Source organism: Lynx rufus, unplaced genomic scaffold (assembly GCF_022079265.1).
Source record: "Lynx rufus isolate CCGP_SWC_20201006 ecotype Redwood Valley unplaced genomic scaffold, mLynRuf1.p SCAF_4, whole genome shotgun sequence".
Taxonomy (NCBI): Eukaryota; Metazoa; Chordata; class Mammalia; order Carnivora; family Felidae; genus Lynx; species Lynx rufus.
Genome location: NW_025814856.1, coordinates 140327408 through 141441536, shown reverse-complemented (window position 1 = coordinate 141441536; position 1114129 = coordinate 140327408). Strand labels below are relative to the sequence as shown.

The following is a 1114129-nucleotide window of genomic DNA, read 5'->3' as shown; positions in this document are numbered from 1 at the left end:
TCCCCTATGTTTATCTGTTTTGTTTCTGAAATTCCACATATGAGTGAAATCACATAATATTTGTCTTTCTCTGACTCACTCATTTTGCTTAACATAATACATTGTGGTTCCACCCACATCGTTGCAAATGGCAAGATTCATTCTTTTTGATTGCTGAGTAATATTCCATCGTGTGTGTGTGTGTGTGTGTGTGTGTGTGTGTGTGTACAACATCTTCTTTATCCATTCATCAGTCAATGGGCATTTGGGCTCTTTCCATACTTTGGCTATGACAATAGTGCTGTTATAAACATTGGGGTGCATGTGCCCCTTCAAATCAGCATTTTTGTATTCTTTGGATAAATACCTAGTAGAGCAATTGCTGGATTGTAGGTTAGTTCTATTTTTAATTTTTTGAGGAACCTCCATACAGTTTTCCAGAATGGCTGCACCAGTTTGCATTCCCACCAGCAGTGCAAAAGAGATCCTTTTCTCTGCATCCTCTCCAACATCTGTTGTTGCCTAAGTTGTTAATTTTAGCCATTCTGACAGGTGTGAGGTGGTATCTCATTGTGGTTTTGATTTGTCAGTAATTTTTTTAAATATTAAGATTAAACTTTTCCTGGGGCACCTGGGTGACTCAGTCAGTTAAGCATTTGATTTCGGCTTAGGTCATGATCTCATGGTTCGTGCAAGTCCCTTATTGAGCTCCACAGTGACAGTGCAGAGCCTGCTTGAGACTCTGTCCCTCCCTCTTTGCCCCTCCCCCACTGGTGCATGTGTGCTCTCTTTCTCTCTCTCAAATATAAATAAATAAATAATAAATAAATAAATAAATTTTAAAGAAGATAAAAAAAGATTAAACTTTTCCTATGCATCAACAAAAGGAAAAAGTATATATGGCTAAAAACTAATTGATCCAGTAACTACTTATTTTTATTTTTTTGTATTACTAATAGAATATGATAAATATTGGGATGCCTGGCTGGCTTGGTTGGTTGGTTAAGTGTCCGACTTAGGCTCAGGTCATGATCTCACAGTTTGTGGGTTTGAGCCCCATGGCAGGCTCTGCTCAGGCAGCTCAGAGCCTGGAGTCTGCTTTAGATTCTGTCTCTGTCTCTCTCTGCCCCTTCCCCGCTCCTGCTCTGTCTCTGCCTCTCAAAAATAAGTAAAATGTAAAACAAAATTTTTTTAAAAGTATATGATAAACACTAAACATTTTATAAAATAACTAAAATTTTATAAAATAAACTAAAAGAATGAATATACTTGAAGTGAAGATTTAGTTACATATACACATTATATATACATATGTGAAATGCATATAATTTAATCATATAATTTGACAAAATATGTTAATTATATTGCCCTACTGTATGCTTTTTTTTTTTTTCAACGTTGTTTTTTTTTTTTTATTTATTTTTGGGACAGAGAGAGACAGAGCATGAACGGGCGAGGGGCAGAGAGAGAGGGAGACACAGAATCGGAAACAGGCTCCAGGCTCCCAGCCATCAGCCCAGAGCCTGACGCGGGGCTCGTACTCACGGACCGCGAGATCGTTGACCTGGCTGAAGTCGGACGCTTAACCGACTGCGCCACCCAGGCGCCCCAGCCCTACTGTATGCTTTAATTCTATCAAGTTTAAATGGTATCACATCAAATTTACACCTACAAGTTTTATTCCTTGTAGTTAGAATGGTACAGTACTTGTTCTTTGGTTATTGGGAGGTACTTTTCATTCCACCTAATCACTCATTCTGTGGAGAAATATTGGGAGAAATGGAAAAGAAATGCTCATCCTTAAGTAAAAAATAATCCATTTCCACCTCTATGTTTTCTTTCATATATCTTTTTGCTTTACTTACATGTTCTTTAGAAATTAATTATTTTAATAATAATTTAAGGATGCTGAGATTAAAACTATTGAAGGAAAATCCTCATTCTGATTAACCATGTTCTCCAATTCTCCAACATACCTGATTTTAGATCATCCTGACAAGGACCAAAATTCCCAATTTCTTCATTTTTTTACCTACAATTGATATAAGACACAGGAAGACAAGATACTTTCATTAAGCTAGGTTTGGTGTGCTTTGATTACTCATTAAATGAGGTTCCACAATAATAGTATTTGTAATTGCCCCTTAGTTTATTGCCTTGGTAGTCATTACTCCCTAGAACAATGTATCATAGAGAGATTCCTATGACCAAGGAATCATTAGTTATGGTAGGAAATGGGATGTTATGAAGAGGGAGATGAAAAATAGAATCTACTTGATGCTAAAGTGCAACTGCACGTTGGGAGTATGAGAAATTAATTCCTCAAACCCTGGTGTCCTTACACCCCTTAAAAGTCTTCCTATACCCTCCACCCCCAAGGCCATGCATTTTTCAGGTTGAAGATTTCTGACTTTGTCCTCCTTTCCCAACTATTACTGGCCCTTACTTCTTGTATAAAAATTCTGGAACCGTCACTGACCTAAATGCTATAGACACTTGAGGTTGTAAATCCAGAGTACAGTCAGAGGAGGCAGGAGAAAAATGGAGAGAAAAAAAATTGAAGAAGAGGAAACAAAAGGAGAGATGCAAATCTTTATCTATAAAGGGAAAGAAAACACACATATGTACGCACAAATAAGGATGAAGAGAATGTATCAACTAAGAAAATAGATACAATGGTAGTTTTAAAGGCACTTGTTTAAGATAACTGTTTTGGATTTTGATGTAAATCTTAGGGTGAGTTATAACTTCTCTTTGAAATATCCATTGATCCAATTGTTCCCAAGTAGAGGGCCCATTGGAATCACCAAAGGAACTTTAAAAAATACAGAGTCCAATCCTTTCCTAGACCTACTGAATCAGAATTTCTGGGATAGAATCCAGGATGCACTTTAACAACCTATTTGTGTGTATTATTATATTCTCATAAGACACCTTCCAGGTCTAGGAAACTGCAAACACCATGTGGGGACACTGAAGAAGGATGGCAAAGGAAGGATTTTTTTTTTAATCTCCAGAAATTAGAAAATGAGGAAATAATGATAGAACTTGCTTTTGTGAGCATATTGAAGAAAGAGAGCCAAGACGAGGACACAAGAAGTGACCCAAACCTCCTCCAATTTCTGACTTTTGAGGGACAGTAGAAGAGAAAGGTTTAAACGGGCGAGCTAGGGTTCAAGAAGGACTGGCTGACCAGGAACAGTGTGCACAAGGGTCTGGAAACATAGTAGTCAAAATCAAAATCACTGGGAGATGAGCTGTGCTAGCAGCAGATTTTGTCCATTTCATAAACATGCCTGGACCTAGATGCCTCTCATCTTTCTGAATCTCAGCCTAGAGAGGTCACCTGGATCCAGCCCTCCCTTTATCCCACCTAAGTCACTGCTTCTAGCGTTTTCTCTCTTCTGTCCACCACTCACTCTCGGACTCCCCTTATCATCTCATAATTTCCCTTCCCTCTCAGATTTCTTTCCAGTATCATTCACCATCTATATCTGCTTAGCTTTCTGTTTCCATGGTGAGTCTTGTTTTTTCATAATCGATGAAGCTGAATTCTTGTTACTGATCCCTTCATTGGAGAATCCATTGTTACCAGGAAGAGCATTGGCAATAGGCACTGGGCTAGTGATTAAGAGCATTTTCCTATTTATCACTCTAAAAAGTAGAAGTAAATAATACATGAATGAAGATAGATTCCAAAATGCTTTCACTAATGAAACCCTGACACATGCACTTCTTTTTTTTTTTTTTACATTTATTTATTTTTGAGAGAGAAAAAGAGAGAGACAGAGTGTGAGCAGGAGAGGGGCAGAGAGAGAGAGAGACAGAATCCCAAGCAGGCTCCAGGCTCTCAGCTGTCAGCACAGAGCCCAATGCGGGGCTTGAAACCACAAACTTTGAGATCATGACCTGAGCTGAAGTCAGATGCTTTACTGACTGAGCCATCCAGGTGCCCCATGACACTTTTACTTCTGAACCCCTCCTGCAATGTACAAGTCATCCCTGGTGAAAAATTCCTGTTATTTAACCAACTTCTCTCATGTCACAGACCAGGCCTATGTCCTCTGTTCCACTGTAAAAATGGAAAACCATTTTTTATCATTTTTTGTATAATAACCTCTCATTTGATACCTAGAAATTGTACAGTGAAATTTTTCACCCAAGTTTATTACTTATTTCCACAGTTATTACAATAAAATTTGAAATATCTTTACAAAGGGACATACCACCCCACTGCCTTTAACTCCAGCTTTACCATATTTATGGGAAGAGCCATAAGTCAGTTTTCCCCAAGGCTACTCTTGATTTTAGGTGGCAAAACAAAGGCTACTTGCTGTAGGTGTATAGACTCACACCTGTTATCTCTTCTTGAGTCCAGATCTGTAGTCAGTTCCTCTGTAAATCTCCCTCTTCTAAAACTAAATGTTCAGAAAGGATATCTAAACTGATGTAAGGCTAAGTTTTTTCAGCACAAGTGATTTCTCAAAGCTCTATGCCACTATTCTTCATTCCAGCTATTAAAATTCATAGCAGCAAACTCTGTGAACACTGGATCTATGTGGGTTGGAGGTAAATTTAGGCCTTAATAGAGGATGTCACTCACAAGGCAAGATAATTTAAAGATGGTCTCTTTGCATTTGAATTTCAAAGCACTACAGCAGGAAGAAAGAAATGTTGCCAGTGTAAATTTATGTATGATATGGCTTCTGAAAAGTATCTCTAGAGTCAACATATGGATCACAGAGATCCTATAATAAGCCTGGATAATGAAAAATCACTTATTTTTATCTCAGTTTATTTTTAAAGATGATTTTATACATTTTGATATCCACAGGAGCCAAAACTGTATTTCCACAAGGAGAAAGACATGTATGGTAATCCAAAAGCCTGACGCCAAGTATCTGCCCCCAAAACTTAAAGTTATAGGATGATCTCATTTGACCATCTGGGAAAACAATATTAAATAGATAAATTCCAAACAGTGGCCATGATCTGCAGTAGTAATCTTTTTTTTGTAGTTGTATACTGGCTCCCACATAGGTTGGCAGTAACAACTACAAAGGTAATTTTGGCACATATAGGCATAGAATATCCAGTTAAATTGAGATGTTTATTCGCTACATTTTTATTCGCTAAATCTAGCAACTCTTATTATAGAGGTATTTCTTTGGCCTTATGTGCCTCATTTCTTTTGGCAACAGGCAGAGAATTGGAGACTCTCACTAGAACCAGAAAAATTATTCATTATACCTCTATTTTTAATAAGCTTTCTTCATTCTCCTCCCCATGCCTTTCATTCTCAAAAGCTATAAAGCTCAGCAAAACCGAACCAAACAGAACAGGGCGAAATTCATTAATGGCATTTTAATTTCACTCTTCTCTGTGCTTATCTATATAGATAATTTACATTATTATAGGGATTTTAACATGACAAACTGTTTGTGTTATGTTCCAACCAACTTACAAAGCCCTACCGGAGCAGCAGAAGGTATCCTGCTGCCTGCTCTAGATTCCCTGACGTTCCTCTGTAAAGTGTCTTACATTTTTAATAAATTAAGAAAATCTATGTGCTAGTGTACCTGTTAACTAAGCCAGGGAAGCCAACTCTTTGGGTCAAGGAGGGGCATCAGGGTCCTGTTTCATATTTATGTAGAATGTACATCTCATTCTTTGCAAGACACCAAGGAAAACAAGCCTGGATTAAGTTCAGGAAGAAGGAGGGAATGAGAGAGTGTTGAGTGAGGGCTGGAGAGGAGCTGAAACAAGTGTGTCATCTGAGAGAGGTTCTTTGGAAAGGAGAAAGGCACTGCCCTGATTCCATCCCCACCCACCCCCCCCCCCTCACTTCACAGCAGGGGGCAGCTGTTTGAATCACACCATTGCTTAGGCTTGTGGGGCTGACTTGGATTCCAAGTTCTTTTGTCTTTCTGATGTTAACTTTACTTGCCGTGTCATCATTCTAATTTTTGTCCTACCTTTTTTTCCCCTTGGAACTGATTGCTTGTTCACTACACGTATCTCTAGGAGATTTCCCTGTGATTATTGTGGGAGTCAGTGATTGGGAAAGGAGGGTGGGCATGGGATTTCACAGTCATTCAATGAGAGTTCTGTGATATTTTTATCTTTAGCATAATTTATTCTGGTTACAGTATTTGGAAGCAGATATCTTTGATTTTATTTTTTAGGCTTAAATTTGAAGTGAGATGATGTAGTTTCTTTCTTGCAAGTCTCATAAGTATACCCAAAGCATTTTCTATCGTATTTAAAAGCAAAAATGATTTGCTAAAAAGTGATTGGGGCTCTCTTTCACCCTCCAGTGTATTCCCTCATTCGGTTGGCCCTTCTCTGACCTCAGAGCCTGATTCCCTCATACTGCATTCTGTTTTCCCACCAGGGTATACTCTATCCTGCTCTTCACCTTTTCTCCTACCTGTCAATTCATTTGTTCATTCAGTTATGTATTAGTTCATTTTGCAAATAATTATTATCTACCATGTACTGTTCTAGGTGCTGATGCACAGCACTGAATAAAGCAATGTTCTTGCCCCCATGTGTATGTAGGGGTGAGAGACAGAGTATAAGTAATATAATGTGTAAGTATGTAAACACACATAAATATCTAAATATAAAAGTATAAGCATACAATGTCAACCAGAGATAAAGACCATTAAGGAAAGCCCAATCAAAGTAAGAAGAGAGTTCTATTAGTTATGGTGGTAAGGAAAGGCCTGTTTGATGAGGTGATATTTGAGCAGCAACCTGACTAAAGCAAAGGAGGAAGCCAGGCAAATAACTGGGTTGAAGAGTTCTGGGCTGAGGGAACAATAAGAAAGCCAGTGTGAGAGGAAAGGAGATCCAAGTGGTAGCCAGGGGCCAGATCACGCAGGGCCTTGTAAGAACTTTGGGATTCCTTTTCATGAAAAGGGACAACATTGTAGGGTTGTAGATACAGGAAAGTAACAAGGTGAAATTGATATTGTAAAACACTGTTCAATGGCACTTCCCCAAAATAGTTTTTTCATGCATTTGTGGCTTTTTATATACTCTTTCTTCTGCCCTCTAATGTTCTCTCTCACCCCATTTTTCTGCTCCCATTGTGTTTTGTGCAGAGTTGTTATGTTGCTTAACAGTATGCTCTAATTCTTTATTAGGAGACTATCTCCTTTATTATTTATTTATTTATTTATTTATTTATTTATTTATTGTGTCAACTGTACTTTATTTTTTAATTTATTTTATTTTTTTAATGTACATCCAAGTTTGTTAGCATATAGTGCAACAGTGATTTCAGGAGTAGATTCCTTAGTGCCCCTTATCCATTTAGCCCATCGCCCCTCCCACAATCCCTCCAGTAACCCTCAGTGTGTTCTCCATATTTATGAGTCTCTTCTGTTTTGTCCCCCTCTCTGTTTTTATATTATTTTTGCTTCCCTTCCCTTGTGTTCATCTGTCCTGTGTCTTAAAGTCCTCATATCAGTGAAGTCATTGATAATTGTTTTTCTCTGACTGACTAATTTTGCTTAGCATAATACCCTCTAGTTTCATCCACGGAGTTGCAAATGACAAGATTTCATTCTTTTTGATTGTCAATACTCCATTGCATATATATATATACCATTTCTTCTTTATCCATTCATCCATTGATGGACATTTGGGCTCTTTCCATACTTTGGCTATTGTTGATAGTGCTGCTATAAACATTGGAATGCATGTGCCCCTTTGAAACAGCATACCTGTATCCCTTGGATAAATACCTACTAGTGCAATTGCTGGGTCGTAAGGTAGTTCTATTTTTAATTTTTTGAGGAAACTTCATACTGTTTTCCAGAGTGGCTGCACCAGCATTCCCACCAGCGGTGCTAAAGGGATCCTCTCTCTCTGCATCCTCGCCAACATCTGTCGTTGCCTGAGTTGTTAATGTTAGCTATTCTGACAGGTGTGAGGTGGTATCTCATTGTGGTTTTGATTTATATTTCCCTTATGATGAGTGATGTGGAGCATTTTTTCATGTGTCAGTTGGCCATCTGGATGTCTTCTTTGGAGAAGTGTCTATTCATGTCTTTTGCGCACTTCCTCAATGGATTATTTGTTTTTGGGGTGTTGAGTTTGATGAGTTCTTTATAGATTTTGGATACTAATCCTTTATCTGATATGTCATTTGCAGATATCTTCTCCCATTCCATCAGTTGCCTTTTAGTTTTGCTGATTGTTTCCTTCGCTGTGCAGAAGCTTTTTATTTTGATGAGGTCCCAATAGTTCATTTTTGCTTTTGTTTTTTTTGCCTATGGAGACATGTTGAATAAAAATTTTCTGCAGCTAAGGTCAAAAGGTTTTTGTCTGCTTTCCCTTGAGGATTTTGATGGCTTCCTGTCTTGCATTTAGGTCTTCCATCCATTTTGAGTTTATTTTTGTGTATGGTGTAAGAAAGTGGTCCAGGTTCATTCTTTTGCATGTCGCTGTCCAGTTTTCCCAGCACTCTTTGCTGAAGAGACTGTCTTTATTCCATTGGATATTCTTTCCTGCTTTGTTAAAGATTAGTTGGCCATAAGTTTCTGGGTGCATTTCTGGGTTCTCTACTTTGTTCCATTGTTCTGAGTGTCTGTTCTTATGCCAGTACCATACTGCTGGATGATTACAGCTTTGTAATACAGCTCGAAGTTCAGGATTGTGATGCCTCCTGCTTTGATTTTCCTTTTCAAGATTGCTTTGACTATTCGGGGTCTTTACTGGTTCCATTCAAATTTTAGGATTGTTTGTTCTATCTCTGAAGAATGCCGGTGTTATTTTGATAGGGATTGCATTGAATATGTAGATTGCTTTGGGTAGTGTTGACATTTTAACAATATTTGTTTTTCCTATCCAGGAGCATGGAATCTTTTTCCATTTTTTTGTGTGTCTTCTTCAATTTCTTTCATAAACTTTCCGTAGTTTTCAGTGTATAGATTTTTCACCTCTTTGGTTAGATTTATTCCTAGGTATTTTATGGTTTTTGGTGCAATTGTAAATGGGATTGATTCCTTGATTTTTCTTTCTGTTGCTTCACTGTTGGTGTATAGGAATGCAACCTATTTCTATGCATTGATTTTATATCCTACAACTTTGTTGAATTCATGAATCAGTTCTAGCAGTTTTTTGTTGGAATCTTTTGGGTTTTCCATATAGAGTGTCATGTCATCTGCGAAGAGTGAACATTTGACCTCCTCCTGGCTGATTTGGATGCCTTTTATTTCTTTGTGTTTTCTGACCGCAGAAGCTAAGATTTCCAATACTATGTTAAATAACAGTGGTGAGAGTGGACATCCCTGTCTTGTTCCTGACCTTAGGGGGAAAGCTCTCAGTTTTTCCCCATTGAGGATGATATTAGCATTGGGTCTTTATATATGACTTTTATAATCTTGAGGTATGATCCTTCTATCCCTACCTTCTTGAGGGTTTTTATCAAGAAAGGATGCTGTATTTTGTCAAATGCTTTCTCTGCATCTATTGAGAGGATCATGTGGTTCTTGTCCTTTCTTTTACTGATTTGATGAATCACAATGATTGTTTTGTGGATATTGAAACAGACCTGCATCCCAGGTATAAATCCCAGTTGGTTGTGGTGAATAATTTTTTTAATATATTGTTGGATCCAGTTGGCTAGTATCTTGTTGAGGATTTTTGTATCCAGGTTCATCAGGGAAATTGGTCTATAGTTCTCCTTTTTTGGGGTCTTTGTCTGGTTTTGGAATCAAGGTAATTCTGGCTTCATAGAAAGAGTTTGGAAGTTTTCTTTCCATTTCTATTTTTTGGAACAGCTTCAAGTGAATAGGTGTTAACTCTTCCTTAAATGTTGGTAGAATTCCCCTGGAAAGCCATCTGGCCCTGGACTCTTATTTTTTGAGAGATTTTTGATTACTAATTCGATATCTTTACTGGTTATGGGTCTGTCCAAATTTCTATATCTTCCTGTTTCAGTTTTGGTAGTGTATATGTTTCTAAGAATTTGTCCATTTCTTCCAGTTTGCCCATTTTATTGGCATATAATTACTCATAATTTTCTCTTATTATTGTTTGTATTTCTGCTGTGTTGGTTGTAATCTCTCCTCTTTCATTCTTGATTTTATTTATTTGGGTCCTTTCCTTTTTCTTTTTGATCAAACTGGCTAGTGGTTTATCAATTTTGTTAATTCTTTCAAAGAACCAGCTTCTAGTTTCATTGATCTGTTCTACTGTTTTTTTTTTTTTTTTTTGGTTTCGATACCATTAATTTCTGCTCTAATCTTTATTATTTCCTGTCTTCTACTCATTTTGTGTTTTATTTGCTGTTCTTTTTCCATCTCTTTAAGGTTTAAGGTTAGGTTTTGTATCTGAGACCTTTCTCTCTTCTTGAGGAAGGCCTGGATTGTTATATACTTACCTCTTATGACCGCCTTTGCTGCGTCCCAGAGGTTTTGTGCTGTGGAGTTATTTTCTTTGACTTCCATGTACTTTTTAATTTCCTCTTTAACTTCTTGGTTAGCCCATTCATTCTTTGGGATGTTCTTTAGTCTCCAAGTATTTGTTACCTTTCCAAATGTTTTCTTGTGGTTGATTTTGAGTTTCAGAGTGTCGTGGTCTGAAAATATGCACGGTATGATCTTGATCTTTTTGTACTTGTTGAGGGCTGATTTGTGTCCCAGTATGTGATCTATTCTAGAAAACGTTCCATATACACTGGAGAAGAATGTATATTCCACTGCTTTAGGATGAAATGTTCTGAATATATGTTAAGTCAATCCAGTCCAGTGTGTCATTCAAAGCCATTGTTTCCTTGTTGATTTTCTAATTAGATGATCTGTCCATTGCTATAAGTGGGGTGTTGAAGTCCCTTACTATTATGGTATTATTATTACCAATGAGTTTCTTTATGTTTGTGATTAATTGATATATATTTGGGTGCTATCACATTTGGAGCATAAATGTTTACAATTTTTCAGTCTTCTTGTTGGATAGACCCCTTAGTTATGATAGAATGCCCTTCTTCATCTCTTGTTACAGTCTTTATTTTAAAGTCTAGATTGTCTGATGTAAGTATGGCTACTCCAGCTTTCTTTTGTCGACCATTAGCATGATAGATAGTTCTCCAGTCATCTATATCAATCTGAAGGTGTCCTTAGGTCTAAAGTGGGTCTCTTGTAAACAGCATATAGATGGATGTTGTTTTCTTATCCATCCTGTTACTCCATGTTTTTTGATTGGAGCATTGAGTCCATTGACATTTAGAGTGAGTACTGGAAGATATGAATTTATTGCCATTACGTTTCTTGTCGAGTTGGAATGTCTGGTGGTGTTCTCTGGTCCTTTCTAGTCTTTGTTGCTTTTGGTACGTATTTATTTATTTATTTATTTATTTATTTATTTATTTATTTTCATCTTTTCTCCTCTCAGAGAGTCCCCCTTAAAATTTCTTGCAGGGCTGGTTTAGTGATCATGAACTCCTTTAATTTTTGTTTGTCTGGGAAACTTTTTATCTCTCCTTCTATTTTGAATGATAGCCTTGATGGATAAAGAATTCTTGGCTGCATGTTTTCTGATTCAGCACATGGAATATATCTCGCCACTCCTTTCTGGCCTGCCAAGTTTCTGTGCATAGCTCTGCTGCAATCCTGATCTGTCTTCCCTTGTAGGTTAAGGACTTTTTTCCCTTGCTGCTTTCATGATTTTTTCCTTGCCTGAGTATTTTGTGAATTTGACTACAATATGCCTTGTTGATGATCGGTTTTTGTTTAATCTAATGGGAGTCCTCTGTGCTTCCTGGATTTGGATGTCTGTGTCTTTCCCCAGGTTAGGAAAGTTCTCTGCTATGATTTACTTACATAACCCTTCTACCCTTTTTTCTCTCTTTTCATCTCTGGGACCCTTATGATTCTGATGTAGTTCCTTTTTAATGAATCACTGATTTCTTTAATTCTTAAATTGTGCTCTTTTGCCTTAGTCTCCCTCTTTTTTTCTGCTTCATTATTCTCCATAAGTTTGTCCTCTATATCGCTGATTTACAGCTCTGCCTCATCCATCCTTGCCAGTATGGCATCCATTTGAGGTTGCAGCTCAGTTATAGCATTTTTTTTTATTTCATCCTGACTAGCTTTTATTTCTTTTATATCCACAGAGAGGGATTCTAATCTATTGTCAACCCTAGCTAGTATTCTTATTATCATGATTCTAAATTCTGGTTTAGATATCTTGGTTGTATCTGTGTTGGTTAAGTCCCCGGCTGTCGTTTCTTACTGCTTTTTCTTTTGGGGTGAATTCCTGTCGAGGTCTGTGGTTCAAGTTGTGCAGATTGTTGTATTAATCCTGAAATCAGTTTTCTAGGTGTGCAGGATGGTTTAGTGTTGATCACGGACGTGAGACACAATAAAACTTCCATGCTGTTCCATCATCTTGGCTCCTCTCTGAGACTATCTCCTTTAATTGTTATGCTGCAGATGATGTCCTCATTCATTATCCACCAGAGTTAGAACACTTCATGTAGCCCTTCCCTTATCAAAGTATTGAGTAGATAAACAAATGAGGTCGAGTGAATAAGTAACAAATGCTTCAGATTAATGTGTCACTAGGAAGTAAGGTCCACATTAGAGAATCCCTTTAACTCTGAATATTGTTTAATGGTACAGTATGAAGTTGGCTTGTATATATATTTTTTGTCAAAAGACTTTAAAACCTAGCTAGAGTCAACAGCCTGTTTACTATGTATTATTCTCTAACATTTTTTTTCTTGAAACTAGGTATACTTATATCAACCCAGCACAATTAAGATATGAGCGTTTTAAAAAAATTTAAATTCAAGTTAGTTAACATACAGTGTAGTCTTGGATTCAGGAGTAGAACTCAGTGATTCATTCATCTCTTACAAATGACACCCAGTGCTCCTCTTGAAAAGTGCCCTCCTTGGCTGTTATGGACATCACTCGATTAGGACCTGCCAGATGTAGATACCCTCCCACCCCCCTGCAACCCCAGCTATGGGAAAGGCCACGCTTGATGTTTGTTTTTTAACTGCAATGAGATAGAAATTTCAGAAGAGAAAAGAGGAGAAATTGGGAAGGGAGGGAGGAGAAGAGGACATTGAGGAGAGGAGAATCTGGGAACAGCACCCTTGACCTTCTAATGCTGTGGGTTTAGAAGGCTAGGCTGCCAAGCTGCTCAAGGACCCATGAAGAAAATAAGTTCTCTCCCTTCAGAGAAATGTCTTCAGGAAAAAAAAAAGTGTCACAAACAGCTTTCTTTTCCCAGACACTAGAGTGTTTTCCCCTTAGGTCAATGACCATTAGATAACTGACCCTACTTTCATTTTTGTTTTGGCCCCAAAAACTTAGAATGACATTTACAGCTCAATTTTATTAATGCTGTAGTTAACTCTCTAGTCCGTCTAAACATTTATTCCATCTTTCTACCTGGCCTTGTCTGTTTATAGTTACGTATTCTCAGGTACCAATTTTCAACTATTGTATGTTAGCTAGTAAATTATATATGCTTGTAGACAAACACCATTCTTATGTGACCAATAAATAAAATAAATAATGAATAAGAAAAGTGCCCTCCTTAATGCCTGTCACCCATTTAACCCATCCCCCACCCACCTCCTCTCCAGCAAACCTTAGTTGGTTCTCTGTATTCAAGAGTCTTTTATGGTTTGCCTCCCTCTCTGTTTTTATCTTATTTTTCCTTCCCTTCTCCTGTGTTCATCTGTTTTATTTCTTAAATTCCACATAAGAGTGAAATCATAGGCTATCTGTCTTTCTCTGGCTGACTTATTTTGCTAAACGTAATACCCTCTGGTTCCATCCATGTTGAGCCTATTTTAATGGTATTATTTCCTACCTAATTTTTTTCTTAAAATCTGTAAGTGTGCCAGATACTGTTGGCTAGTACTTGACTATAACCCCTCTCTTTCATGTGCACTACTGTTTCCAGAAAGACTGAAGGCACTTTCCTAGAATCCCTCGATGGTTAGGTTTCAGATAGGTGCTGCCAGTGAGGAGGTACTGAAGCAAAATTATAAGGCAGAAGGAAGAGAGACACTCTTCTGCTTCCGGCTCTGGTAGTGGCAGGCAATTTCAGGTTCTTTTAGTGGTGGCTTTGGATCCAGCAGCCGCAGAAACAGCTGTTCTAAAAAGTTAGCACAGCATAGAGTTAGTTTTATCCTTAGCGCAGGGAAGGTAGCAGGGGCAGCCTCTCCTCAGCTGCAGTGCCTGAATCTTCCCCAGGGTTGGTGACAAGTCTAGGTTCCTTGCTCTGGCTCCACAGTGGTGGTAGCCTGGTCTTCAGGTAATGCTTCATTTTTGTTTTGCTCAGCCAACTCTTCTAATACATTTGTTATGAATTTCCTGTATTAAATCCTTTCCTTCTTTTTTGGAAATACCTCAAACGGGTTCTGTTTTCCTCATTACATACTAATAAGGAAAGGAGTAGACTGCATTTCTGCATTCACAGGTGTTGACCAAAATGTAGCCTGGAAGTCACAGTCCTCTCCCTATCCTAGTTTCTAAACACAAACTCTGTCCAGTGTAATTCAAAATGATGAATTTTCAAGCTAAACAAAATTCCTGTCATTTCTAGGTTTCTGAGTTTTTTTGTTGTTGTTGTTGGTTTGTTTCTACTTATAAGGGGGCAAAATCTTCTGTTACCCCACAGAACCCAGCATGGTGCTGAGTTAGAATCCTATGTACAAAAATATACCTGTTGAACTGAAGGTAGATTAACATACAAAAGAAACTGTAAACTACAAAGCTAATAAAATATGGATGAATACTCAGAAGTATGCGACAATACAGAATGTTGGGAGCCTAAGAAAGAGTAAGTGGTGGTAACCTTGACTTTCCCTGCTTTAGTGTTAACTGTCATCTATGGAAAGATATAACATGATGTTTTCCTTGCCTCATTCACATAAATGTTCAAGTTTAGTAGGTGAGTGACTCCTCAGCTCTCTCCATGTCTGTGGAGTTTGAAGTGACCCACAGCCTCTTAAATGAGTGCAATTCTGCTGGTAAAACCACTGGCAAGGCATGAGTGGGTGGATGTAAAACTCAAAGAGTATTTGGGTTCTTAGAGAAATACTCAACTACTTAGAAATGTGCAAAAGTGAATTGCCTTATTACTGTGGAAATAATAAAGCAGAAGTTAGTGAAGCAGGCATTTTTCCAGACCAAACATATTGTAGATGTAATGGCTACAGGGTTAAGAGAGAGAGAGAGAGAGGTGGCAAAAGCCTTGAATATAATGAAAAGGAGTTTGGACTTGATATTATTGGAAAGGATTAGCTATGTGGCTGAAAGAGGGAGTTTAAAATGTGGCCCACTGACCCTACATTCTACCACCTGGGTATTATTCTTTTCTTTTTCTTTTTCTTTTTCTCTTCTATTTCTTTTTGTTTCTTTTCTTTTTATCTTTCCTTTTAAAGTAGATAATCCAAAAGATAGCATGTATCCACCAGGGGGACATAACCCACTACCAATAATAAATTTGAAGAGTTTGGTATAAATATGAAAAATTTGAATTCACATGCCAAATATGGGGGCACTTTCAAATAAATAGGTTGGGGACCCAGGATTTCTGAATTTAATCTAGGTTTCCCAATTAAAAGAAAAAAATTGGTATGCCCACTTTCCTTTGCATCATTATATGGAGGGCATGCACTATGAATATTGTAAATGAGAGTCACCATCTGATTTGATGAAAAAAAGTGATCATCATTGTAACTTTTTTCATATCTTTAACTAGTTGGGACGTTTGGGAGAAGTGCAGAGTCTCAGAATTGGATTAAAGCAGTGTCAAACAGATATGGGAGGAATGGATAGAAGAGACAGCATGCGAAAAGAAACAAAAAGACAATTTGATCTACAAGTTGTGGATAGAGCAATGGGGGAAATCAAAGAAGTGCCTAAGGATCTGAACCTGGGAGCCTAGGTTTGTTAAAAGGGGTGGGACTTATAGAGTTATAAGGGTGTGGGAAGGAGGACTGGGACTAAGTGCCTTAAATGCTTTCCTATTCTACAAGTTTCTAATGAAGTTTAACAATTCTCTCATATAATGGAATGCTCTGTTATTGGGTTGGTTAGTCACAGTTTTCTATGCTTTATTCAAGTTCAACCTTCTTCACTTCTTCTCAGGAGTCTACTGCACAGTTTCAAGGAGGTTTTCCACTTACCAAAGCTCCAAGCAAGGACAGTAGATTTTTATGAAATTCAGAAAGGCATAATAAGAGGGATGACTTCAAAAGGTAGAAAAGTCTGTGGAAACACTGAGAGATTTCTCCTAGTATACGAGTTGTCTATAACCCCTAATTTCAAGGGTTAGTAATTCCAATGTTAACAAATTACAGTTCTAAGTAGGGACATGATAGCAGGCTTGTAGTAGTGGAAAATTTGGTTTCAGGATGAAGGCATTACTAGTAATGACAAGATGAGCATTTAAACACGGATCTTTTTGGGGCGCCTGGGTGGCGCAGTCGGTTAAGCGTCCGACTTCAGCCAGGTCACGATCTCGCGGTCCGTGAGTTCGAGCCCCGCGTCGGGCTCTGGGCTGATGGCTCAGAGCCTGGAGCCTGGTTTCCGATTCTGTGTCTCCCTCTCTCTCTGCCCCTCCCCCGTTCATGCTGTCTCTCTCTGTCCCAAAAAATAAATAAACGTTGAAAAAAAAAAATTTAAACATGGATCTTTTTTATCTTGATGTGGAGAGCTATTCAGAATCGCAACAAATGAGCTAGTGGTTGCTTGCTCTACTTTTTTGTTGACATGGAAGTATGCAGATCTGCATTCTATCTAGATCCAATTACTGCAGATGCTGTAAGAAAAGGTGGCTTATCTTTTTTTACTTCCTTGGGTCTCATCCATTCTTTTTTGGGTCTTATTTGATTAAGATCATGAAAGAGGATTTTATTTGAATTTCTTTTTCTCTTGAAACCTTCTTTGAAGCACTCTGGTAAATCTCTGTCTCTAATTTACTTTTGAATTAATTTGAAGCTTTGTTTCTTTTTTTTTTTTAATTTTTTTTTCAACGTTTTTATTTATTTTTGGGACAGAGAGAGACAGAGCATGAACGGGGGACGGGCAGAGAGAGAGGGAGACACAGAATCGGAAACAGGATCCAGGCTCTGAGCCATCAGCCCAGAGCCTGACGCGGGGCTCGAACTCACAGACCGCGAGATCGTGACCTGGCTGAAGTCGGACGCTTAACCGACTGCGCCACCCAGGCGCCCCTTGAAGCTTTGTTTCAATCAGAAGAAAGTGATTATTAAAACCTATGTTGTATTCTGAGTGGCAGTAGAATTTATAAAATGTTAGTAATCGAGATTGATTTTCTCAGGCAAGGAAGGCAAGTAAAATAGTTTTTTTTAAGTTTATTTATTTTGAGAGAGTGAGAGAGAGAGAGAGAGAGAGAGAGAGAGCATGAGTTGGGGAGGTGAGGAGAGAGAAAGAGAGAATCCCAAGCAGGCTCTGTGCTAACAAGTCTGATGTGGGGCTTGAGCTCACAAATTGTGAGATCATGACCTGAGTTGAAACTGAGAGTCAGATGCTTAACCAACTGAGCCACCCAGGTGCCCCCAAAATTTTGTTTTATAATAGAGCTTAACTGGAAAAATTTCTAACAGATGTAGTTGTAGCTCCCTTCTGTATGTAACGGTATTTGCCTCTAAATACTTAAAAGAGAGCTACTTTGGGAATTTCACTAATTAGTAGTCAACAATGAATTGCAATTTTGATTTATTACCATCCTTTGTGTGACTACTGCATGCTAACCATATGTTTTGTATATAATTCATGGCTTCTGATGTGCTTGGAATTGTTTGTTCTCTTCGCTAGGTAAAGTGTTAATTTATTACACCATTAGTATACACATTTCCAGTATCCTATAATCAGATTTTGGAAAAGCATCCTACATATTTAGCCATCATCAAGTAAAGCAAAGTGAGTTGCAAGATGTAGTTTTCATCATTCTCTTCACCTCATTATTCATTTTTGAGGGTTCATTGTTTGAAATTGTTTACTAGTAATACTTTATGTACTCCTTTATAATTAAACCATCACAAGTATTTTGGTAGGTGGTGAATTTTAATTACCATTTTGTAGTGGTTTATCTGGACCAATCCACTTACCATAGAAGCTGTCAGTGAAATCTGGTGTGTGTGTGGGTGTGTGTGTGTGTGTGTGTGGGTGTGTACACATACATACAGATACATATGTATACTTAGATATACATAGATATATATATGTGTATAAATATCCACATCATGTAGAATATGTATATTTATATATATCTCCCTTACAAGTACTATTCATATTTAGAAATTGATCAATATGACGTGAAGAATGTGTTTGATTTTATCTTTCTGTAATTTGCTATTTGGTTGTCTCACACTTTTTAAAACTTCTTTCTCTGATTTCAGATTATGCCTTTTATTATATACTGAGATTTTTTATTCCTTTTGGTTTCTATCCTGATACACTAAATTGTTTCATTAATCTGCCTATTAATGCATCAATACTACACTACTTTATTTATACAGACTTTATAGCATGTTTTAAAATTTAGTCTGGTCCCCTCTCCTACATTGCTTTTCTTTCACAAGGCTTTTCTGGCTTTTCGTTTTACTCATTCTGATATGTAAGCTAACTAATCAACTTGTAACTTAAGAAATATATGATGATATTTTATTAGGATTGTTTTAAATTTTTAAGTTTTCCTTGGAAAATTGACATGTTTATGATGTTGAATATTCTAAACTAAGAATCTGTCAGTGTCTTTCCATTCATTCAGGTTTAATTTTGTGTTTTTGTTTCAAGAATGCTTTATAGTCTTACTCATGTAAGTCTTGCACTTTTCTTTCTTTTTTTATTAGTTTATTTTTTTTAACTTACATCCAAGTTAGCATATAGTGCAGTAATGATTTCAGGGTAGAATCCAGTGATTCATCACCTACATATACCACCCAGTGCTCACCCAATGCCCATTGCCCATTTAGGCCATCCCCCCACCCAAAACCCCTCCAGCAACCCTCAGTTTCTTCTCTGTATTTAAGAGTCTCTTATGATTTGCCTCCCTCTCTGTTTTTATCTTATTTTTGCTTCCCTTCCCCTATGTTCATGTTTTGTTTCTGGAATTCCACATATGAGTGAAATCATATGATATTTGTCTTTCTCTGAGTGACTTATTTTGCTTAGCATAATATACTCTAGTTCCATTCACGTTGTTGCAAATGGCAAGATTTCATTCTTTTTACTTGCCAAGTAATATTCCATTGTGTATGTATGTATGTATGTATGTATGTATGTATGTGTATATATGTGTGTGTGTATGTGTGTGTATATGTGTTTGTTGTGGTATATATATATATATATATATATATATACACACACACACACACACACATATATACATATAGATATATACACATCACATCTTAAAAAAATTTTTTTAATGTTTATTATTTATTTTGAGAGTGAGAGAGAGACAGAGCATGAGCAGGGGAGGGGCAGAGAGAGAGGGAGATACAGAATCTGAAGCAGGCTCCAGGCTCTGAGCTGTCAGCACAGAGCTCCATGCAGGCTCGAACTCACAAACCTTGAGATCGTGACCTGAGCCGAAGTTGGAAGCTTAACCAGGCACCCGTACACATTTTCTTTATCCATCCATCAGTCATAAACATTTGGACTCTTTCCATACTTTGGCTATTGTTGATAATGCTGCTATAAACATTGGGGTGCATGTGCCCCTTCAAAACAGCACACCTATATCCTTTGGATAAATACCTAGTGCATTTTTCTTTTTAAGCTGATGTTTAGATATGTTATTTTTTGCAAAGTAAATACAGTCTGCTCTTCCGTTATTTCTTCTAATTAAATTCTATTTGTATGCATAAAGGCTATGGATTTCTGCATTTTAATTTTGTATTCTGTTCTTTATTTTATTAAGTTCTTTCATAACTTTTAGTAGTTTTTATCATGGATTCTTTTGGGGTTTCCAGATATTTAGGTGTATCATCTGCAAATAGACATGTTTTTGCTTCTTATTTTGCATTTTCTCTAATCTGTTTATGATAAATTGTCTGTTTGGACTTTTTATGTTGGTTGGGACCCATTTTCCTAAATTTTATTTTCCCAGAAAATTACCAGTTTCTGTTAGAATTTCAAATATAGTTTTATAGAATTATGTAAAGTTAACCAGTTAAATTTATAGCCTTTTGTTTCTTGGTCATATTTTCAATATATCTTTACCTTAAAAATTCATATTAGGGGCACCTGGGTGGCTCAGTTGGTTGAGCATCTGACTTTGGCTTAAGTCATGATCCCACAGTTTGTGGGTTTGAGCCCCGCGTTGGGCTTGTGCAGACACCTCGGAGCATGGAACCTGCTTTGGATCCTGTGTCTCCTTTTCTCTCTGCCCCTCCCCTACTTGTACTCTGTGTCTCTCTTTCTCAAAAATAAATATTTAAAAACATTTTTTAAATAAAAAATTCATATTAAACTAACATTTTATAGTCAGTATTGAAGTCTTGTGTGGTGTCTAATTTTTTTATTATTTTTTTTTCTTAGTCTCGCTCCGGCTTACTTGCTTATATGTTTGGTACTTTATTATTTTGAACTCATGCTTTGCTGACTTAACCTAAGGAGGCATGGGTTAAGAAAAGTTTACCCCAGAAAATATTTTCCACTGCTGGGACCCAGAGGGTACCATCAGTTGAGACTATGTGGTAGACAAGGGGATGAAACATCAACATCCTTCAAGAAAGATCTTGTTGCTGCCCTGCAGACAGTGTGCTAAGCAGAGAAAGAACTTCTAGCTCCTAGCCATATTAGTTCTGCTCAGCTGAAAGAAGCCACGACACCTGAAATCACAAAGCAGGTATAATGGCCTGGTTATTATAGCTCACCTCTGGACACTTGGACAGCCAATACTCACTCCAGGTCACCCTGCTGGGTTGTCTGAGCTTTTTTTTCCTCCTGCCCCATCCTGCTCCCTCTTCTGTCCCTTCGCAGGCATTGATCCTTAGTAAACCATTCTTCCGTCTCTTATCTCAGCCCTGGTTCTGAAGAATCCAACCTGCAAACCTTATTGGCATAGGTTTTTATGACTCTGCAATTAACGTATTCCCAGGCCCAAATGCAGGCAGGTCTGTGGTTGGAAATTCCAAGAGGAGACAATCGTTATTACATTTTCCCCCCACTCTGAGCCATGGTGGGCACAGAGAGATTTTAAGTTCCCTTTGAGATTTTGCCTCAACTAGGAAGATTTTCTTTTTATAAGTATGGCTCTTTGTGGGGATCTCAGGTTTATTTCCCTTTCTTCTCACTCTGTAGAGACCCAAGGCCTGAGTCACTTCTCCCCCAACCCCCCAACCTGACATTTAACTCCTCAGACTGAAGGGTCTCAGATCTTCAGTTCCCATTTGGCTGACTTTAATATTTGGAATTTTAAGTGGCCCAAAGGGAGAAGACTTCTCTCCATAGAGGACTTAGGTGGTTCTGTCAGATGCCTGGAGGAACTGCCAGTCAGGAGCACCTTAAACTGAATTTTCAGTTGGGATGTTGGGGCCTCACTGGAAATGTGAATTCCAGCCCCGAGTCCACATGAGTGTGAGCTTATGGTTTTGAATTCTCAGGAGGCGGTTCTTCTACCCAGCCCCTTTTACTAGCCAAGGCTGAGGTAGGTACGTTTTCTTACTTGCTGCCTTTGGGTTTCTGTTTGCTTGATTTTTAACTTTACCCATTGAGAGTATTGACTTTGGTGGTACCATGTTTATCTGGTCTTTGCTACAATTTCCCAAATGATGAGAGGGCTTGATTTTGTCTTCTCACCTCATTATGTTCCATGAAACGAAAGACTGCCAGGGACTGACCCATGGCCTCAGATAAACAGTAGTATTAGCACATGCTCAGCTCTTCAGATGTGTGCTTTTTTGTGGTTTTAGGCTTCTGAACTTCTTTAACTTTCTCGTTGGCCAGGCTATGTATCAAAAGGGCATTTATTTATTTTAAAAAGGTTTTGTTTTAATTTTATTTGTTTTTGAGAGAGAGAGGAGGGGGCAGAGAGAGAGGGGGAGACACAGAATCTGAAGCAGACTCTAGGCTCTGAGCTGTCAGCACAGAGCCACACATGGGGCTCAAACCCACGAGCTGAGCGTGACATTATGACCTGAGCCGAAGTCAGACTCTGAATCGACTCGAGTCACCCAGGTGTCCCTCAAAAGGGTATTTAAAAGGGAAGATGTGTGTGTGTGTGTGTGTGTGTGTGTGTGTGTGTGTGTGTGTATTTGGTCTTTTTTTGTTATTGGGAATAGAAGTAAATGTTTTTAGTTTTGAGCTAGTTTTAACTGAGTCATAAGTTCTGAGAAGGAAGCATTAAAGGAAATGAATTCTAAAAGACATTGATAGAGATTTGAAACTGTATTGACATTAAGGCCATCTTTTTTTATAGAGCCGGCTTTGGCTAATCAGCTGTGCAAAAGGACAGTCAAGGAGAAAAACACTGGCTCTGAGCCAAAAGGATAGGTATGCAAATGAAGTTCTGAGAAAAATACCAGAATTTTCTTAAGGAAAAAAAAAATCACCCATAACTCTGAGATGTGGTCCATCTTGAAGATCTGCTGCTCCAAACATCACTAAAAGCATCATGCTGGCATTAATGACTGAGGGAAGGTAAATGTCAGATTGTAGGGTAGCTGATGAGTGGAGAAAATCATCTTTCAAATGACAGATTTATAGCTCAGGGAGGTTAGACCGTTGGCAGATAGTCATGAGGATTGTGGTGCTATCTTGTGGCTGCTTTGCTATAACAAGCAAACCTAGGAATGAAACAGGTTTGAATCAAACCAGATTTCTTTTTTCATTTTTTTAGAAAGAAAATATGCACAATGGATTTCCAATATAAATTGACAACATGAAAGTTTTAGTAAAAATCGAGGGCATACAGATCACGCATAGTGTTTGGAGTAGAGCCGTTAACACGTATAAAACAATGAGAACTTTATTTTGTATGTACTGTACTGATTTGTGTTATCTCTAAACATAGTTATGGCAGCAGTTGGACAGAGTTTACTTCAAGAGATTTACGTTATGAGGACAACTAACAAATATTCTTTCAACTAGCAAATACTCTTACTCTCAGGATTCCATTCTGAGTGAACTCTGGGTTGATGATGAGAACCAGCCTTGGTTGACTCTGCTCTTTTTTTTTTTTTTTTTTTTTTTTTTTACTTTTTCCAATGCCATCTTGCTTCTCAGTCTTCCCATATGTCTCAGCAAGTGCTATAATAGGACTGATGGGTGATGTATGTGTGATATCTTTCCTAAAATTAAAGTCTAAAATATATTCTGAAAAAAGTAACAGTAACAACACTTTGGGCATATGCAAAGGTGACAGATGTTGTTAGGAGAAGGGCCATATTTTTCATGGATACGGAGCACCTTTCTCTGAGGCCAACATTATGTTCCTTCCCAACACCCATTTGTCAATGACTCCAAATGCTCCTTCTGTGACAGAATAACAGAAGCACTGATCCTTGAGGCTGTAATCACTCTTGCTGTAATTGCTTTTGTTATGTACACTTAGTACCATCCACAGTGTTTTCCTTCCTGATGGGTAAGAACTTTCACAGCCATGTAGAGCTTCTGCTCTGTGCTGCTTCCAGAATCTTGTTTATATGTGCTGAGTCCCTAATCTCCCGCTCCAAAATCGCTGGGCTGAACAAGGCAGGGACTGGGTGACATAGGTCTTGAATTGGCCCTGACACAAAACATCTGAATTGGATTGAGTCCATTGTTGCAACCCTTCTCCAAGGATGAGAGGGCAGTTCTGATTAATTCTGAATCACTTCTTTAGTCTCACTGATTTCCTTGGAAGGATTTAAATTCCCTTATTTTTTCTACTCATTTCCCACATATTTTTTTTTTTTTTAAAGGAAAGCTGATCTATACTGTATTTCAGACTCCATCCATTTGGCCACACTCACCAGGTGTCCCTTTGTAATGCACCCTGGAGAGATGTACCTTGCAGGACAAGGTTTACTGCCCTCAAGATCTGCCCTCACCTTCCCTCCTGGCCACCAGACCAGTAGCTAAGTCCATCAAGTAAAGTCCTCTGGGCCTTCCAAGAAACACAGTCTGTTAAAAGTGTGAGGGACTTACATAATAGATCCAGTCTAACAAGCCCACTCCCCTGAATCTTTGACCCCTTTCCATGCTCTGCCAAGGCAGTTCTGGTATTGCTATTCATTTTATGAGAGCCAACCTTTTCCAAGTGTCTAAGAACCTTACCAGCCATGCTTCAGGACTGGCACTCTTGCCTAGACACTAGATTTTGTCTCATAGGAAAGTGCCCCCATATTGATACATTTTGCTTAGTTCAGCTTTACATTTTGCCACTCTTGTTTGGTCCAGCAACACTATCATCCTTCCCAGGTATAGCTTCCTGGCTTTGGCTGGTCGAGTCAATGCCTTTTGTGCCTGAGTAAAATCTAAGTAAGAGAAATAGTATAGAGAAGAGAAAGGAGCTATGGAAGAATCCAATCTCTGGTAGTTGCAGGAAGAGTCTAGTGTCATCATGATACAATGGGGAATTCTCAAATGTAAATCCCATCACAAACACTGTCCCACCTTGAGACGAGGGAGTAGGGCTTTTGTATCATTATCCAATCAATAGTTGGTTATTGGCAATGGGATAAATGGCATGAAGTTAGTTTCAATCCCAGGTACTCTTCCAGAAAAGATTGGAGGTGTAAACCATTAGCTAAAGCACTCCACAGCAGCTAGGGTTTGGGTGCATCGACCAAAGTAGGAAAAGAGATTGCAGGGGATCAGAGCAGGCCACCAACACAGCATGTTGTACAATTTATCAAAATGTTTGTTATGTTAATGTTCAGCTGAAAGATAATTTCCAAATTTTTACTAGTATTTCAACCAGAATGCATTATTCTCTTCTCTCCATGTTTACATGTTGCTTAACCCCTATTTGTAGTTGCTTTAAAGTTTCTGAGATACAGTTAGTTGTTTATATAACTGTGTCCCAACTCAGTTGTAAATCTGGAGGAACAGTCAGTCATTCTAGACTTCACAGAGTGAACTTATACACTGTATCTAATACTTTTTAAAAAGATGTGTTTGGGGGCGCCTGGGTGGCTGTCGGTTAAGCGACCGACTTCAGCTCAGGTCATGATCTCACGGTTCGTGGATTTCAGCCCCGTGTGGGGTTCTGTGCTGACAGCTCAGAGCCTGGAGCCTGCTTTGGATTCTGTCTCCCTCTCTCTCTGCCCCTCCCTTGCTCATGCTCTGTCTCTCTCTCCCAAAAATAAATAAATAAAATTTAAAAAAATAAAAAAAATAAAAAGATGTGTTTGATGATCTGCATCAGACTTGGCAGGAGAAAACCTATAGAGATTCCTTTTGTAAAGAAAAAGTATTCTCAGTTTATCTTTTAAGTTAGTCTGCATCTTCACATGTTATATTTGCTTAATGGTTGTGTATGTCAGCAAAGATTTCAGAGATCCTTGGAATAAAATGGTTATATATGTGTACAACCTGAGCAAATTCAGCTTTGTAATTGACTGAGATAATGATGGTATCCTTGGGAAAGGCTGTGGTCATGGTCTCAGAAAAAATCCTTGAATAAGGATTATTAAAATAAATGTGGACTTAAGTAAACTTTAGAGACACCCAGAGAGAAAAACAAAATGTACCTAGTGAATTTTCTTCTCTAGTTGGCTCTAGTTGGGCAGAAAAAAAATACCTGCCACCCAAATATCATTAGACTAGAAAACAAACAGAAATAATGCTTTGGCAAGAAAACAAGCATGTTAAAGAGCTTTTCAAATTGTTAAAAGGTGGATGGGAAGAACATGAATTAAACCAGTTCTTTTCATAATTTAAGTCTTCTTCAAGGCATGAGGTAAACACTTTCGATAGTTTGCTTTTTGTCATAGTTGTTTGCTTTTGCAACCTAATTAAAAATTATTCTTTGTACAAAGATTCTATCTCTGATGTTTAATCTACCCATTCAGACCAAGACACTGAGGTACAAATTTCGTAGGCAACTTACCAAAAACCTGAAAAGCGGAACTGTTATTAAGGGCAAGGCTCTAAAAGGAGAGTTCATTCTTTGTATGCTACAGCAGATTCTCTCCTTGATGCAACTCTATAACGTGCTGCAGATCTCCAATATCTTTGAGTCTTTTTTTTTTAATTTTTTTTTAACATTTATTTATTTTTGAGACAGAGAGAGAGAGAGAGCATCAACAGGGGAGGGTCAGAGAAAGAGGGAGACACAGAATCTGAAACAGGCTCCAGGCTCTGAGCTGTCAGCACAGAGCCCGACGCGGGGCCCGAACCCACAGACCGTGAGATCATGACCTGAGCCGAAGTCGGACGCCCAACCGACTGAGCCACCCAGGCGCCCCTCTTTGAGTCTTTTTTTTTTTTAATTTTTAAAAATGTTTTACTCATTTTTGAGACAGAGAAAGACAGAACGTGAGCAGGGGAGGGACAGAGAGAGCGCGAGACACAGAATCCAAAACAGGCTCCAGGCTCCGAGCAGTCAGCACAGAGCCCGACGTGGAGCTCGAACTCACAAACGGCGAGATCATGACCTGAGCCGAAGTCGGACCCTCATCTGACTGAGCCACCCAGGCGTCCCCGCCTGCCTTTCTTTCTTTCTTTCTTTCTTTCTTTCTTTCTTTCTTCCTTCCTTCCTTCCTTCCTTCCTTCCTTCCTTCCTTCCTTCCTTCCTTTTCTTTCTTTTTTTTTTTTTTTTGGCTTTTCTAAAGTCAAGGAAATTTATTTCCTGAGGTCATGACACAGGAAGTAGACTCAGCCACAGCTGTGGAGGTCTCCTAGCGGAGGCCAGAGCCTTACGGACATGCTGGACGAGCCAGGACGCTTACTGCGAAAGGTCCAGTTATGTCGGCTAGTGCTCAGGACAGGGGAGAGCCGTCCCAGAGCAAAGGTGTCAGGGAGGTGCCGGCGCGCCCGGCTTCACTGCGAGACCTCGCGGAGGGGGAAGCGTCAACAATTTACGGAGGCTCCAGCCACCGGGTCAGATTGAGACAAACCGTGCGTGGTGCGGTTTGGGTCAGCAGGCCGGAGACGCTTCTGCTTTTTGATCATTATCGCCTGGGGCCCCATCGGGGTCGTGGAGGGCTGAGCCCCAAAGCTGGGAAATTCTTCAGAGCTGCTCATATCAAGAGACTTCTCGCTGCTGCTGGCGGTCCAGGGAGCGTTCCGTAACGCAAAGCCCTTGGATGGCGCCTTCGACTCCTCGGGGGCCGGCGGCTTCACGTACACCTGCAACGGCTCGCTGTCGACTACGTCAGCCAGGTATTCCTCGTCTAGGTTGAGAATGTGGTGCATGGCCCCCTCCACGTTCTCCGGGAGCCCCATCACAGTGACGCACTTGGGGTCTGGGGCGACCCGCTTCGCGGGAAGCAAAGGCCCACCGTGAATTCATCCGTTATTTTGAGGATGGCTTTTCCACGGGCACAGTGCCTTTGATTCTTGAACGGATTGGTTTGGAATAGGATCTACCCTCTAGAGTCAAGGAGAAACGAAAAGAAGGGCCTATGTGCTGTATCTCTTATACCAAGATCAGTGCACTTGTTTGGCACGCAATCAATATTTATTGCATAAGTAAATATTCTTGTTTTTATGACAACATCCATTTTATACATGGTTACCATATTGCTTAACATTTTATCTCAGTATGTTATTGAAGTTTCTAATTTAAATTATTTAAAATAGATATTAAGACATGGGGATTATCGACGATGGGAATAGTTTAGATTAAACATGCTTTGATTTAGCGGAGTGCATTAGAACAGATCTTTACAGGCGCATGAGTATTTTTCAGTGAAGACTAACTTAGGGATATCTGTTAATAATGATTCAGAAAATTAAAATGAAGTGTTTAGAGTCCGCATTTTGTCATATTTGGACTTTAATGCTCCACATATTCTCAGATCTGCTGTAACCTGAGGATCTCAGGTTGATTCCTTGATGCTTATCCATGGAGATCCGAAACACCAGCTTCCTCTTCTTTCGGGAGGCCCAGATTTCCCCGCGTTGTCCATGGGAGGCTGGCATGTGTCTCTAGGACTGAACTAAACTTCCCTATGTTGTGAATAATTGGAGGAAGCAAATTATACACAACTGAAGCAAGTTTCTGTATTTCTCTTTTCTTGGCATAGATTTAAATCATGATGTGATCATTTTCAATCCCTCCCTATCACTTTTCCCACTTTCTAAGCAGACGTCTTCTTCCAGCCTCCATTTATTATATGATTACTTTGTCAACGTAAGGTGCTGCAATACATCTACTTTATAAATATATGTGTAGATGTATTGCATACATGTACTTTAGACATGTATATATAGATGTCAAATACCCAGAGGATTCTTTGTACCAAGGAAAACTGATACTTGGCCCGACAACTCCATTGCAGGGTTGTGGACATACCAGTTGGCATTTAAGAGAGGTACCCAGAATCAACTTGCTTCCTTTGTGTTGGTCATGGGTGACCATGTAGCCTCAATTCAGTGCACATCCTTTAGGCTTAGTGGTTGAGGGACCAGCAGGCTGCCTGAGACTTTTGGCTCCTGGGTCAAAAAGCACCAGTGTTTTGGCAGAAAGGACACTTGTCTAGCCACTAACTCCCCAGATGTTTATCTATTGATGAGCATAATGAAGGCTTCAGCTTATGTTGTGTCTTTAACTTAGTCTCTCTTCACTCCTGTGTCTCTGACTTAGTCTCTCCTCACTCATGGCCTTCTCTAGGCCACTGTTACAGCATGGATGTCTCTCACTGCTTGTTGGAATTTGGAAGGTAAATGTCTATCAACCTAAGTAGCTGAGGCAATAGTTTTCTTCTCTCAAAGATATGTAACCATATAACTGGAGCCTTAACTGTTTAATGTTAGAACAAAATAGATAAGAATGTCAGGAAGTGGGGTGGGGGACAGATATATGAATGAACCTTGTAGAGGAGAGATCTAAAAGGAAGGTTTAAACTTTCACAAGTTTATCCTAAGCGTGTATAAATTAGCAATACGTATGTATGTGATTTGTTGAGTTCCTTCTTCTTACATACCAAGTAAGTACTTGTATACCCTTCCTAACTCTGTGAAATAGGGAGTATTATTACCTTGTTCAAAAGGTGAGAACTGTCTTCAGAGGTTAAATAACTTGCCAAGGTGACATGGCTAGTAGGTAATATAAAGTCACACTCACAGGTACTGGGGTTAGGACATCAACATATCCTTTTGGGAGATACAGTTAGGCCTACACTGGCACCACCAGGACATATTAGACGTAGAAGTCCTGTACTAGGAGACAGAATCCATGCTTGAGTGAACAGTTAGTGAAACACTATTCATTCATTAGTTCCATTATTGCAAATCTTAAAGAACTGGTCAGAGTGTTTTATTTTCCTAGAATATTGACTTGAAATGAGTCGGCTACAGATTGGTGTATGAAAATCTCATATTGGCTTCATATTACTGATTTTTGCTATAAAGGATTTGAAAGCTGGTAATTTCCGTGGTCTTAGGAGTTTGTTAGGCATTAAGAAAATGAGTCAGGATGTATGTGTACCACTCTGTGGCCAGAGGAAGGATTCTGAACTTAGCACTTCCCACTCCTCAAATTTGCTTGAGGAAATTGAAGGCTCGTCCCAGGAGCAAGAAGAAGAAACAGATTGGAGTGGAGACAGAGGCTAAGACTTGGCACTGAAGGTATGGGTGACTTCTCTCTTGGGCTTGAGCAGCCTCACTCAGGAGTCTTATCTCTACATATAGTGACGTGCTGACATGCCTGGGTGAGGACTTCTGCACATCATTAGCCGGCATACATTTAGGTGCCCAGGGGAATCTGGAGAGGTATACATGAAGAAGGAGGCCTGCATGTTAGGGTCTGCCTCTGGATAACAGAGCAAAGAGAACAGGGTGGGAGGATCCCACTGACCTGAGGGCTGGGCCAATAAAAGGCAGCCCAGAGGCTTCCCTGCAAGGAACTCACTGAGGAAGGATGAAAAATTCTGGAACAGGACCCTGTATGTCATGTGGGAATACTCATGGTCAGACATTGTGAAGCTATTGAGAAACCACAACTTGCTTGGTGAAGAGAAACATCTTTGGATTTTTCTACACACTTCAATTAAAACCTCCTTCTGTGTGCCTGTATATTTGGGAATTGAGGACAGCTTGCTGGGCTCTCCAGTGGAGACATTTTCCCCAGGTGTCTGGGGGGAGGCTTTGAGCCAAGGAAAGTGTTTCACTCAAATGAAGTAGTCTGGGTCTTTTCAACGTAGGACAGATCAGGTATGAATGTTATTCTTTGAAAAGCCCTGAAATTGTGCACAAAATTTTCTGTAAATTTCCACGTACTGTGTGAGGATGAAGGTCCATAACTTTCAATGGAAGGCCTTCATAACGTAGAAAAGGCTAACCTTACCTCTTTCCAGTCTACTCTGAGTTGATTGAACACGATGAACTTTTGTCTTATTTAGGACTATAGTTCTACGTGGGATACTTTCCCTTCTCTTCCTGCCCTCCTTCCACACCCATCCTCACTCCTGCTGGACTCCTCCTCAGACTGCAAGTCTTAGCTTAATGTTCATCTCTTTCTCTTTCCCATCTAAAGAATGTTGTCTCCTTGCCTATTATTCTCTCCTCAGCTCCTTATGTGTTTCCTCTAAAAATGCATCAAAACATACATAATTTGTTTATTTTTAATCTATTTCCCAAAGGTCGAGGATCTTGTCTGTCTTCTCTTCAAATCCCAAGTGCCTAACCCAGTGCCCAGATGTTCATAGTCATAGTGCAGAGTAAATGTTCAGGAAATATTTATTAAATACAAAATACTTAGAGAACACGTTCTAACCTCAGGTAAGAAACCGAAGAGCATTAGATTTATAGAATCATAATCCTTAAAGACAGTTCCAGATACTTGTTTTTTACACTACATTCATAGTTATTTGTGCTGATGAAATCACCAGCTGTACCCATAATCAGAGCTTAATTTACCTTTGCAGAAGAAACAGAATTTCTTAAAGTTCCATAAAAAAAAAAAAAAAACCCAAGGGCGCCTGGGTGGCGCAGTCGGTTAAAGCGTCCGACTTCAGCCAGGTCACGATCTCGCGGTCCGTGAGTTCGAGCCCCGCGTCAGGCTCTGGGCTGATGGCTCAGAGCCTGGATCCTGTTTCCGATTCTGTGTCTCCCTCTCTCTCTGCCCCTCCCCCGTTCATGCTCTGTCTGTCTCTGTCCCAAAAATAAATAAACGTTGAAAAAAATTAAAAAAAAAAAAAACCAAAAAACAGATATTAGCAACCAGTGAAGCAAACTCTAAACTGAAATGAAAGTTAGAGAACATTTTCTTCAATCTAATATAAGTTGCAAAAAATAAAAGAGCCCGAATATTTCTTGTTACCAATGCCCACATTTCTGGGCGTGTAAAAACATGATGTATTCTGTTACTCTTTTGTGTACCAATAATTTCAAACCTAATGCATAGCAACTCACAGAGCAGTGCACTCACAAAAAAGGGGGCTCAGGAAAGACTTATTTGGTGCCCAATTCTTTGACAGCTTTCTTTTTTTTTAATTTTTTTTAACGTTTTTTTTTATTTATTTTTGAGATAGAGACAGAGCATGAACGGGGGAGGGTCAGAGAGAGAGGGAGACATAGAATCTGAAACAGGTTCCAGGCTCTGAGCTGTCAGCACAGAGCCCGACGCGGGGCTTGAACTCATGGACCGCGAGATCATGATCTGAGCCCAAGTCGAATGCTTAACCGACTGAGCCACCCAGGCGCCCCTCTTTGACAGCTTTCAATGGCTAGGCCTTTCTGTGTCTGTTTTTATTTTTTTATAATTTTTTAATTATTATTATTTTTTTTTTTTTGAGAGACAGAATACGAGTGGGGGAGGGACAGAGAGAGAGAGGGAGACACAGAATTTGAAGCAGGCCCCAGGCTCTGAGCTTCAGCACAGAGCCAGATGCGGGGCTTGAACCCATGAACCACGAGATCACGAACTGAACGGAAGTTGGATGCTTAACCGACTGAGCCACTCAGGTGCCCCTGTGTTGGTTTTTAAAAGAGAGATCTATACCTATAAATATTAGCCTCAGTTTCAATATAGTTCTAGTTTACTTTTAAATTTCCAAAGACAGTCCGATAGGATATGTGAATCTGTATCTTTGTACTTAAGTGACATCATTTTTTAAAAAGTTCTTTAGCAGCCCTTTTCAGGACAGTATTGACAGTGAATGATTTAATTATTCATCCAGGACAATTCTTAAACTTAGGACAATGATGACTGATGTAACGGCACTTCAGCTTAAGGAGCAGAAAACTTGCTTTCTACAGATTATTGTTCCTTCATATAAAAATATAATGCACATCAGAAGGGATTAAGTTAAAACTTGATTACCCACTGAATATTTTACAAAAAGATTTTTCCCCAGCCCATTGACTTAAGGAATGTTCTCATTTTTCAGACAAAGAGGTTTCAAATAATTGCACAATTTGCTTAGGTTATAGCTTTACCTGTAGACTTCTAGGTTCAATAAAATGTTATGTTAAAAGCAAGTTTTGTATTTATTTGTGACCTTTCTATAGACCTGTAAGGAAATACATTTAAAATTTTAAGATTGTATTCTTTTTCTAACAAAAGCACAGCACAATCACTGTAGAAAAACTTAAAAGTGAATAAAAAAATTCAGCATGCCCTAATAAAACTGTGATGAATATTCTTTTGATGAAATACTTTCATCCATTTTTGAATTATTTCCAGAATAAATTTTCTCTGTGTACAATTTTGAAGTATATAATACATGTTTGAAACTACTTACTGGTACTTGATTATTATTAATAAATCAAATGTAATTTTTCTTTAATACACAGTCTATACTATTAAGATAAGGAATAAAGCCAAACTGAAAAAAATGAAAATGGCAACCTATTCCTAAAAATATTAACTAGGAAAAAATAAAATAGGCCAATTCAGTCCTTTAGGTCATGTTAACTTAATTACACTGTGATTACGTTCAAACTCCATGAGGGCAAAGATTTTTGTTAGTTTTGTTCACTGCTTAATTCTTATGCCCAAAACAGTACTTGCCATATATTAATACTAAAAATCGTATGTAGGATGAGTTAATCAGGGCAATATGATAAAATTACGGTTTGTAGACAGTTTAAAGCCCCTTTCGGCAGTATAAATCTAAATAATCAAAATGGATTCATTTAGTACCTTTATGTTTGGAGCCCACAGATATTTGCCTGTACTTTACATATGAGGAAACCACAGCTCATATTGGTTTCTTTGGTTTTTCTTCCTCTAATAGTCCAGCAAAATTAACAACTGAGCCACACAACGAGAAATGAATTACAAATCTACTATGATGTTTATTAGCTAAAGATATCTAAAATTGAGATCTGTATCTTATACATGACTGATTAGAAAATCATTCTTTTTTTTTCTTTTTGGATTTTTAATTCCAGTAGAACTAACATACAGTGTTATATTAGTTTCAGGTGTACAATACAGTGATTCAACATTTCCATACACACCCAGTGCTCATCTTGGCAAGTGCCCTCCTTAATCCCGATGACCTATTTTACCCATCCCCCCTCACACCTGCTCTCTGGTAACCATCAGTTCGTTGTCTATAGTTAAGAGTCAGCTTCGTAGTTTATCTCATTCTCTGTTTCTTTTTCCTTTGCTCATTTGTTTTGTCTTTTACCGTCTTGAATTAGTATTTTTGTATTTGGGGGGTAGATACCCAGTAGCACGATTACTGGATCATATTTTTTGACGTTTTGAGGAATCTCCATACCATTTTCCACAGTGGCTGCACCAGTTAGTGTTTCCAACAGTGCATGAGGGTTCCTTTTTCTCCGCATCCTCTCCAACATTTGTTTCTTTGTTTCTAATTTTAGTCTATTCTGACGGGTATGAGGTAGTATCTCATTGTAGTTTTGATTTGCATTTCCCTGACGATGAGTGATGTTGAGCATCTTTTCATGTGTCTGTCTTTTGAATGTCTTCTTTGGAGAAATATCTGTTCATTGTCTTCTGCCCATTTTTTAATTGGATTATTTGTTATTTGGGTATTGGGTTGTGTAAGTTCTTTATATATTTTGGCTACAAACCCCTTATAAGATATGTCATTTGCAAATATCTTCTCCCATTCAGTAGGTTGCCTTTTATTTTTGTTGATTATTTCCTTCGCTGTGCAGAAGCTTTTTATTTTGACATAGTCCCAATAGTTTATTTTTGCTCCTATTTCCCTTGATGCAGGAGTCATATCTAGAAAAATGTTGCTACAGCTGATGTTAGAGACATTACTGCCTGGTGCTCTTCTACTATTTTTATGGTTGCAGGTCTCACATTTAGGTCTTTAATCCATTTCGAGTTTATTTTTGAATATGGTGTAAGAAAATGGCCCATTTTCATTCTTTTGCATGTAGCTGACCAGTTTTCCCAACACCATTTGTTGAAGAGACTGTCTTTTTCCCATTGGGTGTTCTTTCCTGCTTTGTCAAAGATTACTTGACCATGTAATTGTGACTTTATTTCTGGGTTTTCTATTCTGTTCCATTAATTTATGTGTCTATTTTTGTGCCCATATCATACTGCTTTAATTACTACAGCTTTGTAATATAACTGGAAGTCTGGAATTGTGATACCTCCAGCTTTCCTTTTCTTTTTCAAAATTGCTTTGGCTATTTGGGGTATTTTGTGGTTCCATATAAATTTTAGGATTGTTTATTCTAGTTCTGTGAAAAATGCTGTTGGTATTTGATAAGGATTGCATTAAATGTGTAGATTGCTCTGGGTATTATAGGCATTTTAACAATATTTGTTCTTCTAATCCATGAGCATGCAACGTCTTTCCATTTCTTTGTGTCATTTTCATTTTCTTTCTTCAATGTTTTATAGTTTTCAGAATACACATCTTTCACCTCTTTGGTTAGGTTAATTCCCAGGTGTCTTATTTTTGGTTCAGTTGTAAATGGAATTGTTTCTAACATCCCTAATATCCCTTCCTGCTACTTCATTATTAGTGTATGGAAACGCAACAGATTTCTGGGGCGCCTGGATGGCTCAGTTGGTTGAGCGTCTGACTTTGGCTCAGGTCATGATCTCGCAGTCTGTGGGTTTGAGTCCCACGTTGGTCTCTGTGCTGAAAGCTCAGAGCTTGGAGCCTGCTTCAGATTCTGTGTCTCCCTCTCTCTCTCTGCCTCTCCCCCACTCATGCTCTGTCTCTCTCCATCTCTCAAAAATGAATAAACATTTAAAAAGTTTTACAAAAAAAGAAATGCAACAGATTTCTGCACATTGATTTTGTATCCTATGACTTTACTGAATTCACTTTCAGTTCTCATAGTTTTTGGTGGAATCTTTTGGGTTTTTTATATATAGTATCATGTCATCTGCAGAGAGTGAAAGTTTTATTTCTTCCTTACCAATTTGGATGCCATTTATTTATTTATTTATTTATTTATTTATTTATTTTCTGATTGCTGTGGCTAGGACTTGTTGAATAAAAGTGGTAAGAGTGGACATCCTTGTCTTTTGCCTGACCTTTGGGGAAAGCTCTCACTTTTTCCCCATTGAGTATGTTGTTCACTGTGATTTTTCATATATGGCCTTTATTATGTTGAGTTGTAGTTGTGTTACCGCTAAACCTACTTTGCTGAGGGCTTTTATCATGAATGTTATTTTATTTTGTCAAATACTTTTTCTGTGTCTGTTGAAATGATCATATGGCTTTTATCCTTTCTTATTGATGTGATTTATTATGTTGATTGACTTGTGAATATTGAGCCACTCTTACACCCTGGAAATAAATCTCACTTGATCATGGTGAATTATTTTTTTAAATGTATTATTGGATTCAGTGTGCTAATATTTTGTTGAGGATTTTTACATCCATGTTCATCAGAGATATTGGCCTATAGTTCTCCTTTTTTGTAGTGTCTTAATCTGGTTTTGGTATCAGGGTGATACTGACCTCTTAGAATAAATTGGGAAGTTTTCCTTCTATTTTTTTTTTTTTGGAATAGTTTGAGAAAAATAGATATTAACTCTTCTTTAAGAAGAATTTAAGAGTTAAGTTTTGTAGAATTCACCTGTGTAGTCATCTGATCCTGGACTTTTGTTTCTTGAAAGTTTTTGATTACTCTTCAGTCTTCTTGCTGGTAATTGGTCTGTTCCAATTTCCTGTTTCTTCCTGCTTCAGTTTGGGAGGTTATATGTTTTTAGGAATGTATCCATTTATTCTAGTTTGTCCAATTTGTTGGCATATAGTTTTTCAAAACATTCTCTCAACTGTTGGTATTTCTGTGGTGTTGATTTTTGTTTCTCTTTCATTAGTGATTTTGTTGATTTGAGTCCTCTCTCTCTCTCTCTCTCTCTCTCTCTGTGTCTCTCTCTTTTGATGAGTCTGGCTAGAGGTTTATCAATTTTGTTGACTTTTTTCAAAGAACTAGCTCCTCATTTCATTGATCTATTCTATTTTTTAAAGTTCTCATATTATTTATATCTGCTCTAATCTTTATTATTTCCTTTCTTCTGCTGGTTTGGGGTTTCGTTTGTTGTTCTTTTTCTAGCTTTTGTAGGTGCAAAGTTAGGTTGCTTATTTGAGAATTTTCTTGCTTTTGAGATAGGCCTGTATTGCTATAAATTTCTTCTATGAACCACTTTGCTGCATCCCAAAGATTTTGAACCATTGTGTTTTCATTTTTGTTTGTTTCCATGTACTTTTCGATTTCTTGGTTGCCCTGTTCATTGTTTAGTAGAATGTTAATTAACCTCCATGTATTTGTGGTTTTTCCAGATTTTTCTTCTTGTGGTTGATTTCTAGTTGCATAGCATTGTGGTCAGAGAAGATGCATGGTATGAGTTCAGTCTTTTTGAATTTGTTGAGGCTTGTTCTGTGGCCTTATATGTGATCTTTTCTGGAGAATGTTCTATGTGCACTTGAAATGAGTGTGTATTCTGCTCTTTTAGGACAGAATGTTCTGAATATATCTGTTAAATCCATCTGGTCCAGTGTGTCAGTCAAAGCCATTGTTTCCTTGTTGATTTTATGTTTGAATGATCTGCCCATCAATGTAAGTGGGGTGTTAAAGTCTCCTACAATTATTCTATTACCATCAATTAGTTCCTTTATGTTTATTATTAACTGTTTTATGTTTTTGGATGATCATATGTTGGGTACATAAATATTTACAATTGTTATGTCTTCTTGGTGGATTGCCCCCTTTATTATAATATAGTGTCCTTCTTTGTTTTAAAGTCTATGTTGTCTGACACAGGTATTGCTACTCTGGCTTTCTTTTGGCATCCATTTGCATGATAAGTGTTTCTTCATCCACTCGCTTTCAATCTGCAGGTGTCTTTAGGTCTGAAATGAATCTTTTGTAGGCAACATATGGATGGGTCTTATTTTTTTTTATCCATTCTGTAACCCTGTCTTTTGATTGGAACATTTAGACCATTTATATTAAAAGTAATTATTGATAGATATGTATTGCCATTTTATTATTTGTTTTGTTGTTGTTTTTTGTAGTTTTTCTCTGATCCTTTCTTCTCTTTCTTTAATGGTTTGTTGGTTTTCTTAGTGACATACTAAGATTCCTTTTTTAAAATTCTTTGCATGTCTGTCAGTGGTATTTGATTTGTATATATTTATATATCATTGGGTCTGTACGTAACATTTTTTGTATATAGCAGTCTGTATTAAGTTGATGATTGCTTAAGTTCAAACCCATTCTTTACTTTTCGCCCCCACCATGTTTTAGGTATATGGTACCACATTTTACATCCTTTTATTTTGTGAATTTCTTGACTGATTTTTTTTTCCACAAATACTTATTTTTACTGCTTTTGTGCTTCCTACTTTTCATAGTCTCACTTATGGACTTTGTTTTTCACCCCAGGAGTCCCCTTTAATATTTCTTGTAAGGCTGCTTTAGTGGTTGGTCATGAACTCTTTTAGTTTTTGTTTATCTGAGCAACTCAGTTTATCTCTCCTTCAGTTCTGAATAGTAGCCTTACTGGATAAAGTATTCTTGGCTTTAGGTTTTTCCCTTTCAGCACTTTAAATATATCACACCTCCTTTCTGGCCTGCAAAACTTCTGCTGAAAAATCCTGATAGCTTTATGGGCTTTCCTTTGTATGTAACTCTCTTCTTCTTTTCTATTTAATTTTTTTTCTTTATCACTACTTTTTGCCATTTTACTTCACTGTGTGTCTTGGTGTAGCCCTCTGTTGGTTGATTTTGTTGGAAGATCTCTGTGCTTCTTGGATCTGGATATCGGTTTCCTTCCTCAGATTAGGGAAGTTTTCAACTATTATTTCACCAGATAAATTTTCTGCTTCTTCTTCTCTCTCTTCTCCTTCTGGGATTGGGATTCCTATAATGCAAATGTTATTATGCTTAATGGAGTCACTGAATTCCCTAAGTTTGTTCTTGTTCTGCATAATTATTTTTTCTTTCATTTGTTCAGTTTGATTACTTTCCACGACTGTCTTCTAGTTCATTAATTCATTCCTTTGCTTCTTCCAGTCTTCTACTTATTCCATCAAGCGTATTTTTTTAAGTTTATTTATTTATTTTTGAGAGAGAGAAAAAGCATGAGCAGGAGAGGGGCAGAGAGAGAGAGGGAAAGAGGGAATCCCAAGCAGGCTCTACACTGTCGGCGCAGAGCTTGACATGAGGTTTGATTCCATGAACCGTGATATCATGACCTGAGCTAAAATCAAGAGTCAGATGCTTAACTGACTGAGCCACCCAGATGCCCCTCTATCAAGTGTATTTTAAATTTCATTTATTGTGTTCTGCTTCTCTGGTTAGTTCTTTGTTTTCTCTCTCTTTCTTGACATCTCACTGATGTCCTCCACTCTTTTCTCAAGTCCAGTGAGTATCTTTATGATTAGTCCTTTAAATTCTCTAGCAGGCATGTTTATAATCTCCATTTCGCTTAGATCTCATGGTGTGGTTTTGTCCTCTTCTTTCATTTGTGACATATTCCTTTGCCTCCTATTTTGCCTACTTCTCTGTATCTGTTTCTCTGGGTTAGGAAAGTCAGCTAAATCTCTCGCTTTTGAAAGTAGTAGGGTGGGAGGTGCACTTTTACCTAGGTGGCACCGGTTCTTCTCCACAGGAGATGAGCAGCCTTCGTGGAGACCTGGACTGGCCTGACCGTCCACAAAGCACACATGGGCTGGGATGCAGTTGTAACAAGGTACAGGTAGTGTTGGCAAGGTTTGCGCAGGTCTTCTGGGGGAGAGGTTCTGCAGCACCAGGACTGAAGCAGGCCTGGCTGGAGGGGGTGGGGCACAGGGTAAGTAAGTTAGATAGTGAATGCTAGTGCTGCTAGTGCTGCTGGTTCTACAGGTGATTCTGTGTTTATGATGAGGGACAGCGGAGGAAGATGGCACCCATCAGCTCCCCTCTTCCTGGAGAAGTCCCTCAGCAAACTGAGATCAGCAACTAAGTCTCCCTGTTGCAAGCCCCCGGCACCCTAAGCCACTATTCCCAAGCTGCATCTCCACAGCCATCTGTTGCATGTCCCTTCGAGGGCAGGAGCTCAGCGTCCTTTTGCCCTCCCCTCAGTCTACCAGAGCTGAGCCTACTCACCTTCAGAGTTCTAGGCTCCAAGTCAGGTGATTGCAAGCACCCATGGAATTTGGCCCCTCTGATTCTCAAAGCCAAATGCCACAGGGATTTCTACTTCCCCATAGGCTCCCTGGTATGCTAGTCTGTTTCTTGCCCCTCTCCATGCCTGTAGCTCCCTCCCTCTGGCTGTCAGACACATGGGGTTTGGGACTCCCACTGAGTCCTTGCCCTTTCTACCCTTTTCCATGTGGCCTCTTCTCTACATTTAGTTGTGGAGTTTGTTCAGCTAGTCTTTGGGTCCTTTTCTGGGTTATTTGCTCTGATGAGAGCAAATATCTAGTATCCATGGGATGAGATGAGTTTAGGGTCCTCCTACTCTACCATCTTCCCCAGAAGTTGGAAATAATTCTTAAAACAATTTAGAGAAACTCACTGAAGCTCTTTATGTGTAATATTACTTTTGGACCTGATTGTTGTGCACTCTGGGTTAATTTGCTAATTAGCTAATTTAACTACATTCTCGTTTAGTTTTTTCATCTAGTAGCCTTAGTGTTTGTTTACATTTTCTGATTAGGTTGGATGAAGATAATTGTTAATAATATCTCCCTTGTGATCACTTGAAATGAATGTAAACCACTTGGAAAATGCCTTTTCAGAACTTGTTGAACCCAAAGTTCTTTGTCCTGTAGCAGACAATCTCTGTTAAATTTCCCAAAGTCTTATCTTGTGCATCTTCAGCCAAGCCTGATGACTCGAGTTCAGTCTCTATGCAGACTTCCACTTGTCCTCCATCATTATAACTCCTTTCCCTCTAAATTCTAAACTCTTTTTTAAAATATAATTTACTGTCAAATTGGTTTCCATAGTAAATTCTAAACTCTTTAGCAACTTGGAAATCCAATTTTTGCTGCCTTTTCCTCTGTTACTCCTCTAAGCTTCCACTCCTTGAGTCAGAGTAGAAAAATACCTCTAGGCAGAATCCCAGGGCTATCATGAGACTCACATTACAAGTTTTTCTTCTCTGGAGAGTCATAGTTTTGTACTGCCTATTGTTCAATACCTGAAAACAGTTACCACATCTATTTGGCAAGTTGTGAAGTTTTTTACAGCACGAATGACAAACCTGCTTATACTACTTGCTCTGTCAAGTCCAGAAACAGACATCTTATTTACTTTTTGTTACGCTTTTTTCATCATGTTCTTCTTTTTTTCTTTCCTGACTGAATACACTTATTTATTTTGGTTGAATACATTTATTTCATTCTTTTTTTTTTTTTTGGTGTGATTTGAAATCAACACTCTATTTCCATTAAAGAGTGGTCATTTAAAAAAATATATATTTGCCTAATATTTGAACCTTTATTTTTGTAACAACATCAATAATTAACGAATATATTTAAGATTGCTCCCTCTAAGAATGTGATTGTGAAAACTGAGGCATAAATATTGGAAAAGAAACTTCTGAGTCACAATTTAGAATGCTATTATTTATACCTAGAAAATCTAACAGATTAAAGTAATTTATTATATCTAATAAGATAACTTAATAATCTGGCTACAAAATTAAGAGTCTTTCTGTATACTAAGATGTGTATTGGCCCCTGGCAGAGGAACAGCAGCAGCCCTAGGTAGACTTCCTTGGTTCCCCTCAACTTTGACAAAGGCAGTCGGGATAATTGAAGTTCTCCAGAGGGAGGTGAAACCCCACCAGGATGAATAGCCTGAGGTTAGGATTGTAATCCGGATAGCTCAAATCGATGAACAAAAGGGAACTGCTGCTGCTGTGCATAAAATACAGTAGGCTGGCATCTATGTGGAAAATGCTTTCTTCAATATCATACTGCTTCTGATTCCCCCTGCCCCCCTTTGGAGGTGTGTATGTGTGTTTAAAAAAAGTTTCCTGTTGATTTTCCTGGAAGGATAAGAAAGATTATCTTAACACTGGTAGAGAAATCTTGGAACATGCTAAGGCTTGGAGAGATAAAGGTTAACCAAGATTCTTCTACTGTCTTGAGGGCTACTCACTAGCCTTCAAGATGTAATTCCAAATTGAATAACTAAATCTTTGGGGAAAGTGTCATCGTCATTATGTCCTATGAATCATATCGGTAAGAGAAGGGAGATGGTTCCTTAGAAGAAACATCTGTGAACAGGAAAGGGTGATGTTTTTCTAAAGGGTGGTAGACACTGGCTCTGTGAAAGTATAAAGAAGAGATACTTTTTAAGGAGAGGGGAAAAAAAGGCAGCTGTCAACTCAGAGAAGCAAGGATAACAAATGAGTTGTCACTACAGAGAGGTGATCTCTGGGGGAAAAAAATGACTTTTTTTTCCCTAGGACTGTGGGCAGCCTTTTATGTACCATGTAATTTAAATTTTTTCTCCAGTGTTCCAATTTCTTTATTTTACCCTTCTTGTTTCTGGCATACTTCTGTAGGCTGTGCATTAACACTGCGAGCAGTTAACCTAATGAGGAGTTAAGGAAAGTGCAGTCTTACCCAGCTTGTGGCATTAAAATTGCATCAAGAAGGACAGTAGGTCTCAGTGAAGCAAGGGAAGCCCAGAACAGCAGCACTCTAGCCCAGAGTGCTAAGAGGATGACTTAGGGGAGGGCATTGAGACAACTCCCTACCCATTTGTCGAAGCACCAGAGAAAGGCAACACTTGATCCAGGGAAGGCTAACAATTGGGTTATATAACAATTTAAATAAGTTCATGAATATCTTCTTCTTTAATGTAATTTTAACTTCCAAATGCTGTAATATGCATATTAACATCATTAACGACAGCAATAATAGATAATATTTACTGAGTGCTTGCTATTTCTATACTTTGTGTTGTACTTGAGCTATCTCATTTAATCCTCCAAAATGATTTATGAGGAAGATACTACCATTTTCTCAGATGAGGAAATAGAGTTTTGATGAGATTAAGTGAGATTAAGTAACTTTGGTCATGCTTACACATCTAGTTAATGAAGTAGCCAGCATTCAAATTCAAGTACCTGATTTTAGACCCTACCTTTTTATATACTCCGAATAAGCCAAATATAGTGAGTACCGATATATAGAATAAATAATACAGCCTACAGCACAGTCCCATGGATAGACATCAGTACTTCCAGAAGTGATCTTGCACACTGGAATTTTATATCCTCATGAAGTAAGTAGAGAGAGTGTTTTCTGGAGGTAAGGTGAGCTGGGCATTCTATTTTCTGTCTGCTAAAACAATAGGAATTCCTTTCTTCCAGTCAAAAATATTAAGTCAAGGCCATCTATGAGCATAACATACTGGGCGTATAAGGTCTGGAAAATAAACACCTGCTGTACCGGGACTAAGGCCATCTAATAGTTTTTACCCAAACAACTCAAGGGAGGATATCTCCTCAAATGTGTTTTTGAAGTACATAGTGTTTTATGAAAAAAATGAAGATAATAAATGCTGCATATTAAAATGTTTGTGACAGGTGCATTTAAAGTCTTCTCTGACCTCCTGCCCCTAAGTGTGTTCACATGACAACTTCCTTGAATAAATACTTAGTCTGGAGGCTATTCTGGAAAGCAGAGGTCTCTGATACACTTGGTAACTATAGTTACAGTTGTCTCTTCTTTTCCTGGAATGTAAAATAATATATCATCATCTCAGAAGTCATTTTGAAAGCCTTAATGAGATAAACACTCATTTTTCCTTGCAATATTCTTATTGTTGAGTGCTAGTCATAATTTCCTTCTCTTAACGATAAAAATGATGTCTAGCCATAAAGCAGAAGCAAGATGTGAATGCTAATGTCTTACAACTTGAAGAACAAATCTATTAATTAAAAAAGTATTCCAAGGAAAGTGTTTTTCTTGTCATTATTAAAACAAAATAACTAATTTATTTAATTAATGATTATTCTGGATAATGATTATATTGAGTTTTAATTGGCTAATCCATACAAACTTGGCAAAACATTAATACAAAACTGATTTTTTAAAATGTTCATCAAAAATTGAAGTGTTCCTCTCAGCTTGGAAAAGCAATTGTAACACGTGGAAGAAATGGGAAATTAATCCAGTGGCTTGGTAATGTGAATCATTCCCCTACTCCCTGATGTCTCTTGTGTCTTGTGGGAAGGGACTCTCCTCCAGGGGCTCTGAAGGAAAAGGGTTAACAAAACTTGTCTCTTCAGTTCTTATTCATGAGAGGGCATTTAGGAGGAGATTTTAAATTTTACTTCCTCAGTTATACTAAAAAGCATATCTATAGTAAAATAGAAACACTTTAATAAATATCCTTCAGGATAGATTTGCCAATCTTTCCTGTTATGTCCAAGGTATGGTGTTTCCCCCACAAAGAAATAGAGTACTTGATATGCCAAGTAGAATTCTTTTCCAACTTAGTTTCTACACCCATTGCTGAGGTCTGTGACTTGAGCTCAACTTGGGCTGGGAAACTGACTTGTGTGGGTCCTGGATGCTGTCCCTACCTTTTTATCCTGTTGTGAACACGATGGGTAACAAGAAAACACACTGGCAAAGGCATAGGGAATGATTTTGGCTGCAAATTTTTATTTCTTAAGTAAAATTTTGTTACTCTGTTCGCTTGTACCTCACCTTCAGAATTTATTTCCTTATGAATTCTGAGCCTTCTTACCACTGTAGGAGAGCCCCAAGTCCAAACATTAAAGAGACCATGACTGTCATCACTACTCCTTATTCTTCCCTTTAACCCAGGTCCACAGTGGCAAGAGCAAGTTTTTTAAAGTGACACCAAAGCCAATAATCAAGAGAAAAAGATGAAGTAGATTGATGCAGGAGCTCAAGAACAAGTGACAAGGACTGCAAACAACTTTTGGTGTCTGTAGCTTGTCACCATGTGCCAGCAGATAGGTAGCTCACACAATGGGCCAGAATGTATCGAAGAAAAATAGTTGAAATGGCCACTTTTCAACTAGTGGTGTCTTTTAGAGGTGTAACATATAAGAGCAGGTCTACTGACTATATATTTCAACAAACTGCTACATAATTACTTATACAGGTGACTTTTCAGTATTTTATTTGAAAATAAACATACTGACTTATCAGAGAGTGAGCTGCTTGAAGGCAGTGCTGACTCAGATTTATTATTCTGTCTAAATCTATCTAAATATCTAGATATATTTAGATATCTATCTAAATCTAAAATAGTGTAAGCATCCTTGCAAGGCTGGAGAGCTCTCTCTTTCTGCCCCCCTCTCTCTCTTTATATATATATGTATATGTATATATGTATATGTATACATGTATATGTACATATGTATATATACACATGTACATATGTATATGTACGCGTATACATGTACACATGTATGTGTACATGTATATACGTATACATATATGTATATGTATACATATATACATATATACATGTACACATATATACATGTATATCTGTACATACATATATATACGTACATATATATGTATACATACATATATATACATGTACATATATATGTGTATGTATGTATATGTAATTTATATGTGTATGTTCTATATCTATATCTATATGTCTTTATCTATCTATGTATATATATCTGTTAATCTCACCAGGGCTGGTGAAAGAGAGAGAGAGGGAAGGAGGGAGACATAGAGGAAGGGAGGGAGAAAGAAGGAAGGGGAGAGAGAGAGAGAGAGAGAGAGAAATATACAAACCTTCCATATTTTCCTCCCTGTAGTGATGGAGTGAGAAAGAGATTTGCAAGACAGCTGTGTTCTTGGTTGCATTGAGAAGTTATTGTTCATTCTTTGGTGGCTGTGACTCCTGCTCCAACTTTTGGACACAGGCTCCTTGTGGACATGCAGTAAATCCAACATTGCCTCCACCCTGCTAAAGGATGCTTAAGTTCTATCAGCTCTCCTAGACACTAAGATTCTTAGAAGGCTCTTCCCACATCTTTTTGAGGTGGTGGTGAACTACAGTATTTTGGGTTCTGTACTGAGTTTTAATGTTGAAGGAGTGGTTTACCTCTATACCACCAACCAATGTTTTGGACACCACCTGAGTGTCATATAATCCAACACAGTTTTGATGCTGTTCACTCAGAGGTAGCATTAGATTCCACAGGCTCAGTCCCGGAAGACTGCTCTCTACTTCACATGCCAGTTGCAAGTCCAGGTTGTTGGATGTGCTTCTGACTGAATGGCTATAAATTAGAAGTTTCCATGACCCCTTCCCTGGTTTTGATTAATTTGCTAGAGTAGCTTTCAGAATTCAGGGAACCCATTAATTCATTATATTACTAGCTTATTACATAGGATATGAAAGGATGCAAGTCAACAGCCAAATGGCTAGCCAACAGCTAGCCAATGGACTAGCTTATTACATAGGATATGAAACGATCCGAGTCAACAGCCAAATGGAAAGATACATACAGCAAGGTGTGGGGAAGGTGCAGCAGACACACCACTCTCCCTGGATCTCCTCATGATCACCAACCCATAAGCTCTCTGAACCCTCTCCTTTTGGCTTTTCATGGAGGCTTCATTACACAGGCGATATTTATTAAATCATTGGAAACTGGTGATTGATTCAACCTCTAGTTCCCTTCCTTCTCCCTGGAAATCAGGGGGTGAGTCTGAAAGTTCTAACCCTCTAACCACATGGTTGGGGTTCCCTAGCAACCAAGCCCCATCCTTAGGTGTTTCCAAAGCCACCTCATAAACATAAACCCCATTGCGGTGGAATGAGGCTTATTATGAATAATAAGATGCCCATTTCACCTTTGTGGCTCTGAATCAATTTCAGGAACTGATGACAAGAGACCAAATGTTATAACAAAAGATGCTTCCATTGTTGTTATCATTCAATTCCAGAGGTTTTAGAAGCAGTGAGCCAGGAACCATGGATGAAGACCAGATATATATGAGAAATATATTTTGGTCACCTGAATGAATAAATATATATGTCAAAAACCAAACTGTACACAGAATAAAACAAAGTAGAAAGACGAGTTTATTGCTAGGTTTTTGACCTGCAAGCTGGGAAACTCAAGGCTACAGGAGCTGTGAGTTCTGGATTGCTCATGGAATAAAGGGTTTTTATGGGGTGAATGTGGAAGTTATTTGGCTTTTTCAGCTGACTGGTTGCCTAGTAGTCTTCTTCTTTATTTGCATTAGGGTGACTGAGCCAGGGGAACAAGGAAGTCCAAAGATGACGTGAGCAGACTTGGTGTTTGAAGATTGGCTGGCATCCGGGGGTTGACTGGCATCCTCTGCTGATTTCTGAGAAAAGCTGCAAATTCCTGAGAATTATGTTAGGTAAGGTTAAGTTTTATTGTTCTTTAATGCACCTGTGTTGGCCAACTCTGTTTTTGTCCCCAACATAAATGACTCTGTCGTAGTTTTGGTTCTACATACAATTCTTATAAATATCACACTCTGCAAGGTGGTAGGTCCTAATAACAACACCTTCTGCAGCCTTCAGATCTGATCACTTGCAGAATTCATATTCTCCATATCTTGGGAATGGGAAAATTGAAATTTGGTGGCTAGCAGTAGAGAGGTGTGGTGGTGGTTATGTGGAGTTTTGCCATAATGTCGTCTCTGAACAAACCTTTCAGAAAAGTTTCTGATTCTGATTTTTTTAAGTTCTCTATTCCTAAAATATGGACCATGTGTGCCCAGCATAAGCTTTTGTTGTCAAGTCCTGGAAAATAAGATCCTACAAGGCATCTGACACTATCCTGTTCATATTAAGAGTAACACTTGAAGTAACATGTCTTCGTATTTTTTAATTCTTATTAGTAGCTTGGTTGTTTGTTTAAATCTCATTAGTAGCTAATTCATGTAATTAACTGTAATTTTCCAGGATGGTCTTTTGGTAGCTTACGAGTATAGAAATGTGAAATTTCCCCTAAAGAATGATAAATAAATTCATCACTTTCATCACTGACATATGGTCTTTAATGTCAATAATCTAATAAAGGTCTTAGGTTAGACTCATAAAAATAAGTAAAGATTAGAAAATGAGACCTGTAGGAAAAGATTAAAGGATCATTCAGAAAAACTGAGAGCCCTTTCACTGATAATCTTCATTTTTCTGATAATAAAATAAGGAGAATGTTGGTCACCTTCATAAAGGAGAATTATTGTTCTTCATAAATAATAGAAGGAAGAGTAAATAAAGTGTTAATTTTAACACTTGAATGGGTCAGAAATTTCACCCAGTTGGAAAATATTAAGGATAACTTTAGAAATGAAAAATTTAGAATTATTTTTTCTGGATTAAGACAGGACAGCTTTCTGATTTGTTGGTTGTGATCTGGGACAGGTTAACTAAAGCACGTGGACAAATCTGATCGCTTTAATAAAGTTCAGTCAACTGTTTAATCTTAGAAACCCTCTGTCATTCTTAGAATGGCCTCTGGAGGTCAGGGTTGAGGCATGGTGTGTTGCTGAGTTCCCTAGTTCACTGTCTTTGCGGTCAGAGTACCACAAACACTGATACTTTTGGTTCTCCATCTGGTATCACTCATAAACTCTAAGTTTGTTTACACATAAGGATAATTCAACTAACAAGCTAATGTGCAATATTCTGTGTTATTGGATATTTGCATATCTTTCTAAACATTTTTAATTTATATATTTAAGTAAGAGTGTATTAATTTCTGTTAAAATAAAGTAGTTAGGGCTCAAAGAACATTAAAAAAATCTGTTAAGGTCTTGAAATATGTAAAGACTTGTAAAATAATACATATTGAGAATGAAGGCACCTCAAGTTTAAAATAATAGGATTATTTTAATTTTTCTCACATTCCTGAAATTTAGGATTGCAATCATTCTTTTAATTCAAAAGCATTTGAAAGCTCTCCAAAAAATTTTAAAAAACCATTTGGAATGAGGTAGAATAATTTACCATTATTACTGTACGTTAGTGTTTTTATTAGCCCCGACTCAGAGAATGGCAGGCAGCCAAAAGACATCCATCCTCCCCCGAGTCCCTCCTGTGCATCCTTACTCCACAGTCCAATGACTAGTGAAGGCCAGCACCTAGGAAGGGGGGATTAGAGGAAGGTTCTATGTTTGAGAAGCTCTTTACCAATTTTTGGAACTACATGTTTTCCTATTCTTTTGCTATTTTCTGCTTTCTTCCCATTTATACTTATTTGTGTTTAAACAATGCTCCCGGATATTCTTGAATATTTTGGAAAAATATGAATGGTAGTCTTATATTTTCAACGTCTAAATGTTTAAAACACTTAAACATCTAAACGTCTAAATGAGTTGCTGTATTTAATTATATATTGTGTGGTAATAAATATGAGGATGATTGAGCTGTTTCCAGATATTATTCACTTAGAAAGAGTATGCCCTGGTAATTCTGGTAATGCCCAGGCTTTTCCTAGGCCTTTGAGTCCCTTCCCTCATTCCTGCCCTCATTCCCAAACCTTATTCTTTAAGGCTCCAATGTCTTCTCTGTGAAGGTTTCTCAAATTCCATCATGTGAATTTCACACCCCTTTCTGGGTTTTCTCACTGGATCTTATACATACCTCTGTTAAAACTCATGCAGTGGCATGTTTTTAAGTTCTTCCATGTTCCTAAAATTCACAGTTACAAACAGCAAGGTAATAGAGGATATCAAAACATTTAAAAACCAGCAGAGTACCAGCGTTGATCAGTTGGAATGGAGACCAGCTTGAAATAACACTGGTATGGTGGGGCTTAAAAAGATCTCTTCAGTCTACCTTCTGAGCTCATCAAGGGCAGGACTTCTGCATAACTTGGTATTCTTAGGACCTAGCACAGTACTTGGCATTTGGTTGATCAATAAATGTTTTATGAATAAGTGAATGAGATATCAAGAAAAGTTATTCGTTAATTCCAGGACAAACCCTGAAGTGTGAGTAGTGACTTCAGGATTGCCTGACACCATTTAACGTTAGACGTTAGGTTAGCTTGTGTTGTTCCTCATATGAGGTGATCCTAATGACACATTCCACAAGACCTATGCGTTGAATTATTGTGACAGGCCATCTGTTCTCACACTTTCCTGGTATATTTTTGAGGGACAGAATGGGTTGATTAAATTGGAGTTGTGAAAGAACAGATAGTAGATAAACCTGTTTCTCAAAGAAATCAGTCTATGATGCCATTTAAAAAATAACCTGTAATTAATTATTTAAAAGATATCGAACATTTTGAAAGCTGTTATTCCTCATAAGTTACTTTCACGTATGGTAGGATACATACTAGATGAGAGTCATTCTTCATTTAATGTTTATTTATTGTGGAAAAAGATTCTTTGGATACAATTTAGAACTATTTAAATTGAGGAAATAAGTGTTCAGTTTGCCTCGGGGTAGCAATTCTTCAGAGACTTTTTTTTTATAACCTTAAAGTAGAGACAGTACATGTCAACCTGGTTTCCAACTATCTTTCCTGTGATGATTCCTTTATCTTATTCATTGGGATGGCTTTAGTTTCTTTCCACTTTCTTCTAGCAGTTGAAACTTTCTTCTTAGCCGAGTGGTGGTTCCTTCTCTCCTACCCTAAGCGATGCACATACCCCCACAGCACACGTTGAACTGAATAGACTCAATTTGCTCCTCTTAGACTGACTCAGGGGAATAAAGTTTGGGGCCAGTGCTGGTCAATTTGAGGTTAATTAGACCTACATAAAATAATTATTTACCTCTGCTTAATATAGTGCTTCTAAGTGATGAAACCACAGCAAGGATTAAAGGGCATGAGTTTTGTCCCTCCGGTTAAGTTAAAATGGAAATCAGGGTGGAGCTATAGGAAGCTTTAATCTTACAGTCCAAAGGTTCCAGCTTTCTCCTGGGAGACTGTGTAGATAGCAGGCAAATCTTGGAACTTCTGGCAAACCTTTTTCTCATCGGGATTATTAAGCATTTGGCTTAGCTCACCTTTAAAGTGTTACATGGCCCCAAAATTCTACAATTTTTAAAACATTTTTTAAGTTTATTTATTTATTTTGTGAGGGTGGGAGGGGCAGAGAGAGATTGGAAGGGAGAGAATCTCAAGCAAGCTCTCCCTTGTTGATGAGGGAGCATAAGGCAAACTGATGCCCTGCAAGCCCCCCTCCCCCAGGTGGGATATGTGTGACATTCCTTAGGTGCTCCTGGCTGCCCTGAAGCTAAGAGAAGGAGAAAACAAATGGCTAACTGAGGAGATCACAGTCATGCAGGACATGAGTCTCCATCAGTTTACATACGTCTTAGTAAATGACAAGAAAAAGGCAATCTTATCAATAGCCTAACCTCCAGAAACCTATAGACTCAGTTTCCTGGAGCCTTAACATCACCCTCCCCGCCATAGTGATGTGGGCAACAAAGACAAGAATGGAATGGTAAATAAGATTAAATTTCCTCATAACCTGCAGCCCATTGACGAATACTTGAGATAGGCAGAGTAAAACGTTCCTCCAAGAATGCTCTATGGTCTTAATGCCTTGCTAGAGAAAAAAACAACTTTAGCTTGACAATAACTACGTCTCAGGTATCTTATTGGTCCTCTTTAACATAGCAACTCCTTTTGGAAACTTCCGCTTTTGCCTTTACCTCCGTAGTACATAACCAGCCACTCTTCGCAACCCCAGTACAACTCTTATTTTCCCATGGGGTCTGTCCTCGTGCTTTAATAGAATCACCTTTTTTTAAATTTTTTAAAAGTTTTTTAAATGTTTATTTTATTTTTGAGAGAGAGAGAGAGAGAGAGAACGGGGGAGGGGCAGAGAGAGGGGGAGACACAGAATCCAAACAGGTCACACACAGAATCCAAACAGCACAGAGCCCGACATGGGGCTCGAACCCAGGAACCGTGAGATCATAACTTGAGCTGAAGTTGGCACTTAACTGACTGAGCCACCCAGGTGCCCCAAAATTCTACAGTTTTTTAAAAGGTAACTTTTCAAAGGTTTGGGAGTTGTGATTAAGCAGGTGTTGAGGAGGAATGTTATTCTGCTCTTTAAGATCCTTTTAGCTGGACTAAGAATCAAATTGATGTGAGACAGATTAACAAGAGAAAGTCAAATTTAGAATCCACACAAACATGAAATTCCAAAGATAGTGAGGCAACATGACACTCATATGAGGTGAGGAGAGGAGTAGGGTCTGAGGATACAAAGGGGAGAAAGACCATTAGCAACAAAGGTAAAAGGAGATGTTTAAAAAACAAAGGTTGTCCAATTATGCAGATAAATTTCTTAGGTAAAGAGGAATCTCTGTTTACAGATCTCTGCCTGATATAGGCTGGCAGCTGATGGGGAGGTAAAGTGCTTTTCCTGAATGTGCCGGGTTTTGACTGCTTTTAATGCAAAATAATGTTCATGCAAAATGAACCATCTTGGGGTGGCCTGCCCTTGGGCCCTACACAGGTTATGAACTGAGCATGTTCTGTCTGCCCAAAAGCACCCCCCCCCCCCCCCGGGCTCTGACTCTTTAAATGTTTGCATTGTAGTAACAGCTGGCATCTCCTCATCGCACAAACTGTCCTTTTCATTCCAGAAACAGGAGCTCCATAATGGTTTTTGGAGTTACTCCGTTTCAATTACTGATTGATTTCAGGGCACTATCCCCTTCTAAAATTATGCCTGGCACATATTCAAAGTAAGAGAATTACAAATTTGCTTTCTTAAGATGTCAATGTAAGTGTGCGATTTATTCTTCCAAAAGTGAGACCAAGACAATAGAAATTAGCCTGAAACACGAATGCAAAAAAGATGAAAAAGATGATGCTTCATCTTAAAAATTAACATCTGCTGTGGTATTGAGGAAAGTGCAAGTGGAAGACTGAGCTGCTTTTCAGAGCCTGAGTCTCGGTGCTTTTAAGAGTGCTCTTGGGGGGACCTCACATGTCCTCCAGTTTGCAGATACTAAAGCCCAATTGTCTTTCTTCCTAAGTAAATTCTAGAAGATTGAGTCATCCTGAAGGAATTTTTTTGTATACAATAATGCCAATTTGTTAATTTATAACCAAAAACAACTAAGAAGTAGACTAGAATCCCGTGGAGCTGGTCAGCAAATTGTGTTTCTTATAGGAAAGTTTAGTTACAAAATTAAATCAATATTAGAAGATTACTTGGTAACTATACTGTTATAGAGTGGGGAGTGACACGATCTCCTGGGACAATTAAAGTAATAGTTAACGCCGAGGAATATTATCACCAATCTCTATAGTAAGCTTTTATTTCTAAACAAGAATTAACCAGTCCCTTAGGCAGTAATGGAAGCACACTGGTGAATTTTTACTATTAAATCTTTATATTTAGCATGCTATAGTCACCATAAACTCTAGTCCTTATGATAACTGTACTTTCTCATTAAAGATTTTCCAAGATTATAGTACTCCCAACTTAATTATATTTCAAAATGCTTTTATTTTATAAGGCACAGGGAGTTGCTTATTGGGATCTAGGAAATGTAGTTGTCTGAGCAACCTATTTGTAAATCTTTTCCTTGGAGGGGTATTTCTTAAGAAAATGTCAAAGCCAATCATGTTTATGTTGGGTATAGTTAGCACTTGTTTCTTACCACTGTTCATAAATTCACCTTACTTGGAATCTAAAACCCTTATGCAAATTTATAGATTGGACTGAGATTGGTTACACCAGGCAAATCCCTTAACTACATTGTGGTTCTCAAGGATTTGCTGAGATTTTGGTAGATGTAATTTAAATGGCAACTGGAGTTTCATCTTCTATGTTTTTAGTTTTCTTCAAGACACAATTTACCTATAAGGCTCTATTTGTTTTATATGTGTGCAGGTATAGTAGGACCTCAAATACCTGTAACTCTCAGCTTTCAGTATTTATTAAGGGTCAGTAATTGTAAAATACAGTAAAAATTTGAAGATGTGGCCAAAGTAAATTTCTTTTTAACTAGGCAGATTGAATCATAGGCAAAATATTGAAACATTTATTGTGTCTAAAATGATTTTTTTTTTTTTTGGACTAATTTAAGCAAGGTTGTTCAGGTCTCCTTTTTCCTTAAAAAAAAGAAAGGAAATTTGAACAAAGTTCTAGTTAGTTACTTTGTTAAAAAATTGATTGTATTCATAGCTTTTGAAGTTAAAATTAATTTAAAAACTTCCTATGATAGTTTGGTTTAGGAACCATTGTCTTAGGATATGGTCTGAGCAAGAATATGTAATAAGCAGCCCTTTGGAAGTGATTTTTGTGATCTCTTAAAAAATATCCACATAACTCACTAGCTAATATTGCCAGCAACACAGATGCCATTTTCCTATTAAAGCATTTTTATCTGGAACAGTTGACAATTAAGTTTGAAGTTTTCAGGAGAGAGCAAAGTACTAAGAATGAGGAATAAGGCAAAAGATATTGAGTATAAACTGTCCTGGACAGTCTAGGTAGGGCATAGGCAGTTGGAGACCCTAGACGGGCAGTAGGGCATGGGTTGCAAAAGTACTAAAAATCAAAAAGGGAGTACAGAAAAAGGAATGGAGTAATGTTTTCATACCTACATGGATCTACATATTCTCACGCATTTATGAGTTTGACCTCTGAAGGTCCCCTTGACCAAAAATATCCTTTCTGACATTTCTCCATAGTTGCCTGAAATCCTCATTGTATTTGTTTTGGGGGGATAAAAGCAAGGATGATCTAGCCCTTTTCTTCTAATCAGCCTGTAAGCATCTTATTAACAAGGATTGTATCCTGTTTCTCTGAACACCCACACAGTGCATAACAGTGATGTGTATATATACATGTGACCTTTTCTTGTGAAGGAAAAAGGGGCATCTTCATTTCTACCTGTTGAGACTTCAGCTCATGTTGGTGTCCAAGGGGCACCACAGAGGGAAGTGCAGCCTCAGTAGAGGAGCACTAGTAAGGGTTAGAGTAGGAAACCTTGGGCCACCCTGGCCTGCTCTCAGTTTTCTTGTTGGAGGAGGATTTCTGAGAAAGGTGTTTTGTTGATTAGGTACCCTTGCATTGATCAGACCCTTGCATTGTCTTTCTGAATGGGAAAAGTGTGGGGTTTGGGGGCAGAAAACTTAGAACTGATTCCTAGCTGTGGGATTTGGCCCAAGCACTCTCTCATCTTCACTCACCATTATCCTGATCTGTAAAATGGGATGAAACAGTAACTACCCTGGCCTTGTGGAACCCAATTCCTTCTCTGGCTACCTAGTGATTATGCCTGGTTGACACGAGTGTCCACCTCTTACTGCTTGCTCCTCACTTTCCTATCATCCCCACCCTACCTGTTCATGTGGTTAGGGATTAGCATGGTGATGGTTATTGCTTAAAGCTTGAAAATTAACTATTTAAGTAAAAGAAAGATCCTTGCTGCAGTCTGATTTCAAATAACATGAAGGTAAACATCAACTCAGCCCATGGGCAAATTCCAAATTAGTGTAGCCTGATTTTAAAATTTTATTCTTGGTGGCTCAGAGGCTAGGTGGCAGACTTTGGCTCAGGTCATGATCTCATGGTTCCTGGGTTCCAACCCCACCTCAGTCTCTGTGCTGACAGTTCAGAGCCTGGAGCCTGCTTTGGATTCTGTGTCTCCCTCTCTCTCTGCCCCTCCCCCATTCTCTCTCTCTCTTACACACTTTGTCTCTCAAAATAAATAAACGCTAAAAAAAATTCTTAAAAATGTAAAAAATAAAAATGAATAAAAATCTTATTCTGGGGGCACCTGGGTGGCTCAGTCGGTTAAGTGTCGGACTCTTGATTTCAACTTGGATCATGATCCCAGGGTCATGGAATCAAGCCCTCCTCAGGCTCTGCATTGAGGGTGGACCTGCTTGGACCTCTCTCTCTCTCTCTCTCTCTCTCTCTTTGTCTCTCTCTCTCTTTCTCTCTTTCTCTCTCCCTCTCCCCCTTCCTCCCTCCCTTCCTCCTCCCTGCTCCCTCTTCCCAGTTGTGTTCTCTCTCTCTCTTTAAGAAAATAAATAAAATAAAATAAAATAAAATAAAATAAAATAAAATAAAATAAAACAAAATAAAACAAAATCTTATTCTGGGTCTTTAGACTACATGTATGAACTAGTTCCCTGTGTATTTTCACATTTGAAATGCATTGGTACACATCTGAGTGTGATTTTCAAGGTTACAATTTGCAGAATTATAATAGGGCAGAAAGTTTCATTGCTGTTACTCCTTAGATTTTCTGATTAAACAGGAGTTGGATTTTCTTGGTTGAAGAATGAGGAGTGGAGCAAAGTGGTGGGTTATTTATTTATTCTGTTCCTAATCTATTCTCTTCATGTTGCGTATTATTACTTTTTGTAGTGTTCTTGCTTCTGGTATTTTAAACTATCTTTTAATATTTCAGTTGATGTTGTATATTGAACAGATGTCTTAAATTATTTCAGCATGGTGTACAGAGAAACCTAAAAAGAATTCGTTTTAAAAATCATTATTTGTTGCTTTTCCAAAGCTTGGTATAGTGCTTTCTCCATTTTTTCCCCCACAGTAATATTCTTGATTTCATCTTTTGAGGTCAATATGTTGCCTCATATCTATATTAATTCACTGGAGCAAGGTCTTGAGTACATTTGTCAAATGTCCAATTTGGTTATAATCAAGTTAACGAGTAACATTTGTTATTAATTACATCAATAAAAACATCATAATCTTACGACTCTGGTTTGAGCCTAATAGAGTAGGAGGTTTGAGGGATGAATATTCACAGGCAATTAATGGACTGTTCTCTAGAAAAAAACATGCTAAGAATCATTTTAATAGCCTCTTTGCATCCTAACCAGACTTCAATCAAATCAAACTGTTTCTGGCTATAAAAAAAAATGTAATCGGTTCCTCAAAATTAAATCCAATGAACTTGTCTTTGTAGAAGGTCAAGTAATATACTCTCATGAAAGAAAATGGTTCCTCATTTAATGCATCAGTTATTAAAAAGGTGTTCTATTTTCCTGTTTGGGTTCTGTTTTTTTTTTTTATTACTGCATATTAAAGTAACCATCTTGCCAACATGCAAATGATACGCTAACTGAACATGGTTTGCATGAAAGGGCCAGAGAGACCTATCAGAGGCATTATTATGCCTAAGCAGTAGAAAATCACAGAGCATCTTGCTCTATTGCATGCTTATATGACTCATAGAAACAAGTAAAAATTAAAATATAGTAGATGATTTTCTACTTTTTTTTTTTAAAGAAGACTTTCAGAGAATCTTATAAAATCTTAGATTTTGGTACCTCTTTACTGGTGAAAGAGTCAGACACCTCAGGTTTAGTTAAGGAATATAAAAGAGAGAACAAGAAGGGAGATGAGAGGGAGGGAAGAGGAGAATGTTAGACAGAAAGGTGCATAGAAAGGGAAAAAGAGAGAGAGAATAGGCAAAAATACCGGAGAACTATAGCTTTGTCATAACAGAGAATGGAATAATGTTCATTGAAAATATCTTACCAAGTGCTGCTGGATACTTGGCATATTTTATAGCATTTTATCTTTTGAAGTAGGTTCTATCTTCCATTTAAAGTTAGAGAAACAAAGGCTTACAGTGTTTCCAAAACCTTGTCCAAGGCCACAAGCTACCATGTGAACCACCTTTTTGACTTTGAGGCCCATGATTTTTTCATTGTGCCATGCTAGCCAAAGGCATGCGGTATCTAATTTTTGGTAAGGAAAATCCATTCCAGTCTTACTAAAATGAAATTTCAATATACCATCATTACTTTCTATCCTAAGTGAAAAGTTGATTAGGTTTTTCAGACATAATAAAGATAAAGGAAACGGAGATTGCTATTTCTTGGTAGATATATGTTGGTATGTGTTTGTGTGTGCACTTATTTCTTTGATGAACAAATCTCAGTGTCCTACAGAAAAAGACCACTCGTCAGCTAGAAGCTGCAGATATGTTTTATCTGGGCTGGTTGGAAAGATTCTCTCCCTGTCCTTCCTATTTTTGTTCTTGGATAATAATCTCCCATACAAGGACAAGAGAAGCTGTAGATGACCAGCAGTGTTATAAAGGTCACTACCTTAAATGAAGCTTCTACTGGCCAAGACAGAAAGTTTCCAGTAAAAGGAACTGGGCCTCGCTCAGAGAACAGTGCTGTAATTCAAAAGTCCTAGGACCAGAGGATGCTTCAGGTAGTCTGGTTGGTGGCATGTAGACCCTGAGACTTAGCTCTCTTTTTACTTTTTTAAAAAATTGAAATATAACTCATCTACCATAAAATGTACCCTTTTAAAGTATACAATTGAGTGTTTTTTAGTATATTCACAGGTTGCACAACCATCATTGCTGTTGAATGCTAGAATATTTTCATAACCTTAAGAAGAAATCCCATTACTTATTAGCAATCACTCTTTATTTCCTCCTCCCCCAGTTCTCTGCAACCACAATTCTACTTTCTGCCTCTCAAGATTTGCCTGTCCAGCTACATTTTATATGTAATTACAAGGCCACACATTTGATGACATTTCCTGTTACCATTACTATTGCTCCCATATGGGCATTGGGCAATCCAGTAGGTTTTTTTCCCAGGATGTTAAAGTGAGGGACCAAGTGTAATTTCCCCACACCCCTTCAAGTGTATCCAGCCTCAGTTCCAGTGCAGGGATTACATTTTCCCCTCCAGTTTACAAGCTTCCTCTAGACTCCCTGAATTGTGGATATTGGAAAAAGCATTAGGAACTCAATTAAATTTGAGTCTTTACTAGAAATATTTATCCCCTAATCTTCTCACATAAGCAAATATTCATTAGACCCATGACTTCAGTCTGATTTTTCCCTTTGTTCTCGAATCTCACTGCTCTACACATCATTTGTGTGCATTTAATATCTCTAAAAGACCTTTGAATCCCGTGAAATCGGTTACCAAAGCCAGAAACCCAAGAATCATCTTAGATCTTTCTTCATGGTTTTATTTTGCTTCCTCTTTCACTTCAAGAACCCATTACTAGATTCTAGAGATTTTAACCACCTATTGCAATATCTTCCCTACTCTCTCCTTCATCTCTAGACCCCCTACCATTGTGAAAGCCCCTTCAACATGAAGTAGTTATGATGACCAGACTGCAACTAATTCTCTTCTGGTCCCCCTGCCTCCCATCTTGCCCCACTTCATTATCTCCAGTAATGCCCCAAGTAGTCTTCTCATAATCGCAATCTGTTTATTTCCTTCCCCTCATCTTAAAATTCTTGAAAATTTCTCACAGTTTTCAGAATGAAGTTCAAAATGTACTAGTTCCTCCAGAGTCTTCCCTTAGGTCCGCCTTGCACAATTCCTCACTTGTACCCTTTCCCTGCACCCACACTGACTGGCTTGTCTGCCCTGAATAGGTTACTCAGCTTCAGGTTCACTGCCCCTGCACAGAACTTTGCATTATCTAGAATGTTCTTTTCTACTTTATTCTTTTATTACTCTTTGAGTCCTACCATCTCTTTTCTGGAATGTAGGCCCTCAGTGGACAGAGACGGCATAATTTGTTCATCTCTATGCCAAGTGCTCTGCTCATTACTCTGCCGCCACACTTCTGATACTTTACTCACTTTTCCATAATGTCAGTGCAATTCTCAGTATCTACAACTGTACTGTAAATGTATTGAAAACACGTAGCAGCTAGTATAATACCTAAGTAAATGTCTAGTATTTATTGGATGAAAGAGAAGAAGGAAAGAGAAATAAAGAAAGGAAAATAAAGAGCAACAGGACCCAAATGTTGCCTATCTCCATATGCATCATGAACTCATGGTGGGATTCAGCACTTTGCCCTTAAAGCCGACCCATGCTGGGGCGCCTGGGTGGCGCAGTCGGTTAAGCGTCCGACTTCAGCCAGGTCACGATCTCGTGGTCCGTGAGTTCGAGCCCCGCGTCAGGCTCTGGGCTGATGGCTCAGAGCCTGGAGCCTGTTTCCGATTCTGTGTCTCCCTCTCTCTCTGCCCCTCCCCCGTTCATGTTCTGTCTCTCTCTGTCCCAAAAATAAATAAACGTTGAAAAAAAATTAAAAAAAAAAGATAAATAAATAAATAAAAGCCGACCCATGCTGGAAATCATAAGTGAGTAAAACCAGCTTTATACTGCTGTTTGAAAAATTTGTGGAGGGCATGAAGGAAAGACTTTAGAAAGTAAAGCCATAAAACATAAAACATTTGGTAAACTTCATAAAAGTCAAATTTGGTTTTTTGACCTATTTGGTTTCCCCCTGTGTTCCAAGAAGACATAGCAATCCTAAATGCACATGCACGTAAAACATCAAAATCTATGGTATATATAAAATATATGATTAAAATATATAAGGCAAAAACTGATAGAACTACAAGGAGAAATAGGTTAATCCATTATTACAGTGAAGACTTTAACACTGCTCTGTCACACATGGACAGATACAGCAGGCAGAAAATCAGTAACGACATAGTTGAATTCAGAACACTATCAATCAACTGACTATAATGAACATCTATAGCCTGCTTCAACAACAGCAGAATATACATTCTTCTCAAAGTCACATGGAACATTCACCAAGGTAGACCACATCTTAGGCTATAAAATGCACCTTAGCAAATTTAGAAGAATAGGAATTATATAATGTCTATGTATTCTCAGATCATCGTGGAATTAAATTAGAAATCAATAACAGAAAAATAGAAAACACCCAAATATTTGGTGATTAAACAACGTACTTCTAAATAATATATGAACCAAAGGAAAAAAAACTCGAAAGAAATTTTAAAATATTTGGAATAAATGAAAATGAGCACACAACTTATCAAAATTTGGGGATCCTGAGAAAGCAGTGCTTGTAGGGAAATTAATAGCATTGAATGCATATACCAGTAAGAAGCAGATGAATTCACACCATGGAACTTGGGAAAGATTTGGGACTGAGTGGCACCTATGACTGCACCAGACAGGGATGACACATGGGGCTGAAAACAAAAAGAATTGGTTAAAAGCCTCACTGAGAGTCAATTAGACCTAATGATCCTTTCTTCCATTTCCTGTAGCTTAACCTTAACAAGAAACTGGAAATTTACTTTGTAGAGAGTAAATCTCAAAATCACCAGGGATAATGGCAAAAAGGGAAGAGCTACTGCAATAAAATGGTAAATTATAAACTAACAATAAAGACTATATATGGAGACTTGTACTTTCACCCCAGTGCTCCTCGCTGTATGAACATTCAAAGTCAAGTATGTGCTTCCCCTTTTCCCTGGATAAGTTTTATAGAACTCTTCTCTGGAGAAACTGAAGTGTTCCTAAGAAAAGACCTGTGGGTACCATCCTAGCAGGAAAACAGATTCATACTAGATGATTCAAATGAAGGGACATTAATGAAGGAACTACTTACAGTCTGTACATGAACAAATGAGGGATGGTGAGTCACCTAGCAACTAGCAACAGTAAGAAGTCATTATATCCCCAGGTTGAAGGCAAAATGGAGGGAAGTAAAAGCCAGTGAGAAGTAAAACAGTGCAACAGAGCCCTCTCGGCAGGAACCAAAGTGTGGAGAGTTGCAGGTACTGCTAGAGACTCTGTGCTAAAGCAAGGAGAGAAGTGGGGAAAATACCCTTAGTCTGGTTGTTTAGGGGGAACTAGTGTATAGTTCTCAGGGTCAGCCTCCTGGGACACAGAGTAGGATAGAGAAAAATAGAGAAAAGACATGATGGAGGAGGCAGTGCACAAACAATATCTAGCAAAGATACTGACACTTGGAAGTCTTCTAATGAAACCTCTGTACTCCAATTTGAACACTCTAGAAGTCTACTAGAATGAACTTCCAAGTTGTTCTGTAGTGCCACATTCTTAAGTGTGATTGGTCAGCCATACTAACCTTTGAAAAGGTCTCCAAATTAAAAGGCAGTTGAGGGGCGCCTGGGCGGCTCAGTCGGTTAAGCGTCCGACTTGATTTCAGCGCAGGTCATGATCTCACATTTCTTGAATTCAAGCTTCACATCATGCTCTGCACTGATAGCATGGAGCCTGTCTGGGCTCTCTCTCCCTCTCTCTCTGCTCTTTCCCTCTCTGTCTCCCCCCCCATAAATAAATAAACATTAAAAAAAAAGTTGAAAGAGAAACCACCCAAATAATCATTCAAAAATTAAAAACTCTAGAGGACAAAAGAAAAATAGGGGACTTTAAAAACAATATATTTAAGTCTATATTCTCAGACAATTGATTGTATTTCATTCATAAAGCAAAAATAAGAATGAATTTTTTTATGTTTTAAAATTTTATTTATTTATTTTGAAATAGAGTGCAAGTTGGGGAGGGGCAAGGAGAGAGGGAGAGAGAGAATCCCAAGCAGGCTTCCCACTGCCCGTTTAGAGCCTGATACAGGGCTGGAACCCATGAATCATGAGATCATGACCTGAGCCACAGTCGGATGCTCAAACAACTGAACCACCCAGGCACCCTCAGAATGTTTTAAAAGCAGCAGTAGTGGGGCGCCTGGGTGGCGCAGTCGGTTAAGCGTCCGACTTCAGCCAGGTCACGATCTCGCGGTCCGGGAGTTCGAGCCCCGCATCAGGCTCTGGGCTGATGGCTCAGAGCCTGGAGCCTGTTTCTGATTCTGTGTCTCCCTCTCTCTCTGCCCCTCCCCCGTTCATGCTCTGTCTCTCTCTGTCCCAAAAATAAATAAACATTGAAAAAAAAAAATTAAAAAAAAAAAAAAAAAAAAAAAAAGCAGCAGTAGAAACACTGAACTTTCAGAAGTGAAAAATATAATAAATCAATAAAAGAATTATAAAGTTAGGAAATAGTTGAGAAAGTAGGACAAAATTGCAAAGATATTTAAAGGAGAAGGGAAATTAGATAATAAATCCATGAGCTCTAACATCTGACTCATAAGAGTTTCTAAAAGAGGCAACAGAGAAAAATGGAAGGGAGAAAATCTCCAAAGAATTTATCCAATAACATTTGCGTCACTGAAGAATGTGTGACTTTAGAGATATCATTGAGCGTCCAATGCAATGAACATAATTTCAGACCACCAGGAATAACAGGAATTGCTGAAAACCTTTAGAGGTCAAACAAATTGACATTCAAGGAATCGAGGACAAAGTGACATTAGACTTCTCAACAGCAACATTGGAAGTTAGAAGACAGTGGAAAAGTATCTTCAAACTTATGAGGGAAAGATGATTTTTTTAAAAATGTTTATTTTTGACAGAGAGAGACATAGTGTGAGTAGGAGAGGGGCAGAGAGAGAGGGAGACACAGAATCCGAAGCAGGCTCCAGGCTCTGAGCTGTCAGCACAGAGCCCGACACAGGACTTGAACACACGAACTGTGAGAGCATGACCTGAACTGAAGTCAGATGCTTAACTGACTGAGCCGCACAGATGCCCTGGGAAAGGTTATTTTTAACTTAGAATTCTATATCCATCCAAATGATTTGTCAAGAATGACACTAGATAACCACATTTTCAAACATTTGAAGTCTTAAAAACCTATTTTTTGTGTGCCATGTCTTAGTTGTTAATGAAGGACATATGTGTATGCTACTAAATCAATATATTCTACTAAATTAGTGCCTCCAGGTAAGGAGAGAGAGGAAAGGTAAAGTCCCAAGTTGACAGCTGTGCCATTAGGCTTAGAGAGCAACCAGTCTGGATTGAAGGAGGAAGAGAGAGTTTCCCAGGATGAGTGTCTAAAAAAAAGGCACCTAATTATCTTGTGTGCCTAGTCATAGTGACTAAGATGGCCTTAACATTCCCCTCAGCTTGGCTAAATTTTAGGCAGTCTTCTTCCTGATTATGGGCCCCTGACCTCCCTTTTCTTAAAGCATTTACTTTAGAAAACTTGGGATTATAAATTCTTTCTCTGCCCCCTTGAGATTTAAATCTCTCAGACTTGCCAGTTGTACAACTCAGGAATATCTTTCTCAAGTGACTTAGGACCTTGGAAATGTAATCATCAAGTAAGTAGGGCCACGATCTCCTAGTGTCTGTGGAGGAGTAGGAGCCTAACTTTGTTAAGGGGCAATTAACAGATGTCCTACTCATACTGATCAACCTCTCAGCTAATGTCCACCAATATTTTTCCCACTAGCTCACCCCAGTACTTAAAAACCACCACTTTATGATCTAGAGGATTTGAGTTCAACCTATCTCTCCTACTACAATAGTCTTAAGTCTTTCTTTCATTCTTTCCTGTTTAACCCATCCAGTGTAATTTTTCTTTGATAGTTCAAAGGTAGTATTAGGAGGCATTTATTCATTATATTGTATAGTCTGGGAAGAACTCATGATAGTGACATAGAAAACTAAGGAAAGAAGAAATAATTGCTTAGTCAATTCAACGTTTTCTTGCTGTACCTTTTTCTATTCCTGAGTTTCCTGCCTAGAGAGGCTTCTCACTTATTTGAGCCACACAGTGCATTTTGCTTATGCGTTTCTTTTACAACATATTGTTCCTCCTGGAATGCTGAATCCTTATTCTCCATAATAAGAAGTCTATAGATTTAATTTCTTTCCTTTAATTTTGTTCCTCCCCAATTTGACACAGTATCTAAACTTTCCAGATTTTTTAATTTAAAGTCCTTGGTTGGACGGTGCATTAAATTTGGTACTTTGGACGGTGCATTATATGGTACTTCATAACCCACAGAGGACCCTTATACCCCATCTTAATTGATCCTTACAACAACCCTGTAATACAGGTGAGTTTTGGCACTGGATTCAGAAAAACATAGGTCAGTACCCTAAATCTGGTCAAGTTTTTTAATCTCACTAAGCCTCAATCTTACGTTACTGTGAGGTGTGGGCAGTACGTAGCCCATAGGGCAGTTGTGAGGATTAAATGAGACCATGCATATAATTGCTTTGCACAATATCTGGCATAGTCAACACTCAGTAAGTCTATTAATGATTATTACTATTTTATAAGGGAAGACTAAAGTTTAGACTCAATGGAAGAAAAGTTACTATATTATGAAACAGGGTTTTAAATGTATATCTTTTGATTCCAAAAGCAGTTCATATCTACTATCTCACACTGTCTCTCTAACTCTGTGTTTTTAAAGCAGCATCTTCATTAGGATTTACTGGCTCATTATTTTAGATTAGATGTTTAGTACATAAGTATGTTTTGAAAGAGAATGTGGCCTACAGTGTGATAGGGAAGGAGACATTGGACTCTCAGTAGTGATGGGGAGGGGGACAGAACAAAAAGAGACCTAACCAGGGAGCTGTGAACGGTTGGGAGGCAGGGAGAGGGAAGAGGGGCTAAGATGGGGGAAGGGCAGAGGCATCACGATGTGTAATAGGAGGCACCAGAAGACAAACTGCTCGTGCCTGTCATTCATATCTGGTGTGCCCTCGCCATCCGTGGTTCTCAACAGTGATGGAATAGCCAGACAAAATAATATGTTTCAAAAGAAGAGCCACTGGAAAGGAGAGGGCCCTCTAATTTTTAACCTGGTGTCAAAGTGTAAAGTTAATTCATCCACAGGGGTAAAGGGAAGGGAAGAGTAGCTGAGATGAGCAGACTGCGAGGGGTGCTTCTCTGAGAACAGCCCAGACCTGGGGAGTAAGTGGTCTGTGTGGCGGCTGTGCCCGAGACCAGCTGTTGCTTTCACTTTTCGATGTGTTTGTTCAAACCATATGGTGTAGAAATGGTACATATTTATAAATAAATTGACGGTGATTCTAGATTCCATCTGTGTATGTGACTTGTTTTGTCTCAGATTTATCACTCTCTTGGAAGAGAAGATGGACTTGAATCGGACAAGTTTGGCCCTCAGAGAACCCATAAGATAATTTTCCACTGTGTTTGTTTTCCTATCTGACACAGTGGTAAACCTCAACAACAGAGAGCTGGTTTTTTTATTTTGTCATGTTTGGTTTTTAGTAATTGAAAGGATATCTAAAATGGGTATAACCATTCATATCCTTTTTAAATTCCTCCTTTGAGAAGGTTGTCACTGATTTTGAATTTAATTTTATGATTTTGAATACTTAAAGTACCTCGGCTCTGGGTAGCTTTTGCAGATAAAACAGGCACCTTTAGGGTTCTTGAAGGGCAAAGGGTTTACTGGACCGGGAGAGAGGGAGGGCTGGGTTAGGCCTTCAAACTTCTGACTCTGCAAGCTCTTGGCAAAGGTTTTTCATTTATTTGTTTGTTTGTTTTTGACTGCTGCGTGATTCAAGTGATTTTGGCCCTGATGACCTTGTGGGTAGATTCTACATGTTAGAGCTGGAAGGAACCATGGGAATCATCCAGTGTAATCCTTTCCTATTTTACAGTTGAGAAAACCAAGAAGACCCAAGGAAGCATAGCTACTTGTTCTATACCTAGGAAAATATTTTATTCACTATATACATTACCAAAAAATATCTCATAACCCACACTTACGAGCACAAATAATGATTCAGGTTTGCCATCACCAGAAGCATGCTCAGCCCTGCAGGCTACCTCCTACCATCAGGCTCACCGATATCTGAAAGCTATTATTCTTGTGCTATTTACATTCCCTCTTCCATTCACTCTACAGCCTTCCCAATCTGTATGTTATTCCACAGGTGCTAACCGACTAATCTGATAAATTAATCATCAGTCTGCTGATGGGGAACAAGAAAGGCCCAAATAGGAAAAGATACCTCAGAAATTTCTGAGCAGGCTACTGTTGTCATTCCTCCAAACATTGTTTGGAGTGTTGCCACACAGGAATCCTGACTCTGAGAAAACCATGCTTCCCTTTCCTGTGTTTCAGGGTCTACCCAAAGAGTTGAGGGTTCCTTGCTGGGGTCGAGGTTCTAGTTCAGGTACTGCTCCTACTTTTCCTTTCTTAGGGGACTTTAGCCATAAAATATTTGAGTGAATGAATGCCTTTGTCTCTGAAACTCCAGAACTCAAGCATAATCTCTATTCATACCTTTGTGCTGCGTCTGAAGATTCCCACTGTGGTTATCTTTTCCCCTGAGGTGAGGATTTTCTTTTGATATATGTGTTTAACTATACTCAGATCAGTATGTTCAAGGGTTTGCTGGATCAGATTCAAAGTGAGTAGTCACCACATGCTTCCTGAAAGAGTTCAAGAAGTTCACGGAATAATTAGGGAAATGACACAGTGCCTTAGGGAAGTATTTTCTTATGAGACTTTATGAAGGGGATGTATTGCTTAATGGTTAAGAACATGGATTCTGGGGCAAGAGAATCCTGGGTTCGGATCCTGGCTGAGTCCATTACTAGCTATATGACTTTGGGAAAATTACTTAAACTCAGTATGCCTCAGTTTCCCCATCTATAAAGTGGGGGATAAAAGGAATACACATTCGAGGGTCATAGAAATTATATAACTAAATGCATATAAAGGTACAATAAGAATTGTGTATTCTAAATCATAACACCCCAGACCATATCATAATACCACATATTATAAAATCGTATATAATCTCATGGTTAAAGAAGGATTTTCTATGGTTAACTCATTAGTTCTCACTTTGTTTCAGCTCAACAAACAAAAGTTCTGTGCTTGACTAATAAGACAAGGTCTGTGATGTTAAGGGGTTCAGGGTTCTACTGAGGAAAACAACTCTTCGTACCTCTCTTGATTGACTTTCACCCTCTGAATCATCACTGACTCCTGAGCCTTGTAGACCATGAATACAAAGAATCAAATTGAGGGGTGCCTGGATGGCTGAGTCAGTTAAGTATCCGACTTAAGCTCAGGTCATGATCTCACAGTTCCTGGGTTTGAGCCCCTGCTTCGGATCCTCTGTCTCTTTCCCTCTGCCTCTCTCCCGTCGCTCTCTCTCTCTCTCTCTCTCAAAAATAAATGAACATTAAAAAAGTAAGAGTCAGATTGATAGTGGAACCTTCCCCCAAGTGATCCACACATCCAATATGAGCACAAGGGCCCTGTTTCTGTTTATACAACCTCACCTCTGAATAACTTCCGTATACTTTCCTCCTTCTGCTACAATTCTCTGAGGAAGTCAGTTTAGAAAATTGATTTCTGTAAGGCCTAATGTTTAACTAGTATGACCAGGAGCACATTTTCATAGAGAGAGATAATTAACTTGGTTTCATTTTCACATGACTATCCCGTGATAAGTTGAATTCTTAGAATAAAAACATGTGTCACTTTCCTTCCAAAGGGCAATTATGAGGTGCTCAGCTAGACTTTCCCCTTAATATTATTTCCTCACCCTCAGAATCGCCACCCTGATGGCTAAGGAAAAGTCCCTTGGATGAAACAGAACGTGAGTTAGCAGAGAGTTTTTAGCATAATCTGCTACTAAGGTGGCAGTTTGGCCTTTCCTGCTACATGTAAGCTTTGCAGACAGAGGTGTAAGCAGCCCAGAGGAAAAAAGTGTGATTTCAGTCAGATGATTTAAGAATCTGAAACCCACAGCCAGTTACTAGTAAGAGTTATAGGAATGAAATAAAAATTTAGTAAAAGTCTGTTATAAAATATTCGCCTATGTAATGGATTATGTTCTATCAAAATAAAATCATGTGCCTCAAATTAGGGTGATACATCATTAAGTCGTAGGGAGCAAATCGAATGGATTTGCTGCCTGAGGCTGTGAGAGGCTGAGGACAGTAGAACAAGGACAATTGATGTATCTTCTTGGAGACGAGTGTGCTCATTGCTGTCCCAGAGATGGCACTAACTGTCCTGGGGCTCTGCGTGTGTTAAATAACAAATGCAAAGTCTCTGGCACATCGTAAGCACTCAAAAAATAATATTATTACATTTTGGTTTTACATCATAATGGTGTTTACTCTAATTGACTGAGGGTTTTTTAAATTATTAGAATGTGGACTCATAATTTATTAACCAGAAATCTCTATTTGCAATCAATGGTGAAATATTTATTAGAAGCCAGGAAATGACAAAGATAATCCTTCATCTCAAAGCTTTTAAATTATGTAATTGTTAGATAATTTTCAATTCATTTGGAGAAAAATCTCAGTATTCATTCAACCAAAAAGGGTATTTGTAGGAAGAATCGAAACATACTCATAGAAAGAATGTCAGTCATTGTTCTCAATCTAAGTGAATAATACCATTTAATAATGCTATCAATAGTATGGAAAGATAGAGGACAAGTTGTGATCCTTGTTATTATCATTGAGAAGGGCTTCCAGGGAAGCAACATTAAGACCAGTGGCAGAGGGAAAGTGAGGAGGAGTGACAGCTGAGGGCAGGAGGGTAACCAGCCAACCTTCCAATGTCAGCAGAAGGAAAATATTTTTAGAGAAGTAGCAATGGAGAAAGGGTGAGAAAAAGGGAAGGTACAACAAGACTGAGCACAAAGGAAAGAGAAAGAGTGCTAGCTGTCAGTGATTCTAGGATGTTGTTTTACAGAATGCAGTAAACTCATTAACGAGTTGTCGTACAGTTGCTTTATGTGGGTAAAGAGTTAAACAGTATTTCGCATTAACTGCATTGTAGTGCCAGCCAGATTTCTTTGATGATTTATTCTCAACTTTGCCAACATTAGCCTGGCATGTGAGAAACTGCGCTCTCAGCAGCCATAAATTTTCTAAAAGTTTCATTTCATTTTAGGGAGAAAATTAAGTGTCCAGTCCAATAGCAATAAGAAAGAATAAATCCCATTTTAAGCACATATTTCTTGCTGTGAGCTTAAAAATACAATTTTTACTAGCCTGTTTCTCTTTTTCTTATGAATTAATTTTGAGTGGCTGCTTTAAGATACTCAGAGTAGGCACAGATCCATATAAAGAAAAAGGATTATGTATCAGAGACAGTTTCTTTCTTAAAATCATCCATATTTGCATGTCATGGCTAATATCCACCGATGCTTAGTAAATCGGTAGACTGTGGCTGTATTGACAATCTTGTGCTTAAACTACTACTGTTTTATCAGGACTGTTAGCTTTTTCCTCAGGCTCCTGGCAGCCCAGGGCAGACTTTTATTTCCAAGCATCTGCTCACTACTTAATTCATAATTATCATTCTGGATACAGCCAGTGCCCGTAGCAGTAGTTCTAAATTACCACTTTGGACAAGCATATAAATGATGAAACCTCATTTATGAGTGACATCTCTGCGGAAAGCATGATTTCTGATGTTGTTTACATCCTTCATCGGTGATTGATTAAGTCACAAACCAGAATAATTTTGCTGTAATAACTAAGATAATGATTTTTCCTATTGTATTTGCTTTTTCTTTGTTTCCTTCTCAATTTGGGGGACCGTTCAGTCTGGACCCCTGGAGGCTCTTTTTCTCTTTTTATCCATATCATGGATAGTCATACCAATTATGCTGTAATATTGTTTTATTCCTCATGTTATTAGGGATTAAACTATTGCATAAAATGGGCTTAAATGCTGAGAATTTAAGTACATGTTTAAATCCTGAGAATTGTGTTACACTGGCAATAAAGTTTCTATCACATTTCAAAGTTTAAAACCTCAGTTCTAACAATGACAGCATTTTAAAATCTCTTTGGATGGCACTAAAGGTTCAGTGTTCATGGATATTTTGTTTGAATCTGTGGATTAGGCATCGAACCTGTGGATTACTCAGCTATTCTTGATGAGTTTGGAGAGTTTGGAAAATGAACACCAAATATAATGATGTTGACTGATGGCCCAAAGTGAGGCGTGGTGACCCACTCCATGGACATGCAAGGGGGCCGCTTTTAGGAAGTGGTCCCCGTGGTGATCAGAGTCATGGTCTCCAGTGATGCTACCACATCCAGAACATCTGCTGGACACGGGATCTGGTCCAGGGCCAGCCTCTGCAGGCATCACTGGGCAGCCGCATGGGCCCCAGGAAGATGGAGGCACAGATGACCGTGGTGCTTCGACAGGCCAAGGGAACGTCACGCTACATCCCTGCATGTGTGCAGGTGAACATGCGACATGTTTATTCAGAGTTACACAGTCTGGGAATTAATGGAATTCAGAGTAACGCAGTCTGAATTAATAGAATTGTTAAAATCAAAAACAAATGAAGACCAACCTTGAAAACCACCCCCACACAAGATAAAATCAGTTTAGTCATACAAACAATGTTTAATTTAGCTTGTTTTATGAGACTAACTTGACCTGAGTCAGTTTTACTTATGCCTCTGGAAATCATAAGCAAAACTCAAACTGTTGCCCAAGGTTGATCAATTTCTTATCATTTAAGAAAATTCTAATATTATAAATTCTAACTGAGTTCTCCCCTCTTTACATTCCCTGCCCATAAATACACCTACATCAAATCCTTAAAGGACCCGCCTAGAGCTCACTACAGTTTGTGTGTTTCGAATTCCAGTTCCTCTTCTACTCCTGAAGAAACTCATCGTTTTGATAATTTTGAGTTTGCCTCAGTTTATTCCACTGTTTAGGTTGACAGACAGGATGAAAAGGAGAATAGATACTAACTTTTTCTTATGAGACAGGAAGAGAAACATCCAGCTGTGGGGTCACTTTGGCTCCCTCTTTTATATAATATGTCTTTCTGGTTATGAATTTGGTTTTTCTCTCCATTCTGTGTAAGAAATACAGGCATTATTGAAATGTCTGTAACCTGGACTCAGGACTGTCAGGTCCCAACAGCACTGTCCTGTTGCTAGACCTTGGGAGTTGGGAGTGGATAGGAATGGATATTTAGCTCCAGAACAAAGTCTTATTTTACCCTCTAGGTCTTTTGGCACATAAGGTATATTTATACACTTCCACTAAGACCAAAGTTTAAACTCTCTCCATCCAGTAATTTGTTGTGTTCCTTCTATTGAGCAGAAAGAATTTCAGATACATCTTTCTTACTCTAAACTCATTCCCCCCATGTTCCCACTGGGTTTTGAGGTAAAAAGCCAACCACTTTTCTATTTTGGTAGGTTTGTATTTGGAGCAAGTACACAGTGCTTCTATTTCAACTCTATTTTGAGATTTTTTTTTTTTCCAAAAGAAGCATTTTTAAAAGAAAAATTTTCCCGCTGGAGTAAATGATTTACCAGCCAGGCAAAAGAGCAAGGAAATTGTTCATATTAAATCTCAGAACATTCAAAGTTCTAATGTGCCTCTGAAGCTTAGCTCTTAGAACTTTACATAGTACTCAAATACCTGGACCCTAAAAAGAAGCAATACTATATAAGCAAAAGGCGTTCCATTTTTAGGATTTAAACAGTAATAGATTTTGAAAAACCATGTTAGAAATTCATGTTTAGATACAATCTATAGATAAGTGTTCAATTTCTTGAGGTCTGCTCATTAAAAATTCTTATTTTACAATATTTACATGAACAGGTGCCCCTTCCATACATATACCAACTTACACACACACACACACACACACACACACACACACACACACACACAGCATTTTTCCAGAATTTTATTTCCTTCACCATACATGATACACATGGAATATTTTAAATAGAATGTATTAAGGAGTTAGAATCAATTCAGATTAGCTTCTGTGTAACCAGCTAACAAACTATCAACCCTCACATAAAAGAAGGCTACAACTATGGAAGAGACCCACTATATCTAGAAAGAAATGTATGTTATGGATTTCATTGAAAAATACTCTTATAAAGGCCTTGATTACATTAAAATCTGTCTTTGAGTTTTAGACTGGTTAATTGCAAACTATTTTCCCACTTCCTCACCCAAAATAATGAAAGCTTTGACACAGTGTTTATCAAATATTTAGAACCAGAGAATCTTAATATGAAAAGAGCAATTATTGGAATCATCAGATAGATTTTCAACAGAATATTACACTACAAAAATGGTAATAGTTACAAGGTGTAATCGTGTCAGTTTATCTCAAATCATCCGTGTTCAGAATGAGTGAGGAAAGGATACATACTTAGCTTGGAATAGAAGAAAATATTTCCTTTGCTTTTGATGTTGTTTCTTATTTCTTTGATAGTAAAACATAAATAACTAAAACTTTGCTCATAGGTGGCAAAATCTTAACTTTTTACTTCCTAGTGGGTCCCTGGTTGAGCTTGGAAGTAAATAAAAGTCTTCAGAACTAAGAAGAGAAAGGAACTGGAAGCTGTTAACATTCTCAAATATAAAAGTATGACAAGGTGCAAGCAACAGTTTAAGTCAGAGGAAGTTATTACTTGAGAGAACATTACAAAACAGGAGACCAGTTAGCAGAGTTGCCACCAGGGAAAACTAGGAAGTGCATGAAGGAGGTCTTTCTGTTCTGTACATCTCCTGACCATGTATATTCAAGCTTCCTCCCTCAAATTCTCCTCCCTGCCAACCTTTTAATAGTCATGTCTAACTGGAAAGTATTTACTTTCTTCCATCATCTTGGAGCTCTGCAATATGTAACTTGCCAAATTGCTCTGTGTTAACAACAAAAATACCTAAGCATAAAATATGTATAGTGCATGGAAATTACTCATTTCAGGTACCATGTTTAATGGCGGTAGCACTCCCATTTGGTTCTCCAGTAGAAGGGATTTGTGGACAGATTAAAAAGGCAGAACTTTGGGAGCTTTCTAGGGGAAAGATATCTAAAATCAGGTATAGCCTTGTGACTTCCCTTGACTCACAGCGTTCAAATATATCTGCTGATTTTATGGAGCTTTGTCCATGACTTAGACTTGGAGAACACAAGAAAATCAGATTGCTTTATGGTCTTCTAATCACCAATGTTTGTTTTTTGATTATACTGGATGAAAAATCCAGATTCTCAGCGGGTTAAAGGAGTCATGGATTAATAAGATAAATTTTCATCCTGAAAATTGATTCTTAACTTCTTATTTCTCACATAGAAATATATTTTCTCCATTCTAAGGACATACTGATTTCAAATACATAGCCTGTTCAACTTGACTTCTAAGAATCACTGCACACACACCCACACCTAACTGAAGGCAATTTAAGAACTGATAGGAGATGTGCCTAAGAACTTGAAGATGGCACTTTCATTTTCAGTTTGGCTGGAACTGAGAAAATTGAAAATGTATATTAAAAAGCCATTATAAAAAATTTACTGTATTTATCATTTAAATCATGTCTTCAAAAATTTGGAATTGACAGTTTTAGAGATCATGTGCTTGATTCATGCTCTTAAAGTAATTCAACAAGTATATTAACATGATAGCTCTTCTTCTACTGAAGAACATTAATTTCTTTCATTCAATATGCTAATGGATACTTGAAGTCATTGCTAAGGTCAACTACAAACATTCCCTTTTGACTATACAGTGACTGTTCTTATTAAATGAACATTTATTCAGCTCTAAACATGATGAAATGCATGACTGGAGGATGATGTCTGCTCTTTAGTTCTTATGACTTCAGTATCATTATTCTAGTAAGCCTCTCAGTAAAACTTGCACAGGGGACATGAAAGCAATGAAGGTACTCTTTAGGAAGCAGTTGCATGAACTCTGCTAACCTTCATTCAGACAGAGAAATGTGAAATTAGCATGCCTCTTTAATGCCTTGTCTTTGATAAAAAGTGCGAAACATTTACGAATAAAACCATTAGGTTATTTCATTTCTAGACTGCTGCAATCTGCTGTTTAAGGACAACCTAACAGGGAGAAAAATACAGACACATTTTAGTCTGTTTGGATTCCATTTTTAATTACTTCCTTTTAATTTTTACTTGTTACAGACTTGAGTTTAATTAACAACCTGTAGTGGATGCTGTAGTGTGATGCCCAGGTTCCTCTTCCAGGAATGAGATTTGAGAGATTTATCTTTTTTTTCTTAAGTTGATTTATTTATTTTGAGAGAAAGAGAGAGAGAGAGCATGAGCAGGGGAGGGACGGAGAGAGAATCAGAGAATCCTAAGCAGGCTGTGCACTGACAGAACAGAGCCCGAAGCAGGACTCAATATCAGGAATCATGAACTCATGACCTGAGCCGAAATCAAGAGTCAGAAGCTTGACTGACTGAGCCACCCAGGTGCCCTGAGAATTTGTCTTTTGATGGTTCTCAATTGAAATATCCTTAGCCAAAGAGAGCCATCTGCTCAAGGCCATGCCCTTTCCCTGAGGTCAGCTGCATCAAATGTCTAGTTTCTCCAGGCTTGGGTCTATGTATCCCACTCCCTTGCCAAAAGACAGCACAACTCTGAGGGTTCCATCCCTGCTGCAGAGTACCCACGTAATTGGGTGAGCCTTTGTTGTGACTTCATCCATTTTAAACCTTCTTATGCTGTCCTACAAACCTTCCTAGTCAACTTCCTGCATACAAATGTCTATTTCATGGAGAACTGACTTAAATGACGGTACTCTTATATACAATACCATGCAAGTTTGAAAATCACAGTCACTTTCTGATAACCTAAACCAGTATTTCAAAGAGAAAGTTTAGGGTATGGGATGGAGTGAGATTAAGTGGCAACAATCATAAAGTTTTTTTCTCTAGAGGCCTACAATAGAGCTGTAGAATCCAAGAGTTACCAGTCAACAGAAATCTTCCCATGAAATAACTGATCTACTGCAACCGACAGAGCACTGTTGAAAGAGCACTGGACAGGAAGAAGACACTTATTGTTCATTCCTGCAAACAGTGTGGGACCCTGGTCAAGTTGGCTTATTCATTAAAGACTAGACTGTGTATTTTCTAAGGTCCCTTCAATTCATGGGTCTGTGATTTTCTTTTCCAGGCTTATGAAAGAAGTACTATTTATACTTAGTTGTTAAAAATTATTAGGACAATACTTATTTCTTTATAGGTATCTTCAGTGAGAGTGCCATAGACCATATAACAGGGCTGAATGGCAGATTTGAAAAAGGACAATAATTCACTAGAGCTGAGGAGATATCAAAGTAGCCATGATGTTTATGAAGGGTTGGTCCTAAGAGGGAGGACAACATGGTAAAACCATGAGGGGGAGTCTGAGAAAATGTTATGTCAACAGGTAGAAAAATAACTGCCACAGGTGAAAAAAAAAACACAAAAAATGAAAGCTTATTCTGTCTTTCCTTTTTCATGCTTCTTAGTATGCTGTGTTAATTCCAAATACCACAACTTCTGTTTCTGGCTATGACAGACTAGCTTATAGACCAATCATTCTTCCAAGAAAACCTAGAAAAGTGAAAAGCTGGATTAAAATACACACACACACACACACACACACACACACACACGCACACACACGCATGCACACACACATGTAATCTGAAGACATTAGAGAGCTTCCAAGGCAACAAGGACTTGGGGGCCAGATTGCTGAAGAGAAGGAAAAGTGAGTGAGTACAACATGCAGTACTACTGATTTTCCCCCCAAAGCATTTGCCAATTTGTAAGTGATGGTTGAGAGGCTGGAAGTCTGCCCAGAGCTTTGAGACAAAAATGGAATTCAGAGATCATTATGGAGGACAGACCTAGTTAACAATCCTGGATTTCCGTTGTGACTCCTGAAGAGTTACTCTTTAATAGTAATGACAAACCAGAAATAGACTGGCTCACACACAGGCTGAACTCTGCTTCAAACTAGCTCAATTTCAACTTCAGGCTGGATTAAGGGAAATTTCCCTTATCCCTATCCTTATCCTAAATGTCTACTAGAAGACAGATGTCTCTAGAATTTTTCATACCTTGTGTGCAGCATTCATTTATACATTTACCAGGCTATAGGAAACAAGAACAAATGTTAATAGAGAAAAAAAAAAGATACTAGTAAAGGTCTTTAGCAATTTCAGCTATTGGAGTTATCAAATACTGACCTTTTGTTAACCTGTGAGGACCCTAGTTCCCTCATTCTCCCTAGACCTCTGATGTATTCAAGGTGATAAGAGGTAATTTCACATAATAGTTCATGCTAATATATGAGGAGAACTTTTCTTCCATCTCATTCAACTCTTTGATGAACTTTAATGGTGCTTCTAGGGAAATAACTAGTTATTTGTGTAGCCCCAAAGAGATAGTGGGAATCTCAGGCTATGGAGGAAAGAAGAATATTGGTAAAATGGCAGTATATGAGAGCGATATTTTGGGGGCAGGAAAGGCACCATGAGAGTCCAATAATGGCTTTATACAGGCGGCTATTCAGCCTGCCTACATGAAGGTAAATTCTTAGCAAGCATAATTAATCACTGGCCCCTATGATTTTGTTTGCTTTATCTTCATACTATAGCTACTTTATTCCTCAAGATCCTTCGCTATATTTCATGCAGTTCTGTTGTTTTAAAACACTGATGAGGTATGATGCGCTTTCAGTAAAGCAGCTGTAAATCTATCAAATCTGCCACAGTCAATATCAAATCCACCAAGGCATGATTGCTGGCATAAGAAATGCAGATTACTTTCTATTGACTGTACTTGGATAAAGATAGAACTTGCTTAAGGAATCTGAAAAGATGAAGGGCATAGGGCTCTTGGTTTTGTTTTTTAGAAAAAGGAGATATGACATAAAATAATATTTCTAGGTCCAGTAGAGGAAGACAAGACAGACTTTATTTATTTATTTTGTAGGTGATGGTGTTGAAAGGTATAACAAAATAAGAGGGAAAATAAAAAATCCAGTTGGAAGATTGAATAGTTGGGTCTAATATAGCTATTATTCTGTCAGCATTGACATTATAAATTCCCATCTTTGGGTGTTTATAAAATCCAGTTAGACCTAAAACAAAATACACTAGACTCTAGCCAGCAAGCAATTAAAAAAAATTGAATAATATACTTTAAATCATTTTTAGCTCTAGGCCTTGCAAATTGCACTACCACCAAATGACCCTGAATATTTCCAACTTCATTTACCTGGGACTGAACTTGATTTCTTTCAGGTACAGTTTTGGAATATAGAAGTATGACAAAATGCTCTTCAAAGATATTTTAATATGGATAAATGTAGGCGTTAAGCTTCATCACTACTGTCAGGGGGTCACCAGTGGTTATCATTTGAATCAAACAGGTTTACTGAATACTTTATAAGTACTGAACTTCATTCGAATAATGTTCAGTATTTTAAAGAGCTGAAATTAAGCTTGTAAATTAAGATTTCAAGGCAATATTAACTAAGTATAATAGACCCAGTGCTAACATAGTGACCAGCACAACGTTGGTGCTCAAGTACTATACTGGATCAATCAGCCCTGCCTTTTCCCAGCACTGCTACATAAATGTTGCAGAGTTTTATTGATTTTGTCTGAGAGACAGAGAATAGAAAAAGATGGGAGAAGACAACAGAATGGTTATTGAAGACCAGTAAAAGAAAAAAACAGAAAAATAAAATGGGGAAACAGAAGAGATGAGCAGACACAGGCGACCCAGAAGCAGACTCATATCAAGATTTATAGCTTATTCAGTGGACATCATGCTGCTTGCAATAAGTATAATCAAGACGACACATTTAATTGTTAATCATTAATTTAACAAATAAATAAGAATAGCAACAATAATAGTATATTGTGGGATAAAAGGAAAACCACAAAAAAACCCCTGAAATACTCAATGACAGTATCACACAGATCAGACATGTTTGGAGTTCGAAGATCTTTGCATTGTTTGAGAGAATGGTAAAGATACTTATTGATTTCAGACTTGGAAGAATATAATAGCGCATGATAGAAAGTTTAAAGGAACAACTAACAGAGTTGGATCGTGGTATATATTCTCCAAATTTGTAGTTAAGAGAGATGGGATTAAAAAAAACATAATCAAAAGTGTGTGTGTCAGGGGGGGGACAAGAAAGGAGAAAAAAAGCATTGTTAAAGGCAAAAATAAGACCACAGAAATAAATTCAAATTTATCAATACTGTGATGGATATAAATGGATAAATGCTTTGGTTGAAAAATTGGCAGATGGGGCCAGGTTTTTTTTTTCTCTCAGACTGGATTTAAAAACATACACATAGGCAACTCACTACATTTTGATGATAAGAAGTACATCTAAAACATAATGATCCAGAAATTCTGAAAACCAAAAAGCAGAAAAAGGTATTTCTTACAAAGAAAATTTAGAATTCAAAGGTAAGGGGTGCCTGGGTGGCTCAGTCGGTTGAGCATCTGAGTCTTCATTTCCACTCAGGTCATGTTCCCAACATCATGAGATCAAGCCACACATCTGCCTCTGCACTGAGCTTGGAGCCTGCTTAAGATGCACCCCCCCTCCCCCCCCCCCCCCGTCTCTCCACCTGGATGGCTCAGTCGGTTAAGCATCCCACTTCAGCTCAGGTCATGATCTCATGGTCAGTGAGTTTGGCCTAACATCAGGGTCCCTGCTGTTAGCACAGAGCTTGCTTCAGATCCTCTGTCTCTCTCTCTCTTCCCCTCCCCAACTTGTGCATGCGTGCGCTCTCTCTCTCTCTCTGTCTCAAAAATAAATAAACATTAAAAAATGATTCTCTCAAAAAAACCCCACAAAAGTCAAAGGGCAGAAAAAATATTCCTAACAAAATGAAAATTGGTATACTTACATTAGTATACAGAGAAAGCTATAAGGCAAAAAAGCATTATTAAAGATAAATAAGATCAGAGTATAATTTTTAAAAGTATTAATACACCATATTTTAAACCTGGATATATCAAATAATGAAACTTCAAAATACATTAGGCAAAAATTGATAGATCTGCAAAAGAAATATGCAAATCCGAAGCATAATGGGACCTTTAATCGTATTTGTTGGTAATTGATGAATCAAGTGTACAAAAGATGTGGGCTAATGGTCCTGTGCTTAAGTGCCATTGTAGTTGTGTGCTTTCACAAAGCATAACTAATTGTAAGAGACTTTCACAAATACACTCTGGACAGAAGTAAACAAATAAGCAAATTACTTACAAGGCAGTGCCATTTCAGACATAATTCTTTTATAATTAGTAGTTTTTGGAAAATGGAGTTTGGCGTAATTTACAATTCAGTCAACATTCATGGAGGCTGACTATCACAGAAATAAGGTGCACTATGACCACAAGAAGTTTTTTCATACTTTGCAAGTGGTTTTGTATTTTAGCTATGAAGATTAGTTATCAGAGCCAAACTTGGTCTTAACAAGTAGAATTTTTATGTATGTACATTCAAAGTCTCTTACATCTTTCTGAGCCTATTCATTTGCAGATAGAAGTAACAGCTGTAACAAGGTTCTTCATATCGTGCATTCACATATGATATGCACAATTTTTTAAAGAAATCTCCAATTTCTTTAAGACAAAAGGAGGACTTGCAACAGGGCCCTATAGATGAGGAAGTTCCAAGTGTAGGCGATCCACCCTCAGGTGTCTTCCATTTTTTTTTTTAAGTTTTATTTATTTGTTTTGAGAGAGAGAAAGAAAGAGCATGAGCAGGGGAGGGGAGAGGAGAGAGAGAGAGAGAGAGAGAGAGAGAGAGAGAGAGAGAGAGAGAATCCCAAGCAGGCTCCATGCTGTAAGTGTGGAGCCTGATGTGAGGCTCAGATTCATGAACCAGGAGATCGTGACCTGAGCCAAAATCAAGAGTTGGATGCTTAACCGACTGAGCTACCCAGGAGCCCCAGGTGTCTTCCATTTCATTTTGTTTAGCTTCATCTCGAGCCCTTTGTCTGAAATGTCATGGCTCTGCCTCATAGGGCGTGTGGTTGGCATTCTGCTTTCTTCACTGCCTGGCACTTGGACAATTTTAACTTTTCCAAACTCAATTACTTTCTATGTAGAATGGAAGTCATAGTATCTAACTGATTGCATTGCTGTGAATTTTAAGTAAGATATATTCAAAAAACTTTACCAAGAGATATTAATATTCTTCTTGCTTCCCCCCACCCCACCTTGCTCCTCCTACTCCCAATGCCCTCATCAGAGGACTAAGACCAATGTTCTGCATCTATGATGTCATGTTATATGCTCACCCTAACTCAGGCATCTACTCTTCATTCTTTCAGTGTCCCTGCTATGGGTCATAGTCTGGGTAACTGAGATGCCAAGCCTACCAGCCAGGGAAGCTACATTATGCTTTTCTTTCTATATCCAGTGCTGTTGCTATTGCATTGTTTTGTGTTCACCGAACACCTGATCACTATTACTATCATCATTCCAACTGATGACAATAATAAAACAATCACTTAGGATTTTGCAGATGATGTCAACTCTCCTAAGGTTGTTTGGCTGTTTCTGCTGTATTTTCTCAGTTTGATCCAAAACAGATCCCTGAGTTATCTCTTAGTTGATAATATCTTTCCTAACTCATTTGATTTCACTCATTTTTCCCCTCCAGATTTTAAATGATGAGCAAGTTCTGTACAGACTCTTCTCAGAACTGATTTAGTTTAGATTCAGTAGCAGTCTTGCAGGATCATGGAGAGACTGCTAAGTTTAATGCCACAATCATCTCAGCTCCTACAGAGTATTCATTTCATTGTCAGCTGGTGGGAACAGGCAATTGCTGTGCTCTAAGGCTGATTCCCTTCAGTAATGAAGCAAGGCACTGGGACATTTTCATTTCTGAATTCCAAGTGAGTACATATTGTCATTTCAGATGCTATTGTAAGATCTATCATTTGCTGGAGTGCATCTGGTGCCACATTTATTTACAGCATTCTAATTTTTCTTTAAAACTTAGGGAATGTGGGAAGAAACTGAGGTATTGATTTTGGATATGTAGAGCTCAGCTAGTAATATAGGGTCAAGTTGTATTCTCCAAGGGAAAAATGCTCAATTTCTCATCATTTCTGCTACTGAAGACAGCATTAGAAATAATAATTGAAAATAGGTAATAGACAATCAGCCAGAGGGTTTATTTGATAGCAAAGAGATGTCTGAGTCCCAGGGAGAGAAAATCAAGTTGTAAGAGAGGCAAAGTGCTACCAGGCAGTAATAATGGGAAATTGTGCAACTTTTTACTTTGATACTGAAACATTTCTTATCCTGCTCTAAATGAGACGGTGAACACTAGTATCCTGCTTAAAAAATAAAGGAAAAGAAAATGGAAGAATATTGTAAGATAATAATTGCCTTGCCCTGAGAAAAATCCATGAAGCAAAGGAAAATTGTAGCACAATATTGAAAGGTGAATTTCATATAATTAAACAAGTAACTGAAGATGTAAAAGACAACCACAAATCAGAAATTCAAAATCTCTGAAATTGTCAACAACTGTATATGATGTTAGATAAAAGTAGAGTAACATTTTTAAGAATTTCAAGGAAGAATATGTGATCCAGGAGTTTTATATGCGCTGCTTCAATTTTCACAGCTATAGAAAACTCATTTTAACCATGTAAGAACTCAGGGACTATTGCACTCACAAGTTCTTTCTTCCTGAGGAAACTGCTAGAGAACAGCCTTCATCCAATCAAGAGACAATTTTAGCCAAAATGCTTGTAGTGTGTACTGTTCGCATATATTTAATTGCAGAGCTAAGAGTAAATTAAAGATAAGATTAGAATGTAAATGTTAAATCCTCTGAATAAATATAAATACCACAACTAAAAACTGGAAGAGGAAGGTATAAAGCTAACAACTGTACAAAAGGTATAAGGAAAACATTAAATGCTTACGATATATACATTATATTCAAACAAATGGAAAGATGTTCCATAATCTTAAAAAGGAAGGATAAAAAATTATCAGGATGTTAACTCTATCCAAGGTAATAATAAGACTGACCCCAATGAAAATACCAGGTTTTTAAAAAATTTTCTAAAAATTGAATCCGAAGTTTATATGAAAAAAATTAAACAAGCTTTGATAACTGTAAGTTGTGGGGGAAGGAAGGCAACAGAAGTGAGGAGGCTAGCACTCATAGATGCTAAAGAATACTGTGTAGCGTCTAATTAAAACAGTGTTGGATAGGCAAGTAAGTGGACTGACTGACAATCCAAAGGAACAAACACATAGAAAACCCCCAAATAGACCCCAAATGTAGGTTCATTTATTCATCTTAATCACTGGAGAAAGGTAACTCAGCAAATTGTATTGGGTTAATTGGAGAAATATCAGAAAAAAAAAGTTGGATCTTTACCTCAAACTATGTATAAGAATAAACTCCTCTGATTGATCAGAGATATGAATATTTAAAAAAATGAAAATGAAAAAGAAACTATACGTGTACTAATAAAAGGGAATTCCTCTATAAAATGGAAATGGAAAAGCTTTCCTAATTATGACTAAAACTCTCCTTGAATTATTAGGGGGAAAACTGATAAATTTGCTCTAAAAAATGTATAAGGCAAAGGAAAAAAAACTAAATTTAAAAGAAATATATAAGATTTAGAAAGGAAAGGAAAAGAAGATTTGCCTTGCCCCTGAAGTCTTTCTTCATCTCAGTTTGATCTTAAATGGTTTTGAGTAAGTAGGTTGGATAAAACAATGTCTAAAGTTACTTCAATCTCAATATTTTAGAATTCTGGTATGCGTGGACTACCTAAATAAGAGAGAGAGGAAGGTATATTCTTGGAATGGATTTTGGTCTCTGTTTTTTTTTCTTTCTAGTAATCTGACCACTTCACTTTAATCTCTGCCCAACCATAAAATACAGGATATATTCTCACTATTGCTTCTTTATGTGTGACACTGATAGACTTTACTCTTCATTCCTCTCGAAATGAAGACCATACCATCAGTTCATGAGCAGAGACTCAAGCCTCATGGATTAGAATTTCTGTTTCTTGGGGAGCCTGGGTGACTCAGTCGGTTAAGCATCCAACTCTTGATCTCTGCTCAGGTCATCATCTCTTGGTTTGTGGGATTGAGCCCCTCATCGGGCTCAGGGCTGACAGCACAGAGCATGCTTGGGATTCTTTCTCTCCCTCTCTCTCTCTCTCTCTCTCTGCTCCTAACCTACTCATGTGAGTTCTCTCTCTCCCTCTCTCCTCTCTCTCTCTCTCTCTCTCTCAATAAAATAATAAACTTAAAAAAAATAATTTCTGTTTCCTCAAGCCTTCTAGTATCCAGGAACTTTGGAAATTCCCAGTGAATAGACAACAGCTGATTAAGGTCCCTGGGTTTGTGGAGTGCTGGGTAACACAATGAATTCAGAGAACTTTAGCCTTGGGAAAGGTGGTGGGAAAAGAAAACATCCTGTAACAGGAAGTAAGTTCCATGACCTTTGACCATGTGTGTAAATGGTAGTTTGGGATAAGGAAGTGTAAAAGGGTAAAGAGCAGAGGTAGAAAAGAAACCATATTGCTATCAGAGATTATTTTTATCCATGATGATGACTTGTAGTTACAAGAGTTTTCATGAAGGAAAAAGGAAGCTAACTATGTTTTTTTTCTAAATAAATACACTGCTTCTAGCTATTTGTAATTATTCCAAAAATGGTTTGAGTTTGCTTAAAAATAAAAGTTGCATTTACAAAGAAAAAAATCATATGGTGTCTGAGACTGAGGATAATTATATATAATACCTTGGATATAAACAATTTAAAGGTTATTTACTCATATTAGGCATGGTATTGTACAAGCAAAAGCCAAAAAAAGGAGAAAAAATATATTGAGTTATATAATTTTCATCGTCATTTAGAAGTAAGCACATCTTTTTTTTTTTTTTTTGAAGTAACAGTTTTTATTTATTTATTTATTTTGGGACAACATCTTATTAAGAGAGAGAGGTTTTTTGTTTTGTTTTGTTTTGTTTTCTGTTGTTAAATTCTTTGAGAAGTTTATCTGAAAGATCCTTACATAGGAACAGGGAAGGAAACATTCAGCAGTGGGTCTGTAACTGGTTTCTTCTTTCCTCAGGGCTGCCTGAGGAAAGATTGACCTGAACTCTTGCAAACATTGACTTATGGAACATACAACTAAAAGGCAAATGAGAGTTTAGCCAGAATGCTTTTAGAAGGGTCTACGTGGCTTATCTAGTTTGATTCTTATTAATAAATCTGAAATTTATGGACTTATGTGCCATAGCCATGATAAAGAACAGGATTTAATTATGTAGCTAGAACAGGTTGTGTGATTAATGAGGCATATAAGAGACCCCAAACTCAGTGGTTTTCCTGTGTTTGACTGGCACCCAAAAGATGGCATAAGTCTGAAACCAAATGAACTCAGGTACAGAAAAGCGTACTCTAAGACCTGCATCGGATATTTGGTGCCTCATAGATATTGATGCTGCTTGTATTATTGCTTTCATTTCTTTGCTAATCATTAAGCATTAATAGAGCTTGAGCCTGATGAAGATTCTTATTTCATTGATTGATAATTGAGGCCTTTGCGATTGTACCGGAATAGTGAACAGTATAAGCAACAGCATCTCCACTTTGTTTTAAATTTTTTTAAATGTTTATTTTTGAGAGAGACAGAGACAGAATGCCGATGGGTTAGGGGCAGAGAGAGAGGGAGACACAGAATCCGAAGCAGGCTCCAGGCTCTGAGCTGTCAGCACAGAGCCCGACACGGGGCTGGAATTCACAAGCTGTGAGATCGTGACCTGAGCTGAAGTTGGACGCTCAACCGACTGAGCCACCCAGGCGCCCCTCCACTTTGTTTTAGAAAGGACGCTGCCACCTTCTTCACATGACTATTCCTTATAGACAATGTTTACAGCAGCTGAGGACCCAACGTAGTGAAAACAAACTGTTTCTATAAGGACTCAAATTTCTCTGGGACATATATGTGGCTTTTTGAAGCTTGGGCTCAGTTCAAGGGTAGAATTCCAGAAATGTAGAACAATGAATCACTAGCACATTGTATAGACTCTCTTTCAAATGCTAACAGTCTTAATAAGGCTTACATCAAGAGCTCTCCAGGGACCCATTTATGATAAAGCTTTCTAGAGAATGGCTGAAGTGTAGGTATTCATTGAATGAAAGAAAGGTCTTTAAGATGTAGAAACAAGGTGTGCTGTATTAAAGTGGACAATGTTATAAGTTTTTAAAGATTTTTCTTTTTTTTTTCTTTGGACTGGATGCAAGACAATTATTTATATCATCTATTAACCTTTATACCTATTAACATTTATACCTTGTCACTGAACAGCAGGTACCAATTCTGGATACATTCAAATAAAAGTCAGAATCATTCTTTTATGAGTATTACCTGCTTGTAAGAGTTTCCTTTACATATGTTTTGTATTTATAAGTTGTTAGGTACAGAGTACGTGTTTCTTCTTCACTTTTTTAAAACTTAAAAGCACTTTTACCTAGTAAATTTTCCTGATGGGTAAAGAAGGTGAGAAAATTTTTTTTTTTTTTGCTCCTGGAATAGTTCTTACTGTAAAGTAATGAATGATCTTTTGGTTGACTTACCTGAATCTGTCTTCTAGAATTTATCACATTAAATTTATATTTTTTACCTGTAAATATGAGTACCAGACCCTGGATTTATGGGGAGCCTATCAAGGTGAGGATAACCTTCTATCTGTCTCAGGTACACCTAACAGGAAGATACCTTCTTGTTAGGAAAGCAAAGGTAGGGCTGGAGGTTGGGGGCGGGGGAAGGGAGACAAAATGATTTAGAAAATGGGAGTTGAAAAGAGAAGACTATGAAATCTCTTGAGTCATGACTCTTTAAATCCCTGGATTATAGTGGTGCAATGAATTCATTTTTACCTTCTGAATGTATTGGTATTTTATTGGGCAGTATTGTCTACATCACACCCAAGGGGCTACTTTTAATCAAATCCATTCATTTGGCAAATATTTTTAAAGGCATGTTTTTGCTTAACACTGGGCTTTATCTAGGGATATAAGTAATTAACAAAATAGTTAGGATTTCTTCCCTTGGGGAGACCATTATCTTAGGGGAGAAACAGACATTTAATTGAGTACTCAATTGATTGTTTAATTATAATTGTGATAAATACCTCAAAGGACAGGAGCTATATATGATGGAAGGCTATTAGCAGATGATCTGACATAAAGTAAGATTCAGTAAGGTTCTTTTAATTGCCTGAAATCATACAGTTTAGAAGTAGCAGAATAGAAATTTGAATCTGGGCGTAATATTACTCTGACTCTGCAACTAAATAGTGGCACAAAGTACCATGTGAGCAAAAAGAAGTTTTCTTTGACTGCTATAACAAGTTACTACACATTTAGTAGCTTAAGACAACACAATGTGTTATTTTACAGTTCTCTAGGTTAGAAGTCCAATACAGGTCTCATGGGCTAACATCAGGTGTCAGCAGATTTATGTTCCTTTCTGGAGGCTTTCTGGGAAAATCTGTTTCCTTACTAAATTTTCCATCTTTAAGAGGCTGTCCTCATTCCTTGGCCCATGGCCTTCTTTCTCCATCTTCAAAACCAGCAAAGATGAGTCCTGTTTTTCTCACATCACATCACTCTGATTACTCTTGTGCTTTCCTCTTTTACTTTTAAGGACTCTGGTGATTACATTGAGCCCATGTGGATAATCCAGGATAATCTTTCTATTTTAAAGTCAGTTGATTAGCAAACTTAATTCCCCTTTCACATGTATGGCAACACATTCACTGGTCTCAGGGATTAAGATGTGAAGGTGTGGATGTCCTTGGGTGGGCGGGGGGGGGGGGGGGGTCATTATTTCAGCTTCCACAAAGGGGATATTAATTGTGGCTCAAGGGTAGAAGAATCAGAGATAGCATTGGGTGGAAAAGAGTATGATAAACAGGTATGATAAACAGGTTACCACAGCATGAGCAAGACATGGAAAGGAGTTCTTTAAGAAGTATGGAGCTCAGGGGCGCCTGGGTGGCGCAGTCGGTTAAGCGTCCGACTTCAGCCAGGTCACGATCTCGCGGTCCGTGAGTTCGAGCCCCGCGTCAGGCTCTGGGCTGACGGCTCGGAGCCTGGAGCCTGTTTCTGATTCTGTGTCTCCCTCTCTCTCTGCCCCTCCCCCGTTCATGCTCTGTCTCTCTCTGTCCCAAAAATAAATAAACGTTGAAAAAAAAAATTAAAAAAAAAAAAAAAAAGAAGTATGGAGCTCAGACGAACCTGAGTACAAAATGCAATTGGGCTCTACTTCAGAGAAGCAACTGTAAAATATGTATTTTTTATATTTATAAACAACTGGAAATGTGAAACTTCCAAGACATTTGGTATTGAGTGATCGTTACTTCATTTTTTAGATGTTATAATGGTATTATGGCTATGTGTATAAAATATTCCTTACCTCTTAGTCATACATATAAAATCTTGGTGGATGAAATCATAAGACACCTGCGATTTACTTTCAGTACAGAAAAGGAGAGATGAAACAGAATTATGTCCATGGATTGATGATTATTGAATAAGAGAGTTGGGAGGAGGGGATTCATCCTGCTCTGTGGTTTGAAATTTTCCATAATAAAAAATTAAAGTTAAAAATAAAAATAGGCTTTTTTTTAGGACGAATAATATTCTGTTGTATGTAGGTACTACATTTTCTCTATCCATTTGTCTATCAATGGACATTTAAGTTGCTTTCATATCTTGAGTAGTATGAATAATGCTGCAGTGAACACCGGAGTACAAATATCTCAAACTTTGGGGACATTATGCTAAGTGTAATGAGCCCATCACAGAAGGACACGTACTGCATAGTTCCATTTAGATGAGGTACCTAAAGTAGTCAAACTCATACAAGCAGAAAGTAGAATGGTGGTTGCCAGGGGGCGAGGGGGCAGTAGAAATGGGGAGTTGCTGTTCAGCAGGTAAAGTTTCCACTATTCAAGTTGTAAAATTCTAGACACCTTCGGTATAACATTATGCTTATAGTTAACAATAAAGTGTTAAGTATAAACAGTGAACTTAAAAACTTAAGAGGATAGATCTTATGTGAATTTAATTTAGAAAACAAAGGCATGTCACCATTTTGCAAATTTTGATAACAAATGAATAAGTTAAGTGATGACTCTATCAAATATTTTTTTTTACATTTGTTATAATGTCTTCAGATATCTTATGTAATCTGGTCAGCCAGTGTATTGTCCAAACAATTTTCATTAAAACATTTACCTTTTTACTTTGTAGGTAATGATTTTACTCCATGATGACACTATATGTCATAAATTGAATTCATTGGCAGAGACCTAGAGTTTAATTATCAACACACAGTTAATTCTGTCTTCGTTCCATCTGATAAAATTATGCCAAAGGGAATATATAGATATCATAAAGATATATGACCTTTAATCTTACAGCCTATAAAGATATTGACTAGATAAAACAGAACTGTGGTCTATGAATCATTACACTTGCATTGTAGCCTTGGTTCTACCTATCAAAATGCATTTTTTTAAGGACATTAAGCTCACTCTTTTTTTTGGCACAGGGCTAATAATACTCACTTAAAGGAGAATTATGCAGATTAGCATATTTAAAAATGTTTTAATCCTGGAAAGTAAGCTTTGACTGAAGATTTTAACTAGTGAAAATAGTTTCAACCTTAAACATATTTGCTAAAATATTTGTGATATGTGTTCTTGACATGCTACACAGTTAAAATACAGACTTTGAAGTAAAAGTTTGCTGCGTTGTAAGTCGAGTGTTTCTTTAATATGTCTCATTGCTAAAGTTTCCAACTTAAAATAATTTTTCCCATCTTTTCTTTTGTAACAACTCATGGAAATAAGTGAGAACAACAAAGTCTAACATGGATAACAAATAGGAATGAGCACACGGACATTAAATGAAGATTGCCACTTCAGTTACTTACAGAGGACCTTATTATTTTTTTTTTCTCCGACTTTTCAAATTTTGTGTACTGCCCTAATATTCTAGGACATTGAAGCTGGGATGGACATCAGAGCATCAAGTTCACAAGTTATTTTACACCTTTGATATCAGATGGTATAGGCTGCTGGGCCATATGTGCTTCCCCATAGCTTTCAGCAGGAAGGTTTAGATGGTTTACTTAAAAGCCATATGTAGCATGATTTGTCTATATTCTAGTTGCACCTTAGAAATCCTACTATTTGTATTTAAAGCTATTATCACAGGAGCACTTTAAGTAGCGGTTACAGATTTGTGATGCTTTAGTCACATGCTTTCTTTCAGGCTCCTCCGTTTGTGAACCTTGGGTTTGCAGAAGACCTGGTTAAATGTCCTGGCATGATCTGGGGCTGAAAACTGTTGTGCCTTATGTAAAACTACCTAATAAAAGGAATATTCTTGGGACGATGACCTCATTACTATGGTACTCTCATTGAACAAATGAAGCTTTTAAATACAACCATCATACCCAGTTGCCTGCTAGGGTGAACCCCGAGGAGCTGAGGGCTGAGAAATTGTTTGAACTGACACCTTGGCAGTGGCTAGTGAACTATTTTGATTATTTTTACTACCGCAATTCTCTCCTGTTGGTTCACCTCTTGTGGCCCGAAGTATATAGGGCTGCTTTACTGTGCTATGACCAAGAACAATCTTTATGTATAGTCTCCATCATAATGGTAAGTTTTGTTGTCTTCAATATTATCCATATGCCAGGGATTTTAATAACTAGGGCCTGAAAATCCTGAATTAATAGGGGCAAACATAGTGATCTATAAATCTATAAGAAAACGAGCATTTAAAATTTTTTTTTTCAACGTTTTTTATTTATTTTTGGGACAGAGAGAGAGCATGAACGGGGGAGGGGCAGAGAGAGAGGGAGACACAGAATCGGAAACAGGCTCCAGGCTCTGAGCCATCAGCCCAGAGCCTGACGCGGGGCTCGAACTCACGGACCGCAAGATCGTGACCTGGCTGAAGTCGGAGGCTTAACCGACTGCGCCATCCAGGCGCCCCAAAACGAGCATTTTAAATTTGATCTAAGTTCTGTAATATTCAATAATGCTTTCACAAAAAATTCTCTAAGATGTAGGAATGTTTGTTTTGCCAAATAGAAATTACTTCATTCATTCTATTATAAAGGAATGCATGTATATTCATTACAAATAATTCAAAAAATACAAAACATATAGAAAAAGAAAATTAAAATCATCACAATCTCATCACTAAAAGATAATTCCTGTTAACAATTGGCTATGTATTTTTCCAGACTCTTAACTATATCTACTATCTGTTCTTACAAAAATATGATCACATTATATATACTGTTTTGTGACCTGATTTACCACCCCCAAATCCCTGCTGCCCCCTAAACCACACACACACACACACACACACACACACACACACACAAACACACACACACACCCCACTGGTACTTTTCTATTTCAAAATTTTGCTTATATACAGCCAAGACCTAAAAAGGTTGAATAATGTCTAATCAGGGGATTTTATGTTTAGAAGGATGAAGGATGAAGAAGGATTACTACTTAACTGTTAGAAATATCAGACGTGTATGTGTTTCACCAAGGATCACAAACCTGGGTTAACATGGCAGAAGCACCGAAGCAGAGTTTTAAGAAATAGGTATGTCATTCCAGGCATGATACAGAATACAAGAGCACTGCCCTATATGGTTGAGAACAGTTCTGAATTCCATCTTACAATTTTAAGTCTACCTTTGTGCTTTGACTTAAGACACTTTATTACTGGCTAGTTACTGGTAGCTATGCATAAATTTATTAGTTACCAGTTTTATGGTGGGCTCTCCATATCCTTATCACTATATGAAAGCTGAATGAGAGGAAGGTAAAATATAATTGCTGTTTATTCATGTCAGCAATCAGGGGAAATGAGATAGTGCTGCTGAAGGAGGCCTAGACCTGGCAGTGCTTACAAACCCTGGCAGTCAAGTTCAGTGCGGTCAGAGGAAGCCTTGAGTCATAAGCAGGTACTCTAGCTTTTAAATTGCAGGTTTTTTTAGACTGCATGTTGCAGTAACAACTTGTCTACTTTGAGACTGGCTAAAAAAACCAGGTGTACTCAAACCTAATTTTCCTTTATCAGACTAGATTTTTCAGGGTTTGGTAGTCTAAATTCTTGTCCTGAGCAAGAGTTTTATCTTATTGAATGTATAAGTATCTCCTTTTGACATGTGATCATAAATTAAAGAATGTTAAGTATGTACCTAAATATATTAAAGATTTACGTAGTCACATAATTTACCAGTGGAAGAATTAAAGGTTAGAGAAGTGACCTTTTAAGATCGCATAAATAGGGGCACCTAGGTGGCTCAGTCCATGAAGCGTACGACTCTTGATTTCGGTTCAGGTCATGATCTCAGTGTCATTAGATCAAGCCCTGTATCCGTCTCCATGCTGAGTGTGGAGCCTGCTTTAGATTCTCTCTCTCCCTCTCTCTCTCTCTTTCTCTCTCTCTCTGCTCCTTCCATTCTCTCTCTCTCAAAAAAAAAAAAAGGTTTGCATAAATAATTACTGACAGATCTGTGATAGGAACCCATGACTCTTGTCACCTAGGGAGTCTACTGGACAATATAATGTATTAACTGTATCTTTTATTTTCTGTATTCTGATGCTTTGACATCTGGGGCCTTTCTGACCCTGGAGGGGCTGCACCATACAGAGTTAGCCTAGCCAACTTCTAGAGATACTAAATAACTTGCTTATCAGCACATTTTTCAATTGAAAACCAATCAACCCAGAGCCCACATCCCTAACCACCTCCTTTATTAGGCTGTTACACTCTCAGTCACTATCCACCTGCCCTAATCACCCCAGGATCAGGTATCAGGCAATAAGGGAGAGTCCCTATGCCCCAAAGCCCACTGAAATTATCCAAACTGGTCAATTTCTAACGTGCCTACCCTATTTTATCTGTTCCTGCTCATGAAAATCACAATAAAATCTTGTCTTTATATACCCCCCTCCCCACTTCCTGACTGATCTTGGTGCTCCTCTGTGCCCCCCACCCCATCCCCATGACATGGTGATGCTCTGCCTCTTGGGACCTGTAAATAAAACAAACTATCTTTTCATTGGCAGTGATCTCCTAATTTGCTGGCCTTGTCATGCCTGAATAATAATTAAAAATCCATATATTAAAACATGTAGAACCTTTTTTAAAAATTTTTTTTAATATTGATTTATTTTTGAGAGAGAACAAGGGGGGGGGAGAGAGAGAGGGAGACAGAATCCGAAGCAAGCTCCAGGCTCTAAAATGTCACCACAGAGCCCCACACAGGGCTCGAACCCACAAACCATAAGATCATGACCTGAGCTGAAGTCAGATGCTTAACCGACTGAGCCACCCATGTGCCCCAACACATAGACCCTTCTTAATCATGATAGACTTCAGTTATACTACTACTACCAGATGAACATTATGTGTGCAGAAATTACAGTCACTGCCTCTGATTCTGCTCTATGCCAATACTATATTGTCTTTATAATCATTCAAGTAGATCAAAGAGAGGCCAGTACTACACCTCTGTTAGGATATTATAGATACATTTAAATATATATATTACAAAATATGTACGAATGATGCACATATTTCAGACTTCCTTTCCATTCAATTTAACCTCTTCCAGATTCATATACAATTGTACAGTTAGCAAAGGAGGTGAACCTCATGAGAGCCTCTGATGAACTGCAGTATTCAATTCAATGCTTATAAGTCATATGGCCTTTTGGCTTTGTTTTGGTAGTCCTGGGCTTCTTATGACAAAGTTCTTGTAACATTCTAGGAAAAAAAAAAGATGAGCTTAAAATCCACGTTATTCACAAATTCTATTCCCATAACCACAAAGAGGTCCTATTTCCTATTTGGGGAAAACAGGAAGACTTTGGAGCAAGTCAGGAGGATCTGGGAAAGCATTCAGAAATTCTCAGAGTTAGAGAAAGTTTTCATATCATAATTTAGAAAAGTCTCATTTTAAACCAAAGATTTATAGAAAAATTGCTTTCACCTATTAGAATGAACTGTAGGAAATTTCCATTCTTCCAGGTGAAAAAGGGTCAAATATTGACAGTTCCCTATGGTTTAGCCTATTAGCAGAGCAAGTAGGATTTTTCTCTGCCCAGCAGTTTGTGTCTTTTTTTTTTTTTATCAATGTGGCAACTAGAAAAATGGGGCTTTAATGATCAAAGATAAACTGTTACTCATGTTTTAATTATCCTCCTAAACTGTAGATGGAAGCTCATCCCACAGGCACAGCGCCTGTTGTCTCTATGAATCAAAAAGTGAAGGAGACAGATCAACATTTTAGGACTAAGAAGACAGAAGCTAACACTTCTGTTTTTCAGATTGGAATTTATTTTCTGCTGTGGTATTATTATTTAGCCTTGTCATCTCCAATCTGACAATTACCAAGTTTTCTAGTAGCTTCAATTGACAATCCAATATCTTAATTTTTAGTCTTCCTCTAACATTTACAGATGGTGAATTTCGTACTGGTTTGAAGAAAACATGGACTATTGACTGATTGTAGAAGTTTCCTCAATATTTTTATCCCTGGTATTATATTTCAACAGGGTAGAATTTGCAAAATGGGTAGTGTGGCTGGTAAATATAGATTACATTAATAAAGATCTATGCCTCCTCAGAGGAAAAGGAATGGATTGAAGTGAAAAAGAATTTCTGTGGTGTTTATCTTAAAACTAACATCAGCAGAGCAAACCTCCTGGGAACTTTTCTGTGCCTCCACGAAATCTTCTCTTTGTAGATTCCAGGCTTTGGTGTCAGAAACACCTTGCATTTATATGCATTGACTCTCTGTGCTCTCCTGATGTTTGGATAGCCGGAAAACATCAATAAACTTACTTTGGAGCCTGATGTATACAATCCATGTGATTTTACATCTTACAGTGAACAATAGAGTAGATGACCTAGGAGACTCACCTTGGTCAGTTCTTCAGAAAATATAGTCTTGTCTGATTTGCCTTTGTATAGTTTCTTAGTATTGTGTTGTGAATGAAGGCATGCTTTTTGGTTTGATATGTTGGAAAGCAAAGACATGTTCTCTAATTGCGTATGAGCTTGAAATCCTCAGAAACCAGACATGGAAATGGTATGGTCCACAATGATAATAGCAGCTCCACAATGATAACCTCTTGGTCATGACAGTGACAGTCTGGCCAGAGTCTAAGAGTTAATCGCAACCTGAAATAAAGGCCTAAAATGAAGTCAGTGGCTTTTCTTAATTCTATTAAAATAACCAGTGGTATCAGCCTAGAGATTTATTTCTGTTATCAGAGGTAGTTGCTTAAGATTCTTATTTCATAAGAAATAAGGTATTTATTAACAAATGATATGCTGGAACATGTTCAAACTTCTGGCTAATTAAAAAGATTTTAAACTCAAAGCAACTATGATGGGAATTTGTAAAGATTTGTCATATCAAAAACTGGAAGCATCAGAATGCAGCAAACAAAATACAAAAAGTGAGGAGAAAACACTCATGTCTGAAGTATAGAAAAGGAAAACCTTGGACAGGAGGTCTAAGGAAAGGCTGAGCTTTGGCAAAGGTGGAGACTACAGTGCCCAGGAGATGGGTCCCCTAGCAGATGAGGCACCGGCCTTGTGAATCACCAGGACATGTAATAAACCAATAGTCTCTGGCATTACTTCACTATCTGAGTTTATTTATAGAATTCTCTTGGTTTGTGTAGTCCTTTTTATGCTATTATTTCAGCGAAGTGATCATTTAAGATCCTTTGCTGTGGCACACAGAATTAAGGTCTTCTTTTCCATAAAGTGGTACCCCAGGATCTGATATTTAGGAATAAATCAGCGTCTGTTGTAACTACACATATTCTGTAATCTTGTAAAGACTTCTCATTTTAATTCAAGTTGTATGTCTGCTTAAGAAGCCTGTAACATTCGCCCCTATTTTTGTTTTTTAAAAATTATATCTTACTGTCTGACTTAATAGAAATTAAATTAAGTTAGTAAATTAAAAAAACAATTTTTTTAACGTTTATTTTTATTTTTGAGACAGAGACAGAGCATGAATGGGGGAGGGTCAGAGAGAGAGGGAGACACAGAATCTGAAGCAGGCTCCGGGCTCTGAGCTGTCAGCACAGAGCCCGATGCGGGGCTCGAACTCACAGACCGCGAGATCATGACCTAAGCTGAAGTCGGCCGCTTAACCGACTGAGCCACCCAGGCGCCCCAAAAAACAATTTTTAATGTTTGTTTATTTTTGAGAGAGAGAGAGAGAGAGCATGAGTAAGGGAGGGGCAGAGAGAGAGGGAGACACAGAATCTGAAGCAGGCTCCAGGCTCTGAGCTGTCAGCACAGAGCCCAATGTGAGGCTTGAACTCACGAACTGCAAGATCATGACCTGAGCTGAAGTTGGATGCTTAACCAACTGAGCCACCCAGGCGCCCCAAGTTAGTAAATTTTTACCTGATTGTAAAGGTGTTAAAATGTGGAGTGTGACTATATTCTCATCTGTGTTAACCATTAATTATTTGAAAAATAGTTGAAGATATGTTAAAGACTCACTGTAATCTGGCAATACTGTTATATCCGTGAACCATCTCATGACTACAAAAGATGTTCTATGGAAACCATGTTCTGGAGGTCTGATGTTCAGGTGCCTCAGAAACAAGGCAGAATCAGAGGTTCAGATATAAGCAACTAGAAAAAGTTACAGCAGCAGAAGAAGGTAGGATTGTGCTTCAGATTCTTCTAAACTAAGAAGACTTTAATATACCAAAAGGAGCTAACCCTGGATGATATTTGGGATATCCAGGACATAAAGAACTGTTCAATTTACTTTAATTAAAATTAGGCAGATGCTCTGAAATTCATCTAAGTGCTTCAGAATCCCAGTCCTGGTGGTCTGAGGTTAATACTGGTATGTGGAGGGATTTCAGGTGCATTCATTTTCTCAAACTTAGACACTACTTAAAGTTTAGCTTATAAATCTCTCTCTTTTGCTGAATGGGCTCAGGTAGCAGCCCAAGAATATTTTTTGATTGTTGTTTTCAGTGAACTTTTAATTTTTAAAAATTGATAGTCTATTTTTAGACCAGTTTTAAATTTATAGAAAATTGAGCAGATAGCACAGGGGGTTCCCATATTCCTCTTTTTCCCATGCCCATAATTTCTGCTGTTATTAGTATCTTAAAATAATTGTGGTACATTTGTTACCATCAATGAACCAGTATCAATACTTTGTTACTAATTAAACTCCATAGTTTACATCAAGGTTAACTCTTCCTGTTGTACAGAAATTTCTGCAGTTTTGGTAAGTCTATAATGATGTGTATCTCCCATTAAACTAAGGTAATTGTTTAGGTTGAGTGACTGAATCAAAGATAATTTTAAAGTGGCTATTATGGCATGACCATAAAGATGTTTAAATCTCAAGTATCAGTGACACATCCCCGAAGGCAAGGGAATTAAAAGCAAAAATGAACTATTGGGACCTCATGAAGATAAAAAGCTTCTGCACAGCAAAGGAAACAACCAACACAACTAAAAGGCAACCAACGGAATGGGAAAAGATATTTGCAAATGACATATCGGACAAAGGGCTAGTATCCAAAATCTATAAAGAGCTCACCAAACTCCACACCTGAAAAACAAATAATCCAGTGAAGAAATGGGCAGAAAACATGAATAGACACTTCTCTAAAGAAGACATCTGGATGGCCAACAGGCACATGAAAAGATGCTCAACGTCGCTCCTCATCAGGGAAATACAAATGAAAACCACACTCAGATATCACCTCACGCCAGTCAGAGTGGCCAAAATGAACAAATCAGGAGACTATAGATGCTGGCGAGGATGTGGAGAAACGGGAACCCTCTTGCACTGTTGGTGGGAATGCAAACTGGTGCAGCTGCTCTGGAAAACTGTGTGGAGGCTCCTCAAAAAATTAAAAATAGACCTATCTATGGCCCAGCAGTAGCACTGCTAGGAATTTACCCAAGGGAAACAGGAGTGCTGATGCATAGGGGCACTTGTATCCCAATGTTTATAGCAGCACTCTCAACAATAGCCCAATTGTGGAAAGAGCCTAAATGTCCATCAACTGATGAATGGATAAAGAAATTGTGGTTTATATACACAATGGAGTACTATGTGGCAATGAGAAAGAATGAAATATGGCCTTTTGTAGCAACGTGGATGGAACTGGAGAGTGTGATGCTAAGTGAAATAAGCCATACAGAGAAAGACAGATACCATATGTTTTCACTCTTATGTGGATCCTGAGAAACTTAACAGAAACCCATGGGGGAGAGGAAGGAAAAAAAAAGAGGTTAGAGTGGGAGAGAGCCAAAGCATAAGAGACTCTTAGAAACTCAGAACAAACTGAGGGTTGATGGGGGGTGGGAGGAAGGGGAGGGTAGGTGATGGGTATTAAAGAGGACATCTTTTGGGATGAGAACTGGGTGTTGTATGGAAACCAATTTGACAATAAATTTCATATATTAAAAAAATAAAATAAATAAACCAATAAAAAAACATAAATCTCAAGTATCAGTTTAACTTTTTCTTCCTAAATAGCTTATGGAAGTTAAACTGATACTAATTTGTAATAAAAAAGTATAATCTAGAGGAGAGGAGTAGATGGCAGAGCAAACAAGAAAAAAATCTTCCAATAAGGAAGAGGGATTGCTTGCTTCTCCTACTTTGCTTCGCTAAAGAGATGAAGTTACTCCTAATCAACACCTTTGTAAGAAAGTTCACCAGAGCTAGAAGCTTGTAGCCATGCAACAGTGAATTGAAGTGGGGCATAAAGAAATGAGTATTGAGGTGCTCTCAAAAAAAAAAAAGCTACTTACTAGCCAAGAACTATTCCCGATACTCTTAGACACCGTGATTAAAGACAGCTTACTCCATGCTTTGTTTTAGGTAGCTTCTTCCTGAGTTAGAATAAAAACTTTCCTTAATTTAATACTATTAAATGCATGTTTTTTTTTTAAAAAAAACAGTTCAATCAGCAAGAGTACAGTAGATTTGGTTTATTCTGTCTTTAATTTGATTGACTGAATGACAGTCCAATTTCATCAATAATTAATAAAGCCACAGTTCCTAAATTAACCATGTTGTGGTACATAGTTTTGTTATTGTCTTAGGTGGTAGTCATAATACCATTGGTTGGTTTCTTTTCTTCCTCATATAGTTCTGGCTTTTTCAACTTCTTCTTTCTACTATATTTACACTTTGTTTTTATTTATGTGATACCATTATCTTAAGTGGTTAATGTCTTTTTCTAAGGTAATGTAATGTTTTTTCTAGTTGTGATTTCACTACAGTAAATCTTTTCATGTTTTGTCCTGGAGGCCTCTTGACCTTCACCTACCAAATACCCTGACTTTAGTTCTTTGGGCTATAACATTGAGTTGCAATAGTGTGTGATCCATTAAGCTGTTTTCTAGGATTCTGCCTACTGGAAACAATGCTGTTGAGTGATTACTTTTTAGACATGTAGGTGTCTTCTCCACACCCCACCCCCCCCCTTTTTTCCAAATTGAATGTTATTTTGTTAATTTCTGTTCCCATTTCCAGATTCTTGGGAAATTTATATCATTTTTCATACCACATTAAGTGTAACAACTTCCAATTTGGAATCATTGACCATTGTTTTTGAGAAGTTCATTTCCTATTTCAGGTGAATAATGAAGACAAAGTTTGTTCTCTTCTAACTCCTATAGAACATTGCTTACACTACTCTTATCACCTCCCAGACAGCTTTGTACGTGATAAGTTGTGTTTATTTTCCTTGTGAGATTACAAGTGTCTCTAGGGCAGAGGATATTCAGCTTTGCATTATCCACAGATATTAGCATAATGCTTTTCACACAGTAGGAATTTAGTAAATATGTGGGATTTACATTATTACGGCTATTTATAGGAAACTTCACAAATGCGTCTAGAAATATTGCCATTCAGCCTAACACATAGTCTGTGTTTTTTTCTTCTGTCTTTCAGCTGATGTTTACCACATGTACTTATGCAAATTAATTTGATTAACATTGTTTTTATGGTTTGGGATGGGGCATTATGTCTTTTAAAATCCAGGCGCACAATAAGTGTTACATTTGTTCTAATCACAACATGAAATTCAACGGGGAAGGTTTTGTTGGTTTTTTGTTTTTTTTAAGTTAATTGGGCCTTTCCATCCTGGCATTTAAGATTCTGATTGCTTTTGTTTCATGTATTTAAATGCTTTCCCTTGGCATTTTCTAATTATTACATAAATAACACAGACATACAGGAGCAGTGTTTCAGCCTTCACTCTTATTTTGCCAGGAGTCCAAAGTGATGATGTTAGCATTGAGGGCTTTCTTCATAATTTCTCCTTAGTTTTCTCCTGCTTTCAAATGTAAAACAATTACCCTGTAAAAACACAAAACATTAAAAAGCATTAATAAGTAGATAAAAATTAATTATGATTTATAATTTGGAGACTACCATCATCAATGTTTTAGGAATATATTCTTGCATTTTTAAAGAAAAAATTTTGTTTTGTAATTTTCTTTTTTCACTTAAATGCATATATAAAACATTTTCCACCCCTTAAATATTCTATAGTAGCATTTTCAGTATTTTCTTATTGTGATATTTTGATATATCGTGATTTTGACAATCTTTGCTTTGGATATAAGAGACTTTTCCTTATTCATACCCTTATAAATTCCACTGTATGACCATCAAACATACTTTATGATAAATTAATTTTCAATAAGTAGTCAGCCTTATATGTATAGAAAGGGACCATGGCTAATACTTGGACTACTATGACGTTTAAATTCCTAAAGTCTGATTGTTTGTTCCTTTACTACTCAGTCATTGCCATTGTTGAGCCTACAATCTGACCCTGCAGTTTCTAGGCACTGAAATCATGGTTCTTTTATGGACCATAACCAGTTAGAGCTGGTTAAAGGACTCCTCTGTGCTGAGGCATTAGTATGGCCAGAAAGGAAGTGAGCAAATCCTCCAATTTATGCTGTGCCATGGAAAATGAAGAGAGTTTTCTTTTAATATTTCATTAGTAATGATAACATAAATACTGGTACTGAGATGATAAAAAATTGAGATGTAACTAAATTGGGAAAATGGGGAAAGGAGAAATAGGTATCATGGTGTAAGAGTGCCATTACAGTTGTGTCTGTTATGATTAGTTTTGGTTGTATATAAAATGAAAATACAGAAGAAGATAGACTTAAACAGATAGTAGGCTTATTTCCTCTTCAGTAAATGAATTTGGGAGATGGGCTGCCTAGATTGATGTGGAAGTTCTATCAAGCACAGGGGGCCCTACACCTTTTGAATCACTGCTTTGTCTTGCTAGTGTGTTGCCTTCTTCCTCAAGGACCAAAGTGGCTACTGGAGATTTATTCATGATAACTGCATTCCAGGAAGCAGGAAAGAGGAAGGAGAGAAAAAAAAAATAGTCATACAGAAAAATAATACTGAATTATGAGTACAGTTCAATACATTATCACAAAGGAAACTCACCCAAGTAGCTACAACCCAGGGTCAAGGAACAGAATATTTCCAGCATCATAGGAATGCTTCCTGCACCCCTTCCCAATCCCCAAATCTTCCTTCTCCTCTCCAAAGATAACCATTATTCTCACTTCTACCATGATTGATTGACTTTTCCTATTTTTGCATTTTTACAAATGAAAATATACAGTATGTATTCTTTTGTGTTTGGATTTTTCTATACAACATTATTTTCTGTGAACTAATCCATGTTTTTGTAAGTAGCTACATTTCATTCAAGAACTTGGAAGATGCCATTTTGTGTTCTTGTAGCTTCCATTGTTCCTATTAAGAAGTAACCTGTAATTCTTATTGTTGCAATTTTGAAGGTAACCTGCCTTACTTTTGTTTCTTTATATTTCCAGTATAATTAACATATAATGTTATGTTAGTTTCAGGTGTACATTATAGTGATCCAACAACTTTATACATTACTCACTGCTCATCACAATAAGTGTACTCTTAATCCTGTTAATTTATTTCACTCATTCCCCCACACACCTCTCCTCTGGTAACCACCAGTTCTCTATACTTAAGAGTCTGGTTTTTTTGGTTGTCTCTTTGTTTGTTTGTTTTATTTATTAAATTCTATAGATGAGTGAAATCATATGTTGTTTGCCTTTCTCTGACTGACTTCTTTTATTTAGCATTGTATTCTCTAGATCCATCCATTTTGTTGCAAATGGCAAGATTTAATTCTTTTTTTTATGGCTGATAATATTCCGTTGTATGTATATACCACATCTTCTTTATCCAGTATCATTTATCAATGGACACTTGGGTTGCTTCCATAATTTGGCTATTGTAAATAATGCTGCAGTAAATGCAGGGCTGCATATATCTTTTTGAATTAGTGTTTCCATATTCTCTGGGTAAACACTCAGTAGTGGAATTACTGGATCATATGGTAATTCTATTTTTAGTTTTTTTGAGGACCATCCATACTGTTTTCCACAGTGGCCGCATCAATTTGCATTCCCACCAATAGCGAGCAAGAGTTTCTTTTTCTCCACATCCTCAGCAACACTAGTTGTTTCTTGTGTTTCTGATTTTAGCCATTCTGGCGGGTGTGAAGTGGTATCTCATTATGGTTTTGATTTGCATTTCCCTGATGATGAGTAATGATGAGCATCTTTTCATGTATTCTGGCCATCTGTATGTCTTCTTTGGAGAAATGTTTGTTCATATCTTCTGCCCATTCTTTAATTGGATTGTTTTTGTTGTTGTTGTTGTTGTTGTTTGTTTTCCTGTTTTTGGTTTTGTGTGTGTGTGTGTGTGTGTGTGTGTGTGTGTTTGGTGTTGAGTTGTATAAGTTCTTTATATATTTTGGATGCTAACCCCTTACCAGATACGTAATTTGCAAATATCTTCTCTCATTCAATAGGTTGTCTTTTAGTGTTGTTGATAGTTTCATTTGCTGTACAGAAGCTTTTTATTTTAATGTAGTCCCAATAGTCTATTTTTGCTTTTGTTTCCCCTGCCTCAGAAGACATATCTAGAAAAATATTGCTATGGCCAATGTCAGAGAAATTACTGTTTGTGTTCTCTTCTAGGATTTTTGTGGTTTCAGGTCTCACATTTAATCCATTTTGAGTTTATTGTTGTGTATAGTGTAATAAAGTGGTCCATTTTCATTCTTTTGCATGTAGCTGACCAATTTTCCCAACACCACTTGTTGAAGAGACTGTCTTTATTCCCATTGCATATTCTTGTCTCCTTTGTGAAAGATTAATTGATCATATAACTGTGGGTTTATTTCTGGGCTCTCTATTTTTTTTTCTATTGATCTGTGTGTCTATTTTTGTGCTAGGACCATACTGTTTAGATTATTACAACTTTGTAGTATATCTTGAAATCTAGGATTGTATACTTCCAGTTGTGTTCTTTGTTTTCAAGATTGCTTTGGCTATTTGGGGCCTTTTGTAATTCTAGTTCTATAAAAAACACTGTTGGTATTTTGATAGGTATTGCATTAAATCTGTAGATTACTTTGGGTACTATGACCATTTTAACAATTTTGTTCCCTCAATTCATGAGTATGGAATATCTTTACATGTGTTTCTGTTATCTTCAATTTCTTTCATCAGTGTTTTAATAGTTTTCAGCGTTCAGGTCTTTCACCTCTCTGGTTAAGTTTATACTAAAGTATTTTATTATTTTTGTACCAAATGGGATCGTTTTCTTGATTTCTCTCTCTGCTTCTTCCTTGTTAGTAGATAGAAATGTAGCAAGTTTCTATATATTGTTTGTATATCCTGCAATCTTACTGAATTCATTGATCAGTTCTACTAGACTTTTGGTGGTGTCCTTAGGGCTTTTCTACAAGTAGTATCATGTCATCTGCAAATAGTGAAAGTTTTACCTCTTTCCCTACCAATTTGGATGCCTTTTATTTTTTCTTATCTGACTGCTATGGCTAGGATTTCCTGTACTGTATTGAATAAAAAGTAGTGAGAATGGACATTCCTGTCTTATTTCTGATCTTAGGGGAAATTCAAAAATTTCTCAGTTTTTCACCATTGAGTATGATGTTAGCTGTGGGTCTTTCATTTAAGGCTTTTATTATGTTGAAGTATGTTTCCTCTAAACCTAGTTTGTTGAGGATTTTTTATCATGAATGGATGTTGTACTTTGTCAAATGCTTTTTCTGAAGCTATTAAAATGATACATGTATTTTATCCTTTCTTATTGATGTGATATATCACATTGATTGATTTGTGATGTTTTGAACCACTCTTGCCTCTCAGGAATGAATCCCACTTGATTGTGGTGAATTATTTTTTAATATACTGTTGGATTCAGTTTGCTAATATTTTGTTGAGGATCTTTGCATGTATGTTCATCAGACATGTTGGTGTGTAGTTCCTTTTTTTTTTTTTTTTTTTTTCCCTGTAGTGTCTTAATCTGGTTTTTCCCTGTAGTGTCTTAATCTATCAGGACAGTGCTGGCCTCATAGAATGAATTTGGTAGTTTTCCTTCCTCTTCTATTTTTTGTAATCATTTGAGAAGAATAGGTATTAGCTCTTCCTTCAGTGTTTGGTCGAATTCACTTATAAAGCTGTATGGTTCTGGACTTTTGTTTGTTGGACATTAAAAAAAATTTTTTTAATGTTTATTTATTTTTGAGAGAGACAGAGACAGAGTGTGAATCAGGGAGGGGTAAGAAAGAGAAGGATATGTTAAAAACTGAGAACAAACTGAGGGTTGATGGGGGGTGGGAGGGAGGGGAGGGTGGGTGATGGGTATTGAGGAGGGCACCTTTTGGGATGAGCACTGGGTGTTGTATGGAAACCAATTTGTCAATAAATTTCATATATAAAAAAAAAAAAAAAAAGAAAGAGAAGGACACATAGAATCCTAAGCAGGCTCCAAGCTGTCAGCACAGAACTCCATGTGGGCCTTGACCTCACCAACAGTGAGATCATGACCTGAACCAATGTTCAACCGACTGAGCCACCCAGATGCCTCTGGACATTTTTTGATTACCGATTCAGTTTCATTACTGGTAATTATCTCTCTTTCTAATCTGAATGATAGCCTTGCTGGATGGAATATTCTTGGTTGCAGGGTTGTTTTTTTGTTTGTTTGTTTGTTTGTTTGTTTGTTTTCTTTCAGCACTTTGAATGTAGTGTTTCTTTCCCTTCTAGCCTCCAAAGTGAAAAATCAGCTGATAACCTTATGGGGCTTTCCTTCCATGTAACTGTTTTCTATTCTGTTGCTTCTTTTTAAATTCTTTCTCACTACTTTTTGTTATTTTAATTACTATGTGTTTTGGTATGGACCTCCTTGGTTTGATATTCTTGGGGACTCTCTAGGCATTCTGGATTTGGATTTCTGTTTCCTTTCCCAAATTTGGGATGCTTTCAGCTATTATTTTCTGTAGCCTTTTCTCTTCTTCTGAGATCCCTATAAGGCGAATATTATTTCACTTGATAGTTTTGCTGAAAAACCTTTACCTATTTTCATTTGTTATTACTTTTTCTATCTCTCCTGTTCTGCTTGATTGCTTTCCATTACTCTGTTCTCCAGATCACTGATCTGTTCTGCTTCATCTAGTCTACTGTTTATTCCATTTAGTGTGTTTTTTTAAGTGTTTTTATTTATTTTGAGAGAGAGGGGGCATGTGAGCAGGGCAGGTGCAGAGAGAGAGAGAGGGAGAAAGAAAGAATCCCAAGCAGACTGGGCACGCATGGAGCCTGACACAGGACTCATAATCACGAGTCATGAGATCATGACCTGTGCTGAAATCAAGAGTAAGATGCTTAACCAACTGAGCCACCCAGGCACCCCCTATGTAGTGTATTTTTAATTTGTTATTGAGTTCTTTATGATGGGTTCTTTTTTATGTTTACTCTTTGTTGAGGGTCTCACTGAGGTCCTCCACTCTTTTCTCAAGGCTGTGAGTTTCTTAATGACCATTACTTTAAATTCTCTATCAGGTATATTTATCTCTGCTTCATTTAGCTCTTTTGCTGCAATTTTGTCCTGTTTTTTTCATTTGAGACAGACATATTTCTCTATCTCCTCATTCTGTCTAACTCTCTGTGTCTGTTTCTATGTGTTAGGAAAGTCAGCTATACCTCCTGCTTTTGAAAGTAGTGGCCTTATGGGGACACCTGGGTGGTTCAGTCAGTTAAGTGTCCAACTTCAGTTCAGGTCATGATCTCACAGTTTGTGAGTTCAAGCCCCACATAAGGCTTTGTGCTAACAGCTCGGATCCTGGAGCCTGCTTTGAATTCTGTGTCTCCCTCTCTCTCCACCCCTCCCTCGCTCGTACTCTGTCTCTCTCTCTCTTTCTCTCAAAAATAAATAAACATTAAAACAAGTTAAGAAAGTAGTGGCCTTATGAGGAAGAGGTCCTGTAGTGCCCTGTAGTGCAATGTCTCCTGTGCATCAGAACCTGACATTTCAGGGATGTTTTCTGTGTGTGTCACATGCACGCTACTATTATGACTGAGCTGTGTTTTCCTCCTGTCCAGGGGTCTGCGTTGCCTCTCTTTGCCTGTTGTGGTCAGGGTTTGGTCCCTGTGTTGTCAGTGGGTCAGTCTGGGGCTACCTTGCACTTGAATTGGGTCAGATCACCAGGCATTTGCCAGAGCTTGGTAGCACCAAACTGCAGGGTAGTCTCCCTATGTTTTCTCCTGAGAAGCTTTTTTTGGTGGACCAGGTCTTCAGTCAGACCAGATGTTTGCCCTAAGCCCACTACTGGGATTGCAGTCAAACTGGTGTGTGTGGTTATATCCCCCTCTCCCAGAGACAGAAGACGATTTTGTGTGGTCCTGACCCCTGTTGAGGCTGTTTGTATACTGCCATGCTTGTGGCGCAGCTTTGGAATGACTCCTACTGAGGGCATGAGTCTGCAGGAGAATGTGGGAGTGGAGCACGCTGTTAGCAAGCTAGGTGAAGATTGTTCAGGCTGCGCTGATTCCTGTCAGGGTCTGTGTGTCTGGGCTGGGTGTCAGGGGAGGGAAATGGCACCCGCCAGCCTCTTTGTTCTTAGCGATGTCTTCCAAAGATCCCTGCACCTCCAGCACAGGCCTTACCAAACATATCTTCCTCCCATACACCCCAGGCATTTTTCACACTGTTGCTTCTATGCTGTATCTCCTGAGGCTGTTTGTTGTGTTGTCTCTTCAAGAGCAGTGCTTGTTTCCCATTTCCCCCCAGCTCTCACAGAGCCAAGCCATTGATTTTTAACATTCCAGGTGTTAAGCTCCACTAATTGTAGGAACCTGAGAAGTTCCTCTGGTTTTTAAAGCCAATGTTATGGAGTTTTGTCTTCCTGGTGGAGGTCTCTGTGTCTGGGGTGCCCGGTGTGGGGTCTGCTCCTCTCTTTTCCATGCCCACAGTGTCCCTCTCTTACAGACGGTCCTAAGGGTCATTTTGTCTTCCAACCACTTCTCTGCTCTTCCTATCCTCTTTGATGGGGTCTCTTCTCTACATTTAACTGTGGTGAGTCTGTTCTACCAGTCTTGTGTGGTTTTCTGGGTTATTTACACTGATGTGAATGTTATCTAGGTGTATCTGTGGGATGGGGTGAGCCTAGGATCCTCCTACTCCACCATCTTCCCTGTTTATTTCTTTATCTTTGCTGTTGAGCGGTTTCGCTATGATATGCCTAGGTCTGGTTTTCTTTGAATTTTTCTTGCTTGGGATTTGTAGTGATTTTTGATTCTATAAATTATCCTTCATCAGTTTTAGAAACTATGAGCCATTATCTCTTCAAATGTTGCTTCCGCTTCATTCTGTCTCTTCTTTTTCTCCTTCTTCTCCTTCTCCTCCTCCCTGTTTTTCTTCTTCTTCATTCCAGTTATACATAAGTGTATATGCCCTGTGTTTCAATAGTTCTATGTTTCTATCATTTTTCTCTTATTTGTGTTGTCTTCTGACCTACCTTCTACTTCACTCATTTGTTCTTAAGTTATGAATTATCTGCTATGAATCCATCAGGCAAGATCTCAATATCAGTTACTTTATTTTTCAATGTTAGAATTTTTATTTGGATCTTTTTAATAGTCTTTAGTTTTTGCTGAGATTTTAAATCTTGTCATTTATTTAACATATTAGACATAATTTTTCAATATAAATTGAGCACTAGGAAGATGCTATCTTCCTGAAGAGAGAATTTGTCTTTGCTTCTGGCAGGCTGCTAGGGTCACTAGGAATCCGGGATCATTTTAATCCAGTGAAGAATGGGAATGATTTGAAGCTCATTTTCCCATAATTTTCTGTACGGGCTGGTCTACTTCTAGTTCATCTTTTTGCCTAAAGTATAATTCTCTACAGCCCCAATTTAAAGTCTTAGTGGTTTATCAGGTCCTCCCTCTTTGGGGGTTCTTGAGCTCCATTGTTCCTCTAGCACAAGAAATATGTCAAAAACTGCTCAGTTTCTCAGAGATCTTTTCTGGAACCTGGATAAGCCTTGTGCTGTATAGCCCATTCATTGCCCTAGCTTCAGTTCTGCACTATTACGTCTTTCTACAGCTAGTGTTACTTTACCAAGCTCAAATATTTGCTCCCCATTCTGTTCCTTCAATCCTCATGGCACTAGGGGCTTCCTCTTCTAACCCTAGGGATGTCACCATCCCTTTATTATGTGTTTTTTTTCTTTACCATCCCCACAACTGTGTATATAGTCCCATAGTTAAGCACACTTCAACTACATTTTTGACTGTGCCATCTGCTCCTTGCTACACTCTGATGCAAGCATGCCTGTGGGGGGAAATAAAACTGCAGGTACTGTACTCTCTTCTCTAGGTTTCCTTCTTGTCCTGAATCTTGGCCCGTAATTTTTATTAAATCTCTAATACCTCAACTTGTTTTATTTTTAAAAATATATTGTTCGTCTTTTCTAATTATTTTTAGTGGTGGAGTTGTGAATTACCTAGTCCATATTCCTGAGTGTGGAATTTTCCCCCATGCCCGTATTTTAAAGGAAATGTTTAAAAAAATGCACAAAATACCCTTTAGTTGGTCATATGATTGGTCATATGGGTATACATAACTGCAAAGAAATCTGGAAAATCTTTAACCTAGATGGCAATATGCACATCTAAAATGGGAAGTCTGTTCTATAGAAGAAAGTGAAGCTGGATATAGTGAGGTAACTAGCAGTGCATGCCCCAGAAACAAGTAGATAGTATCAACAATTTAGAAATATATTGTGTAAATAAATATATCACTTAGAAATGCAAAGAGGAATATTATAAAAATTAAGAGTTAAAAAGGATATCTTTTCTGGCAGGTGGGACTCAGAGGTAGAGAAGAGCAAGGCAAGGAACTGCCATTTTGTTGTTGTTGTTGTTGTTGTTGTTGTTGCTGCTGCTGCTGCTGCTATTGTTTTTATAAGTCTTATGGTTCTAATGGACATACAAATCCATCTCCATGTACTGCTTTGATACAAATAAAGTTCATATTAAAAGGAAGAGAAATGATAGTGTCTTTCTGTCCTAAATGTATGTGATCTTTATTCTTATACTTCTCTGGGTTTCAGTTGCCTTCTCTAAAAATTCTTTCAGTTTATATTGTGCTTTACCATGAAATGGAATTAGACTAAATGCTCTTTAATGTCCCTTTGATTCTTGATATTTAATTAATCTGATTCAATCTATGAAAAACATATAGTGCTGATTTAAAATGTATCTGTCACCACACTTAGATACAGACCTGTTTGTATCTTGGTGTTCGTTTCGAACCAGACTAGGTACCTATTACCCAGAGAAAGCAAAAAAAATCTCCACATGTAAATTTACGTAATAATGAAAATGTTAAAAGCAGAGAATTTTCCCCAGGAGCCAAGATAAAGTTTCAGCTTTAAAAATATGAAAGTAGCAATTGGGGAATCTCAAAATATGTACAACATGCTTACTTGATATTAAAATCTGAACATGCTGGTTTGTGAACCCATACCCTTGAATAAGATTTTTGAGGGCCACGTTGAAGATTACTGAGATAATACCTATTAAGGCATTTGAGTCCTTTATAGAAGACTTGCATTACAAAGAGTAGAATTACCTATATAAACTGTTCTTGGTTTTCTCACTGTTTTAATGAGATTAAGTGGGGAAATGGCTACACTGTGGGGTTTTCTAAAAGTTCTCTTTCCAGTTGCTGTTAGGACTGTATGGAAATTGCAATAGAAATGAAGGAAATGAGTAATTGCACCAAACATCTGTGCGAGAGAAGTAAGAGTAAGTGTTATACTGGTATGACACCTACATCTTCCTGGTTATTCTAATGTGATGAACAATATCTCTAAAATGATTTTCACACTTATAGGCCTGTTTTTACTATTTGAATTTATCTCGTTTTCACAGAAGAGTATATCACTCTGCACGTATTTTTATTTTGGCCTCTGTTATACTTGCCTGAGTCCCTCTACTTTAATTTTAAATTTAACATCTTTCTTTGTATCAGATAGTCTCCATGGTACTCATGAGAAGAGTCTTCATACTACAGGGCTCACTTGCTATCGATCACCTGGCTTATAGATTGGCCAAACTTGGGGCTAATACTTACCTGCAATTTGCTCATTCATGACTGAGATAGCGCATCCCTGTGGTACCTATATGAAAATTATGTTCGAGGAATTCCTTATGAGGACCCAGTAGATGAGGAAAGATATTCTAATATCTTACTTAAAAAAATAAAATACTGAATCCAGGTCTGTCTAGGAGTGTTTGGAAGATTGTTGAGGAGGATCTAATATTGATCTTTTTCTTTGATCAGAGGCTGAGTCTTGTATTAAAATTTAAAATTATAGGGGCGCCTGGGTGGCGCAGTCGGTTAAGCGTCCGACTTCAACCAGGTCACGATCTCGCGGTCCGGGAGTTCGAGCCCCGCGTCAGGCTCTGGGCTGATGGCTCAGAGCCTGGAGCCTGTTTCCGATTCTGTGTCTCCCTCTCTCTCTGCCCCTCCCCCGTTCATGCTCTGTCTCTCTCTGTCCCAAAAATAAATAAAATTTAAAATTATTGTATGGGAAAAGAGAACTGAATTTGGCTTCGAGACAGTGAGGTAGGCCAGAGCTGCATGATTTAGCTGTAACCTTGGTCAAGTGACCTCAGTACTCAAATCTTCCTTTTTCATCTTTTAAATAGGAATAGTGGTAGTATATATTTTGTAAAGCTGTTGTGAAAATTAAAATAATTCATATAAATACTCGGCTTATAGCAAATGCTATATGTTATTTTTATTGCCTAATTAAGCATTGTTTTGGTAATAATAAAGATGTTCACAATAGTCACTAAATCTTCATCTCCATTTTCTTTGATAGATTATGCTCTATTTGCTTCTTTGGTTGTTTGGTTTCAAACAGACTTCTTTTGGTTGTTTTTCAGTCAGTGTTACCAGAATTAACTATGCTTTCTCCAAATGTGCACAACCTTTCAGCAATTTAATGTAAAGACTTCTGGGTATCTTTGTAATTTTCAAGGTAATTTTATATTTTGCAAAAAAGACAGTAAGAAAATTCTAAATGTCAATGAAATATACTGCCTATCATATACAAAATTCACATGACATATATATCACTAGATGTATACTAAACTTTTGTTTCCCTTTCTTTTTCTCCCGCCAGTGGGTATAGATTTGCACAAGCCTGACCAGTCCCACCAACTCTTATTCAGTCCCCTTTATGCCCAGCAGAATGTGTTAAATAACTGAAAGTGCATATGTCCAGTCACTGAGAAAGAGACAAATAAGACAAGAAAAAATTATACTAATGTTTTTGCCCCTTTATGACCCTTCTCAACAACTCTAATTATTGGCTCTTTATCTGATTGAAAGATAAAATGTGGCATATCATTCTCTAATAGGTAAATATATTATTTTTAAGGTCTTGAGTTCTAAGGTCTAGAAGAACCAATCCTTGTATTACAATATAAACAGTTGCTCATGGGGCGCCTGGGTGGCTCAGTCAGTTGAGCGTCCGACCTCGGCTCAGGTCATGATCTCACGGTCTATGAGTTCGAGCCCCGCGCCGGGCTCTGTGCTGACAGCTCAGAGCCTGGAGCCTGCTTCGGATTCTGTGTCTCCCTCTCTCTCTGCCCCTCCCCCACTCATGCTCTGTCTCTCTCTGTCTCAGAAATAAATAAACATTAAAACAAATTTTAAAAAATAAATACAAATAAAATACAAATAAACAGTTGCTCGTGTCTGGAGCCTCCTGCCTCTAGAGGTTAGCATAACATGAGTTAGTAGCATACACCTTTAAGGTCAAATCAAAAAAGTATTTACTTTTTGTTTTATTTTGTTTTATTTTAAAAGAAAAAAGAATTCAAGAACCAGCAAAAGTCTATTCAAGAAAATAGAAAATCTCTTTGAACTTGGAATCTGTGTCTCATAGTATTTCTTATAAGGTCACCAGGCAAAAGGTGGCCTCAAGTCTTCAATCTTCCAGAGCCTCCAAAACAGTTTTGGCCTCCTACATTTCAATCTAATTCTGAAACATGTATATAATCTTCTTGGTGGGAGTCATGTCCTCTCATAGCTCCCTGTATACGTAATATAGTGGTCTGTGTGGTTCAAGTAGAAGAAAGGTATTGACTGAATGAATGAAAAAACAATTAGCGTAACTTTGGGCAGCACATTAATTTCTTTATGATTTATCCTGTCATATTCCAAACAGTCTCTTAACAGTTTGTTAAACAGGTCTGGCTACTGCTCTGCTCACCTCCATTTCCCCTGGAGAATGTAGGCAATGACACTTTGGTCTTACCTGACTCTGACACTTAATGGCAATTTGAACACATTATGTCACCTTTGAGGTCCTCAGTTTATTCATCTATAAAGAGAAGATAATGGTTCCTGCTCTGTTGGCCTTGCATATTTTCAAAAGGATCTATCTAATAAGAACTGAAAATGAAAAGCTCAAAGTCTGCCAGTGTACAAAAGGAATGTGTTCATATTAACCAAGCACTGAGCATGGGTCCATGGGCTGAGAAAGCCTTCAGGCACAGGGTGCCTGTTAGGGGGTCCTGTGTTAGCTTTGTTCCTTCCATGCTCTTCCCGCCCCCCCCCCCCCCTTAAATAGCCTGTAATCACCATGCAATAGCTAATCAACACAGTTTTCTGATTAGAGGGAAACATGAAGCATATGGACAAAAATAAGGGAAAATAGAAAGTCGGACACTGAATTTGATACAAATTGATTTTAGTTGGGCTTAAAAATTGTATATTCTTAACATTTAGCAGAGCCATTCAAAATATGCATCACAAGTCACTTACTAGCTTTGCTTAAATACAAGAACTATATTCTACTATATTCTTTCCCCTTGATTTCTCACATTTCTTCTTCTCTTCTATTCTTAAATGTTTTCTCTACAACCTTTTTGTTCTAGGCTTGAGTCTCCACCCACCTCTCCCTTCCCCTAAATGGACCAGGACAAACCTGACCTCTTTTAGATTCCCTCCTTAAAACCAACTGAAGAGCTCATCTTTTTATTATGCCTCGTATTGCAATAAGCAGCTTTTTTCCAGTAGCTCTTCAGTTTACTAAGGGTTCATGAGGGAGAAATTCCTAGAGCAGAGATGAGAAGTACAGAAAGGGAAAAGACATGGAAAGAGAAGTGGAAGCCTGCAACAAGCAAATATTCTGCACTATAAAAGTCTCTCAAGAAGTGATGTTTCTCTACTGATTTTCCACACAAACAGGCTACTTGAACCCTGGCCAAAGAACTTGTCTCCGGGACCTACATGCATTTCTTGGAACTTTACTTTCAAACATGTAGAATCACTACATTCTTTGGGACTTGGAGCTATAGAAATGCACATGTAACGTATAGTGGGGATATTGTATAAATTTTTGTGTGTGTGTCAGAAGCATTAATTGTGACAAACTCAACAGATATTTACTGGGCATTTGTTACAAACCCGGCATTATGTCAGGTGTTGGAGATACAGCTATGGATAAGACAAAAACAGTTTTGAGTGTAGTTTGCTTACACTTTCATTACAAAGGTTTTGTTTTTTAACTAAGCTTTTCTGCTTTCCTGCAAACAGATAAAGAATATAAACTACAAATATATTTGAATTTAATGCATACCTTTTCCCAGCAGTTATTACTTCCTCAGTTGCCTGCATGGGATAATATGATACATAAATAGTACTTGAAACACTATCTGAACATACAACCAGTCAATAAAAGTTAGAAGGAAGAGGAAGAAGAAGACGATGGAGTCCGAGAACTGTAGTTACCTACTAGATTTGACAATAACATTGTACCCTGAGTATGGGGTGGTGCAATGAGTTGAAGAGGAACCATCAGAATGCTTGGGTGAGAGTTCCAATATTTGCCATTTTCTTTTGGACAGATTAGTCTCTCAGGGCCGCCATGTGCTCAGGTATAAGATGGGAGGAAAATTTAAATCTTCCTACATCACTGGAGGCTGCTGGATCAAATAGTATAGGGTATGCGATAATAATTTTGTGACTTACAGAAGTACTATTAAGTAAGGTGGTTAGTAAAAGTTTATGCTGAATATGAATCAAAATATCAGTAGATCCACCTTATCTAAATGTAACTAATGTTTTATTAGGAAATCCACACTACTGAATGCCCCAATTCATTGGAAAATGTGAGCTCTATTTTTATTTCTCAGAATGCAAACACAAGGGATTTCTGAGATAGGCACGTATTTCTTTTATGGGAGGGAAAGAGGCTTAGTTGTTTGGAAAATGGTACCTGCTGGTTAATCTGTGCCATCTCTGTCATCTCCATAGCAACAAGCTCTGATGTAACAAACAGAGGAACTTGATGGAGAAATCAAAAATAGCTCAGAGATATGGTAATGGGAATTCATAAAGTTACCAATGAAGTAAGAAGATTGTTCCCATGTAAATATTCTCTCTTCCACTTCTGTTCTTAATGAGAAATTCCCCTTTGGAAGTTATTCGTTACTGTGGTTATTAAAACTTAAATACCATCTATTCTTTTTTTTTTCTATTAAAAAGTTGGTTGTTGCAGAGTAATGCATTTTTAGTAAAACAAAACGTGGCAGACTTATAATTCCTGACTCACTTAAGGGGACACGTTGTATCTGGTACAAGATAACATTCTTTGGTTCCAGCAGTTGGTTCTAAGAGTAAAAGAGTCAGGAATGGATCTCACTGCCCTTGACTCTTTGGCTCCCAAGGTTAGAGTATTAAGGAATAAATGGACTGCTATCCAGATTATATTGTCTGTTTTGGTACTTTCAGCATTTTTTTTTATTAAGAGTGAATAATAATGATAGTAAACATATATGTAGAGGTCACAACATGCAAGCAATATTCTAGGAGGTATATGTGTGTGTTTTCATTCAATTTATGAAATAGGTACTATTATTATCCCCAATTTACAAGGAACAGAGAACTAACTTGCCTCAAATTACACAGCTGGTAATGTAAATGGTGCTGTTTGTTTTCTGTAGACAATGGTAATTTATTTGCTTTGGTATCCAGAGGATCACTGTCTAAGAATTATGATAGACCATATTGTAAGTAGTATGATATCCCATTTCAATCAGGGATGATGAAACCTTTAATACTTAAGTAGGCGCAGAGAAAAGGGAATGAGCAATGTTTTTCCTAAATAGGAACAAGGAGGAAGGGAGATGCTGTATCATTTGGTTCAGGCCAAGTCTCTCTACTGCACTTTGCAATAATATTGATAGCTACTATTTATATAAGGCACATTCTATGGGCTAAGCAATATAATGCATGTTTTATAGGTACTTCTCATTTAATTCTCACAATAGTCTATTCGGTAGGTGTTATTTTCATTTTACAGGTGAGGAAATGGGGATGAAAGGATTTTGAGTGAATGATGGAATGATAGAATTTTCTAATAATTTTTTATTCTTTCAGTCAGGGCTTAGAAATTTTACAAAGTTCATAATGGTGGGTGGTCTAAGGTTTAAATCATAGACTGATTCCAAACTCTAGAAAGTGATCAAAAGTAACTGATGATGGGGCACCTGAGTGGCTCAGTGGGTTAGGCGACCAACTTCGGCTCAGGTCATGATCTCACGGTCTGTGAGTTTGAGCCCCGCGTCAGGCTCTGTGCTGACAGCTCAGAGCCTGGAGCCTCCTTCGGATTCTGTGTGTCCCTCTCTCTCTGTCCCTCCCCTGTTCACACTCTGTTTCTCTCTGTCTCTCAATAACAAATAAACATTAAAAAAAAATTTTTTTTTAAGTAATTGATGAAATTTATTTACACAAGTGTGCGGGTCCTTCTGAAAACTATTTTGTCAAAGTAAATAGGATGGGTGGGTGTAGTTGAAAATTTATCCTGTATGAAGCTTGCCTTGTAAATACTCTGGAATGATAACTTATTTCATTCCTTGTATATTTTGATGTATCAAAGTCTCAGATGGCAAATCTGCCCTTGTTTTATTTTGCTTTTATTTATTCATTCAAAAAAAAATCTTTATTGAACACCAACTCTGACCACACACCATGCCAAATTACGGAGATACAGAGATGACTAAAACATCTTCCTTGGCCTGAAGTTGCTCATAGCTGAGTGGATGAGATGATAAATAGATGACGAGTGAGCATGTAGGACAAAACTCTGATCTGGGAGCTTTGGGAGTAGTAAAGGACCAAATGTCAGACAGGAAGTAGTGTCTGTGCAGAGATTTGAAGGATGAATTGAACAATTGTTCCAGATAGTGTGGGTATGGAAGCTGATTTCAACCACAGGGGAAAGAAGGTGATTTTTAAGATATCAATATGTGGAGAGAAAATAGAAGAACAAAGCTGCCTTGCCTGAAAACTGATCACTCCTCTAAAACAAGTGACTTTTTACTTTCATGTCAGCATCACTAATTTAAAAGCATATTTCTGACTTCTTGAGAGGATATGACCTTGCAAGACCTTTTGCAGTAGTATAGATACAGGAGGGAATTGTGGATGATTTCTCATTGTTTTCTACTTGTTATACTTAAGGACATCGATCTGTGTCACAAAACGTATTTCAGGATGACTTATCATATACGTTGCAAATGTATTTGAACTGGAAAGGTAGAAAGCTCAGGGTATATTGAAGTGTAGTGGTTGAGTTGCAAATTGGCCATTTACAGTAATAAACGTCCCCACCCAGACTTCCTGGCAAATTGCAGTTTATCCTTTCAAGACTTTGCTTAGACACTACTTCCTTTTTGATCTTCTTTTCCTAATAACTGAAGGGTTTTTAGAAATGTTATCATTTATTCCCCAGTGAAAATATGTGAAGTACAGTTATTTCTTTCAGCTTAAGGAACAGCATCTTCTAAGTGGAGAATGTAAAAAGAAACTCAAGTCATTGATGTTCTCTTGACTCTTTTCACTTGCCCGTGTACAATCCTGATTTGCCTCATTTTCTGCCCATTCCAACCTCTCCCTTTGTCCCCAAAACACTTTCAGTTTTCCCTTCTTTCCTCATTTTCTGTCTCTTTTTTTAATGTTTATTTATTTAGTTAGTTGTTTTTTGTTTTTTGTTTTTTGTTTTTTTGAGAGAGAGAGGGACAGAGGGTAAGCAGGGGAGGGGCAGAGAGAGAGAGGGAGGCACAGCTTCCCTTCACAGAATGTGAAGCAGGCTCTAGGCTCCGAGCTGTCAGTATAGAGCCCAGCGCGGGCTGGAACTCACAAACCGGGAGATCATGACCTGAGCTGAAGTCAGATGCTTACCAACTGAGCCACCCAGGCACCCCTTTCCTCATTCTTAATCACCTGTTTCATTGACAATCCTCTGTCTATTCATAAATATGATTTTTCTCTATTCCCTAGTGTTTATGAGTAATAGGTTGATGGGTAAATCATTTTCTTTTCATAGAGCTTTCCCAAATTGTTCTTTTAACTGCTGGTAAATTTCCTAATCAATTATTTCATACAACCCAGTGCAACTAGGGTGTTTATTTGTTTGGAATCGTAGACAATTCTAATCAACGACACCATATAAAAACCAGATCCCTTATATTCATGTGTGCTTGTGTGTGAGAGTGGGTGGACTGGAGGGAAACAAGTCTTAAGTGTTCTAGAATCTTCAAATTTTTGAGCCAAAAAAATAATTTAGGTATCGTTTTGTTCAGTCCCTTCATTTTAATAAAGAGCAAACAAGTCCAGAATCCCACAGTAGTACCAGGAGGCAGATTGGAAGGCAGGACCAAGGCTCTGAGCTGTGCCACCAAGCCCAGGTTTCCCAAAGCAAATCTGTTAAAATCAAGTGGGCTTGGCCTTTTGTAAAAATGTAGATTTTTTTTTTTTTTGAGTCCTTTAAAAAAGACCTGGCCTGAAAAACTCTCCAGTCTGACTAGGTCTGATTCTTTTCATTGGAGTGTGAGGAAGTAGAAGAAGATTACATTTCAATTTATTTGGTGATATCCTCAGCTCTGAAGTACTTTGCAGGTCTGAGAAAAGAGACATACATAGAAATTAGGTTCTTAAAAGTAATTCCAAAGCTACTTAAATTGCATGATTTAATGCTATGTAGGGAAAGGGTGGGGAGTCTCTAAAGAAACTGACCTCTACCCCTTTGAATAGGAAAGCACTTTTTGGCCTCTTGGCCTCGAAATTGACATCAGAGTTTGAAGAATGAAATTCTGTATGATAGAATTTACCTAGCCACATCACCCTGTCATTTACTTAAATTATGTATTTCTTTTTCTCTCTCAAGTCCTGGCATTCATACCAGAAATTTGAGGTCATTTTTATTATGTTCTATGGTAATTAAATAAATTTCTTCCCTGTCCTAGAAAGACCAAATTAACCCCTCATGTTCTCCCTTTGGGACTCAAAGTTAATTAATGGCCACATAATGGGTCACTTTGCTCTTCACTCATTCCCAGAGCACTTTCCTTCCCCTCACTGTCTTTGAGATCTGAAAATTGCATTTTTTTCTTCTCTTTCACGTCTCCTGAAACTTCGGACCTTCTGAGTGGCTATAGAACATGGAAATACACTTGCTCTCCTCCATGGTAATTTCCCTGAGGTATAGAATTTCATTCCTGCTATCTGAACAGTGTTAAGGGATTTGGATCGTTCTTTCAGAATCCATAGTACAATATTTCACAGGAGGATGCAGAAAAAAATGAGTCTCATACCTAATTCTATGTAACAGTTGCAGTGGGAACAGAAATGTAGAAGTTAGAGTCTAGGGGAGAAACTCAATTTTAAGTTTGATAGGTTGCCTGCTGCTAGGGTAAAGGGAGCATGAGTCTGAATGTAACCCTACCTTTTTGGATGTGTCCCAGAAATATATCTGAGGATATTAAAACATGCCTGGAACTCATGAAGCAAGCTGCAATGCATTCATTTAGCCACCTTGAAGGAGGTGGGGCTGATTATGTCGTGTCTGTTAAATGTGTTTTCCTATTTTCCCAGTGTTCACTAGGTGTATAATACATATGTATGAACATAAATACATACATACATCTGCCCCCAAGTAATCATCATGGGTGATTTGTAATTTGCTGCTTTTATACAGAAGGAAGCTTTTAGAGCGCAAGTGTTAGCTGTTTTACATTTTAAGGCAAGTCCCCAGGTGAGAGCTGATCCTGGATTCCTTTCAAGGAAACTACTCAGCAGGAGTTTGGAGGCAGAAACTAATACAGAAATTATACATCCACAACATGCACTTGACTCTCCTTTGAAGTTGTTCTAACACGGTGATTATGAAATCTGACCCGTGAAGGCAAGATTTTCAAAATAACTCCTCCTCAGAAACAATAATTAAAACTGGCCTAATTAGTTGTTGGATAAGTAACATGACTTCTTTATGTTCTGTTCTTTTTTTTTTTTTTTAATTTTTTTTTCTCAACGTTTATTTATTTTTGGGACAGAGAGAGACAGAGCATGAACGGGGGAGGAGCAGAGAGAGAAGGAGACACAGAATCGGAAACAGGCTTCAGGCTCTGAGCCATCAGCCCAGAGCCTGACGCGGGGCTCGAACTCCCGGACCGCGAGATCGTGACCTGGCTGAAGTCGGACGCTTAACCGACTGCGCCACCCAGGCGCCCCTATGTTCTGTTCTTTATGTCAGTAAAAGTCTAAAACTGTGGACAAAAATGGAACTCAAGTACAGGATGGACTTCAAGTGGAGAAAACCATCACAGACATGCTAGGGCTTATTCAAAGGTAGTTCATCTCTGGTTTGCTCATGTGACTGTGAACTACCAGCCTCACTAACTGCTTCAAGATCCAAAGAGAGTGCCTGCAAGGCTTCTTTGGGAGTGATGCAAATCCACTGAATCGTTATCAAAGGGAGTTCCTTGTATGAGATATCTTTTATGTTTCCCAGCAGTACGTATGATAGAATTGAAAAAAAAAAAAAAAAAAAAAAGAGGAGCAAAGTTTCCATCTGAAACTACTGGAGAGCTGCTGGATCTGACCATCACTAAGGTTGTTGGAATGCAGGGGAGTGAGGGCACCAACCTCTTTATCTGACTTTGCAGTGTTAGCCCACCCCACCCTATCGGCTGCTCTGTCTTCCTCCCAAGGGAGTGATAACAGTAGGGGTACAGTCAGAGCAGGCGCTAACATGACAGTTATGTAAATGCAGAACCTTGTACCCATGGAACCCCACCACAAGAGCCGGCATTTTGGCAAGTCTAAAATCTTACCCAGTGTGGATTCCAGGACTTCCTTCACGTTGTGTAGACTCATGACATGCACTTAACTTTAAAGGTTATTTATAGTTTCCAAAAAGCTTTTCATAAATGTTCCCTCATTTGATTTTCATTATAAACCTGTGGTGTGAATATTGTTATTTTGAAGACTATCTTGTTATTTTGCTGATGATGCCTCAAATGTATTTTTTTTCTTCTGTGTTGTTTCAACAAACAAACATAACTTAACACCTATGGTCTGCAGCATAATGCCCCAAAGACATACTTCCCCAAAGACATCATCAATCATCCTAATCCCTGGAGATGGTGAGCTTGTTAAGATTATATGACAAAAGGGAATTAAGATTGCAGATGGAATTAAGGTTCTAAATCAGCTACTAATCCCTTATAATAGGGGGTTTGTCCTGAATTATTCAGGTGGGCCTGTTGTAAACACAGGGAATTTAGAAGTAGAAGAACAGGCACAAGAGGTCAGAGTGGTATTGTACAAGAAAGACCAGACCCGCTATTGCTGGCTTTGAAGACGAAGGAATGGGCCGAATAGCCAGAGAATGTGGGTGGCTTCTAGAAGCTGGAAAAGGCAAGGGAACAGATTCTCCTCTAGAGCTTACAGAAGGGAAGTAGTCTTACTGACACTTTGATTTTAGTGTAATTAAACTTGTGTTTTTTGTAAAATTGTAAGACAATAAATTTGTACTGTTTTAAGCCACTAAATTTGAGATGATTTGTTACAGCAGCCATAGAAAACTAACAGATTTTTTCACACAAGTGAATGGTCTAGATAATTAAAGTATAATATTTTGATTGACAGTTTAAATCCTTTAGATGGAAATATCTGTTAAATATATTTTGCATTTCTTTACTACATTAAACAGGATACACTGATCACAATTTAGCTTTCCTAATAATTATGAAACATAGTTATGAACACAAAAATTCGGGGCTGCAATAGTACTGATGAACTCCTGAGGATATTAATGTAGGAAGAGCTGTTGGGCATTAAACTAAATAAGCCTAGCCCAGTTTTTTTGGTTTGTTTGTTTTTTAAAGTTCTTGGGTCTCAATTCTCCTTATCAGTTCTTCGTGCTGGCTGTTTATAAGTTTCTACCAGCCGCCTCCAATGATGCTTATAATCTGTTTATAACCAAACTTGTTAAAAAGTAACTTAAAATTATATTTAATGGAATTTAGAAAATATATGCCAAGTGACACACACACACACACACACACGCATACACACCTATGTATTTTTTCCTAATGTGCTTGGTTGTCTGAGGATTGAACATAATATGAATGTACCATCTGTAGGTACTTCATTGTATATTTAATATTCACTAGGATCCCATGAGGTCGGTGGGAGACTAATAAGTGCATAATTTCTGTGAGTTTATGTCTGTGTCTGACCTAAAGGAGATAACATTATATTAAAAATCAATAGGCTGGAGGTTGGGACTGGAGGCTCTGAGATGCTTGCAAGTTTGAGACACTGAAAAGCTTGCATGGTTGAGAGGTGACAGAGAAGAAGAAAGAAAGGTCAGGCCAGAGAGGAAGGCATGACTGTGATAATGACTTTGGGTTGTATTCCAAGAGGAAAGAATTAAGGAGAGAAGAAGCATGATCAGAACAAAAGATCACTTGACTGCTGTGTAAAAAATCAATTGAGTGCGGGTGAGGGGGGAAACAGAAGTGGATAAGAGGAGAATTTTCGTAAGGAAGCTATGTCAGCAATCCAGGCAATGGAGTGGTGGCTTCAGCTAGCAGTGAACAGGGAAAAGGGATGGATGGAGTCAAGACAGATGTTGGAGGCAGAGCATTTTATCCAGATCTTAAAGGAAAGGCTTACGATCTTATGTGGGGCAAATATTCAGCATATTCAGTGTAATAGGGGAGGTCTAACTTGACATAAATCACATTAACACAAGGCAGAAGGCCTTGACTATCACAGTAAAGGTATATATAGTATGGAAATCTTGACAACATTTGTATCAAGATTGACTATCTGCCCTCAGTGTCGGAAGCTTAAAACTGGGCCTCTCACCAAAGCTGGGGAAGCCATCCCTTCACTGCCCCATCCCTTCAGAACGTCCTTTCTTCTGCTCTTCCCAGTGCTGGAGCTCGGACTCTTGAGTGACCGCTCAGGCAGTCCAGGTAGAATCCCGCTTGCTTTCGGCTCTGCCGTATGGACCTATAACACGTGAGCCCTAATAGAAAAATTTGGAAACCTGACAGGGATGTTTACATGAATCTTGACTTAGAGAAAATCCAGTTTTGGACTAAATTTATCTTGAGCTCTGAGATTTAAATGATGCTATCTCAAGCTTAAGAAAATCTGGAAAATCGATATATCAGTTAAGCAAAATATACTTCACGTGTTGAATTTAAGTTTATTTGAAAGTTTCCAATTATCTGAATCAGGAAAGGATCCAGATATTGAGATAATGATACAAGATTCTTTGACCTGGCTCTGAATATGACATGTCAAGGTTTCCTAATAAAAGTAACATTTTCTAGCAAATACTAACATTTATCATTCAAATATATTATTCATTTTTTATAGGGATATCTCAGAGATTACCAAGTTTTTAAAAAAGGCATAAACTCTGCAATCTAGCAGCAATTTCTTGACTTCTATATAACATCAGGATGCCCTGTTTTTCTTTATATTCCCTTCAATGTTAGGGTTTAAGGCCAGGTCTCCAGAATGATAACTGAAGCAAATAAATCACTCCTTACCCATTGTATTGGAAGTAATGAGAGCACAAACTAAAGCAATTGGTAGAATTCATCATTTTTCACATTGGAAGTATTCTAAGTGGGCCTGGGTGGCTCAGTCAGTTACGCGTCTGACTTCGACTCGGGTCATGATCTCATGGTTCGTGAGTTTGAGCCTTGTGTCAGGCTCTGTGCCAACAGCTCAGAGCCTGGAGCCTGCTTCGGATTCCGTGTCTCCCTTTCTGTCTGCACCTCCCCCCTCCATGTGTTTTCTCTCTCTCTCTCTTTCAAAAATAAATAAAACATTTAAAAAAATTTTTAACTTACTGCCATAATTTAGCTATTGTTGAAAATGCTTCTATAAACATTGGGGTAAAGCATTCCACCTGAAGGCCAAAAAGTAAAGAATTGCTACTTTTTTTAAATGCCTCAAAATGATAATAGAAAGTAGTCATAGGAAAGAAAACTTGAATGTCCTTTCTAAATCTCTTTCAAATAAAGTTAGATTGATTTTTTTTTAACGTAAACAAAAATCAAATGTTTTCTCCTATAACAGTACTCTTCAACCAATTAACATTCACAAAGAGCGCTTTGCTGTGTTCTGAGAATTTTAAATAAGTAATTGAGTCAGTGAAATAAACCTGTACACATGTGGAAAATAATAACCAAGGGCCAGAAGGTGATTCAGTGAGTGCCTGTCAACTGAATGGCCTCTAAGCTTCTTGACTGGGAGAGTTCAGCCTTGGCTACACATTAGAATCCCTTGAGCAATTTTGAAAAATGCTGAGTCTTGGGCCATACTCCAGACCAATAAGCAGAATCTCTAGAGGAGTTACTGGGGCATGGTTGTTATTTTGGAGCCTTTCCAAATGCTCCCAAAACGCAGCCAAGATGGAACCACTGCAGCGTGATCAATGTTATACCTTCAGACATATCAGGATTGCTTAGGTGTTTTCTCCGAACTTACATGAATCTTAAAGACCTGGGACTGAGAACTCTGTGGATGAGAAGTTCATTCCAATAAGGGTACAAGGAAGTTGGCACTATTTGCTGCTGACTGCTCATGAGAAGGTGTGTACCTTATGATTGCTCTGAAGAACTGGCTAAAAACAATTCACCACCATCTGAACAAAGCTGCTTTCTCAGTAGGTCAGACCTGCTCAGTTACTACATTCGGTTTCTTAACTACTAAGAAGAGGGCAAGACTTTAGAAGTACAATGAAAGAGGAAGTTCAGTAATTACTTACCTGTTCCACCAAGTGCCAAGACACCTATAAGTGAGTGAACAAACACTAGCACTCCGGAACTTGGCTTCCATACAGAACCCAGTGCTTCTTTAAACCAAATCAGAGGCCCAGTTTTATATAAGGAGGAGGCTGGGATTGTTTCTAACTGGGGAGAAAAATCCACTCCCATTAGAAAGATACTCCCACCAAGTGCGCGCACGCACACACACACACACACACGACTGTTTACGTTTGAAGAAATTGATATGCATAGGAGACAAAAAATATCTTTATGAAGGAATACTTAAAAACTGTTTGAAGATGAAGGTCACAACTGAATTCCATTTTCTCAGTCTTTCTGAAGTATAGAAATCCACATTACAATAGGCTCCTCGAGCAAATACAAACTGATTTTAACAAGTGAACGAAGGAATATTATTGTCCATCACCAGCAGTAATTATGTGTCCTTTTCTAGAACTACCCAATTTCTTTTAAAGTTATTATTCTGGGGCCACCTGGGTGGCTCCATCGGTTAAACATCTGAATCTTGATTTCAGCTCAGGTCCTGATCTCACTTTGTGAGTTTGTGAGTCCGAGCCCCACATTGGGCTCTCTGCTGCCAGCACAGAGTCTGCCTCAGATCCTCTGTCCCCCCCTTTCTCTGCCCCTATCCTGCACTCTTTCTATCTCAAAAATATATATAAAAAATAAATTTTAAAAATAAAAAAAACCTTAAAGTTATTATTCTGAGAGTACAGGATTGCAGAGGGTTTTGTGTGGCTGAATCTGGTAAACATCTGGGAATCCAGGTGCTTGACATTTAAATTCTCTGTGGCAGAAGTGTTCCTTCATCATATGAAACTGTCACATTATTATTTTGCCTAATGATACCATCATTATCATATTCACTTGAGTGACAAAATGCCAGAATCACGCTCATCAGTTTTCTGCTGTGTCCTTCCAAAATCAAAGAGCTTTTTCTTTTTAAATCTATTGAATTAGCATGGTGGGCTCAGGCAACAGAGTGGAGCTTCAGTAGTGGTATTCAAAAATTATATGCCATCTTAGGCCACCCCTGTAATTCATGCATTAAATTTAGTTCTGCCAAGATTTAGCCATTTAAGCTTGAGTTGTTTTAAATTTAATTATGTGTGTCAAGACAAATATTTAAGTGTGAAAATTTCAATCACAAGAAATAAGGAAAAAGTAAACATAATTTAGAGGGAGAGGGTAAAACAAAATATTCTTATTATACCAATCTGCTAACCTATATGATTCTAATTCCTTTGATTGAATTAAAAGAATAAATTTGTTTTTCATGTATTTTAAACGATGTTTTGTCTGCACACATATTACAGCAAGGATAGTTAGTAGGAATTACATAAAAACAGTGATGTGTTGAAAGTTTCTAATAATTTAATAAATGATGTGGGGAGACTGAGTAAAGAAGGTAAAAAGAAACACAAGATGCCTTAGTTGTTAGGGGATTGGACTCTGGAATCAAATAACATGAATTTAATCTTGGCTCAGCCACTTGTATGTGAACTTAGCAATTATTTAACTGTTCAAAGCCTTGTTTCAATGCGACCCCGCTTGTGTGTCTGTTGTGAGGACAGAAGTAGACAACATGTATGGTACATAAATGCTCAGTAATGGTTAGCTATTATTAATAATAGCAAGGATTATATTATGTTGCGTTTATTATATATCATACCACATTATATGATATTAAATGATATTATATTATAAGGTAGCTTTATTTCCAATTATAAGAGATACATAACAGAGATGAATAGACAAAGGGTATCTAGATTTCAACTACCATTTGGAAGCTACTTTAATAATCATAATATTATTAATGTAGATAAAACCAAAACCTGCTGATGGTAGTTCAGCATGATGAGATGATGAAGCCTCAGATAACTGGTTACCATTAGTGAAACTGAACTCACTAAATAGGATCTGCTTCAGCTCAATTAGTGGCACCACCCTAATACCCACCCAGTCATGCAAGTCTCCTGGGCCTGTGAGATGCTCCTCACTCCTTCACTGCTCTTCACCCCAACTGTTAGTTAACTCAGAAGATTTCATTGTTTACAACTCCTGAAAGCCTCCAGACTCTTCATTCCTCCCCATTCCTCTCTCCCACACTCTCCTGGCCTCTCCTGGCCTCTCCTGCCTGGGTGCTCTGTTTTTCTCCCATTCTCCTACACACGCTGTCTCTGGAGTGTCTGCTTTCCTTCTTTCCTAACACAGTTGCTTTCTGTCTTCTCTTCGGTCCATAGAAAGCCCTTTTCTTTCTTCCCATTATGGGATGACTGACAAACAAAATCCTAATATGAGAATTAATTAGTGAAAGCCATTTTTTGAGCCCAGTCTTACTGAATTGCCAAATTACTGATTTTATGTTTCCTGATTAAACTTAGTATGTGTAGTTAACCCTCTGGCTTCATAGAAATCTAGAAGATCAGATGACCTATGCAGAAGCCCTAGTCGCTAATGATTCTTTAATTCCGTTTAAGTCAATACAGTGACATGTGTTTTACTGGCATAAAAACAAATGCAATGGGCTTTTGCCATGTTTCCAAGAAGAGATCTCAAGCATGAGGAAAGTAAGGTAGGCAGTATGGCACTTAATAGCATGGGTTGTGGGGTCAGACTGCCTCAATCACAGACTGCCTCAGGTTCTCTGCAGCCTGGGGGAAGTTATTCACTCTTTTTACTAGACATGCTCTGAGAATAACCACATAAAATGCTCAACACAGTACCTATTATATTTTCAGCATCTCGTGACTGGTAGATCAAAGTGATGGCCCTGTTCTGTGTCTCCTGAGAGTGTTTGTGTCTGTGAATGTGTGTGTCTGTGCTTTAATTTTCCCTTCAAGAGTGATCTCTAGCACAATTCCAAAGAGAGAATGAAACAGGAGGGGACAGATACTTTTAAAGGAGTAAGAGGAATACATATAAAGGCTTATAAAATCGAATTGCTGTTATGTTGGCTTTCTGAAAATTTCCACTCATAAATAGTATTTATTCATTTATTTAAAAATATTGTCATAAATGTTTATTGAGGGTCTACTATGTCCACTGTTTGAGCTGCTGGGGATACAGCAGTGAAAAAAAACACAAAGTTCCTTTCCTGGTTTATACCCTAGGGGAGGGAGATGGGCAATAAATAAATCAGTAAATATGCAGTGTATCAGATGGTGACAGGGTAATAGAGAAAAAATAAAGCAGGCTGGAAAGCATGAGATATGTGTAATTGGTTATTAACATGATGATGATGATTATTTTATGAAGACTGCTGCTCTCCTGCCTGACTGACCTTCATTAGTTTTATAAGAAGAGTAGATCAGCCCGCAGATAAGCGCATGTCTCAATATAGTCTGTGGGGATGGGTCTAGGATGGGCTGGGGCTATCAGGTGGGGCACACAGCAGAAACAACATTCTTTTGCATGAGGAAGTTCTGAGAATACAGCATTGTACTACTGTAATATGGAAGAGACATTAAAGATCAAAGGTAGTACCAAAAGAATAGAGCTAGAAAGAAACTTAGAGATGTGAATTGAATGGTGCACTCCTGTGCTTCCTAACACAAGTCATTTTTCCAGACATGAAGATCTGAAGAGACAGACTGAAAGAAAGTAACTTTAAGTTAACATTATACTGGACACTTAAGAATAGATTGCATTGATTCATTATGTTAAAAAAATCCTGATGAAGATTTTTCCTGATGATTCATTATGTTAAAAAAACCCTGCGAGAGATCTGATGAAGCCTCACTGTTAAGGTGTCCAGTGAGGAGGGGAGAGGAGGAGAGTGCAAGGAAGGCATCTGAGGGATGCGAATTCCAGGCAGAGGGAACAGCAAGTGCCAAGTCCCAGAGGCAGGAACACAGTCGTATGGTTTCACGAATAGCAGGAATACCTGTCAGCACAGGGGAGAGTGAGAGGCAGGCAGAACACACTGATCGTTAGACCAATTTAAAGACTTGGGCTTTTATTCTGAGTGCAAATGGGAAACCAGTGGAAGGCTTTTGAGTGGAGGAGTAAACATGACCCGACTGACGCGTTACGAGGTTCTCTGCAGCCTTTCTGTAGAGAATAGACGGAAGGGAATTGGCAGTGGGATGAGGGTGGAAGCAGGGAGCCCTATTAGGAAGTAATTGCAGTAATCCAGTCAGAGTTGAAGGTGACTTGGACCAGTGTGAAGGCTGTGGAAGTGGTGAAAGTGGGCAGATTCTGCGTGTAGTAATATGAAAGTAGAGCTGACAGGACTGAGTGCTGGATCAGCCTGTCACAGATGATAAAACATTCTGTCCGTTAGTTCATTGTCTCCCTTCACACTCCTGACAAGGGTGAGAAGCAGGTGTTGCACTTACTTCATAAGAGAGAATTGATGCTCTGAGGAGTTAATACAGATATGAAGTCTAACAGTGTCAGCGGGGCAGGGGTGTGGTCTTGAACCCCCTGTTGTCATTCCTAGCTGCCTCCTCCTGGAGGACCCTCTCTCCCCAAGAGTTCTCTTAGGACCCTTTTATCCCCATACAGCATCTGTGTGACAGCAGAACCAACATTTCTTTGTTCAATTCAATAGTGCCTTCCTATTACAAATCCATTCCCTTGTGCCATTGGATTTCCCAGATTTCTCACACAATGACTTCATAGTGTCCTGAGTAGAAAATTCAAAAACCCTTTTTAGATGTCTCACCAGCTTTCTCTTCATTTGGTGGCAAGTAATTTCTGGCTTCATTTCTGGCTGAACCTCTCCACTGCTGTCCCATATGCCTGTACTAAACTAAACACACACACACACACACACACACACACACACACACACACTAATTGATTACAGTTATAAGATTACCCTAACTTGATTAGATGTGAATATAACAACCCAAGCATATATTTTCTGATCTGAAAGGATAAACACAGCAAAATATAGCAATAGACCAAAACAGAAAGTATCAATTAGTCCTCTTGCAAAATAGTTATTAAACTTCAGATATCACAGAGATGTTCTTTTTGGCTTTGTCTTTGTCTTCTCAGTGTAGAAGAACTTATTTTATACTTCTAAAACATTTCTGGAATAGAACTGGTAGGGGAAGAGGATGTGGAGGATAAGGAGTCACGGAGATTTTTAAGTGGGCAAGTTATTTCCTTGAACATAGTTAGAATTTAAACAGCATGATGCTGATTTTTCTCCTCACTCTCATGGTTGAGGAATAAATGAAAATTAACAGCGTCTTTGTTGAGATGAAACACAAAGTGATTCCAGCTTAGTACCTTATAAAATCAAGTAATTTCTATCCCAGTGATAAACAGTCCCTCAAAGGCCTGTGAATGAAAACTCAGTTATGTCTTTGGCAATTTTGTTCACTTTACGTCCTATATGCTTTTTTTATAAATGCATGTACAGTATGGGAGGGGTAATTGTTTAGTCTCCAGACAACCTTTCCACTTACCCTGTGATTCTGAGACTCTGGTGCCTCTGTGAAGACAGCCATACAAAGCTGCTCACATACTGGATTTTGGCATGCAGGATGCCTTTCTTCCTGAGCCATCATGGCACCACTATGAGGCAATTTGGCTGGACTGACTTCATTAGGAATTAGGCTATAATGTATGTTAGTATTTTTACCTCCATGGAGAGTGGGAGAGTGTCCCAGCTCCTAATAGTTATTACTTAAGTGTACAACTTTCCATTCTTTCATTCTCTCTTTGTAAAATGAGGCTGAAGGATTGGCTTGAAGTTATAGAGAGGAAAGATTATGCACAGTCTTCCAAATCATTCAGCTCTCTAATTGGTTCCTAAAGACAATTAAATTGATTCTGTTACTTCAGTACTCTGTTTCTGTTGGCCTTGGCACAATAAGTCACTTCTGAGAAATGGCAAAGTCCTACATTAGGATCGATCAGTGAAATGAGTTTTCAATCTCATTCCCATAATTACTATAAGGACAATAAAAGCGTGGCCTTCTGGTAGACATGCAAGAAAGTACTAATTTCCAAATGTATGAAATAAATAGACTAAGGGTGTGGTCAGTCAGTTATTGAATAAGAAGAAACTATTCCTTATTCTGTAGCAATTATTTGTATAGATTCCATTCATTCATTTCTCTGTAGGAATAATAGTCTTATGAAAATGTAAACATTCCTAAGAAGGTAACATGTTAGGTTATTATTGACCACAGTAATTTTGGTAGCTTAAATTACTGTTCACAGTATTTACATGCTGCACTTAGCATGTGACTTCCTTGGGGCTTGAGGTGGGAAAATTGTAATTCTCTGCCCTTTGGGAATCAGAGTGTTCTTTGATTGCTGTTTTCATGTTGGGCTCAGTGTGCACCTTCCTTTGGCCAGAGGGATATTAGCAGACTGGATTGCATCATTGGCCTTGATCTCTTACATTTCTATCATTGCCATACTTCCTCTGTGAAGCTGCTGTCCCTTCAACCTGGGCCCCAGGATGGCATACATGGAGAAGAATGGTTGAGCATCAGTGAAGTCTAGTCTAAGGCAGCCAATATTTAGCTGACCTGTATACAGGTATACATGTATCTCTTAAGTTTATATGTTTCTGGGTGGTTTATGCAGTAATAGTTGAATAATACAATAACAATCATTAATTAGATACTTAGGAGTTAAAGGTGCTAAACATACATTATCTCTGAAAGAGTTGGTTTCATGCTGGAGTAGGACATTAAGATTAGGATAGACTCCTAAATCTGATTGTGCAATTATGTAAAAATAAATACGTTGGAGTATCTATGAGAGAACGTGTCCTTCTTGCCTTCCTAAAAGAAAGGGGTGATCTAGAATATTCTTTATTTTTCCCTGAGAGTGACTTAACAGTGGTAATATGATGCAATATAAGAATGGAGTATGACAGTTTAAAAAGAAATAAAGAAGAATGAGGGGTGCCTAGATGTCTCAGTCGATTGGGTGTCTGACTCTTGATTTCAGTTCAGGTCACAATCTTATCATTCCTGCGATCGAGCCCCGTGTCTGGCTCTGCGTTGACAGCATGGAGCCTACTTGTGATTGTCTCTCTCTCCCTCTCTCTTCTGCCCCTCCCCAACTCACACTCTTTCTGTCTCTCAAAATAAGTAAATAAACTTAACAGAAAATAAAGAAGAATGAAAAAAATGTATTAGGATCTCCTTGTTACTTTTTAAGTATAGAAGGTGCAGAGTATGGTATACTTGTGTGCCAGGTTTTTATTTTGATTTGCTCATTTCATCCTCACAGCAATGAATTTAGGAAGTTGGCACTTTTATTATAGGCATTTTACAGTTGAAGAAACTGAGACATAAGAGTTCAAGGAAACTAACATCCTCACCCAACTGAGAAATAGAATACTATGACTAAAACCAAGGCAGACTGGCTCCAAAGTCCCTGCTATACCAAATGGTGAATTAACCAAATTCTAAGGAACAGTACTACTGAAAGTTGTAAGAAATATCCAGCATTTTCTAAATGAACAAGGAACTCTCATCCCTTGATCCTTCATACATGTGAATTCCACTGAATGAGGTGTCTTGCCCTTTTTGCCCAGCACATTCCTTAAGACCCATCCCAGATGCACTGCCTCCAGAAAGCCTCCTTGGTCTCCCCAGTCTGGTTTAGGTGTCTTTTCTTCTTTGTTTCAGTTCTCCTTGTGCTGTATCATTCACCTTCAACACAATGTTGTTATAGTTTATGTGCTGTGTCTCTTCCTCAGAATATGAACATCTTAAGAGCAGGAATTATGTCTTTGTGCTAGTTACATAGAAGGTTCTTAACAATGGCCAGTGGTGAGTTATATGATACACTTAAGGGTACAACAAGTGATTGGTATTTGGAAAGAGTCCCCATTATTTTCTTTCCAACTTAATTTTACAACACCCTGCATCACCTGATAAGCTTCTTTCAAGCTGGTGTTTCAGTCTGGGAGCCCTCAGAGCTCTGGTTCCCCTCCAAGTCTTTTAGCTGGTAGCCTTCCTGCCAGGAGTGCTCTTCAGCCCTCCTCTTTCTGTAGCTGGCTTCTTCACCTCTGTCAGCCTCAGATAGCCTTGTCTGACTTCTTATGTTGTGGACTTCACCTTGTTATCACCTTTCAGGGCAGCCCCATTTGTTTCTTGCGTATTGTATCAGGAGATTCCATCAAGATACTCATTTGTGTTTTCTTTTGGTTGGTATTGAAGAATCAAACTACTGAGAGGTATTGTGTTTTGTTTTCTTTATTTATTACTCCCAGATTTTTAGAAGGCCTAATTTTATTTTTTTATTTTTTAAATTTAAATCCAAGTTAATGTATAGTGTAATAATGACTTCAGGAGTAGAATTTAGTGATTCATCACTTACATGCAACACCCAGTGCTCATCCCAACAAGTGCCCCCCTTAATGTGGAAGGCCTGATTTTAAAGAGGAGATTATTCTGGGTACTCCAGAGTGGGGAGAAGAAAGGCTCATGCCTGTGAAGGTGGGGGTCAGAGGGTGGAAGAGAACATTTTCAAACCCTGGGAAAGGGACAGCAGAGTGTCAGCCTACAGGCAATGGTTCTGTTCCAGTTTCCTGGAAGTATTTCATGGCAGGTTCAGAGTCCTACTAAGTAGGGTTCTGTGTGTCTCTAGGAATGCTGGTCCCTTAGAACTAGACTCATTGGCTCAGCTAAGAGTTCTGAATTCAAGTGTGGGGGCAGCAGGCTGCCTGCCCTTTCAGGACCATGTGGTCTCAGTGACTTCAACAATCCGATCCCAGCCATGCTGGCCTGAAGACTGAAGGAGGATGAGGTGGCCCCTAAAATGACTGAGATCAAATTTCCCACCAGCCTGATATGCTGGGGATTCAGAGGTAGGTTTAATTTTGTTTGAAGAAAACAAATTAATCTGACAGTTCAAGCTTACTTGACTATAATTCATACCTGCTACAAAAGCACTTATTACGGTTTACAATTATATATTATATTTCTCTTGTTCATTGTTTGTCTTACAGATTCTAAGTTCAATGAGGGCAAGAAGGTGCTGAAGTAATTTTTCTCAAATCAATGTTGAATTAATGAATTTTGCACATAATAGGGTAAAGACTAATTGTTCACTTAACTCATTAGTGAGGTATACTTACCAGAGTGCAAGGTGGTAAACAGCATTACAAAAAAAAAATATTCACAGGAAGGTCAATAAGCTTTCTCCACTTTTTATTCCTATTTATTAGTGGCATAAATTTAATTGAGAAAAATGCTACCAATTAACCTTCCAAAACATCCCTTAAACATGTAATAGTCAGTGTGCTAGGTGGTCCACTGACAATGAACAAAGGAATGGGGCAGGGGGGCGGGGGCTGTTATAAGGACAAAGAGAACAAGGACATGTGACAGGAATGAAAGAGAAAAGGGGAAAGGGGGGGGAAGGGCAAACTGTGGGAAGGATACTCAATAAAGACCTGAAGATGATTCCTGAGAAGTTGTTCAAGAACATTCTAAAAGAACTGAGTGGACTAAGGAAAAAATCACCATGAAAAGCATAGGAGTAGGATAGGAATGTGGATGGAATTCAGTTTAAAAGCTGTCCTGGGGCTGTGACATCTCATTACTTGTCCTTATGCACCTGCCTAGACCTTACTGTATACTGTAATCTATATGTAGGGTTGATTATACAAAGGTAAAGAATGAGGGTTTCTACTCATCAAAAATTGTGCATGAACAGAACAAGTTCATAAAGTTCAACAGAACATAAAGTGCTCAGAACAGAGCAAGTTAGGTGATCTAGGTGACTATTTGGGTTGTTTATTTGTGTTTACTTCTCCTGAATTTGTCATTTGGTCTTATTATCACCTGCCTGGATGTTCTATTTTTTATAAATCATTACAGCATTGAAGCGTTCAAGTGCTAAGATTCTAACATGAGTATAGCGTGTTATGAGCTATATCTCTAATAGTGAAGATGGGTTTGTGAAGAGTGGCCTTAAAACCAGCCTTTATCCTTGGATGCTCTGCATTTGGCCACAATGGAACCCTGAAGAGAGGCTGTTGATGGAGCATGATAATAAGAAAGCGTAAGTCATTCATCTCTGAGTTCCCTATAATGGGGCTGCAAAACCATCTTCTGCCCCAGAGAAAGATTTAGTGACAAGGGAGTGCTGGTTATGGGGAGGAAAATTACCTTCCCCCCATACTTTAGCAATAAAAATAAGGATAAGAATCAGGGTTTGAGACAAATGCTGCTATTCACTGACTTTCTTTTTATGTTGTTTTGATGGTGGTGAGCTTTGGAGTCAGGACAGAATGGAGATGTTGGGATAGGAAGGGCATCTTTCAAAATTTACAAATTACTAATTAACTAAAATGAAATGGCCTTTTGGTACTCTCTGAAGTGGGTCATTGTAAGAGAAAAAAAGTCATTTGTTTTCCTTTCACTTTGGGCATTGTAAATGAATATTTCTTTAGGAAAATTGTGTATGGAGACTCAGAGAAATCATTGCTCTATTCATTCAATGTGACAGAAATGAAAATGATTCTATGAAAACAAAACAGTATGAGTTGAATTATATTTTTTATTGCTGATAATCTAAATTTTTTCCAATGCCATCACAGTAGTATCTGTTAACAAATATTTATTAAGCCCTCAGTGTGTTTTCTGCTTAAAGCAACTGGATGGGGATGAGAGGCAACGAGGCTAGGTTAGAATAAAGACAGAACAAGACTATTTGCTATCAACCCATCCTGTGTTTTTACTGTGACTGGACATCACATGTCAATGCCTTTTTTGGGGGTCTGGCCTTTACCATAAAGGAGACATTTCATCTAAAAAAGGTCAAAAAGACCAAAAAATATATAGAAGGAATGTAAAGATAAGATATATAGATATTTCCAGGCAATAGATACTGTGATCATGTATGAATAATGACAGAAATCTGGACCTCCCGGTACTAGTTAGCAAATTTACTTTTTGACTCTCTAGATATTTTGAAAAGGTTTTTACTTATAAATAAACACGTATAAACAACTACCCATGACCAAAAAACAAAAACAAACAAAAAACAAAGAATAAAACAAGGAATAAATGACAGTTAACAGTTACTAATGTCAGAGTTAATAATTTGGCATTGTAATTCATAGTGAGTAATAAAATTACAGGCAATTTTAAGTTGTGGTCAGCTGCTAAGTGGTTAGATCTTTAAACCAATTTTGAAAAGGAGATATAGAGTATTAAATAGAGTCCTGGAAAACCATTCCCTAAGGATATTATTTCCCATGATCATACATCCTGGTTTCCAGAGTACAAATTCAGTTTATGGCTACTGTCCCAGAATAAATATTAATGGATCCTTTTTAACTCTAAAAAGTGTACCAGTTAGATTAAAAAATTGTATCTACCTATGGGACATCATGACTATCATGATGTGCTCTCCATTTGAGGAATATGAATCATTTTGAATTCCAGCTGAGTTGTATTTATTAAGCAACCACTATAGACTCAACAATGATAATAATAATAATAATAATAATAGCAATTTTAGCAGATAATATTTATTTTGTGATTACCATGTTCTGGGTAATTATACTGGGCACTTTATGTGCATTAGCTCATTTAAATTTTAAAACAATCTTGTGGAGTAAATGCTCTTATCACCATTATATAGATTTTTTTTTAAAGTAATGGAAGCACAAAATAATAAGTAACTTGCCCAAGAACATACAGATAGTATGTATTGAATCCAATAGTCAGCATTTTTATTCCAAGCCCTATTTTGTTAACCATTTTTTTTTTTTATCAAGAAGCTTACCAATTAGTTACGTAACTAGGTTAGGAAGTATGACATAAGCACATGAAATAAATAAAATGGGATAGTAAATGAGATAAAATGTATGTATTGCCCATTTCCCAGAGGCTCTTTCATCTGTGGAACATAGAATTATTGTGGAGAGTTTTTAAAAAGTTATAGAAAACATGAAACCTTTATAAATTGAATAGATAATAGGCTTCATATTTCTGCTATGCTTTTATGATTGATAAATTATACTTAAATTAAAAGCAATACAGAATTCAAAGTAGTTTCTTTTGTTACTTCAAATATATTTTTCTTAAAACCCTACTGCTTTCAAGTTTCATGTCACCAGGGGCAAAGAGGGTACCAGCAAATCAACAAAAGCTGGATGAACGAATTGCCCAACAACAGCAAGCACCCTGTACAGAGAAAGTGAGAGTGATTACTTGGTAGTTGTATTAGGAGATTAAGTGTGGTGATGTATGTAAGTGTTTAGAATGGTATCAGACACATGGTAAATGCTTATGAAATGATTATTCAATAAATGCTACTGAGGAATGTGACACTCAGTAGGGTGTTATTAGGGTGTTAGATTAGCATGGAATTTGGAGATGCCAGGATAAGGGTGGGAAGATAAAAAGGAAAAACATAAATGAGTTGTTGAAGACAAAAGTGGGTCTAGCAGGACAGGACAGAAGAGCAAGCAGGAGATAGTAGATGGTGGTGGTCAGTCGTAGTGATTGGAAAAGGAGAATTTAAATGAGTGGTTACTTGAAAAGGAGAGTAAAATGCTCCAGAGCACTCACAAAATCGTTCGGGATGTTTCCTTCTTTTCTACTCTTGCTATAACTTACTTTCCCAGAACTGCTTTGGGTAACCCATTCATTCCTTTAAAACCAAATATTATGCATGTTGAATTATACATACTAAAAGATAAACAGTGGAAGCATTTATAATAAGTTCAAAGAACAAATAAATGAAGTGATTTTTTCTTTTTGCATCTATATTCCTCCTTGTTTTCTGAATGTTTTGTGATCATTCTCCACTCTGCAGTTGGCTGTGGTGAATGTTCTTAATTATGGTCATCAGAATGATGAAAGAGTTTTCATATCACAGGTGTTGACAGCAGACAAATCTGTGGTTTCAGAAAAGGCAGTTTCAGTCTGAAGACAAATGAATGTTGACAAAAGCACAATAGATATTGCAAGGGTACTAATCTCAAATTTATAGGGAGAACAGCACATGTCATGCTGTGCAACCCAAGTTTGGGACATTTAATATAAGGAATGGCTTCCATACTGATTGCAACAAGAACGTTAATTGTTCTCCTCTTGCACTGTGTCTAGTGCTACAGCACAAATCTGCTTCCCTTAATTAGATTTCAGAGGATTCAGAAAGGTTCCACTCTTGATCTGAATTGTTTCATTTAGTGGCATTATTGGGTTTTTATTTCAGCAGCCTGGAGGTGAAACCCGTCAACCAATCAGCAAGTTTATACAGCATCCCTACTATGCAGTTGGCTTTGTGTTAGGTGCCTATAATGGAATTGTGGAGGCAGAACCTGCACATATGAAATAATAAGAGAACAATGAAGGCCGAACTGTGTGGAACTGACTTTCAATGCAACAGAAACTGAGAACAGAGAGATCAGCGTGGGCTAAAGAGGTTTAAATTTTTTTCTTATGATTTTAAATTATTATTATCAATTCCTACCATTATAACAACATTTACTGAGCATTAAGTGCTCACCATACACCAGGTACTATGCAGAGCACTTTGTGTGCCTTCTCTGATTTAATCCTCACAACAACCCTTTTTATTATTCCCACTTACAAAGAGAAAACAACATACTCTCTTTTTCCCTAATTTATATATGATGATATTGACTCTTAACATGGTTATATAATTCACCCACAGTCAGAGTTAGAAATGCCCGAGTCTATACTTGAATGCAAGTTTGTCTGACCCACCCCCCCGACCATTATGCACATTAAAACAATATATGCTGATATAGCTTCATAGCAGGATGAAGCACATAAAGTAAGTCTTAAAAACTACATGTAGATTCCAAAAGGCAACAAAGAGGGAGGGTATTTTAACAGGAGGAGTAGAATATACATACACACTGAGACAAGAATGAGCACGACATCTTTAAGGTGCAGGGGAAAGGTGCATGTCCAGAGCAGAAAGTTAGTGCCATGGAGGAGTATAAAGGCTGAGTGGATCTTGTTTGCATAGTCCTGTGCTTGAATCTACACAAACCAAGGTGTGGAGCTTGAAGCTGGATCAGGCAGAAAACAGGCAGTACTACTCAAGAAATTAGAATATCTGATAGCAAAATAGTTACATCAATTTTAAAAATTTTTTATGTTTATTTTTGAGAGAGACAAAGAGAGAAAGCATGAGAAGGAAAGGTGCAGAGAGAGAGGGAGACACAGAATCTGAAGCAGGCTTCAGGCTCTGAGCTGTCAGCACAGAGCCCTACACGGGGCTCAAACCCACATGCTGTGAAATCTTGACCTGAGCCAAAGTTGGTCGCTCCACCGACTGAGCCACCCAGGTGTCCTTACTTCAAACTTGATGGCCGAGAGACTCAGGTACACAAGAGTCAGAGTAACAGAACAAGACTAGATAGGGTAGGTCATACATTTGTTCATACCCTCCCTTCATTCATCCACACTGTTGTAAATGAGCATGTGTTATGTTTAAGACATTACACTGGGTGTTGTAAAAATTTTAGCGATTAAAAAAAAAAGGCAGGATTTCTTCCCTCAAACAGTTTGTAGTCTAGACTGGGTTGACTTGAGCTGTGGTTGTTAAAGTGTACCAATTGGGAGAAAGTGGAGCAGGAGAAGATCTTTGAAGGAAGACTAATACATTTTGAGTGAACTGAAAGCCCAATCAGAGGAGTAATTTACTGATTGATTGATTTAAAGACTATTTTTGAGCCCATATCTTATGCTAGGTGTTGGGGAAAAAAATGGAGTCCTCATAAAACTTAGATGTGGGTAAAGGATAAACAATAAGATGAACTCACGGGTGAATGTAAAATTACAAGGTCAGGGAAGACTTCTCTGCAAGAAATTAATTGAGATTGAGGGATATATATGAAACAACCAGACACAGAAGGGAGGGGATATTATTCTGGGCAAAGGAAAGAGCATACGTGAATGTTGAGTGTGGGGTGGAAATACGGTAACTGTAAAGAACTGAAGGCCAGAGCCCCTGAAGCACGGCAAGTGACAGAGACCATATTGTGTGAGGAGTTGAAGAAACACAAAACAAAGATCTGTAGGCCATTACACAGCATCGTCTTTATCTTAAGAACAACGGAAAGCCGGTGAAGAGGGAAAGAGGGAAGTGATACATCAGATCTGCAGCAATGTGGAGAAAAGATTGGAAGGAAGGAAGATTGAATGCAGTGGGGTAATGATAGCTTCAATTAGGGTGGTGTTGATAGTGCTCGTAGGGTGGAGATGAAAACAAAAAAATCAAAAGCTATTTATGAGATAAAACCAGAAAGACTTTGGTAGTGGATTGGATGTAGAGGTGAAGAGGAAAATATCAAGGAAAACTAGATTATGCTTGTACAACTGGATGAATGATGGTGCTGTTTTCTGGAAGACCATGTTCTTGGTGGCAGGAGACTGTAAGTTTAGATGAGGTTTTTGGGGAAATCTAAGAAAAATCTCAAGTAGGCAGCTATATATATGTGTGTCTAAATCTGAAAGAGAGTTCTGGACTGAGAATATATATTTGTGAGTTTGTTGTTTCAGAACTACAGGATGGCAGCTGAATCCTAGAAGGAGAAATTTAAGTTTTCTTCATGAAAGCCCTTGTTTTCATGTGGTCTAGCACAGTCAGTCTGAGGCCAGTGTTCTGCTGGTTCTGCCCTTACACATCCTCACAGAACAAGAAGTATCCATCCTACTAGTATTTAGGAGCTGAATGTAGCAAAGGCATATTGGAAGGATTTATACCATAATTTGGTCTAAGAAAATCCATAATTTGATTTAATGAATACCTCTTATTAGGTGAGGTCTTCCACTAAATAACCCAGGAGTTGAAATTTGAGTGAGATGTGGTCCCCGATGATGCTCAGAATCTCCTATTGCTAAATCATGGGAAATCAACATAGTTGGTTCTCAATAAGTAGTAAACCATAATAAAAGCATGTTTATTATGCTCTTATAACCTATCTCCTTCCTAAGTAGAGCAGAGGTCTATTAGAGCAATGAAAACTTAGGTTGAAAAGATGACCAATGTGCCAAGACTGAGAGAAAATGCCTAACAAAAGGCAAGATATAGGATAAAAAAAATAGATGGACACTTTTACAGGTTCTGCCCATGCACCAGATAAGCAGCTAAGGACTATATTTAAAAATGCAGTGCTCACATGCACATAGATTACATTATCACCCTGTCTTCTTTACTTAAAATTTTCATCAGAGCATTACTGATTTTAATTGGAGAGACTCCACCCATGTCACTTTAAACTGCATTTCCCTGTAAGGTAGAATTCCTGGAAGGAATTTGAAATATCAGAAAGAGTACCTTTAATGTAAGTAAAAACAGCATATATAGTGTGACTTGAAAGAAAACATGTATCTGATAAAGAACTTATATTGAGACTATATAAAGAACACTTACAACTCAATAATAATAATAATAGGAATAGTAGGAAGACCAAACTTTCTGATCTTTTTAAAAAATAGGCCAAATGGGGTGCCTGGGTGGCTCAGTCTGTTAAGTGGCCGACTTCAGCTCAGGTCATGATCTCTCGGTCCGTGAGTTTGAGCCCCGCGTCGGGCTCTGTGCTGACAGCTCAGAGCCTGGAGCCTGTTTCAGATTCTGTGTCTCCCTCTCTCTGACCCTCCCCTGTTCATGCTCTGTCTCTCACTGTCTCAAAAATAAATAAAACGTTAAAAAAAATTAAAAATAATAGGCCAAAGATTTAAACAAAAAGAATGTATACTAGAATAGCCAATAAGCACATGAAAGATAATCAACATCATTACTCAATAAAGAAATGCAAATTTAAGCCATATTGAGATATTACACACCAACCAGAATGATTAAAATTTAAAAAACTTATAGTACCAATTGTTGACCAAGATGTGGAAAAACTGGAACTCACATTCTACCGGTAGGAATGCAAAATGTTTCAGTCACATTGGAAAATAATATGGTAGGTTTTTATTATACACTTTCCAGATGACTCAGCAATCACGCTTGTAAGTATTTACTCAAAAGAAATGAAAATGTATGTTCACAAAAGTCATGCATGCAGATGTTCATAGTAATTTATTTAGAATGGTCAAAAACTGGAAACAATCCACATGTCCACCACCTGATCGCTAGATACACAAATTGTGGTATACCCATAAATCAAATATTATTCAGAGATTTAAAAAGGAAAAACTATGGGGCACCTGGGTGGCTCAGTCAGTTAAGCGTCTGACTTTGGCTTAGGTCATGATCTCATGATTTGTGAGTTTGAGCCCCACATCAGGCTCTGCACTGACAGTGCAGAAAAAAGAAAAAGGACTACTGATGTATGGAAAATTATGGATAAAGCCTCACTGACAAAACCAGTGTAGTTCTAAAACATTGAGTTTTGGAAAAACTGAACTTTATTTCTTTTTTCCCCCTCCAAACATTATCCTGTTCAGCTTCTCTACATTCAGTGCCAAAAAGAAAATACAATCATTGTCCTACAGGCATATGGTTATCTTTTTGTGTGAAACTTGTACATGTATCTGTTTCAATTCACAATAGTCCTCAATCCAATTTCTCTCTCTCAACGAAATACTTTTGGAAATATCTCTATATGACTGAAATACTGTTGTATTATCCAAGAGGGGAAAAAAAGTCTTGAATTTTGTCAACAATAGGTTACTGTAGATTTTTCTTACTCAGTAGAGAATGCCTTAGTGTAATTCTTAGAAGTCATTGCCTTTATTACAGCATTCCCTTACCACCCATATCTGACATAAAAGTGGTCTGATGTTGACATGTACTTGCTTATACCCCAATGATACACATTCATCTAACCATTCATTTGAAAACATTTTTTGAGTACTCACTGAAATACTCACTCCTATGCTAGATCCAGAGACTAGGACAACGAATAAGACTTATTTCAAAGGCCTGAGCCTCCTGGAAGAGATAAGACATGCTAATAGTTGATAAGGATATAGTATTATAGTCAGTGGTTCTCAGCTCTGGCTTCATAATAGAATGACCGGGGAGACCTTTCAGGAAGTGCTGATACTGGGTTCCAACCGAGAGATTCTAGTTTAATTGGTCTGAAGCAATGCATGGACATCAGTATTGTTTTTAACAACACGCAATTAAATCTAGTAGCATCTGTGATGGAGGAAAATATAAGGTACTGTGGGAGCATTTAGGAGTTACCTAGGATCCAAAATAAATATCTGATGGAATTGATTAACTCAGTGAGTTGATTCACTCAGTGAAGAAAGAATATCTAATCGAATCAGGAAGAAGTTTCTCCCAACCAGATGCATCAGAAAAGGGCAAAACATGAAAATCCTTCCCTCAACAAATACTTACTGAGTGTCGTCTATATTCCAGGCACTGTCCAAAGACCTAAGAACTAGGTCTCAGTAACCAAAGAGAAATCTCTCCTGTTCTTACAGAAATTATACTATGATGGTAGATACTGACATTATACTATTAATTGTGGAAATAATACTTAAATTACAATTCTGAAAAATGCCATAAAACACAGGAACTATGAGGGTCTAGTTGAGATATACCCAACTCACTGTGTGTGGCCGGTAAGGTTTTTGAGAAGGACTGAATTTAGGTTGAAACTTGAAGGATGGACAAGTCAACATAAGAGGGAATTCAGAGAATGGCTGGCAGAGAAGAGAACTGTGAAAAGCCCTGATGTGGACTGCATGGTCAGTAGGTGGCTGAAGAGCAGTGAGCTGAAGGAGGATTATGGAGGAGAATGTTTCTCCACTGAGGCAAATTACCTGGGACTTTGTAGGCCATGCTAAGTCCTTAGTATATCACATCCCTTCTGTTCCCATGTGGTATCAGTGACACATCAGTTTGTGTGACTCTTGGCAGCTAACAAAATATTTCCACAAATATCTCATGTCCTCAAAAACAGTCCTGTCTCTTAGATAATGTTCAAAGATGCTAATTGACTTGCTCAAGTTCACATAGCTTAAAATCAGTCTATAGAAACCAAGACTCCAAACCTGAGCCTTTTTCTATCACACAACAGCTAATATTTTGTTACTAGATTATATCTATTGTGTGCAGCTAAGTAAAGATTGTTCTGATAAATTTAGAATCACTTGTCTAGATTTTATGACAGTACAAAGATGTTAGGAGCACTTTGTGATTTGTTGTTTGTTTTTATAAGAACAATGGACTCAAAAGACAAAGGGCAGATTTAACAGTAGCTAGGCAGACCTGTCTAGATGAAAGGAATTTATCAAGATAGATCTCTGCTCAGAGCTAGAGGAGCCTTATTTACTCAGTAACTGCTTCCAAGGGGAAATGAATGCCTGTAAAGAAAAGAGAGACTTCTCACTGCCCAAATTCTACTGATGAAAGAGAAAGCTTTGCCTTGTTAAAGATTCCAAGCAACCTATAAGAGCTCTGAGGAAGCAGCCAATAAATACAGTCTTTGCACTGCTCTAGGACCTCACTCTTTGCTTGTCTGGCGAGGAGGGAAGCTGTGCCTGCCTAGGTTCCTCCACATGGCTCAGGAGCATGTTCATTGGACGCCATTTTGTTGATGGGGCCCTATCAGAGCCACCACCTTCCCCCCAAAGGGATTCTTCAAGGAATTTACCTAGTGTCTGCCTGAGTGGAAAAGATTCATGGTAGACATGGGATAAAGCAATTCATCTTTCTTGGCACTTTTTCTTGTAGTCTAGACTGGCTAGATTGTAGTAGCTAGTACCACAAAAAGATTCAGAGAGAAATGTTCTCTATAGATGTTAAATTAGGACATATACTATGTGTTTAAATAAGTAAATCACGAACTAGGCACAACTAAATGCCAGAAAAAGTAACATCTAATAACTTGCTGAAAATGTCAACTCTTTAATATTTGTCTCTGTGTCCTAAATTTGCAAAACTATAATACGTATATATTACAGAGAGTGGAAGTCAGGTACTTTTGAGTTTGGGTGAGCATCTCAATTCCTTGAATATAACCAAGGGTTTTATAAGTACATGAGTATTTCATTTGGTCAGTATTATTAGGAAGCAAAATATTTAAGAAGCATATTTCTAGATCACTAAAAGCAAACCCTCCAAATGTCAAAATATGTATTTTCTTATTTTCACTTTTTACTACCCTTTAGTATAACTGCCCTTTGTTTTTACCAGATCTAGTTAAGATTATCATTCTTCCTGTCCCTCAAGGCAGGCTCCCCATGGCCCTTTATTTATCCAGATCCCTTCCTTATCCAATCTGTCTTCTGGTTTAATAGATTCCACCCCGTAAGAACTCACATATTTAGTCTTGATTCCTCTTTTCCATTTCCACTTTTGGTGGAAATACAATACAGTTCATGTATCACCTGGACTACTGCAAAATGTTTTGAATTCTTCTCGTGGTTGCTTGCTTCCAACTCTATTGTCATTAATTCTGTTGTCAGGTGAGATGGCCATCTGCCATGACAAACCAGCACTTTGGGGCTAGGCTTGCTATGCTTGGAGAATTTCCAACAATGTGGAACCTGCCTTCCCAAGGTACATCCAAGAAATCTTCATTCTCTGGCTGCTGGGTAACAAAGGCACAGGCATAGAACTGGGCTTTGTTATTTAGGCTCACCCATGCAACACTTGGATTCTGAAGCGTGTAAATGGAAGAAAGAAGCTCTACATACATTCCTTTTTGCTGGCAGGAAGTCTGGTTCTGGAAATAGAGTCACTGTAGCATCCAGTGGCAGCAGCATCTCAGATGGCCATCTCTGATGGAGCCAGTTCTGAGCATGATTTGGGGTATCATTCTTCAAAGTAGCCTGGAGCATAGTTCTTCAACTCTCCCAGGGGTTCCATGAATCACCCAGTATTATTTCAGTCAAGTCAGCTCTTTTTCTTGCCCCTTATAAGCACAGAGTAATCTTTCTGAAAAGTAAACCCAACCATTTCACTCCTGCTTAAACTTCAGGACTCCCTACTGCCTACAGAATGAAGTTCAGACTCTTTAACTTGACATTCCAGGTTCATTACCATTTTGGTTCCATCAGCATCTCTAGCCTCTTGTCCTCCCATTCTCCCCACACAGACACTAATCCAAACATACCAAACAACATGCAAGACCCTCTTTGTGCCATTGTTTTTAGTGCTCTACCCTTTGCTTGAAATGCTCCTAATTCCACTCTGTCCAGTAAACACCATTCTTCCTTCATGTCTTAACTTACTGCAACATTTATTCCCTACAACCTCCTTGGCAAACTTATGCATTTTCCCTCTTTCTTTCAAGTTGTGTCCTATATATCTCTATTTTAATACTCACCACATTGCAGAAATTGTTTAGACATTGGCCTTACCTACCCTGGCTGTATGCCTCTCAAAGGCAAGAACTCTGTGGTATTTATAGTTCTTCAACTATAGTTCTTCAACTAGCACAATCCCTAATGCTTGATACTAACTTTATACATCGTGGATGAATAGATAATGAATAGATAATGAACTTACCTCGTCCTTTTAATTCATCCAGCTTCACCTCTTTCAGTACCCCACTCACACCCCACCTACTCCAGCCAAGGGCTTCCCCCCATCACCACCCCCACCTCTGCTACTGAGGGCACCTGACATCTTTGTTCCTTTTCTGCAAAGTCCTTCCTCTGGATGTTCTCTGGGAAGCATTTACACAGTTAACAAGACTGTTCAGTTATCTCTTTCATACTAAGCGTTTCTGTCCCCTTTTCCTATCCCCCAATATATTGAACCACTCCCTATTTTGTGCTTAAACTGTCCCCTAAAGAGGCTTTTTTTTTCAGAGTCTCTAAAATACTTTCTTGCCTTTATTCACACAGTCTGTAACTCTTTTCTATGCTGTAATCTTCTGGGGAACAGTGACCATGTCTTCTTAATCTTCATATCCCCGGCACTGACCAAAAACACCTGGTAAATGAAAGAAGCTTCATAAAATTTTGACAAATTATTTGAATGTTGCTACTACACATTTTCTAGTGAGAAATGTATTGTTGGCCTTTCTTTTTCTTGGTCTTCTATCTCTTTCTTTGCTCTTGTCTTCACCCTACCGACTTTTTCACTAAAAGCTAATGTTTCCACAGAAAGAGGGATTTAATATTTAGTTTTAGGGAATGGTTGGATGGATATATGGATGGATGGGTGGATGGATGGTTGGATAGATGGATGATGTATGAAAACATAGATACATATATAAATTGACAGATTGACAGATATGATAACATATTAGAGAAAAAATGTTATCTTAAAAATTACAAGGCACTGAAAGTTAATAACTAGAGAAATTAAAACAAGCAGCTGTTAGAAGACATAATGAGAGAATCCAACTAATTACAATTTTAAAAATACAAGGCCATGTTCTAATTCATCCTGAAACTTGGGGCCAGAATTGGCAATCTTAAATGCTTATCTACTTGAGTTACTTTTATGCCTTAAATCTTCCAATGACCCAAATATTAGCAAAACCTATAGAGTTTAAGTATAACCTGATCCTAGCTCTCTCCCAACCTGCAGAGCTAATAAGGGGAGGATTCTTTTAAATCAAGAGTAGAGCACATAAAGTTTTTATTGCTAAGTATGCCCTATAAGCAAGATGTGTGGGATCTGACTGAAGGACCTCAGGTGTTGGAATGATGCAAAGGGCAGGGGCACTGTTGGTGGAGATAGAGACAGTCAACCCTAGTAGCCACACACGAAGAGTGAGAGAAGGTCTGGGTGAAATGCAGCTACCAAAAAGCTGGATGAGAAGGAACCAGAACTGAAGTAGGAATTCAGTGTTTTGCAGAACGTTGTGGTGAAGGGGATTGACTTGGTCACTGGAAAATTCAAGATTGGTGAAACGGAAAGAAGTAAAGGCTCACTGGCACTTGCAGACTTCCAGTGGCCCTCAGAGGCATTGCAGTCACCCTAACAGCAAGTGCAGAGAGAACTAAGAGAGCATGCAGTAGTCATCCATTGTTAGAAGGCAGTTCATGTCTTACCAACAAATAAAATGAACTAAGGAATGCCACCAGAGGAAAGGAGAAAGCTAAAAAATGCATTAGAAATGACAAAGGAAATAATGCAAATTAGATGAAATAAAAGCAACAGAAATTCAAATAATAGACACAGATTTTTTTAAAGACACATTTTAAAAAGTTTTCAATTGAGCTGACCATTTATTTGTCTTTGAGCCCTCTCTCTTTCCATTAGAATGCCATTGCCTATGCCAAAGCAGTTGGTCCCGTTAGCACCTATTTCCTTGAGCTGATGAGTTGTCTGCCATGGGTCCTTCTAGCAGAAGCAGTGCTAACAAGTGCCAGGGCCCACTGCCAGGTGCCCTCGCTGGGCTGCTGATGGGGTGCAGTTCAGAGGGGCTTGCGGCAAACCACTGTCGCAAGGCTTGTTCGGTTCCCAGTTTCTATGGTGGTGTTTTTGCAGAGTTCTAAAGAGAGCTCCCAAAGAGTTCATTTGGGCCTCTGCAAAGATTTCAGTGTAACATCAGTCAAGTTAAATGATTCTACACCTGGGATTTCGACTTGTTTTCTCCTTTTTCTCCCTCCCCCCCCCCTTTTTCTTTTTGTTAGGCTGAGTGACATAGGCACTGATGTTTCCTCTCTCTAAAGCTGCTGGTGGCCTGGTGATTTCATAGATCACCTCATTCAGATTCTCCCACAGGGGCTAGTTTCAAAACACTGGCCCTGATCTACAATCAAATTTGCTGGCTGTCTGTTTCCTTGAAGTAGCAGAATCCTGCTGATGCCATAGTAAATACTGCCCCTCAGGAAGGGAACATTGTGTTTTAGGTCCTGGCTCATTGCATAGAAATAGAATGGCAAATGTTGAGCAAAGTCAGCACTGCAAATTTTTCCCTACAAAAAGTAGATTATTTTGTTTAATGGAATCTTAATGTATATTATTTATCAGTAAAGAATGGACATTTGATATACTATCAGACCACTTGTGTCTTATATTACGATGAAATGTTAAATTACAGTGGAATGGAGAGGTGAGAAAAGCATTATCTTAGTGTGACCGTGGCTTGAGTCAGCTTTTATCCATAAAACTCCATTGCTCATCTCAGATAAAGGGATTTGAAGTAGAAGACTCAAATGTCCAATTTCAGTTTGGCTTCTATATGTTTAACCCATATTACTGCTGCATTAATAAATGCATCTGTTAGTGCATTCCTAAGCATAACTCATGGTAGATTCATTTTAAGTTCCAGAGATTGCTTAGCAACGATATACAATAAACTGTGCTTCTCTTGGGATACAAGGATGACATTGACCCCTCAATTAGACATGACTTTGATGTTTTTTCTTAATTGATGGTGATGATTTGTGCTCTGAGTCATCCACACTCTAGGATATGTGGCTGGCTAAGTATAGATCTATCCTATGGGTCACAGGACAGAGTTTTAGCTGGAAGAACTACAAGAGGATTATATTCATACCTTCAATTCTATTAGTATCAAACTGAATTGGTTGCTGACATTTAAATCTCAAGAAATTTCATGTAAAAGATTATAATACTGAGGGTTGTTTTTTGGTTTTGTTTTGTTTTGTTTGTTTTGTTTTATTTTTTTCCTAATTCAGAAAAAGCTGATGGCCTGGGACCTGTAGCGTCTCATGCCAACTGAGTGGGTCTGAGGATGGCTGGCTCCTCTAGGGAGCCACCTACTTTTGATTTTACCAAGGTTCCCTGCTTGCTCCTCCCTCTCATATTTGATGGACTCGTACCCAAAGACGTTTGAGTTTGCAATCCCTGCTTAAGGGCTATTTTATTTGCTATGCAGGGAAGGACACTCACCTTAATTAAAGTGCTTCCACCCAATGTCCTCTGTGATGGAGGAGGCATGCATTTCGCAGTTACTTTCACCACAAATGCATTTTATGTCCTTAATGGAATTAAGCTCTGTGGCCTGTGAATCAGCAAGTCTATCAGGATCATAGGTAAAATCTCTGTCTAGTGGAGACAACCTGTCACTCAAACTAGTTTTTGACACTCAAAAATAGATTACTTCAAGTGTTTAAAATTCTTAATAAAGTTTTTAGTTAATCTTAAGATTCTGTGAGCTCTCGGGACTTTTTAAATCCTCTGTACCGCGAACTAATTTACTCAGGTCAATCTCCATTCCTTTTGCCACATCATTCATTCCCTTTGATCAGAACGCTCTCCCCAGACTCTCCAAAGATCCCAAATCTTTATTTTTAGATGCCTTTTAACTCTCAGTTTCTGCATGGCTAAGGGGACCACATGATGCAATTTGCCTTGAACAGCCTTAGAGTAATTATTAATAGCATCCCTTTTATTCTCAAAAGTGTCCAGATCTGAGCAATAAAATATAGGGTTACCCTACCCTGGCTACCCCAGTCCTTACGATACCTGTGTTTGTGATTATTGTAACACAGAGCAGTCCATGTTCTAGGATTTAAAAATTCTAATTCACTTATTTACTCTGAGTCTGAAGATTTCTTCTCAGCAACATCAAAGTGAATAGACACCTCTAACTACCCACCTCCCATAGAAGGCAAACTTCTAATAACAATAGTTTACCTCATTGATATTTGTTTAGTTCAGCACTTCTCAAAATGGGGCTTAGGTACTCTGTGGGATTATTTTCATAATCAGACAAAGACATTATTTGCTTTTGTTTTCTCTCATTCTCTCATCAGTATTTGGTGGCGTTTCCCAGAGGCAACATGACATGATATGGCAATAGATTGAATGCAGAGTCCAACTGTTTCCAGTCTCTAAAGAGATTTGCAAAAATGTAAAACAATACCATTATTCTCACAGTTTTTTTGAGGAGTATATTTAAGTTTCTTAAAATATATTATTTGTGTTAGCCTATAATGGGGTTATTATTTTTAGTATTAAGCAAATTGCTAAATATGTAAAGTTTTTCTCAGCTTTATTTTCTAATGGCATATGAAAAAATGTTTAAGTAAGAGCATAGAGCATCTGAGACAGAATGTTTGAGGACTGCTCACAAAGTGCTTTGTACTTTTCAAATAATTTCACATTTATTATGCAATTTTGAGTAGTTTTATCTTTTCTTAAATGGAGATGTGACTCACATGCTGCAATGTTCACTCTTAAAGTGTACAATTCAGTGTTTTTTCATATATTCACAAAATTGTACAGTTATCACCACTGTCTAGTTTCAGCATAATTTCATAACCAAAAAAGAAACCACATGCCCATTAGTAATTACTCCCCACTTTCCCCTTTCCCCAACCCTTGGCAACCACTAATCTACTCTCTGTTTCTATGGATTTGCCTATCCTGGGCATTTCATGTATATGTTATTGTAGAATAAGCAGCCATTTATATCTGGCTTCTTTTTTTTTTTTTTTTTAATTTTTTTTTTTCCAACGTTTATTTATTTTTGGGACAGAGAGAGACAGAGCATGAATGGGGGAGGGGCAGAGAGAGAGGGAGACACAGAATCGGAAACAGGCTCCAGGCTCTGAGCCATCAGCCCAGAGCCCGACGCGGGGCTCGAACTCCCGGACCGCGAGATCGTGACCTGGCTGAAGTCGGACGCCTAACCGACTGCGCCACCCAGGCGCCCCATATATCTGGCTTCTTTTACTGAGCATAATGTTATCAAGGTTTATAATTGTAACAAGTGGCAGGTATCAGGTGTAGCAGGTGTCAGAATCTCATTCTATTTTATGGCTTAATAATATTCCATTGTATGCTTATACCAAATTTTGTTTACCCATTCATCTTTTAGCGGACATTTGGATCATTCCCACTTTTCAAAAATCCTGTAAAAAATGCTCTTGTGAACATTCATATACAGGTTTTTGTGTCCAGACATGTTTTCATTTCTCTTGGGTATATACCTAAATGTGGAATTGCTAGGTCGTATGGCAATTTAATATTTAACATTTGGGAAAATTCCAAACTGTTTTTCAAAGCTGCTGCAGTTTTACATTCCCAACAATTGTGTATGGGATTCAGTTCTTCTATATTCTTGGCAACAGTTGTTATTATCTGCTTTTTTTTTTTTTTTAATCGTAGCCACCCCAGTGAGTTCGAAGTAGTATTCTGTTATGGTTTGATTTGCGTTTCTTTGGTGACCAATAATCACGAGAACCTTTTTTGTATGCATATTGGCCATTTGTGTATCTTCTTTACAGAAATGTCTGTTGAAATCTGACTCAGAAAAATCTGCCAAATCTGTTAAAAAAATTATATTGTCAGGGCACCTGGGTGGCTCAGTCAGTTGAGCTTTGGACTTCGGCTCAGGTCGTGATCTCATGGTGCGTGAATTTGAGCCTCACATCAGGCTCTGTGCTGACAGCTCAGAGCCTGGAGCCTGCTTCAGATTCTGTGTCTCCCTCTCTCTGCCTCTCTCCCACTCACGTGCTGTCTCTCTCTCTCTCAAAAATAAATAAACATTAAAAAAATTTTTTTAATTGTATTGTCTTTTTACTGTTGAATTGTAATTTTTAAAAATATATTCTAGGGGTGCCTGGGTGGCTCAGTCGATTAAGGGTCCAGCTCTTGGTTTCAGCTCAGGTCATGATCTCATGGTTCGTGAGTTTGAGCCTCATGCTTGGGATTCTCTCTCTCCCTCTCTCTCTGTCCCTCCCCTGTTTGTGCTCTCTCTTTCCATCTCTGTCTCCCAAAATAAATAAATAAACTTAAAAAAATAAAAAATATATATATTCTAGATATGACACCCTTATCAGATATATGATTTATAAATATATTCTCTCATTTTATGGGTTGTGTTTTCACTTTCTTGGTAGTGTCTTTGGAGCACAGACATCTTTAATTTTGATGAATCCAACTTGTCTAGTTTTTCTTTCTCTACTTGTTGTTTTGGTATCATATCTAAAGAAAACAATGCCAGGGTTGGAGAAATGGGTGAAGGTGGTCAAAAGATACAAATTTCCAATTACAAAATAAATAAGTCATGGGCATGTAATGTACAGCATTATGACTATAGTTAATAGTACTGTAGTGTTACATTTAAAAGTTGCTAAGAGAGTAGATCTTAAAATTTCTCATTACAAGGAAGAGAATTTGTTACTGTGTGATGATAGATTTTAACTAGACTCCTGGTGATCATTTCTCAATAAATACAAATATGCCAAACCATTATGCTGTGCACCTGAAACTAATATAATAAGTCAGTTATATCTCAATTAAGAAAATACACTAGATAAACCCAAACAACAGCATGACTGAATGAATGAGTAAGTGTAAATAAAGAAGGAAAGAAACAGGGGCTCCTGGGTGGCTCAGTTGGTTAAGCATCTGACTCTTGATTTCAGCTCGGGTCATGATTTCAGTGTGTGGGATTGAGCCTGCATCAGGCTTTGTGCTGACAGCAAGGAGCCTGCTTGGGATTCTCTCTCTCCCTCTCTCTCTTTGCTCCTCCCCTGCTCACGCGCACTCTCTCTCCCTCTCTTTCAAAATAAATCAATGAACTAAAAAGGATTAAATAAATAAACCAGTGCCAAATCTAAGGTCACAAATATTCAAACCAGTGTTTCTTCTAAGAGTTTTATAGTTTCAGCTCTTACATTTAGCTCTTTCATCCATTTTGAATTAATTTTTGGATATAGTGTGAGTCAGGGATACAACTTAATTTTTGTACATATGGATATCCAGTTGTCCCAGCACTATTTATAGAAAAAAACTCTCCTTTCCCCATTGAATTATCTTCCTCACCCTCATCAGAGTAGTTTCACTTTTACCTCAATTTTCATTGCTTCCAAATTAGTCTCTACTTAATTGCACCTTTTGCTCAATTTCAAAGTGCACATTCCCAGATGCTCAATTTCAAAGTGCACTGGCTGCCAAATAATTAGTGAAAACAAGTGACAATGAAGTTACTCAGAAGTTAATCCTGAGAAACAGTTTACCAAATGTCTATGAAAACATCTTCCAGGATGAGTGATCACAGTAAGCTGCTGGGTCTATGAAAAGATGAATGATTCTGTGTAAAATCATCTGAACGTTTCCTTTATACTATGTAGATTGGATTTCTTGACAAATGACAGTAGATTGTGCCAAAGGTTGTTTTAGGTAGCAAATCTCTTGGCTATTTGTTTGGATGGACTTTGGATAGTTTCTTTTATGTTGTTAATAGTTCTTTTTTTTTTTCATTTTTAGGAGAAACATAGCATCAAAGGTTAGAAATCTGTACATTTTCCTAGAAAGTTTTGAGAATTCTACATTTTTTGAAAGAAAAATTTTAATGTATATATTGAGAAGAAATTTTTTGAATATAAATCAGTTCTAGAAATACAGAATGTAAGAGCTGTGAGATCATGTAAATCCTTGATTTTTAACATTTTTTTTAACATTTATTTATTTTTGAGAGAGACAGAGTGTGAGCCAGGAAGGGTCCGAGAGAGAAGGAGACACAGAATCCAAAGCAGGCTCCAGACTCTGAGCTGTCAGCACAGAGCCTGATGCGGGGCTCAAACCCACAAACAGAGAGATCATGACCTGAGCTGAAGTCGGTTGCTCAACCAACTGAGCCACCCAGGCGCCCCTAAATCCTTGATTTTTTTTTTAAGGGAGAATAATGAAGGCTACAAAGGTAAATTTATTTATCTGGGGAATGCCCACAGAGAAGCAATGAGGAAAATCGGTAGGAGACTATAGGCAAGGTCCTGAAAGAGTTGAAAAATGGAAGGCACTTTAAAACCTGCAGTAACTGTCCAGATACAACACATATTTAGAGAACCTATCTGCTTAGTAAACAACTGGAGTGCTTCTCCCAATATAAGAGTTGACCTGTCAGTTATCATAATGATACGTTAACTAAGGCAACAGAAAGTAGGCAGCAAGGTTAAGATGAAAAGAGTTGCCATGAGGCTATCAGACCAAGGGAATATCACAATAAAAAAATGAAAATCAAATAATTGTCTTCTATGAAAGTATGGGATGGGGGAATAGCAGGCAGCTGCCTTAAATGTTTTAGATATAGAGAGAGTCTTGAAGTTGAGAATGATTAAAGTGACCATTGAAAGATGAATTTTATACATGGCCAAATATTAGAATAATGCTCCTAGTAGTATAAAAATCAGATATTAGAGAATATTAGTTTTGGGGGGGATACTCCCATCCTTCTCCTTTTATGAGTCTGTTTCTGTTTTTTTGTTTGTTCATTTGTTTTGTTTTTTAGACTCCACATACAAGTGAAATCATAACAGTATCTGTCTATCTGTGTCTGACTTATTTCACTTAGCATAATACCCTCCAGGTTCATCCATGTTGTTGCAAATAGTAAGATCTCATTCTTTTTTATGGATGAGTAATATTCTATGTATGTATAAATATATAAATATAGATATATACCACATCTTCTTTATTCACTCATTTATCAATGGAAATTTAGGTTGCTTCCATATGTTGGCTGTTGTAAATAATGTTGCAGTAAACGTGAGGTACATATTATCTTCTCATGTGAGTGTTTTTATTTTCTTTGGGTGAATAGTAGTGGAATTACTTGATTGTATAGTATTTCTTTTTTTAATTTTTTGAGGTACCTATTTGGGTCTTTATACTTTCGGGTGATGCCTCTTTTCCCTAAGGGGAAGGTCTGAGATCCATTCACTCTCTCAGCCTTGGTACTTCCCAGTCCAGACTCTCTTCTGCTCCAGGAAGCTCTGCCAAGATCCCTGAGTGGCTGATGCTGAGTTTGCGCAGTAGATAACATCCCTACAGAACAAAAGAGAGGAAAGAGTGGCCAAGAGGAAAAATACTAGTGGTTTCCAATTATACTCGGTTCATATTAACTCCACATGTGATCTCTTGGGTGTCTGTTTATAGAGTCACATATATGCATTCACACATATTTAATACTGATGGCATTTCCTTTCTAGAAAATATGAACATTCCTAATTTTTGAGTAATTATGAATGGATAGTCCTCCTTTCTTCGGAGAAATCTGTAGTACAGTAAGTATAGTTACTAACACTTCTTATCCAGACAAAAACATATTTCAAAATATAAAGGAATAATTGTTTAGTGAAGCTGAAAGTAACTTATGCCTTAGAAAAAACTGTTTATATCCTTTTTTGGCGTTTATGCTAGCTAAAGAGTAGAGGGTAGACATAATCAGATGTGTAGCAGAGGCTTCTGGGAAAGTAGATTTCAAAAATTTTATGAGAAATGTGGATTTGTGCTTGAAGACAGGAGACAGGAAAATGCCAACAAGGCAAAAGTCATTGCTATTAACTGTACATCAGTGAGTGAAAGGTCAATCTTGGGCCAGATTCTAGAATGGACTACATTCTACTAAAAGCGCATGTCTACTCAAAGAAGACAATTCAGTAGACCTGAGTTAATGATATTGTCCAAGAGCTGCTTTCTAATGCAAGAGTGTCAACTTGAAGGAAGGTATCTGGAGAAAGGAACCTGTTGAATATATTATCGATGAATCTAGATAAAAATATGCAGGGTGCTAATATTAAATATGTGTTTAGCATGCATGTGATGAATGACAGAAGTCATGGCAATTTAAAACCTGTAAAAATCTAAGAAGAGAGAAATTAATAGGGAAAATTTTCTGTGTCTATCAGTATGACAAAATAGAGATTACTAAGCTACAGCATATGGAAAAATATTTTGAATGTTTATTGGATGGTAAGCTCAAAATGTTTCAGCAATGTAATACGGCAATGCAAACCAAACTCTGCAGTGCAGCCTGCATTACTATAAGAACCACATAAGAACTGTTCCTGTCTGCTGAACAGCATCTACAATAGAGCTGTGAACTCAGGCCAGAGGTATAGAAAAAACTAGTTCCTGCTTTTAATCTGAGAAGAGTGCTCAGGCTACTGATAAGACTTGAAATTTGAGACACGAGGAACAATTGAAGCAAATGGGTAAGAGGAGACTTCAAATAATAAAGACTGTCATGTGGAAGTGGAGCTTGATTTCCACCTCCCAACTCCAGCCCCATGATCCCAAAAAGCAAAATTTAAAAAGCAGGTGGAAGTTACAGGAAGACAAATTTTGGCTCAGTCTCAGGGAAAAAAATCTAACAGAGATTAGATTAGGGGATATTTAAATATGGAACGAGGGATGATTCGTCTATCATTAAAGGCATTCAAGAATGGGCTAGGGTTGCCTGGCTGGCTAAGTCAGAAGAGCATACGACTCTTGATCTCAGGGTTGTGAGTTTGAGCCCCACATAGGGTATAGAGATTACTTACATACATATATACATACATATACATACATATATACACAAACAAACTTGGGGAGGGGAAAGAATGGGCTAAAACAAACAAACAAACAAACAAAAACGGGTTTTTCACACCAATATTTCACAGAGGCCAAACAATTTTCCAAACCAGAGATACTGTGATTCCCCAAATGTAGAGGAAGCCACATTAGGTCAAGACTCTTGCTGTGAGAATTTCTAATCAGTTACTTTAGGGGCTAGGAAAATAGACATTGTTATGAAAGCTAGCAGAACAGTCAAAATTAGTTGTCTTCCCATAGGACATGTCTTATGCTGTACTAAGCCATAAGGAGTCCTTTTCTGTGTACGTGGCATCTTCCTCATTCAATGGTAAGCTCTCTTGTGGCACCATACTTTATTCATATCAGTTCACTCACGAGAAGGGGTCCATTTTATTAGCTTCATTTCTTTTAAAATCTCCCAGAGTTTAGGGGCACCTGGGTGGCTCAGTCAGTTGAGCATCCCACTTCGGCTGAGGTCATGATCTCCTAGTTCGTGAGTTTGAGCCCTGTGTCAGACTCTTTGCTGACAGTTTGGAGCCTGGAGCCTGCTTCAGATTCTGTGCCTCCTTCTCTCTCTGCCCCTCCCCCATTCATTCTCTCCTCTCTCTCTCTCTCTCTCTCTCAAATAAACATTAAAAAATATAAACAAACAAACAAACAAAATCTCCCAGAGTTTAAACTACTGACCACTGTCATTTTTTATCATGTTTATCCAGACCAAAAGTATAATTTAAGCTGTGTCCTCATGGTCTGTAAATTAATGTGGTTTAACTGTACAATCATAGAAATTGAGAAGAAAATATTGTTCTGAAAATGCACCTCTGTGAATCTTTGGTGAAAGAAAATGGACAAGAATGTAAGCATAAATAACTTGTCAGAATAAATGTTGGTATGTTTCTTCATAAGGTCTTGAGTTGTCACAAGGCACACATTTCCTTCCTTTAAACAATGAATTTCCTCTATAAGCAACCATTTTGAACCGAAAGCTGCCAAACCCAAATAATAAAGCCCATGTGGTGAAGAAGAGTGAGTGCTGTAGCTATGCCAACAGAAAATTGCTCCAAGAGGGCAGCCTGGCTAACTTCCTGTATTCATGTTAATGACATATTATAAAATATTCTACACTTAGGTCAAAAATAACTTCCAAGGAAGATGGGTCAGCTTGACAGTAAGCTGGATGGTGTCAGTGCCACCTACTAAACTTAAAATGAAATCACCATTAGGAACTATGTTAACACTTTATCTGTTCACTGTCATCAAGGACAGGAGATGTCCCAAGCTCAAATGGACTTTTGGTAGTAAAAATGATCGGAGAAATACCAATGTTTTTTTTCCTGAGATAGGAAAAGCAGACCTAATGGCTGTGAACAACAGTGAATTCATAGCAGAATTGAGATTACTAGGGGAAAATTTTTACCTCACTAGTTTCTTTAAACTGGTCTCTCTAGCTATACCCAAAAGCAGATTCTAACTGCTTACTTTGAACTATATGAAATCCTTCTGACTTTATAAGAGGACTGAACACTTGGATCAGCTGGGATCATGTGGGCTATTTCTGTGGCTCCTTAGCTTCCATTGCTGGGGCGTTCTGGAATCATAAGCAATCCTCTCAGAGCACCTGAAACTCTGGTCTGCTTTCTCATCCAGGTGCTGATAACAATGCTACATCCAGGAGTCCTGGGCTCTCCTTTGAATATCACGAGGATGACGATATGTCTTACGTGTGAAGACGGTTGAAACATAACTGTCACACAAGATGATTGGGCAGGGGAGGGAGAGGCGGGCAAGGAACGGAAGTAAACAGTGTTCCAGGCAATTCACTTTTGTAATGATCTGCTCAATACTCCAGAATGTCCTTTGTCCTCTTCCCTTCTCAACATTTCTCTCTTCCTCCCTCTATCCTTAGATTTTTCCTTTCATCTCCCAGAGAACCCAGGATAAAGATATGGCCAGTGTTGGTCAAGGGGAAACATTCCTCCCACCCTGGTAGAGGGTGTGACCAGTTGTTTCTGGCTGCAGTACTAAACTGCTCTGACAACTGCTCTTTTTTGCTGGAAATAGGTCCTCTTTCGGAATTTGCTTTGCTTCTCAGTTCATGGGAGTTCAGGTCCTCACCCACAGGTCACGGTTCAGTCTTCACTGTTCAGTCAGCCATTTACCTCATGACATCAGAAGAATGATTACTGAAGTTGTGGTTAATAATCAGCGTACCAATTTAGGAGTTAGGCAGGAATCTGGAGTCTCCAGGGCAGACTGTCTTTCTCTAAATAATGACTTTATCCTTTACATTAGGAAATAAAAATAAGAACTGATGCAGTTCATTGATGTGGGCCTGGAAATGTTCCTGTATATATTATCTATATGTTTCACTTTCATCAAGAGAATTCATCATCTTTTTTTTTTTTTTTTAATGTTTGTTTATTTCTGAGACAGACAGAGACAGAGCCTGAGAGGGGGAGGGGCAGAGAGAGAGGGAGACATAGAATCTGAAGCAGACTCCAGGCTCTGAGCTGTCAGCACAGAGCCTGATGCGGGGCTCGAACTCACAAACCATGAGATCATGACCTGAGCCGAAGTTGGTCGCTCAACCAACTGAACCACCCAGGTGCCCCGAGAATTCATCATCTTAAAGAATAGAAAAGTGGGCAAGAAGAAATTGAAAATACTAAAAAGTACTAAGGAAAATGACCACTAAATGCCAGTTAGGAGGGGGAAAAAGCATCTTAGTTTTCATAATATCAAAAAGGGGTTTGGGGCACAGCTCACATACATCATTCAGAGAGTGAAACCCTTCACAGTGCAGGGTCCGGAAATTGTGGAATTTATAAATGTAACCAGAATATATAAATGGAGATGCGCCATGAATGAGTGTCAAAATTAGGAACTAGTCGAGGCTTAGAAACATATGAACTGTAAGGAGAAAATCTGACCTACATTCCTTGACTTAATTGTCTAACAATAGCAATCAACTAAGACTGGCATGCACCTTGAAGTCTAAAAATTCAAGGAATGAAAATAGGAGCACATAATTGAAGCAAACGCAGTGTTTTTTTTTTTTAATGTTTTATTTATTTTTGAGACAGAGAGAGACAGAGCATGAGCAGGGGAGGGGCAGAGAGAGAGGGAGACACAGAATCCGAAGCAGGCTCCAGACTCCAGGCTCCGAGCCGTCAGCACAGAGCCCGACACGGGGCTCGAACCCACAAACTGTGAGATCGTGACCTGAGCCGAAGTTGGACGCTTAACCAACTGAGCCACCCAGGCGCCCTTGTTTGTTTGTTTGTTTGTTTGTTTGTTTGTTTTAAATACAAATGTGCCTAGGGGCGCCTGGGTGGCTCAGTCGGTTGGGCGTCCGACTTTGGCTCAGGTCACGATCTCGCAGTCCGTGAGTTCAAGCCCCGCGTCAGGCTCTGGGCTGATGGCTCAGAGCCTGGAGCCTGCTTCCGATTCTGTGTCTCCCTTTCTCTCTGCCCCTCCCCCATTCATGCTCTGTCTCTCTCTGTCCCAAAAATAAAATAAAACGTTAAATACAAATGTGCCTATCTGCTTTCAACAGTAAAAAGCATTCTGACTTTTTTTTTTCTAGTCAAAGTATATACTGAGTATGCACACTTTGTGGGTATATTTGCAATGCAGCAGATATTCCCCCATGGGACAAGCCATGTCTCTTTGCAGACCTAATACACTATTGAAGAATTCCTCTTAGAAACCATACTCTCTCAGCAATGAGGCTAATCAGTTCCCACTTGTCTATATCTGTAGGTAAGTTTAGAGAAACTTCACAGAATATTCACTTGTCTCTAGCAGCTTGCTAGAGACATAAGGGGAGTAAATTAATGTCCCCTGGACTCAAAGTGTTTGCAATCTTACTGAGGATTTAAGATTTACATGTATTAATAAAATAGTAATTCAGGTAAGCCAGTTTACTTACAGGCAAGAATGTACCTTACAGATACTAAGTCAGTGATTCTCAAATATTAGTGTGCATGAAAGCTATGTTGGGAGCCATCTAAACATGCAGCCACATTTTGACCCAACAGGGCAGGGCTCTTTACCTTTGTCAAGCACTCCAGATTGTTTGGATGTTGTTTGGCCAGTGAGGCTCTTGGGTGGGTGCATGGGAAGTCAGGAACTGTCAGGATGGATTTATAGAAGGCAGCAGACTGGAGATGAAGCTACAAGTCACTCTTCAAGGATTAGTGGGATTTAAATTTAGAGAAGGGAAGCATATTCTTGGAAGAGGGAAAAGCCTGAAGAAAAGCACAAGTTTGGGAGCAAATGTAGGATAAGAAATATATACCCAGAAAACAAGCCTGAGAGAAGCATGTAGGATAGTCACATTTCCACTCCACTCGTATAGACTGTCTATGCAGCTTTCATATCCTAGTCAACCTAACTTCTTTATGTAGGTAATCAGAATATATAAAGAAAGAATCTTTCTTTTCTTCATGCTGGAACCTGAGTTTCACATGTTATGTTCAATAATAAGGCTCAAGGAACATGAAAAAGAAAGCAAGCCTTATAGTTACAATTTCTAAGCCAGCCAAATCATGTCTATATACAAATTCTAGTTCTGATGGTTAGTATTAGTCTCAGATTAATAGTCATTATGGTGACGTATGACATAGTTAAGAAAACATCATTGCCTTAGGAACCAGAAAGAACTGGATTTAAATCATTATTATATCACTTAGTACCTGGGACATTTTGCATCTCTTTGGATTTTAATTTCCAAATCAATAAAAGAGAAATAATTATAACAATACCTACAATATCAATACCTTGTATTGAGTTTTGAAGATTAAACAAGGTAGTTATGTAAACTCCCTGGCACATAGTAAATAACTTTAAATAAATGAATAATGTTTCTAATATTTTTGCCTTTGTAAAGAACATGTTTTAAGTGAATTAATCCATGATTATACGTTGGCATAATTCATTTTAGATCAGATAGGTAAAACATAGCACAGTTGTGATATATTAGGAGAGTTATGTTTTTCTGCACAAAGAAGGGGTGCACTTTGGCAGTGGTAGAACTGGTTAACAATGTGATGTGATTTGAAGGACACCCTAAGATATGTTGCCAAGGGGCCCAAAGTCTCCCATTAAGAGTGTCATTCTCTGGTGACTCTTAGAGAGGTATGCAGCTCATATCAGTCATTCATGCCTAGTGTTAATTATCCTGTCAGATCTTTTCTCTCTGTGAGAGTGAGGAACAAGAGATTGGCTGGACATAAAGAAAAGGTGTAACCATTTTGTAATAAGGGGCACACACAGAGGACTGAGCTGGCTAGAGCCTCGGGCCACAGTAGGAGGGTCTTACAATCCTTAGTCTGGTGAGAAGAGCACCAGAATAGAGAAAATAAGGCATAGAAAGGAGGCACTGAAAAATGTCAAGAGTTTTTCCTTCAGTCTCCATCTGGTTTGAGAGCCACTGTTCCCCCATTTCTGTTAAATGTCACACAAATGCCTTTTCATTTTTGGTATCTTTTCATAAAGTAAAATTCTCTGAGATAAGAAAGTGAGGCTCAAATGGTCTCACCAGGTGGCCTAAGGAAATTTAAGAACAGAAATGGTTTCCTAAAAAACATTCAATGAACTGTACAGAGTGTTACATAGAGGAAAAAAAAGAAAAGAAGTATTGAAACTGTTTTGGGTAATTGTGTTCCTTTAATGTGTTTCTTTAAAACACTTATTATTATTCCTCGTTATTTATTACTATTATTTGTAATTACCCTCTCTTTTTTTCACCTGAGAAATTTAAGAAGTAATGTACTTTTCTGGTTTGGAGACTTTTTTTCTGTATACTCTGCTGATTTTCCTGAATCACTATCTGTGAAATATCTTTAGAAATTTAGACATTTAGAGGGAAAAGTGCTTTCTCATCTACGTTAATAATAAGGCGAACGTTGGTGAAAGAATTATCTTCTTTGATAGGAAAAGAAAGCAGTTACATTAGTGTGGAATTAGAAATAAGGTCTAAATGCTAACCATAGACTACATAAAAGTAAGGTTATTTATACCAAGAGAAATTGACTATAAATTATAAAAAAAAAATGTGTTCTGTTTATACCTAAGGCTAGGTGCATAGTAGTTATTTAGTTGAAGTGTATCACATTATTAATTTACAACACAATTAGAAACAAACCAGAGTCCCTAGCCCTGAGCGGTTTTGAAATACATGCTCCACATCACTGTGAGAACAGTCACCATCTTCACACATGTGCTTACACACACACACACACACACACACTCACCCCTTGAATGGCCCCAATGACTTATCTCTGGGAAGATTTCCTGTTAATTATCTAGTCAGAATCAGCCCAGTAGTGTCAACTTAGTCATGAAAAAGTGGAACAGGGGAGGGCTTATATAAGGCTTTATGATAACTTTTAGTTTTCTATCAAAAGAGACAATGGGGTACAAGAAACACACAGAATTTTGCTTTCAAATAGTGAATAAATCATTGTGCAACTGAGTGTGATATTGGGAGAAAAATGCTGCTCAACATCAGAAGCAGTGTTATTTATCTTTTGAATGAGAGCAAAGAATTCCTAAATGAGAGAGGTCAGGAGCTCTTCTCTGAGCCATACTTCACATAGGCAGTGCAGAGGGCTGCCTCAACACATTACCTGAGAAGCCCTAGAAAAATCTGTACCAAAACCTTTACCTTTCACACTGCCATACACTGAAGTTCCTACTGCTGGAAATCGCTATTTCAATTCACACACTGAAAATGCACTTTCTTAGAAAGGGCACTGGGGGCATCCGATAGAGATTGCTCAAGGCACCACCCAAATATGGAGCCCGGAAGTCAGGGGACATCGAAAGGGGCAGAGGGGCTTCACTGTGGGCAACATCAACAAACCTCACTATTTTGCCTTCCCCTAGATATGGCCAATAAATGTTCTAGTTAATGTGAACAAATTAAATAGGGAAAAATCAGTTGTATCTTTCAAAATCCATACCAGCAAGTGGCATGTGATTTCTTATGAACACCCGGGCTTCTCTCTCCATGTTAATTGTGACAGTAAAACAATAAAAAATCAAGATTTAATTTTAACTCATGTTGAACCATCTAGTGCAGTAAATGATGATGATGGGCTGGAGAAATATTAATCCGTGTTGGTTATTTAACACCTGCCTTATTTTGAGAAGAGCACTATCAAACGTGTCTGCTCAGGACAATGAACGTCCTCAGCTATGTTGTAGTTTATCGTAAGTTTTTCCTGGTAGTTTTCACTCTGTTGGTTTTACTGCCATTGCCAATCATCCTTCGCACCAAGGTAAGTGAACCTGGAGAATAGGCTGGTGGATTTCCTGATTTATTTAGCTGTCCTTTAATAGTTTCTGTGTAATTGCCTGGTTCAGAACTGGATGGGTGGTGCCACTCTGAGTTTGAAGTCAGGATGGTCGTACATTGTGTTTTGTCCACTTTTCCCCTTTTTAATGGTTAAAGTTGGTTGATCCTCAGCATGACTAACTAGAATAATTAAATAACATATTCAATCAGAATTGTTCTCTTTCTGGTTAACCAGATGAGACAAAGAACAAAAGAAGCACAACCCTTGAGATCTTGTCATTCTAGTTATCAATCTCCAGGGACGATCCTGGGTTAGCACGATCCCATCTCCCAAGGCCAGGCAGCTTTGGGATACTGGGGAAAGAGCTAGAAGAATAACCGGGAGCCCCAGGGTCTAGCACAGACTAATTTACTTGTCAGCTCCATGGCTCAGTGTGGGCCACTAAACCTCCTGGAAATTTAGTTTCCTTATGGAATGAGAAAACGTTGAAAGCATGATGTAATTTTCCTCAGTTAATTAGAAAACTTAATAAATGATTGTACCATGTTCCATTCATTTGAGATCTTATTTCAGTTCGGTGTACTTACAAGCATTTTTCTGTTTGCTTTTAAGTGTAGTCAAAGTCCAGAACAATAAACCCAAGACATTTTTAATCCCGTGGTAAAATGATTTGAATCAGCAAGCATTTAGTGAGCGTAATGAGTGTTACTTGGTAAGAGGACAATCACTGGAGCTAAACTCTCTGCTTTAGGTCACAGATATACCACTTACAAGCTGTGTGACTTGGGCAAATTAGTTAACTTCTCTGGGCTTCTGTTTTCTTGTATGTAAGCCTGGGAGAGTAACAGGCTTGTTGTGAAGATTAAATACATAAGCATTCATCAGTAGTGGCTGGCACACAGTAAGTAGGGCAGCAAGAGTCTCCCTAAATGTGTTCACCCACAGCTGGTGCAGTTCCCACCACCCCATGATGGCTTTCTGATGTTCTCTAACAAATATTAATCAAGGTTTTACCAGTCTACGTTGAAGTAGAATCACAGTAATTATAATATGGTGGATCTTTCAGTCTCCCTCAAAAGCCTATCACTGATCTAAGAATCTCTGAAGGAAATTCATGTGAGCTAATGAAAAATCCTTTTTGATTCTACCAAGGTCTCCTCTGCCTGTAAAGCTGGGGAAGGGACTGGCCTCTACTGCCCCTGGCTACTTGTTGCCTCGTGCAGGGGACAGCCATCCAGCTGTAGCAGCCTCCCAGGCTGGGCCTCTCTCTCCTCACAATGATGACTCACAATTCCCTGTTGAGGAAGGGAAGGACTCCCACCCTTTTTGGTCAAACATTGTCTGAACCCTCAAAGCCTTAAAGAATTTCTAGTGAAAACAATAGGCCCTGTCCATTGCTTTGGTTTAGTTGGTTTTGTTTTTCAAATTTTGTGTGATTAATCTTTCTCTCACCCCCCTTCTGCTTCCCGTATCAGCTACTTCTGAGGACTCCTATACGAGTCTCTGGCAGTTACAGACATGGGACTCTAATGTGAATGCTGCTCTATCTGAACCCCCTTCAAAGACTTGTTACTCTGTCTAGTGTGCATGATGGCCTCCTCTTTCAAACTCCCCTGGTCCTGTGGGCCCCCCAGACCTGGCTGAATTCTACCATTCTATCATGAATACATCCTGGTTCATACCTGGACCCCTGCTATATTTTAATATTTCTGGATTAGTTTCAGCCTAAATCCTTACTTATGGCAGAGAAAATAAGAAATCAAGCTAGTCAGTACAAACTTACGCTATGACTATATATCATCTGTGCTGCTCCTTTGACATACATGTGCATGACACTTTGATTATCTTCCATAATTTTCAGAGGAAGTGAATATAAATTCGTTGAAAGGGAGAACAACTAACTAAATAAAAAGCAGAGGTTTCAGTGCATGATTCATTAATCAGAAAGTATATTCTTGTTAAGAAATGCAGTCATTAATTTTTTTTTTCAAGGCACTATGACAGGAGTACATTAGGTCTGTGGAGAAACCAGGGACCTGGCATCATGTTGCATTTGATGAACTGTGTTCCTCCTTCCTTTTCCACTAATCAACTCATTTGTTAAAATTCAATCAGTGTTAATGTGAGGTTTTTTTTTCCTAGTACAATAGCATGATTTCATTTTTGGCTACTTCAAATGCATATTTAATCATTCAATCAACTGCTAAATAAACTCAATAGTATTTTAACTGTTGCTTACAATGAAAGCAGAACTTTTTTTTCAAACAATATGGGGCATTGGAGGGTATGAACTTAAAGTAGAGGCTATTTTGACATGGATGCAAATCACTTTATTGTAACTTTCGGATGACCAAACTGAAGAACCCTATGCTTCTAAACAGCCAGTAACAGAACAACTAAAGAATTCAAGCAAAACAAAAAATCAATTTTGCTTTATAAAAATACAATAATTCTGCGTGAATGTCAGAACAATGAATTATTGACTGATTTTTTTTTTTCATTTTCCTACTGCTTATTGAGTTGTTTCTATAGATTGGCCTTAACCCTTACCTTAATTCCATCACAGTTTAGAAATGTACATGGGTGGCTCAGTAGGTTAAGCAGCAAACTTCAGCTCAGGTCATGATCTCATGATTCATGGGTTCAAGCCCCACTGAGAGCTCAGAGCCCACTTCGAATCCTCTGTCTCCCTCTCTGCCCCTCCCATGCTCTTGTATGCGCTCTCTCTCTCTCTCTCTCTCTCTCTCTCAAAAATAAACGTTAAAAAAAAAGAAATGTGGCATTAACAATTAGAGACGCTTAGTAGTTTTGCAATACAATATTCAAAGGGAAGGAGAAGGAATTCCCTTTGCAGAACATGCCTCTGTTATAGGCATTCTGCCAGCTGCTTTATCTGAATTATCTCATTTAACCTTCATTACAAACCTATAAGACAGTCACATATGTTCTATCATTCTCATTTTCCACTTGGGGAAGCTGATGCACAAAGTATGTGACCCAACAAAGGTCACATAGATGCTATGGAAACTGGATTTAAATACAGATTCTGTCGGAACTCAGACTTCATGCTTTCCCAGTGATTATGTTTTAGTCTTTTCTGTATTTTGTATTTTTTGAAGATTTACCCTCTATTTCGAATAGTTATATAAAGTGTGGCTTGATGGTCATTATCAACAACTCAGGCATTTCTCCTTGTGATAATACTTTAGAAGGTCAAAATACAGAAGGGGTGTATCTTAGCCATTTCCTCAGTTGACCTCTTGCTATTCAACGTCTTCAAGTTAGAAAATTGCAGTGATTCTAACTACTGCAGATGGGCATATGAGAACCAAAGTAGCAGCCTTACATGTGTGTCATTTGCTGAATGTCCCAGAGTTTCAGCTGTACAAGCTGGTCATGTCAGCTTGTCAGCATATGCTGTACCTTCCCTTCACACCTGTACCCAAATGTTCATTGTGAGTCATGGCATTCGATTGGCATCTTAAGATCTTCTAGTTGGAAGAAATTTTAAGACTGTGTTTTTCAATGTTTTCATGGAAATATTTCATAGCAAAGGAGACTATGCTCATGGGCATAAGTCAAACAGAAGCTCAAATTTAATCCTTTGAATTAGGTATTATTATTAGTCCAGTTCTACAGATTAGAAACAGAGACAGAAACATGTAAACAGATTACCAAAATGTGGCTATATAGATGTTTCCAGTCAACATGTGTCTGACTCCAGAGCTGTGATCCAACCACAACTGAATATCTGTATTCTTACAGCTTCCACAATGGTAATAAGTATACTCCTAAAACATTGGGATAAATGTCACTTTACTAAAGGAATCACACTTTCTTATTGCTTTACAATGAAACATCAGTTTTTAATTATGATATAAACATAAAGGTAGTCTTAGTCCTTCTCCAGTGAGTAGCTAGTGATCAATAAAACAAGCCTGGAATATAATTCATATTTATGTAAATATTTGAATGAAATTAATAATTGCACTGAATTTTTCTCAATTTGGAAAGGAACTTTCTTAAATATTGCCTGATAAAAAGTTAAAATTGGCATAGGCCATATGCCATAGTTTCAGTGATATCCTCTGTGCAGTTGTGTTCTTTTATTACTGTTTTTAGCATCTTGTTAATTTTTACTTTTCTCAGTACCCTCTACTATTCCCTTACTCATTTTTCCAGTTCTTGATTTTTCTTTTATTTTCTATTAATAATACAAAAAGATAAGAAGAAGGCCAGGGTTTTTTGAGGAGCAGTAAGAGGAGAAAATTGAGCAATAATGTTTTCTGTGTATAGAGTGCATTTCTTCCAGTTGTATCTCACTCAGTCTGGCTTATCCCTGGTTTATCCCTAATTAGAACCCCTTTTTGAGATAAAGAGAGGGGAAACAGCCACACAGAAACTGAGCAGCATGTCCTAGTTAATTGGTTATAAAACCGAAACCAGATTTTAATTATCTCTCAGATACTCCAGGATCTCTCTGCAAAATATTTTACACCAAGAGAGACTTGGAGAGAAAAGAGAATGGCAGAGTCAACACAGCAGAGCATTAGTGCACAGTCACGACATGGGTTAGGGAGGGAGGGACTATGGCATTAAGGGCAGCTCTCTATCTGCACTGTCATGTGCTACCTGCATTTCCCTCACAATATATTCATCTGATATGTCATGAGTTTCAAAGTTATAATAGAAATTATAATAAATAGAAGAAATGATACAAATGACAGACTTATGGTGCCAAATCTAAAACAAAAACAAAACAGGAAAATATCATGCTTGTAGAGAAATGTAACCTTGTAAGTGATAAAGGATGTACCAGAAGGAGGAAATTCTGACAGAGAAAACGAAAATGAAGGGGAGAGAATTTAAAATGATTACAAGTGAAAGAAGAGCAAAGGGGAAAAACTCCAAGAAAACATACTGAACTTTGAAAGGGACAAGTCAAACAAGCATTTCAATAGAAATAATTGATATTGTTCTAAATGTTGGCTTAAAGCATAGTAGGGACTTAAGATATGGGGGGAAATGCTGTAAACTCCAAGAAAGTAAGCACTTCAGTCACAAAAGAGCATCAACATGATGTAGGGCAAGAAAAAAAAAAGGCAGAAGTCATGCTAATAGTAATGTGGTAGATGAACAAAACAAGGAAATCCAAATTTGATACATATTTTTTCATGAATATTTTATGAGACCTTGCTAAGCCCAATGTGTTGTGCTAAGTGAACTGTGGTATGTAAACATAAGTTTAAATTAATGTTTCTGCTTTCAAGAAGCCTGCACAGTTTTTGAAAAGTCAGTATACACTGTGGTAAACATTAACCACAAATTTAAGGTTGTATATAAATACACACCAAATGATTTAAACAAATAATTTGTGTCTAGACATGTAATTAAAAGGCAGATGGATCTCTGGGGATTCATCCTCCTCCAGGATTTTTTTTTTTTAATAATTTTTTTTTTTTATAATTTTTTTTTAAATAATTTTTTAAATGTTTATTTATTTTTGAGAGACAGAGAAAGACAGAGAACGAGCAGAGGAGGGGCAGAGAGAGAGGGAGACACAGAATCTGAAGCAGGCTCCAGGCTCTGAGCTGTCAGCACAGAGCCCGACACAGGGCTGGAACCAGATCATGACCTGAGCCAAAGTCAGACACTTAACCGACTGAGCCACCCAGGCCCCCCTGTTGCCTCACTTCCTAAATCCCCCCTCCCGTCTGCTTCTTCATCTCCCTGCTGGCACTGCTTTCTTTAGACTGTCCCATATCTCTTTCCCATGGACCATTTTTAGTCTTTTTCCCAATGTCTCCTACCAGAGCACTATTTTTTAAATGCCAACCAGGTCCTGTTGTATCCCTGGTCAAAGTTGTTCAGTGATTCCCTTTTGCTTACGGGGGAAACAAATATCTAAACAAAGCATGTATACACTGATGGATGTTTAAGATTTTGCCATTGATTTGTCCTAACAACCCTCTCCCAGAACCCAACTACCTGTCTCCCACATTCATGTTTTACATGTTAGCAGTATTTCACTATTTGCAGTCCCTAGATTACTATTGACTATTCGTGGCTATTCTTGCCTCTCTGTCTTTGCACATGCTGTACCCTTGTCCTGAAATGCTCTCTCCTCTTGCTCTGTCGTTTTTGAGGAAGCAGATCAGGCAGTGATACAAACTGGGAATCATCCTCAATGCTCTCGATGCATCTTGGATACTTCAGCCTGTGTTATAGTACGTGTTCCACTTTGCTTTTATCATTGCCTCCTCCTGTACACTCTAAATACCTCAAAAGCATGGAGCATACTGTTTAATTTCTGTTTTCTCTGGCATCAAACATAGTGCCAGTCACACAGTAGATAGTTGATAACTATGCTGAATGAGAGTGGCGATGTCTAGTAGTAGAAGGATGTGGAGACTTAATCCAGATCTTGGAGGAAAGATAGGATGCAGGAGAAAGAAGATGATCAAAGGAAGGGACTTCAAATAGAGTGACAAGTATGGCAAAGGGACAGAACAAGAACGCTGGAGTAAGTTTTTTTCCTTCCGTGGTACATTTTTATACCTAGTTTGATAATGATAATCAGTATCCACGTCCGCTATAAACCTCATAGCAGCCATTAGAAATACTCAGTATTACACCCAGTTTATAGACGAACAAACAGAGACTAAAAGAGGTGAAGCAATTTGCCCAAAGTCACACAGGCTATAAAGGGAGTAAGAGGATGTAAACACAAGTCTCTCTGACTCCCAAGTCCATCAAGGATATTGCTTCTTTAATAGTATTTATATCAGATCTTTAAAAGCTTGTGCACTGTTGGCCTTACTCCATCGTTTTCTGGGTTTTCGAGTATAAAAGCATAAGTTGATATGAGGCCTCCCTCTGCCCGGATTGCAGGGTAATCATGACCCATGATGGACAAATAGTGTGAGCAAGCCTTAGACTCTGATTGTTTTACGCTGCTGAGATTTAAGGACTTTGCCACAGCATAGCCTCAGCTGCCCTGACTTATCTTGCACATTCTGAAAAACTTCCCAAGTGACTCTGTCGTGCTGCCCCTGGCCCATTTCCTCATCTGTAAAATGAACAAGACTCTTAAAAGAGTTTTAAATGTGATCTGTGGATCAGCCGCCTCAGATTCACCTGAGCTACTTTTTCAAATCACAGCCTCTGTACATGAAGTACAAGACACTGCACGCTTAACAGACTCCTCATGATTCTGAAGCTGTCAATTCACAGACTGCATTCTGATCGCCCTCTAATGCATTCTCAGGTCGGAGAACGAGGTGGACCCTGTGGTCATTTCCAGTTCCCCCGTGTGGGTGGCATGTGAGGACTGTATATCTCCATTGCTAATTAGTTGCAGAGGTGAAATGAAAAGTAGGAGTTAATCATTCCCCAGTAATTGGCATAGGGGCGCCACCAGTTGCCTTTCCCCGCTGTCCATTTGGGCTAAAAACAAGAAATGCTAGTTTTTTCCCTTGACTGTGTAGTTGAGTTCCTCCTTACTCTTTATCTTCCAACATGAGAATATTTCTAGTCATGGTAAGCCTTGCAGTTAGTATGGATTGAGTCTTGAGAAATCACTGCGTCAGAAAAGGTAGGTGTATCACAAACCACGCAAAGCCCTTTACAGCCTCTGTGAAATAATAATAGTGTTTTTCTTGTAGCAGACAGATTTAAAATGCATGATTTTTCTCCTTTCTTAATTGCTTTGTGTCCTCTTTAGAAAATCAATTGCAGTGAGTGAGGCCTGTGATTGGTCCTGCTTTTCTCCAGCTGTGCTGAGAGATCATACCCACATACGTACTAATTCATCAGCCGAATTGCTCCCTAATACCAGTCAGAGTGTCATTAAAAAAGGAGAGCAGGGGCAAAAGAAACTATATTTTAAAGCCTAATTTTTATTCCAATTCCATCTGGAGATATAATTTAAAAGAGAACCGAGGTGATTTTTAAGTATAATCAGCCACATTTCCCAAGACAATTTGACAGTCGGAATTTGTGGAGGAAAACCGTTATCCAAATTGCCTAGTCATAGCTTCATTTGCCTTCCTACCTCTGCAGCAGGTACCCTGGCTGCACTTGGTTGAGGTGGTTAAGACAAGATACGACTGTGTTATTGTTAAATGGGGCCTGGGGAAGCATGAAAGTGTCGGCTGTGAGGAAGTAACCTATGCAGGAAAAGTTTTAGCTCCAATGCTCGTTTACTGGCAAGAGAGATGAGAGCTCCGGGAAAAATGTAGAGACATTCCCCCACTGGGGTGAGGGTTAAGATAGCCGGTGCCAGACAAGTGGGAGAGAAAACAAAAAAGAAAACAAGGCAAAGTAAAGAAGTTCCTAATGCTGAAGAATTCTATGTTTAGATAGCGATTGAGAGTTTTCTAGAAGGATCAAGCCCTATAAATAGAAACAACTGTAGGGAGAACACAGAAAAACTGTGAGAAGAAAACATCTATTCAAGGAATATTCCTGAGTGCTTCGTATGTTCCAGGCACTGCTTTCAGTGCAGGAATAGAGCAATAGATAAAAAATATATGCTCTCGGAGCATTTTTGCTTGGATTGAATCCCAGCTGTACCACGTACTAGCAATGTGATCACTAATCTCTAGTTGAACTTGGAATTACAATATGTACCTCAAAGAATTTGGGTGCACATTAAGTCAGTGGAACACCAAATATTGTATCTGGCATGTAGTGGACATTCATAAGTGTTATTTTCCCATCCTTTTACTTATTCATAGGTCAGGAAAACACATTTGTCCATTTACCTGGCAGATGTCTTCACCTTTTTTTTATTAATTTTTTTTAATGTTTATTTATTTTTGAGACAGAGACAGAGCATGAATGGGGGAGGGGCAGAGAGAGAGGGAGACACAGAATCGGAAGCAGGCTCCAGGTTCTGAGCCATCAGCCCAGAGCCCGACGCGGGGCTCGAACTCACCGACCGTGAGATCGTGACCTGAGCTGAAGTCGGACGCTTAACCAACTGAGCCACCCAGGCGCCCCTGTCTTCACCTTTTAAATAAGTTCTCCTGTCTATAAAGTTTATGATCCGCAGTGTAGATGAATTTTGTACAGTTAGGATCCCTCTACCCCAACCCCTTCTCCACGCTACACCCAAAGCAAATACATGTTTCCATAGACCAGAATGGGTAAGACAAACAAACGGGGGGAGTAAAGGTGAGAACTTAATGGTTCAAAATACTCCCCACATTATCCTGAGGTCAGGTTCAAAGAGCCAAACTAAGTGCCAGAGAGTAGTTTTCTTGCAGCTGTGGGGAGAGGGGGAAAAAGACAGACGACTGTCTGTGGCAGCATTCATAGGAGGCAGACACGCAGCCTCCCACCCAGCACCTGACTCAAGCTACTGGATCCAGCTAGATGATTGGATTTGCATTGTCCTGGTAGGGCAGGACCCCAGGCTGCCAAGATAAGACATTCTAGATTGGAAGCTAAGGACTTACTGGAGGCAACTGTAAAGCTTCTGGATGAGGAATAATGAATACAGAAAAAACAAACACAAAGATAAAAGAACTACCCCTCAGGATAAATATGAAAATAAATTTCAGCATGCAAAAAGGTAATTAAGAAAGACTGAAAATGAAATCAACACAGCAATGAAACACTCCAAATCTAAGGGAAACAATAGGGGAATCAAGACAAGTTTGAGAAAAATATAAGATGAAGGACTTGAGATGCAGATTGTAAAACTTGTTAAAAAGCTATAATAAAAAGAGTTTAACAATTTTGCAGAAAGTGATTTTTAAAAGGTGGCTGTGATTGAGGCCAGAAACGAATGTGCCTGCACTTATAGAAATTTGGCATAAGAAATGGGTAACAACAGGAATTGGTGGGGAAAAGACAGACCATCCAATTTAAAAAGCCAGGACATTTTGGCCACCCATTTAGGAAAAATAAGGTATCAGTTTCCTATATAAGTAAATCAAGGCCCTACTCTTGAGAAGTTTTAACTTCAGAAAAAAACGTGAGAGTATATAATACAGGAAGAATTTCTCATACAAGGTAGTAAAAATTTTTAAAAATAAGAAAATTTTAAAATAACTGCATTAAAATTAAAAACTTGTCAACCAAAAATACAATAAAGCAAATTGCATAGGCGAGCCAGACATTAAGAAAAATATTTGAAAATATTTAACTTCTAAATAAATATTAAGAATCTAAAAGGTAACTCCACAGATTCATGAAAAAAAGAAGCAAAGAAGCAACAGAAGAATAAGAGGTTATAAATAAGGTAATTTGCAGGAGAGAAACAATTATGTTCAATTACCGTGAAAAAAATACTTCAATGGTATTCAAGCAAATACAAATTTAATTAAGAGGAGCTTTTCATACCATCAGATTGTCAAATAAATCAATTAGCCCAATATACCGATGGTTGGTGAAATGGAACTCTCTCACGTTGTTGGTACTGATATAAACAGATACAACTATCTTAGATATCACTTGAGCAATACTCACTACAGTTAGAATCCACGCCTTCCATCTAGAAGTTACACTACTAGTTTTAGATATATACTCAAGCTTTGAAAATCTCTTTCCTGTTATCCACATGGAGGCAGGGTACAAAGATGTTGGGGAAAGAGCCCTAAACCTTCAGTAGAAATATGGACAGATGAATTGTAATAAATGCAGAAAAAGAAATGCCATATCCATTTAAAATGAATTAATAATAGGTCTACATGTATCAATATGAACACATTTGAAATACATGAGTAAGATGGGAAATTAAGGTAAAAAGGCATTTTTTGCATGAGTAAAAAAACAAGTTAAAAAATGATATAGACAGTAAGCCTTGTTTAATTTTAAAACCATGCGGTGTTTATTGTCTATAATGTATTAGTGTCTACGTGTAGTAAAATCGCAAAAACATCGGTAGAAAGGGTACAAGCCACATTTTAGACAGTGGTTGATTTTAAGGATTGACCAAGAAGAAAGAAATGGAGTAGTTTATATGTCCCGAACTATATGTGGAATGTTTTATTTACTTAAAAAATTCAAGCAAATGTAGCAAGTTGTCAACATTTTTAAAATATGATGAAGTGTACAAGTGTTATATTATTTTTTCATATGTTCTCAATATTTTATTTAATAATTGGAATACTACTCAACAATGAAAGAGAATGAAATCTTGCCATTTGCAACAACGTGATGGATCTAGAGGGTATTATGCTAAGTGAAATAAGTCAGTCAGAGAAAGACAGATATCATATGATTTCAGTCATAGGTGGAATTTGAGAAACTCAATAGATGAACATAGGGGAAGGGAAGGATAAATAAGATAAAAACAGAGAGGGAAGTTGGGGTGCCTGGATGACTCATTTGATTAAGCGTCCGACTCTTGGTTTCAGCTCAGATCATGATCTCACAGCTTCGTGGGTTCGAGCCCTGCATCGGATTCTGTGCTGGCAGTGTGGAGCCTGCTTGAAATTCTCTCTTTCCTTCTGTCTCTGCCCCTCACCCACTTGTGCTGCCTCTGTCTCAACATAAACAAATAAACTAAAAAAAAAAAAAACAAAAAAACAGAGAGGGAGACAAACCATAAGAGACAGTTAAATACAGAGAACAGGAGCACCTGGGTGGCTCAGTCGGTTAAGCTCTGACTTCAGCTCAGGTCATGATCTAACAGTTCATGAGTTCAAGCCCCGCATCCGGCTCTGTGCTAACAGCTCAGATCCTGGAGCCTCCTTCACATTCTGTCTCCTTCGCTCTCTCTCCACCCCTGCCCTGCTCGCACTCTGTCTCTGTCTCCCTGTCTCTCTTTCTCTCTCAAAAATAAGTAAACATGAAAAAAATTAAATACAGAGAACAAACTGAGGGCTGCTGGAGGGAAGGTGGGTGGGGGGATGGGCTAAATGGGTGATGGGCATTAAGGAGGGCACTTGCTGGGATGAGCGCTGGGTGTCATATGTAAGAGATGAATCACTGGGTTCTACTCCTGAAGCCAAGACTACACTGTATCTTTATTAACTTGAATTTAAATTAAAAAATAGAAAAAAAAAATTAAAGATATATTGCTAGAAAGATTCTAATACTTTTTTTAATGTCAGAAAACAGGAATCTCCTGTTCATATTGGTAATTAGTCTGCACTTAATAGCTTCATCTCTCTCTGGTATTTGAGAGAATCTTCATGCAACAGAAAAAGTGGCAATGGCCCTAAATGAGCCAGGGAGGCACAGCGGACACACACAGAGTGGGAGGCCGTGGTTAAGTGACATTAAACCTCATACTGCGTAACAGAATTTACAACATCTGTCTTCTGCACAACTGCCTTTTGTCTGGCTGGATGTGGTTTGTTTGCTGAATTTGCCCATGTAATTTTTGGAAATCGTAGAGAGCAGATAAATTTTTGAACAGAATTTTTTTTCTTTTATTTTGAGGCATTTTTATTTGGAAAAGCTGTCTCAACTCCCCCACCCTCGTTTCATGTAGCATCTTGAGAATGAATCATGATTTTAAATATTCTTTTTGTAAGATCAGTCTTAGAATTTGGAATCTTTTTTTTTTTCTTACTCTATTTTCCTTCACAATAAACACAGAAGAAGTGGACATGATTGTGTTGCTCTGACTCAGTTCAAGAACTCATACTAAAGTGCTTTCTTATTTCTAGAACAAAATTTTATTTAAATTATTACTTTTTTTTAATTAAAGTATTTAAATTATAGTTGCAGAGTTCATTTGAATAAGATATCAGTGATTTCTACTAGACTTGAGAGGCATTGGAAGAGAGGGGAAAACAATTCGCCCGCAATCTAACTGAGCGGACATCGGTCTCCTTTCACTGTGGCTTTATCATTATTTGCCTGTGGTGGCCGTAGCAGTGGTTGTGATGTGTGGTGGTGGTAATGGTGGGGCAGCTCTATTTTAGGGATGGGGGGCTTTCCAAGAAGGTGGAAAAAGAGATGGAAGAGAAAAACTAAAGCGATCACCAGGAGATAAATATGGGAGAGCTAGACACGATGGGCCAGTCTACAGCTTTCTACCGACAAAATGAAGGAGTTTTTCCTCTACCTCATAACTGGTTCTGTGAACCAGATCCAGGATACCCCTTCAGTGGCAGCACAGACAACTTACGAGTTGTCTGTTTTTTTTCCTTCGTTAGAAGAACCTAGTCACCAAAAATTCCTTACCCTAATATTAGTGTTTTTTAAATAGATACGAATAACAGAAAACAATGAAATGTTTTTGTCCCTCTTTTGTTACTTCTTAACAAGAATATTCACAGATATTTGATTTTTAAAAATAATTCGACATATTTTAATATTAGGTTCTTTAAAAAAATGCTTAACATTGTGTCTGGATTAACCTTCTATTGTTAAATGCCTGAAGAGTGTTGATGGGAAAGAACACTTTCCTTCCCATGACTCCAAGCCTGACCTAGGAAGATCACATAATAGAAAACGAACTGGAGGGAGATATCAATAGGATGTGACTATAATTTATCAGCCAAAAGAGGGACACTTTTAAGAATGAAAAGGGTTGCTAATCAGAAAAATACCTGTATGTCAGGTGTAACCCAGCACTATCCCAAGAAAACTGAGATTGCCATCTTGCTCACCCAGAGAGAGAATTCTTTATTCCTCCTTTTCTAGACTTTAAGTTTTCCTCAAGATATGAAAAATGGGGCACTTGCCACAAATTCTGGGAAGGCAGCTCTTAGGGACAATGCAGATGTGGTGCCTTAGCCAGCTGCAATTAAAATCTCCTGGGACTCAAATGCAAAAGTATGAAATGTGTTCGAGTGTTTGGGGGAAGCTCCATAGACAAGACATAAATTTGAACCTTATATTGAAGGATGGACAACTTTTCAAAATATGTTCTAAATCTAGGGATTAAATTTGAGCAGTTTATTTTTACCTGGGAGCAGTACCTGGAAACCTGTATCTGGTTTGCAAATTGGAGGCCAGAGTTAAAGAGAAAAGGGAAAAAGGAAGTAACCCACTGCCTCTCAAACTTTAACTTGTATACGAATCACCCAGGGAACCTGAAAATACTGATTCTGATTCAGTGTGTCTGGGGAAGGGCCTGATTTCTGCATTTCTCACAAGCTCTAGCCTTGTGCTGATGCTACTGGTCCATGGGCCACACAGAAATTCAAACACACAGTCCAAATGTTGGTTCTGAAATGGTAAAGAAAGATGTACTTGCAAGGCAGAGTATGTAGGTAGCATTTTTACTACCAGATATTTTATTCAAATGCCAACAAAGGCCAAGCAGACAAGAGAATAAAGTGAAATGGTGCAGAGGTGCTGTGCAGAACTGAAAAGCACAAGTCTGTCTTGAAGGATAAGCTCTGCTTGAGTCTGGAGAATTGTTGACATGGAAGAATATTATCCTAATATTACCAAATTCATTAGTTTTTTCTTTTTTCAAGGAAAGCCAGGAATTCAGATTTTATTTTTAGTATGAAATTTGGTTTGTAAATCATGATTCAAATTAAACACACTTGCGTGCATGCACACACACACACACACACACACACACACACACATATACACACACCATCGTGAGTCAAATAAATTATATTTTGTTAGTCAGGGTCATCAGCTTCCAACTGCTTCATCCAAATCGAACTGGATGAACTTCATCCAATCAAACTGGATCAAATGGTCCAAGGGTCTAGAGTATGGTTACAGGCAGGTAGAAGCTTCCACTTAAGTGCATCTGGGGGCTTACTGGTATGACTACCTGGCTGAACATTATGTATTAAAGTTCAGAAAAAGGCTGCATAATGAGGAGCAGGGATAAGAACCCAAGTATCAAGAAGGTGCATAAACTCCCTAGAAACAGAGAGCTGAGGGGCACTGGGTAGCTCATTTGGTTAAGCTAAGCATCTGACTTTGGCTCAGGTCATGATGTTGTGTTTGTGAGTTGGAGCCCCGCTTCGGGCTCTGTGCTAACAGCTCAGAGTCTGGAGCCTGCTTTGGTTACTGTATCCTTCTCTTTCTCTGCCACTCCGCTACTTGTGTGCCCTCTCCTCTCTGTCTCTCTGTCTCTGTCTCTGTCTCTCTCTCTCGCTCTCAGAGATAATAAATGAATAAACTTTAAAAAAATACGTTTAAAGAAATAGCTGATGTCAGAAAGTATTTGGGGTAAGTCTTATTATAATTAGAGTTCAAGTGGCCTCGAATGCAAGATGAGGATTTTGGATTATTTTCAATAAACAACTGAAAATCACTGACTTGATTTTAAGTCCGGGCTGGGCCAGTTAAAATATGAAAGTTATTAGGGAAGCTAATAATTTGATACTTGAAATTTTGCTTTTAATTGTGTTTTAAAAAGTCGGCCACTGAGCAGAGTATGAAGTTTAGCTGAAGTAGACCCATATGGAGATGAAACGGGGGTTATGTTAGCTAGCGCCGTCTTTTCCGTTTATTTTTGTTTTAGCAGTCCGTTACAGATTGGTACTACAAATAGATTTCAGGGTGGCTAGTCCCTTAATCTGGCTTTATACAAGGGGATGACAAAATCAAAGTGGAAGATGATCTGGTCAGGAAGAACAGTCTTGCCTGCAGTGGAGGAAGTGGGGTGGAGGTTGATGGGCAGATCTGAGAGAAAAAGGACAGGGGATGGATAGGTGATCTGGCTGTGGCTGAAGAGCAAGACAATAAAAGGGTTCGTTTTTCTTTGAAATCTGGGTTCTTGAAAATATGGTAGGAAACAAAGTCGTACGGAGAAACTTTGGAGGAACTTCATGTGTTCTCAACAAGAGAAAACACAGGCCTGGTCGTTCTCCCGCACTGGCATTTTATTTTATTTTATTTTTTTTTATTTTTTTTTTTCAACGTTTATTTATTTTTGGGACAGAGAGAGACAGAGCATGAACGGGGGAGGGGCAGAGAGAGAGGGAGACACAGAATCGGAAACAGGCTCCAGGCTCTGAGCCATCAGCCCAGAGCCTGACGCGGGGCTTGAACTCACGGACTGCGAGATCGTGACCTGGCTGAAGTCGGACGCTTAGCCGACTGCGCCACCCAGGCGCCCCAACGCACTGGCATTTTAAATTAAGCTAGTATTCACAAAGTCTCTTCAGAGCAAATCAGAAGTTTCAGTCAAGGCTCAGGTTTGTCTCGTCGTTTTGTTGTCAAGATTATAGAGGCAGACTTTCTATAAACTGTCAACATCCAAACACCTTTATTCTTTCTCCTTTAAAAAGATAACACAATGAAGACATAACATAATCTAGTTTATTATGGATTTCTTCGACCCCCGGCTGAAAGTGCGGGGATGCCAGATGACTAAACACCAGGCTCAGAGGATTCAGCCTGACATGGGTGAATCAGAGGGCAGCAGAGCTAGGAATTTTGTTGCCCTGGGAAAATCATAAGTAAAACACCTCATTAAACTCAGACAGTTTTTGTAAACTTCTCAAATGCAACTCAGGATTTGCAGAGATTAAGCACTGTGGGAGCCAAACAAAGCCATATGATAGATGCTAACTTTTGTTGACCACTTAGTACTCTCCAGGTGATTTCATTTCAAAATTATTTATAAAAGCCAAATATAATAATATACTTTAACCATTTTTTTATTGACATGTACTTGATATCCAACATTAGATTCGTTTCAGGTATAGAACACAGTGATTCCACATTTGTATACACTGTGAAATAATCACCGCGGTAAATCTAGTTACCATCTGTCACCATACAAATTTACATTTTTTTCTTTTTTCTTTCTTATGATAGGAACTTTTAAGATTTACTTTCTTTGCATCTTGCAAATTGGAGATACAATGTCATTGACTGTAGTCACCATGCTCTATGCATTATGTCCTCATGACTTTTTATTTCATAACTGGAATTTTGTACCTTTTGATCCACTTCAACCCATTTTGTCTGCCTTCCCAACCCCTCCCCTCTAGCAACCACCGATCTGTTCTCTGTATCTATAAGTTTGGCTTGGTTTGATTTTGTGTGATCATTTCTTTATTAGATGCCACATATAAGTGAGATCATGCGGTATTTGTCTTTCTTTGTGTGACTTATTTCACTTAGCACAATACCCTGGAGGGCCTTCTATGTTGCCACAAATGGCAAGATTCCATTCTTTTTTATGGCTCAGAGGTATTCATACATACACCATATTTTTATCCATTCATCCATCAATGGGCACGTAGGTACTTTCCATACCTTGGCTATTGTAAATAATGCTGCAGTGAACATAAGAGTACATATCTCTTTTTGAATTAGTGTTTTCGTACTCTTCAGGTAAATACCCAGTAATGGAATTACTGGATCATCATATGGTAGTTCTATTTTTAATTTTTTGAAGGACCCCCACACTGTTTTCCAGTGGGGCTGGAAATTGACTGCACCAATTTACATTGCTACTAACAGTTGCACAAGTGTTCCTCTTTCCTCCACATCCTTGCCAGCACTTACTATCTCTTCTCCTTTTCCTAATAGCCATTCTGACAGGTGTGAGGTGATCTCAGTATGGTTTTGATTTGCATATCCCTGAAGATTAGTGATGCTGAGCACCTTTCATATGCCTGTTGGCCATCTGTGTGTCTTCTTTAGAAAAACGTCTATTCAGATCCTCTGCCTATTTTTTTTTTTTAATTTTTTTTTCAATGTTTATTTATTTTTGGGACAGAGAGAGACAGAGCACGAACGGGCGAGGGGCAGAGAGAGAGGGAGACACAGAATCGGAAACAGGCTCCAGGCTCCAAGCCATCAGCCCAGAGCCTGACGCGGGGCTCGAACTCACGGACCGCGAGATCGTGACCTGGCTGAAGTCGGACGCTTAACCGACTGCGCCACCCAGGCGCCCCTCCTCTGCCTATTTTTAATTGTTTTTTGTTGTTGTTACTGAGTTTATGAATTCTTTATATATTTTGGGTATTGGCTCCTTACCAGGTGTATAAATTGCAAATATCTTCTCTCATTCATTAGGTTAACTTTTATTCTGTTGATAGTCTCCTTCTCTATGCAGAAGCTTTATCGTTTGTTGTAGTCACATTTGTTTATTTTTGCTTTTGTTGCTGTTGCCTTTTGAGTCAGATCAAAAAAACAAAAAACAAAAAAAAGGTATCACCAAGACCATTGTCAGGGAGCTTACTGCCTATGTTTTCTTCTGGTAATTTTGTGATTTCTGTTCTTACATTCAAGTCTTTAATCCATTTTGAGTTAATTTTTGTGTGGTCTAGTTTCATTCTTTTGTGTGTGGCTGTCCAGTTTTCCAAATACTATTATTTGAAGTCACTGTCCTTTCTCCATTGTATACTCTTGGTTTCTTTGTCATAAATTAATTGGTCATATATATGTGGGTTTATTTATGAACTCTCTATACTGTCCTATTGATCTATGAGTCTGTTTTTATGCCAATACCATACTGTTTTGATTATTATAGCTTTGTAATATCATTTGAAATCAGGGAGCATGATGCCTCTAGCTTTGTCCTTTTTTCTCAAGATTGCTTGGCTGTTCATATTTTTGTGTTCCATACAAATTTTAGGATTGTTTGTTCAAATTCTGTGAAAAATTTCATTGAAATTTTGACAGGAATTCCATTGAATCTCTTGAGTGCTTTGGGTAATATGGACATTTTAACAGCATTAATTATTTAAACTCGTGAGCACAGAATATTTTTCCATTTATTTGTGTCTTCAATTTCTTTCGTCAGTGTCATAGTTTTTAACATACAGATCTTTCACCTCCTGGTTAAATTTATTCCCAGGTATTTTATTCTTTTTGATATAGTTGTAAATGGGATGGTTTTCTTAATTTATTTTCTTATAGTGCATTGTTACTATATAAAAACACAAAAAATTATAGTTGTTTTGTGTCCTGCAATTTTAATTAATTTTTTAGTCTCAGTAGTGTTTTTGGTGGAGTCTTTAAGATTTTCTCTATATAATATTATGTCATGTGCAAATAGTGCCAGTTTTGCTTCTTCCTTCCAATTTGGATTCCTTTTATTTGCTTTTCTTGCCTAATTGTTGTGGCTGGAACTTCCAGTACTATGCTGAGTAGAAGTAGTGAGAGTGGACATCTGTGTCTTGTTCCTGATCTTAGAGGAAAGGCTTTCAGCTTTTTACCATTGAGTATATGATAGCTGTGGGCTTGTCATATATGGCTTTTATTATACTGAGTTTTATTCCATCTATACCCACCTTGTCGAGTTTTTATCATAAAAGGATGTTGAATTTTGTCAGGTGCTTTTTCTGTATCTATTGAGATGATCATATAAATTTTATCATTCATTATATCAATGTGGTATATCACCTTGATAGATTTGTGGATATTGAACCATCCTTGAATCCCTGGAATAATTCTCACTTGATTATGATGCATGATCCTTTTAATGTACCACTGAATTCAGTTAGCTAATATTTTGTTGAGGATTTGGCATCTATGTTCATTAGGGAGATTGACCTGTAATTTTTTTCTTATGTGTCCTTTTCTGGTTTTGGTATCAAGGTGATATTGGTCTCATAAAATGAGTTTGGGAGCATTCCCTCCTCTCCAGTTTTTGGACAAGCTTAAGAATGAGAAGTGTTAGATCTTTTAACGTTTGGTAGAATTCACTGGTGAAGCTCTTCAGTCCTGGACTTTTCTTTGTTGGGAGTTTTTGATTACTGACTCAGTCTCCTTACTAGTAATTGGTCTTTTCAGATTTTCTATTTCTTCATGATTCCATCTTAGAAGATTGTATAGTTCTAGGAATTTATCCATTTCTTCTAGTTTGTCCAGTTTATTGGTATATAATTTTTCATAGTAGTCTTTTATGATTATTTGTAATTCTTTGATGTCAGGTATAACTTATCTGATATTCTAACTTTATTTATTTGAGCCCTCTCTCTCTTTTTCTTTTGTAGGTCTAGCTAAAAGTTTTTGAGTTTTGTTTATCTTTTCAAAGAACCAGATCTTAGTTCCATTGATCTTTTATCTTGTCCTTTTAGTGTCTATTTTATTTATTTCCACTCTGATCTTTATTTTTTTCCTTCTACAAATGTTGGGCTTTATTGTTATTTTCCTGGTTTCTTTAGGTACAAAGTTAGACTATTTGTATTTTTTCTTGTTTCTTTAGGTGGTAGCATGCCAACGACTATCTCTCTGATTGTTGTAGACTCGTAGTGCCCAGAAATGCTATCGTCCCTGGCCAGCAGAGCCAGGCACTCGAGGGGCATATTCTGTGGTGGGTACACTTTCCTGCTAGCTTTGGCAGGGCTGTGAGTGTAGGACACTCAGCCTCCCAGCTCTGGCAGGGCGGAGGGGGCCGTAGGGGTGGACACCACAAGGCAAGGGAAGAATGCAAAAATAGCACCAACCAGCACCTCTTTCCCTGGACAGAATCCTAACAGGCTCTGCCCCTCTGGGAGACACTTTAAGATTAGCAAATGACTCTCCTTCGTGTATGGTCTCAGCACTTTTCAAACTGCTGATTTTGTGCTGAGTCCCAGGGTGGGTGAATTTGTACATGAACCCTTGAAGAGTAGAATCTCCATTCCCTACAGCCTCATGGTTCACCTGAACCTAAGCCCCACTGGTTTTCAAAGCCAGAGATTTGGGGGCCTCCTCTCTCTGGTACAGATCCCAAGAGTTGAGGTGTCCAATCTGGGGCACAAACCCCTCACTCCTCAGGGAGTAACTTCTTATTTGTGAGGTATCCTCTAATTGTGGGTCACCATACCATACACAGGGTTTTTGGTGAGACCACATCTCTGCCTCTCTTACCTGTCCAGATGTGGCTTTTTTTATCCTTTGTTGTGAAGGAAACTATTAAGGTAGTTCCTAGGTTTATTTTTTGAACAAATTATCTCATGTGTGGCTATAGATTTGTTGTGTCTATGGGAGGAAGCAAGTTCAGTTCTGCCATCTTGAGCCCCAAATCTCAACCATTTTTTAACAACAATCGTAAAACAGAAACACACAATTTTATACCTAGCAAAGCAACAGATTCTGTTAAGAATCTCATTTCTGTTGAGTCTCTCTGTGTTTCCCCAGGAGCTCTGCTGTCTTTCTAAAAAGCAAAGCAGGAGGCTCTTAAACTCCAGGTCCATGTTACTTAGGAGCTCATTTAGTCCCATCCATCTCATGTAGCTTGGCACTGCCCTTCTTTATCTGAAGCAAAATACAGCAAAAAGTTTTTTCTAGGTTGATTTACGCCCTTTAGTAGGAGAGGAAGGCAGGTGTACATGTGCCACCAACAGGCACCAGGGAACGCATTTAAAAGTCATATATGTCTTGCCCCAGGGGAAAGGCAGTAACTTGGCTATTTACACACTCCAGAAGAACCGGGAGGGCATTTTATAGGCAAATAAAAGTGAACACAAGCATTTATACACACCGATATGAGCACAAAAAATTGACTATATGCTGTTATCTGTTTCGAAGGAAGGTGAATGAAAATTAAAAACTGAGGACTTTTTTGTCTTCGGCTTTTCATTTTATTAAATTTTGGCTCTTAGAATCCCTGAGAAATAATTATTTGCTGCCCAACTTAAAGGTTCAGAGACCTCCAGAGTTTCCTCTTACTTTCTCGGTGACACAGCTCCATTCAGCAAATGTGGATGTGATTTGATTAATGATTTCCCAGCCTCATTATTTCACCTTGCATTTTTCTTTTGTTCTTTCCAGGAAGCAGAATGTGCCTACACACTCTTTGTCATTGCCACATTTTGGCTTACAGAAGCTTTGCCTCTGTCAGTAACAGCTTTGCTGCCTGGTTTAATGTTTCCATTGTTTGGGATCATGCCTTCTAAGAATGTAAGTCCTCTTGCAAATGTATGTGATAATTAGATTCCTTATTTTGTGCTGATACTCCCATTGAGAAAAGTTGTATTGAAAGGGAGCAATAATCCTATTGATAAAGCTTCCACATAAGTCCTGCAAGTTTCCAGTTGTTTCTCCCTAGAATTCTGCATGTATGTCTGCATTCAGGTGGACAGAAACAAAACACAGGCTGTAACCTCTTGAGTCATGTGTGTCAGTAGGAGAAATGCGTGTCCAGCCTTCCTGGGCTGACATCTATGGCTGGTGTCTCCCTCCCAACAAAAGGGCCAACCTTTTCACATCCTGCATAAGCTTTTTCTTTTCAACAGAATTTGGTCTCACACAGTGTTAGAAAAGCAATTTTTGTTTTTAATGAAGAAAAAGCTACCCTGTTTTCTTTTCCAGAAACCTGCCATTTCAAAAGATAAAGCCAAATTAACTTTCATGTGTATTTCTATTTTGTTCTCGCTGAGAGGAGTTTATTCATGCTGAGAGGTGTTTCTTACCTTTATACAATCTGAGGGTACCCATCTGAAGAAAATGGATTCAGTTTCCCATTAAAAGCATGAAATGCATTGAAATCAGAAAATCTGTCTTCATGCAGTCTCCAGCCACCCAGCACACAACTGCCCAAACCACAGCTGAAAGAATCTCAGGAAAGATGTCAAGTTCAAGATGCCAGCCCCTGCAATTTGTCACCTTTGGACTTCTATCTTCTGCCAGGGTTCAATATTGCTAACTTGAGGTTCATCTGTCTTATAACGTGGGTAGAGATTTTTCTTTTTAAATAACCCATGTTATATAGAGATGGGGTTTTTTGTTGTTGTTATTTTGTTTTGTTTTTTGTCCTATGGGAGAAGCAATTCCTTTCCTTCTCTTCGTGTCATTCTTCCTCATTTCGTAGTTCAAGATCTTTTCTTCTTTTTGCGTTGCAGATCCATTTTACTCCTCTTTTCTTACTGCATTTTCCCTTCCCTCAGAATCTTGACTCTTTTCTTTCTAAGCACCATTGCTTGGGAAGAGAGTGTAGCTTCTCGTCCCCTTCTGCTGCCCACAGAATCTGGGATCTATAATTTAAGAAGTTTCTCAAATGCTCCAACATGCTACATGGCTCCCAGTAAAGGAAAATTTAAAAGAAGGGGCAGGCAAGTTCTTAAACGTAGTGTGTTAAGTTATTAACCCCTGTCCTGCTGGCCTAGGTGGTTGTACCTCTAAAGGTAACTAGTTCAACAGTGACGTATTTATCCTTTACGGTTTAATAAGAATGAAACTGACGAAACTGACTTTTTAAAAGAAGCTGAGATCAAAGCAAGATTAACTGCAACTGGGGCATTTCTGTAGCAAAGAGGCTAAAGGAAGACAGGAGAAGAAGGATGCCTAGGAAAGCCTGGCTTTGTGGGAACTGCCAAAGAAATATCTTTGCCTCTTTACAGAATGTGGAGGCCTGGCTAGAGGCAGCAAAATTCTAGGTACTGTCAGCAGTTGCGTTAGTCAGGCTGCCAATACCTGTCCAAGAGTCCTTTGTCTCCAGAAGTGTCAACCTCAGACTAATTTAACAGTCATAGAACCTTAGCGTTGGAAGCTCGTACTTCTGGATCATTTCATCCTGGGCAGGGCTTTCCCCTCTCAATAGCTCTTACAGATGAGATCACTCAGGAAGTGTTTGGGTCTTCCTGTGTGTGGGTTTAGAATACCCTTCAAAGAAAATACATATGTTTTTAACACTTTGAATACTTGATTCACTCAGCTTTACTGAGCCCAGTGTCAAACTCAGTCACTTTGTCCCTAGACTTTCCTCTAAATGTCTAAGATTATGCATACACACACACACACACACACACACACACACACACACACACACACGGACAGCAACAATAGCAACAATAAAAACTTCATCTTTCTTCCACATGACATTGCTGTTTTTGATGTGAAAATAAATACCATTTCCTCTTTCAGTCTCCCCCCCTCCAGTCTTTATGGTTTCTGCATCTCAACTCCCTTCCTTAACCCCACCACCTCCACCTGTGCCATCACCACCATCTTCACTCCTGTTCCCAGAACTACCTCCAGTTTGTCAGTGGTACTTATGAATTAGATAGTTAGTGAATGTAATGTCTATCACGTGGTAAGCACTCACTATATATTAGTTAATATTATCATTATTTGTACATTGACAAGAGTGAATACCTCACTAGAAACTTTCTGACTGTTGCAAAGCTAAGTGAATCTATTTCATTTCAGCCTAAATTCGTTGCAAATTTTATGTGACTTTTTTTTACCCTAAGCTTAGTAGGAACTTGAAACAAATCAAAGTCCTTAGGACTTTCAGTGTAGCAAACTGCTCTTCAGTCTTATGATCCTCTTTCCAGAAAGGGCAACTGGAATTTTACTAGGAAATATCTGACCAAAGTTATGGGGAAAGGGCTAGAGATTTATTCAGAAGACCTGAGCTTAAAACCTGATATTCACCACTAATTACTTGTATGGTCCTGATCATGTCCCTTAGCAACTCTTTTTTTCTCATAATCCAGAGGTTGTTATAATAATCAAATCAAATAAAAATGTGAAACAGTGATAGATAGTAGGCATCAATTATTCTTATGAGTTTTAATATCCACAGTTAAAGGTGTTAAATATCATACCAGCCCTTCTGAAGGATTTGGAATCTCAACTTTGCCATGGAGACTAATGTGTCTTTAATACCCTTGTCTAAGTTCAGAGCCTTACACATCCTTCTCTTTGGCCACAATAGTTTTAATCTTATGTTATGCATTTATTAAGTCAATGCTAAATATCTGTATCTTACTGAACACCTTATTGTACTAAATAATGTCAACAAATTTTGAATTTCTCTCATATCTATTGAATAAAATCTGAAATGCTAAATATTTAGTGTGCCGAATTAGATATTCCAAAACAAATATCATTATTATTATTATCATCATGGAAAAAGTGTTTATATATAAATTTTATAGATATAAATATGAAGATACTCATATGTATATACAGATGTTATATATTTAGGTCAGTCGTGCAATAAATATTTATGTGCTAGGACTCTGCCAGGATCTTGGGAATACATTAATGAGTAAATACAGACAAAAGTCCCTGTCTTCATAGGAGAAAAGAGACAATAAACAATATACCTTAATGCATAGGTAAATTACAGGGAGTTAGAAGGTAATTGGTGCTATGGAAAAAAGCAACAGGATAATAAAGATCTAGAGAGGGTTGCAGTTTTAAACAGGATCATCAGAGTAGACTCAATGAGGTGTCAATACCTGAACAAAGACTTACAGGAGATGAGGGAGTTAGTCATGTGGATATCTGGGGAACAGCCATCACTGAAGGCCATACGGCCCCCACAAAGACCTCAAGGCAGGAATAGGTCCGAAGGGTGATTAGAGCAAAGTGAGTGAAGGAGAAAATGATAGAAGATGATGTCAGGGAGATAATGTGTAGAGGGACTAGACCATCTAGGGCCAAAGTAGGCCAACATAAGTAACATTTTAATGAAATGAGAATGAGACTCTCTAGAGAATTTTGAGTAGAGGAGTGGCATGATCAATTTGACTTTTATTTAAAAGGATAATTTAGACCTGCTATGCTGAGAAACAAGGCAGAAAGAAGGAAACAGGTAGCAGGTTATTGCAATAATGCAGTTGAGAGGCCATGGTTAATTTAGACAAGGGATAGTAATAGGGATATTGAATATATTGTTAATGTATTTTTAAGATAAAACCAACAAAATTTCCTGTATGATTTGATAGAGCATATGATAGAAAGAAAGAATTCAAGGATGCCTCAGAACTTTTTGACCTGGCAGCTGGAAAATTGGAGTTGCCACCAACTGAAATGGGGAAAACCATGGGCAGAGTAGGCTTGTTGCACAAGAGAGGCTGACACCGGGAATACAAAGTTGGACACTAAGTATGAAATAACTGTTTGATATATAAGTGAGGGTGTTAAATAGGCAGTTAAATACAAATGGGCCCAGAGTTCATGAGAGAGAACTGAGCTGGAGATACAGGTTTGAGAATTATCAGCATATACATGATACTGAAAGCTCTAAAAGTTGATGAGATCGTTTAGAGAATGAGTGAAGATAAAAAACAAACAAACAAAGATAACAAAGAACTGACTAATTGGAGAACTACAACATTAAGGGATTGATAAGAAGAAAAAGAATTTGCAAAGAAGAATGAGGATAGGTTATTGAGGTAGGAGGAAGACCAGGAGAGTGTGGGATCCTGGAAATGTTTTAAGGATGAGGCAGTGATCAAACGTGTCAAATCTAATAGGTCAATTAATGTGAAAACTGGAAATTGACCATTGGATTTAGCAACAAAGCATAAATAAATATCTTTAAACAACAAAATATATATAATATAATATAATATAATATAATATAATATAATATAATTAATATAATCATATACTTTATAACTGAGCATTTTTCTTTTTTTTTATGTTTTTTTTTCAATGTTTATTTATTTTTGGGACAGAGAGAGACAGAGCATGAACGGGGGAGGGGCAGAGAGAGAGGGAGACACAGAATCAGAAACAGGCTCCAGGTTCCGAGCCATCAGCCCAGAGCCCGACGCGGGGCTCGAACTCACGGACCGCGAGATCGTGACCTGGCTGAAGTCGGACGCTCAACCGACTGCGCCACCCAGGCGCCCCAAACTGAGCATTTTTCTAAAAAATATCATTTAATTCACAAACTTGATATGAAGTATTATTGAACTTTTATGGGTAAGTATACTGACTTGTAGGAAGCTTGTGAACTGGTAAATTTTATAGCTAAGAGAGAACCCACATGCTCTGATAGCAAAAGTGCATGTGTTTTGGTGAAATCCCACTTTGAGACAGAAATATGACTACCTTGATCTTAAAAACAGATTTCAAATTTCATTAGAATTTTATTTGACATGCTTATTTTGCCTCAAAAATAGTTATATTTACCAGTGTCATTTACAGACCAGTAGCATTTTCTCCTATTACCTCCTATACACATGGGCTATAAACAAACACATATGGTCGTGACTGATGTGCTACAAATATACTGTGATGAAACCCAAAGAATGGGTAATACAATGGAAAAGAAAAGAATGTGAGAATTCCTCCTTAGGTTTATAATTATTTGCATTTAGACAATTGGGCTGCAGGCCATTTTTTTTTTGTTTACAGAGTCTATTAAGAGACTGGAAAACTATGAGTCTGAGGGCCAAATTCAGCCTGCTACCCAATTTTTAAATTAAAGTTTTACTGGAGGAGCACCTGGGTGGCTCAGTCGGTTGAGCCTTCGACTTCAGCTCAGGTCAGGATCTTGTGGTTCGTGAGTTCGGGCCCCACATCTGTGCTGACAGCTCAGAGCCTGGAGCCTGCCTCAGATTCTGTGTCTCCCTCTCTCTCTCTGCCCCTCCCCTGCTCACACTCTGTCAATCTCTCTCTCAAAAAAATAAATAAACATTAAAAAAAATGTTTTTTAAGTTTTATTGGAAACACACAAAGCCATGGTTATTCATTTACAGTCTCTGGCTACTTTTGTGCTACAGACAAGTTGAGTAGTTGCAGTACAAACAATGAGGCTCACAAATTCACATTTATTATCTGACCTTTTACAGACAAAGTCTGCCAACTGCTGACATAATCTAAAGAGAAATACAAGAGTATCTTATGGTCTTGGACTTCCTTCTGTGTTCAATAATTTACTAATAATGGCTCACTTCTATGTATTTCTTTAAATACATGGTAATTTTTTAAATAATTCTGCATTTATTTTTTCATAGAATTCTCAGACTGATGGAATAGTGTAAGTAGGGTTTATTTTCATGAGCAAAACTGCAAAAGAGATAAGAGCAGAGGAAAACTCAAATGTCTGTTTATCTTCCAATAATCAATTTGAATATCAGGTACTGTAAGAAGAGTTTCCCAATTCCCCTAGAAAAAGGTGGTTATTTACTCTTTGAGCCTCAGCTATAGCTTGAAGAAATATTTTCCATGCACCTGTGATACTTTACTGCTGTCTTTGTTACCTTGTTTTTCTCACCTAGTAACCTGTAAGCTTCTTGAGTCTAGGGACTTATTAATTCAGTATCTATTGAGTGCCAATACGTGCCATGAATGTGCTAAATCTGTAAATGCAATGATCAATAAGACACATCTCTGCCTTCAAAATATATCTAGTCTAATAAAGGGGATAATAAAGTAAAAAACAAAATTATCACCACGTGCATTAAGATGTGCTCTCACAAAAGGAAGCAGCATCCAACCACGTTTAGGGTAGTCAGGAAAGGCATCTTAGAATTGACTTCTGATTTCATCCATGAAGGAAAATTATGGGTAACCAAAATAAGAGAATAGAGTCATTCCAGGTTAAATGACAGCCGAGTGTTGAAGCATTTCTGTGATTGGAGAGTTTCACACATAAGGAGAAGTTGGCAGAGAGCACTGAAAGACTAAGCTGGAAAGGTGAAATGGGACTAAATGATGAAGAGTCTTATAAGACGTGTTGAGAAGGTTGGATTTTGGTCTTAAAACACATGGGGTCCATTGAAGGAGTATAGAAGGCACAATGATGTGATTAGATTTATACTTTAGAAAAGTAATTGTGACAATGGTGAGGGGTGGATTACAAAAAGACAGATCAAACGGTAACCATGTGAGAAGTGGTAAGGAGCTCAATTAAAGGTTTGAGTAGTAGTAAGGTTTGAATAGAACAAAGTGGACAATTTAAAGTAGACGGGGGAACTGGAAATAATAGGACTTAGTGACTAAGACGCACTTATTGGAAATGAAAAAGGAATCAGAGCTGACCCTTAGGTTTCCAACTTGGACAACTAAGTAGATGGAAGTTTCATTTGCCACAAAAAGGCATATGCTGAGTTTTTAGATATTTATAGGAAATTCAAATGGAAATGTCCAGCTGGATACACCAGTCTGGAACACAGAAGACTTATCTGTTTGGGCACAAACACCTTAGTATCATCAGCATTAATTCAACAAATATGTATTGAATGCCTACTATGTGCCAAACATGATTTTAGTCACATAGAGTTAGAAATTGAATCTGTAAGATTCAATAATCAGGGGTACAAAACAAGAAGACTGGAGACAAACCTTATAGAGTACCAACATTTAAAAAAAGGTAGAGGAAAAGTAATTTTGAAAGTAGGCCAAGAAGAAAAATTCAGACAGGCAGAGATAGACCCAGGAAGGGAAAAAAATGGTTTGTCAGGTTGTAAACACTAGTAAAATAATAAATTGAAAGAATATTTATACTGAATGTAAGGACTGAGAGAGTTAAGAGGTTAGAAGTTTGGGAAGAGAGGGTAGACAATTGGGATTTAGGAGCTCAGAGAGTGTAGCTTATATGTGGATTCCCTTCCTCCCTCTCTCACTCATCCAATATTATTTACTGAGTTCCTACTCTGTACCAGAATTGTACTAGGTGCCAAATATGCAATGACTAGCAAAACAGATTCCTGGTCCTCTTAGAATGTATAGTGTAATACAGAAGACATGTAACAAGCAGGCAAACAAACTACATAATGTGATGTGCTATAAAGGAAATAAACAGGGCTCCACAATACAGAAAAATAGTAAAATCTGTTTAGAAAAGCTGGATATTTGAGAATTGAAGAGGTGTGAAGAGGGAAAAACATGTCAGACATTTATTCTTGCCTTCCCTGTTCATATAACAGTTTTGGTGCATAGTAAACTCTTGTCCAATGTTAGAGTAATTAATAAATGAAATAATAAGGAAATTGATATAATTATTTTCTATTATGCAATTACTACAAGATGCAAAGAGGTACATACAAACTTTGAAAACATAATAAACTAACTTTTCACAAAACATAAAGAAGAGATCCACTTGTCCACTTTTAATTCCAAGGCTAATTTTTATTTTGTTTTGAAACCAAGCCAGACTTGGTGGGTTATACTAAAAGTGCAGGTACAACTCAAAATATCAAAATAAGGGCGCCTGTGTGGCTCAGTCCATTGAGTGTCCAACTTCAGCTCAGGTCATGATCTCCTGGTTCGTGGGTTCGAGCCCCACATCGGGCTCTGTGCTGACAGCTCAAAGCCTGGACCCTGCTTTGGATTCTGTGTCTCCCTCTCTCTCTGCCCCACTAATGTTCTGTCTCTCTCTCTCTCTGTCTCCCTCTCTCTCTGTGTCAAGAATAAATAAACATTAAAAAAATTTTAATAGCAAAATCATCATGAAGACTGATTTTTCTGTTCCTTTGTGGTTTCATATTAGAATAGTTATTTTCCAACTCTTCCATTCCTTCTAACAGATATTTTTAAGGGATATTTCTTCTTTCTTTTTAAATGTTTATTTATTTATTTTGAGAGAGAGTGTGCAAGTGGAAGAGGGGCAGAGAGAGGGAGAGAGAGAAATCCCAAGCAAGCTCCACGCTGTCTGCGCAGAGCCTGCTGTGGGGATTGCTCTCACGTGTGGTGAGATCATGACCTGAACTGAAATCAAGAGTCAGACACTTAACTGACTGAGCCACTCAGGTGCCTTAGGGATATTTCCTCTTATAAGCGTCTCTTTTCTGCACAGCCTTGTGATTCAGTTTAACCAAGCAGGTCCTAAAGTCAGGTCTGTTGAATATCAGTCTCATGAGGTACAGCACCTAAGAATTTAAAAGTAAGTTTTCTGTGGTTAGATAAGTTGAGAAATATGTTGTATATGGAACTCTGGGAGTGGCAACATATATTAAAGGTATACTTAATATAAATATATAATATAATGTTTATATTATATATAAAATTTAATGTTTAAATATTGTAAGTATAGTATTTAAAGGTTTTGAGGAGATCTACGGGAAAGAAAATGCTAGTATTTCAAAACTCTCTGGTTTCTAAACTTATTTGACCACAACATCTTTGTGTTGTTGCTGCTGTTTGAGAAAAAGATTATGTACCTAACATACCTCAGAGCATTCTTTGGTAAATAGGTGGACCCAAAGTGTCTGTACACTCTACTAATCTCTCAATGGTGTTAGCTAAAAATGGTTTAAAATGTTGGCTCCTATTGAAGAGTATTTATTTTCTAGCAAATGATTTTGAAGGTAAAACCATTCAAAGTATTAAGAAGTGACACTGAAGTTATGGCATAATGGATAGTATCGACGACACTGGCAAGTTGGAGACTTAACTTGGACTTTCCCAAATCACAGTCATTGTCATTCTACCATAGCAGCATAACTCAATTAACCCCAGCTGAGAGGAGGAAAAATTAAGACATTGAAGGCAGTTTCCTGATGTTACACAGTTATTTAAAAACCCAGTATGGAGCACCTGTGTGGCTCAGTCAGCTAAGCATCCAACTCTTGATATTGGTTCAGGTCATGATCTTGTGGTCGTGAGATAGAGCCATGCCTGGAGCTCCTCATCGGGCTCCACGCTAAGTGTGGAGCCTGATTGGGATTCTCTCCCTCCCCCTCTCTCTACCCTTCCCCTACTCGTTCTCCCTCCCCCCTCAAAATAAATAAATAAACATTAAAAATAAAAAAATAAAAGTAAACAAAAACCCGGTATCTTGGGTTCCCTTTCTTTCTTTCTTTTTTCTTTTCTTTTTTTTTTTTTTTTTTTTGTATATATTCTTCCTTAACACTACTATTTCTGGGTAAGAATATAGAACTTACTTCAAATTTGTATTCTGATGCATCTACATTTTTCTTAACCAAATAGAAAGATTAAGTAGTTTGAAGGTCACAGCTAAGAGCAGCAAAGTTAAGAGAAAGCAAAATTGCTTTCTCGGGCAATCTCATTTTCCCCCCACCAACATAAATAAATGATCATGGGCTTAACTATAATTTCAGGTGGCATCTGCTTATTTCAAAGATTTTCATCTACTGCTAATTGGAGTCATCTGCTTAGCAACATCAATAGAAAAATGGAATTTGCACAAAAGGATCGCTCTGAGAATGGTGATGACAGTGGGTGTGAACCCAGCATGGTAAGTACCGCATTTACTGTTCCAGGTTTACATTCCAAACAGATCATTTTTATGCAGAGCAAATAACTAAATAAGTAATATGCGTCCAGGCAGTCATTCATATCACAGTATAATTCATGCCTTTTTTTCTCCTCTGCAAATATGAAAGGGATGTAAAGTGTACTTGAGTTGGAGGAGGAAACAACAACTTTCCCTTCACAGCAGGTCTAATTACAGGGAGATTGGAGTAAGTGCACACAACTCTCTCACCTTTCATGCACATTAAGAGGCAAAGCTGAGAGGAGCCTTGAACCTCAACAGACAAGATTGATAGGCTTCAGAGTAGATTTCAGTCCTATCTCGTTTTTTGGCTAATTACCCATTCAAGACTTGTTCAAGAGCATCCTTGATCATCAGGGAAGATGTTAAGAACCAAAGACAAAGACATTACTGACAAAATACAAATGTGTGCAGAAAAATTCCAAGGTGAACATTTTTCTTTGTAAATGAACTGTTGCAAAGTGAAACAATCAATTAAGAAGTTTCATCTACAGAATGTGAAATCGCTCAGTTGACTGATTTTCCCCCACTGAATGCTTTCCCCCACTGAAATGAATGCTTTTTTCCATTAAATTAGTTGGCTATTGTAGTTTTAATTCTAGCTCTTGTTAAGAACATAGATGTGAGCTAAAAAATACATTTTCAGTGTCATAATCACTTGCATATGAGAAATTATATGTTTCTCTCTAAAGGCAATACATATATACCAGTCCTTATAAAGTTTAGTGTGTAGTAAGCAGAAAGTTCCCAGTAAAATTACCATCAAAAAGTTCTAAGTTAGAAATTATAATAATACTGATTTTAAAATACGCATTTAACATTTGCCTAAGCATTAAGCTTTAAAGCCTTAGGTGGTTCTTCCCTTCTCATTTTTCTTTGAAAATAAGAAAATTTTATTGAATTATGTTGCATAATTCATTCTAGAGTATATCCATATCTGTGTTTACCATTTATGAGTAAAATAGTGTTGTTGAATACAGAAAATAACTCAGATGAGTCAAATTTTTTAAATGTTTATTACTTAAAATTTTTATAACATGTATGTATTAAGGTAATTTCACTCTTAAAATGAAATGGTGTTCCACAGCTCTTGGGATGCTATAGATACTGTCTCTTTTCCTTGATCACCTTCTCACTGACCACAGGGAATAGGGGAGTGAACCGCACAGTGAAGCAAGAGTCCTGTCCATTATATCATTAAGTGGCTTTGCAATTTAAGGCATTTTCACCACACTAAAGATTTATCTGATCACCATATTCTTTTATAGGAATATTTCATGTCTTGTCAGAGCCTTAAGTTAAAGGTATTTCTAGTTTACTTTTATTAAGAATCATGTCTTATTTAAACAGATATCTAAAGAGTTCTATTTTGTTTTACATGTAAAAATTGTTCACCTGATCTGAAGTGGAAACTTACAGTGTGGAATTTTTCTTGTGGATCTACTTTTTTTTTTTTAATCTTTATTTTTGAGAGAGAGACAGCATGTGAGCAGGGAAGGAGCAGAGACAGAGAGAAAGAGACACAGAATGCAAAGCAGGCTACAGGCTCCAAGCTGTCAGCACAGAGCCTGACGTAGGGCTCAAACTCATGAACTATGAGATCATGACCTGAGCTGAAGTGGGATGCTCAACCCACTGGGCGACCCAGGCGCCCCACTTGTGGATCTACTTTTAAGGGGAGTCACAGAATTTTTATAAATGGCTTTATATGGAAAGATGTGCTTCTGAATGATTTTCTGGGATCTCCTACTCAAAGGAGATCATATTTTTTCCCCCAGGTGTGACTTTGAAAGCTTATAGATACAGTTTCAAATCCTAGAAGTCTTAGGTGTGTTATTTTTAAGGGAGAAGAACTGCTCTAAATATAAGAGAAGACAAAATAATATATCCAGTTCTTGACCACAGGTAGGAATGTTAAATTCAAGAAAGTGTAAATAATAGAATCTATAGAAAATTCTGAAACCTCATTTTAGCTAGTAATTTTAACCATTTCCTTTATCTACCATATACTGAACCAAGTAGTCAATAACAAAAAGCAGATTTAAAAATATTAATTTTTCTCCTTGCCCTTGTGCTTCCCTGGCACACAGACTAATAAACAGAGATGAGATCAAAAGATAAGAGAAAGAATAAGGGACCCTAAACTCAAAAATTGATTACATTTCCTCTTACTAGTATTTGAAGGTAAGCGTCATCTGCAAAGGGCATTCAAATATTGGTATAATATTATAAGCTGTTATACCATCTACTGACTTGCAGTTCGGTTATACATTTAATCATTTTTTTCTGTTTCAAGAGAAGATTCTTATGGTTTCCAGGGAGACAAATCTCATAAAAACTCCACTCTTCTATGTGCCACTTTGGTTCCTGTCTGGCTATGGCCATCCTCAGGGGTCGTCATCCGAGGGGAACCTTAACTTAAGTGTGTTTTGAAAAAAATTCCCAAGTCAAAAACATCAACCTTGACAGTTAAATAATACAGAGCTAGTTAAGCTGAAGAGCACAGTTCATACTAAAAGCCCTCTCATTTCAGGCTGACATTGGGGTTCATGAGCAGTACCGCCTTTTTATCTATGTGGCTTAGCAACACCTCAACTGCTGCCATGGTGATGCCCATCGTGGAGGCTGTGGCACAGCAAATCATCAGTGCTGAAGCAGAGGTCGAGGCCACTCAGATGACTTATTTCAGTGGATCAACCAACCATGGACTGGAAATTGATGGTATCACATGTTGTTACAGCTGCATTGGGGTCTAATCATTTGGGCAATAGGCATAAACTCAAGAATTCTGGCTTATATTTTATTGACTGTCCATACATGCATGATGTGAATTTAGCCTTCCCCTTTCTGTATTTATACAAAGGAATGACATTACCCGAATATTTTACCTTCAGTTAATGGTCAAATCTACATTCTCTGGAAAAAAAGAGGAAGAATGCCCTTTCTATCCTCCAGCCAGTCTGATGGAAATCTTTCTCTGTCTCTCTCTCTCAGGAGACCCCAGGACTACTTTCATACTGAATTGACATTCCTGCATAATATTGGGAATCTTTCATTCCTACATTCTATTTGGAAAGAGCATTGCATTTGGCTGTGGTTATTTCTGGCTCTGATAAATTTCCCTGATAGAGTGAAAACTGTTGGGGCAATATTTGTATTTATAAAATACTTTATTAAGATGAATGTTATGTCAGTAGATGAATTTATTTCCAGTTTCTAGTAATGCTTCCATCTTTACACACACACACACACACACACACACACACACACACACACGCACACACCTGCACACACAGAAAACCCTTTAAAGTATTTTTCTTGTATTTAATGTTTTGCAGAAAGTGTTAATGAACACGAAACAAACGAGAGGAAAGAGAAAACAATACCGGTTCCAGGGTAAAGAATATTGACATTTTGATTAGGATTTTCTAAATTACATTTTAATAAAATTATAAACGGGGTCGATTTATTTTGCAGATACAGTAATGATGCAGGGAAAAATTCAAGCAATATGGAGCTGGAAAAGGTACATTAAATGTGATTCTTTCTAAATAATTATATGTGAAATTATATTAGATGTGCAGTTAGAGACGTATGCATTTTAAAATCTGCTACTTGCTTCCTTGTTTATAAATTACTTTGCTTGCCTAAGTCAAAATGGTTTGATAAGCCCTCATGGAGAGACTAAAATCAATATTCTGATAGAAAGTATTTTAGGCTTTGAAAATTAGCATCATTATTTTCTCCTTTTACTAAGTTTGTGGTGATAGGAGGTAGCATATGTAGTTCAAAGAAATATAATTCCAGTCTCAGAATATTGTTTCATTTTCTTATTAAAATCTTACTGGCTTGGTAGCCTGATTTTCATTAGGACTCTCCCCATTTCTTTCAGGTTATAAACTTAGAGCAACTATTTGTGTAATTGCAATCCAGTTATCTTTAGTATTCCCACTAAAAAATTCAATGCAGAATTTATGAATTGCTACTGTCAAACACAGATGGAGGAGTCGGAGTCATTCTAGCTATTCAAGGAAGGAAGGAGACTTTTGTAAATTATCCCGCAGAATTCATTTCCCAGAATAAATCAATATAAAAATTCTATACCGAGTCGTATTGGGAGCAATAGATCTTGAGTCTACTGAAAAGTAATCCTGCATAGCAATAGTTTTATAGTAACCATGGTATTAAGAATAGGAGAGTGGGGCATATGTTCCTTCCTCAGGCTGTAATGCGTTCACATGCAGCTCAGTAGGAAAAAGAAAACTCTCTTGTTATTTACAAAAACCTTTAAGGAAAGAGTGATTTCCGTGTAAAGCAGAGACAAATAACAAAGCTAAGTTTTAAGCCTTTAGCTACAGGGTTTTAAAGATGAGAACTGAATATACATTTATGAAAACATTATCATTTTTAGTGATAGAGTAATTCTTGTAAAACATAGAAAATCAATAGCAGGCAAAGTATGTCACAGAAGAATACATTAAAAATGAGCTTTAAAAATTATGAAAACTGGCAATCCTAAACAGAAAAATATGCTCACACTCAGTAACTTTCTCATGGTCATCTTTAGAAACCCAGTTTTCTGGCATGATGCTGAAATTTAGTGTCAAGCCCCTTCGAATCGATTTGACATGCAACACAGTCCTAGGCATTATAGAAAGGTCCAACGATGAAAAGACCTGCTCCCCACTGTGTGCAGCTCAGAGTCTAGTGGGGAAGGTGGACGTAAAAAAGACATGTGACATAACTCCTACAACAGAAGCCTGCACAGAGGGGCTAAGTGTTCAGAAGTGGAGAGCAACCAGCTCAGTCAGGGCATGTTGCAGGAGTGGAGTGCAAGGGAACGAGATTTGAGTCAGGAAGGAGACAGCATGTTCAATCAGCAGAATGCAGACTCCATGCATGCAGGGACTATGTCTCATTTGTTCACCATTTAATTCCATGACACACTTCATTGCCTCATTTTCAGTAGATATTTATCTTCATCAATTAATGAATGAGTGAAAAGAGAAGAGGTATTCTAATTAGAGAATGCAGTGAATTCAAAGACCCAAATATGTGGAGAACCGGGCTTTTTTCAGGAAACCTCTCCACTGCAGGTTCTAGGGATGAGTTGTGGTAAGTGAAATGTGAAGATAGATCAAGCCATGTTCAGAATAGCTGTCTGTGGGACGCCTGGGTGACTAGTCTGGTTAAGCATCCGACTCTTGATTCCTGCTCAGGTCATGATCTCACAGTTTCGTGAGTTTGAGCCACACGTCAGGCTCTGCGCTGAACCTGCGGAGCCTGCTTGGGATTGTCTCTCTCTCTCTCTCTGTCTCTGCCCCTCCCTGCCCATGCTCTCTCTGCCTCTCTCAAAATAAATAAATAAACTTTTAAAAAAATATTTTAAAAAATAGCTGTTCTTGGGGCGTGTGGGTGGTCCCTTAAGCGTCAGACTTCGGCTCAGCTCATGATCTCATTGTTTGTGAGTTGGAGCCTCCGTGTTGGGATCTGTGCTGACAGCTCAGAGCCCAGATCTTGCTTCAGATTCTGTGTCTCCCTCTCTTTCTGAGCCTCCCCTGCTCATGCTCTGTCTCTGTCTCTCTCTCTCTCAAAAGTAAATAAACATTAAAAAAATAATATTTAAAAATTTTTTTAAATGCAGAAGAGTTTAGAGTTTATCTTAGGGGAAATGGGAATCTTTGAAACTGGAGAGCAGCATGGTAAATTCTGCCCATTGAGAAACTTACTATGGCAACAATTTGAAGAGTGGAGAGTGCAAACCTAACTGGACTTTTGATTAATCAGACTTTGAGGACAAGAGAGAGAAAAGCATAGAAGATGTCTCTGCTAGAGTAAACTAGGTAAATGTAGGCCTTGATGTCACCAATTGAGATGCAGACACAGGAGGAACAAGTGTTCAATGGAGAAAAGTAAAGATAATGTGGGTACATTTAGGGCAATAAAGACTGAGTTCTGAGTTTGGGAGAAGAGAGCAAGCAAGGCCTTTTGAACAATGCTTCTGTGGTCTTTGTAGAACTCAATGTATAAAATTCAACTTTATGCAAAAGAAAAATTAAAGGATAACTTTTTACTTACAAAAGTATTCTTTGTTAGAGATAACACGAAAGGTGTTATTTTATATACACACTTAAGATATGTTTTGATTTTTAACAATTACAGATAGATATATTGTATATTTTGTGTTCAATTTGTACTAAATTGCACCTGTTCTTTGCCAGGTTTAAACTAGCTACTTTAACATTAATTGATTATGTGGAAGAATCTGTATCTACTTCATCTAGTTATGAAAAGGAAAGAATATTTATATTTATAATGTTTTTTTCTTCTATTTTCTTCTTGAAGCAGGTAGGGCATTCTATTGAATTAAAATAGCTGTATGGTTTGGCTTTGAATTTGAACTATAAGTCATCAAAGATCCAAATATTACTCCTTTAAAGAAGGAATGGTTTAAAATAAATTTCAGAGAAGAGGGAAAAATGAAGGGCTTAGGTTTTTTTAAATTTGCACTATTTTGCCATGTTCGTATTTTAAAAAAATATTTAATTTCTACTGAAAATTACTACAATTTTGTACATTTGAATCACTTGTTCAGTAAAAAATTAAGTATTTTTCTTAAATTTAATTAAAATCTGTTTACTAGTATAATTAAATCAATCCAAGATGATCAATAACCTTACTTTATTTTAGAATTATATATTTACTTCATTTTTTAGAATTATGTTTCTCTTTAAAGGCAATAACACACACCAATCCATATAAAGTTTAGTGTGTAGTAAGCAGAAAGTTCCCAGTAAGTAGAAGAAAATTAAGAATTACCACAAAATAAGTTCTACATTAGTAATTATAATAATATTGATTAAAAATATACGTTTAACATTTGCCCTAGTATTATCTTCTTAATGAGGCCTACCCTGATCACCCATTTTCATTATGGCCAATACATCCCTCCTAATACCCTTGAACCTGCCCTACTTTTCCCAAAGCATGCATTACCTTCATACCAATGAAATTATTTATTTAATTATTTTCCATATGCTTATTTGTATTTCAAATATCTAGAACAGGTGACTGCCATAGAGTAAGCATGTAGTAAATATTTGCTGAGTGAAGGAATAAATTCAGTAATATTTTTCTCAATAATACTTAGATTAAAAGAACTCATTCTGTATAGAAACTATAACAAGAAAAAAGCAAACTGATAAAGGTTGAAAGATAAAACCGTGAGTCAGATTAATTTCATTTTTTCCAGCGTAATTGAGATATAATTGACACATAAGTATACTTCACTCAGCCAACACATTGGGTAAATTTAAGGCGCACCTGTTGATTTGATATATTTATATATTGCAGAATGATTATCACCATTGCAATAGTTAATACCTCCATCACATTACATAATTACCATTTCTTTTTTGTGGTAAGAACATTTAAGATCTACTCTCTTAGCAACTTCCAATATATAGCAAGTATTATTAATTTGAACCATCATGCTGGACATTAGGTCCTGAGAAATTATTCATCTTATAACTGTAAGTTTGTACCCTTTGACCAAAATCTCATTTCCCCAACCCCAGCCCCCAGGACCACACTCTACACTCTGTTTCTATGAATTAGACTTTTTTCAATTCCACATGTAAATGATAACATGCAATAATTGTCTTTGTCTGACTTATTTCACTTAGCATAATGTTATTATAATAACAGCCATTCTCCTGGGTATGAGGTCATAACTCACTGTGATTTTGATTTGCATTTCCCTGATGGTAGTGATATTGAGTATCTTCTCATCCACCTGTTGGACCACTTGTATGTCTTCTTTGAAAAAATGTCCATTCAGTTCCTCTCATTTTTAAATTAGATTATCTGGGATTTGTTGCTGTTGAGTTAATTTTTATGAGTAGTACAAGAAAGGGGTCCAATTTTATATGCCTGTGGTAATCCAGTTTTCCCAACACCATTTATTGAAGAGGCTGTCCTTTCCTCACTAAGTATCTTGGCTCCTTGTCAAATGCTGGCTCCTTGTATATATTAAGGTTTATTTCTGGGATTTCAATTCTGTCCTGTTGGTGTGTGTGTCTCTTTTTATACCAATTCCAGACTGTTTTGATTACTATAGCTTAGTAATATAGTTTGAAACCAGCAAGTGTGATACCTTCAGTTTTGTTCTTTCTCAGGAAAGAGAAAATTGCTTTGGCTCTTCATGGGGATTAATTTCATTTTTTGGTGGAAAGAATATAAGGGTTTGGAACTAAAACTTATCAACCCTAAAATTCTTGTTGATAGAACTGCAAACTTCTGACATAGATGATAAGAATGATAATTTTGCCATTGCTGCTGCTACTGCTAGTAATGATTACATGTTAGTTTTGAAGGTGATAGATATTCAGTAGTCCCTCTCATTCCAGGAACTGATTAAAGAATAGACATATACCAATGCTGCATACCTAAAAGGGAGATGTTTTCCATGACTTGCCAAGTTCTCTTCTTATTATAGACCATGACCCAGACATTAGCAGAGCTCCCTACTTGTGCCCAAATAAAAGTGGTGGGTAAGTGATTAGCCTATAAATCCTGCATGACTCAAAAAGTAGTTACAATATTTTTTTTGAGGCAAAAAGGAACAAAAAACAATGGAATATCCTAAAGGGACACTGACAGTACGTGGTCAAATTTATTTGTCAGGTTCCAGGGGAGCAACTGAGAAACCAATCATCATCACTCATATTATTTCTATCAGAAATGAGTTCTAGGTATCCGAAAACCAATTTTTACATACCAAAAGAAGAATCAAGTTGCTAGATTTTTCCCTTCTTCACAAGCACTAGTATTATTCAAAGAGATACCCACATTTTTATACTAGCTCAATTTCTAAACGTCCAGCCATCTTTGAATGAAAGGAATTGGAAAATCGGTTTGCTTTTAATGAAAGGTCTAAGATAATTGTTTTCCTTTCATTTTATATAATTCGTCATCCTCTACAGGGAAGAGTTCAAAGGGAAAATTTCCTTGAACAAATTAAATCTTGTTTTTTAATTAGGTGTTTAGTTTGGGGGTGAAAATCCTTATTATTGAAAACCAAATTCTAAAAGAAAACACTGTTTAATGTTCTCCAAGAATTCAAAGAACCATATTAACTGTAATAAGCATGGTTCGTAATATCATGGTCTAGGGGCATTAGTTCTGCCACGTTGGTAGATAACAATTCTAGAATATCTGGTGTCTACATCAAATAGAAACAAAACTGTGTTCTCCTTGATTACTCTTCCATGCAAGCCTAGGTGTAACTGAGTGGCAAAGCCACTCATGAGAGCTCTTCAGTCCTCACCTGACACCTGACAATGTAGGTGTCTTCTTTCACTCATCCAGACAAATCCTGTAGTTTACAGAGAGATGATGATAGAGAAGGAGAGAAACCGCCACATACCCTTTAGGAATAACAGCCCCATCAAAATGACAGGAGACAGCAAGTGTCTGCAAGGATGTGGAGAAAAGGGAACCCTTGTGCACTATTGGTGGGAATGTAAATTGGTTCGGTCACTGTAGAAAACAGTATATACAGGTTCATCAAAAAATTAAAAAGGGAGTTACCATATGATCTAGAAATCCCAATTCTGGATATATATCCAAAGGAAATGAAAACAAGATCTCAGAGAGATATCTGCACTCCTATGTTCATTGTAGCATTATTCACAATAGCCACAATATGGCAACAACCTAAGTGTCCACCAATGGATGAATGGATAAAGAAGTGGTATGTATATACAATGGAATATTATTCAGCCATGAGAGAGAAGGAAATCCTGCCATTTGCAACAATATGGATGAAATTTGAGGACATTATGCTAAGTGAAATAAGGCAGACAGAAAAATACAAATACTGCATGGTATCATTTATATGTGGAATCTAAAAAACAAAGTAAAATTCATACAAACAGAGTAGAAAAGTGGTTGTCAAGGGCTGAGTGGTGGGGTGCAAACTTTTGGCTATAAGATGAGTTAGGTCCAAGGATGTAATGTAAAACATGGTGACTATGGTTAACACTATTGTATGATTGAGATTGGTTAGGGTATTAGTGTTTGAATGTCTCAAAAAACAACAACAACAACAACAACAACAACAGAAAAATAGATGTGTGAGGTGGTGGAAATATTGATTGGCTGGGTTGGGGTTACTTTTCATAATGTATGTATGTGTCAGATTACCACAACTATATACTTTAACTATTTTATAATTTTGTCAATTATATCTCAATAAAGTTGAAAAAAATTGTGGGATTTTTTAAAGTTTATTTATTATGTGAGAGAGAGAGTATGAGCTGGTGGGGGTGGGGGTTGGGGCAGAGAGAGGAGAGAGAATCCCAAGAAGGCTGGGTACCGTCAGCACAAAGCCCAGCGTGGGCTTGGTCCCACGAAGAGACAGTCAACCAACTGAGCCACCCAGGTGCCCCAGTTGTGGGATAATATATGTGTACATCAAGTGACCTTGATGTACACACTAACAGTGAAAGGATTCCTCCCATCCAGTTGATTGGCATCTAGATATTTATCAAGTTTAGGCACTTCACATGTTTTTTTAAAAATTTTTTTAAAGGTTCATTTATTTATTTTTGAGGTGGGGGCAGCGGCATAGAGAGAGGGAGACAGAGAAACCCAAGCAGGCTGTGCACTGTCAGCACAAAGCCCAACGCGAGGCTCAAGCTCATGAACTGTGAGATCATGACCTGAGCCAAAGTTGGACAGATAACTAACTGAACCACCCAGGCGCCCCTACTTTGTCTTTTTTTTTCCTTAAACATTTATTCATTTTTTTAGACAGAGAGAGATGGAGTGTGAGCGGGAGAGGGGCAGAGGGAGAGGGAGACACAGAATCTGAAGCAGGCTCCAGGCTCTGAGCTGTCAGCACGCAGCCCAATATGAGGCTCAAACTAACGAACTGTGAGATCATGACATGAGCCAAGTCTAACGCCCAACCGACTGAGCCACCCAGGCACCCCTAGTTAGTCTTTTTTAATGTGGCAGTTCCTACGCCTCTGGGAATACAAATTGAGCTTTTAATTTTTTTTTTTTCAACGTTTATTTTTTTTGGGGACAGAGAGAGACAGAGCATGAACGGGGGAGGGGCAGAGAGAGAGGGAGACACAGAATCGGAAACAGGCTCCAGGCTCTGAGCCATCAGCCCAGAGCCTGACGCGGGGCTCGAACTCACGGACTGTGAGATCGTGACCTGGCTGAAGTCGGACGCTTAACCGACTGCGCCACCCAGGCGCCCCCAAATTGAGCTTTTAAAAGAAATCATAACTATTCTATTTACTAATCCATTTTATGACAACACATTTCATTCAAGAATTCGGATGCCTCACTGTCAGTGTTCCTATATCAGAACAAAAGATTAAATTTCTGGTATGTAATAGAGATCCAATATCCTCCACAAACAGTCTAGACTAGAGTGAAGGTAAATGCCTGCGTACGGACAAGCAGGTAAAACCTAATTCATCTGAAATTATACCAGGTGTATTTTTTTTAAGTTTATTTATGTATTTTGAGAGACAAAGACAGCACAAGTGGGGGGAGGGGCAGAGAGAGGGAGAGAGAGAGAATCCCAAGCAGTCTCAACACTGCCAGCGCAGAGCCTAATGCGGGGCTCAAACCCACAAAGCCCTGAGATCATGACTGAGCCAAAACCAAGAGGGATGTTTTTTTTTTAATTTTTTTTTTCAACGTTTATTTATTTTTGGGACAGAGAGAGACAGAGCATGAACGGGGGAGGGGCAGAGAGAGAGGGAGACACAGAATCGGAAACAGGCTCCAGGCTCTGAGCCATCAGCCCAGAGCCTGACGCGGGGCTCGAACTCACGGACCGCGAGATCGTGACCTGGCTGAAGTCAGACGCTTAACCGACTGCGCCACCCAGGCGCCCCTCAAGAGGGATGTTTGACTGAGCCACCCAGGTGCTACCAGGTGTATTTTCTGATAAAAGAAGGTAGTAGGTGGCAACAGTTAGTGAGGTAAATTCACTTATCTTAAAAAAAAAAAAAGATAAAGGAATCAAAGAAGCAATCTGTGAACATGACCTCACTCCATATTTCAATTTTTATTGCCGCCAAAGTCCTAGCTCCACTGATATCTAGACTTAGCTGTGTTTCCATAAAACACTTTGTTGTTAAAGGAATGATTGTTGATAATATCTTTTCTCCCATATGTCTTTCATTTTTGAATCACCAAAATGCAGTTCTTCACATTTGAAGTTATTGAAATATCATCTGGCAAATAACATAAGTTCAGCCATGTTGGAAGCATCTGTACTTTCCTCTAACTGTACAGTAAGCCTCCCACACTATATAATTTATTCTAATACTGTAGTTTGTTTTTTAAAATCCTCAGAAATGTTTTTCTATGCATCTTCCCATAGTATTTCCTAACAAAAGAGTGCATTTATTTTATTTTGTCCTCAAATCGTTTTTATGTATTTGATCACGAAATACTTTACACACACATGTATTTATAAAATGTAACAGAAAAAATTTAAAGAAAATGCATAAAATGGTATCTTTCACACCTCAGCTTAATTAATTTTGAGAAATCTCTGTGAGCCCTTCTCTGATTCCATCTCCTTTCCTCACACAATCACATCCTTCCCCTTATTGAGACAGCCACAGTCAAGAATGTTGTGTTAATCATTCTCTTGTTTTCTTTTCAGTATTTCTACTTCTTACTTCTTCATCACGACAAAGACCCAAAATAGCAATAGTTTTAACAAGATAGGAATAAGCTGAAATGGTGGCTCCACAATCATGATGGCCCTGATTCTTTCTGTCCCAGTTGTGCCATCCTCTCAGCACTTGACTGCTACCTCATGGTGTAAGATTAGCTGCCTCATCTCCCTCTATGCAATCTCTACTCTAGCTAGCAGCAAAAAAAGAAAACAGAAGGTGTATGTACTTAGAAATTGCTCTATTACTTTCCTGGCTTTAGGATTGTTTATATTTTCTATTTCTACCTGAGTTAGTTGCATTTTTCTAGGAATTTATGCATTCCATCTCAAATATACTGGCATATAGTTGTTTACAACATCCACTAAGACCTATTTAATTTCTTTTTTTTAAATTTCTTTTTAATGTTTGTTGTTTTTGAGAGAGAGAGACAGAGAGAGAGAGAGCAAGCAGGGGAGGGGCAGAGAGAGAGGGAGACACAGAATCAGAAGCAGGCTCTAGGCTCTGAGCTGTCAGCACAGAGCCCAATGCGGGGCTCGAACTCACAGACAGCGAGATCATGACCTGAGCTGTAGTCGGCCGCCCAACCGACTGAGCCACCCAGGCGCCCCAGACCTATTTAATTTCTAAAGTACTTTTAGTTACAGCTTTTGTCATTCCTAATATTTTTACTTATGCTTTTAAACTTGCTAAAATAATCTTTTAAAAGCCTGTGTCTATTTTATTTGTCTTACAAGTCTTGTCAAAGCACTGACCTTTGGCTCTTTAATCGTATTTATGTGTGTTCTAATTTATTTATTAGTTTCCTCTATTATTTTGTTCTGTCTGCTTAATTTTTGCATTCATTCTGTTCTTTTACTTTTTAAAGTAGATATTTACATTATGAAATTCGAGCTATTATTTTCTTTCAAAGTAACAATTTAAGGAGATGAATTTTCTTCTATTAATTTATCTATACCACATATTTTTCAGTTCTTTGAGTTTTCTGATTTCTATTATGCTAGATTCTTTCATTCATGAGTTGCTTAGAAGTGTATTTTAAAATTTGAAATAAATGAGGCTTTTGTAACTACTTTTTAAAAATTTCTAACTTAATTTTACTGTAGTCTGACATCAGTTCTTCTAAACTTGTTGAGGCAGATTTGTGAACTAGCACATGGTCAATTGTGATAAATATTTCATTGCACTTAAAAGAATTGTATATTCTCAACTTACTGCGTGCAATATTTTCCAAAAGTCTGTTAGATCAAGTTTGCTAGTTGTTTTTCAAATTTTCTGTGACCTAACCAATTTTTTGTCTATTTAACCCAGCAATTAATGGAACAGTTGTATTAAAATCCCCCTCTAGGATATGGATATGTCTATTTCTTCTGATAGTGTTGTCAATTTTAGTTTATATATATTTTTAGATTATTTGGATTATGTTATTGTGTCCCTACCAGTTTAGAATGTTTGTATATTCCTGGTTAATTAATGCTTTTACCACTTTGCAGTGCCCCTCTCAGTGTATAGTAATGTTTTGGGGTCTTAGAGTTTATTTGTATGCTAATGTAGCAATGCCAGCTTTCTTTCTTTTTTAACCTTCATGTTTATTTTTCGTATTTATTTTAATTCCAGTATAATTAACATACAGTGTTATATTAGTGTCAAGTGTACATATAGTGATTCAACAACTCTATATATTACTCGGTGCTCATCATGAGAAGTGTACTCTTAATCCCCTTCCCCTATTCTACCCAACCCCCACCCACCGACCCTATGATGACTGTTAATTTGTTCTCTATAGTCAAGACTCTGATTTTTGGTTTGTCTCTTTTTTCTTTGCTTGTTTTGTTCAAGTTCCACATATTAGTGAAATTGTATATTTGTCTTCCTCTGACTGACTTACTTCTCTTAGCATTATACCCTTTAGATCCATCCACGTTGTTGCAAATGGCAAGATTTCATTCTTTTTTATGGCTGAGTAATATTCTATTTATACTGAATATTTTATTTATCCATTCATCTATTGATGGACACTCTGATTGCTTCCATAATTTGGCTATTATAAATAATGCTGCAATAAACATAGGTGTTCATATCTTTTTTTCAAATTACTGCTTTTGTATTTTGAGGGTAAATACCCACTAGTGGAATTATTGGATCATTTCGTAATTCTATTTTTTATTTTTTATTTTTTAAATTAAAAAATTTAACGTTCCTTTTTAAGAGACAGAAAGAGGCAGAACATGAGCAGGGGAGGGGCAGAGATAGAGGGAGACACAGATTCCAAAGCAGGCTCCAGGCTCTAAGCTGTCAGCACAGAGCCTGATGCGGGGCTTGAACCCATGAACTGTGAGATCATGACCTGAACTGAAGTTGTACGCTTAACTGACTGAGCCACCCAGGAACCCTTGGTAAATCTATTTTTAACTTTTTGAGGAACCTGTATATTAAGGACATTTTAACAGTGTTTGTTCTATCCATGAGCGGAGAATATCTTTCTATTTGTTTCTGTTGTCTTTAATTCTTTCATCAATGTTTTATAGTTTCAGAGCACAGGTCTTTCACCTCTTTGGCTAAGTTTATTCCTAAGTATTTTATTATTTTTGGTGCAGTTGTAAATGGAACTGCCTTCTTAATTTCTCCTTCTACTGTTTTATTATTAGTGTACAGAAATACAATGGATTTCTGTATATTGATTTTGTATCCTGAAACCTGACTTAATTCATTTACCGATTCTACTTACCAAAGATTTTTGGTCAAGTCTTTGGGGTCTTCTATATATAATATCATGTCATTTGCAAACAGTGAAAGCTTTACTTTTGTCTTACCTTTTGGATGCCTTTTATTTCTTTTTGTTGTCAGATTGCTGCAGCTAGGACTTCCAGTACTATGTTGAATAAAAGTGGTAAGAGTGGACATCCTGGCATTGTTCCTGACCTTAAGGAAAAGTTCTCAGTTTTTCACCATTGAGTATGATGTTAGCTGTGGGTTTTTCATATGTGGCCTTTATTATGTTGAGGTATGTTCCCTCTAAACCTACTTTGTTGAGAGTTTTTGTCATGAATGTTCTACTTTGTTAAATGCTTTTTTTTTTTTGCATCTATTGAAATGATCATGTGGTTCTTATTCTTTCTCTTATTGATGTGATGTATCACATTGATTTATTTGCAAATGTTGAACCACACTTGCATCTCAGGATGAATCCCACATGATCATGGTGAATGATTTTTTTAATGCATTGTTGAATTCAGTTTGCTAGTGTTTCATTGAGGATTTTTGCATCTATGTTCATTGGACATATTGGCCTGTAATTCTCTTTTTTTGCAGTGTCTTAATCTGGTTTCGATTTCAGGGTAATGGTGGCCTCATAAAATGAATTTGGAAGCTTTTCTTCCTTTTCTATTTTTTTTGGATTAGTTTATGAAGGATGAGTATTAACTCTAATTTAGATGTTTGGTAGAATTCACCTGTGAAGCCATCGGGTCCTAAACTTTGTTGGGAGTTTTTTTGATAACTACTTCAATTTCATCAGTGATAATTGATCTGTTCAAATTTTCTATTTCCTTCTGATTCAATTTTGGGAGGTTACATGTTTCTAGGAATTTATTCATTTCTTCTAGGTTGTCCAATTTGTTGGCATATAATTTTTCATAATATTCTCTTATAATTGTATTTCTGTGATGTCAGTTATTTCTCCTGTTTCATTTCTGAATTTGTTTGTGTCCTCTCCTTTGTTGTTTGTTGTTGATGAAGATGATGATGATGAGTTTGACTAAAGCTATATGAATTTTGTTAATCTTTCCAAAGAAACAGCTCCTGGTTTCATTGATCTGTTCTATTGGTTTTTTAGTTTCTATTTTATTTCTGCTCTAATCTGAGTTATTTCCTTCCTTTCACTGGTTTTGGGTTTTATTTGTTGTTCTATTTCTAGCTCTTTTAGGTATAAGATTAGGTTGTTTATTTGAGAATTTTCTTGCTTCTTGAGGTAGACCTGTATTGCTATAAACTTTATTGTTAGTACACCTTTTGCTACATCCCAAAGGTTTTGGACTATTGTTTTCATTTTAATTTGTCTCTATGTATTTTTTATCTTTGATTTGATTTCTTGGTTGGCCCATTCATTATTTCGTAGCATGTTATTTAACCTCCATATATTTGTGCTTTTTCCAGATTTGTGTATATGTAGTTGATTTCCAGTTTCATAGTAAGTGTTATGGTCAAAATAGTGTTATGGTCAAAAAAGATGCATGTTATGACTTTAATCTTTTTGAATTTGTTGATACTTGTTTTGTGGTCTAATATATGATCTATTCTGGAGAATGTTCTCATGTGCACTTGAAAAGAATATGTATTTGCTGTTTTAGGATGGAATGTTCTGAATATATCTGTTAGATCCATCTGGTCCAATATATCATTCAAAGCCACTGTTTCATTGTTGGTTTTCTGCATGAAAGATCTATCCATTGATGTAAGTGGGGTGTTAAAGACCCATACTATTATTGTATTACCATCAGTTACTTTATATTTGTTATTAGCTGCTTTATGTATTTGAATGCATATTTATAATTGTTATACTTTCTTGTTTGATTGTTCTCTTTATGATTATATAGTGTCCTTCTTTGACTCTTGTTACAGTCGTTGTTTTAAAGTCCATTTTTCCTAATATAAATATTGCTACTGTGGCTTTCTTTTCACTTCCATTTGCAAGATAAATGCTTTTTTATCCCTTCACCTTCAATCTGCATGTTGCTTTAGGTCTGAAGTATGTATCTTGCAGGCAGGATATAGATGGACTTGCTTTTTTATCGCTTCCGTCATGCTTTTTTTTGATTTGGGCATTAGTCCGTTTACATTTGAAGTAGGTATGGACTTATTAATTACTATTAATCAATAATTATTAATTATGTACTTATGTAATTATTAATAGGTATGTACTTATTTCATTTTGTTGTTTGTTTTATGATTGTTTTTGTAGTTCTTTGTTTCTTTTTTCTCTTGCTCTTTTCTCACATAGTTTGCTGGCTTTCTTTAGTGGTGTACTTGGATTGGGTTCTCTTTATTTTTTGCATATTCATTAACAGTTTTTTATTTGTGGTTCCCATTAGTCTTATATACAAAATTGTATGCATATAGCAATCTATATTAAGTTGATAGTCTCTTACATTTGAGCTCATTCTTTATTCCTTTGCCCCCCTCACCATGTTTTAGGTATATAGTGTCATACTTTACATCCTTTTATTTTGTGATTTCCTTGACTTATTTTTATAGGTATACATTATTGTACTGCTTTTGTGCTTTCTACTTTTCTTGCTTCTGTTTATGGTCTCTCCTTTCCATTCAAAGGGCCCTTTAACATTTCTCACACGGCTGGTTTAGTGGTGATGAATTCCTTTAACTTGTTTGTCTGGGAAACTCCTTTATCTCTCTATTCTGAATGACAGCCGTGTTTGATGAGTATTCTTGGTTGCAGGGTTTTTTCCTTTCAGCTCTTTGAATATATCATGCCACTCCCTTCTGGCCTGCAAAGTTTGTGCTAAAAAATCAGCTGATAGCCTTATGGGGATTCCCTTGTAGGTTACAGTTTTCTTTTCTCTTGCTTCTTTTAAGATACTTTTTAAAAAATTTTTTAATGTTTATTTTTATTTCTTTTTGAGAGAGAGACAGAGTGCAGAGAGAGAGGGAGACACAGAATCTGAAGCAGGCTCCAGGCTCTGAGCTGTCAGAACAGAGCCTGGGGGCTCAAACTCACAAATCATGAGATCATGACCTGAGCTGAAGTCAGATGCTTAACGGTCTGAGCCACCCAGGTGCCCCTTACTGTGTGTCTTGTGGACCACCTTGGGTTGATTTTGTTGGGGACTCACGTGCTTCCTGGATCTGGATTTCTGTTTCTTTCCCCAGATTTGGGAAGTTTTCAGCTATTATTTCTTCAAAGAATTTTTTTTGCCACTTCTTCTCTTCTCTTTCTGGGATCCCTATAATGCAAATGTTATTACACTTGATGGTGTCACTGAGTTCCCCTTACATAATTTCATTTATTATTCTTTTTCTTTCTCTCCTGTTCAGCTTGATGGTTTTCCATTAATCTGTGCTCCATATCACTGACCCATTCTTCTGCTTTCTCTAGTCTATTATTTATCCCATCAAGTGTATTTGTAATTTCAGTTATTGAGTTATTCATGTCTGATTGGTTCTTTTTTGTGTGGTCTATCTCTTTGTTGAGGGTCTCCCTGAGGTTCTCCACTCTTTTCTCAAGTCCAGTGAGTATCTTTATGATCCTTACTTTAAATTCTCTATTAGACATATTGCTTGTCTCCATTTCATTTAGTTCTGTTGCTGTGATTTTCTCCTCTTCTTTCATTTGGCACATTTCCATCCTTCTCATCATTTTGTCTAATTCTCTGTGTTTGTTTTTATGTGCTAAGAAATTCATCCCTGTTTTCTGCTCTTGAAAGTAGTGGCCTTATGAAGAAGAGGTCCTCTAGTGCCCTGTAGTGCAATGTTCCTGGTCCACTAGAACCTGGCATTTCAGGAGTGTCTCCAGTGTGTGTTGTGTGCACCCTACTGTTGTGGCTAAAGCATGTTTGTCTTTGGTCCAGTCATCTGCAATGGCTTCTTTGTTGTGAGCAGGTTTTAGTCTTTGCGTTGCTACCGGGCCAGTCTAGGGCATTTGCCAGAGATGCAATACCACTGAACTGCAGGGTACTTTCTCTGTGTTGTCCCCTCAAAGACTTTTGTTGATGGGCAGGGCCTGTATCAGACCCTGATGTCTGCTGTAGCCCACTGCTGGGGCCACAGTTGGACTGGTGTATGTGGTTATCTTCTCCCTTCCCTTGGGTAGGAGTCATTTTGGAGTGGTGCTGGCCCCTATTAGTACTGCTTCTACACTGCCAGGTTTGTGGCACCATTTTGGAAAGGCTCTAGTCAAGGGCATATTGGAGGCATAAGGTCCATAGGAGAAGGTGGGGGTGGGGTGCATGGTGCCAGCAAAGTCCAGCTGGTCAGATGTGGGAGAGGACCTGCAACCTCCTAGGAAAACTCCTGCCCAGGCCAACCAGGTTGGAGGGGACGGATCCACAGAAGCACAAGGGCTGGAGAGAGGGAGCTAGGTAGAAAGTGTTGGTGCTGTGCTGGTTCCTACAGGTATCCATGGGTATCTAGGCTGGAGGGTGAGGGAAGGAAATGGCACCTGCCAGCTCTTTTGTTCTTAAAGTCTCCCAAAGATCCCTGCACCTCAAGCATTTGGTCTGAGATTAGTAAATAAATCTCCTTCCTGTATACCCCAGGTGTTTCATACTGCTGCTTCTATGCTGTCTCTCAATATTGTGCTGTCTCTTTGGGGTTGGGGACTCCACCCTCCTGGCTCTCCCAGAGCTGACCCTGCTGATTTTTAAAGTTGCAGGTATTAAGCCCCACTGACTGTTGAGTCTCTTGGTTTTCAAAGCCAAATGTTATGGGGATTCATCTTCCCTGTACAAGTCCCCCATGCCTAGGGTGTTTGGTGTGAGGGTCTGGTCCTTTCCTTTTTTGAGACCCACAATATCCCTTCTTTGCACAGAGTCCTGTGGGTATGTTTGGTTCCAGACCTCATCTTTGCATTTCCTACTCTCTTTGATGTGGCCTCTTCTGTACATTTAGCTGTGGAGAGTCTGTTCTGCCAGTCTTCAGGTCTTTTTCTGGGTTATTTACACTGATGTGCGTGTTATCTAGTTGTATCTGTGGGAGGAGGTGAGCTTAGAATCCTCTGACTCTACCGTCTTCCCCAGAAGTCTCCTTAAGTGCCAGCTTTCTTTCGGTTAGACTTTACCTAGCATTTCTTCTCTCCTTTCACGTTCAGTATTTCTATGTCCTTATGCTTTAGATGTATTTCTTATAAAAAACATATTGCTGGCTTTTACATTTTTATCCAGGTTGAAGATTTTTGCCTGACAAGTTTTATCCATTTGAATTTTTTGTGACTTTATAAATTTAGAATAATTTTGAATATCAGATTTCTATTTTTTTCCAAATATTTTTTTATATCTCTTCCCTGCATTCTTTTGCATTTATTTTCTCTTTGTTCTTTATTTAGTTCATCACATACACATACACACACACACATACACACACACACCTGCATGCATATATACACGCATGCACATATACACGCACACACACATACACACACTTATCCACTATGCTCTGTGTCTGTTATTATTATAGATTTACTGAAAATTTTTATCATGTGTATTGGTCAACTAAGTCTAACAAAACATGACAGACTTGGTGGTTTAAACAATAGAAATTTATTTTCTTATATTTCTGTAGGATAAAAGTCCAAGATCAAGGAGCCACCAGGGTTAGTTCTGGTAAGGCCTTTCTTCCTGGCTTGTAGACAGCTTGCCTGCTCACTGTGTCTTCACACAGCCTTCTCTCTTTGAAGAAGCAGAGAGAAAAAGAGAGATGTCTGGTCTTTCTTCCTCTTATTATAAGGACAACAATTTTATCACATTAGGGCCCTACCTTTGTGGTCTCATTTAACTCTAATTACCACCTTAAATTCCCTATCTCCAAAAGAGACACATTGGGTGTTAAGGCTTCAATATATGAATGTGAGGTGGACACAGTTCAAACTATAATGTCATGTATGCTTGATTTATAAAAATGTAAAAAGAATCCATTATTCCCTTCCTCTTGAACAGTACAAAGACCTTAGGACATTTCAACTATACCATCTCTTCCTGTTTATGTGTGGTCATTTTCTAATATTTTCTAGTTCTACTCTGCCATTCTCCTATAAACTATATAATTTTATTTTTTAAATCAATGCTTTGTACAATGATATGCATATTTACTAATATCTTTGTTCACCATTGTTTCTTGCTTCTTGAACATTCTTTCTGGGTTCATACTCTTTCTGCCTGAATATATCTTTTGAATGTACTTCAGAGAGTACCTTTTGAGGGTAAACTCTCAGTTTTGTTTTATATAAAGGTCTTTACAATTCATGGAATATATTTTTGTGATTATAGATTTCTAGATTGACTATTTTTTTTCATTGCATATTGACACGTATTCCTACTGTCTTTTGACTGTTTTGCTGTTAGAAATAAGCTAGCTGTCATTCAAATTGCCATTCCTTTAACAGACAATCCTTTCTCTTTGGTTACTTTAAAGATGTGCATGTCTATGTGCATGTGTGTAAGTTTAATCTTTTCTAATAATTCTTTTTTTTAATGCTTATTTATTATTGAGAGACAGAGCATGAGCATGGGAGGGGCAGAGCGAGGGGGAGACACAGAATCCAAAGCAGGCTCCAGACTCTGAGCTGTCAACACAGAGCCCAATGATGGGCTCGAACTCACAAACTGAGAGATCATTACCTGAGCCAAAGTCCGACGCTTAACTGACTGAACCACCCAGGTGCCCCTTTTCCAATAATTCTTGAGAATTCTCAGCCATTATTTTCTCTGAGTCTCCAGTTAAACATATGTTAAACTTTATTATTCTGTCTTCCATGCTTTTTAACACCTTTATTTTCCTTCTGTGTCTTGCTAGACTACATTATGAGTAACTTCAGATCTATCTCCCAGTTCATTAATTCTCCCTTCAGCTATGTCTGTCTTTTTTGTTTAACTATTTACTGAGTATTTAAATCCAGTTGTTTATTTAATTTTACTTGTTTTATGGAGAGAGAGAAAGGGAAAGAGTATGCATGAGCAAGGGAGAAGAGTAGAGGGAGAGAGAGAGAATCTTAAGCAGGTTCCATGCTTAGTGTGGAGACCAACATGAGGCTTGGTCCCACAACCCTGGGATCATGACCTGAGCTGAAATCAAGAACTAGATACTCAGCCAACTGAGCCATCCAGGTGTTCCTAAATTCAGTTACTTAAATTTTAATTTCTATAAATTCTATTTGTCTCCTTTTAAGATTTGCTGGGTGATTTTTTTATAGTCTCTTTATCTTTGCTCATATTTTCCATTTCTGCTCTAATTTTGTTAATCATAAATTAATTTACTTATATGTCTAATGGCTCTAGTGTCTGAGGTCCTGTAGATCGCTCCTTGGCCTGTTTTTGTTTTCTGCTGTTTCCTCACTTTTCTTGCCTTGTGTGTGTGTGTGTGTGTGTGTGTGTGTGTGTGTATGTTTTGTGTTTTTAAATATTGAAATGATAGGGGCACCTGGGTTCCTTATTCAGTTGAGCATCCAACTCTTGATTTCAGCTCAGGTCATGGTCCTAGGGTCATGGGACCGAGCCCCACATCAGGCTCCACGCTGAGCATGGAGCCTGCTTAAGATTCTCTTTCTTTCTCTCTCTGCCCCTCTCCTCCACTTGCATACTCTCTCTTTCTCAAATTAAAAAAATAAAAATAAATAAATAAATTTTGAAATACTAGTTTTTCTTGAAACTTCTGTGGGAATTCCTTAAGTCCTGGGTTGCAGCTGCATAGAACTTCTATATTATTGTTTTTCTTTTAACAGACTGGTAACACCAATTCAGACTAAAAGTGGTCATGGTAAGGAGTTTTTAGGCTACATTATGTTTTCCCCTTAAGTCAGGATGAGATTTCCTTGCTGTCTCTTTTTACAAAGAATACCCGTTTTATGAGTGTTCTCCTCCATGATTCCCCATGGAGGGTGGGCCTTAGGTGTTATCTGCTGTCCCAGCTCTCTCTGCAAAAGAATAAACTGATATCCTCAGATCAAAAAGCTGCCTAGTCACTCACTTAAGATTCCCATTTTCACTTTATTTAGGGTCAAGGCAAATCCCTTACTTTTGTATAGTTTTGTAATACATCTTAAGGTGCTTTTTAAATATTTAAACCACATTTTATTTAACAGGAGATCTGACTTGTCATATAACTGAAGAGAAATCCACTGTTATTTATATATTATGTCAGTCATTTTCACTCCTATAGAAAGAAAAAGATTTTTCCCAGTACACATATATTTTCATTTTCAGCTATTCATGAATGCATTACAAAGGAAATTTCTAAATATATAACATTTAGGATAATAGCATTTTATTAAATAAACCTTGGATTTAAGTATGATTTTTGACATTGCTAGAAAAGTAGAATTTTTATAAAGAGTCTTCATGTCTTAAGTGCTTAATTTCAAATATCTTTCTATTCATCATACTATTACTATATAATCTAATATTCCAATTCACAATATGCAAATACTTCTTTATTAACTACAGTGGATATAAATCACATTTCCAGGAGTCTTATTGATAACTTCAATTTTGTTACCAACTTCTCTGAATTGTTCAAGTTATTATAGATTTGATCCTTACCAGATCTTCATGAAGAGTTCATATTAGGAGTAGAAGGATCTCCTCTCATATTTTCTTTCTGGTCACTTATGTATTATCTTTATTCTGGGCTTTCTTTACGTACGTAATTTCCTATAGAAATCATTTAAATCCTTATGTGTATTATGAGAGGGCTGTTTTAATTAAAACTACAAAGCATAATCTGTTATCCACTTAACCAAGTACATGTAAACTCAATATGCTGAGAGCTAACAAAGGAGACAGGACCCCACTGTCAATCCCTCTTCACACTATGGAGCTTTTACTCTCCCCCCACCTTTTACCTATATTATCCACCAATGCATAGACCATCAAGGCACCAAGGTCAATCTGTGCAATAATTATTAGTTAAGATTCATTCATTTATTTTTAATGTGAAACAGAAAATATTGCATCTTCCAATAAGATGCCAGATTGAATAAGCCCCTTTACCTTCACCCTATCCTAAATCTCCATTACAACAAGAACAAATAGACCTTTTAAGTCATAAGTTACAATTCTATAAATGTCAAGAGAAGAGATGACAGCAAAATCATTTTGGAAGCTGGAAATAAAAGGATGACTCAGTTATGTCACGAAAGTGGAATCTTAAATCAATGGTGAGGAAAGACAATAAACAATCCAATTTACATAGCAGCAGCCTTCAAAGTTTTTAAAATGTTGAAAATCAAGGATAAGTAAAAAATGGCGTATGAAACATTAAATTCCCAAATTTCTTCCTCAACTCTGCATAAATGCAACTGCGTCTCCTCCACCAGACAGAAGTGGAATATTTAGATCTGGTAAAGCAGAGGGTAAAGAGAGCTGGAACCTGTTCGGGTCACAGGAGGGTTTCACAGTGATAACTGGGGCAGGAGGAGGCATTTTATATGTCAAATGGTGAGAAACTTGCCTTCTACTCAACTGTTCCTGGGAGCCAGACATATACCCTCCAGGTGTCAACGGACAGGAGACCAGGGGTCCATCCCTGGGGAATGTAATCAACACAAAGAAAAGGTAAAAATATATAGAATTGGGTTTTCTCAGGAAAAAAAAAAAAAGGCCCAGTCAGATGATACTGCAGTGAAACCCACAATCAATAACAAATCCCAAAGCACATGTATAGAGCTTCCAAACAGTTTTCCACTGTCTTAAATATGAGCCAACATATCTGAAGAATATCTTGGGCATGAAAGAGAGAGTTCCAAAGAAACAAAAAGAAAGCAGAAAGCTGCAGGAAACGGAAACCGTGTAAGAAGGTGAAAACACAAGAAAAGAGACTATCATTAATATAGTAACAGAGAGGTAAACAAAGGAATTGCATTCATGGAATATATGAAGGGGGTTCTTTTTTTTTCAGCATAGGTATGTTTAATACAATATATGCTGTCTTGCACCATCCTTTTTTTAGTTTTTATTTTTAAATAAATTTACACTTTCACCTATTTCTAACCCCCTCACCCCCTTGCCTCTTGCAACCACCAATCTGTTCTCTGCATCTATGAGTGTGGTTTTTTTGTGGCTTTGTGCTTTTACTTTTTTAAAAGATTCCACATATAGTAGAGATTGTGTAATATTTGTCTTTCACTGTCTGACTTATTTCATTTAACGTAATTCCTTTGATTTCCATCTGTGTTGTCACAAACGGCAAGATTTCATTCATTTTTTTATGGCTGAGTGATATTGCACTGTGTACATATACCACAATTTCTTTATTCATTCATCCATCAATGGACACTTAGGTTGTTTCCATATCATTGCTATTGCAGATAATGTAGCAATGAACATGGGTATGCATATTTCTTTTCGAGTTAGGTTTTCCATTTTCTTTTCAGAAATACCCCAAAGTAGAATTGCTACATCATATTGTAGTTCTTTTTTAGTTTTTTGAGGAACTTCCATACTGTTCTCCATTGTGGCTGCACCAGTTTACATTCCAACCAACAGTGCATAAGGGTTCCCTTTTCTCCACATCCTCACCAACACTTATTATTTCTTGTCTTTTTGATAATAGTCATGCTGAAAGGTATGAGGTGATAACTCATTGTGGTTTTGATTTATATTTCCCTGATCATTAAGGATGTTGAGCATCTTTTCATGTGCCTGTTGACCATTTGTATGTCATCTTTGGGAAAATGTGTGTTCAGACCTTCTGCACATTTTTTGATTAAATTGTTTGGGGTTTTTGCTATTGAGCTGTATGAGTTCTTTATGTATTTTGTATAGTAGCCCCTTATCAGGAATATGATTTGAAAATATTTTCTCTCATTTAGTAGGTTGTCTTTTCATTTTTGTTGATGGTTTCCTTTGCTGTGCAGCAGCTTTTTAGTATGAGTCCCACTTATTTATTTTTGCTTTTGTTGCTTTTGCTTTTGGTGTCAGATTCAAAAAACCATTACCAAGACCTATGTCGAAGAGGTTACCATCTAAGTTTTCTTTTAGGACTTTTATGGTTTCAGACTATGTTCAAGTCTTTAACCCATTTTGAGCTAATTTTTGTGTATACTTTAAGATTGTGGCAAAATTTCATTGTTTTGCATGTGGCTGTCCACTTTTTCTAATACCACTTATTGAAGAGGCCCTCCTTTACCCCATTAGCTCCTTTGTCAAAAATTAATTAACTATATCTATGTGGGTTTTATTTGGGGGCTTTCTATTCTGTTCCATTGATCTATGAGTCTGTTTTTATGCCAATTAGCACACTATTTTAATTACTATAGATTTTTAATATAGTTTGAAATCAGGTAGCATGATGCCTCCAGCTTTGTTCTTTTTTCTCAAGATTGCTTTGGCTACTCAGGGTGTTTTGTGGTTCCATACAAATTTTAGGATTGTTTGCTCTGTTTTTGTGAAAAATGTCATCAGAATTTTGATATCAAATTTGCATCAAATCTGTAGATTGCTTTGGGTAGTTTGGATACTACAGATTGCTTTTGAGTAGTATCAATTTTAACAATATTGATTCTTCTAATCTGTAAGCATGGAATATCTTTCCATTTGTGTCTTTTTCAATTTCTTCATTAATGTCTTCTAGTTTTCAATATACAGGTCTTTTTCATCCTTGGTTAAATTTATTTCTAGATATTTTATTATTTTGTGTAATTATAAATGGAATAGTTTTCTGCTTCTCCTGACAGTTCATTTTAGTGTATAGAAATGCAACAGATTTTGCATATGGATTTTGTTTGCTGCAATGTTACTGAATTTTTTTATTAGTTCTAACAGTTTTTTTCATGAAGTGTTTAGAGTTTTCTATATATAATATCATTTCATTACAAACAGTGACAGTTTTACTTCTTTCTTTCCAATTTGGATTCTCTTTCTTTCTTTCTTTCTTTCCTGTTTTGTTGCTCTTGTTGTTTTATTTTGTTTTTTTGTTTTTTGTTCTAGCTAGGACTTCCAATACTCTGTAGAATAGATGTGGTGAGTGGGCATCCTTGTTTTGTTTCTGATCATAAAAGAAAGACTTTAAGCTTTTCACCATTGAGTATGTTATTAGCAGTGGGCTTGTCATATATGGCCTTTCTTATGTTGAGGTACATTTCCTCTGTACTCACTTTATTGAGAGTTTTTATCATAAATGATGGCTGAATTTTGTTAAACACTTTTACTGGATCTATCCATATAATATTTTTATCCTTCATTTTGTTAATGAGGTGTATCACATTGACAAGCTGCAGATGTTGAATCAGCCTTGTATCGCTAGAATAAATTTCGTTTAATAATGGTATATGATCCTTTTAATGTATTCAATGTATTGAATTTGGCTTGCTATGATTTTGTTGAGGATTTTTGCATATATGTTCATCAGGGATAGTGGCATGTAATTATCTTTTTTTGTAGTGTCCTTGAATGGTCTTGATATCATGGTAATTAATGCTGGCCTCATAAAATGAGTTTGGAAGAGTCCCTCCTCTTCTATTTTTTGGAAGTTTGAGTAAGATTGGTATTACTTATTCTTTGACTGTTTGGTAGACTTCACCAATGAAGCCATCTAGTCCTGGACTTTTTTTGTTGAGAGATTTTGGATTACTGACTCAATCGCCTTGCTAGTAATCAGTGTGTTGACATTTTCTATTTCATCATGATTCAGTATTGGTACAATGTATGTTTCTAGGAATTTATCCATGAATGGAATTCTTTAAAAGAGGAACAAGAAGACAAAAAATAAAATGTGAACATAAATAAAATATAAAATATATAAAATGTAATTTAAAAATATGAAATTACATCATAAATAGAAAATTTAGTAGAAAAAAATAGAATGAAACAAGAGAAGAGAATAATAGGAAATTTCAGAAAAAGAATAGAGAAGACTGAGTGAAGACTAATCAAAAATTGAAGAAAATTTCCATAGTGGAAGAATATAATTTTTATGATTAATAGTCCCACTGGGTGCCAACATAAGTGATGAAACACACTCACATTGAGAAGGTTATTGATATTTCAGGATATTATGAAAAAAAGGGAAGATCCTAAAAGTTATCAGGAAAAGGGAAAAACTGATTCATTAAAAAGGATGAAAAACATGAATGGCTAAAAACTTCTCTATAGCAACATTGGAAATTCAAACAGTAGGGAAAAATGCCTTCAACATTCTGCATAACATTTATTTTCAATCTTGAAATCAATATCCAGTCAAATTATGGATAGAAGCAAGAGGATAGACTAAAGTCTAGGTAGATCTTTGCAGATGTAGAGAAGAAAATGACTGGACTTAGAAAAGGTTAGGGAGGCCTCTGAAAGAAGTGCTCTAAGACAGTGAAATTGGTAGAATACTTGGTGTAGGCTAAGTATGTTGTTTGATTGTTCTGAGAGAAGATTTAAACAACCACAGAATGGTTGGGGCCATTTAGTGGTGGTTATTTAGAAAACTAAGCAAAACTTAGAAAATTAAGCAAACAAGGAGGGGTAGAAAAAGTACAAAACAGGAAAAGTAATATAGGTCGTATTGCTCAGATGTTCATACATCTCTACTCTAGGCAGCATTCTGAACATTGAATTCTGCTCTAAATTATCATGTAGTCATAATGGGAGGATAATGGGGACGTGAAAAGTGTGAGTGTGTTCAGTGGTCAAGTGTATGAAAGAAAGAGAAATTCCCATCGTCTAACATAGTAGAAATTTAATTGTAATGCCAACAACTGCGAAATAAATATATTATATCCTATGGATATTTTTAAGATAAGTGCAAATAAATACCCAAAAAGAGCTAGAAGATTTTAAACTGGCTATCTTCAGCAAGCAGAAAATGATTAGCTAGAACTAAGATTTTGTACAATTAGCCATCAATAATTATTTAAATGTAAATGGACACCCCTAACGTTTTCTTACCACTCTCACCCCAGTGAATTATTATGCACATGATTGAAGACCACTGGTTTAGCCTATGCTGGTTCATGTATGCATTTTTAGTAAGGAAGATTGGAAGGAAATGTTTAACATGCCCCTGGAATTCCAGTCTTAGCCACCAGGTGGCAATAGTGAGTTATATCTGGACCTGCAAGATTTCTGTTCTGAAATGTCCCTTGAGCACCACTCATGTGATGATGTCATGGGATTGACATTTGGTCATGTCTTAGACAAAATTTGTCTGTCACTTGGAAGAATTTGTAGAAGGTACATTCACAAGGTCTTAGATGTCATATTTGTGTGAAATAACAAACAATTGGGATTGAATAAAAACAGATTACAATTGCTATGATAAAAGCAATATGAAATGTAATTAAGTATAAAGTCTTAGGTGTAGATTTAAAAACACGTAAATAAAAAGTGTTCTGGAAGGTCAAATTGTACAAAAGAAATAATTGACTGGAAACTCAGATACATGGATTCTGGTTTCAGTCCTACAGTGACCAGCTATGTCACATTTAAGATGAATTTTGGTCTTCTGAAAAATGTACCATGTAATCTCTAAATACTTGTCTGCACTAATAGACTACAATTCTTTTATATATTGGGAAAACTCTTTTATGGTTGTAGAAGATATAAAAAAAATATCAAGAAGACAGAAGATACCCCCAATTCTATTGTTAATATTTTGACATTTTTCATTTTGGGCTATTCCTAGGCATTATGTGTGTGTGGATATATTTTTATTATAAAAATTACTTTATTCTGAATATTTAAATCCATGTAAGTTCCCCATCATGAAACATTATAAAGCAAGCACTTTCCCATTCACAGTATGTCCATGGCAATGTCCTTTGGTCTTCTTAGCACAGGAAGTCTTCTCTGGCCATGTTATCCCTGACTGTCTCCAGCTTCACCCCTCTAGATGTTTTGCATCTCTTCTTTTCTTTGCATAGGAATCATTTTTCCCTCCCAAACTCTTAGGAGAAAGTACACCAAACACACACATGCATGCACACACACACACACACAGACACACACACCAAATTCCTCATCTACTTATGGAAGAATGTAGTGCTTATTTTATTGTCCTCATATCTGCAAACACATGCTCTTGACTTTCTAGTCCAAATGACTTATTACAAATCTCTTTTGAGCCCTTTGGTCAACCCTTGGTCTCAGGTTGAAACCACTGTCTTCAGCAAAAGACTAACCTGCTGAGGACTCTCCTTTCCATTGTTTTTGTAGTTTCTGTACCAGTAGTTGGCTCAATTAATGGCTTGTCTCAGGCTTTCTTAAGGGATGTATCCATAAGAGACTCTTAAATATGGAGAACAAACTGAGGGTTGCTGGAGGGGACGTGGGTGGGAGGATGGGTTAATGGGTGATGGGCATTAGGAGGGCACTTTTCACTATGAGCACTAGGCGTCATATGGAAGAGATGAATCACTGGGTTCTACTTCTGAAGCCAAGACTATACTGTATGTTAACTACCTTGAATTTAAATTTAAAAGAATTTTTTTAAGAACAGCTCTAGTTTTCTGCCCACTGACCTCCACTACTGTCTCTCTGGAACCCAGTCTTTACCCGTTACTATAACATCATCTCCTCAATAAATTCGACCCAGTAATCACATGACCTAAGCCAAAAACAACAACAACAAAAAACAAACAAAAACCAAAAACAAAATCAAACAATAGAGCTGACTGCATGGGGTTCACATTTACTGGATGATAACAGAATTGTTGCACCCATCCCACCTTCCAACACCTGCACTTAACCCTTAACATGTATTATGATATATTAGTGTTACAATTTATTGCAGAATTTAAATTTAACTTGAATTTTTAATGTTTCTAAATTGTCCATGATATTTGCATAAATATCACCTTATGTGCAATAGCATTAATGTATGTTTTAAAGGTCTATACAGAGGGAAAAGTATGGGAAGTCCATAAAGGATAAAACATGGTGAATATATTAGTATTTTCCTATTTTGATTTTTAAAATTTTATATCAGCCAATGCATTTTAGTCATTGTGCTTTATATACATATATAAACACCTATATATGCATATATTTGCAGTTCAGCTTTTATATGAAATCCAGTTTTTTCTTTGTAGTTTTGAAAGTGTTTTTTATAATTTTGAAAGTTTTAATGTGTCAGTGAGAATTATTATACACATTACATCTTTAAGTTTCCATTCTCATTATCAGTTTAATTGTATCCAAATTATATATCACTTTCTGGTTTCTCTTTGGTCTTGTCTGTAGCAAAATAGATCATTTTTAAGCCCTAAATTTCATTTGTACCACTATAATAATTTTTAAAGATATTTTGCTATTTTATTTACATACCATTTATTTTTCAAATTTTCAATGGCAGCTTTTATCATGGAAAATACACATCATTTCCATGTAGGAAATGTAGGAAATATTAGACAAAAGGAGACACTTACAAATTATTTTAGGTGAAGAGTAGATACCCAGAGGGCTAACTTTTAAGTTAATTAGAAGGTAAGAGGCAAATTACAATCAATGCACCAGACCCTACAATGCTAAGTCATTCCCACATCCATGATGGTTTTCAGTGAATAGAAAATATTTCCTTTCTGTGATTTCTCCCAAAGATCTTTCAGTGCGTATATCACAGATAGCATACCTATCTGTATGGAATAGGGAGATTCCTCTATTTGTATATTTTAAAAATACATCTATATTTTTTTAAGGCTGAAATGTGTGGGACAGGTCTCAAATAGGCAAGACTTGATAGATAAATACCCATAAGGAGGCTATTACAGTAGCCCAAATCAGATTTGATTTATACCAAAGTGATAGTAGTGGAGATGAACACGAAAGAGTCCAGACATATTTAAGTAGATAAAATTGACATGATTTGGGAGGGTGAGGAAGAGAATGTTTTCAAGGAGGACAAGCAATATAGTGTAGTGGCTGAGGTTATGAATTGTAAAACAAGACTACACGGCTTTAAAATCCAAGTGTGCCATTTTCAGACTATGTGACCTTGGGCAAGCCACTTAACTTTATCTCATGTCTTCATGTGTAAAATGGGATAACAGCGCTAACCTCATTGTGTTGTAAGAATAAAGTGGATTAAGTTGTTTATTTAATTTTGACTTAGAACGGTGTTTATTGTACACTAAGCACACTATAAGTATTTGTAATTATAATGATGATGATACTACCAGATTAATTAGGTGATCCTGAAGAAGAACTACATTTGAGGAAGGAAATGGTGAGTTTGGTTTTGAACATTTTGGGATTGAGGTTTTATTTAAGACATTCAAATTATGTTTAACAGTTAATTGGGTATGTAGGTCTAAAAGGAGAAGTCTGGGCTGAAGAACAGAATTGATGGTCTGGTGTATCTATATTCATTAAGCCAGTGAAAATATATGAGATGTCCTAAGGATAAACATTGCAGTGAAAAGAGACAGGTGCCCATGGCATAGTTTTCAAGAAATTCCAGTTTTAAGGAAAGATGAGGGAAAATGAACTGACAAGGGAGACAGAGAAACAAGCAGAGATGTAGGAGAAAACCCAGAAGAGTGAGATACCACAGAAGCCCTAAGAAGAGTTTTCAAGCGGGAAGAAGCGATTAACTCTTTCAGGTCCTGTTGAGAGGTCTACAAAACTGAGACTGAAAAGTATCTGTTGAGTTTAGTAATGTGGAGGCTATTGATAATCACAGCAAGCACACTTGGGGTGGACTGAAGAGATGGAAGCCAGATAGGCGTGAGTAAGAATGCAGTCAGTGGATGTAGACAGCTCTTTTGAGTAGTTCGGCTGTGAAAATGAAAGTGAGGTAGGGCAGTGGTTTGATCGAGAAGAAGGTTAAGAAGGCCGCCTTTTTTTCTTTTGTAAAGATGACTTGAAAATGATTAATTGTTGGTGGCGCAGAAGACAAATAGAGGAGGACCACGTGATGTGTAAACTATTTTCTGTTGAACAGAATTCAGGCACAGGAGCCAAGTATCGAACAAAGAAGGACCACATGATGTGTAAACTAATGTGCTTGTGTATTGCTTACTCTTCCACCATCGGTGGACTGACAACGATCACTGGTACTTCCACCAACCTGATCTTCGCTGAGCATTTCAATATGTAAGTAAAAGTTTTGAACTGTCGATTTGATAAAGAGACAGCACGCAACTTATGAAGTTGAGTCTTAACTGATTCAGAGAATTCAGGAACAGTGATTGCTATCCTGAGTTAACTCTCCTTCGTTTTTGTTTTTTTTTAATGTTTATTTATTTGTTTGACAAAGAGAGAGCACGCACACAGCAGGGGAGGACCAGAGAGAGAAAGGATAAAAGAGAATCCCAAGTGGACTCTGTGCTATTAGCACTGAGCCTGATGTGGAGCTTGACCCCACGAACTCTGAGATCATTCCCTGAGCCAAAATCAAGAGTCAGACACTTAACTGACTGAGCCACCCAGGTGCCCCTACTCTCCTTTGTTTTTTATCAGGACATCAGGACATCTGCCCTTCTACTAAGAGTTAAATATGTAGGGCATAGTGAATCAGTAGGTGCCCACAGATTCCCCAAGCAAGCTCAGAAGAGATAACTCCTGGCTAACCATTCTAGCCAAATGGGGAAAACATTTATCATTACAAATAATACTGCAAATGATAGTTAACAAAAGCGAATAGGGATTATTTGCAGAGGAAAATTTTTGTAGGGCTTGCAACTAGCATTTGAACTTGAAAGATGAGTGGTGAGCAAAGGTGCTAATTACAGAAGTCTTACCTAGAATTCAAAAATAGTTGAAGGATTGGGCAATTGCAAGAAATGGCAGTAATAAAGTATTCTAAGGACAGATACATGACTCTAAATATAAGTCTGCAACTGTGATGTTAATCCACTGCAGAACATGGGGAATATGTGAGTAGAGTCAGATAACTTGGATGCAAAATTCCACAATTTTCAGGGGTGCCGAGGTGGCTCAGTCAGTTACATGTCAGACTCTTGATTTCGGCTCAGGTCATGATCTCATGTGAGATCAAGCTCCACATTGGGCTCTGCGCTGACAGCATGGGATGTGCTTGGTATTCTCTCTCTCTGCCTCTACCCATGCTGGTGCATGCTCTCTTGTCTCTCTTTCTCAAAATAAATAAACTTTTTTTTTAATTCCACAGTCTGGGGCACTTGGGTGGCTCAATCGGTTAAGCGTCCAACTTCAGCTTAGGTCATGATCTAGCGGCTTGTGAGTTCAAGCCCTGCATCGGGCTCTGTGCTGACAGCTCAGAGTATGGAGCCTGCTTCAGATTCTCTGTCTCCCTCTCTCTCTGCTCCTCCCCCACTCACACTCTGTCTCTCTCTCTCTCTCTCTCTCAAAAATAAATAAACAATAAAAAAAATTTTAATTCCACAATTTTCAGTCACTTACTTTATGAATTTGAAGAATAAAAAGTGCATTACTCTCCCCAAGACTTAATTTTACCTATCGAAAATAGTCACAGTTCAGATGATTATTGTGAGAATTAAATGAATTAAACTATGTAAAAATACTTGACAATATTTGTAAGAGCTATTGTAAGAACTATTGAAAAATAGTTTGAAAGTCCATGCTTTTATGTGAGGCCTCAAACTGATTCTACACCCAAGGTATATTTTCAAGTACTAATAGGACAGATAATTGTCAGAGTTCCAGCAAGTTGGGCAGCATTAAGGATGCTCTGGAAAAGGATTTAGCTCTTTTCACAGAAAAATTCAGGTTCAGAATCAGGAAAATTACTTACTTCAAAGCAGATTCACAGATTTTATAAACTTTCTGAAATTATTTGCAAAATGTTGTACATGCATAGCTTTTCCAAGAAATCCAAGATTCAAGAAAATGTCACACTCCATTCTAAAAAGAACAAGAACTTGTGTGCAAAGAACAGTGGCAGGGCGGTTTAGGACAGGCTACCACAGACCTCCATGTGTATTTACTGTTTCTCTGATTACACATGCATCATGTATACTCCCAACGGCCAACTTAGAAACAAACTTCTAAAAGGCATTTGGTTTATAAGCGGGAGACTTCTGAAATTCGCCATCTCAGAAAGGACTTACCCAATGTATCCCCTAATTTAAGACAGGAAATGTACTTGATCTCTTTCTGAAAATTAGACTACTGTCCTTTCTCATTAATTCCCCAAGAAGGTTCCACATTATAGTCTTCTCTGTAAATCTCTTTTTCTAAAAATTTAGACTAGAATTTTATTATTTTATTCTTGGTGTTAGAGAACTGCTAGCCTCCACCATTCCCATGAAATTGATGGTGTTAAAGTAAAGTAAAGTAATCTATGCTGAATTTGCCATTGGTCTGTAGTCTTGCACAATGTATCAACCAAATTTTCTTTTACTTAACTGTTCCCTTGTCATTTGCAATGACAGATTGAGAGCATTGTAGCACTTTGAGCAAAATGTTTCAGTAACTATTTTCCCTAATTATCTAATCTTCTAATTCTCCTAGTCATGGGAATTTGGCCAAAGATTCTTTAAATTTAGAAAATGCTTAACATGTACTTTGAAATTTGGCGACGTTTTGTCTTCAAAAGTTTACTTTAACATTAGGAATTATACACAAAAAGAAAGAAACTCAGAGTACCCCTTCTTGATAGAAAATACTAGAATAGAGGGGAAAAACAACCTTATGTGAAAAAATATAATTGATATTATTAAACAAACTAGATATTTAACTTTTTGTTAAATATTGGCCCTAAAAGACAACAGCATCTCAAAGCAACAATGGAATGAAATGCATTCACTTTCTTTAGGAAAAGTTCCAGAAACTTAAAACTACAGGGGAAAAAAAAGGATTTATATTCTTTGCCCAGATCTTTGGAAACAGACAGAAATTGCCCTTTATTTTCAAATCCACTACAATAATGTCACCTTTATCCTCTTGACACTGCTTGCCATCTTTTTTAAAGCAACACCAACAGTGATTTTGTGCAATTTAATTTTGGATCTCGCCCAGCTCCAAAGGTGCATGAATCCTGAGAATCAATGATTTCCTACCATTTACTTCTAGAGAAAGGTGCCATCTTACAAACAATGGGAAGAGGAGAATGGATAACACATTTCAAAGCCTTTATCTATCTCTCCATCTATCACTTATAGATACAAAATATATTTATATGTATTTTGTATATTCATATAAATATATTTATAAGTATATTTATATATACATATATATACATATATAGTGTCTTTTATTCTCTTCTTTGCACAAAGAATGGAAGAACAATGAATTCTGAGAAAGCTAAATTTCATTCAGTGCAAATAAAACAAACCTTTATTCCTTCACTCTTCAGTCAACAAACATTAGTTGAGGACTGACAATGTGCAAGGCACTGTTTTGAATTCTTCTGGAGAATGCAAAAAATAAAACTTGTCAGGAAACTTCGAAATTCCATCTGGTTTTCTAGACAAAACATGCATATGTGAAAACCTTTAAAATTTTTAAAACATAATAACATTTGGTTTTGACATATAGGAGAGAAGTTAGGTGATATGTATTGAATTCGTGTCAGAAATTTTACATACATTTTAGTGCACACATACTCTGTATATCCTTGCTGTGAAGGTGGCATATACTGGGGAGTAAAGCATAGGCTCTAGACTTAAAATGTCTGTGTTGAAATCCCAGTTCTTCCATTTACAAACGAGGTGATCTTGGACAGATTACTCTCTTTAAGCTTGTTACCTTCCCAGAGAAATGTGGATGATAATAAGGTCTCTCTCTTAGAGAGTTGTTTAGAGTTTTACAATAAATAAATAAATAACACTTTAATAAGTGCCTAGCACAGAGCATATGCTCTGTAAATGTTTGTTATTATTACTAGAGTCAAGAAAGTGGATGTTTGTATAGCAGACTGAGGTCCAAACCAAGATCATTCAAACCCCCGTCTGTCTCCCTAAACAATTACCTCCCTAGAAACATAATTGAACGTTCACTCTAACAGAGGAGTGTAGCTGTGTGCACGGCCAGGATCACTAGAGAAAACTTGTCTATACAGCATGGCCCAATCTTAAAAGAGGTAAATAGCATGTTTATGAAGAAAGTGAATGCAAATAATTCATAAAACCAAAACACAAAAAGTTTGTAATCATGTTTTTAGGGAGGCAGTGAAATAATCTGTGTATTTTTTGGCACTGTTTAGAACAGCAATGTGCAGATTGATTGGCATTCTAAGAGTCTGAGGATAGAAGACCAATTAGGAGTCTATTACCAAAGTGCTAACAGATGATAAGGGCAAAACTAAGCTAGTTGTGAAGTGATAGGATTTAGACTCAGGACACTGTATGTACAGACAGGAAGAGTGAGTAATTAGGTGTGAGGATTTAAGGGCAAGGAGGGGTTAGGGCAACTCTGGGAATTTTTGCCAATATGGGTAGATAGGTAGTGATGCCATGAATTTCTCGGTTCATTGGAGAAATTAATAAATTTGATTTTAGATGTATTAACATGGCCTGCTAAGACCCTATCCACAAGATTTTCAGTCGTCATTTGCAAATGCATCGTTGAAGTTAGTTTAAAATCTGAGGGCTGGCGCATCTGGGTGGTTCAGTTGGTTGAGTGTCCGATTTTGGCTCAGGTCAGGATCTCCTGGTTCGTGGGTTCGAGCCTCGCTTCGGACCTGCTTCAGATTCTGTGTCTCCCTGTCTCTCTTCCTCTCCCCTGCTTGCACTCTGTCTCTCTCTCTTACTCAAAAATAAATATTAAAAAAAATTTTAATTTGAGGGATATATATACATACATATATGTATATGTATATATATACACACACACATATATACACACACACACACAGAAATTAAAATCTTGGATGTAGAAATGGTTACCAAGGGAGAAAAAAGTTAAAAGAATCAAGACATGGATAGACTCTTGGGTAGTGTTGACAAAAAAGATGAGAAAAGTTTATCAGAGTAGGTGGAGAACCAGGAGCATGTGGTGTTTTGAAAGCCAAATAAGACCATTTTCAAAGTGGAGGATGACTCAGGAACAAGCAGTGTGGTAGAAGGGTCAAGGAGGAGGATGGCTAAGAAAAGGCTTGGTTCTATTCAGTGTCCCCCAAGAAGACACATGGGAGGGAGGACCAAATTTAGACTGCAGAGAGTTAAGATGTGAGTAAATAGTGGGGAGGGGAAAGCAGCTAACTTAAATGGTTCTTTCAAGTTTGACAAAGCAAAGAAAAAAAGAACAAGCATGGTGTGACCAGAGGCAGAGAGTTCTCTTGGAACAAGGGAGATGTCAGTTTTGTTTTACACTCAGGAGAAGGAAACTGTAAAAGAGATGTGTGACATTTTGAAAAAGAGAGAGGATGAGATTGATTGGCCAAGAGTCAGGTAGAAGCAGAATGGAATTAGAAACAAGAGTCGAAATGTTAGTCTTGGAAAAGAAGTACACATCCTCTTGAGTAATAATGAGGGCTAAGAAGAGAAAAAGTGAAGACAGAGGAATTTCAGAGCATGTGTACAGTTCCCTCCTTTCACAGATGAGGAAACTGAGGCTCAGAGACTTTAAGCAATTGATGATCACTAGTCAATGGAGGAACAGCCAGATGAAGACAGATGGCCCAAGGCCCAGTGCTCTTTCTACTCTGCAGTCTCACTGCCTCACAGACCATATTATGTGAGGGTGCCAAGATGGCAAAGTTCTAAAAACACAAGTTTGCTGCCAGTAGCAAGAAAAACTACATCAGTCTTCACATTCATGGGTGGCGTTTTCTTTTTTTTTTAACGTAAGCATGCAAACATAACAAGTGGCATTTGAAATAGTTGCAAAGCTAAGTGTGTGGCTAGTTAGACTGAACCATTCCCTTGTTGTCATGAGCTGATGTATAGCTTGGGAGGTGATTTTCAGAATAATACTAACCAGATGAAGCTAATTCTCTAACTCAACTATAAAGTGTGCCGTTTTTGGCATTCTTAATCTGAATCTAGCACCAGTGGTACCTAAATTCTGGCTCCTCTGTGATTAATTCACCATTATCCTTAACTAATCCTTGGAATAGAGCATTCTGGAAATATTCTTTGGTCTTCCTACTTCCTGTTACTACCTTACAGGTTTGTGAGATTTTTATTAGCTCCTCTGTTAGGTAAATCCTGGTTGATCAGCATTCTCTGCCTGACCCTCATTCCATTCTGCTCCACTGACAATACTTCCAGTCATCACCCAATCTTCTCCTTCCCTGACAATTATTGTTAATAACTACCACCTTGTAATTAACCCATTTCCTCCTACTCCGGTTCTTAAAAGGCCTGCCAACTGTGTCAATTTCTTTCTCTACTTGTGTGGATGTTCTTTCATCTGAAACTCTGTTCAGTTACTCCTATACCACCATTCCCATCTCCTCTGATCATAAACTGTATTCACATCTCTATAAACGTGTCTCATCTACATTTATGCATAACCATCACCCCTGATGATTTTCAGACTTATAGAGTCTGAATGAATCATTGTCTTATTCTTTTAGCACACAAGGGGCACAGGTAGATGATCGATAATCATCAGCTGAGATGAACTCTACCAAGACATAAATGAAGTGCTTATTGTTCTTGGGAATCATCTCAATAACTAAATAATTTTTTGATATTAAAATTATGCTACTGAGGGAAATATTATTAGAGGCAATTACTGCTGTCATAGCAAACTAGTTTTGATGCATCAATATTATTTAACAAATAGAACAGCTATTAGTTAAACCCAAAACGCAAATCTACCAGATTAAAATGGAAGTAAAATTTCATAACTTGTTGATTATCAAAGAATATTATTCAGCTTGTGGGTGTCAGCTGTGTAATATGTGGGTGTACAAAGAGCATGGAAGGAACTTTTATTGTGAACAATTAGCACGGTCGTTGTTACTAATTACATATTAAATTATAACTACTGTGGGTTCACAAACTAAGAAATTGTAAAATAAATGTGTTTATAGGTGCCCTAAATTCAAATGTGTTTATTGGTACTCACCTTCCTAACCTTTCTTGTTGGCTAATTATAGAGGGAGAAGGTAAACCAGTTACCTAACAATAGCTACCTTCAAAAGTTACCATGATTTTTTCCTGGAGAATTGAGCAATTATATTTCTCAGAAATAAGTTCTCTGGCAAGTACCATAGAAGAAATTTGGGTATTGCAGAGTTTGCACTCAGACCTTGGCTCAGATTTCAGTCTTGCCATATATTAGCTTAACTTCTGTGAACATCATCAGTTTCTTCCTCTGTGTAATGGGGGTGATACTAGAACTTATTACTGTGAGGATTAAGTGGGATAATGCATGCTTGGCTCTTAGCAAGAGGGCCTGGCACATAGGAAATTGCCAATAATGCTAGCAGTTGATGCTGTTTATTTTACTTTTGCTATTCCTATTAGAAATATAAGCTTGGTTCATGAATAACAAGTAGTTAATATTTGAAAAGAAATGTCTGCAAATACACCAATACAGAACTGAAAAGTGGCTTTGACTCAAATAATCAAAGCAGTCATTAATCAAAAGGACTATAATCAGCATGGACACAGTGTATAGTGCTCTAAAGACCAAAATTTGTTTCAAGGCTGTAAATTTCCACAAGTACATCCATTCTTTTGAGACAATTTCTGTGTATTTCATTAGAATTAATGCTATTCATCATTCTGTAGTTGGGCATGAGAACTGCAACAACAACACTATCTTCCTGAGTTTCAGCAATGATGGGCACACAGGCTTCAGGTCAAAGCACATCTCTGCTATGGTGAAATCATTTCTATGGTGTTCTAAAATGTCCTTAGACATAAAGTTTGTGCCCTGGCTTACGGATATCTTGCAGTATATCTGGAGCTTTCTATTTTCACCTGGGGACTGGAGTTGAGGACACTATGCCTTAATGAAAAGACATTGTATTTTAAACCCCCCTTCTGGGTTGAAAATTCTGCTTGACTGTACAATCTGTGACCTTGAACAATCCATTTAACCTTATGAGACGTAGTGTCTTCCTGTGTAAAATGGATATATAATGCTTTCCTCACAGGATTTGTGTTAGAATGAAATGTGCTTAGCTCATCTGCTCATTCCTAAACCTCTGCCTGACCTCTAGATGCCCCAGGGTGCGTTCCCTCTTCCTTTTATCTCCATTTACTCCTGAAATTATCACGCCCATTTCTGTGGTTTACAATATCACCTGTATGTTGGCAACGACCTCTTTTCTATCTCTAATTGCCCGCTGCTCTCATTTTCAGACTCATCTATCTAACTGCCCATCCAACATGACCACTTGGAAAACTAAGGGACGTCTTCGATTAACATGCCCACAGCAGCATTTTTGACCCTCCATTCCCTTACCCATCTGCCAACCTGTTCTCTCCTCAGACTTCATTTCAATAAATGGCACCTTTTCCTCATTCCTCCACATTTTGTCCCAAATATGTTTAAAATCAATTGTCTTCTCATCTTCACTGCTACCAATCTGACTTCAGCTAAAATCTACTCTATTTCCCATTCTACCCTACTCCTCTGCCAAACTTCTTTTGTCTTCTAATAAATTTCCCTGTGTATTTGGTTTATATTGCTACTTTACACATTACCATTAACTTAACCGGCCTAAAACTGCATGAATTTGTGACCTCATAATTTCTGTGGGTCAGGAGTCTAGGCACAGGTTAGCTGAGAACCTTGCTTAGGATCTCACCAGGCTAAAAATCAAGGTGACAGCTGGACCTCTAATCTCCACAGAAGGTTAGAGCCCTATTCCAAGATCATTCAGGTTACTGGCCTGAACTGAGTTCCCTGTGGTTGAATTACTGACATGCCCATTTTATTGCTAACTTTTGGCGTGGGGTCACTCTCAACTTCTAGAAGCTACCTCTAGGTCCTTGACACATGGCCCCTTCCTCTGGCAATAGGAAAGCTTACTTCTTTAGGCCAGCAGGAAAGGTTCTCTTTTAAGGGTTCACCTGATTAAGTCAGATCCACCCAAGATAATCTCCCTTTTGATTAACTCAAAAATTAATGGGGACCTTGATTACCACTGCAAAATCCCTTCACTTTTTCCATAAAAGAACCTAATCACAGGAATGAAATCACACCTTATATGCAAGTTCTTCCCACACAGAAGAGAGAAGATTATACAAAACATGTATACCAGGCACAGAAATCTTGTGGGTCATTTTGGAGTTCTGCCTACTACAACTTGGCTTCCACTCTTGTTGCCTTCAATCTTGAGGATCCATCTAACCAACATGCTTTATGTAAATACCAAATTTACATAGACTTTAAGTTAGATCATGTCACTAACTTATTTATTATGTTCCAATTACTCCTGATTACGTTTGTGCTAAAATTCAAATTCCTTCTGATGGCCTACAAGCTGTTACATGATCTGATTGCTGTTGGCTACTTCTTGGGCTTAATTTCATGCCACTAACTTTAGCTCACTACCCACAGCCACACTAGCCTTCTGATCCTCAAACATTCTGCACTCATTCCTACCTCGGGGCCTTTGTGCTTGCTATTTCCTCTGTCTGGGGGTGGGGGGCAGGTAACTATTTCCCAGCTATTTACAGGACTGGCTGCTTCTTGCCATTTAGATCTCATTTCAAATATCACCTTCTTTAACCACACTATGTAAAACTTTTTCCTCTCCCTAGTAATTTTCTATTACATTATTTTGTTATATTTTCTGATTGTTTTCATGCTTACCTATTTACTGTCTGTGCTCCTCATTTCAATGTAAGCTTTATGGGGGCACCTGGGTGGCTCAGTCTGTTAAGCCTCCAATTCGGTTTCGTCTCAGGTCAGGATCTCACAATTGGTGAGATCTAGCCCCGAGTCAGACGGTGCTGACAGTGCAAAGCCTGCTTGGGATTTCCCCTCTCTCCCTCTCTCACTGCTCCTCCCCCACTTTCTCTCTCTCTCTCTCTCTCTCTCTCTTTCTCAAAATGAATACCTAAACTTAAAAAATGTTTCAAAAATGTAAACTTTATGAAAGGCTATCTTACATCCATCTAATTCACTACTATATCCCCAGTATTTAGAAGAGTGCCTGGTACATGGTAGATACTCAAAGTGTTGGGTAAAAGTAAAGGTAAAAGTAATTCATTCTATCAGAATGAATTGTACTTAACATAGTTCATGATATTTATTTTAGGCAGATACTTGCAGTCACTTCACTTTACAGGGCATGAGGAAGTGGGAAAAGAAAAAGTGAAAAACTAATCCTTCACAGTATGCCATTCATTCCATTATCACTTAAAGTATTCACTGGAAATATAAGTATAAAGGTTATGATCATGGAGGCCACTGTCCTGTGTGGTGTTCACTTCCTTAATACTAAAGAAAAAAAGCAAAAAGAAAACAGAATTTAGCTTTTTTAGGCTTTCATTTACTAAATGAACTACCTCCCTCCAGGCAAAAATTCTAAAAAGGCCCTCGTCAATTAAACAAATTTTATTTAAAAAAAATTTTTATACCTTTATTTACCTTTTTTTTAATATATGAAATTTATTGTCAAATTGGTTTCCATACAACACCCAGTGCTCATCCCAAAAGATGCCCTCCTCAATACCCATCACCCACCCTCCCCTCCCTCCCACCCCCCATCAACCCTCAGTTTGTTCTGAGTTTTTAAAAGTCTCTTATGCTTTGGCTCTCTCCCACTCTAACCTCTTTTTTTTTTCCTTCCCCTCCCCCATGGGTTCCTGTTAAGTTTCTCAGGATCCACATAAGAGTGAAAACATATGGTATCTGTCTTTCTCTGTACGGCTTATTTCACTTAGCATCACACTCTCCAGTTCCATCCACGTTGCTACAAAGGGCCATATTTCATTATTTCTCATTGCCACATAGTACTCCATTGTGTATATAAACCACAATTTCTTTATCCATTCATCAGTTGATGGACATTTAGGCTCTTTCCACAATTGGGCTATTGTTGAGAGTGCTGCTATAAACATTGGGGTACAAGTGCCCCTATGCATCAGTACTCCTGTTTCCCTTGGGTAAATTCCTAGCAGTGCTATTGCTGGGTCATAGGGTAGGTCTATTTTTAATTTTTTGAGGAACCTCCACACTGTTTTCCAGAGGAGCTGCACCAGTCTGCATTCCCACCAACAGTGCAAGAGGGTTCCCGTTTCTCCACATCCTCGCCAGCATCTACAGTCTCCTGATTTGTTCATTTTGGCCACTCTGACTGGCGTGAGGTGATATCTGAGTGTGGTTTTGATTTGTAGTTCCCTGATGAGGAGCGATGTTGAGCATCTTTTCATGTGCCTGTTGGCCATCCGGATGTCTTCTTTAGAGAAGTGTCTATTCATGTTTTCTGCCCATTTCTTTCCTGGATTATTTGTTTTTCGGGTGTGGAGTTTGGTGAGCTCTTTATAGATTTTGGATACTAGCTCTTTGTCCGATATGTCATTTGCAAATATCTTTTCCCATTCCGTTGGTTGCCTTTTAGTTTTATTGATTGTTTCCTTTGCTGTGGAGAAGCTTTTTATCTTCATGAGGTCCCAATAGTTCATTTTTGCTTTTGATAGGGAGAGACAGAGCACAAGTGGGGGAGGGGCAGAGAGAGACGAAGACACAGAATCCAAAGCAGGCTCCAGACTCTGAGCTGTCAGCACAGAGCCCGACAAGGGCTCAAACTCACAAACCGTGAGATCATGACCTGAGCCGAAGTCAGATGCTTACCCTACTGAGCCACCCAGGCGCCCCCAGTTAAATTTTAGAGGACTGAGTAAGGAGAACAATATAGCCTGATTTCAAAGTATGAGCTACAGACGGTGAGAGATGAAATGGGGTTTGGGGTGCTGGTTTGAACCTAATTCTGGCAGCATTTCTAAATGCCTTTAGGCTGAACAGAATAGCATAAGCCATCAACCTGTAACCGAAGTCTAATAAACCGATGAGAAATAAGAATAAGGCTTTTCGTCCTTATTGAATTTTCCAACTGAAGACAGCAAACATTTTTAGCAATTCTTAGTAGAAGCTCATGGACATGATATAGCATTTTTCCATTCATCAATTCTCTGTATTCTGTAGCATTTCTTACTTACCCTTGGTCATTTCTAATTGCATAAATGTGTAAGCTAAGCTTTGGATCTCTTCATGATAGATAATGATCATCCCAACTTGCTCCTGATAAATCTAGGATGTAGAGCAATTTTTTTATAACCTCAAAGTAATGGTAGAAAACACTGGAAATCTAGAGTTTTAAAAACCCATTCTTTTTTTTTTTAAGTCTTTGCATTACTTAGCAACCATCTTAAAATAGAGGAGACACTTTATAAAATAGAAAAATGTGGCTTATGTTGATGGCTATAGTGTGAAACATTTCATTTATTTACATGACCTTTTTTAAATGGAAAAATACAAAGCATGATTTAAATAGAACAAGAATATAAAAGTCTATCATTTCTATAAAGTTCTCTATATTTTATCATTTCAAAAATAATAAAAATAGGTTAACAGTGTCTTTATTGCTTCTGTGTGTTTTCTGTACTTTCCAAAGTTCCAAAGTCACTGTGTCAAGAAAAAAAGCAAAGAAACTATTTCTCAAATTTCCTGTTTTTCCCTCCTCTGTCATAAAATAGATAACTATGTGAGAATTAACTTGGAATTTATACTACATTTTTGAAGAATAAATGTGAGGTTACCAAAGAAACTGTGCTTGTCTCTGACTCCTCCCCTCCCCCAACTTTTTTTATTATTGTTTTGTGTTTATGTGGATTGAAAAGCTGAAAATAACTAGGAGAAATAAAGGAAGAGCTCATGTTTTCCACAGAACTTTTAGTCATTTTTATCTGGTCCAGATTTATTCTGTTTGGCTGAGCCCTAAAGCACTGTCTAATTCTAAGAAGGGCCTGGCAAGATGGTTGTAGTTTCTTCAGGGCAGACAGAAGAGAGGGGAAACGGCTATAGAAGACAATATGGATGGATCAGAGTCCCTTCCTAAGTGCCTGGGATGCCAGCTACCAATTTAGGTTCCATGAAGTTAATTTTCATCTGTTCCCAAGTCTGTCTTTCCTCGCTCACATACCGATGATTCAAGTGCTAAGAACCAGGCACATATACCATGCATACCCATTTCTTGTGCATTTAGTGAGTGTGGACACTGTGCCAGCTTTCCCAAGCACTTCCTTACACATTGAACAAAGGGAACAAAAATCATAACATACCCACCCTTGCTTGTGAGGGAAGCAGCAATAATCACAGAGTTACAGATTCAGGACAAGAGGTAAGAGGTAAAACCAACTGCCGTACTTAATGATGAGAAGGTTCCACACCTTCCCTCTTGACTGGGAGCATGGCAAAGACGTGAGGTGTTGCTTCCCAGAGGACCATCAGAAAGGATTCCCTTTACACTCCCGTGAACACTTTTCTGTCTTTTCACACAGGCGTTACCCTGCATGTCGTTGCATTAACTTTGGATCCTGGTTTATGCTTTCCTTCCCGGCAGCTATTATTATTCTATTCTTGTCCTGGATCTGGCTTCAGTGGCTTTTCCTAGGATTCAAGTAAGTAAATATTCCATGTTGATCGGATAACTAAAGGTGTCTCCGTTCCCAGTTCTCAGCTGCTCACCCAGTGCCCTTTCACCCGTTTCGTGCACACGGAGTCTCTGCATTTCTCTTCCTTACAAAACTGATGCACATGAACACATATTTTAAGGATAAGCTAAAACATTATCTAAACAGTGTTGGCTGTGGAGGAGAGTTTGTAAAAAGCAAACCTATCGGGGCGCCTGGGTGGCGCAGTCGGTTAAGCGTCCGACTTCAGCCAGGTCACGATCTCGCGGTCCGGGAGTTCGAGCCCCGCGTCAGGCTCTGGGCTGATGGCTCAGAGCCTGGAGCCTGTTTCCGATTCTGTGTCTCCCTCTCTCTCTGCCCCTCCCCCGTTCATGCTCTGTCTCTCTCTGTCCCAAAAATAAATAAACGTTGAAAAAAAAATTAAAAAAAAAAAAAAAAGCAAATCTATCTTGGTCTCCTTTGAATCCTAAGCTAATAATTTATTAATCAGCTGGAAGGGCATAAGGAACTTGTGGTAAGGACCCAGTCCAGCTTGTTAAAGTGGAATTTCAAGAAGTTTTGTCCCTCCATTTTGTTTAATGTGGGGATTTCCTCTGGTTACCTAGTCACTTTAAACTATAGCATGCAATATTCCTGCTTCATCTTGGCACCAAAATTAGTACATCCTTGTATAAATATTTATATTTATATTTATATTTATATTTATATTTATATTTATATATATTTATATATAACAGTACTCCACAAAGAAAGGGGAAATGGCTATAAATCAAACCCTGAGAATTTTTTTCCTGAAAAAACAAAACAGTTGAAATTCATCTTTATCGGCTATTTAAATAATCTCAAGGACCTATGAATAAAACAACGTGTTATCTACTAAGCAGGTGAGACTGAAGTCAGCTATCTGTGCTTCCTTTGAAAAGCAAAGCACTGTGTCCATGTGGTGGTCCGTGCCCATGCCCAAATTTTCCAAGCCTAGTCACCTAAGGACTCATATTCTTCCCTCTCCATTTCCTCTTCCTGATTTTTCTCCAGAACTGCCACAGTTTTGTTAGCAGTGGGAAGATGATACTGATGATTTAAAAAACAAAAAAACAAACAAACAAAAAAAACACAACTGTTTGTCCAGATTGTGGGAGCAGCGTGTGGCAGTTCTCCTGCTGAAGCAAATGTGTGGAATGTCACTGACTTCAGCAGGTGGGCATCAGTGGGGAGAAGCCAGCTGCATACTAAATGCCCCTTCCTGGAAATCCAAGCCTCTGGGGGTCTATTCAGTTGCACAGGTAGCAATTCAAGATGCAAAGGACAGGAATCCCAACTAAGGGAGAAAGCACCCCGTCACAGACCCATAGTTGTTTCCTTCTTTGTTGCTACATATAATGACTTTATAAAAAAATGTATGCAACCATTGTCATTATTATGGAATGGCCTACCCTGTATAAAGGAGAAATTAAGAAAATAAAGGGCAGATGTATTGAAAGGTGTTCTCAGTGAGGACAAAAATCCTGTGAAGTGCATACATTAGGCAAAAGTCCATAAATCATGATCGGTGACATATTTAAGCAGTCCCGTTGCTGTCCGCTATCGGTTAGACATTACACAACTTCACACTCCGGCCAATTTTTCAGTGTCCATTTCAGTCAGTCGGGGTCTTCACCTCCAAAGGTTTTAGATCAACAAACGGAAATTATCAGCCACTCCCCTGGCAGGCCACCCTACATTCTGGTTAGCATGTTGGCTGTTAACACAGTTAACTCACCCATTATAAATGATCCCAGCATACTTGGGAAGAGAGGCTCATCTATCAGTGCCGCTGAACTTATTTAAGTGAAGAGGTTGATGCATTGTCATATACTTCATCAGTTCCTTTGTGAAGGCATTAACCTTCTTTGTAGCAAAGCCAATATGGCGTTGGACTTAACTATTTATAGTCCCCAACCAAAGAGACCAAATACATATACAGTCTACTGGCTGGAAAACATTTTTTAGGGAGACTTGCCTCTTTTTTTAATTCTACTTTTCTGTTCTACAGATGGATCTCAAGATGGTTCAGGATCAATTTCTTATAATAGTAGTATTTATATTGTGACAAGGGGACAAGTAGTATTTATATTGTGACTAGACCGGCACTAGTCAGTAATTTAGTTGAGATTATAAACATTAAATATTATCTCATTGATCTTAAGTATAACAACATCCATCTCATTATGTTCAGGGGTTGGAATGTGTGCAGGAGAATGATTATGAAAGTGTAGAATGGATGATTTAAGAATTGAGGAAACTCGGGGTGCCTGGGTGGCTCAGTCAGTTAAGCGTCCGACTTTGGCTCAGGTCATGATCTCAGGGTCTGTGGGTTTGAGCCCTGCATCTAGCTCTGTGCTTACAGCTCAGAGCCTGGAGCCTGTTTCAGATTCTGTGTCTCCCTCTGTCTCTACCCCTCCCCTACTTGTTCTCTCTCTCTCTCTTTCTCTCTCTCTCAAAAACAAATAAGCATTAAACAAAATTTTTTAATTAAAAAAAACGAATTGAGGAAACTCAGCTCCTTCAAAGGGAATAATAGTCCAAACAAGTCTGAGTGGCAGAGCTACAGAAATAAATAGATAAATAAATACAATGTCTCTGTGTGATAGCTGTCTTCACACCGCCTCAGTCTTCCAGCTTCCTCCCTCATATACATCCATGTTCAGCCCAGCAATTTTACAGAAGAATATGCTTCTGTGCTCATTCTTCTCCTAAAATTGCTTTCACTGACGTCTGATTGACCTACAAAAAACCATAGATATTTGATATGTACAGCGTGTTTGGAGATCAGTGTACACCCATGAACCATCATCAATGTGAAGGCCAAAAACTTTTCCATCACCTCCAAGTTTCCTTTTGTCCCTGTGCTTTTTCTTTTTTTCTCCCTTTTGTGGTAAAAGCACTTAACATAAGATCTGCCCTCTCAGTGAATTTTTAAGTATACAATACAGTATTGTGAATCATAGGCCTTATTTTGTGCAGTAAATCTCTAGAGCTTATTTATTTTTCATAAGGGAAACTTTGTACCCTTTGACTAACACCTCCCCATTGCCCTCTCCTTCCATTCCCTGACAAACACCATTTTACTCTCTGCTTTTATGTGTTTGACTATTTTGGATTCTGCATTTCTGTAAGATCATACAGTATTTGTTTTTCTGCATCTGGCTTATTTCACTTAGCAGAATGTCCCCGAGTCCATCTGTCTTACTACAAATGGCAGGATTTCCTTCTTTGAGGCTGAATAATATTCCATTGTATGTATAAGCCACTGTTTCTTTTTTTTAATACCACTTTTACTTTACCTACTTGTTTGTCAGTGGACATCTGAGTTGTTTCCATGTCTTGACCGTTGTGAATAATGGTTCAGTGAACATGTGAGTGCAGGTATCTGGTCAAGATCCAGATTTCAATTCCTTTGGATATACACTCAGAAATGCCTTCCCTACTGTACATAATGTAATCTAACTCACCTACTCATAGACCTTCCAAAAGGTAGTCCATAAGAATCTAGCCATTTGCTCATTTGTTTATTCCTCTGGAGGGATTTTTTGTTTTTAATCTAGGCGCTAGAGCAGTACTTCACAAAAAAAAAAAGTTTTGAAGACCCTGGACTTCGAGAAAGAAAAATTAGTCACAGGGGAAAGTATCACTAAAGTCAACAGCTGAAAGAAATAGGCACCGGCAGTTACTATTGGCAATAGTTGAAAAACTATCTAGTAGATTCTATTAGGACATAAGAGGTCAAGAATCTTATAGGAAAAAAAAAATGGAACCAAGTTGTTTTCGTTCTGAGAATAGATCTAGTTCAGACTCCGCTCATGATCACGGTACATGACTTCGCTGCCCTAGTGTATGACCCGAGTTTAGTATATTTTGTGAAAACTGATGGATCTGACAACCAGCTGTCTCAATTTGACACTGTTCAGTTGATGAGTCGAGTGTTTGTCTTACATGCCAGTTATATGTACAGTGTTGAGAGTCGCTGTACCAAAGGGAACATCTATGACACTGCCCCTGCCTTCAAACAATTGGTTATCTCACTAGTGAGATAAAACCTACACATGTGCAACAATTAACAGTCAAGATAGACAAGACATAGATTAAAATCTATAACAATCAGGTATATAATAAAGTGTTAAATTAGAGATGAGCGTCTCATGGCAAAATTCCAAGGATACAGAGGTAGAAACAGAGGTAGAAAAGGAAGGGATCAGGGGAAGATGTGTGAAAATGGGGAACAAAAATTAAGTCTCGCAAATTGAGAAAACCAGGCAAAAGAGGAAAAAGGGGAGAGGACATTCAAAGAAGGTGATGGAGGTATAGGAACCAAGCACAGATTTCTGTTATTGGCCGGGAGATCTGTATTTTGTAAAGCTTTCACACAAATCTCTTCTATGAAGGGAGAATTCTTTGCTTAAAAAGTTTATTCTTTTCAGTTTTAAGGAGATGTTCAAATGTGGCAAGACCAAAACAGTCAAGCAAAAAGCCTGTGCTGAGGTGATTAAACAAGAATACCAAAAACTTGGGCCAATAAGGTAAGATGCACCTGCACGCAGACGCACAAGCAAACACACTCATGCTCACACAGTTGCATAACTGTTTATACTGCAAGTATTCGTGCAAAGGGAAACAGGCACATAATAGTCTATAATGTGTTTAGGACACCTAATAAGGGCCTTGAATATGCTAACCCTTGTAAATAGATCTCAACATGACAAAATACATACTTTTAGCTCACTGAAATTTACCAGGTAGAATCAAAGGAAGCCGAAGACTCCATAGAGGAGTCGAGTCCTTTTCTAACTGTGCTGGTTCTCTCAAATTGTTGACACGTAATCATCTGGTTTTTACAGCGTTTAGTGTTCTGCTAAGATTACTCTGGCAATAGCTCAGGGAGTTTCTACGAATGTCCTGACTGAGAAAATAAATGAAATGATGGGAATTTTTGCACAGGTATCAGGAAATTGTGACCTTGGTCCTCTTCATTGTGATGGCTCTGCTATGGTTTAGCCGAGATCCTGGGTTTGTTCCCGGTTGGTCTGCACTTTTTTCCAAGTAAGCATTACATATTATGTTTGTCAAACCTTACTGTTTTTTTGTTGTTTTTTTTTTTTTCTGGTTTTCTCCTAAGTGGTTCCTATAACTCTATAAGATTATATGAGACTTTTTCCCCCTTCCTTTCCACTGAAAAGATTTAATTCTAATCTTTTCAGGAAAAAAAATAAGAAATGAAATTTAAGGTAAGACTGCAGATAAGATAATCATATATTCTGTAACTAAAAGTCAGGCTCCTTTAGGCAAAGCTTTTCCCAGCCTTACAAAATTAGAAATATAATCTGTAGGAAAGCCATGATCTGTGGTGGTTTGGAGTGCAGACTGTGGAGCCTCACTGCTTGAGGAGTATTCTGGATCTTCCCCTTTGGGCAAGTCACTTATATCTCAGTTCCTTCATCTGTGAAATAAGGCTAATAACAGCACTTAGAATAGCGCTGCCCTACTCTATACTGACAGTGCAGAGCCTGCTTGGGATTCTCTCTCTCCCTCTTTCTCTGCCCTCCCCTGCTTGCTCGCTCTCTCTCTCTCTCTCAAAATAAATAACATAAACTTTAAAAAAAAGAGTAGTTCTGCCCTTACTCACTACAGAAATACAATATTTATTATTAAGTGAGATAAATGCCACTCCATCCTTGTTAATAACCTGAGATGGATCGCTTCTCAGCCTTTTGGCTAAGATCAAGTGTAATAACCTGAGATGGATTCATATTCTGTGATTTTTGCCAACTTATTTTTTTTTTTTTACTCAGGTCAGTATCTTGTCTTTTTTTTCTAATTATGTTCCTTTTTTATACTAGTTCACTATAAATCCATCCCTGCCCCTATTTTTTAGATAAAGAATTCCTGAATAAGTAATAAGACTGATTTTAGAAACTAATGTTAGCAGCTGGGTCGAGTTAATTTCATCTTGCAGTGTCTTATAGACCAGCAGTCCTGCTGAGTCATATGAAGTCACGGGGAGGATGATAGCGTAATTTTCTAAATTAAGGGCCATCCTATGTGTCAATATAAATACTTTGGTTTTGAGATGTATGTTCCCAATCTGTCTTTCACTGAAGTACTCTGCTTCCTAAATTGAGCAGATCTCCGATGATGACTTCCTGTCTCACATCCCACAGCAAGAATCCATGTCTCTGGGGACAGAAACCAAAATTATTTTAGTTAAAGGTATTCTGCTGACATGGAATAAAGAGGTCCTTCTCTTCTTGAATAGAGACTTCTGGCAATATAGGCATTCGCAACATTTTTTAAAGGTGCGAGGTCTGTGTGCAAATTCCTAGTGAACATACAAGTGCAGCAGTGTGATGCGGTAGCATGTTTCAAAGGATCGGCTTCAGCTTGATAAACTTTTTGTTTAGGACTAAAACTTTTCACTTTGAGAAGTCTAAACAAAAGGCAGCATCCTGTTATTCATAGCAAACTATCATTTAACGGTTTGATTATTATTTTTTAGTTTTGTAATAGGTTGTAAACCAACATAAAAAGTGAGTTTCCTTTTCAAAATTCCACTCCTATTAACCTAAGTAGGGAGAGTCTTCTCTAAACACTAGTGTGTAAACACTAAATGAAATCAGATAGTAGCTAATAAAAACCAGGAAGAAATCCCAGTATGAATTCAACGTAATAAGTTTCTAATTTCTGTTCTTTATAGGAAGAAAGTGTAATTCAGAAGATATTTTGTTTGCAGCAGGAAAACGGAGTATATTTACTATGGTCAGGTGTTCGTGTTATGTAGAATTCCAAGAGAAAACAATAGGAAAAGGAACAAAGGTTTGAGAGGAGAAGGAACTTGAAGATATAAGTCTAATTGACTTTGATTCATAAATCGCCAAAGCAAATAAAATTTGTGTAAGCTTAATATTTTGTAATACTGAGGCAACCTTAGTTCATAATCAAGTAAAAATAAAATGAAAATAAACAAGTACTGAAATAATAACAGTTTTAAAAGTCTTTGGGAACACAATTACCTCAACATTTATGGCTTGATTTTATGTAAAGTATATTCTGTAGAATATATTTGTAATATAGAGATTTTAAGCATTTAGAATTTCCAAAGCTAGGATGATATATCAAGATTTATAGCTACCACCTAATGTTTTCATTCCATCTGTTTGAACCTGGACTGAATTCAATGTGTCTTTTCATATAAAACAAAATCAGATTACATGATGCCTGACCTAATTTGGTAAAATTACAATAAAAAATTATAACTCAAGTAAAAGAAATAAGGAGCAATAAAATAATAAATATTGGTGAAGTTTGTTGAATAAATTACACCAAATAGCTTTGTACTCAGCAAAGAAATAAATAAAATCTATATTTAAGGAAAACAGACTCCTTTCTAAAGTTGCCAGATTGAATAAAAATAATGTGTTTCCTTGATTATTTATACTGTTCAAGTGAATCACAGGAGTAGAGAGCTTCTATAGTATGTACACATTGCCGAGTCACAAGGCAGCAAAATAATCTCTAGGGTGTACATATTTCTTCTCAGGTTACAAAGATTCACTAGTTAATACTGCTGAATCTTAAAACTGAATTTTAATTATGTATGTCTGTTTCATTCATGTCTGGTTTCCAGGTGCTTATTAACAGTTGAGGCTTCTGGGAACCTGTCTTACTTGCTGGAATGACCTAGTGATTCTAAGACCCCATCTGTTCCTGAATCACTCTTAATTTGTACAGTGATCATTTATGAGCATCTCATAAACCATTCTAATAATTAATATTCTTGATTGAGTTTCACAGGGTGCAAAGCATTAAATGGGTTGATTTCATTTGTATGGTATGGCTAGGGCCTATAACCACAGTAGCAGATGTTATATCTTAGAAAAACAGATCAATTTCTTTTCATAATTTACAGAAGAATTTTAGAGGACTCTAGAAACACCCTTTCGTTGCCACAAGTCAATACTGTGATGTTATACAACAATTATACAGGGCTTTGCCTAGTCTAGCAATTGTTTTGGTTTCAGTTCTCTGCCAGTATATTAAATGAAAAAATTCAAAGAAAAAATCACTTACCAAATCCTTGAGCCTTGCCTAAAAAGTGTGGGCCATTATGTTAGCATGTGTATTCATGGTTTTGAAAGTAGGAGACATATATGGAAACAATGAGAACATGGTGTGAGATTTTCGGCTTCACTAAGTTACATCATTTAGTTGGAAATCCATAGATTTTAGACCTGATTATCCAGAATAAATAATCTATACCTCCACTACTACTTGTATGCTTATTAGCATAGTCGATTGTTGTTTAGTTCATTCAAGTTCTTCCTGCTATTTTTAATGTACACATCTGTCCTTTTTCAGGTATCCTGGTTTTGCTACAGATTCAACTGTTGCCTTACTTATAGGACTTCTATTCTTTCTTATCCCAGCTAAGAGATTGACTAAAACTACACCTACAGGAGAAATTGGTTGAGTATTATTTATAATTCTGAATGAATTTGACAGAAGAGCAAAAATTACAAAATTCCATTGGTTTCAGTTAGCACTTAGAACAGAAGGAATGGACATGCTTCCACAGCGCCTGGCTTAGCACGCCCTGTTTGCACACCGCAACCCTTATTCAGCCAGCACGTGTTCTCCCCCTGCAAGGAGAACCATCTTACTTGGCAGAAGTGAGAAGTAGATTTCCTTATGCAACATGGTTAGAACTCCACTATGAGTGATACTGTTTGGTTCACAATAGGCCCACTTCCCCTGCCATAATCAGAATTAATCTTACTATTGGCAAACATAGGAACAAGAACTCTAAAGTCATACTTCATGATGAGCCCTTGATAATAAATGCTGAGGATCTAAAAAGGTGAAGAGTTTCAAGGGAAAGAGTATTTACATCATCATAGTAATCCTGGAGAGAATGCAAATCAAGCCCACATATAGCCAGAACCCTAGTGTCACAAATGAAAGACGTAGTATTCAGTGGGAGCATTCATTGTCTTTGTAATACATGGACAAAGAAGTATCCTTGTTTATGTGAGCATACCCCCCTTCCCCTGACACACACATATTTTTTAAACACAGGATTCTGCTGTCCCCCCCCCATTTATGCTTTATACTAATATAGCAGGTGTTTTTGGTAGTCAGATTCCTATGTTGTTATTGTAGGACAAATGGTTTAAAATTGTTTGGAAATAGTCTAGTAGAGGGTGGAGGGTTTTATTGTTGGTTTTTCTTTTATTTGTGCTGCCTTTTTTTTTGCATGGGTGGAACCTGGATTCATGGAGTTGAGTTGGCCCACCTGACTCCCTGTGTCCAAATTGATAAGCGACTAATGAGTCAGATTTCTAGGACATGATATATATAAATAGCATAATGTAGAAATAAATGCCTTTTGTTCTTTACTTGAGTCTAGAACATCTCAAAGTGTGTTATAAGGAGATATTGTAATACAGAGTAAAAATTTCTGTGAGACCCTGAGGACACTGACCGTTGAAGTCAAATCCCTATGGCCTGTTAGTGGCCAGTGTTGAGGAACCAATGCTTGGCTTAACTTCCCTGGTTCCCACATTTGAATCCTCCTCTCAGAAAAAGCCTTGCTTCTGTTGGGGAGAAAGAATTTTATCTTCCCTTCAAGATCCTTCCAGCTGGACTAAGACTCAAGTTGATAGGAGCAGATTAATGGTAGAAAATCAAATTTAATGGTGTACATACAGGGAATCCACACAGACATGGAAGTTCCAAAGACAGTGAGGCAACATGACCCTTATATGAGCTAAGAAGAGGGATAGGGGTCTGAGGATACAGAGGAGAAAGACCAATAGCAGGAAGGTGAAAGGAGATGTTTGGAAAACAAAGGTTACCCAATTATGCAGATAAGTTTCTTAGGTAAAGAGAAATCTTTGTTAATCTCTCTTTTCCTGGTACAAGCAGATAGTTGAGTGGGGAGGCAAAGAACTTTTTCTGAATCTGCTGGGTTTTTTTTGTTTGTATTTTTAGTGTTTTGGGGGTTTTGTTTTGTTTTATTTTTAAGAGAGAGAGAGCACTAGCAGAGGGGCAGAGAGAGGGGGAGACAAAGTATCCAAAGCAGGCTCTGCAATTATATCAGCGAGCTCCATGTGGAGCTCAAACTCACGAACCATGAGATCATGACCTGAGCCAAAGTTGGACACTCAACCGCCTGAGCCATCCAGGTGCCCAAGTCTGCTGGGTTGTGATTGCTTTTAACTCAAAATAACATTCATGACAAAGTCGCCCATCTTGGGGCAGCCTGCCGTTGGCCCCTATACCAATGTCTACCAGTCTCTCTCTTCTCATTCTTCAACTCCTGTTCTCGCTGATAAACTCATTCACACTAGGTTTAAAAATGGCAAGACATTATGTGTTAAATTTTACATGAGAGGTATATTTCAGAAATGTTTGTGTTTTAACAGAAAATATATCGCTTTTTTTTTGAGAGACAGAGAGAGAGAGAGAGAGCGTGCACACAGGTGGGGAGGGGCAGAGGAAGAGAGAGAATCTTAAGGAGGCTCCATGCCTAGTACGGAGCGTAGTGCAGGACTTGATCTCAAGATCATGAGATCCTAACCTGAGCTGAAATCAAGAGTCAGACGCTTAACTGACTGAGCCACCAAGGCAGGCCTTGATAGGTATATATATCCTAATTCAAGCAAGGAAGAGCAAAATCTCCATCAATAGCGAAGGTAAGTTTGGTTTAGGTTTAACAGAAGGAGATAGGAAGGAGTCTTAGTAGTAACCCTAAAATCTCACCATGTAGAAGGCCACTTGTTACACACAAATGTTAAATGGGAATAATATATTCATGGATGACCTTTTTTCTCAACAAATCAAATGAGCCATTATGACCTAAATATCAAAAGAAGTCTTTATGATAATTGCTTTATAAGAATTTTAAGAGTCTTATGAATGATACTTAAATTATTTAATCTGAACTTTGATTTTAAACTGAAATCATGATGAATCTATTATGACCCTCCTCATGATTTGAAAAAATAAAAAAGGTTCAAGAAAATAGTGAATAAAATTATAATGCTACAGTGATGATATTAGAACCAATGTCGTATTAGACACTTTGAATAGCAAAGAATAGTATAGTCAATGCATTGTGTTACTCATAGTAGGCAGAATGTTAGTGGAATGAATGAATGAATGAATGGCACTATAAATGATAATGTTATAATCTATCTAAATTTGTAATATGATCCAAAGGATTTTTCCAAGTCATGTTTATGTTTGTTTGTTTGTTTTGGAATGCAGTGTTCCACCTCAGCCAGGTAGAAATCACTCAAAGTTCAGATCAAGTTACTTACCTAAAAACAATAGAGGAATATTAAAAACTTCTTATGAGATGGCAGTTTCAGGTAATGAAAACAAATACATGTCATATTGTCATCTTTTAAGCAATGTATAACTGTGGGAATTGTGTTTTGCAGTTGCTTTTGATTATTCTCCGCTGATTACTTGGAAAGAATTCCAGTCATTCATGCCCTGGGATATAGCCATCCTTGTTGGTGGAGGGTTTGCCTTGGCAGATGGCTGTGAGGTAATACTCTGTGTCTAAGATATTTAACAATTAACTAGACTTTTCCAAAGAAGAACAAGAGACATTTAAGCTTTGACATATTCAACTTTACCCTATCATTTTAACAATACAGAATTCAATAGTCATGCAGTGAGTGTACATACAGTGTACAATAATTTTTACAGGCTGCGAGCATAAAACATCATTTTTTATGATGTCCCAACATGTCAAAAGGAATAAAGCAAAGAAGATTAGAATTCTTAAACCATGAAATGGTACTAGAAGACTAGCTAAGTAAGAAAGAAATGCAAAAATCATATGTACAATGACTCCTAGCAAAACATTTTGTTTTATACCTTTACCTTATTTCATGATGAATTTGAGTACCTCACAGACTTCTCTTCAGTGTATCATAGTCCAGGTGGGCCTGGGTGGCTCAGTCAGTTAAACGTCCTACTCTTGATTTTGGCTCAGGTCACGATCTCACAGTTCATGGGATCAAGCCCGGCTTTGGGCTCTGCCCTGAAGGGCTCTGCGCTCTCTCTCTCTCTCTCTCTCTCTCTCTCTCTCTCTCTCTCTCTCTGCCTCTCCCCTGCATGTGCTGGCTGTCTCTCAAAAATAAACATTTTTTAAAAATTTACAATATATCATAGTCCTGAGGCTGTCAAAGAAGAATAAGAAGTAACAGTACTTCATTACACCATTTATTTATTACATATTAAGTACATTAAAAGTACTTAGTACATGCTGGGGCACCTAGGTGGGTCTGTTGGTTAAGCATCTGCCTTCGGCTCAGGTTAGGATCCCACAGTTCAGGGGTTCGAGCCCTGCATGGAGTTCTGTGCTGACAGCTCAGAGCCTGGAGCCTGCTTCACATTCTGTGTCTCCCTCCCTCTGCCCTCCCCCTGGTCATGCTCTGTCTTTCTCTGTCTCTATCTCAAAAATAAATAAACATTAAAAAAAAAAAGTATTTAGTGAATGTTTATTGAATGAAGTCCGGAGAGAATTTTACATAACCATTGCTAATACTATTAGCAATACATTATGTCTAATTTTAGGGAGAAATAAAACCACCATTAGGAATAATTCTTTGGCCTGTCATCTACTATCTAGTTTATATAAAGTAGAAGTCTGGGGAGGCCTTTGTCACTTGAAAGTCATTTTAGGGCTGCTGGAAAAAAGCATCTTCTTAAAAAGTCCATGAGAAAGTTTTTACTCTTTGATTAAAAACTCTCATTTCTGGGTCTTATAGTCATATGTGAAACACTTAAAGCTCACAGCTGCTCCATTTCCTTATTCAGCCATCAGAGTAAAAAGGATGATGAGAGAGATGTGTTGTGTCCAGCCTTTTCGTTTCTGGAAAGTTAAATTTTTATTTTTCTCAAGGCGAATAACTATCTGCTATCTTCTAAATAGCCTCTAGGGAGATTGTCTTTTGCTTCTTACTTTATTGTCAATTTTTCTGTATGGCATTTGGACACAAAACTTTCGACTTAATAGGTGAAAAATCTCAGAAATAGTCTCAATTCTGAGTGCCACTTATAATGCCTTTTTACATCTAGATTTGGCTTGCCTCATAGACCACTCAAATTTAAATGATAGAAATATAAGGCAAATTCACTTTTTTCCCCTACTATTTCAGAAATAATGAGATCTGGTTTCTCAGAATCAGTAACTTCCGTTATTTTTATTGCTAATTTGAACTGTGAGGGAATCAGAATCGGTAATTCTGACACTGATGTTAACTTTGTTCATGTCTCCTTCCCAGAATATCTGTCCGGATTGGACTCTAGATACTCAAAGTGATTTTAAAAGCATTAGCCAGACCCTAGAATTGCAAAATCCAAGAAAATTAAAAGGTGTGGACTTCCTCTGATACACTAGCCCCTCCCACTGGAAGAATTAGGGAAACCATAGATGGAGGTCTAGTTTGCTGTGAAAATCCTGGTACATAGAATTAAATTTCTGTGGGATATCCAGAATGACCCTATCCCTGAGTGGGTATATTGAAGCCATGAATTTCAAAAATATGGCTGTGGAAAAATATGCCCCTAGAAACTGATTTTACAAAGATTTGGAGACAGTTCATTTTTTAAAATTTTGTTCCAAACTGTAATTAGTTTGGCAAATGTCCAGAACTCAATAACTCTCCTGGGTGGGAGCGATGAGAGAGCAGCTAGCTACAAAGCATTCACCTCTTTGTAATTCGCTCTCTCTTAAAAGCCTGTTAACTTTGTTTTAATATAATCACAGTACACTAAGTGTCTCAGGTATGAACAATATTCATATAATCCTAATGGCAAAATTTAAATATTGATTTAATAAAAAGTGTTGATATATGAGTAAAGGAAATGGAGGGCCAGGAAATACATGTATGGTGGATGGTGTAAGAAAGCTGAATCCTTATGTAACGTATTGGAAAGTCAGTAAACAAAATCTAAATTAGCAAATTAGGAAAATACATAGTTTAAAAAATAGCTGTAAATAGCTAATATGGGTTGAAAATTGTCTCTGGGGAACACAACGTAGGAGTAGAGAGAGGCAGACCAGAGGGCTTCCATTTTCTTAAAGTCCTGTAGTACCACATGATTTGTTCATATAAATTAGGTAAAATTAAATTTTAATTTAAAAAACGTGAGAAGGCAATTCAAATTTCCTAAAGCATGTTGGTAGTGTTAAAATAAGAATAATTGAGAACTTCTCCATGTCAGAGCCTCCTAGATCTACCAAACTATGGAAAAATATGAAAGATTAAAGTTATACTTTAGAAACTGTGTTCTTAGGGCAAAGGTTACATTTTATATATTTAAATTGTGTCTGATTAAATTGAATTGTTTACAAATAACATTACAAATTATTATTATTTTCTTTTTTTTTTTTTTTAGGAATCAGGACTATCTAAGTGGATAGGAAATAAATTATCTCCTCTAGGTTCATTACCAGTATGGCTAATAATTCTGATATCTTCTTTGCTTGTCACATCTTTAACAGAGGTAGCCAGCAATCCAGCTACCATTACCCTTCTTCTCCCGATATTATCTTCATTGGTGGGTATCTCATTGATCTGCTTTTATACTCATCAAAAGTGTAGTGTTCTACTTTGCTTGTTCTCATATTGTGGTATGGGATCATTTTTGGTGCGAATGATCTTCCTATAAGTAGCTTATAAGTGGTCTTTATTTGGGTTGATACTTTTTTGGGAGACCTCAACGCAGAACTCTGTTCTACATTCAAGCAGCAAGATCTTAAGAGAAGTACTTACCTTCTTTCTGCCCAGATTTTTCATTTGCAGATAAGTACAAGGGTCAGCCTGGATCGTTTCCAGCTGTGAGACTTTGGGATTCAGTGTTTCCTGGCAACTTCAGTATTTAGATGTCTAACACTGACACTTCTCCCTCCAGATTATTCCTCAGTTTCTGAGAAGTGGTTCATATAGGTGATTCGCAAGTGAATAAGAAGCTAGGCTTATGCTCTGGCTTTAAGCTTAAATATCTTAGACATGGTTGGTTTCTCTATAGCCCAGGGAATAATTTTAAAAGATAAGTAAAAACCAGATTTGCAAGGAGAGAGAGGAAACGACAATCTACCTTTTTTCTCCCCACCTAGCTAGCAATTACAAGAAATAGCGTTAAGTAAAATGTTTTCCTTATTGGGACGGCTAAGTTTGGTGAGAGGTAGCACTTTAAATTAAGAAGGACTGCCCTTCTGAAATTGTTCTCCTCCAGCTCAAGGCGCATATGATAGCATTCTTAAGCTGCTGCTTCAAATTAGAGAAGAAATGTAGGCAGTTTATACTGGCAAAATGCCATTTTGGTTTTTCTGTTTTTTATTTCTCAACAGGGCACAGATGAAATGGCACAGTTAGAAAAGTTAGATGATGAATTAAGAATAGGAGTGACTCTTCTTCTGTGAAGATCCCTAAGCAAATTTTAAATTATATGTGGCGCAGAGGCAGAAAAGTTAATGGAATAATGAGAAGCTTTGGAGCCAGAGAGAAATAAGCCCCTACATAAGCTCTACTGCTTGCCACCTTTGTGTCTGGACTTTAACCTTTCTGGGCCTTAGTTTCTTCATCTGTTATTTGGGGCTATAGTAGCCATCTCATAGGTCATTGGGAATATTAAGTTATTTTATATAAATACACACACACACACACACACACACAGAGCACCTAGCACACTGGATAAATGATAAATTGCTTCTGTTTTTATTTAGTTCCTGGAATAAATGATACTTTATTTTCTAAATGAACTGGGCTTTAATACTTAAATGGGCATCAATAACCATATAGACAACAACAAGAGGAAGAGACATTTCTGAAAAATATTCTTCAAGCTAGAGTTGCATTTATGTGTACAATTTTATGTCTTTAAGTTTTAACCTGCTTCTGCAAAAGTTTATTATAATAATTTTGCTCATTTTGATGCTTGGTGCCTACCTCAAAATTTCACTTAGACTCCTTTGTCTTTCCCAACAGGCTGAAGCCATTCAAGTGAACCCTCTTTATATTTTGATACCTTCTACTCTGTGTACTTCATTTGCATTCCTCCTACCAGTAGCAAATCCACCCAATGCTATTGTTTTTTCATATGGCCATCTAAAAGTAATTGACATGGTGAGTGAGCTGATTGTTTTCAAGTCCAATGTCTTGTGTTATTGCTCCTTTTACACACTAATCAACTTGCAGGGAAAGCATGGCTTGAGTTCTGTTTCTGAAGGTGAGTACATGATTGGTCATAGAATTGTTTTCAAGAGTGATACCAGAAGCAAACATGCCATTAGAATTTGCAGTCACAAATACGGATACTGAAGGCATCAGTAACACCCTGGAAGAGGGAAAAGAGCATAGACTGTGTTCCACACAAGGGCTTAAACTTACATGTCAAAATCAGAATCCAACTTGACCCAGGCAAAAGAAAGAAATAGAATTAATGAAATTCAGCAGTCACGCCCTGTGGTTTTCTATCACAAATATCTTTGCAACCAACCAACATTCGCTTTGAATAACATACTGGGCTCAGTGCCTGCTGATGAAAAGTCGTCTTTCTTGTTGTGATTCTAATAGTGGCATCTGACATGAAAGTGCAAGCAAGTCATAACGGAACATTTAGTGTGGTGTCTACATGTGGTGTTTCTTCCGATCCGATGGGGGCCCCAAAATGTGGGGCAACGATCAGGTGGAAGCCACCTGAGGCAGAACAGAGGAGATAGAAGTTGGCTGAATACACCACAAGAGAACAACGGGCAGGGCAGGACGGCAGAAGAAAGGCTGTCTGCAAGGAGGCAGTGGGTGGGGGGCGTTTTTAAAGGAGGAAGTTGAAGAGGTTTGGCAATATATGGAATTTTCCCTTTTTTGGTAACTGAGCCTGGTTGTAAGTAGCCCATTGGTCATTTAGGGCCTTTGGATATTTGGGGGTGGGTCGCCTGATGGGCCTGTCTGTATTCAGCCAGGTGGTCACTGTGGCCCTTTCTACATTCCCTTGCTCATGGCTGTTTGCCGTGGTAGGCAAGGACTAGCTTGAGAACACTCTAGTCTTCCCCAAATCTTGATCACCAACTTCCAAACCAAACCAAACAGGAATGTAATGAAAGTAACTTCCATTAGTTTACTCTGCAGGTGCACTCCCCAGGTAAGTCCCAGCTCCCTCCTGCCACACACATTGCTGTCCCTACATTCCTGCAGTGTAAACATTTTGGAAATGCCTCTATGCAGAAGTCACATAATATTCTTTTGGAAAAGAAAATGTGTAGGACACCATATAACCAGTGTCCTGTGCACATGAATTTAAACAATAAAAACAGGATTCTGGAATAAGTGAGTGGCTTGCATAGAAAGAAAAGGAGACTTCCTATAATAATCATCACTAGATATCTCCTTTTGCTTTGGGGCTCCATGCTTTAAAACAGAGAATGAGAGGTAAGCAGTCTTTCCCTGTAAAAAGTCAGACAGTAAATATTTGACACTGTGGGCCGTATGCTCTCTGTCACAACTACTCAATTCTGCCATTGTATCACGACTGCAGCCAACAACAATATGTGAACAAATAGTCATAGTTCTAGTACCATAAAACTGTATTTACCAAAACAGGTCATGGGCAGTATTTTGCCATTTGTCTCTGTTTTAATGGATAGAAAACAACTTTGAAATTTTTAGTAGCTACTAGGATGATGACACAAGAGCCAGAAAAATGGGCACTCTAAGAAAGATGGATAGAAGTGGCATTTTATTAAATCTCAATAGGAGAATACTAAAGGCTAAACTAATAATGGTATTGAGTGAACATGAAGGATCCAGTTATCATATCGTGACCCGAACCTTACCCACTGAAAGACAAGACCTCAAAACTCAAATTCTGATTTAACATGAAATGGCAATTTTTTAAAGGGATTTTTTCTTGAGTTAGTTGATTCCAGTATATTTCTAAGAGGAACCTCTCAGCATCTCCAACTAAATGTCATTTAGCTGGGGACGGATTCTCCTTTGACATGAATGGAAGAATTCATTGTTTTATGAAATGACAACAATTTACACACATCATTTAGGGCGCATGTAAATCTGGCATATACTTTCTGCTACAGTGTTCTAACTCTCCTATAGGTTTTCTTTTGGGGAGACTGACATTTATGCTCTTTCCTGTTCAAGGTTAAAGCTGGACTTGGTGTTAATATCGTGGGTGTCGCTGTGGTGATGCTTGGCATGTCCACCTGGATTGTGACTCTGTTTGACCTGTCTACTTACCCTTCTTGGGCTCCTCCAATTAGTAATGCGACCATGCCATGACAAGCATGAACATTATAACTATCCTGTGGTGAGTTTTGAGAACCATTGAGAAAATTCACTGCAGATTTGGCTTTGGGAAATTGATGACACATTTAAATTAGTCCTGATGTAGCTTTTGTGGTTCCAGTAAACGCTCAAAACCTGCTGGCATAACCCAGAGTTCACACCAAAGAGCGTCTCCGTGCCTTTATCAAGAAGCTCACAGCTGAGATTTTGCTCATAGACCCTATGCATCCTGCTTCAACGTAAGAGTAATTTATAACATGACCTCCAAAGAGATTAGGTGATTTATTTCATTTTATAGTTTTGGTTTGGTGTAACATTTCAAACATCAATTTAGTATTTCAGAAACTTCCCATAAAGCTAGAAATAGGAAATAAAACATACCAGTTAATTAGGTACTTGGAGAAATCATTTCTGTAGTGTTGCTGAAGGGAATTTGTTGAAAAACCAAAGCAGTGGTCATCTGCTGGTGCAGAAGAAAGGTTTAATTTAAATGAAATCTGCACCCTATCATTTTAAAAAATACCAGATTATTTTTGACGTATACATACGATATGAAAATTGAAATTGAACTGGTAGTTTCAGAATTATAGTTGAATCCACTAAACAACAGAAATCTCATAGATAAGGATTAATGTCTACTTGACCTTATGGTTGGATTAATATAATTCATACCTTTATATCTCAGTGCACTAAGAAATGCATTTTGTAGAGCTGTGAATAATGCTTGCTATGATTTGCACTGTTAGCACAGTGTAGGTATAAAAGAAAGCTAAACACTATAAAACTATTAACACTCTTATGTATATGTATAACAGTTTTGTTTATATGTTTATCTTATAAATACATAAATACAAAATATAAATATAAATCAGCAATACATAATGTCATATGTAAAAAGAGAAGATTCAGAAATCTAAATGAATTATCACTATGTATAGAGATAGAAAAAAGTAACATAACTCCATTATTTTCAACATTGAGGCAAAATATCAGATGAAAAATAAGAATAAAAAAGTAAAACTGTTGACATATTTACGAAATAAAAATTATTAAATTAACTATTGAACAATAATTTTATTATTACTAAATAGTTAATAATTTAATAATTATTAAATTAATAGTTATTAAGTTATTCATGGGCAAAAAAAAAAAGAAAAAAAAGAAGGGGTGTCTGAGTGGCTCAGTTGGTTAAGCATCTGACTCTTGATTTCAGCTCAGGGCAGGATCTAAGTTTGTGGGTTTGAGAGCCCCATGTCAGGTGCTATGCTGGTGGTGAAGCCTGCTTGGGATTCTCTCTCTCTCTCTCTCTCTCTCTCTCTGCCCTCACTCATGCTTGCTCTCTCTCTCTCTCTCTCTCTCTAATATAAACTTTAAAGCAGAAAAGGAAAGGAAAGAAAAAAAGAAAGAGAAGAGAAGGAAAAAGAAATCTGAACATCCAAACAAAAATAGAAAGAGAATAGTCTCCTAGCACTCAGGATGTGAAAAAGAATAAGGTCTATTGACATTTCCTAAATTCGACTACAGGGGAAAAAACAACAATGAAAAACAAAATAATGTGCACAGTTAGGAAAGGATGGAGAAGTTAAAACATAACAATTCTCATGCTAAAAATAAAGTGGAAGACAGGTTAAGAAAATACTTTTGGTATTTTTAATCTTGATAGAAGTCATCAGCCCTCATTTGGTTTTTATGCAAATGATGGTACTTATAAGGTTGTTCTTGAAAATTAAGTATAGCAAAAAGTAGTTTTTAAAAAGGAAGACATTCCTTTAAAAATTATATATTATAGATTGTCTATGTTCATTGTCTATTAGTCAATGCAAAATTTGTCATTTTTAAAAAAATTTGTCCATTTAAGCCTTACAATATATTGCTGCTTTATGTATGTCTTCTAAGTTCCCCCTATTCACTTATTTTTTTCCCTATCATATGTTATACTTTTACTTATGATCAATAGAATCTATTACTTTTTGGCTTTTTTTCTAGTCATTCAATTTATCACTGCTGAATTATATTATGTGATGAATACATTTTAATTATGAAAAAATGAAATGACTTTTCAAATTAGAGTGAAGAAGTTTTCCCTTCAAAAAAATAATACAAACATTTCAGCTTGATTCATTTTAATGAATTGCTTCCACAGCTGCCAGCTGAGTACAAGAAAAATAATACTTAGTCAAAATTTGTTTAAGTGAGCCATACTGTTCTCTTGCTCCACCTTTATGTTTAGTTGACATATCAAAAATGACTTAACTCATCCATTTCACATTTGTCCCATTTACATCAAAGTTCTCAAGCTATTTTAGTTTGAAAGTTGTATACTGCCTTTGGAAGTTTCCAAAAGGCAATCTAAACAGATGATCAAACAAATCTGTGTCCTCCCACTCCATGGTAGAGAGTGTTTTTGTTATTATCCTGATCCTTTCTTAAAGGTTAACTAGAAATCTTTGTCACTTTAAGTCCCAGTATCTTCCTCAGGATTGGCTCTTGTCTAGATAATAGTAGCAATTTCACTAAATGCCTATTTACTGTCTGTTCATGCAAGTGTTTGGAGGCCCCACTGGCGTATGTGTGTGTCTTTCACTCACTTCAGCTGCCTCTGTACATGTCAGCATCTCTAGAATTCAGACTTCCTTCCCTTCAAATGTCTGCACTCTTCCCACCTCACTTGGTCAACACGGCTTTGTTCTCTTCTCGAGGTAGGGAAGTATGCTTTTAACCAATGAGAGTCATCAACCCTGTTATCAAAAATTGATAATATAATATCCTGGTACCTTGGAAGTTTCTTGACATGTATACTACATAGTATAATACATAAAAGATTTATTATTTGATACATTATTATATCTCTGCCATGGCTAAATATTTGATAAAGATTGGGGCGCCTGGGTGATTCAGTCATTTAGGCATCCAACTTCGATTCAGGTCACGATCTCACAGTTGATGGGTTCAAGCCCTGCATCGGGCTGTGTGCTGACAGCTCAGAGCCTGAAGTCTGCTTCAGATTCTCTGTCTTCCTCTCTCTCTCTGCCCCTCCCCTGCTTGTGCTGTCTCACTCTTTCTCAAAAATAGATAAGTATTAAAGAAAAGTTTTTTAAGCAAAAGAAGAAATGAAGCACTTTATTTTTTTAATGTTTATTTATTTTGAGAGAGAGAGACACACAGAGCATGAGTTGGGGAGGGGCAGAGAAAGAGGGAGACACAGAATCTGAAGCAGGTTACAGGCTCTAAACTGTCAGCACAGAACCTGATGTGGGACTCAAACCCAAGAATAGTAGGATCATGACCTGAGCCAAAGTCTGATGCTCAACCGACTGAGCCATCCAGGTGCCCCAGAAGCACTTTAATCAAAGTAAAAATTATGGGGCACCTGGGTGACTCAGTTGGTTAAGCCTCCAACTCTTGATTTCAGCTCAGGTCATAATGTCACTGTCGTGGGATCGAGCCCCATGTTGGGCTCCGTGTTGGGCATGGACCCTGCTTAAGATTCTCTCTCTCCCTCTTCCTCTGCTCTTCCCCTGCTCACATGCATTCTCTCTCTCTCTCTCTCTCTCTCTCTCTCAAAAAAAAAAAGGGGGGGGGATAAAAAGTTATTAGGTAAGTTTTCAGGATGCAGATATCAAAAACACAGGTCCCCAGACTGTGTTTGTAAAAGCAAGACCAGACTAGACCAAGAGTAAACAGTAAAACAGTGTAGAACTAAAGCAGAAATCAATGGGTTTTTCCAAATATGGGGATCATCATTTGCCTAAGAAGAAAAAGACTCAGGGTTTAAAAAAGAAATAAAGGAGGTTTTCTTACTTATAGTGTAGTGGTATAGATACTGGGGGTGTTTTTAGGGGGAGTAGATTTTAAGCCAAATAATAAAAAATATTGTATAACATATATTCCTATGCCAGCAAGAAAATAATGGAAGTCCTCAAGAGAAAGATGATTGAGCACCAGCAAGCACCCAGAGACTTAACCAAGGACTGACAGTGGCAACTGTTAATCCCTAGACATCTCAAAATTTTCTTTTAATGGGTAGATACACAGGAAGCAAGGGATGGGTGACAAAGCCAGGACCCAAGCAAGTGTAGGTTGAATGGAAAACTACATTGAGTGAGGATCTCAAAGGGCTGTATTCTCAGAGCAAATGTGAACTGGGGGAAAAAAGCCCATCCTATAGAGGAAAACATCAAAGGAACCTTCATGTTTTGGCCTATGCACTAGGTAGAAGAGTAAAATCTCCCTTGAGAATTCGTAACTGTGCAGGTTAGGGGCCTAAACTCCCAATACCAGTGTGTATTGGGAAAAAACCTTAATCTGAAACTTTATCTTAAAACAATCCCGGGTTGGTAGTATGCCCAAGTATCTGGCAAAAGGAAGGAGCACCTTCTTCAGCCTGGGGCTCAGAGAATTACTAAGGTGAAATCTCTGTGAGAGATTATAATCAAAACTTGTAAATTCTGCCAAGACGCAAAGCATACTGTGCAAGAGTCTGAATAATCCAAAGGACAAAGACAATAGATACTCTACTTATCAAATACAGAATATAAAATGAGGAAGTATAATGTTTGACAATATAAAAGAGGGTATGAGAAATATAATAATTGTGGTAGGCAGAATTCTAAAAATGTCTCCCTAAGTTTTCTGTCTTCTGGTTATTCAATCAAACACTAATCTAGGTATTGCGATGAAGGGGGTTTGCAGATATAATTAAGTTTATTCATCAGCTAGCCTTAAAATATGGAGATTATCCTGGATTATCCAGATGGGTCTAATGTGATCATATGAGCTTTTTTTTTTTTTTTTTTTAAATATATTTTTTTTAATGTTTATTTATTTTTGGGACAGAGAGAGACAGAGCATGAATGGGGGAGGGGGCAGAGAGAGAGGGAGACACAGAATCGGAAACAGGCTCCAGGCTCTGAGCCATCCCAGAGCCCGACGCGGGGCTCGAACTCACGGACCGCGAGATCGTGACCTGGCTGAAGTCGGACGCTTAACCGACTGCGCCACCCAGGCGCCCCGATCATATGAGCTTTTAAAACCAAAAGAGGAATACAGAAGAGTCAAGGGGGTGAGATGAGACAATGGGAAGTCAGAGAGATTGGAAGCATTATAAGGCCTAACTCATTATCGGTGGTTTTTGAAGATGAAAGGGGTTATAAGCCAGGAACGCAGAAGACTCTAGAAGCCGAGAATGACCCCTGGTTGAAACCCAACAAGAAAACAGAGGCCTCAGTCCTACAGATTCATGGAACTGAATTCTGCCAATCCTAAGCCTAGAAGTTGATTCTCCTCAAGAAACTCCAATAAGGAACACAGCCTGGAAGATGCCTTGATCTTAATCCTATGAGACTTGTTTTGGACAAGTCTGTTAATCTACAGAATTTTAGGATAATAATGACTATTGTTTTAAGCCAGTAAATTTGTGGTAGTTTTTATGACAACAATAGAAATCAAATAAAATAAGGAATGAGAGACTGTAAAAAGTGACCAGATAGATCTGAAAAAATATCAAATAGAAATTTTAGACATGAAAACTATAAGTTAAGTTAAAAACTTAATGGGTTAAACAGCACATTTTACAAACCAGTAAAGTGTGTGAACTTGACAACACATTGCCAAAAAAATTAATTAGAATGCAACACAGAGATAGACAAAAGGAACCCTGAAATGGAAGTAAAGAAAAATACAAGCTAGAATGCCAAATTATAACATATGTTTAATTAGAATTCCAAGAGTAGATTTAAAAAATGAAGGAGACACAATCACTGAATACAATGAGTGACAGTTTTCCAATACTAATAAAATAAACGAATCCAGATTTTCAAGAAGCATGATGAATCCAAAGCAGGACTTAGGGGGGAGAAACAGTAAATCTACACTCACCTACATGATTGTGAATAGTTGAACAACCAAGAGAAAGACAAGATCTTAATAGAAGACTAAGGCTTAGACTAAGGCTACTTTCTCAAAAGCAATTAGAAACAGTGAAGTATCTTCAAGTGCTAAAACAAAGAATTGGATATCTAGAAAATCTATGTTTTAAGAATAAAAGAAGGGACACCTGGGTGGCTCAGCCAGTTGAGCACCCAACTCTTGATTTCGGCTCAGGTCATGATTCCAGGGTTGTGGGATCTGCGTTGGGCTCTGCGCTGAGTGGAGCTTACTTAAGATTCTCTCTCTCTCTCTCTCTCTCTCCCTCCCTCCCTCAGCCCCTCTCCCCCATTCACGCTCTCTCTCTGTCTCCAAAATATAAATTAAAATAAAATTTCAAAAAAGAAAACTAAAGAATTTTCAAACTAACAAAAACTAAGACAGTTTACCACTAACCAAAGCTCCAAAATTACTTCTATTGGTCATATCAAAAGAAAAAGAATTCAAGGAAGAAGATAATGTGACACAATAAGAAATGGTGAATAATCAAACTGATAAATATATGGGTTTGAAAAACCAAGTAGAATTAAAATACTAGAAGAGCAAAATGTACAGTTCCAAGGAGACAAAATAGTCTAATTTTGCTCTCAAGCCCCATTTTCTTGGCAGTAGGACACTTAATCTAACTAAATCAAAGCCGAATTCACCATTTCAGTGTTTTAACGGATTTCAGAGTTTAATTTAGTCAAACTTAGTTTTTGTGTTTTCGATCCTCTCTCTTATTTCCTTCAGCTTACAGTTTTTATCCAAGTTTTGTGGACCGTACATGTGAAACTCTCACTGAGTGACTGTAATGTATCTAGTCTTTGTGATTAGACTGGCTTCCACCAAGATGCACAGTCCTCGGAAGTGTACAGTTCTCATTGGTTTTATCATTCACTTCTGATTGAAAGATGTACTCATGCGACTCACATCATCCCTGAAGTGAACATCTCCTCATTGTAACCACAGGCTCTATTGATCCACCGCTTGAAGGGCTTTCAGGACTTTGGATGCTCTCTGCATCTCTCTGGGGTCCTGGCAGTCTGAGGAGGAAAGTGTGTCTAAGCCCCACCTGTACCACACTCCTTCCCATTAGTCTGCTTTCCTGCTGGACTGCATGTTAAGTGCAAGGGAGAGAGAGCCTGAAGCTCACATCTTATACCCAGAAGAGTCAGTATATTCATTCATTCATTCATTAAATAAGTCATTAATTAATTATTCATTAAAAATAATGGATGCAACCTTATAGCCACAGAACAGAGCACATCAGCCTAGCTCAAATGGAGACCAAAACCATTGTTTGTCTTAAGAAGTGTTTATGAGCATAGGATCTGGAGGCTGATTGCCAGCACTGAATCCCTGCTCTCCACTCACGATTCCGTCTTCAGATGTGTTAGGTAACCTCTGTATGCTGCAATTTCCTCATCTGAAAATGGGAAGGCAGAAGGATATTTTCATGGAGTTACAAGGATTAAATGAGTTAATTACACAGAGAACACTTACAACAGTAACTGGCCATAGTAAAAGCTCAGTATGAGATAGTATTCTTCCCAATGTTGTATCATTTTTATTCCTCACCACAGCACACAGAAGTAATTGCACTCATAAAATCACTAGACTTGGTCAGACTCCTTCTTCAGGAGGCTCTTAGCCAAGATCTCATTGAAACCTTAGGATTTAAGTTAGAAAGGTTACTCCTAGTTCATAACACCTAAGCAGAGATTTCCAGAGAATCTTCTAATGTTTACCCAATAAGTTGAGAGAGAACACTGGAGGTGAAACAGTGACCAAAGTATGTATTTTTTTAATGGACCTCAATTTATAGAATTCAGTGCACAAAGACTCTATAAGGAAATTTAGACACCATAGACAGTACTGTAAGCCAAGTTGAATAACTTACTGAAATAATGTGGCATTATGTTCATATCGAATGAGCCTCTCACTCCATTAAATGATTCTCATCATTAGTTTTCACTTCAGGGATTTTCAAATAGTTCAAAACTCCCCATGTTGCCAATGCTCCCTGGAGCATTGTCTGCAGGGTTGTTGATGAATCCTGACAGCTGTAGTTCTGTGCACCTGCTGAGCTGAGCCTACCCTCTGACCTCCCCGCAGCAGCACGTCTACCGCTGGGCCACTGAGTCAGATGCTATGCCTTTGTGGTTATTGTTCTGTAAAAAGTACGCCCTGAAGATTACCAAAATATCAGAAATGTCACGCAGCCTCCTCCTTCATTCCAAGAAGATTTGTGTGCTCTTGAATCCATGTGAAATAGCCAGCATTTCCATTATTTTTCCTTATTTATTCCAATTGCTTCATTCTGCCCTTTTTTGTTTCTTTTTTGTTTTTTGTTTCTTGATGCATTTTTTTTTAAGCAAACGTGGTTTAGATTCCTCAGAAAAGTCAGATACTATGTTTGTTAGAACCTCAGAATAGCGATCTCTTAACAGTGCTTCTACACAAAGAAATTACAAATAGATCACTTTGCACATCTACTCCAGATTCAATTATGGCCTATGGATAAATTTGCAAATAGAGCTTGAAAATTACATACCTTATATTTCATACAACGGCTTTCAAATTCCATGTCATCCTGATAGAAAGTAGGGGAAGTTTTGGTGGCACAGTTTAGGAAAGAAAGAAGAGATGTTCTGAAAGCAGGAAATTTGATTTATTTTAACATGACTGCCGTGAAATCGGCTTCTACTTTGAAGAAAGACTTCAATTCCTCAAACAATTTTGTATGTGTTAGATGCTGGACTTCCAGACTAGCTTCCACAGTCCTTCCTTTCCTAGCACTTCTTGACGGAGTTGAGGGACTTTTACCACCTTAGACAATTAAAATAAGCTGTGTACCAGAAACAAACATTTTTGAGACTAGAACAAGAACCCAATGAACTCTAGTCATAATGGATAAATGAACTGAGGAAGAATTGACATTTTAAAAATTTTGAGTCTCCTGACCCATGAACACACTGCATTTCTCTATTTAGGTATTCTTTAATTTCTCTGAGCAATGTTATATAGTTTTCAATGTACAGTTTGTTCATCTTTAAACACATTTAACCCTAAGTGTTGCTATTGTAAGTGGTCTTATATTTTAGCTTCAATTTCTGGTTGATAGTTGCCATGATTTAGAAATGCCATACATTTTTATAAATTGATTTTGTACCTGCACCATTGCTAAGCTTACTTAGTATTTCTAGTTGGGTTTTGGAGTGGGTTTGGGGGGTTTTTCTTATTGTTGTTATTTTGGTAAATTTCATAAAATTGTCTACATGATATCTTCTGTGAATAAAATCAGCAGTATTTCACCCTTTCCAATCTGATTACTTTTATTTCCCATTTTATCTTAAAATATCTTTGTTTTTTCTTCTCCTAGTAGCATTTTTTTTACCATTAATTATGAATGTTTGCTGTTGAATTTTCAGAGCCTTTTTAATCAGATTGAGGGAATTCTTCTCCTGCTAGTTTGCTGAGAGGTTTTTTTCGTTGTTTTTTTTGTTTTTTTTTTTTTTAATTAGGAATGGATGTTGGAATTTGTCAAATGCTTTTGCTGCATCTTTGGAGCTCATATTCTAGTTTTATTTTGCAGTCTTTTAATATGCTAAATTACACTGAATTAGACAAACTTTGAACACGATATTTTGTATTTTATATATTGTTAGATTTTGTTTACCAAAATTTTGTTAAGAATTTTTGCACCAGTTTTCAGGATGGACATTGGTCTGTAGCTTCCTTACTTTGTTGTTTTTGTTGTTGTATTAGGATAATGCTTGCCTAAGAGAATGAGTTAGGAAGCATTTTCTTCTCTTCAATTGTCTGGAAGAGTTGTAGAATTTAAATTATTTTAAATTTATTGAGATTCTTTATGAAAGAATATTGTGTACCTTGAGAAATATTCTGCCTTGAAAAGGGTATGTATTCTGCTGTTGTTGAGCAGAGACTTGTAAAGTGTCAATTGGGCCAACTTTGTTAATACTTTTTTCAATTATTCTATATTCTTACCGATTTTTTTTCCTACTTGTTCTGCCAATATATATCAAGAGAGGAATTTTGAAATCTTTGCCTATAATTGTAGAGTTGTCAATTACTTGCATTTTGACCTGCTTTTGCTCTATGTTTTTCAAAACTCTACTTTTTGGTTGGTGTGTAAACATAAGGTTGCTATGTACTCTATGCCTTTATCACTGTATAATGCTCTTTTTACCAATGTTGATATTCTTCACTCTGAAATATATGAGTATTAATGTAAGTATACTTTTTAAATTAGTTTTAGCATAGGTTATCTTTTTCCAGTCCTTTATTTGTAACTGGCTTGTGTCTTTATATTTAAGGTGAGTTTCTTATAGGAAATATGATTGAATCTTGTGTTCTTATGTATTAATCAAATATGACTGACTCTGCTATTTAATTTAAGTATTTAGGTCTTTTGTATTTATGTTACATTTTGTATAATTGCATTTAAATCCACCATTTTGCTGTTTTTTTCCTATTTTATTTGTTCCGTGCTTTGTTTCCCTCTTGTACTGCCCTCCTTTGGATTATTGACTTTTTTATGACTTAATTTTATTTCATTCCTTGACTTATTTATTGTAATATTTCTAGTTTCTTGAAGATTCACAGTATACATCTTTAACTACCACAATTTACATAATATATTACTGCTTTATGTGTAATATTCTTTTTTTTAAATTTTATTTTTACTTTTTAAAATTTACATCCAAATTAGCATATAGTGCAACAATGATTTCAGGAGTAGATTCCTTAAGCCCCTTTCCCATTTAGCCCATCCCCCCTCCCACAACCCCTCCAGCAACCCTCAGTTTGTTCTCCATATTTATGAGTCTCTTCTGTTTTGTCCCCTTCTCTGTTTTTATATTATTTTTTGTTTCCCTTCCCTTATGTTCATCTGTTCTGTATCTTAAAGTCCTCATATGAGTGAATTGATATGATTTTTGTCTTTCTCTGACTAATTTCACTTAGCATAATACCCTCCAGTTCCATCCACGTAGTTGCAAATGGCAAGATTTCATTCTTTTTGATTGCCGAGTAATACTCCATCATATCTATATACCACTTCTTCTTTATCCATTCATCCATTGATGGAAATTCGGGCTCTTTCCATACTTTGGCTATTGTTGATAGTGCTGCTATAAACATGGGGATGCATGTGTCCCTTCAAAACAGCACACCTGTATCCCGTGAGTAAATGCCTAGTAGTGCCATTGCTGGGTCGTAGGGTAGTTCTATTTTTAGATTTTTGAGGAACCTCCATACTGTTTTACAGAGTGGCTGCACCAGCTTGCATTGCCACCAACAGTGCAAAAGAGATCCTCTCTCTCCACATCCTCGCCGACATCAGTTGTTATCTGAGTTGTTAATGTTAGCCATTCTGACAGGTGTATGGTGGTATCTCATTGTGGTTTTGATTTGTATTTCCCTGATAATGAGTGATGTTGAGCATTTCTTCATGTGTCGGTTGGCCATCTGGATGTCTTCCTTGGAGAAGTGTCTATTCATGTCTTTCGCCCATTTCTTCACTGGATTATTTGTTTTTTGGGTGTTGAGTTTGATAAGTTCTTTATAGACTTTGGATACTAACCCTTTATCTGATATGTCATTTGCAAATATCTTCTCCCAATCTGTCGGTTGCCTTTTAGTTTTGCTGATTGTTTCTTCGCTGTGCAGAAGCTTTTTATTTTGATGAGGTCCCAGTAGTTCATTTTTGCTTTTATTTCCCTTGCCTCCGGAGACGTGTTGAGTAAGAAGTTGCTGCAGGCAACATCAAAGAGGTTTTTGCCTGCTTTCTCCCCGAGGATTTTGATGGCTTCCTGTCTTACATTGAGGTCTTTCATCCATTTTGAGTTTATTTTTGTGTATGGTGTAAGAAAGTGGTCCAGGTTCATTCTTCTGTATATCGCTGTCCAGTTTTGCCAGCACCACTTGCTGAAGAGACTGTCTTTATTCCATTGGATATTCTTTCCTGCTTTGTCAAAGATTAGTTGGCCATACGTTTGTGGGTCCATTTCTAAGTTCTCTATTCTGTTCCATTGATCTGAGTGTCTGTTCTTGTGCCAGTACCATACTGTCTTGATGATTACAGTTTTGGAGTATAGCTTGAAGTCTGGGATTGTGATGCATCCTCCTTTGGTTTTCTTTTTCAAGATTGCTTTGGCTATTTGGGTCTCTTCTGGTTCCATACAAATTTTAGGATTATTTGTTGTAGCTCTGTGAAGAATGCTGATGTTACTTTGATAGGGATTGCATTGAATATGTAGATTGCTTAGGGTAGTATTGATATTTTAACAATATTTGTTCTTCCTATGCAGGAGCATGGAATCTTTTTCCATTTTTTTGTGTCTTCTTCAATTTCTTTCATAAGCTTTCTATAGTTTTCAGTGTATAGAGTTTTCACCTCTTTGGTTAGGTTTATTCCTAGGTATTTTATGGTTTTTGGTGCAACTGTAATGGGATCGATTCCTTAATTTCTCCCTCTGTTGCTTCATTGTTGGTGTATAGGAATGCAACCGATTTCTATGCATTGATTTTATATCCTGCAACTTTGCTGAATTCATGAATCAATTCTAGCAGTTTTTTGCTGGAATGTTTTGGGTTTTCCATATAGAGTATCATGTCATCTGCAAAGAGTGAATGTTTGACCTCCTCCTGGCCGATTTGGATGCCTTTTATTTCTTTGTGTTGTCTGATTGCAGAGGCTAAGACTTCCAATACTATGTTGAGTAACAGTGGTGAGAGTGGACATCCCTGTCTTGTTCCTGACCTTAGGGGGAAAGCCCTCAGTTTTTCCCCATTGAGGATGATATTAGCATTAGGTCTTTCATATATGGCTTTTAGGATCTCGAGATATGCTCCTTCTATCCCTACTTTCTTGAGGGTTTTTATCAAGAAAGAATGCTGTATTTTGTCCAATGCTTTCTCTGCATCTGTTGAGAGGATCATATGGTTCTTGTCCTTCCTTTTATTGATGTGATGAATCACGTTAATTGTTTTGCAGATATTGAACCAGCCCTGCATCCCAGGTATAAATCCCACTTGGTCATGGTGAATAATTTTTTTTTAATGTATTGTTGGATCTGGTTGGCTAATATCTTGTTGAGGATTTTTGCATCCATGTTCATCAGGGAATTTAGTCTATAATTCTCCTTTTTAGTGGGATCTCTGTCTGGTTTTGGAATCAAGGTAATGCTGGCTTCATAGAAAGAGTTTGGAAGTTTTCCTTCCATTTCTATTTTTTGGAACAATTTCAAGAGAATAGGTGCTAACTCTTCCTTAAAGGTTTGGTAGAATTCCCCTGGAAAGCCATCTGTCCCTGGACTCTTGTTTTTTGGGAGATTTTCGATTACTAATTCCATTTCCTTACTGGTTATGGGTCTGTTCAAATTTTCTATTTCTTCCTGTTTCAGTTTTGGTAGTGTATATGTTTCTAGGAGTTTGTCCATTTCTTCCAGATTACCCATTTTATTGGCATATAGTTGCTCATAATATTCTCTTATTATTGTTTTCATTTGTTTTCATTTCATTCGGAACACAACAGAATCTCTCCTCTTTCATTCTTGATTTTATTTATTTGGGTCCTTTCCTTTTTCTTCTTGGTCAGACTGGCTAGTGGTTTATCAATTTTGTTAATTCTTTCAAAGAACCAGCTTCTGGTTTCATTGACCTGTTCTACTGTTTTTTTGGTTTTGATAGCATTAATTTCTGCTCTAATCTTTATTATTTCCTGTCTTCTGCTGGTTTTGGGTTTTATTTGTTGTTCTTTTTCCAGCTCCTTAAGGCAGAAGGTTAGGTTGTGTATCTGAGATCTTTCTTCCTTCTTTAAGAAGGCCTGGGTGGCTATATAGTTCCCTCTTATGACTGCTTTGCTGCATCCTAGAGGTTTTCAGTTGTGGTGTTATCACTTTCATTGACTTCCATATACTTTTTAATTTCCTCTTTAACTGCTCAGTTAGCCCATTCATTCTTTTGTAGGATGTTATTCAGTCACCAGGTATTTGTTACTTTTCCAAATTTTTTCTTGTGGTTGATTTTGAGTTTCATAGCATTGTGGTCTGAAAATATGCACGGTATGATCTTGATCTTTTTATACTTACTTAGGGCTGATTTGTGGTCTGTTCTGGAGAATGTTCCATGTGCACTGGAGAAGAATGTATATTCTGCTGCTTTAGGATGAAATGTTCTGAATATATCTGTTAAGTCCATCTGGTCCAGTGTGTCATTCAAAGCCATTGTTTCCTTGTTGGTTTTTTGATTAGATGATCTGTCCATTGCTGTGAGTGTGGTGTTGAAGTCTCCTACTATTATGGTATTACTATCGATGAGTTTCTTTTTTTTTTTTTTAATTTTTAACGTTTATTTATTTTTGAGACAGAGACAGCATGAACAGGGGAGGGTCAGAGAGAGGGAGACACAGAATCTGAAACAGGCTCCAGGCTCTGAGCCGTCAGCACAGTGCCCGATGTGGGGCTCGAACTCACGGACTGCGAGATCATGACCTGAGCCAAAGTCGGCCGCTTAACCGACTGAGCCACCCAGGCGCCCCTCAATGAGTTTCTTTACATTTGTAATTAATTGATTTATATATTTGGGTGTTTCCACATTTGGCGCATAAATGTTTACAATTTTTAGGTCTTCTTGGTCTATAGACTCCTTGATTATGATATAATGCCCTTCTGCATCTCTTGATACAGTCTTTGTTTTAAAGTCTAGATTGTCTGATATAAGTATGGCTACTCTGGCTTCCTTTTGTTGACCATTAGCATGATAGATGGTTCTCCATCCCCTTATTTTCAATCTGAAGGTGTCTTTAGGTCTAAAGTGGGTCTCTTGTAAACAGCATATAGATGGATCTTGTTTTCTTATCCATTCTGTTACCCTATGTCTTTTGATTGGAGCATTGAGTCCATTGACGTTTAGAGTGAGTACTGAAAGTACTGAAAGATGATGCTTGTTGAGTTGGAGTTTCTGGTGGTGTTCTCTGGTCCTTTCTAATCTTTTGTTGCTTTTGGTTTGTATTTATTTATATATATATATTTTTTCATCTTTTCTCCCTTCTGAAAGTCCCCCTTAACATTTCTTGCAGGACTGGTTTAGTGGTCGCAAACTCCTTTATTTTTTGTTTGTCTGGGAAACTTTTTATCTCTCCTTGTATTTTGAATGACAGCCTTCCTGGATAAAGAACTCTTGGCTACATATTTTTCCAATTCAGCACACTGAATATGTCCTGCCACTCCTTTCTGACCTGCCAATTTTCTGTGGATAGGTCTGCTGCAAGCCTGATCTGTCTTCCCTTGTAGGTTAGCAACTTTTTTTCCCTTACTGCTTTCATGATTCTTTTCTTGCCTGAGTAGTTTGTGAATTTGACTATGATATGCCTTGTTGATGGTCGTTTTTTGTTGAATCTAATGAGGGTCCTCTGTGCTTCCTGGATTTTGATGTCTCTGTCTTTCCCCAGGGTAGGAAAGTTTTCCACTATGATTTGCTCACATAACCCTTCTACCCCTATTTCTCTCTCTTCCTCTTCTGGGACCCCTATGATTCTGATGTTGTTCCTTTTGAATGAGTCACTGATTTCTCTAATTCTTAAATCATGCCCTTTTGCCTTAATCTCCCTCTTTTTTCCTGCTTCATTATTCTCTATAAGTTTGTCCTCTATATCGCTGATTCTCTGTTCTGCCTCATCCATCCTTGCTGCTGCTGCATCCATCCGTGATTGCAGCTCAGTTATAGCATTCTTAATCTCATTCTGGCTATTCTTTACTTCTTTTATCTCTGCTGAAAAGGATTCTAATATATTTTCGACTCCAGCTAGTATTCTTATTATCGTGATTCTAAATTCTGGTTCAGACATCTTGCTTGTATCTGTGTTGATTAAATCCCTGGCTGTCGTTTTTTGTGCTCTTTCTTTTGGAGTGAATTTCTTCGTTTTGTCATTTTGAAGGGAGAAAAGGAATTAATGAGGTAGAAAAATTGAAATAAAAAAATTAAAATTAAAAAAATTAAAATTAAAAATTAAAAGCACGCACAAAAATCAAATACATAATGCTAGATCCTAGGTGAGTTTTGGTCTGTGTGTTGAAAGTGGTTTGACAGATTAGAGTAAGAAAAAAACAAAAGGGGGGAAGGAAAAAAAAAGGAAATCGTTTGAGAATTTGAAAAAATGAATACACTGAAGTAGACTAAAATGAGATGATGGGGGTAAAATAGAATTTGAAAAAATATACACAAAGGTAAAGAATGTGGTAGAAAAAAGTTAAAGAAGAGTATTTTTAATAAAAATTAAAAATAAATATGAATTTTTTCATTTTCTATATTTAAGAAAAAAGAAAATAAAGGAAAAAGAAAAAAGATAAAAAAGAAAAAAAGAAATCGTTTGAAAATTTGTAAAAGTGAATACACTGTAGTAGACTAAAATAAAATAATGGAAGTAAAATAGAATTTGAAAAAATTTACATAAAAGCAAAAACATATGGTAATAAAAATTAAATAAAAATATTTTTAACAGAAATTGAAAGTAAAAATGAAGTTTTCTCTCTCTGCATTCAAGAAAAAGAAAATAAATGAAAAAGAAAAAAGAAAAATAAAGAAAAAAAGGAAATTGAAAATTTGAAAAGGTGAGTACACTGAAGTAGACAAAAATAAAATGATGGAAGTAAAGTAGAATTTGAAAAAAATTACACAAAAGTAAAGAATATAGTAATAAAAATTAAAGATATATTTAATAAAAATTGAAAATAAAAATGAAGTTTTTCTCTTTCTGTACTCAAAAAAAAGAAAAGAATTGTAAAAGAGAAAAAGGAAAAAGAAAAAAAAAGAAAGAAAAAAATTGAATAGATGAACCTGTGAACAGACTGAAGTAGGACTGAAATTGCTTTGTTTTCCCCTAGAAGTCAGTCTATGTAGCTCTTTATAGTCCATAAGCTGGTGGTGAGGCTTGTGTTCTTGAAGAGCGAAGTTGGCCCAGTTGGGCGGGGCTCAGTGTAACAGCTCCGCTCTCCACTAGATGGCACTGCTAGCCTACTGGGGTGGATTGTTGCCATGCGCGTAGGTGCATACGTGCATGTGCAGGAGTGGTGAAAATGGCGCCATCCAGCTACCCAGTCTGTTCTCCCAGATGAGCAATTGCACACCCATCCTCTGTCTTTAGCTCTCGTCCACTTTCTGCTTTTTCTCTCTCCATGCGGCCCCAGGCAGAACCTCTCTCCCAAGTTTTGTCTCAGATGTGGCTGTTTTCCCTGGCCCCTTACTTCCAAAGAACTGCGGCTTTGACCCATTCCAACCCTCTGCGGTTGGGTCGAATGAGCAATGGCTAAATGTCGGCTGCACCCAGGAACGCCCGCTGGACCCTGTTGTTGTCGGTGCCCCGAGACTGCAGCCAGATGCTAGACCACCCCAGAAAAAGTTCGTGAGACAATATAGCAGCAGCATTTCAGGGATTATGGAAAATCCCACCACACATGTGGCACCAGGCATCACCCTTAATGACCTTCCCCAGCACCAGCGAATATGGCCGCCTTCCGGGCTCTGCCGGGACTGGGTGGCTTCAACAGTCTCTACCAACTGTCCTTCCAGCAGTGGAATCGCTTTTCCCCATGTGGCCCAAGAACCTCCTGGACCCCAGTCTGTTCCTGGGGATTCGCCCTTCCCAGGTATCGATTACCACCAGGTATCGAGCTGCAGAGTTGCAGCCTTTGTGCTCCCCTTGTTTACAGTCTTAATGGAATTTAAACCCTCTCCTTTCTCCTTTCTCCCTTTTTAGTTTAGACCCTGCGGCTGTTTCCAGTTTTTCCCCTTTCTCTCCAGCTGCTTTTGGGGAGGGGTGATTTTCCCGTATTCTACCCCCACGCAGTCTCCATCCTCTGCCCACAAAAGCGGTTCTCTACCTTTCGCAGCTTCTTGCTCCCCATGTTCAGCTCTCTGCACCGCATACCTGCTGAATTCTGTGGTTCAGGTTGTGCAGATTGTTGTGTTAATCCTCCAATCAGTTTTCTAGGTGTGTAGGATGGTTTAGTGTTGGTCTGGCTGTATTTCATGGACACAAGACCACAAAAAGCTTCCATGCTGTTCTGCCATCTTGGCTCCTCCCTTTATGTGTAATACTCTTAACAGAATTTATACCTATAGCCTCCTCTTACCACTTTGTGTTATTGTTGTCATACATTTTATTTCTATATAGATCATAAACTAAAAAATGAATTGCTATTTTTTATCTAAACAGTCAACTTTTGAAAATAACAAAAAATATTTGATTTTTTTCCACATTTTTCATTTCTTTTATATAAGCTTGCTATTTTGATTTCTACCTAGTATAATTTTTATTCTTTAAGCTTTTTTAAATCTGGAAAAAAAATCTAATTTACCTTTATTTTGGAAAGATATTTTCACTGGGAATAGAATTTTAAGTTGATAGTATTTTTCTCTCAGAAAATTAACGATGTTCCATAGTCTTCTGGTTTATATTCTTTTTGATAAGAATTCCTAACTTTGTTCTTCCATATGTAATGTGTATGTTTTTTCTTCTGGCTACTTTTAAGATTTTTCTTTATTACTGATTTTATACAATTTTATTATAAGGTACCTTGGTGTAATTTTCTTTATTTCTATGTGTTCAGGTTTCATTAGCCTTCAAAGTATTTATAATCAGATGTTTGTTTTTATCAAATTTTGGTGTAATTTTCTTTGTTTCTATATGTTCAGGTTTCATCAGGCTTCAGTATATTTATAAAAGTTTTTTTTTAAATCAAATCTGGAAAACCTTCATCCATTTTTCCTTAAAATATTCTCTCTATGCCTCCTTTTATTTCAGGGACTACAATTACACACATATTTGGTCACTTGATATTGTCCCAAAGTACACTGAATCTCTGTTTTTGTTTTCTGTTTTTTCCATCATTTTTTATGTGTGTTTATCATTTTGAATAGTCTCTGTTGTTACATCTTTAGTTTTACCAGTTCTTTCTTCTTCGTTGTCTAATCTGTTAACTCCATCAAGTACATTTTCCGTCTCAAACATTGTAATTTTCAACTTTAGAAATTTGATTTGGGTCTTTTCTATTTTTCCTGTAATTATTGAGCATACTCATATTTTTCTCTACCTTCTTGAACATATGTAATATAGTTTTAATAACTTTCATGTTCTTATCTACTAATTCTATCACCTATGTCATTTCTGTTTCTATTCCTGTTGCTTGACTTTTCTCTCTTTTAAGAGTCCTGTTTTCCTCCTTTTGCTGTCTGGTATTTTTTTTTTCAATTGAGAGCCATATATTGCTTATTTTACTTTGTTTAATACTATACATATACATATATATGCCTATATATATATATTTATTTATTTAAGTTTATTAATTTCTGAAAGAGAGAGAGAGAGAGAGAGAGAGAGAGAGAATCTCTCCATGCTATCATGGAGGGCTTGAACTCATGAATCATGAGATTTTGGCTTGAGCCAGAACAAAGAGTCAGATGCTTAACCGACTGAGCCACCCAAGTGCCCTAATACCAGATATATTTTTATTCCTAACATACTTGAGTGTTATTCTGGGGCATTCTTGCATTATTCAGAAATATTTTGATCCTTTTTAGTCTTGCTCTTAAGATTTACTGGGTGAGACCAGGAAAACCTTTAGTAGAGTGACATTTGCCTCATACTGAGGCAATACCTTTTTGAGTATTGTACTGGATGCTCCATTAATTTACCACTCTAGCTCATGGGAACATGAATTATTCCCAGCCCTGTGCTAGTTTTTGGAATTGTCCCATCTAATAATTTGATTAGTTCTTTCTTCACCCTTAGCTAGTTTCCTGAGAGACAGGCATTAATCAGTATTCAGCAGATTAGTGGACAGGATTCCTGGAGATCTCTCTGCACGTGTCAGTGCGTGTTTCTCCTTTCTGATACTCTGCCTGAAAACTACAGCCACCTGTCCTCTTCACACTCCCAGTGCCATCTATTCAACTCAGGTGATCACCAATATCGGCCTGGATTCCCTTTTTTGAACCTGCTGCCTGGAAACTCTCCCCTTGTTGTAAGTTGGAATAATCATAGTTCTCAACGATTTCTTCTCTCTCAGAGATCACTGTCCTGCATTTCCTGATGTCCAATGTCTGAAAATTGTTGTTTCATATCATTTTTCCTATTTTTAGTTATTTGAGGCAGAGGGTGAATCCTGTTCCTCATGCTGTATCTTGCCAAAAGTGGAAGTATCTAGAAGAGTCAGATGTAATTATAATCTTTTTCTCCTAGTAAGGTTGGAATCAGGACAAGTGGAGTTAATTGGATGGTTCTGAAGTCTCCAATTTTAATCACTGGTGTATAATTCAGCTCTTAAATAAGAGAGTAAATACTGTATGAAGAGCCTCTGTGGTAGTATTGGGAAGTAGAGAGGGTTGCTTCATGAATGCAATTTGAATTTGTTGAGTTTGAGATTTATTCACCACTTATGAGAGACTTAAGAAGAAATAACTAATGAGCACTTAAATAATCCGAATGTGAAATGGCAAATAGTAGTCAGACCTGCATTTCTAGTTTAAAATTAAAGATGAAGTGAGTCTGGAACATACAAAAAATGTGTAAGAACATCCTTTCTGTTGTTTCTTCATCGTCAGTACTACGATAGCTACCTGATATTAATGTCCTATATTGTTTGATATATTTTTAATTATTATTTTAATTCAGAGCTGAAGTTTTATGGCCCTATTTGAGAGTATGCTATGACAAATGTAACCCATGTGTGTGTGTGTATATATATATATATACACATATATTTTGCTTATATGTAAAAATAATAAAGGCATATACAGGGATATATATATGCAGTTTTAAAATCTTGGGAAAATTGTTCAGAGAACAATTCAACTGCAAAGTAAGTTCAACATGAGGAGGCAGGTCTCTGACAGAAGCTGTGATATGTGTGGTATGACAGGAATATTTTATCTTCACAGCCATGGGACTTTTTGGGTAGATCATCTAACAGATGTTAAATGAATAATAAATAATGACAGGTTATTCCGCAGGGTCTGGGAAGTAATTTTTTACTACAGTCCTTGATATTGCTCTCCATAAACTTTTAATCTCCATCTCAGCTGGGAAAGTAATTGCTTCTGGTCAGAGCTGGGGGTCCACTGGGAGCGAGCAGTCCTCTCCTCAGGGAACCCAGTGGGTTAGTATCCCTAAGTATCCCTAAGATACGCTCTTATCTTCCTCTCCGTACAGAACCTACTCATGGGTCCTCCTTAGAATTTGAACAGGGCCAGAATCCATCATCAGAACTGGAATTTGAATTCTCGCATTACGCCTCTAGTCAGGACTGTATGTGTGATTTAATGTGCTAGATATTTTATACTTTGACTTAAAGCCAGCTTTATAGTTAATGTATTACTGAAGGCTAAAGTTACTTGTATTTACCTCCCCATATTTTTGTAAAGCCAGAATTCTGAAGATTATAAAGAACATAAGGGGTGCCTGGCTGGCTCAGTCAGTAGAGCATGTGACTCTTGATATTGTTAAGTTTGAGCCCCATGTTGGTTGGAGAGATTACTACAAAGTAAAATCTCTAAAATAAAAAAGAACATCAATCATCCCATGAAGACAGAAATCTCACTGGCCACTATTTACATTCCTCTTCTCCCATCTATTTTCTTTATCTTCATTTATTCACTTGACTAAAGAATGTAAACAAGGAAAGAAAACTACATACAATTCCCTAAAGCACTATTGAACATTTCTAGTAGATTGCTTTTTAAAGTCTGTCGTTAGCCAAGTACTTCACAAAATATAAAGCATGTTTGCAAGAAAGAGAATTTTTAACTTAGCAGTCTTTGCTGTGCCTCCTGGGAAAACCTACATGGAGAGCAGAGGTGATAACTAAACACGCAAGTACTGTTTGTTGTGATATTACTAATCACATCTTATGCGATCTCCTCTGAATCTATTCTCCAAACATTGTGGATATTGAATAGCAATGAAGTGGCTCAATGAATCCAATAACATTCAAGGGAGTTTAAAGTCGACTTTAAATTTAGACTTTTGAGTATCATAACGGAGACAGACTAGTTTACCCGACTTCAAGACTTATTATATAGATAATCAAGACTATGTGGTATTGGTAAAGGCATGGACATATATAGTTAACACCGAATGAAGAACCATAAGTAGTCCCATGTAAATATGCCTATTTTGGACAAAGGTACAAAAGCAATTTAATGGAGGAAGGATAGCCTTTACCACAAATGGTGCTGTAGAAGTAGACATCCACAGACAAAACCAGGAAACAAAACAAAACTGTGACCTGAGCTTTATATTGTATGAAAATTAGCTTGATTGATAATGAGCTTAAATGCATAAATGTAAAAACATAAAACTCTAAAATGTTTAGGAAAAAAAAATGAAAGAAAATCTTCATGGATCTAGGGCTTGGCAAAGAGTTCTTAGACTTAACACCAAAAGTATAATCCATAAAAGCAAAAATTAATAAACTGGATATCAAAATTTAAAACTGTTGCTCAGCAAATCCCCCATTAAGAGATTGAAAAAAAAAAACACGACATGAGAGAAAATATTTGCAAACCACAGGGACTAATACTGACAATGTATGAAGAACTCTTAAAACACAGTAAACAAACAATCCAACTAGACAGTGGGCAAAAGATGGGCACCTGGGTGGCTCAGTCAGTTAAGCGTCTGACTTCAGCTCAGGTCATGATCTCACAGTCCGTGAGTTCGAGCCTCGTGTCCGGCTCTGGGCTGACAGCTCAGAGCCCGGAGCTTGCTTTGGATTAGGTGCCTCCCTCTCTGTCTGTCCCTCCCCCACTCATGCTGTGTGTGTGTCTCCCTCTCTAACTCTCAAAAATAAACATTAAAAACTTAAAAAGAAAAAAAAAGAAAGTGGGCAAAAGATATGAAGATACACTTCACAGAGGAGTATATATAGATGTTAAATAAATACATGAAAAGATGTCCAAATCATTATCCATCATGTAAATGCAAATTAAAAACACAACGAGATATTACTACACCCATGTCAGGATGGCTAAAATAAAGAACGACAGCACCGAATGCTGTCAAGGATGTGGAGAAACTCAATCACTCAGTGCTGGTGGCAATACAGGTGGTACCGCCAGTCTGGAAGACAAATTGGCAGCTTCTTAACAAAAAATTGGACATGAAACTCCCATGTGACCCAGCAATTGCAATCCTGGACATTTCTCTGCAATCCAGAGAAATGAAAGTGTATGTTCATACCAAAACCTACGTGCAAATGTTTATAGCAGCTTAGTAGGAAAAGTAAAAAACTGGAAACAACCTCGATGTCCCTCAAAGTGTGAATGGACAGGCAAACTGAGACACATTCGTACCCTGGAACATGACTCAGTATGAAAAAAGAACAAACTTTGCACTGAGTTAGGTCCTTGTGAGGTCTCGGGTCCAGTGAAATTGGTAAAGTGTCTTTGGCCACACAAGTTGGCAAGGCATGCCTTTAGCACTTCTTCAGTGTTGGTGACATTTTGCTTAGTGAGGTGGTAAGCCTTTTGTGAGAGTAGCTGTAAATATTTATTACTGACATTGTCCTAAGTTCTCTCACCACAAACAGTAAATTATGGTGAAAAACAAAACAAATGTGGAGACGGAGGTTGGGATGGAAGGTGCTTTTAGAAGTGCAGACATCACTTTTCAGCTACACCTGAACTTTGCTGAACTGAGATGGATGCAATACTCTGCACGTTCAGGAGCAGTACTGAGCCAGTTTTTCTCCTTCCTCTTGTTTTTATTCTTCACAATCCATCTGGTTTTCACTCTTACTGTCTGAATGGCTGATAGAGTACCTTTTTATAAAGCACTCAGAATGTCTGTGTGAATTGAAAGATGCAGCACACACAATTGCGTGTTCTCAAAGAATTTTCACGTTGTTCATTTTCAGTAGAGTCTGATTAAGTGCCTCCTAAGAGCCGAAGCAACAATCTGAACTATCAAAGCAATCAGCAGCCTATCTTTTAATTCTTCTCCATAAAATAATGTCAGCTTGTGAATTAGATTTTCCAAAAATTTTCGTGTTAACATTTTCTAATCCTTTTTTTTAATTCCCTTAGAAAAAACATATAACAAATGCTGATTTAATAGTGCCTGCTGTCTCCCATGTATTGTTCTTAATTCCTATCAGCATATGTACAAAATTTTGAGGAAAGGGGCACCTGGGTAGCTCAGTCAGTTGAGTGTCAGACTTCAGCTCAGGTCATGATTTGGCTTAGGTCGTGATCTCATGGTTCATGGGTTCCAGCCCCGCATCAGACTATCTACTGTCAGCACGGAGCCCACTTCAGATTCTCTGTCCACCCCTGTCTCTGCCTCTTCCCCACTCACACTCTCTCTCCCAAAGATAAATATTTTTAAAAATTTTCTAGGAAGAGTTGGAAAATCAGCTATGTCCACCACTGCCACTCCTGTTCAGAGGTTAGAATTAGTTGGGGGCTGATTCGGCCCGTTGTACATAGCATTGTTTAATTTTTTTTTTGATTTTTTAAATGTTTTTATTTATTTTTGAGGCAGAGAGAGACAGAGCATGAGCAGGGGAGGGGCAGAGAGAGAGGGAGACACAGAATCCGAAGCAGGATCCAGGCTCTGAGCTGTCAGCACAGAGCCTGACACGGGGCTCGAACTCACGGAGTGTGAGATCATGGCCTGAACTGAAGGCGGATGCTTAACCGACAGAGCCACCCAGGCACCCCACATAGCATTGTTTTAAAGCAAGACCTTGTGATGGGTTCTAGGAGTTCTTTGTGAAAATACAACATCATTATAAATATTTCTGTCACTCTTAGGGAAAAATATCAGAATAAAAAATAGTCTTCTGGAAAAGATCATTTAGTCCACGTTTTAACTTTTTTGGATAAATGTGGGTGCCCAAAGAGCTTTGATATGAAAAGCTCATTGATCAGTTGATTTTAAAGGAGGTATGACCACACTTTTTTGAACGAGTGGAGTATGAAAGCCTGGGATGGGGAGGTAAAAGAATATAGTAGGAACATGTTTGTATACAATATTATCTAAATATTACCAAGATGCCTTTGGGTTTAGGTTATTTGCCAGAGTACTATTGTCTAATTTAAGATTAGAAAATTTAAAAATATGAGTTAAGAGCCTGGTTTGGGCTGCGCCTTGGAGCCCCATGTACCGCTCTACACCGACAGCAAGGAACCTGCTTGGGATTCTTGCTCTCTGCCCCTCCCCTGCTCAGGCTCACATGCACTCCCGCACGCGTTCTCTCTCTTCCTCTCTCTCTGAAATAAATAAATAAACATTAAAAAAAGAAAAAGAGCCTGGTTTGGGAGTAAGAAATACCAGGGCTCCAATATTACCATTTCCCATGTGCATTACTTTGGCCTGCTTATGTAACTCTTTAACTCCCAGCTTCCCTGACTATAAAATGTAGTAATGGTAGTTAACTATTGAGATTACAACATATAATGCATGTATTTACTTTTTAGGAAGCACTTTAAAATTGTCCTTACTATTTTGTTATTGCTTATAAAATGTGTTTTTACCTATTTGGATCGTTACTTTTATACAAGAGTAGGATTAGGAAATGAACTCCTTTTTTTGAATCCTCTTGATAATTTCTTTTAATCTGTTTATTTTTAAACTTTGCCCTGGGCTTCCTTCCAGAAAGGATTGCAATTAGGTTATAGATATTACAATCAAAGAGAATTTTTTTAAAAATAAAGAAAGAGTATAGGGAAAATAAACCCAGGAAAATCAGTTGAAGCTAAATGCACTGCGGTACATTTAAGATATGTTTCATACAGTCAGGTGTCTTTTTACCTTGCTGATAAAGAAGATTCCATCCTTAACGACACTATTCACTATTCATTATTCACTATTAGTGAAACTCCTGAGCTGTTTCTTAGAATGCTCTATAATAAAATCCCATAGTGGGGCACCTATGTGGCTCAGTTGGTTGAGCATCCGACTTCAGTTCAGGTCATGATCTCACCGTTCTTGAGTTCGAGCCCCACATAGGACTCGCTGCTGTCAGCCTGTCAGCGCAGAGCCCGCCTCAGATCCTCTGTCCCTCCTCTCTGTCTCTCCCCCACTTGCGCTATCCCAAAAACACATAACTATTTAAAATATAAAATAAAATCCCACAGAATAATCACAAGACATCACTCAGGGAGAGCAAGTCTTGTTATGACCTGGGTGGGAAGTGCGGGTTTGTTGAGGCAGGTGAGGGATGGAGGAGAAATGCCACAATTTTAGTTCAGGTGTTTTGTATGTGACTGACTTGACTCTGAGTATTTTATCTAAAGAATGACCATTACAGTCTTTGAAATATATTCCATGTATATTGATTTTTTATATCTATTTTTAGTTTTTAATTATAAAATGCTTCAAACATACAGAAAAGCACAGAACGTATTAGTAACCACACCAGCGTACCCACTGTCCCATGAACCCACCATGCAAATTTTTTAAATTAATAACAATTTATGATATTTGTCCCATATATTTTTCCAAAAGACAGGAATATTCCAAATAACATCTAAAGGCCCCTAAAACTCATTACTGCCACCAGAGTCACGTGATGACTATCCATGACAGTAATGACTATCCATGTTAGCATACATTTTCTCCAGTTGTATGTATGTATAAGTAATTTCTAGTAATGTGTTTAGAATGTTTTTTAAGTTTTACATAAATTTTATCATTCTGTGCGTATATTTTACAGTACATTTTTCTTAATAACTGTATTCATATGTGTAGTCTAGTTTATTATTTTAATTTCTGTATAGCATTAGATTTTATTTTAAAGGACAATTTTATCAACTCCCCCAATGACAGGCAAATATTTTTTCCCCAGTAATATTCTTGTACATGGCTCGTTGTGCACATGTATGAATTTCTCTAGAGAAGATCAATGCAATTGAAACTGCTTATTTCCAGAGCATGGACAGCTCCAATTTTACCAGATATTGCCTACATGGCTTTCAGTAGAGGCTGTATTCATTTATACTCCTGACAGCAATGTGTAGGAGTTCTCATTTGCCCACATCCTTTTCCACATTTGTTGTTAGACATTTCAACTCTTGTCATACTCATAGGAATTTTATCTTGATATTGCTGTAACATTTTTCTAATATGTTCTGAAGTTGAACATTTTTCCATACGTTTATTAGCTAGCCCTTGGAATTTCATGTTCTTTGAATTGTATATAAATAGGTTTTCCCTAACCTTCTGCTATTTATTTTTATTGATTTATAGTAATTCTGTACCTTAGATAGCAATCCTCATGCTGTTTGGCAGGCTGTTGTTGTTGTTTTTCATGATGGATTATCTTTGAACCAAGTTGTTAATTTTAGCACAGTAAAACTTATGTGTTGTTTCGTTTAACATTTTGTGGGTTTTGCCTTTTTGCCCTTTATGGATATACTCTGCGCTCATATAAAAAAACACGTCCCTGCCCCCCAATATCATAAAGCTATTTTCTTATGTTTTACAGCAATGCTCATATATAAAATTATTTTATAATTTTTTTCTCTTTTTTTTATCTCCGTCCAACTTTATTATTAAGGTTATAATACTTTTACCCTGTGAGTTAAGTATCTTTCCCACTTTTTCTATTCTCTGGGATCATTTATATTAGATATAGATTATCTTTCTTCTAAGACTTGAAAGAAATTGACTACATAAATATCTAGAATTTTCCCACAAAATTTTGCTATGAACGTTCTCATATAGCAAAGTAGAAGGAATTTTAGTGAAGGCCCTTCTACCTACTACCTAGATTCCACCATTAACATTTTACTCTGCTTGCTTTATCACATATTTGTCCATCTCTCCATCCCTCTGCCCAACTAGATTGTTGGTTAGTAAGTAGTTTTGATTCTTCTTTGATGTTGTAAATCTAGATTTTTAAAAACTCTGTTACAAATGACTCACCTTAGTTTTCAATATTAGAATAAAATTTTCAACATGAGCCTGTTATTTTGTCTACTATATTTGTAACTGTGCCCTATATCTCCATTGTTATTTTTTTTTTTTACAAATTAAGTGATCATGACCTAGTTCACAAAACATGTCTCAATAAATTACAATAAATCAGTTTTTGACAATGTTTTATAACCACAATGTAATAAAATCAGCTAATAACAAAAAGATAGTTCAAAATGTTTAGAAGGTTTAAAAACATTTCTAATAAATTTCTAATAAATGTGAATTATATGTTATGTTGTGTTTGTTACATATGTTCTATATGTTATTTGCCAGTAACATCTCTTTGCTGTCAGCATTTATTGCTACCAACTGATTTGTGGTTATATCCAATATGAATTTTATTTTGTACTACATTTGTTCAGATCTCGTTTCATGTGCTTTAGTAAGATTCTAGTTTTATTCTTATAGGTCCCATGCTGATTTTATGTTATTGATGTTATCATCAGAACAAGTACTTTTTCCCTGAGCTACTTTTTTCTGTGGAGTTTCATACAATGTTCAACTGATTCACCATAATTAGTACATTCTTCCCTTCATTAGTTTCAACGTGGCTAAAAGCTGTCATCTCATCTGTTCCTGTTGGAGATGGCATGTGTCACTGCTTTTTCTTCCTCAGATTTCTTTTTCTATTCAGATTACTTACCCTTTTCCTGACTCTGAAAAGGGGTTGCTTGAAGAACATTTGCCAGACACAAAGAATGACAATTGTGCATTTGCCATTACTGGTCCTGGTATCACCAGGTTCTCCCTCAGATATTTCCCCCTCATGTTTACCATCAGCCACATGAAGACTTCTGGACCAGAACACCGCACTTAGCACCTCCTTCACTCAGCTAGTCACAAGATTCTTATTAGATCCAAAGCAGTCTTGGGACCCAGAATTAAATAAAAATAGTAGCTCACACTTAGTGAGTTTGGACTGTGCTGCAGGCATGGTTTGGGGGGATTTACACGTACCTTCTCACATATTTTGGACGCAGATATTTTATTCCACAGTCATCACAAAAACATTTTTAACCTTCCTACAGTGAGATATATTTGATGCTTGCCTCACCAGTTTGTTAAAGGTGGCAAAATTAGTTTAGTTCAGACTCAATGGCAGCAGGATTAGTGATAAACAAGTTTGCAGCATTTTCCTCTGGCCCTTATGTTTAAGATTAAGTTAACATTGCCACGACATATTAGATTAGCGTAATTTCAGTCATTATTTGCATAGCCTATGGAAAAATATGCAAAGGCAGCCAAACATAATTTATTATTTGGCCTTTAATACACTTAAAGTCTTGCCGGTGACTGTAGAAGATTATAAATGTTCCTCGTAGGTTTTTTTTTATTTTTTTTTTTCCTTCTCCCTTCATTTGGTGCTGTTTACTAAAGCTGTACTCGCTCACTGCTTTCGCATACTGATCTAATGGTTTTTGTTCACATTCAAACAGATAAGGAAAGTACATATACAGTCCCCAGACCCTCCATGCGGGGAGGATCCTGCCTTGTGTCCCTGGATAGACAGCTGCTTCCTGACGTTGGTGCCCGCCTGCTTACACTTCCTTTGTTAGCTGTGTGATGTGTCTATTTGTAGGTTGCAGAGTCATTCCCTTTCGAGTCAGATTCTTTAGGCTTACCCTTAGTCTCCTCTGTTCTGGGCAAAAACTCCTCCTTTCTGATCACCACGGAGGTTAATATTTGCCCTCAGTCGAGCTCTGCCCCACTTCCCCTCCCTCAGAGTGTAGTAGGGAAGAGGACTGGATGCTTCTGCCAAACTTACTGGGGAAAGAAGTAAAACAAACGAACAAGATAAATATGTAGCCCTTTAATGTGCATTCTCATCTCTTGTTCTTGGAGATTCTGATTTCTGTCACACATTGGCTCGGTGGGGAGAACTAGCTTACCAGTTGGTCTTTGAATGTCTTTCCTTCTCCCTTCAGTACGTATCAGGGTTTCTCAACAACAGCACTCCTGACATTGTAGTCCTGGTAAGTCTTTTATGTGAAGAACTGTGCTGTGTCCTGTAGGGTGGCTAGCAGCTTTCCTGGCCCCTACCCGCTAGATGCCAGCAGCAGACGTCCTCCACTTGGGACAACCAGAAATATCTCTGGACTATGTCAAATGTCCCCCGGGGGTCAGAATTACCAGTTAAGGCTACTAATATATATCATTTAATTGTAATTATAGATACTATTAATCTAATTTATTACAGAAAACAAAAGTGCTATTGTAACAAAATACCTCTTAAATTTTCATATTTAAAGAAGGAAGTAGAATATTTTTTAAATGGACCAAATTGACAAAAATAGTAAATAATTCAATAGATGGGAACGACCAAGAGCATTGCATTGTAGCCCACAAGGACGTAACCGCTCGCTGTCAGGCATTTGTATTATAGTGACTGCGCCCCTCATTCTTTCCTTCAGCAATATTGGTATAATTACCTTGCTCTAGGAACTGTGTGGAGGACAGGGGTTACAGAAATGAAAATGAAACAGAACAATCCTTGTCTTGAAACATTGTTTGACAAGTATAGTTTTTCTGAAGATATAATCTTAATAAATTTAAGGAATGTACAAAGTCTGAAGTCAGTGTTGAATAAAAGTTTAATTCTAAACTTGGTCGTTTTCTCAATTTTTGCCAAACTACTTTTGCCAGTGTCAATAAAAACTAAAATTTCACGAATTTTTGTCGGCGAAAGAAAAACTATCATAAGTTATCAACAACAATTTAATAAACCTTTTTTTTTTCATTTTCTATTGTTATTGAAGTTAACTAAAACATCGCCATGATAATTTTAGGGATCTGTTTTCATGACTAGGCAAACATGACTACTTTTTTCTTTCACTCAGCATAATAATTTTATTTTTTTTATTTTTTAATATAATTTATTGTCAAATAGGCTTCCATACAACACCCAGTGCTCATCCCAATAAGTGCCCTCCTCAATGCCCATCACCCACCTTCCCCTCTCCCCCCACCCCCATAAACCCTCAGTTTGTTCTCTGTATTTAAAAGTCTCTTATGGTTTGCCTCCCTCCCTCTCTGTTTGTAACTTTTTTTGTCCCCTTCCCCTCCCCCATGGTCTTCTGTTAAGTTTCTCAAGATCCACATATGAGTGAAAACATATGGTATCTGTCTTTCTCTGCCTGACTTATTTCACTTAGCATAATACCCTCCAGTTCTACCCACGTTACTTCACTGGCCAGATTTCATTCTTTCTCATTGCCAAGTAGTATTCCGTTGTATATATAAACCACATCTTCTTCATCCATTCATCAGTTGGTGGACATTTAGGCTCTTTCCATAGTTTGGCTATTGTTGAAAGTGCTGCTATAAACATTGGGGTACAAGTGCCCCTATGCATCAGCATTCCTGTATCTCTTGCGTAAATTCCTGGCAGTGCTATTGCTGGGTCATAGGGTAGGTCTATTTTTAATTTTCTGAGGAACCTCCACACTGTTTTCCAGAGAGCCTGCACCAGGCAAACATGAATTTAAATTGGCTTGTGTTCACACATGCTTCTTTAGTTTTTATATTTCCCTTAACAATATATATTAAATATAACATGATAATACATGTATTTCCTCCATTTATAATGAATGTAGGAAATTTCTTTGTGAGAATATACCATGAAGTATTTGCCTTCCCTCCACTGATATACATTGAGGTCATTTGCAAGGTTTCATTATTAGAAATGATACTGCAGTGAAAGCCTTCTTCATACCTCCTTCTGCACTTAGGTGAGAATTTCTGAACAGTAGGTACCTTGTGCTATGACGCATCTGCACCTTCACTCTGTGTTACCAAGTGATCCTCGAAAGTGCTACACTAACTTCTGCTGCCACTGAAATTATTGATAATTTCCACTTAAACCCTCGTTCTTTCCAACAGTTGATATTTGCAATTCTCTTACAATCTTAGCCAATTTGATGAATGGATAATTAGTATTTGATGATTGAAGTTTGCATTTCCCTGACTGATAATGAGAATAAATATTTTACGTTTCTTCTTCTATGAAGTTCCTGTTCATATATTTTTCTATTTATCTTTCTATTGAGTTGTCTGGCTTCTATTTATTAATAGAAGAATTTCTATTTTTTTATATTTATTTTCTTGCTTGTATTTATATTTTCTTGCTTGTAATCCTTCGACACTTGTACTTGTGTTTATCTTGTCCTGGTGAATGACCATATTTTGCTTTTGTCTGCTTTGTTTTTTGAATTGAGTTAAAGTTTTTAGATTTAAGTCCTCATTGAATTAGCTTTTAATCCTCATTAATTTTTATCAAATTAATGTTTCCTTTGTGTTATATTCTATATGTATCTTTCATTTTAAAAAAGCTTTCTCTACTCCACTTATGAAGTTATTCCCTATAAATTCTTTTAAAATATTTGTTTTGCTTTTCACCTTTGTTTTTAAATGAATTTAATTAGTTTTTGTAAATACTGAGAATAAGCATCTATTTTTAATTTTTCAGTATGAATACATCTATTGCCCCAGTAATAGGGCAACTGTCTCAATAACTTGAGAAGTCTAATATTTTCCCCATCGATTTTTCACATGCCAAACTCCCATTACAAGAATAATCCCTGTTTGGGGACTCTATTCTCTTTCATTGACCCATTGGTTCCAGTTTTTTTTAAATAAAGTTTTAATAAGGTTTTTAAATAAATTTTATTTTTAGAATAATTTTAGATTTATAGAAAATTGCAAAGACAGTGTAACATTTATGTTTTGCACCCAATTTCCCCTATTATTAGCACCTTAATTAGTACAGTATATTATGATTAGCGAGCCAATATTGGTTCATTATTATTAATTAAAGTGCATTATTTAATCCTATTTCCTTAGTTTTACCTGACATCCTTTTTCTGTTCCAGGATAAGCCCGCATTAAGTTGTCATATCTCCTTAGGCTCTCCTAACAGTTTCTCAGACTTTCTTTGTTTTGATGATCTTGACAGTTTTGAGAGGTACTGGTCAGGTAGTTTGTAGAATGTCACTCTATTGGGATTTGTCTAATGTTTTTTTTCTCATTATTAGACTGGGCCTCTAGGTTTTTTGATCTGCTTGGGTGCCTGCCCTGCTCTCCCCAGAAAGCTTCATTATGTGAGTAATACAACTTTCCGTTCCCTATCGGTGCTAGTGTGGCATATCAGCCTGACATGGCGACTGAATTTGAGGAGGAGGGGACACAGTCAGGCCTGCCTCAGTAGGGTGGCTATAAGAGTTTCATTGTTCATTAAAATAGATTAGGACTTCTTTGAATTGAGACCCGATACTATGTTCTTAGTGAACATTTACAGACAACTAAATATTCTTTTAAATTTCTTGTAAATTTCTCTTTTAATTTCTCCTGATATCTCAGGATATCAATTATGAACCTGTGGTGATAGATTTTATGTCACATCTGTCTGACTTTCCCCTGTGGCTCAACACGATAGATACTCTCCCTGACATCATAGTCATTCTCTTATATTAAAAAAAAAATGAAGCTTTAAAGCTTTGCTTCTAATATTTCCTATGAATTTATGTTGGGCTGCTGTAAGGAAAAGACATAATTGATATAAATTTATAAAAGGTATAAAATTTTTTTCTATATAAATGACCAATTCTTCCAGTACTGTTTGTTAAATGCCCTTATCTTTCCTCACTCGTTTGAAAGACTCTGTCATATAAAAGTATCTCCATCTATGTTTGTGCAATATCACCACGGACTCCAAGTAGGGGAGCCTCTAGCTGAGGACCCATGCTTCAGAATGTCTGCAATGGTCCCTCTCCAGCCACATCCCTTCCTATGATGAGAGCAGGCAGCAAGGCAAGAGACATACCCACCCAGAGCCCTGTCCCAGTTTTCAACCTACCTAGTGTTGGATACGCTGGATCCCGGAATTTCATGTCCAAACAACTCTGAACCCTCTTGCAGGTATAAGGCCTGCACAATTTGCTTTCCTTAAGAGGAGACCATACCACCAATAAGCAGGAGGGCTGACCAAGTGGAGGCTGTGTTGGTGGATCCATGGGAAGGGCTTGGAGGTTCAGGCTAGTGTCCACACTAGGCGTGCATGAAACCTTTAGGAATGGGAAGAGAATAGGGTCAGGCCAAGACTCAGAAGCAGGAGTCAGAGGCCTATGCATCCTGTACCACCACATTCTGAGACAGAACTCAAACAATCCGAGAATTATAAATTCAGACCTTGCCTTCCAAATATATATACATATGAATGTGTATGTGTCAAATTAAAAAGATAAAACATATTTCACTTATTTCTTTGCTAGCTTACTTAAATGGTATACGGGTTTCCATTTGCACTCTTGCCCCAGCTCCTACAAATGGTAAGGGTGTCTTGTGTTCGTGTTTGTTTCTAGGTTCTTTATCATGTTCCATTGGGCTATTTGTCTGTTTCTGTTTCAATAGCACCCTTCCTTAATTAATGTAATAATTAATCAAAAGGGAAAGTCCCCTACCAATTTTGTTCTAAATTATTTTAGTTATTTTTGTCCTTTTTTCCTCCAATGTAAATCTGGGAGGGGGGGATCAGCTTATCAAGTTCAAAAAAAAAATCTCCTTTAAACTATCATTTTTACTGGTTCATTCTCTTTTTAATTTAAAAGCTCCCTTTTAGGCTAATGTATGAATTTTCTCATATTTTAACTGCCTGCCATTGGTTCTGTCTTAGCCTCTAAATCAGTGGTTCTAGACCAGAGGGACTTTGGCCCCCCAGGGGACATTTGACGATGTCTGGAGACGTTTCTGGTTGTCACAAATGAAGTGAGGGGTGCCACTGGCATCTAGTGGGTAGAGACCAGGTGCTGCTAAACATCCTGAAGTGCACACAACAGCCCTCACAGCAAACCGTGTGACCCAAAATGTCAAAGGTGCTGGGGCTGAGAACCCCGTTCCAGACGACACAGGAGCATGCAGAACCATTATGACACATATATACACATAAGTGCATGTTACAAGCGTGTGGACCCGTTTGCACATCTGTGAGTATATTGTCATCGGTACTGAGCTAACTGCTTTCTTACCCCCTGCCCTGCATCTGAGAGTCTCAAAGCAATTTACCGACATTATCCTGTTAGTCCTCATCCAGAGCTCTTGAAATAGGTGACAGCATGATTACCCTTGTTTTATTAATTCAGAGACACAGATTAAGTGCTTTCCCAGTGTTCTTTACAAAAGTAAAACTATTGAAAACCATATTCCATGAAGCCCTCTGTTTCAGCCATTATGTGATAGATGATAGTTTCTTCTTTTCTTCTGCTTTAAGAAGTTGTATGATTTTTCTTCAGGCAACAATACCCTTCCTACTTTTCAACACGCAATTCAATTCTAAGTACCTAGTTCTTAACATAGAAAGGAGTCTAATTTTAATACACACTTAAAAATTTTATTTAAGTAGGTAGAAATATTTTCATACTTGAAGGAAAAAATCTAGGGAAAACCTTTATAAAAGTTTGGAATGGTTTAGTGATTAAGAATCTGAAAAGAACTAATGCTGTAAAGGAATTTACTGAACTTTATTTAATCAGGATAGCAGTGTCATTAGGTTTTAGACTTCATTTGTAAGCTTAATATTTAACAGCAAACTGATCTTTGGTAATTCTGAAGGGATTATTACTGATCATATTGATTCTTAAGGAATCATAAATCTGGACATGGATATAAAAGAATATTTCATGCTGAGGGCACTGGTCATAAGGGCAAATACATCTTCCTTGCTCTCATAGCCAGTGGAATTATACTTGAGTATGTGTGATGATTAATTTTATATGTCAACTTGGCCAGGCCATGGTGTCCGGATATGCGATCAAACATTGTTCTGGATGATTCTTTGATAATCATTGTTTTGGATGATAGTAGCATTTAAAATAGTAACATAGAATAAAGCCCGTTACTCTCCTTAGTGTGGATGGGCCTCTTCCAATCAGGTGAATTCCTGAAAACAATAGACTGACCTCCTCCTAGCAAGAGGGAATTCTGCAGCAAGTGGCCTGTGCACTTGAAGTACAGCATTGGTTCTTTCTGGATCTCCAGTCTGCCAGCCCACCCTGCAGATTTTGAATTTGCCAGCCTCAATAATCAAATGAGTCAATTTCTTAAAGTAGATATCTTTCCATAGATATACACACACCCTATTGGTTCTGTTTCTCTAGAGAACTCCGAGTAATAAAATATGTAAAGAACTTCTTTATCATGTATCAACAATATGGATTGATACACATAGACTTTGAACTAAAAAGAATTATACATAGTGTCTAGTAACCAGCTGTGTTTTCTTTTATTTAGACAATTGGTTTACACACTTTTTCATCTTCTCCACTCTCAAATCCCATCAATGTGCTGTGATTATCACAAACACACTAAGATAAATTCTACGTATCCTGTTCTCCTGTCTTTCTTGAACATATGGGAAACTAAACTTCCTAGGAGTTAGGTAGCCAGGCCAGTGGGACTAGTCTTGGCTAAAGAAATGTGAATGGAAATGACTTGTGTTACTTCCAGGTTGAGGCAGTAAATCTTCCTGTGCAATTCTCCAGTCTCCCTCTTTCCCCGCCTCAGCAAACCGTGAAACCTGATGTTGAAATGTCAATGCCTCCCTTAACCAGAATCCTTGAGTGACCATCTGTGGAGCAAAGCCTGCCTCTGCCCAGCTTTGATACAGAAACAAGTCTTTATTGTCTTTAACTATTGGAATTCATGGCTAATGTTTTACCACAGGATAACCTAGTTTATCCTGACCAATATATATGGCAACGCTTCCTTGCTGGCACTACATAAATGCTGGAAGAAAAGGGGACTGCAACTATACTCTTATGAAATATGGTCATATTATCTAAAAGAAGAAGGTGAATCCAGAATTAATACAATATAATCTAAAATTAACTAAGAACGTTCTAAAATTAACACTATCATGTTATCTGATACTTTGGCTAAATTCAAATGTATTTAAATCAGTTTATGGATATAGATAAAATCTTCTGTCTCACACTTTTCTGGCATTGTCCAAATCATTTCAATTTCCTGTACAACTGTTTCCTTACTACATTGTTATAAAAATTAGGATGAGAACTAGTTTTTTTAACCTTGTGAGCTTCTTATGAGAAATGCTTTTAAGAAATAAGAGCACAAGTTTTACTTGGAGCTAATATTCCAGGGCACGTACAAATCAAAGAATAGTGATTACATAATTCTAGCCCCATTAATATAAGGAGATATAAGTTGACATTATGTACCTGACTCAGTTCTTTCTTCCACTTCCTCTCCTTCTAGATATGATGAAACAAAGATATCACAAGGTTTTTCTGGTTCCCGAGCTAGCCTTCCCACCCCCATGGAAGGAAAAGGTGGAACCATCCCACCATGGAAGGAAAAAAAGAAGAAAAATACTTAAATCTCAAATTTACCTTAGCAGCAACAGGCACAGGGCCTTAGCCTTTTGCCCTGCCAGAGTAGACTGCTTTTCAAATCTAAAAGTAATGAGGAGAGTCCTGAATTTGTCTTACTTTCTGGGTATAAACCCTGTATCTAAAAGTTACTCTCTTGTGATGCTGAATTAGTCATTTACTCTCCCTTATCCTCAATTTCCTCAATTCAAAAAAATAAATTTATTAATATGTAACTCCTGTAGTTCTCCCCCAGGTGGCCCCTTGGTGATGCTTAATAATCACTCAAAATTATCTGACGCTTAGTAATTACTGAAAATTAATTATTAAATAAATACAATCATGGATGGGTGGCTGGTAACTATGAAATTTGTAGATCAAAATAATGTTTGTGAAAATATTTTCTCTTTTAAAAAAATTTTTTTTAATGTTTATTATTTTTGAGAGAGAGACAGAGACAGAGCAAGCAGGGAAGGGGCAGAGAGAGAGGGAGACACAGAATCAGAAGCAGGCTCCAGGCTCCGAGCTGTCAGCACAGAGCCCGATGTGGGGCTCGAGCTCATAGACCACGAGATCATGACCTGAGCTGTAGTGGGCCGCCCAACCGACTGAGCCGCCCAGGCGCCCCAAAAATATTTTCTAAATGATTAAGAGCTATAAAGATATAAGGTATTATCAATAGAAAAGTGTTTTGAAAATATTATCTCTAATATTTATTAGATATGAGTCTAAAACCTTCTGGCTTAACAACATAGAATTCTTTTAGATTCTGTATGCACTTAGTAGATGCCTCAGAAGTTGGGGAGTTCCTTTCATAGCAACCTGAGCAAAAGGAGACTTCAGTGCTCCCCCCCCCCCCCCGCCAACCTGTCCCTGGAGATGCATGTTCACAGCATATTTGAACTTCATAATGCAGTTGGAGTTTCTGCACCAGGAAGGTTGGCCCCTCTAAAAGCAATGCCTCAGAAATAGTTTGAGAGGGACCACAGAAGGGATGCCTTTATACCTCACCCTCTATACTCACCTCTCATAGAAGATGAGGAAAATACTCGTGGGACCACCTGGGGAAGCACTTTCTCCAAAACAATGAATATATGTGAAAGACTTTTGACCTTGAAGTGGTGCAGGAATTAGGTTTACCCTTCGGTGTAGTTTAGGGTCTTGAAATCCTAGGAACCTACAAAGGTGAAGTAACACTTCAGACCAGATCTTCAAAGAAAGCCTCTGACTGAACTTCAGCTGAAGTAACTTCAAACAGGTGCAGACTCTGACATCTCTGAGTTCTTCCAAAGATCAGCCCATGTCTGGTTCTGATTTGCTGTTGATTTCGAGAAACTCTTTATTTTCTTTGGGCATCAAAGTTTGTTTTTGTCATAAACAAAAGCCTCTCCTATCTCACTGCCCCCAGACCCAGCTCGTAGCAGAACTCTCAGAGTATTTAATCAACAATAAAGACTGACGTTAACTCAAGAAATTTACTTAGAACTTTCGAGCATTAGACAATTTGCTAGTTATCTGTGAAATTCATCTTTGACTTATAAATAAAGCAATTAAACTTGCTATCTTTTTTTTAATGCTTATTAAATTTTAAGAGAGAGAGAGACAGAAAAGAGTAGGACAGCCTAATTAGGTAATGGCTGATGATGACAATTGCACCTTTATTTTTCTTTGTATGATTCTAAACTTCACTCCTCTCTCCACACCAGTGCCATTATCACCACCTCAGTCAAACTCCTTTTCTACTGGTTTAATCATATTCTACTGGGGCTGCTTTGTGAGACAAACAGTAATAAGAAGTCTCAAGAAAAGGAAAGTTAAATAGTGATATATTTAACATTTTCACAACTCCTTAGTTTTTGAAGAATTTCAAGGACCTTGATTCATAATGGACAGGCACCAGATACCTACCTACAAATGATGTTTTCCAAAAATAACACTCCTTACGGTCACTACCTTATGTCGCAGACTATGAGTCTGGAGTTCTCTCTTGTCCAGCAAGAGGACAGATGCAGAATTGAATATGAGAGAGGCTAATGTCTGAGAGGAGACAAGAGCCCCAAACAGGGGTATTTTATTGAGATATCAAGATCTTACACATGTGGTGAATGTGCAGAAGAAAACAAACAGATAGTAATCATTAACTTGTGTGTGTAAGAAGCAAAGGGCCTGGGGGGCAAGTGGAATTTGAAGTTGTGATCAAAGTATATTGGTGCCAGATGGAAAGTAGTTTCCTGCAGATGATATAACAAGTTACTCGTGATCCCATTATAATATCTCGCTAACTAATCTTGGGCAATTTCTCCCTGTGGTGGCAGCTTTCCACCCTAAGCTTTTTTTTTTTTTTTAACATATTTGTGTAAGTATAAGGAATTCTTGAACCTATTTCCCACAACCTTAAGTCTGAAACAATTAACATGAGGGCAGAAAGCTCCCCCTGGTTTGTGGCTTTCTTTGCTATGGCCCCTGATATTTGCTCTCAGGTACCTCGATAAGCCTAGACTGATTTCTTATAAGTATACAAGAATGAGGGTGTGCCAACATAGCTTACTCACTTGCTTTTTCTCTCTCTTTTTCTCTCCAACAGCCTGTAGGATATAGGGGATATAAATACTCTTCCCTATTCCAGCCAATAACATTCCTGAAAGAATGAATTATTAACACCAGAGATTGTCAAACTATTTGTGATAAAATAGTTATACATATTATGAAATGTAGTTCTGTTCTATTATTTTCATCAAGACTGAGTAGACAAAGTGGTAGAGACCCATCACTACGTGCAAACAAATTCTTTTCTCATCAAGGCCTGTCCCCATCCTCCACCTTCTGGTCACACTAATTATATGAGACAACTTGTAGGGATAGTAGAGGCTCTCATGCCTACCACAGAATTCACATTTGGGTGTCAAAGCAAAAATTCCACCAAAGTCAAACAAGTAAGGAAGATTTTGTGCTGAGCTGTTGCAACAGGGAGCCAGGCCAGAACAGAGTTTGAATTCATCTCTGTTGAAATAAAAGGCAGGAGAGTTTTGAAGCACTGGGGTGAGCTTTTGAAAGAGTATTGGAGGACATTAGGAGGAAAGGTTGGTTAATGAAATGTGTGGAGCCACTGAGTTATTCCTGAGTTTGCAAATGTTTTTCTGTGATTAGGCCATCTGTGTTCACCCATAGAACTTACAAGTTAGCCTCCTGTTCTCCCACAGAAAGTATGGCCCTATTTCCCTGATGATTACATTTCAAAGAAACAACTCCCAGACCCTGGAGAAAGACATTCCTGGGTTTAAAACTGGTGAGAGGTTTCTAAAAGGTTTATGTCGCAAAGGAGCAGAGAAAGAATTTACATGTTTTCTAAAGCAAACGCTCTGAGAAAAGGGAGGTCAGGATCCTGGAGTCAGGAAGAAGTCTGTCTAAAGTCAGGAAGCTGAGAGGAATGTTCAGGTTGTCTTGGTCATGGGCCCATTTTAATTACTGCCGAACTAGAGTGTCTCCACAGTATGACCTTCTACAAAATAAAATTTGGTAGAAAATGAACTTATTTTAACTATATACAAGAAGGTTTAGTCACAGAATAGCCTCCCTGGGAGGCTTCCTCTAAGGCAGATCTCCACAGAAGTACACATTAAAAAATACAAGATGTCAATTTGTTTTCCAGTATATTCCTACTGACTATTGTGATCAAAACACAAAACTGATTTTCACATGAAATCAAGTCACCATATGGCTCAAGTGACCTGAAGAACCATAGGTCTTGTGAATCATGTCTTGCTTTTTGCTTAGACATGAAGGTGAAATCCTTAAAAGCTTTTCTTCTTTTTAATGATATGCACTGATAGAGCTGCTGTTTTGTTCCCCACTTCCATATATCACAGAATGAGCTTTGTTACCAAAAATCAAGGACTTTGGTTTTCATTCCCGACTCAAATGCTCCCCGACTCCCACCTCTAGTCCTTTTTGGTTTTTTGTTTGTTTGTTTGTTTGTTTGGAAGTTGAGAAGCTTTTTTAACACCTTGCTCTTAGAATATAATTTATGTTTCTTTAGGTACCCAGAAGCCAGAAGGCATCATATAAATAAAATTAACTTCATTTTGAACCAGGCTCTAAACTGGTTAATGGAAACCAAGATGAATTGCTTCTGAATGGAAATCAACACTCATCCCTAGAATTGGAGCACCTATCCCAACAAACAAAAGAACTGTTACGTGAAGAATAATTTTCTGTTTATAAATCTCTGTGTATTTCTAATCATGCTTATTGTCATATGAACAAAGTGTAAGTTAGAAAGAAGCTCACTTCCCAATAGTTGGATCTTCATTTAATATTCACCCACAGTCGCTGCTGGAATTAATTACTGACACCTGCACACGTTGTTCCCCTCATACTTTTGCTTCTACCAGCAGCCATCAGAAATTAGCCAGCCTCTGGGCTACTTCTCTAAGTCGCTTAGAGCCACCCACTCACAGATTGTTTTTTTTCTAAGGATGTGGTTTCTTAGTATTCCTCTGGGTTTTCTTTGTTTGTTTTCCTAGCTTTGTTGAGATAGAGTTGACGTATGGTATAAAAGGTGTACAACGTGATGATTTGATAAATGTATATATTGTGAAATGATTACCACAATAAGATTAGTTAACACCTCCATCCCCTTACACAGTTACGTGTGTGTGTGTGAGAGTGAGAGAGAGAGAGAGAGAGAGAGAGAGAGAACATTTAAGATCTCCTCTCAGCAACTTTCAAGTATACAATACAGTATAGTTAACTATAGTCATCATGCTGCACCTTGGGTCACCAGAACTTATTTATTTTATAAGTGAAAGTTTGTTCCCTTTGACCAACATCTTCCCATTTCCCCCCACACCCCAAGTATTTTCTTACAAGGAAATTCTATTTATTTAGTGCATGTTGGGCTATTCAGTTGAGTTAAATGGACACAGATCACAACTTGTTTAAAATTCTGATTGGCTATGTTCACCCTTAAGTCTTAACATTTCTATAATAATTAGGCTAATGACCATCTAATCAGAAGAAAATACTTCAGTGTCACCACTGCAGGGCATATGTTTGGGGCTGCTTTGATTAGCATCAAATCATTTGCAGTCTTAAGTGATCAAAAACTTAAATGAGCGAGACCAGTAAAGGTTTTAGATACAGTGCAAAGCCATGAAATGGAGTCACTTTAACAGGATTAGATATTGTTATCAAGTCCTTGAAATAACATGATACATACTTCATGGGAAAAAATGGCTTATTCAACGTTAATAACAAAGTTAATTGGAAGGAAGGATGGATGGATGGATGGATGGATGAAAAGGAATATATATGGGTTATAGATTCAGTAAAATACAGTTTTTTTTTTCTCAGAACAACATGATTCTTCCTCATTATGTCATGTTTACATATATAAGTTATTTAATCAATATTCAATTGTTAGACATTTATATGTATAATTCTTCCTTATTATAAACCCATCTGCAAAAAAAAATTATAAATACACCTTAACATACATCTAAACAGCAAACACGTATTATGACCTGTTGGTACACATACGTGACCCAGCACAGCATTTATTGGAGAAAACTGGCCAGGACAGGAGCAATCAGGAGTAGGTACAGAGGCTGCTTCTGCTCATCACATCTAGATTCAGTGCGAAGGATAAAGCAGGGCCAGAGAGAAGCCCTGGGGGGTTTCAAGGACCCCAAGGCTTTCCTTTCCCTTAGTCTAAGCTCTGTGGTTCCAGCATATGGCAAAACTCTGGCCTCCTGTCTTAGTCTACCCTCTTTGCATTCCTGGTTGATGGAACATAAAGGGAAGAACCCAAATAGAGGACAGAATTTGGAAAAAATGATAGAAGGGTGAAATTTTTAAATCTTTAGCCAAGGTCATGCCTAACCTGACCAACTCACTTCAGACATTTTCAATTATAGTTCTCTGTTTTAATTTCTTCATAGCAATTATTATTGCCTTGAATTATTTTACTTTATTATTTCTTGATTTTGTGTCTCCCCAAACTTAAAGATGAATTCCGTGAAAGGAGAAATCCTGCCTGACTTACATTCCTGGCACTCAAAATAGTATCTGCATCATTGTGAAAACTATTTGTTGAAATAAAAAGGGGAATGAATAAATAAATTCTATTACCTGGAAAATAACTCATACGTTAGATATATACTATGTAATATAAACATTTGTTACAATGTAGATACACAACACACATAGGTGTGAATATATGTATATATAGTGTATATGTGAGTGTGTGTGTACATGTGTGTATTTAGAACTGGTGTAAGAATGAGCTTACTTTGAGACTGGAAAACTGGTAACTATCTAAAAGGCAACATCAGAATTGAATTCTCTCTTCCTACTGCATCATGGGGTCTTGCTTCCTTCCATGAGAAAATGACAGGGTATTTACCTTTTTTGACCTCATAATTGCACTCTGCCGTTAGCTGTCCTTCCTCACTGCAGCTCAGACAAATTGGGGGTGAGGTCAAGGGGTGTTACCCTCTCTGGGGCCTCTGTGTTTCTGGATTGACTTCACGATGTCTCTGTCACACTGAGGTCTGCCCAGTGCCGGGGACTGTTGCTGAAGTGTGGGCAACAATCTCATTTGGGAAACGTCCTGGAATAAAGAAAGCAAATCTGGGGGTGCATGGCACAACCCTGATATCTGGCTAGGTAGGGGCTCCTGACACAGTAAGAATCTATTGCCCTGTTCACCTACAACTTGCTGGCTAGGGATCTGGCTTCAGTGGTCTGGCTCCTGCCTCCCTCACCTCTGAGCCCACAAGATCACACAAAGCTCTGGTCATAATGTCACTGTTTGGTCTGAGGCATGGCTGTTTTATTTTTATACTTCATCAGTAGCTTCACTAGTAGCAAGGATTTCGAAACTCTGAGAACTGTCTGGGTTTGGTAGAAACTCCTGCCCATCTATCTCTGAGACCTACATTGGCCTCACGCAGATATTTCAGTTTCAGTAAGCTGCATTTCATAGCATCTAGCTGATTGGACCCTGTCATTTCCCCCTAAGCCTAAACACATAGTTAGAGCACATACTGACCTTTCTATCTACATGCAGGTGTGATTTAAACATGTGAACCCAGTAGTAACTGCACTCCTTGCTTCATCTTCTATGATTGATGAGTTTTCTGCTACAAAGATCCGCATGGACATAAATATTTCCTAATGCTGGATCCTGGCTGACTATCCCATTAACCTAAGTCTCCACTTAGCCCCAAGGTCTGAAAGCCCTCTTTCAATTCAATGCATTTTCTAGCCATGAAACAATGTCCTCTTGCCTCACACCTGACACGATACCTGTGACATTCCTGGTGACAAACAGCTTATAGCAGTGTTACCCAAACCTACTTGATCTTGGCAGCTCGGTCTCCATGGGACTTGCTCTTGGCTACTGACGAGGTTCCAGTCTCATTATGAGTGTCAGAGACCTCTGCTCTCTTTTCAGGAAAGACTCTAAATCCTATATAAATTGTGTGTCTGAGGAAGAAAGATAACACCTCATTTCCAGCCTGCAAGTTTGAAGTCGTTTTTCACACCCTTTCATTCTGGGTATCTCACATAACACTGCCTCTGTCTAATTCAGCTGTGCAGGGGGTGGGGGAAGGTAGGGGGTGGATAGAAGAAAATTTGAAATATGGCTTTTGTGTGTACTCAGGAAGAAATGAGGAGATCGTCAGCCAGAGCCCAGGAACTACCGCATCTCATTTCTTGACATATCAGCAGACAGTTCAACCCAAGATTCCCCCACATACACCCTCAAGAACTGCTTTAGGATCCACAGTGGTAGGTGAGCTTTTAACCAAAAGAAAACAAACTTCACAAAGCCATTCCATTTCAGAAGAGACTCAAGCATGCATTTGAAAGGAAGGGGTATTAGGATAATCAATCGGAACAAAGATGAGGTTGACAGTGAAAGTCTATGAAAGGGTTTGGACGATTATTCAAGAGAATAAACCATTTTTAAATCGAATCTTTTAACTTTTAGAAAGTGTGACAATGTTCTGGGGATTACAAGGGGCTGCTGTTTTCCTCTTCAATTCTCCAAGGCATCATATTCCAGGCACTTTATTCTCACAACACTTGTAATTCCTATTTCAGACTCATTTTCATGATCTCCCTCTTACTCTTAGGCAATTGCTTTCCATTCTTTAAAACCATAAATCAAGCATCTTGGAAAACGTGGTGTTACAGGGGGCCGATTTAATCAGAGTGTCAGGGGGCAAATCAAATAATAGATCTTAAATCTTAATATGACTACAATTAAACTGAATCACCTGGGAACTCAACAGGGTGTGATCCATCAGAAAAATATCCATATACACCCCAGAGATCTGTTTAGATATTTCCCTTCTTAAATTTCTACTCTTGGACTCAGCTGGCCAAAAGTTAATCCTTTTTTCTCTTTCCGCACAAACCTTTTAAGATCTGTTTGTCTCTCCCATTTCCTTCCTTCCTTTCCAGGCTCCCCATTTCAGCTTCAGCCAAATCCATAAGCCACCCTCCCTCCTGCAAGAAGTTCTTGCCTTAAGAGGAGAAAGCCTTCAGCTTAGACTGGTTATTCTTTAAAAAGAAAGAAAAAAAAAAATCACCCTCCTTAGAATCCCCCAGCTTGAATGTATGAACCAGAGTTTAGATTTTGGCCATCTTGAGTCAAGGGTAAAGGCTCTTCTAACATCCCTCTGGACAACACAGAGAAGCCCAATCACTCCTCCTCCTCAAGGCTGCCCCTATGGTCCTACCTGGGAATATTTTCTCCTCCCTCAACTATGTTTTAGAACAGCATATTTGTAATGTAACTTTTTTTTTCTTTTTTGCAGTTAATAATTTCGAGAAACTGAATAGTGTAAATAAACAAAATAAGCCCAAAGATACAAAATTAAAGTTTTACAGTTGATGTCCCCAGCTCCTCAGTGGATTACAAAGTTCAATTCCTGACTCTTTGGGCTCTCTAGGCTCCCTGTTACCTGATTCTGACTCTCTGGGTCTTGGCAGAGAGGCTGCATAGTTCAATGGTTATGAGGACAGGCTATGAAACTCACAGTTCCATGCTCACTGGAGGGTTTTTTTTTTCTTTTAACGGTTTTTTAATTTATTTTTTAATATGAAATTTATTGTCAAATTGGTTTCCATACAACACCCAGTGCTCATCCCGACAGGTGCCCTCCTCAATGCCCATCACCCACTGCCCCCTCCCTCCCACTCCCCATCAACCCTCAGTTTATTCTCAGATTTTAAGAGTTTCTTATGGTTTGGCTGTCTCCCTCCCTTTTTTTGCCCCCTCCCCCTCCCCCATGGTCTTCTATTAAGTTTCTCAGGATCCACATAAGAGTGAAGACATATGGTATCTGTCTTTCTCTGTATGACTCATTTCACTTAGCATAACACCCTCTAGTTCCATCCACGTTGCTACAAAGGGCCATATTTCGTTCTTTCTCATTGCCATGTAGTACTCCATTGTGTATATAAACCACAATTTCTTTATCCATTCATCAGTTGATGGACATTTAGGCTCTTTCCATGATCTGGCTACTATTAAAAGTGCTGCTATAAACATTGGGGTACAAGTGCCCCTATGCATCAGCACTCCTGTATCCCTTGGGTAAATTCCTAGCAGTGCTTTTGCTAGGTCATAGGGTAGATCTATTTTTAATTTTTTGAGGAACCTCCACACTATTTTCCAGAGTGGCTGCACCAGTTTGCATTCCCACCAACAGTGCAAGAGGGTTGCCGTTTCTCCACATCCTCGCCAGCATCTATAGTCACTGGAGGGTTATTTAAAGACCATTCTGTGCCCCATTTTTCTGTGTGAGTGATGATGATCAATTAGAGACATGACCTCAAGATAGTTGCTCAGATGACTGTGCTGTTATCCCAAAATCCTGCACTTCCTCATTTGTCTGTGGATAAGGCCTCTGCTGAGTTAACCTGAACACATCGCTTCCTTGAAATCTTCAAGATTCTAAGACACTATTGTTCACACTCAAAAAATGAGATGCACTCAGTCTCTAGCTGTTTTTCTTTTTCTTTTTTTAAGTGTATGAAGACACTTGATTTACCCAGAAAAGTTTGCCAAAAAATTGATCAGAAAATAAATGAACTATCCTGAAAGTAATGCTGATGTTTCATAGTGTGATTTTTTTTTTTTAATTTAAGGATACAGTATGGATTTCTCTAAAGATGCTAGAAAGTGATTTGGTCTCAGTTCCAGTAGTTTTGAAATTTTATTCTTTAAGGAACTCTGGCAAATTTGAGGAAGAAGTTATATCCCTTTCATTGCCATATTAATCAAAAGGAACTATGCAACTTTCTCATTTCCTGAATTATTTTTTAAAAGCTGCCCTTTTTATTATATAAAGACTTGGTAAAGAAAAAAATCAAAATAAGTAGAAACTAGCTCACCTATTTTTCTTTCAAGAGCTTACATTTTTAGTGCCTAGCACAATGTCTTTTCTATTCCTTATTATTTTTTTGCAAAAGTTTCTTTTTCAGTTTGATGTATAAATCAAGATAGGCTATGAACTATTTCTTCCCTTCAATTATGTATGCATAGACTGCCAAAAATGTATCACTAGCAAGTGGCATTTAAATGGCAATTTGGGGGGGGGCACCTGGGTGGCTAAGTCAGTTAAGCATCCCACTCTTGGTTTTAGCTCAGGTCATGATCTCATAGATGCTGACTTAGAGTTCAAGCCCCTCATTGGGCTCTGGGCTGACAGCATGGAGTCTCCTTGCGATCCTCTCTCTCCCTCTCTTTGTCCTCTCCCTCTCCTGCTCGTGCTCTCATGATCTCTCTCTCTCTCTCTCTCTCTCAAGATAAATAAACTTAAAAAAAAGAATAAATGGCAATTTTTAATACTAAAATATAAAGCTGTAATTAATAGCCATTATTGACATGTCAAAAAATTACATACTCAGTTCACATCTGTGATTGTAGTCTGGGATTAGGCAATTTGAGAAACAGTATGTCCCTGACATGTTGCATTAGACTTACAAATTTTCTTTTTGTTTCTGTTTCTTTGTTTTTTTACATGCATTTTTAAATTTTCTATAATTTATATATTTTTTATAATTTATATACAAGTTAGTTAGCACATGTGCAACAATGATTTCAGGAGTAGATTCCTTAAGCCCCTTACCCATTTAGCCCATCCCCCCTCCCACAACCCCTCCAGCAACCCTCTGTTTGCTCTCTATATTTAAGAGTCTCTATATTTAAGAGTCTATATTTAAGTTTTGTCCCCCTCCCTCTTTTTATTTTATTTTTGCTTCCTTTCCCTTATGTTCATCTGTTTTGTATCTTAAGTCCTCATATGAGTGAAGTCATATGATATTTGTCTTCCTATGACTACTAATTTCACTTAGCATAATACCCTCTAGTTCCATCCATGTAATTGCAAATGGCAAGATTTCATGCTTTTTGATGGCCGAGTAATACTCCATTATATATATATACCACTTCTTCTTTTTCCACTCATCCATCGATGGACATTTGGGCTCTTTCCATACTTTGGCTATTGTTGATAGTACTGCTATAAACACTGGGGTGCAATTGCCCCTTTGAAACAGCATACCTGTATCCCTTGGATAAATAGCTAGTAGTGCAATTGCTGGGTCCTAGGGTATTTCTATTTTAATTTTTTGAGGAACCTCCATACTGTTTTCCCAAGTGGCTGCACCAGTTTGCATTCCCACCAGCAGTGCAAAAGAGATCCTCTTTCTCCACATCCCAGCAACATCTGTTGTTGCCTGGGTTGTTCATTTTAGCCATTCTGACAGGTGTGAGGTGGTATTTCAAAGTGGCTTTGATTTGTATTTCCTGGATGATGAGTGATGTTGAGCATTTTTTCATGTGTCAGTTGGCCATCTGGATGTCTTCTTTGGAGAAGTGTCTATTCATGCCTTTTGCCCACTTCCTCACTGGATTATTTGTTTTTTGGGTGTTGAGTTTGATAAGTTCTTATAGATTTTGGATACTAACCTTTTATCTGAGATGTCATTTGCAAATATCTCCTACCATTCCATCAGTTGCCTTTTAGTTTTGCTGGTTGTTTCCTTCACTGTTCAGAAGCTTTTTATTACAGTGAAGTCCCAATAGTTCACTTTTGCTTTGGTTTCCCTTGCCTCGGGAGACGTGTTGAATAAGAAGTTGCTGAAAATGAACTATTGGGACCTCATGAAGATAAAAAGCTTCTGCACAGCAAAGGAAACAATCAACAAAACTAAAAGGCAACCAACGGAATGGGAAAAGATGTTTGCAAATGACATATCAGACAAAGGGCTAGTATCCAAAATCTATAAAGAGCTCACCAAACTCCACATCCAAAAAACAAATAATCCAGTGAAGAAATGGGCAGAAAACATGAATAGACACTTCTCTAAAGAAGACATCCAGATGGCCAACAGGCACATGAAAAGATGCTCAACATCGCTCCTCATCAGGGAAATACAAATCAAAACCACACTCAGATATCACCTCACGCCAGTCAGAGTGGCCAAAATGAACAAATCAGGAGACTATAGATGCTGGCGAGGATGTGGAGAAACGGGAACCCTCTTGCACTGTTGGTGGGAATGCAAACTGGTGCAGCCACTCTGGAAAACAGTGTGGAGGTTCCTCAAAAAATTAAAAATAGACCTACCCTATGACCCAGCAGTAGCACTGCTAGGAATTTACCCAAGGGAAACAGGAGTACTGATGCATAGGGGCACTTGTACCCCAATGTTTATAGCAGCATTCTCAACAATAGCCAAATTGTGGGAAAAGCCTAAATGTCCATCAACTGATGAATGGATAAAGAAATTGTGGTTTATATACACAATGGAGTACTACGTGGCAATGAGAAAGAATGAAATATGGCCCTTTGTAGCAACATGGGTGGAACTGGAGAGTGTTATGCTAAATGAAATAAGCCATACAGAGAAAGACAGATACCATATGTTTTCACTTTTATGTGGATCCTGAGAAACTTAACAGAAACCCATGGGGGAGGGGAAGGAAAAAAAAAAGAGGTTAGAGTGGGAGAGAGCCAAAGCATAAGAGACTCTTAAAAACTGAGAACAAACTGAGGGTTTATGGAGGGTGGGAATGGGGCAACCGTGCAGAAGCTTTATATCTTCATGAGGTCCCAATAGATGCATTGAAGAGGGCATCTTTTGGGATGAGCACTGGGTGTTGTATGGAAACCAGTTTGACAATAAATTTCATATATTAAAAAATAAATAAATAAATAAATAAATAAATAAATAAAAATTAAAAAATATATATTATCTCAAAAAAAAAAAAAAGAAGTTGCTGCAGGTGAGGTCAAAGAAGTTTTTGCCTGCTTTCTCCCCAAGGATTTTGATGGCTTCCTGTCTTACATTGAGGTCTTTCATCCATTTTGAGTTTGTTTTTGTGTATGGTGTAAGAAAGTGGTCCAGGTTCATTCTTCTGCATGTCCAGTTTTCCCAGCACCACTTGCTGAAGAGACTGTCTTTATTCCATTGGATATTCTTTCCTGCTTTGTCAAAGATTAGTTGGCCATACATTTGTGGGTCCATTTCTGGGTTCTCTATTCTGTTCCATTGATCTAAATGTGTGTTTTTGTACCAGTACCATATTGTCTTGATGATTACAGCTTTGTAATACATCTTAAAGTCCAGGATTGTGATGCCTCCTGCTTTGGTTTTCTTTTTCAAGATTGCTTGGATTTATGGGGTCTTTTCTGGTTCCATACAAATTTTATGATTGTTTGTTCTAGCTCTGTGAAGAATGCTGGTGGTATTTTGATAGGGATTTCACTGAATATGTAGATTGCTTTGGCTAGCGTTGACATTTTAAGAATATTTGTTCTTCCTATCCAGGAGCATGGAATCTTTTTCCTTTTTTTGTGTGTGTCTTCTTCAATTTCTTTCATAAGCTTTCTATAGTTTTCAGTGTATAGATTTTTCACCTCTTTGGTTAGGTTTATTCCTAGGTATTTTATGATTTTTGGTGCAATTGTAAATAGGATTGATTCCTTGATTTTTCTTTCTGTTGCTACATTATTGGTGTATAGGAATGCAACCAATTTCTATGCATTGATGTTATATCCTGCGACTTTGCTGAATTCATGGATCAGTTCTAGCAGTTTCTTGGTGGAATCTTTTAGGTTTTCCATATAGAGTATCATGTCATCTGCAAAGAGTGAATGTTTGACCTCCTCCTGGCTGATTTGGATGCCTTTTATTTCTTTGTGTTGTCTGATTGCAGAGGCTAAGACTTCCAATACTATGTTGAGTAACAGTGGTGAGAGTGGACATCCCTGTCATGTTCCTGACATTAGAAGGAAAGCTGTCAGTTTTTCCCCATTGAGGATGATATTAGCATTGGGTGTTTCATATATGGCTTTTAGGATCTTGAGGTATGCTCCTTCTGTCCCTACTTTCTTGAGGGTTTTTATCAAGAAAGGATGCTGTATTTTGTCAAATGCTTTCTCTGCATCTATTGATAGGATCATGTGGTTCTTGTCCTTTATTTTACTGATGTGATGAATCATATTGATTGTTTTGTGGATATTGAACCAGCCCTGCATCTCAGGTATAAATCCCACTTGGTCATGGTGAATAATTTTTTTAATGTATTGTTGGAACCAGTTGGCTAGTATCTTGTTGAGGATTTTTGCATCCATGTTCATCAGGGAATTTGGTCTATAGTTCTCCTTTTTAGTGACATCTCTGTCTGGTTTTGGAATCAAGGTAATGCTGGCTTCATAGAAAGAGTTTGGAAGTTTTCTTTCCATTTCTATTTTTTGGAACAGCTTCAAGAGAATAGGTGCTAACTCTTCCTTAAATGTGTGGTAGAGTTCTCCTGGAAAGCCATCTGGCCCTGGACTCTTTGTTTTTTGGGATATTTTTGGTTACTAATTCAATTTCTTTACTGGTTATGGGTCTGTTCAAATTTTCTATTTTCCTGTTTCAGTTTTGATAGTTTATATGTTTCTAGGAATTTGTCCATTTCTTCCAGATTGCCCATTTTATTGGCATATAATTGCTCATAATATTCTCTTATTATTGTTTGTATTTCTGCTCTATTGGTTTTGATCTCTCCTCTTTCATTCCTGATTTTATTTATTTGGGTCCTTTCCGTTTTCTTTTTGATCAAACTGGCTAGTAGTTTATCAATTTTGTTAATTCTTTCAAAGAACCAGCTTCTGGTTTCATTGATCTGTTCTAATGTTTTTTTTGGTTTCGATTGCATTGATTTCTGCTCTAATCTTTATTATTTCCTGTCTTTTGCTAGTTTTGTATTTTATTTCATGTTCTTTTTCCAGCTTTTTAAGACGTAAGGTTAGGTTGGGTATTTGTGACCTTTCTTCCTTCTTTAAGAAGGCCTGGATTGCTATATACTTCCCTCTTATGACTGCCTTTGCTGTGTCCCAGAGGTTTGGGGCTGTGGTATTATCATTTTCATTGGCTTATAAGTACTTTTAAATTTCCTTTTTAACTTCTTGTTTAGCCCATTCATTCTTTAGTAAGATGGTCTTTTGTCTCCAAGTATTTGTTATCTTTCCATATTTTTTCTTTTGGTTGATTTCAAGTTTCATAGCATTGTGGTCTGAAAACATGCATGTTATGATCAATTTTTTTGTACTTATTGAGGGCTGATTTGTGTTCCAGTATGTGATGTATTCTGGAGAATGTTCCATGTGCACTGGAGAAGAATGTGTATTCTGCTGCTTTTGGATGAAATGCTCTGAATATATCTGTTAAGTCCATCCGGTCCAGTGTGTCATTCAAAGCCATTGTTTCTGTGTTGATTTTCTGGTTAGGTGATCTCTCCATTGTTGTAAGTGGGATGTTGAAGTCCCCTACTATTATGGTATTATTATCAATGAGTTTCTTTATGTTTGTGATTAATTTATTTATACATTTGGATGCTGTCACATTTGGAGCATAAATGTTTACAATTGTTAGATCTTCTTGGTGAATAGACTCCTTGATTATGATATAATGCCCTTCTTCATCTGTTGTTAGTCTTTATTTTAAAGTCTAGATTGTCTGATATAAGTATGGCTACTCCAGTTTTCTTTTGTTGACCATTAGCATGATAGATGGTTCTCCATCCCCTTACTTTCAATCTGAAGGTGTCTTTAGGTCTAAAGTTGGTCTCTTGTAAGCAGCATATAGATGGATCTTGTTTTCTTATCCATTCTGTTACTCTTTGTCTTTTGATTGGAGCATTTAGTCTATTGACGTTTAGAGTGAGTCCTGAAAAGATAAGAATTTCTTGCCATTATGTTGCCTGTAGAGTTGGAGTTTCTGGTGGTATTCTCTGGTCTTTTCTAGTCTTTGTTGCTTTTGGTCTTTTTTTTTTTTTTTTTTTTTTTTTTTTTTTTTTGTCTTTTCTCCCCTCAGAGAGTACCCCTTAACATTTCTTGCAGGGCTGGTTTAGTGGTCATGAACTCCTTTAATTTTTGTTTGGGAAACTTTCTATCTCTCCCTCTATTTTGATTGACAGCCTGCTGGATAAAGAATTCTTGGCTGCACATTTTTCCGATTCAGCACACTGAATATTTGCTACCACTCCTTTCTGGCCTGCCAAGTTTCTGTGGATAGGTCTGCTGCAAACCTGATCTGTCTTCTCTTGTAGGTTAAGGACTTTTTTCCCTTGCTGCTTTCATGATTCTTTCCTTGCCTGAGTACTTTGTGAACTTGACTATGATATGCCTTGTTGATGGTCGGTTTTTGTTGAATCTAATGGGAGTGCTCTGTGCTTCCTGGATTTTGATGTCTGTGTCTTTCCCCAGGTTAGGAAAGTTTTCTACTATGATTTGCTCACATAACCCTTCTACCCCTTTTTCTCTCTCTTCATTTTCTGGGACCCCTATGATTCTGGCATTGTTCCTTTTTAATAGTCACTGATTTCTTTAATTTTTAAATTGTGTTCCTTTGCCTTAGTCTCCCTCTTTGTTCCTGCTTCATTGTTCTCCATAAGTTTGTCCTCTCTATGGCTGATTTGCAGCTCTGCCTCATCCATCCTTATCACTGTGGCATCTATTCAAGATTGCAGCTCAGTTATAGCATTTTTCATTTCATCCTGATTAACTTTTATCTCTGCAGAAAGGGATTCTAATCTGTTTTCAACCCCAGCTAGTATTCTTGTCATCCTGATTCTAAATTCTGGTTCAGACATCTTGCTTGTATCTGTGTTGATTAAGTCCCTGGCTGTCATTTCTTACTGTTATTTCTTTTGGGATGAATTCCTTCATTTTGTGATTTTTGAAGGAAGAAAAGGAATTAATAAGGTAAAGAAAAAACTAAAATTGAAAAATTAAAAACAACACAAAAAATCAAATAAAGGATTCTAGACCCTAGGTGTGTTCTGGTGTGGTTATTGAAAGAACCTTGATGGATTAGAGAAAAAAGGGAAAACTAAGAAAAGAAAAAAAAAAAGGAAAATGTTTGAAAATTTGAAAAAAATACAATGAAATAGAATAAAATTAAATGATGGAAGTAAAAAAAATAGAATTTGAAAAATTTAGAAAAAAAGTTAAAAATTCAGTAGAAGAAAATTAAAGAAAAATATTTTTAATAGAAATGGAAAATAAAAATAATTTTTTTCTCTTTCTGTATTCAAGAAGAAAAGAAAAGAAAAGAAATTGAATAGATAGACCAGCAAACAGACTGAAGTACGATTGAAATTACATTGGTTTCCCCTAGAAGTCGAACTATGAAGCACTTCATAGTCTGTATACTAAGCAGGCAGAGAGACTTGTATTGTTCCTGAAGAGGGAGGTTGGCTCAGTTGGGCGGGGACTTAGTGCAAGGACTCCGTTCTCCACTAGATGGCGCTGCTTAGCTCACTGGGTCGATTGCCGTGGCGCTTGTAGGTGTGTATGCACATGCGCCAGAGGGGTGAAAATGGCATCGCCTGACTACCCAGTCTCGGAACTCTGTTCTCCCTGACCAGGCAATTGCACAGCTTTCCTTTGTCTCTGGCTTCAGTCCGCTCCTCGCTTTTACACTGTCTGTGACCAAGCCGTCAGGTTGCCAGGCGGCACCTCCCTCCTGAGTTTTATCTCAGGTGCGGCTGTGTTTCCCGGCCCCTCGCTTCTGAGGGACTGTGGCTTTGACCCGCTTATACCCTCTGGGGGAGGGTCTGACCGAGCAATGGTCGGATGCCGGCTGCTCCCAGGAACGTTTGCGGGACCATGCTGCTGCCAATGCCCAGCGACTGCGGCTGGGTGCCAGCCCGCCCCAGAAAAAGTTCACGCGATCATTTCAGGGGTTATGGAAAATCACAACACATCTGGCACCAGGCTTCACCCTTAACGACCTTGTTCCAGTGCAGCGAATGTGGTTGTTCTCTGGCGTCTGCTGACACCCTTGTCTGGGGGGGTCCACACAGCCTCTACCAGATGTCCTCCCAGCAGGGGAACCGCCTCTCCCCTGTGGCCTGCAGACCCACAGACTTCACTCTGCTCTTGGAGATTCACCCTTCCCACCAGCGCACCTCCAGGTATTGAACTGCAGAGTTTCAGGCTCTGTGCTCCCCCTGTTTATAGAGTCTTAATGGAATTTAAACTGTCTCCTTTCTCCTTTATCCCTTTTTTGTTCAGTTCCTTGAGTACTCTTTCTTTTCTCTCCAGCTGCTTTGGGTGGGAGTGGGGATGCTTTCCGTACTCTGCCCCCACCCCCGCCCCGTCTCCATCCTCTCTCTGCAAACAAAAACAGCTGCCTGCCCTCTGCAGCTTCTCTCCCCCCAGTTCACCTCTCCGCGCCATGTACCTGCTGAGTTCTGTGGTTCAGGTTGTGCAGATTGTTGTGTTAATCCTCAGATCAGCTTACTAGGTGTGCAGGATGGTTTAGTGTTGATCTGGCTGTATTTCAGGGATGAGAGGCGCAAAAAAACTTCCATGCTGTTCCACCATCTTGACTTAACAAATGTGTTAAGTCAAGACTGTTTTCAATCATATTTGTTTCAAATTTCTGTTTAGGTGAAATTGTCTCAGACATTAGATTGGCTAAAATATCAAATGCCTGTTTAGAATGGGACTTTGCAAAAGCAGTGTCTACTTGCTGTCCCTTTTAAATCAGTTGAACTCAGTGCCATATATTAAAGTTGCCTGATAAGGTTTAATTTTTTTCATATTAATAGTGGAAGAGCTTAAATATTTTAATTTAATTGCACTAGAGTGAGGCTTCTAAAAAGAGTCAAGATCTGAATCACTGATTTTCCTAACAGTGAAAATTGAAGAGTCAGGACAAACTGTGGGACCAGGAGTCTGTACATTAGTTGGTATCTTTTTAACCATGAAGGATTTAAGACTAACCAATGGTGCAAAAATCCCTTGTCTACTTTCATGTTTGCTATCCTTTATATGTATTCTTTTTTAAAAATATTTTTTAATGTTTATTCTTGACAGTGTGTGTGTGTGTGTGTGTGTGAGCAGGAGTGGGTCAGAGAGAGGGAGACACAGAATCTAAAGTAGGCTGTAGGCTCTGAGCTGTCAGCACAGAGCCAGATGTGGGGCTCAAACTCACTAACCTTGAGATCATAATCTGAGCCAAAGTCAGACACTCAACTGACTGAGCCCACAGGCAACCCCCTTATATATTCTTAAATGTGGTTCACCCCAATTCATGTGGGCCTTTATTTTCAAGTAAGCATATGGGGGAGACAAACTTCACAGAGAAACTAAGAATGAACCATCTCACTTTAAATGCAGAACTCACAGATGAGCTTCCTTAATGTGGCAATCTGGACCAGAGCCCTTTCTTTTGTTATCTCAGCCGGCGCTGGGGTTGGTGGGGGTCTCAGGGCTGTAAAGGATAAAATGCCACAGAAAACACTATGCTTCCGATTGTAAAGTTGAAAGTCAAAAGAGGTCATGTCTCATCTTCTTGCTGATTCAGAAGAAGACAGAAGATCCAAAAAAGCAGATGTTCCTAACAGTTCCTGGAGATGCAAGAGACCTGGACAGAAATATTGAAACCCACACTCCTGCTTCCCAAAGTATCTGAGTTAGTAGCCTTTTGCTCACCCAAGGACACATTTATGGCAACCTCCCCCACTCTTGGCACATAACAGATGCTCTGTAAATATTTTGGGAATTGATTAGGAAAAAATGGCCATAATAAAATGCTTGGATCCACAGGAAAAGAAGTCTTTTAAGCCTCATATAAAACCCATTGATGAGGAAATAATTTTTTTAACTTAACAAATTTGGTCATCTGTGTCCCTAGATTACATAAAACAGCCTTTTAGAAAGACTAATTGGGCTGATAAGCTAGAAGCTGATGCTGAGAAAGAACAGCTGATGTAAAATCCAGACCTAGAAAAGTAGGGTCTCATTGGGTTCACAGTAAAACTGAAACAATTGAAATTTATCACTCTGGTTCCATCAGAGAACTTCATATTTTGTTCAGGACACTGTACTTAACAGGATGAAAAAAAATACTAACTTACATTAAAAAGTTGTGACTTAACTATCTACATGGCTTAAATATAATAGTGAATAAATTCTAAGCCTTAATCATTATAAAATTTCAATTATGGGAAACAATTTATTTTCTGATAGAGCTACATAGATAAAACAATAGTCTTTTTCTTTTCTATATGAAATAAAGACTCCTGGTCTGAGAGCAGCTATATACTCATCATGTTCTTCCTGAAAGCCCGTAATTGCCACACTTCCTGTTACCGTTCTCCCAATGGATTGAATGCCAGTCAATGTTCGCTACCGACTCCTGGGGGCTTCTGAGGCTTACATGCTGACTCTGTAATTAAAAGCCTGTGCCAGGAAGCAACTGTCAGCTCAAGCCTTCCCTCCTACTGGTGAATGTCTGTCAACTCAAGGATTTATTTTTTTAATATGAGAAAATGTCAGTTGCCGTCTGAAATAAAGTTTTTGATGATTCAAGCAAACATTGAATACCTAATGGTTAAATAAAAGAAATACAAAAAATACAGCATTGCTTTGAAAGCAACTCCTTTTACATTGTGAAAAGGATTTTACCCAAGAACTCATCATAGATCATAAATAAATGTTATATATTCCCCTTTTATAAATTTTACACACACACACGTGTGTGTGTGTGTGTGTGTGTTCTAGGGTTAGTGTTTTTTAATAAGAAGAACCTATAAAAACCTCAGGATCTCTTATCACTACATCTGTTCCTATGAACATAAAAACATCTATAGTAGGAAACACCATGAAGTTTAGTAGCAAAGATGATATTTATTCATCATGAGCTTTAACACTTGATTGAACAACATTATGACTATCCCAATTTCATACCAAAATAACAGTGTAATATTTTTTAATTCAGAAAAAACTAGTTGCCATATTATGAATACAGTTGACCCTTAAACAATGCAGGTGAAAAGAGTAAGATGAAGTCACTCATGTTAAGCAGTGACCCATATCAAGCAGTGATGTAAGCAGCCAAGTGTGTTGCAGCTAAGACCACTGAAATCAGCACAAGCTGATGACACCAGAATTGATAACCAGCAGAACCAGAGGAGGCCTGCCAAGCCCCAAGACTGATTTTACTCCTTGAAAAGGAGAGGACTTTTACAGCAAGCTGCCAGACTCTCCAGATGCTGATCCTTTCACGTCTGACAACATCAAAAAGGCAACAGCTGCTTAAAGGCTCTGCCTGACTGATCTCTGAACAGAACAGAGATCCTCCATTGCTTGAACATGATAAGCAACACGTGCAGAGGGCTGACCGTGACCAGATGGAGGCCTCATCTCAACTGCGCGCTCTCTGATTGATGTCACGTTTGGTTTGTTAACTTCTTACCCCTTGTTGTATCTGATTTGTTGTGTGACTTTGTATTGTGCTTTGCTTTGTGTGACGTGTATGAAGCCAAGTTAAATGCACAATGAAATATCATTGAGTTTGGAATCCTGGACCTGCTTTACAGTTATGTTAACCTTGCTTTATAATTGAATAAAGCTGACATTATGGAAAGACGCAACTCATGGGACGCCTAGGTGGCTCAGTCGGTTAAACATCTGACTCTTGATCTCAGCTCAAGTTTTGCTCTCAGGGTTATGGGCTCCACCCTGGGCATGAAGCCTGCTTCAAAAAAGAAAAAAAGAAGACACATGCATCCACAACTTATGTGTGCACCTTCATAGTGTCCTGATGACAGCAGGGATTAGGGGCACCAACCTCCTGTGCAGTTGAAAATCTGCATATAACTTTTGACTTCTCAAAAACTTAACCACTAATAGCCCACTGCTGACCAGAAGCCTTCCAACAACCTAAAAAGTCAATTAACACTTATTTTGTATAGTTTATTTTGAGAAAGAGAGAGAGAGTGTATGTGCGTGTGCATGATTGGGGGAGGGGCAGAGAAAGAGGGAGAATATCAAGCAGGCTCCACCCCTAGCATGGAGCCCTACACATGGCTCAGTCTCAGAACTATGAGATCATGACCCGAGCCAAAATCAAGAGTCAGATGCTTAACCAACTGAGCCACCCAGGCACCCCCATATTTTGTATGTTACCTTGTTATATACTATAATCTTACAACAATGTGGAGAAAGAAGATATTATTAAGCAAGCTATAAGGAAGAGAAAATACATTTACAGTACTGTACTACATTTATGGGAAAAAATCTGCTTATAAGTGAATCTGCACAGTTCAAACTCGTGTTGTTCGAGGGTCAACTATATATGCCCATGGAGATATTTATTTTCCAAATTCACTCGTGTAAGTTTGAGCACACCTTATCTACATTTGTTTATAAGTGCCCAGACTATGATTTTGGTAGAAACAGTGTAATGCTAATCGTTCATTTCTATCTTGCCCTCCCATCAACTATGGCTTCCACCACATACATCCCATCCATTAGTTCTGGGATTCCCATGAATGATATGTACTCTCAAACAGCTCTCTTTCTATAAGACATCACTGTCACCCCACCACAACTTTTCCCCTCCAAGTCTTCCCCAGAAAGGACAGTACGTCTCAAAATGCTGTGACTCTGCCATTTCGTGTGTTCCTTCTTGAAAATAGGTCATCCTTCTCTTGTGCACATCCCTTCTCCCATAGAAGTTTCAGCAGGAGACTGACAGCACACTGTCCCCTCCATTTCCTCCTCATTGCTTCCATTCTACAGGAGCCATTCTGGCCCTGGAACCTCCTTCTTCTATCATCATAAACAAAGGCCTCATGCAAACCAATCCCTCATGAAGATCAATCCCTTTAGGCTTGTTTGAACCTTAAGTCACAAGGAAGGGTAGCCACTACACATTCCTTCTTTCAAATGGCTTTTATTGAGACCTTTCCAAATTTCCAACACATGATTTAAGAAAGCTATACAGGATGAAGGGTAATGACAGGATGTTATGAAAGAGAAGCACACTAAAGAAGGGGAGCATTAAGATCATTCCTCTTCCTAAGCTAGATGAGTAGCAGTAGGTGTACATGTGTGATTATATTCAATACCTGCTTTTATGAAGTGCCTCTAGATCACTTTCATTATAAACCTTCACAGCAACAATTCCATCTTTATTTCATTGTTTTATGAATATACCTAGAGGCCTACTTGAGTAGTATACTTGATAAATCCAGTTAATAGCTGATAACTCTCTAAGATCACTCAATTGCTAAAGAAAGGGGCACATGCTAAGTTTTTATTTGCAGACACTGAAATAAATTACTACATTTTTATCTCATACAGCTAGAGGTAGAGATTGATAAAGATGCTAAGTCCCATTACTAATCTTTTTCTTGTACTGTCAGTAAATATGTTTTTGAACTCCTGCCATATGTAAGAAACTATGTTAGGTATTTTGATGCATTAAACAAATAAAAATACAGTCACTGGCCTGAAGATAACTTACCATCTAGTTTGGGAAGGAAACCATGTACGTACAAATCAATATAAGGCCTTACACTATATTCCAAGTTTGTAGATTTGTAAAGCTATGTAAATTTAAAGTTTTTATTAAATATGTACAAGAGCATAAGCTCCTGTTTAGTAACTATGCAGAGATAAATTTTGTGTTCTTAATCTTTTTCCATAAAATCTCTATGTAGCTTAACAAAGCTGACTAGTTGAGACCTGGTTATTGATATATAAATTCATCTTTTTGAAATAATCATGTGGTTTCTTTGAAATAGATTCTCATTTATTTGTTTGATAGGTGATAAATGCATTTGGTATGATATTCAAAAGGTAAAATCTATAAACAGTGAAAGGTAAATCTCAATCTCTTTCTTCATCTCTAGTTATCAGTTCCCCCACCCCCAGCCATTACTTTTACCAGTTTCTTGTATATCTTTCTAGAGAAAAATTATGCCTTTACAAATTGTACATACGTGCTTTGCTTTTTTGATATAAATGGCAGCTTACTATGTATAATCTTTTGTTTTATTCACTAACATAATTTAGAGTTATGATATTCCCATATTAGTCCATGTAAAAGTGTATATACCATAATGCATTTAATCAGTACCCTATTAAATAACATTTAGTTACTGTCCAACTTTTATGAGTACAAGCACTGTTTTAGTGAATATCTTTGTACATAGATCATTTCACACATGAAATAGAATTGCTGGATTAATGGGAGGTACATTTAAAATTTTGACAGATATAGACAATTTCCTTCCAGCAATAAATTTCTTCAATGGCAAATCACTTATGAAAATAGCAAACCCATGGAGCAAGCTGAACATCTGTTTTCTTATGCAAGAACCAAGTGGTTTTTAAGCCTTACATTTTAAGGCTATGTCTATAACCAGAGTGGTAAGGCCAAAATTATTCAAGAACTATTTCAAATGAAGCATTTGTCTTTAAAATTAGCTACAGTCCATCGAGTACAATTGTCGTCAGGGGACAAATTTTAGGGACAAATTTTGGGGCGTTTATTTTTAACTAGCATTAGGTCATAAGCAGGGTATATTTGGAAATTTTCTGTCAGTGGTATCAATAAATATGGTCTAATAATTTTTCTGAACATTTCCCCAAAGTGTTTTATTCTTTTAAGTCAACAGGCAATATTTGACAAATACTTTAAGTATGTATTTTGAGTCAGGCACCATTGTAAATATATACTGAGTACAACAATGAATATTACATGGCCTCTGACTTCAATTAGAAAAGCCACATACAGGGAGAATAACATTTTAATTAAAAAGGCAGTGAAGTGTTACAGAAGTGTTAACAAGGACCAATGGATATACAAAGGAAAATATCAATTATAGCTAAGGGAGAAGAAGAGACTTCATAGAGGAGATAGCACGTGAATTGAGTTTAACAATTGAGTTAATATTCAACACGTACATTGAAGATGGAGATGACATGAGGAAGCAGAGGCCAGGACGATGAAAAACTTTGGTATAGTCCATGAAAAAAATTCAGAATAGTCAAAAAGATAGATGTAGATAGACATAAATATACACACTAAACACAGATATACGTAGGTACACACATATATATTACATTACATATAGGATATATATAATACTTTAATATATTATATATAATATATATTTATATGTATATAAAACTATGGATTAGGGAGGGTAAAGGAAGGAGCAGAAAAGGGATACAACTTGAGATAAGGTTGGAAGAGAAGTCAAAGACTAGATCCTGAAAGAACCTTGTATGATACATTAAGATATTTTGACTTTGAATCTCCTACGACTAAGCAGTGCACCACTTGGAACTGACAACACTAAATCCATTACAGTTTCACATTCCATGAACAATTCAGCTCTAGGATGGCTGAGGATACAAGAAAAGCTCCCAGGCATGTCCCTCTGAACAAGTAATCTCATCCATTTTCACCAAAATATACATCATTTTCTATGTGTGCCATGATAAAGAGAAAAGTAGAGACAAACTCCTGTAGGTAATAAGAAGCTATTTAAGCTCCTAAATCACATGCAGTTTAGAAAGATCACTAAGAATTGCATGAAAGATAAAGAAGGCTTAAAGGCCAAGTACTGAGTTGACAATTGATAACGAGAAGGTACAATTAATATCTCCCAGGAGATAAAAGGATGGCACCCACATTTTGCCTTCATTGACCAAGAGAATAGTAATGTCTCTTGTTGAGTTTAAGAATAAAAGATAAGTAAGAGCTTTTGCAAGAAAGATGAGTTGAATGTTAGAATAGTCCTCACATGTCAAAAGCCAGAGGGACATATAAGATACATATGAGATGCCAGTAGAAATACCGAACATTGGGGCACCTGGGTGGCTCAGTGGTTGAGCCCCCAATTCATATTGGCTGAAGTCATGATCCCAGGGTCGTGGGATCAAGCCCGTGATTCCCCCTCTCTCTTCCTCTGCCACTCTACCCCACTTGCACTCTCTTGCTCTCGAAGAAGAAGAAGAAGAAGAAGAAGAAGAAGAAGAAGAAGAAGAAAAGAAAAGAAAGAGAGAGAGAGAAAGAGAGAGAAAGAAAGAAAGAAGAAAAGAAAGAAAAGAAAAAAGAAGAAAAGAAAAGAAAAATCAAATTTTAACATTGGCTTAAAATGCTATGTGTACTTAAAGTCAAGTAATAGAAACTGTAGATACTGCAATTACCTTGTGCCCTAGAAACTGCCCTAACTTTGTATAACAAATATGTGGAACGTGGATTAAACAAGATCTAGATTTTTTTTTATTCCATGTAGCTTGTCCAGTCTGGAGTTGGATATTCCAGGACTTGATGCTTTAGTTCCAGGGTGTGATCAATGACCCAGACAGCCTAGGAGTTTTCACTGCACTATGCTTTCTGGTGATTTCCAGCCTTGAAGTCACCATAAGGTCATAAAATGGCAACTGTAGTTCTAGCCAAAATATCCACATTCCATGAAGGAAGAAGGAGACAAAGGAGAAGATAGAGGGCATGTGCCCATTGAGTTTAGTCATTCTGTTAAGATTTCCCAGAAACATTAAAACTTGCCTCCAGAATGAAGCTGGACCTTGTGGGAGTAACAGAAGGCTGGAAAGTCTGAAGAAAGAAGGTATCCCTACAGGAAGCAGCCTTTGTATGTACAGAAAGGCCACGTGCAAAAAGTAAAGTTCCACACACACCCACCATGGGCCTTCATTTGCATCCGACCAGCTAGTCATGAACTTGTTTTCTTTCTCAAAATGGACTGTGCCCAAACTCATTTCTAGATGCTGTGAGCATGAATAAGTGAATTGATCAAAATAATAAGTACTGAAAATAGTTTCAAATATATTTGAGTCATAAAGTTTGTGTTAGTCGTTATCCTTGTTTATTAATGCCTTCTTACATAGCTCAGTATACCATAAGAAACTAGAAACATTATGTAACCAATATGTGTATTGAGTGTTTACGGGTACACATTTCAGTTGAAAGAAAGAAAAGAAAAGACCCAGGGCCTGGGCTCTTTTTGGATCACTACATGTCAGCATGTTAATCTCCACGGTTATGGTCATAGCCAAAATGTTCTACCTCCAAGGTTAGAAGTCCTTTCCAGCTGACAACTAATTTAAGTGTCTTGGTATAAGCTGGGAGAGATCTTTAAACACAGTAAGACTTGAACACATGACAACATAAGGAGTGTAATGAGATGAGAAACAAAACTAGAACATCCTACACTGTCTTGGTGTTGGGTAGGGGATTTTTAATTCTAGCAAAAGATACAGTCTTTTTTCCTTTGATCCTTTCCTTATTTTCATTCATTTATGGTGTTTGTTGGTTGGTAAACTTGCCTTGTAAGTCAGTTTTCTTGGTTTGTACTCTGGCATTCTCACTGCCAAATATGGGAACAACACCATTGGCTAACTATTGCATTTCTTTCCAAAAAACCATTTGATATTCCTTGTCTAAGCAATTGCCCATTAAATAAAAATCATTTATTGTCATTGTGATTATATAAACAGATCAACTTTTGACATTTCTGCTTTTAAAAACATCATTCCCACCAATCACCCTACTCCCTTCAGTAGTGTTCCTTTGGTGACTCCTATGTTTCCTTTTCAATTACCATCCTATTTTCTTTTTAAATCCATACTTAGTGGAAGATGTAAGTGCTACGACAATGTTATGAAAATAATCCCACACGAAATCTTTAAGAATTTTATTTCCCATTAGCTTCCATTGTAAAAGTTGTTTTCATTTCTTGTGAAAGGCAAATTTAATAGACCAAGACTCACAGTTTAGGAAGTGAAGGAATATTTGTGTGCATTCTCTCTGCTCAGCCACAGATTTCCCTGAGCTGTCCATATCTAGTGGATCACTGGGTGCTTCACACCCTATGGCTTTCTTTAGGTAATAATGACTATTACATTTTTCAAGTGATAAATACTCTTGACAGCCCAGGTAACTTTTCGGATTTTTTTTCCTACTTTTGCAGGCCTTATATCATCTTTTTTGGATTTATCTGTTCTTCCTACTTTCTATTTTCTTCTCCTACCTCCGACATCCAGGAAATATAGAATGTGTCTTTTACTTTCATTCTCAAACTTTCAGGCCTTCACAAAAAGTAGAGAAAAATGTCTGAAGTTAATGAAAGGCAATTTTTCCTTCACCCACTGGAGAAATTGAAAATATGACCTTTCAAAAAGACATATAGAGAGACAGCTTAAAGTCTGATAAAATCTATGTCAAATTAAGTGATTCCCCAGCCCATAATTGCTCTTCAGGTGGTTGATTTCCATCAGGATTACTCAGGACCCAGACTAGCTTGAGCAATTTACAAATACTCTCTGCCTTTTCCCTGCGTATTACCCCTTAGTTTTGGCCCCATTACTTCTCCTTGTCATTTTCCAGCTTTCACCGATTTGCAGACTAAATTACACATCAGACACCAGGAATCTTGAACACCAATTTCATGCACAGAAATTTGAAATGAAGAAGCTCATAGCAATGTCTCCTTTACCTGAAAAGAGCATCTTTATTTCTGTGCTAAGAAAATAGGTGTCCTATTATGGGTTTAGATATCCCTAATAATTTAATCTGCACTTAGTCTCATTTTTAAATTATAAAATAGGGATAAATAATCCTTTTAGAGTAGTCATGAGATTGGAGAAAGGTCCTATTATATGATCAATAAAAGAGGTTGTAATAAGGATAATAATAACAGAAAGCAAATGATTACCTAGCACTTTCCACAATGCAAAGGGCTTTCACATGCAGGTTTCATACTGTATATTTCTAAATTTGCCCTCATGGCAATCTCAAGAATTAGATAGCTAGTAGATATCCCAGATGTGGACATTTAGAGAATTAAAGTGACTTGATCAAAGTCACACACTTAGGAGGAATCAAAACCTTGACTAAACAAGGACATCTGATTCCTATCCCCAAACTTTCTATGCTTAAAACATAAAATAAAATAAAACAAATTTAACTAAGTCTATTTATCTTCCTTCATAAAATACTATTGTTCTGATCACTGAAAAATAGACTCTAAAAATTAGAAAAGTCTTATATCCCAGATTTTCACTCCATCCATAAATCTTTTTCACAATATAGCAGATTCTCTGGATTCTTCTTAATACCAGTGTCAGGGAGCATCATGCCTTGTATATGGCAGCCTGTTCCACTGTTAGTTTGAGTTATCCTATTTGTGTGTGTGTGTGTGTGTGTAACCAATATTTTCTTCCCCTCAGCTTTAAAGCACCTATACCATTTGCCCTCTCTGTATTGGTTATGTTCTTCAGATGCATCTTTTATCCTAGCCCACCAGATAAGTACTGTATGATGGTTCTACATATATTTTAAAATAGGTTTCTCTTCTGTTCTGTTTTCTCTTAAGTCAACTTCCCCAAATCCTTATATGAGACATTTACCTGCTTCCTCTCTAGCCTCAGTATCTGTTTTTTGAACGTTTCCTAATTGCCAAAAGAGCATCCAGTTGAAATCCCAGCACTCTTCTCCATAAGACATTGGAGGAATCATTTGGACATTTAAAAAAAACCTCAACCACCCTTTCCTGCCCTCCAACAAGGAATGAGAAAACCAAAGCATAGAGCGCTAAGTGACTCGTCTGAGGACACAAAAGTCATGGCACAGGACTCCTTGATATTATACAGTAATATTATTCTCTTAATATCATGATACCAATGATTCTCCCTTCTTAGACTTGCAAATATGAAAATCTTAAAAGTCACTGGAATGTTAAAACAGTCACTGAAAGAATGTTCTCAGTTGATTTTTCACTAAATTGGTCATTTGATATACTTATTTCTTGGGGCTAACCCCTGAAAAATGTCAGGGCACCAGCAGAAGCAATCCTTGCACCCTCATGGAGAATCACCTCCAAGACCATTATAGCCCTAATACCCTACGGGTCTATGTTATAGGTCAAATGATATCATGCATTCTACTTCCAGGGAAAATTACTTGCAAGAGTATAGTTCAATCTCCGTTGCTGAGCTCCTGAATGACTTAGATGTCTCTCAGCTACTAAAATTAGCCCACCTCTACTATTAAAAAAAAAGTATTATATACTTACACTGCATCTCTAAGGTCTTGGTACAAGGAAATATTAAATATACAAATATTTATTAACTGGTATAATTGAGGAATAGTTTGTTTTGATTACTCCATAAGCTTTCTGGCTAACTGAGCATTCCCTCTCCTTACATAGTAAAATTGCTGGGGCAATGCAAAGAGTTGCCATGGAAATTCTCTTTGATGTGTGTATAATTACATGTTTTTTTAAAGGTTTATTTATTTATTTATTTATTTTGAAAGAGAGAGAGAGAGCGAGCACTTGCAAGCGTGCGTGCAGGCAGGGGAGGGGCAGAGAGAAAGGGAGAGAGAGAATCCCAAGCAGGCTCCATGCTGACACTGCAGAGCCTGACATGGGGCCCAGACTCACAAACTGTGAGGTCATGACCTGAGCAGAAACCAGGAGGCCCACACATAACTGACCGAGCCAACCTAGCACCCCTGCATGGTTTTATTTTTAAACTATGTATTTTAAAACAGGTGGTTACCAGAGGGGAGGTGGGTGGGGAGACGGGTGAAATAGGTGAAGGGGATTAAGAGTACACTTATCATGATGAACACTGAGTAGTGTATGGATGGCATTGTTGAATCACCAGATTGTACGCCTGAAACAAATATAACATTGTATGTTAACTACACTGGAAGTAAAGTTAAAAAAAAAATAAAATGGTAATTCTACAGACTAAAATGTGACAGCAAGATAACCAATAACAGGAATTGGTTTAAATTTAAAAAGTAGGAATTTAAGTAGGCACACAGGAAAAATAAATCCTCTAAATTTTACATAAGTAGAAAGCTTAAGGAATGAATAATACTACTACTACTAATAATAATAATAATATTTTAAAAATCAGAAAAACAAGAAGTCTAAAGTGTTTCTGAGAAATACCAGAGGCTTAAAAAGTATTTGTGAGGGTCACAATTAAAATGCTACAGTCTGGGGAACCCTCTTGCACTGTTGGTGGGAATGCAGACTGGTGCAGCCACTCTGGAAAACAGTGTGGAGGTTCCTCAGAAAATTAAAAATAGACCTACCCTATGACCCAGCAGTAGCACTGCTAGGAATTTACCCAAGGGATACAGGAGTACTGATGCATAGGGGCACTTGTACGCCAATGTTTATAGCAGCACTCTCAACAATAGCCAAATTATGGAAAGAGCCTAAATGTCCATCAACTGATGAATGGATAAAGAAATTGTGGTTTATATACACAATGGAGTACTGCGTGGCAATGAGAAAGAATGAAATATGGCCCTTTGTAGCAACGTGGATGGAACTGGAGAGTGTGATGCTAAGCAAAATAAGCCATACAGAGAAAGACAGATACCATATGGTTTCACTCTTATGTGGATCCTGAGAAACTTAACAGAAACCCATGGGGGAGGGGAAGGAAAAAAAAAAAGAGGTTAGAGTGGGAGAGAGCCAAAGCATAAGAGACTGTTAAAAACTGAGAACAAACTGAGGGTTGATGGGGGGTGGGAGGGAGGGTAGGGTGGGTGATGGGCATTGAAGACGGCATCTTTTGGGATGAGCACTGGGTGTTGTATGGAAACCAATTTGACAATAAATTTCATATATTAAAAAAATAAATTAAATAAATAAATAAATATATATATATATATATATATATATAATAAAATGCTACAGTCTGTCCATTCATCCCTGCTTTATCCTCTTAGAAGCTATGAATACTATGCTTACACAATTAAAGCTTACTTCTAAAAAATCTTTATTCCCAATGGATTAAGATCACTGAAATTTCTAAAAAACTTTTATTCTTTTTTTTATTATAACCATAATACATATTCAACTTAGAGAAGTGGGAAATATAGGGAATATGTGGAAATATATCCACAAAAATTAATATTACTAACTCCATTACTCAAATGCGATCAGTGAAAATTTTGCCATTTATCCATTTAACCTTTATATATGCCCTGATGTAAATATTATAATATGTAAGTTTGAGGGGCACCTGGGTGGCGTCTGACTTTAGCTCAGGTCGTGATCTTGCAATTCATGGGTTCAAGCCCCGCCTCGGGCTCTGTGCTGACAGCTTAGAGCCTGGAGCCTGCTTCAGATTCTGTCTCCCTCTCTCTCTGCCCCTCCTCCACTCTCACTCTATCTCACTTTCAAAACTAAACATTAAAAATTTTTAATAAAAATATGTAAATTTGAAATATTGGGGTCATATGATATATAATGGAATATAACTTTTTTTCACTTATGAAAATACCATAAGGCCTATTCCGTATGTTTGAATACCCTTCAAAAATGATTTTACTCAACATAAAAATGTTGAGACATTGTTATGGATATATCAAAATGTGTTTAGTTCCCCTATGATGCATTAAGTTATTTCCATTTATTGTAATTAAATTTCTCTCTAGTAAACAATGTTGTGTATGTATTAATACAAATATATATAATATGTCCTATATACACATATACACATACATATGGGGGCATAAGGATATAGCTGTCTTGAAGTTCTTTGGTGCATATTACTAAAATGCCTTACAGAATTTCACGATTTATACTCCCATCAGACAAATATAGAATGCCTGTATATTTTTAACTCATTGTTTTAACTTGTGCCTATCATTATTTGTATTAAGACTGTTATGATAAGGAGGATAATGGTCCCCCAAAGATGTTCTAATCTCCCAAAGCTGTGAATATGTACCCTCACATGGCCCAAAGGACTCTGTAGATGTGATTAAATGAAGCCCTTGAGATCGGAAGATCATCCTGGATTATCCTAGCAGGCCCAATGTAATCACAAGAATCCTTATAAGAAGCAGGTAGGAAGAGTCAGAGAAGGCAGTGTGATAGCAGAAGCAGAGAAGATATGCTGACTGAAGCAGGAGGCAGAGAGAGAGAAATAAAGATGCCACACTGTTGGCCTTGAAGATGGAGGGAGGAGCCACAAGCCAAAAAATGCAGGTAGACTTTGAAAAGTTCTAAAGGCAAGGAAATAGATTCTTCCCTAGAACTCTTAGAAGAAATACAGGAATACAACCCTTTTGACCTCCAGAGCTGTAAGACAATATATGTGTGTTGTTTTAAACCACTAAATTAGTGGTGATTTGTTACAACAGCAATAGAAACTAACACAGCTCTTTTCATCGATTGTGGATTCTGTTATCACAGGTCATCTTTTAGACTATAAATACATTGTCTTTTTTACTTCTACTTTTATGAACATAAAAAATGTTTGACACTTCTCAGCAACCACCTATTGTTACTACGCTAGTTAATAGAATTATGGGTCTTACATCAAAAGAAGAAGGAGATTTCATTACATACTTGAAGACATGGATACTCAGAGACCATTAGCTCTCCAAGGGAGTTTAGAGACTATAAAGTCCCACAAAAATTAAATCTTCTTATTCATGAAGAATACTTCAAGTTTATGAATAACTGGTTCACATTTAGGTGACAGTTTCATTTCACGTAATGTTAATTCAAATTCATAGTGGGAATCACAATAGCCTGCTACATAGGTATGAAAACAGAAAAAGATCATCAAAGAATCCCAACAATGGGATGAGTAGGAAAACCAGTCAGAATCCAGAAAAAAAGTCACACCAAATAACTGATTGGGGAAGGTAACAACCAGTACTTTCTAGGTTTTCCTCAGGAAATAGAAAGGACATCAAGTTTGTACCTCCTATAGTGTCCAGCCCCTATTTTGTAGTCACTATGCGTAGCACCCAGACACCTGGACCAATGTCTCTGCAGAGCAGATGTGGGAACCAATCAGTACCCTGCAGCACTGTGCACTGACTTCTTTTAGGACCTTGTCAAAATGGGAGTGACACCCTACTTTGAATAGGCCCAATTTAATTGACTTTTTAAGTAAACAATGAGATGGAAGCTTCTGGACACCAAAGAATGGAATTCTGTTAAAGAGATTGTCAACCTCTACCTTTCAATACCTACTGTTGTTTGAAATAACATGCCACCCTGGACCAGTGAGTCTTCTGTTCTCAAATTTTTGAGCCGACACCAAAAACTGTTTAGTCCAAATTTTCTGAGAAGCAGATATCAAGAAAGGATTAAATGTGCAAGGATTGTAATATGGGAAATGCCCGTGTGAGTGAAGTAAAGAAGCTTGGAGAAGCCTGGGAAAGACTAAGATGAAAGTCTGACTTCAAGTGAAGGAGAAAGCCCATGTTTCTCTAGTCAGACACAGACACTATGCTCTGGAGAAAGGAATATCTTTCTAACTCTCAACTCCTCTCCACTACTCAAAAGTTGTGCAGAGGTGCCTGGGTGGCTCAGTCAATTAACCGTCCAACTTCGGCTCAGGTCATGATCTCACCATTCCTGAGTTCAAGCCCTGCATCAGGCTCTGTGCTGACAGCTCAGAGCCTGGAGCCTGTTTCGGATTCTGTGTCTGTTTCCCTCTCTGCCCCTCCCCTGCCAGCTCGCTCTCTCTCTCTCTCTCTCTCTCTCTCTCTCTCAAAAATAAATAAACACTAAAAAAATTTGTTTAAATAAAAATAAAAACAAAAGTTGTGCAAATATGGACAAGTAAAACTTCTCCAAGACTTAGTTTCTTTGTCAATTGAATGGGGATACTAATAGTATTCCCCTGCTACAGCTGGGCTAGTAAATGAAAGTGTATATAATTTAAGCTCAGTGATTGGCATTAAACTTTTAATAAATCTGGCTATTGTAAATATAACTTGATTAGTTCACCTCTCTTCTAGATAAAAAGAAAATAGATTAAAAACAACATTTCTCTTTTAAGATGCAGCAAAGGATAGTGAGTGCTATAAAGATAATTAAAAAGCATGGGCTATGCAACCCTACATACCAGAGTTCAAATTGTATTTCAGCCCCCTAAAACTTACTGAGACATTGCAAATTAATTAAAATAGCTGAGACTTTCCTCATTTGTAAAATGAGGGTAATAATAATATCTATAGTATATAGATATAGTTGTTTCAGGGATTAAATGAGATAATAAATGTATTCAAAACCCCTACGCAGTGCCTAGCACATAGTAAGAGCACAATACATTTTAGTTATAATCCACTATTGTTCTCTAGTATATAGCATGATAATTTCATGGCTGATGAGTTAAGTAGAGTCATCAAATCCTGAAACTAATAATTACAAATTATTCTCTTCAAGGTTTTCATCATCCTTTTAAAAATGTTTTAAAATCTCTTTTCATGTTGTCCTTCATGGTTCATGTATTCGGTGGTCACACTTGTCATCTTCACCAGAGTATGTGCCCATTTTAGAGGTTGTGCCCTCAATGTGCCTGTTACAGCGGCTTTGTTTCTTTCTTCCTAGATTTTGTTTCTAAGCTGCTTAGGTGCTTGGTAGCCAGAGATGCAAATTTCACTCAGTTGTATGCAAAATAAGAATAAATATATTATGAATGAGAGGCTAAGAGATTTTCCTTGTCCAGAGTGCTGAGCTTGAGTACCAAGGCTTCAGTGAAATACATTTTGCTCTCCAAAGGCCATTCTCACATCCTTCCTAACTCTGCAATATTTCCCTATAAAAACTGAGTCTCAGATATCATATGATTTCACTCATTTGTGGAATTTGAGAAACTTAACAGATGAACATAGGGGAAGGGAAGGAAAAATAAGATAAAAACAGAGAGGGAGACAAATCATAAGAGACTCTTAAATACAGAGGACAAACTGAGGGTTAATGGTGGGGGGGCTTAAATGGGTGATGGGCATTAAGGAGGGCACTTTTTGGGATGAGTACTGGGTTAAGAGATAAATCACCCAGCTCTATTCCTGAAGTCAAGACTACACTGTATGCTAACTTGAGAATAAAAAAATAAAATAAATTTAAAAAAAAAACCACTGAGTCTCCAGTGGGTTGCAGTTGCTGACTATAGTCCTGTGCCCATAAAAAAAAAAATGCCAATAATGGTTGTTAATTGAATGAAACAGAAATAAGTTGAAATAAGATGAACCTTAGCAACATTACGACCAGTCTTCTTTCAGTATAAAAGTGTTATAGACTTGGGGCGCCTGGGTGGCGCAGTCGGTTAAGCGTCCGACTTCAGCCAGGTCACGATCTCGCGGTCCGTGAGTTCGAGCCCCGCGTCGGGCTCTGGGCTGATGGCTCAGAGCCTGGAGCCTGTTTCCGATTCTGTGTCTCCCTCTCTCTCTGCCCCTCCCCCGTTCATGCTCTGCCTCTCTCTGTCCCAAAAATAAATAAACGTTGAAAAAAAAAAAGTGTTATAGACTAAACGGTCTATAAATGTTCATATTATTTTATTTCTACCAACCACATCGCATGTCTGGTCATGCGTCCTTAGGAACTTTGATTTTCTTTTATACCAATGAAAAAATGGAAACTTTGCTAATCCTGTTGCAATCCTCTCTGAGGATCCATTCCTGTGTCTGATTAGACAAGTGTTGGTATATGAGCCTACCTTTAGGCATGGCAAACATTCAATATCCCTCTGCTTATTTGGTTTTAAAAAGGTTTGTGAAGTGTACATCTGGGTATTCTCAGCACTTCATTTTCCTTCTTTTCCAAGTGGCATTTAATACTAAACAAAAGCTGATCAGAGGTTGGGAATTATCCTTGGCCCATTGTGTTTCCATGGTTACAGGTCTGTGTTGTTCATCTTCCGAATTCAGCCTCAATGACTTACGCTGCCTTTGTGACCTGTGCTTATTAAATCTTGATTACTATGTTCCATCTGCATTGGCCTCTTACTTATACACCACAATAGCTTCTAAAGGAGGCAGTCTGCCTACATTGTGATTGAAGCATCTGAACACAAACATCACTTTGTCAGTATTTCTCACTTCTCATGACAAAGTCCACACTAAAATAACTGGCCCCTTTTAAAGTTATGCTTTGAGGAAAGTAACATCTTTTTAACCTCTTTTAACAATGTTATTCCTTCAAAATTCTCTCCAGTGTATGATTAATCACCTACTTTTCTACCTTCCCATCTAGAAAAACTATTATTTGTTTGTTTCACTACCAAGGTAATGAATGGATTAATATAATCTAGAAAACAATGAAGCAGTGCTACCAAATTAATAGAACATTACAACACTAATTAATAGAAGATATTTTGAAAATGAAAATGTAATTCAATTCAATCAGAATGCCTGCTGCCTTTGTAAGTAAATTTTAGAAAATCCTAGATGAGAATATTTGTAAAATAGAGAAAATTGAATTACCAAAGGAAGGTAATTGAAAAACAGTCTGTATCAGAATTAGACACTGCTGCCTGTAACAATAGTAATAAAAATAATAAGAAAAATAGTGTCGTAAGTAAAATAGAAGTTTTGTTCCCTAGTAAAAGGATTCTAAAAGTAGGCAGTCCCTGGAAGGAATGGCAGCTCCATAGTCATCAAGGACCCAGGCTTCTTGTAGTTTCCGCCTCAGGATCTTTAGCAGGCTGATTCACAATCCATTAGCATTGCTAGAGCTCCAGCTCTCATAGCTACATTCCAGGAAACAAGATAGAGAAAGGGGAGGACTCCTTCAAACTCCACACATCATATGTACTTACATCTCTTTGGCCAAAAATTAGTTATATGGTCACATGTGGTTGCAAAGAAGTCTGGAAATATAGTCTCTTAAATGGGCTACAAGGTGGCCAGCTAAAAATCGAGATTCTGTTACTATAGAAGAAGAGGAAAATGGATATTGTGAACAACTAGCAGTCTCTATCAGAAATCCCAAAAATATAACATAAAGATTATAAAGAATGCCATGAATAGGCACTACTGACAAAATCATATTTAAATAACTGTTGTAGCACTTGAAAAACAACTTTCAAATATTTCTTTGTTTTAAGGAATATTTGACAAATTAAATTTTAATCTCTTCCCCTTTTTCATCTCACAGTATTGTCTTTACCTTCCCTAGACAACTTGATAATAAAGATAATTGACATTTATTGAGCAGACTAAGTGCTAGGCAATGAGCTTCATTTTAAAACCCTCAGGCCAAACTTCTGAGGTGGTTATAATTTATTGCCATTTTATAAAAAAACAAATTTAAGGAGATAAGCAATTTGACCAAAGTCATAAACCTAAGTGGTGAAGTCAAGACTCTAACTCAGTCAAGTTGACCAGGGAATTCTGTTCTCACTATACTGCAGCACTATTCACTTATTGTAATTATAATTTGCTCCTATGCTTTTATATACTTCTATATACAATTCTTATCTCCCTTACCTTCTGCGTCTTACATCCAATTACCTTTTTCTACTCATTTTCTAAGCTAGAACTCAGTAAATAACCTAAAACGTACACTAAGAAGCAATTTAGGGTTAATGTGTTCACTGTCGTCGTATATTGCCTAATATAGTCCCTTCCATAAAGTAGGTGCTCACTAAATACTTAGGGGCAGCATACAAGAAGGCTAGAAGAAGGTAATGGGTAATGTATGGATGAGTGGTTTCAGGTAAATGGTGGAGGAAGAAATAGACTATAAAACGTAAGCAGAAAAAGAAAGCAGGAATGTCGGGTGAGTCTGTACTCTTGAGTTTTACATTAAAAGGTTAGAGGTTAAATAAAGATTACAGGGCTTAGCAGGATTTTGTGCAATTTGGGTTCTGATGGTTTGGTTTTTGTTTGTTTTGATTTTAACATCTGGGAATGTTGAGAATGTTTGAGGTATAAAAAGTCTGAGGAGGGGCGCCTGGGTGGCTCAGTCAGTTGGGCAGCTGACTTTGGCTCAGGTCATGATCTTGCACTTTGTGGGTTTGTGTGCTCACATTTTATAGTCTATTTATTCCTCCACCATTTACCTGAAACCACTCATCCATATATTACCCATTACCTTCTTCTAGCCTTCTAGAACCCCTTTGTGGGTTCAAGCCCCGTGTCAGGCTCTGTGCTGACAGCTTGCAGCCTGGGTCCTGCTTCAGATTCTGTGTTTCCCTCTCTCTCTGGTCCTCCCCTGCTTGCACTCTGTCTCTCTCTCAAAGATAAATAAAGATTAAAAAAAATTTTTTTTAGGTCTGAGGAAATAAGGAGAAAGGTAATGTAAGGGATAAAATGTAAAAATAGCCCCAAAGGAAGTGAGACAGTATGAGATGAGGACGTAAATGAAAAGCAGAACCTCAGCAAAGACAGAGAAGTCCATTTTCCTGAACTGTATGGAAAAATGGAGGTACAGGAACAATAATTAATCTCCTTTACTGCAACCTGAAATTAGGCACTATTGCTAGTTGAAATGAGGATAGGACAGGAGATATAAATGAAAAGGAATAAAAGAGGAAAAATGTTGGAGTCCAGCCAAGAAGTGACCCATGAACTAGATGTGGAAAGTTAGGCACAGAAAAATCATCGAAGAACATCGCTACAGATGGGCAAATCAGTATGGTAGCAAGAGCGATTCTCAAGGATCTAGTGGAGAAGTCACAAGGAGAAAGGGAAACTACTGACATCAAAAGCAGCCAGTGAAATGGATGAAGACAAAGGGGACTGAAAACAGGATCAGGGTATTTGGAGAAGACTGAGGTATGTGGGGGAAGTGAGAGGTGAGTAGACTTTTCCTCTGATAAATGTTCTCTAGTCAGCCATTGCATTAGAAGGTAATTTGAAAAAATGTCCTACATTAGCATACGACAAAAGGAGAAAAAAGAAGAACATTCTGTGCAGATCTAATCTTTGGGGGTATTCAAAGCAACAGCATATTGTTTATTATCATATTTCATAATCACAGAGTCATTATACCGAACTGACATTTTTCTCAAGTACCCCTTTTATTTTCCTCACCGCCACTACATTTTGCTTCCATGATACTCTTTACAAATTTATCTCTTTGGCTAAATGAGATCTTGAGCTATTGCTCAATGAAATAATGAATAAATCAGTATGTACTCCAGACACAAGGCCACCATCAGCGGTGGTAATGCAAATGTGAGATTTCTCCATGAAGAGATTCCTATGATTTCAATACGATTACAGCATTAATGTTAAATTATTTACCCAACTTGGCATAGACTTGCAATCATTTATCCACCTTTCTTCATCTGGTTCCCTTTCTGGTAATGAGCAAATATTTTTCAGAATTGGAATAGCCTTAGAAAAGCCATCAACATCATTAGCAAATTTCAACGAATCATTCAAGAAAATATTTACTGGCCTCATTATGATCCCAACACTGTGTGGGCACTGGGGATCTAGTTGTCACAAAACAAAGTTCCTACCATCCCTCATTTACATTTTGATAAAGCAAGTAGACACTAAACGAATAATTTAGTTTATGGTGTATCAGCTGGGAATAGGTGCTGTGAGGAAAAAAAAAAAAAAGGACAGGCTAGGATAGATGAGGTAGGACTAGGGAGTGAGTAGGATAGTGAGGGAGAAAAATGCAATCTTAAATAAGAATCAATAGAAACCTTGCTTGTGAAGGTAATATTTGAGTAAAGATCAGAAGGAATTGAGACAGTAAACTAGATATCTGTGAGAAATAGTTAAGTAAGACTGGGAACAGCAAATCAAAAGACCTAAGAGACCCTGAAGTTGGAGCCTGCATAGTCAGAGAAATGATGGGGTTGTAGATCATTACAATATGGGAAGACATTGGAGGATTTTGTGCAGAGCAATAGTTGATTGGGCTCACGTTTTTAAAGGATCGCTCTGGACATTATGTTGAGAATAAGCAGTAGATGGCAACAGTGGAGCCAGACAGATGGTAGAAAAGCAATTGCGATATTGAACTGAGAGGCGATGGGACCTTGCTCCTGAAGAGCATTAGCAGCAGTAGTAAGAAGTGATAGGTTCCTGGGTAAGTTTTGGATATCCGTATTTGCTAATGGATGGGATGTGGGATTTGAAAGACAGAGACAGCAGTGACCCCATTATTTTTGTCATGAGCAAATGAAAAGTTGGAGGTGCCATTGGGGCAGGAGGGATAACTACAGGAAGAGCAGATATGTTGCTTTTCTGTTGATGCTGTTAAATCTGGAAGGCTCAAAGAGGATCGATTTAAATGTAAGAAACACCAGGTAATTCTTCCAGATGGCTCAAGTTAGCTAAAGGAATAAGGGATTGAGGACAGTTAATCCAGGTCTACTTAAATTGAATACTCATCAAACCCAGACTCATGAAGCAAAGGTCAAACATTTTGCTTCAAAGACCAAAGGAGGGAGGAGAGGCCCCGGCCCTCATCTCCTCTTATCTGTCACTTGTGGTCTGATGAGAGGTTCTTCTCTCAGCCAGGGTGTCCTCCTTCAAGCCCAGGGGACAGAGGCAATATATATAAGGCTAATTGCTCCTCTTGCAGTGGGGTTCAATTAATGGTGAGATCTCGTAACATTTTCATAGCAATAGAGACTGGGTAATAACCAAAAATTGGAGTTGGCTCTCAAATTTTATCAAAGCAGGAATGATGTGCAGCAGGTCTTTGAGTAGGATTCAGGGATTTTTTTTAATCTGTTTTTTTCCCCTCTTGCATCAGCATCACAAGTAAGGATCAGTAGTAGCTTATCAGTCCCATCCACCATCACCCCCCATTCAGGGTTGTTTCATCAATAGCAGGGGCTCACTTCTAATTTGCTTATTGATTTCCAAGAAAAATCTAGTGCTTGTGAATAACTCTCCTTATTTGATCAACTGAATTCTCTTACTTAATGAAGCAAAGTTAAGTGATTCTTAAATAAAACATTTGCTGCTATATAAAAGTTGTATCCACTTTTCTTTATCCCAAATACTATATTGACTAACCTAAACATCATTAACTTTTTCTTGTTTCCTATTGCTCCCCTTTATGAGGCAAGACAATCTTTAAAATATTCTAAAAACAACAAAAAACAAAAAACAACTTCCCAATTTAGAAATGTTTCGCCTTCATGTTGACGCTCCCTGTTCTGTTTCCTTTCTTCTCATCTTTGCTGCGGTTGTGGAATATTACAAAGGAGCATGCTATTGGTCAAGAAAGAGCCTGAAGGCCCTGGTCTGGATTTTGGTTCCTTAGCAGCTCTGTGTATGCTACCATCAGAATAAAAGTGTTTTCATAAACTACTGAACAACCAGCTAGTTAAACTAAGCCATGCATTTTTAGCCCTTATTATCCAAGAGAGCACTTTTCGTGTTTACCTGGCTGCAAAGGAAAGAAATAAGCTGATGAATCTTATCCAAAACAGATTACATTGTGAAAAACTGGGAAGGGGTATTGAAACTGGCATGCTGTATGTTTTAATCTAATGTGGCTATATTACATGTATATGTTAATATTTGAATGAATTGAGTCGTTTTGTGTCCCATATTTTTCTCCAGAAGGTGATAAAAGGAAGATATAGGAAACGAAGTTGCAAATATACATATATATGAAAATGAGAGAGAATAGAAATAAGTGAAAATGTATACAAGGCACACTGATAGTCAAAATATGTTATTAACTGGATGTCTCCACAGACTTTTCTACTTGCCTCTTTTTCTCATTGTTAATAGAAATATTATAGTATTTATCTGTTGTTATTTTCTCAAGTTCACTAATCTTTTCATCCGCAGAGTTTAATGTGCTCTTTTTTCCAGCTTTATTGACATACTATTGACATATAACATGTAAATTTAATGTGTACAGTGTAATTATTTGATACACATATATTTTGTGAAATGATTACCACAGTAAGATTAGTTAACACTCCATCTCCTCACATAACTACCTTTGTGTGTGTGTGACAATAGCATTTAAAACCTATTCTTTTAACAGCTTTCGGATATATGATCCAGTTTGTTAATTATAATCACTATGATGTACATTAGATCCACACAACTTACAGCTGGAAGTTTGTACCTTTGAGCAAATCTCCCCATTTCCCCCATTCCCCAGCCCCTGGCAACCACCATTCTATTCTCTATTTCTATGAATTTAGCTTTTTTAAATTCCATATGTAAGTGAAAACATAGTATTTGTCCTTTTCTGTGTGACTTATTTTACTTATTTTACTTTTCATAATGTCCTCAAGGTCTTCATCCGTATATACATCACATCTTCTTTATCCATTTACCCATCAGGAGACATTCAGATTGTTTCTATGTCCTGGCTAATGTGAATAAGTGAATAATGCTGCAATAAACACAGGGGTGCAGATACCTCTTTAAGATAGTGGTTTCATTTCCTTTGGAAATATACCTAGAAGTGGGATTGCTAGATTCTATGGTAGTTCTATTTTTAATTTCTTGAGGAACCTCCATACTGTTTTCCATAGTGGCTGTACCAGTTTACATTCCCACCAACAGGGCACGAGGATTCCCTTTTCCCTACATCCTCACCAACACTTGTTCTCTCTTATCTTTTTTTTTATGTTTATTTATTCTTGAGAGAGAGAGAGAGACAGAGAGAGACAGAGAGAGACAGAGTGCAAGAGGGGGAGGGGCAGAGAGAGAGGATGACACAAAATCTGAAGCAAGCTTCAGGCTCTCAGCTATCAGCACAGAGCCCAGTTCAGGGCTTGAACCCACAGACTGCGAGATCATGATCTGAGCCGAAGTTGGATGCTTAACCAACTGAGCCACCCAGGCACCCCTCTTATCCTTTTTATAATAGCCATTCTAACAGGTGTGGGGTGATACCTCATTGTGGTTTTGATTTGCCTTTTCCTGATGTGCCTCTCATCTGCTATTAATCCATCTAGCCAGTTTCTTACAGTTCTTTCATGTTTGATTTCTTTCCTCTTTTATCAGGCTCACCACATCCCCATCAAGGTCCTTCTGAGACAACCTTTGTTAGCAGTCTGCCACCCAGGAGAGGAGATAGAGTAGTTCCTGAGGGCTGCATTTGTTGCCTGGTAGAAAGGGGCCTTTACAGCACCTTCTAGCATGGGAGATATACTCGCTCTTACAGGGAATGGAGGGGTACTTCTGAAAGTGTTGAGTGTTTAGTGATATCTGTCTAGCCAAAATCCTAAGGGGCAGACATTCAGATATCCTTCATCCTGTATCTAAGTATCCCAGGTTTTCCCAACCAGGGCCTTGACTTTACCCTGGAAGACCTGTCTTGGCTGAACATTTAAATAGTTCTGGATCTCTGCAACATTATCAAATCTTCATTTCACTGCTCAGTTTTGTCTGCTGTTAGCTCTTCCACTATGAGAGGTAAGAGCCTCATGATAAGCTACCAAAGGTGCCTCTGGCTTTCATACTTAACCTTTAACTGCTTGTCCATGAATCTCAGTTTCTTCTTATCCCTTTCCAGGGAGTCAGTACAACTTAGCAGAAACCAGCGAACTACTTGTAGGTATTGTTCCCTCCTTATCTTTCAAATGACTAAATTATCACAACTTTAAGGTCAGTTCATTCCACTGAGATGTTTTCCCAGGTCACCACTGGTGAACCTTTAGCAATCAGGGCACCATATTGTGCCAGGGGCTATGTGTGTCCCCAAATAATATTCATATTGAGGTCCTCTCTGCCTGCTGGGATAAGAATGAGTGAGTCTCCAAATCCCATCTTATCACCTGCTCCTCAGACCACTCCTGGGACCACTTATGCAAGTTCAGACTTCCAAAAAGCAGACACCACAATAGCATCTTATGTGCAAAAGACTAACTAGATAAATTTCTGTGAAACAAAGAGGATGACTCTGAACATGACAGAGGTAGAATCCAGACTGAGATGAAATTTGGCCTCTAGAGAGAAGGGGAATGAGGAAAGATGATGAGGTAGGAAGATTCTTAGACTGCAGTGCAGTTTAAAGGAAGTTCTGGCCAGACTGAAAAGTGTCCTTGAACCAAAGTCACACAGTGAAGGAGTCCCCATCTCACAGAAATGGATCTGCATCATTCCTCCCTTTCCTCCAGCCATGCTCAGTCTCCCTTTCCTCCTGCCATGCTCAGTCACTAAGTGAGAACAGCCCATGGGAAACATGGCTTTCATGGCAAATGCGGTTGTGGAACTAGAAGGACAGACTCTGGGGCCATCAGTCAAGCATGTTGCTACCAGCAGCTAGAAATCTGAGCAGCACATTTTCATGGCTACTGTCTCCACAGCTCCTTGCTAACTAGTCTATGTAAATGCTGCCCTCTAGAGTTCTGAAGGCACAACCCCTAGGTGTCTGATTCCTAAATATCTACTGCACAAACTCACCTCTGTCTTCAAATTCAGACAATTCCATCCCTTCCTCCTTCTCAGCTTACAATATTTTGTTTCCTACTTCACTGAAAAAAATAGGCACAATAAGAAAGGAACTTCAACATGTTATCACCATGTATATACTTCTTTTATTCCTGCTACTGGGGAAAAAACATTCTTGCATAAAACAAAGGTCAATTCCTCCACTTGGCTAGGTCCCATTACCTCTGAACAAAATTCCAGAAGTTCTCAGTCCTCTCTCTCTTCTTCTCCCCCGTCCTCTCTCATCAATCTACCTTCTCTACTAGATTACTCTTATCATATAAAAACATGCCATTATTAATCTTTAAAGAGGGTTTAGGCAGCCTGTGAACACCTCTAAATTCTGGGCTAAGACAAAGACCAGGAGGCTTGAGAACTCTTGTCCTCTTTCTCTTTATTTCTCAATCCTTCCCTTTCCTTCATCTTCTTGCATTTTCATCCTTCTTGTTCCTTTTGTTCCTATGCAAATCCTTTGGGTAGCACAGAGATATCCTAGTCTTCCATGAAGGTTGCCACCATTGTTTGCATCCAGGGCTGGCTGATGAGTTATTGACCTTGTAGTTGTGAAAGATACAGAAGGAAACCAAGAGAAGGCTTCTCAAAGTTCTTCAGTAGCTCGTCTGTCTCTTATTCTTTTTTACCACATGTCATTAAGATTTATTCCCAAACTTCTCTCTAAGGTATTTGACCTCTGAAAATATTATATTGCCCCAAATTAGAACAAGGATACTTTTGTAGTGGGATCTCATTTATTAAAAACAGGAGAAAAACCTCACTTATTTTATATGTGGACAGAATCTCAGCTTGGGCCAAAGTGTGTCTTCTCTTGGAGTCAAGATAAATTTATTTATAACTAGAACACCCTGAGGAGTGGCCACAGGGAAGCCTATGTATACGAGGTCCCGAGACATCCCAAGGCTAGAAGGAACCAGGTATGATGTATTCATATCAATAATTGTCAAACTTTATCAGGCATCCAAATCACCTAAAAGCCTTGTTAAAATTTGGATTGTTAGGTCCCACTCCCAGTATTTCTGACTCAATAGGTCAGAATAGGGCCCAAGAATTTACATTTCTAAGTATTTTTCAGGTGATAATGATGCTGTTAATTTATGGGATCCATGGCTTTAGACATTATTGCAAGAGAGGACTGTCTCTGAGGGTAGTGTTTATCATTCTGTCCTAACCCCTTCCAGCATCATGGATTTATACTATGTCCTGGGGGGTGGGGAGAGAGAGAGAGAGAGAGAGAGAGAAATAAATTAAACATCACTGAGGCTCTGGAATATTTGGCTTTAGTAGCTTTCTAATTGAATATAACAGGAGAAGGGGGAAATTATTCTCATCCACAGTACCACAGGTCATCAGAGCCCTATACCTTGAGTGTTCAAAGGTTCTAAGGCATCATGGATAGTGCCTGATTGGAATGATGAAATGGAGAGAGTGCCTAATGGAGGTACATATGTCACCTGAAACACAGTTGTTGATGATGATGGTGGTGGGCTTTAACTCCTTTTGGTCAGAATTTTGCCTAAGGCCTTTGAGTGGCATCATTTTAGTATTAAATTACAGTTCTTGTACTGTCTATAATTTGCAATTTGCCAACTGACTGGGTACATGCTCTCAGGGTTTCAGTAATGTGTACATTCAATAAATTAGAGACTAAACAAATTAATGCTATGATTCTTATCTAAAGAATGAGATAAAAAGCAAAGAAAAACATTACTTGCTTCAGGCCACAAAGGTTGGTGGCAGAATTAGAAATAGGAGAGAGAAAGCTCCCTAACCTTCTTCATGGACCACGTTAGTTACTATTAAATATTCATTTAAACTGCTGACCATTTTCAAATGAAAAAGAGCAATTCTGATTGTTATTGAATGCTGGTGACACAAGAAAGAATGTGTATGGCTAACTGGGAAACATCTAAGACCACTGTTTTTTTTTGACAAATCTGGGATTGCTTTAACAAGGGTCAAAAGCAAAAAAACTCCAGAGCACTTGGGTGGCTTAGTCGGTTAAGTGTCCGACTCTTGATTTGGTTCAGGTCATGATATCATAGTTTCTGGAGTTCGAGCCCAGCATTGGGCTCTGCACTGACTGCATGAAACCTGCTGGATATTCTCCCTCTCTTTCTGCCCCTACCTGGCTCATACTCTCTCTGCCTCTCTTAAAATAAACAATTAAACTTAAAAAAGAAAAGAAAAGAAAAAAGAAGGCACCAAACTCTATGACTAGCCTGTTGGGGAAGGAGTTCTGTTTTTCAGGGAAGGGAGTTATAAAGGAGAAGGCAGGTAAACAAAGCATGCTGTTCATTTTGGGGTGAAGATGAAATCATTTTTCCCACAGCCTTTAAGGATGGATACAATCTTCCTCCACAGAAAAAATAAATACTAAGAAAAGTAAGATTGTCACAGACGGAAAAGAAGCTTCCCCTACTATATATAGGAACAAGTATAGGCTTAAGTCACCTCCAAAGATGGATTATCTCTGAACTTCTATAACACAAGGAAACTTTAAAGAAAGAGGTATATAGAGTATAAATCTTCACAGGATCTTTAGAGAAGGCTTTGTTTAGAAGTCACAGCCCTACATGTTGTGCAATATACAGGCTCTAATGTTATTAGATAATTAAAATGCACCTGGAGTTCATGAATGCTTTGAAAATATGATGCTATATATAGCATTAAACATTTCATTTGTAGCTGCAGAAAAATTGTGGCTTTTACTAGAATAATCAATATACCAGAATTTGGGATGATAGTAGAACCATAAGCATATTCACAAATTTGGAAACTAAGAAAGATCCAGCAAAATTTATATTGGGTGAAAGCACTGAGGGATAAAAATATGTAAAGAAGACTATCTTCATACTGTGGATGAATGAGAATTATTTCCTGAAGAATTGGACACTCCCATCATTTTTCAGCTACTAAAAGCTTATGAAATGAAGAGGTCACTTCACCTTACAGATGTTCAAAGTAAAACTACACATGGAAGTTTTGTTATTGTCACTACACATGCAAGTATCTTCCCCACAGAGGTGGCTCTAAGGCTGTGGGTCTAAAACTGAGCTGCCATTTAGAATTTGGTGGGGTGATTTTGTAAAATCCTGATACCCAGCCTATACCCCAGAAAATTAAATTAGAGTATTAGGGATGGAACTTAGGTCTCAGTTATTGATTTTTTTTTTTACAGCTTTACTGAGGTATAACTGATACACAGTTGACCCTAGAACACAGGTTTAAACTACATGGGTCAACTTACATGCAGATTTCTTATAGTACAGTATGATAAATGTATTTTCTCTTCCTTATGGTTTTCTTAATAACCTTTTTTCTCTAGCTTACTTTATTATAAGAATATAGTTTATGATACAGATAACATACAGAATATGTGTTAAATGACTGTTTATTTTATCAGTGAAGCATCTGGTCAATAGCAGGCTATTAGTAGTTAAGTTTCTGGGAGTCAAAAGTTATATGCAGAATTTTTTTTTATTAGGGGGAGAGAGAGAGAGTGTGTGTGTGTGTGTGTGTGTGTGTGAGGGGGGTGGGCAGAGGGAGAGAGAGTGAAAGCAAAAGAGAAAGAGAGAGAATCTCAAGCAGGCTGCATGCTCAGCCCGGAGTCTGACACAGGACTCAATCCCACAACCCTGGGATCATGACCTGAGCCAAAATCAAGAGTCAGATGCTCAATTGACTGAGCCACCCAGGTGCCCCAGTTATATGCAGACCTTCAATTACATGGGGGGTTGAAAACTGTACAAAAACTACATATATTTAGTGTGTACAATTTGATGAATTTAGACGTGTACAAACACTCATGATAACCATCACTACAGTCAAGGTAGTACCATATGCAACACTTCCCAGAGTTTCCTTGTGTCCCTTTGCTTTTTTTTTTTTTTTTGCTTTATTTTGTGGTAAGAACACTTAACATGAGATTTACTCTCTTGACAAATTTCGAATGCATAATATCATATTGTTAACTGTACAATCCATGTTGTATAGCAGATCTCTAGCACTTATTCATTGAGCATGACTTAAACATTATTCCTATTGAATAACAATAACCCATTTCCTCACTACCCAAACTCTGGGAAGCACTATTATATTCTCTGATTCTATGAATTTGACTATTTTACATATGTCATATAAGTGGAATCATGCATTATTGATCTCATTATGACTAGCTTATTTCATGTTGGATATCTGTCAGGTTCATCCATGTTGTCACAAATAGTAACATTTCCTACATTTTTAAGGCTGAATAATATTCCATTGTACATATATACCATATTTTCTTTACCCATTCATCTGTTGATGAACATTTTGGTTGTTTCCACTTCTAGGCTGTTATGAATAGTGTTACAATGAACATGGGAGTGCGATATCTCCTTGAGATCCTGACCTCAACTTTTTGGATATATATACCTAGAAGTGAGATTGCTGAATTATATGGTAGTTCTATTGTTAAGTTTTTGAGGAATCTCCATACTATTTTTTCATAGTTGTTATGCCTACCAACAGTTACATTCCCACCAACAGTATTCCAATTTCTCTGTGGCTGCTCCAATGCTTATCTTTTTGTTTTTTAATAGTAGTCATCCTAGGGGCAACTGAGTGGCTTAGTTGGTTAAGCATCCAACTCTTGATTACGACTCAGGTCATGACCTCACGGTTTGTGAGGTCGAGCTCCATGTCGGGCTCTGTGCTGACAGTGCAGAGCCTGCTTGGGATTATCTCTCTCCCTCTCTCTCTGCCTCTTCCCTGTGCTCTCTCTCTTTCTCTCAAAATTAGTAAACATTAAAAAAAATTTTTAAATAATAGTCATCCTAGCAGATATGAGGTGACATTTATTGCAGTTTTTTTCTGCTTTATTGTGATGCTTTTAACCTCAGCACAAAGAGTAAGTAATTTATCTTCCACATTTTCTTTATTGCACTTCTGATTTTCATTTTCCTGATAATTAATGACATTGACTATCTTTCCACATATGTGTTGGCCATTTTGCAGGATACAAAATTGATATATAAAATTGGTTGCATTTACATACACTAATAATGAACCATCTAAAAGGAGAATTAAGAAAACAACCCCACCTACAATAGCATCAAAAAGGATAATATACTTAGGAATGAACTTGTTTTTTCTGTAGAAACAGAAAAAAAATTCTAAAGTTCTTAGGGGACCACAGAAGAATCATAGTAGCCAAAGGAAGATTGAAAATGGACAAACAAGCTAGAGACATCACATGTTCGGATTTCCAAATATATTAGATTTCCAAATATATTACAAAGTTGCAGTAATTAAAACAGTATGGTACTGGCATATAGACAAATATATACACTAGCAGAATGGGATAGAACAGAAAAAACCTATCGTGTACACAACGAACTGATCATTGACAAGGAATAGGGAAAAGAAAATCTCTTCAACAAAAGGTGCTAGGAAGCCTGGATACACAAATGCAAAAGAAAGAAACTGGACCCTTATACTATACAAAAAATCAACACAAAATGCATTAAAGACTTAAATGTGAGACTATAAACAGTAAAACTCCTAGAAGAAAACATAGGGGAAATGTTCCTTGACATTGCACTTTGCAGTGTTTCTTCAATGTGACACCAAAAACACAGGGAACATAAGCAAAAATAGACAAGTGCAACTATATCAAACTAGAAAGTTTCTGTACAGCAAAGGAAACAACCAACAAAAATAAAAAGGCAACCTATGGAATGGGATAAAATATTTGTAAATCAGATATATAATAAAGGGTTTATTCCCAGGAGGTATAAGGAACTCCTAAAATTCAATAGCAAATAATCAAATAACCTGGTTCAAAAATGCACAAAGAACTTGAAGACATTTTCCCAAAAATGTCAGTTATGGTCTCTAAAGCTCTAGAAATGAGTCCATGTGTACCTGTGGAGACTCTAGGTCTCTGGGGTGAAACTCAAGTATGTACTAAGTAGCTCCTAAGTGGTCTACCTATATTTATCCTGATTTGTCACAGAAATCTTAGTCTATTCTATTGAGATTTTGCCTGTATATAAACCCATTATTTTATTACTTACTAAATATAGGTACCTATAAATATAATTCAACTAACATAGAGTTTGGCTATCTGTTTCTTAGAGTTGCCTCTGTATTAGCTTCCTATTGCTGCTGTAACAAATTACTATAAATGTAGTAGTTTAGAACAGCACAAATTTATTATCTTAAAGTTCCAGAGGTCAGAGTCTGAAGTGAGTCTTGTGGGTCTAAATCAAGGTGTCCACATAGCTGTGCTCCTTCTGGGAACTCTAAGGGAGAATCTGTTCTTGTCTTTTCCTGCTTCTAGAAGCTGCCTGGATTCCTTAGATTGTGACTCTGATCTCTGCTTCCATCATCACATCACCTCCTCTGACTCTCACTCTCCTGCCTTCCTCTTACAAGGACCTTTGTGATTACACTGGGTCTATTCCAGTTTTCCAGGATCATCTTATCATCTCAAGATTGAGATTATCTGCAATGTCCTTTTGCCGTATAAGGTAACATAGTCAAAGGTTTCAGGGATTCAAATATGACAATTTGTGGACCCTTATTTTATCTATGAAATTATAAATAAACTACCATGTGATTGGCACGTGACCATAGTATTGCTGAAATTACATTGTATTAACTTGGGTTCATTTTGCCAGTCCCATTGGTTCAAGCAGTGATTGACAGTACATATCCACAGTCATGTGGATCATGGAAATCTCTCTCCACAATGTCACATGTGATTATAAGTCACCATTTGTCTCATTCAGTTTCAGTGCATTTGTTCAAGCCACAATTTTTCCCTGAAAAATAGTTGCCAATTTAGGCACACTTATATTTTATCAACCTTTCCAATTTCAGTTATTTGAATGGCATAGGAATATAACCATAGTGTATATTCTCTACAATGTTAGGCCACTGGCCCTTACACTTACAGTAGAATATGTGGTCCTCTAGTCTGCTCTTCTTGTGTTCTTCATTCATTCAATAAGATATTTTCTAAGCACCAACTAGAGGCTATCGTGTTCTAGTTGCTAAATCAAGGGACCTCAGAGATTGCTCTACAGGAGTCATACACACAGACGTAATAAAAGACAACCTTTGAACACCTAACCCCACAGAACATTAACCACCAGTTTATAGGGACTCTTTACATGTCACATTCAGAGAATCTGGGTTGTTTGATTGGTTGTTACCACAAAGAGAGTGCCTCTGTGGAGTAGAGTTGTGCCAGATCATCCCTGGGGCTGCGGGCCAGCCTATCAGTGGCTGGTTCGGACAGGTGCTCATTCCTGGTCCAACTACAGCGGCTGGTATTGTCACGAGGGCTATAGTGGTGAGTATTGCGCTTAAGAACCCCTCAGAAGGAGGTCTGGAGCATCACAAGCATTCTGAGGTTCTCTGAGTGAGGCAGTGCCTATTGGGGGCAACATGTTTAGTGCATCCTGGACAAAAGGCAGATCTTAATGTTATTATTGCGTATTTCACTTACCATCACTTCTCATTCTCTTCTTTCTCCCTACTTCCGTATGGACACATCTTAACCCATTCACCTGGTAATCGCAAGCTACTGTTTTGTCATCTCACTTTTTAAATTTGCTGATTCTTGCATTTTATTGAGAATGCAAAGCACATGCTTTCTAATATTCTTTTTTCTAGTATAATTTTTTAACTATTGTTTTTACCTTTGTATCATGAGTTCAGTGGTTTATTGTTATGTTTAAGAATTCTAAGCTTCATGTTGGATTGCTTCTGTTTTCTCCTCTGTGAATGATTAAAAGTCCATAAGACTTGGTGCTTATCACACATAAGGTCCATGACTTTCACTTTGTCTTTATCGCCAACTAGCAATTATTAGAATTTGCTTCTCATTTTTGAAGCCAGTAATTAAATGTTTGGTATCTATCTGGTACAGTTTTCCTGAACTCATTTCCTGAATTCATCCTCTAGTCGGCCTATATAACTATGAATTAGTTCCTAGATATTTGGAAGTAATGAGTAGCTTGTTCCTTGTCCAAAACAGTGCTTAAAGTCTACCAGTTCACAGGTTCCTGCTTATAGGGACCTTTTTGTCTCGGAGTCTTTCAATTCCATCTTCATGTTCCAAGGTGCCACACACACCATGGGTTCACTTCCACCTAGCAGCATTGGGTACACTGAACTGTGGTTCTAGAATCAAGTTATAAAAAGAGATTGCTTCATGGAGGTGCCATGAGAGCTGTTTGAGAAACTGCGAATCAAGTTTGCCTCTAGTGAGAATGCAAAGCGTGGAAGGGCAAGGGGTTAAGCTTCCACGTCCCCTGTAACAGGTGAATGTGAACACAGGTATGCTTCACCACAGACCACTGGCTGCTCAGCTTGGGCTCAGGACCTGTAGCAATTGGAACTTTGAGCATCATAGCATGTGATGGGGAAGAGTACAGCAAACACCATGGTACACTGCTAGAAAGGGAAGCAGCTGGCAGGTGCAGTATCCTCAGCAGGTGCCTGACAAATCAGACCATCCAGCATCTGCTGCAGTCAGTCTTGCTTGTGAGCCCACAGGGGACACTTCCAGAAATAATTCATGGGTACCATACAGAGGGCTGATAGTTTACAGGACCAGATTATACCAGTCAGAGACATTTGAAGTCACGACCATCAGTGATTCCATTGTTCCAGCCTCCCAAACAGAGAAAGCAAAGCTTCTTGGCTTCTCTGCTCAACAGGCCTAATTTTTAAAAATTGTTTTACTAGTGGTGAGAGGGCCTTCTTTATTCATCTTGAGCAATGTCAGCAGTGACAAAAAGAGCTGGCCATGTAGGAAGGCAAAAAACAATGATGTCAATGGAACATGAACAATTCTCAGAGATATATAAAGCATTGGCTCAAGGCATTGAAATTGGCAGAACAACAGCTAAGGATGCCACCCTTCCACTGTAGGGAGTGCAGTGCAGGAACTCAATGGGCAGTTATGAAAGTGGCATGCATTGGATGAGGGTACTTGAAGGTCTGGAATTCTAGCAATATTGCAGGTAGAAACTGAGAGTAAGGACTTTTCTTTGTTATTTTTAATTTGCACTCACACTTTGGTTAGAGCATCCACTCCAGCCTACTGTGGAAGCCAAGGAGAGAGGATTTCTGAAGTTTTCCTTATTATGGCCTTCAGCAGAACAGAAATATTATCCAGGACATGAATGGACGGTGAAGGCTTTATCTTCCCTGTGGTTCAAATTTTAGGTTAAAGAAGTGAGGATATCATTTAAAAAAATTTTTTTTTACTGTTTGTTTATTTTTGAGAGAGAGTGGGGAAGGGGCAGAGAGAGAAGGAGACAAGGAATCCGAAGCAGGCTCCAGGCTCCAAATTGTCAGCACAGAGCCCGAGATGGGGCTCAAACCCATGAACCGTAAGATCATGACCTGAGCTGAAGCCGGATGCTTAACTGACTGAGCCACTCAGGCGCCCCAAGAAGTGAGGATATCATTTAAAGAAGATGGGAAAATAAATTAAAGATGCCTTAGACAGATAAAGATATAAACAGCATGACTATGAAATAAGTATGTCTTTTATGGGAATAATCAAGGCACCTCAGGAGCAGGAAACAACATTCAAACAGATTTCTTTGCATCCGGGCCTGCTAAAAAACCAGCAAGCAAAGCATAAGCAGATCTTGCAGATAGGAAAATAGCAAAGTGAAAGATGAGCTGGGAAAAATTTACATCCAGAGGGCGGTATTTTCTTGCATGAGTCAATAGTGGGACTTGGAGCCTATTCCCTACCTGGAAATTATTGCAGAGATTTTGAGTCCGTGTCCAAGAAGATACTTTGGAGTGGAAGAATGATGCCCCTCCGGCTCACTGTCTTCTTCATAACCATCTATGTGCTCAAATCCTTGAGAGTAATTATGCAGAGGAGCTTAATGTTTGCAGTGCTGGGCAGAGTGGGTGCAGGCCAAAAGGCTGTCATTGGTGGACTTGAGTCTCATCTGCCTGGGTATTTGCTGCTTCTGTCTACAGTGGGCATCTGTCTTATACAATTTTTGCTCCTATTTTAACCCTAACTATGTATTTTGGTACTTAACAATCACCTGAGAATTTACTAATACTCTTACTTTCTGGTTAACCAGCTTGCTTGCTGTCTTCTACTGTGTCAAAGTCTCTTCCTTTACCAGTCCATCTCTTCTAGCTGAGGTGGAGAATGTTGAGATTTGTTCCTTGGCTGTTGCTGGGTTCTTTGTTGGTTTTTTGTGTGTCAATCATCTTTTCAACTATTAGGAATTGTGTCAATGTTCGCTTAATCACCGTGGGGCGTTTCTCTACAAACAGCACTATGGTTAAGGGACTTAAGACATTCCATTTGTTTACCATATCTCATCTAATGGTTGCATTGGTTATTCCTTTCCTCCTGTTCCTGGCCTCCACCATCATGCTCATGGCCTCACTGTTCCAACACATGGAGCAGATGCAACACCATACCACTGGTCACTGCAGCTCCAGCATGAAAGCTCACACCACTGCCCTCAGGTCTCTCACCATTTTCCTCGTCCTCTTCACTTCTTACTTGCTGACCCTATTCATCTCTATTATGAGTATCTCATTGGATAAGAGGTCTTGGTTCGGGGCTTGGGGAGCTGTCATCTGTGCTATAGTCTCTATTCACGCCGCTTAACTAATGCCGAGCATCCCTAAATTGAAAAAGTTTTCAAGATAAGGTGCTGGAGCCTAGAGACTGACTGAGGCACAGGGTACAACAAGACCCCTGGGTAAATGGGAGTATGCATTGACACAACTAATACCAATAACCAGCATTATTCTTGACAATCCCCCATGTAATAGTAATACACCATATGTGCAAGCCTCATTCTCCTTCATCCCACAGCCATCTATCTCTAATCAATTCTTTCTCTATTCCATGACACTCCTTCATTTGCTTTCCACAATCACCATGTTGGTCCCAACTTTCTCATGCATTTTTATTTTATCCTTTTCATGACTGCCAATTACTTTATGCATTAATATGAATCCCTTCCCCTCAAGAATTTATTGCCCACACCCTGAATATTCCCCATGCTAACCCCTCAATCCACTTTCCTAAACTTAGTCAAGAAAAGGTCTTGCCATCTCTCTCTCTCTCTCTCTCTCTCTCTGCTGCTACTGCTTCTAAACCTTTATCCAATGACATAAATTTTCTTATTTGGTTCTCTACCAAATACTGTCCCTTAATTCCTCTAAAACTCAAGTCAAAAATGAACCCCTCTTTTATTTTCATTCACCAAGAAACTATACTCTTCCCAGAATAGCAGACTACTGACCCAGTCTGGGTTCATCCTAGAACCTCTCCAAATATTGGCAATCTAACTGGGTCAATTGTAGATAGTTTCCATTGGTTGGATTCTTGCCTCTCTATTGTACTACAAATTGGACAGAACTTTCTAGGAAGATTCCTAGATTGAGGCTTAGCTGGTTTTCGATATATAACCCAGGGATCAGCTGGGAAACTCCTCTTACTTTGTAAAATCTGAACTACATTGGCTTAAATTTTCTATTCTCTTCTATATGTGCTCAGTCATAGTCCAAAGTCCTCCTCAAATGGGTAAGAATAGAAGAGTTGCATAGTACTCAATTAAAAATCACCTGTAGGACTTTCCTGTGCTTTGGAAGCCCTTTTTCAGCCTTCTCAATCCCACAGAACTCTCTCATACTCTTTCCTTTGCAAAAACTAGCCCCACTCTCTTCCCATGACATCTTGTTCATCATTTCTCCCCTATTCACCCTGGCCCACCTGCAACAAAGTGTCTTGGCAACACCCAACTCTCAGGCCTTTGGGTCTCAGCTTCCGTCTGCTCCAGGCACTTATCAAGGTATTTTTCCTAAAGACAGCTTCATCTCCTAAGGCATCCTGGTGACTGAGGTTTCACCTTTTATATGAATCAAGCATGCGTGATGAACTGAAATTCTGGCTCTCTCACTAGAAGACTGAAGCACCTGCTGAGAAAAAGCCAACCTATGGGGAAAAGGACACAGTTATCTCAAGCTAGACTGTGAAAGAAAGACTTAGTCCCTGGAAGGGAATGGAAATTCCCATCTGGTCTTGGGTCTGTCATTCCAATTTGTCTCCAAGTAAAGCCAGCCATCCCTTAAATTCACATTTGAAACTGAGGATGTGAAACAGAAGCATAGTCTGAGAGACCACTCTCACCAAAGACTCTGTGCCATGCGTCAGACCTCAGCACCACTGCTGCTGTTGCATAGAAAGGTCAGTGAACTGTATTGTCCCACTTCATGGCACCACCCACGCAGCCTTGGCATTTCCCAAGCTCCAATGCTTCAACTATAGTAGAAGGTGGATGGAACATGGTGGATGCGGTAATATCTGTGGAACACAGTCATAACCCAATGAAGTGGGACTGAGAAGAAGAAAGGAAAATAAGAAGTAAATATCAACGTTGTGTTACCTAATCAGAGACCCCCAGGAATGCTTAGGAAGCTGGTGGGGAGATAGGTTGCAAGGGTTTGGGATCTGAACGGAATAGGTGGGACAAGAGACAGTAAAATTTGAGTTACTGCTATGGGTCAATTATAGTATCCACATCTTACATGTTGTAAAATCTCAGAAAGCTGAAAATAATAAAACTGTAACCTCCATATATGTATAAATAAAGAACGGAGGGGCGCCTGGGTGGCTCAGTCGGTTGGGCGTCGGACTTCGGCTCAGGTCACGATCTCGCGGTCCGTGAGTTCGAGCCCCGCGTCGGGCTCTGGGCTGATGGCTCAGAGTCTGGAGCATGCTTCCGATTCTGTGTCTCTCTCTCTCTCTGCCCCTCCCCCGTTCATGCTCTGTCTCTCTCTGTCTCAAAAATAAATAAACGTTAAAAAAAAATTTTTTAAAAAAAAGAACGGGGGGGGGGAATCCTCCCCTTAACTATCACATACATAGATGCTCTTCCAGAATCCGTTAAATATTTGTCATACTCAGTCTTCTTTTGTATAAAGTGCAATGGAAAACTTATTCTGGATATACAAAAGGTGGGGTGTTAGAGGTAGTTGAAGGGGTACAGAAATAAAAAAAATACAGTGGAAACTGAAATAATAACTATCCCTTATATTCATGGCACCTAACAATTCACAAAGAGTTTTCACATACATTTTCTCATTTTCAACTAAAAAGACAGGTCAAGATCATCCAATCCAACCCAGATGGAAAACAGATCTGAGAAGGTCAAGTGAATTACCTAAATTCGCATTGTTGGTTAATACCAGACCTAAGAATCGAGGGAAAAGAAAAGGAAACCAAGGGATAAATTTTATTTTACATTTTTTCCCAATATATGAAGTTTATTGTCAAATTGGTTTCCATACAACACCCAGTGCTCATCCCAAAAGGTGCCCTCCTCAATACCCATCACCCACCCTCCCCTCCCTCCCACCCCCCATCAACCCTCAGTTTGTTCTCAGTTTTTAAGAGTCTCTTATGCTTTGGCTCTCTTCCACTCTAATCTCTTTTTTTTTCCTTCCCCTCCCCCATGGATTTCTGTTAAGTGTCTCAGGATCCACCTAAGAGTGAACACATCTGGTATCTGTCTTTCTCTGTATGGCTTATTTCACTTAGCATCACACTCTCCAGTTCCATCCACGTTGCTACAAAGGGCCATATTTCATTCTTTCTCATTGCCACATAGTACTCCATTGTGTATATAAACCACAATTTCTTTATCCATTCATCAGTTGATAGACATTTAGGTTCTTTCCATAATTTGGCTATTGTTGAGAGTGCTGCTATAAACATTGGGGTACAAGTGCCCCTATGCATCAGTACTCCTGTATCCCCAAGGGATAAATTTTAAAGAAGCAAAGAGTTTAAATTTGGAAAAAGATGATTAACATTTAAAAAGGAAATACTTTATTTTTTTAATGTTTATTTTTGAGAGAGAGAGACAGATCAGGAGTGGGGGAGGGGCAGAGAGAGATGGAGACAGAATCTTCGGCAGGTTCCAGGATCTGAGCTGTCAGCACAGAGCCTGATGTGAGGCTCAAACTCATGAGCTGTGAGATCATGACTTGAGCCAGAGTCAGACATTCAATCAACTGAGCCACGAGGCGCCCCACAAGGGAAATACTTTATAGAGAACAGCAGCAGTGTTTGGACCAAGGACAAAGAAAATTCTTTTGAGAGTTGAAGTTAGCTAGATATGAAATTCTATCTGCCAAAGGGCTATGTACCCGTGTTGTCCAGCCTGTAAGTAGTTTATCCTATGATACTCGTTATTAACATTAATTTACATGCATGCATAGAGTGTGTTGCCTGATAACTCACAACAATCAGGGAGCAGAAGATAAAAAAAAAGAAGAAGATAAAGAAGTCCTGGATTTTAGGAGCAAATGTTTAGAAGCCCATGGGTGGTGACAGTGAATTTAGGAGGAGCTACGTGAATGTGGCATCCCAGCACCTGTATACACACCAAATCTTTAGCAACTAGAAAGTAGATTCTCCACGCTTCACACAATGCCCCATGAGTTTAATGAATGTCTTATGATACAGAGAAGAGTAGCAACTGTGGTGAATTTCTGGTAATGCCTGGCATGCAGTCTGTTCCTAATTAGACACATCACAGAATTTATTCATTGAATGGTATTTTCTAAGTCCCAACCCCCACTCCTACCGTTCAAGTTACATGAGTTCAAAAACTTGAGTTGCACCATTTTGCCTGTTTCTGAGCTGATGTAAGCCTCAACAAGATCTGCCTCTGAACCACTGGCCCAGCCTGAACTCCCAGTAATCTCCAGCCTAAACCCAAGTGTTTGCACCAGAAGCATCTGTTTCCTGAATATCCATGCATAGCTCTACATCCTCACATTCACTGATGCCATTCACCTTTTCCTCTGCTCCTCTTTATGACCATGGCCTAAGTTTTATTCCCCTTCGAGCCCTAGTGCCAGCCAAGCTGCATACACAAGTGCCAAACCCGATCACTAACTCTTGCCCCTTCACACTTGTTCCCCTTTCTGTTATACCTACTGTCTTTATCTCTTACTTGGCACTGAGTGTAAGCTCTGTCCCATTATCACATACCTCTTTATTTCACCTCTTTTTAAAAAATTGAGATATAATTGACATATATTATTTAAGTTTAAAGTGTACAACATTTTTTTTATGCCTTGTTGTTTATTTATTTTGAGAGAGAGAGCATGTGTGAGTGGGGAGGGACAGAGAAAGAGACAGGGAGAGAGCGAGAATCCCAAGCAGGCTCCTCACTGTCAGCACAGAGCCTGATGTGGGGCAGGGCCAATCGAGGGGCAGAGTTGGACTTGGGGATCAATACTCACGAACCGTAAGATCATGACCTGAGCCAAAATCAAGAGTCGAGCAATTAACAGACTGAGCCACTCAGACACCCCACAACATGTTTATTTTATACACTTAGATATTGTAATATGTTACCACCACAGTGTTAGCTAAAAACCTCAATCATGTCACATAATCACCATTTCTTTTTTGTGGTAGACATTTAAGATCTAGTTACTTAATGACTCTCAAGTACATAATACAGTATTATGAAATATAATCACAATGCTACACACTAGATCCCCAGAACACATTCATCTTCAGATTGCAAGCTTTTAACCCTTTGACAAGCATATCCCAATTCCTCCACACCCGAGCCCTTTGTAACCACCATTCTACTCTACAGGTTTGGCTTTTATAGATTCCATATATAAGTGAAATAATACTTGGCTTTGACAGGGATTCCACTAAATCTATCAGGTGGCTTTGGGTAGTATGGACTTTTTATAATATTAATTCTTCCAATCTATGAACAAAGGACAGCTTCCCAGTTATTTATGCCTTCAATCTCTTTCATTAAAGTCATGTAGTTTTTAGTGTATGGATCCTTTGATTCTTCATTCAACTTATCCCTGTTTTATTGTTTTTGATGCTATTGTGAATGGGATTTTTTTAAATTTCTTTTTTAGACATTTCATTGTTGATGTATAGGAATGCAACTAATTTCTGTATGCTGATTTTAAATCCTGAAACTTTACTGAATTTGTTGGTTACTTCCAAGTGTTTTTTGGTTAAGACTGGTCTCTATGTGCTCTCCCTGTGTACGCGCATCACCTGTCTTGGGGCCGGGCATACACAGACAGCCACAGAGTCAGGGGAGGTACGGTTTGACACTCAGGGCATTGGGGGTGCCTGGGGGTCAGTTGCAGGGATCCTCAGGTGAGGTTTTCCTGGAAGCTCATGGGCAGAATTCCTGCTGGAGCCCAAAACACAGTCAGCAGTAACCATATCCCTTTAATGCCCTCTAATATTTGTATGCACGTCTTTTCCAATCTCCTCCCTAGTAGTGTCCCCCACAGCTGGGGAAGCCGGGTACTCACTCCACCCCTTCTCTTTCTCCTATGGGCAAGGTGACCAACCTGTTTCTCTTACCTACATCGATGTGTCCAAACTCTTCTGTTTTTCTTTCTCAAGTGGAGTGCTGGAACTTCTCCTCTGGAGAATCTGGACTTCTACAAGGGCTCTCTTGCTGGTGAGTGTCTACCCAAGCTGGTGATCTCCACATGCTCTTAGACTACAGCCAAAAGGGGCTTAAGCCAGTTCACAGTCTCCTGCTGGTTCCATAGCCAAAACCGATATCTGTTTGCCTAGTACCTGATCTACAGGTGGGCAAGACTCTTCCCAGGTCCCTTGGCATATGGTGTTGGACCCTACGACCACCACAGAGGCACTTTTGTTTATGAAAGGATGCTGAATTTTAGTTGCTAAAGGAGGGACAAAAAGGAAGGCATCTTATGCCTCCTTGATGTTGATGTCATTGTGTCTGCTCCTATGCAGTGGAAGCTTTCTACACACAAGAAATTCAACTAATATTAAATGGTGATGATGACCATAGGATGATAAGTAACAACACTGAATTCTGATGAGACAGCACAGGATTGGCTCAGATTTATTCCATAAATATTCACCGTCAACCTACTGGACACTGTTGGGAATATAAAGATGGGCTGGCAGCTGTATCAACCTGTGTTCCTCCTGGGAAATGAGGGCTCTTCCCTGAGAGTTCACATGTCAGCTTTGTTATCCCAGTGGAGTGCTTAGATCAGCTTTTACCCTTCTTGTTTCAAGAGAACGTGGGTAGAAAGAGGCTGTGGGTGTTCCACGAAGGGGTAAAAGCTCAAAGGAGCCAAGCAGTAAGAGCCTTTCCTATAGCAGGGAATGATCCATCAAGTGTGGAAATCCCATCTTGAAGCACAGGAAACAGCCTGCCTGCATTTGCACCCCTTCCCCAACAGAGGGCACCAATGGCCAGATTACAATAGCACCAGGCAGTTAGGCTTTAATTTTATTTTCCCCTCAACTCAATGGTCCTGTAAGAGCAGGAAGAAGAGAGAGAGGAGGAAGTGAAAGAATTGAATCTCCACTTTCTTCCCTGCTGGTCTTCAACCTCTGTACTAGACCTAAGATAGTGGAGGAGATGAAGACTTTAATTAGATATGACATTAATGTTGATTTAGACTCTTTACAACCTGAAAATGAGACTAGTCTTCAAAACCTGTGGAATCTATAATGCCATCAAGAGGTGATCTCTGAATGTGTTTGAAGGCAGAGGTTGGAGAAAAGCTTATTTCTTTGGAGTTCAGTCTATTCAATAAATGTGTTCCATGAGACGTAAAAATCAGTATGATGTGAAATACCTCTGTATTTTCTTTGAGATCGCTTATCCTGTGTTGTGTATTTCATTCCCCTTATAAAAAGACCTTGAGATAAGTTCCTTGCTCAGAAAGAACTAAACCAAAGGTCAAGGTAAAGGCCTATCTCTGATAATCCTTCATTTTCTTGCCACTGTGGCGGTCACAACTTCCTCTACCTGAATCCAGATACAGCAGCCTTAAATTGTCTCTGTCGAAATACTTTTCTAAGGTACTCCTGACACAGAGCTCTGCTCTCCTGCTCATTCTGGTGCTTGTGTTTATATATTTCGTTACTGGTGTTATTGGTCTCCTATGAATGGTTCTTATCGTCTCGTATTTCTACTATAGATTGTGGCAAGTTCTTTCCAACATTGGTCTTGTGAAAGATAGAACAAGAGAAGACAAAGAAAGATTACCAGAGACAATGGAGGAGTAACATTGTAGCAATGAAACAATCATGACATATCTGCAATTGCAAACCAATTTTTTAAAACTGTGCAGATTTATTTTTATCCCAGAAACACATATTAAAGGAGAGAGTTTAGGGAACTTGTTCTTGTAAAGCCTAGAGGAGGTATCTCCTTACAATCAGTGGGAAATAAGTTATTCCTGTTAATATTCTTAATGTCAAAATTCTTCCCAACAGGAAGGGAAACCATCTTCTTCACCCTTTAAATAGAATCCTTGAGACACATTCACCATCTATTAGCCATGTCTTAAACTCCCAAAGAAACACTTTTTGAAAGACTATTTGTTCTATTTTTAATAACACTTACAAAATTGATCCTAAGTGTGAATTGACTTTTTTGCTAGTTTTGCTGGCAAGGATATAGTTATATAAACTGTATTGCGGTGCCAAGTTTCTTCAAAACATATTTTTTAATAAAATATACCAAAAATGACAGGTTAAGTTGGTTGGATGAAAGATAAATCCCTTATCATGAGCTAAGTTTTCTTTAAATTTTAACCTAAATGATAGATTTTTTCAAAGATATTTTTATTAAAATATGCTAGATGTAAGTAACTGAAACACAGCCAAGATACAGTCAAAATGATTGCGAATAATCCCTTGCATTGCAGGGAAAATAGATCTTAAAACTTAAGTTTAAAATTAGAAGAAAGATAAGTCTCACAAGCCTTCATTCTTAAAGTCTAAAGATAGACTGTGTAGGTCGATATTTCTTAAGAATATTGGCAGCTTGGTGTTGTCAGTACTTGATGGTTTGAATGAGGCCCACTCCAAGAACTTGGAAATAAGATCATCTTCTGAAGAGTCAATCAAGAAATCAACTGGCGTCCCTACCTCTTCTCTAAATGTAGTAACCAGAAAATGGGTGGCTAGAGCATAAGTTTTTAGTCAGTATATAGTTTCAAGGAGGGCTAGGGAACTAGGCAGAATCAATGCACCCAGCAGAAATACCCAACCATACCCACACCATCTGCCACTGGCATCCATGACGTTAGGGGACAGGCAAGAGGACACACATCACAGCTGTCCTGAGAGCCTCCGATGCCTGTGACCCAAGATCAGCTCTCACCTACACAGCCACTACCCCACATCACTTATTTCCTCCTTGGGTGACTCTGGTGGGTGCCTCTGCTTACTAACATGGATCACACATAGAGTTCTAGCTGCAGAGTCTGAAAAATGCCATGTTAATATCCCAGCCTTCACTGAAGGCTCACAGGAAGGGAGCCAGAGGGGGTATAGAGTGAGACAAAGCAGTCTCTCCACAACTTTCTTATGCAAATACCTGCCACCTGTAATTTATAGACTTTACACATTGATTACCATTTTTCACTAATAAAAAACTAGTGAAGTATTGCCAAAAATGTGCTTATACCTAAAATGGATATGAAATGGATATGAAATGGATATAAAAATAAATCATGAAAGTTCTCAAGCAATTGATACCGGAAAAAAAAAATCTCTATATAACATCAAGGATAATTAAATATGGCTACCTTGACATTTATTAAAATCAAGGATCCCAAACTCTAATAATTTCAGGCTAGTCACATAAATATGTGAAGTTCATGTAAGACAATGGTAAACGTGGCAGAACACGCTGACCGCTCCCCATGTCACTTGCTTTCTGTTGCAGAGGGGGAAAATACCTTAAATGTAATGGCAGAGAAGGGGAAGAAGACATTATTAGCTGTAGTATTAGATGGGCTTCATTTCCCTCCCTGATCCTCTTTATCAGATCCGTGCACTTAGCTCCTAGCTGTTGTCACGATCAGCTGCTAACAGCTCACAAGAGCTCACTTCTTGAGAAAATTGCTAACAAACAACAGAAACAGCCTTACTCAGGAAACTATTTTCAGCCTACATATTGTAGCCTACAGCTAATGACTGAATGATATGGAGTGTAAATTCCAACCCCCTTGGGCCAGACTAACTCTATGGTACAATTCATACTCAGAACTCCCTCTGGGATCCCACATCCTTACCTAGCTTTCCCCTACCTGCCCTACCCAGCATGCCTCACTCATTTTCTCCTGAGAACTCTCCTTCACTATATCATCTGAACAAGAAGCTGCCCAAGTTTTGTCTCCAGGGAATTAAAATGAACAAAGAAACTAGCTATTTTCGATATTGTTATAGTAGAAAAATAGTAAGGAGCAAAGAGAAAAAAAGAAGGCACTAATACTTAGTAAAGAGAAATATATCAGAGCTAAACAGTATAAAAACACATGCATGTTAAAATGCTAAAATCTAGCAGTAGATAATATATCTTATTTTTAATTGTACATGCAACATGTTATAAAAATTGACCACAGATTAGACGAAAAAGAAAAAAACCTCAAAAGTTTCAAAATGAAATAATACAGCCAACATTATTTGACACAATACAATTAACCCAGAAAATAATAATAAAAACGATTAAAAAGACCTTTTTACATAAACCTTGAAAAGCATGCTGAAAAACAACTCTTGGTTCAAGACAGAAGACAAGACTTCAAAATTTATTGACAATAGCTGCAAACAAAACATATCAAGTCTGTGAGATACAACTAAAACAGTTTTAGTGTTGAATTCCCATAAAAATACAAATACAAAATAAAAATCCATTAATTAAACACCCTACTCAAAAAACTTTGAAAGGAAAAGAAAAGAAAGCAAGAAGAAATTAACAAAGATAAAAGCAAAAATTGATGGATTTGAAAACTGAAAAAGAGTTAAACTAATAAAATCGAAAAGTGTTAGTTGAAAATTTTAATACAATAGACAAATTACTAGCTAATTTAATCTAGAAATGATGGGAAAAAACAAAATTATCCAAAATTATAAGTGACAAAAGAGAAATAACCATTAAAACAGAACATTAAGATTTTTTTTAATGTGTATTTACTTTTAAGAGAAAGAGAGAGACAGAGGCAAGAGCGGGGGGGGGGGGAGGGGTTGGGAGGTGGGGTCAGAGAGAGGGAGACCCAGAATTCAAAGCAGGCTCCAGGCTCTGAGCTGTCAGCACAGAGCCCGATGCCGGGAGCCCACAGACGCCCCAAAATAGAACTTTTAAAGAAAATTGTGAAACTACTTTGCAAAACTCTGAGAAAATCCATTTTAAAATATAGGTGAGGGACACATGGGTGGCTCAGTTGGTTGTGTCCGACTGTGGCCCAGGTCATGATCTCACGGTTCGTGGGTCCAAGCCCCATATCAGGCTCTGCGCTGACAGCTCAAAGCCTGGACCCTGCTTCAGATCCTGTGTCTCCCTCTTTCTCTGCTCCTCTCCCACTCGTGCTCTGGCTCTCTCAGTCTCTCAAAAATTAATAAACGTTAAAAAATGTTTTTAATATAGATGAAATGGGCACCTGGGAGGCTCAGTCCTTCAAGCAGCCAACTTGGGCTCAAGTCATGATCTCGTGGTTTATGGGGTTGAGCCCCACATCGTGCTCTGTGCTGACAGCTTAGAACCTGGAGCCTGTTTCAGATTCTGTGTCTCCCTCACTCTCTGCCTCCCCTCCACTTGCACTCTCTCTCTCTCTCAAAAATAAAGAAAACATTAAAAAATTTTTAAAATATAGATGAAACAAATCATTTTCTACAACAATGGAACAGAGGGACTTCCAGGTTTCTGTTCCACATGTAAGGAGCTTGGAAGTTGCCATTCCAGCCCAGCCCATGTAAAGAGCTGAACAGACTGAACCCTGGCAAAGATTACCTAAGCCAGGTGATCAAGGTTAACCTCATTAGTGGTATGTCATACCCCTGCTATGGGCCCCCTGGTAGGAAGTAATAAGAATGACACTTCAGCTCTGTGGTCTTCCTCCTAGAAACCCAGTGTAACCATGAAAACAACATCAGACAAACCCAAACTGAGAGACATTCTACAAAATACCTGAGCAATTCTTCTCAAGACCCCTCAAAAAATCGGAGAAATTGTCCCAGACCAGAAGAGGCTAAGGCAGCAACGATGATTAAATACAGTGTGATTATCCTGGGTAAGAGTCCAGAACACAAAAAGGACATTAAGGAAAAACTAGTGAAATCTGAATAAACTTCAGAAATCAGTTAATAGTAACATATCAATGTTAGATCCTTAGCTGTGATAAATGTTCTGTATGTATCCTAAGTAACAATTGGGGAAAACAAGTATTTGCACTCTTTGCTCTGTCTTTGAAATTCTTTTGTAAATCTAAACTATTTAAAATCAAAGTTGTTTTTTTTTAATATTTATTTATTTGGGGGAGAGTGCAAGCGGGGGAGGGACAGAGAACAGGACAGAAGATCAGTCTACCCTAGGTGATCCACAAGACCCTTGCTCTACCCTAGGTGATCCTTTCCATACATCCTTTCTCTCCTTGGAGGACTCTGTCCCTGCATGGGTGTCAGATTGCTCAATCACCTTATGTCTTTAGCTCCATGGTGGGTTCAAGAAAAGTTACAATTTTGTCATTTATCCAGCTCTTTCTCATTGATAGATGGGAGCATGTTCTTTTCAGCTTTGCCCATCCTAGGTGTAAGACAAACTCCAGAGATTTCTCCCTAACTCTGTATATTACAGTCAAGCATGCATTTGGGAGGAGTGGTGATTAGATTAAGCACCATTAGCATTAGAATTATATTCTAATGGTGATTAGAATAATATACTTTTAAAACAGAGATTCTGGGGTGCCTGCGTGGCTTAGTCAGTTAAATGTCCAAGTCCTGATTTTGGCTCAGGTCATGATCTCACAGTTGGTGAGATTGAACCCTGCGTCCACTGATAGCACAGAGCCGGTTTTGGATCCTCTCTCTCCTCTCTCGCTGCCCCTCACCTGCTCATTTTTTTTTTCTCTCTCTCTCTCTGAAAATAAATAAACTTTTTTTTTAAAGAAGAGAGAGATTCTGAAGATTTCAAAAGAATCATAGAATCCTAACAGTGCAAGGAATATATTAGAGGCAATCTAGCTTAGATAAATTCTTTAAGCCATGTCCTGTTTTATTAAAATTAACATTTCACTCATATTCCTTCCAGGAGGAGGCTGCTTCTAAGTAAAGATCACTATACTTCCTGCACATCCCTACCAATCAAAAAATATCTCTCACACTTTTCTTTCAACTGAAATGAAAAGCATAGGACATAAAACTTACAATATTGAGAATGTTTTCAAACTCTACACCCCTATCCTGACTCTGCTTAAATCAGTACAGTATATGGAATCTTCCCCCTCCTTAGTCAGAAAATAATTCACTATTCCAAACACTCCCCAAATAAATATTTTTCTTCTGTATATGTGCTTCTCAGAGAAGTACTTTTGACAGTGAATTCTTTACACTGACACAACAAACCAACGTGGTAGTAACAAAGATGGGGATAGATAACACGGGCAAGAGAGAGAGGACAGATCTATCTCTTTTTGCAAGAAGGTTGAAAGGTGGGTTATAATAAAAAAGAACTGTGCCATCTAAGGACTCAGTACTTCTAAGGCAAATGTGGTAAAGCACCAAACAGCCAAAGAACTGAGGTGATGGAACAGATTCATATCAAGTGTCTCTAGTCTCTGACCAGAAACAGAAACCCCCGTGAAGAAATCAGAAACATCTGCAATGTGAGACCTGAGGGACACAGCCCATCTTCGTTGTTTGTAATTCTCAAATGCTGGGAAAATAATCCTGTAACAATTACCATTGACTAGTAAAACATAACCTTGTAGAAGTGTTCCCTTGTCATAAGAATCATCAGGCTTCCTATCAAAAATACAGATTCCTGGGAACCATTCCAGATCAAAAAACCAGAATCTCCAGGAAAGATTCCACAAAAGATAAACTTTCTTTTTTTCTTTTTTTTTTTTAAATTTTTTTTTCAACGTTTTTTATTTATTTTTGGGACAGAGAGAGACAGAGCATGAACGGGGGAGGGGCAGAGAGAGAGGGAGACACAGAATCGGAAACAGGCTCCAGGCTCCGAGCCATCAGCCCAGAGCCTGACGCGGGGCTCGAACTCGCCGACCGCGAGATCGTGACCTGGCTGAAGTCGGATGCTTAACCACTGCGCCACCCAGGCGCCCCTCTTTTTTTCTTTTTAAATGTGCATTTATTTTTGAGACAGTGCAAGTGGGGGAGGGACAGAGAGTGAGACAGAGGATCTGAAGCAGGCTCTGTGCTGACATGACAGCAATGAGCCCCGTGTGGGGCTTGAACTCATGAACTGCAAGATCATGACTTCAGCCAAAGTTGGACACTCAACCAAGAGAACCACCAAGGTGCACCTTGTTTAAAACAAAACAAAACAAAACAAAACAATTTTATTTATTTTTTAATTTTATTTTTTGTTTTTTAAAATTACATCCAAATTAGTTAGCATATAGTGCAACAATGATTTCAGGAGTAGATTCCTTAAGCCCCTTACCTATTTAGCCCATCCCCCCTCCCACAACCCCTCCAGCAACCCTCAGTTTTTTCTCCATATTTATGAGTCTCTTCTGTTTTGTTCTCTCCCTGTGTTTATATTATTTTTGTTTCCCTTCACTTATGTTCATCTGTTCTGTCTCTTAAAGATCTCATATGAGTGAAGTCATATGATTTTTGTCTTTCTCTGACTAATTTCACTTAGCACAATACCCTCCAGTTCCATCCACATAGTTGCAAATGGCAAGATTTCCTTCTTTTTGATTGCTGAGTAATACTCCATTGTATATATATACCACTTCTTCTTTATCCATTCATCCATCGATGGACATTTGGGCTCTTTCCATACTTTGGCTATTGTTGATAGTACTGCTATAAACACTGGGGTGCAATTGCCCCTTTGAAACAGCACACCTGTATCCCGTGGGCAAATGCCTAGAAGTGCAATTGCTGGGTCATAGGGTAGTTCTATTTTTATTTTTTTGAGGAACCTCCATACTGTTTTACAGAGTGGCTGCACCAGCCTGCATTGCCACCAACAATGCAAAAGAGATCCTCTTTCTCCGCATCCTCGCCAACATCTGTTGTTGCCTGAGTTGTTCATGTTAGCCATTCTGACAGGTGTAAGGTGGTATCTCATTGTGGTTTTGATTTGTATTTCCCTGATGATGAGTGATGTTGAACATTTCTTCATGTGTCGGTTGGCCATCTGGATGTCTTCCTTGGAGAAGTGTCTATTTATGTCTTTCGCCCATTTCTTCACTGGATTATTTGTTTTTTGGGTGTTGAGTTTGATAAGTTCTTTTTTTTTAATTTTTTTTAACGTTTTATTTATTTTTGAGACAAGGAGAGACAGAGCATGAACAGGGGAGGGTCAGAGAGAGGGAGACACAGAATCTGAAACAGGCTCCAGGCTCTGAGCTGTCAGCACAGAGCCCGACGCGGGGTCGAACTCACGGACTGTGAGATCATGACCTGAGCCGAAGTCGGACGCTTAACCGACTGAGCCACCCAGGCGCCCCCTGATAAGTTCTTTATAGACTTATCTTATAGACTTTGGATACTAACCCTTTATCTGATATGTCATTTGCAAATATCTTCTCCCAATCTGTTGGTTGCCTTTTAGTTTTGCTGATTGTTTCCTTCACTGTGCAGAAGCTTTTTATTTTGATGAGGTCCCAGTAGTTCATTTTTGCTTTTATTTCCCTTGCCTCCAGAGACGTGTGGAGTAAGAAGTTGCTGCGGGCAACATCAAAGAGGTTTTTGCCTGCTTTCTCCCAGAGGATTTTGATGGCTTCCTGTCTTACATTGAGGTCTTTCATCCATTTTGAGTTTATTTTTGTGTATGGTGTAAGAATGTGGTCCAGGTTCAGTTTTTTTGCATGTAGCTGTCCAGTTTTGCCAGCACCACTTGCTGAAGAGACTGTCTTTATTCCATTGGATATTCTTTCCTGCTTTGTCAAAGATTAGTTGGCCATATATTTGTGGGTCCATTTCTGGGTTCTCTATTCTGTTCCATTGATCTGAGTGTCTGTTCTTGTGCCAGTACCATACTGTCTTGATGATTACAGTTTTGGAGTATAGCTTGAAGTCTGGGGTTGTGATGCCTCCTGCTTTGGTTTTCTTTTTCAAGATTGCTTTGGCTATTTGGGTCTCTTCTGGTTCCATACAAATTTTAGGATTATTTGTTCTAGCTCTGTGAAGAATTCTGGTGTTACTTTGATATAGATTGCATTGAATATGTAGATTGCTTTGGGTAGTATTGACATTTTAACAATATTTGTTCTTCATATTCAGGAACATGGACTCCTTTTCCATTTTTGTATCTTCTTCAATTTCTTTCATAAGCTTTCTATGGTTTTCAATGTATCTATTTTTCACCTCTTTAGTTAGATTTATTCCTAGGTATTTTATGGTTTTGTGTGCAACTGTAAATGGGATTGATTCTTTGATTTCTCTTTCTGTCACTTCATTGTTGGTGTATAGGAATGTAACTGATTTCTGTGCATTGATTTTATATCCTGCAAATTTGCTGAATTCATGAATCAATTCTAGCAGTTTTTTGGTGGAATGTTTTGGGTTTTGCATATAGAGTTATCATGTCATCTGTGAAGAGTGAAAGTTTGACCTCCTCCTAGCTGATTTGGATTCCTTTTATTTCTTTGTATTGTCTGATTGCAGAGGTTAAGACTTCTAATACTATGTTGAATAACAGTGGTGAGAGTGGACATCCCTGTCTTGTTCCTGACCTTAGGGGGAAAGCTCTCAGTTTTTCCCCATTGAGGATGAGTTTCTTTATGCTTTTGATTAACTGATTTATGTATTTGGGTTCCCCCACATTTGGCGCATAAATGTTTATAATTGTTAAGCCTTCTTGGTGGACAGACCCCTTGATTATGATATAATGCCCTTCTGCATCTCTTGATACAGTCTTTGTTTTAAAGTCTAGATTGTCTGATATAAGTATGGCTACTCTGGCTTTCTTTTATTGGCCATTAGCATGATATATGGTTCTCCATCCCCTTATTTTCAATCTGAAGGTGTCTTTAGGTCTAAAGTGGGTCTCTTGTAAACAGCATATAGATGGATCTTGTTTTCTTATCCATTCTGTTACCCTATGTCTTTTGATTGAAGCATTGAGTCCATTGACGTTTAGAGTGAGTATTGAAAGATATGAATTTATTGCCATTATGCTTGTAGAGTTGGAGTGTCTGGTGGTGTTCTCTAGTCCTTTCTAATCTTTTGTTGCTTTTGATATATATATATATATATATATATATATATATATATATATATATATATTTTTTTTTTTTTTTTTTTTATCTTTTCTCCCCTCAGAGAGTGCCCCCTTAACATTTCTTGCAGGGCTGGTTTAGTGGTCACAAACTCCTTTATTTTTTGTTTTTTTGGGAAACTTTGTATCTCTCCTATTTTGAGTGATGGCCTTGCTGGATAAAGAATTCTTGGCTACATATTTTTCCGATTCAGCACACTGAATATATCCCACCATTCCTTCTGTCCTGCCAAGTTTCTGTGGATAGGTCTGCTGCAAACCTGATCTGTCTTCCCTTGTAGGTTAGCAACTTTTTTTCCCTTACTGTTTTCATGATTCTTTCCTTGCCTGAGTAGTTTGTGAATTTGACTATGATATGCCTTGTTGATGGTTGGTTTTTGTTGAATCTAATGAGGGTCCTCTGTGCTTCCTGGATTTTGATGTCTTTGTCTTTCCCCAGGGTAGGAAAGTTTTCCACTATACCCCTTCTACCCCTATTTCTCTTCCTCTTCTGGGACCCCTATGATTCTGATGTTGTTCCTTTTTAATGAGTCACTGATTTCTCTAATTCTTAAATCATGCTCTTTTGCCTTAATCTCCCTCTTTTTTCCTGCTTCATTATTCTCTATAAGTTTGTCCTCTATATCGCCGATCTCTGTTCTGCCTCATCCATCCTTGCTGCCGCTGCATCCATTTGTGATTGCAGCTCAGTTATAGCACTTTTAATTTCATTCTGGCTATTCTTTATTTCTTTTATGTCTGCAGAAAGGGATTCTAATCTATTTTAAACTCCAGCTAGTATTCTTATTATCGTGATTCTAAATTCTGGTTCAGATATCTTGCTTGTATCTGTGTTGGGTTAAATCCCTGGCTGTTGTTTCTTTGTGCCCTTTCTTTGGGGGTGAATTCCTTCATTTTGTCATTTTTAAGGGAGAAAAGGAATTAATGAGGTAGAAAAATTGAAATAAAAAAATTAAATTTAAAAATTAGGAACACACACACACACAAATCGAATGGATGATGCTAGATTCTAGGTGTGTTTTGGTCTGGGTGTTGAAAGTGATTTGACAGATTAAAGGAAAAAAAAGGGGGGGCAGGAAAAAAGAAAAGGAAATCATTTGATAATTTGAAAAAATGAATACACTGAAGTAGACTAAAATGAGATGATGGGGGTAAAATAGAATTTGAAAACAAATACACAAAAGTAAAGAATATAGTAGAAAAAAATTAAAGAAAAATATTTTTAATAAAAATTAAAAAACAAATGTGAATTTTTTGTTTTCTTTTTTTTAAAAATTTTTTTTTCAACGTTTATTTATTTTTGGGACAGAGAGAGACAAAGCATGAACGGGGGAGGGGCAGAGAGAGAGGGAGACACAGAATCAGAAACAGGCTCCAGGCTCTGAGCCATCAGCCCAGAGCCTGACGCGGGGCTCGAACTCACGGACTGCGAGATCGTGACCTGGTTGAAGTCGGACGCTTAACCGACTGCGCCACCCAGGCGCCCCTGTTTTCTGTATTTAAGAAAAAAGAAATGCAAAGAAAAAAGATAAAAATGAAAGAAAAAAGAAAAAAAAGAAATAGTTTGAAAATTTTAAAAAGTGAAAATACTGTAGTATACTAAAATAAAATAATGGAAGTAAAATAGAGTTTGAAAAAATTTACATAAAAGCAAAAAATATAGTAATGAAAATTAAATAAGAATATTTTTAATAGAAATTGAACGTAAAAAATAAAGTTTTTCTCTTTCTGCTTTCAAGAAAAAGAAAAGAAATGAAAGAGGGGAAAAAAGAAAAAAAAGGAAATCGTTTGATTATTTGAAAAAGTGAATACACTGTAGTAGACTAAAATAAAATAATGGAAGTAAAATAGAATTTGAAAAAATTTACACAAAAGTAAAAAATATAGTAATAAAAATTAAATAAAGGTATTTTTAATAAAAATTGAAAATAAAAATGAATTTTTCTCTTTCTGTATTAAAGAAAAAGAAAATAATTGTAAAAAAGAAAAAGAAAAAAGGGAAAAAAAGAAAGAAAATTGAATAGATGAACTTGCTAACAGATTGAAGTAGGACTGAAATTACTTTGTTTTCCCCTAGAAGTCAGTCTATGTAGCTCTTTACAGTCCATAAATCAAGCCAGTGGTGAGGCTTGTGTTCTTTAAGAGTGAAGTTGGCCCAGTTGGGCGGGGCTCAGTGTAACAGCTCCACTCTCCACTAGGTGGCACTGCTAGCCTACTGGGGTGGATTGTTGCTGTGCTTGTAGGTGTGTTTGCGCAGGTGCAGGAGCTGTGAAAATGGCGCCACCAGGCTACCCAGTCTGTTCTCCCGGATCAGCAATCGTGCACCCATCCTCTGTCTTCAACTCTCGTCCACTCCCCGCTTTTCCACTCTCCGTGACCAGGCCCCAGGCAGTACTTCTCTCCCGAGTTTTGTCTCAGATGTGGCTGTTTTCCCCACGCCTTACTTCTAAAGGACTGTGGTTTTGACCTGTTCCGCCCCTCTGCGGGAGGGTCTCACCGAGCAATGGCTGAATGTCGGCTGCACCCAGGAACGCCCGCTGGACCCTGTTGTTGTCAATGCCCCGAGACTGCAGCCAGGTGCCAGCCCGTCCCAGAAAATGTTCGCGATACAGTGTAGTAGCAGCGTTTCAGGGATTATGGAAAATCCCACCACACATGTGGCACCAGGCTTCACCCTTAATGACCTTGCCCCAGCACCAGCGAACGTGGCCGCCTTCCAGGCTCTGCTGGGACCAGGTGGCTTCAACAGTCTCTACCAACTGTCCTTTCAGCAGTGGAACCACTTTTCCCCATGTGGCCCAAGAACCTCCTGGACCCCACTCTGTTCCTGGGGATTTGCCCTTCCCACCAGAGCACCGCCAGGTATCGAGCTGCAGAGTTGCAGCCTTTGTGCTCCCCTTGTTTACAGTCTTAATGGAATTTAAACCCTCTCCTTTCTCCTTTCTCCCTTTTTAGTTTAGTCCCTGCGACTGTTTCCAATTTTCCCCTTTCTCTCCAGCTGCTTTTGGGGAGGGGTGATTTTCCCTTATTCTCCCCCTCTCCCCAGTCTCTGCTCTCCGCCCACAAAAGCGTTTCCCTACCTTCGTGGCTTCTTGCTCCCCAAGTTCAGCTCTCTGTGCCACTTACCTGCTGAATTCTGTGGTTCAGGTTGTGCAGATTGTTGTGTTAATCCTCCAATCAGTTTTCTAGGTGTGTAGAATGGTTTAGTGTTGGTCTGGCTGTATTTCATGGACACGAGACACACAAAAAGCTTCCATGCTGTTCTGCCATCTTGGCTCCTCACCCCCAAAAAACTATTTTTTAAGTTTATTTATTTATTTTGGGAGAGAGAGAGCACACACACATGCACAAGCAGGGAACGGGCAGAAACAGAGAGGGAGAGAGGATCCCAAGCAGGCTCCAGGCTGCCAGTGCTGGGCTGGACACAGGGCTTAGGTTCACAAACCGTGAGCTCCTGACCTGAGCTGAGATCAACAGTTGGATGCTTCACTGACTGAGCCACCCAGGTGCCCCAGAACTGAGACCCATGCGATTCCTTGGCTCAGAATTATTTGGGAAACACAGTTGGAACACAGCCTCTTCAACCATTCCTTGCCCTAAACAGCATTTTTGTATTATTAGCCAATTATTTCTGATAATCAAGGCCAAATAACCCTGATGCTTAACACTAAAATATTAAATATGAGGAGTTGCCTGTGTGCTTGTTAAACTATAATTTCTTTTCTGGAGATACAAACGGAAGAAACTCAGTGTTGAATTCACCTTACAGTAAATTTTAGTGAGAAGCTGGTAGCAAGCAAACCGAAGTGTTTTATTTTTGCCTGAATGATTTCCTTTAGAAAATTATTCAAGGACAAGATATAACCTTTTTAAACAAATTATTCCAATGAGGGTAAAATTATATGAGCAGGAACAAATCAAAATTTATTCATAAACATATGACTGACAGTGTAGAATCATTGCTCTAAACCTCTTGAGAATATGTCTCAGACTGAACCTAGATTGAGAGCCTCTTTGTGAACTATCCACGGCCACATACTTCAGTGGAAATATGTTTGTTTTACACAAAAGGAGTTTCTAATGAAGAGAACTTTGTCTTTTGTAGTAAAGATGAAAGGCATTGAGGCTTGGTTTTAATTTGGGGGAAAAGGATGAAAATACTGCAGAGACTTGTTTTGTTTTTTAAGTTTTTATTTACCAGAGACTTCTTTGAATTCTCCTACAAACTACCTCCTGAGCTCTTATCACTGACCCTTAGGCAGTGTTTCTTAATGTCTGGCTCGAGATTATTGGAGTCAGAAGTACTTGAAATTAAGTGTTTAAAATGCTAATTCCTAGGCCTCCTTAGACTTAAGTCACATTTTAAGTGTGTAAGCCAGAAGATACATTTTTAAAAGCATTCCAAATTATATACATGAACATAGAAATTGGAAAAATCAGTGCCCTGAAGTATGGATCAGCAAATCTTTTCTGGAAAAGGCCAAATACTAAGTATTTTTACTTTATTCTTAAACCACTTTTTTTGAAGTATGGGTGACATATAAAAGGTTGTACATAGTTAATGTAGATAGTTGTATGAGTTTGAGGATAAGTATACACCCCTGAAACCATTATCACCATTAAGGTCATGGACATATTCATAACCTCCCATGGTTTCCCCCAGCCCCCTCTATTATTATTACTATTACTATTTTGGTGTGATAAAAATATTTAATGTAAGATCTGTTCTTTTAGCAAATGTTAAGTATACAATACGGTATTGATAGCTATAGGTACTGTGCTATATAGGGATTGCTCGAACTTATTTATCTTGCAAAACTGAAACTGTGTACCCTTTGACCATCATCTCCCCCATTTCGCTCTCCCCGCTGCCCCTGGCAGCCACTTTTCTATTCTCTGCTTCTGAGAGTTTGATTATTTTCGATTATCCATGTAAATTATATCACATAGGGGCGCCTGGGTGGCTAGTCGGTTAAGTGTCCCACTTTGGCTCAGGTCATGATCTCGCGGTTTGTGAGTTCAAGCCCCACATCGGGCTCTGTGCTGACAGCTCAGAGCCTGGAACCTGCTTTGGATTCTGTGCCTCCCTCTCTCTCTGCTCTCCCCTGATCATGCTCTGTCTCTCTCTCAAAAATAAATAAACATTAAAAAAAGTTTAATGATATCACATAGTATTTATCTTTCTGTGCCTGGTTATTTCACTTAGCATAACGTCCTTCAGGTCTATCCATGTTGTCACACATGACAGGATTTCCATCGTTTTTAAGGCTGAATAACATCCCACTGAATGTATAAAGCACTTTTTCTTTATCCATTCATCTGTCAGTGGACCCAGGTTGTTTCCCTGTCTTGGCTATTGTGAATAATGCTGCAGTGAACATGTGAGTGCAGGTATCTCTCAAGATCCTGACTTTAATTCCTTTTGATAAAGATCCGTAAATGAAATTGCTGGATCATATGGTAGTTCTATTTTTCATTTTTTGAGGAGATAATGTAATTTTAGAATGCATTTAGCTAGAATGATAAACAAAACTATACTACTTGTATCCAGAATGTTTTTGTGTTGTCTACCTTTAAAAGACACTTATTAATTCTAATAATTTTAATAAGAAAACTCAGAAACTCCATTCATAATTAAGTGCCTCTTTTATTTGTAGCCTATTTAGAAACTAACTCTTACTTTTGGAGCTCTGGGACAAATTATAATATTCCCCATTGAAATCTCTACCAGTTGCCTTTTGTCTTAATGTCTTTTGATCTGACTCTGCTAACATTGTTAAGTGAGAGAAAGAATGTACTCTTATGTTTGCAAAACTTATTTCATACCAAATTTCTATAATTTTCTAGAACCAATATCAGAACTTCAGCATCAGCTTTATTTTTATTTTATACCAAAATACTCCTACATCCAAGAGGCATAAAGTTCTCTTCAAGGGTAAACTTTTTATGATCAAAGGCACTCCTAGATACCACAGGCCCCCAACCACCATGCCTTCTCTTTCTGCCCTCGCTGCTCTCATGGCCTCCTAATTCCCACATCTGCCACATATGCACACACGTGCTCGCATGCGCACACGCTGCACATCCTCTCTTCTTCCACAGACCCCTAATTGTTGTTGCCTGGGTTTTGCCTATTTCCTAATCCAATGTTTGCATAGGAGAAAGTGTAAGTGATTACAACAGAGAAAAAGGAAGAGAATTGAAAGGAGTGGAGAAAGTATTGTCGTGAGGTAGCCATGAAATGAAATAACAGCATAGAGAAGGAGCTGTGTGTAAATCTCTGCCTTCATCTGATGACAGATGTGTTGATGCAGAATTTGAGGGCTAGGATAGACCTGTGAGTCTTCCAGTACAAAGCCCTCTGTTAGCAGATAAAGAAAAAAAAAAGGGGCGCCTGGGTGGCGCAGTCGGTTAAGCGTCCGACTTCAGCCAGGTCACGATCTCGCGGTCCGTGAGTTCGAGCCCCGCGTCGGGCTCTGGGCTGATGGCTCAGAGCCTGGAGCCTGTTTCCGATTCTGTGTCTCCCTCTCTCTCTGCCCCTCCCCCGTTCATGCTCTGTCTCTGTCTGTCCCAAAAATAAATAAATGTTAAAAAAAAAAAAAAAAGAAAGAAAAAAAAAAGGAGTAGAGAGTGGGTGACTTAATTCAGGAATTTAAATAGGTGTTGAGGAAACTAGAATTAGAAACTATATGTCAGTTTTTCCATTAAGATGTTTGAGTTTTGTTTTTGTTTTTGTTTTCGTTTTTCCTATTCATACATCGTTAGTAGCATGTACTCCTCCTAACCCATATGAGATAAGACTGGTATTTTCAGACCCCCGCATTATCAGCACAGTGATGGTGGTGTATTCATCAGGACTCAGGGTTTGAGGGAACTGACTGTACTCAGATTGCACAAAGAACTATGATTTGTTTACGCTAATTAATTTGGGTTTATTGCATAAATACACCAAGAGTAAATTAAACAGTAAACAGTATAAATTGTCCCATAGCCAGGTCTCATGGAGCACTGGAATGTTAGTTGCAAAGCAAGTCTAAGGATCCAAAATTCTCGTTCCTATTCAACAGCAGACATCCTTGCTCCCTATTCCAGTGTTCTAATATGATGTTGACTCAGCTAATCTCTAAATGTAATGCTCTTATTTTTACTAGTAAGACTTTTTCCCCTTTCTCTGTGTGTATGACTAATACCACTCCCTTAGAAAAATGGCAATCACCTTTTAACGTGGAACGACCCAAACATGACAGAGCACTTGTGTGTGCCCACTTCAAAGGCCATGAGTTAACCCCCAGATCTGGTTCTTTTAGGTCAGATGCCCATCTTGTGTCAATCAGTTATGGTGAGGGTGGTGGCAAAAATCATGGCATCATATGAAATAAAATACGCCTCAGTGGAGGCCATGGGTATAGCAGCCCTATGGTTTCCCAAAAGGTCATTGTAACCACTTCACATGTTAAGCACTTCGCATGGCCTGCCCTATGAAGAAACAAGCTTTAAAAACAAACAACCCCCACCAAAAAAAAAAAAAAACATACACAATGAATGAATACAGAATATATATGTGTAGTACACATAAAGCAGAGAGATTTTGGATTACAATTGAATGTACACAGTAGTCACACCTGAGACCACAGTAAATGATGACAAAGGAGGGGTGGGGTGGAGGCATCAACCTTTACAGATGAAGAGAAAGGAAGAGGGGACAAGAAAAACAGTATTTTGTGGGCAAGAGCACAGACGTTTGGTAACTGACTCAGCACTACTGAGAAAGTTGAATCCTAAACTGACAATATTAGAAAATCAAAAAGCAAGGCAATTTATACCACATGACTCATGAAAGAGATGAAGGCTCCGGGCACCTCTGGAAGTGGGGGTGGAAGTGGAGAGAGAACAAGAGATGTTGCTAAAGTCTGTTAAAGAGAGTAGTGGCCTCCGTAGTTCCTCTGCCTGCCATGGCAAAGCCTGGGGCTTATTCTCCAGGGAGGATGAAACAGAGGGTAGGTCAAGTGGATGGCACTGGCACAGCTAAGACAGGGTACCATCCTGGAAAAGTGCCTTCTGCCAGGACTCAGGTTCCAGAATCCCAGCAGCTGAGTTTATACCTTTCAGGCAGGAGATTAGAAACACTTTCCTGAAGAATTCGACTACTAGGGGTTCCCTGGCCAAATGCCAAGCCAGATCACCCAGCAGTGGATCCCACCACATTCAACACATGACAGTCCTGTGCAGAGAGCTTCCCCTCAGCCTTTTAGCACCGGATTCTTCAATAGGATTGAATACCATGTCCAGATATTTGGTGAAAGCTTCTAGTAGGAAAGGCAGAGAAACAAGAACACGGGGAAAAGTAGCTTGGAGGAAATAAAAATTTGAAAGGACCTAGTGGTGAATACTCCCCTAAAAAAAAAATCACAGCTCTTTGCAAGGGTGTTATTGCTTTTCCTCCCATCAAGAGAGTCCATTTGAGTATGGGCTGGCTGGTGACAGACTTGGAGAGTTTGTCAAGGGGGCCTATAAGCCTCTGCTAGTGCTCTCTTAGAACCCAGGAATTGCCCGGAATCATGAGAAATAGTAAATGAAATTGTTCTAAACCACCAAGTTTGACATGTGTTCATTTTAAGATTGCACAAGAATCATGGTCTTACCTTTTTAAAACTATGCTTTAGCAACAGCCAGGTCTTCATTTTTCTCAGGTTGAGAGAATGCCTAAAACTGGGCGGGGGGTGGGGGCTGGGAGGCAAAATAAGCATGTTACTTAGAATAATGGACATTAATGTCAAAAGAAACCATGAAAGCTTGAAATTGTCATTTTTCCTAATAATCTTTACAAAAAAACTCTTGTTTTATCAAAGTCTTGTGCATGTGTAACTTGGATAAAAGTTAAAACTACATCCTAAAATGTAAAGGCCCAAGAAAAAAGATAGAGAAAGAAATGTACCAAAATGTTCCTGATGCTATTTATTGCCTGAATGGTCGGTTGCAAGTGATTTTTATTTTGTATTGTTTTGAATATGTACTGATTACATATTCTCTAACTTTTCTCTATTTTCCAAATTTTCAATAGTGAGTATATATGGCTTACATAATCAGAAAAAAAAAAACTTGATGAGTTAGAGAAAAAAATAAGCAAGAAAGTCTTCTTGACCATGTTTAACTGCTAGGCTCTCCTGCACTCTCAATTCCCTTCCCATTCTCTTCAGGCTTCTGAATGTTTTCATCTCTTTCTCACTCTCACACATAATGAGAACACACAATCAGCTCCTTGACAATTGTCAATTCCTTTTAGGTTTTTGGTTCTTCCTGAAAACAAACCTTCTCAGAAAAACAAACTGGTGTGTATATGGCAGCTTTCTTTGATTTCTAGACATTCTCTGTGTTTCTGTATAACTTTTTGTCTCTCCCCTATCCTAACCCCTAAGACTACTGGCTCTGCCATCCTATCCTACTCTCCCTCATCTAGAAGTACCAAACTCAGATCCTCCATGTTCATGATTTGACGGCAGGATAGTGATTCGACACATCTGTGTTAAATCATAATCCACTCTCCCAAGCTGTTTTTCCTCACAGTCAGGGCTGATGTTGGCCAGAGGAATGACAGAAGTCCCATTCGTCTCTGGTTCCACCCCTTGTAAGCTCTTTTTAAGGGGAGCTGTGATGTTGACTGTCACTGTTCACCCTATAACACCATCTTGTAGGCTGTTGATACTGTTGCTCGTGTTACAGGTTGATCTGCATGAAATACATGCACTATCCACAAACCTGAGAGTCTTGCAGAAAGGATCGTTTAAGGAAGCCACACATAGGAGAAAGATTTTTCAAGGTATTAGTTCTTTCCTTCTTAGAAGAAAGGCTAATTTCACAAATAAAACATAGTGGAGACAGGGAGGGCTGAGAGGAAAGGATAAAGACTTGCCTTTCACTGAGACATAAATATTTTATATGTGAAAGCTAGGATTAGTTTCTACTCTGGTCTTTGAATGTTTTTTTATTCTTTAGCTGAAATGTGCTTTTCCAAATTACAGCAGGAATATTATAATACAGCAGTACTTTCTAACCCTGCCACTGTGTCGCACTCAACTGTTGTGGTTCACTCCTTTAAACTGTGCTTCAGATTACATAGATAAGTGATTATTAATACTGTACATATTTATGTACTTGATAAATTATTTTCAATATTTGCATTTTTGGTGAAAAAAGTCTCCCTACATAGAGGAGAGGAGGGAGTCAAAAGGAAAAAACTATTATAAGCTAAGGGCAGGGCTAAAGTATTGAGCAAAGTATGAGTCTTCATGACTAAAATGTTCACTCCTATCTCAAAAAAACATACTACAGTCAATTGTTTGAATAAACAATTCTAAGAGCATGAAAATATCCTTGTTTTTACATGGAGCACAGCTTGTATTTATATACAGTGTAAGGTATTAAAGTATAAACACAAGAAGTCGCTGCAATAGGTAATAACACCTACTTCCTTTGTGCTGAGGGACTAGGAAGCTCTCAACTGTGTTGGAGAAAAATCATCCATGGGAAAGAAGGAAGGAAGAGAAAAAGAAAGAAGGAAGGAAGGGAGGGAGGGAGGCAGGAAGGAGTAAGGAGAAAAGAAGGAAGGAACCCTACTGATTTAAACTGTATTTACCAACTCTAATCCACCAAGAAATTTTAGAAATACTGATTTATGTCAAGAAAAACATTTTTTAAGGTTATTTATTAATTTTGAGAGAGAGAGAGAGAGAGATAGTACATGGGCGTGCACAAGCACAAATAGGGCAGGGGCAGAGAGAGGAGGAGAGAGGATCCCAAGCAGGCTCCATGTTGTGCAGAGACTGACATGGTGCTCGATCCCAGGAACTGGGAGATCATGACCTCAGCCAAAATCAAGGGTCAGACGCTTAACCGACTAAGCCACCCAGGAGCTTCAGGAAAACATTTTCATCTTACATTCAGAAATGGGGAAAGGGATGGTCTGGTCATATCAAAAAGGGAATATTAAATTCTCTCTTTTAAAACTGCTAACAATAATAATCTATAGTTAAGACTTTTTGCTTAAAGGTACCAAAGAAAATAAGAAGACAAAAAAGAAAATTAATTTTATTGTATCTCCCAGAGTCTGTGGGCATAGCCAGCTGTGCATGATGTAATAGGGGGTACTGCAATAGATGGGCACAGAGGCCAGCACAGGAGATTTGAGCCACATACTTGGATTGGGAGAACTTTTGGAATCTGGGTTTTTTTTTTCTTTGTTTGTCAGGTGGTACTAAAATGTTTTAATTTATAAAATAAAAAAGATGGAGAGATAGAAAACTAAATGTGATAGAGATTAAAATAATAAAAGAAAATCTACAGAGAGTGGAGTTGGGATGGGGAAGTTAATTACCAATTTCTATTCTGATTCTTCCACCTTATATTTTATCATAGCTCTTGGATATCACTTTAAACACAACTTTGTCTTTTCCTTATAACCCCATAACAAATTCCCCTTCTCTTCCCTTCATATTTTCATATATACCCCTCTTCTCTCTTATTCCCTCCACTTTTCTTCCTTGTCTTTCCTCCTCTATTTCCTATCTTTCTTTCCCTAATAGCAAGAGACATGCAAAGTGTAGAACAAAATGGGAGTATTATTTTTAAATGAAATGGGGGAAAATGTCAAGAAACAGCAGAATATTTGGGAGGTCAGTTCGATTATGCTTCCTCTCTGCAAAGACAAGATGAAAAAAGAGGAAGAGGAGAAGAAGAAGGGAGAGAGAAGGAGAGAGAAGGGGGAGAGAAGAGGGAGAAGCCGGAGGAAGAGCAGATGGAGAGAAGGAGAGGAAAAAGGGGAGAAGAGGAGGATTTCCACAAATAATCTCCAGTGATCTTTGGGGCAAAGGGACCCAAGTCTGAAGTACTAAAGAGTGACTGAGCCAAAGAAGGGAGATCAACGCAGAAGAGTAAGATGAAGAGTAATAGAGTGTACTAATGAGGTGGGAAAGGAATAGGATTAGTGGTAAATATATAAAGCAAAAAAGAAAATGTGTAAATTGGATTGTTAAAATTATATTCAGTGCTTTCAGTTGTGTAAATCAAAGGTATGAAAATCCACTAGAAAGGCTTTTGTTTCAATAGTATCAAATGTCATAATGAATTAGAAAGCAAAATCATAACCAAGGACATTGTTGAAAAAATTCATTAATAACGCTTAAAAAGTTATAGCACACATAAATTGTTAAGTACTGCCCACTCAAAACAATTAATAATTCAACTTAATATGTAGCTCCTAGTCCAGACAAATGGTTTTAGCATATTTACTTAAATAATGAAAGATTTCATTAATTATGAAGGCTGGTAGTGGGATAAAAAGTTATTCAAGGCATTCAAAATGTTCTTTTTCTAGGATATGCTCTTATATGGAGTGTTGAAATGAAAAGGTGAGATTTGCAATCTATTAGAACACCAAAAACTAAGGGCTATAATATTGCTAAATACTTATTTGTACTCAATATTATGCATTCTGTAAGGCTTTCCTTCTTTTCTTTTTAATTTGATGATCATACCCAACAAATTGCCTGATTTATCTCTAATTATCTTGTCAAAATTCTAAATAATAAATTTTTACATAAGTAGAATTATAGCCAGGTAAGAAATTTTTTAAGTTTCTAGCATATCTAGTAAATAAAATATACTATGATAGACAAAGAGGATTATCAATAAATTTAATTTCTATTAGTAGGACAACTGCGTTAGAGCAAACTAATCATTTGTGAAGAGTGGACATACTTTAAAAATACATTTAACTAAATACATTTAATTCAGTCAGAATTGCTGGTCTTCTCTTTGCTCAAGACCTTATTTATATTAGGCATTAAAATGGGTCAAATAATTTTAGGTGAGAAACAAAAATACAAGTGATTATAAAACCACACTTGCTCTTATGTATACTTTAATATTTAATAGTTCAATGGTACAGTGGAAGGAGTACTATAGTAGTACAGTATCTGAAGTAGGAGAGATAAAAATAATAATGGAAAGACCTGGAAATCCCCACGGATTGGTAAGAATAATGCAGTGCCTTCCACCGACATCACAGGGAAGGAAAGTTTGAAAAGATGGTAAAAAGCAAGAGCTAAGGCCCAGAGGTAGGCATCTCTTATTTCTGAAGTTTCTTCCCTTGTAGCAATCTGAAATCAAATCCTCTGTGATTTTAGTCCCCTGATATTTTTCCTGTCTCTGGAGTTATGCACACTAGACCTATTCATTCCTTTAAAAGAAGGCTTTTAATTACTGCTGATTGTGTCTGAGTCTTCTGTAAGTAAAGATCTTCTGTTCCTTCTTAAATGACAATTTTTAAGTGTTTCTTAACTGTCAAAATTTTGAATCACTTTATTATCTTCATTGTGTTCTTCTAAATCAGTTTCAAATTGATCATACTATTTCAAGTGTGTTGTCAAATGCCTTTCAGTGGTGACAAAGCAAAACTGGATTACAAGATCTCCTGCTCCCAAACACAGATGAATAAACAATTACCAAAAATGACAAATGTACTGCAATCAAAGAAAAAAGTAGAAAATTCTGGGCTTTTTTATATGGCTCTGAACTCCCAAGAAATATTATCAAGGGAAAAAGTGGATTGAAATCTTAAAAATCTCACAAATGCTATCTATGTGGAAAGAAATGTACTATAAGGTGAGTAGGAAGCAGGGGAAAGAAAGTCTTGAGAGTAGAAAGCAGTATGATTTTTCATGTTTTTAGAAGCTCAGCAGAGGCAGAATATGTGGTTAAGGATTGCCATTGTCCAGGGATTTCCAAAATAAAGAACTAATGTCAAGCCTTAAACCATTGTTTCTTGAAAATACAGCATACCTTGGACTAGATAATGTGGACTCCATGAGAACTGGAGAAGGCCATCAAAAAAATATGAAACAAAAACTCAGCATCTGAGTCTTATGAAGAAGGCTGCTCCAGTTCCAGCTCTTATACATACTTCATATTTCAGAAAGGTGGATAACATGTAGTTCCAATCTTTAAGCAGAAGAGAAGCCTATCTTAGGTAAAGTGTTAACGCTGCAAGAAAGAATTCAATCACTTTAAATCAAAACATTGAGAATGTCCGGATAGAACTGCCCACATCAAACATGAGCAAGCTGAGAGAAAAAAGCCAAAAACAACAACCAATGAAAAAAATAAGAAAACAGAGAAGGAGAGGAAGAGAAGGATGAGAATGAAGCATGCAAAGTTGAAGAACCCACTACAGAAGAAGGCATTACCCAAGGTAAAGAAAATCTTCCAAAAATGCTTTGAGCCACAGAAAAATAGAATATCGATAGGAATTCAATAAAACATAAACTCTAGGAGAAGATGATAAAGCATCTATATAAATGGCTGAAGAAACAAATTGAGAAAAAATGCATTATTCCAGAACTAAACAATAATTTAGAATCAGCAAGGAACAGAATTGACATGGCTAAAAATCTATTAGCTACATAGACAATAGAACTGAATATCACAGTAACTGTGTATAGTAGGTTAGACAATAACCACCTAAGAATATCAGGTGTCAGTCCCTGAAACCTGCAAATATTACCTGATAAGGAAAAGGGGTCTTTTCAGATGGGAGTAAGTGAAGGATCTTGACATGGGGAGATGATCCTAGATTACCCAGGTGGGCCATAAATCTAATCATAAATGTCCATGTAAAAGAGAGGCAAAGGGAGATCTGACTCCGTGGACGAGGAGGAAGCAATGCGACCAAGGAGGCAGAGGCTGGAGTGACACTGCCATAGGAAAGGTTGCCAGCAGCGACCAGAAGCTGGAAGAAGGGGAGCAAATCTTCCTAGAATGTTCAGAGAGCCTAGCCCTGCTGACACCTTCATTTCAGCTCAGGGAAGCTAATATCAGACTTCTGGACTCTGGAACTCTGAGAGAATACATTTCTGGTGTTTTAAGCCACTGACTTGGTGGAGCTCTGTTACAGCAGCTCTAGGGAACTAGAGAGAGATGACTGCTTCATTTTTGCCTTCCAGACCCTGCAAAATTCCTCTTCTGCCCAGCTCTAACCTACTACCATACAGGAAAGGGGGGTCTAGGAAAAGTAGTTCACACTTAACTAAATGATTGATTTGGTTGGTAAGCCAACATGAGTAGCCTGAGGTTTCCAAACAAGGAGCCCAGAGGTTTGGAACAATTGGTCTGTAATCAGAAACCATTCAAACAAAACAAATCTATATTTGCTTGTAAAATGACCTGCTCTCTTTTTATCTTGTTCTCTAATGATGCTTATTGTTTTTGTGTCCAAGATTAAATGTCCATTCAAGCTTAACCAATTTCCTCCTGATGTTCATTTCAGGTTTATACCACAATGAGGTCATGATTTTACTCTTGCAATCATATATTGGTAAAATGAAGTTACTTCTGAAAATTATTTAATATCTAATTCAAGACAAAAAATTTGAGAAGATATGACAAGTAACCAACACTGCTAGTGTTTAGGTAGTTAACTATCTTCCTATCTACTTTCAGAGTGAAGGATTACATGGAAACAGTAAAACTACACTACATTTGGAATACATCTGATACTTCATCCCCCAGTATTTTTTTCTGATCAGTACTATCTCTCATTTATTTATAAATGAACAAAATGTAAGAGCGGCATTTTCTGATGTGCAAGATGGGCATTCTTAAATGACTATAAGTTTCATGCAGCATTATACAAAATTTAATCACATAGAGATAAAGATCTGCCCTTCCCAATTATCTTTCCATTGATTATACCAAAGAGAAAGTCTCAACTTCTTGCTAGTATCTTAAACATACCTCTAAATATAACTGTTCTCTTGAAGTAAATAGAGATCAGGTCTCAGGCCTAGGGCTTAGGGAAGGCAAGAGGACTTGCTATAACTTATTTAGTGTTTTCAATGCATTTAGTTTTATAAAAGTCTACTTTCTCCAAGTAATATCACTGACTAATTATATTAGTTATAGAAAGTCAATTTAAGGAATATGGTAAGTAAATAATGTTACAAGTGGATGTGGATATAGCAAATATTATGAAGGTAGTACAAAAATGGATGAACTTAGAGAAACAGTGCACGGGGAAATCACGCAACATACCTTCACCATAACTGGTTGTCACTGCCATAAATAACACAAAGAAAGAGGTGACATCATCACGGGTTATTTTCTTTGTACTAAAGCTATTGTATTTATACTTAGAATTGTTCTTCACGAGGGATATTCCGTACTAAAGAATAGTTATGTATACATATAAAACCAGATTCAATCAGTTATGATGCAGGTTCAGCTGCTATTACTGGTAACCAAGTGAAAAATGGCTCAGATAACATAGAAGTTGATTTCTCTCTCCTGTAATAGGCATATTGCAAGTAGCCCAGGAGGTTTCCATTTCGCTTTTGCTCCTCTTGCACTGCTGAAGCTGCTACAGGATCAAAGATGCCCAAGCACACGTTCTACATCTCATGTAGCAGGATGAAAACAGAAGCCAAATGAAGGAAAGCTTCTTCCCTTAGTGCTGTACCCTGGTAAGGGCAAAAGCATCTTGCCACATTTAAATATAAAGGAGGTTGGTTGGTCGTATGGTCCACCGGAAATTCCATTAGTATAGAAGAGAATGGGTATTCATGGGCACATAGGGGTCTGTTTAAAGATCCAGGGGATTTCTCAATACAGAAGAGATGAAATTATATTCAGTATTATTTTATCATTACTGCATTATTGCATCTTATGGTTCTATTCCATGCTAAATTAAATACAAACCCCTTGGCCTAAAGTTCAAGTATCTCCACAGTTATCTACAATATAAAAATATGACTTTAAGTTACAGACAGTTTGAAATGGCAACACATTAGAGCTCCTTCTTTAAAAAATATGTACAATGTTACTGAATGTATCTGGGTGAATATGATAATTAAGCAAGATGCGAATTTGAGCATGTAAGAGCATGTATATGGGGTTTATTTCTTGAAGACATCAACTGACACTAAAGCCTAGAAAGGTATTTATACATTTTTAGCTCTGCTAATGACCAGTAGGTGACAGAAGGTAAACTTAAGACTCCCACAGAAGAGGCTGACACTGATAAATGAAAACGAGGTTAAACAGAATCATTATAAAAATCCCTCTGGTAAAACTTTAGAAAAACAGAAGTTAAAGCCAGATGCTTCTGTTACACAGCTCATCCAATTTAAGTCCACACAAGTATCAAAAATCTCTCTTCTAAGACTTCATCACAAATGCCCAAGGTTTTGGGAGTGGCAGGAGAAGTGGTTAGCACTTGCCACTTCTGGGACATTTTGTATGAGGCCCCCCAAATCGTATAACTTGAGTTGTGGGAAGCCCCTGGAACCTGTCCTAGATATAAGGGTCTTAAGTCATATTCACTACCATGATAGCACCATTGGGAAAATAACTTTTCAACTTTCCATATCTTGGAAATAATTGTGACACATGGTAAGCAGAAAGTGGGACACTTTCTGTGGGACACAGAACTACACTCCCCCTGTAGTTCTGTGTAGGAACTCCCTTATACACCCCCAAGAGTAACAGAGATTCCATTCCACTGTAACAGTGAAAATAAAGTGAAAACAATCATCAATATAATAGAGTAGTATTATCACTTACTACTCAAATGGTACCAGAGTATAAGAATTCACTTATATATCAGATCAGAATATGTACTCATTCAAGCATATATGACCTAACGCTACTTCTCTTTCAAATCTTAGAATATTTTTAATTTGTAAAGAATTGTGTCCATCCATCCTTAAAAAGTAAAGCTATGCTGGACATGAGGAAAGTAGCTTAACTGTTATTAGGATAGCTCTAAATAAAATCGTAGAGTAGGCAGAGCTTCTGTCTTCACTTCCAGCCTAGCTCTTTTACAATTTCCTGCTGGTCTCTACCCCTAATCTTTCAAGCACCTGGTCTCCTTGCATTCTTCTCTATCCTATCCCACATCCTAGCTTCTGATTTCATCCATGCCATTCTTGCTCCCAGAGAAGGATCTTCTACACATGGCAATAGTACATTACATTGTATACTCAACTTCGAGGGGAAAAGAATGACTATGGACAGGGTGGCTAGATATTTCCATCCTCTTCCATCAACAGAAAGAAGTCGTGCCCCACTCATTCTTGGTCATGTCATTTGGGTTGGATAAACCATTCACAACTTTAGGGGTGAGCCATATGATCGCCTTTTGTCATCTGGATCAAGTACCTATAGAAGGCCAAGTTTTCAGTGGAAATAAAGAGTTTAAGGACTGTGGACTTGGTTGGTTACTTCTAAAAAATGTGGGAAAAGAAAATGATGAGTTTAGAGCTTTAAATTCATAGCACAAGGTCTAGGGAATAAACGGAAAGCTTCCTTACACCTTGTAGCTAAATGGTTGAGATTTCTGAAAACAAACCCAAAGTCCAATCCTGCAGGTGGCTAAATTATAATGCACATAGAGTTCACAGCCCCAGATTCTCTTATGTTATAGAATTGATTAGAAAATAGTGGGAACTATGAAAAGTGGAATGAGACTATCTGGAGAAGTCCTAGAGAAGCTGGGCACCTTGAACCTCCAAATTCTGCTGTGTCTCTTTTGCCAGGAGAAAAAGCCTATTTTCACTGTGGAAAGAGGTTAGACTCTTCTTGCCTAAAAAACGTGTAATGACCTTTCCAAGAGAGTTACTTTGCAGGAAATCTTAATCTTCTTCTTACTATTACTCCTTACCTATAACTATGTTAAAATCCAGGGCACTGAGAATAAAGTATGACCTGGGAGGAAGTGGCATACACAATATTGCAAAATTCTGGCAATATACACAAACTAAAACCTGAGGAATGTGTACCATAATGGATTCTATCATAATGGAGTGCTTGGAATCAGGTAGAAGGAATGCACTCTTGGCCAAGGCCAAACTTACTGATATAGGGGGATTAATGACAAATTTTGAATTTAATGTGTTATCTAAGGTAGTTTGGATTGGCTCGATGGGTTCAATTGCTTGATTGAAATTTGGAGCTAAGTGTGGTTATGCTGACTGAAGTTGAGAAACCAAAATTGCCCTGGTATTTTTCAGAGAAATGTATCAAATATTTAAGGACTATTGGATACTGCAGTGACTTTATAACGTGTGACTTCCTCTCCCATCAAATTATGTCCTCAAGGAAGGTCTGGAGGGCATTTCCTTTATAAAGGCTTTGAGAAGTAGACTGGTGAAGGGATCACCAGTATCCTTGAAGGCTTCTGTAATAGCTGTTTTCTGGAGGCCGGGGGTAACAGTGGGCAATGCTGCTATTAAAATAGGTTGTCTGAATCCTGTGTGGGAAGATGCAGTCCCACCGTACCACAAGCCAAGTTCCAGGTCTTACTTGTCAAGAGTCAAAGAAGGTACAGTTACTATAACAGGAAGCAGACTATTTGACCATCAGTGATCTTTGGTCCTGGATAATTGATTGTGATGATTTTAGGTCTGAAATATATCATTGTAGTTTATTTGAATAATCAGAATGGCTCTGATAACTGAATAATGGTGGACAGAAATCTAACTTAAATCATCCCAATAGAGAGTCCTGGACCCTCAATCAATTCCCAGATTTGAGCCAATTTATAGGTAAAATCTCCTTGAATGAAGGTAGGGCTGGGTTTCCTTGAGACATTTGGGACCCTTAGACATTCCCAAAGAATATCCCATAAAACTTCTTAGCCTTTCCCAAAGGAATTGTGGACACTTACCAATGTGAATGCACTGACGAAAGGGTAACACCCAGATCTGAGGGAATTATTGGACCCTGGGCACTAAACCAAAACTAACTTGGGGAACAAAACCTTAACAGTCAAGTTAGAAGCTTATGGAAGTCAGGAGACTAATAAGGTTTTGGTTCATGTCTGCCTTGTAGTGGCTCCAGTAGAACCTCTATCCACTCTAGTAATTTTTTCCAATTCCAGAAAACAGAATTGAAATAGACACACCTAACAATTGCCAGAATCCCCACAGTAGTTCGCTGACACACAGTGAGGCAAGAATTATAGTAGCAAAGGCCAAATGGAAACCTCTAGAATAGCACTGAATTATCAAAAATTAATCTGATGGTGACTCTTGTCACAGTGGCTATTCTACATGTGTTTCTTGACTACAATAAATCAACATAGTCTCTAGTTCCTGGTGTGCAGCTGTTAAACTGGTGAAGTCTTTTCCTCTGTACCTGCTAGAAACAATCAAGAGTAGTTTGCTTTCAACTCACTATCTCTCTGTCCAATTCAGTCTTCAGGCACTTTGATAACCTATCCATCCTATAGGATATGATACTGCTCAAATACAATGGCATCACACTAATTGAACCTTACTGGTAAGCAGAAACAGAAACACTGGTAAGTCACATGTGGGTCAGGGGTAGGAAGAAACCTCCGTGAAAATTCAAGGGTCTGACACCCCAGTGAAATTTCTAGGAGTCCCATAGTTTGGGGCATATCGAAATAGCCCTTCCATGGTTTAAAAATCCTCTCCAGTTACTAAGAAAGAGGCTTAATGGCATCTTTTCACTTCAGGGACATCATACTTTATTTGGGTATTCTATTACAAACCATTTACTGAAAAACCTGAAAGACTAAAATTTTTAAATGGACCCAAAGCAAAAAATAGCTCTGCAACAGGTAAAGGAGGCTGTACAGTTGTTCTGCCATTTGAGTCCTATGACCCCGCAGATCCAGTAATGTTTGAAATGTCTGGGCAGATAGGGATGCTGTATGGAGTCTTGGCCAGACCCTATAGGGAAAATGCATCATAGAAATACATTTTACAGCATAGCTATGCTGTCATCTGCAGATAACTATTTCCCTTTTGAAAAATAGTTTATGGCTTACCAATGAGGGTAAACAGACACTGACTGCTTGGCCATTGGCCCTTGAGTTAGTATATTTTCTGAGCTGCCCATGACAAACTGGGAATTGTCTGATGCCCAAGTCATAGTAACAGTAACAACACCTCGTCAGGAAAACATAGTAGAAAGGAAATCAGAGTTGGGAAGGTCATGAGGCACAAGTAACAACATCAAATGGCTCAGATTCCTTAAAAAGCAATTAATTAAAAGTCTACTACTTTCCCCACTATGTTCAGAACTCCTTGAAGCAGAGAATATGGAGTGTTCATCTCTTTATCTGTAATGCTTGAAAAATTCCCAGCAAATTTCAACATATTTTTATTGAATGTGTCCAAGCATGAAATAATTAGGGCCTACTTAAGGAATGTGGGAACACAGCACAAAGGAATTGGTGGGTTAAATTAAATTAGCAAGAAAGTTGTACTGGGGGCAAAAAGCTGAGAGAACAGTTGGGGAACAATCAGGCAGCATGGGAAACATGGACAATGATAGTGAGAATTCTGATTTTTTTTAACTAAACCTGGGGTAGAAAATGACATTTTATTGGTGGATATAAACAGAAATTTCAGAAAAAGAAGTTTCAGAATGATGCAATGAAGTATAGTGTCTGTGAATATAAGATATAAGGAGCTCTTCAAGGCAATTAGTATCCCGATGAAATAGTAGGTCCTCCAGAAAGGATCATAATCATATTAAAGGGGGTCATGGAGAAGAAGCAAGTAAAGAAGAAAATTCAAGAGCAAATAAGGGGGAGAAATGGAGAAACAAGAATAATGTAGTTGTGTCAAAGTGGGTAGGTCTAACAGTACTGTCAAATATGCAATAAAGAGGGATAAGAATAGGCTCTTGCTTTAGGTGTCTTTGTCTTTAGTCACTTTTTAATTGGAATGATTTCAGTAACATGGAAACAGTGTAAACCACAATAGAGAGCCACAAAATTTGAAAAATAAATAGAGAAAGGCTGCAGGGATATTCTATTTGATCAAGTTGAAGCAAAGAGAGGAAGGGGAAGCATTCAGGGTGAGTATACACTGGGCAGAGGACATACCTCCCCATGTTTGAATATGGCAGGGCTGGAAGCAATGGGAAAGAGGTGAACAATGAAAGAGAAAGCATGGGCTCAAGGCTGAGGTAGGTGGATGGCTGAAGAATAGGTATGTCTGTGGAGAACAGCTGATTTATGATTATGATATTGGAAGATGGGGGAAAACGAAAAAAGATTAGGTGCCAAAATCAGTGATGTTTTCCCAAAAGTCCACCTCACAGTGCCTGGGAAGAAATGATCAATGGGGAATAATAGATTTTTAAAACTGTGAATGCTCATTAGTGATAAATAAAGGAGCAATAAAAAGTTGAAGATCATAGAAAAATATGCATTGTTTCACCTTGATTTGACTTGTCAGTCTTATAAGCTTTCGTTTTAATTGTATCCCAAGTACACAGAATTACACTTGATTATAGTCATGCATTTTGGATTAGTGAATATTTAACAATAAATTTTATCATGACTTAGGTGCTAAATTTTGCTCTGTATTCAATAACATCAATTATGAAATGTAATGTTCCAGATTCTAGTTCAGTAGCAGGGAACATGCACATTAATGGAATCTTTAAAAGCCTATATATATAAATTCCAAATGCAAATATGAAAATCATATATATTATACAATCTTAGGTTTGAAAGATATAGAAAGATTTAAGAAGTCCTTTTTCTCTTGCCCACTGAGGGCTATGAGATTAAACAAAGTTGTGGAGGCTTCCCGTTGAAATGAAGCTTATTACCTTGAATATTTTCCTCCTACTCCACTACTCCTATTTTCATTCTAAAAACTCAATATAGTCTTAACATATTTTGAGTTTATCTGTGCATTACTTTATTTTCCCCATCTTGTTTAAGAATTCTGAGGGAATAGGAGAGGAGAAGTACCCTTCAGATACCCACACTAATGCTGCTTCCATGGAATCACATTCAATTAATTGGCACCTGACCCCAGACCTAGGAGCATCCTCCTGAAAAAAATGTAGTTAAAAAGTGTTCAATAAGCATGTTCAGTGATAGATGTTCAAGCGATGATTTTCAAGACCAGTTTTTCTATACCTATTAGCCTACCAGTTTTGTGGTTCTCTTTGTTTACCATCAGGAGAGAGCAGTCATAAACATAGCTAGTCATTAGGAGCTTGGGTGGTTTTAATAAAATGAAAATTGCCTTGTTTCTATTATTGATGATCTCTCTCTTCCTTTGCTTGTATTGAATAGCAACTACTAAATGGGTTCATAATACTAATTCTTTGCTGAGTTCTCTGAGGTTGCAAGGAAAAGACATGCCAGGTTAGATGATATGGTGTTATTATAAGGATGGCTCTAGAAATAAAGAAGCATGGGAAGCCATCTCACCAGCTATACTCCAGTTCAGAAGTGCATCACCTCTAAGGATGGGATTGCATTTCATTCCATGAAAAACAAGCAAGGGCCCATTTTCATCAGGATTTTTCAGACTAAGGCTCAAGAACCCTCCTCCTATTGGGCTATCTTCACATCAATGAGACAATCCAGTATGGAACATCCCAGTTGGGCTGAGTATTGCACCAAGCCATCTCAGTAGGAGATAGCACACCTTACATCCATGAGATGGCATATCTTATGTCTATACTTTATGTCCAAGTTTATTTCATGCAGGGTACCTATAGCTGGATCCCTATAGCTATTTCATATTGTGTACCTACTATAAACCATAGTAGCTTAAAACAGAAGTTCATTTCCTTATAACGGGTCTGAAGGGCATCCTTGTCCACAATTCATCTCTGGTATCATTGCTTCTGTAGGTAAGTACTGTCTAAATAGTAAAACACTGGATCTCAAGTGTATGTAAGATTAACCTGTAATGCTTATTTAAAATGTAGGTGATTAAATAAATTTAGAGGGAGTTGGTGCTCTCATATTTTTTTAGAGAGAGAGAGGGAGTGCCTGCAAGGGAAAGGGGAACTGGGAGACAGAGAGAGAGAGAGAGAGAGAGAATCCCAAGCAGGCTGCATACTCAGCACACAGCCAGATGTGGGGCTCAATCCCATGACCTTGGTATCATGACCTGAGCTGAAATCAAGAGTCAGACACTCCACTGAATGAGCCACCCAGGTGCCATACATGCTTCCATTTTAAAAAGCACCTTTTGTGTTTCTGATGAAAGTGGTAGAGGATCGCACTTTGAGAAATTCTGTATAGAGAATGTCTTCTCAGCCTGCTTTGCTTTTTCCAGACTGAGTCACTTGAGGCTATTCAGGGTTTTACCAGGTCACATAATCTTGCACTCAGGTTCTTTAAAGACTAAATGTTTGAGAATCAGACCAAGATACCCATAGAGCAAGAAGAGAACTCATTAGGGACAAAGGTAGTTTTAGAAGTTACATATGACATGAAAATAAGAAAAAAATACTGTATCAGGAATTATTCTGTGCAAAATGCCTGTAATTCACCACCATTATCACTTCCACAGTTAGACACTGTTAGAACGGAGGCTATTAGAAGACTCCACCCAGCTGGGTTTGGAAACTTGATTAGATCATGGTTCGGTGGCAGATGGTAGCTGGAAAAATAATGCAAAGCACAACTAAATGATAGCAGGAAAATGAGGATCCACATTGAGAGGGAACACACCATAATCTTTAATGACAAATTAAGTTCAGTTAACTAAGCTCGTCCAAGCCTTCAGTACCGTGTAGTGTGAGATTTTAGAAAAACATCTCTGCTAAACATGAACAAACCATTCTTTTATAGACAACTTAATCATTTATCTTCTTATATTGGCAGCTAGATAATTTCATTACCAAGCTTTCCTTGAAATACTTTTTAATTGATTACTTCTATGTAACAGGTATTTATGAATAAGTTTAGAAAGATACGTAAAACACCGTTGGGAAGTTCTGTTACTGGGTTTGCAATGTGAAGTTTATAAACTATTTTATTCAGAAGCAGTAGAGGCCAAGTTTCCTCTACATGTACCTCCCTCAAAAAGATTAAATGGGTAATACTTCTAAAATATTATGAGAGATTTAATTAAGACTACATAATCCAGCATATAGGATTAGAGAAGCACTGTTAACTAGCAAGAAAGGAAATACGGGCTCTGAAGGAAAAATCACAAAGCCTTAGCACGACAGAAGCTGAGGTAGGTTAAGAACTAAGACAGGAGAAGGGGCCATATAATGGAGTGGTTGAGAGCATGGACCTTCTCTCCCTCTCTCTCTGTCTCTCTCTCTGTCTTTGTTGTTGTTGTTGTTGTTGCCTACATTAGGAATCCTAACCTTCTCTATCTATAAAGACAGGATAATAACAATATCTGTTTCACAAGACTGTTGCAGAGTCAATGAGTTACCATAGGTAAAGGACTTAGGACAGTGCCTGCACATAGCAAGTTCCAAGTAGCCCTAACTCTTGGCTCTTATTATTAACTAGAGGAGATTAGAGGAGATTCACACCACTCTAAGACAGAAGGGTTTAAATAATAACACCTTCCCCATAGGTAAGCCAAATCCCTTCCTCTCTTTCAATTTAAACTCATATTCTCTTACTGTGTCATTCATGGCAGCAGGGAATAGTTGGACACTCTCCTCTGCATGATGACCCTTCATACTCTGAATGATTTCATGTATTCGGAAACATTTGTGGATGTAGAGCTCTTCAGGGAAAAGCGTGTCCCAATCTAATTTCACCAAGTAATGTCTGGAAGGAAACGATCAATGAGGTTAGTCTAAATCAAAGCACTTTAGAGAAAGTCTTTTAATCCATCTTTAGGCCAGTAAAGCATGGATAGAGAATCACTGATGTCCAAAAGAGTTCCTTATATCTATACTTCCTAGTACATTTTGAGGCTAAAATTAAAGGTTAGGGAAAGATTCAATCGATTAAATCAGAATAATGTGGAGTCTGTTTCCACATTACGATATCAGAATATTTATTTTGAATCTTGAGGTTTATAACATGATTTTGGTTTATCCTAATCTTGGTTTTAGTCTCCTATTTGAAGTAACAACTGGAAGGCAGAGGATCCTATTTACACATATTCAGATTTTCACAAAACCTAGCAAATGGTTTACCTATTACAAGTATTCATTAAGCATTAGTGCTCAATGAGTCCATAGTAGTCAAATTAGAAATTTAGGAGCTAACAATCATTTCTGAGTTCTGTTTATTAAAATTAATAGCAACCGGGGAACATCACACCATGAGGTAAACGCTCAATAAATATATGTTGCTTCAAGCAGTGCAGACAAACAGTAAGTGAAATGTCAAGCTCACTTTCTTTAATGAGTGCTGAGGGTGCTCATAGGCCAGTTAGGGGATTCATGGGTGAGGTGAGCCCAATGTCTCATGGGTGGAGTTCTTGATGGGAATCTCTGATTCACTTAGTGGGATCCACGTTCCTTTAATGTCCTCTGAGAGTCCTATCTTCCACTCTCTCAGCCTTCTCCCTCTGTCTCCACATGCAACTCATGATTCCGTGCTTCATATATGGTGAGAAGGAAATGGGTCTCTGGAGCAACATCCCACAGGGCTGGGGAAGCTTGGTTGTCAGCCACATGTAATCACTCTCCCCCATGGGAGAGATCACAGGCCAGTAAGGTCTCACTTGGCACTGAGCCATGCCCCTTGTAGGGGAAGGGTAATGCAGATGAAGTCAAACTGTTCCTCTGACTCCAGTGCATCCAAACTCGTACTTTCTTTTCCTTTAGTGGTGGGCTAGAGCTTCTTCACTGAAAACCTGGACTTCCACATAGGTTCTTGCATCCATGGGTGATCGTCTAAGACAGTCCACGGCCAAGAAGGGCTGGAGCCAGCTCACAGGCCACCGCAGAGTCCACAGACAGGACCAAGGTCTATGTACGTATTACTTAACACATGGGTGGGCAAGACTCCTCAGGTTTTTTGGTATATTGTGCTGTATCCCACAGTTCCCACAAATGCATTCGGTCTATGGATTGATGCCAAGCTGTTGTGAATGTAGGATACAACAAGGGACATCTTATTCAGCCATGTTGCTGATGTCACATATGAACATATACTTAACTCATACAGATTCTTCCCTAACTGAGAAATGTACTTTGATCCTGTATTACATTGTCTGTCACCTGTCACCATCGACCCAATACTACACTCAGGCCTTCCCAGACTTCTTTTTATTTTCATTAAGTTTTGAGGTTGTTTCATTAGGTTACTTTAGTCCCAATAAGAAATAAATCAGAGCTTTTGACACCGCAGGCCCAGGGCTCTTCCTTTCAAGTAGTATCAGGGTATGTTCTATACATTAAACATTAATACGTGTAATCCTTCTGTTGTTTCCCACAAGACAGAATTGAACGATATAATATATTCAGGCTGATTTTTTTTCCTAAAAAGTCTAAAATGTTTTTCAATGCTTTTTTATCGCTCCTATCATATCTTCCATATGTACTTGGGAAATGGGCAAAGAGCTTTAGAGTATTCAAGATCATGCGATGAGAAACTAAAAATTAGAATCTTTGACTATAAGCTATTTGAAATACAGCTTTGCAATAATCTTCCAGTAATCACAAGAGCTTAAGATTGCATTTTGAATTCTTTTAAATATCAGCTTATTTTATATTTCATGTTCTGTAGGATTTTACTTGGCTTTTACTCATGTTCATTTTCACCTTTTTTTTCTCATCTTCTATATTTAAAGTCTAGGCAATTTCTTACTAAATTGTCATTTCCAGGTGAGGTTGGTGAGTGACTGCTGATGACATTTAAACTGTGAATTCATAAACATCCAAAATATTCCTCACTTGCATGAACTTTTCATTCTTTTAAATTAAAATATTTAGACTCCATAAACCTGCCATTAAAATTCAAATGTGATACTTGGAATAAGTAATATTTTAAGTCATTATCACTAACACGTTTTGTAATCAAATTAGTTGATATACATAGTTCATTGAATTTCAAGTAGATACTCTTTATAACTAATTCAATTCTCCTGTTCATATATTTATTATTTTTGAGTGCTATTTATTAAGAGAACTGTATTTTAGCTTTTGACCAGGTTAGAGTAGGTTAATATACAATTCCTTATAGGTTAATGAATACTTATTTCAGTGATAGAAATTTTTTAAATAAAATAAGAGATTGCGATGAGGAGGCAGAGAATTAGCATAGACTTCAATGCTACTTACAAAATAAATGTTATATGAACTAAAAAAGTTAATGGGTTCAAGGATCCAACACTATAACCTAAAATGGAAATTTAATAATAAACTCTTGTCAGCAGTTACAAATTACTCAAGTAAAGAATGAATTTGTAGAAAGAAAGCAACTCACAAAGGAAAAAACATGAGCAACAAATGTTTAAAATCTTTGATTAAATATTTAAAAATAAAATGTACATTAAAACAACAATATCACAGGATTTTATTTTGTTTTGTTTTTTACCTCCCAAATTGTCCTATTTTAAAAATTGATAACAACAACTGTGTTAGGAGTACAAAAAGAAAAAAAAAACAGGCAATCCCTCATATTCATAGAAGCGATGTTAATTGATATAGCCTTTCCAGCAATTGGGCGACATATATGCAAATTTTCTGGCAATTAAAAAATATATACCAAACATCTTGAAATATATGTTTGTCAACTTAGAAAAGCCTCTTCTAAAAAGTTGTTTGGAGAAAATATTTATTGGTATCTGCAAAAATACAGCTGCATTATTAAGGGCTGTAAAGGTCCAATAATCAGGGTTAAGTAATTGTGTTTCACAAATTGACGTGTAAAGTTATTCAAAATTATCATTAATCAGAAAGCCCATTTTTGTAAAAAAAGATATACATGCATATATAAATATAAATAGTCATAATTTCTGAGATATATACCAGGGAACTTGTGTGATATCAACTTTTTATTTTTTACTATTTTATTATTTCTATTTTACTATTCTATTTTGTGCATCTATATTTATAATTTTTGTCCAATGATCATGTATTTAACAAAGTTTTTAAAAATAATCTAATAATTGTTTTACATACGCCTCAAATATATAACCCCTCAAAATCTCCTTAAGCTGTAATCCTTTTTAATGAAAGAAAATTGGGAAATGTATAAAAACCTGTTGAGCCATGTACTCAGCACCATCCCCATCTCTGACAACTGCCCTTCTTCACCCCAGTGAGAGAGCCCGACAGCTCTTATTTTTTTGTTTATTTATTTACTTTGAAGAGAGAGAGAGAGAGAGAGAGAATCCCAAGCAGGCTCCTTGCTGTCAATGCAGAGCTTAATGTGGGGCTTGATCCCACAAACCATGAGATCATAACTTGAGCTGAAATCAAGAGTCCGAGGCTCAAACTACTGGGCCACCCAGCTGCCACCCCCCCACATAGCTGTGTTTTAATGGCTAACGCCGCTGGAACCAGATATGGACATTTGTACAAACGAGGCCACTCAAGGTCTCTCCCTTCATCTGGAACTGGAATTCAGATTGGCTAGTAAGCAACACCTGAACTGAAAACAAATAAACCCAGAGGTATGGGATGTTGTAAGAGAAAGGTAGAAAAAATTAGCCTCCTAGAGACAGAAGGAAGGTGAGGGAAGAATAGAGAAGAGACAGACTGTGGAGTTACCAGGAAGACAACATGGAGTAATCCTAGTTCTAAGGTTCTTTTCTGAAGCTTACCAGGCCTGATTGCACTTCCTGTCTCAGGATTCCAGGAGCAACATATATTCTATGATAAAGTCTATTTCTTCTTAAACGAGTTCAAGTAAGTTTCTGTTATTTTCAAAGAAAAAGCACAGATTAAGAAATAGTCTATCAGTTAAGAAAGCAGAAGTCATACCAACTATTTTAACTAGAAAATTTAATAGAAGGAATTGATTTAACAGTTACTAGAGGATCAAAGAGAGAAAAAAGGAAACACTGAAGTATCGTTGAGGTAGCAACCACAGTAGGAGGCTACCACCTGTAGGGCTGGCATAATAAAGAGAAGAAAGTAGGAATACTGTAAAACCTAGGAGTTTGAAAGCAGGCTGCCTAGCTGGCGCTTGTAACTCAATGATCATGGAGAAGAGGCCCCAAGAACCTGGGACTCAGGTATCCAAGAAGAGGATGCCAGCCAGCTGGTGCTGGTCTTTCTGAGAAGGCAAAATGAGAGTGGCTGTGGAAGTTTGAGGGAAAGAAGTAGAAACTAGAACCAACTGCTACTGTTATTTATTGTCACTTCCAGGGCAAAAAAAACCACTTCTGGGGTGATGTTGACAGTGACAGGAAACAAAACGGGAAGGAACACATCCCTTTTTCCTTCTTCGGCCTCCAGTATTCCTTTAGAATTCTCTATTGTCAAAGTCTAAGACAGAGGCACCTGGCAAAGTGGAAATGTGTATGGTTTGCATAGTCCCAGCCCTAGTAATACAAAGCAGAACGGAAAAGAGTAGGTTTGAAACAACAAGAAAATGGCTTAATAACAAGTAAATATGGCAGAAGTAAATTTTATGTTACTTCTTAATTCTATGTTTATGCCAAATACAATCTAAAAATACTTTCAAAATGAATGAAAAACACTGTAGAGAAACCATAGAAACCATTCAGTAGATAAATTAGCAAATTCAGGGGAAATTTGCTATTTTGGCAGTCTGTGTTCTGCTAAAAAAAGTCTTTTAATTAGCTTTGTTTAGTCCTACATATAATTAAGTTTGTGAATTTAGAAGCAATCTTATATGTGTCAGTTGAACAAAAATGAGAAATTGTTAGCATCTTTTTTGTTGAAAAATGTTGAATTCCGACAGTACCAAAACCTAATACAAGAAATAATTGGAAGACAAAAATTTAAATGGGAACCATATGAGGTGATGAATTTGTTAATTAGCTTGATTGTGGTAATCACTTTACAATGTATGCTTATATCAAAACATCACATTGTACACCCTAAATATATGCATTTATTCGTCAAAAAAGAATAGAAAAATTAAATAATCTTAAATTAAGGAAATTAAGTCAATTATTTTTATCAAACAAATAAAATCACATCTCAAAAACTTCACTAGTGAAAATTTCTAAACATTGAAATAAAAAATAAGACCCACCCTAGATAACTCTTTCAAAGAATAGAGAAAGAGTGGATACTTTCTATTTCTTTTTTTGCCAACATAGATGTTACAAGAAAGAGAAATTACAGACCACCCTTTCTTGCAAATACAAATGCAAAAATCCTTTTAAAAAGTTGTCAAGTCAAATATAGCTATATATAAAAAGGATAATGCAACAAAACTAACTGGGGTTTATCCCAGGAATGTAAGGTTAGGTAAATATTCAAAAATTATTCAGTGTAATTTTTTACATTAACAGAATGAAGGGAAAAAATGATCATTTCAATAAGTACAGAAATATATTTGATAAAATTCAATACTTATAATAACAATAAAAAAAACCCTCTTCACATACTGGGACTAGAAAGGAATATTCATATTATTATAATGGTTGTCTATGAGCAATCCATAGCTAACATTATACTTAGTGATGAAAGAGGCAGTACTCTCACCCTGAAGGTAGAAAGAAGACTCATATGTCAACACTCACCATTTGTATTCAACATTGTACCAGAGGTCCTAGTCTGTGTAATAAGACAAGTAAAAGAAATAAAAGATATAAATATCAAAGAGAAGGAAGCAAAACTCTGTATTTTCATGTGACGTGTGTATATATTTTTTAAAATCCAGACAAAAATTGCATATGACGTGTGTGTGAATATTTTTTAAAAGCCAGGAAAACTATTGGAAGTAATAAATGAGTCTGGCAAAGTTGCAGTATTAACAAGATTAATAACAAGGCTATTAACAAGGTTACTATACAAAATTGATTTTTTTCTGTATACTGGCAATGAATAAGTGGAAAGTAAAATTTTAAATCAATGTCATTTGCAATAGCATCAAGATCACCAAATACCTCAAACTAAATCTAATAAAAGATGTGCAGTGCCTCTACAATAAAAATTTCGAGGGGCGCCTGGGTGGCGCAGTCGGATAAGCGTCCGACTTCAGCCAGGTCACGATCTCTCGGTCCGTGAGTTCGAGCCCCGTGTCAGGCTCTGGGCTGATGGCTTAGAGCCTGGAGCCTGTTTCCGATTCTGTGTCTCCCTCTCTCTCTGCCCCTCCCCCGTTCATGCTCTGTCTCTCTCTGTCCCAAAAATAAATAAACGTTGAAAAAAAAATTTTTTTTTTTAAATTTCGAAAGCTTATTAACAAGAATTGAGTAAATAAAGTAGCATTTCACCATATTTATGGCTTGGAAACCTCAATATTTTTTTAGGCTTATGTATTAATTTTGAGAAAGAGAGAGAGAGGGACTGTGAGTGGGGGAGGAACAAGGAAAGAGAAGGACAGAGAGGATCCTAAGCAGGTTCCACACACTCAGTGTAGAGGCTGACTTAGTAGGGCTCGAACTTACGAAGCATGAGACCATGACCTGAGCCAAAACCAAGAGTCAGACGTTTAACTGACTGAGCCGCCCAGGTGCCCCAGAAACCTCAATATTTTTGAGATGTCAGTTCTCCCCAGATTAACCACTGGTTTCAATGTAATCCCAACCAAGAGTTCAGAAATGTGTGTGTTTGTGAGTATGTAAACTGTCAAAATGTTGCTAAGAGTTACACAAAAATTAAAAAAAAAAAACAACTTGAAAAGCCAAGACAATCTTGAATAAAAAAAATCTTGGAGGACTTAGACTATCATATTTCAAGACTTAGTATCATGCCAAAATTGGAGCAAGGATCAATAAGTGGAACAATGGAACCAAGTGGCAAAAACCCCACAGCAATTCATGGAGAAATGAATTACTTTTCAATGACTGGTTCTGTGGGAACTGAATACCTATAAGAATCCAAAGGAGCTTGACTCCCTACTTCATACACTATACAAATAAAAACACTAAGTTGAGGTATATCAAGGGTAAATGTGAACAATAAATACATAAAGTAAAAAGACAGGGAAAAATCCCAGAGGACAATATCTATATTATTTTGGGACAGGCAAATATTTCTTACATGGGACACAAAAAGCATTAGCAATAAAAAATGGTGATGTTGGACTGCTTTAAATTAATAATTTCTTGGGGCGCCTGGGTGGCGCAGTCGGTTAAGCGTCCGACTTCAGCCAGGTCACGATCTCGCGGTCCGTGAGTTCGAGCCCCACGTCAGGCTCTGGGCTGATGGCTCAGAGCCTGGAGCCTGTTTCCGATTCTGTGTCTCCCTCTCTCTCTGCCCCTCCCCCATTCATGCTCTGTCTCTCTCTGTCCCCAAAATAAATAAACGTTGAAAAAAAAATTAATAATTTCTTTTCATTAAAAGACATCAGTATTGGGTCAGAAAAGGTAACCGGGAATTCATATTTTCGGTTTCTATAACTGTCAAGTGCTTATATAACAGTTTATACAACTGTCCGGGATATTTAAGAACTCACACAGATCCATTAAAAAAAAGACAGGCAATACAAGAGAAAATTGAGCCAAAAAAGGAAACCGACATTACAAAAAAGAAGAAAGTGAAATGGCTGGGAAATACATGAAAACATATTCAATTTTACTACAGTACCAGCTCCACAAAAATACCAGAATGAGAACAGACAAGGATGACAATGATGCAGGACAATTGGAAATGTCATACACTGCAGTAGACATTTACATTGATATTATCACTTGGAAAAATTGTTTGGCAGTATCTACTACTGTGGAACATACACACACCTTATCAGGTTTCTATTCCTAGATCTATACGTGAGAGATGCATACAAATATTAATAAGAAAGACATATATAAGAATATTCATGGCAGTGTTGTTTGAATAACTCAAAACTGGAAAAATGTAAATGTCTACTTACGGTAAAACTGATGAAAAATTATGGTACATTTTAAAAAACGGAACGCTATCAGGGCGCCTGAGTGGCTCAATTGGTGAAGCTTCTGACTCTTGATTTCGGTTCAGGTCATGATCTTGTGGTTTGTGGGATCGAGCCCCATGTGGCGCTCTGTGCTGAGAGTGGGGAGACTGCTTGGGATTCTCTCCCTCTGTCTCTCCTGTGCTTTTGTGCACGCTCTCTCTCTCAAAATAAATAAAGAAACGTTAAAAAGTGGAATGTTATCGATTAGTGACAATGATCAAATTACAATTTCATGCAACAGCACAAATATACTGTTGGAAGAAAGAAGCCATAACCAAAAAAGAAAATATTGTAAGAGTCCATTCGTAGAAAGTCTTAAAAAAACACGGGCAAACTAGCCAATTTCAGGGGCGCCTGGGTGGCTCAGTCAGTTGAGCATCCTAATTCGGCTCAAGTCATGATCGCACAGTTTGTGGGTTGGAGCCCCGAGTGGGTCTCTGTGCTGACAGCTCAGAGCCTGAAGCCTGCTTCGCATTCTGTTTCCCTCTCTCTCTGCCCCTCCCCCGCTCATGTTCTGTCTGTCTGTCTCTCAAAACTAAACAAATATTTTTTAAAAATTAAAAAAACACTAACCAATTTCATTAAGTCAGGATATTGGCTACCCTTGAAATGGGAAGGACAGGGTGGGGCATAAAGGGGCCTTCTGAGGTATTCATAATGTGCAGGTTAAGTGAACATGTTCATTTTGTGAAAACACATTAAGCTACTCTTATGATTTGTGTACTTTTAAAATGTATGTTATAATCCAATAAAATTTACATTAGCAAGCCTGAATGGAAGGATTAAGCAGCTAATTAGACACAGATGAGAAATAATGTGATGACTAGAAAATAGATCTGAAAAAACTTGGAAAAATACAGCACAGGGAGAAAATTTGAAAGATTAAAAGATGCAGAAAGTAGAATCCAAATGAGGATAAATACAAATTGATACACACTTAAATACAGTGTCATGAGATACAAAATGCCAACACACACACACACACACACACACACACACACACACACACACTCTTAAAAGCCACAAGGGAAAAGAAAATTATCTTAAAAAAAGGAATGACAATTATCCTGGAAGCCAGAAAATTGTGGGAAAATATCTTCAGAATACTAAGAGAAAGTATTTTTCACTCTAGACTTGTACACAACATGCCTGCATCCTAGATGAAAGTAAACCTGGGTATGCGAGTTCTCTTGTTTCTTGGGAGGGCTGACTTTACAATGTAGGAAATTACAAAATATAAGGCTGTTCAAAGATGTTGGACAGCCACTTCTGATGAATATCCCCTCCATCCCATTCCTTGACTGCCTGCCAACCACATGCTACTTTATTATATACCTGAATATCCAAAAATGAATTCCCTCACCCCAACAGAAGAATGCTGTTTGCACAAAAGCAAAGCAAAATGAAACTCATTCGTTTGTTCCCTAAAAAGGAACAATTTGTAAATATCATCAGGGACTGCATCTAAACTCCAATTTCAACATTCCAAAAAAATGTGTTTTCCTCCTGTGAATTACTCATGATGTTGTTGTTTTGCTTTGCTTTTTACATTTTTAAATTGAGATATAATTGACTTATAACATTATATTAGTTTCAGGTATATGACATAATAATTAGATATTTGTATATATTGCAAAATGATCAACACAAGAAGTCTAGTTAATATCTATCATCATACATAGTTACAGTGAGGTTTTGATATTCTATAAGTTATGAACGAAATTACAAAAATGACCACCAGCCACAAATCCTAATTAAAATAGTAGATGAATTGGAGGTGCTTCAAACTCAGTTAATACCTTAAATACCACCTTCATTTCTACAAACGGTCACTAGAGAACCAAAGTTCATTCCTTAGAACAATAAACCTTTAATGGTCCTGTCTGGGTGGATATACTCTAGAATGCGGTCAATTCTAGTGAACGTGATAGTACAACAGGACACTAGGTTATCCCCACAGTTCCATCTGTACTCCTCCAACCCTTATTGTTTACTTTGTACAAAATGCTCTGCAAAATACCTTATGCTGCTTTTTATTATCTTGAGAATAATTACCACTTATATAGTACTGCAGCTGAGAATCTTTGGAAACTCAAGGCCAAATATACATATACATCCAAAATTGTCTACAGAAAGCATAAAATGCCTTCCCCATCTATGCATTTTTAAGTGTGTAGATGGCACTTCCAACTAATGAAATACAGTTTACTTCATTCTTTCTCTCACTTAACAAGTATCTATTAAGGGGAGTCAGTCTATCTCATCACATGTGCCAAAAGTAGGGATGGAGTGGATGCCCACAGGAAAAATTAGTTCTGTTACCAGAAGAAAAGTGATAGATTTTGAGCAGGCAAAGACAGCAAATAGTCACCCTGTCACTTATTTTCAAAATCTATATAGGCATGGAAAGATGAGAGTCGGGATGAAGTTTTGAAACTTTGCCCGTTCTTACCTCTTCCCTTGAAGCTCTGTGTATAAGCCAAAGATGAAGAAAATGACAATCATGATATAATAGAGTGGCAAGAATCTGAACTTTGTGTTAGTAATTTCACAACAAAATTATTTAATGCATGTGAATATCAGCTTCCTTGTTCAAAAACAAAATGGAAGAGGAGGAGGAGGGAAAGAGAAAATTGAATAAGATGAGCTCCGAAGTACCAAAATTCTATGCTTCTTTATCTTTTATTTTAATATTCCTGATTAGACAAAATCTCATTTTCCTTTTTTATGTTTAAGAATTTGATGTTTTTAATATCTCATGCCTCTTGGTTATTATCCACATATGTGCTGCGGTAATAATCTTACTATCTGGTATTGGGTTTTGAATAAAAACAAAATTGCAGTATTTGATGACAAATATATAAGGAAGATTTTTTTTTGTGTGGAAGCACGGATACATATTTTCATGGAATTGTTTTTTTCTTATCTAACAGATCAGATTGGATGTTTTTGCAGGACAAGGATAATGTATTGGGCATATAGTAGTGTTCATTATGGAAACGTGTTGCACTAATATCAGGTATAGAAATAATGCATTAGAGTGCAGGAGAATAGTACCAAGCAAATATAATGGTCATTTTGCAGTGATCTTTAAATAAGATGCTATAGAACCTTGGATAGGAAGATAATAATAACCACCCTTTATTGAACAGCTGCTAGGTGTCAGCTTTTTGTGTGTTCTCTGTAACATTCTCTTATAAACCATATTACAGTGTTGTGTATAGAGATCATGAAATAGAATACATGTATAAGGAAATGGCAAAGGGATTAAGGCTCAAAGATTGATAATTTACCTAAACTCACAGATCTGGTCATTGACAACAACAAATCCGTTCTCAGGTCTCTTGGATAATTTGAGACCATTGTCTTTCCTACTTTGAGATTATGACTTTTGATAATTTCCAAGAAGAGAATGCCTCGCCTTCTTGTTTCATATCAGGAAAGTTGTTCCCTATGAAACATCTCTGCGACATTTGAATCTGAGGCAAATCTATATCAAATGAAGAAAAGTCTACAGAAATGCAGGAGTTGTGATTTTTTTATAAATTGCTATTTATTATTTGGTAGAGAATACAAAATGTTGACATAAGAAAGAGCAAATTGGCTCTTATTTCTAAATCCATAAATGCAGTTGATAGTGGTCTTGTAGAAACTGTCTTACTAGAATGTCCTACAGAAATATGAAATTAGGTTACTAATTTAGGATCTGTTTAAAGATAGCAGTATTAATTTCCCTTTGTTTTCCATGTTATCCAGAATAAACTACCTTATTTGGAGGAAGATGCTTCTGAAGCAAGAAGCACAAGAAAGCAGCTCAAAGTTTCTTACTCTTAAGAATAGTGATTGTTCCTTATTAAATCAGTGGTCATAGATCAGCAAAGCTGCCTCCAAAGGTAATTTCAGATGAATCAAGCCCTAGGTAATCAAGGCAAAGCTTTGCTATGCACATGTTAATTTGAGTATGTCTCACAATGCCAAAGGCAATAGCAGAACCCACGGCAATGAGCATGCTAATAAAGTGGCTGGATGTACTTACGGAGCAAGAGGAAGCCGAATAGGTCTCTGGTCTAGTTCAACAGCAAGACTTCTTTCTATTCTAAATTTTCACAACAAAGTGGTTATGCAAGCTCAGGTAAATCTCAAGAGGTTGAATAATGGTTCAGGAGTCAATTGGAATGTTTCCATTTTAAATGTAGTTCTTAAAATAAAGAAATAAAAACAAATGTAGTCATTATTTTGGTAATGTCATGGATTGCTTAATTCTGCTAGTTTTTTAACAGTGAGAGGTAGCAGAATATACCACCCTCCATATGCCATTTTGACATATTGATTGTTTTGAATCAAAGTTCCTTAAGACAGTTAAGAAGGACACACTGACTCTCCTTTGTCCCCTTGAAAGCAAAAAATAAATCTCCGTGTAAAAGATACCCTCCCTGCATCAGGAGGAAGAGAAACATCATTATCACCAGAGACAGGGAATTTAGGGCTGAGAAAGCTATATAAACAAACCTTGTTACTTCTTCGCTAATTTACTACCCCAAGCCCAAACTTCTTTGTCTTGTCAATTCTTCACAAATGTATTGTTTGTCTAGAAGATATAAAAGATGCTTGCTTTGGTAACTTCTTTGAGTACTACATTTTGGTGGGCTCCTGTACATATGAAATTAAATTTAATTTTTTTCCTGTCAGTTTGTCTTAATGTCAATTTAATAATTAGACCTGCTAAAGAACCTCATAGAGAAGAGCAGAAAAGGTTTCCTCCCCTACAGCAGAAAAGGGAAATGGAAACCATTGCTGTACTTGCCAATATGCAGCTTTACACGGATACCCGCTGAACTGGAATAGAAGCTATGCCGGGCTTTCAGTTAATGAGATTTCTCAATCAACTGGCTATAGGTGCTGAGTGCCTGCTCTAGGGGTGCACTTTTCCAGGCAAACTCTGTGTAGGATTTTCTATGTATAGCCACAAGTGCCTCTCCAAAATTTGGAAGAAGGGGAAATAAGTTTGTTTTAAGAGACAAACATTGAAATCAATGTATAAAACAACAGTAAGCAGATTTGCCTCAAAGAGAGTGAAAGGCTCCACTGGTGAATGGTAACTTGATTGAATGAAATAGCAACATATTTAATGGAAGAATGTGTTAATGAATGGAGAAATAAATTAGTCACACACACACACACACACACACACAGAATATGAGAAAGAGAGAGAGAATGTGAAAATCTAAGTATCTAGAAATAAAATGGGATCAGGGCAACACAAGTCTGGTGTAAACATTGGAATATTGTACCTTTAAGGGTAAAAACAAATTAAAAATAAGAAGCTTAATTCTCCCTATTGAAAATAAGAGAACTTCTCTCCCACTTCCCCTTTCTTAGAGAATTTACTTAGAAACCTTTTAAGTTCTTTTGCTCCTCTTGGAAATGTATATGTCTTTTATTTTTTATTTAGATATAATTGACATATAACATCATATTAGTATCAGGTGCACAACATAATGATTTGATATTTGTACATACTGTGAAATGATCACCACACTCAGTCTAATTAACATCCATCACCATACATAGATAGAAATTGTTCTTTCTTGTGATGAAAATCTTCAAGATCTACTCTCTTAGCAACTTGCAAATACAGAATACAGTGTTATTCACTATAATCCCCATGCTGTCCATTATATTCCCATAAGTTATTTATTTTATAGCTGGAAGTTTGTACATCTTAACCTCCTTTACCCATTTTGCCCTCCAACCCCATCCCCTATCTTGGGCAACAACCGATCTCGTATCTGTATCCATAAGCTCAGGGGTTTGTGGGGTTTTATTGTTTTTTAGTTGTTTTTGTTGTTGTTGCTGTTGTTGTTATTTTTTAGATTCTACATATAAGTGTGGTCATATGGTATATAAGCCTTTTTATTTTTTTTATTTTTTTTTTAATTTTTTTTCAACGTTTTTATTTATTTTTGGGACAGACAGAGACAGAGCATGAACGGGGGAGGGGCAGAGAGAGAGGGAGACACAGAATCGGAAACAGGCTCCAGGCTCTGAGCCATCAGCCCAGAGCCTGACGCGGGGCTCGAACTCACAGACCGTGAGATCGTGACCTGGCTGAAGTCGGACGCCCCTATAAGCCTTTTTAAAAGTTAGATAAGCCTGTTGGTAACTTCAAGAGCCAGGAATGTCTTTCTCAATGACCTAGGAACCATCTCTTTGAAAATGTAATAATCAAGATGGATAACACCCCTATTTCCTAGTTTCTGTGGAAGATTCATGGCCTAACCTCAGTTGGAGTCTCATTTCAAGTTATAAAACTACTTCCAGTCCTAAAGTTATAAGATTTTTTTTTTCTTTTGGGTAAAGCCAATTAGCTAACAAAGATGGTTATCCCAATTACCAAGTTAATTAAGGGTGAACTATGTGTGACAAATGGTGCTGTTCTCTTAAGAACTAGTTATTGTTCATCTTGAGAACATGGATATAATGAATTATATCTGCTTGGCTATATAAGAGTGAGATTTTTTGTTTTTGCATACTATTTGGTGGATTGCCTGTGATGTGTTTCACATTGTGGTTTACTGCTTATTCAATAATAAAATTGTTTACCTTCTCTTCTATCTTTGTGGTGAGGTTTTCTGAGCTAGGAGATTTTATTTCTAATTGTATTTCTACAACACAATTCCCTTTGCTCTGATCCCATGCTCATTCTAAGTTCTTGATTATAAATAGTTTTCCCTTAAAAGTCTGGATCCAATGCATTAAATAGGTGTAAGAATTTTTGGCTTACATTCTTATTCTTCTCCTTGTAAAATAATACGCATTTGTTTATACACATCAGTCTCTAGGAGTTTGATTATTGTTAGTACACTTTCAAAGAAGACTCCAATCTTAATTATGCTGTCAAGTTTTTAAGCGTGTAAATCTGAGAACCATCTTCCTATCCCTGATGAATTGCCAAGATGAATGCTACTCTGTGAGGATTCTTAGCAAATAGCCAACAGGCTTTCCCTAGTGAATTACTTTAGACATGAAACTTTTCACGCAAAATTTCTTCAGAAGCAAAAAGATAATAGATTAGAAAAACTTACCTACCTAACAAAAATTGCTAAATGTTAAAACAAACGTTGTCTGTTCAGATCTTGCTCTTGGCTTTGCACTAAAAAGTGGTTAAGTGTTGTGATGCCTTAAATTTCTTTCTGGGATATACAAGGGAATTCATCAATGTGGAAAGAAACAGGTATTCTACTGAGGAATGAAGGAAAGAAAACAAGACATTATGTTTCAGTGTTTCTATCCTAACATCTCTCAGATATAGGGCTTGGTAGCCAGCAGATGGAGAACACCATTCTCTCTGCCTAATTTCATTTTAAAAAATATGAAAGACTAAAGAAAGTCTACACATTATTTATTCTTTCTGTTATCAAATGCCCATTTTATTCTACATTTGTTTTAGACGCTTCCAGGTAGCATTAAAATATAAAGACACATCAGTTTTCTGGGAAATTTCAATATACCATTGAACATCTGGAGCTGACCTTTTAATTCAATAACATACTTGGGACCCTGTTCCATCACTTGAACTTCTAGTAACAAGCCTTCATTTCTATTTACCCTTTCTATGTTCATTTTGTTGTTCAGCCTCTTAATATGCTGGCACACTTTTATCCAGAGCAGCTCATTTTTAGTATATCAGTTTTTCTCTATACTATATAGAACTGAAAACTATGGTTTCGTGTAACCTAGCTACATTCAGGCTGCACACAAATAAATTGCTTAAGATATAAAATTACTGAGATTTATGTACATTTGAAGTTTGGAGTACTTAATTTTGATTCTAGATTATCGTGCTCTCCAGAATATTAGTTTTCATTTGTTTACTAAGAAGCTTTTTAGTTTGTGAGTTCCATGGTTTTGTGATTAGCTTGAATTTTGGTTATGTACATATTGGTGGTGTGCCCTGAAATAATTTTATTTAAATTTTTTTAGTGTTTTATTTTTATTTTTGAAAGAGAGAGAGAGACAGAACGTGAGTGAGGGAGGAACAGAGAGAGAGGGAGACACAGAATCTGAAGCAGGCTCCAGGCTCTGGGCTGTCAGCGCAGAGCCTGACACGGGGCTTGAACTCACAGACTGCGAGATCTTGACCTGAGCCGAAGTCAGACGCTCAACCGACTGAGCCACCCAGGCATAATTTTTTCTAAATTATTTTTTTACTAATTTTTTCTAAATCCTTACTAATAATTGTTTTTCACTTGTTAAAAAATATTCTGTCTCACTGTAAGTTACAAATGGTTTTGGTCACTTAGGTGCTTCACTGTAAAAGATCATCAGTCTCATTTAAAATAAAGCATACGATGGGGCACTTGAGTGGCTTAGTTAACTGAGTGCCCAACTCTTGATTTCAGCTGGGGTCATGATCCTAGGGTCATGACATTGAGCCCATGCTTAGTGTAGGGCCTGCTTGAAGATTCTCTCTCTCTCCCTCTGTCTCTCTTCCTGGCTCACGCTCTCTCTGTCTCTCTAAAATAAAAAATAAATAAATAAACAAATAAAATAAAGCACATGCAAATCCCCCTGTCCACTTCCAATCAAACCCAACAGAGTTTTAGTCGCTCTTCAAGAAGCTTGTTTTTTTTTTTTTTAAGTAAGCTCTAGGCCCAACATGGGGCTTGATCTCCTGACCCCAATATCGAAAGTCTCATGCTCTACTGACTGAATCAGCTAGGCTCCTCAAGAGCTTTTAATGATAGTCTTAAACACCTACTTTGTCTTACTCTTTTCAGTGTTAATCAAAAATATTATAAATGGAGAACGTGACTCTTCTAATTAAAATATATTAACATTATTATATCATAAGGAATGTGATTTCTTTAAAAAGGTATGATAAAAATTTGCAATCTAACAGTTATATTTAGCAGGTAAAATGTTGTGTTATTTAATATTGCTCTAGAGAGTGTTGAAATGCTACATTCAAAAACATGAAGACAGAAGGAGAAATTGGGCTTAAATTGGTAAATAGGAAGATTCCACTAAATCTGATAAAACCTAATAAATGGCAAGAATTTGATAAATGGCAAGATTCACTGGCACTCAGTAAAACCTGAGATGCCAAGAAAACCACAAGATCAAATTATTTTCTTATTTTATCTTAGCATACCTGCTTGTCAGTTGCCAAGAATTCAAATAATCATGTCCGATTACTTTAGTACTTTTCTGTGCTGGCTGAGCAATGTCAGAAAAAGCTCACTGAAATAAATAGGAACATTGATGTGGTCTTTCTCCGGGGAAGGGCATACGGTTAGTTATGCACAACTCTAGGGAGTACTTCTCATATGCATGGTTGCCCTGGACTTGTGTGTTGATTACCATGGCTGTTTGTCAGATGGACGTACATGCTTTGAGAAAGAAATTTTCTCCTACTATGAACAAAAGCACCATTCAGGCTGCAGCAAGGCTAGACTCAGACTCTAGATACGCACTGCCAAGCAGTAACACAATAAGCCAGAATCTTTGCATGATTAGATTACAGCGTCAACCAAACTTGCATCCTTTGTGAAAATGTGGAAATTCAAATGTAATATTTCCTCAAAAAATTTAGTGACTTTAACAAGGATATCATATTCTGAAATAAAATAATAAAAAATGATTAGCTTTTATAGTATAAATATAAATAGGAATCTATTGATTTTATTATTAGTTCTTCCCTGTTGCAGTCAATAGTTCTGGTTTGTTTCAGTAAAAAAATAGCTAAAATTTTGCACATCAAATGGAATACAATTAGATAAAATAAAGGAAAAAATTTTAATGAACAATATAGTCAAAAAGTAATATAAGAAATACAATGAAAACAAAAGTACAACCAGAAAAATAATGGTACATTAAATTACTGAAGAATACTACAGTGAAAGAAGTAGTTGCCCATGAAATGCTATTAAAAAGAATTATATACCAAATAGCATGAACTTGAAAACAGTATATTAATATAAAGCTAAGAGGGAAGGTAAGTCCATGCATCAACACCTATGCTCTGACTTAGAAGATACAGGGAAAGAACAATTGGAATAAACTCCCCAAAATAAAAGAGCAAAAACTTAACATTGAAGAACAGTTACAGATGCTTGTAACAGAATCAGATAGGTGGGGGAAAGAGATCTTGAATAACAGCAAAGAAAACCAGTAGAAAACTGTCCTGTGGTCAGGAGATCTTTGGGGAGCTCATTGCAAGAGAAGGAGAATATTGGAAACATCAGAATAAACCCCAATAGTAAGAGGAGAAAAAAGAGTAGGCTGAAAGGAAAAGTAGCCCCCACAGAGAAGAAGCAAGCATTCCATTAGGCAGTAAGGTATATCCTAGAATGAAAACACACATCTTGATGGCTTGAGTTCACATCCTACCTCTGTTATTCAACTGGCTGTGTGAACTTGGGCAAGGTAGTTACCCCTCTAAGGACTAAATATGCATTGTGTATGTATGGTATTTGTCATAATTGCATGCAGTATGTATATCCAGCCATCCAATCATGAATATATGTATTATATATCTCATATATTATTATGGCAAAAACAAATGAGGGAAAGAGAAATGTTGCAACCAGGAATAGTATTCAAAAGAGTTTTAGTTTGAATCTGGAAATTCCAAGATGTAGAGGAGATAGAAAGGATGATATAGCTTTCTCACCATACAGTTAAAAATATTATTAATTATAATTCCTTTCCATCCCTATGCAGGTTAGAAAGGAAGCCACTCAGATTTTTCTGTTGACTATACCTACAGTTTGCCTTCTTGCGAGTTAGTTTTTCCACTAATTTCTTCAAAATGCCACTGAATATTTAGTTTACTATACTGACAATTTTGTGGTTGATGATGTTTGTCTGCCTGCCAATCTGGTCTCCTTTCTTCCTTCCTAGAAAAACCTCTTCTTCGATCATAGCAAAACGCTTTTCCAGGGGTTGGCCTGATTGGTCTAAGACCAAAAGTGAATTCTAGTGACTGGTTCAGGGATCTAGACCTAAGCCAATCAGCACATGACACATCTTGGGCTACAAGATTCAGTCACAAATGGGTATGTGACCAAATTCTGGCTAATTGGGAGAGATTTGCTGAAGACTTCTGGGGGTGGGGGGGGCGGGACGGGAAGCATCTTTGTTATTATAAGATGGCTCCCTAAATCTTTCCTATCTTTTTCTGGTGTAGTAATAGGCGATGGGCAATATAGCATTTTCGCTACTATGCAGACAGCAGCCTAAGGAAAAACCCAATACTCAGAGGAAGGCACAGGAAACTATGAAGAACCAGAACCAGAATTACTAAATGAAACAGACCTAAAGTCTGTCTGGCCTCTGGAGTCTCAGTCACATAAGTCAATAAATTTTCTTACTGTTTAAGCCAATTTGAATAGGATTTTGAGGTACTTGTGTGTGAATTGGCTTCCATGTCAAAAGAGTGTTGGTTCATTCTCTGACCAGAGTGCCCTGTATCCAGTTTATGTGGCCTTATGAGTTACTGTATTTTAGCCAGAAGGACTTTTGGTCATAAAATGTTGGAGGATCTCCTGATAGATTCCAGACTGTATCAAAGAATTAAAAATTTCTTAGATACCACTCTCAGGAAATTCTTCCGCTTGTTTGCACTAATTTTTCTTTTTGTTCCAGATTAACAAATAAAACAATGGATTTATTTCTCATAAATTCTTTTGCTAATATAAGTAGAGCGTGATTTCTGAGTCCTCTCTTCCTTTAGATTAGTATATGGCTACCATGAGGCTTCTTCTATTCAGAACTGTCCTTCATAGGAAGTAGGCTGCTAAGAAAGAAAAATGAGATCATTCTCACCAAGACAGTTTTGCCTAAATGAAAAAAAGAAGACAAATAAAAATTAAATTTAAATAAATTCATTATGAATTTAATACTGTATTTTTTGATGAATAGATGGCAATTTGCATGTTATGTTAAATATTCTGAAATTATTGCCATTTTAATAATACAGAATAGTATTAGAAAAAATGTAAACTGGAGGAAAATAATTCAAATTTGATGTGTCTATTTTCCTTTTTTTTAATTTTTTTAAAATTTTTTTTCAATGTTTTTAAATTTATTTTTGGGACAGAGAGAGACAGAGCATGAACGGGGGAGGGGCAGAGAGAGAGGGAGACACAGAATCGGAAACAGGCTCCAGGCTCTGAGCCATCAGCCCAGAGCCTGATGCGGGGCTCGAACCCACGGACTGTGAGATCGTGACCTGGCTGAAGTCCGACGCTTAACCGACTGCGCCACCCAGGCGCCCCTTAATATTTTATTTTTAAGTAATCTCTACTCCCAACATGGGACTCAAACCCACAACCCCAAGATCAAGAGTCTCATACACTCCACTGACTGAGCCAGCCAGGTGCCCCAGTATGTCTATTTTCAAGTCAAACTAACAGGGTGTTTTTGTGGCTTTCATCTTCAAATCACTATCCTTTCAAGATACATTTCATTTCCATTCCAAATAAGTAGCATTTCATTTCTTTTACTTTAGTGGGTTTTTTCTTATTATTTGTTCACCAATACTTAGTTAATTTACTCTCATGGGCTTGTACCTTAGTCCTGCTGCAAGTAATCTTTCACATCTATTATATATCTTGCTTCACAAGTATTTGGTCGTGTTTTAAAATTTATTTGACAAGAAAATTATTCATTGCTGAGTTCAGATATTACCTCCTTTGGGAAGGCTGTCTGGAATCTCCTAAAGCAACTCAATCTGCCTCGTCTGTTCTCCCTAGAACATATAGTTACCATTCATACCTCTATAGCATGTTATTTACCTCGTTTTCTTTCATTTAACTTTTTAAGTAATGGTCTCCTTTACTAGCCTATGATGTCTGCATTAGTAGACTCCCAGACTTATTAGAACTTCAGGCCTAGGTACCTACCACAAAACCTGACACAGGTACAACCAATAAAAGTTTCTTGTGTCCCTGCTCAGTTTAAGGTCTTCTAAGGAATGTGCCTAGTTTCTGCCATTCTTAACCTAAAAGTTGGAGACAGTTCTCTTTCACCTCATCTCTATATTGCAGTATTTGCAATTCATAGAGATTAAGAGACTGCATTCTAGAGTTAGATTATCTGCATTCAAATTCCAGCTTTGTTCGTTTCTAGCTGAGTAACCTTGAAGAAGTTACTTAATATCTCCAAGTCTCAATTTCTTTAGCTGTAAAGTTGGCTTAATAATAGCATAGCAAGTTGGCATAATAATAATATGTTAATAGGGATTTTGTGAAGATCCAGCGGGGGAAAAAATTATAAAACTCTTAATGCAATGCCTGGGTTGTACTACACATTCTCACCCTCAAGTATATGGCAGGCAGTGCTTTTGGGTTTAATGTTAGCTATTATTATTACTGTTGTTATTATTAGCTATTTAAATATTTTATTTTCAGTGTGATTAGATACTACGTTTCAGATAGTAATGAAATGTTGTTATAGAAGGAAGGCTGTTGATTTAAGGTAGCTTTAGAAAAATTCCAGGTAATATTACAGCTAAGAATTAACAGTATCAACAAGAAGCATTCACACCAGAATTCTGCTTTTATTGTTCACAGGCTATCTTTTTACAGGAAAACAAGTTTTATATTTCCAGTCAGTCTTGACCCACCATTTGAATTCAATGGTTGCTATCTTTGGGTTATTAGCATGTGGATATCTTAGTACACAAACTCTAGAATTCAAATAAACAGTTGATAGTTGGGGGGAGGGATGTACTTTGCTATATCTTCAAAATGCTCCAAATTTGCTCATATTTCTCTACGTGATATATCACCATGGACAAGTATGGATTGTGAGAGATTTAGAAAATGGACAACTAACTAAAATGCTGATTATTTAGTATTTTCCTATTCATTTTTTTGTTCACAATTCCAGATATTGAAAATTTGTGGGTGTGATGGAAATATGTGTAGGTATATGTCTGCCAGAGGAAAATTGATGTATATGGTACTGCTTCTAGGTGAAAAATCCCCAATATGCAGTCTATTCGAATTCCAAAGAATCTCACATGATTATTCACTGTGGTTCTTTAATGTTTGTGCTTGAAATACTCAAGTTGAAAAAGTTAAATTAGGGGCGCCTGGGTGGCGCAGTCGGTTAAGCGTCCGACTTCAGCCAGGTCACGATCTCGCGCTCCGTGAGTTCGAGCCCCGCGTCAGGATCCGGGCTGATGGCTCGGAGCCTGGAGCCTGTTTCCGATTCTGTGTCTCCCTCTCTCTCTGCCCCTCCCCCGTTCATGCTCTGTCTCTTTCTGTCCCAAAAATGAATAAACGTTGAAAAAAAAAAAAAAGAAAAATTAGTTGAGACTAATAAAGACTGCCCCGCTAAAAGCTTAACCATGACTTTTGGCTGGACGATAGAAAAATTGCGTTTATTTTGGAAACTGACTCCTAAGACTCTGTTATTTGTAAACTTCATATGTAGGAAAGAAAAAAACAAATGTGAGATCAACTTGTAGATTCCAGTGTGCCAACTGTAAGAGAAAGCATTAGAAACCAGTAACAGTCTCCTCAGAGATTCACTACATTAGGTCTGAATTTCGTTAGATTCTGTAAGCACGTATACATTACCGTGACCTTGGGAGTACCTTCTCCGAATTCTGGAGACTGCGTATGCAATGTTTAATTCATTTTATTTTTGGGTGCCTGGGTGGCTCAGTCGGTTAGGCGTCTAACTTCAGCTCAGGTCATGATCTCATGGTCCATGAGTTCGAGCCCCACGTCAGGCTCTGTGCTGACAGCTCAGAGCCTGGAGCCTGCTTCGGATTCTGGGTCTCCCTCTCTCTCTCTGCCCCTTCCCCACTCATGCTCTGTCTCTCTCTCTCTCTCGTAAATAAAATAAAAACATAAAAATTTCTTTAAAAAAAATAATTCATTTTATTTTTGTCAGTACTTCCAATTGCTTTAATGGGATTACATGTACTACCTCTAGTATTTTAATTTTATACCTGAAAATTATTTCCCAAATTACAAAAAAATCAACCTTCTTATATATCAGCAGTGCCTAAAGTAATAGCACTAGCTGAAGTCTATTTAAAAAGTCCCCTCACTTATCTGCCGGGGTTATGTGCCAAGACACCAAGTGGACGCCTGTGGATAAAGTCAAACCTTATGTATACTGGGGTTTTTTTTCACTATACACACAAAGCTATGATAAAGGTTAATTTATAAATTAAGCACAGTAAGAGATGAACAATGATAACTAATAATAAAATAGAATAATAGTAATAATCTACTGTAATAAAAAGTTATGTGATTGTGGTTTCTCTTTCAAAATATTTTATTGTACTGTACTTACCCTTCTGGTGATGATGTGAGATGGTAAAATGCTTACGTGAGGAGAAGTGAGGTGAATGACGCAGGCATCATGTCAAAACTAGGCTACCATTGACCTTCTGCTAATTCGTCGGGAGGATGATCTGCTTCCAGATTCCCATTGACAGAGGGTAACGGAAACCACAGAAATGAAATGGCAGATAAAGTGAGACTACTGTATTTATAGAAATTCAGCAGCATTACTTGCTTTCTAGTTTGTGATAAGCATCATCACCAATGAAATATTAATTTTCTATAGGTCATTTCATTCCGACTTTTGGAAACCTTTCTATTTTTTATTTATTAAATGTTTATTTATTTAGGGGCGCCTGGATGGCTCAGTTGGTTAAGCATCTGCCTCTTGACATCAGCTCAGGTCATGATCTCGTTGTTCATGGGTTCTGGCCCCGCGTTGAGCTCTGCGTTGACAGGGCTGAGCCTGCTTGGGATTCTCTCTCTCTCCTTCTCTCTCTGCCCCTCCCCTGCTCACTCGTTCTTTAAAATTAAATAAGTAAACTTAAGAAATAGTTAAATGTTTATTTATTTTGAGAGGGAGAGAAAGAGTGTGAACAAGGGGAGGGGCAAAGAGAGAGGAAGACAGAGAATCCCAAGCAGGTTCCAGAACCTCACGTGGGGCTGGATCTCATGAACCCTGGGATCATGACCTAAGCTGAAATCAAGAGTCAGATGCTTAACTGACTGAGCCATCCAGGTACTCCCCTTGTTATTTTTTTAATCAACTTTATTGAGTTGTAATTTACAAATAATGAACTACATTCATATAAACTACAGTAAAACCCTGGTTTGTGAGCATAGTTCATTCCAGAAACATGCTTGTAATCCAAAGCACTCGTATATCAAAGTGAATGTCCACACAAGAAATGAAGGAAACTCAAATGATTCTTTCCACAACCCAAAAATATTCATATAAAATCATTACAGTACTGTAATATAATACAAAATAATAAAGAAACTACAAAATATAAAGAAAAATAAACAAATTAACCTGCACTTTCCTTTGAAAACCTTCATGGCTGGAGTGAGGGAGACAAGAGAAATGAGGATTATTATGTAGGACAAGTTTCACTATCACTAATAGAATCACTGGTATCTATTGGCTCAATGGAATACTTTTCATTTCGTGCAGGTTTAACAAGGAACCTATCCAAAGACACTTGCTTTTGCCTCCTTTTGAGGATTTTGCGGAAATGTGACATTGCATTGTCGTTAAACAGATTCGTTGCTCGCACTGTTACTGCCTTATTTGCGTGGTGCTTTTCTACAAAGTTTGCACAGTCTCCTGCATTTTACACTCTCCCTAATGTCATTTGAAGTGAAGTGTTCCTCCACCTTTTTCTCCTCTCTGCAGATGAGATGCAGATGTTAAACTTCTTATAAAATCTTGCAATTTTGGCCACTCGCATACCTCATTCATACTTCTTGATGATTTCCTTCCTAATTTCCACCATAATCATCTCCTTCTTACCAGCTTTCTTTACAACTTTTTCTGCATGGGGGTCATTGTATACACTTGCATGGATATTGACTACAGTTCAGTATTAATAAACTTGTGTCATATACTGTATTTAATGTAACTGGCAATAAGGTAGCAGAGGAAAAGGTCTCTATCTATAGGTAGCCTGACCTAGAATGAAGCAAAACATTTCTATTCTTACTCTTGTATGGAAAAAGTAAAGGACTGTCCATAAATACTTTGAAGTGACAAAAAATACACTAGTGCCAGTTGTGGGCACTTTCCAATGTTCTGAAAAATCACTGATTTCTGCCAAACACCATGGCCTGAGACCGAGCATCCGAGCATGGAAGATGATCACCCACAATCCCACACAAGAGACACTGAGAGAGAGAAGAACCATTGGCTCAGTTGTAATTATGTGACATTCAGCGTCATGTACTACTCATATTGCAAGACATCACTCGTTTATTAAGGTAACATTTATTATAAATGCTTGCTTGTCTTATGAAATACTCACAGAACAAGTTACTCGCAATCCAGGGTTTTACTCTATATGATTTGTTGAGTATTGACAGAGGTATGTGTCTGTGAAACTACTACTATGAATCAAGACACAAAATGTTTTGATAGCCCCCAAACTATTCCCCATGGCATTTTGCAATCCATCTCTTCCTCTGCTCCTGATCCCAGGCGACCACTTTTGCCTTCTGTTATGATAGGTTAGTTTGCAATTGTCATACTTTTATATAAATAGAATTATACATATGTCCTTCTTGTGTCTGGCTTCTTTCACTCATCACAGTATTTTTGAGATTCATCCATATTGCACGTATTAGTAGTTCATTCCTTTTTATTGCTGAGTAATAATAAATTCATGCATTTACCATATTTTTTCCCATTCACCTGTTGATTTGGAGAGTGTCTAGCTTTTGGCTAGCATTATTGTGAATAATGCTGATTTGAGCATTCATGCATATCTTTATTTGGACTTGGGTTTTCATTTCTCTTAGGTAAATACATACTTAGGAATGGAATTGCTGGTTCATATGCTAATTATATGTCTAAATGGATGAGAAACTGCCAAACAATTTTCCAAAGCGCTGTGCCATTTTACCTTCCCACTTAGCAGAGTGTAAGTTCCAGTCCTCCGCATCCTCACCAACAATTGGTATTGGTGATGTTTTTACTTTTAATTCAGATGGCTATGTAGTATTGTGTCGTTGTGGTTTTAACCACGTTAATGAACATTGCTTTTAAAAGTGGGGTAGAAATGAAATTCAATGATCTTTTGCAAGGTTCCATTTCTGTCCTATCCCTAACTCTATTCAATAAGTATAGTTAATCATCTACCTTGTGTCATGTACTGTGTTAGGAAAGAGAAAAGAATAAGAAACTGTTTTCTGAAGACTTCACTTCATGAGACAGGAGTAAAAAAAAATGTCACATACAGTCCAGTTGCTGCTATAGTAAAGGTTTAGGAAAATACATTGACAGGGGCGCCTGGATGGCTCAGTAGGTTGAGTGTCCAACTTTCACTCAGGTCATGATCTCACAGTTTGTGAGTTCAAGCCCCACAGCGGGCTCTCTGTGGTCATCACAGAGTCTGCTTCAGATCCTCTGTCTCTCTCTCAAAAATAAATAAAGACTAAAAAATACATATATTGACAAGAGCATCTGGGTGGCTCAGTCGGTTGAGTGTCTGATTTTGACTCAGGTCATAATCTCATGGTTTGTGAGTTCAAGCCCCGAATTGGGCTTTGTGCTGATAGCTCAGAGCCTGGAGCCTGCTTGGGGTTCTGTGTCTCCCTTTCGCTCTGCCCCTCCCCCACTGATGCTCACTCTCTCTCTCTCTCTCTCTCTCAAAAATAAACATAAAAAATTAATATAGATAGATAGTGATAGAGGAAGGAAGAAAAGTTGGAGAGGACTTCACAAGAGGTGGTGTCACTTGAATTATCTTCATTATAATTCCTTTTACCTTCTTTTGAAAAGGAAATACATTCATAACAGAAAATTTAGAAAAAATAAATGAGATTTACCTCATTAATCTGTATTTTGGGTGCTAGCAATCTCATATGGACCAAAAAGTTCAATGAGGAGATGTGCCTTAAGTAAGAAAAAGAAACCTGGTTGTCTTGCCTGACAGGCCTTCCCTACAGATGAGTCATTTATACTGATATGGCCACTAGAGTTAACTTCCCTTAAATGTAAACCTATTGTCTTGTGCCAAACAAGTGTGCTTCGTTGGAAAAAGGGAATGGGCTTGAGAGGAAACAAGATGGGTAGGAGAAGCCAGGAGGTGGAGATTTCATTAAATGAGCAGAGACACACAGAAATCGCAGTGCCTACTCTTTACCTGCCATTCACTATGGGACACACATCCTAAGTGTTTTGTTGAATTCTCACAGCAAACTTAAGAGGGTTTTAAATAGAGAGAAGCTGAAGTAAGAGATATTAAGACTACCATGATAGATTCAAAGATTGTTTAAAAAAATTGACTCTCCCCCACCCTTACTTCCTCACTGCATTGATGCTTGGTTTGGTCATTTGACTGGCTTTGGGCTCATGGTGGACAGAAGGCAGAAAGACTTTAGTTTTGGCCATGTGATTTGCTTTGGTCAATGGGATGCTAACAGGTATAACACAAGCAGAGGCTTAAAATATGCATGCAGGGATGGCTTCTTCTCTAATGGCTCTGCCATCACAATGAAACATGCCCTACTTGGCCTACTGGTACAAGGAGGATGAAAGACAGGTGGAGCAGTCCTGGGACCAACATGTAATTTAGAGTACAGGCAAGCCTGAGGCAGGTAACCCACAGACAAGTGAGAAAGAATAGTTGATTATTGTTTATTCCACTGAGTTTTAGGATGATTTTATTATTCAGCCACCTAAGTATCAGAAAGAATTTGAACTCTGACAACATAACTACAGAGTCTAAACCACATTGCCACTCATTCGGTTATTTTCAGATATCTAGGTAAAGATAATTGGTTGGAGGCTGAAAGATAATCAGGAGGAAGTTATGGGTCTGGAAATAAAAGAATATTTTGTCGATTAAAGAACTAAACCTTGGCAAATTATTTAATCTCTCTGTGCCTTCCTTATAAGGCTATGGTGAAAAAGAAAATGCAGTAATAGCTATCAGATCTCTTCAATTGTGGTAAAAGTGTTATGGAAATGCTAGTTTTTCTTTTAAGTCTATTTTCTTTCCTGCTGTTTCTCAGTGCCTAGAACAGCACCTGGTGTGCAATGGGCACTCAGTAAATATTTATTAAGAGAAATTAATTTTTTTTCAAATAGTATTCTCAGTTTGTAAATGTAAATGACAGGAACACACTGTATGTCTATCACTAGGGGAGTAATTTCTGTTTTTGACAAGAGTGGGGGAAGTCTAGGAAGTCCCTTCCTCTTAGAGCAGATTTGTGTGGGGTATACTCTACAGGGGATGTTCGTTTCCTGTCTCTATCACCCAACTAAAGGCACCCAAACTAATGCTCTGTAAATCCTCACATTAAGGGAGAATGTTATTGCAGTCTTATACTACGATGCTTTCTGCCTCAAAGATTGTTTTATTAATGGGAAAATATTTGAATTTAATATTTGTTCTGCCGTTAAAGAAAGGGAACTTGATTTATAAAATACAGATAATTCAGAAAACAGCCAAATGAGCATCTGGGTTTGAAAGTTGGGTCACCATGATAAAAATGTTCATTTACCCTTTTTCCTTCTTTGTTTACCACAAAGCAAGATCTAGCCAAATGAGACATCTCACTTTACGACATTTGCATTTAAATCACTTTAGGATTCAGGTCAGAGAAATGGTTGGTTTGGTTTGGGTTAGATGAGCAATTTGTTCCCCACATCAACTCACAGAACATTCAAGGACTAGAGATGTTATTTAACTTGCTCTATTTTCTATTATAACACAGACTGCCTTTTTATCCCAAAACTTTTCCAAAGATTTCCCAAGAAAACTTTTGGTCGTGTGGATAAAGGATTACTTCAGCTCCAAACTTTCCTGTTAAAATATTAAACAGGAACATTTGAACAGTATAGTATCATCGCCATGAAACTAACAATCTGGAAGCAATAAATTTTGCTTAAGTGTCCTCCATTGTACTGAGTGCTTCACCCTGTGACAGATATTCTCCAGTGAGGGTTTCGAGTGAAACTCCTATCTCAGCTAAAAATCTTTTAATAGCTACTCCTAATCCTTAACCATTTTTGGCCTCAGTTAATATGTGTTAGGAATGTAATTAACCTATCAGTATCAGTAGTATGTTAACAGTTATAGACTAAACCTAGTATTGAAAGACAAAAAAGAAAAGATCAATCTCATTATTCTCGCTGTAGATTTTCATTATAATGAATCCTTTGTTTTATTTCTTGAAAATCCGTTGTATCTATTCCAAGACCACATGTTTGAAAAAAAATTTCTTTAATCTGATAAAAAAAACAATTTTTTAAAGATTACTTATTTTTAAGACAGAGAGAGAGACAGAGAGAGCATGAACCAGGGAGGGACAGAGAAGGAAATACAGAATCCAAAGAAGGCTCCAGGCTCTGAGCTGTCAGCGCAGAGACCAATGGGAGGCTTGAATTCACAGACCAGAGATCATGACCTGAGCAGAAGTCAGATGCTTAACTGACTGAGCCACCCAGGCTCCTCAACAATTTTCTTAATTAAAAGAATTTCGCAAGTCCAATATTGTACAAACTCAAAAGTTTGGAAGGCCTTAACATCTTCACTCTCATTTTTGTCTAATATCCATTTCTTCATCAAGATACTTCAGTTATAGCTCCTATATTTCTTTCCAATTATTTCCCTTCTTCTATTTCCACTGCTTTCGCCTGTTCTTGCCCTCTTGTAATCGCTACAGTGCAACTTGAGTGATTTTTATTATAAAAAATAAAACGTGAATATAATGCTGATGCCCAACACCATCATTGCTCTTAGGATACAGGCCAAAACCTTTGGGATGGTCCACAGGGCCTGGGCTGTCTGGCTTCAGTTCTGGGCATTCCAGTCACCCTGGCCTTCTTTCAGGGACTGAGAACAAACCAAACTCCTTCTTGTTTCAGGATGTCCCCTCAAATATGCCCCCTTCTGCCTGAAATTCTAGTATGTATCTCTCTCTCTCTCTCTCTCTCTCTCTCTCTGTGTGTATGTATATATATATATATATATATATATATATATATATATATATATATCTCCACATACCTATTATTGAAATTATCACACACATGTATACTAACACTACATTTTTTCTTTTTTTTTTTTTTTAATTTTTTTTTTCGACGTTTATTTATTTTTGGGACAGAGAGCGACAGAGCATGAACGGGGGAGGGGCAGAGAGAGAGGGAGACACAGAATCGGAAACAGGCTCCAGGCTCTGAGCCATCAGCCCAGAGCCTGACGCGGGGCTCGAACTCACAGACCGCGAGATCGTGACCTGGCTGAAGTCGGACGCTTAACCGACTGCGCCACCCAGGCGCCCCTAACACTACATTTTTAATCTTATTTCATTTATGGCACCACCCGCCTCTCCTCCAGCCCAGACAATTTTGAAGCAAATCCCAGGCATATTATGAAAGGCCCTTTCTAACTCATGCCTATCCTCACGATCTCTGCCCAAGCACCACCTGCTTCCCTCATCTCTCTGCCAGAGTGGGTCATATCTGCCTGTCTCATGTTGTCTTATGTTCACTAATACAGCACTTCATAATGACTACTAACTTACTCAAAGTTTTCAGAAAAACTATAGCATTGTATCGGATTAAAAGGTGTAATGATGGTGTCAATCAGAAGATGGCACTGTTCAAAGGGAGAAAAATAATCTGAGCAATTGATGGAAAAGCCAATCAATAAAATTAAAAATATCCCCAAATTATAGCAGTAAATATTTTCTTTGAGATTTTCATGTGGCTATGTTATGCCTTGGATATACTTATATAGATATTACTGCCCTTAAGGACTTCAAGTATTTCCTTTTAGGAACACATTTTCCCTTATTACCTCCCCTAAAATGGTTTCTCTTCATTTGACATAAGATTGTTTATCTTTTTTTTTTTTTAATTTTTTTTTCAACGTTTATTTATTTATTTATTTATTTGGGGGGACAGAGAGAGAGACAGAGCATGAACGGGGGAGGGGCAGAGAGAGAAGGAGACACAGAATCGGAAACAGGCTCCAGGCTCTGAGCCATCAGCCCAGAGCCTGACGCGGGGCTCCAACTCACGGGCCTCGAGATCGTGACCTGGCTGAAGTCGGACGCTTAACCGACTGCGCCACCCAGGCGCCCCGAGATTGTTTATCTTAAAAGTAAAGGAACTTGTAACCAATTTTTGAGTACTCTGTTTATTAAACCTGCTTATGAGTGATAATTAGATAGGATATACAATATTACTTCTCCTGACCACATCACCTGAAATCAGAAATACATTATACAATTAGCACATCTTAAATTATCTTTCCCTCACTGGGTAAATAATCTAGAGAGAGAAAATTATTGAGTTAGCTCCTCTATAGTTCCTCAACAATTGAAAGGACGTGCTTGCGTGTGATGTCATTTCTAATTTCCATTGGATGTTACAGAGGACTTCTAAAGACAACTGCTAACCTTGGTAGAAAGTGATACTGTATATCATCCAACTGCTTCATTTGTCTAATATGGTATGTGCAAAGTGGCTATTTAGAAAATATCAGTTGAAATAAGAAGTTCAATTATTTTTTTCATCTATACCAGGTGACTGAATCTGGGGCAGGACATTTTAGCAGTTGTGTGATATATGAAAAATAAGTATGTAAAGATTCCAGTTACACTTATACTGACATCTCTAGAGCATAAGACTTATTAAAAGTTAAACTCCAACCTAGTCTTTTAACCACATTTGTAATACATGTGTTTTAGCATTCAAGTATCTGACCAAGTTAAAGATACAGCACCATCTTATGGATATTTCTGTATTTGTAAAATCTGGAAATGCAAAAATCATTCAAGTTTGGGAAAGGAAATCTTTACCAGAAAAAAATTGTAGAAGGAGAATATTTTAACATAACAAGGGAAAATGATATGGTATTGAATAATCTGAATATGTGTGTGTGCATGTATGAATGTGTGTGTTTGTGATGGCATATTAAATGAAGGCACAAACCGAGATCTGTAATTCTTTTTCTTTTCAAAATTGTGAATTCTGATAAAAAGAAAAATGAACACCTGTTCTTTCAATCCAAATTCATAACTTTGTGAAATAAGACATGTAGCCCAGAATCCTATCAGTCTCTAAATGACACTGAAATATCACTGAGTATCAACCTTGCAAAGATGCTTTCAAACTACAGAACTATTGAGAAGTAGAAGCGTGCTTACTAGCTATGAGTCACACTTCCTAAAGAATTCTGAGAAGCCGAGGTGATAATAAACCTATTTAACTATCTGCTGATACTACACAACTGGTAATAAAGTCTACTTATGTTTATCTAGTATTTAAATGTTTTCACAAGTGATTTATGCCCATTATTTTGTTTAGATTTTAGATGCAGATATTTTTGAATAATCGCTTCTTAATAGAACTCTTATTATTGTAATGTAGAACACAAAGCCGGTTTAAGGAGATTACAGAAAAATTGATGAACAAAACTCCCCAGTTAATGGTTAAGGTGTAGTCAGATACGTATGGTCCACCAACTTTCGTTCACTTTAGTTATCAAGTATGGGCCTGAGGCATTACATGATTTACTGAGTTCATATTTTATAGAATGATTCCGCTCTAACTAAAACACAGATTCAGTGATTCTTAGATTTTTGCTGCCTTGAACTCTATGGTATAAGCTTTGGAACCTCTTCTTAGAAAAACAGTCCATGGATTTGATACACTTTGCATACAATTTTAGGGGGCTCTAGACCCCCTGGAGTTCATCCATACTCTATGATTTTAAATAATATTCTCCTTATTTTATTTTATTTTTAAAGTAGTTTTTAATATTTATTTATTTATTTTTGAGAGGTAGAGCATGAGCAGAGCAGGGTAGGGCATGAGCAGAGGTAGAGCATGAGCAGAGAGGGAGTGAGAGAAGACCCCAAGCAGGTTCTGCGCGCTGTCAGCACAGAGCCCCATGTGAGGTTCAAACCCACGAACCGTGAGATCATGACCTGAGCCGAAATCAAGAGTGTGCCGCTCAACCAACTGGGCCACCCAGGTGCCCCTATTCTCCTTATTTTAACATTTATTTATTTAGGTCCTATTTTGATGAGTAAAAGCCGGGAACTTAATTGCAAAAATATGAAGTCTTGTGATAGAGAGGATCTATAATTTTTACAAACACACACACAAACACACTCCTATTTGGTTTTAAGTCATTTCCCCCCACAACTAAATTACATAAAAAGATCATTGTAAATAAAGAGGTTCTTATTGGTTTATTTTTATATATATTTTATTTTCATATTGTTTACTTCAGAGTGAGATGTGAAAATATGATGCTGACTACAAGTAATATAGAATTTTTAGTTTTATCTGCACAGAATAGTATAGTTTCTAACAATGTCCTGTTAGGAATCATTTTTTTATATAATGTAGACTCTTGAATCTAAATTTCTAAATTTTGTTTTAAATGTAAACTTGTCACCAATTAATAAAATTAAGTTATCCCTAGATGTCCACAGTAGTAGAAAAAATATGACATAGTTGAAAAATTCTAAGCATACCATATATATCTTTTTTGTTCAGTTCTTAGATATAGATAGGTATTTTATGACTTAAAAGAAACCCAGGGAAATTTAATAGGCTTATAATAATAATATGTTTAAGTTCAGATTCAAGGCATAATATTAGATATTAAATTACTTTTTTATGTTATCAAATGAAGAATTATCCCTATATAAAAATTACTTTATTAATATTCCAGAAATATCTTGCTAATTTAATACAATGCTTTAATTTTTGAGAGAGACTGCATAAAATGTATGAAAAATTTATATATATGATAATTTAAAATATGAATGAAGACATTTTCACAATCTATATCTTTAACTGTAATAAGATCCACAGGATATATTTGTTCAACATAGTATAATACCTACTTTATTCTAGACAGAGAGAAGAATATTTGAGAGTGAATATTTAATGGGTAACAACAATGTTTTAGTTGTACAATAGCAAAATTGGAAACCTAACCCTGAAGACGAAGCATACTCAAAATACGATCCTTAAACCCCTGGGCATCCCTAAGACCCTAACAGAGAGGTTGAAAATTTTTTCATGTGAATACAAGATGTTATTGGTCTTGTTCACTGTGTTGACATTACATAGGTGCTATAGAGACAATGGTGGATTCATGCTGGAACTTTAGCGGGAATCAAAGCAGTGGCTTAAAAAGCCACTAATATCACTGTGTCCTTCACCTGCAGATACTCACAGAAAGAAAAAAAAAAAGCCAATGTCACTTAAAAATATTCCTGATTAAGCAGTAAAAAGGTAATGAGTTTGTTAAGTCTTGAACCCTTGGGCATACACTTAAAAATATATTCTGTGAGGTGAAATGAGATGTTCACATAAAACACTTCCACTGTATATTGAACTACAATGTTTTTCTGGAGGAGAAGGAACTGTGAGTTGCAAGCTGAACTAGCTGCTTTTTCATTGAACGCCATTTTTACTGGAGAGAGCAACTTGACAAACAAATTATAACTATTCAGACTTCGATAACTTGGGAGGCATTTCCTCAAACATGAGTGAGGTGAGCTTGTCTCCACTGACAGTATTGTTACCAGTTATAAAATTCAAGCTTTTGAATGAAAATTAGAATTCGGAAAATCTCTGTCTGCAACTGTGAGCGTAATAGTTTTCCGGTACTCAACGACTTTTTTGATGTTATTGCTGGTTATTGACAAATGTCGTTTTTTGGGTGCTATGTAACTAAATAAAATGTGCCAACTTTTGGACAATCTAGATTATCCAATGAACCGGTGTAAGAAAGTTTTACTGATGTGGTTTTAGATTCCATATTGCAACTAATCTTAAGGAAACCCCCACTTATTGAGTTTGGGTATAATATCAAAGTAGCATAACCACAGTTACAGAAACAGGCTATTAAAATACTCCTTCCTTTGTCAACTGCATATTTATGTGGGATTGGATTGTCTTCATCTCTTTCAAACAAAACATATTTCAACAGGTTGAATGTAGAAACAGATAAGAAAATCTATATGATTTCTATTAAGTCAGACATTAAAAAGATTTGTGTAGTGGAAAATAATGCCACTCTTTCCACCCACCTTTTTATTTTGGAAATACACTTCTTTTTTTCATAAAAATATGTAATTTATGTTACATAATAGGTTTGTTACTTTTATGTTTAAATGAATTAATAAAGAACTATTCCTAAATTTTCTTAGTTTTATTTTTCTAATATTAAAAATACCAATAAATGTAACCCGCCTAACCAAGACCTTGTGGTCCTTAACAACTTTTAAGAGTGTAAGTGGGTCCTGAGAACAAGTTTGTTCAGCACTGCTACAGACCAGAGTAATAGTAGTTAATAAAAATATATCTTTATTTTTCCTATGTAACATAATTTAACTATCACTTATAATTGTCTTCAATAAAAACTCTACTTCAATTTAGTTTAATTTTTTTGAGCATTATTGTTGAAATGGTGTAAGTTTTTTTTTACAGTAGTAGAATTCTCATCTCTTGAGTAAGACATTGGTTGAATTTCTAGTCCATCGATGCAATGCTCTCTTTACAGTGCCCTAGTACGGTGCTTAATGTAGAATAGGCACTCAATAAATATTATTGATTGGCAAAAAAATGTGTTCAGCAACAAAGTCAATATAACTTCAAGAAAACTATAAAAGGTAGATGGGGGAAAAACCTGTTATTGCTTTATCCATTTATGAGCATAATTCCTACGTTTTAACATTTAAAATACAAACATCTTTTCTAGGTTAGATATCTGCTTCTCTAGAAGAGCATAATCACCACATGCATTATATAACTTGAATTAATGTAAGACTTTTCTCATGACATTTTGAGCACATAGGTCACAATATGTTTCTACCTTTTTTTCTCCTTGTACTTTACAACCAGCTCATTTCTGTTACCTCCTCCAAATTTCCACCAAATGGAAAATTAAGAACAAAACTATAATCAATCATTAATGAATGTCCGCAGATTGAATAGGAACAGAAGAAAAGTAGCTTCTTCTTGTGGGTCAGACCTTCTTATAAAAATTATGAAATCTTTGGGGTGCCTGGGTGGCTCAGAAGGTTTGACGTTCCACCGTTGATTTTGCCTCCAGTCATGATCTCATGGTTGGTTCACGGGTTCGAGCCTCGCATTGGGCTCTGCACTGACTGTGTGGAGCCTGCTTGGGATTCTTTCTCTCTCCATCTCTCTGCCTCTCTCCTGCTCCTGCTCTCTCTCTCTCTCTCTCTCTCTTTCTCAAAATAAATAAACATTTAAAAAATTTATGAAATCTTTGAGATCTTAATAAAATACTTTAACACATATTTGGGGGTTTCTTTAGTCTGGTTGTTTCAGGACAAATAATTTAGAAATACAAATTCTAAGCTATGTAAAACCCAATAAAAATGCATAGAATCATTTACTATATTATCTACAGTTTGTTTCTTAAAAAATTTTTTTAATGTATATTTATTTTTAATAGAGAAAGAGAAAGATTGCAAGTGGGAGAGGGGCAGAGCGAGAGGGAGACAGAATCTGAAGCAGGCTCCAGGCTCTGAGCTGTCAGCACAGAGCCCAACGTGGGACTTGAGCTCACAAACTATGAGATCATGACCTGAGCCGAAGCTGGACGCTTAACTGACTGAGCCACCCAGGCACCTCTCTACAGTTTGTTTTTATAGTTCTATGGTTAACAGTGAGCCAAATAATAAAGCAGTTATAATAACAACAACAAAATACTTGGCATTCACTGAGAATTTACTCTGTATCAAATACTTTTTTAGTACTTTACGTCCATTATCTTGTTTTATCTTCACAACAATCCTTTGACTATATCTTGTGTTTATGTGCATGAGTCTGTGTATCAATGTTGACTACTCGTTTACTGGTCAATTTGTGCTAATCGTTTGCATATATTTTACTCATTATCTATAAAAAGTGGAGTCCTGGAACAGTTCTCCACTAGGACTCAAATTCTAACTAGAGAGGAGGAAAAAGGGAAAGCTAGGCAACGAGAGGAAAGGGATTTAAATAAAGTTGCCAGGAAGATTATTGCCTCATAAGATATAAATATTCATCTTCAAATTTGTTGTTTTTATCCTACTTCTGTAAAGGCATAGTCTTTTTTCTTACCTGGGCTTGTGAGTTGACAGTTTTCCTGTACATATTTGCAAAACTGGTCCTTCTATTTGACCTGAAAAAGATTCCTCTCTCTGTTGTAATATTATTTTAGTGATAACTAGACTACAAAAAATAATAGACTGTCCAATTCCAAAACACTTAAGGGATATTTTGTGAATTTTTTTTGTATTGCCACAAGAGCATATATTACCATAATTTCTTATTTTGCTCATGTCTGTTTCATATGCATTGCCTCAGGGACTAACTTTTATTGTTTTTATCTATTCAGAATAGTGCAGAGCCTAGAGTGGATGCCCAAAAAAATATCTGTTCAATGAAAGAATGATTTCATTTGTGACTTAAAAGAGTTAATACCTTCCTTTCAGGTCAAATGCACAAATCAATTCTTAACCAGAAAACAGACCACCTATAGCTATTCAGGTCACACACCTGTTTCCTTAAATATCATTGCCAAAACACATTTTATATTCTATTTCATTACTGTGCATCCATCTTTCCCCAGGATTAAAGGTGTTTCATTAAAAAGCAGTATAAGCTCAATTTGTTTTTATATTCACCTTGACAAAAGTAAAAATGTATCATTGAATAAGTTCAAATGTATTTTGTGTATTTATGAAATGGTACAAGCCAATCATAGTCTTACGTTAGGCATCATTATTCAATTATTCTGGAGCATCAGCTGATGTTATAATTGCCTGGAAAGCTAATATTTAAGGTAAAATTTGGCAAGAACATCCATGCCAGCACAAAATAAAAAATGTTAATTAAGAAAAACTGAATTCTAATGATCAGGTTGTCTTTTCAGGCTTGTTTTCTTTGAACCATCCTTTAACTGGAGAAGAGGCAGGGAGGGTTCCCCAGAGACCCATTGTTGGCCTTCTCTCTCCGAACATGATTTCTGGACCTTCTCATCTATATCTGTAGCTTCAACTAGCACCAATATGCCGACGATTCCCTTATCTGCTGACAGAATTGAGTAACAGCTTTGCATCTCCAACTGATCTAGGATAGAGTTTAGGATCTCTATGATGGGTTCCTCAAAACTTCATGTTTCTCCAAACCTATGTGTCTTCTAGCAGCCCATATTTCATCTATCATCAGCGAAGTTACCCTATCCTGAGAATCGTATTCTATTCTTTTTTTTTAAAAAAATTTTTTTTTCCACGTTTTTATTTATTTTTGGGACAGAGAGAGACAGAGCATGAACGGGGGAGGGTCAGAGAGAGAGGGAGACACAGAATCGGAAACAGGCTCCAGGCTCTGAGCCATCAGCCCAGAGCCCGACGCGGGGCTCGAACTCACGGATCGCGAGATCGTGACCTGGCTGAAGTCGGACGCTTAACCGACTGCGCCACCCAGGCGCCCCTCGTATTCTATTCTTAACCTCTTCCTCAGCTCCTCATCCATATTCTATTAATTCCTTTGTCCTTCTCTTAAGCGTCCTTCTTCTTCTTGTCCTCTGTTTAAAGCCAAGCCCTCACTGTTTCTCTCCCCGATTTTTTTTTTTTTTTGAGTAATTTAATTGGTATTTTGCTTCTGGCTTCACTGCCCTTACACTGCTCTGGATGACTCTTAAGAGTTGAGGATCATCTTATGTTGTACCTTACTTAAGCCTTCAGGTATAACCCCATTCGGATGCCTGCTCACTGTCTTGCTTGATGCTAAATTTGCCTCTGCCAGTTCTCTAGTCTCACTCCCTTCATCTTCATATGTATCCTCCTCTTCAGGCATGCCAGTTTATTTGCAATTCTCTGAACATGGCAAATAATTGCATACCTTTGCAAACACAGTTCCTCCTGCCTCCAAGTGCCCTCACCCTAATAGCTCTAAATCATTCTTCAAGACATATGTCAAGCATCCTTCCTTTTCTCTGTCCTGCATGAGGTAATTGTTCTCTATCTTACATTATCTTTGGGGATACTAGAATAATCATCAGATTGCAATATCAATATTTATTTTCTGCTTTTTTAAAATAAATCATTTTCTCATTTGTCATTGTTTAATCTATACACTTTTAAAGGTTCAAGACTAGATCTTGTTTTTCTAAGTATACCCAGCATAGTTTTGACATATGTTAGCTTCTTAAGCGATGTACGTTTAATTAATGAAATCCTTAAACATTGTCTTTGTTGTCTTTTGGATACTTCTTTAACTTATGCCCCTTAAACCATTTTCATCTTCATAGAGAAAACACTACATCTTTTTTTTAAAAATGTTTATTTACTTTTGAGAGAGAAAGACAGAGAGAGAGAGAGAATGAGCGGGGGAGGTGCAGAGAGAGAGGGGGACAGATGATACAAAGCAGGCTCTGTGCTGACCGCAGAGAGCCTGATGTGGGGCTCAAACTCACAAACTGAGAGATCATGACCTGAGCCAGAGTCAGACACTCAACTGATTGAGTCACCCAAGTGCCCCCACTGTCTATCTTATTCTAAAAATTATTAGATGTTTTCCAGTCATGTCCCCAAGGCTTGAAGAATCTTTAATTTGGTAACTATTTTTAATAGGAAAAGAATAAGCTATTACATCAAGTAGTATTAACTAATTAATAAAGGAAACAAAAGTATAGCTTTCTTTGGCAAGAAAAGAAAGGGCAATAAAACTGTTATGTTTAAATTGTACTTTTATGTTGCTAAGTACAATATATTTGAGTTATCAGTTTAATAAACATCATACATTTAGTAAACTGATTTATAATCAGATTATAATAGAAAAAAAGCACTATTTGGAATTAGAAAGGACTCATAATGTTGAGTCTTTGTTCCCATAATTCTGTGGGAAAGAGGGTTCTCTAAATCTCAGGATCCTTATCTGTACAAAGGAACTACTAATAAAAATAAAAAATGAAATAATGTATGTAAAGGGCTTGGTGCAATAGTCCATACAAAGCACCTAAAAGATTAATTGTAATCATCACCATCATCATTACCTGTTATCCAAAGGTTACTTTGATGGCATTAGTTAAGCACATTTACAAAACTTTGCAAAATGTAAATTGCTATGTATGTAAGCATTAGATACTATGACTGAAATGAATAGGCTTATCATTTATGGTTTACCTTGCCAAGAATAAAACATTCTTGAAATACATCAGTTTCTGAGATTTCCTATTCCTTGGAAAGTTGGAGATCTGCCAGCAGTAATGCCCTCAATGAACATTTTATCGCTATGGGCACCCATTAAGGATTGATAAGTAAGCAAGGCTCCTTAGGAGTAAATGCCTCCTTATCTTTTTACCCCATCTAGGGAGAACGTCAGTAAATGCAGAAGGAAAGCCTCTCTATTGTGTACCTAACTGTGGAAGTGGCTTTAAAAAAGCTAGAACTGCTTTTTGGCCACAGAGTAGACAAGCTCAGAGTCGACAGTGTACCTCCCGCGTATCTCCCCGGCGCTTCATAATCTCTCCGCTAGTTTGGCCACAGTACATTGCATCTTGGGTTGAATGCACTGTTTTTCCTGTTTCCCCCTCTTGACCGGATTAAGAACATCGGAAACAGAAATCACAGGAAGAAACTTCCAGGTGGTTCCAGCATTGGGACTGAGAAATCTGTGCAGGTAAGACAGGCTTCAGGTGCAGCCTCGAGACGCCCACTTGAGGCCAGAACCAACAATGACCAAGTGTTGTGTGTCCCTGAGCTCCGCAGGCTCCGCCAAATGCTGACAGTGCCGGACAACGGCCGTGTGCTCAAACGTTAGCTGAAGATATGTGTGCACTACACAAACTATTTGAGTCAATCTCATTCCAACCCAGAAAATAATCCAGCTATGTGTGAGCTGAACCAAAGTGCCATTCCAAAAATACAAAATCTATCTTGCTCATGTGGGAATAAAAACAGTTTAAAAAGAAAGCCTCGCGTGTTTCTTTCTTTCTATTTTTTTTTTTTTTTGGTCAAAAACGTTCCTCTGACTTCATAATTTGGACTTCAGCATGAGCGTCAAACAGCAGCAGAGCAGAGCGAGAGACTTTTCAAAGTCTCTCCCCAACATTATTTTGAGGTGAGTGGCTCCCACTTTTCCGCACTTGGGTTCAATCTCGGCATCGGATTCGGGTCTCAGGGATGTTCTGGCCGCTTTCCTCACCTTCGGAGAGTAGCAGCAACTCCACCGCCCCCATCCACCTGCCCTTTAAGAATCTGTCGGGAGAAAAAGCATGGAGGGTAGGGGGTCAAGGTAGTCCAAGCAACCCCGGGTGTGCATACGGAGCAGACACGTCGAGCCCCTCCTCGCTTTTGCAAACTACCAGCCTCGGCACCCGGGATCCTGGGCCCCGGCAGCAGCCGCGGCGCGCGCACGCGTACTCCACGACCCCGCGCCCGCTCAACATTTTATTCCACGTGTTGCTTGTTGTAGGAGCCACAGGTTCCCCACCTGCGTCCGGGCGCTCGGGCCGCCCCGCCTCTGCCCGCCGGCGTGGCGGGATCACGGGGTTGGCGGGTCCCCGGCGGGCAGAGGAATTCACGAGGCGCTCACGTTCACCTCCGACGCTAACTCCGCCTATTTAATCCCGGCGGCTCCCCCTCGCCTCCTCCCGGCTCTTGCCCGCCCCTTTCGCCCTGGTGGTAGGAAACATTCCGGTCTTTAACTCGACGTGTCCGGAAAGCTCTGGCCAGTTTTCCTTTCGTTCTGCGGCCGCTGCTGCCAGCCGCGCGGCTCCCTCAGACCGGCGGACGCAGCTGCGGCGGGTGAGGCGCCTGGGGACCGCGGGCCGAGCGGCGGGGCGCCCCGAGCACCATGCTGGACCCGTCTTCCAGCGAAGAGGAGTCGGACGAAGGGCTGGAAGAGGAGAGCCGCGATGTGCTGGTGGCGGCCGGCGGCCCGCAGCGAGCGCCACCGGCCCCGGCTCGCGAAGGGCGGCGGGACGCGCCGGGGCGCGCGGGCGGCGGCAGCGCGGCCAGACCCGTGAGCCCGAGCCCCTCTGTGCTCAGCGAGGGGCGAGATGAGCCCGAGAGGCAGCTGGATGAGGAGCAGGAGCGGAGGATCCGCCTGCAGCTCTACGTCTTCGTCGTGAGGTGCATCGCGTACCCCTTCAACGCCAAGCAGCCCACCGACATGGCCCGGAGGCAGCAGAAGGTGAGTTGCACGCAGGACTCGGCGCCTCCGGCCGCCACTTCTTCCTCCCCGGAGTTTTCTCCCGGGAGAGCGCTGGGGCGCTTGCCCTCTGCCCTTGTTTAATGCGTGCACTGTTTTTGTCGGTCCTTACGGTTCAAGGGAATCTTTCAGGGGGAATCCCTTCGTGCTTTAGCCGGCTGGGTATCGGGTTGCAGCGGATGCGTCCTCCCCCAGCCCCCTTCCTGTTGGCAGAAGCTGTCAGCTTGGCATCGGGAGACCCGCAGCGCCCGCCGTGCGGTGGTTGCACCCGCTGGGACTCCGCTCCGGCCAGGTTACAACGTAACTTCCATCAACTTAAGTTTCTAAGAGCAGTGGTGCATTCCTCCCCACCTGAGTTCAGCTGGAGCTGGGCTTTTCTGTGGGTCTTAATGATTGTGTAATTAGGCGAAACAGGTGGAATTTGGCCACCCCTGTTAGCTAGAGCAGCCTTCACTAGGGCGAAGGGGTAGAAATTTTCCGCAGGGAATAAAAAAGTTAACGAGCTTGCTTTACTGCTATGTAATGAACACTTCAAATCCAAACCCTGGAGGAGGTACGCAGTTCTTAGAATTGCTGTAGGTTGATAATTCCTGGTCTGGGTAGGCACTATTAATGAAAAACAAAGGATTGGTGCATAACCACTTGGTAAGGAATGCGTGTTTTTGTTTTTTGTTTTTTTTTTTTGTTTTTTTTTTTTTTGCTTTGTTTTTGCATCCCAAAGAGGTAAGGAGATTGTTTCAGGTGTAACGTCTGCCAACTTTAGTTTTAAAACATTGCAGGGGTCCGATGTTTTTGTAACAGTGGAAAGTCATGACTCCAATTGCTCTAATTGGGTAAATGGGAACCTAAGAAATCTTTCTGATAGAATGCTGAACCTAAAAGGTCCAGTAGAAATCTATCTCCGACAAAATGTGGAGACCCAGAGAGCTTATAATTTGCCCGAGGCGTATCTAGATGCACACGTGTTTATTTTCTGAAATATCAAGCACATAAAGCATTTCTCAGAAATCCAGGGAGCATTTGAATGGTCTTCTGAAACACCACTGCAGCTTTGAGTACATGCAGTCCTCCCACCATCCTCCTCTATCCAGCCTTTAAAAACACACCTAAACTAAGTAGCTGTTTTGAAACCCTTCACTCTCTGGGAATACTTGAGGGGTGATTCTTTACAGCTGGTGCCTAATTACACCGAACCTTCAAGAACCTAACCCTGTAGGTAATTCAGTCACAGAATGCTAGAGCTGGAAAAGACCTTGGTGTCCTCCAGGCAGACCCCTCATTTCGGAGGTGAGCAGTCTGAGTATCCTTTCCTCAGGGGGCATGATTGAAGTCCCCATTCCTCCGGTCAGTTGTGCGTGCCCCGTGATGTTCTTGTGCACCTTCTATTCTTCCCGCAGGTAAGTACCCTGCTTCCTCATCGTTGTGCTGCAGTCACCTGTTGCTTGTCCACTCCATAGGTCAAGCAGATTTCAACTTCAGTAGTCCTCCTTATGCTAAGTGTAAGTAATTCTTGACCTGTCTAGCCGTGTAAAGCTTCTGAATGTCAGCCTGTTATCACTTCAGTCATTCATATTGCATTGAAGCTTATTTTTAGTGTATTAAACTGTAAAGCGTATGGTGAAACTAAAGCTAGTCCTGTCCAGACTATTCTGCTTTTGTAAAAAGTTACTGGTAGCTGACTTACACTGTGCTTGTTGCATTTTGGTACTGAAACTCCCCTTTGCTTGTTCATGGTTACAGATCTGACTCCTCCCATTTAAATAGAATGTTCCTACAGAAGTTATTTGAACTGTCAAATACGTTCACAACCCTAAGAAAACTATGACCTTACCCAGAGGTTACCAAAACCCAAACAACAAAACCCTGCATCTGATCTCTGCAAAAATACTTGGAAACTTCAGCTCTCTAAATCTTGGGAGCATTGAGTGCTGTCAGATTAACTTCAGTGAATTTTTATTAAGGGGGAGGCCACATAACCTAAATCTTTGCCTTATTCCAAAGTCCCCACACTTTTTTTTAACGTGCTGCTTCCTAGAGGGAAGTGGAACAATTCTTGGCAGTAGGTTTTCTTCTAGGATGGAGTGAAGTGGGAACTTCTATTCCTGTGAATTTGATACATAAGTCAATTAATGCCAGAAACTTTAAGTCTCAAATTATACACGTGGGTTATGTAAAAAATCACAGCATAATTGCAAAATCATTAATCCATTGTATGTTTTTTCCTGTATCTTCAAGTAATCCAACATCTAATAAAAGGATCTGATAGCTTAAATTGTTATTGACCTGCATGTTGCTGCTTACTCCTCACAACTTTGAGAATTTAGAAACTCTCAGACTGAGATCTGAAAGGGTCCTCACTTAAAAAAAAGAAAAAAGTTAATGTTTATTCACTTTTTGAGAGTGAGGGACCTAGCACAAGCAGGGGAGGGGCAGGGATGGAGACCCAATCCAAAGCAGGCTCCAGGCTCTGAGCTGTTAGCACAGAGCCTGACACTGGGCTCGGACCCATGAACCGTGATATGACCTGGGCCGAAGTCCGACACTTATCTGACTGAACCACCCAGGAGCCCCAGGGGTCCTCATTTTATAAGTGACACAAGAGCCTTCCCTCTGGCTGTCCTAGCCCTCCCTTAAAGGACTGGTGAGTTTTTGTGAACTAGACGTCAGCTGCAGTGTTTTGTTTTCTCCTTACTTAGCTAGAAAGGCCCACAAAGCTAGTTAGGGGTTAGGAATATGAAAGCTTAGTAGCATTAAACTCGGTTGACTCAAACATTGCTTTCTTTGCTCTTGGCTGGAAAACTTCGAGGAACAGTGGCCAGTGTATGCCATTGGGGCCCTGGGACTACTGATGGCTCTACAGAAAATTCTGGAAGTGAGTATCTGGGTCCACCCTAACAGCTTTGCACCAGGTGGTCACATCACTTAACGTATCCAGGGGTTCACACGTGATACCAATATGAAGTAACTGCTAATGGCAAAAGACTTTAGTTCCGAATAGCGTCTAAGCCTGATGCCTCTTTACCTTGATGACTTTGGTACCATCAGAATGCTACAGCAATAATGAACTTTGTGTGACTCTCTATCATTGGTTAAGGGTGGGATCAGTATTAATGGCAAAGCAGTTTACCAAATAAGCAAATCCGCTTCATCATAAGGCAAATCATAAAGGCAATTTGTTGAACCTTTGGAAAAGTAATAGGTGTTCATGGTGACTAGAAGGTAGGGGGACTCTGACCCATCATAACGACTACCACAGCAGGGGGGTCAGTATGTTCATTCCTGTAGTTAAAGGTTTAGACTGCAGGTCTGTAGGCTTCTAATGGGTGGTTGCACTGTTTTTGTTTTCGTTAAGGTTAGTAAAGTCTGATGTTGAAGGAACCCGCTCTTTTAAACTAGAAATCAGGAATTAGAGTAAAATGGTATTCGATAACTTTCTGTGAATCCTAGATCGATGTTCTTGCCATTTCTACATGTATGACCAGTAATCACTCTAAATTGTGACTTAACCTTCACCTAGAATAAGCATTCCCACCACTTCACATAATTTTTGTCTAAGTTTGAGAAACGTACACAAATGTGAAATTGTGGGTGGGGGTGGGGGGAATGCATAGGTGCTTGCCTAGAACTCTGCCATCTGAATGTTTCATTACAAAAAGTGGCTACTTTTAGATCTTTGGACATGATGGTCTCTTTTGTTAACATTCTGACTGCTCAGGTGATCCCTAAGTTCAGGGAAAAGAGCCAGATTTTTAAAATTTTCTTTAAATGTTTATTTCTGAGACCGAGTCGGGGAGGGGCAGAGAGGGGAGACACAGAATCCCAAGCAGGCTCCAGGCTCTGAGCTGTCTACACAGAGCCCAACCTAGGACTCAAACCTGGAGATCTTGACCTGAGCCTGGGTCAGACACTTAACGGAATGAGCCACCCTGGCATCCTGGAAAAACCAGTTTTCCAAAACAAAGCCCCCACAGCTTTACAAGGGTTGAGAATCCCTTACCTAAGGCTAGGAAATCTTATGCCTTTAGTGCTGTGTTGCCCCCTCTTTGGTGCCTTAGCGTAGGGCGTCCAGCAAAAACGTGTCTTGGGGGGGGCGCGCCTTGGTGGCTCAGTTAGCTAAACATCAGACTCTTGATTTCAGTTCAGGTCATAATCTTGAGGCCTGCTTAAGATTCTCTGCCCCTCCCGTGCTCATTGGTGTATGTGCTCAAACCCCCCAAAACTTGTTTGGATACAAACAAGTGTCAGATTTAGTACATGTTGCAAAGAATTAGGTGCAATTTGGAGGAAAGCGGTGGCAGGGGTGGGGGGGGGGGGCAGAAAGCGGTGGCAGGGGTGGGGGGGGCAGCGGGGAGAAAGGAAAGTAAGAGTCTTCTGATCTCGGGGAAACTAGTGTTCCTAAATGTGTTTTTGAGACCTCCAGGATTTTTACCCCCTGAAAGCCATAAAAATGTAAAGCTGGTAGAACTGATGACTGCAAAGTGAAACTTGGCCACTGCCACTACTGCCACTACCAAGCCCAAGAGACCAGCAGTGTAGAAGCCCAGTATTCTACCTTGTTTTCTTGTTTGCAGGTTTCCAGCAAATGATGTGAAAATCTTAAAAAGCCACCCTCTTTGGGAGTTAGGCTTAATTCAGCCTTTGTGCTCTTTCTGACTTTGGTACATTGTGGAGCAAATGCAGAAGGGATAGGTTATGTTGGTTTTTAAGAAGAGCGAATACATTGTCCTCTAGGGAGTGAGTTGAAACCACATTAAAGTAACCTCAGACCGGACTTAATACAGTATCTCAGGAAGATGCGTGTTGCTTTGATTCATCTAACCCTCCACAGGGTGTCTTGAGATGGTGGCACTTAATTTAGTGGAATGAGTTGTGTTGATGAGAAGAACTCAGACGGATTAAGTGATATTGACGTTTGCTTCTTTCAAAAATGAAATCAGCTGTAATTCTGATATACAATGACTGCTTATAAAGTGAAATAAAATAGCTAATTATGTTTCCCTCTTTGGTTTTTTCTTAATGGAAACTGTTCCCTTTATTTATACCCTCAAAAGATAAATAACACTGTATGTAAGGTCATTAAAGAACTTTAAGATAAAATTAAAGCCAATTGCCAGGTTATGAAATATGAGAATTCCAAATAGAACATCCCACCAGTTTGGTAGTGAGGAGGCCTCTTTTGCATGATTGTGCTATTTTCTATGCATTTCAGATTGACTTAGATCTTTGGGAAGGAAGTGGTGGGTCACATAGTCATGGGTTGCCGTTTTAATTTTTGGGTTAAAGACCTAATAGCTGTAAATGTAAAGGTGGACGTATACTGGAACAAAGGACACCTGCCCAAAATTAATATTTAGGAATCAAATTATGAAATTGTCCTGAGTTGGTAACACTTCCTGTTAGAACCACTGTTTTTGGTCCCTGTGTTTCAAAATCAGCTGAGGATTTTGATGGGCTTTCATTTTTTTAAAAACAAAAATCTGATTTCTATCCTTAGCTGCACATTAGAATTCCCTGGAGAGCCCTTAAGAATCCCATCATCCAAGTTGCACCCCACATTAATGAAATCAATCTCTGGGGGTTGTAGTCTTAAAGCTTCCTAGGTGATTCCAGTGTAGGGCCAAGGTTGAGAACTGTGTGTGTGTGTGTGTGCGTGCGCGTGCGTGCTGGAAAGCTGCCGGAAACTGGTTTATTTTCACATGGGCAAGGTGAAAGTATTTGCATTAACGAGTAAGATTACTGAGTAATTAAACCAATATTCCATATTAAGGTAAAAGCAACAGGGATGCTCTAAGGGAGGAACAAACATCTAAATATTCTAGACTTTATTGAATCAATACAGTGGGAGGCCAATACATATTAGACTTCCGAAAGGTCTTTAATTAGGTAATATGCTAGAGGCAATTAAGTTGCATTCGCAAGTGTGTAATTATAAAACCACAGATCACAACGTTAGCGATGGAAAATATAGGATGCTGAGGGTAAGCCTGAGTGTTGCTTCCTATTCCAAAATGAACTGGGAGAGTATAGTGAAATCTCAGAGGTTGACACTGAGTAATTCCTAACTGAAGAGTAAATTGCACCAAGGTCTTTCAAGATCTTTTTTTTTAAAAAAATTTTTTTTTTCCAACGTTTATTTTTTTGGGGGACAGAGAGAGACAAAGCATGAACAGGGGAGGGGCAGAGAGAGAGAGGGAGACACAGAATCGGAAACAGGCTCCAGGCTCTGAGCCAGCAGCCCAGAGCCTGATGCGGGGCTCGAACTCCCGGACCGCGAGATCGTGACCTGGCTGAAATCTGACGCTTAACCGACTGCGCCACCCAGGCGCCCCTCAAGATCTTTAGTCAGTGGAATATTTCCTTGGTATATGCAGTAGTCGTGCATATAGGTCTTTCAGAAAGTAACTTCAGAAGGCATTAAGTGAAGTACTTAGCTAAGTTCTTGTTTAAACGGTTTTAAGTGTTATATTTTTGTTTGCAGTCCGCAAAATTTTAGCGTTAGGTGGAGAGTATGGAAACCTGTTCAAATTGCATTAGTGTCACATAACTGTTGTACACCTGAGACTAACGTTGTGTATTGACTGTACTTCAGGAAATTAAAAAAAATACATTAATAGGTTGTGGTTTGCATTTGAGAGTCTTCTGTTTGTAGAGCATCATTGGTCTACTTTTTGAAACTTCTTCACATCACTTTGTAAACCTTGTGGTTTGAATATTTTCATTTTCTAACCTTCAGGTTTGTGATGAATTTTTACAACGAAAATATTACTGGGGCAAAAGATATGAACAGTTTAAAGGCAGTCTTTGCCAGGCTAGCAGGATAGTTAACTCGCTCCTTCCTGATAGTGAAGATGAATATATGTGTATGGTCTAATGTCCTTTTTTTCATTTTTTTTGGTTGCGATTTTGGTAATGTGAACTCTTTATCAGTATGTTGAAAATAACATTCCTTTGTGAAGGGTTTTCTATAGTCTTCCTTTTTTTTTTTTTAGATATACTTTGATCTTAACATTTCTTCTCGTGGACAATTTCCCATCTAGAATTAATGTTTGAAGCAAGGAGTTGACATCTCCCCCCCCCCCCCCCCAAAAGTTAAGCAGTTCTTGCAGACTGATTCTTGATTATGCTCTGCTTCCTTCCATTCCTAAGCTGGAAGGCCAAGTTCATATGGTTTCCCTCATTAATTCATTGACCAAGTATCTATTGAGCCTCTACTTAACAAGATCAGATGTTCTGGAAACACAGTCAAGAATAAAACAAGCATAAATTCCCTCAGTAGTGTTCAGTAACTTATAGATTATGTGTATGTGTCTTTTACATCTTTTTCTAGGTTACCTATTCTAATTGATGTAGCTCTTTTCCTATTGCTCATATCATATAATTTTGACTTAGGATAATTACATATTTTAATACTTGACTGGAGTTCCCATTTGTCAAATTTTTTACCATTCTATTCCTCCCTCTATCCCCACCCCCTCACCCTTAATTTTTTTTTTTTAATGTTTATTTTTGAGAGAGAGCCACAAGAGTGCAAGCAGGGTAAGGGCAGGGAGAGAGGGAGACACAGAATCCTAAGCAGGCTCCAGGTTCTGAGCTTTAGGCACAGAGCCCCATGCAGGGCTCAAACTCAAGGACCCTGAGATCATGACCTGAGCTGAGGTCAGCTCAACCACTCAACCAAATGAGCCACCCAGGTGCCCCTCACTTGCCCTTTCTTTAAAAAAAAAAAAAAAATATGCAGCAGTTAAGAAATTGCTTTGTCTTCAGGGAGCCTGGCTTCATTCTTTTGTAGTATCCGTGCATTGTATGAGTAAGGAATTTCTGCTCTCTAGGTCCTGGCTTTTTCATTTGTAAAAAGGGGCTAATGGCTGCATAGAATTTTTGTTACAATTAAATGAGATGCATAGAAAGTGTTTAGCTTAGTGCCTGCTAACACATATGCTCCCTTATGCTCCTGATTAGATGCTGTCATTTCTTGTTAAGCCTGTTTGAGAAACTAATTTTTACTAAAGTCAGTCTTGTTGATGTACATCCTCTTCAGTTAGGCTTCTTCTGTCGTCGTGATGTTTCATCCCTTTTGACCCCTTGGGTTTATAACCAAGTTATTTTTAAACCTTTTACAATTTTTTCGCTATGGCTTGTGTTTTTCTATTACCAGTAATTGGTAAATGTTAAACTCTAGCTTTGTTTTAACTGATCATATCGCTGTGCACTATTGTCTTAGTAAGTCCTATCTGAGCCTTCTGGGTTGTCTATGGTAGGCAGTTGTATCCTCTGATAGTAATGATTTGTCTTCTCCGGTAGCTGTACCTGTTCTGTTTGTCATCTCTGGTTAAGAACGTTCAAAACAGTGTATTTGTTTTTTTTTTTTTTAATTTTTTTTTAAAATTTTTAAATGCTTATTTTTGAGAGCGTGACAGACAAGAGTGAGCAGGGGAGGGGCCGAGAGAGAGAGGGAGACACAGAATCAGAAGCAGGTTCCAGGCTCTGAGCTGTCAGCACAGAGCCTGACTCAGGGCTTGAACCCACAGACAGTGAGACCATAACCTGAGCTGAATTTGGATGCTTAACCAACTGAGCCACCCAGGTGCCCTGCCATATCCTTCTCTTGATGCAGGCTTTACTAGGAATGCTTTTGGAATTGTACCAAGGAACATATTGTTAGCATTTTAGGGTATTCTTTGCTACTCTATTTTTCTTACATTAAGTGAGTTGAAAAATATCAGGAATGGACTTTTATCAAATTTCTTGTCCCATCAATTGAGGTAATTGCCTGACTTAATTTTACTGATGTGATGGATTTACTACGTTTCCTATTGTTAAACTGTATTTACATTCCTAGGGTAATTGCTCCCTGATTGTGGCGGTTTTTAAAAAACTTGAGTTCCCTAGGCTTTTAATTTTTTATATTTCTTTTGGTCTTTATTCAGAAAGGTCTTTTTCTGTGCTGGCTGTCAATTGTCACCGAAAATTGGCCATTTCTAGGTTTTCAGGTATATTAACATATTTGGATATATCTTTCATTTTCTCTATCTTCAGCTTTTGGTCTCCAGGGTTTCTCCTTTTTAAAAATTCATTAGATAGCCCAGATACTCTTGTTCTTACAAATGTACACGTTAACTTTATAAACTTTGTTTTATAGTTTCTATTTTCCTAAGGTGTTTTTTTTTTTTTTTTTTTTTTTCCCCGGGGGGTGGGGGTGGAGCTGGGTAAGGGGAGATACAAGGTGGTTCTTTGATCTGGCAGCTTAACAGGATTTTTTTTCTGCTTTGTAATAAAATGAAAGTATATGAAGCTATGAATTTACCTTTAGGTACATTTTGGCATCTGTCTGTAGTACTATGAAATTTTTGCTAAATGTTATTTTTCTCTTCAATCGGTATTAACATAGTTAACCAGAATACTTAAAAATTTCTAGTGGTGAAGTTTTTGTTTTCTCTGTGGTAATTTCTAATCTTATGTTGACACTATGGTTCACTGTAGTATGCAATGAATATTAAGTTTTAGGTCAAAAATCATGTGGCAAATTTTGACTTTAGGATTTTTTTTATATATCCAATAATTAGCATTATAGTAATCATTCCTATCTTCTTTGTTGTCTTTATAGCATCATCTTTATATTATCCTACAATTGTATGTATCTTTAACTGACTTTGTATTTCTAGAAGCATTTAACTCCTGGATATTGATGCCAGATTCCTACTAGTATAAAGAGAAGTATATACTGTAGTCAGTGGAAGGAACTCCCTTTGATTCATTTAGTGTGGGTGTTGGACAAGGATTCTTTGTCCAACTTTAAAGGTTAAGACTACTTTCTGTTGGAGTTTTGGATGTTAATCATAATGCATACACCTGCTTTTCACATCTATAAACACATCTGCATGTGTGCATATGTACATTTTGAGGTTATTTTGTATTGAAGATTATTTAATACAACAATTTTTGCCTGGTCTTTGCTTTTGAGTTTGAAACCATCATTGCCAATGTACCATTAATCTTATTTTCCATTTTGTTTTTTGTTTCCTTTATTTTTGTTTTGTCTTGAGTATATGGCATTTCAACTTTTCCATCCTGGAGCCAGGGACAGGTAGAGGGACAGGATATAAATCTTGCTAGGTCTTCATAGTTGTGCTTCTTGTTTTGATTCACAAAGCAAAGCACGTGTGCTTTAAGAAGCTGGGTCTCTAGTTTTCATGGATTATGAAGTTAATGGACATTCATCTTGATGGGTTTTAGTTTTGTATTTCATCTGCAGTATTTCCTTTAAAAATACTGTTATGTTATCTGTATGAATACTGGAAGATGGGAAAATTAAATTCTGCTACGAAACCTGTATTTTTATTTCACAAATTTAGGGAAATCTATTCCATATTTTATTTAAAGAGATGAGAGTCTTAATTTGGTTCTATAGAAAAATCTCTAAAACTCAAAATACTTCTTTAGCCAGAAAGGCTTACAAAATGCTAAGTATCCTCAGGAATCATTCTGAACTATAACAAGACATCTATTGCCTACATTTGTGAAGCTCTGGGGTTTTCTTTACCAGAAGGGCTTCATGTATTCTTGAGTAGCGGGAAGTAGGGAGATAGAAAGCACTTTTTTTTTTTTTTTTTTTTTTTTTGAGAGTGGGGGAGGGCAGACAGGGGGCAGGGCAGAGAATCCCAAGCAGACTCTGTGCTTTGGTCGCAGAGCTTGATATATAGGGTTTGATCCCAAATTGTGAGATTATGACCTGCACTGAAATCAAGAGTTGGCTGCTTAACTGACTGAGCCACTCAGGCGCTCCAGAAAGCACATTCTTGTTCTCTATTCCCTGCTTCAACTAGAAGGCCACTCTGTTTTACATGATAGAACAGTATATCTTAAATTACGGGGGGGAGGACAGTGTCCAAATAGCTTTAATGTTTCATAATTGTGGTTCAAGTGTGCGATCCTGTAAGAATGTCTATAATTTGATTGCTACATCCTAGAATCCTAGGCTTTGTTGCCTTTCTTATTCTTAAAAATATTTGAGAAGCTATGTGGAGATATACAATTTAATCCAATACAGATCATGCCATGATGAACTTATAAACCTAATAGGTGAGATGTTGAATTTGTGGTCCTTGAAATAAGTAGAGATCAAAAGGACAATTGTTTGGAGCTTGGGAGAGATTTGGGTATAAGAAGTAAATTTGAGAATTGTCCTGTGGATTTCATTTGAAAGCATGGGCTTGAATGATGTAGAAGGAAAGTGAATCCAGCAAGAGAAGTAGCACTAGGAGTGCTAGTTTGAGATTGTAATCTGAATCTAAGCTATTACAATATATTTACACAGCATAAACCTTGCAGAACTTAGAATTAAACAGTCTGTTCACTCTTCCCCATTGCCAATCAGCTTTCCAGAGGGAACCTTTATAACTTTTCATGTTTTTAGTTCTTTTGGAAATAGTTCATAAATTGAAATATGTATACCACTTTTCTCATGGATTCTTAGTGACTTTAGCCATTGCTTCCTGTAGAATATACGATGGGGAGAGTCAGCTCATTTCCTACAAGCATCTGGTTCTCTTTCTTCTGGAATATGGTCTTTTACCATTATTGGTTTCTGCTAGTTGCCTCCTCTATATTCTCACCTTCTTACAAGAAATAGAATTTTTAGCTGGGCACGTGGCTGTCTGGCTGAAGACTACATTTCTTATCTTGCCCTCCCCTTCCTTTTGTTATCCATGGAACAGAGCATGACTGTCCAGAGAATGTATGTCAAGAACCTAGCTTGGAGGGTGCCAACTTTATTTCTCCCACATGAGAATAGGGCCAGGTCCCATGGCCCTATCAGTCTTTACAAGGAATTGCACAGGTAATGTCTTTGTTTTTACACAATTCTGGAAGACCAGCTACAGACTTCTGAGATTTTGCTGAGGAGGGCAGGAAGGAAGTCTTGCCAGAATAGGAGGAACAAGTATGTGGCATACAAATTGTTGGCTCAAATTGTCGTTGATGGCTGGGAACAATTGGAATCTGATATTTGTTCTACCTTCTCTTGGCAGTTAGCTTAGCCAAAAGACTAATTTCAGGCTAGCGGGCTATGAATGGAAGTGATGTGTGCGAATGTATGGGCCGTTCCTTGTGAAGGGAAGGAAAAATTCGTCTTTTAAGGTTTTCTAGCTGGAGTAAGAATTAAATTTACATGAGACAGACCAGAGAAAAAGTTTATTGCATGCACACAGAGGCCCAATAATAGGACCTAAAGACATGACTAAGGCAGCTTTTTCACTTTTTAGGTAAAGACAGTAAATCTGAGGAATTGACAACTGAATTTGGGGAGCTTCAGTAAGGAATTCTAAACAGAATTTGGGCCAAGGTACTAAATTAGTAAAAAGGGTTGTTTGTACAGGCTTCAGGCTCTAAATTTCCTGTCTCTCATCATGAGAATGTCTTTTAACCTCCTGGTACAGGGAGGGTACCTTTTGTGCGGGGCATGATGCCCTGCTTTTAAGGGGGACAGAGGAGGATCTAGGTGTCCTTGTACAGGCTGTCCCAGTAACTTTTATTTAAAGAAATATGTTAGGGGCGCCTGGGTGGCTCTGTCAGTTAAGCATCCGACTTCAGCTCAGGTCATGATCTCAGAGTTCAGGGGTTGGAGCCCTGCCTCAGGCTCTCTAGTGTCAGCACAGAGCCAGCTTCAGATCCTCTGCCCCCATCTCTGTCCCTCCTCTGCTTGTGCTCGTTCTTTCAAAAGTTAAATATTCCAAAGTGTGGTCCATCTTGGGGCAGCCTGCCTTTGGCTCCTACACCGGAAACCAGAGGAGCGTGTCCCTGTCCCTCTGCCCTTTCCCACCCACTGGCTGAATATCTGTCTCAGTCTGGCAGTTAAAGCAGCCTTTGGATGAGGAGCCGGTTACTACTTATTGAGTCGCTGAGCGGCGTGGCTTGCAGACGGAGAGCTACCCCACCTCTCAGATCTCTACAGGAGAGAGAAGTGAAGCTCTCATGGTTAATTTTCAAGTGACTTGATTTTTACTTGTTAAAGTGGGTCTGCTGTATCCATATTGTAACTACAATTAGTTTGAAGTCTAAACAATCACCTGTTTTGTTTTTTGCCTTCCTATATGAGGCAGGAAACACTCCTTGTGACTACAAGGAAAAGACTGCAGGAATTTCAGACACTGGAATTGAAATCCATTGCCAACAGCACCTGCATCTAGATTCTTCAATGAAGAAAATATCTTCCCAAGGTTAACTTTATCTTTTAGAATCCTTAAGACTTCTGGGGCTCCTAGGTGGCTCAGGTAAATGTCTGACTTTGGCTCAGGTCATGATTTCACAGTTGGTGGGTTTTGAACCCTGTGTCCGTCTCTGTGCTGACAGCTCAGAGCCTGGAGCCTGCTTCAGATTCCGTCTCCCTCTCTCTCCGCCTTTCCCCCACTTATTCCTTCTCTCACTCGCTCAAATAAACATGAAAATTAAAAATCCTAAAGACTTTTGTATTTTGAGTAGCTGATTCTAAAAATTGGAAGCTACTTAGTGGAGTTCTGTCACTACAAACCACATAGTATGCATTGGTTGCAGATCTTCTAAAAGTTGGAACTTTTCTTGGAGTTCTTGTTTTTCTTTACCTATTTTGTCTCAAGTTGCTAATTACGAACCATTGGTACTTGGAAGGGAAGCAAAAACCTAAAAACAGGGAGGGGGACATGACAGACTCTTAAATATAGGGAACAGAGGGTTGCTGGAGGGGTTATGGGAGGGGGGGATGGGTTAAATGGGTAAGGGACATTAAAGACACTTGGGATGAGCACTGGGTGTTATACATAGGGGCTTAATCACTGGAATCTACTCTTGAAATTGTTGTGCTATATGTTAACTAACTGGGATGTAAGTTAAAAAATATATAAAAAGTGGTAAACAGAAAAAAATGTTGCTACTAGTATTTAGTGGGTAGGGCCCAGGGATTCTAGAAAAAACTAAAATGCAGGATAAATTGTCTTTCATCCTACATGGCATTTGAATGTCTTGTTGGACATTGGTGTAGGTAAATCCTGTCTATGGTTATTTGAGCCTAGAGTAAAGCTCTTTATAAAGAAGGTATTGGGGCACCTGGGTGGCTCAGCTGGTTGGGTGGCTGACTCTTAATTTTGGCTCAGGTTGTCATCCCAGGGTCTGGGAATTGAGCCCCCCCCCCCATCCCCCTACTGCCATTGTGCTCTGTGCACAGAGCATGGAGCCTGCTTAAGATTCTCTCCTTCCTCCCCTCTCCCCTGCTCATGCTGAAGCTTCCTCTAAAATTAAAAAAAAAATCTGTATGGTTTAATATGTATGATCTTCCAAAAAATCCAGACAACTTTTGGGTAAATTGGGGAAAGATTGAACTTTATTTTGTTAGGAACTTACCTGAGAATTGCTCATCATATTGGAAAAAAAAGTCACCAGTAGCAATGATGCTTGTGATGTTTGTTATCGATATAGGATGCCTGTGTCAGCTTTCATTTTCAGTTGTCCCATTCTCCTGGATTTTATGGATAGGCAAACTGTTTAGCCCTTGGAAATATCAAGAGTGTTGATAACATTCAGTTAAATCTTATCTCCCTTAAATTCAGACTTCCATATCATATATGTGGGTATATATGTCGAGTTTACTTTCCTGTAGACCAGCTATGCCTAAGCACTTATATCTGAAATCCACGTTATTTCCCTTCATTTTATTATTCTAGTTAGGAGGTTATATTTTTGAAAGTATGTGGAAATACTGTAACCTAGCAGTAAAATCACTTCTGTGTAGCCAAAAGGTTATTATTTATTTTTTTTAAAGGAGGAGGATTATGAAATAGGGCCCAGTAGGAAATAACTGTTATGCCAAGGGGCAACTCACAAATGTGAGAGGGTCAGGTAGTTTAAGGGAACCAATGAGGGATGGTGAAGCATTCAAGGGTTACTACAGGGGGAAGAACTTACTTACCTGTAGGCCTCCGTGGGCGAAAGGAGGAAACTCTGACCTGAACTGACCAGGAAGCAAAGGTGTGGGAGAAAGCTAGCTGACAGAGGGTGTGGTCTTCAGGTGTAGAATAGAGTTATGGCCAGATGGTGCATAGTAGGGAGGTGGCCCAGGGATTAAATCTCCTGTTATCTTGCACTTCTTTCCCTCTGATTTTGTGCAGGCACCTCCCCAACAAGGAAAACCCAAAGAGAAGCTGAAGAACAAGCCTGCTTAGCTGTTAGGACTTATTGATTCTGAGAGTGCAGAGCCGGATAGGTGATGGGAAATGGAGCTCGAGACCAAAGGGGGAATCCAGCGCATGGGATATCTGATTGGGTTTGGAAATCACTATTACAGTGGATAGCTGGCCTTGATCGCTTCATCTCTTTTCTTTTGCATATCTTTCCCCTTTGGTTTACTCTGAACTCAGTGTTGGGACAACAGGCTGAGAGTTGTGATTCTCTTTTCATAGTTCTTGTGAGCTATAGAGCCCCTGTTCCTATTTCCTAATTTTGTTTGAAAGTTTTCATACTCCCCTTTGAAGGAGTGTGACAAATTTTCTGAATCTACATGGGTTTGAAATTTTTTTCATAGACAAATCAACTGGGCAGAGTAGTCTGGATTGAAACCCTCTTCCCTCGGAACTTTTAAGGCATTAATAGTACACTCTTCCAGTTTCCAGTGTTGCTAATATAAAGTTTGAAGTTGGCTTTCACTCATTTTTAGAAACCCATTTTTTCCTTTCTGGTGCTTTTAATGTACTTGGCTTTAGAGGGCTCTAAAATGTTAAAGTCTTAGTTTGAAAGTTTGTTGTGCTAGATGCTAAATTTTGCTGTTCTAGTCAATCTGGCTATAGGCACATGTCATCTTAACCCAAAGGAAATTATTTGTGGATTTGGGGTGGACAAAGGCTGGGTTATAAAAGGTGGTGATTGCTTTTCTTAAAGGTGAGAAAGCTCCTTAGAAACACTGGCTTTATAAGCACACTTAGAAATTTCACAGGGTTCTATTTGGATGAATTTTCTAATCCTGCTCTTGAGATTGTTTAAAGTGTTTTTTGCCTGTCTCTTGGTTTTGCTTTAGGTATCAGAGTAATATAAAGTTAGCTTAGAAGAATCCAAGAACAGAACAGTGTATTCATGTTCTGTATATAATTAAAATGTTCCCTATTCTTTTAACTTTCTGTGTGACTTCCATGTGTACTAATGGAGCTGTTTAACCGGAGTAAGGCCGTGATGATAAAATATAAACATCTGGCTGAAAAAGCGAATTTCAAAAGAAATGTATTGGTTATGCTGCATGGTTTTTACCTAGGGGCATTAAGCAGTTAATGCAAATGTTAAAAAATCTGATTTAACCAACTTTTTTTCAATCTGTATGTATGACTCCCATGTTCAGTCAGTCATGTATAAAATGGAGTCTTTGGGGATTTTATTGTAAAATATTGCAAACTTAGCTAAAACCCAGTTAAATTGAGTATTTTAAGCAGGCTTGGGAACACACCAGTAAGGGAGTAGTGAGGGGAATCGGGAGTATATTCTGAAAAAGAACTTGGAAGTTATGTGCTAGGGTCCAGGAAGAGCTGGGAATTTTTATTATTTTTTGGGTAGATACTTAACTTTTCATCGTGCATAACCCTTAGGGCCCTGTTCCCTGATGATATCAATATGTGTTGGTTTCAGTAGGTAATAATGACTGTATTTACCCCCAAGAGCCAAGAGTGTGACCACAAGAACATTTGAATTTTATGAAGCAACTTATATTTTCATTAAAAAATGCTCTTTTCAGGGGCGCCTGGGTGGCGCAGTCGGTTAAGCGTCCGACTTCAGCCAGGTCACGATCTCGCAGTCCGTGAGTTCGAGCCCCGCGTCGGGCTCTGGGCTGATGGCTCAGAGCCTGGAGCCTGTTTCCGATTCTGTGTCTCCCTCTCTCTCTGCCCCTCCCCCGTTCATGCTCTCTCTCTGTCCCAAAAATGAATAAACGTTGAAAAAAAAAAATTAAAAAAAAAAATGCTCTTTTCAGCATATTTGCTTAAATACAGCCCTTTTCGCGTGTGTTTTTTCTCATCAAGAACCTCACGAGACCAGTGTGTTCATCAGTTTCAGAGTTCGGTATTGCTGTTCAGAGGTCTCACAGCAGAATCGTCTCTCTCTTCATAAAAACATAGACTCTAAACTGTCAGCTACATACATTGTGCCCAAAATATTGTTGACCAGGTTCTGAGATGTTCTTCAGATCATGAGGGTTAAAAAGGGATGAAATAGATAAAATTGCTTTCTAAAAGAAATGAGTAGGATTAAATGGCACTTTCAAGTGTTGGGCGTTTGAGCTCATCTTATTTCTGTTTCTGCATGTGCTCAGGGAATGGAAGTGATCTGCCTTAGGTCAGTAAATGATGGCATTGGAATTACCCCGTCTCTGTGCCTCCACACCCTTGGATCTTCATGGGCTTGCCAAGGTGTGTTCTTGGTTTTTTCTCTCACAGTAAGAACTATATTTGTTTCTTGAATAAGAGCTCTTATTTAAAACTGGTTTGTTGAATTGCATGGAAGTCAGGAGTACGTGGGTGTGTCGCAGAACAAGTCATGTGCCTCCAGTGCGTTACTACCTACAGTTATAGCCCAAGTGACTTGAATGTTTTTGTGATCTTCCACAGTGGCTTTTTACAGGGAGTTAGGATTGTATGGGAAGTTGTTTGAATAGGAGATGTTCAAATGTCAGGACCTCATGATTGGAATTCTGAAGTCTCCTAAATTGTAATGGAGGCTGTCACACTGCTAAGGTTATTGATCTTGATTCCCTTTGGGTGCTTCGACTGAGGGCTCCCAGCTCCCTTCACCAAAGCCACATGAATCTGGTTATGGAAAGCTGTCCTCATTTAATAGTAGCTCAACCTGGGTTCTTTGTACTGTTGCATTTTTTTATACTATCTTTTGTTTTTTCTTATCTCCAGAGCTGTATATATTTTTTGAATATAGAAATAATGTGCTTGTAGAAAACTTCAAAAACAAGGGGGAAGTTACTCAGGATCTGGCTAGAGGTAACAGTGGTGAGTGCTGAGCAGTTCATCCTTACTGTTCCCATGCGACTCCCATTGATCATGCTGTAAGCAACTTTGTATCTTGGCTTTTTCCCCCACTTAGCATTCTATCCTGAATATATCCCTGTTCAAAAAAACTTGTTAATGGCCTTGTACTCTTTCCTCATACATACTAATTTCAAGAACATTTATGTCCTGATGACCTTGGTGTACCTTATGGGGATGAGGGATGGATTTTACGACACTTCTATTGTAGGTGTACAATAAGCGTGCACATGTTGACACTTGTAATATACAGTTGGCCCCTGAACAGTGTAGGGTTAGGGGCACCAACCCCCCCCCGCCATTCTCCCATGCAGTCAAATCTGTGCATACGTTTGGACTCCCAAAAAACTTAATTTGCTTATAGCTTGCTGTTGACTGCAAGACTTACTGATATCCTAAACAGTCCATCAATATATCGCATGTGTATTATATACTGTATGCTTAAAGTAAGCTAGAGAAAACGTTAAAATCCTAAGGAAGAGGAAATTTACTATAAGAGAAAAAAAATCCACATGCAAGTGGACCCACACAGTTCAAACTTCTGTTCAAAGTATATTGAGTAATTATACTGATATATACATACACACCTGTGAATAGTCTTTAAGAATATCTATCTCCCTGCATCCTCGCCAACTTTGAATGTAGTAGAGATGTTTTGGTAAAGGTTTCTTTCGTTTTAACAAAGACCATCTTCCTGTGCTCTATGAGGAGTTAGACATCTTTGTATATTGGATATAAATGATCTCCTTACTACTTAAAAATGTTAAAATGCTGGCTTTTCACATGTTTTTGTAGCCATTGTTGGACCCCATTATTGTGAAGTCTCTTGAGAGACAAAGTAGAATCCAAGAATTCATGTTGGTATGTCTGGAAAACTTGTCAGGAGAGGTTTGTGTGTCTAAAAAGTGTATTGGTGGTGGGGAGGAGTTTGGCGTTTCAGTGGTCTAGAGAAGGAGAGCATGAGTGAAGGTAGTGAAGGGTAATGGAAGGGTTGTATGGTGTTTAAGAAACAATGAGGTACAAATGGGCTGATGTGAATGAGGAGGATTTAAGGATGATTCTTAGGATCTTGCTGGTGCCAGTTGAGGGGATGTGAAATGGAAGAACAGGATTTGGGGATATTCCAGTGAGGATTTTGTTGGCTCTGAACAGAAAGGCAGTCTAATAGCTTAAATCACTGGGCTTTATTTCCCTTTACAAGAACAGAGTGCTGTGGCAGTGGCTCCCTTGTGCTTTATCCCTCCCATGACACTTTGGCCATTATGGTTGCAACTACCTGCAGGTGAGGCACTTACCTTCCAAGTGGAAGGAACAGGGAAGCCATGGGCTCCATCATGGAGAAGACCTCATTCTGGAAAGGAGGTCCCCTCCCCACTTCGGCATCTTTCTATAGCTTATTGGCAAACCATAGTTGTAAAGAAGGCTGGGTGGAGGTGCCTGGAAGGCTCTGTCATTAGATTTTTTTTTTTTTTTTTTTTCCTTACCAGCCTCTGTATCAGAGGAACACAGAAGAGGAGGGATTTGGAATTGGAGTAAAGTTACTGAGAGTATGCCAACAAGGAAGGCAGGAAACAAACTAAATTTTGGCATGTTTGTGGAGGAGACTTCTGTACAATAGAAAACAATGCCTCCTTCGGAAGTTGTCAGTGTTTGAAATACATAGGGGCAGTCTGTACTTTATTTAGCCTTATAACTAAAGAACTTCATGTTTTTTCTTTGTGGCTTCTCCTAAATTCCATTTTGTAGGTTTCCTGCCAGTTGGTGGTTTCAAGACCATGTCCTCCACCTTCCAGCCACAGGGCCGGATTCCCCGTGACTACTTATTCTGGTCCGGTGTGCTGTTATTTTCCTTAACTGTCTCAGTTCTCCTGGGTATGCTTCTAGTGTGAATGGGAGGGTCCTTATCCATGTTTGGAACTTGCATTCCAGTCTATAGTATGTAGATGGCAACTACAATTTCCAGTTCCTCCCCATGCAGTTGACCTTTGAATAACACGGGTTTAAACTTCACGGGTCCACTTGGATCCACGTTTGGATTTTTTTTAAAGTGCTGTAAATGCGTTTTCTTGTGACTTCATAATTATTTTGAGCTTTATGATAAGAATACAGTACATTATGAAACATACACAATGACTGTTCTTGGTAAAGCTTCTAGTCAACTGTGAGCTACTAAGTTTTTGGGAAGTTGGGTTATACTTGGCTTTTGGCCTACATAGCAGGTGGTGCCCCTAACACCAGCATTGTCCAAGGGTCATCCGTATATACCTTTACGTAAATGGGGGATTGGATTGCTCCTGGACTAAATGTGTAGTAACTCTTAACTCGAAAGGCCTGTTCCCTCCTGGTATCTGTTTGGTATCCATTCACCGTGCTAATGCAGGGAGATGTAGCTTCCAGGAAGAATACTGCTGTGAGGGATACTCCTGCTAAAGAAGTGATCCCTCTAGGAAATGAACACTCCCTTTCCATAGGATGGTGCTTGTTTCCTCCCTTTTGTGTCCTTTGCTATCCTGAGGACAGCAGATGGGGATCAAAGTGACCCTTGAAAAGCTTTCAGACTACCACGAACTACTTCCTCTCCAGGGACGAAGGCTTTTAAGTAATTTGAAGCCTTTATAGGTTCTATTTTGTATGGGTTGTATTTTCACATATAACGAGTCTGTAAACACCTAATGTTTTAGGTCTGACGCAGTCTAGTTGATGTCCCTTTATACTATGACTGTCAAGGACATGATTCATTGTTGAATTAGTGGTGACTAACCGTTGGAGTGCTGAAGCGGTTTTCTGATCCGTGCGGCTACCTGTCTTCCCTGGGGTCGGTCCAACATTCCCTTTTATACCAAAGTGCTTATGCAACACAATATAACCTGAAGTGTGTTTTCTGTAGAACTTGTTACTCTCACAGGCACTCGAGGCTGAATTTTCTGTCCTTGTATATGCATCCTGTTTATCTGCAGGGCTAATGAGCGTTAGCCTGGAGGTTGCCGGTAGAGTCTCCCCAGCCCTTGTGTGCACAGCACACATTGTTCCAGCCTAGCTGCGTGATGGAGGGGGTCTGGTTTGCCCATGTTCTGTAGCAAGTGTGGGTGGTATCTTTGTCTTGACACCTTAGCGGCTCAGGTTTTTCTGTTGACGTTTCTGTACATCGACCTCACCTCCTTTGACTTCTTAATCATTCTGTGCTGTGAGTACAGGGTTGGTGAAAGCAAGGCTTATTTCTGGCAGCTTCTAGGACTGGCCTCAGGGGTGCCCGGAGCCTTGAGGTGGTGACTGATAGCAGCAGGTTCTCTAGGAGGACTGGGGTGAGGTTTCCTGGCTGAGCTGTAAGCCCTGAGGAGCCTCCAGGACTTTTGCCTTGGGCTCCAGATCAAGAGGGTATTTGTAAAGCACTTAATCAGTGATCTGCAGGACATCCCTCTTTGCCTCTTCCTCTCGCACCCCTTGCCCCTTTCATCTCCCCTGATCTCCCTTCAGCCAGATTTCCCTGGGAAATAAGAGTGTAGGTTACTATAGAGTATGTGCATACCTTCCAGATTGTAATTTAACACAACATGCATGTATATCTTTTGACATAGGAGTACCAAAGGATCTAATCAGAAAAACGACCACCAAGTGGTTTCATAGAGGGAATATAATATAGGGAACTAATTACAAAGGTGTTAGGAAAGCCAAAAGAGCAGATATGAATCTGTTCTTCAATGCAGAGGTTACCAGCTGCAGGAAGCGGCCGCCATTCCTTGGGCCACAGTGGGGGTAAGAAGAGTTCCTGTTGTTAGAGCCAAGGAGAGGGGGCATGGTGGGAGCCCAGCTGTAGTAGAGGAGCCACCTGTGAGCAGAACCCAGGATCTAGGGCCACCTGATTCCAACTGGAACCATGGAAGAGGCTCCCCATGGGGAACTGAACAGTGGAGATCTAGCTACTGTTGGAGATGCCACCTGAAGTAGAAGACGTTGGGGGAGAAACGTTGATCTTTCTACTCACAACGTCCAGTTTCCAGCTAGTCTCTTAAGCCAGCTGTCCAGGAATCCTGGGCACTGAAGTCTCTGGCCTTCAGCCCTGTGAAGGGGAAGATGGGAATAGATGGGAAGGCAAAGGACAGGGCCTTTTCCTTAAGTATGGTTCTTTATTAAAAAAAATTTTTTTTTTTAAATTTGAGAGCACGAGGGGAAGCGGGGGAAGGGCAGAGAAAGAGGGAGACCCTGAATCTGAAGCAGGCTCCAGGCTCCGAGCTGTCAGCACAGAGCTCCGTGCAGGGCTTGAACTCACTAACCTTGAGATCATGACAACTAAGGTTGGACACTTAATGGACTCAGACACCCTGACGCCAGACCTTAAGGATAGTCCTGCTACTTTTCTAGCCTAAGGCACATCCCTGATGTACCTTCTATATTTCCACTTCAGATTCTTTTAATTGGTGGGATTTAATTTCATGTGATTTTTTAGAATGGTGATTACAAAGCAGTCTGCACGCAGAATTCTGCAGTAGCCTTCTAAACTTGTTTTCTTCTGTCCTTCAGACAACCCAGTCTGATCTCTTCAAGCAGTCAGTGATTACTTTGTAACAAAAGTCAAACTGCTTTTGTTCAAGACCTCCAATGGGTTCCACTGCACTCCTAGAAAGTCTTCATTGTGGCCTGCAAGGCTCTGCATGATCTGCCCCCTTTATCTTTACCTCCTGCTCCTCTCTTGCTCTTCTTCTCTAAATGACATTTTTGCTGTTCTGGAACATGCTGGCATGTTCTTATATCTGCCCTTTTGTTCTTACCATTCCCTGAACCTCAGATGCTTTTCTTCTAGATAACCCTCCTGCCCCCCTTCACCTGTACTTTCAGTTTGGTAAGGCTTTTCCTGACCTTGGTCCGTCCTTCTACTCATTTAAATACTAACTACTTTCTCTTCCTGTTTTAATTTTCCCTGTTGTACTTATCACCTAATATACTATGTAACCTTCATTGTTCACCCCTACCTTCTATCTCCTCCCATAAGCTCAATGAGGGCAGGGAATTTTGTCAGTTTGTTCATAGAAGGTCTGGCATATGTATGTCTTTAGGAAGATTTTCTAGCCATATGGAGTGTCAGGATTACTTATCTTTTTCAATTACATTGAATGGGACAGTATTCTACCAACTTTTTAAAAGACATTTGAGAGAGTGCACATGTATGAGTTGGGGAAGGGGAGGAGAGTGAGAGGGAGGGAGAATATCAAGCAGAGGTTATGGACCACGCAGAGCCCGATGTGGGGCTCCATCCCACCAATTGTGAGATCTTGACCTGAGCTAAAATCAAGAGTCAGGAGATAGACCAACTGAGCCACCCAGGTGTCCCATATTTTTACCAACTTTTAATGCGTATCTCATTTAACTTAATTCTTCGTAGAAGAAAAACTTCTTCACGCAAACTCGCGGGGTAGTAAGGACTTCTGGATTCAAATTAGAGTTGACACTAATTGATCGTGGTCCATTACCTTTGCCTTCGCTTCCTTGGTGATATTCAGGTAATAGCGCCTTGCTTCATGGTTGTGGGTATCAAGGCATAAAAAAGGTTGAGCCTACACAGTAAGTGTTCACTTGCTCTTAGCTGTTATAATGGGATTACATGCTGGGGTGACTGGTAAAGTGGATCTCCGGGGGGCTCATCGCCCACTTTCTGGGAGTTGGATGCTCCTTTGCTTCCTCTGGCACTCTGAGGTCCTGTCTGCTGTGGGCTGGGCCTAGCCAGGTGACCAGGGACAGAAGGGATTGTAAGGTAGGCAATCCTTCAAATTGTGGGACTGTGCTAATGGATGACTTGAGCTCGAGGACTTGCTATCCACTTGGCTGAACCTTTTCTTGGACCTTTGCCAGAAGTCCAGTCCTTCTCTCTTCTCCTTGAATCTTGTATGAGGATGCTGCCTGTCTTTGCTCCCTACTTGTTAATGGGATGTGTGTTTGTGTGTCCCCAAAATTTAGAAGTTGAAATCCTACCCATCAAGGTGATGGTATTGGGGGTGGGACCTTTAGGACATGATTAAGTTATGAGGGTAGAGCCCTCATGAATAGGATTACTGCCCTTCAAAAGGCATCTATGAACCAGGAAGTGGGCCAAGCACCACATCTGCCTGTGCCTTAATCTTGGACTTCCAGCCTCCAGAACTATGAGAAATAAATGCTGGTCACCCAACCAATTATTCTTTTGTTTATAGTAGCCTGGATGGATTGGGACCCTACTCCAATAGGTCTTTTATTGGAGGCTCCAGGCTGCAAGCTATCAGCACAGAGCCCAACGCGGGGCTCGAACTCACGAACTGTGAGATCATGACCCAGGCCAAAGTTGGACGATTAACTGACTGAGCCACCCAGGCGTCCTGGGCTTGTACATGTTTAATCTTACTAGTGGCTTCTTGATGGATCCGAACTAATGCAAATGACACTCAAAATAATAAAAGCCTCACTGAAGGTTGACCAAAGTTGGAGAGGAGTGATGGCTGTCTGGAGGGAAAGTATTCAAGGTTCAGGAAACTGTAAGACCATGGGGGCAGATGAACATGCCAGGATGTTCTAGAACACCAAGGAGGTAGTTTAGTTGAAAAACACAACCATCTCATTGTGGGCTTAGGACTTGTCCTACTGAGAGCAGAAATGTGTGGCCAGTGAGGAGCCTACTAGCTACAGTATGCCCTTTGCAGAGTAAGAATGGTGCCAAGGTAAATGGAGAGCATATAATAAACTTGTGTCTTGCTGGCTGTTGGAGTTTCTGCTAATAGTATTAGCTTGCAAGCTGTTTCCCCCTGCCTGCACCACCCCACCCCCGATTTCACAAAAGTGAAATCATATGGTATTTCTTTCTCTGACTTCTTTCACTTAGCATGATATCATCTAGGTCCATCCACATTGTCACATATGGCAGGATTTCATTCTTCATGGCTGAGTATATCCATTGAGTATCTCAATGGCTGAGTGTCTCCATTGCTCGTATGTGCCACATGTTCATCTAGTGATGGACACTTAGGTTGCTTCCTTATCTAGATTATTATAAATACTGTGGTGAACACAGGGGTACATATATTTCTGAACTGATATTTTCATTTTCTTTGGATAACTGGAAATTGGTAGTATGGTAGTTCCATTTTTAATTTTTTGAGGAATCTCCATCCTGTTGGCGTTGTGGCCACACCAGTTTATATGCCCACGGATAGTGCACAAGTGTTTGGTCATTCTCCATATCCTTGCCAACTCTTGTTATCTTGTCCTTTTGAGAATAGCCAGTGTCACAGGTGTAAGGGGGTAGCTCATTGTGGCTTTGATTGCATTTCCCTGACTAGTCATGTTGAGCATCTTTACATGTGCCTGTTGGCCATCTGTAGGTCTTTGGGAAAATGTCTGTCCTCTTACTGTTTTTTTTTTTTTTTTTTAATGTGTAAACTCTGTGTATTTGGGATGTTAACCCCTTATTTGGGTAGGATTTGTAAATCTCTTTCATCCGGTGGGTTGCCTGTTTTGTTTGCTGTGCAAAAGCTTCATAGTTTGTTGTAATCACATTTGTTTATTTTGGCTTTTGTTGACCTTGCTTGAGGAGACTGGTCCAAAAAAATTGCTAAGACCAACGTCAAACTGCTTACTGTCTGTTTTCTTCTAGGAGGCTTATGTGATTTTTCTTTCAGAAGACTTTTGACTAAGCAGATTAAATATAATGAAAAAGTAAGTTTTACCCAGGCGTCTTACAAATTGAGAAATTCAGAATGTGCTAACATTCTTCAATAGAGCTGTTCAAAATTTCGGTAAACATGAATAAATTACATTTCTGTTTATCAAATAGTGGGTAACTCACTTATTAATCACTGATGGAAATGTGAATTTGGTCTCTAGATAGCTTGGTAAGGAGACTAAGTTTAGACTCCATTTCTTAGCCTTCAGATGAAAACTGTTAGATGCGGAAGGTTGAGAGGTTTAGCAATTATTCGTTAACCTGCCTGGGACTTGAGAAAGCAGGTTCCATGTTCTGGCATCTATTTTCTTAATAGAACACGAAAAGCTGTGCTGAGATGCTTCCGAAACCTTTTCTTCCTTGTGAAGTCTTAAGAAAAACAGTGTAGGGGAGAGAAAAATGACTTTGCTTCAACCCATCTAGGTTCTTGGCTGACACCACCTCCCTATAATACGAGATTAAGAGGAGAAAAACAGAAGTTTAATACTCCACTTACCCCACACGTATGGGAGAGACAGCGGAAGACTCAATAACTCCCTAAATGGCCCAAGCCAGCACGTTAAATACCGTCTGCAGTTAATGACAAAGAAGATGGTAGTGGGGTGGGGGGAGGATGGAGGAAAGCAAGTTATGGGACGTTTCTTAGGCAAACCGCAGTAAGCAAAGGCTTGTGGTGGTTCCTTGCCTTCTCCATTGATAAGTTTCTAGAGATTTAATCTTCCCCCTCTACCTGGTAGGGAGAAGGGGGTACACTTACAAATGGAGATGTGTCTGCTATTAAAAATCATGAGCTCAAGATAATCCTTATGCCAAAGAGGTGTATTTTGGGGTGGCAGATTTTCCCTTTCAGTAGCTTGTGTGTGTAAATCTTGAGATTTCTTAGATGCATTTTCTCTCCCTTTCCTGACATCCACTGCCTCAGAGTTTAGAAGTTGCCTGAAGTTTTTGGTTGCCTAGGAAGGTGGTGTAGGCATTTGCCAGTTTGAGGGGAGACTTTTCCTTTTGACCCTTTCCCATGCAAATGGAGAGATTCAGGTTCCCTTGTTCTTATTATTCCAGCAGTGACTCTAGTATCTGAGGGCTCTGTTTCTGAGGAAGGGCTTGTCTGTCTTGGAACACTGCCTCAACAGGGACTTTTCTCTTAGTTATGCTGGTTACAGGCCTTGAGAGAGTAAGGGCATTGCTTTTATCAGGGGCATTTATAAATTGGCAAGAGCTTAACTATAAGCAGATACTGAGTGTTCTAGTGGGATCACCTTGTTAGAGAGAAGGTTCAAATTGTCTATTCTGGCAAATTTTGCCATGTGGTTGCTCTGTAACAAGTTATCTTGCTCCCACCAAATAGTTTCTTGGCAGGATGTTTTATTGGTTTTGCTAATTTCTTTCAGTCCTAAGTATTAACCAATACTATCCTAATACCTTTACCATTCTTACCACTACTGTTGGAATTGGAAGCCAGGAACACTTTCAGTAAGTCTAGAAAAGAAAAACTTGAGGGAGGTTAAGTAAATAACTGATAAGGCTGTTGGGTTTGAATGGTAACTTGACTAATGCCTACCAGTGTGAGCTGAAGCAAAGTTGCTTTTGAAAGCCTGTTTTCCCATGTATTAAGAGGGCATAAGAATGGTATTTTTCTCATGGGGACTGTTAATGAAGAAAAGTCGAGTTAGACATAGATATATGGTGACTGTTCTTGTTCAAACAAGTGAATTGATATAAAAAATGGGAAACATACAGAGCTGCACACAATTGAAGAAAGCAGAAGGCCCTTTAGTTGATCACTGAAGACTTCTATTAGGTAAGTATTGAACTAGATTAGAAGAGATGAATGAGGAATAATGGACTAGAGAGACTTCCATTCAGGTACTTATTACTTATTCAAACTTTTGTTTCTTTTTTATTTAAAAATTGTTTTTAAAAGTTTATTTTTGAGAGTGAGTATGAGCAAGAGGGAGGGGGGAGAGAGAGAGAATCCCAAGCAGGCTCGGCAGTGTCAGAATGGAGTCCGAATGTGGGGCTCAAGCTTAGGAAACCATAAGATCGTGACCCGAGCTGAAATCAAGAGTCGGAAACTTAACTGACTGAGCCACCCAGGCTCCGCTTACTCAACATTTTTAAAGCCATGGTTCTCAAACTGCAGCATGTGTTAGCCTGCTGAGGACGACTCCTGAGGAGACCTTCAAAATGCACGTTCCTGGGGCACCTGGGTGGCTCAGTCGGTTAAGTGTCAGACTTCAGCTCAGGTCATGATCTCGTGGTTTGTGAGTTCAAGCCCCACCATGTAGGGCTCTCCACTCTCAGCAGAGGGCACACTAAAGATCCTCTGTCTTTGTCTCTCTGCCCTTCCCCAGCTTGTGCTCTCTGTCAAAAACATTAAAAACACATTCCCGAGCCTACTGCCAGGTGTTGTGGGTCAACAGGTATGGGGTGGGGCACGAAAATTTACATTTTAACAAGCACCAGAGTTGTGGCTACTGACAACACTACCAGTCTGTGGCAGGGAGATGCCGCAGGGTCCCACGGAGCCTGGCATGTTGCTGACGGGAATGGAGGCCAACTTGAAGGTCCTCTCAGGATGTGAAAGTTGCAGTTGGCACAGTCGCATAATTTGCTATATGCGGATTCTCCAGACAACTAGAACCAGTTGGCGTGTGGTGGGGGATGGTGCTCAGGAGAGTAGAGGTTTAATAAGGGAAGTGGCTCATATGACGACGGAGGCCAAGAAATTCCACAGTCTGCTGTCTGCAAGCTAGAGAACCAGGAAAGCTGTTGCTATAATTCAGTCTGAGTCCAAAGGCCCGAGAATTGAAGGACCAGTGGTTGAAGTCCTAATGTAAGTCTGAAGGTCCAAGACTCGGGAGCACAGATGCCTAAAGGCAGGAGAAGGTGGATGTTGCACAGTCAGCATATTGACCCTTCCACCTTTCGTCTGTTTTATTTAGATCTTCAAGGGATCGGATGTCCACTAGCATTGGGAAAGACCATCTGTATTCTGTCTTGTGATTCAGGGCTAATCTCTGGGGAGATCTCATATACACCCAGAAGTGTTAGATCAGTTCTCGGGGTATCTTGTAGTTCAGGGACATTGACCCAGTCATTCCCCTCTGCTCTGCGTATTTTCTAGAACCTCAGTTTTGACGGTTTTGGCCTGTTTGTGGTTGTTCCTTACCAAGATACAAGTAACTGGTCTGTGTCTTCACATTTTTGGCTGTTTGCAACACAAACCTCTCTCTCGTAGCTCATATCAACTTTTATTTCTGCAATTCTGTTGAATCTGTGAATACATATATTTCACCTAAAAATTGAAGCAGCACTTCAAATACCTCATCCTTGGCTTCAAATTTCCTATATTAGGTGACTTTTGCATCTAACTCAACTCAACCTAAAGTTTACTTTTGAGCCTTAAAAAGTACAGCCATAAACCTTCTCAACACTGGTGAAAAAATTTCCCATAATTTCCTTGATATTTGAGAGATTTGTACCATTTGCTTTAGGCTACAACTTTAGTAGACCATCTTTTTAGTGTATGAAGCAGTTTTTCTCACACAGGTTTAAGTCCGTTTTTATTTACATCTTATTCCAGCTTTTACATCTTGTTTCTTAGAGTAGAAATGAATAAACCTTGCTGACTAGGTTTTATAGTACCTTTATCACTTACTATGACTAAGTGGAATGTGTAAGATGCACTGCTTACCATTTAGTACCTTGCATTAAAATAAATGTCTCCAGCTTAATCGTGAATCCCTACAGAGAAACAGCTAGAATTCAACATATTTGCTTACCTCTGAATTTTTAGAGGTACATACTCCAGTTTTCTTCTTGGGTATTTTAACCATTGTGTTGATTTGCAAAAACATCACGACTTTGTGTTCCCTCAGACACTCTCCCCACCACCCCCCCTCCCTTGGATGGAGTCTTCACTAGGTGCTGTAACCTTTCTTGGACGATAACATGAGTGATATGTCAAATTCTCTTATTTCCTGTAGTCCTACAAATCCCATTTTGGTAGCTTTCAGTTTTGAGTCATAATCAAAACTCTAGACTTTGAGGTTTGAAGATGGTCCGTCCTGTATGCGAGGGCCTGCCTTGGGCTGAGCCCCGTAGTGGGATAAGTAGTGCAGTTGGAGAGAAATTTATAAATGAAGCTTCTTGTGAAGAAAAAAAAATGGGGCATTTATACAAGAGGATTAATTTTAATTTTTTTTTTCAACGTTTATTTATTTTTGGGACAGAGAGAGACAGAGCATGAACGGGGGAGGGGCAGAGAGAGAGGGAGACACAGAATCGGAAACAGGCTCCAGGCTCTGAGCCGTCAGCCCAGAGCCCGACGCGGGGCTCGAACTCACAGACCGCGAGATCGTGACCTGGCTGAAGTCGGACGCTTAACCGACTGCGCCACCCAGGCGCCCCACAAGAGGATTAATTTTAATTGGAGTGATTAGAAAAGGTACCAAGGAGAGGTGCCTGGGTGGCTTAGTCGGTTAAGCGCCTGACTTCTTGATTTCCGTTCGGGTCATGATTCTGTGGTGGTGGGATCGAACCCTGCATAGTGCTCTGCTCTGGGTGTGGAGCCTGCTTAAGATTCTCTCTCCTCTCCCCCACTTCCGTGCTCATTTCACTTGTACGCTCTCAAAAACAAAACAAACACCAAGGAGTTGGCATTTGAATGCAGTCTTGGAAATCATCTCCTTTAAGTCGTCTTCGAGGAGTAGGAGAGTGGCAGGTATGTTGAGAGGACTTGGTACAATCTGGGGAGATTGCAGTATAATGGACATGGTGGGGCAGGGGTGATAAAGTTGGAAAGGTCAAATTCTGGAAGTTGAGTGCCATGCAAAGAAACTGGGATTTAATGAAGGGAATATTCCTTAGTTGTAGAACATTCGTGTGAAGCCCAGCTAGAGGTCAGAGCTGGGAACTGGAGCATGATCCTCAAAGATGCCATAAAGGGTTTACAGTGACATTACACAGCCACCAATCCAGGGACGTGTGAGAAAGATCTTTATCACCTCAAGTCTTCTGTGGCCATTATCTTCTGATGGATGGTGATAACCCCTATTCTCCCTCATTCCTAGGATCTGAGCCAAATAGAATTTGTGGTAGAGAACTGAGGATGTCTGTCAGTGGGGAAATGGTGATTAAAATGCCTAATTCAAAGTTTTAAATCTCTCAGAAGCACCTTGATTTTTGTCCCTCTGAACTATGGAATGATAAAATCTGTGGGGGGGGAGCCCCATAACTTGCAATGCGCGCGCGCGCGCACACACACACACACACACACACACACACACACACACACACACAGTAACCAAAAAGCCTTAGAATAAAATATTGTTACGTCTTCTCATTTACATACTGCTTTAGGCCACAGGTCTATCTTTACATCAGAATTTCACTCAAACTCTGAAAATTGCCTTCTGTAAATCTTTTGTCTCCTAAGCTCGAAGAGCTGACTTTTCTAACCGCATCAGACCTCTGACCTCCAATCTCTTATTTGATGTGACTTTTTACTTATTAAAAATTTTAATATTTGTTTACTTTTGACAGAGATCCAGAACATGAGTGGGGGAAGGGCATAGAGGGACACAGAATCTGAAGAAGGCTCCAGGCTCTGAACTGTTAGCACATAGCCCGACATGGGGCTCAAACTCACGGACTGTGAGATCATGACCTAAACCGAATCAGACACTTAACCGACTGAACCACCAAGGGGCACCTTGATGTGACTTTGGATAGTGTAGTCACTACCATGATTGCATACATTATACCTAAATCCTTGTCCACAAACTGTAATTTAGGATGCATCACTATATTGAGGTATTTTAAAAGAGCTATTTTCTACTTAATTCGGTAAGCTGTATTTTCCATCCTAGTATGAGTGCCAGTGTTCTAAAATGTTTCCTATGTGTAAATAGGATACAGGATGTATAGCGATACTGTATTGTTAAGGCATACGCTTTGAGAAGGGAACTCCTAGAAATGTTTGGTCCCCAAAAAGACCTGTATCTATGACCTAGATATCAGAGATAAACAGGATTCTCAAGTATCCCTTTTAGAGGAAAGGTCAGGTAGGGTATTTCTTGGCTTTAAAGCTCTCAAAGAGTTTACCTCTAATCTTAGAAGATGAATTTTAATATGAAAAGTACAACTTAGTTATGCCCCAACACTTCACTCCATCTTGTAGGTTCAGCCTCATCCCCCAGGCAGGGCTGATTTTTTTTTGTCTCTAGTAGGGCCTGTATGAAGAGTTTGGAAGCAGAAAGCCATTAGACTCAACTTTAGGCTTGGCTTGTGTTCAGTCTGGTTCTCCTCTTGGTGCCCTAGTTGCCTGGAAACTGGATTCCTGCCTTGCTCATCTGTGATCACTTCTCTGCTGGGTATCCCAGATTCCTTTCAGATACAACGTACTCCCTTTGAATTCCTTGTTCTCCTTTTTATCAGACCACTTGTGCCCATAATACCTTCCAACTTGCCCTCCACCCAGATCCTATTTTCGCTTTCAACTTTTGGCTTATAATGGTATCCTCCCCCCACCCCAACTTCATCCTGTAGGCTCTTCTCATTTCAGATCTTCTAGACTCAGGCCCTCTTTTACCATCTCATCATTAACTGAGTCTTTTTTTCTTCTGTATTCTGATCAGTGTGGAATTTCAAGTCAAGCCTTCCAAAGTCTGTCTTGTCAGACTGCTTAATTTTATGGTGAAAATATTTTTTCTTTGTCAAATGTCATAATTTGGTATGATAGCATCATTCCCCAAGGAACTGGGGTTTTCATTAGGAGCGCTCACATGCATTGCTGGCTGTGCATTTAAAATATTATTCTTTGTATCAAAGCACCAACTTCATTGTTTCCCTCTCTAGGGCATCACTTTTTGTTATCCTGATAACTACTTGTCTCATGGTTTCAGATCCAAGTATATATACAAGTATGCCTGGTCTATGGCTGAAGAATTAAAAGCTTTTACATATTATGCAGTTTAGCCAGGGACACATTGGAAAGCCAGAGATGAAACTAAGGATAGGACTCTACTCTTGCTAATCTTTGGTTCCTGTAGCCCTCTTGATGGAAGAACATTAACACAAAATCCACTATGTGGGGTGGTGCTTAAGCTGATCTTGATTCCCTATCTTTTGCCTCAGGAAGATTGTCTCTGTAGGCTCTGTAAGCTACGACCTAATTTTCATGATCTCTTTTTCCTATAGCTGAGAAGTAACTTTATCTGCCACAGGGCTGATGTAGTTGCTGTTGGGAGCTTAGGGAACCTGGGTTGTAGGGAAATGAGAATTCTTCTTGGGCTGTGAGAGTAGGAGAGAATGTTCAAATATGTGAATGATTACAACCCAGATTTTCAGGAAAGGTATCCAAAAACTAACTTTGGAGAACTAGGGTGTAAACTTTTTAAAATATATGCATTTAAAATCAGGTAGTGAGGACATTAAATCACATGTTCTTTATTAGGTCCAATGCTTTTTTTTAAATAACAAATAGTGTGTAATACCATTTTTTTGTGTCCTAAAATAGCTATATGCTCTATGAATTTTATATTTAAATATTTATTACAAATGTATAACCCAGTCATAATGCATTGTTATAATGCCTTATCTATAATATGAAGTAAAAATAATTTCAGTAAACTAACATGTAAATCAATGTGTAAATACTTGAACACAGCTATCCTGGGAGATCCAATTTAAGATGTGTGTATTCATATTTATATAAAATCATGGAATGTACCAATCTCCGGTGCAGACTGACATAAATGTATTCTGTTGATTTAAACATAGCCCACAGCAGGATTTTCCTAACTAGCAAATAGCTGTTAATGTTTCTAAAAATATGGACTTTCCTGAATTTGCATAGTAGTTGTATTTTCGAAAAACTGTGGATATATTTAAACCCCTGCAAAAATGCTTGTATATAAACTTAGTATTAGGTTCTAGTAAGTTTTTTTCTCTTCTGTGGATGTCCTGGAGGATGTCTGCAGCCCCAGGACCATCCTTCATGTAGATCATTTAGCATTACTACCCCCTGCTTCTCTAATACCAGCTATGCCCCTTCACTCCCATGTCATTGGGACAACCGTCAGTAACCATTTTAAAATGTTCCTCAATGAGGGTGGTCTGTGGCCTTCTTAGAGATCCTGTGCGCCAGTCATTCGGGTGGTGATGCATCCCTGTAGATGAGCTTCCAACCTCAAATAATAGGTTCGTTCGGGTCTTTTCTGACTTCCGCTAGGTTTCTGGCCATTTATATTCTTGGTGCTGCTGATATTATACTCAGAAAAGAAAGTTGGACTAAACCCATTCTAGTCAAGGGTCCATTCTGGTCATGGAACCAGGAAGAATGGGTTCTGAAATACTTCTGGCAAGGAAGGGGTAGTCCTCAGCCCTTTAAATTAGTAGTTGTAGTTCAAATGCCGGACGCGGTCGGTGTGACAAACGGGTGTTGGCTTCATCTGTCTCCCACTCCAGGGCAGGAGTGGAAAAGACAGATTTTTTTCTCTAGCCCTGTGGTTCACGAATATGGCTGCATATTAGAATCACTTGGTAAGCCTTGAAGCAAAGCTGGGTCTACACCAAGTGAATCAGAATTCTGGGGCTTACCCTGGATACTTAAGCTCTCCAGACAGTTTGGTCAGTCATGGTTAGAGGGGACTTCTCCATCAGTTCTTACTCCAATTAACTAGGCTGGTGCCTTGTCCAATCTAGCACTTTGATGTTCTGGCAAGATCTTTGGCTAATCGATATATCAAAAATGTGCTGGTTTTATCAATAAAAAGTTTTATTCATTTGGTAAGCAAATACCACAGATCTAGGACTTGAGGATTCACACTGACTGAGAAAGTAACCTGTCCTGAGGGAGGAACACAAAGGAGCAGTCAGTTCTCCAAGGCACCATCAGAGTTGACTTCTTGGAGGAAGTGAAATTAGAGCAGCAGGTTGAAAGGTGAATAGATCAATATGTGAGTGAGAGGGATTCAGATGGGATTAGCTGTAAGGGTACCAGGACATGAAGTGGCACATTGTGGGGGGGCCAGCTTTGGGGAAAGGCACATAGCAAGAGATGAAACTTGGTTAGGTGGGTGGGAGCTGGGTACGCAGAGCCTTTTGCAGGAGTTTGGGCTTTACTCTGTAAAGCGAGACCTAGTGAAGGCTTGCACGGAGGAAAAATATGAGGTGAGTTCTCTGTAAAAAGAGTATTCTGGAAAACCTAAGGAGAATAGGTTAGAGGAAAGCAGAGGTGAGTGAGTGGAAGGTCCCGGCAGAAATCGGACAACCTGAAGTAAGGTAGTAGCTGTGTAGGTAGGTAGAGATACTGTGTTGGGATGATCAACACGTCCCAACTGGGTTGGGATGTTGGGGTTTGATCAGAGATCCAGTCAGTAGGAGAGTGGGGTCGTAGGGGTTTATGGTGACTCCTGCCTTTTACATTTGAGCGACTGGGTGGGCAGTGATGGATTTCCTTCTCAAAATGTTCCCTTTGAGGTCGATGATCCCCAGGCATCTTGATGGGACTCCCTGGCTCTTGAGGTGTGGGCTGACTCAAACTAAGCCTTTAGGAAGGTGAGAAGCTAATAGCATGTAAGTAGAGATTTTGATAAGCATTGCAAAGACAGCTGATGAATTTCCTTTGAAATAGGCTTCTGTCTGGTTAGAGGAGGCCATTCACTACATCGGAGTTAGCTTGCCCAGTGGCCAGGTATCTTTGGAGGCTGTCCCGTGGGGCTACCAGACACTGTCACTGATAGTACATCTCAAATTTGTCACCTGTTTCTATCAAATATCCCTTCATCTCAAAGTTTGGTTGTAACTTTGACAGTAGACCGTGACACTTCAGAGGTCAAGGTAGTGGTGTGAGCAGATTAGTTACCTTCCTTCTCAACTTCCCATTTTGATGTTTTCCTGGCTTTTTCCGTTATGGCAGATACATGGGTAATTCTGTGGCCTGCTTTCTCCATCCTTCTATATTGTTGAAGGCGAATTTCGTCCTGCTTTTGGTAGGAAAGAAAAAATAACCCATCTAGTACATTGAGTACAGGCTCTTGCTAGTGTGTGTTCAGAAATGGGAATCCAGTATCTGGTATTAGAAAGCACTGTTCTTAAGCCCTTTGTTTTTCCAGCTTGGTATCCTTAGCTAGCTGTAAAAAGAAAAAAGACAGAAAAACAAAAGGTTGGGGGGGGGTAACATAATCTCTTAAGTAACTTACTCATGGGATTGTAAAGCATTGTTTTCCTTTGTGCCTTCTTCCACATATAGTTACAATTGATTTTTATTTTTGCCCCTTTAGAAGTGTTTAAAAACAACCCCCACAAAATTTTGCTTCAGTGGTGGCTACTGAAAGGCTTAAGTTATCTAGCTTATTTCCTTTAGTTATCTTGAGAGCAAAAATGATTGTTCTCAAACTGAGAATTGACTGGGCCCTTACTGGATAATGTAGAACATGTGTTTTTTTCCCTTTCCTACCTGTTTGTATCTTAGTCTAGAAATTTAAAGACCACTGTATCCTATGTTAACACATACCATTTTTTTTTTTTAAATTTTTTTTTCAACGTTTATTTATTTTTGGGACAGAGAGAGACAGAGCATGAACGGGGGAGGGGCAGAGAGAGAGGGAGACACAGAGTCGGAAACAGGCTCCAGGCTCTGAGCCATCAGCCCAGAGCCCGACGCGGGGCTCGAACTCACGGATCGCGAGATCGTGACCTGGCTGAAGTCGGACGCTTAACCAACTGCACCACCCAGGCGCCCCAACACATACCATTTTTAACATATATATTCACATGCTTATAACTTTAACATACAAAGGATATGTGCTTTATTTTTCTGATGCCGTTCTGTAAGCACTATCTAGTTGACTTTATAATCTTAGTGTCTCTCCCCCCCCCACCCCCCCATTGTCACTTTTTGGTATGTAGGATTGTGATTATTGTTAAATGAGTGTCCATTTTCGACATGGTTAAAGAGGAATAGGAAACGTTTCAGATGGTCAGGAGCCTTCCACCAGGTTTCAGGGCATTGTGTGAAACTGGCACGAACAATGCTGCAAACCAGAATTGGAAGCAGAAGAGAAGTCCTGAGGCTGGGCTCACCCTGTCCTACCAGATTGTTGCTCCTTTAGACTCCCCTTCCACCCTTTCTCACCATGCTTTCTGCCCCAGAGGGTGGACCTGCTTGGACTCTTGCTCTCAGGCTTCTGATTAGGTTTGGCTCTCGGGAACCTGGCTGAAGCTGGGAGGGTCGGGGAAGGAAAGAAGTCCCAAGTATTCCTGCTCCCTCCCTGACCCCCAAGGTCCTCTGGAGTGGGCTGTGCTCCTTAGAGCTCACAGCTCTCCACGAAGCAACCATTTCTTTTCTTTTACATTTATTTATCTCTGAGAGACAGAGGACAAGTGGGGGAAGGTCAGAGAGAGAAGGAGACACAGACTCCGAAGCAGGTTCCAGGCTCTGAGCTGTCAGCACAGAGCCTGATGTGGGACTCGAACCCACAAACTGTGAGATCATGACCTGAGCCGAAGTCGGTCACTTAACCAACTGAGCCACCCAGGCACCCCCCACAAAGCAACCATTTCTATGGCTATTTCTCAGACTGACAATAACTGCTCCTTCACCTACTTCTAAGCTAGGAGAGGTCACAGCCCAGCCACTGTCAGCCTAGGGCAGGGTTCTGTTACACCCCCACCTTGTAAATCACCCTTCTTAAATTCTGTTACCATGTTCTGAGTGTCCCATCTCTTTCTTCTTGGGACCCTGACTGAAGGACTGGTCATACTGGATAGTTGGCTTGGAGTACAAAGTTCTTAGTAGGAACTAGGCTTTGGAAATTTGGAATTAGTGGACTCAGCCTTGAAGATCTTCAGTTCTTCCTGTTTACATTGGTTTTGGGAAGAATAGTTGAGAATCCAAGTCAGCCTGGGGAAAAAAGTCTGCTTTTCTTTGCTATTTTATGATGGGTGGAGAGGTTCTAGGTTGTTTGTTTTTGTTTTTCCCTGTAATCAGATATATTTTTTGATTCTTCCTACTCTTAACATACTCAACTTGTATTTTCACCTCTTTCATAAATTGGCTTAAAATTTATGGTTGCTGTAACTTGATTTATGCTACAAGGTAGGTTTATTTTTTTTAATATTTATAGTATATATATTATTATATTCTCATGTTTATTTTTAAGAGACAGTGTGAGTGGGGAATGGGCAGAGAGAGGGGGGACACAGAATCTGAAGCAGGCTCTAGGCTCTGAGCTGTCAGCACAGAGCCTGACGCGGGGCTTGAACCCATGAACCGTGAGATCGTGACCTGAGCTGAAGTCAGACGCTCAACAGACTGAGCCACCTGGGCGCCCCTACAAGGTAGATTTGAAAAGTTTTCTGTGGTGCTATGTTATCTAAGTTATTAACTTTTCCTAAATCCTTGAGCTTGATACCAAATTTCATACATTAAATTACATATAATTATGTCTTTCCTGAGACTTCTAATTCTTTTGCCTCAATCTGCTTTAATTTTATGATTGTTTTAATGGTAGTTTGTAATGTAAAGGTGGGGCTAACTGTCCTGTCCCTTTCATGTTGGATTACTTGACAACATATTCTTTCAAAATAAGTTTTGATTTATTTAGTGAATAAATTTGTTATCACGTGTGTCTACAAGTGTACATGTACTGTCCAGGTGTCATTTGTATAATTTAAGAACTGTAGATCCACTTTGCAATTGTAATGTTGACCATTTCCCCCCAGAATCTTCACCCTAAACAGATGGTTTAAAGAGTTTTATACAGTTTAAATTTGGGTGCCTGGGTGGCTCTGTTGCCTAAGCATTTTCTTTTAATTAAAAAAAATTTTTTTTTAACATTTATTTATCTTGAGACAGAGCATGAACAGGGGAGGGTCAGAGAGAGAGGGAGACACAGAATCTGAAACAGGCTCCAGGCCCTGAGCTGTCAGCACAGAGCCTGACGCGGGGCTCAAACTCCCGGACCGCGAGATCATGACCTGAGCCAAAGTCGGACGCTCAACCCACTGAGCCCACCCAGGCGCCCCATGGCCTAAGCATTTTCACTCTTGATCTCTGCTCAGGTCCTCATCTCAGGGTTGAGTGTTTAAGCTCTGTGCTGGGCATGAAAACTATTTAAAAAAAGAAACAAAACCCAAAACAAGTTTAAACTCCAGTATAAGCATTGAAAGGAATTTTTTATTGCTAAATGATGCCTGTAGATTACTGCATATAACCTCTAGCATGGCATTCTACAAAACAGCATTGATAAGGTTGATACCGATAGACTGGTTCTGTATTTTCTGGAACATTAATCACAAAGAATTGATGTTTTTGCAGTTGTTTTCATAAAGGAATATTACAGTAATGTTACATAACTTTTAGGTACATAAATTTTATACCTTGTTGATATATGGGCATGAAAATTTTATTATATACGTGACTTCTTTAGTAAAGATAATCTTTTCTGTAGGTCTGCCAATATATCAATTCATATACTTTGCTATTTCCTATCATAGTATTAAGAATTTCCAAAGGGGGCATTAATGGTAGTAGGCCTTTTTTAAAAATCTATTTGAAGAGAAGTTCTCCACTCTGAAGTATTCTGTGGCTTTTTGTTTAGTGTGATACATTTTATTTCTGTTTATCAACTTCTAAAAGGTTTTAACTCAGAAAAATGGAAAAATTGTTTTTATGACTACCCTCCCCCCCAGATACTTTTTATAGTAGCAAAGCTCCTCATAAGGTGGAGGGTGCCACTGTGTGTCTTTCTCAGTTTATGGTACCTGGCTATTTTTGGGTAATTCTTCCACTGGTTTTAGGTATGGTGGTAGTAGACTCTCGGGCTGTGTTGAGCATCTATGCTGTGTACCAGTATCTCCCTTAAGGAAGTTTGATGTGACTGGCACTCTTGAGCCTGCTCTCTGCTCTGGTACAGAGTGGTACAGAGAAGAGCAAGAAAGCCAGAAGGAGTCTAGAATTTGGTGATGGTATACTGCTTATTTTCTTTTCAGTGCTGTTTTGTAGAATGCCATGCTAGATGTTATATGCAGTGATCTATGGGCATCATTTAGCAGTCTTTTATCCAGGATAAAAAATTCCTTGTAATGCTTGTACTGAAGTTTAAACCATTTAGGGTGGAGGTTGTGTGGGGTAATGGTTAACATTATAATTGGTAAGGGATCTAGAGTTATAAAGTAAATGTATTACACAAATGAGACATGCGTGATACATGTATACTTGTATATACATATGATATATTTTTTGGCTGCTGTAATCTTGCAAACCAATTAAAACCAAATTTTAACTAAAATTCTTTTATGGGCTTGGATGCCTTGAATCTTTATCTACAACTGAGTTGTTTCAGTAAGCTTGGAAAAGAGAATCCTCTATTCTGTAGAAAGTAAATTTTAATAATTTTACATGTAAGGTAATGCTATGTAAGAATCTAACATAAAATTACTTTCACATACAATATTTACTAAAATGATTACTGGAAGGTTCATTGAACAGATATGGAATGGAGGCACCAAGAAATTTCCACTTATGCTTATAAGTAGATCTGAGTAAAGGATCTAAGTCATCAGTTGGTTTTCTTCATCTTCATTTCTTGTTTTGCCAAAATGTAAAACCAAAGGTGACTTGAATTCCAACACTGAAGGGATTTGTTTTCCTATAGAAGATTTATAAAAATGAATTTGATTATATTTTGGGTTCCTTTTAAAATTGTAACTGACTTGCTTACATAACTAATGCTTGCCTACCTCCAGAAAAGTACTTCCTAGTCCTGGCACACTTAAATGATAATTTGTATAGTACTTCCTGGTAACTGGAAAAGGCTTCCTTCATTTGGAGTTGATGGGACCAGGTGATTCTGGTTGTCCTGGGCCCAGCCTTATTCCTGGGCCATGGCACGTGTGCCATGGAGGCTCCGGGTAGAGCTCATTATAAAATTCGGCAGCACAATAAATACATTCTTCAATACGGTTACTGCGAAAGACAGAAAGCACTGTAGGAACAGCTCCACTCATTCGGTTTTGTTGTTCTTCCATGATTCTGACCCAGGTGGCTTTTCACTTTTCTGCTCAAAACCCCAGTGGCTCCCTAATATACTCAAGCCACAGGTCTTAAATCACCTGCAGGATCTGTCATCCTTTGACTTCATAGCTTTACCTATCCTTGTTTCTCTGTGTTTTTAACTCCCCACTAGCCTTCTTTGTACTGCCTTCTACATGCTAGGCATGTTCTCCGTGCTGTTTCCTCTACCTGAAATGTTCTTCCCCAGAGATCGGTATGACCTTCCCAGAAGCCAACTGACCACTCTTTGAAAAATGGATTTGACTTTTGGGTTCCCTATGCATTATCAACTTCGCTGATAGTGGAACTTGGGTTTATGCTGGTATTTCTGGGAAAAGTCAACTGCAAAATTAACAAGGTTCTCTGCTTGTTCTTCCTGTCGAAACTGAATTCTTGAAACCACTAAATCTATTGGCCTCTTCAGTTGATGTTTTCCTGCCCTTCTGTAGCATGGGATAATTGCCCTGCTTGTTAAAACCATCTTCTCCTTGAACTTTAGTAATTCTGCCCTTCCCTAGGTTTGTAATGCTTTGATGGTTCTTCAGTTTTCTTTCACCTGGAATTTTTTTCAACTCTTTCAGGGTAATTTCCCAAGGGTTAGACCTTGATTTTCAGTTACTACCCATTTAGTTTTTCTACCTTAACCTTTTCACCTATTCCTGCAATGTTATCAACTCTGCCCTTGAAGGCCTATCTTGGTTATTATCTTTGATGGCACTCCTTTCTGAACAGTTTATAAGTTTCTTTTAGCCAAATGTGTTTAAGGTAGTCTCTGGTTCCTGGCTCTTTTTCCCTCCATATCCATTCAAACCTTATTTAAGAACAAGCTCAAATCTATTTCCCATCTGAAACCTTCCTAAACACTCAGTCTGATATTTCTTGAATTTGTGTTCTTATAAAGTCCGTAAATTAAGGACTTTTATTGTTAACTTGAAATTTTTTTTAAAATCCTATTGCTGTTGAAGTGAAAGAGGAAATACCCTCTTGGGCCCACATTAAGTGTATTTCAACTTAATGTTTAACATTGTAATTCTTAAAACCAAGTTTAGTATTTAAACATAAAGCATGATACATAAACATTTTCCTGTTTCTTGAACTGATTCACAACATTTTAATAAGGTGAAAAAATGGTCCATTTCAGTAGGAATTAAAACATTACAAACCGGGGCGCCTGGGTGGCGCAGTCGGTTAAGCGTCCGACTTCAGCCAGGTCACGATCTCGCGGTCCGTGAGTTCGAGCCCCGCGTCGGGCTCTGGGCTGATGGCTCAGAGCCTGGAGCCTGTTTCCGATTCTGTGTCTCTCTCTCTCTCTCTGCCCCTCCCCCGTTCATGCTCTGTCTCTCTCTGTCCCAAAAATAAATAAACGTTGAAAAAAAAAATTAAAAAAAAAAAAAAAAAACATTACAAACCACTAGATACCTCTTTCATATGTTAGCAAAGATTTTGAATACTATAATGGTATGTTATGTTAAAACGTTATCTCATAAAGGGGCGCCTAGGTTGGCTCAGTCCATCTCTGAGCATCTGACTCTTGATTTCGGCTCAGGTCATGATCCCACGGTTTGTGGGACTGAGCTCTGTGTCAGGCTCTGCACTGAGAATGTGGAGCCTGCTTGGGATTCTCTCTCTCCCCCTCTCTCTGCCCCACTCACATTCTCTTTCTCAAAATAAACTTATATCATCACAATTAGGGAAAATGGAAATAGAAATGAGTAGAACAGAGGCTAGAAGGCATTATGAAAATGTTACTGGTCTCACTGTCCAGGCACAACTATCTTTCCTCCCTGGGTTATTTCCCCCATTTTTTGATCGGCAATATGGTACTTGAACATTGTTTCCTTTTTGTAGTTAAAGAGGAGGAGTGTATTCACGTGAGCTAAGGAAAACAAAAGTGAAGAGAAATGCCTTTATTTCATCATGAAACTAATAAAAAATTAAGACTTTCATTTTTTATAGCAGTGTTAAGTGCACAAAACTGAGGGGACGTACAGAGGTTGCCTGTACACTGTATGACTTCCCCATTGTCCACATCCCCCACCAGATGGTACGTTTGTTACCACTGATAAACCTATGTTGGCACATCATAATCACCAAAAGCCCATGGTTAATTTTAGGGTTCAGTCTTGGTGTTGTCCATTCTATGCGTTTGAACACAGGTATATTATGTATCCACCATTTTGGTATCCTACTTAGTAGTTTCACTGCTAAAATTGTCTTTTTATGATCCGGCAGTCTCCCATTCTCTGTATTGGAATGGCTTGCTTTCATGACCAACGAAGATTTGGGTAATGTTTGTGTAGATCTGTTATGGCAATTTCCATATTATACTGTGATTTCCTGGCTTCTCTGGGGATAGCCAGCTATGGTTTTGAATTACTAATTTGTATAGCAGCATTTGAACATCTATTCAGTTTACATCTGTGAGGTTTACTTCAGTTGCCTTGCAGTGGTAGGTAGAACCAGACCACAATATTGGCATCTATTCCCACGGTTATACTGGTAGGTTTCTGGTAACACAGGCAGAGGAGGTCTGTTTATGTTCCATTTCTTAATTCAGGTGGAAGATCAGACCCAGGAAAATCAGCCCTTTTTCTATTTCCAGATGATTTCTGATCAAGCATAAATAGACTTTGAAAATCTGTATGCTACATTTCTCTTGAGCAAGTATTAGCAAAGGGCCACGTACGAAACCAGGTCTCTATACGCTGTTTCAGGATTCAACTTCACACTTCTCATTTAGTATACATGTGTGCACACATGTGTGGTTCACAACATGCTTTTTATACTTAAGCTTTTTTAAGTCCATGATCTTGGAAACTGTGAACTTAAGGGAATCTGATGTTTTGAGGGAATTAACATTATGTGTTTACGTGCCACTTACCACCAGAATAGAGTTCCCCTTAATGACCACTCTGGTATTTGTTCCTTTATTTTTATTTTTATTTTTTTATTTTTGAGACCATGAGCAGGAGAGGGGCAGAGAGAGAGAGAGACCGACAGACAGAATCTGAAGCAGGCTCCAGGCTCTGAACTGTCAGCACAGAGCCCAGTGCGGGACTCGAACTCAGCCATGAGATCATGACCTGAACTGAAGTCGGACACTTAACCAACTTGAGCCACCTAGGCACCCCAGGACTGTTATTTCGTGTATGCATCCTAACAATGCTTGGCACATAAATATTTTTGAATGATTTTAGAGTGAAATACATACTTCTATATAAATCCATCTATTACCAAAGAGGGACAGTATTTTATAGCATGATTGATGTTGGCATTTATAGTCTCTAACCAGAATGGGACCATTCCTTTACGGAATGCTGACCTAGAGCTTTCCTTACATACTATATTGGCATCCCTTTTTCTGGAAAGATTTTCATTTTTCAAAGGGGAAAGATAACTTACTACAAACTTCAGTCTATTTTATGTGAGAGTAGAGCTACAGTGACCATCCCTATGTATGCTTCGTGTGTGTATGTGGGGCGGGGGGGGGGGGTCTCTGATCAACTTTTTAAATTGCTAATATTGGAAAGGGCTCTTTAATCTTTGGCAGAATTGCTTGAGGGTGAGGAGTTTGAGTTCAGGCTTTTGGCCCCTACTGAGGTGGAGAGTTAAGTTTATGTGATTGGAATTTTACTGGCAATAATTCCAGGGACCTCCTTTAAACTGCCCCCCACTGCCAGACAACATCCCAACAGGAATACAGGAATTGAAGTACATCCCCATTTGGGAAATAACTCTTTTATCTTCAGTCCTCTTTTTTTTTTTTTTTTTTTTTTTTAGGTAAAAGCCTGTAGAATTCACAATAAAATATAAACATCACAGGTTCTAATGAAAATCCATAATTGAAGATACTGATGGTTTTTGAAGACTGGAACGTATCAATTTTTCTTGTAGAAATAATAAAGGGTTGCTTTGCTATTTTACCCCACAAATAACACCAGCTAGGGCATGATGTAATATAGGTATGAGTCCCTTATGTTACTTGATCGTGTAATGTTGGACTTGGTTTTCCTTTTGTAACAAGAAGATCTGAATAATAGCCCCATTGATCACTTTCAGCGGGAAGAAGGAAGAGGAGGAGGCCTGTTTCCTAGTAGGTCACTGAATTTTGTGTGGTATTACTACTTCCTCCAGCCTAGGTTCTAAATTTCTCCTAGAAAAGCCTAATAATATGGCCCTCAGATGTTTTACATTTAAAAGATTATGGGGCACCTGACTGGCTTAGAGCATGTGACTCGACCTCAGGGTCAGGAGTTCAAGCCTCACTTTGGGTGTGGCACCTACTTAGAAAAAAACCCAACATCAGATTTTTTTTTTTTAATTTCCGCTTTAATCCCGTGGTGGTTCTTTGTTTTTTTACCATAAGCTCTGTTCACTGGAAGTCCTGATTGCATTCTTTTAATGACATTTTGAGTACTTTCTTTTGAATTTCATGGTGTTATAGTTGGAATTTACAAATGGAAAACATGAAACTTTTTTTTTCTTAAATAGAATGGAGTTATAGCTGAAGGGGATATGTAATTATTGGACTTGGAACTATCTTTAGCCTTCTTTTACAGTATGAATTGCTTGCTTTATGATTAATCTTTTTGCTTCAGTGTTTTCTGAAGAACCTCCTAAATAGGAATTGAAGATCTTCCAGTGTCCAGAGACCGTTCTTTTTTGCAGTTATTACAAATTGAAGACTACAAATTACTGAAAAAAAAAAAATCTACTGATCCTGGCTCGTCTCTTTTTCCTCTTATGCACTATATATGGGAGCAGTTAAATTTCTTATTTTGGTACTTCTTATTTTTAAATTACTGCATTCAAAATAGTCTGTCTCTGCAGACCTTTTGAAATCGGTGGGATTGGCATTTTTTTTTTTTTTGGTATCCTAATGCTAATAAGGTTTAATTTCCTGCTATTTCTATAGCACTGTCAATAAATGGAATGCCACTTTTTTAATCCTCACTTAAAATAGAATCCTTATTCTATAGATTTTACACTTTGCCTTTTAATCTTGCAGTAGACATTACTCTCCTGTGATTTTTCTGAGTCTGCAGTGTAGTGATGAGTTAGCAACAGGGACTATGGAGACAGGACTGTCTCAATTTTGAATGATGATTCTTCCTCTTACCGGCTGTGTGGACTTGGGCTGGGCTAGTTAACCTTTCTGTGTCTAAATTATTCTTACCTTGAAACGGGGATAATAGTTCTTTCCTGTACTTTTATATACAGTGATCACTGTAGTGAAGTACAACGGATAGTTGTATGCCTCATTCTGTGTATTCATAAGTACTTGTTTTTTTTTTTTTTCTGTGTGTCACAATACTTGAAAAGGTATCTGCTCTTGTGCTGTTTTGAATGAGCTTGGCCTAAATGAATTATAATCTTATTGTCAAATTTAGAGATATTAGAGTCCCCTTTTAAACAGTTTTGTAAAAAGAGGTGCATCTTCTCTGTAGGGTAAAGACTTCAAGCTGTGTTTTAGAAGTGCTTAAAAATATATTTAATACATGAAATAAGCTAAAGGCTTAAGGTTACTTAGGAGTGAAATATATAATTTATGTATCAGTTGACCTCTATAGTAAGGTTTTCCTGTAAAACTTCTGTCATGCTTTCTTCACATGAGACAAAAGATAGTTGAATCCATCTACCAGTCGCACATGACTCTTCATAGGGTAATTGAAAATCTAGAAAGTGGCTTTTGCATGCAAGGTAGGAATGTGGGAGGTTGACCTTGTAATGCCATTCACGAGGTTTCTTCTTGCAAAACATTTAACAAAACTGATCCAGTATTCCTTCAGAGTGCAAAGGGAAGAAAATTTCTAAGTTTGGCTTTTGGATTCTCTGCTTCACTCTTTTGCTTAAGGAAAACAACACGTTAGCCTAATGCAAGTAGTATATACATTATAATCACCTGAAGACGTGATGGGTGGAATCGGTGGGGTTGGACAGTGGAGAATAGTGCTGTTTGACCAAAAAGAACACCTAGGTGTTCTGATGGCAGACCTCAGTCTGAATGCTCCCATAAAGTTCATAGTGTTTCCTAATATTTTTAATGGCTGGGGGATTTACAGTGTTGTATTTCATTCTGGGTATCGGTGATGTGTGTCTTTTTCTGTTTTTATGGTTGTTGCTAGAAGTTTAACAAACTTATCCCCCACCCCCCCCCCCCCCCAGGAACCAGCTTTTTATTCCATTGATCTTTTCCCTCTGTTGATTTCCTATTTTCAATTTCATTAGCTTTTGCTTTTCATTTCCTTCTACTTAGATTGGATTTATTTTGTTCTTTCTCGGTTCTTGAGCTGAGAGCTTAAATTAAGACTTCTAAAATCTATACATCTAGTGCTATAAATTTTGCTCTCAGCAATGCTTGTGTCTAATCTAGATATACTCATTCGGTTTAACATTGGTTTATTTTTAAAAATTCATTAGGGAGGGTATGCAAGTCGGGGAGGTGGCAGAGGGGGAGAGAATCCTAAGCAGGCCCCACACTCATCACAGAGCTTGATCTCACTACCCTGGGATCATGACCTGAGCTGAAATTAAGGGTCAGACACTCAATCTACCGAGTTGCCCAGGTGCCCCTCTTGTTTAAACAAAAAACAAAAAACAAAAAAAAAAAATTGAGACCGTCTTCGATCCACTTGTTTAGAAGTGTATTGCTTGGTTTTCAGCTGCTTGGAAGTCTTCCTGTTGTCTTTGTTATTGATTCCTAGTTCGGTCCTATTTTGGTCAGATAAAATTGTATGATATCATTAGTTCTTTTAAAGTTTTTGAAGTTTGTGGCGCAGGATATGGTCTATCTTGATATGTGCTCTGATGTCACTTGAATGTATTCTGCTGTTGGGCAGAGTGTTAACATTAGATTCTCCTAGTTGAAAGTATTGAATCCTGTATGTTTTCTAGTAACTTAGTTCATCTCCAACTGTAATGGTAGACATGTATATTTTGAGTTTTAGTTCTGCTTTACATATTTTGCAGCCTTGTTTTTTGGTGCATGCATATTTAGGTCACCTAGGCCATCTTGGTGGATTGACTTTTTCCCATTATGTAATATCCCTTTGTCTACTAATTTTGCTCTGAAGTCTGTTGTATCTGATAGTCCTAATTACCTTTCACCAATGTTTGCATGATATCTTTTTCCTTCCATTTCCTTTCAATTGCCTGTGTCATATTTGAAGTGAGTTTATTGTATGCAGTATATAGTTGGGTTAGGGTTTTTAATCTGTCAGTCTGTCTTTAGTATATTTAAACCATTTATATTTAATATAACCATTTATCTGTTAGGGCATAAGTCTGTCATTTCATTTTGTTTTCTCATTTTCACTTCTTAGTCTTGACTTCCTATGGGTTATTTTAATATAGGTTAAAATTATGATAATATCTACAATGAGTGTATCTTTATGGCCTTCTAAAAGGTTGCTCTAGGTATTACCTAAATACCCATAAATTATTACAGTTCACTAGTATCACCTTTTTACTAGTCCTTTTGAAATATAGACTCTTTTTATGTTTCAAAACACTTCTATTCCAGTGTGTGTATTCACACACATACACCACATCTGGATCCATTCATCTGTCAGTGGGCACTTATGTTGCTTCTGTATGTTGGCTATTGCAAATAATGCTGCAATAAACACACAGGGGTGCATGTACTTTTTGAATTAGTGTTTTTGTGTTCTTTGGATAGATACCCAATAATGGGATTATTGGATCATAGGGCATTTCTATTTTCAACTTTTTGAGGAATTTACATACTGTTTTCCACAGTGGCTACCCCAGTTGGCTTGCATTCCCACCAACCGTACACGAGGGCTTCTTTCTTTCCTTTAACATTTTTGTGAACACGTGCTATTCTTTTTTAATTTTAGCCATCCTTACAGGTGTAAGAGATCTCATTTTGGTTTGGACTTGCAATTCTCTGTGGAGTAGCTTTTCCTGTGTCTAGCCATCTGAATGTTGTCTTTGGAAAAATGTCTATTCAAGTTCTCTGCCTGTTGGATTGATGTGTTTTGTTTTTGGTGTTACGTAAGATCTTTATGTATTTTGGATTATTAACTCCTTATCATACATACTGTGCAAATATATTTTCCTGTTCAGTAGGTTGCCATTTTGTGTTGTTGATGGTTTTCCTTCATTGTGTGAAAGCTTTTTATTTGGATATAGTCCCAGTAGTTTATTTTTGCTTTTGTTTCTCTTGCCTTAGGAGACCTATCTAGAAAAATGTTGCTATGACTGATGTCAGAGAAATTACTGCTTGTATTGTCCAGTTTTGTGGTTTCATGTCTGACATTTAAGTCTTTAATCCATTTGGAGTTTATCTTTGAATAGGGTTTTAGAAAGTCGTCCAGTTGGAATTTTTTTTTCCCATGTAGCTATTCTGTTTTCCTAGCACCATTTATTGAAGAGACTTTTCCCAGTTGTATAATCCTGCCTCCTTTGCCATAGATTAATTGACTATATAAACATGGGTTTGTTTTTGGGCTCTATATTCTGTTCTGTTGATCAGTGTTTCTGTTCTGTAACAGATCCAGACTGTTTTGATTATTACAGCTTTGTGGTAGATTAGGAAATCTGGAATGGAGATTTTCGGCTCTGTTCTTTCTCAGGATTGCTTTGGCTATTTGTGGTCTTCTATGGTTCCATACAAATTCTAGTATTCTGTGAAAAATGCTGTTAATACTTTGAGAGGATTGCATTAAATCCTATAGATTGCTTTGTGTAGCATAGACATTTTACCAGTATTCTTCCAATCCATGAGCATGGAATATCTTTTCATTTGTGTCCTCTTCACTTTCATGAGTGTTAGAGTTCTCAGGGTACAGATCTTTCGTCTCCTCGGTTACATTTATTCCTAGGTGTCTAATTCTTCCTGGTATTCTAAATGGAATTATTTCCTGGATTTATTTTGCTTTGTTATTTGTGTACAGAAATGCTACTAATTCCTGGGTATTAATTTTGTTTTACTGAATTAATTCAGTTTTACTGAATCTATTTGTTAGTTTTTCATGGAGTCGATAGCGTTTTCTATATAGAGTATGTTACACAGCCATGAAAAGGATGAGCTCTTGTTAATTGTGACAACACTGATGGACCCAGAGGGTATTATGCTAAATAAGTCAGACTGAGAAAGACAAATACCCTGTGATTTCACTCCTGTGGAATCTAATACAAAAGAATCAGACTTCTAAATACAGAGAGCAAACTCAAGGTTGCCTGAAGGAAGAGGGTGGGGTTTATAGGCTAATAAGGTGGAGTGGGAGGTGGTTTTACAGTTATGGAATGAGTAAGTCATGGAAATGTGCACAGAATAGGGAATACAGTCAGTGATATTGGAGTAGTATCCTGTGGTGACAGATGGTAACTACTTGTGAATGTAGCATATATAGAGAAGTTGAATCACTATACACCTGAAACTAATGTTAACACTGTCAACTATACTGAAAAACAAAACAAAATGGATGAAGCAATTAAAAATATTTTTATACATAACATTGGAATGATATGAAACAGTGTTTTGCTTTAACCATCAAAAAACATAATTTAGAAATCTGAAAAGGAAGAAAGCTTATTATGTTTACCTGTGTTTTGGTTTATTTGGTTTTTCTACCAAATGTTTTCTAGAAAACACTTCAGTTGCTTTTAAAGTAGGTTTGCTTGTGAAAAGTCCTGGGTTTCATTTATCTGAGAAAGTCTGGATATCCCTTCTATTTCCTGAGGACATGTTGGATATAGGATTGTAGGTTTGCCATTTATTTCTACTTTTGCATAACACTCAACTCTGGCTTCCATGGTTGCTAATAAGACACATATTTTCAATAAAGTATGTCATTTTTCTTAGCTGCTTTACAGATTTTGTTTCAGAAGTTTAATTATTATGGGTCTTGGCATGGATTTCTTCGGGGTTATCCAGTGTTTGGGGTTTTCTTGGTTTCTTGAATCCATAGGTTTGTGTCTCCATGGCAAATTTGGAGAGCTTTCAGCCATGATTCAGTACTTTTTCAGACTCCCCCTTGTTTCTCTTTTCCTGGGATTCCATTGACAGAAAAGCTAGATGATTATTAACCCATAGGTTGCTGAGACTCTGTTGATTTTTTTTTTTTTTTCTCTTGTTCATACTGGGTATTTCCTATTCTGCTTTCTAGTTCATATTCTTTCCTCTGTTGCCTCCACTCTGTCATTGAATTCATTCATGGAATTTTAAATTTTGATTGTAGATTTCCTTTAAAATTCCCATTTGTGTTTTTCCTTGCTGAGGCTTCATTTCTTTGAGGCTCTTTTTTTTTTTTTTTTGGATGGGTTTTAATAAACATACTTATAATTGTTCTTTGAAGTATTTTTATGATGGCTGCTTTAAAATCTTTGTCAGGGGCGCCTGGGTGGCTCAGTCGGTTAAGCGTCCGACTTCAGCTCAGGTCACGATCTCACGGACCGTGGGTTCGAGCCCCGCGTCAGGCTCTGGGCTGATGGCTCGGAGCCTGGAGCCTGTTTCCGATTCTGTGTCTCCCTCTCTCTCTGCCCCTCCCCCGTTCATGCTCTGTTTCTCTCTGTCTCAAAAATGAATAAACATTAAAAAAAAAAATCTTTGTCAGTTAAATCTGATGTCTGTCATTTCAGTGTTGGCATCTGTTGATTGTCCCTTCAGTTTCCAGTATTCCTGGTTCTTGGTTATGACTATTTTTCTATTGAAACCTGGATCTTTTTGTGTCATGAAAGACTATGGTGGTGGTTAAACTTTAAGTGCTTGTGTTTGCTGCTGGCAGAGAGCAGGGGATACTGCCTCATTGCTAGCAGGGGGAGCTAGAAGTCTAGGTTCTTCAGTGAGCCTCAGTTGACCTGTGAGTGGGGGTTCTTAATTGCTGGGTGGGGTGGAATTTTTGCCTTTTCTCTCCATGGACCCCGTGGTGTTTCTGCTGGTTGATGGTGAAAGTCTTTAGTCTGCACTAGGCCGCCTCTGTCCCTACCTGAGTGGGAGGGATGTCACCTTGTGGGGGGGCTGAAGTCCAGGCTTACCGTGTTGCTTCTAGTGATTGAGGAAGAAGGGTGCTCATCATTGCCCAGTAGGCTTTAATCACAACTTCGCTCACTTACTCTGTGGTCCTTGGCACAACCTAGGCAGGAGTGTTTCAGGTGTTCAAGTCTCTAGAGAAAGTAGAATTCCTGACCTTTGTTGGCTTGGGTGGTGGAGATGAGGTAGGTTTGGTTATTTCTTGTGTTTGTGTATTTGTGTGTGTGTGTGTGTGTGTGTGTGTGTGTTTAGGCCATAACAACTGTATTCCAAATGTTTTCTGTCTAATCAAGTTGCCTGTTTGCTAGTATTTTGGTTATCTGGAGAAGCCTTTTGTCAGGGCTTTTTTTGGGTTGGGCCATTTGTTTTTAGGTGTCCTAAATCTTTAGCTCCAAATCTGGAATATAAGAGGCAGAACCAAAGAGTGTTATTTCTTGGTTCCCAGCTTTCTGCCTTCTCTTTAATATTCTTATCCTTGTTTTATAAATCCAGGATTTTCTGTTGTACTTAATGGAGGAATAGGGAAAAGGACATCTACTCAGTTGTTCCAGAAGCAGCAAAAGTACCATACAATACTTCTTGAATGAAAAAATTGTAGAAATCAAAGACAGATGAGTTTTGAACAGGGGTTAGGGATGGGGTGGGGCTGTGGCAGGAAAGGTATGTGTGATGTTCTAAATAAGCAACCTGAAGAATTCTTGTGGTTTTTGTACCCACGATGTTGGATTAGAGGAACCTTCACTGGTGACATTATTTACAACCTAATGAGCATACACAAGGAATATGCATAATCTGGGGAAATTTAAGTTAGAAGGATTGTGTCAATGTCAATATACTGGTTTCAGTATTGTACTCTGGTTTTGCAAATTGTTACCATGGATCAAAGTGGACATGGGACCTCTCTATTTGAACTAGGTTTATGGAGTGATCACTGTAAAAATCTTAATGAATTCCAAAATACAAAACTATAGAGTAAGGTATATTCACAGAAATCTTGTTTTCAGAGATGTCCCCTCCTTTTTTGGCTAAGTAACCATATCTGTGTTTTTTCTTCTTGTTTTTTTGTTTGCTTTTGTTTTTTCCTTTGGGAACCTTGATGTGCCCACTTATGAAGAATCTATTGAAACATTGTATATCGTGCTTTTTCACTTGATAATAAGGTTTGCCTTGGTCACTCTATATAGACTGTTTTCACCCATTATTGCATGGGTGAACCATAGTTCGTTGGCTCTTATAATAACACTATCTTTATGCTGTAGTTATTTTGTATTCTTTTTTTTTTTTTTTTAAATTTTTTTTTTCAACGTTTATTTATTTTTGGGACAGAGAGAGACAGAGCATGAACGGGGGAGGGGCAGAGAGAGAGGGAGACACAGAATGGGAAACAGACTCCAGGCTCTGAGCCATCAGCCCAGAGCCTGACCGCGAGATCGTGACCTGGCTGAAGTCGGACGCTTAACCGACTGCGCCACCCAGGCGCCCCGTAGTTATTTTGTATTCTTGTGAGTATATTTTGGAATACAGTAGAGGTGGGATTTCTAGATTAAGTGGAAACATTGGACATTTTGCAAGAATTTTTAATTCTAGAGAGTTTGTAATGTAGTTAATACCAGGGTGGGATAATCCCATTCACCCAATTACTGTGCTTTTTCTGGCTGTTCTTGGTATTTTTCCACCTTTAACTTTTCAATGAACAATTGAAGGACTTCTGGATTTTTTTTCTCTATTAGATTATGTCTACATTGTTTCATTGGTCACAAAACCTAGTACTGTGTATGAAAAGGCTTATCAAATCAGTGAGGAAAAAATGGACTTAATAGCCATTTTTGAAACCACTGAATAGCCATATGGAAAAATAAAATTAGATTTGTTCTTCGTTAATGCATAAGAATTAATTCCAAATCCAGAATAAATTCCAAATACAAAAAATGAAATAGTACAAGCCTTAGGAATAGAGGAGGCATTCGTATACAAAATTCAAAACCCAGGAGCAATTAAGACATTAATACATTTGCCAAAGATATAAGCAAGGTTGAAATAAACTGGAAATCATTGCTACACATCATAGACCTAGAATAAGGACTAACCTTGATTTTGTAAGGAGCTATTAAAAACTGGAAGAGTAATAAAGAAAAAAGGGTAACGGAATAAATGTAAATGGCTCTTGAACAGGAAAGTATAGGGCGTCTGGGTGGCTTAGTTGGTTAAGGGTCTGACTTATGGGCTCTGGTCATGATCTCAGGGTTGAGATCAAGCTCCTTGTTGGGCTCTGGGCTGGTTGTGGAGCCTGCTTGGGATTCTTGTGCTCTGGTTCCCTTAGTAGCTCCCCTGCCTTGTGTGTACATGCTCTCAAAAAAACAAAAACATGGGAAAATGTAAAAGCAGTTAAAACAATGAGTGAGCGATCATTTCTTTCGGATCAAGTGGCAGAATGCTAGAAGTTTATTTTTTTGCTGGCAAAGCATTGAGAAAAAGCAAACTGACATTGTAAGTTCAGATTCAGTGCTCGTGCGGAAGTTTTTTCAGGGTGCAGTTAAGAGCATGGACCCTACGCTCCTGATGTTGTAATTACTCGTTAGCTACATGACCTTGCACAAATTTCTTGGCTTCCCTAAGTTAGTTATCTTGTCAATGAAAGAGGGATGTAAAAATATTTATCTTGGGTGACTTTTGTGAGAAATAATACATTAAATGAAAACACCATGATATTTTTTTCCTCATACTTCTGTCCTCACTGTTTCCTAATTGTTAAATGATTGCCAGACTAATTCTTCAGCTGAAGATGAAGGGGTACTGGAAGGTACTTGGAGGTTGAGCTTGAGCAATTGCAAGTCCATGCCTTGTGCCTGTGCAAGTCACAAGGTTTGGGAAGGTCAGGCGTGGAACTGGAGCTCTGAGTGGGAGGGACAGCATAACCCCACAGTGTGAGGCGTTGTTGTTGCCGTAGTTGTTGTTGCCGTAGTTGTTGTTGCCGTAGTTGTTGTTGCCGTAGTTGTTGTTGCCGTAGTTGTTGTTGCCGTAGTTGTTGTTGCCGTAGTTGTTGTTGCCGTAGTTGTTGTTGCCGTAGTTGTTGTTGCCGTAGTTGTTGTTGCCGTAGTTGTTGTTGCCGTAGTTGTTGTTGCCGTAGTTGTTGTTGCCGTAGTTGTTGTTGCCGTAGTTGTTGTTGCCGTAGTTGTTGTTGCCGTAGTTGTTGTTGCCGTAGTTGTTGTTGCCGTAGTTGTTGTTGCCGTAGTTGTTGTTGCCGTAGTTGTTGTTGCCGTAGTTGTTGTTGCCGTAGTTGTTGTTGCCGTAGTTGTTGTTGCCGTAGTTGTTGTTGCCGTAGTTGTTGTTGCCGTAGTTGTTGTTGCCGTAGTTGTTGTTGCCGTAGTTGTTGTTGCCGTAGTTGTTGTTGCCGTAGTTGTTGTTGCCGTAGTTGTTGTTGCCGTAGTTGTTGTTGCCGTAGTTGCAGCTGCTGCTGTAGTGGTTGTTGAAAACCTAGCACTGCTTTTACCCTTCTTATGATATGATACTCAACTACTAGAGTAAATGGTGAGGGACCCAGAAACTGGTGCAAAGTGGGCAAGAGACTTTTTCAGAGACCCAGCTCCAAAGTTAGGTCCATTGCAGGTTACATTTTGTTAACATTTCTGAGTGAACACACCCAATGGAGTCTGTATCTTGAAACAAAAATAACCTTGTGAATTGGAGCTGATATTCCTCCATAGTTACAGAGCCCTGCTACTGGGACTGTGGACAGGTAGGGCAGTTACCTTCAGAAATTCAGAATCTCTAGCCCCACCCCAAGCCTATTGAATTAGACTCTGCATTCAGCAGGATCAACCGGGGATTTGTATGCATATTTCAAAATTAGAAGCATTGTTTACTTGAGACTCTTCTAGGCAAACTATCTAGGAGAGAGGGACAGGCTATATTCATAACTGTTTATTACCTGATTAGCTTGCTTTTTCATTCCCAGTATTGAGACTTTACAGACACATTGCAATTTATTAATCACTTATATGCTAAGACAGTGGTTAAACAAGGTATACCATTATCATCTAATACCTCAAGGTTAAGAGTTAAGTTCTGGTCTCCCCATTTTTACAGTGGAGGAAACTGAGGCAAGGGAATTTTCCCTGCCACCCCCCTCCCAAATGGAAACGCATTGTGCAATTAAGAACATGTGAGGTGAGCATCAGGTATTTCTCTACTGATAAGGATTGAATATTTTGGAGCACATGCCTTGACACGAAATGATTTCTTTAAAAGCTAAGAATTAAAAAATTTAGGAAATAGCATTTAATTTTTGAGAGAGTAGAGTTCATCTTTTCTTCTAACAATAGGTTAATTCTTAGGCAGAATGATTGCAATTAGAGCTGCTGAGAGTTGAAACTTTGCTATCAGTGACTGCCAGGTTAGAGGTGGGGTAATTGGTCAAGTCTTCTAACCATGAAGGACCTGGTGGGTTTATTCCGTACTTGTCAAGGTTTAACAGTTCTCTGGAATGTATGATAAATTTTTGTTTTTTCATTATTAGCCATGGCTCATTTGTTTCCCTCCCTTTCAGGTCTAGTTCTGTTGTATATCTGTATGGTTTCACCTGCTTACAGCATTTCTTGCTTCTACCACAGCCGGGGAATAACTTCAAGAATTACATATTTTAACTGACTTCTAAATTAGGCGTCATGTTTTGATCTTTTGTTTAAAAATTGTAGATAAACTTGTCTCCTGCACAGCTTTGTGAAATCAGTTTTTCCAGATGTGAGGTCAAAGCATAATCATCTGAAGTGTATTCTTGAGCATTACGTGGGGCCTTGAACACCCTTTTTCTGGAAGCAAATGAGCATTCTGGGTGAGTTGAGCAGTACGTCTCTAGTTAGGTGCACTTTGGAGATTCTCTGAACAATTGTGACTAAGGAAAGCATACATTACATGTAGAATAATTTAGTGAGTTACAGGAGCAATGTATTCAAACCACTTTATTGTAGCTATGTTGCAAAGTCTAAGCATGCAGAAGCCTTCCCCCCCACCCCCCACTTTACCTCTTAAATACATCTTGGTTTTTGCCTGTAAAGCTGCCTGCTTCAGTTGTATTTTCCTTCATGCTTTGTGCTAAAGCTCTGTTGGACTGATCTAGGAAAAATTCCCACTCATCCTGTTGGGAGTACAGGGACCCTGAATCAAAAATGTCTAAAGGAGGTTTCCATGAACCAAAATACAATCAATTTAATAACATGATAACTGTATGTGAATATCATAGTTTGATTCACAGGAACTTGTAATAAAAATAGTGAAATGCTGGCTGTCTTTAAAATTGCACAACAAAATAGATTAGTATGTGTATATATACCAATATACACAAACTCAAACATTTTAGGCTTGGTAGGCCATAGTGTCTCTGTATCCACTCTGGTAGTGCAGAAGTAGTCCTAGTATGCAGATACATGGCATGGCTGTGTCATAGCAAAATTGTGGATGCAAGTTTTAACTTCATAGAATTTTGGTGTGTTGTGAATAATATACTTGATTAAAAAAATTTTTTTTAAACATGAGAATACCATGTCTCCTAGAAAGTATGCTAGGCCCCCGTAATGTAGATTTTATAGTCTGTTGACACCATTGTGGTTGTGGTGCAGTTAAGATGCTTCTTAGAGTATTTCAGTTGATACTTGAAAATTCTTCATTTGTTTCAGGCTTCACTAAATTGAGAAGACTTCTTATTTTGCTTATGTGATCTGCTTTAAGTGTATCTCCTCTCTTTGTAGGATTTTGCTAATACTACTACTGAGAATATTGTCTGCTTGACTTTTGTTGTTCAGAATACTTAGTGAGATATTAGTTGGAAGGCAGAATAGCTTGGTGTAGTTAGGCTTTGTAATCAGGTTCTGCATGCTGGCTTTATGATTTGGGCCCACTTCTAAGCCTCATTTTACTCAGCTTTAAAATGGAAATAGAGGACTAGTTTTGCCCCCCACGTCGCTATACACACATGAATGAAGTAATTTTTTTAAAAACTGGGGGAAGGGTGCCTGGGTGGCTCCATCAGTTATGTGTCTGACTCTTGATTTCTGCTTAGGTCATGATCTCATGGTTCATGAGTTCAGAGCCCCATGTTGAGCTCTGTGCTTGCAGTGTGGGGCCTGTTTGGGATTCTGTCTCCCTCTCTCTACCCCTCCCCTCTTCATGCATGCTGTGCATAAATAAACTTTAAAACCTAGGGGAAAAGCAAATTAAAACAGTGAGCTCCCACTGCATACCATAGAATGGCCCAAACTTGAAACATCAACATCGAATGCTGACGTAGAGCAACAAGAACTCATATTGCCGGTGAGACTATAAATGGTACAGCTACTTTGGAAGATGGTATGATGGCTTCTTACAAAAAGAACATACTCTGACCATACAACCCAGCCATTGTACTCCTTAGTATTTGCCCAAAGTACTTGAAAACTTAAGCTCACACAGAAATCAGCACATACATGTTTATGGCAGCTTTATTCATAATTTTCAAAACTTAGAAGCAAGCAAGATATTATTCAGTAGGTGAGTAGATAAATAAGCTGGTATATCCAGACAGTGAAATGTTATTCAGTGTTTAGAGGAAATATGAAGCCATAAAAAGATGTGTAGGAACCTTAAACGCATATTATGAAGTGAAGGAACTGATTTGAAAAGGCTTCTGTAGGATTCCAATTACAATGTTCTAGAAAAGGCAGAATTATAGGGAAAGTAGATAAATGGTGGTTGAGGGCTAGGGAAGGGGAGGGATGAATAGGCAGAGCACAGAAGGTTTAAGGCAGTGAAAACACTGATACCATAATGATGGGTATGTGTCATTAGTATATGTTTGTCCAAAACCACAGAATGAATGCCACCAAGAGTGAAGCCTTGGGGCGCCTGGGTGGTGCAGTCGGTTAAGCATCCGATTTCAGCTCAGGTCACGATCTCGCGGTCCGTGAGTTCGAGCCCCGTGTCAGGCTCTGGGCTGATGGCTCAGAGCCTGGAGCCTGTTTCCGATTCTGTGTCTCCCTCTCTCTCTGGCCCTCCCCTGTTCATGCTCTGTCTCTCTCTGTCCCAAAAATAAATAAACGTTGAAAAAAAAAAAAGAGTGAAGCCTCAGGTAAACTGAGTCCTTTGGGGGGTTACGATGTCAATGTAGGGTTATCAACTGCAACAAATACACTATTCTGGAGGATTTTGGTAATGGGGCAGCTGTGTGTGTTGGGGTAGGAGGGTTTCTATGGGAAATCTCTGTACCTTTCCCTTCATTTTGTCAACCTAAAACTACCTCCAAAATACTTCTGATTAAAAGCCAGCATGGATAACATTATTTTAAAACTTTAAGTCAGGGCCACCTGGGTGGCTCAAGTCATGATCTTTGTGGTTTCAGAGTTTAAGCCCTGCGCTGGGCTCTGTGCTGACTGCTCATAGCCTGGTGCCTGCTTTGGATTCTGTGTGTCTCTCTCTCTCTCTCTCTCTGCCCCTCCCCGCTTGCTTGCTTGCTCTCTCTCCCTCAAAAATAAACCCTTCAAAACCAAACAAAACAAAAAAAACCCCAAAACTTTAGGTCAGACCTCATTTCTCCCTGGTTAACATTTTTATGGGACATACTCATTTTCCCGTGTTTAAAGAGGAAGGCCTGTTTTTGAAGGGGGGGTGGGGAGGAAAAGTTAGTACATCTGTAACTTAAAAAATTCTTTATTGAAGTATTTCCCAGTACCCAGTTTTTTGGGGGTAATACTAAGAATGGTATTATCAAATAAAGTCCTGAAGGGCAATTGAGACCAAGCTGTGAACACAGACGGTACAGTTTTTTTAATGCAGTGCTATTGTCAGAATACCCCCTTTATAGCCTGCATGCATTTCCAGGCATTTACTGAAGTCCAGTTTCTTGATGTTACAGTTCAGTTTTTAAGACAATATCTATACTTAAAAGATTCTTAATGTAAATAAGCAAGGTAATTTACAAGTGATAGTGGTTTTGAGTGTTTTTTTGAGTAGAGAACAATGAACACTCCATTTATGGTTAGCAAACAGCTAGAAATGATGATGAGTTATATGTCACAATTACATTTTAGTAAAAAGATTTAAGAGTAAGTATCACAAATTAGCATAATTAAGCAATATAAGTATAGTCTGTTGATATAATTTGGGGCTGTGTGGAAAATGAAAGTGTCCTTACTTTCATTTCTGAACAGGGAGTAGGAGGAGAAGAAAAACCCTATAAATGCAGGTATTGATTTACATCTTGCAGGGAAGGGTCAAAAGGGACTTGGCTGTAGATAAAGACATAATTAGCTTGAACTTTAAGATAATGTTGTCTTTGAAAAATCTTTCTACCTATGCTGCTTTAAAATCTGAGTGGAAGAAGAATGGAAAGTGGTAGGGCCTTGGTCTTTTTCATAGCTTTTCCTGCAGTGTTCCACATTGGGTAGAATACCAGAAGATTGGATTCCTAGCTTTAGGAGGTCCAAGGAGCAGTTGACAAATAGCACATTGAGAGCCAACCAAAAATAACTACTAGGTTTTCAGGGTGTGTTAACAAATAGTAGTGTTGGTTATATAGAGAAAGTTCATAGGAGGACACTATATTTAATTTAAAATGACCCTAATTTTAAGAAACCATAGTATTAGTAATGAAACGAGATCTTTTTAGCATCTAATCTGTAATAACTGGAAGATAGTATGGCCGAAACATAGGATGAATAAACGGTATGTGTTGGGTATTATATAAAGATTTTGAAAAAAAAAGTGTTGTATCTATCATAAAGATGACCCCCTCCCCACCCATTTTCATAGGAAGTTTTTAATTGCAATTCCCATGTTGAAAAGTTTTTATGCTATTTTTGTTTTCTATAGCATTTACCAGCCTTTAGCATTTATTCATAGTTTTAGATCTATAGCTAACTAGAAGGAAAAACTATTTCTGTTCTTTCAAGTTCTATTTTCTGTCAGTATACCATGAAAATCCTTTAGAATAACTGATCAACCTATATAACCTTGATGGATGTGTATACCATCATGCAGATAGGGAATTGATAGCAGAAATCACTGAACATGTGTTGGGACAAGTAGGGTATTTAGTCCATTGGAACTTCAGTCTACCAAATTGTATGAAAGGAAACATACAGGAGGGGAAGAAATAAGTTGAAATTCCCAATCAGCTGAGGACCCAGAATACTAGAATCTTTAAAAGGGGAAAAAGCAACAGTAAATGATCTAAATGATTGAATAAATAATAAAAGAGGAGTTTGCTCAGTTTAGCAAATTATTGCCCTAATTAGTTTTAGCAGTGGGTAATGTAATAAAACAATATTTTCCAAGGTATTTCATCTCCGTATATTAAAAAAAAAACCACTTAGTAATAGGCATTTAAGATTCCTCTTTTTGTGGCTTGACAGTTGATATTTGTGGGTATTTTTAAATACATTACAAAGTGGTTTCTTTTTTAATGTTCTTTTTATTTTGTTTTGTGTTTTTGAGAGAGAGTGTGAACAGGGGAGGGGCAGAGAAGGGAGACAGAGAATCGAAGCAGGCTCCAGGCTGTGAGCTGTCAGCATAGAGCATGACGCAGGGCTTGAACCAATGAACCATGAGATCATGACCTGAGCTGAAGTTGGACACTTAATCAACTGAGCCATCCAGGTGCCACATACAAAGCTGTTTCATACTAAGATGTGAGGCAGTATTTTTTCCATAGACCCTTGCCATCTTCTAAATTTTTAGTAAATTTTTATTTTTGTGATCTGAAATGATATATGGCACACATGCAGAAAACCGCATGAAACAGATCTAGAGCATAATGAGTTATTAACTCGGTATAGCCTCCTTTTGGTGACCAGGTAGTTAGAGCTTGGCAAGTACTCCAGAAGTCTGCCAGTGTCCTAAGAAGACAAGCCCTTGGTGGTCCTAAATTTAAATTAGAATTATCAGTATGAATCTCCATATATATGAACACTACCTGTACATCAAAATTCTATCTCCCCCTATAAAATATTTAAAATCCATATTTCCTAGCTCTTTTACTCTTTTTATGGAAAATACATAGAAACAGTCTAGTAATAATGAGCATTCCTAGTGCCAAGACTGAGCCCTTGAAATCCCGCTTTCCATAAGTTTGTCCAATATCTTTAGTTTAAAAACATTTTTTAAAATTACATTTCTTTGTTTTTGAGAGGCAGAGACAGAGTGTGGGGGGGGGGAGAGGGGCAGAGAGGGAGACACAGAATCTGAAGCAGGCTCCAGGCTCTGAGCTGTCAGCATAGAGCCCGACATAGGGCTCGAACTCATGAACTATGAGATCATGACCTGAACCAAAGTCGGACGCTTAACCAACCGAGCCACCCAGGCGCCCCTCCATATCTTTAGTTTTACTGAAGTGTAGAAATTGTGGCAAATGCTGGGGCTTTAGAAGATGTCAGATGGGGAGTATGCCTGTGTTCAGAGCTATGTGAATTTGGTTTGTTCTACATTTATAATGAGAACTTTATAGCTAAGAAATAGTTGGACCTTGAACACAATACGCCTCAAGACAACACTTCAGTATCTGCATTGGTATTGTCAAAGAAGGGGTTTGGTTTTGTTACTTTAGCAGTAAAGCTGCTGTTACCCAGTTTTTTAATGTTGTACTCAGGCCCTTCTGCTCTTGATCAGTAAAGTTGTCAAGGTGGTTAAGAATGTGTGGCAGAACTCTGGAAAACAGTGTGGAGGTTCCTCAAAAAATTAAAAATAGACCTACCCTATGACCCAGCAGTAGCACTGCTAGGAATTTACCCAAGGGATACAGGATTGCTGATGCATAGGGGCACTTGTACCCCAATGTTTATAGCAGCACTTTCAACAATAGCCAAATTATGGAAAGAGCCTAAATGTCCATCAACTGATGAATGGATAAAGAAATTGTGGTTTATATACACAATGGAGTACTACGTGGCAATGAGAAAGAATGAAATATGGCCCTTTGTAGCAATGTGGATGGAACTGGAGAGGGTTATGCCAAGTGAAATAAGCCGTACAGAGAAAGACAGATACCATATGTTTTTACTCTTATATGGATCCTGAGAAACTTAACAGAAACCCATGGGGGAGGGGAAGGAAAAAAAAAAGGTTAGAGTGAGAGAGAGCCAGAGCATAAGAGACTCTTAAAAACTGAGAACAAACTGAGGGTTGATGGGGGGTGGGAGGGAGGGGAGGGTGGGTGATGGGTATTGAGGAGGGCACCTTTTGGGATGAGCACTGGGTGTTGTATGGAAACCAATTTGACAATAAGCTTCATATATTGGAAAAAAATGTGGCAGAGAATTCAACCGAACTGGGCTATAATTCTGTAAAACTGTACTTTCTTAATGCTGAATCAGAAAGGTATGTATAACTGAATGGTGAAGTTCCATAAAGCATGAACATAGAAGGTGGGGATTCTAATTAAAACACAACTACACCATCAGTGTGTCAGAATTCAGTCTGGAGGCACAAACTGAAAGTAATTTGAACAAGAAAAACTTAACAGTTTACCATAAAAAGAATAAACAGAACCTTCAGTGATAGATTGGATAGATCAGAGCATCCAAGTTCTGGGCTGAAATGTGCCCTGTCACAATTCTCATGTTGAAATCCTAATGCTCCAGTACATCAGAAAATACCCATATTTGGAGATAAGGCCTTTAAAGATGTCACCAAGTTAAAATGAGGCTGCTGTAGTGGGCCCTAATCCAGTCTGACGAGTGTCCTTACAAGTAGAAGAAATGAGAACTTCCAAAGAAGACACAAAGATTCATGTGCATGGGAGAAAGACTGAGGACCCAGCAAGACGGCAACCATCTGTAAGGCAAGGAAAAGAGGCCTTAGAAGAAACTGAACCTGCTGACACCTTGACCTTGGACCTCAACCTCTTGAAGTAGGAGAAAACAAATTTCTGTTCAAGGCACCTAGCCTATGGTATTGTTATGGCAGCCCTAATGAACTAATAAACCAAGGAAAGAACAAACTTGGGAAGGGGGCTGCCTCTCCGGGGCTGGGATTCAGATTTCCTTATAGAAGGTATGGTTGCAGCACATGGTATAGCAGAAGTTAAATGAGTTTTCCAGGCTACGGCTGGTCCACAATTGCCAGGCAAGCCAGATACTACTCCAGCTAAGAGGCAGCTTGAGTCTGGTCGGCGGGGAATGCCTCTCAGGGGTTCAGGTGGGCCCCGATGGTGGAAGGAGGCAGAAAGATTGTGGCAATGGAAATGTGCTTGTTTCCCTGGCTGAGTGGAGCAAGGCCTGAGGTGTGCACTGTCTAGGGCAGGAGGCTCTAATGAAGTGTTGCCTAGGCTGAGATTTGGGGCTAGGAGCTCACTGAGAGTCTGTGGTCTGGGGGCGTGTAGCTGGTACAGCACTGTGTCCCTGTCTTTGCACTGCTTATAGCCGGTAATAGGACCAAAAAAGAGTGAACACAGGCACTTTGGAACCGGGAAGGTAGTGCCCCTTCCTCCTGCAATGTCCCACCAGCATCCTCTGCTGACAGTTCAATAGCACATTCACTGCAAAGGGAGGAATACTTCTCCGTGGTCAGCTCTCTTAGTGTAGGCAAAAAATGGTGGGTCTGGAGCCAAGAGGCAGTAGAATGTTTCTTGTCCTATGTGCTCTCCCTCTTTCCTATAAATGAACGGTCTTTAACGTTGTTTGGGAATTAAAAAACAAAATTCCAATGGACTTATCTTGCTTTTAATATTGCCCATGCTTAGGCCAAAAAAAACTCTTCTCCAGAGAGAAGAAACCAAGGGTTACCAGAGGGAGAGGTGAGTAGGGGGCAATGGGTGAAATAGGTGAAGGGGTTTTAAGAGTCCACTTATCCTGGTGAGCATGGATTAATGTATAGGTTTGTTGAGTCCCTATACTCTACACCTGAAACAGAACACTGTAGGTTAACTACACTGGAATTAAACATTTAATAAAAATACCCATCTTTGGAGTATAGGTTAAACAAATTTCTAGACTTGAGGATAGTCATAACTGTAGAGGAAAAGCTTATGGAAGTGGTAGTTTTTGGCAAAAATTCTTACTGCTAACCTAAAACCATGAGTTCCTTATCTGTATTCTGTTCACTGAGATTGCTATGTGAGTGTATCACCAACTACAGAAAACTGCGAGAGAAAGACAAAATCATTAGGATTGCTTTTAATAGATGACAGGATTCTGGATGAACAACTTGTTTATTTAGACACATCAAGTTATTTAAGTCAGTGTTAAAACAGCATTTATGTTATAAATCCATTAACTGTCCTTGCCGGTATAGTGAAGTTACTAGAGGGAATTATTTAGGCAATAAATTCTAGAATCAGGCCTTTATTTTTCAATCAGAACACTTTGTTAGATGTGTTTTCTTTTAGTTTGGGTGCGGTGGCAGGAAAAGAAATGACAGGCGAAATTTTTATTGCCAGTTCGAAGTAAATTTCAACGTAGAATGGAGATAGTCACAAAAGTGGTTTATTCACTCAAAACGGAAAACCTATCTAACTCCTCAGAAACCTTTATATAGAATAAATTATTATAACTTACAGTTTTTTAAACTACATCATGAAGAGCTTCTGACCATGCAAGTCTCATCCTATCTGGTGGTTCTGCCACAATAAGAATGCCAAAAACCTGAAGTAATGAGTTAGTACCTCTTAATTTTACTTTGAGAAGGATCCTGTGACAAAGGGTTGCATATCCAGTGCTCTGATGTACATACTAATACACATAAAAGGCATGATTCCTACTTAAACGAGAAAGTATTGCTTTGTTGGAGAGTTCATGGTTAAGTACCCTATAAAACCTCTATAAAGAGCTAGTGTTAAAGGTCATTGTGCCTGTGTCCTTTTATCCTGCCATTCAAGTTTAAGCATGGGATAGACTGTGGCAAATTGGTAGTATCCATGCACATTTTATTTTCCTTTTTGTTTGCAGAGGGGTTCTTCTGTGAGATGAAAGGTGCCTATTTCCTAGTAACTGGTCAGTGTGTAATGTTGGCACTTGGCAGTTGTTCACCAGCCCTTGATAGTTCTGAGACCCTGTTTTTGTGACTTCTGATACCCATCGTGGTCCTCTAATTACTTGAATCCTAACCAGGAAAGATGGTTATGACCTGTCAGGGTAAATGATTTGGGAGGACTACACTTAGCTTGTAAATGAATAAATATGGAGGGTTTTGATCTTTGTTGCTACCGTTAAAATTAGCTTAGGTCCAGATAAATTATGTTTTGCTATTGAATATACAGAAGAATAAAAAAACCCTGAAGGAACTCTCCCATGCTTATCACCCATGTTGGGTGTAGGCTGTAGAAATAAAAGAAAGCCTGTGAGTTTTGCTCTCAAACTTGTGCATGTGTCTTCTGATATTAACTAGAACTAATATTAAGTGGACAATATTGATAAATACAATAAAGGTCCTTCTGAGATAATATATTCTTCTGATTAAGAATGCTCCCTACAAGGAGCGCCTGGGTGGCTCAGTCGGTTAGGCGGCTGACTTCGGCTCAGGTCATGATCTCACAGTTCGTGAGTTCGAGTCGAGCCCCGCGTCGGGCTCTGTGCTGACAGCTCGGAGCCTGCTTCGGATTCTGTCTCTCCCTTGCCCCTCCCTTGCTCATGCTCTGTCTCTCAAAAATGAGTAAATGTCTAAAAAAAAAAAATTTTTTTTAAATGCTCCCTACCAATCCCTAGAGTTTACTTACTGTTTCCCTTATGATTCTAACCAATCTAGTTTAAGTGTATGGTATTAGAAATGGCAAGCAGGTGAGAAGAACTTTTAGAGGTAGCAAAGGGATTACAGGGAAAAAGGATAGTTGATCGCGAAGCAAGACCAGAAAATCTGATCAGGTGTATAAGAATTTGAGGCATGTCAGTCTAGTCATTAACATAGGGAAACTGACCCTCCATGGTACATAGTATCCTTAGGACATCTGTTATAATCTAGAGTAGTAGTCTCCAATCACGGTAATTTAGAGGTTTAAGAAAGGCTGAAATATTTTCTGCTTCATTGACTTAATACTGCGTACTCCAGTATGTAGCCAAAAATCCTTGTCATTTCCTTAAAATGCCATTGAAGAAATATTCTAGGGGTGCCTGGGTGGCTCAGTCGTCAAGCGTCCGACTTCAGCTCAGGTCATGATCTCGCAGTCTGTGAGTTTGAGCCCCGCATGGGGCTCTGTGCTGACAGCTGAGAACCTGGAGCCTGCTTCCAATTCTGTGTCTCCCTCTCTCTCTCAAAAATATTAAAAAAATTTAAAAAATAAGGGTAAGTTGATCTCTTGGCTCCAACTAGAACTGTCAGCCATTCAATTGCACAGGAGTTCAGAGAGCAGATAATCTATTACATTAAAAATACTTTCCTGAAAGAAAACCCAGTCTATATCTGTGGTTGTAAAAATGTAGCATTTAGTGGTTATGAATGTTGATATTCAAACTTTTGGTAGATATTTATAGATTTGCCTTGTTTTGGCTCACAAGAAGTTATTTTATAAAAAGTCATTTTAAAGGATGTTTAAAAGCTTAAAGTAAATTAACTTGTTTTTTTTCTTCTAGAGAAATACTGGTTATGCCATTGCCTTGCGCTGATGTGGGGAAAGGAAGTGCAGGGGTCAGAATTAAAGCTTTGTCTAAGACTTTTCTGAACTTAGAGTTCAGGTTCAGTCCTATCCTCAGTCAAGGACAGACCAAGAGCATTGTGATGGTTGGGGACACTGACCACAGTGGATTGATGGCCCTTTCCCACCATTTGGCCAGAGGGGGTATAGCTGTTAGTCACAAAGCAAAAAGCCTTAGTGCAAACATGGTAGTGATTCTTTCCATTCAGGAATCATCCCCCCAACGCAGTTAAAATGGAGCATAAATACACTGGAAGAGCCAGGCATTCATCTTGGTTATTTAAAAGAATGTTGACATCTCTGAAGTGTGTATAATACTCAGTTGACAATGCCTTGTTTTCTTAATTGAAGCAATTTAATTTTAAATTGAGGATCTTCTTTCTCAAACCTCTTTCCGTTGAAGAGACCAGTGATGTCAGAGGCCTGAGCTCACCATCTAGTGGTTAAAGGTTACTGTGAGTAAGGGTATGTCACGTTATCATACATGATCAAGAGACAACACCATGGAGAATGACCAGCTCTATTTCACAGTGGTAGCAACCTGACATTCTTTCAGATCCCGAAGTGAGTTCCATAATAGAATGTTTTCTTCCCTACTCTTTATCTTAGATTACCAGGACAAGGATTTAGGCAGGTGGTTACTGTTTCTACCTTGCGAAGGAAGAAATGAGTCTTGCCAGATTGTGATTACTCTTTACAGAATACTGGCAATATGTACTTTTTCACTTAAGATGTACTTTTTTTTTTTTTTAAGCAGCAAGGTAAGAGATTAAGTGAATTTCTACAAACAGCACTGAGCTGTATGACTTGTATTCACCGGTTTAATTTTTAAAAGTTAATTTTTGAGTTCATCTACAGTATGACAAGGCAATAAGGGGGAAGATGGGGAAGTGAAGAGGCCTAGATCCTTAAAAATACATGCATATAATAATGCATCCATATTGGTTTCTTATTAAAAACCATTTTTTAGAACAGTAAAATAAAAATATGAGAAATCACAACATGTTAATAAAGGTAGTCATTGTAAGAACTGTATCCTTTTGTATACATGAATTTGATTATAAAAGGGATAGTGGTCTGTGTTCTGTACTTTACCATCTTTCCTTAACTACTTTTCAGGGCTATCATTTTAATGGTTGATGCCATTGTATGCATGTGTAACTATTTAACCAACCAACTACTTATATTTGGATGGTGGCTAATATTTAAAAAAGTGTTTTGAAGAACCTTTTTATTTTTTTTATTTAAAAAAAATTTTTTTAACGTTTATATATTTTTGAGACAGAGACAGAGCATGAACAGGGGAGGGTCAGAGAGAGAGAGGGAGACACAGAATCTGAAACAGGCTCCAGGCTCTGAGCTGTCAGCACAGAGCCTGACGCGGGGCTTGAACTCACGAACTGCGAGACCATGACCTGAGCCACCCAGGCTCCCCTTGAAGAACCTTTTTAAACAAACCTGTGTGTCAGGCTTTATGCCAAGTCTCAGAGATGACAGGGGAGATGTGATTTCTTCAGTGATGGAGCTTCTGATGGGAGAAGATACTTATGGTTGGACATTTATAATGGGATAGACCTATACCTAGGGTGTGTAAAGGCATGTGGGTGCATATCTACATTAGGGAATTCAGAAAAATTTTTTGAACTGAGGTCCCAGTAGTGAGACTGGGCCAGCTGTTACAGAAGACTGAGGTAGAGCATTTGAGGCAGAAAGAATAGGAAGTGCAAAGTTCCTGAGGCAGCCGTGACCTCAGCTTGTTGTTAAAAGGAAGAGATCTTTGAGTATCTATTTCTCCTTCTGCTTTGAAAATGAATCATGGTTCAGTGTTAGTTTAGAAAGCTGGACTTTTTTATTTTTTTTAACTTTAATTTTTTTTTGCCCACATAGGGTAATTTCAGGGGGATATTTGGCACCCACAGTATAGTATTATCCACAGTACTATCCACATAGTAGAAACATAAACACTCTATTCGGGTTATTTTTACATCTTTGAATTTTTAAGATTTTACCCATATTGATACCTTTTAGACATTTTAAGTTTTTTCTATAAGATTTTTGAATACTGTTAGTTGTAGGTCTTGAAGCCCTTACTGAAGTCTTAGGGTTTAAAAATTCCTTTGAGAGACAGGAAGATGGCGGCGTAGGAGGACGCTGGGCTCACCGCGCGTCCTGCTGATCACTTAGATTCCACCTACACCTGCCTAAATAACCCAGAAAACCGCCAGAGAATTAGCAGAACGGAGTCACCGGACCCAAGTGCAGACGAGAGGCCCACGGAAGAGGGTAGGAAGGGCGGCGAGGCGGTGCGCGCTCCACGGACTGGCGGGAGGGAGCCGGGGCGGAGGGGCGGCTCGCCAGCCAAGCAGAGCCCCGGAGTCCGGCTTGCAAAAGCGGAGGGGCCTGACGGACTGTGTTCCGACAGCAAGCGCAACTTAGCGTCTGGGAGGTCATAAGTTAACAGCTCTGCTCGGAAAGCTGGAAGGCTGGAGGACAAAGGGAGGGTGAGCTGCGGAGCCCCCAGACGACAGAGCTCAGTTTGGCGGGGACAAAGGCACTCGCCAGCGCCATCTCCCCCACCCATCCCCCAGCCAAAATCCCAAAGGGAACCGGCTCCGGCCAGGGAAATTGCTCGCTCCGCGCAAACACCCAACTCTGTGCTTCTGCGGAGCCAAACCTCCAGCAGCGGATCTGACTCCCTCCAGCTGCCACAGGGCCCCTCCTGAAGTGGATCACCTAAGGAGAAGCGAGCTAAGCCTGCCCCCCCTGCCGCCGTGCACCTTGCCTTCCCACCCCAGCTAATACGCCAGATCCCCAGCATCACAAGCCTGGCAGTGTGCAAGTAGCCCAGACGGGCCACGCCACCCCACAGTGAATCCCGCCCCTAGGAGAGGGGAAGAGAAGGCACACACCAGTCTGACTGTGGCCCCAGCAGTGGGCTGGGGGCAGACATCAGGACTGACTGTGGCCCCGCCCACCAACTCCAGTTATACACCACAGCACAGGGGAAGTGCCCTGCAGGTCCTCACCACACCAGGGACTATCCAAAATGACCAAGCAGGAAGAATTCCCCTCAGAAGAATCTCCAGGAAATAACAACAGCTAATGAGCTGATCAAAAAGGATTTAAATAATATAACAGAAAGTGAATTTAGAATAATAGTCATAAAACTAATCGCTGGGCTGGAAAACAGTATACAGGACAGCAGAGAATCTCTTGCTACAGAGATCAAGGGACTAAGGAACAGTCACGAGGAGCTGAAAAACGCTTTAAATGAAATGCAAAACAAAATGCAAACCACCACGGCTCGGATGGAAGAGGCAGAGGAGAGAATAGGTGAACTAGAAGATAAAGTTATGGAAAAAGAGGAAGCTGAGAAAAAGAGATAAAAAAATCCAGGAGTATGAGGGGAAAATTAGAGAACTAAGTGATACACTAAAAAGAAATAATATACGCATAATTGGTATCCCAGAGGAGGAAGAGAGAGGGAAAGGTGCTGAAGGGGTACTTGAAGAAATAATAGCTGAGAACTTCCCTGAACTGGGGAAGGAAAAAGGCATTGAAATCCAAGAGGCACAGAGAACTCCCTTCAGACGTAACTTGAATCGACCTTCTGCACGACATACCATAGTGAAACTGGCAAAATACAAGGATAAAGAGAAAATTCTGAAAGCAGCAAGGGGTAAACGTGCCCTCACATATAAAGGGAGACCTATAAGACTCGTGACTGATCTCTCTTTTGAAACTTGGCAGGCCAGAAAGAATTGGCACGAGATTTTCAGGGTGCTAGACAGCAAAAATATGCAGCCAAGAATCCTTTATCCAGCAAGTCTGTCATTTAGAATAGAAGGAGAGATAAAGGTCTTCCCAAACAAACAAAAACTGAAGGAATTTGTCACCACTAAACCAGCCCTACAAGAGATCCTAAGGGGGACCCTGTGAGACAAAGTACCAGAGACATCACTACAAGCATAAAACATACAGACATCACAATGACTCTAAACCCGTATCTTTCTATAATAACACTGAATGTAAATGGATTAAATGCGCCAACCAAAAGACATAGGGTATCAGAATGGATAAAAAAACAAGACCCATCTATTTGCTGTCTACAAGAGACTCATTTTAGACCTGAGGACACCTTTAGATTCAGAGTGAGGGGATGGAGAACTATTTATCATGCTACTGGAAGCCAAAAGAAAGCTGGAGTAGCCATACTTATATCAGACAAACTAGACTTTACATTAAAGGCTGTAACAAGAGATGAAGAAGGACATTATATAATAGTTACAGGGTCTATCCATCAGGAAGAGCTAACAATTATAAATGTCTATGCGCCGAATACCGGAGCCCCCAAATATATAAAACAATTACTCACAAACAGAAGCAACCTTATTGATAAGAATGTGGTAATTGCTGGGGACTTTAACACCCCACTTACAGAAATGGATAGATCATCTAGACACACGGTCAATAAAGAAACAAGGGCCCTGAATGAGACACTGGATCAGATGGACTTGACAGATATATTTAGAACTCTGCATCCCAAAGCAACAGAATATACTTTCTTCTCGAGTGCACATGGAACATTCTCCAAGATAGATCATATACTGGGTCACAAAACAGCCCTTCATAAGTTTACAAGAATTGAAATTATACCATGCATACTTTCAGACCACAATGCTATGAAGCTTGAAATCAACCACAGGAAAAAGTCTGGAAAACCTCTAAAAGCATGGAGGTTAAAGAACACCCTACTAACGAATGAGTGGGTCAACCAGGCAATTAGAGAAGAAATCAAAAAATATATGGAAACAAACGAAAATGAAAATACAACACTCCAAACGCTTTGGGACGCAGCGAAGGCAGTCCTGAGAGGAAAATACATTGCAATCCAGGCCTATCTCAAGAAACAAGAAAAATCCCAAATACAAAATCTAACAGCACACCTAAAGGAACTAGAAGCAGAACAGCAAAGGCAGCCTAAACCCAGCAGAAGAAGAGAAATAATAAAGATCAGAGCAGAAATAAACAAAACTGTAGAGCAGATCAACGAAACCAAGAGTTGGTTTTTTGAAAAAATAAACAAAATTGACAAACCTCTAGCCAGGCTTCTCAAAAAGAAAAGGGAGATGACCCAAATAGATAAAATCATGAATGAAAATGGAATGATTACAACCAATCCCTCAGAGATACAAACAATTATCAGGGAATACTATGAAAAATTATATGCCAACAAATTGGACAACCTGGAAGAAATGGACAAATTCCTGAACACCCACACTCTTCCAAAACTCAATCAGGAGGAAATAGAAAGCTTGAACAGACCCATAACCAGTGAAGAAATTGAATCGGTTATCAAAAATCTCCCAACAAATAAGAGTCCAGGACCAGATGGCTTCCCAGGGGCGTTCTACCAGACGTTTAAAGCAGAGATAATACCTATCCTTCTCAAGCTATTCCAAGAACTAGAAAGGGAAGGAAAACTTCCAAACTCATTCTATGAAGCCAGTATGACTTTGATTCCTAAACCAGACAGAGACCCAGTAAAAAAAAGAGAACTACAGGCCAATATCCCTGATGAATATGGATGCAAAAATTCTCAATAAGATACTAGCAAATCGAATTCAACAGCATATAGAAAGAATTATTCACCATGATCAAGTGGGATTCATTCCTGGGATGCAGGGCTGGTTCAACATTCGCAAATCAATCAACGTGATACATCACATTAATAAAAAAAAAAAGAGAAGAACCATATGATCCTGTCAATCGATGCAGAAAAGGCCTTTGACAAAATCCAGCACCCTTTCTTAATAAAAACCCTTGAGAAAGTCGGGATAGAAGGAACATACTTAAAGATCATAAAAGCCATTTATGAAAAGCCCACAGCTAACATCATCCTCAACGGGGAAAAACTGAGAGCTTTTTCCCTGAGATCAGGAACACGACAGGGATGCCCACTCTCACCGCTGTTGTTTAACATAGTGCTGGAAGTTCTAGCATCAGCAATCAGACAACAAAAGGAAATCAAAGGCATCAAAATTGGCAAAGATGAAGTCAAGCTTTCGCTTTTTGCAGATGACATGATGTTATACATGGAAAATCCGATAGACTCCACCAAAAGTCTACTAGAACTGATACATGAATTCAGCAAAATTGCAGGATACAAAATCAATGTACAGAAATCAATTGCATTCTTATACACTAACAATGAAGCAACAGAAAGACAAATAAAGAAACTGATCCCATTCACAATTGCACCAAGAAGCATAAAATACCTAGGAATAAATCTAACCAAAGATGTAAAGGATCTGTATGCTGAAAACTATAGAAATCTTATGAAGGTAATTGAAGAAGATTTAAAGAAATGGAAAGACATTCCCTGCTCATGGATTGGAAAAGTAAATATTGTCAAAATGTCAATACTACCGAAAGCTATCTACACATTCAATGCAATCCCAATCAAAATTGCACCAGCATTCTTCTCGAAATTAGAACAAGCAATCCTAAAATTCATATGGAACCACAAAAGGCCCCGAATAGCCAAAGGAATTTTGAAGAAGAAGACCAAAGCAGGAGGCATCACAATCCCAGACTTCAGCCTCTACTACAAAGCTGTAATCATCAAGACAGCATGGTATTGGCAAAAAAAACAGACACACAGACCAATGGGATAGAATAGAAACCCCAGAACTAGACCCACAAACGTATGGCCAACTCATCTTTGACAAAGCAGGAAAGAACATCCAATGGAAAAAAGACAGCCTCTTTAACAAATGGTGCTGGGAGAACTGGACAGCAACATGCAGAAGGTTGAAACTAGACCACTTTCTCACACCATTTACAAAAATAAACTCAAAATGGATAAAGGACCTAAATGTGAGACAGGAAACCATCAAAACCTTAGAGGGGAAAGCAGGAAAAGACCTCTCTGACCTCAGCCGTAGCAATCTCTTACTTGACACATCCCCAAAGGCAAGGGAATTAAAAGCAAAAGTGAATTACTGGGACCTCATGAAGATAAAAAGCTTCTGCACAGCAAAGGAAACAACCAACAAAACTAAAAGGCAACCAACGGAATGGGAAAAGATATTTGCAAATGACATATCGGACAAAGGGCTAGTATCTAAAATCTATAAAGAGCTCACCAAACTCCACACCCGAAAAACAAATAACCCAGTGAAGAAATGGGCAGAAAACATGAATAGACACTTCTCTAAAGAAGACATCCAGATGGCCAACAGGCACATGAAAAGATGTTCAGCGTCGCTCCTTATCAGGGAAATACAAATCAAAACCACACTCAGGTATCACCTCACGCCAGAGTGGCCAAGATGAACAAATCAGGAGACTATAGATGCTGGAGAGGATGTGGAGAAACGGGAACCCTCTTGCACTGTTGGTGGGAATGCAAATTGGTGCAGCCGCCCTGGAAAGCAGTGTGGAGGTTCCTCAAAAAATTAAAAATAGACCTACCCTATGACCCAGCAATAGCACTGCTAGGAATTTACCCAAGGGATACAGGAGTGCTGATGCATAGGGGCACTTGTACCCCAATGTTCATAGCAGCACTCTCAACAATAGCCAAATTATGGAAAGAGCCTAAATGTCCATCAACTGATGAATGGATAAAGAAATTGTGGTTTATATACACAATGGAATACTATGTGGCAATGAGAAAAAATGAAATATGGCCTTTTGTAGCAACGTGGATGGAACTGGAGAGTGTGATGCTAAGTGAAATAAGCCATACAGAGAAAGACAGATACCATATGGTTTCACTCTTATGTGGATCCTGAGAAACTTAACAGGAACCCATGGGGGAGGGGAAGGGAAAAAAAAAAGAGGTTAGAGTGGGAGAGAGCCAAAGCATAAGAGACTGTTAAAAACTGAGAACAAACTGAGGGTTGATGGGGGATGGGAGGGAGGGGAGGGTGGGTGATGGGTATTGAGGAGGGCACCTTTTGGGATGAGCACTGGGTGTTGTATGGAAACCAATTTGTCAATAAATTTCATATATATATAAAAAAAAATTCCTTTGACTTTCCGTATGGATCTGATTTCCAGTAAATACCAATTTAAGTTTTCCTTTTTTAAAATGTATATTTTTGACTAATGCATTTTCTTACTGCATTGACTAAAAATATAGTGAGTAGTAGCAATGGTACCAGGGATCCTGTTTTTTTTTTTCCTAATTTAAATGAGAGCATACCTAATATCTTCTGGCTAATTGTGTGGGAGATTTGTGCTAGGTACACTTCTAAATACATTTTGTTAGCAAAGGGTGATGAATTACTTAGATCCTTTGAAGCATTGATATGATCACATGACATTTATTCTTTAATCTGTTAATGTAACAGATTTTGTTACGATATTTCTAACATACTGGACCATCTGTACATTTGTGGCACAAACATTAGTGGGTTTAGGCACATTATTATCTAGGAGCTTGTGAGAAATGCAGATTCTCAGGTCGTATCTACTGAACCAGAATCTGAATTTTAAAAAGACTCCCAGATGACTCACGTGAATGTTAAAGTTTAAGAATCCCTGTCCTGGAACTTGATCAGTGTTTGTAAAGGTTACCTACGTGTTTTAACAGAGTATTAATCTGTGAGGTAAAAATTTCTCCTTTATTTTGACAAGTTAGATTGTGTACTGTGCTTAAAGAAATCGGAGATGTTAAAATTTTCCAACATGACTACATTTATAAAAATATTTCTCATGTGAATCAAATATGAAACAGGAATAGAAACTAGTATTGTGACTCTGGATGTATCCATTTATTGAGTAATATATTCCAAGTATTGAACTGGATTGTAGACAGTGAAAAATGGCTTATGTGTAAATGGTATTTATGGAGCACTGTTTGCATATATATCTATTTTAAATATTTTTATTTATTTTTGAGAGAGAGAGTATGTGAAGTGGGGAGGGACAGAGAGAGGGAGACACAATGCAAAGCAGGCTCCGAGCTGTCAGCACAGAGCCTGATGCAGGGCTCGAACTCACGAACTGTGAGATCATGACCTGAGCCAAAGTCGGACACTTAACCGCCTGAGCCACCCAGGCGCCCCTGCATATATTAACTTTCCAGGACAAGGGAGTGTTAGGTGTTTCCTTCTGAGAAGCCACAAGCAGCCTTTCTAAAGTTCCTTAGCTGGTAGGTGTTGGGGCCAGGAGCTGTAGATTTATCTCCCCAACCTGAGGTTTGGTGACTTTTTTCCCCACACGGATAAAGGATTTACCTGGGGGAAAAAGTGTAAATATAAGGCATTGAACCTCACCATTTAGAAAGTGAACAATTGAATATTTTAAAGAGTTTTAATTGTTAGGTTATATGTTGACTGACTGGAGTGCCATGGCTAATGTTTTTATCTCCTTGTTCAGGCCTTTTGATGAAAAGATTTTTGTTGAATTTGGTTCCATTTTAATTCTTTAGGTTAATGTTCTATATTTGCTTAATGAGCTACACTCATTAAAAATATACTTTTGTCTTCTCATAAAAAACATTGTGTTTTGTGTTTCTTGCATTATTTGGGAACTATGTTTTATAATTAATATTTTCAGATAGATTGGCAATATCTCAGGGTTGGTATTTAAAGAAAAGTGCTGTATTATTGAAAGGTAGGAAGATTATAAACCTGAATCTGATTTTGTTTATAAAGCCATTAGGTTTATCATGTGACTGAAAATGTGACCAATATTTTAACAATGGAAGATCATTTTTCTAAATGTGGGTTATACCTGAACAGATGATTTCACTAGTACTCCTTGCATAGAGGGCTTTTTGTGGGTCCCCACCTAGCTGTCCAAAGTAACTGTTAAGTGCTTTCTGCAAAGGGAGACTTCTCTTCACCCTCCTGTCTTGGAAAAATCAAGCAGCAGGTAAAGAAGGTTTGCATAAATCTTTTATGAGCTCAGGAAAACTCAAAACACTCCTCCCATAATGTAGCTTTTATTTTCTTCCTGGAACAAGTCTTCCATGAAGTAGAGTTTAAAATAAAATGGAAGTGGGGCACCTGGGTGGCTCAGTTGATTAAGCATCTGACTCTTGGTTTCGGCTCAGGTCATGAACTTGCAGTTTGTGAGTTTAAGCTCCGTATTGAGCTCTGTGCTGGCAGCTTGGAGCATGCTTGGGATTCTTTGCTTTCTTGCTCTCTCTCTCTCTCTCGCTTTTGCTCTTTCTCTCCCCCTTCCTTTCTGTTTTTCTCTTTTTCTCTCTTTTTCTTTCTCTTGCTCACGCGCGCTCTTTTTTCGCTCTCGCTCTTTTTTCGCTCTCGCTCTTTTTTCGCTCTCGCTCTTTTTTCGCTCTCGCTCTTTTTTCGCTCTCGCTCTTTTTTCGCTCTCGCTCTTTTTTCGCTCTCGCTCTTTTTTCGCTCTGTTTCTCTTACTCTTTTTTATCTTGCTCTTTCCCTCTTTCGCGCTCGCGCTTTCGTGCTCACTTTCTCTTTCTCTTGCTTTCTCTTTCGTTTTCTCTCTAGCTCTCTCGCTCTTTCTCGCTCTCTCGCTCTTTCTCTCCCTCTTTTTCTTTCTCTAGCTCTTGCTCTCTCACTTTCTTTCTGCCCCTGCCTTCCCCCCAGCTGTGTGTGTGTCTCTCTCTCTCAAAATAGATAAACTTAAAAATACATAAAATAAAATGGAAGTCTCCAGAGTTCCAATACAATTGGGTCTACAAAACTTGTGATGGAGCGCATGGTAGAATTTCTTTTGTTCAGAAGGTTACCTTATAATGTTTTGCATTGGCTAAGGCTTTGTGAAGACTAACCTTCCATTTGCTTTTGCAGTATTTGGGATAATAAAGGACCTATATATAGGTTGATATAGAGACAGAGGCTGTAAATATCATCCAGGTAGTGGTGGTTCCCCTCTAAAGAATTTCATTTCAGCTGATAGTTAATGTCTTAGTCTGTGCGGAAGTTTATGTGCTTACTTTGGCTTTTCATCAAGGAGAGTAGCCTGTTACCTTGCTCCAGGGGCTGAGTGAGCGGTGGCCTTGAGCAAGCAATGATGGCTGAGTCGAGGATGGTGTGTTCAGGGAGGCTCATAGAGCCTTCCTTCCTGGTTTTTGCTCTTGATATTTATAATGAGTTAGGGAAGAAAAGAAGTTGTTAGAGCTTTACCATGGAGTTAGAGTTCTTGAGGATAATGTGAAGAGGAGGATTCCATGTCTGAATGTTAGTCAAAGAATAATGTTCAAAGGTTAGGGATTGGAGAGATGTACCAAGGAATTTTAAACAGTGAAAGTGGGAAGAAATGAGAAAATCTGTGAAATCATAAGGGGCCTTGAGTAATCTTTTTAGACACTGGACACCATAAATCTGTGGTGTTTTAGGTTTGTGTGTATGTGTATTTATATATGGAATGGCTGAAAGGTACAACTTTTATGTTTCCTCGTTTGCACTCGGTGGTCTTTGCGTGAACTCAAGGATTCCTACTGGAATGTTCAGACATGCAGTCAGGAATCACATTAGAATTGTACAAATCTTATCCATGGTGTGTTGACTAGAAGTTGAGGTAAACATAGTGCTGTTAGAATGATCAGTTTATCTTGAGAGACTAGATGCTTTCCTGTTTCTTGGCTTTGGGTGAGCGATCTACCTTTCATTCGTTCCGTTTATGTTTAAACGGAACATGTTCTAATTCAATTTTTTTGCTTTAACAAAATAAGCTATTTGAAAGACATCAGATCTAATTTACTTGAAATCCATAATTTCATGCTACTAAATACCTTTGAGAATCTTATGGGTGCTTCTTTAAAGCCTGTTGAATTTTTACTAACAGTTTAAAATGATAGTCTAGGAACCCTATCTTTTTGTTCAGTTTGTTACCAGAGTAATGGTGATCTCTGTTCGCCACAGCATATGCTTGGGAATACATTTTGCTTGGTATACAAGATTGTGATTTGATTGACAGACACTGAGTCTGCCTTTTGTTTTTAGGTTCATTTCTTTTTAATATTCAACACAAAGCAAATATGTGGGATTTGGTCTGTTGTTTAGAGACTGACTTAGCCACTGGATTTAGTTCCCTTAAGACATCAACCACTAATATAAAATGTATTTTCTTCACCAGAGATTTTGAGAAATAATTAGATGCATATAAATCATTTAATTACTAACATTGAGATGAAGATGCATTTGTGATTTGCTCAACCCATTTAGTAATTTATAAAACTTAAGTGCCTTCAATTCCGAGCAAACATTTTAGACTGTGGTTTATAATTAGATTGAGTTCATTTTTTTTTTAATTTTAAAATTTACTCTGAAATTGAAAAACTTCCAAGATAGGCTGTTTGTATAAAAATTCTTTTGTCCTGTCTTGCTATTCTTAATAGGATAATTAAATAGCAATAAAATGCTGATAAAGTTGCTAAATCACGATGTACTTGGTAATGGCATCCCGTGTAATCTTTCTCCAGGTTGTGTTTGAATAGCTGTTATTCTGGCAGTTGGCTGTTAGTTGCTGTGCTGGTATATCTGCCTATGAGTTTCACTCCTAACCTTTGGCCCAATTCAGAATGAACTCAAGATTTAGTTGACATTGACTATCAACCCAAGGATGATGGGAATGTTCAAAAGAAGAACTAAGAATAGCAAGGTTTAGAAACTTTTGTGTTTTTATCTCTGAAAAGAATACTATCTCATCCCCTCTATGGCTTCCCCACTGTGTGTTGTATAGTGTAAAATTGAAAAGTTAGGCAATCTTTTTTTTTAATTTATTTTACTTAGAGTGGTGGGTGGGGGTGGAGGGCTGGAGAGAGAGAATCCCAAGCAGACTCCATGCTGTCAGCACAGAGCCCAACACAGGGCTCTATCCCGCCAACAGAAAGATCGTGACCTGAGCTGAAATCAAGAGTGGGATGCTTAACTGAGCCACCCAGGTGCTCTGAAAGTTAGACAATATTGTATGCCATGGTGGAAAAATAATTTCTTCTGGAAAACTGTGGTGTTAAAAGAAGAACTTCAGCATCTGAACCTCATACATTACAAATCAGTCGTTTGTACTTGTAACCACCAGCACAGTCTCATACAGCATATTTAATTTTGCCCTGGTCAGTGTGGTCTACAGCATTGAAGCACAGTAATAAAGACAACTGGTAGAATTGAGGGACCTTTTCATTTCCTGTGGGCACACTGCATATGGAGCTCTAAATTTAAAATGATTTGTACCTTTTTCCCTTTGCTATATTTTAGGTGCTACCATTTCCTTTTGTACTTTGCTCATAGTTGAGATTCCTTAAATGCTTCAGTGTTAAGTCTTAATAGCCAGGAAAAGTTACAAAGATGGGCTCTTGGGAGACTTTAGTTCTACAGAAGGTCAGGATCTTATGCCTGAGAATTTTCGAGTAGCAGCTCAATTAGTCAGAACTAGTCATGCATTGGAGTGTCTTGAAGAGCTATCTTGAAACCAATTTCAAACCTAGCTGGTGTTCATGAATTGTAATTTCAAGAATGAAGGATAGAGTACTAGATTTAGATGCTTCTTTAAAAATCAGTTTCATATGGATTAAGTTGATGTTTCATAAGCACTAGTTTGATCTTTATATGCCTCGATAGTTTAAAATTCTGTATTTTCCTGAGTTTTGAATTCATTTCTGTAGTGTTTATTTTAAAAAGCTAAATTGAAAGGGGGAAGATTAGGAGCCTTTTCTTGAGTTTAAGAACTTTAATAAAGTTGCATTTAAGGAAAAACTCATCCACTCTGACCATTCTGTTTTTGATCCACAACCTTATTGCAAACTTCGATCCAGGGACCTGTGTTTCTTGTCTTAAAACAAACAAAACCCCAAACCTGCCTGATGGGATTCTTTGTTCTTATGTCAACATAAAGTATTTATTTCCTTCAGCACCCTACCTTCAATTTATTTTTCTAAGAAAATGGGTTAAGTGCCTTTTTAATTTTCTTCAAACTGTATATGCAAGTCCGTGTTCTTTTAAGGAAACTAGCTCTATATCTCTTAGCATTGCAGATATTTTTCCACACATAGTTTTGCCTTTCTAAATGGTGTTTCATTTTTTGCTCTGTTTTCATGCACAAGTTTTAAAGTTTTATGTAGTCAAATTATCTAGGTTTTCCCTTTGGCCTCTGGGTTTTATGTACAAATGACTTTTGAAAAGTGTTTACTGGCTATACCCTTACCGAGGGACATCTTTAGGAGTTAGAGCACTTTTTCTGATCTGGAAGTGGGAGAACTTTAAAATTTGAGAGAGAGGGAGAGAAAGAGAACATGAGCAGGGGTGGGACAGAGAGAGAATCTCCAGTAGGCTCCATGGCCAGCATGGAGCCCAACATGGGGCTTGATCCCACGACTGTGAGATCATGATCTGAGCCCAAATCAAGAGTCGGACACTTAACCAGGTGAGCCACTCAGGCGCCCCTGGAAGGGAGGGAATTGATATGGATATCCTCTGGGTTTGGGAACTAAATAGGTTTTGGGGGTTAGGTTGTAATGCTTATGTAGTAAGTGGCAGAGCTTTTTGTATTCCTGAGCAGTTCTCCCCTGTAAGACCTTTGGCTTCTGAGTGCTTTCCAAAGCAAGATAAAGTGGCTGAGGCAATTAAATAAGAGATCTCACTACTAATTACTGGGCCTTTGGAGTAAATGAACCAATTAGAGGCTAACCCTTCCTTGAAATGTATTGGCCTTAAGGGACGTGTGGGCTAGTAAAGCAGTAACCAGCCTTTCTGACAGAAAAGTGGTTATAAAAATGTGAAGTTCTGAGTAGACTCTGGATGCTGCAGCTGGCATTCTGAATCCTTCCAGCCCAAATGACACCCTACTACTGAAGTCTTTTCCTCTGAGGACATTCCCTTCGTCCCCTCATTCTTTTATGTATGTCCCACTTGGGTCCAGGGCAGCTAAGCTGAAGACTGAGAAATAGCGTTATCCTTGCCTCCCCATCTGACACTTTCTATCTCTGAGGACATGTGGGCTGGGGAGTATCTTAAAGCCTGGGACCGAGTGTTGGAGATAGGTAGGCAAGTACTTCTTTGTGGTCCACATCTGATGGCAGCCAGGGTGCTTGCAGCCTTTAGAGTAAGGGCTAGTGAAGTGTGGAACTGTTTGTCCTGCTGAAGCAGGCAGTTCCTTAATTGTGGTGACTGTTTGAGGGCTTAAACCCTGGGGAGCACAAGTCCACCTAAGCCTGACTGTTCAGTCAAGTGACAAAAGTGGAGCCCTGTGACCTCAGATCAGACTTAGTGCCTCAGGCTTTGCTGGAATCTACACTCAGTCACGGAATGGGTGGTTCCCTGAAGGCTTGCCGAGGGTCTTGCTGTAGCCAAATCAGCCTAAGACCATCAGGGACAATGCTGTAGTTTTACAAAGTCATGTTGATTCTTTGCAATGAGGGAGACCACACAGCAGAGGATCCACTCAACCTCTCATCAATTAAAAGAAAATACAGAGTTATTACAGGGTTTTGGAGAAGGATGAGGTTTGGGTGACATTTAAATAAACTTTTTGATAGGTTTAGAGCTGGACTTCGTCTAAATAGGTTAACATCACTGCACAGTGGACCTTGGTCCTGTTTCCTTGGAAACTGCAAAGCTGAGTGATGAGAAATGTCCTATCCATCAACCTTTCTGAAGCTCTGTGCCTGGGTTTGTAAATCAAGTTTACTTCTTTGTCCAAGTGACTTAGATCCTCCAGGTTAAAGTGAAATGATTCATTCTCATCATTAGGATTTTAAACAAAGTTTCTGATAGTCTGTGATTTTAGTGAACTAAAGTTTCTTCAGGAGTAAGAAAATGGACACACAAAGGGGGTTATTATGGAACATTACAGTAGCAGGAGTCCTTGAGAAAAATACTGCTTTCTACCAACCTGGAAAGTGGCTCTATCCATATCTGTTGTTCCAGCCTGATGAATGGCTGGGCAGATTTTTACTTTAATTTGTACTTTTTCCTTCTCCAGTAGTACGCACTTAGTCTCAAAGGACATTTGTTATGTAGTCTGAGTATGGTTTGTCAGGGACTCTTTGTTCTCTCCTAGGACCGTAACTGCACAATGCCTTTCCAGTTGTTTTAGGCTGGTGGTTGGACCTTGAGAGGTGTTGAGTGAGGGTTAGAGATCACTTAGTACTGCTTTGCCTCATCCCCTAACATGAAGTTTTGTGCATGGTAAAAGATACTGCTGAAGGATCCCCTGCTATTGCCAGACATCCTGGAATTCAGTTAGTTTGTCAGGTTAGAATTTACTCCCTTTTCCCTGCCCCAGACATGTAATTGGGAACTTGCAATGGACCCTGTAATGCACTAGGCACTTATGTCAATGTTAATACAAGGTGGTTTTGTCTTTCGGGAGCTCTGTTGGGAGAGATGAGTATGGAAGCAGGTTGTTGTAGTGAATGTTGGAGACACGGAGTTGGTGTTGATGAAGTGTCCATTTCCATTTGAACTTTAATAACTCTTCAGTTACCTGGGATTTGGGCCCTGCATTGGAATATATCTGGGCTCAGGGTCCGTTTACAGATGAGAGTGCATCATCCAGAAGTTTTATAATAACTTGTAGGCCTGTGGTTTTCATAGACCCTTCTGCGATGGCCTGAGACAGCATATGCATAAATTCATGGTACTGGACACGGCTGTCAAATGGCATGAAACCTAAGTGAATAAATTTTCAGGTTTTCCTTCTGAGTAGGGAGACACTTTGAGACACCCTCCTGAGAGGCAGGGAGGTTAAATATCTGGTCTCCAGTCACTCAGCCAGTGAGAGCATGAGATGTTCCTGGTGCTTAGTTTTGTTTTTGGAATGAGTTATCCAGAGAGTATTTAGATGAAGGAGTTGGGAATTGTTTCCAAACAGTCCTGTGTATTCCTAGGGGATTCACGTCTTAAATGCTAGGTGAGGCCTGCCTATATGCCTGGCATTTGCTAGCACTAGGGATGCGGCTGTGAGAAACACCCATGCTTCATTCTCCTGGAACCTTGTTTCCAGCAGGGGAGAATGCATTGGGCTGGGAGGATGGAGTCTTAAGCAGTCTTGATTCTCCTTTTATCTGTTGTCTGGTTTATTTCAGTTTTCTTTTGAATAAAAGGTAGCCAAAATCAATTTGAAAACCACCTTTATAGAAAAAAGTCGAATGTGGTGATGGTTTATTGCCCTTTACTTCTCATGTTATAGTTCTAAAAATACTGGTTGCAGTCCTGTCTGCAACCTGGGACTCATACACCATTAGTAAAAGCATTTACAATTGAAGATTGGAAGGGAAAACTGTTCACAGAACTTGTGCCATGTATCAAAATTGGGAAATTTTGTGAGAATTCAACAATGTTGACATAATAGAAAAGATAGAAGAATGTCACTCCCTATTCCCCAACTTTCAGCTAAACATCCTTGTGCAAATCTAATCTATAAATGTGCTGCTTATCTATTATATAAATCATTTTGACTTTGCTTCAGGCATTATCTGGTTAGTCCTTTTTCTCCCAGTTTCTTGTCTGCTTGATCCTCCTCCTTCCCTTTTGAAATTTGCTCTTGGCATTCTAATGCTCATTATTAGCTGACCTACACCGTTCTCTCTGGCCTCTCACCCATTTCCCCGGTGTTGCTAATTTGCCACTTAAATGAAGAACAAAAACTGTATTTAGATGTTGACTATATCCTGGGAAATGTCAAAAATGAAAGTCTATGTGATTCCTGCCTAGGAGGGCAGTTTGAAGATGTGGGTATGTTTTATTTCTCTTAGGACCTTGTTACCTGGCTCTTCTGAGCCACAGGGACCTATAGGCAGCAGGTTTAAGGGGGGTGGGGCTTCAGGGAAATGAAATGGTGGGGGCTTTCTCTAAATGGTCTGAGCCTTGCTGGGAGAACAGTGTTAGAACCACAGGATGAAGAATCTCAAAGAGATCCTGGAAAAAAGCTGGTCTTTGGAGATCTGCATGTTCCTTGGAGTAGGCGTGTGAAAGTGTGCTGGACACCCTAAAAGCCCTAGAGGAAGCTGACTGGCTAGACCGGGTCATTCATGCTCTTGAGCCTGAGAGCAATGAGACTTCCCCCTGCTCTTTGCCAGGGACTGACAGCCTCTTCAGAGCTCACATGGGTGCAATTTAAAACCAGGTTAGAGCTCAGGTTCTCCAACTTACATGGGGAATTTACATAACTAATGCCTGAGTTATCTACTCTAGGGATTCTTATTTAATAGGCCCTAGGCTTTAGAAGTTTTAAACTCCCCGACCACCCAAGTGAATCTAATGTGTAGCCAGATTAGAGAACCACCAGACTGGAACCAACAAAGACAGTAATCTACATAAGACAACCTGCAGTCAGAAAAAGGAAAATCGAAACAAATTTGAAATGAAGTATTTCATTGGATGAGACATGTTAAACACTCAAAAAAAAAAAAACCTAAAAATCTTAAGCATGATTCCTAATCAACTTAGTTCATGAATAAGAAGGGAATAAGAGCAAGGTTGGTCACTGCTGACACCTGAGTTGGTGTCCTTGGAAGATCAAGTACACAAATCTCAGATTACAGGAGTATAAAGATGATAAAAAATCATGAGGGGAAAATAGAAGAATGGAGAGTAGATTCTAGAGGTCTGAAATAAAAGTAACAAATTTAGTGAGGTTAAAAAAAATAGGAAAGGTATGCATTCTCTATAGTAGAGAGTCTCTCTGACCTGAACATAGGAAAGATCTGGGCCAGTAAACTGAAATTGCTCACTAAGGTTTAGGCTCACCTGACGAGAAAGACCTACAGTCTAGACCTATTCTGGTAACATTATGTTCTGTAAGGCTATAGATGGTTCCAGGGAGAAGAAGAAGAAAAAAAAAAAAAAACCCAACTTTAGAAAACAGTGGGAGGTGGGAACCAGCCTGGCATTGGTTTTCTCATCTGCAAGTCAGAGAGGAGATGGGGATATCCACAAGTTACTGAGAGAAGTGGACCATAATCCAAGAATGCTATTTCCAATTTATGTAACTTACCTGCCTACATGAAAGATGTTTGAGGATATGCATGAATTCAGAGAATCACCAATACATAACCTATTGTAAGGATAGGTGCTAACCAAATACTAAATGAACCTGAACAATGACTTCAAGATGGGAAAAGATAGAGTAAATACTGATCATAAACCTTAACACATTTGTGCATAGACAATTAGAAATTAAACCCAAGTGGATGGAGATCACTGGGGATTTGTAACTTAAATGCAAAATGACACCTTAAGTCTTCCTAGAAAACCCGAAGGTATACTGTATCAGACAAACGGAGAGCGGTGGGCAGAGAAGTGGAAGCATTCTAGAAAGATCATAAGAGGGTTGAGGGAGGAGAAATTAAAAAGAACACACAGTGAGCTTACTAGGGCGGTATAAAAGGGTAAAGAGAAGGTCATATTGGGAAAACTCCATTAATGGAAGTAGTTGTAATCTTGTTTTCAAAGAATGGAGCCTTATCTGGTGAGAATAGGGAGAAAGAAGGTGACTAATGAAAGAATGTCCAAATTAACAAGGGGGTTGGTAAATAACAAATCAGTCCTTCAATTAAAAACTGTGAAATAAAACGACTACAAGAAGGAATAATAGGAATAAAATATTAGTCCTTGTGTTAAATATAAACAGAATAATTAGAAAATTAAAAGCCAGATATAAGATTAATTAGAGTAAACCAAGTTAGTCTATTTATTGCTTATTGCCATTGATTGTTAGTGTTTATAAGAATATTTGAAAGAGATGCATTAAAATCATACTAGGAAATGACAGGTTAAAAACATAAATGCACCAAACAACATCAGTTAAACTGTAAAGCAAAAAAAAAAAAAAAATGTGAATCAAACAGACTATCCATACACATAATCCATTATGTCCTCACATTTGGTATAGATGACCAAATACTTTTTATTTTTTTATTTTTTAATGTTTGGTTTTTTGTTTTTTTTTTTTTTTTGAGAGAGGAGGAGAGACAGTGTGAGTTGGGGAGGGGTGGAGAGGAAAGGAGACACAGAATCTGAAGCAGGCTCCAGACTCCAAGCTGTCAGCACAGAGCCCAACGTGGGGCCCCGAACTCATGAACTGCGAGATCATGACCTGAGTCGAAGTTGGATGCTTAACTGACTGAAACACTTGGGTGCGCCGATGACCAAATACTTCTTAGCGTGTGCTGATGTCATTTCCAATGAAAACTGAAACAAATAGGAAGAAATTTAAACCAATCTTTAAAATTTTAGAATAAATGATTACTAGTATAACAGATTAAATAACAACCAAGTTATCTAGTTGTGCTATTTTTAACATTTCTTGAAGATTTTAGTAAATGGAATAGTAAAGTAGCAAAGACCTTGGAAGGTTATTGTTACTGTTATGGAGAGATATAATTTTATACCTAGAAAACTTAGTCTAGTAAAAGAATTTGATAATTGTGTATTTACCTTATATCTAGCAACATTAAGTCTATATGCTAAGCAGCCAAAATAAAAATGCAAATAATTTAGAATAGTGACAAAACCATATAGTGATAAATTCAAGGTAAGCATAAGACCTATGTGAATAAACCAAAGTTTTCCTGACATAAAATGAAATCTGAACAAATGAACTTAAAATGGAAGATTCAAGGGGCACCTGGGTGGCTCAGTCAGTTAAGTGTCCATCTTCGACTCAGGTGATAATCTCATGGTTGGGGAGTTTGAGCCCTGCATTGGGCTCTGTGCTGAGAGCTCGGACCCTGGAACCTGCTTCGGGTTCTGTCTCCCTCCCTCTCTCCCTCCCCTGCTTGTGTGCGCATGCTCTCAAAAAAAAAAAAAAAAATTAAATAACTGGAAGATTCAATGGCAGTAAATATGAAGTCATTCAGTATATAGAGGTTTCCATTTCAGATGTCAACATGGTTGTTAAATGGAAAGAAATAGTTTATGGAGAATAAGTGCTTGGATAGAAAACTTAGGGGGATTTTGGCTACTCAGTTGGAGTATTCTCTATACTGAGTTAATAGTACGATATTTAATCAATATAGCATTGTGCTAAGAACAGATAAATAGGTGAGTAGAACAAAATTAAAAATCTAAGTACTCTGTAGAAAATTTAACACTGATAGTGCTTTATTAAAAGTAGAGACTAGGAAAGGATATTTACTGAGTGGTATTGGTACAATTGAAGGAAAAGTGAATCCTTTTTATGTTCAGATGAAAGAACAAATGAGGTAAGAGATAAATATAAAAGCCTACAGGTAGGAGAATAACAGCTAACAAAGACTGGAAACACAAACTAAAAAAAGAAAATACAGACTGTATAGTCTCTTCTACTCAGAAGAGTTATCTTTTAAAGAGTCAAAGAGCCCCCCATCTCAAATATCATACTAATGATGTATTTATGGCAATTACATGGAAAGACCTGGTAATAGACAAGACAAAAGGGTAATGGGTAAGGAAATAGACAATTCAGAGAAGAGCAAACCCAAATGATCAAATTTATGAGACGATGCAAATTGAAATATCAGAGGTTGATTTTTATTTATCAGACTGGTAATTGTTAAATGATGCTACATCATGGGTATGGCAGGAAAGGTATTCTGGTAGATCACTTCCATAAGAAGCTACAAATCTATTAAAAGGGATACATCCTTTACTTCAGTATTTTCACATGTGGGACTACTCTAGAGAATAAAAGCACCTTAAGTAAGGCTATATATGGAAGAATGGTTATTGGTGCATTGTTTGCAGTGACGTGAAACCAAAAACCATGTAGGTGCTGTCAGAAGAGGAATGGCCGTATGAATTGTGGTCGGTACAGCTACGTGTCATTTAGTATTATGCAGGTCCTAAGAGAAGGACTCAGAGCTAAACCGGATTACTTGCAGGGGAGGTTTCTCTGGAGGTACTGGTTGAGAAATGCAGTCTACCAAAAACTAATTTCCCATTTTTGTAAAATAAAACTATGGTTTAAAATACCTCTGTAGCTTATGTAGTTGTGTGCATGTTTGTATTATTTCTAGTACTCCTGGTAGAGGTGTCACTCTGAGTTTCTTTGTAAGACTATAAAAAGTGAAGGTTGGTGAGGAAGAGCATGGACTCAAGCTGGAAAGAAAAAACTACTTTAAAAAAAAGATTGAGGGGCGCCTGGGTGGCGCAGTCGGTTAAGCGTCCGACTTCAGCCAGGTCACGATCTCGCGGTCCGTGAGTTCGAGCCCCGCGTCAGGCTCTGGGCTGATGACTCGGAGCCTGGAGCCTGTTTCCGATTCTGTGTCTCCCTCTCTCTCTGCCCCTCCCCCGTTCATGCTCTGTCTCTCTCTGTCCCAAAAATAAATAAAAACGTTGAAAAAAAAATTTAAAAAAAAATAAAAAAAAGATTGATAATATGTAGGGATTTGTAGAACGCTGTACATGTAGACACAGATTTTTAAAATCTGGCTCTTGGGTATTTGACTTCGAGACAAGTTGAGCCAACCTACTTATCTCTTCAAGTCTGGAAAGGACCAACAAACAACAAAAACTAAACTTAGTGAAAGTGCTAGAAAACATGGAAGGATGCCACTGAGTAACCTGAGGCACTGAGGAATTTTTAGCAGTTCAGCAGACAACATCAGATGAGGAGAAAAGTCCAATAATGGTGACTGGCCTGTGATTCATCACATGGAACAGAGGACGTGCCCAGGAAGTGACTCGTCAGTGGAGGTGGTTTTACTCAGAAGGCTTTAGTAAGTCTGTAGTTTGAGGGTAGCAAGGTAGTGATGTTAGGTTCATGATGGAGTGGTACACAGGGTGACAAAATGAAGGCCCTTTTGAACATGCGTTAATTCTGCGTGTGACTCCTGGCTTTGTCACTGAGGTCTGTTCCCAAAATGGACCTCTGCTGCAGTGGGTTTTGTTTGTGTGGGCACTCAATTCTTTGTTTTTTCTTTTAATGTTTACTTTGAAAGAGAACAAGTGAGTAGGGGATGGGCAGAGAGGGGGGAGAATTTCAAGCAGGCTCTGTGCTGTCACTGCAGAGCCCGATACAGGGCTAAGATCACCTGAACTGTGAGATCATGACCTGAGCTGAAATCAAATGAGTCCAGATGCTTAACCAGCTGAGCCACCCAAGGGCCCCCTGAACACTCAGTTCTTTTTTTTTTGTTTTTGTTTTTGTTTTTTTTTTTTTGAGAGAGGGAGAGAGAGAATGCGAGCAGGGGATGGGGGAGAGTGAGAGGAAGCAGAAGCTGACTCTGTGCTGACAGCAGAGTGTCTGATGTAGGGCTTGAACTCACAGACCCGTGAGGTCATGACCTGAGCGGAAGACAGATGCTTAACCAACTGAGCCACCCAGGTGCCCAACACTCAGTTCTTGAATACCTAGAAGGTTTATTTATTGTGTGGTGGAGAGTGGGGGCTGTGAACTAAGGCGTTCACAGTAACTGAGATTATTGTCTAGCAAATGCTTGCTCTTTTTTTCTCCTTCCAGGCAGAGTTTACTTTCCTTGCCCCTTGGCTTTGAGCCTGGCCTTTTGATTTCAGCCAGTGTAATGTTTGTGGGTGTTACTTGAACAGAGTTTTGAAATGTTAAACCTATTTGAGGTTGGCCCCCTTGAGAGCTACTGACTTCAACATGAGAAGACGTGTTTCTGTTCCTGAGCCTGGCCCCAGAATGAGACCAGTGGAATGGTCACCTCGTTGACCAAAAGCAGCAGAGCTACCCTAGCTGATGACTCTTGAGAGAGGAAAGGCTACTTGTCTTTGGCTGACACGCTGTAAACAATAGCTGAATGACACAGCTATTGTAGAGGAGAAAAACCTGTTGTTTTACAGGTACAAGAACTAGAAATTCCTCTGACTTTACTAGAAATTTTACTTTGAACTTGAGAAAAAGTACTTTACCCGAATGGAAGAGGAATCCTAATAACATGGAAGGGGAATGGAGGAATCAGCAGTAGAAACTGAAATTAGTAAAATTTATGATTAAGCTTAAGTAACAGCTTGTAAGAAGGCTGTGAATCTTAATACAGTTGTTAGGAAAGGATTTTCAGAATTCAAGATCTGTTCTGTTGGAAAAAGTATCGGGAGTCTAAGCTCAGTAAATTTCAGGAGGCTGGCAGGGAAGGGGAATTAAAACCTTGTTTATAGTCCTAAGTCCTATTTTACTAGGGGGAAGATCATATATAGTGTTGATTGTTAATGGTGATAAGCAAATATAGGTGCAAATATGCTAAATTAAAGGTAAGTAAAAAATGCAATATTAAAAAAACTGCCCTCTGTGCCAGAGGGAGACTTTGTTTCCTAACCAGGGTAATAAATACTTCCTTTCCTCCCACTGGGAGGAAGTTTAGAAAGCTATGCCTAGCAGCTCCTTTAGAAAATTAAATACGTACATACTTACATACATACATACATTGACGTTTCCTAAACCACAGGGTTTTGTAGCTGGGACACGAACACACTGTGTGTGCAGTATCTTGCATCAAGCCACCTTGCATCCTTTCTATGGGACTTCACAAGCAGAACCCCTTGACCATGAAGCTAATGCTCCCTTGTGTGTTATGAAAAATAATCTCCTTTAATCTTTGACTCAGGAGTTTCATCTCCTGTACCAGTGTCTATAAAACGACGACAGGCCAGTTACCTTGAAAACAGTAAAATCTCAGACTTTTCAGATATTCTGTTATACTGTTAAATGTTTTTTGTATCACCCTTGGATAAAAGGTACAGCATACTGAGAATGAGTATAATTGTCATCAAACTTTTATAATGCAAAACAACATGATAAAACTTCTGGAAGTAGTTTATATTTTGAAAAAAATTTTTTTTGAAAAAAAATTTAACGTTTATCTTTGAGAGACCGAGCTTGACAGGAGAGTGGCAGAGAGGGAGGGAGCTACAGAATCCTAAGTAGGCTCCATGCTCTGAGCTGTCAGCACAGAGCCTGGCGTGGGGCTTGAACTCACAAACTGAGATTATGACCTGAGCCGAAGTCTGTCGCTCAACCAACTGAGCCATCCAGGCACCCCATTTTGAAACCCTTATTTCAAAAGCTTTAACATGGTATTATCAAAAAATGTAACAAAAATCTAGGGAGATTTGACTATCACCCTCAAAAGCTTGAGTACATAAAATATTTATGGATCTACATATACCATATTATATTAGAAAGTAATGTAAATTGAGTGCCCATGAAACCATTAAATACAGTGTAGGCTTCAAATGAAAGTTCAATATTAAAAAGTAGAAACAATTCAGTCTATATTTGCTTTCCTAAATCCCTTTAAACTAGAAATTAGTTTGGAATTTTTGGTTCCAAACAGAATTGAAAGCTTCTAAGTAATTTTAGGATCAAGGAGGATATCAAATGTAAAACTATGCTGCTGGAATAAGAGACATACTCTATAGCAAAGGTTATCTTAAGTGGTTAAACCATAGTTGGTAGAAAATTCATAACCTTATGCTTTGATTAAACAAAAGGATATGAAAATAAATGAGAAATTCAGACCTAGAAACTAGGGAGTCTTCACTAACTTTTCCTTGGAAATGGTTCTGGTTCTCACTGCTAAATATAAGCTTGTGCTAACACATTGTTCCATTTTTAGAAAAGAAAATAGCTTTTTAGCTTCTAAAGAAATTGGCTTGAGAAGGCTTTTTTGTCAGTTAGTATGTTTCCAGAGTGTGTATTTTTATTTTTATAGAAAAACTTGAATAAATCTTAGCAGATTTCTCATATTCAAAAACAACTTATAATAATTTACATCGTCTACCTTTAGAGATTAATACATAGGACAACATGTAGTGCTTGAAATTTAAATGAAATTGAAGAGTTATTTTTTTTTAAACCGAAATGCTTACAAGACTGATTCAGTATCTGAACTACATTTATTTATTTTTTTTCTGGATATTTTTTTTTTTACAGCCTGTTAATAAAAAAAATTTGACCTATAATGTGCAGAGTTTGCACAAGAGAGAACTAAGCAAACATAAGTTTATAATCCGTACAGCATGCAGAACAAACAAGGTGAAGGAAAATGTGAATGCCAAACATCAGAGAGCAAAACTGTGTAGATCTGTCTTTATTCCTTTAAAATGTAAAAGGTGATTTAAGGAAAGCTCCACAAGGGAAGTGGACTGAAAATTTGAAGTGCTGTCACGGAAAAGTAGTTTGCTACAGTAGTAAAGATTAAAAAAGTATTTTGTATGCCAACCTTTTTCTGATATTAAAGCAGTGCCAGAAAAATACTTGTTCATTTTAGAACATTTAGGATGTGTAAACATACAAAGAGGATGAATCCTACGTTTCTTTTGTGAAGTCTTTTCCATGTCTTTGGGCTGCATTCTTTTTAATTTTTTTAATGTTTAGTTTTGAGAGAGAGCATGAGAAGGGGAGGGGCAGAGAGAGAGGGAGACAGAATCTGAAGCAGGGTCCAGGTTCTGAGCTGTCAGCATGGAGCCTGGTACGGGGCTCGAATCCACAAACTGTGAGATCATGACCTGAGCTGAAGTCAGACCCTTAACTGACTGAGCCACCCAGGCACCCCTCTCTGGGCTGGATTCTATTCCTCCTTTTTGTGTCCAAGGTGTACCCTTTTCATTCTTGGTATTTTATGCACAGTAGTAAAGCTGTGATTATCTTCTCCATTATGGTAGGTAGCTTTGAAGTTTAAACAATGTTACTTTTTTTTTTTAATATCGGCAATTTAGTGATGTCATTAATAGCACTCAGTAAACACTGATTTTTGGGTCAATTATTAGGATTGATTTATTCTAGAAGAGGAGATGCTTTAAGCAGAATAAACCGTACTTAGGCCTTAGGTCAACTAGCATTTCAGAAATGCTAACTGCCAATTTTTGCACTTGATTTAGGTTTAAAAATCCCCGTACCACTGTGTCCTTTCCAGCACTGGGCATTCCAACTTTAAGGTGTCAGCCAATGTAATCAATAAAATCTTAATGTGCTCTCTTTTCATTACTAGAGCGATTGGACATTTTAAAAGTATTGAAGTCCTGTGAATTACTCATGTCTTCTCTCTTCTGCTTGAGATCTAATTCTAATAAACTTAACTTTTGCCCATTTCATATGAGGGAATGTTCTTCCAGTTTGTTGCTTTTTTAGTTTTCTTTGGGATCTGTGTGCCATACAAAAGTTTTGTGTATTTAATATCATGGATTCTTTGTCATTTCGTTTGCCTGGAAAGTCCTTTTGTATGAAGAGCATACGTTTTCACCTTTATTTTCTTGCGGTGTTATATGGTTTAAGTGCCTTATCTAGGTGCAAAGAATGCATTGTATTTACTGGATTTGCATTAATTGAGCATGTGGATTTGTGAAGAATGGACATCTAACTTCTGGTCCAGAAACCAAACCGGTTTCTCCAATTATTTACTTGAAATCTCTCGGCGAAGATTTTTTTTTTTTTTTTTTTATATGTAGACTCCGAATCTTCCATAATTTTTCCTCTGTTTTAGTTTGGGATGATTTTTGCCCCTGGATTTTCCTATTATATAACATTTTACTCATGAAAAACTTTTTTTTTCCCCACAGATTGACCTATATCTGTTGAATTTATTGAACTCCCTTATTTACCAGAAGCTACCCAGTTCAGGTTTTCTAGATAGAAAGTATATTTAAGAGTAAAGTGATATTCTGGCTTGGGATTGTCCTCAGTTTTTCAACCATTAAGAATGCTCTCCGTTGTTGTGAAATGTAGGTTATAATGTTATTCCCAAAATTTACTTAATTTTTAAAAATAGGAATCCATATAGAATTTGACAAATATACAAATACCTTCTTGGCCTATATAAAGATCAAATCTATAGATACCTAGCATATATTAAGATCATTACATGGTGTCAGAGTTTGACCTGTTGAAGTGCTCTACTAGTCGGATTTGTATATTAAACCGTTCTTGAAGAAATCTGACCTAGTCTTGGATTATTTTAACAGAAGATTGGAATCGATCCACTTTTATTTTCCCAAATACTTAATATCACATTTTGAGGAGCACACGAAAAATTCCTGCATACTACCCATCTGTCTCTATTCTGTTCTCCTTCCTTAGTGACTTCAGATTACCCTGACTTCTAAGTTTTTTCACTCTTCCATAGGGAATGGATGAATTTAGTTAACAGTTCTACCCCTAAATGTATGCAATCCTCCTTCCCCAGCAGCAGTTGCCTTGCTATGATCCCTCTTCCCTGCCCCCAAACACAAATTTGATCATGCCAGTTCAGTTTTCAAAATCAATTGGTGGTGTTGCGTTGCCTTTGCAATGAAACTGAAGCTCTTTAGCAGAGTTATTTTGATCTTTGACTACCTTGAAGTCTTTACATTTGCCCTTATTCCAGTCTTAGTGCATCACCTTATGTTATAGAAGTATGATAGGTTCTCACAGCCTAGAATGATCTACTGCCTTATTTGCCTGGTGACTCCTGCAGCTTCCCTCTTAAGCTCAGAATCTACTTCATCTTGGAAGTGTTTTATGATAGCTTGGCTATGCCCCCTAAATTTAGCTGTCTTTCCTGTCTCCTCCCATTATAGCCTTCATGTTTGTGTTCTACTTATCACACAGTATTTTAATTTTCTTGCCTTTTCATCACTACGCATTTGAGAGCAAGTATGTTTGGCCTTATTCGTCTTACTGTGTCTCCTAAACAATAGAGGCTCAATAAATATTTGAGTGAAAGGATAGAGAAATAGACTACCTGGAGCCTGCATTATAGTAGACCCTGGTCTTTTCCTCTTCTGCCTCACTGCTACCAGTGTTCTTTCTAGAAGATAAATCTAATACTTTTAGAACAGCATTGTAAATCCTTTAATGAGTCTCAACACCCACATGATAAAGTACTTGAAGCAGTGTTTCTCTAGACTTGATTCTGAATGCCTACAGGTTAGAATCATCTGGGGAGCTTTGAAAAACCATGGGGATGCCTATACCCTATCCCAGACCAGTTACAGTAATCTCTGGGGTTGGGCCTCAGCATGGGTATTTTCCCAAAACTCCCTGGATCCTAATATGTAGCAAGATGAAATTTGCCCAGCTCCCAATCTGGGCATTTCCAGCAGCCACCGGTCAAGTCCCTCAGTTTATCTGGAAGTCTCAGAGTCAAGGCTTGATGGAGCACTGAGAATTCTTCCTGGTTGTTTTCTCTCTGCTGAGATCTGCTTCACTGTTTGGAGACTGGCTCCTCAAGGCCTTGATGCCCTGGTTGTCTGCAGAGGCCCGTGAGTGCCCATGTGGCATGGTTGCCATCGGGAGTGCCATTTGGGTGCCACCATACACACTGCAGATACTTTACATCCTCCGTGCGCTGTTCTTCACAGCTCTCCGGGGTTTACATTTATGGGTTTGCTCTGCCTAACCTGTATTGGGCACTAGGTTGAAGAAAGGGTGCTTTTCTTTGTCATTCTCCCTTATTTAATGGGTGTCATAAGAAGTGAAGCTACCTTATGCCCGGTATGTTCTAAGTTAGTGTGATGTCTTACCTGAGATTGTGGTAACAATATACTGTAACCTGGGTGACTTCTACAACAAACGTTTCTCAGTTCTGGAGGCCTGGGACGTCCAAGATCAAAATGCAGACAGAATCATTGTATTGTGAGCATGTTCTCTGGTGTATAGACAGCTGTCATCTGTCTTCACGTGGCCCAGAGAGGGAGCTTTTGTCTTGTCCTTTTTTTTTTTTTTTTTTAAAAGAGGACACTAATCCCATCTTGAAGGACTTGCTCTCATCACCTGATCTAACCCTAGTTACCTCCCCAATGTCTGACCTCCAGATACCATCATACTATGGGTTAGTATGGATTTCAAAATGTGAATTTTGAGGGGAGGGTCTCAAACTTTCTCTAACAAAGGACCAGTGGTACCTGTGTTACAGATACTGTGTGTATAGATTTACCTTTGAGAAGGTTACTTTGTCACTTGCCAGAATGTTCTGTTATACTCTTTAAGGGGAATTTTTTTTTTGTTTTGTTTTGTTTGTTTGTTTTTGAAATCTGAGGGACGCTGTTAATCCCTTGTATCCTTAAATTTCTTTTGATAAAAGTGGTCTTCTCAATTAAGGTACTGATTTTATAATCCACATGATAGAGGGTGGAGTGCAGATGAGGTAGGGAAAAGAAAGGAGTGTGTGGCTGGTGCTGTTGGAACAGACTGAATACTGTGTGCTCACTCAGTGAGGCAAGCTGTCCTGGAGGTGAAGGGTTCTGTACACCCACAGCTGGGTTTCAGTTTTTATCCCATCAGTTATAGCTGGTGTCCTTGGGTAGCCACTTAACCTCATGCCTCAGCTTCTGTAAAACACCCATGAGTTCTCATCTCATGGGTGGTTGTGTGGATTCAGGGAAATAACTATATAAAGTGCTTACAAGAATACCTGACACATAGAAGCGCTCAGTAAATGTTAGCTATCGTTAGAACTGTGAAAACTATAATTTTAACCCTCACAGCAGCTATTTGAGATTTCTCTTACTATCTCCATTTTAAAGGAGGAAAAACCAGCTTTGGAGATGTTAACTGAATGACCCAGGACATGTGATTTAACAGCTGACAGATTCAAACCCATGTCTGTCTCAGTCTGAAGCCTCTACTCTTAGTTTTACTATAACCGTAGAAAGATGTTTAAACTGCTCCTAAGTATTGTTGAAGTCTTTAATTAGAAAGTTTTCAGTTGTTACTTGATCTGAAAACCACTAAGAAGATTGACCTTCGGCAGAGTGATTAATGTCGTTCCAGAAAATTGTGCTGCACGTATGGAGTGATTGGTGGGGGGTTCCGGGCGGGGGGGGGGGTGCGAGGATAAAGACCTGGCAACGTCAGGTGACAGAGCTTGAACAGAGGTGGAGTCAGGGAAGAGTAGGAATATTGTGACCTGGAGATCTCCAAGTCCTTGGCGGCCGGCTACTGCAAGCCGTGGACCCAAGTGCTGCTTTCCTGAAGAATAGATCGCTTTGCCATGTTGGGAATTTGGAGGGAGGAGAAATGCTGTCAAGGCCTTTCCAAAGGGAGAGCATGAGATTTGGACTCTAATTTTTAGCTGTGGATTTTAAAACCATGTGTTGGCAGAGGTGTAAGAGCTAAGTGTCTTATCTAGTAATCGTAAGACTAAGCGGAGTTGTCTTGAGGGCAGGGCGAACAAAAAAGCAGAAAGTCAGATTATAGTTGTCTCAGTGACTGGAGTCTCTCAAACTTGGGGTGTGGATCTTACATTAAACATGCACCGAATTTGACTGCAGTTAGAGTGGCAGCCTTGCTGTGATCTAGAAATACTTACGGCAGCTGTGGCTTTTTTTTTTTCCCCCTTAGAATGGCACTTAGCGTATGCTGTCTTTCCAGGTTATCTGTATTTTCTGTCATAGGCTCTGCTTTGAATTGTGGCTGTCATTCCTCATTTAGGTTTTCTTTTTAGAACAAAATGTATTTACTGTGTTCTCTCAGGACTTGGTATACATGGGATCTTTGGGCTACTCGATACTTGAAGACAAAACCTGAAAGGGGGAATACTTAAGTCTAAACATATGGCTTCCAAAGGAACTGCTATTACTTATATAATTATCCACAATATGATTTTCCTCATGTCTAAGCAGACACTTTAAAAATAGCATATGTCTCCTTCTGCAAAACTGAAGACATTATTTTGTGTCCTTCTTAGTCATTTTGTTTTCAATCTTGAAAAACAAATCCTTATCAGATAGTGTTTTAAAGATCTCTATCAGATGACCAGCGGGTAAGGTAAAGTAAGGTGACCTTCGTAAAAATCTTTCAGCTTCTATTTGACTCTAAGATTTACTGGTCCCCCTTTCCTCCTATTTAAAAGAATCTTAAATTTTTAGAACAAAGTAGGATTTTTTTTTTCGAAATTCCTGTTTTTCTAACAGGATGGTCTGTCTGCTATTCATATGTGACTTGGTATATTTCTTATAAGACTGACTAAAGCTTTATGTTGCCTTCACACTTAGCACCCGACCACTCTAGTAGGAGCTAGGAAATGAAGGTCATAACCCTGGATTTGGGCTTGCCAGTGTCGGGTTTTTCTGCCAGGTGCTTGTCTCACTCAGCCAAACTGATGATTAGACATTTGAAGGTGCCTGCTGTAAGCCGTCCTTTATTAAGGGACAGTTTGGCTGTAATTATCACATTTCCCTTTGTTAATTTGTGACTGACACCTGGCTACATCCTTCAAAAACTGTATATAAGACCACAAACTCATTTCAGCCATGACTGTCACCTGATCTATTTTTCTAAAATTGTAAACACAAAAAGGAATGCAAACTTGTTTCTCATGTGAAATAACACATGAGAGGAAGTAGATCAGTCACAGTAAGAGAACCAGAATTCTAGAAGCCTAATTTTTCAACATGGATTATCTAAGTTCTATTATGAAACAGTTTCTTCACCCTTTTTAACTACAATCTCATGAAATGACTGAAAATCTGGGAGTTGTTCCAATCAGATAGTACCCTTCATCATAGTTTACTAAAACTGCTTGGAGGTAAATTTTTGGAATGTCAGTAAGTGACTGATTTACAGTTGCTAAAATGATTGGCACACCACCACACTGGAAGGGTGAGGCGAAGGCAGGAAGAAATGGGCACGATGGGTGTGCCAGCTGTGTAGAAGTAAAGCCTTTGTGGATCTCACTGGATGCTTTAGATATCTTCTCATCTGTTGACTTTTCCTTGCACAAAAAGTAGATAATTTGTCTCCAACTGGGAAGTTCAGGTTCTTGAAAAGCATAGTAGATGGCACCTGTGGGTTGTGAGGAGCGACGGGGTTAGGGTGGCACACTGTTCAAAAAGGTAGACTTTGGAATTAACATACCCAGGTTTGGAATCCCATCTCTCACTTCCAGGCATTGGCACTTTGCTTAACTGCTGAGCCCACATTTTCTTGTCTGTGAAATGGGGATACTAACCTCTGCTTCAGAGTGAATTAGTTTACTGTCTAAAACCTAGGAAGCTTTCAATAAAGGACGGTCTTGTAATGATCTAGGAAAAAATTAAAATGACATTACGTGCACATTTAAAAACTCATTAAGGGGCGCTTGGGTGGCTCACTTGGTTAAGCGTCAGACTTCTGACAGCTCAGCCTGGAGCCTGCTGTGGTTTCTGTATCTCCCTCTCTCTCTCCCCCTCTCCCACTGTGTGTGTGTGTGTGTGTGTGTGTGTGTGTGTGTGTGTGTGTGTCTGTCTCTCTCAAGGATAAAGGAACATTACAAAAAACCTTAAAGTTTCTAAAAGTGTTTGCTTGGAAGCGTTCTACAGTTTTTAAGTCATTCATTCATTCATTCATTCATTCATTCATTCATTTTTGAGAGAAACAGAGCGGGGGTGGGCCAGAGAGAGTCTCTAGTAGGCTCCACACTGTCAGTGCAAAGCCCAGTGTGGGACTTGAACTCGCAAACCGTGAGAACATGATTTGAGCTGAAACCAAGAGCCAGACACTTAGCCAACCAAGCCACCCAGGCACCCCGGAAACATTCTACATTTTGATAGCATTGAAAACACAATTTGGCAGTCAGCCTTCTCCAGAATCTCCTTACATTATCTAGGGAATAATGACTTTTTTCTTTTTAATGTTTGTTTAGTTTTGAGAGAGCATGAGCAGGGGAGGAGCAGAGAGAGGAGGAGACACAGAATCCGAAGCAGGCTCCAGGCTGTCAGCACAGAGCCTGTTGTGGGCTTGAACCTACGAACCGCGAGCTCATGACCTGAGCCCAAGTTGGACGCTTAACCAACTGAGCCACTCAGGCACCCCGGGAGTAATGACTTTTTATTAAGCAGCTGATAAGTGTTAGATGCTTGTCTTTCATATTTGGCTTTCATATTTTATGTGTATTAGTCATCTCATCTTACGCCAGTTCTGTGAAATAGGTACTATTATTATCCCCTCTTTATAGATAAGAAATGGAGGTGTAAAGAGTGAGTTACTTCCCCAGTAACGAGCAAATGATAGCACTGGCATTTAGCTTGAACTCCATCAGCAGGGCCGGAGTTGGTTGGGTACCTGTCAGCTAGGATGTCGTCATCAGCTGACATACATTCTCCTACACTTCTGTGTTCCACAAAGTCTTTTTAAAAGCTTTTGAACTAGCCCTTACATATTTGAGATTTACTGTCTCTTGCACTGGCATACACCCTTGCTAACACCTTGTCTTAGGTGTTAGCAAGACAGCTTTTCAAAGTCATCTTGGTTTTGAAGGGTTTTTCTGAGCCAAAGCTGGCTGTATATTGAAAGAGAAGGGAAAGAACAGTTTTCATTTCCCTGCCCCATGGTTCAAAAAACATAGTCTTTAGACATGTAACAGTAACTTTTGAGTTTGAGGACAGATAACTAAATGCGTAAAATGACCAGAGATGTAAAAATATTCCTAAATCCATATAAAACATTTCTAGGGGTGCCCGGGTAGCTTAGTTGGCTAAGTGTCCGACTTCACAGTTCATGAGTTTCAGCCCCGTGTCGGACTCCGTGCTCACAGCTCAAAGCCTGGAACCTGCTTCGGATTCTGTGTTCTCCTCTCACTGCCCCTCCCCTGCTCATACTCTGTCTGAAAATAAATATTAAAAGAATTTTTTCTAAAAATCTAGTTGGCTAGCAATCAGTCTGTATTATATCTATACGACCATGGCTCAAATGAATGAAAACTGTTGTTTACCTTCATGAGAGAGAAATTGGTCCCGGAAATCAAACACGTCTGAGGATTTGCATAATGGCCTCACAAACAGCTAGCTCTTGGGTGACCTCAGGAACCTTACCTGTCCTGGAGTACTGCTTCTCAACTGTAAATTAGAGATAATAAAAATTACAGATTTGTTTAGATGATTAAATGGGTTTACATTTTAGCCAGCATAGTACATAGGAGGGTTTCAATTATTGATGGCTGCTACTTCAGCTGATTTTTGTTAATACGTTTTTACAAAGAGGGCATGATGTTCCTAACAAAGAGTGCACTTGAGTTTTAGAAATATCGTAAACCACCTTATTTTGACTATACATTGCAACAGTATTAGTGGAGTAGGTGCTGTGGGAAGTTCTGGAACTGGGAAGAAGTTGATGGCGATGGTCCTTGAGGTGTAGAAGGTCTGCAGACTAGTGGTTGAGTTCCTGACTGCATCTGTCCTCTCCTGGTGACTGACTGGTCAGTCGTTGGTCCATGTGCTTCTAAAGTATTTCTTAACATATTCAGGGTGCTGGTCCTGTATCTTTAGCTTCCAGGGTTTGTTTGAGTTTGTCAATCCTACCCCCCCCACCCCCCCACCACACACACACAGAGGTCAACAGTAAGCAGTATAAACTGACCAGGATTCTCCATGGTCATTTTAATCCGTTGTCTTCCAGGAGGGAGAATTAAATATACTATTGGACTTCAACTTGAAAATTCTTGACTGGGACATATTGAGACCCTTGAGCCCTGACTTTCTACAGGAGTAAAATCAAGCTGTGAGCCTTCGAAGCTCTGAACTGTTGGAGTGCCTGAGCTATTACATGCCAGAACATGTACAGTTCAACTGGTATAATCCATCACCGTATCAGATGAGCCCTTGCAATTGGATTTAATTCACGAGAGTGCGAGTCGGGGAGTGTGACCCCACGTATGTCTGAGAGCCAGCTTACCTGGCACCCTCCATCTGCCCTCAGCTGGGTGGTGGTAGGGGGCACAGGAGCAGGGAAGGCAAGGTAGTAAGATGCCTGGGCTCCAGATTTTGCTGTTAGTGTAACAAACTTGACATTTTGTAGTTGAGGGGAAATGAGGCTTAGAGAGGTAAAATGATTTCTTGCAAACTTATGTAACTGGTTGGTGGCATAACTGCCTCGAACACATACTTTCCCTTTTCTGGGCCTTGGTATTTGGCTCTTACCTCTAGCTGGAGCAGACTTACCCTAAATGCCTAGTTTTTCCCTCCCTCACCATCTTATCTAAAATAGCACTCCTTCTTTTTCCTTTCTACCACTTTACTCTGCTTTATTTTGCTTTGTGACCCACTCCGCACTGTCTCACACTGTTAAATATACTTGCATCTTTGTCTCTCCATCTAGAATGTAAGTTCCACAAAGGCCAGTTATTTGTACTCTTTACAGTTTTATACTCAAAGCCTAGGAAATGCCTGGCTACACAGTAGATGCTAAATATCACTTAAATCAAGGAACAAACTCGTTAATCAGACATCTGTCTACAGTGACCAAGTATTATACTAGTTGCTGAGGATACAGTTATAAATAGGCTATTTGCTCTATCAAGATTGCGTTTTCTAGTGGAAGAGAGACCAAACTCATTGTGTGTTCTATTGATAGGAACGCACAGGAGGGTCTCTAGGCTTAGAGATAGAGAAGTTACCCTGAAAATGTGATGATAATTTAAGCTGAGTCATAGAAGCAGCTTGAGTGAAGCTGAAGTGTGGAAGTGTTGGGCAGGGAAGTGATGGACATCAGGCAAAGGGAGCTCCAAATGGAAATGCCTACAGGAACGGGAGCTGAGAGAATTTTAGGAGTTAGGTTGCCTGGATGAGGAGATCTTAAAAATCTTTTGGCCCAGCTGAATTTATAAACCTCTAGATATACTGATGAAATAAATATGTGTACTCATAATATTGGTACATTAAATCCTGTACCCTATAAAAACATACCAAAAGTCCTGCTTCTATTTTAATCATTTGAAATGTCTCAGCCTTTTGATGTGTATCTTCTGTGTTATTGTTATCATAAATAGAACCGCTTTGGGGTTACCTAACAAAGTCTTCCAGAGCTGCTTATTTTTTACTTTGCTAAAGTCATGCATTCATTCAGTAATAAGCATTGCAGAGCAACTCCTTCGTGCCAGGCACAGTGATGGAAAATGGACAGAACCCTTAACTCTCGAGAATAGAGTTAACATTTTGAATGTTTGGGATGTGCTTTTTGAATGTAGATTTGGTATTCTTGACAATGTTATCTCTACAGATACTTGTGTAACCTTAAAGCCATTTTTGCTCTTTTCTGTTTCTTCTGACAATTATACATGCCCATATTTTCTTCTTAAATAATTTTTTTGAAGTTTATTTTGAGAGAGCCGGAGTGGGGGAGGGGCAGAAAGAGAAGGAGTCAGAGAATCCCATGTAGGCTCCGCACTGTAAGCATGGAGCATGATATGGGGCTCAAACTCATGAACCATGAGATCATGACCTGAGCTGAAACCAAGAGATGGATGCTTAACCGACTGAGCTGCTGAGGTGCCCCCACATGCCTGTATCTCTAAAGAATGTTTATATACTCATGTAATTGATCCATTTTAGCCTTTGTCTGCCGAATTCCTATCATTATGGCTTAGGATTTAGTGCTGTTAACCCTCTATCCCCTTTCCTTCCCTTCCCTCTCCTAACTCATATAGGGTTGTATTAATCTTTTTTCTTCTATCACTATTTAATATTTTGCATATGAAGTATTATTCACAACTGGGAATTATGCAGTGTGATGATATTTTCTTCATTTTGTTTTTCTTGAAACTAATGATGACTGACTTGCTTAGTTATAACTACCAATTACACTTTTCCCCACTCTATCCAAAAGACTTTCTATGCAGCCCTCCATAAGTTGGTCATGTTAAGGAAAGAAAATCTCTTCTCTGATTTTTGGTGGTCCCATCTCTGTGGTGATCTCTATTGACCATGTAGACTGGTTGCGAGGTGGGCTGCCTTTTAGGTTTTGCGCGAATTTCCTTTGCTGTTATCCTGGATATTCCTTTTAAAGACTGTATTATGGATATTCATATGACAGTGTAGAAGCCCACAGAGCTTTGGTGTACTAGATTAAAAAAAAAAAAAAACCTGAAGTCTATTAGTTGGGTTGAAGAAGAAATCACATACCTTGATGTAGTCATCATATGCCTGTCTTAGGAACTAAATACAGTTAGAAAGTTAGGACCAAAAGGAGAACAATTATTTTTGCAAAAAAGGGAATAAGATGTTTAAAAGGATAGGAGTTTTAAATCTGTATTTAAAAAAAATACACATATCAAAATTAAAATTGACATCTAATCATTAAATACACACTTAACCAAACAGCTTTGGTGAACTTCTAGAATTCACGTGTAGTGAGCTTGTTAAATCAGTTGGTAGCTGATTTTTTCCACATGTTGTATGTTCTATGTTGAAACTTCTCTGGCTAGTTAAGGCACAGGTAGTAAAGGTATGCTTTGATTAAATCACCAGCGATTGTCAGGATACAGATGATCCCCTATTTAAGCACAGCTTGGTGGAAGCCTTTTATTGCTTGCTTTGCCCATGTGTGCATATGAGTGTTACTCTTCTAAAAGACAGTAGGGAAGTCCTATTTTGACTGTTCTTCCTTTCTTGCTCTTGTCCTATACATTTTCATGAACTGGTTTGTTCAATGACCTACACATGTAATCAGGAAATTAAAATGGGGAACAAACCAATTAATACACAACAGGGCATGGTGAAAATTGTGGACAACTCAAGAGTTCATCACTTCTCAGCTGTAGCTGTCATTGCCCAGTTTAGTAAATCTTCCCTCCTTCCCTTTTCCTCCTTCCTTACTGTTATCCAGAAATTCAGTTTTTGTGTGTAATCTCACTTTGAAGAGGACTTTTGCCCTTTGAGTTGGTTCAGAATTTGGATCAGTAACCACCAGCTAAGTTTGGCTTTCTCAGTCTTGAGAGAGCATACACGTGCTGCTTCTGGCTTCCTGGGTGGAGTTAATTCAGGGGTGTTGCTTTCCAGGGCCTCTTGGTTCCTTTTTTGACAGATGGCTCTGGCACTCCAGGTTCTTTAGCTACTCTTCTGAAGGGCTGGGCATCCATGAAGGATTTTTGTGTACTGCAGGGGTTCTCCTATTCCCTTCTTCTTTTGAATCCTTTTCTCTCTTACCAAGATCACTTTCTTGGTCTTTCACTTGCTTGGGCCAAACATGTTCTCTAATAGTGTCATCAAGTTTAAAAAAAAAAAAAAGGTACAATAGCAATGCACACTGTGGTGACAGCCCTTAACAAATCTGCCTTTTAAGGGTCTCTTGGGTGGCTCAGTGGGTTAAGCCTCTGACTCTTCATTTTGGCTCAGGGTATGATCTCCTGGTTCATGACATTGAGGCCCCTCTCCTGACAGCCCAGAGCCTGTTGGGGAGTCTCTTTCCCTCTTTCTCTGCCCCACCCCTGCTTTTGTGCAAGTTCTCGCTCAGTAAATAAACATTAAAAAAAACCCACAAATTTGCCTTTTGAGTCACAGTGTTCCAATTTGGACAGGGTTGCCCTTGGTTGATACGTACTTCTCATCCTAAAATCTCCGCCATCTTGAGAGTTCAATTTGCTTGGCTCCTTAGTTGAAGCTTCAGTTTCCTAGGAGGATGTTCTCTTTCTTGGGAGGACATCTCATTTTGATGAAGCACATCCTCCAGTAACTTCCTGAGAGATGGTCGTGTGTGGGAGGAATATTTATTGAATTTTGTATAACACTTTTTATTCACATGTTCAATTAATAGTTGGACTAGGTAAAGAATTTTCAGTCCATTTTCCTCAATTTTTAAAGCCTTTGTTCCATTGTCTTAGTTTTTGGTGAGTCTGAAGCCCTTCTGATTCCTCATCTATTTATTACAGTGATGTGCTTTGATTCGTAATCCGAATTCAGAAACACTACCCCTACTGTGTTTTATTACAAGGTGATACGCATGGTGAAATGTACCAAGGTAGTATTTTTTTTCTTTGTACTTTTGAAAAATCAGAAATGTAACTTTATGAAAATGGAGTTTATTCCTTCTTTAACCTTGCATTTCAATTCATCCTTTGTCTTGTGTCTTTAATCCTTTTTGTCCACTCACATCTGCTTCATTCCTCTTCAGAGTATATGCTTTTTTTCAATTAAAAAAAACTCCGAGAAAGGCATAATAATCTTACTCATTTTGGCAATAATTCCTGAGACTGACTGTCTATTTAGTGAGGAAATAGTAAATTTTTTGTCCTATTCAGTAGCTTCATAAAAATACAGTTTACTGCTCTGAAACTACATGGATTCCTTGGCCTCTTCTTTTTCCTTTAAGGGCTTTAATTTTTTTTCTTTTCCCTGAAATAAGAAAGCCCTTAATCACTATTTTTAGCTTATGCTAAGTAAAATTTTCCTTTCTAAACAAATGCACTCTTTGAATGTGTTAAGCTTAGTGCTTTCTTATCCTAGTCATTTTCCCCTTGAACTTTGCTGATAAAGATTAAGAAACACTGATGGTTTACAGCTATCACTTTTTTTAATGCCAAAGGCTTTCATGGCAAGAGAAGAAATAATTGAATGAACTTAGTTCTAATTCTGAAAGGTGGTTTAGCATTAGCTCTGAAGACTGCTTAGGGAAAGGTCAGTAAACATATGCAAATCCCATCTTCCTTTGGATTTGAGTAGCTTTTGCCCCTGCATCCCTGCGAGTCTGACTGATTTCATATAATTTTGAGTGATACAGATGATTTGATGTGTGCCCGTTTAAAAAGTGGCAACAACTTAGTATTTGTTGAATAGGAAATCGTTCAAGAAGCATAGGTACTAAAATTTGTTTTTTATACCAAAATCAGGCATTTGATATCAGTCTCAAAATAGTTACTTTATACATTCCTTGTGCTTTAAATCCAGTAGAGACTTTCAAAATAAGGAGCAAGATTGCATTTGCTTCGCTTCATCTCTGTGGTCATTATAATGTGTATGAAAATGTTTGTAAGAGTCTTAATGGGACTGATCAAAGATTTTAGAGGTTTAAAATACAGTGAAAAGTTTGGTTTATTTGCGGCCTGACCATTTTCTTGCTGTGCTGGGGTTGAGTGTACAATACCAAAACAAGAAATGATGTTGAGAACCTATAAGGAATATAACAATAAGGTCTGACAATTTTCTTTCCTGCTGTTGAATTATAATTGACATACAACATTACTAGTTTCAGGTGTACAAGAGAGTGGTTCAATATTTTTACACATTTTGAGATGGATCACCATGAGTGGTCCAGTTACTGTCTGTTCCCTTCCAAAGTTATTACAGTGTTGTGGACTGTAGTCCCTCTGCTGTACATTTCATCCCTGCAACTTATTTTATAACTAGAAGTTTGTACCTCTTAATCTTCACCCCTTCCCCCCCCGGCCCCCTGCTTTCCTGGGGGACCTACTGGATCTCTGAATCTATGAGTCTGTTTCTGTTGGTGGTGGTGGTTTTAGATTCCACCTACAAGTGAAAGTGGTGTTTGTTTGTTTCTGACTTAACTCCACTTAGCATCGTACCCTCTAAGTCCATTCATGTTGTCACAAACATCAAGATTTTATTTTTTTTATGACTAATGTGTATATATACAACATACTCTCCATCAATCAGTGGACAGGTTGCGTCCATATCTTCTTGGCTATCGTAAACAGTGCTACAGTGAACGTAGGGGTATATGTATCTTTTTGAATTAGTGTTTTCATTTTCATCAGATAAATACCTGGAAGTGGAATTGCTGGATCATATGGTCATTCTATTTTTATTGTTTTGAGGAACCTCTCTACTGTTTTTCACAGTGGCTGTACCAGTTTACATTTTCACCCCCTGTGCATAAGTGTTCCCTTTTCCTCCATATTCTCCTCTATGCTTGTTATTTCTCATATTTTTTATCCTAGTCATTCTGACTGGTGTGAAGGGGGTATCTTCTTGTGGTCTGGATTTACATTTCCCTGATGATTAGTGATGTTGAATATCTTTTCATGTGTCTATTGGCCACCCGTATGTCTTTGGAAAAATGTTCCTCTGCTCATTTTTAATCCGATTATTTTTTTGTTATTGAGTTATTGAGTTCTTTATACATTTTGAAATTCAGTCCCTTATCTGCTGTATCATTTGCAGGTATCTTTTACCGTTAAGTAGGTTGCCCTTTCATTTTATTGATGGTTCCCTTTGCTGTGTAAAAAAGCTTTTCAATTTGATACTATCTTGGTTTTCTGTTGCCCTTACCTGAGATGTATTAAAAAAAAAATTACTAAGACCAATGTCAAAAAGCAATTGCCTTTTTTTTTTTTTTTGGAAATGTTATGGTTTTAGGTCTTAAATTTTTTAATCCACTTTTTATTTTTCTATGTGGTATAATAAAATGGTCTGGTTTCATTCTATTGCATGTAGTTTTGCCAACAGTTTTCCCAACATCATTTATTGAAGATTGTCTTTTTCCCATTGTGTTGTTGCTGCCTTTATCATAGCTAAATTAACCATATAAATGTGGGTTTATTTCTGGGCTGTGTCTGTTTTGGTGACCATGCCTGACTGTATTGATAACTATAGCTTTGTAACATAGTTTGAAATCAAGGAGTATGATACTCCAGCTTCCTTCTTCTTAAGATTGCTTTGGCTATTTGCAGTCTTTTGTGGTTCCATGCGAATTTTTGAATTACTCTAGTTTGGTATGAAATACCCTTGGGGTTTTTTTGTTTTGTTTTTTTTGTTTTTGTTTTTTTGATGGTGATTATTTTGAATCTGTAGATGGCTTTGAGTAGTTTGAACGTTCTAACAATGTTGTGCCAATTCCTTAGCACAGTACATCTATTTATTTGTGTCGTCTTCAGTTTGTTTCATCATTGTCTTAGAATTTTCAGAATACAGGACTTTTCACCTCCTTGGTTACATTTATTTCTGGGTATTCTTCTTGATGCAATTGTAAATGGGATTTAAAAAAAAATCTTACTGCTTTTAGCGTATAGAAATACAACAAATTCATATTTGTATCCTGCAACTTCACTGAATTCTAATACTATTTTGGTGGATTCTTTAGAGTTTTCTATACATAGTATCATGTCATCTGCAACTTGTGACAGTTTTCTACCCAATTAGGATGCCCCTCCTTTTTTTTTTCTTGCCTAATTTATGTGGCTAGGATTTCCAATATTGTGTTGAATAAAAGTGATGAGTGGGCCTCCTTGTTTCTGATGGTTGTCTTAATTTGTTGGCAATTTGCAACTGAAAGGAACTCAGTTTCATAGGCATGGGTGGTAGTGCATATATGTAAGTAATTATAATTTAATCCAAGATCTAAAAACTGCAAGGAAGTTTTTTACAAAGCATAAAGGGAAGCAAGCTTGTTTGTTTCATTTGCTTCCAATAGACTTGATGTCTGTCTACTAAGAAAGTATTAGGTTGTGAATGTTCCTGTCCAAGTGTTGTTAGTTTTTTAAATAGCATTTTATGTAGGAAGAATATAATAATTTTGGAAATCCTAGCTATACTTTTATGGTTATCTTATGCTTTTACTGATGTTAATTTTTTCTTTGAACTATGTGGCTATATTTAGGAAGACAGCCAGGAGTTTGATCTAGACAAGGTTTTTATAATTTTATCTTAAAATTAACTCTATATAATAGTATCAAATGGGTAATGACCACTTCCTTTTTTTGGCCTAAAATAAATAAATTTATAATTTTTCTTTAATCTTCAAGTATGTAATTTTTATTAGTTTTATAATTCAGCTCAAGATTGAATCTAAGCAGGCGTCTTATAAAAGAGGATTGTTCAGGTTTTCAGATTCCAGCCAAGTGTTCAGGACATGAATGTCTGGACTGCTTCCATACCCTAAGTGACTACAAAGCATCTAGAGCAGGAACTAGGATTTTGAGTTTGGTTGAGTGTGCCTCAACCAAAGACCTTACCATTCTTTCTGTCGTCACGTAAAGGTCTCGGGATGCCAAGTCTATTGTAGTACGGAGCACTTTGAAAAATACGCCCAACTTGTGGTAACAGAAGCTTGGTCAGCAGTGTTTTAAAACATTGCCTTTTGGCCATATTTCACAGCTTTCTCACTTATGTGTTGGAATACACTACAGTGGTCATTATATGTATGGCCAAGGGCTGCCTTTTTAGCAGAATTTTAGGAAGTACCATTCACGTTCATTCAACATAAAAGATGCTCCTCTGGAGTGGTACAGGATTAGCAGTACTGCCTACTGCAATGTGGGATGCAAACTCGAGGGTATTAGGATATCTGTATTGGTTCGATGAAACAGTTCAGGACATTTTTTTGTTACGAAGAATGATTTTGACCTGGGAAAACCTCTGAGTATTTGGAAATTTGATTACTGAGGGTATAAATATTCTTCAAATGTAGCATCTCTTAACAAGTGTGGTAGGTATACTTTTGTAAATATAAGTGCTTTTCAAATTGAACTTTCTCCTATCAGGACTTTCAGAATGATTTTATTCTTCACGCATTGTTTACATGATGTCCTACAGTATGAGGATACAAATAACACCAACTAAGCTGTGCTAGTGACTTGTCTTAGCCTCACTTTTGAAGTTGAATTGTTTTCAGTCTATAAGCTTTGTCAGTACATGTTCACGTATATTCATCCAGTCCTTGTAATTTTCGATTAGTTCATTCTGAGTCTCCAGTGTCTGCCACTTTTTGAAGCTAGCCAGTAAGTATACAACAAATCTGCAAGGTGAGTGTAAAGCATTACAGTTTTCTTTAAAAAAAAAAAAATCACTTTTTAATTTCCTCTTTAGATACACTTTCCTGTGCCATCAGGACGCTGTGATAGGAAACAAATAACAAATGATGGTCTGATCTCCCTGTTGCCTCACATAAAAGCTGGAAGCAGATGGGACGGTAGCCACTTGGATTATATTCACCATTTGCTTAACATAATTTAGTATAGAATCCAGGCAGGCTTCTATAGGAAGGGTCTTTGGAAGAAAAATGACGTGGTAATTACATTGCAATATTTTCAGAATCAACTCTTGATGTCCAAGCTTTTACATATTCCTGTCAGTGCAGAGCATACACATAGGCCTTGTTTATATAATGTCTTATTTGTTTCTTGATTTTTCTTCTGCCACAGAGGATATTTCATTCCTAGTAGTTTGGGTATTTCTCTGCAAAACAAACAGTGTTGTTCTAAGCATGACTTCTCTGGAATTTTAGTTTTTTTTTTTTTTTTGAAGACCATTTTAATAGCTGCAGATTCATTAATATGTAATGAAAATTAAATTTTTGATTTAGTAATGTTTGGAATTAGTATTGTCTGTCGTCTGACCTCTTTATCTGTAAGAATTTGGACAGCTGACACCTTTTGGTCCCTTATACAATCTAATGTTGATAATATGTAACTGTTGAAATAAGCCATGTCCTGGTTTAGGTGAGATGTTTTGGCGTTAGTGTTTAATTGCATGACCTTGAGTTCTTGAGTTCAGTATGATACATTTGTAACAGAGCTAATAAAATTTCTTAAAATTCATCACTTATTTATGAATATATTATGGGAAGGTATGAGCATGGTTTTTGTTTAATACCTTTGCTGAACTTGATAAATGTTTGTGATGAAATAAGACATTTAGACTGCAGAAAAGAATTACTGGAATATACAAATCCTGATCTGGTATAATCTTCATACTGCCTAGTGTCAGACCTTCTTATCACTATTATCTGAAGGTGTTCTAAATTAAAAAGGAAAAAAAAATGTATTTTAGTGGAAAGAGATCTGTAAAAACTCTATTCAGATGAAAGTTTTAAATTTTTTTTTTAATGTTTATTTATTTTTGAGACAGAGAGAGACAGAGCATGAACAGGGGAGGGGCAGAGAGAGAGGGAGACACAGAATCTGAAACAGGCTCCAGGCTCTGAGCTGTCAGCACAGAGCCCGACGCGGGGCTCGAACTCATGGACTGCGAGATCATGACCTGAGCCGAAGTCGGACGCTTAACCGACCAAGCCACCCAGGCGCCCCAAGATGAAAGTTTTAAAGGAGACTATGAGCTATTACGAATTTGGAAACTTGATCCAAAAAAACTCTAAGGTTGCCTGTTTTAAGATTGTTAGACTACTCAAAAATTTAAAAATAGTTTTAGGAAATACTGAGATACAGATATCCTGTAATACTCAACAATTAAAACTTAGAAATTCACATAGATGTTCATAAAATAAAAAATTTAAAAAAATAAACATCTGTTCAGAAGCTCTAAAGGCCCTTAATCCTTTTAATTAAATTGCATGAATTGAGAAGCAAACTTCTTTCCAAATCATAGAATTCCTTCAAGGGGCAGACTTTGGTTAAGTATTAAAAACGACAGTAGATAAACTTAGGAATAGTTGATCCAGTTCACAGAAAAACAATAGTAGTTGTGGTAGTAGTGATAAGCAGTGCCACTTTGTGTTAGTAGGAAAAATTATGAAACACAGAGAAGCAAATTAAATGGAGGGAACGCTAAACGTTTTACATGTGGGTGCTAAACAAAACTCCTTGGTTATAAACGGACTGCGAGGACAATTATCCTGTGATTCAGCTGGTCGGGGGGTGCAGTTCGTAGGGACCTTATGCTGCTGCTTGTTAGTGTGGAGAGCTCTGCATCAAGCCTTATTTGTCAAAGTGACCATGACCTAACCAAGAAGGTTTATGGAAGGAGCCATGCAAATTATGTTCAAATAGGATTCAACCGATTAAAGCTTTTTGAATAGTACTTTGAAGAGGTTAATTCTTTTTGGTGACCTCTGCAGCCCTCAGGAAGCTCTGTTCTGTAGAGCTTGTTAACAGCCCTCCCCCCCCCCCCCCGCCCCGCTACTGCCAGTGGGTGGGTAGGGGGAGTATATGTGTATGCTCTGCAAGTACGCTTATGCATTGGCGTGTTAACGCATACACAGTGGAGTCAGTCCTATGTTTGGCAGCCATAGCTGTTAAAGTGTACTCTTTTACAAACCAAGATCACAGGAAGGAAGAAACTTCCTTTCTTCAATCACAACTCAATTTCAAAGTATCATAGTTTATTTTACAAAATATTGGAAAATGAGGATGTATTTTCACCCAAATACTAACTAAACTCACTGAAGGTAGACTTTTTTTGTCCCCCATTGTCACTGCAGTACTTGGTATGGGACAGGGTCTCATATATTTGTTGAAATGAATATTTGAGGAAACCTTAAATACTAACAACCTTTCTAAATAGAAGTTGAGGCACTTATTGCTTTAAAGTTTCCTATTTGCATTTAGAAAATTGTAGGGCACTGTAGTAATTGAGAAGTGATGTGTATGGCTTTTGGCTTAAACAGAGAATAACATGAGAATGAGTTTCTCTGCTTTATGTGTATGTAGCATAAAGTGCATCTCCTTCCTGGGAAATTTCTCTTTGATTTAGTTATACCCTATCAGATTTTATTTTTAAAAAATATGCTTTTAAGATGTATATTAAAGATGTGTATTAATAAGAGACTAATTTCTAGGTTTGCAGTCACAAGTAATCTTTTACCTGAGGACTGGTGACAAAGTAATCTAACAGAATGTCCACTGAGCACTTTCTTGGGATGACTCCCTTTTGGGGAGTAGAAGTTCCAATCTCAGTATCTTATTCTCTGTTGATCTGCTTCCTTCCCACAGCCTTCTATCTGCTTGCTTTCTTTTTCCTCTGCTGACTCATTTCCTAATCAGGAGGGAAAATCATTGGTGCCCTGTCTTTTAGGAGAAGGCTGCTGGCTTAGTGAGCTAATGCTAAGCTGCCATGCACTTTAAAGAACTAATAGGTTTAGATACTCACCTACTATAGGAATTTTTAACAAGGCAGAGGTTCTGGAAACAATACTATAACCCAGAGAGTTAGTCATTATAGAATGCCAGACATTTTGGTGGGCAGAGATATGGGATATGTGAGTAATGTTTCGGAAGATGTGACAAATCACAAATCTGTCACATGGAAGCCTTTTGAGTTGTGTAAAATTTACCCAGTGTTTTTTCAGTTTAGGTGCTTTATGTAATTCTTTGCAGTATCCTAATTACAGTGGCACTAAATTTCATGCTTAACTGTTAATGTATATTAATTATTGATATTTATAATTCTGTCATTGTAGCCAAGTTTTGCAGTGATACCCAGGAACACTTCAATTATTTATAATACTCGGGACTTCAGAAAGCATGAGAATGTGGTATTCTTTGCTACAAAAGTAATTTAGGTGGTATTGTAATTTAGCCATGTCAATAGATATTTTATGGGATAAGTAGGGTTTGTTCATAGAATTTTTTGTGAGAAACATTAAACAGAAACACTGGAATGTCTTCCAATATGAAAAAAAAATTCAGATGTGCTTTAGCACAAAATATTTAACTTTTCTGTTCTATATATTCACATCCTAGATTATCTTTCGGTTTTTAGCATCTTGAATCCCTTTTGAGTTGTCTTGAGTTTTCTTGGACATCTGTTTTGTGAATCTAAATTTTCTCCTGCAAAATGGAACTGATAATAGTCTTAAACATTAACAAAGAGTAAATAAGGACTCTTCTAGTTGGCTTGGCTCTAGGTCTTTGTGTGGGCAGGAGATGGAGTAGAGCCAAAGGCACCCCAATAGACAGTTCTAGGACCAAAATGCAAATTCTGTGGCCTGAATTGCATGGTTACTTCACTCTTGAGGAATCTTTATGTATATGCATTTGGTATAGGATAGGTTTTCTCTTGAGACCAATGTATTCTGTGGGATACTTGACATCTGGTCACCAGTGAGTGATACTATGCAGTGACCCTTCTCCATTCCTGTGGTTTGGTTGTATTTGGAGGTTCGGTTTGTGTGGCCAAGGTCTTTCCATGTTGATTTGAATTGCTTTAATTTTTTTACAATATGGCATTCTATTTTTTTTTTTTTGCTTTTTTTGCTTTTTTAAACTTGTAGACTTGGTGTATAAAGCCACCTTCTTTAAGATTCAGGCAGGTTAAGGTTAGATTGTATGTGAAGGCTAACTTTCCTGGGCATGGTGTGAAGGAGAGCATGCTTTAGATTTTTTTAAGGTATATTTTGAGAGAGAATACAAGTGGGTGATGGACAGAGAGAGAGGGTGAGATCGAATCCCAAGCAGGCTCTGCACTCTCAGTGTGGAACCCAAAGCAGGACTCAAACTCACAAACCAGGAGATCATGACCTGAGCCAAAACTAAGAGTAGGATGCTTAACTGAGCCACCCAGGTGACCCTAATTTCTAACACACTATGTATGCTCAGCCTTCTACCTCAGTAGAATGCATGGCTAAACCTTAGGTTCTGTATGTTAATTCCCCATGCTCTGGAAAATTATATTCTGTATTATTTCTCATGAGAAATTTGCTTTATTTATAAGCATTTGTGTGTTAGATGCTTTCCAAGCAGACAAGATGTACAACTTAAGTTCTCGTATCTTAAACTAGGACTCATAATTACACTAACCAGGAGATAAATGTATTTTTTTTTTTTTTGGTCATGAATAAAAATCTAAAAGTTGCTTGTAGTCCTACCCTGTGTATCTTGCATGTCTGTTTTTCCATTTTGTTAGTTGAAAATACAATTTTACGAGTTAAATCTAAGCAGTATGTTGTGTAAATAAACCTTAATCCACTGATGCCTCCGTACATTTGTTTTAGTTAGGTAGATGTCTTAACTCATGGGTACCAGATCCAATAATCCTCTAACCTAGCTGAACATCAGACCCTCAGGAATTTAGAGTAGCTTTCCAGGTCCCTGTATTCAGAAGTTGAAATAGTAGGTCTTCAGTATCTGTATTTCTGAAAAAGCTTTCAAAGATTGTGAGGAGCCAGGTTTCAGAAACTCCCCAGTTTTTCATGGTTTAAAAACAATCACACATGTCTCTTAGTAGTGTCTCCTCTATTTGTCCAGTTTTCATCTTGCACAGCATATTGAGTTGTGTTGTAAAGATTTCCTTGTGAGCTTTCTTTTCAGATAGCACTGAAAAGATAAGTTGGAGGGGACAGTTACAGTGACACATTGTCAGGTCCTAAGAGGCAGAGGAATACAAGGCAATCCAAAGAACAAAGGGAAGATGTTACCAAAGCCTCAGTGAGTTAGAAGGTAGAATACAAATACAACTATAGGATACCCTGGGACACTGGAATTTTCGGTAAACTGTGAATAACATTTGACTTAAGTATCCCAGGTATTTCATAGGACATACTTCTAAAAACCACCCTAAATACGTGTTTAACATAAGTATTTTATCATTACCCATTGCTTATCTGAAATTCAAATTTATTGGGACATCCTATATTTGGCAGCCTTACCTAGAAGCACACTGGTATGAAAGGAGGACATGCTATATGCTTAGACTCAACAGCATAGCCAAAAGTGGCCGTTCAACTAAATTAGCTCTAGAAGCAGTTTTTATTTTAAGATCCCTTATTTTGTTTTTAGTTACTTGAAAGCTAGCTTTGTAGTTGACAGAATAAACTATTTGCTTTTTTTTTTTTTAATGCTTTATTTTGAGAGAGGGAGAGAGTGTGTGCCGTGTGTGTGTGTGTGTGTGTATGTGTGAGCTGGGGAGGGGCAGAGACTGAAGGAGAGGACTGTGCTGTCAGGGCAGAGCTCCACGTGGAGCTTGATCTCATGAACCTCCAGACGACCTGAGCCAATACCAACAGTCTGATGCTTAACGGACTGAGTTCTCCAGGTGCCCCCATTTGCTTTTTCTTAGTGGGGAGATGGTTACATAGTTTTTTGTTTGGTTTGACCTCACTGTGTACAAGTGTACTATCTACTTTTATCTACCAGCAGCATTCTGCACATGAATTGAAAATTGCTTTTAAAATCTAAAAATCTAAAGCACATGTCATCCCAGTCTATGTGTTCAGTTCTTTTAATGCTAATCTTGAAGAGGTTTTTGGGGGGATTTTGTGTGTGTGTGTGTGTGTGTGTGTGTGTGTGTGTGTGTGTGTGTGTGTGTGTGTAAACTCCATTTAATTTTCACCAATCCTTGAATTGCTGATAACAAATGTTAAGCCCTGAAGTTGAGGTAGCATAGCATGCTTTGCTGGCTAAAATTCTGGTAGATTGTTCTCTTTAAAGGAGTAGTAATGTGATCTTTGCAGTTATCAACAGGGGTTAAATTCTTAAAGTTGCTGCTAAGATTTCTGTTTGAGGTACACACTAGGACTTTATGTGTTAGGGAAATTAGCCAGGCATTTGAACATAGAAGGCTTTATCTCTTCTCTGCATCTTTCTATTCCAAGCCTCCTTTTTGGAAAGGTCAGGAAGAATGACAGTTCTAGTTGGCCTACATCATAGTCCTTCTGTAGCTACAGTTCTTCCCTAACCAGACCCTTGGATTTATTCAGATATCAGACCCCCATTGTGCGGGAATGACTGAATTCCTCTTGAATCCTCAGGGTGACTGACTCTGGATCCGTCCATCGTGATACTACCCCTTCCCTTACTTCAGGGATTTCTTCAGGAAGAGATCCATGAATCCTTGCTGGATAGTAACATGTAGGGAGAAATACTACATGTAAGGGTGTGCTGATTCTGGGAAAGTTGTCTCTACCCCCCGCCCCCCCCCTGCTCAGAGTAAAAACACTTTCTTTAATGTTTAGTTTTTGTGATTTGGAGGATGCCTTGATAGAGTGAACATGGGTTTCTTTGGAGGCAGGGAAGCTGGAGGACAAACCAGCACATGGAGGGATATACCTAGATGTAAGAGGCCTACTAAACCCTTGATAACTTCATTGAGTGACTCAGTTAACTGATCTGGAACCCTCTTGTCTTGAGATGTGCGATGATAAACCCCTATTTTGTCTAATAGGCCCTTTTGAGTTGGAGCTTGTGTAACTTTCAGTCTAATGCACTCTTACCAAATTAAAGGAGTTAAAGAGGATATTCTCTCACTGGGGTTGGCCCCACTGGGTGTGTCAGGGAGGGGTCAACCAAGATGACAAGCTGAAAGTTTCCCCCCCCCCTTTTTTTTTTTTTTTTAACAGATAGCCTTTGCTCATCCATGATGTATCTGCTTTAGAAAGAAAGCAAAAACTTCAAACATTTCTGGGGAAAGCAAATGTATATCCTATTTTCTTTTAAAAGCAGCTATCCCAGAGCACTTATTAGCTCCTGGAAAAGGCCATTGTGTGGCTTGGAGCTGGTCAGCTTGTTTAAGCTTTTAGACAAGTACACAGTTGTCTGCAGCAGAGTCTGTCCAAATTCTTTGTGACGAATATAAAATCTCTGTTTCTTCAGCATACGGAACTTTGCCATGAAATACCAGATGGTACCAAGGCACAGAGTTCTTCCTGCCGGAGAACAATATTCTCTGCAAAACAGAACTACTCACACTGCAGCTCAGCAAAGAAAGCCTTTGGTATTTCTTAGGTCCTCACTGAGTCTGACCATGCTTACTTAGACAACACACAGTCCTGGAATTTTAAGACTGTCCCCTACTCCTCATTCAGTTATGTCACTGCTAGTGTCTTTTTTTTTTTTTAATGTTTATTTTTGAGAGACAGATGTGGCACGAGTGGGGAGGGGCAGAGAGAGGGAGGGAGACACAGAATCTGAAGCAGGCCCCAGGCTCTGAGCTGTCAGCGCAGAGCCCGATGCATGGTGAGATCATGACCTGAGCTGAAGTTGGACGCTCAGCCGACTGAGCCACCCAGGTGCCCTGCTAGTGTCCTTTGCCAATGGTTGTGACAGGATACATGCCCAGAAAAGCAGTGTAGTGCATAATGATCTCCTCTTCCACTCTAGATTTTCTTCCAGTGTTGATGACTTTGTATCAGCAAACACTGTACTTAGCGGGAATGGGGATACATAGATGACTGACATCCCTGTGTAAGGAATGTGTACTCTAGTGAGGAGAAAACCATGCTATGCAAATGATAGGGTACACAGAAGGTTTCTTGGAGGTTTTGTTTGGGTTCCTTTCTAAAGGGAGAAAGGAAATCTAGGCAGAGTGGACTAACCTGTGTTGAACAAGCATGGTGGGATAATGATACGGAGGGAAAGAGAAGAGCTTTTAAGGGGCGCCTGGGTAGCTCAGTTGGTTGAATGTCTGACTTCGGCTCAGGTCATGATCTCACAGTCTGTGAGTTCGAGCCCCGCGTCAGGCTCTGTGCTGACAGCTCAGAGCCTGCAGCCTGCTTCAAATTCTGTGTCTCCCTCTCTCTCTGCTCCTCCCCTGCTCATGCTCTCTCTCCAAAAAAAAAAAAAAAAAAAGAGCTTTTACTCAACTTGCCAGGCTGATCAAATCTTGTGATGGCTTTGCCAGGCTCTGATGGTCTTGTATCTTGACACTGGTATGAAGAATGATTTGCTCAAGAAGAAACTCAAAGGGTAGCCAGTGGCTAAGAGTGTGCTAGTCAGATGCACCTGACTCTGCCTCCAAATTATGTGAGTTGGGTCTTTCTTATCTGTGTCTTAGCTTCATATTTGACACAAGGAACCTACCTCATGGGTGCTTGGAATAACCCTTGTAAAGAGGTTAGAAATGTGCTTATTATGTGGTAAGTGGTCAATTAGTATTAGCTATTCCTAGGTGTTAATTACATGTTTATCAGGGGTGTTCAAGGGGAAGTCCTATTGTTTAAAAAGGGCAATCCCCTTATCTCCCTTGACATGGTCTACTAGACTTACTTGTAGGAAGACAGGACTGCTTCTGACTTTGCAGGTGGTGAGGTGACTGAACATGTGCTGGACTACTTCCTATTTTCTGCCTTTCTAACCTAGTTCATCTCCAAGATGTCTTTTGGGAAGTCTTGTATACTCATAGTCATCTCTGACTTGCTTGATTCCAACAGATCGTTAAGGCTGTTATTATAATTGGCATATTAGGGTTCTCTAGAGAAGTAGAGCCCATAGTATATCTATATATATCTATGGGATTTATTACAGGAATTGGCTCACACAATTATGAAGGCTGAGAAGTCCCATAATCTTCCCTCCGTAAGCTGCAGGGCCAGGAAAGTTGGTATATTCAGTGAGTCCAAAGGCCCAAGAACCAGGAGCCGTGATGGTTAAGAGCAGGAAAAGATGGATGTCACAGCTCGAGAGAGAATTCACCTTTTATCAGCTTGTTTCTATTCAGGCTCTCAGTGAATCAGATGATACCTGCTCATACTGGTGAGGGTGGATCTCTTTATTCAGTACTGAATCAAATCTTCATCTCTTCCAAAAACACTTCCATAGACCTACCGAGAAACCGTATTTTACCAGCTATCTGTCAAGTGGGCAGATAAAAAAAAATATCCTCACGATTAGTTTGCATTTGCTTGTGATGAGCTGCTATTATTTGGGACCATTAAAGGTGTTCATAGGTCCATCTCCTTCTGAATCGTGGGTGAAACTGATGCTCTAATGAGTAAGAAGGTCCTAAAGCAGATTGTTGAAAGATAATGACCAACAAAATTTGGCAGTTGGCTCTCTTAACCTATATTCATGTTCAGGAATATGAAAGTCTTACTGAATAACTGTGCACTTGATTGTCTTTGGTAAGATAAACTGAATGGAGACTTAGAGTCAAACAACATGTCAGTGGGATAGGCAGCATGTAGGGATAAAATACGACTCATAGACTTGGATTCAGGATACCTAGGTTATGATCTTGCTTCTGTGACCTAACGGGTTATGTACCTTAACCTTTAAGACTGTTTTCTCATCTAAAATATGACTAATAATACCTACTTTGCTCTTTGACAGTGAAAAAACACTAGACAAATACTTAAGTTTTTTGCCTTTTAGGCTCTTGTGTTCTTCTGAATCAGTCATACCCTAAGACTGCCACAAGCCACGTACTGGGGGTCCCGTTGCTGTGAGGTCACAGCTATTTGGCAGGATGTAGCATGGACTTGTTCATCTGTCATCAATGGACACCTGACCATCACACACATTTCTCTCTACCAGTGTGTCTGATTGAACTAAAATGGGAGCCGTGTAAGTAACTTAAAATTTTCCAGATGAAGGTCATTTTAATAAGTCATTCTATATATACAAAATGTCTTTCAATATATAACCGATATGCAAGTATTAGTGAGATGCTTCATATTTTTTATTGTACTGTTTGAAATCTTGTATGTGTTTTAGACTTGGACCACATGTCAACTTGGACCAGCCACGTTTCAGTTGCTTGGTGGCCAGGTGTGGTTATGTACTGGACAGCATAGCTCTGGGCAGTCTATTTTTAATGGTCCCTCTGCATCCATCTTAAGATTGGTTTTTGTCTCTGGTCTCTGCCACTGTGGAAACAAAATCCCCATGTATTTCTAAAATAATAGGTAACAGTTCAAAGCGTTTAATGTGTGTTAAGCAGTTTTTCTCCATTACTGGGAACAGCCTTATTGTAGATTGCTACCATCCTCATTGTGTAGATAAGGAACTGGAGACCTTGAGGGTAAGTGACCTGAAGAGCCTACAAATTGTGGGGGATCCTGGAAACAAAGGCAGTCGGGCACTGCAGCCTGTTATCTTTATTACTGTCGTTTGTCATGTAGAACCTTGTTAATGAGTAGGTGAACCTGTCTGATAAGCTGTTGTCTGATCTGTTGTGATGGATTGAGGTAGTCTTGAGGTGTTATGACTGCATGATAAGCCAACATTTTTGTTGGGGTAGGTGAGCGTGAGAGTGGAGGATGTAGCTGTCCTGGTAAGGAATAGTGTCATAGCGGCTGGTATATGTTTGTTCATTTGTTCATTCTTAAAAAAAAAAAAAAAAGAGCATGTTCTGTGTGTTAAAATCATGTTCTTATCCCGATGTGGATTTTATTCTAGTGGGGAGACTTTAATAAGCAAAAGAAAACATACAAACTATCTGTGACACAATGGACAGTGATAAACACCTCTTAACTGGTTGGGGGTGGGGGGGGTGGAGAGTGACTGAGCAAAAACAGTAGTATGGTGATTAGAAAGAATATAGACTTTAGACCAGGATACTGGTTTACATTCTTCCCCTGCCCCTTTATCAGATGTGAAGTTAGGCAAAGTGCTTAACTTCTTTGGGCTTAATTTCCTCATGTATAAAATGAAGATGAACACTTTATAGGAGACTAAGGAAGATTGAATGAAACACGTGTGGAATGTGTTTAGTGCAACAAGGAAATTGATGGAATTCATGGATTTAACTTGTCTAGGTCCAGTATTTACTAGCATCCCCCTACACCCTCCAATCCCATCATGGCATGTAATTTTGCTGAGGCTTGAATTTGTCTTAGGAGGCCAGTGAGAATGGGGATAGAAGTAGTTCACTTAGTGGCTAAGACTAGCCTGCAGCCTGTCTATTCAGAGGGATTTTGCTCTTTCTACTCATGACTGTATACATTTCATTATAAAATGTTTTAAAGCAGATTTGGGGCTTTTTAATACCCACTTTCAATACTGTGGGACAATAGAATTCAGTCTGGCAGATAGCTTTATTTTTAGCCTCCATCAGGCACTTAAACCCTAGGCTTCACTGTTCATTGGGTGAAGTTTACTAGATGGTTTTTTGTTGTTTGTTTGTTTGTTTTTACATAAAATAACACATGGAATGAATATTCTATTTCAGAACTAAGATAAGCTTACCAGCAAGGGATGGCATTTTCACCCTGGTTGGGTATCTCACCGGGATTTGTATCAGTTAGGATTTGTTTCATTGCTATATTGATAATGAACTCCAGATAAGAGTGATCGGTATATAGAGGCTTATTTCCCTTTTACATAAAGGAAATTGGGGTGTAGATGGTCCAGGGTTACAGTGGCTCTTCCACATCAAAAAGGGCATCAGGCTCTTTCTATCTTCCACCATTTTTATGGGCCAACCTGAGAGTTACTGCAAACACCTCAAATTCCAGTCAGTAGGAAAAGAGGAAAGAGATAAAAATTGGCTCTTCAGCTACCTTTTAGGGTCTCATGCAAGTTGCACACACTTGCTTACATCTCTTAAGCCTTAACTTGGAAATACTAGATGAAGCTGTTGTTTGTAGTCTTAGCCAGGAGTATTCACTGTTCCAAATATCTGTGCTTACAGAAGGGGGCAAGAAAAGTTATTTGGCTAGGAAACATAGCAATGCCTTCCACGGGCTTTATAACTTATGAGAGCTGGCCACGGTCCCTCTGTTTTTCTACTGATAGGCAGTTTGGAGAGGTTTGTGGTTTTGGAAACCTGGAAGGTGTGGATTATTTTGCCCTAATAGTGTCTTTTTTTTTTTTTTTTTTTTTTTTTTTTTTTTGGAGAGAGAGTGTGCATACGAGTGGGGGAGGGGCAGAGGGACAGGGAGATCAAATCTCATGCACACTCCATGTCCAGCACAGACCCTGTCACTGCGGTGGCGGTGGATCTCAGGACCCGAGACCATGACCTGAGTGAAAACCAAGAGTGGGATGCTTATCTGAGTCACCCTAGGCGCCTCTCCCCAATGGTTTTGTATAGATCTTTTTGACTGCCAGAATGTTGGTAGGGAGGGAAAAATGAAAAAAGCATCTCTACTTTAGTCTTTTTCTGTTAATATCTTTTAGTATATCTCACTAATAGGCATTAAAGCTATGCTTGTGTATTTCAGAGACCATCTGTGCCTGGAGTAAATCCTTTCATTTTCTTGAAAAATATTTGTTAGTATCTCTTCAAGGTATGCATACGCCGTGACCCATTCTCCAATCCTAGAGGGAGGTACCATACCCACTTTGCTTTGGAATCTGTGGTCACTTTTACGTGGATGTCACACAGCCTCACCATGAGTGTGAAGGCTCTTGATGGGGAGCACAGGTCAGGACAGGCTTTGCACAGCAGTGCTTGCTGGATTCCCAAATTCCTGACTAACATAAATGGCTGGTTTCCTGCTGTAGTCAAGATGCTGATGTAAGTCTTCAGTTGGTCATGAGTTAGAATGAAAATGCTAGAATCTAATTTGAAAATGAAAAAAACACCTAAGAAACATAAAACATATCTGAACTTTGAAAATTGTTTTTTCTGTGGCAGTTGTTATGGATAAATTATCACTGCCAGCCAGAAGTCGTAAAACTTAGCTTTTGCTGTCAGTATTCAGAATGTTCTGTTTATAAGCCTAATCTCTTGGCTGTATTTAGATATTTGCAAGGATATTTATGTTCTAGTTTCTGCAATTTAATTTCATATAAAAAGCTCTCTAAAAATTCCCGTTGGATAATTTTTGCATCAGAGTTTTCTCTATTTGAAAAACGTTATGCATTCATTGGTAAGTATACTCTTGTGAAGGCAGTATATGGACAAAACTAAAATATAGGATGAATCCTAATAAAGTCAGCTACCCTGAAGAATGTTAATCGATTGTGTCAAACTTGGGTGAATCCATGTAATGACAGGTTTCCTGTTTCTTAATCCTCAGCTGAAGGTTTCTTAAAATGACTCCCCCAGTTGAAGACTACAGATACCACCTTATGTTAGTGGACATAAAGCTAGGAGTGTTATTTGGTCATTGGGTGAAGGAATTAGAATTCTAATAAAACATTAATCAACTGGAATAGTAGACCAAATCTGGCAAGATGAAACATGGCTTAATGAAACGCAGGTAAGAATGTTATAGAAATTTTTGTTTATAAGCATGACGTGAGTCAGTTGATGTGACTGCCAAGAAGAGTTCATTTGTTTTTGGTTTGAATTAAGAGTGATTAGAATGTGGGAAGTGGTCCCCCCCCCCCTTCTGTGTTGCCCACACTGTCTTAGGAGAATTATGATCAGTTGACTCAGTACTTTTAAGACGGACATTACTATTGTTATGAGCTCCATTTGTATGTTACATCTTCCAATGTGCTTTTTTTATACTTACCTGTAACGAACTTCTATTTAATGGTTGAATGTTTAATTTATGAAGAAACCTTTAGGATGTTGGGGAACTGGCAGACTTTATCTTGAGAAGGCAAAGACTCACAAATAAGCCAGTACCTGTTTTCCAGTTCCTGAACAGCTATGTTGAAGAAAGTAATGTTTAGTCTGTTTTGTCTTGGTGCTAGAACTAGGATTGTGTGAAAGTCCTAAGGGAAGGGAAGCAAGTTTCAATTCTTGAAAATTTGTATAGGCTTCATTGTGAGGCAATGAAGGTGTGTGTTAGCTTTAATAGACTCCAAGGGAGGCTGAGAGATGTCTTCATAGGGATTTTGTAAAGTTTAATGCATTGATCAGAATATTAAATAAGATGACTGCTACAGTTTTATTCTGAGTTGTTTTTTTTTTCCTGGTCTAGAGATGTTACTACAAAAAACAAACAAACAAACAAAAAAAAACACCCCAAAATCAACAACAACAAAAAAAGTGGGACTGTCAAGTTCCAATCTTTCACTTGAAAGGAGAACTGAAAAATCAGGTCATCTGTTGTCCAGTCTCCCTGCAGGATGATGAGATCTAAACTATATGCAATGGATCGTAATTGTTCTGTGTTAAAACATGTGGAAAGTTGCTCTCATAGCTTATTTTAAATCTAAATTAAAATTTGAGTGAAGAGTCCTATGAGTTAAAATCTAAAATAAATATAGCAGTATAGGTTGAAAAGTCTTTTTTACTTATTTTCCATCTGTCCAGTGCCCATAGCCATCCTTCTCTAGTTTCCATCTGCGTGTGGAAACATATTCACATGCGTGTTCTAATTTTGCCCCTTTTCAATGGGAGTGGTGGCTTATTTTTATACCCTGTTCTATAACTAGCTTCCTTCCCCCAAGATATTTTGCAGATCTTTTCATATCCATACAGAAGAGAACTTTTTTCTTTTTATAGAGCAAATAGTATTGCCACTGTTTGGATATAGCATTTATTAGCCCTCTATTTATGAAAATTTAGGCTGTTAGCTTTTTTCTGCTTTTTGCTGCCACTGAGTGGAGGGGTGGGGGATGACCAGCTGCTACTGTGCTAGAAGCTAAAATTGGCCCGAATTAACCACAATTTACATTCAAGTCTTCCCCTGTAAGTTGCAAGCCCTCAGTAGACTCCAGAATTCCAAAATATTTATATCAGACAGAAACTGCCAATGCAATTGTAGGCTAGGTGGGAGAGATTTCTGGTGCTTCCCACTCCACCATCTTCCCAGAATCCTTCCTCTGTCATGTAGATCTAATTTGCATTTTACTTATTATGAATGAAGTTAGGCATGCTTTTTCATAGCTTAAGAGTCATTTCTCTGGATATATCCATTTGGTCTGTTTCTCTGTTGTCAGATTCTTACAGTGTCTGGGATCTGTGTTTGGAAATTAGCTCTTTAAGATAGGAGTTACATGTATTTTCCTCACCCCTCATTGGTCTTTTTCTAACTTTTTTGCCTATGATTTTTTTGCCATGGAGAATTTATGTTTAGTGTATTTGTAATTAAATTTATGACTTGCAGATTTGCATTCATGGTTAGAAAGATCTTTTCACATGCTAGTGTTTAAAAGAATTTTCTTCTTCATGCACTTCTACGTTTTCATGTTTTTATGTTAAAAGTTTTAATTTGGACTGTAACAGTGTGTGTGATGATACAATTTAATTTTTTTATGTTTGGCTACCCACTTCTTGTAACCCCATTCATTAAATAGACCATCTTTTGAGTGTACTTAGACCTAATTCTTTGGTTTATTCCATTAGTCTTTATCTGTTGATGTGTAATATTTATTTTGATAATGCAAATAGATTTTAGGGAACTCTACTTTCTAAACAGCTATCCCTGCTGCTAGATTTTAAATTTAATTTCCTTTTTTCCTCTCCGTATCTTTTGTGGAAATATAGACTTTTATACTAAAAAAGTACTTTGTTGACTTTTTTTTTTTTTATATATATTACTGTAATGGTGGCTGTCATTTTAGGTCTTAAATGTAACTGCAGTAATTGTTAAAAAAAAAGTTGAAGTTGGATATTTAGCTAGATGCCTCTGGCCTGTTTATGAACTTATACCAACAGTGTTGGAGTTTCTAAGAAGACTGTTTTCTCAGATATCATGTACCTAATTGGTATTATGAATTTTCCATGCCGTAATCCCCCAAAAGAAGTAACTCATTGGTACAATGGCACAATAAACACTGTAAAGAACAAAATGCATCTGATAAGACAATTGAATGAAGAAGTCTCCAGTTTTTGAAAGCTATTTACTTTATATATATATATATATAATGTGTGTGTAAATGTATAAAATACATAAAATATATATATCTCAAATGAGGGAGATGGGGAGAAAGCTCAGTAAGATCTCTTCCAGTTCGTTGTCATTTGCACATTTTTCCATGTTCATTGTGTTACCTGGACACTTGGTTTGCAAGTTGAAGCCCTTGCTGGCAGTTCGTGGGCTTGGCAGCTAATGTGCTCTCAACAACTGCTGTCCTGTTTCCATCTGGTCCTTTTGTGTGAGCCATGCTTCAAGAGCTAAAGTCGTGGACTCCATTTGCCTTGCCAGTACTTACACACAAAAGGTCCCTGCTTTGATTTTCCTTATGTTATAAAGCGGAAAGTGTAATATAATGGTGATAGTTCTGCATTTGAGCTTGGTTTAGCTTTCCCTAAAATGAAGGCGATAAGGTTAAAAAAAAAAAAATGGAGTGGTATTTCTTCTCTGCTGCTCAGGGCCAAGAGGTATCTTATGCTGGGGTACAATAGGACGTTTCTGTGTAAGTCTGTCACTACCAGCAGCATTTTCTCTAGAAACTGTCTTATTTGTTAGATTCCTGAATAAAACCCCCTTTCTTTTGAAAGCGCTTGTCTTTCCTATTGGAATGGCATCTTAATAAGCCTTTTGAACAGATTTAAACTTAGGGCACATCAGCCTTCTTTTGGAAGCCAAATCGTTGCAGTTTATTTAGCCTTCCTTCCTAATCCTTTTTTAATCATTTTATCTTTAGCATATTTCCAAATGTTTCGTATCTCTCTGTAGAATCCAGAACTGGAATGAGTTCTTTAATAGTCTGATGAGGAATGAATGAAATGGAAAGATCACTTTTTCCTGTTCCTTATGTATGTTGGCATTGTGGGTTTTTTTTTCCCCCCCTGCAAGACTGTTCTCTCAGCAGGTAAGCACTTTCAACTGCTGTGGGACCTAGTGTGCCCCACCTCTAGTGAAGTCTGTGCCCTGTATTCTGGGCTGGCTTCAGGGGCAGTTGCACAGGGCTCCATGCTTCAGAGGGCCCATGCTTGGTGGAAAGTGCTGTTACTACTGTCTTGAAATCCTTCAATTTTTTTTTTTTAATTTTTTTTAACATTTTTATTTATTTTTGGGACAGAGAGAGACAGAGCATGAACAGGGGAGGGGCAGAGAGAGAGGGAGACACAGAATCGGAAACAGGCTCCAGGCTCCGAGCCATCAGCCCAGAGCCTGACGCGGGGCTCGAACTCACGGACCGCGAGATCGTGACCTGGCTGAAGTCGGACGCTTAACCGACTGCGCCACCCAGGCGCCCCGAAATCCTTCAATTTTTAATAACGGGCTCCTGAGTCTCCTATTGCCTTGAGCCCTACAAACAGCTGACTCTGCTTGTCACTGATGACTATAGGATATAGTTGGTAAGTCATGGTTCATGTCCCACACACCTTTAGTAATCATTATGGCAGCCAGACCCAGGGTGAGGAAATCTGGTTGTGAACTTGAACTCCCCTCCGTGGCGTATAGCTCTTGCTTGGTATGCTTATATAAGGCATGCTCTGTCTGCCTGTTGCCTCTCTGTTCTCTGGATTTGTCTTCCAATCCATTCTTTATCTCCCCTCAAGCATTGAGATATGTTCATGGAATTCAAATTTGTGCTATCCAAAAGATGTTCTTTCCAGAGGATACTTTCTCAGGGTCCTCTGTCCTTTGCAGTCTTCCAGTTAGTCTTCATCAAAGGTGGCTGTTGTTCACTCACTTCCAAGGACCCTCGTTCTCTCTGCTCTCTGTGCTCAGGACAGCTGGCAATTTTGCACAACAGTTCATTTCTCATCCGAATTTTAGATTTTACCTGTTTCTACAAAGAGACCAGGGTAGTAAACCTAGGAGCTACATCTGGCATAGAAACTTGTATCGCATTGCAATGTTAGGATTCCAGAGTATGGGGAAGTGAATTGGAAATGTTTTAAAATTGAGCCATAGTATAAGTAGTAGGAGTTGTTAGTTTTTTGTTTTTTTTTTTTGGTTTTTTTTTTTTTTTTTTTTTTAACATAAAGCTAATTCTAAGTGTCAGATCTAATTTCTGGCTATTAAAATTTTTATGAATTGTCACATTTCTCAGATTGGCTGATTTTTCAGCTAATTCCCTCTTTTTCTTCTAGCTTAACAAGCAACAATTGCAGTTACTGAAAGAAAGGTTCCAGGCCTTCCTCAACGGAGAAACTCAAATTGTGGCTGATGAAGCATTTTGCAATGCAGTTCGGAGTTACTATGAGGTAAGTTTAAAGAGCTTTGTTTTTGATATTTTGATGCTTCTTAGAAAGATTTTTAAAAATGGCTTTCCTATTTTAAGGAACTCACTGGTATGATAGGAAGGCTGTGAGTTTGCAACCTTCCTGAAAGCATTGTGGAATTTATTTTGCAATTTAAAAACTCTAATTCCACAACCTGGCTTGGAGAGATAAACAGAATTGGAAATTATTCACATCTTTTCAGGAGAAGTAAACTGTTGAGAAAAGTCTTCTGGCGGTGATTGATACAGGTGAGTATAGCTATCTTTGGGTCCACACGTCTAAATTATCCTTTTTAATCAGAATTTTAATAGTAAATTACTATCTTGTACCATTGTGTGCCCTAGCCTTTATAATTAAGGCTGGTACTAATTTCAATAGGATAAACTGAATTCTTTTTTCTTCCTGGAGGAATAATACTACCAATACCACCTTGCTTATTCTGATTTTAGTTTGTGATTCATCAGGAATTCTCTGTGGATTTCCCATGAGCACCAGTTTTCACACATGGTCATTAACTGCTTCAGTGAGTTGCCAGTAGATATTAAATTTAGAGAAATCCCTTTTTATCCTAAGCATTTCAGAGTCATTGGTGGGGGGTGGGGGTGCATTCCTTTTGCTGTGTAGACAGTCGAAATCTTTAGCTGTAGAAGCAGAACATGCGAACTAGTAAAAGGAAAATGTGGAGATGCGGTAGGTCAGAACTTGCCTGATGCAGGGAATATCTTTGCATGAAAAATCACTGGATGTACAGATAATTGGTTGCATTTGTCATTTACTGATGGTAGGCGTTCGGAGGTCCCTCATGCCACCTGAGGGAGGTTTGTATTAGCCCAAGAGTTGGCCTGTTGAGTTGTATGAACGTTTGGAAGTCTTGCTTACCAAATGTCTGTATGGCATGGATTTCATGACAGCAATGACGTGTCCAACTGGATCTCGACTCAAAAGATCTTAAAGTATAGGATATATTTATATATATAAATACATATAAATAAATAAAGTATATATGAAATATAAGGACCTGTAGTAGTAGCCTCGTGTAATGAAAGAATAGCCAAAGGTCTGTGTTCGGGATGAAGGAAATGGAGGTCCTGGAAAGTAATTTGTGTTAAAAAAGAAACAAAAACAAAAACGGGGTGCCTGGGTGGCTCAGTCGGTTGAGTGTCCGACTTCGGCTCATGTCATGATCTCACGGTTTGTGGGTTCGAGCCCCACGTCAGGCTCTTGTGCTCATGGCTTGGACCCTGGAGCCTGCTTTGGATTCCGTGTCTCCCTTTCTCACTGCCACTCTCCCATTTGTGCTCTGTCTCAAGAATAAACAAACATTAAAATTTTTTTTTAATGTAATTTAAAAAATCAACCGGCTCATTTTTGGTTTGGGGAAATGTACTGTGGCCACTGGCTATGTTAACATTAGGAAAAACTGAGTCTGGGTGAGGGGAGTGTGTGAGAGCGTGCAGTACTATATCTGCAATTTGCATGTAAATCTGAAATTATTCCAAAGTAAAGTATATTCCAAAATAAGTTATTAAGCACATTAAAAAGCATAATGTGATATGGTCACACTTTGACAAGAGGCACACTTAAGCTGTGACACTGGAGAGATTGAATTGTAATGAAAGTGTGTCCTCATTGTATCCTACATGGGGATTTTGTTCTCTTGGTGTCCTGTATAAAGATGTGGACAAATTTAGGGTTATCATGTTTGGAACATATCACATGTAGGTTGTTTCAAGAAGTGAGAAATGTTTAGTCAGGAGATGGATTAGGTGTCTGTGGAGCCAACAGCAAAACTAGCCTAAGGTGGAAACTAAAGTGGGGAGATGCCAACCTAACATCAGAGTTTTGTCGCACGCCCCAAATGCAGAATGGCTGGTGAGAGCAGCATCACCAGAGGCTAGATTCTGGCTACACTTGCACATCACTTGGGAGGCATATTGCACAAACCGGTCCTGGAACTTTGCCCTGGACTTTGTGAGTCAGAATTTCAGAATCTGTCCTTACCAAAGCTCCTCAGGTTGTTCTCCTGCAGTTGGTAGGTTTCTGAACAATGGAATTAGATGATGATTTGCTGGGATTGTTGCAAAAAGAGTCGCAAGAACTGAAGAGGTGGTTGGACTGGGTGACCAAGCATTTTCTAGTCTTCTGGATACTATTTCTAGCCAGCGTGAGACTGTATCCACCTTGCCTTTGTGCAACTCTCAAAGCCGTGTTAAGATTGGTGATATTAATCGTGTTTATGGAGGCAGCATTCCTGATTTACATTTGGGAGTTATTCTCAAGGTGGCACACAGTTGGTATTTAAACTCTTCAACAGGGGTATTTTGTTGGGTAAATACGGCAAAAAAAACTTTGCAGTTTTTTTCCTCAGAAGTCCTATTTTTGTACATATGCTGTGACTAACAGTGCTGGTAGCCTCTGGTACCTTTATGAGGTATTTTTTATGGCTCAATAAAAATCCCTAATTTTTTTCTTCCAGTGTCTCTAGTAAAGAGTACACATATTACCCACAAATGAGAGGTTAGAAACTAAATCTCACAGATGTTATAGGACTTGTCTGGTAAGCATCTGAGTTAAACCTGAACCTAGATGTTCAGAAACATTCTGATAGAGCTGTTTCACGGTTGCCATTTTGAATACACCTGTGTCAGGTAGTATGTGTGAAGCACTTCAAAAAATACTTTATTTTTTAAAAATGTTTTTCTTTATTTTTGAGACAGAGACAGAGCATGAGCAGGGGAGGGGCAGAGAGAGAGGGAGACACAGAAGCCGAAGCAGGCACCAGGCTCTGAGCTGTCAGCACAGAGCCAAACGCGGGGCTTGAACTCAGAACTGTGAGATCATGACCTGAGCTGAAGTCAGACATCTCACCGACTGAGCTACCCAGGCGCTCCCCAAAATTATTTTTATTCTTGAATAAACCTTTTAAACAGACTTCATCTCATTTTAGAGATGAAACTGACAAGTGTCAAAATCTGTATTGCTAATTAGTAGCACAACTAAAACCTCTCTTTCCATTAAAGCTTTTTTCTTTTTTTTGAGCATGAGACAGTGTAAGTGGGGGAGGGGCAGAGAATGAGCGGGGTGGAGAGAGAGAATCCCAAGCAGGTTCTGAGCTGTCAGTGTTGAGCCCTAGGCAGGGCTCTCTCACGAACCATGAGATCATGACCTGAGCCAAAATCCAAAGCCAGATGCTTAACCAACTGAGCTGCCCGGTTGCTCCTCCCCTAAAGTTTTTTTTTTAAACATTTATTCATTTTTGAGAGATGGAGACACATACATCATGAGTGGGGGATGGGCAGAGAGAGGGAGACACAGAATCCGAAGCAGGCTCCGAGCTGTCAGTACAGAGCCCCAAGTGGGGCTCGAACCCACCAACCCTTGAGATTGTGACTTGAGCTGAAAATGGACACTCAACAGACTGAGCCCCCCAGGCACCCCTCCCCTAAAGCTTTTTAGAAGTAGATTTTAATTCACTGTATTTTGAGAAACATGTTGAACTAGATCTTACAACTACTAGAATAGGTGTTTCCTGAAGGATCTGTTTTTGTCCTGGTCATCATTGTATCCCCAGTGTGTAGAACACAAATGCATTCCGTAGCTATTTGTTGGCTAAGTGAAGGAGTATTGTAGCACCTATTTCTCTATGTAGAAATTGCTTATTTTCCCGCACAACAGTATTTTTCTAAGAGTATTTCAGTATTGCGATGGAATTTGCTTTGGTTATAAATGTTCTCATTCATGATTTGTTCTTCAGAAGTTGCAATTACTTGGGCACCTGGGTGGCTCAGTTGGTTAAGCTTCTGACTGTAAGTCATTATCTCATGGTCCCTGAGTTGGAGCCCCTCATCCAGCTCTTTGTTTACAGCTCAGAGCCTGGAGCCTGCTTTGGATTCTGTGTCTCCCTCTCTCTGCCCCTCTTCTGCTCATGCTCTCTCTCTCAAAAACCAATTAAAAAAAAAAAACCCAAAAAACAGATTTCAGATAGTTTAGAAGTCTGGTTGAATTTTCATGTTCTAACTTAGTATTCTATGATTCTATGATCTATGTTTTGGCTTCTCACATCCTTTGAGGTCTGTTTTCAGAGATACTTTGTTGTTTGCTATATATAATTGTTTTCAACTACTAATCTTATCAGTAGTAATTTTCTCATTTATTAGGTTCTGTAGCCTTTAGCTGCAATGGCCATTTCTAAGTATGATAGGCATGAAAAACCCTAATAAATGTGTATTACCAATAAAACTGATAGTACATCTTCATACTTTGTGAACCAAAGTTCTCCCAAAGTCTGTATGCTACTGACTTTATTTTTATTTCTTTAGTTTCATAAATGCTATTTAGTGATTTTTATGGCATCTTTTCCAGCTTGGTTGTATATCTTTTTTGTAATTTTTAATTTTTTTTTAAAGACCAGAGTTACCTGCCTGGTTTTTGTTTTGCTTGTAACTTCAGATATTTGGTTTGCATTACTTTTTAGCAACTGGATCTTAATATGACTCAAAATACACATTTCTTCAAGGTACATTCATTACTTTAAAAGATAATTTCTTTCAACTAGATCATGACAGGATTGGGATTTGGTATTTTATGTGGTGCCCTCTTGGGTGTGCTTCTTCAGGTCTTTGTTTTAATAAATACCATGAATACTATTCAGTATGTCACTTACACAGAATTATATATTATGAAGGTAATGATTCCTATTGGACAACATAATTTTTATCACATCGATTTTAATAAGATGTCTTAAGTTTGGCTTAAATACTGGCCTATAAAGTACTAAGAGTAAGTCTGTTTTTGAAATCGCACCAGTCTTTCTCACCATAAAGCTAAGCATAATTAGAAAACTGTATCCAGGCATCTAAACTACCTAACGAGGCAGCCATATGGTACAGAGGGACCAGAACGGGAAAAGAGGAAAATGGCAGGTAGTGTATATAGCTACTTAATAAAAGTTAGCAGTTATTCTCTTGATAATTTCGTCATTGCTAATGGTTGTTAGATTCTACCGTGCTTTTTTTAATTGAAATTTTCTTCCTTTCAAGTTTTTTGTTTTGTTGTTTTTTCTTATTTTTTTAATTTTTTTTAACTGCTGCAGGTAACTTATTGTCTGGAGGAAAGCATAAATGGATATTAAGTCTACGTATTTGTTTTTTCTTGCCTTTTTTTTTTGTGTGTGTTTTGCTTTTCAACTTAGGAAACTTCAGCTGATTCTGGGAATGGGGAAACATAAGTTTTATTACAACATAAAACTTTCCAACTTATTCTTCCCATCAGATATATGCTTGTTTCACAAGACTCAAGTGGACTTTATCCAAATACAACCAATGACAGTGTGATTTATAACAGATATGTGGGAAAGTAAATGGCTTTTCTCAGAAATTTCCAAGAGTATACAATTGCTTACTACTTGCTTTCAGCCCAACAAGCTTTCAAGTTCTGTTATTGTGGGGGAAGGTAAAAAAAAAAAAACCAAGATGTTGGAGCTTTTCTTTGTGGGTTGGTTTTCTTCACAACTTTTCAGAAAGGGTGTGATTTTTTCTATTACTTCCACTTGTTTATGTTCTCTTCTGGTTCTGAAGAATGGACAAGGGTTATAGGGGCGTTTAGTGTTTAAAAATTGCCAAAAATATATTGACGTTAGTCTTGTCCCCACCATCACGACCACCACCATGTGCTCTCCAGAATTTCTACTTGCTAATAAGAAAAAATGAAAATTCTTTCACTAACTTAAATTTCTCTTCAGTGTTCAAATTTTATATAAAATGAAAAATTACTTTCATCTCAAAATATAGTGAGCTCTAATTTTCGCCCTTTTATTGCATACTTTTATTTAAAATGCATTTTTAAATTCTTGGATTCAGAAAATGTCTACTTTATTGAAGAACACTTGTGAGTAGAAGTAATACATGTTTATGTTAGAGAATTAAAAACTAAACAGGAAAATTTGCTATCCTAAAACTGTTGTAAAAAAATATACTACTATTTTAAAAAAGGAAAAGAAAACAAATAATCACCTGTAATTGCAAAACCTGTAAATAACTCCTTTCAACGGTTTAGCGTTTCTCTTTTATACATAAGAAACTGGAATCATTTGAATTTCCTTATGTACTACTATGTCAAGACTATTTTTTTTTTTTTAAGTTTATTTTGAGAGGGAGTGGGGAGGCAATGAAGGGGAGAGAGGATACCAAGCAGGCTCCATGCTGACAGCATGGAGCACAGTGCGGGGCTCAAACTCACGATCTGTGAGATCATGAACTGAGCTGAAACTGAGAGTCATCGGTCGTCGAATGCTTAACTGACTGACTCACCCAGGCACCCCTGTCATGAGCATTCTTTAACAGCAAATGTTCACCATAAACATGGTTTTAAATAGGTGCATAATACATACACCATTGATAAAAATAAAACCCATGTATCTTTTAATTTTTTTAATAGATGTTCCAACTTTTTCCATTTTTAGCTATTAAAGTACTGAAATGGTCATTCATACTCATTTATTTTTGATAAATTTCTGCAGGTGGTATTACGGGATGATCTGAAATGAGCATTGTTTACTCTTCATACCAGTTACTAAATTGCCCTCAAAAGTAGTAATAACTTGTGGTAAAAACAATGAGAGCCTCATTTTTAAAAAGTTTATTTTTAATGTGTTTATTTCTGAGACAGAGAAAGACAGCATGAGTAGGGGAGGGGCAGAGAGAGAGGAAGACACAGAATCTGAAGCAGGCTCCAGACTCTGAGCTGTCAGCACAGAGCCCAACACGGGGCTCGAACAGATGAACTGTGAGATCATGGACCTGAGCCAAAGTCGGACGCTTAACAGAGCCACCCAGGCACCCAGAGAGTGCCAGTTTTTTCCTTCACACTTGGTATTACCATAAAATAAATGCCAGCTATTTGGTTCACTTATTTCTGTTTTACTAGTGTGGTTTTGACAGTCTCTATTGGTCATTCATATTTCTTGAATTACCTGTTCATATCCTTTGTCCATTTTTCCATTTGGATATTCTGTCAAATACTGAGTTTATGGGTGTTTTTTATACAGCAAGAAAACTATTAATCCTTTGTTATGCTGTGGTCATTTATCTTTTTTTTTTTTTTTTTTTGCACGTTTCCTTACCTCCAGTAGTGATTCATTTCCTGTTCTGGTGGAATGAAAGATCTGTTCACATACAGAGTAGAACCTATACCCTATTTTGTTAGCTTTGGATTTTCTTCTTCAAAAATCACTTGTGACCGTGCTTTCCATCATACTTCCAGCTACTGCCTTTCTTTGCTCTGTCAGTAGCTAATATTGGTGTAACTCCTGTCACTGCTGTGCCTGAAGGGGGAAGATGATCTCAGACTGCCTCTAATTGCACCAGTCCCTGAAGGGTAATTTGTGTCTTGCTACTTTTCCTTTCTTTGTCCTGTGTGCTCTTACATCTCCAAAATGAAAAGAACAAATAGAGGAGCTTGGCTTGATACTATTGTCCTCCGACAAATACCTGAGCCATAGTTTTGAATTCTTAGATAAACACATTAAGACAAAGCAAAACGATCTTTCTCGTCCAGAACACCAAGGAACTTCGGCCTGCTTCTTCCATGGAAATTGGGGTATGCGTTCCTGTTACGTAAAAATTAAGTGCAGGAGTGCCTGGCTGGATCAGGCAGTAGAGCATAGGACATTTAATCTCAGGGTTATGAGTTTAAGCCCCACACTGTGTGTAGAGCTTTTTAAAAGGTTGACCTCAAGGGTTGCCTGTTGTGGTCCAGGTAGAGGTGACAGTGACCTATGAACTAGAATGAGAACCCTGGAGATGAAGATCAATGGAAAGACTGGGATCTGTTTGGAGGATAGAGATTATTAATCTCTGACCTTGATACTTGCCCCCCCCATTTCACCTCAATGATAAAATTGTCACATATTACAAGTATAGATATTTGATGATTTGTGAAAACTGAGAGCGTTTTAATGCGTTTTGTCTTGTTTTATGTAATTACTGTCGTTATTTTACTGTACAGCCTGAGTGTTCCTTTGTCTAGTGTGTGCCAACTAAAAGGAGAGAGAGGCTGAGCAGGCCTGCATTTAAATATTTTGATGAAAGTTTCTTTATCATTTTACTTTGGGATAGAAAGATTTACTTTTCATATTCCAAGGGATGTTTGACCTGTCAAAATCTTTTACAATGTGAATAATGCCATGGAAAAGGCCTATTTTTTCATAGGGAATTGATGATTGCTGAGTAAACCAAGATTGGCAGCCTGTGGCAGGAGGGTGTAAAAAAAGGTCAGCACATTCACAGATGAAATCCAGTAACCAGTAATGAGAAGTGAGGTTTTAAATTTGCATTGAGCTCTGCGGATCACATCGCGTTTGCTATTTTTGATATTAGCCATTTTATTTCACATCACATTTTCTTAAATTCTAAGGATGGCATTTTCAATTAAGTATTCTGTAAGAATCTGGAAAATGTTTTCATGTCTGAGATTCCTATTTCTGTTCAGGGGAGCTTCCTTGATGCTCTCTGTCAGTGAGTTTTGTAGACCTGCCTACCTTCTTGATGGCATCCATTTCATGGTGAAGAAGGGTTAGTCTATAGATTGTATGATTTTGTTGTTTGAAGGTAGATGATGTTTGAAGCAAATCTGGTTTGACCATTTTCCTCCTCTTCACATGTTTTTAGAAGAAATTGTCTTTGTTTTTCAAGCTCATATAACGTATTTGTGGTAGAGGGCATGGTTAGACCTTTATCTCTTAACTCTTTATGTTCTTTGCATTTTAAGACAACAATATTGTATCTTTACCATGGGCTATGGGTTAGTAGACCTAGTGCAGCTTTCCAGTTTGGCTGGTGATTTGGAAATTTAATCCAAGCCAGGTAGCCACAAAGAACAGAAGTATCTGTGGCTTACTTCAGGCCAGCATTCTCTAATCCCCAAACCCAGTGTGAGAGTTCTCCATTTAGGGTTACCACATGACAAAGGTAGACTTCTGAGTTTTGCCCTATCTCAGGTGCTTTTTTTTTTTTTATTAAATTTTAAAAATTTACATCCAAGTTAGCATATAGTGCAACAGTGGTTTCAGGGCTAGATTCCTTAATGCTCCTTACCCATTTAGCCCATCCCCCCCTCCCACAACCCCTCCAGTAACCTTCTGTTTGTTCTCCATGTTTAAGAGTCTCTTATGTTTTGTCCCCCTCCCTGTTTCTACATTATTTTTGCTTCCTTTCCCTGTGTTCATCTATTCTGTGTCTTAAAGTCCTCATATGAGTGACATCATATGATACTTGTCTTTCTCTAATTTTGCTTAGCATAATACCCTCTTGTTCCATCCACATAGCTGCAAATGGCAAGATTTCATTCTTTTTGATTGCTGAGTAATACTCCATTGTATATATATACACCACATCTTCTTTATCCATTCATCCATCAGTGGACATTTGGGCTCTTTCCATACTTTGGCTATTGTTGATAGTGCTGCTGTAAACATTGGGGTGCTTGTGTCCCTTCAGAACAGCATATCAGGTGCTTATTTTTGAGTCACACCACAGGCATGTTCTACTTTGGCCTAACATCATGATCCAGGAAGAATTTAGACCTATGTTGGTCCAACTATCATGCTTTCTATCAGGCACTCTCAGTTCTTTCAATAAAATGCAAGTCAGCAAAGCCATATCCTCCTCCCGGGAAAATTCCACATTAGTGCTTAGAGAATCTGACTGGTATCACTGCTGGTGCTTTGTGATGGATGAGCTGTTGGGTCACAGATTACATTTTTTAAGGGAAATGCTCTTTAAGTGTCTTTGAGAAGTTGTTTAGTGTCATTTGTTAAATTATGTCACCCTAAGGTTAACATGTCTTTGAAAAACTATTGTGCTTTGACTTACCTAATTAGGCAAGTTATATCTTATGTGGATTGTTTTTTGGTATCAGAAAGTTGTTTCTAATTCTACAGTTAATTTCTTTGATTACCTGGAGCATTTTTCAATTTTCAAAAAGTTTCAGGAGTTAAATAATCCCTTTCCCTGATGCTTTATGACCCTGAAAGCATCAAGACGCTTTGTGGTTACTTAAATGTCACTCTTAAGTTGAATGCCTTTCCTCTCCTTATCTTCTGTCAGGTTTACTCATTAGAACTTCTTTTTTTTTTTTTTTTTTTCCAACGTTTATTTATTTTTGCGACAGAGACAGAGCATGAACAGGGGAGGGGCAGAGAGAGAGGGAGACACAGAATCGGAAACAGGCTCCAGGCTCTGAGCCATCAGCCCAGAGCCCGACGCGGGGCTCGAACTCACGGACCGCGAGATCGTGACCTGGCTGAAGTCGGACGCCTAACCAAATGCGCCACCCAGGTGCCCCTCATAGAACTTTTTAGCGTTGAACTTCTATTTATTTTTAAGGGAGGGACAGAGAGAGAGAGGGAGACACAGAATCTGAAGCAGGATCCAGGCTCTGAGCTGTCAGCATGGAGCCCGATGTGGAGCTTGAACTCATCAACCTCGAGATCATGACCTGAGCCGAAGTCAGATGCTTAACTGACTGAACCACCCAGATGCCCCTGAAATTGTTTTTAAAGCCTTGTCTTTCACTGCTTTCAGGGGTGAGATCTTGAGAGGAATCCCATGTACCCTTGTTAGCATAGTCCCAGTGGGGGCTGGTCTCACCTTGGTATGTCTAAGTTTTTCTCTGTCCTAAAAAATGAATAGGCTATGGTCTTGAAAAGCATAAGGTATTAAGCAGGTAAAATATGCAAGACAATGACCAGCTAAGATTGCCATTGATCATCTGTTTCTTAGCTCATATAACTTGAATACCTCTATTAACTGTTTTCAAAGTACTTATTGAAAGGCCTGTTTGATACCTCCACAAAACACACTGAAGACCTAGTCCTTATCCTTTAACACTTTACAGTTAAAACAAAAAAACCTCAGTGTCCATGAAGGTACTGGTTCTTCTGATCTTTTCAGAAGATCACAGAGAATTATGGAAAGAGCCTAAATGTCCATCAACTGATGAATGGATAAAGAAATAGTGTCCATCAATTGATGAATGGATAAAGAAATTCTCCATACACAATGGAGTACTACATGGCAATGAGAAAGAATGAAATATGGCCCTTTGTAGCAACATGGATGGAACTGGAGAGGGTTATGCTAAGTGAAATAAGCCATACAGAGAAAGACAGATACCATATGGTTTCACTCTTATGTGGATCCTGAGGAACTTAACAGAAACCCATGGGGGAGGGGAAGGAAAAAACAAAAAAAGAGGTTAGAGTGGGAGAGAGCCCAAAGCATAAGAGACTCTTAAAAACTGAGAACAAACTGAGGGTTTTGATGGGGGTTGGGAGGGAGGGGAGGGTGGGTGATGGGTATTGAGGAGGCCACCTTTTGGGATGAGCACTGGGTGTTGTATGGAAACCAATTTGACAATAAATTTCACATATTGAAAAAAAATCACAGGAACATTCTTTTGCATACAAATCTGTGATGGGAGTTTTATTTAAAAGTAGTTGAGCTGGTGAAAGAAGATTTGGTGTCTTGATGGAGGATAACTATTTGAAAAAAATTGTCAAGCTGCTTTGGAAGTGCCTACTATTTTTAGCCAAAGGGATAATATAAAAGTTGTATGCATTTATCTCATAATCCTTCAGCCTTCCACTCACTGTGTGTGAGGTGCTATGCAGGTACCCTCCAGGTGTTTGACTGCTACTTTGCTCCTAAAGTACTAGCTGTTCCATTAAGGGTAAAGACAGAGTATCAGCATTCCTAGCTGTAATGAGAGGAAGGATCATGAAGAATGCTAAAAGAGAAAGATGTCAGAGAGAAGCTGATGAATTATAATTTACAGCTGAGGATCTTTTTTAAAAATATTTTTTAATATCCATTTGTTTAAGACAGACCATGCAAGCGGGAGAGGGGCAGAGAGAGATAGGGAGACGCAGAATCCGAAGCACGCTCTGAGCTGTCAGCAAAGAGCCCTACGTGGGTCTGGAACCCATGAACCTATCTGAGCCACAGTTGGATGCTTCACCGACTGAGCCACCCAGGCACCCTACAGCTGAGGTTCTTAATCTGGATAGAATTCAGGGAATCTGAGCTCAGATGGAAAAACATTACACCTTTATTTTCGCTAATCTGTAACTAAAATTTAGCATTTACTTATGAATGTAGAAAACAAGCTACAGTAGTACTGGCTATTATCTGTGGCTTTATCTCCAATCAAAATACATGTTTCTTCCTATCACATATTTCATTGCAGCTATCTTGAAATACTGTTTACATTCATGAGCTACACTGAAACAACAGTACTTTTAATACCTTATTGCATCTTAAAAAAAAATTTTTTTTTTAGTGTTTGTTTTTGAGCACAAGAGAAGAGAGAACGTGAGCAGGGAAAGGGCAGAGAGAGGGAGACACAGAATCTGAAGCAGGCTCCGGCTCTGAGCTGTCAGCACAGAGCCTGACACGAGGCTTGAACCCATGAACTGCAAGATGATGACCTGAGCTGAAGTCGGACACTTAACTGACTGAGCCACCCAGGTGCCCTCTGTATTGCATCTTCTTAATGAGTTATTAACGATACATATAAACTTCCTGCCACACATTGGCTTTTAAAATATTTTTTATAACTGTATTTCAGTAAAACTGCTTTTCTTTGTAATCCTGTGAATTTGTTTAAAAGCACTATCCTCAGGGATTCATAGGCTTTACTAGACTGCCAAAAAAGATCCTATTACCAAAATGGTTAGAAATCTTAGAGGACTTTTGAAGACTTCAATACAGAGGGAAGAGGGTGTAAGCATAAGGGGTGAAAGCGGGCAGACAAAAGTGTGTTTTGTTTCTGTGCTGGGATTGCAGATTTAACACCTATCTGTGTGACTCCTAGAACTGAACCTTGCTGCTTCATTTTCTTCATCTGTAAAACGGTGCTAGTGCATCTCCCTCCCAGGATTGTCGATGATTAAATTGCCAAGCCCAGTGTTAGATGTGAGCTATTTATTACCTGGAGCATTGCTTTCCCAAAAGTACCTCCCCCCGATTTTTTTTTTTTTTTTTTGCCTAGTTCAGCACTTAATTCATATTATGTGTATTCCTTCCTAATTAAATGCTCTTTCAGAACGGGAAACCATGGCTTATATATGCTAAGAACATAGAGACATAAAGTAATCAATTTTGAGTGAAATAGCTCATCTAATAAACATTGAAATGCTAATCAGGTACTGTCTTATGCTCTGGAAATACAAAGATGGATAAGCAAGGTCCCTTGACCTCAAAGACTCCAGTGTGTTTGGACGGATAGATACATGAGCAGTTGATGATTAAAATCACCCTGGGCCAACTTTACTGGCTTGGAGTAGGTAGGACTGAAACCACATCACTCTTCTAAGTTCTCCCTTCTGTACAGAGTAAACCTAAGAAGACTTGAATGTGCTGTCACCTACGTCTATGTGACAGTTTTATGTACATAGTAGTTGACACTTGGTGATTTCTGTGAAGCTGTGAAAATTAGATTAAGCATGTTAATGTACCACAGTGTGTGGCACATATTACATTTGAGATGGTAGCTTTTCAGTTGAATGATACAAAACTGCCAATATGTTTTTAATAAAAAAGCTTCCTATGGATACATCTAATAGTATTTAAAGCTGTAATAATTAAGTCTACTTGCTGTCTCTCATAGGTGGTTTTGTGTGTCAGTGTTTTTTAAAAATTCTTTGTTTATTTTTGAGAGACTGGGTGAGTAGGGGAGGGGCATAAAGAGAGGGAGACAGAATTTGAGGCAGGCTCCAGTCTCTGAGCTGTCAGCACAGAGCCTGTTGTAGGGCTTGAACCCACAAACCCCGAGATCATGACCTGAGCCAAAGTCAGACGCTTAACCAACTGAGCCACCCAAGTGCCCTTGTGTGTCAGAAATCTTGTGAACATCTAGATATCGGTCAGAATCGTATGTGATTGACTTTTAAGAACGTGACTGGAGGCAGATGACTTATTAGGGGCAGACTAGAAGATTCCAAAGGTTCTTCATGAAAATCCTTCATCATATATACTTTTGTAATACCTTATGCTTACTTACTGTCAAGGTATATTTAAGCATATACAGTTTTAACAGCATTAATACTGTTTTTATGTGTTCTTAATTTTGCTTCCAAATATTTGACATGTCCTCTCAAATCACATTTAGAAATTAATATTTAAATTATTTAATAAAATGGTGTTTATTATCTCAGAAACAGTCTCTGCTGTCTCATGAGGCCTGACACCTAATCAGCATGGCAAAATGATTTTATTTCAGATCAGCCAACATTTGGATATCCATTGATCATGTGGATTTGGAGTAGCCCTGCCTGTGCTCCAAAATTAGGGGAAAATTGTGAGCTGTTGAATTCAAACATAATGTTTAGGAAACATTTTAGTAAATGTAGTTCTCTATTGCAAGAACTCTCCTTTTTGAATAAGCTTTTTCCATTCTGAGATGGTATGTACGTGTTTTCATTTTTTAAATTGCAACAGACAGTTGCAGGGGAAATTCTTCCTTCCCCAATGGCCTTTTAATCTCTGATTTTGAAGAAGCGGTAAGTGATGATTTTCTACTTCTGTGATTTTTTTTTTTTCAGTCACCTTGGACTATATTTAATCCTTTATATACTGCTAAGATTTTAGCTTGACTAGAGTTCTGAAAATTTCTATCTCACATAGGGGAATTTAATTCCCATCCTGGCTTGGCTTCTCCTTTTCTTATAAAATTATATGCATGTTATAGTATAGCACGGATAGGTGTTAAACCAGTGATCATTATAGATGGATTATGAAGGGTCCTTCAAGAGGTAAGGCTGTAAATACACTTCATCTCAGTTCCATGCATACTGGCAAGAAAAATGGATGCCAGCTTCCCTCCCTGTTTGTGTGCCTAGTAGCCTTGGTTTTTAAAATTGACTTCATGTGTACTCTCATTAGTCACTCTGAGGGATAGGTGTGGTGTGAACTTGGCCCTCTTGTTTCCTTTACAGCTTGGAGAAAGTAGATGATTTGAGCAACCTAGGGAGCAGAGAGGAAGGGCGGTGTTGGGGGACTTCCTGCTGACTCCCCTGTAAACAGAATTCCACACCTCAGTTAGGCTGGCCTTTTTCTGTTTCACTCCCTTGTCCTTCCTTTGTTTTCCCTCTTTCCCTGACCCCGACCCCATTTAAAGAGCTCTTGGTATGGTCAGCACCTCTCATCTCAAACCTAGTGACTGCTGGCCCCTTCTCCTCTCACACTTGAAGATCCTGGGTTGCCCATGGCTATCAGCAAGTATGCTAAGGGGGTTGAGTCCATAGAACATGGAGGGATTTGCATCTCGGCTTTTTTTTTTTTTTTAACTTCATCCCTTCAAAATTGATACACTGAAGGTGGCATCAGATAGCAGTCCCTTAAAGTTTAAAAAAAAAAAAGTTTTAACATTCATTTTTGAAAGACAAAGTGAGCAGGAGGAAGGAGGGGGTAGAGAGGGGGAGGGAGACACAGAATCTGAAGCAGGCTCCAGCCTCTGAGCTGTCAGCACAGAGCCCGACGTGGGGCTTTGAACCCACAAACAGTGATATGATGACCTGAGCTGAAGCTGGATGCTTAACTGACTGAGCCACCTGGGTGCCCCATCCCTGAACATTTTAGTATTGAAACACAATCAGTGGCTAACGATTGTTGTAAATGTAGCAAGTTGGAGGTGTAAAGAAGTCCACCCTAAACTATATTCTTTGCCAAATCCTGTTTGAGAAAATGAGTTTATTTGCTTCTATTCACTGCTATATCAAACCAGCTGACAGGGTCCTTGGCTCCCCACATTGTCTCTGAGAAGTAGTCCATGGTTCTTGTTTCGCTTCTGTGCTCTACAGTGTGTTCTCATTCTTTTAAATGTTATGTTGTAATACTTGGATTATACATGGAGCCATTTGATCAGTTCCTTGCCAATTTATGTCTTCGTTTTAGTCTATTCAGGCTGCTATAATAAAACACCATACATTGGATGACTTATAAACAATAGAAAGATTTTTCTCTAAGTTCTGGAGACTGGGAAGTCTAAGATCATGGTCTGGAATAGTGAATGGGGTAGCAGGCAAGGAACTAATTCCTGGTTAATGCATGGTGCTTTCTTGCTGTGTCCTCCTCATTCAGTGGAACAAGCTAGGGAGCTCCACTGAGTCCCTTTTTATAAGAGCCCTAATCCATTCATGAGGGCTCTACCCTCTGGACTTAAGTATCTTCCAGAGACCTCACCTCCTAAAACCATCACATTGGGTGTTAGGATTTCAGTGTTCAGAATTTGGTGGGGGGGGAGGGGACACAAGCCTTAAATCATAGACCTCGTTTCACTACATCATACATGACTGTTCAGTGATGGGGGGGGGAGGGGAGGGTGGTGGTGCAGAACTGTAGTTACCTGAGAATGACATACACATCTTACTTTTCATTATCCATGGTTTTCCCATCCTGCTCTATCCAGAGAACACTTATCTGTCCTGGAAGACTGAGCTTCCTTCTTACGTCCTCTGTGTAACCCTCCCTTCTCTCCCCATCCTCATTCCACTTCTCCCTTCCCTCCTTTTCTTTTCCCCTTGTCCTCCCACATGATTTTTCCATGTCAAAAGATTTACAGATCTATAGGAACATAATGGATGATGTGGATATGACCTTGGAGTAGATTAAGATGTAATAGTTGAATTGCATAATGACGATCACATAAACTACACAAAGTTTCTACCCTTAGTAAACTCTAAATGTGAATTTTGAAAAAGAAAAAGGGGGGATATACTGCTGGTCTGAGGTAAATAGTATTTTGGTATTTTCTGCCCAGTAATTTTATTATCTCAGCAAAATGTTTATCTTCTCTAGGGTACATTCTCAAACTTAAGGCCTTTGAGCTAAAAGATGGAAGGGATGGAAAGATTTCAGTTGCTCAATGTTGTATAACATTGGTTTTTCTACAGTATAATGTTGTTTACTCCCTATTATCTTAAAGCTGCTTCATTATTACTCTTAGCTTGGGGGTATGAAAATCGGTTTTTTTATTTTCAAGATAACTTCCATATGGAAAATCTAAACAGTACTATCTATAGACCAATTTTTAGTCAATATTTATTGGGAGAAAAAGTTTCTGCTACTTTTTAATGTTCTTTATAATTTTTATGGAAAATTCTACATGTTCTTACCCATTTAATGTTTTCATTCAAAAATTAAGCACTACCTACAAGAACTATTTATGGTCTGTGTTTTTAAATGTCTTTGTACCTTCAATTTACACATTTTTGAAGTTGTCAGACTGTTAAGGCATTGCTACTAACTATCTGTCCCCTTTGCTTATTTGGTGGGACCAAACAAAAAGAGGAGAAAACCTCTTAATTGGGTTCTTGACATGCTATTTGGGAAATTTAGTGTGAAGTAGTAAAAAATGATAGATAATGCCAAATATGAAAATAAGCTGGGGATCTGTGACATCTTGAATTCAAACATATTAAATGTACAGAATAGTTAATGTTAAGAAAGATTACTTGCAGTAAAAATCTGTGTTTTGTCATTTAGTTCATTATAAATTTCCCTTAAGTGGTAAATTTTGTTTGTATATTGAAAACTCAGGTATAGCATGTGTTAGATTGTCCGCTCTGTCCTAGAATGAAAGGCGTGTTTACATTCTATGTAGAAACTGAACTCCTTTTCTTTGGATGTAGAGTGACTATAAATAGACTCACAGTACTTTAGATCAGATTTGCCCCCAAATGAGTTTATTGCAAACTTCAGGGAAAAAAAAGTTTATGTTGAAATGTGTATAAAACATACGGCCCTTAGTAAAATCTAGAGGAGCACAATCATGTTGTTCTTAATGTTGGTCACAGTGGATGGATGACTTTATTATTGGCACCTTACTAAGAGTAGACTATTGGGATTTTTAGTCTGGAGTTGTGTATTGGTTGGTTTTTACAGTTGTACCACTGGGTTTCTTTTTGTCATAGCTTGTGTGTGAAAGTTTTAAGCCTTATGCTATGGAGAAGTTTTTGGCCTTGGCGGAGGAGTATAGCTGGCTTTGTCCATGGGAAAGCTGCTCTTGATTTAGAGGCAGTTACTGTATTTACACTTAGACCTTACTCAAAGGAGCATGCACTCAGTTTAAACTACAGGTGGCCCTGGTACACAGGCTTAGAATAACACTGGTGTTTTCCTAGGCATAAGTGTGTGAAAGACCATCTTTTCCACGTCTTTTAGGCATAAGCAATACGGTATCTGCTCATCTTTAATTGCAAGGCATAGAAATCCTGTTGTGTGACTTACAGAGGGAGCCACGTTTGGATTCATGCTGTTTGTCCGTAGGCTCAGATTCCATACCCCCGACCCAGGCCCATTCCACCAGTTTGGCTGTGAGGAGAGAAACCTTCACCAGGAAGCAGGGTTATATAAGGCCTAACCAAACCTAACTAGTGACAGTGGACACTCCAATAATAGTCACTTACTAAAGAATAATGTCATGCCACTTGAGAGACTACCCATGCTATTCAGTACTGAGGGTGGGGGGGGGGGGTAAGGGGTATATACAAGTTAAAAGGTTTTATATATGATGGAAGAGATTGAAAGCCTCAAAACCTGGTATCAGGCGTTCATCATTGCAGGAAGGAAAAGTGTCTCAAATGTCATTCTGAGAGTGAAGATTGTTTATAGAGGCGGGTTCTTACACCACCCACTTGGTAAATTCATAGTGTTAATTAAAGTCATCATCTTAATGGGAGTACTTAGGTTTACAGGTCAGTCAGAACAGCTGCCATGGACTGATTAGCATCTTGGCAACATTAAAAGGCTTTTTTTTTTTTAATCTTTTTTTTTTTAAAAACCTTTGACTTTTCTATCTTGGCTATAGTTTTGGCTACATACACTGTTCCCTCAGATAACTGACTTACTGCTGAGTCCGGGTACTTAATTCTGTAGATAATTATAACCCCAAAGAATGAACTTGAAAGTAGTAAACATGATAAAAAGTAAGGAAACTGAGGCTAAAGTCTAGTTGTGGTGGACCTGTGAGACTGATGCTACCCAGATTAATGAAAAAATGCATAAATAAGCACAGTTAGATAAGCCCAAATAGCAGAATTACATTTGAATTTTAGCTACTTTGAACAACGCTAGGCCAATACGTTTGGAAACTTTTATGAATTGATGTTTTTGTTGGGAAACAAAATTGAAGAAGAAAAAGAAACCCTGAATGATCTATAATCCTTTAAGACAGTGAAATGATAAGTTGCACTCAAATAGTTTTACCAAACCTTAAGGGAAAAATAATTTCTAAGACCTATTCTGGAAATGAGAAGAAATGCTTGTTTGATGAGGCTGGTAAATCTTTGTACAAACGAAATTGGAAAATATATGAATAGGAAACTAAAGATCAGCCTTTTTACATAGATACAAAAATCCTTAATAAAATGTTAAATATCAGTGTTGTGTATCAAAAAGTGTGTTCTATCCTGAGTGGGTGAATGGGTCAGTATTAGAAAAACTATTAATATTGTATACATTGAGCTAAGAGAGAAATCATTATGTTAATGTAACAAATGGCATTTAATACAATTCAACATGTGTTTAGGATAAAATATGCAAGATAAAAATGGGCACTAGAACGGTTCTTGAATATCAAAAATTTACACAAAGCATCTAGTTAATGAAGACTTTGAAGTTTTCAAAAGAAAGGACAAGGCTGTCACCCCTTACTATTCAAGTATTCCATGATGTAACAGAAGTCCTAGTCACTGCAAATAAGAAAAAGTGACTTTAAACTTGTAAAAGTAAACTATCCACATTTGCAGGTGCTACGTTTTCTATGTAGACCATTTCAAGAAAACCTATAGAGAAACTACTAAAACTAATGACTTCGGCAGGATTGCTGGATAAAAACTAGGCCAACCTACAGAAATCTGTACCACTTTTATTAAAGAACTAGTAAAAAAAAAAATGGGAAAAAAACAATTCATTCTCAAAAGCATCAAAACTCAAAGTACCTGTTAGGTACGAATCCAACCAAATATTGCAAGGTCCCAGGGAGAAATATCATGAAATATTATTGAAGGTAGAGAACATGTTTCTGAATGGGAATATTTGATGGCATTAGTTATAATTTAACCTGAGCATACTCAGGAAATCTTTGAAATTAAAACCTCCAACAGAATCTTGCTTTTTCTTACGTTACTTGATAAGCTGATACTGAAACTTCTGTGGAAAAGCAAAGGATCAAGAAACAGGCATGATCGTGTGGAAAAGGAGAAATGGCATGGGGAGATTTGCTGTACCAGGAACCCATGATTATAATTAAGATGGCTTATTTACTTCTCTATTGTCATAATATAAATAAATCCATGCATAGGTATAAACTTGATCTATTTCACAAATGGCATTACAGACTTTTGAAGAAATGATGGACTGATGAATAAACATTGCTAGGATAACTGGCTACCCGTAGGGAGTTAAGATACTACTGGATTCTGTCCTCACACTCTGCACAAATACGTTCTAAACATATTAAATACAGAAATGCAAAAAGCAAGAACTTTGAGGAAAATGTAAGTGAAAATAGAAAGGATGACAGGATTTTTAAGCCAAAGAAAGCACAAACCATAAGTGATTGAAAAAAATGCTAAAAGCTGAAATACTTCACATGACAAAACAAAGTAGGGAGAAAATAGTTGGTATTACCATCAACAAGCCTATAATACATAGGCTTAATACCTAAAATACATACAGAACTCTTCTCTGTCTGTATGACAAGGCAAATGGTCCCTGGACAGAATGGGTAAATTCAAAGAATAGAAAATCTAAATGGTTAATAAACTGTAATAGTTTCATGTAGCTGTTGTGATAGTTGCCACAAATTGATTGGCTTAAAACCTTTATTTTCCTAGTTTGGAAGGTCAGATACCTGAAATCAAGATGTATGCAGGGCTGCATTCTCTCAGCTCTGGGGGAAGACTCCTTCAAAGCTTCTTCCAGCTTTTGGAGTCTCTTGACATTGTCGTCTTAGCTTGTGATTGTGTCACCCTAGACTCTGCCTTCATCTTTACGTTGCTGCCTTCCCTTCTGCCTGCCAGATATTCCCTGTGTCTCTCTCAGAAGGACACTGGTCATTAGATTTGGACCCCGCTTGATAACCTAAGATGATTTCTTCATCTCAAGATCTTTAATTTTATCCACAAAGACTTTTTCAACAAAAGTAGCTTTCATAAGCTCCAGGGGTTTAACATGGATGTCAAATACATGTTGGAGTCATTCAACCTGTTACAAAATTGGGATGATTAACATTCCTAGTAATCAAGGATGTTTAGATTAAAAGGAGATACCGTTTCTTCCAGTTTGGTGAATTTGGAAAAATGAAACTTTAATAAGGATATAGGAGAATGAGTAGTTACATGGTTCTGGCTGAAGTTGTAAATCTTTTCAAACAATCTGTTCAACTTGTAGCAGTGTAGTGCCTATACCTTGTGAACTGGAAATTGACCTGCCAGGAGTATAGTCTAGGGAAACTCAAGCATAAGGAAACCCATATAGGAATGTCTGTTGCAACGCTGAAATATTGAAGGAGTGAAAACAACTCAAGTACTTATCGATAGGTGAGTGAGTATAAAGTACGATATGTTCATACAATAGAATGCTATAAAACTGGTGAATCTCAAAGACAATGATCAAAAAAGTTGCAAAATGGTTTGTATGGCATAGTTGTATTTATATGGTTTTTGTAACACATAGCAGAGTTTTTCTATATGAATACATGCACATAAAGCTTACTGAAATTAGTAGCACTTTCAGAATAGGGTTTATCTCTGGAAGTCTGGATTATTGGTTTGAGGGTGGTATATAAAGGGCTTCAAGTGTGTCTAATTTATTTTCATTAAACATCCTTTACTAGGTTGTGTAGTGTTCCCCCCAAATTCAGGTTCTTCAGAACCTCAAAATGTGACTTCATTTGGAAGTAGGGTTGTTGTAGATGTAATTACGGTGGGGGGCATACCAGAGTAGAGTGTGCTCTTAAGTTCTATGACTAGTGTCCTTAGGAGAAGAAAGATACAGGGGAGGAAGCCCTGAGAAGATATGAAGATCGGGGCAGACGTTGCAGTGATACGTCTGTAAGTCAAGAGACTAAGAATTGCTGGGAACCACCAGAATGTGCTGGAAAACATGGACCAGATTCTCTTGAGCTTGCAGTAGGAATAAGTCCTGCCAACACTTCAATTTTCTATTTCTAGCACGAAGAACTATGAGGGGGGAAAAAAGCCCTATTTCAAGTCATCTAGTCTGTGGTATTTTGTTACATGGCCCTAGGAACTGAATGTGTGTCTAAGATGTTAAGATTAAAAGTTGGGTGATGAGTATGTGAGTGTGTAACATTTTCTTTTTCTTTTTAAATATTGCACCTTAAAAATACTTAAAAGCGAATAATCCCCACTAATCTGATTGAATTTGCTATGATTAACCTTTTTGTTGAAGTTGAAGAAAATAAATGTGTATGTAATTGTCTAAATGAGCAGTGCTGCAAATGTTGCAGATGGACTCATGGCTGATAGTTGCAGTAAAATCCCAGCAGTATGTTTTCTGTCGTCTTTTAAGGTTTTAAATATTGAAGTGGGGGACTAATTCACCATCTGAAAAAGTTGTTCTTGGCCACTGTCCAGTATGGTAAATGATTATGCATCGGGACCTGCTTATAAAAGTATTTGGGCTATGAGACATTACGATAGACATCAGGGTCAAATCCTGATTCCTATTTAACTCCCTCTGTGGTGTTAAATGATTACTTGTTTGGCTTCAGTTTTCTCATTTATAGCTTAGAGATTCTAAATAGTACTACTTCATTGCCAGGTGAATAGCAAAAGCGATAATCTAGAAGGTGCTAAACCCCGCCATTTAGTAAAGACTCAAATTGAAGCTCTGTTATGGTTCATAGCAATAGCATTATAAATTACTGTACTTCAACAGATTATGAAAGTACTATAGCTGAAATATGAGCTAGAACAGTTTGTAAAAATACTACACTAATAACCTTGAGAGTACTTTGTATTCCTGTGCATAGCATTGGGTTTTGTCTGATTTACTCTCCATCTGTGTCTCACACTCAGTAGCCCATCTTGTGTATTTTTTGAGACATAAATGTAAACCCACGAATTTTGTTTCAGTCTTCAGTTTTTTGTGGATTTTTTCTGTAATTTTCACCTGTGGCCCTACTTAATGTTTTTTGTTCCATGATTGATGCAAGAAAAGTATTAAATTTACTAAAGGTTTTAAAAGAAAAAATGACATTTGGAAGATGAAGTTAAAAAATAAGACCACCAGAAACAATTCACAAAATCTCATCACAAATGTACTTTTTTTTAAATGTTTTTATTTATTTTTGAGACCAAGACAGAGTGTGAGCAAGGGAGGGGCAGAGAGAGAGGAGACACAGAATCCGAAACAGGCTGCAGGCTCTGAGTGGTCAGCACAGAACCTGATGTGGGGCTCAAACCCACAAACCACGAAATCATGACCTGAGCTGAATTTGGACGCTCAACAGACTGAGCCACCCAGGTGCCCCGCAAATGCACTCTCAATCCCCTCACTTATTTCACCCTTCCCTCGTTCCATCCATTCCCCCCACTCCTCTCCTCTCTGGTAACACTTCTGTTTATTTTCTATCGTTAAGAGACTGTTTCTTGTCTTGTTTCTTTCCCCCCTGCCTTTTGCTCATTTGTTTCTTAAATTCCACTTATGAGTGAAATCAGATGGTAATTCTTTGACTGACTTCACTTAGCTACATCCATGCCATTTCAAATGACAAGACTTCATTCTTTTTTTATGGTGGAATAATATTTTAATGTGTGTGTATATCATAGATTCTATATCCATCAGTTGATGGATACTTACCCTGCTTCTGTAACTTGGCTATTATAAATAATGTTGCTTTAAACATAGGGATGCATGTACCCCCTTTGAATTACTGTTCTTGTGTTCTTCAGGTAAATAAGCAGTATTGTAATTACTGGGTAACAGGATAGTTCTAATTTTAAGTTTTTGAGGAACCTCCATATTGTTTTCTAGATGGCTATACCAGTTTGCATTCCTACCAACAGTGCAAAAAAAAGATCCCCCCCTCCCCATCCCTGCCAACACCTGTTGTTTCTTGTGTTGTAGACTTTAGCCATTCTGGTGAGTATGAGGTAATCGTTCATTGTGGTTTTAATTTGCATGTTCTTGATGTCAAGTGACTATGAACGTCTTCTCATGTATTCGTTGGCCATGTGTATGTCGTCTTGGGAGAAATGTCAGTCTGTGTTTTCTGCCAACTTTTTTTTTTAATCTTTATTTTTGAGGGAGAGAGAGAGACATAGCGTGAGCAGGGGGGAGGGGCAGAGATAGAGGGAGACATCAAATCTAAAGCAGGCTCCAGGCTCCGAGCTGTCACCATGAGCTGTGAGATCATGACCTGAGCTGAAGTTGGACACTCAACTGACTGAGCCACCCAAGCACCCCTGTCTTCTGCCAGTTTTTTTAATTGGATTATTTGTCTTTTGGATGTTGAAGTTGTATCAGTTCTTTATATATTTTAGGTAATAGCCCTTAATTTGATGTATCATTTGGAAATATCTTTTCCTATTCCATAGGTTACCTTTCAGTTGTATTGATTGTTTCCTTCACTGTGAAGAGGCTTTTTATTTTGATGTAGTCCCAGTAGTTTATTTTTGATCTTGTTTCCCTTGCCTCAGGGGACTTATCTGGAAAAAAAAAAAAAAGGTTGCTATGGCTGATGTCAGAAAAATTATTGCCTGTGCTCTTTTCTAGGATTTTTATGGTTTCAGGTCACACATTTAGCTCTTTCATCCATTGTGAGTTTATTTTTGTGTATAGTGTGAGAAAGTGATCCAATTTCATTCTCCTACTTGTAGCTGTCCAGTTTTCACAACACTATTTGTTGGAGACTTTTTCCCGTTAGATATTCTCTCCTGCTTTGTCAAAGATTAATTGACCATATAATTATGGGTTTATTTTTGGATTTTTTATTCTGTCCTGTTGCTCTGTGTCTATTTTTGTGTTAGTGCCATACTTTTTTGATTACTATAGCTTTGTAGTATAACTTGAAGTCCAGAAGTGTGATGCCTCCAGCTTTGCTTTTCTTCTTCAAGATTGCTTTGGCTATTTGGGGTCTTTTGCAGTTCAATACAAATTTTAGAGTGGTTCTAGTTCTGTGAAAAATGCTGTTGGTATACTGATAGGGATTGCATTAAATGTGTAGATTGCTTTGGGTAGTATAGCCATCTTAACAGTATTTTTCAAAAATACTGGAATGTGAAATGTCTTTCCATTTGGGTCTTCAATTTCTTTCGTCAGTGTTTTGTAGCTTTCACAGTTACAGGTCTTTCACCTCTTTGGTTAGGCTTCTTCCTAGGTATCATATTAGGTATAGTAATAAATGGTATTGTTTTCATAAATTCTCTTTCTGCTGTTTCATTATTTGTGTATAGAAATGCAGCAGATTTCTGTAGATTGATTTTATATTCTGTGACTTTACTTGAATTAGTTTATCAGTTAAAGCAGGTTTTTCTTGTTTTGTTTTTTGATGGATTTTTGTTTTTGTTTTTGTGGAGTCTTTCAGGTATCTATGTAAGGTATCATGTCATCTGCAAATAGTGAAAGTTTTACCTTTTTCTTGCCAATTTGGATGCCTTTTATTTTTTTTGTCTGAATACTGTGGCTAGGACTCCCAGTACTATGTTGAATAAAAGTGATCAGAATGAGGGGCACCTGACTGACTCAGTCTGTACAGCATGCAACTCTTGATCTTGGGGTTTGAGCCCTATGTTGCGTGTAAAGATTACTTTTAAAAAAATCTAAAAAATTTAAAAAGGTGGTAAAAGTAGACATCCTTGTCTTGTTCCTCACCTTAGGGAAAGGCTCTCAGTATATTCCTACTAAAGATATTAGCTCTGGGTTTTTCATAGATGACCTTTATTATGTTGTGGTATGTTTCCTCTAAACCTACTTCATTGTGGGTTTTTATCATAAATGGATGTTGTACTTTGTCAAATGCTTTTTCTGTGTCTATTGAAATCATAGAATTTTTTATCCTTTCTCTTATTGATGTGATATGTTATATTGATTTGTGAATATTGAACCACCCTTGTAATCAGGAATAAATCCCACTTGATTGTGGTGAATGATTTTTGTATTATTGGATTCTGTTTGCTAGTATTTTGTTGAGGATTTCTGGGTCTGTGTTCATCAGACATACTAGCCTTTAGTTCTCTTTTTTTTGTGGTGTCTTTATCTGTTTTTGGTATCATGATAATGCTGGCCTCACAGAATGAATTTGGAAGTTCCCCTTCCTCTTCTATTTCTTGGAATCGTTTGAGAAGAATAGGTATTAACTCTTCTTTAAATGTTTAGTAGAATTTGCCTGTGAAGCTGTCAGGTCCTGGACTTTTGTTAGGTGTTTTTTGATTACTGATTCAATTTCTTTGCTGGTAATTGGTCTATTCAAATTTTCTGTATCATCTTGTTTCAGTTTTGGCAGGTTATATGTTTCTAGAAACTTACCCATTTCTTCTAGGTTATCCAATTTGTTGGCATGTCGTTTTTCATAAATATTCTCATAGTTGTATTTCTGTGGTGGTATTGGTCCTCTATCATTTATGATTTTATTTATTTGGGTACTTTCTTTTCTTGATCTGGAGAGAAGTTTTTTTTTTTTTTAAAGCTTATTTGGAGAGAGCAAGAGCTGTGGGGAGGGATAGAGAGACCGAATCCCAAGCAGGCTCCATGCCAACAGCATGGCTCCCACGAAGCATGAGATCATGACCTGAACACAAACCAAAAGCCAGACACTTAACCGACTGAGCCAGCCCGGTGCCCTAGAGGTTTGTTAGTTTTACTGATTTTTTTTTCCCCCTCCAAAGAACCAGTTCCTGGTTTCATCTGTTCTATTATGGTTTATTTTTGTGTTTTGTTTTTTAGTTTTTATATCCTTTATTTCTGCTCCAACCTTTATTTCTTTCCCTATCCTGGTTTTAGGTTTTGTTCTTCTAGTTCATTTAGGTGGAAGGTTAGGTTGAGATTTTTCTTCTGTATAGGCCTATATTGTAATAAACTTTCCTTTTAGACCTGCTTTTGCTGCATCCGAAACGTTTTGAACCATTGTGTTTTCATCTGCATTTATTTCTGTGTACTTTATTTCCTGGTTGATCCATTCATTATTCAGTAGTATGTTATTTAATCCTATTTTTGTGGTTTTCTTGGTGAATGACTTTGTTTCTCAGTGTATGGTCAGAAAAGATGCATCGTATGACTTGGATGTATTTGAATTTTTTGAGGCTGGTTTGTGGCCTGATACTTGATCTGTGCTGGAGAATGTTCCATGTGCATTTGAAAAGAATGTGTGTTCTGTTTTAGGATCGAATGTTTTTGAATATATCTGGTAAATCCATCTGGTCCAGTGTGTCATTCAAAGCCAGTTTTTCCATGTTGATTTTCTGGTTAGACGATCTGTCCATTGATGTAAGTGGGGTGTTAAAGTGCCTTGCTGCCATTGTGTTATCATTGGTTGGTTCCTTTGACCTAGTTATTAACTGTTTTAATTATCTTGTTGCTACCATGCTGGGTGCATAAATAGTTACAGTTGTTACATCTTGTTGGATTGTCTTTTATTATAAATGTTCTCCTTTGTCTCTTATTACAGTCTTTGTTTCAAAATCTATTTTGTCCAACATAGCTTTGCTACTTTAGCTTTCTTTTTACAACCATTTGCGTGATAAATGTTTTTCTGTCCTCTCACTTCCAATCTATAGGTGTCTTTAGGTCTGAAATGAGTCTCTTAGGGGCAGCATATACATGGGTCTTGGTTTTTTTGTTTTTGTTTTTTTTATCCATTCCATCACGCAATATCTTTTTATTGGGTGTTTAGTCAATTATTGATACGTATTTATTGCCATTTTATTAATTATTTTGTGGTTGTTGAAGATTTTCCCTCACCCTTTTTTGTCTTTTTCATGGTTTGCTGATTTTCTTTAATGATCTATTTGGATTTCTTTCTTGTTATTCTTTGCACATTTATTGATCTGCGATTATCATTAGGTTTGTATATAACATCTGTGTATACAGTCTATATCAAGTTGATGGTCCTTTAATGGAACCATTAAAGGTGGTTCCTTTAATGATGGAACCCATTCTTTACTCCTCCCCATGTTGTAGGTGTATGTATATAGGTCATATACCTAAAACATACCATACTTAAAACATATACCCAAAGGAATCATTTCTATTCTTTTGTGAGTTCCTTGACTGATATTTTACAAAAATGCTCATTTTTACTACTATTGTGTTTCCTGCCTTTATACTGTAACTTTTGGTTTCCTTTTCCACTCAGAGTCCCCTTTATTATTTCTTACAGGGCTGGCTTAGTGGTCATAACTCTTATAGTTTTTGTCTGGGAAGCTCTTTATCTCTCCTCTTATTCTGTGTGATAACCTTGTGGCGTAGAATATTCTTGGTTGCAGGTTTTTCCCATTCAGCACTTTGTGTATATCATCCCACTCCTTTCTGGCTTGGAATGTTTCTGCTGAAAAACCCACTGATAGCCTTATGGTGGGGTTTCCTTTGTATATAACCATCTTTTGTCTTGATTCTTTTATAGTGTTTTTTTCCTGTATCACTACATTTTGCCATTTTGATTACAACATGCCTTGGTGTCGATCTGCTTTTGTTAATTTTGTTAGGGTTTCTCTGTGCCTCCTGGATCTGGATATCTGTTTCCTTCTCCAGGTTAGGGAAGCTTTCAGCTATTATGTTTTCAAATATATTCTGTCCCCCTTTCTCCTTTTCTTCTGGGACTGCTATAATATGAATGTTACTGTGTTTGATGGAATAGCTGGGTTCCCTAAGTTCTTTTGTGTAACTCTCTTTCTCTTTTGTTAACCTTGATTTCTTTCCATTACTCTTTTAAGTCATAAATTTGTTCCTCTCAGCCTCCTGTCCCTTCCATCCAGCATGTTTCTCATTTTGTTTATCGAGGCCTTTATCTCTATTTATTCTTTATCTCTGTGTTAAGGGTATCACTCACGACCTACACTCTTTTCAAATCAAGTGAGTATCCTTCTGATGATTGCTTTAAATCCTCTATCAGACATGTTACTTACACCTGTTTCACTTAGATCTCTGGCCTTGTCCTGGTCTTTTATTTGGGACATTCCTCTGTCTTATTTTGTCTAAGTATCTGTGCCTATTTTGTGTATTAGGAAAGTCAGTTACTTCTCCTTTAATGGCCTTATGAAGAAGAAATCCCGTAGTGCCCTGGATTTTAGCATCCCCTGTTTCTCAGGGCCTGGTGCTTCTGGGATTGTCGTCAATGTGTGCTCCGTGCACTCTGCTGTTGTGTCCTGGCTGTTTTTTTGTTTGTTTGTTTGTTTTCCCTTTAGACCAGCCTTCTGCAGAGGCTTTCTTTGTGTGTTGTGTGCAATGTGTGGTCCCTGGTCTGAATGTGCTAAGTTTAACTAGGTATGCTTTCATCTGCTTCTGAAATGAGACCTGTGTTGCCACTAGAACAGAGGACTTGGAAAAACCCCAGGGTTGGGGGTTGTGGTGTGGGCAGGGGTTTGGGCTGGTCTTCTGAGAGAGGGGTTCCTGCAGGGCCAAGACTGAGGCAGGTGTGACTGGGAAGGATGGTTCCACCATAGTGAAGGGGTTGGGACTTGGTATGAGCAAGTTAGGTAATGAGTACGGGCACTGGCTGGTTACTGCAGGTAGCCCTGTGCTCAATGCTGAAGGGTGGGGAAGAAAATGGCACCTGCCAGTTCTTTTGTTACTGGTAGGATCTCACTCTCGATACTCCCTCTTTGGGACATGCTCTGAGACGAGCAACTAACCTTCCAACTGTGCCCCAGGTGCTCTTCAGATAACTGTTTCCATACTGTTGGTCCACAGGCAGTTTGCCCTTCAGCACCAGTATCCTCCAGCCTCTCCCAGGGCCAAGCATGCTGACCCAGGCTTTAAAACTCCAGGCTTTAAGCTGTGCTTGTTTCAAGAACTCATGAAATCTAGGTCCTCTCACTTTCCAAGCCACTTGCTGTAGGGGTTCATTTTCCCCATGTACTCCCCTATGTGCTAATCTGCCTCTCCCCCTTCTCTGCAACCACGTTTATGATCCAGTTCTCTCCCAAGCCACACCTCTGCACTTCGCACCTTCTTTGATGTGGCGGAAGCTCTATCTTTAGTTGTGGAGTTTGTTCCGCCAGATTTCGTGTTGATTTCTGGGATATTTAGTATGATCTCATTGTTGTATTCCTAGGATAAAGGGAGCCTAGGGTCTTCCTACTCTGCCGCCATCTTTTTACAGTCTACTTTCATTTATATGGGATGTCGATCATTTAGTTTTTCCACCTGAGTAATTTTAGTGTCCTCTCAATAAAATAGACAGTGGAACATCAGTAATTCAACTATGTTGCACAGAATGAAATTCTTTACGTGTAGTTTACACACACTTTGCTTTCTCACATAACATCTGTCCCTTAAAACTCAAACATCTTTTCCTAAAAACTCATGGATAGTTTGAGTCATTGGTGACCTGAATGTTCTTCTTCGAGTTTAATGTGGATTAGTAATATAACAATTGGTGAAACAAGGCTCCTTTTCAACATAATGAACAATATCGTGTCAGGAAAGCTAATCAAAAGCTTTACTTCTTTGTTTTGATTTTATAGGAGGTCTGTGGGTGTGAGGGAACAAAAAACACCTTTTGTTTGAAGTTGGTCATGTATATTCCAACAATAATAACAACTAAGCTCTGTGACTATTTTCTTGTTCCCTCTGAGTCCCAAAACCCTTTCTCTAAAGGGCAGCCATGTTAACTGTTTAGTTGGAGATGGTAAGAGGCATTTATGTAGAGACTAGGTCTCTAGTCTTTAAGAGTGAATGTTACATGTGGAAAAGTGATAGCAAATATTCTGTCAATATAGAGAACTTCTTAGAATTATAGGATTTTAATCAGCAGGTTTCTGGGGATTGTAGGATTTGACCACATTTTTGGCTGGGGAATATAGAAGGCCTTCTGGGTTGCTGAGAAGGTTGGTGTCATTTAGAACTTTGTGCTTTAAGTATTACTGCTGATCTAATCTAGGGCTTTGAGGTGCTGAAATGCACAATATTAATCTGATACAGTTTTCTTATATTGACCATTTGACATATGACTTGAGATACAGATATGTTGATCTATAAACTAAAAGAATTTTTCTAATGTTTATTTTGAAAGAGAGAGGTAGAGAGCAGGGGAGGGACAGAGGGAGCGGGGGAAAGAATCCCAAACAGACTCCACACACTCAGCGTAGAGCCTGATGTGGGGCTCGAACCTATGAACCCAGGAGATCATGACCTGAGCCGAAATCAAGAGTCAGATGCTTAACCGACTGAGCCACCCAGGCACTCCTAAACTAAAGGGTTTTTGATTCAGTAGGGTCTACTTAAACATTAGAAATAGTTATTACTTTATGGCTTTATATTATTCCATTTTTCAAGTATAGAGCTGTGGATGGAATTTATTTCACAGAAAAAAATGTCAGACGGATGGCCTCTGATCTTGTGATACTAAATAAGCCTTTGCTGGACAACTGTTGTCAAAGTAATTCTTAGCTGAGGGAAGACTTGTCACATCATTGCCTGTTTTATATATTTTTTAAATGGGTGGCTGTACAAAGCAGAGGTTGCCAGAGCTGCTGATGGATCTTAGTATTTTGAAGAATGAGTACTTGAAAAGACACATATTTGACAGGGACCCTAGTCCCTAGCGCTAGTCCCTGTGCTAGTATAGGGGCAAAAGGGAGGAAACCAGTTTTATACAAATAAGTTAACATTACTCACCAGACATTTTAGGTCAAACTGAACTGGGAACAGACATAAACATCTAACTACATGTAATATATGGCAGGATTGACTGTCAAATAGATGTAAAAACAATGTGTCATAGGAACAGGTGCTTTTCTCTGGGGAGATTGCAGAGGGAGGATTGGGATGAGTCATGAAGGATGAGAAGAATTTTATTAGGTGAAAAATGGAGGAAATAGGCTATCTAGAACTGAGAAGGGGCGGAAGGGCCAGGCCTGTTGATCAAGCCTCTGCCATGCCAGTGGTGTGCTTGGTGATTTCCGAATAAACGTGGAGGCGGTCATCTGATAGTCCACCATCCATTGCGCTGAGAGGCCGACATTACTTCCCCATCGTACAAGTGAAAAAACAGGCTCACTGTGGCACCCCTCACTCAGCATGTGGTGAAGACTGGGTTTCCCCGTGGGTCTGTCACATAGCTGGGTGCTTCAGCAAGTTGCTGCTAGCATGATGATGCCATCCTCCTCTTTTTTCTCTTCTGCTGCCTCCCAGGAAGGATTAAATTACCTCACAAATGGGTAAAGGTTTTGTGACCGGTGAATTGGAAAAATATAACTGATTTAAATGGGAAAATCTCCTTAATTGCCTCTACCCTGCTATTTCAGGTGGCTAAGAGCTTACTCAGAGTTAAGTGTGCTCTGCAGGACTGGTCTTCAGAAGGCAAAACAGAAACCTTCAATGACTGACTTTGGCTTAGGAAGGTCTGGAATCTACTTGAGGGTTTTAGAACAATTTTAAAATGGCAGAGCCTCAAAATCGGCCTTCATACCCATTTGGTCCTCCGTGTTGGCTCTTACTACAGAAGCAGAAAAAGTCTATTGATAGAACAGAACAAGTTCCTGGCAGTTATTCAAAAGATCCCCTTTTTTTTTTTTTTAAAGTGCATTGCCTATTCACCCTTTCAAACAAAACTCCAGACTAAATGATCGAGTTAATATTAAGATGTATTTTGTCCCAACTCAAAGAAAGATGATCATACAATCAAATACAGTTCTTAATCTTGTGTTTACTTAAGGATGTTCAGCTCCTTCCTCTATCCTTCTTAATGCAAAGGTTACAGTGTAAATAAAGGGTTTTTTTGCCCCAATTACTTCTCAGACTGGTTACTAATATATTCCTACTCTATTGATTACCATTCTATATTCGAACTAGGTAGATGGAGAAGAAAAAAAAGGTATTCAATTTAGTGTTAGTTATATGAATCTTGACTTAAATTCTGAATGCAGAAGAGAATATAATTTAGGTAGTTTGTTTTATACCCATTAAAATTTAAAGACATTTGGTCATACTCTACCTGCTCATTTATCTTTGTATTCAAGTATGGCTATAGGAAATCCAGTTTGGAGTATTAAATATACAGAATTCAATATTGAACTCATGCACATTCTAATTATACCCAAACTGAAATTATCACCCTTGTAACGATAAAACAAAATACATACATTATTGAATGAGGAATAGTATACATTAGGATATAGAGGATAATGACACTATGAGTTTATCCAACCTTCACTAAGAACTTATAATAGATAACTACATGTGCTAGATACTGTGCTAGAGGATGAGTACTGAAAATGAGCCATTGAGTCCTAGCTGTGAAGGAAGTTAATGGAGTAGATAATTCTGTAGAGGGAGCTCTGTCAGCTGCTGCATTATAAACCATCCCAAACTCCTGTATATCGGGGCAGTTTCTTCTTTTTATAAACTGTAAAATAAGAGTCAGTATGTGTTATTGCTCAGAAGTCTAGGGTTAACCAGGTGAGTCTTCAGATCTGTGTGGTCACCTCACAATCATGTAGACCTCTCTGCTTATCAAGGCCTTTCACACATGTTGGTCTATCTGTAGACTGATGTAGGGTGGGCTCAGCTAGGCTGCCTGGCCTCTCCTCCACTTAGCATCTTGTTAGGCTAGTTTTCTTTACTTGAGGGTGGTGGGGTTCCGAGAGCTGGGGAACAGGGCAAGACGGTAAGGCTTCCTGAGGCTTAGACTCAGACCTGGCATGTCTGTACTTCTGTTCTAGTCTCTTTACTACTTAAGTTCAAAGGGTGTAGAAATAGATCCACCTCCTGATGGAAGGAACTGCTCTAAGCCACATTGTAAGGGCTGTCATTAGAGGGAGGGAAGTAATTGGTGTCGTTTGCAATCAGTGTACCTACCATAGGAACAAACTCGCTTATTAGAAGGCGCATAAAGCCTGTGTAAGGTCTTCTATAGTGACTGCCGCAATAGGAGTGCAGGAAACTCTAAGCTGTTTGAATTGAAGAAGATAAATTTCAAGATTGATGATTGTAGAAAATGAGACCAGATGAAAGCAAAGAGGACCAAGCTGGAGAGGCTTGTATTTCATTCTTGGCCGCTTGGGTGTTATCCTTTGAATAGAGCAAGCCATCTAAAGTTTTAAGCAAAAAAAGAATGCCATTGTAAACTTCATTACTTTTTGTCTATAGGTTGCTCTGGCAACAGAATGAATCCAAGGTGATGGGAGATTAGATAACGATGCTATTGCAAAGTTCTACACTGTGGGAATGATTTTGAAGGCCAGACTAAAGCAGTGGAAAGTATTCATTCAAGTGTGATAAAACCTGACCATGCTAACTACTCATTCACACAAGCTCTTTTGAGCCAGCACTGTTAAGTGTTTGAGTAAGGTTAGCATTCCCCGTCCTCCATGTCATGGTGGCTTCTTGGAGCTCCTACACTAACTACACTTTCCTCCTGCATCTGTTAGGCATGCCAGTAAATAGAAATAGTAATCCTGGCTTACGTTAGTGAAGAAATGGTGGTTGGTCATGTGGTGATTTAAAATGTGTCTGCTTTGGGGGCACCTGTGTGGTACTGTTGGTCTTCAGCTCAGGTCATGATCTCATGGTTTGTGAGTCCGAGCCCCCACATCGAACTTGCTCCTATGAGCACTGTACCCCTTTCTGTGACCCTCCCCCTGCTTATGCACATGCTCTCTCAGACCTTCCCCTGAAAAAAACAAAAACCTCACATGTACAGAGAAAAAACAAGTGTCTACTAATATACTTAATTACCAGAGCCTTTAATGACTTTGAAAGTCATTAAATTGGTTAATATAAGGAATAATGAAGAGCCTGAGTAAATTTTGGGGTTTTCATGTATCTGTACCTGTTCTAGTACATAGTACTTGACTGTCCAGGTAATTCCCAGCTTCATGTTGTTTAAAAAATTTATTGTCTTTCATTTAAGCATATTCAGAACTCATTTCTGTGTTCAAGAATATTAAGAGGAGAAAGCATTTGTATATTAAAAATTTTTTTATTGCATATGTCTGAGAATATGTGAGAGTAGTGATTAACTTATGAGAGAAAATGAGAAAATACATTATGAGAACTTAATTTACAATAAAATATATAATTTTAAGTTGAGGTAATTCTGCCTTTTAATATTCTGTTCTTGCCAAATCCCAGTATGCATTTAGTTACTGGCAGAAAACTTACATAGTTTTCAAACTTTAAGTGAATCCAGTGTGTTTTGTGGATTCTTAGAGATCTCGAATATCATAGCCCTGGATACTGTGACTTGTGAAATCATTTATTAAAGTTTCTTCAGTATTGCCTGTATCTTACAGATACTGTGTGGGCAATGCTGAGTGAATGCATTTGGCTATTTCTGTCATCAGGGTGGAGATTTCTGGAAATTTGAGTAATGAAAATTATAACCTTCTTAACATTTTAGGTGGAACCTGAAAGTTAAGATACAGAGATGCCTATTTCTGATTGTGCATAACACTTTTCTACTACATAGATGATGACCTCCTTAATAGAGGGGCCGTGTTGTGTTCCTTGTGATACAGGCTCTAGCCCTTGTCAGTGTATAGTGTGTATTACATGTTTGTTGTGGTTAATGATTATTTAAATATCATTCCTTTGGGTAAAAGGAATTTAGAGCCTATAGCTGCTGTGTTGTTTACCTACTCACGTGGCAGTTTGTACCTTTTTCCTTTGGTGGGAGAGCACCAGTAAAGGGGATCGTTATTGATACATTGGCAATTATAAAAGCTTAATTTATGATAAGAGCTCAGATATCCCATGGAGAAGGAAGTTTTGTGTTGGTTCCTTCCTCACAAGCCTGTTCTATTAGTTTATTAGCCTCAGCATTGACATTTTGGACCAGATAATTATTTAACCGGGTTATCCATGTGCACTTTGGAATTTTTAAAAGCATCCCTGGCCTCTACCAGTACATGCCAATAGTATTCTGTCATCGTGGCAGTCGAAAATGTCTTCAGAAGCAGCCAAATATCCCCTGGAAGGGAAAATTGTCCCCTATTTGGAAACCACTGTGTTGGAGATAAACAGTTGTTTCTTATAGTTGCGTATATTCTGGGACTCCAGCGAGTTCTATCATTGCCTTAATCCCCTTACCTCGTAGTGAGAAAAATACAATGAATTGGTAAAATTCTCAAATCATTTTTCAACCACAGGACCTTGAGATTTGAGATGTGTTACTGAGTCAGAATATAGTTCCTGTTTAAACTGTTTACCCTTAAGAATTAGCAAACCAAAACAAAGTTAGAATTTTTTAACCAGATTTACTGAGGTATTGACAAATGGACAAAAATTACACATGTGTAAGGTGTACAATGTGATGCTTTGGTACGTGTACGTTTTGAAATCCATCACAAACTAGTTAACCTATCCATCCCCTCACATAGTTTCCATTTGTGTGTGTGATGAGGACACTTGAGATCTACTTTTTTGGCAAATGTTGAGTAAACAGCATTCTTTACTGTAGTCACCAGGCTGTGCATTAGGTCTCCACAACTTAGTGATTTTTTTTTTTTAGTAGAAAGAAGGAATTCATGTTTGAAGTTGTGTGTTTTCCAGGTGTAGTTGACACACAGTGTTATGTATTTTCAGGTACATGCATAGTGATTGGACAAGTTTATACGTGATGTTCGGCCCACAAGTGTGGTAGCTGCTATCTGTCCCCCTACAATGCTGTCACAATACGATTGACTATGTTGCTTACTCTGTGCCTTTTAGTCCCATGACTTAGAGAATTACTTCTTAAAATCCAAATGTTAAATAATCCTACAGCACCTAATGTGATGATGTAAATGGTCTTCCTAGTAAGGCTTCACCTGGTCAACGTTAATGGGCCAGCGCTTGACATGATTTGAAGCTAGGAAGAGTCCACATTCTGTGTGTCTTCACAATAGTCCAGATGTGAACTGAATGATGAGACAAGTTTCATGGTTTCCAATTTTATTTTTGTAAGTGAATATTAAATATTACAAGGAGTACAACTAAATGCTTTTGTCAAAACGGCAAAATTCTGTCAACATGCCTCAAATTTTTTTTTGTCCCTTTTGTATCCCGGAGGCATTACAGTATGCCTGGGGCATAGGCTACGTTCTATATAATGAAAATGATAAATGTTTGAGTGTTGCCTGTTTATTGGATCTTTGAAACAGACTTCAGGTGAGATTTAAAATTAAAGCAAATAAGCATTAAAGGATCTTTAAAGCAGTAAAGATGCCACGGTTTGCAGCAATAAACTAACAGAGTGGTTTGTGGCCATTGTGGTCCTCCTTTCCTCCACCCGCTACTACCCTTCCAGTTACCAGATCTGTTAATTCAACCTTTGAAGTGACTGACTTGTCTGTGCCTCTGCATGTTTACTACTATTTCGGGAGTCCAAGCCACTGTCTACCTAAGCTCCCCTCACCACTCTTCTCCTCCAACCTGCTCCCCGCATGAGACAGCCAGAGTGTGCTTGATAACGTGTCTACATCTTGAAATGTTTATAAGTCCACCTCCCCACCTTGCAACCCCTTTGGTGTGTTTCTTTTGTCCTTGGGACCTAATCCAAAATCCTGGTGTAACATTTACAACCCTGCACGCTGATTGCTGTTTGCCCTCCTCCCTCATTACCTTTTGCCCTCTCTCCTGTTTTGCCAAACACACATTGCTTCAGATCCTTTCATTTGCTGTGTTCTTTCCTGTGTTAGGGTCTTGAAACTGCCATTTCCTCTGCCTGAAATACTATTCTCAGCTTAGGTAATTCTGATTTATCTTTCAAGTCTTAGTGGTACTAAGTACCACTTCCTTGGGGAGCAATGCCTTGGACCTCTAATCAAATTTGTGTCCTTTTATATTCTTCGGATAGAGTGTTTTCCTTTCAGCGACCCTATCAATTTGCAGCTACGTGTTTGTGTGTGTGTTTAAGATGTGTCCTCACTAGGGGTGCCTGAATGGCTCAGTTGGTTAAGCATCCGACTTCGGTTCAGGTCATGATCTCACCATTCATGAGTCTGAGCCCTGCCTCAGGCTCTGTGCTGACAGTTCAGAGCCTAGAGCCTGCTTCAGATTCTGTGTCTCCCTCTCTCTCTGTCCCTTCCCTGTTTGCGCTCTGTCTCTCTCTTCTCAAAAACAAATATGTATTTATATATATAATATAGATTTTTATGTATATATATGTATATACATATATAAATGTATATATACATGTATATACATATACATATATATACATATATACATATACATATATATAAATCTGCGCTAGGTTGTAAGCTCCACACAGTAGGTGCCTGTCTGTTTTTGCCTCCAATGTATGATCCGTGCTTAGTGTTTGCCTAGCACATAGATTCTTAGTAGCAATTTTAGTGAAAAGTTGAATTTGCCTTGTGAGTTGGCAATATATCAGGCTTACAACATGTTTATTGTCCTCATGTTGAATCTGAGATAAGCATTTAATTTTGAAAGAGAGTAGAAATGATTTGTTCCTGCTGCCCATAGATTAGCATATTGGGTAGCATGGAACCATGCATGAGAACTGGTGACTGGCCAGCCACATGCACAAATACATGAATGATTTCTACTTTGCTTAACAGACAGAAAAACAATGAATATAGAGTGGTATTAGGCAGTTTTCACTCTATCCAGAACTAGGAAAGAAACTCCGGGCTAAAAAAAAAAAAAACTTGCCTGTTTATTGCTTTACAGTTTATCCAAATTGTTATGTACCATGAGTCCTTGCTTGGTGGTTTTTTGGCCAATAGAATTTCAGTATGCAGTGCACTAATATCAACTCCTGGATTGGCTTAACTACCTCTGATGTCACAATATCCCCGTGAGGAAGTCATAATTTGCTTGAAATCACATTGTACTAATAACAACTCTTGTTCTGTTTCATTACAAGAAAGATAATCTACCAAAAATAAAAATGCTGGAAGGAGGAACATACCTCTGATCAACACAGACTTTTTTCCATTTATGTGCTTTAATTATCTACTGCCAACAATTGAAGTTAGCTTCTTTGCTTTTTTTTTTTTTTTTTTTTACAACTGATGTTTTGTTTTTTGTTTGTCAGTTAAGAGGCAAATGGAGGAATGAGCCTACTTAGAATTACTCCTTCGACTCATAGTTCTGTTTCATCTCAACTATTGAGGCTTAGCATCTTTCTACTACTTAGCCTTTCTGGCTCAAAAGGAAAAGCCATTTGGACAGCCCACCTGAATATAACATTTCAGGTGGGAAATCGGATTATATCTGAATTAGGAGAGAGTGGAGTGTTCGGAAATCATTCTCCTTTGGAAAGGGTGTCTGGTGTGGTGGTACTTCCTGAAGGATGGAATCAGAATGCTTGTAATCCTATGACCAACTTCAGCAGACCTGAACAAGCAGACTCTTGGTTGGCCCTCATTGAACGGGGAGGCTGTACTTTTACACATAAAATCAACGTGGCAGCAGAGAAGGGAGCAAATGGGGTGATCATCTATAACTATCCAGGTACGGGTAACAAAGTATTTCCCATGTCTCACCAGGGAACGGAAAATATAGTTGCAGTAATGATAGGCAACTTGAAAGGCATGGAACTTTTGCATTTGATTCAGAAAGGAGTCTACGTGACGATCATCATTGAGGTGGGAAGAATGCACATGCCATGGCTGAGCCATTATGTCATGTCTCTCTTTACCTTCCTGGCTGCCACAGTTGCCTACCTTTTCTTGTACTGTGCTTGGAGACCTAGGGTGCCCAATTCTTCCACCAGGAGGCGAAGACAGATGAAAGCAGATGTGAAGAAAGCTATCGGTCAGCTTCAACTGCGAGTGCTCAAGGAGGGGGATAAGGAACTAGATCCAAACGAAAACAGTTGTGTTGTTTGCTTTGACATCTACAAACCCCAAGATGTAGTACGTATTTTAACTTGCAAACATTTTTTCCATAAGACGTGCATTGACCCCTGGCTTTTAGCACACAGGACATGCCCCATGTGCAAGTGTGACATTCTGAAAACTTCAACCCAGACAATCTTCTGAAGATGTAACTGAGTCTTTCCAAAGGTTAAAATTAAATGAATTTTCATGTAGTACTTTATGTAGAGAGAAACTCCATCTTCTCTACCTAAGCACTGAAGAGGATGAAAGTTGCGTTTTTAGAATAAAACTCCATATCATGCCAGCTATTTGAACTTGTTGTTTTTCTATTAAGTTGTTAGACTTTTTTGTCTTTATCCAAATAAGAACATCAGTATATGTTTAAAAGCAAATTAGTTTTATCTTCAAATTAAAATGATTTTGGTGTTGAGGCTATAGAGAATCAGGCATGATATTTTAAAGTTTCTTTCTTAGATTCATTTTATTATTTCTATGGGTTTTTTAATTATGAAATTGTCAAATTGGTTTCCATACAACATCCAGTGCTCATCCCCAACAGGTGCCGTCCTCAATGCCTGTCACCCACTTTCCCCTCCCTCTCACCCCCCATCAACCCTCAGTTTATTCTCTCTCAGTTTTTAAGAGTCTCTTAGGGTTTGGCTCCCTCCCTCTCTCTCTTTTTTTTCTTTTTTTTTTTCCTTCCCCTACTCCATGGTCTTGGTCTTCTGTTAAATTTCTCAGGATCCACATAAGAGTGAAAACATATGGTATCTGTCTTTCTCTGTATGACTTATTTCACTTAGCATAACACTCTGTTTTTGATACCTAAAATCTCTATTAAATAAATTTCATTATAGGGACGCCTGGATGGCTCAGCCAATAGAGCATGCAACTCTTAATCTCAGGGTTGTGAGTTCAGGCCCCAAGCTGGGCATAGAGCTTACTTAAAAAAATAAAATCATTATATAATTAGACCTTGATTTAATTCTCCATGGTTAATCAATAGGAACTCTGGTTTCCAAAGGCACTGGGTAGATCATGAGTTCTAAGTAATTGCTTTGGATGACAACACCTCTGGTTAGGTAACTAAAATATTTTAAATTATTATAGACCTCATTTAAGGAAAGCATCACAAAAAAATATCTCTTTTGTTTGTCAGAGCCTAGTTAGCCTAGCCTAGTGAATTAGCTCTGGTAGCAGATTTCTCTTCTAGAATTAACCTTAGTAAGTGCTTTTGTTTTCTTAAAATGGTGGTGAGTGTGTTTCTGCTTGGGCATTTTGACACAGTTCTAGAGTGGAGCTGAAATTTTGTTCAGCTGCCTTTAAAAATTGTGAGTAGATAAACACAAATACTTCTGTGTAACAATGGAGAGGCTGAAAGATTTGGGTTTTGTGTTTGACTAAAATCTCTCTGGATGAAATGCTACACCATTGGTATCAACTTAGATGGCACTTTATGGATGTACACACTATGTACTACACATTTTGAAGAGTGGGTTGTATGGAAATACAATCAGGTTAGTGGCCTTTGGAAAAGAAAATTCACTCTTGGGAGCTGAAGTTTACTCAGTAGTATTTGTTTTTATGCCGCTTGGGTTGGGCCTGTAGGACCCTGTTCTTCTTCCCTGCCTCAAGTTTTGTTGACTCACATTTCATAAGAACAGCTAGCTCCCTTAGCCCTGGTGAGACCCAGCCAAAACTGTCTCTCAGCATCCTGTGTTGTAAGGACAGACATTTGTGTTCAAGGTAAAAATTCTTGCTTTCCTAGCCAGTGGATAAGAACCACTGAGAGATACCCTCATGAAAGTGTATGCCCCTACACCAGGGGCTGTCCATGTTTGTCAGTCCACAAGTCACTTTGGTATGAAGTCCTTTTGTGCCAGTGATAGAAGTGGAGCAAAAATATAGGCAGAACTGATAGTGTATGTGGGGAAGGGCAGTTTCTATCAGGGATGTTTGATTTTAGAAAATGTTTGGTTCAAAGCATCTGTGACCTTTAACACTGCTGTTGGTGTTAATCTAAATGAGGGACCTTGATGTTTTATTAAAATCAATAGTTGCCTTTTTGTTTAAAATGAATGATGCGAAGACTGCTAAACAGAATTGTTTCCCCTTATACTCTTCCTCTCTTCCCTCAAAATATTGTTAGATCAGTAACAGATGTCAGTGTCTGCAGAGAAAAGAGATTAAAGTTCTTTACTGCTGTCATGCCTATGGATAGACAACGTAAGAGTGAGACAAGCGAGGCTAAAGTAATCTAACAGGATACCCTCCTTTTAAAAATCAAAACCAAATCAAACCAATGAACCTGAGCAAGCAGTTGTTAAATAAACTTAGTACAGTGCTTTATGTGATAAATAAAAAATCTATTGTGATCACGTGAGTGAAAAATGGTAGTAACGCTCATTGCTTTTACTACATAATTGTTCTTCATGCTAATTCCTAATTATTTTAAACTTGCCATTTTGTTGCATGTTTCCTCGATTTGTGAAGAAGAGTGATAATGCTGTGGCTTTCTTGCATATGCTTTCAGGTGTGTGTGTGTGTGTGTGTGTGGTATGAATGTTATATTTCTGATATAATGTGATACCTGTTAATATGTTGCTCAGGGATTGACTTGATCTTACAACCTAGGTATCACCCATAACAGTATTTGAAACTCTCAAGTCAGTAAGTTGACAGCAGATTCAAAGCTCTTATCTAATTGGCTGTGTTATCTTTTATGTCATAATCACATCACCCAATTGTAAACAGTATCTGGAGTTACATTAGTGGGACTAGGATTTTTTTTTTTTTTTTTCAATCTAAAGGGTTTCTCTTCCTCTCTGTAATAAAACATCTGAACCTCCTAAGACCTCTTTAAGAATTTCTTACAAAAACATGCCGGAAGACCGTGGAACTTGTTTTCACCCTGAAGATTTTTCTCATTTTATTATTTTCGACTGATTGCCCACAGATGTGGAAGCCACATCTTTTTGTTGGGTTGGTTCTTCAGTCGCTAGGTGGGGAGAGAGATGACTCCACTCAAGATTAGCACTTATAGAAACAAAACTGCCTCTTCCTGGCTTATGAAATTCAGTTTTCTTTGGCTTCTTAGTCACAATTGTTGCAGAGCCAGTGCTGTCTGGACTGCTTACATGAATATCTCATTTCATGTTGGGAATCGGATGTTGTCAGAGTTGGGGGAAACGGGAGTGTTTGGAAGAAGCTCCACTTTGAAGAGAGTGGCAGGAGTTATTGTGCCACCTGATGGAAAAACTCAAAATGCATGTAATCCCAGTACCAGTTTCAGCAGATTGAAGAATTCAGAGACCTGGCTTGCACTTGTTGAACGAGGTGGTTGTACCTTCACGCAGAAAATTAAGGTGGCCATTGAGAAGGGAGCCGGCGGAGTGATCATCTACAACTTTCCAGGAACTGGCAATCAGGTTTTTCCCATGTCTCATCAGGCATTTGAAGACATCGTTGTGGTGATGATTGGTAACCTCAAGGGCATGGAGATTTTGCATTTAATTCAGAAGGGAGTTCACGTTACAGTCATAGTTGAGGTGGGGAGGAAACACATCATCTGGATGAATCATTATTTTGTCTCTTTTGTGATTGTCACAACTGCTACTTTAGCATATTTCATCTTTTATCGTATTCGGAGACTTTGGATAGCAAGGATTCAGAACCGGAGATGGCAGCGGTTAACAACTGATCTCAAGAAAGCCTTTGGCCAGCTGCAGCTTCGGGTTCTGAAAGAGGGTGATGAGGAAATCAGTCCAAATGGAGATAGCTGCATAGTTTGCTTTGAACTCTATAAGCCTAACGATACAGTTCGTATTCTCACTTGTAAACACTTTTTCCACAAGAGTTGCATTGACCCCTGGATTCTGGCCCATGGGACGTGCCCCATGTGCAAACGTGACATTCTTAAAGCTTTGGGTATTCAGGTGGATGTTGAAGATGGGACAGAATCTTTGCAGGTTCTCATGTCAAGTGAATTGTCCGATGCCCTGTCCCCTGATGAAGAAGAGACAGACAGTGAACTTCCTCCTGTGAGAGGCTCTGACGAAGTGACCCCTTTGGAAGCGGAGGAGGTGCCACTGCCCCCTCAGAATGACAGCCAGCCTACTTCAGTAGTTGAAGATGTTCATCCTTTACCTTGACAGCATGACCTTTGAGCAAGTGGATTAAACCTGTTTGTCAACTCAAGTCCTAATACTGACAAGCAGTTTGTCTGTTTGAAGTGTGGTTTTTGTGTCCTCTTGTTACTTTGGTAACTTTCTGCATTGTCAAGCAGAAAAAGGGCCTAGTGGGATTTTTTGTTTACCTTTTTGCCTTTGCTAAATGTAACTTTTTGTCCATGTCTATTGAGTATATATGTCTATTTCTTTGTACACATGCATGTTAAAATCAAGAATGAACTTCCCCCCCTAAATGTTTGTACATATTCTGGGCTCCATTTTGATAAGAAAATTGTTCATATATTCGCATGTTCCTTATACAGATGCCATCAATTGTTTGGGTACGATAAATTATCTTATGTGCTAGAAAGAGTAATATTTTTGATACATTTATAGTACAATATACTACTTTTGAAGTCAATGTGTGCTGTGGTTTTTTTCTTAGCATGAAAATTTTGCTGGCCAGAATTTTATTACTCTCACCCTTGGCAAGAAGTTCTTTTCAAGCTGTTAGTACATTTTGATGGGCTCTGCATATGCATGGTAATAGTAATTTTAAAAGTAAAACACTAGCACTTTTCAGTGAACAGCAAATAATTCAGTGCCCAATATTGCTGAAAAGTATTACATGTTCATGATTTGTGGAAAGATTTAAATGGTCAAGAATTCCTATGGTGTTTATTAGGGTGTATTCATTTCCTATGTATTTCAGCTTACTAAGTATGTTTTGTCATTAAAGATTTAAAACGTGCTAGATTATTTTCAGGTAAGTATCACAATGTAGATGTTCTTACGACAGCGTTTGTGTTTATTTTGTTCACTGTATTTTCAGGACCTAGCAGAATGCTGGACACTCATAGTTTTGAGTGAAAGGATGAGTAATGAGTATTTTTTTTTCTGTAACATAAATATATATTAATATGAAAACCTAGGTAGTTTATCCCAATCATACAAAATAAGGGGAACTTAGTCCTGACAATTTTCATCCTAAGTCACCTTGACGAAATAGAAAACTGATTCTCAGCTCAGAATCCATTATTTCAACTTAACATATATAGTTCTAACAAGGAGCTTTGAACTCTTCCTGGCCTGACAGTGGGTTTTTAGTTCTTGTGCAACACTAACAGTGGGTTTTTTGTTCTTGGCAACACTGGAGAGAGATCTATTAGGAACTTTCTTGAGTTCAGTGCTGACAACCCTGGAATTCAGAAGCCGGTGGAAGGGCAACAGTTGATTCTAACTGCAACACCAAGTCAGACTATTTAAAGGAGGGAGAAACAATCATTGAAGGCCAGGGAGAATCGGAACACAGCAAAATGTGTCCAAGATGACCAGGTAGAGGGGTGAAACTTGACTTGGTACACACATGCTTCTTTTTATTTTTGAGAGTGAGTGTGCTATCGGGGGAGGGGTGGAGGGGCAGGGAGAATCTTAAGCAGGCTCCATTCCGGGCAAGGAGCCAAATGAAGGACTTGATCTCAGGAGTCTGAGATCATGATCTGAGCCGAAATCAAGAGCTGGATGCTTAACCGACTGAGTCACCCAGGCACCTTTACACAGGCTCTTATACCTAACCGGGGAGAGGTTTGATTCAGTTAATCAAAGGAACTGGTCTTTGAAAGAACTGCAGAGCACCGATACTGTGGAGGATTTCACAGAAACACTGTTTGGCAGATCTTTTTGCTTTTACCTGGGAGAGTTAAATTTGTTTGAGGTACCAAGGATCACTTTAAAGAGACAGGAGACTGAAGATCATTTAAAAGCCACTCCTACTAGAATCTGTTGCTAAATCCAGGATAAGTTGTCTTTCTCAGACTGGCCACTGTTGGCATCTCAGTCTCTAGGGCTAGCAGCTCATGGAGTGGCAAGGGTGACTTCCACTGGTTGCCCAAGAGAATCATTGGAACTATGGAAGTGAATGCATCTTGGCAGCCCCCGAACCTAGGTTCTAGAATCATTACAGCTGTGTGTCTTCCTGGCAAATTAAATATGGGTTACATGTTCCACGATAGACCTAGCATTTAAATTTGCTTTTCACACTAACTGCCATTGTGTTCTCTTTCAGTCCTTCCTGTACCTCCTTGGTTTTTCCTTTTGGTTCATCACTGTCAACCGTAAACATGACTTATCATGTGTACAAAATTAACATATTTACTTTCGTAATTCAGTGTCTCATTAATGATGGACATTTAACGCACTGTGGGCTTATTGTCTTGATCTGAGAATTTTCAGTGAAAGAAGTTTCATTTTAAACTTTCACTTTAAAAGGTGTTAGAACCTGTGTTTGTGTTGGGGAAGGAAAGGTCAGTGAGCTTGGAAGCTGTCATTGCTGAGTTGTCTACCATGTAGTAGGCAGAGGACTAAGTGCTTTCTCTTTCTTTTTTTTTTTTTTTTAATTTTCAACGTTTATTTATTTTTGGGACAGAGAGAGACAGAGCATGAACGGGGGAGGGGCAGAGAGAGAGGGAGACACAGAATTGGAAACAGGCTCCAGGCTCTGAGCCATCAGCCCAGAGCCTGACGCGGGGCTCGAACTCCCGGACCGCGAGATCGTGACCTGGCTGAAGTCGGACGCTTAACCGACTGCGCCACCCAGGCGCCCCAATGCTTTCTCTTTCTTATGTCCGAACAAAAGTTTTAATTTTTGTCTTTAGAATGTTGTAAACAGATCAGTTCAACCACTTTTGCTGAGTTTAATAACTAGAACCTGGAAATAAGGCTGCTGTGTCAAATTTAAGGTATTATTCATTGTAGTAAATTTTTACCTATTTTGTGGGCTACCTCATTTTCTCTTAGCGAGGTAAGCGTATTTTGTCATAATGGCATGGGACCATGATAGGAACTGTCTTGCTCCTAATACCAGCGTCATGATACATTTCCCTTGTGTTTCTTCGTACATACTTTTGCATTCCCTGGTAGTTGATTCCCCACACCCACCTCTAATAGGGGGGTTTGATGTTCCTTATAAAAATGCAACTTCTTTGCTTCATTACTGGGATATATTAGGTTTAATTATTTACTAAACCGAAAGTGGCCTTAACCACTTGGTTGAACTTGACCACTGATTGGGTGATGTAATAGGTGATTTTATCTATACATTTCCTTGTATGACAAGACACACTAAACTATAACCCTGTCTCTTGCTATAGAAATACTTTAATGTAGTTGCGCTGTAGAGAAATGTTGGCCAACCATACTATTTACAATAGTATGTGTACTTTAAAAGGCTTAGCTTGAGAGCTGGTGTTTCCGATGGTATTTAAGTTTTGTGTACAGTTAATGTTTTCTCCTACAGACTTTCAGGTTTTTGAAGTAGCACACAGGAATCAAGGAAAGGATCAGAATTTAGAGAAGCACTGATGTAAAAAAAACAAAAGAAAAAAACATTCACTCCTGGCTACTGTGTGAAGAGTAATGGCGACTCCATCTTCTTACTCCATCATTTCCTATGGGCACCAGTTTCCGTCTTTTAGAATTTATTTGGCTTTGTGTTTGGTGCATTTTTAAGTGTTTAGTGCTTACTGATGAAGAATACGGATTATGAGTTACTGCAGTTACCAAAAGAAATATCTTAAAAATACCTGTTTTTATAAACTGCAAGTACTTTTTTTAGAAAAGGAGGGAATAATGCACTTGAGATTAGCTGCTCCCTGTGCACAGGTGTTAAAGCTCCTCATCACAGTCCCTCCACAGAAACCTGCCTTATTTGTAGATATTCTGCCTATAAGTCTTCACAGTTGTGCTGTCATCTTAGACCTCTGAGATAGAGTTCCTTGAGGACTTCAGCTGCTGACATGAACTTTCCTCATTGTTGACGACCAGCGTAATCCTGATTTCAAAACTTCTCTACACCTGTAGTGTTCATCTCCCAATTCTACAACACACCATTGTTGCCGCCATCAGCTTCTGTCATTTTTGAAAATGACTCAACTAAGAGCATCTTTTTCAGAATTACCTCTTTGAATTCACTTGACTTTTCCTTTCCACCCCTTGCTTGCTTTGTTCTCATTCTATGGTTTCCTGTACCCATTCTTTTTCAGCCCATCTCTTTTCCAGCTGCAGCCTAGAACCAACCAGCAGCCATTTGTTTTGTTCTACCACATGCCACTGAATTCCTTGCCTTCTAAACTTTTTTCCAGGACTATTGGTTGTCTGAGTCATCTCTACTGATTTTTACCAGATACTTCTGTTTAAAAATTCTTTATTCTCAGGGCGCCTGGGTGGCTCATTCGGTTGAGCGTCCGACTTCAACTTAGGTCATGATCTCACAGTTTGTGGGTTTGAGCCCTGCATCAGGCTCTGTGCTGACAGCTCAGAGCCTGGAGCCTGTTTCAGATTCTGTGTCTCCCTCTCTCTCTGCCCCTCCCCGCTCACGCGCTGTCTCCCTCTGTCTCAAAAATAAACAGAAAAAATTTAAAAATTCTTTATTCTCAGGGTGCCTAGGTGGCTCAGTTGGTTAAGCATCCTACTTCGGCTCACATCATGATCTGAGTTTGTGAGTTCGAACCCTGCATCGGGCTCTGTGCTGACCACTCAGAGCCTGGGCCCTGCTTCAGATTGTGTCTCCCTCCCCTGTTGGCTCGTGCATGTGCACGCTTGCTCACTCTGTCTCAAAAATAAATATAAAAAAAATTTAAAATTCTTTATTCTCTTAAGTCCCTCTTTTGTTTCTCATGGAGCAGTGCTTCTTGACCTTGGCTACACATCAGAATCCTGTTGAAGGCTCTTAAAATTCTCCATGTCCAGACTGCACCCAGCACCTGTGCTTTGGACTCTGGCTTCAGAATTTTAGTTACCCAGTTGATTGCAATAAACAAGATTGAGAACTACTACCATAGGGCTTTTTCAGAGAGCCTTTATGTTAATCAAGTTCCTTGTTTCACCTTCTGCTTACTTCTTACTGACTTGTTTTCACTTTACTCAAAATATTGAGGTGGAAATCTAGCAAGTCATGAAGGGTGATATTTCATGAAGAGCAATTGATAAAGGCTTCTGGGAATATGAAGGAATGGATTTCAGCTAGAGAAGCAAGAACACTTAGCTCCATTTCAAATGTTACTTCCTTCTCTATCATTTGGGAAGAAGCACATTTTAATGGAGGGAAGGATGTGAGCAGCAGTGTGGTTCCCCCCACCAAAGAAATATATTGTTGGTAATTCAGGCAGTAAAATAATCATGTAAGAATTTAAGAATGTTGATATATCATGGATTATTATTATTTTTTAAGAGAGTGAGTGCACGAGAGGGGTAGAGAGAATCCCAAGCAGGCTCCGCACTCAGCCATGAGCCCTACTCAGGGCTCCATCCCACAACCCTGTGATCATGACCTGAGCTGAAATCAAGAGTCGGACGCTTAACCAGCTGGGCCACCTAGGGTCCTCAGATCATGGATTGTTAATCTGTTTTTTTCTTTTTCAAGTATTTAAATTCCAGATAACATGGTATAATATTTCAGGTGTAAAATTTAGTGATTTATCACTTAAAATACCCAGTACTCATCACAAGTACCTTCCTTAATCCCCATCATCCATTTAACCCATCCCATACTCCAAACCTCTAGCAACCCTCAGTTCTCTATAGTTAAGAGTCTGTTTTTTTTTTTTTTTTAATTTTTTTTTTTCAACGTTTATTTATTTTTGGGACAGAGAGAGACAGAGCATGGACGGGGGAGGGGCAGAGAGAGAGGGAGACACAGAATCGGAAACAGGCTCCAGGCTCCGAGCCATCAGCCCAGAGCCTGACGCGGGGCTCGAACTCACGGACCGCGAGATCGTGACCTGGCTGAAGTCGGACACTTAACCGACTGCGCCACCCAGGCGCCCCAAGAGTCTGTTTTAACAACAGTGTTTTCTAAAGAAGTTAGTATCATGTAGAATTTTGATTAAGGAACTTGAAGACCAGGAATTCTGGAGGCTGTTGTAAGAAACCAGGAGTGATAAAAAGAAAGTGTAAACAAAAGCAGTAATGGGTGAAATTGAGTAAGAGAATTCACCTTCAAGATAACATGTGCTTTGATTTCATTTGCTGATTTGTATTTTTGATCTGATTTTTTAATGACCAAGTTGGTACTGATTTCAGAACTTGCCTTTATACCCATAACTTTCATCTTCAGTTTAGCAACACTGTGAATAAAGAATAGAAGGGTTAGGGTCAGCAGGAGTAGAGGAAGGGTCAGGGTCAAGGATGACTCCTAGATTTCTGTCTGGGGCACTAGGTGATAATGGTGCTATTCATTGGAGTAGAAAATAGGTGAATCAAGCTTTTGGGGTAGAAGAAGAGTTCACATTTTGAATGTGCTGGATTTGAGGAGCCCACATAACTTACAATAATGTTCACTACACAGCTGAAAATAATAGGTCTGTAGGAATTAAATGAGAACATAGCAAAAGAAAGGATCTGTACAAAGTCAATTGTGGTGATTTACTAACAAAACAATCCACCATTGACTTGTATATTAGTGGTAATTTACTAATGTAAAATTTAATACTGCTGTTTTGGATTCCTTGATTTTATGGTATTCCCATGCAAGTGCTATATGGCTTTTTCTCTCAAAAAGTGGTGGTTAGGATGGTAGTGTGGTGATGATAACCATTTCGGCATGACAGGATGCTGTTCCATGTGTTTATCAGGCAGACACTCAACCCTAACAGTGACTGAGGTATGCTCATTCTTTAGATAAAACTTAGACCCACAGAGGCTAAGCAGTTTGCCTAAAGTTAAACAGCTGTTATGTGGCAGCATCTGTGTTTGACTTTGGTCTGGTTCCACAGCTCTTGGCCTTTACCACAGCACTACAGTTAGCTTGAAAAACCAGTTTTTAAGAGGAGTCTTGTTTTGAGGACTTCAAGAATTGGGCCTTAGAAGAAAATTCCCAGCTAAAAGATACTGGGAGTGCTGGTGAGAGGGTGGTGCAAGTGATAACTGGAGAAATCTCCAGACAATTTAGGGATACAGGAGCATGGGTGGCTGAGGGTTGTGGGGAAAAATGTATCTAATTGAGAAGGGAAAGTTGAGCTCAAGGGGAATGTCTGGTTACATTTAGAAAGTATGGATTCTGGAGTTGATCTCATACAAAAAATCAATTAGTTGGGGGGTTTTATGTAGTCTTTTATTCCTTTGAAGTTGGAAAGGGTTAAAAATAATTTTTACAATTGCCCTAATAATTGATAACACTCCATTTTGCATGTTCAGGGATAAGCACAGTTGCCTATTGAAAAGAATACCATGCTTTTTTATACATCAGGTGACCTGTATTCATATCCTTTCCCCCAAGGCAGAGCATCTCAGAACAGTAGTCCTCAGGCCAGTACCGTTAGCATCACTTGAGCCTGTTGGAAGTGCAGGTTCTCAGCCCCCACTAGACCTTTATGGAGCAGAAAACTTGGGGAGGAGGGGAGGGAGGCCAATACCTGTTTCAACGAGTCTTCCAGCTGATTATGATGGACATTGAAGTTTAGGGATCTCTACTGTCTCAGGAAGTTTATTTTCAGAAGAGGATGCATCACATAGTTGTCATCAGATAGAAATAGTATACATGAAAATAATGGTGAATCTTAAAGCAGTACACAAATCATAGTTGCTGTTGTTGTATTAAGAGACCTAGTAGGCATTTTTCACAGGTCCAACTTACCAGATTTATGTAGGACTTGTGCATATAAATGCATACTCCTTTCCTCTCCTAGTTCTCGTTTCTCTTCCACCACTATCACACTGCCAAGGGATTTGTGAAAAAACAGATTATGGACAACTTAGGAATTCCAAAGTAGAAGGTTAGGGGAAAAAAAAAAACACAGAAAGAGCTTAGAGCAGTCGATGCACTGGTAAGGATTGTTTCTAATACCACCTATTTAGTAGGTCTGAAAATAACCTACTAAAACGGGACCATCGATGAAATGCAGAAGGGAATTAGGTAAATTCCTGGGTTTGGGTTCAGAAAACCAGCCTCACAAATACTGGAGGGAGACTCCGTTTAGAGTCCATGAATATATAGCTGAAAATACATCTGTGCAGCTACCTGAAAATACTTGGCGTCTTCTGTGTGAATAGCACCACTGCTTCTGTAGCAGGAGTTACTCCTTTTTGTGTTAATGGTGAGCATCTTACCCATATGGCAGATTCATTGATAATTTCATTCAACAAATATTGATTGCCTTGGAAGTCTAGGAATAAACCATATAAAACCCATTGCCCTGATGGAACTTGCTTTCTAGCATGTAATAGCAGGATAAATGTAATATGTTAAATAGTTTTAATTGCTGTGGAGAACAGACAGAAAACAGGATGGGAACTGTCAGAAGCAGAGTTGCAGTTTTAAATGGAGTAGGCTTTGAGGCGCCTGGGTGGCTCAGTCCATTGAGCGTCCAATTCTTGATACTGGCTTAGGTCATGATCCCAGGATCATGGGATTGAGCCCCACGTCAGAGTGTGTGCTGAGTGTGGAGTCTGCTTAAGATGGTCTCTCTCACCCTCTGCCACTCTCCCCCTGTTCACACTTGTGCTCTCTCAAAACTAAAAAAATAATAGTAATAAAAAATAAAACTGGAGGAGACTTCACAAAGAAGATCAAAAACTGAACCAAAGACCCGGAGGGAATGTGTGCCATGCACTAAAACACATGCACGGAAAGGGCAGCACGTGCAGAGGAGAGCCACCAGCTTAGTAAGGGGGCCTGTCATCTGAAGAATGTTTAACCTCACAGTTTGAAGACCGGGTTAACTGCCATTAAAAAGCTTGAATGGAGGTTGTCTTTGCGATAACATGAGGTAAAAGTCTGTGAGAGAATGACAGCTGTAAGGAAAGTGTTGCCACCGGGAAACAACCTTCCTGTCCTTGGTCCTGTCCTAGACAGATTATGGCAGCGGAGAGTTTCTCTTCCCTAAAGGAATTGGTGGTTGTTTAGATATCATTTTAATGGTGGTGGTGAGGGAATCCATGTTTTGAAAGAACTCTGGGATTTGTACCCTTGAAGTCCCTTACTATCCTGAAAGCCAAATTCTGGGATTAAAAACCAACAATGTTATTTCATGCATAGTAGCCATCTTGTGGAAAAACAAATAACTGCAAGGTATAAACCACAAAAATTCAAGTATTTACTGAGCACAATTGTATGCCAGAGAGATGGTAGTTCAACAAGTTTTGGGTTCATTTTCTTTACCATAGCAGAATGTTTGCTTTGAAGATTGACTTCCTTTCCAGAAATATTTTTCATTTTCATTTTGAAACTTCATTTCTCTGCTGTAGGCTCCTGGCTTATCAAGAGTAAATAACTTGGTATCCTTAAGATTCATGTTTTAGAAACCTAGAATATGAAAGGGTAGTAGCTCATTCTCTGGTATCCTGATAGTATTGTAGAAAAAAAAATGTTTTGGTTTTTAGAAATGGTCTTTCTCAATTTCGGTGTCAACATTAGTATATCACCTGTCTTCTCAAAAGTTTCCTGAGATATTGTATCTGCAGCAAAGGAACGAGTATTTGTTTTCCAATCCATCATGGATTATTTTGTAAAATAAAACCCATGTGTTTTATTTCCTCTGAAAATGCATAACAGAAGTAATTTGGATTGATGAAGGGATGGATGGATATGTGAAAGAAACACTAGAGTAAAATGTCATCTGTAGAATCTAGGCTGGGAGGTATATGTCAGAACAAAGGCAGTTGTTAGGAGTTTTAGCTTCTGATCTCTTCACATTTGATAAAGGAATGAAGATTCGTTAAACGAGTGATTTTTCAGACCACCAAAAGCTTTTTTTTTTTTTTTTCAATTTTTACGTTTGGACACTTCCATAGCAAAATGTTGATTAAAACTCTGCTTTTGGATGTCATGGCATTGTCACATCACTGCAAGTTTCTAAAACGTCTCTGTACTCTGTCCTTGATGGACAGATGATGATAATTTGAGAGTTGGCGTTGGTCCATGGATCACACTTCCCATAACACTGATGAAACTGACACATTACTATATAATAAAAGAAAGCGTATTGAAGAAGGCCGTTACCCCTATTCCACCAGCGAGGAAACTGACCCAGAACGTTGCATGTTCTCAGCTTGTGTCACACCTGGAACACCCAGGGCTGATTCCCTTTTTGTTACATTATTTTCCAGCCGACAAAAGGAGAGTGACACAGAAATGGAGGATGAGGTGAACAGAATTAGAGAATTGATGCTGGACTATTGTAGAAGAAGAGGACTGAGCACGTTCTTTGTTCCATACAATAAAGGATTTATTGAACGTTAGATACTATGAGACTCCAAAAGTAATCCACTGTTCAGTATTTTTTTTTTCTGTATCATAATCATGAGGGGGGGGGATATCTTTGTAAAACAGAACAAAGTAGCTCAACCCAGAAACTTAACAGTTTCTATGGTACCATGAAACATTGAAACAAGAGCGAGGAGATGGGTGCAGAGAGGGTGGCATCTTCTTTCACTCTATGTGTTTGTATAGAAAAATACTGTAGAAATTCACATTTTCTATGTCATGGCTTGCTTTTCCACTGTGAACATGAGTTTTTTTTCCTTTGAACCCTAAACCATCCCAGTCTGGAGATTGGAATCCCAGCTAGTACCCAGTGATTTTGGTTCCGTGTGTATGGAACTTAAAGTGAGTGGGTTGGTGACTTTTTTCAGCTTCAGCCTCTCTAGTTACAGGGTTAAGGAAAGTTTGCCATTGGTTTAAGGAAGTTTAAAGGACATTCTTAAGCTGAAAAATACTTGTAAAGAAAACTGAAGGATCTGCTATTGGTTGATATTACAAGAAAAACTTTATAAAAACTTTGTAATGTTGACAATAGAAATAGCATGTATATGTTTTTCCAAAAAGCTTCGTATTTTTCCAATCACCTTTATGTTTATCTGGTTATAAGTTCCCCTCAATCGAACTATAGGACAATGCAAGAAGACTTTAGTAGTTTAGGGGGTTCAGATTTGCTCTAAGGGCTTAGGTGAGTTATAACAAAAGGGTCATTTGAGAATACCTGCTTTCTAGTTTAAGGATAGAGGTTTAAAGGTATCACCCAATTTTTCAAATAAGAGATGGTTTGCTATCATTGTTAAGTTATATTTTCACATTTGATAAGGGAATGGGATTGGTTAAATTAGTGGTTTCCAAACTGTTGGAATTCAAACAAAAGAAAACCCCCTGAGGTCAACTACAGCTTTTTTATTATTTTTGTCAAGAAGGATCATTAACCACAACAAAAAATTGATTCACAATTTACTGTTAATAACATTGTATTACAAGTAAGTGACTTGTTGTACCTATGATTTCTATCAAAATATTGGAGTGAATGTAGCTTTACTAAAATTACTTTGCAATCTACATTTCTTTACATTGAATTAGGGAAAACTACATTCCAGGGTGGTCATAAAACCATCTTTTGGATTCAGTAACTTTCCCAAATTCCTTGCTACTATGAGGACTCATGATTTCCTTTAAAATTTGAGTGTTGAATGATACCAGATCCTACAGAGGCTTTAAAGGTACAGCTCTAATGAAGTTCATAGTCTAAGCAGGGGAAAGATACAGGGATTGCTGTACAGAATTTGCTGCAGCATGAGAACAGGTTAGGTTCCGTTCCTTAAGAGAGGATGGGGAAGCCCTAAGAAGGCTCACAATGAAGAGGCGGTATCAAGGCCGTGGGAAGCTTCACAAAGGAGGTGGACAGTAACAGGAGAAAATTCCGTACCTCCCAATTCTCTTCATCCACCCAATTCTGTAGCTCAGTTTCATAAACCATAAGTTGATCCCCAAATTTTATTATAGGGTGGGGGATGAGGAGGGAGCTCAAGTGAGACCCTCAGAGCTTCAACTTTGACCCTTCGGCAGTCTGGATGTGTGACCTGGGGCATGTTTCTTTACCCCTCTGCTTTATTTTTTTTTCTTTTTCTTTTTTACACCTTTAAAGTAGAGGCTAGCATGTTCTTTGTATTGTGAAGGTTAGTATATCTAAAACCCTAGAATGTGTTCTAGCTATTTTCAAAATGCTTTTTTAATCATGTGACTCCCAGACTTAAATGTTTGGAAGGCGTTCTGTGTTCTCTTGGGATAAAGGCCAGGTACCTTCCAGGGCTTAGGAAGCCTGTCCCTCCTCTCTAGCCTCTTCTCATTCACTAGATGCCCTGTCCCTTCACTGATTCTAAGGAGCCTTTTCAAACCCACTTAGATCAGTTGTGTTCCCCTGTCTACTATCCCTTGGTCTCCCCTCTTTCCAAACAAATTCCTCTCCATTTTCATATCTCCAATCACCACCTCAGGGAATCTTCTGTGACCTCAAATAGGTTCAGAACCTTGTTATAAACTCTCATCGCTCCAGAAATTCCCAGTATTTTCACCTAGCTGCCATCATTTTGTTTGGTTTTCTCTAGTGTAAGCTCTGTGAAGGCAGCAGACTCTTGGCTTTTTCTCAGTAGTACATTCCCAACATTGAGCACATTGCCCAGTAGATAGTATGTTTTGATAAAATATGGGAGAAATGGGTGAGGTATGGGGGAGGGAACTTGTAGAGGACTGTTCTAAACAAGCGTTCCCTTTATTAGAAAAGAAAATACATTCTTCCGACAGGTAGAGAAGAGAAGACTGTAAAGGAAGCTTGTGGGATACCCAGATGGATGAAGAGACTGGCACAGTACAGCCAGTAGGGAACCTATTGACTGGCTCTGGGCATGTGAAGTGACCTGATAGATGCTGGCGTTGATACTGGAAAACTAGAAGTTGATGTATAGTGGGACGAAATTCATCACTGTTAAGCTACATGAATTGATAACACCTGAAAAATAGGTTTTAAAACCAGTCACCGTTTCTCTGTGCACAGCCTCCATTATGGGAATTAGAAGTAGTTTCCATTAAGGAGAAAAGGGCGTCTCTTATAAGTGGGGCTCTTGTACTTTCTCCATGTTTTTCCTGGCTGGACACCTGCTGGCAGCTTTCCCAGGAACCATCTCATAGATAGCCACAATGATTTGGCACGCACATAATGTTTTTCTTGTCATTATACAATCCTTCTGAATCAGAGAAGCGATGCATGGATCAGATCAAAAGCAATGGCTGAACAATAAGTGCTTCTGTGGAAACATGTATTTGAAGTTTTATTTGGACAGCTGAGCAGACTTACCTTTTGCAGATAGAGCTTACTATTGTAGTCATCACATTTCAATTGTTATTCTCCATGACATGAAGGTATTCAGTGACTTCTTTGGTATATAAACTGAGCAGCTGAATGGAAAGGGTGGCCGTTGGTGGTGCTCAGCAGGCCCCCATACGTGGTATAACTTGTTAAAATGTGGAGAAGACGTGACTACACGGTATGTTCTGGTTTGATATGAGATACCTGACTTCCACACTGAGTTGGTAGGGTGTGTTCAGTGGCATTTTCACATAAAGGTCACTGATTGGTAATTCCCATAGTGTTGACCAGCACCCATCAGAATATATATGCCTATCAGGGGTGAACCCTTGATAGGAGTGGGGAAGTGAGAAGAGTAAGTAAAGGAATGTTGCTTTTGGATTCCATTGGTCTCTTCTCTCAATATGTGGCCTTAGGCCAGTCACTTAACTTCACAGTCTAGAACGCTTAATCTGTAAAAGAGAAAGATAATAAAGGCCCAGGGAGGGTGATTGTGGGGACAAAAGAAGATAATATGTAAAGAGCTCTAGGGAGACAGAATATCTGCTCATCAGTGGGTTTGCTGATATACCAAGTTCCCATCACTGCTTTAGCACCAATAATGACACACTATTCAATGTACCCCAGGCATAATTTTATGGAGGATCCTGGGGCTCTGACCAGAAAGCTGGCGTGTGTGCACCCAAGGCTTGGAGGCCAGTTCCTAGAACCAGCCTCTTCATGTGGCCACCCTTTACCTGCCTTTAACTTGACAATTGTTACTGTGAAAGGTTAGAAGATTAAGATAGTTTATATCTAATGGGACTAAATCCATCATTGTTCCATAATTTATAACATCTGAAAAATCTTTAAAAACTATCTGTGATTACAGTAGATTGTCATTCAGACTTCTTAATTTTTTTTTTTTTTTTTTGAGATAGCGCGTGCACACAAGCACCTGTGTGAGCAGGGGTGGGGCAGAGAGAAAGGGAGACACAGAATTTGAAGTGGGCTCCAGGCTCGGAGAGCTGTCAGCACAGGGCTCAAACTCGTGAACTGTGAGATCATGACCTGAGCCAAAGTCAGATACTTAACTGACTGAGCCACCCATGTGCCCCTAAAGTTTATTTTGAGAGAATGCATGCGCACGCCAACAGGGCAGGGGGTGGAGAGTGAGAATCCCAGGCAGGCTCTACGGTCAGCCTGGAGCCCAACACAGGGCTCAAACTCATGAACTGTGAGATCATGACCTGAGCCAGAGTCAAGAGTCAGATGCTCAGCTGACTGAGCCACCCAGGTGCCCCTAGACATTGTTTTTAAACAGTGTTTTTAAAGTTTTTTTTTCTAATGTTTGTTTATTTTTGAGAGAGAGACAGAATGCAAGTGAGTTGGGGCAAAGAGAGAGAGGGAGGCACAGAATCCGAAGCAAGCTCCAGGCTCCAAGCTGTCAGCACAGAGCCCGACACGGGGCTCGAACTCACAAGCTGTACGATCATGACCTGAGCTGAAGTCGGATGCTTAACAGGTGCCCCTAAACAATGTTTTAAACATTTTAAACAGAGATGTTTTTCTGTCCCATTCATGTGGACAAGCTCCATATTTTAAGTTAAGCATATAACTGAAAATTACTAAACCTTAGTGGTTATTTAAGTTATGCAAGTGCATGGATGGGGAAATAATCATCCAAACCATCCTCATTTATTCATTTCATGGATATTTTCTAAGTGCATGCTCTGTACTTGGCCTGGTGGTAGGTGCTACAGATACAGCACTGAACGACACCATCTTTGGCTTTGGAACTTACTATTTACTGAGTTAAAGAATAAGATGACAATATAACCTTCACTGAATTATCACAGTGACAAAGCGCTAAGTACCGTAAAGGAAAAAGGTGCTAGGATTACATGCAAACACCGCCAGATCGGGCTGATTCAAGGCGATTGGGGAAGGAATCAGTAAAGAAGGGTTAATTGTGCCAATATCCTGTTGTCTTGATGATTACATCTTTGTAGTAGAGGCTAAAGTCTGGGATTGTGGTGCCTCCCACTTTGGTCGTCGTCTTCAATATTACTTTGGCTATTCGGGGTCTTTGATGGACAGGAAACCCATCAAGACCCTAGAGGAGAAAGGAAAAAACCTCTCTGACCTCAGCCACAGCAACTTCTTACTTGACACATCTCCAAAGCCAAGGGAATTAAAAGCAAAAGTGAACTATTGGGACATCACAAAGATAAAAAGCTTCTGCACTGCAAAGGAAACAATCAACAAAACTAAAAGGCAACCAATGGAATGGGAAAAGATATTTGCAAATGACATATCAAAGGGCTAGTATCCAAAATCTATAAAGAGCTCACCAAACTCCACACCCAAAAAACAAATAATCAAGTGAAGGAATGGGCAGCAAACATGAATAGACACTTCTCTAAAGAAGGCATCCAGATGGCCAACAGGCACGTGAAAAGATGCTCAACGTCGCTCCTCATCAGGGAAATACAACTCAAAACCACACTCATATACCACCTCACGCCAGTGAGAGTGGCTAAAATGAACAAATCAGGAGACTATAGATGCTGGAGAGGATGTGGAGAAACAGGAACCCTCTTGCACTGTTGGTGGGAATCCAAACTGGTGCAGCCGCTCTGGAAAGCAGTGTGGAGGTTCCTCAAAAAATTAAAAATAGACCTACCCTATGACCCAGCAGTAGCACTGCTAGGAATTTACCCAAGGGATCGAGGAGTGCTGATGCATTGGGGCACTTGTACCCCAATGTTTATAGCAGCACTTTCAACAATAGCCAAATTATGGAAAGAGCCTAACTGTCCATCAACTGATGAATGGATAAAGAAATTGTGGTTTATACACACAATGGAATACTACGTGGCAATGAGAAAGAATGAAATCTTGCCATTTGCAGCAACATGGATGGAACTGGAGAGTGTGATGCTAAGTGAAATAAGTCATACAGAGAAGGACAGATACCATATGTTTTCACTCTTATGTGGATGCTGAGAAACTGAACAGAAGACCATGGGGGAGGGGAAGGGGGAAAAAAGGGAGGGAGCCAAACCATAAGAGACTCTTAAAATCTGAGAATAAACTGAGGGTTGATGGGGAATGGGAGGGTGGGAAGGGTGGGTGATGGGCATTGAGGAGGGCATCTGTTGGGATGAGAACTGGGTGTTGTATGGAAACCAATTTGACAATAAATTTCATATTAAAAAAAGGGTTAATGGAGTGGGGATCTGAAGCATTACTAAGAGATAATTAGATGATGGTCAGATGGACAGTGTGAAGTTTTGGAGAGACCAGCGGGACTGGAGCATGGAGACTGAGCGAGCGAGCTAGAGAGAGACAGAGAATATGCCTTGTAATGAAGCCAGAGTGGTAGTTTGGAGCCAGTGAAGAATTTGTAAGCTGGAGGAGGATTGAAATAACAGAGAAAAAAAAATACTAGTTTGATGCCAGTGAAGGGAATAAGTCGGGAAAATGAGAATCATTTGGGTGGCTTTCAGGAAAACGGAGGTAGGAAAGCCAGTTCCAGGCACTCTGGGGTGCCTGGGTGGCTCAGGGAAGCGTCTGACTCTTGATTTCAGGTCAGGCCATGATTTCACGGTTGTGAGATCGAGCCTTGTGTTGGACTCTAGACTGAATGTGGGGTCTGCTTGGGATTCTCCTCCTTCTGCTCCTCCCCCACTTGTGCTCACTTGTGTGCTTTCAAAAAAAACAAAAAGAACTTGCTTTTAGCTAGTTGAGACAGAGTGAGGTGCATAAACAACTTTTGTGGGCACAGGAAGAAGAAAAGAAGGATTTGAGAGGAATTTAGGGGGTGGGATCAGCAGGGTTTAGTGACAAGTTGTAGGGAAATAAACATGGAAGAGATGGAGGTTTTGAGAATGGTTTCCAGGTCTCAAGGCAGGAAGTAGGTATCTGATGTTCACTGAAGCAGATAGAGCAAACAATAGGGAAAGTTATGCATTCTGTTTGAGACTTGTCCCACTGGCACCCTAGACTTCATGTGTAAGGAGAGCTTTTGGTTGGTATTAGCTATGTCCGAAGCTTGAGTGATATTTAAAGAGTTTGGTGGATCCCGTTTTGTGATGGTGTCAGAATTGGGAGCATGTGCAAAGTGGACTACCCCAGACCTAACTGATACTGGTCAGCATGGGATCCCAAAGGAGGACACAGAAGGGAAAAGCAGCCATGGTATCATGGTAGGTCTTCCTTTCCATATGCCTGGGATCAGGGGAGGGCTGTCCCTTCCCCCTGCTTTCAGATCACGGCTTTTCCTTCCTCATGCAAAATCTCTCTTGCCTTCTGGAATGCATTCCTTTCCACTATACCACAAATCTTTCAGCTTTTTAGTGTTTATCCATTTCATGGCTCCTCTCACACAGACATCCATATCTCAGGAAATCTGTGAGCTGGATACCTATGTAATCCTCTTCTTTAGCTTTAGAGTGTTCAATGTCCGTAGATAGTACTTTTTTCAACAAATCTTTATTGAGCTCCTATTATAGGACAGGCTCTGTATCAGGCCCTGGATTCACCAGCAAACAAAACCAAGTGTCTATGTACTAAGAAGAAAACTAGAGCAAGATATGAGGGTGAGAATGACAAATTAAAAGGGGGCCGAGGGGGCACTTCTTCTCAGAAAGTGATATAACGGAGACCCAAATGAAGTTAATATAGTAACCCATGTGGGTATATTTGCTGTCTAACAAATCATCTTAAAATTTAGCAGCTTAAAGTGATAAATGTGTACATATCATTTCACAATACCCCAGTGTAAGGAATCAGGGTGTAGCTTAGCTGATGTTTCTGTCTGGGGTCTCTCGTGAAGTTGCAATCCAGCTGTCGGCTGAGACAGCCATTATCTCATGGCTCAATTGGGACTAAAGAATTTGCTGTCCAGAACACTTGTGTGGTTCTTGGTGACCTAGTTCACTGAGGGCCTCCTTTCTTTGCCTCCTAGCAGCTTGCTTCCCCAGCGCAAATGTTGGGAGAGAGGGACAGTATGCCATGGTCTTCTGTCACCAGATCTCAGAAGTGACAGACCATCATTATTTTCTGTCATCCATACCTTAAACTGCCTCTTTATTGACTTGTTTGTCTCCCTCATTGCCTAACTGCAATTTCCCAGTCCAGCTTCTCCCTCTTTTCTCGTTTCCCTTTTTATTCATGCTTCCTAAAAGGAGAGTTTATATTTGCTGTCTTAAGTTTTACAACTTGTCCCCCCTTTCTCTCCTACACATTGGCTCCCTCTCTCTTCCACACCATGAACTCTTCTCTGTCAAAGGTGACCTCTGGTGATAAAGACTCTTTTTAATTAAAAAATGTAGTCTAAATTTAGTTGACTTCTCTTGTGGCATTTAATTCTTTTTCTCTTGAGATGATCTCCCCTCTGGATAGCAAATAGATCATATCTTGCCTTTTCCTTCTCTGACGCTACCCCCTTTCTTGGATCCAGTTCTTTTCCCAACTGTTTAAATGTAGGTATTTAAGAGTTTTTTCTTCACTTTTTGTTTTTAGTTTACTTTGTCTTCAAAGCTGACTTCTGCCAAAACTAAAATAATCCATGACCCCTCCTAACACCACTGCCATATACAAACACTACACACACACACACACACACACACACACACACACGTTGTTCCATATGTATTCTTTCACTCTTTATTTTTGGTTAATGGAATCCAGGCACCCTCTAGAACTTTTCCTGCCTTTCCAAATTCTGTAATTCGTAACACATGTTAATTGTGTCTTTTAACTCCTTCTTGCCTCTCCCTAGTTCTCTAGTTAATGACCTTTGCCCTAGATCAAGCCCTTCCTGTTTTCACCTGGTCTACTGTACTTGTATGGTAACTGATTACCTGATCTCTGTTCTGTTCCATCGTCATGTCTTTGATGCTGCTACCAGTTGTTAGCGTAACTCCTGCTTGTCAACATTTCAATACCTGGGTCGCCCGGCCATCATTGGCTCTCTGTCCTCAGAGCCCAGATCCCTTGCTTGGCGCACAGCGCATTTTGCCATCTGGTCTCTGTTGGTCTGCTTGGCACAACTTTGGCTCCCCTTACCCTTACATTTATTTAATGCTTCTGCAGTATGAAAATTCTGACGTTACCCTCAGAAGACCATGGTGTCTTACGCCTTTATGCTTTCATTTCTTTTGTTTTCCTGAAATGTATTTTATTCTCCCTTTTCTCCTTTAACCCACAGGTCAAATTACAGGTTCCTGTCTTTGTTTTGTGCCTTCTTTGTCCTCAACCTTGTCCCCAGACAATGGAGTTCCTTTCCTTTTCTCCCCCCTACCTCCTGCCCCCTTGCATAGGCTGCAGTTCTTGCTTTTATTTGATTATTTATCCTGTCTCTCTCTGGTTGTATGAGCTTTGAGGGCAGGGTCTCTGGCCCATTCACTCTTGTGTCCCCTCAGTACTTAGCAAAATGCCTCACAGGTGGTTATCTAGTAAATATGTATAAATAACACGTATTTTGACTGAGTTAGTATGGCTTCACCTATGGTTTTATAGGGTAGTTAAGACTCCAGAGACTCCTTATTATCCTTGCTTCAAAAACATTGTCGTGTTCCTTGGTAGAATTTAGCACTGTGTTAGGCAGGAGAAGTTGAGAAAACATAAAATGCCTGCCAACTTAAAGTATCAAATACCAAGTAATTAAAAGCTCTTCTGAAGCCAGTCCTAAGGTATTTATTTTGCACATTAAAAATATCTTGCTGTTTCCAGCTATACACACAGCTACCAAATTTTTAAAAGTTGTTTGTCTCAACTCCAAATAATCTCCCATAGAAATAATGTTACTTACAGCATTTCAGTATTTCTAGATCAGGGTGCAGTCTGGAGACAGAAAGCGCACAATTGAGCAGGGACAATTAAATCAATGAGAGATTGGTTACCATGGGTAAGGAAAGCTGAAAAATATGGGGGCACAGCACCTGGGGAAGGAACAAATCTGGGAAGGGTTCCACTCCCTGCCTCTCAAAGGCTGGGATCCGGTCCTCGTTGGAGATGATGGGGCATGTCCTACTGCATGGCAGAGACATTTCACTGAAGCACCACACTAGTGGGACTCGGGTGGGAGGGGGTCTGCCTTCTGAGGTGCTGCACTGCAGAACTCACTGGAAATCTGCCAGTGGGGGTGGTGCACTGGGAAGTCACACTCAGGCCTGGGGAGAAGCTGTCCAGGGGTTGGTACCACATGCCTCCAGGTATGAGAAGAGAACCAGAAGGAAGAGCCCTCTTCCTCCAGTGTCCCTCCAACACCCTGTAAGGTGGTGCTAGCTGACACAGGCAGGGTACTGGAAGGGTAGCACAGAAAAGCAATAAATTGACTACTTTGACCACTGAGCTTATCTATGTCCCCATTTAACAATATACCTGTATCACAGGAGTTAGAAAAAATACATAAATGTAATTTATCTTGAATTCTAGTGCCTAGTGAGAGTTGTGCAGTTAGATGATTAGAAAGGAGATGAAGGCACTCCCATGTGTATCGAAGTTGTTAATGGTATTCTTGGACAAGGTACATCATTAAATGTCTTCATTTTCATTGATCTGCGTAAAATAAAGGCATTATTGTTACATCTGTCACTTAAGAATTAGTTGCAGCTTAGAAACCTAGAAAATAAGAGTATTTTATGTAATAACTGAGCCAAAGCTGGTAAAGAGGAAGTGTTGTGTGTAGGTCTTAAATGTTTACCTAATACAGAGTTTACAACCCCTATTTCAGTACATTAGTCGACCAAAATGTTTGAAGAATCAGGAATCTTCTGGCCAGTGAGCAAAGATAGGAATACATATTTTGTGTGAATGACTTTAAAAGGAGAAAAATAAAATGTTGGAGAAAGGTTTGGAGTTAGGTGACAGTCAATGGAACTACTGAGGTCAGTTTATATGGAATGTGTGTCCTGCTTACTGACATGCAGACAGACAAGAGCCTATCTAGTCTAAGTAGTGGGCTCATAACTTGGGGTGCCAGTTCTTTGGGTAAAAGTTAACAGGGATTTTTGTTTCATAAGCTTCACAGATGAAACTCTTGGGACTGCACTGTATAATCCTACATGCTCTTTGGGAAGAATTTGTCATTATAGGAAAAGAAGGAATAAAATCAGTCTTATCTGATTCATAGTGGATTCTTAGGACTATTGACAAGAAAATCGGTATTTGAATCTTGACTGATGATTTGCTCATTTTGGGGTCTGTAACTTAGAAGAAAGGAGATGCTTAAGGCCAAGTGTGAGTTGTTGCACAGTAAGACCTTATTATCCATTTCTTCCTGTTTCATGAACATTCCTCTTCTTTTCTCTCTCTCCCTCTGTATCTCTCCCACTCTCCCCCTCCCCCTCCCCCTCATTGTCTTTGTATTTTATTTCTTAACCTGGTATTAGCAGACTGCTAGATGCTTCTTAGAGAATTTGCTTTTCTGTCATGCATTTTTACCAGCTATGAGACATGTGGGAGAAGTTGGTGGACTAGTCAAGTCAGGGTTGTGGAAGGTTATACCCTAACCCCCAGCTGTGGGGCAGTTTTGTTTAACAGTTATACATGCTAAGTATTGATTTGGATACTAGACTTACCACACTATTGGACTTAAGATCCTGACTCAAATAATTGGAACTCCTCTCCCCGCTAAAAACCTAGCCTAAACCCTTAAGTACAGATAAAAACGCTGAGTTGATGTCTCCAGTTACCTACTTAACTCTGAAAAAATTCAGTTGCAGAGATGCCTAGGACCTTCTGGTAGAGGTGCATGTAGTTTGGGTTGGCTCATGTTATAGATTTCTCACCATTCATTACTGCCTCTTGTAAATGTTTCATCATTTTAGAAGATTTAGGTCCTCCATTATGTTATTAGTTACCATGTGCTAGAAAACATTTTTAATCATTGTAGAATATTTGTCCTCATTCTGAATAGATGGCTAAAAGCAAGTGTTTTTGCCCAGTTGTAAATGGTTTTTTGGTTTGTTTTCTTTGTGTCTTCTAGGTTTTTCTGAAGAGTGACCGAGTGGCAAGAATGGTTCAGAGTGGAGGATGTTCTGCTAATGACTTCAGAGAGGTGTTTAAGAAAAACATAGAAAAACGTGTGCGGAGTCTGCCAGAAATTGATGGCTTGAGCAAAGAGACAGTGCTCAGTTCATGGATAGCCAAATATGATGCCATTTACAGAGGTGAAGAGGACTTATGCAAACAGTCCAACAGAATGGCCCTAAGTGCTGTGTCTGAACTGATTCTGAGCAAGGAACAACTCTATGAGATGTTCCAGCAGATTCTGGGTATTAAAAAACTAGAACACCAACTCCTTTATAATGCATGTCAGGTAAGTGGTCCATATTTCCTATTGCCCCGTCTCAGAAGGCACATCAAATGTTTAAAAACCTGTGAAAATGTATGTTTTATAATCAGTTGGCTGAAGAGTTGAGTGGAAATGAATTTTAGTAAATTGAGTAGTGGTATTTGAAAGAAACTTTGAAAGATGCATTTGATGGAGAACCTTTTATCCCGTGAGTAGTTGTTCCCATGCATCCTATTTGAGGACATCAGATTTTCACCTATTGGGTATATATAGGGCATGCCCCAAGTACAAAAGTGAAAATAATCTGTTATCTGAAGAAGTTGGGCGATTTAAAATAAACAGGTATTCCTGAGTGCAAAATAATTTTTTCATAAAGATATGCTGGTCTTTTGAGTTTTATGGAAGTAATTGAAATTTCAAACTTTTTTCTTTAACCCATCCAGATAGAAATGAAGATATTGCTGAACTATGTAATTAAGAGATGACCAAATTAAAAGTATTTTTTCTCTTCAGATGTTATTTGTAACCATACATAGGAAAAATGGAATAAAATATATACCGCACCTTTCATCTTTGGACCCTGTGATTTGTCTAATAATGTAGTCATTTCATATGTGCATTTTGTTTGCTTGTTTTAGTGGTATAAATTATTTAACTATGCTTTAAAATACAATTCACGTTGACAAAATTCAGCATTTTGAAATTCATGCATTCATGAAGAGTTGTACTGCTATAATCATATATTCACGTTTTTCATCTTTTCACAAATCTCAGTTTCTGTGTTCTGTGTGTATCATTTGCATTACGAACTTGTGGATCAATTCAAATGAATAAATTGACAGTTAATAGTAAAGCAATGTAGCATCTTAACTATGAACAATTTATGCATTCATAATTGTTTTTCACTGTTATCAAACCGGATGGTTATTTGATAATAGTGGAGGATGACAGTAAAACCAAAATCTGTTTTAAAAGATCTTTGTATTTTTAATGAAACAGTAGCCCACTTGTACAGTTAAATTGATGAGCGTGACTTAATGAAATCCATAATCACATATTTGGTAGATATTTATTGAGTTAGGTATGGGAGAAACCAAGCTGAGCAAAACAAAGTATTCTCCATATCTCCATATGTTGAAGTCTAATAGAGCAGATAGACCTCTAAAATGAATTATTACAAATGCATTGGAATTTATACTGGTGTTAGAGGGTCATAAAATTTCTGTGAACCTATCAGTTTATTTTTTTAAATGATAACAGTGTTGTATCTTTTTATGTAAGTAATTCCTTTATATAAAAATCCCTCTATTTTTGATAATTTTCTTATTTTGAAGTCTGCTTTGTCTTAAACTAATATGACTACTCCAGCTTTCTTTTGATTAGAGTTAGCCTGGTGTCTTTCTCTGTTTACTGCTAACCAATCTGATTCCTTATGCTTAAAGTGGGGTTTTTTTGTAGACAGCATAAAATTGCCTCTTGGCTTTTTCTCTTTTAATCCAGTCAGACATTGTCTTTCAATGGATGTGTTTAGACTGTTCATGTTTCAAGTGATATCGTTTGTTTTCCATTCTGTTCCTTTGATCTATAGGTCTATTTTTGTGCCAGTACCATACTGTCTTGATGACTACAATTTTGTAATATAGCATGAAATCCACTTTTTTTCTTTTTCAGGATTGCTTTGGTCATTCGTGGTCTTCTGTGGTCTCGTACAAATTTTAGGCTTGTTCTAGCTCTGTGAAAAATGCTGTTGGTATTTGGATAGGAATTGCATTAAATGTGTAGGTTGCTTTGGGTAGTATAGATAGTTCATGAGCATGGAATGCCCTTCCATTTCTTTGTATCCTCTTCAGTTTCTTTCATAGGTGTTTTAGTTTTCAGGGTACAGGTCTTTGACCTCTTTGGTTAGTTTATTCCTAGGTATCCTGTTGTTAGTACAATTCCAAGGGGACAACGACATTCAGAAGAGTGAAACTGGACCACTTTCTTACATTATGCACAAAAATAAATTCAAAATGGATGAAAGACCTAAATATGAGACAGGAAACCATAAAATCCTAAAGGAGAACATAGGCAGCATCCTCTTTGATCTCAGCTGCAGCAACTTCTTACTAGACCTGTCACCGAAGGCGAGGGAAACAAAGGCAAACATGAATTATTGGGACTTCATCAAGATAAAAAGCTTCTGTACAGCGAAGGAAACAATACACCACTAAAAGGCAGTCTACAGAATGGGTGAAGATACTTGCAAACGACACATCTGATAGAGGGTTAGTGTCCAAAATCTATAAAGAACTTGTTAAACTGAGGACCCAAAAAACAACCCAGTTAAGAAATGGACAGAAGACATGAACAGACACTTTTACAAAGAAGACATCCAGATTGCCTAAAGACAGATGAAAAGATGCTCATCATCACTCATCAGGGAAATAGAAATCAAACCCATGATGGAGTTTAATTTCTCACCCCTGTCAGAATGGCTATAAAATTAACAGCAGAGGAAACATCAGGTGTTGGCAAGAATGTGGAGAAAGGGGGGGGAGGACCATTTTGCATTGTTTGTGGGAATGCAAGGTGGTACAGCCACTCTGGAGAACATATGAGGTTTCTTAAAAAGTTAAAAACAGATCTACCCTACGATCCAGCACTGATAGGTATTTACCCAAAGGACACAAAAATACAGATTCGAAGGGGTACATGCACCTCAATGTTTATAGTAGCATTATCCGCAATAGCTGAGCTAAACTATGGAGAGAGCCCAAATGTCCATTGACTGATGAATGGATAAAGAAGATGTAGACATACGCACGCATGAGCACATGCAATGAAATATTATTCAGCCATCAAAAAGAATGAAATCTTGGGGCACCTGGCTGGCTCAGTTATTTGAGTGTCCAACTTCAGTTTAGGTCATGAACTCAGTTCGTGAGTTCTAGCCCTGCCTTTGGCTCTGCACTGACAGCTCAGAGCCTGGAGCCTGCTTCAGATTCGGTGTCTCCCTCTCTCTGCCCCTCCCCAGCTTGTGTGCGCTCACTTATGTGCTCTCTTTCTCTCTTCCCCTCTCCTCCCCTCTCCCTCCCTCTCCTTACATGCCTCCCTCTCCCTCTCCCTCTCAAAAATTAATAAAATCTTGGCAATTTTCAGTGACGTGGGTGGAGCTAGAATGTATTATGCTAAGCGAAATAGGTCAGAGAAAGACAAATACCATATGATTTCACTTAGGTTGAACTTAAAACAGATGAATGTATGGGAGGGGGAAAGAGAAGAGAGGGAAACCACAAGAGACTCTTTAAGGATAGAGAACAAACTGAGGGTTGATGGAGGGAGGTGGGTGAAGGATGGGCTAGATGGGTGATGGATACTAAGTAGGGCACTTGTGACGAGCACTGGGTGTTACATGTAAGTGAAGAATCACTGGATTCTACTCCTGAAATCAATATTGAACTGTATGTTAGCTAACTAAAATTTCAATAATAAGGAACTATTATAGGGGCGCCTGGGTGGCTCAGTTGGTTGGGCGTCTGACTTCGGCTCAGGTCATGATCTCGCGGTCCATGAGTTCGAGCCCTGCATCGGGCTCTGTGCTGACAGCTCAGAGCCTGGAGCCTGTTTCAGATTCTGTGTCTCCCTCTCTCTGACCTTCCCCCATTTATGCTCCGTCTCTCTCTCTCTCTCTCAAAAATGAATAAACGTTAAAAAAAAAAATAAGGAACTATTATAGATGCAAAAAATATGATCTGGTTTGTTGAAATTCTAGTCTCAATTTGTAAGTGTCACTTCCTTGAATTTGTCCTTTGTCCCCTTCCCCACCCATTTTGCCTTCTCTCATTTGAATTGAATGCTTCATGGGATTCTGTTTTATGGGATTTTCTTTTGATGTACTATTTTTTTAAAACTTGTTTAGGGCTTGGTTAGTGGTTGCTCTAGAGTTTACAACCTACATTTCAAAACAGTCAGAGGTCTACATTCAAATAACATTATAAGGGCCTCAAGTGTAGTACAGTTGTCCCATGATAAAGAATTCCCAATTCCTGCTTACTATCCCTTAGGATGTCTGTCATTTATTTTGCTGACCTTTCTGTCCTTCATTTCCTTGATGTTATTATCACCCAGCACATTGTTACTATTATTGCTTTAAATAGCTAACGTTTGGGTATTGAGAATAAGAAAATCAGAAAAAGTTAAAAAAATTATCCATTTTTACCTTCATTCATTCCTTCTCCTGGCCCTCTTTCTTCACGCAGGTGCAAGTTTCTGACTGGTGTCTTTTTCCTTATCTTTCTTCTCACGTTTCTTGTAAGGGAGGACTATTAGTGATGAGTTCCTTCAGTTTTTGTGTGTGAGAACGTCTTTTTTTTTTTTCTTCATGTTTAAAGGATAATTTCATTGGATATAGGATTATCAGCTAGTTCTTTTTTCTATTTCAACATTCTAAAGGTTTCACTTCACAAGTTTCTTGTTTGCATGCTTTCTGATGAGAAGTCTGAAGCTCTCCTGACTTGAGTGTTTTTTTCTTAGTTTCCTACAGTTTGAATATGATATGCCTAAGTATAGGCTTTATGATATTTCTCTTGCTTGGCATTCTCTGAGCTTTCTGGATCTGTGGGTTGGTGTTTGTCATTAAATTTGGAAAATTCTCGGCCATGATTACTTCAGATTTTCCTTCTGTCCCATTCTCCCCTTCTTCTGGAACTCTAGTTCTGTTTGTCACTCCTCTTTGATATTGTTCTCCACAGTTTTTGGATATTCATTTTGTTTGGTTGGGTGTTTAAAATTTTTGAGTTTTTTTTCTCTTTGCATTTGAGATTTGGAAATTTATGTTGACTTTTCATCAAGTTCAGGGATTCTCTCAAAATCATCAGGTCTACTGATGAGCCCATCAAAGGCACTGTTCATTTCTGCTAATGTTCTTGATTGCTAGCATTTCCTCTTGAGTCTTACTTGAGGGTTCTCATCTCCTTGTTTACATTACCCATCTATTCCTGAATGTTTCTAACTTTCTCCATTAGAGCCCTTAACATATTAACAATAGTTAAACTTTCTTAAAGTGTAACATCTCTGTCACCCCTGAATCCAGTTGGAATGCTTCCTTTGTCTTTCCAGACTGTTTCTTTTTCTTTTTTGGCATGCTTTGTATTTTTTTGTTGAAAGCCAGACCTGTTGTATCAGATAATAAGAACTGAGATATATTTTCCTTTAGTGTGGGGGTTTACAGTAATCTGACTGGAAGTTAGGCTGTGTTTAATGTTCATTGTAACCATAGGTACAAGATTTGACTTTAGGCTTCCCTAAGTATTTCTGTTCAGAAAGAGTCTGTCTTGCATCTCTGTTAGCTGTGGTACTCTGCTGTGACACTGGAGTGATGTTGGGGAGTAGGGACTGTTCTAGTCTGACTGAATCTTGGACTTTTGGTGGGCCTAGGTCTCAGGGCTGTAGCCTTCACAAATGCTTCTGTCCCTTGTCTAAGAGTATCACTTCCCTCCCCAACATGTGCCTATTCCTTTTCTTGCCTGAAGCATCCCCAGTCTGTTTCCTTGAAGCCGTGTCTCCTGTTCCCTCAGGTGTTCCCCCCCCTCCCCACCCTGTAGAAGACATCAGAAGGCTGCAGAGGGTATCCTTCTTTGTCTCCAGTTGGGATAATTTTTTCCTGTTTCCTTTTGGCAAAGTCCATCCCTCTTTGTTAGGTAGAAGAATCTGGGAGGTTTAACAGTGGCTTTTCTTCCCCTCTTCCTGCCAGGTCCACATGGGGATCTTTCTTAGATCCCTACCATGAGAACTTGGTGGGGTTACTGGAACTAAAGGCCAGTAGATTGTGGGAGTCCCCTCTGACTGCAGCCCCAGGATTTTCTCACTCTCTTCACTCAGCTTTTAGTGATGTGTCCAGATTACTAGCCAAGTAAGTAGTCATACGCTTTATGGCCTCCATAGACTTCTGCTTTCTGTGTTGTGCCTCTCTGGTTTTGATTGTGTCTCTAGGTTTTGGGATAGTGCCCTGCAACCATAGTTCTCTGAGAAGTCCAAAAAAAGTCTTTGATTTTCAGTTTATCCAGCTCTTAATTTTATTTTTTAAACTTTTTTTTTTTTCAACGTTTATTTATTTTTGGGACAGAGAGAGAGCATGAACGGGGGAGTGGCAGAGAGAGAGGGAGACACAGAATCGGAAACAGGCTCCAGGCTCTGAGCCATCAGCCCAGAGCCTGACGCGGGGCTCGAACTCACGGACCGCGAGATCGTGACCTGGCTGAAGTCGGACGCTCAACCGACTGCGCCACCCAGGCGCCCCTCCAGCTCTTAATTTTAAGAATGGGAGTGATGACTTCCATTCTCTACACATGTCCGAGGTGAAACTACAATTCCTTTTTTTGGCTCTGGGGTTTGAAATACTTTTGGATTATTTTTTGATTGACTTGAAAACAAATTACAAATAATACTCATACATAAAGGAAGAGCTTTAGTTTGGAGTAACAATCATTTTATGAAATCAACACAGTTATGAAAATAGAGGGTTAAGAAAACAGGTGAGATTTTTTTTTTTCTTTCTCTAGGGCATATGGATCTTCTATGTTCTTCCATTGTCTTTCAACAGAGGTTTAAAAAGAAAAGGTGATAGAAAACACAGATGACAGTCCATCCTTTACTAAGGAAAGGGATAGTCTGAGAAGGGGAATAGTGGAGCAGGGCTCGGGGGAGCGGAGAGAGGACCTGAAGCCAGCTGAGCTCTGGGAACCTGGCTCCAGGTAGAGGTCAGTGAAATGTATTCCACTTTTTCTGGCATCTCAGAAAAGGCTTTAAAACTTACTAACTGTAACTGTTCTGTATTTGTTTACCCTTAGCTGGTCCCTTGTTTTTGCTGGTAGTGGTTCCCTAGGAAATCTCAAAGATGTGTGCTTGCTTCAGGGTCAGAAGCTCAGGATAGAGATCTGTTCTGTTAAGATGCGCATGATAGTGACAGCCAGTCTGTCCCTGGGACTTGAGAAAGAACAGGAATGTGAAGGGAACGGTGCCAGAACTGCAGCCTGATGCCAGCGGGAGCCTACCTGAAAGACACTGTATTTAAATGATAAAGCTAAGGATAATTGAAAGAAAAATTATTACATGTTAACAAAAAATACAAAAGAATAAGAACGATCCATGTATTTCATAGATTAGCTCTTGTGCTATGAAAGCTATCTGTCAGGGGCTCCTGGATGGTTCAGTTAAGCATCCAACGTCAGCTCAGGTCATGATCTCGTGGTTCGTGAGTTTGAGCCCTGCGTTGGGCTCCGTGCCGACAGCTCAGAGCCTGGAGCCTGCTTCGGATTCTGTGTCACCCTCTCTCTCTGCCCCTCCCCCACTTGCTCTCCCTCAAAAATGAATAAATGTTAAAAAATGTCACACTTTGGATTCTTTGGTTTGAGAGTCATGTGTATTGCACATTTACAGAACCAAATATTAAAAAGAGCTCATTCTAAAATGAGCAACATAACAGTATGAGAATCTGAATTTGTTAGCCATGATTTATTTGAATCAGAGTATTAGAGGTGCAGTAAAGTAACAGGTCTGAAAGACAATCTGCTGGTGGAAAGTTTAATTTCAGAATAGTTTTAAGGAAATATAGTGAATTTCAGGTAAATATAGTTATACTTTTAGAGAAAACAGTTATTACAAGTATATATTTTATAATCTCAAGTAAGAATTTTGTCACCTATTTTTTTTATTAAAAAATCTTTTGTTTATTTTTGAGAGACAGTATGAGCAGGGAAGCTCCATCCAGGCTGTGATCTGTCAGCACAGAGCCCAACGTGAGGCTTGAACTCCCCAGTCGCTGTGAGATCGTGTGACCTGAGCTGAAGCCAGACACCCCATTTCATGTATTTTTAACGAAAATGTGGTTATTGAAATGGTACTAGTAATCAGCTTCCTTTGAACAGAAGTAGGCTTATTAAAGTTTATTTTGAAATATGACAGGATAACATATTACGTTCAAATCGATAGTCTGCATTATCATGTTTGGGGGGGTGATGCGGGGGAGGAGAGGTGCTGGCTCTTGTCTCGTGGAGTCGAAGAATGAATCTCACGGACACTAGAGAGTGAGCAAAGTGATAGAGTTTAGCGAGGGCAAGTATAAAGCTCTCAAGAGTGAGAGGGGTTCTGACCGCATAGCCACCAAGAATTTTTGTCCCTTTTTATTGGGACCTTTACAGAAAGTTTGTGAGACTTGATGTGTGGCACTAGCCCAGGCGGGTCCAGAACACGTTTATCTTCTCCTCTCTTCCCCAAACTCTGCTGCCACTACTGCTTCTTCAGCCTCCCACTTGCAGCCGCATTCTGCCTCCCTGAAGTTCCCTGATCTTTCCCTGCCTAATGTTAGCCCTTTCCCTATTCAATGTTAGAAATATATGTAGTGAAAAAGTATGTGCCAAGCACTGTATTGAATGATAGGAACACAGAGACCAGACCTAGTTATAGCTGGATAAAAAAAAAAAAAAAAAAAAGACAAAGCCCTGTTGTAAATGCCGCAGTGATGTGGTGAGTTCCTGGCTCTGTGTTCTTGAGATCGAAAAAAATACAGTATTGGAGGAGTGTCATGAAGATACCAGAATAAATTGCTAAAAAAGAATTATGCAAGGAGGGATGAGTAAGTGTAGAGTATCCAAAAAGGCATGGCATTAAGGGGAACTGCAAGTCTTTGTTGCTGCTGGAGTATAAGGAAGAGAGGGGCTGTGGTTTGAGAGGACATTAGCCGATGTAGGTAGGGGTGTTGCACACTGTGGAGAACAATCCAACCCTAGATGACCAGAGTCGGTGTGGTGGGGTCATAGTACTAAATCAACGCTAGTTCTTTTACTTCTTTATTTGTATTTTAAGAGAATTAGTAAGGGAGTTTTACAGCTATCCAAATCCTATCTTTTCTGCCTAAGGCAACCTTCATTAATCTTGCATAATCCCATTACATTAACTGAAGAAAGTGATTCATCCATATTATCCAAGGGTCAAAGCAAAGTTGAGTGAAATCTTCCTCTCTAAATATTCCTCTGCCCCAGATCTCTTATATTCTGAAGACTGCAAGAACTCTAAGTGATACTACAGAACTGTTGTAAATTTTAAGGGACAAGTGGGAATGATTCACAAATGGTTAGAAAGTAGCATTCAGGTCTATGATACCTTTTCTGTGGGATTTTAGCTTTGGAGTTGAAGCACTTGAGTTTAAGAGTTTTAAGGAAATGGGCAAATCTAGGCAGTTGCGAGGTTCTTTGCTCCTCTCATTGTGAGAGTCTTGCCTTGGAAGACCTGCATTCAGAATGTCAACGGCAAATGGAAGAGCGAGGAGTGTGAATACTCCGAGGAAATTGGTATCTGCCTTGCACCACTACCCTCTTTTCTTCTCCACTAGTGCTGTGTGATTTGATAATACTTCTTGTTTAATATAATTTGTCTGCTTTGGCAAAAATAAAAGCACACCCTACAGAGGCAGTTACATTTGATAACAAAAATCATTTTCAAAATTAGAAAATAAAGCTGTAGAAATGACCATTTGCAGGGTGTATCTTTCAAATCCTCAAAATGCTTGAGGAAAATGTTGAAATAAATGTCATTAAATGGCAGTTATGTTCTAGGATGCCTCAAGAAGCTTAAGACTTAAAAAATGAGTTGATTTTATAGTCTCTGATTTTTCAAATTCTGTAATTATAATTGGAATGGCCATAATATTTATGTACATGTTCACTTTTTAAAATGAAGGTGTCATATAAATTAGGACTCTGATTTCATTTCAATGAATTTGAATATCTGATTAACATTAAATCAGTTTTCTCTCTAAATTAAAAATTTTAATTGTGAATACATTTCTAATATATTAAACCAAATTTTAGGTTTTATCAACAAGTTTTGCTTCATTCAACTGTGCATTATTTTGTTTTTTTACCTTTGGCCCATCTCTGTAAGAGAACTATATAAGAATATGCCTAAATAAGATTTCTCCCAAAAATGTTTTACTTTGCTTTTTCCCAAATCTTACTAGATAACAAATATAGGCTACCTTCAGATATTCCTTGCATTTATTTTAGGGTTTTCTTTACCCAGATCTAGCCTATGCAAATTAAGATATTAACTTTTCCATTTTTTTAAATAAGTACAAATCTTCAGAGATCAGGCATCTTTGTAGTAGTAATAGCTGAGCCAGGGTGGAGGTGTATTTTTGCTAATATATTTCAAGACCTGTTCTCAACTCTTCATAAAAAAGGATCATATGCATATGCTGTTTCAAGTATAATAAGCAATTGTATCTTTTTCATGATTGTTCATGAAAATATTCTATGGAAATTAAAATGAGGTATCTACAAATGTCAGGGAGAATGCAAAAATGACAGAATTTGATTTTTTCAAGTTATCTGCATATGGTCAGGGGACAGATCTATAAAGAAAACGTAATGGTATAGTTAAAAAGTGTGATCCTGAGGCTATGTATACTGCACAACGTGGGCATGTGTGTGACTGTATTTTAATTTGACATGGGTTAATTGGCACAGCTTTCTCTAGTTCTCCATCCTGGCTGCACATTAGAATGATCTAAGGAGCTTTAAAAACCACTCAATGCTTTGGCCCCACCTCAGACTAAGTGAAACAAACCACAGAAATGGGGCCCGCTGTCTGGTTTTAAAAAGCCTTCCACATTACGCTGATGAAGATGCCCAGTACGGTTGGGGACCCCTGGCCTGACTGCCCATCGAGGACTTAATGCCATGGTGAGCTCAAACCATAGAAACAGTTTGAGAACTGTCTGAGAACAGTCTACCATTGTGCTCAGGAAGAGGAGTGTTTGGGCAGTGTGGAAAACCTATTTTCCTTTGTAGCTTTAATGAAGGTTCTAAGAAGGCACAAATTCCTGAATTTTAGAAGATGGGTAGAAATTTGACCGACAGGTAGGTGGAAAATAACATTTACAAAGGCACAAGGAGAGTGAAAAGCCTTGGAATTTGTTAGGAAGGTATGTTGTGTGTATTGCTGGAGTAGAGGACATGAGGCTAAAAAGGACTTGGATATTAAGGGTCTGTAACTGCTAGCTGGAAGACCTTAGAATTTATTATGGGCTGGTAACAGAGCTAGGCTGGAAGAAAAGAAATGACAGGAGCAAGTTGGGATTCTGCAAAGCTTTTGTTCCATGGCCTAAAAAATAGATTGCCAGTGGTCAATATCGTGCCTCACCCAACCTGTGGGCATGACGCAGCATTATTAAAACAGAAGTGGGTAGGGGCTCCTGGGTGGCTCAGTCTGTTGAGTGTCCGACTTCGGCTCGGGTCATGATCTCACAGTTGGTGAGTTCGAACCCCGCGTCAGGCTCTGTGCTGACAGCCTGGAGCCTGCTTCGGACTCTGTCTCTCTCTCTCTCTCTCTCTCTCTCTCTCTCTGTCTGCTCCTCCCCTGCTCACACGCTGTCTCTCTCTCAAAAATAAATAAAGATTAAAAAAAAATTCAAAAAACAAAAGTGGGTCAGGGACCTACGTGTTAATCCTTCAAGTAATCTCCATGCTCTGTCCCTTGCCCTGCTGTGGTCCTGTTTTATCTCTCTGTTGCTTATGAAGTTCCTAGACTACTGGCTTTGACCTAGGAGTCTGTTGTCGCATTCTCTTAGATCCATCCCCTGTATTGTGCTTCACAGTCCTGCTGGGCTCCTCACATACTTGGGAACTTGGCCTTGAGTCAGAACACTGGAACACCTGTTTGCAAGGAAAGGGACAAAGAAGTCTGGGAATGCAGGCAGAAGCTAGGAGTCAGCTTGGGTCTATAACTTAAGACATACCATTTTCTAGAACTTTGATTAAGACTGCCTATTCCTCTTTCTTTTTGTAGGAAAGATCCTATGCTTTTATGGCTATCTTCCCATTTGTTAATGTTTACCTGATTCAATGTTTATGTTAACCATGGTCTGATGAGGCATCTTTGATTAAGGTTTTCTTTCATCATAGTACCTACTCTAGTCCAGCACTGTTCTAGGCTTTCAATATATGCTGTTCCCTCTTCTCAGGGAGCAACATCTTGGGGAGGGAAAAGTGTGGGGGAGAAATCAGAGGAGTTCTGTTTTATACATGCTGAAAACAAAATACTAAATGTCCACATGGAAAAGGCAGGTGGTAGATGGATGTGCAAACCTGAAATGCCAGTGAGTGGTCTGGTTGGAGATACATATTTGGGAATCATTTAGATAAAGTTAATATTTGAAGCCAGAGGCCACTATGAGATCATTTTAGGACAGTCTGGAGCTCAAGAAGTAAAAGGGCCCAGAAAAGAATCCTGTGGACACCAGGATTCAGAGGCTGCACAAAAGGCGAATAGCCAGGGAAGTAGGAGGGAAACCATAGCATGTGGTATCAGGGAAGCCAAGAGAATACCCGTCAGAGAAGGAGAGGGTTTATGCCACAAGCTTCTCAGAGGTCAGGTAAGAGGAAAATGAAGTGACCCTTGTATTTGTCATGGTAGAAGGCACTCTTGACTGTCTTGGAGTGGATTAAGAGAGGAACCAAGAAGGCAAGAAAATGGAATTAACAGTAAATTCTTTAGGGGATTAGGCAGTAACATAAAACATTTATATATTCAAGAAATCCCTTCTATATAGTACATTGAATCGTTTTATTAAGTTTGTTGGCAGCTTACTGTGTGCCAAGCTCATAGCACCAGACTTTCTTCTTGTTTATTATTTTTGGATTTATAGAAACGTGTGGCCCAGAGAATTTAACACCTGTTCCTTTTGGTAGATGGTTAGAGCAACTTTTTGGCTTTTGTAATGCACTTAAAAAAAATTTGAAAGGCTGAGGGAAAGGGATTGATACATACTCACAAAAGAATACCTGCTGATATTTAATGCTTTTTAGCTGATTATCAAGGTCATAATATCCTAAATCCTCTTTGCTTTAGACTATAAAAAATTTCCATTTACCCTAATCACATTAGAGCAGGGCCAACTGATCATTATCTTAGTAAGATTTTGCTTGTGTAATGGGTGGCAGTGATTGATTCTGGCTATTTATTACAAACTTCTAGAAAGGCCTCTGTTATTGTTAAATGTTGAAAATGATGTTCTTTTCTGTTTATGAGTGTTTTCTTGATTCTGATGTGAAGGTCTCCAGATTAACAAGGCTTACATCTCAGTCTGTGAATCCTCATCAGAGGTTTGTGAACTCATTTTGTACATGGTATGATACTAAGAGCAATAGTGTTTGAAAATTAGAAACAGGCTCACTACCCTATTTTTGAGAAATGAGATGCTACTGTTTTTGTTGCATTGAGCTAGATCCACTGAAAAATACTGCAGTGATAAAAACAACACCACCACTCACTGTGTTATGCTTATTTTGAGTATTAGTGCCTTTTTACCCTTTTTACGTAGGTCAGCTCCTCCCTCTCCATTCTGTCTCACTATAGCCCAGGGCAAACTGATGAATCTGAGACTCCTGAGACACAATAGGTTCAAAATGCCATTTGTTCGCATCCCAAACACGATTCTTCTTTTATTTGTGTCAGCCTTCTGACTCATAACCATCGGTCCTTCTATGTCTTCCCAGCCCAGTTACCTGCACTGCTGCTTTCTCCATAATGCCGTATCATCTCTCTTATTTGTTTTTTATTATGAAATTTATTGTCAAATTGGTTTCCATACAACACCCAGTGCTCATCCCAACAGGTGCCCTCCTCAATACCCATCACCCACACACCCCACCCTCCATAAACCCTCAGTTCTCAGTTTTTAGGAGTCTCTTATGTTTTGGCTCCCTCCCTCTCTAACCATATTTTTTTCCCTTCCCCTCCCCCATGGTCTTCTGTTAAGTTTCTCAGGATCCACATAAAAGTGAACACATGGAATCTGTCCTTCTCTGTATGACTTATTTCACTTAGCATAACACTCTCCAGTTCCATCCACATTGCTACAAAAGGCCATATTTTATTCTTTCTCATTGCCAAGTAGTATTCCATTGTGTATATAAAGCACAATTTCTTTATCCATTCGTCAGTGGATGGACATTTAGGCTCTTTCCATAATTTGGCTATTGTAGAGAGTGCTGCCATAAATATTGGGGTACAAGTGCCCCTATGCATCAGTACTCCTGTATCCCTTGGGTAAATTCCTAACAGTGCTACTGCTGGGTCATAGGGTAGGTCTATTTTTAATTTTTTGAGGAACCTCCACACTGTTTTCCAGAGTGGCTGCACCAGTTTGCATTCCCACCAACAGTGCAAGAGGGTTCCTGTTTCTCCACATCCTCGCCAGCATCTATAGTCTCCTGATTTGTTCATTTTGGCCACTCTGACTGGCGTGAGGTGATATCTGAGTGTGGTTTTGATTTGTATTTCCCTGATGAGCGAAGTTGAGCATCTTTTCATGTGCCTGTTGGCCATCTGGATGCCTTCTTTAGAGAAGTGTCTATTCATGTTTGCTGCCCATTTCTTCACTGGATTATTTTTCGGGTGTGGAGTTTGGTGAGCTCTTTATAGATTTTGGATAGTAGCCCTTTGATATGTCATTTGCAAATATCTTTTCCCATTCCGTTGGTTGCCTTTTAGTTTTATTGATTGTTTCCTTTGCAGTGCAGAAGCTTTTTATCTTCATGAGGTCCCAATAGTTCATTTTTGCTTTTAATTCCCTTGGCTTTGGGGATGTGTCAAGTAAGAAATTGCTGTGGCTGAAGTCAGAGAGGTTTTTCCCTGCTTTCTCCTCTAGGGTTTTGATGGTTTCCTATCTCACATTCAGGTCCTTTATCCATTTTGAGTTTGTTTTTGTGAATGGTGTAAGAAAGTCGTCTAGTTTCATCCTTCTGCATGTTGCTGTCCAGTTCTCCCAGCACCATTTGTTAAAGAGTCCTCTCTCTTATTTCCATGGTCATTGCCCTTGCTCCAGACTTCACTTATGAGCACAGCATATGGAGCATGGCAGTAATTTAACTGCTTCCCCCTCCCAACATTAATGTATTTTTGTTGCCGGATTAGTATTATTGGAGCACCATCCCATTCTCATCATAACCCAACTATGAATAGGAAAGAAAAAAAATGGCTCCTCTCTGTCAACAGAATGAAGCTAACACCACCTCAGTGTTCAATCTGGCTCCCATGTGCCTTGCTTATGTTATTTCCTATGTAACAAATTTTTACATACCCTGTGTTCCATGTAAATTGAATTGCTCCCTGTATTTTCTTATATTTTAATTTTGTCTCTTAATATTCTCTTCACTTCAAATTCCATATTCTTCAAGACGCAAGAGAAGGTCCATTTGCATGAAGATTTCCCTGCTCCTGTCCCCATTTTTCTTAAATACTGGGAGAGGACCCCCAAAAAATGAGAAATTTACAATTCCTTATCATTACCCAAAAGCCTACCATATTCTACTTTGCATTATATTTATATATGCCTCTTCTACTTCATTGAACATGGGATATTGAATCTTTGTATCATTAATTTGACAATATTTAATGTGCTTCCTATTGTGGGTACTCCTGGATAGAGCGAATGACAGAAAGAATGGAAATTGAGTGTGAGGTAGTTAAGTTGAACCCTGCACTCAAACTGCCCTGCCCCTTATTAACTATGTGATCTTAACCCTGGATAATTGCTTAAAGCAGTCTGTGCTTCAGATTTTTCATAACTAAAATGGGATAAAGTTATCACCTATCCCATAGGGTTGCTTTGAGGCTTAAATGCCATCATGTTTATAAAAACATAGAAGAGTTTCTTATATGTCGTAAGTGCTGTATAAATTTAGTTCTTATTAATCTTGATGAAGCTGGAGTTCTAATGTACTGGGACAAAGTTTTCTAATATCCTTGATTAGTGTCTGTTACTTAATATTAAACTCTCTCAATTTCAGCATTATTTAATTATTAATGTGAATGTACACTCAACTATTGAAGTGAATATAGTTAGTAGTTGCTTGAAAGTATTAGCATGTTACTTTTGTCTGGAAGATAAAATGTTAATATAAATGAAATACTGAAGATTCTATGATATTTCAAAGTTTGCCACCTACCTTTTTAGAGAATATGCATGCATTGTCTTCAGGCTATTGAAGTCTCATGGTTTTTAGATTTGAGGTTAAATTCTTATGTTCTTGCTTTTGAACATTTTGATCCATTATTTAATACAGTTCAGTTCACATAGGGTAATCTTATATGTAATTAACTCATTCATCTTTCCCCTACATCTTTAGCATTCAAATGAAAGTATGGTTTGGGAAATGATCTTTCTTAGTTTTATTGAAAAATAATTGACCTATATCTTTGTATAAGTTTAAAATGTACAGAATGATGGTTTGGTTCATGTATATTGTGAAATGATTACCACACAGGTTTAACCAAGTTCTGTCTTCTCCTATAGATACAATAAAAAGAAAACAGAACTTTTTTTTCCCTCGTGATGATAACTCTTAGCTTTTCCTATATATCCTGCAGCAGTCCTAGCTATATTCCTCATGCTGTACAGTATATCCTTAGTGCTTATTTATGTTATAACTGGAAGTTTGGGCTTTTTGACCACCTTCCTCCAGTTTCCTTCCCTCCCAACCCCCTCTGCCTTTGGTGACCACAATTCTGATCTCTGAGTTTTGTTTTTTCAATTAGAAAAAAAAATTTTTTTAGATTGCACACAAGCAATCCTACAGTATTTACTTTTCTATGACTTACTCTACTTAGCATAATGCCTTCAGGTTCGATACATGTTATTGCAAATGGTAGGATTTCTTCTCCTTTATGGGTGAATAATATTCCATTGTATATATACACTACAACTTCTTGATCCATTCATCCATCGATGAGCATTTAGGTTGTTTCCATGTCTTGGCTATTGTAAATAATGCTGCTACGAACATGGTGCAGATATCTTTTCAAGCTTGTGTTTTCATTTCCTTTGGATGTATTCCCAGAAGTGGAATTGCTGGACCATATGGTTGTTGTATTTTTAATTTTGTGAGAATCCTCCATACTGTTTTCCATAGTGACAGCACCAAATTATAGTCCCACCAACAGTGCACACAGGTTCCCTCTTCTCCACATCCACGCCAGCATTTGTTATCTCTTGTCATTTTGATGATGGCTATTCTAACAGGCATAAGGTGACATTTTTGTGGTTTTCATTTGCATTTCCCTAGTGACTTATCAAGTTAGGCATATTTTCATGTACCTGTTGGTCTTTCATATATCTTCTTTGGAGAAATATCTATTCAGGTCCTTTGCTCATTTTTTAAATTGTGGTGTTTTGTTTTTGTTTTGATTTGTATGAATTCTTTATGTGTTTTGGATACTAACTTCTTTTAAGATGTATGGTTTGAAAATATTTTTTCATTCCATGGGTTTTCTTTTCACTGTTGGTTTCTTTTGCTGAGCACTTTTTAGCGTCCTATAGTTAATACTTGTTTATATTTGATTTTGTTGCATTTGCTTTCAGTATTGTATATAAAAGCAAATAAATCATTACCAAGTCCCCAGTCAAGGAGCTTTATTCCTTTGTTCTAGGATTTTCACGGTTTCAGGTTTTACATTTAAGCCTTTAATGCATTTGAGTTAAATATTGTGAGGGGTGGAAGATATGGGTCCAGTTTCATTCTCTTACATATGAATATCTAATTATCCCAGCATGATTTATTAAAGAGATTGTCTTTTCTCCATTGAGCATTCTTGGCTCCTTTGTCAAATATTAGTTGATTATACATTGTTGGGTTTATTTCTGGGCTCTGGACCTGTTCTATTCATCTTTGTATGTTCTCATGTCCATGCCGTACTGTTTTTGACGACTGTAACTTTATAGTATAGGTTGAAATTAGGAAGTGTGATGCCTCCTGCTTTTGTTCTTTCTCAGGATTTCTTTGGCTTTTCAGGATTTTTTGTGGTTCCATGTAAATTTTAGGCATATTTTTTCTACTTCTATAAAAAAGAAATGCCATTGGAATCTTTATAGGGTCTTCCAGGCTATGAACATGGGAAACCTTTCCATTTATATGTGTTTTCTTTGATCTCCTCAATTTTATTTACCGATGTCTTGTAGTTTTCAGAGTAGAGATCTTTGACCTCCTTAGTAAAATTTATGCTTAAGTATTTTGTTTTTGATGCTATTGTAAATGGCATTTTAAAATTTCTTTTTGAGAAAATTCATTGTTACTGTATAGAAACACTACTGGTTGTTCTATGTTAATTTTGTATCCTATTACTACTAAAGTCATTGATTAGATCTAATAGGTTTTTGGTTGAGTCTTTAGGATTTTCTGTACATCAAACCTTATTCTCTACAAGTAAAGACCATTTTACTTCTTTGCAGTTCTGATACCTTTTATTTCTTTTTTGTTGCCAGGTTGTTCTAGCTAGGTCTTCTAGTATTATCTTCAATAGTAGTACTGAGGGTAGTGCCCCTGTGTTACTCCTCATCTTAGAGGAAAAGCTTTTAATATTTCACCATTGAGTATGTTGTTAGCTATGGGCTTATTATGTTGAAATAAGTATGTTCTTTCTTCCTTCTGGGAAATGCATTTTTAAGACTCTTAGAACTGTTCTACAAGGACCCATGGCAGAACTGCTATTTCTGAGTCAGGTTTTTTATACATAATCTATACGATAGATACAAGGGAATTCTTTCAATGCTTTGCCTCTAGCACATGTGATGTTACCTGAATCATACATAACATCATATATGCAAATGTCTCTTTTGAGAGTATGGGAATAACTTCATTTTCTCATTATATTCTTTTTGTTGTATGACATTACAAAGAGAGTTTACCATGTTGTTGGCTGATTCCCAGTGACCAAGAAAAAGGGAGGAAAGAGGTTTTGGTTTTTTCAGGGGGATTGACTCACAGAAGATGGGTCAGCTTGGAGGGAATGTCTTGGACATTCTTTGTATTTGAATTAAAATTTACACTAGTTCTTTGAATTCCCCTATCCAAGATGGAGTTGTTTTACCCCTCTGGGTAGGCTGGGCTGACAAGAGGCATACATTGCAGGCTGAGGTAGTGGTCATAAATATCTGAAGTTCAACAATAATAGGAAACTATGAAAGATATGTCATGAGATAGTGCCTGCTTTATTATTAAATGATTGGTAAGGTAATCTCAGATTTTAAGATTGATCAGGACAGTGAAGGTAGGTAAGAGAAATGTCGCTGGCAGAAGAAAGAAACACAAGCAAAATGCATGTCTGGGAAAATGTAACATGTTCAGTAAACACTAAACAAACTGACTTGTATAGATAATGGAATTATCCAAGAGCTTAAAAATATAGATTGGTACAAAATTTGGGAGGACCTTAATACTAAGCTGAGGTGTTTGGGTATCATTCTCTCTATTCATATTGATTTATTTAGTCCTTTCTCTCCTTTCCTCATCTCTCTTCCTCCCTCTGAGATTGTAGCGTGATCAAGGGTAGTGGGAATTCTATGTAGAAATAGGAAGCTATGTTGAAGAGTGGATGATAAAGAACAGATTGTTTTTTTGAAATTTTACTTATTTTTTTAATTTACATCCGAGTTAGCATATAATGCAGTAATGATTTTAGGAGTAAGTTCCATTGATTCATCCCATATGTATAACACCCAGTGTTCATCCCAACAAGTGTCTTCCTTAATGCCCCTTACCCATTTAGCCCATCTCCCCATCCACAACCCCTCCAGCAACCCTCAGTTCTCTGTATTTAAGAGTCTCTTATGTTTTGTCTCCTTCCTTGTTTTTATATTAGTTTTGCTTCCATTCCCTTATGTTCATCTGTTTTGTATCTTAAAATCCACATAATGAGTGAAGTCATATGATATCTGTCTTTCTCTGACTAATTTTGTTTAGCATAATACACTCTAGTTCCATCCATTTGTTGGAAATGGCAAGATTTCATTCTTTTTGATTGGCGAGTAATTCTGCATTGTATACATATGCGACATGTTCTTTATTCATCTGTTGATGAACTTTTGGGCTCTTTCCATACTTTGGCTATTGTTGATAGCACTGCTGTAAACATTGGGGTGCATGTGCCCCTTCGAAACAGCACAAGAACAGGTTCAGTTTTAGTTTGAGGACTTTGTGGGTGCCTAAAAGGAAAGGCCTTGCCTTCAGCTGGAGAGCTGAAACTCAGGGGAAAGGCCAGTGGTATGTACTGACTAATGATACTGTTTTGAGAAGTAACTGGAGATACTCTGATATCTAGAATAGCCAAGAACCTGTGTGTGTGTGTGTGTGTGTGTGTGTGTGTGTGTGTGTAGGCATGAGGAGGTGGGGAGGCAGCACAGAAAACAGAAGTAGTAGGTAGAGTTAGGTGCTATCTTTATGATAAATCTGTGGTTCAAGTAATAATAAAAATTAACACAATTTATAGATGAAGTAAATTAACACCTAAAGCTTTTTGATGAGTGGTTTTAGGTCCTGTTGCAAAATCCATGTATATTTGATAGTGTCAAATAAACACTGGGCTACTAGAAAATTACGTGATAAAGTGTTGAAGTGTTCTTTTGGAATCCGTGTTAGGTTTGTACTGCTTACTTCTCATGATGTATTATCTATAAATCACTGGATTTATAGATAATATAAATACAGTGGACCAGCGTATGGATTAATCTTAGGGAAAACACGAAGTTTATATAACAAATCCTAGTCTCCTTGCATTTTTCATACTAAAGGATAAAGATGAATATTGCAAGAAAATAACAATATAATTTGAAAAGAGGTATGCCATAATTGGAGTACGGAGTTGGAGAGAATACTAATTTCTTCAGTGGGAGAAAGGACATAATTGAGTAAGGTTGGCACACACAAAGGCATCATTATGGGAAAACAGCTATTCCCCTTTTTAGTGATTGACAGTGTTAATACAGTTATCCTGGTTCTAGAAAATAGATTGATAGGAGAGGGTAATGATGCTAAACAGCGCTGTGAAAAGTGCTTTTTATAAATGATCTTTTTTTTAAAGATGAACAAATTTAATGAACTCAAATATTTGATATTTATAGTTTTTAAAGCATTGAAAGAATGTTCCCAGTTGTAAAATGAAGGTGTTAGATGGAACTTGGTAACGTTATTTTATTGCTGTTTATTACAGTTTGTGAAAATTTTAGACTTGGACACCACATAGGCTTTGGGTCCTCCTGAGGCCTTTCTGCAAAGGGAGATGTGCTGATCCCTGAGATCTCTTTTCAGAACTGTTTCCAAGGACATGAGGGGAATGTGGCAAAGACAGCCTAGGGTTAGAGATTTGTAAGTCAAGACCAAAATAGACTGCTGCATCAGGTCAGCATTTTCTCCTCCACCTTTTACTATTTCCATCTTCACGAATCCATCCTGTTACTAATCAACCAGGAAACACGTCTCTCTCATTACTGAATTCTTACGGCACCTGATCAGTAACTTTCTTGTGGCAATTATATTCTGTTCTGTGTACTATTTTTACTGTTTTCGACATAAAGTGTGAACTTCTGGAAGGCCCTTACTTTTGTAGGTACTGATGAGCTTTCATAGTGGTTGCTATATGGTAGGTGTAGGAAAGGGTAAATAGAGTTGGTAAAGTAACTGTGGACCATTGCCAACACTATTGAGAGTCTGTGTCTTAGCATCCCTTTACAAAGATTTAACAAATCTCTGTAAGAGTAAGGTTGATGATGTGTAGGTCTGAGGTGACCATTTCCCATGGTTTATTTTTTTAAAACCCATATAGCCTCTTCTAGGATATAGAAGCTTCTAGAAAGATGATGTCCTTACAGCATTGTTCTTTACTTTGTTTGAGTTAGGGAGTTGCCACCCCTTTGAGTAAGGTATGAAAGTCAAGCCATTCCCCGAGGGGAAAAAAATATATAACTCTACAAAATTTTGCTCACAACTTGAGTAATTCAGACCCCCCAAAAGGTCCAGGTTAAGAATTCCCTAGCCTAGAGAATTTTAATTAAGGAAATTATAATCCCTGTGTAAAAACAAGAGGAAAATAAAAATTCACTTTCTGTATTAAATATTTGTTAAGCTAGTGAAATATTTTCATCGTTGGAGTGGTCACTGATTTTTGAATATGGTAATTGATTTTGAAATGGTATCGAAATTGATAATTTTCAATTAATCATGGAAAATGCTTTGTATAGTGGATAGTAGAGGCATTGCAGGGAATAAGGCTACATTTGGGCACCTGTTATGGTCAGGGTTGATTGACCCTTTTTAAAAGACCTGAAAAATCTGTGCCAGAGGATTCTGAATGTGGAAACAGTAATTTCTGTGTAATGAATAGGAGGGAAATAAAAGTACATTTCCTGTACTAAATATTTGCCATTCCAGAAACATCTCTTGATAATTGAAATTGATAATTTTCAATTAATAATTGAAAATGCTCTGTGTAGTGGATACTAGGGGCATTACAGAGAATAAAGATACATTTGGGCATCTGTTATGGTCAGGGTTGAATACCTCCCTTTAAAAGACTGGGAAAATATTCTGTGCCAGGAAAGGACACCTGTGAGTTAAGTCATCTATTGTCAAAAAGTGTTGAAATCAAGAATTTAAAAGAAAATGAAGTTTAAAAATGAAGTTGCCCTTGTGGAATGAAACTTATGTCTAGTCCCTACCATGAATTCCAGAGTCTGCATATCCCCATTTTATCTCATACCCCAAATCAGGCATTAGAGACAGATGTGTTTCCCAGCATTTAATTTTTTTCTTTTATTATTTTAACATTTCTTTGTTTTGAGAGAGAGCAAGAATCCCAAGCAAGCTCTGTGCTTTCAGGACACAGCCCAATGTGGGGCTCAATCTCAAGAACCGTGAGTTCATGACCTGAGCCATAATCAAGAGTTGGATGCTCAACCGACTGAGCCACCCAGGTACTCTGGTGTGACCAAGCATTTTATTTTATGCTAATTTTTCTTAATGTTTATTTTTGAGAGAGTGCATGCACATGCACACAGCGGGGAAGGGGCAAAGAGAGAGAGAGACATGGAATCTGAAGCAGGCTCCAGACTGTGAGCTGTCAGCAAAGAGCCTAGCACAGGGCTCGAACCCATGAACCGTGAGATCATGACCTGAGCTGAAGTTGGACGCTTAACCTACTGAGCCACCCAGGTACCCCTGTTACCCAGCATTTTAAAATCTGATGTCCCACATCTGTAAACCACCTAACCAGACTTCTCCTTTTTTTCTATTTTTATTTTTTGAGAAGGGGGTGGAGGGAGTGGTATAAAAACCCATGTTCTCTTGAGGGTTCAGAAAAAGGAAAAGAATTATGTTCACCATAACCATAGGTACAAGTGTTCTGATGAGAGGAGATGTACTTGAAGTGGCTAAGGAAACACTCCACTCCCCAGAAAAGTGGTCCTGGCCAAGAACTCTTGAGTACCTCAATTCTGGTCTGCCTCAACAATGTGATCTAGGTTTCACCCTGCATGGCTCAAGGTTGGATTGGATGTGGGCCGTGAGACAAAGGGGAAGGTTAAAGATGACACGTAGGGTTTGGGCTTGAGCATTTGTATGACATGGCATTATTCATCAAAGGAGTGATTGGGACAGGCTACTAGAAATCAAGATTGCATTTTGGGCTTACTAGTGCAATGAGCCTTCTCTTCACGCAACAGAAATGGTAAATAGGCAGCTGGAAATGTAAGTCTGAAACTCTAATGAAGGATTGGAGCTAGAAATACATGGTTGGGAGTTGTCAATGAGTAGATGCTATGTAGGGCCATATGCTTTGAGGAAAGAACTCAGGTGGTGAACTTGAAGATTAAGAGGTCTGAGACCCCCCATCTACTGTTGACAAATGTTAACCTCATAAGAGGCCATGTCCAATTTCATAATGGAAAGTAAAAGAAAACCCATTTGCCTTTTTAGAATTTATTTTTAGACATTGTGAAAAGAGGTGCATTATTATTAAAACCAACTGCAGGTTCCCTGGAGGGAAATGGGTCTGGTTATAAAAGGGCAACTTATGATGTTAAAACTCTTCAGTGTTTTGACTGGCAGTGGTGAACCTGTGAATCTAGATAAATAATTGGTTAAGACAAATGAATAAGCATAAAACTGAGAAACTCTGGATAAGATGGATGATTATATCAAAGTCAATACCCTGGTTGTGCTAGAATAGTTTTGTATGATGGTGCCATTGGGGGAAACTGGGCAGTGGGTGTATCTATTTCTTATAACTACACGTGAAACTAATTTCAATTAAGTCAACTTTTAAGAAAATATTTATAAAAATTATATAGGCTTTCAATGAATTTGAAAACAAAGGCAATACTCAGAAGAAAACAAAACGCATGGGACATTAACATTCTTACATGTAAAAATAAAAAACTAACCAACTGATCTACTTCCTTCAATTGTATTTAGTATTACATGACACAAAGATAAGAATTTATTGGTTGTTTTTATTAGCTTTTCCTCTCTTTTGTTAATGTGTTTGGAATTATGCTGTTCTATTTTCACCAAATGACACCAGTAGTCACAAAAATTAGTGTTCGGTCTCTGAAAATTTATTAAGGAAGAGAAAGCTATTCAAAGGTCGTTTGGTACAGCAGCGCTCTGCTTTTGTCTGCCTACGTTGTTTCAGAAAAAGCACTTAAGGTATTAATATTTTTTAGAAGTAGCAGAAAACTGGCTCTTGCAGTGATCATTCTTGCAAAACCCAGAAGTAAGTCAAATAATCCCACTTAAAATTAGGGGCTGTTAATAAGAAGATAAGAATATTTGAAGATGTTAAATAGTGTTTTGTGATTGAGTTTGAAGGAGAACTATGACCTTTTATTTTAAGATGTTAAATACTGTGTCTTAGTGGAACTAGAACTCTTTACATGCAGGTAATCATTTCATTTCAGTTTTCTGTGGAAACATACTAATTAGCATTTAAGCAAAAATCGGAACATTTTCCGTGTTAAGTTTAATGTATTTGAAGTATTATAGTTACAAGTTCTTACACATAATTTTTGCTTTTAGGACCTTGATTTCCATTACCTAGAACAGACATACCACGTATTCCTTAACAGTTTTGTTAGTTTTTAATGTAGATTATTTTGACTTTGGACACAGTGAAGAGAAACTGTTTGACTTTGCCTCCTATTAACTGTATTTGTTTTGAGATGACATGGAAAATTGTCTACCAACAATTTAGTTTAAGAAAATCTTGGCTATTTTTAAACTTGTCTTTTAAAAGAATTTGATTTTTTAAATGAACTTGGAAACATATTTTTTGGAAAGTAACCCCAGATCTCTCTTTCTAATGAATAAATAATAGACTTCCTATGTCCCTCTAACCTGTTGTTAGTGCTGGAAACAGAGTGATCTTTCCAAAATCCTGTTTAAAACCTCTCAGTGAATTCTCATTGCTGTAGGAACCAACTCCAGACTCCCTAATGTGGCTGTGAATAGTAGTTTATGAAGTAGCTGGTCTCTCTCCAGCCCCATTTTCCATGTATCTTCCCCTGCCTGCCCCCCCCCATCCCATTACCAAGATTATTAATCTCACCTCCAAACTTTTGATGCCCTCTTAGTGAAACATCTTCCCCTTTTCTTGACTCTTTATATTTGCCACGACACCACCATCCTGTTGACCTGCGTTGCCCCCACTCCTCTTTTTCAGGCATTATTTTTTTCTTTTTTAAGGCCGTGTTAAAGCATGTAATCTGGTCCATTTGTAGTTCTTCAGCAAATGGAATACATCTCTATTTTCCTAGGCATTTAATGTGGTACTCAATACTAATGCAGTCTTTAGGTGGGCCTTTACTATAATACAGTTGTATTGTGTGGTCCTGTTTTCTTAATGAGGGAAGTAGGAAAGGGGAAGGAATTAAAGTTGAGAGAAGCATCTGTAGCCCACCCAGTGCATCCCCCACTGCGCATGGCTCATAGGACCTCCGCAGTTTAGCTGTTTTTATAATGAACTAATAAAAGAAATTGATTATGAATAATTCAGGAGAAGGGAATCATGAGGAAAAGTTAAAAGAAAATCTATAAGAAAAGGATTATTTCACTGGATAAGTGAAAGTAATTTTCTGTGTAAATATCTTTAAAAAACAATGACCATGTGCTTTTCTTGCTTTCAATCAAATTTAGTACAAGAGAATGGGATTCTAATGTGGTGCCAGTCTGTGAAGAGTAGAAGGGTTTCCTGGCAGTATAAGTCTGTTGAAAACTAGAATGAGGAGAATATGAAAACTTAAAGGGTAGGAAGTTCTATCAGTCAATCAAATGCTACTTTTATAGTTTAGCACTAATGCACAAACTTGTTATAAAACTGACGAAGAAGTAAAACATTACTCAATATCTCACCATCCAGAAATACACTGTGGAAATTTGAAAGAACAAGACAAGAGACTCGTCTATCTGGAACTACTTAGGAACTGACCTTCAAGAAGATAGAAGGATGGACTGAATAAGCCTAACAACGATTTAACCAATTTAACATAACTTCAAGGAAACAGCTTACTGGACACGTTGGGCAAAGAATGATTATGATTAGATTTTTGGTAAACTGAGCTATGATTCTTAGCAATTGAATAACTTTTATAGCAACTGAATAACTTTTTTAGCAATCGGATAATTTTTTTGTGAACAAAACTAAAATGAAAGGTGCCCAAGAAATTTAATTGGACTGCTGACCTAATTAAACATTGTTCTGTGTTCTCAATAGGTAGCTGAGAGAATTTATTAAAAACAAAAATCGAGTCTTTAAATCTTCACTTTAAACTGTAGGTCACTGCCGTTGAGTAATCACATATGTGTAATTTCTGTCTTAAAGCTGGACAATGCAGATGAGCAAGCTGCTCAGATCAGAAGGGAACTTGATGGTCGTTTGCAGCTGGCAGAGAAGATGGCAAAGGTAAATGGTTAACTCTGACACACTGTGCCACACTTCTTTGTATGTAGATTTCTGTGAGCTGAAAAAGTTTTGTATAGATAAATGCAGCATAATTTTTATCATTTTCTTCTCTGTGTGCATGTTTCTTAAGCCCAAATATCTGAATGCATATTGTCTGAATGGAGCATATTATCTATTTTACAGATCCTTCCTTATACATAGGACATATTTAAGTTCAGTAACTTTTGTAGATTAAAGCCATGCCTGATTTTCTCAAACTGACAGATTTAAAAGAATTTTAATATTGCACTAAACATAATATAATCAGGGAGTAAAATATTGTCCCTGTGAAATATGTGAAATCACATATTCTAAAGTATTCACGGTGATTGGCACATAGGGGAGTCAACTAATATTTGAATGGGTGAAAGATACAGCTTGAAGTTTCTTGTAAAAAGTCTCTGTGTATTTAATGTTTTATTTTGTGCAATCACTGTGTTTCTCTGTAATAGGAATAAATTTCTTTAAAAAAAATTTTTTTTTTGATGTTTGTTTATTTTTGAGAGAGACAGAGACAGAATGCGAGTGGGTTAGGGACAGAGAGAGAGGGAGACACAGAAACCGAAACAGGCTCCAGGCTCTAAGCTGTCAGCACAGAGCCTGACGCAGGGCTCGAACTCGTGAGCCACAAGATCATGACCTGAGCCGAAGTCGGCTGCTCAACTGCCTGAGCCACCCAGGCACCCCTGTAATGGAAATAAATTTCAAACAAAAACCTTGAATTTCTTCTTAAGACTTTAAAGATCATGGAACTTCATTATCTGCCTCATTCTTTAGTATAATTGATGCATTAATTTATTAGTGGTAAGGGAAAATTTAGTCTTTACCAATAGACTTGAGGCTATAGTGCTCTTGATCTGAGACTATGATTTTTTTCCCTTTTTTCTGCTAAGCAAAACTTTGAATATTTGGTGGTAGACTCTTCCTTTCCCTCCCTCCATCTTTCGGATGACTCCTCCCTATTGAGGGAATATTACTCATTTCTTTAAAATTTAAGTATAACGTGTACAGTATACAGATACTTAGTTGACAGCTCAGTGAATATGTGTGTATATATACACATATATATATACACTGTTCGACCACCTCCCAAATTAAGATAGTGAACTTTTCCAGCACTAGAGAAGACACATCCTGTGCTGATTTTAACAATTTAAATGCGTTTGTTTTTGCAAAGACAAATACATTTGTGAATAATGTATAAGTTTTAAGAACACTAATACTGTGTTTATTTAAAAGTCTGTTAAACCAAAAAGTAGGGAAGTTGTTGAGAAATCGGAGATAAATAGAAAAGTAGAGAAAATTGAGAGAAATTTGGGTAGCAGAGAGGAGAGTAAGTTGTGAGAACCAAGTCGGAGATAGACGAGGAAGTATCTGCAGATGAATGAAAACGTAGGATGGTGTGAGTTGGGAGCTAGAGAGTTATATTCATCCAAAGGGCAGTGGTTATAGGGCAGCATGCCTTGTTACTATGGTCTGGATATCTGGAGAGGCACTGCATCATCCCAGAAATAAAAATGTCAGATTCATAGCCTGGAAGTCAAGTTAGATTAAGACGATTAGAAGCTTTAGAGAAGAAAATACTTTCCCCAAAACCCTCAACTGAATTGGAAACTGGCTGGAAAGACCTTTGCTTTTCTAGAAGACCCGAGGCTGGGAGAGAATCCAGAGAGATCTTCCAGACCCTGTGGGGAAGGACCCTGGAGCTGAGAGCTGCATTTGTAGATTGCCTAGGTGTATGTAGATTGTACCTGAGACTGCGCACATTGTCATGAGTTGGATTTGCTTCTGTAAGGGACTGGCCAAAGATGTGATGCTTTAGAATAAAGTTTAAATGAATTTCTGGAGAGTAATGAAACAGGAGAGCCTTGGTGTTTTCTCAAGGCCAGGCCTGGGGAGGAGGATGTGGGTTTATAACCTCTGGACTTGAGAAAGGTCAGTGATGCACCTACAGAGAGTTCTCTTTGATGATACCCTGCTGATGTCGTCACAAACATTGATACATTTTAAAAAGTGTGGAGAAGGGCCAGGCACTTGGGTGGCTCAGTTGGTTAAGCAAGTGTCCAATTCTTGATTACAGCTCAGGTCAAGATCTCATGGTTTCTGAGATCAGCCCCATGTCTGCTTGGGATTCTTTCTTACTCTCCCCCCCCCCCCCATCCCACACTCCCAACTGTGCCTCATCTCTCTCTCTCTTTAATAATAATCTCTCTCTCTCAAAATAAATAAACAAATAATAACAATACATATATAAATAAATAAATAATCTCTCTCTCTCTCTCTCTCTCAAAATAAATAAACATTAAAAAATTGTGGAGAAGGATGTGAAGCCAGTGGGATTGGAAGGGGGAAAAATGCCACCAAAAATAAAATGCCTTTTGGTGAATATATTGACATAGTAGATAGAACATGTTTAATTGCTTTCTACTTTAATTGCACCAATTATAAGCCATCTTCATAAAATATTCATGGTGCTAATTATAATTACTGACCTTGTTGCATTGTATATCTATAATCTATGAACCCACAATGGCAGATGATACAATGAATCTGTTTTATAGACCAGGAGATTGAGATCTAGGGAAGATTATTGATCTCAAGATTACATAACAAATAATGTGCTGGAGGCTGGGCTCAAACCCTGGTCCTTTGACTCCAGAACCTAGTTTGCTCTCTTGGGTGCAACTGCCTGTTCAATCTGATAAATCCAGAAGTGTTGTCCATTAGCTAATCATTGGTAATCAGTAACCCCTCCTACCACACTTACCTACCACAATACGATATAATAACAAGGAAGCTCCAGGGCAGAAATCTGTTTGAAAGGATAGAAATACTGACCTTAATACTTTAGCCAAGGTCTAATTTGGAAGTAGTTGGAAAGGTGTGGACTGAGCCAGAAAAACCTGTAGGCAAATCCATGATTGCCATTTCCTAGATATAGAACATTAGGCAAGTTTGTTTAACTTTTTGAAGCCTGAATTTTTCCATCTGTAAATTCAGTGTTTATTGAACACCTGCTAAAATAGCTATGCAATGTTGTAGGTGCTTAGGATACATCCAGACAAATGTGTGGTTGTCTTGGGATAAAACCAGACAAAAATATATCTGCTATGCCCTAACAGAGCTTGCATTTGAGAGAGCCCCACAATAAGCAATATATGTTCTATATAACTGAATTATGGAGGGTGATCATTTACTGTTTAGAAAATAAAGACAAGGTAGAGTCAGGAGTTTGGAAGGGAGGGAGGGTGCTTAAAATCTCCTGTTAAGTGGTCAGGTTAGGCCAGTTCTTGGCAGTGGTGTCTTTTCGATTACACCAAAAAACTTGGAATCATTTCTGACTCCCTTCTTTTTCTCGTGCTTCATGGCAAATTTATTAGAAAACCCATTTGCATCTGTCTTCAAAGTATTTCTAGAATCTGACAGATGTCTCCATCTTCCACCTACTACTCTGGTCCAGGCTTCATCTAGCGAAGGTTAGGAGCACTTAAAAAGTGACTAAATTTGAATACTGAGAATTTTTTTATGGAGCAAACATTTTCACATATATCATGTGTTAGGGCTGCTAATGAGCGAGTAAATTAGGACTTTTAAACCATGGTTTATAAGAGCAACTCACAGTTAAACTAGAGAATAACCCATTTCTGATTCTTTTCTAATTTAACAGATCAAATTTAACATATAGAGTTGCCTGAAGTACCCTTGATTTTGTTTCCAAGAAAGAGGCAACATAAGCGGGCTAAATAAAGTTGATGAAATACTATTAATAAGCCTCTGAGCTTTAAAGCAGGATTGTCTATCTTTTCCCCCAGAGAGGAAAAAAGAGTATAGTCTATTTCTTGAAAAGTTGGAAAATGCTGGTAAAACAGTCACTTTTGGTGATTCCTGCCAGTCTCCTCCTTAAAAAATGATAGTGAGTGAAGTGTTGTTTTTAATGCTAAATAGGAGTAGGATCTTTTATATGGTGATGGTAAGTTTTCCATCAAATAACACCTTAAAAATTTGACAAAAGAAAATTGGTGCATCCAGGCTTTCAAAGAAGGTATTTCTTTTGCTTTGCTAAAACAAAAATTTTAAAAAGGCAAAAATCATGACTCCTACACATATACAATGAACACACAATAAAGGTTTCATTGAGAGCATAATGAACAAGCCAACTAGTTATAGATGAAGTAACCTCAAGAACATACTAGAACTAGGTGGTTTTAGCCAAGGTTAAAATAAGATTCATGGATTAAATCTGAACGTGGTTAATTTCCAACAAAGTTGTAAAGTATAACCATTGGATTCTCTTATTCACCAGACACACACTATTTGTATCTTTTTCAGACAAAATTCTGTAAGGTTAACATGTAATTTCACTTTTTAAATTTTTTTTTTTTAACGTTCATTTTTGAGAGACAGAATGTGAGTGGGGGAGGGGCAGAGAGAGAGGGAAACAGAATCCAGAGCAGGCTCCAGGCTCTGAGCTGTCAGCACAGAGCCTTCTGTGGGGCTTGAACCCACAAATTGAGAGATCATGACCTGAGCCAAAGTTGGATGCTTAACTGACTGAGCCACCCAGGCGCCCCTGAGACTTTTCATCAATAAACAGTAAATTGAACTTAGTATATTTCCTCAGATGACCCTTGGATGTCCTTTATCCATACAGGACATTGAAAGGACCTTCCCCCCCTCACCCTTTTGCCTTATTTCTAAGTTTTGGAGACTTTTCATAACAACTTTTAAAGTCAGTGCACCAATCTATAAATCTATTTTTATGGCTTATTTTGCTTGTAATTTTGTTTTTCCTTTACATACATTGAGAAACCATTCCAAAACTTTTCTTTTTCACCAAAGGAAGCCAAGGTATTCTGTATCTGACTATGTGTTTTTCCTGGGATTGCAAACTGACTGTTTTTGGGGTGTCACTTCAAACTATAAAGGAATGTTGAAAGGGTATTTAAGAATCTTACTTACAAACGTTACTTCTGAATGTGGATATTTAATTACTGTGTGATAATAAATATTCAATTTTAATATTGATTATATGTAAATTATGTTAAAAGAAATACGTGAAGGTTGTGCTGGGGGAAAAGAAAAACAGGTGGCCTGGGACTCTGGGACTGATTTGTGAAGTGGTGCCAGGTGTCGCTTTCCATCCCATGAACAAACGAGGGCATGTGAGTCACAGGTTAGGTGCTGGTTGATGGGAGCATTCTGGATGTGTTCCAGTTATCTCAGAGATGAGGGTTCCTTGGGTTAGGCTTTGAATGATGCCAAGGGAAACTGTAAGGAAGGCACTGCTTTTCTAGGGCATTAGGCAGCTGTTTGAAAGGTGGCTGCTTTAGGCTTTCATTCCCAGCCAGTTTTGTGCAGTAGGTGGATATGGTATGTCATACTTGATACCATTATAAACTCTCTACCTCTAAGGAAAGAGCTAATGCCAATTGTCAAGGGTTAAGGAAGAGCCAGTAGCGGGAGGAAGTCTCATTTTGCTGTTTGTAGTAATATGAATGGCTATAATCTTCTCTAAGGGCAATTTGGCAATGTCTGTCAATATTTTTTGGAATACTGATACTTGGAATGTCCTTTTCATCGAGTGAAAGAAACCAAAATCTGGTGGCAGAGATGGAAGGATCAAATGTCAGTGCTCATGTGACCAAAAAGAAAATGACTCTTCTAAGTTGATATTATTCTTTTATATGTAGATGTGAAAATTCTAGAAATATCATATTGCTATTTCACATGATTTTTTAATTTGAATGCTTATTTTATAAAAAGGATATCTTCTCAATAATACACATCTGTGGTAAGGGAGAGATTTAAAATGTTTGTTTCCCAACAGGCAAGGCATCCTGTACTGAACATTTTTCTTACCGACCAATTACCCCCAAGCATTTCAAAGTTACCAGTGGCTAATTAAGATCGATACACACACTAAAGTTTCTTTCATGTAGGTTTCCAGTTTTTACTTAAGCAAAACCTTATCAAAAATAAAGTTAATGTTGAAAATGTAATTCATCTTGTACCATAATGATTCTGAGTAAGGGATATGAGTAGGGTACTCTTATACATAATCAAAATTGCCAAAGCCTCATGATTTTAAAGCCTGAAGACTCAAGTATTGGGTAGCTGCATTTATACTGAGTATCTAATTTCTGAGAGTCAAATATATACATCATGTGATCTTTTATGATAAAATTGAAATATGTCTTTTGTAACGTTATTTTAAAATTATTTTCAAGGAAAGAAACTTCCCCAAATTCATAGCAAAAGAAATGGAGAATATGTATATAGAAGAGTTGCGATCTTCAGTGAATTTGCTAATGGCCAATTTGGAGAGTCTTCCAGTTTCAAAAGGTGGTCCGGAATTTAAACTACAAAAACTAAAACGTTCACAGAATTCTGCCTTTTTGGACATTGGAGATGAGAATGAGATTCAGCTGTCAAAATCTGACGTAGTGCTGTCATTCACCTTGGAGGTAAGTGTCTTTATCCCATACTCACCTCTGACAGCCTGAATGAGGCTGCAGAATAATTTCTGCTGACCTTCGTGGTAACTCTTTGAATTTAAAGCAGTGTAATATATTTTGAAGAAGTTACATTATTCTTCATTTGCTAGACAATCAGGTTGTGAATGCAAATTAATGCAAATTGCTCTTTAAACCTAACAGCAGTTTTAGGATTAAATAATAAAATGAGTTTTGAGGGAAGTCATCTTGTGCCAACTAGGCTGGTGTACGTTTATTGATAAAGTTAAACACCAAAGCACTCTTTAAACACATGATTTAAATCTATAATTTGGGAATTGCTTTCAGGCTTTGGTTTAGCTTTGTTTTTAATCTACCTCACTTGTGTTTTTCTAGCCTCAACTCACACCATCTAGCTTTGAAACACAATATTGGGTGAATATAGATGATAAGTAGTTCTTCCTTTCCAGGATGTCCATTTTCGTTATAGATAATATTTTAAGGACCAGGAACAGATGTGACACATTTAAAATTGTCCTCCTGGAGGCGCATCTGAGTGGCTCAGTTTCAGTGTCTGACTCTTGATTTTGGCTCAGGTCATGATCTCATTTGAGCCCTGTGATGGGCTCTGTGCTGATAGTGCCGAACCTGCTTGGGATTCTCTCCTTCGCTCTCTGCCCCTTCCCTGCTCATGCGTGTTCTCTCTCCCCCCTCCCCCCTTCTCAAAAATAAATACATTGTAAAAAGATAAATAATATTGTGTTTCCTGAGACTTCAGAGTTTCATCATTTTTATATAATTCACTGGAAACCAGATATTGATACGGAGTCTTATTGCCACAACCACTTGATGTTTTTCATGATTACATTTTTTCATTGCTAATCTGTGTATATGAGCTAATCCATGTAATACTTTTATTTATACATAAAACAGACACACAATATCAAGGTTAAATTTATAGCTCTCTCAAAAATTAAAACTTCTAACTCCTTCCTTGCATTGTTAAATTGTCACTTTGCTGGTACCCAGTACTGCTATTTGAGTTTGTGGATTGACAGAGAAAAGTACATGGAGTCTTAGGAGGTACTGTTTTAAATTTCCCTGTTGATACTTCTCACTCTCGGCTCGCTTAGGTTGTGGCAGAAAAATGTGTGCTTTTTGTTCTTTCCTCCACCTGTTCAACTCTAAGGTAAATTCAGGCTTCAGGATAAGCCAACTGCCTCTCTCTTTCTTGACTTCCAGGCTAATGATTTCTGTGTAGGTTAACAGATTAAATGTACTATCAGAGTAGAGATAGGTTTTCTTCTGACTCAAGCCTCAGTTCTGGGGTTCCCTAATGATTGTGCCATTATTGCCTTTCTTCTCCGTCTCTTGTCATTACTGGGTTTCTTCTCAATCTCTCCAATATCTTAAAGAGATATTTAAAGGGAAAATACACAGTATCTTACATGTCGAATTTTCTTAGCATACCTGTCTCAGTTTTCCTATTGACCAAGATATAAAGTGCCCAGTTTTTTTTAAGGCTTTGTATGAAACAAAATGAGTTTATTATAATTTGTAAAGCAGCTTATTTTTGTCATGTATAAATCTGCCATTATATAAACACGCAGAACTGGAAACAGTTCAGAACGTCATCTCTTTTCTCTATTCTTTAAAAAACTGTAAACAATAGTAAATAATTGGCTCTTATGGACTTTTTTCCCTACTTAAAAACAAAATTATGTTCGTGAGTTAGTGTCTGTGTGAAACCATGCGTTGTTCTATGCTTCATCACCAGTGTCTTAAACAGGGCTGAGCATTTAGCAATAAAATGGCATTGGGGGAGAATAGGAGTTAAAACTTCATTTTGTGTGGTCTGAGAAGCTTGTATATTTATAAAATTATTTTGATGTTCTTTATTGCTATGTGTATAAAGGCAGATATTTTCCTTCCTTAGCATAATACAGATCTTTTCCATGATGCCCCCAGTATTACAAATAGGAGATGTGTGTTCAACAACAAAAGGAAATCACATCCAGTACAAACTACATACACAGTATGTATCTGTAGACCCCTTAGAGAATAGACAGGTCCCCCTCCGTCCCCAGGGCCTCTGACCTCAGCCTAGCTAAACTCCATAATTATCCCTGGCCCATTAGCCAAGCCTTGCTTCTCAGCCTAAGAAAATTCTGAAAGGCAAGTAGTTAATCCACTTTAAGGGTCTCACATTTCATCAGTCAAGCTTAGAATTGGTCTAGTGAGAAAGGTTTTTTCTAGGAACTGAAGTCTGGGTCTAAGGGGTAAGTGCAGATTTGAAAAACTCCTATTTTATCACCCTCTTTAAAATTGCTGCTGACTGCTCTCTTCTCTCACCCCACCCTATTCTGTTTTCAGGCTGAATTTTTGCCACAGCTCTTAACCACCTACTATATAATTCAGTTATTATGTTTATTATTCATTATCTGATTTATTCTACTACAATGTAAGCTATGGGAATTTGAAGTCTTTTGTTTACTGAGGTATCACACGAGCCTAAAACACTGCCTGCTACACAGCTAGCTTGATAAATACTGATTGAGTTGGGGACTTTGGTGGTTCAAAAAGCAGCAGTTGGCCACACATGATTACTTTCAGGTCTCTCCATTCATGAAGCCTTCAGTTCAGAGAGAATAGTAAAGCAAGAGACCAGCTAAGCCACAAAACTGTAAGCCATACAATGGGATTTTAAAATTAAATATTCAAGTCAGGGGAGGACAACAGATGTTCATCTATGAAGTTGAGTCTGCATGTCATAAGAGAAGAGGAATGGTTTTCGCTGGCATGAGAACAGTTGGTTTTCACTGGTTTTAGGCTTGCAGACCCTGTGACTTCTTTGGTATATGTGGTCCCCATATACTGCTCAGCTTTGTTTTCTCAAACCTGCCCACACCCTGATGCCACAGAACTCTGGACAATTCAGAAGCATGTTACCAAGCTTTATATTTTGTACGTGCCTCCCTTCTTTTTGCTTCTAGAATAACTGTATATTTTATCTTTATCATATCAGTCACAGAGAGATTGGGGAAGAGAAGATGAAATTTAGACTAGTTTTATTTTCTGTAGTTGCATTATCAAGTCTTGCAGGGAATTGGTAGAAACCGTTACCTAAAATTAGGTTAGTTGATGGTTCATGGGATTCTGGGCTGTCTTTATCATTAATGATTGAGACTAGCTGTATTTTTTTTTTCTCCTTTTGGAAACCAGATCTGCAGAATTGTGTTGTTTTGTGTATATGTATGGATTCCAAACAGAAGTTCCTTCTTTTGAGAGTGGCAATTCTGCAGAATAAAACCTTCCTGGCACAGATGGGAGTATTGTTTTGCAGAGCAGAAAACAGTTTCCTGAGTTGTATGCTTCAGGAGGTCCTGTTTACAGTAGCTTGTAGTAGAGGTGACAGAAATAGTGTTAAGCATATGCTTCCTTTCTTCTTTTTTGAACTTTGACTATTAAACACACTGTAGAAAGAGATGCAGTGCAAATAAACCTATTCCCAAATAGGAACTAAAACATTTCTAGATTTATCATGTGTACATGATTCTGTTGCTTCCTATATTTTAAGTGATCTTCCAAAAATTTTATTTAGAAGTCATTGGGGTCAGGACACCTGGGTGGCTCAGTCGTTGAAGTGTTTTAGCTCAGATCGTGATCTCACAGTTAGTGAGTATGAGCCCCTCCATCAGGCTTTATTCTGACAGTGAGGAGCCTGCTTGGAATTCTCTCTTTCCCTCTGTCTCTGCTCTCTCCTGCTCGAGCTCCCTCTCAAATAAACTTAAAAAAAGAAAAAAACTTACAAATGACCAAAAAAAGAAGTCATTAGGGTCATGGTAGTAAGTCCATGTGGAGTTGGCTTTTGATCGATAGGGTTACAGATCTCATTTGTTTTACTTTCTGCTTAGTTCTAACGAGTTTCAAAATGATTAACAATGAAGCTGATTTATTAAGAATATATACCTTCTTTTGCCTACTTTCCATCAATAAGATGAAGTGCTTTACTTCAACTTCCTTGAGTGTATTAGGGAAGCTGTGAAAGATAATTCTGTTATCTATTAGTTCTTAGTCTGTTTTCAGTTAAGTCCTTATTTTTATTTGTGACTTGGTATGCATTTCATTGCAATAAAATGACAAAAGTCTTGATTGAGGAGGAAAATGGTTCAGAGTTTGACCTTTTTTAGTGATTAGTTTCCTATTTTTTCATGAAAAACAAATTTGGCATTTGTATTTATGAACATAATCCTTCTGTTGTGCTGGAGAGTGAAAGGAAAAATAGTTTTTTTAAGATGGCTTCTTTGAGACCTTTTGCCTCCAGATTCATATCACAATTCATGAAAGGGGTAATGATTTAATAATGCATTAAGTGATCAATATATGATTTTTTAGTGGATATTTTGGTAGCTACTTGGCATGAATGCTGTTTATCTTGTTTGCACAAATACAACACGAGATCAGTAAAGACATGAATGTATACTATGAAAATGCCATTGAATATATTTTATGCAATTTGAGAACTCAGGAAACTTTTGGGTTGCAAGTTTTGGTTGAAAAAGCTATAGCATGTAATATTCAATAATCATATTTTATGTGTATACCCAGTGAAAACGTTAGGTTACAGTGTTTTAAAATCAGTAGCCTTTTATATGAGTATAAAAGGCTCACTTGAAAAAAAATTGTTTCCCTTTTTTCCAGGACTTATAGATGCATAAAATAATATCACCTTCTACCCTTTTCCAGTAAACTGCCTTAAATTAGCACATACTTTTAGTAGATTAAGAAGTCCTTTTTTTTCCTTGTGAAGTTAGTAGAAAGATGTTCATTGGCAAGTTAAATTTTCCATATTTCATAATACATACATCTGCTATAATGCATATTCTTCTATAAATAGTAGTAGTCATCTAAAATAAGTGAATATAGAAAACTCTGATGTCATATATTCATAACAGTGAATTGGTATTATGATGATGTGTACCACTCCTAAATTGTATTCCACTTTATGTGGAACTCAACCTGTACATGTTTTAGCACATTCACTGAGATTTCATTGGTCATTCTGCTTTACCTGATGCAGACTTGCCATCCTTTTTTAAGGATCTGAGTGTATACCTCACTTATTAATTCAGTAGGGCTTATATTTAGAGATTTTAACCTTACTGTAATAGCTGGCAGGAGAGATTTCTTCAATATCCAATATTTCTTCAATTTCTTCAAAATGTATTCAGTTTCTTCAATATTCTTCAACTCCAATATTGAAGAAATCTTGAACATTCTTCAGAATATTGAACATTCAGAAATATTGAACATTCTTCAGAATGTTATTTACTTTACCTTTCATGAATACAGGTGGATTCTAAGGAAGAAAAAATACCATTGGTGTTACCAGATAATTTATTCAATTGGTCATTCTAATTGTAGTCAATGCTGCTATCTCTGTATATTGCTAAGGGCTGCCAACTTGATGTATCATTTAAATTTTTTTTATCTTTAGATTGTCATCATGGAAGTTCAAGGTTTGAAGTCTGTTGCTCCCAATCGAATTGTTTATTGTACAATGGAAGTGGAAGGAGGAGAAAAACTGCAGACAGACCAGGCTGAAGCCTCAAGGCCACAGTAAGGCACTTAAAAAAAAAAATTCTCCCCTTCCAAAGAAACCCGGTTTGTTTATTTGCAGCATTGTGTGGTTTTATACTCTGAAACTGTTATTTGGCCAGGCTTGTCTGAACTGTGCTAGAATTATTGTATGCCTTTCTAGATAAGGATGCCATAAATAGAACTGTAGCAGAATCCCTGTGTAGTACGAACAGAAAATCTAACATGCAAATGAGAAGCTAATTATTAGGCAATTAAATGTTGGTAAGTCATTTAAAAGGAAAACATGCATTATATGTTATTTAGAAGGTAGTGCTTGATCCTATTTCAGTTTCTAGAATTGTAACTTAATAGCTTTTCCATTTCCATATATTATAACACTTACATTGAGGTAGCTACAATCTGGCACAATGTCTTAGAATACTTAGGGAATAGGCTTGAGGTAGAGAAGCAGTTAATGACAACCATACAGTAATCAGAGAAGCTAAAGCTGTTTTCTGCTGGCAGTTTTATGTTTCAGATTGTGGAAATGAGTTTAATTAAGTTTGGAAGATGTTCTTTTTAACTGACTGAAACTTGGGAAACATCACAGTCTCTGGTAGAAATAACCAGGCTAGTCTGAGGAATTTGAGTGAAAATTGCCTGGCTTTCATTTGTACACTGCCTATAGAAAAGAATTGTTTTTTCCTTCCTCAGGATTTAGGATTTTTGTCTTATCACAGCATGATGATGGGACTAATCATACAGGAGACATCAGTTCAGATCCTGGCTAGGCACTGGTTAGATAGTGGTAAATAAAACCTTTCGTTCTCTGTAGGGCAGGCACAGTTTAAGGTAGAGACACAAGTTGACATGTAACAGGACAGATGTGCACAGAGTATTATGAGATGGAGGAAGAAGCAAGTTGCAGCTTCTCACCCTGCCTTACAAAAAGCCATACAGGTCTGCCCCTAGCCCGCCCCTCATTACCTCTGGGACCTCACCTTGACCCTCGGTTTCCCTGGTCAATTACTGGACTTCATGCAGTTCCTTCAACATCTCAGCCTGTTACCATTGCACTTGCTTTTTCCCTCTGCCTGCCTGCTTTCTTACCTTTGTACGGCTGGGTCCTTGATACTAAGAATCTTAACACAAACTTCACTTGCTGGGAAGATCTTTTAGATAACCCAATATGAAGCAGATATCTTCTGGCTCATTTTAATTTTTAGACCAATGTGTTTCTCATCTGTTCATTTGGTGTTGTTTTCCCTTGAGAAAGGGGAAGATATCTTGTCCTATTTGATCTTCTAGTACCTGGTAGATTGTCAGAACTTACTAGTTCAGTTGCTTGCACTTATTTTTATGACTTAGTCACAGCAAATATTTAAGGTCGTAGTATTTACTCTTGCAGGCAAGTGGAGTTGAGTTACATTGAGTTGTGACAATAAGGTGAAAATAATGAGGGCAAACAACTCTTTTAAGAGATTTTCTAAACCTAAAAGAAGGCTGTGGAGATAGAATGAAGTCGATTGGGGCCAGTTTTGGCCAGGCATATGGAGTCAAGGGAGAAGTTTGTTTTCTGTTTTCAAGGACAGCTATGTTAGTATATGTTAGTATATTCACAGAATTATGCAACCATCAGCAATTTTAGAACATACTCATCATGTCAAAAAGAAACCCTATACCCCTTTCCTAACAAACTTAGATTACCCCGTCCTGAGCAACTAAGTGACTTTCTTTCTCTCTAGATTTGCCAATTCCAGGCATTTTATATAAATAGGATCATATAATAGGTGCTCTTTTGTGACTGGCTTCTTTCCCTTAACATAATGTTTTCAAGGTTCTTTCATCTTGCAGCGTGTGTCAGAACTTCATTCCTTTTTATGGCTAAATAATAGTCTAAAGTAAACACATTTGGTTTCATCTAGATTTTTGACGCTAGGGTTGTTTCCACCTTTTGGCAACTATGAATAATGCTATAACTAAAGTTGCACAAATATCTGTTTGAGTTCCTGTTTTCAAATGCTTTAGGTATATTCATAGGAGTGGAATTGCTGGATTATAGAGTAATTGTGTGTTTAGATTTTTGAGGGTCCACTAAACTGCTTCCCACAGTGATTGCACCATTTTATTTTCCCACCAGCAATGTATATGTGTTTCAGTTGCTTCACATTCTCACTAGTATTTATTATTTGTCACATACACACACAGTCGTTCTAGTGGGGGTAAAGTGGTATCTCATGTTGCTTTCATTTACCCTTCCCTCCTAATGAGTTGTGAGCATATTTTCATTTGTTGATTAGCTGTTTGTTGATTTTCTTTAGAGGAAAGTCTATTCAAGTCTTTTGCTCCTTTTTTAACTGGGCTGTTTATCTTTTCAGTTGTAAGAGCTACCGGTATATTCTAAATGTTAAATCCTTATATATATGATTGCAAATGTTTTCTCCCATTATGTGGATTTATATTTTTATTTCCTTGATACTGTCTTTTGCTATCATTCAGTTTATTTTGTTGTTGATGCTTGTTTGTGCTTTTGGTGTCATACCCAAGAATCTGGTGTCCAAAGTCAGAGACTTATCCCCATGTTTTCTCCTGAGACTTTCATAGTTTTTCCTTTGACATTTAGGTCATTGATGTATTTTCAGTTGAGTTTTGTTCACAATATGATATAAGGGTTCAACTTGTTTCATTTGACAATTCAGTTGTCCAATTCTTCAGCTGAAGAAACTATTCTTATTAAGTGTTCTTGGTACCTTTTTGAAAATCACTTTACCGTAGATAGATACATGGGTTTATTCCTGGAATCTCAATTGTATTTCGTTGATGTACTTAATGCTAGTACCACATTATTTTGATTACCATTGCCTTGTATGAAGTGGGTTTTTGTTTGGTTTTGCCTTGTATGATGTTTTAAGCATCCAGTAATGTTCTTTTTTGAGATTATTTTGTCTATTCTGTATTTCCATATGACCTTTAGGATGAATTTGTCATTTTCTGCACAGATTTTGCAGGTATCTCTAGCTGAGATTCTGACAGAGATTGTGTAGAATCTGGTCCATTTGGAGAGTGTTGCAATCTTAACAGTGTTGAGTCTTCCTGTTCATGAACGTGGAATGTCTTTCTAGTTATTTAGATCTTTTGTTTCTTTTAACAATAGTTTATAGTTTCCAAAGTTTAAGTTTTAAACTTCTTTGGTTTAATTTATTATTTTTGACCCTATTATAAAGGAAATTGTTTTTGGATTATTTAAGTATATAAAGACAATTGATTTTTTTTTAGATGTTAATCTTCTATGCTGCACCCTTGCTGTACTTTATTCTAATGGTTTTTTGTTGGGTTTATTAGATTTTTCTTTATATAAAATCATGTCATGGGGTGCCTGGGTGGCTCAGTCGGTTAAGCATCCGACTTCTGTTCAGGTCATGATCTCGTGGTTCATGAGTTCAAGCCCCGCATCAGGCTCTGTGCTGACAGCTCAGAGCTTGGAGCCTGTTTCAGATCCTGTGTCTCCCTCTCTCTCTGACCCTCCCCCATTCATGCTGTGTCTCTCTCTGTCTCAAAAATAAATAAACGTTAAAAAAAATTTTTTTTAAATCATGTCATTTGCAAATAGTGATAATTGTATTTCTACCTGATCTGGATGCTATTTATTTACCTAATTACCCTCTCTCCTTCAGTGCAGTGTTGGATAGAATTGGCAGGAGTATAACTCCTTGCATTCTTCCTGATTTTAGTAGGAAAGCCTCTATCTTTCACCAAGTACAATGCTAGCTCTGGGGTTTTTGTAGATGCCTATTAACCAATTTGTGGAAGTTCCTTTCTATTTATAGCTTGTTAAGTGTTTTCATCGTTAAAAGGTGTTGGGTTTTGTCAAACAATTTCTCTGCATCTGTTGAGATGATCATAAGGGATTTTTGCTTTTTATCCTGTTGTTATGGTGTATTACATTCTTTAATTTTCAGGTGTCAAACCAGCCTTGCATTCCTGGCATAATTTGCACTTGCTCATGATGTATAATTCTTTTTATTTGTTACTGGATTCACTTCTCCAGTGTTTTGTCAAGGATTTTTGCATCTATGTAAGAAAGAGTGGTCTACTAATATCCTTTTTTGTGAATTCTTTATCTGATTTTATATTGGCCTCATAGAATGAGTTTGGAGGTGGTCTCTGGTTTCATTTCTTTGTTTTTATTTTTGTTGAATTTTTTTGGAAAGGTATGAAGAATTGGTATTCTTTAAGTGTTTGGTAGGATTTACAAGTGAAGCTGTCTGGGGCTGGGCTGTTCTTTATGGATAATTCTCTACTAATTCAGTCTTTTTATTTGTTATAGATCCATTCAGATCCTCTGTTCCTTGTCACTTTTGGTATTGGGATCTTTCCAGTAATTTGGCCATTTGATTCAAGTTATCTAATTTACTGGCATACAGTTAATTTATATTTTTCCGTAAAGTATAATGTTTATAATGTTATATAATGTTTTTTTATTTCCATAAAGTATTCCCTCTTTCATTTCTGATTCTAGTAATTGGAATCTCCTATCTTTTTCTTACTCCATCTAGCTAAAAATTTATGTTTTCTGATGTTTAAAAACCCACCTTTTGCTTTACTGATACTTTTTTTTTGCATTAATTTCTATTATAATCTTCATTATTCCCTTCTTTTTCTTTTAGGTTTAGTTGGCTCTTTTTATAGTGTCTTAAAGTGGAAAGTTAGGTTTTTGAGGTCTTCTTTCTTGATTTAGGCATTTAGAGCTATAAATTTCCTTCTGTGCACTGCTTTATCAGCATGCCGTAAATGTCCATATGTTTTCTTCATTTTCATTCATCAAGGAGCCTTGAGCCAGGGCCATGTGTTATTTGTATGACAAATTGTGGAAGTAGTTTCTTAGCTGCAAGAAGATACAAACCTCAGATGCTGTCCTGCCCCCCCACCCACCAGCGACTGAGGGAATTGAAGTCACTCTCAACCCATTGGAAACACAACAGTATGTCACCACTCACTGGTTGGAAGCTCTTTCATGTCAGCTATTTTAGTTTATTTAATCTGTGTGTCTTAGTTCAGGCTACTGTAGCAGAAATGCCGTATACTGGGTGGCTTAAACACCAGACATTATTTGTCACAGTTTTGGATGCTGGAAGTGTAAGATCAAGGTGCTGACATGGTCATGGTTCTTAGGGCCCTCTTTCTGGGTAACGGAAGGCCACTTTCTTGCCAGATCATCACAGAGTAGACAGTGAGCTCTTTGATCTCTTTATCCTCTTACAGCTGTACCATTTCCGTCATGGGGGTCCCTCATGACCTCCTCCAAATCCAGTTATCTCCCAAGGGCCCCACCTTAAGACACTGTCACATTAGGGATTAGAGCTTAAACATATGAACTTTGGGTGTGCACATTCAATCCTTCACATTTCACCTACGGCCTCTCAAAATTCATATCTTCACCTGCAAAATACATTAATTCCATCCTGACAGCCCCAAAGGATTTAACAAATTCCAGCATCAGTCCTGAAGTATAAAGTCCAAAGTCTCATCTAAATATCATCTAAATCAGATATGAGTGAAACTCAAATTATGATTCATTCTGAGACAAAATTCCTCCAGCTGTGAACCTGTGAAACATTCAAGTAAGTCATATGCTTCCCAAGAACAGTGGTGGGAGAGGCACAGAATCTATCTTCCCGTTCAAAAACGGGGAAATCAGGAATAGAGGGGTGAGTACGAGCCCCAAGTAAATCTAAAAGCTAGAAAAACAAACTCCTTTAGACCTTAAGGCTCAAGAATACTCTTCTTTCGTTCTATGCTTTGCCTTGTAGAACCACTTAGGCAGTGCTCACGCCTGTGTGATGGGTGTTTTGCCCCTGCCGCTTCTGGTGCCTGCCATCTGGCCTATTGAAACCAAAGTGATGGCCCCATCCACAAGGTCCTGCTGGGAAGAGGTCTTACCCTTTGAAACCAAGGGTGGGGATAGCCCTTTGTGTGCCCCCCCCCCCCCCACCGACCTGCCCTGCCCCACAGGCTTGTTGCACTCAAGGCCTGTGCTGGGATTGGCAGCCCTAATAATCTCTGAGTACTTCTGGAGTCATTCCTCCCTTGCTTTGAAGACTAGAATGTGTTCATAGATGAATCTATGGTCCATCTGTGTAGGGGCTGAGGAGTTCAACAGCCTTCCTTCATTTCTTTCCATCTCCTTTAGTTTAGTGGTGTTCCTGCTGGGATGGTTGACGAGGTTCAGGGTTCATACCTATACTTACCTCCTTATCAAATGGTTAGTCTACCACACCTTTAGTGTTCTCTTCTGTACCTGCTTTTAATTTTTATTTATGAACAAGTTGAGAATCTTTAAACTCTTTATGATCTGGTACCTTTTTGCAGAATAATTCTGTCTTTAATCCATTGATCACTGTTGCTTTTTACTGCAAGCGGTCAGGAGGAACCAAGCTGCTCATCAGCGCTTGGCTTAGACATTTCCCCAGGTAAACCTCCAGGTTCACTGCCTGGAAGGTTCTACATTTCACAAAAGACTAGAACATGAACACACTTCAGCCAGGTTTTTGCCTCTGGTAATGAAGATCGTCTTTCTTGTGGTTTCCAATAACCTGTTCCTCATTTCCACTGAGACCTCATCAAAATTGCTTTTACCATCCATATTTTCTGCCAACATTCTGTTTGTTATATATTCTCCAAGAAGACAGAAGCTTCCTCTGTAGTTCTCGTTGCTTTGAGTCTTCACCAGAACTTCCTTTAGAGTCCCTTCATTGGAATACTGGCTTCTTCCAGCATGCACCTCAGAATTCTTCCAGCCTTGATCCAGTTCCAAAGCTGCTTCCACATATTTAAGTATTTGTTTGTTACAGCAGCACCACACTTCTCCAGTTGGGCTGCTAGAATGAAAATACTGTAGAATCCGTGGTTTAAACAGCAAACCTTTATTTCTCACAATTCTGGAACTAGAAGTCCGAGGTCAGGGCACCAGCAAGGCGGGGTTCTTGCTGAGGGCTCTCTTCCTGGTTTACAAATGGCTGAGTTCTGCCTGTACCCTCACATAGTGGAGAGAACGATCATCACCTCCATGACCTTATTCAAACTCGGTTACTTCCCAGAAGCCCAAACTCCAAACACCATCATACTGAGGATTAGTGCCTCAACATGAGAAGTGGGGGTGGGGACATAAGCCCTATGACAGTAGTAATCCATGTAATCTTGAGGGAGTGCAGATGCCCTAAGAATCTCAATACCATGTTATTTCTTTTTACAGAATCTTTTAAAAAAGTTTTGTTGAGCTAAACTTCATATAGCATAAAATTATTCCATTGTCATGTAGATGATTTTTAGTAAATTTATGTGCTTGTACCACTACCAGCTGGTGCCACTCTCAGTTCAGTTTTAAAATCCATCACTTCGAAAAGTCCCTCATGCCCATATTTAGTTTTCCAAATGCCAGTTCCAGGAAGCCACTCATCTACCTCCAGTGCTATAATTTTCTTTTTTCTAGACATTGCATATAAATGAAATCATGCAGTATGTAGTCTTTTGTATCTGGCCTTTTCATGTAGCATAATTTCTATAAAATTTATTTGATACTCAAATATTCAATCAAATAAATTATCTTTTATATCAGTAAAGTTATTTTAACAACTTTTTTCACAAATAGGTTTTCATGAGGTGTTTCTCATTAAAAAAAAAACTTTTTTAATGTTTATTTTTGAGAGAGAGCACATGCGCGAGTGAGTGCGTGTGAACAGGGGAGGGGCAGAGAGAGAGAGAGAGAGAGAGGGAGACACAGAATCCAAAGCAGGCTCCAGGCTCTGAGCTGTCAGCGCAGAACCCAACATGAGGCTCGAACTCACAAACTGCAAGATCATGACCTGAGCCAAGCCCGAGGCTTAACCGACTGAGCCCCCCAGGCACTCCAGGTGTTTCTCATTTAATTTATGATGTATTCATAACGAGATTCTGATAATAAGAAACATGTAAGTGGACAATTCAAGTGAATTAAAATGCTTAGAAGTTAGAAAATATTACAATAATCCTCCAGTACTCTTTTTTATTACTCTGACCGCAAGGAAATTTGGCTAAAATACTGCTTTTCTCTTTCCTCATGAACACGTAGTTAACTTATAAATTGAATTAAATGAAATATATTTATCATGTATCCCAGGGGCAGATTACCTTAAAGATGTGTCTTCTGAAGCTGGCCAACTGCGGCTTTTCAGCAGTGTGGTAACTTCTGTCTTGGACTCACCTTGCACAACAGGAAAGAGATTCATCTCCTCCATCATTATAGCGAATCATGCCTCAGACACGTTTTCTATGTTTTATTGCTTTAACAGTTTCTGCTGTATCGGATATCAATTCATTCTTTTGTCTGATACTAATTAAAGTGCCTTATTTAGTCCATATTTCCAATAAACTTAATCAAGATTTCTAGTCATTGCCTATTTCATTCCTGTAGTTCACATTTCCTGCCAGCAATTAGGCGGAAACAGTGTGTGAGGTTGGTGCATAACTTAGAAAATAGAATCTGAGATCTCATAAAAGTGTGTTTATAGACAAGTTTGATTTACAAAGAGTAGTAGTGAGTTAAAGTTTTTATTTTATAATGGAGGGAAGAGAATGTATGTGAACTGTATTTCAGTTATGAAAGAAAAAACTGTTTATGGATTTTCATAGTCTCTCAGCCAGGAAAGGTTTTGTTCTCTATGAATAGAGGTCCATAAACACTGTTGCTACCCTTGTGTAGCTTTTTACCATTTCCAGACACTTGATGATTTGAGTTTAAGCCCACACCTTTCATGACCCCCCCCACACACACAAAGGAAAGAGAGGTTAAGAATGACAGACTGAAAGGGGAAGGGGTCGGTTGTGTTGTCCTCACCAGTCTCTCAGTGACACTGTGCCTATAAATAATGACCATCTTTGCCTAAGACACAAAAGCTGATAATTTTCCGTGGAGGGTGAAGATAAATCTTGGTACCAGAAAAATAAAAGCAAGGAAATTAGTTGTTAGAAACAAACCAGAAGTGCCTGGGTGGTTCTATCAGTTAAGCTTCCAGCTTGATTTTGGCTCATGATGTCAATTTGTGAGATCAAGCCCCGCACAGGGCTCTGCACTGCCAGCATGGAGCCTGCTTGTGATTCTCTCCCCATGCCCCTCGAAGTAAATAAACTTTAAAAATATTTTTAAAAAATAAACCAGGAACTGGGAGGAGGGGGAAATGGGGAGTTGTTCTTTAAGACATACAAAGTTTCAGTTATGCAACATGGATAATTGTATGAGACCTACTGTCTAATATTGGACTTACGGTTAACAATACTGGACTGTACACGTAAGCATTTAAAAGGCAGATCTCATGCTCCATGTTTTACCACAATAAAACGATACAGAGGGAAGCAACACTGGTTTTGTGGGGGGGGAGGAGGGGTGGTTTTGTTTTTGCCATACTTTCTGTATCTCTTTTATGCCATAGTGTTTTTAAAGGTACCTCTATATCTTTTATTAAAGGTATTTGAAGGTTAATTGGTCTCTGCTCCCAACCCTGTAAAAGTAATATAAAGGTAAGGAGCAATTAAAAAAAAAAAACTAATGAGGTGCATTATTAGAGAAATATATTTATGGATATGAGGACAAAACTTTCTTCTTCCTCATGAAAATGATGAGAAATATAGGCTCCAGTACCCATTTCTGGAAACTCTACATTCTGAACCAGAATTGTAACAATCTGTCAAACTATGGAAGGAATAGTAGAGCCACAAATGGAAGGCTTATCTGTATCAAGGGGTTGGGACAAGTGTGTGAGAGATTAAGTACAGACTGCATAGAAACTAAAAGAAGCTAACCAGGCTTTTTAAAAACAGTAGTTTACATCTTAATTTAGTAATGTCAGGGTTTTGAAATATAATTCATTAGCCTGCTACTCTTGCAGAGCAGAGATCAAATATACTAAATTGATACGTGATCTGTCAAAAAGTGTGCCTGTTTTTAATGAACCTAAAGGTAAATACTAGAATGGCGTGAGTCCCATCTTTTCTCATTTCCATCTTGAAAAACATGAGCTTGCTTCGGCTTACATAACTAAATTCACGAGAAGGAATATTTCTCTGAGCTGATGCGACTGGTATAGAACAAAATGAAGCCCAAAGAGACCAACATTGGCCAAATACAGGAATTACATTCATTGAGAATTTATTTGGAAGTAAAGGAAGCTGATTTGGCAATCCTTGTAACTAGTGACATCTGCATTAAAGGGAAAACATGATGGATTCAGGTTCCAGATGCTGGCTCAAGAGGCCCTATGAGCTAAAGTGGAAAATGGCCATGAGAGAGCTTGGGAGAAAGTTTATATAATTATGATTATCAACATCTCTGTGATGGATTTACAACTTGTAAATTACTTCCCTTTACAATCCGTGACTTTTTTTTTTTCAGAGCAACCTTTTGTAGTTGTTTTCATTATTATTCCATTCAATTTATGTAACCACTGTATCAGATGGGCTAAATTTGGCAGAGTGTGAGTAGCAAACAACTTAATTTTTATCCCAGTATTACTCTCAGACACAGACTAGAATCTCCCTTCATATCCTTTGAAGAAATCTTGGCAGAAAGCATAGCTCTTGTTGTTGTTAGGTATTAAATACCATGTTCGGGTATTAGAATTTTCAGGTTTCAGTCAAAACTTATGCCATTTCAAAACTTGTTCCTTTTCTCCCAGCTCCTCCAGAAAGCTGTAGGAGGGAGGAATATACTATAGTTCTTTTCACTATTCTTGTTTTGCCTGCCCATATACTTTTTCTACCACTTTTGAGTAGGATTGAGGTTGGGAGGAGGGGAAAAGGTGAAAGGGGCACATCGTTTTTGTGTGTGGTGCTCTTGTAGTCCTCTCTTTTAGCAAATGGCTTCTGTCATGGCCTACGTCCACACCTAACTTTTCTCTAGGGTAGTTCATTGGAGACGTCCATGCTGCCAGCAACTTGTGACATCGCATTATTCTTTCCTAGAATGATGCATCATGTAGCTGCCATCTTTCTCTTCCCCCTGAGCTTAATAATATCCCCCACATAGCTTCTTCCTGCTTACATTTAATTTCCTTTGCAGATGGCTCACATGATGTAGAAGCTTCTTGAAACACAGGGGCTATATCATAAACCTCCCAGTTTCTGTTTAGCACCAGCCGCAGTAATATGGCCAAATAGTGCTCAGTAATCCGAATGTTTACCCTTCAGAATATGAAAAATAGAGTCTCCCGGTAGGTTTCCCGGTATGACATCTGAGCTATTACCTGCTTGTGATCAGCATATCCAGCCCTTGTTCTCCCATCCCAAGCTCCCATTTTTCTAGAAATTCCTTGGAAAACATATTTTAAAGAGCAGCGCTTTGGCTTGTACTTACTGGTGACTGGAATTAAGGACACTTCCAACTCTTGCTACCCTTGCTATCCTGAGATGGGGGACCCTCTGGGTAAACAAGACTACTTCTTCAGGAATGTGGAGGCACAAGTATGATTTTAATGGAATCAATATGTGATTCCTTAGTTCACACGTACTCACTCCTAAAGCTCTTTCTGGAAAATAGCCTGCTTTATGCAAGTTCTTTCTGGAACTTGGCTCTCTTCTTTGACTTTTACAAAGGAAAGGCACATCTCTCGACCAACTTGAGTCTTACCGTCATTTTTGTCCTAGAGTGGAAAAACCTCTAGGTCCCCGTTCGAAAGGGAAATTTATGATTAGTTTTGAGAAAGTGATTGACAAATGATGTCATAAATCCTTCTGTAGATTACGAGGCTTGTACTTCTTTGTTTTCAACAAAGATGAAGGGTTTATTTTGAACTGCTAAATGATTGAAAAATAGTTTTTGCTTATCAATCACTGTAGTTGGTGACATTTAAATAAAAAATAAGCAAATTGATGGAAATTGCCATAATAAAGTCTATCTAATTTTTAGTGCCTACAATAGGAAAACAAAAACCTGGAAGAGGATCAATTGAAATTGATACTGAACTCAATCTAAATTAAGTAATGGCCACTGATTTAGATAGGTTAGATAGATTCATCAACTAATTGGGGAAAAACACTATCAATTTCATTAAGAGATATATATCAAAAAATGTATTTTTTGTATTAATCACTTGTCATATATTGGATCATTTGAATACTATTTAGTAATTGTAATAAAAATTAAATTCAGAAGGAATTTTATTTCCTGGTTTAATTCTTGGTTTTTGACAAATAACTATTTAAGGTGTACAACATGATGTTTTGGTATGTGTTATGAAATGATTATCATAATCAAACTAATTAACATATTTCACATCCCATAGTTACCTTTTATATGTGTGATGAGATCAGTTGAGATCTACTTACTCTTAGCAGATATCGAGTATATGGTACATTATAAACTGTAGTCACCATATTGTGATTAGTTCTTGAGAACTTATATATGACACATTGTACCCTTTGATTAATATCTCCCCATTTCTTCCACCCTACAGTTTCTGATAACCGCCATTCTTGTGCTATTGCTATGAGTTTGACTTTTTTTTTTTTTTTTTTTTTTAGATTCTGTGTATAAGAGATCATGCAATATTTGTTTTTCTGTGTATGGCTTATTTCAGTTAGCAAACTACACTCTAAGTTCATACATGTTGTTGCAAGTGACAGGACTTCTCTCTTTTTTAAGGCTGCATGATACCCTATTGTATGCATATACCATGTTTTCTTCAGCCATTCAGCTATTGATGAGCACTTAGGTTGTTTCCATATCTTAGTTACTCTGAAGAACACTGGAGTGAACATGGGCGTGCAGATCTCTCTTCAAAATAGTGGTTTTTAGGGGCACCTGGGTGGCTCAGTCTGTTAAGCATCCAGTTCTTGATTTTGGCTCAGGTCAGGATCTCACAATTGGTGGGTTTGAGTTCCGTGTTGGGCTCTGAACTGACAGTGTGGAGCCTGCTTGAGATCCTCTCTCTCTGCCTCTCCTCTGCTTGTGCGTGCCCGCTCTCTCTCAAAATAAACAAACTTAAAGTGATTTGGGGGTGCCTGGATGGCTCAGTTGGTTAGGCATCTGACTCTTGATTTTGGCTCAAGTCATGATCTCTTGGTTCATGAGTGTGAGCCCTGCATAGGGCTCCACGCTGACCGTGCAGAGCCTGCTTGGGATTCTGTCTCTACCCGCACCACTCCCCCCCCCCCCAAAAAAAGAAAGAAACTTTAAAAAAAATGATTTCATTTCCTTTGGGTATATACTCAGAAGTGCAATTGATGGATCATGTGGTAGTTCTATTTTTAATTTTTTGAGGCATCTCCACACTGTTTTCCATAAAACAGTTGTACCAGTTTATGTTCTCACCAAAATGCAAATGTTCTTCACATCTTCATCAATACTTGTTATCTTTGACTTTCTGATAATAGCCATCCTAGTAGATGTGAGGTAATATCTCATTGTGGTTTTGATTCGCATTTCCCTAATGATGAGTGATATTTAGCATCTTTTCATATACCTATTGGCCGTTTATAGGTTTTCATTGAAAAAATGTTCAGGTCCTTTACCCATTAATAGGTATCTGAGTTTTGTTACTGAGTTGTAGGAATTCCTTATATATTCTAGATTAATCCTTTATTAGATGTATACTTTGCAAATATTCCAAAAGTTTCTTTTTCTTTTTGTTTGTTATTTGCTGTGCAGAAAGTTTTTAGTTTGATTTTTGCTTTTGTTGACTGTGTTTTTGGTGTAGTCCAAAAATTCCTTGCTAAAACAGGATGCTTTTCTTCTGCATTTTCTTTCAGGAGTTCTGTGGTCTCAGAGATTATGTTTAAGTCTTTAATCCATTTTGAGTTTATTTTTTGTATATGAACACGGATATCCAGTTTTCCCAGCACCATTTATTGAAGAGACCATTCTCTCCCATTGTATGTTCTTGGTACCTTTGATAAAAATCAGTTGAATGCATGTGCATGGATTTATTTCTGGGCTCTCTATTCTGCTCCCTTGATCTGTGTCTTCTTTCATGACCATACTATATTGTTTTGATGACTATAGCTTTGTAATATATTTTTTTAATTTTTTTTAACGTTTATTTATTTTTGGGACAGAGAGAGACAGAGTATGAATGGGGGAGGGGCAGAGAGAGAGAGGGAGACACAGAATCGGAAGCAGGCTCCAGGCTCTGAGCCATCAGCCCAGAGCCCGACGCGGGGCTCGAGCTCACGGACCGCGAGATCGTGACCTGAGCTGAAGTCGGACGCTTAACCGACTGAGCCACCCAGGCGCCCCTATAGCTTTGTAATATTATTTGAAATCAGGAAGTGTGATGCCTCCAGTTTACTTCTTCTTTCTCAAGATTGTGTTAGCTATTCAAGGGTTTTTGTGATTCCAAACTAATTTTAGGATTTATTTCCACTTCTTTGAAAAATGCCATGGGAAATTTGATGGGGATTGCATTGAACACTGTAGATCACTTTGGATAGAATAGACATTTTAACAATACTATTCCAATTAACAAACATGGGATAGCTTTGTGTTTTTTGCAGTTCTTTTCATTAGCATCTTAGAGTTTTCAGTGTTCAGATCGTTCACCTTTTCAGTTAAATTTATTCTTACGTATTGTACTCGCTGTTGTAAGTGGGATTATTTTTTTTTTAATGCCCTTTATGCAGAGTTTGTTGTTAGCATGTGGAAATGCAAGTGATTTTTGTATGGTAATTTCTATATCCTGAATTTATTCATTACTTTTAACAGGTTTTGGGGAGGGGGTGGAGTCTTTAGGGCTTTCTATATGTAAGATCATGTTTTCTACAGAGACCATTTTACTTCTTCCTTTCTGGCTTAGGTCTCTCTCTTAGACTTCCTATATTCTGTTGAATGTAAGTGGAAAGAGTGGGCACCCTTGCCTTGTTTGTGATCTTAGAGGAAAAGCTTTGTGTTTTTTCACTGTTGAGTGTGAAGTTAGCCATGGGCATGTCATCTATGGCTTTTATATTGAGGTATGTTTCTGAAGAAGATAAATCTATATATTTTTATATAAATAGGTATCTTTATAGACACACCATTATACATATTAATATATATACTGCCTTAACAGAGGACCTTATCAAAGAAAATAAAAATTATATATAATTTAGCACAGATAATTAGGATCCTCAGTAAAGCATGTTCAAGTGTTAAAATATATTACAGTAGAATAAAATTCTAAATTTGTGAGGGGATAAAGGGAATCAAAGTGGATCTTGAAGTAAAATGAAATGTTGCAATTCTATTAAAGAGGTGTGCAGATGTTTTTAAAATGGGTGGTGGTAGGATTATCTTGCTATGATAGATTCCATTAAATCCACTTAAGAATGACATCACATTTTTGTTAAATGGCAATGTTTACAGTGCCAGGAATTAGGCCCTTTGCAGCCCTTTAAATGTATATTTCAAATTTCTAGATATGAAATTGAAAATGGGTGTATACTTTTTTAAAATTCTTTTAGGAATTACGGGAGAGAAAATGTGAAGGCTGCTTCTTTACAGTGTGCCCTGTATTAGAGCCAGACTAAGTCCTAGGTCAGAAGACGTTGTTGTGTTTTAGATGCAAACTTATACAGTCGAAAGAATGTCTTTGTTCTTAGTCTCTGCTGTCCTTATATCGAGAATTCTGCTTGGCGGTCTAGGAGATACCCCTGGGGCCCACCTGCACTGCTGCTGGTACAGATCTTCACCCAGACCAGAGCGCTGTCTAGTGGTACAACATAGGACTACTCTTCCCTTGGGACACTACTTCGAACACTGCTGTGAGGAGCTGGGGGGAGGAGGAGCACCTGCAAACGATTTGCCAGGACCCTTAGAACAATCAGTGGATGAAGAAGAATGATGATGAGGGGCGCCTGGGCTGCTCAGTCAGTGAGCTTCTAACTCTTCATTTTGGCTCAGGTCATGATCTCATGGTTCGTGGGATTGAGCCCCACATCTGGCTTTGCACTGACTGTGCAGAGCCTGTTTGGGACTCTCTCTGTCCCTCTCTCTCTGCCGCTCCCCCACTCATAGTCACTCTCTCTCTTTTTCTCTGTCTGAAAACTTAAAAAAAAAGAAGAATGGTGATATCAGTAAGTAGAGAAGACATTTTAGGAAACCTAATTGAATAATATTTAATGTGAAGTGGTAAATAAGTTCATATTTTCAGAAATGACTGGGAATTATAATAAAAATAGAAAGGCCTATATTGGAAGTAAGAGTTAAGGAGGTAGAGGTTTTAGGGGTGCCTGGGTGGCTCGGTCAGTTGAGCGTCTGACTTTAGCTCAGGTCATGATTTCACGGTTCGTCGGATCAGGCCCCGTGTCAGGCTTACTGCTGTCAGTGCAGAACCTACTTTGCATCTTGTTCCCTTCTCTCTCTACCTCTCCCCCTCTCACACGCTGTCTCCCTCTCTCTCAAAAATAAATATTTTAAACAGGATGTAGAGTTTTTAAATCAGATTTCGAGACTTTTAAAATGTTAATTTCACAGTGATTATAGTGGACGTTTATCAGGGCAACATGGCTTTAAGGAAAAGAATGAGACCAGAATATAAATCTCCAGATTTGTCACAGATGAGCCATGTTATCATGGCTAGTTAAATCTCTTTCAGTGTGTGTCCTGATTGGTGAAATGGGGGTAATATGCTTGTATCAAGGATTGTGAATTGAGATAATGCAGGTGGGAACACTCAGTCATGTTCTTCTGCTTTTACCTCTCCCCATATACTATTTTTTTCTTTGACCCTTTGTTTCATGTGCTTGTCACTGGAGTTGTTGATGTTTCTTTAAAACATGTGTATGTGCTCTCTTAGCATCCTGTTTGAAAGTCCAGAGAATTAGCAGGAGGGGGCTCACACGTGATGAAGGATTGAGTGCTTCTGACAATATGAAAGAAATTTATTTGATGAAGTGAAATTTGCTTGTGTCTCCGGAGTCCGTCCTGCCTGAGATTTTCAGTTGGTGTTTTTTATTGTCATGTAATATTTATTTGGTAAGAACCCCATAACCATCTTTTCAAGATTTGAGAGTTACTTTCAATCAAATGTAGGCAGTTTTCAATATGAATAATGGCCTGGTGTCAGTTACGAAGGGACCGCATTCTTTGGTTGTCAGATATTTACTATCAGCACTGGTTTTGTTTCTCAGTTGATGTCATTGAAGATTTATATCTTCTCTGGTAAAATGCAGCTGTCAAAGGATTGCTAGCACTGTGCATCAGAGCATTCTGCAACTGTTGACAGTAACTTTGCAGCCATGTCTTCCATGTTGGCACCGTGTTAATACATTATGTGCGGGGCACTCAACTGTGACTTGTATTGCAGCTGTGGAATTGAAATGCAGCTGGGGGCTCCCACTACAATTGATGTGTGGATCAGCCAAAGAAAGGATAATCCTAAATTCAATGCAACCCTTTATTACTGGGATTGTATCAGCTATAGGGAAATCTGAAACAGTTTGTAAAAATATCTTGGAATCCTTTGTGGGCCCTCAGGGTAAGAAGGGAATACGGGAGGTTGTTTCTGTAAGTTAGAGTGTTTAAAGGGCCTCGGTGACTGAGATGCAAGGTAAGCAGGAGTCAGGAGTGCCATGCTCCACGAGGCCTCTGCACGTGAGAGCACGGTGCTTCCTTTGGCTTTCCTCTGTCCAGGAAATCTGAGGACTGCTCCAAGACCACTTGAACTGGGGGAAGGTTTGCACCTGGATTGATCTCAGCGTGGTCTTTTCTTTATTAAAGCATTTTTTTTTTACTTTTAAATACAGTGAAATGTTAATACAACATATTATAATGTATTTACACTTTTATATTCATTCTGATGAATCCTTATATATATGCCTTCCTAGACAAAAATACTCATTTTGGAGTAGTATCTATATTGTGTACATTTATGTATGTATGCATTACTATATAAATAATTTTTCAGTTAAGTGACTATGAAATACAATTGCGGTAGTTGTAATAGGATGACAATGGACATTATTTGCAGGTGAAATTTGTTATTGTGGTAAGGACACAACATAGGATCTCCTTTCTTAAATTTTTAAGTGTAAAATATAGTATTGTTTACTGTGGGCAAAATGTTTTTCACTAGATCTCTAGAATTTGTTCATCTCCTAGAACTGAAACCTCTTACTTCTTGAACAGCACCTCCTCAGGTCCCCTTCCCCCGCAGTCCCTGGCAACCACCTTACTGCTGATTCCAGGAGTTTGACTATTTTTGATAGCTCCTGTAAGTGGAATCATGCTTTTTTTTTTTTTTTTGTCCTTTTGTGACTATCTAGTTTTACCTAGTATAATGCCCTTGAGGTTGATCCCTGTTGTCACATGTGGCACGATTTCATTCTTTTTTCCAGGTGGAATAATTTTCCACATCTTCTTTATCCATTCATCCATTGATAACGCATTGAGGTTGTTCCATAGCTTAACTATGGTGAATAATGATGCAACAAGCATGGGAGTACTGGTATCTCTTTGAGATCCTGATATAAATTCTTTTAGGTATATACCCAGAAGTAGGATGGTATGGTATTATATATATTTTTTTAAGTTTTTGATGAACCTCCATACTGTTGTCCATACTGAATGTACCATTTTGTATTTCCACCAATGGCGCTTTGAGGGTTTCCGTTTCTCCATATCCTCACCAGCACTTCTCTGTTTTTTAGATTAATAGCCATCCTAACAGCTGTGCGTGATCTCTCACTGCAGTTTTGCCTCGCGTTTCCCTGATTATTACTGATTTCCCTGATTATTACTTTTCATGTACCTTTGGCCATTTGTGGATCTTGCTTAGAGATATGTCTAAGTCCTTTTCCCATTTTCTAATTGGCTTGTTTTTTGTGTTTGCTATTGAGTTGTTCTCTCTGTATGCTTTGGATATTAACCAAAATTATTAATATCGGATATAAGGCTGGCAAATATTTTCTCCCATTTCATAGGTTGCCTTTTCACTGTGTTGATTGTTTCCTTGGCTGTACAGAGCTTTGTCTGATATACTTTCACTTTGCTATTTTTGCTTTGTGGCTTGTGCTTTTTTAGCATCATATCCAAGAAATCATTACTTAGACCAATGTCCCGAAATGTTACTGTTTTCTTCTAGAAGTTTTAAGGATTCAGATCTTACATTTAAATCATTAATTTATTTTGAGTTGATTTTTGTATATGGTGTAAGGTAAGGGTCTAATTTGATTGTTTTACATGCAGCTGTTCTGTTTTCCCAGCCCTATTTGTTAAAGAGATTACCTTTTTTTTTCCCATTGTGTGTTCTTGGGACTCTTGTGAAAGATTATTTGATTGTAGATGTGTCGGTATGTCCAGGCTCCCTGTTCTGTTTCATTGATCTCTATGTTTTTAGGCCAGTATCCTATTGATGTAATTACTTTAGCTTTGTAATTTGAAATCAAGAAGTGTGATACCTAAACTGTTTTCTTTCTTAAGAAAAGAAAGATTGCTTTGACATAAGAGACTCTTAAAAACTGAGAACAGGGGCGCCTGGGTGGCTCAGTCGGTTGGGCGACCGACTTCGGCTCAGGTCATGATCTCGCGGTCCGTGAGTTCGAGCCCTGCATCGGGCTCTGTGCTGAAAGCTCAGAGCCTGGAGCCTGTTTCAGATTCTGTGTCTCCCTCTCTCTCTGACCTTCCCCCATTCATGCTCTGTCTCTCTCTGTGTCTAAAATGAATAAACGTTAAAAAAAAATTAAAAAAAAAAACAAACTGAGAACAAACTGAGGGTTGATGGGGTGTGGGAGGGAGGGGAGGGTAGGTGATGGGTATTGAAGAGGGCATCTTTTGGGATGAGCACTGGGTGTTATATGGAAACCAATTTGACAATAAATTTCATTAAAAAATTGCTTTGAATATTCAAGGTATGTAGTGATTCCATTTGATTTTTAGGATTTTTTTATTTTTTATAAATGCTGTGGAATTTTGATAGGGATTATATTCAGTTTATACATCACTTTGGGTAGTATGAACAGTTGAATAATATTAAATCTTCCAATCCATTGAACATGGGGTATCTTTCCATTTATTTACTTATTAAGTTCTTTCATCAGTTTCAGATAATTTTCATTCTAGAAGTTACCATCTTAGTTTATTCCTAAATATTCTTTTTGATGCCACTGTAAAAGGGATTGTTTTCCTAATTTCTTCTGTGGATTACTCATTGTTAGTGTATAGGAGTGCAATTGATTTTTGTACATTGATTTTGTATCCTGCAAATTTATTTTTATTTAAAAAAATTTTTTAAATGTTATTTATTTTTGAGAGAGAGACAGAGTACAAATGGGGAAGGGGCAGAGAAAGAGAGAGACACGGAATCCAAAGCAGGCTCCAGCCCAGAGCCTGATGGGGGGGTTGAACCCACAAACCATGAGATCATGACCTGAGCCTAAGTTGGATGCTTAACCAACTGAGCCACCCAGGTGTCCTGTATCCTGAAAATTTATTAAATTTGTTTTGCAGTTTTAACAGTTGTGTTGTAGAATCTTTAGTGTTTTCTACATACAAAGTAATAGCTGCAAACAGATGATTTTATTTCTTCTGTTCCAATTTGCATGCTTTTGAAATTCTGTATTTTTTTTTATTAATTGCTCTGGCTAGGACTTCCAGTACTATATTGAATAAAGTGCTAAGAGTGGAGTACCCTTGCCTTGTTTCTGATCTTAGAAGAAAGGTTTTCTGGTTTTCACCATGGCGTATGATGTTAGCTGTGGACTTATTGTATATGGCCTATATTATACTGAGTTAAATTCCTTTTATACCTAACTTTTTCAGAGATTTTTATCATGAAGGGTGTTGAATTTTGTCAAATGCTTTTTTCTGCATCAGTGGTTATGATTATATGGTTTTTATTCTTCTCTCACTATGGTGTGTCCCATTAATTTGTAGATGCTGAACCATTTTTTTTGCATCCCAGGAATAAACTCACTAGGTCATGGTGTATGATCCTTTTAATGGCCTTGTTGGTTATATTTTGCCAGTATTTTGTGGAGGACTTTTGTATCTATATATGTCAAAGATACTGGCCTGTAGTTTTTCTTAATGGTCTTTGTCTGGCTTTGGTATCTGGATAATGCTAGCTTTTTAAAATGAGTTTGACAATGTTCTCTTCAGTTTTTTGGAAGAGTTTGAGAAGTGATTAGTAATTCTTTTTTTAAATTGTGGTGTAATTTACTGGTGAAGCCATCTGATCCTGGGCTTTTCTTTGTTGGCAGGTTTTTTATTACTCATTCAATCTCCTTATTAGTTACAGGTGTGAACAGATATTTTATTTCTTCATGAATCAGTCTTGTATGTTTCTAAGAACTTACACATTTCCTCTAGGCTGTTCAGTTTGTTGGCATTACTTGTTTGTAGTTTTTTACATGATTTTATTTATGTGTCATCAGTTGTAATGTCTCCTCTTTTGCTTCTGATTTTGAGTCTTCTCTGTATTCCACATAGTCTATCCATAGGTTGCACAATTTGGTTGAGGAAATTTCTGCTCCAACCATGGAAGTGACCTTTTCTTCTCCTACCAAAGCACTTTTATTAATGTATCAAGATGGTGACTTTCCTATTTTAAGATTTTTTTCATCACTAATTTATGAAGAATAATAAGTTATTTTTAAATTTATATAATTTTTTTTAAAAATCACAATTTTGAAGCTTGTTTAGAAGGAAGGGGGGGACACATGTTAGACACATGTCGTCTAACATACTGACAATTATCAGGGAACTTTGGCAGAGTAAGACTCATTATTCATGGTAGTTGTTCCTACTCTATGAAATTTGAAGAACTTTTTAAATATAGGAACCCTATTACTGGAATATATGACTTTGTTTTTTCTTAAGTTTTGTTTTAAGAAAAGAATATGTCTTCTGTAAACTTAATGGTGGGGGGGGGCAGATTGGTGAGTTTTAATTTTTTACACTTCTACATCTTCCATAGCTTCCAAATTAAACCTGTAGGCTCTAGAAATACTGCTGGACAGGTAATGACATCACATTATTTAAAGAGAGTTTTGAAAGTTTGGGAGACAAGCCTATTTTTAAATTTCTTTTTTCTCAGAAAAGATTTCATTGACTTAAGAGACCACCAAAGAAGCCATAGTGATGGTAAATTTGGCAAAAGAAATAAAAGTGAATCATTAGTCAATTTTTAGACAAGTAATGCTTTTGTTACCTTGGCTCAGATTTCCTTATTATATAAAACGCAAGATGGATTTGGTTGGCAAAGATTTGATATCTTTTGGCTTTTATAAAATAGCAAAATTTTACCTGGAGCAAAGTTTTTGAGCTTTTCGCTGTGTTCTAATGTTTAATTTTCCTCTTTTTGCCATAATATAGCTTTGCTGGCAGATGGCAACATTTGGATCATATTGAATTTGGCAAATTCTCATAAGAATCTTTAAAAATTTTAATATTTGCATGTGGAAAAAAACACAAATTTTACATAGCTCTGCCAAGAGGTAGAGACAAAGTCTTCTGCATTTTTCTTATTTTCATACCCTGTATTGCTTCACATTTAAATAGGGTAAATGTCTAGGAAAAACATGAATTAATGTATAACAAATATAATCTTTGGGATATAAAAACTTAACCTATCATGTTCCACATTTAAAAACTGTGTTCCTAAAGTAGCATCTTGTGTTTTTCTTAAAATAAAATCAGTAGCTGAAGGTCAACATTCATGTCAACACTAGACAACTTTTTCTGTAGCTTCCCTTTAAAAATTGGAAATGTTTGCATCTGATTACTTATTTTACATAGGGGCCAGTGTTTCAGGTCACCCCATTCTCCTGTTTGCTCTACAATGCTGGGTTCCCGGAGAAGGCTGTGGAACTATCTGCTAAGAGGGAGGCCTGTTTGTTCTTTTAGTAAACGGGACCCGGGGTATGTAGGACCAAAACAGATAATACATTTTTTTTTTTTTTAAGTTCAGCTCAAACAAATTCATGCCATAGCTAGATTTTGGTGGATTTACGTATTTATGCGGAGCTCCTCCCTTAAGCACACATCCTACTTACAATGAGACTAGAGTTATAAATGGCTTAGACTCAGGGACTTGAATTCTGTGGCAAACTCATTAAAATTGCACAACTATTTCTGGAAGGCTCAGAACAGGTTTGTGGACTTAATGCGATTAGTCACTTTTGTGATGAGACTTACTGACAGATGGACCCTGTTTCTCCCATAATCAGACAGATTGGTTGATTACATGAAAATTTCATCATTAATATTTTCTTGGGCCTATCTGAATGTTTCATGGCTTAGTTTTTCAGAGAAGGTCCCCAACCTCGCCAGTGACCTTTGGCTGTTTTCCCTCAGTTGGTGGGATCTTTAAAAAGACAAAGCTTGTTTACACCAAGCTGAGCTTGGCTTTGTTGCTTTGACTCCATGGGGCTGCTCTTTCTGTTCACAAAGAGGCTAATTCCTTTACTTAGCTATTTTCTGTTGTTTGCTTTCTTGCCATCATGTAGCTGTGATGGCCTGGACGCAAAGTGTACATCCATTTTACAATCATTCTTTTCTTAAAACCAATCCAAAGATGTACTACTCAAATGTCCTATTCTTATAAATTGATCAAAATTTTTCAGTTTTATAGCACCACTTATGTAAATTAAGATATATTACAAGGAGGATAATTCATCTGATGTAGAAATATTTATCCATATGGTGTGGATGAGCAAGAGCTTCCCAGTGGAATACAGTCACTCTCTTTTATTAGATAGGAGACAGATAACAATTTATTCTGCATTACGTTAATATGTGAGTAATTCATATTGTGTGTGGTGTTGTTTCTTCTGAAAGAAACTTTCACGGCGGGCCAACCCTTGTGATAGAATACAAAGAAAAATTGCTTTCAGATTCAGAAGGCTGTTGCTGAAAGCAATTCTGCAAAGGACAGAATCCACTTTTTAGTTCACCCGATTGGTTCTGGATGGCATATCCTTCTGTCTGGAGATCTTCATTTGGGTATCTTACCCTGAAATTCACATTCAAAATAGAAACACTTATTTTTACTTTTAACACTCCTTCTTTCTGTTTACCATCTCCGTATGTGGTCACTCCATCTACAGAGGCGCCTAAGCCAGAAGCTTGGGTGTTCCACACTTCTTCCTCTTTCCAATCCCCACATCTAAAATCCTGTCTGGTATGCCTCCTCCATGCCCAACGAAACTGTTTCCCTTTCCACATCTTCATTGTCAGCACATGGGTTCAGCCTTTGCTAACTTGATTTCAGGAGCCTGTATTTGGTCTCCCGGCCTTCCTTGTTGCCCCCACTGCAGTCCAGTTGCTAAAACACAGGTCAGATTATGTCATTCCCCTTGACATTTTTTAGTGACTTCCCTTTGCCTTCGTGAAGAAGTCTGGCATGAAAGACTCTACGTTTACCTGACTTCCACTTAATTCTCCACCTTACCTCTTTTTTGCCGGTCACAGTGTTTCCAGGCATTTGGTTGCATTTTGTGGGAGCGGTTTTCATCAGTGGAACTGCATTATAGGTAATTTAGCTTTCATAGCCTCTGCCCATACACGTATTTAAATGCCCTGAGCAGGAGGAGGAACCATTTCTGGGGAGAACCACTATCTCTCCTTGTACATGGACTGCCTGCCTTTCATTTGTACCTAGCTGCCTACCCTCAGGTAGGTTTGGGGGGCCCTCCTCTGTGTAGACGTCCTGAACCCCCTGCCCTCACTTTCCTCAACAGGCTTCCTGAACAGTGTGTATGCTCTGTCCCCCAAATATAGTTGCCTCTATTTGCTGCTGCTCAAAAGCTGTCCGCCCCCCGAAGGCAGAGCCCAGGTCTTATTCAGCATTGCACCCTCAGCATCTGGCTCTGCGACTGACCTCTATTTGATGGAGTATTTGACCTTTAATAACTGGCAATAGTATTCTCTTGAATCTATTAAGTAAGCGTTGATGACGTTAATATATAGGGGAAATACTGATTAACAAAAATTAGATATGCATATAAAACTAGGTACACACTGACTTGTCTTCTAGTGTTCATGCAGAAAAAAGTTAAAAGTCAGTCTGGACTTAATAGCAGCTGAGAGCAATTGTTACCCTAATGTCCACCCACTGCACAGTTAAACACAGCCTGCTAAGTGACATCGTACAGATCACTCTCTGTGTCCCACATATCCCTTCGCAAATTGCAAATAATTTAACATCAACATCTCATCTCACATACTGGAACATTGGTACGGTGACAAAAACACTATATATTAAAATCTTTATAAATCACCTGCATTATCTAGGGGAAACACCCCTTCAATTTGAGCTGGAATTTAACATTTCTTAAAGTTACCATGATACTCTAATTTTTTACGTATGAAGGTATTTTTCAAAAACACATCTTTGTAGCAAAGGTAGAAAAATTTTATTTAGCCAAATACACAACGGTGCTTGTTTTCACTTAGAAACTTTCCACCCACATTGCTTACTTCTTTGGCGTATGGAAGTAAGGATTAACAAGTGACAGCTAAAAATGTATGCATTATAGGTAATTAAGAAAGTTGTAATCGCAAAATAATTAAATATCTAAACTCTATTTTGTAAACACATGATTTTGGAGGTCAAGGGCCCAGATAATATTTTGTCTTCTAAACTATATTATTCTCTTCTAAAAACAAATGTTAAGATGTGAAGTCTGGCTTTGCCACAAGTTCTGTATGCTTCCATTGAAAAACGTGACAAATGTATCTTCCCTAATTAAATTGGAATACAAGTTCACAGTTAAATGCTGTGATTCTTCTTAAGTTCAAACATATCAGACATATTTGGTGAACTTAATGTTTGTGAGGTATTAGAATGGAAATTGGAAGTAAACTACCTTTCTCAACTGAAGTTAGTATTTAGTTTAACAATGTGTACAAATAGTCTTTGCCTCGGTCTTTCAGTTTTTTATGTAAGGGAAGACTTTGGTGAATAAAAAGATCTATCAGAGATTTACCTCCTAGAGAAAATTATGGTTACTACTCAAGTAGTCATGTAACAGTTACTTCTTGCAAAGTATTCTGTTGTTATTCTCTACTTAAGCAGGACACAGGTGCAATGATGGTAGGATAAATAAAAGTATATCCCAACAGACAAGTGAAAAAATACAACAAAATGATTTAATTCAGTCACTGCAAAGCTTAAGACACACCTGTTACTCATTAACAACTTTTGCCTAAAGAAAGTTCCTCCTTTTCACCATTTGCTGATTCAGAGATTGGGTAAGAGATGAACAGTAGTAGTCTCAGGTAAACACACTTAACGTGTGTCCATGTGTTTATTACCTCTGACAGTTCTAATATGTAGATATTCACTTGTTTTAGAATCTTCACCACTATAAATAGGCTAAAATGACCATATTATTTTACAGACGTCGTATTTTAAAATACCGAAGTGGCTTTCAGATTCAGGTGATTATCCCACTCCGCCATCTTGAGTCGGTTGCATTGTCCAGAAAAACTGTTCCTGCGTAAATATGAAAATTTTTGCATATTTTTGTATCATTGACAGTCTGATCTAGAGCTGTTGTACATGCATGTTGTGTAGTTGTCCAGTGTGGCAGTGATTCAGGAAACCCCATTCCTGATCTGATCTGGTTTCTGTTCTACATTTAACAAAGCAAAACATACTGTCAAGAAAACTCAGTTATCCAGGGGCACCTGTGTGGCTCAGTTGGTTAAATGGCCAACTTTGGTTCAAGTCACGATCTTAAGGTTTGTGAGTTCGAACCACACATGGGGCTCCAAGCTGACAGTGCAGAGCGTACTTGGGATTCTCTCTCTCCCTCTCTCTCTCTCTCTCTCTCTCTCTCTCTCTCTGTCTCTCTCTGTCTCTCTCTGCCTCTCCCCCACTTTCTCGCACGCGCAACATAAAAAAAAAAGAAAGAAAACTTGGTCATCCAAATACTGTGGCTCTCCTCATAGTCCTTTGAGGATTATCCAGAATAAAGTATATGGTGTCCTTTATTAAATCAACAAATAATTTTGAGCTCTGCTCGGTGCTAAGTGCTGCACAGATACTGGGGTTGAAATGATGACTAAAATCAGACGTGGCTGTAGCAAATGGCATTTGTTGTCTAAAGCAGGGGAGCTAGGCATTAGCAGCTCAGCACCTAGGATCATATAATTACAAACTGGGTAAGTGCTTTGAAGGAAAGGAATATAATCCTATGCAAATATGACACAATGGAACTTATTTGGAGGACTGCACAGTGGAGCAGGTGACGATGGTTAAGGAAGTCTTTCTGAGCAAGCAACCCTTGGTCTTTCAACAGAAAGACACATAGTAGTTACCAGACAATGGAGTGGAGCAATGAGGAAGCAGCACTACTCCTGAAGGAACAGGCAAGTGTCCTGCCCCATGGCAAGAGCCTTCTGGATGGGCACAAATGCGGGTTAGAATGGTTGAGATGAGGCTGAGGAATAACCAGGTATGCTCAGCGTTAGGAGCTATGGTTAAGAATGTTAATCTTCATTGTGTTGTCTTGTTTGGTTATTTTACCTTGTCTTCTCCCATCTTCTATGGTAGAAACCTGAGTATACTTAAGAGGTTTTGTTTTCATTTCTAAACATTGACCTTCTTAGTGCTTCTCAGAACTGCTGAATCTTTCTAGAGAAAAGGGAATTAGTTTCATACTCTGGACTTTGGTGGGAAAGAACCATTTGTAAAAATAGCTCATGTGTAAAACAACAGTTTTTTGTTGTTGTTTTTGTGTTTTGTTTTTTCCTGTCATCATAGCAGAAGGCTAGTTAATGGTTCATGATCAGTTACTCCAGCGCTGTGGCTAGATCAAAGCTTGCTTCTCTGGTAACCTTTACCGTCTTCGCCTGTGTTCTTTATCCTGGATTATCATTTTCTGATTTTTCCATTCTTAGCTGATGTTTTGGGATTATGCTCAGTCTGTGTTATTATCTGTTCTTTCCATGCTGTGTAGTGCTCTGTGTGTAACACCACATCCCTCCTATTTGATTAGGCCTGTTTCTCGACTCTGATCACTTTAGCTCATCTATGTAGCCATTCTTTGCATTTTTTTTTTAATTATCTCCACCTTCTAAAAATAAGACTGTTGGTAACCATGGTAGCTCAAGGACATAGTTAGGAAAGGAAAAAACAAAAAAACAAAAATAAGAAAACTCAAGCGTCTCCCTCTGTGAGTACCAAACCAAAAGGGGGAGAAGAGACCTGCCGGGTAGTCTTGAATCTTTTTTTTTCTTAATTTATTTATTTTGGACGTGTGTGGGAAGGGGCAGACGGTAGTGGGAGGGAATCCCAAGCAGGCTTCACATTGCCAGTGTGGAATCCGATGCAGGGCTGAAACCTATGAACCTTTGAGATCATGACCTGAGCCGAAATCAAGACTCAGACGCTTAGCGGACTGAGTCATCCAGGTGTTCTGATGAATTTAAGTCTTAAAAGAGCTTAAATTCACCTCTAGACTTTCCACCCACAGACCGACTAAAGCCCCACCTGAGCTACGAAGTTCTTAGACTGACCAAGATCAGCACCAGCTTTGTACCACTACAAAATACTATTAAGGAGTGGAATTTTTAATTCTTGGGTTTCAGAATTTCTTCCAAAAAAGACCTGTGAAGATGTTATTAAATATTTTAGGAATTCCAAATATATTTGACACGTCATTTTCCAAAATGCTTCTTCCTACCTTAAGATTGGAGTACCATGACAATGTGAAAATAGCAGTGCCTTACATGAGCTGATTAAAGACTACATTAAAGCCAAAACATGTACTTGCCATGTTTGCTGGAGCTAGTTTAAGAGTGAGGGAATTCCTAAAAGTCCGCTATCAACACAAGCTGTATTCCCAAGTAATACAGCTAAAACCTGGTGTGTTTCAGGACCTGTCTTCTACCGTACTTGATATTTGCTGCTGCTTTCCACAGAAAAGAGACTGTAGGATCACTCAGAGGACTTCTTCCCCTTTAGAGAAGATGGAATGGGAAAGCAATCAGGAATTGCTCATTGGACCCCTGCCCTGACATCAGGAAAATGGGGTGCACAAGTGAAAAGACAAGCATTTATTTTTTTATGCCTCCTAATTTTCCAAGCATTCTGATATTTTCTTATTGATTTCACTCTTCTGAATACTTATGTCAGGTGGGACTTATTACTATTCCTATTTTCTAGATAAGAGAATGGATCCTTAAAAAATATTCCATAGCATACCTAAATTAACTCTGCTATCAGGCAGAGCAACCAGTATTCAAATCCAGTCCTCTTAGATTCCAAAGTCCATGCTCTCCGTACACAGTCTCCTCTCCTGAGCATGTGATGTATGCCGGTTATTTCCTGGGCCATAATGGTGGCTGCAGTGAGAGATGTAGCTGTAGTTGCTAAGACAAATCATGAAGGTAGAAAAGTAATGCAGGTAGTCTCCAGTATTAAAATGAAGGTCACTCTTCAGCTTTCCGCAGCACTTTCATATTTATTACATTTCCTGCTTCTCAGTTTCCTCCAAGTACAAGTCCTTAGGGGCTGCAGTCTGTTTTCCTTCATCTTTGTATTTTTCACATTCATCTGCATGACGGGCACATACAGAGTACTTATTACATATCATTTCAGAGATTACACGAGTGAGGAAGTGAGGACAAGAATTACAGTAAATGCTGTTATTTCAAGTTTCCTTAACCCCAACAGGGCTTCTGTTACCTCATAAGTATCAAGATTTTTTTCCTCAAAATATCACTGTAAATGTCTTTAAGCTTTAAAAGCATGTCTGTGTTGTATTTATGTCCCAAGGTTATCTCAAAATTAGTCACTGGCCATCAGAAATCTGCAAGTGGGGATTTTGTTTTCTGAATAATATGGGGATAGGTCTCTTAGGAACCAGGAGCAGCAAATGCCCCGGTGATTACTTAGTTTGTGGGGATTACGTGAGCAGATTTCTCCTGAGGCTGCTCGTAACATGGTCACCTCTGTACTGTGTGCTCCCCTGATGCTCCAGGGGCTGGTTTCAGCTGTCCCCTTGTTTTGCTGGCTGGACTGTCTGGTTGCGTCTCCTCCCCGCACTGTGCCTTTTTTGAGCACCTCATGCTTTTTACAATCTTGTCAACCCCCTCAGGAATGGTCTCAAGTAATTCTACCCTCTGGAAACCTCCAGATATTTGTATAATTCAGAAACTTCTTTCCTCCCAGATTCCTCCTGTGCAGTTGAAAAGTCTTTATTTCACCCAAAGAAACTGTCATTTAGGAAAGAGAAACAAAGTTTTATCTGCAGGGAGCTCCCCAGGAGGACCATTCCTAGGAGAAATGAAGTAAACCTGGGTAGATACTTCAGTCTGGTATTCTCTCTTTAAAGCCCCCATGTTGCTGCTCTAAGGACCAAGAAGTCTTTTATCTTTGGAGAAGCTGGAAGCATTGCAGGAGCATTTGCTTTTAAATGGAAACCGTTAAGAATAGAAGCACTGACATTGTAGGACTTGGGCAATTCCAAGGTGTTCAAATTAAGAAAATAGAGAGCAGAGCATTTTCACACCCATATGTCTGGCCTCCAAGAGCATCCCACCGCCCCCTTTGAGGTTCTGTCAAATTAGAGATGAATTACTGGAATGGATCTGGTAAAACAAGGACTAGTAACAGATACTCCAGTTTACTAGTAACAATATGCTCTATTGATTGATGATGATTACAATAGTTTGTGTTTTACATTTCTATAGTACATTTTATCTTTGACGGATAATGCATTGATTCACAGTTGAAAGGTTTTCTTTTTTTCTAGTTCATGTAACACATTCACATTTTTGTGTCAAAAACAAACAAAAAACACAGGAGCAAACCAGGCTGATGGTCTCACATTACTTCAAAGTTAAGGGTATAACCCAAGTGTGAACATACGTTAATAAGTATGTGTAGTGATTAATTATTGGCTTATGCAGTAGAGTTGTGCTCATTTCTACACCATTGCATTTTATTATTTTGAAATCTTTCTAGAGGTTTGTTGTATAACACATTATGCATTAAAGTTAAATTAATATACCTGATCAGTTATTTTGCTTGTATTCCTATACATAGGTTCTTGAAAATCTTGGTTTCTGATAAAAAGTTACACTTTTTTGTACTGCCTTGACCAAGTAAAATTGTAACGCAAGATATAACAAATGGTTCTCTTTAAAATTAGATGCTTCAAGCTAATGTCTTTGAACTACCCTGCTATGAGGAAGAGAAAGGAAAATGCTTGTGAGGGATTATATCTTCTATTTTTTCTGAAACCTGGTTTTGTGCTAACATGCTTGCTAGACTTTCCCAGAAGAAAATGGTATAAGTATAATATGATTACTCTGGATATGGAGGTTTAATGGCATGAATACTTCATAAATGAAATACGGACTTTAGAGGATAATTTTACTCTGTTATTCTTGAGGCTTTAGCAATCTTTAGAGCAGCAAAATGGGAGCTGTCTCTTTGAAGGGAAATGGAAATTTCCAGACACATTAAGAGAGAATGAAGGGTGAAGTCCCTGGGATTTTTCTCTTATTATAACAGTGATCATTACCCACCCCAAGCTATCCCCAAATATTTTTCTGCCTTCATCGCAGGATTTCTTCTTTGCCGTGTTGAAAAGAGAACTTTGTATTGTCTTTTCATCATAATGAAAAGTTTTAATGTAGTGTTTTTGAAAGATCATCCCAGAAGCTTTGAGTGATAAAGCTTAGTTACTTTAAAGGATATTTTCTAGCCCTTCTTTTAAAATTTGCATCATGTCAGCATTTTAGACTAAATATTTTTTTAAAGAGAGATTAAAGATCATGTGCAAAATACATCAAGATTGAAAGTAACTCAGTTTATAACTCTTTATCCCAGGTTGGTCCTGTGTTAATCGTTCCTTCTTTTCTCTATCTCTGCCCTTCTTACCACCCTCTCTCTCTTCCCCTCTCTCTCTTTTTTGTCCTTTTTTGCTGTCAGTGGAGGTCTCTCTCTTTGTAGTTTCTTCTAGTGCCTGGGTGTTAGTGTTGCTGTTTTATGAAGTTGATTAAAACTTTAATGTTCCAGGCCATCCATCATCTTCAAGTAGGTATCATTTTGCTTGTGCGGTTAAACTAGAATAGTCTACTATGGCTGCTAATAACAACAGTTAGCATTTGATGTGCGCTGTCCGTATGACATTCGGGTTGTACGTGCTGTGGCATTATGGGTGTTAATGTGAATTGCCTTCATTCGCACCTCCACGGTTTGAGGAGGGACGTAGTATAAGATTAGAGGCAAGTTGATTGCTCGGACTCCCTTTGTGTGTGGGAATTTGTCTTTGAGCCCAGAAATGGTCTCTGGGGTCTGCACTGTGGAGCCCTGTCTCTCCATGACCGTACTGTGCTGTGGGCAAGGGCCCTGGTACTGGTTCTGAAGTTTTTTCCTTCCCTTCCCTCCCCTCCCCTCCCCTCCCCTCCCCTCCCCTCCCCTCCCCTCCCCTCCCCTCCCCTCCCCTGTTTGTTTATTTTTGAAGGAGAGAGAGACAGAGCGTGAGCAGGGGAGGGGCAGAGAGAGAGGGAGACAGAGAATCTGAAGCAGGCTCCAGGCTCTGAGCTGTCAGCACAGGGCCTGGTGCGGGTATCGAACTCACAGTGAGATCAGGACATTAGCCAAAGTCAGATGCTTAACTGACGGAGCCACCCAGGTGCCCCATTTTATATTTTTTAATCTTTTCCCTCCCCTCACACATCTTTATATGAAACTATTTAGAACAATGTTATATTTGTGTTGCTAATTTCATCGAGGTGTGGTTATCTTTGTATAGCTGTACAGAACAATTCCTTTGGTTTTGTTGAAAGGATAGAATATTTTGTCTTAAATGCCAGTGTAATGGTAAATGTTATCTTCTTGACCCAGAAGGTCATGCCATGATTTCATTAGTTGGCGTAGCTATATTGCCTTGGAGGTATTGCTAACCTGTGTGTGGTTCAAATTTGATATGAAATTGAAATTTAAAGTATGTCAACCACAGTAATGATAATAAGTAAAACAGTTTTTATAAACACTATTGATCACCCAACTTAAACTAATTAAATGCATAGGAAATGTTTTTAATAATATACCCAATATATTTTTAAAGTAAGAAATTTAATCTCTACTACAGATCATTAAAATTGAAGGGAAAGGATGTTTACAATGAAATTTTGAAATCCTAGCAAACTTGGATTTTGTTTTACATTGAATTATTTTGAAATTTTGGCTTTTGGGATAATGTGGCTTTTGTGCTCAATTTTATTTACATAGGTACATCTCTTATGAATCGACTTTTTAAATTAGTATAATCTTTTGTATTTAAGATTAGTTTAAAATCTTGGGCTGTCTTAGAAGTCCTTGGTCTTCTTTTCAGTATTTCTGTAAAAATAATTAAATATATATGAGGATGTCTTTGCAACATTTCTATAATAGTTGAAATTGGAAAGAATGCGGTCTGTCAGAAGAGTGAATATGGTACAACTATGCAAGAGGAATGTGTTAGAGTCTTAAAATATTGTGTAAAATCCATGTACTCATAGGTGAAGATGTTCAATATGTAGTGTTACATAAAAGCACAAGTTATAGAGCAATTTGGATATCCCACTTATTGAAAGATAATAAACGTGTTTAGGCGCACACATACACGGATATAGAAACATATGTAGGCCTGGATTTGTAAGATACCAATTCCTACCATCATGGAGTTTTTAATGAACACCCCTTCATAGGTTTTGTTCATTCTTAGAGTTTCTACTATCCACCTCTGTGTTAAGAATTCTCAAATCTGTGTCTTTATTTGCAGCCTTTTTGCTAAAGTCCAGACATGAATTTTCAGCAACTTATTTGGAATCAGACTCTTGGGGTTTTCAGATAAGTCCCTTCATCTCTTACATATACTTTGATAATGGAAAAGGATGACACCAGCCATCCACATTTCTGTGAAAATCTAGTTACCTTCATTTCTTCCCTTTTTCTTGGGCTTATGTCCATCAGTAATAACACTGATACATTTGGGCCCTGGGAAATGACGTAGAAATGCTGAACTTTTTAAATATCAAAAGCTGCCCTTCCAAAAGTGTCTTCTGCTTAGAGCTTTCCATGAAACTGTCTTAATTGCTCTTAATAATCAGAAATGCTGTATTTAAAAGAATTTGTTCAAGGGGCGCCTGGGTGGCTCAGTCGGTTAAGCGTCTGACTTCGGCTCAGGTCATGATCTCACAGTTCGTGAGTTTGAGCCCCGCGTCGGGCTCTGTGCTGATAGCTCAGAGCCTGGAGCCTGTTTCAGATTCTGTGTCTCCCTCTCTCTCTGCCCCTCCCCTGCTCATGCTCTGTCTCTCTCTGTCTCAAAAATAAATAAACATTAAAAAAAAATTAAAAAAAAAGAATTTGTTCAGTGCTTAATACTATTAAAATGCCTTCAGTGTTCTATTTAATCTTTATATAGTAGGCTCTTAGTGATTCTTCTTAAACTCCTCAGTTTTAAATTCTTCACTTAAAAAGAGGTATATTCATCATAGTGAGGTCCTGCATTTACTTTGTATATTGTACAAGCCCTATTAATGTACCTGTTTTACATATACATCTGTTTCAGAAGAGTTTGACTGTATTGCTGTGGTCATTGTGAGCAGGACACTGACTGACAGATACCCACAGAGGTGCAGATATAGCTTTTTTTATGTAAGTAAAGCAAACTAAAGCTCACCCGCATGTCCCTGCATGAGTAGGGACACCGCTCTGTGCCCTGAGTCAACCAGGCAAGTTTCCCTGGCCTCCTGACCCCAGGACGGCCGCGGATGGTTTCGTCTGACAGCCCTGAGGATACACACGTTTAGACCTTTCTGACCGACTCCCTGTATCCCATTCCCAAGCATCACTATTCCCTCTTGGCGGCTCTTAGACTTTTGAAGAGTGTTCATCTATGTTGTCACCAAATAAGAATGTTAAAAATAACTCCAAGTGATCCTGTTTATTATTAGGTGAATCCAATCCTCTAGGAGTTGTGGGGGCAAATGTCCTACATGACAACAGAAAGTGACCTCAAACCCATATGAAATTGATTGCAGAAAACTTGGGAAGATTTTCCGTTTCATAAGTGAATGTTTAAATCAATATCTACCAAATATCTGATGTTTGGATATTTAAGTTATGAACCTAAACTTGATTGAGACAAGTAATCTTGGATAAACATGACATTTTAATCTTAAAATGCCTAAGTTATGAAAATTAAAATCTATAGTTGGATTAATATTTTTCATGCTGAGTTATTTTAAGAATTATGCGTAATTAAAAAAAAGTTAATGTTTTTATTTATTTCTGAGACAGCATGAGCGGGGGAAGGGCAGAGAGAGAGGCAGACACAGAATCCGAAGCAGGCTCCAGGCTCTGAGCTGTCAGCACAGAGCCTGACGCAGGGCTCGAACTCATGGTGTGTGAGATCATAACCTGAGCTGAAGTTGGATGCTTAACCGACTGAGCCACCCAGGCACCCCAGGATTATGCATAATTTTTAAAAGACTTTCACTTCAGGGTGCCTGGGTGGTTCAGTCAGTTAAGAATCTGTTGGGGCGCCTGGGTGGCGCAGTCGGTTAAGCGTCCGACTTCAGCCAGGTCACGATCTCGCGGTCCGTGAGTTCGAGCCCCGCGTCAGGCTCTGGGCTGATGGCTCGGAGCCTGGAGCCTGTTTCCGATTCTGTGTCTCCCTCTCTCTCTGCCCCTCCCCCGTTCATGCTCTGTCTCTCTCTGTCCCAAAAATAAATAAACGTTGAAAAAAAAAAAAAAAGAATCTGTTGATTTCGGCCTAGGTCATGATCTCACAGATCATGGCTTCAAACCCTGCATTGGGCTCTGCAGTGACAGAGCAGAGCCTGCTCGGGATTCTCTTATCTCTTCTCTCTACCTGTACTTTGTGCACGCACATGTGCTGTCTCTCAAAATAAATAAAAAATAAATAAACTTAAAAAAAAAAGACTTTAACTTCTTCCCCTTTAGTTAGATACTGATTTCATGTTTTCTGCTAGAAAATTAGTGATGTTTTTGTAATTATAGGTCATCGTTAATCGATTATTTTAGTAACTCAGTTTTTGTAATAGGATTAATGGTAATTTGGTCATGAAAACATTGAAGGTTTCACTGGATTGGAAGTGAGGCAAAACTATTACTTATAAAAAGAGTTCATAACGTTCTTGTATACCAGCAATTGTCAGATAACATAAAGGGCACAGTTTCCTTAGAATTCCAAAATATAAAATACTATGAAAGTGGGGTCCCTGGGTGGCTCAGTCAGTTAGGTATCCGATGCTTGGTTTCAGCTCATGTCATGAGCTCACGGTTCGTTGGCTCGAGCCCCACATCAGGCTCTGTGCCAGCAGTTGCAGAGCCTGCCTGGGATTCTCTCTCACTCCCTCTCTGTTTGCTCCTCCCCCACTCCCTCTCACAAAGTAAATAAACGTAAAAGAAAAATTAAAAAACTATGCAATAATTTTAACACAGAATGTGTAGGACTTACCTGCATGGAAGAAGGAAAAAGTTTAAGACTTTACAAAAAAAATTAGAATAGATCTTAATAAATGGAGAGAACTCCCTTTTTATTGAATAGAAATGTAGTAAGTTGGAAATATCTAGTTCCTTCTTGTACTAACTGGTATTCTAATATCTCATAAAGCCACAACAGTTCAAACAGTATAGCCCAGCTCAGGAGGTCTATCTTGAAGACAAAGTTCAAAATCAAACCCCAGTTTATATAATAATACCACAAGTATATTTGATTTCTAAACTAAGTGAGATTGGATAGATGAGAAATTAAGGGAAAATACCATTTAATATCACTGTTAAATTTTAGACAACTTGAAGGTTTAAATAGTGGAAACGTGGAAGAAATAAAGGTTAATATTTATATCATCCTTGGTTAAGTAAAGACTCTTTAGGATGTCAAAATCCAGTACTATAAATCACATTGCTAGAACTTGACTGTCTAATATTTTAAAAGTATACATTTAAAAAAAAAAAGCCCTGGAAAGAGTTAAATAGAAAATCACCAGCTGTGGCAAATTTGCCATATATATCAGAAACAGTAAATGCCTTTCTTTATTTTAGTTTTTTAAAATCAAAAGAAAGCCTCCTAGATAGAAAGCCTAGTGTAATAGATAAATGGACAATGATAATAAAAAAGAAAGTCATAAAAGAAATTTAGATGACTATAAAGAGAAAGTGCCTGATCTCAGAAGAAATTTTTAAAAGTGCTGTTTAGAGGGGCGCCTGGGTGGCGCAGTCGGTTGAGCGTCCGACTTCAGCCAGGTCACGATCTCGCGGTCCGTGAGTTCGAGCCCCGCGTCGGGCTCTGGGCTGATGGCTCAGAGCCTGGAGCCTGTTTCCGATTCTGTGTCTCCCTCTCTCTCTGCCCCTCCCCCGTTCATGCTCTGTCTCTCTCTGTCCCACAAATAAATAAACGTTGAAAAAAAAATTAAAAAAATAAATAAATAAAAGTGCTGTTTAGAAAGCTTGTTCAATTCTGTGTGATTGGGTTTATTATTTATATTTATGAGTTTATAGGTCTTTTTCCCCACCAGTCTGAGCTCATCTAGGGACAGGATCTGTTTTCTTAATTTTTTTTTCTTTAATGCCTACTGTTTCCCACTGCCATCTCCACAGCTGGATGGATAAAAGGATGGAGGCATGGATAGATGAAATAATTTTTCAAATTACATACACCCTATTCATCAGTGCTGGTCATAGATAAGGAACGTGGATTGAGTCTTCTTTTTAGTTTTATCTTTTATCATCATGTATGCATTATATGTTCACAAGAAGAATTTTGAATTAAGGGATTTGAATGATTTTTGATAACTGTTGCAGTGTTGATGACTTTCAACGTACTTTGAAACAAATATGCTAATACTTTTTGAGAATCCTTTTAGGTCCCATTTTAAACCTAGTTCTCCCGATGCTGTAAGACGCATGAGAAGTACCCAGCTGTTAAGAACACAGGGTGAGGTGTTCTATGTTATGTATATATTACAGTATATAATCAAATTATTTGTTATCTATAATCTATTAGAGTATCAGTTCCAAGAGAGTGGAGACTTTGGTTGACACTAGAGTATTGTCTGGCACATATGAAGGAAGTACTCAGTATGGTTTTTGAGAGAATAAGAGGTCCAGATTGTTTTCGTTTCCACATTACCATATCACCTTCATATCACCCCATATCCCCTTCATAGCCATCATTTTAAGTAGCAGCAAAATATTCCATTGTGTGCCACTAACTTACATAATTTCCTTAAATATTAGATATTTGAGATGCTTACTTTTCTGTTATACATGGTGCTGTAGTGAATATGCTTCTGCTGCTAGTCTTTTCAGTACTCATGATTATTTTGTTAGGGAAGATTCCTAGAAATAGTTTTACTAGATGAATAGACATGTACATATATTTTGGCTCATCATGTGAATTTCCAGGATACTTAATTTAGTAGCAAATACGTAATTAATATCAGTTCCTTCAGTTGGTATGTTAGCTGCCCTGTGTTTGCTTAGCCAGGAAGTCCTGCTGTCCCCGTACAGGTGCTTTGTAGATATTTTATTCTTTTGAAGATTTACACTGGAAGTCTGAATCCTCATAAATAATACATGCATAGAAGTGGAAAAAGGCAATGTATTTTGAGTCAAAGCAAATTGACAGCAAGGGAAACGTATTATTTTATCACAGAATACAGAGAAAATAGTAGGAAGATAATAACTGGTATTAATTCCTGGAAGTATTTAAACATGCCAGTTAAGTAAAAAACAAGGAAACATCTTGGTGAATGTTGAAAATATTCACCTATTATCTTCCTTCCTTCCCCTGCCCTTTTGGGGGGTTGGGTATAGGAAGGAGGACTTTGGTTTTTAATTCATTTATTGTAGAATTCATAAGCATTTTCTAACTGTATATATCTTTTAACGTTAGTTCTTAGAAACTCTCAGGTCACCTGGGTGGTTCAGTCAGTTGAGCATTTGACTTTGGCTCAGGTCACGATCTCGCTGTTGGTGAGTTTGAATCCCGTGTCAGCCTCTCTGCTGGCAGCTGGGAGCCTAGAGCCTGCTTTGGGTTGGCTCCCTCTGCCCATACCCCGCTCGTGCTATGTCTCTCTCTCAAAAATAAACATTAAAAAAATTATCAAAGGGGTGCTAGTTTGTTTGTATTCTGGAATTTGGGATTTATGAGGGCTATTAAGTGCTACTGTATACTTAGGCACCCCTTTATATTTGCACATTTTTGTTGAATATCATAAAAGCTTAGTCCTCTGGCTGTTGAAGTTAGGATCCGCCAGTCCCCTTGTGCCTTTGCTTATCTCTGCCTGAAAGCATGTTATTTAATGCTCTCTCATTTCACAGGAGCTGACCATTAATGTTCCATGCCCTTGACTCAGGTGGTCCCAGACCTTGTTAGGTAGATAACATTCTTGCAGATTGCTTTACCAGGGCTTGTGATATTCCTGTTTCCTGCCCTCATTGGCATAGGTTTTGAGAATGGAGATCCTGCATTGTTCCAAGTTCTGGATTACTAGTGGCTTCCTATAAAATTTAGCTCTTTGTTTTCTAATAAATTACTATCTATACTTGCCATGTGTTGATTAGGTTCCTCATGTGACTTCTCTAAGCATGTGTTGTACTTATTACCATTCCTGGCATAGTGTTCACTAATTTTACACAAGTATAATGGTAGAAAAGTATTCATGGCCTTCAAATTATAAAAGATAAACACTTCATATTAAAAGGCCAGGGTTACTATTAAATGTTTTACATCACCGAATAGGATACCAAAAGTTGACAAAAAGATAAAGGGAAATTGTCAAAATCCCTAGGTTGATGGGAGAGGATAATACTTCTACCTTGCTATATAAAGAACACCAAAAAATCAGTAATGATAAAATAGATTTTCACAGTTAACAAGCATGATCTAATGTCCACATATACAACATTGTACCCACAGTGGAAAATACTTTGCATTTCCAAGTACTCATGGAAGGGTTAAACACACACACCCCTACCTACATATTTTGGAATATATAAAAGCTAGTTTCAATTATTTCAGAAGATTAGTATCCTGTAAGTTATATTATCCCTTGCTAACCTAATGCAATAAGCATAGGGCTTATCTAGGAAAAGGAAAACTGCATTTACAAATTCTAGAACACACCTGAAAAGAGCCAAATAATAACAAAAATAATGTCAGTTTGGGGGATGGTGTACTTAAGGTGGTTAAGGGAAATGTATAGCCTGAAATGCTTACAATGCTAAGCTTGAATGCTTAGAACAAAATAAAGGCTTGAAATTAATGAGCCATGCATTCAAGTTAATTCTACAGTTCTACATTTTTAACACTGATAAATTAAGATAAAATAAAAAAGAGGAATTTAATGAAATAGAAAACAAGCGTGCAGTGGAGGAGATCATCAAAGTCCAGCAATAGCAATTTGAAGAGAATAATAAGACAAACTTATGTCAAAGTTAAAAGTGGGGAAAAAAAGATGAGGAATGAGGAAAGATACTTAACTACAGATGCCATAGATGCAAAAGATAAGAGGAATTTTAAGTTTATTTTGAGAAAGGGGGGTTAGAGCATGCATGGTGGAGGGTCAGAGAGAGAGAGAGAGAGAGAGAGAGAGAATCCCAAGTAGATTCCCTGCCCAGCACAGACCCTGACTTGGGGCTTGATCCCACAACTGTGAGATCATGATCTGAGCCGAAATCAAGTTGGCTGCTTAAGCAACTGAGCCACCTAGGTGCCCTCATGCAAATACTTTCATGTGGATGAAATAACTTTTTCTAGTAATATATCAAAGTGGCTTAAATAGAAAACTGGAATAGTTTTATAACTATAACCTGTGAAGAAACAGAATCAGCATCAAATGCTTCATTACCACGAAGAAACACTGCACCCAAACATCTTAATGGATAAATTCCAAGAACAGATAATTCTCATTTATTGCAAACTCTTCCAGATAATAAAAATGTGGCAGTGTTCAACTGCTTCAGTAAAACTAGCGTAAGAAAAACAGGAAAATACAAGAATGTAAATCTACAGGCTGGTTTCATTGATGAAAATTATACAGCATAAACTACAGCATCATAAATCTGTGTGTTTTTTTTTAAGATAGGAAATTAGGTTTATCTCTGAAAAGCAAAAAAAAAAAAATCCATATAAACCACTGTAATTACCATCTCAGGAGGTACAGGAAAAAGTTTAATAGAACATTCATTTCTGGATTACAGATAGGTAAGATCTGTGGTCTAGATTTATGATAGATATATAGTGTGTGTGTGTGTATATATATATATATCTTTACCCGGATATTTAATGGGTAAAGAAAATAATCTTCTTTTCCTAGTTCATTATATACCCACAAATAAATCGGAATATAGGTCTTTCATACACATATATATATATTTCTTTACCCGGATGGCTCAGTCAGTTAAGCCTCTGACTTTGGCTCAGGTCATGATTTCACAGTTTGTGAATTTGAGCCCCACATTGCGCTCTCTGCTGTCAGCATAGAACCTGCTTCATATCCTCTGTCCTCCTCTCTCTCTGCCCCTCCCTTGCTCATTCCCAAAATAAATAAACTTCAAAAAAATCCATAGGAGGATATATATAAAATCTAGGACATAGGTAATATACCATGATGTATATCCCATATCTGATATATGTGTATGAAAGACCTATATTCCGATTTATTTGTGGGTATATAATGAACTAGGAAAAGAAGATTATTTTCTTTACCCATTAAAGACCAATTACAGGACACCTGGAGCAATGATCACCTCTAGAGGTAAAATGCTAAAGATCCTCCCTTTAAAAAGAAAGCCGAGACAATTACTAATACAGAACCCAGAATCCTAGCTAATCTTATGGTGTGGGGTTGGGATGAGAGGAAGATGTGATCAGGGCAGGGCACAAAGAGGACTTTCCTCATGTACTGGTATATTCTCCATTGTAACCTGGGGTAGTGGGAATGCTGATTTTTTATTCTTTAAACTGCATCTCATCTTTAGATACTTAATGTCTAATTTACACAATAAACTGTTTTTATTAGATGAGAGAGGTCTACTGAATAAAGACTGAAGATATAGGGGTGGGATACTTTTCCTTTCTGGTAGGTTCTTTGGTCTAATAATTGACATAAGAAAAACAAAAACTGGGGTGCCTGGGTGACTCGGCCAATTAAGTGTCTGACTCGTGGTTTTGGCTCAGGTTTTGATCTTACAGTCATGGGATCAAGCCCCAAGTCAGACTCTGTGCTGGGCATGGAGTCTACTTGGGATATTTATTGTCTGTCTGTCTGTCTCTCTGTCTTTCCTTCCCTCCCTCTCTCCTCCTCTCTCTCTTTCTCTCTCTCTCTCTTCCTTTGCCCCTCCCCCACTGTCAAATAAAGTAACATTAAAAAAATAGAAAAACAAATTTAATTTGTACATATATGAAATAGAAATTCAAAGTGACCAAAGCAGGCAGCTTTTAGATCTCTTAGACAAACAATAAATTTGTGAAGAACTGAAGTCAAAAGAAGTTTGGGCTTTGGGGATAGTAAGTTAGTAAAGAAGTAATGAGGTTTGTTCATGTAATTTCCTTGGCCCTAAATTTCCTGTCTCTGGTAATAAGGATGTCTTCTGCCTTCCGGTTTGGGGGGTAAGGGAGGGTACCTTTCACGTAGGAGATTTATTTCCTGCTTTCAGGGGGACAAAGGAAGAGTCCTAGTTTCCTTGTTGCACCTCCTGTTTCTTCAGTAACTTTAATTCAAGGTAATATGCCAACATGGCGTATATTGGAGTGGCCTGTCCTGAACCCCATCAATGAAGAGTTGTTGAAGATCTCTGTTTATGAAGGATCTGAGGTACAAGGCAATTTTGTGGAGGTTCATGGGATCATGAGTGAGCATAGTTCTTTACATATGCATATGCATTGTGGTTTGTCTTACTCTAGCAGTGGAAATGGCAATGCATTTCCCTTCGTGTATCATCCTTGCAAAGGGGCCATGCTGTTCTTCTCTGTATTATTCCAGTTTTGGTATATGTGCTGCCTAAGAGAGCATGCATTTTCCTTCATGTAAAGTGGCAGAGAGATGGGAGTAAGAGATGAAATTCACAGTCTCCCAGTGATGGTTAATGTGGTCATCAGTACTTTTCGCTTTGGAGAATTGCAGTAGATGGGAGGTAACATACCATCATAGAAAACAGTGTAAGCACTTGCAAAGGCTTTTGACATTAGAGGGAAGAAAATAACAAAGGAATTTTTATGAAGAGAATTAGTTTAAAAGATGAGCAGATTCTTTGTAAAACTGTTAGGCTGTGTCTACATGGTTACTACAGATCTTTGATTTCACTTGTAAGGAAATGTCTCAAAGGGTTTAGTTTCCCAAATTGAACCACATGACATGAAGTAAAGGCTAGTATGTCGTGGGAATTTACTCTAGAGTTGTCATCTGGATAGCCTTGACTATTCAAGTCTTAAGATCCTACGCACTAAATTGAGAATTTTTCTCTACTCCCTTATTTTGGTTCTGAATCTGTTTTTACTTTTAGTTTTATTTATTTAGCTCTACTTTATCTCAGACCATCTTAATTCTATGAAACGGCAAAAAAGATTCTTTGCTAACCCCTTTCTAGAAGTCTAAAATAAAAATTAAGCTGCTTTTCCATTCTAACTGAATGTCTCTTTTCCCTCTGGCATACGACTTTAATTTCAGGAGGACAAATTATAGCTACATACTAGTTTCTTCGGCCACTGAAATGGCCTCTGCTTTACTGTACACGTATTACAGTGTTATCACTGTTGTGGTAGGGAAGGAAGACATCAGTTATTCAGTTTTTATTAGACTTCCTCCATTTTTTTTATTTCCCAAGCTTTCTGAATATGGTTTATAAAATAAAGTTTAGATAATGCCTTGAAAATGGTAAATTCATTTTTTTAAATAAGAGGAGAAAATTAATATTTTTAACATGGTGATTTATTTGTAGCAGGAATCCTTATTGTGTTAAATGTCACTTTAGTGTGTTTTTCTCAATGGCATTTTCTTGATGCTGTGCTGCATTTCATGCCTGTGATCCTAGCGTTATGAGAAACAGTGATAAGATTTTTTAATATCAGGTGTATGCCAGTTGAGTTTGTAAGCACACTAGGATGAACTGGTGTGTGGTAAAGCTGAGATGCTATTAATTAAAAGATAAGCCAAGAAAAATGTTATTTTGTTATGATGATTTGAAAAGCCAGATGTCGACAGACTTACTGCATTCCTAGGAGAGTGTATTGGGAAATTAACTGTAAAATACTCCTATTTTTATAGTGCTTATTTATTTCCTTTTGACAGGAGCTTTTAAAAATCATAAAGTAATAGATGTGAGATAATTACCTCCACTTTTTAAAGTATAAAATATCTAGTAAAGACTTCCCAAGAAGTTATGGGATAAAGTTTTTAGCATGCAAAAAATAGTTTTCTGTGAAACTACCTCTTATATAAAGAAACTTTTAGCAATATCCTCCAGGCATCTGTAAAAATTGGGTTATAATTTGTATTTGAATTAATAAAATAGTAGAGTTTAGTAGCTCCGTATATAATGCTTTACCTTAACCTAAATTCTTATTGCACACTCTGTTATATAGTCTAATGTGCTAACTTTTGGAACAGCTTTGGAATTATTATAAGCTGATAAGCTATAAAACTTACTGTTATTTTTCCTCCTTGACTCTGCCATCTGTCAGAAACAAAAGCAAAGCTAAAAATCTCATTGAGCACAAAAGATTCTGCATTGCTTAATGGGCCTTCTAAGGAGATACATCTGTCGGGGAAAAAAAAAATTAATGCTGCATTTTAAAGAAAATCTTTGTTCCTTAATTGCAGATGGGGAACTCAAGGTGATTTCACCACCACCCATCCTCGGCCTGTGGTCAAAGTAAAACTCTTCACGGAAAGCACTGGGGTCCTGGCCCTTGAAGATAAAGAACTGGGAAGGGTGAGTTGTGGTCAGTCCTGTGTGCTTGAAGTCACACAACTGTTACTTCTTGTGCTTTACAGTTAAGGTGGACCAATATGTGTGTGTGAACTTACTGTTGAAAACCTAAATAAAATAATTTACTTGTAATTTTCCATTGTCCCGGATTAATAGCTCTAATCTATTAAAGGCAACTGTCAATAACATAGAAAATACTGTGATAGGCTTTGGGTATATAAAGGTTGTATATAAGATCATAGTCAGGGACCCGTTTTGCTTACACATGCATTGGTCATTGGGTGTTTATGGCACAGGGCAACTTGTTCTTTTGGGTGAAAGGTAATTGTCATTTAAACATTTCCGTCTATGGGTTGAAAGAAGCATCTTGATATTTAAAGTCCATCTGTTCAGGTCCATTATGATTAGACTAATTATAGAATATCTAAAGGTATTTCTGTCTCAATCTCTCGTGTTTTCCCTGTGAGTAGGTCTTTTTCACGTATCTTTTAACTCTGGATTTTTTTTTTTTTTTTCCTGTACTCACTTCATACCTAGAATATATTTATCCGCAATTCCAGGGTCTTTCCACTATACTCAGCTCTTGCTGGCAGTGCATTAAGATGAGGGTGGATTTGTGATCTTAACACCTCTCTGTGTGAAAGATTATCTGCAGTCCCATTTATAAAGTACATGTGCTACAATGAGTAGGCTATAAAGTTACCTTCTCTAATGTGGATCTCTCTTACCCAGACCTGAAGACTGAACTCATAGGTATTTTTCAGAGATTAAAGCCTTCAGAAATCTTACCTGAAAATTTCTGGTAATGATGGACAGACAGCTTATGTGATGGTGGATGTTGAAGGATACTAGGATCATTGGGTATATTGAAAATTTTTTTCCCCAAAGTTGGGCTTTTGATTCATTTCAAATCTGTATCCTCTTGTGTCTCCTTTACCTGATTAGAGTTTCCCATTTCTAGGGATTTTGTGAATCTGTATCCACACTCCAGAAATTGAGAATCTATATTCATATTCCAGGTTTCCTCTTCTGTTTCCTTGTTAGGTGTATTTGTTAAGACCTAAGAGCTAGGCCGTATCATTCATTCATTCATGTGCTTACATATTTGTGCGCTTAACTCATTCAGCAAAGGTACATGTACAGATAGCATAATCTTATAGAAGATCTTTGGAGACTCTGTATGATCCGATGGATTTATAAATCAGGTTTTTCACTTAAACTATTATTAATTTTACCCTATTTCCTTATGACTATTTTCCACACTCAAATAGCAGCCATTTTAAGTCTAATGCTATAAGGTAATTCTTTAGATATTTTTAATTCATTTATTTATTTATTTTTTAAATACTTAATAAAAAAGTATTATTGGAGTTATTTTTTTTCAATATATGAAATTTATTGTCACATTGGTTTCCATACAACACCCAGTGCTCATCCCAGCAGGTGCCCTCCTAAGCAGGTTTTAAATTGGGTATGGAAGTGATATGCTTCCCAGTTATTAGTATATCTGAGAAAGGCCTCATGCTCCTTTGCCCTCTTCATACAAGACACGTTTTCTTTCCATACAAGGGTTTCTCAACCTCAGCACTGTTGATATTTTGAGCAGGAAAGTGCTTTGTTGTTAGAATCCTTTCTGTACACTTTATATTTAGCAGCATCCCTGGCCTCTGGTCAGATGCCAGTAGTGCACCCAGCCTTAAGTCAAGATGGTCAAAAATGTGTCCAGACATTGCACCCTGGGAGGTGTGCAAAATCACCCTTAAGGATCCATTAAGGATCATTGAACTACCCTAATGATCTGAGTAGGTTCCATGATTATAAATATCATTTATGTGGCAATAACTTCCAAGTTAAAATTTTTCTTTCTCGGTGCTTCAGATTTGTATATCCAATCCACATACTTAGTATTTCTAAGTTGCATTTAACAGTTATCTTGAACTAAATATTTCTGAAATAGAACTTATGATTAGCAACCCCATAAAGTTTTCCATAGAGGTAGTTTTTAAGTCCGTGACATGACATATACTTTGTTTCTCCTTCCATCACCTTAATGCTCCATCTATTTGCAAGTTCTGTCAGCTTTCCCTAAATTTATTCTGAATACGTCCACATCTTAATTTCTCCTCTACCCTAATTCAGGACACCATCCTTCCTTGCTGCTAATAGTCTCCTTACTACTTTCCCATTTATCGTGTTGTCCCCTCTTATCTAGCTTTCACACCTCAGCCACTATGATCTATTTAAAATTCTAAACAAATCACATCATTCTGCCCTAAAAATCTTCGAGTATCTTCTCATTTATTTGGAACAAAAATCAGACTCCTCAGGGAGCCTAGGTGTCTCGGTCAGTTAAGTGTCTGACTCTGACTCAGGTCATGATCTCACAGTTCATGGGTTCAAGCCCCACATAGGGCTCTGTGCTGACAGTGAAGAGCCTGGAGCTTGCTCCAGATTCTGTGTCTCCCTCTCTCTCTGCCCCTCCCCTGCTCTCGCTCTCTCTCAAAAATAAACATAAAAAATTTTTATTAATAATCAGAGTCCTCATCATGGTGTAGCATGTCCAAGAATGGTTCTCAAGATGGGACCCCGGATCAGCGATATCAGCACCTGGAAGAGTTAGAAATGCAGATTCTCAGGCCTTGCACTAGATCTGCTGGACCAAAAACTCTGAAGGTGGTGTGCCGCAGTGTTTTAACCGGGCCTCCTGGTAATTTCAAGACACCCCAACGTTGAAGAACCCTGATCTACATGAACTGACCTTTAAGTCTCCTGTTAGAGCCATCTTGCTTACTGTCCTCTTTCCTTCAGACTTGGCTTTCTTCCTTTCCTCAAACATATCCGATTCCTTTCTGCTTTAAACTTGGGGTCTTCAGATGTATTGTAGTCTGAGTCCATGCACATACGCATGCACAATTAGAAGAAACTGGCGGTGATCAGGGCACCTGGGTGGCTCAGTCGGTTGAGTGTCCGACTCGATTTCGGCTCAGGTCACGATCCCAGGGTTGATGGATCAAGCCCCATGTTGGGATTGTGTGCTGAGTGTGGAGCCTGCGTAAGATTCTTCCTCGCCCTTGCCCCATCTCCCCATCACACTCTCTCTTACTCTCTAAAATAATAATAATAAAAAAAACTGGTGATCATCTCTGGCTGGTAGAGCTACTAGTAATGTTTGCTGGTATAGCTATCTACTTTTATATTGGGAAGCAGAAACAGTTGGGTTTTTTCTTTCTTTTTTTTTTTTTAATTTGAAGGAAAAAGCCTTACATGATCTGAAATTTACAGTGTAAATTTTTACAAATCGATACCTGGAGATCCTAGTTTTAAAGTGAAGTTTTCTAATTAAAATTTTGTGTAGCAAAATTGTGTTGAATTTAAAGATGAGCAGCACAGTCCCTAAAATAGATAGATACCACAAGGAGACCCCACCACTGTACAGTTGGTAAAATGGCTAACGTACAAGAAAGCTGACAATAACAAGTGCTGACAAGGATATAAAGCAACAAACTTGATCTCTGCTGGGTAGAAATGCAAAATTGTACAGCTACTTTGGGAATACAATTTGCCAGTGTTTTTAAGTGAAATCTAGACATGCCATATTTCCCAGAGGTTGCCCTCTTAGGTATTTACCTGAGGTTTATTACTTAGTATCTGTACGTGAATGTTGATAACAGCTTTATTCCTAGTCACTAAAAACTGGAAGCATTAACATGTCTTTCAATGGAGGAACTGATACATAAACTGTGGTACATCCATAAAATGAAATGCTATTCAGTGATAAAAAGAAATAAACTATTAATTCATGCAACAACATAGATGAAACTTGAATGCAAGAGAACGAAATCAGACTCTTTGCCCCATTGAATCCTCTTTGAGGATGGTAGTCTCATCCTATGTTGAGACAGAAAGTGAGAATCTGATTAAGACCTCTCAGCAAGTGCAAGAGTCAGTATTTGAACTTGGGTTTTCTGATCCCAAAGCCTATATTCTAAATCATTAAACAGGGGGCGCCTGGGTGGCGCAGTCGGTTGAGCGTCCGACTTCAGCCAGGTCACGATCTCGCGGTCCGTGAGTTCGAGCCCCGCGTCAGGCTCTGGGCTGATGGCTCAGAGCCTGGAGCCTGTTTCCGATTCTGTGTCTCTCTCTCTCTCTGCCCCTCCCCCGTTCATGCTCTGTCTCTCTCTGTCCCAAAAAAAAATAAACGTTGAAAAAAAAATAAAATTTAAATCATTAAACAGTACACCTGATAAGATGAGGAAATTTGGCAGTATTTTACAAATCTTGGTATGAATATGGGCCCATTTAATTTCATGGCTTAAGGCAGGAACCAAATGTTATTTAAGCTAATGCCATTTTATGCATTTCATAATATTTTATGCCATAATTTGCATCTTCCTACAGTAATCTCTGGAGGCACTTTCTTTTTACGTTTATTTGTTTTGATAGGGAGGAAGGGAGAGAGAGTCCCAAACTTGCTGCATGCTGTCAGCATGGAACCCTCTGTGGGGCTCGATGTCACAAATCATGAGATTGTGACCTGAGTCAAAACCAAGAGTCAGAAGCTTAACTGAGCCACCCAGATGTTCCTCTCTGGCTGTACTCTTCTATGTCATAGTGCCACTCAACTGTCTGTGCACATAAAGAACCCCTAGGAAGTGCATGAAAAGACTCAGGCTATAGGCCCACACTCATCTTTTGGTTGGTTGGGGGTGAGTCCAGGAAGGAGCATTTTAAGCACCTCTCAGGAACTAACAGTGTGCACATAGGGTTGAGAAGCACTGGTACAAATAGTGTCACTAAGCAGCTGGAGTTGAGAACTGGTAACACCCAGGGATAAGAGAAAATCTTCTCTAGCATATAGTTTTGTAAAATGATAGTTCAAATTTAAGTAGGCATTGGCCAGTTGAAGGTTATGTTCTTTGGAAAGTACTTGGCATGCAGATTTCGTTTGGAGATGGCAGGTGCAAATACTTATTTATAGAAATGGAGGTGGCATATGGAGATTTTTCATCTGAATTGGTGGCCAACCCTCTACCAGGTGCCTTAGGGAATACCTGGAGACAGAACAGGGAATTTTTCATATTATGGGCTTGTTCTAACAAGGAAACAGTTGACCAATCAAGCACCCAAAAGTATATCGTTCATCAATGATACCTCAGTAGTACTTTATGGTAGCTATGCTTTTGATGAGCATAGTATAATGTATAAACTTGTCGAATCACTGTGTTTGTATCCCTAAAACTAATGTCACATTACGTGTCAGCTCTGCCTAAATTAAAAAAAAAATTAAGATGATTTTGTCCCCAAAACTTTAAAGGCAAGGCTTACTTAACATAGCCGTATAAAAATCCAAATTGCTTCCAGGACATCTATTTGTGGACAATGGAGTTTCAATTGAGCCTTTCAGAATTAATTTTTGTACTCCTTGGTAACTTTTTAACTTGCTGAATGGTGTTCTTTAGTACAAAATGAATATTTGAAGTTTCCACCCAAGTAACTTTTTAGTTTTAGGAGTGTTTCTATCAAAGCATTCTAACCGTTGTTAGAAAAAGAGCCTAGTTAGTGTCTGTTCAAGCGCTGAGTTCATGGTCTTGATAGCACATCATCGGTATCCACAGAAGAATGCTCGTTTTTCCCCCATGAGGATAGAGACTCCCACAAATCAGAGAAGCTATTTTCCTTTCCAGGGGAGCCAGAACGTCTTCTAATTTGATTAAATATTTTAAGATAGCAAAAGACTAACAGTCTGATTATCTCTTAGATATACATTTTTAGAGTAGTTATATTTTTGAAATTAAGGTTTCATTTTATGTATTTCTCTCACTTTTTCTATTTGACTATCTGCTTGTATTTAACATTTCTCAACATGGAGATGTTCATACCCAATAAATTCAAAGTGACAGTCACGTTTGTTTTACAAATACAAATACTATAAGGAAATAGCTGGTGGTTAATTTCATATACATTTTAAATATTAAGATAAATTAGAATTGCTGAAATGATTACTCCATTACATTGAACTATTATCTTTCAAGCAGCTTGTAATGTCTTAATGTAGCAAGTAAAAATTAGCTTATATATTTGCCTTTTTCGTTGTTTCTTGTTTGCTTTATGAAGCATCAAAGGAGATCTGTCTCAAGAGTGATCAGAATATGCACAATTTTTGTTTTTGAAACTTGACAAGAGAAATAAGCAATTGAGTGGTATGTTAACCCGTCTGTCGTCTTGGGAGGCAAAGAAATAGTTGTCTTAGGAGCTCTAATTAACTGATCAGTCTAATATTCTTTTTCTTGCCTCTCTTGTTTTTCTGGCGTATATCCTCTTCACTTTTTCTCATTTGTGTGGCTTTGATTGAATTTTGTAAGTTTTTCCTTAATGCTAAAACTTTCAGCAGCCACATTAATTATTAATGCCAAACTTAGCATATTTAATTGGATATCCCATATATAACTGGTTAGAACTCATAGACTTAACAATTTTTTTTAATGTTTATTCATTTTTGAGAGAGAGAAAGAAAGAGTGAGCGGGGAAGGGGCAGAAAGCAAGAGGGAGACAGAATCCTTAGCAGCTCCGGGCTCTGAGCTGTCAGCACAGAGCCTGACAGGGGCTCGAACCCACAGACCATGAGATCGTGACCTGAGCTGAAGTCAGCCACTTAACCAACTGAGCCACCCAGGTGCCCTTAGAGCTCATAGACTTTAAATATTTGTCTAATTGCCTGCTTTATACCCAGTCATCATAGAACTTTGATTTCAACATACACAGTAATAAGTTAGGAGTAGACTACAGATGTTTTAAATAACTATCCTAATTTTTCAAAAAATAAATATACAGTTAAATTCATAAAAAACGTTTTAGGCCTTTCCTTCACTCAAACCGTCAAAATTTATATTTGGATTAAAAAAAAGTTTCCAGCATTATGTGAATTTGATTCATCTACATATGAATCAAGCATTAGAGAAGCTGCTAGCAAAATCATAATACGTATTTTTCTTCACTTTGAAAGCGAAATTTAATATCCAGTTTTATTGAAATTGCCAGCACTGGATGCCTGCTGCTGTGGCCGGCGAATTAATATCATATACTGCAAAATGGAATGGAGACTCATTTGCATTTCATATGCCTAATTGAACTCACCCTATACTGTGGACTTTAGTTTTTGTAGTTTTAGCAAGCACCGTAGCTTCTCTGAAACTAAAATTCGCAGAAAAGGTCTCATCCTCCTTTAGTCATTTCATATAGCCATCCCTCCCAGGACTCTGCTGTCCTGTCTCAGGATCCGTGCCAGTGACAAGCTGGACCACGGACAGGTGGAAGGCCATGGATGATTCATAGATGGTGCAAATTTTTTCTGACTGTTTTTTCTAACTGCAGTTAATTATGTCTGCTCATTAATCACATGCCGTGAAGAGTTAGAGAAGACTTACCATTCAGAGTCTGACTTTGAAGGAAAAGCACCTTTGATAACATGCATCAGTTGTTAGTGACTCTGCCTCAGACCTTCTCTAGGGAGTTGGCTGAAATCTTCTCTGTAGAGGTAAAGGAAAGCATATTCTTACCTACTCACATTCAAGTGGGTGAACAGGTTTAAATGGGCATCCTCCATGGGGGGTCCATGTGGGTGATTATGTTAGCAGAAGTTGGTGTTTCAGTTTTCCCATAGTAATAAAGGTCTGCCTCTCCCCCAGACAGAATATTAGAAACCATATACACTGTACTTATCTCTTATTTCTAAGAAGTATGGTGTTATTTCCTCATGGTTTTAATTTTCTTTTCTCTACCAACTAATACTGATCATGTTGAACATTTTTTTTTCATGCTTGTCTTCCACACATCTTCTTGGTATATACATTCATCTTCTTGACCCATACATCTTCTTTGATGAATCTGTTCAAATAGCTTCCCCAATTTTTAATTGGGCTGTTTATTGTTCTTGAGTTTGGAAAGACTATAATAAGTTGTTTATACCTCCTTTATCAGATATATTTGTAAATATTCTCCCAGTCTTTAGTTTGTCTTTGTATTCTGCTCATGGTGTGTTTAAAAGAGCAGGAGTTTTTAATTTTGATGAATGAAATTCAGTTTGTGAAATTGTTTTTATGGCTTGTGCTTTTGGTACTATATCTAAGAAATTTTTGCCTAGCCCAAGGTCAGAATTCTCCTCTGAAAGTTTTTTGGTTTTAGATTTTTATGTTTAGATCTTTGATCCTTTCCAAGTTAATTTTTATATCTACAGCGATGTATAGGTCAAAGTTCACTTTTTTGTTATATGAATATCTGGTTCTAGTACCATTTGTTTATTAGAGAGTGCGTGTGCAAGGGGGGAGAGGGGCAGAGAGAGAGAGCATCTCACGCAGGCTCCACGCTCAGTGTGGAGTTCGATACGAGGCTTGATTCCATGACCGGGATCATGACCTAAGCTGAAATCAGGAGTCAAACTCTCAACTGACCGAGTCACCCAGGTGCCCCTTTAGCACATTTATTGAAAAGACTTTCTTCACTGGTTTTCCTTAGCACTTTTGTTGAAAATCAATTGTATATGTATCTGTGGGTCTATTTGTGGACTCTCTAGTCTGTTCCATTGGTCTGTTTTCCTGTCTTAATGCCACTAGTGTACTGCTCTGATTACTTTAGCTTTCTCATAAGTGTGTCATAGCAAGTACTGATAGTTCTTCAACTTTGTTCTTTTTGTTTTTGATTTCCCCAGTTTTGTCTGTTGTAATATAGTTCTTTGCCCTATGAATTTTAAAATCAAGTTGTAACTTTCTATAAGAAAACACTCAGTGTTATTTTGACTATGATTTCATTGAATCTGTAGGTCAATTTTGGAATTGATCAATAGTATTGGGTCTTTCGACCCATGGATACGGTGATATATCTCTTTCTTTAGGTCTTGCATCATTTCTCATAGCAAGGTCTTAGAGTTTTCAGTGTACAGGTCTTGCATTTCTTTTGTCTGATCTGTCACTTGACTATTTCATATTTTTGATGCTATTCTAAATGGCATTGTTTAATTTTTTAAACTAGGTATTACTAGTATATTGAAATATAGATGACTTTTCTATACTGATCTTCTATCCTGCAGTGTTACTCAACTCACTAGTTGCAGTAACATTTCGTAGATTGTTTCTCCATGGACAATATTGTCTAAAAATACAGTTTTTCCTTTCCAATCTAGATAGTTTTTATTTTTGTTGCCTTATTGTACTTACTAGAACCTACAATACAGTGTTAAATACAACTGGTGAAAACGGACTTCCTTGTCTTCTCAGTTTTAGGGGGTAAGCATCTAGTCTTTAAACATTAAGTATAATATTAGCTGTCCTTTTTTTTTTTTTTTTTTGGTAGATCCCCTTCATCAGATTGATAAAGTTCCTTCTAATATTTATTTGGGCTCTGATCTTTATTATTTCTTTTATTTACCTTGGGTTTAATTTATACTTTTTCTATTTATTAAAAGCTGAAGGCATTGATATGAGAAAAATCTTTTTTCTAAAATAGACATTTAGTGCTATAAGTACACATTCCCTAATTATTGCGTTCATAGCATCCCACAAATTCTTACTTTTTTTTCATTTTCATTCTTTTGAAAATACTAGGTTTTATTTTGATTTCTTCCTTTGACCATAGGTTATTAAGCATGTGCTATTTAGTTTCCATATATATTAGAGTTTTTCAGAGTTTTGTTGTTGATTTCTAATTGAAGTCTATTAATTAGAGAATATACTTCTAGAACTTTGATCCTTTTAAAATTTACTAAGGCTTAGTTTATCACCCACAACCTGTTGGATTTCCATGTGCATTTGTAAAGACTGTATTCTTCCATTGTCTAATAGGGTGTTTCATAGAAGTCAGATAGTTCAGGTTACTCAGATCTTTCATATACTTACTGATTTTCTGTTTACTTTTTTTAAAAAACAACTTCTGACAGATTGATACTAATCTCTATTATTCTGGATCTGTCATTTTTTGTTTCTTCTATCTTGAAGATCTGTTCAAAAATATTAAGGATCTGTATATATTTTTAAATTAACTGACTGCTTTGGCATTATGAAATGACCTTCCTTAGCCCTCATAATATACTTCGCTTTAAAATTTCCTTTATCTTAGGGGTGCCTGGGTGGCTAAGTCAGTTAAGTATCTGATTCTTGATCTCAGCTCAGGGTTATGAGTTCAAGCCCTACATTGGTCTCCATACTAGGCATGAAGCCTACTACTACTATTACTAATAATAATAATAAATAAAATCTACTTCATCTTAGCCATCCCAGGTTTTTTAAAACTAGTGTTAGCATATCATGTCTTTTTCCATCCTTTAATCTACTTCTTTACATTTAAAATATGTTTATTTAAGGCTCAGTGGAGCATGTGACTCTTGATCTTGGGATTGTGAGCTCGAGCCCCACATCAGGTGTAGAGATTACTTAAAAAAATAAAATATATTTAAGCAATGTATAACTGGGTCTTTTTTTTAGTCAATCTGGTAGTCTTTTAATCAGAGTATTTAGACTATATTTTATTACAATTTTTGATATGGTTAAGTTTAAATCTGTCATTTAGGTATTCTTTGTGTCTCATGTCCTTTATTCCCTTTTTTCTCTTTAGACTAACCAATTTTTTTTAATATTTATTCATTTTTGAGAGAGCATGAGTGGGGCGGGGGGGGGGGTGTGCAGAGGATCCGAAGGCGGCTCTGAGCTGACAGCAGCAAGCCCGATGTAGGGCTCGAACTCCTGAACCGTGAGATCATGACCTGAACCGAAGTCGGATGCTCAACTGACTGAGCCACCCATGCGCCCCAACTAATTGTATATTCAGTGGTTCCATTTTTTATCAATAACTGTTATTCTAGTTGTTGCTTTAAATCATCACAGCCTAACTTCAAGTGATATTATAGCACTGAGTATAGTGTAAGAACCTTACAATAGTGTATCTCCATTTCCTGTTGAAGGTGAGGCCAAGGACATACTGTCATTTCACCAACATCTAACCGTATTTAATCTATAATACATGTGCAGCTAATGTTGGGAAGATGAATGAACACATGAATCTCTTGAACTTGGCCTGGTTCCGTTTTATTTCTCATATGCAAAATTATAGCAGACAGTAGAATGACTCCCTTTGAATGCCTGAGCTTCAAGTTATAAACAACAATTGCAGAATAATGTAAGGTTTGGATCCTATAAGAAGGGTGAGGTTCTAGTAGAGTCAGGCTCTCTCCTTATAATACATGGAATAAGCAAGTTGGAAGAGCCTCAGATCCATTGCTAACCTCTTCTTGTAGTTGCTGCATTAAGAAAAGAAGTTCCTATGCATCTTGCTGCTATCCATAACCACTTGGGAATATTCATCATCATGGTCTTTAGCACTGATGCCAAAAAGCTAAGTACTTTTGTTCCCTACTAGTTATTATCTGCAGTGTTTGAATCAAAAATAAATTCTCTAGGTAAAAGGTGCATGATTCAAATTGGTTCTTGAGCACCAGAAACTGAAAATTTAAAACCTGCTTCCAGAAGACATGGATTCTGGTATTGGCTTTGTCATCGTAGCCATGGGGACAAGTAGACAGATCACTCAACTTCTCATTCTCTGCCCTAATCTTTATCTTCCACATACCTCCATCTTACCATATACTGAATGTGAATCAAGTTTATTTTAAGGATGCAGCTGAATCCAGGTTTAGACAGTCTGTAATTTCCTCCTTCCCATCCTACTATCGTATATTCTGGATTAAGAAATAAAATTGACTTGGCTCTAAAAATCCTTACAGTATTTAATAACCACAGCGAGAACAAAGCTACATTAGTTATTATAACGTTTGTGAAATAAGGGAATAATTTGTTGGATTAAGGAGGGGGAGGTAACACTGTAAGTGTCCATTGTTATCCTGAAGAAATTTTCTTAGGTATCCATTTAACTTCAGTGTCAAATTATTTACATAACCAGAGTAACGCCTATCCTTTAAGGGTGATGTGAGAATTAATTTAAATTTCACAAAGCACTTTGAGGCATTCAGTTGAAAGGTTCTTTATAAATGCCAGGCATTATTACAACCAGCCTAGTAAAAAGAAACGGGATAAAGCTACTCATGCCGTGTCCTCTGACAGGAACTGTATTGGTTAGGGAAGTATAAACGTTACCGCTATTCATAATTTATGGTTGAGGGGAATAGATCAAGAATAGTAATGACGCTTTTCTGTCCAGTTAAATCTTAAAAAACACAGATAAAACAGTGATGGAATATATTGCTCTTCCAAGGAGAAGTATGAAATCGATACCTTACAAGCAATAAAAATGATATAGGAAGATGAATAAAGGCCAGTATCTTTAATCATGTCATAAAAATACAGTGACAGCCTTGACTGTCCCTCCTTCAAAATCTTCAAGAAAGACTTTGCAGTGGAAGAAATGATTCTTGATCATGTGGGTGTATAGAATTTGAAATTTGCTAGAAATACATGCAGATGGTCTTCATTGTAGTAACCAAAATAATCAGCCTCATTGTTAAGCACTTAAAAATGTATATGATAAGTCAAAATTTTAACACACAAAAACTTTTCCAAAGATTTCATACAAGCAGGATGCTTCAGGTATGTGAGAGATAATCACACACAAAAACCTCTCGTTAAAGTAATCAGATGAAGCTACTGATTGAAGTCTGTGTGTAAAAATATCTTTGAATCACACTTGGCAGAAGAAATTTAAAAGGTAAATTTAGTGTTCTTTTAATCTCAGCATTTAGTGTTTTTATGATCAAATCTCAGCCTTTGTTGTCTGTATTAGTTTCAATTGGGACTTTAACAAATTATTAAAAACACAAATTTATTGTGGAGGTCAGAAGTCCAAAATGAGTCTCAGTTAGCTAAAATCAAGATGTTGGAAGAGTTGCGTTTCTTTCCAGAGGATCTAAGGGAGAATGCAATTTATTTTTACTTTTTCAGTTTCTAGAGACTGCCTGTATTCTTGGCTCATGGCCCCTTCCATACCAAAGCCATCAATGGCTAATTTGAATTTGAATGTTTCTCACATCACATGGCTCCAACACCCACTTTTCTGCTTTCCTCTTCCATATCTAAGAACTCTTTTTTTAAAGTTTGTTTATTTTGAGAGCAAGCAAGTGAGCTAGTGGGGGAGGGGCAGAGAGAGGGAGACAGAGAATCCCAAGCAGGCTCCGTGCTGTCAGCACAAAGCCAGACCCCGGTTTGTGGGTCTGTCCAACCCACAAACCGTGAGATCTTGACCTGAGCCAAGACCAAGAGTTGGACGCTTAACCAGCTGAGCCACTGAAACACCCCTCGGAACTCTTGTAGTTGTGTGAGGCCCACCTGGATAACCTGGGTTATCTTCTGATTTTAAGGTTGGCCAGTTAGCAATCTGCAATTCCATCTGCTACTTCAGTTCCCTTTTGCCTTAGAAGAGAGCATATTCACAGATTCTGGGGATTAGGTTGTAGGCGTCTTTGGGAAACTTACTCTACCTACCACACTCCAGGAATGGAAAAGGAGAGTTACTTAACTTTTTGCAGACTGGCAAGTAAATGGCATACAGATTCTGATATTGACTGTGGTCATTTTCTGTTACCACGTTTGGCAATACTTTAGTTGGCAAGCCTTTTTCTCTTTTCACCTCAGTGAAGTATCCATTTTAGGCTTGTATTTTTGTTTTGGGTTTCTCTCTGCATGCATCCATCCAGTCAGCCACCCAAAATGCTTGGTGTAAGTATCTACCCCAGATTTGAAGCTAGGGGACCATGGTGAGGAAGAGTTTAATTGAAGATACTGACTTAAATTAACCTGTAAGGCGCTGATGAGCTACTTTACCACACCATAGCTTCTGCCTTCAGGGAGCAGAGTCTGCTGAATGCCTTCGAAGAAATTCTTCACATAATGGTTCATTATTAAGTCGGGATTTCAGAAAAGATTGAAGAATTTTGACACCTTGGTTTTTCTTTTCCGTACCCTTTTCCCAGCTCCCATCATGCAAATAACAAAGTTTTTCATCTCTGTCTTTTAACAATTAATGTCAGGGAAAAGTATTTAATCAAGATGATAATATTTCTTGTACTGTTTTATTTATTGATTGATTTTTCGAAAAAGGCCTTATTTGAAAAGCACTATATAAAAGGAAGCAATTGTGTGGTTCCGTCAGGTCAGGTGCACATTTGGTAAGGGGTCGGGAGTTGGATCAGTTCCATATTGTAAATTCCAGGATTCTTTCCAACTTTAAAAATAAAGGGAACTGGATTTAGCCCACGGACAATAAGGTTGACAGAAGACTTAATGGTAATCTTTCAGTATACAAAAGAGCATTGTGTTAGTGAGAATGAGCAGGTGTTCTTTGTTTCAGCTAAGTAGGACAGGAAGCAGGGATATTAAATGGAAGGAAAAATAATTTAGACAAAGCAACCTCATGTGTATTAAAACACAGGAAAGTGTTACTAAGAAGGATGTAGATTTCTCTCAGAAAAATCTTTCGATTTATCTTCTCCGTGCACTGAAAATACAGAGGCCCCCGATACTGGAGAAAATATATACTAGTTATTAACATGTGCTAAATAAAAATTGATTGAAATGAACTAAATTCAGTTATTCTTTCTCTCAAGGTTATAACTCTCAGGAAGGTACTTGAGAGGTTCACAAGGAATAGTCATTGTGAATCTTAGCTAATGTATAAAATCTCTGTCATCTGAAGGAGAAAGATAGAAAAATGTCAACTGAACCCAAAAATCAAGGTTTCTTATCAAGACAACTCTACATATCTGAGGAGATGTTCCCTTGCGCATGTCCTTAAAACAGCTGTGTCTCAAGGACATCTGATTGTCCACATAAAGGATTTTTTAGGGGGGAGCATGCAAAGGGAAAGAGAAGAGAAAGAATCCCAAGCAGTCGCCATGCCCAGCATGAGGTGGACACAGGGCCAATCCTACAATGGTGAGATCATGACCTGAGCCAAAATCAAGAGTCAGATGTTCAACCGACTGAGCCACCGAAGCTCCCTTCAGAAAAAGGATGTTTAATCACAATTGAAACATGATTCCAGCTAATAGCATTTTCACTGCCACCTTACTGTCTTTTAAAGGTGTATTTCCAAGGCCAGATCATCTCTTAGTTGAATGTTAGGATACCTCACCACACATTGAGTTACATGACTGCATCTGGGATGCATACAGATGGATACAGGGGTATTAATTCTTTACTCCAGGATATACAAATTTGGTTGTCATTCCCTGGCTTAAAAGTATCTTCTAAATGCATGTTATGGGATAACCTTATAAACTCCTTAGCAAAACATCTCCTTTACAGACTATCACTAGTCTTCCTTTCTGGTCTCATCTGTCAGCACAAGCTTCCCATTTCCTTACCGTCTTCATGCTTTCTGGCTTTATTCCCCCCACCTTGGCCAACAGTGCTTTTCTAGCCGAAGTGATCTTGCCTGACTTGCCCTGACATCACTTAGGAGTCAGGTGAGGTCTTTTCCTATTCCTCAAATGGATTTTTGTTCTTGAAACTATTGCAGTCTGGCCTCACATAACTTGCTGAGATCTTGAGTGATTTGTCTGTTAAACCAAGCAATACCCTTTCTGTTTTTCCTGTGCTTAACCTCTCAATTGTCATTTGACACTGACGGCTATTTCCTACTCTCTAAAACACTGTCCAGCTTAAATGCAGTGTATCACCTTCTGGTTTTTCTGCGTACTTGGCCCCTGGTCTCAATTCTATAGTTGTCTTCCTAATTCTCAAAAGGTCTTCACAGAATTCTCCCTTACCTTTTGTTTTTGTTTTTTTTTTTTAACAGTATTATTGACTATATTCCCCAAGCTGTACTTTTTATCTCTGTGACTTATTTTATAATTGGAAGTTTGTACCTCTTAATCTCCTTCAGTTATTTTGCTCATACCCCCATCTACCTCCCCTCAGCAACCACCAATTTTCTGTATTTTAGAGTCTGCTTTTTTTTTGTTTCTCTGTTTTTTAGTTTCCACATATAAGTGAAATCATATGGCATTTGTTCTAACTTATTTCACTTAATACCTTTTAAGTCCGTCCATGTTTCAAATGGGAACATCCTTTTTATGGCTGCATAATATTCCATGCTTGTATTCTGTCTTCATCTATCAGTGGACACTTGAGTTGCTTGTTACTGTAAATAATGCAGCAAGAGATATAGGGGTATGTGTATCTTCTTGAATTCGTGTTTTTGTTTTGGCTTAGTTCCAACAGCCTCATGTCTTTGTCTTAGTTTCTTCCCCGTGTCTTGCCTTATAATTCTTAATGTGTTCTTTTAGACTCCCAAATGGAAGTAATTCCTCATGCAGTCTGTCCTGATCCCTTCCAGAATTGCTGGTTGCACCCATCTTTGAGCTAGAATTGTACCAAGTATGTATCTCTATTTTACTTTAAGACTAAAATGCAATTATTGTGGTCATATGCTCTTTTTTCTTCCTCTCTGCTAACAGATATTTATAGGAAAGCAGTGAATTGTTTATCTGGCCCCAGGGCCTATCTATCCCTCTCTAGTTCTTCTAGATTTTTTCCCTTAGCTTTTACATTTTTAAGACCTTGTTGACATTGTTTAGAGGCTTTAAGTGGATAGGTCACAGAGTTCAACTAATGTGGTATGTGCATAAATGTACATGACTTCACTTTAACTAAGGTATTTTAATTAGGAAAGCAATGTAGAGATGTCAGCTTGTACAAATATGTTAGAACAGAGATCCTATGAACTCCTATTACTCTAAACATTATGTGTGTGTGTATATTTACACTTCATTCTTAAGTTTTTTCTTCCTGTGTATTAAATTTGACAGAATTTTAAACAGTGTAAAACAAATTGTGTTTTTCATTTACACCTCAGCAAACATGGCAAGTAACTTTGACATTTTATTATGAAGAAGATACATTGGCTTTATATTTAAGGTAAGGAATCATAAAATGTGTGTGCCATGCTAAGTGACAAGACATTTCAAGTGTTGGTAACAAAAATAAACTAGAAGAAGCAGGAATGTGTATAGAAAGGTTCAGAGAAATGGGTGGCAAAGAATAGACTAGTTTGCTTAATAGAAGAAGCTAACTATTTTGTACATAGCTATAGTTTAATTTAGATGTGAACCTGGAATATAGCAGAAACCTTAATAAATCTTTATATCTGTTAATATTTTAATTGTACCAAATCCTTTTTTTAATAATTTAACTTTATTTTTTTTAATTTTTTTAATGTTTATTTTTGAGAGAGAGGGAGGGAGGTGGAAGAGCAGAGAAAGAGGGAGACACAGAATCCAAAGCAGGCTCCAGGCTCTGAGCTGTCAGCACAGAGCCTGATGTGGGGCTCGAACTTGTGAACTGTGAGATCATGATCTGAGCTGAAGTCAGGTGCTTAACCGACTGAGCCACCTAGGCACCCCAAGTTTGTTTTTTTGAGAGAGGTCTGAGATGGGGAGGGGCAGGGAGGGAAGAAGGGAGGGAGAGAATTCAAAGCAGGCTCCAAGGTGTCAGCACAGAGCCTGACCTGAGGCTCAAACCCAGGAAACCGTGAGAACATGACCTGAGCCAAAGTCAGATGCTTAACCGTGAGGCACCCAGGTGCTCCTGTACCGGGTCATTTTCAAGTAGAACTGCTTATCTTAAGAATTGTAAGTGCTTACCTGTGAAAGAAGATGCATGAAGCAAAACTTTGTTAATGTTTCACTTAGGATTCTATGAAATGCTGTAACAAATATTTCACTTGTTCCAAACAGTAACACCTGTAGAACACTTTACTGTGGGCGTTACCGATAGATGGGGTAGATGTCCTCCACCTGGTGATTCAGGGCTCTGGTTTCTCTCATTTTATGGCTCTCATTTCCTAGAGCAGTGGCATCTCTGGATTTGGCTAGCAGATGAGTAAAGAGGGATGTATCTTAATTTTCCCCAAAGTGATACCACTTCTCTTCATATTCCATTAGCTAGAACTTTCATATGTCCCTACTTCGATGTAAGAGGAGCTCAAAAACATAGCCTCTGGCTGACTGGCTGCATCCGGCAGCAGCTCTACGCTAGTAAAAGCACAAATCCTGGTAAACAGATGATCAGCTGTAGTTCGCCCCTATAGCCAAAGAGAATGATTGTGTTACCCTGCCTCCTACATACAGAACACATTCACTTCAACTCAAGGGCATCACCCCAAAGTCTCTTCCAGTCCAGCTTCTCCATCAGTCCCAGCTGTGGCTCTTTGCAGCCTGGTGACCTATGAATTCAAGTTCATGTTTAACTACCTCCATCTCCCCTCCCCACCTTGCCCTAGCACAAATCCAGTCTACAGCGGTGGAACAGTAACAAGAGAGCTACAAGTGTCCCATCTGAAAAAAGGTAAAGTAGAAAATGCATAGTAATATCTGTCCATTGACAGTACTGAGATCCTGTCCTGGCAGGCACTGTGAAGATACCCTGTCCTGGCAGTGTTTAGGATCTCTTGACTAGACCCTTGTTATGCATCTGAAAAAGAACTCCTTTGTCCTTTACTCACCTTGGCCCTTGGAGCTCTACACATTGGGAGCTGCCTCTTGTCTGTCAACATCCTTGGCAACATCACGTAGAGGAGTGTGACCACTTCATGCTTGTGCAGTTTGGGAACCTGGAAACGATTTTACAGCCATTGTTAAGACTAAGTTCAGGGTTTATTCACCAGTACAGTCCCTTTAGAAACAACAGATAGCATAGGTATGGATCTCCATTGGTTACACATGTCAGTGTTTCTTCCTGACAAACAATTTCAGGTATTTCAAAAGGAGGAAATGTAACACAAGGAATTGGCTTCAAATGTGATAGAACAGAGCCACCAAAGAAATGACAGTGAGTAAACCTAGAGACTGACAAAATGAGAAACCTTTGCACATCTTAGGGATAGAAGGGCAATAGGAGAAAGTGATATGATCAGATATTATCCGATATTATATCATCAGATCTTAGCTCCAATAACAAGAAACTGTAAACTCCATGAGGGATCCGAGTCGTCCATATTCTTTTACCTTTTCGTGTCCCCATATAATGAGCCCTCAAATGTTTACTTAACTAGTAAATCCTTCCACTGATATCACTTAGAAATACTCACTAGGAATCTAAAATGTGGCAAAAATGATGGTATTCAACAGTGAGATGATCCTTAATTTGTGGATCAGATGCAGTTAGTTGTTTTGGGAACTTATTTGATAACTGTCATCAGCATTTAGAGAATGAGAAACTGTCAAAAGTTTTCATTTAAATAATCTCTTCCTGTTTAAGGCTTTTGGAGTTTGGAACAACATCAGTTTTTGTGTAAACATAGAAGGAAGAATTAAAAAGGAATAAAGTATGTATATGTAGGTGGCTCATGCCAAAATAAATTGGGGGGGGGGGGGATGTGGGGAGAAAGAGAAAAAGCTTTCCAGAATTGCTAGGGAAATGGAAGCTATAGCTTCAGAGGTTAGATCTACAACTCTTAGTCTTTGTTTCATTTTTGGAATCATCCTCTAAGTTAGTAATAACATTATTTTGTCTACTGGTTTGAGCCAAAAATCATCACTTTTTTTTAAACTCATTTAAGAAAGAATCTGTAAAATATTCCATTGGATACTTTAGCAGTCACAGAGGACTAATTCTATAATACAGTTTTTGAAGATATCACAAATGCCATTTTCTCTGTTCCTGGATGTGCCTTTATATGCTCAAGTGTATAGATATGCTGGATTCAACTCAACTGTGGCTTTTAGGATAGGCTTTGAGCAAAGTCTCAAAATAGTAGATACATTTAACAACTTGGGAGTTGAGAATAGTTTAAGAAGCTTTTATGACTGTTGTCTTTCTTAGAAAAAGAGCTTTGCTTGAAAATTTCTGTGTGAATAGTTCCACTTATCCACAGAAATAAAGACTTTTTTTTTTCGTTTTTTTGCCAGAGCATGCCAAATTTAGTTGCCATGTTTTGCTTTTAAACACATGAGCATGTTTATAATTCTTTCATTTACATAGAAACTTCAGGTTTGTTTACTTCTCACATTGGTATAAAATAAGAATGGCTTAAAGTATAATATACTGCATTTCATTTTTTTAAATTCTAAAGCACGTGTGCAAGCAGGGGAGAGGGATAAAGGGAGACAGAGAATTTTAAGCAGGCTCCACACTCAGCCAGGAGCCCGACGTGTGGGGCTCGATCCCATGACCCAAAATCAAGAGTCAGACGCTCCAGCCGACTTAGCCACCCAGGCTCACCTACACTACATTTCATATCTTTATCCTTCAGGATATAGGCTTCCCATTTAAAAATATCAAGGCCTTGATATAAGCTGTGTCTAAATAATATTCTGACTAACAAGGGGGAAATACATCATTTTACATACAGACATGCCTCAGAGATACTGTGAACTTGGTTCCAGAGTTCTGCAATAAAATGAATATCATAAAGTGAGTCAATTGAATTTTTTGTTTTCTCAGTGCATGTGAAAGTTACATTTATAATATACTGTAATATATTATAAGTGCAATAACATTGTCTTTAAAAAGTACCTATCTTTGGGTGCCTGGGTGGCTCAGTCTGTTAAGCATCTGATTCTTAACTTCAGCTCAGGTCATATCCTCACAGTTTGTGAGTTCAAGCTCTGCGTTGGGCTCTGTGCTGACAGTACGGAGCCTGCTTAGGATTCTCTCTCTCCCCCTCTCTCTGCCCCTCCTCCACTAGGTTGGTCGGTCTCTCTCTCTCTCTCTCTCTCTCATAAACTTAAAGAGTATATACCTTAATTAAAAAACACTACTGAAAATGCTAACCATCATCTGAGCTTTCAGCAAATTGTAATCTTTTTGCTGGTGGAGGATCCTGCCTTGATGTTGATGATTTCTGAATGATCAGGGTGGGGTGACCCTGGTAATTTCTTAAGATACATGAAGTTTGCCATGTCAGTTGACTTTTCCTTTCGTGAACAATTTCTCTAGCATGCGATGCTGTTTGATAGCATTTTACACACAGTAGAATTTCTTTCAGAATTAGTCAATCTTCTTGAACTCTGCCATTGCTTTATCAATGAAGTCTAGATAATATGCTAAATCCTTTATTTTCAATTCAACAATCTTCACAGCATCTTCATTAGGAATAGATTCCATGTCAGGAAATTACTTTCTTTAGTCGTCTGTAAAAAGTACCTCCTTACCTATTAAAGTGTGATGAGATGATAGCCATTTGTACTGTGATTTATTTCGCTTAAAAACTTACAGGCCATTGCTGGGTAATTGGCATAATTTCAATATTGTTGTGTCTCAAGGAATAATTAGTCACATTTTCAGGTTCCACTTCTGGCTCTCTTGCTGTTTACACCACATCTGCAGTCACTTCCTCCACTGAACTCTTAAAACTCTCCAGAATCATCCAGGAGAGTTGCAGTCAACTTCTTCCAGACTCCTACTCCTACCTCATGTGAATCGTAGATGTCCTTAATGGCATCTAAAATGGTGACTCCAGGGCACCTGGGTGGCTCAGTTAAGCATCTGACTCTTGATTTCAGCTCAGGTCTTCAGGGTTGTGGGATTGAGGCCCGTGTTAGACTCCGTACTGACAGGAACCTGCTTGGGATTCTCTCTATGCCCTTCCCCTGTTTGTGCATGTTCTCCCCCCCCCCCCCCGCCTAAAAATAAATAACTTTAAAAAAATGGTGACTTCTTTTCAGAAGGTTGTCCATTTACCTTGCCTAGATTTGTCAAAGTAATTGTTATTTAGAGCAGCTTTAGCCTTAAAAAATGTTTCTTAAATAAGACTTCAGAGTGAAAATCATTCCTTGACTCTTGGGCTACAGAATGAATGTTGTGTTAGCCAGTGTGGAAATAGCATTAATCTCATTGTCTATCTCCAGAAGAGCTCTTGGGTGACCAGGTGCATTGTCATTAAGAAGTAATAGTTTGAAAGAATGTTTTTTCCTGAGCAGTAGTTCTCAGCGGTCCTCTTAAAATAGCCACAAAACCATGGTGTACACAGATGTGCTGTTATCAAGGCTTTGTTATTCCATTTACAGAGCTCAAGCAGAGTAGATTTAGCGTAATTCTTAACAGCCCTGGGATTTTTGGAATGGTACATGAGCTTTGGCTTCAATTTAAAGTTACCAGCTGCATTAGCCCCTAACAAGAGAGTCAGCCTGTCCCTTTGGTGCTTTGAACCCAGCAATTGGCTTCTCCTCTCTGTGAAAGTCTAAGACGACACCTTCCTGGACGTTGAAAATCTGTTGTGTAGTGTAGCCACTTTTATTAGCTAGATCTTCTGGATAACTTGCAGCTTCTACATCAGCACGAGCTGCTTTACTTTGCACCTTTATGTTATAGAAATGGCTTCTTCCCTTAAAGCTCGTGAACCAACCTCTGCTAGCTTTACATTTCTGCAACTTCCTCACCTTTCTCAGCCTGCTTAGAATTGAAGAGAGGGCCTTGCCCTGGATTAAGCTTTGGCTTAAGGAAATGTTGTGGCAACTTGGATCTTCTATCCAGATCGTGAAAACTTTCTCTATATCAGCAATAAGGGTGTTTTGCTTTATCATCATTTGTGTATTCAGTGGAGTACAGTTTTAATTTCCCTCAAAAACGTTTCTGCTGACAACTTGGCTGTTGGGCCCAAGAGACCGAGCCCTCAGCCTCTCTTGGCTTATGTCATGCCGTCCTCACTAAACTGAATGATTTCTAGCTTTTGATGTAAAGTGAGAGACATGTGGAGCACCTGGGTGGCTCAGTCGGTTGAGCATCCAACTCTTGATATGATCTCATGGTTCAGGTCATGATCTCATGGTTTTTGAGGTCGAGCCCCACATTGGGCTCTGTGCTATCAGTGCAGACTAGGATTCTCTCTCCTCCTTTCCCTCTCTGTCCCTCTGCCACTTGCACAGGTGTGCACACTCGCGTTCTCTCTCTCTCTCTCTCTCACTTTCAAAATAAATAAAAATTTAAAAAGGTAAATAAAGTGAGAGATGTGTGACTCCTTCTTTCATATTTAGAAACTATTGTAGGGTTATTATCTTGATTTCAGTATTGTTGTGTCTCCAGGAATAGGAAGGTCCAAGGGGAGGGTGAGATACAGTGGAATAACCAGTTGGTAAAGCATTCAGAAAAACACAAATTTATCAGTTAAGTTCATTGTCTTATGTGGATGTGGTTTGTGATGCCCCAAACAATTAAATTAGTAACGTCACAGTTCTTCGCTGATCACAGGTCACTATGACAAATACAACGTAAAAGTTTAAAATATTATGAGAATTACTGAAACTTGACAGAGACGTGACGTGAGTGAATGCTATTGGAAAAAGGGCACCAGCAGACCAACTCGGCACAGGATTGCCATAGACCTTCAATTTGTAAAACGCAGTATCTGCGAAGCACAATAAAGTGAAATGCAATAAAATGAAGTGTGGTTGTATACAGCATGTAAGTTATGAAGAGTAAGCTTGTCTCTCCTGTGTTGGCTCTGTGAAGCTGTGGTATTAGAAAATAATCAGTTGGAAATTTTATTAAAAATAATTACTTTGTGAGGGCGCCTGGGTGGTTCCGTCAGTTAAGCATGTGGCTCTTAATTTCAGCTCTTGTCATGATCTCATGGTTCGTGGCATCGAGCGCCACATCAGGCTCTGCAATGACAGCACAGACCCTGCTTGGAATCCTCCCCTCCCCTCCCCTCCCCTCCCCTCCCCTCCCCTCCCCTCCCCTCTCCTCTCTCTCCCTTCCCAGCTTGCACGTGCCAGGGTCTCCTTCCCCTCCCTCCCTCCCTCTCCCTCTCTCTCTCTCTAAATAAATAAATAAATAAAAATTTAAAAATTTATTTTAATTATTTTGTGTCAGTCCTTATAGTATTTATAGATATGAAAACATCAGGAAAAAGTCCTCTGGTGTTGATCTAGGACAGAAAATGTGCTATGATGTCGGTCTTTTCCATCTCTAATTGTGTTGACTTCCTTTCATGCTGTCTTACAATGCAAATATTAAAACATTAGGTATATTTTTGCTGCCTAGAATAATTGGTTTTACTTTTTAAACATGCTATCTGTAATTTCAAAAAATATTTCCTTCTGAACTTCCATGCCCTGAGTTTAGAATAGTCTTGAAATTATAGGTGTCTAATAAGTATTTCTCAACTGTCAATTCAACTGCAGCCTTTGTGCTATTACCTCATTAGGAAATGACACAGGAAGAAAACTCGTTATGTGATAATATGAAAACACATATTTGTCAAAAAGATAAATGAGGCTGTATTGAAAACCCATCTGTTGTGGTGGGAGTCAAGTGGTTTAGACACATTTGGGCATGATACCTTCTTTTTAAACAGGAAAACAAGATTCCTGTTTCAATCCTTGGAGCTTGTATTGTGCACTTAAATGTGTTCTTTTTTGTCTTTTATAGGTGATATTATACCCAACTTCTAATAGCTCCAAGTCAGCTGAGTTGCACCGAATGGTAGTTCCAAAAAATAGCCAGGACTCTGACTTAAAGATCAAATTAGCAGTGCGAATGGATAAACCACCACATATGAAACATAGTGGGTGAGTGTGTACTTGAAGATGCTTTTCTCCTGAATTATTGGATCTCGTTTCAATGTATCACTTTTGCCAGTTTACTGACAGAACAGGTATATCATGAAATTTTCCCCTCAAAATGACATTTACAGGTTAACTTAATTTTTTACACTCCTAGACACGTTTACAGCTAAATATATGTGTATTTAGTTATTATAACTGTGTGCATGCTAACATAATATTAATAATTGATTGCACTGGTATTCTGTATCACTCATGTCAATGAGGAGCAGTGATGGATGGAGATAACTTCCAAGAACTACTCTTCAAAATATAATAGTCAAAACAAGCATAGTATTCAGCTCTCCAACAGCTAAACTTATAAAATATATTAAAGCTAAGATGTCGTTCGCATATAACCCAGGACACTGTGAAAGGTTTGTCAGGAGGGATGTGAGTGTTCATCCAATATGTGAGTGAAAAACTAAATCAATGCTGGAGAGTAAGCCAGAGGGCAGGACCTGTCTCCTGCGGACCACCATGGGTCAGAGTCCGTCGTCCTCTCTTCCAGGGTTCCTTTTCCCTTGTAGTTGGTGAGGTAATAAGTCTGAACTCTTGAACACAATGAGTTTTTTAAAAACCTCGGTCTTTCTCAGATTAACACTGTAGGGCTCACTATAGTCAAATCACAGCACAGAGTTGTTAGCTATTAGGAAAGCATGTGATCTTTTTCTTCACGAAGGAGAGAAACAGTCGCTAAAGTGGCTCCCTTTGAGATTAGCAGCCAACATGAGTCTAAGAAAGTACATTCCTATACAGAGAGGTGTCATCTTCTGGCTTTAGAGCCAAATCACCAACACTGTAGCGGAGTTCACTGATGAGTCAACAAGATAAGGATTCTTTAGATGACTAACACGGGGCTAAGGACTACATTGCCTCCTTAGTTTGGATGGGCAGTGTATGCAGTGTCAGAATGAGTCTCCCTGATGGGAGAAACAGCTCAGAGGGTGGGATCTTTGAAAGGAAACCGTAAGTTGGGTAGCTCACATTGTGGCATCTCAGTGTAGTGTTGCAAACTAAAGTCTAACTATGACTCAGCTCATAATGCAGATGGAATTCTTGGGATTTAATATTTAGAGTTCTTCTCATTCATTCATCTCCCTGGTCACCATTGATTTATTTAGCAGGCACGTATTGAGCACTTGCTCTGTTCCACCCAGAGCAAACCTCAGTGAGGTACCATCTCAGGCCTAAGGAAAGTGGCTAGTCAGGGATTCAGACTTATATACAAGTAGCTGTAATAGTGATGTCAGTCATGAAAATCCCACAAGACACCTGACTTTCAAGATAAAACTTGGAAGTGTGAATTCAGGTGGGCAATGAGGAGGAAGAGCATCCCAGTCACATGACCTAGCATATTCATGGCCAAGAGTTCTGGAAGGGCTGTTAGCCAATGAAGACAAGTTGGGCGCAGTTAGCATAGAGCGCGTTGAGACAAGAGAGTTAGAATACTACTGCCGTAAAGTGCTTAGAGATTAGTAGAGCCTAGATTTGGACATAATATTTCTTCTGTTTTTACATCAGTCTCTTTTGATGAATGGCACCATAAGAAATTGGAACCTATGTACTATAATTCCAACAGAGTCCTTAATTTGCAAATGTCCAGCACCATGGTGAATACCCCTGGAGCCTTAAAATTGTCCAAAGAACCAAGATTAAACATGAGGTTAGGCACATGGCAAATTCTGCAGCCTTTCACTTGTGTGGAAAGAAAGCCCTGCTCTCTTCTTTGGCAATTTCTTCCCTTAGAATGCTCCAGGGCAGGTGAGACAATCCAGCCCCCTTCCAAGACTTGATTTTGTTGTTGTTTGTTTTTCCTTTTTTTTTTTTTTTTTTATCATCACTCCTTTGCCCTTAAGAAGAACTGGTTTATATCCTATCTCTGAGCCCTTGACTAAATCAGGACCCCCGCCCCCGCCCCGCCACCCAGGATGTGTCTGGAGTTGACTTGTGTTCAAGACTGCTGGTGAAAGGATCACTAAAGAGAATATATCTTAGTCTCTCAATTTAATACATAAAGCCCAAGAACTCGCCTTGGATTCAGATGAGGAATGCTTTAGATTCATCCACATCAATTATTATCTAAAATGATCGTGACAGACATTACTAGATATTCGGGTGTCTCTGCAGTTGATAGTATGTAAAAGGAAGGAATTCTAGAACTGAAAATATCTGTGATGCTGTTCTCCTAGTTGGTATGTTATTCAGCATAATTAAAGACAACGTATTTCATAATAATTCCTTAAAAACTAATACCAGTATTGGACATAATAATGATCAATCAGAATTAAAAGTTTTCAACACTGCTGCAATAGGTGATCCCCATGGGCAGGCACAGGTGTTTACTACAAGTGCCTGATCGGGTTCCTCAGTGCCTGTGGAGACACACAAATATTTTGAATATCACCCCTGTGTATGTGGGCAAACATGATTTGACCTATATTATAATTGTATTCATCTTTTTCTGCAGTGTTTCATAAATGGATTTTACTGAACTTAATTACATTTAAGAAGAGAAAGTCCACTAACCTTTTTCTTCCAAGTACTCTATCATATGCCAAAGCAATAATAGGATATGAGTAGTAGATTAATAGCATTTTGCTTTGAGGCTGGAGTGTGTTCTGTCAATAGTTCATCCCATAATGAATAATTAACACATGAATAATGAATAATTGAAAAAGAAACAAGTCAAGTTAAAAAAAGATTAATTTATCTTTAAAATATAGCAAACCTCTCTTACAGAGAGTTGTCAAGTGGATTAAACAATAAATTGGGAAGGTTATGGGTTTTTATCTTCAGAGCACTTTTGAGAACTAGACTTTGAAATACTCTGGGTTGTTGGTTATAAAAACCTATTGGCTTTTAAAAATAATAATGGGTATCTCTTATATGAACTACTGGAACATATAAATAGATGAATATTCATCACATGTGTAGAGCACCTGTATGGTCCCTAAATATTTTATCAATGTTTTTTATATTTTTTGTGGCCCCAACTGCACTGTGAGTTTCTTAGACCCATTTGAATCCACTGCCTCCCACAATGTGCAGTCAAGGACAGATATTAATATAATGATGATGATGAAAATAATAGTGTGCTCCTTAGAGTTTTAAGGAAAAAATTTACAGTAGGTTGCATTCCTAAGTTGAAAAGTAAAGAGTTCTAAACTCACGTTACATAGAACAGAGTATAATTTAAAATGAAAAATACCTAACGGGCACCTGGGCAGCTCAGTTGGTTAAGCACCCAACTTCAGCTCAGGTCACGATCTCCCCATTCGTGAATTCGAGCCCCACATCTGACTCTCCACTCTCAGTGCAGAACCTGTTTCAGATCCTCTGTCTCTGTCTTTCTCCCTGCCCTTAACTTGCTCATGCTCTCTGTCTCAAAAATAAACAAACTTAAAAGAAAAAGACCTAAAATAGATGTGTTTGGTTCTCAACTGTTGCATTTTTAAATAATCTTTTTTTTAAGTAGAAAAATATATCTGTTCTAAAGCTCATTTTTCTGATAACTAATGAGTCCGTGACTATACATTATAGTTTTTTTTTTGAGTAGGAATAACTGTATGCAAATGAAATTACATTTAATTTGGATAAAATAAAGATGATTTCATTCTTTTAAAACCAAACCACATGATATATATTTGATTGTTTAAAAAGGGCTCATTTATTCTTTTGGAATATATCCTATAAACTAATTATATAAACTCATATAAATCTGTTAAGTGAATTACCAGGTAGGTTTTGAATGGTTAAATAATTCATATCCATTTTTTTTGCGGTTGTTTTCCTGCTTTTTCTGGGTAGCCGGAAGACAGAAGTGTTCTAGGACAAATGGACTATCCTTTAGCATAGCCTAGTGGCTAAGTAGCAGCATTAACTTAAATCTCAGAAAATACTATTCCTCTTTTTACTGAATTACATTTTCCTAATTCAAAGGTTATTTTTTTCAGTCAGACAATAAAGTGGAATGAGATAAAGCGAATGATTTATTATGACAATTAAGCCTACAATGGAAAAGGAAAAAGAAGAAAATTAAATTGCCACAAATATGCAGAAGCATAAGACCAGGGTCTATCTCTCCGAGGTCTCCGTGCACATGTTTTTTGGTTTTTGGTTTTTGGTTTTTTTAATAGTGAAAATGAATGAAAACCTCATGAGTGTCTAACGATAGGAGAGTTTTGTCACAGTTAAGAACTGGTAAGACTTGTAAGACAAAATATTAGCCAGATCACTGTCCTCCTATACATCTGTTTCTGTTTGTGCAGAGTCATGCTTGGCTCTTTAAACATTTCTTGATCAGATAGATGTATTGAAACATTTTGTAACTGTCATTTATAAGTCTCTGTTTAATTAATATCTTAAAGGTTTCAAAGGCCCCGGGGCCTGTTTCTTGCTGCCAGGGAGAGACAGGAGTGGAGATTGCAGTGGGAAAAACGGTGTCGACACCAAGCTGGCTGCAGGATTATTATCCCCTGCTTTCCCACAGAGCCGGCCAGCCCTGCATTCAGGGACTGCGGTGTTAGGCTGTCAGACGTGGCATTTGCTCTTAACGTGAACAGACTGCGCTGTAATAAAATTGGATTGTTGATGATTTTAAGGTTTATGATCTTCAATTAGTTTGGGGGGTAGTCTGATGATCAAAGGGAGGAAAAATCTTACTTTTGTCAAGATGGCATTTGCTCTCAGGGTCCAGGCCTTACAGAAAGGACACGTCTGTTTTTTCCCTGGAAGAAAATTGATTCTCACTTTAAGTTGACCTTTTAGAATGATTTTCCTACATGTCCTTGTCTAAAATAGCCATGTTTTGACATTTGAACCTATATATAGGTCTGTTTGCCTTCCCAATTTGAATTTACCTCATTCTGACTTATTCTTATTTCATAGAAATCCTACTTCTTAGTGCCTTGCGAAAACCTCTGACAAAGTATTTGCTAGGTTCTTAATAAATGATTGATTCCTTTTCCAAATACAGCTCTCAGAAGAGAAGTCTGTCTGTGGTACTTTATAAACATGAATGTAACTGTTGTAGAATGATAAAAGGAATAAGCCCTCAAGGCAACTTCGTTTTTCCAGATACCTTATATTCATGTCCCTTTCTGCATGCTAATTTAAATCATTAACTGTATTTTTCATTTTAATTTACTGATGACTAGTTATGTAATAATCATAGAAACATATTCAGGCATGGCTTTAATGATCCTTAAACTACATGTTTTAACTTCTCCTTTGCAAAACCTTCTCGGATTTCTCCTGTAATAAATTAGTTTGCCACTGAGGGTTGATGGGGGGTGGGAAGGAGGGGAGGGTGGGTGATGGGTATTGAGGAGGGCACCTTTTGGGATGAGCACTGGGTGTTGTATGGAAACCAATTTGACAATAAATTTCATATATTGAAAAAAAAATAAATTAGTTTGCCTTTAACTTTAAGCTTAAATGTGGCTTTCTCGAGATTTTTCTCCAGGGAGTGACATTTTAAGTTATTTTTCATGCATCAAATAACTATGCTCTCTTGCTTTTAGGCATCCTTCAGTGTCCTATCTGAGCATCTTAAAAGCATGTGAGGCCAAACAACTAAAAGTAGAATTGAGGTCTTGTAAAATTTTCTTTCAGGAACCCCAGACCATACTCATAGGTTATTCTAATGAATTTGGGGCACTTCTTAAAAAATTACAGTGAAAACTAGGAATAATTTAAAATATTTTACGAACAGTTAACATACAGAATTATAATAGACCAGTTCCATCTCCTTTATTGGTGCCTTTTATTATACAGTTTTTCTATTTGCACACATTCAAAAATTTTAAAATATTATCACTGAGTTATAAATTAAAGCTCTTGGGCTTGTTAATGAGCATTGTGGGAGGTCGGGAAAAATTTGAACATTAGTTACAGACATTTAGTTGATTCCTCAGATGCGTGACTGCACGGTAGTGCAGGTGGAGGGCAGTGCGGTAGTAGTTGTATACAACAAGTACAGGTGTCAAGCCCAGGATACTGGGTTTGGGTCTCAGTTCTGTCACTAACTTGGATAAGTCACTGCACCTGTCCTGGCCTGGTTTCATCAATTGCTAAAGGGGACATCAGACTAGAACATTTGAATGGTCCCTTCAGCTCCCCAGAGGACAGCCTGAGAAGATAAGACATTTGGGGATTCATGTCAATCTTCTCAAGATAAGAAAAGGAAGTATGGAGACTGACTGAAGCATCAGGCTGCTTTTGTAGAAAAGTAATTTGAAAATACACATCGTAGAATTGTTTATACTCTGATAGTAATGTTAAAAAACAGATGCATATAGGGGCGCCTGGGTGGCGCAGTCGGTTAAGCGTCCGACTTCAGCCAGGTCACGATCTCGCGGTCCGGGAGTTCGAGCCCCGCGTCGGGCTCTGGGCTGATGGCTCAGAGCCTGGAGCCTGTTTCCGATTCTGTGTCTCCCTCTCTCTCTGCCCCTCGCCCGTTCATGCTCTGTCTCTCTCTGTCCCAAAAATAAATAAACGTTGAAAAAAAAAATTAAAAAAAAAAAGATGCATATAAAAATTTAGAAATGAAATACACTAAATATACTAAATAGAATAATGCAACTATGGGTAAAATTTTCTTGATTTTATAGATTTTTTTGTGATATAGTTATACTATTATGATGAAAGAATGCAATTATCAAACTAAAGATCAAACAGGTTTTCTTTTAATTAACAGTAGATAATCACTAGGGTGCCTGGGTGGCTCAGTCGGTTGAGTGTCTGACTTCAGCTCAGATCATGATCTCAAGGTCAATGAGTTCAAGCCCCAGGTCAGGCTCTATGCTGACAGCTGGGAGCCTGGAGCCTGCTTTAGATTCTGTGTCTCCCTCTCTCTCCCCCTCTCCTCCCTCCCTGTCTCTCAAAAATAAACACACACACGCACACACACACGGTAGGTAATCAGATATTTGGTAAAACTAATTTATTAGGGAAATTTATGTGAGAGGTTTCCTTGAGATGGCCTTGAAAGACTCCTGTCCATCCAGTGTTTGTCCTATTACTTTTTTTTAAGTTTATTTTGAGAGAGGATGTATGAGTGGGGGAGGGGCAGAGAGAGAGAGCAAAAATCCAAGCAGGCTCCACACTGTCAGGCCAGAGCCCAATGCAGGGCTCGTTCTCACGAACCATGAGATCATGACCTGAGCCAAAATCAGGAATTGGACACTTAACCAACCATCCAATATTTAAAGACTCGGTGTGGCTTAGGAACGTGCGCTCTGGAGCCAGACTGCCTCTCTTCATATCCTGGCTCCACCAATGCTATGGCATCTTGGGAAAGTTGTAAAACCTCTCTCTGCCTCAGTTTCTTCATCTGCAAAATGAAATTGTTGGTAGAACGTAACTCATAGAATTATTTAGAGGAGGAGCATTTTATTTTTTTATTGCAATGTAATTAGCATACAATCTTATATTGGTTTCAGGTGTACAACATAGCTTTAACAATTCTATACGTTACTCAGTGCTCATCACGGTAACTGTATTCATCACCTGTCCCCATACAACATTATTACAATATTGTGTGATGCTGTACTTTTTATCGCCATGAATTTATTTAATAACCAGAAGTTTGTACCTCTTAATCCTGTTTATTTCACTGATCCTCTCATCCACTTCCCCTCTGGGAACCATCAGTTCCCAGAGTTTGTATTTTTAGAGTCTGGGTTTTTTTTTCTTTTTCTTCATTTATTTTTTTAGATAACACATGTAAGTGAAATGATACGGTGTTTGACTTCCTCTGACTTAATTCAGTTAGCTTAATACCCTCTGGGTCCATCTTTGTTGTTGCAAATGGCAAGATCTCATTCTTTATGGCTGAATAATACTCCATTGGATATAGATACCACATCTTTACTCAACACTTGGGTTGCTTTTATATCTTGGCTATTATAAAACTGCGGTAAAGAAAGTGTGCATATGTCTTTTCAAATTAATGTTTTTGTTTTCTTTAGGTAAATACCCAGTAGTGGAATTACTGAATTGTATGGAGTTTTTATTTTTAATTTTTTGAGGAACCCCCATACGTTTTTCCACAGTGGCTGCACCAACTTATATTCCTATCACCAGTTTATGATGGTTCCTTTTTCTCCCCATCCTCACCAATACTTGATATTTCTTTTTGATACTAGCCATCCTGATGTGAGAGGATACCTCATTGTGGTTTTGATTTGTGTTTCCTTGATAATTAGTGATCATCAGGACCTTTTTTTTCCCCTTTTTTATTTTTATTATTATTTTTTTTAATATATGAAATTTATTGTCAAATTGGTTTCCATACAACGCCCAGTGCTCATCCCAAAAGGTGCCCTCCTCAATACCCATCAGGACCTTTTCAAGTCGTCTTTAGAAAATGTTCCGTATGTCTTCTTTAGAAAAATTTTTATTCAGGTCTATTTTTAAATCAGATTATTGTGGTTTCATACAAATGCCAGTGTTCTAGTTCTATGAAAGATGTTGATATTTTGATAGGGATCGTGTTGAATCTGTAGATTGGGTAGGATGGATGTCTCCACAATATTCTGATTCATGAGCATGGAATAGCTTTCCATTTGTTGGTGTCCTCTTCCATTTCTTTCATCAGTGCTTTATAGTTTTCAGAGTACCAGTGTTTCGTCTCCTTGGTGAAGTTCATTTTTAGCCTTTTTTTTTTTTTTTGATGCAGTTGTAAATGGGATTGTTTTCTGAATTTCTCTTTCTGCTACTTGATTATTTGTGTATAGAAATGCAACAGATTTCTATATAATAGTTTTGTATCCTGCAACGTTATTGAATTCATTTACCAGTTCTAGTAGTTTTTTGGTTGAATCTCTAGGGTTTACTGTATATAGTATCACGTCATCTGCACATAGTGACACTTTTACTTCTTCCCAGTTTGGATACCTTTTATTTCTTGTCTGTTTGGCGTGACTAGGACTTCCAGTATTATGCTGAATAAAAGTGGTGAGAGTGGACATCCTTGTCTTGTTCCTGATCTGAGAGGAAAAGCTTTCAATTTTTTACCATTGCATATGATAATAGCTGTGGGTTTTTCATATATGGAGAAGTAGTACCTTAGTGTGTATAATGTGCTTTCAAGAGTAGCTGGCTTGGGCGCCTGGGTGGCTTAGTTGGTTAAGTGTCCAACTTTAGCTCAGGTCATCATCTCACAGTTTGTGAGTTCAAGCCCCACATCAGACACCCTGCTGTTGGCACAGAGCCTGCTTCAGATTTCTCTCTGCACCACCTCCGTGTTCTCTCTCTCAAAATAAATAAACTTAAAAGTAGCTATCTAGCTCACAGTAATACCCAAAATGTTTTAGCTATTGATAAAACACTAAAGAAGGTATGTGTTTGGGTTGAGAGACTTACTAAAAGAAGGAAAAATAAATCTTAAATATTTACAATATGAAACAAAACAAAAATCAAAGCACCATGATAAAAAATGCTGGTACATCAGAGAAGACAGAATAGGACTGGGTGGAGTGTTACTCAGCACTGGAGAAATAGGACATAGCGAAGACCCTTGTGGACCATACTAAGTACAATCCCACCTGGCCCTGCGTTGTGGGGAGGAACTTTGGTAGTTAGGTGACACATGAAATGTCTACTTCCTGGGCCAAATTTGGTTTAAAGCATAGTCTGTGTCACACACCAGTGATCCATCCAAGAACAAGGACGGCAGCCTAAATTCCAAATACCAGAGACTGAAACCTCAGCCTTGCCTTTAGGAACACCTGCATCTTTGAACCTTTATCGTGTTTTGTACGGGTTATTCTCTGTATGAACTTATTGCGGTAATAAAACAATTAACAAAACAGCTTACGTTTGTATTTTCTGTTTCCTATCTGTCTGCCCCATATTTTTTCTTCTCAAAATCCATTCCTTCTGGGGCGCCTGGGTGGCGCAGTCGGTTAAGCGTCCGACTTCAGCCAGGTCACGATCTCGCGGTCCGGGAGTTCGAGCCCCGCGTCGGGCTCTGGGCTGATGGCTCAGAGCCTGGAGCCTGTTTCCGATTCTGTGTCTCCCTCTCTCTCTGCCCCTTCCCCGTTCATGCTCTGTCTCTCTCTGTCCCCCCAAAAATAAATAAAACGTTGAAAAAAAAATTAAAAAAAAAATCCATTCCTTTAAAAAAAAAAAATCTGGGGCACCTGGGTGGCTCAATCCGTTGAGCATCCGACTTCAGCTCAGGTTGTGATCTCGTGGTTTGTGAGTTTGAACCCCGTGTCGGGCTCTGTGCTGACAGCTCAGAGCCTGGAGCCTACTTCAGATTCTATCGTCTCCTCTCTCTGCCCCTCCCTGCTCATGGTCTCTCTGTCTGTCAATAAAAAAGCGAACATTAAAATAATAATAATTAAAACAAGTCTTTTGGAGAAGTACGTGTTAGCTAGGATTTGTTCCAATCTACGGTTGAAGATGGACTATCACTTGATCTTGATAAGGGTGGGAGGGTCAATCCTTGAAGTTAGTTTCTGTGGGGTATAATAGATTGTTCTACTCACTAAAGTATTTCTTGTCCATCCTGCAATCGTCATGCATGGACAAATATTACTCAGAACTGCATGTCAGGAAATGGATGGTAGAGAAACATTCGGATTAAATCTTATTACCAACCAGCTAAATACTTTGTTTAAGCCCTCATTTTATTAGAATGTTGCTATAGAACGATCTGGGCCTTGGGTCTCAGGTGGTGATGAATACATAGAACACCTTTTTCTTTCTTTTTTTTTTTTTTTTCCAGTTAACATTCTTTATTTCCTATTTATTCTGGATCCTTCACTTTTTTCCAATTTTTAAAAATTTAAATCCAAGTTAGTTAACATATAGTCTAATAATGATTTCAGGAATAGAATTTAGTGATTCATCATTTACAGATAACACCCAGTGCTCATCCCAAAAAGTGTCCTTCTTAATGCCCATCACCCATTTAGCCCATCCCCCCACCCAATACCCCACCAGCAACCCTCGGATTGTTCTTTGTATTTACAAGTCTCCTATGGTTTGTCTCCATCTGTTCTTATCTTATTTTTCCTTCCCTTCCCCTATGTTCATCTGTTTTGTTTCTTAAATTTCACATATGAGTTAAAAAACGTATTTGTCTTTCTTTGACTTATTTTGCTTAGCATAATACATTCTAGTTCCATCCACGTTGTTGCAATGGCAAGAGTTCATTCTTTTTGATCACCAAGTAATATTCCATTGTGTGTGTGTGGGGGGGTGGTATATATACACCACATCTTTATCGGCTCTAGGCTGTCGTCCTCCCCCCCCCTTTTTTTTTTTACTGCCTTGTCCCAAAAGGATGCTCTAAAGATGAAAGGTGGTCTTAAAAGGGAAGATGAAACTTTTTGAGCAGCAGTCTTTCCTCCATATGATCCTAATAAAGTCTTTGAAGGAATTTCATTTAGAAACCCCGTTCACAACTAAGTGAATTAATTAAAAGGGCACCATTTCCATCTCACCTGCACCTCTGGCAACTTTCTCTTGCTCCTTCTCAAGCATCCATTAGGGCTGCTACTGAGTAGTAGAGGGGACTGGCCTGTGGGTGACCTAGGCTCTAGCCTGCTCTGCCTACGGGTTGCTCTGGGTCTTTAGTCATGTGCCTCCTTAGCTTCATCTTTAAAGCAGCATATTGAGCTCGTTAAAAAAAAACAAACTTTTAGTTTTCTTCCAGCTCTGAAATTTCTTTCAATTTTTTATTTTAAACCTAAAAGTAGGTGTCTTAAGGAAAGTAAAATAGAAATAGTTCGTATTCCTGGGGTAGAATAGAAACAGGTAAATGATTTTCAAGGCATATCATTCTCTTTAAGGACATTTCCATAAACAAGAGGCACAGGGTACAGGGGGGTTAAGAACACAGGCTTTGGAGTTAGACCTGGGTTCATACTTGAGCCCTGTCATTTTTATGCAAACTTGGTCATACCTAGCTTCTCATGGCCTCACTTTTCTCAACTATAAAGTTGGATTGTCCTCAGCAGGAAATGAGATCTACTCAGAAAGCATGTAGCACAGTGCCTGCTACCCAGTAAGTGCTTGATCACCTAGTAACAGTTGTTACTAGAATAAACATTATTTTTAAAAAATTGTAGTCCCATGAGGTATAATAAAACCCAAGTTTAACAACATAGTTTGATTGTATTTGGAAGAAGATGCCCAAAGACATATGGGAAAATAGCAAATCTTAATTCCTTCAGAATATAAAAATTATGTCCCCCATTAGGGCCCTCTGCTTTAATTTTTTTGACAGTTATTATGGACGTAGGTGGTGGTGGTAGTTCATATGTGTATGTTTTGCTGTTAACTTTGTTTTGTCTTCTGTATGTCCATGGAGAAAAATAGAAAATATTATGTAAGAGCACTCAGATAAGCTCAAGTTCTCAAAAAAAAAAAAAAAAAAACATCTGGAGATTATTTCATAGCAAGTGAGAAGAAGATAGAACTTTTCCCTTTATTTTAGCCCAGTACAGTCTAACTTATTTTTAAAATGGCAGATGCTTTCAAAGCATGATATTTTAAACAACTAGTCGTGTCTTTTGTAAGTTTAGGGCAGTTGCTGATTTTAATTTTCTTAAATCTTTAGGTGAGTGTTGATCCTCTATAGCTTTAAGCAGCCTGTTAAGTTTGGAAGTATTAAAATTTGTCCACTTTTCAGTAAGTTATTGTTCACAGTAATTTTTACATACTATGTAAGTTTTCATTTTGTTGGGTGTTTTAAGTTGGTTTTATACATGCTTCATTTAAAGAGGGATTGAGAAAAGCTTACTCAATACTTAACGATTCAAAGACTTGTGTTTTGTAGTTACAATAGCATCCAAGACCTTCGTGTTGTTGAATAATTAAATATGCTAATGTTTTATGAAAACAGTTGCTGGGAAAGATTGGCATCATTGAGGTTGGGGTTCCAAGGATTCTTCATGAATGTTCTCAAGTGGTTCCTGGTACATGCCTTTGGCAGTGTGATGGACACTTAAAGAATGCTTTTACCCCGACCTCTGCCCCTGCACCTGTCAGTTCTTGGGTCAGGTGTGATCTCTGCACAGGGGCCCATCCTCCCCACCCCACACAGAATAGTGCCTTTCTTTCCTCACTGCCAACTTTCTCTTCTAACTAGCTTCATTATTTTCTTGTTTATTTTGAGAGATCATGTGAGCAGGAGAGGTGCAGAGAGAGAGGGAGAGAATCTCAAGCAGGCTCCTGGCTGTCAGTGCAGAGCCCTATACAGGGCTTGAGCTCACCAACCATGAGGTGATATGATCAGAACCAAAATCAAGAGTGGGTCACTCAACCTACATAGCCACCCAGGCACTCTGGTTCATTCTTTCTTAAGCTCTTATCATTACCTGATACTATTTACTGGCTGTTGTTTGACTATCTCATTACTACAATGTTACTTCCATTTGGATGATTTGCTATTAACGTAGCCCTCCGGCCAAAAGAAAACTAGATTTGAGCATTGTTTATGCTGTCTTTGTGGAATCAGTAAAACTTTTGCTTTCTTTCTCCTATGGGAATTCCAGATTGAAGTCCTATTTATTTCAGGGTTTATTGTTTTTCTATTTCATGAACACTTCTCCATTTACATTGGCTCAAAAAAAAAATTCATGAAAATATTCTCCCCAACAACTGACAAAGAAGAACAAAGAGAAATTAAAAAGAAGCCAGTGCCTTGATCATCCGAGACAGAAAGAGTCATGGATATATCCGGGGAGGGGAGCAGAAGGGAGGAGGGAGTGAGCAAAAGAACTCTGCCTGTTGTCAACCTGAGTGAAGATTGTGCAGGGGCCAAAGTGTGGTTTGGGTCCAAAACAGGAAGAAACTTAGGAGCCTGAACATTACATGAATTAGAAAACAGGATGAAGCCTGGCAGTAGTGAAGGACCATACCTAAAAAGAACCTGGTCGACATTTCTTGCTGTAGAGCTGGGCTTGTTGGAAGCCCATGACAAGGAGAGCAAAATAGATTGGGAGTTGGGGGTAATGACGAGGTCCAAAGGGAAGAAAATGGGTGTTAGTGGAAAGTAGGGATGGATAGAACAGCACCTGAAAATACAGAAACAAATCTCTTCAAAAGTAGTCCCAACTCATCTGCCAGTGTATTTTAATCCTGGCATTCTTTTCACAAATCCCATCTGGTCATAAGGAATACTTCCTAATCCTCTCTTTATGATCATAGAGTTGAGCAAAATGAGTATTGGTGACAGGATATAACTTCACAACCACAGTTCTCTATCAACACCATATTTGAGATGCCCGAAAATCATTATGTTGATGATGGGGAAGATAGCTAATGAATCTGTTTCAGCTGCAAGGGTGGATGGATGGATGTTTTGATTATAAAAAGAATCATCACCAGCCACCAGCCACCTGGGTGGCTCAGTTGGTTAAGCATCCAATTCTTGATATCAGCTCAGGTCTTGATCTCAGGATCATCAGTTCAAGCCCTACATTGGGTTCCATGCTGGCTATGAAGACTACTTTAAAAAAAAAAAAAAAGAATCATCACAACTTTAATTGATACCCATGTTAATTACATGAACAGAGCATAGAGTTCAGGAGTATTAAAATGTCTAATCACTCATCCTGGAATCTTGTATATCCTTAGGAGTAAATTAATATTCAAATCAGAAGAAAATAACTTATTTTCATGATTTAAAAAAATCTGTGTTGTCTTTATGAATGTATCTTTTATTGTCTTTGCTTATTTCATGTATCAGTACTTTTGAAATTTTTTTTTAAATTTGACAGTGGGCTAGAGGGTACAACAGTAGACCAGTCAGAAAGGTAACAGAAAATTTGAGTATCAGCTATTTCCACCTTTGTGAAATTGGCAAGCTTCTTTTCGCCGGTTGGATTTTTAGGTTCATCTTTACTTTCTGTTCACTGATATTAATTAATCCCTAGCTGTCTTTAGTATTTGCCACAGAAAATCCCTTTCCATTCCTTCTCTCAATTCAGTCTCTACCCTGACAAAAACACCTGTTCTAATAATTTTTGTAGTGATCTTCCTGCATTTACCTGTTTTCCAAAACCAATCAGGAAATTTAGGAGTACTATTTATATTTTTACTAAAAAAGTTCTAGTGCTTTCTGTTGCTAATGGGATGAGATTCACATTCTATATCCTTGCCTTCAAATTCTTCAAAAATCTGGCCCTATCTGATGTTTCTGTTTCTCCTTTTAGTGCTCCAGGCAAACCCCCAGCTTCAGCCAAATCAGTCTGTTCATATACCCAAACACGCTTTAACTAACTCAGTCCTATTTCTTCCACTTTGACTTAACCTGGTACTGGTCCAGTACTAGGTTATCTGTTTTCTCACATTAGTACAGATGTGCCAAGAAAATTGGTTTTCTCTATAGTCTTTCTCATGAGCAGATGGTCTGCTGACTGCCAACTAACTTTGTCCCTCCCCGCACCCTGATTTTGAGGGAACTGGTCATCGTTTCACTGGTTTACTTGCACCAGAAGAGTGGGCTTTCATTCTGTCTGCCTACGACCTTCCTTATTTAAAACTCTTTAGTCAGCCAGATCTGCCTTTTGTTCTATTGGAAGAGATATGCTTATTGAGAAAATTCATTCTTTGTACATATGGTAGGTTGATTGTGAAAGTGGACCCAATAAATGGACTCTCTGTATCTTTTTTTTTTTAAGTTTGTTTAATTATTTTGAGAGAGAGAATCCTAAGCAGTCTTTGAGCTGTCAGTGCAGAGCCTGACGCGGGGCTCGGTCTCATGAACTGTGAGATCATAACCTGAGCTGTAATCAAGAGTCTGATGCTTAACTGACTTAGCCACCCAGGTGCCTCCTAAACTATATCCTTTGTCCTATATCTATGTTGTTCCTTCCAACGTTGGGCTCAGCCATGTGACTTGCTTTGGCCCCTGGAACAGTAGAAACTGGGCATAAGCAGAGGCTTGAAAAAGCACCTGTGCATTTTCACTTCTTCTCTTGCTCTCTGCCTTCATCATGAGATGACCTATGGGTTTGACTGTCAGAGGAACAGAAATGAATGAGCCCAGTTTTTCTGGCCAAGGTCTCAGACATGAGTGAGCCCAGACAGAATAAACAAAGCTGGCTAGCCAATTTGTAGCTGACCATAGGTCAAGGAGTGGGTCATGTAGAGCCCTGATCAGATCAGTAGTAATGCTCAGTGAATGATAGGTTTATGAGAAATAATAAATGCTTGATGTGTTAAGGTGCCAAGTTGAGGATGATATGTTACACTGCAAAGGCTGATACTGTGCACTGTTGTCTTGCTACTAAATCCTGTTCACTTTTTTCTTCTATAGATCAGATGCACAGAATTGGATTAGTCATAATCCTTGGCCCATGCAATATCCCATATTGATCTATACATGTAATAGTGTATGTAATCTTTCCTGTATAATATGCCTTTCTATAAATATACTATGATTTATGCACTTTATCATAATGGGCATTTAAGTAGTTTCCAGAATTTGGCTGCTTCAGGAAGTGCTACTATAAACATCTTGTGTTTATCTCTTGGTACATATATTTTCTTTATCTTTAGTGTGTACCTAAGAGTGAATTGATGAGAATGTAAAAGTTCTCTTTACAAGATAATGCTAAACTTTTTCAAGTTTTAATAACAGTTGTAGCAATTTCCTCCAGTTGAATGTGAGATTGTTTTGCCATCTTTGGCTCTTACCACATAGTACCTTCTTTTGATAGTTAGATTTTCATATATTTTATGTGTATAGCTGTATTATCTCCTGAAGGTAGGGAAGGTATACTTTTTCCTTTGTTACTTTGCCCACACACTTCAGAGCATAGTGGATACAAATTAAGTATTGACAACTGGTTCATTTTTATGTACTTTCAAATTAAGAGGCAATATAAAAATTCCTTGACCTCATGTTTCCACTTCAGACTGATGTGGGCATCCCGAATCTGTGCTCATAGATAGCCTGAGAGTGTTCTGTTATAGAATTATAACCATTCACACTCTCTCCAGTTGGGATTAACACCTTGTAGACTGGCGCTTATTAGTCACCATTGTTTGACCCGATGCTTAATACAGGCATGGTTTCATCAAGTGATTTATTGATAACCATGTGCCAGATTCTGAGCCAAAGAATGGATGGGTGCAGTTTGTTATAAGAATAGTAATTCTTTGGGTGCTTGGCTGGCTCAGAGCATGCATCTCTTCTGCTCAGGGTCATGAGTTCAAAAGCTCCATGTTGGGAGTAGAGTTTACTTTAAGAAAAAGAGTGATACTTAAGAAACATTAATCAGCAGGAGAAATACATTAGATACAGTGGAGCTAATTCTCCCACTGAATTAGAACAGGTGTTAACCTAACAGTATAGACTTAGAAGATGAAGAGAACCATAAAATGGAAAACAAGCTGGCAAAATATATAGAGAATGTAATGGTCTTACAGATGACTGCTTCTTCCGTGACTTTGACATCCCAGTTGACAAGATATAAATAAGTGATTCACAGAATCTATTTTAATTGGTGGTTTGAAGCTGTTTCCAAAAGCCCTTATACCAGAATTCAAAAACCCTTCTAAAAGATATGCAATTTGAGGGGAGAGGGGCTGGTGCCTGGGTGGCCCAGTCAATTGAGCTTCGAACTCTTGATTTTAGCTCAGGTCATGATCCCCGCATCATGGGATGGAGCCCCACGTCGGGCTCCACGCTAAATAGAGAGCCTGTTTAAAATTTTCTGCCTCTCCCTCAGCCCCTCTTCTCTGCTCACACACATGCATATTCTCTCTCTCAAAAACAAAAAAAAAAACTAACTTTTTATTCTTTGTGGGTATTAGTATGCACACACAAGTGTTTAGCTTGGTTGAGTATAATTTTCATTGGTCACTCTGCTCTGAAAGCACAAGAATACGAGTATTTGGGAATAATATCTGTTGACTGAAAAATATTGTCCCAGTAGGTAATGGTAGTAAGAATTGTGCTTATGAATGTTTATTAAACGAAACAAATTTTAAAAGAATGAAAGGGCTCAGCTCTTTGCATGAAATGTGAAAAGTGATAGAGGAGGAAAGCTGATCAAACCTGAGTCATCCAGATTTCTAGGCTGATGGAGACTATAATAACCAAGGCAGAAAAAATGACTAGGTGAAGGGAGTCCAAAGGTACAAACTTCAAGTTATAAAGTAAGTCATGGGAATGTAGAATGTACAGCATGGTAACTGTAGTTAATAATACTGTGTTGCAAATTTAAACAACACCTAAGGGAGTAGATCTTAAAAATTCTCATCACAAGAAAAAAATAATTTCTATGTAGTGATGGCTGTTAACCAGACTTGCCTTGACTATTTCGTAATATGCACAAGTATCGAATCACTATGTTGTACACCTAAAACTAAAGTTTTATGTCATTTGTACCTCAATTTAAAAAGTAAGGATTGGACCTGAAATGAGTAAAGTAGTATAAAATGAATAAGATGGCTACAAAAAACAAAACCAAAACCAATACTGTTTCAGTTGTAAATACTGCAGAGAATATGGATAAGGTTGTCATGCTTTGCCATACCACTGTTTGCTTCGGACACAAATTGGGGTGTTTTTTTTAGTTTACTTATTTATTTCTGAGAGAGAGTGAGTACGAGTGGGGAAGGGGCAGAGGGGAAAAAAATCCCAAGCAGGCTCTGTGCTATCAGTGCAGAGCTCAACCCACAGCTCAGTCTCACTGACTGAGATCATGACCTCAGCTGGAATCACGAGTTGGTCATTTAACTGACTGAGCCACCCAGGCACCCCACAAATACATCTTTTTATGCAAAGGAAAAACAAGTTTCCCATATGTTTAGTCTTTTCCTTGACCTTAAATAGGATGCAACTGTGGACATTTTGTTTATAGTTCCAAAACTTGCACTTGGTTACAGATAACTATGCATTGTTCACTCAGAGGTTTAAACTTTCGACTTACTGAGTATGTCTGAGAGAATCAAAGTGTTAAGTTACGTGTTATACCGTGTAAGTTTAAGATATTTTCATATTACAGTAGTAATATATATTACAAAAAAATGAATTGTAAGAAAAACATCAAAAAGGAGATAAAAGTTTACTTCATAATCCTTTAAAAATTTAGGCATTTAAAAATTAAAAGTCTGTCTCTCTGATCCTATCAGCAGCATTAATGACTTGTGCATATATTTTCATATTAACATATTCAATTTAGAGTAGTTTTAGATGTCTCCTTTTCAGCACTGATATTTCTGCTATCAACCACTCTAATGTTCTATCATTAAAGTCCTAGCATGAATAAATGGGTTAAAAAATATTTCTTAATTAAAATTATTCCCACAACTTGATCAATTGGTTGTAATAAGTTATATAAAATGAAAAATTGAACTTTGTGATACAGAGTACAAATTGCATTAATGATTGATAGGTAATATGCGTGAAATGAAAAATTACTAGGCAGGGAGGAAAAAGTGTTTATCCTGCTACCAAATTCTCGGTGAATAGAGTATAGCTGTGATCATCCCTCTAATGTTTCTCATAGTAATTGACAGGAAGAGGTATGAAGAATCATGAGACCTTAATAATATGCCTTGCCATTTTAATTGCTGAGACAAGTAAGAGAATCTTAATTGCCAGGGGACGCATTACTAATTAAAGTGTCATTCTACATTCATTCTGAAATAATTAGTTTGAATATTTGTAAGAGCTGAGATATAAATTTAGTTCCAAATTCAAGAACATACCCACAACAGACTTTGTTAAAATGATCTATGGTTAAGAAAGGTTAACAATCATAAAATTTTTAATGTTTCTTTAATTTGGTACAATTTAATTTTTATTAGATTATTGAACTTGAAAGAATGGAGTTCATAGTATCATAAAACTTAGTATGGTTTTTAAATTGCTATAACACCGAGTTAAATTCCTGAATTCCTTTTGAGATTTATGAGATGTTGATATTTTGTTTTGGTGTTTATCACAATTTGGGAAAAACCTTTAATGAATAATGATGTCAACATATAGTTGCATTATAATGTATGAATTGTTCTGTTATCACTACGTGGCAACTTACAAATGTAGCCATGATTCAGTGGACTTTTAAAATTCAGGAATAAAGTATTTAAGTTCGAGATGTTCTTCTAGGTCATTCCTTCTTATATTCCCTAATATCTGTTACATTTTACCTATGCAATCCTCTAACAATGAACACCTGAATTGTCTCCAGTCCATCATCTTAATAGATATTAAATAGATCTTTGTTTCTGTCCACTTGTAGGCCTAGTAAGAATTTGTCCACCACATGTAACCAAGAATCAGACATACACATACTTAATTTCGTCAAGTATTCCAGGTTTACTTTCCAGATTATCTGTTCTTCTTTACAGTCCTACATCCCTGTACCCATACCCAAAATTCATATATAGACCTTTCTAATTTTTTGCTTTTTCTGATGAGTGTGAAATAGTGTTTGATTATATTTAATAAACTTGAATATCTACTCCTATGTGTTTCTACTAGTTAGTCTTCTTTTCTGATTCATATGTTCCTCTCCTCTGCCAGTTCACTTGAAAATATTTTTCATTGTTGTAAAATGTTCTTTCTCTCTATCAACATTGTCCAGTTCAACTTCAGTGATGGAAACAGGGACCTGGACTATCCAGTAGGTTAAACCACTATGAAGCTAAGTTGAATTCCTAAATTTCTTTCTGGAGTATTGGTATTTTTTCATTATTGTGTTTCAGGCTTATCACAGTGTGGGGATGATGTGATCTTTGAACACTTGAAATGTAGCTAGGAGCCAATATTTTTATTTTATTAATTAATTTTTGTTAATTTAAATGTAAATAGCCACACTTGTTCATTCTGCTGGACAGAGAGATTTTAGATAATCTTTTGTTGGCTTCAGCTATGACAGCCTCTTACCTTTAATCTTCTGGATAACCTTCTTGAACAGAAATGCTTAATAGTCAAATCCATCAATTTTTTTTCCCACATGTTTGTGCTTTTGGAGTTGTTTTAAAAGTATCCTTCATCTCAAGGGGCGCCTGGGTGGCGCAGTCGGTTAAGCATCCGACTTCAGCCAGGTCACGATCTCGCGGTCCGGGAGTTCGAGCCCCGCGTCAGGCTCTGGGCTGATGGCTCAGAGCCTGGAGCCTGTTTCCGATTCTGTGTCTCTCTCTCTCTCTGCCCCTCCCCCGTTCATGCTCTGTCTCTCTCTGTCCCAAAAATAAATAAACGTTGAAAAAAAAAATTAAAAAAAAAAAAAAAAGTATCCTTCATCTCTAAATCCCGGAAACAATCTTTCATTTTCTTCGTTTGGTTTTACAGATTTATCTTTAATTTTTAAGTGTTTAACCCATATAGAGCTTGCTTTGGAATATGGTATGAGAAAGGCCTCCAAATTTTCTCAAAAAGCCAGTTTTCCCACATTGCATGTGGAAGGCAATCCGTCCTTCGACCTTTGCTTTTGTGGTATAAGCAGGGTATTGATTGTAGTAAGCTAATCTGACCACTTGTCTTTTTCTGTCCTCTGCAAGGAGCCATTTTTTTCTTCTTAATTTAGTGTCCTTTCTCTTTTTTTTATTCTATGGGCCAGTGCCTCTAGTGTTGTGTTAGTTAGAAGTGGCAGTGGGCAAACTGGCTTTTTCCCAGTCTTAGAGCTAAATCTATTAGTCAGGATTGTCCAGAAAAACAGAACCAGCAGGATACACACACATGTGTGTTTGTATTACATATATCATAAGGGATTGGCTCGTGTGATTATGGAGTCTGGCAGTTCCAAAATCTAGAGAGCTAAGATCTGAAAGCCCCAAGTTACTTTAGAACCAGGAAGAACCGATGTCCCAGTTTAAAGGCCATCAGGCAGGACTTGATGTTTCATTTGAAAGAGGATCAGGAGAAGTGGGTCTTACTGGAGGGAGGGTCAGCTTTTTGTTCTATTCAGGCCTTCAACTAAGATGAGGTCCACCCACTTTCAAGAGAGCAGTCGACGGGCTACCAATTTAAATGTTAATTTCATCCAAAAAACATCCTCAAAGAAACACCCAAAATAATGTTTCACCAAATATCTGGGCACCAACCCGGGGCTCAGGCAAGTTGATCCATAATATTAACCATCACCATATCTGAAATTTCTTTCATTAGGCATATTTGCTTTATGTTCTTGGTATGCAGCTTTACTAAATTTCTTAAACCAAACATGGTTGAACTTTATCAAGTGCAAACGCTTTCTCCTATCACGTTAGTAGTACTATTTTTCTTCTTTAACCATCTGTATGGTGATTTACATTGGTGGGTTTTCTGACAGTAAACCATCCTTACATTCATAGATACAATGTTTTGTTAAAGTTATTTTAAATTTAAATATTTGCAGCATTGGCAAAGAACACGGATTACCAAATTCATGATCTGTAAATTGAAGACAGTTGATAGCATTCATACACAGATACTGAACAAGTTTAACAACTGTAGTCGGCCTCAAAAATGATGTCTACCTAACAGTGGGATGAAGGAAGAAAGAAAATGTTTTCTTGTTTTAAAGTTGGAATAGATACAGATATTTTATGTGACATGGCTAGAGCACATATCATGTTACAAGCAAATTCTTTCTTATCTAGCCAAAAAAATTTTTCACAGATGTAAAATATTCAACATTTGTGCCATGGGTTTTAATTTGTAGGCCACAGATTTTGGGGGGAACAGTGAATCTGTCGGATCTCTTTAAGTTTATTCTCCTCAGAGTTTATTGAACTTCCTTGGTGTGTAAACTAATATTTCTCATCAAATTTGGGAAGTTTTTGGCCATTATTTCTTCAAAAACTATTTCTGGCTTTCCTTCTGAGACTTCTGTTATGTGTATGTTGGTTGCTGCATCTCAGCCATTTGGTGCTCTGTTTTTCCTCCCCTCTCCATCTTCTTCTGTTCCTCAGACTGGGTAACCTCAATTACCTATTTTAATGCCTATGGATTCTTCTGCCAGCTCAACCCACTATTGAGTCCTTGTAGTGAGTTTCTAATTTCTTTTACTTTGAAACTCCAGAATTTTTTAAAATAATTTCAATTCCCTTATTGATGTGCTCTTTTTGATGAGACAGTGTTTCATAATTTTCTCTCTAAATGACATTGTCTTTCGTTCTTGAAAATATTTAAATGTTTAACATTGTCTTATGTCTTATGTCTTACTCTGTAGAGATTATATTATGACAAAATTTGTGTCTGGAGAAACCCAATCACAAACATGATTTCTATGAGAGCACGTTGCCCTATTACAGGTTTTCTCCCTTTCCACAATAGTGAGAGGTAGTCTGGAATTTCTTCTTTTTTTTTTTTATTTGTTAATTTCTCCTTTTAATTCTATGATTATATATTTGAAGTGATGTTAACTGCTGATTACACATTTTATTTTTTGAATTTTTTTAATATATGAAATTTATTGTCAAATTGGTTTCCATATAACACCCAGTGCTCATCCCAAAGGATGCCCTCTTCAATGCCCATCACCTACCCTCCCCTCCCTCCCACCCCCCATCAACCCTCAGTTTGTTCTCAGTTTTTAACAGTCTCTTATGCTTTGGCTCTCTCCCACTCTAACCTCTTTTTTTTTTCCTTCCCCTCCCCCATGGGTTTCTGTTAAGTTTCTCAGGATCCACATAAGAGTGAATACATATGGTATCTGTCTCTCTCTGTATGGCTTATTTCACTTAGCATCACACTCTCCATTTCCATCCACGTTGCTACAAAGGGCCATATTTCATTCTTTCTCATTGCCACGTAGTACTCCATTGTGTGTATAAATCACAATTTCTTTATCCATTCATCAGTTGACGGACATTTAGGCTTTTTCCACAATTTGGCTATTGTTGAGAGTGCTGCCATAACATTGGGGTACAAGTACCCCTATGCATCAGTACTCCTGTATCCCTTGGGTAAATTCCTAGCAGTGCTATTCCTGGGTCATAGGGTAGGTCTATTTTTAATTTTTTGAGGAACCTCCACACTGTTTTCCAGAGCAGCTGCACCAATTTGCATTCCCACCAACAGTGCAAGAGGGTTCCCATTTCTCCACGTTCTCGCCAGCATCTACAGTCTCCTGATTTGTTCATTTTGGCCACTCTGACTGGCGTGAGGTGATATCTGAGTGTGGTTTTGATTGGTAGTTCCCTGATGAGGAGCGACGTGTTGAGCATCTTTTCATGTGCCTGTTGGCCATCTGGATGTCTTCTTTAGAGAAGTGTCTCTTCATGTTTTCTGCCCATTTCTTCACTGGATTATTTGTTTTTTGGGTGTGGAGCTTGGTGAGCTCTTTCAGATTTTGGATACTAGCCCTTTGTCCGATATGTCATTTGCAAATATCTTTTCCCATTCCGTTGGTTGCCTTTTAGTTTTGTTGATTGTTTCCTTTGCAGTGCAGAAGCTTTTTATCTTCATGAGGTCCCAGTAGTTCATTTTTGCTTTTAATTCCCTTGCCTTTGGGGATGTGTCAAGTAAGAAATTGCTGCGGCTGAGGTCAGAGAGGTCTTTTCCTGCTTTCTCCTCTAGGGTTTTGATGGTTTCCTGTCTCACATTCAGGTCCTTTATCCATTTTGAGTTTATTTTTGTGGATGGTGTGAGAAAGTGGTCTAGTTTCATCCTTCTGCATGTTGCTGTCCAGTTCTCCCAGCACCATTTGTTAAAGAGACTGTCTTTTTTCCATTGGATATTCTTTCCTGCTTTGTCAAAGATGAGTTGGCCATACTTTTGTGGGTCTAATTCTGGGGTTTCTATTCTATTCCATTGGTCTATGTGTCTGTTTTTGTGCCAGTACCATGCTGCCTTGATGATGACAGCTTTGTAGTAGAGGCTAAAGTCTGGGATTGTGATGCCTCCTGCTTTGGTCTTCTTCTTCAAAATTACTTTGGCTATTCGGGGCCTTTTGTGGTTCCATACAAATTTTAGGATTGCTTGTTCTAGCTTCGAGAAGAATGCTGGTGCAATTTTGATTGGGATTGCATTGAATGTGTAGATAGCTTTGGGTAGTATTGACATTTTAACAATATTTATTCTTCTAACCCATGAGCACGGAATGTTTCTGTATTTCTTTATATCTTCTTCAATTTCCTTCATAAGCTTTCTATAGTTTTCAGCATACAGATCTTGTACATCTTTGGTTAGATTTATTCCTAGGTATTTTATAGTTCTTGGTGCAATTGTGAATGTGATGAGTTTATTTGTCTTTCTGTTGCTTCATTATTAGTGTATAAGAATGCAACTGATTTCTGTACATTGATTTTGTATCCTGCAACTTTGCTAAATTCATGTATCAGTTCTAGCGGACTTCTGGTGGAGTCTATCGTATTTTCCATGTATAATATCATGTCATCTGCAAAAAGTGAAAGCTTGACTTCATCTTTGCCAGTTTGGATGCCTTTGATTTCCTTTTGTTGTCTGATTGCTGATGCTAGCACTTCCAACACTATGTTAAACAACAGCAGTGAGAGTGGACATCCCTGTCGTGTTCCTGATCTCAGGGAGAAAGCTCTCAGTTTTTCCCCATTGAGGATGATATTAGCCGTGGGCTTTTTATAAATGGCTTTTATAGGTTTAAGTATGTTCCTTCTATCCCGACTTTCTCGAGGGTTTTTATTAAGAAAGGATGCTGAATTTTGTCAGATGCCTTTTCTGCATCGATTGACAGGATCATATGGTTCTTCTCTTTTCTTTTATTAATGTGATGTATCACGTTGATTGATTTGCGAATGTTGAACCAGCCCTGCATCCCAGGAATGAATCCCACTTGATCATGGTGAATAATTCTTTTTATATGCTGTTGAATTCGATTTGCTAGTGTCTTATTGAGAATTTTTGCATCCATATTCATCAGGGATATTGGCCTGTAGTTCTCTTTTTTTACTGGGTCTCTGTCTGGTTTAGGAATCAAAGTAATACTAGCTTCATAGAATGAGTCTGGAAGGTTTCCTTCCCTTTCTATTTTTTGGAATAGCTTGAGAAGGATAGGTATTATCTCTGCTTTAAACGTCTGGTAGAACTCCCCTGGGAAGCCATCTGGTCCTGGACTCTTATTTGTTGGGAGATTTTTGATAACCGATTCAATTTCTTTGCTGGTTATGGGTCTGTTCAAGCTTTCTATTTCCTCCTGATTGAGTTTTGGAACTGTGTGGGTGTTTAGAAATTTGTCCATTTCTTCCAGGTTGCCCATTTTGTTGGCATATAATTTGTCATAGTATTCCCTGATAATTGCTTGTATTTCTGATGGACTGGTTGTAATAATTCCATTTTCATTCATGATTTTATCTGTTTGGGTCATCTCCCTTTTCTTTATGAGAAGCCTGGCTAGAGGTTTATCAATTTTGTTTATTTTTTCAAAAACCCAACTCTTGGTTTCATTGATCTGCTCTACAGTTTTTTTAGATTCTATATTGTTTATTTCTGCTCTGATCTTTATTATTTCTCTTCTTCTGCTGGGTTTGGGGTGTCTTTGCTGTTCTGCTTCTATTTCCTTTAGGTGTGCTGTTAGATTTTTGTATTTGGTATTTTTCTTGTTTCTTGAGATAAGCCTGGATTGCAATGTATTTTCCTCTCAGGACTGCCTTTGCTGCATCCCAAAGCATTGGGATTGTTGTATTTTCATTTTCGTTTGTTTCCATATATTTTTAAATTTCTTCTCTAATTGCCTGGTTGACCCATTCATTCTTTAGTAGGGTGTTCTGTAACCTCCATGCTTTTGGAGGTTTTCCAGACTTTTTCCTATGGTTGATTTCAAGCTTCATAGCATTGTGGTCTGAAAGTATGCATGGTATGATCTCAATTCTTGTGTACTTATGAAGGGCTGTTTTGTGACCCAGTATGTGATCTATCTTGGAGAATGTTCCATGTGCACTCGAGAAGAAAGTATATTCTGTTGCTTTGGGATGCAGAGTTCTAAATATATCTGTCAAGTCCATCTGATCCAATGTGTCATTCAGGGCCCTTGTTTCTTTATTGACCATGTGTCTAGATGATCTATCCATTGTTGTAAGTGGGGTATTAAAGTTCCCTGCAATTACCACATTCTTGTCAATAAGGTTGCTTATGTTTGTGAGTAATTGTTTGTGAGTAATAATATAAAATTATATATTTCGGAGCTCCCGTATTCGGCGCATAGACATTTATAATTGTTAGTTCTTCCTGATGGATAGACCCTGTAATTATTATATAATGACCTTCTTTATCTCTTGTTACAGCCTTCAATTTAAAGTCTAATTTGTCTGATATAAGTATGGCTACTCCAGCTTTCTTTTGACTTCCAGTGGCATGATAAATAGTTCTCCATCCCCTCACTCTCAGTCTGAAGGTGTCCTCAGGTCTAAAATGAGTCTCTTGTAGACAGCAAATAGATGGGTCTTGTTTTTTTATCCATTCTTATACCATATGTCTTTTGGTTGGAGCATTTAGTCCATTTACATTCAGTGTTATTATAGAAAGATACGGGTTTAGAGTCATTGTGATGTCTGTAGGTTTCATGCTTGTAGCGATGTCTCTGGTACTTTGTCTCACAGGATCCCCCTTAGGATCTCTTGTAGGGCTGGTTTAGTGGTGATGATTTCCTTCAGTTTTTGTTTGTTTGGGAAGACCTTTATCTCTCCTTCTATTCTAAATGACAGACTTGCTGGATAAAGGGTTCTCGGCTGCATATTTTTTCTGTTCATCACATTGAAGATTTCCTGCCATTCCGTTCTGGCCTGCCAAGTTTCAGTAGAGAGATCCATCACTAGTGTTATCAATCTCCCTTTATATGTTAGAGCACATTTATCCCTAGCTGCTTGCAGAATTTTCTCTTTATACTTGTATTTTGCCAGTTTCACTATGATATGTCATGCAGAAGATCGATTCAAGTTACGTCTGAAGGGAGTTCTCTGTGCCTCTTGGATTTCAATGCCTTTTTCCTTCCCCAGATCAGGGAAGTTCTCAGCTATGATTTCTTCAGTACCCCTTCAGCACCTTTCCCTCTCTCTTCCTCTTCTGGAATACCAATTATGAGTAGATTATTTCTCTTTAGTGCATCACTTAGTTCTCTAATTTTCCCCTCATACTCCTGGATTTTTTTATCCCTCTTCTTCTCAGCTTCTTCTTTTTCCATAATTTTATCTTCTGGTTCACCTATTCTCTCCTCTGCCTCTTCAATCCAAGCTGTGGTCGTCTCCATTTTATTTTGCAGCTCATTAATAGCATTTTTCAGCTCCTCCTGGCTGTTCCTTAGTCCCTTGATCTCTGTAGCAAGAGATTCTCTGCTGTCCTCTATACTGTTTTCAAGCCCAGCGATTAATTTTATGACTATTATTCTAAATTCACTTTGTTATATTGTTTAAATCCTTTTTGATAAGTTCATTAGCTGTCGCTACTTCCTGGAGATTCTTTTGAGGGGAATTCTTCCGTTTCGTCATTTTGGATAGTCCCTTGAGTGGTGTGGACCTGCAGGGCACTTCCCCTGTGCTGTGGTGTATAACTGGAGTTGGTGGGCGGGGCCGCAGTCAGACCTGATGTCTGCCCCCAGCCCACTGCTGGGGCCACAGTCAGACTGGTGTGCACCTTCTCTTCCCCTCTCCTAGGGGCGGGATTCACTGTGGGGTGGCGTGGCCCGTCTGGGCTACTTGCACACCGCCAGGCTTGTGGTGCTGGGGATCATGGTGTATTAGCTGGGTGGATCGGCAAGGTGCACAGGGGCAGGAGGGGCAGGCTCAGCTCGCTTTTCCTTCAGAGATCACTTTCGGAGGGGCCCTGCAGCACCGGGAGGGAGTCAGACCCGCCGGAGGGATGGATCCACAGAAGCACAGCGCTGGGTGTTTGCGCGGTACAAGCAAGTTCCAGGAGCTGGTTCCCTTTGTGGTTTCGGCTGGGGGATGGGCGAGGGAGATGGCACTGGTGAGCGCCTTTGTTCCCCGCCAAGCTGCAAGCTGCGCTCTGTTGTCCGGGGCTCAACAACTCTCCCTCCCGTTGTCCTCCAGCCCTCCCGTTCTCCGTGCAGAGCTGTTAGCTTATAACCTTCCAGATGTTAAGTCCTGCTCGCTGTCTGAACACTCTCCGTCCAGCCCCTCTGCTTTTGCCAGCCAGACTCGGGGGCTCTGCTTGGCCTGCGGGCTGCCCTTCCGCCCGGCTCCCTCCTGCCAGTCTGTGGAGCGCGCACCGCCTCTCCGCCCTTCCTACCCTCTTCCGTGGGCCTCTCATCTGCGCTTGGCTCTGGAGAATCCATTCTGCTAGTCTTCTGGTGGTTTCCTGGGTTATTTAGGCAGGTGGGGGTGGAATCTAAGTGATCTGCAGGACGCGGTGAGCCCAGCGTCCTCCTACCTGGAATTTCTTCTAAGGTCTTATTATCTCCTCATCCTCAAGTATGGTTGGAAAGTAAGAGTATGGAAGTAAGAGTAAGACTTATAGTGAAAGTTTTGAAAAGTTCCATAAAGGCTCCAAAAAACATGTGAGTCACTTTTGGTGATGTTAGGTTCAATATTGCATCCCATCAACCTGCAATTTTACCAGTATTCTTTAAAACAAGATCTAATTGCCTTGGGATTCTTGTCAAAGTTTTAAATATATGTGTCTTCATCAGTGGTACAGTTATATTCTTCATTAGTTCTTAAAGGAATGTGTGGTCAATATGAGTAATAACTTGTGCCCTTTCTGTACAAGTCTCGTGAACATACTGGGAAGAGTCCTTGACAGCAGCAAGCAGTTATTTAAATAGGACATGTATCCATTATCTCGTAGAGTGTTCTTTATCCGTTATTTATTTATTCATTTTGAGAGAGCGTGCATGCATGCACATGGGAAGAAGGAGAGGAAGGAGGAGGATCTTAAGCAGGCTCCATGCCCAGCGCTGAGCCCTACACAGGGCTCAATCTCATGACCGCGAGATCATGACCTGATGTGAAATTGTACTGGATGCTTAACTGGCTAAGCCACCCAAGGCACCCCAGAATTTTACCCTTTTAGACTTCACATTTATTATACTATTAATTAGCAAGATGAAGCATATTATTTCTTTCACCTGTGACATCAAAATAATGTTACAATTCGATGTGACGTTTTATGTGATTTATATGATACATTTATATATATCATTTGATACTGATGTCACTATTACGTCAATTTGCAGAGAGATTAGTGAGGCAAAGGAAGTTAAGGAATTTGATCAGAGTCCTACAACTCGTTAAGTGACTGTGGTTTAAACCTGTTTGTCTGATTCTAGAGCTTGTTCCTAAACCACTAGACAGCACTACCTAATAACACAATACTTCTCAGAAGTGATTACATTGCAAGTTCACAAGAGTCAAATGCTGCGGAAGGCCAGGCAAATCAAATAAATGCATGAAGTCAATTAAGTATAAGGTCAGGAAAAGTGGAATAGTCAGGATCACGGGAATGAAGAGAACATGAAAAGCAATTCAAACTATATATTTTTAATGCGGTGCTTTCAAAGCACATCTGCAGGCCAGATTTGGCCCATAAGGTCACCATTTTGCCTCTCTTGATTTATAGAAATCATCTCTTTCTGTTCTTAACCTTTGAATAATGTTTAAGGCTTTGCTGGCTGCCACATACTCAGAAATAGCACTTATTTTTTAATGAGTAAGGGACCTTAAGGAATTACATATTTTTAAATTGATTTCATTGAGATAAGAGAATGAAAGGAATTTTTAAAATATTTTTTAAACCTTCTTCATATGTTCTTTTAAAATAATGAGGTCCTCATTAATGGACATTGCTGTTACTCTACCATCTAATTAAATGATCTTTTCAGTTGTCTCTTTTTGGTTATTTGATAGTAAGGTTTTAGAGGCCTGGCCCTATTGGCTACTGAATAACCAATTGGAAAATCCTAAACATTAGGGTCTTCATTTAGGACATAACCCAGCATTGGTCTAATATTTACCCTCTGAATTGCATCCATCTCTAGACGTGCCATGATGAATACCTTAATTCATAAGTATGTTTTAAGTCTGTGTCTTGGCCATAAATGATATAAAAAGCAAATCTGTATAACATCTTTTAGCCAAGTAAGTAAGTTGATCCCCTCCGTGTAGGTATTTTGCTAAAATAACATTTAAGTACTCTATTGGGAGGGCTTTGTGGAATAGGCTTTTACATGTTAAAAGCTTAGAATTATCCTAGTTCAAGGAATTTACCTCAGTACAAAAGCAAATGGTTTTGATGATTTAAGTGTAAGATTAGGTAACAAAAGTCCTCGCGTTAAAATGCTCTAGAGCTTAGATAAAAATCACAATCATCCTTTTAAAAGAGTTCAATAAATAGAATTTAGAGCATCACATATTCAGACTCCTAAATCAGTGGCAAATTAGGGACTACACAGGGCTGGAGATGTGAATATTCTATAATGAGGATAATAAAGGAGTTGAATGTGATGTGCCTTGGGTGTACGTTAGTAGCTAATTCCAGTAAGAATGCTTTGCAATCATTTGTCGGTTGAGATGCATGTGTTCAGCTAAATGGAAATCTTGGACGTTCTCTCATACACCCCATTATTTGTAATTGAACACCTGATTTCTATCATGCAACAAATTAACATCTGCACTGAATCTGTCTTTTATGCATATGGATACACTGATTAGAATTTTGCCGATAGGCAGATACTTGAAAACAAAAAGACAACATTGTGAAACACTTCCAGCCATAATTTTTGATTACATATTGAGAATCGTTTAATTATCTTACTCCATTTAATTAGCCCTTCTACTTAGGTCAATTGCTTTTTTTATTAGCATGACGTGTTAGCAGTTTGTTAATTGGCATGAAATAACATGAGACTTTTCTGGGTATTTTGTATGAGATCCATATTTCATGTGTGCGGAAGAAATTTAAGGGAAGTGCAGAGAGAGAAATGTACTCATTAGCCCCCTTCCAGCTTTTACCGGGGTCGTCATGTGGTGCCACCCCCTAGGTTTCTGCCCTTCAGTCCTTGTATCATGTCGAATGAGTTTGTTGGTTTGAGTGATGAAAAAAATTGGAGAGCCTGGGCATACATTTAAAATAGAAGAATCTTTTCTGAAATTAAGATAATGATAAAAAGAAGAGGTGTGTGTGTGTATGAATTTATATATGTGTGTATATATATATATATGTATATATATATACATATATATAAATTTTCCATACATATACACATATACATGCATACTGGTAGATGGGAGGGAGGGAGGCATTACATACATGCATGTAAGAAAGTTACTAAGAAAACGATTTAGTCAGTATCTGGTCTTTTTCACCATTGTTTTCTATTTTAAATAATTTGACATATCAACAGTTTTCCTTTTGTAGCTAAGGCCCCCCAGTTTAGTGATTCCATATATACCCTTTGAAGTAAAAAATGAAAGTGTAAGCTGATATGTTTTTAAGAGGAATTACAGAATATAATATGTAAACATCTATGGAGTGTATGTAAAGATATCGTATCTAGGAAGAAAGTTTATTTTCTTCCCGAGACTTCCTCTAGGATATGGCACAGACAACTACCAGTCTCCTGCGTTGGAGAGACAGGTATGTAGCCGGAGCCCATTTAACCACCTTGCATTACATTCAATCACCTAGGTACAAATCGTTGTTGTTGTTGTTTTTCCTAAACCCTAAATTATCACAACTTCGAGGAACTGTGTGATGGCGAGAATGGAGAGCACAGAACAATAATAGTTTTCCTGTTAGTCGTTTCTTTATATTACACTTTTTTCTAAATGAGATTTGTGGTTACTTCCTGCCAACATAAAATTAAAGAACTAAAAAGGATTTGGGGATCATCTGGGCCAATATTAATGTTGTATAAGTAAAACACTGAGGGCAAGAGTGGTTAAGTCTTTCTGAAATACGTGCGGGTGTTTATTCAGCTAACCTGTACTGAAGGTATGCTGGGAAAAGCGCCAGTTTGGGCATTCTGGCAAATACGAAGGTAGGTTTTACATAAACCCCCATCCCAGTGAAAATCGGTCCATTTTCCTTTCTTGTTAGTATTTTTTTATCCACTTGGGGGCACTATGATCAAATTTAAAAGAAAAAGTTATTTGGTTTATTTCACTTAGAAAAATTGCTTAGGGTAAAGAAATCTTAACTGATTATATACTTCTAGGTAAAAATACATTTTAAAATATATAGGTATGGCTGAGGTTTTTTGTTTCTGTTGAAGTTTCAAAACAGATCTGGTCTCTGGACCAGGAGCACCAGCATCTCCTGAGAACTTGCTAGAAATGCAGATGGTCAGGCTTGATCTAGTGACTCTACCTCAGGGCCCAGCAGTCTGTATTTTGACAGAGATTTTCCTGAGATTTTGTGGAAACTACTGGAAGGGAATACTGCTGAACCGAAGAGAAGACCTCCAAACTTCTGCTACAGTCAGTAGGAAGATCTTCCAGAGATAGGGGTGACTGGATGGTAACATTGGGACTGTGAGTTTGCCCTTCCTGGAGGGATTCCCTCACATCCTTCATACTGTGCTAGACCTCAGACATGCCCTAACTCCACCTCTTTTCCTTTCTCTTCCATTGTAGGCACTGCTTCTTTGTTTCTCTTTGTTCAATTAAAGTGGTGTAGAACTTCTAAAAGTCTTTATGCTGAGGGAGAACAAATGATGGAGTCATAGGGGATATGAGAAGCTTCCTGGAAAGCTTGCCATCATTCTCAGGGCCTCTGACAGTTCACCTACTGTCCTCCACTAGCTGTGTTCCTTCCTCAAGAGGCTGACCTGACTTAGGTGGTACCCTTTGAGGATACCCTACTGTTTTGCTTTTAGTCTTTGCTCCAAATGAAGACTCCTATTTAACACCTGCAACCCAGGGAATGGTCTTCTGGCTAAATAAGCACTTTCTCATTCCCAACCAAGCCAGGAACTGGGACACAATGCCTCTCACCCAATATACAATGAGTGGTTTTGATCTCAAAGACCACATTCTCCATATATACAAGGTAACCTCTTCCATGAACACAATTGTTTTATGTGTATAACAACTGGAGGTTGTTCCTTTATAATTTACTTACGAAATGAATCTTATAGCAAAGCCAAAAATCAACTGAAAATATCCAGTAAAAATTTGTAAGTAATACTGAAGGTAGTTCTTAACATAGTTTTTGTAGTATTATCAGAAGTTGGTTATAAACTACATTTGTTGTAGTTTATAGCAGTAACTATACCTACCTTATAGGATTGTTGTGTTAACTGAGATTATATATGTAAAGTACAAAAGCACAATGCCAAGAATTCAATAAATCTCTAAAGATAAAATGTAACCTGTTATAATGAAAACAATGAGGGGCATCTGGGTAGCTCAGTCAGCTAAGTGTTTGACTTCAGCTCAGGTTCGTGACTTCGAGCCCCATGTGGGGCTCTGCGTGGAAAGCCTGGAACCTGCTTCAGATTCTCTGTCTCCCTCATTCTCTGCCTCTCTCCCTCACAAAAATAAACATTAAAAAGGAAGGAGGAGGGAGGGGGAAGGGAAAGGAGAAAAGAGAAGAATGAAATGCATTGGGAATAGTTACTTGAAGCATATCAGTATAAAATTATTCTATAACAGAACGTATCCTAATATAGTCTGCCATTTTACTTTTTTTTGACTTTGTTTTTTTACTTTCAGATAGCATCAAAAGGATGCTAGCAGAATAAGTCTCACAAGAAACCATATTTAATTTCAAATTTTATTGCTGAACATTCTTTTAGTATTTATTAGAATTCTGTGTTGCTTTTTAGAGTTAATAAATATATTTTTATTTGAGGATTGAGGATCATTTATTTTACCTATGCTCGTCTGTCTGAAAATCTCGGACTTGTACAAATTCTCATGATTGTTCATCTTCACTTTTCGTAATACTTTCTACCTTAGGCTAATGCCCTATGTCTTATGTCTTAAACTATACAAAGTAAATATTAAATATCTCTAAAGAACATTGACTCCAAGATATGTCTCCTAATTTCTGAAGTAAGTTTGTTTTCTTATTTTCCTCTACTTGTATAGCAAAGGAAGGCAGAAAAAAACCCTCTGATAAGTTGAAAGTTATTTGAATTCTTGTCCATTACAGTTACACTGTAATTTATAATAACTTTCTAGTAATTTATGTACCCCACTGAAAGGCAGATACATACGTGCCAGCAACTGAATCAAACCCCAGGATGTAATTATGACACAGACCTTTGAACAGGATTCCCACTTTGTTTTCTTAGGAAAAAATAATATGTCTTCTTAACTGAAAACGAACAAATCTCAAATTTCTTTGCAGTTCTTCTGCTATTTAGGTGGTGCCACCATAAAAAGAATAGGAGAAAAAATATTTAGAGGTCAGTGTATTCCATGTACTGGTTTTTTTTGCATTCTGTTTTATTATTTTGGTTTTAACTATTAAGAAAAATTCAAATATATCTTTGGAATTGATGTAATTCTTTTCTATGAAGTAATCTTGATATTACAAATTTATGGAACAAAATTCTAATCTTTATCTCTAGCTGGATGGCTAAATGGAAGAGAGCCGCTGCTTATATTTGTTTTAAAATTAAATGCTGGTGTTTTTTAAATAAATAGTTAAATAGTTATCTCATTTCCTCCATTTATATTTTTCTATTTCATGTACACTTTTGCCTGTGAATATATAACTCTCGATTCTATTAAGAAGGGACTACTGAGTTATGAACTGACATGTATTTGAGTACATTTGAAACAATGTACATTAACCTTGGGGGGAATGGTGCCAATTTCCCCTACTGACACATGCCTTCAAACACAAGAAAGAGAAGGACCGGATTTTCTTCCAAAGTTGGATATTAAAGGAAAGTATCTTTGGAAGAGTTAGTTTTTGTTTGATGGAAGTAGTCATATATTTATCCAGTAGGTGGCGCAAGCATTCCCTGAAAACAGAATCCTATTTTCTCCTTTGAGTAGAGAACTTGGTAATAAAGGTGGCACTATTTAAGGAGTATTAAGTAACCTTCAAGACATTTTCTTTAAAAAAAAAAAAAAAGTGTAAGAAGAAAGGTTAGAAGAAGGTGAAGTGGTAGCTCATTTTGGACATATCAAACTTGTCAAGACATTTTATCAAATTAATGTAGAAAAACTTTAATGCTTAGTAGTAGATGAATGATCAAAGATATCACTAAGGTCAGTTTTAACCAAAAATATGTGAAACTTGAAATTCTGACTATGTTTTGTAAATGTCAAAGGTTTTCTTCTCTTAACTATATTGATTTCATTTTTCTTTGTATCTTGCATTCGTAGGCAGAAGTCTCATAAATACAGTTTATAGACAAATAAATAAATGGAATTCTTAAGCTTTAAAATTAAAGGAGAACAGGAAGCATTTTACAAGCCTAGCCCAATGAATCCCAGCTTGATTGTACATGGCCCCCTTAATACTATTGCCTTTATTTTGTTATTCTCCAAATAGATGGAGGTAAGAGAGAAACTGGATGTAAATGTGCATTTTTTCATAGTATTCTAGAATTTTGTTTGTTGATAAGTAACAGTTTCCTAAGAACCTAAGGAATTTAGTGACTGGGAAACATATATGTATGCTACAGAAATATTACTTGTATCTGATGAATGAGAAAAACTAGTTTTGTCGTAACCTGTGCGATATACTGTTATTCTTGATTTTAGAAAAACAGGTTTTTGCCCCACTCTTGGAAAGTTTTTTTTAATGGACAAGTTGGAAAATTCATTGTCACTCCCCTGCACTTGCCGAAGAGTCCTTCGAAAAAGTTAGATTGAAGTATTTTTCAGTATATTCTACTACAACTACTATAATGATGATGATGATGCCTTGATTTACCTTGTGCTTTATAGGTTTGCACTTTATAGTTTCAAAGGGCCTTTTACATACATCATTTCACCCTGTTTTTGCACTGACCCTGTCTCTTATACTCAAGGCAGACACTGCTACTCCTACTTTATACATGAAAAAAGGGAAAGTCATGCTGGGCACATAGAAGTTAAAGGAACTTAAAAGTTGCATGTGTTTCTGTATTTTTGTTCCCCCTCCCTCCCTCTCTCTGTGAATATTTTCACTTTTTCATCTCTGTTTCGACAAAACACTTATTGCACACCCCTGATACTTGCTTGCTTCCATGTGACGGGACCTCCACGACAGTAATACCCCTGGCTTCTCTATCTGTTTTTGGACTTAGCTGAGTGGTTAACTTTAAAGCAGGAGCTGGGCATGCATAGATCAGCCCTTTCCACTCTGTCCTTTGAAGGTGAGTTGTCCATGGGGAGTACCTGTTCTCTGCTAAGTCTGTCAGAGGCAGCATCTTCATGCCTCTGGACATGGACAGGCCTCTCCTGTTCAGCACTGTCTGTGACTGGAGACAATAATGGTGAATGAGGTGATGTTTTTGCCTCTTAGCTATATTCTCAGAAGCCAGTTTGTTGAGAACTTAGGCAAAGAAAAGAGAAAAATACTGTATAAAGTATCGGGGCTTCTCAGAGACTCCAACAATGTCCATATATCAGCAAATTAAAAAAAATAATAAAAGAGTATTAGTGGAGTTAGGAATCTGGGGGAACTTTGAGATCTTTAGACCTAGAATGTATTCTATTCCATTTTGACTAAAAGGCCCCTGTGATGCTATGACCTTGAGGCTGTTTCCAGCAATGGTTCAAACTGTTTTGCCTAAAGTTCAGGAGTCTCAGGGGACCCTGACTGGCTCAGTCAATATAGCACGCGACTCTTGATCTCAGGCTTGTGAGTTCAAGCCCGATGTGGAGTATAGGCCTTATTTCAAAAGTTCAGGAGTGCCTTTTTTGGATAATGGGGTGGTGGGTGGACTGGACTCCTAAAGTTCTGTGCCTGCTTTCATAGCAGTTGATTTATGCTTCTTTTATGTTTTGATTTTCCATGTTAAGTTAAACATTAGGATAACATTCTGCTAAAACTGTTTGCTTACTTGTGATTAAATAAGTCTAAAAATAACAACTTTATGAAATATCCAAAGTCTATCCAATGCTTTTTATTTTACTTTGATACATGTTACATAAATTTTTGCTGAAGGTTGATTTTCTTTATGTTCTTATTATAATTATTCCTTATGACAGACCTAGAAACAGCCATTTAGTCATTCCAAAAATGCTTATGGAATATCTGCTATATAAAGGCCCAGTGCTGGGATGGAGTGGTGAGTCATGACCGATGTGGCCCTTGACTTACACAGATTTACGGTCTTGTGCTGGAAATAGACTGATCCAATATGCCTCTCCATAGGCCATGGCAGAGCTATGGTAGAAGTGTCCACGTCTTGCCTAACACATGAAATAAAGGAATATGACCTTATTAGGGATATCAGGGAGGGCTTGTGTGGAAGGGTGGTGGCTGAACTGAGAGATGGGAAGAAAGTGGAAAGGTGAGACTCAAGAACTAAATTAATTTAAATTGCAGGAAATTAATGAAAAATGTTTGATGTGTGTGGAACTGATTAGAGGAACAGCGAGAACAGAGTAGCTGTGCCGACGAGTACATGGTGTCAAAACCAAGGGAAGTATCTGCAGATCTCAGCACAGGCAGTGGTATTTGCAGATGTGAGCCATCACTGATGGCATCACCGATGCCAAAGCAGGGTATCAGAGAAGGATGCACAAGAGCAAAGCTGGGTCCTTGGCCTGGAGTATTGGGTTGCTTATCCAAACAGTGAGGGCAGGGGATAAGACACTGAGGCCAAGGTACAACGTCAGAACTGGAGTGATAGTCCCTGAAGTCTTGAACCAGAACTCCACACAGTTGTGCTGGACTACAAAGAAGATTGGTCACAAGGCATAACATTGAAATTCAGGTGAGACAGTGCGGGTAGAACAAGGCTATTAGGGCAGGGAATCTGTGAAACACGCCGGGTGTCAGGAGGAATTCAAATGCATTAATAAATGACTCACATGAGGGTAAGTTACTTTAAAGATGGATATAGCTTTCTAAATTTCAGAGTCTTCCGAAAATGTCCTCATTCACTAAGACCAGAGAGAAACATTACAGAGCAAGTGATCTTTCAGAAATCAAATATAATCCATGCAGATTATGATCCAAATTTTACAAAAAACTTTTTATCCCCCAAACATAAGTGTTGACAGATTCCTACGAAAACGACGTTAGAAGTGAAGAAGATATTTTAATTATGATTAGGATTTTTGTTAATTCCGAACAGAATGTAAAAACTCAATTGTATAATTTTATCACTTAAAGACTAATTATCAGTATTCTAGTCTGCCTGATTTCCCAAGGTGTATGCTGGAAAACATTACCCCTACAAGATACTTTCTGAAGAAGATTCTATAATTTTGGAGACGCTACACCCGCTCTTCTCCCTTCCCCTCCTGCTTTTTAGTGTCTCTTCCAGGTCTACGATAAGCTCTTACTCATCCTCTCATTCAGAATGCTTTCAGCTTTTTTTAACTGAGTACTTCTCACATGTATTTGCCCACCACATTTGTTCTTTTTTTCACATAATCCTTCTTTGTATCCAATTCCCAAGACACACAGTGGAAAACACTGAATCTCACATTACCTTCTCAATGATTTTCATTTTCCTTTTTTTAAATTTAAGTTCAAGTTTAAATAGACATACAGCATAGTCTTGACTTATTTTTTTTTAAGTTTATTTTGAGAGTGCACACACACTGAAGCAGGGGAGGGGCAGAGAGGGAGAGAGAGAATCCCAAGCAGACTCCTTGCTGACATGGGAGAGGCGGGGGGGGGGGGGGGGTCTCCATCTCCCGAATTGTGAGATCATGACCTGAGCAGAAATCAAGAGTCCGACGCTTAACCAACTGAGGTACCTAGGCGCCCCATGATTTTCTTTTTAGAGTGTATACAGTTTACAAATGGACATTTTTTGTGCATATTTCATCTCAAATTTATCATAAATATGAAGAAGGTAGGACAGATATCTCCACTTACAGAAAACCGAGACCTAAAAATTTCTGCTAACTCAGCATTACCTATATTGGATATAATGTTTAAAAGTGATTATTTTTGCTTTGTTTTGGGAATACTATGTCGAAAAAGAGAACATATTTGGAATAGTCAATAAGATACAGTTTGTTACGTAAAAACCCCTTGCTAAAACTTTTGTTTCATTATTACCAAATCGTTTGCACTTTCAGGAAGAGGAGAGTTTAATGGATCTCGCAAAAGTATCTGGGATTGTCTAAGTGAATTATTTCATCTTAATTGGTAGGTGCCCTAGAGCTTTATTGCCAAGTGCAGAGTGTCCTTCCTTTTGGATCGTGTGGTAGATGACCCTCCACCCACCCCCACCCCCCAGATTCACATCTTCCCAGCCTGTACCCTCCTCCACAGAAGATGGAGGTATGGTCTTGACTCTGCAAGTTAGCCTGGTTGGAATAGGTTGCTTAGTACATTATTTGGACATATTTTCACTTATCCCCTTCTGAGATATTTTATAATTAACTTGGAAAGCTAATTTTCTTTAACTTCTAACAAAGCAGTAAGGCTTCTGCACAGGCAGAAAAGTATTACTTATTTTGAAGGACGTTTGAACTGAGGACAAACATGAAGAAACCATGCTTACAAAATCTGCCCTCTGTGTTACAGTATATTAGAATGAGACTCTAACATATTGGTGTAACTTTGTAAAATATGTGAGACCACGATCCATTAAAAAAGTTTTTAAGACTACTTTTCCTGTTGAGATATAAAAGAATACTGCTGATCAGTCATCAAAGATAAATCTAGAAAAAAACTGCCTTTCAAATAGATTTCTCTGTGCGGTTTCATTTAGGTGGTTTGCCTTGTGCGTAGTTATTTAAACATACTTTTCGAAGAGCTGCTGTTATAATTTCCCCAGTTTGGTTTGTTTCTGGGTGACTGTGCATTGCTTTTTATTTTGGACCTCTTTTACAAATGGTCGTTTGGAGTTCTTAATGTCTTACCCGAGGTTGGGGTATCAGTCTTCCCATGTTGGCAGATTGCCTCCGTTCGTGTTCTGTAGTAGGCAATGGCAAACCGGTGTTTAGAAGACAGCTTTCATACATTAGACTGTTACACTCTGATAATGCTGATCCAAGCTGAGAGTTAACTCAGGCTTAGAGTAAACTACCAGAAGATGGGACTTAGGAAGAAAAGGAGGGGTGATTGGTTTTATGTTACTAATTCTATAAAGTGTGGTCCAGAAAAGGAGTGGAGAACTCTACGTTTTACTCAAGTTTGCTTTTGTAAGTGTTTATACAGCACACACATTTCAACTTCTTGTTTAGCTGTAGGAGTTTCATATTTTTCTTTGTTCATAATTTCTCTCAAAATGTTAAGTAGTTTTGTTTGGTGGGGAACCTTCCCTTGCCTCCCCAACCTCATGTACTCTTTCCCTTAAGAATTCAGGAGGTAAAAAGCCAGTTGGAAGGTATTTATTTCTCGGTTTCTTAATGCCCAGGTCACACTGTTGTCTTGAATCAGTTTCTTTCTCTCATCCTTAGCCAAAAGTACCCCCCACCCCCCAAAAAAGGCTTATCTTTCAGGGTTAAATAAAAGAAAGAATGCAGTGAAAGGAAGATTCCTTTTATCCAGGCAGCAGAGAACAGGGAACGTGCAGGAAGACTGAAAGTGCCTGAGGGCATTTGGTCCCTATTGGTTTTCACATCAGATGCAGTGGTGCCCACAGATAGCCTGTATTGTTGTCAGTTAAATGGGATCATGAGTGTCTGAAAGGTGTTTGAGAATGAACCGAAAATCATTTTCACAAGTGGATGATTACTTCTGCCACATGTTAACCGAACTCTATCAGAATGGCCCAGATTTTTGAGCCTGCATTAATTGCTCTTTCAACCTTGACTGAGGTTTCTCTTTAAGAAAGCCCTTTCCAGGACTAAACGACTCTATATATTGATTTTTTTTCCCTTTCTGTATTTTTCCTTGAAAAATGAAGCCTTGTAGAAGGAAAGGCTTTATCATTCAACATGTAGATTGATTGTTCCATTTCTTTGAATAAAAAGCTGGACTCAAGTGATCCGACAAAAGAAATAGTCCTTTTTTTCAAGCACCGAATAATTCCCATATTCTGTACACAATTATGTTTTTCAAATATTCATTAGTGATGATTTTTCATCACAAAGTGAAACCATGAACTCCCACAGCATGGACTCAGAGCAAATAAATTGTCATATTCTCCTTTCTATTAGAACTGTATGCCACCACTCTAATTGAAACTTAACTACAATATTTAGTAATATGTTTGGAGAATTTTTGTGTGTTGAAGATGCTTTGAGCAGTCTTTAAGTTAGGTCTTATAAAGTGTTTTTAGAGTGTTTGGATAATTGTTATTGGTTATGTTCTCCCATTTTCCATTTCAAATATGACATAGAGAATTTTAGCTGTTTATTTACTAGAATAGGATAGGATATATTGGAGCTCAGACACACTGTGTTACAAAGTTGAGTTAACTCTCAATTTTAAAAACTAACTGAAAAATGAGTTCCTGAAATTTCATTAACTTTTGTGATTATATATTAGCAGAGAATATATACCATTTACAGAAAAATGGTTTAATTTATTATTAAAACTAATTTGGGGGGTTTTGGGCTTAAAGGAAGACACATCACAGAATGATATATGTGAATCTACTATTAAAAACCATTCACAGGAGCACTGTGTAAGAACAAGCATTTAAAATAATTTTATTTTACAGGCATTGCAATGTAAACATGTAATGAAATCTAAATACCTCCTTGAAAATGCAGCAAAAATGAACATGTTGCCAATTTTTGTTTGCTTGATGCTTGTTTTTAGGAAACCCCATTTTTTCCAGTCTGTGGTTGAGGTCATTTTCTTGGTAATAATATATATTGTTAATAGGCAGCACATGTCTGAAGAAAAGTGTTTATCCCTGTTGTCATAGAACATTCTAATGGATTTCATAAAGGCTCTGCTTTTGTTTCTCCACAGATGAAAACTTTTAAAAGCACCTTGTCTTATCAAGTTATCACATAACTCTTTTAAGGATGATAGCGATTCCATAAAGATAGTACAGTTTTTAGTGTTGAGATTCTCTCATAGTCATGACAGGGATTTGGTCCCTGTTGGTTTTTTTGGTCCCTACATAGTTATTGACAGAGAAGATGAGAAATAATGCCCTGTTTTCCTCGTTGATACTAACTTGAGGTTTGCTGTTGCCAAAGTTCTTTAATTTTCTTTTCTTTCTTCATGCGACATTTTCCCTGACAGTATCCACATCGTATTTTAAATATGCAGTCAAAACTCTTGAAAGTGTCACATTTCTTTTGTATTTGAGGATAGAGCATGACCGAGAATAGTACCACCAAAAAAAAAAAAAATAGTCCTAGGCGAATGAAACATTGATACACATTTAGGTGGGTCTGTGCCTTATTTTCTAGCAATGATTGCTATGTCTCTTTGGAACAAATAGTACTCTCCATTAGAAGCAGCCCTAGAAGAGGGATTAATTCTTTAAGATTATTGCTGTGTTGATACTGATTTATAAAACCAAATGCTTCAAGGCTTTAACTCTTGTGTGTTAAATCCAAGCTTTGTGCCAGTGCTGTTAATTTCTTTGTTACCTAATCCCCATGTAAGAAGAGAAGATTTTAAAGTTAATCAGGCAATTTTTTGTTCAAAGGGAACAACTTCCTAATACGTTAAGTTGGGTGTATTGATGAAAGCAAACACTATTAAATAGTATCTGAGCAGTTACTCTAAGTAATCCAAAATACTCTAGTTACATGAGTATTATGCTGCATTGGAAATATTTTAATGGAAAAACGTTACATTTAGTACAAATTAGGGATAGAAATCTATACTTTTCAAATGTGTTATGTACAATAGAATCTTTTTTCCCATTCAGATCATTCTTGGATCAAATTGAATTTTGATTAGATAATTTTTTTTTCTGAAGGCCATACTCTAATACAGGCTTGGAGAATGTGGCATGACCATGAAAATGGCTGATACAGGTATTCCTTCATTTTCTGTCCATTTGTTACTTAGCTGAAATAATTTAACAAGGATGAGTAAAAATGTTTAAAACCAAATTTTGTAGGCTAATGAAAATGAATAATGTTGAAAGCCCCATGGGAGGACAAAAGAGAAAACTAGCTTTTCTCTTTAAAACCTCTTCAAAATAAGGTGAAAAAAATTCACAGTCTGCATTAGAGACTACTGCTGTCATATATATGATATTTTATTGGATAACCTTATAAGTTGTCAAATAAAGCCCAGTTAAATGTGTGTTCCCAGTTTGAGTGGTATTTGGCAGGTCTGATTTACATACCCTTTAAAAAATAACTTTCTTTTTGAGTTAATCACATAGTCAATTGAGAGAAAGCTAATGATTCAGCAGGTTACAAAATAATCAGGGAGAATACGAGTGCTGAGCACACCCGCCAACAGACCTGTAGTACGCTAGCCAAAGTAGTCTGTCTCCAGAATGACAAATATACTTCCTGGAAGAGACTCTCTACACTTTTATGGGGTAGAAGTAGATTTTATAAGGCAGTAAAAAACCAATTCGTTCAAAATTCAGAAAGAAAGATATTAATAATAGATTTTTTTTTTTACATTCTGAGCTATTTTTATGAAACAGAAATGGATGACAGGTAAATAGCTTTCAAAGATGTGCTTAATACTATTGCTAGATTTAGACCTGTCGATGATACCTTCTCCTTTACAGAATTATGCAGTTATAATTGATGTTCCTAATAGGACCCTGAGGTGCCCTAGCATCTTTTCTAAATCAAGTCAACCTGTTGTATACAAAATCCTTAAAAATTCGTTATGGGTATAGTTTCTACATAGAGTAACTCATTTGTCAGTAATTAAGAATACTCAAACATCACTATGTAAATGTAATGAACTGAATCTTAACTGCCTACTAGAGCACAACATGTTAAATGTAACTTTAGTATATTTATCTGAAATAAAGCTTCCTGGCTTTTTATCTATAAATGAGATAATTTGTAGCCTAACACTCGACATTAAAAACAAAACAAAACAGGTGAGGAGAGAATGCATATTAATTTTTACAGATGTTTCTAAAAATGGATTATCTGATTATAACCGAATATTCAAATGATATGGGCTAATTTTTTCCTTACTCTCTCCACAATTCAACTCTTGTGCAGCGAAGACCACCAAACTACAGACTTGAGAATAGCCTTGACACCTGAAAAACCATTTCACTATTAAAGCTTACAGGGGCGCCTGGGTGGCTCAGTTGGTTAAGCGTCTGACTTCGGCTCAGGTCATGATCTCACAGTCTGTGAGTTCGAGCCCCGCGTCGGGCTTTGTGCTGACAGCTCAGAGCCTGGAGCCTGCTTCAGATTATGTGTCTCCCTCTCTCTCTCTGACCCTCCCCTATTCATGCTCTGTCTCTCTCTGTCTCAAAAATAAATAAAGCTTAGAGAAGGAGTTCTCCAATGTACTCAAGATACCTATAGACCAAAGAGAAGGATCTTTGTCACTGTATTTGACTTTGTCATACCAGAATTACAATTTATGGATCCATAATGAATATATCCCCCAAATCCCTCAGAACAGTAATTTTTTCTGATTATAAAATAAGAGGTACTCTCATATATTGCTGGTGGTAATACAGAATTGTGCAGCTACTTTGGATAACCAGTTTGGCAGTTTCATATAAAGTTAAGCACACACTTTAAATATAATCCCGTAATCGCACTCCTAGATATTTACCTGAGAGGAATGAAAATATGGACCCACAAAAGACCTGGACATGCGTGTTTATAGCAATTTTGTTTATGATAGCTAGAAAAATGAGAGCAATCCAAACGTCCACCAACTGGTAAATGGATAAACACGTTGAAGTAAATTCATACAATGTAATATATTCAGCAGTGAAAAGAATGAACTCCTGATATAGACAACAGGGGTGAATCTCAAAAGCTTTTTACCAACTGACAGAAACCAGACGCAAAAGGGTGTGTACTGTATTTTTCCACTTACATGACATTCCGGAAAACACTAACTGTAAGGTTAGAAATCTGGTGTGGTTGCAGACCTAGGGGATGTGAGGAGGAGACTGATTATACAAAGGCCTCAAGGAAGGTTTGGAGGGATGCAGATGTTCTGTTAGTTCATGGTGGCGGTGGTTACATTGCTATGTCGACACTCACCAAATTATATACCTAAAGTGGATGAACCTTACTATATGTAAACTATACCAATAAATCTTACTTTAAAAATATGGAAGATATGCTCAGTGTATAAATTGTGGAAATGTGAAGGCCTAGAGAACAATATGAAGGAGCACCTGGCTGGCTCATGAGGTAGAGCATGCAGCTCTTAACTTTGAGGTTGTGAGTTTGAGCCCCACATTGGATGTGGAGATTACTTTAAAAAATGAACTTCATCTTTAATCTCACCAGCCCAGTATTAACTGCAGGCTTAACATTTTGATTCATCTTTCTGGGTTTTCTTCCCATGCATATACTATAAGCTCATGTGACAGCTTTTTTTTCTAACTTAGCATTGTAATAATTTTTGCATATTATTTTTTGGCATTATTTTTCATGGCAACTTATTCCTTACCATTGATTCTTAGATGATTTTGAGTTTTTTCTTTTAAACAGTATTGATGAACGTCTTGTTCTTCATTCTTTCCTTAATGTTAAATATCTCTTATGTCCAGAATCTACTTTTATACTAGTGAGAAAGCAGCTAGCTAGTACTAGACATCTAACTCCAGAAATCATTCTTAGAGTAAAAAAAAAAAACCTCAAGTTGGTTGAAGTTAAGTTTAGTGCATTCTTATTCAGTATAGTTATCTTTTCTGATGTATTCGTGTCCATTTTATTTCATAAAATTTTTATCTGGCTAATGTGAAAACTGAAGGACAGAAACTGTCATTTTGCTACATAGCGTTTATAATGTTGCCTTTATGCAGTCTATCTTGTGTTGAACGTAATCTGTTTTCTTATGCAGAGAGCAAAACTCTCATGCTTAGCTACTTTCTAGATATGTGTGATCACTTGTGATTTCTGTTGGTAGTTGACTGATTTCCTTCTTACAGGGCAACACCTCCAAAACACCCCAGAGGCCAAATGCTTACCTTGGTTCCATTCTTAAATCATCTCTTATTCAGTTCCTTACATCTCCCAACTTCTAGTATACACATGTATGTATCCACCCACTGCTCTGCTGTCTTCAGAGAAATCCTACAGTGTCATTCCCAGTATGTTGAGCCCGGATTTTGAGTGATGTTGCCGCTGGTAGTAGTATTACTTGTGTATCACCTTAGCAAGACTTACACTCGCTTGTGGTGTTGATGGTTTGCTTCTCACTAACTGAGATGCTGAGTGAGACGCTGAAGGAGCTGAGACGCAGGCGGTGGTCACCGGCAGAGGTGATTCCCAATGTCTTCTGTGGCTCCTCAGCGGCTATTCGGTGCACATCTTGCCAGTGCACTTTTATAGAGGGCGTCTGTCGTGTCCACAGTGTCTGGCTCCTGAGGTCATTGCTGTTAACCCTGTAATAGGAGTTGGGGTGTGTGCATTTCAAGGAGAAGGAAATTACGTACAAAAGACAGAAAGAGAGCAGCTAAGCACCTATCACCAGAACCACAGAAGAGAAATTAGAGCCTGGAGCAAAGGTGGGGCAAAGGGTTTTAACGGGACCTCAGGTGGTGATAGTGAACAGGTGAGCACGGTAGCAGTGGATGTCTCTGTCAGGCAGTCACTAAATGAATATCCAGAAGTGCAGGCAGCGTGGTGTCAGGGGTATTCTCAGAGCCGAGTAGAAGTTCACCTAGATAGCGGATAGGTTTGACACAAAATACGTAATTGATTTGGGCAGTTATGGATGATGATTTCCAATGCAAACGTCTAGCTTCTAGTTTGACTTTTAGTAGCTGCATCTTTTTTGTTGTTTTTGTTTTTGATTCTGAACATTTAGAACCCAATAAATCAAGCTCATAGATACAGAGAACACATTGGTGGTTTGCTAGAGGCTGTTAGGCTTGGGGTGGGGACAGATGGGGGAAGGGGAAAAAAAAGTAGAGTGCCTATTCATTTCTTGCATCACTTTTTAAAAGGGGGGCAAGGGGCGCCTGGGTGGCGCAGTCGCTTAAGCGTCCGACTTCAGCCAGGTCACGATCTCGTGGTCTGTGAGTTCGAGCCCTGCGTCAGGCTCTGGGCTGATGGCTCGGAGCCTGGAGCCTGTTTCCAATTCTGTGTCTCCCTCTCTCTCTGCCCCTCCCCCGTTCATGCTCTGTCTCTCTCTGTCCCAAAAATAAATTAAAAAACGTTGAAAAAAATTTAAAAGGGGGGCAAAAACGCTTTGCTGTGCAAAAGAGAATTATTTTAATACGACAGAAACCAAAATTTCAAGCTAAGATTTTAGTTTTAAAAATTGTGAAACTCCCAAGACTTTAAGCCCCCAAATAAGTGATTAACTCTAGTGCTTTTTTATCACTCAGAATTGTATATAAATTTAGTTTGAATAGCCTTTACAGTGGTGAACCTTCACTTCAGAAAAAAAAAAAGGATTATGATAAACTATTGAAAAATCTTATTTTAATTTAACAACTAGGCCTGTATTTATCATATTTCAAACTCTAATGATATTTTCCACTTTTGTAGTAAGTGTGTATATCGTTCCAAGGTGTAATTTTTTTTTTCCCATGGTATAATTTTTATTTTTTTTTTAAATTTTTTTTTCAACGTTTATTTATTTTTGGGACAGAGAGAGACAGAGCATGAACGGGGGAGGGGCAGAGAGAGAGGGAGACACAGAATCGGAAACAGGCTCCAGGCTCTGAGCCATCAGCCCAGAGCCTGACGCGGGGCTCGAACTCACGGACCGCGAGATCGTGACCTGGCTGAAGTCGGACGCCTAACCGACTGCGCCACCCAGGCGCCCCATCATGGTATAATTTTTAAATAGCTCTCCATGACATGTTTATACTAGAGCAATTTTTAATTTCTTCTTTTTCCTCCCTGATAAACTTGATAAGCTTACATCTATATATATATTCAGTAAGAATATTCTCAAATGATTGACTCCTTTATTCATTTCAATTCACATTGTTAATAGCAATGCACAGTTCAACATAGTTTCAGCCAGGGCTTTTGTTTAATTACACCATGTTCTCTTCACCTGAACTTCATAGTTAGGAAAATTTGCAGCAAGATACTTTCTGTAAATCAGCTAAACCCCCCAAATTATGAGGCCCGCAGAGACCTTAGAAATCAGCAAAGCCAGTCTTGCCATTTATAGTTGAAGAAACAGAAACCGAGATTGGTGCTGGCACACCTTGGGGTCACCCAGCTGGACAGTGACCCTTCACTCAGGTTCTTGACTGTACAGCCACTTCTTCTGGGGCCACACTTCTCAGCCGCGGTCATCTGAGAGCTGAAACACTGAGTCTTCTATCCCCAGTTTGTAGTCTTTGTCTATCCTAAGAAGTGTGTCATAAGCATGAAATTCCCACTGGTTCTTTGATTATTCTTTCTAGCTCCAACGCGGCTCAATTTGTAGTAAGAACTGACAAATTGATAAGCCACATAAATCAATTCCCTTTCAAGAACCTAGAATAAGCTCAAGTCGTTTTATAACACAGAAGCTACATGTTTTCTCCATTTTCAAATGAACTAGACTTTGCCTTTAGCAGGCTGGTCTCCAGAACGAATACCTGTGGAAGAAATATGATTGCACAGAGCCACAGCATCATTCATCTAAAATATTCTTTGCTTGTTTTTCTTACCAGGTATTTGTATGCCCTTGGACAGAAGGTCTGGAAAAGATGGAAAAAACGTTACTTTGTTCTTGTTCAGGTTAGTAAATTTTTTTTCCTGTTACACAACCGGTCTAAGAGCATGCTCAAACTTTCGTTTGGTGGGTTATATCTATAGGTATTCACTGTGTTAGAAATTAAAACTGAAACTTTTAAGTATTTCATTTTAAAATAAAAGTAGTGAATTTCTTTACATGCCCACACAAGTAACACTTTTATGTAAAATAACTTTTGAACCAAACAATTTAGGGAAATGAGTAACATTATTCCAGGTTTTCACACATCTCTTTAATGTCTAGCTTAATAGAATGCAGCAATATTTTCCTATCAGGTTCTACATTCAATCTGTTGTAATATCAGATGAAATTTAGCCTCTGGAAAATTCCACTGTACACACAGAGAATAACTGTGGAAAATGCAGGTGATGTCTGAATATTACAGTTTTGACCTCACAGATTCCCTGAAAAGATCTTGAAGTTCTCCAGGATTGCAAAACCACACTTTGGGAACCACTGCATCAGTCTGATATTTTATAGATAAACCATAATACTTCGAAGCTTCCATTTTTACACAAGTCTGACATTTTTCTTTTATCACTTACTCACATAACTGTAGCTTTAAATTTCCAGGACTGGTAGATATGTTTGTAATAGGATTCTGAATATTATTGGATTATTGGAATATACGTTCTGGCTGACTCTTCCTTGTTTTGTTAGTTTTTAATCATGGATAACCTTTACTCCTAGAATATACTCATTAAATTAAATTTACATTAAAGAATAACTTTCTAAATAGTAGTCATTCCATTCTGTGATGAATACAAGCTATTTTGTTCACAGTGGTTCTATAGAAAAAATTGTTCTTGGTGGTATTAACATAAAACAGTCTCTAAACTCTTGTCGATTTTTACCCACACATTAAGCAAATTTAAATGGACTAGATCAGAATAACATGGTGAAATGCAAAGGAAGGAAAACTGTCATTTTTCTGTCTTCCATAAGTAAGGTTATCTATCCGCTTTTGGATGTGCCACAATGGCGTGGTAACTTCATGAAAAGTATAAAAATTCAGTCAAAACTAGTTTTATCTATGTGGAAGATAGCCAGCCTATTTGGTTAAAATGTAGCGTTTTCTCATGTGATTAGAACCAATATTTGGCCAGCTACTTTAACAAAAGATGCACATATGTGTGCACAGCATACATTGGCAGTCCTGATATAAATAGATTGAGTAAGGGGCTCCTGTTTGGAGTTGAGTGATCTGCCCTCCAAAAACCATACCCATAAGATGTCTCCTTTGGTTTCCAGGTTTAATTTCTTTACATTGGCACAAGCATTTAAATGCTTTTACCAAGCAGTTTTAATGCAGATCTTTCTGGACATTTGATTTTATTGCTATTTACAGATGTCTCACATCTAATGTGACAAGTTTACATTAGCGACTTGTCTTTATCAAATCTTTCTAAATCACTCAAGTGATTTTTCATAGAAACGGTAGCTGCTTTTTCATAGTCATACTCAGTGCATTTAGGTAGAATCTTAATTAATTCCATATTTTTAATAGCTGATGTGACTGGCACAAACCTAGCTGACTCTTAATTAGCATGAACTTCTACTTATTAATTATTATGTTTTTTATTTTTACCTTTTTAAAAAAACGTTATTTTTTAGAACAGTTTTAGGCTCACAACAAAACTGAGAGAAGATACAAAGATTTTCCATATATCCCCTGTCTTCACATATGCGGTGGCCTCCCGTTATCAACATCACGTGATACATTTGTTACCAAAGATGAATCAACATTGACATATCATAATCATCCAATGTCCATTATTTACAGTATGGTTCACTCTTAGTGTTGTATATTATACGTGTTTGGACAAATGTATAATAACATATATCCACCATTAAATGTCGTACAGAGTATTTTCACTGCCCTAATAATCCTATGTTCTCTGCCCATGAATCCCTTCTCTCCCCCATGGCAACCACTGATCTTTTTATGGTCTCCATAGTTTTGCATTTTCTAGAATGTCATATAATTGGAATCATACCCCATGTAGCCTTTTCAGATTGGTTTATTTCACTTAATAATTTCAATTTCCTCCATGTCTTTACATAGCTTGATAACTCATTTCTTTTTAGCTTTACAGATCCCATTGGCTGGGGGTGCCTGGGTGGCTCAGCCGGTTAGCATCCGACTCTTGATCTCTGGGTTATAATTTCAAGCCCCAAATTGAGTTCCATGCTGGGTGTGGAACTGACTTAAAAAAAAAACACACATTGTCTGGATGAATCATAGTTTATTCATTCATTCACCTATTGAAGGCCATCTTGGTTGCTTGTAAGTTTTGTCAACTATGTTTAAAGTTGCTGTAAACAGTCCTGGGCAATGTAGACATAAGTTTTTCAATTCCTTTGGGTAAATACCAAAGAATGCAATTGCTGGATGTTTTAAAGAATGAATCAGAGAATGTTCATTAGTTTGGAGATCTGGTTAAGTGACAAGCTAAGAGAGTTTCTGTTATATTGATCATATGAAAATTGGCTTTATTATTTATTAGATCAGTCTTGAGAGATCAGATGATTGCCTCATGCTTTTGGCCAGGTAAAGTTTTAGGTAATCCTTTTCTGCATACTGTATTTTCTAGCATATGATCGCAAGAATCAAAAGTTACAGAACAAACGTATACTTTGATCACCCTATAAAAGAGTTTAGAAATGAAAGAAAGAATTAGAATACTTTGAGATCATTTGAGGAACATTAACCGTGTCTTTGGGAAGCTAGAGAGTTGGCTCAGTAACAAAAATAAGTTTGACATTTTCAAAGGCAAAATTTAAGCCCATAATTAAAATTTAATTTAAAGCCATATACTCCATAATTGGAATTTAGAAAAAAACATCACCAGACAATAATGAATTCAGATTTATTCTACCTGAGGTACCTTCTTAAAATCTGAAATCCTATTTAAGCCTTATAATTTTGCACAAATATATGTATACACATGCATTCATACAGAGAATTCCATGCCCACATGCATTGAAATAAACATGCCAGTACACTGGCAACTTCTTCGAGTTTTAAATACAATTGAATCTTCCTTTCAATTCCAAACGTAATGGGAAGACAAATTGAATGCGCACATTTCCAAATCAAGATGGATGTGTATGGAGATTCAGTGAGAGTGGCCCATTGGGAGGAACTGGGTAGTTTTTATTAGTATTTTTAAACAGAGCTCTCATTCTGTTGGCATGCAGCCTGTAGGTTCATACCTGCAGGCTGCATTATTGAAAGGTGAAGGAGTCATTTTTCTAGGGAGGACACTGTGCCCCTGCTGTGTCCGCTGCTGCCATCGGCAGGATGGTGCTTTGGCGATAATGTGAATCTCATCACCACTTGTGAGTGTGTATTATATGAGTGATACAGCTGGAGATACAGCCATCAGCTCAAGAATTTGTACTCATAAAAATTGATCGCGAGCCTGGTTTGGCCAGCTGCAAAGTCATTGTTCAAAGTGAACACTCGAGGGGCTGCTGAGGTGAAAAGACTTTCACATCAACATTTAAAGCAGAGTCCAAAATGGGAAAATAAATTATTTGTTAATACGGGGTGCTTTTCTAGCTTCTAAGTAAGATTCTAAGTAAGTAAGATTTGGTCTCCATTTAGATTCTGAAGTCAGTATAATAACTGTGTTAAATAGATTTTCGTGTTTCTTAAGAGGCTGCTTTTTTTTTTAATGAATGAATGAAAGTAAATGTTGATTCAAGCCAAACTGAAAGAACAGTTGATTTTGAAGAATATGTTTGAATCTTATCAAAATTAAACTTATGTTTCTTACTCATTTTTCTTATACTTCTTCAGTGTTTTACTATTTGATTTGGAGCATATCATTATTGTGAAGTACTTATGACACTAATACATTTTTGTTCATTATAGCCCAACCATTTAATAGTCTTAAAATTCTCTAAGATTTAATCAAAAGGAATTATTTCATAATTCTGTGTTCTGCTAATGCCTATTCAAATAACTGTCCCCATGTAGTACATATTCTGTAATCCAGATATTTCTGAAGCACTCTCACCTACTACTGTAGGTATTGCTGTATTTATTCTAATACTTATTAAGCAATAGTAACAGGCATTTATGCAAAGCACTTTATAACACAGAATGAGGTATGTTTGAGGGATAGGTGTTATGATCCCTGTTGTACAGATACAACTGATACACAAAGGGGTTATGTTATTTACCTGGAATTTGAAAGTTAGTATGTGATAGAGTCAAGCATTCAAATCCACATATAGTCTAGAGAGTAGACTTTTATTTTCTCTGTCATCGTGCTATGATTAAATGGATGCACACAAATACAGTTGATGTGAAGACAAATAGATATAGGAATAATCTCTGTGGATCATTCATTTCATGAGGTACAGAGCACTTTTACTAGAAACGGCTAGTGATAGCATAGTGTCGTGTTCATGAAGGGCACTTATTGTGTGACATCACTGGAAACTGACATCAGTGTTGTGTTGACTCTGTATCAAAGTGTTCACTGCTTGTTGTCAGTGTGCCAGAATCATGACTTGAAGTTCTGCAAACAACAGCAGACTATCAAGACATAATGTTAATTACATGCACATCAGCTGAGTTGGCACAGGATGTAAACAGTCATCCATGTCACTGAGTGATCTGTACATGCTACAAACATGCAAGAAGCACTCTGTTTAATGAGATGCCATCAAAATCTGCTTTAGACTTTAAAGAAGTGACTGCCCTAGTGTCTTGCTATCTGAAATCTTCAGCACACATGGAAATCCACTGCAGCAGGCTGCTGTCACATATCAGAGAAGGCCACTACTGGATGAAACGCTATGGTCTAGATTTAGTCTGAGGTCATCAGCTATGTTGGCTTGTTGTAATATGAAGTGGACAAATACACTGTTGACAGATGCAGAAAATCAGGGATAGTAGCTCTCTAGCTTTATGTTTTAAATTAAAATTTACAAACCCAGGGCACGTACAGTGTAGGATGAAATCAAATCATACAAAAGTACTTATGGAGAAAATGAAGTGCCTTTATCAACAACACCCCTACCACCATTGCCACATTATTCCATTCTCCTTTTTAGAGGACCATTGCCAAGTAACCATTGCCAGTAGAGTGGCCTTTTTTTTTCTTTAATTTTTTTTAATGTTTATTTTTGACAGACAGAGACAGAGCGTGAGTGGGGGAGGGGCAGAGAGAGAGAGAGAGAGAGAGAGACAGACAGACATAGAATCTGAAGCAGGCTCCAGGCTCTGAGCTGTAGACACAGAGCCCAACATGGGGCTTGAACCCATGAACCCTGAAATCATGACCTAAGCTGAAGTCAGATGCTTCACTGACTGAGCCACCCAGGCACCCCAGTAGAGTGGCCTCCTAAACTTCTACCAGTGTGTGTGTGTGTGTGTGTGTGTGTGTGTGTGTGTGTGTGTGCACACCCTTCTTAATGGAATTATTCCATATACTGTGTGTGCATTGTTTTGATCCCCTTTACAAAATATTACAAGTTGCCATATTGGTATATAAAAATCCACTTTATTCTTTTGACCAGATGATTGGATCCCATAGTACGGATAACATAATCTATGTAACAGTTCCCCTTTTCTGGACTTTTAAGTTCCTCTTTTTTTAATGAGCAGTGGTACAAGCAGCATATGTAAAGTTTTTATATATTAAGTTTTGTGTGTATGTGGGCATATTCTTGTAGAAATGAAATTACTGGGCCAAAGGGCTTGGATACCTATAAGAAAAAGTAAGATTATAAACCTTTAGATGACTCATGAGTACTTAGTCACCAGAACTTCAGCTTGTTTTTTCATTTATTATTTTTTATAGTTAATAAATGGTCCTTATATGTCAAGTAGCATATGTTATTTTGTCTTTCAAATTGCACACCTGTAATATGAAAGAAAATGGAAAATTCTATTGGCTTGGGGGCTTATTTGGAACAAAATGTTAGAGGATAAGAAATTTTTTCTTAGGTTTTATTTTGTAAGATAACTTTTGCTTTGTGATCAATTGAGTTTTCCATAGCAAAAAAATTTGTCATTTTATATGATTTACCCTTGGATATTAACTAACAATGCATTTACTCTTCAAAATAGTTCTAAAATATGAACTAGTATGTGATCGTTTACCTGTATCTCAAGAGCTAAAATTATAAAAGACAAGGTGAAGTGAACATTAGGCTGGATTTAGTAAGGAGAATCTCATATGGATCTGGTGGTGATCTCAATGCAAAACTGCCTCTTTTATATAGCCCCTGTGTTCCCTTAAAATGTTTGTTGTTATTTAGATTCCAAGGAAATGTCGGATTCCTCTTATTGTATAGCTCATACCTGCAAAAAAGCGCAACGGACCTAGGAATGAGGATTGTCCAATGTTGTAAAGTCAGCATTAAATATTGGTGGGCTATTTTTTTTTGAAAATGGCTTTACAAGTGTCCACTTTTTTTTTTTCAACGTTTATTTATTTTTGGGACAGAGAGAGACAGAGCATGAACGGGGGAGGGGCAGAGAGAGAGGGAGACACAGAATCGGAAACAGGCTCCAGGCTCTGAGCCATCAGCCCAGAGCCCGACGCGGGGCTCGAACTCACGGACCGCGAGATCGTGACCTGACTGAAGTCGGACGCTTAACCGACTGCGCCACCCAGGCACCCCACAAGTGTCCACTTTTAAATGTTGTGTGTACGTATCGCTTATGTGTATATTTATGTGCATGTACAGTATATCTTTACGTATACGTGTACAGCGTGCTTGCCACATAGTAAAGACTCAGTGAAGATTGAAGTGAATATAGCCTGTCCTTTAACTTAGGCTTCTTCTCAGACCTTTATGTGGACCATAAAATTGACTTACATTTGGGCATACGTGACAAAACCTAGGTGTCGTGTTTGATCTGCAGCCCGCACAGTGCCCCACTTACTTCCAGTCCTCCCCGTTTTCTCTGCTGCTGTACTAGCCAAAACCACTGTCCCCTTCCCACAGACTCCCACAGCATTATCCCAGCTGCTTCACCGCCATTCTCCTCACAACCTATTGCTTGCATTGTCCAAATAATCTATTTGAGGCTTAACTCCGATTCTGCTACTTCTCGCTGCTTAAATGGTTCTGTGGCTTCCCATTACACTTAGAATTACCCCGACCACGACCTGGGGAAGATGCTACAGAATCTGTCGCTAACTTCGTCTTCGGGGAGTCTTTCCCGGTCACACTGAGCAGCACTTCAACTTGCAAGGTTCTGCCCCCAGATAAATTACAGTGCCAAGAATTGTAGTATTGCACCTCACTGTCACTAGCCTCCCTCTCCAAACATATCTCAAATAAATACGTAACATGGGTTTAGTTTTTAGTGTGTGATTATGAAGATATGCCTTGAATTAAGTCCCCTGCCTTTCTTCCATCTATGGTTGTTCGGCGACTCATAAATATCTCTGTAGAAATTCTGAACATTCTATTGCTTTCATTTCTCCGTGGCTGGCTCATTCTATCCTTTCAAGGGTCGGGTCAGATGTCGTCTCAAATGGGCCTCTTCTGCTCACCCAATCTAAAAGTACCTCTCAACTCACTCCCTGTCCCAGTACCTTATTTTATATTTTTTCAGAGCATATTCCTAATCAGAATGATCTTTTTATTTAAATTGTCTTTGTATTATTTCTTTACCCCTTCTAGAATATATGCTCCATGAAAATAAGGGTCTTGTATTTCTTATAGTCTACTGTGAGTAGAAACTATATGTTAAATTAATATATGTGTGTCGCTCTCTGCAGTGTAAAAAGACCGCCTTTGCCCTCTTTAGTTTATACACTGATTGCTAAATCTCTTTTATGCCATTTGGTCAAGGCAATAAATATATATTCCCCTCAAATCCATCATGGTCTTGAAGAAGATATATTCCTTTTCCTTGATTAAATTAAGCTGTGGGATTTTTTTTTTTTTTTTTTTAAATAACTCTAGCAGCACCTTTGGCCTCTGCCAAGAACGTTTCCAGCTAAGGATTTTTTAAGCCTTAATCTTTACTGAAATTAGATGGTGGCAGTTGCTAAGCTGCCAGCTGTTAACATGATCTCTGCAGTAGGAATACAACATGCGAACCTGAATGCTGTGGTCTCTAAAAACTCATAGTTAGCCCTTGCACATGTGGACACAGGTGTTGAACAGGTTGGCAATTGAAAATGAAATGGGAGGATTCCCAGAGCAGATGCAGATTTTACCTTGTGGGACCTCAGCCACCTAAGTTAAGGTGCCCTGTCAAAGGTAATGATGCCAAAACCCGATTTAATGCTGTCCTCAGATTAAAGTCTGCTTATATCCCCCAATTCTCAACAAATCCATTCTTTATGGAGTTAAGAGTGGATTGGGTTAAGTATATGAATGTTTATCATTGCTGTGTCTTTCCACCAAAAGGATTTTCAGTTGCAGTGTAGTATATTATATGAGCTTTGTTCAGTAATGTACAAGTAAGCTTTTAAGTGAAAATAAATACTAGGTCAGACCACCTGTTTTTATCTAACTCCCTGGCATGTGGTGATGGGGCAGAGTGCAGGCTGCAAAATCTCTAGCTTGGGAGTGCAGGGAGCAGGGTGACCCCCTTGGTCCCATCGCTCCTTTTAGCCACATGTTTTGACTATTAGTGCCACTTCGTTCAGAGGGCAGCTTCTCCCCATGACCCTTAATTTGGATCTTGGCTGGCAAGCCAGTAGCTACAAGGTGTTACCACCATTCAGAAGGATTCACTAACATATACGTTGCGGCCTCATTGTAGGGTTTGTTTGCCTCAGGAATGCGATTTCACATGACTTTGCAAAAGAGATGGGTAAAGTAAAAGCTCTTGGGGTTAGTCAAGGAATCCAAAGAAGCTCAAAATGCCGCATCACTTTATGGACCTAGAACCAGGAGCCAGTGACTTAAAAGGATGGTGTTCATAGTTAGTTGCTTCTGGAGCCCATGTATTCGAAATTCAAACTGTACTTTGTTCAGTTGTCTCCTGGGTCAGGTTTCCTCATTCTTAGCAGTAGCTTTGTCAGTCTGTGGTGTTGTGTTCCTGTTCCATCTGTACTCTCCGTTAAAACCCTCGGCCCAGTTACCTGTGACAGAGTCTGGGTCTTTTGAGTGACTTTTGAGATGTGAAAATATTAAAGGTACGAAGTAAAATAAAACAAATGTTTAATACCTTATCATTTAAATCCCCATGGCTTTAGAAAGTAGGTGATTCCTCTGAGGTTGTGAAGGGGTTTGTTTTTTAGGCTTTAGAATTTCTAAAGATCTTGAATGTGCTTCTCCCAATTTTATATATCTATCATGTTAAATAATTATTTAGAGCTAGCTAGAAATACAACACTAGAAATAAAGCCTAGAATAGCAACTGAACCTGTATTTCAAGTTATATAAAGAAAGAGCACTGATCTAAGCTTTTCACACTGCGTGTAATAAAACAAGCCCTTTGGGTAATTTTGAAGACTAGATCTTAAATGGCAAGCAAACTTTCAGCATTTTAGGTGGGTTACACATATCAAGTCTACGTTCTTTATTTTTATTTTTAATGTTTATTATTGAGAAAGACAAAGTGTGAGCAGGGGAGGGACAGAGACAGGGGGAGATACAGAATCCAAAGCAGTCTCCAGGCTCTGAGTTGTCAGCACAGAGCCCGACGTGGGGCTTGAACTTACCAGCCGTGAGATCATGATCTGAAGTCGGACGCTTACCTGACTGAGCAACCCATGTGCCCCTAGTCTGGTTTCTTTAAGGCATGACCACATGAACTTGATATATGTCTCAGAGACCTTTAGAGATGAAATCTTTTTAAAAAGATGAATAATTTTAAAAACCTACATTAAAATCTATAGCCACGATACTATCCATTAGAAATAAAAGGGATACTAGCTAAAACTACATTTATAGGCATCTCTATCTTCTCTTTCTCAGGTTGTTCATTTACATATCCATTCAGCAAGTACTTTAAACATTGTCCACTGTGTTCTTAATGGGAAAGAAACAACCTAGGGGAGACAGGGAGGGAGACAGGGAGGGAGCCAAGCGAGGCTGGGAAACAAGCCGAGACAGCAAAGCCAACAGCCCTCCCATCATTGACAGCAGAGAAGCATATGGCCTCACAATCAGTTCAGTCCCCAAATCAGCCAGGTGCCTCCCCTGTGTTAGAACAATGAAGCACATCTCCAACCCCCAATGAAATGATCCTTGGAATACGCAAAGGAAGAGAGTTGAGAGAAGGAAGATGGTTTCCTGACAGCTGGGTCTGGTTGGTTGGGAGACTGCTGCTCCACAGGCAAGCCAGTGCCAGTGCTCCACATCAGTTACCTCTGATTGTCTGAGAAACCCTGTGGCACGCATTATCGTGGTCTCTTTTACAGAAAATCAGACTGAGGTATAGAAGAGTTAAAATGATTTTCCCAAGGTCATGTCAAAGATGAGTTGGAAAGAATAAGTAACTGAGGAGGAATGAAAGTGTGACTTTGATTTTGCAATAACAGACTCGTGTTAAACCTGGCCTTTGAAGGGGACTTCACTTCCATTTGAAATACAGTAAAACCTTGGATTGAGAGCATAATTCATTCTGGAAACATGCTTGTAACCCAAAGCACTTGTATATCAAAGCGCATTTCCTCATAAGAAATAATGGAAACTCAGATGATTCATTCCACAAACCCAAATATTCACATAAAAATGACTATGATGCTGTAATATAATACAAAACAATAAAATGCACAATATAAAGAAAAACAAATTAACCTGCACTTACCTTTGAACACCTTTGTGGCTGGTGTGAGGGAAAGGAGAGAGGAGGGTTATTGTGTAGCACAACTTTCACTATCACTAAGGGAATCACTTCTATCTATTGGCTCAATGGAATCTTGTTCTTTAAGTGCAGATTTAACAAGGAACTTATCCAATGATACTTGCTTTTGCCTCCTTTTAAGGATTTCGCAGATATGGGACATTGCATTGTTAAACAGATTTATCATTCTCGCACTGCTACTGCCTTCTGGGGGTTGTACTTTTCTACAAAGTTTGCCACATTTTACACACCTCCTTAATCTCTTTGAAGCGAGGGGTTCCTCTGCCTTTATCTCCTTCTCCTCTGCAGATGATATGCAGATGTTAGACTTCTTATAAAATCTTGCAATTTCAGCCACTTGCATACCTCATTCACACTTCTCGATGATTTCCTTCTTTTTTTTTTTTTTTTTAATTTTTTTTTTCAACGTTTATTTATTTTTGGGACAGAGAGAGACAGAGCATGAACGGGGGAGGGGCAGAGAGAGAGGGAGACACAGAATCGGAAACAGGCTCCAGGCTCTGAGCCATCAGCCCAGAGCCTGACGCGGGGCTCGAACTCCCGGACCGCGAGATCGTGACCTGGCTGAAGTCGGACGCTTAACCGACTGCGCCACCCAGGCGCCCCGATGATTTCCTTCTTAACATCCACCATAATCATCATCTTATTGCCTTTCTTTTCAACTTTTTCTGCATGGGGGCCATTGTATAAGCTCACACCATGTTGACTACAGTACAGTATTAATAAACTCTTGTAATATACTGTACTTAACGTAACTGGCAATAAGGTAACAGAAGAAAGGTCTTTATTTACAGGCAGCCTGACCTAGAATGAAGCAAAGCATTCCTAAGCTTACTCTTGTATGGAAAAGCAAAGGACTATCCATAAATGCTTTGAAGTGACAAAAATACACCAGTGCCAGTTGTGGGCACCTTCCAGTGTTCTGAAAAATCACTGATTTCTGCCAAACACTGTGGCCTGAGCCCAAGCATCTGAGCATGGGAGACGATCACCCACAGTCCTGCAGAGAGAGAGAGAGAGAGAGAACAACCCTTTAACAAGTTAAAATTTACTAGAAATGTTTGCTCGTCCTGCAGAACACTTGTAGAACAATCTGTTGGCAATCCAAATTTAATGTACCTTAATATGATTATCTTTAGAGAGCTCTTTTCTGGCCAAATTATCAGAAATATACCCCTTTAACTATCATTCTCTTTACTCTCCTTTTTTTTTCTTGGAGACAATTCACGACTCAAAATTGTTTTAGATATCTCTTTATTTGTGATTGAGTCTTCTCCATTCTCTCTGTGTGAGATTGATTTCATTTTTCTAATTTTTTCTCTGATTCTGATGCTGGGGGATTTGTTGTAATCCTCAAGAACTAGAAATATTCACTCTAGATGCTCAGTAAATATTTGTTGAATGAATAAGAGAGTGTGAAATACTCATAAGAATGGAAGAAGATATGAAAATTATAAATGCACATGAAGCGAAAGTCAGTTATTTACCATTCTGATTAGTAGGCAAGGAAACACTAACTCCCAGATCTGTAAAAAATACCAAAGAAGGACAAAATACAGCTTTCTAAAAGACCAGATTACATTCACATTAGTCTTCAAACTGTTTCATTAATATATTGTCCCTTAAAATAATTTTGTGCAACTTCTAGATCATTATAACTTTTCACCATAAATTAGTTGCAGTGGATATAGTTTCTAACATAAAACTGTTTATCAATTGTAAGCATGCCTAGTAGAATCTAAATGCTGTTGTGAATCTATATCTACCTGTAACCATGGAAAATTGAATATCAGTAGATTTTTCCCCTCGAGTTCTTATTTCCATGGCTCTTTCCCAACAGAAATTTACTCTTAGGAAATAAATATGTTTTAGAATCCTATCTGATCACTCTATCATGCTTCTCTGCAATTAAAAAGTCTACAAAATTGGAATTAAAAAAAAAATTCCTGTGAAGTCCTAACCCCTGGTGTCTTAGAATGTGACTTAGTTGGAAATAGTGTTGTAATTAGGATGAGGTCATAGTGTAAAAGAGGGGGGGCTCTAAGCCAGGATGACTGGTGTCCTTGTAAAGAAGAAGGTGTTTGGGAGTAGTCCTGCACACAGGGAGAGCGTCACGGGTAGGTGAAAGCAGAGGTGGAGATGATAGTTCTACAAACTAAGATATGCCAAAAATTGCTAGTAAACCACTAGAAGTGATGGGAGAGACCCAGGATAGATGGTCCCTCACAGCCCTCAGAAAGAACCAACCTTGATTTTAAACTTCTCGCCTCCAGAACAGGGAGACAATAAATTTCTGTTTACGCCACATAAACAAACTTCAACAGAGAACAGATTGCTAACAGATGCAAAAAAAAATAACATGGGAAAGACAAAAAGCGCCTTTCACTAAAAATAGCTCCATCATTACATCTTTTTTAAATATTTTGTTTTGAGAGAGAGAAAGCACATTGCATGAGCAGGGGAGGTACAGAAGGAGAGACTCTCAGGCAGGCTCCATGCCCAGTGCAGAGCCAGATGCTGGGCTTGATCCCACGACCATGAGATCATGACCTGAGCTGAAATCAAGAGTCAGATGCTCGACTGAGCCACCCAGGTGCCCCATCATTACATCTTTATATACTAAACACCCAGATTTATTTCCCCTTCTCCCTCTGTTTGAACAAACCAAGTTAGTTAAACTACCTCACCTGAATAAAATTAAGACTTTGAAAAGGAGAAAGCAAACTGTTATAAAAAAAAGGCTTTCAGTATTAAAAATTATTTTATATTGATGTATATTTGCAATGATAGGTAGCAGAAAACTGATAAAAGCATATAAATATATGACAAAATTTAAAGGACAATTATTAAACAAAGTTTATTGGAAATGCCCATCTTAATGAGCTGGATATGGCTTCCCTTCCCAATTTAACTGTAAATGAGTATTTTTCTAAAATGAGAAAAGGTTTCAGACTGACTCCTTGTTTATAGTGTTTGAGATATAAGCATGAATGAACTCGGCTCACCTAAGTAGGTTTATGGAAATGGTTTTGTCACATCACTCAGTTTCTCAACCGGTGTGTGTGTGTGTAAGTTCCTAAATTAGATTCCCCCAACACATAGTGGTATATCATAAAAAATATTTTTAATATTCTGTCATCTTATAACTAAATTAGTTCCTTTCATAGCTTTGCCAAAAGCAAAAAATGCAAAAACCATCTAATTTTCAAATACTTTGTTTTGCCTCTGAATGTAGAGCACCACAGCACTGCAGCTGGAAAAATTCCTATGCACATCTCACTATATAAATGCCTGCTAGAAAATGAAAATTGGGTTAGAGAGAGCTGTTCATTTCTACTTCTCTCCAGCTTGAGTTTGAAGAGGTAAATCCTGTCAGTTCTCTAGTAGGAGATGAAGGGGAATCAATGAGGATTTCCTGTCATTTGGCGAAATCAGACCTTGCAAGATCACTGTTTGAGGATGGAGAAAGGGGCAGGGTAGTGTGGAGACCTATGGAGACCTATCAAAGGATTCTGTAATATTAAAATCAAATATACTGATTTTTAATTTATAAGAAACATGGACACTATTGAAAAGTGAAAATGAGAGTTGGCTGAGATTAATAAAAGAGCTCTAAAAAATAAGGCAGAAAACAAGTTGATGTCCACAGTTTAGGTAATGTACAGAATGAACACGACATAGATGAAGTCAGTAATATGGAAGACCAGAGAAGCTCCAAAAGTGTGAAGTCAAAACCCTACCTACCTATACTAAGGAAAGAAAGCCAATACTCAGTATGACCAAAATCTGCTTATCTAAATGGGAAGAGAACACAGATAAAACAGAAGTAGTGATAAGAGCAATGGTGAAAATAAAAATAAAAGGAACATTTTCTGATATTTCAAAGAAATTAGTCTGCAGAAATACAGACTTCCCACATTTCAGGAAATTTAGTGAGAAGAAGGTATTTCCAATTTCTTCTAAAACATTTTTTCAATTAAAAATGTGTGTTGAGTGTTACACTCAAATACAGAAATTAGTGGAGTTAGATCTACAGAGAATTAATGGAAAATTGACTTGAGAATTTGGTATACATCCAAGATCTGTAAGTCACCTTCCTGAAAATATATAAAGAGGAGCTCCTGGTATTTGAGATGAAGGAGTATAGTTTCTCGGGAATAGGAAACTTAAAATAGAAAAGAATTAAAGAGTAATGATAGAAAATATAGCTGAATCTCTATTAATGTTATAAAATACTTTGAGCCCAACACTTGTAAACATGAGGATTGTTCCTGAACAAGTTGTGGATGTATGAAGTAATTATAACAAGATGTGAAACATAAACTCAAAGTTAATGAATGCAGTAATAAAAACAGGCTGTACTCCTCAAGTTATGTAAGAGATAATCAGAAATTAGTTTATATTTTCAATAGAGAAAATACGGGGTCAACTCTGTCCTTGATAAGTTTTAAAGTCTACAAATTAGGATGCCTAGAAAACTTTAGTAAACATAAAACAGAAGACAGCAATAGGTATGTAAATTGTTACTATGCATATGGTAAATAGAAGTTTTAGGAGTCAGATTCTCAGAATGGGATTAAAAAACAAAATCCATATGTATGGTGGCTTTCCGGGATACACCACAAAAAAAAAAAAAAAACAACAGTAAGAACACAGAGAGAAAGCATGACAATATTTAGACTAAGGAAACTTTAAGAGCAGTATTAAACACATCAAAGGGTTATAATTTTATATTCATTAAAGATATCAACAGTTAGTATAAAACAAATAATGGTTGTTAAAATGTCAATACTACCCAAAGTAATCTACACATTAAATACAATCCTAATCAAAATAGCACCGGCATTCTTCACAGAGCTAGAATAAACCCAAAATTTTTATGGAACTGCAAAAGACCCCATATATAGCCCAAGAAATGTTGAAAAAGAAAACTAACGCCGAAGGCATTCCAATCCCAGACTTTAGCCTATATTACAAAGCTGTAATCATCAAGACAGCATGGTATTGGCACAAAAACAGACACATAGACCAATGGGATAGAATAGAGAACCCAGAAATAAACCGACAGATATATGGCCAACCAATCTTTGACAAAGCAGGAAAGAGTATCCAAAGGAAAAAAGACAGTCTCTTAAGCAAATGGTGCGGGGAGAAATGGACAGCGACATGCAGAAGAATGAAACTGGACCACTTTCTTACACCATACACAAAAATCCAAAATGGATGAAAGACCTAAATGTGAGACAGGAAACCATCAAAATCCTACAGGAGAAAACAGGCAGCAACCTCTTTGACCTCAGCTGCAGCAACTTCTTGACATGTCGTAAGAGGCAAGGGAAAGAAAAGCAAAAATGAACTATTATGACCTCATCAAGATAAAAAGCTTCTGCACAGCAAAGGAAACAGTCAACAAAACTAAAAGGCAACCTACAGAATGGGAAAATATATTTGCAAATAACATTTTTTTAACGTTTATTTTTGAGACAGAAAGAGACAGAGCATGAATGGGGGAGGGTCAGAGAGAGAGGGAGACACAGAATCGGAAGCAGGCTCCAGGCTCTGAGCCATCAGCCCAGAGCCCGACGTGGGGCTCGAACTCACGGACCATGAGATCGTGACCTGAGCTGAAGTCGGATGCTTAACCGACTGAGCCACCCAGGTGCCCCATATTTGCAAATAACATATCAGGTAAAGGATTAGTATCAAAAATCTATAAAGAACTTACCAAACTCAATACCTGAAAAATAATCCAGTGAAGAGATGGGCAAAAGACATGAATTGACACTTTTCCAAAGAAATCCATATGACAAACAGGGGCATAAAGAGATGCTCAATATCGCTCATCATCAGTGCAATACAAATCAAAACCATATTGAGATACTACCTCACACCTGTCAGAGTGGCTAAAATTAACAACTCAGGAAACAACAGATATTGGCAAGGATGTGGAGAAAGGAGAACCCTCTTGCACTATTGGTGGGAATGCAAACTGGTGCAGCTGCTCTGGAAAACTGTGGAGGTTCCTCAAAAAATTAAAAATAGAACTACCCTACAACCCAGCAGTAGCACTTCTGGGAATTTATCCAGAGGATACAGGAGTGCTGATTCATAGGGGCATATGCACCCCAATGTTTATAGCAGCGCTATCAACAATAGTCAAATTATGGAAATAGCCCAAATGTCCATCAACTGATAAATGGATAAAGATGTCGCATATATTTATTTATATTATGTTATGTTATACTGTGTGTGTGTGTGTGTGTGTGTGTGTATGTAATGGAATAGTACTTGGCAATGAAAAAGAAATCTTTCCATTTGTAATAAGGTGGATGAAACTAAAGGGTATTATGCTAAGTGAAGTAAGTCAGAGAAAGACAGATCTCATATGATTTCACTCATATGTGGCACTTGAGAAATTTAACAGAAGACCATAGGGGAAGGGAAAGAAAAATAAGTTATAAACAGAGAAGGAAGCAAACTATAGGAGACTCTTAAATACAGAGAACAAACTAGGGTTAATGGGGGTGAAAGGTTGGGGGGGGGGGATGAGCACTGGATGTTGTATGTAAGTGATGAATCTTGGGAATTTACTCTTGAAGCCAAGACTGCACTGTATGTTAGCTAACTTGACAATCAATTAAAAATAAAATAAAAGGCAAAACAAATGAAACAAATGATGTATTGAATATGTACCTGAAGAAGATAATAAAAGAATAATGCATAATGCCTCAAATTACTTGCTATTCAATTTCTTTCTCTCTTATAACCTTAGTAGTCTTAGTAGTCTTTGATTATAGATTCTCACATATAACTGTATATTTTATAGCTATCTTAAATGATAATGTTACCATAGAATATATGAGGTAATTGGCTTATGTGGGAAAACAGGATAAGCTTTAGAATGCCAATTATAAAATAAGGTGGTATATTAGAAGGAGTACTAACTGTATCTGAGGAGAGTTATGTTTCTAGACTCAAGATGACATTTTCCTTCTGAGTGACCTTGGGAAAGTCAGTTTGCTCTTCTGTGAACTCTGGAGTAGAGATCATTATCTCCAGGGCCCTGAACCCCGATCCCCCAATACTAGTATGTCCTATGGAATAATCTTATTTTTTCTTTTCATTGAACCTTAACTCTGGGTTTTAATTATTAGTGATTTAGTGAGACCTGAGTCCTCTAGATATCATAGTCTCTAGTTTCCAAATGTTCTTAAGATCCTCCCCACCCAACTGAAATCTATAATTCTATCAAATATAACAGTATTTTACTCATTAATATTTACTGATTAAATATCTTGTAGAATGTTAGGACAATACTATCAGAAAGTAAACCTACAATGCTGAGAAATCCAATCCCATCTATACTATTACATAATACATATCTTACCATTTTTCCTGATGAGTTTTCAATTTGCAGTGCTTTATAATATTTCGGCTTTACCTTTTTCTTATAGTACAAACATAAAATATAACAAGGTCTCACATGAATCAGATGTTTTTGAGGAAGTTAAGAATTTCTTTTTAATATAATCACTCCCTAATTGCCGTTTCCCAATTATTCTTTGATATTTCATTTTGTTTTTTTCCTAGTGATCTTGTGATTTTAATGGGTTTCTTAGAACTGTGATCACATCGTAGCTATTGGTATACCTGGAAGACTAAGACCTGTTCCTCCTTGGCTCTTAAAAGTGGGTCCATCACACTCTGGGTGCTTCAGACAGCCTAGTTGGATAAAGGAATGAATTTAGCCTCATGTTTATTGTTTCCTGAACATTTTAAGTACAGTGTTTGACATTTTAAAAAATCTAATATTACTTGAATGGTAAGTGGAGGAGGATTCATTTAAGAGTACAAGTAGGGGGGGCGCCCGACTTCAGCTCGGGTCATGATTTCGCGGTCCGTTGGTTAGGGACCCGAGTTGGGCTCTGTGCTGACAGCTCGGAGCCTGGAACCTGTTTCAGATTCTGTGTCTCCCTCTCTCTCTCTGACCTTCGCCCATTCATGCTCTGTCTCTCTCTGTCTCAAAAATGAATAAACGTTAAAAAATTTTTTTAAAAAAAGAGTACAAGTAGGGTAATTTGGACTGTTAGACTATTAGTATTTTTTTCAAACAAGGTAAGTATGTGATATGTCCTAACAAAGATAATAGATTTTCAAACGTTGGCTGAATAATTTTATTAAATTGAAATAAGTTTAATTTCCCAGAGAAATTAAAAGGCAGGGACGATATGCCAGGCACTGTGGGAGCCAGTGAGTCACAAAGAGACAACAGCCAAGTAAATGCAGTTAGGTGTGAAGGGGACAAGTTTGTAAGGGTGCTAGAGGGACGAGGAGGGCTTACTAGATTAGGAAATCTATATAAATCATGCAATTTCAAGGGTGGAGGTGATCTATTCCTGCTTGGGAGTTCAGGTAGAGAAATGAATAAAAGTGGACAAGTCTTGTTGGGGAGCCTGTCTGGAGTACCAAACGCAGTAGTAGCTATAAATTCTGACTAATATTTGTGGGAGATTTTTGCAAGCCGTGCAGAGAAGGCAGACCTTTCTGTGCTAGTCATCTTTCTCCCAGCAGATTCCAGATTGTTCCTGTGGTGATGTGTCAGGAGACTTTCTTTCAGCCAGGTTTATATGATTCTTCCAAATGAAAGAATAAAAAGGGGAACTTTTTGGATTATTGGCTCGATATATTTCCTGTTTTGTTAACAATTGGTCACAGAAGTATTACTTCGTGTAGTAGTCCCCTGAAATCTAATAATTATATTTTAATTATAAGACAAATTTGAACATTTTTTTTACAGTTTGTATTTCAGCTTTATTTATGCTTCCTGTTAAGAACATCTGAGTTTTTTTTTTTAATACGAAATTTATTGTCAAACTGGTTTCCATACAACACCCAGTGCTCATCCCAATAGGTGCCCTTCTCAATACCCATCACCCACCCTCTCTTCCCTCCCACCCTCCAACAACCCCCCCCCATCAACCCTCAGTTCTCAGTTTATAAGAGTCTCTTATGTTTTGGCTACCTCCCTCTCTAACCTCTTTTTTTTCTTCCTTCCCCACCCCACTGTCTTCTGGTAACTTTCTCAGGATCCACATAAAAGTGAAAACATATGGTATCTGTCTTTCTCTGTATGACTTATTTCAGTTAGCATAACACTCTCCAGTTCCATCCACGTTGCTACAAAGGGCCATATTTCATTCCTTCTCATTGCCATGTAGTATCCCATTGTGTACATAAACCACAATTTCTTTATCCATTCATCAGTTGATGGACAGTTAGGCTCTTTCCATAATTTGGCTATTGTTGAAAGTGCTGCTATAAACATTGGGGTACAAGTGCCCCTATGCATCAGCACTCCTCGATCCCTTGGGTAAATTCCTAGCAATGCTATTCCTGGGTCATAGGGTAGGTCTATTTTTAATTTTTTGAGGAACCTCCACACTATTTTCCAGAGTGGCTGCACCAGTCTGCATTCCCACCAACAGTGCAAGAGGGTTCCCGTTTCTACACATTCTCGCCAGCATCTACAGTCTCCTGATTTGTTCATTTTGGCCACTCTGACTGGCATGAGGTGATATCTGAGTGTGGTTTTGATTGGTAGTTCCCTGATGAGGAGCGACGTGTTGAGCATCTTTTCATGTGCCTGTTGGCCATCTGGATGTCTTCTTTAGAGAAGTGTCTATTCATGTTTTCTGCCCATTTCTTCACTGGATTATTTGTTTTTTGGGTGTGGAGCTTGGTGAGCTCTTTTAGATTTTGGATACTAGCCCTTTGTCCGATATGTCATTTGCAAGTATCTTTTCCCATTCCGTTGGTTGCCTTTTAGTTTTGTTGATTGTTTCCTTTGCAGTGCAGAAGCTTTTTATCTTCATGAGGTCCCAGTAGTTCATTTTTGCTTTTAATTCCCTTGCCTTTGGGGATGTGTCAAGTAAGAAATTGCTGCGGCTGAGGTCAGAGAGGTCTTTTCCTGCTTTCTCCTCTAGGGTTTTGATGGTTTCCTGTCTCACATTCAGGTCCTTTATCCATTTTGAATTTATTTTTGTGAATGGTGTAAGAAAGTGGTCTGGTTTCATCCTTCTGCATGTTGCTGTCCAGTTCTCCCAGCACCATTTGTTAAAGAGACTGTCTTTTTGCCATTGGATGTTCTTTCTTGCTTTGTCAAGATGAGTTGGCCATACTTTTGTGGGTCTAGTTCTGGGGTTTCTATTCCATTGGTCTATGTGTCTGTTTTTGTGCCGATACCATGCTGTCTTGATGATTACAGCTTTGTAGTAGAGGCTAAAGTCTGGGATTGTGATGCCTCCTGCTTTGGTCTTCTTCTTCAAAATTACTTTGGCTATTCGGGGCCTTTTGTGGTTCCATACAAATTTTAGGATTGCTTGTTCTAGCTTCGAGAAGAATGCTGGTGCAATTTTGATTGGGATTGCATTGAATGTGTAGATAGCTTTGGGTAGTATTGACATTTTAACAATATTTATTCTTCCAACCCATGAGCACGGAATGTTTCTGTATTTCTTTATATATTCTTCAATTTCCTTCATAAGCTTTCTATAGTTTTCAGCATACAGATCTTGTACATCTTTGGTTAGATTTATTCCTAGGTATTTTATGCTTCTTTGTGCAATTGTGAATGGGATCAGTTTCTTTGTCTTTCTGTTGCTTCATTATTAGTGTATAAGAATGCAACCGATTTCTGTACATTGATTTTGTACCCTGGGACTTGGCATGTATCAGTTCTAGTAGACTTTTGGTGGAGTCTATTGGGTTCTCCATGTATAGTATCATGTCATCTGCAAAACACGAAAGCTTGACTTCATCTTTGCCATTTTGGATGCTTTTGATTTCCTTTTGTTGTCTGATTGCTGATGCTAGAACTTCCAACACTATGTTAAACAACAGTGGTGAGAGTTGACGTCCCTGTCATGTTCCTGATCTCAGGGGGGAAAGTTCTCAGTTTTTCCCCATTGATGATGATATTAGCTGTGGGCTTTTTATAAATGGCTTTTATGATGTTTAAGTATGTTCCTTCTATCCTGACTTTCTCGAGGGTTTTTATTAAGAAAGGATGCTGAATTTTGTCAAATGCTTTTTCTGCATCAATTGACAGGATCATATGGTTCTTATCTTTTCTTTTATTAATGTGATGTATCATGTTGATTGATTTGCGAATGTTGAACCAACCCTGCATCCCAGGAATGAATCCCACTTCATCATGGTGAATATTTCTTATTATATGCTGTTGAATTCGATTTGCTAGTATCTTATTGAGAATTTTTGCATCCATATTCATCAGGGATATTGGCCTGTAGTTCTCTTTTTTTGCTGGGTCTCTGTCTGGTTTAGGAATCAAAGTAATGCTGGCTTCGTAGAATGAATCTGGAAGTTTTCCTTCCCTTTATATTTTTTGGAACAGCTTGAGAAGGATAGGTATTATCTCTGCTTTAAATGTCTGGTAGAATTCCCCAGGGAAGCCATCTGGTCCTGGACTCTCTATTTGTTGGGAGATTTTTGATAACTGATTCAATTTCTTCACTGGTTATGGGTCTGTTCAAGTTTCCTATTTCTTCCTGTTTGAGTTTTGAAAGTGTGTGGGTGCTTAGGAATTTGTCCATTTCTTCCAGGTTGTCCAGCTTGTTGGCATATAATTTTTCATAGTATTCCCTGATAATTGCTTGTATTTCTGAGGGATTGGTTGTAATAATTCCATTTTCATTCATAATTTTATTTGATTCATCTCCCTTTTCTTTTTGAGAAGCCTGGCTAGAGGTTTATCAATTTTGTTTATTTTTTCAAAAACCCAACTCTTGGTTTCACTGATCTGCTCTACGGTTTTTTTAGATTCTATTTTGTTTATTTCTGCTCTGATCTTCATTATTTCTCTTCTGCTGGGTTTGGGGTGTCTTTGCTGTTCTTCTTCTGTTTCCTTTAGGTGTGCTGTTAGATTTTGTATCTGGGATTTTTCTTGTTTCTTGAGATAGGCCTGGATTGCAATGTATTTTCCTCTCAGGACTGCCTTCGCTGCATCTCAAAGCATTGGGATTGTTGTATTTTCATTTTCATTTGTTTCCATATATTTTTTAAGTTCTTCTCTAATTGCCTGGTTGACCCACTCATTCGTTAGTAGGGTGTTCTTTAACCTCCATGCTTTTGGAGGTTGTCCAGACTTTTTCATATGGTTGATTTCAAGCTTCATAGCATTATGGGTCTGAAAGTGTGCATGGTATGATCTCAATTCTTGTATACTTATGAAGGACTGTTTTGTGACCCAGTATGTGATCTATCTTGGAGAATGTTCCATGTGCACTCGAGAAGAAAGTATATTCTGTTGCTTTGGGATGCAGAGTTCTAAATATATCTGTCAAGTCCATCTGATCCAATGTCTCATTCAGGGCCCTTGTTTCTTTATTGACTGTGTGTCTAGATGATCTATCCATTGTTGTAAGTGGGGTATTAAAGTCCCCTGCAATTACCTCATTCTTATCAGTAAGGTTGCTTATGTTTGCGATTGTTTTATATATTTCAGAGCTCCCGTATTCAGCGCGTAGACATTTATAATTGTTCTTCCTGATGGATAGACCCTATATTTATTATATAATGCCGTTCTTCATCTCTTGTTACAGCCTTTAATTTAAAGTCTAGTTTGTCTGATATAAGTATGGCTACTCCAGCTTTCTTTTGACTTCCAGTAGCATGGTAGATAGTTCTCCATCCCCTCACTTTCAATCTGAAAGTGTCCTCAGGTCTAAAATGAGTCACTTGTAGACAGCAAATAGATGGGTCTTGTTTTTTTATCCGTTCTGATACCGTGTGTCTTTTGGCTGGAGCATTTAGTCCATTTACATTCAGTGTTATTGTAGAAAGATATGGGTTTAGATTCATTGTGATGTCTGTAGGTTTCATGCCTGTAGTGATGTCTCTGGTACTTTGTGGTCCTTGCACCATTTCACTCACAGAATCCCCCTTAGGATCTCTTGTAGGGATGGTTTAGTGGTGACGAATTCCTTCAGTTTTTGTTTGGGAAGACCTTTATCTCTCCTATTCTGAATGACAGACTTGCTGGATAAAGGATTCTCGGCTGCAGGTTTTTTCTGTTCATCACATTGAAGATTTCCTGCCATTCCTTTCTGGCCTGCCAAGTTTCAGTAGATAGGTCTGTCACTGGTCTTATCAGTCTCCCTTTATAAATTTGAACATATTTTGATTTTACATGCAAACCCCATCAACAAACTTCTTTTCCTGGAATGTGGTGAATATAATAGTTTTTCTCATATATATGAAAGCTAGACCTATTATTCAGAATCTCTATAAAAAATTAGAATTGAAGGATTAGCAAAAGCATTTGAATTGGGGTCTTGGCTAGTCTTCAATGTAATGGTAAGAATGCTTTTATGGAAAACACCTAGAAATGCTGGGTAAGGTATAATACAAATCTTTTTACATGCATATCTGAACTGCAAGAAGAAAGGAAAACCTCAGGGACCAAAGAGTGAAGCTTGTGAGTTGACTTTGTAGCTGTATTGGGGCTGGACACACAAGGGTGTTGATGTTGGTTTGTAGGGATTTTACTGTTCACGCAAAGAAAACATACCCTGAGGCATACTCAGAGTGGGAATTTGGATAAGGGATCTTCTCATAAAGAACTTAAAAGATCTATATCACTGAGAAATGTGGACTAGAAAAAAAAAACTGCCCCCAGGCTAGTAAATTTATATTTGGCTCTAAATATGGAGTAAAAATGACTCCTGAGAATTTATAACTATTAGCCTGTACTCAGAGAATGTTGAAGTTCTAATTTATTTTATACAAATTTAAGGGAGAAATGCTCAAGTTAAGAAATAAACATAAAGAGTACTTATGGATTGGTGATATATCTGAGGCATCTGACATTTTTAAAAAACTTTTTGGAGAGATGAACCTTTAAAGTAGGTTTTATAAAATATCCACAGATAAAATGGTGTTGGATATGAGCTCATAATTTAAAATCACAGAACAATAAACCACTTATTTATACACCCAAGAATTTTAGTAATAACTATCATATGTATAAACTACAAAATAATTAAACTTAGGGTGATGAAATTTATAAACTGATTCAAAACTATAAGAAAAGAAAACACACTGTGAAAAATGAACAAGCAGTTTTGGAATAGGACAATGTGGAGCTAGTAAAAATTTTAAAGTCATTGAAATTATATCTTTATTGGACAGGTTAAACAGTAGGTTAGACACATCTAAAGAGAAAATTAGTGATGTAATTAATGATAGAATATTATAATCTTAAGAAATTACTCAGCATAGAGAAATGAAGAAGCATAAAGTATGCAGAGGTTAAAAGGTAGGAAAGAATCTACAGTTCCAAGATACTTGTGATAGAATTTGAAGAAAGAGTAAAGGGCAAATGAGATAGAGTCAACATTTGAAAAGATAATGAACGAGATTAAAATTTGATGAAAGTCACAAATTATCAGATACAAGAAATACTACAAATATTAACCAAGATAAACATTAAAACTCCCTAAAATTTCACAGTAAAACTATAGGATAACAGGACTGGCTGGCTCCATTGGTAGAGCATGCAGAGTCATGAGTTTGAGGCCCCTTGATCTCCGGGTCGTGAGTTGGAGCCCATCGAGGGTAGAGTTTGCTTTTAAAAGAAAATTTTTAATTAAAACACAGGATAACAAAGATAAAGAGTACATTTAGGAGAAATTAGAAAAGGCAAATTCACTGCAAGGGAACCCCACAGTCAGACTCTCATCAAACTTTTCCATATGGATTATGTAAGGTTTCTGATGATGGAATATCTTCAAAGTGCTGAAAGATTACTAGCCTAGAATATTATATAACCAACTAAACATTCATAGGGTAGGGGCTCCTGGGTGGCTCAGTCAGTTAAGCGTCCGACTTCGGCTCGGGTCATGATCTCGCGGTCCATGAGTTCGAGCCCCGAGTTGGACCCTGTGCTGACAGCTCAGAGCCTGGAGCCTGTTTTGGATTCTGTGTCTCCCTCTCTCTGACCCTCCCCCATTCATGCTCTGTCTCTCTCTGTCTCAAAAATAAATAAACGTTAAAAAAATTTAAAAAAAAACATAGGGTAGAATTAAAGACATTTTTAAAATAAAAACTGACTCAAAAAGTTTTTACTAAGGAAGGAAATTGAACCCAGTGATGGTGTGTGCCTTCTTTTTAAGCCTTCTTTTAAAAAACTGGTCATGCCCTAGGCAACAGAGAAGGTTTCAAAAAACACTAAATTTCTGAATCATTCTGGTCACAATGGAATTACTTTAAAACTCAGTAAGAAAAATGTAACCACACATCCACATATGAAAGCACACTTGTTAATACTTCATGTATAAAAAAGAACTAATGAAATGAGAAATATTTAGAACTGAACTAAGGAAAATGCTATATGATAACTTGTGAGATTAAGCTAAGGTAAACTTAGAATAAACCTAGATATATATGCATTTAGGCTTATCGAACCTATATAACAACTAAAAATGAGTAAGCTAAGTAGATGAATTAAAACATTCATAAAAGAATAAGCCCCCCAAAAAAAGAAGGGAGAAATAATAAAGATAGCAGAAATTAAGAAATAGAAAACAAAGAATAGGGAGGAGTAACTAAATGCAAAGATACTCCTTGCAGGTGCTCAAAAAGGTAAATAAATCTCTTGCAAAACCGATTATGGGAAAAGGATTTGAATGACTGATAACATTAGGAAATGAGCAAACTTATTTAATAAAGTAACCCACAGAAAAGAAATCCCAAGTGGCTAATAAAAATAGGAAATGTTCAGCCGTATTAGTAATGAGAATTCAGAGAAATTCAGAGAATAGAGACACACCACGTACCATTCGTCAAAGTTGGTAAAATATTAAAGACTCAAAAACCAAGTTAAGCAAAGATATGTAGTACCAGGAGCTCTCCTGGACCCTTGGTGTATGTATGCACTGGAAAGTAGTTTTGTAATGTCTACTGAGGATGTAGATACACATGCCCTACAGCCTAGCAATTCCCTTCCCTGATGTAGCCCTTTAGGCAGCTCTAACACATGTGTGCAAGAATGACCGTTGTGGCACTATTTTTAATGGCAACAAGTGGAAGGTACTGAAGGCCATCATTAAGACATTGGGTAGAGTGTGGCAGTTCAGATAACAGAGTAGGTATCAAGATGGCTAAACATCATGTTGAACTTTTGGGGGGAAAAGTTGCAGAAGAAAGATACATGATTTATTCATACAGAGTGTTAAAATGTGTGAAGAAGTACTTGATTTTCTCAATTTACTTATGTGGCAATTGTGATTTGTGATAAATACATACTTGGTCTTTATCCCCATTCTGGCATAGAATCCTTGTACTTTTCTACTGAGTGGTAAAGCTGTCTTATGTTAATGAGATGATTTTAGAGCCCACCTAAGCATGGGGGCTGTTTGCCTAGAGAATCAACAGTGTGATTAGAACTGGAACTTTCACTTCCACCTACCCCCCACATCCTCCCAGACCTCAGGGAGGAGGCAGGCTAGAGGCTGGATAAATTGCCAATGACCAGTGATTTAATCAATCAAGTAAGCCTCTATAATGAAGCCTCTGTAAAACACCAAAATAAGGGGGTTGAGAGAGCTTTTCAGGTTGGTGAACAGATGGAAGACTTAGGAGGTTGTGGGAAACCCTGATCTGTAGCCAGTCAGAAATACAGGTAATAATTTGGACTAGTGTCTGAAGTTCAAGGAGAGAGGGGCATCTAGGTAGCTCAGTCAGTTAAGCTTCTGACTCTTGATTTAAACTCAGGGCATGATCTCATGGTTTGTGAGTTGGAGCCCCTGCAGTTGGGCTCTGTGCTGACAGCATGGGACCTGCTCAGGATTCTCTCTCTTCCTCTATCTCTGCACCCCCCTTCCCTTCCCCGTGCCCCCGCCACGTGCAAATAAATACACTTAAAAAATGCAGTACAAGGGGAGAGTGGTAAGAACCTCCCATCTGTAGGTTACAGTCTGGGTTTATGACTGGCATCTGAGGGGGAGTGGGGTGGGGCAGGCTTGTAGGACTGAACCCTTAACCTATGGAATTTGAGTTCTATGTGCTGTGTTGGTATAGTGTTACAATTGAGCATATTGTAGGATACCCAACTGGTATCCAGAGCATTGCTTGTTATTGGTGTGGAAACCACCCTGCCTATGTATAAACTAGGTTGGAACTGGGTCTAAGAACCTAAAAATTTATGTAATAAAAGTTGTAAAAACATGCATGGGAATAATAAACACAAAATCCAGCATGATAATTACCTTTGTGGAAAGAGAAAAGAAAAATGGGTTTGAATACACACACACACACACACACACACACACACACACACATATACATTAACTGTATCCAGACAAAAACCTTTAAATATGTATGTGTGGGTGTATATGTACATTTATATGTACATATGTGTGTGTATATGTATACACGCACACAAACACACACACACATATGTTTTTTTGTTTTTTTAAGTAGGCTTCACACCCAGCTCAGAGCCCAATGTGGAGCTTCAGGACCTGAGTTAAGATCAGGCTTAACTGACTGAGTAACCCAGGCACCCCCATAATAGCGCTTTTCAGTAATTAGTATAAATATTTTCATCTGTATCCTGTTCATATGTATGTACAGCGTTTATCCAAAAAAGTACACTCTACATTTTTGTTTTTCCGCCTGCTTTTTATGTTATATCTTAGAAATAAAGACATGTCCTGGAAAAAAAACTCTGTCGTAAGTGCTTTGAAGGCCGAATAGCATTGTACTGTGTGATCATGTTGTAGTGTATTTAACCAAACCGCTATTGGTTTTTCCAGTTTTTGCTTACATTCAGTACTGCAGTGAACATACCACGCATGCATCTTTGAATATTTTCCATTTGTTTACTCAGAATAAGTTCTAAGATTTGCTGGATCAAAGGGATTGCATAATAAACAGTGAGGCTTACCTACTAGGAAGTTTCCAGCAGGCTGGAAGCTCAGGAGGTGATGCTACAGTCTTGAAGCAGAATTGCCTCTTCCCTAGTGACGCTCAGTTGTTGCTCTTCTCTGTCAGCCCGTATTGATAGGTAGCAGTTCTTTGCTGAATATATGTTTTGCATACATCTTAGTTTATGGCTTTGCCTTTTTACTTCTTTTTTTTTTTAACATTTATTTTTGATAGAGACAGAGCACAAGTGGGGGAGGGGCAGAGAGAGCCAGAGACACAGAATCCAAAGCAGGCTCCAGGCTCTGAGCTGTCAGCACAGAGCCTGATGCAGGGCTCCAACTCACAAATCGAGAGATCATGAAGGCAGAGGCTTAACCGACTGAGCCACCCAAGTGACCCTCCTTTTTACTTTCTTTGTGGTGTCCTTTAATAAGGAGAATTTCTTAACTTTAGCATAGTCTGTGTAACTTTTTTCCATAATTAGCTCTAGAGCCCTCTTTAGTTTTTGTGTATTGAAAGGTATTTTTTGTGTTTTCTGACTTTCATTTATGTTTAAAAGTGGAAAGGGGGCATAATTCACATTACCCAAACTGTTTTCTATGGAATCCTGTGTTCTAGGGTATTTTGCAGTTTAAGTGTTAATCCACCAAACATTCTTTTCTCCTGCTGGGAACAGCACTTCCCCTCTCTATTTGGGGGGGACATCTTAGAGCCCACCTGTTGGAGCATTTGACATTCTTTGCCACAGATGTAAGCTCTTGACCCATACTGGACTAATGTCAGTTTTACCCTTAGCCGTAGTGATTGGTCCAAATATGGCCTTAAGACTCCAGGTGGGACAGTCAGGGAGGTGACTGAAGAGCTGTTGGCCACTGTGGTTCTAGGTCACTGAGACCACAGCACAAGAAAATGAGGCCAGTTTCAAAAGAGAGGTAGAATGGAGACACAGTGATCTTGGCAGTGTTGAGTCTCTGGCTGCTAAAAAACTCATTCCACCCTGGACCTTCCTGTGGGTTTGCTTATGTGGGCCAGTAAATTCCCAATTTTTATTGAAATCTTTTTGTTTGTTTGTTTGTTTGTTTATTTTGAGAGACAGCACACGTCTGTGTGCACATACAAGCAGGTGAGGGGCAGAGAAAAAAGGGGAGAGAAGATTGGAAGCAGGCTCTGCTGACAGCTGAGAGCATGACGCAGGGCTCCAGCTCACAAACAGTGAGATGATCATGACCTGAGCCGAATTCGGATGCGTAACCAACTGAGCCACCCAGGCGCCCCTGAAATCTTTTTTTTTTTTTTTGAAGTCTGGAAATAAGTACATTTTAAAGTGTAGTTCCATGATCATACACGTTTGAGAATGCTTCTGTTATATCTTACTCTTAGAGATTCGCAAAGTATGTTAGCCTACTAAAGGCCATAACAAAACATGCAGTAGAAGAAGCCTGTTTATCTTTATTTAACCCAGTGATTCTCAAACTTATTTTTAACATGAATACTTTTTTATGATGCTTCTATTAATGTCTCATAGAATCTTGGCCAGCAGATCATTGGCTTGGGAAATGTTATCGTAGGCATGGAAGGGCCTAACTGCAAGCTGGCAGAGGAAAGGTGCTTTCATTTCTGAGTTAGGTTTTGAAAAATGCTAACACCCATTGAATTTTTAAAATTTGGCAAAGAATCCTCTGATTAAAAAATGAAAGAGATTTAATGCTAGCAATCTGAAAACCTTCTCTTGTGCAGGTTAGCCAGTATACCTTCGCTATGTGCAGTTATAGAGAAAAAAAGTCTGAACCACAAGAACTAATGCAGCTTGAAGGATACACTGTGGATTATACAGATCCCCACCCAGGTAATTCTAAGCCGAATCTCTTTCTCTGCCATGTATTCATGAAATTCTCATAACTCTCCTGTCTCTGTTCTACGTTTCAAGCTCCATTGAATGAATAGGGTGCATATTTCACTGAGGTACCTGGACAAGACTTCATGAGATTCGACTTCTATCTTTCTGCGGACTACTTAGCTTTAGGCTAAACTCATCATTTCTGTCGTCTTTAGGACAAGGATGCAATAGTGAAAGTTACAATAATTGGAAAAATTCTGTGAGCAATATCAGCACTGCTTACATAAACTTCTTTAGTGGAAGGCAAAAAGTTACAAGAGACAAATAGGGAAAGAAATGACCAATGAACTTTTATGTAGTCTATCAATTTTTTCCCCAATAGCACATTCTTATACTTCTCTCCTTACCTCCATATTAATACTAGGTATGTAGTAGACATTTGGTGTCTAAAATTGGTAAGAGAATGAATTAATGAATATGTGGCCATGAATGAAATTAATAAAGCAATATTAAGGAATACATAGATTTAATAAATGCAGAGATTAAAAATTGCACATAGATGAAAAGTAGGAATCTGTGATCATGTTCACTAATTGGTCAGTGAAAAATGAAAAACGTCATCTCTGTGAAAGAATTTTGCGGAGGATAAGATGCCATACAGATAAAAGCATCATTTTTGCCTTTTCTGCTAAAATTACCGTATATTTCTCCTGCATCTAGCATTAGAAATGTGCCAAGAGAAGACTTTCTTCTCTGGCCTGAGCTTTCAGACTACACTATATATTTCTATAGAGTAGGTTTATATGGCTTGCATAATGTTACTGTGCCATGAACTATTCGTTTCCCTAGGCTATTTTTAATTTTTAAAGTAGTACGGAAATTTAAACTTTTCTTAGTAGCATCGAGCTATTGATATCAAATTCATTCTTTTCTATGAGACCATTTAGCGAATGAGCTTAAAACTCTGCCAACTACATAAGTTTTTTTAATGATGTCTTTCTTTCTCCACAGGCCTTCAGGGTGGACAGATGTTCTTTAATGCGGTTAAAGAAGGAGACACGGTGATATTTGCCAGTGATGATGAACAGGATAGAATATTATGGGTTCAGGCCATGTATAGGGCCACAGGTCAATCATATAAACCCATTCCTGCGATTCAAACCCAGAAACTGAATCCTAAAGGAGGGACTCTCCATGCAGATGCTCAGCTTTGTAAGTTTTGTTAAAACATAATTTCATTATCAATTAATAACCTTAATAATATATAAAATTGCCTGAGGCAAATTTGTTCAGTATCATAGTTTACATCATTAACGAATTCCTAATTGAATAAAAATAGTTTGTATTAGTCATAGAATCAGCTCTCTAGTTTTTCATACGGATCTGGAATAAATGGTGCCTGGGTTTTCAGTTACAAATTTGCCAAGCATTGGGGTACATTTGGGCATCTCAAGGGCATATAAGAAAATTCTCCAAAACTTCTAAAAGAAAATTTATTTTAATACTTATAATTGTAACTTTTTTTAATGTGTTTTACAAAAATGGAAAAAGTATTGCAAAATTAAATGGGCATTGATAGGACTCCAGAATACCAAAATCATGAACCGTCACTTTCTAGGGTTGTTCTTAACTCAGAAGAATAAGAGGGCTATTTTCTGTTGTAGATTGACAAAAAAGAATGAGTCATCAAGCCAACTTTCTTTATCTAAATACCTTAGTATTCATGTCATTCTTTTTATGCTAATTTAAATCAAGAATTTTATTCTTCATTTGAATCTACAAGTGATTAATAACGAATGATGTAATAATTACAGAAACGTTTTCGAACACAGCTTTAATAATCATTAAACCCAGATATTCTAGTTTGTTACACTTGCAAAACTTCTCTGGTCTCTTCTGTAATAAGACTTTTTTTGGTATGACTTTAAATTCAAATTTTGACTTTTCATTCAACACCCTTTACTGTTAAGGTTCTTCTCCAGGAGAGTAACATCTTGATGTGCATTATTTTGTTCTCCACATCAAATAACTACTCTCTTTTCTTTTTGAGCCCCCTTCAGTATCACATCTAGGCATCTTAACGGTACATAAGGCCAAATAATTAAAGATGGAATATGAGCTCAACTCCAATTACCTTTGTGTTATACCATATGTATAGTATATATACACACATAAATATATATACATATACATATAGTATATATACACAGGCACATATATATACACACACCACTGTGTGTCTGTGTGTGTGTGTATATATAACATATATAACATATATAAATATATCTATGTAAATATACATATGTATATACACCGTATATATAACATACACTTTATGTTAGCTAACAGGACAATGGATTATTTTTTAAAAAACTAAAATAAAAAAGAATACTGATCTTGACCTCTATCAGAGAAACCATTTAACTTTCCAGAGAGTAGTTAGCCCTTAGTATTTTCTTCATTCCATGACTTCCATAGCATTCCTTTTTCTTCTTTTTTGGTCATCTCTTGGAAGAACAGCTTTTAGAGTTGTTCTTAGTTAATAGAAACTAAGAAGATAACATGAAAATAAAGTGACTAGTTATAGAAATAAATATTCTCCTAATCTATTTAACTATGCTTTTTCACTCCTTTGCTGACCTATAGCTGGTAAAGGTGAGTGTTTTCATGATTTTCTTTTTGCTTCATTGTATTAAAATTTTTGTAATAATGTGATTGTTGAAGGAATATCATGGTCTTATTTACAATGCCAGTCTCCTACTTTCTAGGCAGACCCAGAATATTTAGGTTAACTTTGCCATTTATGAAACAAAAACGTATATTTTTGCCACAACAGAGAAGTAGAAACAACCTAATATCTACCATTCATATGGGCATAAAGGTCATGGCTGTGAAGGTATTACAACAGCCTGCAAAACACTACTCAGTAATGTTACGTGGAAAAATACTAAATTGTGTGTATGGTATTTCACTGTGTTAAACACAGTTTTATAAATAGAATAAACTATTCACAGTATATGAGTTTAATTAAAGGGACTAGTTGCTAGTCCTTAGTATTATCTTTGAAGTATTTATGTTATAACCTAAACCTTTTTTAGAACTAAACATTTTTTAATGTTTAGAGATAGTCAGAAAAAAATAATAAATTTATAAAGTCTAACTTATTTGAAGATAACCTTATTTTAGGATATAAATAAAGGTATGTATTTATAGATTTTTCTAGTAAGTGAATCTATTCAACTTCCCTGTTTCTTTAGCTTTCAGGATATTTAGAAATTTTAAGAAAATGGAGTAAACTGAACAGATAGAGAGTCGGCTTGATATCCAGTTTCTCTGCTTCAAATAGTACATTGCCTTCTGCCAGACTGACAGGCAGTCTTTGATTAAACTGTCCTTTTCTATGCAAAGCAACTGTTTTTCATTTTTCTCTCATGTATATAATGCAATACAGTATGTATGTAACACAATACAGTACAACACAGTTCATTTCCAATAATGTCAAAAAAGAACCAGAAAATTTACCTTTTTATTTTAAACCAGATTAAAAAAATCTTGAATTAGAATATAAGCTTACATTTAATTTTATGAGCTTATTTTCTTGATTAATCTAGTAAGTTGAATTTCACACTTCATAGGTATGTTTTATCTTACATTGAATATATTATATATTATAATATATTATTTCAAATAATGCCTTGTCTGTGATTCTAGTCTGTATGTGTTGATTAAAATTGTCTTGTGAAAATACTCCTTATTTGTTATTCGTTGCAGAAAGCAAGATGTGTAAATTCATACATCCGGTTTTAATTTAACAAAAACAAGCTAAGAAATTATTTGGATCGATAATAGAGGTGTGAACAAACTCCTAATTAATATACGTATCAACATTTCTCTTTGGTGTTCAGCATAATACATGTGTACATAAAACAAAAAATATTAACCAAGATCTACATAAAATTTTGTAACCTGGAACTTCCTATTAGTGGCTACGTGGGTGCTATAAAAAGACAAGTGGTCCTTATCTGTCCCATGTTTAACTTCATGTGAATTTTCAAGCTCATTGAGAATTTGACCTAAAAGGAAAGTATAATCAGATGTGGGTATCGGGAAATGCAGCTACCAGCAAACTCTTAACCATAGGACAGTCTTAAATCAAGTTATTGTATTTGAAAAGATTCATATGCTGCTTAGTTCAGTTCAGGATTTTGCAGAGGAGGAGATGCACTCTTAGGTAGCAACACCTTTTTCATAGTCCTTTTGGTACCTGAGTCCCAGGTCTGAACACCAGAGTGTTCTCAGAATGCTAAGGGATGCCTGCCTCTTCCCCTGCAGTGTCACATTTGCCCCTCCCTCACATCCTTTTCTCCCCTGTTTTATATTCTAATTTCTCTCAACACCAAGAGCAGTGAGCGTACATGCGTGCACACACACACACACACACACACACACACCATCCTTAGAATTAGTTGCAAAAGAAGAAACATTTCAGTTGATTTTTAAAAAAAATTTTTTTAATGTTTATTTTTGAGAAAGACACAGTGTGAGCAGGGGCAGGGGAGGGGCAGAGAGAGAAGGAGAGACACAGAACTCGAAGTGGGCTCCAGGCACAGAGCCTGACGCGGGGCTTGAACTCACAAACTGTGAGATCATGACCTGAGGTGGAGTCAGACACTTAACCAACTGAGCCACCCAGGTGCCCCTTCAGTTAACTTTTTTCCCCCTCACATCCTGAACTCTGACTTCAAGTGCCTATCCTCGTGTTTGCATTCTTGAGCACACAGGGGCCGGCTGTGGTCAGTGTCTACCGAAGAGCCCCCTCCCACACACCACAGGGGGGCCTACCAGCCTGCTAATAGTCCTCGTGTTATTTCCTAGGCTAGCTGTTTTCAAGTCAGTGTTAACTGTTTAAATTGGTACTGTCAGCCTACTCATTCTTTTCCCTGGACTTCCAACAGCTGTTACCCTAATGACAAATTTAAATTTTCAGGTTCCGTTTGAATAAGCCTCTATAATTCCATACATCTATAGCAAATAATAATCTTTCTCAATTTGGGTTTTATTCCATCCACTTTTACCACACCTGGTGACAGTACCACCTAAAGACGCTGGCGCATATAGCCAACTGTTACCATAGAAACTCTCCACCAGTATCCTCAATTACCATGTCCCACATCTGTAGTTAGTCCATAGGTTAATCATCACAATTTGTGACAGTTTTGCAGTGCGTTGTTCAAGCTCAAATCTCGTCGGTTTCTTTTGATAATTTTCTTACACCGTTTCGGAAGACAAACTGAACTGAAATTTGTCCTTATCGGTGAACGTTTGATTAGTGCCATGAATAATTTTTCATTTCAAACTAGTCACCATAATTTTGTGTTATAATAAACATTAATTGAAGATAATCGAGTATAACCCAGTTTTAAAGCCGGTCTCCAAGCTTTGCATTTGGTATGTAATTGATATCCAGATGATATCTCTGCATTTTCTAAGAGTAAATGTAGATATGTTACGCCAAGAGAAAACTACATGAAAATATTCTTGTACAGAAATAAGAAACTAGATAGTATTTCAACAATAGTTTTCCTATTGTACTTTGGTTCATGAGCGGGTGTTTTAAAGTGAAATATTTCTCACACAGAGATCAAAACTGTTGCTTTTTCAAAATTTATTTCTTCATGAATTTATAGAAACTAATGAATCAGTGGTGCATCGTGAAATATATTTGCATGAAGTATTTCAAATTGTGCTTATAAGGTATAAAAAGAAAGTAGAACAGCTTGGTCTTTGCAGCCTGTATTTTGAAGATGGGCAATCCCTAAGAATACATTTCACTTTCATGGAAATATAGCCCCAGCGAGATTGTGGGGTTTCTTTCTTTAATAGAATTTTGTTGGCCTGCATATTTTATCACTGTCGATATGGAGTCCATTTTTGTGACTTAAACTGCTATTAGGAATATTTTTATCACAAAAGCCAATTGTTGGCAAAGTAATTTTTCATTCATGTGTGTGATTCAGAAGGGCTTAACACATAGGTAAATGTGTGGTTTAGAGTGACATTTCATGAGGAAAATACTTCATAAAGTAAATTCATTTTTAAAAATACGATTTGATTGCAGAAATGAACCATAAGTCATATTTTTCAGGACCTTGTAGATTTTAAGACTGTAAACACTTTGCTTTAAAATGAAAAAAAAATTGCTTCTATAAACCTCTATAAAGGGTGGAAGCAAAAAGAGAATTATGTACAATGTATTGTATGTATTTATGTATGTAATGTATGTATTTTGTAGAAGTGTAAAAGAATTTTGGATTTTCTGTGAAATTTATTGTATATCCTATTCTCAACAGATAAGCCTTAAGTGAGTGTTATTTTTAACTTCTTGTTATGACCTTCTCCGTTGAAAGAAATAATGAATAAAATTCAGATGTTTTATAAAACTAGTAATTTCATAAAGATGTTACTAAAAGATTTTTTTCACTCAAACGGAGAAATGAAGATCCTAAGATTATTTAGAACACAAAATAACAGTTTTATTATATATGTACCTTGCATTTTTCAATATGCTGTCTACTAATTTGATATTATTTTTGCATCATTATATATGTAACTTTATTTTGAAAGACTTATGCATACAAATAAAGTACAAGAGAATTTGGATTGTCTCATTTCTCAATTCAGGAAGAGCAGTTTAATAACATTTGGTGTTCATCCAGTTAATACTAATTTACCACATGTAATGCATTTAATCATTCAGTTAAGTAATTAGTGAATGCAAGGGAATACATATGGCAGTTTCTCCATGGATCACAACCCAATACCTTACATCATCGATGAACACCCATTCATTGCTAACTTGCTGCATTCACATCTGCACTGATGTGAGATTTTTTTTTTAATGTGATTCTGAAGACCCTTCAGCTTGAATTACATAGTTCTTCCATCCACAAATATGGCTGAAAGTTGAACTTGACATAGGATCAATATGATCTGGGCTAAATATCTAAATGTGACTGATTATGTTAGCATCATGTCCACAGATCAATATTGAGTTTTATTATGAGCCTGACTCTATAATTGCGTTTAATCAATAAACTTTTGTCTTCCTTCCTTTACAATTTTAGGATTGTACCATATAGGTTTTAAAAATTACATTTGGCTTACATTTAGGACTCTACTTCTTGTGATGACCAGAATGAGATCTGTCTATGAATTTTAAGGAACAATGGAGCCTTGGCCCCACCATTGTCAGGAGAGTCCACTTTTACCCTGATAACTGATTGCTTGCCTGATGCACGCTACATTTCTAACAGAGCTAATGTAGTAACACCCCAGCACTCCTTTTGGGTGGTGTGTGTCTTTTTTTCTCTCTACTTAGTAAATAATTCACATTGAAGACTTTGACAAAACATACCATTAATGAAAGCAGTCCTAAAAGCTTGCCTTTTGATAAACCCGCAGGGTCTGCAGGCGTTGAAAGATGCAATCTGCAAAGAACAAGAAATTTGGGTCTTTGATTGAAGTGCCATTTGGGACGTTATGCTTTGTCTGCGTATTTGCACAAACATGATGCTCCCTTTTTCCTATCTCTTAAACTTGAAGCTTGAGAGCATTCAGTGCCATTTCTACATGAAGATTGGTCCCATTAAAGGCTCAAAAAAAAAAAAAAGGAAAAGAAAAAGAAAAAAAAGACTGGAAGTGATCCAGCAGAAGCCTGTGTGTTCATTTCTGTCCTAGTTTGCCATTTGGAAAGCAAGCTTCTAGCCATCATTGTTATTTTTTTATGATTAGACCTGGGTTCTTTTCCAGTCAATTCCTTCTTTAAACACATACTTAAAATGTATCTACTTTCTTAAAATTGGAAAATAAGATTATTTCTGTGATGAATATTAGAAGAGGCTCTGATTGAAAGTAGGATTTCCTCATTTCAAATGATCTGCAGATTTTTCCAGATCCTTTTTCACTAGGCTACAGAAAAATTGCAATTTATGTTAATATGCTGGATTCCTGGCATCCTATTTTTTGCAATAGAAAATAGTGTGTTATCATGAGGCATGCATTTGGTGTTCAAAAACTGTATTTGCCCATGAGTAAGCCAGGAAAGTAAATGTATTATACATGCTTTTCTGGATTTACAGATGCAGACCGTTTTCAGAAACATGGTATGGATGAGTTTATTTCTGCTAATCCTTGCAAGCTTGACCACGCCTTCCTTTTTAGACTACTCCAGAGGCAGACTTTGGATCATAGACTGAATGATTCCTATTCTTGCTTGGTGAGTACAAGTCTGTCCATCCAGTTCCCTGTAGGTTAGAATGAAAGATTTTTTTTTTTTAAGTGAGAAACACTTGTTATGAAGCGGCATTTTATTCCTGACCCCTTTAATAACTGTAGTTGGGAGTTAGGGATAAAGGATTCCAATCGATTGCTTCCCAATTTGAAAATTATACACTTGAAGACCACTGCTGTGCCACTCAATAGACAGGAGAATAGACTCAGACAGACACTGACTTGTGGTTTATCAGTCCCTCTGGAGAAGGCTGAATGAAAATAAAGGCTTTAATGAAGGCCAAAAAAAAAAAAAAACAAAACAAACAAACCACACCTCTGGGATAGGATTTACTAACACCTGTAGAGACATTTTAAGGTTTAAAGTCTCACCAAATGTTGATATCTTTCGTTTCTCTCTTGTTTCTAGAAAGACAACCTAAGTGGCGGGGGAAAGAAACAGTGGGATAAATGATATGACAGGGCAACATGTAACAAGAAAGCTTTGGTTTCCTTTAACCTTCCAAAGATAATTTGAATTCCTTAAAAAAACTAAATCAAGTAGCTAAACTGCTACTCAATGTGTTGAAACCAGGCAGAATTTGGCATATAAAGTACCGTTTACATATAGAAGGAATGCTTGACCCCTCAGAATGTGGGCATTAAACTGTAGCCTAGGAATTGCACATGCCTTTCCAAGGATTTATATCAGCGGCCATTCCTCTGAAATGTGTCCAGCCTGAATATGCCTGTTTCCATCACCACATGGTCTTTTGACTGCTGAACATGGTATGGTAGCTACCTACAATAAAGCTACGGTCTCTTTAAAGTAAGATTTTAGACAGGATGTGCTCCAAGCTCATTGGACATGTTTGAATAGGCAGGAAGAATTAAAACCACTTACTGCTGTGATCACAATTTACTGTCCTGATAAGTCATTTGTACATTCATTATTAAGTACACTACATGCATGGTTTAAACCTGATCCAGCCCAAACTTTACAATTATATGGAGAGTGAAATCATCACAAGACCTGATGGTGCCTTTCCGGGGACAAGCACACACACAGTGGACATCAATGACGGGCTTCCCTGGTGGATTTCCACTCATTGGAGTTGGGTACTGAATTACAAAAGTTGTTTTGGTTAAGTGGATGACCCCACGTGTCATAAGGAGTCTGAGGAGAGCACTACAGTGTGTCTTCAACTGCATCTAGAGGGTAGTGAGCATGGTGTGATGAGAAAAGGGTGTTTGGAGGCAGGATGGATGGCCCTGGATGTAAATCATGGCCTGACAACCGACTTTCAGTGTCTCGAGCAATTCACTAAATGTTGCTGCATTGTAGCTTATGTGGCTGTGACAGGGAGAGCATAGTAACTACCAGGCACGATGGCTCTAATATTACAGAGAGCGCGTAATATTGTATGTCCAGTTCGGTGCCTGTACCATCACCACAGTAAGTTTTTGAGAGCTTGTTTTTCTCCGTCTTAGTGTTCTTGCTGTCTTAGCTTTCTGCATTTCTCACCGATCTTTTCCTTCTCTTGCGCCATTATCCTGCCCCCTTTTAAAACCATTTATTTCTTAGTTCATATAATCCATCAAAACATTTTTTATGAACCAACTCTGCCTAACCCTGCCCTCCAGTATTAGCCAAGCAGACACTACCTGCTGGTTCATTTGGCTCACACGCACGCACACACACACAAGCGCACGGACACACACACCTTTCACATCTCGTTTCAAGAACACCAAAAACTATTATAAAACATTAACTCTGTTATATTGGTCACAGAAGGACAAACAGAACGAGAACAATGTCCCAAAAATGTAAATTTCCAAATAGCATATGTTTACCGCTGCTAGACTTCACTAGGATTGTCTTATAAAAGTGCTTCTGGCAACTCGGCAGTTTCGATTATGGTGTCTGATTTACCGTTCTCTTTTTAATTGACTCATTCATGGATCGAAGTTTGTCAGAATGTTATTCTTCGTGACTGACAATTTTAGATACTGTGAATAAATTTGGTTAATTTTGAATGACCGTGGAGAAAAACCGGTTTCCCGTGCCTTGCCGTGGCAATAAAGAGAGAATGGTGTTAGGTGACCAGCGTCCCAGATCAGGTCCAAAACTGTTGACATTAGCTTTCTGAAAATAACATGCAACATGCTACTAATAAAAAAAATATATCAAAAGACACTTTGATGCAGCTTCTTCTTATAATGTCTAAGAGTGCCTACAGAAAAGCAAATCCTAGTACAGAAAGAAAAAAAATTTTTTTTTTCTTTTGCAGGGTTGGTTTAGCCCTGGCCAAGTCTTTGTGTTAGATGAGTACTGTGCACGTTATGGTGTGAGAGGCTGTCACAGACATCTCTGCTACCTTACAGAACTGATGGAACATTCAGAAAACGGTGCTGTCATTGACCCAACCCTGCTCCATTACAGCTTTGCATTCTGCGCCTCTCACGTGCATGGCAACAGGTATTTTTACTTGCAAACACGCAGTGATATATGCAGGGTTGACTTGGGAAGAGAGAAAAATGTGCTTTGCCACTATCACCTAGTAACAGATTTTAAATAGCAAGCACTTCTTGCAAGAGACGGGAAAAAAAACCCACAAAGGAAAAATGTACATCAATATGCTGTTGATTTAGGTTGGCTGCACTTTATGTTTCTTTTTGCCGTTGAAGCCACTTGAAAGAGAAAGGAAGAGAATATCTAGGAGATTAGAAGTTGCCTTTTAGTTCTTAGGTACCACCTCACACTCAGGTCTGCACAGCTGAAGTGTCCTCTGTATGTTCATCATGATGCATATGTATGTCTGGGTAGAACTTGTTGATAGGTCCGTGTATACCTAATGGTCCATCCTTGCCTTTCCGCTGTGGAATAAGTTTTCATTGATAAAGCAAGATAAATAAGGAGGTTTATGGGGAGTCTCCTCTTAGCTCCTGCTCTGTACCTTAGGAGCAAGTGTCCCGTTTTAGCACCCTGAGCCAGTGACCTCACCTTTTGCTTTACCAAAAGGACAAAAAAAAAAAATCACCTAGTACAGGCCCCCCACAGCTATGTGCTTCTGAGCTTAAAATCTCTCCATGTCTCATTCCCTACCTTTTCTTCATCCTGTTCCAGGGAACCTTATTAGGGTTCTTCCCACAAAGGGGTTACCCCTTATCCCATCCCCCTTTTGGCTTGTTTCAGCCATCATTCCATCTCTCCATCTTCCTATTTCCTTTCTTCCCACAAACCTGTGTAAGCTTTTGCTAGCCTCACAGCATTACAGGATGGTCAAGGGACTCTGAAGTCAGAATGCTGAGTTCAAAGGAATACAAATTAACAGTGTGAGGTAGGGTAAGCTTCGTCATCTAGTGAAGTGTCTGGGTTTCCCTGTCCTTGAGAAGGATAGAACATAGCATCTTTCTCAGAAGTCATGAATTGGCTAGGGATTAAGTGCATTAGTATGTGTCAGGTACTTAGAACACTGCCTGACACATGATTTGTCAAAAAAAAATGTTAACTGGTAGTTTATGTTGTCGTAAGTGTTGTTATTATGTCAAGCTACCTTTCCATTGTTCTCTTTATCTCCCCAACAAATCTTCTGTCTCCATTCCCCCATCTGCTTCTGGCTTCTAGCTCCTCACTTACCAACAAGGCTTCTTGAAATAGATTGCATAATGACCTAGTCCAGGAACCTCTTCTCCGGCTTCACCTTCGCTACTCCCACTGAAAAGATGATGCTCTTGAATTTCCCAGGGTCTGTGCTGCTTGAACTGCTGCTTATCTCCCTGGTGCCGTACCGCCTCATGTCGGCTCTCCCCTTATTTATTTTTGACCATCTCTTTGTTAATAATTTTTGTTCCTCCAGACTCCCAGGTACAGGATAGCTCTTTTCTCACATCTGTTCTTGAACTTGCTCTTCTTTCTGAGAATTTTTCTACTTCACAGAAAAATTGTACTTCAGTGATCTTGCCCCTTTCCACAGCGACCTCTCTTTTTACAGACAACTCCATCCCGATGACTCTTCTAAACTATAGGTCTCTATTGACCATGGATGGCTTGAATGTTCTGGTACTTTCAACTCTGTGTATAAAATAAGTCTGTCATCTCACTAGACCAGCTTCTGTACCTCTTGTAGCTCTTAGCAGGGTACCTGGCAAAGAGTAACGAAATAAGTGCTCAGTAAACATTTGATGAGTGAATGACTGACTTCACTGGTTATGTTAATATCACTTCCATTAATGACGTATTCATTTTCCATTCATCTTTTGCTTTTACCTTCTAGACCCAGTCTGTTGCCAGTGTCAACACTGAGCACTCCTCAGGTTCGCTTTTTTATCACTTTCATTGCGCTATCCTAATTCAAGCCTTCATTTTTTTCTTGCTTATTTATCTTTATACATGTCTCTACTGCTTTTTTTTAAATTTTTTTTAAGTTTATTCATTTTTGAGAGAGAGAGAGCATGAGCAGGGGAGGGGCAGAGAGAGAGAGGTAGACACAGAATCCAAAGCAGGCTCCAGGCTCCAAGCTGTCAGCACAGAGCCTGACGCAGGGCCCTAACTCACAGAGCATGAGATCATGACCTGAGCTGAGGTCAGAGGCTCAACCGACTGAGCCACCCAGGCGCCCCATCCATCTCTACTGCTTTTTTAAAAAAAAAAAAAATATTTTAAGAGAGAGCACAAGCCAGGGAGAAGGGCAGAGGGAGAGAGAATCTTAGGCTCCACCCTCAATGCCTCACGATGTGGGGCTTGATCTCAGAAACCATGAGATCACAACCTGAGTTGAAATCAAGAGTCTGACGCTTAACCAACAGAGCTACCCAGGCACCCCTCTCTGCTGCTTTTTGCCCTCCCTACAAAAGTCTAGCAATCACCTTCAAAATTACAGATTAACTTTTATTCTACTCCTTTACAAAAAACTTCAGTGATCCTTGTTTGATTAGGAAATTAAAGATAAGTTCCAATCTATATTGTTAGGGTTTTCTCTACATATTTCTTGTCTGATCTACCCAGACTTCTCTCCCAGTATGCCTCCATATATAATCTTTACCCCAGACAACTCATTTATTCATCATGTCCTATTTGTCGTTTCCCAAATTTGTAATCGTCCTGTATCATAAAGCTCCTCAAAGAAAGCTTCAGTTAACTTAAACACTAAAAACCTTATGCCTGTAGTTTTCTTATGAACTTTATCCTGCATACCTACATGCTGCATCCATGCCCACACTCACCCGCTTCTATCCTAGTAGGTCATATTTTAAAGGCAAAACCCAGCTCTTGTTCACCTGTTGTGCTCTGCAGGAGGAGACCACACTGCCTTGTACATTGTGGGCACACAGTAAGTATTTGCTGAGTTGAAGTTGTCATTGTTGCCATTCTCATTCCACAGTAAATGAAAACCAATCCTGGTCTCAGGATCTGGGACCTAATTATGGAACACAACCTTAACTTGAGAATTAAGGGGAAACGCAGATTGTAGTCATTTCCCATTACCCTAAACTAAACCATCTACACTCCGTAAACTTTGGTGGGGGGGTGGAGGGTAACGGGGTGGCAACAACAGAGGACAGTCAGGATCACTAATCAATAGCCAACATGAGCAGTTTTTTTGTTTTTTTTTTTTAAACTAAAACTGTTTCCTAGCTCCTGGCTCTGTCTTACCTCCTCCTGACCAATGGATGTCAAAAGATATGTCTCCCAATGTTAGTTAGGCAGGATTCCGAAATGCAAGAGGCTGAGACGGTTGTACTGAAACAGACCTACCCAAAGAATTTGGTACGATCAGATTATTTTCATCATTAACACTGAAAGGGATAATTAAGTTGAGAACCTTAAGTAGGACATTCAGCTAATGCTTCCCCAAAACGTGTATGTTTGAGACACATTTTAATGGAAAGTTACTGAGGCAGCTGGGAACTGCCACCTTGGAGGCAGGCTGATTTGAATCTATAGGTTGCCATAGTTACTTTTATTCTGTAAAGCTATTGTTTTCTTTATAATGGTACACTGCAAAGTATAATATAAGGTGTGCTTATATGTTCATGCTTGTGTTATGCTTAACATAAATCCATTTTCTGGGTTAAAATGTGTACATTTTCAGATATCTCTGCATGATATAAAACAAATATGGGTCAGTCTGGGATTCAACATTTAGGTCACGTGCAGCTTAAAAAAGGAAGAAATGCAGTTTTAGGGAAATTTGAACCTCAGTTTGAGGTAGAAATTATCTAAGATAAGCTGACGGGTATGATGTCATTCAGAAATGTCATGCCATCACAGTGAACGAATAAAAAGAGGCAAAAGATCACTACTTGAATCTAACTCCGAAATCTGCAAACTGACCCATTTTGGGCAAATGACTTAATCTTTCTGAAACTCCCAAGTTCTCGTGTGTAAAAGGGGAAATGCTAATATGAAGATACTGGATAATTATCAGTACTTATTAGTTGTTATTCTAACAGTGCTTTTTCCCTTTGCCACCCAGCCACAGGGACGTAAACTGTAAGGAGAAAAAAACGTGAAAAATAGGTAGAGCTGTGATAGCTCATGCTAAGTGGAAATATTTCAGTGCATATGTAATTATAATCTTCATTTCTTTGCTGATAGAATATTCAGGTTTTAGCAACCTCGCCTTATGAAAATAAGCTTCTCTTATCCGAGTCTGCAGTATCTGATATTTATACAGACTTTTGTTAAAAATACCATCAATGTCAAGTCCGACTTTTCTACAGTATTTGCCATAGTCTCTCTTTATGATCGTTTTTATCTGTCAAGACACATTCAGAGCTCCATTTTGCTCATTACCTGAGCTACCTCTGTCAAAAATTCAAAAGGAAAAAAGATTGCCTTTTGTCATTGACTGAAGTGAAGGACAACAGTGCCGTCTGGATCTGAAATTTTTCCGGGAGCACATCCTATTACACAGCATTGAGCTCTCAAGGTGCTCTGTGCCGACCCATCTTCTCTGAATAGCACTCGGAGTGTTTCAGGAATAAAAGAATAGAGTTAAACAGAAAAGGTCTGGCTGGTACTAAGATGGAGGAAGAGAGAGAAAAAGAAAGGAAGAAAGAAAAAAGTGAGTCAAGGACAGAAACAGACACATTCCTCCTGCAGGATGATAGCCGCACGTCTGTGAATAACAGAGCCACTCAGTGATCGTGACACTAAGGACTGACAGGAAGGAGAAAAGAGACTTTCAGAGACTATGCATTATAGGGCAAAGTTCTAGGTTGATACGTGTGGTTATGCATCTTGGTTTTGCTAGTCACGCTGAGGGTGGAGAAGCTAAAGCAGCAACACAAAATGGCTTTTATGTGTCAGTTTAATGTAAGGTATGTATACAGGGTATTCACTGGCTTGGCCACAGTTTAGTGGGCCCGCCTTAGAGCTGCTGCACGTCTGACAAAAGCCAGCTCAGATGCGCTTTCAAGTGTAGGGATGGGTTTGTAACATGACTAGAGTTTATATTGAAAATAATCTCGATTTTTTGTGGACTCCAGACTACGTCACAGAGTAGTAGGCAGCTTTCATGGGATCAATCATATTGTTATATGATGATGTCTCCATCTTCACAGATAACATTTCCTCTGACGTATCACTTCAGAAATGGTGCCTTAACTTCCCGTCTCTTAATTTTAGGGACAGTGGTGCATGTTTGAGTAAAATCATAGATAATTGCATCAAATAGGCTCATCAAAACTTTTCCTTACCACTTTTTTTTCCTTACCATTTCTTAATTCTAGTCTTTTATATGTGACTTAGAGAAAATAAGTGTAAATGTCACATCAGTTGTGAATCTGGAGACTCACTTCTGGGACAGGTGGGCAACCAGATCAAATGCCATAAGCAATGTTCATCTTCATGTAATGCGTCCAGGTGGACAGATTTCATCCTATGTGCACAGAAGGGGAAGGGATAGTGATCAATGAGTGCCTTTTAAAATATACTCTGAGGGTTCTTTGTTGATTCTCTCAGAAACGATAGAATAACCTCAGATCTGTCTCAGTCAGGCTTGCCTAGCAATAACATCTATCCCCACCCAGCCTTGAGTTCAATACTAGAGCAAGGTAATTATGCCTTTCAAAACAACACAGACAAAAACAGAAAGTGAACAGTTGAGTGGAAAGACATAGTATGTTGAAACAGAACATCTGTCTTCAGCTCTCCTACTTATGAGCTATTTCCTTTTGATCAGTTGGTCCTGGCTGAGCCTCAGTTTCCCATCTGTTCCTTGTGAATAATTACATCAATGCTGCCACCTCATGTTTCTGGAAAACATTGTGGGTCTAATGGGACAGTGGCAAAGACCTCGCCAAAAGCAGGAGTCAAGAACCCAGTCATCAAGTGTGATAAGTAAGCTGCCAGAATGCAATCTGAAGAATATAGTTATTAAAATCACCTAATCAGTTTCCTGTTTTCCTTCCACACCATTCATTTGCAGCACACAGCTCCTAGATTTTTCTGAAATAATGCCTAAAAGAGCCCACTGAAGGTAAATCGTTAAGGAAGAGACAAGTCAAAGGGTTTTTTAATATGTGTTAGAATGTAAATCAGGTTAATTTACCTTGTAAATTAGCTCCTGTAAGCAAGAACTACACCAGCTTTTTTTAAACTCAGGGCCTTTAACGCCTTCTTAGCATCTAGAATTAGGTGTGGAAAAGTTTGAGGTCTTGAGTTGGATTTTCATGTAACTTTCTAATATACTAAAGTTTTTTTTTAAGAACATAATATGTAATGCTGTTACATAAAAACAAACACAACTATCTGTGCACATCTATACCATTTACTAGTACTCTTGCCAGTTTAGGGTTTTTAGATCTATGTTGATGTACAAAATTGGCCTATTTTTTCCCTCTCTCATACTGCTTTTATTGGGATGTGATATTCACGTTACCATAGATAGCCATATACAGTGAGTTTGGGAACTTTGTAGCTTATTCTGTATAGACGTCAAATGACTCACTGTTTAAAAATTATCAGTAACTCCTCTTTAAAACCATCTGGGCTTTGAGACTTCTAGATGGAAAAATTTTTACCTATCACATTAGTTAATTTTGTAGTTAGCTATATAGGCTTTCCGTCTATCTTTTGAGTGAGTTTTGTCGGGTTATGGTTTTCTAGGAAATAGTGCATTTTATCGAAGTTTTCAAATGCATTGATACTAAGTTCAAGTCATTCTTTGTACTTTTTGCTCTGCCTACTTTTTGTACATTATAATGTTGTTTATTTGTATCTTCTCTTTTCTCCCTCAATCCATCTTGCCAGAAGTTCTGTAAACTTTATTAGTCTTTCCAAAGAAGTAGATTTTGGCTTTGTTGAACTATGCTACTCTTCTCCCTTTTCATTAATTTTTTTAAAAAAACCAACTTTTTAGAAACATAATTTTAGATTTACAGAAAAATTGCAAGGATGTTGCAGGGAATTTCTATATTTGTTTCCCCTGTTACCGTCGTATAATATCATGGTATATTTGTCAAAACTAAGAAACCAACATTGGCATGTTACTGTTAGCTAACCAGTAGTTCTTAATTGTGTTTCACTAGCCCATTTTTTTGTGTCCTATTTTTTTCTTTCCTGTTCCAAGGTCCAACTCAGGATGCCACCCCTGTTGCATTTAGTTGTCATGTCCCCTCTGATCTGTGGAGTTCCTCCATCTTTTTGTGGTTTTTCACAACCTTGACTGTTTGGGAGAGTTCTGGTCGAGTATTTTGTCAGATATCTCTCAGTTTGGGTTTGTGGGACATTTTCATGATTAGATTGAGGTTATGGGATTTTAAAGAGATAAAATACTGTCTCATCTCAGGAAGTCCTTGATAACCCCAAGACATCACTGGTCATCTTCACTCTAGGGTCACTTGGGAAAGGTAGTGCATGCCCGGATTCTCCACTGCAAAGATATTATTTTGCTTTCTCTAAACACTAGTTTTTTAAAGCAAGTCACTAAGTCTAACTCACACTCAGTGGGAGAGTGCCACTTTCCTGGAGTGAGGACCAACTAGATATATTATTTGGAATTCTTCTGCAAGGAAATTTGTCTTCTCTCTATTTACTCAAACATTTATCTATATTAATCTGGATTCATATGTAGTTATTTTGTACTTTGGGTTATAATCTGATACTGCTTTATTTTGTTGCTCAAATGGTTCCAGCTTGAGCCATTGAGAGCTCTTTCAGACTGACTCCCTATGATAGGTACTAAAACATGCTCCAAGCTCATCTTGCATTTTCCCCCGTCTGGTAAGTGGAAAGCTGTAGCTGCCATAATGGATTCTTTCTCCTGCTTATGCCAATTTTTGCTTTGTATATTTTGAGGCTGTTTATTAGGTACATTCAAGTTTAAAATTGTTAAATCCTCCTAGAGAATGGGAATTATTATCATTGTTTAATAATGACCCTTTTTACAACTAATGTATTTTGCATTCAAGTTTATTAAGATGGTTACTAATGTAGCCTTCTTTTGGTATTTGTCTGATATGTTTATTCATACTTTTAGCCTTTCTGTATTCTTGTGTTTTAGTGTATTTTATAAGTAGCAAACTAGATTCTGATTTAATTCTCCAGTATGACAATTTGTTTTTTAATCAGTTTAGTCCATTTACAATTATGTGTATTGATATAAATGAATTTATTTCTACCATTTTATTTTGGCCTTTCTCTTTTTTTTGGTTCATGTTTGTAGGCTTTTTGTTTCTTTCTTGCCCTATTGTTTTATCCAGGTTCTTTTCTTCTGTTTTTTTTTCCCCCTCAATAGCTTACATTTTCCAACAATTGAGATTTTACCAAGCATGTTGCTAAAAAATTTTTAAGTTTTATGCTAATCAACACATTTCTTCTCCTTCTAAAGAGTAGAGAGACCTTACTCTCTATGCTTTTATTCTCTGGTATTTCAGTTGTATCCTTGTTTATTTGTTTTCTATTTTATACTCAACACTTGCTTAGATTTAGAATTTTTTCCTTTTTTCCTGAAGTATATTTTTTGGAATTTCCTATTATGGAGCACTTATGGATAGTGAATTTTTATTTGGAACTGTGTGTGTTCTACATTTTTTCAAAGAAAATTTTGCTAGGTGTACAGTTCTAGATTGACTGTTACTTTCTCTCAAAACTTTAAAGATAATACTTCGTTCTCTTCTGGCTTCCTTTGTTACGAGAAAGAAAGCTGTTGGCAATCTAATTGCCATTCTTTTGATGTGGATTTGTCTCTCCTCTCTGGATACTTTCAAGATTATTTTGTTCATTAGTGTTTTGTGGGTTCACTATAGCATATCTACATGTGGATTTCTTTTCATGTATACTGTTGGGGGTTCCTGTGGATTTCTGATCCGTGTACCCTGATATTGAGTAAGTGCAGATTTCTTTGAATTTACCTTGATTTGGGTGTGAAGATCCATGTTTGCCATCGTTCTGGAATATTGTTATCTCTTTAAATGTTGGTTCTCCCCTAATCTCTTTTCTGAAATTTCAAATATCCATATATGAGGCATTTATCTTATGTATGTTTTAATGTCTGTAATACATATTCTACTTATTTCTCCAGTTGCATTCTGGGTAATACTTTCAGTTCTATCTTCAAAGAACTTGGAAAAGTTTTTCTATAAAGGGCCAGATAGTAAACATAATAAATATTTTGGACTTTGTGGGCCATATGATGTCTGCCACAATTGCTCAAGTGTATGTTTTAGTGCAAAAACAGCCAAGAGTAATATGTAAATGAATGGGTGTGGTTTGTGTTCTAATAAAATTTTATTCATAAAAACAAGTGGTAGACTATACTTTGCCAACCCTTACTCTATCTCATTCTCTCTTTAGTGAAGATATCTACTTTTTAACCCACTCATTGAATTGTTAATTTCAATTTTTTTTTAGTTCTGGAAATTTCTATTTGGTTCTTTTTAAAATCCATTTGATTTTTGTTTGGTTTGGTTTTTTGCTGTTGTGTTTTGAGAGAGAGAGAGAGTGCGTGCATGCATGATCCAGGGAGGGAGAGAATCTTAATCAGGCTCCACTCTGCCCATGTGGGGCTTGATTGCACTACTGTGAAATCAAGACCTGAACTGCAATCGAGAGTCAGACGCTCAGCTGACTAAGCCACTCTGGCACCCCCATTTCATCATTTCTGAACCTCTCTCATTTGATTCTTGGTTTTTATCTCTCCCTCCTTTTCCCCTTAGACCTTTATAATTATTTTATATTCTGATCAATTTTAATAACTAAAATTTTCTAGGCGTTTATATCTTGTTTCTGCTGACATTTTTGCCATGGTCACTGTTTTCTTATTCAGCTAGCTTTTTTTTTTTTTTTTTTTTTTTTTAGTAAGCACATGTATTTGAAATTAATTTGTGAGAATTCTACAAGGCCTGGTTGAGAATGAGAATACTCTCTTTTAAAGAGGATGTGCTCTTGCTTTTACTTGGTGATTGAGGTGCTACTGGAGCTACTTTAGTTTCTCATCTTGGGGATTTCTTGATTGCACAGGTAGTACCCAGTTTAATGAGGTTGGGCATATGGTTCATATTGTCAGGAAAGACTCTTTCACTCAATCTTTAGATGTTGTGGAAACAGACAGGTTTCCTTGTTGCCTCCCCCTTACAAGAATGTGGATTCTTTCTGGACCGTCCTTTAACTGATAGTACAGCCCAGTTGTTTCTACTGGGCCCAGTTTTTGCAGGAATCTCCGGTTCAGTGGCCCCTGGGGTTGCGGACCCCATGGTGCATTCTCTTGAACATAGCTGTAAAGCCTCCTTAGTATCAGCATTTACCCCCCTAAGGCAGCCCTGTTGTTCACATGCACCCCCACTTTGGTTTCAGTTTCTGGTTCCTTTTCATTTTCCTGGCTTTGGAGAATTTTTTTTTAACTTTCTTCTAAGTACAGCACATTTAACTACTGTATGCTTGTTATGACTTTGGCAGTGTTTAGGTGTTTTGTAGTGAAAAGGGGCTTTTGGAGTATCAAGTCAACCCACTATACTAGAAGCAGAAGAGTAATATAAAATTGGCATTTTGGAAAAAAAAAATTTGAACATCTTGACTATGGAGAACCTGTTGGAATGCTCTCCACAATCTCTGCTTCTAGTTCCACCTGATTAAATGCTGCTCATCTGTTACATCTCAGCTGAAAAATCATTCCAAACCTGACTCCTTCCCTGAAAATCCATACTACCTCAAAGCTTTGTACCTTTGCCCTTCTTTATTGCAATTGTACATTACTGTCTGGTTTTTCTTTTAATGTCTTTCCCTGCTATAAACTCTGTTGGGGCAGGAGACATTTCTGTTCTGGTTATATTTTCCCCAGCACCTAGGCAGGTACTCAATGAATATTTGTTGAGTCAGGAAATGAATGATAGTGGTCATCTGTTTACAAATTTTATAAGTGAAATGTTGGGACACTTGGTAAGTAGAGTTCACAGTTAAATATTCTGAATGAACCAAATGCAATGATTTTTATGACCTGTGGAGAGATTCCGTGTAAAGCGGAAAGATTGTATCATTTTGCCACCCAGAAATTAATAGATTAAAACAATGAAATACTCTTTTTATGATAAAATTGAAAATGATTATAACAAATGATAAAGACAACAGTTGATGAGATTGCAGGGAAATGAATCATTTCATGCACATGGGTCACGGAGCAAACATAAGTAAGTGCTTTCTTAAAAAGCAATTTGGTAGTATGTATCAAATTTCTGAAAACATCATTACATTGTCTTAGCTTGGGCCGCCATAAAAAAACTCCATCAGTTGGGTGGCTTAAACATTAGGAATTTATTTTCTCACAGTTTTGGAGATTGGAAGTCAGAGATCAAGGTGCCCAGCATGGTCAGGTTCTGGGGAAGGCTCTCTTCCTGACTTGCAAATGACTTCCTTCCCCCCATGTCCTCATATAACAGAGAATAAGAAATCCCACTCTTTCTCTTCTTAGAAGGCCACCCATCCTATCAGTTTAGTGTCCCACCCCTATGACTGACCTCTTTTAACCTGATTACCACCTAAAAGTGCCATCTATAAATACAGTAACATTGGGGGCTGGGACTTCAGCATATGGATTTTCATTCATGGTGGATTCAGTACAATCCATAGTACCACTTATCCAACAACGTACTTTCAAGAATTTACCCTAAAGAAGCAATAAGAGATGGATTAAAAATATTATAGTGTAAGATTGTGTATATGTAAGAATATAAGTGTGGGGCACCTGGATGGCTCAGTTTGTTAAGCGTTTGAGTCTTGATGTAGGCTCAGGTCATGATCTCACAGTTCATGGGTTCAAACCCTGCCTCAGGCTCCACACTGACAGTATATGGAGCCTGCTTGGGATTCTCTATCTGCCCCTCCCCTGCGCGTGCACACGTGCTTTTTCTCTCTTGCTGTCAAAATAAACTTAAAAAAAAAAAAGTTTATATATGGTTGTATACATGGTAGGAAGAAATAGAGGAAAAAGTCTAAATTCTAATGGAATACTGGGTAAGTTATGGTTCTTCCATAACATGAAATATCATACTTACATTAAAAAGCATAAATGGCGGGGGCACCCAGGTGGCTCAGGCAGTTAAGCGTCCGACTCCTGATTTAGGCTCAGGTCGTGATCTCAACAGTTTTGTGAGTTCAGGTCCACACTGGGCTCTGCACAGGCAGTGAGGAGCCTTCTTGGGATTCTCTCTTTCTCTCTCTGCCCCTTCCTCACTCATGCTGTCTCTGTCTCTCTCAAAATAAATAAATAAAACTAAAAAAAATTTTAAGCATACATTAGGAGAAGAGGTTTATAGTTCATTATAAATAAATTCAAATTATAAATCAGACTTGCAGTGCATGTATAGATTTATAAACTGGAATTGCATTTACAAAATGATTGGGACATTTAAAGAAATTTTAAATTTTGTCTTTGTGGTTTTCTGAATTCTTCTTCTAAGTTATGTACATATAGACCTTTAGTTAAAATGTTGTGGTTTTTTTAAATAATATTAGGTATGGGTCAAAGATGACCTATCAATACTACCAATGTTAATACTCTATTTTTATTTAAAAATCACCTTGATATTTTATTTCTATTAAATTCTAGAGTTCTATGCAGTAATGATTTTAGTTTGGTTCTAGGAGAGCCCAGTTATCAAACACCTTGATAATGGTCTATGACCTGTTCATCACTAAACACAAAGACTGAGTCACAAGATCACATATCTTCATAGAGTTGGATAACTGCTTTTTTGTGAATAAGTATCTTTTTTTTAAATAACTCCCAAAGAAAACAGACCACAGTAGGAAATTCAAATAAGGAATGGATTAGGAGGGAGGAGTGTTTAGAAAGATAATAGGAGTTGTAAATTTCATTTGCAAAATATTTTTTTTTGCAATTCATGGAAAGTGCTGCTTCTGTCTCAATGAACGTAGGGGTCGAATTAATTTCTTCTGGATATTTAAAATAATCAGGGGAAATGACACTGATTTATGTGACCAATATATGATCATCCAAATGAGATATCATTTTGTTTCAAACAATTAAGAAGTGTTCTAGGTTAGGGAACAAAATTGAGAGATTGTTGTTTTCTCCCTCCTCTCCCGTCACTTCTCATTCTTGTGCTGTGTCTTCCTCTCCTTTTTATTCTGTTCACAAATGGATATTGGTGGGAACTACACGAAGTGCAAAGTGACTTTGACCTGCTGTGCTGCAGGCCCAGTTGACAATTCTGAAAGGCCACTCTCCAGGTGTCTCTCCCCTTCTCACTTTGTCCAGAGGAAGCTCAGAGGTCCTACATTCCTCATAAGAGACAGCACGTGAAAAGAAGCCTCTAAGAAACCCAGACACACCATGAACTTTGCTATCTGCCCTGTCATTGCTTACAAAATCTCTTTTGCTGCAAGCCACCAAACTTCCAGGACAAACTTATTTGATGAACTGGGGCGGGGGCGGGGTGTGGGTGGGGCTGGGGGTGGGGGTGGGGAGGCGTTGGTGAAGGAAATCTGTATTCACCAGACTTTTCTTTACAATGGTAACTCCTGATATCTTTCTTCAACCCACAAGCTTCCTGAGCACTCTTCCAAGCAATATGCAGGCTTCTAGAGATTATAAAACCAAGGACACTTTTATCCCTTAACTATCTAGAGTCTGTCCAGCTGATAAAATGATTAAGAAAATAACCATAGAATGAATATGTTAACAATTTTCATTAAGTAACCAAATACTCATCAGCACTAAATGAGTCTTTTGAAGTGGGAATTGTGGAGAGATCCCATGATCAAATAATTTTGAAAAGTGATGTGAAAGTTAAACAGATTTCTTTACTATGAGACTTCGCAAACGCCTTGACATGCCTTGGTTACATCATGGGCCTCCAGCAAGGTCTCATAAATTATATTGTTCAAAAAACCCTTGAGTGTTAGGACCATCGTTTTTTAAAACCTGTTAGGAGCCAGATGAAATAGATATTTAAATTAGTTTTCATCAGTCTTTATGGGCCTCTGAAAGTCTGTATTATACTGGGAAAAAAGGACCATAAAATGTGTGAACTGTAAACTGTTCAAGGGAAATGAAGCTATGAGGTTAGACTATATTAAAATATTTAAGCAGATTGCCTCATTAATGTTTGCTCTTCTCCAATGACGGACTCTGCAACCCATTTTTCACACTTTCCCTTTTAGATCTTTCTTGAAATATAATTCTTACCTTCACAGAAACTAATTTCTTATCTGAACTACCCCAAAAGCCATCAGAGATGATAGAAGGTGGGTTATCATACTGTTTCTCTCTCTTGTTCTGAGTGGTCTTTCAAAAACATCCCTCTCAGGGGTGCCTGGGTGGCTCAGTCGGTTAAGCATCCAACTTTGGCTCAGGTCGTGATCTCACAGTTTGTGAGTTGGAGCCCTGCATTAGATTCTGTGCTGAGAGCTCAGAGCCTGGAGCCTGCTTGGAATTCTGTCTCCTCCTCTCTCTGCCCCTCCCCCACTCACACACTGGCTCCCTCTCTCCCCCTCTCTCTCTGAAATATAAATAAACATTAACTTTTTTTAATCTTTCTCAATTTAGAGCTTATTTTGTACTTGTCACCAAAAGAGTTGCTAGTAATGACAGGATGTCCAGCACATATAATGGATTCTATTTGTTTTAAAATGCCTTCCAGATTGACGAATGGCACAAGTTACAAAATCCATTGTAAGATCTCTTAGTTCATGTAGGAATTTAATAAAATTAATTTGTATAAGGCCTTAATATAGGAACTATTTTTGGATGAATCTGCTTTTCAGAAAAGGTAGTGTGTGTGTCTATACGTGTGAATGTGCCTGCGTGTGATTCTTTCTCAGAGAACAGACTGTGACCCCGAGGCAAATGTAAGATGAGGCTCTTTAGCATCAGTCAGAGGATTCCATTGCATGAATTCTTTTTTTTTTTTAAAGAGTCTATCAAGTACAATTAACGTAGACCCAACTACATTTGGTGTTCATTTGTTTATTATGTAATGCCAGAAAGAAGTTCTATGTCATAACTTATTTGGGTCTATAATTAAAAGAAATGCATCTACTATTACACTGTATTTTATAATTTGTTAGTATCTTAAACTTTCATGGAGCAGTTTTCTTAAAATCATGTGACTTCAGTAACTGCAGGCCCCAAGAAAAAAAGGAAAGATTTAAATCTTGGTACCTGAGAAGGTCTTTTTGTGTCATTGGAACAGCTTTAATATTTAATTATCAGTCATAGAATTAAGCTCCAAGTAATATTTGAATCAGAAAATTGGCTTTTTATTGTAGAATTGTCAATAACCATATTTTAACGTTATCTGAAAAGATGTCAGTGTCAGAGGCATTATTTATTTTACTTTTATTATCTCGGGGGGAAAAATTCTGTTTTGAGATTTAAAGCAAATGATTTCACTAATAATTAAATGACAGGTAAATACTAAAAATGTTCTGCTAAGTGTAAATATAGCTAACTTTTTTTAGAACTCTTTTACCCAGAATATTAGAGTTAATTCCTGTTCTGTTTGTTCGTCAAAAAATTTCCTGTTTTACCCACTGTGATAGGATTTAAAACATTGCAAATAATCTAATACTAATAAGCAATCATATTTTTGATATTACTAATTCATGAATTTTTATAATCTGTACTTGGTATTTTTATATTCTGTGTATCACTTATTCATGTCTTTAGCACTTCTGTATTGAACATCAGTCTGCCAGTTCTGGGTACCAGGGTTGCAACACAAAGGAGGCAGATAATAAAAACAGGTCATGTGTGGGGTGATGGCGGTATGCACAGTGAGCAGCAGTAAAGCATATTAAAGGAGAAGAGACCTGTGGGAAGGGGAGATTACATCTTTACCTCAGGTGTTTAGAGATAACCTCACTGATTCTGAGTCCTTTAGGTTGCGATGAGAAGGGAGTGAGCAAGCCATGTGTGACTAGAAAAGTGGGAGCAGCATATGCAAAGGCCCTGAGGCATGTGTTCTGTGTTTGAGGGCTAGCTAGGAGACCATCATGGGGTGGGGGGTCTGCTGTGAGGGGTAGAGAAGATCAGAGTGTAAGTGTGGGGAGAGGGGTTCCTAACAGGTCTTGCGGAGCATTATAAAGGTTTGGGCTTTTGCAATGAGTTGTTCGCATGACAAAGTATGACTCATACTTGCAAAAGGCTCACCCTAGTGTGTTGCCAAGACTCTGACATAGAAAAGACTAGAAAAGGGAGACCAGCGAGGCTGCAGCCATACCAGGATATGTTTTGAAGGTATAACTGACAGAAACTAATTTATAAGCTAAGTTTGTAAAGCTATTATTTTAAATTTCTATTACCTTGGGTCTACTAGATGAATGTTCATAATATATAACTGTTTTAAGTTTCTCTTAAAGCTGCTTTCTACAAGTACAAATTTCAGAACTGACTTTGTTGAGATTTTTTTTAATAGAATTACTGATTCAGTGGCAGGTATTTTGTTTTTGTTTTTGTTTTGTTTTTTAATATAATTTATTTTGAGAGAGAGCACACATGAGCAGGGGAGGGGCAGAGAGAGAGAGAGAATCCCAAGTGCAGGGAGCCCCACCCGGGCCTTGATTTCACAAACTGATGAACTGTGAGATCATGCCCTGAGCCAAAATGCAGTCAGATGCTTAACTGACTGAGCGACCCAGGTGCCCTATAGGTATTTTAAATTTTGTCAATTTTTAAGCTTGCTGCCATATGTGAGTAATATAGAAAATGTCTGATGTAAGTAAGTATGTTTGAAATAGTCCACATTGCTTCTCAGATACAGTTTCCATTTTTTAACACAGATTTTTTTCCTCTTTATTATTTTCTGTGAAAATATCGGGGAAAGAGAATAAGACGTGAGCACTAAGAGCCCTGGATTTGGAATGCAAGAGACCTAGGTTCAAGTCCAGGCCTCTGCACTTATAATCGGTATGACCTTGGGAAAGTCACCTCACCCCCAGGACCCTCAGCAGCCTCCTCTCTTGGAGGCTACAGAATGGATTGCTGTGAGCCTCTTATGTTATGCATATAAAACAGCTAGCATAGTACCAGGGGCACGTTAAGAATTTTGTTTCTGGTAATTGTTATATTTGTTTTGATGACAACCATGACAAGGAAGATCTGATGACACAGAGATATTTGTGTTTATTAGGAAGAATAATTTTAGAAGGAGCTGTTACCTGTAGGCATGACTGCAGCTAAGTTATTTGTTACCATCACTTAGGTATAGATGCCCACTCCATATACCTAATATTCAGTATGTAGTCTGGTATATGCACTAAAGGCATGTAAATAAGGACAAGTCCAAAATACTAACTCCTGTGTTTAACTGGTCAGATTTATACCTAATGAAATAATCTCACTAAAATGGCAGCCCTTCGCTGTGTATAACAGTCTTTATTTTAGTGAAAGTTCACACAAGTGATGTTCCCCTGACTTACCTTTCTTGCTTTTCATCACCTAAACCCCTGGCTCCGTTGTGTCAGGTAGGCGAGGTGCCCAAGTGAAGTTTGATATGGCAGGACGAGTTGCTGTATCCTTGTGAATCACAATCTCCTTTGACAGTTGAAGCAAGGTTGACTCTAACTAACTGTGTGGAGTCTGCCAGAGAACAAAGCCAAAGAACCATATCAGTAATCAGAAAACTAAAGATAAGTTCCTTGCCCTTTTTCATCAAAGTTTGCATAGGTGAAATACCCACCCACAACGTGGTATGAGTTTTTGTGCCGTGTAGTAACATAATGTGGCTATAGTTTTCATCTGAATGCTCAAATTCCCAGGTTAATGATTTATATAGAACTCTCCACTTGAACGTTTGTGATCATTATTGTACTTATTTTTAAGTGTACTTATTTTTAAGTCTGGGTTGTGTTATCGTTTTCTCAGTGGGTATTTATTCTGAAGTACTATGTGAAAAATCCATTTTATTACAAATGATTATAATATTACAAATTTGTTTTTAATTTTTTTTAATGTTTTTATTTGTTTTTGAGAAGAGAGAGACAGAGCATGAGTGGGGGAGGGGAGAGAGAAAGAGGGAGACACAGACTCTGAAGCAGGCTCCAGGCTCTGAGCTGTCAGCACAGAGCCCGACGCGGGGCTCAAACTCACAAGCTGTGAGATCATGACCTGAGCTGAAGTTGGATGCTTAACCAACAGAGCCACCCAGGTGCCCCTATAATATTACAAATTATTATAAAACATTGGGTTAGCTCAAAGTTCATTGTTTTGTAATTTCTAGATCAGACTTTCTTTTCTCCTTCCTAAAAATATTTGAAAAAATATTTGAATATTTTTCTGGAGTTCACATTCTGATGCAATGTATTATTCTATGAAATTAAATAATTGATGTTTTCCTATTTAAGGATGAAGTATAATTATAAGAATTTCACAGCATAAATTCTAGCAGCAGTGAGTTTTTGAAATAACAAATTATTTACTCTATAGTGGAAAAGAAATTTTTAGACTTAAGAGATGCCTTGATATCAATAAAAGGTCTTTGTCATAATGATTCAGGTATAACTTTAAAATTAATTGCTTTTATCCTAATTGACTAGTTGCAAGCATCAAAGATACACACACACACACACACACACACACACACACACACACACACACATATACATGTAAAACAAGAGTGGGAGAACCAAATAAAAACCTTATGGGAAAGTTATATGAAGCATTTCCATAATCATTTCTACCCATTTTATACATAAACATTAAAAATTAGTTAAAATTATAAATATATAAGTCTTTGGTAACTAAAATATAATTTTTAGAAAAATAAGCTAATTGAGGAAGAAATGATTAGTGTTAATTATCAAATCCAAAAGATTCATTTTGTTGAAATATACACTTTTTGAATGAGATCAATACATCTTTCTCTTTGCATTAAGTTAAAATTCGTATGTTCAAAATTTTTGATGATTGTTGCACAAGCAGACTTAAACTTACATAGTATAAATTCTAAATCCATTATTCATTAGAAATATCTTATACTTTTAATCCTGATCTTAGTAAAAGAAGATGTCTGTTTAGTCTTCATAATTACTTCTAAAAATTTTAATGAGATCTTGCCTTGATTCCATAGGGATATTTGGCTAAGCACAAAAATCCTGAAACACAGATGGTCTGTCTTCTCTATATGTTTTTATTCAAGTATTTATTTTTACTTTTAAATAAGTTAGAATTTGTGTGCCGACACACTTAAATAAACAAAAATATGGTACAATAAACCACTACATCTATTCAGAATTTCTGTGTTTTTTCAATTAAAATTAAATCTCCAGTTTCACATTAGCTTAATTTTTATTTGGAAGAAGAGCAGTTAAGATATTTTAGTTTGTGTTCAGTATGCTTTTATAATATTTCTATCCAGGGGATATTTATTCAATTTGTCAAATATCTGATGCCACTATAAAACACTTTTCACTGTCATCTCAAGGACTAATCATTGTTTTCTGTAGATCTGGAAAATATTTATTGTACTCCTTTACCTTGAAGGCTGTCTAAAACGGAACAGTTCGATTGCATTCATTCCAGGTTAAAATCTGAAACAAATGACTACAAATACCTCCTTTAAATAAATTTCCATTATAGATGCAAGTAATATGTATACTGTGAACCAGTATACATTTTTCTTAACTATTCTTCAGGGAAATATAAAGATTACACACACACACACACACACACACACACACACACACACACACACAAGGGCGATGGGTGGCTCAGGTGGATAAGCGTCCAACTCTTGGTTTCACCTCAGCTCATGATCTCAGGGTTCATGAGACTGAGCCCTGTGTTGGGCTCTGCACTGATGGCATGGAGCCTACGTTGTATTCTCTCTCCCTCTCTCTGTGCCCCTCCCACACTTGCACTTTCTTTTCTCTCAAAATATATGTGTATATATATAAAGATATAAAATACATGATAATAACCATTCTATCAATATAAATGACTGATTTTGATTTTTTCCAGGCCTGATGGAATTGGAACAGTTTCAATGGAAGAAAAAGAGAGATTTGAGGAGATAAAAGAAAGACTCTCTTCCCTTTTAGAAAATCAGATAAGCCATTTCAGGTATATATATTCCATTCATTAATATTAAGTATTTGCTTTCTTCATTCAACACTCCAATCCCCCACAGCTGTTTATCATGTCTTTCTGCTGCTACTCAAGAACTACCAGTAGCTTCTTTTCCAATGCCTGCAAGGTAAGATCCATGTTCCTCAGTCTGTGGTCTGTTTCTAAGCCCACCACCATTCAGTTTCCACCATTCGCTAAGGTAGATCCCTTCGCCCTTCAGTGTCCAGTGTGGAACGTATTTCTCACGTGTGCATTTCTCATTCTTGAGTAGCCTCTTTCCCCAGCTCTGGTGACTAGTCCTTTCTCTCAGAATCACCAAGCAAGGAACCTCTTATGTCCTGTCTTCACAGTGCAGCCTTTCTCAGTCATTCCAGCAAAGACTGAAAAACCTGAAGTCTTTCAGCATATATCATCTGTACTTTTTTTTTTTTTTAATTTTTTTTTCAACGTTTATTTATTTTTGGGACAGAGAGAGACAGAGCATGAACGGGGGAGGGGCAGAGAGAGAGGGAGACACAGAATCGGAAACAGGCTCCAGGCTCTGAGCCATCAGCCCAGAGCCTGATGCGGGGCTCGAACTCCCGGACTGCGAGATCGTGACCTGGCTGAAGTCGGACGCTTAACCCACTGCGCCACCCACGCGCCCCTCATCTGTACTTTTCACTAGTCGTTTATCACATAGTTATAACACCCATTTTTTAAGCCGTTACTTATCCTTTTATTTATATTTTCTGAGAACAAGGGTCCCACTGCCTGGCACAGTTTCTTGCTCAAAAAAATTAACCATTTAAACTAAGAAACATTTGCATAGTGAAAGGTCAAAAATCTTAATATTTTTTCCCCCTGATTATAGTTAGCTGAACAGAACCTCATGGTTAAAAACAGAAATTTGCCAATATGTTCCCTTTTTTTTCAATCATTTTTACCAGGTCCTATAGTATATTGTGTCTTACAACATACTTGTCTTGTTGCAGAGATCAGACTTGAAATTATTTCATCATTAGTGAAAACTTCAGTTAATATACTTCTGTAATAGTTCAAGAAAGCTGTTACTTAACCATTACCTTCTAGGCGTATTATAAGTCTTCCCCTGTGAGTCTGACTAGCTCAAGAGAAAAGACCTAAAGCCATGGACAATAAAGACTCCCACTGGAACAGCCCAGCCAGATTCTTCTTTAGCAAAGACCATAGCCTACACATACCCACCTTAAGTGCATATAGCTTCCATTCAGGTTTTTACTGCCACACTTTTGAAAATGATCAGACAACTAAGGTCATCAGACATTTGAGGAAAGTATTTAATATGGAAAATAGAGTCTAAAGTAAATACGAAAAGAGCAATTGGGAAAACATGGGGAAAGTAAAATTAATGTGGGGACTAAGGCAATGAAAATCTGTTATTAATGTCCTTGGAGAGGTTTAAGAAGATAGGGCAACTATAAAACAAAAGCAGGATGTTGTTAAAAAATAAAAAAAAAATGAATAAACCTCAAGGAACAAATACGAACACATACACGCTATTAAAAATTAAGTTAATGAAACCTTCTAGAAAGTAATAGGAGAAAGGTAGGAAAATGGAAATACAAAGATAAGAAAAATTAAGGATTTGCTCAGGAGTTTCATCACCATAAGTAATAGGAATTCTGGAAATATAAGGCTGAAAGTAGGAAATTGTCAATACATTTATTCAAAAACATTTTACAGAAGTAAAAGACATAAGTGTTCACAGTGAAAGAGCTCATTGAGTACCCAGCACAATGGATTAGAATAGATACTCATCAGGGACATTTTCATGAACTTCCAGCATCTTGGGGATAAAAGAGAAGACCCTGAAATACAAAGAATCCAGAATCAGAATTACTTCTCAACATTGATTCGTTCTACAAACATACATTGAGTACATATTGTGTGTCAGGCAGAGAACAAAGTTAAAGTTCCTTTTCTTCAACTTTCATTCTGATGGGAGGAGCAATACAGATATTCAGAAAGCAATGCATCACTGTCTTCAAATTTCTGAGGAAAGATTATTTTCAACCTAGAATTCTATACCAGTAACAGTCTTAAGGGTAGTAGTAGAAAAATATTTTCAGACATTAGGACCTTAAAAGATATGCTTCTTGAGGTGACTGACTGCTAAAGCCAGTAGAGCATGTAGCTCTTGATCTCAGGGGTTATGAGTTCAAGCTCCATGTTGGGCATGGAGCCCACTTAAAAAAAAAAAAAAAAAAAAAAAGATATGCTTCCCATAATCCCTTTCTGGAGAGTACAAATTCCAGACAAAGGAAAAAACAAGGAGGGATAGTTAAGATCCCTGAAACTGAAAATCGGCATTAAAGAGGAGGGAATCTTCATGGTGATTGTTAATAGAAACCCCAAGTGATGACTGAGCTTTGAAAGCAGCCAGTTCTGATAAGAGCAGGTCAGAAAAAATCTTCAAGTAAATTAAATTGACAAAATACTAAGGTGTTTTAATATGTTGAGAGAGAATTTACCCATTTGGAAGTGAGTTTGGAGTTATATTAATTAGATTATATTAGTTATATTGGAATTTGGAATTACATTAGATAAGGTCTATAAAAAGAGGAAATTAGGGGTGCCTGTGTAACTCAATCAGGTGAGCATCTGACTCTTGATCTCTGTTCATGTCATGATCTCACAGTTGTGAGATTGAGCCCCACATTGGACTCTGCTTTTAGCGCAGAGATTCTTGTGATTCTTCCTCTCCCTTTCCTTCTGACCCTTCCCTGTGCACACATGCACTCTTGTGCATGTGCTCTCTCTCTTTCAAAATAAACAAAAAAATATTAAAAAAAATAAAAATAAAGACAGGTATTAAATATAAACAAAATGATGGCACATAAGAAATCATAGTACTGTGTCTCAGTTATCTAGGATATTACATAATATAAATACTCTATTTAACCCCCAAATGATATAACTGTGTTAGAAAGACAGGAAGGACAGGAATTACATTTAGGGTTGGGTAAAGTAGTCAAAAAAAAATAACATATGTCTAAGATGGGATGATATTTATCCTGTCATCTGAAACAAAAAAAATTTAAAAACTAAAATATGTGCAAAAATGCTTTTCAACACATTAAATATAAGACCATGAATAAAAGTGATTCTTGAGAGATGAGAAACAAATGAATAAGCCCTTTCATTGCCTCTGCTTAGCATGAGGACAGTGTTTCCAGGCCATGGCCCAGGGAGGAGAATCTCAGTGGACCCTGACTTGAGACAGAGGTGGGAGTCCAGGAAGGACAAGACAGCCAGAATTCTCAGATCAGACTTCTAAAGAAAGAGAAAAGAGACCTACAGGTATTTGCTGAGGGTCCCCTTAGAGTCTTCAACTAACTATTGATCTGAGCAAGTGTGTAAGGAAACTATTTAAAGTCAGGCAAATAATCCTTTCTCTCTGTGGTAGAATTACAGAGGATAATCCCCAAAGCTAACACAGGTAAGAGGAGTACCAGTTTCTACCACCCATATTGGAAAGCTTCTAAGTCATGAGTATCAGAATACTGAGACGGCTTTGCCTCAGTAATGGAAAAAAAATTAGCCCTGTTTTTAATCTCTCCTGATGAGAATTAAAATAAAAATTCAAATAAATCATACTGTTTTTAAGTAATTTCATTGAATTCCAGAACAAAGTTCAAGAATAGAGGAATACAAAAATATTGAGCCACCAATAATGTTAAACAACACTGTCTAGCGTCCAGTCAAAAATTTCTAGGCATATGAAAAAAAATAGTAAAATATAACCAATGAAGAGAGCAAAAACAGCCAAAAGTGGAAATAACACAAATTAGAATTAGTAAACCATACTATTAAGAGAATTATTACCAAATGTCTTATGTTCAACCTGTTAAGGGCTTTAATGGAAAACCTACAGCTTCATACTTAATATGAAGATTGAATGTGAAAGATTGAAAGTTTTTCACCTAAGAGCAAAAGACAAGGATGTTTGCTCAGAAATCAGTATTCAAGGTAGTGTGGTATGGACAGTTCAGAAGTAGACTCATACACATATGGTCAATGTATTTTCAAAAAATATATAAAGATAATTTACAAAGTATGCTTTTTTTCAACAAATATTAACCTGGACCCATACCTCATACATGATTGAAAAGTTAACCTAAAATGGTTAGATCTAGAAAACAGAAAAATGTCTCTGTCCTTAGACTAAGCATAGATTCTTAAATACCAAAATCACGATTCATAAATGGAAAAATTTTACCTTAAACTTCAACAACATTAAAAACTTTTGATCTTCCAAAGACATTGAGAGAATAAGAGATACATTCCAGAATGGGAAAAACTGTTTGCACAATACGTATCCCACAAAAGACTTTTTATCCAGAATATATAAATAACTCTTAAAACTTAGTAAGAAATGAAACAACTCAATAAAAAAATTATGATATTTCACCAAAGACATATGGTGAAAAGGCATATGAAAAGATGCTCAACATCATTACTCTTCAGGGAAATACAAACTAAAATACAATGAGGTACTACTATGTCATTAGCATAGCTAAAGTTTAAAAATTACTCCCCAAGGTGTTGGCATGGTTGTGAAACTGGACCTAGCCTATGACCTAGGCCATTCCACTTGTAGGTACTCCCCCGAGAGAAATGAAAGCATATGTCCACACAGAGACTTTTATGTGAGTGTTCAAACCTTAACATACCAGCATTATTCCTAATAAACATAATATGAAAATAAGCCAGGTGGCCATCAGCGAGGAATGAACAATGTATTGCAATACTTCTGAGCAGTAAAAAGGAATGAACTGTTGATAGCATAAAAATATATTGAGAGAAATTACATGCAAAGAAGTACATGCTATGATTTCTCTTACATAAAATTATAGAAAATACAAATTATTCCAAATGACAAAGTAAATCAGTGGTTGCCTGGGCCCAGTGGGTGGGGAAGGAACATTTGAGGATCATGAATATATATATTAAGTTGAACGTAGTGAAGGTTTCACAGGTGTTTACATATGTCAAAACTTATCAAATTATATATTTTAAATATGTGCAGTTCATTATATATCCTTTATGCCTCTAAATCTATTAAAAACTAAGTACTTCCATAGTGGAAACTTAGTAGAATCATATTTAAAACTGAAAAATCAAGGGGCGCCTGGGTGGCGCAGTCGGTTAAGCATCCGACTTCAGCCAGGTCACGATCTCGCGGTCCGTGAGTTCGAGCACCGCGTCGGGCTCTGGGCTGTTGGCTCAGAGCCTGGAGCCTGTTTCCGATTCTGTGTCTCCCTCTCTCTCTGCCCCTCCCCCATTCATGCTCTGTCTCTCTCTGTCCCAAAAATAAATAAATGTTGAAAAAAAAATTAAAAAAAAAAATAAAACTGAAAAATCAAGAATTAGAAATATTAGCATGTAGGTTAGGAATATAACTTTTAAATACTGAAAGAAGTAGCTAAAAGTTAAAAACTTTTTTTTTCTGAAGAAATTTACTTGGGGAGTGGGGTGGAAATGACATTAAGAACTTTTTTCATAAAAAGTCTTGAAAAGAAGTTTCCCTTCAGACTATGTGCATATATAACTTTAACAAAAAGAAATCCTGTATTTTAAAATGGATAAGGAAAGGAAACAATTTGTGGGACATGTGTATGCAGGCTCATTTATCTGTGTAATTAATTTACTATGTTAGGAATCAGGGTGATTTTAATTTATTCAGATTAGATATTAAACTTTGTTGAATTTTATTTGATAATTGAGTATTTTCCCCTTTGCTTTGCTATTAGAGAGCTATCAAAGTGGTAAAAACCCAAAATATTTATCCTGAAAGGCAGAACAAAACTATTCCTTTCTTTTAAAACTCATTTTGTAAAGATTAATTAAGCTTCTGTGTAGTTATTTTCTGTACTTTATTGATTCAGGATTACTTGTACTCTGTAAATGTGCTGAATTATTTACACATCATGGGCAGCTAATGCTAATTCAGAACATACCCAGTGGGACCTCAGAGCCCTGAAATGCTAAATGTAATCTGGGGATCAGTAACATTCCATTCATAAAATGTGTCACCCACAGGTTAATGGAAATAAACAATAGGAAAGACAATGGGTGGATTATGCAAATACACTGAAAAGATTTAAGCAGGGGGAGGGGACTATAAGAACCCAATTTGTGTTTTATTTAAACGTGGATTAAGGTTTATGGTACACAAAATGATGAAAGCTACTTTGCTAATTTGCTAATGCTCTGAAAGGCAACACTGCCCAGGAAACAAAACTATCAAAAATAAATTGGTGGTGGTTTTTGTGCAAGGGAGCAGAGGGAGGAGTGAGAGAATGCATCGAGGCAAGCGTAAGTGAAGGAAATTTTTGACAGTAAATGAAATGATAAACACTGTTGTGAAGAAAAATTTGAGTGACTGGATTTATGACATTTTTTTGCATTTATCTGAAACTAATAAAAGTTTCATAAAACTAAAACCCAGCCCTAATATAAATTTAACAACTGCTTTGTGAGAAATCAGTCTTTAATCACTCTTTAATCACTGTTCAAAATTCACTCCTATAAAATAATTTGAATTTAAAATATACGTGCTTTTAAGGAAACCTGTTCAAATTGCCTTGTGAAAACAGTAATTTCATAGTGAGTTACATCTTAGAAGATGTGTTAACCAAGTCCCTGAATAATGGCAAAGGACATGGAAATATACAAACTTCAAGTTACTAGTGTCAAGATTTCTAATACAGATCCAAGTGGCAGCCTGTGGACAGCTCAGCTGCCTAGAGCACTTGATCTTGGGGGGGGGGCAGTGGTTGGGGGGGGCGAGGTGCTTTACTGAACTGATTCAACAAAGCGAGGAGCTCCAGCAGGATGAAGTGGCCCTGACGTTTTCTGCTCTTTAAGTGGAAAGTGACCTGAAGAGGGACTCCCGTGTAAAGAGCCATAAATCTGTTACCACCATGTGTCAACGAACTTCCAAGGAGCCCACTCACTCCCCCAGCTTCTGACCCTGATTTCAGAATGCTAATGTAACCTGTCCTCCAGTTGTGGGGGTGAATTAGGAATACACAGGACTGGAAAGACTGAGGATGACCCACTCTGCTGGCAAACTGCAGAGTTCCCCAAGGTTTATGTGTTTTGTGTGGGGAGGTGCCACTGGCACAGAAGACAAAAAGGGAGAGCTGAAAGCCATTTTTTGTACTAGAAGTTATGACTGGTGGGGAAGGGGGGTGGTATTTCCATCTCAAGCCACACAAGTACAGGAGGAGATGGGCGAAGTCATTTTGTTGATGATAGGGCTTGATAACAACAAACCTTAAGAAATGTTTAGGGAATATGTTTTAATTATCTCTTTAATAGGACCTTTCTGAACATGTATCGTCAAAACTGTAGAACCTTTTCATCACAGTTGACAGCCTTACTGTTTAAAGAAATTTACAGCATGAACTAGGTAAACTTCTGCTGTTAAAATTTTTCCCAAATGGGCTGATGCTATTTTAACCAACCTTTCACTGTTCTTTAATAATGCCAAGTAATAGAAGAGGGAATTATTTAGCAGTCTTGGATATTAAATGTGTGACTTTTTTTGTTCCTCCTTTTGTTTTTAAAGATACTGTTTTCCCTTTGGACGACCTGAGGGTGCTCTAAAAGCTACGCTTTCATTACTCGAAAGGGTATGTTTGAACACTACTTTGTAAACACTATTTGCACTCTTAGTGGCTGTGTATTTTAGTTACTAACCCAGGCACATAAGCCCATTCCTCGCAAGTGTGTTCCCTGAGGCTGTTGGTCACATTTCATCACTTTGTCATCTGCTTTTACTACAACTCCTCCTATTGACTATTTCTTCCTGTCCGAAACCTTTCTGAAGCCCACCCCGGCCATCCTGTGCCGAGTTGATGGCATCTTGGTAGTATTCATTTTCCCCACCTCTTTCTTTCCCTCATGAGATTTTCTAGTCAAGTATAATTATGTTTTTCAGACTTGATTGTTGTCTTTTATTACCGCCCTCCCCCCCGACTTATTTGAACTTCTGTCATGTTTGTCACACCTATAAGAGTTTATCACTTAATATTTACAAACGTATCATGCCTTTCATTCTAAATCTCAGAATTCACTTCAACTTATGTTACTTTAAATGAATACACAAATGGAAGAAATTCATTTTCCCTCAACTAAATAGCAAACAAGGTTTTCATATCCACGCTAAAATAACTTACTAATGAAAATACATTCTTCACTCCTGTTTTTGTGGCAGACTAAATTTGAAAGGGAAGAATCATTTTGATATATTTATAAAACTATTTATATGCTGGGTGGATCCTAACAGTTAAGCAATGTGGACAATTCCTTTTCCTTATCAGTATTAGAAACAATTTCTAAGGATCATTTATAGCTCATGATTTGAATGTTCTGGTCCTGATTTATTGACTTCAAACACTTGGTCTTGCCCACTTTCCTGCCAAATGAATTCTAGATTGTTTATTAGCACTTCTATTAAAAGCAAAAAGGGATTTCACGGATTTGAGCACTTGGAAGATGAGGGCTAGAACTGATGAATGTAATGAGATCTTTGAATTATACATTGGTTTCCGCTGTATATCCCTGTCTTATTGTTCCCTGTGCATCATGTGATAGAAATATTATTATAGTAGTGACCTGTTTTATTTGAATTTTTATAATAAAGCTGCATGTAACCTAGGCTTTTCAAAGTATTCATTTTATCCAGTTCATTAAGGTATCATAGAAAAGATAAAATCTTTACAGAGAGCTTTACTTTTGGAGTGGCATCCCATCCTGGGGACCTAATACAACCTCTCTGTGTTCTGGTTTCCACAGTGGAGCCTCTGTCCTCCCCCCATCATGGAAGAGTTAGTAATAGCAGAGATGCTCTCACGCCCTGACAGGCGGCAGGATTAACAGTGACCTTTTTCCCAGTTATAGTCACTAATCATGTCTCTTGCTGAACTGAGACAGAAATGGGAGGGCCACTTCTTCATTTTCACGTCTCTGTATTTATTGACATCTTAGAAAAAATAAATCTCCATGTGAATTCTTCATACTTATTATGCCTTGGAAGAAATGGAGAAGATACAGGAGACAAGCTGGGTCTCTCTTTCGCACTTGCGCCCTAACATTGCCCTTTGCCAGGAAAGAGGATACAGTTCCCTCCATTCCAAATTAAATACCCAGCTCCTGGATACTATGAACTATAACCCAATTTCATTCCTGGACTCGTCTCTGTAACAGACCATATACATTCTAATTTCAGCAGCTCTATTATTTAAAAGTGTACCACCAGGGGAAGGCCTGATAGTAAAGTTCATCATTCTGCGTGTGGGACAAAATTAATATTAAATTTAAATCTTACTAATAATCACATTAAAAATAATAGTACACGTTAAAGCTTTTTTTTTTTTTTACTATGAGCCGAAGGGTTTTTCTGCCTATAAAGACTCTGATGTGTAGTTCTAATTAAAGTGCCAAATACGTGTAAAATATGTTAAAAATTTTTAATATGAAACTATGAAGAATAATTGAATTTGATGGGAAGGATGTTTTTCAGTGATAAAGTTTGCTGTTTTGAAAAGGAAACCTTGCCTGACAAAATTAAAATATGTTGTGAAAGACCACCAGTGCTTAAGTGGTTGAATAAATTTGAGATTATAAAATCCTTCGTGCCGAGGCTGATCAAAAGAGAATGAAGTAATAAAGCATGGATGTTTTCATGCTCTTTTGATGATTCTTTAAGGTGAAAGACTAATAGAATAGTAAGAATACTTACTGTTCTTGTCTTCTTTATACTCACGTTTTGCCATATATTTTATAATTTGAATATAAGCAAAACCAGAAAAGCTGCATTAAATATATGGAAAAATAGTTCTGGACTAATGGTATAATCAAAACTGACTGTAAGCAATTTTATCACTGAAAAAGTTTTAAGGAAAATTATCAATGAGTCATTATAAAAGTGCTTAAATACATAATATCTTGAATTCTGGATATGATTGCATTTTTGCCTTGCCAATAATAATACTTATAAAGGAAAAAAATCTAAAAATACAGTTAAGAACTCAACAGAAAATAATCTGTTCTTTTTAATTTCAGAAAGTTTCTGTGTGTTTTAACACAGAAATGCCATTCATTTCACTAAAACAAAAGATTTTTTTCCCTCTCAGCAGATCACAGGAATTAGTTTGTGAGAATTAGAGATCTTGATTTTTATAGAGCTCAAAAACAGTGCTTGTTATTAATGGAACTTTGTTACTGTTTTCATATATATCGCTCAAAAGATTTAAAGCATTGAAATTAGGGATGTGCAAGAGAAACTTTATTGCTTGTCCCAAGGAGTATAATCCTGATCTGAAACAGCTGCTCTAACGGTGTCCTGGGCCCCTGGAGGAAAAGTGACAGTCCTCACACTGAATGGTGGTTTGGCCTAGGGGAGGTTTTGATGTGCATAAATGAGGCTTAGACAGGAGGGGCCAAGATTGGAGGATTATGTTCCCAGTTGTGATGTGCCGACTCATTACTTTCCCTCAATGTTACCTAGGACCCCTTCCTGGTAATAGTTATAGGACAATTTGTATAATTTGATTTTAGTATCTGTTTTATGCAATCTCTCCCTCTCTTCTTCTCTTTAGGTCTTAATGAAAGATATTGCCACTCCCATACCAGCAGAAGAGGTGAAAAAAGTGGTCAGAAAATGTCTCGAGAAAGCTGCCTTGATCAATTACACCAGACTCACAGAATATGCCAAAATAGAAGGTCAGTGCAGTGAGCAATTGCCGAAGTGGCAGTGAGAGCCAACAATGCCTATTAACTGAATTTTCTGTGAGAAGTTCTTTCCTTTCCTGAACAAACCTGTACCGTGGCAAAGGGAAATGTCTCATTAAAATCTCAGCTGGTGAACTGAAGAGCTTTTTCCTATTCATTGCTTTAATATGCCTCCTGGGACTCTGCTTGAATGAAAGACCCAGGATTCGTGCTTAAGTTGTCCTTTGTTCTTATTTTGAGTTTTCAGGGAACCAAAAGGTGTTTTCATGGGTTGTATTTTTTGACATTACCGTAAGTATGTCTAACATTTCAACTGTAGGTAGTGTCTTCTTTCCTGATCAGTAACAGTGTAGTATTACATAATTTTATTTTCTGTTCAACAGTGTTGCTCAGAGAAGGAGGAAACTTGTTGATTATGATGAGGGCCAAAATAAACTGACAGAATTCCCTGCAACTTCTCATTGCTTGCAATATATTAACACATTTGAATGATTACATCTCTTGAGAGGACTGCACTTTTTTTTTCCTCTTCCTTCAGATTTCACTCATTAAGATTACTGAGGTTTAAGATGCTTAGAAATAACTAAATTGAAATTTGTGGCAAAGACAAAAAATGGGCTTTATTCGACAATCCTTTGATATGATTAAAAATAATAGAAAGGGCCTCAAAGTTTTTGCTCTAATTATTCATAAAACTGGCTTGTGTCATCCATGTAGCATTCACTTAGGAAAAGTTTGCAAAGTTAAATGCGTATATCTAAAAATAAAGGCAAATCCTCTGTTAGAAAAATTTTAGTAACTTTTAATATAAAATTGTACTGAATTATAAATTTGTTAATTATTGATGTGAAGATAGTTTTATCAAAAGTGGTACAATGAAAAAGATTGATTATAATTGGCTGTGTTATATCCTTTTTTTCTCTCCGAATCCGATCAAGCTTTCTAACAAGCATGCAATAACCAACCTCCTGAGTGATTAACAAAAAAGCCATCCCATCACTATAGCAACCAATATTATATCACGAGAGTAACAACATGAAACCTCCTTAGTTACCAGTTTAACATCATTAATTATGATATCATGTTGTGTTAAAGCAAAAGCAATGAATATTAGCTCATTTGGGGAAAGTGGAAGATAAACAGATTGGTTTTCACATCATGAATACTCATTCAAACAATCTTCGTGTTTTGAACATTGTGTGTTGTGAACATGGGTTGAAAGAATCGTTATAAAAATAGACCTATTAAAACCTTTCAAATCTAGTAAAGGGAAAAAAGTTTGTGCACAACTTGAATAAACACAATATTGTTTTATTCAAGCGTTTAAACTCAATCCAAAAAAAAAAACCCTATGAGAATCCTTTTGTTCTTAACAGGCCATTCCAGTTAGTACTTTTGACCATTGTGCAAGAATACCGAGAACATAGGTTATTTCTATTTTCTAGCCCTAGAGTCCATTTTAACATGGACAAATAAAATTGTCCCAGCCATGGATAACTTTTGTTAATTAGTTAGACAAACGTGTTAACACTGGTGGTCAAAAGACATAGCTGTTCCTCTGGATCACACATGAAAACAAGTCTGTGTTAGAGAAAATCCTATTCTGGGACCAAATGAACAGTGAGCAGGGAGCTCTCGTAGCTCTTTCCTTTCTGGAGTCATCTGTCTCTTACTTCTAGTCTACTGTAAGAATATTCTAGAAAATGGATCCTAGGAATCTAGGTGGGACTACTGAGCAGTCTCCATTTTCAGAAAAATAAAATGCATGCTTATTATATAAGAAAACGTCTATGCATTTCATTTTCTCCCTTCCTTCCCACCCCCTTTTGTGTATGTTAAAAAATAAAGCGCTTTTTGCTTTATGCTCAGGATCAGACCAAGAACAAAATCAAATTTAAGTTAGATATAGGAAGTGGGCCACTTTTCTTTGCTTAATTGACTTTCTGCATTATGTGAGCAACATGGGTAGAGTCTGCTTTTTTCCTAAATTGTCTTTTCTTATGTTTTAGGCCCAGCAGAAAAGGAAGCAGGTAATGGATGTTTGTGCATGCACGTGCTGTTGTTTCTATTGTGGCATGATGTTTGATATTGATGAATAGCTGTCTGCTTTTCAGGGCTCCTATTAGATGACTTTGATTAAGATACTGAAAATACTTTCATTTTGGGAGAACTATTGTTAATGCTCTGTAGGTAAAATACAGGCCGTTTATCTCTGTTAAAGTTCAGCAGCGTTTTTTATACGAACTCAAAGTCAAAAATTGGAGGCTGTATTAATGTTTTAAGCATGGACACTAATCTTATTTGGAAGCTGTAGCCAATATTTGGAGGGCTCTTACAGCTAGAGAAGAGGACCATGTCTCCTTTATCACTGCTGAAAAATAACACAGTGAAAAGCATAAATGCTATTAAATAAGAAGTAAGAAGCTCTTAACTTTGAAAGTTCCTAATCAGAGGAATGAGCAGGGATTATGAAGTCCTAGCCTCAGGAAATTGCTAGGAAAGTGTTCTCCAGATCTCTGAATTTTTAAAGGTTTTTTTACTTTTCTCTTATGCCACTTATCACAGTTGTAATTAATTTAATTATGTGCTGTTATCTGTTTATCTTGTCTGTCTCTTCTTTAGCCCCTTGCCGGCAGGGTCTTTATGGACTGTGTTCGCTGTTGCATCCTGGCACCCAGCCCTGCACCACTGGCCCCAAGTAGGCTCTCGGTGCTTTGGAGAGAGAGGAGAGCTTAGCTAGTTAATAGTTAGTTCCATGGGGCAAGAGCCCAGGGATGAACCTTTCTAGTCCGAGTTTCCCTGTCTCATCTAAAGCCTACATGCAGTGTTATAGACAAGTTTGGGTTGGTTTTAACTGAAGTCTTCGACTAGAGGGTTCTCTTTCTGTTTTCCTAACTCTTTCCATTCTGTTTCAGCATTTGACCCCAGAAAGTGTGAGGAACAAAACACTCTGAGCCAGGAAAAGGGGAAAGAACACGATGACCACTAAAGTGCACTTTTGAGACTACCATCACTTCTTAAGACAGCCCATTATAATAGCAACAGTCCTGTTCTCTTTAACAAACTTCTTCAAAATCTCTTAGGGCATTTCACCCACTGCAGTGTTCCTGTAGTGAAAATAGGTTTTTATATAGTTGACACACAGGAAGTCTGGGGTTGTTAGGGCTTTCCCACTGACACAGAGTAAATAAATCAGCCAGCTGGGACTTGCATCAGGTGTCCTGATCCCCAGCCTACCAAGGCTATGCTCCTTCCCCTGTGAAATATGAGGGAGTCACAGCACGTCTTCATGAAGGTTGAAGTGGAGGAACCATGTAGAGTTGCACACATTCCCATTAAAAAGAGGAGAGAACGAGAAAGTTGCTGTTCCTCATGTACCTCACTTCCAGACAGAAGCCTTCCCTTCATGCATTTCTGGCATCCATATGACTGTTCAACTCTAGTGGCTGGTGATGCTAGGAAAAATACTTTCCTTAAAATTAAATTCTAAGAGGGGCGCCCGGCTGGCTCAGTCGGTGGAACATGTGACTCTTGATCTCAGGGTTGTGAGTTTGAGCCCTACTTTGGGTGTACAGATTACTTAAAAATCTTAAAAAAAAAAAAAAAAAAAAAAGGCCCAGATGGAAGAGGGGAAAAAAAAAAAATCAGTGTATAGTCTAGATGATTTCAGTGGATTGAAGGGATAGTTAATCTCAGTTGAAGAATGTTGTGAAATAATAAAAGAGAGGTTTTTTAAAAAAAATGTAGTTCTATTTAGGGGCGCCTGGGTGGCGCAGTCGGTTAAGCGTCCGACTTCAGCCAGGTCACGATCTCGCGGTCCGTGAGTTCGAGCCCCGCGTCGGGCTCTGGGCTGATGGCTCAGAGCCTGGAGCCTGTTTCAGATTCTGTGTCTCCCTCTCTCTCTGCCCCTCCCCCATTCATGCTCTGTCTCTCTCTGTCCCAAAAATAAATAAAAACATTGAAAAAAAAATTTTTTTTAAAAAAAATGTAGTTCTATTTCTTTGGTTGCATTTGGTAGCAAGTTTAAGAGAGTTACCTAATGTTCTTGGGGGTGTAAATGACTCAAAATGAGAATGTCAGTTACATGTGTAAGAGCTCAAATGCTTCCAAGCAGTATTCTCTTGGGCATTATGATAATTTTCCTCAGTTAGTTTGTACCGTGTAGACAAGAGTTGAATTCTGCCCAAGATTGGTCTTCATTTTGTCATCTGTTGACAGTTCCCTCAGAGGTTTTGTTTTTGTTTTTGTTTTATTTACTCTGCTTCATTAGTTCCTAAAACAACTCTAGAAAACAGATATTTCATAGAAGAGGTAACCAAGACTATAGAAAAAGTCCGTAACTTTCACAAAGGTGTGCTGTTGTTATTCAATTCAGCAGACATGAGATTTGTACCCGTGCCTCTCAGATATGGAGCGTGTTCTGTCCACTGGTTGCCCTGCCTCTGGGGCTGTCCGATTCTGAGGCACAGTGCAAGAGCGAAGGGGTCACTTTTTCCAAAAGTATAGATATTTACTTAATAGTAAGAGCAAACACTCATTAGTAGGAACTGTTTTAAGCACTTTGCATGTGTCCATTCGTCCTTTACAATAAATATTTCTATTACTGCTTTTTCAGGAAACTGAAGCAGAGAAGTCACTAGTCATACATCCAGAGACCACTAGGAAGCAGGAGATTAGAACACAGTGTCTCCCTTTCAAACTGTCATTTTATTTTCCTTGGTCTTTCTCCCTCCCTTTTCTTAGTGAGCCTGTGTAGTTAAGTTTGTACTCAGTTAAACTGCATGGGCATTTGAAAGGAGGTCTGGAGCGGTGTGGTTCATAGAATTATGATGAAAGCTGTAGATATAACTTAAAATTTTCTAGTAATCGCATTAAAGAGGTAAAAAATGGAAAATTAATTTTAATAATAGTTTTTTAACCCAATATATCTAAAATATTCCTTTAAAGTATATTCAATATAGAAAATTGAGATATTTTACAATATTTTTTCATATGTAGTCCTTGAAATCTGGTGTGTATTTTTACTAGCACATTTTGTCGCCCCATTTCAAGTACTTGTTTACCACATGCGACTATGGCTGCGGAATTAATCGGACAGCACAGATCCCATGGTAAGGCTAGGAACTGACTCCAAAATCTGAAGCTTTTTGTTTTTACACTCACATATCTCACAGCATCAGGTGTGTTGAAAGGGATTAAAATTTGCAACCTTGCCCCCCCCAGCCCATACGTAGCCTCTCTTTGCCTCCCCTATTTTATTTTTCTCTGCAGCACTTGTATTCTAGCACATGATATGGTTCATTCATCCTACTCTTGTCCTAGAGTGGTAGCTCCACCAGAGCAGGACTTTCGTATTTTAGTAGCTGCTGTATCTCCAATGCCTGAAAAAGGTGCCTGGCACATGTTTGGTACTCAATAAATATTTGTTGAATAAATGAATGAGTTTATGGCACAGAATGATCAAGCTATTTATAGCAGAGAGAACATGTATAAACTGGCAAGCTGGCTTACAAAAGGTCATTCAAATCAATCACTAAATAATCAGAAATATGAGAGCAAAAACTAACCACTTAAAAATAACAAGATTGGAGGGGCACCTGGGTGGCTCCGTTAGTTTAGCATCCAAATTTGGCTTAGGTCATGATCTCGTAAGTGATGAGTGGGTGAGAGCCTCGCCTCGGGCTCTGTGACAGCTCAGAGCCTGGAGCCTGCTTCAGTTTCTCTGTCTCCCGCTCTCTCTGCCCCTCTCTGCCCTCTCCCGCTTATGCTCTCTCTCTCAAAAATAAACATACATTAAAAAAATTTTTTTAAATAAAAAGATTGGACAAATTAAACCAGAATTCCATGCTCTTACCATGGGTGTGGGACACTAACCCTGGATCACAGCAGCCAGAGGTGATGGAGAACAATGGCGTTAACAGTAGTTAGCATTCTAACCTGTTTCAGTTGTTTCCATAATTCAACATATGCTCAGTTGGACTTCTAGTTCTCTTCCATCCTTGGGAATTCTTCCCATTCTCCATCGGCAGCACGTATTTGCAGAAAAAAGGAATTTTACAACTTTGTAATAAATGAAATAAACGACCTCTCTCTAAATGTCTTCTTTCCTTCTTAGGATATCTTTGCATTTGTTTCATGAGAACAGAGTTCATTTTGAGAACTTAATATTTCTACAAGGCATTTTTTTTTAATTTTAAGAAATATCTGAGAGCTACACGGTTGCAAAAATCAACTGGTGCTCTTCCTCGATTTAATTTTATGACTACTGTGCATTTAACAATAAGATCCTTTTTACAGTATTTATAGTCTAGGGTTCAAAAAGGTACTGCAACTTCATCTTCCTAATTGTGTCTTTTTTAAAATTTAAATCACATACCTTTTTGATGCAAACTAGCTCTTTTTAAAGGAGAATCAATTCCTTACTTCAGGGAGTTTCTTATAGACAAGAACAGCAGTCTAGTAACAGTCCCTGCTATCTCCTGAAAACTACGTATCATATGAGGGCTTATGATAAAAGAGAGAGACGGCTCGTTAGAGCTTGCCTTGACCTGAGATCTTTTGCATAGACTTGGTAGCTAGGCTTATTGTGAATCTCAAAACATGGAGGTGCCCTAAACAAAAGGTAGCATGGAATGAACAGGCAAGAGCTTTGTGCACTGAGGATCTGTCTGGGCCCTTTGGTTGCCAGGTTCCCAGGTCTAACCCCCAAGTGCTCTCATTTTCAAAGTCTCGGTTGAACAGGTAGAGATGCTTTCCCAGAGGGCCACACTGCTTGCTTTCTTTGAGAGAAGTTGCACTTTGGCAGGCCTTACGTCATTAGGATGTGTTTGCCATCTGGGTGGCATTTTAGTGCTCCACTGTCAAGAGTATAGCGATAAATAATAAATAAAATCCGTTCTTAAGTGCATGTGTGTGTAGAAGTTGAGTAGATCAAAAGCATACTTGATGAAAATATTTTTTTGTCAGTGAATAATTTCTTACTAATATTTCTAGGATAACAACCATTTTCTCTCATAAAAGCTATATTTTCTTATAAATTTGATTTTAAAAATTTTGAATATGTTATGATGAATTCAGGTTACTGATATCTCTAAATAATAGTCCTGAAATTTTGCATTCCCATAAGAATTGACAGTACTCTGCAGGAAGTGATTTGTGTATTAGAAGAAACAATTCTCACCTTAAAAACTATAAAGCAAAGTTGAAGAATTAAAGAATTTTTTTGTAGCCTTTGTTAGCGTGGCGTGGACAGTAGGACTTTGGCACGAAAACCTTTATGACCATTTGTGCTTCTGAGTCACCTGATAACTTACAGACAAAGTGATAAATGTAATTTCTGACTCTAAAAGAGAACATCTTATTGTTGTCTTCAAAATGTTTGAGAAAATTAAATCTAAAAAGAGCTTTTAGTTTATAAAACAATATATGTATGTAGCATAAACATTTGCTGCCTGAGCTACGTCATCTGGATAGGGACCAACTTAAAATTTATTTTTGTACTATATACAGAGAAAAAGTATTTTTCAGATGATCAGTGGACTCTTTAAATTACCTGAGAAGATAAATTTTTCTGATAGCTCTAAGTGACTTTTATTCCATTATCTAATATGCATCAGAAATGTTAATTTTAAACTATTTTTTCAACATGTTCCCATCAGTATGTTGAGTGAAATGTTTTTAACACCCACTTCCTTGCTACCCCAGTAACCTCATTCTATAGGTCATATATACCAGAAAATATTATGACCATATTCTCTTTTCAGTACTATGTAAGTAATACGAATTTACTTTGGCCATTTCTACATCTAATTTGGAATGAATGAGGATTTGTAATATGCTTATTTGCTTCAGCTTTTTTCCCACCACCTCACTAGCCTCACAAGATAGCAGTCCCACACTGGATAATTTGTGTTCACACCAGTTAGTTAACTCATGACAGTGTTGACAAATTAATTCCTATGAATCAAGAGATGTTTGGGGGACAAACAGGAGTTGCAGGGATTATTGACGAGAAGAGGCAAATGAAGACATTGGCTTCCATCCGACAGGGCTTTCCAGCTGTGCATGTACCTTCAGTCAGCTCAAGACAGACTTAAGACAGGAAGAGTGTGCTGTGCAGTTGTACAGTGGCTGTCTGCACACTCAGGTGACCAACTAAGAGAAAAGTCAACTGAGGACACAAGGAGCACCCTGTATACCAGTGACAGTATGATGGTAATGCTTGGAACCCTCTCAGGACCACTGCACGTACTACCCACAGCTTTAGTGACCAAAGGATGAGGATTCTGTCAACTCCAGACAAACCATGGAGACATTTAAGGACACTTGGCACTCTCTCCTCTGATATTGGCTCTGTCTGCATTTCATTAATATTCTTCTTGATTCGTTTGTATGTAATTGTGAGGAAGCATTAGTATCTGTCACTCCGTTAAAATCAACTGCTGACAGTACCGTCCTGCTGCCTCTGGTTATGACTTTTCACCCTTTATGTTGGAGTTAATATTGCCAACACTGGATGATTCGTCGTGCCTCTGCTGAGGTGTTCTGTGACCAAATGGAGTGGCATCTGTCCTTGATTCACAGTCTTTGTCGTGAGTCATCCACCATTTCCTTCTTTGTTTTTGTAGTAGAAGTTATAATGGATAAGGAGAGTCTCAATCAGGGATGGTCATAGCTAATCCCATATTCAAGGTGAAGCTTGACTCAATTTTGATTGATGTTCTCTTTCCAAATCAGGCTATCACAGGAATTTGATCTTCAGTTTAAATGACAGCTAAGTTTAGGGTATTCGAGGGCAGTCCCTTGTTTTCCACCTTGGAAGCATAGTAATCCTCAGCTCTGTAGGCTCTATACCTATAAACTTCTTGGCATCCCCACCCACCCAGGTCTCCTGTTCTCCAGCATCAAGGGATGAGGTATCTTCCTCTTCAAGGTAGACTCATCCAACCTGTGATATTGATCTCAATTGCACCTACTTCTTTTTGGGTGGAATTTACTCCATCATATATCTCTTCTTTCTCCTGTGGTTAGTTCCCCCATCTTCCTTCTACATATTTCATTTCCATCTATAACCGTGGTATCTCCATAAATAGAGCAGCCTTACCCTGATCTTCCATTGCTTGCCATCTGCCATCCAAAGAGCAGCTTATGCTCACATTCATTTCAGTCACCTTCACTTCACTTGTCTGCTCCAACGAGTTTGGTTGCCAGTCCCTAGTCTGTCTTGTGGGGAGTTCTAGCCTGGAATATGGCTGAGCAGAGAGGGAGTGAAGGGTCGTTGCCTTGAGACTATCAGTTCCTTTTGCCTTTGGAGTTGGTAACAGTAGGCCAGGTGGCTGTTATCTGTGGCTTTTTCAAAACTGGGCCCAGCTGTGCTGCCATGAGCTGAAAACTGGAATGAGCTGAGCCACTCTCAGGCAGTCATGCCTTCAGTCCTCTGTATCCCAACGTCTAGCCTAGTGGATTACAACCTAAGGAGACTTTTGGTCAAGTACTGCAGCTTTGAATCTAGCAGATTAACAGTGAATCCATGTCCTTAGAAGTTGCCTAATGGGTTAGTAGCAAAAGGAAATTAGTAGTAGTATTGGTTTTGTATTCTGGGATCCTCTACTCCAAAGCCTAAGTTTCTCTGTCCTCAAAGGGCACACAGGCAAGCACCTGCCTATCATTCCATCCTGAGTTTCTCCAATGACCATGAGCTTTCAAGTCAAAATGGACTCCTGAGGAGTTACAGCCCCTTATAAAAGACAGTAAACGAAATGATATGTGTCATCTAGAACTTACTATTCTTAGGAGCAAAAAATTACCTTAAGCGTAATATACTCAAGGATATATTGGAAGATTATAGAAATATGCAGGAACAAGAATGAATGGAACATTCATGAACAGGATGAATACAGCTGGAGAGCTTGTCATCTGGGAGATTAGTGAGAGCAGCAGGAAAGGTGAAGATGTAGACAGTGTAAAAAGAAAGCGAAGTGATGTGGAGAATAGAAAGAGTAAGATAGACTTCCATCAGACTGGTTATGAAAAAAATTCAGGTAAATATAATATGAAAAATAGAGACACAAGAGGTATAGAAAATAATGGAAGAGTATTATGAACAAAGACAAAAATTGAAAGTCTAGATGAAATTGATTACATTTCTTGAAAACCTATATTGGTGTGGTCAAGACAAGAAATGAGACTCAGGCTATTAAGTTTTAAAGTAATTGAAATGGTTGTGAAAACCCTCCCTTTCCCAGATCCCTAAGCCTGGTTGGTTTTGGAGGTGAGTTCTACCATATTTTTAAGGAAAAAATCCTATCCAAAATAAGTTCAATGAAGTGGAAAATGAATGAATGCTGTCCAGTCCATTTCATGAGGCAAATACAATCTTAATTTTCAAACCTGGTAAAGGCAGTAGAACAAAAGAACGTTATTACAGGCCCATTTCATTGTGAGCCTATATATGCAAAACCCCTAAGTATAAGCCTACAGAATCCAACAGTTTATTGGGAAAATAATCAACGGGGTTTATCCCAGAAATATAAAAGGAGTTCAACATTAGGAAACAAACTAAAAGCAAAAATCCTACCTCAAGAGACGTAAAAAAAAAAAAAAAAAAAAAAAAGTATGTGGAAAATTATACTGTGAGCATCTTGGAATTTCTTAGCTTTATAAAACCCATATGGAAAAAAACACCAAATATTTTACATAATGAAGGAAGTTAGAGGCATTCCCACTAGGGTTTGTGATAGTTACTTCCAGTATCGTCACAACACTGGGAGTCTTGGACAGCATGAAAGAAATGAAAAAAGTAAATCCAAAGAATGGAAAGAGGAGATAAAACCATCATTGCAGATGAAATGACCATCTGCCTAGAAAATCCAACAGGATCTACATAGAACCTTTTATATGTAAGTGTTCAGCCAGGTTGCCAGCTATAAAATCAGCCTGCTAAAATCCATAGCCTCTCTCTACACCAGTAGTTCTCGAAGAATTTAGTCTCACAAACTTAGTACACTCTAAAAATTCAGATCCCAAAAAGCTTTCGTTCAGATAGGTTGTTTACCAGTATTTACCATACTAGAAGAAAAACATAGAGAAATTCATAAAATATTACTCTTTACAAAGAGCAATAGCAAACCCATTACCTGTCAACATAAATAGCTTTATAAAAAATTTTTTGCACACCTCTTTAATGGCTGTCTTCATAGAAGACAGCTGGATTCTCATAGGCACTTCACACTGAGTCTATGACAATATGTTATTTTGGTTGATATATGTTTTTTAAAAATCGACATATACTGATCTGCAGTGGGAAAAGGGGAAAGTATTTTAATAGACTTTTTAGATAATTGTGGGTTTTCTTCTGTGTTATTATACTAAAGCTTGGCAAGTGATAATTTCTTGTGGGTTAATTGCAATGTCGAATCTGAAAGCCTATCAATGAACTTTTCATGCTATTAAATCCAGTTGGTTCATCATGGACTTTGAATACGTTTTTCACCATGCATGATTTTTTAACACCATGTACTAATCATTTGGTCCACTGAGTTAAGATACTCTTAGTGTTAACAAGTATAATAAGTCACCCTTGTTAGTATCATCAGAAAAGTCTCAAAGTCTTGGGAAGCTGTCAAGTGCATGACAGATACAGGTTTACTAAAATTCTAATTTTCCTTGAAAGCTTTAATTTTATCATTAGCAACAAATACTATTTAAGTGACAGGTTTACTTAATTTTTCAGAAAACGTCTACCAAATATCCCCAAGTCTGAATAACCATATTTTTGTCCGTCGGTAGGCTTTTCAACTAAAAAATGGTTCTCTGAAAATAAAACAGTTCAGCCTAGACTGAAATAAGCACACGCTTTTACTTTAGACAATCATTACGCTTCAGTATGCAGATGTGCCTAATGCCAAGTTCTCATTTTGTCACAGACGATATTTAAAAATGTATACTCAATGGGGCGCCTGGGTGGCGCAGTCGGTTAAGCGTCCGACTTCAGCCAGGTCACGATCTCGCAGTCCGTGAGTTCGAGCCCCGCGTCGGGCTCTGGGCTGATGGCTCAGAGCCTGGAGCCTGTTTCCGATTCTGTGTCTCCCTCTCTCTCTGCCCCTCCCCCGTTCATGCTCTGTCTCTCTCTGTCCCAAAAATAAATAAATGTTGAAAAAAAAAAAAAATTTTTAAAAAAAAATGTATACTCAAGGGGAGAGATTCAGTAAAGTGGGTGGTTTTTTTTTTTTACTGTTTTATCAAGGACTTTTGTATGTAAAACTGGCTTTTTTCTTGCATGCATGGGGGTAAAGAACCCAGTGATTATAATTTAGCACCACAGCCTTGATTCATGCTAAGGTAACAAGAGTTTTACCTGCCACTGCTTTTGTACCATCACTGTGAAGATCAACTAAGTCAAAAAGGCAAAAACATTTCAGTATTATTATGAAAATACTTCTGCACTCACAGATCCCTGAAAGGTCCTGGGGATCTGCGGTGGTCTGCAAACCACAGTCAGAGAACTACTGCCTAGAAACCACTAACCACCATCAGTTAACTGCCTAGAAGATATTAACCAAAAGTATCTTTTACAGTAACCACCAAACATCCAGGAATTAACTTTGCCAAAAACATGCAAAACTTCCTAGACCTCTAAAGAAAATTTTGAAACTCAGAGGTAATAAAGAGAGATCTAAATAGATGTAAGATAGTCCTTGCCCTTAAGAGAGAGGACTTGACAGTATGATATTTAAACTCTCCCCCCAAATGTATAAATTAATTGCAGTGTATGTTGGAATTCCAGAGGTTGTTTTTTTTTTAAGAACGTGATAAATTGAAAATATAAGTGGAAGAATAAAGGATACTGAATAAGTCAACTTAAGAAAATAAAACGCATGGAGACTTGCCTTGGCCGACACTAAGATTACAAAACTATCACCAAAGCCTGTGAAGAAGAATCTACAGGCTCACGTACCGATGGGAGCCTGCTGTGCTTCATCCATAATAAAATGGACCATAAACCAGTGGGGAAAGGATGGACTGTTTCGAAGATGATGCTAGAAAGAAGGGCTTACTAAATGGACAAAAAATAAACTGAATCCCTCTCTGGTGGAAGCATGGCCTCCAGAGAGATCAGAAACCTCAATGTAATGAAGAAAATGTCTACTGCTATGGATTTAGTGTTTCTCTTTATTTTTTTGAAAGTTTGAGAGCGAACGAGTCGGGAGAGGAAGAGAGAATCGCAAGCAGGCCCCAAGCTATCAGCTCAAAGCCCAGCGTGGGGCTTGATCTCACAACCACGAGATCATAACCTGAGCCAAAGTCAAAAGTTAGACGCTTAACTGACTGAGCCACCCAGGCTCCCTGGTATTTCTCTTTATTGTAACTATCCCCAACTAATGTTTTTACCATTTTGCTTCCTTGGTAATTTCTCAAGCTTGTCTGGTATCTATTTGAGATATGTAGCAAAATTGTTTTTAACTTTCTGATAAAACCTAGCATGTTCCAGTGTAGTTACTTCATTTTCTACATAGAATTGTCAGCTAACCATCTATCCTTGAGAAAAATACTTGACCGCTCTGAAGTGATGCCGTGAAAGCTTCCATGAATCCTACTGATTCCCAGTTGCAAGAGAGAAAAGATTCAGAAGATAATATAAGGGAGCTACACAAAATAATGCATCAAGAGTACTTAGTTGAATATATCCCAGATTGCCCACGAGCTGGAAAAATATTATCTTCCCCCCAAACCTTCTCTTTGATGAATATTTGCCTTCTGTAGAAATTCTTAACCAGAACATAAGCACCTCCTGAGAAAAACCAAGCATTTATGTAATGTCTCCTTCAGTGTGCCCCTTACCAGGAATTATTCCCTCAGCCATGATCTCTAACACTCTGAACAGCTCTTGCTAAAGTCTTCTCTCCTTCCTCTGAAGATGCATGGAAATCTCATTACAAGTGTTCAACACCTGTTCCCTAAAAGGTCTCAAAAAGGATGTCAGTTTACTCAGCTCACTTGACAATGTGTCATGTTTTATTTTTTTTTTACTTTCACATGGAATGTGGTGCACAGATAAATGCAGCCTTGGAATAGCAAGTTTTCTTATGAGCCATTTGGTAGAATTTATCATTCTCTAAATCCATAGTTTGAAACCCACTGGTGACCTTTTCATTTATTTACTAACGTGTGTCAACAGGTAAACCAAGTGACATATAGCCCTGTGGCTCCTGCAGCACCTTGTTAATCTGAGTAGTTTAGATGTATTAAAAAGTCTTTTCCAGTTGGACAAAACCAGAGTAATGCAAACTGACAGATTTCACCTCTTGATAGCTCAATAGAGTTTGTAAGGACTCAGAGCCTGGACAGGTGAATAGTTTTAGAAATCAGAGGTTATTACCTATCGGCTGTAACTAAGTGGCCATATAGCTTCAAGAGCTAAATTAAAAGGCCTAATGAGTGTCTGTAATGCCAGATCCTTTTTTATTTCAAAAGGATAAACCTGTAAAAATACCCCAGAGGCATTTTGTTTACACACATTTTCACAGTGGCTGGCAGACCCAGGATGTTAAAATTGTAGAAACGTTCAAGATATCACCAAGCCCAACCCGCCTCTCTACACCTGGTCTTTACACTTGTCCAAGTAGGAGACATTCTCCAAATCTAAGCATCAGATATCACCACTAACGCATTAGTTGGCTGCCCCACCCCATCTTGTTTATATCTCAAAGGAGACAGAGATACATACAGACATCAAGATCTTTGACTCATTTCTTAGTACCCAAGGCTACAAGTCTTTTCAAAATAGATCTTTCATACTATTCTCTTTCCTTCTTCAGCTTGCCTCCCACTGGCCAGCCTCTGCAGTCCTGACTTTTCACCCTCCTCATTGCCCGTCATCACCACTACTTCCGGGATCCTGCTTTGCCTGACTGTTCACGGGCAGACCTTCTTCCTGAGAATGAAAGAGAGTTTAAGGGGCAGGAGGAGGATGGGAGAGTGGAGGTGTGATGGTACTTCTTTGATGCGTGAATGTAACAAATGACCAAGAAAACGCTATTTTAAGTAAATGTAATTAGAAGACAAGAACTAGGCATGAAATTTAAGATGCTATAGCCCTTAATTATGTGATAATTTAGTACTGGCCTGGCAGTTACTATAACTGAGATCAATTTCTGAATCTGAATTCTGTTGAGAGGATAAGGAGCACTAAAACCAAGGAGACCATTTATCAGTTTCAGCTGCTGAATATATATCAGTGTGTGTGAGATATATGTATGATAGATGTATAGGCTATATAACGGGATAGATATAAAGACCAGTCTTTAGGAAAACCCCTGTTACACAGGCAGAATTCTCCATGGAAAAATTTTATGCTGTCATTAAAATCCTGCAACATATTTCTAACCAGAGCTAAACAGAGTTAAATAAACATTGCAGAAAGTTTTTTTTCTCTGTCAAGCCTTCATAGTCCTCTCAGCCAGCAATCCTATGAAGATATTTTTTTTTTCCTGTGAGATCCTGGATCTTCCTTCTTCACAAACTTGAAAGCCAGCATCACAATAGTTAAAAAGACAACTTTATTTTTTTTTAAACTTTTTAAGTGTTTATTTTTGAGAGAGCATGAACGGGGGAGGGGCAGAGAGAGAGGGAGACACAGAATCCGAAGTAGGCTCCAGGTTCTGAGCTGTGAGCACAGAGACCAATGCGGGGCTCAAACTCACCAACCATGAGATCATGACCTGAGCCGAAGTCAGATGCTCAACTGACTGAGCCACCCAGGCGCCCCTAAAAGGGCAACTTTAATAAAATCAAGCCAAGGTGTCTGTGTTTCTCCACTCTTACAAATCACATAACTATAAAAGCCTGTGACAATTTAAGCCTAATGTTTCTCTGATTCCATCACCATCACCCCTTATTTTAAGATCTTAAGAGGAGACTATGTGCCGTATTCCTCCTGAAGAAAGTCTCACAAAACCTCACTGATGTCTACCTCACATATGTATCTTTTTATGGCCCATTACCCCTGAATCTCCACTTGTTCTTGGCTTCTGCATTTGTTCGGTTTGGGTCCATTCTGGCTGCTATGGGCCTATACTCCAGTGGCCAATCTCCTTTGATCCAGAGTTGACCATTGGCTTAAAAATGAATTTACTGAGGGGAGAGATAATCCAGGTAAAGTAGCTAATGTGACTGTCACAACAGAACAATTACTCCAAAGTGCTGTATCATTAGCATGGTTAATTCCAGAGGTATTAACTGCAACTGTTGCTTTAAATGGCAGGGTTATTAAGGAAGTTAATACCAAAGGGATTCTTGGAATTAGGCCACAGACCTATTGTTTTCAAACATCCATGGTATTAGTACTCTCAGGGATTTTAAACAGCTGTAGGGAGGCCGTAACATTCCACATATTTTCATTCACACAGAATTGTTCAAATATGTACACCATCCTACTGAATAACATGACAGAAAAGTAAGATGTGTTCAGATTCTACAGAGAAAGTCACCTTTTTTTTCCCTAAAATGAAATTTATACAAAGAGGTAGCTTGATTTCAGGTAAACGAAATAATCTGAAGTTCCTACGGGTCACCGTGGTATATGTTTGTTTTTCATAAACACTGGTAGTTCTCAAAGTGCATTCCCCAAAGCGGCATCATTGGCAACTCCTAGGAACTTGTAGGAAATGCAGATTCTTGGGTCCCAAACAAGATCTACGGAATCTGAAGTTCAGAGGGTGATGCCAGGGAATCCGTGTTTAACAAGCTCTCCGGGAGGTTCTGGTGCATGCCAAAGCTGAGAACCACAGATCTATATGGAAGCTATTCCAGTCATCGATTACAGCGATGGATGTATTCCAGCACTCTCAAAACTGTACTAACATTTAGGTTGCCATCAGACAATCCAGGAAGGGATCCATGTTAATGCTATTCTCTTGCATTAGCTGAGAGTACCAAGTCTTGGGGAGTCAGATACTGGGCAAGGTTGAGTCAGGTTGGCCCTGAAGAGTTGGGGAAGTAGAGTTTAGTTTTAGAAACTGCTTCTCCCCTAGATTCTGAGGCAGTCTTCTTAGCATGTTCTACCCTGTTTCCTCTACGTGGCTAACTCAGGAGTTCCCCCCGGAGTCATCTAGTCACGAGTTCTGAAAGTGGCAGACAGGTTTCAAGAGGGAGTTTTGCCTAATAAGGAAGAATTTGCTCTCTTACCCACCTTTCCCTCTCAGGATGAGAAATCCCATGAGCATGGAGATCTGGCTGGGATTAGGACTCGAAGAAGCCTGGTCGTGTTAGGCTCTGGCACTCTCCCTCACCACAGGTTGCTGTGCTAGAGCCAGAGGATGGGTCAGAAGACCTCAATAAATTTTAGACTTTCCAATTGAGTCATCAGTCTGGATCATGCAAAGTGGGAGAACATTAACACCAATAAGAGTTAAGGTTACAATTAGGGACAGACTAGAGTCAATAGACATTCCTCGAGCCAAGGGAAATACAAATCAGAACTACTATGATATACTACCTCACACCCGTCAGAATGGCAAAAATTAACAACTCAGGCAACAGCAGATGTTGGCAAGGATGCAAAGAGGAACCCTCTTGCCCTGTTGGTGGGAATGCAAACTGGTGCAGCCACTCTGGAAAACAGTATGGAAGTTCCTCAAAAAATTAAAAATCGGATTACCCTACGACCCAGCAGTTGCAACTATGATGTATTTATCCAAAGGATACAGGAGTGCTGTTTCAAAAGGGCATGTGCACCCCAGTGTCAACAATAACCGAAGTATGGAGAGAGCCCAAATGTTGATAGACTGATGAATGCCTAAAGAAGATGTGGTATGTATATACAATGGAATATTACTCAGTGATAAAAAGTGATGAGATCTTGCCATTTGCAACAGCATGGATGGAACTAGAGTATATTCTAAGCAAAATAAGTCAGAGGAAGATAAATATATGATTTCACTCATATGAGGAATTTAAGATACAAAACAGATGAACATAAAGGGAGGGAAGCAAAAATAATATAAAAACAAGGAGACAAACCATAAGAGACTCCTAAATACAGAGAACAAACTGAGGGTTGCTGGAGGGGGTGTTGGGGGGGATGGGCTAAATGGCCTATGGGCATTAAGGAGGACATTTGTTGGGATGAGAACTGTTATATATAAGTGATGAATCCCTAAATTCCATTCCTGAAATTGTGATTACGCTATATGTAAGGCAGTTAGACTGCTGCTGACTTTCTCTGATCTAAAGTTTCTGACCTCACAGACTCACTAAAAGAAGCTTTTCTTTCTGAAGATCTCCTTATGTTACCTATGAGCAACTTAAAGCCTTCCTATTGACGTATCTTTGATCATATTTCTTGCAAGATAATAATGCTTTTCTTGCATGTTGAGTCCATTTAATTCCCTCTGTATCAGAGCTTTATAGCAGAACTTCCTCATATTGACCAAAAACCTATGGTATAGAGCTATCCTCTATACCATATAATCTGCCAAGAGAGAAAGACACATAACTTCTTTGAAGCCTGAAATATTACCTTGTTCATCATCATATCCCCTTAGTTGTTAGTAGACTACCTTCCAGGCAATAAATGTTGACTCAAATTCAGGGTCACAAAATCTGGGGATGTTGAGGAACCAGGCACGAAATCTTAGTGCGTATATAGGAATTACTTTTTGATATACTCTAGCTGGTTATCATGACCTAGATGCAAGGGAGAGAAGTATTATGGTAGCATTATTGCCATAGTCCCTTTATCCAACACCATCTTTGTTGTTTGGTTGCAAGTATAGATGTACGTCTGTTAAGACTTAAGGTCAAATACCTTTCAAATTTCTCCATATCCTATATGGGGGGAAGGGGGGACTGAAATGATCTTACTGGTCTTCTCCCCAGGTTCCCTTGCAACCTTCACTCTGAGCATCACTGTGTGTCCACCACTAAGGATTTTGACAGGAAACGGCTAGAAGGGAGGCAGCTGGGGAGAATATGCTAAGAGTATGCAATAGGGAACAGAATTAAAGCCTAAAGCCTGCTAAAGCAAAATAGTCAAGCTGTCTTCTCTACCTCCTTACCTTTTTTCTGCTGAGATATTTTCTTCAATGTACAGAGCTATAATGAAAAGGAATTGCTTTGACCAGTCAGGGAGTGTTAACTGTAGAAAATTAAAAGTGGTGCAAAATGAAGAAAGCTTGTCCCCAAGAGCAGTGCATTGAAAAGTCATCAAGCAACCTTGCTACTTTGGGCATATTTGTTCCAAATGACACTATTTGAAATGTATTACAACAATCATCAGCTTGGTGCGAAGCTTGAAAAATATAGAGACATATGTAATGCTGTGAAGATGTTACAGAAAGTGAACATTTTGAGGAGGAATTCTCAAATATTCAGTGTTCAGATTTGTAATGGAGCCATTGATAACCTTGCTATCTAATAGAGTTCTGACTATAGACATGCATTAAACTTCTTGGCTGTAGTCAAATGAGTGACAGCCAGAGACGGTATACACAGTGTACTTGATAAAAATGCTATTTATTTAAAGTATTAGAGTGGCCATTATGTTCAAGTACAAAGTTCTGCTCTTCTCAGTAAATTTAGTCTGGGAAAAATAAAATGTTTTAGACTGTTTTTAAGTTTCAGAAGGACACAGGGGTACTCTCCAAGTTTTTACTTAAGATAGTGTCAAATGTAAAAGCTGGTTTTGACATAGTCACCTGTAAACAGAAACAAGTTTTCAGGTTCTTTCTGTGATTATTTTCCATTATTGCATACTTGTGGCTAAGGATATGGTGACTTAATAAACTCTTCAAACCTGCAGCCATTTCAGAAGCTTCTATTGAACGTATACAGTCAGTTGAGTGTGTGTGTGATTCCTATTCAAAGAATTGAAAATTAAAAAGGATTCAGTCCTTGTGTTATTGCTGCTTACCTGACATCAGAGGTAAGATTTTAATCCATTCTCAGCCGGTATCCTGTATGACCTTGGACACCTTCTTTAACCCCTCCAAGGACTCTCTTAATATGGAAATGGGGGCCATTATTTTCTAACTTGCAGAATGGTGGTAAGGATTCAGTAAATAATGTAATAAAGAAGGTAGGAAAGTAAGTTCTTTTGTGATAATAAATTTTGTTGCTTTTCTATTTCCTTATGAAAAACACATGATATAAACATAGAAATATGTTTAACACAATCCAATGTAGAGAAAGCCCAACATTTATGTTTATAGGAAGCATAGAATTTCTTAGCTAGAAGGAATTGTAGAGATTATAGGATTTGGTGACTCTTAGCATTTGTTTAGTTTATGAACCACTTTGAGAACCTGAAAGGTATGATCCTTCTCTCCCCGCAATGCCTTCATACCCAAAACTTAGCAAATAATTTTAAGGCTGTGCCCTAAAACCTGTTCCTAATCTCTAAATCCCTTGGGTTGAGAATCCTCAACTTAATTCAATACCTTCAATCTAAAGATGGAAAAATTAAGGAATGTAAGTGATATGCTCTTGAGAATTAAAAATTATTTTGATAACCCTTTTACAAATATGTCTTTCTCTAATTCAAGAATACAGCATTCATCAGATTTTTGAGCATTATTCTCAAACTGCGGCCACATTTCATTGGTGGACTTGCCGATTCTGTCACCCTTGTCATGTTAGTGACAGGAGCAATTTGCAGTTGTACACAAAGTTAAGTGATTTGGGTATTTACTTTTAACACAGTTTTTCCCAAAAAGGTATATTCTTGCATCGTCAATAAACTTTCATTAGTTATCTGTGATGGTCCAAAGCCTATTCAAAATATTGAGGGTACAAGATAATGAGATCTAGTTTCTGACTTGGATCTGGGCATAGACTCATAAGCCCCTAAGAGAGGAACTCGGAGGGAGGAGCAACTCATTCAGCCCTAGAACTTTAAGAAGGTCCCACATTTAAGGCAACATTAAAGTTGTATCTTCAATGATGAGTAGGGGTTTTCTAGGCAGAGAATCCAGATGTCTTAACTCCCTGTGTGGGCAGATTTTACATGGCTTAATTGTCTTTTTAGTTTAGAATCATTAACTGATACATATATGGCAGTCCTAAAATATATGGGACACCCCATTGGAGACCCATTCCCTGGTTTTACAACCATGCATTCCTCATTCCCTGAGCCACACAGTCTCCAAACCTCAGGGTCATTCTCCTCTCTGGCCTGCAATTTCTAGTAACTTTCAAGGGCTTGCAAATTTGTTCTTCAAAGCATCCCTGCGCCCTCCTCTTACCATCTTCCCATAGTTCTCCATATTGCTAGACCTGACCCTTGGAATCCTGGTCACACAGCCTCACCAATCCTTCCTTTTTCTGCACGACCACAAATACATTTTCCTAAAATCAATTTAATCTGAAGCCTTGCAAAGCAACGCTTGCTGTGTTATATGTAGGATATAGTTATCCAGTGTACTTATGATCTTACTTAAAGCCTGCCACAGTCCGAGCCCAAACTCATCACCTGTTATTCTCCTGCATGTTTGCACTCCAGCCAGGCAGGGGCAAAGCAGAAGTGGTAAGAGCCCACATTAAGTTCAGTTCTCCCCTTTTCCACTTGCTAGCTGTTGCACTTCATCCTTCCAGGCTTCTTTCCTTATCTGTAAGTTAGATGAAGAAATAACCAAACAAAGCTGTTAGGGAAATTAGTGTGGTGATGCATGGAAAGTGCCTGGCGCTATATGCCTGACACATAATTGACTCTCAATAAATGGTAACATTTGTAATCATTATCTTCCTCTGAAACGCACCTCTCTGTCATAGAGACATTTCTAGAAACCTGTCCTCTACCTACCAGGTCATTTGTTACTCCTTTAGGACCTGCTTCAGGTTCTGCTTACCTTCCTGCTGATTCCTCCCTCCAAACCCACCTGTTCTCGGCTGCTCTCACGTCTACATTACTGCTGTGTTTGCTCTGCGTTGTTTTCAAACTTTTCTTAAGGAGCTTGTCTTTCTCATCAGACTGTAGTAGCTAGAGCTGCCCCCAAATGGAGGAGATGATTGTGCAAAGCCATGATCTCCTTGACTTCACCCTCTTTTGAGGATTTTGAAGTGATCATGAAACAGGTGGAAGATTGGATAGTTGATGTCTAAGGATCCTTTTCAGTAGTGATTTTGGAGTCTGAGTTGTTACAGATCAGGGACATGGCTTACATCCCCTCCTCCTCACAGCTTAAGAACATGTAGGGACACTCAATTATGTGGTGTTTGGCAGACTGGCTTTCCGCTCTTGACCCCTGTCACAGACAAGCGGTGGCTTTCCATCCTGCAGGGAAGTTTAGGAGAATGAGTGCAGGGTTGGGGGATGGACACCCCCACATCTATCACACTGTGACCTGTAGTACGCTTATAATAAATGTTTAATGAGCAAGCACCAGCCGTAAGCAGTGTTTCACTGCCTCATTGTACAGCCCTTGGAAATAAGAGCAATTGGAAGAGTCTTTCAAGTTTAAGGCTAAAGTTTTAGGAAGAAGTTGAAGGAAAATATCCATTGCCAAAAATCAGAACTCCTTAGGTTCCGCAGAAAAAGCCATTTCTTGGGGCGCCTGGGTGGCTCAGGCAGTTAAGTGTAAGACTCTTGATTTTGGCTCGGGTCTTGGTCTCCCAGTTTGTGGGATAGAGCCCCACATCAGGCTCTATGCTGACAGTGCAGAGCCTGCTTGGGATTCTCTCTCACCTTGCTCCCTGCCCCTCCCCTGCTCCTTGTGCACTCGTGTGCTCACCCTCTCTCTCTTTCAAAATAAACATTTTAAAAAGAAAAAGCCCTTTTCCTGAAAATTTTATTTCCCTTCTTTACAACCTCCTGACTGGGACAAAGAGTCCATGAATGTAAGACAGTGTTTATCTTCAGTGTGCTTGTTCGAAACTCTGTTCTTCACATTCAGTTTGAAACAGTTTCATTATACGAGGCACTTCTGATTTCTGCCAGTTTGTTGTATCTCTAAAATCAACTGCTTTTCCTTCTCTGTTGCTGAATTTCAGGGAGCTGTACTTAATCTTATTGTGGCCTTGCCTTTTTATACCAGTTTCCCTAATGCTGAAAGAACCTTCAGCTTCAAAGAACTCCTCCCTACCCCTCTCCAGTTGGAGGAGGGCAGAGGGTGGCGTAGTGGCAGACATGGAAGGATGGGGCGGGGGAGGGGGAGGAGTCAGTTAATCGCAGGTTGTCCAAGTTGTTTTAGGTGGCTTTATATTTCTTGAATTTAAGATCAACGTAAACTATAAACATTTCAGGCTGAGAATTTAAATGGCAACAAAAAACCATGGTTTTTGCTAATGTCAGGAATGACTCATCTGGTGAGAATGGTATTGTATTGATAATACAATACAGAGAGAAGGAAAAGACTGTAGTATCTTCTCTCTTTGTGTTTCCGACCTTGAGGAGAATAGTAACTTGTTTGTTGCAGAAGTTGAGCATCTAATGTGCTGATGCACCTGTTCTTATATATTAAATGGCAAAGCACTTGCAGTTCTGTGATTGCTTTGTGAGGGAAATATTTTCTACAATCTGGTGAACTGTTTTTGTTTTTTTTTTTAAGAATGTATTTATTTGTATTTTTTGCATCTCTTATTTCTCAAAAATATGCTTTCTATTTTACTTCAACACCCTGATCTCCTCATTACATATTGGAGTATGTTTGGCTTTTTCTTTTCAAGGTAACATTATGATGATTTCTTTTTAACATAGAGACCATGAACCAGGCAACTCCTGCCAGAAAGCTGGAAGAGGTCCTTCACCTAGCAGAGCTCTGCATAGAAGTCTTACAGCAGAATGAAGAGCATCATGCGGAGGTGACGACTTGCTTTAACTGTCCTGTAAAGCTGCACGTGATGCTTTGCCATAGTGGGAATAGCACTGAAGAAGTGGCCTGCCCGTAGACTTTGATAGGTAGCTGGCCATCTACCTGTAAGAAAAACTGAGAATGTATGTGCATTTCCTGGGTATCCAATTCCTGTATGTTACAGAGGGACTGTAGATGTATATAATTTATTATCTGTTCCTGACAACAGTCACTCTGTGAGGAACACGGGAGAACTTACGGGATCTGCCAAACACGTACAGGTAATCAGAAGCAGAGCTGGAACACAAACCCATCTCCTGATGCCGGATTCCTTGTGTCTCCCCCATGCTGGGATGGCTTTAGTTTAGAAATGGAAATTAATCAAGATGCAAAAGGAAAAGTAGTGATAAACTATAACAAAATCAAGGAGAAGACATGGATAACTACATGACTGATAATTAGTCTTTTATTCTTACCATCAAACTTTTCTCTAAATTTTCACTAAACCTGCATTCTTTATAGTGTTAAAAGTTTTAATTGTGTGTTAACATTCACTCTGTAGAGTGGTATTTCACCGGGCCAACTGCTTATTCTAAGACTTAAAACTGCTGCTCTTTTTAATAGTCATGAGTGTATTAAAAAAAAAAAAAACAAAAGGGGGCACCTGGGTGGCTCAGTCGGTTAAACCTCTGACTTCGGCTCAGGTCATGATCTCACAGTTTGTGAGTTTGAGCTCCACGTCGGGCTCTGTGCTGACAGCTCATAGCCTGGAGCCTGCTTCGGATTCTGTGTCTTCCTCTCTCTCTGCCCCTCCTCCTTTCCTGCTCTGTCTCTCAAAAATAAACATTAAAAATTAAAAAAAAAAAAAGAATTTTATGACTTTGAATTCAGTTTGGAAAATATATGGATTTAAGTAAGTATAATAAATTTCAGGGCCTTAACAGTGCTTTTATTCTTGAGGAAGCACATGAAATGGGCAAGAGTTTTTTAAAAGCCCAGATACATAAGACTTTATAGAACATTTATATGTAATGAGGCCAAGTTCTTAAAAATATGAGAAACTATAGGAAGTACATTTTAAGCAAATTCTTAGAATATTCAGGAAACCTTACTATAGGTAACTAAGATTTATGGTATCTGATTATAAATATGATCATTCAAAACATCTGCTTTTAGCTCACACTATGGAATCTAGTTTTTACCTTACATCTGTCATGTGTGAACTTGTTATGGATATTTTATTTTAAACTGAAGAAACAGCTGCTTCAATAATGTGAAATGAATCCCCACGAGGATCTTCTCTAGGCTAGTACTACTGCTATGTTACAATGAAAATGATTATATGCTGAGATATATGTATGTGATGTCTTTGTCTTTTGTTAAAAGGCATTAGCATCAGAGTGTTAGACATTTTTGAATTAAAAAATATTTCTGATTGGATATTCAGTTTCAGTGTATTTCACCTAAACGGGTACATCTAATATTCCCCTACATTTCACAAAAATAACATTTAATTTTCCTGTACTCATAAGGAAAATAATTACTCTCCTGTCTTTTAAATGCAATGATTAAGTGTTGTCTACTCCATGCAGTCACTAAATGCTTGTTAAAGGTAATGTATTCAAATATAATTAAAATGTAAATAATATTTTGTAATCCACAAAAATATGGTTGACGAGATGGATAATTATAACTCATAAATATCACTCTACTATATGCTGAAGTATAAAATTATTATAATGACCTCTTTTTAAAATGCTTTGTAACACTATGGCCTTTTCCATTACCCAATGCTTCCAAATTCTTGGAATCCATCAGGGAAGAGAGGTGAGTAAAGCTGTGCCCACTGTTTTTCTAGCATGGAATAAATAACTCTTTTAGTGAAGATTAGATAGAACCCACTTTGATCGTAGTTACTTTAACGCCAAGTTACTTCTCCTCCTTACAATTAAAGATTATTTCTTTGAATGGACTTATCTTGGTTGTATCGTTTCTATAAATGTGTCTTAATAATTGTGTGCATAATTACTGCTGGCCATCTAAGTAAGGTTTTTGAAAAGGTTTTGATGATTTGGTTTTATCCTTTTTTTTTGCCTTTTTCTTTTCTTTCTTTTTTTTTTTTTTTAAAGATTTTTATTTTACTTTTAAGTAATCTCTACACCCATTGTGGGACTGAAATGTACAACCCTGAGATCAGCAGTTGCATGACCTACTGACTGAGGCAGCCAGGCACCACCCCGCCTTTTTCTTTTTGTAACCAGCAGAGCAACTTTTTCTTTGAACAGTATTGGGGAGAGAATTGGTCTGATGCTAACGTCATTTCCAGAGTAAGTTAGTAGACTGCACTCTGCACTGATCTTTATTCTGCTGGGTGTTCACATTGGAGTCTCTTTACTCCGCACGAGCACCTGCTTGGCTCCCTTGGTGGAGGTCAATGTGTCTGCCTCACAGAGCCCTCCCATTGGCTCCTGTGTAGGCTTCTTTTACCTTTACTGTACCTCTATCACAGTGGCAATTTAGTTTCAGAGCTAAGAGGTGGTTTCTATCAGCAATTTCCCAGTCAAGCAGTTTTCACTTCTTCACATTTTTAACAGCCCTCCCTTCTCTCTGATGGCCTCTCCACTTCTCTTTTGAGGCCTTATTTCTGACCTTGTTTTCTCTTTAAAAAGATAGTTTAAGATCCTTTCCAGAAAATCTTTAAGGCTGTCTCCACATTCCAGTGCCTAGACTGTGCCTGACCAGAAACGTAGGCAAACCGATCTGTCAACTGTCCATCCAGAGGCCACTCACTTTGACAATGCCGGGAGGACCCAGATGTTGAGGAGAAAGCCCTGGGCTCCCACCAGCACACCGTCTCCACATGCGCCATTTGACTGATAAGAAAACTGACCCAGAAAGGTTGAGCGACTTGCCAGAAATGCACAGGTGGTTAGTGATGGGACTGCAGACCTGGGTGCTTTGCAGTGAACCACATTGTTATTTCTCGTTGACTGGAGGGGCAGAATAGTTGTCTTACCCTGGTCTGCTGCCAAGTTTCATACCGGGCATCATAGCAGGGATGGCAATACAGAGGGGATGATTATGGTGCAAGCCTGGGGATGCCCCTTTCCATTCATTCTCTTCCTTTCCTGGCTGTCTGGTGGATCCTAGGACTCTGCCTAAGGGAGTGGAGTACTGAAAATACCAGTAGATGGGAGGAGAGAAGAAACATCATCAGTGCAAGCACAGCTCAGGTTGTTCCTTTGTTGCTCATGATTACAGCAGGATCTAGATTTAAGGTCGCTGAAATCGTCAAAATGTAATATTGTCCGTCATATCAGGGACACTGTAAGAAAAAAGGATGTTGGCAGTAGTTTGGTATTTGTGGCACAGATGGCTCTCAGTTCACTGCACATCGGCGATTCTTCTTGTGCTTCAGCTGGCTGTGTCCCAGGCTCTTCCTCCGGCAACGGAGGCAGGACAGGAAAGGAGTTCAGGGTGGACACACGTATTTGTGCATACACTCACTCATATGAACATCAGTATCTGAACCAGATGATGTTTCTGGATGGATTCTAACGTGAAGAGAGAGGGTATTTGATTTTTTTCTCCATTTGTTTTGCCGCTTTGTGTGTGACCCTACTCTTCTCACTAACATGCACATCCAAGGAGCATCTTAAAGTATGGTTATTTGTTCATGAACGAGATCTGCTTCCTACCGACTACTGACTAAACTACAATAATCTCAACCGTTGAGTTAGTATTAATTACGTAGTATTTGTATCTCGATAGCCAGTGAGATAAACCAACATTTTTTAGAGTGGTTTTACTATTGGGTTAGATTAGCCTCTGGTCCAACAAATGTCCCTTATTTTGAAAGAAGATAACCAGCAAGTGGCTTTCAGATGGCAAAGTTATAGAGACAGAGTTCCATTTGCTGCAGTGACTCTCAAATGGAATTCCATGAACATCAATAGCCTACCAAAAATGTCTGTTAATTATTTAGTAATGTTTAATACTGTGTGTATATAATATATATAATACTATATAATAATAATAAGAGTAGTACTTTCCTCTGAAAAGTACTTTCCCCTAAGATATGCTTTGAAGTATTTTCAGTTTGCTTTCTCTCTTGATTATTTCAATATTTATATTCATGTATGAATCCAATGAGGGAGAGATTTTGTTGAATCCAAAGAGCCATAAAAAACCTATGGCTAGGTTGACAGTGGTTTAGGTGTCGTCCTCTAGACCATTCTGCTGGTTCCTCAAAAGAGCGTACAGATTTCTGGAGTATGGCCCCTTAGTGTTACATTGCTCTCTGTGTATGTGTATGTTGGGGCTGGGGGATCTTCCAGACACTAGACTTGTCTCCAGAGCTTTCAAGATTGTCTATAAAATACAGGATTGCAAACTGATCTTTTCCTGAGGAAAAAAAAATGAGCACATAGTGCATTTCAAAATCAGATTCACTGTTTTTTGCTCATTTATGCAGTTATCTTTTTTTTGTAAATTATAAATTTTAACTATATTTTTTAGGGTAAAGTTAATCAAAAGCTTCTGACCTCAAATGAATTAGAAAAGACATAAAGGAATATTAATAGATGTTCTGGCAAGACAAAACCGGAAGACATTAACAGTGGTCTGATCTGCACAACATGATAGACATACAGATAGAAGGACAAGTATTGTTGATTAAGAAGCATCTACATGTGTAAGAGCTTGGTCTCTATACTCCAGCTGACTTAGATTCAAATTATTGTTCTGACACCTACGAAGTGTATGACTTTGGGCAAGTTCTGTAAACTCTCTGTGTTTGCTAACATAGAAAGCAAGGATAATTATGCCATTTACCTTTCTGGAAGGGTTGTTTTGAGGATCAAATAATGTATAAAAAGCCTTTATAATAGGGGCGCCTAGGTGGCTCAGGTAAACATCTGACTCTTGATTTTGGCTCAGGTCATGATCTCACAGTTGTGGGATCGAGCCCCACGTTAGGCTCCGTGATGAGTATGGAGCCTGCTTGGGATTCTCTCTCTCCCTCTCTCTCTGCGCCTCCCAAGCTTGCTCGTGCTTGCTCTCTCTCTCTCTCTCTCTGTCTCTCAAAAAATAAATAAGGGAGGTGAGGACAAGTATTGCCAATTTGCAGAAGAGGAAATGGAAATTCACCGAGGGAACTGATTTGTCCATGAGCACTCAAGTCTCACCACTAAGTGCAAAAGCTTGGTACTCACTTCTAATTTCAGTGTCCATTCTTACCTGCACTGTTTTCAACTGTGCTTAGAAAACAAACACAGCTTTCAAAGTATTGTCACCTTGTCACATACATCATTTTCACTGTATGAGATCTTTTTTGTCGTTAGAATGTTGGTAGAAATGGTATGGCTAAAGGATTACAATCAAGTTTTGTATTTTCCTCTTAAACAATTCAGCATTACCTTCTGCCTCTGTCATCTCATATACAAAAATTAGTGGCTTAGCATTAGAGCTGAGATAACTTTAACCCAGGTAATCATGACTTGATTGGTGCCCTTCAGATGGCTACATTTCTGAGTGGGGTTTCCTCCTCCCTGGTGGAGATCTTGATGCCATGGAACCTCCACAATCCTCCGTGAAGTGGTCCTTGAGGGAGGACATCGTACAGCCTCTCTTCTTACAGTCCACAGTGGGATGACTGCCACCTAGGGGGATGGCAAAAAAGTAAGTGGGTAGGTGTCGAAACCCCTCTGTTCTCAAGGTAACGGCCTTTGACCCTTACTTTTTCTTTTCAAAGACTGTGATTGCTTAAAGCTTTCTCTGGTCGTCTTAGGAGAACAATAAGCGTTCATCACAGATTGGCTTACATTCATCAGGAATACAGTTTGAGACACAGAAGTACACTTCTGTAAAAATAATGAAAATTGTGAGTTGATCGCAAAATCTTGCCATCCTGAAGTTACTTTTTTTTTTTAGATAAAATTCTGTTCCATTTTATTTCATTCCCTACTGTGGCTTTGTCTTCCAAGTTCATTTTAAAAAGAGCTCTGTAAATTTTTCTGAGTCTTGAAACAATCCTTGACATAACATGATGGTTACTTTCTTAATCTTTTGAGATTAAAAATTTTAATCTTTGGTGAAAGTACTGGTTGTGAACTACAAGTAAGACCACAAGTCCCTCTTTGCAGCACCTCATTTTTGCTTGAGTTTCTATCCTGCTGCACCTAGAGTCAGGAATCTCCGGTTCCTCTTATGTCGGTCATTGCTGTAGCTCTAAAAGATAGGAGTAAGACATATGTAATGAAATGACACTGTTTTATTTTTTACTTTTATATTATTTGTCACATACCCATTTTTTTTAATGTTTGTTTATTTCTGAGACAGAGGGAGACAGAGAGTGAGTGGGGGAGGGGCAGAGAGAGAGGGAGACACAGAATCTGAAACAGGCTCCAGGCTCTGAGCTGTCAGCACAGAGCCGGATGTGGGGCTCCAACCCACGAACCATGAGATCGTGACCTGAGCCAAAGTCGGACGTTTAACTGAGCCACGCAAGCGCCCCTGTCACATACCCATTTAAGTAGATAGTTAAGAAGTATTCAAAGATAATATTTTGAAAGAGCAATAGCTCATGACATAAAGCATACCATTTCCAACAGTTTTTCACGTTTATATATTTGTAGCAGCAAAGTTCAAGTCCTAAACACCGAGCTGGGCATTAAATGTCCCTAACTCTCACATCTGTTTGTATTCTTCCTGTAGGCAATGTTTTCTTATACTTGCCATCCATTAATTCATTACATGGCGATGTTTTGTATTAATAAATTGTGGGGCGCCTGGGTGGCTCAGTTAGTTGAGCATCTGACTTCGGCTCAGGTCATGATCTCATGGTTCGTGAGTTCGAGCCCCGCATTGGGCTCTGTGCTGACAGAGCCTGGAACCTGCTTCAGATTCTGTGTCTCCCTCTCTCTGCCCCTCCCCCACTCATACTCTGTCTCTATGTCTCTCAAAAATAAATAAAACATTTAAAATAATACTTGTATTAATAAATTGGACATTATCTTGTGATACAAGTTTTTAAGAAAATACCCAATGGGTTGATATTTTATAATCCATTTTGTTTTGTGGTTTGACACTTAATGTGGTTTTAATCTAATTTACATTTGAAGAAATTAAATGAAGTTTTACAACCATGTATCACATGTTCTTAGAAAGTTCTTGAAAGTAAACGTTGACTTCTCTGGCTATAGCATGATGAATCCTTTTTTTTTTTTTTTTTTTTTTTAACATTTATTCATTTTTGAGAAAGAAAGAGAGATGGGACGAGTAGAGAGAAAAGGAGATACAGAATCCAAAGCAGGCTCCAGGCTCCGAGCTGTCAGCACAGAGCCTGGCACGGGGCTCGAACTCACGAACCATGAGGTCATGACCTGAGCTGAGGTTGGAGGCTTAACCAACTGAGCCACCCAGGCACCCCCATGATGAATCCTTTTTAAGTGATTAATTCTAATTGGGAAACTAATGGAAACTTCTGTATCACAGAAGTGTAAATATTTTGTATCTATTTGGTTAACACATTACCAAAAGGTAATTTTTAAAAGGGGGAGAAAGGGGGCTCCTGGCTGGCTCAGTAGATAGAGCATGCAGCTCTCGGTCTTGGGGTGGTGAGTTCAAGCTCCACGTTGAGTACAGACTTTATTTAATAAAGAATTTTTTTTCTAGGCTGGGGAGGGGAAAAGACCTGAAAAACAATTCACTAAAAACAGTATAAAGAGAGCCCTTACGGATATGAAAAAATGTTCAAACCCATTCATTATTAGAGAAATGCAAATTAAACAGAACTGAGATGCCGTAGCCAGACAAATCCACATTATTTTTTTGTGTGAGTGTGATAAGAGCACTTAACACAAGATGTAGCCTCGAAGCAAAATGTTGAGTATGTAACAGAGCACTGTTAACTCTAGGCACTGTACTGCACAGTAGATCTCTAAGACTTGTTCATCTCATATAATGAAATCTTTGCACCTTTCACTAATGCATCCCTGATTCACACTCCCCCCAGCCGTTCTGTGTCTGAATCCACCATTCCACACTCTGCTTCTAAGGATTTGACTAGCATAGATCTCACTCAGCATAACATCTTCTAGATTTAACCAGGTTGTGGCAAATGGCATGATTTCCCTCCTTTTTAAAGGAATTTCCATTGTGTATCAATGCCCTATTTTCTTTATCCATTCATCTGCTGGTGGACATTTAGATTGCTTCCATGTCTTAGCTATTGTGAATAATGCTTCAGTGGACAGGGCAATGCAGATATCTTTTTGAGATTCTGATTTCGGGGTGCCTGGGTGGCGCAGTGGGTTAAGCGTCCGACTTCAGCCAGGTCACGATCTCGCGGTCCGTGAGTTCGAGCCCCGCATCAGGCTCTGGGCTGATGGCTCAGAGCCTGGAGCCTGTTTCCGATTCTGTGTCTCCCTCTGTCTCTGCCCCTCCCCTGTTCATGCTTTGTCTCTCTCTGTCCCCCAAAAAAATAAATAAACGTTGAGATTCTGATTTCAATTCCTTTAGATATACTCAGATATAGGATTGCTGGATCTGTGGCACTTCTATTTTTAATTTGTTGAGAAATCTCCATACTGTTTATCATAATGGCAGTAGCAATTTACATTCTCAGCAACAGTATACAAGAGTTCTCCTTTCTCTACATCTTCAACAAAATTTATCTTTTTTGGTTTTTTTTTAATAATAGCCATCCTGATAGGTGTGAGGTGATAGCTCATTGTAGTTTTGATTTGCATTCGAAAATCAAAGTATGATTAATGATGCTGAGGACCTTTTCATATGGCTGTTGGCCATTTGTCAGTCTTCTTCAGAGAAATGTCCATTCAGGTCTTTGCCCATCCTTTAATCAGATTATTTGGGTTCTCATGCTATTGAGCTGTAGCGTTCTTTATACACTTTGGATATTAATCCTTTATCAGAGAAACTCTTTGCAAATATGTTCTCCCGTTCCATAAGTTGCCTTTTCATTTTGTTGATGGTTTCCTTTGCCATGCAGCAGCTTTTTAGTTTGATATAGTCCTATTTATGTATTTTTGCTTTTGTTGTCTGTGCTTTTGGTGTAATATTCAAGATATCATTGGGTAATAGTCCCTTTTGATCTTTTTTATTCCCATGGCATTGGTTTTAATGCCTTATCTTTCATTTATGATTTTATTTGCATCGTCTTTTTATTAGCCTAAAGTTTTCTTGGTATTGTTTATCTTTTTAAAAACTTAGTATCATTGATATCTTCTATTACTTCATATTTTCTATTTCATTTAAGCTCTAATCTTTATTATTTTGTTTTTTTCCTAACTTCAGACTTAGTTATTTTTCTAATTCCTTGAAGTGTGACATGAGGTTGTTATTTGAGATCTTTCTACTTTTTTAATATAGGTGTTTATTGCTGTAAACTTCCTTCTTAGTACTGCTTTTACTGCATCCCATAAATTTTGGTATATAGTGTTTTCATTTTTGTTTGTCTCAATATATTTTCTATTTCCCTTATGATTTTTTGTTTGACCCAATGGCTGTTCAAGAGTGTCTTGTTTATCTCCATATATTTGTGATTTTTCTGTCTTCCTTTTGTTACTGATTTCTGATCTCCTTCCACTGTTGTAAGAAAAGATACTTGGGGTGATTTCAAAAGTTAGGAATTTTTTTGTGACTTAGTATGGGATCTCTCCTGGGTATTGTTCTGTGTGTACTTGAGAAGAATGTGCAGTCTCTGGCTGGTGGGTAGAATGTTCTTTATATGTTCTTTTAGGTCCATTTGGTCTAAAGTGTTATTCAAGTCTGCTGTTTCCTTATTAATTTTGTGTGTGGAAGAGAGCTATTCATTATTGAAAGTGTAGTCTTTAAAGTCTCCGAATATAATTGTATTGCTTTCTATTTCTCCCTTAAGAGTGTCAGTGTTTGTTTTATATATTTAGGTACTCTGAGCTTGGGTGCATATATATTTATAATTATTCTTTCTTGTTAGTAAATTGACTCTTTAATCATTATATAGTGACCCACTTTTTTTCTCTTACGGCAGTTTTTTACTTAAAGTCTGTTTTGTTCGATGTAAGTATAACCACCCCTGCTCTTTTGGTTACCATTTGCACGGAATATCTTTTACAATACCTTCACGTTCAGCCTATGTGTGTCCTTAAATCTAAAGTCTCATAAACATAGAATTGGATCTTTTTTTTTATTCAGTTATTCAGTCTGTGTCTTTTGATTGGGGAGTTTAATTCATTTACACTTAAAGTAAGTATTCTTAGGTAAGGATTTACCTTTTAAATTAGACTCCACACCTTTCAACAGTGGTAACAACTTAAATTTAATTACATACCAAAACACTACACTTTTACCTACCCCACTCACACACGCCTACGTTATGCCATTGATGGAAGAATTGACTTCTTCTATACTGTGTATCCATTAACAAATTTTTCTGGTAATAGTCATTATTAAAAATTTTTTTATGGTAAAAAACTTTTGTTAACACTCTTCATACTCATGATGAGGGTAATAAAAGTTGAATTCAGACAGTTTTTGTCCGTAACTGAAACTTACCATCTTGATCAGTTGACATCAGACTTCACATAGCCCAGTTACATTTATAAAGCAGAGTAACCAGTCTTTTCAAAGCATGGGATTAGTATAGACTCAAACATTTTGAAAGTCTATCCTTGAAGGACTAGGAGATAAGTATGTTCTAATCGTTTACATGAGGACTCTATGTTCTTTAACTCCCCTTACTATGTATTATAGTTGTAGTTCCCACATTAAAGAAGACCTGAGAATGTATCCCCAAAAGTGTGAGCTTAAAATACAAGACTGCCATATTAAAATTTTTGTTGACATTAGATCTAGCAAAGGCTCTAGGGGAAAAAAAAGTGCTGACTGTAAATGCCTTCTATTTATGTACATAGGGATTTCTTAGGAAGCTTGATCCTCCATTAAAGGTATTTTTAATTCATTGGGCCAATTTCTAAAATGTATGGCACATTTAAAACCTATACCATAGTTTGCTTCTTTATATAAATCAAATAGACCTAAAGGAAGTAGACACTTAAATCTTTGTATTTCAGTGTGAGTTGTCTGATTTGGATTTGATTTTTCTTTACAAAACCCACACTCACTCATTAGAGTCCTATTTATCTACTTAGCAGTTTAGGGAAGAACTTGGCAATTTTGTGGTTTTTGAGATTATCATTCTCTTAAAGTGCCAGTGTTTTAAAATAGTGTTATTGTGTGCAATTTTACAGGCTTTTGTGGTGGAGTGCTGTTTTGTTATATAATTTTGACTTGGATTCTTTCAATTTGCATTTGTTTGTGTAATTTCAGGAGAAATACTGAACATCTGAGTCCTGGGTGATACTAATAAACTAATAATTGCAGAGGTTTTTTTTAAAATTTTTTTTTCAACGTTTATTTATTTTTGGGACAGAGAGAGACAGAGCATGAATGGGGGAGGGGCAGAGAGAGAGGGAGACACAGAATCGGAAACAGGCTCCAGGCTCTGAGCCATCAGCCCAGAGCCCGATGCGGGGCTCGAACTCACGGACCGCGAGATCGTGACCTGAGCTGAAGTCGGACGCTTAACCGACTGCGCCACCCAGGTGCCCCTGCAGAGGTTTTTTTTAAAAAAAAAAAATACTTTCCTGGGGTTCCTGGGTGGCTCAGTCGGTTGAGTGTCTGACTTCGGCCCAGATCATGACCTCACAGCTTGTGGGTTCAAGCCCCATGTCAGGCTCTGCCCTGACAGCTCAGAGCCTGGAGCCTGCTTCGGATTCTGTGTTACCCTATCTGCCCCTCCCCCACTCATGCGCGCGCGCGCACTCTCTCTCTCTCTCTGTCTCTCTCTCTCTGTCTCTCAAAAATAAACATTAAAAAAAATTTTTTTAAATACTTTGCTCTTTTAGATTTTATACTAGAATTAAAAGTGATTTGTTCACCCCTATTATAGTATTATATTACTATTAGTCTATGTATTTACCTTTACCAGTGAGATTTATATTTTCACATATATTTTTGTTGTTGTTGTTGTTTAATGTTTATTCATTTTTAAGAGACAGAGAGAGACAGTGTGTGAGTGAGGGGCAGAGGGAGAGGGAGACACAGAATCTAAGGCAGGTTCCAGGCTCTGAGCTGTCAGCACAGAGCCTGGCATGGGGCTCAAACTCACAAACTGTGAGATCAGGACCTGAACCAAAGTGGGACACTTAACCAACCGAGCCACTCAGACGCCCCAATATTTATTTATTTATTTATTTACTTACTTACTTACTTACTTATTTACTTACTTACTTATTTACTTATTTACTTGTTTCTTTTTTGAGAGACAGAGCACAAGCCGGGGAGGGGTAGAGAAAGAGAGGGAGAGAGAGAATCCAAAGCAGGCTCCGCACCATCAGTGCAGAATCCAATGCAGGGCTTGAGCTCAAAACGACAAGTTCATGGCCTGAGCTGAAATCAAGAGTAGGATGCTCAACTACCCAGGCACCCCTATATTTTCATATATGTTTGTGTTATGTTTAGCATCCTTTGTTTCAATTTGGAAGAATGACCTTTAGCACTTATCTGTAAAGGCAAGTCTAGTGGTAATGAGCTTTTTCAGCTTTTGTCTGGGTAAGTCTTTACTTGTCCTTCATTTTTAAAGAACAAGTTTGCTGAGTATTCTTGGTTGGCGTTTTGTTTTTTTTTTTTTTTTTTTTTTTTTTTAGCATTTGTATGTATCTTACCACTCTCACCAAGCCACCAAGGTTTCTGCTGAGAAATCTGATAACTTTGGTGAGGTGGTGGGGGGTGTATATGATGAATTACTTTTCTCTTGCTGCTTTCAAAATTCTCTGTCTTTGACTTTTGACAGTTTAGTTATAATGTGTCCTGGTGTGGACTTTTTTAGGTCAAGCAATTTGGTGTCCTTTAGGTTTCATGAATCTGGATGTCCATTTCCCTATCCAGGTTTGGGAGGTTTTCAGCCACTATTTCTTTCCTTTTCTTTTCTTTTTTTAAAATTTTTTTATATGTTTATTTATTTTTGAGATACAGAGTGCAAGTGGGGGAGGGGCAGAGAGAAAGGGAGACACAGAATCTGAAGCAGGCGCTCCGGGCTCTGAGCTGTCCGTGCAGAGCCTGACATGGGGCTCGAACCCACAAACTGAGATCATCACCTGAGCCAAAGTCGAACACTTAACCGATTGAGCCACCCAGGTGCTGCAGCCACCATTTCTTTTAAAAAGGCTTTCTGCCCCTTTCCCTTTCTCTCCTGTCTTTGGGACTCCCATAATATCTATCACTGGTTTATTCAAAGATACCTCATAAATCCTGTAGGCATTCTTCACTTTGTTTGATTCTTTTGTTGTTATTGTTCCTCTGACTGGAGAACTTCAGATTACTTGTCTTCAAGTTCATTGATTTGATTCTTTCTTCTTGATGAACTCTGTTGAAGCTCTCTGTTGAATTTTTCAGTCATTGTTCAGTTCTAGAATATTTGTTTAGTTCTTATGGTTTCTGTCTCTTTGTTGAACTTCTCATTTTTTTAATGTTTTCCTGAATTTATTTAGTTGTTCATCTGTGTTCTCTCGTAGCTCATTGAGCTTCTTTAAGATGATATCTTTGTATTCTTTCAGGCACTTTGCAAATCTCCATGTCTTTAGGTTGGGTACTGGATCTTTATTTTGTTCTTTTGTTGATATCATGTTTCTTTGATTTTTCATGGTCCTTAAAGACTTGTGTTGGTGTCTGCACATATGAAGAAGCAGCCATCTCTTGTAGTCTCTACAGACTGGCTTCCTCAGGGAAAACCCTTCACTAATCATCCCATTAAGAGATTCTTGGTGGGCTGGTTGGTAGGGACCATGGGAGATTGGGCCTGCTGCTGGATTCCATGGGCAGGCAGTCTTGGTGCTGTGGTCCATGGTCAGACCACATGGTTTTCAAGAACTTTCTAGAAAGTAAATATTATTCTCACTCATATAAACAGCAGATTTTTTAAACTGAATATTGCCATGACCTAAAAGGCACTAGAAAATGCCCAGCTGACTATAAAATAATAAATAGAACATATACAGACTTGTCTTTGTAGTGTTACTGTCTAATTAAGAGGCAGAAATTAAAATATTCACATATATAGTCATATAGACAATGCCAAGACCTGCAAAATTAAAATGCTGGGCATCAGAGAGACTATGGAAGACTAGTTAAGACAAAGACCATTGGAGCACCTAATTAACATCAGAGTTAAGAAATCCCTCTCTTTGAAAGTATATTTTAGCTTTACACCTTAGATTTATTTTTTAAAGTACTACAAATAAAAAAGTAGTATTTTTTAAACGTGAGAAAAAATGTTATGCACAAATTTTAAATAAGCAAATTCAGCATTGAATGAAATAGGAAATGTAAAATAGAGTTAAAATGCAAAATGACATTTATCACTTCACTTTAAAGATACATGTTAAATATATAACATTTAAAAATATAAAACAAAAAATGTATTTCATAATTTAAGTATAACTACTTATGAATGGTTTTGTGTATTTCTACTATCGCTTTTTTCTGTGAGTAGACTTATTTTCAAATGTGTTACATATCCTATTTTATAGCATTCTACTACAATTTCACCTTTTTTTTTTTTTACAATTTCACTTTTAATGACATGTTTTCAGGTAGCAGGGTATTTGTGTGTGTTTCTAAGAAGTAATCTAATTTTACATTATTTATTTATCCTTTTATAGGCATTTGCCTGGTGGCCTGATTTATTGGCAGAGCATGCAGAGAAATTTTGGGCTTTATTCACAGTGGATATGGATACTGCACTGGAGGCCCAACCACAAGACTCCTGGGATAGTTTTCCTCTTTTCCAACTACTTAATAATTTCCTCAGAAATGACAGTAAGCACGTGCGTTTTCTTTCATATATGAAATGGGGAGGGGAAGGTCGATGAAGAGAATGTTGTGTGAGTGAATGTGTATTTATAGAGCTCTCACACTCACTGAACAAGATTGACATTGATAACATTAATGTTTTCTCAGTCTCCCTGACTTTTTCAAGCTGGGTTCTGGGGGAAACCAGTAATATGCCCAGATTTCTCCACTGGCCTCTGAAGTTCCTCTTATTTCTACCCTTCTGCTTTTATCAAGAACTGATAATATAGGCATCTTCGCTGTACCTTGTGAATCAGAAAATCTTCAGAGGTTAGCATTTCTAAAGCACTTGAGAATACTTGCATCTCTGAAAGACAACTTAGAAATGTGCCATTATTCTAAGAATCATGCTATGTTAAGGCTTCTACTAATATGCATTCTGACAATTCTGTTTGCCTGAGAGGGATTCACTTCCATAATGATGGTGTAATATTGCTGTGTGGTATGGGTTGCTCTCTCAGTATTTAGAAATTTAGGAGGATGTAAAGGTCCTCTATTGAGACCTTTCTTTCCAATGCAATAACAACTTTTACAACTTTTCTGGTACGTGGTCTTCTAGAAGCCAGAACAAACCTAGTTTTACATCAGAACTTTATGGGGACATTTCTTAACACACAGATTCCTAGGCCTTTCTTATGATGATTCTTTTTAAAGTTCCCTTAAACCCAAGTTTGGTTACTACTGACGGCCTTTGCTTCAACACTTGCAGTGATCACAGGTCACCAATTACCTGTTCTATCCTGTTCTTCCCATTATAGACCAAGTTGATCTCTGCCGCCCCCTCCCCTCTGCTTCTGACTTGTTCTACGTGATCGATGTAACAGCCTTGTACTATTGTGTGTTTTCTTCTCTGAGCCATTATTGCTAGGTCATTCAGTCCTTTCTCGCATGATAGTGTTTCTGTGCCCATTACCACTCTTACCACCTTCCTCTGCATAGACCTCAGTCCATGTTTCAGTATTGCTCTGGAGTGTGGTGCTGTGAAGAACACAGTGCTCACAACGTGGCCTGAGTAACCCAGAACCCCAGGAGAGGTGCTGTCCCTCTGCCCTGTCTTTGTGCAGCTCATGCTGCTCTAACTTGCCAAGGAACTCAGTCACCCTGTGATACATTGCAAACTTAATGTAACTTAAAACTCCAGATCCTTTTACTGCCCTCCTTCCAGGACATCACTGTTATGTACTTCTAGGCTTAAACTTAAATCCATGTCTTTACATTTATCTTTGTTTTTAAAAAAAAATTACTCTTGGGGCACCCAGATGGCTTGGTCAGTTAAGCGTCCGACTCTTGATTTCAGCTCAGGTCATGATCTCACAGTTCATGAGTTTGAGCCCTGGGTCGGGCTCTGCACTGACAGCATGGAACCTGCTTGGGATTCTCTATCCCTCCCTCTCTGCCCCTCCCCTGTTCCTTGTCCCCTCTTTCTCTCTCTCTCTCTCTCTCTCTCTCTCTCTCAAACATTTTTAATTTTTTTTAACTAAAAAACTTACTCTTTCGGTTTTGTTCCTCACTCTGCTCTGTTACATCTTATATTTCTTTGTTGTTCATCCTTTTCAGTCTCTGATAAAACTGTAACTGTTTTTGCTGGAGGGGGAAATCCGCATTAATATGAAATTGTGTGTAATATTAGACTCCCCATAGACATCAGATTTAGGATGGCAGATCAAGAACCTCCGTTATAGTAAGAGAGGTGTGATTTTTAGTAATTATTAACATGGACTGTGATGCCAGAGACATTCACATCTGTCTCTGCCACTTGCAACTTGACCTTTGACAGTAGCTTGACCCCTGTGAACTTAGGTTCTTCATCTATAAAGGAAGGAAAATAATAGTATATACAGTGTCATTGGTGGTGAGGATTGAACACCATAATAGTGCACATATAGTAGACACAAAATAAATATTATAGGTATTAGTCTGTGAAAATTTCAGTCTCAACTCTTTCAACTAATTTCATTCTCCTATCCAATTTCATTTCCAAAATATCCTACTAGAAAGCCAAAGAACTAAGCTACATTTCCTAATTCATATTTAACCACAATGTGTACTGTCAGAAGTAGCTAAACCCACATTATCTGTATGTGAATCATTCATTCTGCAAATGATCCCAGCCAGCTTTTAAGTTGTACTTTGGTTCCCTCCTCCCAGCTAGCAGACTTTAAATGAACTTCTTCTTTTCCCAGTCTCTTAGCATCATTTATTTTCTGCTAAGAACTTATAAGTCAGGTTTCATATTATCTTAAGACAATAAACCTGCTGTCAAAAATAAATATAAGTATTATTCATTACGTCCCTAACTGAACACAAATAGTTGTAGGCTTATTTTGAGCATTGCTTTCTCCATTTGTATGAAAAAGTCAAGAATTGACCATATTTAAATTTATTTGGGAGTTCATTCAAAAATGAGGCATTTATTAATGTCATAGTCAAACAGTAAAGGTGATGAATCATTTAACTTATTTAACATATCAGTATTTATGCATGGAGAAAACAAGTATAGGTTTCTAAGAAATTTGGGCAGGGGGACCTATACTGCAAACTCCAATGAATTGGCCTCCTTTAATATTTATTTTTTTAAGCTTATGTATTTATTTTGAGAGAGAGAGAGAGTGGGGCAGGGGCGGGGGGTTGGGGGCAGAGAGAGAGAAGGAGAGAGAGAATCCCAAACACGCTCCAAGCTGTCACCACAGAGTCCATGGGGCTCAATCCCATGAACCATGAGATCATGACCTGAGCCGAAGCCAAGAGTGGGACCCTTAACTGACTGAGCCACCCAGACATCCCTAGTATTTATTTTTAATAAGAGTTCTTGCATTGCAGGTGTGAATTTATGAGAGTTATATCAAAAAGAACACTAAAACGAAGGGCCTCTCTCCCATGGGGCTGTGTGGGTCCCTTTTCTCTTCAACCGGGGTTGGAGGCCAAGATCATCTCTCAAGGATCATTGTCAGGGCTGTCATGACCTAATAACCTTATTTTCCTACAGACATCTGTAGTTGCTGGGAGCTCCCACATGGTCTTTATCAGGCATGCAGACCCCACCGACACACGAGGGTCTAAAGTGGCAGCACTGGGCAGGAGGCCTCTGGCTCTCCTTAGATACTGCCAGACTCTCATGAGCTGATTGATATTAGCCTGTGTTGTTGCAAAAGTAGCTTGGCCCCCTGCCTGATCCATAGGCAGCACCTAACAAACACACCTAAACAGGGTCTCGTACGGGATTGTGTGGTGCAGGGTGGTGAAAAAGAGCCGTGAGTGGGAGCCGGAGAAGAAAGAGTACCGCGGGCATCAAGGCAAGGAGATCAGACCTGACACTCAGGAGGCCAGTTGCAAATACAAGTCCCGCTTCTAAGCCATTAGCTGCGTCGAATTGGACAGCTTGGGCTCCACACAGTTGCACGGGGGAGAGTTTTCTCTGTTGAAGTGCCTACTTCCATCAGCTGACAAAATAATGTTTTAGAAAAGTTTTCAAGTGCTAGCGGTTTTTCTTCACTAACAAAAGTTCTGAAAGCATCTTATTTTGTTCTAAAAGCAATAAACCACTTTCTGTAGAACTAGAGAAATAAAAAGGAACACTAAAGTGAGAATAGCAGAAAGTTAATTTTTAGCCAGACCTGCATATATTTAATTCAAAATAATTGAATTTTAAATTAAAAATTTCCCGTTTTAAACCATTTCTATAACATCGGCTACTATTAAATGCATAAAGTATAGTTTTATGTTGTGTTGTAAATTATTCAACTAAAACATGGAACCATTTATTACTGATCTCTTTTGAGCACTATCAGTTTTGAGGTAAGTCTAGATCTTGGCTTTGATTTTGCAGTGATTAACAGATTTGAGAAAACATCAATTATTTCAGAGAAAAACAGCTCCTCCATGTAGTGAGGTAAATAGAAAAGTTCCCCAGTGCCATAATTTCCTTTTGGTATTGGGAGCACAGTAGAGTCTGGGGAATTGAAATACAATGCAGTCACTTTCCTCTCAAACTCAGAAGTTACTATCCAAAGCCAAGACCACTGAGTATCTTGATAGTTGGTAAAGTGTACTTTCTTTTTGCTATTAATTCACTCTTGATAGTAATGAAGAATATTGTTAATAATTATGTGTTTGTTTTATTAAATTCCTGAAATATTCAGATGGCGATTTAGTGAACTCAGTTCAAATGTTAAAATATCAACCTACCGCTGCCCCTGTATTGGCCTTTTGGAAAGCTTTAGGAAAACAAAACTTCTATCCTTTTAATCCCCCCTAGAAACAAAGAGCTTTACATCAGTACTATGGCATGACGGTTTTTTCCACATTGACCCAATTAACGTTAGAGTCCAAATTATAATTAATTACAACTTTAACCAGGAGTAAAGGAAACAGATCACTCTGAAATGTCCAGTCTTGGAACGGGAGAGAATTTGCTAAATAACGGTGCTTACCGTTAGCCCACATGTGGTACACAACTAATTATATACTATAGATTTTAAATGGTTGTGACTTATAATAATGTTGCATGCTTATGTTGGCATTCCCAAAATAAAAATTACTGACACACCTCAAAGTAGTGGAGGTACGGGTTAAAAATTTTACTTCATTTATTTGTGCCTTGAAAACTTGGTAGCCGAGTTGTTTTGCGTTTTTTTAATGAATAATTCAATATGTCCCCATTGGTTGTTTCCCATCTTTCTTAATGCTTGGATATTTTTTTTTTAAACGTTTATTTATTTTTGAGACAGAGACAAAGCATGAACAGGGTAGGGTCAGAGAGAGAGGGAGACACAGAATCCGAAACAGGCTCCAGGCTCTGAGCGGTCAGCACAGAGCCCGACGCGGGGCTCGAACTCACGGACTGCGAGATCATGACCTGAGCCGAAGTCGGCTGCCCAACCGACTGAGCCACCCAGGCGCCCCTGCTTGGATATTTTAAAAATAGGTGTTTATCTTTTGGAAAGGGGACAGGATTTTAGACAAAGCTCTCCATTTTCCAGCCTAGGAAAGTAAATCCCTAAGAGGTGATGTGGCCAGGCAGGAGCTGGCCGATGGGAGTCACAGACAGAGGTGAGCAGGAGCCCGCCCCCTTGGTCTCCAGTTCTGTCTTGGCCTGTGCAAACAAAAGCAGATTCTGGGGCATTTACAAAATAATATAATTTTTTAAAGGAAGACAGGAGATTCCATGAAGTTTTGTTTTCACCTCAGAAAATTTTCGTAAAGCCCTTGAGTTGTGGGGGCAGAGGAAGAGAGTTGGTCAAAGGGTACAGAATCAGATAAATGGTATATGTTGTCCTATCATGTATGATATGAAACGTCCACAATGAGGATGCCAGGGACTGAACTAATTAGTTGGGGGAAAGATTCAAGACAGCAGATTCAGTTTCTGTTGTAAGGAGGAGAAAAATTCTGTCGGGGTCATGCATCTTTCCGTAGAGTTGGGCATGATTGGGGAAAGTCTTAGCCTTAAGAACCCTTGGAGATGAAATGTAGTTTTCCTCCAGGGAAGAGTATCAGCTGCACCATAATTTTAGCAACTGTCCCCAATCTCCCGCCCCTCACAGACTCACCCATTGATTCCCAGAGCAGGACTGATGATGAAAACAAACTCCGGCTCCTTCATTTCTGTCCAGAAAACACTGAGCTCCCGCTCGTCCCTCCATCCTACCTCCGTCCACCCTGATCCACTCCCCCTGCCCCAACTAAAGAGATAATTAGGTGGGTAATTACTTTAAATGGTATCTAAGGAAACAATTTTGAGAAAGAGATGTATTAAAGTTGAGGCAAAATAAATGTTTTCATAATGAAGCAATTAGCATGATAGTTAAATGATGCTGTGCGACTCTAACGCTAGTACAAATAGATTCTACCCTTGCGTGCTGTCTGCCACAATTGTCCTGTCGATAATAGATATGGCAAGTGACCGCTTCTGACAAATGAAAGCCATCTGCAAATGGCACAAATCATTTCTTTCAGCACTACTGAAAGGCAAACCCTTAGAGCTAGTCACCTTTTAATCTGTGGATATGTTAGCAAGTGGCAAATGACCATTCTTTTGGGAACTGATTCCCAAGTGAAAAATACCACGGTGCTTCTTCTTTAATTAACAGCCTTTTCACATTGCTAGCACATTAAAGCCATCCTGAAGAACACCCGTGCTTATATAATCAATGTCACAGCGTCTCTGCCTAAACGAATAATAAATGTTCGGGCTCTGCACTAAGTGAAAACCTATTCTCCAAGACTTTCACCTTCATAAAGATGGGCTCATAAAAATCGAAAAAGGAAAAATTGGAATGTGGTCTCATGAGGATAAAAAGGCTAGTGTTAATAATTAACAAGGAGAGTGAAGTGGAGTCAAATTAGCCATAATAGAGCCCAGAGTGACTGGCAAAGTCACCTCTCATTATCAAAAAACTCATTAAGAAATGAAGAAGTGGAAATCCCGCTGGGTTATTCTCACACTTAGGCTGTATCAGAGATTATTTTTCAGATTTCTTTCAAATGAAGAATGGTTAGGTCACCATATTGTATATTAGGTTAATCTTCAAGCTTTGAAATATGGAGGGCTGACACCTGCGTGTTATCCTGTCTCAAGCACTTAAATGAGCCGTGCATCTGAAATTCACGAATTGGTGTTTATAGATACATCTGTACATACATCTTCTACGAGGCACAATGCAGAAAGGATATGACTTCTAGATGACAACAGGGCTGTGTGCCAGCCTAGTTTTATAGATAGGCACTTTTACAAATGATGAGATGACCACAAAAATGCAAAAATGTATTTAACTCCAGTTTCCAGAGTTGACTGAATGCAAAATTACATGTCAGAATGTGTTCTGCCAGTGTGTAGAGTAAAATAAATGTAAAAGCAAGCAGTCACTAGCCTTTTTTTTTTGTAGTTGAGTTCCACAGTGTTGCTCTAGATTCTTTACCACATGTAGACATCTAAAATTTTCAGTCTGATTTTTATATTTTCATATATGAGAACTTAATGCCTGAAAAAAAAATAACCTGCTCTAAAATGCCTACGTGTCCCTCACAGTAGATTTGCAGAAAGCTCTGTAACCCCTACGGCCATGAGCATCAAGAAGCCTACACTTGAGGGTTGTTGATCACGTTACAGCCGAACTCAATTGTTTTCATCACCGAGGGCAGGCATTGAGGAACATAATCCCAGTCAGAAAGCTGTATGTAACTGGAATAAAATTACAGACTTCTCCATTTGGATTTTTTATTAATCTCATAAAAGACAGCATGAGAAGAGCAGGACCATGAGACTTCGTTGTCTATGTTTACCCTAAGCCTTGGTTAATGTTTATATCGGGTTTTTTCCTGAATTAATTCTGCAACAAACATGTACTGAATGCCTAAAATTTACAAGTCCCAGTCACTTTGCAGAAACCTGGATTAAAAAACAGTCCTGGCCTTGGGGCGCCTGGGTGGCGCAGTCGGTTAAGCGTCCGACTTCAGCCAGGTCACGATCTCGCGGTCCGTGAGTTCGAGCCCCGCGTCTGAGCTGATGGCTCAGAGCCTGGAGCCTGTTTCCGATTCTGTGTCTCCCTCTCTCTCTGCCCCTCCCCCGTTCATGCTCTGTCTCTCTCTGTCCCAAAAATAAATAAAAGTTGAAAAAAAAAATTAAAAAAAAAAAAAAAAACCAGTCCTGGCCCTTGAAAAGCTTATCATCTTGTAGAGCATATGAACATATGTGCCTTACTGACTATAATGCAATAGATTGTAGAAATAGAACTCAATTATGTGTACTGTACTATGGCATCTTTAATTATAGTTTTAAACTTGGATTTGTTGGATTTGGGGTTGCTGTCCAAAATATAGGAAACATAACACCAGTGCTATCGCTCCATAGGTAGGTTAGGCAGATACGTAGGTAGGTAGGTAGATAGATAATTTTTAACAAGTGCACCAAGGGGAAAGGAAGAATTGGATGTGGTTTTAGGAGGTTGTTATGCTCGTAATTGTACAAATTAAATATTACCAAACTATATAGATTTACTTATTAAGCTTTTAATTAAAAGGAAAATAAAACCCAGTGAGTTTCCTATTCTACTTAAACTTCGAAGGGACACTCTCAGAGTTTCCTTTAGGCAGTGGATATTTATTGGTATTTATTCAGTAAACACACATTTATGTAGTGCCTATTTAATGTGCCAGATTCTTGGCTGGTGCTATTCCTAGATCTCAGGGGATTTTTTTTGTTGTTTCGCTGTGTGTATTTTCTTCCTTGTACATCATTCTGTTTTAGACTGAAATCTTCCTGACTTTTCTCCTGAAGCCCTTGTTCAGATTTCAGTGATCCTCATTGTATACATTTGTCAACTAATTTTATGTCTTAGTCTCCTGGGTTTTCACTGTGCAGTATCCATACAGTTTGTAGTCCCTTGAATAATTGTTGTTTTATGGCAAAGTCTTGTTTTTATTGTGGTCAGTGCTGTTTATTTTGCTGGTCATGAATTACTAGTTTCCTTCTCAAATGGCTATTTAGAATTTTAGGAGAAGTCATTCACCCTAGTAATCCATTAACGCTGACTAATTGGAAGGGGGTGGTACAGTATAAAATTGGATTAAATGGGCTCAGGAGTCACCAGCATATTTTTACCCTAAAAAGAATACAGGAACTCTTTTATCTGCTTATTCTTCACTTGTCCAGTGATTGCTATCTCAGTAATTGTTATTAATTGGATCATAGTTTATATTCTTAGATGAAATCTTACTATTAAAAGCCTATGACAAGTACTTTTGTAAATGTAAGACTCTTTTTGGTATGTAAATAATCAACATTAATTTATTATTGGGATGCTCAAAATAATTGGGCACATCCGCATCCCTAGTTTACCTTTTATTTAAGCCTTTTGCTTCCTTTTTGCCATTTCTAATTGTACTGTTCAGCTAGATGTCATTGATGCTTCATTATTTTCTGACAAGGTGGTATTTGGAAACATGGAATCTTTGAGGGGAAAATGATTATTTAACAAAGTAGATGCTGGGTCCTCCACTTACTTTCTCGTAACCACTATTTTAGACTCCTTCCAAGCAGTCCTTTCTGCTTCCACACCTCGGATATAATGTCAGAAGCATTCTTGGAGGAGGCCACATTGAGGAGTTGCCTCTTGGAATAAGCTGTTAGAAGGGGTGCCCTGCAGAGGCTTGATCTGGACAGGTGGCGGCCCCAAATCGCAGCCTACCCTTACTAAACCGTATGGAGAAGATAGAAGCACTCATTCTGATGCCTGGGGCTCCATAGTAAGAGGGCGTTTGATGGTGTCTGATAGGAGTGGAATGCAAACTGGCATATGGGCAACTGAGAAAAAGAGCATGCATTTACATACACAAGTACAGTGTCCTGTGTGTTTCTCTAGTCTTGCCTTTTGACCCGAAGCTTTCGCTTTTCTTTCTTGCTCCTTCTGCATTTTTTCTGTATTTCTTTTCTTCTCTCTCTTCCTCCTTCTCTCCATCCCTCCCTTCTCCACCACACGCCCCCCCCCACCTTTCCTGAGTCTAATTACCAAAGAAATAATACTGCCAATTGCCAGTTTTCTAAAACTTTGGAAAATGGGTCTATAATTTGATTTTTAAAAAATAAAAAGGAACACCCTGAGGCAACATGAGCAGACTTTTGGCCAGAAGTAAGCATTTGTGACAGGTCTTAGGAAATAGAGAAAACCTCCCTTTTCTCCTCATCTTCAGGATGTGTTAGTTTGCTACCAAGAGTCATGACTGAACAGAAAAAATACTCCTCTTGCCACATTCATTAAGATAAGAGACATAAAATAGCCACATTCATATCCAGTAGAATTTTTAGTAGTCTGATCTTAGACATCTGGACTACCCTATTTTAAATAAGATATTCAAGGACACGTGAGTAGCTCAGGTTTAGCTTCTGATTTCAGCTCAGGTCATGATCTCACGGTTTGTGAGTTTGAGCCCCACATCAGGCTCTGTGCTGGCAGCACAGAGCCAGCTTTGGAGCCTCTCTTTCCCTCTCTCTCTCTCTTTGCACCTCCCCGGTGCTTTCACTCTCTCTCAAAAATAAATAAACATTAAAAAAATAGGATATTCATACCAATAGTATTTAATACCATATATTCTATATAAAATTTGAAGAGATATACAGGCTTCAATAAGTTCTTAGACCGTTTCCTGAATAATAGTGTAGTCATCTTAATGTTGTATCCAAGTAATTATTCACTCAACAAACATCTGAACAATTGCTTGGAGCCATGCACTTTGCTAGATACTACGAATACAGACATGGTTCCTGCCTCAAGGACCCTGCACCCTTGTGGGGGAGATTAGAAATGGCAGTAGGTACAGAAGTATGATATGGACCACCGTGGAAGTCTGTACAAAGTAGTGAGTAAACGGGGGGAACAAGTAACTGGGCAAGGGGACAGCAGAGCAAAGCATTTCCAGAAAGGTTTGGAGGAGTTAATTATAGACTTGAACTGACCATGCAAATCATTATGGCTGGACCACAGCAAATATGAGGGTCAGGCAACAGAGATGAGCCAGAGAAGTCGTTTTAAGGTATGGCATGGATGGCCTTCATGTCATGCAAAGACTTTTAGAGTTTGTTGTTGATGATCCACTAAAGGTTTACAGTCTTTAGGAAGGACATTACTAGTCTTATATATCTGCAAGCCCCTCTCCTTGAGATTTGATTGACAAAGAGAAAATATGGATCCTGGAGACCAGGAAAGAGATTACTGCACTAGGCAAGGCAGGAGATAAGAAGGCTGGAGGAAGTAGGGCAACAGCAGTGACGATAAAGAGAGGGAGGGATGTGTTGAGATGGATATTAAGGATGCAAAGTACGTAGGTCTTGATTACTCTTTGGATGTAAAAAGTAAAAGCCAAGCAGGTAGTACAGTCACCAGCTTCAGATATAGTGATCTGGTGGACAGTCTCTGCTCTCACTCCCATGGTGGGAATACGAGAGAAACAGGCTTATTTAACAAGTTGGTGAATTCAGGGCTTAGCAAGTGTATTAAAAAAGAGAGCTCTTGCTAGAAATACATTTGAGTCAACTGGTACTTAATCTTAGAATCATTATAACATTTAATAACAACATTGAGTATTGATTTTCCTATGTGCTTCATTTTAACAAACTAAGCATGACTTAATAACCAACATACCTAATCTCTAAATGCATAATAAAGTAGCGTTTGGTTTGATGAGGTAGAGCTACTCTCGTTTGTAGATGTAATGATTTCATAGGTGCGTGTGTGTTTTGGTCTTGGACTAGTTAAAAATAACGATAGTGCTTAACAGCACCTGAGATGTAGAGCCTGTGGCTCTTTGCATTTTTTTTTTTTTTTACATTTTTATTTATTTTTGAGAGACAGAGTGCAAGCAGAGGAGGGGGCAGAGAGAGAGAGAGAGGGAGACACAGAATCTGAAGCAGGCCCCAGGCTCTGAGCTGTCAGCACAGAGCCCGACGCAGGGCTGGAACCCATCAACTGTGAGATCAAGACCTGAGCCTAAGTCAGACACTTAACCGACTGAGCCACCCAGGTGTCCCTGCATTTTTTTATTAGTAGCCCACATAAATTAAAGGTTAGGCTATAGTCTAGCTACATAGCAATGTGAAATTTTCCAGCTTCCGATGCGTATTATAAGCACATTGAATATTTTCAGTGTTCATTCATTTTTCACTTCATTGAGTGTAATAGTTCTGCTCAATCTCTTGACTTATTCATAGTGTAACTGAGTTTTTCAAAATTCTAATTCTAAAAACATAATTCATCTAAGATGTGGAGTAATGTGTTTGTCATTTGCAAGATTTTTCTACCTAAAATAACCTCTACTTTTCTAGGTCTTAAAAGATGCTGATAGGCTGCTGGTAGGTTGGATGAATGATGAATGGATGCATACACAGATAATAGTTTATGGTTATGTAAATTGAGAGGTGGCAGTATTATACTCTATGGAGGTTAAGGGCTCTTGTTCTATTGTTTAATGACTAGATGGCTTTGCCACATGCCCCCTAAATCCTCTGTGCCTCAGTTTCCTTATTGATAAGACTAAAAAAAATAATAATAGTCCTTCTATCATAGAGTTTTTGTAATGATTAAATGAGAGAATGCATATAAAAGACTTAGCACTGTGCTTGACACTCCAAAAATTCTGGCAAGGAGGAGGAAGAAGGAGAGTTGTTAAGTGGAGATCCAATAAATTCAGATAGGGGTGATTTTTTAATTTGCTTACTACAGTGACTTAGGTGGCTTGAGCGAGAATATTTCATCCTTAATGTTCAACATCCTTATTTAGGTGACATTTGGCAAAAGGAACTGAATTACATGATCTATAGTACCTTGAGTTCTTTGATTGAATCTCTAGGAATAAATAAAGCTCTTTTCAGTGTGCTAATGAAAACATCATTAAGATAACATTAGTCTCCTAAATAAGACATTTATCTTTAAATATGATTATCATTCCCACTTTAATAGGAAATCTTTTCGCATATAGATAACCCAGAAAAAAAACCTACTTAACCACAAAAAATACTAAACCAAATTAACTAGAAATAGGAAAAAAAAAAAAAAACAGGGTTGTATTTTCCTCTGCATTTAGAATTTTTTCCAACCCCACTTTCACATGTCTGTAGTTTTCCAGCCTCTGACAAATTTCGGAATCCGCTAAAGCAGTATTCATGCCACTATGGTAAGTATCACATACTTTGCCCAAGTTTTAAAGCACTATTTAGCTTTTGGGGTATTTTTGCCCTGAGGAAGATTTATGTGGGAAATTGGCATATTTAGTGGAGTATTTTATATGACATTACTATTACAGTTACTAGTTATTAGATTTTGTACACAGGCACACACAGCTATTCAGATCCATAGAAGTGAATGGGAGTCCTGAAGAACTTTCCCCCATCTTTCACCTCTGCTGCTCTAATCCCAGTCCCCATTCATCATCACCATCACCCTTTACCTGGTCTATTGCAGTGAAGCACTGAGCACTGGGTACCTTCTTTGCTTCCCCCCACCCCTTGGTCATCCACTCCCATCTTCCACACAGCTGCCAGACACATTCTGTCGTGTTATTTATTTAATAATAATAAAAATAATGATTCTTCCCTGTGGACCCACGTCCTACCATCTAGACATCACCTTGCACTATTCTTTCCCTGTCTCTCACCTTACTCCTGCCACACTGGCTTTCTCGTCCTTCCAGAAGTGCATCTGCTTATACCCTGCCTAGAACTTTCATACCAGCTCTTCTCTCTACCTGGAGATCTTCCCTCCAAATCTTCTGTGAATGCCACCCTGTCATTTAGGCTCAATTAAAAGACTATCTCTTCAGAAATACCTTTGCCAACCATGATGTATATTTTGAAATGAATATGTTTTCACTTGGAGAGTCAAAAAAACATCACAGCTGGGTTTAAGATATGTTCACTTGAGAAACAAACATGTACCATCATCTAAAAATTTTCAAATTATTTATTGAATATTACGTAACATTTCTTAGTATTTTCCTATAGATTCTCTGTTCTTTCATGGTGCAACTTAGACACATACTGGCTGTCTTAGTCCATTCAGGCTGTAACAACAGAGTACCAGAGATTGGGTGGCTTATAAACAACAGAAATATATTTCTCACAGTTTTGGGGGCTGAGAAGTCCAAGATCAGAGTGCCCACAGATTCAGTGTCCGGTGAGAACTTGCTTCCTAGATGGCCATCTTTGAGCTGTGTCCTCAATGGCAAAAGGGTCGAAGGATTTCTCTGGGATCTCTTTTATGAGGGTACTAATCCTGTTCATGAGGACTCTGCCCTCATGACCGAATCATCCCTTCAAGGCTCCACCTCCTAATACGATTACATTGGAAGTTAGGATTTCAACCTATGAATTTGTCAGGGGAGTGGATGGGTGGGACACAAAGAGTGTATAGATAGCACTGAGCGTCTTCTAATGAAATTATGTCCTGTGCATAAAAAGCATCCACCTTCTGGTATAGGGAGGTGCACCTTACCTACTACCTACTTACTAAACAGTCCTGTCTCAGTAGCACAAATTCTAAGACCTCTACAACTGCTGTAAGTAGGGTGTTCCACAGTAGAATTCATTAAAGACAAATGGACACCTGGAAAAGGCAGGGGATATGCTGTTTTCAAAGACTCGTGTGGAAAATTGGGTAACAAGAAAATCCACAAATAACTGAAAAGTTCATGAATCAGATTAGACATTCCCAAGGCCACAGTCACCCTCCTGGTGAATTAAATAAGTGTATCTCTTACAAGTAATCAAGCTTAGCTCTTAGAATTAAATGGGTTTAGCTCTTTGGGATTGTAACGCTCTTTATCACTATATTTACATGTGTCAAGACCTTCAGTGTATCCAACAGCTCCCTTGAATCTCTAGCAAGTAGTCCTATGCCTCATGTGTTAAACCTCTTAGAAAGTAAAAACATACCACCTGCCAGGAACATTTTATAGAGATATAATCTATTTGCAGTTTTGACAGCCATGCTTAGGAGGTTGATTAAACTTCTTGATTAGCTTTCATGATATATTCAATATGAGGAGCAAGACCCATTATCATCTATGTCAGTTCTTCTGTGTCAGACTCTTCCAGGAAACGTTTTTTTCACCCCTGTTTCCCAAATGCCTGATGTGATCCCTCTGACAAACATATTTCTGCTTGACTATTTCAGCACTTTTACGTAATGGAAAATTTCACAAACACTTGCAAGAGATCTTTGTGCCCTTGGTTGTTCGCTACGTGGATCTCATGGAGTCCTCCATTGCCCAGTCAATTCACAGAGGCTTCGAGCAAGAGACGTGGCAGCCTGTCAAGTGGGTATCTTGCCTGGTGTCCATGGAACATCTGTCTCTTCAATCCTGACCTTATGACTTTACACGTGGCCGTCTGTAGTTCTTGCTTATGGTGGTCCCTTCCCACGTTGTTTGTTTCTTTACAGGAATATCGCCAACAGTCTTCCCAATGTAGCTCTTCCAAAAGTTCCAAGTCTGCCTCTTAATCTTCCACAGATTCCTAGCTTTTCTACTCCTTCGTGGATGGCTTCTTTATATGAGTCCACGTGTGTATTCCTCACTTATTTCCTGGTGGTGTGTGAGCTAGTGCATGGCCTGGGCTGTGTTCTGTGCACATGTGTTTAGATTGCATGGCATTTATCATCGTTGTTGAGGGACACTGTGTTTTGGTTTTGTTTGAGTTTTTAAGCTATTAAGCTAAGCTTAGCATAGCGATGATAAATGATGCAGTTTTGTTTTTTTTTTTTTTAACACTCACTGGATTGATGTAGCCTGTATGTAATCTGTTGGTCCGAGGTCATTTTGCAACCCAGGTTGTAGACTCCAGCCTAAATCATAGAGTTCAGGCAATCAATGTGGTACCAGTATGTCTAGGAACCTTAGTTGGCTCCAGCTTTGTTACTTCCCACATAGGTTCTCTTGCACATGTAGAAAACCATTGTAAGAACAGTTTCAAGAATATAATCCTTTTTTCTTAGTCTCACTTTTAAAGAAATAATATTGTAGGTTGCAGAGAAGTGATTGTCCTTTATTTCCTAACACGAGCAAATTCTTTTTTTGTCCTTTCACATATCAGTTGATGTGACCCGTTATTTTTAAATAATCTGTGTATCTTTAAAAACTATATTTATTAACTCCACCTTGTGATAAGCCTACCTATTGCAGATTTGGTAACTAAGGGTCATTAAAACGAAAAGGACACAGGCTTTGAAATTGAGCAGCACTGAATTTAGACCCTTGCTCATTATTCATTAAGTTCTCTCCTACCCTCAGTTTCCTCAACTCTGAAATGGTTAATATATGTAATTTAAAGACATTTTTGTGAGAAGAAAAAAGGGGGGAGAAAACTATGAAAAGTTCCTGGCACACCCTAGGCTCTCAATCATAATAACTACTCCTATTCTACATTATGATTTTATTGTCATTATTACTGTCATCAGTCATCATTATTCATGATTGTATAGTTTTCAAAAATATGAGCCTCATAGGCAACAGATGAACTCAATAATAGTCCGTGTTTTGCCCAAGATCTCCCATGAAGTCAGCTAGAAAGAATAATACTAGAGGAAGAAAAATAGCTACCATTTATTGAGCATTTATTATGTCCCAGTTACAGTGCCAAATCCTGTATCTCATTTAAGCCTTATAACAACCCTGTGAGGTAAATGTCATTGTCCCCGTTTTACAGTTAAGGAAACCAAGTCCTAAAGAAGGTAAGAAACAGAACCTGCCCGGGGTCTCACAGTAAGTGAGTGACAGAGGTGAGCTTCGAATTGAGGTCTGCCTGACAACCAAGCTCTCACTCCTCTCATTTATGTATCAGGCTTCCAGAGAATATACTAGCTAAGAACTTGTCCAGCATCCTGTGTGCCAGTCCTCCCACCACTGTTAAACCTGCTCCCAGTCAAGGCTGCATACGTTCAAGAAAAGAAAGACCAAGAAAGAGAAGAATAACTTGCGAGACAGCTTAGCAATACTTCTCTAAGTTAAACATCGTCACTGTGCCCGTGCTAATTATTAGGATATTGGGTTACATGTGAATCTTTATCAGGCAAATGCTTTGGGCACTTACGGTGTAGAGAGTGGTGTGTGTGTGTGCTTGGCAATTATCTAGGAAGTATAATGAATCTAAGTTGATGTGTTTTTGTGCTTCTTAATACTGTTTTATAATTTCACTCCTCTTCTTCCTCATCCCTCATCTGTTCCCCCCCCCCCGCCTTGATTTTCACCAAGAACACCATTGTGGGCATTACCTTGTGAAATTTAGATTTTTTTGTCATTATTATTTTATTAGCTTTGAGGTATGTCTGAAACCTGAATCTCATTATTGGAAGCCCCTTTCTAAAATGACCCTCAGGACACGAGTCAGGACAGACTGTGGCTTTGTAAATAAAGTGCTCATATTTTCATCATTCTGGATAAATAAAAAAATATGGTATATAAGTTAGTCACTATTATCTTTTCCTGCTAGGATTATCAACATTAGGCTCTTCAGCAGGGTGCTCAGAATTACTTATTAATGTTATGATGTAATCACAACTAGTTTTTTTGTTTTTTTTTTTTTGCAGGGGGAGGGGAGGAGGGAGTTGTTAAAGATTTTATTTTTATTTTTTTAAGTAATCTCTATTCCCAATGTCGGACTTGAACCCACGACCCCAAGATTAAGAGTTGCATGCTCCACTGACTGAGCCAGGCCAGGTGCCAGTTTTTTAAATTTTTGTTATAAAGCATTAAATACCGCCCGAATCGTTCCATTTCATATATATAAGGAATTAAAAGTACAACACAACTATGGCTTTAAAGGTACATCCTTATCTATTAATGTATGTATCACCTTACAAGGTTCTCCTCCCCATCTTCCTTCTGGGTTTTTTTCAGCTCTAAAAGTAGATGCAGTAAGATAAGTTCCCTACTGGTGGTTTTAGGAAATTATCTCAGAATCCATTATTCACATTTGAATTCTTTGATCTGTTAATAATACTTTCGGAATAGGTGACTGATTAGAAATAATTTTAAAATGAAAAAGTTCTGAATAAATTGCAAGGTATATATTCCAGCTCAAGAGAAAACCTACTTACATTTTTTTATCTAAGTATAACAAACACTTGTTACCGTAATTACATTCCCAATTAAGCACACTTATTATTCTAGAGTCTTACCATAGCATCAAAGAACAGTACATATATCCATACTCTCTGTAAAGATTTGTTATATGTTATGAGAAAGACTATTTTCAATAGAATTCCACCTTCACTATTTCAGAGTTTGTCTTGATGGTGGTTTTTGTTGTTTTGTTATGCTGTGAAGAATACATTCATGTTGCAAATAGCTACTTATATTTCTCCACAGTAAATAATGATAAGTAGTAGGTTTGCTTCTTTAACCAATTGTATTCAATTACTTTTAAAATCTAGGTCCTCTAATTTACCGCATTGTGTACTATGGATATATAGGAGGATTTTGCCTGGTCATTTTTTCCTCTTATTTTTATTCTATATACGGCAAAAGGGAGAAATAAGTATGGTGTTTTTTTCTCACATTTTTCACATCGACATCAACATGGTTTGTCTGGTTCTTTTGATTGATGGTAGTTTGGGGGCACTGATATTTAAGGTGTGAAGAGATATTGAGTAAAGAGGTGGCATCAGGGCTTTGCTGCGATTCTCCCTTTGAGAATTAACTCTGGGCACATGTTGGCTAGGCAAGGAGACCATGAGGAATTACAGGCAGATTGGGAGAAGAAACACAAAGTAGGCTGGTAATGCAGGAAAGATGCTGAGGTGCAGGTGGTGGAGGCAAATGAGCATTTAATCAGCCAGAGAAGGAGGTGATTTTTTTAAGCCAACTAATTAAGATATATTTATCCAAACAAAGTGGGTATTTAAAAGAATTTTATTTTTATAGGGGCACGTGCATGGCTCCATCCATTAAGTGTCCAACTTTGGCTCAGGTCGTGATCTCACAGTTCACGAGTCTAAGCCCCACATCAGGTTCTGGGCTGACCGCTCAGAGCCTGGAGCCTGCTTTGGATTCTGTGTCCCTCTCTCTCTCTGCCCTTCCCCTCTCACCCTCTGTCTCTCTGTCAAAAATAAATAAACGTTTAAAAATACATAAAAGAATTTTACTTTTATAAAAGTTTTCTGCTGTGCTTTTGTGATAAATTATTTTATTTCTCTGATTTTCTTTTGCACACCCAAAACAGAACTTTTAGGTTAGTATATGTGAAACATTTATGGGAAAGCTGAGGAGAAATGAATCACACAGGGGCTTTTTTCTCCTTTAATTCTTAAGTGTCAGTGTGTTTTAACATAGGAGCATTTTACTCTCAAAGCATCTGTTTCCTTATTAGGCTATGTACTTGCATAATGGAAAGGAGTACTATTATCCTTTGCCCAAATGTTATATGTACTTTGATACGAATTATTTTCCTACACGGGGTGAAGCTTCAGTCCTCTAAGTAATTTTGCCACAGCAGTGACCACAGAGCAGATCTACGCTCCACAGTTAGATGGATGGAACGATCTGAAATACGTGAATTGGTTCCCACTGCAGAACACCCTGAATGTCATTTCTCTGTTAGACTGTATAGATACCTCGTACTGTTAGGTTGAATTATGAGCGAGAAAAGTCAAAAGGCATTTCAAAATGGGCATAAGATTTGCCTCCCTTCCCAGCCTGTTATTCCACCGGCAGTTCCTGTTTCACCTTTACCCATAATTGAGAAATTTAAGGATCTTGTACCCTACATACGTGTCTGTAGACACACAGAAGCCGTTATGATGACAAAGACACATACATAGGCATGAGCAGAAGAGTAAAGATTCCAGTTGCTGTCATACGGGTTTTCTTATGTAAAACATACTTTTCGGAATTTCTAGGAGGAAACATTTATGAATTTTATCTTTATCTTAAAGATTGGTAAAAAGCATTTGAAATGTTCTTCCCTGTCCAATCTGATTTATTTTCCTTAGTGAAGTACCCTTATCCATTCTACCCCTTTCTATGAAACTTTACTACTAGAGTCATTTCTATTTTGTTTTGGGTGTTTTGCCTTGCCTTATTAAGAAGAAGTGAAAAGGAAGAGATTTAGAAGGTTGAATAAAGAAAATACCAATGATTAAGGAATTTACCTGCTATTTTGTTTTTTTTTTTTTTTTACTAATGGCTATTAATACAGAAAGGAAATCACAATGTATTGTTGATCTCATGCTAACCATGGCCATTGATGATGCTCTTCGTGTTTCCTTTTTCTTCTAGCAATGGCTCAGCAACATCAGAAGACCTTTTTTGGAAACTTGATGCACTGCAAATGTTTGTCTTTGATCTACACTGGCCAGAACAAGAATTTGCCCACCACTTAGAGCAAAGACTTAAACTAATGGCCAGTGATATGATAGAGGCCTGTGTCAAAAGGTAGACCTGTGTTTTCAAGTCGCTGCTTAGTATGCCAGCAGCCAAAGTGGCACTTTTCACCAAGCACCTGTTACATAATTGTCACAAGGGAAGGTTTCGTTATGTACTGCTATTACAAAATTTAATGGACATGAGGTTCTCAGACCTAAATTCTGGGGACTCCTGTAACTGACAGGCTTGACCTGAAACATTTTTTTAGGCCTCCTAACCATTGCCCTCATCAGTGGCATCCGTACTATATTAATCATTTCTGTTGTGCTTATTGTTGTCTCTCTGGGAATACTGTGCTTTAAATTCCCAAGGCAGTACTTCTGGAGACATACGGAAAAGGTCTGTTAAGTACTTTATGCATTATGCACTATGACTGTACGCTGTGAAATGGCCTGGCAAACTCAAATTATGCTCAGTGCCATTGATTCTTCCATCTTCTCGTAGTCTCTATCAGTATCAAATGAGTTCCAAGTATCCATTTACATTCTCCAGAATTTAACCAGAAATAAATTATGAGGCTTTGGATTCTTCCAAATGTGCTTCCTTTTTTTTCTTTTTTCTTTTTTCTTTTTTTTTTTTTACATTTCCTACAAAATCAGCATCGTATCTCTCATTAGCCAAGCATTGTTTTTCCCATTGCCCTTATTCATGACACATATAAGGACAATGTGGGCAGCATATTGGAAGAAACACTGGTTGGAGCAATTGAATAATCCTGAATTCTTCAAAGGAAGAACAATCCTGCCTTTAGAATAAGGTTTAATGGCTTCCTAAGGCAAGGCCATGAATTAGATTATTTAATGTTTAAAAAATCATGTTTGTAATATGTGATTCTGATGTCTCAAATTTATGGAGGTTCTCTGGATACTTTAGCAAAAATAAAATTCCAAATTGCCTGTTCCACAGTTTCTTTCAAACAGCTATCTACAATTATGGGTATTTGAAAGAAAACCTAAGTGATGACATTCATTATGATGTTTTAGAGTTTTCCAGACTTGTACGTTTCTTTATTTGGTAAACTCTGATGCAGAGGATTTGTTCTGCTTTAATGCAGAGAAGTAAGTGGTTTTTATACGTGGAAATTAATCCAGGCAGTTAAGTAAAACTAAGACGTCTTTCCATTAAGAGTTATACACTAGATGTAACAAATAGCTTCATTTGGGTAGAGATACTGTCTGCATGACTGCAAAAGCTCTGTGTAATATAAAATATCTCTGTGATCTCTCCTGTGAGACACCTGAGAAAGAAGAGCTTCCCATCCCCTAGCTCCCAAGCAATGCAACACTCTGTATTTGCATGTTTTAAATTAGCATCTTGTAGTGTTGATTTCATTTTTACTGAACAGGTGACACATAGTTCAGAATTACTTACTATGAATTCATGTTTTAATAACTAGAACAAGAACTGCATTTGAACTCAAGCTGCAAAAGGCAAGCAAAACAACTGACTTGCGCATTCCAGCTTCTGTGTGTACAATGTTCAATGTCTTAGTCGATGCCAGAAAGCAAAGCGCCAAACTTTGTGCCCTGGATGGAGGACAAGAGGTAAGCGAACTGAGTGTCACATATGGATATGCAGCATGGGATACTGGATGCTGTTTCCAGAAGTCTCTGGTTTGATTAGATTAAAAGACCAAGGTCTCCAATAGAAGTGTTTGGTCTTTTCTTTACTATAATAATGGAAGGCCCTTTATCCTTTCTTCATGTCAGTTTCTTCTTTTTTATATGAAGACTGCCTAAGATTTTACAAGTGGCCATTGAATTTCAGATACACCTTTTAACAGCTTAGGTGTTGTGTTTTTACATAAACCTTACTTTTCACAAGCAAATAAGAAAGCTAGAAAGCTACCTGCTTTGTTTATACAAATCTAGAGTATCCTGAGTTTGCATTCAAAAGACAAGGCACAGAAATAGCATATGAAATATTTTATTTATACAAAAGTTTCCATTTTTTTAAAGATCTGGTAGAAACGTACTTTAAAAATTAGGCTTTTTTTTGTTTTAATAAATATCCCATTGTTTCACTTCAATTCATGTTTTGTTTGGTTCTATGTTCAGAAACAGCTTATTTACCTTTTTGTTGAGAGTGGCGATTGGATGAAAATGGATCTATTTTTCTTAGATTATCTGTTTAAGTTGACATTTTGTTGCCTCTTTTCTCATTGTAATTACTTTTCATCATTTTTTTACTCTTCCCCTATGTTCTCCTTCATCATCTTTTTTTTTTTTCTCCATGGCATGATCCAGTTTGGTAGTCAATGGGTAAGTCTGATTTTTTGTTGTTGTTAAAACACACTTTCATTTGAATTATTATTTTTGTAAATGTACATTTTTAAATTTTCATCTTTTCAAGTTAAAATAATGTAATTAATTCCATTTTCTTGTTTATGGTTTTTATACACATGTGTAACACTAATGACTCACCATAACTTAGCAATACCCAGAAACACGTTAAAGTACACATACTTATACCTTAAATAATGTCAAGGGGAATGTTTCCTCCCTGTTAGGCTGCAGAAACACAAACTGCTTTTAGATTTTTAAGGATAAAATTATTTAAAATGAAATGAATTCACCCTCCTTTAAACAAAATTCTAAAAAAATTCAGAAGCAGAGTGATTATAACTATTTTCAAGGTGCATATATCTGTAGTATGTACTTCCACTAATCCTAGAAAAATTTGGAGTTTGGGGCTTTGGATGACATAAAGTACATGTCAGGGTACCTCTAAATTCGAAGACCAGGAGGCCATTCCTAAGGTCACTTCGTGCAGAAGAACCCAATTGGGGATTTCAATAAGGTACATGCCCACCAGTGATACAGTCTTTCCTCCCACTCATAGCCTGGGAAGTAACCATCATCAGAGGCAGGTAAGAGGCAGACCTGTGTCAGGAGCCTTTCAACTCCTCCCCGCTACACAAGGTTGTCTTGAGTTACCACCCAGAACCTCAGAGGGACATGATTTGAAAACTTATATGCCTGTATAATTGACTAGATATTACATAAATACATGTAAAATAGGGGCGCCTGGGTGGCTCGGTCGGTTGAGCGTCCGACTTTGGCTCAGGTCATGATCTCGCAGTCTGTGAGTTCGAGCCCCGTGTCGGGCTCTGTGCTGACAGCTCAGAGCCTGGAGCCTGCTTGGGATTCTATGTCTCCCTCCCCTGCTCATGCTCTGTCTCTGTGTCAAAAATAAATAAAACATTAAAAAATAAAACAAAATAAAAATATGTAAAATATATATTATTTATATATATATATATGTTTTGATAAGTCAGTGTTTTTGTGCTCTCTGGGTATGTTAAATCTTACAAGTCTTAAAGTTGCCACCTGGGAGTCCAGCTCAGGGTGAGTCTACTAGGTTAACGATTCTCATCCAAGCAGAAGGGCTTATGTAGCTCTGAAAAAGGATAAGAAGGCCCACTATTGGTGAATTTCGTACTTATTTATCCCAGACATAGACATTAACTATTTGGCCATACTTTATGTGCATGCACACATATTTCATTCTTTGAGTAATTCAAGAGGAAAAAATACATTTCTAATACCATAGCATACAACCTTACAGCTGTATTAATATTATTATATAATATTATATAATTTATTATAATAATTTATTATTTCTAATTATCTGAATGAGGAAGCAGCTGGCTTGGATATCAACAGCTCATCTCTACCTTTTCACATTTTTCAGTACTCAGATGTAAGCCTTTGATGGTATACTGTCTTAAGTCTTCATAAGCCCATCCATTTCTTATCAGGTTCATAGAATCATCTTGCCTCTTCCCATTAATATTGGATTTACCCATTTGTTTTTATTTTAACATACACAGCAGTACCTGACACATAATAGGCACTTAGTAATATTTGTTGAATGATCAGACTGGTATGTTGTCACTACTTTAAAAATCCTTCCCTGTAAGAAACAACTTATTCCAGTACTAAAAAAGGAAAAACAGGCACACAGGCAGATGACAAAACATTGTTGCATTGTCAAATGATGTCTTATGTTAACAAGTAGATGGTTTTGAAGAGTAATCTGCTACTGTTCATTATATTTGCACCTGTACCTTCTCACCAGAGACAATTAGTTCCCCACAACTTTCACACAATTAATATAGTTCAAAATGTGCAGGTGTAAAACCCATTAGCAACTATGAAAAGTGGTAAACAAGAATTTCAGTGCAGAAGAAGGATTTTATACTTTGCTTTTAATCACCAGTAAACAGACCCACATAACTGCACAGGCTTTCCCTCTCTGTGCCTGAGATAAGTTTTGGAATTGTTGCAAATCAGCAAATACATTACCTGCATAGGTGAACCAGTGGACCCCATTCTGTAGTAAGCAGCAAATTAAAAACTCTATTATTGCACAATCTGGAACCTTGTGAAATATATACTTACACATAGGTAAACCTAGTAGAAAGATTTTTCTAACTTTTAGGGAATTGCCTCGCCAAAGTCCCCAGTAAATTTGTTATATGCCGCTGCTGAGATAAGACCTTCTCAGCTCCTTTCCCACAAGGCAGTGCCTTCTGTGCTCCTAAGTGAGGATTCTGTTTTCTCACGTGGCACACGATGATGCAAACGTGCTCAACCGCAGCCCAGAATGGTGTTTAATGGAGTCATTAGTGAGCGAATGATCCACTCATGTGACAGCTATGCATAATGAGTCAGCAGTCTGAGGCCAGTTCCTGAGGGACAGATGTTGAGATCACAAAACCACCAGTGTTTAGAAATCTTCACTCTCCATAAACTGCCTGGGTCTTAGTCCTCAGTGCCGCTGTGTCGGATGGCCCATCCATTGAGGATGAAAGCACATTAATGGAGGCTACTTGTGCAGGACTTGTTCTCAGCTACAGTAAAATGTTTCCATTTCCAGAACTAACAATCCAATACCTTTCAAATTCTTCCCAAGAGAAGGACAAAATCTTTTAAGAATGCTGATCGTACTGGCATTTGATTAGTCTTCATTTCTTGTGTGCTTACCTTAACAACAGTCAGGTGAAATGATGATATTTACCTAAGTGTAGGGAGACCAGGATTTCAGACTCTTGCCTGATCTCTGAATTCCCTGGGCTCCATGAAGTAAGAATTCTTTAAAGGTTAATTTTTTTTTTTAATCTTTTTTCAACGTTTATTTATTTTTGGGACAGAGAGAGACAGAGCATGAACGGGGGAGGGGCAGAGAGAGAGGGAGACACAGAATCGGAAACAGGCTCCAGGCTCTGCGCCATCAGCCCAGAGCCTGACGCGGGGCTCGAACTCACGGACCGCGAGATCGTGACCTGGCTGAAGTCGGACGCTTAACCGACTGCGCCACCCAGGCGCCCCAAGGTTAATTTTAATCTAAAGTCAGAGTCATCTGCTGGAGAAGCAGGGCACATACACTTCATTTTTCAGGGCAGATGTAGGGAGAATTATTCTAAGAAGTGAGCTGTAATTTGCCAGAACCCCAGTATGTTAGGGTTAGCGATCCAACTTGAAATATTCTGATAGAAATTTTATAGGTTTTTATTGTTGCAGACCAAAAATTTGCAGATTTTTATCAAAAATTCGGTCTGTTGGGGTGCCTGGGTGGCCCAGTGGGTTAAGCACTTGACTCTTGATTTCAGCTCAGGCCATGATCTCACACTTCTTGGGACTGAGCCCCGTGTAAGGGCTCTGCACTGGGATTCTCTCTCTCCCTCTCTCTACAGCCCTTCCCCACTTGCATGTGCTCATGCACATGCACACATCTCTCTCGCTCTTTCTATCTCTCTCTCAAATAAACTTAAAACAATGTTTTTTTTTAATTCAGTCTGTTAATGTAAATGAACTATCTACCAGTTTTAGGTTAGGTAATGTAAATGTCTATGCAAATAAATTCTGTTCTTATCTGTGATCTCTTGGTATGTTTTGTTTGTGTTTCTCTTTGGAAGCTGTCTGGATTCCCTGATGAATAACTCTTTCCAGCTAACCTTCTATCTCTATGTGGCATACGTGGGTTATTCTCTTTGCAGAACACATATATATATATATATATATATATATATATATATATATATATATATAAAATGTGAATTCTGAGGCTACCTGCCCAGTTCATGCAGACCACCTCTACCAATTGTGCAACTAGAGGAGATTCTGGAAGTTTTAATGTTAGTGAATGTTCAAGCTAATCAGATAAGTTTACAATAGCAAAATCTCCTGTTATAAAAACCTAACAAACCTTATGCTATTTGGGTTTGCCCCTTGGGTAGTACATTTAATATACTTTTCTTCCTTTTTAATTTTTTGTTTCTCTTTCGCCTTCTCCTCCTCCCTCACTCCCTCCTTCTCTCACTGCTCTTGGCTAGATAAGATGTCAAAGAAAATAGCAATTTAAAGGTGTGTATAATAGGAGAATTTGATGGCTCCTAGGGTCCATGGCTTTCCCTGCCTTTTGATAAAAAGGGTGTAAGGAACCTCCTTAGTGGCTCATCTCTTGATTTTAAGATGTGCCCAAATCGATCCAGTCTAAAAGTTTAACATGTAGAAACTCTATAGTTTTATATCCAATAGCCTTCTGATGACATCTGATTACTTTTGAGTTAAAAAAAATGTAATATATGGGGCTCCTGAGTGGCTCAGTCTCTTAAGCATCCAACTCTTGATTTCAGCTTGTCATGATCTCCCAGTGGTGGGATAGAGCTCTGCATTGGGCTCTGTGCTCTGGGCCCAGCACAAAGCCTGCTTGGGATTCTCTCTCTCCCCCTCTCTCTCTGCCCCTCCTCTGCTCATACTTTCTCTCTCTCTCTCTCTCTCAAAAGAAATAAACATTTAAACTTTTTTTAAATTTTTTTTAAGTTTTATTCATTTTTCAGAGACAGAGGGAGACAGAGCATGAGTCGGAGAAGGGCAGAGAGAGAGGGAGACAGAATCTAAAGCAGGCTCCAGGCTCTGAGCTGTCAGCATGCAGCCCAGCCCATGGACTCTGAGATCATGACCTGAGTTAAGTCGAATGCTTAACCAACTGAACCACCCAGGTGCCCCTAAAAAATTGTTTGGGTGAAATATATGACAGAGGCACCTGGCTGGTCCAGTTGGTAGAACATGCGGCTCTTAATCTTGGTGTTGTAAGTTCGAGTCCCCGGTTGGGTATAGAGATTACTTAAAAATAAAATCATTTTTAAAAAGTGAAATGTGGGGGTGTCAGGGTGGCTCAGTTGGTTAAGCGTCCCAACTTCAGCTCAGGTCATGATCTCACAGTCTGTGAGTTCAAGCCCCATGTCAGGCTCTGTGCTGACAGCTCAGAGCCTGGAGCCTGCTTTGGATTCTGTGCCTCCCTCTCTCTCTGCCCCTCCCATGCTCATGCTCTGTCTCTCTCTGTCTCAAAAATAAATAAAAACAATTTTTAAAAATTTTAAAAATAAATAAATGAATAATGAAATGTGTAACAAACATAAACATATCAAGTATATATTTAACAATTTGGAACTGCTCAGAGGTCTGGGCACCTTGATCCCTACATGTTCTTTCCAGGGAAGAGGGAGGTGAGAAGCTTAAAGCCCATCTCCTGTATCCCTTTCGGACTCTACCCCAAAGAGGAACCTCAGTCTGGTATTTCACTTCCTCCTGCTGCACAAATACAAATTTGGAGACAGAAGGATATGAAAAGAGAGTAGCAGGGAGGGAGAGCCTGGCCAGGGCTCATTTGCATAAGCTCCTCACGCCAGGTCAGCTGTCCAGCTTCATGCGGAGCTGGGGGACCCTTTTTGTACCTGTGTCTGTAGGGGGCTTCCCAGCCATCTCAACTACCAGCCAGATTCCTGAAGCTCTTTCTCTTCTACTTTGTTTTTCTTTATTTTCTCCCCTTTCCTTTTCCTTCTCTTCAAGATGTTCTAAAAGTAAAAGAATCAACACTACTATAATAGAAATCTACCCTCTGTGTTTCTGTTCCAGTCATCTCTGGGGAGCACAAGTTGGGGAATCTGTACGGCTTTCAGTCAGACAGACACATAATATTTCCCTGCATTAGGTGAAATACATGTCTGGAAAGCTCCATATTCATATGTGTGTGGTTAATTTTAGACCAGTTGTCAACACACCCACTTACACATGCAGAAAAGAAAATTCACGGGCTCCAAAATTATGCTTCCTTTATTATTTATGCTGGTAGATAACCACTTGTAACTGGCAGAGCCACTGGGGGAGAATCATTCCTATGTATTCCAAAGCAGAACTAAGTTGATGTTTTGTTGTGTGTGGAAACTTTGAGACATGTTTTCAGAAGAAAAAAATAGCTTTCAAAAACTTACATCTTAGGAAACCATTCAACCAGCAGCTGTTAAGTTGGTCTAATGTTTATACTGACCTGAGTACTTTTACTCTATGCATTATGTTAGCTGTTCCAAGAAGCCTTGAACCATCAAGATAGGGTTAGTCTTTACAAGTCACATTTTCTGTGAAGTGGCTATTGGGGACAATCGGCTGTCAGATAAATGCTTCTAAAGGAAGAATTAGTGTTTAAATGAATGTGCCTTCACACACTGCAGAAGCCGAAGCTCCTGCTAATTTAAGAATGCAACTCTCTAGTATTCTCTAAAGAAAGCAAAAAAAAAAAAAAAAAAAAAAAAAGAGGCTTTCAGGTTTATTTTAAATACATCTTTTTTTATATTTACTTAAAGGCGTCTTTCTCATGAGGAAACAGCGATAAAACTATGGGGAGTGAGTGCTGTTCCATTATACCTTTTATGGCCTATTAATTTGTTACCATCTATTCACCTTTGTTGATGAAATTTTAATTTTGCCCTTGCTTGAGCATATTGTAAGAATTGTATAAACTGCTACTCCCTGCACTGACAAAAACGGTCCTTTGAGGGGGAACAATTGGGAGCTCATTTTATTTCTAGAGCACATTTAAAATAACTTATGAATGAGAGTTGTCAGACACGAAATGCTGTATTAATTAAATCTTTTTCTAGTCTTTTTGCTTCTTCAGCTAAGCCAACCCTTTAGAAAAATACACGGCCACCTTCATTATAGAGAAGAAGACAAAAAGTACCCTTCACATTCCTCTGCCTGAATAAGAATAAGAACTCAATTCATCTATATAATAACCCCATTAGCTGCTTAACTCAACAGTGCACATGGGAAAATTTTCAAACCACAGTGTAAAAAGTGTTGATTGGGTGGATCGTTTTCAAGGTTTTGTTCTTCTGGTGTTCAAAATGATCATTTTAAGTAAATCCGATATGTCCTAACCAGTAGCTTTAAAGCATTTCTGACTTAATGACAAAAGTTTCGTGTCCACATCAACTAACGCATCTTTGTCTTTTAACATCCAGCAACAATACCATTCGAAGATAGATGAGTTGATTGACAACAGTGTAAAAGAAATCATTTCACTGCTAGTTTCAAAGGTAATGTATTATTTACTCACCTTTTTAAATCAAAGTCAAAGATATATTTTGCTGAGAGGTTGTAGAAATGTCTGTCTTGTGTTTCAAATACCTAAGTGAGAAATAGTAGTTTTAAAAATAGATGCAAGAACCGATCAGATTTTAAGAAGAGTTCTGAACCAAATAGGAACACTCTTTGTCAACAACTTTTGATGTTTTTGTTTGTTTACAATTCCTTTTGGCTTTTCTTGCAATTGTTGTCCTTTAAAAAATAACCGTGTCTTCCAGTAAGACCTATTATTTCACATTCATGTTCTCTTACTATCTATCTTATCTGTTTGGCTGATTTGAGTCGTCACCAGTCCTTGAATGGAGCCTGTTTGTTGTGATGACAGTGCTGAGGCTCTAGGCTGGTCCCAGGCAGACAGAGAAAGCTGGCCGCCTGGACTCTGATGTTCTCCACTCCCAGAAGGCTCCCACGATTTCCAGTGTGAGGCTCCAAACACCTTTGACAAAGGCTCTGGCCTTTAATTGTGTAAGTGGAGATGAAGCATAAATGAGTATTCCATCAAATGATTAGATGAATTAAAACCCCACTGAGGTGTAACAGACTTCCACGAGTGACACTTGAGATCTGGGTCTGCAAGGGGAAGACATAGAAAACGGAACTCAAGAGGGTAAGGAGCCAGAATGGACATGGTCCAGGGGCACATTCACATGAGCAGATATAGCCCTTGCTCTTGCAAGGCTCGATCAAAGGACCTCAAATCAGACTTCATAGAACAATTGGAAGAATGTACAAAGAGCAAAGGAAAAAACACCCCTAACTTAATAAACCAAGAACATGTTACTTAGAAAATAGAATGATGCCCAATAAGCATTAAAATTGTTAAACCTCATTAATAACTTAAAGAATGAAGAAAAACTCAGGTGCCTGGGTAGCTCAGTCAGTTAAGCATCTGACTCTTGACTTCGGCTCAGGTCATTATCTCACTATTTGTGAGTTCAAGCCCTGCATCAGGCTCTGCACTGACAGTGTGGAGTCTGCTTGGGACTCTCTCTCCTTCTCTCTCTGTTCCTCCCTCTCTTGCTCTCTGAATGAATGAATGAATGAATGAATGAATGAAAATAAACCTAAAAGAATGAAGAAAAATATACTAATTTTTCTAACTCGTTTTTAAGCTAACACTTGGTTTTAGAAAAGGTGAGCTGGGACACTCATATTTCCTGTCTATGGGAGTATAAATTGTTACAACCTTTGTAGAAATAGTTTGGAACTGTATGGAGTACTTTAATACCCTTTCACCTAATAATTATTTTTGCACTTTCTTCTGTGAAGAGAGATGCACAAAATGTATATACATTGATATGGTCACATTACATTTAATGAAAAATTGGAAACAACTTTAATCTCTAACAGTAAGGGAAGGTGAAGTAAATTATGGGACATCTATATTAAACTATGTTTTCAGAGACTATTAATGATAAAGGAAAAGTTTCATAATATAGTGTTAAGTGAAAATGAAAGCTTAGTATTTTAGAAATATAAAGTATGATACGAATTCTCATCACATAGAGAAAAGACAGGGTAAATACCAAAATGTTGACAGAGTTTCTCTGAATGGTGAGATTATACTTGATATGGGGAGAGGAGTCTTCTTCAAGTTTGGGGTTTTTTTTTTTTTTGTATTTTCCAAATTCTTTGGTAGCAAGTCTTAAGATGGAAAGTAGCCACAAAGATGACTTTAGAATAGCACCACCCCTCCAGTTTGTTCTTGGTCTCCTGACTTCTTCTACGGCAAGAATTATCTATACCTCCACATACAACACACACTCCCCAACAATAAGTAAGGGAAAAGGTTAACAAGGAAGCCATCCAGCAGGTGGTGGGAGAAGTGAACCCCTGGAGAACAAAGCTCCAGGGGAAGGACAGGGAGGTTTCCCTTCTCCCAGGAGCCTACGTGCTCCCCTCAGCCACGTGCAGCCCTGCATGGACAGCCCACTGAAGTGAAACGTGCTTAACGTTGCACCTTCGTTGTCTGTGACTCATCCGGGCAAATTTTACTGGGCTGGTATGGCCTCATCTTCACAGTTCTCCTGTGGAAGTTGTCTTTTGTGAGAAGGGGGCATAATGGAAGTCATTAAATTGAGTCGGGCGCCTGGGTGGCTCAGTTGGTTGAGGATCTGACCGTTGATTTCCGTTCAGATCACTATCTCAAGGTTTAGTGAGTTCGAGCCCCACGTGGGCTCTGCGCTGACAGCGCGGAACCTCCTTGAGATTCTGCCCCCCCCCCCACACACACACACACACTAAATAAATAAATAAATAAATAAATAAATAAATAAATAAAACTTTTTAAAAAACATAAATTTTGTGATAGCAAGCAGTTGGTAAAGGGTTAAATAGGCAGCAAGGAAAAGAGACTAGTTTGGGTTTTCCATTGGTGGGAAGTGGTGGGGCGAGGGTATGAAAAGAGACTAGTTTTCTCTTGGGGGGGGGCGGTAGGGGGAGGGTAGAGAAAGAAACTAGTCTATTGGTGGGGTCAGTGCTGGGGGAGGGTGACAGAGAAGGCAGGCAGGGCTCTGCGTGCTTTTCTGGCAAAGTAAAAAACTGATTGTTTAATATCAGGTCTAGTTTAGTCTTTTTCTATGGATCATTTCTGTGGATCATTTCTCCTATAATCTAACAGTACTTATTAATTATCTTCAATTCTTTGGTTGAGAATTATAAAATAAACTGGCTCGACAGATTGAACCAGCCGTCTTAAGCTCCCACAGGAGATGACAGTAAATGGTGGGTTTTTTCTTTCATTAAACAAACACAGATAATCTGCAATACAGTTCTTAAATGTTAGCGTGCCAAAAAAAATTACCTGAGATCTTGTTAAAATGTAGATTCCATGCCCTGCTTTCCAACAATTCTGAGTCAGAAGCTTGGGAAGAGGAGCAGGAATGTATGTGTGTAACCAGTCACCGTGGTAATTTTGATATAGAGGTTCAGTGAGCCAGACTTTGAGAACCACTGCTCTGATGAATCACTATCCAGGCTATCCTGTGAAAGATCTTTAAACTTCCGTATAGTGTTTAAAAACACAACAGCTTCTAAGATGGTGTGTTCACATTTGTTTTCTCTGAAGAAATGATATTTTAAAAGGAGGTATTTATGGGGATGCCTGGGTGGCTCAGTCCCTTAACAAGTATCTGACTTCAGGGGCACCTGGGTGGCTCAGTCGGTTAAGCATCCGACTTTGGCTCAGGTTATGATCTCGCAGCCCGTGAATTCGAGCCCCGCGTCGGGCTCTGTGCTGACAGCTTGGACCCTGGAGCCTGCTTCGGATTCTGTGTCTCCCTCTCTCTGACTGTCCCCCGTTCATGCTCTGTCTCTGTCTCAAAAATAAATAAACGTAAAAAAATTTTTTAAAAAACTGTGTCTGACCTCAGCTCAGGTCATGGTTCGTGACCATGGTTTTTTGTTTTTGTTTTTGTTTTTAATTTTTTTAAGTCCATTTATTTTTGACACAAACAGAGTGCGAGCATGAGCTGGGGAGGGGCAGAGAGAGAGGGAGACACAGAATCCGAAGCAGGCTCCAGGCTCTATGCTGTCAGCACAGAGCCCAATGCGGGGCTTGAACCCACGAACTGTGAGATCATGACCTGGGCCAAAGTCGGATGCTTGACCGACTGAGCCACCCAGGCCCCCCCCCCGCTTTTTTTTTTTTTATCACCAAGGAGTGTCTTTATTCAGCATGAGCATGGTTCGTGAGTTCAAGCCTCACATCAGGCTCCCTGCTGTCAGCACAGAGCCCACTTTGGATCCTCTGTCCTCCTCTCTCCACCTCTCCTCCATTTACTCTCTCTCTCAAAAACAAGTAAACATTTAAAAAAGAGGCATTTATGAAATACCTACTGTGAAACACCTATGGGATGGGTAGTCTATTTCACAGATAGAAACATAATCCTCAAAGTAGTTTAGTGAATTGACCACACACATAATAAGTGAGAGTCCCGAATCAAACTTCTGAGCTTCAGATTCCTAATCCATTGTACCTACAGATTCCAGATCAGGAAATCAGTGAAAAGCAAAAATACCCTAAAACTTAAAATATGTTACTTCTAAATTAACTATCTTTACTTTACCCTGTCAAATTTCAAGAGTCATGTCCTAAACATTTTTACTTTATCCTAGACTGTTAATTAACTCAACATAAAGTAGATGAATAGAATAATGAATTCCTTGTGTTGTATTCCAAATGTTTCTTCCCAAGTTTTAATTATTCTGTGCATATTGATGAATCTATTTGCTACATTTGGATAAATTAGAATCCTCCCTTCTTTTTACCTCCTCTCTTCAGTCACCTCCATATCCTTTTCTTATACTACACATCTTCACAAATGATTTGAGAATGAGCTAGGGCTCTCAGTCATGTGTAGCACTCAGCAGTACATGTCCCAATTGCATGCACATTTTATATACCTAGAAAAAAAAACTTGGTGTTCCCTCTCTGTGTCCTTTCTCCACCTAGCACCTAAATGCTGGTATTATTGAGTTTCCATCTTTAGTCTTCTTTTGAACTCACTTCACAAATTTCTTTGACTTTCACACTTCTGACCTTATATACTAATGATTCCCAACTCTGTGCCCAAGAGGCAGAGTGGAATCGTAATGAAAAGCCCAACTTCAGACCTGAGGATCCTAATGTCTTCATCCAAGAACAGTGGGAAGCCACCAAAGGGTTGGGGAGGCAACGAGTAGGGGTAAGAAATTAATCATATTTGCACTATAGGAAGATTCATTGAATTACCTGTAGCAAATAGGTTACAGAGAGGGTAGGATGGAGACTGTTATGTTTGATCTCTGGTGGACTAATCCGAAGACACTTAAGGAGTGCTGTAGGCTGAATGTTTGTGTCCCCCCACCCAAATTCATATGTTGAAACTCAATCTCTAAGATGATGGTATTAGGAGGTGGGGCCTTTGGGAGGTAATTAGGTCATGAAGATAGAGGTCTCATGAACAGGATTAGTGCCCTTATTTTAAAAAGAGAAAAAAGAAAAAAACAAAACACCCCACAGAGTTCCGTAGCCCCTTCTGCCACACAAAAACACAGCCAAAGACATCATCTTTGAACCAGGAAGTGGATTTTTAACAGACACCAAGTATACCTCCACCTTGTTTGCGGACATCTCAGTCTCCAGAACTGAGCAAAAATTATTCATTGTTTATAAGTCACCCAGTCCAGAGCATTCTGTTATAGCAGACCCAGGGTTAGTATTGGGGAAAGGAAAACCAACCAACCCTAAGGATGGTTCCTAGGTTGAGGGCTTGAAGCACAGGATGGATGTTGAGGCCATCGACTAATGCAGGGTGCCTGAAAGAGGAATGGATTTTGAGAGAAAGACCATGATGTCAGTATTGGACATGTTGAGACTGAGCTGCCTCTGAGAGATCTGAAGGACGAGAGATCAAGGAGACAGTCACATAATAGTTGGGTCTGGAATTCAGAGAAGGCGTATGGAACCAAATGTGGTTATAAGATTTCAACCATTGGGAATGATTCTATGTCAGTGGCTACTATTCTTAGGCAGATTTTGCATAACTGGAGACCCTATGGAGAAACGAAAGTCAACCTTAAAGGGGGAAAAAATAAAGATGCTTCTACCCAAAAAGGGACTTAGATTGTTTTTAGTGAGGGAAAAAAAAAAGTGACAGGAACATTGAATCTTGCCAAGGAAAGGAAACAAAAAATGTTGTATTTATTGCCACCCTATATTAATTAAGTTGCCTTAATTGTGGGATAGTCAGAAGATCTGAACTCTGCTCCTGTTTCTTCATGTTACCATCTGGGTCTTCCTACACAACTTAATTTCCTCATCAAAAAAGCATAAGTATTAGATCAAAAAAATATATTATCTATAGTCTTTTGCCAGTCTAAAACAAAATCCTTATATAGAGTTCTTTATAGAAGTCTCTGGGGGCCCGCATCTTTTCTCCCCAGGTGGTAGGGTCACGTAGGACACACAGTGCTACAGTTGGAACCCTGAGACCCTCTAGCCTGGGATTTTCAAACATTTTTATAATGTTTATAAGACACATTTAATGTTCTCAAGTGTATGTTGGGTAGCCCCCTAAAGTACAACACTGATCAGAGCAAAGGTGCTCTGATTGAAGAGGGAAGGAGGCCTACAGCTCCACTTATGGGGCTCCATCTCCCAAGGCAAGCCTGATCACCAGGGCTTGCCCCAGAGTCCAGTCCCCTTGTTCACAGGTGAGGAAACAGAGGCCCAGGTTCACATGGTAGGTAGCTGTGGAGCCAGGACTTGATCCTCATGGTCCCTAGGCCTGTCACCTTTCCACAACACTGCACAGAATTCAGCAAGAGCAGAGAGGAAAAGAATGGGTGCTTCACCTCCCAGGCTTCTGGTGTGCCCTCTATGTCTGGGTTGTACTGACCAGCCTATGTCCCTTCTTTGACAGGCATACATGCTGTGGGACCGGCATGGGCAGGTAGATGAGAATGGAATTTATTGTGTGTAATATGAGGATGCTGAAGAAAACCTGTGAGAGATGAGAGAAGGAAGTGCTTGGGGGAAATGGTTAACAGAGCAAAGAATGAGAAAATGACCACTCCCATAATGCACTCTGGTAACAGAGCTCAGTAAATTCTGGGTATGAAGTAAAAGAGCAGAGTAATCTATTCAACTTCCTAAATCCTCAATTATTGCAAAACGGGATTTGGGAAAGAAGATACACTGCCTCACTGAGTTCATATAGCTATAAATGTGTCGGTGTAAATATATATGTACACACCCTTGTTCTTTCTGACAACCTAGAATGTTTTCCCTGAATTTCTCTTAATAATAAGATGAGCAGAGGATACATCAAACCTGACTACCTAGATTCTGTAATTAAAATATCTCACCAACTCAACCTAAGATTAATTTGATTAAATTTACTCATTCAGATCAAGGCTATATATTCAGAAGACACCTGCTCAAAAACAAGTATATGCCTGAAAGGTTTCTTAGGAGCCATCAGGAGAGAGGAAATACAAAATGTGATGGGTCACTCCATTTGTGGGGCAAGGGTAAAGGAGAGAAGTGTGTGCTGAATGCGCCATTTTGGAAATTGTCTTAGATATTTTGTGGAATGAGGTATGTTACAAATAAATATTTGCCGTCAAATACTAGATCTCCTTGCTCAGGGATATCATGCTGTATCTTTCTATGTCATCCCAATTTTAGTATACATGCTGCCAAAGCGATCACTCGAATACTGTCCATCCTTGACACAGATGTGGAAAATCTGGAAAGACCCTTTGGAAGTCCACTGGAACAAATGTTCAGAGAAATGGATTCACAGTTGGAGAAAAGTGACTGAGGGAGGGACCATTGCATTGTATCATAACATTAACATTCTGATTCGGGGAAGAAACCAGTCCGTGGTATTCTGGTTCCCTGGGGATGTTTAACAAGACTAGCTAGTCCTGATCTTACCAAATAAACATAAAACATCTGCTAATAGATATCTCCAGCACCACTAACTCTCGCCCCCGTCCCCACCATCAAAAGAAAAGGAAAGAACTTAGTTTTTCACAATGAGTCTTACTGGGATGAATCTCTTCTCTGTGGAAGATGTTACAATTTGCAGGGCAGATGATGTGAATATCCCTTATTTATTTCACGAAATATAGCTGAAAAAACAAGAACTGTGTTTTGAACCCACCAATCTGTAGCTGGAATCCTCCCAATAACTTTTTAGAATTTGTGGTCTACTTTCCGTGCACATGGGAAAATGAATCTTATACCCTGTTAAAATTCAACAGGAAATTGAAACCAACATGCCTTGTGGCACACTTCATGTTTCATTCTACTAGTTATTTCAAAGTGCTTTTCATCTTTAATTTCCTTGAGAGTGTGCTAGTGAGGCAAAGTTGGTAATTACCCAGACAGACTTTAGGTGTTAAATATTATTCAAACAAACCCAGTAAATGGCATCTACAATAAAGAGCAGGGAAACAAAGAGATTACAGTGTTTCATTCCAACCCGACACCCTCAGGAGAACAGAGAGCACAAGGCAAACCCCTAAGTGTTTATATACTCCCTGAGCTGTACTGAGAAAGTTCACAGGAAGCGGTTAAAGACACAGCAACTAAACCCAGCATTTAACTGGATTTCTTTGGAATCTTGCTGTTTTGTGCAATTAACAGCCAGACGGAAAATATATCATTATTAGTCAATCCTGATTTTAATAGAGTTTGATTTCTAAGGCAGCTCTTCTACCACATATGTCTCGTAGAAATCCCACAAAGACAGCCTTCCTGTAGGAACTGTATGGCTGGGCTGGTTGATCCCGGTGGTGCAGATGCTGTTCACTGCCATGTAAGCACATAAAAGTCCCCACTGTATTATGCCTCCCCAAGGACTATTTGGGGTAGAGAGGAACTCAAGGAGACACTGTCCGCTATTGTTAAAATGGAGGCAAAGAATGTTGTGAAATGCATGCAACAGCCAACCGGTCTTCTGTAGAATTTACACAGTTACAACCCAGGCTTGGTTCTCACCAGAGATGGTGAGGCACACAGGCTGCCAGATGCTGCGGTGGGGAACCTTTTGCCCTAAAACCATCCACCAGTAGGCTTCCCTGAGTGTCATTTTATCTGACCCTCCGTTTCTGCCCTCCTGAGATCAGCTCCTGTGCCACCTTGTAAATGAAGCTTACCTAACGTCCTCCAGTTAAAAGCCATGCTTTCCCTCCTCCTGTTTCAGTTACACTGTTTGCCCATCTTTGCTGGGCCTTAAAACTTTCTGCCTGTCTCTTCCACTAGTTTGTGTGTTCTTGAAAGGAAAGGTCTGAGACTCCTATTGTCTGCATTTTGCACATTAGGTACTCAATAATAACAGAATGACATTTATTGAATACTTATATGCTGAGCACATTACTTATTTAATATTTACAACTGTCTACTGGTAATGAACATGGGCTTTGGAGCCAGACCACCTATGTTCAAAGCATCCTTCCTCTGCTGTCAGCCAAACGACCTTAAAGCAGATGGGATTTTAATGCAGGTCGTCTGATTTACAGCTTCAAATCTGTTCTGCCTCAGTAGGTATCTTTAAATTGAATTAGACCCATTCACTGGTAACCAAACTCATTATTACTCCTTATCCCTAAACAATCCTAAGGCTACGCCCATTACCTTGTGACTTATACATTTCTAGACCTATATAATGGATAGTTTTAGCTAATCATATCAATAATATTAATTCTTTGCATTTCCTTAGTATTTTGCTGTTTTTACAGTTCCTGCACATAAAATATCTCAAACGATCTTCACTGATCCTTCTAAGATGGACATGATGGCTGCCATTTTCTTTCCCTCTCTGACCGATGAGTCTAAAGCTAGAGAAGCTCATGGCTTGGCTGTTGTCATGTAGCCAGAGATTGGCGTGGCTACAACTTGAACTAAGATCTTCTAAATCCATCCACAGGCGTCTTGCCTCTACCTTGCCTTGTCCTTCAGCACCACCCATGTGTGTCCACATATACCCACTCGAGGGTACCAAGAACCAGGTGCCGTGCTAGAGCCTTCACTGGCTCAGGTTGTCCGGTAACCATAGCAATTGTCGCTCTGCTCTCCTCATGGCAAATGAGATCACCTAGCACACACTGGCTCTCTCAAGATTGGAGTTAGAAGAGATGAAGCATTTTCCACAGAGGGCCATTAAGTTTGGAATTCCCTTCCCCTGGTTTGACATAACCCTGGAGTATTGGTCTTCTGGGTCTTTGCAAACCACATCAAGTTGAGTTAGCCAACTGTGACTGGTAAGAAATCCTAATGGGCAGGAAGAAAGTTCTAAATTGACTTTTAGTAGTTGTGAGCAATTTGTAATTTTGTGTTTTTTGCTGTCTGTATCCCTTAGGATAACTAACGAACCATACATAATTTTCATTCTTTAAAAATAAAATTTTAGTCAGCAGTTTGCATGATTTTGTTTCTGTGTTCTTACATCATGTCGCACATGATGTGATGGAGAAACCTATAGGGAAGTTTTTGTTTCTTTTGCATAAACTATTTTGCAGTAATTGACCAGCCATAGAGAAAAGATTATCTCCTGTGCACTCTCAGTGAGTTCTCTGGTCACCAGAGACCAATAAGCTGTGTCCCTAGAACTATTATCACTTTGTTGAAGAAGCTGCTATGTGAACAAAAACCAGCCTTCGTTAATTTCCCTTTTCGTATTTAAAAAACCTTGTCAGTATTTTCCCTTTGGGAGTTTATAATTTGTCAATAGTGCATATTATTTTAGTTCTAAAGAGGAAAGTTGCAGGGCAGTATATTCTTAACTAATTTCTTTATCTTCTTGCCAGATTTTAATGTTGCCACTCGCTGAAATGTAATTTCCTACATTTTTAATCATATTATGGTATATACGTCTTTTCACTTCATAGAAATATAAAATGTTAGAAATGTACAACACTTGTCAGGCAAATTTAATTTGACACACATACACACACACACACACACACACACACACACACACACACACACACTTTAACTGATGGGGGAACTGATTGATGCAGTAGTTGGCCTGAGCCCACAGAGTAGTCAGTATAGGAATCAGGCTATATAAGCTCAGTCTAGTACTCTTTACCTTGCCGCCTGCAGTGTGTTTATCTGTTCTAGCTCTCCAACGGCTTTGTAAGCTTCTGAAAGCAGGTTTGATCCTTGTATGTCCCAATTAGAACTGCTTGGTTAATGCCTGTTAACTGATATCAGACTTGATTGCAGTGTTACAAGAGCCTCAGAGGTTACACATGTCTTTCGTTATCTGGTCTTTATTCATCCTCTTCTATAGATAGAAAAAGTTGGGGAATGGTCAAGTGATTTACAATAGAAAAGAATTTGATTAAACTTCACCATCATTGCTTCTATACATCTATATTGAAGTTGAAAGTTATTTTAAGGAACAGTCTAAGGAATTTCAAGTTATTTATTAATGGTTTAAGTTATCTCACATGTATAGTGACCAGACTGCTATTACATGTTATTCTTTGTTGTTAAAAAACAAAAACAAACCTTGTGTATTATTTCCAGCAATGGAAAAGGACCTTTGAGCCCATCTTCAGAATGAAAGAGTAAATGTAGCAAGTCAACACCACCGCTTTGATGTGCATTTTTGTGCCGTGGGAGAAGTTGGTCTTGGGATTGTTTGCCCTGTTATTATTTTGAAATATTCTAGATACTCACTGTAAACAATTACAGTTTGTTTCAGTGTTGGAAGGGGTGTTGTCTAAGCTGTCAAGATATGATGAAGGCACTTTCTTTTCATCCATCCTGTCATTCACTGTAAGTATTTGAGTTCTGTTCTGTCTTTTGACTGTTGTCACAGTACTTATCTAACAGTTCAGAAAATAATTCTCATAACTATCTCTTTTCCACTTAAGGTGAAAGCAGCTGCAAAATATGTTGATGTTCCAGTAAGTATTTTTCCATTTGTTTTTAAAAAAGAAAAAAAATATATATATATATATATACACACACACACACACATATATGTATACATGTATACATGTATATATATATATATGTATATGTATATGTATATGTGTATGTATATATATATGTATATGGCACCTGGATGGCTCAGTCAGTTAAGCATTTGACTCTTGGTTTCGGCTCAGGTCATGACCTCATGGTTTCATGGCTCAGATCATGACCTCATGGTCTCGTGGGTTCAGGCCCCAGGTCGGGCTCCATGCTGATAGTAGAGAGCCTGCTTGGGATTCTGTCTCCCTCTCTCTGCCCCTCCCCAACTCTCACTGTCTGTCTCTCTCAGAAAACTGTGTATATGTGTATATGTGTGTTATATGTATTACATGTGTGTGTGTATACATATACACACACACATATATAATTTTTTTAAATAATTTTGGTTTCCCACAGGTTTATTTCAAATCTTCAAAACAGTAAGTGCCAATTCCTAAGGGAGCAGTTTATTTTCCTTAAGCAAGTGCTAGCCCTCATGGCAAGGCTTGACATGGTTATTTCAGTGTATATTGTCCATTTTAACTTGGGAACTCTTTTGGAGGTCAAGTCATTGTGAGAACATGTCAGTTGCAGAGGGTAGTTACATACTCTAGGATGGGGTAGAAAGTGCCTCATTCTTTTTATAGAAAAATGCTCACTCTCTCTTCCCTTTATGTAAAAACTGTAATAGGTTTCTTATAGGAATCAAAGTAACAATAATGATGGACCAGTTAAAGAACTAGTTTTCTAAACACAAAAGTATTATAAATCAGTTTTCACTTATTTTAACATTTGGTTTTTCACAAAATTCTTGGGAAATAATTTGTAACCTATAAATCTATTCAAAGATTGAGATACCATGAGCTACAATTAGAAAATTCACATGATAGGGGTGCCTGGTGACTCAGTCAGTAAAGAGTCTGATTCTTGACCTCATCTCAGGGTCTTGATCTCAGGATTGTGAATTCAAACCTCATATTGGGCTCCATGCTGGGTCTGATGCCCACATTAAAAAAAAAAATTCACATGATAAATATAATCAAGTTAGTGCAGCATTTTTAAGTTGATAATCCTGACAAATTAGTTTTTGCCTTCATCCTACTATCACGTATATGATCAAGGCCTAATATGTTCTGTTTGATATATATATTGGCATACGTATCACTTTTCAAAGAATTTGAACACAATGGAAATAAAGTTTACAAATTAAAACTAAATGGAAACGGAATAGAAGTCATCTTTGCTTAAGATTGTGCTTGGGCAGCACCACATCTAGATTGTCATTATGAATGTTAGTGGTTTGAATCCTTGCAAGCTTTGTATACCAGTAGTAGATAGCTCTTATCTTTAAAATGCAGAATCACATTTTATACTGTGGACTAGATAGTCCCCAGATTTATTGCTGCTATAATTATTATAAATGGATTTTTGTATCATTTTATATTTTTTTTCATTGTGATAAGTGTACTCTTTAATCCCCATTCCCCTACGTGCCCCATCCTCCCACCCACCTCCCCTCTGGTAGCCATCAGTTTGTTCTCTGTAGTTAAGAGTATAAATGGTGAGGCCCCTGGGTGACTCAGTCAGCTGGCAGACCTGGAGCCTGCTTTGGCTCTAAGTCTCCCTCTCTCTCTCTCCCCCTCCCCTGCTTGCATGCTCGCTCTCTCACTCTCATTCTCTCTTTCTCTCAAATATAAATAAACATTTTTTAAAAATTTTAAAAAGAGTATAAACAGATACTTTAAATGAAAAGGCCATGGACTTTCCTGCCTTTGCATGGGGTTTCTTTGTAACAAGCCTTTTTTAATCTTACAAATAATTCCCAAAGAAGTCTTGACATACTCCGTGTCTTGTACATAGAATCAGAAAATCAGCACTGGGCAATAAGCAGAAATAATCACATGTAGAGTCTTGCGAAGTGACAGCACGAAAGAGAGGATGGGAAAATTAAGGACAATAGTTTATATTTCCTATCTTAGAAAAAGACAAGGAATCATAGGAACACATGAAATTCATTGGCATTCCTAGCACATATTTTATAATACAGTTTTGTTTTTATTTTGAATCATAAATGGAATGGGAAACAATAATTATTTTCATTCTTAGGGCTTCTGAAGTTCTTAACCTGACCCTGCCCTAGATCTGTTAGACTTTGCAGAACTTCAGAGTTGAAAGATACAGAAAGAGGTTTATTCATTTTCCTTCTAGGTGCCGAAAGCCCTTCCCCCAATATCCCTCACAAAAATTCATTCAGTCTCTCTTAATTTTTTCAGTGATTGCAGCCTCCTCTCACATTTAATGAGTTGAAATTCTGTACCTCTATGAATTCTACCTTGGTTCTAATCCCTCTTCTGCATGATAGCCCTTCAAATATCTGATGATAATTAATCATGCCTCCTCTTCCCAAAGGGTGTGGTGGCTATTCAAAGGGATATACTGTCTGGGAAATTCTTACTTTCTATATTACACAAGCTCAGTTTCTTCACTGAACTCACTAATTAAATATTTATGTAACACTAAATGCTAGGTGCTGGGCTTACATGATAAAAATATACACTGCCTGCCCACAAGCCGTTCAGTGTCCAGGATGAAAAAGATAGGGAAACAGACATAGCATGAAAACAGCTACAACTGTAGATGAATTCCAGCTTACCAGCACCATTATTAAATCAAGTTGTCCCCCCATACTGTCCCCTCCTAGCAGAGCATACTAAACCATAGACATAGTCTGGCCTTGGCAGATTATTACTGATGCCTGTGAATATTAACTTCAAAAGCTGTTAAGTTGCTGTTGACTGTTACTGTTTTTTATGCTAAAACACCAGCAAATATGCCTCCCTGAAGCATTCTTTTTAGAAGAACCTCACAAGAAAAAAGAACAGTGGTTCACCTTTCACAAAAACTAACTCAAGACTGTCCAAAAACCTACCAGTAAAATGCAAATTATGAAACTGAGAAAACATAAGAGAAAATATATGTGGTCTTGGGTTTGGTGATGATGTTTTAGGCACACTACCAAAACCTCCATGACAGAAAAGCAGTGTACATTGGACTTAATAATTAACTGTTCTGCACAATTAAAAGAATGAAAAGACAAGCCAGAGACACATGTTTGGTAAATAACTTGTGTCTAAAATGTACGAAGAACTCTCAACAATAAAAAAATTTTTTTAAATGGCAAAAGATCAGAATGGATGCTATACCAAAGACTTACAGATACCAAATAAGCATATGAAAAGATGCTCAGCATCATTTATTGGTAGGGAAATGCACGCTAAAATAATGTGATACCACTGCACACCCGTTAGTGTGGCTAAAATTTAAATTTAAGAAAAGCTGACAATGGCAAGATACTGACAGGGCTTTCAGAGCACGGGGACTGTCATTCATTGCTGGTATAAAAGTAGTATGGTCCGGCCACTTTGGAAGACTGACAGCTTTTTACAAAGCTAAAGAGTCTTACCTGCAACCCACTGTTGGCACTTCTAGGTATTTATCCAACAGATTTGAAAACGTGCATCCACACCAAAACCTGCACATACCAATGTTCATAGCAGCCTTATTCATAATCACCAAACATTGTAAGCAACCAAAATATCCTTCAATAGACAAAGGCAGCAATTGGAATACTAGCCAGGAAGGAAGGAAGGAAGGAAGGAAGGAAGGAAGGAAGGAAGGAAGGAAGGAAGGAAGGAAGGAAGGAAGGAAGGAAGGAACGGAGGGAGGGAGGGAGGGAGGGAAGGGACGGAGGGAGGGAGGGAGGGAAGGGACGGAAAAATTGGCTGGTAGGCCACACAAAGACATGGATGAACCTTAAAGGCATAGTGCCAAGTGCAAGAAGCCAGTCTGAGAAGGCTACACACTGTATGATTCTATTTATATCACCTTATAGTAAAAGCAAAACTATAAAGATTATAAGGCAGATTAATGGTTGCCATAAGTTCAAGGTCAGCGAAGTGAGTAGGTGAAGTCCAGGAAACTTTTAGGAGCAGTGGAACTCTTCTGTGTGATACTATAATGGTTACATAATACTAGGTATTCGTCAAAACCTAACTTTATGGCACAAAGATTGAACCTGAGCATAGGTAAATTTTTAAAAGGACAATTAGGATATCATGGGATCCCAGGATGGAAAGGAGACTGGTATTTTTAAAAATTTAATTCTATTGCATGGAGTGATCTCACTGAAAAAGATGGAGGAAAAAGTGCTGATTTGAGTAACTTTGGAAATAATTAGAGTCTGTAAAAATAAAGGAAGAGGGAACTGTACATAAGCATTGTAGCCTAGTTGACAAACTGTTTCCCCTACACCTATGCACTAGAAGTGAATGGTTAAGTAAAGAGGTGGTATTTGGTGAAAGCCAAGTTTCTGACTGTGGGGAGTGAGAGGTTGGAGACCAGAGGAAGAACCTAGAATGATCCATGTGGTAATGGATTAGAGTTGGAGTCATCAGTGTGACTTGTCTTGAGCTTAATACGGTGCTGGGTACATGCAGAAATATAGATATACACATATATTTCCTTGGCTTGTTAGCTGGGAGAACCCAGAAGCAATGATACCCCAGTAGCAACAACCACACTGAGTGCCCAGATCTTAGTATCTAGTCTGCAGTAAAATGAACCAGGACTCTTTGGAGAAATGGCAGATGCTAGGACTGGGGCAGCAAATCTACCAGATGAGCCTGGAGCATCTTGCAGTGACAGAAAGTAAAAGAAGTGTTGGAAAGAAAAAACCCACAATTAGAGGATGTGTTAAAGAGACACACGAGGAGCCTGAAGAGCTCCCAAGGGCCTGAGATAGGATAATTTGAGCAACTAAATAAGTTAGGTAGTGTTAGATTATAACCCAAAGTATAAAATAAATATCCATTAGTCCATACTCATGCAACTAAATGATTGAGCAAATAAATGCAGAGACAGATAAATCTCCCTTAAGAAGACTTCCCAGTAATTAACATAGATACTTGACTCCCAAGGAGGCAAGGTGAGTCCCCACAACCTGAGGCCATGTATAGTGACTTCCTTCTAAAGAATGCAGTATGAGAAGGGGGTGGGGGATAGATTTATCATGGAGAAACCTGACAAATACTACCTCAGCCCCTTGATTGAGGTCAACAGCAACTGTGATAAATTATGTTGACAGTATTTACTCTTCATAAATATTCTGTGGTCTTCCTGCAAAAGATCCTCTAACTCCAGGCCAATCATGACAGGCATTGTTCCTTTCTCCACAATATTTTTTTCCTAGCTCTTCATTTTCTCATCATCACCTTCTAGGTGGCATTTTTGGGCTTTGTTGTTGGAAAGGTTGGAATAGGACAGACCTTAAGAGTTCACAGAATGATAGGGGCACCCGGATGGCTCAGTCATTTGAGCATCCAGTTCTTGATTTTGGCTCAGGTCAGGATCTTATGGTCATGAGATAGAACCCTGCATTGAGCAATGGCGTCTGCTTGGGAGTCTCCCTTTTCCCTCTGCCCCTCCCCTGCCCATGCTGTCTCTCTCTCTTTCACTCACTCACTCACTCACTCACTCAAAATAAACGTTTTTTAAAAAGTCACAGAATGATAGAACGTTGCAGTAGGACTCATGCAGTTTTTATAACATCCTCGCTCATTTTATAGATGACTAAATTATAGGCTGTATTAGTTATGAAGCATGTTGGTGTGTGTCTGTATGTGTGTGTGTCCACAATGCCTATTGAAAATTGTCTTGTTTCCATTTGCACCCACATTGCATATGACCTCTCTGCTAGACAGTGAGGTGACACAGCTAAAGACACCTGGAGGACATGATAAGGATGAATGTGACCATGAACAACGAGGAAGCAAAGGAGAAACTCCTCATTGATCTGCTTCACAGTTCTGGTGCCTGATCCTGGTTTTCTGTCCTGAGAAATGGAGATGGTTTCTTTTTGTCTTGTCTTCATTAATAATTCTTTCAAATGTTCTCTCTTCTTTATGACACTTGCCAAAGATTTCTAATCTTCCACCTCCCCAAAGTATGGCTTGAATTCAGCTCTATAATATCCAGACTTGCTGTGGAGTCCAAGATTTAGTTCAGATCCCACCCTTTGCATCCTACTAGCTGTCCGACGCCTGGGCTTCCATTTTCCCACCTTTGCGCTGAGGATAATGGATAATTCCTGTGCTGTCTCCCTCATTCAGCTCTTGGGAGGTTCAGTGAACATATTAACATAAAAGTTCTTTGTAAAGGTAAAGCACTATTGAAATAAATAGGATTGTTATTGCTTCTACCTGGAGTGATGCTTCCTGTTCTCATACACTACTCTGCAGTTCCCATTGCTTGCTTCAGAACATGATTGTTTTCCAAAAGAAAAATCTTCTGCCTTCCACAGTGAACAAATAAGATCATTTTTCATTTATTTTCCTTTCATTTTAGAATATTAAACACTTCATGCATATCACTGGTGACTTTTAAAGGTATAGTTGCCTAGCTGACTCAGTAGGTAGAGCATGGGACTCTTGATCTTGGAGTCGTGAGCTTGAGCCCCACACTGGGCATAGAGATGACTTAAAATAATGTTTGTTAGTGCCCATTGCTGATGGTTAAAAGTTGAATAAGGATTTTTGTTAATTAAAAATAAAGTTATAGTTGGTCAGTTCAACAACCATGGCATTTTCCCTCCTTCCTTTGCTTCGGATATTTTTTTTATTTCTTAGATGAGGCAGCTTGAATATCAGTGTTTTACGTCCAATTGAGAGCCAGGCAGAACCCAGAGAGTGAAGCACCTGCCCCCTGGGCATATTCACCTGGAGGGAGAGATGCACACTAGAACCAGATTAAAGTCTCACCATTCCAGGAGAAGAGGAGGGTGCCTATTGCCCTTTCTAGATAAGCATTTTGCTTCTCTCATTGTTACAAACTGAGAGATTGAGAACCTTCATCATCATTATAATCATTACTCATGAAAATAAGAGTATAAAGGAATTAGGTGCTACTTATATTGGCACTTTTCTTGTCTGGTAGTCCTGTATCAGCACCTCTTCCTCTAAACTCTGAGATGTTGGTGATCTTTATTACAGATCGGAAATAACAGGAGAGACTCTAGAAGCCCATAGGCTCAAATGAGCAAGACATAGTAAGATTAAAATTGAGCCCATAAGTCTCAGTTCAAAGTCAACCTGCCTCTTTTCCTTGAGGGTTTCAGGCTAATGTTTTAAACCATTATTCAGTATTCCTTTTAATACTTAAAATAACCTCCTCTTTGGAAAGATATTTTCCCCCAACGATACAACAAAATATCAAATAACAATATTGTATGTTGGTACATACAAATGCTTAGACCTGTGAATAATATATCACAATATAGAAGAAATAGTGTGAAGCATTCATATGAACTGAAGAGTGAAAACAATATGACAACAGAAGTTACACAAATATTAATAATAGCAGATTCTGATATACTCTCATAGCATTGTGTTGGGAACGTGCTGTTTGCCAACTATACTCACAGCAGACAGGAGACTCTTTTCCAGAGCAAGAACTCTGGGGATATGGAACCATCTCTGTCTTAGAAATATGGGACTAAAGGAAACATACATACTTAAAACATGCATATTCCATGTCTAAAAGACGTTTTCAAATGGATGCGGGTGCCATTATCTTTAGTTCAGAATTTTCTACTTCCCAATTTGGAGTCAAAATGTGTAATAGTGTTAATTAATGGAATTTTGAATACCGCTAAATTTAACAGAAAGGTGACTCTGCCTGCTTCACTGCTTAAAATAACAGTTTGGAGGGTTTTCTAAGAACAATGAAAATTGTTTTATTGTTTTAAAAAGTTAGGTAAACTACTATTAGAAATCTTGAAAACTTCATATCGTGACATTTTCATCGTTCACATTTCTTCCCCCCCACTCCTTTTATGAATTATTCCTCTTCCTGGGCTGATGTAATATTTAAGATGGCATAAACCTAGTTTGAAGGGTTAGTTTTGTTTATTTCCTTTTGCTTTTCAATGTGGATACAATATAATTATTCTACTTTGTACAAAATTGGTAAAATATATTTTTTACACCATAATCCTCGTAGCGATACTCAAAACCTATTTTTGGAAATATTTGAGAACGTATAACTTACTAAACCTACTCCAAATGCTTTTTGAAAACCTTAACTTTAAGAACATTTTCACTCAAATGTAACACTGTAGAAATGGCTGCATGAATGTCAGAATAATGAAAAAATATGTTGAACAGTGAAAGAAAGATATATATTGTTGTTAACGATAGCTGAGATAAGTTGTATGTTTGTAGAATTACGTCCTGTGTTCCCTGATGATCAGTTACAGACCATTTCTGTATCTGAAATGCCAGAACTGACATAGAAACTGCTCCTACTACAATTTCACACTGAGAAGGTGTTCAGTTGTTTCAAACCTCACAAGATCCACGCATGCAGATTCTTACCCATCAGGGTAGCACAGCCCCACCCTTGATTGTTTCTTCAAGGCAAGTTTTTTTAGGTTATGAGAAGCACACTTTCACGTTAAGTCAATTATACTGTAGCTTCTGGTTAATCTGTGAGACTAGAATAGTATATTTAAAAATCTGTCTCCTTGTTAAACAGACACCATGAAAGTGTTTGCATAGTGTATTGTTAACCTCCCATGGAAGGTTAAGCGGCTTCTTCTGCATCTAAATCCGTTGCTGTGGAAAATGACCGGGGCAGCACTGCACCCACCTACCCATGAATAGGGAGGGTGAAGACTTGCACCTGTGGGATTAGGTAGAGCAGCAGGAAGTAAGAGCATTTGCAGCGTATAATTAACAAGGAATTTTTTTTCTCCTTTTCTAAACGGCATTTTCATCCCACTAGGTTAACTAGTGATTAACGCTTAAAAAAAATTTTTGCTGGAGCCTGCACCCTTACTTAAACTCACTCATTCACTGGTGTATTCTGTTACTTATGCCGCTAATGTCAGAGACACGCTCCTCACCATACTATATTTCCCTCCACACTTACTGATTTCTTTATGCTCATGGGGGAATTTTGTGATGTTTGTGTTAACTTTGTTAGCCAAATTTTGTTCTTTTTTGAAACAAATTAGAATTCAGGAATTCCTATTTTGATTTAGAGATTACTGCCCTAACAGACAAGATGGAGAAGTTAGTGCTTAGTGAACCAAGGATCTCAGAGGTGTAAATGGTGGAAGGCAAAAAAGTGTTTACTCTAAGTGGTAGTTAATGCGTAGCGTGCTTGCTACCTAGTTTTAATTGTTATTTTCTCATGTTCGTTAAGAAATCTATAATTATCAATATAGAAGAGATTTCTAAGTTTAGCTCTCTAGGGGCGCCTGGGTGGCTCAGTTGGTTAAGCCTCCAACTTCAGCTCAGGTCATGATCTTCCATTCCGTGAGTTCGAGCCCCACATCGGACTCTGTGCTGACAGCTCAGAGCCTGGAGCCCGCTTCAGATTCTGTGACTCCTTCTCTCTCTGCCCCTCTGCCTCCTGTGCTCTGTCTCTCTCTCAAAAATAAACATTAAAAAAACATTTAAAAAATAAAAAAAAATAAATTTAGCTCTCTAGATTACAATATTCTTGATAAAACCTCATCCACATCCACAGTTTTTGAGGTTTAATAGACCTCTACTTTGATAAGGTTAGTGGACACCCACTTGTACCAATACGTGTAGCAATTTGTTGTCTCTGCCAAGCAGTCACATGCATTCCCATTCATTTACACCCCCCCAAAAAATGAAGCCTTAACAGAGTGTGTTCAGTGGTTTGTTTTTGTTTTTTTTTTTACTTTTTAACAAAACTTCATTTCCTAATAAAAGATAACATCTAATGATGAAATTAGATGCATAACGTGTAATAATGGAATTAGATGTAGTGACTTCCAAAGTATGTAAATTTTACTGCCATAAAACAGAGTCTTTGCACAAAGGAGCACTGAACCAGTGATAATGTCTTCTATCCAAACACATTTGTACTGTAAGTAGAAACTGTTTAAAAGGAAAATTACATCTTTTTCAGCAATTTATCAGAGATAATTACCCTTCATACACTAAAGGAGGGATAAAGAACTATAATTCTAATTGGTAAATGTCACCAACTGTTGCAGTTACTCTTACTTGTGTATATTCTTTTAATGATTATAGTCTCATGCCACAGCTACATGAAAATATACTCACTAGGTGTGAAATTCCCATATGTCACAGTTTCAGGAATAGGTAAACAGCTCAAAGATAAAGAAATAATGCTAATGAGAAATGTAAGAATTCTAGGTTTTGTTTTCCAGGCAAGTGGATCTTAATTTGCCAAAAGGGGAGAAAGTATAATTAAAAAAAAAAAGAAAGAAAACAAAATACAAAAACACTTAGTTTTGTTGGATTAAACTTTTAAATGAGCTTTATTTCACACTTTCAACCAGAGATTTTTATTTCCTTAGAAAGTTGTAGAACTGTCTCAACCTACAGATTTCAGTATCATATCCGTTGGGTCTGCCTAAGGGAACAGCTTTTAAAATTCTTTTAGGCTTAAACTATAAAGTGTTTTGTTAGTTTCAGATGTTAGAAGATAAACTCCTCCTGGACAGTGTTATATTTTGTCCAGTGTTATCTTGAAAGGGATCAAAAAAACAGAAAAAATGACCTTAGAATCTATGGCAAGTGTTTAAAGTCACTCTTCTCCAGTCTTCCTAGCTATAAGTTAGTTTCCAGTGAGCTTGATGGGTCAAGTGATTGACTAGATAAAACTTGTAAGCCTACTTTTCTTTCAAAAGGTAGAAATAAAAATGGGGTTGAGCAGGGTAAGAGATGATGGAGAAAACAAACCTCTCGTTTGTATATTCTGTAACTCTCAGGTTAGCTGAGCTGTGCCCGACTGCTTGGTATTATATATGTCATAGTATTTTGTTTCCAAGCACCTGGCTGAGGTTCAGATGCTGAGCTAACTCTCTATATGCTATCCATTGTACGTAGACCAGTGTTCTGTTGCTGTTTTCATTCTGTGGCAGTATGTTTCCTGGATGTCGTCATTTCTGATGTTTTGACAAAGTTTGAGAAGCGTGGAGAGAAGTACTTATCTTATGGGTTAGCACTCTTCAAGTATTAATAGTAGTAATCTTTGTACAAATTACCCTGCCTCTTCACTGGAAAAACTGATATATAGTTCCCCACCCCTGGCTGCAAAAAAAAAAAAAAAAGAAAGAAAGAAAGAAAAAGAAACAACCTAGGGTTCTCTTGGTTATCCATGTCATTGTATTTATTTAAACTTTCAAACATGGCTCAAGAGAATTATGCAGAAAAATAGTAAAAGAATGAATTTTATAAGTTGCCTCCCTTGGGTTTGAAACCTATTCCCTACCTTGTATATGGATGCTCTTGAAGGAAAGAACAGTGAAAACATTTAAGTATATATATTATAACTGATAACTAACTTTGTCATATTAGGGTTATGTTTGAAGGGATCTTTGAATTTATGTGGCATATGTTTCCCTTCAGGCTAAATAAGAGAGCAGTAAGAGCTTCCTTACCCAGAAGGAACTCGCATTACCCAGAAATAACTTTGTTACCAAAAAAATCAAATTCAGTTTTATTAGTGACATATGCTCATTGCCTATACTGTGCACTGGTGAAGAGATGGGCAATTTTATCATTGTATATAAAATATGCGCCCTCCCCCCACCAAAAAAGTGGTAAGAAATTTTTGTCCTTCATTTAAGGAGAGGGGCTGCCATGATACTCAGTTATGCTTTTTTCTTGCAGCAGTAATCGTTAAATGAACGATATTCTCTTTCACTTCATTTCCTTGCAAGATTTACTTTGCAAAGTGAGTCTGATGATGGAGGTTATAAGTACATTCTATGAATATGAAATGATACCAGACCAATGGACTTGGGCCTCAGTTCCACAATTTTGTTATTATTAATGCCATATTCTTTATTATTATTTTAGAAAGAGAGCACGAGCAGGAGAGAGGGGCAGAGAGAGAGAGAGAATCTTAAGTTGGTTCCATGCTTAGCATGGGGGTGGGAGGAGGGGAGGAGGGCTTGATCCCACAACCTTGGGATTGTGTCTTGAGCTGAAATTAAGAGTCAGGCACTCAACTGACTGAGCCTCCCAGGTGCCCCTTAATGCCATATTCTAATCAAATGAATACCTCAGTACAGATTATGAATCAACCCCAAGTATAGATCATTCAAATGAGTATTTTTATTAACTAGTCTAGCTATTTGAAACACAAAAAAGAACTAAAGATAAGTCTAGAAGGAAAACTCTTTGGAAGCCATTCAGATTTTTGTCCCTTCCTAGTAGATTTTGTAGACTTTGTAACAAGGAGGAATTATATTAACTGCCCTATCTCCTCTAACATCACAAGACACCAGATGTTGTATACCTTCAGAAAGTTATCTGAATCACACTTTAGACTCTTCTTAGGAGACTGGTTCATTGATATTCTTGTATTTCTAAAATAAATCTTTGAGATAGATAAATACGAATGAGTAGAAGCAATGGATAATCCACAGAATTTTGGTTTACATTTCACTTTGTAATCCATTAAATTTTTTGCTCAATATCTTCCTAAGAATATTTTATTCAAACTAATAAAATTTACCTTGTATGCCTTGAGCACTGATCGTAGTTGAGGCAGGCAATCCAAGGAAAACTAACATTTTTGTTTTTAATGTATATGAATAAACCAGCCAGAGATAGTGACAAGTAAATTGTATTGGAAATTAGGAAAGGATTATTGCAAGTGGGGACTTCTTAAAAAAAAAATCATTCATTTATACTGCTTGGCATACTAACCATTCAAGATAGCCATTAAAGAAAAAAGATACCTAGTAGTTTACAGCCACACGTCTCTACTCATTTTCATAATGATGAATAACCGTGACCTCAAGTTACAGACACCAGTAATAAACTTTTATTTATTTTAATTACAGAATTTACTGAAGGTGCTCATTGTTGATTTTGGTCTTGAGCATAATTTACTAATGTAATTTTTGAAATGATATGTGAATTACTTTTTAAGGTTGTGTTTTAATAATGTTTTCACAATTGAGACCTGATATTTTATTCCCCATGCTTTTCCCCTACCACAGAAACCAGGAATGGATCTGGCAGACACCTATATCATGTTTGTTCGGCAAAACCAGGATATTCTTCGAGAAAAGGTCAATGAGGAAATGTATATAGAAAAGCTGTTTGATGTAAGTAACTGCCCTCGCAAGGCTTCCTGGCATCATAGAAATATGTGCAGGGAAAATTGCATTTTGATGATATGTTTGCAAAGCAGACTCCTTTTCTGATCCCCTTTCTTCTATGCGGCTAATACAGTTGATAGTTTTATTTCTCTGACTGTTGACAGAAGGCTTAATTGGCTTCTTTTGTATGTGGAAAGTGTCACTGTTAGAATGGAGGTCTCAAAAACCTTCTAAGGTTAATTTTAACGAGCAGGATGATAACCAGTTTACCATTATGTACAGCATCGGTCCGCTTGCCTTTGTGCATTCCCTCAACAGGATAATGCTGGCATGGAGTTGGCCCCTCCTCGTAAAGTTTTGCGAGTCAGCGTCATGCTCCTTAGTTGCACAAAGACATAAGCTTCAGTAAAGCCAAATATCCACCACCAATCTACTGTTATTGAACACTTTCCCCTTGATTTACAGCACTGGCATATGCTAACGGTATCACCCTGCGGTTTTATCAGCACAAAAGTCTTCATTTCCACAAGGCAACGCCTAGAAGTAGGGGGGTGTGGTTTTAGAGAGCTTGATCATTAAGTTTCATTTATCTGGTATCTGTAAAGGAAACTAAGAGAGCAATCCATTTCAATAACAATGTTGTCATTCATTTGTAATTATTTAACAGTCAATTCAAAGGAAGTGGTGCTTTTGCTTGTGTTGGAACTTCCCAGAATTCACCACAATGCTGATGCTGAAATGGAATATTTGCTTTGAACTGTATTTATTTATGTACATCTCCCCTGCATTTTGGAAATGATTTTCTGGCAGTTTCATTTAATTATGCAAGTTGCCGCAAATGTTTTCATAACAGCAATTCACGGGCTTCGCGGTGACACTTCAGCTGTGGCAGTTACAGAAGGTCCTGCTACGTCATCATCTCCTTCATGGTCTGTTGTGTCAGTGTTCACTGTTTGTCAGATCCGGTGGTCAACATGAGTCTCCTCTTTCATATTTTATGCTTCTAGCCTCTACCCAGGCTGTTTTACAATAAAAGTATCATCTGTTTTAATAAGCTAAGTGTTAATATGTGTGAAAAGAATGATTTCCTAAAAGCTTTGATGCCCTGCAGGGGTAGAAAAATTATCATCTATCCAGCTGGCTCTTTTACAAAATACTGGAACCGTATTAGCAACTTCTGCTTCCATTTGGTATTGCTCTGAATTTACAAGCATATGTTTTACTTCCAAATTCTCTTTTACCTTTTTTGCTTATGTGGTAATTTTCACAAATGTTGAACAGAATAGGGAAATTGGATTGATGTTATTTCCTTTATGTTTATTCTTAGTATAGCTGAAGCATGTTTTCTATGATGAGAAAAGATAGAATCATCTGGAAACAGGCCATTATAGGGAGGGAGGTAGGGGTGTGTGTGTGTGTGTGTGTGTGTGTGTGTGTGTGTGTGTGTTCTTAACATCTTCAACTTTTTGTCTTGATGACCTATTTACTACAAAGCCAGCCATCAGTTCATAACAGAGGTAGAATTTTTTCGCTATAAAGATATTCCCTACTTCATCTCTCACATTCACCAAACTTTCTTTGAAGACATTTTGTGTGACAACAATAACCAACAGAGCTGACTGAAGTAGAGTCAACATTAAAAGGGCCAACATTAAAATTATGTCTAGTTTAGGGGGCACCTGGCTGGCTCCGTCGGTAGAGCACATGACTCTTGATCTTAGGGTCATGAGTTCAAGCCCCACATTGGGCATAGAGCTTTCTTTAAAAAATGTAAAAGTATGTCTAGGTTAATTGCCCTGGTTATGTACACTTTCCTTTGATACCTAAGCGTCTGACATGGCGGTAAGTTTGCTTCTGAAAAGAACTCTTGACAAGCAACCGTTCTGTTTTGGTTGTGAAGGTTTTGTCATTTTGCGTATCCCCGGTAGAACAGTGGACTTGTTACTTGTGAAATAGTTATAATGTCCTTAAACATTCTAATATTTTTAAATTGCACATTTTTATTACTGTAATTAAAAATAAAAAGTAGACCCTAATTCTATTGATATGTCATCAAGAATAACATGTATGAGGGGTACTAAGAGCCCCTAATTAGCCAAGACTGAATTTGCCTCAATTATAGTTAGTAAATGAGAGGTTATCAAGTATGTGTTGAAAGGTAAAACAGAATGTGTATCTTAAGCAACAGATCATTACTGAGAGACATTATATAATTATTGGAAATCCTCTTGGCTGGAACTTAAAATAATATTGTTAGATGTCAAGAAACAGTTGAAAATAATGACCCTATAAATACTGTTGGCAACCTTAGTCTATTACAGATAAAAGATTGAAGAGAACAATTTTTTTCAGGCATCACGACAAACTTTTGCTATTTCAATTAAAATAAGAAGTAAATAGAAGGAAAGGAAAGGAAAGGAGAGGGAAGGGAAGAAAGGAGAGGAGAGGAAAGGGGAGGAGAGGAGTGGGGGGAGGAGAAGAGGGGAGAAGGGAGGGGAAGAGACAGAGACTCCTAACTTCAGACACAGAGGAAAATGTGCATATACACATACATGCACACGCACTGCAGTGAATCAATACTTGTGGTTTAACCAACCCGGGTAAGGGTGTAGGGCATCCAGCTTCTGGTCATTCAGTATGAGAACTTCACTCCTTAAGAAGGATATTCTTTTGACCCAAACGAGATTCGCTTCATTTTGGAAATCCCACAAATTACATTTTTATATAAAACAGTTATTCCGAAGACATACTTTCATCCTGCCTTTGATGCCGACACTTTAAAAAAGAACTCGTGTGTTTTACTAAGTAATCTTTTTCTGCATGATGCTCTGCTCACAGAAAAGACTATTGAAAGTTCTGTGAAACTTTCCCTGAGAGTAGTAATTACCTGTATTTCTGGCCTCAGAAACGTTTTGATCAATTAAGCATCTTAATGGCTCATGATATTTGTGGTGAAATACTTTAGGGTTCTATTTGCATAATTGTACCAGTGCCTAAGGCCAAATAATGACCATTACCCTAGATTTGTGTCCATCGCTTTGCATGCATCTACAAACAAAAACAGTACCTCCTACGGTCATCCATGTACAACTCATGAAGCCATAAGCCATGGTCCGGTTTCCTGAGCATCTTGCACTGCAATTATTATTGTTCTAGCCTCCATGGAAAGGGATTTTGTTTCCTTAACTTCAGAGTCTTAAAGACAGGAATGATTAAAATTTGTATTACCTTCAAGACCCTAAATATAGGATGACCTTTAGACTTTTACATTAAATTTTAAAATATTAAAGCCAAATGTACCCTTGAAAGATCAAAAAGAGATCATATTAGGACAAAGAACCAAGACATTCTTCTTCAGTCTATAAGTAGTTAAACTTCTGAAACATTTTCTGCATAACACAGAAATAACTTTTCAAAAGTATAAATAAACAATGGCAGATCCATGCTGCTAATAGAAGGAACCGAGTTTGTTTTAAGGTATATCCCTAATCTTCTCAAATTATCAAAATAATAATACTGGCCCTAGCTGTCATCACTAGCATTCCCAGGGCACCTCCGTGTACCAGGAAATGTGCTACGTGCTTGACCTATATCATTTCTAACCTGCTGAGCTAGATGCCATCATCTCCATTTGTGCTGATTTTCAGGTTAAGGAATCTCCCACTCATAGAAGATAAGTGACTTATGGATTGTTGAATCAGACTTTGAAATTGTGTCTCTCCAGTTTCAAGGTCTCTGCTATCTCCACCATAAAGTCTATGCTATCTCCACCATACTTTAGACTTACAAAACCTGAAATGGTAACACAGTACCATGGGAGAGGCCTGGACCAGGAATCCAGATCTCTGAGTTCCAGCCACGGTTCTGCCATTGATTGTCAGAGTGAGTGTCAAGAAGTTATGTCACCTCCCTAAGACTCAGTATAGTTAGTACATACAAACTGAAGAAATTGGTCCAAAACTCCAGACGGTTTCTGAAATATCTTCCAGATTTTAAAACAACTAAATTAAATTAGTTTCAGTTATGTTAGCAGTGATGACAAAAATTACTGGATTGGTTGGATGCTAAGCCTTGCACCCCAGAGTAGCAGTTCTTAAGGTGTTTTGTTTTGTTTTGTCATGGCCAAGTGAAAGCAGGTATCCCACCCAAGAATCAACAGCAAGTGCAATAGATAAAGAAAAAAAAGAGATTCTGTATAAAAGAATAGCTGCACCATGACATTCCGTGTATCTACCACCAGGGCTCTGAACCCCTTTAGAAAAATAGTTGGAACTCATCCATTCCATATTCATGCAAAATCTTTCTGAGCGACCAGAGTATTTTAAACAGAGACTGTCTCTTTCTCTCAAGCCGTCATCGTTACACATGCTGAGTTTAAAATCTCCATGTTAGGGGCGCCTGGGTGGCTCAATCAGTTAAGCGGCCGACTTCGGCTCAGGTCATGATCTCACAGTCGGTGAGTTCGAGCCCCGTGTCGGGCTCTGTGCTGACAGCTCAGAGCCTGGAGCCTGTTTCAGATTCTGTGTCTCCCTCTCTCTGACCCTCCCCCGTTCATGCTCTGTCTCTCTCTGTCTAAAAAATAAAAATAATAAAAATAAAAAAATAAAATCTCCATGTTAAATTTACATTTTCAACTTAGAAAAAATGTGCCTTATCTGGGTAAGAAAAATCTTAAAGTTCTCCTATAGTGAGAGAGGTCATGGATGCGCCAAATGGTTTTTCAGCTTTCTATGCAATCTCTCTTACCCTAGTGTGTTTTTTTCTAACATATTAAACACCATTGTCAGCAACCTTTTTATAAAGTTTTTATCAAATCGATACCATTTACAATCGTCTAATCCCGATATAGAAGTATGACAAAGATCTTCTAATTCTTAAGACCCATTTTTAAATGTCTACTGTGATGTTTCTTCCCACACACTCAGGCTTCAGGACACGCAGTGCTAGCCACAGGTTCCCGTGTGTCGGGAGAGAGGCTGGGTAGTTCCCGCGAGACTCTGGTTTGGACAGTGGTGGTGTTTCCAGAGTCAAAACTGACCTGTGCAGTAATTGCCCAAGAGCACACGCTGTGGTCCTTTCCTCATGTCCAAGAATATTACAACCTGGAGGTAGTTAGGGGTTGACTGAAATACATCTTATTGTCCAGGATGCACACTAAACCCACCTACCTCTTTAAATCTTTGTATATTTATTGGGCATTGCCCTTCTTGAGTCCCTTTGAAACAATTTCATTTCAGCTCTCATGTTGCTGAAGACACATCAGGGTGCAGTATTTAATTGGTAAATCATGCAGATTAAATGTTCTCATGTGTTATAAACTGATTAAATATTTAATTGTTGAGGAGTTTCATCTCAATGAGATTTTTTTTAAATATTGTGGTGATGTCTTATAAAATTAAAAGTAATTCTTTAAATGATAGTTAATCAGTTATATTCATCCAAATAGTTTTTTATAAAGGATTAATTTCTCAGGATTTTTCCTTGAAAAGAATTCTTTTCAGTAAAGCGACTCTACATTAAACACTGTAAGTAAAACTGACCTACACTATCTACGTGAATTCGGAAGCCATCCTAAGATACGATAACATACAAAGGAAAAAAAAACTGAACCTGTGACAAGAGACTATATTTCTCAAAATAAAAGTCATTTCCCATTTCTGTGCTCTCGTCTCTGACTCTGAAATAAGAAAGGGCAGAAATGCTCAGAATTTTTGAATGCAGTTTCACACCAGTGCCCAAACTTTGTGACTCCGGAATTTATTCATCCTCAGTAAGATCAGCACTACTATTCTTAACTTCCTTAAAGATTCAGTTTATTATCATGTTGATTTTCACAAGAATAGTTGAAATCAACAGAGCTTGGATAATAGTGGCTGCTAGATGAAACTTTCCTACCGTGATGCCCTCCATGATATGTATTTAAAGCTGACTCTACTGTTTCAGTCCTTTGGATAAATTTCTTTGTGTGTGCAATCAGCCTCTTTATTGGGAATGCAGGCTGCAGCCCAGTAAGACTGAAAACTTCTTTGTCTTCTTGCGTTTCTTATAATTCTAAGATATTATAGATATATTCTCTAGTATGTGAATGTTAATTTAAAAAGAGCAGTTTTCTTCTTTTCAATAATCTTTTACTTTCAAATGACTAGGAAGTTGTTCTATAAACTACATAAATCAGTCTAGATTCCCATTACAGAGGATGTTCTCTTTGGTTTTGCCTCTGTATAAAAAGAATTCAAATATAAAACATTAACTGTTGGACCATTATGCCCAACCATGATTTTCCTGTCACCAATCAAAATTAAAGGTTACTATCACTCTCCTATCAAAGCCATTATGTTCCTTCATCGATAGGAAAGGCTGGATGATACGTTCAATGATGGACTCGAGGCTATTTGAGGTAATGTATTTCTAAACATGGTTGTGCTACAGACTAAACATGGTTTAGTAGCTCATTGCGTCCTAAAGGTGGATAAAAAGTTTGATCTCCACTTGTTATCTGTGTTACTTTTGACACTGTTAGTGGCTTTGATACATCGTTCCCCAGGTGTTTGGGTTTTTGTGTTTAATTGTCTATATTTCCGCTTCATTTTACCTACAGTATTTGGTCTCACGCTGAAGTTCTTTGACCTCTTTTAAGATAGTCCTAGTCAGACGTGTTCTGCGGAGCATCTTGTCTGCCTCAGTAAACGCCCTCCACAGCTTGCTCCTTAGCGGTTTGTTTCCTCAGAGTTTGTTTCTGTTTAAAACCTCTGCTCTCGAATTACGGCTGTCTGGTTCGTTTTTGTTAATAACCTTTATTTTAATGTTAAGCTATTATTTGTAAGTATAAGAATTTATTGAAGAGTCTACTTTTTGATGTACGGTGGGTGCCGGAATAGCTCTGGCAAGTCCAGACGCAGCCCAGCGCCGCCAGAGGCCCTCATTTGAATCTAAGCTGTGGGTGAATTAAAACCTGGGAAACTTGAGATACGCGTGCCTAATTGCCTAAAAGAAACTCCGCGAGAAAGTGTATTGTAGCGTGTTGATCTTATTTCTTTGATAATTCAAAAGAATCTTCAAGAAATATGTGGGCTTCTTCCTTATATTCCTGAAATGTGATCATGAAACACAATGGTCATTTGGCACATTCCCAGAAATAGACGTCTTTGCATGAGGCACCTGGACATATGTGGCAGGTCTGGTAGAATCAGCTAATTAACAACACAGGCTTAAACAGGCACCTCATCTGGCAGTGCAGTTAGTTGCCTGATGGTGCTCAGCAGGACTGGGTAGTGCTTTTTATTTTTCTATCCTAATGGTCTGCTGCCCACCTAATTTTGCCTTATTGTCAGTCACTACTTACCGCAGCTTGGGGCCCTCCCAGGAGGCTAAATTATTATCAAAGGATTAGGGAGATGTAGCCTCGCAGCTCTGACATTTCTGATTGCTTGTCTATGCCAGAACACTAATTAGCTGTGACTAATTAAGAAAAATGTCCCTGCCATAGAAAACCATTTAAAAGAACTGAGAAGTGGAAAAAGCAATTCAGAAGCTGAGCAGTGCTCAGATTTGCCGATGCTCTTTAGATTTCCACCAGAGCCTTAACTCACCTTTAATTGTGCTCAGAATTTAAAAAAAAGAGAAAGAAAGAAAGAAAGAAAATCTCACATGTGAACTGATCTGAGGTTGTGCTTGAATAGGAAGAAAAAAAAATTGTTGATCACGTAACCTCTCTTAGCGAGGGTAAAATTGTCTCTGATGAATGCAAGATGACAAAACTTTCATTTTCATGGAGACATTTTTCTAAACCCCAAATGTGTAAATGTGCATTAGCATTCATTCACCCAAGCCAATAACAATGACTTAATGGTCATTGAAGGAAGTTAGAATATTCCCTGGACTGATGCTCTAAAAGATGGTTCAAATGATCACAAGCAGCACATTGAGCATTTTAGAAGTTATTTAGTATTGATTTCATGCCGCTTCCACATTTAAGACAGTCTGGAAATTGTGGCTTCTCCACGCACAGCCTGGTGTTTCCACGGTGATTTTACATGCTTGTACTGCAACTGGCCACCAGTGACTTATTACTGAAAATACTCGGGACTCCCCTGAGACCAGTGTCTCTATCAGTTGACCAGTGCAATGTTTTCATAGAACTGGTAACTACTACTCTCCTTCTCTTCCAACCTAACTTCATCAGCAAATGTCACACGGCCTAAGGCCACTTCCCGTGGTGGCTTTTTGAGCTCCTCCTCTGTCAGCCCCCTCCTATGCAAGCCTTCCCTGCATCCCTGGCAGTGAGTGACAGCCAGCCAGACTGCCAGCCACCGTTGACTAAGTCCAACTGGAAAAAAAAAAATCTGTGTAAGGAAGGAGTTGTTGTGGCAAACCATTATTCGATGTGTCTACTGAATGCACTGAAAGGAAACTCTATAAAAGAATAATATCCAAAGGTACTTACCAGCACCTAGAGAGAGCCCTTACTTAATTTCCTGATTACGGCCCAGCCCTAAGTAAGAGACCGTCTAAATTTTACTGTGTTCATACAAGCAAAATATTTTGTTTGAAATAAAATTCTAACCCCATCTCACCTGAACTTTCATGCTAGTTTTTAAACCCATTTTCCCTTTTCCTCTTGGTGGAGAAAAAGCAGGTAGCCAGCATCCTCTAGGGAATAATCCTTCCTATATATGAAGACTGTTATTAAGGCACTTGTCATACTTGTCTACTCCAGGATAAATAATCCCTGTTTGTTTAACTTCTCTTCATAGGCCCCTTTCCTAGCCCTCTAATCATCTTCGGGGTTGTCCTTTGAAACTTCTCTAAGCGTTCTCTGTCATGCTTAGGGTTTTGAGTCAGGAATGGGATGCAGTGTTTGAATGTGGTTGAACAAGATTCTTTCAAGCCACGTTCCTACTTACGCAGTCTAATATATGGCGTCCCGATACTTTTCCTCTGCAGATCCTCAGAAATTTGGTTCTGTATACTCCCCACAGCTCCTTTTGTTGGCTTTCCCCTCAGTGACTGCCCATACTATACGCATATAATGTGTATGTTTATTGATGTAGAATGTCCGTTCAGTTGATGTGTTGGATGCGTGAGGAAACCTCCCATTCACGTCATGTGTATGGGATAGTGTATGCGATAGTGGTGAATACTGGGACCGAAAGGTTGGGTCCTGGGGTGGCGCCTGGGTGGCTCAGTCGGTTCAGCATCCTACTTCAGCTCAGGTCATGATCTCACAGTACGTGAGTTTGAGCCCCACATTGGGCTCTAGGCTGTCAGCACAGAGCCCGCTTTGGATCATCTGTGCCCCTCTCTCTCTGCCTCTCTCTCTCTCTCTCTCAAAAATAAACATTAAAAAAACATTTGGCATTGTTTTATCCCACACAGATGGATATCTCTGTCATAGTGACGATGGGATTCTCATTAAAGTAGGAAATTGAAACTCCCCTTATTAACCATTTATTCACCCCCCCCCAAGTATTTATTTTGTAGAGGCCACATGCTATGTGGCAGCGTTTAACAGGATACACCAAGTCCCTGTCTTAAAGAAGCTTACATTCTTATGATCAAATGGGCCTTTTGAAAAAGTTAATTTCTCATTAAAATGTTTGACATTTTCATCTCCAGAATTAACATTAACATATTTTCTTTGAAATGGATGTATTATGGAAAACTAAAATTTAATTCCCTTCCAAGAGAGATAATAGTGATTCAAGAAATTAATTTATTTACCTGTGTCAAGTGGAAGATTGGAAACTTGCCAAAAATTAGGGCCGGTGCAAGGTTCATCCCCACACAGCTCCACTGTTTGCAGTATCAAACGCCATGGCTGCAAGATAAGGGCACACTCTTCCTCTTTACCCTTTGTGAGTTCTTTGCTCAAAAGCCAGGCTTGTTTCAGGTCCCAGGAGAGTTGTCACGTTCCCTTAGACTGAAACCAACAATGCCATAGCAGTGATACTTTTCTGCCTTAAAAAAAAAAAAAAGAGCTCTTGTACAAAACCAGCAAGGATAGAAGTCACCCAGGACATGTCACTTGGTGGTCAAAATGCACAGGCAGCACTGCCAGCCGTCCTCCAGATAGGCTCCACAGCCGTCAATAACCCGTAGGAATGGGGCCCAGTACCCCAGGGCATATGCTGGTGAGGCAGCTCCCTGCTTGCATGACAGACTCCCAGAGCCGAGCACATCAGCACCTGAACACGTGGTATTATTAGATCTGGTGTCTGTAAACTATGTATGTGGATACTCGTGTATGTCATAGACCTAGGGGTTTGTTAGTTTACAGTACTTTCTCCTTTATTTAATTCATCACTTACGTGAAATTAGACGGTCACATTTAAAGCTCCGTTTTAGTCCTATGTTAAGTTTCTTTAGCTAAACGCTATCATTTACTTTTTGGTGATTTCTACAACTTTCACATCTCTTAAATTATTTCTCTATCAATGAGACATGCCATTCAAATCAACAAACTGGCTCTGATACTCTCCTATCCTTTCTCTATTAAAAACCTCACTCTCGGGGCGCCTGGGTGGCGCAGTCGGTTAAGCGTCCGACTTCAGCCAGGTCACGATCTTGCGGTCCGGGAGTTCGAGCCCCGCGTCGGGCTCTGGGCTGATGGCTCAGAGCCTGGAGCCTGTTTCCGATTCTGTGTCTCCCTCTCTCTCTACCCCTCGCCCATTCATGCTCTGTCTCTGTCCCAAAAATAACTAAATAAAAAAAAAAAAAAAAAAAAAAACCTCACTCTCACTATTACGTATGTAGCACTTTATATCTCCAAGTATTCTAAAGCATTCTAGTCCTTCGACAAATATGCAATGCATGCTGTGTGCCAGTCTGTGAAGGGCTGGAGATAGCAGTAAAAATAAGACTTGGTTGCTGCCTTGCGTTTACACATAGCCCATTGAGACAGACGTATAGCACATGGTGCAATATTTATATAGTCGTCGGTACAGAGTTCTAGGAGCAGGAACTGTAAGAGCGTCTAATTCTGCCTAGTAGGAGATAGTGTTGGCTTCCTAACAGAAGTAATGGTTGAAATGAGTTTCAAAGGCTGACGTGGATCTGGCCGGGGAAGCATACTTTGGGATAGAAGTCCAGACGGAGGGACTGACATGACCGGAAATCCCAGACTTAGAGAACCCCAACGTGCAGCAGGGGACCGGGTCTTTCCATTTGCTAGGGATGGATCCTGTGAGATTGAGCCAGGAGTTGGAGACTCCCGGAGCTGCCATGGAGGATGATAGCTAGTGAGTTCAGTCCTTACAGCACTCTCCAAAAGTCCTTTTGAAATGACGGTCTCCCATTTCTGTAAGGAAACTTCAGTTTCAGTTTCCAGGAAGACCTACTAATAGTTAACCCTCAGGCCTAGATTTTTCTCTCCAGCTTGTGCCATCCAATACAAGCCCTTCCAGGAGTCTGATACATATTTTTATTCAGATACTACATTATGAATTTAAATGCAATCCTGAACAAAATTGTGTACCAGAATGCCTCATTGAACCAGATGAAAAGGTCATAGTGCCCTAATGAACCATTCAGAGACTATGTGCCCCAAACTGGTACCTACAGCAATATAACTGGACTGACTACTGAGTTTGGCCAAGCCAATGATTAGTCATTTAAGTCAAAAAATTAGTCAAACCAGCATGCATCCCATCATTTGTCATGAAGTAGGAGAGAGGGGAACGGCTGATTATCTGAAACTTTCACTTTGTAATGAATCTTTTTAACACCAGGAAAAGGGCCCCAGAATAAACTTACAGAGGCACTTGCCTACTTGATAATAATGAAGAATAAAGAACAGTATTGATGTCAATGCTCTTTGTGTAGCGTGGGAAAAGATAGGCTAGTTTGATAATACTATTTCCAGGACATTTTGGAATGAAGGGAATTTTCGATTAATGAGACGTGCTTGTACAACTCCCAGTTTATGGAACTTATCCTGTTATGTAACTTGTATCTTGTAACTTAAGAAGATCTAATTCATCTAGAAATATCTTGGTATTTACACATTTTTTTTGTCAGTTTTTTTAAAGTAATCTCTACACCCAATGTGGGGCTCAAACTCATGACCCAGAGATCAAGAGTTGGATGCTCTACTGACTGAGCTAGCCAGGCACCCCTACCTTTTTTTTAAACACACAAACAAAAAAATATGGTGGCACCTGGGTGGCTCATTCGGTTAAGTGTCCAACTCTTGGTTTCTGCTCAGGTCATGATCTCATGGTTCATGGAATTGAGCCTTGCATTGGGCTCTGTGCCGACAGTGTGGAGGCTGCTTGGGATCCTCTGTCTCTCTCTCTCTCTCTCTGCCCTTCCCCTGCTTGCTTGTGTGTGCACTCTCTGTCTCTCTTTCTCTCTCAAAATTAAAAAAAAATAGTATGGGGGAAAAGTTTTGAACCTCAAGAATAGGAAAGTTTTTTCAGCATTCAACAAACATTTATTAGGTACCAACTCTGTGCCAATCTTTCCGTGTTATAAGCACTTTTTACATTTTCTTAACAGGCATCAAAATGCTCATAAACTCTCTTGTAGACTTCCTGATAGACTAGAAAATGAAAACCACCCTGCATGTCAGATTAGTATTGAATATGGAAGAAAAATGACATGAATCAAATGCTTCTCTGCTCTTTGTTAAAAAAAAAAACACATGAAAAAAGCTGCATATATAGATCAAGTCCCTTTATGAATAAACCAAGGATCTTTTTTCCTACATTGCCTTGTTTTGTTATAGTGGGGGAAAAAAACCCTTCCCAGTATTCCTAAGCATTAAGGTGTATGGCACCTTAAAACATCTTAAGAATAGGGTGGCATGGTGTGGGGCGCCTGCGTGGCTCAGTCAGTAGCTCCTGCAACTCTTGATCTCTGGGTGGTGAGTTCAAGCACCACATTGGACATAGAGATTATTTAAAGTCATGGGGCGCCTGGGTGGCGCAGTCGGTTAAGCGTCCGACTTCAGCCAGGTCACGATCTCGCAGTCTGTGAGTTCGAGCCCCGCGTCGGGCTCTGGGCTGATGGCTCAGAGCCTGGAGCCTGTTTCCGATTCTGTGTCTCCCTCTCTCTCTGCCCCTCCCCCGTTCATGCTCTGTCTCTCTCTGTCCCAAAAATAAATAAACGTTGAAAAAAAAATTAAAAAAAAAATAAAGTCTTAAGAATGGGACACGTGGGAAAGGCATAGCAGAAGAACCACTTGGTCGGTTATCCTAAGGGAGTGTGGTTCTTGAAAGAATTGATTTACATTACATATTACATTATTAGGTTTAAAAATATCTTTGGTCTTTGGAAACACAGCTTGCATTCACTTGCAAGGAAGTGTGGTAGACTTATTTGAAACAATTAATAAGCATTTCCTGTTTACTTCACAATCCTGTATTACAGTAACGATCAGGAACCCCCAGGAAGGATAGAGGTTGTTTTCTTAGTTGTCTGCTGGAAGCAGCAAACTGCCCTTAAAGAATCAGAGATTTTATTGACAGAACAGACTGTTTTCTAGAAGGGACTGGAATAACCTAGCAGTCATGAGTACAGACTCTGAATCATGTATCCATATAGATAAGATATAAATCTAACCTTGCCATGCATACCTATTGTATAAATCCAAGTAACACGCTTAATCTAAACTCAGTTTCCTACCTATGTAAGCTCAGTTTCCACATACGCAAAATAGGAAAAATAACAGCCATCTCATTAAGGTTGTTCTCAGAAGTAAATGAAATTTTAACTGATGCGTTAAATTTCCCAGGGAGAACTTAAAAAATCAGATGGCTTTATAATCCGAATTCATAAAAGAATAGAAATGAGTAACCATACCTCACAGTTCTTGAGAAATCTCATTCACTCCTCATTACACTTTTCCTGTTTATAATGTATTTGCACTTTGTTAAAAGGCCAAAATGAGTAAGTTAATAACAAACAAAATAACAGGTGATAGAAAGTTCTGGAGCTCTAGGCTTGCATTCTTTTTTCTTTTGAAGAATAAAGCTGTATTATAGCACCATGTAGAAAGAAAAAGTGTGATAATTTGGCTTTTCCCTGCAGTTCATTTTTTACAAGAATCACAGGCTGTATTGGTTCTAATCATGCCCTTTATTCTGACGATCAAGTCTAATATCATAGTATTTTGGGAGAACATCAGAATCTTCTTATTTAAAAGCCAGGTTCACAGACTCTACCCTTCATATTACAGATGAGAAGACTGAGACAGAGGAAACCCTGACCAGCTCGGTCAGGCAGACAGAGCATAGAAGGTGCTGGCCCTTTTCCCCTCTCAGCTTCTGTGTGCTGTGTTGACAGCCAGCCCTCCCCTTCCACGTTCAGACCCAAGCCTCTATTTTTCCCTCACGAATAGTTCTGGGTCTAGCTGGGAGGCTTGATAGGTATAGGGTGGGTTGAACACTTCTGTATTTTTAACCATAAGAGACTGGTTTCAGTTTTCCCAAAATGTTGCCCTCGCTCCTATTCCGAGCCAACAAAAAATCTGCACTTAAAACTTTATAGATGCTGGTGTTTCAGGGGTCTGTTTTGTGGAACCGCATAGCATCGTTTCAGTGGGATGTCTCATATAGAGGAGGGAAGTGTTGGTGTTACTGTTTCAAATTTACCATAAATATAAAATGTGTACTTTAGTGTTTAGAAATGGGAAGTGACTGGCCATGAATTTAGTTCTGTTAAATAGATTCAGTGTTGACAAAAGAGACACTCAATGTACAGTGAAGCATTTATATTTAGTGGGGCATTAATGTTTCTAAATATTTTGTTGCTCTCCAAAGCTACAAAATGATACTAAAGAATGCCTTATATTTATCAACTTATCAAAACCTTCAGCATTTAAAAAATATCATTTGTTATTTTATTCAATTCAACTTGGCATTTAAAAGGTACCTATTTCCTAAGGTGGTATTTTTTAGATGGTATTGTGGTTGAACTTGGTGACTCAACACTTATAAAACCGACAGCTTCCCCTGAAATAAATGAAGAAATACATACACACTGGAAATTTAGCCGTTCCATATCTTAGTGCACTAAAAACTGTTGGCTTTCTTATTTTTTTTTTTCTGTTGTTCACCTATTGAGCTGAGCCTAGCTGGAGAAGAATGAAAATATATCAACTAGTTGTACCAATTCATAATCAATAAAAAGCTAAACACTTAAGCAGAAAATATATCACAGATTTGTTCCCTAGCAAAGCAGCTATTTTTGCCTTGCCATCATCATCAGAAGCCACATTCTGACAGAAATCATTTGCTCGAAGCAGCCGTGATATATATATACACCCTATGTGGTCTTGTGGTTCAGATTTAGGAATATCAGCCACAGAGGGTCTAAAGGCATTGTGCATTAGTATGTATTGAGACCTCATTCCAGGTGGCCAGCAGCTGGACTTTTTGAAAATAAAACTTCCAAAATAAATGTGAAGTGCTTGTTTCCAGGCAATAAGTGTTACGTTTAATTGAATCATCCTCCAAAATGTTATAAATTAGGCAGAAAAGGGAGTTTGCATATTTAATATATTTGTTTTATATTTCCACTAGTCAACAGAATAATGAAATTCCTTAACTACTTCTCTTTAACTTGCATGAAGAAAGCACGGTATGTTGCTAAATCTCTTTTCACCAGCACCGCGGAGAAACAACTTTAATCCTTGTTAGAAAATTGCCGAGTCTGGGACTGACAAAGAGCTCATGCTTGTTCCATTGTTAGTGCTCCCCGGCCCCAAGAGCAGAGCCCTTTACAGCTGCGTGGATCCCGCCCGGCTCAGCTGCACTATTTAGGAGAGGAGGTTTGTCAATTTCTATTGACAATGGAGAGAGTTTTTCAGGGCCTGTAGCAGTGCTGACACAGTTGGGGATCAATGCCAGCCATTCAGACTGCACCCTCTTTCATTGCTTTGGTTTGTTAATTCAAGACTAAAGGTCCACTGAGGGGGTTCAGGGTGTTTAAGAAAGCTGATGAACTGTTTAAGAAAGCTGATGAACTGCAAGCATTTATAGCCCTGGTGTGGCAATTTCCATAGTCAGTGGCAACTCCTGGCACTGAGGGAGCTGTGTCCTTGTTGACCCTCTTGTTATTAAAAATGCACAAGTGCTGCGCTTCTCAATATTTCAACAATCTTTCATTGTCAATACCACCTTCTGAGCCCTTCAGCTTGTTGCTTGCTCTAAAGATCTTCTTAGATTGGGTTTGAAAACTTCACCTTAAACACTAGATTAGACTGATGTTCTGTTTTCCGTGCTCCTGTTGATTTGTTGAACCTTCCCAGGGCTGGAAAGCAAGTAGCAGCTTGATGGGGAGACGGGCTGCTAATATGATTTACCAGTCTACAGTCATGCACAATAAGTGTGAATAAATACAGGGGTCTCACAGAGTCAACCCTAGCCTTTCCTTTTCTTTTATTTTTGCTTTAAAAGAAATATCTCAAGAAAATGAAGTGAGTAATGCATGCCCTTACAGGAGTTGAATGAACCACAAAAAGAAAAAAAAGACGTATTTTTTTGTTAAAGTGGTAGGCTGCTGTCATGGGTTGATGTAGGAAAAATGTAGACTATACGCTTACTGCTTTATTCCTCAGTAGACCAAAGCAAAGAAAGAAGCAGTAATGCCATACCCATGACTTCAGTGCAGACCGCAGCGCCCCTTCCTTGTCGTCCCCTGAAGGGAAAAGTGAATCGTCCACCCAATTGTTTTATAAAATTAACTTTTCCAAAATGAAAGGACATTTTCTAACATTCACACTTTACTGGACATTCACCCTTTTTGAATGCTTTTTTTCTTCGTAATGTTAAAGGGTTGGTTTTGTTTGGGGTGGGGGAAGATGCAGCCAAGCTACCTTTGACTTTTTTGTCAAGATATGAAAATGGGACCTACCATATTGCAGCACCCCAGAGAGGAACATGTCAATTCCAGCACCAGAAATAGGAAACTGCTGGAGATTTCCGTTTGGTTGTTTTGTTTGTTTGCTTATTTATTTACTTGGAGTGCGTGCATGTGTGTGCGTGCACGCATGCGTGTGTGTGCGTGTGTGCGTGTGTCTATTTCCTCACATACAAGAAAGAAGCAGTCCTAGTGGGTTTTTTGTTGTTAGCTTGTTCTTAGTAACAACATAAACTCTGAGCAAAAGTACTGCTTTCTCTTTATTATTTGTTTGTTTTAGCTGAAAATCTTCAAAGTGCCTTTACTTGGAGACCAAAAAATAGGCATTTGTAGCTGATAGAATTATTTTTCGTATAGAATTTTCCTTATAATTTGGTTACCTTTAAAGCTAAGATGATGGTAAAGTAGCTTAAGCTTTTTTTACTTAAGAGTGGTTCTCTTTTTCTCTCTTTTTATAGTTAACTTCAGATCATTTGATTCCCAACTTATTTTTCTCTAAAGTTATAATTTTGGCATTGTGTTAAAGAAGTTATATTAATAATAAATTTCTGTGTTACATTAAATGCCCTTTTGATTATCACTTAATCATAAGTATCATTGATGTGTAATGGGAAAATGAGTTAAATTAATTTTAAATTGTGTAAGGATTTCTTAAAGATGCATAGGGAGTAATTTTAAGAAAGGATTTTCATTTCCCTCAAATTCATACAACTTACAATAAATATAGTAACTTTATAGTCTGACAGATTAGCTAGTATGTTATGCTAGACCATATATCATCTTTTGTTTCCCCCAACAAAAAAAATATATTATCTCTTGCAAAAGGACTATAATTTAAGAGTTACAACCATTGTGACTACATTTTAGCTTTCAAATTATCTGGAGAGTGGTGTGGAGGTGAGGGTCTTAATTTAGTGTACTCATATTCAATATCACCAATACCTGGGAGTGTTTATGTGTATTAAAATAGAATTCAAGAGGTTGAGGCTATAAATAATTTGAAATAAGGAAGTATAGGATTTAAATACCAGTAGAAATTAATATGACAGCTACAGTACTGAATTCATTAGCAGTTTATTTTTTTAAGAATTTAGGAGTGTATCTTATTTTGTAAATCTTATTTCTGATACTTTTACAAAAATGTCCTGAAAATTGAGAAAGCAGTCATTAGGAAAGAGCAAAGTCGGGTACATGAATAATATTTTTTTTAGATCCTAGCCTATCTCACATTTTAAAAACCTGAAACTTCCATTCATCCATGTGATATAATATTTAGTAAATCAGTTACTCATTTTAATTACCTTATCTCATTTTATGCATGTGTGTTCAGTGTATTAAATTAATAGAAATAAGTCTAATGAAATGTGAAACTAATTCATGTTTAATTTATGCTTAAAATACCATTTCTTATACCAAATTTTGTCAGAACAAGGTTAATAAATACGAGTCCAGATGAATTTCAGACTTACTTGTAACATGTGATGGTACTCTTAGAAATTGAATGTGTCATTTTAATACAGAAGAAAAATATTTTTTTATGATTTTTTTCCTGTGTTTGAATACCTAAGACACATGTACCACACGTACATGATGTATTGTGTCACTATGTTTGTGTTTACAAACAAGACACAAAATCCCTTTTCTCATGAAACTCTTGTTATTTCCTAAGTGCTGAATGGGCTTTGAGATTGATTTCTTACTGTTATCTGAATGAGTAGCATTATTAATTTTCCAGTACTACCTAAACCTAGTTCTAGCGTGTAGTGCTGAATCCCTTAAAATGTCACCACTAATGGCAGATTGCCTTTAAAACACAAAAACAAAAACAAAAAAACAGGGACAAATTTCTTCTTCTATACTCGTAGACATTATACAGGAGCAGGAAATTACATTGGAGAAGAATTTCAGTTTCCCTCTCCAGAAAGTGGTAATAAACAGAGGAAAAACTATGAACCCTCCAAAAACACTTGTAAAATGAAACCAGTTCTTTCCTTTCATAATTTGGTCAACTGACATCTTTTTTATTCTTATAGACACAACAATTCCATCCTGAATAACGTTCCTTCCTCAGGCGTCCCATCTTTATTTTCAGTGGTTTTAAAACATCTTGGCAAATACTTAACGATACTAGGTAAAGGTGTGATTGAGGATGTCTTACCATCACTTCTGTAAAACGTTATTTCTAGGTATTGACTGCATGCATCATGGCATAAATCTACTCTTTGATTTTTACATAACATACGGGCTAATAAGAAATTTCCCTTTGTAAGTAATTTACCTACTTTTTCCTGCTGTTTGGGAGTCCATTCAGTCCCATACCATGTATTTAGTGCCCGTTGTTACCTACCAATTACAAAGCAGGCCTCTAGGCCTGCAAGTGCAAAAACACGGTTTCCCTTGAATATGTTACAGCTGAAAGACTAATGTTAATTCATGTAGAGAACAGCCTAGGTCAACTTAGCAGATTTTCTAGCAAAACATAGAATTCTGTTAACAGGAAATTATAGCATTATTGACTTCAAGTGCTGATCTGTGGTCATTTCAGAGTGTTTCATTACCCCCTCATTACCGAATCTGTTACATGAATACTGCAGAGGCTGTTTTCTTTTCTGTTCTCCTCCCCTCCGCCCCCATCCTTCTTTCCAGCAATGGTACAGCAGTTCCATGAAAGTCATTTGTGTCTGGTTGGCTGATAGATTAGACCTTCAGCTTCATATTTACCAACTGAAGACGCTCATCAAGATTGTGAAGGTAAACAAAATGTGTTGAGATGTGAATTGCCCACCAAGCTATAAAGAATAATGGCTAGATATTGACATACAAGAAAATCGTATGTGACACACCTGAGTGGATGTAAGTACTTTAAAAACATCACTGTCGGCAGTGCTATGCCACTGTTTACTTCCATTTTCAGTTAGATTATCAAGTAAATGTAAATTTTTCTGCACTAATAAATAAAAGATATTTTATCAGTAGTCAAATTTTAAGACAATGTACACAAAGCCTCTGGCACATTTACCTGATTGTAAGTAGGTCCACAGTAATTTCGTCTTCATTTTCTTAGGTACAGAAATATTTTCTCCTCCTGATACATTTGCTTCATGCTTATTAGGATCGCATATGATTATGAGGACTTTTTTTTTTTTGAACGTGCGCACATGCATGTACTCATGTGCAAGCTGGGGAGGGGAAGAGAGAGAGAGGGAGAGAGAATCCCAAGCAGGCTCCACGCTGTCAGCATAGAGCCCACAGCCGGGCTTGATCTCACCAACCATGAGATCATAACCTGAACTGAAATCAGGAGTTGGTCCTTAACCAACTGAGCCACCCAGGTGCTCCATGAGGGCTTTGGAATTGTATTGGCCCACAGCATAAGGAGAGTGTCCATTATTTTGTCATATCCTGACACAAAAGTAACATTGTCACTGCCTAACTTCTTTAGAAGCATGCCCCATCTGACATGTAAGAGATGATCAGTTTGAGTGTTGGGGAACATCCCAACCAACAACAGGTGTCACATCCCTTAAGGCCATTTTGTCTTTTGCTCTTCAAAAGAAAAGGTAATAACACAAGTATTATATTTATTGAGTATATTTATTTATTTACCTAACGTGATTTTATTAATATATATAATTATTTAACATGATTTTTCACACTCCGTAATTCCAATGGAAACACAAAATTTGCTCCAAGTGTAACTTTTTCCTAAAATTGAGACAAATCCCACTTAATGACTAAAAACATAACTCTAAGCTATTGAGAATCAGCTGTTCTTTTGAAAAGATGACCTTCCATTTTAGTGTCATTTGTCAAATGCAATATATATATAATATATATTTTTGTGTGTGTATATAGGCACAAATATGTATGTTTATATTTATGTGTATGTATGTGCATATGCGACACACAGTAGTTCTCAAAGTGTCATTTCTGACTTATATCAGCATCACCTGGGAACTCATTAGGCATACACATTATTGGGCCCTACCCCAGACCTGCTGAGTCAGAAACTCTGATTCTGGGGCCCAGCAATTTATATATTAACAAGTCCTCCAGGTGATTCCGATGTTAAAGTTTGAGAGGAACTATTGCATTACATCATTAAGTTTTAACCACATTAAAATATTTTCCATCATTCTCTAGATTCCTGTAGTCTAATTAGAATACAAATTATTTTGTGCCATAGACACACAGGTTATCACAAATTAGAAAGACCCATAAATAGGAAAGTTCTGTTCTAAAGTGAGAAATTGGCAAATCTACCGGAACATAGAACCAGACCTATAATGTCACAGTAATAGCAATCATGATTAGTCATAAAGAACAAGTAAAATTATAGCCACCCACTAATTTTTAATACCTCTGAACATATGACATTTCAATGGAAAAAATAACTTTGGTCCAGAACACTTCTTACCAGGTGTTATTTGTTTTACAAAGAAACCGAAAGTGCACAATAATACGTTCATATTTGCCTTCGATTCTGCAATGTTTCTTTCTTGTTCTATTAATGTGACTTGGAGAGCTTTCAAATGAAGTTTGTTTTTCATAAAAGAGAATCAGAATCTGTGTATACCTTCTACATATATGTGTACGTTGAGGTTGCAGTCTGTACTGTGACTAATATTGGGATTAGCTGCTTACCTTACAATCAGTCATATTTTCAAGTTAACATCTATTGCATTCAAGATGTCAGAAATTACGTATTCAGCTGATTGGCATTTTTGGCTGGATTGTTAAGCTCTCTACTTTGTTTTTAGTATAAAAATCTCTATTAGCCCATCATCTTTCAAAGTTCTTCCTCTTCTCATATTCACACGTCATTACAATTAAAGATCAAACACCAGTGAATATTTTAGCAGAATAAAATGATAATATCACGAATTATGCGGTGGCATTTCCATTGTACTCTACACCAATCAATTTATCTTAGTTTAACATATTCTTCATTATGGCTACCAACAGTCAAGACTGATAAATATGGAAATAAATTTCATGAATGTATTTGACTTTCCATGCTTTGTTTTTCACGAGCAGGTCCCCAGACTCAGCCAATGCTTTCTTTGGCTGATACATTTAATCAAATTGTAGAGCTTTATGTAATAATTAAAAATTCTTATTTTCACAAAGAAAATCAGGATGAATTAATAATTTAATGTTTTGATTGTTTCCTACTTTGAGTATAAACAGACTTTAACCAGTTTCGTAGATAGATTCATAATTCTTCAGAACCTATATGGTTATATTTGTAATGTTCATTTTTCAGTGAATTTAAGAAGCTATTAAATAGCACATGTATATAGGGGTGCCTGGGTGGCTCAGTCGGTTAAGTGTCCAACTCTGGCTTTTGGCTCAGGTCATGATCTTACGGTCATGAGATCGAGTCCCATGTCAGGCTCCACAGCATGGAGCCTGCTTAAGATTCTCTCTCCCTCTCCCTCTCCCTCTCCCTCTCCCTCTGCCGCTCCCCTGTCCACTTGCATGCCTGCACGCTCTCTCTCTCTAAAATAAAAAATAACAATAAGTATAAAAGCACATGTATACAATTGTGAAGGCCCCTGAGTAGGCTTTCCTTCCGTCCACATCTCCCGGTGCTAGCCAGCATGTTACTACAGAGTAGTGCATTCTACCAAGGAGCCAAACTGCTAGTTGTTTGGTTTTTTTTACTCTACAGGCATAGTCATTCTTCTCTGCCCACTGGAGACCCAGATGCCACCAAGATGTATATTACAGCCAACTTTGGCCCACAAAGACACTTAGATACTAATCAGTTCATTCATGTCACTCGCTGAGAAAAAAACAAATTCCACTAACAGATTCACAGAGAGTTTAGGGCTATGAAATTATTCGCAGTTTTAACATCGGAATGATTTATTGAAGGAGGGGGAGAAACAGAATCCTCAAACAATCAAAGTGGCGGATGGATTTGTGTTCTCCCGAGTGGCCCTATGACATTTAAAAGCAGTTAACGTAGATCAGCTGCTCTTACTAGGAGACAGGAAGACCCCATGGCAGGCCCTTGTCTTAAATAATAACTAAGCAGACCTTCATTGCCAGCCACAGAGGATGTCCAAGGGCCAATAATATTTTATGAATTCTAAAGAGAGAGAGAGAGATCACAAGGATACCTGTCCTGCAGCTCCCCTAACTACCTGTTGCTTGGTGATAAAATAAGGCAGTAGAGTCTTAATTACACATAAATTAGAAAGCCTTCAGGACTGCAGATCTACAACACAAATCTGTCCTGGCCAACTTACTGACAATTAAGCTAAGTCTAAGAAAAGTCAATTCTAATAAAACAAAAAAGCAGGACTTATAAACTCAGTATATAATTGTTAACGGAACAATATTTCATATCAGATGCATTATGCAATATTTCATGTCAGGTACATGAGTAATTTGTGTACTTGACATAGTTTTAATCAAACTATTACACAGTTACAGTCTTGAACACAAATCTCTGGGGTAATACTACTGTGTATATTAGTTACCAGATTTTCTGGATAAAACTTACCCTTCAGAGCCATTCCCATGTGTTTTGATGCAAATTACCAAAGGTTTTGGTGTAAGAGAGTGCCACCTTAGTAATAATGAGATTAACACCTTAGAAAGAGAATATGAGGATAGTGGGGTGTAAGTATCTTAAAATATTAAAATGTAAGTAAAAATAGTTTTGATCACTTAAGAAACCACTCTCTGAATCAAATTTTTATGGGCTGTTAAGATACCTCTGATACTGCACAGCATTTCTCACAGTTCAGTTTATTTTTGGACAGGTGGTAGACTTTTCAAATATGAATTTTATTTATAACAAGTAATGATCCAAATGAGAAAAAAATTATTCACCCTCCATACTTGCTTTTGGCATATCACTTCTGAAACTTGTAATGATACTGTGGGGCATACATCAGATTAAAAAAGACAGGAAAATAAAATGTGAAAATACCAGTGGCCCCACAACCTTGTAATGATTTTGCTCCTTCCCCGAAATCTGTTAGTAAACCAGGTGTGTATATCAAGGGGATTAAGGTGCTATTCATCAGCATTTCCTACCTGATATGAATAAGTACCTTCAATGAAACTGTGTGAATATTAAAAGTTTCCTTCCATATACTCTGTTGAACGAAATCAAGCATGCCTTCATGTTAATTTCCAGCTATTGGAGTTGTAATATTGGGCAAGAAAGTACAACATTCCTTCTTACTTGACTTTTTTCATCTATTAAGTGTAAAGCAGACAACAACAAAAGTACCTACTAGAAACATTTAGAACAATGGTGGCATGTTGATACTGATACTTGAGGCCAGTCCATTAAAATCTGAATGTTTAATATTCTAAATCTAACACAGGACAGTAAACAAAATCTGGAAAGATATTTAGCATTAAAAACAGCCTTAGAAGTGACTCTACACAATGGGATATCTTCATTTGTGTTTTGTTTCCACACTGAACTAATTCTAGATATTTCCCACAATTAAAAAAAAAAAACTAATAAAATTCCAGTCCTGTTTAGTCTCAGAAAAAAGTCTTATATGAGGAAAATTGCACATAAGGGGATCAATGAAATAAGCAATGCTTTCTAGGTGACATATCTTAAGTGCCACAGAACCCAGAATTCTGTTGTTCCTGTCATTGTTCTTAGGATTCATGTTATAAACATTAACATGACGTTTGTTCTATTTTTGACATATAATACATCAAATAATAGGCTTTTCACAGAAAATATAAATACATGTTGTATTTATCATCTGTGGAAGCTTTCTACCAGAATTTTGACACTTCACATTCCAAGGGAATTTCAAAAGGAAAGGGCAGAATTCATCCAGACTTCTGGGTGTACACAAATTTTTAACCAGTGGTACATATAAATAAATGTTGTAATTCACAAATGCTGAAAATGCAAACTTCTTTTACTGATAATAGGATTAATTATCTCCCTCCACACTTCCCCCAAAAAGCTAATACATTGCATAAAATGTGTTTTTCGGTATTAAAGGAAAGACATGTCAACTGAAAAACTAAGAATTCCTTCATTTAAAAATGTACATAAGTGCCTATCATTTTACCTTGTCGCAAGCTATTCAAATAGTAAAGTCTGTGCCATTAGCAATATTTTTCACTTGTCATCTGTCAGAACATTTTGATCTATTCAGAGTGATTCTACTTTGAAAAGCAGGATCCGAGGTCTCATTTCTTTTTCTCCCCAGAAATATACCAACAGGTTGATTGACATGGGCAGCTACAATCTGAGTCCATTAGTGAAGTGTCCCACATTATATTATTTTTGAAATGCTAACTGAGGATACATACGGACGTCCATCCATACAATTCGTGAGCTATCTAAGCAAAGTCTTTCTTCTTCTTCCAGAAAACCTATAGGGACTTCCGACTTCAGGGTGTGTTAGAAGGCACACTGAACAGTAAGACCTACGATACTCTGCACAGACGTTTAACAGTCGAGGAGGCTACAGCCTCCGTCTCGGAAGGAGGAGGACTTCAGGGCATCACCATGAAAGACAGTGATGAAGAAGAAGGCTAATAACTCCCAGCTCTGTGGGAGGAAGGAGGACCTTGACATTATTTTGTACCCTGTCCTTGTAATTACATTGATTGGTTGGACCAAATAAAAAATGCTTGTATTTCACTCCGCATTGTAAAGAGTGAACCTGGAAGCAGAGTTAAAGGGGAAAATGGCAAGTTTCTTGGTTTTGGGGGATTTTTAAAGATGAGTCTCTTTTGTGTAGTTTGACCTTTAAAATGAGCTTTGGCTTTGTGATTGGAACATAACTTTTTGGTTTTTTTGGAAGATTTGACTTTTCCGTCTGTAATTACATCAAAGTAGTGTCCTGTGTGTGAAATGAGATATGTATTTCTCATAATGTGACATTGTGAGAAGAAGCTACTTGGATCACTGTGCCAGCTCTATCGTGCCCTTGTTAAAGTGGTGTGTATTTAATAGTTTATCATTTATGTGTGAGGGGTTTTTTTTTGTAGTTAATTTGCCATTGTTGTGATGTGTGTAAAAACTTTAACCTCTGTTCTTAGTATTCTGAGTTCATCTGCAGGCTTCAAGGACTGCCAAACCCAAATATAGACTAGATTATCCATCAGCTTGTGTCTTGTTTTATTCTGAACATTCCTTCTTTCAAGTGTAAGAAAAAAATCCCAAAGTGTAAGGTAGTAAATGTGCTGCCTTCAACATACCATATTCTCCTACTTCTAAGTGTAACAGCTTGCAGGCAATAAAAATCTCTTTGGTCGAAACCACTCCTGTATTTATTAGACTTGTGTAAATTAAATGCAGTAAAAAAAAATGTTTGCAGTATTATAAAAACCCCAACAATTTGTGTCTGTGTTTTTGTGTTTTTGTTTGTTTACAATCAAATGAGTAAAAGATATCAACAGTGCTTTTGCACCTGGAAGGCACACACATTTGTTAAAAGAGTAAGTTACTCCGACAGTCTATTTCCATAGCAAAGGTAATGTTGACTACATACTCATATGTGTTATTAACATTAGCAGTGTTAACTAATGAAGAGTAATATAGGAATGCTGGTAATTTAACTAGCAATTGACAGGTTAGTTAACTATTATATCTTCTTCCAAAATATTTTCTTGCCATAATTTTGAAAAATAATAGTGTTATACTTTGTAATTTCTCTGTGAGTTTTAATTTTGTATTTTTTCCTAAAATTCATATTGTGCTACTACATCCATTCATAAATAATCTTTAAATGAGGTAAGTTGGGGCGCCTGGGTGGCGCAGTCGGTTAAGCGTCCGACTTCAGCCAGGTCACGATCTCGCGGGTCCGGGAGTTCGAGCCCCGTGTCAGGCTCTGGGCTGATGGCTCAGAGCCTGGAGCCTGTTTCCCTCTGTGTCTCCCTCTCTCTCTCTGCCCCTCCCCCGTTCATGCTCTGTCTCTCTCTGTCCCAAAAATAAATAAACGTTGAAAAAAAAATTAAAAAATAAATGAGGTAAGTTAATGCAGAATAAGCAGAGGTATCCCTGAATTTATGTAAACTGTAGTTCTGGAATTTTGGAAGTGAAACCGACTTCTTAGACCTCCAAATTCATTCTCCTGTGTTGTTATAAATGGTGTCTCAGTAGCTGGACTAGCCCACAAAAATCCATTTAATTCAGTTATTATATACTACTGGTTTGGGCTCAAATCTGGGTCCTGGGGGTAAGACACCCTACGATACAGGACAAACATGAAAGTAGATGTCTTCCCCTTTCCTGGATTAGAAACTAACTCTACCAACTCGGTGTTGTGGAAAGTCAGTTTTTCCTGAAATGTTCTCTTTCCCTGTCTTCACCTTCACATCCAGTATCATCCTCTCTTTGGGCCCCTAGGTGTCCAGTTGTGCCACCCTAAACTCCTCGGTGGTACCCTCTCCACGGTTGCTGCCGCAGAGCTCAAATGGCTGGCTACTTGCAAATTACCCACCCTTGTTTTCTTCTAAATGTCTGTGTCTTTGATTCAGCTCATCTCTAAGTAATTGGCCCATATTGTCCTGAAGTATGAATGATGGATGACTGATCCCTTCGCCCCCCTCCAGCCCTATGAAAGGAAATATCTAGCTGATCCAATTCAGAAATGCAGGGGAAAGCCCTTGGGGCCAGGCGGATCTTCCTGCGGATCTAGTTCACCTGCCTGCTGGCTCTCTTGGCTGGTCAGCCTCTTGTAGCTTCTCTCTAGATTTGCGGGTTCTCTGCGCCTTCCCTTCTGTACTCAGGAGATTTCTAAAAGCTCTACTCCCCACTCCAACCTTCAGTGGCTTCCACGGGGAGAACAGCAGAGCCAAAGGCAGGTAGTGGGGATGCTCAGAAGTTTATGATGACTATGTGGACTAACCTTTTAGCCACAAAGAGGCGTAGAAGAGAAATCTATAAAGTAACTGAAAGAGAATGAAATACCACTTTTGGGTTTTTGCCCAGAAATTCTCTCCAACATAACTGCAAATTGCTTGAGACGACTTAATAATTGTTCATCGGTGTGTGTAACTGTTAGGGTGAATACCCAAGCATCTGTCTTTTAAAGGAAGCCAAGTGTTACTATTTTTTAAAAAAGTATTATTTCATTTAAAGGAATTTAATTGAAAGACGAACAAGTTTTAACAAAATTTTTGAAGTGAAAATCATTTTTAACTCAAATAGTCCTATCCTCCTAAATGGTTTTGGGCAAGGGCCAAAGAGTGCGTTTTGGGGGCAGTTTGGTGAGTGTTGCAGGAGAAAATAACTAATGCAGTCCGATATCCAGCTGGAATGGATCTGTTAAATAACACGTCTAAAAGGAAAGTTTCTCCGAACGCATGGAGAAAAAAATAATAATGCCTTTTCCCGGAAAGGGAAAGAACCACACAGAGCTTAACGTAAACCTCTCAGCTCCAGCTGTGGGTCGTTCTTGCATTCACGGGTTTTTCCACCTGAATTCCCCTTAGTTCTTGTTCATTGTCCCTCGCTCTGCAGAAAGGACTTCCTGCTACTTTTGCAGTAAGCGCCCGTGCAAAGTGTCTCGGGGCACCCACCCCGCCCCCCACGGTCATAGCCCGGCCTGGCCTAGCGCCGCCCTCCTTCGCCCGCGAAGACTCCGGGTCCCTGAGCTCCGGGAAGGTGCACTTGGTGGGAAGGAGGTCACTCGACCATCGCTGCTCATGGAGCCCCTCCCTGCTGCGACCTCCTGCAGTCCGAGAGGCGCGCGCCCCCAACCCTCCCTGCCCGCTCCCTGCAAACGCGCGGAGACGCGGGGTCAGCGCCCGGCGTACGGGACGAGCGCGCTGGCGGTCGGCAGGATCCCCGCGAGCCGGAGCTCAGAGCCTGCCTTCCCATCCCCTCCCGCCTGGCGTCTGGTAGAAAGACCTGAGCGTGGAGATTCGAGCATGAGCCTGGTCGCTTTTATTTTTTACTCCCCAAACAGAAAATGGAAATTTCCCGGTCCGGGTCCCTAAAGGGAGGTGATAGATCGATGTTCCTGAGAGATGTTCACGCGCCGCTGGTGGCGGGGTAAACACTCGCCCAAAGAGCAAGCAGATCGGCCCCCGCGCGCTCTGCGCCGCTGCCTTCGCCGCAAGGCCCAGCCCCCACCGACTGCCCTCGACCCATCCCACCCCCGTTAGTTTTGCGCGGAATTGGAGGCCTGGTCTGTGGGAGTTCGGGAAGACCGTGTTCGTCCTACCCTTACATGGGGTCCTCCTAACTCACCCCCCTGCCCCAGTGCTATGCGGCGAGCGCGGTGGAGAGCGGGTCTCCTTTCCCCCTTCAAACTCTGCTCGCTGGACGGGCAGGAACCTTCGGGGAAAGCGGACGTCTGAGTTGGCTCCAGTACTTTGCTGCAGACGGAGTCGAGCCCAGGGGCCTGGGCAGCCGGGCGGAGGCGAAGAGGAGCTGAGACCCCGCAGTGCCCGAAGCGCGCGGCTGGCAGTTGCCCCCCCTTCCCCTTCCAAGGGTGAGGCTTTCCCCCAGCGTTGACTGAAGGATGGGGTGCAGAGATGCCTTAATCTGCTCTTCTCTGTGACACTGAAGAAAGATACTTAGAGGAGTAGAAGCGGATAGAGACTGAGCGCAAAGCGCTGAGTCTGCGTTCCAGAAGTCACGACCGACAGTCAGTCGCGCCCTTTGTCCGTGTGCAAGATGTGATTGTTTTAAGGGAATAGGCAGTGGAGTGTGAGAGTGTAGTGCCGAGAAGAGAAGAAGAATTCGATGTGGTTCCCAAATGAAGACCCCTGATTTAATACCAAGAAACAGGTGCACGGGACACCGCTTGGAGATCGTAGTAAGCAAGGCCTTGGGGCCAGAGAAGCCTGGGTTTGAGTCTTTTGAGTCCTAACAGCTACGCCTCTTCCCCGCGTCTGAGCTCTGTGTCCTTGGGCAAGTCACTGAACCTCACTGTAAAATGAGGACTTAATAAGGCAGGTGGTTGTAAGAATTAGAGACAGGTAATAAGTTGTGGCCAATACTAACTAGTTCTTTGTGAGGAATGGATTCAAAAGAAATCGTGGCAGTCCTGCCTCTGCCAATGCGCACCACCATTCTCCAGCCATTGTCCCCGCGGTGGTTTCAGGGTCCTTCTGCATCACAGCCAGCTCAGCGGATCTTCAGCCTCGCCCCCGGCCTGTCAGTGAACTGGAGGGTTCCGGGGTTATATATAGGGCCAGCCTAGTGGGAGGAGAGGAGAAGACGGGGAGGGGCAAACCTTGTCGGGTCTCCAGAAAGGGCCGGCTTCGCCTCGAGCAGCCCCCGGAGCGGCCGGAGGGAGGGGAGGCAGCTGCAGACGTGCCTTTGGGGGATGGAGTTGGTCAGAGGCTCAGAAACTAGACAGGTGTGATCCCGGGGTGCTAGACCACAAGTGAGGAATCTCAGACCTCGGCCTCTGCCCAGTAGGTTCTAAGTGCAAGAGAATTTAAGGGGCAAATTGGTGTTCATTAATGTTTTCCAAAGTTTAAGGAGGCCTAGAATGGCGTCCTGCGTCTCAGACCAGAGATGCGCGCACAGTAAGCGCTTGGAAAATTCGAAGCGGAACCGAGAGAGAAGCAGAGGAGGCCGCAAGCCGCCCCAGCGCGCCCCACGGAAGTCGAGCGAAAACGGCTGACACTGAGGGCAACAGTCAGCACCGAGTCCTGGCCCAGAGTGCGGAACTGCCAGCCCTTGCAGGCTGTGGTGAAAACGCCAATAACTGGGAGGCCCAGCGTGGGCCGAGGGCAAGCCCCAGGGGCTCATCCCAGCGTGTCCGTGGCGAGGGAGACACGTGCCCTGGTGATGCTGGGGCCAGGCACTCGGCGGCCTTGGAGACGAAGACACTCATCACTTAGCAAAGGGGAAGATACTCCCCCTGCTTTGGGCTGGGACTAGAGCTACTTTTATAACTGGAGGGATGTTCCCCACCTTCATCATTCCTGTAAGGTAGCCTGCCTGCAGCTATTGGGCTCCAGATAGAGGAAGCAGAATGCCACAGATGCCTTTAACTCCCAGGACTTCATAACTTTACATCAAAAGTGACTGTATTTATGTGCTTATTTGTGGGTGATTGTTAAAATTTAGCAAATAGGGCCACCTGGCTGGCTCAGTCTGTTAAAGGGCGGGAGGAGGGGGGGAGGGTTGATTTCAACTCAGGTCATGAATGTAAGGTTTGTGGGATCCAGCCCCGGAAGCAGGGTCCAAGCTGAGAGCACCGAGCCTGTTTGGGATTCTCTCTCTCCCTCTCTTCCTGCTCCTCCCCTGCTCACTCTCATTTTCTCTCTCTCTCTCAGAATAAATAAACTTAAAAAAAATTTTTTTATATAAAATTTAGTAAATAAACATATTCTAGACATATTCGTCTAAAATCTTTTTCCATCCCGAGGCGCCTAGGTGGCTCAGTTGGTTGAGCACCTGACTCCGGCTCAACTCATGAGCTTGTGGTTCTTGAGTCAAAGCCCCACATTGGACTTGCTGCTCTCAGCACAGAACCAGCTTGGGATCCTGTATCTACCCCTCCCCCCCCCACTCTCCCCTGCTTGGGTGTGCTCTCTCTCTCAAAAATAAATAAAACACTAAAAGATATTTTTAAAAAATCAATAAAATCTTTGGCCATCCCTAGGATCAGTGGTTCTCAAGTCAGAGAGGAAGTGAAGAGTTTATTTTGAATTCAAGAATCATCAGGCAGAGGAGTTACCCTTTCCTGGGCTCAGACACAGACTTGTTTCTGGGTCCCCTGCACACAATTTGTACCTTTGAAAAAATTAAGTGGTGTGTCAAATCTTTTCTGCTTCAAATCAATTCTGACTTGCCTCTTAACACCGCTTCCTTGCTAACAGCCAACCAACAAGTAACACCTCTCGTGGATGTGATTGGTGGAAAGAAACATTTAAATGCTGAAACTTTTTAGGGCATTTCTCTAAAATGCCAAGGAAGCACAACGAATTGTAACTTTGGAAGGAGACACTGCTAGGGAGGTAGAAAAAGTTTCATTAAAGAGGGGTTATATAGTAAAAGGTCAGAACCCAGCAGGACTGTACTTCAAAAACTGGAAAGTGAAACGTGGAAAGATGGGGGTAGCAGCTGATTGTGGCAAGAGAGAGCTTTGACAGTTCCCCCCCCCCCAGAGCCGGGTAATAATTTTTTAAAACACACTTCAAAGTTGCTGTATTAAAGAATCTCATTTGTTGTCATTTGTTCAAACTGCCCAGGCTTTTTTGTTGTTGTTGTTATATTGTGTGATTGCTGGGTGTATTCTTTCATATAATTAGGATAGTCTATCAAAAAGTTGATTAATTTTAGAAATGCATAAGTGCTTCTAAACAGATGAAATCTGCTTTAATCAAACTGGGATTTTTGAAAAGCTTTTGTGAAAGGTTAATTCATCATTCTACAGAAGAAAGTGTCCCCTGGAGACCTTAGGACTGAATGTGGGAGAGCAGGCCCCCAAGGATAAGGAAAATCCTCAAGGCTGTGAAAAATAATTTAGCAAATGTGATTCTTTACGTGCATTTTAACATGTCCATGTATTTAACCAGAAATCAAATCGTTGAGCCGAAGGGGTGTTTTTTAAATACAGATTTTCTGAAAAATATTTTGGAAAAGTTTGTAGCCTAACTTTTTAACAAGGTGATAGATAGCTTTTCATATGTAAAGTAGTTTTATTTTAAAATCTCTTTTCAGTCTCCAAGCCTCCCAAGAATGAAATAGGCTTTGATTTAGTCCCATTTCACAGAAAAACAATCCAAGGCAAAGGGTAACTGCCACCATCTGTTGTGGTTAACAAGGGGTCCACTAGCTGTGTGGCCTTCCCCAGATGAAGGCACTCTGCTTTAGGAGGCCAAAGCAAGGCAGGAAACTGGCATCATTTAATCCGGCCCTCAGAATGTGTGGGACAAATTGGTGATAGAAGTACATACGAAAAACTGTCTTAGAAAGGGGGAAAGGTCGTTGTCCATTTCAATGGACAATTGAAGAATCCAGCTTTAAAATGATAGTAAGGGGGGAGGGGTGCCTGAGTGGCTCAGTCCCTTAAGTATCCGACTTTGGCTCAGGTCATGATCTAGATATTGGTGGGTTCAAGCCCAGCATCAGGCTCTGTACTGACAGCGCAGAACCTGATTGGGATTCTCTCTCCCTCTCTGTCTGCCCCTCCCCTGCTCGTGCTCTGCCTCTTTCTCAAAATAAGTAAATAAACATGGAAAAAAAATGGAAGGATAGTAAGGAACACGAAGGAAAGGGAATTATAATGGCTAGTTTTGCATACGGGTTTTGCAGAGGTAAGAGAAGCTGGAAGAACGGAAAGATGCAGGAGAAGGAGGAGGGGGAAAATGGTCTTTCCCGTTTGTGATTTCCAGTTACCACCACCCCCACGTCTAAACAATGAGGGAAGGGTTCCGATGCCCACTCGTGGCTGGACGCAAGGCGCATTGGCAGAGGCGGAGCGCGAGACCAAAGGCCACTAACACCAGTGCGGCCATCGTGGCTAACATAAGAGGACGCTGGGGTCCCACAGATCTTGCGGCTGGATTTGCCCCTGTCCCGCATTTGATTCCACATCATTAGGATGAATCATTAGGAAAATGTTTCAAGTAGGGCTCCGGATTTGGAATTTACTAGTGGTATCCAAGTTCAAATTCAGAAAAGAAAGAAAAAACACGAATCCTAGAAAGGCAACGACAGCAATCACGTGTACTTCGTAGCTGCCGCCTTTCCCTTTTCCATCTTATATGTGAATCGGCAGGTTGGAGCCCTCTCGACAGAGAAGGCATTCTGTCAGTAAATGTTGGGGCCTTCACTTATCTAGAGAAATAATAAATTGGAATGTTCTGCTAATATTAAAGGCTGATTTTCCTCTTCAAATAAAACATCGATATCTGCCAAATAAAAGGGGAAAAGATCCTTTGGAAAGTAAGGAACCCCAATTATTATCATGCCTGCTGCCTTTTGAACGCAGCATATGCTCTTAATTTTTAAAATTGTTTTGCTTTCCGTAAGAACTCTAAATCAGCGTCATTAAAGCCAATTTCTCCTTCTTTCCCTTTTTTCTCCCTCTCCGCCTCTTCTTTCAACAGTGGTGTGAAAGTTCAGTTATTCTCCGTCATGAGTATAAAGCTTTGGAAATCAGCTCATGTGCCAACACCGGGAACTTTTCCAGGCCCACGGTGCGAAAATGGAATATGTGCTGTGGAATTATTATTTTTGTCCTTTAGGTTTACATCTACGCCTTTGTATTATGTAAATTTATGAGAAGCTGTGAATCACAGGGTTAGGTAGAGGAGGGGTTTCTTCCCCCTCCACAGGCAGCGGGAACCGACCCCATTCAGTCTTTGAATGATGCACAGCCTTCTTATCCTTCCGTGGTTTTGTTTGTTTGTTTTGTGTTGTGTTGTTTTTTTTTTTTTTTTACCCAGACCCAGCTTCTCTCCCCACCGTCGACCCCGCGGGCCGGCAGGGGCTCAGGGCTGACACCCAGGCCCCAGGAGCCTCGGCAGACACGTTCGTGACAGCAGCCGGCCGGCCCCACGAGGTCGCCGGGGGGGAGGGATGCTGTTCCCCTGTTGCCAGCGTCAGCACTGACGCGGGGCGCTTCGCGCTCTTTCCAGTACCCTCGTCCCCTGTGAGTCTAATTGGAAGCTATGAGGGCGGACCCACTGTCAGCGAAAGTCAAAGAGTTAACAACTCAAAGAGGACACAGAGGGAAGAGAAAAAGAAAAAAAGACTTCCAAACTAATTCAAACTAAGACGGCAGTAATTTTACTTAACATCGTAAAAGTTGGAGAGATTCCTTAAAGCCTGGGATTCACAGTTCAACTTTTGAAACATGTGCAATGCCTACAGGATCAGGTCTGAGAGAGGCCTAAGGTGGTGGGGGCGGGTGTCGCAGAAGAACGTCCACCTCCACCAAGAGAGGGGGCCCAGGCCAGTGGCTGAGCGTCCCCCCTCCGTCCTTCAGGGATTGTGAAAGTAGCTGGAGGTGGCTGTGGGGGTATTGTGCTCCGTGCACAGTCATGCCCTCTCCTCCTTTAGCAAGGAAGAAGGGCTTGGCAGGGGGAGCTCAGGAACCGGAATGAAAGTTCAGGTTGGAGGGTGGGGCCCAAAGGGGAAGGCAGAAGGAAACTCTTCCACCGAAGAATCGAGTTAGAAAACTCCCTCGCTTTCCCCGAGACCGTCAGGAGACACCCAACAATTGGCAGCCCAAGCCGAACGGCTCCGAAGGCAGGATTCGCGCGGCTGGGGCGGGCACTGAAACAGAGCGCAACGGACACGAAAGGTTTTCGGAGGAGAGCTCACAGGTGCCCCCACCACCCCGTTTAAAAGTGGCTTAAGGAAGTGTTTTCCGGGAAACTGAAAGTGACAGGCAAAACTTATAAAAAGATGCTCCGGTTCCCTCTTGGGCGTGCCACGGCGTCAGGCCTGTTTTCTTTCTCTTGACATCTAGATTAAATGACCCTTCAGTTACACCCGGAGTCGTCAAAGCAAGTCTATTAGCGACTGTTCTGTTCAGAAACTTTTCAAACGGGAGTTCTCCGCCATCTGTTACTTGGTCTCTAAACCCGATCCGGCACCCCCGCCCGAAACCCTTTGGTGACTGCCCGCATCTCCCAGCCTTGGGGGTGGGGAGGGGAGGGACGGAGCCGCCGCTGGATCCGCGGGGGTGCGGCGGGGAGAGGGAGGAGCGAGATCGCGCCCCAAAGGAGCGCGGGGCGCGAAGGTGTGGTGGAGGCCCCGAGGCCGGAGGTCAGAGGGACCCAAGCGACGACCGCGCGGCGCGGGCAGGGGGGCTGGGGGGCGCGGGAGCCCCGCCGGACGCGCAGCGCGCGGGGGGCGGGCGGGAGGTCTGGCTGGAGGCGGGCGGTGGGAGTAGCGCCCCGGCTCCCAGTCCCCTCTAAGCCGCTCCAGCCTCCCTAGCCGGCCCCTCCAAGGCAGGGTCACAGAGCCCGGTCGCCCCCGGCCTTGCCGACGTCATTTTTAACCGTTCGGGACTCGTGAGCAAGAACCAATAAGTGGAGATCCCAGCCAGGGAGTGTTGTCAGCTTTTCGGTTTCACTTCGGGCTTCTTTTTAAATGGCTCTGCTCCGGCAAACGAATCGTGAGTGAGGCCGGGCACCTCAGCTCCGGCGCCCGCAGCAGGAACGCAGTTCCCGTCCGAGGCCAGGGCCGGGGGGCGCCGAGGTCGCCGCCGTTATGGACGCCCAGGCGGCCGAGGGCAGCGGGTCGGCGCGGGGCGCTCCCGGCCGGGAGCCACCGACGGCCGGGGTCCGGGAGGTAACTACGTTGATAAAAGGCTCTCGGATTTTCATTTACTTCTGTTGCTTCTCCATTTCTCTAAGCTCCTTCTCTGCTCTGTATTATTTGAATTTCTATTATAGACATTTATTTCATGGGAAATCAGAAAGTTTGCAAAGAACATCACAACTGCTCTAAACCTCGTGGGTAGTATCAAGGAAAGAATCGGGCGGTGTCGAATGTAGGTTTTATTTTGACCACAAAAATGACTCGTAAAAATTATCTGGGGACTGCTGCTGAAAAGCTATAATCAGCCAGTTGCACAACCAGCGATCAGTGCAGAACAAAAGAGCGTGTTTGGGGCGTCCTCTTCTAATTGTTCACTTCCCAGGCTTCCAGAACTACCTTGTAAATTGCAAGCAAAACTTGTCTGACTTTTGTAGTTAGACTTGTAGGCAGCTTCTCGAATGAGTTGGAAACATTGGGTTGCTTGTTTCTGAACTTCTTTTTCCCCCAAGTCCAGCTCTGAGTCGCAGTCTGTAGGGAACACACCTCCCAGGCCTGTGGGAACGGGTGAGAAAAACCCGAGCATTAGTGGAGGGGCAGAAACAAACCCGCGGCAGGTGATCCTTGTCTGTAATGCTTGCCGGCTCATTAATAGCTCTCACCTTTGAGGCTCTTCCTTTACTTTTACAAACCGATTTAATATGTAAATGCTGTTTTGAGGACAATGATTCCACTAGGTTGAAACGGGACCCCCAATAAAAAGAAATAAATAGTAACAACAAAGGTCTAAACAACAAACCACGCTCCGTCCTCCCCTCCCCCAGAAGAAAGGAGAGCTCGGTGAGTTAACTGACCCCTCCTTCACAACCAATCGAGGACACTGCCCTTCACACGCTTTACAAAATTAGCAAAAATTCTTTATTTGCTGCCAAACTAAAAGCACACTAGTAGCCTCAAATCGGAACTCGTAGCTCTTGTGTTTGTTGATGTGCTGGAAAGTTAGTTCCCACTGTGTATTCATTAACTTAATCTGAGGTACTCAACAAGACTCTTCCTTTGAACCTTGCAGATCCCCCTCTTTGGGGCCTACTCCAACGCTCCACCTCCATCACACAGTACAGGAAGTAACAAAAGACAAGTCAGAGATAAAGACTGAGTAAAACTGTAGAAGAATTTAGGAATGTTTTTCCTCCTCCAGAAGGCAGGTAGGTTGCTATTTATTAAACAGGAAGACTTGTGGATGGGTCCTAGTGCCTGGGGAGGCAGGGTGGTCGGAATAATAATCTAGTCTCTTCCATTGAGCTCATAGTATCTACTAAGAAGCAAAGGGAAAGCAGGCTGTTACTTCTGATGAAGAGGCAGGGGCCATGGATGTTGGAGAGGCCTGAAAATCCTAAAAACATGAGCAGAGATGAATTCATGCACTTGGCAGAAGGTTGGATAAGTTATAATAGTTTCTAATCCATGTGTTCCTTTTTAAAAACTCAACAGTACTTTGTGGCTTATTAAAGAAGAAGAGGGGAAAGATTGTGGATTATAATCAATGGCTCCATTATATTGCCTTTTATTTCAGATTACAATAGTCTTGACCAAAAACTGCATTTGCTTGTGATAGGAATGTAAATTTAAAAACCTGTGAAAATTATGCAAGTTCTTGAACAATCAAGAACAAAGTTTAGGAAGCACTGAAATAAAAATTGGGCTCCCGAGGCAAAAAAAAAAAAAAAGAGAGAGAACTTGAAATTATTTTAGAAGAGTAGAAATTTTTCGTATTTTCTCAGGAGGTCTTAAGAGTTTATCAGGTCTCTTCATATCAAGGATTGCTCTGCTTCCCTCAGTACATCTCAGGCGGGATAAACCACACACTTAATACTCCCCTTCCACAAGGATTTAAATACTGGCTTTCTGTGATTGGGAAGGAGTGGGACACTTAAATCACTGGCTCTGACCAAAAAGGGGATTAGAAGAGTCTCAAAGAAAGTCCAAAGAAACTATAACTGTTTCTATTTGCCATTAATGAAACGAACAAGGCTGTCTTGCATTCTTTTAATAAACAATTTTTAAGTGATGAACAGTTTCAGAAGCTTCTGAATTTGCCAAATATGCTCTGCTTTTCTTTTCTTTTTTGTTTTGTTATCTTTCAAATGTGGGGAAGAAAACCCAAAGTACTGGACAGATTTGACAAGACGATGGAAGCCCTTCCTAAATGCATTTTGCATTTTGTTTACGGCAGTTCTAACTGAATAGAGATATATTTTTTTAAGTAAGAGCTTTAAGTTAGGTTTTGAATAGAAGATACTCATTAACCAATGTTAGAATATCAAGACCTTGATTTCATAAAAGCACCTCTTCAGTCTTTAGGATTAGCAAACTCAGGTCTGATGTTTTAAAGGGAGGGCATAATTGCTACTTTGCAATATTTGTGTTAACTCGCATGACACCTTACTTTCAAACACTTGTCAAAAAGGCAAATCCCGAAAAGACCAGTGAAAAGCAAACAGTGGAAATATTAACTATACAAATAAGTATACCCCTTAGCCAATAATTCTCCTTGTTAGTTCGGTGTCCACCGAAGGAGAAATGTACCGAGGTCAAAAACAGGACTCTGGCCGTTAAGGAGGAGGGAGTGGGGGAGGGGGAGAGGGGAGTGCGGAGGGACACGCGACGAACGTAAAACAAACTGGTGGCATTCAGTCCAGAAGGCAGGTAACGCTCCGGAAGCGGATGAGGTGTACCAGTCAGCTGGGCGCTCCGAAGCTTTCCAGAGCCAGGCTGTTTCGTGCTTCTCTGCCTTTTCCTTCAAATCTGGCCCTATGTTGGAGGGGTGCAGCGTGAGGGGGATTTTTCGATGTTGGGAAGTGGCAGGTAGGAAAGGAAACCTGACCTGCCCCAAAAGGCAGCAATTAAAGTCTTAACGGCGACCCATCTGTCGTGGGACGCCACCGCCCCCACCCCCACCCCGCCTTTCCCCTAGCAAAGCCGTCCCCGAGCTCTTTGTCTGAGCAGGGAAGAAGAGGAGACAGGGTCTGAGGCCCCAACAGCAAAAGGAAAGGAAATTTCCAGCTTGGGTGCACCCTGGGTGACTGAGCCCGGGCCCAAGTCCGCTGCGAAGGCGCCTCTCTCTGGACTCGGCTCTAGAGCCCTAAGCTCGCCTCACCCTGCACCTGTGTACGGCTGCAGCCTCCCAGCCCAAAGCCACCCCGAGACCCGAAAGGAGGCATTTCCCAGGCCTAGTTGTTAAGGCCGGTCGCATCCAGACTTTCCCCCCATTTAGCCCTTTGGCTGCCTCCAACTTCCAATAGGACTCACGTCTCCTCCCCCACATCCTTAGCAATTGCGTGTCCCCACCACCCATCCCGCTGCTCTGCTCCGCCGCTGGACACAAGGCGCGCGTCCCCAGCCCTGGCTCTCTGCAGTGTCCACCCCTCTCGGCTCGCACGGCCGGGGTGGGGCAGACCCTCACGAAAAGCCAGAGTGAGTGGCCTGTGCTGAGCATTGTGGTAGGGAGGAGGGATTATTTTGAGGCAAATTTCCTCCGTTTGGGGTCCAACTTCTCATTTTGGGGTGACATTGCTCAGAGGCTCAACAATCCCAGGTTTTACAGTCTGCATCCAGGCTCCCACTGCTGACCCTTTCCAGGCCTCTTGCAAGAAGTCACCCACACCCACCCGTCACCACCCGTTCTACACGCACTCACTGAGGGTAACTCACCAGGTAGATGGCACCCTGGGCTGCAGCGGGTGGCCACTCCCAGGGGCTTGCGGGCCGCAGGGTTCTGAACTGGCACGTTTGCGCTCTTCCTCCACTTCGTGGCTCGGGCTCGCGGCCGCCGATCTCTCGCCGCGCAGCCGCTAGTCCCACGGCTAAGCTCTGCGGGATCGCAGGCTTGCAAAGGGGAGCAACCAGGAGCGTGAGCGCTGCAGTGGTCGGCGCGCTCCGGACCGCGCCTGCCTAGGCGGCGGGAACCCGCGCAGCACGGAGGAGCAGCCACCGGAGCCTTCCAGGAACACCCCTGACGCTCTACGGCTCCTCGCCGAGTTTTGACAGCGGCGCCAGACCCGAGGGCGCCGGCATATTGGGGCGTTACAGGGACTAGGTCTCCGCGCGCTCGCGTGCCCGCAGGTCCCGGTGCTCGCCGCCGCGCGGTGAGCACACGCACCCAGGCTGCCTCCTGCGCTGCTATGACAAGTGGTGGGGACTCCAGCAGTAGGGACATGGAGGGCTGGGGGTGGAATCATAGGTTGTTTCCCTTCTCTGCTTAACTTTCAGTATCTAAAATGCTCCGAGAGAGCTCTGAGAGCAGGTACTTAACATAAATATTTTTTCTGGGCTCTCAATGGAAACGTATAAAAGCGCGCCTGTGTGTGTTCGTGTATATCGGGGGTGGGGTCGGGCCGTAGCCGAGGTTTCTTGTCGTGTGATACCCGCCTATTCCTTGCAACTCCTTCTCAACTTTGTGGATGGAGTGCGGCTTTCCCAAACTTCTGTCAAGGTACCACATTTACAAAACCACAAATACATAACAAGCCTCCCAAGGCCTTTAATTCTCAGGGACGTTTTGTGAGGCCAGTTACCTGCTGGCGTCTTCCAAGTGGTCCAGATTCGGCTCGGGCCGCAGAGACTCCGGGATGCCAGGAGTCCTCAGCCCCGGGCCCCAGAGGAGCCCTAGAAAGAGGGCTGCGGAGGAGGCGGCGCGGCTTTGACCTGGGCCCGGTGTCGGCCCGGCGGAACCGTGCAGAGAAAGCTCGGATTTCGCTGCGGTCGGCTTCCTGGCCGTGGCTTTCTGGAGCCTGGCGTTTCATAAATATAGCCGGGCGTTTGCCCCTGAATTAGACTCCGTTTCCTTATTTAGCCTTTGCACAATGATTTTAGATGATGTCACTTAGAGCTAAACGAGAAAATTGATCTCAGATTTGCTTGGCCTTTAAAGCCTGGTTAAGCAGATTGAGAATTAAAAAGACAGAGGAAAAAGCAAAGGGGCGGGGGAGGACCGCGAGGTGTGCGCCCGAAAGACTGCGCGCAGAAGGGAGGGCGTGCCGCGCGGCGAAGAGCGCCCCCGCCTCTTTTGGGCGGGGGAACTTCACTCACCAATGAAAAGTAGTCACTGACTGCGGAGAAAAAAAAAGTTTTCCTGTTGACTGTTGGAAGCGAATTGAGCAATTATCTAGTTTACCTTCTCCTCTTGGAAGTTAACGATTGGCGAGATCTTGGCTGCGTTATTGACACAACACTTTCTATTGATAGAAATAAGTAGTGATTGTCCTCGAGTCATTGGTGCGCCAAGAACTCTGCGATGGGCTGGCAGGAGTCCATTGGGCTGGGCAGGCAGGTTCGGCTGGTGATGCTGGGGAGGAGGAGGAGGAGGCTGCTGGTGGTGATGGTGCCCGTCCTCCTCTCCGCAGGTCTGTGACAAGCAGGGAACAAGGCAACGACGGCGCAGCCTGGCCCCGGCTGACGGACGCTGGCGACTCAGAGATGGACAGTAGCTGCCACAACGCGACTGCCAAAATGTTAGCTACTGCTCCGGCCCGGGGCAACATGATGAGCACCTCCAAACCCTTGGCTTTCTCCATCGAACGAATCATGGCGCGCACCCCAGAGCCCAAGGCCCTGCCCGTCCCCCACTTCCTTCAGGGAGCCGTGCCCAAGGGGGACCCCAAGCACTCTTTGCATCTTAACTCGTCGATCCCTTGCATGATCCCCTTCGTGCCTGTGGCGTACGATACGAGCTCCAAGGCTGGAATGACGGGCTCGGAGCCGCGGAAGGCGAGTCTGGAGGCTCCGGCGGCACCCGCGGCGGCGCCCGCAGCGCCCGCGTTCAGCTGCAGCGATCTGCTCAACTGCGCGCTGAGTCTCAAGGGCGACCTGGCCCGGGACGCGCTGCCGCTGCAGCAGTACAAGCTGGTAAGGCCCCGTGTGGTCAACCATTCTTCCTTCCACGCCATGGGAGCCCTGTGCTACCTGAATCGAGGTGACGGCCCCTGCCACCCGGCAGCCGGCGTTAACATCCACCCGGTGGCCTCCTACTTCCTCAGTTCCCCTCTGCACCCTCAGCCAAAAACGTATTTAGCTGAAAGAAATAAACTGGTGGTCCCGGCGGTGGAGAAGTACCCCTCGGGAGTAGCTTTCAAAGACTTGTCCCAGGCTCAACTGCAGCATTATATGAAAGAAAGCGCCCAGCTTCTGTCGGAAAAAATCGCGTTCAAAACCTCTGACTTCAGCCGAGGCTCTCCTAATACCAAGCCCAAAGTTTTCACTTGCGAAGTGTGTGGAAAGGCAAGTACTATGCAGGAGGGAGGTCTCCCTTCCTTCCTTCCTTCCTTCCTTCCTTCCTTCCTTCCTTCCTTCCTTCCTTCCCTCCTTCCTTCCTCCTTTCCTCCTTCTTTCCTTCCCTCCTTCCTTCCTTTCAAATTTCATTTTATTTTTGTAATTATTTGTATACATTTTCTATAAGGTTATTTCCTCCCTCCCCCCTGCTCTGCCGCGCTTAATTTCAAAGTACTTGTTGGGCTAACCTGTTTTCCATGTGTTTAACTTTAAGGTCTTTAACGCACACTATAACTTAACCCGTCACATGCCAGTGCACACAGGAGCCAGACCCTTCGTTTGCAAAGTGTGTGGAAAGGGCTTCCGGCAAGCCAGCACCCTGTGCAGGCACAAGATCATTCATACCCAGGTGAGGAACGGTTGGTAGAAAAATAGCCGCTAAACCCTGGCTGTTTAGCATAAGGTTTAAAATGTGCTAGCTGGACAGGAGGAAATGCCATGTTTTTGCCTTTGTTCTGCTTAAAAACACGGGGGACAGCATTACTGTGTTTTTGAGTTTGCAGGACTCCACAAAATACCTTAACTTCTCTGCTTTTCTTCCCTTCCCCTTAGGAAAAACCTCACAAATGTAACCAGTGTGGCAAAGCATTTAATAGAAGTTCCACTTTAAACACGCATACCCGAATACACGCAGGCTACAAACCGTTTGTGTGTGAATTCTGTGGCAAAGGATTTCATCAAAAAGGTATAGAACGCAGGAGGCGTTGCCTTTCACCAGTAGTCTTACTGAAAGTTCCAATCTTTTCCGGGTATTTTGGAAAAATGATTTTTAAAGTGCACCTAGTTACTGGTGCATCTGTTGCCATTCCAACCTCCTGCCCTTGCATCTGATCAGTAATAGAGAAAGACATGGTTTATACACTGAGGGGTATTTCCGAGCGGCTTGTTCTCGTTTTATATAACTGGGTTAATAAATAGGTTTTAAAATGTGGAGGGGATGGCCTCATTGCTGATATTTACAAGTAAACGTGGGGAGAGAAGTGCAGGTGCCCAGCGCAGCCCGGCACCTGCTGTCCGAGCTGTGGCAGCTCTTCCTCTCGCTCTGCAATAGTCCACTCCTCTCTTTTCAAGCTCTCAACTTAGACCCACGTCCCTGTCATCTGTCTGTTTCAGGGAATTACAAAAACCACAAGTTGACCCACAGCGGGGAGAAGCAGTTCAAGTGCAGTATCTGCAACAAGGCTTTCCACCAGGTTTACAACCTCACCTTCCACATGCACACTCACAACGACAAGAAGCCGTTCACGTGCCCCACGTGTGGCAAAGGCTTCTGCAGGAACTTTGACCTCAAGAAGCACGTCCGCAAGCTACACGACAGCAGCCTGGGGCTGGCCCGCACGTCCGCTGGGGAGCCCGGCACGGACCCGTCGCCCCCTCTACAGCAGATGCCGCCTGCCACCCTGCCGCCTCTGCCGCCGCCGCTGCCGCCCCCTGGTCCCCTGCAGCCCGGGCTCCACCCGGCCCACCAGTGATCAAGGCCAAAGTCCCTTCCCAGCCGCATTCGGGCCCCACTACCGAGGCAGCGGGGGAATAGAGCTGGTCCTGCAGACCCAATCTCGTCTGCAGACCCCAGGGCGTGTTGGGCCCCACGTTAGCGCCTACCAGAAGCCTCTGCATTTCCCCCGCCTTTAGCCTCTTGCATGCACCTGCTAAATGGTTCTGTGTATTATATCCTATATACGCACTAACGATTATGAGAAAATTGGGGGTTTTGTTTTCTGATTTTTTTTTTAAACAAAATTCTGCTGTATTTATTGAGATCTGTATTATCCTACCCGGGAATGCTGCACCATTTTAATTTTATTATTGTATATATTTCCATTGTGTTATTCTGCGGTCTCAAGATGCCTGCCGATTGTTTATCATTTCCTCTTTCCCTGAGGTAACAAGACACTGTGTGTATGTTATATATACACGCATAGATGTGTGTGCCTGTAAAGGCACATTTCACAGTCGTGAGCACACACACACACACACACACACACACTAGAAAAAGGTGGTTCATTATGGATGAATTTGGATTTTGGTTTTGATTCTTGCACGTGAAAATTGATTCATTGACTGTTGGAAATAAATACTTGGAACATGCTTATTTAATCAACAAATGTAAGGGCTCCGTTCATATTATTCAGCTAGAGATCACTATTCTGACCCCCTCATCCTTCCACATTCTTTGAAAGTTCAACCCTGGGTTAGTACCACCTAATGTTTGTTCTGAGAAATTCACCAAGAACAAAATAATAGTCTCTTTACACAGTTACAACTTCGGCCCAAAACAATGAAATTTGACAAAGTTCAGAGGCAGAAGATGTGAAGTTTTCTAACCAACGTCTTTGTCCTGGGCCATCTGATCTGTTTGAAGTGCTGGTTAAATGGAAACAACGTATCTAGGAGATGTGTGTAATATACATCCCAAACGTGCATCAGGACAATACCATACAGAAAGGTATCTATTGTTTGCATCCTGAATGCACACAGGCACTTGTACACAGCTGGCAAAAAGATCCTCCGTGTTTTTATGTGTATATATGTTTATAGACGAATATACTTCCAATCAAGGAGGGAACATGGATGAAAACCAAACTGTGTCGGGTGCCAGGTCCTTGAAATGCTTCAAGTGTTAATCAGCAGCTCCACTGTGAGCTCGGGCTCTGGTGTTTTCTAACTGCAAGTCTCTCCTGTTTTCTTGCCAAAACAGTGAAACAACTGCTAAAGACTTTAATTAAGAGGGGTAATTAGTTCAGATTTATCAAAGCCGGGTTGTTATACTATTAGCTGCTCAGTAGAAGCTGCCAGACAAACTCGCAGAGCAGCACAGCCATCCCACCGCAGCGGGACCACATCCGGGGAGAGATGCAGGGGACAGCGGGCCGCAGGGGTCCCCGCCTCGCCACCGCGGTCCCGGCACCCCTGCCCGCCCGCAGGGTGCGTCTCGGCCCCTCCCCTCGGCCCGGCGCTATCTGCAGTCCTGGCGGTGGCGAACAATCCACCGCAGATCCACACCGCGGGCACAGGCTCCAGAGAAGCCTAGATTCTCTTCCCGCGCCTGGGGCAGCGCTGCCTCACAAGCTCTTGGAGCGCCCCGATGGTTACATGAGAGAGGCGCGGGGAACGAGTTTAAAAATGTGCTGTGCCGCCTCACTTTTGCACGTCTTTGTGGCGCTCCTGGCAAAGTGGCGCCTTCAGCCAGAGGCGGGACGAAGAACGAACCTGGGCCGGGGGCACCGCGGGGGCAAGGCGGCGATTTCCTTGGCAACCAGAATCTGCATTTCAAGGCCGGGAAGGATTGACGCGGGCGCGGTGAGACCTCGACCCGAGGGGCTCCTCTGCGGCCCAAAGGGCAGGGAGACGACAGCCCCGGAGAGGGCCGCGGGTGAGCGGGTGAGCGGGCCCCGCTGGACACCCTCACCCAGTCCACTCGGGGCCCCTTTCGGGTTCGGGGAGCCCCAGACGCGTGGCGCGGAGTTGCACCCGAGGGTTCCGAGAACGGGGAATTACTGATTCCACGTGCAGACATGGGGTCCAGCCTCCCCTCTGCTCTTACCCAAAGACGCACGCCCTACGGCATCCCACCGCCCTCGCGCACTGGGAGTTTTTTAAGTCCCGGCCCCGCAATCATTAGATGGAATCCCCACGTTTTTCTTTTCCTGGCCTCCCCACACCCCATCTTATCCTTTGCTGCGCCCAGATCCATGTTGGGGTTGCCTCAGAAAGAGATGGAGAGGTTTGGAATCCCGTAGAGTTGGGTGGTTTCTGAATCTACGCGGCAGGTGGAATTGTGGTCGCTCCCTAAATGTAGAGGCCGATTGAAAAATCTTGTCCCAGGCGCTAGCTGCAATCGTTTTCACAGTTGCCCACGCCATAGAGGGAGTTTCGGGAAATGTCTCATAGTTTAGAAGTAACTACCTTTTGGAAGTGGTTTCGGCGCATCTTGAAAGCATTTGTTCTCTCTGAGTAAACATAATGAGGTCAGGGGTCATTTTAAAGGGCAGAAAATGGCCTTTGCTTCGTGAACTTATTCTCAGTTAAGTATTTGAACTTATTCTCAAAACCCCGGGAAGTAGTTCTTCCAGACTTTCAACGTGACACGATTTTACTGGTGAAAAACAAGTTGAACAACTTTGAGGAAAATTACTAAACCATAAAATACTTGCAGCGAGAAAGTACTTCTATGTGGTAGTATCCCCACCCTCTAACCCATGCCAGTGTGCTTTGACTTATATTAAAAATAGTCATCTCTGGAAGGAAAAATTAGGTTGGGGGGTGGGAGAATGAGAGAGAGAAAGAGAGAGAGAGAGAGAGAGAGAGTGTGTGTGTGTGTGTGGAGTGGGGGGGGGGTCTGTTACTGTAATCTGGAATGACTGTATAGGTCTAATTTGGGGAGGTACAATGGTTCCAGAGAAGGCAGGCAAAAGGAAACGTTGTCTATCTGCTCACAGGTTTGAGTAGCCTGAAGCAGTGGTGATTAAGTAGGTGAAGCCAGAAGGAAATTCTCTAAAATAAGCACTCAAGAGGACTACTTGTCTGGAGGCGAATTATGGATGAACTTTGATTTATGACACAGCTGGTAGAGCTTACTAAACATCAAGGACAATCTCCTTAAAGATAGGTTGAGTTTAGAGATTAAGTGGGAGGGGCAGGTAAAAATTGATGAAGAGGGATACTTAGCTAATAGTTGATGGAAGACTTTACAATTCTACACCCTCCGACAAATATTAAAAGGTGTTTTTCCCCTAACTGTTCAACCTGTGTATGTCTGTATGTGCTTACATAAATGTTTATGTTCATTCATGAAACGCGTACCATAAAAGTATGAATCGCAAATTGGCTTATCCCAGCCCACCTTCTTTTTACCAGCAAACTCAGTTCTTTGGTCAGTTTTGGAAATCAGAATATAGTACAAAACGAATAATGTAAGTAGTTAATTCCTACCAGTTTTAACACAGAATGCAAGTCCTGATTTCCAAAAATATCTTCCCAAAGGATATAATTTGTTCAGACTTTCAAAATTTTAGTTGGAGAACGAGTTATTGTGCAAGATTAGAACTGAAGTGTCCATTTTTCACTAGTAAACAAAAGCATTATTTAGGGGCCTCATCAAAGAAGTTACTTGTTAGTGAAGTTTGAAGGTTTATGAATTTTGTGTAGAACTTTGATCTTTTACAAATGTGAAAGAAATGAATCAAAAAATGCAATGGAGTCATGATTCCCAGAATCTGTGCACCCTGTTTGATAGATGCTTCTTTTATTAGTAGTAGTTAGCAATGTCAGAAATCATAATACAACTCAAAGCATTGACTGAATTATAACTATAATGGGTATGTTTTGTCTTTGTAAAATACTCATCCTAAAATAGACAATATAAAATATAAATTACTTCAAATTCAAAATTGGTGAAGAAACAAAAATATTTTTGTCATCACTTGTAAACTCCTGTAATGGGTAGATTTTTGTTATACTTTGTTTATGATTTTAAGAGATCATAACTTACTCTGTTACCAAACAGTGTATATTTAAATTTTTTAAATGTTTATTTTTGAGAGAGAGAGACAGAGCGTGAGCAGGGGAGGGACAGAGAGAGAGGGAGACACAGAATCCGAAGCAAGCTCCATGCTCAGAGCTGTCAGCACAGAGCGGGGCTCGAACTCACAGACCGGAGATCATGACCTGAGCTGAAGTGGACGCTCAAGCAACTGAGGCACCCAGGCGCCCCTAAACAGCGCATATTTAAAAGCATGAAAATTAAAGACAAGACTGAACTTCAATGGGTAAGAATATGAAGTTGTTGACTGGTCCTGAAAAAAAATTTTGAACCAGATAAAACATTGCCTTTTTGCTATGTTTTTGCCAAACCCCAGATTACTTTCACACAAGAAATTATATACTTCCACTAGGTTAATTAAAAACCAAAAAACCATATTTGTAAGGAGAATATACTTTATTATGAATTTCATTGTTTCTAGAAATCAAAGCATATGTTCATTCCAGCTCCAGGGCATACCAACTAAAAACAAATATTGTAAAGATACATTAACACACTGGTCATTTGTGTACTCTTAGTGTTGAAGCAATTGCCAGTTCTAGCCAGAGTAGGGTCCCTCACTCCAGGCAATAGAGAAGAGGAGGAGGCCTGGTGTTTAAATGACCTTGGTAGGAAAACCTGCTTCTGTTATATTTTTCTGCTTCTATTGTGATATGTTGCTCACAATGAACTTTAAGCAAAAGTCAGAATCCATCATGCACTTGAATGGGCACAAAGTTATTCCAAAAACCCACGTACATTTTCTGTTCAAGTTTGAGGTGACGTTGGTATCAGATGAAATCATACTGCTTTGGTCTTATGGAGATTAAGTTACTAAATAAAGATGAAATAAAATTCTGTCAATACAAGTCTCCAGGGCTAATATTTTGCTGTCAAACAAATGTTGCTCAAGGGTACAAAGGTGAGAGTGGGGAGAGAAAGCATCATGTATCAGTTCCTAACTGGAGCTAGAAATCTATACAAAGTGAAGAACAGATCTCCAGTTTGATTTAACTGTGTCCTTCTTGATAACCGTAATATAGACTTTTTGTGTGTAAAAAATCTAAAAGTTCATACCTTTCTGATACAGAGCCCTCTGATGGCAGTAACAAATATGGTGATGTCTTTTGATAACCCACCACAGAAATGTAATTTTTCAGTTAAATGTAAACCAAATCTGGAGGATAGGTGCGACATTCCACAACATTTTTTTTACACAAATCTCTGGATGAGAGCTGTATCTTTAAAATTTCAGCCACAGACTTTGGGAACAAACCTCTACAGGACAAAGAACCTAGTTTCTTCAACAAATAATAGTAAGGGAGGGACTCCTGGGGGGCTCAGTGAGTTAAGCGGCTGACTTCAACTCAAGTCATAATCCTGTGGTGGTGGTCCCTGGGTTCCAGCCCCACTTGGGGCTCTGTGCTGACAACTCGGAGCCTGGAGCCTGCTTCAGATTCTGTGTCTCCTTCTCTCTCTGCCCCTCCCCCACGCGGGCTCTGTTCTCTCTCTCTCTCAAAAATAGACATTAAAAAATTAAAAAAAATAATAATAGGAAGAGGAAGAGGAGAACCAGGAGGAAGGAGGGGGCCAGGTCAGGGATAACAAGAAAACCTATCAGTTAAAAGAGATTGGAAAAACAAAATAAACATTTGTTATGTATGGCTCTCATTTAAATCCCAACTGCATCAAATGAACCTTACAAATAAAAGTCAGTATGACACCTTAAACTACTGGAAATTTCAATGCTGACTGGGTGTTTAATGAAATTAAGGAATTATGTTGACTCCTTAAGATGTGGAAAAAATTATTTTGGTTTTGTTTAAAAAATAGTGTTTTTAGAGCTATGCATTCAACTCTCTAAGGGTGAAATGATAATATGTCCAGGACATGCTTAAAAATAATACAGAAAAAGGGAAGTGGATTTAGGGGCAGATCAACAAGATTGGCCATGAATTTATAATTGTTGAAGCTGGGCGATGGTAAACAAGATTATAATATATATCTTGAAAGCTTTTGATTAAATTTGCAATTTCACATAAACAGTGTTTAAATATCTTTCATATTAAGTTGCATCGTGTCACAAAACAGTTTCCCAATGAAGACTCAGAATCCTGTCACCTTAAAAACATTCATTGTATTTTTTACATTGTTCATTTTAGTCTGATTCCAGGACTACTACCATTACAATACACAGCTCTAAATATTTTGTAGAAATGTTTAAAAGTTAAGGTAAAATAAGATATGTAGAAGGATTTGAAGCGGTGAGATGGACTTTAAGACACATAAAAATTCTAGTGATTGTCAGTTTATGATGTAAAGGAAGAGAACCAGTGAATCTGTTACTTTCCTGAGGAGACAGAGTTGAGAACAGATGACAATAGGAAACTTCCATTGGTTAGGCGATTTCAGGTAGTGAGGAAGAAAGGCAATACATAAAAGGGAAACCACCTCAGCATTGTATAGTCACTCCGGGTCCTAAGAAAAGCAGAACTAAAACTCAGTATTCATTCACCATTTCATCAATTCATTCAAAGTACAAGGGGCATCAGCCTAGCTGCTGGTTATGCAATAGGATATAAGACGATTATTATGTTATCTTCCTGGAATTTATATTCTAGCAATGGAAATAGAAGTCAGCAGTGAGTTTATGTTATTTTAAGTGTGAACAGAGTGCTTATGTATACAGACACAAGAGTCATCTTTGGGGTAGCCTGAAATCCAGCTATTTTTCTTCATTTGCTTCATGCCAGGGCTATGGTTTCAAAGGGCGGGGGGAGTTTTCTCCCTGAGGGCATTTGGCAATGTCTGGAGACATCGCAGTTTTCATAACTGTGAAGGGAGTACAATGGGCATCTACTGAGTAGAAGCCAGGGGTGCTACTAAATATCCTAAAAACGCATAGGACAGTTCCCTACAACAAAGAAGTACCTGGTCCAAGATGTTGATAGTGCCAAAATTGAGAAACTGACTTAGAGGCTCTAATTCCTCAGATAGGTTCTGATGGGGTCAGTTCGGTCTTTTCATTTGACCTGTTCATTTGGGTACTGATTCATGGTCCACGTGAATACCTTGTGGCCCAGAGTATCCATTTTTCTCCCACAGTGTCCAATATGCTAGTGGGCTCATTCAGTGAAAATTTTATTTCAGATATTATATTTTCAGTTCTAGAATATCCATTTATTCTTCTTTTATAGTATCCTTTTCTTTTTTAAAAGTTTATTTATTTACTTATTTTGAGAGAGAAGGAGACAATGAGTGGGGGAGGGGCAGAGAGAAAGGGGGGCGGACAGAGGATCCAAAGCAGGTTCTGCACTGACAGCAGAGAACCCAAGGTGGGGTTCAAACTCATGAACTGTGAGATCATGACCTGAACCTAAATTGAACACTTAACTGACTGAACCACACAGGTGCCCCTTATAGTATCCTTTTCTTTTTGACTGAGATTCCCCATCTATTTGCTCATTATATCTGATAATTTCCCTTGAATTATTGAAGACTTTTATAATAGTTGTTTCAAAGTCCTTGCCTGCTAATGCCAACATCTCTGTCATCTTGGGATATGTTTCTATTGCTTATTCTCCAGATCATGTCACATTTTTTTTTTTGCTTCTTTCTATGTCTATTAATTTTTTTATTCTATGCTAGATATGCAATATGAGTTACTGTATTATTGTTTTCATATCCTTTAAATAGTGATAAGTATCTTTTAAAGCAGGCAGTTAATTTGCTGGTGAATCAGTGTGATCCTGTTGGAGATTGAATTTAGGTTGTGTTAGCACAGTCTGTAGTGGGCATAGTTAAGATATAGCTTTTCTGGGGTCTCTGCTGAATGATTTGTATTCGGCAAGTCTTTCCACCCTTGCTGGTCAGAATTCCAGTATCTCCCAGCATTGGCAAACTCTAAAATATCTGTTTAGCTCAGAGTCCCCAGTTATTCTCTGCCAGGCTTCATATAATTTCTCCCTATGCATATAGAGTTTAATATTCTACCAAAGACTCATGGGGACCCCATTCATACTTCTGGACCCCCCCCATACAATTCATTCCTCTCCCATAAGCTATCCTACAATTTGCAGCCACTTCAGCAATCCCACAGTCTGGATTTCTCCATCCAGCGAGATGGTTCCTTTCTGTTTGGACTCACTTCTTTGTACCTTGCTTTGTAAAGTTTGAGAGACTACATCTCTAAAAGTAGAAAATGGAATACCACGTGATTTGGGTGGTTGGATATTTTTAGCTTTGAGGAAATGTAGTCTTTCATTTATATGATCATTTATATAAAAATGTTAGAAAATTAATATGAGAAGTGGCTCAGAAGTCAGGACTATCCTTAATCTCACACAAATTGGCAGAAAATATTGCATAATCCTTGGTGCATTGTGGCACATATTTATACAGTATACATGCATATTTATTGCTGTTCAATTAAGCACAAACATTTTATAGAGTGAGCTTAAAATATGAGAAACCATATATATAATTAGAAATAACTAAAAATAATTAAAAGTATGAAAAGTACAGTGGAAAAGAACTGAGCACCTCTCAAAGAAGATTTAATGAAGTCTTGGAGTGAGAGAGGTAGATATTTGAAAAGGTTTTCCTGAGGAAGTGATTTCAATGGGAGCATTTTTACCACCATCTGGATCCTTCTTTGTCTATAAGGCAGTCTTTTTTGGCAAGAGACTAATATTAGAGAATAAAAGAAAATACAAATTCTAGAAAAAAAAAAAAGGTTACCGTTCTACTTTGAGCCTCAGAGTTGACTTTTATGGTGAGATAAGTCTTATCTATGATGAGACAAGTCTTAAAATCTAGGCTTTTTAAAGAGACAAATGATTTTTCTTAGTTTCAAAACCCATACTTAGTCCTTCTAGATATCTTCCGGGCAGTTTTAAGTATTAGCCTCAAACTAATTAGTATCTTTTATATAAAAGATAAAGAATATAATTGTTTGTATAACACCTGTTTGGCTTGTGCCTAAGGTAAGGTGATCTTGGAGAATGACACTTGAACTATGAAACTGAATCAGGGGCTGGTTCTAATTACAGCTGCCGTCCGTCTATGGTCTCTCTTCTGGAGTGCGTGAACATGCGCTCTGGGCAGGCATACTGTTGTCCATCTGCTGAATGCTCCTTTCCTCTGTAATGAGGAGTGAAGACTGCCTGAAGCCACTTGTTTTCACTTGGAAAGGACAGCAATACACTTTGTCTTACCTCTGAGTTATGTGATTTCTCATGCTTTCTGCACAACCTGAACTGCTAGAAACTTGAGTCTCGCTGTCCCTCAGGAAGTCATGTCGATCCGCTGTACTGATTATATCATGCTGACTGGCTTTGTTTAGCAGGGAATTGCAAGTCTACTAGAGGCCTTGGTAAGGCACAAGTGTGTCAGAAGTTTAGAGATAAACCAAATGAAAATTCAGGAGAGTGTCATTTTAGCGATGTTTGAGGGGTCTGGAGGTCTGGGGTGTGTTGAGATAGCACCTCCAAAGTGAAAATATTGCTGCATCTCATCTCACACTGCCTATCTTTAAGATAAGTGTCACAACACATGGTGATTTTGATTATGCCGTAACAAACACGGCTGACCTTGCTCCTGGGACTGACTTACTGAGGGGCCTGAAAGGCTAAAAGTTTTGAGTGGGGTCAAGAGCAAAATAAGTCTTCAGAAATGGTACGGCTACAGTTCAAAGAGCTGTGCAACAAATTCAATAGTGTTGTAAATGTCAGTGGCAGATCAGAATGCTGAATGAATACTCTTTCAAAACTCAGTAGGAGAATGTCTGAGCATATCCTTGGGTTTTAAAGCAAAGAAGTATCTGCTTTTTTCAAATACTTACGCTCTATTTCAGAAAAAACTTTTGACTTGTACCGAGCCCTGGAGGAGATTTGGTGCCTGACAATGGATGTCAAATAGCTTTAAAACCTAGTATTCCTAATGTGAAACTGGGTGTCTCTGGTCCACCATGTCACAGAGTTGAGTTTATGAAGCATGATTCCTTTACCAAGAGAAAGTGGTAGACTTGAAGTTGGGCCCCATTACATTCTAAAGGCATAAGTAAGTTGCAAGAGGAGATGCCTCAGGCTTTTGTGTCACTTCTGTTTTAACCCATATTTATGGTCTTCTGCGTGGTGTTCTTTATAATAATTGAGAGAAGAACATGAGCCTAGTTTAAAGATTGCTCCACATGATATGCTGACACCAGTCAGAAGTGAAACCTGGAACATTATAATCCCAAATAGAGGACAATTTCAAAGACAAGTAAGGGAAATACGCCCTTGGGAAAGAACTTTTGGGTAACATATCTGATTGCCCATTTGAAGGAGAGATGGCAAGAAGTATAGATATACATATGTTCTTAATCAGTAGCTAATTGTTCGCCCAGAAGGAACATGATTGGAAAATTTATGAAGATGAGATCTGGAAAAACAAATATGTGAATGGACCTTTCTGTATGGCCCAACATCAGGATATTTCTAGCTTATATGGTTGCGACAATCAACACCTGTGATGAAATGTAATTTTATCAGGTGGACAAGATTACCTGTTCTCTTTCCCCAGTCATCCCATGCTCGCCCAGTGGGTTCATAAACAAGGTGGCCTTGGTGACAAGGGTGAAAATTATGTGTGGGCTCAATGGACTTCCCTGTCACTAAGATTGATGTGGATTTCATGGGTGAATGACATCCTTACGAATAGTAAGATCTAATGCAGAGCCTTTGGTATGGTATTACGGGACCAGCTGACTACCTGGTGGTACACTGATCACATTGGACTCCTTCCTCACGGAGGATAGCATGTTGTCTTTGTTGGAGTAGACATTTATCATGTATATAGATTTGTCTTTTCTGTACACAGGTGTTTTTTTTGTTTTGTTTTTTGGGTTTTTTTTTTTGCCAGAACTTCCATCCGTGGATTCTCTAAATTCCTCATTTACCTTCATGCCACATGAAGTTTTTAGAGCAAGAAATATTATAGCAAGAAAATTCACTCACTGTGAATATGCAGAAAGTATTTGCAATGAGTAAAATGGCTAAAACATTCAACACACGTAATTGACTAATAGTTTCCAGCATATATAAAGAAATTTGTACATTAAAAAGAAATGACAAAACAAAACTAATAGAAAAACAGGCAAAAAACTGACAAGGAATTACAAAGGAGGAAACCAAAAATGTTCATATACATGTGAAAAGATGCCTCATCCTCTTAGTGATCATCATAATGCAAATTATCACCCCAGTGAGATCCATTTTCATACTTAACCAATTAGACCAAGTTTTTACAATACCAAGAGTGGTGAACACCTAGAGCATCCACAACAACTATATGCCCTCTGCCCTCGATAGGAAAGGAACTCATAATGGTTTTAGAAATCGTTTTAGAAAATGTGGGCATTATCAAACAAATTTGTCTATACACTTTCCCTGTCACCTAGAAACTCCTCCATTAGCTGTATAACTTAAAGAGCTTCTTGTACACGGGACATATAGGTACAAGGTAGAAGACCTCATATTTGCACCGTTATAATTATAAAAAATTGGGAACCACCCAAATGTCTATTAACAGGAAAAGAAATAAATAGCGGTATGCTTATACAATGGAGTAGTATACAGGAGTGAAAATAAATGGATTACTATTACATGCAAAAACATGGGACAAATCTCAGGAAGATAATTTGAGTAAATATGCAGGTTACTTAAGGGTGTACTCTATGTGAATCAATTAAAAACATCTTAAAACCGTCTGTGGCAAAATTACCAATAAAACCCAGAAACGAAGAATAAAAAATTTAGAATAATGGTTACCCATGAGCAGGAAATAAGCGAATGAGATGGGATACACAGGAGGCATCAGTGATAATATTTATGGTCTTTTTGTTAAAACAAACTGTGTGTAGGGGTGCCTGGCTGTCTCAGTTGGCTGAGAGTTGGGCTCTGGACTTTGGCTCGGGTCATGATCTCAAGGTTTTTGGGTTCCAGCTGTGCATCCAGCTCTGGCCTGACAGTACAGAGCCTGCTTGGGATTCTCTCTCTCCCTCTCTGCGTCTCGCTCTCTTTCTCTATCTCCTTCTCCCTTTCAAGAATAAATTAATTAATTAAAAAAACTTCAAAATAGATTGTGTGTATACAGATGTTTGTTATGATGATTCCTAACAGATTTTATAGCTATGATTTTCTGATTAACACTTAATAAAAAAAAGTTTAGAAAAAATACTATATTTTGGAACCTCTAGTATACAACTAAACCACTAAACCAGAAGAAAATACAAGTCCTTAAATACAGAATGTGGGTAGAATTGTCTTTAAGATAGTTTTTCTGTTTGTTTGTTTTGTTTTGTTTTGTTTTCTAACATTTATTTCTTTTGAGAGACAGAATGTGTGCCTGGGGGCTTGAGTAGGGGAGAGCCAGAGAGCTAGAGGGAGAGACAGAATCTCAGGCAAGCTCTGCATTGTCAGTGTGGAGCCTGATATGGGGCTCGAACCCACGAGTGACATCATGATCTGAGCCAAAATCAAGAGTCTGACACTTAACTGAGCTGCCCAGGCACCCAAGGGTAGTTTTTTTTTTTTTTTTTTTTTAGCTTTATTTATTTAAATAATCTCTACACCCATGTGGGGCTCAAACCCATGACCCAGAGATCAAGAGTCACATGCTCTTTTGACTGAGCCAGCCAGGCCCCCCTTCAATATAGTTTTAACCAACTAAATAAAACCAAACCAAGGTTTTATAGCAGTGTATCAGTATGCTATCATTGTGTGAGAGAGAGAAAAATGTCTTCTGCTTGTACGAGAACGTAATATTCCTAGGAGGATATGCAAGAAACTGGTAACTTTGGTTACCCAATCTGAGAACTGGTAGCTGGAAGGGTGGGAAAGTTGAGGGTCTGAGGGTGGTCAGGGGAGGGAAGATTCTACCTACAATAACCCTCCCCCTCACCCGCAGTTTTGCTATAGGCAGTTTTGTCAAAGGCAGTGCGGAAGCGGATGATCCTCCTGACGAATCTGCAGAAGGTCAATAGTAGCCTAACCTTACGTCAAGATGCTACGTGGTTCACGTCCCTTCATCTTATCACGTACCGCGTCTCATCATCACAAGAAAGGTGAGTACAGCCCAATAAGATGCTTAGAGAGAGAGAGAGAGAGAGAGAGAGAGAGAGACAATATTCACACAACTTTCATTATAGTCTGTTGTTAAAATTGTTTTATTTTACTAGTTGTTGTTAAACACTTTGCCTAATTTATGAATTAAATGTTATCATAGGTGTGTATATATAGGAAAAAACATAGTATATATGGTGTTTAGTACCATCTGCAGTTTGGGGCATCCACTGGAGGGTCTTGAATCCTATCCCCTGAGGATAAGAGGGTGGGGACTACGGTATATCCTTTTACTACATACTCTTTTGAATTGTGAATCAGTATGTAAGTGTGGCAGACACTGTTACTAGCCTATCTCCTAATCATTTTCCTTTCTTCGCACTGGAAGAGACCTGATTTGGTTCAGGTGTTCACATTTTGACTTGTAACTCAGGTAAATTTTGCTTAATTTGTGCCTATCGTTGTGTTTTTTACCCTTGTCGGGGGGCTGTTGAAAATGAGCAGTGGGGTATTGGTAAATATTTAACAACTGGCTCTCAAAAAAAGTCCTGATTTGTAGCAATCAACAATATCTCTGGTGTAAATACTCCCACTGTGACTGATTCAAATCACCGGGCTCATAAAATTCCCGAAAATTTAACAATTGACTCTCGCGAGCCAATATGAGCTAGTTACAACACGCCCCTGAGAGTGAACATCTGATTGCTTCTGCCAATGAGAAATGAGGGAAATTATTCTGCGAATTATTTGGGGGAAAACTTTTATTATTCATAAAAAAAGATTCAGAAGAACAAAACAATCCTTTTTCTTCTGGCTGGTTTTTCCTAGCTTTTTATTATAAAAAATTCTTTAGCAAAGATGAAAGATTTTTATAGTAAAGGTATATATTTATCACCTGGATTCTACTATTAATATATTACTGTGTTTGATTTATCCCATATCTATCCATCTATAATTCCATTGATCCATCTTGTTTCTTAATGCACTTCAGAGCAAATTACAGATGTCAATACTCTTCTCACTAGATACTTCAGCATGTATAATATTAAGTAGAGTTCACTATATGTTTACAATTTTTTTCTTTTGAAGTAAAATTTGCAAATGAAATGTAAAAATCTTAAGTGATAAATACATACACTGTGTAGCCCAAATCGCCCCCAACATACAGAACATTGTTCTTACTCTAGAAAGTTTCCTTATTCTCCTTCTAAGTCAATCCTTACCTTTTGCCCTAAGAAGCACCTATTCTGGTTTTTTTTTTTTTCTATCATAGATTAATGTTGCCTATTCTACAATTTTATATAAATAGAATAATGCAATATGTACTCTTTTGTGTAAAACTCTTTTCAGTCAGCATTGATTGGGCTTTTGAGATTTATCCAAATTGTGCATGTATCAGTGATTTCTTCCTTTTTAAAATTGTTTTTTTTTTTCAACGTTTTTTATTTATTTTTGGGACAGAGAGAGACAGAGCATGAACGGGGGAGGGGCAGAGAGAGAGGGAGACACAGAATCGGAAACAGGCTCCAGGCTCTGAGCCATCAGCCCAGAGCCTGACGCGGGGCTCGAACTCACGCACCGCGAGATCGTGACCTGGCTGAAGTCGGACGCTTAACCGACTGCGCCACCCAGGCGCCCTGATTTCTTCCTTTTTAAATTAAGTGGTAATATTGCATTGTATGAATATACCACCGTTTGTGCATTCTTCTACTAGTGGACATCTGGGATTTTTCCAATTTTTGACTATTCTGAGTAAAGTTGCTATAAACATTTTATACAGTCTTTTCAGAAGCCTATTTTTATTTCTCTTGAGTAACCACCTAGAAGTGGGATTGTTGGGTCAAAGGGAAAGTGTTTTAATTTTATAAGAAAGCTTTCCAATGTGATTGTAAAATTTTACACTCAACAAAAAATATATCCAAGTTCCAGGTACTCCACATTTGGCATTGTGGTGGTCGTATAGTGGTATCTCATTTCCTTGATGACCAATGATGTTGAGCACTTTCTCATGTGCCTATTAGCTATTCATTCTTTTAAATGAAATATTTATTAAAATGTTTTATCTGTTTGTTTAATTGGGTTGCTCACCTTTAGATCATTAAGTTGTAGGAGTTATTTATTTATCCTACATACCAGTCTTTTATCAGAAATACATTTTGCAAATGTTTCTCTACGGCTGCAAGTCTATAGCCTCCATATCCACTTTCTTAATGACTTTTGATAAGCAGTTTTTAATTTTGATGAAATTGATCAGTCTATTTTCTTTTATTCATCCTTTCTAAGAAATGTATTCTTACCTCAAAGTCACAAATGTTTTCTTCCGTTTTTCTTTAAAAGTATTATGGTTTTAGCTTTTATGTTGAGGTCTAGAATCCATCTTGATTTAATTTTGGAGTAGATATGGAGCAGGGGTTGAGGATCATTTCTTTTCCGTATGCATATTTAGTTTTCCCAGAACTATTTGTCAAAACCTTTCTTTTTCCCATTGGATTTCTTTGGTGCCTTTGTTGAGAATAAGATAACCATATAATTGACAGTCTATAGCTGGAATTAGCATGCTATTCCATTGATTTAAAAAATTATCTTTATTCTAATAGTATATTATCTTGATTATTGTAGCTTTATAGTAAGTATTTATTATTATTTTTTAAGTTTATTTTTATTTATTTTGAGACAGAGCTAGAGAGCAAGTTGGGGAAGGGCAGAGAGGGAAGGAGACAGAATCCCAAACAGGCTCTGTGCCATTAGCGCGGAGGCCACACGGGGATCAAACTCATGAACTGTGAATTGACATTAAAAATGCCAAGTTTTCCGATCCATGAATATGGTTTATCTCTTTATTTATAAATTATCTAGTTTCTCTGGGAAATGTTTTATAGTTTTCAGTGTAGAGGTTTTACATATTTTGTTGAATTTATGCCTAAATATTTCATGCTTTTTTTGGTCCTATTATAGATTTAATTATTTCTAAATTTACTTTTTTAATTGTTTCCTTGTAGTTTATAAAAACACAGTGGAGTTTTGTACATTCACCTCATATCCTGTGACCTTGCTAAATTTATTAACTTGTGTAATTGTTTAGAAGATTCCATTGAGTTTTCTGAGTAATATCTGAGTAGTATCATAATCTGCCAATAAAAACAGTTCTTTCTTTCCTATCCTTTTGCCTTTTATTTCTTTTTACTTGCCTTATTGGAATGGCCAGTGTCTTCTGGATATTTTAGTGTTTTTATTTGTTGCCTAGAACTTTAGCAGCCATCTTGTAATATGAAGGAAGATAACTTGAAAATAACATGCTGGAGATGGCAGAGCATAAATCTGCAGGGAACCTGCACCTTAATGACTTCATCAAGCTACTGAATTAATTACCTATTTCAAATTTACTTCCAGACTTTTGGTGAGGGGAGGTAGAAATCATTTTTGGAGGCAGATTTAACATAAAGCTTAAAAATCAAGGTGTTTCTTGTGCTCAGGGGTTTCTGAGACCTGGAGAGTGGCCTAGCAGTATTGAATTTATAACTGGACATTTTTTTTTGCTTGAAGAGATCCTCAAAAATGGTCGAAGCCTCAGGTTTCGTAATGCTTGAATCTGCCTGAGATCTTCCATTGTTGAAGCCATTTTGAGTTGTGATCTCTGTCATTTGGAGCGAAAAGCATCCTAAAAAATAAAGAGGTAGTATGGCATTTGTGTCCTTTAGCATCTTCTGACAGAAAATAAATTCTGTTGTTTCTTTGTTTTTCCCTCCTTCGTCAGAGCGTATCTCAAGGTTGGGATCGCTTGCCAGATATCATCATCATAGTATTTACATTTGAATCAGAAAGTGGGGCCTCTCCCCTTAAGAAATAATGACCCTGTGTACCAATTAGGATTTCTGAGGACAACCCACAAAACTGGATTTGTATATCTGAAAAAAAAAGGAATTTATTGAATGGAAATTGTTTGTTTCACAGACACAGTTGCTCACAGTTTGGATCCCAAAGCTTTAAATGGAACTCAGAAACAGAGGGAGGGAATAGCCGTGATCCTGACCAGGATGATGCCACAGACTCCCTTGCTACTGGATACTAGACAGCAGCACAGCCATGGGGCCTGGTGCTAATATCTCAGAACAAAGAATTCTGGCCAGAAATACTACACTGACCTTTCAGAGAATGGTGCTTGGATGTTCTCTGTAGTCATCCTCCTGAGCTTCCCCAGATTATAGTTTCAAGACTCATTACAAAGTCTTCAAAAATGAGCTACAGAACATCCTTTCTTTCTTCCCCCATGACAACATTCTATGCAGGCTGGTAGTGTAGGTTGAAGAGTAGCATTTAAAGGAGGACCTCTGTAATGAAATACAATATTTTTTTCCTACTTGGCTACCTGAAATGCCTTCAGATTTTTTTTTTTCTGAAAAAATTTCAGTAGGGGCACTAAAAATGATTTTCTTTGCTTCAGGAGGAATTTAAAATAGATTACTGGAACATATAAATACAATAAGAAAATAAAGTCTAAAGTTAACAGGTGAGAAAATGAAGGCAGGAAAGATGAAATCAAGCCTGGACTGGATTTAGGACATGAAACTGTGTTGGCAGATCTTGTCAGTTTACTGGCACTGAGACACAAATTATGTTTTACGCTTTCGAAAAGCAAACATGAAAAGGGAGAAATTGTCAGTGGTGTGATTGACTGTACAAAGATTTGCTGCAAAGAAATAAAACTGTACTAGGAGTGAGACGCAGCAGAAATCTTTACACCGGGTCTTCCTAGAGAAGACACTGACAGGATGGAACGAATTTCATCCTCAAAGATTTCCATACAGTAAACTTTGAAAAATTGTGTCATATAGATTTGCTTAGGCTGGGCCACTGGTGAGCTATGAAAGTAAAACTTAACAAAAACAACCACCGACGGGCCTAGCAGTTTGGGTCAGGAATTCAGTTCTTCATTTTTTTCCCCTAACAATAGAGATTCTATGGGTATAGTTAGACTGTATTTCAGGTACTTTTTCATGAATGTTGGGTTTCCTCTAATGGAGATTTAAAAATTTTGGGGCATCACCAGTGAGTTAAGGTAATATAATCTGGGATATAAATTGCTAAGTAATCAATAAGCAATGTTTTAAAAATCAACAGAGATGGGAGATTGAATCAAAATCCCATTATGAAAATTGAGGAATCAGGTTAGGTTATGTCCCAGAATACATTGCTATACTACAGTGGTATACAGGAGGTCTGAGGGATACCTTTATATAGTATAGGGCCAAGATTCCTGGAAGATGTAATTTTGACTTTGCTCTTACCAACAATGAATCATTGAAATCTACGGGCTTTTTTGTTCGTTTGTTTTGTTTTGGTTTTGGTTTTGGTTTTTCTGTTGTAGGGCAGAGCTGCAATGAGTTTAGCCTGGAGAAATTTCAAAGCAGTTGTAACCAAATACCTCAACCATAAAAAACCACCACCACCACCACAACATCCCAAACCTCAGGTTATTCTATAATATATAACATTGTGTGATGTAACTTTGCTCATTGACGAACTTTTTCCAGGATAAACTGTAGCCAAGTGGGACAGTAAGTTGACCATACTGTTAGTTTGGGAGGCTGTACATCCTCACCTTGTAACAAGTTGTTACTGGATAAGGGAGAGAAAACAAGTCTTTATTTTGCATACCTACCACCCAGCATGACCCTGAAGTTTGGAAATGAACTTAATGGGTTTGAGAGTCCTGTAACTTGTTTTAAAATAATTTCCTTTCCATAAATTTAAAACACGAAAAAAAGATCAGTAAAAGCCCACAGAAAATTTTTAAACAGTTTTATTGAAGTATAATTTATGTATCAGACAAAACACCCATTTAAAGTGTACAACCTAGGGTGCCTGGGTGGCTACGTGGGTTAAGCATCCACATCTTGATTTTGGCTCAGGTCATGATCTCATGATTCATGAGATCGAGCTTCACGTTGGGCTCCACGCTGACAGTGCACAGCTTGCTTGGGATTCTCTCCTCTTCTCTCTCTGCCTCTACCCCATTCGGGTGCTCTGTCTCTCAAAAACAAAAAACAAAAAACAAAAAACCCAACAACTTAAAAAAAAGTGTATAACCTAATTTTTAAAAGTAAGCCCACAGAGTTGTGCAATCATTACTAAAATATAACTTTAGAACACTTTTATACTGATTTAGATATAGATATATAGATGTAGATATTCTGGAAGTCCCCAAAACAATTTTTTGGGTTATTCTTAACAAATTTCTTCACCAAGTCAAAGGCGGAATAATCATGCCTAAATCTTTTGCCACATCCTCTGTCATTTACTCCATAATTCCCACACTTTTTCTTAGCTTCTTCAATGTGAAGAGAAATGAGATGACATAGCAAAGCCCTTCCCACATCAGGGCTTCTGCTTATGCTGTTTGCTATTTGTTCTGATTTAACAGTCACTCTTCTCTGCAGGAAGTCACCTCCTCACCTTTTTGAATCTCAAGTTAAAATATCAATTCCTTGAGGAATGAAGTTTTTCCTGATTCACTAAGGCTACATCAGCAACTCCTTTATAGTTTCATAGCTTCTTATAATTTTTCCTAATAGCACTTATTGCAGAGTGAAGTGATACATTTCTGTGATTATTTGATTAATTTCTCTACTCCCCATTACACTATAAGCTTCTAATGGAAAGGTTAATGGATAGTGCCGACTTTAGTACCTGTCACAGGGCACACAATAAAAACTGTGGAATTAATGAGCGAATGCATGTATTCTGTATTATATATATATATATATATATATATATATATATATATATGATAACTGAACTGCTTTTCAGAGGTGTTTCCCCTCATGGTCTCACCAGCACCCTATCCAGCATCAAGTACCATCCTCATAAGGGTTAGAACTAAAGTGACAGAATAAAAATCATTTTAATGCCCTTTTATTGATAATGAGCTTGAATAGTTTCTGCATGTTCATTAACCACTTACATATTTGTGTCATCAGTACCTTGTCTCCTTATGTCCTTTGTCCATTTTTTGAAGTCTCATTTTCAGTAGAACTTCCAGCTTTTGGGGGCTTGCTGGTCTTGCGGAAGTTTCCTGAGGGCAGCCTCTGCCAGAGGGTGGGTCTCTTGCCTCTGACTTTCCTCCCAAACCAGCAGTGATCTGCAATCTTTTGCCATAGTCCATTTGGCCAGTCTTACTAGGACTGATGTTCTCCTGAGTTAGTGAAGAATCAAGTCAGGAGCAGCACGTTCTTCCCTGTCAGGCTTCTTTTTTGTGTGGCTAGCTCTTTCCATCTGCATGCTTGTTTCTAGTTTCCAGCACATTCCAATTCCTGTCAGTCTCCTGCTTTCTGCATATTTGCATGGATTTGGGGTTTGCTGTTCTCTTGGTTTCTGTTGGAGTCTCTGCCTTCTGCCTCTCCTTCACTAAGCACCAGTCTCTCATGAGCTCTGCAGTTCTTTGTCTAGGCTTCTTGCTTCCTTTTCCTTGATTGGCTGCTGCCAAGAACCCACTTGGACAATAGCATTGGTGGCATTCAACCCTGGGGCTAGAGCAGAGGAAGCAACAATATATGATGATGGTAGGTACTGCATTGGGCAGGTCACAAAATCAAGAAACCTTGAAGAGGTATAGTCAAGGGTAATATTTTGTGTAGTATTAGTCTTCTATCTAATTAATAAATGTCAGTAGAGTCAATTCAATTAAAATAGTACAGTACAGGATAAATTCCTAGCATAAATATAGAGAAGGGCTTTGGATGGCGTCCTGTGGCTAGGCCCCACTTAAAAATTCTTATTTGGTTCCTCATTATTGGCATTTGGAATTGGTAGTTGTGGTTGAAAAATTAGTGATCTGAAATTCCCCTACTGTGAGTCTAGTCAGCATTGACTTCCGCTTTGGACTTAACTCCTTAACTAGTCTTCCTCATGATTAGCAATGATCTCAAACCCTCTTTCAAAACTGAAAGATTTGAGACTATTTGGGAAGTCTCAAATCTGCTTTGTTCTCGCTTAACAGCGATCACTTCTGTGGCCTGAAGTGCTCAGAAATACTTCTTCCAAATTTATACCTGACTGAGATCAGACTCCTAAATAATACCAGGAAATTCTAGAGCAATATTATAGAACATTGATCTGAAGCTCTTGGGGAAAAGTTGGACAAGTGTGTCATTCCTAATACCTTTATTTCATATATACTAGTTGAACATTTACTACTGTGGTAAATAAAAATTAGGGCAAATGTGAATTTTGCCTTTATAGAAATTTTAGCTTAATATTTGTAGAATAGACTAAAATTGAACATATACCTTGACCTATTCTGTGAAAGAAGTTTAATCAAAGGCTTATTTAATTGAATATTATTGAGTGCCTATAACAAAATGGAGATACTTCTGTGAATAGGTAAGACAAAAACTTTTTCCATAAGTCTTATAAGTAAGGGAGAGGTTGTTTTTCATTTGGGGAAATCAAAGAGAACTTCAATGAAGAGATAGTATTCAGGAGGGTCCTTAAAGCACAGGTAACATTTATCCATGTTTATCCACCCATTCATCTATCTATCCATCCATCCATCCATCTATTCATCCACCCATGCATTTAACACAGAGTCTGGTATGAAGCTCCCATCAAAGAAGCTCAAATTCCAAAGTGGCAAAAGAACCAGGCCCGTGGTAGAATGTACTGAGAATGTTTTAGAAGATATATCTTGAATTTGCATTTAGGTGGGTACTACTGATTTTTTCAAGGGACACAGTTTCCTGCCTTTGCTTCTTTGGGGCCTGGATGCACCTCACTCCTGAAAGTGAAAGACTCCAAAAAGACAATTGCTGGAAGGATGTGGAGAAAAGGAAACCTTCTGCACTACTGATGGCAATTTAAATTGGTGTAGCCAGTATGGAGGTGCCACAAAAAGTTAGAAATAGAATTAATAGAACTAATGACCCAGCAGTTTCACTTCTGGGTGTATATCCAAAGGAAATGAAATCACTATCTCAAAGAGATATCTGCACTCCTATGTTCACTGGAACATTATTCATAATAGCCAAGATATGGAAACAACTTAGTGTCCATCAGCAGATGATGAATGGATAAAGAAGATGCTATATATATATATATATATATATATATATATATATATATATATGCATATATATATATGCAGTGGAGTATTATTCAGCCCTCCCCCCCAAAGAGGGAAATCCTATCATTTGTAACGACATGGATGAAGCTAGAGGACCTTATGCTAAGTGAAATAAGCCAGAAACAGAAAGACAAATATTGAATGGTGTCATTTATATGTGGAACCTGAAGGATAAAGTTGAATTCACATTAGCAGAGAAGAGAATGGTGGTTACTAGGGGCAAAGGGATGGGGAAAAAGGAGGGATATTGATCAAAGGGTACAGACTTTCAATTATAAGATGAGTACCTTCTGGAGACATAAGGTACAGCATGGTGATCATAGTTAATCATAATGTATTGCATACTTGAAATTTGGTAAGAGAGTAGATCTCAAGTGTTCTCACCACACACAAAAAAGAGTAACTATATGAGGTGATGGATATGTCAATTAGCTTGATTGTGGTAACCACTTCACAAGGTGTATGTTTATCAAAACATTACATTGTACAACCTAAATGTATACAATTTTGTCAACCATACTTCAGTACAGGCTGGAGAAAAAAAAAGACTCAGACTCATAGTCAATGAAGGACACTACCAATGCTTTTGAGAAATAAGCAGCTTCTCAGAGGTGGATAAAAAATGGCAGTCTCAGGGGCGCCTGGGTGGCGCAGTCGGTTAAGCGTCCGACTTCAGCCAGGTCACGATCTCGCGGTCCGGGAGTTCGAGCCCCGCGTCGGGCTCTGGGCTGATGGCTCAGAGCCTGGAGCCTGTTTCCGATTCTGTGTCTCCCTCTCTCTCTGCCCCTCCCCCGTTCATGCTCTGTCTCTCTCTGTCCCAAAAATAAATAAACGTTGAAAAAAAAAATGGCAGTCTCCAATTTCAGCCTTTCAAAAGCAGCCAGATAGTTTCTTACTACCCTTTCATTTGTGACATTAAACAGCCAAGGCAATATGCTCGGTTAGGGAGAATACAGTTGCTGACACCTTTCAAGGCTTCCAGTGAGCTGCTTAAAATCTGAGACTTAAAACCATTTGATCCTGCTGCCTTCTCATCCCTGAATCCCCTGCCACACTCAAAATGCAGGTCTCCCTGGTCAATTTTGCTCTTATACAAAGTAATTGTCATCTTTCAAGCCATTCATGAATGCCATTGCTGACCTCTCTTCAATACACTTCTCTGAGACCTCTTTATTCTTTTTCATCTAGATCACTGCCACTCCAGGGTCTTGCCTCCTTCCCTAGTTAGCCTACACTTCACAGCACGTGATGTCAGCCACTTCCTTGCCAGTATTTTCAGCATCCTAATCTTCTAAATTTACTGCAAGCCTCACCTTAAGCTCCAGTCTTGAATCAATTCATGTACCTGCTTGCTTTCTTACTGTACACAGGTTGCTAATGTGCTACTGGAGAAAATCACAAAACTGTATATAACTGGTTTCAACCTCAGGTGGGGAGTTCTACCTCCCTGAAGGCAGAGCTTCTACATAAATTATTTGGAATTCTTCTGCACGGGAGATTTGCCTTTTCTCCATTTATTTATTTATCTGTTTAAGCATTTATGTATATCAGTGTTGACTCATAGATGTTCACTTTATACTTTGAGTTATAATACGATTCTAGTTTATTTTTTTGCTCCAATTATTCCAGCTTTGGCAACTGAGATCTTTTTCAGTTGGCTCCTATGTCCCTTTGACATAACCCCATCACTGTCAGTGCATGTGCGTGTGCGTGTGCGTGTTCGTGTGTGTGTGTGTGTGTGTGTGTGTGTGTGTGTGTGTTTGAGTGCTTCCTTACATGCTGGCACTAGAAGATGTTCCAGGCTCATCTTATAAATTTACTGTCCGAGTCATAGATTTCACTGTTTTTCCAAGAATCCCTGGTTCTTTTTATTGGAGAATGATGGTAGAAATCAAGATTTGGTCACTAGGTATGCTCTTTGCTACTGGGCATTCATTGCTTCCAGGCCCTCAGAGCTGTCAGAGCAGGGGTATATACATGTGTATAATAACTGGCATATGTATATGTATATATATGTATATGTATATGTATATATATATATGCACGTATATGTTTATGAAAACATTACATTGTACAACCTGAATGTATACAATTTTGTCAACCATACTTCAGTAAAGTCTGGGGAAAAAAAGACTCAGACTCATAGTCAATGAAGGACACTACCAATGCTTTTGAGAAATAAGCAGCTTCTCAGAGGTGGATAAAAAATTGGCTATACACACACACACACACACCCCTATATATATACATACATACATATATACATACATGTATACATATATATACATATATATAAACATATACACACACAAATATGTCTATGTATCTATATGAACCTAAACATGATTTCATATTGCTGTCTCAGACTTCACTCAAGTAATACATGGATCATTCTAGCCCTCCTCTCTTTCTTATTTTTGATCTCCCACTCAAAGAGTGAGAAATCTCATTCCTACCATCCACTATCCATTTACTTATTTGTTCACATAGAGTGGTTTCTGAATTGGTAACCTGTACACCTATGGGGAAAAGCTTCATCAGCTAGAATATCATGCTTGTGGACAGTTCATTTTGTCTGACATTGTCCATTTATTTCCAACGTGACTTAGATAAGCAACATTTGTCTCATCCCTCCCAGTGAGGTTGTTTTACATATTTGTAATACAGTTAGATCTTGTTCCAGTCTGCCTTCCTTCCTGGGATTCTAAGAACTTCTAAGTAACTTTTTAAAAATTTTGCACACATTAAACTTTACTCCTTGCACTGTAAAGTTCCAAGGGCTTTGGCAAACATATAATATCATAAATCCACCACTGCTGCACCATACAGAATTATTTCACCCCCACCCCCAAATCTATGCCTCATCTGTTCAGCCCCTCTCCCCTTGAACCTCTGGCAAAAACTCACTGGTTTCTAATCCATGGGTACACACTGTCTCTCCATTTCTTTAGATTTCTTTCATTGATGTTTTATAGTTTTCCACACATGGGTTCTGCATATATTATGCTAGATTTATACCAGAGTATATCATATTTTGGTGTTATTATAAATAGTATTAAGAAACATTTTCACGTTACAAATGTTCATTACTGGTGTATAAAAACACAGTCTTCCTTTTCACATTGACGTTGATTCCTATGAACATGCTATATAAGCTTATTAGTTCCAGAAGTTCTTTGTTGGGGATTTCTCTATACACTATCATGCCATCTATCACTAAAAATATTTTTATTTCTTCCTTTCAAATCTGTAAATCTTTCTATTTATTTTTCTTGTCTTAGTGCATTAGCTAAGATTTCTGGTATAATGTTGAATAGGAGTAAAGAGAACATCTTTGTCTTGTTTCCAATCTTGGGAGGAAAGGGTCCAGTCTCTCACCAGTCAATTTGATGGTAGCTGTAGATTTTTTGTAAATGTTATTTTTTTAAGTTTTGTTTAAAAATTCTATTTAACTCATGTATATGTATATGTTATTTATCAAGTTGAGACAGTTCTCCTGTCTTCCTGGTTTGCTGAGAGTTTTTATCACTAATGGTGTTTCTGCTTTCTTCCTAAAGCAGAAAATTGATGCTTTTTCTGCATCAATTGATATGTTCATGTGACTTTTCTTCTTTAGGCTACTGATATGGTGGATTAAACTAATTGATTTTTGTTTTTTTTTTAATTTTTTTTTGATGTTTATTTATTTTTGGGACAGAGAGAGACAGAGCACGAACGGGGGAGGGTCAGAGAGATAGACGGAGACACAGAATCCGAAACAGGCCCCAGGCTCCAAGCTGTCAGCACAGAGCCCAACGTGGGGCTTGAACTCACGAACCGCGAGATCATGACCCGAGGGGCAGTCGGATGGTTAACCAACTGAGCCACCCAGGTGCCCCAAACTAATTGATTTTTGAATGTTGAACCAGATTTGGACATTTGGAATAAATCCCACTTGGCTGTGGTGTTTAATTCTTTCTATACATTGTTGGATTATGTAAATATGAGTTAAAAAATCTCCTCCCTTAAAGGATCTTATAGTCAATTAGAGGGAAATAAAGAGATGAGCACATACTTAACTATAGAATCCAAGGTGGAGCATATCAAGTGTTCTAAAAGAGGGGGAAATCCTACAGGTTTTCAATGGAGGGAAAAACCATATCTGGCTTGGAGGAGTCAGGAGACACTGCTGTATAAAATGTGGCTAATGTAGTATCAGAATTTGAGACCTGGAAGAAACTTTTGATCATATAATTCAAGCCCTCTCCTTTTCTGATAAATGAGGTGGAACACAGTCTATCTCTCCCTAAGTAAGGAGCTGGGATCTGATCTGAGTCATCCCATCCTTATGTCAATAAGCTTTCCTCTGCCTCACACAACCACCTACTAAAATAAGTCACATAAATCTCAACTTTTAAGTAGCTTATTTAGAAAATGAGCATGGCTGTTCCTTTGAATTTCCTCATTCCTTCAATAGAAAGAAAACTGGAGGCACTAGGTGGGTATGGAATTGCCTAATTCTGCAATTGTGTTCCATCGTGTTCTTGTGCCTCAGACCGAGAAAGCCAAACAAAGAAAACATAATCCCCATCTGCTACAATCTGTAGCTATCTTGCTCCTCCCTGAGGGAGGTGATTCCCGGCTGGTGCAGCCATTACTGTATATTCTCTGCACAGACTTGTCTTTAACGTGTGAGTTAGCTCTTTTTTCTAAACTTGGGCCAATTTCTTTCCCACAGAAATTTTACAGAGAAACTTAAGTTGAAGTTCACCTGTGTTTATTCTTTGTAATTTAAAGAGATAAAATTCACTTTGCCCTAAGGACATTTTAAATAAGGAATTTGTAATAGCTTATTCCAAGAAAGGCACATTCTTAAGGTTATTCAAAATAAAAACTGTCACTTTATATAATTGCTGATAATTGGGTTCTTTCTATCATAGCCATGTGCAACAGAGGATGGATATTTCTACTCATCTCATATAGAGAATTAATTTTCCTGAAATGATAATTATGATAATGAAGATAACAATGATAGTTTCTGCTATGTATACTGAATCTTCCAAGATGTGCAATACATTCTATAGGTGATTTTTTAATTCTCTCAACCATCCCATGAATTAGGACTTGTTAATATCATCCCCATTTTAGAGAGGAAGTAGTTTTAACTTAGACAAGGTAAGTAACTTGCCCAAGGTGGTGGAGTTATGAAGTAACTCTGGTGGTTGGTCTGACATCAGTTCTTTGGTTTTTACTGCAGTGATCTACTTACTGGCATTTACAGCCTCTCCCTTGTTAGCCTAAGTCCTTGGCTGGCACCCATCCCCCCCCCACATATTCCCTCTTACTTATTCACCCCAGTGGCCTCTGTGGTTTCCAATTATCCTGACATTCAAATCCATCCACAAACAGCCTCCTCCTCTACAGCCAACCACTTCCCCACATGAACCCTTCAATCCAGCTAAAGGAGTCACTTTGGTTTTTTTTTTTCCCTCTCCATGTAGTCTCACCTTTGCTCAAGCAGCTCCCTTCAGCTGCAGTGCCCATTCCCACCTCCTCACCACCTGTCTACATTCTGGCTGGGTCAGCTGAAAAGAAAAATTTCCAAGGATGGAGAGAAGATAGGCAGTGGGTGGCTGAGCCCAAGGTGAAGTAAAATAATGTTTTCTTTTATTGATTTACCAATGTTTGTCTTTTAATTTCTGGAGAGCCTCAATTGCATGCAAAAATGTTAATAGGAGTTGAAGGTCTCTTATTCATACAGTTCCAATCTATTCTGCAAATAAAAAGCAGTGAAAATGATTCATATGTGAATAATTCCTCCAAACCTTTGCTTATTGAAATGGATCAGAGATAATTACCAGGTTGGAGAATTTGCATCCACACAATTTTCTAGTCTCACAAACATAATTTTCTTTAGAATGAATAGAAAATATTTGCTCTTTTAAAAGCTGCTGTGAATGGTGGAACTGTATTCTTTCCGTATCTGCAGAAATGTGGCTGCACTGTCCACTGCTGCCACCCGTTTGAGCAGGGGACTTCTTTCTCCCAGCCGGCCTCCAGCGCTGTGGAGCTCAGATCATTTTAAATTCCCATCTGCATTCATCTCTGGGTGGAAACCTGTGTTTTCTGTTGGTCATTACGTCCACAAAAAAGAAGTTCGTGTAACCTTGTAGTTTGGGTGTTTGTAATTTCTTCTTCAAGATGACTTCACATGCACACCACTGGTCAGGAGACAAGGATAACCTGTCACATCCTCGGGGTTTATTAACTTTGAGTGTTTAGTGGAGACTAGGAGGAAATTTTAATTGGAGTTGCTCTGAGAAGGGGGTGGGGACAAACGCTTTTTGTCTGTGATCCTTCAGAACCATCTGGAATACACATGAGATTCGTTTTCTGCCATTGTGTCTCCAAAGCATCAGGCTGTTGTTCCAGGTGTGTGAAGTGCCAGTATGGCTTAGGTTTAATACTTGATTTTCATTATGCCCAACAGCTTGGTCCTTTATTCTCTGAGGGATGTGTTTTCAATACCACAGGAGATTTCTTTATGCCCAACCAAATGAATCTTTACAAACAGCTCAACTGGTATAAGGCCTCAGGTGGGCTTAAGGGACCCACAAGAACAAGGTTTATGTGTAGGCACAGGGCATATTCAAATGTGGCATTATATAAAAGGCATTTTAAATTTCTCTATTCTGGTTTTTTAGAAAAACAAGCACCCTTCCTTCTGAGACTAAAGAACAGATTCCAGGGTTCCTTGAAACTATGTTGGAAAAAGAAAAAGCAAGGCATGTACGAGATACTGAGTAAAATAAATGAGGATATTGTGGAAAAAGAAAGGAAATAAAAAACAAAAATTTAATGTTTTTAAAGGAGCAGATGAGAAAAAAAGGTGACGTCTATAGATGAATTTCCAGGAATGGATTAGGTTTTTTTTTGTGTTGCTCCGAGTTAACACATTATCTTTAAAATGGAAAAGGAAGTCAGTAAACAAAATGAATTAACATTGCTACATGTGGTAATATGGGTGAATGTTAGGAATATAATTTTAAGTGAAAAGTCCCCAGAGATTACATCCTGCATGATACCTTTAAATAGCCCTTTTTATTGTGAAATATAACATACTAAAAGTGTATAGAGATGCCCTTTTTATAAGTTTAAAAACAACCAAACCAAAAGTATATGCTATTAATAAATACAGATAAACCTAATATAATTGTATGCAAAGGAAAGCAAGGTAACAATGAACTCAGGTTTCAAGGTGAGAGACAGGGAGATAGGATGGGCAAGGATCTCATGTGGATATCAGTTATCATCATCATTTTAATTTTTGTTGGGTGATGATTTCATAATTGTTTGTTTTTAAAACCAACAAACCAACAAATGAACAACAAATAAAGGAGAACTTTTTATGTGTAAATAATGGAAGGCTGTTATGGATTTAGGATTATGATTAAAGCAATTCTGTGCACCTGAGGTCCAGTTTTAAAAATCTGACAAAGGAAAAGGGGAAAGAAATATTTCTCCTTTGAGTAGCATATTCTAAGCATGGCTGTTCCTATACAGTATATTTCTTTCCCCCGGAATTGGTTATTAATTATTCTTCTTGCTTTTAAATACATATATGTTTATATATGTATATATATTATTATTATATACATATATATGTATATGTATATACACATACATATATATGTATATATGTATACATATTATTGTATGTATATATACATATATATAACATATATATGTATATATGTATACATATTATTATATACATATATATGTATGTATATGTATATACACATACATATATGTGTATGTATATACATATGTGTATGTATATATTTATATATTATATATAAACATATATGTATTTATTTATTTTTTTTATTTTTTTTTTTTTTTTAAATTTTTTTTTTTTCAACGTTTATTTATTTTTGGGACAGAGAGAGACAGAGCATGAACGGGGGAGGGGCAGAGAGAGAGGCAGACACAGAATCGGAAACAGGCTCCAGGCTCCGAGCCATCAGCCCAGAGCCTGACGCGGGGCTCGAACTCACGGACCGCGAGATCGTGACCTGGCTGAAGTCGGACGCTTAACCGACTGCGCCACCCAGGCGCCCCTAAACATATATGTATTTAAAGACAAGAAGAATAATTAATATATACATATATATATGAATTCATATATTCACCCATATTACCATATGTAGCAATGTTCATTCATTTTGTTTATTGACTTCCTTTGCCATTTTAAAAATAATGTGTTAACTCGGAGCAACACAAAAAAACCTAATCCATTTCTGGAAATTCATCTATGGATGTCACCTTTTTTTTCTCACCTGCTCCTTTAAAAACATTAAATTTTTGTCTTTATTTCTTCTCTTTTTACACAAAATCCTCATATATGTATATATATATACACACACACACACACGTGTATATATATATATATATATATATACACACACACGTGTATATATATATACACATACCTGTGAAGATTTCTCAATTCCACCAGCAAGTATTAGTCTCTTGGGAGATACTCTCCCCTTGCTGCAGAAAAATAATTTGTTGGTACATGTTTCAGGCAAAAGCGCCCTCTGCTTTCAGGTAGTGGTATGACACTCCTATGAACACCACCAGATCTGTAGTAGAGCTCAAGGTATAGGTAGGTCTCCACCAGAACCTGAAAAACCTAAGTGTCAAAACGGATAACTTGAATTTCCCAGCAGAACTAATATTCCTCCATGCATCCCCAAAACTATAAATGCAGAACTTTTAATCCTAACTTATTATACTGATTCTTTGTATTAATTGTTGCAAGTTGGGTTTCCTGGGAAGCAGATTGAATTGGAGATTGTTGTGATGTGCTCTTGGGAAAAACATCTGTAATCATGTGAAGGAAGCAGGATTGGGCAGAAGGAGAAGTTGAATTGTGATTCAGTCATAAGAGAAGCCCCAGCTGATCCCATAGTGTACTAAATAGCTGGGAGAGTTCTGAAGAAATGTCTCCAACTGAGGCAAGGGGCCTGAGCCTTTGAACTCCCCTTCTCCAGGGGAAATCCACATCCAAGACTGCCTTTGGGGAGGATTTTCCTGATGATACCTCTCCGCCCCCCCAAGTCAGGATATAGTGCAATTGCAGCCAATTTTTGGCTTGCATATAAATACTGAGCCAACCCATCTGTGAACTCAGCATGGCCTTTTCTCACCTCTGGACTATGGGTCTAAGGTGGTATTTGCGATAGGTGTGAGCAGAGGGGGAGGCATACTTGCAATAATAATGGATGTGATAGGAATCTGGACCATCAGCTCATGCAGTTATTTGTGCCCTCTGGTCTTGCTTATGACTCATCTCCGATGTACCACTTCTGTGTTACTATAGCCAGTTCTCTGCTGCAGATGCCATGGCCTTACTCCAGAACTTTAGGTGTCTAATGTTATAACTCTCCTATGAGAACTTGCCATAACCCCCTACAACATCTCTTCTTATCACAGATTCCTCTAGGGTCTGTTAGATTATACAGCCAGGGCTAACGTGTGCTACAGCCATAGCGTCCTTTGCATGTCTGGATCTCATTGCAAGCTGTCAATCTCCCATGTCACTCAGTAAATAGGTTGGAGTAGTATTTGCAAGTATAAAATGTGTTGTCTCTAGAGCCTCATGTGTGATAATCCCGGTGTACCTCAGACCACTGAAATCCTAAACAAAACAAAACAAAACAGAAATCTACTGAAAGTCTCCAACATACTAGCTGTGTTTGCTCAACTGATCCAATTTACATGATGCCATTGGTATAGTGGGCCAATGTTATGTCATGCTAAATGTCAACGTCCAGATGGTCTAGGCCTTTTTGGACTATATTGTGACAGAGAGCAGGAATAATATAACCTTCAGAGAAGACTCTAAATGTATACTGCTGTCCATCTTACATGGATGTGAATTGTTTCTGGTCTTCCTTGAGAGAGATGGAAAAGAAAGCATTTGCCAGATGAATAGCTACATATCATGTATCTGGAATCATGTTAATCTGCTCTAGAAAATATTTCATATCTAGCACCTTAATTGCAATTGGGACTACTGTTGAATTGAACTTGAAAATATCTACTGTCATTCTTCAGGAACCATCACTATTATAAGGACCATACAGGAGAATCAAATGAAAATGTGCGGAACACTTCCACCCTTGCAACCTTTAGATTTCTAAGGGTGCTGTAAATCTCTATCCTTTTTCAAGAGCAAGATATATGCAATTAATTAATTAATTAATGTGGTTGGTTGGTTTTCACTGAAGTATAATTCCTTACAATAAAATCTTAAGTGTATGTCGTCCAGTGAAATTTGACAGTCGTGTGCAACTATGTAACCTAACACAGTCAAAATAGAAAACATTTTTACATCCAAAAATGTTTTCATATACCATTTTCAGGTTAATTTTACCTGCTTTCTCAGCCCTGACCCCAGGCAGGCATTGATCCACTTTCTGCTTGTATATTATATTTGGCTTTTCTAGGGTTTTATATAAATGGAATCATACAGTATGATTTTTGTTTTGTTTTGTTTTTGGCTTCTTTCTCTCACCATACTATTTTGAGATTCATTCATATTGTTCATGGTATCACTTGTTTGTTCCTTTTAAGATTGAGTAGTATTCCAGTAAATGCATATGTCATAATTCATTTATACATTCTCCTATTAATGGATACTTGAATTATTTTCTAGTTATGGCTGTTAAGAGTAAAACTGCTATTAACACTCATGTCAAGTTTTTTCGTGTGTGTGTGTGAACATGTATTTTCAATTATCATGAGTAAATTTTTAGGAGTTGAATTGTTGGGTTATAGAGGAGATGTTTATCTTTTTAAGAAACTTTGTAAAGTGTTCCCCAAAAAGGTTATACTAATTTTTCACTCCCACTGGCAATATATGAGGTAGAGATCCTCATCAACACGGGGAACTAGCATAGTTTTGGCTTATGCCGCTCTAAGAGGTGTGAAATGGTGGTTTCATTCACTTCAACCACTTCCTTGTGGTTTTAGTTTGCATTTTCCTGATTAATGATTTTGAGCACCTTTTCACATGATGTTGGCTATTCCTGGTCTTCTCTTACTGTCTCTTTAACCCTTTTGCCCGTTAAAATTTTTTTTAATAATTGATTTGTAGCAGTTTTTAAAAGTATATTCCAGCTATAAGTTCTTTCTTAAGGATATACTGTGAATATTTTCCCCAGGGGTTGACTTTTCTTTTCTTTTTTTTTTAAATTTTATTTATTTAAGTAATCTCTACACCCAACGTGGGTCTCGAACTACAACCCCAATATCGAGAGTCATACGCTCTTCTGACTGAGCCAGCCAGGTGCCCCAACTTTTCATTTTTTTAAATTGAAGTATAGTTTACATATAATGTTATATTCGTTTCAGGTACAACATAGTGACCTGATAATTCTATACATTATTCAGTGCTTACCACCCATTAGTATAGTCATCATCTGACACCATACAGTGTTATTATAATATTATTGACTATGTTTCCTATGCTGTACTCTTCATGTCCATGATTTATTTATTCTGTAACTGGAAGTTTGTATCTTTTAACTCCCTTTCTCCTATTTCACCCATTCCCCCACCCACCTCCCCTCTGGCAGCCACTAGTTCTCCATATATAAGAGGCTGTTTGTTCTTTTGTTTGTTTGTTTTGGCTGTTCACTTTTTCAGGTGTCTTTGATGAGCAGAATTTATTCTTTTGTGGTTAATGCTTTTTGTGATTTGAGAAACCTTTTCTTACTTCAAAGTCACGAAGACATATACTTATATTTTCTGCTAAAAGCTTTATGAATCTAGCTTCTACATTTAGGCTATGATACATCTCAAATTAAGTTTTGTGTATGGTTGCATGGAGGCAGAGGTCCATTTTTTCCACATGTTTATCCAGTTCCAGAATCATTTGTTAGGGAAAAAAAAACCTTTTCTTTTCCCCCTCAGTTGACCATATGTGTGTTGGTCTATTCTGGACTCTCTATTCTGTTCCACTGATCTATTCATCTATGCTTGGGCCAACAACATTGTCTTAATTATTTTAGCTGTAAAATCATTAAATCAATGCAAATATTTTACTTCGTCCTTCTTTTTCAATATTGCTTTGGATATTCTAAGTGCTTTGCATTTTTATATAAGTTTTAGAATAAGATTATAAATTTCTATGAAAATCCTTACTGGAATTTTGACTTGGATTGCATGGCATTTGGAGAGACAGGAAATACAATATTGAGTCTTTTAATTCATGAATGACATATATCTTTTCATTAGTTTATGTCCTCTTTAGTTTCTTTCAGCAATGCTTTGTAGTTTTCAACGTAGATGTATTACACGCCCTTTGTTGGATTTATTCTTAATTGTATGATGTTTGCTATTGAATTATAAACTTATTTTAAAACATTTTTAAATGTAATTTTAAAGTGTTTTGGATTACAGTTTTTGCATACTTTGATTTTTGCATACTGATCTTGTATTCGATCACCTTAAAAATTCATTAGGATTAGTAGTTTTATTACTAATGTTATTTATTTATGTTTTATTTTATTAGTTATTTTATAAGTGTTTTTGAAGATTCATTTGGGTTTTCTATGTATGTTTGCATGTAGTTGGAGTGTAGCAATCAAGGGTTATACTTCCTAATATTTCTTTTTTCTTTCTTTTTTTTTCTTGCTTTATTACATTAGCTGGGACTTGCATTATAATGTTGAATGGAATAAGTGACAGCAGACACGTTTGCATTATTTCCATTGTTAATGAAAAAGAGTTCAGTGTTTTGCCATTATGTATAATGTTAGCTATAGTTTTCCAAGGATTCACTTTATCAGAAAGAAGTTTTCTTCTCTTCCTAGTTTGCTAAGTTTTTATGATGAATACATTTTTTCTATTAAGATGTCAAATACTTTTCCTCCATCTATTAAAATAATAATGATTCCCCTCCTTATGCTGTTAATTAATTGGGTGAATTACATAGATTGATGTAGAAATGTTAAGCCAACCTTGAATTTTTGGATTAGACCCCATTTGATCATGTTGTATTATCTTATATAGTATATATGCTGCTGAGTTTGATTTGCTCATGTTTTGTTAAGATTATTTTGTTCCTGTGTTCCTAAAGAAGATTATTCTGAATCTTTCATCTCTTGTTTGTGTCTTTTCAGGTCTAATTTCTTAAATTGATTTGGGAAGTATTCCCTCCTCTTACATTTTCTTTTTTTTTTTTTTAATTTTTTATTTTTTAAATTTACATCCAAATTAGTTAGCATATAGTGCAACAATGATTTCAGGAGTAGATTCCTTAGTGCCCCTTACCCATTTAGCCCATCCCCCCCTCCCAAGACCCCTCCAGTAACCCTCAGTTTGTTCTCCATATTTATTAGTCTCTTCTGTTTTGTCCCCCTCCCTGTTTTTATATTATTTTTGTTTCCCTTCCCTTATGTTCATCTGTTTTGTGTCTTAAAGTCCTCATATGAGTGAAGTCATGATTTTTGTCTTTCTCTGACTGACTCATTTCACTTAGCATAATACCCTCCAGTTCCATCCATGTAGTTGCAAATGGCAAGGTTTCATTCTAAAATGGTTTGTGTGAGGTTAGAGTTATTTCTTCCTTAAATGTTTAACAGAATTCACTGGTAGTGCTATCTGGGCCCGCAGTTATTTTTGTTACAAGATTTTAGTTGGAAATACACTTTCTTTAATAGATAGAAAGCTATTTGATTTTCTAATTTTTTTCCTGTCCACTTTAAAAAGTTGTATTTTTCAAGGAATTTGTTCATTTCCTTTATCTGTCAAATTCGTTGGCATGAACTTGTTCAAAATATCCACTTATTATCTTTTTAATATTTGTAGTATCTGTAGTGATGTCCCCATTTCATCTTCAGAAGGGTCCCCATTTCAGCCTTCAGAAGGCTATTAGTAATTTGTGCCTTCAATTTTTTTTTGATAAGTCTTTACTAGAGGATTATAAAGTCAATTAAACTTTTAAAACATTTTGTTGATTTTTTTCTGTTGTCTATTTGCTATCGTATTGATTTCCATCCTTTTTATTGTTTTCTTTCTTTATTTTGGACTTAATTTACTCTACTTAAAAAATAAGGTTTTAGGCCATCTTGTGTCCCCACGTGTGTTCGCCTAATCTCAGCTGGTCCACCCGAGACCGCCTGAGCGCCAACCCTAGTCCCCTGCGCGCGGTCCCATTTCCGCCCCAACAAGATGAAAGAAACTATCATGAACCAGGAGAAAATCACCAACCTAAAAGCACAAGTGCGCATTGGTGGGAAAGGAAGTGCTCCCCGAAAGAAGAAGGTGGTTCATAGAACAGCTACAGCAGATGATAAAAAACTTCAGTTCTCCTTAAAGAAGTGAGGAGTAAACAATATCTCTGGTATTGAAGAAGTGAGTATGTTCACAAACCAAGGAACAGTGAGTGATCCATTTTAACAACCCTAAAGTTCAGGCATCCCTGGGAGCAAACAGGCCATGCTGAGACAAAGCAGCTGACAGAAATGCTACCCAGTATCTTAAACCAACTTGATGCAGTCTGACGAGTTTAAGAAGGCTGGCTGAAGCTCTGCCCAAACAATCTGTGGATGGAAAGGCACCACTTGCTACCGGAGAGGATGATGATGATGAAGTTCCAGATTTTGTGGAGAATTTTGATGAAGCTTCCAAGAATGAAGCAGACTGGATTGAGCCAACTTCTGAAGAAGAAAAAACTTGAAGCAGTTACTGGGAGCTGCTATTTTATATTATGACTGCTTTCTAAAAATTTTGTTCATGGATCTGATAAAATCTAGGTCTCTAATATTTTTAAGCCCAAGCCCTTGGACACTGCAGCTCTTTTCAGTTTTTGCTTATACACAATTCATTCTTTGCAGCTAAATTAAGCTGAAGAAGCCTGGGAATAAAGTTTGAAACAAGATTAATAAAGTTCTTTGCCTAGTAAAAAAAGAAAAATAAGTTTTAAGGTGGAAGCTTAGATAATTGACTTTATGCTTTTTTGTTCTAATGTAAATATCTAGACCAGTAAATTTTTTCTTGAAGCACTACTTTTTGCTGTGTCTTGCAAATTTTGATATGCTAATATACTACAATCTTTTAATGATCTTCCAGTACAAACTATTTTCTAGCATTATAATTTTTTTTTTGACTCATGGGTTATTTAGAAGTGTGTTACTTAATTTACAAATATTAGGGGTTTTCTAGATGCCTTAATTTTTATTGATTTCTGATCTAAAGCCACCATGGTTAGAGAACATACTTTGTTATACATTTATCATTTTAAATGCTGACATTTAAATATTGACATTTTAAATGCTTAATTTTTTATTTTTATTTTTTTTAAGATTTTATTTTTAAGTAATCTCTACACCCAATGAGGGGCTTGAACTCAACCCCGAGATCAAGAGTTGCATCCTTTGACTGAGCCAGCCAGGTGCCCCTTAAGTACTTTAAATACTGACTTTAAATACTGGCAAATGGTCCTTATGCATTTGAAAAGAATGTGTATTATGAAATTTTAATTGTGATTTTTTCCTCAATGTTAATTAAGTGAAGTTGGTTGATAGTGTCATTCAAATATTATATATCCTTAGTGATTGGGGAGAAGCTTAATTTTTCTACCAGTTACTGAGAGAAACCTGTTAAAATCTCCAACTATAATTGTGGATTTGTCTACTTTCCTCTTCTAATTTTACCATCTGCATTTTGTTTTCTTTTATCCCCTACTGTTATCTTATTTTTGATGAAGTAATGTTTTAGGACCCTAGTTTATCTCCTCTATTGTATTTTTAGCTGTATCTCATTTGACTTTAGTGTTTTCTCTAGAGATTATGATATATATTTTGTCACAAAATATCTTCAAATAATAGTCTATTACCTCATGAGGAGTATAATAACCTTAAAATACAATGCAAGTATTTTTATTCCTTTTCCTGACTTCTGTTCTCTTATTCTTATATATTTTACTTCTGTATATGCTATAAACTTTATTACTAATGTTACTTGTTTTTCTTTTTCATAATCAATAATCTTTTAAATAATCTTTTAAATTTTTAAAATATACATATTTTGGTGCTTTTTTTCCTTTCCTCATATCCAGTATTTGATAGCATTTTTCTTCAGTCTGAAATTCTTTTAGTGTTTCTTGTACAGATCTCCTGGAGACAAAATCTTTCAGGTTGCTAATGAGAATGTCTTTATCTCATCTTCATTTTTGAAGAATAATTTGCTGGATATGGGATTTTAGGTTGGCTTTTCCTTTTTCTTACAGCCCTTTAAAATATTTTTCCATTCTCTTTTGGCCTTTTCCATTAGCTTTCTTATTGTTTCTGATGAGAAGTGATGCCAGTTTTCCTCGGTATATAATGTGTTTTATCTTCTTTCTGCTTTTTTAGATCTTTTCCTACCTTTGTTTTTCAGAAGTTTGGCTATGTTGCGCATAAGTGTGTGTGTGTGTGTTTTTCCACTTGTGGTTCACTGAAACTTTTGTATTCATGGGATGATGTATTTTTATCGCTTTGGGGGAAATTGCATTATCTCTTTGAATATTTCTTTTGTTCCATTTTCTTACTCCCTTACTTCTGGCATTCCATGTATATGTGTACCAGACTCTTGAATATTTGTCTCAGAAGTTTAAGATGTTCTGTTTCATTTTTCATTCCTTTTTCCCTTTATATTTCAATTTGAGTAATTTTTATTACTTCTCTTTAAGTTTACTTATTTTTCCTCTGCCATATCCAATGTGCAGTTAAGCCTATTGCTTGAATTCTTAATTTTGATACCATATTTTTCTTTTATAGTAATTTCTTTTAACTTTGTGTATGATTTTCATCTCTCTTCTAAAATTCTCCATCTGTTTTCACATTTTGTCTGTTTTTTCCAGTATTTCTTTTAATGGTCATAATTACTTTAAAATCACTATCTTTTAATTATGGGATATTTTACAGTCTGAGATATAGAGATAGCTATATAGAGAAAGAGAGAATCTGCTTCATGGTTTTCCTCTCTTGGTCATGAACCAGATTCTCTTGCTTCTTCTTATATCCTATATATTTTTTTCTTATATCCTATATTGTTTGACTATATGGCCCAATATTATGTGTAAGAGAATAGTAGAGACTGAAGTAGATAATATGGCGATCCTTCTTCTGGCAGGTCACCAGTATAGGACACTAAGACTATCATATCTGGACTTTGAACTGAATCTGGACTTTGTTGTAGCTTTAGTTAAATTCAGTTCACCTCTGGTTTGAATTTTGTGTGGGGTTGTTTTGTTTTTGTTTTTGTTTTTGTTTTTTTGGCAGTATCAGAACTTTTCATTCGTCAGTGCTTGGAATCTGGGCTCTGCCCAGATTCTGGAGTCTTTGTGCTCCATAGCCTAGTTGCCAGCTTTTAGTGTTCCTGAAGAGTGCTTCAGGCAGTGTTTTTTGTTTTTTTGTTCGGTTCTGCCACATTGTAACCGATCTTTGGTATATAATCCTTGTGTACTTGCTGAAAACTTATGGGAAATGTTAGACTAAGGTAGATGCAGACTTGCTCTTGGCTGGGGACTCCTTGGGATTCCAATCCACATGTTCTGCTCTCAGAGGCTTATTAAATGTTTGGTTGGTTTCCCCTTTCCATTGTCAAGGCTGTATTCCTCCTCTTCCCAGTGCTCTGCCACAAGTAGAAGCATCTCATCATTTTCTGGTTTTTAGTTTGGTTTTAGTTTTTAGTTTTTAGTTTTTAGTTTACTTTGGTTTGTGTCCTAAGCCCTCTCATCAGTTAAATAAAGCCATGATTTAGGTTTTTGGTGGTTTTTTTTAAGCTTTTTTAGCTTGTTGGCAGTAGTGTTGGAGTAATAGTCTCATTACTGTATATATTCTAACTGGAAGTGGAATTCTCTCGTTTATTCACTATCTCAGATAAGGTAAGGCAAGATTCAGAAGCTTCCGTTTGGTTTCCTTCACTGCAACATCTCTTATCCCACATGTCAAGGAATTAATGTGTTAATTCTGCCAACAACCACTAAATATATTCATTCTTGGCCCAGAAAAATGACCATTGGATGACTCTATGAATTAACTGGATCCAGTGGATCTACCCAGAATCAAATCTAGGCCAGAAAACCATTTATTATTTCGTTCCTATATGCTTTCACTTTAACAATTAGGCTCTAATGGCACGTCAAGTCTCTGGGTATCAATTTCAACTTAGACTGTTTGTCCAAGAGTCCTAAAATAAAACAAAAACAAGAAATAAAACTGTGCATTTCCTCTCCCCAGTTTACTGTTACCCAGGTATCTGGGGTTCTGAGCCTTTGGGGAAGGATTAGAATAATTAATACCATACATACTTGCCAGAAAGGCTCTTTCTCACGGCACTTCTGTCTAGGCTACATTATTCTGTAACTCTTTCGAGTGACAATAAAATGGAAAATTGAAGGACGCCAAGAGACAGAACATGCTAATGATCTTTTCAATCCATTTATGCCCTGCTAGATAGGAAACTGATCAATACTGAGATGTTTCATTGTTGCTTCCAGTCCTTTGCCTGGAGGTAGGATTCTTCAGTTATTGAAGAATTCTGGGCCATGAGTTCTCATTACCCTCTCCTTATTGGGAATGGACCATGAACAGAGAGGTTCTTGAAACTTCCAAGTAAATCTCTTCTATATTGAAGTACTATCTCCCAAAGGAGATATTATGACCCCCTTTTTAAAATTTTCTTTGGGGTGCCAAATTCCAGCAAATGCTTTAGGTAACTTGGAATCTACTCATCACTCATTTTCTCTTGATAATTTCTACTAAACAGGACACTAGAGGGTAAGTTTCTTCCTATTCTCCAGAAGAAACACAAAGACTGGGTTGGCATAATTTCTAAACAAAGAGAGGCTTATAATAGGAAATTTGCAAATGTCATTTATTCTTTTTCTTTGTTGCATTATGTAGTCTATCTTCTGGGAAAGAAGCCCACAAATCTTAAAGCGATGGACCCTAGTCTAGTTCCAATCTGTTAATTCCATCTCCTTCCCATGGGTGGAATGGTAGTTGTATATTGGTTATTAACAAATATTTAATGAGCATCTGCAATCATCCATGCATTGTTCCTGGTGAAGGTACTTTGGTTAAAAGAGACAAAAGCTTTTATGGAGCTTACATTCTAGTGAGGGGAGGCAGTCAGTAAATAAGTTAATGTGTGAGATGGTATTAAGTGCTATGGAGAAAAATAAAACAAGAACAGGGGAGAGAGCTGCTGGATTGGAGCTGGCAGTGGTTATAATTTTAACTAGGGTAGTTAGAAAATACTTCACTAAAAAGGTGACATTAAAGATTATCTGTGGGAGGATGTCAAGGAGTCTGAAAGCCCAACGAAGGGAATTTTTCAAAGCATCTCCCATTTCACCTAAGTTAGCAGCAAACTGAGGCCCAAATCCAGGTATTAGTATCCTTTGTCTCCTGTGCTTTTCCATTCTGTGACACTGTTATAAGGCCCTATAAGGGATTCACTGAAGCAGTATATCAAGCGATGTGGTGTAACTGTGAACTGTTGGCAAACAGGAGTGGCAAACAAATTAGCTAAACAAGTCCTCATTGATTCCCTACTGTTCAGAGAAGATCACAGGTTCCCTAGGGATCTCAGAGAAATACACACTGGATTTCCTGCCTTCAATAAGCTGACAACATGGGGTAGGAGTGGGGGCAAAGAACAAACAGATCAAGCAGGTGTTTTGATGATACAGTCTGAACAGTGCAGACACAGAACTACAACCAGGATGTTCTTAGGGCAGTGTCTTTTGCCAAAATCCAAATGACGTTTTTCACAGGCTTGCTGTGAAGAAAGACAATTCTGTTCACTCACCTTTTCAGCCTTGCTCACACACATGGATTATCATACTGGCAACAGCATAATCTAATAAGAAGGATGGCAATATATTGTCTTTTGTTAGCTGGCTGAAACCCAAGGACTGTGGTTGTTGAATACAGAAGGGCAGACAGATGGAAGTTTCACGCTGTCCTGTAATTGCAAAGTAGCTTTACCTTCGAGAGTCCTTTTCAGAACAGTGTCTATTACCTGTGGCTAAGTTGGGATGGTACATTTTAAAATAATATGGAATAGACCTACTGGTGAAATTTAATTGTTACCAATTAGATCTAGCAGAGGGAGAATTTATATCAAGCACTGAGACTTACCTAATTGGACTGCAGAATTGAAGTTGTCGTTATATTCAGAAAAGCAAGTACTTGTTTTAGATGTCGGTTTTTACACTGCATGGAAAATAGTGGCTAGAAACTAGGCATATATTGCCTCCCCGTGCTGTGTACCATGGTGCCGAAGTAACAAATATGCAATTCAAAAGGTATTAGAAAGTAGTCCCAGTAAAAAGAAGAGAAATTCAGAAAGTCTAAGATATATCTACTTTGCAGCAAACCAGGGTGTGTATTTGATAAAAAAAATTCCATTCAGGAAATATCAGCCAAACCAGTGATTGTCCTTATATTTTCGTTAAAACTTATAATATCATTAAAACAGCCTGGTGTTTGTCTTTGGTATCCTGAAGAGGACTCACTCGGTCTCAGTTGTTGTTTTGTTTTTTTTTTTAATTTGTTTGACTTTACCTTCCTCAGTTTTAAAGAAAAAAAATATATTTACAATAGTTTAAGTTTTATGGCACATTTAAACATTTGCCCCTTTATCCTGTTATCTGTTAGATAGGAATTATCAAAAGAAAAAGAATGATGGCTATATTTTAAGATACATAAAGCATTTGCTTGGAAGGTGATAAGAAATTAATATTTGGGGTTTTAAGCTTAACTCCATCCCTGATTTTGTGTTTATTTTTCCAGTTAACATAAAATGGGCCCCATGGGTCCTACTTTTAATATACACAACACATACATACATATACATGCATAATTTCCCTCATATTACACATTTCTTAATCGAGAGACGTTTGTGGTCTACTAGGTTTTCCTATTATTGAAATGTTATTAAGGACCTACCTTTTGGAGTTTGAATAAGTTAACTACTGAACATTTAAAAGTCATAAATACCTAGACTTGTCAGTTAAAATTAGTACAGCATTATTGGATTTTTTGGGGAAACTTTATTTAAATTGTTTCAAGATAATCTTCAACAGGTCACAGAAAAAGCAGCTTCTAACTGCATTCAGATCAGAATCCTCTGGGAAAAGGACTTGCCTCTGCTTCCTGGAGTCCGGCACCATCCAAAGATTAGGTTTATTCTAATTTTCTATAGGCTTAGAATTTGTAGGTAACTGAAAGGTCAGTTCATCACTCCTAAGGTTGTCTTAATGAACCACAGTGAATTGGAATAAAAGGTTCTTTTGGCCTCTCCCTTTGAGTCATTCTCTCTACTGAGGTAGTAGCAGAAGATGACCTGCTTACAAGCCAGGGCAAGTTAGAAGTAGAATTGGGCTGTTTTGCAATTAATAGATTGTAAACAACAAGTTCAAATGTGGCACGTCACCAGTGGATAATGTGGTATGAGTTGGACAAACTATTCTTATGGTGATGGTGGTGGTGGTGGTGGTGGTGGTGGTGGTGGTGGTGTGGGATCTGTGAACTGCAAAATTATTGCCAAAGGTGACTGGTGATTGCCTAGCAACTTTTCTCTTCCATGTCCCCCTCCCCATCTAAATACCTAGCATGGGAACGTGTGGTGAGCATAGGGTAGGGCGTATGGTATCACTGCAAAGAAAGAAACCTTATTAAGGCTCTGGAAAATAAATGTTGGGTTTCAAGCAATCTAAGGAACCAAGAACCCAGCTGAGGGCTTAAAAGAAATGGTGCTGTAGTTGGCAGGGAGCAAATCCAGGTGGGACCAGAAAAATCTGGATATGAAGGACATCCAGCAGAGGGAGATACTGACAGCATGGGGAGTTTTAGTTTCTGATGGCAGTAACTTAGTTAATGCTGTTACTTGTATTTTCTCTTAAAGAAATCTTTTGTTGTTGTTGTTCCCAATACACTTGTGTTCATAGTGATAGCAGTATCATAGGGCAAGCTCTTCTGAGCCCATGTTTTATATCTTTTAGGGATGGTGGGATAAAGGTGGGGATAGAAAAGGGTTTGCACAGACTAGCACAGTAATGATTTCACAATGCTAATTAATTTGGGCGCTGGTGGCCCACACTTATGTGGTTGGTTTAGAAGGTTGCTGATACACTAAGCCGCTGGAGAAGTGTTATCACCAGCAGCATGAGTGAAAAGATGATGTTCAGCAGACGGAGAGACTTGTGCATGGTTTTCCTCACTGCTTCCCTTGTACAGTGTTATCTTACCAGCATTATCACATGGTTTAGTTCAAGAAATGGGCCTTTGGAAACTGTCTTTACTCTTCCTGTTTTTATAAGATGCAGTGGGGGAATTGCTCAGATGGAAGAATAAGAGGGGACAGGCTTCACCATATTTTGAGTTTCCTCCCTATACTCACAGCTTCCCAGCAGCACCTTAGCTAAGGCTACGAGTACCTATATTGTTGGGGGGGGGGGGCGGAAAGAGAGGAGTAAAAAGCCCATAGAAGTTGACAGAAGAGGTTAGAGACCTAGGACAGAGAAGGAAGAGTGTGTATAAGGTAATAATTGCTAACAATTACTAAGCACCTGCCTGGCAGGCACTGGAAGGTAGAAGATGGAAATACAAAGTGCAAAGGGGCTGGTAAACAGGTGGGAAGTATGCGCTGAGGTGTTGGGTGAATCACAGAACATTGGTTCACAGAAGGCATATTCTCTCTCTGATGTACGTATTTTCTCTGCTATGCCTGGCAAGGGGGTGAGACACACCTGGAACAAACTTCGGGGAGCTCATTGCTCTCTGTTTCTCTGCAGAGCTCTAATGGTTCCTAAGTTCCTCTTCAACTAACAGTGATTGGTGTCTCAGAAAGCCCTGCTTCTCAGGACCCATCAGAGCAAACTTAATCTCTTGTCCACAGTAGGTTTTCAACCTTTGTTTCCTGTTTGTTTTATGGTGAATTCTTCCCAGTTTCTTCCATTTTCTTCTGAACGTGAAATGACATGGGTCATTGATCATCCTGCTAATTTCTTCTGAGTAGACTTTGGTTTGGCAGGAGCCCTGGGGAATGTGATACCTGAATTGAACACCCTAGGTGTGGTCTGACCAGCTTGGAGGAGAGCTGGACAATCTCTGCTTTTGTCTTGGACTTCATTGACAAAGACTGCTATCTCATTAGCCCCTGGCCAGTCTCTTTATAGTTGACCGAAATGAGCTTATGGTCCATGAAAACCTACAAGTCATTTTTAATATATATTTATTTCTCATCCTGTATTTAAACTTATTTTTGGGTTGCCTGGGCAGCTAGGTCGGTTAAGCATCCGACTTCAGCTCAGGTCATGATCTCGTGGTTCGTGAGTTCAAGCCCTGTGTTGGGGCTCTGTGCTGACAGCTCAGAGCCTGGAACCTGCTTCAGATTCTGTCTCCCTCTTTCTCTGCCCTTCCCCCGCTCATGCTCTGTCTCTCTCTCTTTCTCAAAAATAAACATTAAAAAATAAATAAATGCACTTATTTTTAACAGAGGACATGATATTACATATTTCTGTGATGTATTTCATAATTTAGGTTTATCTTATTGTTTAATCTTTTTGGATATTGGTTCTGTCACACAAAAGTAACTTCCTCCAAGGTCTGTTCTCCTCAAGGTTTGATTAACATGACATCAGTGTCTCATCTAAATGATTAAAACATGTGGTGAAAAGGCAGGTCAGAGCCTTGTAGTCTGACCCTAGGAGCTCTCATCAGAAGCAGTTTTTGTTCTCTTCGGAAAGCTAAAGGATTCCTACAAGTCAGAAGAAGCTGCTGTTCTGAGAATGGTCCTTTATGACTTCTACATCTTCCCTGTGCACCTGTGTATGGGTCTGCATCTGGGATGAACCACTGAGTTATATGTGGGTTTGTGGGTCTTGAGCGAGAACTTGTTTTCCCAGTGTGCATCTCTCCGAATTCCCCCTTGTGAGTCAGATTGGATTAAGGGCCCACTCTATTCCAGTGTGACCTCATCTTAAGTAACGAACTAACTACTTTGCAGTGACTGTATTTCCAAATAAGTTCACATTCTGAGGTCCTAGAGAATAGGGGTTCAACATACGGATTTGGGGAGATACAATTCAACCCATAACATGTGGTGAACCTGTGATGTGTGGCTCTGACCCCTTTCAGCTGCTGAAGATACTGTTGTAAGATGGTCTGCAGCTGTAACACCTTTTTGGCATGTCTTCAGCTGAAGAAAACTACCTCTCCCAAGATCTGGCTTCCTTCTAGAGCAGCCTCGAAAACCGAGCAATCAGTAGGTATAGTTTCCTAGCACCTTTGCCTCAACTTGGATATTGCTGAAGGGCCATCCCAGCTGCAGAGCTGCCTGTAGGGTCAGATGGGCCTTCATTGGGACTGCATCCCAGCCTACCTTCTCCCTTTGCCCCATCTTGCTTCTGCTCCCTCCCTTCCACAGGGGCACTTCCTAGAAACCTTCTGCAGGCCAATCACTGTTTCAGAGTCAGCTTCCAATCTATGACACAAGGTAGCGTTTATCAAAGACTTCTAAAACGTCAAAGAATCTTGCTCTTGAGTCACTATCTGAGCCTATGTCTCAAGCTGGCCTATGCCACAGATAATTTTTTCTATCACCTTTCAAATTGCTGAAGGTATCAGTCTCTTATCTTGCTTTCTGGGTCATCCCTAATGTATTTCATAGCACTTGGTTTGATCATAAAGTTGTGTGGATAGGTGGATTTAAAATGTTGTATGAGGAGAGGAAGGAAGACTGATGGAGAGTTCAGTGGTAAGGAATAAAAATGCCAGTTTATTACAGATTGATTAGCTGCCCCAGTTTTTTAAGTGCCAATGTAAAATTAATTTAAATTTAAAAATTTAATTTAAAATTACAGTGAATGCTGATTTCCAACCCAGATGAAAAACTATGGTTTATATACAGAAACATGGGAAGATGCATCGGTCATTAAAGAGAGACTTTTAAGGTGGTTGAGCTCAGGTTATAGGCTATTGCTGCCATTTTCCTGCAGTGGGACCTTGAGTCACCTTTCATTTCCTCATCAAAGAATTGCAGAATTGTGTAGATTAGATAAGGCATCTAGTAGATTCTTTCTTTTTTTCTTTTTTTTTTTTATGTTTATTTATTTTTGAGAGAGACAGAGACAGAATGAGAGTGGGTTAGGGGCAGAGAGAGAGGGAGACACAGAATCCGAAGCAGGCTCCAGGCTCTGAGCCATCAGCACAGAGCCCAATGCGGGGCTCGAACTCACAAGCTGTGAGATCATGACCTGAGCCAAAATTGGGCGCTCAAACCGACTGAGCCACCCAGGTGCCCCAAGGCATCTAGTAGATTCTTGACATCTACTAGACCATCAATAAATTATAGCAATAATACAAATAATAACAGTGGTAACTGTTTGGAAGTAGAATGATACATTATTTCAAGTGGCTCCTATATGTATTTAAAATGTATTCTAAAATGAATGTAAAAATGTATAGATTATTCTAGAAACATGGCTTGTTGTTGGCTCATACTTTTAAGATCCTTCTGCTGAAATCACATCTGTGCCAGCAATGCCAAGATTATGCTGAAGGATATGTTTTTTATGTTTGTAGTGTTTCAAATAGCATCTTCACATCCAGTTTCCTGAATTGTCATTTCAATAGTTTGTAGTGAAAGAAGTAAACTATCACTTGAAAAGAATGTATTATATAAAATGTATTTCTAAGAAACTTGAATTTATTTGAAAAATTTTGTTGGGGCTCAATTTGTTAATGAAAAACATTATTTCATGTAAGTAGCTTTCTCAAGAATTGAAACGTCTCCATTAAGTGCTAAAGATTTCATATGGTACCAGGTTTTTAAAGACTTTTAAAAGAACACTTTAGGTAGCACCAAGAAACAGCTTATTCTGCCTGTGTGCTCAGAATTAGAATAAAGCTTTTGACAATATCATCAATGTGCTGACATTATTATTAAAGGTCCTTAACCTTATTATAGAACCGTTGAACAATACGTGCTTGTTCATCCCAGACTCATGTAGGAAAGATCATTGGGTTCCAAGGTTTTTAGGCACTTTTTTCTTTTCTTCTTCTCCTTCCTCCTTCTCTTCTTCTTCTTCTTCTTCTTCTTCTTCTTCTTCTTCTCCTTCTCCTTCTCCTTCTTCTTCTTCTTTTAAAGCAAAAGTGATGTTGGCAAAGAAAAAGAGTAGAGTGACAAAAGCAGATAGTACCTGTGGAGACAAGTTCTCATGTTATTGTTAATAGTGATAAGAGTCTCTAGACATGGGTAATTTTTTTCATACACTTATTTTTTTAAGCAAAGTACTTGCATAAAATTGCTATTTTCCCTCTGAAATCCACTTGACCTTTGAGAGGTTATAAAATAACCTGTTAAATGAACTTACATTGGATATTTCACTGGTGCCTCACATTGTCTCCAGTGAGGAACATAGGGGTTTAACCTGGGCATTGCAAGGTTTAACATGCTCTCACATCCCCCTGTGTAACTGGGACTCAGAGCTCTTACATTTTTGAGAAGGTAACATTCTAATCCACCGCTCCACTTTATTTTTAGTTTCTTAAAAAATATTTCGAAATTCATAAAGAATACAAAAGTGGTGTAGTTGTGCCATCCAAATACCTCCAGTTGAACTTTTTAATAAAAAAAAATAAAGTACCAGATTCACATGATTAGAAAGTTACAGTAGAACTGAATTCTTGATGTATTGGTAATGTGTAGTATTGGTAATATTCTAAGATGCGTAATTCACATGAATTTATTTTATTATGCTTCAAAATATTCCATTACATAGTTCCATTACATAGTTTTGTATATATCCAATGTAACATGAAGAACAATCTTTAACTCTTCCTCAAATAAATCAACAACAAAAATAGAGAGATTGAAATAAAAAGTAAACATTTCTTCATTCTGAGACACTCTTCCTAAAGGAAACTACTATTTTGCCAATTTCTAGTGTATCTTTCTTGAAAATGTTCTATGCATATAAAAATACATATTTTAAATATTTCTTTTATTGGACTGTAAAGACAGCATAGTACAGGCAGGACCTCGGACTCCAGAGCTAGAAAACCTGGGCTGGAATCCTGAATCCTCCAAAGACATTATGTGACTTTAAATAAATTATTTAATCTCTTTGTGCCTCAGTTCTTTCATCTGTAAAATGGAGCTATTAAGCCTCAGAGGGTTGCTTTTAGAATTGGATGTGTTATGTTAAAAACACTCCTGGCACATAGCATTCAGTAAATGAGAACTACAATTACTGTTTATGCCAAACAGATTGTTTATTTTTCAGTTTTATAGAGATATAATTGACAAATAAAATTGTAAGATACATGACGTGTACAACATGATGATCTGACATATGTACATTGTGAATAGATTAATTAACACATCCATCACATTACATAATTGCCTTTTTTTTTGGTAAGAACATTTAAATTCTGGTCTTTTAGGCTCTTTCCATAATTTGGCTATTGTTGAGAGTGCTGCTATAAACATTGGGGTACAAGTGCCCCTATGCATCAGTACTCCTGTATCCCTTGGATAAATTCCTAGCAGTGCTATTGCTGGGTCATAGGGTAGGTCTATTTTTAATTTTCTGAGGAACCTCCACACTGCTTTCCAGAGCGGCTGCACCAATTTGCATTCCCACCAACAGTGCAAGAGGGTTCCCGTTTCTCCACATCCTCTCCAGCATCTATAGTCTCCTGATTTGTTCATTTTGGCCACTCTGACTGGTGTGAGGTGATACCTGAGTGTGGTTTTGATTTGTATTTCCCTGATAAGGAGCGACTGATGAATGGATAAAGAAATTGTAGTTTATATACAAAATGGAATACTACGTGGCAATGAGAAAAAATGAAATATGGCCCTTTGTAGCAACGTGGATGGAACTGGAGAGTGTGATGCTAAGTGAAATAAGCCATACAGAGAAAGACAGATACCATATGTTTTCACTCTTATGTGGATCCTGAGAAACTTAACAGGAACCCATGGGGGAGGGGAAGGAAAAAAAAAGAGGTTAGATTGGAAGAGAGCCAAAGCATAAGAGACTCTTAAAAACAGAACAAACTGAAGGTTGATGGGGGGTGGGAGGGAGGGGAGGGTGGGTGATGGGTATTGAGGAGGGCACCTTTTGGGATGAGCACTGGGTGTTGTATGGAAACCAATTTGACAATAAATTTCATATATTAAAAAAAAATAAATTCTGGTCTTTAAGCAGATTTCTTTAAAAAAATTTTTTAATGTGTGTTTATTTTTGAGAGAGAGAGAGAGAGAGAGATTGGGAACACGTATGCACGCATAAGTTGGGGAGGAGCAGAGGGAGAGGGAGACACAGATCCGAAGCAGGCTCCAGGCTCCAGCTGTCAGCACAGAGCCTGATGGGGACTTAAACTCATGAACCAACTGAGCCACCCAGACACCGCTAAGCAAATTTCAATTATACAAAACAGCATTACCAACCTATGGTTACCATGGTATACATTAGATCCTCAGTCATTTATCTTATAATTTAAAGTTTATACCCCTTTACCAGCCTCTACTTATTTCCCTCATGCCCTAGCCCCTGGCAATCACTTTTCTATTCTGTGTGTTAGGAGTTTGACTTTTTTTTTCTTCTTCTTCTTCTTTTTTTTAGATTTTATATATTAGTTATGCCATGCAGTATTTTTCTCTGTAGGGCTCATTTCACTTAGCATTATGTCCTCCAGTTTCATCCATGTTTTTGCAAATGAAAGCATTTGCTTCTTTTTTTTAAGGTTGAATAATATTCCTTTATATATGTATATACCACATTATTTTTTAATGTTTATTTATTTATTTTTGAGCAGGAGGGGCAGAGAGGGAGACAGAGAATCCCAAGCAGGCTCCCCACTGTCAGCACAGAGCCTGAAGCAGGGCTCAAACTGTGAGATCATGGCCTGGGCCTAAATCAAGAGTTGGACGCGTGACCGACTGAGCCACCTAGGCATCCATATACCACGTTTGTTTGATCCATTCATCCGTTAATGGGCACTTAGGTTGTCTCCACACCTTGGCTATTGTCAATAATGATGCAATGAACGTAGAAGTACAGATATCTCTTAGAGAAAATGTTTTTGTGTCCTTTGGATATATACCCAGAAGTGGGATTGCTAAATTACATGGTAGTTCTATTTTTAATTTCTTGAGGAACCTCCATACCATATTCCATAGTGGCTATACCAGTTTGTGTTCCCACCAACGCTCCACACAGCTTCCCTTTTGTCCACATCCACACCAGCATTTGTTATCTCTGTCTTGTTGATAATAGCCAGCCTAACAAATATGAGGTAGTATCTCATTGTGGTTTTGATTTGCATTTCTCTGATGTTTAGTAATGCTGAGCACTTTCTCATGTACCTGTCACTCATTTGTATGTTTTCTTTGGAAAAATTTTGAGTTGATTTTTGTGTATAGTGTAAGACAGGAGTCCAGTTCCATTTTTTTGCAGGTGGCTATCCAGTTTTCCCAACACTGTTTACTGAAGAGACTATCATTCCCCATTGTATATTCTTGGCTCCTTTGTTGAAAATGAATTGACCATATAAGCATGGGTTTATTTCTTTGCTCTCTATACTGCTCCATTGATCTACATGCCTTTATGCCAATACCATACCTTTTTTTTAAAGATATTAGAACTTTATTTCTTTGACAAATTACTTATAAAAGTATACATTCCAAGGAAAAATTATTTCAAATATTAATGATAACATTTGTGCATGAATTTTCTTATTTCTATGTCTACTAAAAATAAATGGTTTATAGCCAATATACAAATTAAAAAATTTTAATTCCAGTGTAGTTACCATACATGTTATATTAGTTTTAGGTGTACAATATAGTGATTCAGCACTTCCATATATCACTCAGTGCTCATCATGAGAGTGCACTCTGAATCCCCTTCACAAATTTCACTCATCCTCCCATTCATCTCCTCTCAGATAACCATCCATTTGTTCTCTGTAGTTAAGACTCTGGTTTGTACCTTTTTTTGTTGTTCTTCATTTGTTTTGTTTAATTTCACACATGAGTGGAATCATATAGTATTTGTCTTTCTCTGACTGGCTTATTTCACTTCGCATTATACTCTCTAGCTCCATCCATGTTGCCAAAAATGGCAAGATTTCATTATTTTTCATGGCCAGATATATTCCATTATATATATATATATATATATATATATATATATATGTATGTATTATGTATACATATGTACACATATATGTATACATATGTACACATACATATTATTATAAAAATATATAACATATATTAATGTGTGTATACATTAATTTTAACGTAATTATGATGTATTATATAATATATACATTAATATATATTAATGTATAATAATGGAATATATGTAATATATAATGCAGTATTATTTTGTATATATTCCATTATGCATGTGTATTGGAATATCTATCTATCTATCCATCTAGAGATTGCATTCCCACCAACAGTGAATGAGAGTTCCTTTTTTTCCACATCCTTACCGATACTTGTTGTTTCTTGTGTTTTTGATCTTAACCATTCATTCTGACAGGTGTGAGGTGATATCTAATGTGGTTTTGATTTGCATTTCCCTGGTGATGAGTGATGGTGAACATCTTTTCATGTGTCTGTTGGCCATCTGTATGTGTTTTTTGGAGAAATTTCTGTTCCTGTCTTCTGCCCATTTTTAAATTGGATTATTTGGTTTTTTGGTGTTGAGTTATATTAGTTCTTTATATATTTTGGATACTAACGCTTTATTGGATATATCATTGCAAATATCTTCTCCCATTAAGTAGGTTGACTTTTAGTTTTATGTGTTGTTTCCTTTGCTCTGCTGAAGTTTTTATTTTGATGTAGTCCCAATAGTTTATTTTTGCTTTTGTTTCCCTTGCCTAGGAGACATATCTAGAAAAATGTTGCCATGGCCAATGTCAAAGGAATTACTGCCTGTACTCTCTTAGTGTAGGTTTTTTATGGTTTCAGGTATCATATTTAAGTCCCCAACTTATTTTAAGTTTATTTTTCTGTGTGGTTTAAGAAAGTGGTACAGTTTAATTCCTTTGCATGTAGCTGTGTAATTTTCCCAACACCATTTTGTTGAAGAGAGTTTTTCTCATCGTATATTCTTGCCTCTTTTGCCATAGATTAATTGACCATATAATTGTGGGTTTATTTACAGGCTGTCTATTCTGTTCCTATGATCTGTATGTCTATTTTTGTGCCAGTACCATACTGTTTTGATTATTACAGTTTTTTTCTTTTATTTATTTATTTATTGATTGATTGATTGATTATTACAGTTTGCAATAGAACTTGAAGTCTGAAATTGTGATACCTCACTTTTGATTTTCTTTTTTCAATGTTACTTTGCCTATTTAGGGTCTTTTGTGGTTCCGCACAATTTTTTGGATTGTTCTCGTTCTGTGAAAAATGCTATGTCATTTTGATGGGATTTCATTAAATCTATAGATTGCTTTGTGTAGTATAGACATTTTAACAATATTCATTCTTCCAATCCATGAGCATAGAATATCTTTCCATGTATTTGTGTCATCTTCAATTTCTTTCATCAGTGTTTTATAGTTTTCCAAGTACAAGTCTTTCACCTTTTTGGTTAGGTTTATTTTTAAGTGTCTTATTTTTGGTGCAATTGTAAATGGGACTGTTTTCTTAAGTTATGTTTCTGCTGCTTCATTGTTAGTGTATAGAAATGCAGTGGATTTCTGTACATTGATTTTGAAAACTGCAACCTTACTGAATTCATTTATCAGTTCTAGCAGTTTTTTGGTGGAATCTATATGGTTTTCTATATGTAGGATCATGCCATTTGCAAATAGTGAAAGTTTTATCTCTTACTTGACAATTTGCATGCCTTTTATTCCTCTCTTTTGTCTGAGTGCTATGGCTAGGACTTTCAGTACTATGTTGAATAAAAGTAGTGAGAGTGGACATCCTTGTCTCGTTTCTGACTTTAGGGGAAAAGCTCTCAGTTTTTCACCATTGAGTATGATGTTAGCCGTGGATTTTTCATGTCACATTTTTATTATATTGAGATATGTTCCTTCTAAACCTATTCTGTTGACAGTTTTTGTCATGAATGGATGTTGTACTCTGTCAGATGCTTTTTCTGCATCTATTGAAATGGTCATATGGTTTTTATCCTATCTCTTATTGATGTGATATATCATGCTGTTTGATTTGCAAATATTGAACCACCTTTGCACCCCAGGAATAAAATCCATTTGATTGTGGTGAATAATTTTTTAATGCATTGTTGGAAATGGTTTGCTAATATTTTGGTGAGAATTTTTGCATCTGTGTTCATCAGAGATATTGGTCTGTAGTCCTTTTTTTGTGCTGTGTCTGTATCTATCTTTGGGATAGGGGTATAGAATGAATTTGGAAGGTTCCTTCCCTTTCTATTTTTTGGAAAAATTTGAGAGGAATAGATACTAATTCTTCTTTAATGTTTGGTAGAATTCACCTGTTCACCTGGTCCCGGACTTCTGTTTGTTGGGAATTTTTGGTTACTGATTCAGTTTCACTGTTGGTAATCAGTCTGTTCAAGTTTTCTATTTCTTCCTGCTTCAGTTTTGGTAGGTTATGTTTCTAGGAACGTATCCATTTCATCTGGGTTGTCCAGTTTGTTGGCATATAATTTTTCATAATATTCTCTTAAAGTTTTTTGTATTTCTGTGGCGTTGGTTTTTATTGTCCCTCTTTCATTTCTGATTTTGTTTATTTGAATCCTCTTTCCCTCTCTCCTTCACCTGCCTCTCTTTTTATGAGTCTGGCTAGAGATTTATCAATTTTGTTGATCTTTTCAAAGAACCAGCTATTGGTTTCATTGATCTGTCCTGTTGTTTTTTTAGTTTCTGTTTTGTTTATTTCTGCTTCAATCTTATTATTTCCTTCCTTCTACTGAGTTTTGGTATTATTTGTTTTTCTTTTTATAGCTCATTTAGGCATAAGGTTAAGCTGTTTATTTGAGATTTTTGTTGCTTTTGAGGTAGGTCTGGATTGCTATAAATTTCCTTCTGAGAACCATTTTTGCTGCATCTCAAAGATTTGGGGCCATTGTGTTTTCATTTTCATTTGTTTTCCTGGAATTTTTGTTTTTTTTTTTTTGATTTCTTAGTTGGCCGATTCATTGTTTATACCATGTTTTTTAACCTTCATGTATTTGTGCTCTTTCCAAATTTTCTCTTGTGGTTGATTTCTAGTTTCATAGCATGGTCAGAAAAGATGTGTGGTATGACTTTGATTTATTTTATTTTATTTTATTTTATTTTATTTTATTTTATTTTATTTTTATTATGTTGAGACTTGTTTTGTGGCCTAATATGTAATCTATTCTAGAGAATGTTCCATGTGCACTTGAAATGAATGTGTATTCTGCTGTTTTAGGATGGAATGTTTGAAATATGTCCATGAAATCCATCTCATCTAGAGTGTCATTCAAAGCCACTGTTTCTGGGGTGCCTGCCTGACTTAGTTGGTAGAGCATGGTCTCTACCTTGATCTCTCTTGATCTCAGGGTCGTGAGCCACACTGTCTCTGCACAGAGCCTGACACGAACTGTGAGATCATGACCTGAGCCAAATTAAAAATCAGATGCTTAGCTGACTGAGCCACCAAAGGTGCACCTGTTACTAACTGTTTTATGTATTTGAGTCCTCCCATGTTGTGTGCATGAATATTTACAATTCTTATGTCTTCTTGTTGATTTGCCCCTTAAAGATTACATAGCATCCTTCTTTGTCTTGTTACAGTCTCTTTTAAAGTCTATCTTGTCTATTGTAAGTATTGCTACCATGGCTCTTTTTTCACATCTGTCTGGGTGATAAATATTTCATCATCCTCTCACTTAAAAAAATTTTTTTTTAATGTCTTCATTTATTTTTTTGAGACAGAGAGATACAGAGCATGAGCAGGGGAGGGGCAGAGAGAGAGGGAGACATAGAATCAGAAGCAGGCTCCAGGCTCTGAGCTGTCAGCACAGAGCCCAATGCAGGGCTCAAACTCACGGACTGTGAGATCATGACCTGAGCCGAAGTCGGCCACTCAACCGACTGAGCCACCCAAGCGCCTCACCATCCTCTCACTTTTAATCTGCATGTGTCGTTAGGTCTGAGGTGAGTCTCTTGAAGGTAGCATATAGATGGGTCTTGTTTTTTTTTTTTTTTTTTTTGGTCCATTCTGTTACTTTGTGTCTTTGGTTGGAGCGTTTAGTCCATTTACATTCCAAGTAATTACTGATAGGTATGTATTTACTGTGATTTTGTTTGTTTTGTGTTTTTCAATGTTTATTTATTTATTTTGAGAGAGAAAATGAATGCACAAGGTGGGTGGCAGAGAGAGAGAGAGAGAGAGAGAGAATCCCAAGCAGGCTCCGCACTCTCAAAAGCAGAGTCTGATGTGGGGCTCAAACTCACAAACCATAGATCATGACCTGAGCCGAAATCAAGAGTCAGATGCTTAACCAACTGAGCCACCCAGGTACCACTGTTTTCTGTTTTTGTGGATTTTCTCTTTTCCTTTCTTCCATTGCTTTCTTCTCTCACCATAGGTTGGCTTTCTTTAGTGATATACTAGGATTCCTTTATTTTTTTGCATATTTTTTACTGTTTTTTTATTTGTAGTTACCATTAGGTTTATATACTACATCTTCTGTATATAGCAGTCTATGTTAAGCTGATGGTCACTTAAGTTTGAACCTATTTACTCCTCTCTTCCCCATGTTTTAGGTGTATGGTGTCATACTTTACAGTTTTTTAAAAATTTTGATTGATCTCTAACATATATTTTTAACTTATTTAAAAATAAGCACTGCTTTTGTGCTTCCTGCTTTTCTTACCTTTGCTTATGGTCTTCCCTTTCCACTCAGAGAGTCCCCTTTATCATTTCTTATAGGGCTGGTTTAGTGGTCATTAACATCTTTAACTTTTGTTTTGAAAACTCTTTATCTCTCCTTATATCCTTTTTTTAATTTAATTTTTTTATTTTTTTAAATTTACATCCTAATTAGTTAGCATATAGTGCAACAATGATTTCAGGAGTAGATTCCTTAGTGCCCCTTACTCATTTAGCCCATCCCCCCTCCCACAACCCCTCCAGCAACCCTCAGTTTGTTCTCCATATTTATGAGTCTCTTATATTTTGTCCCCCTCCCTGTTTTTATATTATTTTTGTTTCCCTTCCCTTATGTTCACTTGTTTTGTGTCTTAAAGTCCTCATATGAGTGAAGTCATATGATTTTTGTCTTTCTCTGACTGACTAATTTCACTTAGCATGATACCCTCCAGTTCCATTCACATAATTGCAAATGGTAAGATTTCCTTCTATTTGATTGCCAAGTAATACTCTATTGTATATATATACCATCTCTTCTTTATCCATTTATCCATCAGTGGACATTTGGGCTGTTTCCATACTTTGGCTATTGTTGATAGTGCTGCTATAAACATGGGGGTGTATGTGTCCCTTTGAAACAGCACACCTGTATCCCATGGATAAATGCCTAGTAGTGCAATTGCTGGGTCGTAGGATAGTTCTATTTTTAGTTTTTTGAGGAACCTCCATAATGTTTTCCAGAGTGGCTGCACCAGCTTGCATTCCCACCAACAATGCAAAAGAGATCCTCTGTCTCCTTATATTCGTAATGACAGTCTTGCTGGATAGAGTATTCTCAGCTGCAGATTTTTTTCCTTTCAACACTTTGAATATATCATGTCACTCTCTTCTGCCCTGCAAAGTTTCTGCTGAGAAATCTGCTGATATCCTTATGGGGTTTCCCTTGTATGTAACTTATTTCTCCCGCTGCTTTAAAAATTCTTTATCACTCACTACTTTTTGGCATTTTGATTACTATGTGTCTTGATGTGGACCTCATTGGGTTGATTTTGTTGAGGGATCTCTGTGCCTCCTGGATCTGAATTTCTGTTTCCTTCCCCAGATTTGGGAAGTTTTCAGTTACTGTTTCTTCAATAAATTTTCTTCCCGCTTTCTCTCTTCATCTAGGATCGCTATAATGAGATTTTTATTACGCTTGATGAAGTCACTGTGTTTCCTAAATATATTCTCATTTTTCATATTTGTTTTTTCTCACCTGCTCAGCTTGATTACTTTCCATAACTCTGTCCTCCAGGTCGCTAATTAGATCCGTATCTTCTAGCCTGCTATTTATTACATCTAGTGTATTTTTTATTTCAATTATTGTGTTCTTCATCTCTGATTTGTTCTTTTTAATCTCTTTGTTAAGAATTTCACTAATGTCCTCCACTCTTTTCTCAAGTCCACATCTTGAGATCATTATGATATTTATGATCATTACTTTATGATTATACTTTACGATCATTACTTTAAATTCTTTATGATCATTACTTTAAATTCTCTATCAGGCATATTACTCATCTCTGTTTCACAGGTTTCCTGCTGTTATTTTGTCCTGTTCTTTCATTTGGGATATATTCCTCTGTCTCCTCATTTTGTTTAACTATCTGTGTCTGTTTCTGTGTGTTAGGAAATTCAGCTATGTGTCTTTTCTTGCAAGTAGTGGGGAGGATGCACACTTTTAACAAGGTGGTCCTGGTCCTCTTCCATAGGGGATGTGCAGCCACCAGGGCCACCTTGCAAAATGGTTGGGGGTTGGGCTTGCAGTTTTAACAAGGTGCACACATCCTCCTTGGGAGGTGACTGGCCACCAATGCTGCTGGACTGAGGCCCTGCAAAACTCAGAGTAGGGAGACATAGTGTTGGCAAGGTTTTCACCTGTCTTCTGAGGGAGGGGGGACACATAGCACTGAGATTGAGACAGGCCCAGCAGGAGGGGGCAGGGCATAGTGTAAGCAAGTTAGGCAGTAAATGCTGGTGCAGGCTTGGTTTCCAGTAGGTGGCTGTGTGTTCATGCTGGGGGGCTGGGTAGGGAAATGACACCTGTCAGTTCCTTTGTTCCTGGAGAAGTCCCTCAAGGAACTCGGAGAATAGTAAATAACTGTCCCTGCCATATACCCAGGTGTATTTTCAAACTTCTGCTTCAGTGCTGTATCTCCATGGGCTATTTATTGTGCTGTATCTTTCAGGGTGAGGAGTCAGTTTTCTATCACCCTCCCAGCTCTCCCAGAGTGGTGTCTGTTGCAGACTTTGCAGTCTGGAGTTGTCTCTTTTCCAGCAAGAGAGTGGACACAGAATTGAATATGAGAGAGGCTAATGTTCCTGAGGAGACAAGAGTCCTGAGTTATGGTCCTTGCTCTGTATTTCTTAGCATCAGAAGGCTTACAAACATGACGGATGTGCAGAAAGAGACAATGAAACAGTGATCATTAACTCAAGTGTATGAGAGAAAGGGGGTTTTGAAGATATGTGGTGTTCAAGGTTTGGGTCAATACAAAACAAAATCCCGGCACCAAGCAGTTTATGGCAGTTTATGGCAGTTTATGGCAGGCACAAGGTGCCATGTCTGTTTATCTTAACTTGCCTAGGGGATAAGATAGTATGCTACCTCAGGGTCAACAAGGCACTTTTTTTTTTTGCTAATTAGCCCCAGGCAATTTCACCCTTTTGTGGTGGTCTTTTGCCCCATTTACCTGTTTACTATTCTTGGATGCTTTCATCCTGTGGAAGCAGCTTCCTGCTCTACACTTTTGTTCTACTCTGGGGCACTTTTGTCCTGTGGCCACTTTCCACTCTAAGCCTTATTAACCCATTGGTGCAAGCTCAGGGATTTACTAAACTTATTCCCCACATGTGCCTACTGATTTTTTAAAGTTCCAGGGTTTACATCCTGCTCGTTGTAAGAGCTCATGAAATTTTGCCTCTCTGGTTTTCAAAGCCAAATGTTATGGAGATTTGTCCTCTTATGCAGGCTTTCCAATAGGATAGCCTGGTCCTCTCCCTTCTCCACACACTTGTCTCCCTCCCTGTGTCTCTGCCTTCCTACTCTCTTCAGTGTAACTTCTTAATTTTTTAAAAATGTTTATTTTTTTTGAGAGAGAGAGAAAGGAAGAGAATGAGTGGGGGAGGGGCAGGGAGAGGGAGATACAGAATCTGAAATAGGCTCCAGGCTCTGAGCTGTCAGCACAGAGCCCGATGCAGGGCTCAAACTCAGGAACCAGGAGATCGTGACCTGAGCGGAAGTAGGATGCTTAACCATCTGAGCCACCCAGGTGCCTCTCTTCAGTGTAACTTCTTATCTACATTTAGTTGCAGAGTTTGTTCTGCCAGTCATCAGGTTGTTTTCTGTGTTATTTGTACTAATGTGAGTGTTATCTAGTTGTATCCATGGGAGGAAGTGAGCTTAGGGTTCTCCTACTCTGCCGTCTCCTTGGAAGTCTCAATACTATAATGTTTTGATTACTATAGCTTTGTAATATAGTTTGAAATCAGGAAATGTGACGACTCCAGGTTTATTCTTCTTTTGCAAGATTGCTTTGGCCATTTGAAGTATTGTGGTTCCACATAAATTTTAGGATTATTTTTACTATTTCTGTGAAAAATGCCATTGGAATTTTGATAGATTGCATTGAATCTGTAGATTGCTTTGGGTAGCGTGAGCATTTTAACAATAGCAATCCATGAACATGGAATATCATTCCATTTACTTGTGTCTTTAGTTTCTTTCATCTGTGTCATAGTTTTGAATATATAGGTTTTTCACCCCCTTGTTTACATTTATTCCTGTTTTATTGTTGTTGATGTTTTATAAATGGAATTGTTTTCTTACTTTCTCTTTTGAATAGTTCATTGTCAAAACAGTATATTTTAATTCCTGCTTTACTTTATTTAGCTTTGTGTAACCATTTTTTATATATTCTCATTTTTAAACTTCTTCTGAATCACATTGTTTTCAATGTATTTCTTATAAATAATACATAATTTTAAAAAGTATCAAATATGAATTCTTCCTCTTAGCAGATGAATTTATGCTATATTTATTGATAGAACAAATATATTGGGTTTTATTTATTTATATATTTTGTTATTTTATGTTAAGTTAACGCATTCTCTATAGTCTTTCTGTTGTTGCATGGATTTTTTTCTGATGTATTCATGTTTTTCTTTGAATAATTTGGACAATGATTATCTATTTTTAAAATTCTACTTACATTTATAACTTTATATTATACTTGATCTTCTATCTTTATTTTTGAAATCTATTTCATTTTATTTATTTACTTTTTTTATTTTAGAGAGAGTGTGTGCAAGTTGGGGAGGAGGGTAGAGGGAGTGAGTGAGAGACAGAGAGACAGAGAGACAGAGAGAGAGAATCTTAAGCAGGCTCCATGCTCAGCACGGAGCCTGACACAGGGCTCAATTGCACAACCCAGGAATCATTACCTGAGCTGCAATCAAGAGTCAAACACTAAACCTACTGAGCTGCCGAGGCCCCCTGATCCTTTAGCTTTAAATATAACAACTTTGGGGTGCCTGGGTGGCTCAATAAATTGAACATTGACTCTTGATTTGACTCAGGTCATGATCCCAAGGTTGTGGGACTCAGTCCTGCTCAAGATTCTCCTTCTCTCTCCCCTTGCCCCTCTCCTCCACTCACACACCCTCTCTAAGATACAATAAATCATAAATAAATAAATTTAACAATTTCAGACAATACTATTCCTTGCAGAAGGAAATAAGAAAATTAGCAATTTACACTTTTATTTAGCTCTTTCCTTATCCTCCACCTTCCAAATATTGTTAGTTACATTCTTATTTTCAGTCACTTTCAATAGTTTGGTAGTGTTTAAAAACATTTTTATATTGTTAAATCTTGATTTATCAAAATAGGAATATTTTTTATTTACTAAGAAAGCTGCTAAAAGTATAAAGTTTATTTTTATTCCCATTTCCTGTCCAAATTTTTACTTGTTATAAGTGCCAAAATTTAAAGGTCTTATTTTCTGTAATCGTACTTTCATAGTTGTTTGTTTTAGTTGTATATTTGAGTAGATTCAGTGCTCATAACAAAATATTTGACCCCAGAAGTTATTTAGAATTGTGGTTTTAAATTTCCCTTGTGGTTATAACTTTTTGTTGTTGTTGTTGTTATTAATTTCCAATATTTGTTGAGTTGTGCTGAATAATACCAATTCAGTTAAGTTTTTTGAGTCTACTTTATGGCTTGCAGTCAGTTTTTTGTTTCTTATGTGCTGGACAAGAATGTGTATTTTTTTATCTTTTTAGATGGAGTATTCCATATACATCTAGCATATTGCTCAAATCTTTTTTGTCTGCTAGCCTTTTAATAATAGAGAGAGCTATATTGATATCTCCCCTATGAAGGTGATTTATCCATTCCTCATTGTGCTTTTAATGATCTTTTTTCTTGCTTATTTTGAAGATATTTTACTAGATGTATACAAAGTTAAAATTTTTAAGCTGCCTTGACTAATGGAACTTTTCATCTTTATACAGTGATCTTTAAAAAAAATCATATATTCTTTTTGATATTAAAACACCTATCCCAACTGTCTTTGGCTAATTTTTTTTCCCCTGGTATAGTACTGAAATCTTTTACTGATACCTACTATTTTGTGCTTTATATTTGATTTACTTTCTTTTTTTCTTCCTTTTCTGTTTATTTTGTTTTTTCTCATTACACACTTTTTTCCCCTATTAGTTGGAAGTTATACACCCTATTTTATTCTACTGGCTGTTTTTCTTGAAATTTTACCATTTATATTTAACAAAGTCCAAAATTTATTCCTAACCCCTATCCCAGACAATGATCTTAGCACATCTTAATTCTGATCAACATTTCTGTAGCTTTATCTACAGTTACTTTTTTTTTTTTTAAACTTTTGTTCCTTTTTGTATTCAAACCTTTTCTGGACCTGTTTTGCTTCTTCCTGAAGCACATCTTTAGGAAGTTCCTTAGTAGATCTCTATCACTAGGTGCTCAGTTTTCTGTATCTTCCCTCAAAGAGGACACTAAGCCCAGACAGGTATTTAAGAACATTCTTGTCCCTAAAAGATAATTTTGATGGTTCCAAAATTCTAGGTTTTTTCTCAATGAGCTCAATACATGATTTTACCGTTCTCTAACAATTATGGATGCTCACATAGTGGTTGTTGGTTTATCCATCAGTCCTTGCTTTCCAGCTGTTTTAAAATGTAAAGTTTGGGGCACCTGGGTGGCTCAGTTGGTTAAGTGTCCAACTTCGGCTTAGGTCATGATCTCATGGTTCATGAGTTCAAGTCCCATGTTGGGCTCTGTGCTGACAGCTCAGAGCCTGGAGTCTGCTTCAGATTCTGTCTCCCTCTCTGTCTGCCCCTCCCTAGCTCGCACTCTGTCTCTCTCTCTCTCTCTCAAACGTAAACTTAAAAAATACTTAAAATGTAAAGTTTTAAATTGAAAATATTTGCTTCCACCTTCTTCTCCAATTTTGTTACAGTATTTATAGGTGTGAATTTTTATATATTCTGTTTTGGTTTTGATATCTTTAAAATGTGAGACTTGGTATCTTTTATCAGTTCTGGAAAATTGTTAGTCATTACCTCTTCATATTTTTCCTTTTCTCCATCTTCCCTCTTGTCTTTTCTTAGATTCCAATTAGACCATCTTATTTGAACATTTTATCTCTTAAATTTCTTTCGTATTTGTCATATACCTGTCTCTTTGTGTTGCATTATGTTAATTCTTGAGCTCTCTTCTTTGGTTCTTCAATGTGCTTTCAACTGTGTTTCATATGCTGTTAACATAGTCACTAAGGTGTTATTAGTAATCGTAGCAGTAGCAATAAATGTAAGTTAGTTCTCAGGTTAGATGTTGAATTTCCAAGTGTTCGTTATATTTTTTAAATAGAATAAAATTTAAAAAGACAGTTCTTGGCAAATGATTCTAGTGTGTCATGATTCAAGGGTTATGATTAAGCCAGTTCTGTAAACCTAATTTCTAATAAAAATAATAAAAGTTTTCAAATCATCTCGGATATTTCATTTTTTAAGCTATTTTGTTATATTTTAATAATTTTTTACTATACTTGACATATAGTGTTATATTAGTTTCAGGTGTAGTACATGGTGATTTGACAATTCTGTACATTATCCAGTGCTCATCATGGTAAGTGTAATTACCATCTATCAGTATACAAGGTTATTACAGTATTATTAAGTATATTCCTATGCTGTACTTTTCATCCTCATGATTCATTTGTATCGTAACTGGAAGTTTGTACATCTTAGTCCCCTTCACCTGTTTGGCCCATCTGCCCACCGCTTCCCCTCTGGCAGTTGCAAGTTTTAAAGAATTGTTTTTCTCATTCAAAAAAATTACAAAAAATTTTCTATTTTAACGTATTTCCCACCTAGTAATTTTATATTGTATATCAATTTCAATATCTGAAGACTTCAGTTTTCTGAATCTGTTGTTTGTTTTAATGCAGTTTGTTACTCATGTGTCTTGTAACTGAAAAGGAAAAGATAGATAAATTGGACCACATTAAAAACAAGAACTTTAGGGGCGCCTGGGTGGCGCAGTTGGTTAAGCGTCCGACTTCAGCCGGGTCACGATCTCGCGGTCCGTGAGTTTGAGCCCGGCATCGGGCTCTGGGCTGATGGCTCAGAGCCTGGAGCCTGTTTCCGATTCTGTGTCTCCCTCTCTCTCTGCCCCTCCCCCGTTCATGCTCTGTCTCTCTCTGTCCCAAAAAAATAAATAAACGTTGAAAAAACATTAAAAAAAAAAACACAAAAACAAGAACTTTAATTCATCAAATAAAGCCATTAAGAAATTAGAAGTAAAGGGAAAGAAAGAAATTAGAGGTAAAGAAAAATTTTGCACCTATATATCTGATTAAAGACATATCTAGAATAAAAAAAAAAAGCACCTACAAATCAGTAAGAAAATGACAAACCACTAGATAATTGGGCAAAGAACTTGAATAAGTACTTCACAAAAGAGGATTTCCAATAAAGAAGTGCTCAACCTCATTACAGTGCCGGGAAATTAAAATTAAAATTAAATAATTAAGTATCGGTACACCCCTGACACAATGGCTAAAATAAAAAAGACTGGCAATCCCAAGTGTTTGTGAACATGTGGAATTCTTATATGCTGCTGCTGGGAGTGTAAATTGATATAACCTCTTTGGAAAACAGTTTGGCAATATCTACTGAAATTACACGTAAGGGACCTAGCACTTCCACTCCCAATGACATGTATACATATATGCACTAAAAAGCATGTACAGAGAATCTTCATAGTAGCACTGTCCGGTAATAGCTCTGAGAATCCATCAACGCTAGATTGGAAAGATAACTTGTGGTATAGTCATACAATAGAGCAATGAAAATGAGATACTGTGACATCACAGCAACATAGATAAATCTCAAGAAATAATGCTGAAAGGTAAGAAGTCAGACACAAGAGTACATTCTGTATATTCCATTTATGGAAAGTTTAAGAATGGGCAAAACTAATCGATGGTGTTACAAGTCAGAATACTGATTACCTTTGAGAAGGGGATAGTGACAGGGAGAAAGTACAAAGGAGTGGGCTTTTGAAATACTGGTAATGTTCTATTTCTTCAGTTTGATTACTTGGGTCTGTTTATATTTTAAATGTTTATTGAGCAATTCATTTATTGCTTGTGTACTTTACTATATGTATACTTCAGTAAGAAGTTAACTTGAGAAAACAACCTGTATATTCTTGAAAACACTTGGGATACTAACATATTTAATATTTGTTTTCAATTTTTTAAATGGTTCACACTGGCCTTTGTGGGCTATTTTATATCTAGCATCTATTGTTTACCAGGAGGTGTACTAAATATTTTGCGTTCATTAAATCTTCACAATAATCCTATAAGTTAGAAATTGGGTCCATTTTATATATGAATAATTAACTCAGAGAAACTAAGTTTTTGGCCAATATCATACAACTAATAGTTTATGCTATCCTACCCTGACAATATTTAAAGCTACAGGTTTTTAGAACAGAAGCAGTTTTCAAGTTGGAGTCTTGGGCCTGGAGACATAGATAAGTTATTTAACCCAGTGTCTTCACTTACTAGCTATAATATAAATTACATTTGACAAGCAGAGCGGTGCTGGATTTTTTTTTTTTAATTTCCTGAGCTTTCTAGCTCCTGTGAACAGAAGGAAAAGTCGTAAACAACCACCGTTAATACTAAATATTTTACCTGGACATGTTTGCATGAATTGCTTTACAAATAAAATCCTTGGAAAGTTAATATTAATCTCTCTGTATCTGTTGTTGACTGAAGAATTCCATCCAATCCCTGGGTTTCTGAAGCAGCGATAAATACTTGGTACTGTTTGTCTTTTGATGCCTTATATAAGGAGGCAAACTGCAGAACACTCCAAAGGGATTCTCTTTCCACTATGAAACATATTGTCTGACATTAGATTAAATAGCTTGAAAATACTGTAACCATTGATGCACTGTTGTTGTTACAGTGTCTTAGAATCAATGAAAGAAATTAATAAACAGAAAACCCAGTCTTAAGAGAGATCTTCTCCTGGTTTTCTAGTTAAGAAAAAATAAATTAGCACTCTCAACAGGGGGGAAAGCAGTAGATTGTGTGGGATTCTTTTGAAAAAGAAGAACTTCACTTCCAATGTTAATTTAATTTGCATGCACTTCTGGAGAAGTCATTTATCACCTTACTGTGCTTATACCTTGGATAATATTTATGCTTCTATATAAGCTTTTAATAAAATATACTACCATCTCTGGAATACCAATTCAGAATTGGTTAATAAAGGAAACAGTGAAAGGAAAGTTTCAGTAAGAATTTAGTATAATCCCTTCACATGTCATTTTAGGGACTGTTTCATCACGTTATGATCAAAGACTGAGAACAAGGAACTTCTGATTGTATTTATTCTCTTCTAGTGCTGTTTATGCTGCCCTGAGCTTCTCTTTGATTCACAGAAGGTCGGCTGTCATCAGTATGTTGGTTCCATTTTCAGTAGTCATGAATTTGGGGAGCTCGGATAACTTAAAAAGAAGAGCAAAGCTGATTTGCTTTGCAGATTCTGAGCAATATTACTGATATCAGTGTGAACTAGGGTGTAAGTGTTCTTATCCTATCCCTGAATGTGTGTGCTAGGCAAACAGTTATATCAGAAAGTGAAAACCAGTTCGCCCTCTTACCTTTGACTGCTTCAGCCCTAACTAGGACTTGCTGTTGGGATCCCCTTTCTTTTCTTCATCCCTGTGTGAGCTCTGAGTTCCAGGTTGCTTTCTGCTTAAAGGACAGAGCTGTCCAATCTTTACTAGGTATCTTTGTGTTTTGGTTTTCTCACTTGTGTAAAGTGAGCCCTCTCTCTTTGCCATGCTGTCCTGAGTAATAGATCAGACTGTCAAAATGACCTTGCAGTTCATAGGAAAGAAGTGAAGACCAAATATTTGAAGACCAAAGGGACTGCAGATATTTACTAGATAAGGAGACACCCGAAGATAAAGAGGGCTGTGACTGTCCTGCCAGCAGCACAGTGTGACAGTCCGGAGGGACTCAGACTGCCTAGGCTCAGGTCTCCATGCCTCTACTCACTAGCAGGGAGACTTTGGAGAAGTTACTTAACAACCCTTGAATCCTCAGTGTTCTTGTCTGTAAATTAAGAGTAACATCTAATTCTTAGGGGTGATGTAAGGATGAGAAACAACCCTACAGATACAATGCTTATGTATTATATTAATTATAATTATAATTTTTATGTAAATGTATATAAGCATCATTATATATGCATGATACTCATATTTATATTATTATATAATTATATATAAAGTTACACAATATGAAGTTATAATGTTTACATACAAAGTTATATACAATTATATATTTATAAATACATCTAATAATTGATATATAAATAAGCATTGCATTATTTTTATTACATTATATTTAATATATTATGTATTTATCCTATTATATATACAAATATTTGTATGAGTAGGTATAACTATAGTAATTATATTCATTATAATTATAGTGCCTGGCATGTTTTAAATAGCCAATAAATATTAAATTTTTTAAAGTTGGACAATTTTTTAGGTCTGTTTAGTACCCCTTCGCCCTTCATCTGGGAGAGCATAAGATTTGAGCACAGAATTTGGACATAGCCTATCAGAATGTCCCAAATTACAGATCTGGGTCATCATAATTAGTTTAAGTTGAGCAAATGACTGAGCTAGGTCAGTTACTTTAGATCTTTTTAATCTTCCTTAGCCAAGATAGTTGCTTAATACAACAACTACAGTTGTTTTATATGTTTAAAGAATAATGTAAATACTAGTGAATAAATAGTAAATAATAATGACCTAATTTGTCACATCTTATGGGTTAAAGGGGTAAGAATGGGAAAATGGGTTGAGTGTTATGTAAACATCAGTTTCTAATGGAAAAAATGAGTATATGAGCCCATATATTTCCTTTTGTTTTATTTTTTAAGTTGGTTTGAGTAAAGTTCCATCACTCACAATAATAAGACTCCTGACCAATCTTAAGAAGTAATAGAAGTAGTCCATGTCCAGAGATACTAAATTGGGCTTTGGGAGCAGTCCCCAGGACAGCTTAACCATAAGTGCTGTGCAAATCAAATTGAGGCCAGAGTTGGATCCTTAATAAAACCATAACATGCTGGTCAGTTTGGGCAAACCAGATTTTCTTTGGAGTTTTAAGAATTTTCACAAATTAGATTTGGAAAATTTCAAATACCTGTTGCTAGAATAATCAATATTAGAAGTTAGAGCCTTCAAATTCTTCATTTTATTAAAAAAAAAAAAAGCTTAATCCCGACTACTTGCTGCAGACTGAAGGTCTCCGGGCAAATGAGACCTTTATTCATATATCATGGAATTAATCATTTTAGTTAGAATCCCTGATGTTCCTGACAATAGCTTATACAATTCTGTCTCCCAATTAACTAGAATGTATTGTTTGACAGCTACTTACATTTAAACTTTACTCATTTTTTTGCATGACCTATCTGAAGTTGTAAATGAAAATATAAATACACACAAATTTGAATTAAAAAACATTTCATAGTAAAAGTTTGGAATGAACTGATTGACTTATATGAAGAATATTAAGCCTGAATTTTCCTTATGTTTGCTTTCATCCAATGGTGATCATTTTCACCCAATTTTCAATACCTGATTGTGAAAACAATGTTCCAGAAAATCTGATGTTCTAATGATAATGAGATTGGTCAGTGACATTTAATTGTGTCCTTATCTTTTAATCTTTTATCTAGATGTCTGTCACAATCATTTCATTAGTCATTTCAATATCTGGTCCATTCATATTTTATCTCCAGGACAGAAAATTGCCTGTATTAGAAAACACTATAAGTAACTGTGGGATCTGGGCTTTCTGCTGCCATTTGAATAAATCATGCTTTTTAAATAAAAAGATTGTGCAATTTAAAGGTCACATCATAATGACTCACTTTAGTCTTTAATATGACTAGCCATCAGAGCTGGAGTTAGCAGTGAGATTTGGATAAGAAAGATTTATAATTCTGATTTTCATCTGTGCACCTTGGCAACACTTCCCGAGGATAGTGTGAACAAAATTCCAAGACCAAATAGCCAATAGCATAATATACTTTCCAGCGTGCTGAGAAGTAGAGGGTGAAGAAAATTAAAGCTCCAATGGTCTCCTGTAAGGATTTCATAAATTATTTTCTAGTAAAAAAGTGAGTTGAAAATAGCTCTTGTAACATTTTTTATACTTGTACCAGATTTAGAACTATGACAAAAATCCAATATTATGAAGGTATTGGTACTTATAAAATATATTTAAACACGAATGACTATAATTTTAATTGTAACTACTATGTAGTTACTAATGTACTACTAAGTAAGTTACTAAGTTAACTACTAATTGTAACTACTATGTAGTTACTATGTACTAATAGTAAGTATCCTTACTATTTGCCAGCAACTGGGCTTAGTGCTCTGTAGACATTATTAGTTCATTTAATTCTCACGACAGCCTCAGTGTGGTAGGTATTATGAGGTCCATTTTACAGATAAGAAACTGAGGCATACAAAGATTATGGAGCCAGGGCTCCAGCACAGTTTTGTTGGCTTCAGAACCTGGCTTTTCTTGACAGTGCTGTTCCATGGAAACATTAAGTTTATTTGCTTATCTTCTCTACAGATACTCATATATTTATCATTTCCTACAATTAAACACAATTTTAAAATTGTTCAGTTCACACACATATTTATATATTTTTTAAACTTTTTACTTTAACATAATTGCAGCATATTAGGGTTCTCCAGAGAGACCCAGGAGGAGGATATAAATATATATATGATAGTGGAGGCTGAGAAGTCCCATGAACTGCTGTCTGTAAGCTAGAAACCCAGGAAAGCCAGTCGTAATACTTCCAAGAACCGGACAGGCAATGGTGTAAGTCCTGATCCAAGGACAGGAGAATACTGATGTTCCAGTTCAACCAGTCAGGCCGAGAGAGTGGATTCCCCTTTTTGCCACCTTTCTTCTTATTCAATCCCTCCATGGATTAGATGATGCCCAGTCACATTAAGGAGGACAGTCTACTGAACCCACTACTTCAAATGCATATCTCATCAAGAAACACCCTTACAGACACACCCAGAAATAATGTTTAACCTGAGCATTCCATGTCCCAGTCAAGGTGACCCATAAATTTAACCATTATATACAGATACACAGAAAGATGCCACAAACACACACAAAGTTCATAGGAGAATACCAGGAGCTCTTCACTCAGCTTCTACCAATGGTGACATCTTGCATAATTATAACACACTGTCAAAACCAGGAAACTGACATTGGCACCTTCCACATAGTTGATTCTAATTTCATCAGTTTTACAGGCACTCTTTGCCCACCATAGTTTATTATAGGCTTTTGATGCCATCCATCACATGGAAGGTCTTAATTTTATTTGGCCAAATATTTCAATTTTTTTTCATTGCTCTGACTTTCATGATTTGCTTATTACAAAGACTTTCCCCAAAACCAAATTATATTGGTTAATATATATTAAATATATATAGAAATATATTAAATATTATATATATTAATATATTATATATTAAATATATATATATTTGTATATATATAAATATATTAAATATATTTTCTTTTGGCACTTCATTTATTTTAGAATTTACTTTTATGTGTGGTGTAAACAGAATCTAATTTTCCCCCCAAATGAACAGCCACTTGTGATAACACCACTTACTGAATGGCCAATCCTTTCCTATTGGTTAGAATGCCATTTTATCATATAGATTTGTGTGTTTTTGTACCCTCCATTGTGTTCTATTTTTCTTTTACTCTACCAGTACTGTATAATTTAGATGTAGCTTTCTTTTTTTTAATGTTTATTTACTTATTTTTGAGAGAGGAGAGAGAAGGCAGAGAGAAAGAGAGTCCCAAGCAGGCTCTGTGCCATCAGCTCAGACCCCGGATCATGTCCTGAGCCGAAACCAAGAGTCAGATGCTCAACTGACTGAGCCACCCAGGCGCCCCTAGATGTAATTTTCAAAAGTATATAAATATTGTACTTTTTAAACAAGGCAATGAAACGGATGTAAGGCTATGGAGTGTGAATGACTTCTTAGAGAAAGGAGGCCATCATGGTCCTATGCAGAGCCCCAACTCAAATGCTTCTGGAAGCCACGAAGGTATCATAAATATAGAAGGAGGTCAGCACTAAGTCAATAAAGATTGGTCTATACCATAAATATATGATTACATGTCTCTCCTAAAGGAATTCCATTTCAACTTTTTAATACAACTTCCTGTCCATATACTTCTCTGGCATTTAAATGTCTATTTCTAGTCTAGTGGAAATAATGTGATATTAGAATCAAAAATATCTCCAAGTTTCCCCATTTATTAACTGGGAGACTTTAAGCAAATAACCTCTCAGAAGCTCAATTTCCTTATTCTGAAAAAGAAATAATACTTGTGCATTAATACTTACTAATTATTACATGAAGTAATAAGTAATATTGCACTACATATAGTGCCTTGTGCATGTTCTTTGCTACATAGATATTAGTGGAATTTAAGCAGTAATTTATTTAGGGAGAGAAACATATCTTTTGATCTAGATAAAGGCCCCTTTTAACCCATGAAGTCCAGGTAGAGAGGACATTTGTAAATAAACATTTATTCATGAACTTTTATGTATAGTACTATTTTGGGTACTTTCTGGGAAATACAAATAATTATCAGATATAGTCCTTACTTTTGATAAGTTTGTAGCCTGGTGAAGACACAGACATTGTAGAGTTTAGAACATCTTTTCTTTTCCTTTTCTTCCTGTCCAGCACCTTTTCTCACCGTTTCATGATTTGACCATCTTACTCTCAATTTCTGTATTGGGTTGGGGTTTCTCCAGAGTTAGGCATCTATGTCACAGACCTGGCCTTTTAGAGATGACCACTTCCCAACTACCATGATTGCTTCAAGTCTGGGCATGGACCCATATCAGCTCAATAAACTCTGAAACTCTTGATTCTTTTGCTGGGGCTGTTGGGAAAAGAAACTCTTTCTACAGATTGTTACCCTAGGAAAATTTGAGTCTGAAGCTGTCCGTGGGCCATAATTAACCAAAACCAAAACCAAAACCAAACCAAATCAAACCTCACCAAAAAAGCCAAAACAACAGCAACAATGACAACACGCACAAGAAGGAAGCAGAACAAAAGTTGGCTGAGTTGAAAAACAGCAGAAGGAGAGACCAAAGCTGATGCCAGAGTTAGGGCACCTGAATTCAGCTCTGTATGTTCATCCCTTGAACTAGTTACCTTTTTGGTTAGAAAACAGTCTGAGGTGTCTTTCTGTTATTTTCAACTAACAGTTCTAACCGATATAGAAATATAATACATATGTAAAAAACATGCAAGGAAGCTTACAAAGCAACATAAATAATCAGTCCTTGAGAAATCTGAAGGTCCATTTCTCTTCCCAGGCATAACTGTTCCAAGTCTGGTTCATACAAGCAGGGAGCAGTTTTGAGAGTACATTATAGGCATTGGTACAATTAAAAAAAATACCCTTTAAAGATTGGGGTTCCATTTACCCAGCTAGCTCAGTCGGTAGAGCATGAGACTCTTAAAGATTGGGGTTCCATTGATCCTCAAAGATAATGGAACCAAAGATTTAATATAGGGGAACTTTTATTCCTATAACTAGTGCGTACTATGTATCCTACAGTTTCAGCATATTTCCTGAGTATTTCCAGCATATTTCCTTGGTCGGAGGAGAGTAGCAAAATGGAATTAATAAAAAATATGGAGAGAATTCGTTTTGATGTAAGGACTAAGATCACGTGAGCAACATTTAGGTAATAACAGGAAGTGTCCTGTGGTGGGAATCGCCTGCAGAAGGGGCTTTCTTCTGCTGCCTCCCCCAACACTGCTTCCTACAAAGGAATATCTTTTGGGTACTGGGAACCTCTGCCTGCCCAACCTATCTCCCTGTGCCACAGAGTCCAGCACCAGGGCCACTCTTTTGCTTCAAGACATTACATGTTTACATCAAGACAATTACATCAAACACATGTAAATGTGTTTAAAAATGGACATTGGAATCCATAAACCAAGCACGTTTTTGTCCTTGAGATCGGCTAAAAAAATTTTCCAGCCCAGAGCTGAGGCACAAAATGGGGAAGTTCTGATCCAAGTAAGTGGAAGAAATGACGGAATCTGAAACACAGACACAGACCAGCCATGTGGTCTCTGGCCTCCCTGTGACAACACAAGAGGGCACCGTGAGACTAAGGGTGTAAAGAATAGGCTGATCTAATTTTCAGACATGGTCCTATTGCTTACTGCTCTTGGCAGTTACTAGGCACTCAGTATTCTTTTCTGTAAAAGGGGAGAATGATAACACCTATCTCAAATGATGCTGAGAACATTTGGTAAGGTATTGGCCACAGACCATGGAGCCTGGGCATATTTATACCTGCTCAATGTATGTCAGCTGTTGTCATTACCATCGCCATCGCTGATGTTGGTTTTACTACAATAGGAAAGACGGACGCTTTAAGGAAGGAACTGTGCTGAAAGCCACTTGACTCGTTTTCCAGGTTTGCTTTAGGAAGGTAAATTTTTGCTATTAGGAAATACAAAGATTCATCTTGAAAATCACAACCTTCCCAATCAGTGAGGAAGAAAAAGCCAATGGAGGATTTTGAGCAGCAGAGTGATATTTCACATTTAGCAGGATCACTGGTAGCTGTGTTGACAGTGGACTGTAGGGAGGGAAGATGGTGGCAGGGAGATTGGTTATGAGGCTGTTGAATTAACTGAGGCAAGAAATGGTAGTGGCTTGGAGCAGGGTTATAGGGGAAGGAATAGAGTGAAGTGACCGTGTCCTTGTCATGGTCCTTTGGGCTGCTATAACAAAGTACCACACACTGAGTGGCTTAGAAACAGCAGAATTTAATTTTCGCAGTTCTGGAGGCTGGAAGTCCAAGATCATAGTGCCAACATGTTTGGGTTCTGATGAGGCCCTCTTCTGGCTTGCAGACTTCTTGTTGCATCCTCACATGGCAGAGAGGGCCAGCGAGCTCTGTGGGGTCTTTTTATGAAAGTAGTAATCCCGGGGCACCTGGCTGGCTCAGTTGTTGGAGCGGGTGACTCTTGATCTTGGGGTTGTGAGTTCGAGCCCCATGTTGGGTGTAGAGATTGCTTATATATATAATCTTTTTTTAATTTTTTTATTTTTAAGCACTAATCCCATTCGAGAGCTCCACCCCCATGACTTAAACACCTCCCAAAGGCCCCACATCCTAATATCATCACATTGATCATTAGGATTTCAACATACGAATTTTAGGGGGACGCAAACATTCAGAGCATAGTAGTCCTGAAGGCAGAGAAATAGAGCTAGTGGATTGGATCTACAGTGTGAGAAAAAGAGAGGAGTCAAGGATAATTCATGTATTTCCAGTCTGAACAACTGGGAGGAAGGAACTGTCCAAAAGGACTTTTCTCTTGCCTCCCATGCACTATCCTTTTCCGGTTTTCTTCCTTCTGTGCATAATTTTTTCTTCATAGTCCATGAGAGGGCTGGTTACAATGCATATATAACCAACCTCTGTATAAAGTACAACTTTTTACTACTGGTTTTATTCAGATATAATAGACATATAACATTGTGGAAGTTTAAGGTGCAGAATGTGACGATTTGCTATATATTGTGTATATATAATATATATTGTATATATTGTGAAATGATTAAAATACAATTTTGGATTGAATGTGTAAATTACCACCAGAGGAAAGAGGAAGGATGAGGCAAGAACATGTTGAAGGTTTATTCCCTTTAAGAGAAGACTGCTTTGATAGGGAAATCAAAAGATGACTTCCCAGATCACAGCAAGACAGATAAAACCTATCAAGGGCACAAACCATTGGAGTGAACTCTCAGAGCAGATTGTTTGAGAAAATAGGTAGTTATCAGGGCACCTGGGTGGCTCAGTTGGGTAAGCATCCCACTCTTGGTTTCAGCTCCAATCATGATCTCATGGTTTCATGGGTTCAAGCACCGCATTGGGCTCTGTGCTGACAGTGTGGAGCCTGCTCGGGATTCTCTGTCTCCCTCTCTCTATGCCCCTCCCCCACTCACGCTGTCTGTCTCAAAATAAATAAATAAACTTAAAAAATTTTAAAAAGAAAAAAAGAAAAGAAAATATGTGGTCATAAGCTTTACATATTGTCTAACCTGAATTCACAAAACTGGAGCATATTTGCGTTGCTTTCTGTGTCTTTGTACCGTGAATTAGTTTATTGTGACTTATGTGGTTGAACAGTTTTCCTCTGGATTAATCTAATTTCTAGTTTAAACATTCATTAGTGTTGTTATACAGAATTTACTTTGAATCAGCACTTTTGAATTGAAATGTTCATTTATTATACACATAATTTGTTTTTTCAGTTATGAACATACAGTGATACCATTGGTTTTTAGCACTGAATTGGGGGATCAGGATGTGATTTTACCTGATTGAAGTGTTTAGTTCTTGATTAACTCATATAATTTAAATATTAACTGCTGTGCACCAGTCTCAATTGCAATTGGAAATTGATTTTAAAAGGTAAAGTTTGGTGCCATCCAGTGGCAAAATTGAAAATTGCAGCATAAGCTCATTTGTGAGGAAAATTGCAAATTGAAACAGTAACTGGTTCATTATTATACCCTGTAATTCACAGAGATATTCATAATCACAAAAGAGAAATAGTATAAATTTTGAATTACATTTAACTTCAATGTGAGATAATGTAATATAGAAATAAAACATGGAATTGAGAGACTGGGGACAGATGTTTTGGACTTGTTTCATTTATGAAATAGGAATATGTTACCTACTTGATGGCTGACAGCTGGAAAATGTATATGTTTAAGATACAAATTAATATTACATATTGTACTTTGGCATTGACTAAATTAGATTATAAAAGAAGATTTTTATATTACACTTTGTTAGATAACATTTTTACATTTACATGTTTGAAAAAAAATTTTTTTAATGTTTTCTTCAACATACAAGAGCCCTGAAAAAGTCTGAACTTTTAAAACTCATTCACAAGCAAAATATGAGGCATGTTACCCAAGGTGCCAAAATTAAAAGTGAAAATTTCCATTGTGTAGGAGACTGTCTGCTTGCTCACAAGATGCATTTTGTTGAAGTATCAGGAAGTTTTTGGTCATTTGGTTGTTATTCAACCATATGCATTAAAAACACTTTTTTTGAATATGAGATATACCTTTATAGCAAGACTACCTGGTCAGGACCTGTATTAGTTAGGATATAGGTTTGGCTGTTGAAAGATGCCCAGTAATAACAGTGTTTAAATAAGATAGAGGTAAGTTCTCTTCCATGTTAAAGCCTGAGTAGGTGATTTAGGACTGTGGAGCTGTCCTGAGAAATCCGCTATCATCCAAGACCCAGGCTTCTTCTACTTGTGGCCTTAAATATGCAGCTTCCATCTAATGGTCCCTGATGGCTGCCCTGTTCCTCTTCTCATCCATAGTTTTCTCTGCACTTCTCCATCTTTAAAGACATAGGAGGCAAATGGGCAGAGGAGAGTTCTCAGGACTGGTTGTATGGTTCAAGTCTTACTGTGTCTCATAAATTCATGTCTCTTTTTTATAGAAAGTACTGCTCCCAGTAGAATATCTGGTACAAAAGCACTATCAATATATTCTTCTATTAATGAAATATACATATATACATTAATTTATTTATACCAAAATTACGAAGGAAAGTAAACCAATGCAATGGGTCCCATTAGACCGATGGTTCAAAAGCAGTGGTTCTCAACCTTTGTTGCACGTTGTCATCACTTGGGGACCTTTAAAATTACTGATGTCTGAATCAAGCAATTGAGGTTCTTATCTAATTGGTCCAAGGTGTGCTTTGGCCATCAACAAATTTCAAGACCTCCCCAGGTGATTCTAACTGCATAAAGATTGAGAACCATTGTTCTAGACCTTGGTGTACATCAGGATCACCCAAGGGGCTTTTAAAAACTCTTCTGAGCCTTTCCCTCTGCCCCCCGCCACCATTTGGTTATGCTGCAGTTAATCTGGAGTGGGTCTCAGGCCTCTGTGTTTTTTAAAAGTTTCTGAAGAGATTCTAATTGCAGGCAGGGCTGAAAATCTCTGTTACAGATGGAAAAGTGTTTCATGATTTTTTTTTTTTTTTTTGCCAATCTACATACTGACCCTTCTACTTGAATTTATAGAGCTATTCTGGTAGATTCAATGAACAGTTCCTGGGATAAGAAAACTACAATTATATTGTAGATTTAACCCTCTCACATGAACAGTTCATTAAAATTTCAGATTTCCCCCAACTTCAAATAGAATGCTGAGTAGTGTCAGCAATAAAATTGACTACCATTTTACGGACTTTTGTTTACATACGATTTCCTAACCTTTGCACTTGCTAGGAAGCTTTAAATAACTTGATTACAGTTAAATGGTTAAAATTTTCTTTTGTCATTTGAATGCTTCAGAGAGAGACACTTTTATTAATAAGATGGAAGGACTCTTCAGAAAACATAACCTTTCTCTTCTGTTGCCAACACATAGATTATTCTGGGTGGGGCTGGAAGTTCTATAGCCTCCTAAAGGAATCCTTTTTACCATTCACATCCTCCTTATACTTTTATGTACCAGCTATCCTGGACTGCTACAAATCCAGTTGTACTGGGAACCTCAGAATCTGGATGCAATCCAGTTTAGCCAGGAAATTGTTGGCCAAATACCTACTAGAGTCTATATTTCCTTGTGCTCCAGATTTCCACCTTGGGGGCCAAAGGTTGTTTTGTTTCGTTTCGTTTTTTTCCTGTTATGGTAATTAAAATGAATTCCAACAGGGAGATCTAGTGAGTATTTGCATGAAACTGGCCAGATTCTTTAAGAAATGTCTGAAGGAAATCCCTTAACACAGTGTGCAGAATGTGTCTCTCACTGGTGTACTGTTAAATACTGCTGCAGGTTAGGGGACCATCTACCACTGACTCATGTTTTCTTTGAAGGAAGGGAATTTCCATTCTCCTCCCAAAGAGGCAAAGTCTACAAGTAGGACACTTCTAGCTTCTCCTTGCCCCTTTACTTTCTTCTCCCTCTGAGAAGATTGACTTCTCTGGCTGGTGAGTTTTGGAGAAGCTGCATCTGCTTGGCTGTGCTGCTTCACATTCTCTTCTTTTGAGATCTGCTTGTGCAGAAAGGAACTGTATGCTGGTCTTCTGTGGATAGTGCAGAAGCTTGATATAAACTTTGTCCTTACATTCATGTCTACTAAGCTCAGGTGTCTCCCAGTGACTCTACCACAGTTTTCCAGTCCTGTCCCACTCCTACTCTCCGAGATGAATTCTTCATTCTTCTCTTCTCTCATTACACTTCTGACACTTCCCAGCCCAAACCACAGGATCAGCTAATGATCCTTATTCTTTTTTTGCTGAGAAAATAGAAGTTATTAGCAAAGAACTTGCACAAGATTCAACTACCTAATCTACTAAAGCATCTATACCTTGTACCTAAATCCACATAACTCTCTTCTCTCCACTTAAAGGAGATGAACAGTTTAAGTTCCAGTCTATGGCCACTTTCTCCACTTGTGCGCGGGATTCCGTTTCTTCTCACCTTCCCAAGGGCATTGCTCTAGTAAATTCTCCCCTCCCTCTTCAGTTGTTAATTTGTATTGATCTACTTGTCCATTCACATTAGCATATGCATGTACTATATTATTTCTCACCTTAAAAAATGTTTGCCTGACCCCCTACCTCCCACTGGCTCCCACCACTTCTCTGCTCCCCTTAACAGCAAATTTTCGCAGAAAAGTAGACTGCCTTTTCAGTCTCCAGTTCCTCTCCTCCCGTTCCTCATGAATCTGCTCTAGTTAGGCTTCCATTCCTATCACTTTGTTCCAAATAAAGTGAGAAATGACCTCTTCATTGCTAAATCCAGTGGTGTATTTAAGTCCTCATCTACCTCGATCTATCAGAAGCATTTGACAATTGGGCCACATCATTGGTTGCTTCTTCTTAGTCTCCTTTGATGGATCCTCTTCATTTTTCCAACTCTTTTCCCTCTTCCGTTTTCCAGTTTCAGATCACTTTTCTCCTCTTTCTACATTCACTCCCTAGATGACTTCATCCATTTCTACAATTTCAGTGCTAACTATGGAACTTAAGATACTTAAAGTACCATAAAATGTACTTAAATTTTAAGTACTTAAATTCGGGATGACTCTCAAATTTTTATCTTTCAGTCAAGCCCTCTCACCTGGACTTCAGACTAAGTGGTTACTTAACACCTCCATCTAGATGTCTGGTAGGCATTTCAAATACAGCATTGCTATAAACATGTTATTGACTCTGTCCCTTAGAGCTGTTCAGTCTCAGCCTTCTCCTTCACAGTGGATGGCAGCTCCATTCTTCCAGTCTCTCAGGTTAAAAACCTTGAAGTCAGTCTTTTTTTAAAAACTTTTTAAATCATTTTTTAAAATTTAAATTCAAGTTAGTTAACGTACAGTGTAGTCATGGCTTCAGGAGTAGAACCCAGTGATTCATCTCTTACATATGACACCCAGTACCCATTCTGAAAGTGCCCTCCTTAATGCCTATCACCCATTTAACCCACCTCCCCACCCGCCTCCCCTCCAGCAACCCTCAGTTTGTTCTCTGTATTTAAGAGTCTCTTATGGTTTGCCTCCCTCTGTTTTTATCTTATTTTTCCTTCCCTTCACCTATGTTCATCTGCTGAGTTTCTCAAATTCCACATATTAGTGAAATCATATAGTGATTCATAGTGAATTCATAGTGAATTCATAGTGAAATCATTTTTCTAGCTGACTTATTTCACTTAGCATAATGCACTGTAGTCTCATCCATGTTGTTGCAAATGGCAAGATCTCATTCTTTTTTTACCACTGAGTAGTATTCCATTATATATATCTCACATCTTCTTTATCCATTCATCAGTTGGTGGAAATGCAAACCAGTGCAGCCAGTCTGGAGAACAGTGTGATAGATGGTTCTCCATCCCCTCACTTTCAATCTGCAGGTGTCTTCAGGTCTAAAATGAGTCTCTTGTAGGCAGCATATAGATGGATCTTGTTTTTTATCCCTTCTGATACCCTATGCCTTTTGATTGGGACATTTAGTCCATTTACTTTCAGAGTGATTATTGAAAGATATGAATTTAGTGCCAGTGTATTATCTGTAGATTTCAAGTTTGTGGTGATGTTCTTTGGTCCTTTGTAATCTTTGCTGCTTTCCACTCACAGAGTCCCCCTTAGGATCTCTTGTAGGTCTGGTTTAGTGGTCACAAACTCCTTTAGTTTTTGTTTGTCTGGGAAAGTATCTCTCCTTCTTAGGGCAGAAATAAACACTTTAGAATCCAAAAAACAGTTGAACAGATCAATGGAACTAAGAGCTGGTTTTTTGAAGGAATAAACAAAATTGATAAACCCGTAGCCAGACCTCTCAAAAAGAAAAGAGAGAGGACCCAAATAGATAAAATCACATAGAAAAGAGGAGAGATCACAACCAATACCACAGAAATACAATTATGGGAGAATACTTGAAGTCATTCTTGATCCCTCTTTTCTCTTGTACTAAATTCAACATGTTTAGCAAATTCTGTTGGTTTCATCTTTGAAATATATTTTATTAGGATTCATTCAGTTAGAGAAACAGAACCACTATGATATCTGTATCTATATCTAAAAAGATTTGTTACTGGGATTGACCTTATAGAGCAATTGTGGGAGCTGGTTGAGCACTCTCTATAAAACTATTGTCATCATATCTGATACTGGATCTTGAAGTCCACAGCTCAGGTAGTCAGAATGGGAAAGTCTCTGTCTATGTCTGTATGTAGAAATATTTAGAAATATCTACATAAATGTTTATGGATATCCTTATAGATATCTCTAGTTATGTACATATATCATTATGCTTCTATCTCTTTCACAAGAATCTACTCTGACCCACCCTAATAAAAAACTTACCTGAAAATAAAAAACTAAAAAAGTGTAGTTCAACCTAGTCAAATTGACAAACCACCATCGTCCATTCCCTGTTGAACTGGCATCCATGCACATTTCCTTAAACCATATGTAATCTCACATTATGACAATAAGAAAGTCACACTTCCACTTCACTTGCTACAACTGTATCACGTAGAACTGAAAAATATGCTAACCCTTTCCCGAGGAGAGGTTATAAGTCTCTTTTTTGTTTGTTTGTTTGTTTGTTTGTTTGTTTGTTTTTGGGTGTCCATTCTTCTCCTAGCTGGCTCACATTCCCCCTTTGATATCCTGTTAAAGAGTTAGCTAACTACTAATAACATATCTTACATTAGATAATAAGGGTTAACGGAGGTAAGAAAACAAAAATAGCCACATAAAGCTAAGTAAAAACACTGATAACTATTAAATTCCTAATTTCTGCAACAGGTCCCGTGGCTGTAGCTAATATTTATATCTACCTTCTTCTACTACCCATTCCATATTTCCTTTGCTCTGAGAATTTACCTCCACTGATTGTGATTCTTTGCCTGGTGATGTGACCCTAATTCTCATCCTTGAAGGGTCTGAGCCATTAGTAGGTCTACTTAAATTGATGTAGTTTTCCATGGACTTTACTCATACGACATGATAGTATTAAGAAGTGTCCCACAGGATCTCCTGTTTTCCAAACTCCTCATTTCTCTCATTGTGTACTGGCAACCTTAATTTCCCCCTTTTCACTCAAAGTCAATCAGCCCCCCACCATACAATTACCCCTCTTTTGCCTGTTGAGTCAATGTCATGAGGAGCTCAACGTGGCCAGGTGCCAATCTCAACCCCCAGTACAATGAATTCACTGAATGTCCCTTAAGCATAAGCTCAATATGGTGGCAGTGTATTAGGAAATTTATTGAGGCTGATCATTTAAGCTTCATTCCCATAATTTTATTATTAATAAAGTTCATGCTTTCATCTCTGTCAGAGTTTTGCATCTACGGGGGTAAAAAAGACAGGAGTGCTATTTATTGGCCCTCTAAAGCCATAATCACAAGGTCCTGAAAAATGAAATGTCCACTTTTTAAGTTATACCCAGTAAAGCCAGTATAGAAACATTTAGGGTAAATGCTTAGGGATCTGTAGTTTTAGGACTTATACTGAGTTCACTGAAGCTCTGAATTTTCAGGGATTCTCTTGCACATGCCTATAATTCTATATGGGGGTCTAATCTAACCCTTACGAAGACAGTTGCTGAATGCTGGAAGCTTTGAATCCTCAACATTGCCAGAATGTAAGTTCTAGGTGCTGGAAATCAGTTTCCTTGTGGCTGATAGGTATAGCCTTTCCTTAATTGTAATTCATTACAAAGTGTTTTCTGGTTTCACACAGTGTAGGGGAGGTTGTCCATAAAGCATGTTGTGCAAAGAAGAAAGGTGATGGGTTAAAAATAAATAAATAAAAAGGTACAGCAACAGCATCCTTTAAGTTTAGCCTGTAAAGCCTTTACTATACCTGAAATGTTTTGTACTTCTTTTTCAGTTATGTACATACTTTCTGCTTTTGGAATACTTTGACAATTGTAACCAGAAAGACAGGAAGGATGGAAGTTTTAAAATAAAATTGCATTTGTAAATCATTTTGTATCAGAATGTAATAAACCTCTCAGATGTCACCTATTCTGTTAGAAAGCAACTGCATATTTTAATTGCTAGTGATAAGCTATACAACTGAAAAAAAAGGTAATCTAATAAAATCTAAATCTAATGTAATCTAAATTCCTTTCCAAGAGAATCGATCAATGATGTTGTGAAGAAAATGGAATAGAAAAACTGTTCACCTTGTAGCCATTATTGCACATTCATTACTGAGACTTCTGGTTTGGTTGCCATTGAGAGATTTTTCTTTGAAAATGTGAAAATCAAGGTAACAGTTTATTGTCACACTTTTGTTGCTATGGAAGTATTCATTATCTTGTAACATCTAATGCAAAGGAACCAAATAGAATTATTGGAGGCATAAATGGAATATGAACTTGTGACTCCCTACACTGTAGCTAGAGCAAATCTCTTTCCTGACCTTTCTTAATAGATTATCTGAAACTAATCTATGAGAATATGGGATGGTAGTTGGAATACAGTCCTAAGTCAGGACTATACTGCCTGTTAATGCTCATATGGGGTTTCAGTATAGGACATAGGGAGGCAGAGAAACAAACTTGTGAAAAGTTTGGGTGTTTGGTTTGGCATTGTTGATATGAATTGAGGTTGGCCACTGTATCTTTAGAACTTCAAGTGAATGATCCAAGCCCCAGTTTTGGCCAGTTTTGGTCACTTTCTAGGTCTTTTAAATGGATCGAGGCAACAAATGAGACATGTCACAAAGATCACATGAAAGCCTGGTTATTCTCATTAGTGACTGTCTCCAAAGCAATTCAGACAGCATCCCATTCATTTCCTCTCACTAACCCTGTCTTCCTTATCATGCTACCAACCCTTGGTTCTTAGCACTTAGTACCAATATCACTACAAATCTTAGGTCTTACCTCCAGATTCTGAAGAGCAACTTTGGCTCTGCCATTGGGTTTTTCTACTGAGCAAAATTTTGGAACTAGCTTTTAGCTGGTGTAACTCCAGAATTTCTATATGGGAAAAGCATATTGGTGGCAAGAAGGTAAGAAAGCAGGGGCTGGAGCGTTGTGGAGAAGTTTTACATGTGTGACTAACACATTGTTTTGATTCAGCTTGTTTGTTAAGAGCAATTAAAATGCAAAGTTTTAAAAAGATACTTCAAGGAATTCTGGTCTAAATATATGTGATGGTTTAGAGATGGACAATTAATGGAAATCATATGGGAGTGAAGAATAAAACCCTGGCATAGCCCTAGACCTTCATTTTTAAGCACCACATATTCCAGTACCCTGTTCTCCAGCATAGCCCTTTGAATGCCTATCAGAGGGGTCTGACACAACTACTAGCTGCACTCAGATGTGGCGGGGTATATTGCCTATACCACCAAACCTTCTATGATACGTCAGATATAATCATGAGGACAACAGTGTGGAGGTTCCTCAAAAAATTAAAAACAGAATTACCCTATGGCCCAGCAGTAGCACTACCAGGAATTTATCCAAACGATACAGGAGCACTGATTCATAGCGGCACATGTACCCCAATGTTTATAGCAGTGCTTTCAACAATAGCCAAATTATGGAAAGAACCTAAATGTCCAACGACTGATAAATGGATATAACCACTTATTGGTTATCCCACTGGATTGGGACAGAAAACCCAATCCAATCTTAAGCAAAGAGGCATTTGTCTACTATAAGAGAAATGTACAGGGGTAGCGCTAGTTTCAGATCCATATGGCTTTAGAGTCTGGAAATGATCTATCTCTGTCCCTTGGCATTGTTCTGTTCTACAGGTCAATGTCATTTTCAGATGGGCTCTCATCTTTCCACAGTGAGATGGCTGCAGCAGCTGCAACTTCACATTGTCACCCAGAAGAGGCCAGGGACCTCTCTTCCTGATAACGTCTGCGTAATTCCATGAATTCATGAAAAATGGGCAAACTTGTGTCACACACCTATCCTTGAACCAACTTTTATAGTTGCTGAGATGAAGTTGTACTAATTGGGTTCATGTACATTCCTGAACCAGTCACTATGACAAAAGGACCTTGGTATTCTAATAGGTTTGGTATGAGTCACACTGAAATCTGTGGAGCTTGAAATAGAGCCTCATCTTTTTTTTTAAGTTGATATATTTATTTTGAGAGAGAGAGAGAGAGAGACCACAGTGGGGTAGGAACAGAGAGAGAAAGAGAGAGAATTCCAAAGAGGCTCTGCGCTGTCAGTGCAGAGCCCAACGTGGGGCTGGAACTCACAAACCATGAGATCATGACCTGAGCTGAGATCAAGAGTCTGTTGCTTATCTGACTGAGCCACCCAGGCGCCCCAAAATAGAACCTCATCTTAAGCTCCTGGACTGAGGGCAGGAAAAGCTGGGCTTGACAAATACAGTTGAGGTGCTATTCCTGGAAGAATGGGGAATGGATGTCAGATGGCGAAACTACAACTGTCCACCTCATGTGATTAATTAACTCAGTCATTGCATCTTTTCCTACCTGGTATTTTCACCTTGGTCTTAATGTACAAGTCACGCATTCCATCATCTTCCTCTTCCCCTTAAATAACTACAAAGCACGAAATAGGATGTGTATGGGATTCCATGCAGAGGCTTAAATACTTGTCTTAGCCTGTCACTTTTAATTCAATACATTTGTAGTAGATGCATTTATGTAAGGCACTGTATTAGATTGCTTGGCTTCAGAATAAGAATACCCAGAATAAGAATACCCATGTCTACTTTTTACATGATAGGCATTTGTTTCTTGGTACCGTAATAATTTGAGGAAGATGTTCCTAGTTGGCTCTCACCCATACAATGAGTCAGGAAGCCAGACTTCTTCCATTTTGTGACATCACCATCCCAGGGACTTGTAGTCCTGGGAATCTAGCTGGTGAAGGTAGAGAAGGTGCATGTGCTTCTTAAAAGCCTTGGCATCGATCAAGACTGTTCCACTCACAATTCATTGGTGAGTGAGAACTAGTCACATGGCCACATGCAGGTGCAAGGGGACTTGGGAAATACAGTTCTTACCCATCTTTGCCATTGGTACTATGCAAGCCATGGTATCAGGAAATGTGAAAAAGATACAGTCTGTTTCTTTAGAAGGCAGAGTTTTCCCATAGACACAACAATAATGCATAGCAGATAATTAAAAAAAAATCAGTTAGGGAAGGGCAGAAAAGGGAGATAAGATTCATTCTGAAAAACTGAACATTTTGGTGTCGTTCCAGATTTGACTTCCTGAGTGCTGGGCATAAAATGTGTTGAAATTCCTTGGCACACTGCCATTCCCCAAACTATGCACATACTTAGCTTAGTGATATTTGAAAGTTATATTGTTCCTCTTACTCAGGTCAGGTTCTGCTTTCTTTGAAACTCCTCATGTGTCTGGTACAATGACCTGATCATAGCAGGTACATATGGAGAGTTAGGAGGTACACATGGGACAGTTCTACCTTAGAATAATACCTGTAAAATGTATTATTAACCTTTTACAATTTCTTTCCTGACTTTTCCCTTTCTCTCCTACTGGAGCTGTTCTGGCCTTCATCGTGAGCCTTGCACTTCCTAATTCTCAAGATTATCAGTCCTGGTTTTTTCCTCAAAGCAGCCACTCAGTGGTACATATAGTGTCACATTCAGATCCACTATTCCCTTGAATGAACCATCACAGCAAGGCAATATCACCTAAATATTACGCTGAATGGGAGTGAACTGTTGTGTGAGGATCCATCCCATCATACTGGAACAGGTTAGATTTTTCTCATTACTATAATATGTTAATTACTACACTATCTTCCCTAAGATCATACTTTAAAAAAAAAAGGTAGAGAATATATCATTTCAGAGTTTTACATAGAATGTTTTCTGCTTTTTTGGTTACTTTTTAAAAAAAGATTTGTTTTATTTTTGGAGAGAGAGAGAGAGAGAGAGAGAATCTCAAGCAGGCTCCAAGCTCAGCACAGAGCCCTATGCAGAGCTCTATCCCACAACCTTGGGATCATGACCTGAGCCAAAATCAAGAGTCTGATGTGCAACCGACTGAGCCATGCAGGAGTGCCCCCCACCTTTTTTTTTAAGTGAAGCTCACTACTATCAATTTTAATGCTTTTGTGTCCTTCTACCCAGGTGCCATTTACTCAAAGTAAATTTATTCTTAGAAGAATCTCACAATTCTGCATTAAGAACACATCTCTTTATCTAACGTGAGCTGTTTTCCATGTTATGTTAGTATAGCATACTTTGAAGCACATTTATTTTTAAGCCTTTAGCTCAAACTATTTTATAGTCTCTAACAGAGAAGAGAACCCTAAGCGAATGCATATTTGAATAAATAACAGGTTCAGGGCGCCTGGGTGGCTCAGTCGGTTAAGTGACCAACTTTGGCTCAGGTCATGATCTCACAGCCCCGCGTCGGGCTCTGTTCTGACAGCTCAGAGCCTGGAGCCTGCTTCAGATTCTGTGTCTCCCTCTGTCTCTCTGCCCCTCCCCCTCTCACACTCTGTCTCTCTTAAAAATAAATAAACAAAAAAAAAATTTTTTTAAGAAAAAAAAAGAACAGGCTCTTATAATTGTAGAAATCTCAAGTATGGAAAAGCCTTTCTTTCACGTGATTGAGTCCAGACACTTTATCCAATGCTTGACCACCTGACTGCATGGCTCTCCTTTATAACCCTCTTTTCTACAATTCCAGTCCTATACTTTTTGTCGCCAAGAGAGTTCTGACAGTGGCATGAATATTGGCAACTCCCTCCTGTTTGGGGGAGGAAAGGAAATGGGAATTAAGGAGGCAAAGGCATGTTCTCAGTGGGAAGCTCTAAGTAGCACAATAAAGTGGCGGAAATGTTGAAAGACACCAAAATAGACAAATGACAGACACAGAAGTGGATTGGGCAGGTCCTGGTTTTGCAAGGTCTGAAGCTTATACAGTTGGAGAGGCCCTCTTTAAGCAAAATAATACAAGATTATAAATGCACAATTAGATACAAAGTGAATATTTATTTAGAATGAGAAAAGAAATCACATCTTACACATTTTTGAAAAGGTGATAAATGCTACAAAATCACAAAATCAAGAAAAATCAAGAAAAACTATCTGAGACACTTTGCTCATACTTGTTTGGTCTATATTTCTTACTTTTTAATCACTTCATGTGAAATGACATTTGGTATAAAGAGAATGGAAAGACAGTTCAGTATTTTGTCTAACATGGTTAATTGAAATTTGTTTTTCCTTGACTGTTGAGAGGCATAAAGCAAGTGACATCTGGAATACTGCTATAAGTTTGTACTCTATAATCATAGATTGTAATAAATTTTATTTTAAGTACTTGGCATGAAAAAAGAAAAATTATGCAGTATGTTTATGATGGTACATAAATGTATTATTGAATATGTTCTTCGTGGCAGGGAGCTTCCATTTACATAAGATGTCATTGGGAATCATCTCCTTTGCTTACATTTTACATGTCTCACTGTTGGAAGGATTTTTCCACTCACTAGCTTCTGGCTCCACACATTTCAACCTTTCTAACTCTCTGCTGTCCACATATATCTGGTCCTAGATGCTGTGGCACATGTTCATACCCTGATTTGACCTCTGGCTCTACACTTTTTCTGTCGGACTCCAGATGTATTTGCACATTAACATTTTAGGAATATCTTTAGGAAGGTGTTCCCATGTTGCAAATAGCTAGGTGTAACTATTCATGGAAGTGACTGCATCATAAATATATTGGCTAAACTCAAACTAAATATATCTCTAGCTCAGTTTCCCCTTAGCAAGATCCCCCAAATGCCTGTGGCCACTGCAACACTACTCCACCAGTGTGGTAGGGGGCAAGTCAGAGTGGAAAGAGATCATTGTTGTGATTCATTGTAATTAATATATCTTACTTTTGTGTTTAAAAAAAAACATACACACACACTAAAGCCGGTAGCAATCAGGATTCAGCCATAGAAACAGAACTAGTAGGGGATATATAGCAAGAGAGTGATTGCCAAGAATCAATTTATACAGTTGTGGTAGTCTGAAATCTTCAGGGCAGGTTGAAACTTTTGGGCATGACAGAAACTGCTGTAGAGGTAAATTTTCCTTTAATTTTTTTGATGTTTTTATTTATATAGAGAAAGCATGAGCTGGGGAGGGGCAGAGAAAGAGGGAGACAGGCACCAAAGTGGGCTCTGTGCTGACCACAGAGAGCCCAATGCAGGGCTCAAACTCACAAGTGGTAAGAGCATGACCTGAGCAAAGTCTGACTTTCAGCCAACTGAGCCACCCAGGCGCCCCTAAAATTTCTGCTTCAGGAATGTCTCAGCTTGGCTCTTAAGGCCTTTCAACTGATAAAATCAAGCCTACTTAAAGTCAACTGATTATGGACTTTAATCACATCTATAGAATATCTTCACAGCAACACCTAGCTTAGTGTTTCATTGAATTACTGGGGATTGAAGCCTAGCCAAATCGTCAAAAAACCTTGATCATCACAGGAATGTTCCCAGACTTTGAAGATGGTCGATGTTAGAGAGGGACCCTGAGGCTTAAGCTTCATTTACTTCATTTATTTATTTATTTTTTGTTTGAATATAGTTGGCACACGATGTCACATTAGTTTCAGGTGTACAATATAGTAATTAGATGAGTTTATACATTATGGCTATGTTTACCACAAGCGTAGTTACTATCCTATCCCCATACATCGTTATTACAATATCATCCACTATATTCCCTAGGCTGTACCTCTTATTTCCATGACTTATTCATTCTATAACTGAAAGCCTGTATTTCCCACTCCCCTTCAGTCCTTTGGCCCATTCCCCCACCCCTTTGGCAATTATCAGTTTGTTCTCTGTGTTTATAGGTCTGATTCTGCTTTTCGTTTGTTTATTCATTTGGTTTTTTAAGTTCCATATGAGTGAAATCATGTGGCATTTGTTTTTCTCAGTATGACTTATTTCACTTAGTATAATACCTTCTAAGTTCATCCATGTTGTTGCAAATGGCATGATCTCATCCTTTTTTATGGCTGTGTAATATTCCATTATATATCTATAATTACCTCTCATATATATATCTATATATATACCCCTCCTATTCCATTCCATATATATTTCACTATATATGTGTATCTCCCCCCATCTTCCATATCCATTTGTCTATCAGTAGACATTTAAATTGCTTCCATATCTTGGCTATTGTAAATAGTGCTGCAATAAACATAGGGATGCATATATCTTTCTGAATTAATGGTTTTGTTTTCTTTGGGTAAGTACTGAATGGTGGAATTATTAGATCATATAGTATTTTTATTTCTATTTTTATTTATTGTTTGATTATTTTTTCCACTAATTTTGTTTAAAACTTAAAAAAATTATTTATTTTTGAGAGAGAGAGCAAATAGGGGAGGGGAAGAGAGGGGGAGACAGAGGATTCAAAGCTTCCTCTGTGCTAACAGCAGAGAACCTGATGTGGGGCTTGAACTCATGAACCGTGACATATGCTCTGAGCCAAAGTCAGACGCTCAACCAACTGAGCCACCCAAGTGCCCCAAACTTTAAAAAATTTTAATATAGTTAACTATAGTACTATATTAGTTTCAGGTGTGCAATATAGTATATCTTCTTCAGAGAAATGTTTGTTCGTGTCTTCTGCCCATTTTTTAATTGAATTATTTGTGTTTTTGGTGCTGAGTTAAATCAGTTTTTTATATATTTTGGATAATAACCCTTTATCAAATATGTCATTTACAAATAACCTCTCGCATTCAGTAGGTAACCTTCTAGTTTTGATGACTGTTTCCTTTGCTTTGTTTAGAACCTTTTTATTTTGATGTAGTCCCAATAGATTATTTTTGCTTTTGTTTCCCTTGTCTCGGGGGACCTATCTAGACAATTGTTGCTATACCCAATGCCAAAGAAATGACTGTCTGTGCTTTCTTCTAGGATTTCTATAGTTTCAAGTCTTACATTTAAGTTCTTAATCCATTTTGAGCTTATTTTTGTGTATGGTGTAAAAAAGTGGTCCATTTTCATTCTTTTGCATGTAGCTGCCAATTTTCCCACACTATTTGTTGAAGAGACTGTCTTTTTCCCATTGCATATTCTTTCATCCTTTGTTGAAGATTAATTGGCCATATCATTGTGAGTTTAGTTCTGGGCTGTTATTTCAATTTTTAATTTTTGAGGGAACCTCTATACTGTTTTCGATAGTGACTGTACCAATTTGCATTCCCACCAACAGTATATGAGGGTTACTTTCTTCCACATTTTCACCAACACTTGTTTCTTCTTGTCTTTTTTATTTTAGCCATTCTCCAAAGAAGACATACAGATGGCCAACTGACACATGAAAATATGCTCAACATCATTCATCATTGGGGAAATATAAATCAAAATCACAATGAGATATCACCTTACACCTGTCAGAATGGCTAAAATAAAAAAGCTTCATTCACTTTAGATAAATCTGTGCCTGGAGAGGGCATAGAGAAGGAGGAGGTAGGAGTGGAGAAGATTATCCAGAATTTTACAATTTTGGATCGGATAAGTCTTACAGACCCATTTACTTATCTTGGGCTATTTATTCCATATATTTCTATTAGTCTTCAGTGATTTCTCCAGGTTGAATTTATAGAAGGAATTATATTGGGTTGCTCAGGGCGATCCATTGTTTTACCCCTGAGGAATGGGAAATTCATTGTTATATGAAGTAGCACATCATAAAATAAGAGTATAAATAGAGTCATTCACTTCTACTGCTATGTATCTAAGAATAATAAAGGTCAATGCCTATGAGTAGCTAAGTTATGAGAAGTTTTATTCTAAATGTTCATCATTCTCTGCCTGGGCTAGGTTTTTGAAAAAACAAAGACTTTCAATATCAGGAAGGCAATAAAAATTTCCAAGGTTTTGAAACTAGTGATCTTTCAAAATCAATCTATTTGACTGCATTTACTCATTGAATTGAAAAAAGGAGTCTTTTAAAATAAATACCAGAAGCATGAATAATGCTTTTGAAACATTGTGCATTAGGGTGCAGCACTTAATACTCTTCTTTTTTTTTTGTAGATAGAGTTTAGTCAGAGTGATGTTTTGTAAGAGCCACAGTAATGCTTATAAGTGGCAGTATTCAATATATTTGGACCTTGGCTTTGAAATGTTAGTAAAAGTGTGTGAAGGATTAATTTTTGTTCCTTTTGTTCAAGGCACAAAACAGGCTGCTACTGCATGGGAGGGAATTGTTTCACTGTTTTCCACTTCATGTCAGTGAATCTTTATGTGTATTTGTCATTTTATCAATTCTTTTAGTTTGCCAGAGTTTGTTTAGCTTTTGCCTTGGGTTCCCTTGACCAATGCTAACTTTTAAATATTAGGATTTTAAAAAAGTACATGAATATGTACTTAAAACTGAGGAGAAAAAAGCATATGCATACATTTATCTCTAAATCCATATTAAGATCTCTTAACAAATCCAGATTTCAACACTTTCTTAAGATGTGATCAAACAAAAAATACCTGATAATGCAAAATAGAGCAGACATTATGTGGCTATATTTCCATCTGTCTGAAGTTAATAAGCTTGGGTTTAAATCACCAGGAAGAAAGATATGGTGACAGGGGTGGGCAGTGGTGTTCTGATAAATCAGCTCTCAAAACAAACAAACAAACAAATAAATAAGCAAGCAAGCCCTGATTTCATAGTGTTTGCTGATTTCCATGGTGTATATACTCCAATCATGGTGACTTTTAAGCTAACAATGACTGGTTCTCAGTATTTCCAAATATTTAACCATCAGTAACATCCAGTTCCAGTTGGTTCCTGCACATTGCTGTTCACTTCTTCCTTTAATTAAATGAATAAACATTTATTGAGTATCTAATATGTGTCAGCCACTATGCTAGATCTTTATGAGAATAAAGAGATTAATTAATTTGCTCTGGTCCACAAGGAATTTCTGTCACTCTCTCTTGAAGTGAAGAAGTTGTTTAAAATTTGGGATATAAAACTGAGGGACAAATAAAGAACAGCATCTCATGATTTGGGAAGTTTGTATGAGCTCATGAAGTAAGGTGTGGAAACTTTCATTGCCAACATTCAAGAATAAATTGCAGTGAACATCTGGTTGCCATTTTCATTGTTCCATAATTTACGAGTTTCCATGAAAATCATGTCAGCTGACCTTGTTTTCACTTAAAAAACACTACAACCCTATAACTAATTCTATTTCCTTAATGTTTAAAATGAACCTAAAACTCAACTTGTACTAGGTGCTCTTCCTACACCAGTGTTCCTATGGAAATCTTTGGGTTCATTAACTACTGTGGAAGAGGGGAAACATTTCCCCTTCTTTCCTGAGTTTCTGTGTCTGTTCATATGCAAGAGACTTGTGGACCAACCCAAATTCATACTACAGAGGAATTTTGAAGGGAGTTCCTCTGGCCTTCCTCTTTTTTTCACCCCATCCTCACTCCTCTCCATAAGAGGAGGAGTTGCAAACCTGATTCATTGGAGTCTGAGTGATAGTGCTACATCAGTGCCTTTTGGCGACACAGTCTCTTGTCCTCTGACATGCTCTTGGATTTAAATGCAAATTGGATAAATTGGATAACTTCTTCACAACAAGCAGAAGTCTGGGTAAATGACATAGGCCTGCTCTTCTCATTCGTGTGGCTGGTTGGGTTAGTGAATTAGGTGAATGCTTTGCATATCATCCCTCCCTCCAATTGTCCTTCCCTCCCTTTCAGTACTCATAAGAGAGTAGATCTTCCTTTAAGTTTGAACTTAAACTGTATCTTCTTATTCTTATTTACCATTGAGATCCAAGGTGTTAATAAAATTGACAATAAATTTTTGCTTAGCTATTGATTTTTATAATATATTCTCTCCATCAGGCCACCTCAGAAGGGAGGAAGATTAAGCTATAGGAACTAAAATACCACTGAAAACCATCCAATTACCTTTAATCATTTTTTTCACCGCTATCCAGTTCAACCTATTTTTTTGTGTGTGAGTTCTGCCCAGACTTACATTTCCTTGATACTAACAACTGTCTTCTTTCTCGATAATTCTGTTGTCAACAAATTTTGAAATATTCCAAATAGACATGTTATTTTTTCTACTCGAAATTCTGGCTTTGATGAAACTACATTTATATTTTACAGTATCTCAGTTGGAGACCATTTCAGCCCTCCATATCACAGGATGAAGATAAAAGGGTATTAGGTTCCTTTTCTTGTTCCTCTTAGCCACTTCCAGCAGCAGTATGCAACCCTTTATTCTTAAATAGCAATTCTAGTACTCAGTGATTTTCAGAACTGGAGAACAGGGAGGGACAGAAAATCGTGGGTGCAATAAACGGTTAAAAAATGATATTCTGTAATGATATGCTAATGATATACTAAGTTGGGACAAAAGAGGGACAAGGACAGGCACTGTGCTTGGAGTGAAACTGATCAGTGAACACAAGATGTCATTTCCATTTCTTTGTGTCTTTGAAAGTTTCTTTCATCAATGCTTTGTAGTTTTCAGGGAACAAATCTTTCACTTCCTTAAGTTTTTTTCTAAGTGTTTTAGTCTTTTTGATACTACTGTAAATAGTATTGCTTTTTAAATTTCCTTTTTTGGATCGTTCACTGTTAGTGTATACATATTTGCAGGTTGATTTTGTATCCTGAAACTGCTAAATTTATATATTAGTTCTAACAATTTTTAAAATGAAACCTTGAGGGGTTTCTACATATAAGATCATGTCATCTGTGAACAGAGATAATTTTATTTCCTCCTTTCTGATTTGGATGTCTTTTATTTCTTTTTCTTGCCTAATTACTCTGGCTAGGACTTCCATTCAGTCTTGAATAAGAGTGGACATCCTTATCTTATTCCTGATCTTAGAGGAAAATCTTTCAATTTCTCACCATTGAGAAGGATGTTAGCTGTGGACTTTTCATATTTGGCCTTTACTATGTTGATATAATTTCCTTCCATTCCTAGTTTGTTGAGTGTTTTTATCATGAAAGAGTGTTCAATTTTTCAAATACCTTTTTTACATCTATTGAGATGATCCATGTAATTTTTACCCTCTGTTCTGTAAATGTGATGTATCAGTTTGGTTTCCAGTGTTGAACCATGTTTGCACTCCTCATAAAAATCCCATTTGATCATGGTGTCTGATCCTTTTAATGTATTGTTAGGTTCAGATTGCTAGCATTTTGTTGCATCAATAGTCATAAGAGCTATTGGCCTGTAACTTTCTTGTAGTGTCTTTGTCCAGCTTTAACATCAAGGTAATGCTGGCCTCACAAAAGGGGTTCAGAAGTGTTCCAAGACTAACTATTGTTAAAATTTCCATACTACTGTAAGCACTTTACAGATTCAATACAATTTGTATCAAAATCCTATTTTTATTATTATTTTTATAGAAATAGAAAAAAATCATATTTTTATAGAAATAGAAAAAAATAATGAAATTCATATGGAATGACAAAAGACCCCAAATAACCAAAATAATCTTGAGAAAGAAGAATAAAACTAGAGGCCTCACATTTCCTGACTTTCAAACATATTACAATGCTACAGTAATCAAAAAGGTATGGTACTGGCATAAAGACTGACATATACATTAGTGGAACATAATAGAGAGCATAGAAATAAACCCACACTTATGTGGTCAAATCCTCTTTGAAAAAGATGCAGAGACTACACAAAAGGTAAAGAATAGTTTCTTCAACAAATAGTGTTGAGAAAGCTGGATACACACGTGCAAAAAAATGAAACTGGACCCTTATCTTACACCAAACAAAAAAGTCAACCCTAAATGACTTAAAGACTTAAATGTAAGATCTGAAATTATAAAACTGCTAAAAGAAAATAGAGAAAAAGTGTTGTAACACTGGACTTGGTAATGTTTCTTGGATGTGATGTCAAAATCACAGACAACAAAAGAAAAAAATATATATATGGGACTACATCAAACTAAAAAGCTTCTACGCAAGAAGGAAACTGAGTGAAAAGAAAACTATAGAAAGGGAGAAAATATTTGCAAACCATATATCTGTTAAGAGGTTAGTATCCAAATATAAGGAATATATAACTCAAAAGCAAATAAGCAAATAACAGTTTAAAAATGGGCAAACTACTTGAAAAGACATTTCTCCAAGGAAGAGATACAATGGTCAACAGGTACATGAAAAGATGTTCAACATCACTAATTATCAGAGAAATACAAATCAAAGCCATAATGAGATACCATATCACCTCACCTGTTAGAATGACCATTATAAAAAACAAACAAAACTCCAAGTAAAAAAAGTAAGTGAGAGGATGTGAAGAAATAGGAACTCTTCTACACTGTTGATGGAAATGTAAAATAATGGATCTTCTATGCAAAACAGTGTTCAGGTTTCTCAAAAAATAATACATGTAAAATAGGGAACTTCTATGGAAAACAGTGTGGAGGTTCCTCAAAAAATAATAAGCAGTACTACCAGAATGATCCAGCAATCCCATTTCTGGGCATTTATCCAAAATAATTGAAAAGAGAATTTCAAAGGGATATTGGGACTCTCATGCATATTATAGCATTATTTGTAATAGCCAAGAGATGGAAACAACCTAAATCTCCATCAATGAATGGGTAAAGAAAATATCAGGCACACACACACACACACACACACACACAGGGCAATATTATTCAGCCTTAAAAGAAGGAAATTCTATCACAAATTCTACCATAAATTACAAGGATGGACATTGTAGGCATTATGCTAAGTGAAATAAGCTAGTCACAGAAGGACAAATACATTGAGTCTACTTATATGAGGTATCTTAGAGTAGTCAAACATTCTCAGGTGAGGGAGGACTAACAGACTTTGTTGCCAGTAAACTTGCTCTAAAATAATTGCTAAGGTACATTTTTCAGCCAGAAGGAAGATGATACCAGAAGGAAACATGACATATCAGGAATGGTGGAACAGCAATAGAAATGGTAAATATCTGGGTTAACATAATAGAATGTTCACCTCTTCTTGAGTTCTGTAAAATATGTTTGATGGTTGAAAACTGGATATAAGAACAACAAAAATATCTTTTATTTCCATATATTAAGAATAGCAGTTGAAACTAACATTAAAAAATACGTTTTAAAAACTCTAGAACCTTAAGTACTTAGGTATGAAGCTAAACAAAAAAATGCACAAGATTTGTATGCTAAAAACTGCAAATTTTGAGGAAAGAGATCAAAGAGGACCTAAATAAATGCTCACAAATTAAAGGATTTCATAATGAGGATATTAATTCTTCCCAAATTGATCTACAGATTTAATGCAATTCAAATGAAAATCACAACAGGATTTTTTTTATATAAACATTTATATGTGAAGGGCAGAGGATTAGGATAGCCGAAACACTTTTAAAAGGAGGAATAAAGTTAGAGGAACTATTAAACTTGATTTTAAGTTTACTATAAAGCCAGAACAATCGAGATTGTGTGGTATTGGCAAAGAGACACATACATCAATGGGATAGAATAGATAGTCCAGAAATAGAGCTATTAAACATTGATTTACTTTTGACAAAGATGCAAAGGCAATTCAATAGAGAAAGGGTAGCCTTTTATTTATTAAAAAAAATTTTTAATGTTTATTGATTTTTGTGAAAGAGAGCATGAGCAGGAGAGGGGCTCTGAGAGAGAGAGAGGGAGGCACAGAGTCTGAAGCAGGCTCCAGGCTCTGAGCTGTCAGCACAGAGCTTGATGTGGGGCTCAAACTCATGAACCGTGAGAACATAACAGTTCTCACCAAAGTCGGACACTTAACCGACTGAGCTACCCAGGTGTAGGGAGAAAGGGTAGCCTTTTAAACAAATCATGCTGCAGCAATTAGACAAACACTAGAAAAAAAAAAAAGAACATTGACATAACTTCACATCTTATGCAACAATTAATTTTAAAATTGCTCATAATCTAAACGTAAAACTTAAAACCATAAAATTTTTTAAAGTAATCCTAGGAAAAATTTTATGGGGTTAAACAAAAAGTTCTTGGGTAAGGGAGCAAAAGCAGAGTTCATGAAAAAATAATAAAATCAGGTTTCATTAAAATTAAAACCTTTCTTTCTGTGGAAAACCCTGAACAGGGAGTAAAAAATAAAAATAAAAAGTTACAAAAAGAAAATATTTGCAATCCAGATACTCTACAAAGATCTTACATCCAGAATATATAAAATCTCACAAAACTGAAGAGAAAGAAAACAATCCAATTTAAAATGTGCAAAATACTTGAAAAGACAGATCACCAAAGGGGTTATATGAAAGACCAATAAGCAAATAAGCATATGAAAAGCTATTCAACATCATTAGCCATTTGGAAAACACAAAAACACATTTTTAATGTCATTATATATATGTATATTAGACTGCCTAAAATTAAGATGACTGAACGTACTGAGTACAGGTGAGGATACAGAATAACTGTAACTCTTCTGGCCTCCTGGTGGTGCTAAAACATGATAGAGCCATTTCTGGAAAACAGATTGGCAGTTACTTATAAAGTTAAGCTTCCCTTGGGGCGCCTGGGTGGCGCAGTCGGTTAAGCGTCCGACTTCAGCCAGGTCACGATCTCGCGGTCCGGGAGTTCGAGCCCCGCGTCAGGCCCTGGGCTGATGGCTCAGAGCCTGGAGCCTGTTTCCGATTCTGTGTCTCCCTCTCTCTCTGCCCCTCCCCCGTTCATGCTCTGTCTCTCTCTGTCCCAAAAATAAATAAACGTTGAAAAAAAAAAAATTTAAAGTTAAGCTTCCCATAAATCTCATAACCCCACTCCTGAGTAGCAAAATGAAAACACAACAAAGTTCTATTGATTTTACCACTGAATCTGCTGGCACCTTGAATTTGGATTCCCTAGCCCCCAAAGCTATGAGAAATAAATTTCGGCTGTATGGATCACCTAGCCTATGGTATTTTGCTATAGCAGATTTAGCTAAGACAACGGATACTTCAGGGATATGTTAATACACCAACAACGATAGATCTTGTAGTCACAGAAGCCTGGGTGGCTCAGTCGGTTGAGCAAACGACTTTGGCTCAGGTCATGATCTCATGGTTCATGGGTTCGGGCCCCATGTCAGACTGCGCTAACAGCCCGGAACTTGCTTCGGATTCTCAGTCTCCCTCTCTGCTCCTCCCCTGCTCTCTCTCTCTCTCTCTCTCTCTCAAAAATAAATAAACATTAAAATAATAAATTAAAAAACTTAAAAAAAGAAACTTGGGTAATGTGTCATAAATTATTCTCTCAGAGCTTCACAATAAACAATAACATATTGAAGAATCTAGGAAATATTTTGTCATAACAAAAAAGAAACTCGTTTGACTGAGTTGAGAAAGTTTTTTCCCATCAAAGCTGTTAATTTCTCTGGAACTCTTTCCCTGAGTAAACCAGTTTGGGAAGTTCTAGTGTTCAGTAGTCTTTTGAGAAGTTTGTCAGCAAGTGAAATAAGGCCAATGGGTCTTTCATCTGATTGGGAAGGAAAAAAAATCAAAATGAAAACTTTTTATAACCAGTACTTTATTTTTAAAGTGAACATAGAGTAAAATTTACCCTTTTTTGAGAACAGTTCCATGAATTTTAACACATGTATAAATTCTTAAACTCTAACCACCATACAGTCAAGATACAGAACAGTTCTATTGTCCACAAGACTCCCGCAGGCCAATAACGTCCTGCTCCCATCCATAACCCTGGCAACTAATGATTTATCCTCTGTTGCTATAATGTTGTCTTTTCAAGAATGACATATAAATGGAATAATAGTCCAGTCTAGAAGGGTTCCAGAGAGTTCATGTCCTCAACTCTCTTCTTTTTCTTTGCTCTCAGTATCCTCACCAGCTCCTGGTTTGTGTTATCTGTGCATATACATGCCAAATCCTTATCTCTAGCCTTAAGTTTTATAACTCTAGTCTTGAATTTCCCAGTTCCTACTGTATATTGTCAGGTAGGTTATCTTGCAGGAACATTGTGTTTGGATTTTCTAATACAATTCTTAACCTCTACTTACTATATTAGGCACTGTCCTCCGACTTAATCGTTTTCAATTCTGCTGTTTCTCTCCCTGTCTCCCCTTGGTTTCCAGGCACCTTTAAAGTTCTGTTGATTCTGCCACTATACTATTTGTCTCATCAATATGAGCTCCTTTTCATGACTACACATTCTTCTTCTGCTTTTGAAGTGCTCCAGGCACAGCCATGCTGGCGGTCATGAGAATTGAAGAGTGTCTTCAACTGCCTGTGCTTTGGTTTGGAAATTTCTTCAGATACTCTCTTATTCTTCTTGTATCAAACTTTCCCTTGTGTTGGCTCCTTTTGGTTTCACATCATACTCTCTTAGTACCTTTTTCATTCTTCACTACTCCAGCATGTGCTCCCCAGGATTCTCTCCTATTTATACAGTCATATTCTAGCTCCATGCCAATGTTTTTATGACTAAGTGATTCCTGATAGGTATATCAATAGATCTCGAGAGAGTCTTAAAAAGTTATTGTTTGTCACTAGGCTGCTTCATCACATGCTTTCATAATAAGAACTGCATGTCAGTCAACCTAAGGAGTAAAGAAAAGGAGGTAAACATTAGCCTGGCATTGACAGAGAAGCAGGAATATGGTTTGTACACAGTGCAAGGCTGATGTTGCAGTATAAACATATCCATTATGGGTTGAATTGTGTCTCCTCAAAATTCATATGTTGAAGCCCTAACCTCCAGTACCTCAGATATGTTTTCAGAGATAGAGCCCTTGAAAAGGTGATTAAGTTAAGGGGCACCTGGGTGGCTCAGTTGGTTGAGTGTCTGACTCTTGATTTCAGCTCAGGTCATGATCTCATGGTTTATGGAATCAAGCCCCACATTGGGCTCTGTGCCAACAATTCAGAACCTGCTTGGGATTCTCTCTCTTCCTCTCTCTCTGCCCCCCACCCCCCACTATCTCTCTTTGTCTCTCAAAGTAAATAAATAAATAAATAAATAAATAAACATAAAAAAAAAGAGATGATTATGTTAAAATGAGGCCATTAGGTGAGACCTAATCTGGTGTAACTGGTGGCCTTATAAAAAGAGGAGATTAGTACATACAGACACCAGGGATGTACATGCACCAAAGAAAGGCCATGTGGGAATATGGTGAGAAGTTGCCCATCTACAAGTCAAGGAGTGGGGCCTCAGAAGAAATCAGATCTGTTGACATTGTGATCTTGGACTTGTAGCTTCTAGAATTGTAAGCAAATAAATTTCTGTTTAAGTCACACAGTCTATGATATTTTGTTATGGAAATGCTAGCAAGCAAGCTAATACATCATCAATAATAACAGTAAAATGTGTTCATGGCACAAGCCATAAAGTGGTGTAAATATTAATGGTCAAGCTTCAGTGAAACAGGCCATGGGCAAATTTGGTGATCATAATGAAGTAGGGCAAAAGGCAATTGCTTCTCCAGTTTCATCTCTTCATTTACTGAGCTAATAATAACCACAATAGAAGCGGCCTGAACACAACCCACCTCTTTCTTACTTCCGCTCCTTCACCCAAAAGGGAAAGTTATGGAGTGTTGCTGGTGAGAGGCCGAGATAAGGATGTGCAGGAAATGAAATGTTTTGCTCATTCTTCCTCAAATCGGTTTTTGGCTCCATGAAATGGATATAACTGGGTGAGAATAAAGCCATCCCCACCAGGTGATGAGAAATTTAAAAAATGCTCACATTTGCTCTGGTGGTAATTTTGTTTGCCCTAGATAATATTGGCAAACATGTATAGTATTGTTGAAGGAATATTTCTAGTTGTAATTATAGCAAATATAATTTGTAATAAATTATATTCTAAAACTGATAAATTCCATTTTAACAAAATTGCACCAGCAAAATATTCAAATTCATTAAACCTCAAAAGGAAAATATAATCAAAGTGAAATAATTATAAGTCATGTTGGCATTTGTTGAGTAGTCTTCCCATTAAGAAGTAAATTTAGGGGCACCCGCGTGGCTCAGTCAGTTAAGCATCTGACTCTTGGTTTCAGCTCAAGTCATGATCTCACTCACGGTCCATGGGTTTGAGCCCCACATCGGCCTCTGTGCTGACAGCACAGAGCCTGCTTAGGATTCTCTCTCCCTCTCTCTCTTGCCCTTCCCTGTCTCACTATCTCTGTCTCTCTCTCAAAATAAATAAACTTAAAAAAATGAAAAAAAGAAGTGGATTTAGATAGTGGGGTCTCAGGCTTCTAGAGCAGAGAGCATCTTCCATACACATGTTCATATAGTCTTTTATATTAATTGCTTTTAAGAGACAAATACAGATTTTTTTCCTCAGTAAAGAAGATTGAAGTCTTCTCAACCTTAAATTTTATAATTCAGGAATTATAACCTAAAAAACAACTTACTTAAAAAAATGTGTGGTCATTATCTGACTGCTCCATCACACCCATTCTCCAGGTTTCTCTGAGTTGCTCTGTGCCCCAGGAGGCTCACTTGTTCTGCGATTTTTATGGATGGCACCCCCAGAGTTTACTCTAAGCTTTCTTGTTGATTTGGGTTGGGTAAAGTCTGTGATATGGGAAGAAAAAGAGGCCAAGTGACTCTTTGAGTGAATTATGTTTCTGTTGAGACCCTGGCTAATATTCTTTTGAGAAGTGACCTCGGGAGGCAGGTCCCAAAAACAGCATTCTAGGATTACAATGCTCACATATTTGAGTGTATGGATACATTCCTTTGTGGGGGCAAAATGGGATATAGTGTATCACACATTAACATCACATTACTCAAATTATCATTGGAGGTAGCTTGTGATGGAATACAGGGAGAGGATTAAATCGTGAGAGATCAAATAGTGTGGCACTTTGTTGCTGCAGCAACCATGAGGTAAATTGTGAAATAGATTGGACACTTCTGGCTGCTCTGGAGGGGGTACACAAGGGATATATGTAAAATCTACAATTCCCAGCTCAAAGCACTAATTAATGAAAAACCGCAATAGCTTAATAAAGTCAAAAATATCAAGGACTCGCATTTTGGAGGAAAGAATGTTCGGGCAACTTGGTAGATGAAGAATTCTGTTCATTCCCATCAATAGTGCTTGAGGGTTCTTTTGTTTGCCACATCCTCTCCAACACTTGTTATTTCTTATGTTTTTTATTTCAGCCATTCTGACAGATATGTACACACACACACACAAGCACACACACACACACACACACAGGAATATTATACAGCTTAAAAAATGAGATCATGCCGTTTGCAACAACATGGATGGACTTAGAGTGTATTACGCTAAGTGAGATAAGTCAGACAGAGAAAGATAAATACACTATGATTTCACTCATGTGTAGAATCTAAAACAAAAAACAAAAAACAAAAAAACAAATGACCAACCAAACAAAAACACAGAATTAGACCTATAAATAAAGAGAACAAACTGATGGTTGCCAGAGAAGAGGGGGAGTTGGGCAAAATGGGGGAAGGGGAGTGGGAGACATAGGCTTCCAGTTAAGGAATGAATAAGTCATGGGAATAAAAGTTATAGCATAGAGGATACAGTCAATGATATTGTAATAGCATCATACAGTGACAGATGATAGCTACACTTGTGGTGAACATAGGATAACATATACAGAAGGTTTTGTTTTAAATGTTTTTATTTATTTTTGAGACAGAGAGAGACAGAGCATGAGCAGGGGAGGAGCAGAGAGAGAGGGAGACACAGAATTCAAAGCAGGCTCCAGGCTCTGAGCTGTCAGCACAGAGCCCGACGTGGGGCTTGAACTCACGGACTGTGAGATCGTGACCTGAGCCGAAGTCGGACACTTAACCGACTGAGCCACCCAGGAGCCCCAACATATACAGAAGTTGAATCACTGTGTTGTACACTTAAAACTAATTTAACATTCTTTGTCAACTATACTGAAATTAAAAGAATTCTGTACTGCTAAGATACTGGTAGTGGGTAAGGGAATGAGTGATGAAACAGGGAAGCTATTATTGTCAATTTAGGTCTTGTGACTGGCTTCAGAACACAGTAGAAGCTAGTTTTAATTAATTATTTCCCCCTTTTCCCTCTTCCATTTTAATAAGAGCGCTAATGGTGGCTAACATTACAATTTAGGTTCCAATAGGAAGTATGAAAGAGCTGACATCACTCAACAACAATACTGCGGCTGATGAGAGTTTGTGTTTCTCCATGATGGGACCAGAAGTTCTTCATCCACTAAAAGGTCAAGGGTGGATGCAAAAGGGAGATAGACTGTGTTGGTTATTCTCTGTTTGCTTCTCCCCACCCATATCTTGATCCATACCATGCCCTTCACCTTTTGTGCTCTAGGACACTGACCTCTATGGATTCCATTATCAAGGTTCTTTTGTCCTTTGGCTTCTAGATCAGTTTGGTCAAAGGAAGGCAGCCATGGAGTATTGGAAGATGGGAGGAGAAAGAGGTTGGAGTATGTATTTCCCCTCTCCCACCTTTTCTTGATCACAGATTTGGCAGAGGCTCTATTCTATGGATACAGCTTCTATCAGCAATTCCTCTTTGATGGCTCCATACTGTTTTCAGTCTCTGGAAGCAACATTCACTATTCTTGCCTCTTAACTTCTGGAGTAGTAATGATTTCCCTCTATTGCTGGTCCCTGGGTATTTCCCCAAGCTTTTTGCTCCCCTTAGCTTTCTCCATATCTCTTTAAACAATACTTTCATTAAACTCGCAGTTCCAGCATTTGTGCTTACCATTTCTTTCCTGCTAGTACATGGACTGATACATCATAGAAGGAAGGACAAATTGTGAGGGATCAGGTGAGGACAGCCATTGGCATTGGGATGCAGCTACAAGTGGTAGGGGAAATGCAGCTTGGAAGACGGAACACAGAAAATAGAGAATATGGGGATTTAACAGTATTCTAGATGAGCAATCAGCACTACAGAATAATTGCAAGGAGTAGTGATATGAATTTATGGGCATGTGCAGTAAGGGAGTGAAGAATCCAAGAGAAGATAGTCCTTGGGAGAATCTGATGGCCAAATAGAATGAGAGAATCAGAGTTCCCAGACATCAGGGCTTCGGGTACCAGAGTTCTTGTCTTTCTTTGGGAGTTGGAAAATGGACAGAAAAGCTTCAGTGTAGATGGTTCAGTTCCTAAACAGATTATCAAACACTAGTTAATTTCCTTCACAGGTATGTTTATTTGCTCATTCATTCATAAAATATTTATTGAGCTCCTTCTATATTGTAGGCTCTGAGCTGGACACCAAGAATATAAAAGTGATTAAGGTACATTACTTGATTTCATGGGGCTGACGATCTACCAGAAGGTAAAGATATGCATGAATGTAATTTCAGTACACAGTGATTAGACACCTGTATCTAGACATATACCGCAGTATATGAAATAAAATACACATGAAACTTAACTCTTCTTCTAAAAAGTACATCCCCTCATCCATCACTCCATTTCATGAATAGCACTGCTATGGCCTTATCCTAGGGAAACAAGATGTGATTCTTTTTTTTTTTTTTAAGATGTGATTCTTTTTAACTAAGACCCTAATTTATCTCTTGATACAATGGCACTGATTGTTCTTCTTTTTTAAAAACCTATTTTGTGGGGCACTTGGGTTGCTCAGTGGGTTAAGCGTCTGACTCTTGATTTCAGCGCAGGTCATGATCTCATGGTTGTGAAATTAAGCCCCACATCGGGCTCTGAGCTAACAGCATGGAGACTTCTTGGGATTCTCTCTCTCCCATTCTCTCTGTCCCCCTGCCCCCGCTTGCACTCTCACTCTCTCAAAACTAAATACATAAACATTTTTTAAAAAAGATTATTTCTCTCCCCCTTCCTCTGCCCCTTACCTGCTCGTGCTCTTGCGCTCTCTCTCTCAAAATAAATAAATAAATAAATAAATATTTTATGTATCACTATTAGAACATTTTTCTTACTTGTGATTCTGATGTACAGTCAAGGCCAAGAACATATTAGATATAGAATTTATCCTAAACTGAGATCATAATTGGTCTTTTAAAAATGGAGTGAGCTGTATTTTGTGAGGGGTGTGTGTGTGTCTGGGAAGGGGAAGAGTTGAGTGTTTCTTGCTAAGTGGATAAATGGGCTTAGAATCAGGTGGCACTTGTTGAAAATGTCAAAAATATAGTGTGGCTGGCTGGTCAACTAGTGAGTCTCAGTATATTATTAGCTAGGGCCCCCAAATTCAACCTCTCTCATTGTTGTCAGCACCTTTTGTTCTTAGGAAGTGACTCATGCAGATTGAACTCAAAAGAGATTGAAAGCCAAAATATCAGTTTATTACTAATTTGCAATTAGAAGTACATGTCACTGCTTGACAGTGCATCCTCTCCTATGCAGGGAAGTCTGTGTTACAACTGGATGCAACCTTCTCTATGGAGGTAGATGTAATAGAAAGTAAAAAAATACCCTTCAGCTTTGGCTCCTCCCTTACAAGAGCCCCGTGAGTGCTGGGAGTGGCTGGGAGCTGCAGAGTGTTTTACATAGCGGGCGAAGCCAGAATTGCAACCGGAAGACTTCCTATGGACACATTTTTGGTTAATTGCTTAAAGAGATTTCAGAAGAATGAGACCTGAATTGGCAAGCCTGTAATAATTCACTGTGAATTTTTTTTTTATAGGCTCCATGCCCAGCATGGAGCCTAATGCAGGGCTTGAACCCATGACCCTGAGAGCAAGACCTGAGCTGAGGTCGAGTCGGACGCTTAACGAAGTGAGCCACACAGGCACCCCTCTTTTCTTTGTATAAATAAATACTTCTGTACTCATTTTGAATTCACAATTTTGCCTTTTTTATTAAAAAGTTCCCCCAGCGGTGCCTGGCTGGCTCAGCTGGAAGAGCATGTGACTCTTGATCTTGGGGTTGTGAATTCAAGCCCCATGTTGGGGGTAGATCTTACTTAAAAAAAAAAAAATTCCTCCAGGCTCCTCAGTGTCTGGATCTGTCCCTGTGTTTCTAGCGTAGGGACATAGACACTCTGCTGGTTTGGCCAAAGGACACTCTTTCAAGACCCTGTTTACTTTTTCTTAGATTCCATAAATTTCACTACTCTTGTTACCATATCATTCCTTCAGGCAGAAAGCAAGCAATTAAGTTATGGTTCATTCATATTATTGTATCTCATAAAGGTCCTTGTGAGAAGACAACAGGGTCTCCTGAAGAAGAGCTGGGAAATATCTTAGTCCTTCAGCAGTTCATTTAGAAACAATTTCTAAATTTGGCCACTTTCCCCTCCATTTTGTTGCTGTTCACCTGTTTCACCTGAGGGTGATCCTTTTCTGACTTTTTTCTTCCATTCTGGGGGTTATTGTGTCTAGTGTACCATGTATAATAACAATGATGCTATCTTCAAGATAGTATTCACCAGTTCTCTGATAAGCTTTCTTCAGCCTACCTAATGAGGGAGCATAAGTTACAGACAACTTGTCAAGAATGACAATGATTTAAAGCAAGTTGTTTCCACCACTTTTCTTTTCACAGTTTATTATAAGTGAGATGCTCTTGCTAAATGGGTCTGTAGAAATTGTAGGTATAAAGCTGCTTCTCCAAAATCCTTAGGCATAAGTCTTTTAAAAGTAGGATCAAACAGCCTCAGTGTACCTGTATTTCAAATTGTTTATAGAGCTCACCATGAGGCCACAGCTTAGCTTCTGTTTTTCTAGACTTTTAGAGCAAACAAGCTGTCAAAGATCAATCCAACAAAGTGATCTTGACCTCAAACTCCTGCTTATGCAGTTACTTTCACGTTCTTTGTTCATTGTATGATTTTATTTTGTTTTGTGTCTTCAGATAACGGTACATGCACGATCACCCAGACATTGGAAGGCAGCCTGGCTCTTTGGTGATTTGAGAGCACATTGGTTTCCCAGGGCTGCCATAACAAAGTGCCACAAACTGGGTGGTTTAGAAACACAGAACTTTATTGTTTCACAATTCTGGAGACCAGAAGTCTAATCTCAAGGTGTTGGCGTGGTCATGCTCCCTCTGTAGGCTCTAAGGGGAGAGAGAGAAAATTCTTTCTTGCTTCTTCCAGTACCTGGTGCTTTGGGGTTCTCTGGCTTGGGGCAGCATGACTCCAATCTTTGCTTCTGTCTTCGCACGGCCCTCTTCCCTGTGCTGTCATGTGTTTTATTTTCTGTCTCTTAGAATGACATTTTCAATGGATTTAGAGCCCACCTGAATCCAGCATGATGTCATCTTGATTCTTACCTTAATTTTACCTGCAAAGACTGTATTTCTAAACAAGGTCACAGTCTGAGGTTCTAGGTAGACATGAATTTTGGGGAGACACTATTCAACTCAGTACAAAGGCCATTGAACTCAGGTGCTTAGGGACACAGTTCCCTTGCTTTCCGTCGAGAAGGTATCTCACTGTTGTTGCTCAGCAGATAGCACAGCCAGACTTCCAGAAGCCAAACCGTGGTGCTTTCACAGCAGCCAGGAGGAGGCTGGGGCTGAGAGAAGGGGCTGAGGGTGGAAGCGGGCAAGGGCAGCCTCATGCCCAAGGAAGAGAGGTATTAAGGAGCTGACGTTGTTGCTAGCTGTGAAAGGTTTCTTGAACTAATTCCTTTCTTAAAATTCAACAGATGTATTCTAAGATTTGGGTTTTTTTTTTTTTTCCACAAAACCTTTGACTCCTTTTCCCTTTTTGAAATACTTTTCTGTTCTTGCTGGCAGCTTCTTTTTTCTGTCGCACTGGACTCACACGCAGTGAATACATTTTGCCTTTCCTGCTGTAGGCCTGGCCCCCTCCGCTCACTTCATCCTTCATCCTGGTTTTTCCACTCTCCCTCATTTTGTTCTTGTCATTTCCCTGTGTTACCTGTGGTCCAGATCTGTTCCTTCCACATAACTGCATGGATCCCTCAGGCCTCAGTGTGTGTAGGGTGAGCAGTAGACACTGGACGATTCCAAAGACACAGAGCGCAGAGTCTGACTCCTAGGAGTTTATACATTGATGTGGTGTTTGTCTTGACACATCTTTGACTTTGTGGGCATTTAGCTTCTTAGGGTAGGGGAAGTGTTTACTTAAACCCCATTTACAAAACAGCTGACAAACATTTGCAGCTAGCCTATGTGTATTGGCCCAGGCAGCACTCTGGTTATTTCACACATTCTTGTTTTTTGCCTTTGTTTTGTTTTAGAGGGTTAGGCTCCTTCAATAATAGTAAGTGCTAGTGACAGAAAGGCCTGTACCTACTATCATGGGCAGTGCCAACATTACACCGTCCAACAGGAACATCCTCCTCTGGTGTTCTTTTTCTGTGCTTTTCAAGTTCTATTACATTTTTGTGAGGAACTATATAACTGGCAATTATCATGAGTGTCAGTTCAATGTCAGGGGTACTTTCTTCACCTGATTTTTTTCTTTCTGCCATGACCTTGCTTATGCTGAGATTATTTTTCTTAGATGCTACTTCTTATTCTGCACAAACCCAAATTTTATGTTTTTTTTTTTTTTTAATTTTCTCCTTCCTATCTTTATGGTGTGATGACAATGGTAAAAGATTGGTTTTATTCAGTACCTGACCCAGACTGGGGCTTGTATGAAAGGTCCTGACTCTCCTACCTCTACCTGGCCTGCTGGTTTTCTCCAGCTCAATTACACTTAGAAATACTCCAGAAAAACTAGGCCTGTGTTTTATTTTTGCTTTAATTACCTCCTCCCTCCTTTCTCCAGTCTTTTCTCAGTGCTTCAAGACACCTTCTTTCTTGAGACTTTCATTCAAATAAGGCAGAGAGAAGAGCACTGAGTTTTTTTCCTTGATTAGATCCATCATTTGTTGGGGAGATAGACTCCAAAACTTGCATTCCCCAAATTTGCTTATATTATTATAGCATACAATTCGCAGCCAATTTATAAAATGCAAGATACGTAACAGAAAATTTGTAAGCCCTAGTATACTTCTAATAACTGTTAGCAAGCGGGAAATGATGGGCAGCAAACTCAGGACCCAGTGAGGTACACCTACACACATAATTCTCAAGGGATGCCAACACCCTTGAGGACTTTGTGAAACATTAGAAACCAGCAAAGGCTGACTCTGGAAATGCCGAGGAACTTGGAATTTTCTTGCGTTTTATTGTCTTCAGGAATGCTCTTTAAGGGCTGCTAATGGGAGAGGAGGTAAATTAGGAATTAGTTTTCTCTGCTTTCTAATGAAAGGGTGGGAGGGAACAGTCCTGTGGGACATCACTATCTCGACCCAAAACCTGTTTGCAGGAATTACGATTTACCTGTGGGTGGTTTCTGCTCTTGCCTTACCTGATCAGAGTTTTAAATTGCTTGAAGATAACGAAGGTATGTTTCATTCCTAAGATAACTGGGGAGGCAACAGTAGTAATTGTCATTTAGAAACTTTTCCTTCCTAAATGATTTTTTATTTTGTACATTTGACTTTGCACTTTCTGCCTACAAGAAAATTGTCTTTATAATAGAATAATTTATTAGGGTGGATAGATTATGGGTGATATAGTAAAAATTGCTGTTCATGTAAGAAACATAAAATCTTGAGAAATAAACAGAACAAACCTAATAGTACGCTGGATTCCTTGCACCACCTCCCTCCAAATGCTCACCTCTTTTCTCTTTATAGCAAAGTTCACTTAAGTTTGAGAGTGAATTCTGAACACACACACACACACACACACAAAAGGGGGGGGGGAGGAGAAGATGAGATAGAATAAAATAGTAAGCACCAATAATAGCTCACATATGTTGAGAACATGCATCACTTAATCTTCTTGCAAACTCTATGATATATCCCACTATCCTGATGGGGAAAATGAAGAAACAAGATGGCTTGTTAGTGAGTGGAAAAGGAGGGATTATGTCTAGGTTCAGCTCACTGCAATGTTTGGATACCTAACTACTACCCTCATTGTCTCTCAGGAAGGGCAAAACCAAAGCAGCAATTTGGGAAAAGAGGAAGTCAAGGAAGTGGGGAGAAAGAGAGGCAGCTTGAGTGGCCCCAGATCAGCTTTCTAATTTAAGAGTGTCAACCTAGCGCCCCACATGGGTGAAATGGGTCACTCATATTGAAGGTGTCTGAGGGGTTGACTGTGGGGGCTGACTTGGGGTATATCCCAGGTTTGTTTTAATCTCATCTGTTGCCCCTTTTCATTGGGAAGAAATTTCTGAGAACTGTCACACTTATTACAACAAATATGACTATGATGAAAAACATTTTAATTCCCCATTTTAAGAACTAGTATTTCTCACGTGCATATTTAGCAAAATTCCTGCATACCATAAGCATTTGAACAGTAGTTTAGAATTCACAGAAGAAGGATTTGGGGCCAGGTTAATATTTATTCAAGGTGAGGGCAGGTCAGAAGTGCATGGGGTTTCAAATTAAAGCAAGAGAGAGGCTGACTGAGCCTTATGGATCCTTGGTGGAGTCACCATGGTCCAGGGCCCATTCCCAAATTTGTCCATTCAGGGAAAGAGTTTTCCCATGAGTGTTCAACCATTTGTAGAGGAACTCACAGTAACCAGTCATATGATTCATTAATCTCAACAAGCATTTGCTGAACACTTTTTGTGCTGAATATTCTCCTTTGAATCTTCTATAATTTCTGCCCCCTTGGTACCTGCTCTGTCTCCGAGGGACTAACATTTATGGGCTGCACCAACCCTCTGCCTTTCCTTGTGTTCTGGAGAATGAAGGGGGGGTTATTCATTACCTAGGCCAGAGGTCTGTAAACTATGCCCCCCAGTCCATATCTGGCCTGTAATTTGTTCTTATAAATAAACTTTTATTGGCACCCAGTCACACCCATCCATTTAAGTATTGTCTGTGGCTGCTTTTTACAGTCTAAATGACAGATTTGGGCAATTGTGGCAGAGATCTTATGGCTTGCAAAGCCTAAAGACTTTATTTTCCGGCCCTCTACAAAAAGAAGTTTGTTGACTCGTGCCTTAGGTGGCTCCTTCTGGGTGGAGTTATCGGTTCCTTAGGCAG

General features: G+C 38.3%; 6 protein-coding genes, 2 non-coding genes and 1 pseudogene across 21 annotated transcripts; 8 read left to right on the top strand and 1 right to left on the bottom strand.

Moving 5' to 3' along the window:
• The first annotated feature begins 162955 nt into the window (after positions 1-162955).
• Positions 162956-260017, top strand: SLC13A1 (solute carrier family 13 member 1). The gene is made up of 15 exons (XM_047097494.1): positions 162956-163063; positions 184682-184810; positions 194656-194792; positions 197365-197552; positions 198170-198227; positions 198309-198357; positions 228131-228282; positions 241542-241661; positions 246131-246229; positions 246648-246749; positions 250062-250168; positions 253148-253257; positions 256122-256283; positions 257714-257851; positions 259880-260017. The coding sequence occupies exons 1-15, from the start codon at positions 162965-162967 to the stop codon at positions 260015-260017; spliced, it is 1788 nt and encodes a 595-aa protein (XP_046953450.1). The 5' UTR covers positions 162956-162964.
• A 92633-nt stretch (positions 260018-352650) lies between these two features.
• TAS2R16 (taste 2 receptor member 16) lies at positions 352651-353480 on the top strand. Its single transcript, XM_053722202.1, is given in 3 exon segments — positions 352651-352748; positions 352750-352984; positions 352986-353480. Coding segments are annotated over 3 exon segments (828 nt in total).
• An 84320-nt stretch (positions 353481-437800) lies between these two features.
• CADPS2 (calcium dependent secretion activator 2) lies at positions 437801-983219 on the top strand. Of its 13 annotated transcripts, XM_047095950.1 has the most exons (32): positions 437801-438139; positions 568303-568416; positions 634714-635046; positions 661708-661788; positions 668055-668291; positions 673777-673898; positions 718654-718765; positions 743128-743267; positions 792929-792995; positions 823496-823604; positions 824607-824807; positions 826242-826250; positions 831734-831870; positions 834155-834342; positions 854288-854389; positions 861993-862056; positions 865027-865150; positions 867169-867189; positions 888849-888952; positions 890761-890769; positions 903663-903819; positions 918513-918654; positions 918780-918899; positions 923611-923766; positions 925154-925301; positions 926004-926018; positions 933065-933139; positions 944383-944466; positions 944565-944597; positions 957719-957826; positions 977327-977431; positions 983049-983219. In XM_047095950.1, the coding sequence occupies exons 1-32, from the start codon at positions 437801-437803 to the stop codon at positions 983217-983219; spliced, it is 3927 nt and encodes a 1308-aa protein (XP_046951906.1). The 13 variants fall into 13 exon arrangements, with proteins under 13 accessions (XP_046951906.1, XP_046951911.1, XP_046951907.1 ...); XM_047095955.1 differs by lacking the exon at positions 918780-918899; XM_047095951.1 differs by lacking the exon at positions 926004-926018.
• On the top strand, positions 607676-608608 carry RNF148 (ring finger protein 148). Its single transcript, XM_047095964.1, has one exon. The coding sequence runs from the start codon at positions 607679-607681 to the stop codon at positions 608606-608608; it is 930 nt and encodes a 309-aa protein (XP_046951920.1). The 5' UTR covers positions 607676-607678.
• On the top strand, positions 611461-612597 carry RNF133 (ring finger protein 133). Its single transcript, XM_047095963.1, has one exon. It carries the CDS (start codon positions 611461-611463, stop codon positions 612595-612597), a length of 1137 nt encoding a protein of 378 aa, XP_046951919.1.
• On the bottom strand, positions 716744-716847 carry LOC124525213 (U6 spliceosomal RNA). The gene has a single exon (XR_006965434.1). It is a non-coding gene; the product is annotated as a U6 spliceosomal RNA (small nuclear RNA).
• LOC124525258 (small Cajal body-specific RNA 20) lies at positions 906718-906844 on the top strand. The gene has a single exon (XR_006965465.1). It is a non-coding gene; the product is annotated as a small Cajal body-specific RNA 20 (non-coding RNA).
• Positions 983220-996717: 13498 nt separating the features above from the next.
• On the top strand, positions 996718-1001668 carry FEZF1 (FEZ family zinc finger 1). Of its 2 annotated transcripts, none has more exons than XM_047094670.1 (5): positions 996718-996734; positions 999272-1000145; positions 1000411-1000545; positions 1000749-1000881; positions 1001310-1001668. In XM_047094670.1, exons 1-5 carry the CDS (start codon positions 996718-996720, stop codon positions 1001666-1001668), a joined length of 1518 nt encoding a protein of 505 aa, XP_046950626.1. The 2 variants fall into 2 exon arrangements, with proteins under 2 accessions (XP_046950626.1, XP_046950627.1); XM_047094671.1 differs by lacking the exon at positions 996718-996734 and having other exon boundaries at positions 999345-999773; positions 999924-1000145.
• A 36497-nt stretch (positions 1001669-1038165) lies between these two features.
• On the top strand, positions 1038166-1038673 carry LOC124523459 (transcription factor BTF3-like; annotated as a pseudogene).
• Positions 1038674-1114129: the final 75456 nt, after the last annotated feature.

What these genes read in the sequence shown, in the direction of transcription:
- CADPS2 (XM_047095950.1), top strand. Translation starts at nt 437,801, where the DNA reads ATGCTGGACCCGTCTTCCAGCGAAGAGGAGTCGGACGAAGGGCTGGAA. An exon ending in GCTGAAGCCTCAAGGCCACA is followed by an intron (nt 673,899 to 718,653) that starts GTAAGGCACTTA and finishes CCTTAATTGCAG; the next exon opens with ATGGGGAACTCAAGGTGATT. An exon ending in CCCAGCAGAAAAGGAAGCAG is followed by an intron (nt 867,190 to 888,848) that starts GTAATGGATGTT and finishes TTTTTAACATAG; the next exon opens with AGACCATGAACCAGGCAACT.
- RNF133 (XM_047095963.1), top strand. Translation starts at nt 611,461, where the DNA reads ATGACTCCACTCAAGATTAGCACTTATAGAAACAAAACTGCCTCTTCC.
- RNF148 (XM_047095964.1), top strand. Translation starts at nt 607,679, where the DNA reads ATGAGCCTACTTAGAATTACTCCTTCGACTCATAGTTCTGTTTCATCT.
- FEZF1 (XM_047094670.1), top strand. An exon ending in ACAAGATCATTCATACCCAG is followed by an intron (nt 1,000,546 to 1,000,748) that starts GTGAGGAACGGT and finishes CCTTCCCCTTAG; the next exon opens with GAAAAACCTCACAAATGTAA. An exon ending in CAAAGGATTTCATCAAAAAG is followed by an intron (nt 1,000,882 to 1,001,309) that starts GTATAGAACGCA and finishes TGTCTGTTTCAG; the next exon opens with GGAATTACAAAAACCACAAG.
- SLC13A1 (XM_047097494.1), top strand. Translation starts at nt 162,965, where the DNA reads ATGAACGTCCTCAGCTATGTTGTAGTTTATCGTAAGTTTTTCCTGGTA. An exon ending in AAAACAATACCGGTTCCAGG is followed by an intron (nt 198,228 to 198,308) that starts GTAAAGAATATT and finishes TTTATTTTGCAG; the next exon opens with ATACAGTAATGATGCAGGGA. An exon ending in TGGCTTTTCCTAGGATTCAA is followed by an intron (nt 241,662 to 246,130) that starts GTAAGTAAATAT and finishes TATTCTTTTCAG; the next exon opens with TTTTAAGGAGATGTTCAAAT.